This window comes from Mastigoproctus giganteus, chromosome 8 (genome assembly GCF_048544385.1).
Source record: "Mastigoproctus giganteus isolate SK-2022 chromosome 8, ASM4854438v1, whole genome shotgun sequence".
NCBI classification, from domain to species: domain Eukaryota; kingdom Metazoa; phylum Arthropoda; class Arachnida; order Uropygi; family Thelyphonidae; genus Mastigoproctus; species Mastigoproctus giganteus.
This window is the reverse complement of record NC_143582.1, coordinates 67,105,583-68,259,015: the sequence shown is the minus strand read 5'-3', so window position 1 is coordinate 68,259,015 and position 1,153,433 is coordinate 67,105,583. Positions and strand designations below refer to the sequence as shown.

The window sequence follows — 1,153,433 nt, the reverse complement described above, 5'->3', positions numbered from 1 at the left end:
ACACTTCTGCAAAATAGGCTGCTAATGAGAGTGTATAGCCTTCCAATGCTGTATTTATAGAAAAAAGCTGATGCAATACCTTGCATTTACTGTCTGATGCAACAGAAGCATTATCAATGCAATACCTTTGCTTTGCGACAAACAAAATGACTGTAATTAAACAATATCTTATGTTGCACTACAAATGTTACTTTTTTTTTTAAGCTGATTCAGTTTTTTTGTCTGCCACTGTATTACTCCATCCACTATATTCACTAAACTTAGCTCCATGTGATTATCACTGTTTTTGGCCACAAAAATATGCATTAGCATTAGTTGAAGCATATGATGCAAGAAATCAAGCTTATACAGCATCAGCCAAAAAAAAAAAAAAAACCTTCCCATTTCACTTATCCAATCACTCTAAATGTTTGTCTAGTTCAGCCTTCAATTTATTTCAGCTATTTATTTCAACTTCCATAATAGATGGAATTCTGTTTGAGCAATCAACTACCTGCTGGCTAAAGGCAAACTTCTGCATATCAGTTTTACAACTGTCTTTCCTCAATTTGAATCCACTATATTCACCAAACTTAGCTCCATGTGATTATCATTGTTTTTGGCCACAAAAATATGCATTAGCATTATGATGCAAGAAAGCAAGCTTATACAGCATCTGCCAAAAAAAAATTTGAAAAATCTACTCTGAACAAGCAGAAGAATCCCATCAACATTGAGCCTGCTCAATCCATTCAAGTCCTTATACACCTGGCTAAAATTTAAGTGATTCTTGTGGTACTGTATAGTACTGATCTTGATCAATATTAATTCAAACATACTATGCGATTGAGATCAATGCAACAGGAGCATGTAATGTTAAATTATGCAATTAAATTTTGCTCTGGATCACTTAAATCACATTTATAAATAACAGAAAATTTTGTAATATTGTGAAGTATTACACTTCTCCACCCGGGCTGGCAAAAGTTTCTGGGGAGAACACTATATATATTACCTGATTTAAGCAGATTACCTGAAAACAAATAATAAAATTAAGATTAACATAAAAATAACTGAAAATAATACTTAATGCCGTAGTTCCTAAGATTTTAACTACATCTTCGAGGGGCCGGTAGCCAAAACTGACAGCAATAAGCAAGGTCTCTGTTTCAGTTATGATGTATATGTACACATCATAACTGACCCGAAAGTGACCAAAAAAGGAAGGAATAACAAGAATATACAGCAGACTCTCGATTTACCGGGACAGTTCAAGAATCCAAATTAAAAAAAAAAAGAAAGAAAGAAAAATGTGTAGTTTGTTTTAGTGCGTCGCGTCGATTCTTGTGTTCCTTTAGAAATTGCGAAAATGATGGGTAAACACAAGAGTTACGCTTTCAGTTAAACAAAAACTTGAAATTATTCAAAAGTCTGAAAACGGTGTATTCATTAAATCTCTAAAGAACCATTATAATGCTGATGACCAAACCATACGCGAAATTGTAAAAAATAAAGGGAAGTTATTAGATTTAAAATGGACATCGTAAAAAATAAAGGAAAGCTATTAGATTTTAAATGGACATCGTAAAAAATAAAGGAAGCATCGTATTGGACACGTGAGTAGTGGATGGTAAAATATTTTATTTATCACTATACTTTTTACGTAGGTTGCTGAACATGTTTCGATCAGTAAGTCCCTGACTTACACAACTTCGGACCTAGTAAATTTTTTTCCACCTTTTTTTTTTTTTACGATTGTAAAATTTAAAACAAACAAAAAAATAATAAGCAATCAATAACGACGATCACGGCACGCACAAATTGTACAAGTGTGATATGGAGTAACAAGCAAAAAATAGGAAAGAAGAGAAGATTCTTAATTTATTTATGCTTTTTTTTTATATAAATGAAGATTTCAATGAAGGGGACACACATTTCACCATAATAACATAAAAATCCACAGAATTCCAGCTATTGGTATTATTGCAACTGCAATAAGATCGAATTTGCTACCTGTTTATGAGGCGCCTCCATAGCCAGGTGGGCAGGAGCAGCAGTGCGTAGCACATGCTTCTTGATTAGACTTGGGTTCAAGCCCGCGAGCCACCAAATACGGAGGATGTGGAAAGGTCAGGGAATGACCACTGCATATCCCCGGAGCAATATGACCTTAGTTGCTAATGCTCCTAAAAACCAAATAACAACAACCCGTTTATGATTAATTAGATGCACTAACAGAAAAGCCCAATAAACGGAAAGTGCAAATTGTTTTTATGGTAATGACCTCCAGAAATGTGCTTAAGTAAAATATGAGCTCATGTGGGGTGATAAGTGAGACACAAATAGTGAGTTTTCACCTTAACCCTGGAAGTTCTTTACAGAAAATTTCATTTTGACCATTATCATGGTGCCGACTAAGAGAATAAGTGCCAGCGGTACAAGGAAAGCGATCGATTTGGATCAGAAAATTAAAATAAATAATGATGTATGAAAATGGTCAAACATTAACAAGTATCGTGCCGAATTCAGATATTGTCAATAATAATATAGTAGCAATATATTATTATTCATTCCAGAGTTATGTAAAAGTCTACTTACGTAAGAAGTCCTGGAACATATCTCTTATGTATGTCGGGGACTTCTGTATTTTTGGATTAACCGGGAAATCGATTATCCGAGATTTGTTTTTTACCATCTATCCCGGAAAATCGAGAGTCTACTGTAATTCAAAAACAAATAAATAAAAGTAAAATGCGCAATTATGTTAAAATAAAACCGATACATTATGTCAAAGAAAAAATGTGTGGAAGTGTGAAAGATGGCAAAATGCCCAGATTGAAATTTAAACAAAATAAACTTAAGATGAAAGAATAATGTCAGGTTTTGACATTATTTGACAACTTACTGTAGGATCAGACCTGAGTCCGTGAAATTAGCAGAGTGTAGGGCTGTATGGGAGACTAATGCATTATTCTTTCATCTTAAGTTTACTTTGTTTAAATTTCAATCTGGGCATTTTTGCCTTCTTTCAAACTTTCACTCATTTTTTTTTCTTTGACAGAATGTATCAGTTTTATTTTAGCCTAATTGTGCATTTTACTTTTATTTTTGAATTATATTCTTGTTATTCCTTCCTTTTTGGTCTCTGTTGGGTCAGTTATGATGTATACATTTTGTACGTGTGTCGTAACAGAAACAGAGACCTTGCTTATTGCTGTGGTGCCTTCAGTTTTGGCTGCTGCCCCTTAAAATCTTAGGACCTAGCATTAAGTATTATTTTATTACTTTCAGTTATTTTTATGTTAATCTTAATTTTTATTATTTATTTTCAGGTAATCTGCTTTTACTTTGCAGACGTTCTTAATTTATTCCATTGTAATTACTTGACAGGTCTGCAATAATACTAAATACATTTGTCCACATTTCATTATGGTTGCTGGGTATTTCTGCTATAACTAATAGTGTCCTGGATCCATAATCCAATTTAATAAATTAATAATTTTTTTGTTCTTTTTTAGACGTTCAGTTTTATCGCTACATCCTATTATTTTTATTTATATTATATACAGGGTGTTTCAAAAATGGTCAGTAATTTAAAGGTGAAAAGTACAAAGTAAAAGAAGCAAAAAAGTCCCAGTGAACATCAGGCCGTAATGAACCGTTTTCGAGATAATGCACATTTTCATTTTCTGTTAAGATCTGCCACTGACTATGGGTGCACTAGTTTAGCAAAAAGCTGTGAATCCTTTGATAAGGGTGGGTGGTTTTATTAAACATAACATAATACATTTTTAATTTTTGGTTTCAACACCACAGGATTTTACAGATGTTACACGTTACAGGATGTTCTTTCTAATGCCCTTTCCTCAACATCAGGTGTTATGCTTCTGGGCCTACCTGCTTGTACTCCATGTGCAAAGCACCCATGTTCTCTAAGGTATTGATGTACCTGATGAATGTGCGCCTGTTGGGCTGCCTTCAGCAGGGAAATGCTATTTGGTACAACGTGCAGCCTCGAGTGCACTGCTGTTGGCTTTACATGAAGTGCATATGTGCATACTCTTTGTTGCTGTAACCTCTTTCCATGTTGAGTATACTTTGACAAGTACTAGTATGCCTGCTACATATTAGAGCATTGAGAGAGGGGAAATGAAGAGAATGAGCATAACCTAACCTAAACAAACAAGTCAGTGGTGGATCCCAGCTCTGTACAGTTTGCCTTGTCATTGGTGGATCCCAACTAGAAATGTGCAATTATCTTGGAAAGTGATTCACTTAAGGATCCATGTTTACTAGGCTTTTTTTGCATATTATGGTCTGTACGGTTCATCTTTAAATTATTGATATATTTCATACTTTGGAACGGAACCTCTTTATTACTATGGGAGCCATAACTCAGTATTCGCGACATTTCTCAGGAACGTAATCCCTGCTATTCGCGGGGGTTTACTGTATATATATTGAACTTTTATACCTAGTAGTAGTAGTGGCACATGATGCAAGAAAGCAAGTGTAGGAGCTTATGCAGCATCAGCCAAAAAAAAAAAAAAAAAAAAAATCACACCATTCCCTCCAAATGCCTGTCCAGTTCCTCCTTAAATTTATTTAACCTATCAACTTCTACAACGACAGATGGAAGTTTGTTCCAGCAATTAACCACCCGCTGGCTAAAGGCAAATTTCCGCACATCTATTCTACATCTGTCCTTTCTTAATTTGAACTTATGTCCCTGTAGGTTGGTAATCTGAACAAGTGGAAGGATCCCATCAGAATTCAGCGTGCTCAACCCATTCAAGGCCTTATAGACCTCAATCAGATCACCGCGCAGGTGCCTAGTCTCCAGCCACTGCAATTTGCAGAACTTAAGCCTCTCTTGGTAAGAGAATCCCTTCATTCCCCTCACCAATCGTGTTGCTCTTCTCTGTACACGCTCAAGCAAATCTACATCCTTCCTAAAATGAGGCCTCCAGACCTGTACGCAGTACTCAAGGCGTGGCCTGACCATTGCCTTATACAGAGGGACAATCACCTCCTTTTCCCTGCTAGCAAAATTCCTATATATCATTGACAAAACCCCATGACCCGCCCTAGCAGCCTGTCTGCACTGCTCAGAAAACTTCATATCTGACTGCACAATTACTCCCAGGTCTTTTTCATTTTCTACCACCTTAAGTGTAGTACCACACAGTTGGTACGTTTCTCTGGGGTTATTTCTACCCATATGCAGTACTTTGCATTTGTCAAGGTTGAACTTCAGTTGCCACTTCTTAGCCCATCTGCCCAAATTATCTAGATCCTGTTGCAGTAGCACACTGCCATTACTGTCATTAACAACCCTGCCAACCTTTGTGTCATCTGCAAACTTCGACATTAAGCCTGATATACCTTCATCAATATCATTGATAAATACACAAAACAACAGTGGACCCAACACCGAACCCTGTGGGACTCCACTAATAACATTAGTCCACGAAGAGCAGCACCCATTGATTACCACCCTCTGTCTTCTCCCACTTAACCATCCTTTTATCCATTGTAGCAACTTACCCTTAATACCATTCTGCTCCAATTTGTACAGTAGTCTTCCATGCGCAACAGTGTCAAAAGCTTTCCTGAAATCCAAGTATATGATATCAAAATTATTTTTTGCATCCAGTTCCTTTGTGACCACATCATAATAACCAATCAAATTTGTCAGACAAGACTTTCCCTTAACAAACCCATGCTGTGTTTGAGTTATCGCTGCAGTCTTGTCTAGATGATCCTGCAATGCATCTTTAACCAGCGACTCCATTATTTTACCCGGAACAGAAGTTAAACTAACTGGTCTGTAATTACTCGTGTCACCCTTCGATCCACCTTTGTGAATTGGGGACACATTTGCACATCTCCAGTCCGTGGGAACCTCCCCTGAGTCCAAGGATGCTCTCATAATTATGGCTAAGGGTTTGCTTAGTTGCTTTGCCGCCTCCTTTAAAATAACTGGATAGATCCCATCCACCCCAGGTGCCTTTCTTATGTTTAACTTCAACAATTTCTCCTCCACTTTGCTCTCAGTTATTACAAAATCATTAAGCACACTGCTACAATTTGATAACCTTCTTCCATTTTCAAATTGTAATAATTCCTCACGTGTGAATGTAGATGCAAAATACTCATTCAGTTTGTTTGCTATCTGAGCAGGATCATCAACAGTCGAACCATCGATGTCAAGTGGTCCAATCATATTCATCCCCTTCCTTTTAGAGTTTATATAAGTAAAGAAATCCTTGCTGTTTTTCTTAGCATCTTTTGCCAAAGATTTCTCGTAATCCGCCTTCGCCTGCCGAACCTCCTTTGTGACCTGATTACAGACTAGCTTATATCTGCCACAGGCTTCTGCGTCACCTGATAATTTATATGCATCCCATGCATTTTTCTTCTCTGTCACGAGTCTCATTAGTTCATTTGATAACCATTTAGGCCTAAACCTTGAACGATATTTCTTAATCGGTATATAAAGTCTAGTAGCTTCCACGATTAATTCTTTGAATGCTTCCCACTTAGAATTTACTGTTTGTAACATCGTCAGTTGATCCCACTGTACAGAATTTAAAAACTGTCTGAGACCACTGTACTCCCCTTTACGGAAGCAAAAACCCTTTCCTTTACCCCTGACGGTAGTTACCTCTTTGAGTAAATCCCACTTCAGCACACTGTGATCACTGCCACCTAGTGGTTCCTTTATCTGCAAATTCTTAATACACGAATGATCACTGCTGATAACCAGATCAAGAGTGTTACTTTCTCTGGTTGCCTCTCGAACATGCTGCTGCAGAAAACAATCATCCAATAACTCCACAAAAGTCTGACTAGTGTGTGAGTGACCAACCCACAAGTTCCAGTCAATATCTGGGAAGTTAAAATCCCCCATTATAAGACATTCTGATTTACTGGCCCACTCTATTTCTCTGTACAATTGTTCATTGTACTCATTCAAGTCATTAGGCCTATAACACACTCCTACTCTTATTTTTCCTTTCGCAGTGCTTATCTCACACCAAACTGACTCAACAGAGCACTGTTCATCTATATTAACTGGGTGCACTTCCTTTGATTTTATGTTTTTCTTAATTAACAGCATAACACCCCCTCCCTTTCTGTCCTGTCTATCATTTCTGTACACATTGTACTCCCCAAATTCCAGTTCTGCATTCCTTATATCTTTGTGACACCACGTCTCTGCTATCCCAACAATATCCGCCTTTGATGTCTTGACCAACACTTCAAATTCATCAAATTTATTTACTATACTTCTAGCATTGGTATACATGCAAGCATACATGCTCCTATGCCTATTCCCTGTTACCCTAACACATCCCATATACCCAACTATTCCATGATGACTGCCATCCGTCCCTGAAACCCCCAACACCCCTTGCTCCAGGTCGCTTCTTATTCTAATAGAAGTTCCTTTAGAAAGATTTGTTGAGCCATCCCAAATTTCATTAAACTCAGACAAATAGAAATTCTTTTTTCCACAGAGTTTGTATGGGGGAGGGAAGCGTAAATTTAACATTGATTTTAATGGAGTTGTTTAGAATGCAGGCCCTTTAGACAGTCCCTGTATGCTTCACATCTATTTGTTAGATAAGGCTTATGAATGTGGTATCACTTGTGAAGATTAGGGCTTACAATACCGGGATCCCGGTAATTTTTTCCTGTATTGAAATACCGGTATTGATACAAAAGATACTGGTTTTTGGGCACTAATTTAAAAAAAAAAAAAAATGCTTATAATTTAATCATATAAAGGTTATAAAATCACCTTTTTGTGATTATGACGTCATTATCTCAACTAGCAAACGTTCGCTAAATCATCGATAGGACACCATGCAACATTGCGACCTGTCCACAATTCTTGGACAACTTCATGTCTGACCGTATCATTACTTCCGAGTTCCGCTCCTCCACTACTGACTTTAGTTCAACTTCACAAGTGTATAAGTTATTTTGGGTTTGCTGTTCCCCAGGTGTAAGACCTTGCATTTTGCTGAATTAAAGCATAGCTGCCACTTTTTTGACCATCCCGGAAGTCTATCTAGGTTACTCTGAAGAAGCTCTGCTTGGCGGTGATTATTAACTACTCTGCTGATCTTTATATCATCTGCAAGTTTAGACCTCATGCCCTCCATCCCTTCATATAATGTAATTTAAGATAATCAAAAACAACAGTGGTCCTGATCCTTGGGGAATCCCACTTCTTACATTAATCCAATCTGAGGAATAACCATTTACCACAACCCTCTGCTTGGTGCTCTCAAGCCATTGTGCTATCCATCTTAGGATTTTCCCTATGATTCCAGCCTGCTCAAACTTATATAAAGTAACCACCCATGTGGGACTGAGTCAAATGCTTTGCTGAAATCCAAATAAACAATGTCAAAATTATTCCCAAAGTCCAGCTCTTGAGTGATCCTGCCAAAATAGCTAACCAGATTAATTAAACATGATTTTCCCTTTACAAAACCATGCTTTGTATCCTACAGAATTCCATTTCCATCTAAATGATCCTGAATTCCACCCTTGATCATTATTGCCTCCATGATTTTCCCTACTACTGAAGTTAGACTGTCCTGTCAGTAATATTTCCCATCATACTCCTAGAACCGCCTTTATGTTCCAATTTACACCAATCCAAAGGAATCTCTCTTGAGTCCAGTGATGCTCTCTTATAACTAGCCTTAATGGTTCAATGCATGCACTTGCTGCCTCCTTTAAGATTATAGGGTATATGCCATCAACCACAAGAGCCTTACTCACCTGTAGGCATGAAAGTTCTCATTAAATAATCATTTGAAATTTGGTTCAATGCACTCACTTGCTGTCTCCTTTACGATTATAGGGTATATGACATCAACCACAGGAACCTTTCTTGCCTGTAGGCATGAAAGTTCTCATTAAATAATTATTTGAAATTTCAACATTAATTACATTTTTTCAACTTCACTTCCATAACCTCATTGACACAAAGGGTTTTTTATGTAAATATCGATGCAAAGTAACTTGAGTTCATCTGCAACTTCAGCTGTGGTATCTAATACTGTCCCACGTCCATTACATAAGGGTCCAAACTTTGTCCTTATATATGTGAAGAATTCCTTAACTGCACTCTTTGCTCTCTCCCAGACTCAGTAAAGATACTATAGTGAAAATTATACTTTGCTTAATAAAACATCTTTCTCCTTCAGAAAATGATGAACATAATTCAACCATGGAAGACCAACACGGAACAGAACATCAGTGTTCTACAAATTTTTTCCCAAATAAGAAATTGCCTGACTCCAATGAGATTTTAAAAGATGAACTAGAGTTGGAAATTAATAAAATACTTTTAACTATTTTTGGTAAAAAAGTTCAAAACCTAGAAAATACGGACTGAGATCGTCTGTGATTATCTCAGTACCAGAATGGAATCCGAAAGGGCATTTTCTGCCACTAATCAAATACTGTATGTACCAAAATTAGATCCATTTTAAACGATCATACTATTGATTGCTTATGTTTCTTAAAGAGCTCACTTTATTGGGACAGGTAGTGTGGATGCTTAACCATAACTAAACTTTGCAGTAACAATATGTATTTTTTGTTTTTAGAATAACTGTATTTTAATGATTTTTTTTCAGAATATTTATTATTGCAATAAGTTTATTTAAAACATAAATTGAAGTAATTGCAGTACTTGTTTTTTTTTCCTTACTTTATTGCACCTAATTGTCATCAAAATTTGAGAAAAATGTTTGTTTTTGGAATACCGGTATCCCGGTTTCATAAATTAAAAATACCGAAATGCCTGTATTAAGATTTTGACTGGTATTATAAGCCCTAGTGAAGATATACAGAACAGGAGAGACTTAAAAGTATATGGTAAAATTAAACTGAACTTATACAGTTGTAATTAAACTGAACATCAAATTAGGGTTTTTATTGTGTTCTGTAAAGTTAATATATCTTGTTAATTAATTGATAACAAGGTAACTATTTACTTTTTACTTCTATTAATCACAGAAAGAGCTTTAAAAAAAAAAAAAATTAAAGAAAATCTACCATGCCCGAAATGTAATACTGTGTACGTAAGATTTTTTTACCTAACGTTTGAGTTGCTCATTAGATAAATTATCATCGTTCTGTTCGTTAGCCCTCAACGTGGGCACCTGTACGTGGTGAGGGGACCTCCCAGTGATGCTGCTAGTTCTCCAAATTAGCATCAATGGAATCTAGTGTGTTTACCGTGCACTGTAGCCCGTGGAAATTCGGAAAGGGAGATCCTGGTGGTTGAGGGGCCCAGCTTCAATACACCACTTTGGCCCCTGCTTCAACAAGACAGGTGGTCCTGGAAGGCCTGGCTAGGATCAAATGGCTGGTAGGTTTGCCTGCAAGGGTCAACCGTGCTAATGCTATGCCCTCCCTACCTTCATGGTCCGAGGTACAGGATTCAGGCTGGCGGCAGTGCTGGTTGGTGTCTGGGTAGCCCTGGCATTCCACTCCCGAGCACATTTATTGCTTGCCGGGTAGTGGGCGTACCTTTGGGCTCCGTGCTGGGTGGGGAGCCTGGGTACTGAATAAATTAAACTCTGTGAATCCTGATAAACTAATTTCGTGTGGGGCCCCAAAGTCAGTCCCTAACTGAAACTTTGACCGCAGGCTAAGAGAATGTTACTTCTACAAAAGGACAGAAAAAGGAGGTTAGATTAGGCCCAACACCTTGGTTACAGATAATTCACTCAACTAGTGAGAAGCCTAGGAAAACTGTCGCCCCTTTTTATCCAGAAGGGTTGGCAGGCTCTACTAAGTCGGTCAAACAGCTTTGTTCGGGCGACATACTTGTAGAAACCAGAAGTGACATGCACTCAGAACAGCTCTTCCGTGCTACATCTGTCAGGGGAATTCCAATTTCCAGCTGCAAAACGAACCTGAATTAACTGCCAAGGATGCAGACTTTTTTAATATAACAGAATGAACATTGTTATATTAAAAAAGTCTTGCTACTTTTCCTCAGCCTCAGTAGCTTTTCTAATAGACTTTTCTGAGATTGTTGTCAGCTGTTCTGCTCTTGAGTAGGTTCCAGTCTACTCAAGAGCATGCCAGAGGTGGAAACAAGAAAAGGAAATTCAACAACTGAAGGCAAAGCTGCATATATCTTATAAGGAGGAAAGGAAAAAGGTGAAACCTGTAAATACAAAAAACCGACCTACGCTCAGAAGGCAGCAGAGAGATGTTTCACTGGAATTCAGACCGAAATGACCATACTACCAGGAGTCATTCACTCCCATTGCACATTACCTTCTAAGTTCAATAAAACCTGCACAAAAAGACCAATTAGTCCCACTCCTATATATGTGTACCTCCTAATGCTCCACCAGTAAGAAAACAAGTTGCTGGAGAAAAGAATAAGAAACCTGATGTACATCCTAGTTGAGAAAAAAAAAATGGATGTCAAGGTGAAGGAGGTACATGAAGAAAGTCTTGGAAATCTTTTCTGAGGAGGAAATAGACATGGGATAGCATCCATACTTCCCCAAAAAAGATAAATCAAAGACTGACAAAAGTAAGCCCTCAGCATCTCGGAATCCGCCTGATGGACCCACCAATCCAAAATAATGGCTAAATTCCTACAATGGAATTGTTGTGGATTCCGGCTAAATACTGGTGACATCAAGGCCCTGCTGCAACAGCACAAGCCTACAAGCTTTGCTTGCAGGAGACCCCCACCATGCATAACATCACAATTTTTCGTAAGGACAGAAAGAATTGCAGATGGTCCTGCTCATGGAGGAGTAGCTATCGTTGTGGGCAACCAGACCTCAGTTCAGCCTTTCCTATTTACAACCAGTGTGGAGGCTGTTACAATTTGCCTTACAGTGGATTTTTTGTTAACCATCTGTTGTATTTATTTTGCCACCTGGGACATATCTCCCAGAAAAGACCTTAATGATCTTGTAATGCAGTTGCCTCCCCCTTTCTTACTTGGGAATTTTAATGGGCATACTACCCTGTGGGGTAGTGCTAATATTAATGAAAGGGGATGAATCATAGAGCATATGGACAATGACCTTTCCCTTTTAAATGTGGGTACTAAACATCTTCCACATGCCTACCCGTACATTTTCTGCCATTATCTGCTCCCCTTCTGTACTCACTTGGGAAGTGGGAAACCATACAGAAATGATCACTTCCTTGTGGGAGACTATTTCTTCCTTATAAGTTACTGCAGTGGAAGGCTGATTGGAATGCCTTCCAACATCTGTCAGAGTTCTACATCACTATAATCAGTTGGGAGCCAATCAATGATGCAGTCACGTACATCACAGAAAATATTGTCCAAGCAGCTGTGAATGCTATTCCACAAACACCTACTGGTTCCCACCTTTTCCCAAACCATGGTGGAATTCGCAATGCACAGCATCAGAGAAGGCTCAAAACAAAGCCTGGGGCATATTCCGACGATATCCTACCACGGCCAACCTTATGGCCTTTAAATGCAAGAGCCAAAGCACTACATCAGCTGTCAGAGTCAAAAGGAATCCAGTTTACGTCATCACCAAGTTGGTCTAGGATAAAATCTGGACAATGAAGGGAAAATATACATCTCATGCTTCCTCAATCCCAGATTAGATTTTAATGGATGCACTATTGCAGACCCAACTGCAATAGCCACTTCTCTTGGGGTGACATCATTATATTCCCCAGAGTTCCCGGTCCTGAAACATAAAATCGAAAAACAAGCACTTAAGTTCACATCAAAAGGCATTTATCCCTACAATGGGCCACTCACTACACAGGAATTGAAAAGAGCTCTTATTCTTTCTAAGGCATGTGATGTTGGACCAGACATCCATTATGAAATGATTAAGCATCTTTCACCAAAATCTATAGGTAACCTGCTCCTATGTAACAGAATCTATATTTAAGAGCAGTTTCCAGATGCATGGCGCAAGGCAATTGTTTTTGCCTTTGTCAAGCCAGGAAAGGATCCTAAAATCCCTAATTATCATCCTGTTGCTCTGACAAGATGTTTGTGCAAAATCCTAGAGTGGTTAATTTTCGTTTAATATGGTATTTAGAATCAAATAACTTTCTCTCTAGCATCCGGTGCGGCTCTTCTAAAAGGGACTGGTCCATTCTGGACCATCTTAGACTGGAAACATCCATCCAGGATGCTTTCCTAAAATGTGAACAGCTTGTATCTGTGTTCTTTGATGTGGAAATGTATGACACAACTTGGAGATTTGGCATCTTAAAAGATTTGTATAACTTCAGTCTCACAGGGAATCTTCCTGTGTTTATTAAAAACTTTTTAGCCAATCAGTCTTTCCAAGTTAGTGTGATCCTCACTCTCTCGTTCTTATTGCCAAGAGGAGGAAGTACAGCAAGGATCAATATTAAGTGTCATGCTTTTCGGCATCAAAGCATCCGCTATCATAGAACAACTTCCTCCAACTGTAAACAACGCCCTATATGTTGATGACTAGCATATTCTCTCAGTCGTGTAACACGAGAGTTATTGAAAGACAACTGCAACAAGCCATTGATCACCTTAAATCCTGGGAAATTGCTAATGGATTGCCACAGAAGTTTGTGTACATTTTTGTCGTAAGCAGAATCTTCATCCTGAACCTGAATTGAAGCTCGGACAAAATGCTATTTCAGTAGTGCAAGACAAATTCTTGGGACTAGTATATGATAAAAAGTTGACCTTCCTGAAACACATTCGTCACCTCTGCACAAAGTGCACGAGATGCCTGAATATTCTCTTCTCTCTGTCCTCTACATCTTCGGGTGTTGACCGATGCACCCTATTATGTATATACCGTGCACTTGTACGATCCAAACTAGACTACAGGTTCCAAGCATATGTGTCAGCCAGAAGCGGTGTACTTCGATGGCTTGACCCTATTCATCACCAGGCTGTCTTGCTACTGGAGCACATCGAACATCTCCTTCCCAGAACATATACGTTGAAGCAGATGAACCACCATTATTGCTTCAACGTAAGCAGTTGTCTCTAAAGTATGCTTTAAAACTGAAATCCTGCCAGACCATCCTGCATTGCCATTAGTTTTTGAGCTATGATGGAAAAGTTTGTACAATGCCTGTAAAACTGCCAACCATGCTTTTGGTATTTGCCTCCAAGAGCTACTCGGAGAACTTAAAATCAAGGTAGACAAGGTTGCCCAAACACCAAAAGCACACTCCACCCTAGCATGCAACTTTTCCCCTAAAAACTGGGGAAAGTCAGATACTCCATCTGTCTACCTGCAGCTCTATTCAGCACACAGAGCCGAACGTTCTGATTTCGTGCCAGTCTACACAGACTGCTCGAATTTGGAATCATATGTGGGATTTGCTTCTGTCTTTCTGGACACCACTATATCAGAGCAGATTCTCTCTGAATGTAGCATATTTACTGCACAGCTGCATTCTATACAGTTAGTCTTGGATCACATTAGTATATGTCAAAACTAACAGTTTGTTTTATATTCTGATTCTATGAGTGCCTTACAGGCTTTAATGTCAGTGAGATAAAATCCCCACCCCATTCTGTCTGAAGTTCAGCAGAAGATCCATTCTCTTCATTAATGTGAATATGATATCTGCTTCTGTTTCAATTCCCAGCCACATTGGGATTAAGGGAAATGATTTGGTTGATACTGCAGCCAAATCAGCAATACCCAATAATAATTGTTGCCTGTCAGTCCTCTATACAGACTACAGGCAAATAATACACCAAAGGATTCGCTCCATTCATGGAATAGACTACAAATAAATTAATGATATAAAGCCTGTACTGTGGCAATCTAGTCTGCTTAGGAATCACTGAGAGCACGTTGTTCTTGTTCGAACTCGCATAGGACACAGTCATCTGACACATTCCTATTTGCTGAGGGCTGATGACCGTCCTATGTATGAGTCCTGTGATACAGTTTTATCACTGAACCATATTTTAATTGAGTGCCCAGATTTTATTGATATGCATTTTACTGCTTTTACCCATCTTGACTGAGCCATATACACTCAGTCAGATTTTATCAGACAATGATGAAATGTCAGCTGTTTATTTTTTTTACAAACTATTTAGTAATTTTTTACAAACTATTAGCATTTTAGGTATTTACCTTTCTTGACGTAACCTTTCTGGAAGGTTACAATATCTTTTATTCATTTGTATATTTTATGGCATGGTTGTTACAACAGTCTTAGTCGCTTTTATGCCAATAAAATCCAAACCAAACCATTCTGTTCTTTACAATTCTTCATTAGCATTTTGATGCAAGAAAGTAAACTTATATAGCATTAGCCAAAAAAAAAAAAAAAAAAACTCCCCATTTCACCCATCCCTTCACTCTGAATGTTTGTCTAGTTCTGCCTTGAACTTAAGTTGTTGATCTTCACTATAACAGATGGAAGTTTGTTCCAACTACAAATCACCAGCTGGCTAAAGGTAAATTTCCACACATCTGTTCTACAGTTGACTTTCCTCAATTTGAATTTATATCCCTTCAGATGAGTAATCTGAGCAAGAATCCCATCAGCATCAAGCTTAATCAAACCATACACCTCAATCAGAACACCCTACAGGTGCCTAGTCTCCTGACACTGCAATTTGCATAACTTAAGCCTTTCTTGATAACAGCAGCCCTTTGTTCCACTCGCCAATCTTGTTGCCCTTCCCTGTACTTATTCCAGCAACTCCACATCTTTCCTAAAATGAGACCTGTATGCAGTAGTACTCACGGTGTGGCCTTTGCTTATACAAGGAGACAATCACCTCCATATCCCTGCTAGCAAAATTCCTGTATATCATTGACAAGACACCAAGAGCTACTCTTGCAGCTTGTCTGCACTGCTCAGAAAACTTCATATCTGACTGCACAATTACTCCAGGTCCTTCTCGTTCTCACTACCTTGAGTATAGTACCACCACCCAGTTGGTATGTTACTCTGGGGTTACTGCTACCCATATGCAGTACTTCACATTTGACAATGTTAAACTTCAGATGCCACCTCTCAGCCCAATCTGCTCAACTTTTCCAGATCCTGTTGCAGTAGTGTACTGTCATTATCAAACGTGCCAACCTACGTATTATCTGCAAACTTAGACATTAACTGTGATATACCTTCATCAATATCAGTGATAAATTCAGAAAACAACAATGGGCCCAACACCAAACCCTGGGGACTCCACTAATAACATTAGTCCACAGAGAGCAGTTTCCATTTATTACCACTCTCTGCCATCTCCCACTCAACCATCCCTTTATCCATCGTAGCAACTTGCCCTTAATGCCATACAGCTGCAATTTGTACAGCAGTCTTCCATGTGCAACAGTATTAAAAGCTTTCCTGAAATCCAAGTATATGATATAGAAAATTTTTGCATCCAGTTTCTTTGTGACCATATTGTAGTATCCAGTCAAATTGATCAGACAAGACCTCCCCTTAACAAATCCATGCTGTGTCTGAACTAATACTGCAGTATTGTCTAGATGATCCTGCATTGCTTCTTTAAACGGTGACTCCATTATTTTCCCTGGAATAAAAGTTAAACTAACAGGTCGGTAATTTCTCGTGTCACCCTTTCATCTCTTTGTGAATTGGGTGCACATCTCCAGTCCATGGGACCTCTCCTGAGTCCATTGAAGCTTTCATAATTATGGCTAAGGGTTTGCTTACTTCCTTTAATATAATTCGTGTCTTATGTTCATTTTCAACAATTTATCCTCCACTTTGCTCTCAGTTACAAAATCATTTAGCCCCCTGCCAGAGGAAATAACAATGGCCACATGGTGCAAGAAAGCCAATGGCTTATGCTGCACCAGGCAAGGAAAAAATAATAACTAAGAGAAAAGGAAATAGACAACCTATGCATTTAGGTAATACAGCTGTATTACCTGTAGTTAATACAGCTAACCTTTGAATTTTCCAAACTGTCAAGCCTCTACCAATAAATGGTAGAGGCTTGACAATCTACCAATAAGTGGTAATAAATGGTAACTTAATAATAAGTTACCATGTAGGTAACTTATTAATTTATAACTCACTGGCTAAAGGTTGATAAGCTTCCAGCCTCCACTCCCCTACAGACCTTCCTCACGTGTGAAGATAGATGCAAAATACTCATTCAGTTTGTCAGCTACCTCAGCAGGTTCATCAACGATTGATCTGTTGATGTCAAGTGGAGCAATCTGATTCATCCTCTTCCTTCCAAAACCCTACATAATTAAAGAAGTCTTTACTGCTCTTCTTTGCATCCTTTGCCAAAGATTTCTCGTAATCTGCCTGCCTTTGCTTGCTTAACATCCTTTGCAACTTGATTACAGACTATCTTCTATCTACCATAGGCATCTGTCTCCTGATAATTTATGTGTGTCCCATGCATTTTTCTCTCTGCAACAAGTCTCATTAGTTCATCTGACATCCAATTATGCCTAAACCTTGGACAGTATTCCTTAGTTGGTATGAAAAGCCTAGTAGATGCCAAGATTAATTCCTTGAATGCTTCTCATTTAGAATTTGTTGGAAACATCATCAGTTGGTCTCACAGTATAGAATTTAAAAAATCTCTGAGACCACTGTACTCACCTTTTAAGAAAGCAAAAACCCTTCCCTTTACCAATGATGGTAGTTACATATTTTAGTAAATCCCACATCGGTATACTGTGATCACTGCAATCTAATGGTTCCTTTATCTGCAGATTCTTAATACATGAAGAATCACTGCTCATAATCAGATCAAGAGTATTACTTCCTCTGGTTATCTCTCAAACATGCTGCTGTAGAAAACAATCCTCCAATAAATCCACAAAAGTCTTACTAGTCTGTGAGTGACCAACCCACAACTTCCAGTCTATATCTGCAAAGTTAAAATCCACCATTATAAGACGATCCAATTTGCTGGCCCACTATTTCTGTGTATAATTGTTCATTGTACTCATTAGGTCTATAATACACTCCTACTTTAAACTTGGTTTTCCCAGTGCATGCACCAAACTGACTCAACACTGCACTGTTCACCCATGTCAACTGGATGCACTTCCTTACACATTGCAGTGCCCAAATTCCAATTCTCCATTCCTTCTGTGTGACACCATGTGTCTGATATCCTAACAGCATTAGCCCTTTGATATCTTCACCAGCACCTCAAATTTATTTACTATACTTGTAGTAGTAATAATGGTGTAATGCAAGCATATGAGCTTATTTAGCATCAGCCAAAAAAAAAAAAAAAATATATTTCATGCATCCATTCCCTCTGAAAGTTTGTCCATTGGTGTACATGCATCTGTTCTTATTCTTAGTTACCCTAACACAACCCCTGTATTTACTTGTTCCATGATTTCCCCCAGCAGTCCTTGAAATTCCTAGTACCTTGCTTTCCAGGCCGCTGCCTCATTCTAATAGAAGCAGTGCAAGAATCACTTTCACCTCTGCCTACTGTTAATCTATTAGTTTGTGAATCCTCCCACACTACCAACCCAACCCAACCCACCTAAAACTGCCTCGATAGCATCAGCAAATATTCTTGCACTCTTTCTATTTCAGTGTATCCCAATCCTGTTGAAACAGTCTCTCTTGTTAACAAGCACAGACCACGATGAGGAAAAATTCTACCCCATGAGCCTTGCACAATCTCTTCAGGGCTGAATTGATTTACAAGGCTCTCATCATATGCTCCCTCCTATTGTGTCTGGGCATAATTGCAGACATTTTCAAATTTAACCCATACTTTTCAAGTAAGTCTGCAGCTCTCCTACTCTTAATGTCATTAGTGCCAACGTGCACAACAATATCACCCTTTGTGACCTTAAAAGATATCTGCTCTGTCATCAACTTATGCCCCTGATAGACTACCCTGGTCCTATTCCACCTATCCTTTTTTGCTGAATATATTTCCCATCTCCCTCATAGTCACCGACAATAACTAGCTCCTGTGGGACCATCACTGGGCAGAATGCACTGAATCTCATCCAGTGCATTCTGCCCTGAAGGTTGCTGCTGTGTTGCTTGATGCACAAGAGTGAGCCTGGCATTGAGTTGGGCAGCTGTGAGTTTGATGGGCCTCCCCATTTCAATTCCTTCGAGGGCATCTACCTACTCTTCAAACCATCATAGTCGCCCATTGGAATGCTGAGTTAGTGCCTAATTTTATTGACACCCAGTGTACCTAGCACACACAAAGACCTCCTTGGTTAGATCATGTCCTATTCTAGCAAGGTTTGCAAGCATCTCATAAGTTGTACATATTTTTTTTAGGCTGTGCATTGGAGAATCGCCCCCTTTGGTTCTCTCGTAAGCCACAGCACTCCCACTACTTTCTGTTTAAATACAGTGTTCCGTTTGTGTTTAAATACAATGTTATTAAACACAACGTTCAAACCACAGGGTTGACTGAAGTGTATTTCTAGGCCATTTGCATTGCTATATTTCTAAGACAGATGTTCAGGATAGTCTCTTAAGTAAAAATTAACAAGTGATTATTTACTTATTTTCATAGGAATTTCATTCAAATTTTGAATTTGGAACACTAGATTGAAACTCAAAATAAAAAATATTTCACCTCCTGTAATTAATACTTCAGTGCTACATTTCACTTTTATTACAATGTTGTATTTTGTTTTCAGGATCAACACCATATCCAGGTCTTGGAGCTGCTGACGTGATGCGAAGAGTCCGTGAAGGTTATCGCCTAGAAAAGCCTGAACACTGTAGGAGAGAAATGTACAATATTATGTTTTATTGTTGGAATAAGGATCCCCAAGAAAGACCATCTTTCAGTGAGTTGGTCAGTCTCTTAGATAAACTGCTGGTCAGTGAACATGAATATATAGAACTTGAAAGATTTCCTGACCATTCATATTATAACATTGTCAATCTATCTGGAGAAAAACTATGAAGTGATAATACCTGGCACAGCATTGATAATTGCGACCTAGGATTTTCATTATTTAAAAGCAAGAACTGTGATACATGAACAAAGATTTGAAAATGTGTATGTATATTGTTTAGTGGCATAAACAATGCTCAATCAGTTCCCAAATGACTGCCACCATGTTCAAAATGTGTAGTAAAAACTTGTACAGTGACACATTCTCAGTAGAGAATAATTCTCTTTCTTTGTCAAGATAGTGCAATGTAGGTGAAATGATACTTCCAGAAGTGGAAAAACATAAGTTGCAGGAACTTGTGGACTTGTACAGTAATGTAAAGATATAAGCAAATTTTAAATCTCCTTGACTACATTCTTCACGTGTACTTTTAAAATGGTAGTTCACAGCTTTCTAAATAAAGATGAGAATTACTTAAAATAACACAAGTATTATTTAAAAAAAAAACCCTATATTTAAGAGATAAGATACAAAAGTTAATGTTATCATTACTATTTTCTCTGCTGACATTCAAATTAGCATTTCTCAACATTGGCAACGTTTCCAAAGATATTTATAAAAAGTATTAGTGATTATGTAGCAGTTTTTCTGGAAACCTGATACTAGTTATGACATTGTCATTTGTGGAATTTTTTCCCCTCATCTAATTAATAATATATGCACTGCAAAACAAAATCATAATAGCAATACCAGTTTTTTTAAAGCTAAATAGTTGCATTCATTGATTTTTACATTTAGAATTTGTTATTGCATATTTCTCATTTTTTTCCCTTTTTCAAATACAAAACAAAGAAAGACATGTAATAGTGCCCTTTTCAAGAACTTTAAATAGAAATAAAAAACACCAATCAGAAAGTAGCATTATTTTTATAAGTCTAATTGCTGTGTAAGCAAAACTACCCCTGTATATCTTTATTGGTTGAGTTTAAGGTAAGTGTGGAGGCAACCAATCCATTAGGGATCAGCATATAGTGACTACGAATTGTGTGCAACCTAGATTTATTTCATATAACACGGGAGAAAAATCAACAGAAGGTTCAGGGAAGAAAATCCAGGTGCTGATGAGAGTTCCAAAGGTGAAGGATGACTAGAGAGAGATCCTGCCCTGTGGGACAGGGATTGTACTGCAAATTCCTACAAAGCTTTTTTCAGTATTATGCATACATTATAATGATAACCACTAACACAAGTGTAAAGTCACGACTCCATACAAAAGTCCCTATACAGCTATAATAAGATCAGAGAGCTCCAGGGGATGACCACAGAATGTTTCACAATCTAAACTCATTAGAATGGCACATTGATTCCATTGGCTAACATGATTTTTACCTCCACTAATATATCAACTCATTTCAGAAGTTCTTAAATTTCACATCACAACTGTTCAATATACAGGTTTTTGTACATTACCCAAATACATATCTCTTATTACAATTTAGGGAAGTAGATATGACACTGATTTGCTGTATCTGCATGTGCTCACAGATGGCAGTAATGTTGGGGAGGTGTTAACATGTTCAACCTCATCACTCCTACTTATATCTCTTTTAACAGAAAGACTGTTGTAGTTTATCTACATATCAATTGCATATTTTCATGTGTTGTACTTAAAATGTTAAAATTAGTAAAATAATAAGAGGAGTTTATCTCAAAATAGTGAGTAGAACACTTCCGTATGATACCCTCCCGAAATTTAAAACAGAAAAAACGAAAAAAATCGACAACTTACCGGTACATTAGAGTAAAATTTAAATAATCAATTTAACACAATTTAAAACAATTAAAAATCAAGTTAACGCAATTAAAAGAATCTAACGAAAATATTCAAAACGATTTTTGAATATTTTCAAAAATCATTTGGGTTTTTTTTTTTTTTTTTAAGGAGCATTAGCAACTAAGGCCATATTGCTCCTGGATATGCGGTGGTCATTCCCTGACCTTTCCGCTTCCTCCGTATTTGGGGGTGATGGGCTCGAACTCCGGTCTAATCAAGAAGCATGTGCTACGCGCTGCTGCTCCTTCCCACCTGGATACGAAGGCGCCTGAAACCATACTGATGATTGCCATTTCTGTACAGCAAAAATATCAGATATGCCAGAAAAAGCAAGCACAGTATCAAATATCCTAACATATCTATAATTAGGCCTGTTCCATATAATGAAGACCTACTGAGACCAGATCTCCTGAAATCATGTGACAAAAGAAGGCATGAGCAAATATGATAATCCTTACTGTATTAATCACTGCTTTTGTCTTGTGCTGCAGACTATGCTGGACTGTCCACTTTAATAGATTTGGACCACCCAGAAAATTATAATAGGCTGCATTCAATTAGGCAAGAAGAGATTTGTGATTTAAACTTATCTAAAGAGCAGGCAGAACTCTATGGTTCTGGGTTACATCAGTGGAAGTTACTAGCAGGAATTCCATATATGTGTCTAAGGGTATTAGTGGTTTTTTTTGGGCAAACTGAGCATTGAACACAATTCTAATACATAGTGTACATTTATTGATGCCTCAAAATGAAGTTTAAAAGCAGTTTTGCTGCACCTGATAAGTTTCTCTCCATGTTGTTGGCTTGAAAGAAACATGAAAATATGCCCAATAAATGAATGCAATAAAGTACCCTGACTTACTTGGAATGTCTGTTGTAATTTTAAGGTAACTGGATTACTCTCTGGTCTATAGAGGTTTTACAAAATAGTCTTCTATGTTTGTGGGACAGTCGTACAATAGAAAAACATTGTGCAGCAGTGGGAAAAAAGAGAGAGAGAGAGAGTAAATTTTACCAGTTAGAAGTACAGTAAACCCCCCGCTATTCGTGGTTGCTGATTTAATATAAAATGAAACCTAAAAAAATGAGAATTTTAAAGCGCCGTGAACATTTTCCACCATAAAAAAACATGGGCGTGGCTAAAATTCTTTCCCAGTCAAAATAGCGCTCAGTGGGTGTGGGGAGAGGGTTGACCAAAGCGCGAGCGTGGATGTTTCTCGCTAATCCTTGTTCAGTATGTGTTATATGCTTGTCATGGAAGGTTTCTTCATTTGCTTTTAATTTATATGCTTATAAATTGATATGCTTACAAAAGTGATAACCTACCGTTTTGCAGTGTAAAACAGACTTTTTCGAGTGTGTTAACGGAAGAAAGTGACTTAATTGTGGACAAGTTCTTTCTAACCTGTACAAAAATATGGCTACGAATAACAGGGAAATGTGAGAGGATCAAAGGAGGTGATGACATTAGCAAATAAAATTGACTTATTAGACAAAATTTCTAATGGTGAAAGTGTCTCCTCAGTGGCAAAACATTATAAAATCAACGAGTCAACCATACGATCAATCCAAAAATCGGAAGAAAAAATCCGCAGTAGTGTCCGTGAAAACGCGTTAATTGTTTCAAAAATTTGCTCTTTAACTCCTGATGTTAAATTAAAAAAATGGAAAAGGCTTTAAATCTGTGGATAGAAGGCCGAACTCAAAATAAAATTCCGTTAAGTTCACTCATCATTCGTAAAAAGGCAAAACTCCTTTATCAACACTTTAGCGAAACTAGTGATAGCACTGGCAGGATAAGTTTTTTTAGGTAGCAAAGACGCTGGTGTGAAAGATTTGTTTGAAATTTAATATTAAATTGTTTCTTATTTTCATTTTGATGCCATATGCTTGCATTTCACTATGTACATAGTCATATTATGAAGATACATATAATACATACATAGACAAAATTATATATTTCATACTTTGGAATGGAACCTCTTTATTACTATGGGAGCCATAACTCAGTATTCGCGGCATTTCTCAGGAACGTAACCCCTGCGAATAGCGGAGGTTTACTGTAATGTAAAATATGTTCCACTGGTTGGAACATATTTTACAGCAGAAAAAAGATTTTTGCATATAAGGCTAATCAAGGATTTTGGTAAGGCTGTGGATAAAGAAGAAAGCAGATTCTTACTACATAACAGAATGTATATTAGATAGTAAGAATACTGTTTCCCAAGCTCCAGGACACTGAATGGTGATCATTTAAAGCAGTTGTGCATGGATTTCTTGAAAGGAATGATAATAGTTAAGAATCTCTGATATCAACTTTACTGCAATGTTATGAAGATCTGAGCTACCAAATGTCCTTAAGAATTCATTTTCTGCACTCCCAACCCTTTTTTTTTTTTTCAAAATTTGGGAGAAGTAAGTAATGAGCAAGGGGAATGTGTTCACCAGGATATGTACATGGAAAATAGGAAAATACTGCTGGTTTTCTTAAAAGGAAAGCAAAATGGACTATAAGAAAAGCTCTCTGAATAGCCAACATTTCTAAGGAAATATGTATGTAGTACATTATAAGTTAAAAGTATTTTAAAATGAATAACCTAATTCCCAGAGATTTTCTATGGGCTTCATATCTGGCAAATTAGGCAGCCTAGGTAGCACCTGTTAAGTCACTTTTGCATTCAGAATACTATTCTTAAACAATACTAGAAAACATCTAAACCAAAACATTGCTATCTGCTGCCACTGGACCAGGACATCGAAGTGATTTCCTCTCTGCAGTTTGTTGCCATGTCATCTCCCTTTCACATGACAACAGGAATAGGTATAGTTGGTGATGGGTATTCATAAGCATGAGTACCTTGACATCTACTGTGGCAGCTTATACAAAGGAGGATTTGTTGGATTGTAGTCTTGGAAACAATGCTGGTAATCCCCTGGTTAAAGTCCACTATCAGCCCTTCCACTGTTTTTGTCTATGAGCTTGCACAAGGTGGGGCAGCCTCTATTCATTGTGACCACTGATGAGGCATGGTGGTACTGGACAGTAAAGTGATTCCTCTCTGCAGTTTGTCACCATATGCTCCATCTACGATCCACATGACATAACAGGAAATGTGATTTGGGCATTGTTGGTGATGGGTGGCCATAAGCACGAGCACCTTGACATCTACTATACAGCCCACAACAGAGAAGGGTTTGTTGGATTGTGGTCTTGGAAACTGCTGGTCATTCCCTGGTTAAAGTCAACCATCAGCCCTTCTATTGTTTTTGTCTATCAGCTTTCACAAGGTGGGACAGCTTACATTCATTGTGACCACTGATGAGGCACGGGAACCTGCCATTGGCTTGGTGACTGCTGCTCTGTCCAGCCTTGAAGCACCTTAACTACAGTGCTCAGTGAAACTGGTAATTTCTATAATGCTGCCACCCTTCAACTAATATCCAACGATCATCTCTTTTCTGAAGTCTGTCAGATCATGTTCCTTGCTCATGTCAATAAGTACTTGGTGTGGACCACATCCCATGAACCTGCAGTATCACATTTACCGGTTCTCACTGTGACACCAACATTTGTGCCATCAGCTGGGTAGGAATATGTGTAAGGCAGTGGTTCCCAAACTGTGCCCTGCAGCACTCCAGGGCATTGTGGGATATTTAAAATTTTCAAGGGAAATATAGCAATACTCTACATCTGTCAGACATGGAGCAAACTACTAGCTTGAGGTAGTTTACAGTTTTAACTTAAGTTGTTTGGACCTAACTACTTAATAAACGGAACTGTTAGGCATTTCTTGTGGCCTAGGGGTGCTGTGAAAAAATTACTGAGACACTAAGGGCACCGTGAACCATGAAAGTTTGGAATCTCTGGTGTAAGGATTATTCCATTGCTATCTAGGGAAATGGCGACCATTTTCTCCACACTTTCAGAAACATAGAACTTTTTGGGTGGGGTGGTGGTGATTTATGCTTCCACTGGCTATACTGATGCTGCTTGGTTTCAGGACTGAACAGGGGAATCTGTTTCACCCATCATTACAATCACTTACAATTACCATTCATTGAAGCATGTCAAATTAGCATTCTTTTGCACAACTTGATACAAATTTTTTTTTTTTTTTTTTTTTTTTTTTTTTTTGTTCCTGAGAAAGCTGACGTGGAACCTATCTGGCTGACACATTCATTCCAAGATCTTCATGAAGAATGGTATGCACAGAGTCAAACAAAATGCCTGTAGCTGTTGCAATTTCATTTACTGTTGATCTCTTGTTGCCGAAAACAATTTCCTCCACCCAGTGGATGCTGGTCTCAGGTGGTAGATGACTTTCATCAACCAGTGAAATACCACCACTTTGCTTATTGGAGGCTTGAAGTGGTGAAACCCTTGTTTAGTCTCTAGAGCAAAGTTTCCGGCACCCCCCCCCCCATACTTCTTCTTCAACCCATGCACAGTACTAAGTACTATAAGTTTTGATACCTTTTGTGTTTAGGGTTTTCATAAAAAAAAAAAAAAAAAACTGGTTAATGTCTTGGAAATTTTGCCCACAGCTATGCACATCTTTCATCCTGTTGAGACAAACTCCCAATATTTCTAAACAAATTTCAGCAGTGACAACCCTTTATTTGTAAGTTGCTCTATGAAGACTGCCATTATTAAAATATTCCAAACATACCAATCTATTTAAAGCACTGCAATTGGAGTTCTGTGTTGTCATGCTCCCACTTTATGACAACATTCTAAACTAATTTCCATTTTAAAGCAGTTGCTATTTTTAATAATATTCTTGTTTTTTTAAATTTGCATGGTACATTAAAGTTTTGAAATTTAACAATTTCAAAACTTTAATGTGCCTTGTAAATTTAATGACTCTGGTGGTAAATGAAGGTCATAAGGAGCAGGAGGGTCTTTTGGACAAAAATGTCTAAGAATTTCATATCCCACTGATAAAATTCTTGCCAGTGTTGTACGACTGAAGTGGGGTTGCCAGATCTTATTTTTTATTCTTTCTGGGATTGCTCACTGTTGAAATGTCCTTAAAAAAAAAAAAATATCACCTGCACTGCCACTTAATGCTTGGAATCTGAACTGATTTCAATCGACATGGCATTACTTTTGACTGATAAAACCCATCAACATACTGAAATTAAATAACTTAATAATGCATAAAATCCATTAACAAACTGCTGAGGTCTAATATGCAGTCAAACTCAATAATTGTACATTGATTGAAATACATTGACACTTTTATTTAAAATTGTGTAAATAAACCCCCTATTAACTAGAATTATTAACTGTATGGAGAAACTGGTTGGAACTTGCTGTACTACCTAGTACAGAGGTTAACAAACTAAGGCATTTTTTCTGGAAATATTTGTCCTATAATTGCCCATTTCAAAATTGACTGCTAAGAGCTCGTGTTAGCAAAAAAAAAAAAAACCCCTACAAAATCACTTTTTGTAGTGATTAAATATTTTAAAATTTAAATTCCACAATATTTAATCACTATGAATAGTGTATGTTATTACTGATGATGGTTTATCAGAAAAAGAAGAGCCACAGCTAGTTTTGGAATTAGAAGATAATGCTTACATAGTTAATTTTAGAAGTTCAATTAAAATTCCCTTTGAGTTATCTAAAACAATACTCAAGACAGGTTTACTGTCCAATGGAAGTATCAGAAACAAATTTACTTCACCTGAATAACTCGATTTTCTTAGAACTTAGAAAATGTTATTTAATTAAAAAAATAGCAATTAAATACAGCAACTTTATTGTGCCAACAATGCAAAATACCTTGCATGATAGGAAAAATTCAAAATTATTGGTAAGAGGTTTTTTTTTGCTACTACCACCAGATATCTAAAGTATATGTCAATCTGTAATAGTGCATGTGACTTCATTATAAAAATTTAATTATACAAGGTATCACTTCAAGATCTATTCCACTAGAGTTGGGTGTAGAATACTTGAATTGTTCAAGGAATATCATTTGTTATAATTGAGGTGGGGTTTAACTCTATAGGAAGCAGTCAACAGTATAAAACTTTGGTATAAATAACTATTACACCTTTCATAAATATATTGTAAGAGAAGTTAATATGTAATACCATAAAACTATATTTAAATTTAATCTTACAGAATTGAGCCACAGATAAGAATCTTAAATATTGTGGACGAAATTGAATAATCCCAAATATATTTCAATATGAGGATATCTTCTACAAATAGTTTCACAGATACAGTTGTTCCCTGCTATAGTGAGGTTCACGGGGCACTCTGTATTTTAGAATAGCACTAGTTACCCCAAATACTATGGGAGGGAGTTACCTATTAGGTGTTTTGGGTGCCTGAGAGGCTCTGGGGGGGGGGGATTCTTAGTTTTCCAATCAACTGCAATTCAGAGGCTTTGTCCTCAAAGGGGTGTTCTTTGATATTAATTGGCTTTTAACTGATACTGTAATTAATGAGAAGAGGACTGAACTGCCTTTGGAAATAATGCAAAGCATCTGATTTATGTATTAGCACTAAAGCATTAGTGCAAGGAAGCCACAGGCTTTTGCTGCACTGGGCATCGACATATCATGTTGCCCACATGATATGTGCTGCCCTCATCATGTGGGCAACTATCGAGTTGACATTTGAATTTCTTCAAACTGTCAGCCTCAACTACCTGTGAAGGCAGCTTTATCCAGCAATCAATAACTTGCTGGTTAAAAGCAAACTAATTATCATGCCTGGTGGCCTTACTGATAAAGAAATCCCAGTGCAGGAGTACTAATTAGCTGAAGTTTATTAAAGCATTGTTTCTCAACAGTGAGTTGCTTTTAGCTACACTCTGCTTTGTAGAACTTTCCAGCAGTACTGTTTTCAGTTTAGTTATGTTTGTGACTTTTGCATCTGAGTGATTGATTCTAGTTTACCGTGTAGTAGTTCCTTTTTTTTTTTTTTTTAAGTGGCTGAGACCAAATGAGTCAGTGTTAATGATGCAAAAAAAAGGTGAAAAGCTGTCAGGAAAAACTTTTTGTTAGTAACTAATTTGAACATTCTAAAAAAGACTGTATTTGGGCAAACGCTAGATTTACACATGGAGTGGTTTTGAGCAATTTGAAAATCAACAGTATTGTAAGCTGTTATTGTAAATAATGTACGTACAGTATACATCATCATCATCAGCCATTTTCAATCCACTGCAGGATGAAGGCCTCTCCAGCAACTTTCCAGTTCCTTCTGTTTTGAGCACTGGCCATCCATTTACTACTCAAAAACTCATGAATTTCATCTATCCATCTCCGCCTTTGTCTTCCAGGTTTTCTTCTAGCTCCTCTTGGGTACCATTCTGTTATTTTCTTAGTCCATCTGTCATCATGCCTTCGAGCTATGTGTCCTGCCCAAGACCATTTTAGTTCTTTAGTTTTGATAAGAATGTCCTTTACTTGAGTTTGCTGCCTAATCCATGTGTTTCTCTTCTTATCTAACAGTCTGATTCCCAATATAATTCGTTCCATTCTTCGCTGTGTAGTTCTTAGCTTCTCTTCCATTCTTTTGGTGAGTGCCCAAGTTTCACTTCCATAAGTCATGGTGGGGAGTATACATTGATTCATTATTTTACGTTTCAGACAAACTGGGATATTGCTCTTCAGTATGTGACTATATTTCCTGAATGCTATCCATCCAAAATTTATTCTTCTCTTGACTTCCAGCCATTTATCATTATTACAGCTAATAACTTGTCCCAGATAAGTATATGACTCCACCTTTTCAATTACTGCTCCTTCAATCATTATTTCCCTTTCCGTGGCATACTTGTTCATCATTACTTTTGTTTTAGCCATATTCATCTTTAGTCCAAAATCCTTACTAACTGTGCATAACTGATTAAGATTTTCCTCTAATTCTTTGGGATCGTGGCTTATGACCACAATGTCATCTGCAAATCGTAAATGGTTTAGGTACTCTCCGTTCACATTGACTCCTTTCTGCGACCAGTCTAATCTTCTGAAAGCTTCCTCAAGGGCAGCAGTAAACAGCTTCGGAGATATTGTGTCTCCTTGTCGAACTCCTTTCTCGGTTTTAAATTTGCTACTGTCTTTGTCTAGTCTAATAAAGGATGTAGCACTCTCATATATTTTCTTCAAAATCATAATATATGGAGTATCTATGCCTTGTCTTTCCAGTGCCCAAAACATTGCCTTATGCTGTATGGAGTCAAATGCCTTTTCATAATCCACAAATGCCAGGCATAATGGTGTTTTATATTCATTTGCTTTCTCCATTAGCTGTGATATTACGTGAAGGTGATCCATAGTTGAGAATCCTGTTCTAAAGCCAGCTTGCTCTTTCGGTTGATTCTCATCAAGTATTCTTTCTAATCTGTTAGTAATGACCCTTGTGAACAACTTGTAGATATGGGATAACAAGCTAATTGGTCTATAATTTCCAATTTCTGATTTATCTCCTTTCTTATGCAGCAAAACTATGATTGCATTATTCCACTGCTTAGGCATCACACCTTTTCTAATGCACTTTGTGAAGAGCCTTGCCAGTTTTTGTGTTATGTCTCTTCCTCCCAATTTTAACAACTCTACAGTAACTTCATCTTCCCCCGGGGCTTTCCGATTCTTCATTTTCTTCAATGCATGTTCTGCCTCATCAGGAAGAATATCGGGTATGTCGTATGTGTTGCTACTTTGCAATCCATCTTCCCCACTGCTGGTATCATTCCCTCGCTGCTTGTATAATTCCCTATAGTAGTAGTCTTCTGCTATTTGAATTATGCCTTCTCTGCTGTTTATAAGTACACCATCGCTATTCTTCAGTTTCAGTATCATTTGTCTTTCTGTATTACTGTTCATGGCTGCTGATTTAAATCCTTTGTTTTCCCTTAATGCTTGTTCTACTTTTCTTGTGTTAAATCTTCTTATGTCCTCTCTGAGTCTCTTTCTAATGGCTTTGCATAACTCAGTATACTCAATTTTCTCCCTGTCAGTGTTTTTCTTGCTCTTCATTTGTCGTCTTTGGTTCATCATGACAAGTGTTTCTTGACTAATTTTTTCTTCTTTGGATTTCTGTTTCCCTATAGGTTTCTTGGGCTTTATCACTTTCAGAAAGTTGTAATATTCCTCGTCGATATCTTGGTCCTGAGCAGTCTGCAGAAGCTCAAACTTGTTCTTAAGTTCCAGTACATACTGCTTTTTCTCCTCCTCCTGTTATTTCAAAGACCTTTGTATTATTTACTCGAGTCAGTTTTTTCCTTTCCTTTCCTTTCCTACATCTATATCAAGTGTACATCTTACCATTCTGTGATCACTTCCAACATTTACCTTATTCAGGACGGTAACATCATTCACAATATATCTTCTGTTAGTGAGGATGAAGTCGATTTCATTAGTTGTTAATCCATTTGGACTCTTCCATGTCCACTTTCTGTTCACCCTTTTCTTGAAAAAAGTGTTCATTACTGACATTCCTTGAGATTCTGCAAATTCCACAAGTCTTTCACCTCTTTTATTTCTTTCACCAATTCCAAAATTTCCTATAGTTCCTCTTTCTGCGCTGTTTTGCCTTTTTCCAACCTTAGCATTAAAGTCCCCCATAATAATAGTGTAGTGGGTTTTCTGCTCATCTAGAAGACTCTCAATTTCAGTGTACATTTCTTCAACCTCTTCATCATCATGGCTCGATGTTGGTGCATAAATCATTATAATCTTTAGCTTGTACCTCTTAGAAATCTTGAGTATTAGTCTTGACACCCTTGGTGATGTACTTTTGAATTCCAAAATGTTGTTTTTAAAATCTTTATGGACCAGAAACCCAACTCCACCTTCACTCCTTTCACTGTTTCCATTGGTGTACAGCAGATTTCCACTTGATAAACTTAAGTGATTCATTTCTTCTTCTTGTTTCAGCCAAACCGATGATATTCCAATTCACATTTTCTAATTCCTTTTCCAGCTCTAATATCCTGTCTTCACCGATGAGTGATCGTACGTTATAACAGGCCAAGTTCAATTTCCGTGCATGGCAGCCTGGTCGTACCCAGAGATTCTTAGCACCCTCTGCTTCCACACTGATCCTGAGCAGTATACATATTTATACACACTGAACATTTATTCCACACTGAACAGTATACATATTTATACAATATTTAATATTGTTGGATAGACAAATGATACCTAAAAATCAGCCACAAGCACTGGCATGCCCAAATAAAATTAAAATTATTTACATTATATTTCATGGATAAATCTCTCCCATTTAATGCAGATTTACTTTGTGCTCTGTTTTCATGATGCCAACTATGGGTGCTAAGCAGGGGACACCTGTATACAGCAATTGCCTACAGCTTTAAAATTGTAAAATACATAGGAAAAAAGTATACAAAATACTGCATACAATTTTACTGATTACTTTTATGTGCCATAAAAACTGTTACATCAGTGAAATAACTTCAAACAAGCAATGATGTTGCTTATGAGCACTGCCCAATGTGTATTAAAATGTGGCATGAACCAACACCTGAAGAAATTTAGTGTTACAGCTGCTGAGAATTTTTTTATTTTAATTGTTACACAATCAACACAAAAGAGTGCAAGAGCTCAGTTCTGAGAGATTTTCAATTAAAAAATAACAATTCAGCAAAACCCACTGTTATTTTAGTGTTCTTTTATTAGTGTTATTTCAGTGAATTTTAGTATTCTCAAGTTTGTCTCTGATCTATACAATAAATTTATTACAGGTGCAAAAAAAAAAAAAAAAAAAAAAAACCTAAGATTCCATGTTGGAATTTTCTGTATAGCTTGCAGTACCTTGAGCTTTCTTTCTCATTTTTTTTTTTTTTTTTTTTTTTTTGTTTTTAGATAACAATTTTTAATGTAATTGATACTCAGCTGTTTCTCCCAAAAAATAAAAAAAAGCCTAGTGAATTCTGTGCACCAAATACCTTGCAAAAAATTTGGGAAATTGTGGTCACACTGTTTCTGATGGAGAGAAGGAAAGAAGGAAAAAAAAAAAAAAACTTTTCAACAAAATGGATTTATGATCATAATTTTGCAGGAATTTGTCATGTTATCCATAACAAATTGCTGGAATTTACAGATTATTAGGTATTACAGCAGTATTGCCCATGTTCACAAGGTAGTACTTAGCAGCATTCCTACAATCAAAATCTCAGATTAGCCCTGTTCCCATGAGTTTGTATTCAATAGATTATAAATAGTGTGGAGTTAGTGAGGCTTGAAAAACATTACATTACCTTAGCCATGGATATTTTCTAATCTGAAGACCTGTGCAAGGACACTGATTTTTTAATACTGTATTGCTAATTACTTAATCATTCCTCATACTGTCACAGTATTTATAGCAAGATTAGGTAATTTCCAAGAATTTGTTTCAAGTACATTAATAACTCAAGCAGTACAAAAGTACACTCTTAAAATATCATCACTATGTATATATAAAACGTGTGTACATGAACTACTGTCTACAACCTATCATTATTTTTACATATCTATTCACTTATAATGTGCAAATAATACTTCGGAAGCAAGGATTTATTTTTTTATTAAAGAATATATAAAAAAATAACTAATTTTAGAAAAATATACCTCATTATTGCTGTATAAGATCAGAGAATAACTTCCATGGTAAGCAAAATATGGCAATTACTATTTAAAGTAGTAGTACTTCTCTTCCTCTTATGAAATCTAAACTTTTTGTTTAGCTTTCATCATGATCAACACATGTTTGCTTTCCTTTCTTTAATTAAAATTTCAATATTGCAGCAGCCACTTCTGTTAATTCCCTTTAAATTTTTAAATAAACTGGGACAAAATTATTCTTGAAAAGTGTTACAAGCAGATGTTTTTTTTTTTTTATAAAAACCCCAAACATGAGGTATTAGAACCTATAATACTTGGTACTGTGCATAGCTTGAGAAGACGAAAGAAGATATTTGTTGACATTAGACTTCAACTTTTGTAGACTAATTTTCAGGAAATACGTATGAAAAAAGGTTGTTCCAGAAAACAGCAGCTGAATGAATAAATGAGGAAAATGAAAAGTCGGTTCTGTGAGTTTGAAGTTGGACAGTAAATGGATGTTGGCTGGTGGTGGCACTTGTTCAGACTGTTTTGAAAGAGAGAGTGGGAATTATAGAAGCCAATTAGGAAGAACAGTGCCCATGGAAGTATCTGTAGAAAAGGCATGCAGCAGAAACTAAGTCTGTTACAGAGAGACTGTTACAGATGAGTCATTAATTAACCTAACTGCCCTCTTCTGAATGGAATCTAGAAGTCTCAGAGAGATGTGTGAACAATATTCCATGGCAGGGTCGTTAAGGACAATACTGATGCTATGCTGCTGCAACAGGATCTGGAAAGGTTGAACAGATGGGCTGAGAGGTGGCAAATGAGGTTTAACATCGACAAATGTAAAGTGCTGCATATGGGAAACAGTAACCCCAGAGCAACGTATCAACTCTGCGGTACTACACTGACAGTGGTGGAGAATGAAAAGGACCTGGGGGTAATTGTGCAGGCAGATATGAAGTTCTCTGAGCAGTGCAGACGAGCTGCAAGAGTAGCTCATGGTGTCTTGTCAATGATATACAGGAATTTTTCTAGCAGGGATAAGGAGGTGATTATTCCCTTGTATAAGGCAATGGTAAGGCCACATCTTGAGTACTGTATACAGGTCTGGAGGCCTCATTTCAAGAAGGATGTAGAGCTGCTGGAACGGGTACAGAGAAGGGCAACAAGATTAGTAAATGGAACAAAGGGTTGCTCTTACGAAGAAAGGCTTAAGTTTTGCAAATTACAGAGTTTGGAGACTAGGCACCGGCGAGGTGATCTGATAGAGGTGTATAAGGCTTTGAATGGTTTGAGCATGCTCAATGCCAATGGGATTCTTCATCTTTCTCAGAATAATCACCTCAGAGGGCATAAATTCAAATTGAGGAAGGACGGATGTCGGATAGATGTGCGGAAATTTGCCTTTGGCCAGCGGGTGGTTGGTTGGTGGAACCGACTTCCATCACTTGTTGTTGAAGTTGATAGCCTAAACAAATTTAAAGCTCAACTGGACAGGTATTTCGAACGAACGGAGGGGTGAAATGGGAATGGGTTTTTTTTTTTTTTTTTGGCTGATGCTGAATAAGCTTGCTTTCTTGCATCATATGCCTCTGCTAATGCTAATGCTAATGGTCGGGCGGATTTGCGATTTGTACAGTGTGAACAGCTGTTTGGAAGAAAAGTAACGCCGAGAGTGAAAGAGAAACAAGTTTTTTAGATGCAGAGGAAGCAATATTTGTAATGTGCTTGTGCCAAGAGAGATTAGAAGTCAGAGTAATCCACAAAAGAGATATCATCTTGCCTGTCTAGAAATTGAAGTGTCACCAAAGATAAGCACAGGAACAGAAGAATCCTTTTTGTGAGATACAAGACAGGATTGAGTTGTAGAAGGATTGAAATGAACTACGTTGTCTTTGCCCCACTGGAGAATTACCTGGAGATCAGCATTTAAGGAATTGGTAGTGGATATTCGAGAAGTTGAAACGGATTGAGCAAGGAAAGATTTCTCAAACTGGAATGCAATGTGCTATCATCAGCAAAACTATGGATAGGATTTACAGTCAAGGGAAGAAGTCATTAATATACGAGAAGAAAGGAGTGGGGGAAAGAACTGAACCTTGGGGTACACCAGCATTAGTGGAGAAGTTAGAAGACAGAGAGCCATCACCCTTAGTGAGTGGTCGGAGAGAAAACTGGATAACCAATTACAGTTGCAAACCATAAGATGGAAGCTTATTTAGAAGACCTTTATGCCAAACGCGATCAAAAGCTTTTGAGTTGTCAAGAGCAACTGCTTGTGTTTCACTGAACTTTATTTGAATTTGTCCATAAATGGATAACATAAGCTAGAACATCACAAGTGGATTGACACTGATGGAATCCATACTAGTGATTGTTGATCAGACAGGAAGGTTTCTAGATAGTTTAAGAGTTGGTGGTTAATTGATTTCTCCATTACTTTAGAAAGAGCAGAATTGCAATGGGATGATAATTGGATGGATTTTTCACCCTTTCTAGGAACTGGCTGGATATGAGCAAGTTTTCAAACAGAAGGAAAAACACCTTTGGAATAAGAAAGTGAAAAAGGAGTGAGAGCAGGTTCTGAGAACAAGTGGAGGAATACCACCAGGACCTGGAGCTTTCTTAGCATCAAGATTCGTCAAAATCCTTCTGACATTCTTTTGACAGAAGATCAGAGGCATTGAATGGGGCATGCTGGGAATGGTAGGAGATGTTTTACCAAGATCATTAATACGTGAGTTGGAGGAAAAATCTGATACTAGCAGGTCAGCTTTATCCTTGGCTGAAGTGACAATGGAACTATCTACCTTGGTTTGGCAGAGATGGCCAGTAGCTTTGGCAAGAGACCAGAATGCTTGGCTACCATTAGGACAAGAAGGAAGTCTGGAGTATTAAAAAAAAAAAGAAAAGAAATATTCAGCATCATTAATGAACCACAAAATTCAGTTTGGCAGAAGAAGAGTGCTGTTGCAATGGTGTATATTTTATTGCCTTGCAGCTGCAATATTTTTAAATAAACTTAATCATTCTGGCTGGCAGCTTAATCTAGATGGAGATTAATATGAATTGGGTAGACTATCCTAAAATGGTCTCAGTAACTATCAAAATACTTTTATAACCAATGTATAAGTACTTAAAAAAGCTTGCTTTAAAAATAATAATGTAATAGTGATCGTTAAGCAAATAAATCTGACATACACTGACGAGTAAAATTCTTGCAACACTATCAAATAATTACATTATCTTATTTCTCTAGCCTAAACTATGAGTTCAATCCCATATGAAACTGCCACTAAATAAGTTCACTTCTTGTGGTCTTAACATATTTTTTAACTGAAGTACAAATTTACTATTCACCTAATAGAAATAACATGGTAAAGGTGATAGATTGTTAATGATAGATTTCATGAGAGTTAGTTCCTGCAGTTGTGAATTTTCTGAATGCAGATAAGGAACAGGTAGCAGGTTTCAACAGTGATGGACCCTGCAGAGGAACGATTTGTGAAGGGGTAAAAAAAAAAACCCCGAACTAACAATATGTATGTAAAATGTTTCAAATATTAATGTGCTCTTTTTTGACTTTATTGCCCAACATTAGAGTGAAATTATTTGCAAAATTCATAGTAAAAAAAAAAAAGTGGCAAAAAATGAAGAAAAAATAAAAATCTTTTACATATTATGATTCAGTTTCATCAACTTATAGATCACAGTTCTAGAGAATGTATTTAATTTCCCTTTTGTATGGCTAAGTTGGACAACTACTGTCAGCTGGTGTTCATTCTTATCCCCATTTTCAAGAGCATTTTCTTACCACCATCTTCTACAAACTGCATGTACAATTACTGGAAAACAGAATATCATAACACCTATTTTAAGATGTACTTTCAAAAGGGTTAAGTTACAAAGGGGGGGGAGAATACTGCTTTATGTAAATTGACCATCATTAATCCAGCAGTGTTGGGACCTGTGGGGTGCCGGATTAATGGGAGAGGGTGCTGACTCTCTTTAAAAATTACAGCTGTGAGTTGCAGGCTCCGAAAAAACGATAAGTGTTTGCCTTTTTATTTACATAATTGCTATTTTATATTGTATTTAATACGTAGTCTTAGTTATAGTTACGCTGGTTATTTTTATTTTAATTTAGATAAGCAGTTTTTGTAGATATACGTAATACTTAATATACATAAAACCGTTATTTCGTTCAAATCTTGCAGTCATTGTTTTTGTATATAGTGGTAGGGAATTCAAATTTTTAATTGAGGTAGTTAAGTGGCTCTAACGTATAATTTATAGAGTAATACGCTTCACTGTTTCTATTAGATAGCATAGAATTGACATTTAATTAATTTAATTTATTAATTTAAAGTATCATGCAGCAAAGCAACGGGCACAAAGTGGCAGGAGTGCTGTGACTCGGGGGAGAACTGAGGTGGGCGATTCTCCAACGCATCAGAGCCTAAAACAATGTGCGACTTGTGAAATGATTGCCGAACTCTCTGGAACGGAACATGATATTGCCATGGGGGATGTCTTTGTGTGTGCGCGATGTAAAGAGTGTAAGGAAATCAGGCGACAACTCAGCGTTGTTATGGGCCTATATGAGAGTTTGAAGGACAGGGTGGATGCCCTTGAAAGATCTAAATTGAGGGGGCCCATCAAGCTCTCACTGCCCACATCAACGCCAGAGCTTGCACTTGGTCATCACGCAACACAGTGGCAACCCCCAAAGCAGAATGCGCTGGTCCCACAGGAACTAGTAGTTGTTGGTGACTCAGGGAAACGGGAAACATGCTTTGTAAAAAGGATAGGTGGAACAGGACCAGGGTATGTCTGCCAGGGGCAAAGGTTGATGACGTTGCAGAGCGGATATCATCTTTTAAGGGCACAAAAGGTGATATAGTTGTACACGTTGGCACTAATGATATTAGGAGTAGGAGACCGGCAGAATTACTTAACAAGTACAGGTCACTGTTGAACAAAAGCTGAGAATTAGGGTTGAATTTGAAAGTGTCTGCAATTCTGCCCAGATACGATAGAAGGGAGTATATGATGAGAGCCTTGTCGATCAATTCGGCCCTGGAAAGAATGTGCAAGGCTCAAGGGGTAGAATTTTTTTCAGCCTGGATTTTACATGTTAACAAGAGAGACTGCTTCTATAGGGATGGGATAAACTTAAATAGAAAGGGTGCAAGAATATTTGCTGATGCTATCGAGGCAGTGTTAGGCGGGTCGGAAAACTGATACCTTAACAGTAGCCGTAGGCAGAGGTGAAGGTGATTCTTGCACAACTTCTATTAGAATAAGTAGCGACCTGGAGCGTGGGGTGTTGGTGGTTTCAGGGATGGATGGCAGTCATCCTGAAACAGGTGGGTATATGGGATGTGTTAGGGTAACTAGGAATAGGAGTAGGGGCATGTATACCAATGCTAGAAGTATAGCAAATAAATTTGATGAATTTGAAGTGTTGGTCAAAACATCAAAGGCGGATATTGTTGGGATAGCAGAGACGTGGTGTCACACAGATATAAAGAATGCTGAACTGGAATTTGGGGAGTACAATGTGTACAGAAAGGATAGACAGGATAGAAAGTGTTATGCTGTTAATTAAGAAAAACATAAAATCAAAAGAAGTGCACCCAGTTGATATAGATGAACAGTGCACTGTTGAGTCAGTTTGGTGTGACATAAGCACTGTGAAAGCAAAAATAAGAGTAGGAGTGTGTTATAGGCCTAATGACTCGAATGAGTACAATGAACAATTGTAAAGAGAAATAGAGTGGGCTAGTAAATCGGAATGTCTTATAATGGGGGATTTTAACTTCCCAGATACTGATTGGAACTTGTCGGTTGGTCACTCACAAACTAGTCACACTTTTGTGGATTTATTGGATGACTGTTTTCTGCAGCAGCATGTTCGAGAGGCAACCAGAGAAAGTAATACTCTTGATCTGGTTATCAGCAGTGATCATTCGTGTATTAAGAATTTGCAGATAAAGGAACCACTAGGTGGCAGTGATCACAGTGTACTGATGTGGGATTTACTTAAAGATTTAATTACCATCAGGGGTAAAGGAAAGGGTTTTTGCTTCCGTAAAGGTGAGTACAGTGGTCTCCGACAGTTTTTAAATTCTGTACAGTGGGATCAACTGACGATGTTACCAACAGTAATTTCTAAGTGGGAAGCATTCAAGGAATTAATCGTGGATGCTACTAAAAGTTTCATACCTATTAAGAAATACTGTTCAAGGTTTAGGCCTAAATGGTTATCTAATGAACTAATGAGATTCGTAACAGAGAAGAAAAATGCATGGGATGCATATAAATTATAAAGCAACTCAGAAGCCTATGGCAGATATAAGCTAGTCTGTAATCAGGTCAAAAAGGGGGTTAGGCAGGTGAAGGCAGATTACAAGAAATCCTTGGCAAAAGATGCTAAGAAAAACAGCAAGGGTTTCTTTACTTACATAAACTCTAAAAGGAAGGGGATGAATCTGATTGGTCCACTTGACATCGATGGTTCGACTGTTGATGATTCTGCTCAGATAGCAAACAAACAAACTGAATGAATATTTTGCATCTACATTCACACATGAGGAATTATTAAGGTTTGAAAATGGCAGAAGGTTATTAAATTGTAGCAGGATACTTAATGATTTTGTAATAATTGAGAGCAAAGTGGAGGAGAAATTGGTGAAGTTAAACATAAGAAAAGCACCTGGGGTGGATGCGATCTATCCAGTTATATTAAAGGAGGCGGCAAAGCAACTAAGCAAACCCTTAGCCATAATTATGAGAGCATCCTTGGACTCAGGGTGGGTTCCCACAGACTTGAGATATGCAAATGTATCTCCAACTCACAAAGGAGGATCAAAGGGTGACACGAGTAATTACAGTCCAGTTAGTTTAACTTCTGCTCCGGGTAAAATAATGGAGTCACTGGTTAGAGAAGATGCATTGCAGGATCATCTAGACAAGACTGCAGCAATAATTCAGACACAGCACGGGTTTGTTAAGGGAAAGCCTTGTCTGACAAATTTGATAGGATATTATGATGTGGTTACAAAGGAAGTGGATGCAAAAAATAATTTTGATATCATATATTTGGATTTCAGGAAAGCTTTTGACACTGTTGCGCATGGAAGACTATTGTACAAATTGGAGCAGAATGGTATTAAGGGTAAGTTGCTACAATGGATAAAAGGATGGTTAAGTGGGAGAAGACAGAGGGTGGTAATCAATGGGTGCTGCTCATCGTGGACTAATGTTATTAGTGGAGTCCCACAGGGTTCGGTGTTAGGTCCACTGTTGTTTTGTATATTTATCAATGATATTGATGAAGGTATATCAGGCTTAATGTCGAAGTTTGCAGATGATACAAAGGTTGGTAGGGTTGTTAATGACAGTAATGGCAGTGTGCTACTGCAACAGGATCTAGATAATTTGGGCAGATGGGCTAAGAAGTGGCAACTGAAGTTTAACCTTGACAAATGCCAAGTACTGCATATGGCTAGAAGTAACCCCAAAGAAACGTACCAACTGTGTGGTACTACACTTAAGGTGGTAGAAAATGAAAAAGACCTGGGAGTAATTGTGCAGTCAGATATGAAGTTTTCTGAGCAATGCAGACAGGCTGTCAGGGCAGGTCATGGGGTTTTGTCAATGATATATAGGAATTTTGCTAGCAGGGAGAAGGAGGTGATTGTCCCTCTGTATAAGGCAGTGGTCAGGCCACGCCTTGAGTACTGCATACAGGTCTGGAGGCCTCATTTTAGGAAGGATGTAGATTTACTTGAGCTTGTACAGAGAAGGGCAACAAGATTGTTGAGGGGAATGAAGGGATCCTCTTACCAAGAGAGGCTTAAGTTCTGCAAATTGCAGTGGCTGGAGACTAGGCACCTGCGAGGCAATCTGATTGAGGTGTATAAGGCCTTGAATGGGTTGAGCACGCTGAATTCTGATGGGATCCTTCCACTTGTTCAGATTACAAACCTAAGGGGGCATAAATTCAAATTAAGAAAAAACAGATGTAGAATAGATGTGCAGAAATTTGCCTTTAGCCAGCAGATGGTTAATTGCTGGGACAAACTTCCATCTGTGGTTGTGGAAGTTGACAGGTTAAATAAATTTAAGGAGGAACTGGACAGGCATTTGGAGGGAATGGTGTGATTTTTTTTTCGGCTGATGCTGCATAAGCTCATACACTTGCTTTCTTGCATCACATGCCACTCCTACTACTACTACTATTACCGGTGGTTATTTTAGCATATACAGTTTACCCAACAGTGAACCACCTCATCCTACCTTTAACACGTTGACTGCCTAGCTAAAAAATTCCCCAGGGGCCAAAAAATATTTAGCAAATAATTTGATTAGTAATTCTAAAATAAATATTGTAATGTCAGCGTTGTTTTTTCGCTTAAAATATCAACAAAAAAAAAAAAAAAAAAAAAAAAAGTGTCTTTTTTTCTATGTTCCATATATGTGGCCGACATGGCCCAGTAGGTTACATTTCTTGAGAAGCCGTGTCGGCTACATACGTGTGACGCTATTACGGCATACATATGAAGGTAGTTTGTGATTAGTTTATTGCAAGCGCTGCAATAAAACTAATTGCGATAAAATAAACTCTCAAATGTTTGCGATAAAATAAACTCTCAAACTCTCATAAGTTTGTCAGTATTGTTAGAGATTTTGTGAAAACAAGTTTGTTAGCGCGCTGTATTATCCATCATATTGTGTTGTGTTTTTCCGCAAAACAAATGTGTTGTAAAAAAAAAATCTAAAAAGGAATGGCTAAAAGAAAATTACTAAAATATTTTTAGAAAATTACTAAATTAAAATAAGATGAACTGAGAGAAATTGCTAGAATTTACAATTATGCAGAGTTAAACTTCTCACAGACACACCGCTGTCAAGTTTTTTCAGAAGTTCGACTTTATCTGTTAAGGACAGTGTACGGTATTTTAAATCTAATGCAATTTAAACTAATTCCACAATAGTTTCAGATGTGCAGTATAACATCTTCAAAATACACTTTACACCACGAGAGGCACTTCCTTTATACATTGGAATCATGGCTGGGGCTAAATGTGAGCAGTTATAATAATAAATGCAGAAAAACAATTAAAATGGCTTGCCAGTGTTTACGAGTTTGTGCCAACAGCTGATGCTGCAACCAACGCCGCCAAAGCAGTAGCGGCAGGTCAGTGCGCCAACCTGGGAAATTTGAAATTACGTTCGCAGAAATTATGTCAGAATTAGCAGTGGAACCAGATTATTGGTGGCCGACCTGTACTTGAATGTTGTAATTATTCAACAAAAGTAGCCTATAAAAAAAGCAGATGAGATTTACACTTTACTCTAAAGTGAAAATGAGTACAGACACAAAGATTCATTCAAATTATAAAAGGTGTTAAACACAGTTTAGTAAAATGTAATTTTTTGATTAATAGCATTAAATGTTTGCTCATATTTGATACTGTGTGAGGATTATTGGGGTTTGGTGTTAATGAAAATATAAGAAGGATATGGATAAGACTGTGTGCACAATTAAAAGAAAAAAAATAGAAGAAGAAAAAACAACACTAACAATCAGAGTTTACATTTGGAATTTAGATAACACTTCACTGAAATTAAAATAATGTATTGAATTGCTGTGAATTTCTATAATTCTTAAATTTATTTAAACTACCCACTTTCACAACACCAGTTTGTTCCAACAATCAGTCACTCTCTGGTTGAAAGCAAATTTTCATACATCTATTTCGCATCCATCCTTTTCCAATTTAAGTTTTTCCCCTTTGTGTTAAAGAAAGGGTCAGGAAGCCATTAGCATAGCATATAGCATACTGTTCGGGTACTGAAAGAGGAGGGAAAAATCCAAATCCTTAAATTTTGAGTTTAAATAATAGGATTTTTTTTTTGAGCTAAAGCTGTATAAACCTTGTTTTCTTGCATAATTTGCCATTACTAATATTAATTCAGAAACCAGCATCTCAAATTTAATACTTTAGGCAAAATAACAGTATAAAGCGGCATGTAGCACTACCAAACTCAGTTCATTCAAAATAAGTTGTCTTTGAAATGCAATATATGACCCAGCCATTAAAATTATATAAATTTTTATATTTGAGCAACTGCAAAAATTAATGGACATGCAAGTTGCTCAAAGCTTACATACCTTTATTTTCTAAAATATATAATCAAGTTGAGTTGTCTTCAAAGGGATCTGATTATAAAATTGCCCTGTTCACAGTTTCAATCTAATATTTTCTCCAGACAACCACTGTTCCCCCACTTGTATATTTCCAACAGATTATTAATTCTAGCAGTTATAGTTTAAATTCTTTCTCCAACTGTTGGAGAAAATATTACCTGATCCATAACTATACATAAATTTTAAATTTCATAACAATTAAGCCATATCAGTTATTTCTGTCCAAATTATAACAAAAGGCCCATGGACTTTTTTTTGCCATTGCTTCAAGAATTATGGACAATTTGTTCAAAGACTAGTTTTGTATTTATTCTAATAAGCCATAATTAATGTAAGTTGTTTATTTGAATGTGATTTGTATGAATTTGATAATATGCAGATCCATTTTTTTTTTTGTAGCACCATGTCCTGCTTTTCCTACAAAAAAAACAGGGGGGGGGAGCGATTTGGAAGGGATTCAGAAACCAGTAAGAACGTTATCAGATGATAAAATTGGTAGGAAAAACTATACTGGCTTTTGGGCAAATACAGTTAGCAAAGATTTAAAAAAAAAAAACACCTTTAACATTTTCATTAATCAGTAACATTACAAGAAAAATGTACTGTTAAAAATAAATGAGCACCTGATGATTAACACTAACTGCAGAAATAAATTGCAGAGAAACTTATTTCTAACTATACTATTTATTACCAAATTTTAAAAAGCAAAATTTTTAACATTAATTTGAAAATAGAAGGGAAATTATATGTATACTATAGAAACCTAATGCTGATAATATTAAAAATTGTAAAGAGTTACAAAATGTAGCTACTATAGATCTATAAGCCAAGGTTTACTTAGAGTAATTCAGGAAGAAATACTATTTTTCTGTAAATAAAATCGGAAAATATTTAATTTAATCAAAATAGAAAAACCAAAAAGGTGCTCACTGCTCTAGATTAATATAAATAATCCCAAATCTACCATTATAAGTAATAATGAATAAATACATTTTGTACTACTATGTATAAGGTCACTATGACAGTAAAGGCCTAAGGTGTAACTCAGTTTTCATAAATTTTTTTTTTTTTTTTTTAAGTAAGCACCACAAATAGTGGCTGTAACTGCTCCAAAAATGCAAATTGAAAATTATTAACAGCTGCTAAACCTAAATCCAGTGTATTTTTTTTAAGGCTGTAGTAAGATTAAAGTTTTTAAAATGAGTTTAGAAATTCCTTCCAAACATTTTGAATTTTATGCAAAACAAAAAAAAGAGAAAGTCTTGCTACTAATTAGTGCAGTGAATGATTATCATACATGTATATATATATATATTCATGGATGGTATTCAATTCATGGATGGTATTTCTGATGAATATAATATGAAAAAAATAATAATAATAAAAATAAAAATAAATAATGGAATTTCCAGTAAACATTATTACAAAGATTTATGAATAAATAAATATGCTACTAAACATTCACTGTACATGAAAAAAACTATCCATTCTAGAAAAAGAAAAAAAAAAAGAGAAGATATTAGTTCCAAGGTTGAATTAAAAACAAAATGGATAAACACAAGGAATGTTTAGCAATTAATTGCCAGTCTCACAAGAGGCCAAGGGAAATTGTGTTTTTAACCAATCACTTATTCCATTAAAAAAAAAAGTTAACTAAAATGTACAGAAATGTGACTATATCACAAAGTACCACAAGAAATATATGCTTAAAACTTCATTAAGAACAAAAAGATGCAGCCACTTTAACATGTAAAGTTACACCTAAATGATTAATGATATATTTTAAACTTAAACTATATCTCAGACACAAAAAAAGGAGGTATTTCAATATATTCCTCTCCTAATACATTACATGAATTATATGTTATCACAATTATGTTAGTTGGATAACATTCCAGAATTTTCTAATGCAATTTAAACTAATTCCACAATAGTTTCAGATGTGCAGTATAACATTTTCAAAATACACTCTATAATAACATTTTTCATAAGTAGTAACAGAAATGCACAAACCAGATACACTAAATTCTTGTCGAAAGATTTCTGCAAAATAAATCTGAAGAAATGAATATTTTCCAATATATGAACTATCAATTGACAACTGTCCATACATCTAAATGCTTGAAACACATTTCAGTTGTAAACTGTTCTATAAAAATCGAAAAATATAAATTTCCTATTAACAAGTGATGTTTATAGAATTAACTTAAATAACCCACAACTATATTCTAACTACGGTTTAGAAAAGGAAAGAAAATTATTTTACAGATTCCATTTTTTTTTAAATTCATACTTTCTGTTTTAACTGTACCCAGAATGATATATATGTATATAAAATGTATGTATATATTATGTTGTTGTCCAAATCATTAAATTAATGAGTATTTTTCAAATCTTAGATTTATTAAATCATATTTTCAAATAACCTGCCATTTAAAAATATTTTAAGAGCTCTTATGCCAGTTTTTTTTTTATTTTTTTTTTATTTTGTCTGAAAACTATCAGCACCAAAATTTCTATATATAAATTGTCAATAACAAAAATCGAGTTCAGTCCTGTATTTATCTATGCTTCTTCCAAAATACAAAAAACTGGGCTCAGTGCATTACAATGTTGAACCATATGTACATTATTACCTCTTTTTACATATTAATTATCCTCTCTGGCTTTTATATAACTCATTTAAGTGATCACACGATGGCGTTCGAAAGTTTTTAGCTTTTACTTCTAAAGCCGTATCACGGAAACTTTTTGCCTTCCATATCATACTTTCTTCTGCAATACAAAAATTTGCAATTAAAATTTATACTTTTAGTTAGTTGTAATAATGCTTTAACTTTTTTTTTTTAAATAAATGATCTTCACATACACTGTCTGGCCATTTTAGTTGATCCATGAGTTAAAAGCATGCTGCAGAGTGGTTCGCATAAATCTGCTCCAATATGACTGCATAGAGTCAACAAAGGTATTGAAAAGTGACAAAGGAATGTTGGTTGACTTGTAAAAAAAAAAAACTGTTTGGAATTACTGGAGTAATGTAGGCAGAGGGTTGTGCCAATACACAACTTTCCAGTTCATTTCACAGATGATCGATGGAACTCAGATTTGTGAGCTGGACTGGCTCAGGCAGAGCTTGAAGTTCTTTCTCAAACCACTTTCACTCATTTGGTGTAGTGGATGGTGCAGTCATCTTGGAGGTCTTTAGGGGTAAATATACAACATTCCTGCACATATTTGATCTGCAATTATGTTCAGATATGCTCTGAGCTGTTGGTATACAATAGAATGGTTCCAGTACCTAATGTAGTTTCATCCACACAAGCACTTTTCCATTGCTGGTGTTCCCACATTAAATGCAGCACTTAACTGTTCTATCATTTGCAATGATTACACTTGATAATCTGCCACAGCTGTAAAGCATTGTGTTGCAGCTTCATCTGTTCACAGACAATCATACTTCTTTGGAAATCCATGAGATCCTGTCCATCATCATTGCTGGTGAACTGATTTAGGTACTACCTAGTCCACACAATGTTATAGGGCTTTTCTGCACAAGCCACATATTATGTAACCTCTGTGACTTAGTTTTGCATAGATTGTTACATATAGCCTAAACTCCCATGGTTCTAATAAAGTAGCCAGGTAGTAGTTTATCTATAAAATATATACATTACACACAGAGGTGCCAGTTCACCCCCCCCCCCCATTAACCAAGAGAGATAAAACTGCCTGAGATGAACTGCAGGCAATTCAGCAAGAGAACATGGCAGCAGTATGATAACGTAACTTTGATTGCATTACGATATTTGATGCCACATTCTGGTGAAAGTATCATGGACACTGCCATCTGACTAGAAGACACTATTTGCACAGTTTTTTCAAACCAACTAAGTGTTCCACAAAATATTCCACTAATAACACTGGTTTACAGTGTATCTGGGGTTTGAGTAAAAGTATGTGGCAGTTATTTATGCATGTTTACTGATTACTAAACCGAAGTCCATTTGTTTCTATCACGTAAAGATTTTTCACAATTCATTAACAAAATATTACCTAGGTATTATACACAAATGTGTACATAACTATAGTTTCTGCAATGGTTTACAAGTTTTATACCCCTTACTTACTTGCTCCAGGTACATCATTTTCCTGGTGCAGAAATCGTGAAAGGGAGTTTATACAGTATTTTTCACAAGAAGGTCCTCTCGTATATTTCAGTGATATTGCTGGTTTAATAAGTGCCTTAGGAGCTCCATCATATGTTCCTAGTGAATGGGGACTATTTATAGACTCTTCTAAGACTAGTTTAAACGGTGTTCTCTTGTATAATGGAGATAAGCACACATCTGTGCCAGTTGCTCATTCAGTCTACTTAAAAGAAACTTATGACAATCTAAAGCTGCTTCTGGAGAAAATTAAATATCAAGATCACGAATGGCAACTATGTGGAGACTTAAAAGTGTTATGTATGTTGTTGGAGCAACAGGGTGGGTACACTAAAATGCCATGCTTTATTTGTGAATGGGATAGCAGAGCTAAAGCGCTGCATTGGACAAAGAAGCAATGGCCTCGGAGGCACAATCTTACACCGGGGTCAAAAAATATTGTGCACGAAAGTTTGGTGAAGCCAGATAAAATACTTTTACCCCCACTGCATATCAAGTTAGGCATAATGAAGCAAATTGTTAAAGCACTGAATAAGGATGGCAACTGCTTTAAGTACCTTTGCAGTAAATTTCCCGGTTTATCTGACGCAAAACTTAAGAAGGGTATCTTCATTGGTCCCTAAATTATAAAATTGGTTTTAGACAGTCAGTTTGAAACTACTATGACTGACATTGAAAGGGAAGCCTGGATTGCTTTTAAAAGTGTAATGGAAAACTTTCTAGGAAATCATAAATCCCAGGATTATGAGAAAATTGTTCAAAATATGCTTGAAAAGCTTTGCAATTTAGGTTGCAATATCAGCATCAAAATTCACTTTTTGTATGCCCATCTTGATTTTTCCCCTGAAAATCTTGCACAGATGAGCGAAGAACAAGGGGAGAGAGAGAGAGAGATAGAGATTCCATCAGGACATAAAGGAAATGGAGCAGAGGTACCAGGGAAGGTGGAATACAAGCATGATGGCCGACTACTACTGGTGTTTAAAAAGAGAGAAACCTGGCACTGTACATAAAAGAAAAACGATTAAACGTTCTTTTCAAACAAAGAGACAAAGGTCTGATTAATACAAGTTTCAGAATTTTGATCAATACTTGTTAGTATTTACGTATTTTTTGATATATGAAAATGTAATCCTATCAATTTGTCATTACTAAATACAATAAAGTTATATACTTTCATAAAAAACAATACTTTTTTTATTTCTTAAATTGTGATGTATCTGGATGTGATAGAAAAAAATCTAAGTCATATTTGAAATCACAGCAACATATTTCGGCAGTAGGACCCATTGAAATTCAAACCCCAGTGAACAAACTTAAATTTGTAAACTAGGTAATCAGCCCTCATCTACATTTTGATATACTTTAAAATAAAAAGAAAATAAACTGAATATCTATACTAAATACAAATTCTCATGATGATTAAAGTTTATATATATTTAATTTTCTGTCACTAAAAAACAAACATACACAGTGTTCTGCCAATTTCTCTTATTTATTTCAAAAGTTCCATTACTCAAAAAAAAAAAAAAAAACACGTTTGAAAAATACTGGTCTAGAGAGCACTGAGAATGGCTTGCAACCAGAAAACATCCAGCCAACATAAGTTATGTGTCTGTATAGCTTATGGAAGAGAGGAGAAGTTGACAGAATAAGAAGATACAGAATTGTGCTGCCTAATAAAACAAGCCACAATCAATCAAATGACAATGTGATAAAACAAACAGTTGTGTGCAAAGGGACACGTCAGAATGTAAATTGTGTTGGACCCTGACTTGAATAGAGTACAGCAGCAGGTGAATATGTTTAATTGACAAAGTATCACCTCTCGTCAACTAAACATATTTGAGGAGTGGGGAAAACAAAAAAAAAAAAAAAGTTGCTTGGTCTGATGAATCACAGTCCTTGTTTTATGCCAATAGTGCGACATAGTGTAATGGTAGAAGCATGGATTAATGGGTCCATTGTGCCAACAAAGTAGGCTGGTCATGTGGGAAGTGTTTTTATGACATATATACCCTGATACCAGTGAATTACCATCTAAATGTTACAGCCTGCTTGAACATTGCAGCAGACCAAGTGCAGCTCTTCATGATCATTTGGTAAAGTTTCAGTTATTTCTAGGGGGAAAAATATGCTATCACAAGGTACTAATAATTTGGAATGGTTTAAAGAGTGTAAGAATGACTTTAACATATTTAGTGAATAACAAGTAAATGGCCATGGCAGGGATCCAGTGCTATTCAATCTGAGGCAAATGCGATTGAGTCTATATGGGCTAGTGACTCTGTGAAATGCTTTCTGTGCCAATGATTTGAGGCTGTCCGAGAAGGTACTACTAATTGATATTAGGTTGGTGTACCTAATAAAATGGCCACTCAGTATATATTCTTTATTGCCAAAATCCATCATTAAAACCTGCACATAGACATTACCACAGAAAACCAGTGAGAATTTATATAGTAAAGGAAGGCCTAGAATAACGTGAGTTCGATTAACGCGATTTTCAGTTAACGCTATTTGAAAAATCATACCACTTTTCACTTTACACGATGAAAATTTCCAGTTAACGCGATCTTTTTTTTTTTCTTTTATGCGATAGTTGAAAAAGATTTGAATTGCACGTTAAGCTTACTGCGAGTAGCTCGGCCAATAAACAAACGTTTGCCTGCTGCCCGCCTCAGAGTGTTCCATCGGAAGAAGACGTGTTACTTGTTTGTCTCCTGCTAATAAAGTCAATGCACACTTGCATAAAAATTCAAATTTTTAAATGAGCCAGACGAAAAGGTTATTGCAAAGGAGATAACGGTAAAAGAATTAGATGAAATCTTTTGTATTGCATAGAACCTCAAACAAAAGGTTTGAGGTTCTATGCGATACAAAATCTTGTAAGAGGTTTTCTGCGATATTTATTTCGTCAGGGTCCAGAGAAGATTGTTGTTGGCTATCGGAAATTGATTGATGAAAAGAGAAAGTCAACACTGTTCAAATATTTCCGCAACAGTCGTTTCTTCATCGTGTATTTTATGTCAGAGGTTCCCAAACTTTCTCGCTCTTAGTGTCTCAGTAATTTTTTCAAGGCGCACTCAGACCAAAAGAAATACCTAACAGTTCCGTTTAGTAGTTAGGTCCAAACAACTTAATAAGAAATGCTGAAACTGTGAATTACCTCGAGCTAGTAGTTCACGTGGTGTCCGACAGATGTCGAGTATCACCTTGTTTCCCCTTGAAAATTCAAAATATTCCACGGCACACAGTTTGGGAACCGCTATTTTATGCAATAAACATTTAATTCCATAATTATTTTCATTATCTTTTACATTGTATACAGTTAAAAAGTTATTTAAAAGGTATTTTTAAAATTCTTTATGGACATTCCAGAAGGTCAAGGACCAATTATAATTTTTCCTATTGGTTATTATATTCGATTAACGTGTTTCTGTTTTGCGCGATGCACTCGCGGGACGAATTAATCGCGTTAATCGAGGCCCTCCTGTATATACAAAATGTACTCAATTTAAAACTGAATAAAAATAAATAAAAGATTGCACCAAAATTCTGTAATGAGACACTCCAAATTTTAGAGTTTATTTTTTATCTTTGTTTGAGGGGAGAGTTAAGGCATGTCCGCTAATGCAAAAAGTCTATAAAACTTGAAATAAATTCACGTGGGCACAAAAACTGTTAGAATGTTGGAGAAAAGGGCTATACTATGAAATAAACATTTTAAAAAAAAAATATGATGCTATACTGTATCTTACCAGTTTATGGAGTTGTTGTTGTTATTTGGTTTTTTAGGAGCATTAGCAACTAAGGCCATATTGCTCCGGGGATATGCAGTGGTCATTCCCTGACCTTTCCGCATCCTCTGTATTTGGTGGCCATGGGCTCGAACCCTGGTCTAATCAAGAAGCGTGTGCTACGCACTGCCGCTCCTGCCCACCTGGCTATGGAGTACAAGAGATTGAATGTCATATAGTGGTAATTCTGACTAAAGTTCATTGAGTCTGAAGGGTTCTCAAGTACCTTCTGTGGAGGTTCAGATAACATGATACCTGATTAATTCCCAATATACTCAGCAGGCTGATGGAAGGTGATAGGAAAATTCTAGCTATCTGGCCCTCATTAAAGATGTTGTTGTTGTTGTTTGGTTTTTAGGAGCATTAGCAACTAAGGCCATATTGCTCCGGGATATGCGGTGGTCAGTCCCTGACCTTTCCACATCCTCCGTATTTGGTGGTGACGGGCTCGAACCCCGGTCTAATCAAGAAGCGTGTGCTACGCACTGCTGCTCCTTCCCACCTGGCTACGGAGGCGCCCATTAAAGATGTGAATTTTGTAAAAGGGCACAGGCTTGAAGATGGTATTCTTTTTTTTTTTTGTGTCTGAGTTCCTTTCTTCAAAGTACTAGTACTTTGAAGAAAGGACTATTACCAGTACTAGTAATAACACCTTGGATAACTTCTTCTTCAGTGAGAGTGTGGTATCCAGGTTCCCCTGCATCAGCTTTTAAACACTCAATGATACTGTCTTCAGTGGGACTACATTAACCAGCCTCTAATAAGTTCCGGTGTGGTCCTTGGCTTTGAAATCCTCAAAGTCAAAATCCACATCCCTGTCATAAAGGATTTTGTTTTATCCATTTTAAAGGGTACATGTCTTTATCTCCTTTGAAGAGGCAAACCAGGTGAATATGGAAAACTTTAGATTACAGCTGTGGATGCTATTAAGTTTTTTGCCCTCTGCTATCGTCCATTTTTTCCTGCTCATCCTCCAAATTAATTACTTTGTCAAAGAAGCTATTTGGGTACAACAATTTGCATGCATGGATGATACCATGATTTGATGACTGGATCAAAACAAGTGTGTCAAGTGGTAAGCCAATCATGTAATCTTCCCATCAGAGCTGCAGAGATTTTCTATCATAGGAGCATTTTCAATGATAGTGAAGAATTTTCAATTTTCAGTGAAGGAGCATTTTCAATGATAACAAAGCATTGACATCCATGAAGAGAATTTGGGGAACTTTTGGAAAACTGCTTCCAGGAAGGAGGGAGGATACACAGACTAACAGATTAAATATAGATGAGGGCAGAGGTGAAAGTGATTTGTGCACTGCTTCTACAGGAGTATACATCAGTGTGAGAAGAAAGATGTCAAGGATTGCAAGGCTTGCTGGAGGTCCCCATGCAACAAGCAAACAAATCAGCTGTGTTAGGAGGGTAACTAAGAGTAAAAAGATGCATGTATACTTGCATGTACACTAATGCTAGGAGCATAGTAAATAAATTTGACGAATTGGAAGTACTGGTTATGTCTTTGGATGTGGACATTGCAAGGATGGAAAAAATGTGACACACAGACAAAATGGACGAGAATTTCAGTATAGGGAATACGACATATACAGAAAGGACAAGTGTAAAGTGTGTTAGTTGTCTGACAGCACTGGGGGGTTTCCCCATCTCCGCGTTGTATTCTTTGTAAGTGATACAGAACTCTGTGGAGGCCAGAGATTTAAAAAGTGTGTAGGGAGTGGTTTGTTGTAGTGTTATGCTGTTGTTTCTCTGACCATTTAGCTGTTGGGCACCTATTGGGACGCACCATTACCCACACTTGCCACGAGAAGGAAGGTCAGGCACCCAGTAGATTATTTAAGTACTCCGGCAGGCCCCCGCCACATATTTTCAAAGTTTTTATATATATATATATAAAAAAAAAAAGGGCGGGGGTGAACACTAGAATTTGAAAAGGCCGAAAGAGGTTGAAATTTTAGATGTTGATTAGAATTTAGCGGCATTGTTAGGGGTGTACTCGGTCGGTTTAGTCAGAGTGGGGGAAGACTGGGGAGAAACAGGTAGAAGGATGGGGACGACAGAGTAGGCATCCCCAAAGAGGTCAGTGGAGACGAGCCCCACCAGGAAAAGTATGGGGGGAGGCGGGGGGGGGGGGAGGAGACAGAGATCCATCTCCTCCCTCCCCTGCCTGGGGATGGGGTTTTAAAAGGAACCCGGTTAGATTACCCAATTCAGCGGCAAATGGTGTGTTGGCAGCAAAGCTGCAGTATGTCTTCGTTGGTGATGGTTGTCAGGTCCATGTCTTGTTGAATCTGGTAGGAAGGTCAAACTGCCCATCTCACTCCGGGGGTGGGATATGTTAGCTGGCAGTGGGGAACCAACCAGGCGAGGGGGGGGGGGAGACACACACATTTACTTCATTCATAACCTGCATTCTAACTCACATTCTATTTTTATACTTTTTTCTTATAGTTTATAATAATTTTTTTTCCTGTTAGGTTTTATATATATATATAAAACCTATTACGAACTTCTATTTAACAAATTTCTCTATATTATGAATTTTTTTGCAAAACAATGCACCTTAAAATGAAATTACATGTAAAATTAACCCCATATAGCAAAGTGTTAGTCTCTCTATAACGAATTTTTAAAAAAATTAGTAAAAGCATTTTACGATTTTCAAGCATTTACTGCCCAAACCGCCGGTCAAATATACTGCCTCCTTCCTTCTGAAATTGTGCATTAGCATCTGGAATTAAATAATCATCCTTTAAGTGAACACTTGTAGCAATTGACGCCCGTAGGAGGGTCTTTATTTCATTTTTGTTACAGTTATTAAACAAAATGGGTTTTCTTAAAAGTGGTCGTAAACTTTACAATAAATAGGGAAGATTTGTAAATTGATGTTGGCTCAGAGGAAAACAAAATTCGCTGCAGTAAACTTCAGCATGCTGCGGCGGCAATACATAGAATGCTACCATAGTTGGTTTTTAGTAACGCCTACTGAGTGACATTCGCTTCTCACCTCAACTGTACCACGTGACCTTCCTGTCAATCATTATATGATATGTCTGTTCTCATCTAATTGGATTCCCAATAGATGGTTTTCATGAATTTTTTTTTTAATTTCGTTCGTCAATAATCACAGACTATATGCTCTTGTATTTTTTTTTCTGAAAAGTAACATACAGCATACATTAACCATAAATTTTCTTTCGTGTATATATGAATGAAAGCAGAATAAAAGAAATTCACAAAGTCGTATATTTCTTCAAAGTGATTGATAGAAAGGTCACGTGATACTGTTGACTCGGCAAGCGAACATCATTGAGTAGGCAATACTAACAATTCACTACGTGGCCAGCGCAGTGAAGTTTGTGGTGTATGTATCAGCAAGAGCTGCAGTTGTGTAATTTTTACAATTACTCAATGTCGAAAAGAAAGTGTTTAAGTATTAATGATAAAGCAAAGATTGTTATGATATTGATCAGGGTTTTAAGGAAAAAAATGTTGCGGAGAAATATGGCATACCTGCAAGCAGTTTATCTACGATTTTAAAAAATCGAGAATCAATTTTAAATGCAATTGAAGGAGGAGCAGACAAGAAACGAATTAAGTTGTATATATACGAAGCTGTTCTAAAATGGGTGCAAATGATATGTGGAAAGAATATCCCAATATCAGGCCTAATAATTAAGCAACAAGCTCTGAAATTTGCACAGTCCCTTGGAATTTCATTCCAAGGGACTGTGCAAATACAGAATTTAATGCGAGCACTGGGTGGCTAGATAAATTTAAGAAGCGCCACAGAATTGTGGAAAAGGTTATTTGTGGAGAAAGTGTTAATGTAAGTGAAGAAGATTGCAACAGTTGGAGGAACAATACCTTAAAGAAGATTTTGGAAGAATATGAACCTAAGGATGTTTTTAATGCTGACAAAATGGGTTTATTCTTTAAATGTTTACTGAATAGAACACTTGCTTTTAAGGATGATAAATGTTTTGGCAGAAAACAAAGCAAAGAAAGAATCATGTGCTAATTGGAGAAAATATGACAAGAAGTGAAAAATTAACACTTTTAGTCATCGGAATATCAAAAAACCCAAGATCTTTGGAAGTTGACTACACCTTTAATAAAAAAGCATGGATGACAAGTGATATTTTTGAAGAATGGATATTAAAACTAGACAAGCGTATTACAAAAAAATTAAAAAAGGAAAATGTGTTGGTAACTGACAACTGTCCAGCACATCCTGCCAATATTAAAAGTGCGAAGATGTTGTTTTTACCACCAAACATAACGTCAAAACTCTGCCAATGGACCAAAGCATTGTTAAAAATTTTAAATTTCATTATCGAAAGAGAATAATAATGAAGATTATCAATGCGTTATCAGAAAATAGAAACTTGGAGGTTACAATTAAACTTAGAGATTGCATTTCTGAACTGGCAAAAGTCTGGACAAATGATGTCACTGAATACACTATTCAAAATTGTTTTTCGAAAGCGGGATTTGCATTGAATACAGAAGTCAAACAACAACGACTGGACGAACAAGATGAACTGCCCGTTTCACAACTGAAAACTATTGGACATTATTAGAATCGTCCGGAAACATCAAAAATGAAATAACACTGGATAGTTATGTTTATGTAGATCACAGCAGAACATCCAAATGAACAAATGAAGATGAAATACTGCTGAACAGTGTTAGACACGACCATGATCACGAAGAAATTAACGATGATGCTGAAGACGCATCAGAACAACCCGTAGAAAAGCCATCTCGTGAAGAAATGATTAACGCTTTTAAAACAGTTCGTATGGGTCTACAGTTTTGTGAAAATGTTCCTGATAATGTTTTTAATGCTCTGAACAAATGAGGTTTTTTTGAGAATCAGACATTTTTTAATTGTACCGTGTAAACGAAGATTACAGATTTTTTTTTTAATTTGTGATACTTACCGGCGAAAATTGTGTAAACGTAATTTAAATAAGTGTTTTTGAAATAAAATACATTAGAAGTAAATGTAGATTCATTTTCATTTTCTAATTAAATAACAATTTCTAATAAAAAAGATATTCTCTGTATAACGAAATTTCTCTATAATGAATTTTTTCGCTGGATTTATCAAATTCGTTAGGGAAGTTCGACTGTATTTACGTAAAACTTTGCATAATTGGGGCAGCTGCTTAATCGGGCCAAAATATACTAGTCCCGGTGTGTCCCAAATAACCAGAATTGATTGTATTTGCAAAGCGATGCAAGCTCTCCTAATATATCATTGAGCACAACTAATGCCACATGATATTGTGAATTTGTCAAAATTTGTAAACAGTATTTACTAATTTACATTTGTTAACTCTTCATTGCAATATTCAATTAATATTTCATAATTTTTTACTAAAGCATCAACTGAAAAATGTCTGGATAACCATCTGACTTTTTAATTTTTTACTAAAGCATCAACCGAAAAATGTCTGGATAACCATCTGACTTCATTTAATAGTCTAAAAGATACAACATCGTGTTCTGTAATCTGGGCTAGTTTTTCTAATTTTCCTTTTTTTTATGCTAGACCTGCTAAACATTGTGCCTACAGTTCTAAGCAACGTCTCTGTATCTTGCATAACAGATACATTTTTCCATGCAACATCCAATCCTAAATCTTCTCGGTGTGCAACACAATGTTGTTCCATTCAATAAACTCACCTTAAAAACGTACAATATAAATTACAACCACTACAGTCCTTTATATATTCATAATGCAATAATTTTTTAATATAAATAAAAATCAACACATATAACTTTTCACTGTGCACTACATATTTGTAAATAAAAGATGTGGAAACATGTAATACAATAGCGAATCTTATGGCATGCACTATCCCCCTTCCTATATCTATTCTTCACTAATACTCCTGTTGCCATCTAGTATGTCGGCTGTGTGAGCGGAAAATAAAAGCACCTGTGCAACATCATAGAAATCAGTGTGCGGCTGCGCATGTGTGCAACTTAGAGGGAACCGTGCATACAACTCATAAAAACAGCATATATAATGATCATCAACCCGATACTTGACTATGCCTCACAGATCCGGAATCCTCACACCAAAATACTCATAAAACAACTGGAACATATTCAGAAACCCATAGTCAGATTTTCAGTGTAAAAGTCTAGGTTGGAAATGGACACAAAATCTTATTATGAATGGTGCACTCACTTTGGGATGATACCACTCTCCCAAAGAAGGGCTGTGGTAGACTGCAAATTCCTGATGCATCTTGTGGCTAGAAAGCTGGATGCTCCTGAGCTGCTCTACCTAATCAATTTTAACTGCCCTCCAAGAGCTTTGAGAAGACACAATCTGCTGGCATTCAGAACTGATAATCTAAAATTCAACTATTTCAACAGAACTGCAAGATTGCTAACTGAATCCAACATTGATATTCTAGCTGAAGATATCAATATCAAAAAAGAATTACAAAGGTTCTATAATCAAGCAACTAGAAAATGAGAATAATAAATGATTAAATAAATAAATAAAAAATATATATTAACTATAAATATTTCAATAAATAAATTAAAAAAAAAAAAAAAATATATATATATATATATATATATATATATATAATAAACTAGGAGGCTTTGCTCTCCCACTCCCCATTCAGCCTTTCCTACGTGAAATGTAGAGGCACACGGAGTAAGTCAAATCTTTTCTACGTAAAAGACACACCTATCAAAATACACTGGTCGATATCTAATCAGGAAATGACCTATGTAATTATTTACCTGTGCATTTGTAGTGTACGGAATTCTCAAGGTCGAATAAATATCAGGTAAAAATCCAGAACGATGTACACCCTACAACATGGCGGCAAGCAAAACAGTGAGAAAGCAGTGACTCCCATATTTTGACAAACGGACAGGAACAAAAAACGTTACAATGGAACATCAAATGTTAGACAGAGAATCACGTGCACGAGGTTGGTGAACATTATGGAGGCAGTTGTCAATAATTAATTGCATTTGTAGTGACGTAGTTGCCTCGCCCTCTTCTTCCATTAGCGCAAACAAATATCACTAGGAGGAAAACTTTTTTAATGTATAGATAGATAATACAATAAATTATCAAAAATAAATAAATAAATAATAATAATATAATGCTAATCACTCAAAGTAAACTGTAAATTATGATCAAACAAGAAAATATAATAACAAAGGTGTTGTTAGAAATACACAAATCTCTGTCATACAATGGAATATATGATATTCCATTGTATATGCTGTATTATATCCATTTATTTATTGACTGTAAATGGATCTGTATTATTATTGTTATATTTCTCCTCTGTAAGGATTAGGATGTTCTGGAGTAATAAAAAAAATATCCGTTTGTGTTCTTTTTCTCACCTATCAAAATAATAATTCATTCTTCTGGCTTTTCTTTCATTTATTCGATTCTTGCTTTCTGCACTGCACACTCTGGGTGCCTCTCAACTTACTGTTATTATTCAGTTGTGGTGCAGGCCAGGGCAGAATGCAGTGATAGTGTTTGTGTTGTTAGTAAATGTTTGTTAGTATATATAAAGTAGTGTAAGTTATTAACTTTGTATTCTTTCAGCCAATTACATTTGCTCTTCCACTCATTCCCATTCACCATAACACTCACTCACTCTCTTTCCCTCATGCTGGGTCACTCTTTCTTTCACTAAAACTGACATTTATTCCCTTTTACCATAATTCCTAATTCACTCAGTGACCAGCCTATTCATTCTGTCTTTCATTCTATATTGCATCCCCTTGCTACCAGCTTACTGATATTTTTCAGGTAATCTGCTTCCATGGCTGCCTATACATCTCCCTCCCCCACATGGTTACTTATTTGGTATGGGTAGGGTTGCCAGATGTCCTTTATTTTAGCCAAACCGTCCTTGTCTTTTACTTAAACCAGAAAGGACACAATTTGTCCTTTATTTTCATTTTTCAATGCTTGTGTCTCATAATGGCAGTTGCAAATTTCTGCACAGGCATACACATACTGGCATTTAATTTTGAAAAGTGTTGATGTGTTGATTTGAAGCTTTCAAATATTTTCAAGGTCATTTCGTATGTTTTTTCAGTGCCAGGGACTTTGATAAATTCAGAAAGAATTTTTAGTGTAATGAATTCGAAGTGGAGGGATGGGCGAAATAGATGTTCAGTTTCACTCATAAAAAGCGAACTAATGATCTACTTCAATTTTAAAGATAATTGTTTAGATTTTTCTGAGAAAAATTAAAAATGATGCAGAAGTCTTAAGGTTGCTCGAAGTAGTACAAAGTATGTTCAATGTGAATGATTTCTAGCTATTAAACCAGTAAGGTTTTTTTTTGTGCTTTTTTTCACCTACCTAAAATTATTTTGGCTTGATGTCAATTAATGCACTAAACTAGCATTAAAATATTTGGATCAATTCATGTTTTTTTATATCATCCATATCATTCTGTATCCTTATATAATAAAATAAAATTCGCAATTTAAAATATATAGTCAATATGAAAACTATAATTTTTAAACCAAAATCTAAAATATATAAATAAAATGTTTAATTATTAACTAAAAAAATCATTCTATTTTCTTTTTTTGGGGTGGGAGGGGGGTGGAGTGAGAGTTGGAGAGTGGTAGCATTAATTATTTTTGAGTGTCCTTTAATCCAGTCATAGAAATCTGACAACCCTCGGTGTGAAGCCCCGGGTTCCTACACATGGCAGGGTAGTCCTGGGGGTTACACAGGTCAATTTGGTTTTGTCATGTCAGGGTGAAGAATACTGCTGTCCCGACAGTTATTAGGTCATTGTTTAGACATGGTGGGAGACGTGGGCAATTTTAACTACTGATTATTGTTTAATTGCTGGGGTGGGTGGGCTGACTTGCCATTCTTTAGATAGTTCTGCGCATTTCGAATACTTTCTGTGTGAAGGTTGTAAAAGCTTTATAATTTTCCTCTTCTATAATGAATAGATGTTCTTCTCCCCTTGGAAGGGGGCCAATCTGTGCTATTAGCTGTGTTCTGGGGATGTCATAATTATACTCATTGTTCAACAGAAGGTGAAAAATGAGTTCATCTTCTGTTGGACAGAATTTATCATAGTCTTTATTTCGAGTACGAAATGTTGTCACTTTCACAGAATGATATAGAAGATTCCACTGTTGTAGCCACGAGGCCACTAAGCTCACTTTCTGTTATCTTATGCGGTTCAGAAGGATAAAGGTTTCGACAAAGTAGTGGATCCCTTGACATAAATGGCTGCTCTACTTCTTCATGTATATCAAGATGATGTTCATCTGTGTCTTCATCTTCATGAGCGTGTACAGAAAAACGGTCGGGTGGTTCAGGAATAGGTAGTACTTCACCGTGAGGCATGGAGCGAATTGCAGATGGTATATCTGGGTACTCACTGTCCACTTTTCTTCATTGTCCTTCCTTTTCTAATAGGAGGCACTATATAGAAGTAACAGCCTGCAACATGATTTGTTGGATCCTCTATATCATGGGTACTGTGAAAGGCGTAAAATGTCCCTATCGATTCACTCACACATTGAGTTTTGATGAACAGATAGAACAGCATATGTGTGGCCAGTTCTTGTCCTGGTTGCCTACTTTACACTCAAAGTACAAGAAGTAAGCCTTTTTTATAGCTCAAGTTAAGTGATGCTTTCTTGAAGCTAATGTCATTTCTCTACATATGTAACAGAAGTCATCCGGTCTATTCACATAATTACAGGGCATATTAATCTTACATGACACAAATACTGTGCAAAAAGTAGGAATCTCACAGAGAACCGTTAACTGAGAACAAATCACCCAGTATCTAGCAGTATTCGAGGATTACTGCAAAAGAGTTAAAGACGCATTTGAGGCAATAACAACTTATCACGTGATGCAGAATGAGGCGACAGTTGCCGATCACGTGATAAGAGTGTGGTGGAATTGAAACTGCATTGTTGCCATGTGTTTTGCCAAGAGCCACAGTTGATAATGTAGAGTAACTCACTAATATGAGACCCTAACTGTAATTCAAAAACAAGAGCCAATCAACGAATTTTAATGTGAATTTTGTGTTCGGCAGCATAAAATTAGTCAAGATTTGGTATTTTTGTTTTCATAATATTTTATGTTTTGACCAGTGCAATCAGATCAAGAGTATTACTCCCTCTGGATCTACATCCTATCAGTCTATATTACTCTCAAATAAGTGTCTCATTTAGTTCTGGTTCTTTTGCATGAAAGAAGATCACTGGTTACAGACGTGTGACATATGGCAGTTGCTATTACAGATGATATGTAGATTGGTTACACGGTGTTCCACAGTGTTATGAGCATGTGTGATACTCTTTTGAATCACTAAATTCAGGCAGTCTTCAGGAAGTGTATAAATTTGATGGTTCTGAAGTGTGGTCGGAGTTAGTATGTTGGCTGTTGTTGCTTTCAGGGTCAGGATCAGTATCAGAGATGCTATTAGTAGTATCATAAATGGTGTTAGCTTAAGTTAATATAAAGATGAAGAAAAGAACAGAATAAGGCCACTTATCTAATCCTCCATTTCTTTAAATATGCTAAAAAATTCAAGCCTTGAAATGACATTTGGCAGTATTTGTATGCAAATTATTCCTAAGTTTGCTCAAATAAAAATAAGGGAAGTTTCAGGAGCTCTGAAAGCTATGCTAATAATAAAACGTAGTATGAAAAAACAATGAATGCATGCTAAGCATAGGCTCCTGCACTGCAATACATTCACAGTTAAAAAAACTGTTTAAGAAAACTTGAATAAAGACTTATGGCAGTCTTTTTACTAACATTTGCAGGAAAGACTACATTCCTGTAATAATTTCCTTAGTAGAATAATATAAAAAATGGCAGGCTCTCTTAAAAGCTCAGTTCAAAGGTTTGAACTTTACTCAGATAATAGTGAATTTATTGCGAATCTTTCAAATTGTTTAACTGAAATAAATTAAATGGTCATGTAAATAAGAAACAATGATTAACAGTTATGGAATTAACAGTCTGATTGTTACAGACATTTGATTGGTTTCATATAGTGCTACAGACAACGAAATGGCCAGTAGACAACATCTGGATGACTTTACCTGGGGTCAAATAATTGGGAAACTCGAGGAAGGTCGAAGTGCGAGGAGTGCGGCTGCAGAGTTCAGTATCACCCATAGCATCGTCGCACGTCGTACAGTTGTTTGAAGGACCGGTGGTGGTCGTCCACGAAAAACAATGCCCAATGACGACCACTATATACTCCTACAAGCCAAGAGGGACCGATACCAGACAGCGGGATCCATTGCAATAAAACCAGCTGCACAGGATGCAGGATATTGCTGTTCACTGTGGTCAGGCGACTCCACAAAAGTGGACTGTTTGCACAATGACAGTACGCTGTGTCCCTTTAACACCTGCCTATTGGAGACACTGTTTACAGTGGTGCATTGAACACAAGGATTGGACAGCAGCGCAATGGGGTAAGGTACTCTTTACTGATGAGAGTAGATTCAGTCTCAGCAGCGATTCTGGACATCAGTTAATCTGGTGAGAGGTTGGCACACGGTATCACCCCGCAAACATCACTGAAAGAGATCGATATGGTGGTCAAGGTGTTCTCGTCTGGGGAGGCATTATCTTGGATGGACATACACAACTCCAGATACTGGAAGGCGGTATTGTAACCGGTGCATGCTCTGTACTGAGGTAATCCTTCCCTATGTGCATCTGTTCCAAGGTGCCACTGGCCCTGAGTACGCGTTTATGGATGATAATGCCACACTCCATCGCTGTTGATATGCTTTTGGAAAGTGAGGACATTGTATGGATTGACCTGCCCCTTCCCCCAATCTAAATTCCATCAAACACATATGGGATGCCCTGGGGAGGTGCCTAGTTGTACGTCCATGCCCACCAGAAAATGTTCACCAGCTGAAGATGGCGCTGACAGAGGAGTTATTTGGTTTTTAGGAGCATTAGCAACTAAGGCCATATTGCTCCGGGATATGCGGTGGTCATTCCCTGACCTTTCCACATCCTCCGTATTTGGTGGTGACGGGCTCGAACCCCGGTCTAATCAAGAAGCACTGCTGCTCCTTCCCACCTGGCTATGGAGGCACCTGCTGACAGAGGAATGGACAATGTTACTGCAAGAACTTATCAACAACACTGTTCTAAGTATGGACAGGCAGTGCAAAGCCTGCATCAACATTAGGGGTGGCCATATCTCCTACTGAGGACCACCTCTTCCCTTTGTTCCATCTTTGGCAGTGATGCTTCTGTATCATGGCAGCCAGTGCTATGTTGCCATTTTTGAATAAAGTCCCTCTGTACTGTTTTTTTCCATTGTTGTTTCCTTCATAGTTTCTGTACCTCACAAGGTTCCTTTGGTATGCTTTTCCCATATCCAGGCCACTCCTATGAGAAGCTACAGGTGAAGGCCTGACTGGTCCTTAAGTTTTGCAAACCAGTGTACAAGTTTTCCCAACCAAAAACAGATGTCCATGTTGGGTGGGTGGTCTGGCAGGGATTTCCATTTGAAATCATAATGCAACGACAACTATTTCCATTGAAGAGTGGAAGCAGTTGTTTTTACTATTTCCACCTTTACAAAGAGAGCAATGTAATTATTACTAATTATTTTTGTATCCATCATACACCAAGAGTATACTGAATATTGCAATTAGAGGTTCAATTTTGTTCAAGTATTTCACCACTCAAACTTTATAACAGTATTTATGGCAGTGCTATACATAAGATAATATTATAAATAAGAGTAAAAATTAAAATATAATTATATTGCACTTACTATAATTTCTTTCCCTAAAACATGATGTTCTTAAATTTGATATATGTTCCTCCTCAACTTGAGCTTCAATTCTTAAAAGACTCCCTTGATATTCATTTAAAAAGTTTTCTTTTACAAAATATGGTATTTCTAGATTTGTGGTTTTTCTTATATAGATATACTTCCTAAGGGAACAAAATAATAATAATAAAAAAAAATTTAAATACAAATAATGTAAAAAATTAAAAATATGGTAAAAAAAAATAGTAAAACCTCACTTTAATGGTATGAGGGTAAAGCCTGTCTGCTAAATCTAATTGTCAGTTAAACTTGAAAGAAATACACAAAGTTCACAAAGTCACTAGACTGTTATGAAAAAGTGCTGTATACTATGAGGTAGAGGATATTAAATGTCATAATATATTATTTTACTGCAATTGCCAGTTGTAGAATTGCCAGGAGTAGAAGAGCTTGAAATTTTGCTGTGTTGCATACTAATAACTCAACTCCAGCTAAAGCACATTCCAAGTTGGAAGAGTTCTCGAGTACCCCCCCCCCTATAGAAACAGATGACATTCTATTAATGTCTGACCAACTCAGGCTGATGGGAAGGAAATACTGGTTCTTTGTTAGGGAAAATATTTTAAATGATGGTAAATACCATCATTTAAAATATGATGAGGAAGTTATGTCACTAGGTCAGTAGTGGATGCTGTCTGTTCAAAGTCTGTTAAAGTGAGAATTTACTATATAACAAAAGTAAAACATAAAATTTCAACAAATAAGTTTTTAGTTTGTTGAAAATGAAGTTATAGAACATGAAATATTACACTTAAAGTAAAACTCCACCAAAAAATAAAATAAAATAACATTATTAAATTCTCATAACACACTAAAAAGTATTTGCACAAAATGATGTGTTTACCTTTTTCTAAGAATATATCACTACCTACTGTTATACAAGTGTGTCAGGAGTGGCATACAACAGCGAAACAACATGCCTGCACAAAACCTCAAGATGCAAAACTGATGGCAGATGAACAGAGAGAGAACTATTATAGCAGCTTGTGTGGACCAAGAGGATGGCTATAGTGGCAGAACTGATCACAGGATATAATGTGGCATAGACCAAAGTACTGTTCATCAGATGGGATATAAGAACAGATGGCTGACTCAACATCCACCCTCTTAACTGCACAACACTGCAGCTGGACAGATGATCACTGATAGGTGTGGTGGTTTGATGAATTTCCTTTTGTACTATGCAAATTTAAGTAAGTACATGGGTACAGGCAATGCAAATGGTTTGACACCTGTATCATGCATCAAGAGATTATGACCAAGCCTCCACATTCTGAATAACATGTCATCACTTCAATGTTCTGCCCTATACAATTAATCCCGGTCTTCAATCTATTCTGATTAGGCCTGATGACAGGATTCACAACAATTCACATGGTTTAATTGTTATTTATTTGTTTTTCACTAATTTTTTATGAACAACCTAGTAAGTTCTCTCAACACATCAGTATCATGTTTTCTTCTCTGGAGAAACTTTTTTTTTTTTTTTTTTTGGTATTGATTTTAGACTATCTAAAGGGGGAAAGTGAAGGAGTTTTGAAGGGGGGGGGGGTTCTGTTTCAATCACAGCAGAATCTAAAAACCTTTACTTTTCCTGTAGAAGGGACCTATCCACTTTGGCTGTTGTTGCAAATAACCCTTGCAGTTTACTGCACTCTCACTTCTCTTTATTCTTTTCAATGAAACATCACCAAAGCAATTTTGTAGGTATCTGCTTCAGTAACTTCATTGTCTCATTTCAAAATTTTGACTAATGGCTTAACTTAAGGGATAAATGCATAAACAAGAATAAAACTGCATGAGAATGGGCTGAAAAGTAATACCTCTTATTTCATTACTTTTAAAGGAACAGGGATAAACCAAAAAGAAAAAAAAAAAAACATACTTGTAGATTAAAAAAAAAAAAAAAAAGAAAAAGAAAAGTTGTATTTATTTTCTACATGCAACCCCCACCTAACTCTGTATGTTTCAGCACACAGATTTTCACATGCTCTCAGTTCAAATAAAATTCTTTTAGCTAAGAGGAAAACTAAAGCTGCATTTCTAGTCCCTTTTCCCAAAAATATGGGGTAGACAACACTAATAGAGTCCCCAAAAACTGTCAATACCACTTTGCAAGCTATCAGTTCAAAACAGTAAGGCTTTAATATATCTTATGGAACTTATTTTAGTAAAAACAAACTTGATATACAAGGTATGTACATATTGATATTGAAAATAACACAACAGATAATGCATTGTTTGATAAAAGAACTAATTAGGTAGTCTCACACACTGGGATTCCAACCTTTCCTCAGCCATACTAAAACGTTGCTATTTCACAAACGTTAAGCCTATCTAATGTTTTCATCAAGCAATCGCCATTAATTAGTAGCTCACACTTAATTTATATACTGACAGAGATTTCACACATATTGAAAAATGTGTTGTAACATATCAATACGAATGAATTAACTAAAAATGAATAACACTAATTAAATCACATGAATTTTTGTTATTAACTGTTTTGAATTTCATTGCATAAAAATATTACGTTAAGTATGTGAAACACCCACACAACAGAACTACTTAATAACTAATAATGTTTCTGGATTCCATACTGAATCCTGTCATCACTCCTAACAGGAAATTCTGGTGGATGTTCCTAAGGGCAAAAGACTCTTCTATCCTGAAAAACTAATAGATGTGTTTGCCAACTGCCATCAAAAATGGCTCCTTTCTTCCCTCAAATTTCCCCCGAAAATTTTGACTTCATATTATTCAAAAATACAAAATTTTACTTATCACCATTAACTTTTATTAGTGCATTTTTTATTACACAGGTTATTATAATTTTAATTCATAATTATCAATCATAGGTTAAATTGAGGGCACTGTAATTCAATAATAGTACAGGGTGTATTTAATCCTCCAACAGCCATGGAGGCACATGCAATGCAACCAAACTGACCGAAATTTAAAAATAAAATATTTATTAATGTGATATCAATGAGAATTTTAATTTTCTTCATTAATGGTTTGAATTTCAATCTACACTGGTGTTCAAAGAAAGTGCATCACCTAGGAATTTCACATTTCTAACCCTTTTTCACGACAGTATTTTACATTAATGACTAGCATCACAAATAGAAATTTAAACAAAAGATATTTATTAATAGTTAAGGCAAAGCTAAATAATATTTGACAGGTGCTCTCAAAATATTCCAAAATGAGCATTTGTAACCTTTATACAACAGTTTTGGTACACACGACAATTATGGCTGAAATATTATCAGGAGCCCTCAATTTGCTTCAGTTTATCACTTTAAATCGAAAACAAAATGAAAAGTTCACCAGGTGCAAACTAATATTTAGTTGAACTGCCTCTGGCCCTGATGACAGCAGCACACCATCGAGGCATTGACAAGATCGATTTCTGAAGAAAATCAACTGATAATTCGTGGTTCCAAACACGAATTATGGCTTCCTGAATTTCACGAAGGGTCTTTGGTTTCTCTCTGGCAACTGCAGATTCCACACGATGCCAATAGTTCTCTATAGGATACAGGTCTGGACTGTTTCCTGACCAGCTAAGAGTTGTAATGGACTGTTTTCAACCATTTTTTCACCTGTAACAAATGTAAACACATTACTGTCGAATCTCTAATGCAGAAATGAAGCTAAAGTAACTACAGAAGTGCCTACTTATACTTTTCACTCAATGACAAAGAGCAGAGTCGTCCTGAAAGATTTAGTTACTTGGTCTCTATTGGCATTTACAGAACCTTTTACACACTGCAGGTGACCTACTCCACGATACAAAATGCACCCCCATATCATTTGGCTGGTAGAGAATTTCACTATAGACACCATACAGTCTGGATGGTATTCTTCACCACATCTATGGCGAATTGTTTGTCTCCCACCAGAGCCATGCAGGTTAAATTTCTTCTCATCCGAGAAAATAACTGACTTCCATTGCTCGGGGATCCATTTGACATGCTCTTTAAATCAAATTAATTGAGCCTTTTTCATTTTTTGTGTGAGGAAAGGCTTCTTCTTAGTATGACGGGCTACAAGTCCATTTTTGAAGAGCTACCACTCCTGTATGTTCTTCACATTCTCTTTTCAGCTCAGATGAAGAAGCTTTACAGTTTTTAAGGCATAAGCGCGTCAAAATGCGGTCCTGTTTTGGTGTAGAGACCCATTTGCATCCGGTTCCTTTTTTCCCATCAGCAGAAACAGTATTCATGAGTTTGGAAAGAAATCTACTCGCTGTCAACTGATTACAAGACAATCTATAAGCAATATGATGGGAAGAACATCCTTCCTCACGTAAAGCAACAATAGCACTCTTTCTTTGTGGTGTCAACTGCACAAAACTCAGCATTCTGACACAAGCAAGGAATGACTGCAACTGTTGCAGAGCGTGCTTATATAGCTGAAAGTAATAGCTGGTGCAATATTACATCATCACCTACGCATGTCAATCTTATCTGATGCAATCTGTAAGAAACATTGCCATATACTTATGTTATTCGGACAATTACAATTTTAAGGGTGATGCGTGCTTATATAGCTGAAAGTAATAGCTGGTGCAATATTACATCATCACCTACGCCTGTCAATCTTATCTGATGCAATCTGTAAGAAATATTGCCATATACTTATGTTATTCGGACAATTACAATTTTAAGGGTGATGCGTGCTTATATAGCTGAAAGTAATAGCTGGTACAATATTACATCATCACCTACGCCTAAGATAATAGCAATCTTATCTGATGCAATCTGTAAGAAATATTGCCATATACTTATGTTATTCGGACAATTACAATTTTAAGGGTGATGCACTTTCTTTGAACACCAGTGTACATCATTAAATGTTTTTTACTGAAGTTGTTCTGCCATTAAAAAAAAAAAAAAAAAAAAAAAAAATGAAACACTTTCTTACATCTTTCAAATTAGCAAATTTATTGAAAAACAAGAATTTAAAATTAGTGGTATCTCTCAAATACTAGTATTGAAGTACAATGGATGCATATTTTATTGGCATATCTCTCAATAGTTTTTTGTGCTGGCTTCACATTTAATTGCGGTTTCTGGATGGCATGCAAACAAGCCTATGGGTTTTTTTTTTTTTTTTTATTCAGTTTACAATTCCAGCCACAGGCAATGCATTCACCACCACATAGTAACATTGAAGATAATAGCAAATACAGGTGGCGCTAAATAGCATGGACGGAGCACATACCAAAAAGCATCAGAGGAGGCTTCATTTTAAAAAATTAATTAAAAATGTTTTTAATATAAAAAAATTATTTTTCACAGTTGTGTTCATAATAAGCTGAAAATAAAGATGGCACCAAAAACTGAATAATTTTGAATAATTTCTTGCTAATTTTTAAGTTTATAAAATGGATTACCTTTTCTGAATCAGCAAGTGATCCTTCTATAATAAATAAATAAATAAATAAAATCACACCTGCTGGAGGGTTAAAAAGTCATCAAACCACACAAATGCATACTTCTCCGGTTATACTTGTAAGAACCATATACAATTTGGCTGCCACGTAGATCAGAAATGTAACAACAGATAGCAGTATATACCATGCACACATGAAGTCACTCATGCTATTGTCATTCACTTCTTGAATAAACCATTACATTAAGTCTACAACAGAGATGCATCATTGAAGAGCAATATTTCAAACTCAATTCCTTTGCAGAAGTTAGACAGGAACATAGACAATATTTCAAGATATATGAATTACCAAGTAAGTCGACCATATGGGAGCTGATCGAAATATTTAACAAGGCTGACTGTGTAACTGACAAACTGCATACCTGCAGTCCTAAAACGTTGGATGTCACAACTACAGACGTCCCAGAATGATTATGGTGGAGTCCAAACAAATTACTCAAAATATTATCAGGTGAAATGGGTATTTCCAACAGTTCTAGCCAAACAGCTGCTCAGGAGTTGAAGTTTCAGCCACGAGGAAAGAACCTGCCAAAAAATAAAAAAATAAAAAAATAAAATAAGAAAAAAAGTGCACTGTGTACTATAAGTGGTTCTGACAACAAAGAGCAACAGAAATCTTATAATATTGCACATTCTTCATAGACAAAACGTAGTTCCACCTAAGTAGATAAATCAACAGTCAAAACACAAGAATTTGGGCAAAAGGAAACTGACATGCAGCACAAACGCTGCCACCACCTTCTATGTGAGTTGATATATGTGCATTTCAGAGACTGCTGGATAAGTTGCCCCATTTTCTTTACAGAAACAGCTGACACAGGGATATTTGGAAATGTCAGAAAGGTTTACAGACCAACTGTACAAAACTGAATGTTGGGAAGGGCATTTCCAATAAGATGGCAATAATTCACACACATCTACAGTGGTAGATGTGCGTGTAGTTCTGCTGACGGTGAAATCTGTGTTTGAAGACTGCAGGATCTCTAAGGGGCTCTGGTGGCAAACACCTACATTCAACTGAAGAACTAAAGGATGCCTTGACTGAGTTAATTGCTGAAAATCTGAACATGATTCACTGCATCACAAAAAAAATATCAGATTAGCACAAAATGATGGGTACTTCCAAAAACTTGTATAACACATTGTAACCTTAAACATGAGGTCTACATGTCAACAAAATTATATGCTGTACCCAAATGTAACTGAAGGCGCCTAAAACTTCTCTACCATTTATATATGGACACCTCTGTGTTGATAGTTGGCAACATCCTGCGAGCACCATATGTCAGACGATCATAAATATGCTCATAGGCCTTTGAGGAGACAGTACTAAAGTGAATGTAAGATGTGGGAATTGATGGAGTTAACAGATTTCCAGCACAGAATGATAATAGAGTGCCACATAAGCAATCAGTCTGTACATGAAATTTGAAGAGCACTGAAGTTCACTGGTTTGTTCACTGGTGAAGTGATCTTCAAATGGAAGCAGATTGGTGCTGAAACCATTCACAAAACAATCAGGAAAACCTCTGAAGTTGAAGGAAAACGACAGGAGAACACTGCAAAGAACAGTCTAATTGGAATAATGGTCAATGTTATTGCAGTGTGCACAGGCCCTCGATGAGATGATTAGGGCACATCAGCAAGTGCTTGATGTTCGATATGGGTTACCACAGTCATGCACCCATCAACAAGCCACTAATCACCCTGACTAATGCCAAATGCCAGCTAGATAGGTGTAAAGTCTACCATTTTTGAACTGCAACCAATGAAAAGCTGTGCTTTGGAGTGTTAAGTCATGGTACAGGGTCTACCAAGTTGGTGGTTGTGCCTGGGTGTGGTGGGCGCCCAGAGAAAGCTACCCACCAGACTGTACTGTCCTGACAATGAAGTTTGGTGGAGGCAGCTTGATATTCCGGGGCTAATTTTCATGGTTTAGCTAGGACCATTGGAGTTCTGGACAAAGCCATGAATGGTGAGGTCTATCTAGACATCCCAAACAATAATGTGTTACCTATGTTGTGCCAGCACGTTGACACAGATATTGACACAGGCCCACACCCGTATCAGCAGGACAATGCTCCATGTCATATTGATTATGTTGTGAAGGACCGTTTGAGGACATAAACATTGAAAAGTTGAACTGGCTAGCCCAGAGCCCTGACCTCAATTCTATAGAGAACTTCTGGGATGAATTGCATTGTCAGGTGCACGTAAGGAGAAACTGCCCAAAAAACAGAGATGAACTGGTCGCCACTTTGAAGCCCGAATAGCAGAAAATATTGAAAGACATTTACTAAAAACTGGTGGAGAGTGTTCCACAGAGATTATAGGCTGTCATAAAGGCTAGTGGTTTCATTACACATCATTAGTTTTCCTGTAAATAAAGATTATCTGCAGATATGCAGGTGTCTGGATATTAATGGTAGGGCAGTGTATATGCAATTGGGTGGCTTCAATGGATTTGGAAAGTTTAAAAATTACTATATGTCAAAACCACACCTACCGTTTATATAATAAATTAAGTAATGTATTTTTTAGACTAGCAAAATTTTAGGGCTTTAGACTATATAAAATTCATACTATGACACTGTCAGTGCAATTGCATCATTACTACATAGTTAAAATTTAATAAAAACTAAAGTTTGTACATTAGGCATCATTATTATAACACATAATATTGCAAAATCCTTCACAACAAATTGCCTTCTTTATAATTTGAAAAAATAACACCTCTCCATTCCAGAAGAGAGATGTTACTTATTCTCATTTGAGCACCACCACCACCACCTAGATGACACCATTTCAAAGCTATTTGGTCTTTCATTCGTGAGGAGCTAGGTACTCAGCAGTACAAGAGCTGATGATCCAGTTATGACTTATTTAGACAATATGAGAGATACTATAAGGCATACTTCTTAGACTAATAAAATTTTAGGGCAGACACCTCAAAATATGTAAAATTCAAACTGACATTGTATAGTGCAATGTAATATATATATATATATATATATATATATATAAAATAGTATATATATTATATATCATATTATATAAATATTATAATATATATAAAAGTGTACTGCATAGTGCAAAAATTAATTTTAAGAGAAACTGAAGTCTGTAATTCTAATATGAGATGTTATAATAATGATGCCTAGTGCATAAACAATGTTACAGTAATGCATTTTGCATTTCTAATATCATTAAAATCTCTCTCTCATTTGAAATTTTACAGAATGCTCAAGATATTAACCTTTTATAGGAACCTTCCAAGAAAAACATCAAATAAAGTACGTATACTGATACAATTCATATCAGAGAAGGTGAGTTTACTGCTAAGATAATGCTACTTGTACATACGTAGCATATCAAATTATAAAATCTGTGTGTTCATTTAGGCATATAAAATATTTTTAAATTACAAGATTTAATTTAGAAATTTTTTCACACTAATAACAAAATATAATTATATATAGCAGGTTTATACAAGTTAATTCAATAGTAATTTCCAATATTAATTAGTTAACTGGATAGGCTTCAGTCTAACTAAAGTGCTAGGTTACAAATCTGATCACTGTTCAGAATTAGTATTGTTTATCAACATTAGAGGGGAACAGGTATTCTGTGTGTTATCAGACACTCAGACTAAAACACTGTTGGGTCCAATATCTTTCTATTACAGAAGATTTAGGAGAAGTCCAGTTGGCCTGCCTCCCTAAAATCCACTCGTGCACACCTCGATGGTAAGCCCTGTTATGTCACTTAGGTGGCAACGAACGTGTAGTGGTTCTCTTCAAGACATCTGGTCAGCGTGAAGAGGAAAAGAGCAAACCCTCCAGCACATGACGGCACAATGAAACAAAAGGCCCTCAGTCCCCAGCAGCTCTCACTCCCCCTCTTACGGCAGCGAGAGAATCGGAGTGGAAGCAGAGGGAGTTAAGAATCACTGAGTACAACCAGGCTGCCATGCACGGAAACTGAACTTGGCCAGTCACAACGTAAGATCGCTCATGGTGGTAGTAGTAGTGGCATGTGATGCAAGAAAGAATGTGTATGAGCTTATGCAGCATACGAGGCCTAATGATTGTGATGAGTGTAATGAATAACTACACAGACATACAGAGTGGACCAGTAAATCAGAATGTCTTACGTGGGACTTTAACTATCCACATACTGACTGGAGCCAGTGGGTTGGTCATTCACACAGCATATCAGAGAGGCAACAAGAGAAAGCAATACTCTTGGCCTGATTATCAGCAGTGACCCTTCACACACTAAGGTCTGGAGATAAAAGATCCATTAGATGGCATTGATCACAGTATAATGATACAGGATTTACTTAAAGATGTAACTAATTTCAAAGGCAAAGGGAGGGCTTTTGTTTTAAAGATTACTGCAAAGGTGTCAGAGAGTTTTTAATTTCTACATAGTGTGAAGAACTGCTGAAGTTACTAAGAGGAAATTAAAAATATGAAATAGCAAGTGCTTAAAAAACGGTACTCACCTTTGAATAAATCTGTAATAATTTTAGAAAGAATGGTAATTAAATCATTTAGGTGGGAAGGTAGAGTAAAGGAATTAAGGAGGGTATTAAGGGTGATTTAACGGAATTTTAAAATGGGCCCAAGGAAGTAGTGGTGCACATCTCCAATCCTAGGTTGTCATTAAAGAAGGAAGAAATCATTAAAAGTGAATTAAAATTTAAAAATGGATAATGTAGTATGACAGGGCCAATAGTCGTTACGAAGGACTTTCGTTGGTTATAACGTCTCCAGTTGGCAAATTTGGCGGGAAGTGAACACGTGCTGTATTTTAAAGGTTGTCTGTACTTCCCATGATGCTCTTTTGGACATGTGGGAACGTCAACTGCGAGAGGTTCTAAACCAGGGAAAGGTTGAAGGGGAGTTTCATGTTTATGATGTTGAGGTTAGAATGGTGCCGGAACCATTCGATAATAAGTGCTTCATAGTGAAGAATTGTGTGGCTGGATTTGAGTTTAATAATGGTGATAGCGTAATCGACTAGGAGGTGTGGTTGTGGGTATGAGCATGTATTGTAAGTTTTGTACTGGATTGGCCTATTCTAAAACTGTTTTGGTGGTAGTATGCGCGGGTGCTGGAGGTTTGAGTAGAACTGAATTTTGTGGTGGTGCTGCCAATGTAGCAGGCATCGTAGTTGGGCTGGCATTTAATAAGATATATAATATTAATATTAGGTTTATACCGAAATGTATAAACTGATGACACTTCTGGAAGAGAATAAAATTGCACAGAATGCATATAAATAAAGCACTTGCTATTTCATATTTTTAGTCTAAAACTTACGGTATTATAAGATTTCTATAATTTTTAGTAAGAGGAAATTATAAATGGGAAACATTTGGGGATGCAACTGAAGAAGGTATTAGTCTTTTTATACCAACACGGGATACTTTTCAAGGTTTATACTGAAATGTATAAACTGATAACACTTCTAGAAGAGAAGAAAATTGCTCAGAATGCATATAAATAAATTATCAGGTGAAACAGATGCCTACAGTAGACAAATTAGTCTGCAATCAAGTCACAAAGGGAGTTAAGCAAACTAAGGCAGATTAACGAAGCCTCTAGAAAAGAATGCAAAGAAAAGCAGCAAAAACTTCTTTACTTATGTAAACACTAGGCAGAAGGGGATGAATCACAATGGTTCCCTAGAATGAATGGTTTAAATGTTGATTATCCTGCTCAGGTTGTTGAAAAACTGAATAGGTATTTTGCATCTACATTCACACATGAGAAATATTTTAGGTATGGGGATGCAAAAAAAGATACCTGGGGTGGATGGGATCTATCAAATATATTAAAGGCAGCAAAAGTGGTAGGGACACTCCCACCTGGAATTCAAGAGAATGTATGCCCAAGTCACAAAATAGGATCAAAGTGTGACATAATTACTTATGTCACACTTTAATCCTCTAATAAGTCAGTCGTGAAAGTAGTAATGAAGAACCATCTAGAGAGGAATTCAGTTCTACTGCAGTCAAAACATGGATTTGTTAAGGGATGATCCTGTCTAACCAATCTGACTGGATGCCATGACACAGTAACAAAGGAACTGAATTCTAAGAATAATTTTGATATCACATACTTAGAAAAATTGATACTGTTGCACATAAAAGACTGCTATACAAATTGGAGCAGTGAGGCATTAAGGGTAAGTTACTCCTATGAATAAAGGGATGTATAACTAGTAGAACAGTGAGTAGTTACCAATGGATACTGCTCTTCTTGGACTAATGTTATTAGTGGTGTTCTATTCAGTGTTGGGCGCATCCATTATTTTCTATATTTATTTATATGATATTGATGAAGGTTACCAGGGCGGTTAATTACAGTAATTACACTATGCTATTGCAACAAGATCTAGAAAAATTAGCCAGATGGGCTGAGAAGTAGCAATTGAAGTTTAATATCGATAAATGCAAGGTTAATATTAAACTTCAACTGCATAAGAAGAGTGGTAATATCAGATTAATGTACCAACTGTGTGGTATCACAGTAGTGGAGAATGAAAAAGACCTTGGTGGTAATTGTTAATTTAGATATGAAGTTCTCTGAGCAGTGCAGACAGGCTTCCAGGACATCTCATGGGGATTTTGTCAATGATATAATGGGAATTTTGGAAGCAGGGATAAGAAAGTGAGTATCCCATTGTATAAGGCAATGATCAGGCCACATCTCAAGTAGTGCATACAGGTCTGGAAGCCTCATTTTAGGAAGAATGCGATTCTGTTAATATGGGTCCAGAGAAGACCAACAAGGTTAGTGAGAGGAATAAAATGCTGTTACCAGGAAAGGGTTCATTTCTGCAAACTGTAGTGCTTGGAGACTAGGCACTTGTGAGGAGACCTGACTGAGGTGTTTAAGACGTTGAATGACTTAATAGGCTCAATACTAATGGAATCCCTCCTTTTGCTAAGCCTACACGAGAAAAAAATTCAAACCGAGGAAGGATAGTTACAGGGTACATATTTGGAAATGTACCTTCAGCCAGCAGTTGGTTAATTGTTGGAACAAACTCTCATCTTGTGTTGTAAAGGTGAGTAATTTGAATAAATTCAAGGAAGAACTAGGCAAACTATTAGATGGGGGATGGATAGGTGATATAGGATGTTCTATTGTTTTTTTTTATGGCTGATGCTATATAAACTTGCTTTCTTGCACCATTTGCCACTATCAATTCTAATATTAAGTACAGGGAAAGATTGAGAAAAGGTCAACAGTTATGATTAAATTTGAAAGCATCTGAAATTCTGCCCAGATATGAAAAGAGGGAACATATGATAAAAGCCTTGTCAATCAATTCAGCCCTGGAGAGAATGTGCAAGGCTCATGGTGTAGAATTTTTCTTGGCATAGCCTGTGCTTGTTCACAGTAAACAGTTTTACAGGAATGGGTTACACTTAAACAGGAGTGCAAGAATATTTGCTGATACTATCAAAGTAGTGTTAAGTGGGATGGAAACCTGCTAGTTTGGAGAATAAAAACACAGACTAAAAGATTAACAGCAGCTGAAGGCAGAGGTAAAAGTGATTCTTGCATGCTTCAATAAGAACATGCAGCAGCCTGCAAAGTAAGGTGCTGGGAATTACAAGGCCTGCATGGTCTCCTTATGGGACAAGCAGTTGAGATTATTAAGAGTAAAAAACAAGTGCATGTATACTAATGCTAAGTAGAAACAAATTTGATGAATTTTGAGTACTACCGGTTAACCCATCAAACAAATATTTATAAGAGACATCAGAGGCATGGCACTCAGATATATGGGATGAAAATTTTTATTATGGTGAGTACACTGTGTAGCTAAATGAGACAGGATACAAAGTGTGGGGAAGGGAATTATGCTCTTGTTTAATAGGCACACAAAATCTAAGACACCACCCAGTCAATGTGGGTGGCAGTGCAATGTTAATCACTTTGGTGTGACATAAACATTGGAAAAACAAATATTAGAACAGGTTATGTTGTTATTTGGTTTTTAGGAGCATTAGCAACTAAGGCCATATTGCTCTGGGATATGCGGTGTATTTGGTGGTGACGGGCTGGAACCCCGGTCTAATCAAGAAGCCTGTGCTGCACACTGCTGTATTAGAACAGGAAGGTGTGCTATAAGCCAAATCACTGTGATGAGAATAACAAACAATTAGACAGACCAACAGAGGGCTTAGTAAATCAGGATCCCTGATTTACTTAGTAAACGATTAAGTAATAAACAATTACTTAATCGTTTATTACTTAATCGTAATAAATAAACGATTTTAAAGACAGCTCCTGAATGGAATTTGCAGTTTGTTTACTCACACAGTAACCAGAATTTTTTGGATTTACTGAATCACTCTTTTCTGCACCAGCATGTTAGAGAGAGAGAGAGAGAGAGAGAGAGAGAGAGAGAGAGAGAGAGAGAGAGAGAGAGAGAGAGAGAGCGAGCGAGAGAGAGAGAGAGAGCTTCTTGATTAGACCAGGGTTTGAGCCCGTCACCACTAAATACGGAGGATGCAGAAAGGTCAGGGAATGACCACCACATATCCTGGAGCAATATGGCCTTAGTTGCTAATGCTCCTAAAAACCAAATAACAGTAACAGGTATTTAAATATATAAGTACTGGCAAAGGGATTTTGGTTTTGTAAAGGTGACTTAAATGGTTTCAGACAGTTTATAATTCTATTCAATGGACCAACTGATAACATTACAAACTGCAGATTCTAAATGAGAAGAATTCAACAAAGTAACACTGTAGATACTATTAGGCTTTTTACAGCAACTAAGATATACTGTTCAAGGTTTAAAATGTATGTCGGGTGAACTAATGGGACTAATGCAGAAAAGAGAAATACTAGGGATGTTTATAAATTGATGATGAACCAGTTCAGTTTGCTGACAAACTGAATAGATATTTTGCATCTACATTCACATGTGAGAAATTATCAGGAGATATAGAAACCTAATAGGTATGAACTAGTGTGCAATCAAGTCCCAAAGGGATTGGCCAAGTTAAAGAACATTATGAAATATCCCTGGCAAAGAATGCTAGAAAAAAAAAAATATATATAGCAAAGGTTTCTTTGCTTAAGATAACACTAAAAGGAAAGAGACAAATCACACTGGTCCACCCGATGCAAATGGCATAACTGATGATGAACCAGTTCAGTTTGCTGACAGACTGAATAGATATTTTGCATCTACATTCACACGTGAGAAATTTTTTAGGGTAAGATACCAGAGGTATATCAAAAGTCTTTGTTTAAGCATGTAAAGAAAAGTATATACCAGAGGTATATACTTTTCTTTAAATGCCAGATATACCAAAGGGTTTATCAACAGGGTGTGTGTGCATGTGCATGCACACATATGCAGAGCCTTCCTAGTATGTCAGGCTATATTTGTGTAACATTACAAGGAATTTTGTGTTGATTGATTCCTGTGCTGAGTGTTGCCATAGACAATTTTCATGGACAGTTTTCTACCCTGCCACAACTCCATGCATTTGCTCAACTGATACATGTCCTTCAATGCAATTAAACTCCTTCACCCCCATTTTCATTTCATTTTTGGTAATTCTCTATCATTAAATTGATATTTGATTAATTATTACAACTCTGTTTTATTTATTTATTTATTTAATACCCCTCTTTTAAGTATGATCTGTTATTTCATTTGCATATTTGCATTCATTTCAGGTTGGTCCAAGTCAATTTACATTTTTTAATTGTATATTTTTTTTGTTTGTTTGTTAAATCTTGGTTTGTTTTTTCCATTTAATTTGGTCTTTCACTGGTCACACAGGCACAAAAGTCAATTCTTGGCCAGTTATCAGCAAATCATTATGAAAATACACTTTGGGACTTACAGCGGTGAATGCTCTTGAATGAAACTGTCCCTGTAGTCCTTTTCTTGTAAGAGATGATAGCATTTATTTGTAGGATGTGCTTGAACGGTCTTTGTACATTGTCCTAGGTTGCACTTGCACTGCATTAGTGGAATTCTGAATTTTGACTTAATTTAGTGATATGGGCAGTACATAGCACTGCACACATATCACTAAATGAATTCTGTATTGACTGCTTCCTGTGGTGAGTGCTAACCCTATGAATTTAAATTTAATTGGTATTTATCCTTCTTACTCACTTCTTCATAGTTAAGTGCTCAAAAATTTTCAGTTACACCTCAATACTTAATTTTCCAAATTTAAAATCATTCAGAAAAAAAAACTATATATATATATATATATATATATATATATATATTTTTTTTTTTTTTTTGTTTCTCAAAAACCACAGACTTAAATGTCTTTGTTTTATATGAAATTATTCAGACAATACTCACGTGGTCCTCACTAAACTATATGGCGGATCAGATACAAAGAAACTGCTCATTACAGAAAGGCCCACTAACATTAGAATTGGCATCATCTGCAAAATGGCACTATAGCTATTCTAAAAAGGGGAAATGATTGCAAAATATTAGTACAGAGATTTTCTGAAAATGAAGCTCTATGTTGGGGAGGGAAAGGAAACAGTTGTACAAATATAAAATCATTAATTTAGACTTATGAAAAAAGAAAACACTAAACCATGTTACAAAAAAACAGCAAATTGATGCCATCTTCTGAAAGTTGATTTGATAAGATGTGATTTTGCTCTTATGTACTAGGCCATGGATAGGCTGCATCTTGAGTATTGTATACTGGTCTGGAGGCCTCACTTTAAGAAGTGATGTTGATCTGCTGGAACAGTTGCAGAGAAGGGCAATCAGATTGGTGAAGGGAACAAAAGGGTGTTCTTACCTAGAAAAGCTTCAGCTCTGCAAACTGCAGCTTCTGGAACTAGGCACCTGTGGGGTGATCTGGTTGAGGTGTTTAAGGCCTTGAATGGATTTAGTAAGCTGAATGTGAATGTCATTTTTCCTCTTACTGAGGCTTCATTCATGGTGGTGGTGGGGGATAAATTTAAGTTGAAGGATAGATGTGCAGATGTTTGCTTTCAGTCGGCAGGTAGTTGATTGTTGGAACAGGCTTCCATTTGTTGTGGTAGAAGTGGATCACTTGAATAAATTCAAGGAGGAACTAGACAAATTCTTGGAGGATATGGATGGGAGAAGTGTGTAGTTTTTTTTTTTTTTTTGGCTGATGCTATATAAGCTTGCTTTTTTGCATCATTTGCCACCATCACTACTACTACTACTATTATGTGGCCCCTCACAAAAAACCAAAATATATCAGGTAAAATCAATCTCCTCCAGTTATTACCAGCATCTTGGAGAAGATGACTAGATGTATTATTAAATATAACTTTCAAGAAGGGCAGGATAGGGATTCCTAGGATGATATATTAATACTAAGAAATTATTGAAAATTTATGGAAACATAACAAGACACTATATTTACATTTTGTTAAACTTAAAAAACATACAATAAAGTAACTAGAGAGCTACTAGTGTAAATTTTAGAAAAATAAAATATGGCATAAAGAATGATATTTTAAGGTGAATAAAATATCATCCTTGACAATATCATAAAAATAGCCAATCTGCAGTGAGGTGCAAAGAAAGCATTCAAAATGGTTTGTAAGTAAAATGGAGTGTGGGAATAGGACCATTTAATAAAAGAATGCAAGCTAAAAATAAAGTTTCATGTGAGAGATCTAAAAATTGGATCATTTATTACTTGCCCTGGTTAGGACAACTAATCCTAGCATAATAGGACCAACAGAAATGTGTTGTCACCCAGAAATAGCGAATTATCAGTTTCACTATGGTATGTACAATGTATTTCTGAAAAATAGGGAAGGGAGAAGGAGGTGCTGGAGTCAGGCTTCTTATCAAAAAGCAGATTGAACATGAAAAGAGCTTTGGCAGAGTCAGAAGTTGTTTGCCAACATAAAATCTGTGTGGTGTGAGTTAGTTGCAAGCAAAGGTATAATGAGAGTAGGAGTAATCTACAGACTAGAAGATTGCAAAGAGTATGACAGAGTCTACATGAAGATGGAATGAGCAAGCAAGCCTGATTGTCTTATTATGGCAAAAAAAAATTTAAATAAACTGTATGATCATTATTTGTACCGGCATGTTAGAGAAAAGAATCAAGAGAGAAATCGCAGGGCTCATAATACAGGAACCATCTGAAAGAAGTGATCATGCAACAGTTACTTGGAAAATGAAGAAAGATGTTGCAGTAGTTAAAAGTAAAGGTACGGTTTTTAATTTCAGGAAAGGATACTAGTTACAAGATGCTATATGGCATCTGTCAACTGGTCAAATTACAGAGGGAGGATAAATACATTAGATTTATGGAATACCTTTAAAGCAAGTCATAGAAGACATGAATGCATTCAGAAATTATAGGCAGAAGGAGGATACCAAGACGGATGAATACAGAACTGGCTGGTCTAACATAGCAGAAAAAGATGGCATGGAAAAGTTACAGAGCAATGAAAAGTATTGAAACCTACAAAACCTATAAGCTGATCTGTAGCAGCACTAGAAAAGAAAAGTTCAGACTGAAGGACTGAGGTTGATGAAATTAATAGGTACTCTGAATAGATTTTTACTGATGAAAGACCTTTCATGGAGAAGAGAAGCTGTGTGAGCGAGGCTGAAATACACATAAATGTATCTCAGCCAATTTTAAAATTACCAATAACTGTTTATTAGAAAACTTTAAGCCTAAAGGCAAGTATGGCTCCTTAGAGTTGATGGCATGTACCCAGCAATTTTGAGGGAGGAGATCAGAAAGTACATTGAACGATTAAGGTTAATTATGAGGGCATAACTAAACTCAGGAGAGACTCCTTTGGACTGGAGAAGTGCCAATGTATTGCCAATACATAAATGCATTCTAAGAGCTGACTTTATGTATTGGCGATAGAGAATGGTATTCTGAAGGGTGCACAACATGGTTTTGTTAAGGTAAAATGATGTTGAACTAACCTAGAAACTAAAATTTTTCTCATGAGCTAGATGTAGGAAATAATTTTAACATAGTATTTCAATTTTAGCAAAAGCAATTGACATAGTAAGAGGTTACTTACATAGTGACCTCTTATCCCTCATAAGAGGTTACTATGTAAGATGGAACACATTGGGATTGCATACAAGATTCTAAGATGGATTACAGGGCAGCTGTAAGGCAGGAGGCTGAGGGTTGTGCTTAATGGATATTCGTCAGATTCATCAGAAGTGGGAACCCCAAGGATTAGTTCACTAATGACTGGACTGCCGATTTTTCTGCTTTTCATAAATGACATTGATGAGGGGATAGAGGGCATGATGTCAAAATTTACAGATGGTGTAAATATTGAGAGTGCAATTAATGATCAGTGCCTAGCAGCACTACTGGATGACTTGGAGGCTTCAAGGATGTTCAGAAAAGTGGCAGGTATGTTTTAATGCAGCAAAAGAAGATCTTATACATGGGGAATAGCAAACCCATAATATACACCTCGTAGAGTTGAAGTGAAAACAGTAGAGGCAGAAAGGTATCTGGGAATTATGGCAGATATGAGTTCTCTGACAAGTGTAGACAGGTATACAGGAAAGCTCATGGCGTCCTATTAATGATTTATGAGACAATAGCCTTTAGAGATGGGTAAGTCATAATCCTACCATATAAGGCAATTGCAAAACTGCATCCAAGTATGGAGACCACACCTAAAAAATGGCACTGATCTTCTTGAAGGGGTCCAAAGACAGGCAACCCACATGGTGAAATCTGTAAAAGGATGATGACTGTATGAGGAAAAACTTATTATGTGAGTTACAAAGCTTGGCAACTAAGCACCTAAGAGGAGACCTGATTGAGGTCATTAGACTCAGAGAGGGAACAATAAAATGAATGAAGGGCTCATAAATCCAAATTACAGGGGAAGAGGTTTACATGCTTGATAGCTAAACACTTTCTTTAACCATCAAGATTTTAATTACTGCAACAAGTTATCTCTGCGAGTAGGTGAGACTGGCAGAATTTGTGGAAATTCAAAGGTCAACTGGACATTTACCTACATAGAGGAGGGAAACAAATAATTAATCTATTTTTATATGTTTTTTATTCTTTTATTATTATTATTATTATTATTATTTATATTTAAATATTTTATTATTATTTTTTTTAATATTTTGGAGGTGTAGCAAAACTAATAACTTCCTTGTAATATATGACTAATACTGTGCTATTAAATAGCACTCTGCAAACTCTTTGGGAATCTAATCAAAAAATAGATAAGGTTCTAGGAAATTTGGCATGACAGTTAATTCTACAAAAACAGAAGTTATGAAAGTTAGAAGAGAAAAGTGATTCAGATTGTACACTACATAACTAAAAATTGGAATTAGTTAGCATTAGTAGAGGCATATGATGCAAGAAAGCAAGCTTATATAGCATCAGCCAAAAAAAAAAAAAAAAACCTTCCCATTTCACCCATCCAAAAAAAAAAAAAAAAAAAAAATTACTCACATGAGGGGGGTCATAAATTCAAATTGAGGAAAGGCAATTGTAGATGTGCAGAAATTTGCCTTTACCTGTTGGCTAAAGGCAAATTTCTGCACATCTATTCTGCAATTGCCTTTCCTCAATTTGAATTTATGACCCCCTCATGTGAGTAATTTTTTTTTTTTTTTTTATGTAAACCCCAAACACGAGAGGTATTAGAACCTATAGTACTTAGTACCGTGCTTGGGTTGGAGGTCGAGAAGACGAAAAAAGATATTTGTTGACATTGGACTTGAACTTCTGTAGACTGTAATTTTCAGGAAGGTTGTTCCAGAAAACGGCAGTTGAATGAATAAACGAGGAAGATGAAAAGTTGGTTCTGTGAGTTTGAAGTTGGACGGTAAATGGATGCTGGCGGCACGTGTTCGGATTGTTTTGAAAGAGAGAGCGAGAATTATAGAAGCCAATTCAGAAGAACAGTGCTCATGGAAGTATCTGTAGAAGATGCATGCAGCAGAAACAGTTCGTCTATGAGACAGCGAGTGGAGAGACTCTGTTAGAGATGAATCATTAATTAACCTAACTGCCCTCTTCTGAACGGAATCAAGAAGCCTGGGAGATGTTTTGGGGGCACCACCCCAATGTGGGAACAATATTCCATGGCAGGGCGGATTTGCGATTTATACAGAGTGAGCAGCTGTTTGGAAGAAAAGTAACGTCGAGAGCGAAAGAGAAAACCAAGTTTTTTAGATGCAGAGGAAGCAATATTTGTAATGTGCTTGTGCCAAGAGAGATTAGAAGTCAGGGTAATCCCCAAAAGAGATATATCATTTTGCCTAGAAATCGGAGCATCACTAAAGATAAGCGTAGGAGCAGAAGAATCCTTTTTGCTTTGAAAGGATGAGTTTTAGAAGGGTTGAAATGAATAAGTTGTCTTTGCCCCACTGGAGAATTACCTGGAGATCGTCATTTAAGGAACTGGTAGCAGATTTTCGAGAAATTGAAGCTGATTGAGCAGGACAAGGTTTCTCAAAATGGAAAGTGGAATGCAATGTGCTATCATCAGCAAAACTATGGATAGGATTTCCAGTCAACGGAAGAAGGTCATTAATAAACAAGAGGAAAAGAGTGGAGGAAAGTTTTTTAGATGCAGAGGAAGCAATATTTGTAATGTGCTTGTGCCAAGAGAGATTAGAAGTCAGGGTAATCCCCAAAAGAGATATATCATTTTGCCTAGAAATCGGAGTGTCACTAAAGATAAGCGTAGGAGCAGAAGAATCCTTTTTGCTTTGAAAGGATGAGTTTTAGAAGGGTTGAAATGAACTAAGTTGTCTTTGCCCCACTGGAGAATTACCTGAAGATCGTCATTTAAGGAACTGGTAGCAGATTTTCGAGAAATTGAAGCTGATTGAGCAGGACAAGGTTTCTCAAAATGAAAAGTGGAATGCAATGTGCTATCATCAGCAAAACTATGGATAGGATTTCCAGTCAATGGAAGAAGGTCATTAATAAACAAGAGGAAAAGAGTGGGGGAAAGAACTGAACCTCGGGGGACACCAGCATTAGTGGAGAAGTTAGAAGACAGAGAGCCATCTACCATCACCCTCAGTGAGTGATCAGGGAGAAAACTGGATAACCAATTACTAAAAACATTTGGCAAACCATAAGATGGAGGCTTGTTTAGAAGACCTTTATGCCAAACACGATCGAAAGCCTTTGAGATGTAAAGAGCAACTACTTGTGTTTTCCCGAACCTTTCCACCTGAATTATTCCATAAATGGGTGAATATCACCAGTGGATTGACATTGACGGAATCCATACTGGTGATCGTTGAACAGATGGAAGGTTTCTAGGTAGGTTAAGAGTTGGCAGCTAATTGATTTCTCCATTACTTTAGAAAGAGTAGGGGTAATTGCAATGAGACGATAATTGGATGGGAGGGATTTCTCACCATTTTTAGGAACTGGCTGGATATGAGCAAATTTCCAAGCAGAAGGAAAAACAGCTTTGGAATAAGAAAGTGAAAAAAGTCGGCAAAGAATAGGAGTAAGTTCAGGAGCACAGGTTTTGAAAACAAGTGGAGAAATATCAACGGGACCTGGAGCTTTCTTAGCATCAAGATTCGTCAAAATCTTTCTGACATCCTTTTGACGGAAGACCACAGGAGGCATTGAATGGAGCGTGTTGGGAATGGTGGAAGGTGTTTTGCCAAGATCATTGATAGATGAGTTGGAAGAAAAATGCGATGCTGCACCAAAGCTCGCAACAATTGTTGCGAGCTTTGGTGTAGGCAGAAAATGAAACTGGAGAATTAGAAACAAGCAAATTACAATATGCAACATTCTTCTCTTGAACAGCCTTAGCACATTTATTGGAAAACCAAGGTTTAGATAAAGGACGGATTTTAAAGTGGAGTGTGGAATAAAGGATTCCATTCCTGCAAGAATAATTTCACTGATACGATCTGAGCAAACATCGACATCAGAAGTTTTGAAACTGTAATCCGACCAAGGAAAAGAGATCTTGCAGGTCATCCCATTTTGCATTCTTGTAATGCCAAACAACACGAGGTTGAGAATAGCCATGAGATAAAGATTCCATTGGAGAAGAGACAATCACCAAGTTGTGATCTGAGGTGCCTAAAGACCACTCACTTCGACCATGTACTTAGAAGGGTTGTTTGTGAGAAAAAGATCAAGCGTGTATTGGCTGTATGGTTAGGATTGTCCGGTACCCTTGTAGGTTAATGAACAAGCTGTGCAAGAACATTGGTAATTGCAAAAGCCTCAGCATCTTGACTAGCCAGGTCGGTGTGACTAGAAAAGGGAAATCAGCTGGAGTTGTGAATATTAAAATCACCAAGGAAAATTACCTCACTGTTTTGGACTGGAGAAAGTCAAGTTGCAAAGAGAGGAAGTCAAAGAGCTCCAAGTGATTAGTGGAATTGGGAGAACGATAGAGACAACAGATGAATTTGATACAATGAGGTAGAGAGATTTTGAGCCAGAGAAGATCAAAGAAAGGACATTCCAAATTGCCAAGTCTCTGACAGGGAATATCAGAACGGACATATGCACAAGTACTACCTTTGAGGCGAAAGGAATCATACAGTGAATAATTTGGGCATCTGAGATGAGCAGTAGTTGAATCAACCGATAACTAAGATTCTGTCAGAAAAAGTACATGGGGTTTGGCAGACTGCAAGTGGAAATTGACATCATTGAGATTAGAATTGAGACCACGTATATTTATATTTGTGAAATGAATTAGGAAGTGTTTGGGAGGTTTAGATCTTTTCGCAGATAAGCTGGCTCTGTCAGTTTCACAATTCATGGTGTATTCAATAGTAAGAAAAAGTGGGTGGGACATGCTGTATGAAGTAATGAAATTTTTGGATATGGCGTGCATATGGTAAGAATATACCCAGATCCTTGACTGGGTATATTCTGAATCTGAGCAAGAGGAAGAATCCCATTAGCATTGAGCTTGCTCAATCCATTCAAGGCCTTATACACCTCAATTAGATCACCTCACAGGTGACTAGTTTCCAGAAGCTTTAATTTGCAGAACTTAAGCCTTCCTTAGTAACACCAACCCTTTGTTCCACTCACCAATCTCGTTGCCCTTCTCTGTACTTATTCCAGCAGCTCTACATTCTTTCTAAAATGTGGCCTCCAGACCTGTACACAGTACTCAAGGTGTGGCCTAACCATTGTCTTATACAAGGGGATAATCACCTCCTTATCCCTGCTAGCAAAATTCCTGTATATCATTGGCAAGACCCCCATGTCTGCATCACTCAGAAAACTTCACATCTGACTGCACAAGTTCCCCCAAGTCTCTTTCATTCTCCACTACCCTGAGTTTAGTACCACCCAGTTGGTATGTTACTCTGGGGTTACTGCTACCCATATGCAGTACTTCACATTTGTCAATGTTAAACTTCAGTTGCCACTTCTCAGCCCATATGCTCAACTTTTCCAGATATTGTTGCAGTAACATGTTATCATTACTGTCATTAATAACCCTGCCAACCTTCGTATCATCTGCAAATGTAGACATTAATCCTATTATACCTTCATCAATATCACTGATAAATAGTGAAAACAACAATGGCACCAAACCCTTGGGGACTCCACTAATAACATTAGTCCATGAAGAGCAGCATCAATTGATTACCACTCTCTGTCTTCTACCACTCAACCATCCTTTTATCCATTGTAGCCACTTGCCCTTAATGCCATACTGCTCCAATTTGTACAGTAGTCTTCCATGTGTGTGTACTGTATCAAATGCCTTCCTAAAATCCAAGTATATGATATCAAAATTATTCTTTGCATTCAGTTCCTTTGTGGTCACATCACAGCATCCAATCAAATTTGTCAGACAAGACTTTCCCTTATCAAACCCATGTTGTGTCTGAACTATAACTACAGTCTTGTCTAGATGATCCTGTATCACTTCCTTAATCGGTGACTCCATTATTTTCCCCTGGAACAGAAGTTAGACTAACAGGTCCGTAATTACCTGCATCACCCTTTGTGAAATGGGGACACATTTGCACATCTCCAGTCCATGGTGACCTCCCCCGAGTCCAAGAAAGCTTTCATAATTATAGTTAAGGGTTTGCTTACTTCCTTTGCTATCCCCCTTTAATATAACTGGATATATCCCATCCACCTCATGTGCCTTCCTTATGTTCAACTTCAATAATTTCTCCTCCACTTTGCTCTCAGTTATTACAAAATTGCTTAGCTCCTGTTAGAGTTTGATAAATGTCTAGCATTCCATTCCTTGAATAAGTTAATTTTGCATACCTAGGGGAGTCTCAATGAAGCACATTTTTATTATTATTATTATTTTTTTTTGGTAGTTGTTGGTGCATCGGTTTCTGTGGCCATAATGCACCTCCCAAGGTTTTTGCAGTACTTTGTGCCAAGCCCGAGGCGGGATTCGAACCCACAACCTTTGGGTTGCCAGGCAGGCACTTTACCCACCCGGCTAGCAATGAAGCACATAAACAATAAGTAGAGCAGAAAGTATAGGAATCCAGTTTTAAATTAAGTTGGAGATTAGGCAAATAACAAAATTATCTGTTTTTAAGTCTATTTTAATCCAGAGGCTTAGGTCTTAGAATTAGGAAAGAAAATTTTTGAAGAGCATTAATAGCACAAGTAGAAACACAAAATAACTCATATTTGTAGGCTCACCGTAATTCATATTTTGCATACATTGTTATGAGTTCTTTGTACATGAATTACAAGGAATTCTGATGTTCCATCTCCATACTAAACTTAATTCTAGGGCAAAAGTTAAGAACTTGAGAAAACCCTCGTGAGCCACAAATCCACAGAATATCATCCATATACCATTTACTAAGAATTCAGAATGAATTTAGACTTCTCAGGAATGATATTTCAAATGAGTGCATTAAAACCTCAATCAGCATGAAAGAAGGAGGGTTATGAAGACTGGAGCTCTGAATACAGAATAAATTCAGAAAAAATTTTGTACATAAATGCTTTTAACTGGGAAATGGGAAACATTCAAGAAAGTAATTTTGGAAGCTACTACGCTTTTTGTTCCAACTAAGAAATACTACTCTAGGTTCAGGCCCGAAAGGATGTCAGATGAACTAATGAGACTCGTGACAGAGAAGAAAAATGCATGGGGATGCACATAAATTGTCAGGCAATGCAGAAGCCTGTGGTAGATACAAGCTAGTCTGTAATCAAGTCACAAAGGAGGTTAGGCAAGTGAAGGCAGATTATGAAAAATCTTTGGCAGAGAAAAATAGCAAAGAATTTACTTATATAAACTCTAGATGACTATAGATGATCATTCTCAGATAGCTGCTGAACTAAATGAGTATTTTGCATTCACACATTCAGGAATTATTCAAGGAGGAGAGGGCCAGATGTTTATCAAACTCTAACAGGGATTTTGTAATAACTGAGAGCAAAGTGGAGGAGAAATTGCTGAAGTTAAACATAAGAAAGGTGTGGTGGATGGGATCTATCCAGTTATATTAAAGGAGGAAGCAAAGGAAGTAAGCAAACTATTAGCCATAAATATGAGAGCATCTTTGGACTTGGGGGGGGGAAGTCCCTAACAGACTGGAGATGTGCAAATGTATCTCCAATTCACGAAGGGGAATCAAAGGGTGACACAAGTAATTACAGACTTGTTAGTTTGGCTTCTGTTCCAGGGAAAATAACTGAGTCACTGGTTAAAGAAGCACTGCAGGATCATCTAGACAAGACTTCAGTTCTAGCTCGGACACAGCATGGGTTTGTCAAGGGGAAGTCTTGTCTGACCAATTCGATTGGATAATATGGTGTGGTCACAAAGGAAATGGATGCAAAAAATAATTTTGATATCATATACTTGGATTTCAGGAAAGCTTTTGATACTGTTGCACATGGAAGACTACTGTACAAATTGGAGCAGTATGGCATTAAGGGCAAGTTGCTATAATGGATAAAAGGATGGTTGAGTGGGAGAAGACAGTGTGGTGATCAATGGGTACTGCTCTACGTGAACTAATGTTACTAGTGGTGTCCCTTAGGGTTCGGTGTTGTACCCATTGTTGTTTTGTATATTTATTAATGATATTGATGAAGGTATATCAAGCTTAATGTCAAAGTTTGCAGATGATACAAAGATTGGCAGGGTTGTTAATAACAGTAATGATAGTATGCTGCTGCAACAGGATCTGGAAACGTCATGCAGATGAGCTGAGAAGTGACAACTGAAGTTTAACATTGACAAATGCAAAATACTGCATATGGGTAGCGTAACCCCAAAGAAATGTACCAACTATATGGTGTTACACTCAGGGTAGTGGAGAATGAAAGAGACCTTGGGGTAATTGTGCAGTCAGATATGAAGTTTTCTGGACAGTGCAGACAGAGAAGGTCATGAGGTATTGTCAATGATATACAGGAATTTTGTGAGCAGGGATAAGGAGGTGATTATGCGTACAGGTCTGGAAGCCTCATTTTAGGAAGGATGTAGAGTTGGTAGAACGAGAACGAAGGGTAACAAGACTGGTAAAAGGAACAAAGGAGTGCTATTATGAAGAAAGGCTTAATTTCTGAAAATTGCAGCTTCTGGAGACGAGGCACCTGTGAGGCGATCTGATTGAGGTGTATAAGGCCTTGAATGGATTGAGCAGGTTCAATGCGGATGGGATTCTTCCTCTTGCTCAGATTACAAACCTGAGGGTGCATAGATTAAAACTGAGGAAAGACAGTTGTAGAATAAATGTTGGAAGTTTGTCTTTAGCCAACGGGTAGTTGATTGCTGGAACAGACTTCTATTTGTTGTTGTGGAAGTTGATAGCTTAAATAAATTTAAGGCTGAACTAGAGAAACACTTGGAATGACCAGATGGTTGAAATGGGAAGGGTTTTTTTTTTTTGGCTGATACTGTATAAGCTTGCTTTCTTGCATCATACACCTCAACGAATGCTAATGCTACGAAAAACAGCAACGAGTTCTTTACCTATGTAAACTAGAAGGAAGGGGATGAATCAGATTAGACCATTTGATGATGATCCTGCTGAGGTCGCTAACAAACTAAATGAATATTTTGCATCTACATTCAAACATGAGGAGTTATTCGGGGAGAGGAACGCCAGAGGTGAATTAAACTTTGGCAGTGAGCTAGGTGATTTTGTAATAACTGAGAGCAAATTGGAGGAGAAATTGTTGAAGATAAACAAAAGAAAGGCACCTGGGATGGATGGGATCTATCCAGTTATATTAAAGGAGGCATCAAAGGAAGTAAGCGAGCCCCTATCCATAATTATGAGAGCTTCCTTGTACTCAGGGGAGGTACACATGGACTGGAGATGTGCAAATGTGACCCGAATTCACAAAGGAAAATCAAATGGCGACACAAGTAATTACAGACCTATGAGTTTAACTTGTGTTCCATGGAAATTAATGGAAGCACCATTAATTATAGAGAAGGGCAACAAGACTGGTGAAGGGAACAAAGGAGTGCTATTATGAAGAAAGGCTTAATTTCTGAAAATTGAAGCTTCTGAATGGGAATGTTTTTTTTTTTTTTTTTTTTGGCTGATGCTGTATAAGCTTGCTTTCTTGCATCATGTGCCTCTACTAATGCTAACTATTACGTGTATATGTGTCATCCAGCAGTGTTCACTGCTGGATGACACATATACATGTAAAGGGATTTTTAATTCAAATGGATGAAAATTCAGATTTTTATACAAGTGACCTTCACGACTGACTAATTCAGCCTCAGTGAGAAGAAAGCCCATAAATGTTTCTGCCCTAGATTGACTCAATCCTGCGATTTTTGAATTCAGTGTATTAAGTTCGGAAAGCCTGCAACAAACATGTCAATCTGTTCTTATTTTGAGTTGATTGCCCAATATCAGAGAGAAATTAATTCAAAATCAAATTAGAAGGGGAAGAAAAAGAAAAAAAAAGTAAAATATTCATAAAATACTCATTTTCATTTTGTTACTTGTTTGATATTATTTTCTAAGCCTATTCATATATTGATTCAATTAAAGCAACTTCTGGGTTTGAATTCCAGAGTATTTTGGCTTTTGCATACCAAAACCTTAATATATAAAATTTCAGCAGCTAAGTGCTGGTGAAATTTCCCAAGACACTATCCAATGATCTGTATCCCAGATTACTCCCACCATCCATTAATCTCTTTTACGATGGAAGTTATAAATATGTATACAGGCTGCTTTTCCTGGCATCCTGAACTGTTATGCTACAGAAAGGCTATACCAATCTGACCTACATAATATTATTAATTTCATTTCTATTACTTTCTCTTAATTATTAATTACTTGACAAATTGATTATTTGACAAATATATTAATATTTGTCAAATAATCAACATTTCTATTGACTAAAATTCTGTATTAAATTTGTGAATGAAGATTGAAAGAAATGAACTAATTAAATTTTATTTAGTTGTAAGGATGTAGGGCTTTGTTTCCTATAAATATAATATAACAGTAAAAAAATAATTTGACTACAGTCAGTCCTTGTATAACATGTGTTTACACTACACGAATTCGATCATACACGATTTATAAATAGGGGAACGACATCTTATATAACACGAACCGAATTCGCTTATACACGATTTGCCTTTGTGTTTACAAAAAATGGCAGTGGAACGAAGAATCACCCCAATCAAACGCAACATGATATGAATGAAGAGAAGATTCTGAAAATGTATTTATGTTTTTTATATCAGTGAAGGGTAAAATAGGGTTAGGTGCCAACCATAATAACATAAAAACCAGCACAATTCCAGCTATCAGTATAATCGCAAATGGGTAAAATAGGGTTAGGTGCCGACCACCCAAGATTGAACACACATTTGTAACCAAAACATTATCAAACACAATAAATAATCGTAATAAAATACTTATGTATTTTATTACGACTATTACGTAATAAAATATTGTTAATGCTTTTGTTTCTATCGTAAGCAAACTTGTTTTTTGTTTGATTTTCTATCCAAACAGATGACAGCCTTTCCATCTCTTCCAATTCTTTGTGTCTTAATCTAATGGATTTTAATTTGTACTTTGAGTTGTTCCTGCTATGAAAGTCGTTTTTATTTTCTCTGCATTCTTTGTAATTCTCGGCATTGTCTCGTTTAGGCCAGTAGCACATGCAATATCACATGGTCTTTCATTTCGCTCAAAGTGTTTCACAATTTCATATTTTTTTTCTCTATCGACAAAGGCCGACTGGCCATAAGCCTTATCGGGGAAACCCCGGTGAGCCGGAGGCCGGTGTGATTTTGGCCATAAGCCATAGTATGAGGCCACTATAAATTTTCCTGGGTAAAAATTTTTTATCCAGTCCGTCTCTGTTTATCGATATTGCTTTTCTTTTTCTCTCTGAATCTGCAGTGTCTTCACCAGGACGCTTCCTTTTCACACATTATGTATTTTACTCATTTTTAGGGAATAAAGCACAATTACAAAACGAGGAGGCACAGCTGACACACATAAACAAAGCTGCATGTGTGTAGCAACTGAATAAACAACACCGTAAAGGCAGAGATACACTATTAACACCTCACATTTTACTAAAGCACATTTCTAGGGGTTACTACCATAAAACAATAAAAACAATTTCCATTTGCATTTCTGCTAGTGGAATCTGTTATAAACTGGTAGTAAACTCGATCTAATTGCATTTGCGATTATATTGATAGCTGGAATTGTGCTGGTTTTTATGTTATTATGGTCGGCATCTAACCCTATTTTACCCATAGGGCCTGTTGTTTATATTGTACGATTTTGCACTGCATGAGGGTTTCTAGGAACAGAACTATCGTGCTATACGAGGATTGACTGTACTTTGGCTGTTTAGGTATCGTTATGTATACAAAATTTAAAATCCAAAACTGACTTAGATGTATATTAAAAAAGGAGCTTAGTAATACTGGATAAGGTAACCGAAATGTATAAGGGGTAATCATTTAATTCGCGGACTGGTGCAGGATTTTATGTTTACTGCATAAACTTTCCATAACTGCTGCTAGAAGCATCCTCCCTAATACTACTGAGCAGACTCCCTGTGTGTGCTGTTTGTTTGTTATTTGGTTTTAAGGAGCATTAACAACTAAGGCCATATTGCTCCGGGTATATGTGGTGGTCATTCCCCGACCTTTCTGCATCCGCCGTATTTTGTGGTCACAGGCACGAACCCCAGTCTAATCAAGAAGCATGTGCTACGCACTACTGCTCCTGCTCACCTGGCTACGGAGACACCCTCTGTGTGTCTCCGTAGTGCCATTACTTGTCGAACTAGTGTAACATGAAGAGTTTTTTAGCTGCATGCTCTGATGATTTTTTTGAAGCAAGTATCATGTCAGACATACAGATTGAACAGCGATATGTGATTCGTTATTGTGTTAGATGGCTTAAATGCATTGGAAACAGTTAAAGAGATGAATGAACCATATGGTAATGAGTGTCTTGGTAGGACGGCCATATTCTGGTGTGACCAAACTTTTTGGTGTGAAGTGGTTTCTCCATCAAGAAAATGCTAGGCCCCATACGGTTAATATTGTGTCCCATACTGCTGCAATACAGCTGCCACAGGTGGCTAGGTTCTGCCACATCCCCCTTAATCACCAGACTTAGCCCCGTGAGATCTCTTTCTGTTTCCATATGTGAAGAAAACTCTGAAAGGCAAGCGTTTCACATCCGACACAACAATGCTTGCAGAGCCACGATGGAAGCACTTCACAGTCTTTCAAAATATGGCTTGCAAGAAGCATTTAATGCATGGGTACGACGGTGGTGAAAGTGTGCAAAGTTCAAGGGAGATTATTTTGAGAACAAGAAATACACAGAAGAGTCAGACGATGACAATTAAGATAAGATCTTGCACCAGTCCACAAATTAAATGATCACCTCTCATATATGCATTAAATATTACTCATTCTAATTGAATATTAATTGATACAAAGCCCTCAAGAAGTTATGGAAGAATGTTTAGAATGAATAAAACTCTTAAATTTTGTTTGAGGCAACAAAAAAAAGTGTCTAATGTGGCTGCTGATCAATTATCATTATTGCACAAAAATAAATTGATAATTATCAAAATTTGACTAATAATGAAACAATATATGTATGTACTCCAGAAAGAGGTTAATGTTAATGAGCCTAGTGAATCCTAGAAATAAGTGCATATCAAACAGGCTGTGTTTGATACCTTCTGGTGGGATAATTGCATGCATAGAGTGTACTTCAAATAAAAGTAAATAACCAGAGGTTGAATGTTGACATCTTGGAAATTTTAAACAAGTTTTCTGTTCTTAACTGCAATAAATATTAGATGGCAAAATCTTAGATAGGGTTCATACAATTTATTTAGAAATTGTTTTGTTGTGTGGGATGGAATCTACCACTTATGATTGGCTTGGATGGGCATTCAGGCATAAAGTTCAACATTTGCAAAGATATTCTTAATTGGATCAAGGTATTGCATGTTAATTTTATAGGAACACAACTATCGTGCTATACGAGGACTGACTGTGCATCAGATCCAGAAACATAACTTATTTACTAAATGAGTGCAACAGGTAACTGGTACAAAACATGCCCAAATTATTGTAAAAACAAACCTTTTCTATTTCAAGTGTAAACAAAAAAACAAAAAACCTTCCTTAATTCAATATTTATTTAAAAAAAAAGAGCAACCCTTATAATACAGGGTGTCCACAATGTCATTGTGCACCTCTATAAATGATGACAATTTCATTAAAAATGCAATTAGATAGTATGAATCAGAGCTGTAATGCTCAATACATTCTTTGTTGATATAAATATTTGTATATAATAAGACGAGTTTACCTCAATATAGTACATAGAACACTTCCGTATAATACCCTCCAGAAATTAAAACGAAAAAAATCGAAAAACTTACATTAGAGTAACAAATAATTAAAAACCAATTTAACACAATTAAAAATCAATTTAATGCAATTAAAATCGTTTTGAAAATTTTCGTTAAATTCTTTTTAATATTTTTAATTGCATTAAATTGATTTTTAAATTGTGTTAAAGTGATTTTTAATTATTTGTTACTCTGGGTTTCTCTCTAAAATGAATTGTCTGAAAACTGACAAAATGGCAGACAAGTCCACTTCTGTATTGCAAGTTTTTCTAGTTTTTCATTTTAATTTCTGGAGGGCATTATACGGAAGTGTTCTACGTACTATAATGAGGTAAACTTCTCTTATTATTTACAAATTAAAAATGAAATATGAGAGAAAAAAAAAAGAAAGAAAAATTAGAAGTATTTACTGCAAATGTTGCCCATTTGCATGTAAACAAACACTCATGAACTTTTACAGGTGAAGATAGGAAGACAGGTCAAGTCTACCTCATTTACATTGATAATTATATTTGTAAAATAGGCTTCCTCCAAATCTTTTAGTTTGTGGGAGTTCTCTGTAGACAGTGGCTTTCAATGCTCTACAGTAGAAAAGAGTCTAGGGATGTAGGATCAAAGAAATGGGTGGCAGGTGGGGGGTTTCTCTCTAAAATGAATTGTCTGAAAACTGACAAAATGGCAGACAAGTCCACTTCTGTATTGCAATTAACAATGGGTCTATGGCTCACAGCAAACATGCCATTTATAGAGGTGCATAGTGACTTTATAGACAGTCTGCACAAATGCAACAAATGTCAAATGAAACATTAGTCATGTTCCTAATTTGCATTATACAGATCCAATGTCAGCATAATATGATGCTTACTTCTTGCCGAACCTCAGTAGGCTGCCTATAACGATGCCAGCTATTGCCTCTTCTCACATAAACATTTCCTGCATATATACATTACACTTGTTAATGTATAAGAAAATCATTAATAATTAACAAATTAGCATACACAAATAAAGTATAACAAATTAGCATACACAAATAAAGTATAACAAATTAGCATACACAAATAAAGTATAACAAATTAGCATACACAAATAAAGTATAACAAATTAGCATACACAAAAAAATTACAATAAACTACACATTTCTATTAAATGCACATTACTGTTCACAATCATCTTTAAATGTGTGGGAAAGGAAGATATTAAGGAAAATCTTTGGCCTCGTAAAAGTCAGGGAGGAGTGGAAAATAAGGACAAACCAAAGCTGTAGGAACTGCATGGAGAACCGAATATAGTAGGAATGATAAAGCGCTCAAGACTTAGATGGGCAGCCCACGTGATATGAATAGAGGAAAACAGATGGCCAAGAAAAGCAATGGAAGGGCAATTGGGATTAAGAAGATTGAGAGGAAGACCGAGAAGGAGGTGGATGGATGACATAGAGAACAACCTATGACAATTTAGGGTGAGACGAGGGAGAACAATGGTCGGGGAAAGAGACAGCTGGAGGAAAATCATTAAGGAGGTCGAGGTTTTACAAGGATCGTAGCACCTTGGAGTAAGTAGGTAAGTACTCGATGAGAGTATAAGGAATGTGGGGTCTCACATTTTCATGATGCAGCATCCACCTACTTGCATACAGTTATGGTTGTTTGTGACAAATGTGATCCTGCAAAGTGTGCAGTACCACGAGTACCGTGAGGCCAAGTTATGTCAAGGATCTGAGTATAATCTTACCATGTGTACACCATATCCATAAATTTCATTACTTCTGGAGCATGTCCCCCCCCCCACTTTTTCTTACTATTGAATACTAATTGCTTACTAACGCTGATGGAACTGATATTCGGGTGACACAAGTCAAGTGGAACCAATTATGGTGAAGTCCGGATGGTCTATGACACCCAAAATCCTCTGCTTGCACTTTCACAATGGTGGGACTGTTAGTAATCCTGGGTATAACCTCCATGTGCAAGCACACTGTGGGTGACCACCCAGGTGTGAACCAACGTAAGCAAAGGCCAAAGTGTGGTGCCAACACCACAAGGAGGAATGCCACGCCTCTGTGTTACCAGTCAATACTAGGTGGTTGATGACTCTCATCAACCAGTGCAATACCACCATTTTGCTTATTGGAGGCTAGAAGTGGTGGAACCCATGTTTGGTTTCCAGAGCTAAGTTCCGGTCAACCCTTCCCCTTCTCTTCCATCATGTAGTATGACTGATAACTTTTGAGGTTATGATGGACATCATGGCAAGATCCAATCTTCCTTACATTTCGAGGATACAGCTCTAAAACGGTGTTAGCAGGCCGGCCGCTGGTTAGTACACCGGACTGAACCTATTGCTAACTCTCTACAAGGCTTCCAGATCACCTGGTGTATAATCTTGCTACCTCTACTCTGCCAGATAGTGACTGGAGGGAGTCCGAGTAGTACGTATGCAGGGGGAGGCATAGTCGAGCCCACGTTATGTCAAGGATCTGAGTATATTCTTACCATGTGTACACCATATCCAAAAATTTCATTACTTCATGCAGCATGGCCCCCACCCACTTTTTCTTAAATCAGATGGGTTGAATACACCATGAATTGTCAAACTAATAGAGTAGGCTTAGCTGCGAAAAGATCTAAAGCTCTCAAGGACTTCCTAGTTCACTACACAGATACATGTGGTCTCAATTTATAACCTCAACAATGTCCATTTTCACTTGCAGTCTGCCAAACCCCATGCACTTTTTCTGACAGAATCTCAGTTATCGATTGATTCAACTACTGCTCATCTCAGTTGCCCAAATTATTCGCTGTTTGATTCCTTTTGCCTCAAAGGTGGTACTTGTGCATATGTCCATTCCGATATTCCCTGTCAGAAACTTGGTAATTTGGAATCTCCTCTTTTCGATCTACTCTGGCTTAAAATCTCTCTACCTCATTCTGTCAAATTCATCTGTTGTCTCTACTGTTCTCCCAACTCCACTAATTACTTGGACCTCTTTGACTTCCTTTCTTTGCAACTTTCCTAACAGTGAGGTAATTTTCCTTGGTGATTTTAATATTCACAACTCCAGCTGACTTCCATTTTCTAGTTACACCGACCCGGCTAGTCAAGATACTGAGGCTTTTGCAATTACTAATGTCCTTGCACAGATTGTTCATTTACCTACAAGGGTACCGGACAATCCTAACCATACAGCCAATACACGCTTGATCTTTTTCTCACAAACAACCCTTCTAAGTACATGGTAGAAGTGAGTGGTCCTTTAGGCACCTCAGATCACAACTTGGTAATTGTCTCTTCTCCAATGGAGCCACTATCTCATGGCTATTCCCAACCTCTTATTGTTTGGCATTACAAGAATGCAAAATGGGATGACCTGCGAGATTTATTTTCTTCTTTTCCTTGGCCGGATTACTGTTTCAAAACTTCTGATTAGCATTAGCATTAGCATTAGTAGAGGCATTTGATGCAAGAAAGCAAGCTTATGCAGCATCAGCTTGTTTGTTTGTTTGTTTGTTTGTTTCGGGATTTATTGGGCGCATCGGCAACTATGACCATAGTGCGCCATCAGCATCAGCCAAAAAAAAAAAAAAAAAAAAAAAAAAAGTAACATAAATAAATAAAAATAACCACTTCCACTTCACCCCTCTGTTCGTTCGAAATACCTGTCCAGCTGAGCCTTAAACTTATTTAGGCTATCAACTTCCACGACAAGGGATGGAAGTCTGTTCCACCCACCAACCACCCGCTGGCTAAAGGCAAATTTCCGCACATCTATCCTACATCTGTCTTTCCTCAATTTGAATTTATGCCCTCTCAGGTGATTTTTCTGAGCTAGAGGAAGAATCCCATCAGCATTGAGCATGCTCAAACCATTCAAGGCTTTGTACACCTCTATCAGATCACCCCGCTGGTGCCTAGTTTCCAGACACTGTAATTTGCAAAACTTAAGCCTTTCTTCGTAAGAGAACCCCTTTGTCCCATTCACCAATCTAGTTGCCCTTCTCTGTACTCGTTCCAGCAGCTCTACATCCTTCCTGAAATGAGGCCTCCAGGCCTGTATACAGTACTCTAGGTGTGGCCTGACCATTGCCTTATACAAGGGAATAATCACCTTCTTATCCCTGCTAGAAAAATTCCTATATATCATTGACAATACACCATGAGCTACTCTTGCAGCTCGTCTGCACTGCTCAGAGAACTTCATATCTGCCTGCACCACCACCCCCAGGTCCCTTTCATTCTCTACCACTGTCAGTGTAGTACCACAGAGTTGATACGTTGCTCTGGGGTTGCTGTTTCCCATATGTAGTACTTTACATTTGTCAATGTTAAACTTCATTTGCCACCTCGAAGCCCATCTGCTCAACCTTTCCAAATCCTGTTGCAGCAGCATAGTGTCAGTAGTGTCCTTGACAACCCTGCCAACCTTCGTATCGTCTGCAAACTTGGACATTAAGCCTGATATACCATCATCAATATCATTTATAAATACAGAAAACAATAAAGGCCCCAATACTGAACCCTGAGGGACTCCACTAATAACATTAGTCCACGATGAGCAGTGTCCATTGATTACCACTCTCTGTCTTCTCCCCCTCAACCATGATGTCAATGTTTGCTCAGATTGTGTCAATGAAATTATTCTTGCAGGAATGGAATCCTTTATTCCACATTCCACTTTAAAATCTCATGCTTTATCTAAACCTTGGTTTTCCAATAAATGTGCTAAGGCTGTTCAAGAGAAGAATGTTGCATATTGTAATTGGCTTGTTCTGTTCACACCAAAGCTCGCAACAATTGTAAAACAGTTATTAATCAGTCCAAACTAGATTTTGAACAGGCTAAGAATAGAAAAATTGCTTCTTGCCCTAATGGAAGCCTAACATTCTGGTCTCTTCCCAAAGCTATTGACCGCAACTTTTGCCCATCTCCACCCCCTCTGTCAAAACCAGATGGTTCTGTTGTCACTTCAGCCAAGGATAAAGCTGACCCGCTAGCATCCCATTTTTCTTCCAACTTACGTATTAATTATCTTGGCAAAACACATCTCACCATTCCCAACATGCTAAATTCAATGCCTCCTGTGGTCTTCCGTCAAAAGGATGTCAGAAGGATTTTGATGAATCTTGATGCTCAGAAAGCTCCAGGTCCTGATGGTATTTCTCCACTTGTTCTCAAAACCTGTGCTCCTGAACTTACTTGTGTTCTTTGCCGCCTTTTTTCACTTTCTTATTCTAAAGGTGTTTTTCCTTCTGCTTGGAAATTTGCTCATATCCAGCCAGTTCCTAAAAAAGGATGATAAATCCCTCTCATCCAATTATCGTCCCATTGCAATTAATTCTACTCTTTCTAAAGTAATGGAGAAATCAATTAACCGCCAGCTCTTAAGCTACCTAGAAACCTTCTGTCTAATCAACAATTGCCAGTATGGATTCTGTCAGTGTCGATCCACTGATGATATTCTGTCTTATTTAACCCATTTATGGACATATTCAATGGAAAAGTTTGGTTAAACACAAGCACTAAGGGCAAGCAGCTAAATGGCTGAAGGAACAACAAAACAAGTACTGTGACAGAGTACACTATGTGGAGTTGTGATGGATCCCCCTAGTACCACTTGATAAGAGACACTATACACTATGTGCAGAACTCACAACCTTCAGTAACCATCTGTTGCAGCTCCCAACAAACCTCCATACGAACTTTGCTGTTGCTCATTCAATTAGTCTTGACATCTCAAAGGCTTTCAATCATATTTGGCATAAAGGTCTTCTAAACAAGCTTCCAATCTGCTTTTTGTAATTGGTCATCCAGTTTTCTTTCTGATCGCTCACTGAGGGTGATGGTAGATGGCTCTCTCTCTTCTAACTTCTCCACTAATGCGGGTGTCCCTCAAGGTTCAGTTCTTTCCCCCACTCTTTTCCTCTTGTATATTAATGACCTTTTCATCTTCCTTGTTTATTCATTCAACTGCCATTTTCTAGAACAACCTTCCTTTATACGTATTTCCTGAAAATTACAGTCTACAGAAGTTTAAGTCTAATGTCAACAAAAATCTTCTTTCATCTTCTCAACCTGTAACCCAAGCAAGGTATTAAGTATTATAGATTCTAATTTTTTTTTTTTTTTTTTTTTTATTATTAGCTATATGGTGCAAGGAAGCCTGAGGCTTATGCTGCACCAGCCAAAAAAAAAATTCCGAAGTTACCCTAAGAGAGAGAGAGAGAGACAAGGGAATCACCAAGAAAGAGAAGAATGATGATATCTAGCTGAGGACCCTGGGTGTGCCAAGCCCATACTCACCAGATGTGAGCCCCTGGGCTCTCGTGTTTGGGGTTTTCATAAAAAAAAAAAAAAAAAAGTACAGTCATGTAGAGGTCCTGTAACAGTCATATGTGGCACAATATGCTGGTAAACTATTCCTTGGAATGATAAAAAAAGGAATTACCATAAACATTTCTGCAGAAGCTAAATCTTTTGATTTTTTTTTGGTGTTGGCAATGATGTTGACTTCCAAAGAGTTTTATTGGTTACTCTCTGATTTGAAATGATGAAGCCAAGTCTCATCCACTGTTATCAGCTTGTGCAGAATCTCATGTTATGACAGTCCTCCACCAACTGGACTGCAAGGTGAACGTCTCAGGACCCCCCCCACCTTGCCGATATAATGCTCCTTCTCTGAGGAATAGCGTAGGATTTGAAGACACCGACTTCAGCTAGCCTAGTGAGTGTGGGATTTAATACAGAATACTGTATGTCTACAGTGAGTTCTCCTCTCCCACATAGAGTACCCTGGTCCTATGACTTTACTTACCTTCATTACCTGTTTCCCTTCCCTTCCCTGTCTCCCGCCCAAACATTTCACCTGGTGGAATCCACCATCACTTCTTTCTCTGGTCTTAACAGTATTCCACTGTGGAGGAGGAGCTCTCACCACAGGGGTGCCACTCTGTCATGTTTTCTTCTATTTTCCATTTTCCAGGTGGAAGTCTTCCTACCATTCCCCTTTTTTATCTTCACCTTTTCTTCAACACTATCACCCCATGTTCCTTTCTAATAAAAACATCCAGGTTTTTTTTTTTTAAGGTCCTCCCTGGCAAGCTCAGGCAAAGTCCAGGGTTTGCCCCAGACTTATGTAAACCCTACCCCTGGAATACCTCCTCGAGGTGGTGGACAGGCAAATTGTGGGGGCATTAGTGGGAGTCCCACTAAGGGCCTGCAGCTAAATGGCTGAAGAAACAACAAAACAAGTACTGCGACACAGAGTACACTATGTGGAGTTGTGATGGACCCACCCCAGTGCCACTTGATAAGAGACACTATACACTATGTGCAGAACTCACCACCTTCAGTAACCATCTGTTGCAGCTCCCGACAAACCTCCATACGAACTTTTCTGTAGCTCATGTGCAAGTAGTCTTGGAACCCAGCGTGCACAAACATGTGTCATATGCAAATGGTCATAGAGAATACCATGAATGCTTCCTATTCATATTCTCAACATCTCCACCAGTTGCCTTACGATCTTCTCTTAAAATTATAGAAGCAGTGTTTATGGTTTCTGTGGTGACAGAAGTGGTTGAAGAGCTGTTCACAAACTGTGAATTTTTGTGATTGAACCAAGTCCATCTTCAGACATTCTGAACCACCTGCAAGCTGTGCTATACAGAAGCGTAGACTCACCATAACTCTCTTTTAATGTTTCATATGCTTCAGCTGATGCCTTCTTGAGACAGAAACTGAACTTGACAGCAGCATATTGTTCCTCGCGTGCCGTGCCATGCCCATTGTTACATAGGCTGTTTGTTTGTTTGTTATTTGGTTTTTAGGAGCATTAGCAACTAAGGCCATATTGCTCCGGGATATGCGGTGGTCATTCCCTGACCTTTCCGCATCCTCCGTATTTGGTGGTGACAGGCTCGAACCCCAGTCTAATCAAGAAGCGTGTGCTACGCACTGCTGCTCCTTCCCACCTGGCTACGGAGGCACCGTTACATAGGCGAAACCTATGTAACAAAGTCACACTGTGCATATGAGTCAACTGCACAGGTGTTATGTGATGCAGCTTGCTTTGGTTTTAAATTCTGCAGCTTAGCTAGAAATAGCAAGCAATACAGTTGTTTGTGAAAAATTATTATCTTCCTTATTGAAAAACTCTCATATCTTAAAACCTTTCATCTGATCAATAATTGTCAATATGGATTCCATCAGTGTTGGTCCACTGGTGATATACCAGCTTATTTTACCCATCTGTGGAAAAATTCCATGGAAAAGTTTGGTGAAACTCAAGGTGGATGCGCTTGACATTTCAAAAGCTTATGATTGTACAAGAACTCCCTGACTTACATAAGGGTTGCATTCTGTAGAATGCTATGTAAGTCAGAATTACCCCCATGCTTGTGCAGCACTCGCAACTGTGCTCGCTGAATTGATTGAATCAAAAAAGAAATGTTCAGTGAACATGTAAACAGAATTATTTATTGTATTTATTCAATTTTTTATCTCATGCGCAGGAAAAATTACAAAAGCATGCAATTTAAAAAATTTCAAAATTATAAAAAAAGAGGAGACAGGTAAAACATCAGTAAGTTTTACCTCTCGAGCATTGTTGCCAGAATTGGCATCTTCAGCTGATAAGTATGGCACTGCGGAGATTGAGGGCTGTGGAGATTTAGAAGGGGTCGGCTGCTAAACCTTATGAAAGAACATAATAATGGATAACTGGACGGTGGTTTTTTCTTTTCATCATAGATTTATTTGTAGCAAGCAATCATATAATTCACCCCTCTTTTAACTTTTAAGAATCGTTCGCTGTCTGGATCCATCTTCTGAAACTTCGCCATTGCCATCTCTCTGCCTACGATTTCACAAAATGTCATTGGCATCTCGCTGGTGATGAAGCATCTTGGCATTTTCTTCTTTCAATATTGCTGCCTGCAAGTCAATAGGTTCTTCATTAGATAATTCCTTCTCTTCTTCATCTATTAACTCCTCCACGTTTGTTTGTTTGTTTGTTATTTGGTTTTTAGGAGCATTAGCAACTAAGGCCATATTGCTCTGGGGATATGTGGTGGTCATTCCCTGACCTTTCCGCATCCTCCGTATTTGGTGGTGACAGGCTCGAACCCCGGTTTAATCAAGAAGCATGTGCTACGCACTGCTGCTCCTTCCCACCTTGCTATGGAGGCGCACTCCTCCACGTCTTTGGCATCAACCTCCAACTGAAGTAGCTCTGCAACCTGTTCATAAGATTCATCTTTTTCAAACCCTTTTACGTGCTGTAGCACATTTTCTTCCATGCGCCATTTAAACAACTTTTAGTAGTTTCCGCCCAGCATTATTAATGTTTAAGATGGCGTAGTAAATAATGTAAGATTTACAAAAGTCTCTTAATGTAAAATTTTTCTCACCGTCTACTGCAGACAATGCCTGAGCATTGTGTGTAAATAGTATGCTTTTAAATTTGAAATAACACCCTGATTCATAGGTGTGATGAGTGAGGTCATGTTTGGCGGTAGAAATATGACTCTCATGTTCAAATTGAAATCATCTAGGTGCATCATCTAACAGAAGCAAAATCTTGAAAGGAAAGTCATTGTCTTTACAATATTTTTCAACCTTGGGAATGAAGCAGCATTTAAACCAATCCTCAAAGAAAGATATTGTTATCCATGCTCTCTGGTTCGATCGGAAATGCATGTGTAGGGTGGCTTTATTGATGCCCTTAAATGCACAAGGATTTTCAGAATGGCACACAAGCAGTGGTTTTAATCTGTAATCTCCCACTGCATTAGCCCCAAGCAAGAGCGTGGTCCTATCTTTTCAACCCTTGAAACCTGGCATTGTCTTTTCCTCTTTGGCAATGTATGTTTGATCCAGCATTTTTTTCCAATACAGAGCAGTCTTGTCAATGTTAAAAATTTGCTGTGTTGAATAGCTGCCTTCATCAATAATTTTTTCCAACACAACACAAAATTTTTCTGCAGCTGCACTGGTGACTTCACCGCATACTTTAATGTTGTGGAAACCAGCACAATGCTTGAACCTATTAAACCACCAGTTGCTTGCCACGAACGTGGGTTGGGGTTCACCGTACTTATCCTTAATATCTTTATAAATACATGTTTCTTTTGATTCAATGGTCATTAGACTCAGGGGCACTCGCTTCTGAATCTGATTTTCCATCCATATTATTAACAGCTGTTCCATCTCTGATATAGCACCTGAACGCTGTTTTGTGATCACTGTTAACCTTAAATGCACTGATCCTTTAACATGTTCTTTTATATGCGCACTGTCCCTTAAACCAGAATTCAAATCTTTGAATATGTAATGTTACTAATATCAGCTGAAACAAAAAAGGGTTTATTTTGCAAACACCACACAATTCCAGTAGTTATATAAGATGTCATTTCATTCAAAAAAGCTACTTCTTTTGTCTTGCCAGAATTATACTCTTACACCTCCAAATCTGGAAATGTTTTTTTTTTTTTTTTTGAGTAAAGGATCATTGCTATGTTATCTATGGCTTTAGCATACTGTGCTAGTACAGTCTTAGATAATGTTAAATAAAAAATTAAGCAAAAGTCTATACTTTCATAACCTAAAAATCAACATTTAACAAAAGAACATTTTTTTTGTTGCCTTCTTCATACTTTCTTTATAATTTATTCCGCAGACTTCAAATAGATAGCTATATCACATTTTCCACAGTACACGACATTGATATTGTGCACAGCAGAAAACTAAAACACATCAAACTACAAAATGCAAACTTACTTTGTTCTTCTAGCTTTAAGATAAGGGGGAAGCATACAAATATATGCATCACAATGATGCTTCTTGATCTGGTCATCCATCATTTGTTGTCTCATAAGGAATAGGAGACTTCAAATGGAAAAAAAAAAAAAAAAAAAAAAAATAGGCTAAACACGTTCTCTGTACATACAGAGGAATAATCTGTTCACAGAACAGGAAAAATGCCAAATTTATGCCAAAACCAATGAGCACATATAATTCCTGATTTTAGGTACCCCCTCCACTCCAACCAGATATTTGTACATCTGTAAAGAAAGTTTTATTTGCATTTTTGTTGCTGTTAAAATTAGCAGTTATGGCATTTCAGTTTCCTTCAAAATTTTTCATCAGTGAAAAAGACATCAAGAAATGACAACAATGGGATGTTTTTGTTTTTTTCTTCTATGAACCTTGATATATTCAATCAGAAAGACTTTATCCTTACTGCTTTTACAATATACAAAGGTCTGTGGATTAAATTAATTTAATGTGAGTATTACCAAAAAGTATCTTGATAAGTATTCAAAACAAACAAAATTATTGTTAGATTTTTTTTTATTTTCTATAAAATTAAGATAAATATTTTACTTCAAAAAATAAAATATAAAGACAGAAATATGAAACAAAACTGCGCACCACCACTAGGGAAGCCACCTCCAAAGAACATGTTGAATAACTCTTCAGCAGAAACATCACCTGAAAATAAATATATCATACTGAATACTTAATATAAGTATTTTAGCCACTCAGGAAGTTCAATACATGAGATGTCCTACTATATATCAATTAATGAAAAACATACAAACACTAGACAAAAAATTAGTCACCTGTGAATTTTTTATTAATAATGTGTAACCCCTCCTTTAGCACAAATCACTTCATGAATTTTCATTGGCAGGGATTCAACTGAGCCACGTAAATAGTTTGTTTATATCAATATTAGATCTTTCTGAAAACATAATTCATATAATTTAGCCCATAATTCATTCACGTTTCCTGGATGCGATTTTGTATTTTCACCTCCCTTCAAGATAGTCTCATACATTCTCCACAGGATTTAAATCTGGAAACTTGGCTAACCAATTCAAGTGCCCTGCCATCCCATCGTGTTCCTTGTGCCAGTTTAAAACAGTACAGTCCTTATGAACCTGACAGCTGTTATCCTGGTATACAGGAGTATCAAAATCATGAGAGTCCATCAAGTGTTCAGTAAAAGGCACAACTTGATTATCCATAATATTTGTATAGGCAACCTGATTCATCCTGGTTGATATTTCAAGTAGGGGATCAACTTTGTGATAGTTAAAACACTCCCAGAGCATTCAGTGACCCATGACCAGCTTGTACCCTTGCATGCAGTCTGGATGTTTTACCTCATTGCTTCTCCTGTGAATTTGGTGTCCGGTGTCATTAAAATATAGGCAAAAATTTGGATTTGTCAGACCACATCACAGCTTTACAATCATCAACAGCTGGGCTTTTTTTATGCACAGCTGTTCATATTGATCTTTCTCGGGTCCTACTCCAGATATTCTTATTATGTAGTTCTCTTCGCAGGGTTCTTCATTTTTTATTTACTAGATGTGATATTCATTGTCAATCAACTTAGCACAGAAATCGGCACAATTCTGTTGCTGATTTCGGTTGATCGACTCATACCATTCCTTAAAACTCTTATTATTATTGTTCTTTATAAAATACCAGTAAATTCAGACCACTTTAACAGGATTCCTTTAGACCTTCCAAATACCACCACTCCTTTTTTACACTCACTAACATCTTTTTCGCACCTCATCTTTCATGGTGGAAACCTTTACTTCTTCAATCAGAGCTGGTATACCTGTAAATAGATAAAATTAATTAACCTTATACTCTAATTTCAGTGCTGTCAGCACAGAAGATACAAGTGTTCTATCTTTATGTGCCCTAAATACCACAAATGACTAATTTTTTTGTCCAGTGTCTGTCTCATCACAAAAACATTTTACACTTATTTTTAAACATAAGGAAAAAATTAAACTGCATATTAACCCATAAATAAATAAGGAGAAATATATCTCATACAGTCTTAGCAGCCAAGTGGTCAGGCACAGGAGTGCAATAGCACATGCTCTTTGAGTAGACTGGGGTTCAAGCCCAACTGCTAAATACAGTTGATCTGCCAACCCTCACCAGACCAGCATAGCAGATTGTGGTTCTTTCCCTCAACCTGACTTGTTGAGGAGGCCTCCATCCTGTAGTAGTGCATTGGCAATGGCTGCAAATTTATTTATTATATACCATAATAAAATCTAAATATATATATATATTGAAGTTTTATACTATGTTTGGAGTCCACTAAAAAAATATTTTCTAACTTTTTTGAGAGCTTGATACGTAACATAATTGGCCCTCCACGTTTTCATGTGACCAAAGTTCTGGGGAAACAACATGGCTACGTCACCCATCAAACCAAAGTTAAAACAACTAATGTTAATTAGGGTGAGGGACTGGAATAAAACAGCAATTATGCCTCATTGTGAGAGATGGCCAGTGACATGTTTACTGTGAAAGTAAATAAAGAAAATATAAAGGAGACATTAATTTCCCCAACTTTTATATATAAGATGAAACTTAATTCATAGAATTATTTTTGTGATAACAGTTTATAAGTTAATTCTTGAAATTCAAACGTTAAATTTTCTTTTTCCTTTTTTTTTTTTTTGCCAAACAAAAACTGGCTCTAAACAGTCCCTTTTATATTTTTCTGCATTTATTTTCATTGTAAGGTCGTCAGCTATCTGCTGCAATGTCAGAATTATCTTCTGCTTTTTCCATCACCATCCCATTACGATTCGAGTTATATGTCTAACTCAATAAGTTCAATATCTTCAGTCACATGGCTGCTTGGAGTGACATCACTTGTTAAATCTTTTATATCAGATTAAACTAATTCCACATTCATTCTACTGAGAATTTATTAATTCTTGAAAAATATACACATCAAACTTTGATTATTTTAATGTTGTAAAAGCCATATGGCCTTTTGAATAAATTAGTAAATTGGGGACCACCTTCTCCTATCTATTTTGTGGCCGTCATGTTTTCAACTGCCATGAGTAAATACTATGGTCATAATGCTCAAGACAAAACAAATGTCCTTAATCAAATTGCTTAGAAAGTCATTACTTTTAACCAAATAATACCAATTTAATAATTTATTACACAGATCATGAAACCAATTATTGGTTTTCTGGGGAAGAGGGATCACATTTTTTGCAAGAATCACTTTTTTAAATAAGTAATGGACAAACAACTTTTTTAAAAATTCTTTGCTTGTTGGCATCATTTAGTTATCACACAATACTTGGAGTGGCCATTTCAAACTCCCAACTCAATATGATAATTTATCCTTCCAACATCTCTCAGTATTGTTACCACACAAATGCAGTGTTTTTATGGCTGAACTTATCAGCCATAAAAATACTGCAGGCAAGCCATAATTATGTATGGATACTCTGAGTGCAGTGATGCTCCTGAAAAATATTTTCCAAACCACATCCACTGTTGTAACATTTCATATCATGAATACTTCAATTCAGTGAGAGTAAACAATCATATTTTTCTAGATTCTTGGGCATGTCAGAATACCAGGAAACGAGCATGAAGAGACAAGAGACCTTACTGATGTTCCATTCCATTTCCTTTCATGGATTTTAAACTACTCATACAATGACTATATAATAAACAATGAGCTCAAATGTGGCACACTCAAACATGTAACGAATTATTTTAAATAATAGAAGGACCACGATTATTACCAGCTTCTGACATAGCAGGCACAAATACTGGCAAGAACACAAAATGGTCAACTCGCTCCTTTACACTGTTTACATTTCTACTTCCCACTTAATGTAAAACATATCCTTCTGGAATGTGCACATTATCACAATGTCAGATTTACTTCCTTCAATCCCTTGCTAACTCAAAAGAACCTCTAAACCTAAGCCATTAGTTACTGGAGATCCTGCCAACTTAAATGAGCTGTTCACATATCTAAAAATAATAAATTCATATAATTACTTTTAAGTCTTTTTTTCCCCTTTTATCGTGCTGATTATCCCTCCAGAGATATGGTCACATGCAATTTGGTCATAGTAGATGGCAGACCTAGCACCATTAACCTGGAGCCAGGTGTGTGGGTCTTTGAGATCCTGCAAGATTTCATGTTTTTCTTCTACCTGGTCCTCACAGCTAAAATTCTCAATATTTCCCTACTGAAATTTCCAGAAATCTCTGTTAGTTATTGTGCAAACAGGAAAAATGCATGCAGAATAAAATTAAGCTTATCCTCATAAATTATATGTGTACATGCTGAAAAACATGAAATTAAAATTAGCAGCATTGCTCACATCCAATTATTGAGGTGTGTGTGTGTGTGGCCTTGCTCTCTACATTTTATGACATAGATCTAGCTGTTTCTCTCTCTCTCTCTCTCTCTCTCTCTCTCTCTCTCTCTCTCTCTCTCTCTGGCTTTGTGTCACAGAAGGGTTTGGTCATCATCCAATTGTTGAAGCATGTGGGTTTTTCAATTGACACACACTGTCAATCAAGGTAATAAGGGAGATAATATTCAAAACTCACAAATAAGAGAGGTGATGAAAAATGTAAAGCATAGCAGAGCATATTTTATTTTCAAAAAGTAATTAAAATATGTTTTTAATATAAAAAATGGATTTATCAGAGCTGTATTTATCAGAGACTGAAAATTAAGGTGGTATCAAAAAGTGAACAATTCTGAGTTATTTCTTGAAGATTTTTAAAGTTAAAATTTTTAAGGGGTAATGAGTTACCCCTTTTATCTAAGTGCACATGTGATGCTAAGAAAACACTGGCATGCCCAATTACAAGTTAAATCTCCATTTCAAAAACTTGTGGAAGTGTATTATCCTTCACAAAAAGAAAAACTGAGGACCAATTTCACCTAGAACAGCCTTATAGAAGACTTCAAGATTTCATCTCTATATAATGAAGCAGTCAAGGTTGCAACCTTAAAGACATGAACCAACATATGCTCAGTAATATTTTGGCTCTCTATAGGATTGGTAGGGGAACCTGTGGTTCCCCTACCAATCACAGGTTTCCTAACATGGAGTCCCTTTGTTTAAACCTATGAGACACTGAATGCCTTGGTATAGCAAGGTCATGAGAATTGCAATAAAAGTTAACACAAGAAAGCATTTTACCATTAAGACCAGATCAGTAGTATTTTGATGTTATCATGTGATGGTCATAACTTTTCTGCAGTTACATGTAGTAGTAGTAGCAGTGGCATGTGATGCAAGAAAGCAAGTGTATGAGCTTATGCAGCATCACATAAAAAAAATAAAAAAATCACACCATTCCCTCCAAATGCCTGTCCAGTTCCTCCTTAAATTTATTCAACCTATCAACTTCCACAACGACAGATGGAAGTTTGTTCCAGCAATTAACCACCCGCTGGCTAAAGGCAAATTTCCGCACATCTATTCTACATCTGTCTTTTCTTAATTTGAATTTATACCCCCTTAGGTTCGTAATCTGAACAAGTGGAAGGATCCCATCAGAATTCAGCGTGCTCAACCCATTCAAGGCCTTATATACCTCAATCAGATCACCGTGCAGGTGCCTAATCTCCAGCCACTGCAATTTGCAGAACTTAAGCCTCTCTTGGTAAGAGGATCCCTTCATTCCCCTCACCAATCTTGTTACCCTTCTCTGTACATGCTCAAGTAAATCTACATCCTTCCTAAAATGAGGCCTCCAGACCTGTACGCAGTACTCAAGGCGCGGCCTGACCATTGCCTTATACAGAGGGATAATCACCTCCTTTTCCCTGCTAGCAAAATTCCTATATATCATTGACAAAACCCCATGACCTGCCCTGGCAGCCTGTCTGCATTGCTCAGAAAACTTCATATCTGACTGCACAATTACTCCCAGGTCTTTTTCATTTTCTACCACCTTAAGTGTAGTACCACACAGTTGGTATGTTTCTCTGGGGTTACTTCTACCCATATGTAGTACTTTGCATTTGTCAAGGTTAAACTTCAGTTGCCACTTCTTAGCCCATCTGCCCAAATTATCTAGATCCTGTTGCAGTAGCAAACTGCCATTAACAACCCTGCCAACCTTTGTATCATCTGCTAACTTCGACATTAAGCCTGATATACCTTCATCATATCATTTACTGTGTTCTGGAATATCTCTGTCCTGGGAGAGATTTGTAACCCTTTTTAGGAACTGGTTGGATATGGGCAAATTTCCAAGCAGAAGAAAAAACACAAGTGGAAAATGGGAAAGCTCAGGAACACAGGTTTTGAAAACAAATGGAGAAATGCCATCAGGACTTGGAGCTTTCTTGGCATCAAGATTGTTCAAAATCTGATTTCCTTTTAAAGGAAGGCTACAAGAGGCACTCAGTAGCGTGTACTGGGAATGGCAGGATGTGGTTTACCAAGATTATCAATACACAAGTTGGAAGAAAAGTAGGATGCTAGCAGGTCAGCTTTATCTTTGGTTGAAGTGGCAATAGAACCATCTGGTTTTGACAGGTGGGAAAAGAGATGAGCAAAAGTTGCAGCCAACAGCTTTGGCAAGAGACTAGAATGCTTGACTACCATTTAGACAAGAAGCAATTTTTCTACTCTTAGCCTGTTGAAAAATGAATGCTGTATATATAGTGAAACTTCTCCTAACGGACACCTCTCATTAACGGACATCTCTCTACAACGGACATTTTCAAATTCCCCAACTCACCTCCATTGGTTTTAACGTGTTTGCAGCTTCTGTCTAGCGGACATTCTCTGTAACGGACGCGGACAGGCAATCTGCACTGTTTCGTTTAGATTAGCACTTAATTTGATCTCCCCATAATGGACAGCGGGCGAGCTCACGGCCCTTTTTCTAGGAACGTTTCTTCCACGTATTGCCTCAATCATGTGTTTATTTTCTATTTCCGATTCTCTGAATTTTATCAAGGTTTACGTCGCAGTTCTAAACCCTCTTTCAAGAATTTTAAGGCACGTGTAAAACTTCTGATGAATTCGGTGTGTGCAGGGGGGAGGAGAATATGGTCGGCCTTTTGTCTTTTCAGTTTCAGTTTTCAGTTTTGTTCAGTGTCGTGTGAAGTGCACAATGTCTTCTCGTAAACATTTAACTTTAAAAGATAAAATCGAACTCATTAATGCGTATGATGGACAAAAAAATAGTGTCAGGGCGGAAAAATTTCTAAGGAACGCCTGACTGTACTATTGTGTACAAATATGCTGGAAGACTTTGAACAACCTCTTGTTATAGGAAACCCACAAAATCCTCGTTGTTTCAAGGGCATAAAGTTGAATCTTTTGGATGTTGACTGGAAGTCTAATAAAAAAGCGTGGATGACACGAGATATCATGAGCGAATGGATAAGTCACTTTAACCAAAACATGATTCGTCAAAACAGAAAAATTATTCTTTTCATGGATAATGCTGCATCTCACTCGCACATTGAATTGTCCAACATTCAAATCGTTTTTCTGCCACCAAACACATCTGCAGAGTGTCAGCCCTTGGATCAAGGGATAATAAAAAATTTTAAACTTCACTACAGAAAACGTGTTTTAAGACATCTCATTGCAAACATGAACAATGTAACATGTGCGAGTGACCTTGCAAAGAAAATCAGCATCTTAGATGCGATTCAATGGATTTCTTCTTCAGTAAACGCAATTAGAAAACAAACTGTCGTGAACTGTTTTGTAAAGTCTGGCTTCTCAAACGCAAAAATTGAAGTTGTGAACAGCAATGTGGAGTACCAAGAAGAACAAGAACTTCACCATCTATTGATAATGTACGATACTTCCGCTGCAAATGACCTTGGCTACAAAGATATAGACTCAAACCTCACTACAGAAGATGGTGCTCTAGATATCAACGACATTATCATCGATATTTTTCAAGAAGTTCCTCATGAGGATGAAGAAATGGAAGGAGGTCATTCTGTCGAAGAACATATTAACGACGAACCACCGATGAAAATAGAAGAAGCGCTCGTACAGATCAATCGTTTAAAAATGTTTTTCGCCGGTGAAGAAGATACTGAAGGACTTTCAATGGTTTCTTTACTCCAAACAAATGTTGAAAACAAAATTATCAGCCGGAAGAAGGTGCAGAAGAAAATAAGTGATTACTGTATGTATTTTGTTTAAGATAAAGTCATAATATGCATAGCACAATTGTATGTATATTATTTACAAAAATATTGTGCAAAATCTGTATATAATTTAATTTAATTTTACATTAAACGTTTAACGATTTTTCTTTATCTCTTGTGTATGTAATTGTATATTATTTACAAAAATATTGTTCAAAATCTGTATATATTTTAATTTAATTTTACATTAAACATTTAACGATTTTTCTTTCTTTCTTTTTTTTTTTTCTCCCTCAGACTTCTTGTTAGCGGACACTTCTCTCTAACGGACACATTTTCGTTCCCCATGGCTGTCCGTTAAAGGGAAGTTTCACTGTACTCGTATCTGCTGTACATCCTACTACCATATTTCCAAGAGGGGAAATTAACTAAAAATTGGTTGCATAATAGCTTTGATATATTCAGGATTCAGTTGCAGAGACAGCTTTGGCAAGAAACTAGAATGCTTGACTACCATTTAGACAAGAAGCAATTTGTCTACTCTTAGCTTGTTGAAAAACGAATGCTGTATATACTCGTATCTGCTGTACATCCTACTACCATATTTCCAAGAGGGGAAATTAACTAAAAACTGGCTGCATAATAGCTCTGATATATTCAGGATTCAGTTGCAGAGTAATTTTGTAAACAACAGGACTCATCAAAGACTAATTACTGTAGACACCTGGTTTGTTCCCTAAGCTAGAGATTCAATAAAAGAGTATATCAGCGGAATGCTAATTACAAACAGCTACCAGTGGAGGTGAATACGGCTCCCATTCATCAAGAGTGTTACATTAGTTACAAAGTAAATCTTTGTAAACAACATTGCATGACATCCATTCTTCAAGCAGAAGTTGCACTTAGCATAGTAAAAACTGCTAAAGGCTAAATTAGAGAAAAATATACAAGAACTGACAAGCGATATGGAGAAATCATGTGACTTCAATTCAGCACTATGACAGGCCAGACAGTTGTTTTGATTTAATTTTCTCAAAACATGGTAAATTCTAGGGCAGCAAAAATAAATACACAGCAAAATTAGTAAATCAGTAGGACTGAAGTGGCAAAACAAAATGTAGTATATTTTGCAAGTATACGATTCCAGAAGGAACAATCCACAGTTGGATGAAAGAAAACAAAAAATTGCATTCATTCAGAGATTTCACAGAAGATGGAATCTATGAATGAATGAATGCTTCTATAGAACAAAAACTCTCTTTCATTACACTTCTGTAAAAAGAAAGCTAGATGTCTCCATGAAAATAGTGATATGGACCAATGCTTATACCAGTGGTTTCTACAAAAGCATAGTGAGGGAGTACCAATAAATAGTGTAATTTTGAAAATACAGACACTTAAATTTCATAAGGTACATGGTGGAGATTACACATTATAAGATTCTGAAGGGTGCTTTGACGATGGAAAGCTCATCATGGGATATCTCAGCTTAGTCTTGTAGGAGAATCTGCATTTGGTGAAATTACAACAGCAGAAGTGTTTCTTGAATTTCTGTGTAATGTGATTAAAGATGGGGAATTCAATAATGAACAGTTGTATAACTATAACGAAACAGCAATGTACTATAAACTTCGCCATGATAAGTCACTGGATATTAAAAATGCACCCAACAAAGTGGGCATGAAAACTAACAAAGAGAGAATTACTGTGCAAAAAAGACTGGATATCACAAGCCGAAGTGATTGTGCATCGGTTATAATAGAAGTTCCTGGTATTTTAAGCAAATCAAAATGAAATCTCTACCTGTGATTTATAAAAATAGCTCCAACACTTGAATGTCAAATGATATTTTTGCTTCATGATTCGAAAGTGAGTTCGTACCATTGGTGAGACACCACTTTCTTTCCAAAAAACTTGAAGAAAAGGCTCTGTTACTTTTGGATCACTGCCCAGCTCATCCTTCAGCTGATAGCTGAAATTGAAGAAATGGCAAGAGTCACGTTTCCAAGGAACAGAACTGCAGCCCATGGATCAGGGCATTATTCGAGCATTCAAAGCCTACAGCAAGTATACTACAAGCCAGTATACTTGCTAGAACTCCGCCATGGACGGTCCCAAGCCCGGCTGCGAAAGGAGGAGGGTGGTCATCCTGCTGAAATGACCAGAACCGGGAAACCGGGGAAACTAGGCAAGAAACCGCATGAAATTCGGAACAAGCTCTTACAACAATGTTACCGCATCCGGGGTAGCCGATGCGCCAGCACTGGGGACCCAGGGTACTGGTGTGAAGTGGACCACTGGCCACAGAACAAGCTCTTATAACAATGTTACCGCATCCGGGGTAGCCGATGCGCCAGCACTGGGAACCCAGGGTGCTGGTGTGAAGTGGATCACTGGCCACAGCAATAAGCTTACTACGCCGAAAAGGACAATTAACATTGGCGAATGGAATGTTCGAACGGGGCACCACGTTGGACAAAAGGAAATCATTGCCCAAGAACTACTTAGGTGCAAGATATCAATTGCAGCATTATCCGAATTAAGGCTCACCGGGTCTGGAACGATGATCATCCAACCACCAGCACCTAACGAAGCGGTTATGCTATTCTACTCTGGTGGTGAGAACGAGAAGTAGGAGTGGGCTTTATGGTCGATGCTCAGGCCACCAGTAGTGTGATCGCTTTCCAACCAATATCGGACCGCCTGGCAGTCCTTACTGTCAAGGGCACCATCAAGACCCATATTATCTCCGCCTATGCGCCAACTGAGACTAGCCTGGACCCGACCAAGAATGACTTCTACAACCAGCTCCAACATACGCTGGATTCAATTCATCAGACAGAAGTGATCATCCTCGCAGGGGACTTTAATGCCCACATTGGCGTGGACAGATCTGGTTGGGAAACAACAATGGGCAAGTTTGGCCATGGGAAGATCAACGACAACGGACTACATTTGTTGTCCTTTGCCACATCTAACAACCTGATCATTGGAAACAGCCATTTCCAGCACCCTCAAAAACATCAACTTACATGGCGAAATCCATCTGGCAAGGACTCAGCAATCCTGGACTACATTTTGATCAATGCCAAATTTCGCTCATCACTCATGGACATTCGTGCCATGAGGGGACCTGATTGCGGATCTGATCACTACCTCATCCGGGCTAAGGTGCAGCTCAAATTACGGCATGCAAAAAGATCATCTCGGTCAGCCAAGCTGGACTGGAGGCAGCTAATGAATGCTGCCAACAAACAGGCATATCAGATCGCCCTATCCAACCACTTCGAGATGCTGGCCGTGCCCGAGGATATAAATGAAGAAGAAAAGCAGATCTCTGATGCCATCCTGGAACGTGCCAAGCCCCTATGTCCACCTGCCCGACGTCGAACGCAACCATGGATATCAGACGAGTGCCTCGACCTCGTGGACAAACGGAAACAGGCAAAGTTGGTCGACTTTGAACGGTACCGGCAGCTAAACCGAGAAGTCCGACAAAGAATGACAGCAGAAAGAGAAGCATACTGGAACCAAGTGGCAGACGATCTTGAAGCGGCGGCATCCAAGAACGAGTACCGCACTCTCTACCGCACCCTCAGATGTCTGAGTAGAAAGACCAAATTGACTAGTGACAACATCAAGAATGCTGATGGGACCTTCGTGCGATCACCATCCGAACGCCTGCAATGGTGGAGTGAATTCTTCAAAGCTTTGTATAATCACGACCCACCTCAGGGACCGCCAGCAACAGCACTCTCGATCGACCCCCCCTTAGGGTCTCCATGGTCGATGTTGAGCCTACAGTAGAAGAAGTGAAAGCAGCCATACAATCCCTGAAGAATGGCAGGGCACCAGGAGTGGACCAAGTCACCACAGAAGCGATCAAAGCCGGGGGAGATGTACTGCTTTGCCGACTACACTCACTCCTCAAAACCATCTGGTGCACTGAACAAATTCCGCTAACATGGAGGAAAGCCATTATCGTACCGATCCACAAGAAAGGTGATAACCGGGACTGCAAGAACTACCGTGGCATCAGCCTCCTTTCCATCATCGGAAAGGTCTTTATGAAGATCATCCAGTCAAGACTGCAAAAACATCGTGAGCAAACCAATCGAGAAGAACAGGCAGAATTTAGACCCGGGCGAGGATGCTGTGATCAAATCTTTGCCATTCGTCAGCTGATGGAGGAGAGGATCCGGTGTGGACAGCGAACCGTCATTGTTTTCATTGACTTTAAGTCTGCTTTCGACTGTGTCCACCGGCCTGCCTTATGGAAACTACTAGAGGTTGAACATGTCCCTCGAAAAGTCATCACACTCCTCCAAACTGCATACAACGGTTTAACCAGCCAGGTGCGCATCCAGAACGATTTATCTGAGGAATTTACCATCTAAACTGGAGTCCGCCAAGGGGATGTAGCCTCCCCGTTGCTTTTCAACATCGTGGTCGATGCCATTATGAGGCAAGCATTCAGAAACAGACAGGGCATACAATATGACAAGGATCACTATGTGACTGACCTGATGTTTGCTGATGATAGTGCTATCCTTGCCGGTAACGACGCTGAAGCCACGGACATTCTCTATGACATTGCCCGCATTGCCCGGCCATACGGTTTGAAGATCAATGCTGGGAAGACAAAGGCCCTGACAACAGATGGGTCGCAAGCCACCATCTATCTCAAAGGCGTCCAGATCGAGCAAGTGCAGGACTTTAAATACCTTGGGTCGCTGGTCCAGGAGAAGAAAGTTGCATCCACCATGGAAATCCACAGCAGAATTGGACAGGCGGCCACTGCGTTCGCCTCGCTCAAATGGTGTCTGTGGAAGAGGACCAACATTTCCACAAAGACTAAAATCCGACTCTTCTGGACTTTGATCCTGCCCATTCTTCTTTACGGATCGGAAACATGGATTTGTCTCAAGTTAGATTTGAACAAACTTGAGGTATTCCAAATGCGATGCCTGCGGCAGATCTTGGGCACCTCTCTTCGCAACCGCATCACTAATGATACCATCCGCGCCAGATGCCAACAGCAACCAACCATTGCCGACCAAATCCAGAAGCGAAGGCTTAGATGGTTTGGCCACGTATGTAGAATGGGCACGAACAGAATACCATCCACACTCCTTTGGAGACAACGACCCACCCAATGGAGCATCCAACGGACCGCGCCTAGGAAAACGTGGGCCAAGCAAGTGGAAAATGACTTGAAGAACCGACGTCTCGACCTTAACCAGGCCAGGACTGACGCCATAGATCGTAAGGTATGGAAGAACATCACAGAGCAAGTCCGAAACCCTGCGGCACCTACAGCAGCATACTGGTTGCGTGGCCAACCGCCTCCCCCAGCTGCCAGCTAAGGACCAAAGAAGAAGTATACTTGCTGGTGTTGTGAACTCAGAAATTAAAGTTCTAGAATTTTTGAAAACATTAACATTGAAAGTTATTGTATTAGATTAGCATGGGAGAAAGTAAGCTTAACATCAATTGAAAACTGCTGGAAAATATATATTGGAAAAGATGAGATCACTAATAATCTTGAATTATCAGCATTTTCAGAACAAGTAAAGGCTGCTTGTAATGTAGTTCATCACAGTCTTGGACAAATGAGCTGGTTGCTTGGAATGAGGTGGATGTGGAAGCTCCACTTGCACATTACCTGAATGATGAAGAAATCACAGCCTCTGTGAATAGTAGGAAGACAATTGAAAAACATAAGGCCAGTGACATAGGGAGTGATTGAGAATATAATGAAGATAACCTGTGTAAGAAAAAGCACAGAAATTAACAAAATGCTTGAAAATATTAATGAGATGATGGTGTGATTAGAAAATCAGAATGATAATAAACATCTTAATTTATTACATCTGACCACTATTAAGAATTATGTACTGAAAAAAACAGTGTCATCAGTTCGACAAACTAAATTACATAACTAATTAAGAATAGATGCACATAATTTTTTTAAGGCCTTGCCACTGAAATCCTCAGAAAATATGTGGTGGGACCTGCCAGAGTACTTAAATAATCTACTGGATGCCTGACCTGCCTCCTCGTGGCAAAGTGTGGGCAACGGTGGGTCCCAATAGGGGCCCAATGACTAAAAGGTCAGAGAAACAATAACAACAACTACACAACAAACCATTCCCCACACACTTTTTAAATCTCTGGCCTCCACAGAGTTCTGTGTCACTTACAAAGAATACATGGAGATGGAGGAAACCCCCGTTTGGTTTGGTTTTTTTTTTTTTAGGAGCATTAGCAACTAAGGCCATATTGCTCCGGGAATATGCGGTGGTTATTCCCTGACCTTTCCGCATCCTTCGTATTTGGTGGTGACAGGCTCGAACCCCAGTCTAATCAAGAAGCGTGTGCTACGCACTGCTCTCCTTCCCACCTGGCTACGGAGGCGCCTGGAAACCCCCCGGTGCCGTCAGACAACTAACACACTTTACACTGTATTTTGTATCTACATCCATGCATGAAGAAATGTTTAGGGATGGGAAACTGGAAACCAAATTATTTTGTTATAGCAGAAGAAAGTGGAAAAGATATTGCTGAAGTTAAAAGTAAACAAGGTACCTTGGATTGAAATCAATCTAGTTATATTAAAAGAAACAGCAAAAGAGTTAAGTAAACATTTGGTCATAATTATGACAGCATTCGTGGAATCAAGAGAGGTTTAGAAGTGCGCAAATGTCATTTCTATTCACAGAGGAGAGATGAAAGGGTGACATAAGCAATTATAGACCTTTAAGCTGGACATATGTCAGGGGAAAATAATGGAGTCGGTGCTTAAAGAAGTATTGCAGGATAATCTTAATATGAATGGAATTATAAGAAAATCACAGCATGGGTTTGTTGGAGGGGAGATTTTGTCTGACCAATCTGATTAGCTACTATGATGTAGTAACAGAGGAACTGGATGCAAATAATAATTTTGACAACGTACATTTAGATTTCAGTAAAGCTTTTGGCAATGTTTCACACAAAACACAGGTATACAAAATAGAGCAATGTTTCATTGGGATAAAGGAATGGTTAAATGGCAGAAGAGGATGACAGTGACAGAGGGTAAGTGGGCAATGATCTTCTTGGACTAATGTTATTAGTGGAATCTCTCAGGGTAGAGTGCTGGGCTCCTTACTGTTTACAATATTTATTAATGATACTGATGAAGGCATATCAAACTTATTGTCTAAGTTTGCAGATAATACAAAGGTTGGCAAGGTGGTTAAAGACAAAAATCAAGACTACACTGAAGTAAGACCTAGAAAGAATTAGGTAGATGGGCTGAGACGTAGCAATTGATATTTCACATTGGTAACTGCAATGTAACTGAATACGGGCAGCAGTGATCGCAGGATAATATGACAACCAGATGCTCTAATTACTCCACACTCAAGGTGGTGGAGACTGAAATAGACCAGGGGACAATTGTACAGCTCAATATAAGTTCTCTCAGCAGTGCTAACAAGCCGCTAGACCAGCTCATGGGGTTCTGTAAATGATATACAGGAACTTTGTCAGCAGGGACAAGGGATGATTAAGTGGAAGAAGACAGAGAATAGTTATCAATGGGCACTGCTCTTCATGAACCAATGTTATTAGTGGAGTTCCCCAGGGTTCAGTGCTGGATCCATTGTTGTTTTCAATATTTATCAATGATATCGATGAAGGTATATCAGGCTTAATGTCTGGTATATCACCCTGATGACTGTTGTTAGCCACCATGATAGAGCTAACAACTGTCATCAGGGTGAACTATTGCAACAAGATCTAGGAAAACTGGGTTGATGGGCTGAGAAATGGCAGTCGAAGTTTGATAAATGCAAGGTACTACACATGATAGCAGTAACCACAGGGTAACTTATCAACTGTGTGGTACTACAGTCAGGGCAGTAGAGAATGAAAAAGATCTGGGCATAATTGTGTCAGAGCTGAAATTCTCTGACAGTGCAGACATGCTACCAGAACAGTTCATGGGGTTTTGTCAATGATATACAGAAACTTTGCTAGCAGGGATAAGGAGGTGATTATCCCTTTGTATAAGACCATGGTTAGGCCACACCTTGAATACTGTATACAGGTCGTGGAAGCCTCATTTTAAGAATGATATGGAGTTCTTGGAACGGGCACAGAGAAGAGCAAACAGATCAGTCAAGAACATAAAGGATACTTTCACCATAAAAGACTTCAGTTCTGCAACTTCACCATTTGGAAACTAGGTACTTACAAGGAGACCTGACTGAAGTATTTAAGACTTTAAATGAATCGAGTAAACTTAATTATGATGATATTCTTCCTCTTTCTTAGTCAGTATACACAAGGGGAAAGAAACTAAAAAGGGTGGCTGCAATATTGACATGTGCAAATTTGTTTTCAGCCAGAAAGTAACTGATTTTTGGAACAAAGTACCACTTGGTGTTATGGAAATGGGTAGTATGAATAAATTTAAGGAAGAATTAGACATGTTATTAGAAGGGATGGACACATGCGGTGGGTAGTGTTTTTTTTCTGGCTGATGATGGAGCTTTCTTTCTTGCATCATTTTCCACTAATAATAATAATAATAATAATAATAATAATAATTATTATTATTATTATTATTACCATGACATTTACTGTGCTGCTGTAGTAACCACCAGGATGAACAGAAGGGAAATCAGAGAACAACATAGCACAAAACACAAAGACAAGGAACCAACAGCCTGGGAAGCTACAGCAGAGGATAGAAGAGATAAGAGTGAAGATGGGCCAACTGACCCAGTACCAACAAGGTAACAGAAGTAGAAGCTGATCCGAAAAGTGAAGGCCATTCTCAAGAAAGATAAAATCCATAGCAAACACAAGATCTATAATCAGAGGATTGCAGAATGCTTGACACCCTCAAGCAGAAACTCCTGATGCTCAGCAAGAATGTCAGGAGCTTCTGAGCACTCTCCCATTACAGGGAGAGTGTTCAGAGGAAAACACAACAGGATATTTCATGAAAACCAGGGAGCCTTCTTCAGGAAAATCCAACAAGAGAAGAATGAAGACAATCGACCCTCCCATCCAGAAGGCACTCAAGTTCTGAGGTAACATGTGGAACAATGACATTAGCCAAAAGGCCATGCTACCTGGATAGATCTAGAAAGGAAGAAAACCAAGAATGCAAGAGATGACAGAATGGGAGATTCGGGAGGAAGAAGTACAACAGTCAATCAGGAAGTCCCACAACTGGCAAACCCCAGGAACAGATAACCTCCACAACTACCGGTACAAGAAGTTCAGTTGCACACACAGGTACATGGCAGAGGAGTTTATCCAGATAATAAGGCACCATGATATAATCACAAAGTACTCAAAGAACCACTTACCTGAAGGCTAAGGATAAAGACACCACAAACCTGGCAAAGTACAGACTAATTACCGGTCTCCCAACAATTTACACAATCCTGACTAGCTGCATAACTAAGAAAATATCAGACCACTTGGAGAGCCAAAACATCATGGCTGAGCAGCAAAAGAGATGTAAGCAGACGAGTAAAGGATACAAGGAGCAATTGACCATTGATGCTGCAATTATGGAGCAAGCCTAAAAGAAGAACTGTAACCTGTACAAGGCCTACATTAACTACTGCAAGGTCCTTCAACTTTTTGCGCGATAACTGGCTGACAGAGACACTGAAATACAGTAACCCAAAAATAACTCATACACTTGGTGGCATTGACCTAAAGTCAGTAGTGGAAGAAGGGGATTTGGGAGTTATAATAGGGTCAGACATGAAGTTCTCTAAGCAAAGAGCCTCCATAAGAACCTAGCAGCAATTGGCCTCCCAGAGAATACTTATATGGAACTCCAGAAAGCTGTGATCCTGAACACCTGTAGGACAGTAAGAGAATTTCTCAACCAACAGCAATAATAATAATAGTATCAGACACACAATAATAGTAATAATAACCAGACATAACAAATCACTCCATGCACTTAGAACCTGTACCCATCACAGGACAGAAAAAATCCTATAAAAGGGGAAAAAATTTATTATAATAAACCTGATTGACTACTTTACCTAGATGGATGAATTCTGCATGCACACTGATACTAGCTGTTGTTATTTGTTTAAGGGCTTTACGGTGCAAGGACAGCAAGGCCATAATGAACCTGACTGACACTAGCATTAAATAAACAAATCAATCTTTTCTTTCCTTATGATTTTGGTGTCTGTTTTCTGGAGTATCAGGATGCTGAAGTTTTCCACTGAATATTTTTCTGCTTTGCACTAAAACCATCATGTTTATCACCAGTTACTACTTTCTCAAAAATATAACTTTAGCTTCCCTTTAAAAATTAATCAATATGAAGTCTTCAACGTTTCTATTCATCTCAAAATGCATGGTACAATCTTCACAAAAAATTTCTTCGTGTTCAAGTTTACTTTCGAAATCATTCTGTTCCTCATCTAAATTTAACTCTTCAGCCATCACCCACATAATCAATTGTCTATCTGAATGAACAAAATCTCTAACCTTTTAAACATTTCCAGTGGTTGCATGAATAGACAAATGCTTTGTGCATTATTAGACATTCTCTCTTACCCACCTTAAACCTTTTTTTGTGCCAATTATTGTTATTATTATTTTTAAATTTGTGCACATAACATCACTTTATCTCAATAAGTTATTTTTTGAACATGTAGTGTTTCAACTTCCATATTGGTTTAACTTCGCGTAAAAGACTAATATCAATTATTCACTATTAATAATGGTCAGTCATTTATCTGCAGATATGAAACATTCTCTATTATACAGCATGACTGTTAGCATGGCCAAATGGCTCACTCTGAAACTGTTGCTGCAAGTGGAAACAAATACCAAATTGTTCTACTTCTGTTCTCATAAGCCACTAATTACTTTATAGCTGCACTTTGCACTGTTATGAGAAAGTGAGTGTGTATGTTCACAAATAAAACAACTTACCTTCAAATCCTCTACTGTAATCATAATAATTACCATCATGAAAATGAGCATGCCTTCTTTGGATATCTTCTGATCCATATGTGTCATACTGCTTCTTCTTTTCTGGATCGCTTAATACAGCAAAAGCATTACCAATGGCTATGGAGGGGGAGAGAATAATAAAAATATAAGAAATAAATATATATGTATTGAAATTAAATAGAGACATAGGCCAAAGATATGTATAGCACACAGAGAAGAGACAAAGGTCAGGATAAAGAAGTTAAACTAAATATAAAATGATCCATTAAATGAATTAAATAAATGAAAGAATGGCCAATCCTGCACACATAAAACTAGATTGTTTTGTAATATCTCAAAAACTGAAGTACTGTTAAAAGCCGTATGGCTTTTTAACGGCACAAGGGCCAAGATGTGCCTATCCAGAGATTGCCTACGAGGCAAGCTAGTTCATGAAGACATTATAATATAATGAATCATTATTTATAATATAACTGGATTTGTTTTAAACAGTTGAAAAGGTCAGTCAGATTTGCATCATTTCCTATAAAATGTTTTAACGTCATTGGCTTCGGTAAGTTCATTTGAGATTGCAGTTTTCTATGCAGGCAGCATAGTGGTAGTAACTGCAGTCAACAAGAATGTGTTTGAGGGCTTTTTAGAAGTTGGTATGAAAAGTCTAGTAGCTTCTATGATTACTTTCCAGAATGCTTCCCATTTACAATTTTCTTTGGTTGCATCATTATTTGGTTCCGTTGTATAGAATATAAAACCTGTCTGAGACCACAGTATTCACCTTTATGAAAGCAAAAATTCTTCCCTTTAACCTTGATCATAGTTATATCTAAGTAAATTCCAAATCAATACACTGTGATCACTGCCACCTAGTGATTCTTTTATCTGCAGATTCTTAATGCATGAATAATCACTGCTAATAACCAGATCAAGAGTATTACTCCCTCTTGTTGCCTCTAACATGCTACTGTAGAAAACAGTCATCTAATAAATCCACAAAGGTTTTGTTAGTCTGTGAGTGACCAACACACAAGTTCCAGTCAATATCTGGAAAGTTAAAATCCCCCATTACAAGACATTCCGATTTACTGACTCATTCTATTTCTCTGTACAGCTGTTTGTTGTACTCACAAGTCCATTAGGCCTACAACACACTTCTACTCTCATTTTAGCTTTCCCAGTGCTTAAAAAACCTCCTTCCCAGTGCTTATGTCAAACCAATGGACATGGAAGATCACTGGATGTACTGAATATGGGGAGTACAATGGACATTGTACTTCCCATATTCAAATTCTGAATCTGTTATATCTGAGTGCCACTATGTTGCTGATATCCACAATATCCCCACAATATGTTTTGATGATTTGATCAGCACTTCAAATTCAATTACAGTCAGTTCTACTATAATGCAGTACATGCGTTTCTAAATATATTTGCATTATGGTATTTTGCGCATTAAAAACAACAGGGCTTATGGGGAAAATAGGGATAGGGGCAGAGCACTCAAAAAAAAAAAATGTTCAGGCTGGTAAATAAAGCACTAAAAAAGTTAGAAACCCAATAAAATTGCTAACACAGGTTAAACATCTTAAATTTATAATAAATATTACATTTGTAAAATAATAAGAGGAGTTTACCTCAATATAGTACGTAGAACACTTCCGTATGATACTATCCAGAAATTAAAATGAAAAAAATCAAAAACTTACATTAGAGTAAAAAATAAATAATTAAAAACCAATTTAACACAATTAAAATCACTTTAACACAATTAAAAATCAATTTAACAAAATAAAATATTAAAAAGAATTAACAAAAATATTCAAAACGATTTTCCTTCCTGAAGCTGACAACGCTTTTCGACTGTATGTCGTGATCACAGAAATGAAAATTACCAAATAGGGTTGAACCTGAAACTTAAATAGTGATTATTTGTGTTCGAGCATGCACGTAAAGGTCCACGCATCGGAGATCAAATATGGCCGCCGAACATTAACAGAATTCTTGTGTTTTTATTGTTGTTATTTGGTTTTTAGGAGCATTAGCAACTAAGGCCATATTGCTCTGGGGATATGCGGTGGTCATTCCCTGACCTTTCCGCATCCTCCGTATTTGGTGGTCACAGGCTTGAACTCCGGTCTAATCAAGAAGCATGTGCTAGGTACTGCCGCTCCTGGCTACGGAGGCACCAATTCTCATGTAATTTAATTTCTACAGTTTCTGCAATTAATAGTCGTGTATAATTACATTGAACATTAAGTATTTTGGCCTCGTTAAATAAAAAAAAAGTGTTTTTTGTTAATGGCACGAAAGGCTAATTCTGACGCTGCTGAACGAGAAGCATGAACTGAGGCTTCATGTTGATTTACATGAATATTCAGAGAAAATCGCGTCAAACATTGGTAAGATGAGTCGCAATGACCGCAAGAAATGTTGTATACCAGATCATTAATTTGTGTTGCAAAGCGGAAAAAACTGAGCGATTGTTCAGCATAGTGTGTAATTTCTGTATTGGCTTGGCCACAATTTTAAATTCGGTATCTTTAAAGAATCTATTAAGCTGTTTGTACTACTGTTCAACATATGGGACAGAAATAAAGTATTTTTTGATATTACTATTGTTGGTTGGTGTACTATTTTGTATTCTATCCTTAGCCTGTACCCTAATTCAGTTTATTGTGGCAAGGGGATAACTCCCTGTTTAAAAACTTGCTAGTTAATACAGTCGAACTTCCCTATAACGAATTCGTTAAATCCAGCGAAAAAATTCGTTATAGAGAAATTTCGTTATACAGAGAATATCTTTTTTATTAGAAATTGTTATCTAATTAGAAATTGTTATCTAATTAGAAATTGAAAATGAATCTACATTTATTTTTAATGTATTTTATTTCAAAAACATACTTATTTAAATTACGTTTACACAATTTTCGCCGGTAAATATCACAAATTAAAAAAATCTGTAATTTTCGTTTGCACAGTACAATTAAAAAATTGTCTGATTCTCAAAGAAAACCTCACATTTGTTCACAGCATTAAAAACATTATCAGGAACATTTTTAACAAAACTGTAGACCCATACGAACCGTTTTAAAAACGTTAATCATTTCTTCGCGAGTTGGCTTTTCTACGGGTTGTTCTGATGCGTCTTCAGCGTCATCATTAATTTCTTCGTGATCATGGTCGCATCTAACACTGTTCAGCAGTATTTTATCTTCATTTGGATGTTCAGCTGTAATCTACATAAACGTAACTATCCAGTGTTATTTCATTTTCGATGTTTCCAGACGATTGTAGTAATGTCCAAAAGTTTTTCAGTTGTGAAAGGGGCAGTTCATCTTGTTCGTCCAGTCGTTGTTGTTTGACTTCTGTATTCAATGCAAATCCCGCTTTCGAAAAACAATTCTGAATAGTGTATTCAGTGACATCGTTTGTCCAAACTTTTGCCAGTTCAGAGATGCAATCTCTAAGGTTAATTGTAACCTCCAAGTTTCGATTTTCTGATAATGCATTGACAATCTTCCTTATTATTCTCTTTCGATAATGAAATTTAAAATTTTTAATAATGCCTTGGTCCATTGGCTGGAGTTTTGACGTTACGTTTGGTGGTAAAAACAACTTCGCACTTTTAAGTTTGGCAGAAATATTGGCTGGATGTGCTGGACAGTTGTCAGTTACCAACACGATTTTCCTTTTTTTCTTTTGTTATATGCTTGTCTAGTTTTAATATCCATTCTTCAAAAATATCACTTGTCATCCATGCTTTTTTATTAAAAGATGTGGTCAACTTCCAAATATTTTGTGCCTCTAAAACATCTTGGGTTTTTTGATATTCCGATGACTAAAAGTCTTAATTTTTCGCTTCCTGTCATATTTGCTCCAACTAGCACAGTGATTCTTTCTTATTTGCTTTGTTTTCCGCCAAAACATTTATCATCCTTAAAAGCAAGTGTTCTATTTGGTAAACATTTAAAGAATAAACCCATTTCGTCAGCATTAGAAACATCCTTACACTCATATTCTTCCAAAATCTTCTTTAAGGTATTGTTCCCCCAACTGTTGCAATCTTCTTCGCTTACATTAACACTTTCTCCATAAATAACCTTTTCCACAATTCTGTGGCGCTTCTTAAATTTATCTAGCCACCCAGTGCTCGAATTAAATTCTGTATGTCCAAGGGACTGTGCAAATTTCAGAGCTTGTTGCTTAATTATTAGGCCCGATATTGGGATATTCTTTTCACGTATCATTTGCACCCATTTTAGAACAGCTTTATCAACATCTTCGTATATACACAACTTAATTCGCTTCTTGTCTGCTCCTCCTTCAATTGCATTTAAAATTGATTCTCGATTTTTTTAAAATCATAGATAAACTGCTTGCAGATATGCCATATTTCTCTGCAATCTTTTTTCTTAAAACCCTGGTCAATATCATAACAATCTTTGCTTTATCATTAATACTTAAACACTTTCTCTTCGACATTGTATTCGCAACTGTAAAAATTACTGGACTGCAGCTCTTGTGGATACATACACTGCAAACTTCGCTGCGCTGGCCATATAGTAAATTGTTAGTACAGGTACCGCCTACTCAATGACGTTTGCTTGCCAATTCAACAGTATCACTCACTTTGAAGAAATATACGACTTTGTGAATTTCTTTTATTCTGCTTTCATTCATATATACACGAAAGAAAATTTATGATTAACGTACGTTGTATATTACTTTTCAGAAAAAAAACAAGAGCATATAGCCTATGTGATTGATGACGAACAAAAAAAAAAAAAAAAAATTCATGAAAACCATCTGCTTTGGGTCCAGTTAGACGAGAATGGACATATCATATAATGATTGACAGGAAGGTCATGTGGTACAGCTGAGGTGAGAAGCGAATGTCACTCAGTAGGCGTTACTAAAAACCGACTATGGTAGCATCTATGTATTGCCGTCGCAGCATGCTAAAGGTTTACCGCAGCGAATTTCGCTTTCCCCTTGGCCAACATCAATTTACAAATCTACCCTATTTATTGTAAAGTTTACGACCACTTTTAAGAAAACCCATTTGGTTTAATAACTGTAACAAAAATGAAACAAAGACCCTCCTACAGGCAAGCAGCCACAAGTTTTCACTAAAAGGATGATTATTTAATTCCAGATGCTAATGCGAAATTTCGGAGGGAAGGAGGCAGTATATTTGAGCGGCTCTTTAGCAGTAAATGCTTGAAAATCTTCAAAAATGCTTTTACTAATTTTTTAAAAAATTTGTTATAGAGAGACTAACACTTCGTTATATGGGGTTAATTTTACATGTAATTTCATTTCAAGGTGCAATGTTTTGCGAAAAAATTCGTAATATAGAGAAATTCGTTAAATAGAAGTTCGTAATAGAGAAGTTCCACTGTATTTGTATTTCTGAGCCCAAAGCAGATTCCGTTGTTGAATATTTATAGGCATTTAGAAATTGATTAAAGATAATCGATCTTTTGTAGGTTAACGGTGATAGCTATTATAATGTAGAAGCATACCGGTGTTTGTGGGTTTTCGATAGATGCTAAATTGGATTTTATTCGAGTCTCGAGTAAGCATGAAATTTAGAAATTTTAATGACTTTGTATCCGTATCCTCTGTTTTCAATGTAAATTTGAGTCTAGAATGAATATTATTAAATGAATGTAAAATGTCCTGGATAGTACTACTATCAGTAATAACTAGAACATCGTCTAAATACCTCCCATAGTATGTGATACGGAGTCGAAAATGTATGTGCTCAATCGTTGAGAGATAGATCTCTGACATTAAGCCGCTCAGGCTCAAACCCATTGGTAATCCAAAAATTTGTTTGTACACCTTGTCTCGAAAGGTGATATAGTTGGCCTCAACTAACAGTTTAATTAAGTGAAAAGTTTCTTTAATATGTAGCTTCGTATAATTAATCGGTATCGAGTTTTTATTTAACATATCCCAAACATCTAGTTTTTATTTAACATATCCGAGGTAACATCTAGTGAGAATAAATTGTCATTGTCGCCAAGTCTACAGTCTTTAAGATTATTAAATAATGTATCGTAGTTCTTAATCCCAAATTGTATTACCTGTCTAAAGGGTTTTATAATGCTATATACATGTCTGGCTAAGGATGAAAATGCCGAGTTCCTGTAGGAAAAAGTAGGTCGAATAGGAAATCCAGTCTTGTGTAATTTTACCTGACTGAAAAGTGCAGGAATATTGTATGTTCTGGCCTTCAATTCATTTAACTGGGCCATAGTAATTCCAGTATTGATTTTATTGTACTGATTGACCAAATTGGTAAACAGTGCCGGGTCTACTTCAAGATAAGTGGAGGTATCTGAAACAACTGAATCTAACTTATTAATATAATCAGGTTTATCTAGTATTACCACTGTATCTCCTCTGTATAATAATGTCCTTATTTCTCCGAAGTTCTCGTAAAGCTGAACTGTCATGTGTATTCAATTTAGGAAGTTGCGTTTCTTTTATGTTATTCACTACTTGATTAACTTGGTGAATAAATAAACCTTTTTGTGGAACATTACGAAGTCCAAATTTAATATCAATTATGCATTATTTTTTAGGTAGCTTTCGAGGTGGTAAATTATAATTTAGTCCTTTGGATAAAAGTGAAATCTGATCCTGTTATAGCACACACGAGGAAAGATTTGTAACCTGTTGATATGTCGGTTCATTCAATACTGGGTGAGAGGGTGTTCGTGACCTAGCTGACATATTCTGTGGTAGTACATTGTGTGTCTGTGGGGGGATTGTCACCCAACTCGTATGTCCTTGGTCGCAAGCCCACAACAATCGATAGGTTACACCTGTAATCTATCGATTTTTTTGAGTGGCTTGGTGCAAAATTAGTTTATTATTAAACATTCATTTAATAATATTCATTCTAGACTCAAATTTACATTGGAAAGGAGGATACGGATACAAAGTCATTAAACTTTCTAAATTTCACGCTACTCAGGACTAGAATAAAATCCAATTTAGCATCTATCGAAAACCTACAAACACCGGTATGCTTCTACATTATAATAGCTATCACCCGTTAACCTACAAAAGATCGATTATCTTTAATCAATTTCTAAATGCCTATAAATATTCTACGACGGAATCTGCTTTGGGCTCAGAAATACAAATATTAACTAGCGGGTTCTTAAACAGGGGTTATCCCCTTGCCACAATAAACCGAATTAGGGTACAGACTAAGGAGAGGAAACAAAATACTACACCAACCAACGATAGTAATATCAAAAAATACTTTATTTCTGTCCCATATGTTGAAAGTGGCACAAACAGCTTAGCAGATTCTTTAAAGATACCGAATTTAAATTTGTGGACAGGCCAATACAGAAATTACACACTATACTGAACATTCGCTTAGTTCTTTCCGCGTTTGCAACACAAATTAATGATCTGGTATACAACATTTCTTGCATTGATTGCGACTCATCTTACCAAGGTTCAACACGATTTTCTCTGAATATTCGTGTAAATCAACATGAAGCCTCAGTTCATGCTTCTCGTTCAGCAGCATCAGAATTAGCCTTTCATGCCATTAACGAAAAACACACTTTTTTATTTAACGGGGCCAAAATACTTAATGTTCAACGTAATTATATACGACTATTAATTGCAGAAACCGTAGAAATTAAATTACACGAGAATTGGCGCCTCCGTAGCCAGGAGCAGTAGTGTGTAGCACACGCTTCTTGATTAGACCGGGGTTCAGGCCCGTGACCACCAAATACGGAGGATGCGGAAAGGTCAGGGAATGACCACCGCATATCCCCGGAGCAATATGGCCTTAGTTGCTAATGCTCTTAAAAACCAAATAACAACACGAGAATTCTGTTAATGTTCAGCGGCCATATTTGGTCTCCGATGCATGGACCCTTATGTGCATGCGCGAAGGCAAATAATCACTATTTAAGTTTCAGGTTCAACCCTATTTGGTAATTTTCATTCCTGTGTTCATGACACATGGTCGAAAAGCATTGTCAGCTTCAGGAAGGAAAATCGTTTTGAATATTTTCGTTAGATTCTTTTTAATTTTTAATTGTGTTAAATTGGATTTTAATTATTTATTTTTTACTCTAATGCAAGTTTTTGATTTTTTCGTTTTAATTTCTGGAGAGTATCATACGGAAGTGTTCTACGTACTATATTGAGTATTACAGTAAACATAGCCCTGTAATATATACTTACTAACTGATATTTCTGTTCATTGAGATTTTTGTTTTTTTTTTATTATAAAATTAAAAGGAGCAAAAAAAAAGCAATCAATAACGATGAACACGGCACACAAAAATTACACAAGTGAGATATAGAGTGACAAGTTTACGAAGCTTATAAAACAGAAATGAAGAGAAGATTGTGAAAATTTATGTTTTTTATATGATTGAAGATTTCATGGAAGGGGGGAACACATTCCACCATAATAACGAAAAATCCCACAGAATTCCATCTATCAGTATTATTGTAAATGCAATAAGATTGAGTTTACTGCCCATTTATAATTAGATTGCACTAACAGAAAAGCCCAATAAACTGGGAACTGCAAATTGATTTTTTATTGTTTTATGGTAGTGACCTCCAGAAATGTGCTCCTCTGCTCACGTTATCCCGCCTCACGAAATTTCTTTTCTAACAGAAAAAGGTGAGCACCTTAAAACATGAGTCTGCCTACAATATCACCTGTTATCTTGTGAATATACAGTGTTTCTGACCAATACAACTACAGTAAATGGGAAATATAACTCTCACACATCTGACATTTTTTTAAGCTTAACTTGTATGTATTGCTGAACAGGTCACAAAGTTCAGCTTGGTGTCGGGTTTTGCATTCACCTGATGTTACTCACAGACGAAATCACGCATGAGTTAACGCGAAAATCGAGTTATACTCACATTGTTATGTAATATTTTATTGAGTCTTTTTACTTTTTACTTGTTTACTTTTTACTTTATTTTATTGAGTCAGTTAGGTGTGACATAAGCACTGGGAAAGCAAAAATGAGGGTAGGACTAATAACTCTGATGAGTACAATGAACAATTATACAGAGAAATAGAGTGGGCCAGTGAATCAGAGTGTCTTATAATTGGGGATTTTAACTTCCCAGATATAGACTGGAAATTGTGGGTTGGTCACTCGCTCACTGGCAAGGCTTTTGTGGATTTATTGGATGATTGTTTTCTACAGCAGCATGTTAGAGAGGCAACAAGACAGAGTAGCACTCTTGATCTGATTATCAGCAGTGATTATTCATGCATTAAGAATTTACAGATAAAGGAACCACTAGGTAGCAGTGATCACGGTGTACTGATGTGGGATTTACTTAAAGATGTAACTATCATCAGGGGTAAAGGGAAGCGTTTTTTGCTTTCGTAAAGGCGACTACAGTGGTCTCAGGGATCAACTGATGTTACCAACAGCAAATTCAAAATGGGAAGCATTCAAGGAAGTAATCTTGGAAGCTACTACGCTTCTTTACTTATATAAACTCTAAAAGGAAGGGGATTTTTTTTTTTTTTTTTTGTAAGTTGTTGGCGCATCGGCTTCTGTGGCCATAATGCACCTCCCAAGGATTTTGCAGTACTTTGATCCAAGCACGAGGATTTGAACCCACGACCTTTGTGTTGCCAGGCAGGCACTTTACCCACCCGGCTAGCCAGGTCGGAAAAAGGAAGGGTATGAATCAGATTGGTCCACCTGATACAAATGGTTTGACTAGATGATCATTCTCGGATAACTGCTGAACTAAATGAGCATTTTGAATCTACATTCATATATCACCAGTTATTCAAGGAGGAGAGGGCTAGATGTTTATCAGACTCTGATAGGGAGTTGAATGATTTTGAAATAACTGAGAGCAAAGTGGAGGAGAAATTGTTGAAGTTAGACATAAGAAAGGCACTTGGGGTGGATGGGATCTATTCAGTTATATTAAAGGAGGCAGCAAAGGAAGTAAGCAAATCCTTAGCCATAATTATGAGAGCATCCTTGGACTCAGGGGAAGTCCACACGGACTGGAGATGTGCAAGTGTATCTCCAATTCAAAAAGGGAGTCAAAGGTTGACACAAGTAATTACAGACCTGTTAGTTTTACTTCTGTTCCAGAGAAAATAATTGAATCACTGGTTAAAGAAGCACTGCAGGATCATTTAGACAAGACTGCAGCAATAATTCAGACACGGCATGGGTTTGTCAAGGGGAAGTCTTGTTTGACCAATTTGATTGGATATTATGATGTGGTCACAAAGGAACTGGGTGCAAAAAATAATTTTGATATCATATACTTGGATTTCAGGAAAGCTTTTGATACTGTTACACATGGAAGACTACTGTACAAATTGGTCAGTATGGCATTAAGGGCAAGTTGCTACAATGGATAAAAGGATGGTTGAGAAGGAGAAGACAGAGAGTGGTGGTCAATGGGTACTGCTCTACGTGGACTAATGTTATTAGTGGTGTCCCTCAGGGTTCGGTGTTTTGCCCATTGTTGTTTTGTATATTTATCAATGATATTGATGAAGGTATATCAAGTTTGATGTCCAAGTTTGCAGAAAAGGTTGGCAGGGTTGTTAATAACAGTAATGAAAGTATGCTGCTGCAACAGGATTTGGAAAATTTGGGTAGATGGGCTCAGAAGTGGCAACTGAAGTTTGCAAATGCAAAGTACTGCATATGGGTAGCAGTAACCCCAGAGAAATGTACCAACTATATGGTTTTACACTCAGGGTAGTGGAGAATGAAAGAGACCTTGGTGTAATTGTGCAGTCATATATGAAGTTTTCTGAGCAGTGACAGGCTGCCAGAGTAGGTCATGGGGTCTTGTCAATGATATACAGGAATTTTGCGAGCAGGGATAAGGAGGTAATTATCCCTCTTTTTAAGGCAATGGTTAGGCCACACCTTGAGTATAGGTCTGTAAGCCACATTTTAGGAAGGATGTAGAGTTGCTAGAACGAGTACAGAGAAGGGCAACAAGATTGGCGAGGGGAATGAAGGGATTCTCTTACCAAAAGAGGCTTAAATTCTGCAAATTGCAGCAGCTGGAGACTAGGCACCTGCGAGGTGATCTGATTGAGGTGTATAAGGCCTTGATGGATTGAGCAGGCTTAATGCTGATGGCATTCTTCCTCTTGCTCAGATTACAAACCTGAGGGGGCATAGATTCTAACTGAGGAAAGACAGTTGTAGAATAGATGTGTGAAAGTTTGGAAGTTTGTCTTTAGCCAGCAGGTAGTTGATTGCTGGAAGAAACTTCCATCTGTTGTGTGGAAGTTGATAGCTTAAATAAATTCAATGTAGAACTAGACAAACATTTGGAACGAATGGATCAGTGAAATGGGAAATGGTCTTTTTTTTTTTTTTTTTTGGCTGATGCTGTATTAGCTTGCTTTCTTGCATTGTGTGCCTCTACTAATGCTAATACTAATATATCAGTCGCGTTGGAGCAAACCCACATTGCAAAATTGCACATTATAGCAGAACTAACTGTACTATGATTCTAGGATTAGTTCAAGTACAAAGATACCTCTGATTGTTTTTACTCTTAGGCACTCTAACATGGCCCATTTATTTGCTTATTCCACAAGAACCCATGCAGGTTTTGAAATCCCTGACACCTTGCTTTCTAGGCTGCTGCAAGATCCAATAGAAGCAGTGCATCTATTGTAATCCTTTCACATCTGCCTAAGGCTGTATTTAATTTATTAATCTGGGTCCCCCATAATGATGTCTAATTCCAACTTAAATTATTCAAACTGCACACTTCCACAAAACTAGAATGACCGTTTGTTCCAACAATCAACTATACCCTCTGGCTGAAAGCAAATTCCACACATCTATCCTCAATTTAAATTTATGTCCCCTTTTATGTGTGTTTGTATTAGCATTATAACGGCTAAATGATGCAAGCAAGCAGGCTTTTATGCATCTGCCAAAAAAAAAATCTATTCATTCGTACCATCCTCATCACAAAAAATGTGTATGTCAATTCTGCTTCAAACTCTATCAAGCTTGACCACTTTTGTAAAGCCATTCCAGTGGTTTACAACATGCTGCCTGAAATTAAACTTCACAAGATTCAGCCAGCCTTGTTACTCTCCAAAATTTTGTATTTGTGCCTCTTGGTTGTTCTCTTTTGCCAGTGAAAATATATTTCCCTTGTTCATTTTACTTATTACTTTTAGGACCTTATATACCACTACAGGTATGGGATACACTTAAATAGAAAGGATGCAAGAATATTTGCTGATGCTATCGAGTCAGTGCTAGGTGGGCCAGAAAACTGCTAGCTTGGGGGGTTACACCAGCTAATAGATTAATAATAGCTGCAGGCAGAGGTGAAAGTGATTCTTGTACTGCTTCTGTTGGAATGAGCAGCAGCCTGGAAAGCAAGATGCTTTGGATTTCAAGAAATGCTGGGAGTCACCATGGAAGTCACCATTATCTTTGGTGTTTAAGGCTGTGCTGTAGCACAGCATTAAACACCAAAGATAATGGTGACTGTTTTCATGGCTTCTGCATTTTATAAGGCATAGAAATGTAATAAATGGTGCATTTTATTGCACACTTCTTAGAGAACCTAAGGATTACATTCTTACACACAGCTTCAAAAACTTATGGATTACCAGAAAATAGTCTGGGCTAATTAAACGTAGAGTATCATTGTTGCATGACTATTAATAATTTGAGGTGGAACCGTTTTGATTATCCTCCCTATAATTTGACCTTGCCTGTAGCCAGTGGCATATCCAGGTATCAATGTAAGGGGGCACAGCAATAGGGCATTGAGTTTTTTTTGTTAAAGAATGCCTCCTGCATTCTTTTTCTTTAATTTCAATTTTTTGGCTATGGGGGGCATATGCCCCTTCTGCCCACCCCTGAATATGCCCCTGCCTGCCGTCATGTTTATTTGTTTAATCAACTCAAACTACAACCTGGTGGCAATGTTTTACTAACAATGCTGAGGTTGAAAATAATGCACGTTATTCCTAATGACACTTGGTACTCATACATACAAGGTATGGCAATAAAGTTCATAGATGAGTTTGAAAATAAATGAAAATGGTATGTTGTAGTTCAAACTTCCTACAACAGATAGTGGTCTGACAGGTCACAAGTAAAAACCAGTTTTGTTAATAGTGTAATGTTTTGTGTAACAATTTTGCAATGGAGCGGTGAACGAACATCAAATTTTGCTTTAAACTGGGAAAATCTGAAGCAGAAAAGTATGAAATGTTAAAAACTGTTTGTCTGATGAAACGTACCAGTGTGTTTGAATGATATAAGCAGTTCACAGATAGACAGGAGAATGTTTGCGATCACCCAAGAAGTGGACATCTGTCAATCTCTCGAAATAAGGCAAAAGTTCAAGAAATGTAGGGAGATCATCATTTGATCTCTCCACATTTGAGAGTCACAAAGGAGGTTAAGCAAGCCAAGACAGATTACGAGGTCTCTGGCAAAGAACAAAATGAAAAGCAGCAAAAACTTCCTTACTTATATTAACAGTAGAAGGAAGGGGTTGAACCACATTGGTCCATTTGATGTTGATGGTTTAACTGTTGATGATGCTATTCAGGTTGCCAATAAACTGAATAGGTATTTTGTATCTAGATTCACACACGAATTCTCTAGGGAAGGGGATGACAGAAGTTTATCAAACTTAAAATTATTTAACTCTAACGGGAAGCTAAATGATTTTTTCATAACTGAGAGGAAAATGGAAGAGAAATTGTTGAAGCTAAACATTAAGAAGGCACCTGGGATAGGAGGGATCTATCCGGTTATACAGTATAGAGTTATCTTCATTTTGCGTACCTCTCATCAGGTTTCCTTACCTCTTTTGCTGCTTCATCAGGAGTTAGCAAAAGTGGTAAGTAAACCATTAACCAAAATTATAATATCAACCTTGGATTCAGATGAGATCCCCAAGGACTGGAGATATGCAAATGTATCCCCAATTCACAAATTCACATTCGATATTGTTGCGCATAAAACATTGCTGTATAAATTGGAGCAGTGTGGCATTAAGGGCAAATTACTGCTATGGATAAAAGGATGATTGAGTGGGAAAAAAACAGAAAGTGGTTATTAATTGGTACTGATCTTCGTGAAATAATGTTATTATTGGAGTCCACCAGGATTCGGTGCTGCGCCCATTGTTGGTTTCTATATTTATCAATGATATTAATGAAGGTATATCAGGGTGATTAATAATATTAATCAAGGTATGAAAAATTAGGCAGATGAAGTTTAACTATCTAACATTGAAAATGCAAGATAGTGCACATGGATAACAGTAATCCCAGATTAATGTACTAACTGTGTGATACTACACTTGGGTTAGAGGAAAGTGAAAAAGTCCTGGGGGTAATTGTGCAGTCAGGTATGAAATTCTTTGATAAATACAGACAGGTTGCCAGGACAGCACATGGGGTTTTGTTAATGATATACTGGAACTTTGCTAGCAGGGATAAAGAGGTTATTATCCCATTGTACAAAAGGGGCAAAAATTTAGACCACATCTTGAGTACTGCATACAGATCTGGAGGCCTCATTTTAGGAAGAATGTAGATCTAATAAAAAGGGTGTAGTGAAGAGCAATGAGATTGGTGACGGGAATGAGAGTGTAGTCTTAACATAGTTTCCAGTTCAGCAAATTTCAGCATCTGGAGTCTAGGCACCTGTGAAGTGATCTGATTGAGATGTTTAAGGCTTTGAATGGATTGGGCAAGCTCATTGCTGATGGAATACTTTCTCTTGCTTGGACTAGACACATGAGGAGGCATAAATTCAAATTGAAGAAGGAATGTTGATAGATGTGCAAAGGTTTGCCTCTGCTGCAGGTGGCTGATTGTTGGAACAAACTTTCTCAACTGTTGTGGAAGTGGGTAGTTTGCATAAATTCATGAAAGAACTAGAATAATTATTGGAGGAGATGGATAGTTGATGTGGTAAGTTTCTGTTTATCTCTCTCTCTCTTTCTTTTTTTCTGATTGTTTTATAAGCTTTGTTTCTTGCATTATTTGCCACTACTTACAGCTGGATTGTTCAAGCCAAGTTTTAAATATAAAATGACCTGTTTGGGAAATAAAAAGCTTTAATGCTTCTTTATGATACTACAAACCCAGTAACAGGAAGTTCATCCTTGTCCACCTTCAGATAATGTTCCATCTAATTATCATTTATTCTGATCTTGTCAGCATTTCCTGATTCAGGAGGTACTGGCAACCTACATGTGGTCAAAACTGAGAGAACTGTTTTTCTGTGTTAATTTTTTTTGAAAAGATATAACTCGGTGAATTTAGGAAATTATATTCTTGAGTGAGGTTATCATCAAGCCACTTTTTTTAATCAAAAGAAAAGTTAATAATTTTCTAGCCGATCTCTACTCCCCGAAAACAAAGAATAATAATATAATCACATAGCCTGACTTATTACCAATCAAAAATTTAGTTCTTTGACATAGGAATTCTTTATATTCATAAATATTTCAGTGACAAAATCCATTAACACAGAATGGTTTTAAGTCTCTTGCAATAATAAGTTCTAGACAAAACACAAAAGGGTATAAATTTAAAATTAAAAAGGATGGCTACAGAACAGACGTGCAAAAATTCACATTAAGTCAAAGATTGATAAATTGTTTGAATAAACTTCCGCTTTATGTTTTGCAAGTATAATAAATTTAACTAAGGTTTGGAAAATTATTGGAATGATTGGAAAAATTAAATGTTTTTAATTTCCCCATTCTTTTAAAATATACATATTTTTTAAGCGGGTACTGGATCAGCTTGGTTTTCATATATCATGTCACCAATACTAATACCAAATTTTATCTTTGTGAAAATATGCTAAACTACAAATTAATAAACATTTCAGACACCAAGTTACCAGCATTATCATAAAATTATAAATGTTACACTTCTAATTTTTTGCAATATGTCAATTAAAGCAATTACCTTTAAAAGCTTCAGCAGCCCCTGGTGCTTTATTCTTATCTGGATGGAATTGCAGTGCAAGTTTTCTATACTGTTTTTTTAATTCTGATTCTTCAAAATCTTTGCTAATTCCTAAAACTTCATAATAATCTTTACATTGTTTTATCCTAAAAAAAAACATATAAGAACTCCATTTAGTTAACTGCAAACAAGAAATCTTTTCATAAACTATAACTAAAAGTGCTTAATTGTAATTATATCCACCCTCCCCAGTTGTTTCTCACAGGTAGAAACAACAGTTGAGAATTGTAGCAAATATCATTTGAAAACAAAAATTTCACAGCTACACTATCATAAATTCTTCTCTTTCTTGGTGATTCCCTTTGATTTTTGTCTCTCTCTCAGGGTAACTAGGGAATTTTTTTTTTTTTTTTTTTGGCTAGTGCAGCATAAGCCTCAGGCTTCCTTGCACCATGTAGCTAATAATAATAATAATAATATGTCTCATTATGTGATTTTATAATCCAAGCCAGACCACTGCTGAGTAGAGGAATGCAAAGTTTCCATTTGACATCGTAAACATGTACTAAACTCTTGTACCCATCCACTGCAGAATTTCACTTTGAGGCTTCAGATATATGAACCTTTGTTGGGCCACCAAGGGAAATTTTATTGTGGCACTACAGGATGGTCTTGAAGAAAAGTGTCACTTTGATAGTCCAGGAAAAGGTTACAATGCATTTCCAAGAATGTGATTATAGAGAATATGAATAGTAATATTACATCAAGAAAAACTAACTGTAGCAATCTGCTAAATCTTATTTAAGCCACACTTTAAACAAAGCAGGTTTTAAACAAACCTTCACTACATGTATGCTATGCTATGCCACTGAAATATCTGTTATGCACATGGAAGTTGTTTTTATTTGCTTTTCAAGTTCTTGTAATTTGAGTGGTTTTGATGCAGTAATTTTTTACACCCAACAAATACGTATGCTTCATTTCGAAAATTGTAGATCTCTTAAAGTACCATTTATAACTGACACAATATAATAGCGTAGCTTAATTTAATTTATTATGATACTCACCTTTTTATAATTGTGAGTATCATAATAAATTGGTGTTAATGTTGGAATAAATTGGATGATAATTTTAAATTTAAGTTAGCATGAATAAGTTAGGATTTAAAAACAGAATTAAAATGTGCGCAACGAAGTAGAAGTGCACGTCTTCGTCCTTGGTTGTCAATGTTGAAATTTGAAACGATTTTAGTTATACGGTTGGAAACAGAAGGCTAATAGCCATAACAAGTGGCTTTCGTTTAACACGTATTCAGTTGGCAATGGTAGAATGATAGTAAATGCGTGTATTTAAGAAGACTAGGTTCCCGTGATGCTCCTGGATACATGGGGAATCTCAGGTGCATGAGATTCCAGACCGGTGCTATGTTATAGGGTAGTTTGGAATATAATACTTGAAGAGTGGAATGGCGGCAAAACCATTCTATAACTCGGGCTTCATATTGGAAAATTTTAAAACTGGATTTTAATTTGATAATAGGAATGGCTGAATCTACTAAGGGGGTGTGGTTGTGGGATTGAACATGTGTTGCTAATTCGGTATTGGACTGTCCCGTCCTAAAGCTATTGTAGTGGTAGTAAGCACGTGTGTTTGATGTTTTGGTAGAACTGTATTTTGTGGTGGTGCTACCAATGTAGCAAGTGTTACAGTTATCTTGACATTTAAAATTGTACAAAAAGAATTACAGAAGAGATACAATAAAAAATATAACCTACTATCTCAAATACATTGATTAAGATTCAGCCTAAAAAGAAATATGACACTGCAATCTTGGGTGGACCTTACAACATATAATGAAATACATATAGCAGCTGCCATTAATGACATTGAACTCAAACACAACAGAAAATGGGGGATCCTTACACAGAAACCTCACACCCCCACAAAATCTTCCACTATAAACATTTCTTTGTACCCTTTTTCTTCCATTGAACTCGCTAGCCTCGATTACGGTTTTAACTTTACTATTAAAGATAATAAATATCCCTACAAAGAATGTATAATAGAACTACAAACCAAATTAGAAAACCATCCAGATAAATGGCGAATTATACACCAAAGTAATTCAATTCTTAACTCCAGATTCAAACCCCAACCCAATATAAACAAACAACAGTTAATGGACTTACAAAAAATACGTAACAATCCAAATATTATCGTCCAGAAAGCTGACAAAAGTGATTCCATAGTAATAATAAACAAAAGCACATATATAGAAAAAATGGAATCTATACTCTCTGATTCAGATACATACAAACTGGATAACACATATACTATTTCCAAACATAAAAATAAGCTTGACATCATTTTAAGGAAATTAAGATTCAACAATGAAATTAATTTATGCACCCTTCAACAGATTGGTATCCGTAACAATATTCTACCGCATATGTTTGGTATTACCAAACTCCATAAACCCAATCATCCACTAAGACCCATAATATCCTTCAGCAAATCAGCTTTCACTAATTTATCTTCCTTCCTGGTCAAAATTATCTCTCCCCTCACCAGATTTTCAAAATTTAAAGTAAACAGTACCTCCAAAACCTTTGAAAAAATAAATTCTATCACAATAACCAATGATGACATCCTAGCATCTTTTGATGTAGTCTCATTGTACACTAATGTACATTTGCTGTCCACATTACAAAACTTACGTAATTTCTTAACAGACGACAAAACCTTATCGAATCGCACTTCCCTTTCAATTAATAGCATACTAGAGCTCATAACCTTTCTATTAGATGCTAAATACTTCCGATTTCTTAATCAGATTTACCAGCAAACCTACGGCCTACCTATGGGATTAGGAATCTCAGGTCACCATCTGAAATTTACCTAGCCTCCGTAGAAAATCATATATTACAACCATACCCCCCCCCCTTGATATTACATTATTTTTACGATACGCTGACGATATCCTCTTAATAGGGCACAAATACACAATAAATGATCTTTTCATTAAATTTAATTCCATGCATAATAGATTAAAATATACCCTGGAATTGGAAGAAAAGGGACAAATTAATTTCCTAAACCTCACTATATACAGAAGCGATACAAAACTAGGAACAAGAATTTTCAGAAAAAATACTCACACGGGCAAATACTTACACTTTGAATCGTATCATCCCCTCAACACAAAAAAAGCAGTCCTTTATAATCAAATTTATAATGCTATAAAATACAGTTCCACACATTATGACCTTAATAATGAACTACAATATCTTACAAGTAAACATATCTAGGAACTATCCTATTCAATTAATCAAACAAACTATTATCACAGTCCAAAATAATATCAACAAGCCACCCAAACGCATGTCCATTAATAATCCACGTATTATCCTCCCTTACCATAGTAATTTTGCCAACCAATTCCGCCGTTTATTCAAAAGTACTGATATCACCCTTACATTCTCATCTTACAATAAACTAGGTTCATTATTCAACTCATATAAAGATACACAAAATTACCACATTAGTGACATGAATAATATCATCTACTTAAATGTCAAGATAACTGTAACGCTTGCTACATTGGTAGCCCACCACAAAATACAGTTCTACCAAAACATCAAACACACGTGCTTACTACCACTACAATAGCTTTAGGACGGGACAGTCCAATATCGAATTAGCAGCATATGTTCAATCCCACAACCACACCCCCTTAGTAGATTCAGCCATTCCTATTATCAAATTAAAATCCAGTTTTAAAATTTTCCAATATGAAGACCTAGTTATAGAATGGTTTTGCCGCCATTCCACTCTTCAAGTATTAAATTCCAAACAACCCTATAACATAGCACCGGTCTGAAATCTCATGCACCTGAGATTCCGTGTATCCAGGAGCATCATGGGAACCTAGTCTTCTTAAATACACGCGTTTACTATCATTCTACCATTGCCAACTGAAGACGTGTAAAACAAAAGCCACTTGTTATGGCTATTGGCCTTCTGTTTCCAACCGCATAACTAAAATCGTTTCAAATCGTTTTGGATTATACATTGACAACCAAGGACGAAGATGTGCTCTTCTACTTCCTTGCACACATTTTAATTCTGTTTTTAATCCTAACTTAAATTTAAAATTATCATCCAATTTATTCCAACATCAATGCAGATAATAAAAAGGTGAGTATCATAATAAATTAAATTAAGCTAAGCTATTATATTGTGTATGCTTCATTTTTATTTTTGGTCAATTATACATTAAAGAAAAGGCTACAATGATTCACCACAAAACAATGTTAAAAGTAGCATTATTTTACTTTTACTTTTTTGTAAAAATGGCTGCAATGGAAGGTGGCTGTACATTATTTATTATTATTATTAGCTATATGGTGCAAGGAAGCCTGAGGCTTATGCTGCAGCAGCCAAAAAATAAAAAAAAATAAAAATTCCCGAGTTACCCTGAGAGAGAGAGAGGGAGAGAGGGAGAGAGAGAGAGAGAGAGAGAGAGAGAGAGAGGGAGAGAGAGGGAGAGAGAGAGAGTGGTAGAAAGGAATCACCAAGAAAGAGAAGAATGATGATATCCAGCTCAGGATCCTGGGTGTGCCAAGCCCATACTCACCAGATGTGAGCCCCCGGGGTTACTATGAGCTTAATTTGTGTATTAAAATGAAGCCTCAGCGTAAGAGAAATCACCAGTTGGAAATGCAATCAAGTGCAAATGCAAACATGGAACAGTCCATGTTTGCATTTGCACTTGATTGCATTATAGTTTCTCCATAAAAGCTAATTATAGTTTCATGGAGAAACTATAATTAGCTTTTATTCTCTTATGAAAAATATAATTTGACACGATATTCAAATCAAGTGCTAATAAAAATAGAACCATTCATTTTTGTACTGTATTGGAAGTATGAAACAACTTGGGGTGAAGGTAAAGAAAGACACTATAAAAAACTATGCGTAAACTACCAGAACCCTGTTAGCAAACTGTTTTCTGCTGATTGATCTGAATCATTAAGTCAATCACTTATTCATATGATGTTATAGTCTGTTTCAACCATGTGCCAATCAGTTTATCAATTGTTACTTGTATATGTCATTCAATCATTTGTTTGCATATTCTTATTCGTTATTGTGATATACAATGTTAATTTTATGCAGTCCATGTTTGTTTGTTTGTTATTTGGTTTTTAGGAGCATTAGCAACTAAGGCCATATTGCTCCGGGAATATGCGGTGGTCATTCCCTGACCTTTCCGCATCCTCCGTATTTGGTAGTGACGGGCATGCAGTCCATCTGTGAACCATGTATATTACCGAAACAAACTATGTTTGGTTTGTTTTTCAATTGAGTGTTTGAACATTGTTGTTGTTACTGGAGGTTTCACAGCACAATTGCAACTAAAGGCCAACTTATATGCCAAACAATGGTAGGATGTTCGAACATTCCTGCTCTGTAGTTAAGTTGCATCGGCTGCTGAACATTGTCAAATATATTATCCAAACAGCACAGAAGACACCTAGCTTTTAATTTTGTATTAAACAGATTTCAGATATCACAGAGTCGCTTGATATTATATTTGGTACTTATAATTAGTTATGCAAGTGAATCACAGTTCCTGACTTTTATACAAGCCAAAAAGGGAGAGAAACAGTACTCTCCCATTATCTCACTGTTAAAATGAAAATATATCTGTAACATGTACTAAATATATCAAATGAGGTCAAAAAAAAAAAAAAACTGGCATTCCCCAGATGCTGACTATGTTTTTTCTTTTCTTTCTATTCTTTTTTTTTTTTTTTTTTTTTTTTTCGATTGGAGCTGTTTCACGTGTGAAAGTAAAGTATGCTTTATTCTTACTATCAGAGCTGGATTTCCCTTTGATGGCCATGTTTCGTGGTAAATTTTTTCTGCCCACTGTGCTTGACGGTAATGGCAAACTGATACGTCAAATTTATATGAAGAGCATAAAAGTTAGGGTTCCTCTTAGAACGTGGTTTAAAAAAATTTGTCACGCTTAACCCTGAGACCATCCCACAGAGTCTATGAGACCAGCAACATTTCAGCAATTTGTGCTGTTCATCTACTCTGTTCACACAGCTAAAACTCCTAACAACTATTTTATAAAATGGTTTCTTTGATTTCTCCACTGAAAAATTCCAGAAATCTCTGTTAATTATTGCACAATTAGAAAAATTCTGGAATTAAGCTAAACTTAATTATATAAATGTGCTGAATGGCATCTATCATATAGAATCACTGAAAGCAAGTGGCTTCATTGATGCATGCTATCCTCCAATTGGTAGTGCTCTTTGGCTTCATGACATCGAAGCATCATCTGGAATAAAACTATTGATGTGTACATTTCAAGTTTCATGCAGCAGCACTCCTGTTATAGACAAGCCTGGCACCTAATCGCATGCATTTGTTTAAGTGCTCAGATTTTTTTTTTTTTTTTTTTGATTTATATTTAATTCATCAACAGGTCTAAAGGCAGTTTTAATTTCAAAGATTGATTAAAAATATATTTTTCATAAAAAAAAAATGGATTTCTTGCAGTTGTGCTCACAAAAGATTAAATACAGTATAAAGATAGCATCCAAAACTGAAAAATTCTGAATTATTTCTTGCTGATTTTTGAAATCGTACACATTTGGCATTCACTTAGATCTCAGTGCCTAAAAGAGTAAGAATTCTTTGCACTACCAGTAATGAGTTAAATGCAATCACTTTGTCACTGGAAAATATTTGGCACTTCAGTGTGTCATTATTGTTAAGTGCAGTGGGCTGCAAAAATTTACAGTGAAATACAGAACACGTGCAGTTGCACAACTCCAATAGTAAGAACAAAGCATGCCTGGCTTTCAAATGTAAAACAGAAAAAAAAAAAATCACATTGTTTAGAACATAGAAAAAAATCATATACTGTTTAGAAATTTTTGAACAACCTCGCATACAGAAGCAAATTTTTAACTTTGTCATTATAGATGTGGGCCATTCACAAGTTTATTAAGATGCAGTAGGGTAAATTTGAGTGGTCAGTTTTAGATTAATTCGGTATGAACCTGATGAAGTTATGTTGCTGAGCAAGCACCCATGTTCTTTGCTGCTGCTTGAATTTTGTTGTCACAGGTATCAGAACACTGCTGACTGAGTTTATAACAGGAAATCTTGTCAATAGATAAATGACCAATCACACATATTCTCTGTTTACTAAGTGCATAGTGGGAAGTTGCCAGTAGAGGGAAAGGAGTTTGCTGTGGCTGTCATAGTCTCACTCTTTCACTTCAACTTTGAATACATTGGTTAAAGGTGACAGCTATTTCTGATATTACAGTAATGAAAAAACAGCTGCTCACCATGATATGTTCAGACAGAGAACTTTTCTCCTAACTCCCAAATAACACCAAACATACTTTCTCAGACAAAAAATCAATTCAGAACTGAAAATATGAAGAATACACTCTCTTATTCCAAAAATTTGAAATGGTAGAAATTGTTGGGGAGCAACTAGGCTGGTAGAAGCTGTAAAAGACTTTATGGATTCCTCTCTGAAATAGATTTCACATTAATTGTTAGTTAATGAATAAAATATTTTAGTCATTAACCTTGACCAAACAATTAATGCACAATAAATATTAACTGTTGGTTCAAGCTTAATGGCTGAAACCTTCTGTACTTTTCTAAATATAGACAGTTTTACTTGAACAATTTTGAAAGATAACAGTTATGCTTCCTTGGAATTATATGTGGAATGCAGCAGTCAGATACTACTGCTGGTTTTTATGGTTTTATGAATTTCAAACATGAACTTGAAAATGAAAGTAACTGACAGTTTCCTGTTTATATATATATATATATATAATTATTGATAAAAAAGTAAAGAAAGTTAAAACGAAAGTAACTGTAACTAATATGTAAATAATATTTATGAGTCAATGCAGTTGCAAGCAATCATGCAATGCACCCATAATGTCTATAATATTACGGATAATATAAAGAAAATAAATCCAACAATAATACCATCAGGGACCTAAGACAACGCAAAAAAAAAAAAAAAAAAAAAAAATTATTATTGCTTTTTACCGACAATCTAGATGACATCAACTGGGGCCAACCACCCAGAATGAAGGCAAAAAACGACAAGGTTCTCTGTTTCTGTGATGATCAATATATGCTAAGTAATTTAAATCTAAACCAAATATAAACCGGTATAGGCCGAAAATAAATCGAATTTAAATAAATCGAAAGATGATAATAAAATTTAGAAATATTAGAATCAAAGGTAAGAAATATAAGTAAAATATAAATGTAAGCATATATTAATCATCGTTGACCCGACAGAGAACGTAATTTAATGATTAAAATAAGATTAAATATATAATACATACTACATATTGACCGTATCTAGGACATAATGTAATAGTCGTCAAAATAATATGTGGTGCCCCCTATGTGATGGATACGATAAAAATAAATAATTAAATTAAATTAACGCATAGAGAAACATGCAGATAGTAAGAAGAAAAACTAAAGGAGTAGGAATAATAGAACCTGAACTCCACAAAGGCGAAAAATAGTGGTATAGATAAGAAATAGTTTCTCCTACGTCCTCGGATTGCCCTAATAATTTCGGAGAAATAAAAATAAAGAGTGTAGGACAGTTTAAAGACATTACAAGATATAAGTTGTTGCTCGGGTATGCCCGGGATCGCAAACCCGGTTTGCGATCCCGGGCATACCCGAGCAACAACTTATATCTTGTAATGTCTTTAAACTGTCCTACACTCTTTATTTTTATTTCTCCGAAATTATTAGGGCAATCCGAGGACGTAGGAGAAACTATTTCTTATCTATACCACTATTTTTCGCCTTTGTGGAGTTCAGGTTCTATTATTCCTACTCCTTTAGTTTTTCTTCTTACTATCTGCATGTTTCTCTATGCGTTAATTTAATTTAATTATTTATTTTTATCGTATCCATCACATAGGGGGCACCACATATTATTTTGACGACTATTACATTATGTCCTAGATACGGTCAATATGTAGTATGTATTATATATTTAATCTTATTTTAATCATTAAATTACGTTCTCTGTCGGGTCAACGATGATTAATATATGCTTACATTTATATTTTACTTATATTTCTTACCTTTGATTCTAATATTTCTAAATTTTATTATCATCTTTCGATTTATTTAAATTCGATTTATTTTCGGCCTATACCGGTTTATATTTGGTTTAGATTTAAATTACTTAGCATATATTGATCATCACAGAAACAGAGAACCTTGTCGTTTTTTGCCTTCATTCTGGGTGGTTGGCCCCAGTTGATGTCATCTAGATTGTCGGTAAAAAGCAATAATAATTTTTTTTTTTTTTTTTTTTTTGCGTTGTCTTAGGTCCCTGATGGTATTATTGTTGGATTTATTTTCTTTATATTATCCGTAATATTATATATATATTTTTTTTTTTTTTTCAACAGAATTAAAAGTTTAGTTGTACTGAAAATAGCATGCTTTAAATACTGAAATCCATCAGTAAAAAAAAAGTGATATATTCCAAACAGAATTTAAAAAATAAAACTTTTTTCATAAATAAAAAAGTTGTAAAACTAGTTCATATGCATCCATTTTTGTTAAAATTGGAGACCAATTTTAACAAAATGACCACTATTAAGCTAGAATTACTCCAATTACAACCAGTAAAATATCAGTATTGTTAGTCTGAACAACATTGTTCCAATTCTAACCACTAAAACATCAGTATTGTTAATTTAAGCTTTGCAAAAATTGATTCACATTAATATCAGGACAAATATTCCTTGTTATGTATTCAGAGCATATAATTCATTGTGTAGTTCTGCTTTTATCAGCAACTATTAAGATGTTACTTGTGACAGTGCAGCCATTGGAGGCTTGAAGTGGTGAAACCCATGTTTAGTCTCTAGAGCAAAGTTTTCCGGCATCTCCCTCCCCCATACTTCTCCTTCAACCCATACACGGTACTAAGTACTATAGGTTTTGATACCTTTCGTGTTTGGGGTTTTCATAAAAAAAAAAAAAAAAAAAAAATGTTCATATATTATAAATCCTAATACTGACATTTGCTCAAGTATTAAGTACATTAAAGATACTGAACATATTAAGATCACCTAGAAAGGAACTTGAAGCATTACTCTTTAATGAAAGTAATAAAGTGAACAAGTGAGTCGCAAGTCCATAATGGAAATATAGTCTCATATTATGCACTGAATGAAATTACATAAATTCCCACCTAAAAGCACATTGAAGGAACAAAAAAAAGATGCCAATGACAGATATTATGAACCTCATTTCCCAGTAAAACAGGAAATGACACTCTCAATCTTTTAATCTTAATACAGCATTAAGAAAAATCAAGCTCATCTTGAAGAACTTAAAATTTAAAACATTGCAAAAAAAAACCTATAAGGACACTTCATCATTACAGATTTTCTGACTACTTCTCATAGGTACATAATTAGGGGACTGGATAAGATTTAAGAAATGAAAAGATTAAAGTGATAAAGACTGGCTACAAGGCCATCTCCAAGCAACATAATTTATGCTATTGATAAAGAACCATATAAGGAGGAAATATCAGAAGATTTATGTTATAAAAACTTAATAATTAAAGTTATGTCAAAATGGTTAAAAATTAGTGTAAGGCAACAAGTAAGGTTGACCTTTTACCTAAGACATGGAAAGCTAAGAATCTGATCTAGATAATGGAAATATCAGTAAGTGCTAAATCATGGTTAAAAGCCAAAGACTATTTAGATGGATAATTCTACAGATTAAGACTTTATACATCACTGTAATTCTGAGGTGTGCCAAATATTTGGAAAAGGATTGAAACTGAAAATAATTCTGCCATAACATGATAGGAATGAGTACATAATGAGAGCCTTGTCAATCAATTTGGTCACGGAGACTGCAAGGCTCATGGGGTAAAATTTTTCACAGCATGGTGTGGGTGCTTGTTAATAGGAAAGTGTTTTTACAGGAATGGGATATGCTTACAGGAGTGCAAGGATTACTGCTTATGCTTTTCATGGTAGTGTTAGGTAGGTTGGGGGGGGGGTAAACTCACCTAATAGATTAAGAGCAGCTGCAGGGAGAGGAAGCAAGTGATTCTTGCACTGTTTCTTTGCCTGAAAAGCAAAGTGCCGGAAATTTCAAGGCCTGCTCAGAGGTCCTCAAGAAACAAGTCAATACATGGGCTATGTTAGGGTTACTAAGAGTAAAAGGTGCATGTATACTTGGCATAACTTAATGCTAGGATCATAGTAAATAAATATGAAGTACTGGTGAAGTCATCAAAAGCAGACATTTTGGGGATATTGAAGACACAATTAGACATAAGGGATGCAGAATTTGAACATGTGGTGTACAATGTGTACAGAAAGGATATAGGATAAAGCATTACAGAATTTGTGATGCTCTGTGATGATCATCACAGAGTTTCCACCAACTCTGTGATAATCTTTTGTGATGCAATACACTCTGAAAGCCAGAAAAGTATAGATTATAGTGTGGTCTGAGTAATATAATGTTAGGATGTGTTGGTCGGTTGTTCATCTGGCCTCTCTGTCATTGGGCCCTTCGAATGCAGGCCCCACAGTCGCCCAACCTTCACTATGTGGTGGTCAGCTAGGCAGGAGAGTAGGGTAACCAGGTGTCCCCGTTTCCCCGAATTTGACCTGGATTTTACAGTTTTCTCCCAGTGTCCCGAATTTTTTTTTGTGATGCACTAATGTCCTGGTTTTTTTCTAGTATTAGGTGGTTTGTGCAATAGCTTTTTCCCTGTTGATACATAATTATTTTGGAAACCAAACTACTTAATTTACTTTTATTAAATAAAATGCTGTGTTAAGAAAAGAATGGCACATTAAGGCAATCGCCTCTCATGCTTACTGTCTGAACCTCATTAGTAATACTGAGAATTCATTACTAACATTCTTTCTAGTACACCATTCCACTATCCCTTCTAATTCTTTGAAATATTCAAGATATAATTTCCAACGATCTTCTTGAACTCTTGCTAAATTTAGTCAGTCACAACTCTGTAAACACATTGCACTCTGATAACTGGTGAAAGCAACATCGTGATCTCTTCTCTGTGATATTTCAAGAGGAAAAGAAAGAATAGCAAATATTCTTTTTGGCAGATAGTTGGAGTGGACATCCAAATCCAAACACATCTACAGAGATGTGGTGTGGATTTGGCAAAGTTTTTGAAGAACCCCTAAGCAGAAATGCCGAAGAGAAGATGTACCTTTAATGATGAGTATTCAAAATAGTGGAGTTTCATCAAGAGAGAACGAACTGATTAATGAAGTGGAATGTGAACTGTGCAAATGCTACATAAACATTGGTCATACAACATAGGGCAGCCAACCTGACATAACTGATCACGTTAATATATATATAAAAAAAAAAAAGCATCACATCAAATCAACTTTCCCTGGAAATGCTGGTTTTTTGGAAATTATACAGTATTTTTGAGTGAAAAATCCAGTTGAGGACTCTCAACTGGATTTTTTTGCAAATCCAGTTGTGGCCTATCGTATCGTTAAATACCACCATTCCTTCAGATCAGCTGACTGGACTGTAACAATGAACTATTTAAAGAAATATTTTGTGACTCAGAAATAGCTCATAAATATTCATGTGCACAAACTAAAACTGCAGCTCTTATTAAAAACATTATTGGGGTATTCTGTACACAAGATTTATTGGCAGATTTAAAAAAAGTCTCCTAAAAAACAATCAGTAATTGATGTTGAATTTTCTTTGCATCACACAACTAATGAAGACAATCATTCAACAGATTAATGAGAAAATAAATAAGAGAAATACTGTAGTCCTGATGATGTTATGGTTTCCACATAACACCATCAGGACTACAGTATATAAGTTGAAGAGTTCAAGATAACACCGAGAATTACACTCCTAAAGGAATTAAATGTTAAAGGAATTAAATGCCGGGACATAATATTCTCACCTTCTTTGACTAGATTAAATTACATAAAGAAGGTAAACCAATTAGGTTGATTGTTTCATGCAGGAACTTTGTCTTATCTTCCTTAATGCCTCATATATAATATATTATTGAACCCTGTCATTATATGGTTAGTTTTGCTATTTAAGATATGGAACATTTTTTTAATATTCTCAGAAACAGAAATACGTCTTCTAATGCAGGTAATAAATGAAAATAAATGGTCTAACACTAATCATGTTTTTCGTTAGCTGTTACCATACTATACACAAATGTTAAAGTACTGTACACTTTGGATATCTTATGGGCCTGTGCTTTCCAAATATTGAAACTCTTAAAGCGAAAACTAAATTCCCAAATGCAATAGTATTTGAATTAATAAAACGTTTGGTTGACCTTTGAAAATAAAATACACAGATAAATTTTTGGTCTTAGTTTAAGCAATCTCTTATCGGAATTATATTTACTGTATTTTTCAATTTATAAGACGCACTTTTTTTAAATACCTTATAAATACCTTAAAAAAAATCGCCTTGCATCTTAGAAGCCAAAAGTCGCAATACAGTACACGTGCAAAACCGAGAGTTAATGTATAGTAGTTAACTACTATAATTGGTACACTTTTCAGTAATTATCAGGCTGTTGTTGGAGTAACAAGGAAATTCCAGTTATACATTTAAGCCCTAATCAATGGCAAGTGCATCAAGAAAGCAAAATTATACTATTGGATTTAAGCTAAAAGTAGTACAATATGCCAAAGAACAAAGGAACAGAGCAGCAGAATGAAATTTCAGACACCACCTACTGAGAAGATGATTCGTCAATGGAGGAAGCAGGAAGTTTCATTACAAGAAGCTGATAAATCAAAGAAAAACCTTCGTAAAATTCCACCTAAATGGCCAAATGTGAAAGAAAGTTTAGGTAGTTGGATAATGGAACTTAGAAACGTGGGTATTGCAATGAGTACTAAAATGATAATAGTAGAAGCAAGGAAACAAGCAGCTAATATTGGGATACACGACTTTAAAGGAACTGAATCTTGGTTTTTTTCGCTTCATGAAAAGAAATAGGTTAAGTTTATGCACAAGAACTAGAATAACCCAGAGAATGCCTGCTGAGTACAAACAGAAAATATTAGATTTCCATAAATTTATCCTTAATGCTAGAAAACAAAGAAACTACAAACTTAGCCAAATTGGGAATATGGACGAAATTCCATTGACTTTTGATGTGCCATCCAATAAAACAGTAAATGTGAGAGCAAAAATTTATAACTATTAAAACCACTGGACATGAAAAGACACACTACATTGCAGTTTTAACTTGTTGTTGTGCTGATGGGACCAAACTTCCACCAATGTTAATTTTTAAAAGAAAACCTCTACTGAAAGGTAAACTGCCAAATGGAATTCACATACTTGTACAACCAAAGGGATAGATGAATGAAGAATGTATCAAGGACTGGTTTGTAAAACTTTGGTCCAAGTGTCCTGGTGGACTACTGCATAAAAATGCACCACTGATATGGGATCAGTTAAGAGTACATAGGACTGAAAACATCAAACAACTGGCCGAAATGATGAACACAGAATTGGCGGTAATTCCGAGTGGCTTAACTTCGCAGTTACAACCATTAGATCTCAGCATCAATAAGCCATTCAAGAATAACATGCAGGAGCAATGGAATAAATGGATGATAGAGGGAACCATGATATGATGCCTACGGAAAGTATGAAACGTCCATCAATAGCCCAAGTGTGTGAATGGGTGCTGAAGTCATGGCATGATGTTAAGACTGAAATTGTAGTCAATTCCTTTAAAAATGTGGTATAAGTAAAGCAATGGATGGCACTGAAGATCATTTATTGTATGAGAGTGACAGTGATACTAGTGAAGAGGAGGGTGATAATGATGATGAAGTCAGTAATGAATCTGAAGTTGAATAATACTAAAATAATAAGAGTAATAATCCTATACCTTTCTTTATTGGCTTTTGGGTTTTATTTTTATTGAATTTTAAATTTCCATTCTATTAACAATAAATTTTTTTCAAAAGTTTTTTTTTTTTTTCTTAAATTCAACTTTCCAAAATTAGGGTGTCTTCCACGCTGCAGTGTCTTATTAGCCAACAAATATGGCATTTAAAATTGAATAAATATGTTTGTAGCCTTTCATCTCACATATCATGTACTACCGTGAAGATGGGGGAAACCCCTGGTCAGACAACTAGCACACTTTACACATATAATTTTTTTTTTTTTTTTTTTAATTTAAACATGAACAGTAGATACATTTTTTCAACAAAAACTATTTACATTCTATGTACAAAAGCAAAAAAGTAAACAAACTTTTTAGAGAGAAATGTTTTTAGTAAACAAACGTTTCAACATTTCAATTTCACGGAATTAAGAACAGTTTCTTGGCATTGGTCTCGTATTTCGCACGTTGAAGGTGATGGACTCTTCAGTGATGGTGAAGAGGTGACCGCCACTGTTCCATTCGCTGTTAAGATGATCCACAGTTTCTGGTCTTTTGCAGTGAAATTCGAGAAGTCTGCTCTGCAACTTCCTTCGTAGACCCCACTTGAGATTTTGCACTGACATGTCAGACAGGAGGCACGTCGTCTCTGCTTCTTGTGTAGAAGTAGAAGTTGTAAATGACGGCCTTGGTGGCAATGAATAAGAAGTTGCAGGTGGTGTGCTGTCTGCTCAGAGTGGAGCAGGAATCAGTAGTCCTCTGGAGTGTGGGTGTGGTTGCAAGCAAGCTTTGCTGCATCCAGGACATATTTGATCAGTTCCCTGTTCACCACGCACGCCACGTATGTGTGTTCCAGGGTACCTGGAGTGGCGCAGAAGAGGCAGTAGTTTGAGGTGTGTAACCTGAAGATTTGTAGCTTGACCTGGGTGGGAAGGACGTTGTGCCACAGTCTCCACTGGATATCTGCATCCGATATGGAACATTTCGTCCTGTACGGAAGGTTCCACTGAAAGTTGGATGGTGGCTTGTGGTGAGTAGAGAGGGGTACAGGAACAGCCTGGCAGGTAGATGACGGGAAGATCGTGGCTATGTGGGGGGACATGATTAGTTGATAGACTTTTTTTGGAGGGTGCTGGGGACAGAGGTACAGTGTTTTCTGGTGTGATGATGAAGGTTGGTGCTGGTGAGGATCCAGCGATATCTCCAATCCCTTTAGCTGCAGTGATGTCTGGAAGAGCTTGTGCAATCGCTGATTTTAGACATCTGTGTTGCTGCTTTGCATTTATGGTTTTGATTGGCAGGTCTTCAGAATTTTTCCATTCTAGGTGGGGGGTCAGGAGGTCCGCTATGGTCCTAATTCCTACCCAGTTCCATGTAGGAAGAATGAAGTGGTCATCAGTTGTGGGGTCTGTTATTCGTTTATTGTAGAAGAGTGATTCTGAGAGTATTGCGGGAAATGATGTTCCCTCAAGTGTGGTGAAGGTTAAGCTTCTTCCAGAGGTGCAGTGCATCTTTGTAGAAGAAAGACAGTTTTAGGGATGTTAGCGCCACATCCATTCTTAAGATTGTTGACAGAGAGAGCCCTCTCGTGGCTGTTGCTAGTAGTTTAACGGTGGTGGCAGAATACGAGTTTTTCATTTGCAATGTCTTTAGAAGAAAGGTGATCCTGAAGGCTGTGATTTTGTCTTCAGGAGAGACCAGCCCCTGATCCCAGTGAGTGAGCAGCTGGCAGAGTTTAGAGAAGGACATCCAGTTGGTTTTGTTCCAAAGGAAGCTTCAGGTAGATGCTTGGATTTGGTGGAGGAAGTCACTAGGCGGAGTGAGAACTCTGAGGGTGTACCAGAGAACGCTTGCCACCAGCTGGTTGACAGCACTCTCCCTCTCAACGAAGATGTAGCGCACACTCTTTTCCATTTCCCAAGTACCCTGTTGAAACGGCTCAGCAATTCGGGCATTGCCAAGATTCACACCTAGATATTTCTGTCCCTTGCTAGACCATGTGCATTGGATGGGGGAGTCAGTTCTGCTTTTCTGTTGCTAGCCCAGAGACTGCTGGCCTTACAGTGGTTCAATTTGATTTTGATTTGATTTGATTTGATTTAGTTTTTAATGGCGCATTGGCAGCTAGGGTCATAATGCGCCAAGTCAAAGTTTAAAAGCTAGTAAACAATTTGTTAGCCTAGGCTACCACATCTAACAAATACTGTTATCTAACAAAGATAGAAATAAAAGTAAAAATATAAAACTTAGACCTTTGTATAAAAATTAATAGAGTGTAAAAAGTTAAAAACGTCAGACATGTTGTCTCTGTCACCTAAAATCTGACTGAGTGTAAATGGTTCAGTCAGATTATTAAAAGCGGTAAAACACAAGCGTCGGGCTTCTATAAAAACAGGACATTCTATGAAAAGGTGATGGACCGTTAAAATAATGTTACATATCTCGCACATAGGTGGGTCATCCGCCCTCAGTAAATAGGAATGTGTTAGATGACTATGACCTATGCAGAGCCGAGCAAGAACAACTTCCTCTCTTCGAACCCTGCGTAGACTGGACTGCCATTGCGAAATCACAGGCTTTATGTGATGTAGTTTATTTGTGACCTGTCCGTGCCAAGAATCTTGCCATTGGGAATACAATTTAGAGCGTATTATTTGCCTGTAGTCTGTATAGGGGACTGACAGGCAATGGTTATCCAGGGAAACGGCTGATTTTGCAGCGGTATCAGCTAATTCATTTCCCCGGATCCCAACGTGGCTTGGGATCCAGCAAAAGCGAATATCAAATTCTAATTCCACGAGAGGAAGAAGAATCTGCCGGATCCTGGACAGGATCGGATGAGGATTAAACCTCACCGACACTAGAGCCTGTAACACGCTCAAGGAATCACAATAAATCATATACCTTTGGTAGTCGCTATTTTTAATGTGATATAGGGCTGTTTCTATTCCATGCAACTCTGCAGTATAAATGCTAGTTTCTTGTGGGATCTTATTGGATAAAGTTTTGTTAGGGAACACGACAGCATATCCCACATAGCATTCTAACTTTGAGCCGTCTGTATAGACTGGCAGAAAGTCAGAATACTGCTGTCTATGTGATGCAAAGAGTTGCTGGTAGACAGATGTCGGTGTAGTAGCCTTCTTCCAGATCTTGAGGGAGAAGTCACAAGGTGGAAAATAAGCATGCCAGGGTGGAAAGAATTGCCTTGGTGATTGGGCAACATTGTCTACCGTCAAGTTCAGCTCATTCAGCAGCCCTTGAATGCGAATACCAAAAGGTTTGTTGGCAGTCCGACGGGAGTTGTAGAGGTTTTCCCAGCGCGGCTCAAAAACGGATGGCCACGTGGGATGATCGGGCAGGGATTTCAATTTGAAGGCGTACTGTAAGGACAACTGCTTACGTCGAAGAGACAGAGATGATTCATTTGCTTCAACGTAAAGGCTTTGGACAGGAGATGTGTGAAATGCTCCAGTGGCTGTCCGGATGGCTTGATGGTGGATTGGATCTAACCACCGAAGTGCACTATCTCTAGCAGAACCGTAAACCTGAGACCCATAGTCGAGTTTGGAACGGACAAGTGCCCGGTAGAGACGAAGAAGGGTAGTACGATCTGCGCCCCATGAGGTTGACGAAAGGGTTCAATTTGGCACCTGATGCTTGGGCATAGAGATCGTGAGCCTTTTGGATGTTTTCAAACTCATTATCATGGCGAATTACAATTGTGGCATCATCAGTGTATGCTGAGTAGGTTATTTTAAGGTGAGGCTCTGGTAGCAGTGTTTGTTGGGATTGTAGATTGGTGGCAATTTTATTGAGGAAAGGTTCAATGGCAGTTGTGTACAGTTGTCCAGAAAGTGGGCAGCCTTGTTTATTCCTCTGGAGTAAGAAAGATTGGAGGTAAGCTGGTTATTGATTTTCAAGCAGAATTTGGCATCCTTGTATAGCAGATGGATATTTTGGATGATGTAGGGTCCGTATCCAAATGCTTTCAGCGTTTCAAGCAGGTAGCACTGTTCAACTGTGTCGAATGCCTTTTTCTGGTCAAGGCTGATTAGTGCTAGAAATTCCTGTTGGCTGTTTGCAATGGAGAGGTGGTCACAGATCAGATGAAGATTGTTGTGTATCGGTCTTCCTGGTACTGAGTATGTCTGTTGGTGACCGATGATATCAGGAAGGGTGGATTTTAGTCTACTGGCGATGGCCTTTGAAAATATTTTGCAATCTGTGTTCATTAGAGATATTGGGCACCAGTTCTGGAGGTTTTTGCAATCTCCTTTCTTGGGTATCAGTCGTGCGACAGAAGTAGTGACTGAATCTGGTAGACCGTGGGATTGTGCTTCTTCAAGTATTTGTAAGAGAAGCGCTCCGAGTTGATTCCAGAAGAATTCTGAAGTTAGTCCATCCAGACCTGGAGATTTGTTTTTGGGAAGTGCTTTGCACACTTCTGTAAGTTCTTTTAGGGTGATTGGTTTCTCTATGCTGTGTTGGACTGTTGGGTGGATTTTTTTTGAGTTCTGAAAGGATTTCCTTGGTTGCCTTTGTAGAGGTTTCTTGGGAACTGTATATTTCTTGATAAAATCTGGTTACTTCAGAGATTTGCTCCGGGTTTTCAGTAATGTTTCTGTCTCGGAGCTGAATGGCAGTGATGGTGTTTGCTTTGTGTCGTCTTTGTTCTAATGAGAAGAAGTAATTGGTTTGAGCATCTGAAAGAGTTATATGGTCGTGTCTTGATCTCAGTAGGGCACCTTTGGCTGTGTGTTCCAAGTGAGTTTGAATGGCCTGTAGTGTTGACTGATGAACCAGACTATCAGGTGGTAATTGCTTCACTCTTTGCTCAAGTTGGTAGAGGTCAATACACTTTTGTTGGCTCTTCTGATGGCTGTAGATTTGTGAAAATTATCTCAGCTGACTTTTAAATCTAGGCCACCATGCGTTCATAGGTTCCAATCTGTCTTTGGATTGGACAAGGTTGGATATCAGGTCTTGTAGTTTAAAGATATATTCTCTGTCTTGAAGAAGGCTATTGTTTAATGTCCAATAAGCATCTCCACTTTTGAAGTAATTGGGTGAGAAGGAGAATTGCAGTTTGACAAAGGAACTTTTTTTTGTTAGTTGTTGGCACATTGGCTTCTGTGGCCATAATGCACCTCCCAAAGGTTTTTGCATTTACTCTGATCCAAGCCCGAGGCGGGATTCGAACCCGCGACCTTTGGGTTGCCAGGCAGGCACTTTACCTACCCGGCTAGCCCGACAAAGGAGTGATCTGAGATATAAGAAGATGGGATATGTGTGATGCTTCTGACCAGAGGGATGGTGTGTTTTGGGATGTAGTATCTGTCCAATTGGGCTTGGTGAGGGAGTCTTCCTGATGCTGTATTTGCTGATCTCCAGGTGTAGGACTTTTCTTCTGGGTGCTGGTGTCTAAATGCATCAACCAGTTCATTGTTGTTTACCAAGGCCTGCAGGTTGTTGATCAACGATGCACTGAGCATCGCGCTCTGTCCATTTCTGGGTCAAGAGTGCAGTTGAAATCGCCAGCAAGAATTGTGTTCCTGATCTATTGCAGAGATATGGCTGTGTGTGAAGTTGGTTATTTGAATAGCATATTGGTCCTGCTGTGGCATATGGATGTTACAAAGATATTCAGGGTTTCCTTTTGGGGTGAATCCAGGGTAGCATAAATTGCGTTGCTAGCGATCTCTGCTATCACATTGAGTTTACAGGCAGACTTACGATGAATGCCGATACTCACTCCTGCTCCATGATGTTGTTGGGTTGGAGAATGATGGAATACATATGGCCAGTCTGCCCATTTCAAAGATGGCCTTGTGTCTGCTTTAATATTTGTTTCTTGCAGGAGGAGTAGTTCGGCATGATGTCGTTCGACCTGGTCAAGAGCTAGTTTATTGCACAATGCAGAGGAGCATCCTCTTGCATTAAGTGACAATGTCCTCACTATCTACAGGAATAATGGTAAAGGTTTTGCAAATTTTGAGAGCGGTTAGCATCCTGATTGATGGTATTGTTGTTCCAGCCCGTTAATCAAGTAGTACAGATGCTTACATCTATTCACGTCTGCCCTGTCCTATTTTCCTTTTAGTTTAGAATGAAGATCTTTAAGTTGTGAGATGAGGTCTGGTATGTTAGTGGTGAACTTCAGAGCTGTCACCAGCTTCTGTGGAAAGCCGCGGACTTCCCTTAGAAAGGAGTGCAGTTTTTCCACAGTTAAAGGGCCTTTAGTGAAGGGAAAGTTGCTTTTCCCGTCCTCATCCTCTGAAGCATCTGAGTAATGGGAATCACGGTTTTTGTTCTCTTCTTCTTCTTCCTCCAGAAATTCAAGTTCTTCTTCATTTGAGTTGTAGGTGGTTTCTACCTGCTTATTTATTACCGTACTTGATGGCATGATGGACTTATTTGGGATGTGACCGTTTGACTTCTGTGGCGTTCTGTACTTCTTTTCATCGATCCTGTTGTTTTTGTTAGCAGTTGATTCTTTTCCAACCAACATGTGCGTTGTATATTGGTGTTTTGTTACTTTGGATATTGACTGCCTTGAGGTTGATTTTGAGAAAAACCCTCTTGTTAATGTTGGTAGGCCTTCTGAGGAGAATGCGTCCTGGTCTTCTGTGGTTGTTGAATTTTCTTTTTCTGACAAGTTTGGTGTGCGAAGAATCTCACACTGTTTGATAGTTTCTTCAGTATTCCCATTTTCTCCAACAGTCAGCTCGCTCTGTGCATCTGGCCTGGCCCTGGTTAGTGACACTTGAATTTTGTTATTACTTTCAGAAGGGCTGGAGATATGCGGGCAATTTTTCCTGATGTGGCCCTCTTCGTGGCAGAAGAAACATTATGAGGAAATTGAGGTATAAAATGTGTAAATGATTCTGTTTAAATTGCCGTTGATGAGTTTAGGGATGTTGTTTTCTGTGTTGTTGGTGAGATGCATAAGTGCCTGCCTTCGAAAGCTTTTTATATGCGAGAATTCCAGTTTTGTGGTTGCTGCCTGCAGATAGTGTGCATATTTTCCCGGTTACGGATCCATATTTGGATAAAATTCCTCTGCAGAATTGATGAGGAATTACAGGTGGGACGTTTGATATTGTAACTTTCGTTGGTGCTAAGGCAATTGGCGCCGCTTCCAGGTGATGAAGACCGATGTCTATTCCGTTTTGCAGGATAGTTTGCACCCATGAGGGGTGGCTGAAATATACCTGCACAGTTCCCACCACACTGCAGGCAGGAGTAATATTTTTCGGTGGTACTTTCTCAGCGATCGCTATTCCATTTTCCCAGGAAGTAATAGCGGTTGCTTCATTTGTAGGAGCGTTGTTCAACCACGTATGTACTATTGTTGGTCGCAAGAGAGGAGTTTTCGCTGGCGTCAAGCATAATCCATTAGATACGGCATTAGCATAAGTATTAACAGTTACTGACCTTTTGGACCTTGAGGTATTCACCTGTTGTCCCAGGGTGTGGCTTCCGGTGTCTTGGTCACTGCTGGCAATAGCTGTAGATTCCGTTGCTGTGGTTGTTTGACCTTCGCTAGCCATTGCTGGAGGCAATTGATGGGGTGGGTGGAAAAAGCCGTTACTGGAGTATCCAGTCTTCCATGGCTAAAGTTGAAAAATTAAAATCTAACCTAACTCAAACTCCACTAAATCTACACACACAAAATTATTACTACTGGAAAGCTCTTCCGAAGAGGAATTGAACAATATAAGCCTTGAATGGGGTTGTCACAGACAAACGTTGAAAAGGGGCAAAAAGGCAGGAGCTCAAAAGCACGTGTCCTATGTTGTTATTTGGTTTTTAGGAGCATTAGCAACTAAGGCCATATTGCTCTGGGGATATGCGGTGGTCATTCCCTGACTTTTCTGCATCCTCCATCTTTGGTGGTCACAGGCTCAACCCCGGTCTAATCAAGAAGTGTGTGCTACGCACTGCCACTCCTACCCACCTGGCTATGGAGGCGCCTCGTGTCCTATGCATATGACTTGGAAAGCCCTACACATATCATGTACTACAGTACATATCTCAATGAAACATTGTGTATAACCAAATCACAAACAGTCATGAATATTATGGAGGTACTCAATAATGTGCATTACTGGGAATTTCATCTTGGAAGAAGAATCTAATTCTGCTATTTTCTATCTTACACTAACAGTAAGCTTAGGACTAAGCAGTTTCATTTATCTGACTTGACTTTTGGGGGCTCATTTGAAACTGTTATACATTTCTGCATTCTCTTATGAATGGTGGATGGGTGCCCTATCCACTCCCATATTGGGGGTGGGTGTGGTTATAACTTATTTCATTGATGCTCAAATTAAGCAGTACCTTGAAAAAAATAAAGGTAAGGTGCCTACTTATATTCAAAATTCGTATATAAAAAATTCCCAAAATGGTCAGGTAGCACCCACACCCCAACTCCTTAAAAGTTAAAACTTAGTTGAAGTTTTACTGGGTTCTAAAAACCAGATTATTTACTAATAAATTTATCCTCAATTTACTGATAAATAATATATTGTTTATGTTAGCAAAGTAACATTTAATTCAAAAATGTGTGTATAAAAAAATTGTTATACACATTTTTAGATCACAAATACTAACTTAAGCAAAAAATCTCTATATAAATAAATTTTACTAAAATTTGCATACACCTTTGGACAGCCTCCAACTGTTCTTGAGTGTACTCTGGTACTTTATCAATTGTTTCATCTTTGTCTAAAGACAATTTTGATCTTCTTCGAGGGGCTTGGGGGCTGGAAGATTTTCCTTCTGAATTAGACATATCTGATCTTTCTTCATAACTAGCTGTACCATTCAATTTCTGCAGTAGTTTAATCAAACCTACAAAATATCATATATATATATATATATATATATAATCCAACTTGGGTATAATAATTTTTTTTGATATTTATTAGTATTATATTATAGTGGGACACCAATTATCAGAGCTGTTTGGGAACTGATCAGTTTAGATAACAATTTTTTTCTGAACGAAATTTTAAAATTTAGTCTGTTTAATGTATGAAACTGTTGATTTCCTTTATCTACAGTTGGCTGTAATCAGTTTTCTCTGCCAAGAATTCTTAAAAAGAAACTAGAACAGGACTGAAGTGGATTAGTGTGTTTCACTGTAAAAATGTACTCCTCAACACGGAATCCCTTGATGAGTAATTGCAGAGCAAAGGTTAAGAAACACTGATGTTGAGGACATTAAAAGAAATGTGACAAAGGAGTTGGTGGTGGTCAGCTGAAATGCATTTAAAAAATGTTCCTCTATACAACTGATCTCACGTGTAGCTGCTCAAAATTACTTTTAAAAATATTAAGGCCTTTTTCACTCTAAGATCTGGTTTTCTTTAAATTGAATCAGTCTTAGAACTTAATCATCAAGCCTTGTAAGTTTATAAAAAAATTCAGTCTATAGAGGCAATATGATAATTCTAATACAGTGGAACCTCTATATTCATCATTAATCTGTTCCTGAGGGATGGACGAATACTGAATCGGACAAATATAGAATCAATTTTTTCCATAGGAATTAACTAAAATTGGAGTAATCTGTTCCCAGCCTCGAATCTGATACATAAATAAATACAAATTTAACAAGAACTTTACCTTTACTGAAGAGAAATGATGGCAGAAGCTGAAGAGGAGGAAAGGAATTATGTATTATTTAGAAGGGGAGTCACCTTCCATTAAAACATCAGGTACTGTAACTCCAGTTCTGGTGATCGATGTCTTTTTTTTTTTTTTTTTTTTTGTCCCTTTCCCGGCGATTCACTAGCAGTCAATTTAGCAAAGAACTTGTCCAATGTTGTCTATTTTTTAAAATTTTCCTGTTCAGGTGCCACTTCTTGACCATACAGTTAAGATGCTTCCCTTACTTGACCTTTCCTCCTCTGATGAAATTTCCTCCACTGCTTCAGCTTCCTGTTCTTTATGAAGGTCCAAGAGTTCTTCTGTGGTGAGCTCCCTTCTATGGTCCTCCACCAATTCCTCTACATCCTCACTATCAACCTCCAATCCCATGGACCAGCCCAGAGACACAATTTCATAAACAGGCTCTGACCCAAAACTTTCAAAGTCTCTTTCTGACACACACTCTGGCCACAATTTCCTCCAGGCCGAGTTCATTGTCCTGGAAGACACTTCCTCCCATGTCTTATCAATTATTCTCAAACAATGGAGGATAATTGAGACATGGGAGGAAGTGATTTTTCCAAAACTCTCTCAGTGTAAGTTCTGTCTCCCACGTCACTTCAAAAAACCTTTGAAACAGGGCTTTTGTATAAAGCTTTTTAAAACAGGCAATGACCTGTTTATCCATGGGTTGGATTAGAGGAGTTGTGTTTGGTGGTAGATATTTAATGCGAATAAAGCTGTATTCCCCTGCCAAATCGTCTTCCGAGCCGGGGGGGGGGATGAGCAGGAGCATTGTCCAAAACCAAGAGGGCATTTTATAGGTAAATTATAACTTTCTAGATAAGCTTTCACACTTGGGGCAAACACTTTGTGAATCCACTCCAGGAAAAACTGTCTTGTTACCCAAGCCTTACTGTTAGCTCTCCACATCACATTCAGTTTACTTTTTATGACTGTTCTTAAAAATTTCTCAGATTTTGTGAACGTTAAACGAGCAATGGTTTAATTTTGCAGTCTCCACTAGCGTTACCACACAGCAAGAGCGTTAATCTGGCTTTCATTGGTTTGTATCCAGGCAATGCTTTTTCCTCTTGTGTGATGTAGGTTCTTCTAGGCATTTTTTTTCCAAAATAGACCAGTCTCATCACAATTAAAAACTTATTGAGGGATAAATCCCTCAGTGTCTACATAGTTTTTGAAATCTTCAAACTTTTTAGCATTTTCTGCATTCGAGCTTGAAGCCTCTCCATCCCTCACTCCACTATGAATGCCCGTTCGCCTTTTAAATTTTTCGAACCAGCCCCTACTTGCCATGAAATCACCACTGGTTCCTTTTGCTACAGTTCATCATATAACTGTCTTGCTTTTTCGCCGATGATAGATTCTGAAATACTATCACCAGCCATTTGCTTTTCAGTAATCTATATTCTAATAAAAGATTTTCCATGTCTTTATACGTTTGTGATCTTTTAGCAGCAAGAATTTTTACACCTTTTGCCACATCAGCCGCTTTAATTGCTTCTTTATTTTTAATTATGCTGCTTACCGTAGTTCTCGGCATGTTAAATTCTAACGCTAAGTTGGAAACACGTGTTGCCCTTTCAAATAGCAATGATTTCTTTTTTCAACTCAATTATGGTTCTCACAACTTTCTTTTTTGATTGTTTTTCTTCACTACACTTTTTTGGGGCCAAAAAAAATTTCAAAGAGAAAATAACAGGTGATGCGCACTGAACGATTGCACAAGGCAGACTGCTGGCTGCTATTGCATGGGGCTGGCTGACTCCGTGGGTGACTTTTTGTGACGAATATTGAATTTTTGGACGAATATCGGAAAATTTTTTTGCTGAAAAAAAATGTGACGAATATTGGATTTGATGAATATAGAGGTTCCACTATACTTGCATTGCAAAAAAACTATTATGATGCGATGTATGTGGCCACTACTTTATATCTGGTCAGTAAACAAGTGCCATTAATACTTATCTTTAATTTTTCAGTATTATTTGCCACTGATGGATATTTGCACTACACATTTTTGTTTTGTAGACAGTTAAAACAATACAACTATAAGCATGAAGAGCAAACAATACATATTCAGCTATAAACATGAAGAGCAAACCGGGAAAATCTGGCTTAACCAAGTCTCATTTAAGAAATATTTTTAAAAAATTTAGAAAGGACCAAATGGGAATAAACATAGCTATCCTTTTCTGTGATACTGAATACAACATAAATAGGTGGTATGCTTCTGACAGTTTCTTTACCAATACAGATGAACAATGTTGGAATAACTGGTGTCCCACTACAGTTTATATATAAATTTTATTCAACGGTAAGCTAAGTAAATCATGCATTTAAGTAAATAAATTAATGCAGACTTGACTTTCCCCATACTCCACCATAATAAAATTATTCATCTTAAGGAGCACAGTACTACACAATATATTAAAATTAAAATGTATAAATAATGCTGGTACACTTCTCTAAGAGTGATGCTACAAGCATCCAAAGCACTGTGCATAGCACATGTTCTGTATGAAAAACATTTTGTGAAATTAGAAAGGCACGTCAGAAACGTGACATATTAAACTACGTGGCATTTCTGTCAGTCTCAGAATGGATTTCATTCAGGCAGACTGTGTGTTAACATTTTGTATCGATTTTAAAAAAAAATCACAAAAGAGAAATTGTCATTGGAAGGTCCACCCAATACTTAGCAGCACTCTAAGTATTTTTGTTTCCCCTTTATAAATTTCAATGAACAAAAAGCATCATTTAAATTCATTATTTTGTTTTACTGCCTACTGTAAACAAAATTCCTTTTTGTTTATGACAGCAGAATTTAAACTGCCTAGTTAATACATCACTCAACAGCAGAAGAAACTTTGCCTTCACAACAATTTGCCTTGTTACTACACTAAAAATGTTTTTTTATTTACTGTCATTTATTTAAGAAACCACCTGCAGTCTAACAAGAGTTCAATAAAAGTCCTGAAAGAGGCAAGCAGTCAGTGTCCCACAGTCATCAATCATAGCAGTGTCCTTGTTTTAAAAAAATGGCAGATTAACCATTTGTGTTAAGTAGTGCAATATCAGGGCAATTTGTTGCATATTGCTTTGCAATATTTGTTGCATATTGCTTTGCAATATGCAACAAATTGCCCTGATATTGCACTACTTAACACAAATGGTTAATCTGCCAATGGTTTGGTTTTTTAGGAGCATCAGCAATTTAGACCATATTGTGCCATTGTGTACTATGTCATGTGGGATGAAAAACACGGACGGAACATGTTGTGGGGAAAAAACATACCCACTCTGGCTGAAATTGACCAACCACAAGCCTTCCTCCAGTATAAGATGCGATTCAAACCCAGAAGTCTAAACAAGTGGTTTTATATATTATCACTTACTGCAAGTTCCATGAATACATATATAAATATACACTCAGTGATCAATAAATTGTAACTACCCCATCTGTAATGGACTATGCTGCATAGCTTGCAACATAAAAAGCCAAATAGCTTCCTATGCTAGAGCAGTGGTAATTTGCATCTGGTCATGCAAGTCAAAATGATAAGGTAGCAGTTATGGGACATAGTAAAGATACCACAGAGTTTCAAAAAGGCACAATTGTTGGAGATCGTGTGTTGGGTGCTATCACATTGGAAATGGTATGTCTTGTCAGTTGCTCATGGCCTGCTGTGGTTAAGATGTACAAAGAATGGTAATGAACAGGTCAAATCACCTCCTGCCAACAGAATTCCACAGCAGCTCACCCAAGAGACACCATCCTCCACGCCGCTGATCATTGTCGATGGTGAATGCTGCAGTGTCAACAACACACTGGTTGGACAATGGAGATCTGGAAACGAGTGTGCTGGTCAAATGATTCCAGATACCTGGTGCAACATGCTGATGGACACCGTGTGTGACACAAACATGACTCCATGGATCCATTGTGCATGGTGTCAACTAGCCAGGCAGGTGACAGTGGTTGTTTAATATGGGGCATATTTTGCTGGAAAACCCCTGGTGCATACAAACCAACGTTTCACTGTCAAGCTCTTAGTAGACCATGTGTACCCTGCCACGTTACATTTTTTCCCCAGACAGAAACGGAATCTTCCAAGACGATAATGCACAGAGTTATCGGTTCCACATTGTGCATGAGTGGTTCGAGGAACACAGTGAAGATATCACCCACCTCAAGTGGCCTCCAAATTTGCTTGACCTCAATCCAACTGATCACCTGTTGGATGTTCTGGAATGGGAGGTGAGGCTTATGGACACAACTGCCATCTATTTGAACACTGTGGAAAGCCTTGCAGACAGCATGGCTACAGATCCCTACAAACTCTTCAGACATCTAGTGGAGTCAATGCCTAGTGAATAGAGACTTATTCAGGCAAACAGTGGCTAAACAGAGTATCAGGTTGGTGGTCATAATTCAGCGATCACTGAGTGTATATACTGCTTTGTGATCATTGTGAAGGGAAAGTTTGTTGGTTCTCAAGTGTTACGTATTTGAGGTGAGACTGGTTAAGATCACAAATTAGTCCTAAAAACAAATGCCCCATGGTTACCATTGTACTGGTATTAGATGAACAGTTTTAATTTGGGATCTGGCTACTGTGAGAGATAAAACATTGCATTAACTAAACAGTTCAAATACATGTACTTATGAATGCAAAAAAACACAGGAAAGGGCAGGGTAGTTCTCCTAAATTCACAATAATTTCAACAAGGCCAAATAGCATTAGTTTTTTTTATTATTTTGAAGCTCTAACTTTGTACAGTTCATTTAAAAAATAGTGACTCTATACTTTAAAAGTTTATTTATTTTTTTATTGCATAAGATAATATTTTGAAGAAACAGAAAAGCAAACGCATTTTGAATTTTTCAGTATCAAACGTTGTAACTAGTTGATACAGCAGCACTACTACTTAGTTGAGAAAGCATGTTGGCCACTTATCCAGTTTCAAAAATATATCAGCAAGGGCACTGATCAGACTATGAACATCAGCAGTGCCAGATTAAGGTACAGGTTAGCAAGGTCCTTGCCTGGGGCACCAAAAACAGAAGATCAATGAGGCAAAAAATATATATATCTTTAGTAAAGGGCACTAAAAATCTTTCTGCCTGGGGTGCAGAAATACCTTGGTCCGGCACTGGACATCAGTACAGTACACAAGGGGGAAATCCTCCTTTGCATAGAATGTTTTTTCCTCTATCTGTAACACAGAATGTATGAATTTTTTTCCTCTGTACTTGTAACTCGAAAATGAAGTGCAAGGAGTCAATAGATGCGCTTTGCTCAGATACAAGTCCTGAACCAGATGGAAAAGTGGTGTTTGCCCATTCATTCAAAGTAAATATACAGTACATTTACATTCAGTATGTAAATATGTTGCATGTTTACTTTACATATTTACCAAAGCTGGATAAATGTGCATATTTACTAAAACTGCATAAACATACAACAAATCCTTAGGAAACACAATCGTGCTTTCTATAGAGGCAAATGATTAAAAATATACATGAAAGATTCTCATGATATGCAGAACATAAAATTGGCTGACATAACCGAGTGGTCAGGAGTGTGAGTGCAGTAGCATGTGCTCTTTGAGTGGACCGGGGTTGGGGCCCACAACTGCTAAATACAATCAAATTTGTATTGATGATTTATTGTAAACTCCACTGACCTGGCGGTCATGCCAGAGTATAAACAACAACATTTTTCCTTTTATGTAAACCCCTGGCTTGCAGTCGTGAAGGGTGTTGTGTACAGCAATGTGCCTTCTGTATATAATAAGGAGTTTTTCTTCTTCTACTTTTCAGCAACATCAACATATGGAATATAGTCACCAAACAGTTTCTCTAACAATTACAGAAACCAAAGATCAGGAACTATTCTTGAAAAGTAATTGTTAACTGTCTGAGGTGTGCTGAGCATGTGTATTGGTTTCTTTAACGTGTTTTAAATTAATTTCAGAGTTATATAGAGCTGAATAGTTTTCTTTCTAGTGTTCCTGTGAGAAACACAGATATACACACATTATATAAACAGGCTATATTATGTTGGTTAAGGAGTATATTAATTCAGGTTCTTCAGAATATGAAAATGAAAACACCTTACTTTCTTTTTAAAAGAAAGGATTTATTGAAAAATTTTGACTAAACTTTGTAGATCTTCAAGTTTAAAGTATGGTTTGTGCTTAAGAGTTTAAAAGCTTAGAGTATTGCTTAAAAGTTTAAAGAACAAATTGTGACCATACATTAAACTTTAAATTAACAAATGCAAATGAAACTACAAAAATACTTGCAGATGTTACTAACATGCTACATGCAAATGATTAAGAACAGGCAAATGTCTTGCACTTAGAACAAAAGAATGATTATTTGATTTATCTCAGTTCAGGACAGTTGACTGTTCTCAAGGATTTGCAAATAGCATGCTTGTGAAAGTTAATTATTAATAACTACAGTTATTATATCAGATAATTACTTTTGTTATTGATAAGCATCATATTCTCAAACCTTGCTTGTTTCTCGATCACACATTATTAAGATATCACAGTCATGGGGAGAGACGTAACATCATGAGAGCAACTGATCAACTGATGGCTGAACTGCAGATAGGATAAACAAACATTCAATCTTGTCTTGCTTGGCCTAAAAGCTCAGCCATTATTTAGTCAGTCACTCCCTTACAACATCATCTTCCTACGCTTACAATATTTTGATATTAGCATTAGTGGAGGCATATGATGTAAAAAAAAAATAATAATAAGCTTATATAGCATCAACCAAAAAAAAAAAAAAAAAAAAAACCCCTTCCCATTTTACCCATCCATTCACTCCAAATGCTTGTCTCGTTCTGCCTTGAACTTATTTAAGTTTTCAATCTCCACTACGACAGATGAAAGTTTGTTCCATCTATAAATCACCCGATGGCTAAAGGCAAATTTACACACATCTATTCTACAACTGTCTTTCCTCAATTTGAATTTATGTCCCCTCAGGTGAGTAATCTGAGGAAGAGCAACCCTTTGTTCCACTCACCAATCTTGTTGCCCTTCTCTGTACTAGTTCTAGCAGTTCTACATCCTTCCTAAAATGAGGCTTCCAGACCTGTATGCAGTACTCAAGGTTCGGCCTTATACAAGGGGATTTGATTTGATTTCGGTTTTTATGGTACAAGGAGACATTGGATTTCTTAATCACTACGGTTAGTTGTATACGACCAAAAAACCTGCAGCACATGATACTGCTAAAAAATAATTATTGTGTTGGAATAAGTATATATATCAGTAGTCAGCCGTTAATGGAAATAACCCATAAAGTAAGCATTTTCATTTAAAGTCATGACTGGTATCCAAACTTATTTTAAAATATAATTTTCAGTTGAAACTATTAATGTGAAGTCTAAAGTATAATCACAGCTTTTGTTTTTAATTTGCATGATAATTTAAACTATATTTTAGTCATTATTTATCACCAAGGAAGGGGTAGTTTAAGAGAATCTATTTTTAAAATCTCCCGAGCATGAGAATTAATGTTGTTCAGCCAAGAATTTGAGGAACTCTTGGATTTGAGGTCCTTTCTAATGCTGGGCCTGGTTGTATTGCTCTACATTAAAGAACTGCCCTGAATATAGATTATAAAGAATTGCCTGGAATATAATGGACTGTTAAAGTAGCCTACTGCAAATAACCAGGTAAAAATGTAAACAGAAATCAAATGTCTGATCCGTATACACTTTGCATGTACTTTAAGTTTGTGAATTATCTCTTGCCTCTCAATTTGCCATTGTAAACATTTTCTGCCAATTCAAAATGGTCAGATCATGCATGCATTTTCTGCCAATTCACAGGTCATGATCACATATTTTTCATTACTGAACTGCTTCTATGAACTCCAAACTTGTAAAAAATCTGAACACCTTTTAATACAGCACAAAAATTTTCTCCATTTAGTAGAAAAAGTTCAAAATAAAAATTAAAATCATTGCAAACAAATTGCCAATGACACAACATTCACATCACGTCACTGGGACCATATTCAAATCTCACTGAGACAAGAGAATTTTTATGGGTTTTTTTTCACATTGCTGCTGAGTTGGGCAATTCTGGACAGAGTTACACAGTTTTTCCTACAGGCCATTTTGGGTTTTTATTCAACAGAACAGACAAATTGACTACTAGTACATACAATTTATAACCACATTATACTGATGCTTCACAGCATGTTAACTCAGTGAAAATTTTAAAAACAAATTGGACATCTTCCTGAGGTAACCTTGGTTTTTCGCTGTGCACACAATATCCAAATTCTTTATGAACACATGCTTATACAGACATAATATACAATAACAATAAAAAATGATTACACTAACTACAGAACAATATGGTGGCAAACTATAACCAAAGTAGTTGCAATTCCACCCTAAACTAACCAATCAAGCTTATATTTTAAATGGGTAGTATGATAGATTTAAGAAGCTATATCTATGCTGCTATTCAGTTATGCAAGTAACAAAAAATCATGACAACCCCCAAGAAGTTTTCCCTAATTTCCTCCAGGAATTTGACACAAAGATTAAAGTTTCTGATAGAACAATGTTGAACAATTTTGAACAATGTTGTGTTGATTTTTCCTTATTATAATTGTATCTTCAAGATGGACAGCCTGTTTCAGTTGGACATCATGTTTCTGAAAACAAAGCCCGAGAAAGTGCTGGTACTGACATATAAGCTACTTTAAACAGAATATGACAGAACTGAATTTTCTCCCAAGTACTGCACATAATATCATGGGCACAGCGAATTTCATAAAACATCTCTTTCGATTCACCCATGCGTTGAGTTTTGATGAATGGGTAATACACCATATGTGTGGAGCCCAGTTCTTGTCCTGGTCACGTACTTTACACCCAAAGTAAAAGAAGTAGGCCTTTTTTTATGGCTCGAGTTAAGGGGCGCTTTCTTTAACGTGATTTCTCCACACAGGTAACAGAAGTCATCTGGACTATTCACACCAGAGCATATTAATCTTACACGACACAAAAAGTAGGAATCTCACAAAGAACAACCGTTAACTGAGAACAAATCACCCAGTACCTAGCTGTATTCGAGGATTACTGCAACAGAGTTGAATATGCATTTGAGGTGACAACTTATCACGTGATAAGAGCGTTGTGGTACTGAAACTGCAGTGTTGCCATGCATTTTGCAAGAACCATAGTTAATAATGTAGAGTAACTCGCCAATATGAGACCCCAACTATAATTCAAAAACAAGAGCCAATTGACAAATTTTAATTTTTGCATTCAGCAGCATAAAATTAGTCAAGATTGGGTATTTTCATTTTTGTAACATTTTGTGTTGACTAGCATTATTAATACATGAAGAGTCACTGCTGATAATTAGATCAAGAATATTTCTTTCTCTTGTTGCCTCTCTTAACTCATGTTGCTGCAGAAGACAGTCATCCAATGCATCCAGAAAATTTCTGCTACTGTGTCCACTCAATATCAGGAAAGTTCAACTCCCCCACAAGAGGGGGGGAGTTGAACTTGTGGGGGGAAACAAAGTCCCCCACAAAAGAGGGGAATTTTGATGACATTATGAGAAGTTTGTCTTTGGCTATGAAAGAAAAGTGGCATGAAATTCTTTGTGTATGTTAACACAAGGGGAAAAAAAAAAAAAAGGAAGAATCACATTGTTACATTGTATATGAATGGCATAACTATTAATGATCTTGCATGTTTCTAATAATCTAAATAAATATTTTGCATCTGCATTTACACATAAAGAAGGTTTGATTTTAAAAATGGGATTAGAAGAAGTCTATCTAATACCAACTGGGAGTTAAATGATTTTATAATGATAAAAAATAAGATGGAAAATAAACAGCTGCAGCTAAGTGTATAAAGCACCAACACCTGACAGAAGCTAAACCTTTAATAATAATAATAATAATGATGAGAGCATCCTCAAATGCAGAGAATTATCTGAAGTCTGGAGATGTGCAAATGTATCTTCTATTCACAAGAGTGGTTTTCAAATGGAAGACTTGGTAACTAACTGGGCAAGCTTAACTTCAGTGCCAAGGGAAATAATGGAATATATAGTTAAGGAGTTAATAACTGTTGTATAAATTGGAGCAACAGGGCATTAAGGGTGAGTTACTACTCTTTGATAAAAGGATGGTTAAGTGGTAGCAGACAGCGATTATTTAAATAGCTGCTGCTGCTCTTTGTAGACTAATGGGGGTTCTACATCGTTTGGTGTTGGGCCTTTACTTTTTTTAATAATTATTATAATATTGATATAGATACTTCAAGTTTAATGTCAAAGGCTGGAAAATGGCAACTAAGTTTTAACAGTGATAAATGCAAGGTACTGCACTCAGGTAACAGTAATCTCAAAATAATATACCACATGGGTGGTACCAAACTCAAGATAGTGGAGTATGAAAACAGATCTAGTGATAATTGTATAGTCTGACAGGAAATTCTCTGAGCTGTTCAAAAAAGCTACTAGAGCAACTCAGGAAGTACAAGCTATGATATACAGAACTTTGCCAGCAGAGACAAACATGATCATACTGCTGCATAAGTCAACACCATGTGGTATTCCAGATGTAGCCTAACCACATCTGGAATACCACATACAGGTTTGGGAAACTGCATTTTAGGAAGGGCATAGATCTTTTGGAAAGGATGCAGAGAAGAGTAACAAGATTAGCTGGGAGTGCACAAGGATATTCTTACTAAGAAAAGACTGGTTTGTTATTTGGTTTTTAGGAGCATTAGCAACTAAGGCCATATTGCTCCGGGATATGCGGTGGTCATTCCCTGACCTTTCCGCATCCTCCGTATTTGGTGGTGACGGGCTCGAACCCCGGTCTAATCAAGAAGCGTGTTCTACGCACTGCCGCTCCTTCCCACCTGGCTACGGAGGCGCCGAAAAGACTGGTGGTCTATATATTAGTTGTCTGCAAACTAGGAATCTGTATGGTGAACTGAGAGCATATAAAATATTTAAAAGGATCAAATACCCTATACACTGGTGGCATTTTTACTCTTTTTTAAATGACACACCCAAGAGGAAAAAAATTTAAACTGGAATAGGATGGTTGTAAAATAGATGTGCAGAAGAAATTTGCATTCAAACAAAGAGTAATAAATTGCTGGAATAAACATCTGCTTAGTGTTGTGGAGGTGACTTAAATAAATTTAACCTCTGCTGCTGGTATAGTATCTGTAGTCACGGCACCCAAAATGTAGCAAAAATGGTGGTGGTGGTGGGTCACCTAAAACGTGCCAAACTTTCTCTAATTTTTTAAAAATATTTTGGATTTTCTGAATTGTTTAAACAGTGCCAAAAATTTTATCTTTTCTTAACAGATTACAGATCTACCAAAAAACAATAGTACAGAGCATAATGCTCTATGGGGTAGAAACGTGGACGGGGAATAAAAGACAACAGGAGAAATTGCTTGCAAGAGAAATGGACTACTGGAGAAGAGCAGCAAGAAAATAAAGACAGGAGAAAATAAGAAAGAAAACAGATTCAACGAATGATGGAAGTGAAAACTGATATAATCCAGGTAATTGAAACAAAAAAGCTGAGGTGGTATGGACATACCAGAAGAATGGAGAAGGCCAGACTTCCAAAAGTGATTATGAATTGGGTGACATCAGGAAGGACGACCAAGAGAGGTGTGGATGGATGGAGTCTGAAGAGGCACGGAAAGACGAGGGCTCAGAGAGGAAGGCACAGAAAACAGAGAACTGTGGCAATAAAAGACTAGAAGTTTGTTTTTTATTTTTTTTTTAGGTGATTGCATAATGGAAAATTCCTAATGATGATAATAGATTACAGTTTTTATTGTATGTACTTTTTAATTTTTAATAAAAAAATAAAACTTTTAAAATGCGCTACGTGTTTGACATTTTATTTTCAAAAAACAAAAACAAAAAAAAAAAATTCTGATAAAACTTGCAAAAAAATGTTTTAGATTCTATTATGCTCTTCCATTTTCCAGTTTAAAAGACCATTAAGTGGATGAAATTTCAACCATGCATATATATCTGCTTATAATATAGCGTGTCTCAAAAATACACGGCATAACTTCAGGAATGAGTTCCTCATATGTAGACAATAAAAATATTTTATATCAACATAGTTCTGGAAATGCTTGGTTCCCGAGTTATTAACCGGAATGTCTTATCTCCCGCAGGTGATTTCCTTCATCACAAGGTACTGACAGAATCTGGTGGTTTTCCATTCTGACCATGTACTCAAATCAGAAGCAAACAGATATGCACTTTGCGTACAGTTTGGCAGACAGCAATGCTCTGGAGGCTTGTCGTTTGTACCTAAAAAGGTTCCCAGAACGAAGATGTACAGACAGGAAAATGTTTGAAGGTATCCATCGCCGCCGCTGTGAACATGGGACCTTTACACCACATGCTGCCGACAGAGGACAACCAAGATCTACGACTCCTAAAGTAGAGGAGATTTTGGATATTGAGCATGCCACTCCTGGAATCAGCACACACATAATAGCAATGCAACTGGCTGTTCAACGTTTGACTATTCGGAGAGTGCTGCGAGAACAGCAACTGTATCCTTACCATCTGCAATGGATACAGGCCTTGTCACCAGCAGATTACCCTGCGCAAGTAATGTTCTGCCAGTGGTTCTTGCAGCAATGTGGTAAAACTCCTCACTTTCCTGCCTTAGTGACATTCACAGATGAAGCACAGTTCACACGAGACGGAATCCAAAACTTTCACAATCAGCATGTATGGGCTGAGGAAAACCCACATGCAATTCTTCCATTACATCGCCAACAGTGGTTTAGCCTCAACATCTGGGCGGGTGTTTTTGGTGATAAATTATTTGGGCCCCATGTACTTCCAAACAAACTCACAGGGCAGGCGTACAGAAACTTTATGGAAAACAACATGCCTGATTTCTTGCCACTGATCATTCATCAACAAGCACACTTCATGCATGATGGTGCTACCGCATATTTCAGCCACCTAGCCCGCAATTACCTGAATCGAAGGTTTCTTGGTTGGTGGATAGGTAGAGGTGGACCAACTGCCTGGCCTCCACGCTCACTGATTTAAACCCACTAGATTTCTTCTTGTGGGGCCACTTAAAGTCATTGGTGTATTCGACTCCGGTAGCTGATGTGGAAACTCTGCGCAATCGAATTGTGGCAGGTTGTGAGACAATACGAAACATGCCAGGAATTTGGCATCATCATCGCGAGTCCATGAGACGTTGATGTGAGGCCTGTATTCAGGCAGAAGGTGGACATTTTGAACAATTACTATAAGGTGATGTCAACAGTTAAGTGTCATAGACAGAACTTCAAAACTCGGAAACCAAGCATTTCCGGAACTATGTTGATATAAAATATTTTTACTGTCTACATATGAGGAACTCATTCCTGAAGTTATGCCGTGTATTTTTGAGACACCCTGTATAAATAAATATTATTAAAAAATTAAAACGATATTATATATATATTCAATAGTAGTAGTTACTTTTGCTTTTCAGGTTTTTTTCAAAATTTATTTCAAATTTGGCACATTTTATACTATATGAAATTCGAAACTACATATCTTGATTCCAGCAACATCATAGCCATGCATAGATAATATCGAGTTTCATATCATTATCTTTACTCTATGAAAACAGTAACCTTTCAAAAACAATTAGGCTAAGAATGTAGATGTTTATTGAACTAGTGGGAGAAGAAAACAAACAACCTGAAACTTAAACAACCACAGTGTTTCTGCTTGTCCAGTATCATACTACCCCCCCCCCCCCACTGATGCTGCACAAGCTTTACTTTCTTGCATTATTTCTTGCATTATTCCATCAACCAACCATTTCTTGAATGGTTGGTTGATGGAACAAACTTCCATCTGTCGTTGTGGAAGTTGATAGCTTAAATAAATTCAAGGAAGAACTAGAGAAACTTTTGGAGTAAATGGATAGGTGAAACAGTTTTTTTTTTTTTTTTTTCCCCCTGGCTGACGCTGTATAAACTTGCTTTCTTGCATCATATGCCACTACTAATGCTAACTTTGCCTACCTCATGGTACGTAAAGTTAGCATTAGTTGGCACAGTACCAACAAGCATGATACACAGATATATTTGGGCAATTTTAATAATAATAGTTGCCAAACTGGGAAAAATTAATAATAATAATTAAAAATGCTGTCTGTAGATGCCAAATGAAGGTCAATGGGTGTATAAAGTCTTGAATGGTTTGAGCATGCTCAATGCTGATGGGATTCTTCCTCTTGCTCAAAATAATCACCTGAGAGGGCATAAATTCAGATTGAGGAAAGACAGATGTAGGATAGATGTGCGAAAATTTGCCTTTAACCAGCAAGTAGTTGGTTGGTGAAACAGACTTCCATCCCTTGTTGTGGAAGTTGATAGCCTAAATAAATTTAAGGCTCAGCTGGACAGGTATTACGAACGAACGGAGGGGTGAAATGGAAGTTTTTTTTTTTTTTTTTGGCTGATGCTGCATAAGCTTGCTTTCTTACATCATACACCTCTACTAATGCTTATATCACTGGTCAACCAAAAAAAAAAAAAAAATTCATGCCTCCAGAATAAAAGTTGCAAAAAAGTATTAATCGGATCTCCATTTAAAGATATACTAAAATTTTAGTAACTTAATGAACAACCAATTTAAAATATCATAAAATATTACATATGCTATCTTAAAAATAAGTCATTCATTTTAAAATACTTCAATACTATATACATTTGATTTCTTCAGAAATGTTTGCACCCAGTTTTGCTTATAGGTCATTTTGATTTCCATCTTAAGAAACCAGCAGTAAATCTCCCATCTTGGCAGTATCCCAGCAACTTTGGTACTGCTTTTCCAGGATGAATATGTCCTGATGAAAGCATTTCCTTCACTCACCACTTATATCTTCCCAAATTTGAGGAGGGAATGAAGAGTATAAATTTTCAATGGCATAGAGAAGCCCATATTTTTATAAGATGGCACTAAATTTGACACTACAGATTCATAATTATCTTCTTTCCTTCTTTCAAGAAATCCATGCCAACTACTTTAAACAACTGCAACTCTGATAGTTCAGTATCCTATAGCTTTGTTTCAAATACATAATCTTTGAGGAGGTTCTATATTTGAAGCCCTGATAAAAATTCCGCCCTATTTTCATTGCTGTACAATATAATGTTTTTCGGTTGCACAACTGTCCCACAAACATCAAGCCAGACAATAATATTTTGTAAAACCTTCCTACAGACCAGTGAGTAATTTAAGTTTATTACAGATATTCCAAGCAAAGTCATGATAATTGAATGCACTCATTTATTAGACATATTTTTAGTTTATTTCAAGCCAGCGTGAAGTAGAGAAATTGATGGGAATGCATTTCCATTTTGCAACAAAACTGCTTTTAAATTTCATTTTGGGGCAGCAATAAATAAACACTATGAATTAGGATTGTGTTCAAAAGACACTGCTTCTTTAAAGAAATACATACAATCTTCCATAATGAAAAATTTTAAAAACACTTTGTGACAATTTTGATAAACTGCAATTTTAGTTTCCGCTTTAAGTAACTTCCACAGCTCTAACTTGAAGCTTTCTTAGCATCAAAATTGTTCAAAATCCTTCTGAGACATCCTATAGATGGAAGACTACAAGAGGCACTTAATGGAGTGTACTGGGAATGGTAGGATGTGGTTTACCAAGAACATCAATACACAAGTTGGAAGAAAAGAAGTAGGGTGCTAGCCAGTCAGCTTTATCTTTAGATGAAGTGGCAATAGAATCATTTGGTTTTGACAGAGGTGGGAAAAGAGATGTTGCAAAAGAATGCTCAACTACCATTTGGACAAGAAGCAAGTTTTCTACCCTTAGCCTGTTCAAAATCTAGTTTGGACTGATTAATAAATGCTTTACAATTATTGCAAGCTTTAGTGTAGGCAGAAAATGAACCTGGAGATTTTGATACAAGCCAATTGTGTTATACCAAATTCTTATCTTGACCAGCCTTAGTACATTTATTGGAAAACCAAGGTTTAGATAAAGGATGAGATTTTAAGGTGGAGTGAGAAACAAAGGATTTCATCCCTACAAAAATAATTTCACTGGCATGATCTGAGCAAATGTTGACATCAGAAAATTTGAAACAATAATCTGACCAGTGAAAAGAAATCACAGAGATCATCATATTTTGCATTCTCGAATGCCAAACAACATGAGGCTGAGAAAGAGAGAAAAAGCTCCTCCGGAAAAGAGACCATCACAAAGTTGTGATATGAGGTGCCAAGAAGACCACTCACCTCGACAGTGTACTTAGAAGGATTGTTTGTGAGAAAAAGATCAAGCTTGTTGTGCAAGGTCAATAGTAACTGCAAAAGCCTCAGCATCTCAACCAGCTGGGTAAGTGTGACAAGAAAAAATGGAAGCCAGCTGGAGTTGTGAACATTGAAATCAACAAGGAAAATTATCTCACTGTTAGGAAAGTTGGATCGGACAAAGTCAAGTTTCAAAGAGAGGAAGTCAAAGAGTTTATTTGTTATTTGGTTTTTAGAAGCATTAGCAACTAAGGCCATATTGCTCTGGGGATATGTGGTGGTCATTCCCTGACCTTTCCGCATCCTCCATATTTGGTGGTCACGGGCTCGAACCCCGATCTAATCAAGAAGCGTGTGCTACGCACTGCTGCTCCTGCCCACCTGGCTATGGAGGTGCCAAGTCAAAGAGTTCAAAATGATTAGTGGAGCTGGGAGAACAATAGAGGCAACAGATGAATTTGACCGAATGTGTAGAGAGATTTTAAGCCAGAGAAGATTGTAAAGAGGAGACTCCAAATTACTAGTTTGACAGGGAATATCAGAATGGACATATGCACATGTACCACCTTTAAAGTGAAAGGAATTGTACAGTGAATAATTTGGACAACAAGGATGTAGACCTGTTGGAACGGGTGCAGGGAAGGATAACCAGATTGGTAAAGAGAACAGAATGATGCTCTTACCTAGAAAGGCTTCGGTTCTGCAAATTGCAGCGTCTTGAGACCTGCAGGGAGATCTGATTGAAGTGTTTAAAGCCTTGAAGGGATTGAGTAAATTTAATATTAATGGTATTCTTCCACTTTTTAAAACTAGACACAAGAGAGCATAAATTCAAGTTGAGGAAGAATGGTTGCAGGAGAGTTGTGTGAAAATTTACCTTCAGCCAGCAGGTGGTTGATCGTTGGAACAGGCTTCCATCTGTTGTTAAAGTGGATGGGTTAAATAAATTCAAGGGAGAACTAGAGAAATTTTTGTGAATTGTTTTTCTTTCTTTCTTTTTTTTTTTGGACGATGCTATATACCAGGTGGTTATAAAATAAGTTTCCCTATTCAGGAAACCCTAGTGTCAAAACGGTTAGAGGTAGCGCTGTGAAAATCAGTGGGTATGTCATTTAGGGTACGGGGAAGCGATTTGTAGAAGAAAAAAAATTAGTTCAAATTTCTGCCACCATGGGAGAAACTGGCACTGTAAACATGAGATGGAATACTTAACTTAGAATTAGGTTTTAATATCAGAACTTAGAAAAATTTACAGATATTGTTCTAATGTGCTTTCTTCACTTGAGATAACATTCTGAAAACAGAGGACTGCATGCAACACAGTTTTGCATAGCATCTCACTGATGATGTTGGCTACATGCTGTTTAATGCTTGCTTTCAAATTGACAAGCATCTGTATGCCGCCATGGTAAACTCTGTCAGGCTAGCCAGAACTGCGGAAAGTCTCTAAAAATTATGCAATCATTTCTGAATGTTGAACGGAGCCAGTTCCTTCACTTGTCGACCAATGTGGGGAGGGACACCATCTTGCATGAACACTACGGTTTCCAAGCATTGCCTTTCTTGCAGAGCAGGAATAATGTGATCTCTTAGAAGAGTGTAGTACCGTACACCTTACAGGGCCATGAGGTGTAGACTCTTCAAAGAAAAATGGTCTGATTATAAACTCTGCTGTGAATCCCCACCATACTGTAACGTATGGACTTTGTAGTGGTCTTTCACGCACAGCAGATGGACAAGAATATTCGGCAGTTTTGTATGAAAGTGCCTCATCAAACTACAAGATCATTCAAGCCCATGTACGTGTCAAGCCCAAGTTCCATACAAGCCAGAAATCATAGATTAAAGTCTATTCATTGTTGATGATCACAAGACTTTAGTTCTTGCACTAGGTGAATCTTGTACGGGAACTGGTGTAAAATTATTCAAAGCACTTTATGTACAGTAGACCAAGGAGGGTTCAAGTCTCTTGAACCTTCTGGCACTACTGACTGGTAGTGTTTTGCATTCTGACCTAGAGGCCATTGCAATCGCTACTTCATTCACTACCTCAGTTCCGATACATGGTCATCCCATGCCTGGAATTACACCTAACTCCCCAGTCACTACACTCTTCTAAGAGAGCATTGTCGATCAATTCGGCCCTGGAAAGATTGTGCAAGGGTCAAGGGGTAGAATTTTTTTCAGCCTGGACTGTACTTGTTAACAGGAGAGATTGCTTCTACAGGGATGGGATACAACACTTAAATAGAAAGGGTGCAAGAATATTTGCTGATGCTATCGAGGCAGTGTTAGGTAGGTCGGACAACTGCTAGCTTGGGGGGGAGACAAAGACTAATAGATTAACAGTAGCCACTGGCAGAGGTGAAAGAGATTCTTGCACTGCTTCTATTGGAATGAGCAGAAGCCTGAAAAACAGGATGCAGGATATTTCAGAGACTGCTGGAAGTCACTGCAGTACAAGTAAACACATGGGTTGTGTTAGGGTAGCTAAGAATAGAAACAGGTGCATGTATACTTGCGTGTACACCAATGCTAGGAGTTTAGTAAATAAATTTGATGAATTTGAGGTATTGCTCAAAACATCAAAGGCAGATATTGTTGGGATATCAGAGACGTGGTGTCACACAGATAAAAGGAATGCAGAACTGAAATTTGGGGAGTACAACGTCTACAGAAAGGATAGACAGGATAGGAAGGGAGGAGGGGTTATGCTATTAGTTAAGAAACACATAAAATCCACGGAAGTGAAGCCAGTCGACATCGATGGACAGGGCAGTGTCGAGTCAGTTTGGTGTGACATAAGCATAGGTAAATCAAAATTGAGAGTAGGAGTGTGCTATAGGCCTAATGACTCTGATGAGTATAATAAGATACTGTACAGGGAAATAGAATGGGCCAGTAAATCAGAGAGTCTTATAATGGGGGATTTTAATTTCCCAGATATTTACTGGAATTTGTGGGTTGGTCACTCACACACTAGCAAGGCTTTTGTGAATTTATTGGATGATTTTTTCTACACCAGCATGTTCGAGAGGCAACTAGAGGGAGTAATACTCTTGATTTGATTATCAGTAGTGATTCTTCATGCATTAAGAATCTGCAGATAAAGGAACCACTAGGTGGCAGTGATCACAGTGTGCTGAAGTGGGATTTACTCAAAGGTAAAGGGAAGGGTTTTTGCTTTCGTAAAGGCGACTATGATGGTCTGAGACAGTATTTAAATTCTATACAGTGGGACCAACTGATGATGTTACCAACAGCAAATTCAAAATGGGAAGCATTCACGGAACTAATCTTGGAAGCTACCAGGCTTTACATACCAACCAAGAAATATTGTTCAAGGTTCAGGACTAAATGGTTGTCAGATGAACTAATGAGACATATGGCAGAGAAGAAAAATGCATGGGATACATACAAATTAATGGGTGACATGGAAGCCTATGATAGATATAAGTTGGTCTGTAACCAAGTCACAAAGGAGATTAGGCAGGCAAAGGCAGATTATGAGAAATCCTTGGCAAAGGATGCAAAGAAAAACAGAAAAGAGTTCTTTACCTATTTAAACTCAAGAAGGAAAGGGATGAATCAGATTGGTCCACTGGATGTTGATGATTCAACATTTGAGGATCCTGCTCAGGTGGCTAACAATCTAAACAAGTATTTTGCATCTACATTCACACATGAGGAGTTATTCAGGAAGGGGAATGTCGTAGGTGAAGTAAACATTGGCAGTGAGCTAGATGATTTTCTAATAACTGAGAGGAAAGTGGAGGAGATATTGTTGAGGATAAACATAAAAAAGGCACCCGGGGTGGATGGGATCTATCCAGTTATATTAAAGGAGGCAGCAAAGGAAGTAAGCAAACCCCTAGCCATAATTATGAGAGCTTCTTTGGACTCAGGGGAGGTACCCATAGACTGGAGATGTGCAAATGTAACCCCAATTCACAAAGGAGGATCAAAGGGAAGGGATCAGAGGTAAAGGGAAGGGTTTTTGCTTTCGTAAAGGCGACTATGCTGGTCTGAGACAGTATTTAAATTCTATACAGTGGGACCAACTGATGATGTTACCAACAGCAAATTCAAAATGGGAAGCATTCAAGGAACTAATCTTGGAAGCTACCAGGCTTTACATACCAACCAAGAAATATTGTTCAAGGTTCAGACCTAAATGGTTGTCAGATGAACTAATGAGACATATGGCAGAGAAGAAAAATGCATGGGATACATACAAATTAATGGGTGACGTGGAAGCCTATGATAGATATAAGTTGGTCTGTAACCAAGTCACAAAGGAGATTAGGCAGGCAAAGGCAGATTATGAGAAATCCTTGGCAAAGGATGCAAAGAAAAACAGAAAAGAGTTCTTTACCTATTTAAACTCAAGAAGGAAAGGGATGAATCAGATTGGTCCACTGGATGTTGATGGTTCAACAGTTGAGGATCCAGCTCAGGTGGCTAACAATCTAAACGAGTATTTTGCATCTACATTCACACATGAGGAGTTATTCAGGAAGGGGAATGTCGTAGGTGAAGTAAACATTGGCAGTGAGCTAGATGATTTTCTAATAACTGAGAGGAAAGTGGAGGAGAAATTGTTGAGGATAAACATAAAAAAGGCACCCGGGGTGGATGGGATCTATCCAGTTATATTAAAGGAGGCAGCAAAGGAAGTAAGCAAACCCCTAGCCATAATTATGAGAGCTTCTTTGGACTCAGGGGAGGTACCCATGGACTGGAGATGTGCAAATGTAACCCCAATCCACAAAGGAGGATCAAAGGCTGCCACAAGTAATTATAGACCTGTTAGTTTAACTTCGGTTCCAGGAAAATTAATGGAGGCACTGGTTAAAGAAGCACTGCAGGATCATCTGGACAAGAATTCAGTTATAGCTCAGACACAACATGGGTTTGTTAAGGGCAGGTCTTGTCTGAAAAATTTGATTGGATACTATGATGTAGTCACAAAAGAACTGGATGCAGGGAATAACTTTGATATTATATATTTGGATCTTAGAAAGGCTTTTGATACTGTTGCGCATGGAAGACTGCTGCACAAATTGGAGCAGTGTGGCATTCGAGGCAAATTGCTGCTATGGATAAAGGGATGGTTGAGTGGCAGAAGACAGAGAGTGGTAATCAATGGACACTGCTCAACGTGGACTAATGTTATTGGTGGAGTTCCTCAGGGTTCAGTGTTGGGTCCATTGTTGTTTTCTGTATTTATAAATGATATTGATGATGGTGTATCAGGCTTAATGTCCAAGTTTGCAGACGATACAAAGGTTGGCAGGGTTGTTAAGGACACTACTGATACTATGCTGCTGCAACAGGATCTGGAAAGGTTGAGCAGATGGGCTGAGAGGTGGCAAATGAAGTTTAACATTGACAAATGTAAAGTACTACATATGGGAAACAGTAACCCCAGATCAACGTATCAACTCTGTGGTACTACGCTGACAGTGGTAGAGAATGAAAAGGACCTGGGGGTAATTGTGCAGGCAGATATGAAGTTCTCTGAGCAGTGCAGACGAGCTGCAAGAGTAGCTCATGGTGTCTTGTCAATGATATACAGGAATTTTTCTAGCAGGGACAGGGATGTGATTATTCCCTTGTATAAGGCATTGGTCAGGCCACACCTTGAGTACTGTATACAGGTCTGGAGGCCTCATTTCAAGAAGGATGTAGAGCTGCTGGAACGAGTACAGAGAAGGGCAACAAGATTAGTGAATGGAACAAAGGATTGCTCTTACGAAGAAAGGCTTAAGTTTTGCAAATTACAGAGCCTGGAGACTAGGCATCGCCGAGGTGATCTGATAGAGGTGTACAAGGCTTTGAATGGCTTGAGCATGCTCAATGCCGATGGGATTCTTCCTCTTGCTCAGAATAAATCACCTGAGAGGGCATAAATTCAAATTGAGGAAGGACGGATGTCGGATAGATGTGCGGAAATTCGCCTTTAGCCAGCGGGCAGTTGGTTTGTGGAATAGACTTCCATCGCTTGTTGTTGAAGTTGATAGCCTAAACAAATTAACAAATTTAAGGCTCAGCTGGACAGGTATTTCGAACGAATTGAGGGGTGAAATGGGAGTAGTGGTTGTTTTTTTTTTTTTTTTTTTTTTTTTTGGCTGATGCTGAATAAGCTTGCTTTCTTGCATCATATGCCTCTACGAATGCTAATGTCACTTCAAATTTCTTTATTAGTTTTCAAAGCCCCACTGATGTCAAAGGTCATTTACATAAACCTTTAAGTTTACAATATTCATTTCGTTACAATTATTCTGGTAGAACAGTTTACTAAAAGAGCACGTTCCTTTTTTGTAAGAGCCATAATGGTTATTGATGGTGATGTTGGCCTTTCTGCTTTTATCTAACAGGATGTCATTTGTAAGCAGCGTATCTTGAAGTAAATGACAACTTTTACATATGTGCAGCGCTGTTTTTCCCCAGGTGTCTGAAATTTGAACTAATTTTTTTTTCTTGTACAAATTGCTTCCCCATACCCATGACATTCCCACCGATTTTCACAGCACTACCTCTAATCGTTTTGCACTAGGGTCTCCTGAATAGGGAAACTTATTTTATAACCACCAGGTATTTCTTGCATGATTTGTGGTTATTATTACTACTACTACAACTAGGATGAGCAGTGGTTGAATCAACCGATAAAATGGGATTCTGTCAGAAAAAGTATCTGGGATTTTGGCAGAACATGGGTTCTACCATGTTTAGGCTCAAGCCTCCAATAATCAAAGTGGTGGTATTGCACCAGTTGATGAGGGTCATCTACCACCTATTATTGACTGGTAACACAGAGGGGGTGGTGCTCCTCTGTATGGTGTGGACCCCTTCTTACATTGGTTCAGACTTGGGTATAGACATCTCCAGTATGCTAGGTTTATTTCAAAACTCATAACCCTGGGGTTATACCCAGGGTTACTAACAATCACACCATTGTGAAGATGCAAGCAGAGGATTTGGCTGTCATAGAGAAACAACTGTATTATGGGTAAATACAAAATCCTGTGATTGGATGCAAAATTTTTAATAATCATTTTTGAAATTTAAGCATAAAAATTTATTGCAAACAGCTGATGTATTAGTGGAGGTCTAAATCATGTTGGCCTGTGTAATTTATTGACAATTAAAGTACAATAAGCTAAATAAACTAATTTAAATTTAAAAAACAAGAAGCAATGCAGAGCTATGATTAAAATTGGGTAAGGCCACAATGATAAATTTAGAGATGGTTTTATGAGAAGGCAAAGCAGGTGACAAATTTCATATGAGATGTGTAGGTGGAAGTGGGGAGGTGAACAAGAGTATGAAGGAATGAGGTTTGGTTTGATTTTGATTTTTATGGCGCACGAGCAGCTAAGGCTATAATGGAAGAAGGAATAAGGAAAATAAAAATTACATAGGAGGGGGAAGTAAACATCAAGTGTCTTAGCTCTAATATTTATTAAATCTGATGTTGCTAATTCTCTAGATATATAAGAAATTGCAAAAAGATTTCCTGTTGTAAGAATTCTTTAAATACTGCTGCCTTTCTTTGTGCCAGTAAATCTTTTTCAGAGTTCCTACTTTGGAAAAGATTTTCCCAAGTTAGGTTTAGATTACATAATTAATCATTCATGTGATGAAAATGACTAATGATTTTCCTATGCTTTTATGTTTTAATTATAATCACATATTCTGAGAATGCTTCTTTTGCCTTTTTTTTTTATTACTATTCATTTTATTATTATTTCAAAGAATCATAAGTGTTTACACACTGGAGGTAAGGGTGAATCATATCATATGTGATAATTATTATATATGATATTTATCTAGCATGAAAATCTCCTCTCAAACAGACCATCAATAAATCCGAAGTTCCGTAATAAAAGTATTTAAAATATGGAAGCTCCTGCAGTTGCAGAGATGACTACACCTGCAGTTATAATTGCAATATTTAAAGTTTACAGTACATCGTTTACCACCATATTCGAGCTTCCCAAAATGTGGGGTGTACCCTGGGGACCCACTTGTTTATTTATGGGGCGCTTCCTGTTTTCAAGAAGCAATTTTTAGCAAAATATGGGCAAACCATCACACTAATACAGGAAAACACTTGGATTAAAACCTTTCTATTATACTTATTTTATTTCTCGGAGATTAAATGTATTGAAGTATATATTAGTTTATAAAAGTATGTATATTCATGTGTATGTCAAATCTGTAACTTGAGGCTTGTGATATTTATGAAAAATATTAAGAGGCTCTGCACTTTTCATCTCAGCAAGAACTGCCGTTGATTATATGTAATGTTCTGTCAAACGGAAGGATAAATGAGTAGTAATAACAAACAATAAATTCTGTACACTAAACACACAGTACTACATAAAGTTTAATATCATATTCTAAACTTACAATAAAAAACCCAAGTTCTTTATCCACAATTTTAATTAGTCAGTGATATCAAATTCAACTTAATTTACGAAAGTATCACGATAAAAAAAAAAAAAAAAAAAAAACAATATATATAAATCTAACAGTAAACTGTGTTGACTGCCCTTTTTACCTTTTGCACGTTCTGAAGGATAAAGCTTTTCTGCTTTCTGCAGATACTTAAAAGCAATTCCTCGCTGACCTTCGTCTATATATTTCTGTGCCAATTCTATACACCGCTCGCTCTCATCCCTATTTCCGTCCATCTTGCTAAACGCAGGAACATAGTCAGATGTTTAATAGGAATAACGCACGCACATCAAAAAACTTCAACTTAGTACATTAAAGAACTCATTACCACTAGAGGATCAAGCTTAATATGCTCTACAGAAAATTTGGCATTAGGTTAATTTTCTATAGAACCACCTCAACTATTAATTAAATATAATTATTTATTATTTCATCATATTTACAGCTAGCATATTTTACAAGTTCTCAGCTGAACGAAGTTTTCACGCATGCGCTCTGATCAGTTCTAGAGTATTTCATTTTTTGGTTGTGCCGTAATTTTATTCTCATATTAAAAATTAACTTAGTGGTGATAATTTCACCACAGCCACTGTCTAAAACTCTAAAGGGCTTTTTTGTTCTCTTATTTAACTTTAAATATGGAACGGTTACCATGCATGAATCTGAATCTCAAGAGCCATAAAATGGCGCAATCCATTCTTATTGAGTGTACTTCAAATACCTTTCTTCCAAATGGCATCATGCGGAGGTACGGCAGTGTTGCTGCCGGTTGAAAAACGACCATAGTTCACAACAGGGGAAGGGAATGGAAGTGTCAGGAAACCGACGGCTGAATTTGATATTATTGTTAAAAAGGTTTTTCCAATCCTTCGGTGTCTGGTTGTGTTCCCAAGCCCACTATAACCATTCCTTGTTTTTTGCTACCAGGAGTGGAACCACATTTAGTCATTGGTTGCAATAACCCCAGGGGCTCACGCTGGTGAGTATGGGCTTGGCACACCCAGGGTCCTGAGCTGGATATCATCATTCTACTCTTTCTTGGTGATTCCCTTCTACTTCTGACTCTCTCTCTCTCTCAGGGTAACTTGGAAAATTTTTTTTTTTTTTAGCTGGTGCAGCATAAGCCTCAGGCTTCCTTGCACTATATGGCTAGTAATAATAACAATAACAATAAGGTCACGTGTGGGCCGTTTGGCTAACTTGCAGTGGGATAGAATTTAAAGTTTAAACTCTGGCTAGCGTTCCGTGAGAGGAGTTGCAACCATCTTTCTCAGCTTGCAATGAAGTTTCTCCGCTACCACGGAGAAACTTCATTGCAAGCTGAGAAAGATGGTTACAGAGTACTGAATCAGGTCACAATGTAAAATTTTAAGGGTATCAACTATTTAGACCATATTGTGCCGCATACATTACGACTATAAATTGCATGTGTTCTGTTGTCCTGTTAGCTGGAAGAAAACCGCAATTTTCGGGAGAAAAAAATTTCAACCCTCGCTTGAGACCGACTAATTCAGTTATTGTGGGAAAACCCCTCGCGGTAGAACAAAGATTAGAAACGCTGTTCATACTACACCTGGTAGAAAAGATCTGAGTTCGAATCCTGTTAAAGAAACAGGACCTTTTATTTTCTTTCTTATTTATTTATTTTTTTTATTTTTTCACATCATGACTGAGATCGTGGGCGTAACAAGAGAATAGATTTTCATTATTTTTTTATTTTTTATGATCCCAGAAAAATCGAGATTTCACCCGATAAGCAACAAATGGACCAAAGATATATACTCGCAATTGACGAAGCGTATTGAGGTTCACAGTGCCGAATTAAGGCCAAGTGATACCTCCAGCACAGCCCAACAATGGTAACCCCTCGGAACTATCTTTTCTTTCTTTTTTTTAACTTTATTTATTATTATTTTTTATTCTTTGATCTTATTCAGTTTTCTTCCAGGCAAGACCACTCAACTACATCAAATAAAAACTTTTGGTTTTATAAATATTTTTATTTAACAAAAACATTAAATGGTCCCTTTGGTCCTTGAAGTTGTCAGAGACATTCTCTCAGATATGCCAGACAAGCTACCCGGGAACCTAAAACGCTGATGGAACTGACATTCGGGTGACATTCAAGTCAAGTGGACCCAATTTCGGCGAAATCGTTAACAAAGTCGTTAGGGTTGAATTTGAAAGTGTCTGCAATTCAGCCCACACACGATAGGAGGGAGTATATATAATGAGAGCCTTGTCGATCAATTCGTCCTGGAGAGATTGTACAAGGCTCAAGGGGTAGAATTTTCCTCAGCCTGGTCTGTGCTTGTTAACAGGAGAGACTGCTTCTACAGGGATGGGATACACTTAAATAGAAAGGGTGCAAGAATATTAGCTGATGCTATGGAGGCAGAGTTAGATGGTTCGGAAAACTGCTAGCTTGGGGGGGGGATACAAGGACTAATAGATTAACAGTAGCAGCTGGTAGAGGTAAAAGTGATTCTTGAACTACTTCTATTGAAATGCAATTGAGAAGCAGCTGGAAAGCAAGGCAATGGGAATTTCCAGGACTGCTGGCAGTCACAGTGGAACTAGTAAATACATGAGCTGTGTTAGGGTAACCAAGAGTAGAAACAGGTGCATGTATACTTACATGTACATCAATGCTAGGAGTATAGTTAATAAATTTGATGAGTTTGAAGTGCTAGTCCTTTGAAGTGCAATCGATCGGTTATGTATTTTAAAATTACTTAATTTTTGATTAATTACAATTGGACCTCTCTTTAACCAACTTCTTTACACTGAATTTTTAAAAATTCCCCTTGGAAATTACATTTAAAATGCAGCAATTTCCGTAGAACGAAAATAATTTCCATGCAACGAACAGGTTAGGAGAGACAACTTTGCATGCATCGTTCTCACTTCTGGCCTTTAGATAATTAGAAAGCGCGAATTAAGGGTGAAAGGGATTACCGTTCTACAACGTTAGTGGTGTCTGTAAAACTTAGGCAGCCACATTCCGAGAAGTCGCGCTAGTCAATTAGAGGATTAATCAGAGGATTAAGAAGATTCCCGACACCGATAATAGCCTCTGGTCAACCTGTGTTATGGTTTCCCCTTTACTCCAACAAACGGGCGTATGTTTTTCGGAGATGTGAGGTATCCATGCCTTCCAGTAAATTTCTCCTGTTTACATGGTCACAGTAGGTGAATATCTGAGTGATTCCGATATTTTTCACAGTATTCAAAGAACTAGTGACAGTAAGCAACGTACGGGGGGGGGGGGGGATTCAGGCAACTATCATATTATATAAACTTTAAGAAGATGAAATGTTGGCAGATTTTGAAACAGATTTTGATTCTCCAAAAAACTAGTGCGAATTAAGGATGATTGCTAATGAACTTGATGTGGAAACTACAAAGATCGCTCGTGTTTCCGGGCTGCGAAGAGCAGCTTGTAGCTTGGGAATGGTAATTGCGGGTTAAGGGAATTATCCTGCATTGAGCAAACATTTTGAATCAAAGGTTAAATATTCGGGATTGTTAAAGCGACTTTTAAATCTGCAATTTCTTAACCATTTAGCACTAATGATCGACATTCTGCAGGAGCTCTCTTACATTTCAGAAGCTTTACAGATTCACTATGGCAAAAGCAGATAAATTAATTATTCGAACTATCAATGCTATTGCTAATTTGAAAAATTCTGAAGAAAAATATGAAGCTAAAATTGAGAGCATGTTGAAGTGGAAAGAATTTGAAGGAATCAAAATCGAAAGAAAGAACAATAAAATTACCTAGTGACAAGTTATTAAATGCATTGTTTTATCCTTAAAGGATAAGTTATTAATGCAACAGAGTGAATTTAAATTAAATAAAGAAAATAATCATACCATTGAAAGAAATTTTACACTTTTTCTACCGGAAACGTGGAATTTAAAAGAACTTTAAAAGACGAAAGTTTTTTAAAGACTGAGAAAACCGAATAAGAAATTTGTTTTCTGATAAAATATGAAATAAAAATTAATGATTGTTGAGATTTTGTGGAACACAGTTTATCTTTAAAATCAAGTGAAATTCCCTTTACAATTAAGAAAGCCAGAAATATCTTTGAAACCATTCCGATTAACAGTGCTGAAACTGAGCGAGCTTTCAGAATAATGAATAATATCGTGTGAATGATGCTTAAAATTCAATAATTTGCAGATTATGATGACCATACATCTAAATGAAAAACCATTGCTTCAATTTGATCAGGATCCCTATGTCAAAATTAATAAAGAAGCAAATTTCATATGGCAATTTTTAGAAGAAAATTTTCTTGAATATTTGTGCGGTACAGTAGTAGTGTAGTATTGGCATGTGATGCAAGAAAGAATGTGTATGAGCTTATGCAGCATCAGCCAAAAAAAAAAAAAAAAAATCACACCATTCCCTCCAAATGCCTGTCCAGTTCCTCCTTAAATTTATTCAACCTATCAACTTCCACAACGGCAGATGGAAGTGTGTTCCAGCAATTAACCACCCGCTGGCTAAAGGCAAATTTCCGCACATCTATTCTACATCTGTCTTTTCTTAATTTGAATTTATGCCCCCTTAGGTTTGTAATCTGAACAAGTGAAAGGATCCCATCAGAATTCAGCGTGCTCAACCCATTCAAGACCTTATATACCTCAATCAGATCACCGCGCAGGTGCCTAGTCTCCAGCCACTGCAATTTGCAGAACTTAAGCCTTTCTTGGTAAGAGGATCTCTTCATTCCCCTCACCAATCTTGTTGCCCTTCTCTGTACATGCTTAAGCAAATCTACATCCTTCCTAAAATGAGGCCTCCACACCTGTACGCAGTACTCAACGCGTGACCTGACCATTGCCTCATACAGAGGGACAATCACCTCATTTTCACTGCTAGCAAAATTCCTATATATCATTGAAAAACCCCATGACCTGGCACCTACTTAGCCATGTGGGAAGGAGCAGTAGTGCGTAGCACACCTTTTTGATTAGACCGGGATTCGAGCCTGTCACCACCAAATGCGGAGGATGCAGAAAGGAAATGACCACCGCATATTCCCGGAGCAATATGGCCTTAGTTGCTAATGCTCATAAAAACCAAATAACAAACAAACAACCCCATGACCTTCCCTGGCAGCCTGTCTGCATTGTCAGAAAACTTCATATCTGACTGCACAATTACTCCCAGATATTTTTCATTTTCTGCCACCTTAAGTGTAGTACCCACACAGTTGGTACGTTTCTCTGGGGTTACTTCTACCCATATGCAGTACTTTGCTTTTGTCAAGGTTAAACTTCAGTTGCCACTTCTTAGTCCATCTGCCCAAATTATCAAGATCCTGTTGCAGTAGCACACTGCCATTACTGTCATTAACAACCCTGCCAACTTTGGATCATCTGAAAACTTGGGCATTAAGCTTGATATATACCTGTACGCAGTACTCAACATTGTACTAAAGACATTGTACTGGGGAGTACAATGTCTACAGAAAGGATAGACAGGATAGGAAGGGAGGAGGGGTTATGCTATTAGTTAAGAAATACATAAAATCCAAGGAAGTGAAGTCAGTCGACTTGCTAGCCAGTGCAGTGTCGAGTCAGTTTGGTGTGACATAAGCATTGGGAGATCAAAATTGAGAGTAGGGTGTGCTATAGACCTAAGGACTCTGATGAGTATAATAAGAAACTGTATGGGGAAATAGAGTGTGCCAGTAAATCAGAGAGTCTTATAATGGGGGATTTTAATTTCCCAGATATTGACTGGAATTTGGGGGCTGGTCACTCACAAACTAGCAAGGCTTTTGGGGAATTATTGGATGATTGTTTTCTACATCAGCATGTTCAGGAGGCAACTAGAGGGAGTAATACTCTCGATTTGATTATCAGTAGTGATTCTTCATGCATTAAGAATCTGTAGGTAAATGAACCACTAGGTGGCAGTGATCACAGTGTGCTGAAGTGGGATTTACTCAAAGAGGTAACTACCATTAGGGGAAAAGGGAAGGGTTATTGTTTTCGTAAAGGCAACTACGATGGAGACAGTATTTAAATTCTATACAGTGGGACCAACTGATGATGTTACCTACAGCAAATTCAAAATGGGAAGCATTCAGAAAACTTATCTTGGAAGCTACTAGGCTTTACATACCAACTAAGAAATATTGTTCAAGGTTCAGGCCTAAATGGTTGTCAGATGAACTAATGAGACATATGGCAGAGAAGAAAAATGCATGGGATACATACAAATTAACACGGGACACAGACGCCTATGATAGATACAAGTTGATCTGTAACCAAGTTACAAAGGAGGTTAGGCAGGCGAAGGCAGATCACGAGATATCTTTGGCAAGGGATGCAAAGAAAAACAGCAAAGAGTTCTTTACTTATGTAAACTCTAGAAGGAAAGGGATGAATCAGATTGGTCCACTGGATATCGATAGGTCAACTGTTGATGATCCTGCTCAGGTAGCTAACAAACTAAATGAATATTTTGCATAGACATTCACACATGAGGAGTTATTCAGCGAGGGGAATGCCAGAGGTGTATTCAACTCTGGCAGTAAGCTAGAGAATCTTGTAATAACCGAGAGTAAAGTGGAGGAGAAATTGTTGAAGATAAATACAAGAAAGGCACCTGGGGTGGATGGGATCTATCCAGTTATATTAAAGGAAGCAGCAAAGGAAGTAAGCAAACCCCTGATACACGTGAGGAAATTTACCTTTAGCCAGCGGGTGGTTGGTTGGTGGAATAGACTCCCTCCCTTGTCGTGGAAGTTGATAGCCTAAATAAGTTTAAGGCTCAGCTGGACAGATATTTCGAACGAACAGAGGGGTGAAGTGGAGGTGGTTATTTTTTATTTATTTTTTTATTTTTATTATTATTATTATTATTTTATTTTATTTTTTTTTTTGCTGATGCTGCATAAGCTTGCTTTCCTGCATCAAATGCCTCTACTAATGCTAATGTTCATGCTAATATACCTTCATCAATATCATTGATAAATAAGCAAAACAACAGTGGACCCAACACAGAACCCTGTGGGACTCCACTAATAACATTAGTCCACGAAGAGGAGCACCCATTGATTACCACCCTCTATGTTCTCCCACTTACCCATCCTTTTATCCATTGTAGCAACTTAACCTCAATAGCATTCTGCTCCAATTGTACAATAGTCTTCCCTGTGAAACAGTGTCAATATTTTTTTCAGGTAATCGATGATTTTTGTGTACCTTTTCTAGAACAGTTTGTTTTTTATGTAATATTTGGTTTTATATTCTAGAATGTTTTGTGATAATTCATTATTTATAATATGGGAAATATTTCTGTTATTTTTTTATTCGGAATATTAAAATTTTATCATGATAAACAAATGTTATATTTCCAAATCCATAATATACACCTAGTTGTAAAAAAAAGTATATACATATAAAAAATTCGTGCGTCTCCCGAGCACGCGCGCTAGATGGTTTTATGTGAAACATCCTTCGCGTCACTTTATGACGTTGAGACGTAATTTTCTTCAAAAATTCCAAAACCTTAAATCTCCAGATATCGTACTGGTCACGAAAAATGCGTCATGCGATCTAATCTAATCAACTAGCAGTGAGTATTCCACACAAACTAGTGGTCTGTTCGTGGGAAGCACCTCTGGCAGGCGCCGCGGATGACGTCACTACCGTGACCGACCAGATTTACTCGCTAGGTAAACCTCCCGCTAAAAGGATGTTTCAAATCAAAAAGTCGGCAAAAGTGCGAACCCATTGTTAAAATATTCACAGCTCACCACTGGATAAAGGGAAAGGTTTTTGCTTTCGTAAAGGTGATTACGGTGGTCTGAAACAGTATTTATATTCTAAACGGTGGAACCAACTGATGATGTTACCTACAGCAAATTCAAAATGGGAAGCATTCAAAGAATTAATCTTGGAAACTACAAGGCTTTTCACACCCATAAAGAAATATTGTTCAAGATTTAGGCCTAAATGGATCTCAGATGAACTAATTAGACATGTGACCGAGAAGAAAAATGCATGGGATACATATAAATTAACATGTGACACAGAAGCCTATGATAGATATAAGCTGGTCTGTAACCAAGTTACAAAGAAGGTTAGGCAGTCGAATGCAGATTACGAGAACTCTTTGGCAAAGGATGCAAAGCAAAACAGCAAAGAGTTCTTCACTTATGTAAACTCTAGAAAGAAGGGGATGAATCAGATTGGTCCACATGATATCGATGATTCAACTGTTGATGATCCTGCTCAGGTAGCTAACAAACTAAATGAATATTTTGCATCTACATTCACATATGAGGTGTTATTCAGGGAGGGCAATGCAAGAGTTGTATTCAAATCTGGCAGTAAGCTAGATAATCTTGTAATAAAGGAGAGTAAAGTGGAGGAGAAATTGTTGAAGATAAACACAAGAAAGGCACCTGTGGTGCATGGTATCTATCCAGTTATATTAAAGGAGGCGGCAAAGGAAGTAAGGAATCCCTTAGCCATAATTATCAGAGCTTCCCTGGCTCCAGGGCAGGTACCCATGAACTGGAGAAGTGGAAATGTGACCCCAATCCACAAAGGAGGATCAAAGGGAGATACAGGTAATTACATACCTGTTAGTTTAACTTATTTTCCAGGGAAATTAATGGAGGCATTGGTTAAAGAAGCATTGCCGGATCATCTAGACAAGACTTCAGTAATAGCTTGGACACAGCATGGGTTTGTTAAGGAGAAGGCATGTCTGACTAATTTAATTGGATACTATGATGTAGTCACAAAGGAGACGGATGCAAAGAATAATTTTGATATCATATATTTGGATCTTAGAAAAGCCTTTGATACTGTTGCACATGGAAGACTACTGCACAAATTGGAGCAGTGTGGAATTCGAGGCAAATTGCTGCTATGGATAAAGGGATGGTTGAGTGGGAGAAGACAGAGAGTGGTAATGAATGGACACTGCTCCTCGTGGGCTAATGTTATTACTGGAGTCTCTCAGGGTTCAGTGTTGGGTCCATTGTTGTTTTCTGTATTTATAAATGATATTGATGATAGTATATCACGCTTAATGTCCAAGTTTGCAGGCAATACGAATGTTGGCAGAGTTATTAATGACGCTAATGACAGTATATTGCTGCAAGAGGATCTTGAAAAGTTGAGTAGATGGGCCCAGAGGTGGCAAATGACGTTTAACATTGACAAATGTAAAGTACTACATATGAGAAGCAGTAATCCCAGAGTAACGTGTCAACTCTTTGGTACCACAACGAGTAGTGGTAGAGAATAAAATGGACCTGGGGTTAATTGTGAAGGCAGATATGAAGTTTTCTGAGCAGAGCAGACGTCCTGCAAGAGTAGGTCATGGTGTTTTGTCAATGATATTCAGCAATTTTTCTAGCAGGGATAAGGAGGTGATTATTCCCTTGTATAAGGCAATGGTCAGGCCCCACTTTGAGTACTGTTTATAAGTGTGGAAGCCTCATTTTAAGAAAGATGTAGAGCTGTTCAAACGAGTACAGAGAAAGAAGAGATTAGTGAACAAAACAAAGGGTTGCTCTTACGAAAAAAGGCTTACGTTTTGCAAATTAGTGTCTGGAGACTAGGCACATGCGTTGTGATCGGATTGAGGTGTATAAAGGCTTGAATGGTTTGAGCATGCTCAATGCGGATGGGATTCTTCCTCTTGCTCAGAATAATCGCTTGACTGGGCATATATTGAAATTGAATAAAGACGGTTGTAGGATAGATATGAGGAAGTGTGCGGCGGGTGGTTGATTTGTGAAACAAACTTCCATCTGTCTTTGTAAAAGTTGATAGCTTAAATAGATTGAAGGCAGAATTGACAAATATTTGAAGCGAGTGGATGGGTGAAATAAGGGTGTTTTTTTTTTTTTTTTTTTTGCTGATGCTATATAAACTTGCTTTCTTGCATCATGTGCCTCTGCTATTGCTAATGCTAAGTCCGTACGGTCTCTGACAGCCAAATCCTCTGCTTGCACATTCACGGAGGTGGGACTGATAGTAATCCTGGTTTATACCTCCTGGGTATAACCCAGATGTGATCAAACGTAAACAGGGATCAAGGTGTGGCGCCCGCATTACATGGAGAATTGCTGTCCCTCTGTGTTAGCAGGCAATACTATGCGGTAGATGACCCTCATCAACCGGTGTAATACCACCATTTTGCTTATTGGTGCTCTAAGTTGTTGAACCCATGGTTAGTCTCCAGAGCAAAGTTCGGGTGAATCCTTCCCCATCACTTTATTCATGCAGAATGACTGATGATTTTTGAGGTTATGATGAACATCATGGCGAGATCCAATCTTCTTTACGTTTCGAGGGAACAGCTCTAGAACGGTGTTCGCAGGGCGGCCGCTAGTTAGTACACCGGACCGAAACCATCGGTAACTCTCTAGGAGGCTTCTGGATCAGCTAGTATAATCTTGCTAACTCTACTCTGCCGTATAATGACTGGAGAGAGAGTCCGAGTAGTGTGTGTGCGGGGGGCATTGTCCAGGCCACGTTATGTCAAGGATCTGGGTATATCCAAAATTTCTTTAGTTCATACAGCATGTCGTCCCCCGCTTCTTCTTTCTATTGAATACATCATGAATTGTCAAACTAATAGAGTAAACGTATCTGCGAAAGATCTGAATCTCCTAAACAGTTCCTAGTTAATTTCACAAATATGCGTGGTCTCAATTCTGAACTCAACGATGTCCATTTCCACTTCCAGTCTGCCAAACTCAATGCATTCCTTCTGGTTGTGACTGTAGGGAGTCCGAGTAGTGTGTATGCGGGGAGCATTGTCAAGGCCACGTTATTTCAAGCATCTGGGTATATTCTCATCACGTGTACGCCATTTCCAAAAATTTCATGACTTCATACAGCATGTCCCACCCACTTTTTCTTACTATTGAATACACCTGGAATTGTCAAACTAATAGACCCAGCTTATCTGCGAAAAGGTCTAATCTTCCCAAGCACTTCCTAATTCATTTCACAAATATATGGGGTCTCAATTCTAATCTCAACGATGCCCATTTCCACTTGCAGTCTGCCAAACCCCATGTACTTTTTCTGACAGAATCACAGTTATCGGTTGATTCAACTACTGCTCATCTCAGATGCCCAAATTATTCGCTGAATGATTCCTTTCGCCTCAAAGGTGGTACTTGTGCATAAGTCCGTTCTGATATTCCCTGTCAGAGACTTGGCAATTTGGAATCTCCTCTCTTTAATCTTCTCTCGCTTAAAATCTCTCTACCTCATTGTGTCAAATTCATCTGTTGTGTCTACCGTTCTCCCAACTCCACTTATTACTTGGAGCTCATTGACTTCCTCTCTTTGCAACTTGACTTTCTCCAGTCCAACTTTCCTAACAGTGAGGTAATTTTCCTTGGTGATTTTAATGTTCACAACTCCCGGTGGCTTCCGTTTTCTAATCACACCGACCCATCAGGTCGAGATGCTGAGGCTTTTGCAATTACTAATGACCTAGCAGAGATTGTTCATTTACCTACAAGAATACCGGACAATCCTAATTATACAGCCAATACACTTGATCTTTTTCTCACAAACGACCGTTCTAAGTACACGGTCGAAGTGAGACGTCCTTTAGGCACTTCAGATCACAACTTGGTGATTGTCTCTTCTAGAATTGAACCTTTATCTCATGGCTTTCCCAACCTCGTGTTGTTTGGCATTACAAGAATGCAAAATGGGATGAGGTGCGAGATTTCTTTTCTTCTTTTCCTTGGTCGGATTACAGTTTCAAAACTTTTGATGTCAACGTTTGTTCAGATCGTATCAATGAGATTAATCTTGCAGGAACGGAATCCTTTATCCCACATTCTACTTTAAAATCTCGTGCTTTATCTAAACCTTAGGTTTCCAATAAATGTGATAAGGCTGTTCAAGAGAAGAATATCGTAATTGGCTTGTTTCTAATTCTTCAGTTTCATTTTCTGCCTACACCAAAGCTACAATCAGTCCTAACTAGATTTTGAACAGGCTAAGAGTAGAAAACTTGCTTCTTGCCCTAATGGTAGCCTAGCATTCTGGTCTTTTGCCAAAGCTATTGGTCGCAACTTTTGCCCATTTCTGCTCCCACCTCTGTTCAAATGAGATGGTTCTGTTGTCACTTCAGCCAAGGATAGAGCTGACCTGCTAGCATCCCATTTTTCTTCCAACTCATGTATTAATGATCTTGGTAAAACACCTCCCACCATTCCCAACACGCTCCGTTCTATGTCTGCTGTGGCATCAAAATCAGAAGGATTTTGATGAATGTTGATGCTAAGAAAGCTCCAGGTCCCGATGGTATTTCTCAACTTGTTCTCAAAACCTGTGCTCCTGAACTTACTCCTATTCTTTGTCGCCTTTTTTCACTTTCTTATTCCAAAGGTGTTTTTCCTTCTGCTTGGAAATTTGTTCATATCCAACCTGTTCCTAAAAAGGGTGACAAATCCTTCCCGTCCAATTATCGTCCCATTGCAATTACTTCTACTCTTTCTAAAGTAATGGAGAAATCAATTAACCGTCAATTCTTTAACCTCCTAGAAACCTTCCGTCTGATCAACGATCGCCAGTATGGATTCCGTGAGTGTCGATCCACTGGTGATATTTTGGCTTATGTTACCCATTTATGAACTAATTCAATGGAAAGGTTCGGTGAAACACAAGTAGTTGCTCTTGACATCTGAAAGGCTTTCGATCGTGTTTGGCATAAAGGTCTTCTAAGCAAGCTTCCATCTTATGATTTGCCAACTGTTTTTAGTAATTGGTTATCCAGTTTTCTTCCTGATCGCTCACTGAGGGTGATGGTAGATTGCTCTCTGTCTTCTAAATTCTCCACTAATGCCGGTGTCCCTCAAGGTTCATTTCTTTCCCCCATTCTTTTCCTCTTATATATTAATGACCTTCTTCCATTGACTGGAAATCCTATCCATAGTTTTGCCGATGATAGCACATTGCATTCCACTTTCCATTTTGAGAAACCTTGTCCTGCTCAATCAGCTTCAACTTCTCGAACATCTGCTACCAATTCCTTAAATGCCGATCTTCATGTAATTCTCCAGTGGGGCAAAGACAACTTAGTTCGTTTCAATCCTTCTAAAACACAGTCTTGTCTTATCTCGCACAAAAAGGATTCTTCTTCTCCTATGCTTATCTTTAGTGACACTGCGATTTCTAGGCAAAATGATATATCTCTTTTGGGGATTACCCTGACTTTTATTCTCTCTTCGCACAAGCACATTACAAATATTGCTTCCTCTGCATCTAAAAAACTTGGTTTGCTCTTTCGCTCTCGGCGTTACTTTTCTTCCAAACAGCTGCTCACTCTGTATAAATCGCAAAACCGCCCAGCCATGGAATATTGTTCCCCCATCTGGGGTGGTGCCCCCAAAACCTCTCTCAGGCTGCTTGATTCCATTCCGAAGAGGACAGTTAGGTGAATTAATGATTAATCTCTAACAGAATCTCTCCACTCGCTTTCTCATAGACGTACTGTTTCTGCTGCATGCCTCTGCTACAGATACTTCCATGGGCACTGTTCTTCTGAATTGGCTTCTATAATTCCTGCTCTCTCTTTCAAAACAGTCCGAACACGTGCCACCAGCCAACATCCATTTACTGTCCAACTTTAAACCCACAGAAGCAACTTTTCATCTTCCTCATTTGTTCATTCATCTACCGTTTTCTGGAAAAACCTTCCTTCATACGTATTTCCCGAGAATTACAATCTACAGAAATTCAAGTCCAATGTCAACAAATATCTTGCCTCGTCTTCTCAACCTCCAAGCACGGTTCTAAATACTGTAGGTTCTAATACCTCTCGTGTTTGGGGTTGACATAAAAAAAAAATAATAATAAATAAAACCCAGGTGCCTTTTTTATGTTTAACTTTCACAATTTCTCCTCTACTTTGCTCTCAGTTGTTACAAAATCATTTAGCTCCCTTTAATTTAACTCCAGGGGATCACATCTGATGCATATGGGCTTGGCACACCCAGGGTTCCTGGCTGGATATCATCATTGTTCTCTTTCTTGGTGATTCCCTTCTACTTTTGACTGTCTCTCCCTGTGTCTCAGGGTAACTTGGGAACTTTTTTTTTTCGTGGTGCAGCATAAGTCTCAGGCTTCCTTGCACTATAATGTTATTATTATTATTAGTATTAGTATTATTATTATTATTTAGTAAACTGAAACAGAACAAAGAAAACATGTTAATTCAAGAGCAAACAACTTACAGAACAGATGCAAATGTCTTTTCATATAAGATAATACAAATGATAAACAATTCGAGGTTTAATGAGGAGAGTAAAGTAAAGCACTCAGCTTGTAACATAAATTCTAGGAGTAGCAGGATTAAGCTTAAGAAACCTTGGATGACTAACGAAATAGAAGGGTTAATGGTAGAAATGGACAAATACTTCAGGCAGTATAGAAATTGTCCATTAAAGATAGAATATTATCACAATTATAAAACACTGAGAAATAAATTGACAGGTATAATAAGAAAACAAAAAAAAACTTATTACGATCAACTTTTTATGGATAAGCAGATAACTCAACAGGTTAAATGGAACATTATAAATAACCTGTTAAGTGCAAGGAAGAAAAAATCAAGGGGAAATAAAATTAAAACACTATTAGAGCAGCTCTCAGGTACAATCAAACAATATGAGGCTGCAAATAGGTTTGCTAAAGCCGTATTAGATCTGCACAGATATGATATACATATTGCCAACATCCCTTTACTCAACAAGATAGCGTTCCTCAGATAGTGAACTCTTGTGTAGTCTTAACTCCACAATACACCGAGATCCTTAAGATTATAGAACAGTTGATAAACAAGAAATCTCATGGACTGGACTGTATTACAGTAACCGAAGTAAAGAGAAGTAAAGAACAGTTCACTGTTCTCGTTCTCTTGGTGGAGCTAATAGCACGGATGTTTGAGTCGGGAAGCTATCCTACAAATTTACTTTCATTTAAGATAATGCCTATATATAAAAAGGGACCACCTGATGACTTTTACAATTATTGACCAATAACAATACAGTCAGTTGTAAATAAGATAATAGAAAATTATATATTTTCTCATATAAGCAAATATCTACATCAATATGGACTGTTAAATAACTCTCTAATCTCATATCCGAAGGGCAAGAGCACAAGACATTATTAGAGAATTTAGTACACTCTTTTATCTTACATTTAAACAACAATAACCTTATAATGATTTTATTTATAGATTTGTCCAAAGTATATGACTTAATTGATATCCCAATATTGAAAACAGAAATTACTGAAATATGGAATAATGGGAAGAATCGATCAACTCTTAGCATCTTATTTAACCAAAAGAAAAATAACAGTTGAAGTAGAAAATACAAAGGGAAAATCTTATAATGTAAAGAGGGGAGTACCTCAGGGTACACATGCAGGGTCAATCATGTTCAACATCGGTATAAATGATATATTCGAAGTAATAAAGAACTCCTTTTTAAAAATCTATGCAGATGATATAATCTTATATACGATTGGAAAGAACATGACAAAAATGGCAGTAGACTTACAGCAGGATATAATATATTTACAAAATTGGTTGCATGATAATAAATTAGCACTCAGCTTTGAAAAAACAAAATTCTTGGTAATTAGACCTCCTCATCAAACAGTGGACATACATCCATCTATTAAATTACATAAACATGAATGCCTACATGATCAGAATTTCCAGAATTGCAAATGTCTTACTGTGGAAGAAGTATCAAACCACTGTTACCTTGGGTTATGGATTGACTACAGTCTAAGTTGGGCAATGCATATAACAAATTTGTATAAGAAAATGAGATTTTATGTGTACCTTTTCTACTACATTAAGAATAAATCAAATCTAAGAACAAAAGTAACCTTATATTATGCATTAGTGAACTCACAACTCAATTATTTAGTAAATGTATGGGCAAGAGCAAATATAACGGAAATAACAGCAGTAAACTACTTAACAGGATATTGAAACTTTTAATGTGGACAAACTCTTGGAATAACCTGAATAAGAGAAGGCAATTCTTGTTGAAATATAAAATACTTTATCCAGTTTAAAAACTGAAGTTAAATCTATTCTTGAAAAATCTTAACACTATTTTTGAAGAATCGAATCTACAAAGGAATGTCTCACTTAATTTAAGGAACCCAAAAGCAATTGTTTTGCCACACCCTAGGGTACTAAATAGATTTGGAAATAGGCACACAATGAATATAATAAACAGCATGTTGGCTAGTGTTGATTTCAGGCTCAGGAGAAGTTATCCTATCTCAAAAATTAAAATTCCTAATAAGAAATTTTTTGATACACAATGACACAGTAGATTAGAATAGATACATTTATAAATTGTATTATTATTCCAGCCCCACTAACTGGAAGTGCTTCCTGTGCTAGTGACCACCCAGGTAGAAAGAAAATGCCAATGCATGAAGTGGAGCATCGAAATGAATACGTACATCATGCGGGCATGATGTACGTACATCATGCAGGCATACTACGAAATAACGAAGCTGGAGACCGATATGACAACTTGCATACCAAATGGCTGGAACGATTCCCGTATATTCAGGTCAGCGTATAGCGGACCAGAGAAGGACCGTCATCACGAAGAACCTGATAGCTCCTGCAATCTTGGAAAAAATCAAGTGCAAAGAATAGAGACCCAGAGGAGGAAGAACGTCCCACCGATCCAGAGTAGAAAGAGCAGGAAGAAATACAAACCACAGCAGCTGAAGTGGAAACAGACGAGATCAGGATGTCCAGAATAGAGGACGAGTTGACCCCACAACGACTCACGTGATACAGAAGCAGAGGCCGAATAGAATCTTGTGGAGAGCCACGGACCACCTGAACCGGCACATAATACGGCATTACCTCGACAGCAATGGTGCAACACTGGAGGCCATCCACTCAGCCGTGCATTGTGCTGCGGTAGCAGCCACGAGGATTAACGGAAAAGAAGTGAGAGACCAGTAGCAGAAGAACCGAAAACAGAAGGAACCACCAGCTTGGGAAAGAAGACTTTAACAGAAGATAGAAGAATTAAGATTCAAGATAGGCCAATTGACCCAATGGGGTAATAGAAGTAAGAAATTGATTGGAAAAGTGAAGAGCATCCTCAAGGGAGACAGCGTCCATTTAAAACATCAGAGAATAGGGGATTACTTGGACTCCTTGAAGCAGAACCTCCTTGCACTCAGCAAGAGACTACGCTGATAAAAAGAGAGCTCCCAGAGGAAAATAAACAACCGAATCTTCGATGAGGATCAAAGAGGCTTCTATAGAAATATCAGAGAAGACAGGAAAGAAGGGAAAGGATCACCCGAGAAGAAAACGATTGAGGAATTCTGGGGAAAAAATATGGAGCAGGGAAATAAGACATAACAGCCGAGCAACTTGGATAGAACTAGAACGCAAGAAAACCAAAGACGTACAATAAATGAGAGAGTGGGAGATTCAGGAAGCAAAAGCAAAACAGACGATCAAGAACTCTCACAACTGGCGAACACCAGGAATAGATAACGTCCAAAACTACTGGTACAAGAAGCTCACTTGCATACATAAGCACCTGGCAGAGCGGTTCACGCGAATGATAAGGCACCCAGAGACAGTTCCGAAGTTTCTCATTCAAGGAACCACATATCTGTAGCCTAAAGACTAAGATACAAGAAACTCTGCGAAATATAGGCCAATCATCTGCCTCCCTACAATGTACAAGATCCTGACCAGTTGCATAACAAGGTAGATATGAGACCACTTGGAGAGCCAGAACATTATGGCTGAACAGCAGAAAGGATGCAAGCGGCTGAGGAAAGGATGCAAGGAGCAATTAACCGCAGATGCCACGGTTATGGAGCAAGCCTATAAGAAACGCCGCAACATGTACGTAGCGTACATAGATTACCGCAAGGCCTTCGACTCCGTGCCTCATAGCTGGCTAATAGAGGCGCTGAACATCTACAAAGTCAATCCGATAGTGACAAACTTCCGAGGCGAAACGATGGCGAAATGGAGTACCACCATTAAGGTTGGAAACGTCACAATCAGGCCAATCCCCATCAGGAGAAGAATCTTTCAGGGAGATGCACTGAGCCCATTGTGGTTCTGTCTAGCAGTTAACTCGCTATCTACCATGCTCAACGCCAGCAAGTATGGATATAAACTCAAAGAAGGAAGGAAAAACCTGTACACCCTCACCCACCTGATGCACATGGATGACATCAAGCTCTACGCGGAAACTGAGAAACACCTTCAGCAACTACTCCAGATCACCGAAGAATTCAGGAATGATATTAGGATGGAATTTGGTCTAGACAAGTGCAAGACCTACGGATTGCATCAGGGAAAATTATTCAACCGAAACTACCAGCTGCAGAGTGGTAAAGAGATCGAAGCCATAGCAGAGGGAGAGGCCTACAAATACTTGGGGATGATGCAGGCTCAGCATTTACAGCAGAAGGAAATTAAGATCTGCCTGACCGAGAAATACCATTAGAGACTCAGAAGCCTGCTAAAAGCAAAGCAGAACAGAGGGAAAAACACAGTTAAAGCCATAAACACCTATGCAGTCCCAGTGCTAACATACTCCTTCGGGGTCGTAAATTGGACTAAAACCGAGCTGGAGGATACCATGAGAAAGACAAAGCGAATGATGATGACCAAGAGCCGCCAACACCACCCAAATCTGCTGTGGAGAGAGACGGAGAATTTCCCGGGAAGTCGGAGGAAGAGGCCTGATAGACCTGATATAGCAACAGAAAACAGCAATAGTTAACCTCAAGGATTACTTCCAGAAACACACAGCAGCACTCGACCAGGCCATAAGGAAGATAGACAAGAAGTATACTCCACTGAACCTAAGTGAGAATCCTACCCCAACCAGGAAGTACAAACGAAGATAGAAAGATGGGTAGAGATGACACTCCATGGCAGTTATTACAATGATCTTCATCAAGACCACATTGATAAAATTGCTTCCAATGCATGGCTGACGAGCGGGAAGCTCTTCCCCGAGACTGAAGTATTCATGCTCGCCATCCAAGACCAGGAAATCAACACCAGGAACTATAGAAAATACATCGCCAAGGAGCCTGGACTGTTCGATGACACATGTCGACGATGCCAACTGACATCCGAAACGATCCAACACATCATTGCGGGATGCAAGGTGAAAACCCAGACTGAATACACTCATAGACACAACCAGGTAGCCAGGATAATACATCAGAAGCTAGCAAGGAAATATCAGTTGGTCGAAGAAAGTGTACCGTACTACAAGTACGAACCCCAGTCAGTATTAGAGACCCCAACCCACAAGCTGTACTGGGACCGCGCCATAATAAAGGATAGAACAATCCCGCACAACAGACCGGACATAATCCTTGTGGGCAAGAAAGAAAAGGCTACCTATTTGATTGACATAGCTGTACCCAACATTGGCAACCTCGGAAAACCTATGCGGAAAAATTAGGAAGTAAGCGAACCTAAGCCAGCAGATCAGAGAGATGTGGCATATGTAAGAAGTAACGACCATACCGATCATCGTGTCAACTACACGTATTGTGCCAAAGACACTACATAACAGCCCAGCAGCAATAGATCTCCCAGCGAGCACCTACAAGGAACTCCAGAAAGTAGCAATCCTGAACACCTCTAGGGTACTCAGAGAGTTCCTCGACCAACAGTAACACCAGCCATAACAACAACCACCCTGTGTACTTGGTAGCAACACCCGTCACGAGGTTAAATCCCCAATCAGGGAGAAATAATATAAGAGAGCAACAATAGCAATAATAATAATAATAATCTTTTGCATTTGTAAATGTTAAATCACTTTAATATTTACAAATGCAAAGTACTGCATGTGGGTAGAAATAACTCGAGAGAAACATACCAACTGTGTGGTACTACACTTAGGGTGGTAGAAAATGAAAAAGATCTGGGAGTGATTGTACAGTCAGATATGAAATTTTCTGAGAAATGCATACAGGCTGCAGGAGCAGGTCATGGGGTGTTGTGATTGATATGTATAGGAATTTTGCTCGTACGGAAAAGGAGGTGATTATCCCTTTTTATAAGGCAATGGTCAGTCCACGTCTTGAGTACTGCGTACAGGTCTGGAGGTCTCATTTTAGGATGGAATGCGAGTTTCTTGAGCGTGTACAGTGAAGGGCAACAAGATTCATGAGGGGACCGAAGGGTTCCGCAAATTGCAGCGGCTGGAGACTAGGCACCTGGGAGGTGATCTGATTGAGGTGTATAAAGCCTTGAATGGGTTGAGCATGCTAAATTCTGATGGGATTCTTCCGCTTGCTCAAATTATGTACCTGAGGGAGATGTGCAGAAATTTGCCTTTAACCAGCGGATGGGTAATTGCTGGAGCAAACTTCAATCTGTCGTTGTGAAAGTTGATAGCTTAAATAAATTAAAGGAGGGACTGGACAAACTTTTAGAGGGGATGGGTGGATGAAATTTTTTTTTTTTTGGCTGATGGTGCCTAAGCTGATGCGCTTGCTTTCTCGCATTACATGCCTCTATTTCTATTACTAATATATTACTGTTGAATACGCCACAGAGTAGTAACATAATTTACTTCTCTGTGGCATACGCATTGTAGCATTAGCATTAGTAGAGGCATTTGATGCAAGAAAGCAAGCTTATGCAGCATCAGTCAAAAAAAAAAAACCCACTTCCACTTCACCCCTCTGTTCGTTCAAAATACCTGTCCAGCTGAGCCTTAAACTTATTTAGGCTATCACCCTCCACCACAAGGGATGGAAGTCTGTTCCACCAACCGACAACCCGCTGGCTAAAGGCAAATTTCCGCACGTCTATCCTACATCTGTCTTTCCTCAATTTGAATTTATGCCCTCTCAGGTGATTTTTCTGAGCTAGAGGAAGAATCCCATCAGCATTGAGCATGCTTAAACCATTCAAGGCTTTATACACCTCTATCAGATCACCTCGCTGGTGCCTAGTCTCCAGACACTGTAATTTGCAAAACTTAAGCCTTTCTTCGTAAGAGCACCCCTTTGTTCCATTCACTAATCTTGTTGCCCTTCTCTGTACTCGTTCCAGCAGCTCTACATCCTTCTTGAAATGAGGCCTCCAGACCTGTATCAGTACTCTAGGTGTGGCCTGACCATCGCCTTATACAATGGAATGATCACCTCCTTATCCCTGCTGGAAAAATTCCTGCATATCATTGACAATACTCCATGAGCTACTCTTGCAGCCCGTCTGCACTGCTCAGAGAACTTCATATCTGCCTGCACAACCACCCACAAGTCCCTTTCATTCTCTACCACTGTCAGTGTAGTACCACAGAGTTGATACGTTGCTCTGGGGTTGCTGTTTCCCATGTGTAGTACTTTACATTTGTCAATGTTAAACTTCATTTGCACCTCTCAGCCCATCTGCTCAACCTTTCCAGATCCTGTTGCAGCAGCATAGTGTCCGTAGTGTCCTTGACAACCCTGCCAACCTTTGTATCGTCTGCAAACTTGGACATTAAGCCCGATATACCATCATCAATATCATTTATAAATACAGAAAACAATAATGGACCCAACACTGAGCCCTGAGGGACTCCACTAATAACATCAGTCCACGATGAGCAGTGTCCATTGATTACCACTCTCTGTCTTCTCCCCCTCAACCACCCCTTTATCCATAGCAGCAATTTGCCTCCAATGTCACACTGCTCCAATTTGTGTAGCAGTCTTCCATGTGCAACAATATCAAAAGCCTTTCTAAGATCCAAGTATATAATATCAAAGTTATTCCCTGCATCCAGTTCTTTTGTGACTGCATCATAGTATCCAATCAAGTTGGTCAGGCAAGACTTCCCCTTAACAAAACCATGCTGTGTCTGAGCTATAACTGAAGTCTTGTCTAAATGATCCTGCAGTGCTTCTTTAACCAGTGCCTCCATAAACTTTCCTGGAACAGAAGTTAAGCTCACAGGTCTATAATTACTTGTGTCAGCCTTTGATCCTCCTTTGTGAATTGGGGTCACATTTTCACATTTCCAGTCTATGGGTACCTCCCCTGAGTCCAAGGAAGCTCTCATAATTATGGCTAAGGGTTTGCTTACTTCCTTTGCTGCCTCCTTTAATATAACTGGATAGATCCCATCCACCCCGGGTGCCTTTCTTGTGTTTATCTTCAACAGTTTCTCCTCCACTTTACTCCCAGTTATTTCAAGATTCTGTAGCTTACTGCTAGAGTTGAATACACCTCTGGCATTCCCCTCGCTGAATAACTCCTCTTGTGTGAATGTAGATGCAAAATATTCATTTAGTTTGTTGGCTACCTGAGCAGGATCATCAACACTTGACCCATCAATATCAAGTGGACCAATCTGATTCATCCCCTTCCTTCTAGAGTTTACATAAGTAAAGAACTCTTTGCTGTTTTTCTTTGCATCCCTTGCCAAGGATTTCTCGTAATCTGCCTTCGCCTGCCTAACCTCCTTTGTAACTTGGTTGCATATCAACTTGTATCTATCATAGGCTTCTGTGTCATGTGTTAATTTGTATGTATCCCATGCATTTTTCTTCTCTGCCATATGCCTCATTAGTTCATCTGACATCCATTTTGGCCTAAACCTTGAACAATATTTCTTAGTTGGTATGTAAAGCCTAGTAGCTTCCAAGATAAGTTCTTTGAATGCTTCCCGTTTTGAATTTGCTGTTGGTAACATCATCAGTTGGTCCCACTGTATGGAATTTAAATACTGTCTCAGTCCATCGTAGTCGCCTTTACGGAAGCAATAACCCTTCCCTTTACCCCTAATGGTAGTTACCTCTTTGAGTAAATCCCACTTCAGCACACTGTGATCACTGCCACCTAGTGGTTCATTTATCTGCAGATTCTTAATGCATGAAGAATCACTGCTGATAATCAAATCAAGAGTATTACTCCCTCTAGCTGCCTCGCGAACATGCTGATGTAGAAAACAATCATCCAATAAATCCACAAAAGCCCTGCTAGTGTGTGAGTATCCAGCCCCCAAATTCCAGTCAATATCTGGGAAATTAAAATCTCCCATTATAAGACACTCTGATTTACTGGCCCACTCTATTTCCCTGTACAGTTCCTTATTATACTCATCAGAGTCATTAGGCCTATAGCACACTCCTACTCTCAATTTTGATCTCCCAATGTTTATGTCACACCAAACTGACTCCACAGTGCACTGTCCAGCGATGTCGACTGGCTTCACTTCCTTGGTTTTTATGTGTTTCTTAACTAATAGCATAACACCTCCCCCCTTCCTATCCTGTCTATCCTTTCTGTAGACGTTGTACTCCCCAAATTGCAGTTCCGCATCCCTTATATCTGTGTGACACCACGTCTCTGATATCCCAACAATATCTGCCTTCGATGTTTTGAGCAATACCTCAAATTCATCATATTTATTTACTAAACTCCTAGCATTGGTGTACACGCAAGTATACATGCACCTGTTTCTATTCTTAGCTACCCTAACACAACCCATGTGTTTACTTGTACCGCAACGGCTCCCAGCAGTGTCTGAAATACCATGCATCTTGTTTTTCAGGCTTCTGCTCATTCTAATAGAAGCAGTGCAAGAATCTCTTTCACCTCTGCCAGTGGCTACTGTCAATCTATTGGTCTTTGTCTCCCCCCAAGCTAGCAGTTTTCCGACCCACCTAACACTGCCTCGATAGCATCAGCAAATATTCTTGCACCCTTTCTATTTATGTGTATCCCATCCCTGTAGAAGCAATCTCTCCTGTTAACAAGTACAGTCCAGGCTGAAAAAAATTCTACCCCTTGAGCCTTGCACAATCTTTCCAGGGCCGAAGTGATCGACAAGGCTCTCATCATATACTCCCTCCTATCGTGTCTGGGCAGAATTGCAGACACTTTCAAATTCAACCCTAATTCTCGGCTTTTGTTCAACAGTGACCTGTACTTGTTAAGTAATTCTGCCGGTCTCCTACTCTTAATATTATTAGTGCCAACGTGTACAACTATATCACCTTTTGTGCCCTTAAAAGATGATATTCGCTCTACAACGTCATCAACCTTTGCCCCTGGCAGACATACCCTGGTCCTGTTCCACCTATCTTTTTTACAAAGCATGTTCCCCGTTTCCCTGACAATAGAGTCACCAACAACTACTAGTTCCTTCGGGACCAGCGCATTCTGCCTTAGGGGTTGTCTCTGTGTCACGCGATGCCCAAGTGCAAGCTCTGGCGTTGATGTGGGCAGCTGAGAGCTTGATGGGCCCCTCAATTTAGTTTCTTCGAGGGCATCCACCCTGTCCTTCAAGCTCTCATATAGGCCCACAAGAACGCCGAGTTGTTGCCTGATATCGATACACTCCTTGCATCGCGCACACACAAAGACAACCCCCTTGGCAGTATCATGTCCCGTACCCGATTGTTCTGCAAACATCAAGCAAACAGTGCATTTTATAAGGCTGTGAGTCAGAGGACAACTGCCCCCCCCTCAGTCTGCTCTGAGCCACAGCACTTCCATTAGCTTGAGCCTTTTGCTTTGCTGCTCTGGTCTGAGTCATGATTCTATTAATTTATTAATTAATTATGTTATGTTATTAATTATATTACGTTTGTAATCTAAGTCGTTCTATGTATTTATTTAAACGTACAATTTAACTGCTAACGAAGTTCAACTAATGCTATCTAGTACGGTATATCTAGTACGGTATCACAATAGCGGGAAAGTTACTAACGGTAGCGGTAGTTACGAACGGTAGTTACGAACACGTGGAAACCCTTACCGATACTTTTACTAGGCCGAGTAAAGAACAAATACACCAAATCAATAAAAAAATCACAAAATAATGTTACACTACTAAATTTAAATCAAAAGTTTTAGAAAAACAATAATTTCAAATCAATAAATAAGAAAAACCACTTAGCGGCTTTGAACACGACCGTCACTAGTAGCCTCGTCAGCAGACTCCATCAATAGCATTGTACCACTACTAAATTCTGGGGAGACCTACTGTAACATCATACCCCCCTTTTTCTTCAAAAGTTGACTTTGCCATATCAGTAATAACAGCTTGTTAATGGAATGTTTTTTTTTTTTTTTATTATTATTATTATTTAAGTCATCCACCTACAATGGCAGCTTTTCTATTTTTTTCCAAAAGCTTGCTTTTACTATATAACTCACTTGTGTTGCACTTACTGTAATATGTGCATTGACTTTTATTTTATCGGCATTTTTCATGATGGTACTTGCACTCAATGGAGGCAATTCCATACTTCTACACACATTAGGATGTATCTGACCATATTAAATTACCTCCTTGTTTTTTCTTTCTTTGACATGATAGATCTAAGTGACTTAGTGCCATTCTTACATTCATTTGGCTTTACAGCACTCCTACTAGACATGGCTGCTCTTAAGTTAATTTAATCAATTTTTAATATAGTGGCCCAACAAGCAAACTGAATGTTCCCTCTTGTCTCTGGCCACCTCATCCTTGACTGGCTTAGATCAGGGGTCAGCAACCTTTTTTGAGTGAAGTGTCATTTTGATCTCTTTTTAAAAAAAGAGAATCCCTAGCTCAATTGGGGGAGAGGGAGATTTTTAAGGAATGGAATAGTGGAAAGGTTTTTTATTAAATATTAGTATATTTTGAAATTTACTAAACGAAAAACCTAACAAACATCCAGTTAGGTACAAATTAATGTGACTTTTGCTGCTGAACGTAGTAGTAGTAGTAGTAGTAGTGGCACATGATGCAAGAAAGCAAGTGTAGGAGCTTATGCAGCATCAGCCAAAAAAAAAAAAAAAAAAAAAAATCACACCATTCCCTCCAAATGCCTGTCCAGTTCCCCCTTAAATTTATTTAACCTATCAACTTACACAACGACAGATGGAAGTTTGTTCCAGCAATTAACCACCCGCTGGCTAAAGGCAAATTTCCGCACATCTATTCTACATCTGTCCTTTCTTAATTTGAACTTATGTCCCCGTAGGTTGGTAATCTGAACAAGTGGAAGGATCCCATCAGAATTCAGCGTGCTCAACCCATTCAAGGCCTTATAGACCTCAATCAGATCACCGCGCAGATGCTTAGTCTCCAGCCACTGCAATTTGCAGAACTTAAGCCTCTCTTGGTAAGAGAATCCCTTCATTCCCCTCACCAATCGTGTTGCTCATCTCTGTACACGCTCAAGCAAATCTACATCCTTCCTAAAATGAGGCCTGCAGACCTGTACGCAGTACTCAAGGCGTGGCCTGACCATTGCCTTATACAGAGGGACAATCACCTCCTTTTCCCTGCTAGCAAAATTCCTATATATCATTGACAAAACCCCATGACCCGCCCTAGCAGCCTGTCTGCACTGCTCAGAAAACTTCATATCTGACTGCACAATTACTCCCAGGTCTTTTTCATTTTCTACCACCTTAAGTGTAGTACCACACAGTTGGTACGTTTCTCTGGGGTTACTTCTACCCATATGCAGTACTTTGCATTTGTGGCAACTGAAGTTCAAGGTTGAACTTCAGTTGCCACTTCTTAGCCCATCTGCCCAAATTATCTAGATCCTGTTGCAGTAGCACACTGCCATTACTGTCATTAACAACCCTGCCAACCTTTGTGTCATCTGCAAACTTCGACATTAAGCCTGATATACCTTCATCAATATCATTGATAAATACACAAAACAACAGTGGACCCAACACCGAACCCTGTGGGACTCCACTAATAACATTAGTCCACGAAGAGCAGCACCCATTGATTACCACCCTCTGTCTTCTCCCACTTAACCATCCTTTTATCCATTGTAGCAACTTACCCTTAATACCATTCTGCTCCAATTTGTACAGTAGTCTTCCATGCGCAACAGTGTCAAAAGCTTTCCTGAAATCCAAGTATATGATATCAAAATTATTTTTTGCATCCAGTTCCTTTGTGACCACATCATAATAACCAATCAAATTTGTCAGACCAGACTTTCCCTTAACAAACCCATGCTGTGTTTGAATTATTGCTGCAGTCTTGTCTAGATGATCCTGCAATGCATCTTTAACCATCGACTCCATTATTTTACCCGGAACAGAAGTTAAACTAACTGGTCTGTAATTACTCGTGTCACCCTTCGATCCACCTTTGTGAATTGGAGACACATTTGCACATCTCCAGTCCGTGGGAACCTCCCCTGAGTCCAAGGATGCTCTCATAATTATGGCTAAGGGTTTGCTTAGTTGCTTTGCCGCCTCCTTTAAAATAACTGGATAGATCCCATCCACCCCAGGTGCTTTTCTTATGTTTAACTTCAACAATTTCTCCTCCACTTTGCTCTCAGTTATTACAAAATCATTAAGCACACTGCTACAATTTGATAACCTTCTTCCATTTTCAAATTGTAATAATTCCTCACGTGTGAATGTAGATGCAAAATACTCATTCAGTTTGTTTGCTATCTGAGCAGGATCATCAACAGTCGAACCATCGATGTCAAGTGGACCAATCATATTCATCCCCTTCCTTTTAGAGTTTATATAAGTAAAGAAATTCTTGCTGTTTTTCTTAGCATCTTTTGCCAAAGATTTCTCGTAATCCGCCTTCGCCTGCCGAACTTCCTTTGTGACCTGATTACAGACTAGTTTATATCTGCCATAGGCTTCTGCGTCACCTGATAATTTATATGCATCCCATGCATTTTTCTTCTCTGTCACGAGTCTCATTAGTTCATTTGATAACCATTTAGGCCTAAACCTTGACGATATTTCTTAATCGGTATATAAACATCAGTCAACATCAGGTGAGTATGCTGTAATTTTCATTGTTAAAGATGCTGAGAGATTTGCATTAAGATGTTTCTTGATTTATTTTTAATATAAACTGTAGTTAACGTTTGAAAACATTTGCCAACAGAAATATGTCGAACAAAAAACTGAAGTCCAAATGTAAATATTTTCAAATTTATATACTTGTCCAGTAAGCTACTCCACACATCGAACACAATTTGGCTTGCTTTTTCAACTCTACAATCACTGTCCATTTGTGTAGAACTGCAAGGTAAAAATCCATACCTAGAGTACTGTATACAGGTCTGGAGGCTTCATTTCAAGAAGGATGTAGAGCTGCTGGAACGAGTACAGAGAAGGGCAACAAGATTAGTGAATGGAACAAAGGGGTGCTCTTACGAAGGAAGGCTTAAGTTTTGCAAATTACAGTGTCTGGAGACTAGGCACCAGCGAGGTGATCTGATAGAGGTGTATAAATCCTTGAATGGTTTAAGCATGCTCAATGCTGATGGGATTCTTCCTCTAGCGCAGAAAAATCACCTGAGAGGGCATAAATTCAAATTGAGGAAAGACAGATGTAGAATAGACGTACGGAAATTTGCCTTTAGCCAGCGGGTGGTTGGTTGGTGGAACAGACTTCCATCCCTTGTGGTGGAGGTTGATAGCCTAAATAAGTTTAAGGCTCAGCTGGACAGGTATTTTGAACGAACAGAGGGGTGAAGTGGAAGTGGGTTTTTTTTTTTTTTGGCTGATGCTGCATAAGCTTGCTTTCTTGCATCAAATGCCTCTACTAATGCTAATGCTAATGCTAACTACAGGAACGTACGAGCCACAGAGCAAACCCTAATTGTTTCTTCTTCTCCTTCTCACATCTGGTGAATATGGGCTTGGCACACCCAGGGTCCTGAGGTGGATATCATCATTCTTCTTTCTTGGTGATTCCGTTCTACTTTTGACTCTCTCAGGGTTACTGGGGGATTCTTTTTTTTTTTTTTTTTCTCCTGGTGCAGCATAAGCCTCAGGCTTCTTTGCAACATATGGATATAATTAATAATAATAATAATAATAATAATAATAATAATAACTGTTGAAGGAGACAGCAGTCTCCGAAAGCTTCGGTATTTTAGTAAATTTTAACGATTTTAGCATTGTTTTTAATTGTTTTTATCGTAACTTATTTTATTGTAGTAGTTTAGTCTCCCGATATTTGTATCATAGTATTTTATTTTATAGTAAACTTTTTTTTTTATCTCTTGGCTGGTGTTTGAGTGTAATTATTGTAGTATGGAATATCCCAGCCCCATAGGCCTGTTTGAAGATAACCTGCTTGCGGATGGCGAAGATTGCACTTGAAAAGTTCGCATTATTGAGACCATAGCGTAGTACAGTACTACTCTGTGATTGAAACGAGAGGCAACCTAATTATTTCGCGCATACAAATATGTTAGGGCAGTACATACCCTATCATCCCCTTTCCTCTTGCATATATCCGCCCACAGTGTAATAAGTTATCTTACTACTCCGTGTATCCGCCTTTACACGGGGCATTACACTTGCTTGAAAGAAGGCGCACCGCCGAATCCCGCGCGTAAGATTGTCTGTGTAAAGGCCGTTATGTGCACTCTTCATTTGGTAGAGATTCAGAAACGGGTACCCCTTTCAAAATGGCGGCGAGGAGAGGGGGGGGAAAGCAGTGATTGACGGATTGTGACTCCGCCCACTCACTGCGTTCCCCCTCCTCTCCTCGCCCGATGGATTTCAACTGACACGCGGACGGCACTTGGTACAGCAACAAATATGGCGGCTGAAAACAAATGATAAATCCAAAAAATTTAAAAGTTCAAGTTACCAAAATGCACGTTTTTTCGCGATAATAAAATGTCACGTGATATTTAAATAAGTCGCATATAGCTGAAAAGGGGAGAAGGAAATTTAAAAGGAAATTTCGCGAAAGAAAAGGAACGGCAAATCAACAAAATTTAAAAATAAAACAAAAAGTTACGCGAAATGCAATCACTTGATTCTTCTCGCCCATACATAACTAGACTATTTCGCGAGCATTAACAACGAACTGAGACGAAGAAATACCACTTGAAAACTGAAAATCTATATTATATATCTATAAGTATATTATTTCATTTCCTACTTTTAGCGTTCGGAAAAAACTATTAATTCACTCGAAAACAGCAAAAATGTACGATCATAATATCAATTTAGGAATTATTACTTCGGTAAAACGGCGCTCGAAACTTTGAAGATGAAACGCGCTAGGGCATTAGTTCAAAATTAGCTCTCTGTAAAAAGAAATTCGCGCGCTCTACATCAAGAAACACCAATCTCATTTTCCTTTCACACCGAAAACATTTGTACTCACACGCAATCAAATTTATTTTGATTGCATGTGAGTACAAATGTTTTCGGTGTGAAAGGAAAATGAGAGGTTGAACGGAGAGAAACAAAGAAAAAAACCTGTGAAAAAGGAGATTACACAGCAACAAAACCTGTGAAAAAGGAGATTAATAGGACACCCGCACAACTGAAATACTGTCTAAAAATGACCGCCGGAGCCTGAAAATGGCGCAATAGTAATCAGCCAATCACATTGTGATTGGCTAATTACTATTACTAATATGGCTTCGAGCGCCGTTTTGCCGAACTAATAATTCCTAAATTGATATTATGATCGTACATTTTTGCTGTTTTCGAGTGAATTAATAGTTTTTGCTGAACGCTAAAAGTAGGAAATTAAATAATATACTTCTGTTTATGTATATTGAGAGTTTCAATTTTGTAAATTGAGTAGAAATTATTAGTTTCTCTCAGTGGGGGGGGGGGCAATTTTCAAGTGAGATTATTATTATTAGCTATATGGTGCAAGGAAGCCTGAGGCTTATGTTGCACCAGCCAAAAGAAAAAAAAAATTCCCCAGTTACCCTAAGAGAGAGAGAGGGAGAAAAGTAAAAGGGAATCACCAAGAAAGGGAAGAATGCCGATATCCAGCTCAGGACTCTGGGTTTGTTCTTTTGCTTACATAATCCTCCTACCCCAATGAGCAGGCTAGTCATCAGTGGTAGCAGCTGTTCTGTTAGCTAGCAGAACATGTATTCTAACTCTTCCCACAGTTTATAATGTAATGTATTCAAATCCATGTTTCCACAGGGCCAAAGTGAAGACTTGATAAACTCAGAAGCATTTACTTTGAACTATTGGTACAACATTATGCAAGGAAGATATGTCTTGATTAAGTGAAAATCCTCATTCTGCATTATGGAAGTTTACAAGGTGTTTAATACCACTAATATGTGTGCATTACCAGTATACATTATGAATTTAAAACCACTAATGTATGCATTAGTGGTATAAAGTACCCAAATTAGATTTTCCAACTCTCCTAACTGCCCCTTTTCATTAAAGGAAGATATGTCTTGATTAAGTGAAAATCCTCATTCTGCATTATGGAAGTTTACAAGGTGTTTAATACCACTAATATGCATACAGTGTATGCATACTGTGTGTGCATTACCAGTGTACATTATGAATTTAAAACCACTAATGTATGCATTAGTGGTATAAAGTACCCAAATTAGATTTTCCAACTCTCCTAACTGCCCCTTTTCATTAAAGACGGTTACCGTGTAATATGATCAAAATGCCTGAAATCAGTGTTTTCAGATCATTGTAACAAACCACTAACTGTATGAGATAGAAAATTGTAAAAGGATATATTACTAGACCTTCAAGTGCAAAGCAGCTGTTAATAGTATATAAATAACTAAATTAGTGAAAAGAAGATAGTGTGAAAAAAAGTATAATGTGTCTTCATATCAGTTACCAAGTGCAACTGAAATAAAATATTATAAATTAATAAAAGCAAACAGCATAAAGCAATACAAACATACAGTGTAAAAAGTAATATGAAACAGATCCACTATACTAGTATTAATGTGTAAAGATAAGGATGGAAAAAATCTTGTAGCAAGCAAATATCTGAGTCAAACTTGGGCAGGTCAAAAACATTAATACCAGTGTCTCAAAATAAGTTAAAATATATAATCTTTGCAGGAACTGCAGTTATGCTTTTCATTTGGAATATAGCATTTTAATGTTCAACAGATATTTTCAAATGTTTTGAAAGTAGTCACAATGTTATGAAATAAAAAAATAATAATAAACATTGGTTGTATATATAATGCCATGTTATAAAGTTGGAGAATAAAAAGGACAGCAGCAAAAAAGTAATGAAGCTGAATTTTAAAAAAATACCTAATGTGAGTACGTATTGCTCCAGAGAGGGTGCTGGAAAAGCACAGAAGTGTGACCTTGTCAATCCCACAATCCAGACCAGTTAGCCTTACATTGTTTTTTTGTATGAACGTCCTCTGTGCATTGTGTCTAACATCATCAGAAACCAAAGAATCAACATCAAGTTTTTTGTAAAGCTGGAGAAGAGTCCCACTGAAACACATGAAACATTACAAACAGCTTATGGTGATGAAGCTCTATCCTGAGAAAAAATCCCTAGAGTCCCAAATTGGTGGAATGTGTACAATTTATTAGCAAGTGACTGCTGAGTAACATTGAACAAGCAAGTAATGCTAACAAATGATTTAAACCACTGTAACAAATGTATTTAGTTCCCTGGGGAGGAAGATGAGTAAGAAAATATTTCCTTATTCAAATTTTGCATTATTTGAATTCAATCATTACTATTTTTGCCATACTGTGTATAACCATGAAATACTCAAGCACAAAAATTAAGATATGCAGTTTCCTGCATAAAAATAAATACTAACAAGATGAATTATTCAGGCAAGCTGTAAAAGTGTAAATGCCCAACTTCAATTTGTAAAGAAAAGAAAATTATTATAATTAATAAAGAAAATTGTGAAAAAGTGGTAAACAAGTACATGCAAAATGAGGTAAAAACATCTTCAGTATCCTTAGATAACTAATAATTTCAAAGTAAGAAGGTAAGAAAATTCAAAATAAAAATGTAAGAAACAGTATTGAAGGTTACTACATACAGGTTTGAAAACCTCATTTTAGGAAGGATGTAGATCCAGAAAGGGTGCAGAGAAGCACAACAAGGTTTGTTGTGCATGGAAACAAAAGAAAAGTAAAAAAGGTACACCTATCGAGAGAGACTGGGTTTCCTTAAATTGAAGTCTGAAAACTAGTCATCTGTGTGGTGACCTAGTTGAACACTAAGCAGTTAACTAAAATAAATGTTAACATCATCTTTTCACTTTCTCAGATGACACACAAAAGGGAACAAACATTTAAATTGGAAAAGGATGGTTGTAGATTACATATGCTGAAATTTGCATTCAGCTAAAGTGTAATCAATACTTAGAATAAACAACTGGAATTGGTTTGAGGGTAGGAACTGTGCAAAGTAAGGATTTTAAGCTCCTGGGAATGGATAAGTTTTTCTGGAAAATTTTATCATTTTTTTTTTTTTTTTTTTTTTGGACTTAAGTAACATATTAAATTGTTCAATAAATAGTTTAATAGTCTTACTCACATGTGTTAGCTTATTTTCAAATTTAGCTAGAAATTTTCAACTTAATCTATCGGTGATTTGGTGTGAATATTGTAGCACATAACTAATGTAGTGCATGGTAGTTAGATTATAGGGTTTTAATTTTGATAGATAAGTAACTAGAAGGTTCTAATCACATAGGTTGGCATATATTTTTTATTTTTAACTAAGAAATTTTACTTTTAGTAAGGCTATAACTAATTTAAAATGCTACAAATTTAGCAGTATAGCATAAGGTATAACATAAACTCAATCGCTTAATATTGCATTTAGGTATATATGATGAGGGATTATATGATGAGAGCCCTGTCGATCAACTCAGCCCTAGAAAGATGGTGCAAGGCTCAAGGGGTTCTGCCCCTTTCAGCCCGGTCTACACCTGTCAACAGAAGAGACCGCCCCCACAGGAACGGGACACACTTAAATAGAAAAGGTGCATTCCACCTAGCAGTGCATTGATAGCTGATGCTATCAATGCACTGCTAGGTGGGTCGGAAAACCTCTAGCTTGGGGGGACACAAGGACCAAAGTAAATGAAAAAAAAAAAATAATAAATAAATAGTAATAATCACAGAATAAATAAATAATTTTAATCCCACAGCGAAGAGGAAGATGTAAGTCGGGGTGCCAGCAGACAGAGAGTAAGAAAAAAAAAAAAATGGGAAAGTGGTTATCTATCCTGCACAGAGTGAGAAAGTAGAAAAGGTGAGCCAAGGCTGCTCCTAGTTCCAGGGCAGGATCCGGAAACAGTGCAAAACGCAGGTTAGAGAAAAAAAAAATATTAAGCTTAAGTAAATCGAAAAAAAAAAATAAATAATAAATAAAAATAATTAAAGAATAAATAAATAATTTTAATGCCCCACCCTGGCTACATTGAAGAGGAAGATGTAAGTCGGGTGCCAGCAGAGAGAGAATGAAAAAAAAAAAAAAAAATGGGAGAGTGGTTATCTATCTTGTACAGAGTGAGAAAGAAGAAAAGGGGAGCCAAGGCTGCTCCTAGTTCTACGGTAGGACCCGGAAACAGTGAAGAACGGAGGTTAGAAAAAAAAAAAAGAAAAAAGAACATCAGTAGAAGGAGTGACTTTCAGTTGGCAGTGGAATTGTTAATGATCGGCATTTCCACGTCCACTATGTTTTTAAAGATTAAAACGAAAGAAGAAACAAAATAAAATGAAAGTAAAGAATTAAGTAACTTAAAATTAAATTGTCAAGCATCGGACCGTTCAAAGTCGTTGAAATTTCACCCGACCGATGAGGTGAGTGGTTTTTCTTCGTCTCAGTTCGTTGTTAATGCTCGCGAAATAATGTTTTATTTTTAAATTTTGTTGATTTGCCGTTCCTTTTCTTTCGCGAAATTTCCTTTTAAATTACCTTCTCCCCTTTTCAGCTATATCCGACTTATTCAAATGTCACGTGACATTTTTGTAACTTGAACTTTTAAATTTATTGGGTTTACCTTAGCGTGCCTCGTATTTCCAGTGCCGTTAGGTACGTGGCACTGGGATGACACGGCTGGCACGCAATGCGTGCCACCCATACCGGCTGTTTCCGTGTGTTAAGGAGATCATGTGACAATGGGCGGAGTCAACACGCATCAATCACGGCCGTCTCGCCGCCATTTTGAAAGGGGTACCCGTTTCTGAATCTCTGCCCTTCATTTATACGCTTTCGATTGAATTCGGTCGAACTAAAATAACACACCATTAGATAGATTTGGTACCTTACTTTTTGCTTAAGCGCAGTTAGCAACAAAATACGTGGCAGGTGAGCGTGTGGTGGATTTTTGTCAATACTGTACTGTTGTAATATTTTCTGAAATTGTATTTTCTTTCTTGTATAATTCCTGCATGTTAAACTGTCATAATTAAATACTATTAGTTCCGTAAAATGTGTTGTAACTTTACTGTTTAGTTTTATTTAACCGTAATTATTACTTTTTGACTTAGTCTCGTTTTAGGTTTAACAAAAAAAAAAAAAAAAAAATCTGAAAAAAAAAAAAAAAAGAAAAACAACGAAGGGGTGATATGTAATAAAAGCTATAAAATCCATATCAAAATTAAAAAAAAAAAACAAAAAAACCCGAAATCTAAAAGCATATAATTTACGGCGGCCGATTCATAATAGTTCTGTGCAATAATTTCTTTCTGTTATTTAAAAACATTTACTATATAAACAAAAAGAAATGCGGCATTACTTGACATATTTTGCATGAATAATTATGGGTAATTGTGAGTTCAACTCTGTATTTAGTTTTTTGCAATCTTATCTGCGTTTTTTTCTCTAGCTAGAGAGCACCACATAAATTAGTTTAACATTGACAAATGCAAAGTACTGCATGTGGGTAGAAATAACTCCAGAGAAACATACCAACTGTGTGGTACTACACTTAGGATGGTAGAAAATGAAAAAGACCTGGGGGTAATTGTGCGGTCAAATATGAAGTTTTCTGAGCAGTGCAGACAGGCAACCAGAGCAGGTCATGGGGCATCGTAAATGATGGATAGGAATTTTGCTATTAGCATTACCATAGGTGGTAGATGACTTTCATTAACCGGTGAAATACCACCACTTTGCTTATTGGAGGCTTGAAGTGGTGAAATCCATGTTTAGTCTCTAGAGCAAAGTTTCCGGCATCCCCCCTCCCCCCATACTTCTCCTTCAACCCATGCATGGTACTAAGTACTATAGGTTTTGATACCTTTCGTGTTTGGGGTTTTCATAAAAAAAAAAAAAAAGCAGGGGCATATGATGCAAGAAAACAAGCTTATATAGTACCAGCCAAAAAAAAAAAAAAAAAAAGCCCCTTATTTCATCCATCCCCTTGCTCCAAATGTTTGTCAAGTTCTGCCTTGAATCTGTTTAAGTTATGAACTTTGACAATGACAGATGGCAGTTTGTTCCAGCAATCAACCACCTGCTGGCTAAAGTTAAACTTCCGCACATCTAGCCGACAACCGTCTTTACTCAATTTGAATTTATGCCCTTTCAGGTAATTATTCTGAGCAAGAGGAAGAATCCCATTGGCATTGAGCATGCTCAATCAGATCACCTCACAGGTGCCTAGTCTCCAGACAGTGTAATTTGCAAAACTTAAGCCTTTCTTCGTAAGAGCAACCCTTTGTTCTATTCACTAATTTTGTTGCCTTTCTCTGTATCTGAAGGATGTAGAACTCGTTCCAACAGTTCTACATCCTTCTTAAAATGAGACCTCCAGACCTGTATACAGTACTTAAGGTGTGGCCCGACCATTGTCTTATACAAGGGGATAATCACCTCCTTATCCCTGCTAGAAAAATTCCTGTATATCAGTGACAAGACACCATGAACTACTCTTGCAGACTGTCTGCACTGCTCAGAAAACTTCATATCTGCCTGCACAAGTACCCCCAGGTCCTTTTCATTCTCTACCACTGTCAGTGTGTACCACAGAGTTGATACGTTACTCTAGAATTACTGCTTCCCATATGTAGTACTTTACATTTGTCAATGTTAAACTTTATTTGCCACCTCTCAGCTCATCTGCTCAACTTTTCTTGATCCTGTTGCAGCAGTATGCTGTCATTAGTGTCATTAACAACCCTGCCAACCTTCGTTTCATCTGCAAACTTGAACATTAAGCCTGATATACCATCATCAATATCATTTATAAATACAGAAAACAACAATGGACCAACACTGAACCCTGAGGGACTCCACTAATAACATTAGTCCACGAAGAGCAGTGTCCATTGATTACCACTCTGTCTTCTCCCACTCAACCATCCCTTTATCCATAGCAGCAATTTGCCTCCATTTCCACACTGCTCCAATTTGTGCAGCAGTCTTCCATGTGCAACAGTATCAAAGGCCTTTCTAAGATCCAAATATATGATATCAAAGTTATTCTTTGCATCCAGTTCCTTTGTGACTACATCATAGTATCCAATCAGATTAGTCAGACAAGACTTCCCCTTAACAAACCCATGCTGTGTCTGAGCAATAACTGAAGTCTTGTCTAGATGAACCTGCAATGCTTCTTTAACCAGTGCCTCCATTAATTTCCCTGAATGAGTTAAACTAACAGGTCTGTAATTACCTGTCTCACTTTGATCCTTCTTTGTGGATTGGGGGTCACATTTGCACATCTCCAGTCCATGGGTACCTCCCCTGAGTCCAGGGAAGCTCTCATAATTATGGCCAAGGGTTTGCTTACTTCCTTTGCTGCCTCCTTTAATATAACTGGATAGATTCCATCCACCCCAGGTCTCTTCTTATGTTTATCTTCAACAATATCTCCTCCACTTTACTCTCAGTTATTACAAGATTATCTAGTTTACTGCCAGAGTTGAATACACCTCTGGCATTCCCCTGCCTGAATAACTCCTGATGTGTGAATGTAGATGCAAAATATTCATTGTTTGTTAGCTACCTGACAAGATCATCAACAGTTGAGCCATTGATATCAAGTGGACCAATCTGATTCATCCCCTTCCTTCTAGAGTAAAGAACTCTTTGCTGTTTTGCTTTGCATCCTTTCCCAAAGATTTCCCGTAATCTGCCTTCGCCTGCCTAACCTCCTTTGTAACTTGGTTACAGACCAGCTTATATCTATCATAGGCTTCTGTGTTACATGTTAATTTATATGTATCCCATGCATATTTCTTCTCTGTCACATGCCTAATTAGTTCATCTGACATCCATTTAGGCCTAAATCTTGAACAATAGTTCTTAGTTGGTATGAAAAGCCTAGTAGCTTCCAAGATTAATTCTTTGAATGCTTCCCATTTTGAATTTGCCTGTTGGTAACATCATCAGTTGATCCCACAGTATAGAATTTAAATACTGTCTCAGACCACCGTAGTCCCCTTTATGAAAGGAAAAACCCCTTTGCCCTTGATGGTAGTTACCTCTGAGTAAATCCCACTTCAGCACACTGTGATCACTACCACCTAGTGATTCCTTTATCTGCAGATTCTTGATGATGCAAAAGAATCACTACTGATAATTAGATCAAGAGTAATACTCCCTCTATTTGCCTCCTGAACATTCTGCTATAGAAAACAATCATCCAGTAAATCCACAATAGCCTTGCTAGTGTGTGAGTGACCAACCCAGTAGGGAAAAGGAGGTGATTTTCCCTTTGTATAAGGCAATGGTCAGGCCATGCCTTGAGTACTGCATACAGGTCTGGAGGCCTCATTTTAGGAAGGATGTAGAGTTGTTTGAGCGATTACAGAGAAGGTCAACAAATCGGTGAGGGGAACGAAGGGGTTCTCTTATCAAGAAAGGCTTAAGTTCTGCAAATTGCAGCAAGGTGATCTGATTGAGTTGTGTAAGGCCTTGAATGGGTTCAGCAAGCTCAATGCTGATGGGATCCTTCCTCTAGCTTGGAAGGCGCCTCCGTAGCCAGGTGTGAAGGAGCAGCAGTGCGTAACACACGCTTCTTGATAGACCGGGGTTCGAGCCCGTCACCATCAAATACGGAGGATGCGGAAAGGTCAGGAAATGACCACCGCATATCCAGGAGCAATATGGCTTTAGTTGCTGATGCTCCTAAAAAAAAAAAAAAAAAAAAAAAAAAAAACCAAAACTCTAGCTTGGATTACGAACCTGAGGGGTCATAAATTTAAATTGAGGAAAGGCAGTTGTAGAATATATGTATGGAAAGTTGTCTTTAGCCAGCAGGTAGGTGATTGCTGGAACAAACTTCCATCTGTTGTGGGAGTTGATAGCTTAAATAAATTCAAGGAGGAGCTGGACAAACTTTTAGAGGGAATTGATATGTGAAATGCTTTTTTTTTTTTGGCTTATGTTACATAAGCTTGCTTCCTTGCATCACATGCCCTTACTACTACTACTAGTTCCTAATTTATTTGTTGTTTCTTTAGGATTAGAATGTATTGCATATGACCATGAAAGGTTGGATATGCCTGTATGATTGCATTTTGAATCAGATCGGTGATGTGAAGAGTGATTTTTTTTTTTTTGGTGGACATCTTAAATGGAAAAAATAAAGTTGAAGAAAAAATAAACTTGAAATCAGAACCTTGGTTCTGATTTTGAGTTTTGCTTCAGCATTGTGTACACTTTTGTTACATTCTTGCTATCCACTCTGTGTTTTAGCAAATATAATTGCCTGCTTTGCTAGCCTTGGTTTTTGTGAACAAATTGTATAGTAACACATTGGCAGCTGTGATATCATATTTAAAATACATTTGATGATCATTTTAACAAATAATAAAGAAACTGTCTAAAAAGAAATTATCTTTGAAAGCATTATAGTTTGCGACAAACTAAACACCAATTAAAAAATTTGGAGATGATAATGACTTCATTACCAACAACAGGTTAATAAATCACTGCAATTTATCATTCTAAGTTATAGAATTGCTGTAAGATACTGTCCATAAACAGTTTAAAGCGGCATTTCCCAAACTCGGGTCCGTGGACACCAGGGGATTCGTAGACCAGTTCCAGGGGTACGCGATATGGACCCTCTGGAACTAGTGAGATTATTCGTTCTATCTATAGTTTGTTATTGTTATTTTGGTTTTGCAGGAGCATTAGCAACTAAGGCCATATTGCTCCAGGGATATGCGGTGGTCATTCCCTGACCTTTCCACATCCTCCGTATTTGGTGATCATGGGCTCGAACCCTGGTCTAATCAAGAAGCATTTGCTATGCACTGCTGCTCCTGCCCACCTGGTTATGGAGGCACCTTCTATGTATAGCAAATTTATGATAAATAAAGTTATTATATATTTATTTAGAATCAAGTTGAGTTGTTTTAAACACAAAACTTTGAATTTTATTTTCAGAAAACCCAGTGTTTATACATATACACACAGAGAAACATATATACATGTAGGGGTCTGCAAACTTTTTTTGATTTTTGAAGGTCTGTAAAGTTTTTTGATTTTTGAAGGTGGGGGTGATCCGTAAACTTTTTTTTTGATTTTTGAAGGGTCCATAGATAAATAATAAATAAATAAATAAATTTTCTGTTTTTACTCCGGGACAACCAAATGATCAGAGGAGTTCATAAGATAGACAGAATACAAGAAACAGCACCGTATTCAGTAGTCACGGGCTTGAACCCCTGTCACTCAAGGCATGTATACTTATGCACCCACGCGCCTGACCACTAGGCTACGAACCTGTTTTGGAACACTGGTTTAAAGGATTGTTTGGTAATTTTTCTGTGACTAATAGGGACTATTTTTGTAGGTGCGCAGGCATGTGCATGCATACATACACACACACGAATATATGTATGAAGTTAAAAGCAGTAATAAATGTATTTGTATGACTATATGTATGAAGTTAAAAGCAGTAATAAATGTATTTGTATGACTATATGTATCGTTATAATATGTGTAACTGTATGTATATCTATGTATACTATATATGCATATACACTGAGTGATCACTGAATTATGACAACCTACCTAATACCATGTTGGGCAACCATTAGCATAGATAACTGCCACTGTTTGTCTAGTATTGACTGTAGATATCAGAAGACTTGCACAGGAATCTGCAGTAATGGATTCATGTTGCTTGTGCCATACATGAAGGTATCTCTCTCTCTCTCTGTTGTACCAGGTATTTTGACTCATCAAACTAGCACACTCATTTCAAGTTCTACAATGTCCAATCAGTGTGTTGTTGACACCACAGCGTTCACTGTCAACGATGATTAGTGGTGAGGAGAGGGTGGCTTTTGTGTCATCTGCTGTTGAACCCCATACATCTGAGTTTGTGGTGCGTCATCATTTGGGATATTGTTCTTGCATTCTCCATATTGTATTGCTATGTCAGTTGCCACACAATGACCAGTCAATGAGCTCATACAGTATGCTACACCCTTTGCTCACCACAAACATCTGCCTTGCATAATTCTTTACAATTCTGTCAGTGGGAGGTGTTTTACCCGTACCGTTCTTTGTACATCTTAACCATAGTGGGCCATGAGCAACCGACAAGACATGCTGTTTCCAATATGGAAATGCCCAACAAACGATCTCCCAAAATCCTTTTGAAACTCTGTGATAGCTTTATTATGTACCCTAACTGCTGCTTTACCACTTTGACTTCCGCAATTAGATGCACTTTAACACTGCTGTAATGTATACAGCCGTTTGGCTTTTTATACTGTAAGCCATGCAGCCTAGTCCATTTTGGATGAGGTGGTTATAATTCAGTTATTTATATGATATATAAATTAAATTTTAATTGTAGACACTCCTGTTAACAAGATACTAAGTGTGTTTGTAAGTAGTTAAAGTTACACAGAATAGATAATTGTTTATCCTTTTCCATTTAATATTATTCCTTTTAAGGATGTGATGTAGGATTAGCTGGAGAGGAATAGAATTATAATGCACCATGATATTATTAAGAGAAAGCCATGTCGTTGTCATAAAAGAATTAGATGAAAATTGTAATTCTGACATTGTTTACTTAAACCTTTGAAATTGCTTTTAATGCAGTTTTGCATGAATGACTTTGATATAAAAATGGAGTAATGTGGCGTTAGCATCAAATTACTGCCATGGATAAAGGTTAAGTGGTAGCAGGCAGAGTTAATGGCTTATGCTCTTCATGGATCAGTGTTTGCAAATGGAGTCCCACAATGTTTTTTTGCTGAGTTTCTTACAATGTCTGATATTTATTAACCCATTAGCAGTTACATGATATCATGCACAGATTATTTTCAATTTTAATCTGTCCATTAGAGAGACTTCTTGAGTTTTCAATATAGAAACTGTAGCAAAAAATTGCCTCGGAAAGCACCCAGAGTTAATTCGTTGTTAGAATGTTTTCTAGGGAAAGAAGGGTCAAATATATATATAAAAAAAAGTGGGATCAAAATTAATTAATGATATTTATAAAGGTATTTCAAGTTAAATGCTTACGATTGTTGATAACTATAGGTAAGGTTGCCAGATTTTTATGACTGGATTAAAGGACACTCAAAAATAATTATTGCTACCACTCTCCAACTCTCACTCCATCCCCTCCCACCCTAAAAAAGGAAAATTGAATGATTTTTTTAGTTAATAATTAAACATTTTGTTTATATTTTTTAGAATTTGGTTTAAAAATTATAGTTTTTATATTGACTATAAATATTTATAAATTTTAGTTTAATTAGAATTTAAAATGTGCCATGGTAAATTTCCCAATAGAAAGGGAAGTATCCTTCCATATCCCTATATGGAAAGGGAAATATCCTTCCATATCCTTCCCTATAGAAAGCCATGGTTTTCTATAGGGAAGGATATGGATTGATATATAAGGATAATGAACAATATGGATAATATAAAAAGCATGAATTGATCTAAATATTTTAACACAAGTTTAGTGCATTAATGACATCAAGCTAAAGTAATTTTAGTTAGGTGAAAAAAAGCAAAAAAAAAAAACATACTGGTTTTATAGCTAGAAATCATTCACATTGAACATATTTTGTGCAGCCTTAATAACTTCGGCATCATATTTAATTTTCTCAGAAAAATCTAAACAATTATCTTTAAAATTGAAGTAGATCATTAGTTTGCTTTTTATGAGTGAAACTGAACATCTATTTCACCTATCCCTCCACTTAGGGTTCCTCACACTAAAGATCCTTTCTGAATTTGCCGAAGTCCCTGGCACTGGAAAAACATATGAAATAATCTTGAAAATATTTGAAAGCTTAATATCAACACTTTTAAAAATTAAATGCCCTGACTCGAAGTACCCGAACAAGTTCTAAATTTTTCAGAGGTTGACACAGTTTCATAATTTGTTTTCAAGACTGAAACCTCATCAAATAAATCCTTCATATCTAACTTTAGTTTTTCTATTAATTTAAAATATTCCGTTACTTCAACAAATGATCCTAAGCTTAATTTTAAAGCTTAATTTGCTGAGTTTCAAAAATGGGGTATTTTGATTAAAATTAAATTTCTTTCCTAAATATTTCAATGTAGTATTATAAAATGCATTGAAATAATTTATTACTATGCTTTTAACTACAAGGTCTAATTTCTGAAAATGTTGATGAACTTGACACTCAGAGCTGGAACTAGGCAATCCTACGCCTGGGGCAATAGTGTTATAAGTATGCCCCCATTATATGCAGTAGCGTAGCTAGGGTCATTGACACCTGGGGACAACATGTCTTCCTGGTGCCCCTGATTTTGATAGATAATTCCTTCATTTTGCGCCCCTAAAGCTCGGCACCAGGGGACCCCCTTTGCAACCCCTTTGCTATGCCTCTGTAATCTTTATGAATTTATAAAAATTACTATTTTAACGGTCTAAGATTTGCATATATTTATTAATAAAATAATTTAAATAATACAATGAATATAACAAAACAAAAATGTCAAAGAAAAAGACTTTTTTTTTAATATGTAAACCCCAAACACAAGAGGTATTAGAACCTATAGTACTTAGTACCAGGCTTGGGTTGGAGGTTGAGAAGACAAAAGACAATATTTGTTCACATTGGACTTGAACTTCTGTAGACTGTAATTTTCAGGAAATATGTATGAAGGAAGGTTGTTCCAGAAAACGGCAGTTGAATGAATAAACGAGGAAGATGAGAAGTTGGTCAGTAAATGGTTGTTGGCTGGTAGCGGCATGTGTTCGGACTGTTTTGAAAGAGAGAGCAGGAATTATAGAAGCCAATTCAGAAGAGCAGTGCCCATGGAAATATCTGTAGAAAAGGCTTACAGCAGAAACAGTACATCTATGAGACAGTGAGTGGAGAGACTCTGTTAGAGATGAATCATTAATTAACCTAACTGCCCTCTTCTGAACGGAATCAAGAAGCCTGAGAGAGGTTTTGGGGAGCACCACCCCAGATGTGGGAACAATATTCCATGGTAGGGCGGATTTGCGATTTGTACAGAGTGAACAGCTGTTTGGAAGAAAAGTAATGCTGAGAACGAAAGAGAAAACCAAGTTTTTTAGATGCAGAGGAAGAAATATTTGTAATGTGCTTGTGCCAAGAGAGATTAGAAGTTAGGGTAATCCCCAAAATATATATATAATTTTGCCTAGAAATTGGAATGTCACCAAAGATAAGCATAGGAGCAGAAGAATCCTTTTTGCGAGATATAAGACAAGACAGTTTTAAAAGGATTGAAATCAACTAAGTTGTCTTTGCCCCACTGGAGAATTATCTGGAGATTGGCATTTAAGGAATTGGTAGCAGATTTTCGAGAAGTTGAAGCTGATTGAGTATGGCAAGTTTTCTCAAAATGGAAAGTGGAACGCAATGTGCTATTATTGGCAAAACTATGGATAGGATTTCTAGTCAATGGAAGAAGGTCATTAATATACAAGAGGAAAAGAGTGGGGGAAAGAACTGAACCTTGGGGGACACCGGCATTAGTGGAGAAGTTAGAAGACAAGCCATCTACCATCACCCTCAGTGAGCGATCAGAGAGAAAACTGGATAACCAATTACAAAAAACAGTTGGCAAACCATAAGGTGGAAGCTTGTTTAGAAGAGCTTTATGCCCAACACGATCAAAAGCCTTTGAGATGTCAAGAGCAACTGCTTGTGTTTCACCGAACTTTTCCATTGAATTAGTCCATAAATGAGTAACATAAGCAAGAATATCACCAGTGGATTGACACTGATGGAATCCATACTGGCGATCGTTGATCAGACGGAAGGTTTCTAGGTAGTTTAAGAGTTGGCGGTTAATTGATTTCTCCATTACTTTAGAAAGTGTAGAAGTAATTGCAATGGGGCGATAGTGGAGAAGTTAGAAGACAAGCCATCTACCATCACCCTCAGTGAGCGATCAGAGAGAAAACTAGATAACCAATTACAAAAAACAGTTGGCAAACCATAAGGTGGAAGCTTGTTTAGAAGAGCTTTATGCCAAACACGATCGAAAGCCTTTCAGATGTCAAGAGCAACTGCTTGTGTTTCACCAAACTTTTCCATTGAATTAGTCCATAAATGAGTAACATAAGCAAGAATGTCACCAGTGGATTGACACTGACGGAATCCATACTGGCGATCGTTGATCAGACGGAAGGTTTCTAGGTAGTTTAAGAGTTGGCCGTTAATTGATTTCTCCATTACTTTAGAAAGTGTAGAAGTAATTGCAATGGGGCGATAATTGGATGGGAGGGATTTGTCACCCTTTTTAGGAACTGGCTGGATATTAGCAAATTTCCAAGCAGAAGGAAAAACATCTTTGGAATAAGAAAGTGAAAAAAGGCGGCAAAGAACAGGAGTAAGTTCAGGAGCACAGGTTTTTAGAACAAGAGGAGAAATACCATCGGGACCTGGAGCTTTATTAGCATCAGGATTCGTCAGAATCCTTCTGACATCATTTTGACGGAAGACCACAGGAGGCATTGAATGGAGTATGGTGGGAGGTGTTTTACCAAGATCATTAATACATGAGTTGGAAGAAAAATGGAATGCTAGCAGGTCAGCTTTATCCTTGGCTGAAGTGACAACAGAGCCATCTTGTTTGGACAGAGGTGGGAGCAGAGATGGGCAAAAGTTGTGGCCAGTAGCTTTGGCAAGAGACCAGAATGCTCGGCTACCATTAGGGCAAGAAGCAAGTTTTTTACTCTTAGCCTGTTCAAACTCTAGTTTGGACTGATTAATAACTGCTTTACAATTGTTGCGAGCTTTGGTGTAGGCAGAAAATGAAACTGAAGAATTAGAAACAAGCCAATTAAAATATGCAACATTCTTCTCTTGAACAGTCTTAGCACATCTATTGGAAAACCAAGGTTTAGATAAAGCACGAGATTTTAAAGTGGAGTGTGGGATAAAGCATTCCATTCCTGCAAGAATAATTTCACTGATACGATCTGGGCAAACGTTGACATCAGAAGTTTTGAAACAGTAATCTGACCAAGGGAAAGAAGAATAGAAATCTCGCAGGTCATCGCAATTTGCATTCTTGTAATGCCAAACAATACGAGGTTGGGAATAGCCATGAGATAAAGGCTCATTAGAGAAGAGACAATCACCAAGTTGTGATCTGAGGTGCCTAAAAGACCTCTTACTTCGATTGTGTACTTAGAAGGGTTGTTTGTGAGAAAAAGATGAAGTGTGTTAGCTGTGTGGTTAGGATTGTCCGGTATTCTTGTAGGTAAACGAACAATCTGTGCAAGGTCATTAATATTTGCAAAAGCCTCAGCACCTTGACCAGCTGGTTTGGTGTGACTAGAAAATGGAAGCCAGCTGGAGTTGTGAACATTAAAATCACCAAAGAAAATTACCTCATTGTTAGGAAAGTTGGACTGGAGAAAGTCAAGTTGCAAGGAGAGGAAGTCCAAGAACTCCAAGTGATTAGTGGAGTTGGGAGAACAGTATAGACAACAGATGAATTTGACACACTGATGTAGAGACATTTTAAGCCAGAGAAGATCGAAAAGAGGAGATTCCATACACAAGTACCACCTTTGAGGCAAAAGGAATCTTACAGCGAATAATTTGGGCAACTGAGATGAGCAGTAGTTGAATCAACCGATAACTGAAATTCTGTCAGGAAAAAGTACATGGGGTTTGGCAGACTGCAAATGGAAATGGACATCATTGAGATTAGAATTCAGACCATGTATATTTGTGAAGTGAATTAAGAAGTGTTTGGGGGGTATGTTGTATGAAGTAATGAAATTTTTGGATATGGCGTACACGTAAGAATATATCCAGATCCTTGACATAACGTGTCGTCGACAATGCCTCCCTGCATACACTACTCGGACTCCCTCCAGTCACTATCTGGCAGAGTAGAGGTAGCAAGATTATACAGTAGCTGATCTGGAAGCCGCCTAGAGAGTTACCAATATGTTCAGTCCAGTGTACTAACTAACGGCCGGCCTGCAAACACCGTTTTAGAGCTGTAAGGAATATTGGATCTCGCCACGATGTTCATCATAACCTCAAAAGTCATCAATCATTCTGCATGATGGAAGAGATGGATAAGGATTGACCGGAACTTTGCTCTGGTGACTAAACACATGTTGCACCACTTCAAGCCTGCAATAAGCAAAATGGTGGTATTGCACCGGTTGATGAAAGTCATCTACCACCTAGAATGTCAGGTGGTAGATGACACCTACTTACAAATATTCATTTATATCTACAGAGAATAATTCTATATAAACTGGAAAGTACATATAACTACAAAGAAATTAGAAAACCAGATAGTTTGTTTATATATCTAGTATAAAATCATAGAAACAAAATATAGTACTTTTTACATTAACATAAATTAAAAGTATGCAATGAAGGTGTATTATTTTAATTGAATTTTTCTCTCTTTGAAGGACCTTTCACAAGAAACTGCTACTGTTACAGGCAGGGTAAGAACAAATCATAGTGCTATTTCTACATTTGTATAAGATTCTATTAGACAATACTCATAAAGAATTGGAGAAGCTGTAAAGGGGCTGCACATTTTATATCTTGATTTTTCAAATATCTGATTATAAATCTGATATTTATAATCAGATTTTTATTCCGTAAGTGATTATAAATTCAGAATTTTTTTCTAATAATTTTGGATATAATTTTTTTTTCACTCTCACATCTCGCCAACAATTTAAATTTTTTCTCACTCTCACTGTCGCCAATAATTTTTTTTAATCTCAGAAAATCGCAAAAATTTCTGAAATCATAAGTAGCATGTACAAAGATAATGCAGTATTTCTTTTAATAAAATTTTTATTTTAAATAAAGAACACAAGTTGACCAGAAGCTATTATCCGTGTCGGGAATACGCCTTAATCTTTTGACTGGCTTTCGAAAGCAGTTGACCAGCATGACTTCTTGGTGTGTGTGGGATAGATGGCTGCATACATCTTATGTTCCACTTACGTTGTAGAACAGTAATCCCTTTAACCCTTATTTTGCACTTTCTAATTGCTAAAATTGCATAAAGGCCAGATACAAAGTATACAAAGTTAAGTCTCTCATAATCTGTCTGTTATATGGAAAATTTTCTTTATTCTACAGAATCTTTTTAAATGTAATTACCAAAAGGAATTCAAAAAATTCGCTATAAAGAAGTACTTTAAACACAGGTCCGACTAATGAAATCAAAAATGAAGCAATTTTAAAATATATAACTGGTCAGATGCACCCTTAAAATGCTGCACTGGGGCTGGTGCCTCACTCACCCCACATTAGTTCCAGCTCTGTTGATACCCAAAAAATTCTTGATCAAGACGATTCTTCAGTGAATTTTTTAGATAATTCATTATATGAAAAATATCCCTGGCACATGTTTCATTCTTTTTAAGCTCTTTTTTTTTTTTTTTCAAATTATTTTGATCGCATACATTGAAAAAAGAAAATATAATTCTATATTTATAGGGACCTCTGTTGAATTTTCATTAATTTGAAGGATTTTAAAAAGCTGTTTGGAACAGTCTTTTGGTTTGCTTACGAAATAAAGGCTCAAAGTTTTCCATGAAAGCAAAATTCGTTCTATACATGGTTGTAAAGAAAGTCATCTAGTTGGTATGTGCCTTAAAATTTCCTTAAACTTTGTATTGGCAAACTCATGAAATTCTTTAAGATTATCCCTTCTTTTAGCTGAAACAGAAAAATTACCATATATTTTCAAGATAGTATTTTCTATATCAATATCTAAATTACCGAAAGCATATTTAGCTAAATTATGAATAATGTGATCATGGCAGTTTGCTTTAATTACGTCTTCATTTAATTTCTTAATATTTTGGAATAAGGATTTATTACTCCCAAAATTACAGTTTGCATTGTCTGCACTGAAACTAGATACCCTTTGCCAATCCAATCCTAAATTACTCATTGAATTTTTTAGGCACTCAAACATTCTATCTGCACTTTCATCAGCATTTTAAAAAAAAATCAACTAAATAGTTTGTAGGACTGTATTCTTTGTTGAAGAACTGAATTGACAAAGGAAATATTGTCATATTCTTTCTATTAGAAGCATCAATCTGTAAACAAAAAAAATAATGGTGGATCATGATGTTTTAAATCATCCAAAACAATCTGCAATGCTTTTTTACCTAAAACATTACAAACAATGGCAGCAGATTTAGTTCTTCCACATGATATTTTTGGTGCAATTTTTGAATCATTGTAAAGCATGAAATTGTAAAGCATAATCTAATGGTTATAAGAATGGTGATGCTTAATTGAACGATAAATATGAATTATTTCAGCTGTACTAAATAAATCCTCTTCTTTCATATTCTTTTTCACAAGAAACCTATCAAGAAGATTTGAAGAATTTGCCAATTTATCAACTTGTCAGTCTTTATGCTGAGTAACTGCTAAGATGCCCATATAACTAACTTTAAATATAAATTAATATATCGCCTCATGAGGATCATTTGTATTCTTGCTCCCAATTCTCCTCTCTTCTTTTTTGGAGGAAATTCCATATCTGATGGAACCGTATAAATGAAATAGATGTTTCTTTGTAAAGTTATAGGGAAAAACAGTTTAAACAAAGCCATTGAACTCCATATTATAAAGTGATTTTTCCGATACGTATAATTATCTACCAGTTGCACAATTTTCGTAAAATTAGATCATGGCCACACAGGTGCAAGTTTTTATGCTTTGTCAAAAAATTATAATATCATCAAGAAGTATGAAGTTAAGCACACGGTTTGTGAAACTACATATATGAGCCGGAGAGGCTAGAATAGGTTAAGATTATCTCTTTACGATGCATTTCTCAGTGGCGGATTTTGCATTTGAGGTGGTTTTTAACAGCTTTGAAAAGAAATTGTAATTTTTTCTCGGTTTGGGGGCCCTGCACATGTGGGGTTCGAAGGTAGGAGGCATACGCCTCCTACCCTTGTGCAGAAATTCGCCACTGCCATTACGAGGCACAGGCATTGAAAAATGAAAATAAAGGACAAATTGCATCCTTTCTCGTTTCAATAAAGGATAAGGGCAATTTGGCTAAAACAAAGGATTGTCCTTTGAAATAACTTAGGAAATAACTAGTTTATTGATAAGTGTGAGAAGTATAAGACTATGCTACTCCAGCACAATCTGTATAATTATTTGGCTGGGCAGAACAATAATAAAGTGTGTGACATTGGTAGATGCAAAGTGTGGAATTTTGGAGCAGTTATCCTAGGATAATGTACACTTGGATAGCAACAAACACAAGTTAATTGATAATGAAAAGAGTAATTATACATTCTTGATTTAGTTCTCTGAACAATTCATTCCAATGATATTCACAAAATGCTTTATACAGTTCCATTGTATAAATCAGTGGAATCAGGGCCATATTGAGGTCGAAGCATGAAAGACCCATCCATTTAATCTGGATGTGGGGCCTTTCACCTCTTAGGGAAAGCACAATTAATATTTTCAGTGGAACCTTTGATTACAAAGGGTGGTAACAAAATGAATACAGTATTGCTGGAAATTTTTCCTATAGTGGGGAGGGAGGACATCATCTTGTTATTTCCCATCGTGGTTCTTAAAAGGCTATATAGTCCTGTATGGAATAGGAAGTTTTGAATATTCTTTACAAAATTCACACCTCACTTTAGGATACACAAGCATTCAAAATGTCACATGCTAATTGAGTATTAAAAATATCACTGCATTTGTTTCAGTGTGTGTGGTGGAATGCTGCCAGCGATGTACTAATATTTTTGAATTTAGTTGGGTGGTGAACACTGTTTTCCAGCTAAGTAGTATACTGTTCATGCTGATGTGTTGTTATTATTAGCTAGTTACAATGATTGACACTGAAAAATTTATTGGTGAAATTGAACAGTGGTCAGCATTGTGCAGCAACTTAATTTTGAGGTAGAATTATTTTGTGATTATTTAGCATTATTTCAATTTTCAAATAGCATTATGGCAAGTGGTTGTGTTGGCTATGTATGAAAACCATGATGATTAACCATGGGCAGGAAAAAAAAAATAAATAAAAACATCCTGGGAATTCAGCAGTGCCAGATTATCAGATGTTTATCAAAAAATACTATCAGTCTTTAAGTGTGTGTGTGCCTTACTGCACGCCATTTATTTTACATTTCATCTGTTTATTATTTTATTGAGTAAATTAAGAAAATACATGAAACTGTGATATATATAGAGTAACTTTATTTTTTTAACTATCTAGCTGGTGCATGGATAATGAAGCCTGTGTCAAAAGCTGAACCCCATACAAGCTACAGGCCGCACAAGCATTTGTGCAGCCTGTGTCTGCAAGATAACCCATTTACACATATATTACACATTTCCCATTTACACACATATCAGGACCATATCCAGAGCTTCATAAAGAAAAGATCCGGACTCATTTTTTGTTTAATGAATGTTCAGCTAGGTTTGAAAAGTCTTTCTCTAACCCGGCTGAACATTCTCTCACATCCAGCGTTCCTATGAGGAATTGTTAAAATGGCAAACATGACTTGGGATAATTTTTTATATTTGCAGCTTTCTTGTACTTGCCAGTTTCTTCTTTCATAATAGCATTTGATAGGTTCTCAGACTGAAACTGATGCCTTCTTATTACTTCATCTATTTCTTTATCTTTGATGAAACTGAAAAATACTGGACACTTGTCCACAAAAAATTTCAAATTTGAAAATGATATTTATAAGAATATAATTTTTCAATGGCCATGTGCATCCATAAAGTACTTTCTTGCTAAGCAGAAGAACTGAAGCTCATCCTCTTGTTTGAAACTCTCCATTACCTTGAAATGCCTAATACAGATTCAGAATCATGCCTAATACAGATTCAGAATCAGAATAAAGCAAGCTGCTTGTTTCTTTTAAATGTTATGTTGACATAACATTTAAAAGAAACAAGCAGCTTGCTTTATTCAAGTCACAAGGCAAGAAAAGCATAAATGGACTTTCTGCGTGAGTGATGATAATGTGTCTAGAATTATCAGCCTTGTAAATTTCTGATACGGTAGTGATGTAATGATTTTTCATTGGTCCAATATGTGAAAACTGTTACTGTATACCACTCTTTTTAACCCTCCATGACTTGTTCCCTAAATTGAACTGCTGATATGGTACCTATGAGAAACTTTTTTTATTTTTTGTTTTAATTATAAAAAATAATTTTCAGATTTTTTACTGGATTGAAAATGTTCTATTAATTATGATTTGCTAAAATCTTCAAAAATAAATGAAAGAAAACAATAATAATGTTTTTATTGTATTTCTTAGAATTTTAAAGGTCACTCATCCTCTGATTTGAAACACACATACTGATGTGATGTCTAGAAGCTGCTATGAGAGCACGGGCAATTTGATTATAAGGTGGGGTGCTATAGGACCTCTGGTTCCTACCTGGGACTGCCCTGCACATGAGCATCTTACATTTTTGTCAGCTATTTGCATTTAATTTCTGTGAAACTGGCCAATCCAAATCTCTATAGCAAGATTAGATAGCCCTCACTGGATTTTCACAGAAGCCAAGTGAGTATTGAGTCAAGTCCAAGAAACATAGATGCGGTCACTCACCAGAAAATTGTTTTCTCATAATTCATATATACCAAACAAAAATGGAAAGTACTGTATTTGGAGAATATTGTTGGGGAAATATAGAGGATTTTATTTTACTTTTAAAATTAAAAAAAAAAAATGCAGAAACGTTTTAAAAAGTGGCATCTGTCAGATACCATGTAAGTTGTGGAGTGTTAAATAGGCTGAAAGGTAAAAATTTAGGGATCACAGATGTTCATTTATGAACATGTGCTGCCTTAGAAAATGTTGTGCTGCTGCCTACATTGTAAAAAAAAAAAAAAGAAAAAGCAGTACCTCTAGTTCAGGGGTTCTTAACCTTCTTAGTTCCATGGACCCCTTTGCCAGTCAGGTGAATGCCATGGACCCCTTCTCAGAATAATATTTTTAAATGCATAAAATAAAATTACAAAAAAACCAGTTTAACGAAATAGTTACCAAAATTAAAAAAAAACATTATACAGTAATATATGTGTTTCTATCTTAACACATTGAATAATAATACAATACATTTAAAATATAGGAAAGTTAAATTTTAGTTAAATTTTATTTTTCAAGGACATAGCAGTGTGAAGACTGTTGTTGTTTATCTTGAATAAGAACATTAAACTGTGGTATGGTATTTGACAAGGCAACACGCATGTCATGTTGGTTATCTAATCGATTTTGATTTTTTGTTTTCATTGTTGTGCTGAAAATCCCGATTCGCACAGATATATTGTTGCAAATGGTATCAAACCTTCCATAACTCGCTTTACAAGACCAGGATAGGCTTCTCTCAGGGAACACCAGAATTCTCCAAGGCTTTTTGGGGTAAACTCCAATCGTAGTAAGTTTTTTGACCTAAGATCAATGAGTTCATCTTTGGTTAAGTCAACATCTTTGATACAGTTTATATCAAAAAGGAAAGGATTTCGGATCCATGGTTCAATTTTCATGCCTTCAAGATAGAAATAACTTTTAAAAGAGTTCTGTAATGTTTCCAAGTGTTCGCAGATATCTCTTTTCAAAAAAATTGAGAGAGAAGTTTGCATTTCAACTACATCTTGGTAAAGCACTTCCTGCAACAGTGGAAAGTTTGCAAGAATGTCGGTCTCTACTCTCTTCTTCCATATTGGTAACTTAGCCAAGAAAGCTTGTAATATTTAAGTTGCATCCATAGTGGTGACTTCATGACCTTGAATGGAAAGATTTATCTCATTCATATGGTGAAAAATATCTGCCAGGTAAGCCAACCCATGGATAAAATCCTTCCTTTCAAAATGTTCCAAGAGTGGGTTTTCTCTTTCTTCCAGAAAAAGTGAAACTTCTGCCCTTAGTTCGAACAAGCACTTCAAGACTTGTCCTCTGAAAGCCAGCGCACTTCTGTGTGGTAGAGAAGCACTTCATATTCTGCTCCCATTTCTTGACAAAATTTTTTAAACATACAATGATTCAGAGAACTTCTTTTGATAAAGTTGATAACTTTTATGGCTGTTGACAATACTTCTTTCAGGGTTGTTGGAAGAGTCTTTGTTGCCAGTGCATGTCTGTGTAAAAAGCAATGAGTGACGACGACTTGAGGAGCTTCTTTTTTCACTAAAGTAGCAAAACCAGATGTATTGCCAAGCATCACAGGAGCTCCATCAGTGCAAAGAGAATGAAGTTTTCCTTTCCATTCAAAGTTTCGTTTGTAAAAAAAACTTTTTACCATTTCGAAAACGTTGATGGCCTTTGTAGTTTCCGAAAGAGACTCACAAAATAAGAATTCTTGTTTGATGGCGTCAGCATGCACATAGCAAACAAAAACAAGGAGCTGGCTACATTGAGAAATGTCTGTAGTTTTATCTAATTGCATACTGAAGGAGAATGGTGAGGCTGCCATTTCCTCGATGACCTGCTTCAATATATTAAAAGACATATCAACTATTCTAGAATGTATTACATCATTTGACAAGAGAACAGCTTCCAGTTTTTTTCTCTGTTCCAGTCCACAGACCAGTTCGACCATTTCCAGTGCACATGGCTTTACTAAAGTCTCTCCAATAGTGTGGGGCTTCATTTGCTTGGCAATCGGGTAAGCAACTTTATAGGATGCTTCAAGAAAAGGTTTTCGTGAAATGGCAAACCCAAGTTTTGGAAGTGTCCCTGCTTTTTCGAATTGAGATTTTTTCGCACAAAAAAACCCAGCATCTTTAGATGCATTTTCAGCATGGACAGACTTGAGATGGTCTTTCAGTTTTGCTGGCTTCATACTTCCGTTCGCAAGAATTTTTCCTCACAAAAAACACTGCGGTATTTGAGTCCCATCACGTTCATTAATGCAAGTGAAACCAAATAATACATAGTTTTCATCATACTTCCTTTTCTTTGACATTTCAACTTTAAATTTGGTCTGTAACAAATGCTAAATAATTAATGTAAAAATAATTAATGCAATATTAGCAACTAAGAAAGACATGCAAAGACTGTATGCGTCGACAGACACACAGTGGGTGTGCATACACGCCTGTAGCACTGCAGGGGCCTCCACCGTTGGACCGGTATACACGCACATTGCAGCGAAAAGGTTAAATTACACACTTCAACTGTTATCTAAACTGTAGGATGTGTTTGAACATACCTGGTTTACACTCGTAGCTGGCACCTCCATAGCCAGGTGGGAAGGAGCAGCAGTGCGTAGCACACGCTTCTTGATTAGACCGGGGTTCGAACCCGTCACCACCAAATACGGAGGATGCAGAAAGGTCAGGGAATGACCACCACATATCCCGGAGCAATATGGCCTTAGTTGCTAATGCTCCTAAAAACAAATAACAAACAAACAAACACTCGTAGCCAGCGTGTCTATTCGTGTTAAAAGTGGCCTACTAGGCACTGATTTGCCGGATAGTTTGCCAACTGCGTCGCACGATAGTCTGTCCACAGCAGGACTGCAATCAAGTGTGATCTAGCAGCAGGTCTAATAACTGCCGTAATTTCAAAGTAACGATGAGCGTAAGCGATTTTTCGAGATATGCAATAACTATAATACGATATGAAAATATCTGTTATTTCTATTGGTGACTACAGATATAGCTAATACAATTGTAATTTATTACATACATTCATAAATGAAGGAAATTAATGAGTTGATTTTTTTCCCATCCAAGCTCACGGACCCCCTGAAATCCTTCCATGGACCCCTGGCTAAGAAACCCTGCTCTAGTTAGTTATTGAAAGCTAACATATAAATAACAACTGTTTATATGTTAGCTTTCAGTAATAAATTTTCCATATTAGTTGACAATGATAATTTACACAATTTGGGTTGCATGAATTTTGCATCATCCCACAGTATACTGTGATCAGCAAAACTCTGGATAGGATTTTCAGTCATTGGAGAAGGTCATTAATGTACAGGTTGAAAAAAAAAAAAAAGAATATCGGAGGTCGCTTCAAGCCTTCATTAAGCAAAGTGCTAGCATTTCACCTGGGGATCCAAAAAAGTGGCCCCTTGCATTTCGCCTTCCACATTTTGCCCCCAGCACATTTCTCCCCTGACACATTTCGCCTCCTGTAGATATTGAGTAGGCTACAGAAATGTAAATGATACACCTAATTTTTAATAATTCTAATTTATTTTGTTTTAATAGAATAAATGCACATTATTATTGTTTAAAACTCGAAGTTGTATGTAATGCCTCTAAGGTAATCAATCACATTATGAATTTGAAAATCTTGGCCTATTCTTTTGATTCTAGCAGAAATCGCAGCATACTTCTTGTTTCTTTGATTGCCTGAATTACCGGCAATTAGTTGTGTAATTTCGAAATTGTGTAGCCCTTGTTGTTTCTTTAAATAATCAATGAATCGGTAAATATTTGGGAATAAAGTAGCCAAGTTACCTGAAATCCCCTGTGCCACCCCTTCATGCCGTTGTTGGTACGTTGCTGATCATTCAGTGTTCGTGTGTAAACATTCCACAATTCGATGGCAAAAATGGGTAATTGCCGGCTTCTCCGCTGTCTTCTTCCAATATATGTATCTTCAAAGCAGTTTGCCATAGCTTCAAGGGGGAAGTCATCAGCTTCAACTAAATCTTCAAATGCTTGAATAATGTTAGCAGGAGGAATAAATACCAATGCCGGAATCATTCGGATCCAACGAGCAAATTCATGGTTTTGTTCGATCAAGCTTTTAAACCTTCATTCTATACCTTTCGCCAAATGCTTTGGGAAAGATGAAAAAAAACAACCGGTATTTACAATAACAGGAAATTCTTGTTGTAAGGCTTGCATGGCACTTTGTTCAAAATCTGTAATAAGTCGCTGGGGTTGGAGACCCGGGTGTAGATTTTTAACTTCTTGAAGCAACTTGACGTATGTGGCACGAGTTTTGTTTGGCAGAAGCACGTAGACCACTGGAATAACTGCATTGAACTGAACCACATGAATTGTATAAAGCTGCTGGAAATGCATGGGTTCTGTGCTAAAAGTTCCATCAGAAAACCACTCCTGGCTACGCGCCAATAACTGAAGATTGTTACTAGTGGAAAAAATAAGCATGCGACCCGGGAGCAGTTTGTCCTGAGAATCATACATCAAAAACTGTTGTACATTGCCATCAATGATAATTTCTTGATAATTTTGTGGAATTACTAGGTCCTGGAGATTTCTCGGTAAAGCAGGAGTACATTGTTGCATCGAACATGACGGATGGTTCGTTTAAGTGAATCCTTTTTAGGAAGTAATGCCGTGACATTGGCATGAGCCTCTGCAATTACTGATGCAACAGTTTTTGCAGGTGGAACGTTTTTCACAAACCCAGATTCCATGTTTTTCATCTAGAGTTCTCTTTGAAAACACGTAAATATAGTTGTCATCATCTACCAATTTTCTTTTGCCTCTTATTGATGAAACATTTTTTGCCATTGTACACACAGGATTAATTAATCAATCAAGATGCAAAAATAATATGCAGATATTGCACTGCCTGTGACGCTCAGCTTGTTCACGCGATGCACCACCGATAATGAGGCGGCGAAAACAGCAAACGTGTGCTGTCCACTGCGCCAGGAAATGTAAGGAGAGCCAGATGCAGGAACTTTTATTGTTTGAATTTAGACAAATCAGACCAAGATTCACTTGTTACTGAAAAGACTCCTATAAGATTAGTCACTGTTCCCTCCCCCATGTCCGTCACTAACCACGTGACTATTGTCCCGTGGTCGAGTATGTATTCTTTCCATTGTGAAAGGATTAACAGTTCCAGTTAATCCTTTCACAATGGAAAGAGAACCCTGAAGACATACAAAAGGGGAGAAATTAGTTTAAAGGCTACGTGACAATTTTTGTACATGAATGTAATTTTGAAAATTTGTTCAGAAAAGTTAGAGTTATCGGAAGTTCAGTTCGAGTAATCAAGAGAGTTTAACATTGAATCTCCACTAAAGGAACTGGGACTTCAATAAAAATTCGAGTTATCGAGAATTGACTGTATTTACATTTTGTAACCTACTCATTATCTACTGGGGGCGAAATGTTCCAGGGGCGAGATGCGAGGGGCTACTTTTCCGTAAAGCTTTCACCTGATGATGAGTCATTTATCACCTAGAACTGATGTATCCAAATATACTTTGTCCCAAAAGTATAAGGACTGATCTTATAAAAAAAAAAATCATGGAAACTAATGGTCACCTACAAACTAATGATCCTTTTTGTCTTCTAAGTATCATTCCTTTATATCAGTGTATTTCTTGCTGATGTTACTGTACGTTGTTGGAAGTCATTTTTGGGACTCATACTGTGTCATAGCTTCCTAAATATGCAGAATATCCTCATAGCAATGGCCTTTCATGACTTTTGGGCCATGGGAACTGACAGAAAGTTTAGGGGTGACAAATCTTAGTAGTAAATACGAACTCATATATTGATAAAAACTGTTAGCTAGAAAGTGCTGTGTGTATGGGGTACTCATTTTGGTGCTAGAAGAACTAATTTCTGGATGCCCTTATCTTAGGGTGTTGGTGACAAATAATTGTAAATTAGCACTAGAATACTTAAGTCTTGATTAACAGTTATAACTGCAGAAGCATACTTTATGCACAGTAAAAGGGATTGTTGCTAAAGGGGGACCTCATTTTTATCTTCTGAGCACATTTTTTTGAGGGAGGTGAGGTTTCTCCTCCATTATTGACTCTCTTTCTGCATTGATGGGTCCTATTGGAAGGACCATTTCCATCAACTTTTTTTCCCAGTTTTAAAACAGATTTATTGTTGATGCATTGCTTATCCAACATTGTGTTATACCAGAATAATACTGACCAAAACGAGTTGTTGCAAAGATGTCCACAGGACAGTGCACTGTGTGAAAACAATCAGTTCTGGAATTGTTTCTGACATACCTTATATTTATTATCTTTTCTTGGGAAAATTGTAATCCACATCTAGGTTTCAAGTGAAATTATAATTTCATTTATTAAATTACCTTAGTACAATTTTAAATAAAAAATTGTTATATTTAAAAATTTAGGATAAATTCACTATTTTGCCTACCCTAAAGAAATAACAAATAATCTAGAAAAAACAAACATAACTACTTCATTGTGGATTAGGTTTTTTTTTTTTTTTTTTTTTTTTAATAATACAGTATCTGTATTATAAATAATTAGAATAATGGATCTTACATATGTAATTTTTTTCCCTAGGTTTAAACTGTAAGTTGGTTGAAGTCATAAAAACTGCTGCCAGCTGTTGCTGTTTATTATGATTCGTTCCATGGACTGTGATCTAAAAAGCTGTAAAGGTAATCTTACACTTGCAACTAGAACTTTTGTCTAGAGGTGACACACAAGTGAAAACTCATACAGCATATGATGGGGGAATTTTGTCTGTATGCATTAGAGCTTTTTAGAAATTTTAATGCCAAAACTAAGGAAATTTTTTTCAAAGGTTGTCAGATGCAATGGCTCAGGATGTACAGAGTGGTTTGAATCCAAAGAACTAAAAAAATTGGGGATCAGAATGACCTTGATATGAGAGCTAACAGGTTAAATTTTAAAACTTTTGATACCCACGTAAAACTGAATCTTTATTTAGTGTTAGTGTCGGCAAATGATGCAATGATGCTTATATAGCATCAGCAAAAAAAAAAAAAAATTTGATTACAGTCAGTCCTCGTATAACACGTGTTTACACTACATGAATTCGATCATACACGATTTATAAATAGGGGAACGATATCTTATATAACACGAACCGAATTCGCTTATGCACGATTCGCCTTTGCATTTACAAGAAATGGCAGTCGAACGCAGAATTACCTCAACCGAACGCAACACGATAGGAATGAAGAGAAGATTCTGAAAATGTATTTATATTTTTTATATCAGTGAAGGGGAAACGCATTTCACCATAATAACGTAAAAACCAACACAATTCCAGCAATCGGTATAATCGCAAATGCAATTAGATCGAGTTTAATACCAGTTTATAACAGATTCCACTAGCAGAAACACAACTGGAAATTGTTTTATGGTAGTAACCCCCAGAAATGTGCTTTAGTAAAATGTGAGGTGTTAATAGTGTATTTCTGCCTTTACGGTTTTGTTTATTCAGTTGCTACACATGCCCAGCTTTGTTTATGTGTATCAAGCGTGCCTCCTCGTTTTGTAATTGTGCTTTATTCCCTAAAAATGAGTAAAATACTTAAAAGGTGCAAAAAGGAAGCGTCCTGGTGAAGACACTGCAGATTCAGGGAGAAAAAGAAAAGCAATATCAATAAACAGAGGCGAACTGGGTCAAAAATTCTTACCCGGGAAAATTTATAGTGGCCTCATACTATGGTTTATGGCCAAATTCACACCGGCCACAGGCCCACCAGGGTTTCCCCTGTAAGGCTTATGGCCAGTCTGCTTCTGTCGATAGAGAAAAAATATGAAATTGTGAAACGCTTTAAGTAAATGAAAGACCATGTGATATTATACTTGCTACAGGCCTAAATGAGGCAATGCCGAGAATTACAAAGAATGCAGAGAAAATAAAAACAACTGTCATAGCAGAACAACTCAAAGTGTAATTAAAATCCATTAAATTAAGACAAAGAATTGGAAGAGATGGAACGGCTGTCATCTGTTTGGATAGAAAATCAAACAGAAAAGTTTGCTTACGATAGAAGCAAAAGCATTAGCAATATTTTATTACGTAATAGTCGTAATAAAATACGTAAGTATTTTATTACGATTATTTATTGTGTTTGGTAATGTTTTGGTTACAAATGTGTGTTCAATCTTGGGTGGTCGGCACCTAACCCTATTTTTCCCATAGGGCCTGTTGTTTATATTGCACGATTTTGCATTGCACGAGGGTTTCTAGGAACACATCTAACGTGCTATACGAGGACTGATTGTACTTGAAGAAAGAAAACTCAATAATCAAAAATTTCATTAAAAAAGAAACATGAATAATAAACCAGACACAACATAAATCAGTGAAATAAATTTTTTTATTAAAATTTTTTTTTTATTATTTTATTTTTTTATTAGAGATGGTTGGCAAATTCACAAGAAATTTAATTCTTCAAAAAAACAGTGAATGAATCATACACGTGCTGTTGTCTTGAAAATTTTATCCTGTTAGTATATTTTGGATGAGCCTAGAAATCAAGACCTGCTAAATCAGGGACACTAGTTAACCAGATTATGAACTGCTGACATAATGTACAGAAACTAATTGCTATTCTTCATATGGCTGTTTTCAACCTTATTAGGTTCTTATCAATGAAGACATAGGTGAAACAGAAACAGGTCGTTTCTGTTTCACCTATGAACAGGTCATTTTCACCAAATGAATAGACATTTTTACACATCTTTATGAAAACTCTGGGCACAAACCATTTAATTTTCAGTAAACAGGAAGCATACTAACTCCGGTAAACATACTAGACTAAGTATAGAGAGTGGGAAAGGAGGAATAAAACATAAAATAACAAAAAAAAAAAAGAAATTTACATATCAAACAAAACAACAAGAAATTTGCATAGAAATTTGGTAGTTTGGTAATTTTTGGCTATAAGTATAGTCTAGTGGAAATTATATTTGTTCTGATTAATAAGTCAGCTTCCTCTCTTAGCACAGACTTCTGTACTTTTTTCACTGTGTACATGACCTTTTTATTTTCACTGCTGGCTGAGGTTGAGGATTGCCCCAGCCAGTGTGCAAGGAAAAAAGTGATTAAAAATTCCTCCTGTTTCAACAGAAGGAATTTTTAATCACTTTTTTTCCCTCATTATGGCCAGGTTAGCCTTTCTCGAAACCATGGAAAGGGTTCCATGGTTTTTTGATCCTGGATATATAAATGTTTTCTCACATCCATCTATCCATATAAACCATTCAGTGCATATCTAAATTATAACTTTATATTTTTAGAACTGTAAGAAGTGAAGTTGATGGTTGTCCCTCCTTTTCTACATAATCAATGCATTATTTTCCATGGACATTCAGTGTATTAAAGTTCCCTAATGAGACCTGCACAGATAGTGAGGGCTTACTATTAATATTTGGACACAACACAAAAATAATTTTTATTTACAGAAAAAAATTCAATGTGTGCTGAAACCATTAGCCTTTATGACAACCTCTAGCCTCTGGAATACTAGTTTTTTGTAATCCAGTTTTTTGTAAATGTCTGCTGATATTTTCTACCATTCAATCTTCAAAATGGCTATCAGTTCAGCTTGGTTTTTTGGGCACTTTTTCCTCACTCACACATAACCAAAGATCCAGCTCATCCCAGAGTTTCCCTATTGGATGAGGTCAGGACTCTGGGCTGGCCTGTCCAACTTTTCAATGATCATGTTCTCATACAAGTCCATCACAATGTGAGCAGTATGACATGCAGAATTGTCCTGTTGATACAGACACAGACCATCTCTGATGTGCGTCACAATGTAAGTAATGCATTACCGTCCAGGACATCTACATAGATCTCAGCATTTGTGGTTTTTTCCAAAACAACCAATGGTTCCAGGCTAAACCATGAAAAGCAATCCCAGACATTAGTGGAGGAGTGTGCATATATTAATGGTAGGGCAGTGTATGTCTTTTAATTCTGTATCAAACATAATCAAAAGATATACTGGAAAAAATGTAAAAAGATACTGGTCATAAAGATGTTTATCTCACATTATTATAATTTTTTCTATAATGAAAACAAATAGAGTTAGTGCATTATTAAAAACACGTGAAAACTTTAGTTAAAGTTAGAAACAAACAAGTTTACTATTCCATTTTGCATATCTCATAATTTCTACATAACTTACATACAGTGTAATTAACATAATTTTAATTTTAACACGATTAACCCATGGGAGCACATGTATTGGGTGAATTTTGAAAACAGTACAACTTAAATGTGTACTCAGCCTTCCTTACTCTTCATTACGTTTTAGGAACATATCCATCTGTAATATATGAGGAAGGTTTTCTTGGGTTGCCCTGAGAACTTGGATGTAAACATGTTTGTTTAGTGCTTGGGTAAAATTAACTACATTCTGTTGATTTTTTTGTAGAGAATCTATATCTGAGTTTGATTACTATAATTAATTTTATGATTTTTTATTTTATGAAAACTCCAAACATGAAAGGTATGAGAACCGATAGTACTTAGTGCCACGAATGGGGTGAAGGTTGAGAAGACTAAAGATACTCGTTGACGTTAGATAGTTTTTAGGAAATACATGTGGAGGACAGTTGTTCCAGCAAACAGAAGTTTAAGGGATAAAGGGATAAATGAGGAAGAAGAAAAGTTGTATCTGTGAGTTTGAAGGTGGACAGTAAATGGATGCTAACTGGTTGTGGCACATGTTCAGATTAGTTTGGAAGAGAGCAGGGGAATTAGAGATGCCAATTCAGAAGAACACGGCCATGAAACTATCCATTGAAAAGGTGTGCAGTAAAAGCAACATCTGTGAGACAGAGAATGGAGAAATAGGTCATTAATTAAGCTGATTGCCCTCTTTTGAATGGAGTCTAATAGCCTGCTTGTGTGTGTGTGTGTGAGAGAGAGGGGGGCAGGGGGGGAGGTTTTTTTGGGGGAAAATATCCCAAATGTGGGAAAAATATTCCATGATAGGGTGGATTTGAGCTTTGTACATAATGAGCAAATGATTAGAAGAAAACTAATGCTGAGAGTGAAAGAGAAAACCCAATTTTTTAGATATAGAGGAAGCAATATTTGTGATGTACTTATACCAAGAGAGAGAGATTAGAAGTCATGGTAATTCCTAATAGAGATATTTGATTTTGTCTAGAAATCTGAATGTTATTGAAGATAAGCATAGGAGCAGTGGATAAACTCTTTTTTGTGAGATATAAAATAGGACTGAGTTTTAGAAGGACTGAAATTAACTAAGTTATCTTTGCTTTGCTGGAGAATTACCAGAAGATCAGCATTAGAATTGGTTTATGGATATGAGAGAGGTTGAAGTGTTTTTACAGGGCAAGGTTTCTCAAATTGGAAGATTGCATGTAATGTGTTATCATCAGAAAAAAAACAATGGATAGGATTTCGAGTCAGTGGAAGGTCATTAATATACAAGAGGAAAATAGTGGAAGAAAGAACTGAACCTTGAGAACACCAGCATTAGTAGAAGTTAGTAATGCTAGTGGTAAATGATGCAAGAAGCAAGCTTATAAAGCATCAGCCAAAAAAAAAAAAAAAAAATTCCACATCACCTCTCTATTCCCTCCAGTAGTGTCTAGTTATTAAAATTGATTCAAAATTAAGAAAATTTAAGACTTCAAAAGGACTACTTCAATGATGCTGTTTGTCACTTACTTTGTTTAAGCTATATCTAGAAGTTGTTCTAAGACCATGGTCACAGAAGTGCAGTTCAATGGGTTTTCCCCTTGGTCAAAATAAGTACCTTTACAATCTACTGTTTGCAGAGGACCAAGTTTTTTTTTTTTTTTTTTTGGTAGTTCTTGGCGCATCGGCTTCTGTTGCCATAATGCACCTCCCAAGGTTTTTACAGTACTTTGATCCAAGCCTGAGATGGGATTCGAACCCATGACCTTTGGGTTGCCAGGCAGGCACTTTACCCACCTGGCTAGCCAGGTCGGCGAGGACCAAGTTGTGGTAGCACAGGATGATGAGGATGCAAATTACATGGGCAGAAATTTACTAGAGGAATATAAAACATAGGGACCAACAGTGAATTTTAATAAGAGAGAGTATGTGAATAGAAGTGAGTATGTTCTGGATTTAGATGGAATACAGGTGAAAACTGTACAGCAATTTAAATACTTGGGTGCAGTTATTCAGGCTGATGGATCATCTGCACAGGAAATTGAGAGAAGACTGGGCGAAGGTAGAAAGGTCATAGGAATGCTCAATTCTTTGTTATGGAATAAAAATATTATTAACAGAACTAAATATCAAATATATAATGCAATATTACAAAGTGTTTTATTATGTGGATGTGAGACTTGAACCTTAAATGAAAGACGAAAAAAAAGAAACTATTGGCTGTTGAGATGGATTTCTGGCAAAGATCGGCAAAAAAGTCTTGGATTGAAAAGGTTAGAAATGACATGATAAGGAATACAACGAACATCCAAAAAACTATCATTGATAAAATAGAGGAGAAAAGATTGGAGTGGTTTGGCCACATGAAGAGAATGGAGGAAGACAGATTGTCTAGAGGAGCCATGGAGAAGGAAAAAGAGAGGAAGGCCAAGAAGGATGTGGATAGAGGGTGCGACAGCAGCTATGAATAGAAGAGGACTGGTGGACGGAGATTGGGAAGATAGAAGAAAATGGAAAAAAAAGAATAAAGGAATGACTTTTCAATGTTAGGTTGAGAAGAACTGTTGTAATAACAGAATAAATCCTAAAAAGAAGGAATGTTAATTAGGGATTACTGCTCCCCATATGAAGTACTTTGCGTTTGTCGATATTGAACTTCAATTGCTATTTCTCAGCCCATCTGCCTAATCGAAGGTTTAGTTTCAAACAATGTTAACTACAAAATTGAATTTTTGTTTTGAGACAACTTTAGTTTTACTTTATACAAATAACAATATATATCATGTCATAGAACTGTTAGTACTTTACTCTAGTACTTTACAAGTTAATTTGGGCTGTAAGCACGTTTCTGCTAAACCAAGAAAATGTCAAATGACTTTTTCTTGGTTAATTACAAAAACTACTACAAAATGATTTTGTAGTTAATATTGTTTGACACTAAACCCTCGTAATATTTCTAGATCTTGATTACTGTCATTAACCAACTTCCAACTTTGTATCATCTGAAACTTAGACATTAAGCCTGATGCCTTCACCAATATCATTAATAAATATAGAAAAGAACAATGAGTCCAGCACTGAATGTGAATTCTGGGGGAATACGCTAACCACAGTCCATGAAGAGCAGTGTCCACTATCACCCTTTCTTCTTTCACTCAACCATCCCTTTATTCATGTCAGTAACTTGCCTTTAATGTCACACTGCTCCAGTTAGTATAGAAATCTTTTATGTGCAACAGTATTAAAAACTTTCCTGAAATCCAAGACCTGAGAGTCTTTTACCATCACCTGCAGAATGCAGTCAGGCAGAGAATGGGATACTCAATTACAAAAAACATTTTGCATTCCATAAGGTGGAATGCAGACTGTTTTTAGAATTCCTTTATGCCAAATATGATCAAAAGTCTTTGAAATGTCAAGAGCAACTGCTTGTGTTTCACCGAACTTTTCCATTGAATTTGTCTGTAGATGAGTAACATCATCTGCAGACATTTATGGAATCCATACTGTCGATCATTGATTAGATGGAAAGTTTTGAGATTGTTTAGATGCTTAGGGTTGATGTATTTATACATTACTTTGGAAATAGTAGAAGTGGGATTGATAATTGGATGGGAGGGATTTGTCACCCTTTGAGGAACTTGCTGGATATGAGCAAATTTCCAAGCAGATGGAAAAACACCAGTGGGATAGGAAAGTGTGAAAAGGTGACACAGAAGAGTAGCAAGCTCAGGTGCACAGGGCTTGAGCTTTAGAGATTTCTTGACATCAAGATTGTTCAAAATTCATCTGACATTCTGTTGACAGAGACCACTGGAGGCATTGAGTGGAATGTATTGGGAATGGTAGGAGGTGGTTTACCAAGATCATCAATACAAGAGTTTGAAGAAGAGTAAGATTCTAGTTAAGTCAGTTTTATCTTTAGCCAAGGAGACAGTAGAACCATCAGGTTTTAACAGAGCTGGGAGTATAGATGGGCAAAGGTTGCACCCAATAGCTTTGGAAAGAGACTAAGAATGCTTGACTACTGTTTGGACAAGAAGCAAGTTTTCTACTCTTAGTCTGTTCGAAATCTAGTTTGGACTGATTAATAACTGCTTTACTGCTGTTGTGATCTTTAATTTAGACAGAAAATGAAGATTTTCTGTCTACACTAGAGGTTGGAAATTTGGATTCAAGCCAGTTACAATATGCAAAATTCTTATCTTGAACAGCCTTAGCACACTTACTGGAAAATCAAGGTTTAGGTAAAGGATGAGATTTTAAGATGGATTGTGGAATAAATGATTTCATTCCTACAAGGATAATTTCATGATGATGAGCAAGCATTGATATCAGGAAATTTAAGACAGTGATCCAACCAAGGTAAAGAAGAACAGAAATCTTGCAGCTCATCCCATTTCACATTCTTGTAATCCCAGAAATGGATTACAAGAATATGAAACTGAGAATGGCCAGGAGAGAGAGGCTCCATTGGAGAAGGGACCATCTGCAAATTGTAGTCTGAGGTGCCTAGAGGACCACTCACTTTGACCATGCACTGTGAAGGGTTGTTTGTGAGAAAAAGATCAAGCATATAGAGTGTATGGTAAGGATTGTCTGGTATTATGGTAGATAAATGAACAATCTCTATTGGGTCATTAGTAATTGCAAAAGCCTGAGCATCTTGATCAGCTGGGTCTGTGTGACTAGCAAACTGAAACCAGTTAGAATTGTAAACATTAATCACCAAAAAAAATTACCTCACTGTTAGGCGAGTTGAACCGGAGAAAGTCAGATTTAAAAGAAAGGAAGTCAAAGAATTCCATATTATGATTAGTGAAATTTGGAAAATGATAGAGGCAGCGGATGAGTTTGACAGAATGGAGTAGAGAAGATCAAAAAGAGGAGATTCAAAATCAATTTGACAAGTAATATCAGAGGTAGGCATATGCATGAGTACCACCTTTGAAGCAAAAGGAATCAAAGAGCAGATAATTAGGACAACTGAGGTGAGCAATGGTTGACACAATCAATAATTGGAATTCTGTCAGAAAAAGGAAGTGGGGTTTGACAGATTGTAAGTGAAATAGACATCATTTAGACTGGAACTGAGACTACCTGTATTTGTGAAATAAATGAAGTTTTTAGGAGCTTTAGTTCTTTTCACAGATAACTTTGTTCTATTAGTTTGACTACTCATGATGCGTTCAGTAGATACCAAACCTTGACCCCCCCCCTGCTTATGTTTGTTCGCACATGATGGTTACCTCTAGTATACTAGGTGCAGTCTTTCAGAACTTAGGCACCTCTGTAGCCAGGTGGGAAGGAGCAGCAGCAGTGCGTAGCGCACACTTCTTGATTAGCCGGGGTTCGAGCCCGTCACCACCAAATACGGAGGATTCAGAAAGGTCAGGGAATGACCACCGCATATTCCCGGAGCAGTATGGCCTTAGTTGCTAATGCTCCTAAAAAACAAACAGTTTCAGAACTTGCATTTGCAGGTGTAGATGCAGGGTTACTTATAGTCCCACTATCATGAAGGTGCAAGCAGCAGATTTGGTTATTATTATTAGCTATATGGTGCAAGGAAGCCTGAGACTTATGCTGCACCAGCCAAAAAAAAATTCCTGAGTTACCCTGAGAGAGAGAGAGAGAGAGAGAGAGAGAGAGAGAGTGACAGACAGACAGACAGACAGACAGATAAGTAGAAAGGAATCACCAAGAAAGAGAAGAATGATGATATCCAGCTCAGGACCCTGCATGTGCCAAGCCCATATGCACCAGATGTGAGCCCCCTGGGGTGGATTGTTACAGTTTGACCAGACTGCACTGCACTGTAATGTAATGTAATGCTTGTTGTGTTTACTCGAGTTCGATCTTTATCTGAATTATTTTTAAAAAAGAGGCCTTCCTTATTATCTGTTGCTTATTTCTGCATGAATACGGGACCCTTCCTACTCGATACATACATTTTGTGATTCTAGCTTTCTAGCTTAATGGTGAATACATTTATGTGTTAGATAATTTTACCCCAAAATCTTAGGATTTAATTTATATGCTGGTGGGTTAATATACATATTACATAATTTTTATATTACTTTTGATATGCAAATACTATAATGAAATTTTGATTTTAGCTTGAAATGAATCTTTTTAGGCACTTTAGCATATATTGTAAAGCACCTGTTGTCTTCACCATGTTTGTCTGTGTAATAACTTGTCTCCTAATTGGATGGATTTTCATAAATTTTTATATTTGACTCTTTTGGAAATGTTTGTCGAGCCATCCAAAATTTCATTACGATCCGGCCAGCAGAAAGTTGGTAAATATTTTTTGTCTCTACAACTTCATATAATGAATCTACTTCAGAATTTGTCAAGCCATTCCAGATTTCATGAAATGCAGAGCAATAGAAAGCTGGCAATTATTATTTCTTTGTACATCTGTTTGCATGTAATGACTGTAATGATGGATTTTCACAAAATTTTATATTTGTCCCTTGTAGAATGATATATCCAAATGTCATCAAAATTGGACTGAGAAATTCCTCAATTGTTATTTATTATTTTTTTTTATATATATATATATATCACATAAGCTATCTGCATATTGTATATTGTAGTTGAATCACTGGATATTTTGTTTGTTGCTGAGCCACTGATTGTAGAAATGAATGGGCAATGTTAGCAGGTGCACAGAAATTAAGTGTTTTCTGTTTGTTTATAAAAATTGTTGCTTTTTTTTTTTTTTGCTATAAATCATGAATTATTACTATTTACTAATGCACTTGAAATGTAATGCACTAGGTACCTTATCTAACTTGTGTTTTTTTTAAAATAACCTTTAAGAAACTGAACTGAAAAAAAGCAGTAGTTTATATTTTGAAGGACATGATGCAGGACAGATACATTCATGCAAAAAAAAGACAAAAAACACTGTATTACAGTGTGGTTTTTATGTGGCCTTTTCTTATATGACCATTTATGCTTTTGTGATTTCTGCAGTTATGTATTCTTATAGAGTGTGTGTAAAATTGCATTTTGTTGCTAACCTCATATTTTATTAATATGTCAACACTTACCTGCAGGCTGTTTTGATTTCCATCTTTTCTTTTTGTGTTAAAGATGCAAGAAATCTCCATTGAATAGGGAGCAAAAATAGATAACCTTTATGTACATTGCTGTGAGTTGTAGTTGGTTGGGGAAATGTGATAGTCTCAGTTTTAAAAAGTGGTATCTGTCAGACACCACTTTTTAAAATTCTTCTGTTTGCTTCTGAAATAAAATCAAATCCTCTCTGTGTACTTTTCCCCACGGATGTTGTCTAACTCATTATACTGTATTTTCTCTTTTCATTTCAATATGTTATAAATTATGAGACGTTAAATTTTTGTTTGGTATTTAGCAGATGCCAAGTGAGTAAAAGTGTCTACCTTTCTTCTAGGCAATTCCTGTTTCCATATGGTGTCTGTGACAGGTGTCTAATCTTGCTGTAGTAGTAATGGTGGCAAATGATGCAAGAAATCAAGCTTATATAGCATCATCAAAGAAACAAAACAAAACACTTCACCCATCCATACCCACCAAAAATTTATCTAGTTTTTTTTAATTTATTCAAACCACTCACTTCAACAACAGATGGAAGCCTGTTCGAACAATCAACTACTTGCTGGTTGAAGGCAAACTTTTGCATATCTATCCTGCAACCATCCTTCCTCAACTTGAATTGATGCCCCCCCCCCCATGTGTAGTCTCGTTTGTTTGTTTGTTATTTGGTTTTTAGGAGCATTAGCAACTAAGGCCATATTGCTCCGGGATATGCGGTGGTCATTTCCTGGCCTTTCCGCATCCTCCATATTTGGTGGTGACGGGCTCGAACCCCGGTCTAATCAAGAAGCGTGTGCTACGCACTGCTGCTCCTTCCCACCTGGCTACGGAGGCGCTCATGTGTAGTCTCAGAAAAAGGAAGATTTCCATCACCATTCAGCTTATTCAATCCAAGCTGAATTTAAACACCTCAGTCAGATCTTCCCACAGGTGCCCAGTCTCCAGATGCTGCAATTTGTAAAACTGGAGCTATCCTTGGTAAGAGTACCCTTTCATTTTAGATAGTGCAGCCTAACCATGGTCTTGTACAAAGGGATAATTACCTCCTTATCCCTGATAGCAAAGTTTCTGTATATCATTGACAAAACCACATGAGCTGTCCTGGCAGCATGTCTGCACTGCTCAGAGAATTTCATGTCTGACTGGCACAGTGAACTCCCAGATTTTTTTCATTTTCGTTTTCTACTATCCTGGGTTTTAAGTGTGTAGGAATCCCAGAGTAACTTATCAACTGTGTAGTGCTAAGCACTACACAGTTGATAAGTTACTCTGGGATTCCTGCGATCCATATGTAGTACCTTGCATTTGTCAATGTTAAACTTCAACTGCCATTTCTCAGCTCATTGATCTAATTTTTCTATATCCACCCTGATTAATGCCATTAACCAGCCTGCCAACCTTTATATCATCTACAAATTCAGACATTAATTTTATATATCTTCATCAATATCATTAATATATATTGAAAAAAAAAAAAAAATGGGTCTAGCACTGATCCCTGTGTGACTCCACTAATTACATTAGTTCACGAAGAGCAGTGCCCATTGATAACCACTATCTGTCTTCTTCCACTCAGCCAACCCTTTATTCATAGCAGTAACTTGCCCTTAATGATTCATTGGCCCAGTTTATACAGTAGTTTTTTATGTGCAACAGTACCAAAAGCCTTCCTGAAATCCAAGTATATGATATCAAACTTATTTTTTGCATCCAGTTCCTGGTCACTGCATTATAGTAGCCTTATCAGATTGGTTAGACAAGACTGTCCCTTAACAAATCCATGCTGTGACTGCAGTTTAACTGCATTCCTGTCTAGATTTTCCTGCATTACTTTTTTAACCAGTGACTTCATTATTTTCCCTGGAACAGACATAGCTAACAGGTCTGTAATTATTCATGTCACCTTTTGATCCTCTTTTATGAATTGGGGATACATTCACACATCTCTAGTCCATAGGAACCTTCCCTGAATCCAAGGATGCTCTCCTATTAATGGCTAAAGGTTTGCTTACCTCCTTTGCTGTCTGCTTTAATATAGTTGGATAGATTTCATCCACCCCCAGGTGTCTTTTTATGTTTAGCTTCAACAATTTCTCTTCCATTTTCCTTTCAGTTATCATTTAGCTTCCTGTTAAGAGTTTGATAAATTTCTGGCATTCCTTCCACTAAAGAATTCCTCATGTGTGAATGCAGATGCAAAATACCTATTCAATTTGCTGTTGGTAATATCATCAGTTGGTCCACTTAGAATTTAAAAACTGCCTGAGACCATTGTAGTCACCCTTTATAGCCTTTCCCTTTGCGGTAGTTATGTCTTTAATTCCACATTAGTACACTGTGATCACTGCCATCTAGTGGATCCTTTACCTGCAGATTCTTAATGCATGAAGAATCATTGCTGATAACCAGACCAAGAGTATTGTTTCCTTTTGTTGCCTTAATAATGCTTTGATTTTGCTGGCTAAGCACATTCACATTGCATCTGCCCGATTTCATGCGAGTGTCTGGGTTTAAATTTGGGGTAAATTGACTTGGGAAATTCTAAAAAATGCAACAAAAACTTAATAATAATAATAATTACTATTATTATTATTATTACTATTAATTATTACATAATTAAAAAATATCATTCAATATTTTTTAATTATGTTTAGCAAATCATAATAGGCTACCATTTTCAATTCAGTAAAAAAAGTTAAAAATTGTTTTTTTATGATTAAAATAAGGGGAATTAAATTCAATGTGAGTGTCGTCGTTACAATTGAGGGTGCGAGTGAATGTGAGTGTCGTCGTTACAATTGAGGGTGCGAGTGAATGAAGGTTAAAATGTTTATGAAGTTGAATTTGCTGATTATTCTCTACATTTTAATTAATTTCCTTATTGATAATAGTATAATAATAAACTTGCTGACTGAAATTCCACAAATCTTTGTAAGTTATTGGATATGTAAATATATATGTAATGGATATTTACAATATATCTTCAGAATGCAACAACAGAGAAACACCTCAGGATGTGATGACTGTATTCTAATTCATGTTCACAGCACAGAAGAAAAAATTTGTAATTCTTCACAAAAAAAGCATGTAGGTAAAGCACTCTTTTTTCTCTTCAAAATTTTTTCTTAACTAATTTAATTTCTGGTATGTTGTTGAATAAATTAATAAATATCTCTAAAATGATTAGATTAGTGCATTTTAAAACATTTAGTACCTGTAAAATAGTAAAGATCAAGGTGCCTCCGTAGCCAGGTGGGAAGGAGCAGCAGTGCGTAGCACACGCTTCTTGATTAGACCGGGGTTCGAGCCCGTCACCACCAAATACGGAGAATGCGGAAAGGTCAGGGAATGACCACCGCATATCCCGGAGCAATATGGCCTTAGTTGCTAATGCTCCTAAAAACCAGATAACAAACAAACTAGTAAAGATCACAAATTGTTGAATTGGCAAAAATAAATACAGGGATCTGAACTGTCCCCACTTCTATTCGATATATATATATATATAAATCATATTAAAAGAGAATGGAGGAAAATCTCCAAGACAGGCATCAAAATTAGCCACAAAGCAAGAATGGACACACTGCTTTTTTGATGACAAGGTTCTAATAAAAGAAAATGAGAACTCATTGCAGAAAGCCATCTTCTCATTAAACAAAATAGCAAAATCATTTGATATGGAAATTTCAACTTCAAAGACGAAAGTGATAGCATTAAAAGGAAGAGATCCAATAAGAAGCAAGATCTGCATTGACAATAATGTTATTGAACAAGTTAATACTTTGAAATACCTAGGATACCACCTGTCCTATGAAAAAGAAAAAGATATGAAGCAAAAAATAAATAATTATATAGGAATAACTAAAACTATAAATCATATTTTCAAATCTAATCTGGTGTATAAGAAAACAAGGACACAAATACATAACACCAGCATCAGACCTATCCTAACCTATGGTGCTGAGGCATGGACAATGAGCAAAGGGGATAGGAGGGGATAGGTTTACTAGTGCAGAAATGCACTTGATGCACAGAATTGCAGGATATAAACCAGATATACATGAAAAGAAATCAAGACATCTTGGCAGAACTGGAGACAACTTCAGTACTGAATTTTATTGACTCATACAGGAACAGATGGATCCAGCCTGTAGAGAGAATAGAGGATGGATGCTATCCGAAAGAGATTCTAAACTACAAACCTTGGGGAAGAAGAGACAGAGGCATACCACTGCAAAGATGAAGAGAGACCATAATAGGCCACTAGGCCTAATACTGGACTGGAAGAAGAAGAAAATAGTAAGGATAAAAAATTTGGGCTTTCAGGAATGCTTAAAGGTACTGTATATTCTATCATATAAGTTGACCTCTGAAGTGATAAAACATCAGTATAATCCTAAACTTGAATTAAAGATACTTGCTTAAGAGTAGATGACACGAATTAATGCCAATATATTCATTGGTATTTTGATTGATATCAGATTTACTTATACGAGGGGTGATAATTTAATTTGCAGACTGGTGCAACAGTTTTTTTTTACCATGCAAACTTTCCATAACTGCCACTAGAGGGCTCTTCTTGATTGCTGCTGAGCAGACTCTGTATGTATGCTAGTACTTGTAGAGATAGTGTTGTGTGAAGAGTTTTTTTTAGCTGTGTCACTGACGATTGTTTTGAAGCAAGTATCATGTCAGACATATAGTTTGAACAGTGATATGTGATTCATTATTGTGTCAGATGGGGCTTAAATGCATCGGAAACAGTTAAAGAGATGAATGAAGCATATAGTATTGAGTGTCTTGGTAGGATGGCCATATTTAAATGACACAAGCTATTCAGTGAAGGCCATGAGTCTGTTGCAGATGACCCAAGACCTGTCATCCTTCCTCCTCAACGAGGTGTCTCCGTAGCCAGGTGGGCAGGAGCAGCAGTGCGTAGCATACGCTTCTTGATTAGACCAGGGTTCGAGCCCGTGCCCACCAAATACGGAGGATGCAGAAAGGTCAGGGAATGACCACCACATATCCCCAGAGGAACATGGCCTTAGTTGCTAATGCTCCTAAAAACCAAATAACAACAACTCATGAGAAAATCGCAAAAGCCCAGGAAATCCTGGATGAAGATAGGCGAATTACACTTTGTGAATTAGCTGTTAGAATGTCCATTTCATGTGGTAGTGCTCGCGATATTGTGAAAGATAACCTGAAATGTTGTGAATCTGTGCCTGCCAGATTTCACACAATTTGACTGCAGAACAAAAAACAGCAGAGAGAGACTTGTGCAAAGAAATGCTTGATCGTTTTGAAACACAGGGTCAGAACTTCTTAAATCGAATAGTGACTTTTGGTGAAACTTGTATTTTTCACTATGATCCAGAGACAAAACAACAATTAAGTGAGTGGAAGCATTTTGATTCACCAAGACCTAAGAAATTTCGAGCTTCTCACTTGGCTGACAAACAAATGGTTCTTGTGTTTTTCGGCATAAAAGGCATTCGTTATGCATTTTGTGCCTTGTGGAAGAACTATGAATAAGGAAGCATACTCTGAGGTTCTCAGAGTCAAACTTCGGCATGCCATTTGTGAGAAATGTCAAGAACTTTCTAGTGTTAAGTGGTTTCTCCATCAAAACAATGCCAGGCTCCATACAGCTAATATTGTGCAGTCAGTGATCATTGCCATAGATGTCGAGGTTCTGCCACATCCCCCTTATTCACCAGACTTAGCCCCTTGTGATTTCTTCCTGTTCCCATCTGAATAAAGTTGCTGAAAATGAAAGGCAAGCATTTCATTTCTGGCAACGATGCTTGCAGAGCCACAACAAAAGCACTTCACAGTCTTTTGAAAAATGGTTTGCAAGAAGCATTTGATGCGTGGGTGCAATGGTGGCGAAAGCGTGTAAAGTTCAAGGGAGAGTATTTCAAAGAGGAGAAATCCACAGAAGATTCATATGATGACAATTAAGATAAGATCTTGCAACAGTATGCAAATTAAATGACTACCCCTCATATATTTTTCACAAATATACATTATTGCTTGCCTTTTAAAAACAGAGGATTTGTTTATATTCTTCATCAGGCTAAAACAGTTTATGGAATTTATTGTTATGTTTTCAGGTTTACTTTGAATTCTCAAAAAGTAACTTTTGTGATTGTTAATTTTTAATAGCCAATTCCTTCCATATCAAGGCATTGTCTACAGAGAAATCAATTAGCAGTACAGTACCAAACAGGCAATGACTCAGTTATATAATCAAAACCTCTGATGTATGCACACTTCACTGAATGATGACACTTGTCACCTCTGCCTGTACGTTTGGTTTTGTGGCATACCACATAAGAGAGTTGTATACACATAAGTGTATTGTTTAAAATACTAAGAGACGAAAATCTCAATCTATCTCCTTTTTCCTGGAAATTGAAAAAAAGAAGATCTATTTGGATATTGAAGTAACTCTCATATTTATTATTATAAGTGTATTGTTTACACTTATTGCTTTCTGTACGGTTTACTGTGCAATGTTAAAAAACATTATAATGTAAACTTTTAAAAGAAAGAGGAGAAATAATTGAATTAAAAAATAGACAGTGACTGTTAATGTGTGGTTCTTTTGCATTGAAAGATGATTGTAAAGAAAGGGGATCAGCTTACATGGCATGATTAAGGACAAATTTTCAAGACAAAAACTAAGTGTTGACTTGTATACCTGAATATACGGTATTTTGTCCAAGTATAGGCATTGCCACGATGTTGAATTGTTGTGTGAATATGGACCACAAAATATTTTTGAGGAGGATGTGAAAGATGTTTTTCATGTTTCTTCCTGAAATTCTGACAGTGTAAATTTGAGTAAATTTTGGTGCAGTCTGAATCATGTGCTAAGTATGCATTGAGAAAAAAAGTTTGAACATGACTCTTAATTTTGAAGTTGCTGTTGATCTTGAGGGGTTTTCCTTTCATGTGGCCTGTAAACTTTAAGCATTCCTCTCTATAGAGCAGGGATTCTTAACCAGGGATGCTTGTTTTCATGGTAGAGGTGAGAGGGCTTCCCAAAAGACCACTGATTTTTTTTTTTTTTTTTTGTATATTCTGTTTTTTATTGCATTTTTGAATTTGCAATGGTGTCTTCATTTTCGATATTGTAATGACATAATGCATGGAATGTGGTTTTGAACAAGATCTTTTTAAAATTTAATTTTCTGAGTCCATATTTCATTTGCAATTTTTGGAACAGTAATAAGAGAAATGAAATGGAAGGAAAAATTGAAAGGAAGATGCTGAGGAGGAGGAAGGGAGGTGCTGCTGCAGTGGCAGTCTGAGAAAGAGAGAAACTAGCTTTTTATGGAAGCTGTTTGACTCTGAAAACAAGGCGTCACCAGGGCATTCCTGATAGAATCTCTCAAGAAGCTGGACACTTAAATTGAGTGAGTCTTATTCAGAGATTCATACATACACAGCTGTAGTATCTATATTGATTTCAAATGCTTAATAATTTTATTAGACAATGAAAGGAAGTTGGCAGTTGTAGACCTGTGCTTTAAGATAGTGCATTTTGAATTCATCTCTAGAAATAGGTGGTAGGAATAAATTAGCAATAGTATTTTCTCAAGAAGTTTAAGAAGAGTAGAAGTTTTGGAGATATGCCTGCAGTAGCTGATTACAGGCATACAGGAGATGGGTATCTGGAATATTTGAGACCCCCAAATGATTTCAGTGAATTTGTTCTCTTCATCTACTTGGTCCACACAGCTAAAACTCTCAATACCTCTCAACAAAAGTGTTTTCTTTGATTTCTCCATTGAAAATTCTGGAAATCTTTGTAAGTTATTGCACAACAGTAATAATTGATGACTAAATTAAGCATATTCTTGATAATTTTACAGTATTATTTGTTATGGTGTGATTGCATCCATTTTATAACCCAGGTATGAAAGAGAGAGTCTTTAAAAGGATTTGATCTCTCAAGTTGTTAGGTAAGTTGCCTAGTGTTGCAGTACTAATAAGCAACACTTCTCCAGTAGAGAAGTACAGTGTTACGTATTAGTATGTTATGCCACCTTCCAGATGGGTGTTTCAATGCTTGTTAGCATCTCATTGGTGGGAGGCTAGGCGCTTCAAGTGCAGCAATAGACAAGACAGTGATGGAATAAGCTTACAAGATGAAAAATTCCAAAATGCATCAATTAATACTACTTAAATAATATGACCACAAATGCTCTAGACCTGGCTGTAATTAATACAGTATTTGTGTTAATTTTAGCCAAGTATTTTCAATAATTATATGCACATGCTGAAAACATGAATTTAAAATTAGTAGCATCTCTTGCATCTAATTATTGCCATACAGGCGCCTCTGTAGCCAAGTGGGTAGCAGCAGTGCGTAGCACATGCTTCTTGATTAGACCAGGGTTCGAGCCCGTGACCACCAAATACGGAGGATGCGGAAAGGTTAGGGAATGACCACCGCATATCCCCGGAGCAATATGGCCTTAGTTGCTGATGCTCCTAAAAACCAAATAACAAACAAACAACTCTTAATGCTTTATGGCAGCACATCCAGGCACTCTCTGGCTTTGCATCAGGGAAGAGTCTGACTGGCATACAATTTTTTGAAGACTGCAGCTTTTTCAATTGATATTTTGCTTATTGTTGGTCAAGATAACAACAGCGATGGTATTCAAAACTTCAAGAAATAATTAAAAATATGTTTTTAAACCTGTGGTGGTGGTGGTTTTTAACCTTGCTCGTTATTTTCAACATGGCTCTCTAAGGGCCATGTTGAAAATATTAATTTCTGGTTGAAGATGAAATCTGTGATTTTCTGTACATTCTGAAATATAGACAGATTTTTTTACTTGGTATGGTTTTGAATTTTTTCTTTTTTTTTTCCCAGAGTCACATTGTGAGGGGTCTGAGCATGGGCAGTGCCACTATGTTTATTCTGCTTTTAACTTGTAGCATGGACCTGCTAGGTTGGGAACCTGACTCTACTAATACTAATGAAGCTTGGAATTGTGTCACAAGTTATTTATAGAACTATTTCATGTGATCAGTTGATCATGTGGGAGAGTTCAAAATAAGGTACTGTAAGGTCTGAAATGACGTACAGCCACTCCCTGACTTATGTAAGGGTTGCATTCCGAGGAACTCTGCGTAAGTCGGAATTCACCTAAATGCTTATGCAGCACTCGCAAATTTTATTGAAACAAATTTCATTGAATTTGATTGAAGCAAAAAAGAAATGTTCGACGAACATGTAAATAGAATTATTTATTCAAATTTTTTTATGTCATGTGCAGGAAAAATTACAAAAATTTCAAAATTATAAAATTACAAAAAGAGAGAGGAGACAGCCATAACGTCAGCAAGTTTTACCTTTCGAGCATCGTTGCCAGAATTAACTCTCCAGCTGATAAGCACGCCGCTGCGGAAGTTGAGGGCTGTGGAGATTTAGAAGGGGTTTTTTCCAACACATCACAAAATTTCTCTGTAGCTGCAGAATCGGCACTGGCGACTTCACCACATTAATGTTTTGGAAACCAGTGCGATGCTTGAACCTATTAAACCACCCGTTGCTTGCCATGAACTTGGTTTGGGGTTCGCTGTACTTATCCTTAATATCTTCATAAATAATTCTTGCTTTGGCTTGAATGGCCATTGGACTCAGGGGCACTTGCTTCTGAATCTAATTTTCCATCTATATTATTAATAGCTTTTCCATCTTCCATATAGCACCTGAATGCTGTTTTATGATCACTGTTGATCTTAAATGCATTGATCCTTTACATGTTATTTTATACTTGTACTGTCCCTTAAAATAGCATTCACTGTTGAAGCAGCGAGACCTAATTCCGTGCAATAGATGACAAACTTTGTCCTGCTTCGTCCTTTATAATTAATCATCTTCATTTCTAAATCAATTTTGTTTCGTTTCCTAGCACTGCCAGAACTTGCACTTTCTGTTGGTCCTTTTCCCTTCACTATTGTAATAAGTAAATAGGAATGAAGAGAAGAAAAATTTATTTATGTTTTTATATGATTGAAGATTTCAGTGAAGGGGAACTCATTTCACCATAATACCGTAACGTAAAAACCCACGGAATTCCAGTTATCGGTATTATCGCAAATGCAATAAGATTGAGTTTAGTAACCATTTATAATAGATTGCGATAACAGAAAAGCCCAATTAACTGAAAAGTGCAAATTGTTTTTATTGTTTTATGGTAGTGACCTCCAGAAATGTGTTTTAGAAAAATATCAACAAAGGCATTCAAAATTGATTCTTATAGCGGAACATGTGATAATGATGAAAGTGTAGTGCAATTTCCATTATAAAAATGCCCTTTTATAAATAAATAGAGAGATAAATAGCTTAGTTATATAGCGAAAATTTCAACTTCCGAGGTCTTGGAACGAAAAAAAAAAAAAAAAAAAAAAAAAAAATGTGTTATTGGGTTCACATTATGATATTTTCACGATACCTCCATTTATTCCTACGGGATGCAAAATCCCATAGGAATAAATGGAGGTATCGTGAAATCCTATGTGATTTGGCATAATCCCGCAAAAATGCACTGGCCGGCAAAAACTTACGTAAAGTTTAATTTTTCCGTAAGTCAAGTATTACCTAGGCGGGGAGTGGCTGTATTTTTGAAAATGTCATTTTTGAATAATAAGCATGAAAACATGGAAGGCAGTATTTACTCACGATAGGTATAGCAACATGTGCAGTATCCAAATTTCATGTGCTTCAATGGTGCACTAAATTTTATATATGTTTTGAAAAAATTTGAAAATGAAAATGAATAATAGTATCTAATATACATATATTTAAAAAATTTTTTTTGTCAAACTACTTAAAATAAGAGAAATATATGTACAGTTTAAACTTCCCATGTTCATTTAATGGTTTTTAAGCTGGAAAATGCTAATAGCTTTAGCTTTGTATTTTATGTATTTTTTTTTTTTTTTTTTTTAATTTTCAGCAGAATTAGCAATTTTTTTTTTTTTGTTTTTTGTTGAAAATAAAAAGTGTTAAAACACAGCATATATTTTTTTAAATATTTAATTTTTTATTAAAAACTAAAAAATTACATACAGTAAGTACAGTAAACTCTCACTAATCTGGAGTAGGCCTCCGTAGCCGAGTGGTCAGGAGCGGGAGTGCAGTAGCACACACTCTTTGAGTAGACCGGGATTCAAGCCCCTGACTGCTGAATACGGTCGATCTGCCAACCCGCACTGGACTAGCGTGGCAGATTATGGTCCATTTCCCTCAGCATGAATTGTTGAGGAGGCTTCCATCCTGCAGTGGGTTGATAATGGCTGCACTTTACCTTTTTATCTGGAGTAATTGGGGGAGAGGTCATCCGGATTACACGATAATCCAGATTAGTGAAGCAAAAGATAGCCCTAAAAGACAAAAAAACTTAGAAAACAAATAAATAAAAAATTAATAATATAGGTTAGTGCTGATGAAATTAATTTAAAAAATATTGCTGTAGAGCCTTTATTAAAAACTATAAAAAGACAATACATTTATCCATCTATAGATGGATAAATGTATTGTCTTTTTATACATTTATTAGGTGGTGCTGGCATTGCATGCCAATGCCACTTGATTGTTGCTGGGTATACACTTAAATACAGCTTCTTCCAGCAATTCCTTCTTTTGGCTTTTTTAATCTGTCTATTTGATACACTGATTTTATCACTCCCCACATTGAATTTTAAAGGAAATGTCTTTATAGATTCTTTTTGTTTTTAACATCTGATACAGCCTGTTGGCCAATACCAAATTCTTCAGCAATTTTTTTTTTCCAGGAACACCATTTTCAAGTGTTCTATCACTTTGAACTTGTTAATCATAGTTAAAATAAAGTGTTTTCTTTTTATTTCATAATTCTTTAGACCCTATAATTATATAAAATATGTTAACTTATGTACATATGTATATAGATATAAAGAAGTATGCAAATGAAGCGATATAAGCTATAACATCCGTCCGACTCAGAGTCAACAACGATACTGATACTCAACTCTGATACTCAGAGTCGAGAACAATATGATATGACAACAACATACATTACATGCAACATTGCATGTAACGTGTGTTCTGTCCTTCTGTGCAGTCAATTAGCAGGCAGTGAGAGTTACTCGTGTGTCTTTCAAAGTACTCAACTACGAACAGAATTTTTCATATTGTGATCCGGATTATCTGACACCCAGATTAACTGGATTAGTGAGGGTTTACTGTATTGAAATTGATTAAGAAAAGATGAAATATCAGAATATTTCAAATATTTCAAGAAGAATACAAAAAAAAAAAACCAACAATCTTTTTTCAGAAATTAAAAAGGAAGTTTGTCCCTGACATCCCTGTCAGGGACAAACTTCCTTTTGCACCATGCATGGGACAGCATGGGACAGCAGCACTGTGTTTGTAACAGTTGGGGACACCACCACTGCAGGATTAATATTAAAAAAAAATGGATTTTTCATAGTTGTGTTCATAATTAATTCAAAATAAAGATGGCATCAAAAAGTGAACATTTTTGAAATATATATTTTTTAATTTTTAAAGTTATAAATGGGTTAATTTTTTACTCCAATTAACTGAGTGTACAGGAAGAACAGAAAAACATTGGTGCAGCCAGTTATGGATTAAAGTTGGTCTATTGGACTTTGGAATCGATATGACTTATAGATATTCCATTTCTCATTAAGCATAGTATTAGAACTTGTCAGCAAGATATCAGAAATTTATAAACTCAAGCATTTTATTAGTATGAAGGTTCGCATGTTATCATTGCTGATTGTATTAGAAAGGGTAGTGGTTTTTTTTTTTTTTTTGCTATTTTAAAACTATTATTTGCAGATAGAGACCAAATCAAGGATATCCAGATAGTTGGAATTAATTGAAACTGGATACTTTTTGGCACATTAGAGAAGATTATTATGTGGTTAAGTTACTCTTCTGAGTTAATATTCAGAGGGAAGCTAGATTAAAAATTGCATATAAAAATTTCTTTATCTAACATGGGATTAGGGTTATACCGACTTCCTGAGCACTATTCAAGGCATTCACGAATGTTCTAGATGGCTTTTATCTAATATTTCAACATGTGTTATACAATTGATTGCTCCTTGACAAGTTCAGGACAGACATGTTTATGACTGGTTTCTGGACATTCAGGTGTATACATGCGTAAATATAAGATTAACTTTCTTATGGATTCCCACTTTTATCAACAATAAAAAACTTGTGTGTACTAATTTTTATATCCGATGTATTTTCCCAAAGTAAAACAAAACTATATAGGATTTCAGGAGGATGTTTCTGTGTAGCAGTTGAAATAATTTTACTGTACACTGAGTGGACAGAAATCGTGGGATACCTACCTAGTAATGGGTAGGCCCACTTTTGTCAAGATAAAGGCAGTCACACGGCAAGACATTGAGTCTACTAGTTCACTAGTAGACTCAATTAGGTATTTCCATTCATGCTTGCTGCATCGCTGTCCATAATTCTGCCACATTCCTGGGTGGAGGATCCAAAGCTCAAACAGACCTTTCCATAGCATCTCAAAGATGCTCCGCAGGGTTCATGTCTGATGAACAGGGAGGCCACTCTATGGTGGTAAAATCTGTGAAATGTTCTTCGAACCATGTTGTAGTCACCACAGCTCTGTGGGGAGGTGCATTGTCCTGCTAGAAGAGTCCATTTCCCTGTGGGTGCACAATGACCACAAAGGGATGCAGATGGTCTGTAAGGTGGACACATAACCTGGACTGCTCAGAGACACTGCTCTAGACGTAGCAGACGTCCCAATGTGTGCCAGTTGAACATACCACAGGCCATTACTGGCCTGTGGTATGTTCAACTGGCACCTGCCTGAACAGTTTTTTGACATGACGGATGTGTAGCTTCGTGTGGTTTCTACCAGATACACACCCTCCTGTCTGCTCAAAATAACTGGAAACAGGACTCATCGGACCAGGAAACCTGTCCACAATCATCCAAGGTCCAGTGCCGATGTTCTTTCGCCCAGTTGAGGCATAGAGTTTTGTGTCATGGTGTTAGCAATGGGACTCTGGTTGGTTGGTGGCTCCCATAACCTATTGTGGCTAATGATCACCCGATGGTCTTGGTGGAGATGTTTCTGGCACCTCCCTCGTTGAAGTTGGTGGTGATTTGTGCCGCTGTCATTCTCTGGTTGGCTGAAACAATGCAAGACAGACAGACGTCAACTGCCATGTTCATCCACTACCTTTCTCAGCCCACAGCGCTGTCCATGATGAGACGTTATTCTAGAAATGGCATATTCCTGATACACTCTTAATACTGTCGAATGGGGATAGTGCAATTTCTGTACCACCACTGCGATAGTGACCCATGCATTGGGTGCCCACTATCCATCCCTCTTTCAAAGTAGGTTAACTCACAATGTTTATCCATACTGACATTAAATTACCGTCTACGTGAATGCAGTGTACCTATATACCTGTGAAGCAGTGGTTTCATCCACTAGTGAGAGGAGTGACAGCGTCGCATTGCCCAGGAACCAGGTATCCCATGAATTCTGTCCTTTCAGTGTATTTAATTTTTGATCATGGCGCTATTCTGCTCTCATTGATGACTGAGGCCAAGTACTTGGCCCTAAGTGGGCAAATGCCCAACATAGAGATAAATACCATTATCTACAGTTCTGCTTAAGTTGTTTATTACCTCTTTAAGTTGTGTAGTGTCACATGAACAAGTGAATTCTCTATACATATAAAAATCTGAGATACTTTTAGGACAGCTGTTTTGAAGCTACTGGCTTTTTTTCTGTAATATACAGGTCACATCTATGAAACCTTTGGCCATTCTTTTCTTTTTATTAGTGAAGTAGCAACAGCAGTAGCAGCAGTTTACTGATGATGTGGTAGGAACATACCACAAAACATCTGATTTTCAAATGTTATGTAATTTCCACCTGGATATAAACATATTTAGATTTCACATAGGTTAAAAGTATATGAAATTTTGGCATTATACATAAATTTACACTTACAATTCTGCTTGGAATGCACCAGTTTATCTATAATACATTGGTTGAATTATGTAGGGATAAATTGGTAATTTATTCCTACGTAATTCGACCATATGTTTCATCAAGTAAACAAATATAATATGTAATAATTTCAGTAAATTTTTTAATATTCAGTGCCTTGGGAATTTGAGAGGTGCTGGATTTCATAATTTTCCAGACTTTGGAGCAGTGGCTACCTAGAGGTTGCGCAGCTTTAGAATATCGAGAACTAAGAGCTGAACTTATTTACATCTGTAAACATTTATAATAATTATCTTGCCCTTTCATTTGTTTTTCAGGCAGCAGGATTTAAACTGAGTGGATAATAAAATGATCTTAGTTCTTGATTCATCTTTCAAGGAGTACTGCACAGTAAATTGATAGACTCACCGTGTTGTATGTGGACAGTATGTTGAACTCAATAAAAGTATTGTTAACATGTTCACTGTATTGTGATGCAAATATGCAGCATCAGATTTTAAATTCACTTGGAGGGAAAATCACTTGCTTTTAGAACTTTTCTTCTGATTGGTAAAGGAGGATAAACTGGATATTTTTATCAAGCAACCTTTGCGAGAGGCTAATTTAGTCATAGTGAGAAGAAAGCCTCACTATGACTGCAGCTTTCTTCTAAAAATGTCTCTGCCCTCTCCAGTCCAGATTGACTCAATCCTGTAGCTTTCAAACCCAGGTCAAAAAGGTTGTCAGAAAAGCCAGCAGTGAAAGCGTTAGTCTAGTATATACTCAAAAAAATTAGGTTGAGTATGCAAATTTATAGCTTCCTTGAAATGAATTACCATTATAGATGTTAGTAAATTGCTTCTTACCTGTCGTTTATATAACTGTCATACTTTTATGTAACCAATTAATGATGGCTATTGTGAGCCCACTGTATTTTGTAATATGAGTGTGGTTCAGGGTTGATCTGGATTTTTTTTTTTTTTTAAACAGAAGATATGGTATATGCACGTAAGAATGATAAAACACTTTTCATGGAAGATTGTGGGAACACTGCTCTCAGTCTCTGATACATAATTGTATCCTCCTTGCACGTGCAGTAGAAGTACTACGAGGTAGTGCTAGACTGATCAAAAAGTGTAGGACAGTACTATATCATCAAATTTCTGTTAAAAAAAAAAAAGTGAAATTGAAAGTGAATTCTCCATGGTTAAGTGCATACTAAAAGGAAGAAAACCTGTCATGTGAAAATGTATATCATTTGTGCAGTAAGTTTTCTGAAGACCATGAAAAAGTTGCTAACTCACTGTCTGTTCATGTCCGACATACAGCTGTTACAGATGTGAGGATTTGTTGCATCAAGATGCTGATTTTAGAAAACAGCTGAGTTACGGCATGTTATACTGCATTGAAAGTATGCACAATTTTTGGAAGAGTAGAAGCAATTATTTGTGAACTTTTTGGAAGAGTAGAAGCAATTATTTTATTGTTCAAGAAAGTGTGCTCACAGTGGTTTCCAAAGATACTGATGTTCAACCAGAAGTGTAAGGAAACATATTTCTGTGGCATTTGATATGTGATGAGACATTGATACACTACTTTACTACAGAAATAAAGAGGTCCAGTATGAAATGATGCCAGAATGGGTTCTCACCAACAAAAAAATTCAAGCTTTCAGATGGAAAGATTATGGCAGTTGTTTTTTGGGATTTAGATGGGTTGATTTTTGTTGATTTTCTGCTACCTCATTAAAGAGTTAATACTTTGTACTATAACAGCTTACATCTCAGTGACGTGAATACAGCAGTTTGCAAAAAAAGGCATGGGAAAGTGTCAAAGGAAATCATTCTGCTGTGCAACATCACATCCACACATGGTGTATTTGACAATGATAACACTGATAACCTAGGGCTGAGAAATCATGAACCGCCTTACAGTGCAGAATTAGAAGCACCTGAAAGAGCAGAAATTAAAGGCAAGTGTCAAATTTAAATGTCATATTCTGAATTGGCTATGTAGTTAACTATTTATTTCTATGCTACTGACTTCACTGACTTGCCACAGTGATGGTAAAAATGTGTTAGTTTAGAGCAGTGGTGTCCAACCTATGAACCACAGGCCGGATATGGCCCATGAGTAATTTTATATGGCCCATGCGGAAAGTGAACTAAAGCAGCATTTTTGGGAGTCGTGTGACTGTGTGTATAGCATGCAAGCATTGAGCCTGGCTGTATCAAATGTGTACATGTAGTCCAGTGCAGTCATATATACGCATCAATCTTTTCATATTATGAAATTCTATTTTTGATATAACTTGTTCATTGTATTTAATTGTTACTAATTTGTATTGAATTAAAAAATCAACCTTAAAAATATTCTGAAAGAGGAAAGTCTTTGGAGTGTTGATAACACTCCAAAGATTATTGAAGCTAAAGATTACTGAAAATAGCCTTCATTACTGAAGGCTATTTTTTTTATTGAGTATGATGAAAGAGTAGTGTGTTTGGTGTGTAAGGAAACTGTATTAATTTTTAATTAAAATAATTTAAAACGACACTATGATTTCAAACATAAATCTTATATCAATATAAAGAAGTGTTGCGAAAATAAGTGTTCAAAGTTACAAAACGAATTAAGAAAACAAAATGTACTGAAAACGTATCAGTAAAGAAATTTATCTACTGTAAGTGCCAGTTATCAAGTTGCACATTTGATCACTTTTGAAAGTAAACCTAAAAAGTTGTGAAAGAAATTTGTCCAGAGAAGAAGGTGCACTATAGCCATAGCAGCTAATGCGCCAATAAACAACCACACACACACACACTTTGTCTCGACAAATAACCATGCAAAGAGTTGGTTTGAAAAACTTTTGGAAAACAAATAAATGAAATACAGTCGAACTTGGTTATAACGAGCACGGAAATAACAAGATCACGGCTGTAACGAGCAAAAGCCATATGCATAATTTTAATTTATTCATATTCCCGTACAATTGCTCACTGTTATAATGAGCTTACTACATGGATATACTGTACAAATTTTGCCAAGTATGCAAACATTCTTAATTGCTCGGGTAGTAGAAAAAAAAACCAATTCTTGGAATAGACGAAATAAAAAGGGCGACTTAGCTTCATGACCACCTGCATCGGATTAGTAGCTTGTTTATAACCTTGTCCTTCTGGGGAGGGGGGCTATACAATAGTTCATTGGCATTCTGCTTGTCACATTACCCTATTTACAGATTGTCTTGTATTCACTGAACCATAAATTTATTTAGGGACTTCTAAGAATTTTGTATGCATTTCGGGACTTCTAAGAAAGTTGTATTTTTCTTTTTCTTTTTTTTTTTTTATGAAACCACAAACATGAGGTGTATTAGAATGTATACTACTTAGTACTGTGCATGGGTTGGAGGTTGAGAAGATGAAAGAAGATATTTGTTGACATTAGATTTGAACTTCTGTAGACTGTAATTTTCAGGAAATAGGTATGAAGGAAGGTTGTTCCAGAAAATGGCAGTTGAATGAATAAACGAGGAAGATGAAAAGTTGGTTTTGTGAGTTTGAAGTTGGAAGAACAGTGCCCATAGAAGTATCTGTAGAAAAGACATGTAGTAGAAACAGAACGTCGATGACACACAGAGTGGAGAGACTGTTAGAGATGAGTCATTAATTAACTAATTGCCCTCTTCTGAATGGAATCTAGAAGCCTGAGAGAGGTTTTGGGGGCACTACCCCAGATTGTGGGAACAATATTCAATGGTAGGACGGATTTGTGATTTGTACAGAGTGAACAGCTGTTTGGAAGAAAAGTAATGCCTAGAGTGAAAGAGAAAACCAAGTTTTTTAGATGCCGAGGAAGCAATATTTGTAATGTGCTTGTGCCAAGAGAGATTAGAAGTCAGGGTAATCCCCAAAAGAGATATATCATTTTGCCGCCTAGAAATCGGAGTGTCACCAAAGATAAGCATAAGAGCAGAAGAATCCTTTTTGTGAGATATAAGACAGGACTGAGTTTTAGAAGGATTGAAGTCAGCTAAGATCACTTTATCATTTTAAAGTAAAATCAGTTAGAAACGAACCCTTCTGTCTGAAACGTCTACTAACCAAAAAAAATCTCAATTCGCAAAAAATTTGAAATTATTCGTGAGTTAGAAATGGTGCAAAAAATGTTGAAGTGTGTAAAAAGTTTTCTTTGTCCTCTTCAAGTGTATCGACATTGTGGAAGAATAAAGATGTTTACATATTGGCACTGGAAAAGAACACAAGCGAAAAAAAAAAAAAAATTTTTAGAAAGTGTGAGGATTTTCAATACACGGTCCAATCTTGAAGGCTCCAGCGGAAAAATTTGCTAAACGATTTGGACACAACATTTTGTGTGTAACAACAGTTGGCTTGGATTGATTTAAAAACCACCATAACATTGTTTAAGCAAAAATTAGTGGAGAATCTCAATCTATATATCCAATAATGGCAAATGAATGGATTGCCTGTGTTTCAGAAGAAATCAGGAAAGATTTCAATGACGAAGACAGTAATACAACAATAGTTGTATTACTGCAACAGGATATAGAAAATTTGGGCTGATGGGCCGAGAAGTGACAACTGAAGTTTAACATTGACAAATGCAAAATACTGCATATGGGTAGAAGTAACCCCAGAGGAACTTACCAACTGTGTGGTACTATGCTCAGGGTGGTAGAAAATGAAAAAAAAAAAGACCTAGGAGTGATTGTGCAGTCAGATATGAAGTTTTCTGTACAATGCAGACAGGCTGCCAGAACAGGTCATGGGGTATTGTCAATGATATACAGGAATTTTGCTATCAGGGAAAAGGTGGTGATTATCCCTTTGTACAAGGAGTGGTCAGGCCTCGAGTACAACGCACAGGTCTGGAAGGATGTAGAGTTGCTAGAATGGGTACAGAGAAGGGCAACAAGATTGATGAGGTGAATAAAGGGGTTCTCTTACCAAGAAAGGCTTAAGTTCCGCAAATTGCAGCAACTGCAGACTAGGCACCTGCAAGGTGATCTGCTCGAGGTGTATAAGGCCTTGAATGCGTTGAATACTGAATTCTGATGGGATTCTTCTGTTTGCTCAGATTACGAACCTGCATGGGCACAAATTCAAATTAAGGAAAGACAGTTGCAGAATAGATGTGTGGAAATTTGCCTTTAGCCAGCGGGTGGTTAATTGCTGGAACAAACTTCCATCTGTTGTTGTGGAAGTTAGCTTAAATAAATTCAAGGAGGAACTGGACAGGCATTTGGAGGGAATGGTGTGATTTTTTTTTTTTTTTGGCTGATGCTGCATAAGCTCATACACTTGCTTTCTTGCATCACATGCCACTGCTACTACTACTACTATCTACCACCTACAAGCATATTAATACAAATAATATGTAGGTATATATTGTATTACTTATATTATTTTTTTTTCTTTAATATTTTTGTTTTTTAATCTATCTTTTTCTCAAGTTATTGAGAATTCAAAAAAAAAGGAGGTAGATTTAATTCATCATTGATATAAAGTGTTCATTGTTTAATGGCCCCAGGGGTTTCCCCATCTCCACTATCACTGATATAGCAAGTAACGGTTATAATAAGGAAATTTTGTCGGTCTCTTGATGCTCGTTATAACCAAGTCCGATTTATTTTAGTGTGGTACCAGATGATAGTGCTGCTGTAAGTGACACAGTCCAACTCCTTATCTTCATACATGGAATTAATGATAATTTTGTACCAGTTGAAGATTTAGCTGATCTACAGAGTATTTACGGGGCAGCAGGTGAATCTTTTTGTTTTTTTTGGCTAATCTATTGAAAAGTTAGGATTAAATATTAAAAACCTGGTAGGAGCCAACACTGATGGTGCAAAAGAATATGATTGGTAAAAAATTGGGCTTATGGGTAAAATAACCAAGAAAATGATAGATATTGGATCTGAACCTTCAATTGGAATTCATTCCATTTTGCATCAAGAAGCTCTCTGCGGGGAAGTATTAGATCTCTGAAATGTTTTGAATATGGTTATTTCAACTGTAAATTTTATATGATCACTTGACCTTAATTGCCGTATGTTTCAACAGTTTCTTTCAGAAATTGAAGCTGAATATAAAGATGCAATTTTACATAGTGCAGTGAGATAGCTTAGTTGTGGCAAAGCATTATAGTTGTTTTTTTTGGCGCAAGGGCTGCTGTGGCCAAATTGCACCTGTTCCTGTGGAGAGAGACTATACAGATTAGTGAAAAGAGTTTATAAGAGCATATATATATATATTAATCTGTTTTAGATAGTGGAAAAATAATTCAGATAAATTGGAATTGTCTCCAATAATATGTCTTGGTTGAAGAGACTCATTCAAGTTACACAGAGATCAGAATGATGTGGATCTGGCAGACTGATAATGATTGCACTCTATAAAAATATGTTTCACAGTTAGTGGCGAATTACAGTGCAGCACAGTGCGTGATTATTACCTTGCAATAAATAGAGGTGCGTAATGTTCAATATGTGCTCTGGCAAGCACAACCTCTTCATGTCTGTTAGAGCAGAAACTAGATTTCCATAGCTGTGGATTCTGTTTTCTATTTCGTAACTTGTTATTTAACTGATTATGCCAAATTTCTCTCCATTTTTCATTGCATATTTGGCATTTGATTAGTTTATAGTCTGTGTAAAGAATCTTCATATTATCATTGTCAGTAGGATTTCTTGCTACTTTATCTGCATGCTTATTTCCTGGTATTCCAGTGTGCCCTAGGATCCAACAAAAAGTGGCACTCTGCCTATTGTTATGAAGATCCAATATTTGAGTTGTTATTTGATTTATCAATGGATGTAGAGAGCGAGAATTGCCATGGAGAGTTGTCACTGCAAAGAGTCTGTATAGATTATAGTCTTCGAAGTGGAGTTATTTGCAGTCAAGGTCAAACCCATCTTAATGGCATAGAGTTCTGCAGTGAAAACACTGTATTCCTTTGGTAATAAGACAGAGACTGTTGATGTTGGTAGAACCACAGAGCTCCCACAGCTGTGTCACTTTTGGAGCCATCAAAAGCTTTATAGTGTACATAGTGTTTGGGGTGAGGCTGCACGGTGGTTTCCTACAACTGTGCCTTTAGTACTCTTGTGAGGAAAACAGTACTCTGTAAATGCCAGAAGTATGTGTGGAGATGTGGTTTATGTAGATTTGTGTCGTGTTCTGTTGTTCTTCTGGCTTCTTGGTTGTGAGGCTCCTTGGTGGGACCCCACATTGCCCACCAGTCACTAGAGATTGCTCTGGCTGGTATCTGCCAGGGTCTCCTGAGTTCCTTGAACGAAGACAAAAAAAAAAAAAAAAATTGTAGGGTAGAGATATTAATAAAGATATTAATAGTGTGGAGATATTAATAAAGAGGGGAGGGGATAGCTAGAAGTATTGGGAATGTAGGAGAAGGCATCCCCAAAAAGAAAATGGAGAAAAACTCCATCATGCAAATAGTGGTATAGTGAAATGGGGATAAAAGTGCTATTTTGTTGGGATTAACGTATGTTTGAGAGCAAATTTTTAAATGCACAAAATCAAATAAATATTTAAAAGAAACAGAATAAGAGTTGAGCATCTTCATTCCGTATTGAGAATTGGCGTCACAAATTTTCAATCAAATTTTCAACAATTATCTAAAAATGTGCAGCGTCAGTCATCTCGTTAAATGTTAAGTTTTGTTCAGTAAATGTTATTTTGTATTGTACTTAATAAAATTTTTGAATAATTTCAATTTTAGGTGTATCATTATATTTATTTATTCACCTTAATATTTAAAAGCAGATATCCTTTTCAGGTTGTAAATTTTCTAAAGTGAGCATTTAAAAGCAAAAGTAAGGTATTTTTTAAAAAACAAAAGTAAGTCATGTTTTTATAATTTTAATAAAATCTAAAAAATTAAATCACTGACACAGATTTGTTACACATAAAAGTGTTGGGAATTTGCATTTTTTTATATATAGCCTGAAAAACGGTAACATGAAAATAGAAACTTCCTTTTACATGTAACAAGATATGGAAAATGTAACACACCAATTTTTCTCGAATCATTCAGTGTGGCCTGCAAGCAAATCTAACTTTGAATATGGCCTGTGTATGGGAAAAGGTTAGATGTCACTGGTTTAGAGAGACAGTATTGTGAAAAAGAGCACGTGTGATGGTTCTGGTATATATACGTTTTTTTGGAAAAAATTCAAGTTCAGATCAACCTTGAACCATTCTCCTGCTTAAGATTTTATATTATATTGAAGTTAGTTTCATTTATCTACTCACTTGAAAGCATATTATTATGAATTATAACCCCAACTTTCAAGGCTATTTTCAAACATTTACTAAATTACAGTCTTCTTCAATTATAGGGTGCCTCTTCAGCATGGAAGTGTGGTCTGCTAGCAGCAATCTTCTATGGATTATGTTCCTCTTCAATGGCATTTATTAATAAAATTATTGTATCATCTTATGGCTTTAATTATCCATTTTTTATTATGACTTGTCAGATGGTAACTGCCATATGTTTCCTTGAGCTGTTCCGCATTGTAAAGTTTATCAACATTCCATGTTATTCTTTTAATGAAGGTAAGATTTTAAAAATTTCACTCGTCTATTGTGTATCTTAAGATTGTACTTTTTTTTCTAGTTTGCACTACTTTTTTATAAAAACTTTTAACTTTCAGATAATTTGTAACAAATGTTCTAAAATAACTAATACTAATTTATAAGTTTATATCATTATATGATGGTATTGTATGTGAAAAATGGTTGAAAATAAATGTAAATTTTGTCAGAAATATTTTTTAGTTTTGTTAATGGAAACTAGTAAGCATGTTTGGTGGGGAACAGAGCACTTTATAACTATGGGTGGGGCTTCCGTGGGCAGGAGCAGCAGTGCGTAGCACATGCTTCTTGATTAGACCAGGGTTCGAGCCTGTGACCACCAAATACGGAGGATGAGGAAAGGTCAGAGAATGACCACTGCATATCCCCGGAGCAATATGGCCTTAGTTGCTAATGCTCCTAAAAACCAAATAACAACATAACTACGGGTAAGTGGGTCAATAAAAAAATGTGATCTGTAGTATAGTGTATGATATTTGAACTATATTGAAGGAATTTTTGAATACAAGATGTTGATTTTGCTAATAATTATTTGGAAAATTAAATGCACAGGGCATAATCCTTATGGGTTTTGATAATTAACTATATAGTATCGGTGTAAATACACCATAGTTAACCCATATATTTGAACTACGTATGTAGCGTAGAGGGCATAGTTTTAATTGTATCTCATCTCTCATAATGTGGATATAATTTCGCAACTGTGATGGCTTGTTGTATTACCTGGGTACCAGCCCACCCACTGATGATGAAGCCGCACAGCTTTGAAACAATTGTCTGGGTGGTGGTACCGCTGAAAATAAATAACAGTAGTCTTCTCTACTAGAGAAGCGTTATTTATTTGAAGTAATGCAATAGTAGCTATCTCGTTGTGAAGGCAACCACATTATGAGATACAATTAAAATGATGCCCTCTACGCTACATACGTAGTTCAAATATATGGGTTAACTATGGTGTATTTATACCGATACTATATAGCTAATAATTATGAAAGACCAAGATTAATACACTTAAAAATCTTTCATAGTAAAATTAACTTTTTAGTTCAAAGATTGATTGTATGTCTTTTACTACAAAGTTTTTGTTGATCAAATAAAAGTACTGAGGTTTTGCTGGGAAACAAAAACAAACTAGATCAGATATACACTTAAATTAGAAGAAAAGAGTGATTTAAATGCATTATTGAATGGAAAGTATATTATGAATGTTATGTAATGGAAAGTATATTATGAATATTATGGAAAGTATACTATGAATGTTATGTTATGTAATGAAAAAGAATGCATAATCAATCAGTTCTTGACACAAACTGAAATAAAGTTTAACTTTTAATTCTGTTTTTATTAACAAAGAAGCTCTTTTAAACAAAAAACTGTATATTGGAACAATTTCCAAAGCACACCTGTATGTCATTCTTTGACTGTAACTTTTTTTTTTTTTGTTCTAAATACAAAACAGTATATTTTTAAGTTTTGGTTTGGCTTATTACTTTAACTTAATGCTGATTAAGTTTTAAGTTAATTTGATATATACAGTTGTGCCCCCGTATCCGCTGATTCAGTTACCCCACGGTTAACCACGGGAAAAAAAATGAAAAAACTTAATACGTACTGCTCGCGTGTTAAAAAATAAAGGGAAGCACCCAATACGATGCTTCCCTTTATTTTTTACTATGTCGCATATGGTTTGATCACCAACATTATAATGGTTCTTTAGAGATTTAACAGATGCACCGTGTTCAAACTTTTGAATAATTTGAAAGCACAACTCTTGTTTGCCCATCATTTTTGCGATTTCTAAACAAAAAAAAAAAAAAAAAATTCAGACATCCCTAACATAAATAACGAAACAAAATTTGTCCTCTTGCGGTGCGATGGAACACAACAATTGATACAACAATTGTTGTGTCAGTTGTTGTGTTCTATTGCACAACAATTGACGCAACGCACTAAATCAAACTAAACAGTTTGATTTAGTGCGTTGACGTGCCCAGTTAATCCAATCCCAGCAAATAAATTGAGAGTCTGCTGTACTTTATTATTACTGTATTTAATATTGGTAATGTCTTACTGTGTGTTTAATTTATCGATTAAACTTTATTATATGTATGTATGTACAAGAAAATCATGTTATATATGGGGTCAGCAGGTGTTCACTTATATCCATGGTTTCAACCATCCACGGTAGGTCTTGGAATATATCCCCCGCAAATACAGGAGTCTTGAATACAAGACTCCTGTATTTGCAGGGGATACAAAGGGTACTAGGAAAGTTTTGCAATACAGCTTTGTTTATTTAATTTTTTCAAAGTAATTTCCTCTACATTCAATACACCTCTCCATCCTCCGAAACCAATCTTTAAACCAGTTCTGCCAAGTTTCACTAGGGAGTAAAGCACACTCGTTGTCCCAAGCCCCTAGAAGGTCCTCATCACTGGAAAACCGCTTCCCTTTTAGCTTCATTTTCACATGCGGGAACAGTGCAAAGTTGCAGGGAGCAAGGTCTGGACTGTAGGGAGGGTGCTCGAGAAGTTTCAGTCCTGTCTGGTCAAATATTCGGTGCAGGCTCTGGCGCGGTGAGCTGCAGCATTATCGTGATGGAGGTACCAGATGTCCATTCTTGACTTTGTCCGCAGGTTCTTCATAGATCCAATGACTTTAGGCAGGCATTGTTCAGTATACCACTTAGCTGTGACTGTCTTCTGCATGTCCAAAACGACACATTCCACAATTCCACTCGATTTTAAAAATACAGCTATCATTTTCTTCTTTACAGATCGGGATTTTCTGACAATTACGGGTGTGTCGTCATCATCAAAGACCCAAACTTTGTTTTGAGCCTTGGTCGGCAGATCGTAATAGTACAGCCAAGTCTCGTCACCTGTCACGATGTTGTTCACATACCGAGATTGTCCCTTATCAAACTTTTTTAACATCTCCCGGCACCAAATCACACGTCGTGTCATCTGCTCTTCAGTCAGTTGATGCGGCATCCAGAGAGAACAAAGTTTCTTCACGTGCAAATGATCTTGCAGAATCGAACGAATTGCTGGTGCATTTAGGCCCAAAGTATCCTCTATCTGTTGGTAGGTCACTCGCCTGTTTTCGTCAAGCATTTTCCTCACAGCAGTAACGTTTTCCTCCGTAACTGACGTTTGTGGCCTTCCCGGCCTCTCAGAATCCTCCAGAGTGAAATTTTCCCTTTGGAATTCTCTATACCACCTGAATATCGTTGTACGATGTGGACAATCATCATCTAGTGCAACAGTCATTTCTTCTAAGCACTGGTCTGTGGTTAAACCATGCATGAAATTATATCGCAAAACTGTCCTTATCTCATTTCGTGACCACGATGCCATCGCAAGCACTTTACACTCTCACTACTAATGAATAACTGAGCCCATCGACTTGGCGCGGCGGCTACTATGCATGTATGAACATGTCTCAACATGCAGCAACAAGCAGCTTCCTGTGATTCATTGTTGCGTCATATTGCAAAACTTTCCTAGTACCCTTTGTATATTCCTGAATTACTGTATTAAATCTTTATCAATATTAAGGTAACCTTAGATTTGAGAATTGATCTTAAGCCTTAGCTTATCTTTAAACCAAAAAAAAAAAAAAAAAGGCAATTTTCTTTTATTTTTGACTTACATAAGTCATTTATGTAATTTAGTAATAGTCATAAGTCATTTGTTACATAATTTGACTTACACAAGTGCATACATGAAACATTTCATCATTAAAAAAAAAAAACTTATTCTATTGATAAATTTTACATTGAGAATATGTATGATAGGAAACAATTATTGCAGTTTGCATTATGTATATATGGTATTAGTGCCAGTTGAAATGCACTAAATTTTTTTTTTCATTCTTTTATCAGTTATATTGTCATTTTTCAGCTTTTGAATTATTTTCATAACTCACCCTTGCACCCTAATACCCTTCAGCTTTCTCATTGACCAACCTATACTGTGTCATCTGTGAAGAGTGCAGGCAAATATCTGTGCTTCCCTCTGTTTAGGTCACAGGTCTAAGTAATATATCTTCTATAGCCTTTTTTTTTTTTTTTTTTTTTTTTTTTTTATCTGTGATACAGTTAAAAAAAAAAAAAGTAGAAGGTGAGCATAGCATTTAAGCTTCCAATGGTGCAGCAAAATTTCCATAATAATAGACATAAATTCTTTCTTTGCTGCAAATTAGGAAGAAGTCACTATTCGTATAAAAGCTGCACAACATGAAATTTATGTTCATGCAGTTCTATAAATAAAGTGGTACTGATACAGTATAACCTGCATTAGAAGTTTTCCCCCTATACTAGGTTTGGTTTCTTAATTCCCAATTTCTACTCTGTATACAGGCAGTTCTTGCTTTACGAGTTCCTGGGTTTACAAGTCCCCCCCCCCAAGTATCAACAAAATAAAAATATGAACATTAATTGCAAAAAATGAATGTTAAACATTCATAAACACTGCATTCCAAACCACGTGCGTAGCTATACAATACAGTGTACCCTGCTTTACAATATTAATCAGTTCCAGAGACACCATCATATTTAAAATATCTTAATGTGAATCCAATAACACATTGTTTTTTGGTAATTCGTTTCAAGATTTCTTTTCAAGATTCGTTTCAAGATTTCTCATTGAAATTTTTGCTGTATAACTAAGCTGTTTATCTCTCTAAATTGTCATTTTTAAGGTCATGAATGTGACCTTAAGGCCGTATAAAAGGTTGTGAGCATGATTTGTAAATTGTATTAGTTTCCAATTCAAATCATTAAAATGCACTACACTTCCATCGTTATCATATGTTCTGTTATACGAACCAATTTTGAACGCCTCTGTGACATTTTTCTAAAGCACATTTCTGTAGGTCATGACCATAAAACAATGAAAACAATTTTTGCACTTTCCTGTTTATTGGGCCTTTCTGTTACTGAAAGCAATTATAAATGGGTAGTAAACTCAATCTTCTTGCATTTGCAAAAATACCGATAGCTGGAATTGTGTGGTTTTTTTACGTTATTATGGTGTAATGTGTTTGCCCTTTGCTGAAATCTTCAATCGTATAAAAAACATAAATTTTCAGAATCTTCTCTTCTCTTCATTCATTTTTTTTTTTTTTTAAGCTTCGTAAACTTGTTATTCCACACGATCGTGTTAGTTGCAATTTGTGTGTGCCGTTAAAAAATGCTTATGCATGCAATCGTGAAATTTATAATTAAAAGAGAAGATTATCTTGGAAACAAACGCCTCTTGAAGCATTTCTGAAGAAGACGACTCCAACAAACCAACGAGTGCCAAGCCAATAATGAGTGATCAACGAGTGTGCATTTAGTCGATGATGATGAAGAATAAACGTTCTTTAACTTTTGTAAGTCATAAATAATTTCTCTATTATTATAATTCGCTTGATTTTACAGGCTACGTTTTAATTTCTTTGGATAAATTAATCATTGTTTAAACAAACTAATTAGCTAACTAATTTCATTGTTGGGAACATAACCCCTATTTTTAACCTTATGTTTATGGGAAATAAATTCCCGCTTTACGAGTGTGCGCTAGGAATGAATTAACTCGTAAAGTCAAGAACTACCTGTATTGTAATGCATTATTTTCCCACGTAAGAAATTTCTCAGTTAAAAGGTTTTCCCGCATAAAAAGTACGTGATAAAGAATACATGGTATATTATTAAAATGATGTTTTCCAACTTAATGTTTTTTAAATATAGAATTTATTTATTTTTGTAGTAAAAAATATAAAACAATATAAACATTTTGGTAATTGAACAAGTTAGTCCATTGCACCATTTTTGGACGTAGTAAACCACCAAAGTAGGTGAAATGGCATAATTTTTTACATCTCCTATTGTGAATACCTTCACAAGTTGCCCTGCTATTGCATTACCTCCAATAAGCAACACTTCTCCACTGGAGAAGACTAATGTTATTTATTCTTAGCGGATACCATCACCCCCTGCCATTGGACCTATGGATATATTGGATACGTCAACCACATTAAGAGTTAAGTTCTGATAGTTGTGAAAGTTCTGAATTACTTAGTGGATTGTTGCTGTGTCTTATTGTAATTGCGACCTTTTAAGGTATGTTGAAACTCCAAAGGAGCTCATTCTTCCACCTTGGTAATGAGTTTAATGAATAGAATGTTAAGCAATTAGGAATTCTCAGTTTAAAAATGTTTCCTATAGGCAGAGCAAAATATTTATAAATTCTGAAGTAGTACTTAAAAATGATCTTTAACTTATATATGTGTATCTTTTCATTTTTATTTGTGTAGTTAATATTTCATGCCCTTAAGGTAATTTTCCCTTCTAAGAAGTTTTCCCTCTTAAGAATTTCTAAACCTCCAGTCCCTTGGAAAACTTCTTATCAGGGTTCTACCATACTTAATCACCTTGTATTTGCTTATCACATTTGTTTTTCCTTTTTATGCTAAGATCATTTCTCTTGATAATTGGCTAAAAATTAATCTTTTGTTTAAGGCTTTCAGCTTCAGTGCGAAGTGATTGTATTTCAGTCAATCTGCACTTGGGATTTAAAAGCACAACCAAAATATTAAATTCATAGCATGTTCTTTCCATTTCACTTGAGTTGTGTTTATGTATATATTTTTTTATATGACAATGCTGTAACAGTTTATGAATATAATGGGATAAACTTCATGTAAACTGCTGTAAGCTCCCATTACTATTACAATATATGATGTTATGATATGATTGCTTGTTAATAGGAGAGACTGCTTCTACACTTAAATAGAAAGGGTGCAAGAATATTTGCTGATGCTATCAAGGCAGAGTTAGGTGGGTTGGAAAACTGCTAGCTTGGGGGGTGATACATGGACTAATAGATTAACAGTAGTTGCTGGCAGAGGTAAAAGTGATCCATGCACTACTTCTGTTGAAATGCAATTGAGCCTGGAAAGCCAGGCAATGGGAATTTCCACGACTGCTGGGAGTCATAGTGGAACAAGTAAATACATGGGCTGTGTTAGGGTAACTAAGAGTAGAAACAGGTGCATGTATACTTGCATGTACACCATGCTTGAAGTATAGTAAATAAATTTGATGAATTTGATGTGCTGGTCAAGACATCAAAAGCAGATATTGTTGGGATATCAGAGACATGGTATCACACAGACATAAGCAGTGCAGAACTGGAATTTGGGGAGTACAATGTGTACAGAAAGGATAGACAGGACAGGAAGGGAGGAGGGGTTATGCTGTTAGTTAAGAAACACATAAAATGTAAGGAAGTGCGTCTAATTGATGTGAGTGGACAATGCAATGTTGAGTCTGTTTAGTGTGACATAAGTACACCAAACAGACTCAACATTGAGTCTCATAAAAATGAGAGTAGGTGTGTGTTATAGGCCTAATGAATCTGATGAGTATAATGAGCAATTGTGCAGAGAAATAGAATGGGCCCGTAAATTAGTGTCTTATAATGGGGATTTTGGTCACTGGAATTTGTGGGTTGGTCACTCACACACTAGCAAGGCTTTTTTGGATTTATTGGATGATTGTTTTCTACAGCAGCATGTTCAGGAGGCAACTAGAGGGAGTAATACTCTTGATTTGATTATCAGTAGTGATTCTTCATGCATCTGCTGATAAAGGAACTACTAGGTGGTAGTGATCATAGTGTGCTGAAGTGGGATTTACCCAGAGGTAACTACCGTCAAGGGCAAAGGGGTTTTTGCTTTCATAAAGGCGACTACAGTGGTCTGAGACAGTATTTAAATTCTATACGGTGGGACCAACTGATGATGTTACCAACAGCAAATTCAAAATTGGAAGCATTCAAAGAATTAATCTTGGAAGCTACTAGGCTTTTCATACCAACTAAGAAATATTGTTCAAGATTTAGGCCTAAATGGATGTCAGATGAACTATTAGACATGTGACAGAGAAGAAAAATGCATGAGATACATATAAATTAACATGTGACACAGAAGCCTATGATAGATATAAGTTGGTCTGTAACCAAGTTACAAAGGAGGTTAGGCATTCAAACGCAGATTACGAGAACTCTCTTCGGCAAAGGATGCAAAGAAAAACATCAAAGCATTCTTTACTTATGTAAACTCTAGAAGGAAGGGGAGGAATCAGATTGGTCCACTTGATATTGATGGTTCAACTGTTGATGATCCTGCTCAGGTAGCTAACAAACTAAATGAATATTTTGCATCTACATTCACATATGAGGGGAATACCAGAGGTGTATTCAACTCTGGCAGTAAGCTAGATAATCTTGTAATAACTGAGAGTAAAGTGGAGGATAAATTGTTGAAGATAAACACAAGAAAGGCACCTGGGGTGGATAGAATCTATTCAGTTATATTAAAGGAGGCGGCAAAGGAAGTAAGCAAACTCTTAGCCATAATTATGAGAGCTTCCTGGACTCAGGGTTGGTACCCATGGACTGGAGATGTGCGAATGTGACCCCAATCCACAAAGGAGGATCAAAGGGAGACACAGGTAATTACAGACCTGTTAATTTAACTTCTTTTCCAGGGAAATTAATGGAGGCACTGGTTAAAGAAACATTGCTCATCTAGACATGACTTCAGTTATAGCTTGGACACAGCATGGGTTTGTTAAGGGGAAGTCTTGTCTGACTTTGCATCCAGTCACAAAGGAACTGGATGCAAAGAATAACTTTGATATCATATATTTGGGTCTTAGAAAAGCCTTTGATACTGTTACACATGGAAAATTGCTGCACAAATTGGAGCAGTGTGGCATTGGAGGCAAATTGCTGCTATGGATAAAGGGATGGTTGAGTGGAAGAAGACAGAGAGTGGTAATCAATGGACACTGCTCTTCGTGGACTAATGTTATTAGTGGAGTCCATCAGGATTCAGTGTTGGGTCCATTGTTGTTTTCTGTATTTATAAATGATATTGATGAAGGTATATCAGGCTTTATGTCCAAGTTTGCAGACAATACAAAGGTTGTTAGAGTTGTTAAGGACACTACTGATGCTATGCTTCTGCAACAGGATCTGGAAATGTTGAGCAGATGGGCTTGAGAGGTGGCAAATGAAGTTTAACATTGACAGATGTAAAGCGCTACATATGGGAAACAGCAACCCCAGAGCAACTCTTTGGTACTACACTGACAGTGGTAGAGAATGAAAAGGACATTGAGGGTAATTGTGTAGGCAGATATGAAGTTCTCTGAGCAGTGCAGACAGGCTGCAAGAGTAGCTCATGGTGCCTTGTCAATGATATACAGGAATTTTTCTAGCAGGGATAAAGAGGTGATTATCCCTTTGTATAAGGCAATGGTCAAGCCACACCTTGAGTGCTGTATATAGGTCTGGAGGCCTTATTTTAAGAAGGATGTAGAGCTGTTGGAACAGAGAAGGGCAACAAGATTAGTGAAATGGAACAAAGGGTTGCTCTTACGAAGAAAGGCTTAAGTTTTGCAAATTACAAAGTCTGGAAATTAGGCACCTGTGAGGTGATCTGATTGAGGTGTATAAAGCCTTGAATGGTTTGAGTGCTCAATGCTGATGGGATTCTTCCTCTTGCTCAGAATAATTGCCTGAGAGGGCATAAATTCAAATTGAGGAAAGACAGATGTAGGATAGATGTGCTGAAGTTTGCCTTTAGCCAGCAGGTGGTTGATTGCTGGAACAAACTTCCATCTTTCGTTGTAGAGTTGATAGTTTAAACAGATTCAAGGCAGAACTTGACAAACATTTGGAGCAAGTGGATGGTGAAATAAGGGTTTTTTTTTTTTGGCTGATGCTATATAAGCTTGCTTTCTTGAATCATGTGCCTATGCTAATGTTAAGTTCATAACTTTCTTTTTACCGGTCTGCTAAATGTCTAGCCATGACTGGCTATAGTCACTGGCTAACTGGAAATTTTCAAAATGGCAACTCTAAATTGATCCTATATTTATTTGTAAGGGAAGTTATTTTCTCTCTCTGGAATGATTAAATGTAATGTAGTACTGTAACATTGTTGTATTTGTTTAGTATATGATTGTGAAAAGGTATTGCCTGATTGCAGGTTTAAAAATGAATTAATGAAACACATCACAAATTTATCTGTTTTTAATTGTTGCAGTCAAATAATAACGTTTTAAAATAAGGGGATAAACATATATTAAAATTCTCTCTTTTTAGTGAAGGAAGTAGGTGGGTTTCTGAACTGTATATATATTATATAATTCGAATTAAATCCAAATGAATTGAATATTAGACAGTGAAAATAAATGCAAAATTAAATGAAAATAAAAAATAAGGATAGTAGAGCAGACATCAGTGGCAGCAAATATGCAAAAACCACATGTGTGTATTTAACCTTAATAAGATGGAAGCTAAAGATAAAATAAAATGTATGTCAGTGGTGTGGCAAGCCAGTAGAGTGAAGATGAATTTAGCATATAAAATGAAGAATACGGTACTGTTGGAGAAACATTCTTAAATAATTTAGAAAATCGAGTCCAGATTAAAAGCAACTTAATGGCGCCCCTCTGCTAAGCACCTGTTTCTGAATTACATGAAATATCACTATATGTAAATGTATTCTACCTACAGACAAATAAGTAAAAATAAAACTAAAATTAAAAATAGTAGACCATTAGCATTAGTAGAGGCATTTGATGCAAGAAAGCAAGCTTATGCAGCATCAGCCAAAAAAAAAAAAAACCCACTTCCGCTTCACCCCTCTGTTCGTTCAAAATACCTGTCCAGCTGAGCCTTAAACTTATTTAGGCTATCAACCTCCACTACAAGGGATGGAAGTCTGTTCCACCAACCAACCACCCGCTGGCTAAAGGCAAATTTCCGCACGTCTATCCTACATCTGTCTTTCCTCAATTTGAATTTATGCCCTCTCAGGTGATTATTCTGAGCTAGAGGAAGAATCCCATCAGCATTGAGCATGCTCAAACCATTCAAGGCTTTATACACCTCTATCAGATCACCTCGCTGGTGCCTAGTCTCCAGACACTGTAATTTGCAAAACTTAAGCCTTTCTTCGTAAGAGCACCCCTTTGTTCCATTCACTAATCTTGTTGCCCTTCTCTGTACTCGTTCCAGCAGCTCTACATCCTTCTTGAAATGAGGCCTCCAGACCTGTATACAGTACTCTAGGTGTGGCCTGACCATTGCCTTATAATACCATAATAAGGCATTGCCTGACCATACCATAATATCAAATTGAATAGAAAAGACTGACCATTATGCCCCATCTCGTCAGTGGACAATGGTTCCCTGACTCTTATGGCCTCGTGGTCATATGGGCTTTCTATGTATTGTTATTTTGAGGGCCCGATTTTCTATCTTATTAAGAAATTAAAGAATTAGCAGTCTTATTTGTTTCTGTTTCAAATGCAAACTTTTGTTATCCTGGCCATTAGGGTGTATGGAAATCTCTGAGGAAGTTTTCTCTATCTGCCTTATGAATATGTTGTTAGCACTCATATAGATTGGATTTTCATTGGAGTACTGATTGGTTTCTTGGTCCTTGGTTTCAGTTTCCAATGAACTTTCTGTTAACATGCAGGATTGAATATTCCTTGCACTGTTGCTTTTGTGCTGATTATGCTATTTAACAGTATGCAGTTGCTTTTATTTACTGTTTCTTACGCATATTTTGTGTGATGAACAGTACCATCAGTTTTCTCGTGTCAGTATTTTGGTGGCAGTCGAAGGTTTTAATGTTTTGCAACATTTATATGTAATGCATAAGTGTGCATACCAATACCATCTTTGTAGAAGAATAAGAGAAATTTACCTCAATGTGGTATGTAGAACACTTCCGTATGATACTCTCCAGAAATTAAAATGAATATAACATTAACACAAAATTACAGTAAAAAATAAATTGAAAACGATTAAAAAATCAATTGAACACAATTAAAAAAAGTTTAATGTAAATTTTGAAAAACAATTTTCCTTCCTTAAGCTGACAGCGCTTTTCGACTGTATGTCATGATCACTGGAATGAAAATTACGAAGCATGTGTGAGCATGAATATCCGTATCCATATTTTCCCTTTCCAGTGTAAAATTGTGTCTAGGATGAATATTATTAAACAAATGTAAAATTGTTATTACTGATAGTGCTACTATGAGTAATAACAAGAACATCATCACCTCCCATAGTATGTGATATGGGGTAGAAAAGGTGTCAAATGTATACACTCAATCGTTGAGAGATAGACCTTCGATATTAAGCCAACTTAGACTCAGTCCCATTGGTAAACCAAAAATTCTTTGTATACTTTGTCACGAAAGGTGATATAATTGGCTTCAACTAAGAGTTTAATTAAGTGAAAACTTTCTGTAATAGCTTCGTATAATTAATTGGTATAGAGTTATTACATAACATATCCCAAAGAATATCTAATGTGTATTCAATGTTTACATGTGTAAATAATGAAGTAAAATCCAGTGAGAATAAATTATCAATATTGCTGAGTCTGCAGTCCTTAGGGTTATTAAATAATGTATCATAGGTTTTTATCCCAACTTGTATCGCCTGTCTAAAGGGATTTTTATAATACTATATACATGTGTGGCTAAGGATGAAAATGCCAAGTTTCTGTAAGAAACAATGGGCTAAATAGGAAATCTAATCTTATGCAATTTTACCTGACCGAAAAGTGCAGGAATGTTGTATGTTCTGGCTTTCTATTCCTTTAACTGAGACATAGTAATGTAGTCATTTTTTTGATATGTGGTAAACATTTTATTGTACTGATTGACCAAATTGGTAAATAGTGCCAGGTCTATTTCAAGATAAGTGGAGGTATCCAATATAATTGAATCTAACTTATTTATACAGGGTGTCTCGAAAATGCATGGCATAACTTCAGGAATGAGTTCCTCATATGTAGACAATAAAAATATTTTATATCAACATTGTTCCGGAAATGTTTGGTTTCCGAGTTTTGAAGGTCTGTCTATGACACGTAACTGTTCACATCACCTTATAGTAATTGTTCAAAATATCCACCTTCTGCTTGAATACAGGCCTCACATCGACGTCTCATGGACTCCCGATGACGATGCCAAATTCCTGGCATGTTTCGTATTGTCTCACAACCTGCTACAATTCGATTGTGGAGAGTTTCCACATCAGCTACGGGAGTCGGATACACCAATGACTTTAAATGGCCCCACAAGAATAAATCTAGTGGGTTTAAATCAGGTTAGGCCAGGCAGTTGGTCCACCTCTGCCTATCTACTGACCAGGAAACCTTCGATTCAGGTAATTGCGGGCTAGGTGGCTGAAATGTGTGGGAGTGCCATTGTGCATGAAGTGTGCTTGTTGACGAATGATCAGTGGCGTGTCATCCAAGAAATCAGGCATGTTGTTTTCCAGAAAGTTTCTGTACGCCTGCCCTGTGAGTTTGTTTGGAAGTACATGGGGCCCAAATAATTTATCACCAAAAACACCTGCCCAGATGTTGAGGCTGAACTGCTGTTGGTGATGTGATGGAAGAATTGCATGTGGGTTTTCCTCCACCCATACATGCTGATTGTGAAAGTTTTGGATTCTGTCTCGTGTGAACTGTGCTTCATCTTTGAATATTACTAAAGCAGGAAAGTGAGGAGTTGTACCACACTGTTGCAAGAACCACTGGCAGAATATTATTCGCGCAGGGTAATCTGCTGGTGACAAGGCCTGTACCTGTTGCAGATGGTAAGGGTACAGTTGGTGTTCTCGCAACACTCTCCAAATAGTCAAACGTTGAACAGCCAGTTGCATTGCTATTCTGCATGTGCTGATTCCAGGAGTGGCATGTGCACAACATGCAAAATCTCCTCTACTTCAGGAGTCGTAGATCTTGGTCGTCCTCTGTCGGCAGCATGAAGTTTAAAGGTCTCATGTTCACAGAGGTGGCGATAGATACCTTCAAACGTTTTCCTCTCTGGACATCTTCGTTCTGGGAACCTTTTGTGGTACAAACGATGAGCCTCTAGAGCATTGCCGTCCGCAAAATCGTACATTAAGTGCATATCCGTTTGCTCGTGATTTGAGTACATGGTTAGAATGGAAAACCACCAGATTTTGTCAGTACCTTGTGATGAAGGAAATCACCTGCTGGAGATAAGACATTCTGGTTAATAACTTGGGAACCAAGCATTTCCGGAACTATGTTGATATAAAATATTTTTATTGTCTACATATGAGGAACTCATTCCTGAAGTTATGCCATGTAAAGACACGGCATAACTGCAGGTTTTTGAGACACCCTGTATAATCAGTTTTATCGAGTATTGTCACTGTATCTCCTTTATCTGCTCTCTTAATAATAATATCTTTATTTTCCAGAAGTTCACGTAAAGCTGAACTTTCATGTCTATTCAATTTAGGAAGTCTTGTTTCTTTTATGTTATTCACCACTTGGTTAACTTGTTGAATAAATAAATCCTTTTGTGGGACATTACAAAGTCCAACTTCAATATCTATTACGAACTGTTTTTTAGGTAGCTTGTGAGGTGGTAAATTATAATTTAATCCTTTGGATAAAAGTGAAATCTGGTCCTGTGATAGTGCATACGAGGAAAGATTTGTAACCTGTTGATATGTAGGTACGTTGGGTGAGGGGGTATTCGAGGATTAGCTGAATCATTCTGATTGTGCGTTAGCACATTGTATGCATGTGGGGAGCATCAATGGACTCGTATGCATTTGTCATATGCACTTGCAACAATGTGTTTGAACTCTTATGAACCTGTCGTGATACCATCAAGACAGGTTCTTACGAGTGCATGTAGGCGCCTCCGTAGCCAGGTGGGAAGGAGCAGCAGTGCATAGCACATGCTTCTTGATTAGACTGGGGTTCGAGCCCGTCACCACCGAATACGGAGGATGCGGAAAGGTCAGGGAAGGACCACCACATATCCCGGAGCAATATGGCCTTAGTTGCTAATGCTCCTAAAAAAAAAAAAAACCAAATAACAAATAAAATAAATAACGAGTGCATGTATCAATGGGGGGGGAGGATATCGATTCCTCTAGCTTTTGGACCTGCTCCTAGATGACCTATATGTTCACCATTATGGTTTGCTGCAGGAAAAGATTGGCCACCCATAATTTAAATTAATATATTTTGCTGGATTGAGAATAAATTCACTTGTTTTCATGAACCGCGACTTGAAAATTTTTACATATACCGTATTTCTTTGATTCTAAGATGCACCCCATTTTTAGAGACGTTTATAGGGGGGAAAAAAGTGTGTCTTAGAATCGAAGAAATACAGTAATTATATTTTATAATTTGGACTATCTAGTTTGAATAATTTAAAAAATTAATTTTTTTTAAATTTAAAAATTAGTTTGAATAATCTTAAATTTTAAAAAATTTAAATAATTTTAATTATGATATTAATGTAGCAGTGACTTACCATTGCAAATTTATGCTATTTCAGGATTTAAATTTTTAGCTCCAAGCATATTTTATGCTCTGAATTCTGTCACTGCTCTGAGTGCTCTTAAAGGCATGACAATTCCAATGTATGCAGCAATTAAAAGGTGTGCACCTCTTGTTACACTTCTTCTTTCTGTTATTGTGCTGCACAAGCCACTTCCTACTTTCCAGATATCCTTATCCATTTTGCTCATTACTGTTGGCTGCTTAATTGCAGGTAAGCTACACATTCCTACTCCTTATAATAAAACAACTAATATTTCATGGAATGATACTATTTATTTTAAAGTTCTTAGTTCATGCTTCAAAAACAGAGACAAAACTTCTTATTTTAAAATATTTTTTGCATAGTGGTTCAGAGTATAAACTCAGTTACTTTGGCCCAATCTTTTCCTTTGCATAGTGTTAATAATCAGTTATTTGAATCCAGTAGTTTATGAAATCCAGCAGTTATACGAATACAGTAGCTGTGAAATACTTTCCAGTAATCATTATAAAATACTTTGTTGTAATTGTTATAAAAATGTATTATAACTGCCAAAAAAAAAAAAAACTAATAGGTAAACTTATATATATCTGCTGGATTTATAAGAGACTCCATTTTTTTGATCCGCTTTTTCATTCAACATCTTAATACAGTTTTTATCCATTTTTTTTTTTTGCAAAAGACTATAAAACTAAGGCTATGGGATTTTCAAAAAATTCTGCAAATTTTTGCATAAAATTTCTTTGTTTAATTCTAGGTAATGAATTGCCATCAGGTGTGCTAAAATATGTGGAATGTGCAAAACAAAAAATTAGATATACTGTAATTGTTAAACTGTGTTTTCCTTGTCTGTGTGGTGTGAAGCTAAATTTAATTTAACAGTATTATTCAGTAAGATGTCAAAGATGTACAATGTAGTGTTTAAGAAGACATAATATACTCTTTTCCACGTGCTACAAAATCTGGAAAAGATAACATTTGCTTTATATACTGTATGTAAATGGATTTTTCAATTTCAATTGGTAGGAACTTCAATAGTTCGAGTGTTCTGCTCTACAATTAGATAGCAGTTATGATGTTGTTTACTGCAATTGTGTCATTACTACATAATTGAATTTTAAGACAAACAAAGGTTTGTATGTTAGGCATCATTATTAGAACATTTCGTATTGTGTAATCCTTCACAAGTTGCTTTCCCTTATACTTTGAAACACTTTCCCCATCAGAGAGGTCACCACCACCCAGGTGACCCTTTCAAAGACTATTTGGCCTCTCTCATTGGTGGGAAGATAGGTACCCAAAGGATATAAGAACCGATGACGATTAAATGTCAATTAAAGATAAGTGCCATTTAATAGGCCAGTTTATAATTTTTCTGAGTCTTTTTGTAGCAGGTATTCCCTTGTTTTTCTTGTTTACAGCCTTCCACACATCTTAATATCACTAGCAGATACTGATGTCATACATGCACTACTCTCATCAGTATCATTAATGAAAATTAGAATTTGCACAGAATCCTTAGGGGACCTACTCACAACTTTTGTATATTTATAACCACTCTGTCTTGTATATTAGCCATCTGCTCTATCAACCCCAATTCCACACTTCTTCAACCAATGCATAAGATTTTATCTGATAAAATTTTATCAGAGTTATTTATTCCTTGCATTCAGTTTCTTTGTTTAAGCCAGAGATACTTTCTAGAAAATTGTTGTGGGAATTGGTATATTTTGTAAAGTAACTCATATGATCAAACAGGTTATTGTCCCCTGAAGTAGGGCATAGCCATGAACAAAAACTACTTCACTTGCTACTTTAGTACATTGATCTTATATTGTGGAGAGGTATTTTGCCAAAAGTTGTCTTTGTAATGTACTACTCTAAATAAAAAGCCCTGCTCCAGTGGAGAACTATATTGCCATTTTAAAGTGTGTGCGCGACTACCCAGACCATGATTTTCATCCTGCTTGGGGTTTCATGAATGGGTGGGTAGGCAGGCACTATGAAGACCTGAGCTGGATTCATTTGTCAGAAAAACAGGAAATATGCCTTGTCAAATGGATAGGTAGAATAGGACCTGGGTATGTCTGCTTGGGCAAAAGTTGATGATGTTGTAGAGCAGTTATCAAGAAAGCAAGAAAGCAAGCTTATACAGCATCAACAAAAAAAAAAAAAAAAAAAAAATCCCATTTCACCCACTCTAAAAGTTTGTTTAGTTCTTCCTTGAATCTATTTCCAGCAATCAACTACCTGCTGGCTAAAGGCAAATTTCCACACATCTATTCTACAACTGTCTACCCTCAATTTGAATTTATGTCCCCTCAGGTTCATAATCTGAGCAAGAGGAAGAATTCCATCAGCATTGAGGCTGCCCAAAAAAAATGACAAAAAAAAAAAAAAAAAAAAAATCAAAGAATAAAAATTAGTTACTCATCTCTTAGAAACAGGACATCTCTTTTGGGGATTACTCTGACTTCTAATCTCTCTTGGCACAAGCACATTACAAATATTGCTTCCTCTGCATCTAAAAAACTTGGTTTCCTCTTTCGCTCTTGGCGTTACTTTTCTTCCAAACAGCTGCTCACTCTGTATAAATCGCAAATCTACCCTGCCATGGAATATTGTTCCCACATCTGGGGTGGTGCCCCCAAAACCTCTCTCAGGCTTCTTGATTCCATTCAGAAGAGGGCAGTTAGGTTAATTAATGATTCATCTCTAACAGAGTCTCTCCACTCGCTGTCTCAGATGTACTGTTTCTGCTGCATGCCTCTTCTACAGATACTTCCATGGGCACTGTTCTTCTGAATTGGCTTCTATAATTCCCGCTCTCTCTTTCAAAACAGTCCGAACACGTGCCGCCACCAGCCAACATCCATTTACTGTCCAACTTCAAACCCACAGAACCAACTTTTCATCTTCCTCATTTATTCATTCAACTGCCGTTTTCCGGAACAACCTTCCTTCATACTTATTTCCTGAAAATTACAGTCTACAGAAGTTCAAGTCCGATGGCAACAAATATCTTCTTTCGTCTTCTCAACCTTCAACCCAAGCATGGTACTAAGTACTATAGGTCCTAATACCTCTCGTGTTTGGGGTTTACATTAAAAAAAAAAAAAAAAAAATTTCCAGAATCCAGTCAAACAGCAATACACGATAAGCAACAAACTAAATTTGACGGAGTTGAAACAATGGCAGTTAGGTCAACAAAAAGGTTAATTACTATTATGGACCTGTAAGTCTGTCAGAATGGAGTTTACGGGGCATGTTCTGCAAATCTCTCACTCTGAACATAAGTTTGATATTCAGTATTTCTAGAAAAATTAATATATTAAATATTACCTACCACACCATATATCTCCTACCATACCGTACAAGATCTTTGAGAAAGTGTTCATAAATAGAATAAGGATATTCCAATAAAAAAAACTTATCATCTAATAAACAAAGTTTTAAGGCTGGATGTGGCACTGAGGATGCCTTATTCATAATTTAAAAGGAAAGTGGAGAATTCAAATGTAAAGTATGTAGTAGGCAACTTCATGGACTTTCAAGGGGTGTTTGACATAGTTTGGTGGGAGAGTATTCTGTTATGTCAGCAGGAGGCAGAGTGCTGTCAACAGATATTATAATGTCCTAAAATTTTATTTTGGTAACTTAATAGTAAAAATGTTCAATAGAATAAAGTTCATGAAATTACTAAAGTTTCTAAAGGATGTCCATTGGATCCTTTTTTATGTGGTATTTAATCAGTGGTTATAGAGAGAATATGAATATATTTATTTTTTCCATATGCTGATTATATTGTGGTAAAAGCAAATTATAGACACAATTCAGAGAAATGTGCAGATGCAGTTATCAGTAATTAATTGCTACAGTGGAATATCTTAAATAAGTTGATCATATCCAAAAATTAAGACCATATTACAGAGGGGATTCTATGTCAAAACAAGCATATCTTTGGACTTAGAACTTAGCCATAAGGTATGATACACCTCAGTCAGATCACCTCGCAGGTGCCTGCGAGGTGATCTGATTGAGGTGTATAAACCTTGAATGGTTTGAGCATGCTCAGTGCGGATGAGATTCTTCCTCTTGCTCAGAATAATCGCCTGAGAGGGCATAAATTCAAATTGAGGAAAGTCGGTTGTAGGATAGATGTGCGGAAGTTTGCCTTTAGCCAGCAGGTGGTTGATTGCTGGAACAAACTTCTATCTGTCATTGTAGAAGTTGATAGCTTAAATAGATTCAAGGCAGAACTTGACAAACATTTGGAGCGAGTGGATGGGTGAAATAAGGGGTTTTTTTTTTTTTTTGGCTGATGCTATATAAGCTTGCTTTCTTGCATCATGTGCCTTTGCTAATGCCAAGTAAGATATTACATATGTCCATGTCTAGTTCAGTTTCCTCGAAGTGGGCCTAATATGGCAGCAAGAACACTGGAGAATAGTGATTAGGATGTTTTTACCTAAAGTGAGTTTTATAGATAATAAAAATAGAATATATGGCTCATTCCAGACTGTCACTTTCTTCTGATGGGACATGGTTCTCTAAATAAAAAAAATTACATGACCTGTGCTTGGGTAGGTCTCCAGTGTGTATATACGAAGAGCTGTAAGATTGGGAACACGGTTTTTATAGATGTATTATGTACAATGACTTAGGAGAAAATATTCTTAAAGCTTATTTTATATAACTGTATAAAATAAACTTTAAGAGTATTTTCTTAAATATAAATTTGTATACAAAATTTCAGGTCAGGAATTATTATTTTTTAAAATAAAGGAATCATTCTGTGCATTTTCTTTTTATTCAAAGGCAGTATTTGAGAGAATAAGAGGACATTTAAGTGATGGATCAAGTAATAACTACTACTGTGGAGATGTATATATCAGAAATATTTATGTAAATAATTATATGAATACAACTATTTAAATTATAGATTATTTATAAATTTCTGTAAGCCTGAATGGAAATTATTGATGTGAAAACATCTTTGGTGGCACCTAATAAATTTCGGATTGGAGTAAAACCAATTTGTCACGAAAATGCGACACAGAAATAGCATAATTTCCATCTCACATCTTTGAAAATGCGAGATGGAAATGATGCAGGCCTTGTTGAAGTAGAATACCCTAGTTAGACATTAAATGATATGCCTACATCAATCTTGTTAATAAATATTGCCCTTCACCCACTTGCACCCTCGATTGTAATATGGATACTCACATGGTGCCTCTGTTGTGAAGGGTCTCCCAGTGATGTGCTGGGAGACACGAAAAAATAAATATTGGGCAACGTCCAGTGTCCCTACTTACCCAAAAATGGATAAAACCAAGTGTCAGAAAACAAAGCCCTCGGCTGTTTGGAAGTTCACAGTTGAATGCAGCAAACTTAAATAATGACTACATTTAAATTATTTTAATTTATTGGAATTGCTGTGGATGCTGTAGAAGTAGGCCGTCTTATGTAATCATAAGCAAACTTGTTTTTATTTACATAAAAAAGAGACATTTAAAGGCAAACAAGGGCCCCTTCCTTGTAATTGTTCAATTATCTGGAAGGACAGAATTGGGGATGGTCCTGCCTGTGGAGGAGTCACCATCCTTGTGGGTAACTGTACCCCCTACCTTTTTCAAGCTACTTCACTTACCACCAAGCATAGAGATGGTAGCAATTAGCTTTCCAGTAGAACAGAATCCATCTCGAAGAGCAGTTTCTGGACTCCTCCCATAAGGCAATTGTATTTGCTTCCCCTGACCTAAAATAACAAAAAATTACTCTCCCAGTTCTCTGACCAGCTGCTTGTGCAAGATTTGTGATATTTAGAAGCTAATGCCCTCCTTCCTAGGACACTGTTTCTGTAGGAACTGGTCACACTCGATCATTTAATTCAATTGGAAACTTTCATTTGTGAAGCTTTCCTGAAACGAAAGCACAAGGTGTCAGGTTTCTTGATATGGAAAAGCATATAACATGGTTAGGAGATTTAGAATTTTAAAAGACATTTCCAACTTTAGTCTTAGGGGACATGGTGCCATTTTGAAATTTCCTCTCAAAATGGTCATTCGCAGTTTATATAGGATCTCACTCTCTTTCTCGGCCATTTTGCCAAGAAAAGGGAATTCCTCAAGAATCAGTTCTAAGCATAACATTTTTCTATCGAAGTTAATTCTATTATTGGACAACTTCCAACCATAAACGGCACCTTATTTGTTGATGTAGTGGATCATTAATAACCACTGTCTCTTGTCATTCAGCCATTCCTTTGTCCCTGCACTGCTTAAATTTGTGAAATAGTTGCTGATGTAGAAGAGTATCAAAAGTTTTACTAAAATCTTATACAATCTTAAAATTATTTTTTGCAAACAGACCCTTTATGAACAACTTATAGTAGCTAATCAGATTGGTCAGACCAGATTTTGCCATAACGAATCCATGCTGTGATTGCTATGCAACTGCATTCCTATCAAGGAATGCAGTTACATGGCAATCCTTGCATTACTTTCAATTTTTATTTTTTCTGGCACAGAAGTAAAGCTTACAGATCTGTAATTACTCACTTTGACCTCTGATCCTCCTTTGCAAAGAGGAGAGCCATTTGCACACATGGTGAAGGGATATCCCTAAATCCAAGGATGCTCTCCTAATTATGGCTTAAGGTTTGCTTACCTCTTTTGCTGCTGCTTTTAATATAATTGGTTAGATAATATTAAAGGTGTCTTATTTAGTCTTAGGTGTCTTATTTATTTTTAGCTCCAGTAGTGTTTCTTCTAGCTTCCTTTATCATATTCAGCTATCAGCCGCTGTAGCCTAGTGGTCAGGCGCGCGGGAGCATAAGTACACCTGTCTTGAGTGACCGGGGTTCAAGCCTGTGACTGCTGAATACAATGCTGTTTCTTGTATTCTGTCTATCTTGTGAACTCCTCTGACCGTTTGGTCGTCCCGGAGTATAAACAGAAAATTTATTTAACTCCAAGTTAGAATTAGGTGTACTTCTGGTATCCCTACCCTAAAAATTTCTTTACAGGTGAAAGTACAGCAGGCCCTTGTTATAACGCAGTTTGTTTTTCACTGAGTCACTGTAATGTCGTTTTTATATTATAACCTATATCTCACTATAATGCTGTTTTACCAGCATATAGATTGAATTTTTGAATTGAATTCTTTTACAGATTGAATTTTTGGCATGTTTAATGAAAACGTTTCATCTGATGTAGTTGATAGCATGAGAATGAATAGTAAAACAGCATTAAAATGTTTCCCACGCTCAGTTAAATTCCCTCCCATGCTAATTTAATTGCAGTACATGACTTGTTTCGTAGTTCCGAGATCAACATTTTAAAAAATGATCAAGTTAAGGAATATGCAGCATTGCTTGTAATTTTTGTGCTATATCCATTTATCCGAAGTCTAGTTATCACTCAGTACAGTGTTAGACATTGCCCGTAATGGACAGTTTACTTGAACATAGTACAGGTGACCCCTGTTTAATGCTGATAATTCGTTCTGGAAAAACAGAGCGCTGAGTGAATCACAGCTAAGTGAGTGCCATATTCCCATAAGGTAACATATGTATTTGTGAGTTGTGGTCTGTGCCATAGGGTATTTCCTAATCAATAATAAATGGTAGTGAAAAGATGCACAAATGTCGGTCAGAATATTTAATATTTAAAAATTTGTACATATAAAATATTCTGCATTACATACATATATAATTATGTGGTAAGTAAGGTGCATTATGGCCTTGCTGCCCTTGCACTGTAAAGCCCATAAACAAACAAACAAACATGTGGTAAGTAACTACATTATGTATCAAAATTAAACTTAAAACGGCAATTAAAATCATGAATTTACTTATCCGATGGCCCTGGGCTGTTGAGTTTTCGTGTCTTTGGTCGATTTTGGGTTGTACTTCGGCTCTCTTCCTGGTAAACTAAAAGGGTTTTAATTTCAAATCCCCCACAGCATTACCACCCAATAAAGTCAACCAATCCTTTGTCTCTTTGAAGCTTGGCATGTTTTTTTTTCTTCTTTCGATATGAAACTTCTTTTAGGCATTCTTTTCAAAAAAAGTCCTGTTTCATCTGTGTTAAAAACTTGTTGAGAAGTATAACACCCTTTTTCGATAATTTTAACAAGTTCTTTTTTGAAAGTTTCAGCTCCTTGATCTGCACTCGATAAAGACGAGTTAGCTTCTCCTTGGATTTTAAATCTTTTGAACCAGCCCTTACTAGCTTTAAAAGGTTCCACGTGTTTTTTGGGGTGAGCTTTCTTCAGATCATCATATAGGCTAATCGCTTTTTCTTTAATAATAGTAGTAGTAGTAGTAGTGGCACTTGATGCAAGAAAGCAAGTGTAGGAGCTTATGCAGCATCAGCCAAAAAAAAAAAAAAAAAAAAAAATCACACCATACCCTCCAATTGCCTGTCCAGTTCCTCCTTAAATTTATTTAACCTATCAACTTCCACAACGACAGATGGAAGTTTGTTCCAGCAATTAACCACCCGCTGGCTAAAGGCAAATTTCCGCACATCTATTCTACATCTATCCTTTCTTAATTTGAACTTATGTCCCCGTAGGTTCGTATTCTGAACAAGTGGGAGGATCCCATCAGAATTCAGCGTGCTCAACCCATTCAAGGCCTTATAGACCTCAGTCAGATCACGCGCAGGTGCCTAGTCTCCAGCCACTGCAATTTGCAGAACTTAAGCCTCTCTTGGTAAGAGGATCCCTTCATTCCCCTCACCAATCGTGTTGCTCTTCTCTGTACACGCTCAAGCAAATCTACATCCTTCCTAAAATGAGGCCTCCAGACCTGTACGCAGTACTCAAGGCGTGGCCTGACCATTGCCTTATACAGAGGGACAATCACCTCCTTTTCCCTGCTAGCAAAATTCCTATATATCATTGACAAAACCCCATGACCTGCCCTAGCAGCCTGTCTACATTGCTCAGAAAACTTCATATCTGACTGCACAATTACTCCCAGGTCTTTTTCATTTTCTACCACCTTAAATGTAGTACCACACAGTTGGTACGTTTCTCTGGGGTTACTTCTACCCATATGCAGTACTTTGCATTTGTCAAGGTTAAACTTCAGTTGCCACTTCTTAGCCCATTTGCCCAAATTATCTAGATCCTGTTGCAGTAGCACACTGCCATTACTGTCATTAACAACCCTGCCAACCTTCGTGTCATCTGCAAACTTCGACATTAAGCCTGATATACCTTCATCAATATCATTGATAAATATACAAAACAACAGTGGACCCAACACCGAACCCTGTGGGACTCCACTAATAACATTAGTCCACGAAGAGCAGCACCCATTGATTACCACCCTCTGTCTTCTCCCACTTAACCATCCTTTTATCCATTGTAGCAACTTACCCTTAATACCATTCTGCTCCAATTTGTACAGTAGTCTTCCATGCGCAACAATGTCAAAAGCTTTCCTGAAATCCAAGTATATGATATCAAAATTATTTTTTGCATCCAGTTCCTTTGTGACCACATCATAATAACCAATCAAATTTGTCAGACAAGACTTTCCCTTAACAAACCCATGCTGTGTCTGAATTATTGCTGCAGTCTTGTCTAGATGATCCTGCAATGCATCTTTAACCAGTGACTCCATTATTTTACCCGGAACAGAAGTTAAACTAACTGGTCTGTAATTGTTCGTGTCACCCTTTGTACCTCCTTTGTGAATTGGGGATACATTTGCACATCTCCAGTCCGTGGGAACCTCCCCTGAATCCAAGGATGCTCTCATAATTATGGCTAAGGGTTTGCTTAGTTGCTTTGCCGCCTCCTTTAATATAACTGGATAGATCCCATCCGCCCCAGGTGCCTTTCTTATGTTTAACTTCAACAATTTCTCCTCCACTTTGCTCTCAGTTATTACAAAATCATTAAGCACACTGCTACAATTTGATGACCTTCTTCCATTTTCAAACTGTAATGATTCCTCACGTGTGAATGTAGATGCAAAATACTCATTCAGTTTGTTTGCTATCTGAGCAGGATCATCAACAGTCGAACCATCGATGTCAAGTGGACCAATCATATTCAGCCCCTTCCTTTTAGAGTTTATATAAGTAAAGAAATCCTTGCTGTTTTTCTTAGCATCTTTTGCCAAAGATTTCTCGTAATCCGCCTTTGCCTGCCGAACCTCCTTTGTGACCTGATTACAGACTAGCTTATATCTGCTACAGGCTTCTGCGTCGCCTGATAATTTATATGCATCCCATGCATTTTTCTTCTCTGTTACGAGTCTCATTAGTTCATTAGATAACCATTTAGGCCTAAACCTTGAACAATATTTCTTCATCGGTATGAAAAGTCTAGTAGCTTCCACGATTAATTCCTTGAATGCTTCCCACTTAGAATTTACTGTTTGTAACATCGTCAGTCGATCCCACTGTACAGAATTTAAAAACTGTCTGAGACCACTGTACTCCCCTTTACGGAAGCAAAAACCCTTTCCTTTACCCCTGACGGTAGTTACCTCTTTGAGTAAATCCCACTTCAGCACACTGTGATCACTGCCACCTAGTGGTTCCTTTATCTGCAAATTCTTAATACACGAATGATCACTGCTGATAACCAGATCAAGAGTATTACTTTCTCTGGTTGCCTCTCGAACATGCTGCTGCAGAAAACAATCATCCAATAAATCCACAAAAGTCTGACTAGTGTGTGAGTGACCAACCCACAAGTTCCAGTCAATATCTGGGAAGTTAAAATCCCCCATTATAAGACATTCTGATTTACTGGCCCACTCTATTTCTCTGTACAATTGTTCATTGTACTCATTCGAGTCATTAGGCCTATAACACACTCCTACTCTTATTTTTGCTTTTGCAGTGCTTATGTCACACCAAGCTGACTCAACAGTGCACTGTCCATCTATATCAACTGGATGCACTTCTTTTGATTTTATGTTTTTCTTAATTAACAGCATAACACCTCCTCCCTTTCTGTCCTGTCTATCCTTTCTGTACACATTGTACTCCCCAAATTCCAGTTCTGCATTCCTTATATCTTTGTGACACCACGTCTCTGCTATCCCAACAATATCCGCCTTTGATGTCTTGACCAACACTTCAAATTCATCAAATTTATTTACTATACTTCTAGCATTGGTATACATGCAAACATACATGCTCCTATGCCTATTCCTTGTTACCCTAACACATCCCATATACCCAACTATTCCAGGATGACTGCCATCCGTCCCTGAAACCCCCAACACCCCTCGCTCCAGGTCGCTTCTTATTCTAATAGAAGTTGTGCAAGAATCACCTTCACCTCTGCCTGCAGTTACTGTTAAACTATTAGTCTTTGTATCCCCCCAAGCTAGCAGTTTTCCGACCCACCTAACACTGCCTCGATGGCATCAGCAAATATTCTTGCACCCTTTCTATTTAAGTGTATCCCATCCCTGTAGAAGCAATCTCTCCTGTTAACAAGTACAGTCCAGGCTGAAAAAAATTCTACCCCTTGAGCCTTGCACAATCTTTCCAGGGCCGAGCGCCTCTGTAGCCAGGTGGGAAGGAGCAGCAGTGCGTAGCACACGCTTCTTGATTAGACCGGGGTTCGAGCCCGTCACCACCAAATACGGAGGATGCGGAAAGGTTAAGGAATGACCACCGCATATCCTGGAGCAATATGGCCTTAGTTGCTAATGCTCCTAAAAACCAAAACAACATCCAGGGCCGAATTGATCGACAAGGCTCTCATCATATACTCCCTCCTATCGTGTCTGGGCAGAATTGCAGACACTTTCAAATTCAACCCTAATTCTCGGCTTTTTTTCAACAGTGACCTGTACTTGTTGAGAAATTCTGCCGGTCTCCTACTCTTAATATCATTAGTGCCAACGTGTACAACTATATCACCTTTTGTGCCCTTGAAAGATGATATCCGCTCTACAACGTCATCAACCTTTGCCCCTGGCAGACATACCCTGGTCCTGTTCCACCTATCCTTTTTACATAGCATGTTCCCCGTTTCCCTGATAATAGAGTCACCAACAACTAATAGTTCCTGTGGGACCAGCGCATTCTGCCTTGGGGGTTGCCGCTGTGTTGCGTGATGACCAAGTGCAAGCTCTGGCGTTGATGTGGGCAGCTGAGAGCTTGATGGGCCCCTCAATTTATTTCCTTCAAGGGCATCCACCCTGTCCTTCAAACTCTCATATAGGCCCATAACAACGCTGAGTTGTCGCCTGATTTCCTTACACTCCTTACATCGCGCACACACAAAGACATCTCCCATGGCAATATCATGTTCCGTTCCAGAGAGTTCGGCAAACATTTCACAAGTTGCACATTTTTTTAGGCTGTGACGCGTTGGAGAATCGCCCCCCTCAGTTCTCCCCCGAGTCACAACACTCCTGCCACTTTGTGCCCGTTGCTTTGCTGCTCTAGTTCGGGGCATGGTAGTTTAAATTAATAAAATCAATAAATTAAATGTCAGTAGTATTTGAATAGAAACTATGAAATAGAAACAGTGAAGCGTATTACTATATAATTATGCGTTAGAGCTACCTCAATTAAAAAATTTGAATTCCCTACAAAAACTTTGAATTCCCTATATACAAAAACAATGGCTACAAAAATCGAACAAAAATAACGGTTTTACCTATCGTAAGTAAAATCCACAAAAACTCTTTATCTAAATTAAAATAAAAAATAACCAGCGTAACTATAACTATATGACTACGTATTAAGTACAATATAAAACAACAATCATGTAAATAAAAGGCAAACACTTATCGTTTTTGCGGAGCCTGTAACTGTCAGCTGTAACTTTTAAATAGTCAGCGCCCTCTCAATTTAATATTTAACTTAACGGAATTCTGCATTGGATATTATCTTCAATAAAATTATTTAGAAGTCTCTCCATTTCAATCTTAATTCCCGGCCTAACCCTAGCCAGTTTAGTTGCTAGCAGTGGAACAGCTGTCTTTCCCACTGATAAAATTAATTCTTTATTTTTTATAATTATTCTTACAGTTAAACCTGCCAGTTCTAAATTATTACACACATCCACTTGTTGTTGACCAGAATCTATTCACTTCAAAACGTCTAATTTAAGTCGTTATCTTAATGTTTTTAGTCTTCGTACAGCATCCAGACGTTGCTTTTTCATTCTTATCCGCCATTATTAACTCTTCGAAAATGTAACTGCGTTGCATTAATTATGATACAATGTTCAAGTAAACTATGCATTATGGACGATGTCTAACACTGCACTGAATAATGACTAGACTTCGGATAAACGCATATAATGCAAATATTACAAGCAATATACTTGATAATTTTTTAAAATGTAGATCTCGGAACTACGTAACAAGTGGCTACTGCAATTAAATTAGCATGGGAGAAAATTTCACTGAACATGGGAAACATTTTAATGCTTGTTTTGCTAATCATTATCAAGCAATTGACTACATCAGGTGAAATGTTTTCATTAAATATGCCAAAAATTCAATCTGTACGCTGGTAAAAGAGTGTTATAGTGAGATACAGTGATTTGTGACAGTGTTATAGTGAGATACAGGTTATAATATAAGAACAGCATTATAACAAATCGGTGTAAAGCAAGGAGTGTTATAATGAGGGCCTGCTGTATCATAATTAATGCACCGCAGTTACATTTTCGAAGAATTAATAATGGCGGATGAGAATGAAAAAACGTCTGGACATGGTTTGAAGACTACAATGGTAAGAAAAAGACTTAAGTTTGAAGTTAGTCTTTTTCATTTTGAAGCGAATTTATTCCGGTCAATGACAAGTAGATGTGTGCACAATAATTTGGGACTCGCAGGTTCAACTTTAAAAACAACTATAAAAAATAAAGAATTAAATTTAGCAGCGGGAAAGACAGCTCTTCCCTTATTCATAGGAAATATCCAGTGGTATAGACTGTAACTCACAAATACATATGTTTACCGTGCTCACTTAGCTCTGATTCACTTAGCGCTTTGTTTTTCCAGAACAAATTATCAGCATTAAGCGTGGGTCACCTGTAGATGCAATTAATATAATGGTAATGCCTTCAGGATCATTAATAAAATCACATGTTTTAACTTAGTTTTTCACATTGATTAAATAGTGCAACCCCTTTTAGATTCTATGAAATATCTGTTCATTTAATTAATTAATTTATTTCTTTGAGTGTTGCTATCAGTGGATATTTTATTCATTCACCCAGGTGATCAAGTACTTCCCTGGGTTGGATGCAGAGTTGTATCTGGCATATGTCTGTTAATAGCAGCAGTGCTCCTTCAGCTGAATAATTCCTTACATAGAGTGCCTTCTTACTTCCAGCTTGTCATGTTTTGATCTGTGCGATGTCTTTTTATTCTTATGTCTTATTTAACTCTTGTTGGTTTGTCTAAAATTAATAACTGTATTTAAAGATCTTTTATACAAGAGATAGAGAATTACATTAAAAGTAATTTTTTTTTATTTACAGGTTTTGGTGATTTATCTTTTGATTTTTATGCGTACTTCTATGGATTAACAAGTGTAATTGCCCAAGGACTATATTTAATTTTAGTCCAGAAGAAAGCAGAAAGCAATCTGTGTGCTTTACATATTTTCCAACTTAACTGCTTTAATACTTTACCACTATTTTTGGCAGTTTGTGTGCTGTCAGGTGAAATTAAAAAAGTATTTTCTACTATTATTTTTCAAAGTATGTATAGCTTTTTCTATATTTTCATGTTATTTTAAGTGAAAACAATTGATTCCTTTAAAAAAATGCCGAGTTTTTGATATCTTGTAGATATGAGGATTTTAATATTTTGAAACTGTTAAAATACACTGTTAAAATACATTAGAGATTGAAAGCCCTAATTTTTTAAGTTTTAGCTTCGTACTCCCCCCCCACCAGAAAGTGATTAATGTGAACTGTTACTGCAAGCAAATTTGACATGGCTTATGCTTAATCCTGTAAAATATAAGGTTTTTAAATTTGGAGAAAAGAAATCAGGGGATGAATTACAAACTAAGCAACATAGAATGAGAAAGACGTAGAGGTAACAGCAGTCATGACGTTTTCCTCATTGCAAGCAGACAGCCAGGAAGGCCTTTGGTATACTATCTACAAGCCTATAGGACCTTTGCTAGCATAGAGAAGAATGTTATTATTCCTCTTTATAAAACAGCGGTAAGATCACATTTGGAATATTGCATTCGGGTCTGGCACAGTCTCACCTAAAAAAAGGTGAGACTGCAAGCAACTATATTGATTAGGAATGCTAAAGGTCACACTTAATATCTTCCTCAAAGGATTGTTCCCATGAGGAATTCTAAGAAGATGTGAACTGCAGGCTAGACACCTGGGGGCAGGCAGAAAGAAATAAGCAGAATGAAGGAGGGTGATATATTCACACTGGCAGGCGAAACTGGAACAAGGGAGTACAAATACAGACGAGGAATATAACGAACTGGTGGAAATATTTTCACATAAGGAAGACAAACGTAACGTCAATGAGGTTATGGGGAGTTAATGATGAATTAATCCATCATTCCAATCTATCTTACCAATGATGAATTAAAGGAGTTAAATCTTAATGTTACTTTTGAGAAAGTACAAGAGCACACTTCCATGTGAGTTAAAGTCATTGCAGAGTCATTTTCATTGCACAAGCAGTACATGTTTTTGTTGGAGATGCATTACGATGACCTTTCATAAGCAAGTGCTGTGAAGCAAGGTTGTAATCATTTGAGTATTATAAACAAATTTAATTATATAATATCGGTGTACATACACTTGATCTACGTATGTAATGTAAAAGGCATCGTTTTAATAGTATCTCATATTGTGGGTACCTTCACAATGAGATGGCTGGTTTGCACTGCTTCAAATAAATAATGCTTCTCTAGTAGATGAGACTATTGTTATTTATTTTCAGTGGATACCACCACCCAAAGCTTTTGGCTTCATCATCAGTGAGTGGGCAGGTACCCTGGTAATGCAACATGCCATCACAGTTGTGAAGTTATTTCCACAATATGAGAGATGCCAAATGGTGTATAAATAATAATGTATTAGAAGATGAAATGCACAAGGCATAATTTCTTATGGGTTTAGGTAATTAACTATATAATATTGGTGTAGATACACCATTTATACACCATTTGGCATCTCTCATATTGTGGAAATAACTTCACAACTGTGATGGCACATTGCTTTACCAGGGTTTGTTGTGTTTTTGTTATTTGGTTTTTAGGAGCATTAGCAACTAAGGCCATATTGCTCCGGGGGATATGCGGTGGTCATTCCCTGACCTTTCCGCATCCTCCATATTTGGTGGCCACGGGCTCGAACCCTGGTCTAATCAAGAAGCGTGTGCTACGCACTGCTGCTCCTGCCCACCTGGCTACCGAGGCGCCACTACCAGGGTACCTTCCCACTCACTGATGATGAATCCAAAAAGCTTTGAAATGATCGTCTGGGTGGTGGTATCCACTGAAAATAAATAACAGTAATCTTCTCTACTAGAGAAGCATTGTTTATTTGAAGTAGTGCAATACCAGCTATCTCGTTGTGAAGGCACCCACAATATGAGATACTATTAAAACAATGCCTTTTACACTACATATGTAGATCAAATTTATGGGTAAACTATGGTGTATCTACACTGATATTATATAGTTAATTACCTAAACCCATAAAAAATTATACCTTGTGCATTTCATCTTCTAAAACAAATTTAGTGTAAGAAGCAGGGGGGAATAAATAGCCAAATGGTCTACCTTACATTCATTTTTTTTTTTTAATATATGGAGTTTCATGGCTTTGAAGTGTTAGATATTTTTAAGATACAGGCAGTTCTCGCATTACGAGTTTTCCCTTTACGAGTTCTTGGCTTTACTAGTTTTTTTCCCCAAGTATTAAGTATGAACTTGGGGAAAAAAACGTTTAACATTCGTTAAAAACGTATAAATGTTTAACATTCATTTGCTTAAATGAATGTTAAACATTTATAAATACTGCATTTCAAACCACGTGCTTAGGTATACAATACAGTGTACCCAGCTTTACGATATTAATCCGTTCTAGAGACACCATTGTATTGTTAAAATATCATAATGTAAACTCAATAACACATTGTTATTTGATAATTTGTTTCAAGACCTTGGAAGTTGAAATTTTCGCTATATAACTAAGCTATTTATCTCTCTACAATGTCATTTTTAATACATTGTAGAGAGATAAATAGCTTAGTTAAATTATAAACTAAACCAATGAGTGCTGAGCCAATAATGAGTGATCAACGAGTGTGCATTTAGTCGATGATGGTGATGAAGAATAAACATTCTTTAACATTTGTAAGTTGTAAATAATTTCTCTGTTATTATAATTTGCTTAAAGGCACGAATGTGACCTTAAGGCCATATAAAAGGTTGTGCGCATGGTTTGTAAATTGCATTAGTTACCAATTCAAATCATTAAAATGCACTACACTTTCATCGTTATCATATGTTCTGTTATAAGAATCAGTTTCAAACGCCTTTGTGATATTTTTCTAAAGCACATTTCTGAAGGTCATGACCATAAAACAAAAACAATTTTCACTTTCCGGTTTATTGAGTTTTTCTGTTACTGCAAGTAATTATAAACAGGTAGTAAACTCGATCTTCTTGCAAACAATTCCAGATATTGGTATTTTCACAAATGCGAAAATACCTATATCTGGAATTGTGTGGTTTTTTACGTTATTATGGTGAAATGTGTTTGCCCTTTACCGAAATCTTCAATCGTATAAAAAACATAAATAAATTTTCAGAATCTTCTCTTCATTCCTTTTTTTTTTTTTTTTTAAGCTTCGTAAACTTGTTACTCCACGCAAATCGTGTTAGTTGCAATTTGTGTGTGCCGTTAAAAAATGCTTATACATGCAATCGTGAAATTTATAATTAAAAGAGATTATCTTGGAAAAAAATGACTCTTGAAACATTTCTGAAGAAGACTACTTGCGCAATAAACCAATGAGTGCTGAACCAATGAGTGATCAACGAGTGTGCATTTAGTCGATGATGATGATGAAGAATAAACATTCTTTAACATTTGTTAAGTTGTAAATAATTTCGCTGTTGTTATAATTTGCTTGATTTTACAGGCTACATTTTCATTTCTTTGGATAAATCAATCATTATTTAAACAAACTAATTAGCTAACTAATTTCATTGTTGAGAACATAACCCCTATTTTTAACCTTCATGTCTATGTGAAATAAATACCTGCTTTACGAGCGCACGCTAGGAACAAATTAACTTGTTAAGTCGAGAACTACCCGTATATCCTACTTTAACAAATGTATATATATATTTTGCTGTATTTTTGTTTCTTTAATACTAAATAAAAATAAAATATGATGGTAATATAGTTTTAATAAAGTATTAATATACTTTAAATTTTATATATATGGCATTTTGGGGTTTAAAAAAAAAAAAGGTATTCTCTCTCTCTCTCTCTCTCTCTCTCTCTCTCTCTCTCTCTCTCTCTCTCAGCAAACAAAGAGTTGCCAGGATCCACCCATATTTAGGGAAGGAAAGTTGCCTGTATTTATTTTGTTTAGTCATTTTATTTATATTCCAGTTTTTTTTTATGTGCTTCAACTTTTTATGTTTTGTCTGATGATCCCTACGCGACTTGCACAAATTTTTAGATGTCTTATTTTTTCTCTTTCTCACATGCTACATTAAACTCAGCAAAAATACAATGCAAGTTACTAAAAAGAAGCTTAGCTAAAAATCTTCAAGCATATCTGCAAAAATTTGTAACTGGAAGCTCTCCTGCAATTCTAGTAACTTGCTTAGTTAAAAATTTTGTTATAATAATATAATACACTTTCATTATAAAATAAATGACTAAGCACAGTAAATAAATGAAATATCCAGTTTAATACATATGTAACTGTAAAACATAAGATATAAAAATAAGTATATTAATATAAGAGTAGCTTTTTAGATACATTTGTACATATGGTTCTTTGTCAATTGCTTTTACTTAGCTTCAATTATGGGGAATGCCTTGTTGTCCAGTATTCAGAAATAGACTCATTAATTAGTCAGGTTTATTAAGGGATGAATATTTTTACCAGAATATGGGGAAATTACCATAGCTGCAGTCAGCGGGAAATGGGCAGTGAGAAGCCAGAAAATTGAAACAAAAGATTCCTTATGAAAAATCACACTTGTTATACAGTGCTGAACAAGAGGATTACACAAGTCTGGGTAAGCACACAAAAGATAACAGAAAGAGCAAAAAAAATAGTTAGAATGCCTTCCTTTCCTTCACATAAACTAACAGCTTGAACAGCAAAAATAATGGAATAAGAAAGCTAAATGTGAAGAAGTAGAAAAAATGAAAGTTTATTCCCTTAAGCATTTCAGAATTGTATTTTCATCTTGATTTCTACTAACAACAGCCCAAAGTACTGAATGTAATTTTAATACTGTGGGATATACAATGTTGTATTTGTAAATGAAAATCTAAGTATAGAATAAAAATAATTATTACTGATAATGATTGATTATAAAATTACTTAAGTAGCATTAATATTAACCAAAGCCAAATCAAATTAATCCAACCACTAATCAAAACAGCACAGTTGTGCTGTCTTGGTAAGCTTCATATGATTTTAAGCATGGCAAATGTCTCACAGATCTGCTAATATTCACAAAAGCAAGTATTAATTAGCCAGGTTATTAAATGACAAATATTTTTTTTTTTTTTTTTTTTTTTATGAGAACCCCAAACACGAGAGGTATTATAACCTATAGTACTTAGTACCGTGCTTGGGTTGGAGGTTGAGAAGACGAAAGAAGATATTTGTTGATATTGGACTTGAACTTCTGTAGATTGTAATTTTCAGGAAATACGTATGAAGGAAGGTTGTTCCAGAAAACGGCAGTTGAATGAATAAATGAGGAAGATGAAAAGTTGGTTCTGTGGGTTTGAAGTTGGACAGTAAATGGATGTTGGCCGGTGGCGGCACGTGTTCGGACTGTTTTGAAAGAGAGAGCGGGAATTATAGAAGCCAATTCAGAAGAACAGTGCCCATGGAAGTATCTGTAGAAGAGGCATGCAGCAGAAACAGTGCGTCTATAAGAAAGCGAGTGGAGAGACTCTGTTAGAGATGAATCATTAATTAACCTAACTGCCCTCTTCTGAATGGAATCAAGAAGCCTGAGAGAGGTTTTGGGGGCACCACCCCAGATGTGGGAACAATATTCCATGGCAGGGCGGATTTGCGATTTATACAGAGTGAGCAGCTGTTTGGGAGAAAAGTAACACCGAGAGCGAAAGAGAAAACCAAGTTTTTTAGATGCAGAGGAAGCAATATTTGTAATGTGCTTGTGCCAAGAGAGATTAGAAGTCAGGGTAATCCCCAAAAGAGAAATATCATTTTGCCTAGAAATCGGAGTGTCACTAAAGATAAGCATAGGAGCAGAAGAATCCTTTTTGCGAGATATAAGACAAGATTGAGTTTTAGAAGGGTTGAAATCAATTAAGTTGTCTTTGCCCCACTGGAGAATTACCTGAAGATCGGCATTTAAGGAATTGGCAGCAGATTTTCGAGAACTTGAAGCTGATTGAGCTGGACAAGGTTTCTCAAAATGGAAAGTTGAATGCAATGTGCTATCATCGGCAAAACTATGGATAGGATTTCCAGTTAATGGAAGAAGGTCATTGATATACAAGAAGAAAAGAGTGGGGGAAAGAACTGAACCTTGGGGGACACCGGCATTAGTGGAGAAGTTAGAAGACAGAGAGCCATCTACCATCACCCTCAGTGAGCGATCAGAGAGAAAACTGGATAACCAATTACTAAAAACAGTTGGCAAACCATAAGATGGAAGCTTGTTTAGAAGACCTTTATGCCAAACACGATCAAAAGCCTTTGAGATGTCAAGAGCAACTACTTATGTTTCACCGAACCTTTCCATTGAATTAGTCCATAAATGGGTAACATAAGCCAGAATATCACCAGTGGATCGACACTGACGGAATCCATACTGGCGATCGTTGATCAGACGGAAGGTTTCTAGGTAGTTTAAGAGTTGGCGGTTAATTGATTTCTCCATTACTTTAGAAAGAGTAGAAGTAATTGCAATGGGACGATAATTGGATGGGAGGGATTTGTCACCCTTTTTAGGAACTGGCTGGATATGAGCAAATTTCCAAGCAGAAGGAAAAACACCTTTGGAATAAGAAAGTGAAAAAAGGCGGCAAAGAATAGGAGTAAGTTCAGGAGCACAGGTTTTGAGAACAAGTGGAGAAATACCATCAGGACCTGGAGCTTTTTTAGCATCAAGATTCATCAAAATCCTTCTGATATCCTTTTGACGGAAGACCACAGGAGGCATTGAATGGAATGTGTTAGGAATGGTGGGAGGTGTTTTACCAAGATCATTAATACATGAGCTCGAAGAAAAATGGGATGCTAGCAGGTCAGCTTTATCCTTGGCTGAAGTGACAACAGAACCATCTGGTTTGGACAGAGGTGGGAGCAGAGATGGGCAAAAGTTCCGGCCAATAGCTTTGGCAAGAGACCAGAATGCTCAGCTACCATTAGGGCAAGAAGCAAGTTTTCTACTCTTAGCTTGTTCAAACTCTAGTTTGGACTGATTAATAACTGCTTTACAATTGTTGCGAGCTTTGGTGTAGGCAGAAAATGAAACTGAAGAATTAGAAACAAGCCAATTACGATATGCAACGTTCTTCTCTTGGACAGCCTTAGCACATTTATTGGAAAACCAAGGTTTAGATAAAGGATGAGATTTTAAAGTGGAGTGTGGGATAAAGGATTCCATTCCTGCAAAAATAATTTCACTGACACGATCTGAGCAAACATTGACATCAGAAGTTTTGAAACAGTAATCAGACCAAGGAAAAGAAGAAAAGAAGTCTCGCAGGTCATCCCATTTTGCATTCTTGTAATGCCAAACAATACGAGGTTGGGAATAGCCATGAGATAAAGGTTCCATTGGAGAAGAGACAATCACCAAGTTGTGATCTGAAGTACCTAAAGGACCTCTCACTTCAACCTTGTACTTAGAAGGGTTGTTTGTGAGAAAAAGATCAAGCGTATTGGCTGTATGATTCGGATTGTCCGGTATTCTTGTAGGTAAATGAACAATCTGTGCTAGGTCATTAGTAATTGCAAAAGCCTCAGCATCTCGACCTGCTGGGTCGGTGTGACTAGAAAACGGAAGCCAGCTGGAGTTGTGAACGTTAAAATCACCAAGGAAAATTACCTCATTGTTAGGAAAGTTGGACTGGAGAAAGTCAAGTTGCAAAGAGAGGAAGTCAAAGAGCTCCAAGTGATTAGTGGAGTTGGGAGAACGGTAGAGACAACAGATGAATTTTACACAATGAGGTAGAGAGATTTTAAGCCAGAGAAGATCAAAGAGAGGAGATTCCAAATTGCCAAGTCTCTGACAGGGAATATCAGAACGGACATATGCACAAGTACCACCTTTGAGGTGAAAGGAATCATACAGCAAATAATTTGGACATCTGAGATGAGCAGTAGTTGAATCAACTGATAACTGAGATTCAGTCAGAAAAAGTACATGGGGTTTGGAAGACTGCAAGTGGAAATGGACATCATTGAGATTAGAATTGAGACCACGTATATTTGTGAAATGAATTAGGAAGTCCTTGGGAGGTTTAGATCTTTTCGCAGATAAGCTTGCTCTATTATTTTGACAATTCATGGTGTATTCAATAGTAAGAAAAAGTGGGTGGGACATGCTGTATGAAGTAATGAAATTTTTGGATATGGCGCATGTGGTAAGGATATACCCAGATCCTTGACATAACGTGGCCTCGACAATGCTCCCCGCATACACACTACTCGGACTCCCTCCAGTCACTATCTGGCAGAGTAGAGGTAGCAAGATTATACACTAGCTGATCTGGAAGCTTCCTAGAGAGTTACCAATAGGTTCAGTCCGGTGTACTAACTAGCGGCCGGCCTGCGAACACCGTTTTAGAGCTGTACCCTCGAAATGTAAGGAATATTGGATCTCGCCACGACATTCATCATAACCTCAAAAATCATCAATCATACTGCATGATGGAAGAGATAGGGAAGGGTTGGCCGGAACTTAGCTCTAGAGACTAAACATGGGTTCCACCACTTCAAGCCTCCAATAAGCAAAGTGGTGGTATTTCACCGGTTGATGAGAGTCATCTACCACCTAGTACTGCCTGGTAACATAGAGGGGCGGCGTTCCTCCATGTGGTGTGGGCGCCACACCTCGACCCTTGCTTACGTTGGTTCACACCTGGGTGGTCACCCACCATGTACTTGTGCATGAAAGTTATACCCAGGATTACTAACAGCCCCACCATCGTGAAGGTGCAAGCAGAGGATTTGGCTGTCATAGACCGTCTGGACTTCACCAAAATTGGGTCCACTTTGACTTGAGTGTCACCCGAATATCAGTTCATATTTACTAGAATATGAGAATTTCTGACACTGGGAAGTAAAGTTTGAGATAACTAAACAATGTCTTTTTTAATTAGTGCGTTGGTTTACTTAATGAACATAGTCTTATTAGGCTGCAACCATAAAACATAACTATAGAATTGAGGTTCTACTAGTTTATAAGACCACTTTTTTTTTAATGCAGATAAACAATTTTTGAAAAATACCATATGAATCCAGCTTGAATGGTAAATTACCATTCACATGAAAATCTCCTACATTATTGTGTAAAACTTCAGCGATCTTAAAGCTATACAGGGCTCCTAAATGGCCTGTCTTTATTTTTCTTATGGGTTCTTTTTTGTCTTTATTTTAAAGTACTTACAAGTTCTTTTTGAAGTTAATGGGGAGACAAAGAAACAAATTTTAAAAAATTTTACCATCAGTGATGGTAAAAGTGTAAAATTATTACCAAATTAAAAATGATAAAATTGAGTAAAAGTGTACTTTATTAATTGTAGCTAAAGTTACTAGTTTGTTTTTATATTAAGTAAAGGCAAATTTCCACACATTTGTCCTGTAACCATCCTTCCTCGGTTTGAATTTATGCCCTCTCCTGTGTGTAGTCTTAGCAAGAGGAAGTTGAAAAAGAAAAGTTTTTTTTTTTTTTTTTTTGGGCTGATGCTATATAAGCTTGCTTTCTTGCATCATTTGCTAATCCCTTCAGCACTGAGTTGCCCAATCCATTAAAAGCCTTAAACACCTCAATCAGATCAACTTGTAGGTGTCTAGTTTCCACATATTGAAATTTACAGAACTAAAGCCTTTCCCGGAAGCAAACTCTTTTGTTCTACTCACCAATCTCATTGCCTTTCTCTGCACTGTTCCAGCAGATCTACATCCTTTCTAAAATGAGGCCTCCAGATCTGCATACAATACTCAAGATGCAGCTTAACCATTGCCTTATACAATGGGATAATCACCATCTTATCCCTGTTGACAAAGTTTCTTTATATCATTGACAAAACCACATGAGCTGTCCTGGCAGCCTGTTTGTGATGCTTCTCCGAGAGCTTAATATCTGACTGCACAATTACCCACAGGTCTTTATCATTTTCCACTATCTTGAGCGTACCAACACACACAGTTGGTATGTTAATGTGGGATTTCTGCTACCAGTATGCAGTATATTGCATTTGTTAATGTTAAACTTCAAATGCCATTTCTCAAATCATCTGCCTAATTTTTCTAGATCTTGATCCCGTAGCTTACCTTCATTACTGTCATTAAACATCCTGCCAACCTTTGTATTGCCTGCACACTTAGCCTGCAAACTTAGCCCTTCATCAATAATATTAATAAGTATAGACAACAATGAGCCCAGCACAGAACCTTGGGGAATCCACTAATGACAATAGCCCACAAAGAGCAGTGTCTGTTGATAACCACTCTCTGTCTTCTCTCACTCAACCATTCTTTTATCTATAGCAGTAATGTGCACTGCTTGAATTTTTACAGCAGTCTTTTATGTGCAACAGTATCAAAAGCTTTCCTGATATGAAAATTATTTTTTGCATCTAGTTCCTTTGTTACTGCATCATAGTATCCAATCAAATTGGTAAGGCAAGGTCTTACATTAACAAACCTATGCTGTGACTGCAGTATAATTGCATTTTTGCATTACTTCTTTAACCAGTGACTCCATTATTTTCCCTGGAATAGCAGTTAAGCTAATAGATCTTCATGTCACCTTTTGATCCACCTTTCTGAATTGGGAATAAATTTGCCCATCTCGTCCTTAGGGATCTCTCCTGAATCCAAAGATGCTCTCCTAAGTATGGCTAAGGGTTTGCTTACCTTCTTTGCTGCATCCCTTAATATAATTAAATATATACCATCCACATCAAATGCCTTTTTTTTATGTTTATTTCTTTTCCTCTTTCCTCGTGGTTATCATGAGATCATTTAGCTCCCCGTTATATACTTCTGGCATCCCCTTCCTTAAAGAATGTAGATGCAAAATACCTATTCAGTTTGTCAGCAACCTGACCCAGATCATAAAACAGTTAAACCAGCAATATCAATGTAAGTAAAAGTCTATGCTGCTTCTCTCTGCATTCTTTGACGGAGACGTCTCGTAATCTGCCTTAGCTTGCCTAACTGTCTTTTTGACTTGTTTAGAGACTAGATGCATATAAATTATCACCTGATAATTTATATACATCTCATGCATTTTTCATCTCTGCCATGTGTCTCATTAATTCATATGACATCCATATAGGCCTAAGCCTTGAACGTATTTCTTAGTTGGTATGAAAATCCTAGTTGCTTCTGCAATGTCTGCATTTGATAACTGTACTTCAAATCATCAAAATTTATTTAATATGCACCTAACATTAGTTACATTAACACTGCCCATGTATTTACTGGTGACTCACAGCAGCACTTGAAATCCCTGGCACTTTACTTTCCATTCTGTTACATGTTCCAAAAGAAGTGTAAGAATCACTTTGACCTCTGCCTGTGGTCAAAGAGCTTATAAGTGTAAGCTCTGGGTTTGTGCTGGGTAGCTGAGACCTTGATAGGGGACCCTCCCATTTTTAATTTTGAGAGTATTCACCTTATTCTTCAAGCTCTCATAAATGCCCATCAGAATGCATAATTCATGCATAATTTCCTTATACTTTTTGCAATGAGTGCACACAAGATATTTCTCTTGGCTGTATCATAGCTCATTTCAGATAGGTATGCATGTTGTTTGTTTGTTATTTGGTTTTTAGGAGCATTAGCAACTAAGGCCATATTGCTCTGGAATGTGGTCATTCCCTGACCTTTCCGCATCCTCCGTATTTGATGGTGATGGGCTCGAAATTCTGCCTCCGTAGCCAGGTGGGAAGGAGCAGCAGTGCGTAGCACACGCTTCTTGATTAGACCGGGGTTCGAGCCCGTCACCACCAAATACGGAAGATGCGGAAAGGTCAGGGAATGACCGCATATCCCGGAGCAATATGGCCTTAGTTGCTAATGCTCCTAAAAACCAAACAACAATAACAACAATGGGCTCGAACTCCGGTCTAATCAAGAAGCATGTGCTACGCACTGCTGCTCCTTCCCACCTAGATATCGAGGTGCCCCGAGATAGGTATGCAAACATCGCACAAGAAATACATTTTTAAGGCTGTGATTCATAGGAGAACTTTCCCCTTTGGTTCATCTCTGAACCTCAGCTACTTGGAGCCTATTGCTTTGCTTTTCCAGTCTGAGGCATGATTTCCATTTAGATTGAATTTAATTTGTTGAATATTCTGTAATAAATTAATAGATACCTAAATGCAATAATACATATTACATTGTCAAGTTTTCTCTACATACATTATGCTATATTGTTATATTCATAGTTTTAAATTAGTTATAGCTTTAATAGAAATAAAATTTGTTAGTCCAAAAGGGAAAAAAATGCACAATTAGAACCTTTGCACAACTAAAATTACAATTCCACTATCATGTACTATACTACTAGTTACATAATATGATATTTGGTCCAAATCGCCAGTACAAAAGCTCTATGAATATTAAGTCATAAGTTACAAAATCTATAGCTAAATTTAAAAATAAGGTAATGAACATGACCAGGAGTATTAAAATATTTATTGAACACAATTTAGTTTGCTGTGTATGGAAAAATATTGGTAAAATTTGCCTTGTATGGCAAAATTTACCAATAAAGTTATCCATTTCCAAGAGCTAAAAATTCTTTGACTTAACGGTTTACAGCCTCAAACCCAACAATTCATTTAAACTTATTGTTTATCTCATTTTATACTCTTCCCTAAACTAACCATTTCTCTGCATCTTTATCCTCAATACCCTTTATTGTTTTAAGTTTGTTTTTGGGTGTGATAATCCTGGGATTTGGTTTTTCATTAGCTGGATGCTGGACAGACCATTCAGTAGTCCTGAAGTTGTTTTAGGGTTTTTAATGATTTTTTTATACTTAGTAGATAATCTGAATCTTAAATTTTGGTCAAAATAATATAACATTTCAGGATTCAACAAGATTTAAAATTGGTTTTGCAGGCCTGTATATAATGACTGTTAAGTCTCCTTTCAGGATTTATATTCAATATAGGAATTTTGAAAACAAGTTTGAGCTTCTGCAGACTGCTCAGGACCAAGATATCGACGAGGAATACTACAACTTTCTGAAAGTGATAAAGCCCAAGAAACCTATAGGAAAAAGAAATCCAAAGAAGAAAAAATTAGTCGAGAAACACTTGTCATGATGAACCGAAGACGACAAATGAAGAGTAAGAAAAACACTGACAGGGAGAAAAATGAGTATACTGAGTTATGCAAAGCCATTAGAAAGAGACTCAGAGAGGACATAAGAAGATTTAACACAAGAAAAGTAGAACAAACATTAAGAGAAAACAAAGGATTTAAATCAGCAGCCATGAGCAGTAATATAGAAAGACAAATGATACTGAAACTGAAGAATAGCGATGGTGTACTTATAAACAGCAGAGAAGGCATAATTCAAATAGCAGAAGACTACTATAGAGAATTATACAAAGAGCGAGGGAATGATGCCAGCAGTGGGGAAGATGGATTGCAAAGTAGCAACACATACGACATACCCGATATTCTTCCTGATGAGATAGAACATGCATTGAAGAAATTGAAGAATCATAAAGCCCCAGGGGAAAATGAAGTTACTGTACAGTTGTTAAAATTGGGAGGAAGAGACATAACACAAAAACTGGCAAGGCTCTTCACAAAGTGCATTAGAAAAGGTGTGACACCTAAGCAGTGGAATAATGCAATCATAGTTTTGCTGCATAAGAAAGGAGATAAATCAGAAATTGGAAATTATAGACCAATTAACTTGTTATCCCACATCTACAAGTTGTTCACAAGGGTCATTACTAACAGATTAGAAAGAATACTTGATGAGAATCAACTGAAAGAGCAAGCTGGCTTTAGGACAGGATTCTCAACTATGGATCGCCTTCACGTAATATCACAGCTAATGGAGAAAACAAATGAATATAAAACACCATTATGCCTGGCATTTGTGGATTATGAAAAGGCATTTGACTCCATACAGCATAAGGCAATGTTTCGGGCATTGGAAAGACAAGGCATAGATACCCCATATATTATGATTTTGAAGAAAATATATGAGAGTGCTACCCCCTTTATTAGACTAGACAAAGACAGTAGGAAATTTAAAATCGAGAAAGGAGTTCGACAAGGAGACACAATATCTCCGAAGCTGTTTACTGCTGCCCTTGAGGAAGCTTTCAGAAGATTAGACTGGTCGCAGAAAGGAGTCAATGTGAACGGAGAGTACCTAAACCATTTACGATTTGCAGATGACATTGTGGTCATAAGCCACGATCCCAAAGAATTAGAGGAAAATCTTAATCAGTTATGCACAGTTAGTAAGGATTTTGGACTAAAGATGAATATGGCTAAAACAAAAGTAATGATGAACAAGTATGCCACAGAAAGAGAAATAATGATTGAAGGAACAGTAATTGAAAAGGTGTAGTCATATACTTATCTGGGACAAGTTATTAGCTGTAATAATGATAAATGGCTGGAAGTCAAGAGAAGAATAAATTTTGGATGGATAGCATTCAGGAAATATAGTCACATACTGAAGAGCAATATCCCAGTTTGTCTGAAACGTAAAATAATGAACCAATGTATACTCCCCGCCATGACTTATGGAAGTGAAACTTGGGCACTCACCAAAAGAATGGAAGAGAAGCTAAGAACTACACAGCGAAGAATGGAACGAATTATATTGGGAATCAGACTGTTAGATAAGAAGAGAGACACATGGATTAGGCAGCAAACTCAAGTAAAGGACATTCTTATCAAAACTAAAGAACTAAAATGGTCTTGGGCAGGACACATAGCTCGAAGACATGATGACAGATGGACTAAGAAAATAACAGAATGGTACCCAAGAGGAGCTAGAAGAAAACCTGGAAGACAAAGGCGGAGATGGATAGATGAAATTCATGAGTTTTTGGGTAGTAAATGGATGGCCAGTGCTCAAAACAGAAGGAACTGGAAAGTTGCTGGAGAAGTCTTCATCCTGCAGTGGATTGAAAATGGCTGATGACGATGATGATAGGAATTTTTGGATTTACCGAATTTTCATTATGTAATTTTAGAACAGGGCTTTGTGGGCAAAGTAAGGGACAGTGAATTGTTTTTTTTTTTGTTTGCTTAAAACCTGTTAATATTAAAAAAGGATTTGTGTGATAAGGTGGAGCATTTTTTTTTTTTTTAAGATCAAGTTAGGTGACTTTCAGCTTTGTTTGACTAGTGCAAAACATTTTGGATACTGAGGGCTGTTTAATAAAGAATGGTCAGTTATTTTTCACTAACAACCGTAATGCTTGCTATTTATGCTTAGCTGCAGAATTTAAGACCAAACCAAGCTGCATCACATAGCAACTGTACAGTTGACTCACGCTCACGGTGTAACCTTGGCAATAAATCAAGTTTATGCCTGTTCAGTTTTGCCTAGTGTAATAATGGACGTGATATGCTGTGGGAGGTTTTTTTTTAATTATTTTTATTTCCCCTGTACCTTAGTGTTGCCATCAGTGGCAGTTGTTATTATTTTAGTACAACAGCTTCCCTCAAGCACTAAGATCCACAAGCTACCTGACTGCATTAAAATATCAGAATTTCCAGGAGCTGAGGGAATATTATATATATCCCATATTTTATATATATATATTTTAGTGTTCTCACCAGAAAATCTTGCCAGTCGGGTGACATTATGAAGTAGCTGGGTGGGGGAAGTGTAATACTTTGCATTATATTATAACATTTTTTGTTACGTATTTATAAATGTGACTTAAGCAATCCAGAGCAAAAATCTCCCCCCCCCCACATGCTGCTAAAACAGTCTCTGTAGTGCATGGAGGGACTCTTCCAGAACCGGACCCTGAACTGAACCCAGAACTACAACAGCAACCACAATGCCTGTTTTGGTGTGAAAACCTTATTTATTCTCTTATCTCTGCAGATCTAATTTAAACTTGACCCAATCATGGTGTTATTCTTTAAACTCACTCTTTCCATATGCCAGTAACTCACATTGTTAGTATTAGTTGAGGCATATGATGCAAGAAAAGAAGCTTATAGAGCATCAGCCAAAAAAAAAAAAAAAAAAATTTCCCATTTCACCCATCTGGTCACTCCAAATATTTGTCTAGTTCAGCCTTAAATTTATTTAAGCTATCAACTTCCACAACAACAGATGGAAGTCTGTTCCAACAATCAACTACCTGCTGGCTAAAGGCAAACTTCCACAGATCTTTTCTACAATCTATGCCCCTTCAAGTTCTTAATCTGAGCAAGCGAAAGTATCCTATCACCATTGAGCCTGTTCAAACCATTCAAGGCCTTGTACACCTCAATCAGATCACTTTGCAGGTGGCTAGTCTTCAGATGCTGCAACTTACAGAATTTAAGCCTCTCTTGGTAGAATTTAATCTCACTTTTAAAAATTTTATCTCAGAATTTAAGCCTCTTGTTTTCCCCACACAGTGGAACTTTTTCATCTTTTAGCTCTAGATTGCCTGCTGATCATACCTTTGAAGTTGCTGCATATTGATGCTCTTCCCCAAAATAACTTGTGTTGCCTCCTGAAGTAGTGGTGAAATATATAGATTAAACTGTTGTGCTGACTACTTCCCTGACCTTTTAAATTTATCCATTCTTTGCACAACCCTCTACTTTCCCTATTTAAATACCCAAAAGCCTCCACTAATTTGTTTATTGTTCTGAAGCTTGTTTACTATATTCCAGTACCCTGCCACCAGGCCTACACCCACTAATGGAAATATTTTTTTAATGATGTTTTCTTTATTGCTTAAAGTGCTTTACTTCCATACTCTATTTTTACTAAGAGAAATATATTGGTAACACTTTATTTTCTTGCAATGTGAGGAACAGTATGCTGCTCTCAAATTTTGTTTCCATCCCAAGAAACATCAGCTAAAGCATATGAAATGTTAAAAGAGGCTTATGGTGAATCTACTTCCATATAGCACAGCTGCAGGTGGTTTGGAATGCTTAAATCTGATTTAATCAAAAAAAAATCAGTGGTCCTGAAACTCCAACCACTGCTGTCACCACAGAAACTGTAAACTGCTTCTGTAAATGTGAGGGAAGATCTTCGTATTAGAGTAAAGCAACTGGCAGAGACGTTGGAATATCAGTAGGAAGTACACACAGTATTCTCCATGACCATTTGCATATGATGTGTTTGTGCATGCTGGGTTTCAAGACTACTCTCACCTGAGCAAAAGCAAGTTTGCATGGAGGTTTGCTAGGAGCTGCAATGGATGATTACTGAAGATGATAATGGTGGATGAGACATGGCTTCATCATTTCAACCCAGAGATTAAACAAAAAAGCAAAGCTCTGTTTGGAACAAGTAGAGAGAACGGCAATAAGATTGGTGAGCAGAACAAAGCAGTGCTCTTACTAAGAAAGGCTACAGTTCGGCAAATTGCAGTGTGGAGACTAGGCACCTGTGAGGTGATCTGATTGAGGTGTTTAAGGCTTTAGATGGATTGAGAAAGTTCAATGCTGGTGGGATTCTTTCTCTTCCTCATACCACACACTTGAGAGGGCACAAATTCAAATTGAGTAAGGACAGTTGCAGAATAGATGTACGGAAGTTTGCCTTTAGCCAGCAGGTGGTTGATTGCTGGAAAAACTTTCATCTGTTGTTATGGAAGTTGGTAGCTTAAATTCAGAGAACTAGAAAAACTATTGAAGGGAATGAATAGGTGAAATGGGAGGTGTAATTTTTTCTTTCTTTCTTTTTTTTTTTTTTTGCTGATGCTGTATAAGCTTGTTTTCTTGCATCATTTGCCACTGCTAATGCTAAGACTTTTTATAATCTGCCATAGTCTACCTAACCTTTTCTGTGAAGTGACTGCCGACCATCTGTACTTAACTTAGTTTAACATTTTGTGTCCCCTGATAATTTGTAATCATCCCATGCATTCTTCTCTGTTGTTTTTCTGTGATCAATTTAGATTTAAATGTTGAACATTATTTCTTAGGTGGTATGAAATGCTCAATAGCTTCTACAGTTACTTTCCTGAATGCTTTCCACTTAGACTTTGCAGTTGGTAACATTATCAATTGATATTCTGACTCCTTTCTATTCAAACCTCTATTGTCTCTGTTTCTCAGACAATAAAGTTACTAACACTCTGTGGACCTTTAGCTTATGGTGATCCCACCATGGTGCCAGATGCACGAGGGTAGGTGCTACTGTTGAGTTATGCAGTAGTATACTTGATGTGGATGTGTTCTTCAATTAAATTTATTGGAGGGAGGGCAGTGATTCTTTTCTTCAAAAATTTCTGCTTAATTTTCTCTGCACCTGTAACATAAAGGAATTCCTTGTGGCATTATGTCTAGCTAGTTAGACCACTTACACACTGCAAAAAGTAAAGCCTTGTTTCATATTAGGCAGTTCATAATCTATTGATTATGATTAATTCTGGAAGCAATTGTTTATTTGACTGATTATTTTTTTAGAGAGTACAGTAGACTCTCAATTTTCCGGGATAGATGTAAAAAACAAATCCCGGATAATCGATTTCCCAGTTAATCCAAAAATACAGAAGTTCCCGACATACATAAGAGATACGTTCCAGGACCTCTTACTTCATCGAGTTTTACGTAACTTGGGAATGACTAGTAACATATTGCTACTATATTATTATTATTATTATTATTGACAAATTTGAATTTCGTGCGATACTTGTTAATGTTTAACCATTTTCATATTCTTAATAGTTTAATTTTCTGATCCAAATCGATCGCTTTCGTTTTGGTAGATTTACTAGTAGCGCTGTCACCCACGAGAGCTCACATTTTGCTAAAGCACATTTCTGGAGGTCACTACCATAAAACAATGAAAACAATTTGCACTTTCTGTGTTATTGGACTTTTCTGTTCGTGCAGCTAATTATAAATGGGTAGTAAACTCGATCTTATTGTATTTGCGATGATACCGATAGCTGGAATTCTGTGTGTTTTTACGTTATTATGTTGAAATGTGTTGCCCCTTCACTGAAATCTTCAGTCATATAAAAAAAAACTCCATAAATAAATTGTAAGAATCTTCTCTTCTTTCCTATTTTTTTGCTTGTTATTCCGTTTCTCACTTGTGCAATTTGTGTGTGTGCAGTGATCGTCGTTATTGATTGCTTATTTTATTTATTTATTTATTTTTTTGTTTTAAATTTTACAATCCTAAAAAAAAAAAAAAATTTGAGTGAAAAAAAATTTACGTAAATCCTTAGTTGCGTAAGTCGGGGACTTACTGTATTGAGAAATGTTCAGCAACCTATGTAAAAAAAATATGGCAGTAGATAAAAAAACCTTACCATGCACTACTCGCATGTCCAATATGATGCTTCTCTTTATTTTTTGCGATGTCGATTTTAAGTCTATAGCTTTCCTATATTTTTTGCGATGTCGATTTTAAGTCTATAGCTTTCCTATATTTTTTACGATGTTGTGTATAGTTTGGTCACCAACATTATAATGGTTCATTAGAGATTTAATGGATGCACTATTTTCAAACTTTTGAATAATTTCAAATTTTTGTTTAACTGAGAGCGCAACTCTTTTGCGTTTACTCATTTTCGCGATTTCTAAACAAAAAAAAATTTCGACATCCCCGACAAAATGTTTTTTTTTTGTGGTGCAATGGAACACGACAATCGATGCAGTGCAACTAAAACAAACTAAACATTTGTTCTCCTTTTTTTTTTTTTTTTTGAGTGACAGGTGTGAAGACAGCGGGGTTGCAAGATAATAGGTACACTTATATCCCAATAACGACTTATAATGCTGCTTGTCGCTTATTTACGACTTGCAAAACATCTGTTTATACCTATTCTATTTATTACTTGAATTTTATGATTTCTGGTTTTTTTTTGTTTTTTTTAATTTGGAATCTTGAAGTGTCCTGGTTAATCCAGAGTCTGCTGTACTTGAAAAAGCAAACAATCTGATTGGGGAGGCAGATAAAAAAAAAAGAAAAAAAAAAAAGACAGTTGTTGGGCGAACAGTCAGTGAAATTAAAATATGTAATTATTTATTTTTTTTATTTGGTGATACAATAATAACTGACTTCTTATTCTTTTTGTTTCAGGCCAGGGATTCTTCATATGGTTTATAGCCCAACTATGCATAGGATCACTTTTGAATTATTCTTTATTTCTTTGCACTGCAATGACTTCTGCTCTCACAACAAGTCTTGTTGGAGTAATGAAGAGTATTTTTCAGACAGTTATAGGCTTCTTTACCTTTGGTGGTGTAAAATTTCATCCAATGAATATAGCTGGTCTTGTACTTAATACATATGGTGGATTATTATATATTTATAGCAAATATGAGGAAACACAAAAATGGGAAAAACATAAAAATGTAATTAGTAATGCCAGTGGAAAGAAAGATTTACTCACCAAGTTAAAGCCATTTGAAAACTGTTCTGGAAGTTGATGAGAATACTTTTGCTTTCTGAAATTTTTTTTATTAAACAGTAGTCTGTTAATTGCATAAATGGGATTGGAGAGTGTTGGATATATCGAATATTGGTAAAAATTAATATATAAAGCAAAGCTGTAGATTACATACACATATTGTTCATTACATATGCAAGCCTATTAGAAACACAGTATATTGTAATCAGACTAATTAGACTTGTTTTTTTATTGGACCAATTACACGTCCTGCATTTTCATTGTTGATAGCTTTGGATCAATGGAGTACACAATCTATTCTTTATTTATTTTTTTTTAGTTGAAATGCATGTATATATATAAAATTATACATATATTTGAATAATGTTTGAAATAGTTGAAAACTGAATCATTCATAATAAAAAGGTAAAGCAAACATTAGAGGCAGCAAAAAGCATATTCCTCTACATGATGCTTGAAATATAAAAATAAATTAGAATGAGGATTAAAAAATAAAAATAATGCCAGCAGCATGGCAAGACAGAAGAGCGAAAATGGTCATAATTAAACATAACGATCAAACCAACAGGGAGGGAAGAGAAGAGTAACAAGAGTAAAAATATTGCAGCAGAAACTCTCCAAGATAATTTAGAAAATCTAAATGCAAAGATAATAAAATAATAATCAATTAAATTTCGAATGCCAATTAAATAGAAATTTAACAGCGCCCCCTCTGACGGGCACCAAGTCCAAATTTATGTGAAATATCACCAACAGAGATGTAAACCAATTACAATAAAATAAAACAAAGATAAACCAAAAACAGACTGACCATTAATCCTCATTCTAATTTATTTTTATATATATATATATATATATATATAAATAATTACTATAGTAAGAGTATAATTGGTACTATATAGATACTCAAAGTGTATCAAAACAGGCATAAAAGTACTCTGTGGGCCTTAAGGCCAAAAGAACCTATAAAGACTAAGTTAGCCTGTGCTGGTCTACATTGCTATAACCTAGAAATAAACATAATTAGCAATATTATATAAAATAGAATAAAATAAAATAATGATTATGTAGCTAATTATTGATATTCGGAAAACAATTAATGGAACTTTTTCAAGGGCTAACCCCATTAAATATATCAAGGCTATCTGTTTCTGATTGTTATCTGCCTGTTTAACTATGTCCAAATAATAAACTTAAAGGCATTTTATGCTAAACTTTAAATTTAACAGCAAACAGGCAAGATAACAGCTAGCTCGACAGATAGCTTTGAAACGAATATACAGAATATAATGCAGAAAAAAAGGGTGCCAACCATAATTTTCATTTCAGTTGTGGTGATTTTTTTATTTATTTTGTACATGTGCAAAAAAAGTTTATGCCGACATAAGGAGAAAGGAGGTAAGAATAAGTTTTACCTCCACTGTTACCTCTCATGTTTAAGAATATATATACAGTAGACTCGATTTTCCAGGATAGATGGTAAAATAAAAATCTTGGATAATCGATTTCCCAGTTAATCCAAAAATACAGTAAGTCCTCTACATATGTTCCAGGAAGTCGAGTTTTACATAACTCGGGAATGACTAATAAAACATTGCTCCTATATCCATGATATGCCAAAATTACAAAAACCACATAATATCCTCAGAAGATGAAGAAAAATAATTATATATATTTTAATTAGTTCACATAAAAACTTTATCTGGGGACAGCGGTGAAGTTGCTGGAGTGGTACATAAGAAAAGAAAACAAGGAAGAAACTGTACAGTAAAAAATGATATGTATTTCATAGCCTTGGTTATCATAGTTGACTTCATTGGTGCTGATCGCTTCACTGCTTCTCGTATTCTGTCTTTCTCCTTTATTATTGCATTCACTGTTAACACTGACAAATCTAAATTCCAAGTGATACTTGTTCATGTTTGACCATTTTCAAACATCCTTATTTTAATTTTCTGATCCGAATCAATTGCTTTTCTTTTTTTTTTTTGGTAGATTTACTAGTATTGCTGTCATGTATTCTCTTAGTCGGCACCATAATAACAGTCAAAATGAAATTTTCTGTAAATAACTTCACAGGGTTAAGGTGAAAACTCACTATTATCACCCCAATCAAGCTCACATTTTACTAAAGCACATTTCTGGAGTTCACTACCATAAAACAATTTGCGCTTTCCGGTTTATTGGGCTTTTCTGTTAGTGCATCTAATTATAAATGGGTAGTAAACTCGATCGTATTGCATTTGTGATAATACCAATACAAGTGACCTCCACTTAACGCTCATAATTCGTTCCCGAAAAACGGAGCGCTAAGTGAATCAGCACTAAGTGAGCGCCGTATTCCCATAATGCAACATATGTATTTGTGATCTATGCCATAGGATATTTCCTAATCAATAATAAATGGTAGCGAAAAGATGCACAAATATCGGTCAAAATATTTAATATTAAAAATTTATACATATAAAATATTCTCCATTATATATAATTATGTGGTAACTATCTACGTTATGTATCAAAATTAAACTTAAAATCATGAATTTATTAATCCGATTGATGGCCCTGGGCTGTCGAGTTTTCGTAACTTTGGTTGATTTTGGGTTGTACTTTGGCTGTCTTCCTAGTAAACTAAAAGGGGTTTTACTTTAAAATCTCCGCAGTCATCATCATCAGCCATTTTCAATCCACTGCAGGATGAAGGCCTCTCCAGCAACTTTCCAGTTCCTTCTGTTTTGAGCACTGGCCATCCATTTACTACCCAAAAACTCATGAATTTCATCTATCCATCTCCGCCTTTGTCTTCCAGGTTTTCTTCTAGCTCCTCTTGGGTACCATTCTGTTATTTTCTTAGTCCATCTGTCATCATGTCTTCGAGCTATGTATCCTGCCCAAGACCATTTTAGTTCTTTAGTTTTGATAAGAATGTCCTTTACCATCCCACCGGCATGCTTTCAACACCTTGTTGGGCCTGACGTAGCCCAGTGGTCAGGAGCGAGAGTGCATAGCACGCGTTCCTTGAGTGGACCGGGGTTCAAGCCCGTGACTACTAAATACGATAAATATTTGTATTGACGATTTATTGCAAACTCTACTGACTTGGTTGTCGTGCCGGAGTATAAACAGAAAATTTATTTATTTTATTTACTTGAGTTTGCTGCCTAATCCATGTGTTTCTCTACTTATCTAACAGTCTGATTCCCAATATAATTCGTTCCATTCTTCGCTGTGTAGTTCTCAGCTTCTCTTCCATTCTTTTGGTGAGTGCCCAAGTTTCACTTCCATAAGTCATGGTGGGGAGTATACATTGGTTCATTATTTTACGTTTCAGACAAACTGGGATATTGCTCTTCAGTATGTGACTATATTTCCTGAATGCTATCCATCCAAAATTTATTCTTCTCTTGACTTCCAGCCATTTATCATTATTACAGCTAATAACTTGTCCCAGATAAGTATATGACTCCGCCTTTTCAATTACTGCTCCTTCAATCATTATTTCCCTTTCCGTGGCATACTTGTTCATCATTACTTTTGTTTTAGCCATATTCATCTTTAGTCCAAAATCCTTACTAACTGTGCATAACTGATTAAAATTTTCCTCTAATTCTTTGGGATCGTGGCTTATGACCACAATGTCATCTGCAAATCATAAATGGTTTAGGTACTCTCCGTTCACATTGACTCCTTTCTGCGACCAGTCTAATCTTCTGAAAGCTTCCTCAAGGGCAGCAGTAAACAGCTTCGGAGATATTGTGGCTCCTTGTCGAACTCCTTTCTCGATTTTAAATTTGCTACTGTCTTTGTCTAGTCTAATAAAGGAGGTAGCACTCTCATATATTTTCTTCAAAATCATAATATATGTGGTATCTAGGCCTTGTCTTTCCAGTGCCCGAAACATTGCCTTATGCTGTATGGAGTAAAATGCCTTTTCATAATCCACAAATGCCAGGCATAATGGTGTTTTATATTCATTTGCTTTCTCCATTAGCTGTGATATTACGTGAAGGTGATCCATAGTTGAGAATCCTGTCCTAAAGCCAGCTTGCTCTTTTGGTTGATTCACATCAAGTATTCTTTCTAATCTGTTAGTAATGACCCTTGTGAACAACTTGTAGATGTGGGATAACAAGTTAATTGGTCTATAATTTCCAATTTCTGATTTATCTCCTTTCTTATGCAGCAAAACTATGATTGCATTATTCCACTGCTTAGGCATCACACCTTTTCTAATGCACTTTGTGAAGAGCCTTGCCAGTTTTTGTGTTATGTCTCTTCCTCCCAATTTTAACAACTGTACAGTAACTTCATCTTCCCCCGGGGCTTTCCGATTCTTCATTTTCTTCAATGCATGTTCTACCTCATCGGTTATGTCGTATGTGTTGCTACTTTGCAATCCATCTTCCCCACTGCTGGTATCATTCCCTCGCTCCTTGTATAATTCTCTATAGTAGTCTTCTGCTATTTGAATTATGCCTTCTCTGCTGTTTATAAGTACACCATCGCTATTCTTCAGTTTCAGTATCATTTGTCTTTCTGTATTACTGCTCATGGCTGCTGATTTAAATCCTTTGTTTTCCCTTAATGCTTGTTCTACTTTTCTTGTGTTAAATCTACTTATGTCCTCTCTGAGTCTCTTTCTAATGGCTTTGCATAACTCAATATACTCAATTTTCTCCCTGTCAGTGTTTTTCTTGCTCTTCATTTGTCGTCTTCGGTTCATCATGACAAGTGTTTCTTGACTAATTTTTTCTTCTTTGGATTTCTTTTTCCCTATAGGTTTCTTGGGCTTTATCACTTTCAGAAAGTTGTAATATTCCTCGTCGATATCTTGGTCCTGAGCAGTCTGCAGAAGCTCAAACTTGTTCTTAAGTTCCAGTACATACTGCTTTTTCTCCTCCTCTGTTATCTCAAAGACCTTTGTATTATTTACTCAAGTCAGTTTTTTCCTTTCCTTTCCTACATCTATATCAAGTGTACATCTTACCATTCTGTGATCACTTCCAACATTTACCTTATTCAGGACGGTAACATCATTCACAATATATCTTCTGTTAGTGAGAATGAAGTCGATTTCATTAGTTGTTAATCCATTTGGACTCTTCCATGTCCACTTTCTGTTCACCCTTTTCTTGAAAAAAGTGTTCATTACTGACAGTCCTTGAGATTCTGCAAATTCCACAAGTCTTTCACCTCTTTTATTTCTTTCACCAATTCCAAAATTTCCTATAGTTCCTCTTTCTGCACTGTTTTGCCTTTTTCCAACCTTAGCATTGAAGTTCCCCATAATAATAGTGTAGTGGGTTTTCTGCTCATCTAGAAGACTTTCAATTTCGGTGTACATTTCTTGTTGTTGTTGTTGTCTCGATGTTGGTGCATAAATCATTATAATCTTTAGCTTGTACCTCTTAGAAATCTTGAGTATTAGTCTTGACACCCTTGGTGATGTACTTTTGAATTCCAAAATGTTGTTTTTAAAATCTTTATGGACCAGAAACCCAACTTCACCTTCACTCCTTTCACTGTTTCCATTGGTGTACAGCAGATTTCCACTTGATAAACTTATAAGTGATTCATTTCTTCTTTTTGTTTCAGCCAAACCGATGATATTCCAATTCACATTTTCTAATTCCTTTTCCAGCTCTAATATCCTGTCTTCACTGATGAGTGATCGTACGTTATAACAGGCCAAGTTCAGTATCCGTGCATGGCAGCCTGGTCGTACCCAGAGATTCTTAGCACCCTCTGCTTCCACTCTGATCCTCTCGCTGCCGTAAGAGGGAGAGTGAAAGCTGCTGGGGACTGAGGGCCATTTGTATTGTTGTGCTCTCATAGGCTGGAGGGTTTGGTCTTTTCCTCTTCACGCTGACCAGGCATCTTGAAGAGAACCACTCTACACATGCGTTGCCACCTAAGTGACATAACAGGGCTTACCATCGAGGTGTGCATGAGTGGATTTTAGGTAGGCAGGCCAACTGGACTTCTCCTAAATCTTCTGTAATAGTGAGATATTGGATCCATCAGTGTTTTAGGCTGAGTGTCTGATAACACACAGGATACCTGTTCCCCTCTAAGCCCCCCCCCCCCCCCCCCGCAGTATTACCACCCAACAATAAAGTCAACCAATCCTTCACCGCTTTGAAGCCTGACATGTTTTTTTTTTCTTCTTTCGATATAAAACTTCTTTTAGGCATTCGTTTCCAAAAAAGTCCCGTTTCACGTATGTTAAAAACTTGTTGAGAAGTTTACCACCACTCTTCAATAATTTTTAGAAGTTCTTTTTTGAAAGTTTCGACTTCTTGATCTGCACTTGCGGCTTCCCCCTGGATTTAAATCTATCTTACTAGCTTTAAATGATTCTACATTTTATTTATTTATTTTTTTAAGGTGAGCTTTCTTCAGATCATCATATAGGCTAATCAATTTTTCTTTAATAATATTTAACTTAATGGAATTGTGCGTTGGATATTACCTTCAATAAAATTATTTAGAAGTCTCTCCATTTCAATTGTAATAGCTGGCCTAGTTGCTTGCAGTGGGACAGCTGTCTTTCTGGCTACTAAAATTAATTCTTTATAATTGTCCTTACAGTGGAATCTGCCAGTCCTAAATTATTGCACACATCCACTTGTCGTTGAACGGAATCGATTCGCTTCAAAACGTATAATTTAATTTATTTTAAAATTCATTATTTTTCTTACCTTAGTAGGCTTTGTACTGCGTCCAGACGTTCCTTTTTAATTCTTATCCGCCATTATTAATCTTCGAAAATGTAAGAGCGTTGCATTAATTATGATACAATGTTCAAGTAAACTAACGATGTCTAACACTGTACCGAGTGACTTTGTATAAATGCATATAACGCAATATTACAAGCAATATACTTGATCATTTTTTTAAATGTTGATCTCGGAACTACGTAACAAGTCACCATACTGCAATTAAATTAGTGTGAGAGCAAATTTCACTGAGCGTGGGAAAATTTTGCAAGTCAGTGTGGGAAACTTTGCTATTCATTTTCAAGCTGTCGACTACATCAGATGAAACGTTTTTGTTAAACATGTCAAAAATTCAATCTGTATGCTGGTAAAAGAGCGTTACAGTGAGTTGTGATAGCGTTAGATATAGGTTATAATATAAAAACAGCATTATAGCAAATCAGCGTAGAGTGAACTGTGTTACGAGGGCCTCCTGTAGCTGGAATTCTGTGGGATTTTATGTTATTATGGTGAAATGTGTGTCCCCTTCACTGAAATCTTCAGTCATATGAAAAAAAAACCTTTAAGAATTTTCTCTTCTTTCCTATTTTTAAGCTTGTTACTCCATATCCTACTTGTCGAATTTGTGCATGCCATGATCGTCATTATTGATTGCTTATCATTATTATTCTGTTTTAAATTTTACAATCCTGAAAAAAGAAAAAAAAAAAAAATTTTGATGAAAAAAAATTAATGGAAGTTTGAAGTTACATAATTCAGGAACTTACTACAGTATATCCAAAAACGTTCAGCAACCTACGTAAAAAATATGGCGATGGATAAAAAACTTTGCTCGCACTACTCGCGTGCCCAATACGATACTTCCCTTTATTTTTTATGATGTTGCGTATGGTTTGGTCACCAACATTATAATGGTTCATTAGATTTAACTGATGCACCGTTTTCAAACTTTTGAATAATTTCAAGTTTTTGTTTAATTGAAAGCGCAACTCATTTGCGCTTGCCCATCATTTTCATGATTTCTAAACAAAAAAAAAATTTTTCGTATTCCCTGACATAAATAATGAAACAATTTTGCTCTTTGCGGTGCGACGAAACATAACAATCAAAGCGACGCAATAAAACAAACAACATTTGTTCTCTTTTTTTAGGTGTGAAGACAGTGGTGGTTGCAAGATAATAATCTCCCAATGACGACTTTATAATGCCCTGCTTGTCGCTTATTTGTGACTTGCAAAACATCTGTTTATACCTATTCTAGTTATTACTTGAATTTTATGATTTCTGGTTAATTTTTTTTATTTTTTTATTTGGAGTCTTGAAGTGTCCCGGTTAAACCGATCCCGGTAAATCAAGAGTCTGCTGTGTATATATGGCATAAAAGTTCATATACCATAATCAATAGATTGCATTAAAATTGGATTTTATTGAAATGCATAGAAATCAAAATAAGTAGTGTCATATTTGAAAAAGTGATGTACACACTGAGAGTTGGGGATCAGGTCTGTACTAATAATAATGTTAATAGAATATCTGTTAAGCAAAGATTAGTTAATTGATGCCCTGCAGTATTTTGTTCATAATGCATACATTTATGTGCATAATTTAATAGACATAGTAGAGAGCTTTTTTTAGTGAAGGAGAACATTAATTTATATCTCACGGATATTAAATGTTTTCCAGACTATTGTTGTGTATTTTTAGAATATAAAATGAGTAGAGAGAGAGAGAGAGATCTGTTAAGTTGTTATTCCACCAAATAACCTATTCACATTACTAACTGCATTATTGAAGAGTTGCATGCTTATATTATCTCATGTTATTGTTTTTTAAAGTGGTGCACCATATCTGATGAACTGAAAACAGCAAAATTATGTAATAATCCAAAAATATTCCACTGTGCATAATTAATTTCCATAATTAATATACTAATTAACATCCTGTTCAGGTAGAAAAATATCCATTTTATCTTACTAAAATTGTATGAAAGTTCATATTTGCATTTATTCGCTGGATGCAAAGTTTCATAAGCCATAATCAACTGATTGCATAAATATGGAAATAATTACTCATAAGTAGCAATCTTAAATTTCTTTATAAACTTATTTTGAAATACACTGCTTTGAATTAGAAAATACATACTGCTGTCTAAAATTTAAGATAAACCATAAAATCAGAATGCCTTATAATTGGGAGATTTTAACTTTAAAGATATTGAATGAAACTTTTGGGTAGGTGCTCACGTAGTAGTGGAACTTTTCTGGATGTATTGGATGAGTGCTTTCAACAATCAGCACATTAGAGAGACAACAAGAGGGAGCAATACACTTTACCTGATTGTCATGCAGTAACCTTTAATGCGTTAAGAATCTCAAATAAAGGAGCTACCAGGTCACAGTGATTATAATATACTGATGCTGAATTTACTTTAAGATCACTTATGTCAAGGGTAAAGGGAAGGGATTTTGTTTTTGTAAAGGTGAATACGGTGGTCTCTAGCAGTTCTTAAATTATTTCTTTTTCTGTGGAACCAACTGGTGGAATTACCAATGGGAAATTCTACATGAGAAGCATTCAGAAAAGTTAATCACAGATGCTGCTAGGCTTTATATACTAACTGGTGGCAGAGAATAAAAATGCACGTGATGATTATAAATTGTAGGTTATAACTGCAGGCTAAGTGATTTTGTGAAAACTGAAAACAAAGTGGAAGAAAAACTGTTAAAGCTAAAAGTAAATAAACTACCTTTAATATAACTGGAAAGTATCAAGTTATATTAAAAGAAGCAGCAAGAGATGTTAGCAAACTTTAGCCATAATTATGAGAGCAACCTTGGATTCAAAGGAGGTCCTTGTAGATTGGAGACATGTAAATGTTCCTTCTATTCACAAAGTTGGGATCAAATGGCAAAGTGATTAATTATAGACATCTAAGCTTGACCTTGGTACTAAAGGAAATAATGGACTCAGTACATAAAGAAGTATTGCAAGATCATCTTGACAAGAATGTGATTATATAGAAATCAGAGCATGGGTTTGTTAAGAGGAGATCCTATCTGGCCAATTGGATTAACTACTATGATGCAGTAGCAAAGGAACTGGATGCAAAATATAATTTTGACATTGTGTAATTAGGCTTCAGTACAGCTTTTGAAACTCTTCCTCATGAAAGACTGCTGTACAGATTAGAGCAGTGTGACACTGTGGGGGGGGGAGGACAAGATATTGTTATTATATAGGGATGGTTGAGTGGCAGAAAACAGTGATTATAAATGGGTGCTGCTCTTATTGGACTATTGTTATTAGTGGAGTCTCAGCTCTGGGTCCCTTACTGTTTTCAGTATGCATTAGCAATATTGATGAAGATGATACTTAGACAATAGCCTAATTTTGCTGATGATACAAAGAAAGGTTGGTAGGAATAAAGGTATATAGTACTGACCAAGATCTAGAAAAATTAAGATATGCTGAGAAGTGGTAGTTAAGGTTTACAATTGATAAATGCAAGACTGCATAGCAGCGGTAATCCCAAATAACATAATGCCACCACCTAATGCCAATTAGGTGGTACCACATGAAGGTGGTGGAGAATGAAAGAGACCTAGACATAATTGTACCATCTGACATGAAGTTCTCTGAGCAGTGCAAATAGGCAGCTAGGACAACTCATGTCAATGATATACAGGAATTTTGCTGGCAGGGACAAGGTGATTATCCCATTGTGACAACTGTTAGGCCACATCTTAGTTTGTGAATATAGGCCTGGAAGATGTGGATCTGTTGGAATGGGTGCAGAGAAGAGCAACAAGATTAGTCAAAAACACAAATTTATGGCAGTATAAATCAGTGCTTGATAAGAGATATAGAGATAAAATTATTGTGTGCAAGGCTTTAAATGGATTGAGTAGACTGAATGCTGTCTTGATAGAATTTTATCATATCTTTTATGTAAAAATGTTTTTACAAGACTTATATTGAGTTCAGGATTGCCACTAGTGTTTCAAGCACCTGAGGCAAAAGGTGCCACAAAAGTGATATGAATTAGGTGCCATTACAAGGGAAAATCTTGTAATGGTGCCTTGCCATAGGTGCTATTATATGCACAGTAGTGCATATAGCAGCATCTATGGCAAGTGAGGCACTTGCCATAGATGCTGCTATATGCCAGCTAAATTAAAGAAATATATATGATCCCATTTTTATGAATTATAATCATGGGATGGTGACTGTCCAAACCTGGGAAACCAGTGCTACATACTTTAGACATTTCACAGAAAGAATGATCATCCTAGATCCAAATACCTCTCATGCCATGAGAGGTATTTACAAGGAGTGAGATTTATTACTTTGTAATAATCTGACTCCTTAAATTATATCAGAGCACCAAATTTCACATAAGTTATTCACTTATATTTAAAAATTAAAAACACGGTTCTAACTTAACTTTTAGCTACCAGTGTAATTTGTTGTGATGTATCAAGTTTCTGAAACACACTTTTATTATATCCGTTTGTAAAGGATGGTGAATGCTGTAACTGGTTTTTTTTTTTTTTTTTTGATATTAACTTCTAGTCATGGTGATGGAGGAGAAAAATGGTATTTGTATACCTTTATAAAATAAAATATTTTCCATTCAAGTATGGTGTCTAGTTAAAAAGTAAAGTAATGTAAATGCTGATACATAAAATCAATTATATACAGGGTGTTTCAGTTAAACGTTTCAGAACTTCTAAGAGGGGTAGGGTACATCCTGACAACTCGAAATCATATAGCAATGTGGGGTCGGAAATGCTTTCCTGAAGCGGTGTTGTACACAGAAGCACCATAAAAAGAAAAGAGACCGTAAGTGAGAAATCGTTTTAATAATACATGAAAAGAAGCAAAAGGTACATGGATTAAAGTAAGTGTTCGAAGTTTCTTCAACCTCGTATTGCTTTCGCACAGTGTGGTACCTTGGAAAATGTGCTACAAATCCTCTTTTTCCTGCTGAAGTGTTGTTTTCCGATGAGGCATCCTTCACAAGGGAAGGAATTTTCAACACGCATAACGACCATATCTGGGCGGTCGAGAACCCGCATGCAATACGACGTCGTGCAGCACAGATTCGATTTTCGGTCAATGTATGGGCCGGTATTATGGGAGATAACCTCATCGGACCTTACCTGTTACCGTGTCGTCTAACCGGACCTATCTACTTGATCTTTCTGCAGCAAGTATTGCCACAACTTTTGAGAGATGAACAGATTTCTGCATCGACGCAACAGACAATGTGGTTCCAACACGATGGAGCCCCTGCCCATTATAGCGGAGATGTTCGTAACTACCTGGATGTCACATTTGGTCAACAGTGGATCGGATGTGGTGGTCCCGTGCGTTGGCCTGCTCGGTCACCCGACCTATCATGTCTTGATTTTTATTTCTAGGGTCATATGAAATCGCTAGTTTATGACACCCCTGTTGACAATGCTGAGGAGCTGGTTGCAAGAATCGCAGTAGCTGCCGAAGAAATTCGAAATTCGCCTGGAGTATTCCAGAATGTTCGGATGTCCATGCGTCGGAGATGTGAGGCGTGCATTGTAGCCCGTGGAAGAAACTTCGAACACTTACTTTAATCCATGTACCTTTTGCTTCTTTTCATGTATTATTAAAACGATTTCTCACTTACGGTCTCTTTTCTTTTTATGGTGCTTCTGTGTACAACACCGCTTCAGGAAAGCATTTCCGACCCCACATTGCTATATGATTTCGAGTTGTCAGGATGTACCCTACCCCTCTTAGAAGTTCTGAAACGTTTAACTGAAACACCCTGTATACATATTTTTATATTTAGCTAAGCATTTAAAAAGTTGCACTGTAATATTCAGAGAGAAGCCTTTATTACCAATAATTTCGATGAGAAATACACAAGTCAAGTAAGAATTCTTTTTGAATGTTACTTAATATACTAAACAGTATAATTAACACATGTACATATAGTAAACTCTTTAAAATCCAGCATCTTTGGGTATTGAGGGGTGTTGGATTTCAAAATTTTAGAGAGGTATATACCTAGTGGTTGAGCAGTTTTGGAAAAGCACATTTCAGTAATTATCATGCACTTATACCTATAATTATTTACATCTGTAAACATTTATGTTGACTAAAAGATAATACTAGTGGTGAAATTGCACATAGCAGTTCAATTATTTAAATGCAAAGAACTCATAATAAACAGTCATAGCAAATGTCAGAATATCAGTGGATGTGCTTCAGAGAAAAATCTTTTGCAATGGAGAATAAGAAAAAAATTAACTATTCTTATTGATGAATAATTATTATAAGGAGGTTTAACATTTCATTTAATATTCATATCATTTTACATGAAATTCTGCTTGTAATGATGTACTATGGAGAAATTCAATCAACAAGCTTGTAAGTTTCAATTTTTATGCCATTATAATGGTAGCAGAGTTGTAAACAGGCAGTCAAGGTCACTCATTAGGCTTTCTCCATAAGGAGTTGGAATCATAGCAACCTTGAGCTGCCAATAATTTTTCTCCATGCTTTAGTCATGCACTGATGAACTGTATGACTAGTTTTAATGTGGGGGAAGTGAACCCTTGGTTGTACAGAGTAAAATCTATTGTTGGCCTGTGTTAGTAAGTCACTGTTTATGGAAGAGATCAACTATAGATTTAATGGTGCATGTTTGATCTATACATACACAGTGGGCATTTTCAATCTCTCTTAGCTTTCATGCAAATGCTGTACAACCAGCTATAGTTGTAATCTGCAGGAGCATGCCAAGTTACCAAGTTTTGAATAAGAGATAGCACTAAAAAGTGAGAAATTCAAAGTTTTAATATAACTGAAGCTAATATGGCCTCAGAGAAAATGATGTTTGCCGGACTAACTTTTCCTTTCATCTGCTTTTGCAGTCAGTAAGATTTAAGCTGTATTGATAATGCAATGATCTTAATTCACACTGCAGAATAAACTTGCCTTTGTAACAAGTTGCCCTGGTATTGCACTAGTTGCAAAAAATGATGTTCTTGCCAAAAGTTTGACTGTTTGTTAAAAAGATGAAGCTGGCTGCTGTAACAGTGTGTTTAAGGACTAACTTGTCCCTCATCAGAGAACAGTTGGCCTGTAATGATACCCAGACGAAACAGCTTTATCTATATTACAACTTTCAAAACTGATTTTGTATACTGTATGGCAGCTCACGTTAACAACTTTTTTACAACTGTTTTGTGCAGTACAGACTACACTATTTGATAATGGACCATTTGGTCTTGGCACAGGTGCTGTCACATCCATCTCATCTTTTATACAAATAGCCAATCAACCTTTTGTTGAGGCCTTCTATTTGAAAGTAGGCAAATATCATGGCAACTCACTGCAAACTAGTTTGTTTTAGTGTAAATAGTAAGACCACTCGCATTACTAGTGCACACCCCCAGAATAAAAAATTAAACATAAGTATTAATATATTTTTTTATTTATAAATCATTTACATGGATGGCATTATATCTAAAATTACATTTATAAAATCATTTGTTTGCTTGATCTACATTTGTTCAGTAAGTTAAACAAGGATGGAAGATATATTCCATGGCTGCTTCGTTTCGGATATGGGCAAAACCAACAGCATGATCAAATAAAGCTGCACGTTCAAACAAAGCTACATACTGAAGTATTAAAAAAACATTTGTTTATAATTTTTATTTTCAATTATGTTTTGAAAAACTAGTTTTCATAATTAGTAAATACTGATTTATTGTGGATCATCTTGTGTGCACCCTACTTTGGAGACCACTGGTTTATGCAGTTTAAACTGTTTTAAGGATAAAACAATACTGCAAGCATTGTATAAAGAGAATTGCCACTCTTTCTTGCATGGATTCTTAAAGACAAATGCAATTGTCTATACAAGGGCTAGATTGCTTTTAATATTTTCAAATTGTAAAGTGTTTGATTTTACAGGTTCACTGTATAAGGTAATTTAGTCAGTGCCCTTCTGAATTTATAGTTAGGTATTTTGTAATTTTAAATTTTATTTAACATAGGTTATGAATACACCCAGAAAAGTTAGTCTTAACTTGGCAAACGTTGTGGCTGATGGCAAAATTACAGCAGTGGTTCTCTATATGCTCTAGTGTTACAAATATGCTTCGGGAATATTCCATGGATTATCCTTAAAGCCATAAACATTTGTACCATTAGTCAAATTCTATAAACTTAAGATGCCAAAAGTGGATAATAGGTGATGTTGAGTTAAATGAGCAAAGAAACAAGGAGGGACAATTTGTATGAATACTATAAGAGAATATCTAACACCATTGTTAACAGAGTAAAACAGGTGATGGCTGTTTACAAGAAGGCACCAGCAAAGTGTACTGTAAGTTACAGCCTTTCTGCTTGCACTGACTGTTTTATGTATGCCAAGTTTTGTGCTGGAATTTGGGAGTGTGAACTGAATTCAAACTTGGCATACTGTTAGGCACAATTGTCTGAGGAAGCTGGTTGAGCAATATCACTCAAATAAAAATTACAATAAAAAATTATTCCCTATTCATTGGAAAAGGCATTATTTTTATTTGAACTTTGAATAAATTATTGAATATAATTCCTTATAACTTACTCCTCTAACACCATGTAGTACATGGTTAAACTGAAGTCTTCTGTTAGTTATTTATTTTTGTATTACAGAGAATGTGGAATATCACTTTCTTTCTTCATTTACTATGTTGTTTATATTTCATTATAATGAAAGTCAGGAATTAGTTAACCTTGAAAAATATCCAGAATTAAAAATGTTTTTGTTAAGTACAATACACCATTGCCATCTTTTGCTGTTATTCATGACGAAAGCCCTTTTTCTTCTACCATAAACAATCTGCCTACAACACAAACTTACTGAAGACAAATTTACAGGTGGGCTAGATGAAGCAACTTACTCACTTTATTTATGTACTGAAAAATGGGATTAGTATCAGTCAAGTCAGGGTTGTCAAAAGCTGCAAATGAATGGCTGGAGCGCATATATATATATAAAGCATTTCCTCTAATTGTGATTGGCAAATGTTTCTCCCTTTAAATTTGCAATTGTCACACCCAGTAAACAATTATTTTGAAAAATGCCACAAATAAAACTTTATTCATGAATTATGAATAAAAAGGTTATTCATAACTTGCAAATAATAAATTTATTTCAATAACAAAAAGTGAATAATTTATTATTCTTAATAGAATGTTTCATTGTGAACAAAATAATTTTTATTTGTGAATAAAATAAGCACTTTTTATTCCTTTTCTTTACTTTGAATAAATTTTGCACAACACTGGTTGATGCCCTGGAGCAAATTCAGTGTAGGGGCCTGTCAAACACAAGTCTCTGATGCTATATTGGGTGGCATAATTCTAAACTGGTCCCAGAAAAGGTTCAACTGGTACAAAATGCTTTAGTTTTGCAGGAGGTAATCTTAACTGGGGACTCAACTGATAGGGAACTTATTCTGTAGGGAAAAACCAACTATGTAATATCAGCTCATAATAGTATGGAGATGGAGAACATATTCTGTAAGGAAAACCAATGATGTAATATCAGCTCATAATATTAGTAGTAGTAGTAATATTATTAGTAGTGATATATATTAGTAGTTGCATCTTAATGCATGTGGGGAATAATGCTTTAAAGTTCGAACAAACTGATGAATTGGTTATGAAATATAAGGTCATTTTGAAAAATTGTGGTGATAGGACATGAAATATTTCATGATTAAATGCCTTGGATAAGTTCCAGGCTTGAGGGATTCTGTCAGGAGTTATGGAAGGGAAATTTTTCCCAGCATAGCCTACCTTAGTTCATAAACAGAATTTATGTACATCTCTGAGACTGCTTCTGTGCAACCATTAATTATCCTAAACACTGAAAGGGGAACTATATTAGAAGCAAAATTCCACCAGCATAAGACCACATGATACAAATACTTTTAAGGGGTGTATCAGGGTTGTTAAAATCAATAGAGTATAACACTCAATTTCTCTCTACAGTAATTTCAGGAGTAGTGTAAACAAATTTGGGCTTTTGGTCAAGTTAACTAATGCTCATGTAGTTTGGCACTTATTAAGATGGGTACCACTCAGAAATATGAGACATAATTTCATCTTGGTGATTGGGTTTTTGTTAGAGATATGGGGGGTATACTCCTGATTAAAAAAAAAAAAAAAAAAAAGCCTGAAGGTGGCAAGAATATTTCCCAAGTCAGATCAAGGTAATGCAAATGTTGAGTTGGTGTAGAATGAAATAATTTTGCAAAGATGATAGTGGAGGTATGTTACAGGCCAAATAACTCAGAGGAGTGGAAAAAAATTATGCAGATTGAATGAGTAGTAGGTATTAGAAATCTGTTAAATTAGTATAGTATTATCAATTAATCAGTAACATTTATTAATCGTAATTGATAATGCAATGATCTTAATTCACGCTGCAGAATAAACTTGCCTTATTATCAATTAATCAGTAACATTTATTAATCTTATTAAATTTCATTCTTAATTAAATTGTTTAATGGAATCACGACCAGGACTAGAACAGCAAAGCAACGGGCACAAAGTAACAGGAGTGCTGTGGCTCGGGGGAGAACTGAAGGGGGGGCGATTCTCCAATGCATCACAGTCTAAAATAATGTGTGAAATCGTTGCAGACCTTTCTAGAACAGGATATGATCTAGCCAAAGAGGATGTCTTTGTGTGTGCTAGGTGCAGAGACTGCAAAGAAATTAGGCACCAACTCAGCGTTCTAATGGGCATCTATGAGAGTTTGAGGTATAGGGTAGATGCCCTCGAAGAAATTAATGAGGGCCCATCAAGCTCTCAGCTACCCAACTCAATGCCAGAGCTCACTCCTGTGCATCAGGCAACACAATGGCAATCTCCAAGGCAGAATGTGCTGGTCCCACAGGAACTAGTTAGTGTTAGTGACTATTGTCAGGGAGATGGGGAATATATTATGCAAAAAGGAAAGTGGAACAGGACCAGGGTATGTCTCCCAGGGACAAAAGTTGATAATATTGTGGAGCAGATATCATCTTTTAAGGGCACAAAAGGTGATACTGTTGTACATGTTGGCACTAATGACCTTAAGAGTAAGAGTTGCAGATTTACTTGACAAATACAGGTCAATGCTGAAAAAAAAGTTGTGGGTTAGGATTAAGTTTCCAAGTGTCTGAAATTTTGCCCAGATACGATAGGAGGGTGTATATGATGAGGGTGTCGTCAATCAATTCAGCCCTAGAGAGTTGTTGAGGCTCACAGAGGTAGAATTTTTTTCAGCGTGGTCTGTGCTTGCTAACAGGAGACACTGCTTCTACAGAGATGGAATACACTTAAACAGAAATGGGTGCAAGAATATTTGCTGATGCTATCGAGGCAGCGTTAGGTGGGTTAGAAAACTGCTAGCTTGGGGTGGAGATTCACAGACTAAAAGATTAACAGCCGCAGGCAGAGGCAAAAGTGATTCTTGCTCTGCTTCTGTTGTAATGAGCAGCAGCCAAGAGAGCAAATTGCTGCGGATTTCAAGAGCTGCTGGGAGTCATCACGGAACAAGTAAATATATGGGCTGTGTTAGGGTAACTAAGAGTAAGAACAGGTGCATGTATACTTGCATGTAAACCAATTCTAGAAGTATAGTAAATAAATTTGATGAATTTGAAGTGGTGATCAAGACATCAAAGGAAGATACTTTGATGGTGATCAAGACATCAAAGGAAGATACTATTGGGATGTCAGAGACATGGTGTCACAGATATAAGCAGTGCAGAATTGAAATTTGGGGAGTACGATGTGTACAGAAAGGATAGGAAGGGAGAGGGAGTTGTGCTGTTAGTTAAGAAACAAAATCCAAAGAAGTGCATACAGTTGATCGGGGTGGACAGTGCAATGTCAAGTCTGTTTGGCGTGACATAAACACTGGGAAAGGGAAAACGAGAGTAGGAGTGTGTTATAGGCCTAATGATTCTGATGAGTACAACGAACAGTTGTGCAAAAAAAGAAGTGGGCCAGTAAATCAGAATGTTTTGTAATGGGAGATTTTAATTTTCCTGATATTGACTGGAACTTGTGGGTTGGTCACTCACATGCTAGCAAGACTTTTGTGGATTTATTGGAGGATTGTTTTCTACAGTAACTTGTTTGAGAGGCAACCAACCAGGGAGAAATACTCTTGATCTGATTATCAGCAGTGATTACAATGTATTATGTGATTTACTTAAAGATGTAACTACTATCAAGGGTAAAGGGAGGGTTTTTGTTTTCTATAAAGGTGACTACAGTGGTCACAGACAGTTTTTAAATTCTATACACTGGGATCAACTGAGGATGTTACCAACAGTGAATTCTAAATGGAAAACCTTCAGGGACTTAATCTTGGACGCTACTAGGCTTTTCATACCAAGAAATACTGTTCAAAGTTCAGGCCTAAATGGATGTTAGATGAATCAATGAGGCTCGTGGCTGGGATGCATATAAATTACCAGGTGACACAGAAACCTACAGCAGATATAAGTTAGTCTGTAATCAAGTCACAAATGAGGTTAGGCAGGCGAAGGCAGATTACGAGAAATCTTTGGCAAAGGATGCAAAGAAAACAGCAAACAGTTCTTTACTTATGTAAACTATAGAAGGAAGGGGATGAATCAGTTTGGTCCACTTAACACAGATGGTTCGAATATTGATCCTGCTCAAGTAGCTAATAAACTGAATGAGTTTTTTGCATCTACATTCACACATGAGGAGTTCAAACTTTAACAGGGAGCTAAGTGATTTTCTAATAACAGAGCAAAGTGGAAGAGAAATTGTTGAAGTTAAACAAGGCACCTGGAGTGGATGGAATCTATCCAGTTATATTGAAGGAGGCAGCAAGGGAAGTAAGTAAACCCTCAGCCATTATTATGAGAGCATCCTTAGAGTCAGGGGAGGTGCCCATGTACTGGAGACGTGCAAATTTATCCCCAATTCATAAAGGGGGGTGCAAAGGGTGACAAATAATTATAGACCTGCTAGTTTAACTTCTGTTTTGGAGAAAATAATGGAGTCACTGGTTAAAGAGGAGATACAGAATCACCTAGACAAGACTGCAGTAATAATCCAGACACAGCATGGGTTTGTTAAGGGGAAGTCTTGTCTGACCAATTTGATTGGATACTAAGATGTGGTTACAAAGGAACTGGAATGAAAAAATACTTATAATATACTTGGATTTCAGGAAAGCTTTTGATACTGTTGCACATGGAAGACTGCTGTACAAATTGGAGCGGTATGGCATTAAGGGCAAGTTGCTGCAATGGATAAAGGGATGGTTGAGTGGGAGACAGCAGAAAGTGGTAATAAATGGACACAGCTCTACGGGAACTAATGTTATTAGTGGAATCCCCGAGGGTTTGGTGCTCGGCCCATTGTTGTTTTGTGTATTTATCAATGATATCGATGAAGGTATATCAGGCTTAATGTCCAAGTTTCAGATGATATTAAGGTTGGCAGGTTTGTTAATGACAGTATGCTACGGCAACAGGATGTAGAAAAGTTAGAAGATGGGCTGAGAAGTGGCAACGGAAGTTTAACATTAACAAATGCAAAGTACTGCATATGGATAGCAGTAATCCAAGAGAAACATACCGTGTCGTACTACACTCAGGGAGGTGGAATATGAAAAAGACCTGGGGGTAATTGTGCAGTCAGATTTCAAGTTCTCTGAACAGTGCAGATGGGTTGCCAGAGAAGGTCATGGAGCTTTGCCAATGACATAGGAATTTTGCTAGTAGAGACAAGATGTTTATCTCTTTGTATAAGGCAATGGTCAGGCCACACCTTGAGTACTGTGTACAGGTCTGAAGCCTCATTTTAGGAAGGATGTAGAATTTCTAGAACAAGTACAGAGAAAGGCAACAAGATTGGTGAGAGGAACAAAGGGGGTGTGCTTACAAAGAAAAACTTAAGTTCTGCAATTTTCAGCATCTGGAGACTAGGCACCTGGGAGGTGAACTGATTGAGGTGTATAATGCCTTGAATGGTTTGAGCAGGCGCAATGCTGATGAGATACTTCTGCTTGCTCAGATTAAGAACCTGAGGGGTCACAGATTCAAATCGAGGAGACAGTTGTAGAATAGACATGTGGATATTTGCCTTTAGCCAGCGGGTAGTTGATTGCCGGAACAGACTTCCATCTGTTGTGGAAGTTGATAGCTTATATAAATTTAAGGCTGAACTAGACAAACATTTGGAGTAACCGGACGGGTGAAGTGGGAAGGCTTTTTTTTGGCTGATGCCGTGTAACTTGCTTTCTTGCATCATATGCCTCAAGTAATGCTAATGGTACAAATATTTTATGAAACCAATCATGAAATATATCTTGGCTCATCCATGTGTTGTTTTGTGAAAAATATTTAACTGGCAAAGTGTTTAAATTAATATTTTTAAGTGATCTAGGCTTTTTTGATTGTCCTAAACAACCAAAGGCAATTTATGACTACTGGTGGCATTAGCACATACCATTATTGTAATGCGATCCATCTTTTTACATCTTATATCCTGGTGCCATATGTGTCATTGAGGCCAGTGTCTTTTGAGGTAGTGCCTTCTAATTAAGGCATCTCATTGCAGTTGTATATTTGGTCTTTAACCAAATTTCAATCAGCTATTTCCTTCTGTAGTTTTTCACAATAAACAGAAATTGTTGTGCTGTCTGCACTTAGCTTCTCACCCTGGATCGACCATGGTGAAACTTTTCCAACCATCTGATGCCAGCTTTGAATGGAAGGATCTCTGCCTAGTTTTTTTTATTGATTTCAATGGCTTTTTCAATTATTATAGGTCCCAACAATGGAATTCCTTGGCTACATTTTTGAACAAACCATTGAAACATTGCAGTATCCAACTGTTCATTTTTAGCAAGCTTCATTGTTTTATGACTTTCAATGTTACCATTAGTGGTTTCCATTTTTGACACGTTTTTAATTTTGTCTGCATCATGCTTTATATCTTTTACTGTTGCTCTTCCTATTCCATAAACCAATTCTATACTTATAGCACTTTCACCTTTTCTTAGACGATTAATTATTTCAATTTTTTGTGATAATCCTAACATTACTCTTCTTACATTTCAATGGGTGTACTAAATAAAAGTTTTAAAATATGAAACGATGTTAAAGTACAACCATATACAGTGAAGTGTAAACAAAGACTGAGTGACATGATGCCAATATCACAATGCATTACAGCATAGTGGTGGTTAACAGAGACTGACTATAAATAGGGTGATGGACAATTGAAGTTCTACTGTACTAAGGAGTTGGGTAACTATAGACCAGTGAGTTTGACTTTTGTGGTAGGGAATATCATGGTCTATTTAAGGATGCAATTTAGGGCCTTCTAAACAGGAAGTCATGCTTGACCAATCTGATTAATTACCATGATGTCATTAAATAAGTAACAATTTTGATATTTGATATTATATCTAGACATAGTAGTCTCCCAAGAGGGACAGCAGCAAAAGTTTTTGGTGGAATCTCTCAAGGTCACAATGTTGGTTCCCCTCCTACTTTTGTAATTTCTAATTTTCTAATTAGAAATTTTGTTAATTCTAATTTTCATAAATTATATCTAGGGGAAGCTATTAAAGTTTGCTGATTGAAGGTGGGGCAATAACAATTCAAACCAGGCTATGCTGCTTCAAAATTCAAGACTTGGAACAGTTGCATATGTGGTCTGAAAAATGACAACTAAAATTTAATGCTTCTAAATGTAAGGTTATGCATTTGAGGAATGGAAATTCTTGAGTTACATAAAAGCCAAGGAGAGAGGAGCTAAAAGTGGTCCAAGATGAAAAAGATTTGTGTTACAATCCAGTCTGACATGGAATATTCCATGCATTAAAAATTACTGTACTGTATGGAAAATAGCCAGATGGCTAGGAAAGCACTTAGTAAAGCATTATAAGAGGTCCAGTCAATGGTTTATAGCAGTGCTACTCAAAGTGTGGTCTGCAGACCGGTGCCAATCCGCAAACTGTTTCATTACCAGTCAGCAAATTGGAAATTGGTTGGGGACATTATCTTTCCCTGACGATTCGTCCGTTACCTGTCTTCGAGATTTATATTGTACAAAAGTACTGGTTTGCAATGGATTGAAAATAAAAGAAACTGGTCCTTCACCACAGATAGTTTCAGAAGCACTGGTTTATAGAACCTTTTCTAGGCAAAGGTAACAGTGTAACAGGTCACTACCAAGAAGCAAAACTGCATTCAGAACAACAATTCAGATTTAAACAAGACAAACTAAAGATGCAATGCACTACGTTGTCTCTGTAGCAGGCTCAACTCAGGATAAGGATATGCTGGCCACCTGTGTGGACTTTTAACACTTTATGGTTACTAAACATCCTGAGGAGGCTTTGCCGCATAAACATACCATTCAATCTGCTTTAAGAACTATCTTGCAGATAGTAGGGTCACTGTGCACACCAGGTTTCAAAAAATCAAGCACACTGACAAAAGGCTATCCCCAAGCATAAGTGCTGGGTCCATACTTGTGGCCACTGTAACGGATGAATTTCTCAATCAGGATCTCGTTCAGATTGATAAAGCTGTCTTTGCAGATGACCTTGTCCTTCTGGTTAATGGCAACACCAGAGTGGTACTGGAAGAACAAGCCAACCTTACCCTAAGAGAATTACAACAGTGGGCACAACTTCATAAAACACCCACCTCAGCACAAAAAATAACGTCATCCTTACAAAGGGCACTCCAAGGTCTCCAGTCATCAGAGTTAACACATCTATAAAAATAGTAAAGGAATTAAAGTACCTGGGAGTTGTGTTTGACAAATCTTCCCACATCTGAACTATCTACTCTAAAAAGTCAGAAATTACACAGGCTGATTGCCTGTGTAGAACTGATTAGGTCTAAACAGGCAAACATTAACACTAATTCATAAAGCTATCTTCTTGCCAGCAATCACCTATGGAGCTGGATTCTGGTTCACTAGAACAAGCATAGGGAGAAATAAGAAGAAAATAGAATCTATACAAAGGATAATTCTGCTGACCACCACACAATTAGCACACCTGCCATGCAGGTTTTGGCTGAAGATTGTACTACTGCATAAAGAGGGGGTATCCCCCACTAACTTCATGGAATAGTCCTCAAACTAGACAAACTAATCAATCAAGAAAGGAGACATATTGCCACTGCTGACCCAGCAATGGCAAACCACTAAAGGAGGGGGGGGGGTAATCAGGAAACTCCTGCCCCAAGTATCACTAGTCTGTTCCAAGCCCCCACTATGGTTTGCCCTTGAACTGTATATCACTTTTATTCTGATAGGGCATAGTATTTTAAAGGTAAGATCCTATGCCCAGGCCAAGCTTCACAGCCTTGGCCCACATGCTATATAACTGTCCACAATATGACAAAGAAGCACCCTGATCAGTAAAATAAGCCTTCTCCTAAGAGAGAACATAAGACAGGCCCTCGAAAATATTATCCTGCAGGCACACTAAAATAACAATGCTACTTTGACATTCCCTCCCTGTTTATTGGCAGATAAAAACATATGACCGTAAAATTACCTATAAAATGAACATACAGACAAACTCGAACCTGATCATACTGGATGTGACTGCACACATTAGCATTAGCATTTTTTTTTAGCATTAGTAGAGGCATTTGATGCAAGAAAGCAAGTTTATGCAGCATCAGCCAAAAAAAAAAAAAAAAAACCACTTCCACTTCACCCCTCTGTTCGTTCAAAATACCTGTCCAGCTGAGCCTTAAACTTATTTAGGCTATCAACCTCCACCACAAGGGATGGAAGTCTGTTCCACCAACCAACCACCCGCTGGCTAAAGACAAATTTCCGCACGTCTATCCTACATCTGTCTTTCCTCAATTTGAATTTATGCCCTCTCAGGTGATTATTCTGAGCTAGAGGAAGAATCCCATCAGCATTGAGCATGCTTAAACCATTCAAGGCTTTATACACCTCTATCAGATCACCTCGCTGGTGCCTAGTCTCCAGACACTGTAATTTGCAAAACGTAAGCCTTTCTTCGTAAGAGCACCCCTTTGTTCCATTCACTAATCTTGTTGCCCTTCTCTGTACTCGTTCCAGCAGCTCTACATCCTTCTTGAAATGAGGTCTCCAGACCTGTATACAGTACTCTAGGTGTGGCCTGACCATCGCCTTATACAATGGAATAATCACCTCCTTATCCCTGCTGGAAAAATTCCTGTATATCATTGACAATACTCCATGAGCTACTCTTGCAGCCCGTCTGCACTGCTCAGAGAACTTCATATCTGCCTGCACAACCACCCCCAAGTCCCTTTCATTCTCTACCACTGTCAGTGTTGTACCACAGAGTTGATACGTTGCTCTGGGGTTGCTGTTTCCCATGTGTAGTACTTTACATTTGTCAATGTTAAACTTCATTTCCCACCTCTCAGCCCATCTGCTCAACCTTTCCAGATCCTGTTGCAGCAGCATAGTGTCAGTAGTGTCCTTGACAACCATGCCAACCTTTGTATCGTCTGCAAACTTGGACATTAATCCCGATATACCATCATCAATATCATTTATAAATACAGAAAACAATAATGGACCCAACACTGAGCCCTGAGGGACTCCACTAATAACATCAGTCCACGATGAGCAGTGTCCATTGATTACCACTCTCTGTCTTCTCCCCCTCAACCACCCCTTTATCCATAGCAGCAATTTGCCTCCAATGTCACACTGCTCCAATTTGTGTAGCAGTCTTCCATGTGCAACAGTATCAAAAGCCTTTCTAAGATCCAAGTATATAATATCAAAGTTATTCCCTGCATCCAGTTCTTTTGTGACTGCATCATAGTATCCAATCAAGTTGGTCAGGCAAGACTTCCCCTTAACAAAACCATGCTGTGTCTGAGCTATAACTGAAGTCTTGTCTAAATGATCCTGCAGTGCGTCTTTAACCAGTGCCTCCATTAATTTTCCTGGAACAGAAGTTAAGTTCACAGGTCTATAATTACTTGTGTCAGCCTTTGATCCTCCTTTGTGAATTGGGGTCACATTTGCACATTTCCAGTCTATGGGTACCTCCCCTGAGTCCAAGGAAGCTCTCATAATTATGGCTAAGGGTTTGCTTACTTCCTTTGCTGCCTCCTTTAATATAACTGGATAGATCCCATCCACCCCGGGTGCCTTTCTTGTGTTTATCTTCAACAGTTTCTCCTCCACTTTACTCCCAGTTATTTCAAGATTCTGTAACTTACTGCTAGAGTTGAATACACCTCTGGCATTCCCCTCGCTGAATAACTCCTCATGTGTGAATGTCGATGCAAAATATTCATTTAGTTTGTTAGCCACCTGAGCAGGATCATCAACACTTGACCCATCAATATCAAGTGGACCAATCTGATTCATCCCTTTCCTTCTAGAGTTTACATAAGTAAAGAACTCTTTGCTGTTTTTCTTTGCATCCCTTGCCAAGGATTTCTCGTAATCTGCCTTGGCCTGCCTAACCTCCTTTGTAACTTGGTTGCATATCAACTTGTATCTATCATAGGCTTCTGTGTCATGTGTTAATTTGTAAGTATCCCATGCATTTTTCTTCTCTGCCATATGCCTCATTAGTTCATCTGACATCCATTTTGGCCTAAACCTTGAACAATATTTCTTAGTTGGTATGTAAAGCCTAGTAGCTTCCAAGATAAGTTCTTTGAATGCTTCCCATTTTGAATTTGCTGTTGGTAACATCATCAGTTGGTCCCACTGTATAGAATTTAAATACTGTCTCAGTCCATCGTAGTCGCCTTTACGGAAGCAATAACCCTTCCCTTTACCCCTAATGGTAGTTACCTCTTTGAGTAAATACCACTTCAGCACACTGTGATCACTGCCACCTAGTGGTTCATTTATCTGCAGATTCTTAATGCATGAAGAATCACTGCTGATAATCAAATCAAGAGTATTACTCCCTCTAGTTGCCTCCCGAACATGCTGATGTAGAAAACAATCATCCAATAAATCCACAAAAGCCCTGCTAGTGTGTGAGTATCCAACCCCCAAATTCCAGTCAATATCTGGGAAATTAAAATCTCCCATTATAAGACACTCTGATTTACTGGCCCACTCTATTTCCCTGTACAGTTCCTTATTATACTCATCAGAGTCATTAGGCCTATAGCACACTCCTACTCTCAATTTTGATCTCCCAATGTTTATGTCACACCAAACTGACTCCACACTGCACTGTCCAGCGATGTCGACTGGCTTCACTTCCTTGGTTTTTATGTGTTTCTTAACTAATAGCATAACCCTTCCTCCCTTCCTATCCTGTCTATCCTTTCTGTAGACGTTGTACTCCCCAAATTCCAGTTCTGCATTCCTTATATCTGTGTGACACGACGTCTCTCAAATCCGAACAATATCTGCCTTTGATGATGTTTTGGGCAATACCTCAAATTCATCAAATTTATTTACTAAACTCCTAGCATTGGTGTACACGCAAGTATACCTGCACCTGTTTCTATTCTTAGCTACCATAACACAACCCATGTGTTTACTTGTACCACAATGGCTCCCAGCAGTCTCTGAAATACCATGCATCTTGTTTTTCAGGCTTCTGCTCATTCTAATAGAAACAGTGCAAGAATCTCTTTCACCTCTGCCAGTGGCTACTGTCAATCTATTGGTCTTTGTCTCCCCCCAAGCTAGCAGTTTTCCGACCCACCTAACACTGCCTCGATAGCATCAGCAAATATTCTTGCACCCTTTCTATTTAAGTGTATCCCATCCCTGTAGAAGCAATCTCTCCTGTTAACAAGTACAGTCCAGGCTGAAAAAAATTCTACCCCTTGAGCCTTGCACAATCTTTCCAGGGCCGAATTGATCGACAAGGCTCTCATCATATACTCCCTCCTATCGTGTCTGGGCAGAATTGCAGACACTTTCAAATTCAACCCTAATTCTCGGCTTTTGTTCAACAGTGACCTGTACTTGTTAAGTAATTCTGCCGGTCTCCTACTCTTAATATTATTAGTGCCAACGTGTACAACTATATCACCTTTTGTGCCCTTAAAAGATGATAATCGCTCTACAACGTCATCAACCTTTGCCCCTGGCAGACATACCCTGGTCCTGTTCCACCTATCTTTTTTACAAACCATGTTCCCCGTTTCCCTGACAATAGAATCACCAACAACTACTAGTTCCTTCTGGACTAGCGCATTCTGCCTTGGGGGTTGTCTCTGTGTCACGCGAGGCCCAAGTGCAAGCTCTGGCGTTGATGTGGGCAGCTGAGAGCTTGATGGGCCCCTCAATTTAGTTTCTTCGAGGGCATCCACATGAGTGAGAACTGAATGGAATAGGCTACATACATATAAATGTGGAAGCTAGGTGGTTAGGATGAGACCACTAACCATGAATGGGATCTGATACTGCTTCAGTTCTGGTCTCTTAATTGAAATGTTTGAATCATTTGGATTTCCTGATAGGGACCATGTTAGGATCCCAGAAGAAACATTTTCATCATCAGGATTCATACTGGATTTTTTATACTTCGGTGTGGATTACCCATCCATCATATCAGCACCTCAACTAGCTGAATCCTATCTCTCAGACCACGAGAGTAGGAGATGCCATGTGTTATGGGCATTTAATGGCACATAAGCTACACTGGCTATAGTGCGCCTGTCCATAGAGTTGAGTTAGGAAATATTCAGAATTGAAGGCATTTCAATTTCATTTTATAAAAACTATTCAGAATCAATGGTGTATTCCAATTTTTTTCAGAAAACAGAAAAGTTCCTTAATATTTGTCTGATCACTAATAATATGCTCTAGTGATAGTGGTTCTTGCAGCTTAGAGAAAGCAGGACTGATGTTCTGTCCCGGTGATTCAGGAGTCAATAAGAATATGCTTGACTATTAGATGTACTGAGCAGTGTGGACACTGAGGAGGATTATCACCTGTGAGTAGATGGAGGTGGGTCTGAAGAGCATGTCCTATTCTTGTATATGCAAGTACCACTTTTTCCCTTCTACTTTTTCGGATGCTTAAAGGCCAAAATTTGGGTTCCTGTTTCAACTGAAAAAGTTTGTTATTAGTCTGGGTGTGCCATAGCTCTTTCCACTGTGATGATGATATCATGGTCAGAGGCTCGAATATGGACAGAGGTCAAATCTAATGTGGAGGAATTTTTTGCTGATATATCTGCCAGTTCATTCCCCTTTATCCCTGAATGTGCCGGAATCCAACAAAAGTTCACTAATTAAATAAATAAATTTTCTGTTTATACTCCGGGACGACCAAATGGTCAGAGGAGTTCGCATGATAAATTGAATACAAGAAACAGCACCGTATTCAGTAGTCACGAGCTTGAACCCCGGTCACTCAAGGCACGTGTACGTAGGCACCCACACACCTGACCACTAGGCTACGGCGGCCTTTGTTGACAGTGTTCAATTTTCAAGAGCAAGTTCCTGATTTTGTTTAAAATAGGGTGATTCGTATAGGAGGGATTTTGCATTGCTCTAATTGAACTGAGAGTCTGTGTAAATTAAATATTTTGAAGATTAAATATTTTGTAAATTAAATATTTTGGATAAAGATTCAAATTTTCTAGAGCTAATTTTATTCCATGTAGTTCTGCAGAAAAGTTGCTATGCTCAGAAGGGAAGCTGAAATAATAGCAGAGGGGAAACACTGATTCTGCTCCAATGTCTGATTGAGATTTGGAACCATCGGTATATATTGGCAGGAAATCAACATAGCTCTGAATATGACTTGCATGGAGTTGTTTCAGGTTGAGAGTCGGTAGAAGATTCTTACCCCATTGAAGAAAAGTATCACAGTTCAGTTGAGGAGTCCAAGGTGGATGAAAGTAATTCATTACCTTTCGAATGTTGGAAGTGGAACTTTCCAACTCTGTGATATTTCAAAAAGCCATAGGCCTGCTGGCCTTATTTTATTAGGTTTATTTCTGTATAGATTAGGCAGTTGAGGATTGAAGAGGTATGGGTGAATAGAATGCAAACAGCAACTTTTTATTTTGGCCGAATACTTCAGTAGTAACATTTTTCTGCGGAGGTGCAAAGGGGGTTTGTGAGCTTCAATATATAGACTGAGGTGGAGATGTTCTGAAGGCTTCAAGTTCAATCTGTAATGCACTGTGTTCTATAGGATCCAGCCAGCGTAGTACACTCTTTCGGGCAGAATCGTAGACTGGAACACCATAATCCAAACAGGATCTAATCAATCTTCTATATAGTCGAAGCAATGAGGTATCTGCTCCCCAAGACAGGGCGGATAAAGCTCTTAGTATGTTGAGCTTTTTGAGACAAGTTTTTTTTTTTTTTTTTTGATTTGGTAGTTATTGGCGCATCGGCTTCTGTGGCCATATTGCACCTCCCAAGGTTTTTGCAGTACTTTGATCCAAGCCCGAGGCGGGAATCGAACCCGCGACCTGTGGGTTGCCGGGCAGGTACTTTACCCACTCGGCTAGCCCGGTCGGCTTTGAGACAAGTATTATGTACAAATTTAATATGTTCAAGGAAGTTTAACTTCTTGTCAAGGGTTAATCCCAAGAATCTGATGTTGTTGGCAATCAGAACGGTAAAGTCTGACATGTGAAGTTCGGGATCTGTATGTAATTTGCGTTGATTACAAAAGCGTATAGTGACAGTTTTCTGTTGTGAAAGACGATAGCCATTGAGCACTGCCCACTTTTGTATTTTATTTAGTGATATCTGCAATTGACGTTCAATAGATCTCATGTTCTGAGAATGGCAAGAAAGAGAGAGATTGTCAGCATGAAGGTAAGCCTCAACAGTATTTGGAAATTCTTTTGTAATGAAGTCAATTCTAAGGGCAAAAAGTGTTGTACTCAGTACAGACCCCTGCAGAACTCCTTCCTGCAAGAATGTCTTAGAAAGGGAGTTAAAATATCGTACTTGATAAGAACGACTCCATAAAAAGTTCTTAATGAATATAGGCAGGTTGCCTTGTAGACCAAGGGTATGCGGGTCTCAAAGAATGTGGTGATGGAAGCCAGGTAGTATCAAATGCCTTCTCTATGTCTATGGAGACCATAAGAAGGTGTTCATTTCTCACAAAGGCATTGCGAACTGCAGACTCGGCCTTGATCATCAGATCTAAGGCAGACCTGTTTGGCGAAAGCCATGTTGACTATTACTCATTAGATTTTGGTCTTCAGTTATCCAAATGAGTCATCTGTGGATCATTTTCTCAAGGCAACTGGAAAGGGAAATTGGCTGTAACTAAGAGCACTGGAGGGATCTTTACCGGGTTTCAAAAAGGTTAAAACTGTGGCATGATGCCAAGACATAGGATAGATGTTTTCCAGAAATATTCAATTATAAAATAACAGCAGTAGCTGCAAATGTTTGTCATCAAGGTGCTGTAACATGATGTAATATATTCCATCGGGCCCTGTTACACTGTTGCGTGTTTTTCTAATGGCTTGTAGAAGTTTCAAATACTGAAGAGGTGGGTTATATGGTAAGATTAGGGAGGTGCGAAAGTTGATGGGTCGCGATTCAGTGATGTTCTTAATTTTCTGGAATTCTGGCGAATAGCTTGATGCCGATGAAACTTGGGCAAAGGTTTTTCCCAAGGCATTTGCTACATCTAGAGGAACAGAGAGTTCTTGTCCATTCCACAAAAGAATTGTGGTAGGGATGGTTGGAAGAAAGCTGCCTAATTTTCTTCCATATTAATCTGGGATCAGTGTTTGTTTACAGTGGATGCAAACCGAGTCCAGGAACGTTTCTTGGCTTGTTTTTGTATGAAACGAGCTTTTGCCCTTCGTTTCTTATAGTTGATGAGATTAGCTGTGGTTGGGCATTGTCTAAATAAATTCCACGCTTTATTTTTTCCCCTTTGTTTTCGTGCACTCATCATTCCACCAGTAGTTAAAATGCCACCGGGCCAGGGATTCGTCAATGGAATTGAGTTTTTAGCAGCTATAGCAATTGGGATGTGATATATTCTGTCACTTCATCTATGGGTTGTAATTGTATAATTTCCTCATTCAGTGTAATTGCTGACTGAAATTTTACCCAGTTGGCTAGAGAGAATTTCCATTTCCCGTAAGGTTTTGGTAAAGGTGGTTGTGTAGTGAGCAGATTACATATAATCGGAAAATGGTCACTGCCCATCCATAACAGACCATTCCATGACTGGAAACAGTATCGGGGACAAATTGAGAGATCAAATGCAGAAGTTTGTCCAGTTGGCAATTTTATGTAAGTAGGTCCACCAGTATTAAGGATGGTAAGGTTTTGCTTATCCAGAAGGGGTGGTGGCTATTGAAATCTCCCAATAGACAGACAGGGGGAGGTAATTGCATTAGATCTTTGTAAGAGGAGGCATGATTTGGTGGAAGATAGATTGAAACAAGTGTTATTGCAATCTGTGTAATGAAACGTACAGCAACAGCTTCAATTTCTGTTTGAAGAACAATTTGTTTGGTTGGGATCTGTGAATTGATCAAGATGGCTACACCACCACAGGCAGTATTCGATGTAATGCTATCTTTTCGATATATAAAGTAGTTCTTTATGGAGGTGGAAATTTGAGAATTTAAATAGGTTTCCTGTAAGCAGAAACCAACTGGAGAGTAGTGATGAATAAGGTTGTTGTTATTTGGTTTTTAGGAGCATTAGCAACTAAGACCATATTGCTCCAGGATATGCGGTGGTCATTCCCTGACCTTTCCGCATCTTCCGTATTTGGTGGTGACGGGCTCGAACCCCGGTCTAATCAAGAAGCGTGTACTACGCACTGCTGCTCCTTCTCACCTGGCTACGGAGGCGCCAATGAATAAGGTAATGAATATCGGCGATATTGCTATGAAGTCCTCTGCAGTTCCATTGTAAAATGTAAGGCATTACTTGAGATGATTACAAGCTGTATCTGAGTGCTTTTTCAGTATGGCAGTTTTATGGCGGTTGGTCTTCTGTTTGTCTTTTTTTGGAAATGCAGGCTGACCAATTTCCATATCTTCTTCAACATGTATTTCTAGAATTGGATTGTCCTGGTTGTAAGAATAATCAGCATCCATTGATGATTCTTGGATATTCTTTCTTGAATTTGTTGTCTGAGAGTGACCATACTTTTGGCACTTGTAGCATCTCAAGGGATTGGGAATATACAGGCGAACACGGCAAAGTAGATAGCCAGCTTTTACTGTTGATGGTAGGTTTGGGGAATTAAATGTAAGAATAATATTCCTGGTAGGCTTAAGGTTATTGTATTGTCTTTTTTAATCACGATTCTTTTTGATGCAACAACATTTTGATCTTGAAGTTCTTGAGTTATTTCATCCTCTGTCACGTCCAACAGATTCCAGCTAGAAATCACACCTTTGGATGTATTTAAGGTAGCATGGGGAGATACTTTAATTGGTATCCCAGCAAAATTTGAAATTAGTAAGTTTCTCTGAATGTCTACTCCTTGTTGTTTCTAAAAGTGGGCCTCCAGATTGCAGCCTCTTCACAGCCTTCGGAGATCCCGCAATACTCTTTCTGGATGAGGAAAGGAGATAATTTGCTGAGTGGTTGTTCTAAAAGTGAATGTAGTATTAGAAAGGAAGGAAACTTTTTTTTGTTGAATTTGTTTTCAACCTCTTGGGTTGTGAACTGTCATAATCAGTTTGAGTCTGTGGCTGAGAGCTTGTTGGCTCTAAAGGTGGATAAACATTTTGCTCCATCTTTGGCCCTTGGCAGATGAGTTTTTCTCCCAAGGTTTCCAGCCCCGCCACGGGGAGGCAGGAGCAGTGCCTGGTGTGACCAAGCGAAAAGTAGTAGGGGGTTAGTAATAAAACTATGAGAAAAAAAGAAAGGTGGCTTTCCTTTCTTGCTCTGTACAAGTACTTTTGTACCAAGAGCGGTTATAAAATAAATAATTGCTTAACGAGAGGAACGTAAAAGAACTATATATCGCTTTTTGGAAATTGCACTGAAAGGTACAGAGAAATCGCTCAGTCACAAACACTTGGCACCTGGCCCAGGGGCATGGCATTGACCCTTGCAGGCAAACCCACTAGCCAATTGAGTCTGGGTGAGCCATACCAGGACTGTGAACCAGGGCTCAAAGTTGTGTTAAAGATGCACCTCCTCAACCACCAGGTCTCACTATTTAAAGGTGCCCACATTGAGGGTCCTGAAATATGTGTTGCATTCCATATGCTGTTAATTGTAAAGTATTATAAAAGATGGAGTGAATACTGCATTGGAGGTATGTGCAATGAAGTAAAAACAATTACTTTTATATACAAAGGGTACTAAGAAAGTTTTGCAATACAGCTTTGTTTATTTAATTTTTTCAAAGTAATTTCCTCTACATTCAATACACCTCTCCATCCTCCGAAACCAATCTTTAAACCAGTTCTGCCAAGTTTCACTAGGAAGTAAAGCACACTCGTTGTCCCAAGCCCGTAGAAGGTCCTCATCACTGGAAAACCGCCTCCCTTTTAGCTTCATTTTCACATGCGGGAACAGTGCAAAGTCGCAGGGAGCAAGGTCTGGACTGTAGGGAGGGTGCTCGAGAAGTTTCAGTCCTGTCGTGGTCAAATATTCGGTGCAGGCTTTGGCGCAGTGAGCTAGAGCATTTTCGTGATGGAGGTACCAGGTGTCCATTCTTGACTTTGGCCGCAGGTTCTTCATAGATCCAATGACTTTAGGCAGGCATTCTTCAGTATACCACTTAGCTGTGACTGTCTTCTGCGTGTCCAAAACGACACGTTCCACAATTCCACTCGATTTGAAAAATACAGCTATCATTTTCTTCTTTACAGATCGGGATTTTCTGACAATTACGAGCGTGTCGTCATCATCAAAGACCCAAACTTTGTTTTGAGCCTTGGTCGGCAGATCGTAATAGTACAGCCAAGTCTCGTCACCTGTCACGATGTTGTTCACATACCGAGATTGTCCCTTATCAAACTTTTTTAACATCTCCCGGCACCAAGTCACACGTCGTGTCATCTGCTCTTCAGTCAGTTGATGCGGCACCCAGAGAGAACAAAGTTTCTTCACGTGCAAATGATCTTGCAGAATCGAACGAATTGCTGGTGCATTTAGGCCCAAAGTATCCTCTATCTGTTGGTAGGTCACTCGCCTGTTTTCGTCAAGCATTTTCCTCACAGCAGTAATGTTTTCCTCCGTAACTGACGTTCGTGGCCTTCCCGGCCTCTCAGAATCCTCCAGAGTGAAATTTCCCCTTTGGAATTCTCTATACCACCTGAATATCGTTGTATACGATGTGGACAATCATCATCTAGTGCAAGAGTCATTTCTTCTAAGCACTGGTCTATGGTTAAACCACGCACGAAATTATACCGCAAAACTGTCCTTATCTCATTTCGTGACCACGATGTCATCGCAAGCACTTTACACTCTCACTACTAATGAATAACTGAGCCCATTGACTTGGCGCGGCGGCTACTATGCACGTCTCAACATGTAGCAACAAGCAGCTTCCTGTGATTCATTGTTGCGTCATATTGCAAAACTTTCCTAGTACTCTTTGTATTACACTAGTCAACAAAATGAAACTTTTTTTTTTTTTTTCCATTAAAGATTTAGACATCCTTTCTAAACCAGTTGTGCACTGATTTCAAATATGTTTTCATTAAATTCTTTATAGCGCATGCAGTTTTTGTAATATGACTGCTGATAGTATTAGCATTAGCAGGGGCATATGATACAAGAAAGCAAGCTTATACATCAAGAGCAAAAAAAAAAAAACCCTTCCCATTTCACCCATCCATTCGTTCCAAATGTTTGTCTAGTTCTGCCTTAAATTTATTTAAGCTATCAACTTCCATAATGACAGATGGAAGTTTGTTCCAGCTATCTATCCACCTGGCTATAGGAAAAATTTCTGCACATCTATTCGGCAAGTTTATAACCCCTCAGGTATGTAATCTGAGCAAGAAGAATCCCATCAGCATTGAGCCTGCTCAATCCTTTCAAGGCCTTATACACCTCAGTCAGATTGCCTAGTATCCAGATGCTGCAATTTACAGAAATTAAGCCTTTCTTTGTAAGAGCACTGCTTTGTTCCCCTTACTAGTCTTGTTGCCATTCTCGTTCTAGCAATTCTACATCCTTCCTAAAATGAGGTTTCCAGACCTGTACGCAGTACTCAAGGTGTAGTCTGACCGCTGCTTTATACAAGGGAATAATCACCTCATTTCCTGCTCACAAAATTCCTATATATTTTGAGCAACCCTGGCAGCCTGTCTGCACTGCTCAGAAAATGTCATCTAACTGCACAATTACCCCCAGGTCTCTTTCATTCTCCACTACCCTGAGTGTAACACCACCCAGTTGATACATTTCTCTGGGGTTACTGCTACCCATATGCAGTACTTTGCATTTCTCAATGTTAAACTTCAGTTTCCCCTATAAGCCCATCTGCCCTTTGTGAACTGAAGATACATTTGCACATCTCCAGTCTGTGGGGACTTCCCCTGAGTCCAAGGATGCTCTCATAGTTATGGCTAAGTTTGCTTACTTCCTTTGCCACCTTTAATATAACTGGATGGATCCCATCCACCCCAGGTGCCTTTCTTATGTTTAACTTCAACAATTTCTCCTCTTCTTTGCTCTCAGTTATTACAAAATCATTTAACTCCCTTTTAGAGATTGATAAATATCTGGCCCTCTCCTTGAATAATTCCTTGCATGAATGTAGATGCAAAATACTCATTTAGTTTGGCAGCTATCTGAGATGATATCTATCTCAAGTGGCCAATCTGATTCATCACCTTCCTTTTAGATGTATGTATGCGGTATGGTTGTTTATTGGCACATTAGCTGCTATAGCGATAGTGCGCCTTCTTCCTTTTAGAGTTTATATAAGTAAAGAAGTCTTTGCTGATTTTCTTTGCATCCATTGCCAAAGATTTCTCATAATCTGCCTTTTCTTGCCTAACCTCCTTTGTGACTTGATTAAAGACTAGCTTATATATACCATAGGCTTCTGTGTTGCCTGATAATTTATATGCATCCTACGCATTTTTCTTCTCTGCCACGTCTCATTAGTTCATCTGACATCCACTTGGGCTTAAACCTTAAACAGTATTTCTTAGTTGAAACAAAAAGCCTAGTAGCTTCCAAGATTACTTCCTTGAATGCTTCCTATTTAGAATTTGCTGTTGGCAACATCATCAGTTTGTCCCACTGTAGTCACCTTTATGAAAGAAAAACCTCCCTTTACCACTGATGGTGGTTACATTCTTTAAGTAAATCCCACATCAGTACACTGTGATTGCTGCCCTCCAGTACAGGTTAATTAAGATGATTTCATTACAAAACGCATGAGACTGGTTTCAATTAAATTTTTGCCATTTTTACAGTTCAAATCCAATACACAAGGTGATTCAAGTCTCCATTCAGGAAAAATGGTCATTTTTTAACAACCTGTCACTTTATTCACAAAACATGCTCTACATGGTTGCCATTCCTTTGAAAACACATACTGATGCGTCTCTTGCACTCATGACTGGTGTTACACACCTAATTGTAATTTGATCGAATTTCTTTAAGTGATTTTTGTTTCATATCTTTTCCTGGTACATCATGGCCTTCAAGTGACCCCACAAGTAAAAATCAAGTGGGCTGAGGTCTAGGAACCTGAGAGATCACTCCACGAAACCACGGTGACCAATCCAGGAAACTGCTGATCCAACCATCTCCACATGTATGGAGACTTTTAAATCACCCTGTACTTTATACACGGTTAAAATAATACAGTACTATTGTAAAGAAAATATACATATGATTTAAAAATATTTTATTTGAAATGAAGTTTTCTGGGCAGTGAAGAGAGGTTGTCAGAGCAGCTCACGGGGTCTTGTCAATGATACATACAGGAATTTTGCTAGCAGGGATAAGGAGGTCATTATTTCTTTGTATGCGGCAGTGGCACGCACTTATTTTGCTCGCGACCCCCTTTATTGAATAAAAAACTGACGCAACCCCTCAATGTAAAACCGAAGGTAAGATGACCAGATTTTTAGTGAAGGAAAAATAGCATTTTATAAATTATGTAGTAGAAAGTTTTATTCGACTACCGAGAGAGGATAAAAAAAATTGTTGCCATTTTCATTTCTCTCTATACATTAAAAAAGTTTTCCTCCTAGTGATATTTATTTGAGCCAATGGAAGAGAGCGAGGCAATTATGTCACTACAAATGCAATTAATTATTGACAACTGCCTCCATAATGTTCACCAACCTCATACACGTGCTTCGCTGTCTAACATTTGATGTTCCATTGTAACATTTTTTGTATATTAATGAATATTGCACATTTGTAAATATTTTAAATATTTGTATAGTTTGTAAATACTTTATAAATATTTTAGACTTGCTCTTTTGGCTGCAACAATATTCCTCATGCATTGTGGGAACCCGAAGCAAAAGGCCTTTTCTTAACTGAGCTATGTGAATGCAGGTAAATAATTACATAGGTCATTTCCTGTTTAGATATCAATCACAGTGACATGTTTTTTTGTCTGGAGTCTCCTCGAACTCCACGGTGTGTGTTTTGTGAAGTATTAGTGTGGGTTAGTTGTGTTGTTCCTCTGGTCACTTAGCCTGGGGGGCTGTGGAGAGCCACCAACAACTCCAGTTTCCATTACCACCACGGGGAGGCAGGTCAGCAGACATTAGGAAAGCAGAAAGCTCTGGCGGGGGTGAACTATGGGGTAGTCTAGGCATTCAAAAAGAGCCAAAAATTTTTTTTTTTTATTGGAAAGGAGATAATGGGGACATAGGATGGGATAAAAGGGGTAGAGAACAGAGGGGGGGAGTGTTGAAGCACTCACCTGATTTAAAGGGGGGGGACTGTAAAGGAACCCCTGGTACAGGATGCTCATCCTGGTCCAGAGGGTGAAAGTTGAAATTGGGTGGTGGGGTGAGCCACCAGGCAAAAGGGGGCAGGGGCAACACAGCATGGGGAAGCGGTTTGGGGGAAGGAGACTCAACCACCCCAGGTGGCAGGAATAAAAGAACATAGGGAAAGAGATTCCTATGGCGGAGGCTGCTTTTTGCAGCTGTCCTACACTCGCCCGGGGGTTACTCTAATGGCCAGTCCAGTGTAAGCATCCCACACCATGCCAGCTAGGAAAAGCTACAGCATGGTGTCAGCTTGGATAACCATGAGGCCCCCTGAGGGCCTGCAAAGCCAACAGTCTGTCTAGTGAAGAGGCTAAGGCAGAACATGCAATTAATAACTTCATTCACTCAACATTCAAACAATTTTACTTTTTATAGTTTTTCTTATACTTTCTATTTTCTTTTATATATCAGATTAGGTATCGATAAGTGCGTTTCAACAGGCATGTCTTTTATGTAGAAAAGCGTGTACAGGGGTTGGCGAGCAGAGTCCCCCATTACACATTAAAATAATTGTTTAATATTCTAATTGAATACAGCAAAAACAACAAATTAAATTCTTATTCTTCAATTAAGATTACAAAACAATAAAAAAATGAATGAATGATTACAAAACAAAATAAAACAATTAATGAGAAGGATGAGCTTGGATAACCAATATTTCAAAAGCCAAAATTTTTCACAAATTTTTCCAAGTTGTAAAAGGTTAGTCTTGAAATGAGCACATAATGCTTCGTCAGCGACAAGCCGATGAGATCTTCCTTTTGTTGAATTTCAAAAGCAAAGGGATCACGAATCCAATACTTTTTTTTTTTTTTCTGGAGATACATTAAATTGTTTGGAATAATTCTTAATTAGCATTGTTAGATAGGTGGCAATGATATCCTTAAATTGTAAAATCTTAATATTATTAACCAAATCAGAAAAACATGGGAACATTTCAACATTTATTACGCTCAAATTCAGTTTTCCAAAGATTAAGCTTCTTTCTGAAGGCTTCTATTTTATCACTGAGTATTAATATACAGTTTATTCCGGTTATTTGGGATACATCGGGACTAGTGCATTTTGGCCCAATTAAGCGGCTGCCCCAATTATCCGAAGTTTCATGTAAATAGTTAAAAATACAATGGACCCCCCCCCCCTTTACAATTGGTTCACTGTACAATCAAATCACGTTACAATGGACTCACCATAGTAAAGTACCGTTCACTATACGATGTCTAGTAAGCGCTGGTCTTTGTGATCATGTTTGTGAATTGAATTTTAATTCTATTAAACAGCGATTCTAATTAGCGAAAATAGGAGGATTATTCACAGGCTATAAAAGTAAAGATATACTGTATTAAGTACAAATTTACACTTTATTACCTTACCAATTAAAAAATTAAACGATACATGAAAATCGGAAGAATATACATGATAATCGGAATGTTGTTGTTTTTGGTTTTTAGGAGCATTAGCAACTAAGGCCATATTGCCCTGGGGATATGCGGTGCTCATTCCCTGACCTTTCCACATCCTCCATAATTGGTGGCCCATGGGCTCTAACCCTGGTCTAATCAAGAAACGTGTGCTACGCACTGCTGCTCCTGCCCACCGAGGCACCGATAGATATCGGAATAATTAATACATACTGTAATATGTACATACTAACTAGTTGACATTTTTGTTCACTGACCTTTGTGGGTGAGGGTTAAAATTTAAAACAGTAAAAAGATAAGCAATAATAACAAAGAACGTGGCACACAAATTGCAAGTAACACGATACGCATAAGTGAGAATGGAATAACAAGCTTTAAAAATAGGAATGAAGAGAAGATTCTGGAAATTAAATTTTTTATATGATTGAAGATTTCATGGAAGTGTAAACACATTTTGCCATAAAAACCCACAGAATTCCAGCTGTTAGTATTATCGCAAATTCCGAGGCGCTGATAGATATCGGAATAATTAATACATACTGTAATATGTACATACTAACTAGTTGACATTTCTGTTCACTGACATTTGTGGGTGAGGGTTAAAATTTAAAACAGTAAAAAGATAAGCAATCAATAACAAAGAACGTGGCACACAAATTGCAAGTAACACGATACGCACAAGTGAGAATGGAATAACAAGCTTTAAAAATAGGAATGAAGAGAAGATTCTGAAAATTAAATTTTTTATATGATTGAAGATTTCATGGAAGTGTAAACACATTTTGACATAAAAACCCACAGAATTCCAGCTGTTAGTATTATCGCAAATTCAATAAGATCGAGTTTACTATCCGTTTATGATAGATTGCACTAACAGAAAAGGCTAATAAACAGGTGACTACTAATTGTTTGTTTTATGGTTGTGACCTCCAGAAATCCAACCGAACCACATGGTATGGCCGGAGACAATCATAGGGTAATCTTCAGTGATGTGGTCTCCTGCCCTGTTGTAAACAGCATGTTGTCCCAATTAAGCAAAGTAAATCCTGGCTATTTTCTCGATTTGGTTCTGTTTTTTAAGATTTGCTCCAAATAAACAGCTGCCCCAAATAACTGGAATCCACTGTATTTATTCCCGTCCTTGAAGACTTAAATTTAAATCAAGTTTTCCAAATATATCATCAACAGGGCACAAAGTTTTCCAAGCCATTTTTGATTTATAAACAATTGAGCAAGTTTCTGATTGCCATCTGATAAAAACAATAAAACTTCATGTTTGAGGTCAAAAATATGTCGCAACACTTGACCACTGGACAACCACCTTTTGTACATAAAAGAAGCATTTCATAAGCAGATCCTTTCATTGCTAAGTATAGTGAAAAGCCTGCTATTTAAGCTTCTATTTTTAATAAAGCTGATCACACTTACTGCATCTTTAAAACCTTCGTAAGGAGAACAGATTCAGCAATAGTATGTGATTACAAATTTTTTCCTATTAAATATGAAACTTCCAACGATGCTCTTAAAGCTTTACAAGGAACTGCTGTATGTTTCTTCTTGAGAGATTTCAGACCTTGTATGGCATCTACGCATCTGTGCTTTTGAAAAGGATTCAGTTTTTTCCTTTAGCTCTGGATGTTTCATATGTGTCTTTAGGGTTTAATAGGTTTCATGCTTTCGTTATCCACTTTTTTTTTAACATATTTATGCACATGTTGTTCATCAACAACACTAAGTAAAGCCATACTTCATAAATTCCTCTTCATATTTTCTATTCTTTTTCATTCCTTTTGATTTGGAATATGACAGTTCTCTGCCAGAAATTGGTGAAATACTGTTAATGTCCAAATTTTCACGATATATTTCTTACCTTATTAGCTTCTGATGTACCTCTAGGAACATTATTGCCATCACTCCTCGGCCATTTTGTGTTCTAATCCAAATGTCCATGGAAAAAAAAAATTTCTTCTTAAAAACAATAACAATGAAACGTGCAATATAAAAAGTAGCAGAAAGAAAAACACATCCAAGCTGACACAAAAGCACCGAATTACGAAGCATAATAAAGCGTGCATACAGCAGATTTGCTATATAAAATATTTACTGCTATCGCATATTCGCACCTGTAGCCTTTAGGCAATTTGAGAATTTGTGCTGTAGGAAACAAGAATTAAGATCTAAAGGGATTACCGTTTGGTAAGTATACTGAGAAGTCGCACTAGACAGCTGCTTTCTGTGTGTGTCCATAGCCAGAGAGTAAATTAAGACATATTCACAAAGCAGACAATAAAAAAAGAACATCACCCTAACAAAATCAAGAGTGGCAGTAGGGTTCATTCGTATCTCAGACTTCGAGTAGTAAGGTTTCTACATCTACAGTAATGAAAAAAGTAATTTCAACAACAAAAAATAATTTTATTTAAAAATTGCCACAACACCTTTAATTTATCCTGTGACCCCCTCTGGGGGTCCTGCCCCACACCTTCAGTAGCATACAGCTCTAGAGGCCTCATTTTAGGAAGGATGTAGAGCTGCCAGAACAAGTACAGAGATTGGTGAGAGGAATAAAGGTTGCTCTTACCAAGAATGGTTTAAGTTCTGCAAACTGCAGCGTCTGGAGACTAGGCATCAGTGAGGTGATCTGACTGAGGTGTATAGAGAGTTGAAACGGTTCAAGCAAGCTCAATGCTGATGGGATTCTTCCTCTTGCTCAGATTAAGCACTTGAGGGAGTATAAATTCAAATTGTGGAAAATCAGTTGTAGAATAGATGTGGGGAAATTTGCTTTTAGTCAGTGGGTGGTTGATTGCTAGAACAAACTTCCATCTGTCATTGTGCAAATTGATAGCTTAAATAAATTCAAGGAAAAATTGGACAAATTTTTGGAGTGAATGGAAAGGTTTTTTTTTTTGGCTGATGCTGTATAAGCTTACTTTCTTGCACCTATATATGCCTCTAATAATGCTAATTTTCTTTGGTTCACTTTGTCCAGAATGTCGAATATGAGTGCAGTGGTCCGCCGGCATATACATTCATTCCAGAAACCATGGTAGCAATTTTCCGCTGGTTTAATGTCTTGATGGAATCATTCCCCTTGCTCGTCACCCACCACACCAAAGTTTTTGGAAAAGAAGTCTAAAGATGGATGCAAGAAATGAAGTTTAAGTGACAAGCATCATCCCATTTCTTCATATGCTGAAAAGTTACCCAAAACGTTTTCACAGAACCAGTTGAAAAGACTGCCACACCTTTAGTTCTAACACACTTGGACATTTTTCAAAGCTTTCATACTGCAGAAGCTGTATGAATTGTGGCCCTACAAATGAAATCCTCTCAAATTTCCCATAATTTTCTTAAAATTATTCAATAGGCCAAGTTTAATGTGGAGGAAAATCTTTATTGGATCTACTAATGTGCATTACTCATTCCTGGCTCATATGTGCTTCTTTGAAGTCAGTTACACTTTAATGTAATGGTCTGTAGTACAATGGCTACTGCATAGGCAATGTGTGCCTCATGTAATGAGTGCAGTATTTCCTGTTTGAGACCTGCTATCTATATAAAATAGAACAACATGATCTTCATTAAATTATTTGAATTATAGACTCAAAAAGGAAGAATTTTGCTTGATGTTACATCAGGTTTGCTGAATTTACAAGAATGTCCATTACTATTTCTTAAGATGTAATGTGTATTTGTGACAAGTTGATACGATTGGCAGTAACAGTCCAGAACTTTTAATGTAAAGAATGTTGCCAAAAATTGGTTTCTTTTTCAATAGTGGGAAATTCCTTTATCTCTGGAGTGGGCTAGTTCCCTAATGAGATCAATGCATCATGAGTAATTAGCTCTAGCTGACGTTCTCAGTTGGCAGAGACCTGCCAACTGCACCTTCATTGCATTCCATTACATCTAAAGAATCTAGTCCATGCTGTGGAGATACTGGAATCGGCATACAGTCATCATGAGGGAGTAGCCTCATCACTGAATCCATGTTTGGATAAGCAACCTTTTGTTTATTCTTTGATGAGAACACATTTAAATTCACATTACAAAAGTAACAATCGCTATTGTAGTCTTTTGTCTCCCTCCATTATTGTTATGGCAACCAGGATACTTTTGTTCATCCATAAAAGCAGCACAAATAACATGTGGTGTCCACACCTTATTCTAGTCACTAGAGGACAGTCAAAGTATAACTGCTAAATTTTTCTAATATCCACCATGATTGTATGGCATTGTGACTTAGGAAGGAGCTGTATTCACAGCAGAATTTGCTAGGGTGATTTTTACATGTGTTTCAGAAATTCACCAGATGTTTATTAGAACAATTGAATATGAATTTATAAATAATATATTCATGTGGATTGGCTGAATAGGTAGGTGGCATAATCAGTATTGTCATGTTCATGTAACTGATCTCATCACAAAAACTAGACAGACATGCTACTGGAAAACAAACTGAAAACAGATTTGGTGTAAGCATCCAGAGTTCTATTCCAGTCCACATATTTTTTCTTTTCAATGAAAAATATTTATTGAGTTATGTTATTAGTTAATCAATTAGTAAATAATTGTTAACATGATAATTAGCTTTTTTTGTTTCTATTAATCACAGAAAAAAAGAACAATTTATTTAAGAAATGAAAATCTAACATGGCTGAAATGTAATGCACTTTGTACATTAACTAAATTGCTTGCTTTTGTGAGATATGCGGACAGGAAAAGAATGAAATGTACTTGGTAAATGAAATGAATGACTGAATCACCAAAGCTTTTACTTTTCTTACTGCAGACAGTGTAGCACAATATTGAGCAACTAAAGAATGGACATACAAAGCTGCAAAGGTGTTCATACTGGACTGCAGCATCCATAAAATGATTTAATTTTGTTGTGCACCACATTTTCGTTCATTGATATACTTTATTGTGTTCAACATATAAAGTCAAGGCAACACTTCTTAAACATGCTCTATGTAAAGATATGCAAACAGTTGAAGAATGTAAAGTTGCAGGAAGGAACCAGAGTGATTTAGAATATTTGAAAAAAAAAAAATAAATAATAAAATAAAATAAAAAATAAATAAAATAATAATAATAAATAAATAAATAAAATAATAATAATAAAATAAAATAAAGGAATTTATCAAAAATACATCTGTGGTGATGCCTATCATTACTTTTTATTATTTGGTGTCACAGGGGGCAAGCCTTCAATCAGAACTATACTTTTAGCAGTAGTTGTTTGTTTGTTATTTGGTTTTTAGGAGCATTAGCAACACTAAGGCCATATTGCTCCGGGATATGCGGTGGTAATTCCCTGACCTTTTCGCAACTGGACATGGATTGGCATTGAGACTCTTTCAGCTTGGACTTAAAGAAAATGGGTTATGTAAATGTGGAGAGCTTGAGACATCTGAGCATGTTATGCTTGACTGCAATTATTATGTTGACTTCAGAACGGAATTGGAACTATCAATTGGCTATCTGGAGAAGGAGAGACTCCATGTCATGTTCACTGATAAAAGACTATTTACTTATTTTAATAAGTATGTTTCGGAAGTATTTAAAAGGAGATTTAGATTGCTGGGTAGTAGAGGCACGCCTCCAAGTGGCAGGGATGTCAACTCATCCAATTAGGATCAATGATAGAAAATCAAAGTTGATTCTCCTTGCATGAGGCTAAGTGGCCAGATAGGAATTATTTGTTTGGTTATTATTATTTATTTATTTATACTAACAAAATTGAATTCTAAAAGTTAGGAAAAATCCCATTCTCTGATTTTACCGCGGATAGGCCACGGCCTAGGGAGCGGATTTGGCGAATGGAGGTTAAAATGGTATGACCTTTCCGCATCCTCCGTATTTGGTGGTGACGGGCTCGAACCCCAGTCTAATCAAGAAGCATGTGCTATGCACTGCTGCTCCTTCCCACCTGGCTACGGAGGCGCCCTTTTAGCAGTAGTAATTACATTCAAAATTTGACAGCAGAAATCAATGATACTCTATACGTTTGCAAGTTGTATTTATCAAGGAATTTATTAAATGTATTAACCTATACATCTTTAGTGTTGTGGGTTAGACTAGACTGTCTAGTATATATATAAAAAAATTGTAGCTTATTTCATTTTGTAAACATTAGTTGCAAATTTAAAATTACTTGTAATTTTGCCACTATCCAGCAAAGATTTTAATGGTTGACCTTTTTTTTTTTTTTATGTTTCATAGCAAAATTTACATTGTAAACACTGCAATATAGTATAGTTCTTTCATTCTTTGAAGTTAATTTACAGAAATTTCTTTACCACTCCTAACATTTTGTTTCCACATTTGTGCTATAAACATTTCTAGTGTTGAAACATACTTTCAACTCTAAAAACAATTTATGATTAAGTTTTGGTATATTCTCCTTTAGTTTTGTTTTTGTAAAAGTTGTTTAACTGCTAAACTATTTTCTTAATATCTGGAATGACAGATATGTAAAAAATCATGCAGATTTAACTTATGTCATTTTATACATGCAGCTTCTTCATTTGTTTATTACTGCTTCTGATGTACAATTCCCATTTTATATTATAGCTAAATTAAAAAGTTCATCAACCCACTTGCAATCTGTTTTTTTCCTTTCCAAAATGTGATATATTTATATAAAAAAGTTACATATATAAATATCAAGAGACTATTAAATCTGCACATTGAAAGAATGTATGTAGGAGAATTTTTAGATAGAAATATAAATAACAGAAACAGCTTAAGACCTGTGATGTGATGACTAAAAAAAAAAAAAAAAAAAAAAAAAAAAAAAAAACAACCCCCTTACATACTTGGACTGTATCTCAGGGTTTTCTGTAAACAGGCAAATAAAAAAAGACTAAGGAACTGAATATTTAATACCGCTGAAAGGAGCACCATATAAAAATGACTGACTACTAGCTTTGATTTTACCATCTCATACAAATTCATCATATAATACTAGACTGTCAAAATATGATGCCACAAATTCGATCATTAATCATCTCATAAAACCTTACAGTATATACATGTTCCACTTATGTAAATTAAGACTACATTAAATTGAATTATAACAGTATGAAATTTAGTGTAATTCCATTTTTTTTTGATCCATGGAAAAAAAAAATATATATACATATTTAAATTTATTATTAACAGAAAATTTAAATAACTCCTCCAAGTTATAACATTTTTAATTTTATCGACACATGAATTGCTTTTTAATACTTTTTTAGATTCATTAACTGAAGAAATGTGTTTTAAAAGCAGTTGCTATTAAGTTTTGCAAATCTTGATCTCTTATCTGCATTCAGTATCTAGTCTGCATACTGGTCTTGGTGAACATGAAGATAAGTCATGCAAATATCACTGTTCTTAGGAATGTACTCATAACCACAGTGGAAAGTTCAATAATATATTGTTTTAAAAGAAACTATATTACAAATGCATGTCATATTTATAACGAGAGTGTCCTATGAGTAGCTGTGCTCCTGCAGAAGTCCAAAGAAATTACAAGTTAATCTGCATTCAGCTTTCTAGATCATTCAGAGGTTCCTGTTTCATTCTCTTAGATTCACTGTCATCATCTTTCCTTCCAGTGGAAATTAATGAATCTCGTTTACCGCTAGTAGTTAGAGAGTCTAAACTCTTTAAAGAGGAAGAGGAACGAGATTTATTTTTTAATGCACTGTCAACTGATGAAACTACTGTTTGTAAATGGTCACGAGATGACATTAACACCCTAAAGTATCTGTCTGCTTGAGCCTGAATTTTCTTTAGTTCATCTTCTATAGACCGAGTCTTTTTCCTTTGTTCTTCTAATTCATCATTTATTCGATCTGCATTCCTCTCACTAACTGCTGCGGCCTCATGAACTTCCTCTGTTGAAAGAACCAAACAAAATAAGAAAATAAGCCATACTTTTTTGATCTTATATATTGATACTAAAAGGTAAAAAGTTTTATGTAGACTGTTTAGTAGTTTTATTATACGAGAAAAAGAAACTAGTTGCAATTTTAAGTGCAACTTGCTACATACTGATCTTCATAATAATAATGGGAGTTTTTAAATAAAAATCCAGCTAAAATGAATTGCACCAGTTTTCCCTTTAACTGAAAAGGGACACTTTTCTTTTTATTTCAAATAACAAGTTTTTACTTTATTCATACCCTTCACACAAAAGGATTACACAAAATGAAGACAGTTTTAAGCACTGGTTTACTTTAACAATTCCAATATTCATTGTAGCATAACTACAATGAATATTGGAATTGTATACAGCTGATCATGGCAAAACAAATGATAGGAATATTAGACTACGCTAACATCTGGGATTTTATTGGAATCAGAGTTCTACCAACCCATCAGCATATTGTTCTGCAGGACAAGGATACACCTATAAATAGTGTACAAAAAAGGCAGATGCACCGAAGCGCATAAACCGCTGGAGAAAGAAGTCACCATCTGCACACCCAGCGGTGGATAAGATCTGCCCTGATCATGGTAGGGTGGTAGATATCCTTCGAAGGACTGACTACTGTGATTAGGGGCCGCAGGGTTGTGCGAATGACTTTCGGTATTTTAAGGAATGATCAGATTATGATGCCCTCATCCAGCAGTGGCCGTGGAGTTTGTTGGGTCGGTGGGTTGCAGCTTGTGTGTTTAATGTCAAGAGTGTTGTGATAAAACCATAAGGTTAAAGTTACTTTTAGAAAGTAAATATTAGTCACTTATGTTTTATTATTTTACTGACGGGTTGTCAGTTGTTTTGCTATATGGGCAACCCACCTCTTTGTGGTGGGGGTGGTAACTCGTGGCAGGGTGGGGGAGCTGTCCTCACCTCGAGGCCTAAGTTTTTTGTCAAAGCTGACAGATTGTTGTGAAAATTGATCATCTAAATGTTAAGAGAGAGAGACAAGTTTTAGTGGCATATGGACAGAAGTCTGGGAGGCCATTGTTCTGAGTATTAGCATTAGCATTAGTAGAGGCATTTGATGCAAGAAAGCAAGCTTCTGCAGCATCAGCCAAAAAAAAAACCCACTTCCACTTCACCCCTCTGTTCGTTCAAAATACCTGTCCAGCTGAGCCTTAAACTTATTTAGGCTATCAACCTCCACCACAAGGGATGGAAGTCTGTTCCACCAACCAACCACCTGCTGGCTAAAGGCAAATTTCCGCACGTCTATCCTACATCTGTCTTTCCTCAATTTGAATTTGTGCCCTCTCAGGTGATTTTTCTGAGCTAGAGGAAGAATCCCATCAGCATTGAGCATGCTTAAACCATTCAAGGCTTTATACACCTCTATCAGATCACCTCGCTGGTGCCTAGTCTCCAGACACTGTAATTTGCAAAACTTAAGCCTTTCTTCGTAAGAGCACCCCTTTGTTCCATTCACTAATCTTGTTGCCCTTCTCTGTACTCGTTCCAGGCCTGTACTGTATACAGGTATGAGGCCTCCAGACCTGTATACAGTACTCTAGGTGTGGCCTGACCATTGCCTTATACAATGGAATAATCACCTCCTTATCCCTGCTGGAAAAATTCCTGTATATCATTGACAATACTCCATGAGCTACTCTTGCAGCCAGTCTGCACTGCTCAGAGAACTTCATATCTGCCTGCTCAACCACCCCCAAGTCCCTTTCATTCTCTACCACTGTCAGTGTAATACCAGAGTATGACAAACAACAAAATGCCCATCTCTGGAACTCACCTAAGTTCAAATTAGAAAAAAATCTGATTACCACTCAAACACTATGAATTACGGCTAAGAAATACCCTTGTTCTCAATGTAGCTAATAACTAAAAAAGCAAAGAATACAGACAGATTTATTTAAGAAAAAAAATGTAAATTCTGCTTTTGTGAACTTAATACTTAATCATTTACAACTTTAAGATTTGTTAGCTTTCCTGATATGCAAAAGTCTTATTGGTCTATTTTGGGATCTCCTGGTTGATCTTACATAATCAGCTTGGGATTATTAGAAGGTTATTATTAAAATGAAAAAATGGGTCAGGACACAAATTCACAAAAAAAAAAAAAAAAAAAAATTGTGTCCTGACCTATTTTTTCAGTTTATGCATTTAACACATTAATCACACTTCACTTTACTGTCTGAGCAGCTTAATGTGAAATGAATCAAATCTTGCAGACCCAAATATGATGTTGATTCAAGGTTTTTTTTTGGTAGGTCATGGTATGTTTTATATTTAAAAAAGAAAGAAAAAAAAAAAAACCCTGAAGGTCCCTAGACATCTATTTTTTTAAATTAATATTATGGCAGTTAACATGTTAAATAAACTACTAAATATTTTATTGTCAGAAATACAAATACAGTATATGGAATAGCTATGATACGTGGATCCTTCTGAAATAACATAATATTCTGTGATAATAGAAAAGGAAATATTACTTATCGTAATCAGTAAAACACATTTTGAGGTCAAGTTCTGGTAAACATGTGCGCTGCACATTCATAAACAGCATCCGTTCTATATTTAGTAAAGGAGGGAAATGCTGAATCTATGAGTTAAAATAAATTTTAGTTTATTGTTTGATACAGAGAACATTTCAAGCATGAAACTATTTTAAAATTAGCTATTGGATTTTTAGGACTTATTTTTGCAAAATTTATCTTCAGACCAAAAATAGAAATATAAATCAGCTGCATAGTTCCTATTTTATCATTATCATTTTTGGGCATGCTAGTATACAGGGTGATTCACTACCAGTGCGACAAACTTGCAGGAGGTGTAGGGGGCACAAAGACGAATCGGAATCACATAGCATTGCAGGGTCTGAAATGCTTTTGTCATGCAGTAGAGGACGTTGAACGGGAGGTTGCGTGAACAGTGATCCCGCTGGAAGTTAGCATTTGCGAACCATTTCTGTTGAAGAAACCAAGTAGCAAAAGTCCTCCGGAGTTGATAATCCACAGGCTCCAATGATTGGACGCGTTGCAGATGGTATGAACTCATTTGGTTTGTTGACAGTATCCTCCATACAGTGGATTGGGAAATGCCCAATCGTTGGCCTATCGCTCGAGTACTCGTACTCGGATTGCCTTCTGCAAGACGTAGGATATTCTCCTCATTGTCTGGCGTCCTCGTCATTCGCTCTCGATCATGGTACCTCTCATGAAACAACCAGTCTCACGTAACATTCTGTGCACACGTGCGAAAATCATATGATGATTTCCCACACGGGAGCATGCCTGAGCATGCCAGTCACTCCAAAGAATGAAGTTTGTTAAATTTATGGTTTTGAGGTTCATTTATCATTTTCATAACAACATTCTACCACTGTCTATTGCTTTGTTTCTATACAGCCAATGACTTTGTCATTGGCCATGAATAATTACTTATAATGCTTTTATATGTATCTGTTGTTTTTGTTTGTGGTGGAAAAATTTGTTGCAAAGTTACTTGAAGGAGTAACTTGGGAAACAAGAGTAGGAAACAAAACAAAAAAATTCAGCCAATCGCAGAGATTTTCATTTGCTTTACTGGCAGAGAAGGAAAGTTCTGCAGCTGTTACCAAGCATCATGTACTATTCTGTGATTCTATATTTTCAAGTTTCTCAGAGAACGAAAAAAAATTACCCATTGCCACCATTCTTTTCTAATTTGTGATAGAAAGGCTGAAGTAAAGTTACTATTCCAGTTTTCATTAGTTTACATCATGGACCATTCACAAAAATATGAATGAGTCATGACGTCAGCGATCATCTAATGTCCAGTTTTGATACTAATATATATGCTGTAGATTTATTTATTTATTATTATTTTTTACTGTTCTTTGCATTTTGTTACAATTTGTAATTTTATTACTCTAGTGTCAGTAAATTTTTTTTTTATTGAAAATTTGTTGAAGGATCATTTACAGATCAGAGAAAGATATTTTCAAAAAGTTATTTTTCTTGTCCGCATCTTTTCTTTTTTTCCTTTTGTGCTCAGTGAATAATGAATAGGCACCTATGAATAGAGAAGTATGCATTAATTTGCTTTATGTGGACAATTATAGAATCACAACTTTGTAGTGATTCTGTAATAAGCAATTTGATTATTCCATGCAATTATTATTTAAGTTTTCAAAAGTTTACATGATGGACCATTCACAAATTATGAATGGTCCATGATGTCGGCAATTGTCAAACATTGTATAGTTTGTGATACTAATATATGTTACTCATTGCTGTAGATTAATTTAATTTTATTACCATTATTTGCATTTCATTACAATTTGACAGAATGATTTGTAATTTTATTACTCTGATGTCATTAATTTTTTTATCTTCTTTTTTTTTTATTATTGAAAATTTGATGCTGAATCATTTACAGATCACAGAAAGATATTATTATATGAATTATATAGTGATTTAAGCGATTAGCTTAAAAAACTATATTATTAATTTCATTTTGTATGAGTGGTATTAATTATAGTAATAATTTTAATGAAAAACAACCACATAATGTCTTTCCCTAATTATTTAGTTTTAGGAATTAGTTTTTCATATTTTTAAACAAAATTTCAAAATGGAATATTGAGAAAAGGCACCAACTTGATAAGCTTTCTCATCCATTCAAGTAGATTCTATTAAATTTGTAAAAAAGTATTAACCTTAAAATATAAAAATATTTATAAATTTTTAATAGATGTTTTTAATATTATTGATTGTTTCCTTTTCTATCGATTTTTGTTTTTTCATGATTATTTTGATTTAATTTTTAGTTCATTTAAAAATTAATGCTATTAAAAAAATATTATTTGATGTGAATTGAACCTGCCCTGCAAAAAGTGAGTATTATCATTGATTTTATTTTTTTCTAGTGTTGATTAATTATTCAAAAAATTGGTAATTAATATCAAAGTTTTTTTAAAAAATCAAGTGATGGCAAATGCGAGCTGTCAACAAATCAAGCAGAAATTCAACTATGATGTTCCAGTTTCTAAAGTTAATGAGCATTATAAAGATTCTGTAGAAACTGTAAATCTAGAAAGTGAGAAAACAAATTAAAGTAGTGAGAGTTACCAAATAAGTCCAAGTTAAAATACTGAAAGTGCAGATAAATTTGAACAAACTTCTATTCGGCAAGCTTCAAATGATTATGAAAATGTTGGAAAATGGCCGAAAAAAAAACAAAAAAAAAAAAAAACAAAAACCGTAAGAGATTATAGTTTTCCTATAAACGTAAAAAATTACAGAAACAGAAAATTCAATCCAACTTATTACTATTGGATGCTGCCCAATGGCAAAAAATATCATAATAAATGGTTGCTATAATCCAAATCTAAGGATGCAGTTTATTGCTTTTGCTGCAAATTGTTTTCTGAAATAAACATTGCACTAGGGCTGAGCAACTGGAAAAGTATAAATTATAGGTTAAATGCACATGAAACTAATAATTAGTTAAGAAAAGGAGTACTTACCTCTATGATGTCCTGAAGAACATTTCTGTGCTGATACTCTCTGTTGTGGAGTTATTTGCATAGTTAATTCAACAATGGAGAGTATCAGCAATCAACGTATGGAGCCTTTTCATAATCCACAAATTCCAGGCATAATGGTGTTTTTTATTCATTTGCTCTCTCCATTAGCTGTAATATTACAGGAAGGTGATCCGTAGTTGAGAATCCTGTCCTAAAGCCAGCTTGCTCTTTCATTTGATTCTCATCAAGTATTCTTTCTAAGCTTTTAGTGACGACCATTATGAATAACTTGTAGATGTGGGACCACAAGTTAATTGGTCCATAAGTTCTAATTTCTGATTTGTCTCCTTTCTCATGCAGCAAAATTATGATTGTATTATTCCACTCCTTGGAGGTCATGCCTTTCCTAATGTATTTTGTGAAGGGTCTTGCCAGTTCCCGTGTCATGTATCTTTCTCCCAATTTTAACTCTACAGTATACCTTCATTGATAAATACAAAAAACAACAACGGCTCAGCACCGAACCCCGGGGAACTCCACTAATAATATTAGTCCACGTAGAATAGTGTTCATTTATTGCCACTCTCTGCTGTCTCCCACTCAACCATCCCTTTATCAATTGCAGAACCTTGCCTTTAATGCCACACCGCTCAAATTTGTACAACAGTATCAAAAGCTTTCCTGAAATCCAAGTATATGATATCAAAATTAATTTATACATCCAGTTCCTTTGTGATCACATCATAGTATCCAATCAAACTGGTCAGACAAGACTTCCCCTTAACAAACCCATGCTGTGTCTGAAATATTACTGCAGACTTGTCTAGGTGATACTGTATCACCTCTTTAACCAGTGTCTCCATTATTTTCCCCGGAATAGAAGTTAAACTAACAGGTCTATAATTATTTGTGTCATCCTTTGAACCCCCTTTGAGAATTGGGGATACATTTGCACATCTCCAGTCCATGGGGACCTCCACTGAATGCAAGAATGCTCTCATAATTATGGCTAAGGGTTTGCTAATTTCCCTTGCTGCCTCCTTCAATATAACTGGATTGATTCCATCCACTCCAGGTGCCTTTTTTTAATGTTTAACTTCAACAATTTCTCCACCACTTTGTTCACAGTTATTACGAAATCATTTAACTCCTTGTTAGAGTTTGATAAACTTCTGGCATTCCCCTCCTTGAATAACTCCTTATGTGTGAATGTAGATGCAAAATACTCATTCAGTTTATCAGCTACTTGAACAAATAACAACACCTGCTCAAGTAGTTTATCAGCTACTTGAGCAGATGTTGTTATTTGTTGTTATTTGGCTTTTAGGAGTATTAGCAACTAAGGCCATATTGCTCCGAGGATATGCGGTGGTCATTCCGACCTTTCCGCATCCTCCGTATTTGACGGTTACAGGCTCGAACCCCGGTCTAATCAAGAAGCGTGTGCTATGCACTGCAGCTCCTGCCCCTGGCTATGGAGGTGCCACTTGAGCAGGATCATTAATAGTTGAACCATCTATGTTATGTTAAGTGGACCAATCTGATTTATCCCATTCCTTCTAGATTTACACAAGTAAAGAATCTTCACTTTTTTCTTTGCATCCTTTTCCAAAGATTTCTCGTAACCTGCTTTTACCTGCCTAACCTCTTTTGTGACTTGATTACAGACTAGCTTATATCTGCCAAAGGCATCTGTGTCGCCTGATAATTTATATGCATCCCATACATTTTTCTTCTCTACCAAGAGCCTCATTAATTCATCTGACATCCATTTAGGCCTGAACCTTGAACAGTATTTCTTAGGTGGTATGAAATGACTAGTACCCTCCAAGATGAAGTAGTCCCTGAAGGCTTCCCATTTAAAATTCACTCTTGGTAACATCATCAGTTGATCCCACTGTATAGAATTCAAAAACTGCCTGAGGCCACTGTAGTCACCTTTACAAAAGCAAAAACCCTTTCCTTTACCCTTGATGGTAGTTACATCTTTAAGTAAATCCCACATCAGTACACTGTGAGCACTGTAACCTGCAAATTCTTGATACATGAATAATCAGTGCTGATAATCAGATCAAGGGTATTACTCCTTCTGGGTGCCCCTTGAACAATCCACAAAATCTTTCTAGTGTGCGAGTGACCAACTAACAAGTTCCACTCAATATCTGGAAAGTTAAATCCCCAATTACAACACATTCTGATTTACTGGCCCACTCTATTTCTCTGCGCAAATGTTCGCTTTACTTATCAGAGTCATTAGGCCTATAACAAACTCCTACTCTCGTTTTTCCTTTCCCAGTGTTTATGTCACACCAAACAGACTCAACTTTGCATTGTTTACCCATGTCAACTGGATGCACTTCCTTTGATTTTATGTGTTTCTTAACTAACAGCATAACTCCTTCTCCCTTCCTACCCTGTCTATCCTTTCTGTACACATTGTACTCCCGAAATTCCAATTCTGCATTCCTTATATCTGTGTGACACCACGTCTCTGATATCTAAGGTGATCATATGTCCTTTATTATAAAGGACAGCTGTTTATTTCAGGAAGCTGTCCTTTACATTTGTTTATTTCAAATCATTATGAAGATGATTATTTCAAATTGTTTATTTCAAATGATTATAAAGTTTTTGTGAAAGATGTTCGCAAAAACTTTTTTAATGATATGTTAACTGAATCATGTTATTTTTCATTCACAGCCAAGCTTCAACTTTTTATAAACATATTCTTAAAATTGAAATTAAAGTTGAGTGAATGAAAACATCAATAATTTTTACCAATGAATATCAAGAAATAATTTCAGAATTAGAAGCAAAACAAGACAATGTTGATGTAAAATACATTGAATCTGTTCTTACTCTTAGTTACCCTACCACAGCCCATGTATTTACTTGTTCCATGATGACTCCCAGCAGCTCTTGAAATCCCCAACAATTTGCTCTCTAGGCTGCTCCTCTTTACAATAGAAGCAATGAAAGAATTGCTTTCGCCTCTGCCTGTGGCTACCGTTAATCAATTAGTCTGTGAATTACCCCAATCTAGCAGTTTTCCAACTCACCTAACACTGCCTTGATAGCATCAGCAAATATTCTTGCACTCTTTCTATTTAAATATATCCCATCCCTGTAGAAGCAGTCTCTCCTCTTAGCAAGCACAGACCATGCTGAAAAAAATTCTACCCCGTGTTTGTTGTTTGTTTATTTGGTGTTTAGGAGCATTAGCAACTAAGGCCACATTGCTCTGGGGATATGCGGTGGTCATTCCCTGACCTTTCCGCATCCTCCGTATTTGGTGGTCACGGGCTCGAACCCCGGTCTAATCGAGAAGTGTGTGCTATGCACTGCTGCTCCTGCCCACCTGGCTACGGAGGCACCTCTACCCCGTGAGCCTTGCACAATCACTCCAGGGTCGAATTGATTGACAAGGCTCTCATCATATACTCCCTCCTATCATGTCTCGGCAGAATTGCAGACACTTTCAAATTTAATCCCAACTTGCAACTTTTTCTAGCATTGATCTGTACTTGTTAAGTAAATCTGCAGATCTCTTACTCTTAAGGTCATTAGTGCCAACGTGTTCAACAATATCATCTTTTATGTCCTTAAAAGATGATATCTGCCCTACAACGTCATCAACTTTTGCCCCTGGTAGAAATACTCAGGTTCTGTTCCACCTATACTTTTTTGCATAATATATTCCCTATCTCCCTGACAATAGAATCGCCAACAATAACTAGTTCCTGTGGGACCAGTGCATTCTGCCTTGGAGATTGCCACCTGTGTTGCCTGATGCACAGGAGTGAGCTCTGGCATCGAGTTGGGCAGCTTAGAGCTTGATGAGCCCCTCCATATTAATTTCTTCGAGGGCATATATCCTACACCTCACACTCTCATAGACGCCCATCAGAATGCTGAGTTGGTGCCTAATTTCCACCACTGGTCAAATAAAAAAAAAATAAAAAAATAAAGAAAAAACTTCTTATATTACTTGTCCATCTTCTTTAACAGTTTGTCTGGTTCTTACTTGAATTTATTCAAATTAACTACCACTACAACATCACATGGAAGATTGTTCCAACAATCTTCCATATAATGTTGTAGTGGTAGTTCCAGAAATTGATCCTGCAACTGCTCTTTTCAGTTTGAATTTATGTCATCTTGTGTGTGTGTAGCCAGAGCAAGAAGAAGGATTCCATCAGCATTGAGTTTAATCAACCCTTTCAAAGCCTTAAACACTCCAATCATATCTCCTCACAAGTATCTAGTCCTCTCCAGACCCTGCAATTTGCAAAACTTATGACTTTTACGATAAGCACACACTCAAGATATGGCCTAACCATTATCTTATACAAAGAGATAATAACCTACTTATCCGTGTTGGATAATTGATTTCCCATTTAATTCAAAAATATTGAAAAATGTTCAGCAATGTTCCTAAAAAATATGGCAATATACAAAAAATGAGAAAACTTATCACGCACTACCATGTGTCCAATATGATGCTTGCATAGGTATAAAAATATACAACATCACATGGAAGATTGTTCCAACAATCTTCCATATAATTTTGTAGTGGTAGTTCCTGAAATTGATCCTGCAATTGCTCTTTTCAGTTTGAATTTATGTCATCTTGTGTGTGTGTAGCCAGAGCAAGAAGAAGGATCCCATCAGCATTGAGTTTAATCAACCCTTTCAAAGCCTTAAACACTCCAATCATATCTCCTCACAAGTATCTAGTCCTCTCCAGACCCTGCAATTTGCAAAACTTATGACTTTTACGATAAGCACACACTCAAGATATGGCCTAACCATTATCTTATACAAAGAGATAATAACCTACTTATCCGTGTTGGATAATTGATTTCCCATTTAATTCAAAAATATTGAAAAATGTTCAGCAATGTACCTAAAAAATATGGCAATATACAAAAAATGAGAAAACTTATCACGCACTACCATGTGTCCAATATGATGCTTGCATAGGTATAAAAATATACCTACAGGTAATGATGTATGCGTGAGTCAGCTGCCAAAGGCTGCCGATGGGGGTGCACAATAATTTTCACAATACTGTATTTTTTTACAAGTTTTGTTTTAACTTAAAAAGTGTACTGATATCTTTAAAAAATGTTTTGCTTATAGCATAATATTTTATATTTTAATTTTATGAAAAATAGGAGAGATAAGCAAAAATCAATTCACTTAGAAAAATATAAAAGTATTTAAGATTGTTTTTCCTTTTGTAACTTTTTTATGAATGGTGCTTTGAATATTTCTTCAAACCATTTTTTCTGACAGAACACTATTGTCTTTCTACTCCAGATAGTCAAGAAGTGCTTCTGAATGATTTTAAGCAACACTGGATATAGTGTAGAAGTCATTATATGATGTAGAATTTTTTCATCATTTTGTACTTCATGGCCAGAATTATGTCAATCATGAACTGATTGCTTATTGACATTCCCACACCCCCAATTAGTTGCAAATTTCGTAACATATCTGGTACCAGAATCGCAGTTTTCTTCAAATCCTAGGAATCCTTTGTCTTTTCCCACTAAAATTTTACACCAAGATCTCTTTAAAGTTATGCTTTTTATTGATTTCCATGCTGTCAAAACTTTGTAAATCATTTCCAATACAGTCAGGTTTTTCCAAAATGTCAATAAATCACAATGATTTTCTTCCGCTAACTTGAGAGATAAAAAGACAACAAATGAAACCAATTTGTCACTCCTGTGATAAATTGGTTTCATTTGTTGGATGACACCTTGATCCATAGGTTGTATTAAAGCTGTCGATGACACCTTGATCCATAGGTTGTATTAAAGCATTGGGGGTTAAAATTTTAGACGAAAACATTTTCATCGTCTGATTTTAGAATTTCGTCATTAAGATAAATTGGTGCATTGTCTAATAGCAGGACAGCTTTCTGTGCCAAGCCCAGTGATCCCAGATGTTGGTGCACCGAAGGTACAAATTTAGTTCTTAACCAGCTGGAAAATATCTCCATCTATCCAGGCTATTTTCCAATGATGCCCTGCAAGTGATTACAGGAAAGCAGGAAAGAAGCCAATAGATTTGTTGGTGTTAAAAAGAACAATGGAATATATAATTAAAAATAATAAGAGGATAGAAATATTAGGAATAAGATCGTGTAGAGAAGACAAGAAAGCTTATGGAAGGTAGGATTTGAAAATTGAGAGAAAGAGGTTACAAGAAGATATTGATTGTCTATGAACCGTTCCATCTATGGCAGGAAAGATGGAACAGTTCTGTAATGGAGATGTCATGTATGCCTTTTGTCCTGGGGTGAAGATCATGAGAGAGAACAAATCTTGGCCAGGTCTGGGAATGTTCCCAACAATGTTAATAAGGGCCATGGTATGAAGAAAAGATTCGTGGAGTTGGGAGAAGAAAATAATCCAATGTGTTCCTGTGGGTTGGTAGAGGATACTGAACATGCAAAGAAGAAGCATATAAGATATGCTGATTAAAGAAATAACTTTAGTAGAAAACTGGCTCTGACTTGCACACTTGGAGTGAATTGTTTAAGTCAGGGAGTGGCATAATGCTTTTAGGGAATTCATGAATGAGGTGTATAGAATTAGAAGATTATAGATAGAATTGGTAGATGAGGTACACTGAGTGGACAGAAATCATGGGACACCTACCTAGTAATGGATAGGCCCACCTTTTGCCCGGATAAGGGCAGTCACACACAGTGAGGCATTGAATCCACTAGATCACGAAAGCGTTCCACAGGTATTTCCATCCATGCTTGCCACACCGCTGTCCATAATTCTGTCACATTCTTGGGTTATCCAAAGCTCGAACGGACTTTTCCACAGCATCCCAAAGACGTTCCACAGGGTTCATATCCAGTGAACAGGAGGCCATTCCATTGTGATAAAATTTGCGGAATGCTCTTTGAACCATGTTTTAGTCACCACAGCTCTGTGGGGAGGCGCACTGTCCTGCTGGAAGAGTCCATTGCCCTGTGGGTGCACAATGACGATGAAGGGATGCAGATGGTCTGCAATGATGGACACGTAACACGGACTGTTCAGAGATGCGAACAGATGTATCAGAGGTCCCAGCGCGTGCTAATTGAACATGCCACAGACCACTATCGACTATCCACCGCTTGAACAGTTCCTTATTGACAAGACGGGTGCATAGCTTCGTGTGGCTTCCACCAGATACACACCCTCCTGTCCGCTCGAAATAACGGAAAATGGGACTTATCGTACCAGGAGACCTGTCTCCAATCATCTAAAGTCCAGTGCCGATGTTCTTTTGCCCAACTGAGGCACAGATTCCTGTGTCGTGGTGTTAGCAATGGGACTGTGGTGGGTCAGCGGCTCCCATAACCTATTGCGGCTAATGATTGCCTGATGGTCTTGGTGGAAACGTTTCTGGCATCTCCCTCATTGAAATTGGTGGTGATTTGTGCCACTGTTGCTCCTGGTTGGCTGAAACAATGTGAGACAGATGTCGACGGCCACATTCATTCACCAACTTTCTCCGCCCACAGCACTGTCCACAATGAGATGTTATTCCGGAAATGGCATATTCCCGATATACTCTTGATACTGTCGAAAAGGGATAGTGCAACTTCTGTACTACCTCCACAATAGTGATTCATGCGCCGGGCACCTGTTATCACCCCTCTTTCAAATTCGGTTAACTCACAAAATTTATCCATACTGACATCGAATTACCGTCCACTTGAATGCAGTGAACCTATATACCTGCCAATTGGTAGGTTCGTTCACTAGTGAGAGGGGTGACAGCATTGCCAAGGTATCCCATGAATTCTGTCCTTTCAGTATATATGTGTATATATAAATGTAAATGTGTTTTAGAGTTTAAATGCCATTTGCACTTGGAGTTGTAGGATTTATAGATTTATGTTGATTTTTTGAAAGGACAAAAAAAAAAGTTTTATTGTTGTGTTGCTCTAACAAGAATCACAATTAATAACAGTTAAATGCTTTAGAATTTGAAAATTTGAAAAGTTAAAGTTATAGATAATAGAGATCTGCCGGGCAGGGGCAGTATCGTTTCCCCGATGCTTGATTTATCCAGCGAGGGATATGGCTAAGGATCATAAGATTAAAATTGATAGGATAGAGAAATAAAGCACAGATGACCTGAGGCTCAAGAAGCGCATGTGCTAGGGAGTAGAATTAGTGATGATGTCTATCCAGACTGACTTATTATTGTAGTAATCAACAGGTAAATTTGATATTGAAATACTCAAGAAAGGCCGTTCCGATTATACAGAGTTTCAAAAAAATGAGAAAGAAATTTGGCCCAGCAAAGAACTGCCAATCTTTGCTTTTGCATTTTATATCCTGGAGCTTTTACCTCAGTTTTGTAACCGAAAGTTTTGAAGGAAGCCATTTCCAGTACAATCCTGTTTCATCAGCATTGTAAATTTGCTCTGGGCACAAATTCATTGGTTTCAACATTGGTTTAAAACTCATTGATGAATTCTTGGGTGGCCAGTGCATCACTACTTAGTTTTTCATCTTGAACGGCAATCTGACAAATGCTGTGCCTCTGTTTAAACTGTGTTAACCACCCAGTTATGTGTACTTCTAGTACACATAACTTATGTATTTAACAAATCAGTCATGATGTCTGGTCTGACAGACCCGATTTTCTTTTTTATTTCTGAAAATTTACTTCTGTTTGGGTTATACTAATACATGATTTTTATTAATGAACTTCAATACTTATCAAATGCAATTTTAATTTTTTTAATGAATAATTAAAAAATGTAAAATGTTTTTTAATTATTTATTAAGCTTGTTTTTTAAATGAAACAAGACATTAATTCTGCTGAGGGGGAAAAAATAATATAAATATGAATATTTTAGTCTCTCTTCCATTTTTATTCATAAATCTATTAAGTGCACAATAATTTAGAATTAGTCATATGTTTTTGCTTTCGAACTATATATACATAAAAAATATATTTCGTAGGTGGTAAGTTAAAGGTATGTTTACATACAGTACTGACAGCAGCAGCAGCATGCACAAAGCAGCAATGTCAGAGTACAGTAGCGTACAGTCAAACTCAGTTAAAGCAAACTAAGAAATAACAACTCGGTTAAAACATCATGAGTGAGTTGCTTAAGAAAATCTTCACATAAATTGTGCCGGTTTAGCTCAGTTACAATATCTTTCAAAATTGCATACCTTGGCTATTAGTCAAACTTTATACTGTCTATTTTTAATTTAATTATTTTTAGCTCTTTCTTTAAAAAGTTTATATTGTGACATTTCATTACATTGTATAATAAGCATATACAACTCCTTATGTACAATGTCACGAAACCAAAGCCTATAGGCACAGATGATGATGTGACATTGCACTCTTATTCATGTTATACATACTCAGTGATGGGTTGGTCACAATTCAGTGATCACTCAATTGTGACCAACCCATCCATAATGGACTATGCTGCATAGCTCACACTATAAAAAACTGAACGGCTTTGTACACTTAGCAGTGGCAATTTGCGTCTGGTTGTGCAAGTCAAAGAGATAAAGTAGCAGTCATGGGACATAGTAAAGATATAACAGAGTTTCAAATGGGGCATGATTGTGGGTGCCCATGTGCTGAATGCTCCCACGTTGGAAAGTGGTACATTTTGTCAGTTGCTCAAGGCCCACTGTGGTTAAGAATGGATAAAACCTCCTCCTGTTGACAGAACTGTAAAGGAATATGAAAGGTGGATGTTCATGGTGGGTGAAGATGCAGCATATCGCACAGGCTAAATGGCAAGTTACTGTGTGATAGCTGACATTGCAATAGGGGAATGCAAGAAGAATACCCCAATGATGATGTGCCGCACACTTAGACATATGGGTTCCACAGCAGATGACCAAAAAAAGACGCCCTCTCCTCACTGTTGATCATAGTGAAGTGAATGCTGTGGTGTCAACAACAAGGTGGTTGGACACTGGAGGACTGGAAATGAGTGTGCTGGTTGGATGAGTCCAAATACTGATGCAACATGCTGACGGACACCATGTGAGCCACAAGCAACACAAATTCGTGGATCCATCATGCACGATGCCAACTTCCAGGTAGGTGGCAGTGGTTGTTTAATATGGGGCATGTCTTGCTGGGCAAGAACTTGAACCCCTTGTGCGCATGGGCCAACATTTTACTGGTGAAGTCTAGTGGCAGCTCTTAAGAAACCATGGGCACCCTGCCATGATGCATTTTTTCCCTGGAAGAAATGGGAGTTTGCAGGATGATAATGCACCATGTCATTGGGCCCACACTATGCACAAGTGGTTCGAGGAATACAGTGAAGATACAAAGGACGTTCAATAAATTATCTACCTACCTATGAAGCAAATGAGACAGGCAAAAATCCGTTTTTATTTTTCAATGTAACTTCCCTGAACTTCAATACACTTGTTCCATTTTGTTGGCAATGAGGAAATACCAGACAAATAAAATTCTTTGTCCTGTCCAGCAAAGAACACACAAACAGCAGACTTCAGTTCATTATCATCAGCAAAGCAATGTCTATGAACATTTTTCTTCAGGCGTTGAAACGGGAATTAGTCACTGGGAGCCAGATCCAGCCTGTAAGGTGGATGAGTAAGTTCTGTAAAGTCACAGTTTCTCAAAGCAGCAGCAACAGCATGTGACCTGTGCACTGGTACAAAGTTGTGAAGCAGTAGCACACCTCTGGAAAGTTTTCCATGGCATTTTTCCTTTATACATCCTTAGGTTGTACAGTAGGGATGCATATGACTCCTCAGTGACTGTCTACTTGTGTTCCAAGTAGTGAATGTACAGAATTCCCTCAGCATCCCAAAAAATGGTGGTCATAATCTCGCCAGCTGAAGGTTGTGTCTGAAATTTTTTGGGTGGAGAACCCTTGTGCTTCCATCGCATTGATTCTTGCTTGGTCTCAGGATCCCAGTGATGAACCCATATTTGTAATGATTCTGGAGATGAAAGTTTCAGGATCCCTTCCATAAAGATCTAAATTCTCCTCACAACACTGTACTCTGAATTGGTTCTACACAGGAGTCAGAAAATTTGGGGATCCACCTTGCACTGACCTCAGTCATCACCAAATGTTCATGGAGGATGGTTATACCTGTTCCCTCAGATATTTCACATTTCCTAGAGATTTGGGACACCTTTAAATGTTGGTCATTGAGCACAAGGGTTTCCACAGCATGGCACATTTCTGGAGGGATCGCTGTCACAGGCCTTCCTGGACGCAGATCATCTTTGATGGACTCTCTATCTCACTTGAATTGTTTTGACCAGAATTTCACCTGGTACTGTGAAGGTGCACTTTTGCCATACACAGCCAACATTCTTTCATGAATGGCCTTTGGCCCATTTCCTTCTTTGGTGAGAAACTTGATGACTGAATTTCAGCAATTTCAGCAAATTTCAGCAATTTCCAATTTCAGCAAATCCATAATTTGATTCAAGTGCTTTCCTTCTTTCTGTTACAGAAGCACAAACTAAAAGCATAGTGGGATCAAAATTTTAATATGATTCAAGTTGAGATGTGTAGGAACATGATAAATCATGAATCATTGAAATATAACTGTGGGAAGTACCTTGGGTAGATAATTTATTGAACACCCCTCGCATAACCCATCTCGATTGGCCTCAAAATTCACCTGACCTCAAACATGAGGTATATGGATACACAACTGTCATCTATTCCAACACTGTGGAAAGCCTTGTAGGAGCATGGCTACAGATCCCTATGAATGTCTTCAGACATCTCATGGAATTAATGCCTAGGCAAATAGCAGCTGTTATCTGTGCAAATGGTGGTCCAAACACAGTATTAGGTTTGCTGTCAATAATTCAGTGATCACTAAGTGTGTGTGTGTACCACAGAAGCTTTGATTATTTAACTAAGCCAGTCCTTGTTATATGTTTAGCACTATATTTGCAAACTTTTTCTTTCTAGACGGTGCCTCATTACAGATAATCTCAAATCTTAAGAGAAACTTTTCAAGAAGTTGAACAATTATTATCAAGCAAACATGGTAGTACCTTCTTCTCAGGAACATTGTTTTATTTTGAATTTTGGTCAGTTTGCATCATTCTATTAACAAGGTTTTTACATCATACAGTACAACACTTTCACAATGGATGGCACATGAAAAGTGTTGATAAAATGAAAGTTTTTAGAGAGAAATAGGAAACAGGCAGAAGAAATGTGTTACTCATGAATTTAATTTATGGAATTTAACAGCACACACAATTTGCAATTCAAAATAAACAATAAACAGTCATGTGAAAACAACCGTAGCAAAATGAAATGCATATGCTATATTGTAATGAACCTGAACATTGTAATGTTGGCTAGGCTAGGGCTCTTTTAAAGTATTTTAAACAACAAAGGAATCAGAATATCATAGTAAGTTGCCCATCAATCTGAGCTGCTTAATTTTGATCATGATGAATTATGAAGACATTACTGAAAAATTCTACTTATTTTGGTTCAAAAGAATATGCAGTGCACAAAATACAAAATATGTTTTTTTTTTTTTTTTTTTTTGATTTGGTAGTTGTTGGCGCATCGGCTTCTGTGGCCATATTGCACCTCCCAAGGTTTTTGCAGTACTTTGATCCAAGCCCGAGGCGGGAATCGAACCCGTGACCTTTGGGTTGCCGGGCAGGTACTTTACCCACTCGGCTAGCCCTGTCGGCTACAAAATATGTATTTTATACGGTGTGTAATACAGGTTGACTGTCACTAATCCGGCAGTGTTGGGACCTGTGGGGTGCCGGATTAGTGAGTTTAAGGGATCACCGGTGACTATTTTAGCACATACAGATTATCCAACAGCTAACCACCCCATCCTACCTTTACATTGATGCCAAGCTAGTTTAATGGTCTTGGCGCATTATAGCCTTAGTAGCTAATGCGCCAATAAAACCAAAACAAAAAAAAAAAAAAAAAAAAAAACCAAGCTAGTTTAAGAAAAAAATTCCCCAGGGACCAAAAAATATTTAGCAAATAATTTTATTAGTAATTCTAAAATAAATATTGTAATATCAGTGTTGTCGTTTTTTTGCTTAAAATATCAAGTGTCTTTTTTTATGTTGCATATGTGGCCGACATGGCCCAGTAGGTTACTTTATTTCTTGAGAAGCCGTGTCGGCCACATATGTGTGACGCTATTACGGCATACACATGAAGGTCGTTTGTGATTAGTTTATTGCATGTGCGGCGAGCAGTGCAATAAGACTAATTGCGATAAAATAAACCTTCAAACATCGCAATAAGTTTATCAGTATTGTTAGAGATTTTTTGAAAACAAGTTTGGTAGCGCGCTGTATCATCCATCATATTGTGTTGTGTTTTTCCGCAAGTTTGTACAAGTGTGTTGTAAAAAAAAAAATAAATAAATAAAAAAAAAAATCTAAAATGGAATGGCTAAATGAAAATTACTAAAATAAGAGGAACTGAGAGAAATTGCTGGAATTTACAATTAAGCAGAGTTAAACTTCTCACAGACACACCGCTGTTGAGTTTTTCAGAAGTTCAACTTTATTTGTTATGGACAATGCAGTGTTTGCACTTTACACCACGAGAAGCACTTCCTTTATGCATTTGAACCATGGCTGGGGCTAAATGTGAACAGGTTATAATAATAAATGCAGAAAAACAAGTGGGAATGGCTTTTCAGTATTTACGAGTTCGTGCCAACAGCTGATGCTGCAACCAACGCCACGACAACAGTAGCAGCAGGTTGGTGCGCTGACCCGGGAAATTTGAAATTATGTTCACGGAAATTATGTCTGAATTAGCGGAGGGAACCAGATTACCGGTGGCCAGATTAATGATGGTCGACCTGTACCTATGAAAGTGAAATAATATTTAGTGTAAATGGAGCCATGACTGTGTGTATGTATGCATTTTATATCTTCTAATTAAATTTCTATTAAATTGAACACAATTAAAAAAAAATATATCAATCTCAGGTATAACATCACTTGATTATAATGTCAAGAATATTGCAGTCTGCTCAATGGTGCTATAGCAGAGTTTCACTGTTTATGGTATTCCAGTGAGGGCTAGTTAATGTTGAAGTTGTTTAATAATTACTAAGTTCTGGTCAGAATAGTTAAAGTAATTAAATGAAACAAATAATTTATAAAATAAAATAAAGTCAAGAAAAATATAAATTAATAAAGTTAAAAAAAAAAACCAGCAAAATAAATGTATCACAAGCCTGAAATGAAAGCATAATGACAGATAAAATAAATTAATATCAAAGGTGCCAACAATGGACAGGACAAATAAGTTTTCACTTCTCATATTTTCAGGGGATACATGTGATAACTAATTTAGAGACAAAGCATTTCTGTAATTAAGATCTTTAGTGTTGAGAGCCAAAGAGAATGGTATAGTAATATGAAGACTACCAGCATTTCGCTGTCTCACCAGCGAAGGTGCAGCCAGTACCTTTGCTGGTGGTAGTGGTGGTGTTCAAATTTAGATAACTATATTAGAATTATAGCAAGTTAGCTAATATTTAAAGAATTTAATTTTATAGTACGTCATTCATAAAAAAAAAATATTCTTATAGTATCAATAATTTACCAAGTTCATCTTCCAGCTCTCTGACCATCCGCTCAGCATCAGCACGGGCCTTCTCACTGCGCTCGAGCTGCTGTAAAAGTTTCCCAACGTCAACTATAGCACCCTGATACCTGATGAGAGGTAGTTTATAAATATTGCCATCTTTAGCCTCTTGCTGACCATTTTCTAAAGCAGCATTTTGTTTGTTTCCATTTGGCTTAATTTCCGGATGACGTTGTGATACAGACTTGAAAGCTGGCAAGTACCGGCGATTTCCTTAATAATAATAAAAAATGTACAGTAAATATTTATGCAATTCATAAAAAAAAAAAAAAAAAAAAATCAAACATGTTGGAAGGATGACAGATTATTCTGTCAATCTATCCTAGCTCAAGTCTTTTTGCAGTTGTTTTATGCTTGTTTTATAATCACCAAGCACACACACATAAAGGGTGATTCAGGAGAAATAGTAAATATTTTGGGAGGTTATAGTATTGATTATTCTAATAAAAAAGTTCATATAAACATGTGTCCAATTCTCAATGGATACGGAGATACAGCTGTTTAAAAGTGGAGTGCACAAAGCCATTATGAGAGGTATTAAAGAACGATAAATGACTTATTGTTTGTATTTATTTATTTATTTTTTGAATAATACAAAACACAAATAATTCACAAATTTTTTACAGTTCACAATAAATGTATGAAAATCCCACCACCAATCTCAATGCACCTTGAACTCTTGTTGTAATATGACGTGTTGTTCTTCTGAGGTTGCCTGGCATTCCTTTATGAGGGCAGCAGTATTCCAAATGTGAGCGAGCAATTTGTCTCTTGTATTCACCTTTTCTTTGTGTACTATGCTTTTCATCCATCCTCACAAACAAAAATCTAACGGAGTGAAGTCTGGAGACTTTGGTGGCCAATGAATGGGACGACCACTGTGGCCGATCCACTGTTCAGGGAAAGTTTGATTTAGATATTTTATCACCAGACGGGTATAATGTGCAGAAGCTCCATCATGCTGAAAGTATATACCAATCTTTATAGCTAAAGGAACATCCTCCAATAGTAGTGGAAGTTTGTTTTGCAGAAATTCTAGGTAAATGGGCTCTGTAAGACAATTTTGTGACACATTTACAGAGAAGCGATGTTGAAAATTTGTTTCTACAGTGACATGTGGATTTTTGTCTGACCATCTATGAGAGATACGGTGTTGTTGATACTGTCATGGGTGAGATTAGCTCATTGCTGAACAGCATTAATGGAATTAATTGGTGATTATCATGGGTGAGATTAGCTCATTGCTGAACAGCATTAATGGAATTAATCGGTGATTACTATTTACCCAACAACAAAATTCCAACTGTTTGGCATCATCTCCTGGTTGAAGGTGTTGCACCCGCTGTATGTGAAATGGATACAAGGTGTGCTCATGTAATGTTCGCCATACTGTTGTCTGTGGAACACCATTATGTGTAGAAATTCTTCGTGTGCTAGCAGTAGGACTACGTTTTACTAACTGAAGAATGTGTTCTATTTCATCCACATTTTGTTCATTTGCATGTTCAGAAGAAATATGAGCTGGGAATTGTACCAGTTTCATGCAGTTTGGTGTAAGCACACTTGAATCCGGTATCCTGTGATTGGTAAACCGTCGATGGTATTTTCTACAAGCAGCAGTAGCACTTCCACCACAAAAACCAGACACAAAACATCATATCAGCATATTCAGCATGTGTGAAGATGTGTGGCATTCTTAACACTTCTAACACCAAACTGCATCAGGTTATAACTGCTTCTTGGTCACATCTGATTCAGGGAACTGTGTGTGTGTGCCAGTTTCAAACAGCTGTATCTCCATATCCATTGAGAATTGGACACATATACCAATGAATTACATGGACTTTTTACTCAGAATAACCAATACTATAAGCCTCCTACAATATTTACTCTTCTCCTCCTGAATTACCCTATATATACACACACATATATAATCTTATAGAAAAATAGAATGTAGAATGAAGAAGCTGTTGGTATATGCATGGGGGGGGGAAGAAATTAAGATTTAGATATGATTAGATAAGCAGTATTACGATAACATGAAATATGGATCAGGGTCACTGCTAACGCAAAGATACCCTACAACCATAATGTATATATAAAGAATTATTATTATTAGTATAAAATATAGTAAGTAGATATTTAGACTAATGAAAATACGGTGTACCCTGGGAGCGATATACGTGTTGACCGAAAGGGGGGGGAAAGATAGGAATCGTAATTAAAAAATAATAAATATAACAATGGAAAAAATAAACCAAATGGAATTTTGATGAGACGACCAAGGTGGAAATAGCATTGTGGCATCATTCATAATTTTAGTGTCTTCTACAGAAGTCATCCACCAAAATAATGAAAAAGACAGCAATACTCTTACTTCTGTTTCCGACATGCTCTGTATGTCAAGGTACACGTGCGAAAAACCACGTAGTAAATCTAATATAAATTTTGAATATAATTTAGAATAAAGTTAGCCAAAACAAAAATGTGTTGATAAAGTAATACATACAGATCATGGATGACCTTACAGAAGTAAGTAGAACGCTATGAAGGTGGAAATACCAAAGACAAAGGTAAGGAAAATTCGAATGACGGGAACTTACCGCTACTGGTCAAACTGACAGAAAAGACTGTTGTCAGAGGATTACCAGTGTATTTATGCTTGGGCACATTAGCAGCGCCTAGCGTTAGACCAAATTTCGGTGTATGTTTGAGATGAAATGAAATGAAATTACGTGGGCAGTGAAAACTATGCTAGGATTAAGTACATGATGCTCCAACTGCCCAGGATAGTAAGAAATATAATAGCTGACAAAGTAGCAATAGAAGGCAGCTAAACTTTGTTAAGGCGAAAAATAGCTTGGGTAAAGTTAGAAAAATAGAGCCTTGGTGTTGCAGTCGATAAACTAATGGCACACAGGGCATAAAATGTAGAGGTTAGCAAAGTAAAAAGATGATTATAGTAGAAATATGTAGTTTGGCTAGGGTGGTTCGGGGGTTGCAAACCCGTTCCTATAGTTAGGACCCTGAACGAATGTCTGAGAGTTAGTGCATCATGTATTTAAGTCAGTTGTGTTAAAAGTGGTATAATTGAATACAATTAAGCTATAATATTCACATATAAATAAAGTTATTTATATGTATTGTGTATTGTATTTACACTATATATACACTTGATATGTATGGGCATAATTATATGTCAATAATGCTGTTTATATTAATCTCCTTAAGGTTCTTGTGCCTTAGTATGTTAAGGGCTTTTATGATATGATGGCGCAGATATGCTATAGGAAAAAGATTGTTTATCAGTTTCCTGTATAATATTCTGATGTTATCAATGGCTGTTTCATTATCGCTGCATATGGTTGCTATTCTGGTGCATTGTGCCAGAATAACATTGGCATGTACCTGTTTGGAAATATTTGAATTCCATTGTGTGAGGTTTACTATGCTAAAGTTGAATGCTTCACGTTTGTTGTATAAATTGATGGAGGCTATGTCATTCTTTAACTTAATGTCTAGATCCAAGAAATGGGCTGCTGTATCAAAGTTGTTTGTTTCTTCCAGTATGAGTTCGTTTGGGTATAAATGTCCATAATCCTTGATGAAATTCGGGCTGTTGATCACTATGAAGTCATCTATATACCTATATAGGATAAGGTCCTGTGGAAATGATGTTTCTGACCAATATAGATATAGGTTAGCAATTATGCACAAGGCTGGGCTGCCCATAGGTGTTCCATTGGTTTGTTGATACACTGTATCAACAAACCAATGGCACACCGTCACATATAAAATTATTGGAGATACATTGGTTCAGTATGTTGATCCAGTAATATGTGTCTTGCAGGATATATAATTCTTATATTTAGCATAGATTTCTTTGAGTACAGATTTTAGATTGGTTTGATTGATACTTGTAAATAGGCTGTGGAAATCAAATGTTTGAATATTGTTGACTTTATTATTCTGCAGAAATTTTAATACCGGTAGGTTGTTGCCTATGATTCTGCTGTTTTGTATGTTATGCAGCAGTGGTTGCAATAGTTGTTCTAGTGTTTTTCCAGGTTTGTGCACAAGTATTTTTGCAGGAGGTTATGAACCTGAAACCTATGGGTTTTTTATGAAATTTTGGAATGAAGTATATATAAGGCAAGTTGTAATTGTTCAGGTTCAGCTTTAGTTTTTTATTGAAGGCTATTAGTTTTTTTGTAATGCTATTGCAGGTACTGGATATAGGTTTGTAAGTATTGCTGGAGTTAAGTTCATTTGTCAAAGTTTGTGCATAAAAAGATTTGCAAATGAATGCAAAGTTGTTTGCAGCTTTATCTACAGGTGTGATTATGAAGTCTTTGTGTATTTCTAGTAGTTTTTGCTTTAATTTAGCTAAGTTGTAGTATTTATGCTGGTTATATATATTTGAATTGGGTAAAGCATATTTTTGCTAGAATAGAGTGAATGTATGGCTAATCCACATATGGTATGCTTCTGTAGGTGTGTTGTTTTTGTAAGCTAGTTGGAAGCAGTAGTTTACCAGATCTTGATATATCTGTTTATTGAAGGTGGTTATATTTAATTTGGTACATGGTCTGAATTTAAATCCTTGTGATAGTACATATCTGAGAATTGGGTCTGTAATTATGTTTAGATTACCAGTGATGATGTGTCCATAGTCTGGATCAATATATTGTTGCATGTTACTATGTTTGCATATGCAGTTGCTGGTGTCTGCAATATGGGATATTAAATTGGTAGCTATGGATTTGTAGTTACAGGCTAATAATCCAAAGGGTTTTTTGTATTTATAACTTACTTTTATATAACTTCGGCTGCCATTAGGAAGTAGATGATTATGCTGATTTATAAGTTTATTGATATTTACATTGTCCATGATCTGGCTATTGAAGTTCAAGATTATGATTGATTCATTATCACTTGTTGTAGTGCATTTGTTTTTTAGGTTGAATTTACAAATATTGTTTAGTATGAAAGAGATGTTTGGACTCAAAGTTGAAAGTGTGTATGAACTTGTGCAGTGCTCTCAGTATATTGTGTTTAGTACTGAAAAGTAAATTATGTATATAATGTACATCTATAATGTTTTTATCCCATTCTATAAGGGTGGTATAAAAATCGCCTAAAATAGGCTTGTGTTTAATGCTGGTACTTTTAGATTTTTTAGTACGTTTGTGTGGTTTATTGTGGAATTTAATTATATTGAATTTGTCATATATACAGCAGTCTGTTAATTTGTTGGTAATAATTTTATAGTTGAATTTATTATTTAGACCATATGGGTATAAGGTTTTTAGTTTTAACATAAATATTTCTTCTTGATTAGTTCTAATGTTAGTGTTACTGATCTGTGCTAGTATGGATATGTATATACTTTGTATAGCTGAAGATGTGAGCTTGAAAATGCAGAAATTCTATTTCTTGTTCTATATTGTTACTATTTCTAATTAGGTAGTTATTGATGTCTGATCTGTGTTGATTAATTCTCAGGTGTAATTTATTGCTAGTTTGTCCAACGTATTTTATGTTACAGGCTGGGTTATGAGGTATATAACATTACTAGTTTTACAAAATGTAGGTTTTGATGCATCATTTGTTATATGTTGTGGGTGCATGCAAGGACAGGTTAAACATAGTTTATTTTTGCAGGTGTTGAATTTAAGGTTATGGATCCCATATTTATCTAAGTTAGAAGCATTAAATGCTGTTGTCCTCTGTATTGTGTGTGTTGAATGTGCATGTATCGAGTTATAATTGTGTTGCGGAATACAGTACAGAGCATGTGTACCAGGGGTCAAATTTATTCTACTCTGCCCATGTAGTATGTTATCATAGTTATCTGGCTCCATACATAAACAGGTTAAACATAGTTATTCTGGCATAATGCACCAGAATAGCAACCATATGCAGCGATAATGAAACAGCCATTGATAACATCAGGATATTATACAGGAAACTGATAAACAATCTTTTTCCTATAGCATATCTGCGCCATCATATCATAAAAGCCCTTAACATACTAAGGCACAAGAACCTTAAGGAGATTAATATAAACAGCATTATTGACATATAATTATTCCCATACATATCAAGTATGTATATAGTGTAAATACAATACACTAGGCCTCTGTGGTGTCTTATAGCCTGGAAAACTCGTACCCACCAATTGGCCTAACACAGTGTATTTATCCTGTAATTACTTTCAAGCCTAACTTTATTTATATGCGAATATTATAGCTTAATTGTATTCAATTATACCACTTTTAACACAACTGACTTAAATACATGATGCACTAACTCTCAGACGTTCAGGGTTCTAACTATAGGAATGGGTTAGCAACCCCCGAACCACCCTAGCCAAACTACATATTTCTACTATAATCATCTTTTTACTTTGTTAACCTCTACATTTTATGCCTGTGCACCATTAGTTTATCGACCGCAACACCAGGGCTCTATTTTTCTAACTTTACCCAAGCTATTTTTCGCCTTAACAAAGTTTAGCTGCCTTCTATTGCTACTTTGTCAGCTATTATATTTCTTACTATCCTGGGCAGTTGGAGCATCATGTACTTAATCCTAGCGTAGTTTTCACCGCCTACGTAATTTCATTTCATTTCATCTCAAATATATACCGAAATTTGGTCTAACGCTAGACGCCGCTAATGTGCCCAAGCATAAATACACTGGTAATCCTCTGACATAGTCTTTTCTGTCAGTTCGACCAGTAGCGGTAAGTTCCCGTCATTCGAATTTTCCTTACCTTTGTCTTTGGTATTTCCACCTTCATAGCGTTCTACTTACTTCTGTAAGGTCATCCATGATCTGTATGTATTACTTTATCAACACATTTTTGTTTTGGCTAACTTTATTCTAAATTATATTCAAAATTTATATTAGATTTACCACGTGGTTTTTTGCACATGTACCTTGACATACAGAGCATGTCGGAAACAGAAGTAAGAGTATTGCTGTCTTTTTAATTATTTTGGTGGATGACCTCTGTAGAAGACACTAAAATTACGAATGACGCCACAATGCTATTTCCACCTTGGTCGTCTCATCAAAATTCCATTTGGTTTATTTTTTCCATTGTTATATTTATTATTTTTTAATTACGATTCCTATCTTTCCCCCCCCCCCTTTCAGTCAACACGTATATCGCTCCCAGGGTACATCGTATTTTCATTAGTCTAAATATCTACTTACTATATTTTATACTAATAATAATAATTCTTTATATATATATATATATATATACAGGGTGATTCACTACCCTTGCGACAAATTTGCAGGAGGTGTAGGGGGCACAAAGACGAATCGGAATCACATAGCATTGCAGGGTCCGAAATGCCTTCGTCATGCGGGAGATCGCGTGAACAAAGAAGCAAAGAAAAAGAACAGAAACAGCAACTCGTTATTGTAACAGAAATCATTTTAATGACAAGTTTTACATTGGCAAAAAGCCATGCTACAGAGGTGTTCGAAAGTTCGACCAGAAGCAGTCACACAGGCTTCACAGCGCCGCTGCATGGAATCCCTAACGTTCTGGAAGATTCCTGGCGTGTCTCGAATCTCCCTGGCAGCTACTGAGATGCGAGCGAGGAGGTCTTCAACCGAATTAACGGGGGATCTCGCACACCAATGTCTTCGTTTGACCCCAGCAGAAGAAGTCCAGGCATGATAGGTCCGGCGATCTAGCAGGCCAAAAAACCGGACCACCATGACCTATCCAATGCTGTCCAAATGTAACGTTTAGGTGTTGGCGGACGTCATTGGTGTAATGTGGGGGAGCCCCATCATGCTGGAACCACATTGAGCGGCACAACGACTGAGGAACATGTGCTTCTTCAATAAGTTCGGGCAGGACTTGCTGTAGAAAGATCAAGTATGCCCTACCGTCCAGACGAGGTGGTCTGGATGGTAAGGCATACTTGATCCAATGAGGTGGTCTCCAACAATGCCGGCCCAAAAATTGACAGAGAAACGGCGTTGAGTTGCACGTGTTCGCGTACCATGGGGGTTCTCCAAAGCCCACAAATGGGCATTATGTTGATTGAAGGTTCCCTCTCTTGTGAAACTTGCCTCATCCGTGAATAATACGGACGCAGCAAATGCGCTGTCTGCCGCACTCTGTTGAAGAAACCAAGTAGCAAAAGTCCTCCGGAGTGAATAATTAGAAGGGTCCAACGATTGGACTCGTTGCAGATGGTATGAACTCATTTGGTTTGTTGACAGTATCTTCCATACAGTGAATTGGGAAATACCCAATCGTTGGCCTATCGCTCAAGTACTCATACTCGGATTGCCTTCTGCAAGACGTAGGACATTCTCCTCATTGTCTGGCGTCCTCGTCATTTGCTCTCGATTCATGGTACCTCTCGTGAAACAACCAGTCTCACGTAACCTTCTGTGCACACGTGCGAAAATCGTATGATGAGGAGCACGCCTGTGCTGCGGGAAATGTTCCTGGTACAAGCGCAGAGTGGTGCGCCCATTACAGTCCGCAGCTCCATACGCGAGGTGCATGTCGGCCAGTTCAACGTTTGAATACTCGTCCATTCTACTGCCTCGGGAACCGTTTCACAAATGCTGACCTCCAGAGGGATCGCTGTTCACGTGACCTCCCGTTCAATGTCCTCTACCGCATGACAAAGGCATTTCGGACCCTGCAATGCTATGCGATTTGTCTTTGTGCGCCCTACACCTCCTGCAAGTTTGTCGCACCAGTAGTGAATCACCCTGTATATATGAGTTGGAGCAAAAAGTTTCCTGCCTGGTGTTGTTGTGGTCATGTCTGATTAATTTGTAAATAAATGGAAGTGTTATGTCACAGTTCAAACTTCCACCAACTGATGGTGGTGCAAAGATTGTCCACACTGAAAGGCTGCATGTAACAACCAGTTCTGTTAGCAGCTTTAACATTCCATGTCGTGACTTTGCAATGGAGCAAACAATCAACTTTGCTTTAAATTGGGAAAATCTGCAAGAAAAATGAATGAAATATTAAAAACTAGTTATGGTGATGAAATGTTAAGTTGTACCAGTGTGTTTGAATGATATAAGCAGTTCAGAGACAACTGTTACATTTATGATCTAAGAAGTGGACATCTGTCAACATCTTGAAATGAATAGAGTCGCAAAAGTTCGTTAAGTTGTGGCAAGAGACTGTCGCTTGACCTTCGGAATGATGGCTGATGAGTTGGATATGAATAAAGATAAAATTTGCGAAATTTTGGATGAAGATTTAGGGAAAAGAAAGGTCTGTGCAAAATTTGTGTTGCACAGCCTCATGGATAAATGAAAAGATTATTAAACGAAGACTTCACTCAGACTTGTCAAAACAATCCTAATTTCCTCAAATGTATTGTAAACGGAGATGTTTGTTTAGTGCTTCAGTACAACCCAGAGACAAAGTGTCAGAGCATGGACTTCAAAATCGTCAACAAGGTTCAAAAAATTTTGTTTAAGGACATCCAGGATAAAGATGATGATGATGATCATGTTTGTTTGACAAAACAGGGTGTGATTCACAAATTGTACCTGACAGGAAGAGAGTGAATGCTGAATTCTATGTACAGCTGCTTCGAAGGCTACAAAAGTGCACTTCCCGGGTGAAGCCACAAGAGAAATACAGCTGGTTCTTCTTGGATGACACTAATCCTGCCCATTCTGCACTTTTTGTGAAGACATTTCTTATGAAACATGGCACGGTACTGATTAACCATCCACCCTACTCTCCCAATCTAGCATCACTGGACTCCTTCCTTTTTCCTAAGGTAAAAACTGCTCTCAAAGGAAAGAGATTTCAAGATGTTGACGACATAATCATTTCCTTTACAGGAGTGAGAGAGATGTCAAAATGTGCTGGTTGAAAGGAAAACTGATAATAAGTGCAAAGTTGAGGCAACAATTATTCAGTAAACTAAGCTGAAAAAACAGAATATTATCTAATAAGAATGTTTTCCACAGTTAGAAAGTTAAAAAGTTTCAATAGTTGTATTTAAAAATAAATGGGAAAAGAATTTTTAAATGAGTTCTAATGGTTAATGTCATTGGAGTAAATGTTTAAAGTTCTAAAATAGTACTTGAAAATTTTAATTAAGTTTACTTGGTGTCCACCATCATTCCATGTCTATAGCTATATATAATTTAAAAAATATATAGGATTTTATATGATGATTGAATATCTTGACATGCATAAATTAATATTAGCATAATGAGGCAAGGAAGCAAATTTACATAGCATCAGGCAAAAAAAAATAAAATAAATAACAATACAATTATCTCCTCTCAATATAAATTTATGTTCCTTTGTAATGAATTAGACAATACTTTGTAATGAATTAGACCATCATAATGAATATTAGAAACAGTAATGGGCCAAGAACCAAACTCTGTGGGACCCCAATCATAATATGAGTCTATGAAAAGGAGTGGCTATTTATAACTACCCTGTCTCCTAGTAGTTTAATAACTACTAGGAGACAGGGTAGTAACTCGCTCATTATACTATATTCTTCTAATGTATAGCAATTGTTCATGCAGAACTATCAAAAGCTTTACTGAAACCTAAGTAAATGATAAGTTATTACATTTTTCATTTTGTTATTGGCAACCCCATAGTAGCCAATTAGTTCAGTCAAATGAGATTTGCTCTTAACAAAGCTATGCTGCAATTCCCTTTTAATTCCTTACCTGTCCAGATGATCTTGTATTTCATCATTAACCAAGGACTCCATAATTATCTCTGGCATAGAGGTCAAACTGACAGGTGCATAGATGCCATTTTACCATTTGAGCGACTTTTACAGGGATGGGATATACTTAAATAGGAGTGTAAAAATATTTGCTGATTCTATTGAGGCAGTGTTAGGTAGGATGGAAAACTGCTACCTTGGGTGAGGATACACAGACTAATAATTTAAAAGCAGCGACAGACAGAGGTGGTGCTTCTAACAGAACATGCATCAACCTGGAAAGCAAGGTGTCAAAGATTTTAAGACCTCCCGAAGGGTTCCTCACTGAACAAGCAAAAACATGAGCTGTGTTAGAATCATTGAGAATAAAAACAGTTGCATGCATACTTGCATATACACTAATGCCAGGAACATAGTAAATTAATGTGATGAATGTGAAGTCTTGGCTAAGTCAACAAATGTGGACATGGTATCACATAAGGGATAAGAGAGTAGAATTTGAATATTGGGAGAACAACATGTAGAGAAAAGACAAGCAGGGCAGGAAGTGGGGTTATGCTCTTAGTAAACAAACACATAAAATCTAAGGCAGTGCATCCTGCTGACATGGGTATCCAGTGCACTTTGGTGTGACATAAACAGTAGGAAAACAAATATGAGGGTATTAGTGTGTTATAAGCTAAACGAACGTAACGGGTATAATGAACAACTGCACAAACGTAGAGTGGACCAGTAAATCAAAGTGGGGAGATTTTAACTTTCGAAATATTGAGCAAAACTTGAAGAAGTTGGACAGTCATGCAGTAAGAAGGCTTTTGTGGATTTATTGGTTGACTGTTTTCTACACTGGCATGTTAAAGAGTCAAGGAGAGAATCCAATACTCTGGATTTCATTATCACAAGCAACTTTTTTTGCATTAAGAATAAGCAGATAAAAAAACATAATGGTGGCAGTTATTACATTGGACTGATGTGAGATTTACATAAGGTTGTAACTATTGTCAAGGGAAAAAGTAAGCGAAGGGCTTTGGCTTTTGCAAAGGTGATTACAGAGGTCTAAGAAAGCTTTGAAATTCTATGCAGCATGAATAATTGATGTGTTACTAACAGCAAATTCTAAGTGGGGAAGCATTCAGGTATGTAACTGTTGAAGCTACTAGGCTTTTACTACCATCTGAGAGAGACTGTTCAAGTTTTAGAACTAAATCGATTCAGGTGAACTGATGAGACTAGTGACACAGAAGAAAAATGCATGAGATGCATATAAATTATAAGGCAAAACAGAAGCCTACATCATCAGATATTAACCAGTCTACAATCAAGTCAAAGAAGGTTATATAAGCTAAGGCAGATTACAAGCAGTCTCTGGCAAAGAATGCAAAGAAAAACAAAGGCTTTGTTACTGATGTAACCACGAAGGAAAGGAATTAATCACTTTGTCCACTAGATATGAATGGTTTAACTATTGATGATCTTGCTAAGGTCGATACAAACTGAATAGGTATTTTGTATCTACAGTAACCCCAGGGGCTCACATCTGGTGAGTATGGGCTTGGCACACCCAGGGTCCTGAGCTGGATATTATCATTCTTCTTTTTCTTGGTGATTCCCTTTTACTTCTCTCTCGGGGTAATTCAAAAAAATTGGCTGGTGCAGCATAAGCCCCAGGCTGTCTTGCATCATATGGCTAATAATAATAATAAAAAACAACAACTAATAACATTAGTCCACGAAGAGTTGTGTCCACTGATTATCATTCCCTGTGTTCTCCCAATTAATCATTGCTTTATCCATTGTAGCAACTTGCCCTTAATGTCACACTACTTCAATTTGTAAAGTAGTCTTTCATGTGCAACAGTATCAAAAGTATATGACATCAAAATTATTTTTTGTATCTAGTTCCTTTGCAATAGGGCTTACAATACTGACATTCCGAGTTCCTGAATACCGGTCATTTTTTTTTTTCAGGATTTTAAATACAGTAAACCCTCGATTTAACGGACTAATAGGGGAGAAGGGGGTGTCCGTTAATGTTGAAAGCCTGTTAAATCAAATGCAACCTGGGAGGGGGGGGGCATTTTTTATTGTTCTTAATGTAAAAAAAAAAAAAAGCTTAATACAATATACAGTACTGTACAATATAAAATTATGTTGCAATTTGGCTTTTGATTTACTGATATCAGATCCGGGGATATGCGGTGGTCATTTCCTGACCTTTCCGCATCCTTCGTATTTGGTGGTCACGGGCTCGAACCCCGGTCTAATCAAGAAGCGTGTGCTATGCACTGCTCCTGCCCACCTGGCTATGGAGGCACCTCGGTAGACCTGCATTTTAGTGTCCCGAGTCATATTCAGCTTGCAAGTCACCACCTGCTCTTATCTGTTATCTGGGAAAACAGCTATTTGAACATGTTTTCAGAAAGAATAAAAAACAATTTCCTGAATTTGATTATAAAAATAAAAGTCAAGATTAATTTGTATATTACTGTATTATTATTTGTCTGGTGCATTAAATCCAAAATCCGTTATATCGGGGTCCGTTAAATCGAGAGTTTACTGTACCGGTATTGATACAAAAATAACAGTTTTTTGGTACTAATTTAAAAAATAATTGTTTATGATTTATGCACATAAAGGTTACAAAATCGACAACAATAAATCATTAATATCAGAGAATGTGTAACAGAGGGATTGTTATACACAATACAAATGCAACGGTAACCTGAAAATGTCATGAAACTAAGACATAAAATCTTAAAAATATATTTCTCTTAGTATTTACTGCGTGGAAGTAGGCCTGGTAGGGCAATTAAGGAATATGGTGAACAATGGTATGGCAAGTGAGGAAGGGTTAAAATTAAAAGCTTCTGAACAATAGTTTATTCCCTCTATTACACTACTACTTGAGGATGCAACACTTACTGCATTTTGGGAAAGGGCGTTGGTATGGGGCAGTTCAAATGTATTATCAGCAGGTGATCTAGAGGTAAAAGATGAAAGAGTTTTGTTGTGTGGAAAAAACAGAATGTTTTTCCCACCACACATAAATGAAAAGGAAATATATAAGGTTATCGCGCCAAAAGAGTGGGTTGTGGTTGTTCAGAGGTGTTGCAGACTTGCAGGACTTAGCATTAGCAAAGGCACATGATGCAAGAAAGCAAGCTTATATAGCATCAGCCAAAAAAAAAAAAAAAAACCCTTATTTCACCCATCCACTCGCTCCAACTTAACTCGCTTGACTTGCAGTGGTAGTTCTGAATTCAGTTCGAGTCCAGTACTGGGAGTATCCAGCTATATAGTGAAGAGGTCCGCTGGGCATGTTCCTGTGCTAGAAGTTAATCCGGAAGCTGAGTAACAAGCCGGTCAGATAGTGCCCTGGCTTCTTCTACTACTGCTATGGTAATTTCCTTCAGTAATAACAGAGAACTGTTCCTGAAATAAGACAGTACTGGAAGAGCTATACGGCAGAATTCAACTAAGAATAAAGACTTCACTGCACTCCGTGGAAGGAATCCCACCATGAAAGAGAAGGAAGGCTTTCCCACTCAGGTTACCGGCCCAGCCACGGGGAGGCAGGAGTAATGGCACGAGTGGCCAAGCGGTTGTTAGGTTAGTTGGGTTAGTAACTCTAATAAAATTAAAAGGAAAGTTGTCTTTTCTTTCCTGACTTAACTTACAACTTGTAAGATGATGTCTACAGTGCTTTTTTTAAGAACTTAAGAGAAACTAACGGGGAACTTAAAAGAAGAGTGATTCCTTTAAAGGAGAACGCTTTGAATTGCTTTATAGAGCTCAGAAAATCGCCTGGCCACAGAAAACGCATGGCATCCGGGGCCTGATAGAGGCGGACTGGCCATAAGCCTTACCGGAGAAACCCCAGTGGGCCATAGGTCAGTGTGATTTTGGCCATAAACCATAGTATGAGGCCACTATAAATTTTCCCGGGTAAGAATTTTTGACCCAGTCCGCCTCTGTTTATCGATATTGCTTTTCTTTTTCTCTCTGAATCTGTAGTGTCTTCACCAGGACGCTTCCTTTTCACACCTTTTAAGTATTTTCCTCATTTTTAGGGAATAAGGCACAATTACAAAATGAGGAGGCATGTTTGATACACATAAACAAAGCTGCGCGCATGTGTAGCAAATGAATAAACAACACCATAAAGGCAGAGATTAACACCTCACATTTTACTAAAGCACATTTCTAGGGGTTACTACCATAAAACAATAAAAACAATTTCCAGTTGCGCTTCTGCTAGTGGAATCTGTTATAAACTGGTAGTAAACTCGATCTAACTGCATTTGCAATTATACCGATAGCTGGAATTGTGTGGGTTTTTACGTTATTATGGTGAAATGTGTTTCCCCTTCACTGATATAAAAAACATAAATACATTTTCAGACTCTTCTCTTCATTTCCATCGTGATGCGTTCGGTTGGGGTTAATTCTGGGTTCGACTGCCATTTCTTGTAAACACAAAGGCGAATCGTGCATAAGCGAATTCGGTTCGTGTTATATAAGATATCGTTCCCCTATTTATAAATCGTGTATGATCGAATTCGTGTAGTGTGAACATGTGTTATACGAGGACTGACTGTACTGGTATTAAGATTTTGACCAGTGTTGTGAGCCCTACTTTGCAACCACATCATACACTGGTGTTCAAAATTTAAGGACCAGTCATAGGAGTGGCCTGGATATGGGGGAAGCATACCAAAGAAACCTTGTGAAGTACACAGAAACGATGAAGGAAACAACACCGACACAACAACGGTAACAAAATGGTACAGAGAGACTATTTAAAAATGGCAACACAGTACTGGCAGCCATGATACAGATGCATCACTGCTAAAGATAGAACAAAGGGAAGAGGTGGTCCTCAGTAGGAGATATGGCCACGCCTAATATCGATGCAGGCTTTGCACCCTCCCTGTCCATACTTAGAACAATGTTGTTGATAAGTTCTTGCGGTAGCATTGTGCATTCCCCTGTCAGTGCCATCTTCAGCTGGTGAACTTTCTGGTGGGTGTAGATGTGCAGCTAGGCGTCTTCCCAGAGCGTCCCATATGTGTTCAATGGGATTTAGATCAGTGGAATGGACAGGCCAATCCATATGAACAATGTCCTCACTTTCTAAAAGCATATCAACAGCTGCAGTGTGATGGGGTGTGGCGTTGTTCTTGTTGTTATTTGGTTTTTAGGAGCATTAGCAACTAAGGCCATATTGCTCCGGGGATATGCGGTGGTCATTCCCTGACCTTTCCGCACCCTCCGTATTTGGTAGCTCACGGGCTCGAACCCCGATCTAATCAAGAAGCATGTGCTACGCACTGCTGCTCCTGCCCGCCTGGCTACGGAGGCGCCTCACAAGGGGGGTGTGGCGTTATCATCCATAAACACAAACTCAGGGCCAATGGCACCTCGGGACAGATGCACGTGGGGAAGGATTACCTCAGTACAGTAGCCTGCACCAGTTAAAGTGCTGCCTTCCAGTATCTCGAGTTGTGTACGTCCATCCAAGATAACGCCACCCCAGACGAGAACACCTCGACTGCAATATCGATCCCTTTCCGTGATGTTTGCAGGGATGATATTGTGTGCCAACCTCTTGCCAGATTAGCTATGTCCACAATCGATGCTGAGACTGAATCTACTCTCATCAGTAAGGAGTACCTTAAGTAAAGATTTTGTGGTTGTATCCTTTAGAAATAGTGTTGGTCCTTAAGTTTTGCACATCAGTGTAGTATCCTGTCAAATTGGTCAGACAAGACTTCCTTTTAACAAACCCATGCTGTCAGCTTTACTGCAGTCTTGTCTAGATGATCCTGCAATACTTCTTTAACCAGCGGCTCCATTATTTTCCCCGGAAGAGAAATTAAAGTAAGAGATCTGTAATTACTTGTGTCACCCTTTGATCCCCCTTTGTGAATTGTGGATACACTTGCTCCAGTCCATGGGAACCTCCCCCAAACCCAAGGATACTCTCACAATTATGGCTAAGGGTCTGCTTACTTCCTTTGCTGCTTCTTTTAATATAAGTGGATAGATCCAATCTACCCCAGGTGCCTTTCTTATGTTTAACTTCAAAAATTTCTTTTCCACTTTGTCTCAGTTATTACGAAATCATTTAGCTTCCTGTTCGACTTTCATAAACTTCTAGCCTCCACTACTACGGAATTACTCATGTGTGAATGTAGTGGCAAAATACTCATTCAGGTTGTCAGCTATATGACAATGATCATCAATAGTCGAACCATCAACACGAAGGGGACAAATCTGATTCATCACCTACCCTGTAGAGTTTATATAAATAAAGAAGCCTTTGCTGTGTTTTTTTTGCATCCTTTGCCAAAGATTTCTCGTAATCTGCCTAACCACTTTTGTGACTTGATTACAGACTAGCTTATATCTACCATAGGCTTCTGTGTTGCCTGATAATTTATATGCATCCAAGCATTTTTATTCTCTGAATCTCATTAGTTTATCTGACCTCCATTTAGGCCTAAACCTTGAAGAGTATTTGGTATCAAAAGCCTAGTAGCTTCAATGATTAATTCCTTAAATGCTTAACATTTAGAATTTGTGTTGGTCCAAATGTATAGGATTTAAAAACTGTTGACACCTTTACGATAGCAAAAACCCTTCCTTTTACCCCTCACGGTAGTTACATCTTTAAGTAAGTCCCACCTCAATATACTTCTACTCAGTGGTTCCTTTATCTGCAGATTCTTAATGCCTGAATAATCACTGCTGATAATCAGATCACTCCCTCTGATTTACCTATTGATCATGCTGCTGTAGAAAACAGCCATCCAATAAATCCACAAACATCTAGTTAGTGTGGGGGCGACTGACCCACAAGTTCTAGTCAATATCTGAAAAGTTAAAATCTTACATTATAAGACATTCTGATTTACTGATCTCCTCCATTTCTTGTACAGTTGTTCATCAGGCCTAAAAAAAACACTTCTACTCTCATTTCTGCTTTCCCAGTGCTTACGCATCACCAAATTAGCTCAATATTGTACTCACCACTCGTGTCAACTGGATGCAATGCCTTAGATTTTGTGTTTCTTAACTAACAATGTAGCCCCCCCGCCTCCTCCGTTCCTATCTTGTTTTTGCTTTCCGTACAGTCTGCTAGATGGCTTCGAGGTGACTGGTGTGTGGGGCCAAGCTGCATTTGATGTATATGGTGGAATAACTCTACTAGGGGAGAAGAAAGAAAATTTCACCATATACAGCAGAAGATGACGATTGCAGTGAGTATTAGTGTTCAAGCATTTTGGATGGATTTTCACCAACCAAAGGTAAAGTATACATGAAGAAAGTTGAAGGCTTTCAAGTGAGTGTAATCTTTTTGCTTCACTAATTCTGGGAATGTTTTGACTCAGAAAGTAGACACACTCAATGAAATAATAGGAGTGGGAAAAAAAATATCAGATTCGCTCAACAATAAGGCAGAGTCCATCGATTCTTTACCTACTGCGGTGGTATCGAAGAATACATTTGAAATCTTAGATATAGATGAAAGTCCAAAGAAACCAGGTTATGCCTGCAAAAAGGACATTTGTAGTTCGGGCAATTCCCCTAATTCAGGACATCACCAAAATTAAGTTAAAACTAAAGACAATGATATTTGGGCAATATTAAGTAATGAAACAGAGCCTGAACAATCTGCACCCATCCCCAGAAACAACAGGCAAAGAGGTATCCCCTTTTGACTCTGTGACTGAATAATATGTCAATTAGAGGAACACAGGTAGCCCTCGATTTATGTCGGGGTTAGGTGTCTTGAGGGACAGGCGCAAAGGGAACCCTTTATATAATGGAGTCAATCAGAAATCACAGGGTTAGGTTCTGGTCACCAAAAATTTTACCTACCACTTTGCATTGATTTTTTTATTTTATTAGCATTCTTCATAGTTGTAGTAATAGTCGATGAGGGCATATTCATAGGCCTACACATATTAGGGCAGCTTTCATCAGATTCTATCCTCCGAATATTGCACTAGGATTCCATGAACTACTTTTACCGGACATGGCATATCTTTATTCTATTAAATTAAAAACTTTATAACATGACTGGAAAAAACTGCACACGGCTATCACTATTATTATTATTTAATTTATTAATAGCACAATTAATAAAAAAAAAATGTTGGCATAATAAATTTCAACACGTGTAAATAGCGTATGAAAATCTTAAAACCAAAGTTGGAAAACATAAAAATCAAAAGTTTCCGAAAGATCCACGACAGGGGTATAATCCTGGAAGTAGCCTCCAAATCAGATCTGAAGCAATTACAAACATGTGGAAAAGCTGAGAAATTGAAAAGCTCACCTTTGAAACCCCGAAACTTAGAGGGCTGAGCATTATCATCTTTGATGTTGACGTCTCACTCCAGAAGGAAGAGCTCTTGGAAGAGATTTTCAAGAAATCTATTTGGATACATAGACAGGGAGGAGGCAGCCAATGAAATGAAGATTCGGTTCTCAACGACTATCAGGCCACGGGACAAGCTCAACCGGATTTTCCAGGTATCTCCCAGGATTAGAAAATTTCTGCATAATCAAGAAAGGATCTTCTTGGATTAGTCACATCATTTCCGGGACTTTGTACCTGTTATGAAATGTTACAATTGCCTAGGATGCGGCCAAACCTCCAAGAAGTGTCTCAAAAAGCAGCCAATCTGCAGGCATTGTGCAGAGGCAGGACACTTTTACAAGAACTGTCCAAATAAATCCTTCCCACCAACCTGTACCAACTGCAAGGCTATTAATAAACCCGGCAATCACTCCGTTCGGGATGGAGTATGCCTTGCATATAAAAGAGCAGCTGAGATAATTCGTAACAATACAAATTATGGATAACAGGCCATCTAACCCGACAAGATCCAGACCTCGCGTCGCCCAAATAAATGGACAAAAATCAATCTCTTTGGCTTCTCAGCTCCATCCCATCATAGAAGAACTTGACCTCGGCCTTCTCATTCTCCAGGAACCATACTGCGTTTGCGGTAGTCTCTGGATATCCACATACATAGCGGACAGTACAGACTACAAACCAGCTATGCCTTGCAGCCATCATAATCTGCAACCCGGACCTAGTTGTGACCAGACTTGATTCCTTATGCACCTCCCACCCGGCTGCTGCCACTGTGGAAGGCTGCTTTGGCCACATCTCAGTCCTTACATCCTACTTTCAGTTCGGCACTGACATCCACCTGCATATTGCCACCCTGGAATGGGCTATTGACCTGCTTGAAGATTATTATGTTATCATCACAGCTGACACCAATGCATACTCTAATAGTTGGTACGATGCCACCACTGATGCTAGAGGTGATTTACTTGATGAATTTATTGCTGCCCACAGACTGAAGATCGCTAATCTACAGGGTCAACTTACCACCTACTCCTCAGGAACCGGAGAATGTTACCTGATGTTACCCCTATAATGTTTTTTCCTGGATGTTACTCTTATAATGCTTTTCCCTTGGCAATTGTCTCCAACAATGGCATGTGCACGAATATGTGACCACCAGTGATCACCGCTTTATCGCATACTGTATTACTGATCAAGTTACCCCCTCACCAAATCTACATGCATGATACTTTCAGGTTTTCTATAAGATCGGCTAAATGGGACATTTTTGACGAGATCATCTGGGAAGCCACCTGCAGCCTCTCTGCCCTCAATAGGTACTACTCCATGAATAGTACCCAGAAAACAGATTTTGTTCAATCATTGCTCCTGAAAGCCTCACAAGCATTGATGAAGAAATGTTCTAAAAGTCCAAGGTCCATTCCGTGGTGGTCGCAGGATCTTACTAACCTAGGGAATGATCTCAAGCATGCATGTAGAGCATACCATCATAAACGCAGAACTGAGCCTCTCCACATTGCTGATCAGTACAAAGAAAGATTCAGAGCCTTTCGCAGAGAATATTGCAATAGGATTTACCATGCCAAACAAAACTCATGGCGCACACTGGTAGAGACAGAAGGGAAGAGGAACCCTTGAGGCCTGGTGCATAAACTTATCAGGAACAAAATCAGGTCTACAGATATCATCATTTCCACATGCAATAATGGCTCTCCTGAGACAACAAATTGGCTGGACAAAATGACCAAAATTCTGGATGATTTGATTTATCAAGATGATGCTGCCCTAAACACAGACTTCCATAATCAAGACATTATCGACAACCAAAAACTTCCAACCTAATGCTATTGAAGATCCTTTCACTGAAGAGGAAGTGGCCATGGCCATCAACAAGATCAAGAATGGCAAGGCTCCTGGTCTGGACCTAATCGAGGAGGATAGCAGGACTGTCACTCCTGCTATCCTCATTCAGTCTTCAACATCTGCCTGAAAGATGGCATATTTCCATCACACTGGAAGCCTGCAAACCTGAGACTTCATCCAAAGGATCACATCACTTTATCATCCTATAGCACTTTTACCAATACTGGGTAAAGAGTTTGAGAGACTCCTGCTATTTTGCCTCCAGCCTGCATACGAAGCTAAAGGTCTTGCAGCTCCCCTTCAGTTTGGGTTCAGGCCGAGCTGTTCCACAATTGATGCTCTGACCACGATTCTGAAACTTGCAAAAGATTCTGAGGCCACCTATGTCTTTGCAATTTTTATAGATTTTAAGGACGCCTTTGACACCGTTTGATGGCCGGCCATCCTACAGAGGGTCAGGGCCACTGATTGTTTTTAGAATCTGTTCAACTGCCTCAAGAGCTACTTCTCTAACCGACATCTCACCATCAAAACACAGTTCCATTCCATCACCCGGCAACTTACCAGAGGCTGTCCCCAAGGCTCCATCCTTGGTCCAGCAGTGTGGAATATGATATTGGATGACTGGCTTCTGAGGATATATCCCAACGTCACACAAACTTCTTATGCCAACGACCTTGTCATCATCGTTGAAGGACCTACGAGAGCTATAATAGAAACTAGGGCCAGTGCAGTACTGTCTGCTCTTTCCGAGTGGGCTGAGAACAACAAACTTTCAGTCTCTACTGAAAAGAGCAAAACCCTTCTACTGAAAGGAAAGTTGGATGTGAGGAGGCCTCCAACCATCCATTATAAAGGGCAATCACTCAAAAACCAACGCACTGTCAAATATCTGGGTATTACACTGGATGACCGAGGAACTTTCATTCCCCAACTATGTTCCATCAAAGAGAAAATTAAAGCTTATATTACCATGTTGGCATGCTTCACCAGCAAAGAATGGGGGCCTCAAAGGCCAGGTTTTAACATCTTCTTTACACAGCTGTATTCATTCCCATTGTCACATATGGTGCCGCAGTGTGGTATAACAGGATGACGATAGTAAGAATGCAACGTCTGATCCTTCAGGTCTAGCGGCTTATGTGCTGCAAATGACTCGTGCATGTCAGACCACGTCAACCGCTGCACTACAAGTTCTTACTGGATGCCTATCCCTAGATCTCCGTGTCATATACTTCGGCCTCTCTCATGTCATCAAGAAGAATAAAGAGCTTGAAATACTCAACATTAAAACGCGTACAGACACTAACATCAAACATGAGATGACCCATGTGTGGACTGAATTGGTTTCCCTATGGCAGACACGATGGAATAACTCATCAACAGGTGAAACTACTAAACTCTTTATTCTGGATGTCACCTTCCTCAACAAATGACGTTGCAACTGGTTCTATCCTAACATCTACACATCCTTTCTTTTGACTGGCCATGGATCATTTAAAAGGCTTCTTCTCGACTTTGGTTTGGCTGACGATGCTTTTTGCATCTGTGCAGAGTCAGAGGTCACTGTCCGATCTATCTTGACCACCACAACCAGCTTCTTCTGGCCCTCAATGCACCGACAATCCATCAAGAGGCTAGGGTATTGGAATCGGAAGAAGCCTACAAAGCACTCTTGACCTATGCCACTGCAGTCTTCAACAGATGCCGCTAACACTCACAACCACCAACTGGCACACCTATCACTACTGCAGCTAATTCTGTCAACTAGCTTCCCCACTGCCATTCACACCAGAAATTAAATAATTTGTCAGCCATAATGATATACCAAACCCAGTAATGATTCTCAACTTCACAGGATGCACCATTGCAATCACGTCACCAAGTCTCTATTATGTGGCCACTCGAGAGCTGCCTCTAATTTTTTTCCCTGTCCATCCACAGTAACTTCATCTTCTCCTGCAATGCTCCAACATGTTCTCTGCTGCTGATAGAAGACTTCACCGGGCGATTCTCAACTTCTCTTGACAAAGCTTCCACCAGAAATTCTTGTCGACGGCAACACTTCTCTCTGCAGGGGATAAACCAATAGGATTCCTGCCTTCACCTCCTTGAAGCTCCTTTGCTGACGCCGCCTCTCCATCGGCCTGGGATTAGATGCTTTCGGGCTCTTTTGCGAGGGTGGTTAAAATCCCGTCTGGGACACTCCCCAGGCGGGATTTTAACCACCCTCGATGAATTCTCATCGAGGGTGGTTAGAAATCGAGGTTCTGCTGATGCTGGTAAACTGACAGGTGTGGGATCATCTGGCCATTTGGCTCTCTGCTGGGGATAGCCTTCTGTTCTGCCTACCCTTGCTTCCTTTCTTACCTTTCCTATCCAACTCGCTCTGTTCCTCTAACTTGGCCTCTCCTCACTTGCTTTGCAAGTGAGGAGAGAGAGAGAGCCTGTCAGGCATTCCTTCTACTTTCCTGGCCCAGCTCTTTGTGCCAGTGGATGGATGCTGAAAAGCTCCTTCCATGGTGATCAAGCCTCCCAGTAACTAAGAGGTCAGTCAAACAACACATTATTCACACATAACCCACACTGACTGGCCTTGCAATGTTGTGCATACATCACAGAGTACTCAACGCAGATTTGTGGGGAACCACAGAACCGCTTGACAAAAACACTATGTCCACTAACTAATCAGGCTACAGATTGCAGACTGTTATGGACCTACATATAAAGAATAAAATTTTACAAACTAAATTGTATTGTAAAGACAAAAGAGAAGACAAACAATGAAATGTCGAAGCAACCTTGCTCTCACTCAGAGGCAATAAGGGTAACTACCTGTAAGGCCCAGGCTAAACCAACAAAAGGACCCAAAGTGCCCCTAAAGAAGGCACCTAACTTATTCTTACTTAGACTAAGTTGGGTGCCTTCTTGGGTGTCTTACTTAGACCTATGGATGAAGGCATCCATTTCTCTAGTGAGTAAATCAAGCATGTAGCAATCCACAACCTAAAGAATGATACAAAAACACTAATGTACAAGACTTGAAAGACTATTGTATTCTATGTGCAATAGAATAGAATATAATACTATAGTCTTTCAAGTCTTGAAACACGACACATAGCACACTGTGGATAATCACCCAGGTGCGAACTAATGTAAGCACGGGGTTGAGGTGTGGTGTCTACACCACACGGAGGAATGTCGTCCCTCTATGTTAACAGGCAATACTAAGTAGTAGATGACTCTCATCAACCTGTTCAATACCACCACTTTGCTTATTGGAGACGACGTTTGATTATTGGAGATGATGTAGCTGGTGTAACCCATGTTTAGTTTCAAGAGCAAAGCTCCAGCAACCCCCCCAACTCTTCCATCAAGCAGAATTAATGTTTTTTGGGGTTATGATGGACATCGTGGTGAGATCCAATCTTCCTTACATTTTGAGGGGACAGCTCTAAAATGGTGTTCCCAGGCTAGCCACTAGTTACTACACCAGACCAAACCTATCGGTAACTTTCTAGGAGGCTTCCAGATCAGCTAGTGTATAATCTCGTTGCCTCTACTCTGCTAGATAGTGACTGCTCGAATGACCCCCCCCTCCGCATACACACTGCTCGTACTCCCATGTTATGTCAAGGAGTTGGGTATATTCTTACCACGTGAATGCCACATCCAAAATTTTCATTACTTTTCTTACTACTGAATACACCACAAATTGTCAAATTAATAGAGCAAACATATCTGTGAAAATATTTAAACCTCTCAAAAACTTCCTTGTTCATTTCACAAATATACATGATTTCAGTTCTAATCTCAATGATGTCCATTTCCATTTACACTCTCCTCTATCGTTCTCCAAACTCCACTAATCACTTTGAACTCTTCGACTTCTTCTCTTTGAAACTTGACTTTCTGCAGTCCAACCTTTCCAAACAGTGAGGTAATTTTCCTTGGTAATTGTAATGATCACAACTCCAGCTGGTGTCCGTTTTCAAGCCACATGGATCCAGCCGGTTGAGATGCTGAGGATTTTGCAATGACTAATGACCTCGCACAGATTGTCCATTTACCTACAAGAATACCAGACATTCTAACCCCACAGCCAAACATCTTGATTTTTTTCTCACAATCAACCCTTCTAAGTACACGGTTGAGGCAAGTGGTCCTGTAGACACCTTGGATCACAAATTTGTGATGGTCTTTTCTCCAATGGAGCCATTCTCTCATTGCTATTCCCAACCTCATGTTGTTTGGCATTAGAAGAATGCAAAATGGGATGATCTGCAAGATTTCTTTTCTTCTTTTCCTTAGTCAGATTTCTGTTTCAAAACTTCTGATCAAAGCTTGCTCAGATAGTGTCAGTGAAATTATTCTTGTAGGGATGGATCCTTTATTCCACACTCCACCATAAAATCTCATCCTTTATCTAAACCTTGGTTTTCAAATAAATGTACTAAGGCTGTTCAAAGCAAAGAATGTTACATATCGTAATTGGCTTGTTTCCAAATTTTCAGTCGCATCTTCTGTAGCTTGCAACAATTTTAAAGCAATTATTAATCAGTCCAAACTAAATTTCAAACACGCTAAGATTAGAAAATTTGTTGCTTGTCATCAACCTTTGGCAGGGGCAAAGGTTGATGACGTTGTAGAGCGGATATCATCTTTTAAGGGCACAAAAGGTGATATAGTTGTACACGTTGGCACTAATGATATTAAGAGTAGGAGACCGGCGGTATTACTTAACAAGTACAGGTCACTGTTGAAAAAAAGCCGTGAATTAGGGTTGAATTTGAAAGTGTCTGCAATTCTGCCCAGACACGATAGGAGGGAGTATATGATGAGAGCCCTGTCGATCAATTCGGCCCTGGAAAGACTGTGCAAGGCTCAAGGGGTAGAATTTTTTTCAGTCTGGTCTGTACTTGTTAACAGGAGAGACTGCTTCTACAGGGATGGGATACACTTAAATAGAAAGGGTGCAAGAATGTTTGCTGATGCTATCGAGGCAATGTTAGGTGGGTCGGAAAACTGCTAGATTGGGGGGATACAAGGACTAATAGATTAACAGTAGCCACTGGCAGAGGTGAAAGTGATTCTTGCACTTCTTCTATTGGAATGAGCAGCAGCCTGGAAAATAAGATGAAGTATATTTCAGAGACTGCTGGGAATCATTGGGGTACAAGTAAACACATGGGTTGTGTTAGGGTAGCTAAGAATAGAAATAGGTGCATGTATACTTGCGTGTACACCAATGCTAGGAGTTTAGTAAATAAATTTGATGAATTTGAGGTATTGCCCAAAACATCATCAAAGGCAGATATTGTTCGGATTTGAGAGACGTCGTGTCACACAGATATAAGGAATGCAGAACTGGAATTTGGGAGTACAATGTCTACAGAAAGGATAGACGGGATGGGAAGGGAGGAGGGGTTATGCTATTAGTTAAGAAATACATAAAATCCAAGGAAGTGAAGCCAGTCGACATCGCTGGACAGTGCAGTGTCGAGTCAGTTTGGTGTGACGTAAGCATTGGGAGATCAAAATTGAGAGTAGGAGTGTGCTATAGGCCTAATGACTCTGATGAGTATAATAAGAAACTGTACAGGGAAATAGAGTGGGCCAGTAAATCAGAGAGTCTTATAATGGGGGATTTTAATTTCCCAGATATTGACTGGAATTTGGGGGCTGGTCACTCACACACTAGCAAGGCTTTTGTGGATTTATTGGATGATTGTTTTCTACATCAGCACGTTCGGGAGGCAACTAGAGGGAGTAATACTCTTGATTTGATTATCAGTAGTGATTCTTCATGCATTAAGAATCTGCAGATAAATGAACCACTAGGTGGCAGTGATCACAGTGTGCTGAAGTGGGATTTACTCAAAGAGGTAACTACCATTAGGGGGTAAAGGGAAGGGTTATTGCTTTCGTAAAGGCGACTACGATGGACTGAGACAGTATTTAAATTCTATACAGTGGGACCAACTGATGATGTTACCAACAGCAAATTCAAAATAGAAAGCATTCAAAGAACCTATCTTGGAAGCTACTAGGCTTTACATACCAACTAAGAAATATTGTTCAAGGTTTAGGCCTAAATGGATGTCAGATGAACTAATGAGACATATGGGAGAGAAGAAAAATGCATGGGATGCATACAAATTAACACGTGACACAGAAGCCTATGATAGATACAAGTTGATCTGTAACCAAGTTACAAAGGAGGTTAGGCAGGCGAAGGCAGATTGCGAGATATCTTTGGCAAGGGATGCAAAGAAAAACAGCAAAGAATTCTTTATTTATGTAAACTCTAGAAGGAAGGGGATGAATCAGATTGGTCCACTTGATATCGATGGGTCAACTGTTGATGATCCTGCTCAGGTAGCTAACAAACTAAATGAATATTTTGCATCGACATTCACACATGAGGAGTTATTCAGCGAGGAGAATGCCAGAGGTGTATTCAACTCTGGCAGTAAGCTAGAGAATCTTGTAATCTCTGAGAGTAAAGTGGAGGAGAAATTGTTGAAGATAAACACAAGAAAGGCACCTGGGGTGGATGGGATCTATCCAGTTATATTAAAGGAGGCAGCAAAGGAAGTAAGCAAACCCTTAGCCATAATTATCAGAGCTTCCTTGGACTCAGGGGAGGCACCCATGGACTGGAGATGTGCAAATGTGACCCCAATTCACAAAGGAGGATCAAAGGCTGACACAAGTAATTATAGACCTGTGAGTTTAACTTCTGTTCCCAGAAAATTAATGGAGGCACTGGTTAAAGGAGGACTGCAGGATCATCTAGACAAGACTTCAGTTATAGCTCGGACACAGCATGGTTTTGTTAAGGGGAAGTCTTGCCTGACGAATTTGATTGGATACTATGATGCAGTCACAAAAGAACTGGATGCAGGGAATAACTTTGATATTATATACTTGGATCTTAGAAAGGCTTTTGATACTGTTGCACATGGAAGACTGCTGCACAAATTGGAGCAGTGTGGCATTGGAGGCAAATTGCTGCTATGGATAAAGGGGTGGTTGAGGGGGAAGAAGAAAGAATGGTAATCAATGGACACTGCTCATCGTGGACTAATGTTATTAGTGGAGTCTCTCAGGGTTCAGTATTGGGTCCATTATTGTTTTCTGTATTTATAAATGATATTGATGATGGTATATCAAGCTTAATGTCCAAGTTTGCAGACGATACGATGGTTGGCAGGGTTGTCAAGGACACTACTGACACTATGCTGCTGCAACAGGATCTGGAAAGGTTGAGCAGATGGGCTGAGAGGTGGCAAATGAAGTTTAACATTGACAAATGTAAAGTACTATACATGGGAAACAGCAACCCCAGAGCAACGTATCAACTCTGTGGTACTACACTGACAGTGGTAGAGAATGAAAAGGACCTGAGGGTGGTTGTGCAGGCAGATATGAAGTTCTCTGAGCAGTGAAGATGGGCGCAAGAGTAGCTCATGGTGTATTGTCAATGATATATAGGAATTTTTCTAGCAGGGATAAGGAGGTGATTATTCCCTTGTATAAGGCAATGGTCAGACCACACCTAGAGTACTGTGTACAGGTCTGGAGGCCTCATTTCAAGAAGGATGTAGAGCTGCTGGAACGAGCACAGAGAAGGGCAACAAGAGTAGTGAATGGAACAAAGGGGGTCTCTTAGGAAGAAAGGCTTAAGTTTTGCAAATTACAGTGTCTGGAGACTAGGCACCAGCGAGGTGATCTGATAGAGGTGTATAAAGCCTTGAATGGTTTGAGCATGCTCAATGCTGATGGGATTCTCCCTCTTGCTCAGAATAATCACCTGAGAGGGCATAAATTCAAATTGAGGAAAGACAGATGTAGGTTAGACAGACGTGCGGAAATTTGCCTTTAGCCAGCGGGTGGTTGATTGGTGGAACAGACTTCCATCCCTTGTCGTGGAAGTTGATAGCCTAAATAAGTTTAAGGCTCAGCTGGACAGGTATTTCGAACAAACAGAGGGATGAAGTGGAAGTAGTTATTTTTTTTTAATTAATTTATTTTATTCTTTTTTTTTTGGCTGATGCTGCATAAGCTTGCTTTCTTGCATCAAATGCCATAGATTAGCATTAGCATTAGTGCTAATCTATGGATAAATTCAATGGAAAAGTTTGGTGAAACACAAGCAGTTTTTCAAAGGCATTTCATTGTGTTTTTTCCCCGGGGATCTGTGTTCAGGCCAATGTCCTGTACTAGATGAGCTCCTGAATACCACCATAGAGTACGCAAGCCTTCTAGCCTTCGCAGACGTGCTCAGCTTGAGTAAAGGACAAATGCTATCCCAAAAGCTATCCTAAAATAGTTAGAAATCCCTCCCATCCAGTTACCATCCCAATGCACTTACTTCTACTCTTTCTAAATTAATGGAGAAATCTATTAACTGTCAACTCCTAAACCATCTAGAAACCTTCCATCTGATCAATGATCACCAGTATGGATTCCATCTGTCACTGGGATATACTTACTGGCTTACGCTACCCACCTAGGGACAAATTTAAAGTTCTGTTCTGTGCCAATCCATAAAAGTCATGTTATCATCACTTTTAAGGATTGGCATGTAGCAGCTTTCATTTGTCAATGTTAATTTTTCTCAGTTCATCTGCCTAATTTTTCTAGATCTTCTGGCAGTATCATACCCTCATTACTGCCGTTAATCAGTTTGTCAAGCTTCATATCATTTGCAAACTCAAATATTAAGCCTCATATGCTGTCATTAACATAATTAATAAACAGAGAAAACAACAATTTGCTCAGCACTGAACTTTGGAGAATTCCACTAATAACAGTAGTCTAAGATGAGTAGTGGACATTTATAACAACTATCTTCTCTCATTCAACCATCCCTTTATCCACAGCAGTAACTTGCCCTTAATGCCACACTGCTCCAATTTCTACATCATCATCAGCCATTTTCAATCCACTGTAGGATGCAGGCCTCTCCATCAATTTTCCAGTCTCTTCTGTTTTGTGCAATGGCCATCCATTTACTACCCACAAATTCATGAATTTCATCTGTCCACCTCCGATGCTATCCTCCAGGTTTTCTTTTAGCTCCTCTTGGTTACCATTCTGTTATTTTTTTTTAGTCTACCTGTCATCATGTCTTCGAGCTATATGTCCTGCCCAAGTCCATTTAAGTTCTTTAGTTTTGATAAGAATGTCCTGTATTTGTATTTGCTGCCTAATCCATGTGTTTCTCTTCTTATTTAACAGTCTGATTTCTAATATAATTCGTTCTATTCTTTTGGTGAGTGCCCAAGTTTCACTTCCATAAGTCTTGGTGGGGAGTATACATTGGTTCATTATTTTACATTTCAGACAGACTGGGATATTGTTCCTCAGTATGTGACTATATTTCCTGAATGCTATCCTTCGAAATTTATTCTTCTCTTGATTTCAGCCATTTATCATTATTACAGCTAATAACTTGTCCCAGATAAGTATATGACTCCACCTTTTCAATTCAATGATTATATCCCTTTCTGTGGCATAGTTGTTCATCATTACTTTTGTTTTAGCCATATTCATCTTTAGTCCAAAACCCTCACTAATTCTGCATAACTAATTAAGATTTTCATCTAATTCTTTGGGATCATGGCTTATGATCACAATGTCATCTGCAAATCGTAAATGGTTTAGATACTCTCCATTCACATTGACTCCTTTCTGTTACCAGTCTAATCTGAAATCTTCCTCAAGGGCAGCAGTAAACAGCTTCGGAGATATTGTGTCTCCTTGTCGAACTCCTTTCTCGATTTTAAATTTGCTACTGTCTTTGTCTAATCTAATAAAGGAGGTAGCACTCTCATATATTTTCTTCAAAATCATAATATATGGGGTATCTATGCCTTGTCTTTCCAGTGCCCGAAACATTGCCTTATGCTGTATGGAGTCAAATGCCTTTTCATAATCCACAAATGCTAGGCATAATGTTGTTTTATATTCATTTGCTTTCTCCATTAGCTGCGATATTACATGAAGGTGATCCATACTTGAGAATCCTGTCCTAAAGCCAGCCTGTTCTTTTGGATGATTCTCATCAAGTATTCTATCTAATTTGTCAGTAATGACCCTTGTGAACAACTTGTAGATGTGGGACAACAAGCTACTTGGTCTATAATTTACAATTTCTGATTTATCTGCTTTCTTATGCAGCAAAACTATGATTGCATTAATGCACTCCTTAAGCCTTTCCTAATGTATTTTGTGAAGAGTCTTGCCAGTTTCTGTATCATGTCTCTTCCTCTCAATTTTAACAAATTTACAATAACTTCATCTTCACCCGGGGCGTTCTGATTCTTTATTTTCTTCAATGCATGTTCTATCTCATCAGGAAGTATATCAGATAGGTAATATGTGTTGCAAATTTGTGATCCATTCCCCACTGCTGGCATCATTCTCTTATTCCTTATATAATTCTTTATAGTCGTGACTTCTTCTAATTATGTCTTTTCTGCTATTGATAAGTACACCATTGCTATTTTTCAGTTTCAGTATCATTTGTCTTTCTGTATTACTGCTCATGGCTGCTGATTTAAGTCCTTTGTTTGTCCTTAATGCTTGTTCTACTTTTCTTGTGTTAAATCTTCTCATGTCTTCTCTGAGTCTCTTTCTAAAGGCTTTGCATAACACGGTATACTCAATTTTCTCCTTGTCAGTGTTTATCTTGTTTTTCATTTGTTGCCTTCGGTTCATCACAGCAAGTATTTCTTGACAAATTTTTTATTCTTTGGATTTCTTTTTACCTATAGGTTCTCGGGCTTTATCACTTTCAGAAAGTTGTTGCATTCCTTGTCGACATCTTGGTCCTGAAAGGTATGTAGAAGCTGAAACTTGTTCTTAAGTTCCAGTACATGCTGCTTTTTCTCCTCTTCTGTTATCTCAAAGACCTTTTTATTATTTATTCGAGTCAGTTTTTTTCTTTCTTTTCTTACATATATATCAAGTGTGCATTTTACCATTCAGTGATCAATTCCAACATTTACCTAGTTCAGGATGGTAAAGTCATTCACAATATATCCTCTGTTAGTTATGATAAAGTTAATTGTTAATCTGTTTTGGGCTTCATTAATTGTTAATCTATTTTGGCTTTTCCGTGTCCACTTTCTGTTCCCCCCTTTCTTGAAAAAAGCGTTCATTACTGACATTCCTTGAGATTCTGCAAGTTCCACAAGACTTTCACCTCTTTCACCAATTCCAAAATTTACTAGTTTTCCTTTCTGTGCTGTTTTGTCTCTTTCCAATCTTAGCATTGAAATCCCCCATAATGATGGTGTAGTGAGTTTTCTGTTCATCTAGAAGACTCCCAATTTCAGTGTATATTACTTCAATCCCGTCATCATCATCATGGCCCGACGTTCTTGCATATAATATCATTATAACCATTAGTTTGCCCCTCATAGGAATCCTGAGAAGCAGTCTTGACACCCTTAGTGAAGTACTTTTGAATTCCAAAATGTTGTTTTTAAAATCTTTATGGACCAGAAACCCAACTCCACCTTCACTCCTTTCACTGCTTCCATTGGTGTACAGCAGATTTCCACTTGATGAACTTATAAGTGATTCATTTCTTCTTGTTTCAGCCAAACCGATGATATTCCAATTCTCATTTTCTAATTCCTCTTCCAGTTGTAATATCCTATCTTCACTGATGAGCGATCTTACATTACAATAGGCCAAGTTCAGTTTCCGTGCATGGCAGCCTGGTCGTACCCAGAGATTTTTAGCACCCTCTGCTTTCACTCTGATCTTCTCACTACCACAAGAGGGGGAATGAAAGCTGCTGGGGACTGAGGGCAATTTGTTTTGAAGATGTGCTGGAGGGTTTGGTGTTTTCCTCTTCAAGCTGACTAGGCATCTTGAAGAGAACCACTCTACACGTTTGTTGCCACCAAAGTGATGTAACAGAGCTTACCATCGAGGTGTGCACGAGTGGATTTTAGGGAGGCAGGCCAACGGGACTTCTCCTATATCTTCTAAAATAGGAAGATATTGGATACATCAGTGTTTTAATTTGATTACACACAGAATGCCTGTTCCCCTCTAAGCCCCAATTTGTACAGCAGTTTTTTAATGAGCTATAATATTAAAGGCTTTCCTGAAATCTAAGTATATACTGTCAAAATTATTTTATGCATCCAGTTCATTTGTGACTTCATCATAGTATCCAATCAAGTTGGTCAGACAAGATTTCCCCTTCACAAATCCATGCTGTTACTGCAGTATAACTTTATTGCTGTCTAGATGGTCCTGCATTATTTCTTTAACCAGTGTCTCCATTATTTTCCCTGAACAAAAGGTAAGCCAACAGGTCTGAAATTACTTATATCATCCTTTTATCTATTTTTGTGAATTGAAATACGTCTGTGCATCTGCAGTTCATAGGGACCTTCCCAGGTGACTCTTTTTACCTGTAGCTTCAACAATTCCTCTTCCACTTTCCTCTCAGTTATCACAAAATCATTCAATTATCTGTTAGAATTTGATAGACTTCTGGAATCCCACATTTCTAAAAAGTTTTTCTTGTGTGAATGTAGATACAAAATACCTATTCAGTTTGTTAGCCAGCTGAACAGAATCATCAATAGCTAAGCCATTCATGTGATTGGATCAGTGATTCATCCCATTCCTTCTTTAGTTTACATAAATAAATCAATATGCTGTTTTTCTTTTCATTTTTTGACAGTGATTTCTTGTAATCTGCCTGTGCTTGTGTAACCTCCTTTGACTTGATTGCAGACTCTTGTATATCTGATGTACATTTCTGTTTTGCCCGATAATGCATACCATGCATTTTTCTTCTCTGCCACTCATCTCGTCAAGTCACCTGACATCAATTTACTTCTAAACCTTGAGTGTCTCTCATTTGGTATAAAAAGCCTAGAAGCATCTACAATTACATCACTGAATGCTTCCCATTTAGAATTTTCTGTTGGTGACTTCATCAGTTGATCCCATTACACAGAATTTAAGTTTTCTTAGATTACTGTTGTCACAGTTTCGAAAGAAAAAGCCCTTGCCTCCCTCTGCTCTGAACAGTAGTCACTTCAAGTAAATCCCAATCAATACACTGTGATCACTGCCACCAGTAGGTTCCTTGCAAATTCTCTCAGTTAAGTACATAAAATCTAAGGATCTAAGGAAGTGCATCCAATTGTCATGGGTGGCCAGTTAAATCTTGAGTCAGTATGTTATGACATAAGCACTGGGAAAACAAAAAAGAAAGAAGGAGTGTGTTACAGACCCATGACTGTGATGAATATAACAAACAGCTGTACAAACAGAGTGGTTTTTAAATGAGATTGTCTAATGATGACGGATTTTCACTTTCCAGATAATGCCTAGAACTTCTGGTTCTTCACTCACACAATAATAAGACTTCTGTGGATTAATTGGATGAGTATTTTTCACCCATATATTAGAGGGGCAACAAGAAACTGCAAGTAAAAGAATTACTACGTAGTGTGATCACAGTGTATTCAAGTGGGATTTTCTTAAAGATGACTACTGTGGTCTCAAACAGTTTTTAAATTCTATTCAGTGAGACCACTTGATGATGTTACCAAAAATGAATTCTAAATGGGAAACATTCTCGATAGTAATCATAGAAGTTACCAGGTTTTTATACCAAATAAGAGATACTGTTCAAAGCTTAGAACCTAAATGGATGTCAGATGAATGGATGAGAATCGTGGCAGAGGAGAAAAATACACAGGTTGCATATAAATTATCAGGTAGTACAGAACCCTACCCTAGAGTAGATATAAATTAGTCTGCATTTAGGTAACAAAAGGAGGTTAGGCAAGCTAAGGCAGATTATGAGAAGTCTCTGACAAAGAAAAGCAGCAAAGACTTCTTTACTTTTTTTAACACTTCACTGAAGGGGTTAAATCACATTGGTTCACCAGGTCAGAACGGTTTCACTGTTAACGATACTGCTCAGTTTGCTGACAAACTTATAGACACTCTGCATCTATATTCACACCTGAGGGTTTTTTTAAGAATGGGGATAGCAGAAGTGTATCAAATTCTAACAAAAGAGTTAAATGGTTTTGTAAAAACCAGGAGGAAAGTAGAAGAAAAATTACTGAACCTAAATGTAAATATAAATGTTGTAGTAGTAGTAGTAGCATGTGATGCAAGAAAGCAAGTGTATGAGCTTATGCAGCAGAAGCCAAAAAAAAAAAAAATCACACCATTCCCTCCAAATGCCTGTCCAGTTCCTCCTTAAATTTATTTAACCTATTAATTTCCACAATGACAGATGGAAGTTTGTTCCAGCAATTAACCACCCGCTGCCTAAAGGCAAATTTCCGCACATCTATTCTACATCTGTCTTTCTTAATTTGAATTTATGCCCCCTTAGGTTCGTTGTTGTTTGTTATTTGGTTTTTAGGAGCATTAGCAACTAAGGCCATATTGCTACGGGAATATGCGGTGGTCATTCCCTGACCTTTCCGCATCTCCCGTATTTGGTGGTCATGGGCTCGAACCCCGGCCTAATCAAGAAACGTGTGCTATGCACTGCTGCTTCTGCCTACCTGGTTACGGAGGCACTTTAGGATCATAATCTGAACAAGTGGAAGGATCCCATCAGAATTCAGCGTGCTCAACCCATTCAAGGCCTTATACACCTCAATCAGATCACCGCGCAGGTGCCTAGTCTCCAGCCACTACAATTTGCAGAACTTAAGCCTCTCTTGGTAAGAGGATCCCTTCACGCTCAAGCAAATTTACATCCTTCCTAAAATGAGGCCTCCAGACCTGTATGCAGTATTCAAGGCGTGGCCTGATCATTGCCTTATACAGAGGGACAATCACCTCCTTTTCCCTGCTAGCAAAATTCCTATATATCATTGACAAAACCCCATGACCTGCCCTGGTAGCCTGTCTGCATTGCTCAGAAAACTTTATATCTGACTGCACAATTACTCCCAGGTCTTTTTCATTTTCTACCACCTTAAGTGTAATATCACACAGTTGGTACATTTCTCTGAGGTTACTTCTATCCATATGCAGTACTTTGCATTTGTCAAGGTTAAACTTCAGTTGCCACTTCTTAGCCCATTTGCCCAAATTTTTTAGATCCTGTTGCAGTAGCACACTGCCATTACTGTCATTAACAACCCTGCCAACCTTTGAAAATGAAAAAGACCTGGGAGTAATTGTGCAGTCAGATATAAAGTTTTCTGAGCAATGCAGACAGGCTACCAGGGCAGGTCATGGGGTTTTGTCAATGATATATAGGAACTTTGTATCATCTGCAAACTTTGACACTAAACCTGATATACCTTCATCAATATTATTGATAAATATACAAAACAACAGTGGACCCAACACCGAACTCTGTGGGACTCCACTAATAACATTAAGAGCAGCACCCATTGATTACCACCCTCTGTCTTCTCCCACTGAACTTTATGTAATAAAGTTCAGCAGATGAGCCGAGAAGTGGCATCCGAAGTTTAACACTTACAAATGGAAAGTACTGCGTATGGGTAGCAACAACTCCAGAGTAATGTACCAACTGTGTGGAACTACACTTAGAGTGGTAGAAAATGAAAAAGCCCTGGGGGTAATTGTGCAGTCACATATGAAGTTTTCTGAGCAGTTTTCCTACTTTTCCCTGCTAGCAAAATTCCTATATATCATTGACAAAACCCCATGACCTGCCCTGGTAGCCTGTCTGCATAGTACATGAAGAGCAGGTCATGGGGGGGGGGGTCTTGTCAATGATATACAAGAATTTTTCTAGTAGGGATGAGGTGATTATCCCCTTGTAATATAAGGCAATGGTCAAGCCACACCTTGAATACTGCATACGAGTCTGGAGGCCCCATTTTAGGAAGGATGTAGAGCTGCTGGAAAGAGTAAAGAGAAGGGCGACAAGATTGGTGAATGGAACAAAGGGGGTTCTCTTACCAAGAAAGGCTTAAGTCCTGCAAATTGCAGCATCTGGAGACAAGGCACCTACAAGGTGATCTGATTGAAGTGTATAAGGCCTTGAATGGTTGAGCAAGCTCAATGTTGATGGCATTCTTCCTCCCGCTCAGATTATGCACCTGAGGGGGCCCAGATTCAAATTGAGTAAAGACAGTTGTATAGATGTGTGGAAATTTGCCTTTAGCCAATGGGAGGTTGATTGCTGGAACAAACTTCCATCTGTCATTGTGGAAGTTGACATATTAAATAAAGTCAAGGAGAACTAGACAAACTTTTGGAGTGAATGGCTGGGTGAAATGGGAGAGTTTTTTTGGCTGATGCTGTTATAAAGCTTGCTTTCTTGCATCATATGCCTCTCTAATGCTAATGCTGAGTTACTGAAGGGAATGGGATTTATCCAAACATACTGAGAGAGGAACTAAAGAGGTAAGCAGATCTTTAGCCATAATTATGAGAGTAGCCTTGGAGTCAGGGGAGGGCAGATGTTTATGGATTGGAGATGTGTAAATGTATCTCCAATTCACAAAGTGTGATCAAAGGGTAATTACCATGCACTATGGCTGGGATTTTCCTGTATGTCAATCACACAGTCTAGAGAGCATCATAAAAGCTGTATACTTGGTCCAGTTTCTCACATGTTCTTTGCTTATGTTGAAATTTGAAAATACTACTAAAGAACCCTAACAAACCTGTAAACCAGGCATCATCATATCGTTCTATCGTGCTTTCCTGTTATTGGGAAAGTGTTGGAAAAACTTATTGTTGCACGGTTTCTAAATTATTACAATAGTAAGAATTTACATGTACCCAATCAATTTGGTTTCACTAAAAGAAAATCTACAGCAGATGCAATAAAGCAAACTATGGATAAAGCAAAAATTTGGTCTAAAGAAAGCAAACTTTGGTCTCTACTGCAAATACTAAATATTTCCTCAGCCTCTTCGTGGCTTTAAAGGGGCCTCTGACACCTATAGTGGCAAAGTGTCCTAGCAAGGTTCCAGGAGGCTGGGGTCTCTCTCCCCATTTACAGAATTATTACTGATTACTTTCAGGACAGATGCCTAGTTGTCTCGTCTGGACATTGCTGTGTATCAATATAATCGAGGCCGGTTACTCACAGCTGCCCTCAGAGAACCGTTCTCGGCTCTGTTTGCTGGAACGTTGTCCTTGATGGGTGGCTGGTTAAAAAACATGAGCGTATTTCTAAAGTTGCATATGCAGACAACCTTGTTGTACTCATATATGGTAATTCTAGGCTTGAATTAGAAGAATGTGAAAATGTGTTGCTTGACTTGAATACCTGGTGTGTAACTCACAAATTTGAGATTTCTGTAATATAAAAAAAAAAAAAAAAAAAAGCTCTTTAAAGGTAACCTTAATTTACAGAGACCACCAAACATAAGACTAAACAACCAACCTATTAAAATTATCATCCATACGTCTAAATAGCTTGGTATAATGGTCGACGATTGGTTTCAGTTTGTGGCCCATGCAAAATATATTCTCAAGAAAATAAAAACCCTTACTGGAAAATTGATTAGAATTACCAGATGTGCCTAGGGCATTAAACTTTCTGCATTTAAAATGTATTATAGAAGCATATTTTTACCTATAGTATGCTATGCAGCAGGTGCATGGTGCACTAGTATTGGGTAATACTTTGTAAAAAAGTATTTTGTGCAAGCTCAATGGTTCTTTTTATTAGCGAAATCAAGGGCATGTCATACAATTTCAACATTGGCTCTCCAGGCACTAACAGTTAAACTGCCCATTCAGTTTGAAATAATATTTAATTGCTTACAGTATTATAGGCGGAAGGGTCTACCTGTTGTTATTGACCACTATACACTTAATATACAGTAGAGCTACCAGTTAAGGAAGATGTGCAGAAAATTCAGAATCAATTCCTTGTAGATTGGCTGGGGTGATAGAATTAAGCAAATCAAATATGCCTTGGTTTAATCCGGGCTTAAATTTAACTTGCTTAACAAATCTAACTTGGAACATGGCCCATGTACGGGAAAAGGTTGGACACTATTGTCCTAGATGGAATGACAGGTTTGGAAGGTGATTTTGCCTTGCAGATTCATAATGCTGAAATTTCAGACTGGTTGTAATATTTTGGGTATAGTCTATTATCTGACTTACTGTACTCTTGTTGTGAGAAGAGGATTTCTGACTTGCTAAATTAAAATATGAAATTTTGTTAGATTTAAATCAAATAAATAAAATATAAAATCACTATGAAATTTTGTTAGATTTAGATATTGAGCTGTTGGTTGACAAATTTGTATCTTAGGTTGAGATCAGATTTCAACAGAGTTGACCTGTAGTGAAGCGGATAAACAGGTTATCCAATTATCACAAGACAGTGATTATTGGTTTAATGTAGTTGTTGCTGGGTGTGGCATAATAATTGGATGTTTTGAATTATGTAAATTGCTTTCCTACTGGCTGTGAAAATCTTCATTAGCTGGTATTTTAACTTTGTCTTTTCTTCACTGCATGGTGTTGTGTTAATATTAAGACTGGGGTGTCTTCTGGTTTTAATCAAGTCAAACGAAAATCATGTCTTGGTATCTGATCGTCACAGTTGTGACATGTTAATTTTCGTAGTACTGCTGCCAGGTAGGCAGTTATTGTTCTAAAACTGAGATTAATTATCTTATTTTAATAACTGATTATCTTTTCCACTAGAACCTTTTCTCTTTTCTACCTACTTTACTTCTTTTCTGGGGATGCCTTTTTCTCTCATCCCCTTGCTTTCTGTCCACTTTCCTTCACCTCCATTTCCCATTTTCTTTCTTTGAACACCCTGGGGCTCCAAGGCTTGCCTGATAGCCCCAGAAAGAGTCTCAGTTAAAATGTATTTCCTGGAGTTTGTTGTTTGTTTGTTGTTTTGGTTTTTAGGAGCATTATCAACTAAGGCCATATTGCTCTGGGATATGTGGTGGTCATTCCCTGACCTCTCCGCATCCTCCGTATTTGGTGGTGATGGGCTTGAACTCCGGTCTAATCAAGAAGCGTGTGCTACGCACTACTGCTCCTTCCCACCTGGCTACGGAGGGGCCATTTCCTGGAGTGCCTCCTTGTCACTAAGGTCAGCAACTTTACAGCCCTGGCTGTGAAGTTGCTAGGTGCCGGTACTCAATATAAGAACACACATACTTACATACATTTGCTGGCCTTATGACTTTTCAGATGCTACAGTGGCATATAGGGGAAACCCTGGAGATTGCAATTAAAACAAACACACCTTCACCTTGATATCAAAATAGAATTCTACTGAAGTGATGCAGATTCTGAATCTGTTGCAAATGCATCTGTTGATGAGCAGCTTCACCATTGTGGGTGATCTTGTCATATTTTCATCTCTGAATAGTAAAAGAAGAGAACTAAATCTCTTCTTTTATTATTCAAAGATGAAGTTCTTCAAAATCTTCAGGCTTGGGTTGAAAACTTAATTTGTGAATGTGGACACATTAATATGTTTGAAATATCTGCTTGTTTTAAGTCTTATGGTCTCTTGCTATGAGAGAAATTATGCTCTGTGTCAATAACCATTGACATGGAACAGATTGGATCCTTTTAGTTCTCCTTCAACCATCTATATTTTTAGCCTTGCCACCATGACCAAGTAGATGGTGATTAGTGTACTAGTGTTTAGTCTTGGTAAAGAACACAAAAATTAACACAAGGTGGCTTTCATTCTAGGCCTTTGGTTATTTTTTCCTTTAAATTTCTCAATAGAATGATATAACACTGTTCTTTATGATCTCACTGTAAATTATACTGAAAACCACTTGGTCACTAGAAAATGTTTGGTAGCTGCTGCTGCTGCTCACAAATCAGACTTTTCAGCAGGGAACAGAAAAACAAGGTGAAACCTTACCTTTTTATTCAAGGACAATTGTATAGAAGAAATGAATACAATCTCTGTGAAAGGTGTAAGTTTTGGATAAGGACTATTTTTTAAAGACAATGAGCATAACTGGCCCTCCCACGAAAGTAAAAATAAGGTCTGTTCTCTAGTATCATAAACAACATTTGGTACAATGTAACTAAACCTAACAAAACATTTTTATTAATGCCAAACTGTCTTTCATGTATATTTCATTTCAAAAATTTCCTATATAAAAGTGTGCAGGAAATTTTTTTTTAAACCACAGGTATGCTTATAAACACAGTGTTTAATGCCAGATGAAATTAATGGAATGTATCGCAAGGGAAAGTTATCAAGAATTACAGCAATGTATATTTTAATTTTAAATTATATTACTGTGTTGCAATATTCTACCTGCTGCCAAGTCCTCCAAGAATGTTTTATTCTTTTCAATCTCTCCCAATTTTCCAGTTTTGTTTCCATCAGCACCTTCTGCATGTGGTTTGTCAGTCAGTTTTCGATAGTGAAGAGTTTCTTTTTTCACTACCTTTTGAACTAGTTTACGTACCTGCAAAATGTCAATTTATTTAGTTAGGCTGTTATGGTAGCAGATTAAAAAAGGACATTAAATCTTTGATTTAAATGCACAAGCCAAGTTTAGTAAAAGGTATATGGATAATTCAGACTTGGAATGACAAGGTTAGAACTTGTGGAATCTCCAAGCAAATCCAGATACATATAAATATTTATATATGTATCTGGATTAATATAACCATTTATATATGTATCTGGAGATAATATAACCAGAAGACAGATGTTATAAATGGATAAATTTTATTAATTTTTCAAGATCCAATAAAATAACTTGAATTTTTTAAAGCTAGAAATTTACAAATTAATTCAGTTTTGAAGTTCTATAGATATAATTATAGCCATAATATATAAACTGTAAATGATTATATGCATTTAAAAAGAACTCTGTAATACAAAAAAAAAAATAAATAAATAAAATAAAAAAATAAAATAAAATGAAAAATTCACTTATACTACGTAAAGTCACACAAATTTAGTTAATATTTGTTAAAGTGGATTGTCATTGGATCCTGAAGTGATCAGACGTGCTATGATCACCTTCATAAGAAAGGCAGCCACAACTACCTTTGGCATTACTCTTGATACCAACAGAGGTATCAAACAAGAAAGAAAGCGTATTATGGAGGAACTGCACAGAATATGGCAGGTACGCGAAAGAGAGTACCAGAGGTAAAAATGGCTAGCCCAAAGGCTCCACCATGGTTTTCCCCAGGCATTCTTCCTTATGGACATTCCTTATGTGACATTCGTCCTTATGGGGCATAGATTCCTCAAGGATAAACAGACCTCACTGAAAATTACTGATGATCATATCTGTAATTGTGGCAAAAGTGAATGGGAGCATGCTATGTATTACTGCCCAGACTATAAGGATCACAGTTGTCATCTAATTTCTAAAATTCAGGACCTACCAAATGGTCAAGAACATCTCTTTGTTACATCGAAGTATTACTAAAAAGCGCTGACTGTGTATGTGAATGCAGTGTTCACGACTTACAGACTGAATGTAAACGGGATCCAAAGAGTCTGAGACCCTGTTGGGGGCCCTAACTTAAGTGCTCCTATCTAAACATACAGATTTTATCATCAGATCTGACACTACTTGATTTGACTGCAAACACCTAATGGTGTAGGATGCTGATGCTGCTACAACATGGGATGATCCTAAAGTAGATCTCCTGGATGATGCCTCAGTGCACCAACAATGCTGACACCCATGTGGTGTGGGATGAATTCAGTGCAACTCAGCTTCCCGAGCAACACTGACTAAACAAAGAACTTCACAACTCTAATGGTGTGAATTGCTGACACCGTTAGGTGTGGGATGCTGATGCTGATGCTGTCACTGAGTGGAATAAGTGCCTGGATTCTCAGGCAGCTATTCCACTGAAACTGACTGCTGTCGGCTCAGTGGCATGGAACTACAGCGGAAGTCAGATCTAGAGGAGCCCTATATAAATAAAGGACTAATCAAAGACATGAATTTCAGTCACTGTGCCCACTTCCCACCTAACTGGTTCGAATGGGAAGTACCACTGATTATCTGGGGGGGGGATAATGGAGATCAGCTGCTTGCATCAGCCTGGGGTGAATCTCATAGTAGCCACCAGGGCTATGCAGGCAAACCCCCCCCCCATTCTCGTGTATTAATCTATGATGATAGAGGTCCAGCAGTACATTCTGCAACCCATGACCCTGTTAGCCATGCATCTCCATGACCAGGATGTTAGTTTTCCCTGTATCTGGAATGCTGCAGACATCTTCCATTTTGGCATGGGATCTCGTCGTCCATTAGCATTAGTATTAGCATTAGAAAAAAACCCACTTCCTATTTCATCCATCCATTCACTCCAAATGTTTGTCTAGTTCTGGCTTGAACTTAATTAAGTTGTTGACCGCCGCTACAACAGATGGAAGTTTGTTCCAACTACCAACCACCCGCTGGCTATAGGCAAATTTCTGAAAATTTGTTATCTGGTGTGCGAAAATTTGCCTTTAGTCTGAAGTTTTATATCTGAAATTTGTTATTTAATTTAATCCTCTCACTAGAAATACAGAATGGTATACAGTATCTTTATTTTCAAATTCCACATGTTGAAATAAATTTCATCCCCAGGTTTAAATGGAAAAACATGGTAAACTCTGATCTATTCATACCATTTATAGATAGCTTATTTTGAGACCTTTAACAATGCTTGATCACATGCTGCACTGGTATTTCTCAACCTTTAAGGGGCCATGAGCCCCCCCAAAGGAACTATTTCTTGTCGATACCAGTCCCTTCTTTATAATTTTGCTTCTTTAGATTCCAAACCATTTTCATCATCAGTGTTCTGCCAAGAGTAGGTCCATGCATGCACACACAACTATTACTCCCAATCCTCAGCACTTCTCCATAATCTCCTTACCCTCAGCGCTCCTCTTCACCTCCCAATACGCCTTTTCAATTCATCTACACATAATGGATTTCCTCAATCTCCCTCAAACCAGAAGTTGAGGGCTTTTCCCTCCATCACATCCTTCATCAGTAATTCACCTCGCAACATGTGCCCAATCTAATTTATCTTTCACCCTCTGATTATTTCAAACAAACATCTCCTCTCACTCACCCTTCTCCTTTATTAGACCACATATATAATATCGGTGCAGATACACCACAGCCAACCCACAAAACCAAACCACGTATGCAGTGCAAAGGCACTGCCCCAAATACATCTCATACCAAGGCTACACACACAAAGAGAAAGCAGGCATTGCACCACTTCGAACAAGCAAAGCCTCTCCACTAGAGAAGTCCATGAGGCAACCTCATGGTTTTAACCCTTGATCTTTACTCCCCTTCCCTGGGGGAGAGATGACCTTCCCTAGTACACCCCCTCCTCACTCTACCCCCATTTCTCTCTGGGTGGATGTTTCTGCCTGCATTCATCTCCTATTAGTCCAAGAAAATAGGCCTATGTTCCCAGGATTCATATTTAATTTAGACAATGTAGTGTCACTGGGAAGAAACGGATTAAATAAAACAGGTTGAAGTTAAAACTCTTAACTGTTCAATAAACTGAAACAGTTAAAATAGGAACAATATAAAAGTAATAAACACAATAGCTTTTGGACGGGAGATGTCCTTCTTCAGTTGTGATAATTATTGCAAAAGTACAGATTGTCATGTGCTTGCTGTGGTGGTCATGTGAGGTGAAAACCGCGTGCTACAGGTGCAGGCAACAATTAGCTGTTGGAAGTGGAGGCTTGTGATTGCAGCTGCAATGCTTGGGTATGCTGTGAGCGCCAACATTTGTCAGCTAGGAGGATGGTTGCCTCAGTGACGGGATCGATGCAACCTCCTCTGTTCCGGTTAAAAGAATCGCTACAACATGAGATGTAGAGTGATTCCAACCAGACGTGGCGACTGTAATGGCAGGATTGGTCAATAATCTCAACATTGTGCTGCGGATCGGATCGATGTCATGCTAGGTAGACCAGAAGTGCTCAGCAAACACCGAGTGCTCCATATCTGCTGAACGGATAGCTTTCTCGTGCTCAGAGACCTGATTGAGTTTTCTACCAGTTTCCCCAACATAGCAGCCAGTGCAGTCACCGCAGGAAATACGGTACACTAAGCCACTTTGCGGGGGGGACTGGAATCAGGGGAATCAAAGGTCCACAAGGAAGGTGTACTCTTACGACCTATCGTCTCCTGTTGTGGTTCCCTGAAGTACGAGTTATTCAAGTTCGTTTCTGGTCTGCTCTCGCCCCTGGTAGCATTAGTAGAGGCATATGATGCAAGAAAGCAAGCTTACGCAGCATCAGCCAAAAAAAAAAAAAAAAAACCCCTTCCACTTCACCCCTCCGTTCGTTCGAAATACCTGTCCAGCTGAGCCTTAAATTTATTTAAGTCTGTGTATTAGTCTGTGTATCACCCAAGCTAACAGTTTTCCGACCGAGCTAACACTGTCTCAACAGCAACAGCAAATATTTTTGCACCCTTTCTATTTAAGCATATTATCCCATTCCTGTAGAAGCAGTCTTTCCTCTTGACAAGCACAGACCATAGTGAGAAAAATTCTCCCGCACGAGCATTGCAAAATCTCTCCCTGGCTGACTTGATTGACAGGGCTTTCATCATATACTCCCTCCTATCATGTCTAGGCAGAATTGTAGACACTTTTAAATTTAATCCTAACTCGTGACTTGTTTTCAACGACCTGTACTTGTTAAGTAAGTCTGCATATCTCCTACTCTTAATGTCATTAGTGCAAACATGATATCTGCTCTACAATGTCATCAGCTTTTGCTCCTGGCAGACATATTCTGATCCTATTCCACCTATCCTTTTTGCAATATACAGTAGACTCTTGATTTTCTGGGATAGATGGGAAAAAAAAAAAAAAAAAAAAAAATCCTGGATAATCGATTTCCCAGTTAATACAAAAATGCAGTAAGTCCCGGTCATATGTTTCAGGACTTCTTCTGTAAGTTGAGTTTTACGTAAATCGGGAATGACTAATAAAATATTGCTACTACATCTGTGAAATGCCAAAATGACAAAAACCACATATCCTCAGAAGAATGAAGAAAAATAGTTATATATTTTTCAATTAATTAGTTATATATTTTTTATATATTAGCTCTGTATATAGAAAAAAGTTATATATTTTTAATTAGTTCAATTAAAAACTTTATCTAGGAACAGCAGTGTTCGTAGCCGGAGTGGCACATAAGAAAAGAAAACATAAAAGGAAGAAAAAACACACATGTTATTGCTGTAAGAACTTATATGTATTTTGTAGCCTTGGTTATCATAATTGACTTCATTGGTGCTGATCCCTTCACTGCTTCTCTTATTGTGTTCACTGTTGACACTGACAAATCTGAATTCCGCACGATAATTGTTAATATTTGATTTTCAAACATCCTTATTTTCATTTTCTGATCCGAATCGATCGCTTTCCTTTTTTTGATAGACTTACTAGTACCACTGTCACTTATTCTCTTAGTCAGCACCATGATAACTGTCAAAATGAAATCTGTAAAGAACTTCACAGGGTTAAGGCGGAAAACACACTATTATCACCCCATGCGAGCTCACATTTTACTAAAGCACATTTCTGGAGTTCACTACCATAAAACAATAAAAACAATTTGCACTTTCTGAGTTATTGGGCTTTCTGTTAGTGCAATTCATTATAAACGGGTAGTAAACTCTATTGTATTGCATTTGCGATAATACTGATAGCTGGAATTCTGTGGGATTTTATGTTATTATGATGAAATGTGTTGCCTTCACTGAAATCTTAAGTCATAAAAAAAAAAAAAATCTAAATAAATTTTAAGAATCTTCTCTCCATTCCCATTTTTAAACTTGTCTCCATATCTTGCTTGTGCAATTTGTGCGCGCTGTGATCGTCATTATTGATTGTTTATTATTATTATTATTTTACTGTTTTAAATTTTACAATTCTAAAAAAAGAAAAATTATGTACCAGGTACATAATGAGTTGCTGCTACTCTACTCTGAGACTGATAGTGTCACAGTGGCAGTTGTTAAAAACATCTTTACTGCAGGAACTCATGAAACTGGTACAGTAAAATAAATAAAAAAAGTATTGCTGCATTATTTTTATTGAAAAAATAATTTCAGTACAATGAAAAACAATGAATGGAATTTTTCATTGTACTAGTGTATAATGAAATACTTCATATAAAATATATTATGTAACACTAAATTTATTGGTCTATGGTAACTGAAATAAGACAATTTTGACACCCAAACGATTTTAATTCCCGAGTAAACACTCCATCGATTGTCGTTCCATTACGTGTAGTATTTACTAAAGTATTTGACTTAATATCTAAACTGAAGACATCTTTCATAAATTTACAAAACTTCTTTCCAGCCTCAGAATTTATTTCTAGACTGAAATCACCAGCGAGAACTCTAGGTATATGATCCAGTGGCTCTTCCAATGATTTTGCCCCTTCAACGGAATACGGCATCAAATTCTTGTTTATGAATTTTTGAATTATATCTAACGACATCACTGCAGTGATGTATATGGCAACAATGAAAATAGATTCACTATTGAATTTGCACAAAGATCCACAAAGGTCTCCAATTTCATCTAATATCATTGTCACATTGCTGCTATTATGTTGTGCAAAGATATGTGGTGTACTGATGATAGTTGAACCTTCACGTTAATATATCTCATCGCAACACCACCTTTTAAATCGAGTCACATATTGGAATGGTTTAAGTAATATATGTTCATCATTATCCATACACGATTCACTTAATATCAATATTTTGGATTGCTGTAAGATTGTGTCTGTTTCGATATCTTGAACACGAGCCATAAACTTTGTATGATCATTGACGATATAGATATACCACTTTGTATGAAATCTTGCAGTTCATCCTGTAGAGATGGCAGCTTATTATTTTTCAAGCGATCTAGTTCAGCACAAAGTTCTATATTACTAGTAACTTTGCCATGGTGAAATGTGAAATCATCGTGGGGAGATGTAATATACAAACCTTGCAACGAGGTTACTTGAGATAATTCCACGTATACAAGTTGTGCTGATGATCTTTCTCATAATTATTAGCATAGGCATATGATGCAAGAAAGTAAGCTTATGCAGCATCAACCAAAAAAAAAAAAAAAAAGAACCCTCAAATTTCACCCCTCCATTCGTTCCAAATGCCTGTCCAGCTCATCCTAAAATTTATTTAGGCTATTAGCATCCACAACAAAAGATGGAAGCCTGTTCCATCAATCAACAACACCGCTGGCTAAAGTCAAATTTCAACACATCTATTCTACAACTATCTTTCCTCAATTTAAAACTGTGCCCCCTCAGATTCTTAGTCTGAGAAAGAGGAAGAATCCCCATCAGCTTGCTCAACCCATTCAAGGACTTTACATCTCAATCAGATCACCTTGCAGGTGCCTACTTTCCAGGCACTGCAATTTGCAGAACTTAAGCCTTTCTTGGTAAGAGCACCCCTTTGTTCCCCTCACCAATCTTGTTGCCTTTCTTTGTACTCGTTCTAGCAACTCTACATCCTTCCTAAAATGAAGCTTCCAGACCTGTACACAGTACTCTAGGTGTGGCCTCACCATTGCCTTGTATAACAGGATAATCACCTCCCTGTCCTGCCCTGGCAGCCCATCTGTACTGCTCAGTGAACTTCATATTAGACTGCACAATTACCCCCATGTCCTTTTCACTTCCCACCTCCCTGAGTGTAGTACCACACAGTTGGTACGTTTCTCTTCGGTTATTGCTACCCATATGCAGCACTTTGCACTTATCAATGCCAAACTTCAGCCGCCACCCATCAGCCCATTCTCCCAACTTATCCAGACCCAGTGAGAGCAGCACACCGCCACTATTCTCACCAACAACCCTGCCAACCCCTGCATCATCCACAAACCCTGACATTAAACCTGATACACCTTCACCGACATGTATATACAAAGCAACAACCGGCCCAACACGGAACCCCTGGGAACTCTAATAATAAAACCTGTCCAAGAAGAGCAGCGTTCACCGATCACCACTCTCTGTCGTCTCCCACTCAACCATTTCCTTTATCCATTGTAGCAACTTATCCTTAATGCCACACCTCTCCAATTTGTACAGCAGTCTTCCATGTGCAACAGTATCAAAATCTTTCCTGAAATTCAAGTACATGATATCAAAATTATTTTTGGCATTCAGTTCCTTTGTGACCACATAATAGCATTCAATCAAATTGGTCAGACAAGCCCTCCCTTTAACAAACCCATGCTGTGCCTTAACTACTACTGCAGTCTTGTCTAGATGATCCTGCAATGCTTCTTTAACCAGTGATTCCATTATTTTCCCCTGAACACAAGTAAAACTCAAAATATATAGTTCCTATATTTACCTGTATCACTTTAGAACCCCCTTTGTGAATTGGAGATATATTTGCAGATCTCCAGTCCATAGGGACCTCCCCTGATTCCAAGGAAGCACTCATAATTATGGCTAAAGGTTTGCTTACTTCCTTTGCTGCCTCCTTTAATATAACTGGATAGTTCCCATCCACCCCAGGTTCCTTTTTGATGTTTAAATTCAACAATATATCCTCCACTTTGCTCCAAAGCTATTACAAAATCACTTAGCTCCTGTTAGAGTTTGATAAACATTCCCTTCATAGAATAACTCCTAATGTGTGAATGTGGATGCAAAATAATCATTCAGTTTATCAGCTACTTGAGCAGGATCATCAATAGTCGAACCATCTATGTTAAGTGGACAAATCTGATTTATTCCCATCCTTCTAGTGTACATAAGTAAAGAACTCTTTGCTGTTTTTCTTTGCATCCTTTGCCAAAGATTTCTCATAATCTGCCTTCGCCTGCCTAACCATCAGGGGTAAAGGAAAGGGTTTTTGCTTTCGTAAAGGCGAGTACAGTGGTCTCCAACAGTTTTTAAATTCTGTACAGTGGGATCAACTGACGATGTTACCAACAGTAAATTCTAAGTGGGAAGCTACTAAAAGTTTCATACTTATTAAGAAATACTGTTCAAGGTTTAGGCCTAAATGGTTGTCAAATGAGCTAATGAGACTCGTAACACAGAAGAAAAATGCATGGGATGCATATAAATTATCAAGCGACTCAGAAGTCTATGGCAGATATAAGTTAATCTGTAATCAGGTGACAAAGGAGGTTCGGCAGGTGAAGGCAGATTACGAGAAATCCTTGGCAAAAGATGCTAAGAAAAACAGCAAGGATTTCTTTACTTATATAAACTCTAAAAGAAAGGGGATGAATCTGATTGGTCCACTTGACATCGATGGTTCAACTGTTGATGATCCCGCTCAGATAGCAAACAAACTGAATGAGTATTTTGCATCTACATTCACACATGAGGAATTATTAAGGTTTGAAAATGGCAGAAGGTTATCAAATTGTAGCAAGATACTTAATGATTTTGTAATAACTGAGAGCAAAGTGGAAGAGAAATTGTTGAAGTTAAACGTAAGAAAAGCACCTGGGGTGGATGGGATCTATCCAGTTATATTAAAGGAGGCGGCAAAGCAACTAAGCAAACCCTTAGCCATAATTATAAGAGCATACTTGGACTCAGGGGAGGTTCCCACAGACTGGAGATGTGCAAATGTATCCCCAATTCACAAAGGGGGATCGAAGGTTGACACGAGTAATTACAGACCAGTTAATTTAACTTCTGTTCCGGGTAAAATAATGGAGTCGCTGGTTAAAGATGCATTGCAGGATCATCTAGACAAGACTGCAGCAATAATTCACACACAGCATGGGTTTGTTAAGGGAAAGTCTTGTCTGACAAATTTGATAGGATATTATGATGTGGTTACAAAGTAACTGGATGCAAAAAATAATTTTGATATCATATATTTGGATTTCAGGAAAGCTTTTGACACTGTTGCGCATGAAAGACTATTGTACAAATTGGAGCAGAATGGTGTTAAGAGTAAGTTGCTACAATGGATAAAAGGATGGTTAAGTGGGAGAAGACAGAGGATGGTAATCAATGGGTGCTGCTCTTCTTGGACTAATGTTATTAGTGGTGTCCCACAGAGTTCGGTGTTAGGTCCACTGTTGTTTTGTATATTTATCAATGATATTGATGAAGGTATATCAGGCTTAGTGTCGAAGTTTGCAGATGATACAAAGGTTGGCTGGGTTGTTAATGACAGTAATGGCAGTGTGCTACTGCAACAGGATCTAGGTAATTTGGGCAGATGGGCTAAGAAGTGGCAACTGAAGTTTAACCTTGACAAATGCAAAGTACTGCATACGGGTAGAAGTAACCCCAGAGAAACGTACCAACTGTGTGGTACTACACTTAAGGTGATATGAAGGCAGATATGAAGTTTTCTGAGCAATGCAGACAGGCTGCCAGGGCAGGTCATGGGGTTTTGTCAATGATATATAGGAATTTTGCTAGCAGGGAAAAGGAGGTGATTATCCCTCTGTATAAGGGAATGGTCAGGCCGCGCCTTGAGTACTGCGTACAGGTCTGGAGGCCTCATTTTAGGAAGGATGTAGATTTACTTAAGCGTGTACAGAGAAGGGCAACAAGATTGGTGAGGGGAATGAAGGGATCCTCTTACCAAGAGAGGCTTAAGTTCTGCAAATTGCAGTGGCTGGAGACTAGGCACCTGCGCGGTGATCTGATTGAGGTATATAAGGCCTTGAATGGGTTGAGCACGCTGAATTCTGATGGGATCCTTCTACTTGTTCAGATTACGAACCTAAGGGGGCATAAATTCAAATTAAGAAAGACAGATGTAGAATAGATGTGCGGAAATTTGCCTTTAGCCAGCGGGTGGTTAATTGCTGGAACAAACTTCCATCTGTCGTTGTGGAAGTTGATAGGTTGAATAAATTTAAGGAGGAACTGGACAGGCATTTGGAGAGAATGGTGTGATTTTTTTTTTTTTTTTTTTTTTTTGTTGGCTGATGCTGCATAAGCTCATACATTTGCTTTCTTGCATCACATGCCACTACTACTACTACTAACCACCTTTGTGACTTGATTACAGACTAGCTTATATCTGCCATAGGCTTCTGTGTCACCTGATACTTTATATGTATCCCATACATTTTTCTTCTCTGCCATGAGCCTCATTAATTCATCTGACATCCATTTAGGCCTAAACCTTGAACAGTATTTCTTAGGCGGAATGAAAAGCCTAGTAGACTCCAAAATGAAGTCCCTGAAGGCTTCCCATTTAGAATTCAAAGTTGGCAACATCATCAATTGATCCCACTGCACAGAATTTAAAAACTGTCTTAGACCCCTGTAGTCACTTTTAAAAAGCAAAAGTCCCCGCCCCTTTATCCTTGATGGTAGTTACATATTTAAGTAATTCCCACATCAGTAAATTTTGATCACTGTCATCCAGTGGTTCCTCTATCTGTAAATTCTTAATGCATGAATAATCACTGCTGATAATCAGATCATGCATATTACTCCCTCTGGTTGCCTCTTGAACATGTTGCTGTAGAAAACAGTTATCCGATAAATCCACAAAAGTCTTGCTACTATGAAAGTGACCAACCCACAAGTTCCAGTCAATATCTGGAAAGTTAAAATCCCCCATCACAAGACATTCTGATTTACTGGCCCACTATTTCTCTGCACAACTGCTCATTATACTCATCAGATTCATTACACACACCTATTCTCATTTTTCCTTTTCCAGTGCTTATGTCACACCAAACAGACTCAACATTGCATTGTCCACCAACATCAATTGGATGCACTTCCTTAGATTTTGTGTTTCTTAACTAACAGCAATATAAAACAATTTACAAATGTTTATCTTGCATTCTTTGTAAAATGACTACACTCTGTCTCATTCTTTAAAAAAAGTTAATAAATGGCAAAAGTGGTGAAACTAACTTATAGATAAATAACTTTTTACAAATAGAAATGATAAAAGTACCTGGGCACGGGAAAGTTGGAGCCCAACAGTAAACAGAATTTCCTCTATATCTTTATCCAACAGGTAACCACAATGAGTTTGGTCAAAATATACAAACGATAAGAGCAAATGTGGATCAACAGTATGCATCTGAATTTTTCGTTTCTTTTTCTTTCTTTTGTCTGCAATAAATGATGACAAATAAATTGTATTCATATTATATGATAACAAGAACTGTTAGGGGAAAAAGATTAAGCTATATTTGTATAATGTTTGAATGGCATTTTGCGCAGGTTATTTTGAAACGAAAGCATTTCATCTGTGTAAAGTTTAGAATCTATTTATTACTAATAGAGTCTAACAATCATATATAATCTATTTATTACTAATTTATTATTAAGTAATAGTCTAAACAACTACACATTACATTTTTATTTCTCCTCTGCTTCTTCAGTGACTGAAAAATTAAAAATAAGATGACTTACCTATTAATTAACTATTATATTTTGATTTAAATCATTAATTTTATTCTTTAACTGAGTCAAAGCAAAGTTGTCAAAAATTTATTTGACAACTTTGGAAATTTGACAAAATTTAACAAAATTAATACTAAAGCACTTGTAATTTTACTGTCATACCATTACAAAAACACAAAGGCCTAAACCAACGATGACTTCCTTCCTTTTGTCTTTGCTTCGTTCTAGCCAATTTAAAGATCTAGATTTTGACACTCTAGATCTTTAAATTGACACTCTACTTTGACAATCTACTTCTAAAACTAAAACATTTTAAAGATTTTTAGAATTATTTATTTAGTCTTTTCTAAAATTATAATATTAGAATAATTATAATAATTATTCCTATTATATTTTGGATATGTGTCACATAGTTAGCACAACTGAACTCAGCTATGGTGATTCATCTTTAATGTATATTATCATTGACATTGAATATTGCTACTTCAAATAGTTGAAATAATTGTCAATTTGGTCTTTTGATGTTTATATAAAAGTAAGATTAAATTTAAAATTAAATTAATAATTTAAGTCAAAATATAATAAAAATAATGAAATGGGTAAACCATCTTACTTTTAATTTTGCAGTCACCAAAGAAGTGGAGTAGAAAACACATCTACAAAATGTACAATTATTACCTTTACACAGGTGGAGTACATTCATTTCGAGTATTTTGATTAGGCTATATTTTCTTGAATAAATTGGATCACAGCTGAACTTTTTTTTTTTTTTTTTTTAAACTGACAAAGAAGACAAAAGGTTTTGCCTATCAATAAAAAAAGTACATGTACAACTGTTAAATCTATGTAGTTGCTTTGCTAACTTAAATTGCTTGTTAGTTAACAAGCAATTATTTGTCCATACTAACAAGTTGAATTATTTATACTACTGCAAGAGGGAAATAGAGCCATGCTGTGCCACAAGTATTACCTGTAAACTCTGTGTTCTACAAGTTGATTTATGTATTATGGGAAGTTAAAGAGCTGGAGGAAAATTTGTGTTATCCCAAGTCTAATATGAAATGAAAATTCTTGAAAGATATTTGTTTCACTAATCATAAATTATTTCCCCCCTCCCCTACTGACCATAAAACTTCTTGCTTGGCAAGAATGAGTCATTGTGAACTAACCATGCTGCCTGACCTTATATCCAATGCATTAAAACAAATCCCTAGAAAAAAGTGTGTTAAGCCATCATGTTTTTTTTTTTTTTTATGAAAACCCCAAACACGAAAGGTATCAAAACCTATAGTACGTAGTACCGTGCATGGGTTGAAGGAGAAGTATGGGGGGAGGGGGATGCTGGAAACTTTGCTCTAGAGACTAAGCACGGGTTTCACCACTTCAAGCCTCCAATAAGCAAAGTGGTGGTATTTCACCGGTTGATGAAGGTCATCTACCACCTGAAAATAACAGGAAGAAAAGTATGATAAGATAAGTCAGCACCATACTAAGTCAATTAACACATGATCATGATTTTGAGATACAAACAATATTTGATTTATGACTGCATTAAAGAGGCCTGTATCTTTGTTTCATCTCAGCCAATTTAATGGCTCTAAACTTTGGCACTAGCTTCTAAAACTAAAGCATTTTAAAGATTTTTAGAATAATCAATTTTTTTTTATAATCGCGATAGCTATTAAACAGAAAGGACAGAATTCTGGGGATATCTGGATCCTAGGCAACACGATGCTATCACCCATCTTGGTAGTGGACGAATATAGGCAGGTATATAGGTACACTGCATTCATGTAGACAGTAATTCGATGTCAGTATGGATAAACATTGTGAGTTAACCAACTTTGAATGAGGGATGATAGTAGGTGGCTGACTCAAGGGTCACTCTATCGCGGGGGGATGGTACAGAAATTAACTATCCCCATTCGACAGTATCAAGAGCATATAGGAAATACACCATTTCCGCAATAACATCTCATCATGGACAATGCTTTGGGTGGAGAAAGGTGGTAGATGAACGTGGCCGTTGACATCTCTCTCGCATTGTTTCAACCAACTAGAGATTATTGTCTTTGGTGGCCCCTAGACATTTGTCCAAATCCACCTAATATCTCTGAATTTTATTATCCTTATACAGGATATCCAGCCACCAGAGAGCAGTCATCACCTAGAATAACCTACCTGATGCTCGTCCTTATGAACGTGGAGCTGGGCCTAAGCCTACTGTACTGTCTGTGGTGACTGCACAAAATTCCCGCACCCTCTTGTAGAAGTGCCAGACTAGAGGGCGCCAGCAATCCCACCCCCAAGCCGCCCAAAGCCTGGGAGCCAGAAAAAAAAAAAAAAAAATACTAATAAAAAATAGCATTAACAAAATATATATATTTATATATTAATAAAATAAACTAATAAATCTCCCCTCCCCGCACAGGTATTCAGGAATCAAAGCTTCCTATTCCTATGGGCAGAGAGAAAAAAATAAAAATAAAAAATAATAAATAAATAAATAAAAATAAAAAATAATAAATAAATAAATAAAAATAAAAACACCTTCCTGGTCCACAATCCTGCACTCAGTTACTTACATAGTACCAGAAAACAACAACAAAAAAAAAATAATAAATAAATAAATAAAATATTAATAAATAAATACAAAAAAAAAAAAAAAAGACCAGGGTGGTAGGGGGGGAAAAAAAAACCCTCTACTTCCCCACCCAAATCTCACCCCAGCAATTTATCCCACACTGTGTTAATTTCCACAGTGACAGCAAAAAAAAAAAAAAAAAAACAGGATAAGAATAGGATGGGGTGGGGGGGGGGAGAAAAAAAATCTATACAGTAAACAGTTATTAGTTTACAAATATTCAGGCTGATAACTGTCTTCTTTTTAGAAATACAGAAATAGCAAACCTTTGAAAAGCAACAAACTTATTATAATCTGATGAGTAATTTTTATTTCCATATCTCAAATCACTAATTACATTCTTTAATTGAGCTTTGTGATTCTCATACAACAAACAATCATACAATACATGGCACTAAGTTTTTTCAACACCACATACACAGTAAGGGTTTGATTTTAATACAAAATAATATAATTTACTATTCAAAGAACCATGCCCTGTTAACAAAAAAGAAGTCTCCATACTAGGAAAAACCACTTGTTCAGTTTAAAACATGAAAAAGAAACATTTGGAATAAAATGTCTGATGACCGCACCAGTAATACTGTCCATAACCAACTGGAGTGGCGCCTCCGTAGCCAGGTGGGAAGGAGCAGCAGTGCATAGCACATGCTTCTTGATTAGACCAGGGTTCGAGCCCGTCACCACCAAATACGGAGGATGCGGAAAGGTCAGGGAATGACCACCGCATATTCCCAGAGCAATATGGCCTTAGTTGCTAATGCTCCTAAAAACCAAATAACAAATAAACTATCCATAACCAACTGGAGAGCAACAATTGCACATAATATCACCGCCTTCAATGAGGGAGCTGCCAGAAACGTCTCAACGAAGAAGACCATCTGGCAATCATTAGCCGCAATAGGTTATGGGAGCCACCGATCCACCAGAGTACCATTGCTAACACCACGACACAGGACGCTATGCGTCAACTGGGCCAAAGAACATTGGCACTGGATCTTGGATGATTGGACACGGATCTCCTGGTCTGATTAGTTGCATTTACAATTATTTCGAGAAGACAAGTGGGTGCATATCTGGTAGAAACCGCACAAAGCTATGCATCCATCATGTCAACAAGGAACTGATCAGGCAGGTGGACGGTCGGTATTGGTCTGGGGTGTGTTCAACTGGCACCAAGTTGGGACGTCTGGTGTGTCTAGATGCATCTCTGAACGGTCCCAGTTATGTGTCCAACCTTGCAGACCATCTGCATCCCTTCATGGTCATCGTGCATCCATAGGGAAATGGACTCTTCCAGCAGGAAAATGTGCCTCCCCACAGTCCTGATGACAAGAATATGGTTCGAAGTGCATTCCGCAGATTTTACCACCACGTAATGGCCTCCCTGTTCACTGGAGATGAACTCTGTGGAGCATCTTTGGAATTCTATGGAAAGGTCTGATCAAACTTTAGCTCCTCCACCCAGAAATGTGATGGAATTATGAACAGCAGTGCCACAAGCATGGATGGAAATATCTGTAGAAAGGCTACCTGCTTTCGTGAACTAGTGGACTCAATACCTTGCTGTGTGACTACCCTTATCTGGCCAAAAGGTGGGCCTACCTGTTACTAGGTAGTTATCTCATGATTTCTGTCCACTCAGTGTAAACAGTTACACTTTTTATGGCAGAAGGTTATCAAATTGTAGCAGGGTACTTAATGATTTTGTAATAACTGAAAGTAAAGTGGAGGAGAAATTGTTGAAGTTAAACATAAGAAAAGCACCTGGGGTGGATGGGATCTATCTAGTTATATTAAAGGAGGGGGCAAAGCAACTTAGCAAACCCTTAGCCATAATTATAGTTAGATCTTTAAGTAATTCCCACATCAGTACATTGTGATCACTATCACCCACTGGTTCCTTTATCTTCAAATTCAAAAAGCTAGAAGTCTTTTTCAAGACATTAAAATGGGCATTGGAGAAGCGGCAGATAATTCTGCTCAATTTTAACTACTGCTGGATGGTTTGCTAGATTCAAGAAAAGGATAAATATAACAACCTTAGCAAGTTGTCAAGTGCCACTCATGATGAAGTCCTGCAACATTATCAAAAAATTATTGAAGAGGAAGGCAAATGTTCTCATCAAATTTTCAATGTTGTTGAGCCTGGCCTTTTCTGATTGCAAATGAGACAGACGATCCAGGATTCAAAATTTCAAAGGACTGTCTACTCTGCAACTTGGTGGGAATGCTTTGGGAGAATTTAAACTAAAGCCACACGTAGTTTAGCACTATGAAAACCTGAGTGGCTTTCAGGGGTGTTGACAAGGAGACATTGCCATTTATTTGGAGTTCTAATGAAAAAAGCATGGGTAATATCTGCATTATTCTATGAGTGGTTTGTAAATCACTTTATTCCAGCTACTGAAAAATAATGCAGGGAGAATGATTTGACATTTAAAATTTTATTACTCCTTGATAATGGGGCGGGTCACTCTGAAACATTAACTAACTAATCCAAATGTAAAAGTGGTATTCTTGCCTCCCAATTTCACCAGATTACTGAAATATATGGACCAAATGGTAATTACAACTATTATTATTATTATTATTATTATTTTTTTTTTTTGCTGGTGCATCATAAGCCTTAGGCTTATGATTTAATAATGTCACCAGTGACATTATTAAAAATTACTGAAGAGGAAGGCTAATGTTCTTGTCAAATTTTCAATATTGATTAGACTGGTCATTTCTGGAAAAAGATGCTGTCACGGACTTTTATTGCAAACGAGGACACAAAAATTACAGGATTCAAAATTTCAAAGGATTGTCTACTCCCGCTACTTGGTGGGTATGCTTTGGGAGACTAAACTAAAGCCACGTGTAGCTTACAACTCTGAAAACCCGACTGGCTTTCAGGAGTGCTGACAAGGTGACACTGGTTATCTGCAGTTCTAATAAAAAAGAATGGGTTATATCTGCAGTTCCATGAGTAGTTTGTAAATCACTTTGTTCCAGCTACCAAAAAATAATGCAGGGAGAATGAGTTGGCATTTAAAGTTTTATTGCTCCTTGATAATGTGTCAGGTCATCTTATAACATTAACTGACTAATCCAAATTAAAAGTGGTATTCTTGCCTCCCAATACCACCAGCTTAGTGCAATCTATGGACTAGGGCTTACAATACTGGTCAAAATCTTAATACTGGTATTTCAAAAACAAATGTTTTTCTCAATACATTTTGATGACAATTAGGTGCAATAAAGTAAGGAAAAAAACAAGTACTATAATTGCTTGAATTCATGTTTTAAATAAACTTTTATTGCAATAATAAATATTCTGAAAAAAAATCATTAAAATACAAAAAAATACATATTGTTACTGCAAAGTTTAGTTATGTTTAAGCATCCACATTACCTGTCCGAATAAAGTGAGCTTTTAAGAAACATAAGCAATCAATAGTATGATTGTTTAAAATGGATCTAATTTTGGTGCATATTTGATTAGTGGCAGGAAAACGCCCTTTCGAATTTTATTCTGGCACTATTGTACTGTGATAATCATAGACGATCTCAGATCATATTTTCTAGGCTTTGAACTTTTTTAGCAAGAATAGTTAAAAGTATTTCATTAATTTCCGACTCAAGTTCATCTTTTAAAATCTCATTGGAGTCAGGCAATTTCTTATTTTGGAAAGAATTTGCAGCACACTGATGTTCTGTTCCATGTTGGTCTTCCGTGGTTGAATTATGTTCATCATTTTCTGAAGGAGAAAGACTTTTTATTAAGCGAAGTATAATTTTCACTATAGTATCTTTACTGAGTATGGGAGAGAGCAAAGAGTGGGGATCAGGAATAAAGAGAGCAAAGAGTGCAGTTAAGGAATTCTTCATATATATAAATGCAAAGAACAGAAGGACAAATCAGATTGGATCCTTATGTAATGGACGTGGGATAGTATTAGATAATATAGCTGAAGTTGCAGATGAATTCAACAGTTACTTTGCATCGATATTTACATAAAAAAACCTCTTTGTGTCAATGAGATATTATGGAAGTGAAGTTGAAAAAAATGTAATTAATGATGTTGAAATTTCAAATGTTTATTTAATGAGAACTTATTATTATTATTTCGCACCTACAGGCGAGTAAGGGTCCTGTGGTTGGTGGCATATACCCTATAATCTTAAAGGAGGTGGCAAGTGAGTGCATTGAACCATTAAGGCTAGTTATGAGAGCATCAATGGACAGGAGAGATTCCATTGGATTGGTGTAAATTGGAACATAAAGGCAATTCTAGGAGTGTTTACCGACCGGCCAGTCTAACTTTAGTAGTAGGGAAAATCACGGAAGCAATGATCAAGGGTGGAATTCAGGATCATTTAGATGGAAATGGAATTCTGTTTAACAAATCTGGTTAGCCATTTTGACAAGTCACTCGTGAGCTGGATTTAGGGAATAATTTCGACATGGTTTATTTGGATTTCAGCAAAGCATTTGACTCAGTCCCACATGAGTGGTTATTTTATAAGTTGGAGTAGGCTGGAATCATATGGAAAATTCTTAGATAGATAGCACGATGGCTTGAGGGCACCAGGCAGAGGGTTGTGATAAATGGTTATTCCTCAGATTGGGTTAATGTAAGAAGTGGGGTTCCCCAAGGATCAGTACTGGGACCACTGTTGTTTTTGATTATCTTATATGACATCTATGAAGGGATGGAGGGCATGAGGTCTAAACTTGCAGATGATGTAAAGATCATTGGAGTAGTTAATAATCGCCGCCAAGCAGAGCTTCTTCAGAGTGACCTAGACAGACTTCCTGGATGGTCAGAAAAGTGGCAGCTATGCTTTAATTCAGCAAAATGCAAGGTTTTACACCTGGGGAACAGCAACCCCAAAATAACTTATACACTTGGTGGAGCTGAAATAAAGTCAGTAGTGGAGGAACAGGACTTAGGAGTTATGATACAGTCAGGCATGAAATTGTCCGAGAATTGTGGACAGGTTGCAATGTTGCATGGTGTCCTATCGATGATTTATCGAACATTTGATAGTAGAGATAATGACTTCATAATCACATAAAGGTGATTTTATAACCTTTATGTGATTAAATTATAAACAATTATTTTTTTTTAAAATTAGTACTGGAAAACCATTATTTTTTGTATCAATACTGGCATTTCAATGGACAGAAAAAAAATGACAAAATTCCAGAAAAAAATTACTAGGATCTCGGTATTGTAAGCCCTATGGAGCAAACGGCAACTGCAACCTTCAAATGCTTCTATTTACGTTGCACAATTAGCCAAACTGTAGCAGCTACCAGTACAGATGAAATTGTAACCCTGAAAAATGTTTGGAAAGGATACAATATATTAGAAGCAAAAATATTGACAATGGCTGGAAAGAAATGAACCAACAATAATGAACTGCTGTTGGAGAAAACTGTGCCCACAGTTTGTATTTGGTTGACAGAATTCTGAAGAAACTGAAGAGCAAATCATTTGGGAAGCTACAAAAATGGGTTTGAGTTTGGACTTGGAAATGAATGCTTCAGATGTAGAAGAATTAAGTATCATTCAGTTGAACTGACAAATGTTGAGCTAATAGAAATGTATAAGAAACTCGGAGAAGAGGCAGATGAAGACAATGAACATAGTATGAACCCCCCCCCCACAAAGCCTTTTATAGTCAAATTTCTTGCAGATTCTTTAAATCAAATCAAGGGTGGCTTTAAAGGCACTAGAGAATAATGACTGAAATGCTAAATGAAGTTCTACAGTCTGCAAAAGTATTAATAGAGAGCTAACCTGCCTCAAACAAGTGTACAAAGAAATTAAAAAAAAAAAAAAAAAAGTTGTGCAACTTTAACTTCAGACTTTCTTCAAGAAAGTAGAGACGAACCTGGATTTGATAATCTTAGGACCAGTTCTGCACAGTAGTACCTAATGTATATATGTATTAAAAACTAAAAAAAAAATACTCTTTAAAGAATAAATTTACTTATTTTCAAATTATGTATTTTTACAATAAACTTTTTAGGGCTTTTGCATTGGAGAATAAGGACCACATCAGGTTTTTCGGAATCCAAAATGCAAACATTATATCAGTTCCCCCCACACAGAAGTCACAGAACTGAGCATGTTGCTGAAACTTTTGGTCATCACCAATTTGGTTCTGGTTGCAGGGCCTACACAAGTACAACTGTTTGACCCTCGTGGGCAAACAGTTGTAGCTGCCTGTATAAAACTTTATGGACAGCTCTGCACAATAGTCACAATTATCTAGATGCCCTCTTGATTGACTGAGACTATATAGAATAGAAATGTTTCACTCTTACACAAGCACTAACAGTGAAACAAAGATTACATTATTTCATTGCATTATTTCTATCATTGTATTAGTACTTGATTTACCCCATTGTAACTAATGTCTGGATCACCAGAACCATTCCTGTGTTGAACACTTCTGGCTATGGATGTAATGCTGTTCTTGGATGGAATACCCTCCTGCAGTGCATGACAAAATTTCTTTGGGTTTAAGTAACCAGTTTTATTTCAATATACTATTTGACACATTCCATTTTAGCCTGCAACGTTGCCATTTTCACTTTACACTACTGTGTTGCCTGGATTGAAAATGAAAAATAAATTCAAGCTGCTAGAAAACTTTTGAGGTTGCTACATCCTACTAAATTATACTAATTTCTTTCTGTCATATGACATAAAGAATTGACTGAAAATCCTTCCAATCTTTTATGAACATCCTATATATCACTTTTTTCCCAATTTAGATTTTAAGTTTAAATTAGAGAACATAAGTGTAAAATAAATATACCTTTTTCTTTTTTGTCATCATCTTCATCGTCATCATCTGATTCATCATCATCCTTATCACTTTCATCCTCATCTCTCTTGCGGTGTTCCTCACGTTCTTCCTATATTAAATTTTAATTTTCATAAAGTTGGACAACAGAAGGACTGAAATAAAAATGTGATATCTATTCATACCTATCAACTCTTAAGAATAACAGAAAATCAGAACCTTTTTGATTTTTCTATCTAGCCACCAGAGAAAATTTATGCTTTTGAAGTATACAAGGGGAAGTTTAAAAAAAAAAAAAATCTATATTCACCCAGAACTAGTTGTGATGGAAGGTTGAAACGAATACCATGTATTACACTTTTTCAACATAGTCACTAGAGAAAATGACACATTTTTATCACCTCTCAATACACTTCTGCAGGCCATTTTTGTAGGCTGACTGTTCTTCAAACCATGACTCAGCAGCAGAAATCACCTCATCATCAGCAGCAAAGTGTTTTGCGTGACAAAAGGACTTCGGGACAGAAAAGAGGAAGGACTCCAAGGGTACAAGATTGTGGGAATAATGTGGCAGTATTTCCAATCCACATTGATGGGCACACTTCACTACATGTCCTATCATCCAATGGGACATGTGAGGAATTCAGAGGAGCATTATCGTGGAGCAGGAGCACACCTTTTGACAGCTTTCCCCATCTTTTTTCTTTTATAGTAGCACACAGCTTTATGAGAAGTTTGGGATAATACTTTGCCATCGCAGGACAGCATTTTTGAAAGGTTAGTATTACACTATGCTGATCCAAAAAAAAAAAAAAAAAAAAAGACGACAACATTACCTTTGCTACACTTGGTTACACTTTTGCCCTTTTTTTTTTATTATTTATTTTTTTAGAGGGGGGGGGAATTCTACATGCTTCCATTGTTTTGACATGTCTTTAGTTTTGGTATCATAGTGATGGATCCAAGTTTCATCCATGGTGACCAGCAGAGAAAAACAACATTTCCTGTGCACACTGTGCCCATTCCTTCTGGTAATGGGTCAGAAGTCTTGGAACCCATCTAGCAATACTTTACTCATATGCAATCATTGATGGATGACATTCTCCACAAACCCTAAACATATTTGGAGCTCTGTGGCTAGTTCTTTGATGGTAATACAGCGACCTTCCAGGATTAATGCCTCAATTTTTGCAACACTCTCTTCTATTACAGCAGTCGCTGGGCATCCCGAGATTTCTTCATCATGCACTGAGGTTCTTCCACATTTGAAATGTTTATAACAATGTGCAAATAACATTGTTATAATGCATTGTCGGCTCAGATATCCATGGTATAAATCTTCTGGTTTGTCTGTACAGCATCAGCAGCAGTGCATTAGAGGCCAGAATAGGTCATGGATTGCAACTTGCTAACTTTCACTGTGGGATGGTAGTTGGTGACCCTTATGTAACCTCTAGGTGTGCACAACTGTGACTTATCTGAAACAGACCAAATCCAATGGTAGATGTTATTTAAATAGGGAAGACTATAGATGATTCTTAAACAAAAGGTCTGGATGACCTAACCTCAAACTTATGTTCAATGAACCCTAGAAGGTAGCTGGTGCTTCATGCATTATCATCTACAGAAATCAGAGCAAGTCCAAGAGGCCACAAGAATATGTCATATGTCAACTACCTCTAGAGAACTGCAGATAAGCCCAGTGTCATGGATAGCTATGCAAAATGGAATTTGGAGTGATTGGTGTTCTTGATATTCACGAAATTTAGAACAGTGGCAAAAGGTGCTAGTGGAGTAATAAATCTCATTATATGTTTCTTTCTGATAGACATGATTGGGGATGGAGATTTCCTGCAGATCGCTTCAATGTATTATCTTGACCACAAAATTTGGTACAGGCAGTCTGATGGTATGGGCTGTTTGTCAGGCATCTAAACTTGGGCTGTTCGTGGTAGTGACTTAAACCATGAATTGCATGACCTATTTGGATCTTTAGAGAATTATGCACTAACTCCAGTGTTGCAGTACTCTAGAAGGCCTCTGTCAGTATGATCATGACAGTTGATAGGAAGTATCACATAGGATCGATCTGTGGACACTGACAAAGAAAAGGTGGACTGGCTAGCTTAGAGCCCTGACCTCAACCCTAATGATGACCTGTGGGACAATTCTGTGCATTGCATTATACTATGGATAACATATAGTGTAATCCAATATGCTTTAGCAGCTTTGGGTGGAATGGAGGTGAATTCCAGCCAACAGCTAACAGATGTTGGTAGAAAGTATGCCTAGGAAGATTGGAGATGCCATAAAGGCCACAGATGGCCATAATGTGCCTTGGGTTTTTGATTTTCATGCTTGTGCATGTGTGTGTACACATCTGGTTATAGAGCAATAGTAATCATTGCTATAACTCTGATAATTTAATATGATTAAAGATCATAATAATAAACAGCAATACATATAATGTATATTTCATATTGTCAAAGCTATCATTAATTTTGGCATTTATTGTATTAACTAATACAGGCAACCCTCCTACAATGCGGTGCTTCTAACACTCTAACACGATTGATAAATTGCAGGAATCCTCGCACAAGACGGTACTTTATTTTTGAGCTTTTGTGTGGAGAAAACCCTCCTATAATGTTGGATGTAATTTTTCAACATTTCCATTATTTTTTGTGAATCTCTGCTGTTGACTTGCTAGTCGCTATGGAGAAAAAAAAAAAAAAAAAAAAGGATTGGGAAATCCTTGCATTAGTTTCTGTGCTATTGAACTTGTGCTTGTTTGAGACCATAAAAAATCTTCAGTTCGAAGCATGTAATGCGTGAAGGTTTTGTAAGGTTATTTTGGTTTTTATTTGATCGTTTACAAACTTTCTGGGTATATATTACTAAACTTTGTTCTTAAGAATCGTACTGGAATAATTTCTTTGTTGTGAATTAAATTCCGGCCCTAAATTATGCCTAAGGAACTTAGGCATAATTTGGCTAACTGTGGATATATTTGAAGAATGGTTTCTAAATTTTTTTTGTGCCAGTGGAAAACTATTTAAAGCAGAAAAATCTAGATTTTTAAGTTTTATTACTATTAGATAACACGCCAGGCCATCCAAAAAATTTAAATCATCCAAAATGTTGAAGTAATGTTCCTGCCACCTAATACAACTTTAATTCAGCCATTAGATCAAGACATTATATCTACCTTTAAAACTCATTACATCAGAAAATCGTTACAATGGATTTTGGAAAAATTTAATTCCAAATCTATTGAAGTGATAGAGGTATGTAAAAATTTTTCAAATGTGGACTGTAATAGAATCATAGCTTTATCGCTTAAAGAAGTAAAACCATCAACATGTGCATGTTATAAAAATTTATGGCAGTGTCAGTTCATTCAGGAAATATGGTCGAACCGGCAGAAAACAGAATCAGTGTGATAATAGAACTTACTAAGTCGGAAGGAGGGGAAGGTTTTGATGATATGACTACTGAACATCTTCAAGAATTACTGATAGCAAAAGAAGTTGGCAAAGCGAATTTAGTGGAAATGGCATTGGAGGTAAACCAAATCAATTCAGAGAATGATAGCACAGATGAAAATTCTGAAGTTCCAAATTTTACACTAAAATGCATACGGGAACACTTAGCCAAGCAATTAGAATCTTATTTTTTGAATGCAGATCCTTCAACCGAAAGGAACACAAAGTTCAAAAGGGAGCTTCAAAAATGCTTAGCTCCATACCATGCAAGTTACAAAGACTTATCAAGCAAAAGATCCCAGAATACTGATTTTTTAAAGAGAGCAGAAGAAAGTTCAGAAGGTGAAGATATTCTGCAACAAAGAAAACATTCTCATTTGATCGTGCTTTGCAGCAATGAAGAGGAAGAAAATTAAAATAAACAACATTATCTGATATATATATATATATATATCACAATTTGTAAGACATTTGTTCAGTTATTACTATGTTTAATATAAATTAAGTTTCCGATAGTTATAAAAATTGATGCACTTTTGTTAGCTTTTGGAATGTGATCTCATTTTTGTACTGGTTTGTACTCCCGTATAACATGGTTTCGCACTACATGAGATTTTTTAGGAACCTAACTATATTGTTATACAAGGGTTACCTGTACTTCATTAAATGCACCCCTATTATTAGTTTGTTCTATTATGTGGAAAATCTGGAATATTTCAAATGAATATGTAATTACCAGAAGTCACTGAACAAATATTTAATGATACAGCCTGGAATTGACTGAAAAGGCTAATACTATAACCTTCTTCCTATCATGCTGGGGCAAAATTCCAGACACTTTCACAGTGTTCTAACTCACGGCCTCTCAAATGACTTCATAACTATGAAGGAACTGCATGCAATCTATGGTTAATCTGCTTGTTTTGCTGGATAAAAAAAACATAAGTTTTGGGAGGGGATTGCAATCATCCTCAGTATGTTGAATGCGGCCATGGTGTGGGGGAAAAAAAAAAAAAAAAAAAAAAAAAAATCATTAAAATTCCAGCTGTTTCCAAATTCAGGTCTTTTCCAATACTGAAACAACAAATTATTTATGACTGTGCTTTTATCTGTGAGGCTCCAGACTGCCACGTTTAATTTCATAAACACCTGCACATAACCTTTTGTGCCCTTAAATTTTCCCTTGACAGATATATCCTGGTCCTATTCTACCCATCCTTTATTACACAATATATTCCTTCCTCATTTCTATAATAATTAAATCCTTCAGATCATAATTTCCTGTGGGAATAGAACTTTCTACCCTAGGTGATTCCTCCCTACAGCATGGGCATAGGCTCCATCATTCAGGAGAATGATGGAGCCCATGCCCCCTCCCCTAAGAAGCTGATGAGTTACTTGATTTAATTCCTTCCAGAGTATGAATTCATATTTTGAAACATGCTTTTTATGCTCAATTTTCTTACTCTTCGTGCATCACATGTACACAAAATAATCACCTACAGTTCTATTTGTATCACAATTAAAATTTGTTTGCCAAATTCAACAATTTGCAACTACCAAATAAGTGTCCTCATTTTGTTCTGAATGGTGTGATAATATATTCAATGGGCTACTTTTAAAAGCACTGTGATTTACAACTTTTGAGACATTCACTTAGCAATACCATTAAAAGACATCCTAAACTGTGAATCTGATGCTACCTGTAGAATGATGTTTATTTATTTATCAAATGTAGGTGTGATACTAATTTGCAGTATGTAAAATGCAACATCCAAAGCCCTCTGAAATGTATGGTCAGTTAAATATATTGTTAAAGTATAAACTAGTTTAAATTATGACAAAAAATATAGTATAGTGCATTTATTTATCGAATTGTTTATCCTTGCATTCCCCTTTCTGTCCTTCACCTTAAAAATTAAGATACATGAACAAATTTTCTTTGCAGCAAAGAGCAGAATTTTCATTTATTTAAACTTGCTGTTTCCTATATGATGGTTTACCAGCAATTTTCCTGCTGCTGGAACCTGGCCTGCAGCTACTGTCTATCCCTGCATTCTCATATTTGTTGTTCTTCACCTCATAAAAATTTGTAGAGTTGGACTCTGATGTAATTTATTCATATTTGGAATCTGGTATACATTTTGACATATTTAACACAGATGAAGGTTTCTAAGTGAAATATTAAGCATAATTCCAGCAATATATCAGATGCCATTACTTTCATCACATCAGATTTAGGCGCCTCCGTGGCCAGGTGGGAAGGATTGTTTGTTTGTTTGTGTTTTATTGGCGCATCAGCAGCTGAGGCTATTGGTGGGAAGGAGCAGCAGTGCATAGCACACGCTTCTTGATTAGACCGGGGTTCGAGCCCATCACCACCAAATATGGAGGATGTGGAAAGGTCAGGGAATGACCACCGCATATCCCGGAGCAATATGGCCTTAGTTGCTAATGCTCCTAAAAAACAAAATAACAAATAACAGAGATCATATTTCTTTGCCACTTCCAAATTCGGTAGCATTTTCTTAAACAAGGGTCTAGCATAACTGTTACACCTACAGGAAGAATGTATTTTACCAAAAATTATGGGAAAAGACAGTCATTGTTATAGTATCCTATTTGGTGTTTTGACTTTTCATTAAAAAAAAAACTGTATTTTTTTGTTGTTGTCTTTGCACTTTATGCTGAAAACGTATTTCAACTTTAAACGGATAGCAACATTATGTTTTCCAACAGGTGCAATGTTAATTTGCCCAATATCAATCTTGTTTAGGTACTGCAAGGCCACGCAGAAAAGACAAGGACAGAACTGTAAATGCGGATAGCTACTAAACTCTTGCCTAGCATCCCAAGAAAAGAAGATACTGGTAAAGATGTCACCACCCACAATGATTGTACCCTTACGGCTAACACAATTAGTCTGCACACTGACATGGTAGAATGCTTCTTAGCCCTACTATTTCACAGTCTCATTCCATCTCATCAATTCACCAACTTTTAGATTCCAGTTTGATCACAATCCCATCTGCTGTGTGTTGGACAGCACATCAGGATGATGTATCAATTAATGAATTGACAGAAGAGAAAAGAAAAATAGCACACAAGGAAGTAGTATTAAACCTCATCAAACTCTCAAAGACAATCCAAAAACAAATGTTTCAGAAAAGTACAAATCAAGTGGGCTAAATCAATCTTTCATTAACCCCTGTACAGCAACAATGAACATATCAGAACGTAGGCAGTCCAAATTTTCCAATTTATAAAACATTACCATAATAAGGGAAAATTTTACTGGTGTGATAAATGACCCCCCCCCCCTCCCCCAGAAAGCAGTGGTTGGCTCCAATGGCCATCCCCTGTTCATTCTCAAAATTTACAGCACCTATATTGTTAACTTTCTGCTTCACATCTACAACCAAATCCTTGTCAAAGAAAAGCTACCATCCATCCAACAGCAGCACATGCTATGTTAAGATGATATAAAAATGTAGCAGCATGGATAGCCACTAAATGCTTCGACTTTTGACTTGGTCACAGAGACTGCCATCAGCTGGTCTCTTACTTGAAGCTTTAAAGAAATCACAATCTATCACTGCAGGGCACTGTTTTTCACACAGATCTCCCTACTTGCACACAGTAATTAAGAGCAGGTCCATTAATACCAACTTGATGGATGTACTATTTTGTATCCAGCAAGCACGGAAAGATAGGGAACAATCAGATGTCATATTCTTTGATATTACAGCTGCATACGATAGAGCAGAGATCCCAGCACTAATCCAAATATTAAAATACCATTTTAATATTACTGACTACTCACACTAGCAAGGCTTTTGTGGATTTATTGGTAAATATTCTTACCATAATTATACAGATTTTGGAGCAAAGATATCTAATCATGCACTTAAATAGAAAGGGTGCAAGAATATTTGCTGATGCTATTGAGGCAGTGTAAGGTGGGTCAGAAAACTGCTAGCTTGGGGGGATACAAGGACTAATAGATTAACAGTAGCCACTGGAAGAGGTGAAAGTGATTCTTACACTGCTTCTATTGGAATGAGCAGCAGCCTGGAAAACAAGATGCAGGGTATTTCAGAGACTGCTGGGAGTCACCATGGAACAAGTAAATAAATGGACTGTGTTAGAGTAACTAAGGATAAGAACAAATGCAGGTATACTTGCATGTACACCAAGGCTAGGAGTATGGTAAATAAATTTGATGAATTTGAGGTATTGCTCAGAACATCAAAGGAAGATACTGTTGGGATATCAGAGATGTGGTGTCACACAGATATAAGGAATGCAGAACTGGAATTTGGGGAGTACAATGTGTTCAGGAAGATTATACAGGATAGGAAGGGAGGAGGGAGTTATGCTATTAGTTAAGAAACACATAAAATCCAAGGAAGTGAAGCCAGTCGACATCGCTGGACAGTGCAGTGTCGAGTCAGTTTGGTGTGACATGAGCATTGGAAGATAAAAATTGAGAGTAGGAGTGTGTTACAGGCCGATTGACTCTGATGAGTATAATAAGAAACTGTACAGGGAAATAGAGTGGGCCAGTAAGTCAGAGAGTCAATATAATGGGGATTTTAATTTCCCAGATATTGACTGAAATTTGTGGGTTGGTCACTCACACACTAGCAAGGCTTTTGTTGATTTATTGAATGACTGTTTTCTACATCAGCATGTCCGAGAGGCAACTAGAGGGAGTAATACTCTTGATCTGATTATCAGTAGTGATTCTTCATGCATTAAGAATCTGCAAATAAAGGAACCACTAGGTGGCAGTGATCACAGTGTGCTGAAGTGGGATTTACTCAAAGAGGTAACTACCATCAGGGGTAAAGGGAAGGTTTTTGCTTTTGTAAAGGCGACTATGGTGGTCTGAGACAGTATTTAAATTCTATACAGTGGGACCAACTGATGATGTTACCAATAGTAAATTCAAAATGGGAAGCATTCAAAGAATTTATCTTGGAAGCTACTAGGCTTTACATACCAACTAAGAAATATTGTTCAAGGTTTAGGCCTAAATGGATGTCAGATGAGCTAATGAGACATATGGCAGAGAAGAAAAATGCATGAGATACATATAAATTAATGGGTGACATGGATAGATATGATAGATATAAGCTGGTCTGTAACCAAGTCACAAAGGAGATTAAGCAGATTATGAGAAATCCGTGGCAAAGGATGCAAAGAAAAACAGCAAAGAATTCTTTACATATGTAAACTCTAGAAGGAAAGGGATGAATCAGATTGGTTGATGGAAGAGTTGACTGGAACTTAGTTCTGGAGACTAAACATGGGTTCCACCACTTCAAGCCTCCAATAAGCAAAGTGGTGGTATTGCACCGGTTGATGAGTCATCTACCCCCTAGTACTGCCTGGTAACACAGAGGGGGCGGCATTCCTCCATGTGGTGTGGGTGCCACATGTTGACTCCTGCTTACGTTGGTTCACACCTTGGTGGTCACCCACCGTGTGCTTGTGCATGGAGGTTATACCCAGGATTACTAACAGTCCCACCACCATGAAGGTACATGCAGAGGATTTGGCTGTCACAGACCATCCGGACTTTGCCGAAATTGGGTCCACTTGACTTGAGTGTCACCCAAATATCAGTTCCATCAGCGTTTTAGACTCCCGTGTAGCAAGTACAGCCTGTCCGGCATATCTAAGAGAACATCTGTGACAACCTCAAGGACTCAAGGTGAAGTTTTCTGAGCAATGCAGTCAGGCTGCCAGAGCAGGTTATGGGGTATTGTCAATGATATACTGGAATTTTGCTAGTAGGGAAAATGAGGTGATTATCCCTTTGTATAAGGCAATGGTCAGGCCAGGCCTTAAGTACAGGTCCTGAGGCCTCTTAGGAAGGATGTAGAATTGATAGAACAAGTACAGAGAAGGGCAAGAAGATTGGTGAGAGGAACAAAGGGGTTGCACTTATGAAGAAAGTCTTAAGTTCTGCAAGTTGCAGCATTTGGAGACTAGGCACACACAAGGTGATCTGATTGAGGTGTATAAGGTCTTGAATGGGTTGAGCACTCTGAATTCTGATGGGATTCTTCCGCTTGCTCAGATTATGAACCTGAGGAGGGATAAATTCAAATTGAGGAAAGACAGTTGTAAAAGAGATGTGCAGAAATTTGCCTTTAGCCAGCGGGTGGTTAATTGCCAGAACACGCTTTCATCTGTCATTGTGGAAGTTGATAGCTTATATAAATTCAAAGAGGAACTTGACAAACTTTTAGAGGGAATGGATATGTGAATTGTTTTTTTTTGGCTGATGCTACATACGCTTGGTTTCTTTCATCGCATGCCTCCATTACTATTGCTATTACTATAATAAACTTCCATCTGTCGCGAAAGTTGATCACTTAAATAAATTCAAAGGAGAACTGGACAAACGTTTGATGCAAATGAAAAGGTGTTTTATTTTGGCTGATGCTGCATAAGCTTGCACATCTTTTTCAAGTTGGATTTTGTGGCCTCATGCAAGAACCCGTGTGTGTGTGTGTGTGTGTGTGTGTGTGTGTGTGTGTGTGTGTGTGTGTGTGTGTGTGTGTGTGTGTGTGTGTGTGTGTGTGTGTGTGTGCAGCGCAAGCATCTATATTACCTTTGCCTCCCAACTGGCAGTTTCCTTGTATCTTCAAGACTCCTGAATGACAGATACACAAGATTCCTGCCCACCTTCATCCAAAGTATTCCATCTGTACAAAACACATTTTGCTAACACATAATTCCTCAAAATGCCTTACAGAATCCCTCAAATCTTGAGTTAATCCACAAGGTTTTCAGCATACAGTCCACCCTATCTTGTTTGGATAATAGAGAAAACAAGGGGTTGAATTTAACCAACAATACAACAGACAAAAATACATTGTGACCTAACACAATATTTTATCAACGTGTCTCCTGTATTCTCCTGAAAACCTATTGGCAACCTCATCAACGTTAGCTCCTGGCATACACCACCATTGTTCTAGTCCACTTATTATTATTTAGAAAAAACATCATCCATTTCCTGCATAACAATCTCCCAATAAAACTGAATTCTTTTTATCCACAGTGGTATGCACTTGACCATTCTGTTCTGAGGCCTGAATCAGGGACATATCATCTGACAATTCACTAGAAGCTCAAGTTTTCTGATGAATCACCAATTTTATTTGTGTCTGGGGTATCTAATCATTTCTTCAGTGATTGTTTTATGCAACAATGTACAAAGTACCAATTTAAGATAATTACACTCCCTACTTGGGGTACAATGAAAAGAATGACCTCTCCCTTTGTCACATATTTGTCAGATATTGACTCAAGATATCATAACCTGTGAATATCACGATATCCAGTGATGGAACATTTGAAGTGGTTCGTGCCATAGCCATTATTATCCATCTAAAAGGTATGATTAGAAAAAAAAAAAGTGGGCACATGCCATATTTTATTCACTAAGTATTTTTTTTGGGGGGGAGAGGAGAAAGGGGCAAGGGAAAGCAAGAAATAGCTTAACAGTAAAGTTTATAATTTTATTCTTGATTTTGGCTACATAATAATAATAATAAAAAAAATAATTTTCTAAGTGGGTCATGAATTCTTAGAGCAGATATGTAGATGACATAATTGCAATTTGGAGCTACATATCTGAAGAGCTGCAAAAATTTTATGATGTGCCCAACAACTACCACGAGAAGATAAGGTTTAAAATTGAGTTAGAAGACAATGGAGCCTACCTTTCCTAGATATAATCCCAAGAAAACCCACAAAGTTACAAATGGAAGTTTACAAGAAACCAAAGATACCGCAATCATACTGAATCATAAATTTTGCCACCCTCACTCAACTAAATTTGGAGTATTTAAATTTTTCGTCTTCGGAGCTTACTGGAGCTGCAACCATTCTCTTTGGTGAAATCTCTGAATCCCTATTCCACTACCTTGAAGAATGAAAATAACTGCTTAATCCTATGAGTTCTTGAAATGTCCTAATGGTCGGCAACAGACTTACTTGCAACTTCCATGACAGATTAGATCTATTTGGGAGGTGCAATATGGCCTAAATTGCTCTTGCACCAGAAAACACCACCACAACAACAACAACAACAGATTAGACCTAAATACAGCACACAAGATTTTGAAAAGTGAAGGGTCTGTGTTAGTTTACTGTCTCTAATTTTGATTGAAAAAGCTCCCACAATTCTGCTTTTTCACCAGTGTTTCCTGAAGCTCCATCTGTGACAAATGAACTAGCAAATTTGAATATGTGGTTAGTAGTATCTTTACTGTATAGTTGCAACAAACTTCTATAGCAAGATGCTCCTTAGCTCCATGACAGGTTGGCCCACTTGCTCCGAGAACATATTCTTCAGTTATGCCAGATTTGCTTACAACTTTAAACCTATAGATAAATTTCATCATGGAAAGATATAGATAAATAATTACAAGTTAGCGATTTTTTTTTTTTTTTTTTTTTTTTTTATGTGAACCCCAAACACGAGAGGTATTAGAACCTATAGTACTTAGTACTGTGCTTGGGTTGGAGGTTGAGAAGACGAAAGAAGATATTTGTTGACATTGGACTTGAACTTCTGTAGATTGTAATTTTCAGAAAATACGTATGAAGGAAGGTTGTTCCAGAAAACGGCAGTTGAATGAATAAATGAGGAAGATGAAAAGTTGGTTCTGTGGGTTTGAAGTTGGACAGTAAATGGATGTTGGCTGGTGGCGGCACGTGTTCGGACTGTTTTGAAAGAGAGAGCGGGAATTATAGAAGCCAATTCAGAAGAACAGTGCCCATGGAAGTATCTGTAAAAGAGGCATGCAGCAGAAACAGTGCGTCTACGAGAAAGCGAGTGGAGAGACTCTGTTAGAGATGAGTCATTAATTAACCTAACTGCCCTCTTCTGAATGGAATCAAGAAGCCTGAGAGAGGTTTTGGGGGCACCACCCCAAATGTGGGAACAATATTCCATGGCAGGGCGGATTTGCGATTTATACAGAGTGAGCAGCTGTTTGGAAGAAAAGTAACACCGAGAGCGAAAGAGAAAACCAAGTTTTTTAGATGCAGAGGAAGCAATATTTGTAATGTGCTTGTGCCAAGAGAGAGAGATTAGAAGTCAGGGTAATCCCCAAAAGAGATATATCCTTTTGCCTAGAAATTGGAGTGTCACTAAAGATAAGCATAGGAGCAGAAGAATCCTTTTTGCGAGATATAAGACAAGACTGAGTTTTAGAAGGGTTGAAATCAACTAAGTTGTTTTTGCCCCACTGGAGAATTACCTGAAGATCGGCATTTAAGGAATTGGTAGCAGATTTTCGAGAAATTGAAGCTGATTGAGCAGGACAAGATTTCTCAAAACGGAAAGTTGAATGCAATGTGCTATCATCGGCAAAACTATGGATGGGATTTCCAGTCAATGGAAGAAGGTCATTGATATACAAGAGGAAAAGAGTGGGGGAAAGAACTGAACCTTGGGGGACACTGGCATTAGTGGAGAAGTTAGAAGACAGAGAGCCATCTACCATCACCCTCAGTGAGCGATCAGAGAGAAAACTGGATAACCAATTACTAAAAACAGTTGGCAAACCATAAGATGGAAGCATGTTTAGAAGACCTTTATGCCAAACACGATCAAAAGCCTTTGAGATGTCAAGAGTAACTACTTGTGTTTCACCGAACATTTCCATTGAAGTAGTCCATAAATGGGTAACATAAGCCAGGATATCACCAGTGGATCGACATTGACGGAATCCATACTGGTGATCGTTGATCAGACGGAAGGTTTCTAGGTAGTTTAAGAGTTGGCGGTTAATTGATTTCTCCATTACTTTAGAAAGAGTAGAAGTAATTGCAATGGGATGATAATTGGATGGGAGGGATTTGTCAAACTTTTTAGGAACTGGCTGGATATGAGCAAATTTCCAAGCAGAAGGAAAAACACCTTTTGAATAAGAAAGTGAAAAAAGGCGGCAAAGAATAGGAGTAAGTTCAGGAGCACAGATTTTGAAAACAATTGGAGAAATACCATCAGGACCTGGAGCTTTCTTAGCATCAAGATTCATCAAAATCCTTCTGATATCCTTTTGACGGAAGACCACAGGAGGCATTGAATGGACCGTGTTGGGAATGGTGGGAGGTGTTTTACCAAGTTCATTAATACATGAGCTGGAAGAAAAATGGGATGCTAGCAGGTCAGCTTTATCCTTGGCTGAAGTGACAACAGAACCATCTGGTTTGGACAGAGGTGGAAGCAGAGATGGGCAAAAGTTGCGGCCAATAGCTTTGGCAAGAGACCAGAATGCTCGGCTACCATTAGGGCAAGAAGCAAGTTTTCTACTCTTAGCCTGTTCAAACTCTAGTTTGGACTGATTAATAACTGCTTTACAATTGTTGCGAGCTTTGGTGTAGGCAGAAAATGAAACTGAAGAATTAGAAACAAGCCAATTACGATATGCAACATTCTTCTCTTGAACAGCCTTAGCACATTTATTGGAAAACCAAGGTTTAGATAAAGGACGAGATTTTAAAGTGGAGTGTGGGATAAAGGATTCCATTCCTGCAAGAATAATTTCACTGACACGATCTGAGCAAACGTTGACATCAGGAGTTTTGAAACAGTAATCCGACCAAGGAAAAGAAGAAAAGAAGTCTCGCAGGTCATCCCATTTTGCATTCTTGTAATGCCAAACAACACGAGGTTGGGAATAGCCATGAGATAAAGGTTCCATTGGAGAAGAGACAATCACCAAGTTGTGATCTGAAGTGCCTAAAGGACCTCTCACTTCGACCGTGCACTTAGAAGGGTTGTTTGTGAGAAAAAGATCAAGCGTATTGGCTGTATGATTCGGATTGTCCGGTATTCTTGTAGGTAAATGAACAATCTGTGCTAGGTCATTAGTAATTGCAAAAGCCTCAGCATCTCGACATGCTGGGTCGGTGTGACTAGAAAACGGAAGCCAGCTGGAGTTGTGAACATTAAAATCGCCAAGGAAAATTACCTCACTGTTAGGAAAGTTGGACTGAAGAAAGTCAAGTTGCAACGAGAGGAAGTCAAAGAGCTCCAAGTGATTAGTGGAGTTGGGAGAACGGTAGAGACAACAGATGAATTTGACACAATGAGGTAGAGAGATTTTAAGCCAGAGAAGATCAAAGAGAGGAGATTCCAAACTGCCAAGTCTCTGACAGGGAATATCAGAACAGACATATGCACAAGTACCATCTTTGAGGCGAAAGGAATCATACAGCGAATAATTTGGGCATCTGAGATGAGCAGTAGTTGAATCAACTGATAACTGAGATTCTGTCAGAAAAAGTACATGTGGTTTGGCAGACTGCAAGTGGAAATGGACATCGTTGAGATTAGAATTGAGACCACGTATATTTGTGAAATGAATTAGGAAGTCCTTGGGAGGTTTAGATATTTTCGCAGATAAGCTTGTTCTATTAGTTTGACAATTCATGGTCTATTCAATAGTAAGAAAAAGTGGGCGGGACATGCTGTATGAAGTAATGAAATTTTTGGATATGGCGTACATGTGGTAAGAATATACCCAGATCCTTGCATAACGTGGCCTTGACAATGCTCCCCGCATACACACTACTCGGACTCCCCCCAGTCACTATCTGGCAGAGTAGAGGTAGCAAGATTATACACTAGCTGATCCGGAAGCCTCCTAGAGAGTTACCAATAGGTTCGGTCCGGTGTACTAACCAGCGGCCGGCCTGCGAAAACCATTTTAGAGCTGTACCCTCGAAATGTAAGGAATATTGGATCTCGCCACGACGTTCATCATAACCTCAAAAGTCATCAATCATACTGCATGATGGAAGAGATAGGGAAGGGTTGACCGGAACTTAGCTCTAGAGACTAAACATGGGTTCCACCACTTCAAGCCTCCAATAAGCAAAGTGGTGATATTTCACCGGCTGATGAGAGTCATCTACCACCTAGTACTGCCTGGTAACATAGAGGGGCGGCATTCCTCCATGTGGTGTGGGTGCCACACCTCGACCCCTGCTTACGTTGGTTCACACCTGGGTGGTCACCCACCATGTGCTTGTGCATGGAGGTTATACCCAGGATTACTAGCGATTTGCAAATATAGTTCTGTTGCTATTTACTATGTCACTGTAGAAATTCCTTATGAGCTTGTAGAGTCAAATACTGGAAGTTCATATAGTCACTGCATCACTGGTGTCATTGAAAGAAAATTTTTGTGCAGCTTTTGCTACAACCCGAGCAGGAAATGAAAAAGCACTAAGTGTTAACTTTTTTGACACCTCCATAGGTATGCAAGAGCATACTTCCAATACTATTTCCCAAGTTTTAATTTATCTTTGATAATATTTTCCCCACACCTGAATGTTGGCAGAAGTTGAAAGTTTGTCTGGGACAAAATTATTTTCATTGTCAGTATGAACGTTTTTGTAACAAGTAAATAATGTGTCAGTTGGGTCGCCTTCATAGCCAGGTGGGCAGGAGCAGTAGTGTGTAGCATACACGTCTTGATTAGACTGGGGTTCGAGCCCGTGACCACCAAATACGGAGGATGTGGAAGGTCAGGGAATGACCACCGCCTATCCCCAGCCTGGATAAAGTGTGAGGGTTGGCGTCAGAAAGGGCATTCGGCCAAAAAAATTGCATGCCAAAACAATAAAAATGCTGACTCCATATATAATGGGAAAAAGCAAGGACAAAAAAATAATAATAATAAAAAAATAATGTGTCAGTTGGCAAGAATATTTATCTTGATTAGCATTAAATGATCCTGCCAATGTAGTTAAACATTTTCCTAATGGATTTGACACAGCTACTTTTCGTTTCCTCTTTTAAAATATTGCTGGACATTTACTCAGGACTGGGGTTTTTAATATAATCTAATATAAGCAATACTGCAAAATAAATCTTTTACCAATAAAAAGTTACATTTACCTTCAAATCAGCCAAAGAAGTATCAAAAGCAATATAAACAAAACCACACAAATATGAAACGGTAAGCTCTATGTTCGTTTCCAGTCGTTCTTACATAAATTCACTAATTACTTTATGCTAAACGACTAAATCACAATTGTTATATATATCCCTCAAAATGCTGTCATTTCTCATTTGTACGTGCAACAATTCTGATTCATGTCAAAACCTATATTCCCGGAGCACAGTAGTGCACATATTCTTAACAGAGGGCTTCAAGTTATAACATACTTTGCAGTCTGACTTGAAAGTCTGACTGGGGATATGCTAAACGACTAAATCACAATTGTTATATATATCCCTCAAAATGCTGTCATTTCTCATTTGTACGTGCAACAATTCTGATTCATGTCAAAACCTATATTCCCGGAGCACAGTAGTGCACATATTCTTAACAGAGGGCTTCAAGTTACAACATACTTTGCAGTCTGACTTGAAATTTTGGAAACTTGTGTATGGGAACAAAATGTTTTGAATAAATGCTGGGCAATACTATTTGGTTTACAACATTAACATATCTTATTTATAACTGTAAAAACTATGTTCCATTTTCTTTTGATTTGATGACAGTTTTTAGAAGTGTTTATAACATGATCCCCAAACACATTTTTTCCTTTAAAATTTGCTAGTACATAATGTATTAAGTAACAATACAGTTTTCAAACAAACAAAAAAAAAAAAAAAAACGCACTTTTGTCTCTTTTGTGTGCAATGTAAAATGAATGTGCAGTTTTCTATTCCAAGCCAGTTTGTCTTTCTATTAGGAAAAACATTTTCTTGTCTTTTTCTTGAAATGTAAATTTTCTGTTTGAGATCAGTTTTTCAGTGTATAAAGCAAATAATAAGAAATAATTTTAATTGAAATTATTTTACTACATTAAGCATATACTGAAGATAGAGGTACTAATAAGTTTTTCTAAACACTAGCATTAGCAGAGGCATATGATGCAAGAAAGCAAGCTTATACAGCATCAGTCAGTCCCCCCATTTCACCCATCCATTCGCTCTAGATGTTTGTCTAGTTCTGCCTTGAATTTATTTAAGCTGTCAACTTCAACAACAGATGGAAGTTTGTTCCAGCAGTCAACCACTCACTGGCCAAAGGCAAATTTCCACACATCTATTCTGCAAATGTCTTTCTTCAATTTGAATTAATTGAACTTGCCCAGATTTTCTTCCACTTGCCAGTGCTCAACCCATTCAACCTATACACTTCAATCAGATCAGATCACCTCACAGATGCCTGGTCTCCAGACAATGTAATTTGCAAAACTCAAGCCTTTCTTCGTAAGAGCAACCCTTTGTTCCATTCACTAATCTTGTTGCCGTTGCTCTTCTCTGTACTCATTCCAGCAGCTTTACATCCTACCTAAGGTGTGCCCTCCAGACTGTATACAGTACTCAAGGTGTGGCCAGACCATTGCCTAATACAAGGGGATAATCACATCCTTTTCCCTGCTAGAAAAATTCTGTATATCACTGAAAAGACACCATGAGCTGCTCTTACAGACCGTCTGCACTGCTCAAAAAACTTCATATTTGACTGTACAATTACCCCCAAATCCTTTTCACTTTCTACCACCTTAACGTAGTATCACCCGGTTGATATATTACTCTGGGGTTACTGCTACTGTTAATGTTAAACTTCCGTTGCCACTTCTCAGCCCAGTTGCTCAACTTTTCTAGATCCTGTTACAGTAGCGTAATGTCATTAACAACCCTGCAACCTTCATGTCGTCTGCAAACTTAGACATGAAGCCTGATATTCCATCATCAATATCATTAATAAATATAGAAAACACAACAATGGACCCAACACTGAACAATGGGGGATTCCACTAATAACATTAGTCCATGATGAGCAGTGACCATCAAATACCACTTTCTGCCTTCTCCCACTCCAATGCCACACTGCTCCAATTTGTGCAGCAGTCTTCCATGTGCAACAGAATCAAATGCCTTCCTAAGATCCAAGTATATCATATCAAAATTATGCTTTGCATTCAGTTCCTTAGTGACCACATCATAGTATCCAATCAAATTGGTCAGACAAGACTTCCCCTTAACAAAACCATGCTGTGTCTGAGCTATAACTGAAGTCTTGTCTAGATGATCCTGCAGTGCTTCTTTAACCAGTGCCTCCATTAATTTTCCAGGAACAGAAGTTAAACTAACAGGTCTATAATTACTTATGTCGCCCTTTGATCCTCCTTTGTGAATTGGGGTCACATCTGCACATCTCCAGTCCATGGGTACTTCCCCTGAGTCCAAGGAAGCTCCCATAATTATGACTAAGTGTTTGCGTACTTCCTTTGCCACCTCCTTTAATATAACTGGACAGATCTCATCCACCTCAGGTGCCTTTCTTATGTTTATCGTCCACAATTTCACCTCCACTTTGCTCTGAATTATTACAAAATCATTTAGCTCACCGCCAGAGTTTAATTCACCTCTGGCACCCCCCCCCCCAAATACCTCATGTGTAAACGTAGATGCAAAGTACTCATTCAGTTTGTTAGCTACCTGAGCAGGATCATCAATCAACGTTGATGATCCTGCTCAGTTGAAACAATGATATCAAGTGGGCCAATCCGATTCATCCCTTTCCCTCTAGAGTTTACATATGTAATACAAAGATTTCTTGTAATATGCCTTTCCTGCCTAACCTCCTTTCTGACTTGATTACAGACCAGCTTATATCTACCATAGGCTGCTTTGTCACCTGTTTATTTATCCCATGCATTTTTCTTCTCTGCCACATGTCTAATTAGTTCATCTGACACTCATTCAGGCCTAAACCTTGAACAATATTTCTTAGTTGTTATGAAAGCCTAGTAGCTTCCAAGATTAATTCTTTGAATGCTTCCCATTTAGAATTTGCTGTTTGCAAAATCGTCGGTTGGTCTGACTGTATAGAATTTAAAAACTGTCTTAGACACCTTTACGAAAGCAAAAAACCTTCCTTTACCCCGGATGGTAATTACCTCTTTGAGTAAATCCCACACCAGCACACTATAATTAATACCACTTTGTGGTTCTTTTATCTACAGATTATCAATACACGAAGAATCACTACTGATAACCAGATCAAGAGTGTTACTCCCGAACATGTTGTTGCTGTAGAAAACAATCATCCAAGAAATTCATTTTTGCAACTCATAACACATTTGGTTATGAGTTGCACATGTTTTTTTTTTAGCTTTTTTTTTTTGCATACAATGTATGGAACAGTTCTGTTATGTACCGTGATTTTGTGAGTCTATAACAGCTGCTAATATATAATTTTTTTTTTAACTTTTGTTCAAAACTTCAAAGGAAATTATATATTAAAACAAAAAAGAAAACAAAAGTAGTCTGAAAATTTCTTAAATTTTTATAAATTTATAACTTCAATATGGCACTAATAAGTTTTTAAATGCAGCTGTCCAAAAGATAATTTTCTTTGAAATTTTGTTATTATGTAATCTGTATTGATAAGCATCTTTCTACACATCATAGAAAGATGCTTATCAATACAGATTTCAAAAAAATAATCTGTTCAGCAGTATACACATTTTTACTTTTACATAAAGCATAGGAAAGAAACAAGACTTTGTTTCATATGATTTTTATCACATTCAGATAAGCAGAGACACAACTAGAGTATGGCTCCAGTAACAAGTGCCAATTCATTATTGGCATTGAATGCAGTTTATATTGCTGCTGCCAAAGGATAATTTTATAAACTATAAAAGAGACATAAGTAAATTTCTATAATTATATCCCTTGAAAAAAAAAGCACATTATGAGTACCGTACACTGTTTTTTTGCACAAATTGCAGGTTTTTCTACTTGACATCATTTAATGATGATTTATGCCAGGAATGCCAGCAAATAATATCATTTATGCCAGGAATGCCAGCAAATAATTTCCTCAAAGTAGTGGTTTTTAGTTTTATTTTGCATAAAAAGTAAGATGGACAGAGAGTTTTACCTTTTGTTTCTATGTCAACTGAAATGATAAAGTACTTCATAAAATTCACATTATATCTCTTTCAGATAAGCAGAGACACAACTAGAGTATGGCAGGTGTGTGTGCTCTAGTCACAGATGCCACTTCATTATCTGCACTGAATGTAGTTAAAGCCTTAGAACAACAAATTTATAATTTATTTAAAAAGTATGACAACTGTTATTACCTAAATCAATTATTATAAAAGAGTCCCTTTTTTATATAAAAGTATGATTTCCGGGATAATAATTTGATAATTATGTTTATAATTAGTATTATCAGGTAATTATAATTTAATTATTTTTATGAAAACAAAGGTGCATTTCAGATATTTGTCCATAGTGTCAAAATTCCTGGCTATGCTTTCTGCAAAAAAAAAAAAAAAAAAAAAAAGTCACTTCTAGAGTATAAGGTAAATCAACTTTATATACTACTAAAAATAAACTGCCCACGGCAAAAACGAAATACATGACATATCAAAAGAGCAATGAATTAGCTCTTTTGATATGTCGTATCAAAATTAGCTGTATCTGAAAACCATGGGGACTGCTCACATTGTGAAGAAATTTAAATAAATTTCTCCTTAATTAAAAAAATAAGAAGTGAAAAATTCAAAAGGCTAGCAAGCTGAGAGGTCTCCTTTGCTGTAATAAAGTCAACACAACTGAGATATGTAAATTTTGATAACTATACTAATATCGGTGTAGATACACCATAGTTTACCATAAATATGAACTACGTATGCAGTGTAAAGGCATCGTTTTAATTATTGTGGGTGCATATTGTGGGTGCCTTAACGAAATAGCTAGTATTGCACTACTTCAAATAAATAATGCTTCTCTAGTAGAGAAGACTACTGTTATTTATTTTCAATGGATACCACCACCCAAAGATGATCGTTTCGAAGCTTCATCATCAGTGGGTGGGCAGGTACCCTGGTAATGCAACATGCCATCACAGTTACGAAGTTATTTCCACAATATGAGATACAATTTGAACTACGTATGTAGTGTAAAGGTAATAATACCTTTACACTACATACGTAGTTCATATTTAAGGGTAAACTATAGTGTATCTATGCCGATATTATATAGTTAATTATATTAATATCATTAATTATATTATATTAATAGTTAATTATTATATAGTTCACATAAACTCATAAGAAATTATGCCTTGTGCATTTCATTTTCTAATACATTATTATTACCTACACCAGGAGTGGCCAACTCAATTTGTGATGCGATCTAAATTTTTTCTTCAAAATGTGCCGCGATCTACTATCTGAAGAATTTCATTGCACATAGTTAAAAAAGTTAAACACATATGGAAAAATGTTGTTTATAAATTTTAAAATTTAATACAATTCAGAATTCTTATTTTAAATTAATACGTATTTAAATTTTTAATTTATGTGAAGTTTGTGTGTTATGTCATCTGCCAAGCTTTCAAAATCGGGTATATATTGTGATAAGGCCAATCGTAAAGAGTCTTCTGTATGCGAGTCTGTAAGAGTAGAGCGATTCTTTGTCCTTGTTTGTTTCAAATTCGAAAAGGCCGATTCACTGCATTTAAAAGTTCACTGCATTTTTTTTCATATATGGGTACTTTTCTTGGCAAACGTATTTCCAAAAGTCTTTTCTGATGAGCTGGATTTTAGGAAGATATCGTTTAGCAATGTAATAATTTCATTTTACAAGTAATATTTTCTCCGTGTGAAAAATCTCAGCGATTTTTTTCTGCAATTTGTTTCGATGTCTTCAATTGTTTTAAAATCACCGAATTTGGTTTTAAAATCATCCACAGCTTTCTCAATTTCAGAAACATATTTCTCACTATTATATTCAAAAACAGGATATTTTCGCAAATGATCTTGCATATTTGCAAAATGATTGAATTCTTTTTCTTTGAGATCCTTAGCCACTGCCAAAAATTGATATTTACATGTATAAATACTACTAATCATGTCACCCAAAATAAAAAAAAAAAAAGCCAGTTACACAACCACTCCCTATCTTGCAGCTGCTGATAATCATCTCCTCTTTGTTAAACAAATTTTTTAATTTCATTCAGCAAATTTCGAAATCTCTGTAGAAACTTACTCTGACTCAGCCACCTCACATCTGGTTCATTTTCACTGAGTTGCATTTTGAAAAGTCTCCTTTGAAGAGATTGTCCTCCAATGGAATTCGTGATTTTAAAAGCCATGTCCATAATACTTTTAGTATTTAATTTTTTGTTGGCTAACACTTTTTGGTGGATGATACAGTGGTAACTCAAAATATCTGTCAATTCATCATCCTTTTCGAACAATGCGATGAATCCGTTAAGATGCTCCGTCATTGTTTTAGGTCCATCTGCTGTTATTGATACAAGCTTAAATAGCGGTAATTTAATTTTTTTTCAAAAAATTTTTTGAATGCATTAAATATAAAGTTCTTTCTTTTAGTTCTTTTAGTTCTTTCTTTTAACGAAATCCATACAAATAAATTCGAGCTATTCAGCTGTATCACTGACGTTTGTAGATTCATCCAGTTGTAAAGAAAAGGACACACCATTAGCAATAAGAGCATGCAATTGTTCACTCACATTTTTACTCATTTTTTCAATGAGTCACGTCACAGTATTTCAAGATAATTGCAGATCTTGAAGAGGACTTTTAATTTCATTTTTGTTCTTAATTTTCAAAAAGAGAATCTGTTATTTCCAAAAATGCGTCTTTGATGAATTGACCATCAGAAAATGGTCTGTATTTTTTGAAAGATGACTCACTTTAAATGATGCTACAGTTACTTCTTTAGATTGTAAACTAGGTGTCACGAAGAAATTTTGTTGTGCGAATAATCTGGATTTAAGTTCTTTTAATTTATTTTTTCTAAGGTCACTATTAGGCAGAAACTCCGATTGGTATTTACCATGGAATGCACTGAAGTACCTTTCTAAATTTTCCTTTTTTGGGTATAGTTAAGGAAGCTTTGCAAATCAAACATTTTTCTTTTATCATTACAAAAAAGTATTCTAGTTCCCACTCTTGATGAAAATGATACGTTTTACTCTTTTTTGTAGTATTCATTTTAAATCAAATCAAATTAATGTACAAATACTGTTCAGTTATTAATATTAAGTAAGCTAAATAAGAGTTCCACAACGAACTGCATGAATATTGCAGAGCAGAGTTCCACAACGAACTGCATGAATATTGCACTGCATGGCGACAAGAGTAGTCACGTAGTTCAATACATTGGTGACAATCGTATGCAGTGGGGCCCTTAATAATAATAAAACATTTAGATTTTGACTAATCTATTTATTATTATTATTATCCATATGGTGCAAGGAAGCCTGAGGCTTCTGCTGCACCAGGCAAAAAAGAAAAAAACTTTCTGAATTACCCCGAGAGAGAAAACAAGAGTCAGAAGTAGAAGGGAATCACCAAGAAAGAAAGAAAAGAATGATGATATCCAGCTCAAAATTTGGGTGTGCCAAGCCCATACAAGATGTGCCCCTGGGGATCTTTTTTTTATATATATTTAAAAATCGTCGTGATCGACTGAAATTAAAGCTGCGATCGACTTGTTGGCCACCCCTGACCTACACCATTTGGCATCTCTCATATTGTGGAAATAACTACGCAACTGTGATGGCAGGTTGCATTACCAGGGTACCTGCCCACCCACTGATGATGAAGCCCACTAGCTTTGAAATGATCATCTGGGTGGTGGTATTCACTGAACATAAATAACAGTAGTCTTCTCTACTAGAGAAGCATTATTTATTTGAAGTAGTGAATATCAGCTATCTCGTTGTGAAGGCACCCACAATATGAGATACAATTAAAACGACGCCTTTACACTATATACGTAGTTCAAATTTATGGGTAAACTATGGTGGATTTACACTGATATTATATAGTTAATTACCTAAACCCATAAGAAATTATGCCTTGTGCATTTCATTTTCTAGTAAATTTTGATAGAGAAAAGATTAACTCAAGAGAAAGGTCCTTTAGAAGTGATAAAATCAGAAATATGATAAAAAATAATAATGTAGTTATAATAATAATGAAGTTAAATTTACAAATTACTTTTTTAAATGCAAGAGGAAGTGTTTCCAACAACAGGGCAAAGAAAAACTCCAGAATGGGAAGGGGGAAAAATAATAATGAATGCAACCTATATAAATAACTGGAAGGAAAAATAATAAGAAGAAAATCAGAATAAGCTATAAGAACCCACCGTGAGGCCAGAAATATAAGACCTGTAATATTGTAGTGGTCAGTGACCAAAAAGAGTAGTGTTGAGGTGGGGGGGGGGGAGAATATGAAGAATTTTTTTAATGAACTTTAAGGAGATAAAATCGATTCTTGTATAAAGTGAATGAAGTGGTTGGATAATTTATTTAGGATCAATTTGTCTGAAAGAAGACTTAGCATCTCAGTGACAATTTACAGTTATCCTTCTTTCTTCAATCACTTCATTCGATTTATGCAATGAACGTCATTAATCTCCTTCATATTTCATTAAAATTTTTCAGATTTCCATCCCCCTCAGAACTATTTTTGGTCACATATCACTATAATACTATATAAACTGATTGTAAATTTTGATCTAAATGTGCGGCAGTATTCTAAATCATAATGAAATTTGAGAAAGTGAATTTATTAGCTGTAAAAGTTAATAATTAAACAACAACACGAATAGCAAGATCCTAGCATATAGGTTAAAAACAAAGAATCTGAATTAGGCTTAACAGCTCTGCCTCTCAAATGGCAGTAATTTTTCTATAATGGTTATCTTAAATATTAAACACAACTTTTCTATATATTTATTTATTATAAAAAATCTGTTAAAGCTTAAAAAATAACCTTTCTGTCCTTCTTTTCTTCTTTCTTTTCTGATTTTTTTTTATCCTGAAGAAATATTAAAATAGTCATATTTGAGCATAAAAGCTAACAAAAGATATATACAGAAAAAAAACGATGTCTTAAACTAAAGAGAATTAAATAACCTATTTCAAAAATAAATATTTCTCGTATTTGAAGATACAATTTCAGACATAAAATTCATCAAAATAAAATATCTTTTGACACAATAGAAATATTGAAATATACTGCTCTTGACATAGATGATGAATCCCACTACAGTAAATCCTTGCTTTAACAACTTAATTTTAGATTTTAGACAGAATCCATTGAAGGGTTTTACAGGCATTATGGGACCCACTAACATAATCATCTCAGTCTAACAGTTTTTACCATTAGGTAAAATACTTTCACAATAAAGCAGAGTGCCAAGAAGTCAGGATTTTTTACACTATCACCTTCCACGAGCTGGCCAAATAAGTCAGATATCAGTAAAGAGTTACTTGAACTTCCAACGAGGGTCTTGAGAGCTCCATGGAACTATGCTTTTTTGAAAATACTGCATAAAACACAGCATTAAAACATTTAATACTTTTTATTTCATAGTATTCAGCACTTTTTTCATAATGTTCTGACAATTTTTATGACTACCGGCAGTTCTTGCTTTACGAGTTCCCGGGTTTACAAGTTTTTTTTTTTTTTTTTCAAACTATCAAGTATCAACAAAATCGAAAATATGAACATTATTGCAAAAAAATGAATGTCAAACATTCATAAATACCACATTTCAAACCATGCACGTAACTATACAATAAAGTGTACACAGCTTTACGATATTAATCCGTTCCAGAGACACAATCATATCATGAAAATATCGTAATGTGAACCCAATAACACATCGTTTTTTGGTAATTCATTCCACGACCCCAGAACTTGAAATTTTCGCTATGTAACTCTCTAAAAGGTCGGTTTTTTTGTGCAGATTGTATTAGTTACCAATTCAAATCACTAAAATGCACTACACTTTCATCGTTATCATATGTTCTGTTATAAGAACCAATTTTGAACACCTTTATGGGTAGTAGTAAACGCAATGTTATTGCATTAGCGAAAATACCGATAGCTGGAACTGTGTGGTTTTTTGCGTTATTATGGTGAAATGTGTTTCCCCTTTACTGAAATCTTCAATCGTATAAAAAACATAAATAAATTTTTAGAATCTTCTCTTCATTCCTTTTTTTTAAAGCTTCGTAAACTTGTTAACCTGCGCAAATCATGTTAGTTGCAATTTGTGCGTTCCGTTAAAAAAATGATTATGCATCTATTGAAATTTATAAAGAAAATAGAAGGTTATCTTGGAAACAAACACCTCTTGAAGCATTTCTGAAGAAGGCGACTCCTTGTGCAACAAACCAATGAGTACCGAGCCAATAATAAGTGATCATCAAGTGTGCATTTAGTCGGTGATGAAGAATAAACATTCTTTAAAATTTGTAAGTCATAAATAATTTCTTTATTATTATAATTTGATTGATTTTACAGGCTATGTTTTAATTTCTTTGGATAAATCAATCATTGTTTAAACAAACTAATTAGCTAACTAATTTCATTGTTGAGAACGTAACCCTATTTTTAACATTATGTCTATGGTATTTAATTCCCGATTTACGAGTTTTCGCTTTAGTGCATGCTAGGAACGAATTAAATTGTAAAATCGAGAACCACCTGTGTATGTATCTCTTGATTTAATCGACAAATGGAATTAGCACATTGGACTTATCACCATACAGTCTGCTAAAGAGGTTTTACTTTATGATTTTGAAAAAAAACTGCAATATAATTCTAATGCAGAGTGTTTAACATGCTGAATATCTTCCTTCCCCATTAGGCCTTCATTTCTTAGGTTTAGGACAGATTATCTTTCCATTTTATTGATCTTCGTCTACTTCCTCTACTAACAAATAAATACATGGGCTATGTTATGGCAGCAGTTTCCAACCTTTTTTCATGTAAACCCCTTTCAACATAACATATTTATCGTGAACCACTAAAGCCTATATTCTCTGAAATCTTATAATAGTTCTGAATTTTTATTATAAAATATTTCCTGTACTACGTTTTCATAAGCAATATTGCATAATAATATCACTAGTACTAAGTACCTATACATAGCACAATGGTCTTTGAGAATGAAAAAAAAAAAAAAAAAAAAAAAAAATTTTTTTTTTTTTTTTTTGAAAAAATTTATTTAACACAATATACTGTAGATAGTAAACAAATAAGGCATTGTGGGAGATGTGATTTCTTTCGTTGGCAATTCTTTACTTATTTAATTTTATTTTACTTAATTCTCTCTGTTTATTATCAGTTAAATTTTTTTATAAACCTTATACCACAGCCGAAACATGTGGTACATATTGGCACGTACGCACCCAATCAAGCCTTCACTAACATCCTGTCGCACATGCTCGCTATGAAAGAGTGCATGACCGAAACTACAACTAAATATAAATTTTGAACCAAACTGTATAAATTAATTTTAAACTATTTTGTAGTTTACAAAAATATACATATGTAAATCTAAACAGACACCTTTACAGAATTTTTAGTGTGAATGCCCAGAACACTTTCACAAACCCCTGGGAGTTCGCTAACCACTAGTTGGGAACTGCTGTGTTATGGTAACTAAGAGTAGAACAGGTGCATGTACACCATGCTGGGAGCATAGTAAATAAATTTGATGAATATGAAGTGCTGATCAAGACATCAAATGCAGACATTCTTGGGATATCAGAGATGTGGTGCACTCCAATATAAGGGAATCAGAATTTGAATATGGGGAGTATAATGTGTACAGAAAGAACATTACCATTAGTAGAGGCGTACGAAGCAGTCTTATACAGCATCAGTCAAAAAAAACAAAAAAAAAAAAAAACAAAACACATTCCCATTTCATCTATTCAATCATGCCAGAATTTTGTCCAGTCCACCTTTGAATATATTTAAGCTACTAACTTCCACAACAACAGATGGAGGGTTGTTCCAGCAATCAACCACCTGCTGGATAAAAGGAAATTACTGCAGATCTGCTCCTCTACAACCGCTTTTTCTCAATTTGAATTTATGCACCCCCCCCCCAAGGTTTGCAATCTGAGCAGGAGAAAGAATCCCATCAGCACCGAGTCTTTATACATCTCAATCACATCACCTCGCAGGCGCCTAGTTTCGAGACACTACAATTTGCAGAACTTAAGACTTTCTTGGTAAAAGCACCTCTTTATCCCACTCAGTTATCATCTTGCCCTTCTCTGTACTTGTTCTAGAAACTCTACATCATTCCTAAAATGAGGAGTGCACTCCTGTATGCAGTAATCAAGGTGTAGCCTGACCACTGCCTTATACAAAAATATAATCTTTTTTTTTTCTTTTTTTTTTTTTTATGTGAACCCCAAACACGAGAGGTATTAGAACCTATAGTACTTAGTACCGTGCTTGGGTTTGAGGTTAAGAAGACGAAAGAAGACATTTGTTGACACTGGACTTGAACTTCTGTAGATTGTAATTTTCAGGAAATATGTATGAAGGAAGGTTGTTCCAGAAAACGGCAGTTGAATGAATAAATGAGGAAGATGAAAAGTTGGTTCTGTGGGTTTGAAGTTGCACAGTAAATGGATGTTGGCTAGTGGCAGCACGTGTTCGGACTGTTTTGAAAGAGAGAGCGGGAATTATAGAAGCCAATTCAGAAGAACAGTGCCCATGGAAGTATCTGTAGAAGAGGCATGCAGCAGAAACAGTACATCTATGAGACAGCGAGTGGAGAGACTCTGTTAGAGATGAATCATTAATTAACCTAACTGCCCTCTTCTGAATGGAATCAAGAAACCTGAGAGAGGTTTTGGGGGCACCACCCCAGATGTGGGAACAATATTCCATGGCAGGGCGGATTTGCAATTTATACAGAGTGAGCAGCTGTTTGGAAGAAAAGTAACGCCAAGAGCGAAAGAGGAAACCAAGTTTTTTAGATGCAGAGGAAGCAATATTTGTAATGTGCTTGTGCCAAGAGAGATTAGAAGTCAGGGTAAATCGAAGAGATATATCATTTTGCCCAGAAATCGGAGTGTCACTAAAGATAAGCATAGGAGCAGAAGAATCCTTTTTGCGAGATATAAGACAAGACTGAGTTTTAGAAGGGTTGAAATCAACTAAGTTGTCTTTGCCCCACTGGAGAATTACCTGAAGATCGGCATTTAAGGAATTGGTAGCAGATTTTCGAGAAGTTGAAGCTGATTGAGCAGGACAAGGTTTCTCAAAATGGAAAGCTGAATGCAACGTGCTATCATCGGCAAAACTATGAATAGGATTTCCAGTCAATGGAAGAAGGTCATTGATATACAAGAGGAAAAGAGTGGGGGAAAGAACTGAACCTTGGGGAAAAACCAGCATTAGTGGAGAAGTTAGAAGACAGAGAGCCATCAGAGAGAAAACTGGATAACCAATTACTAAAAACAGTTGGTAAACCATAAGATGGAAGCTTGTTTAGAAGACCTTTATGCCAAACACGATCAAAAGCCTTTGAGATGTCAAGTAAAACTACTTGTGTTTCACCGAACCTTTCCATTGAATTAGTCCATAAATGGGTAACATAAGCCAGAATATCTCCAGTGGATCGACACAGACGGAATCCATACTGGTGATCGTTGATCAGACGGAAGGTTTCTAGGTAGTTTAAGAGTTGGCGGTTAATTGATTTCTCCATTACTTTAGAAAGAGTAGAAGTAATTGCAATGAGACGATAATTGGATGGGAGGGATTTGTAACCCTTTTTAGGAACTGGCTGGATATGAGCAAATTTCCAAGCAGAAGGAAAATACACCTTTGGAATAAGAAAGTGAAAAAAGGCGGCAAAGAATAGGAGTAAGTTCAGGAGCACAGGTTTTGAGAACAAGTGGAGAAATACCATCAGGACCTGGAGCTATCTTAGCATCAAGATTCATCAAAATCCTTCTGATATCCTTTCGACGGAAGACCGCAGGAGGCATTGAATGCAGCATGTTGGGAATAGTGGGAGGTGTTTTACCAAGATCATTAATACATGAGCTGGAAGAAAAATGGGATGCCAGCAGGTCAGCTTTATCCTTGGCTGAAGTGGCAACAGAACCATCTGGTTTGGACAGAGGTGGGAGCAAAGATGGGCAAAAGCTGCGGCCAATAGTTTTGGCAAGACACCAGAATGCTCGGCTACCATTAGGGCAAGAAGCAAGTTTTCTACTCTTAGCTTGTTCAAATTCTAGTAGGCAGAAAATGAAAGTGAAGAATTAGAAACAAGCCAATTACGATATGCAACATTCTTCTCTTGGACAGCTTTAGCACATTTATTGGAAAACCAAGGTTTAGATAAAGGACGAGATTTTAAAGTGGAGTGTGGGATAAGGGATTCCATTCCTGCAAGAATAATTTCACTGACACGATTTGAGCAAATGTTGACATCAGAAGTTTTGAAACAGTAATCCAACCAAGGAAAAGAAGAAAAGAAGTCTCGCAGGTCATCCCATTTTGCATTCTTGTAATGCCAAACAACACCTGGTTGGGAATAGCCCGGATATAAAGGTTCCATTGGAGAAGAGACAATCACCAAGTTGTGATCTGAAGTGCCTAAAGGACCTGTCACTTCGACCGTGTACTTAGAAGGGTTGTTTGGAAGAAAAAGATCAAGCGTATTGGCTGTATGATTAGGATTGTCCAGTATTCTTGTAGGTAAATGAACAATCTGTGCTAGGTCATTAGTAATTGCAAAAGCCTCAGGATCTCGACCTGCTGGGTCGGTGTGACTAGAAAACGGAAGCCAGCTGGAGTTGTGAACATTAAAATCACCAAGGAAAATTACTTCACTGTTAGGAAAGTTGGACTGGAGAAAGTCAAGTTGCAAAGAGAGGAAGTCCAAGAGCTCCAAGTGATTAGTGGAGTTGGGAGAACGGTAAAGACAACAGATGAATTTGACACAATGAGGTAGAGAGATTTTAAGCCAGAAAAGACCAAAGAGAGGAGATTCCAAATTGCCAAGTCTCTGACAGGGAATATCAGAATGGACATATGCACAAGTACCACCTTTGAGGCGAAAGGAATCATACAGCGAATAATTTGGGCATCTGAGATGAGCAGTAGATGAATCAACCGATAACTGAGATTCTGTCAGAAAAAGTACATGGGGTTTGGCAGACTGCAAGTGGAAATGGACATCGTTGAGATTAGAATTGAGACCACGTATATTTGTGAAATGAATTAGGAAGTCCTTGGGAGGTTTAGATCTTTTCGCAGATAAGCTTGCTCTATTAGTTTGACAATTCATGGTGTATTCAATAGTAAGAAAAAGTAGGTGGGGCATGCTGTATGAAGTAATGAAATTTTTGGATATGGCGCATGTGGTAAGGATATACCCAGATCCTTGACATAACGTGGCCTCGACAATGCTCCCTGCATACACACTACGCGGACTCCCTCCAGTCACTATCTGGCAGAGTAGAGGTAGCAAGATTATACACTAGCTGAACCGGAAGCTTCCTAGAGAGTTACCAATAGATTCAGTCCGGTGTACTAACTAGCAGCCGGCCTGCGAACACCATTTTAGAGCTGTATCCTCGAAATGTAAGGAATATTGGATCTCTCCACAACGCTCACCATAACCTCAAAAGTCATCAATCATACTGCATGATGGAAGAGATAGGGAAGGGTTGACCGGAACTTAGCTCTAGAGACTAAACATGGGTTCCACCACTTCAAGACTCCAATAAGCAAAGTGGTGGTATTTCACCGGTTGATGAGAGTCATCTACCACCTAGTACTGCCTGGTAACATAGAGGGGCGGCGTTCCTCCATGTGGTGTGGGCGCCACACCTCGACCCCTGCTTACGTTGGTTCACACCTGGGTGGTCACCCACCATGTGCTTGTGCATGGAGGTTATACCCAGGTTTACTAACAGTCCCAACATCGTGAAGGTGCAAGCAGAGGATTTGGCTGTCACAGACCGTCCGGACTTCGCCGAAATTGGGTCCACTTGACTTGAGTGTCACCCGAATATCAGTTCCATCAGCGTTTTAGACTCCCAGGTAGCAAGTACAGCTTGACTGGCATATCTGAGAGAATGTCTGTGACAACCTCAAGGTCCATAGCAAAATTCCTGTATATCAATGACAAGACCCCATGACCTTCTATGGCAGCCTGTCTGCACTGCTCAGAGAACTTCATATCTGCCTGCACAATTACCCTCAATGTCCTTTTCATTCTCTACCAATGTCAGTGTAGTACCAAAGAGTTGATAGGTTGCTCTGGGGTTGCTGTTTCCCATATGTAGCACTTTACATCTGTCAATGTTAAACTTCATTTGCCACCTCTCAAGCCCATCTCCTCAACATTTCCAGATCCTGTTGCAGCAGCAGCATAGCATTATGCTGCTGCTGCAGTATAATGCTATGTAGTGTCCTTAACAACTCTAACAACCTTTGTATCGTCTGCAAACTTGGACATTACGCTTGACATACCATCATCAATATCATTTATAAATACAGAAAACAATAATGGACCCAACACTGAATCCTGAGGGATTCTACTAATAACATTAGTCCACGATGAGCAGTGTCCATTTATTACCACTCTCAGTCTTCACCCCCTCAACCATCCCTTTATCCATAGCAGCAATTTGCCTCCAATGCCACACTGCTCCAATTTGTGCAGCAGTCTTCCATGTGCAACAGTATCAAAAGCCTTTCTAAGATTCAAGTATATAATATCAAAGTTATTTCTTGCATCCAGTTATTTTGTGACTGCATCATAGTATCCAATCAAATTGGTCAGGCAAAACTTTCCCTTAACAAAACCATGCTGTGTCTGAGCTATAACTGAAGTCTTGTCTAGATGAGCCTACAGTGCTTCTTTAACCAGTGCCTCCATTAATTTTCCTGGAACAGAAGTTAAACTCACAGGTCTATAATTGCTTGTGTCAGCCTTGATCCTTCTCCTTTGTGAATTGGGGTCACATTTGCACATTTCCAGTCTATAGATACCTCCCATGAGTAATAAAGAAGCTCTCATAATTACGGCTAAGGGTTTGCTTACTTCCTTTGATGCCTCTTTAATATAACTGTATAAATCCTGTCCACCTCGGGTGTCTTTTTATGTTTATCCTCAACAATTTCTCCTCCACTTTCCTCTCAGTTATTACAAAATCATCTAGTTCACTGCCAAAGTTTACTTCACCTCTGGCATTCCCCTTCCTGAATAACTCCTCATGTGTGATTGTAGATGCAAAATACTCATTTAATTTGTTAGCCATCTGAGCAGGATCCTCAACTGTTGAACCATCAATATCCAGTGGACCAAATTGATTCATCCCTTTCCTTCTAGAGTATGCATAGGTAAAGAACTCTTTTCTGTTTTTCTTTGCATCCTTTGCCAAGGATTTCTCATAATCTACCTTTGGCTGCCTAATCTACTTTGTGCTTGGTTATAGACCAGCTTATATCTATCATAGACTTCCATGTCACCCATTAATTTATATGTATCCCATGCATTTTTCTTCTCTGCCATATGTCTCATTAGTTCATCTGACATCCATTTAGGCCTAAAACGTGAACAATATTTCTTAGTTGGTATATAAAGCCAAGGAGCTTCCAAGATTATTTCTTTGAATGCTTCTCATTTTGAATTTCCTGTTGGTAACATCATCAGTTGTTCCCACTGTATAGAATTTAAATACTGTCTCAGACCATCATAGTCACCTTTACCAAAGCAAAAACCCTTCCCTTTACCCCTGACGGTAGTTACTTCTTTGAGTAAATCCCACTTCAGCACATTGTGATCACGCCACCTATTGGTTCCTTTATCTGCAGATTCTTAATGTATGAAGAATCACTACTGATAATCATATCAAGAGTATTACTCCCTCTAGATGCCTCCCTCAAGAGTATTACTCCCTCTAGAAAACAATCATCCAATAAATTCACAAAAGCCTTGCTAGTGTGTGAGTGACCAACCCACAAATTCCAGTCAATATCTGGAAAATTAAAATCCCCATTTTAAGACTTTCTGATTTACTGGCCCACTCTACTTCCCTGTACAGTTTTTTATTATACTCATCAGAGTCATTAGGCCTATAGCACACTCCTACTCTCAATTTTCATCTCCCAATGCTAATGTCACACCAAACTGACTCGACACTGCACTGTTCAGCGATGTCGACCGGCTTCACTTCCTTGGATTTTATGTGTTTCTTAACTAATAGCATAACCCCTCCTCCCTTTCTATCCTGTCTATCCTTTCTGTAGACGTTGTACTCCCCAAATTCCAGTCCTGCATTACTTATATCTGTGTGACACCACATCTCTGATATCCCAACAATATCCGCCTTTGATGCTTTGAGCAATATCTCAAATTCATCAAATTTATTTCCCAAACTCCTAGCATTGGTGTATACGCAAGTATACATGCCCCTGTTCTTTTTCTTAGCTACCCTAACACAACCCATGTGTTTAATTGTACCCCAAATAACACCCAGCAGTCTCTGAAATATCCTGCATCATATTTTCCAAGCTGCTGCTCATTCCAATTGAAGCAGTGCAAGAATTACTTTCACCTCTGCCAGTGGCTACTGTTAATCTATTAGTCCTTGTATACCATCAATCTAGCAGTTTTCCGACCCACCTAACACTGACTCGATAGCATCAGCAAACATTCTTGCACCCTTTCTATTTAAGTGTATCCCATCCCTGTTGAAGCAGTCTCTCCTGTTAACAAGTACAGTCCAGGCTGAAAAAAAGTCTACCCCTTGAGCCTTGCACAATCTTTCCAGGGCCAAATTGATCGACAGGACTCTCATCATATACTCCCTCCTATCGTGTCTGGGCAGAATTGCAGACACTTTCAAATTCAACCCTAATTCACGGCTTTTTTTCAACAGTGACCTGTACTTGTTAAGTAATTCCGTCGGTTTCCTACTCTTAATATCATTAGTGCCAACGTGTACAACTATATCACCTTTTGTGCACTTAAAAGATGATATCCGCTCCACAACGTCATCAACCTTTGCCCCTGGCAGACATACCCTGATCCCGTTCCACCTATCCTTTTTACAAAGCATGTTTCCTGTTTCCCTGACAATAGAGTCACCAACAACTACTAGTTCCTTTGGGACCAGCGCATTCTGTCTTGGGGGTTGCCGCTGTGTCGCATGATGCCCAAGTGCAAGCTCTGGCGTTGATGTGGGCAGCTGAGAGCTTGATGGGTCCCTCAATTTAGATCCTTCGAGGGCATCCACCCTGTCCTTCAAGCTCTCATATAGGTCCATAATAACGCTGAGTTGTCGCCTGATTTAATTACACTCCTTACATCGCGCACACACAAAGACATCCCCCATGGCAATATCATGTCCCGTACCCGTTTTCTCGAGAAACGTCATGCAAGCAGTGCATTTTAAAAAGTTGTGATTCAGAGGTCAACTGCCCCCTCAGTTCTCCCTTAAGCCACAGCACTCCCATTAGCTTGAGCCTTTTGCTTTGCTGCTCTGGTCTGAGTCATGATTTCGATTTAATTTCTATAAAATTTCAATTTCAGTACAAAATTAAAACCCTAAACTTGTATCCCAACACAGTTATAACGCTATATTTATGTTTCAGTATCGAGTGTTATCTACGAAATCCCTTTATATAATTTCCCTATCAAGTTAAGTATTAATTATTTATTTTTGCTAAGTATTTAAGTTACGTAATCTCAGTCGTTATATGTATAGTTAAAAGTACAATTTAATTGACAATGAAGTTCAACAAGATTAATAGATTTACTGATTAATTGACAATATTATATTATGTACTATACTATGCTAAGTTTATGCTATCTAGTTCGAGATATTTTGTAGCACGTAACCAATGGCAGCAATTTACGAACGGTACATCTACGGACACTTAAGTAGCGATTAACTTCCAAATCTTGCTGTTTCAATTCAGAATAAACTAAGGATCCTAACTAGCTACTTAAAGAAAATAATTTGATATAACAATTGGTAAATAAATCGGCTAAATATGGTTAAAAAAAAAAAAACCTCTCGTTCAACGGAGCTGCAACTTGTAACACGTGGATTTGATACCCTTACCGATACTAAGTAATACCTACAAAATCTCTATCTAAGTTAAACTTTAAACTAAGTATCATAACTAGGAATATAAAGCTACTGTAGAAAATAAGTTAATATGCCAATTTAAGCTAATATAACAGAAAATAAATCAGAAAAAACTTCTCTGTTCCAGGAGCGGAAATAAGCTACGTCCGCTATACATGCAAGTATACATGCACCTGTTCCAATTCTTAGCTACCCTAACACAACCCATGTTTTTACTTTTACCGCAATGACTCCCAGCAGTCTCTGAAATATCCTGCATCATGTTTTCCAGGCTGCTGCTCATTCCAATAGAAGCAGTGCAAGAATCACTTTCACATCTGCCAGTGGCTACTGTTAATCTATTAGTCGTTGTATCCCCCCCTCCAAGCTAGCAGTTTTCCGACCCACCTAACACTGCCTCGATAACATCAGCAAATATTCTTGCAGCCTTTCTATTTAAGTGTATCCCATTCCTGTAGAAGCAGTCTCTCCTGTTAACAAGTACAGACCAGGCTGAAAAAAATTCTACCCCTTGAGCCTTGCACAGTATTTCCAGGGCCGAATTGATCGACAAGGCTCTCATCATATACTCCCTCCTTTTGTGTCTGGGCAGAATTGCAGACACTTTCAAATTCAACCCTAATTCACGGCTTTTTTCCAACAGTGACCTGTACTTGTTAAGTAATTCTGCCGGTCTTCTAATCTTAATACCATTAGTGCCAACATGTACAACTATATCACTTTCGTGCCCTTAAAAGATGATATCCGCTCTACCACATTAGCATTAGCATTAGTAGAGGCATATGATGCAAGAAAGCAAGCTTATGCGGCATCAGCCAAAAAAAAAAAAAAAAAAACCCACTTCACCTCTCCGTTCGTTCAAAACACCTGTCCAGCTGAGCCTTAAATTTATTTACGCTATCAACTTCAAAGACAACGGAAGGAAGTCAGTTCCACGAACCAACTACCTGCTGGCTAAAGGCAAATTTCCGCACATCTATCCTACTTGTGTAAGGAAATCAGGCAACAACTCAACGTTGGTATGGGCCTATATGAGAGTTTGAAGGACAGGGTGGATGCCCTCGAAAGATCTAAATTGAGGGGCCCATCAGGCTCTCAGCTGACCACATCAACGCCAGAGCGTGCACTTGGTCATCACGCAACACAGCGGCAACCCTCAAGGCAGAATGCGCTGGTCCCTCAGGAACTAGTAGTTGTTGGAGACTCTGTTGTCAGGGAAACGGGAAACATGCTTTGTAAAAAGGATAGGTGTAACAGGACCAGGGTATGTCTGCCAATGGCAAAGGTTGATGATGTTGTAGAACGGATATCATCTTTTAAGGGCACAAAAGGTGATATAGCTGTACACGTTGGCACTAATGATATTAGGAGTACGAGACCGGCAGAATTACTTAACAAGTACAGATCACTGTTGAACAAAAGCCGAGAATTAGGGTTGAATTTGAAAGTGTCTGCAATTCTGCCCAGACACGATAGAAGGGAGTATATGATGAGAGCGTTGTCGATCAATTCGGCCCTGGAAACAATGTGCAAGGCTGAAGGGGTAGAATTTTTTTCAGCTTGGACTGTACTTGTTTACAGGAGAGACTGCTTCTATAGGGATGGGATACACTTAAATAGAAAGGGCGCAAAAATATTTGCTGATGCTATCGAGGCAGTGTTAGGTGGGTCGGAAAACTGATAGCTTGGGGGGAATACAAGGACTATTAGTTTAACAGTAGCCGTAGGCAGAGGTGAAGGTGATTCTTGCACAACTTCTATCAGAATAAGTAGCGACCTGGAGCATGGGGTGTTGGGGGTTTCAGGGACCGATGGTAGTCATCCTGAAATAGGTGGGTATATGGGATGTGTTAGGGTAACTAGGAATAGGAGTATGTATGCTTGCATGTATACCAATGCTAGAAGTATAGTAAATAAATTTGATGAATTTGAACTGTTGGTCAAGACATCAAAGGCGGATATTGTTGGGATAGCAGAGACATGGTGTCACACAGATATAAGGAATGCAGAACTGGAATTTGGGGAGTACAATGTGTACAGAAAGGAGAGACAGGATAGAAAGGGAGGAGGTGTTATGCTGTTAATTAAGAAAAACATAAAATCAAAAGAAGTGCATCCAGTTGATATAGATGAACAGTGCACTGTTGAGTCAGTTTCGTGTGACATAAGCACTGCGAAAGCAAAAATAAGAGTAGGAGTGTGTTATAGGCCTAATGACTCGAATGAGAAATCCTTGGCAAAAGATGCTAAGAAAAACAGCAAGGATTTCTTTACTTATATAAACTCTAAAAGGAAGGGGATGAATCTGATCGGTCCACTTTACATCGATGGTTCGACTGTTGATAATCCTGCTCAGACAGCAAACAAACTGAATGAGTATTTTGCATCTACATTCACACGTGAGGAATTAATAAGGTTTGAAAATGGCAGAAGGTTATCAAATTGTAGCAAGATACTTAATGATTTTGTAATAACCGAGAGCAAAGTGGAAGAGAAATTGTTGAAGTTAAACGTAAGAAAAGCACCTGGGGTGGATGGGATCTATCCAGTTATATTAAAGGAGATGGCAAAGGAACTAAGCAAACCCTTAGCCATAATTATGAGAGCATCCTTGGACTCAGGGGAGGTTCCCACGGACTGGAGATGTGCAAATGTATCCCCAATTCACAAAGGGGGTTCGAAGGGTGACACGAGTAATTACAGACCAGTTAGTTTAACTTCTGTTCCGGGTAAAATAATGGAGTCGCTGGTTAAGGATGCATTGCAGGATCATCTAGACAAGACTGCAGCAATAATTCAGACACAGCATGGGTTTGTTAAGGAAAAGTCTTGTCCGACAAATTTGATAGGATATTATGATGTGGTTACAAAGGAACTGGATGCAAAAAATAATTTTGATATCATATATTTGGATTTCAGGAAAGCTTTTGACACTGTTGTGCATGGAAGACTATTGTACAAATTGGAGCAGAATGGTATTAAGGGTAAGTTGCTACAATGGATAAAAGGATGGTTAAGTGCTAGAAGACAGAGGGTGGTAATCAATGGGTGCTGCTCTTCTTGGACTAATGTTATTAGTGGAGTCCCACAGGGTTTGGTGTTAGGTCCACTGTTGTTTTGTATATTTATCAATAATATTGATGAAGGTATATCAGGCTTAATGTCGAAGTTTGCAGATGATACAAAGGTTGGCAGGGTTGTTAATGACAGTAATGGCAGTGTGCTACTGCAACAGGATCTAGATAATTTGGGCAGATGGGCTAAGAAGTGGCAACTGAAGTTTAACCTTGACAAATGCAAAGTACTGCATATGGATAGAAGTAACCGCAGAGAAACGTACCAACTGTGTGGTACTACACTTAAGGTGGTAGAAAATTAAAAAGACCTGGGAGTAATTCTGCAGTCAGATATGAAGTTCTCTGAGCAATGTAGACAGGCTGCCAGGGCAGGTCATGGGGTTTTGTCAATGATATATAGGAATTTTGCTAGCAGGGAAAAGGAGGTGATTATCCCTCTGTATAAGGCAATGGTCAGGCCACGCCTTGAGTACTGTGTACAGGTCTGGAGGCCTCATTTTAGGAAGGATGTAGATTTACTTGCGCGTGTACAGAGAAGGGCAACAAGATTGGTGAGTGGAATGAAGGGATCCTCTTACCAAGAGAGGCTTAAATTCTGCAAATTGCAGGGGCTGGAGACTAGGCACCTGTGCGGTGATCTGATTGAGGTATATAAGGCCTTGAATGGGTTGAGCACGCTGAATTCTGATGGCATCCTTGGACTCCATTGGCAAACTTGTTCAGATTATGAACCTAAGGGGGCATAAATTCAAATTAAGAAAAGACAGATGTAGAATAGATGTGCGGAAATTTGCCTTTAGCCAGCGGGTGGTTAATTGCTGGAACAAACTTCCATCTGTCGTTGTGAAAGTTGATAGGTTGAATAAATTTAAGGAGGAATTGGACAGGCATTTGGAAGGTTTTTTTGGCTGATGCTGCATAAGCTCATACACTTGCTTTCTTGCATCACATGCCACTACTACTACTTCTGACTTTCCTCAATTTGAATTTTTGCTCTCTCAGGTGATTTTTTCTGAAAAATACCATCAGCATTGAGCATGCTCAAACCATTCAAAGCTTTATACAATTTTCAGGCGCCTCCATAGCCAGGTGGGAAGGAGCAGCAGTACATAGCACAGGCTTCTTGATTATACCGGGATTCGAGCCCGTCACCACCAAATACGGAGGATGTGGAAAGGTCAGGGAATGACCACCGCATATCCTGGAGCAATATGGCCTTAGTTGCTAATGCTCCTAAAAAAACCAAATAACTAACTAACTATACAATTTGCCAAACTTAAGCCTGTCTTCGTAAGAGTACCCCTTTGTTCTATTCACTAATCATGTTGCCCTTCTCTGTACTCTTTCCATCAGCTCTACATCCTTCTTGAAATGAGGCCTCCAGCCTGTATACAGTACTCAAGTTGTGGCCTGACCATTGCCTTATACAAGGGAATAATCACCTCCTTATCCCTGCTAGAAAGATTCCTATATACCATTGACAAGACACCATGAGCTACTCTTGCAACCCGTCTACACTGTTCAGAGAACTTTATATCTACCTGCACAATTACCCCCAGGTCCTTTTCATTCTCTAGCACCGTCAGTGTAGTACCACAGAGTTGATACGTTGCTCTGGGGTTGCTGTTTCCCGTATGTTGTTGGGAAACAGCATATTCGTTGTTAATTGTTGCAGCAGCATAGTGTCAGTAGTGCCCTTGACAACCCTGCCAACCTTTGTATCATCTGCAAACTTGGACATTAAGCTTGATATGCCATCATCAATATCATTTATAAATACAGAAAACAATAATGGACCCAACACTGAACCCTGAGGGACTCCACTAATAACATTAGTCCACGATGAGCAGTGTCCATTGATTACCGCTCTCTGTCTTCTCCCTCTCAACCACCCCTTTATCCATAGCAGTAATTTTCCTCTAATGGCACACTGTTCCAATTTGTGCAGCAGTCTTCCATGTGCAACAGTAACAAAAGCCTTTCTAAGATCCAAATATATGATATCAAAGTTATTCCCTGCATCCAGTTCTTTTGTTACTGGCATCATAGTATCTAATCAAATTGATCAGGCAAGACTTCCTATTAACAAAACCATGCTGTGTCTGAGCTTTAAATGAAGTCTTGTCTAGATAATCCTGCAGTGCTTCTTTAACCAGTGCCTCCACTAATTTTCCTGGAACAGAAGTTAAACTTACAGGTCTATAATTACTTGTGTCAGCCTTTGATCCTCCTTTGTGAATTGGGGTCACATTTGCACATCTCCAGTCTGTGGGTACCTCCCCTGAGTCCAAGGAAGCTCTCATAATTATGGCTAAGGGTTTGTTTGCTTCCTTTGCTGCCTCCTTTAATATAATTGGATAGATCCTGTCCACTCTGGGTGCCTTTTTTATGTTTATCTTCAACATTTTCTCCTCCACTTTCCTCTCAGTTATTACAAAATCATCCAGCTCACTGCCACAGTTTAACTCACCTCTGGCATTCCCCTCCCTGAATAACTCCTCATGGGTGAATGTAGATGCAAAATACTCATTTAGTTTGTTAGCTACCTGAGCAGGATCATTAAAAGTTGACCCATCGATATCAAGTGGAGCAATCTGATTCATCCCCTTCCTTCTAGAGTATACATAAGTAAAGAACTCTTTGCTGTTTTTCTTTGCATCCACTGCCCAGATTTCTCGTAATCTGCCTTTGCCTGCCTAACCTCCTCTGTAACTTGGTTACAGATCAACTTGTATCTATCATAGACTTCTGTGTCATGTGTTAATTTATATGTACCCCATGCATTTTTCTTCTCTGTCATATGTCCCATTAGTTCATCTGACATCCATTTAGGCCTAAACCTTTGACAATATTTCTTAGTTGGTATGCAAAGCCTTGTTGCTTCTAAGATAAGTTCTTTGAATGCTTCCCATTTTGAATTTGCTGTTGGTAACATCTTCAGTTGGTCCCACTGTATAGAATTTAAATACTGTCTCAGACCATCGTAGTCACCTTTACAAAAGCAATAACCCTTCCCTTTACCCCTGATGGTAGTTACCTCTGAGTAAATCCCACTTCAGCACACTGTGATCACTGCCACCTAGTGGTTCCTTTATCTGCAGATTCTTAATGCATGAAGAATCACCACTGATAATCAAATCAAGAGTATTACTCCCTGTAGTTGCCTCCCGAACATGCTGATGTAGAAACAATCATCCAATAAACCCACAAAAGCCTTGCTAGTGTGTTAGTGACCAGCCCACAAATTCCAGTCAATATATGGGAAATTAAAATCCCCCATTATAAGACTCTCTGATGTATTGGCCCACTCTATTGCCCTGTACAGTTTCTTATTATACTAATCAGAGTCATTAGGCCTATAGCACACTCCTACTCTCAATGCTTACGTCATACCAAACTGACTCGACACTGCACTGTGCAGCGATGTCGACTGGCTTCACTTCCTTGGATTTTATGTGTTTCTTAACTAATAGCATAACCTCTCCTCCCATCCTATCCTTTCTGTAGACGTTGTACTCCCCAAATTCCAGTTCTGCATTCCTTATATCTGTGTGACACCACGTCTCTGATATCCCAACAATATCCGCCTTTGATGCTTTGATCAATACCAAATTCATCAAATTTATTTACCAAACTCCTATTGGTGTTCATGCAAGTATACATGCACCTGTTTCTATTCTTAGTTACCCTAACACAACCCATGTGTTTACTTGTACCGCAATGACCCTCAACCGTCTCTGAAATAGCCTGCATCTTGTTTTTTTTTTTTAGGCTTCTGCTCATTCCAATAGAAGCAGTGCAAGAATCACTTTCACCTGTTCCAGTGGCAACTGTTAATCTATTAGTCTTTGTGTCCCCCCAAGCTAGCAGTTTTCCGACCCACCTAACACTGCCTCGATAGCATCAGCAAATATTCTTGCACCCTTTCTATTTAAGTGTATCCCATCCTTGTAGAAGCAGTCTCTCTCTCTCTCCTGTTAATCAACCTTTGCAGACATACCCTGGTCCTGTTCCACCTATCCTTTTTACAAAGAATGTTTCCCATTTCCCTGACAATAGAGTCACCAACGACTACTAGTTCCTGTGGGACAAGCGCATTCTGCCTTGCTGCTGTGTTGTATGATGACCAAGTGCAAGCTCTTGCGGTGATGTGGGCAGCTGAGAGCTTGATGGGTCCCTCAATTTAGATCCTTCGAGGGCATCCACCCTGTCCTTCAAGCTCTCATATAGGTCCATAATAACGCTGAGTTGTCGCCTGATTTAATTACACTCCTTACATCGCGCACACACAAAGACATCCCCCATAGCAATATCATGTCCCGTACCCGTTTTCTCGAGAAACGTCATGCAAGCAGTGCATTTTAAAAAGTTGTGATTCAGAGGGCAACTGCCCCCTCAGTTCTCCCTTAAGCCACAGCATTCCCATTAGCTTGAGCCTTTTGCTTTTCGGCTCTGGTCTGAGTCATGATTTCGATTTAATTTCAATAAAATTTCAATTTCAGTACAAAATTAAAACCCTAAACTTGTATCCCAACACAGTTATAACACTATATATATTTTTCAGTATCGAGTATAATCTACGAGTTCCGTTAATATAACTTCCGTATCAAGTTATGTATTAATTAATTATGTTACATTTGTAATCTAAGTCATTATATGTATTTAGTTAAAAAGTACAATTTAATTGACAACGAAGCTTACGCTGTCTAGTTCGGGATATAATGTTGTATCATATAACAAAGGCGACAAATTACGAACGGTAAATCTACGGACACTTAAGTATTAATTAACTTCCAAATCATCATCATCATCATCATCAGCCATTTTCAATCCACTGCAGGATGAAGGCCTCTCCAGCAACTTTCCAGTTCCTTCTGTTTTGAGCACCGGCCATCCATTTACTACCCAACAACTCATGAATTTCATCTATCCATCTCCGCCTTTGTCTTCCAGGTTTTCTTCTAGCTCCTCTTGGGTACCATTCTGTTATTTTCTTAGTCTATCTATCATCATGTCTTCGAGCTATGTGTCCTGCCCAAGACCATTTTCGTTCTTTAGTTTTGATAAGAATGTCCTTTACTTGAGTTTGCTGCCTAATCCATGTGTTTCTCTTCTTATCTAACAGTCTGATTCCCAATATAATTCGTTCCATTCTTCGCTGTGTAGTTCTCAGCTTCTCTTCCATTCTTTTGATGAGTGCCCAAGTTTCACTTCCATAAGTCATGGTGGGGAGTATACAGTGATTCATTATTTTACGTTTCAGACAAACTGGGATATTGCTCTTCAGTATGTGACTATATTTCCTGAATGCTATCCATCTAAAATTTATTCTTCTTTTGACTTCCAGCCATTTATCATTATTACAGCTAATAACTTGTCCCAGATAAGTATATGACTCCACCTTTTCAATTACTGCTCCTTCAATCATTATTTCCCTTTCCGTGGCATACTTGTTCATCATTACTTTTGTTTTAGCCATATTCATCTTTAGTCCAAAATCCTTACTAACTGTGCATAACTGAATTAGAGGAAAACTGTGGAAAGAATTAGAGGAAAATTCTTTTCCTCTAATTCTTTGGAATCGTGGCTTATGACCACAATGTCATCTGCAAATCGTAAATGGTTTAGGTACTCTCCGTTCACATTGACTCCTTTCTACGACCAGTCTAATCTTCTGAAAGCTTCCTCAAGGGCAGCAGTAAACTGCTTCGGAGATATTGTGTCTCCTTGTCGAACTCCTTTCTCGATTTTAAATTTGCTACTGTCTTTGTCTAGTCTAATGAAGGAGGTAGCACTCTCATATATTTTTTATTCAAAATCATAACATATGGGATATCTATGCCTTGTATGTCCAGTGCCCGAAACATTGCCTTATGCTGTATGGAGTCAAAATGCCTTTTCATAATCCACAAATGCCAGGCATAATGGTGTTTTATATTCATTTGCTTTCTGCATTAGCTGTGATATTACGTGAAAGTGATCCATAGTTGAGAATCCTGTCCTAAAGCCAGCTTGCTCATTCAGTTGATTCTCATCAAGTATTCTTTCTAATTTGTTAGTAATGACCCTTGTGAACAACTTGTAGATGCGGGATAACAAGCTAATTGGTCTATAATTTCCAATTTCTGATTTATCTCCTTTCTTATGCAGCAAAACTATGATTGCATTATTCCACTGCTTAGGCGTCACACCTTTTCTAATGCACTTTGTGAAGAGCCTTGCCAGTTTTTGTGTTATGTCTCTTCTTCCCAATTTCGACAACTCTACAATAACTTCATCTTCCCACGGGTCTTTCCGATTCTTCAGTTTCTTCAATGCATGCTCTACTTCATCAGGAAGAATATCAGGTATGTCGCATGTGTTGCTACTTTGCAATCCATCTTCCCCACTGCTGGCATCATTTCCTCGCTCCTTGTATAATTCTCTATAGTAGTCTTCTGCTATTTGAATTATGCCTTCTCTGCTGTTTATAAGTACACCATCGCTATTCTTCAGTTTCAGTATCATTTGTCTTTCTGTATTACTGCTCATGGCTGCTGATTTAAATCCTTTGTTTTCCCTTAATGCTTGTTCTACTTTTCTTGTGTTAAATCTTCTTATGTCCTCTCTGAGTCTCTTTCTAATGGCTTTGCATAACTCAGTATACTCAATTTTCTTCCTATCAGTGTTTTTCTTGCTCTTCATTTGTCGTCTTCGGTTCATCATGACAAGTGTTTCTTGACTAATTTTTTCTTCTTTGGATTTCTTTTTCCATATAGGTTTCTTGGGCTTTATCACTTTCAGAAAGTTGTAATATCCTCGTCGATACCTTGGTGCTGAGCAGTCTGCTGAAGCTCAAACTTGTTCTTAAGTTCCAGTACATACTGCTTTTTCTCCTCCTCTGTTATCTCAAAAACCGTTGTATTATTTACTCGAGTCAGTTTTTTCCTTTCCTTTCCTACATTTTTATCAAGTGTACATCTTACCATTCTGTGATCACTTCCAACATTTACCTTATTCAGGACGGTAACATCATTCACAATATATCTTCTGTTAGTGAGGATGAAGTCGATTTCATTAGTTGTTAATCCATTTGGACTCTTCCATGTCCACTTTCTGTTCACCCTTTTCTTGAAAAACGTGTTCATTACTGACAGTCCTTGAGATTCTGCAAATTCCACACGTCTTTCACCTCTTTTATTTCTTTCACAAATTTCCCATAGTTCCTCTTTCTGCGCTGTTTTGCCTTTTTCCAACCTTAGCATTGATGTCCCCCATAATAATAGTGTAGTGGGTTTTCTGCTCATCTAGAAGACTCTCAATTTCGGTGTACATTTCTTCAACCTCTTCATCATCATCATGGCTCGATGTTGGTGCATAAATCATTATAATCTTTAGCTTGTACCTCTTAGAAATCTTGAGTATTAGTCTTGACACCCTTGGTGATATACTTTTGAATTCCAAAATGTTGTTTTTAAAATCTTTATGGACCAGAAAGTCAACTCCACCTTCTCTCCTTTCACTGTTTCCACTGGTGTACAGCAGATCAGATTTCCACTTGATAAACTTATATGTGATTCATTTCTTCTTCTTGTTTCAGCCAAACCGATGATATTCCAATTCACATTTTCTAATTCCTTTTCCAGCTCTAATATCCTGTCTTCACCGATGAGTGATCTTACGTTATAACAGGCCAAGTTCAGTTTCCGTGCACTTCCAAATCCCGCTGTCTCAATTCAGAATAAACTAAGGATCCTGACTAGGTCTATAAGCTACTTATAGAAAATAATTTGATATAACAATTGGTCAATAAAGTGGCTAAATATGTCTAAAAAACTTCTCGTTCAGCGGAGCTGCAACTTGTAACATGTGGATTTGATAGCTTTACCAATACTAAGTAATACCTACAAAATCTCTATCTAAATTAAAATTTAAACTAAGTATCGTAACTAGGAATATAAAGCTACTCTAGAAAATAAGTTAATATGCCAATTTAAGCTAATAAAACAGAAAACACCTCTCTATTCCAGGAGCAGAAAAAAACTGCCTACACAAGGCTAATCTCATTCTCAGGCATTAACAGGCATCTCTGGAATTTTCTGTGGAAAATTCAAAGAAAATTTTCAACAACAGCTATAATAAGTTTCAGCTGTGTGGACACAGTAGATGAAGCAAATTGCTGAAATATTGCTGGAACAAACTGCCCCTTCCAAAACCCCCATAACCTGCCCTGGCAGCCTGTCTGCATTGCTCAGAAAACTTCATATCTGACTGCACCATTACTCCCAGGTCTTTTTCATTTTCTACTACCTTAAGTGTAGTACCACACAGTTGGTATGTTTCTCTGGGGTTACTTCTACCCATATGCAGTACTTTGCATTTGTCAAGGTTAAACTTCAGTTGCCACTTCTTAGCCCATCTGCTCAAATTATCTAGATCCTGTTGCAGTAGCACACTGCCATTACTGTCATTAACAACCCTGCCAACCTTTGTATCATCTGCAAACTTCGACATTAAGCCTGATATACCTTCATCAATATCATTGATAAATATACAAAACAATGGTGGACCCAACACCGAACCCTGTGGGACTCCACTAATAACATTAGTCCATGAAGAGCAGCACCCATTGATTACCACCCTCTGTCTTCTCCCACTTAACCATCCTTTTATCAAGGATGGTTAAGTTACTAGGTCAATTAGTTTCCAATATGATTTCACAGTAAGTCTAGCCTATACAGTTTCAATAGAAATCATCCAATTACAATTGCTTGGCAGTTGAGCCTTGTCAAATCCTGTGGTCCACTTCGATAGCTGAAAGTGTGAGACTTGAGAGGTTGGGAAACACTGACTTACATCATGTAATACCATTGTGTATTATGTCTGTATAAGTCTTCACAGGTTGATGTGCATATTATGCAGGGTGAAAAAACCCAGATTAACTCATGGGAAAACCCTACTCCCTCTGCCTGCGATTGGCTAACTACAGTCCCAATTCAAGAAGTCTTTAGAAATTCCTCCATTTATGACAGGATCTCTCAACTCTCTTCTAGCGACAATTGGTGAAACAAATATACTCTCATAGAGGTCTTTTGTGGCCATAACCTTATCAAATGATTTACCAAAACAAGTACCATGTTTACATCAGAATTAGTCATCATTGCTGACTCGTGATAGAAAGTTTCCAGATCTGTAGACAGAGTTCATGTTTTCGACATCACCAAAAATTTAAAGCCACATCACTTATTTATTGTTCTGTGTGTGAATATTTCTGCTCTTAAAATAAACAGTATTTTATCACTAAATGACATAAAATGATAATGAGCAAAAAAAAAAAAAAAAAGTGCCCAGAGATGGGGGGGGGATTATTATTAACACCTGACATTTCAGTAGATGCTTTGCGCCCTTCGTCTGACACTAGAGAAGTCTAAGGGAACACCTACACCATAACCATGAGTAACTATTGAAGAGGAATGCACCTGAGCAGAAGTCAATAAAATAAAAAAGAAGGTTGCATAGATTCTATTCAGTTTTCCATTTTGTTTTATACTTAATGAAATATACTATGTACTTTTTTCCCATTATTATACCATGTCCTATAGGAATGAAGAAAAATTTTTGGATCTATGTGCTCACAAATTTATCCTTTCTTGTTAGGTGAAAAATGGAGCATACCTCACTGACAGTTGACATCACTATTTATGAGATTAAATGTTAAGTTTCGTTTCAGTTTTGATTAGTTCAAAAGCTTAATTATATAAGGAACAGTAACAGTCAGTCATCTCATATATCTCATTCAGACCTCCAAGTTAGCAGCTTATTTACTCACTCTTTTAGTTCAATGTTACAAATATATACTTCTAATCACACTATATTCTGAATACTTTGCTTGACTGACCATGCAAATTCACAAATAATGTTTTTTTTATTTTTTCCCCCCTTGTAAATAAATATTGGCAAAACAAAAAATAATTATGAAGAGCCATGCAACAACCTTCTAAGTAGTACATTCTTTACTTACTTTGTCATCATCTTTTAATTCGGGTGCTTCAAATAATGTTCTATAGATTCGAAATCCAAAATCTCTCATTAGCATTTCATTAAATAATTCTGCAAAGAGTGACACCTATAGAGCCAGAGATAATAAATAATCATTTAACATTCCAATAATGTAAAAGAGAAATTTTGTTAAATTATAATTAATAATTTGTTAAATTATTATCTGCTCCCAAACAGGGTAAATATGCACAATATTTATATGGTGTTCCTAAAAAATATTAATGTCCATTCTTTCATTTTTAAAATATAGTAAAAACTGAATTCAGACCTTTCAAACCAGAATATTTAAAAACCAATTCATACTTGCAGGTTTATTTTGTTACATTAATGATTGCTGGTTACTCAAGTATTCAATAGGCCCTAACAACAATAATATAGATAACTTCAGTGTGATGACAATCTGGTATTTGGACTTTTATAAAACAACCTGTACAAATAACTGAGGTGTAAAAGCATATAATGCACAAAAGATGTGAATAATATTCCCGCAATTTTCTGTGCACTAAAAAGCCACAGAAATAAAAGCTCTGTATAGTCGAACAGGTTAAAGAAAAATTCAAATTTTTGTATTTTTATTATATACCCAAATACAAAAGGTTACTGGAACCTGTAATATTCCAACAACGTGAATGGATTGAGAAAACAGAAGATAACTATTGAGATGGTACTAAGTTTTTGCAGATTTTAATTTTCAGAAGAGGAGACACAACCTCAGTACAGTTGAGATTTGCTTAAATAACAGGTGTGTGTGTGCGTTCAATAGTTATCACAAACAAGAAAGTATTGAAACTTAATTTGGTACAAATTGGTTGAAGGCTGCAAAGGCAAACACTTACTGACAATTTACTTAGGAAGCAAGGTAGAATTTCAATGCATCTAATGCTATTCTGAGTTATATTTTTCTTTGCGGTGGATTTGAGATTTATAGAGACTTAGCTGTTCAGAAGAAAAAAGGACAATGCTTATCCTTGATTTGACCTAAATTACTGATATCATTTAAATTGAATAACATCACCAAGAAGGTGAATCCAATATTCAATCTTTTCTTTATTAAAAAATAATATAAACTTTATTTCAATTAGTGGATAACCACAGTGGCTTCCAAAGTTTTAAGGAAGTTAATTACACTGAAGGGACACACAGCTGCAGAGAGTAAAAGCACATAACACAGAATACTGATACAAATTCACTGGGAAAGGAAAAATGAGAGTAGGTGTGTTTTATATGCTTAATGAATCTGATAAGTATAATGTGCAATTGTGCAGAGAAATAGATGGGGCCAGTAAATTAGAGTGTCTTATAATGGGGGGATTTTAATTTCCCAGATATTGACTGGAATTTGTGGATTGGTCACTCACACACTAGCAAGGCTTTTGTGGATTTATTGGATGATTGTTTTCTACAGCAGCATGTTCGGGAGGCAATGAGAAGGAGTAACACTCTTGATCTGATTATCAACTGTTGAGTCAGTTTGGTGTGACATAAGCACTGCGAAAGCAAAAATAAGAGTAGGAGTGTGTTATAGGCCTAATGACTCGAATGAGTACAATGAACAATTGTACAGAGAAATGGAGTGGGCTAGTAAATCGGAATGTCTTATAATGGGGGATTTTAGCTTCACAGATATTGACTGGAACTTGTGGGTTGGGCACTCACACACTAGTCAGACTTTTGTGGATTTATTGGATGATTGTTTTCTGCAGCAGCATGTTCGAGAGGCAACCAGAGAAAGTAATACTCTTGATCTGGTTATCAGCAGTGATCATTCATGTATTAGGAATTTGCAGATAAAAGAACCACTAGGTGGCAGTGATCACAGTGTACTGACGTGGGATTTACTTAAAGATTTAACTACTATCAGGGGTAAAGGAAAGGGTGTTTGCTTCCGTAAAAGCGAGTACAGTGGTCTCCGACAGTTTTTAAATTCTGTACAGTGGGATCAACTGACGATGTTACCAACAGTAAATTCTAAGTGGGAAGCATTCAAGGAATTAATCGTGGAAGCTACTAAAAGGTTCATACCTATTAAGAAATATTGTTCAAGGTTTAGGCCTAAATGGTTGTCAAATGAACTAATGAGACTCGTAACAGAGAAGAAAAATGCATGGGATGCATATAAATTATCAAGCGACTCAGAAGCATATGGCAGATATAAGTTAATCTGTAATCAGGTCACAAAGGAGGTTCGGCAGGTGAAGGCAGATTACGAGAAATCCTTGGCAAAAGATGCTAAGAAAAACAGCAAGGATTTCTTTACTTATATAAACTCTAAAAGGAAGGGGATGAATCTGATCGGTCCACTTGACATCGATGGTTCGACTGTTGATGATCCTGCTCAGATAGCAAACAAACTGAATGAGTATTTTGCATCTACATTCACACGAGGAATTATTAAGGTTTGAAAATGGCAGAAGGTTATCAAATTGTAGCAAGATACTTAATGATTTTGTAATAACCGAGAGCAAAGTGGAAGAGAAATTGTTGAAGTTAAACGTAAGAAAAGCACCTCGGGTGGATGGGATCTATCCAGTTATATTAAAGGAGATGGCAAAGCAACTAAGCAAACCCTTAGCCATAATTATGAGAGCATTCCTTGGACTCAGGGGAGGTTCCCACGGACTGGAGATGTGCAAATGTATCCCCAATTCACAAAGGGGGATCGAAGGATGACACGAGTAATTACAGACCAGTTAATTTAACTTCTGTTCCGGGTAAAATAATGGAGTCGCTGGTTAAGGATGCATTGCAGGATCATCTAGACAAGACTGCAGCAATAATTCAGACACAGCATGGGTTTGTTAAGGGAAAGTCTTGTCTGACAAATTTGATAGGATATTATGATGTGGTTACAAAGGAACTGGATGCGAAAAATAATTTTGATATCATATATTTGGATTTCAGGAAAGCTTTTGACACTGTTGCGCATGGAAGACTATTGTACAAATTGGAGCAGAATGGTATTAAGGGTAAGTTGCTACAATGGATAAAAGGATGGTTAAGTGCTAGAAGACAGAGGGTGGTAATCAATGGGTGCTGCTCTTCTTGGACTACTGTTATTAGTGGAGTCCCACAGGGTTCGGTGTTAGGTCCACTGTTGTTTTGTATATTTATCAATGATATTGATGAAGGTATGTCAGGCTTAATGTCGAAGTTTGCAGATGATACAAAGGTTGGCAGGGTTGTTAATGACAGTAATGGCAGTGTGCTACTGCAACAGGATCCAGATAATTTAGGCAGATGGGCTAAGAAGTGGCAACTGAAGTTTAACCTTGACAAATGCAAAGTACTACATATGGATAGAAGTAACCCCAGAGAAACGTACCAACTGTGTGGTACTACACTTAAGGTGGTAGAAAATGAAAAAGACCTGGGAGTAATTGTGCAGGCAGATATGAAGTTTTCTGAGCAATGCAGACAGGCTGCCAGGGCAGGTCATGGGGTTTTGTCAATGATATATAGGAATTTTGCTAGCAGGGAAAAGGAGGTGATTATCCCTCTGTATAAGGCAATGGTCAGGCCACGGCTTGAGTACTGCGTACAGGTCTGGAGGCCTCATTTTAGGAAGGATGTAGATTTACTTGAGTGTGTACAGAGAATGGCAACAAGATTGGTGAGGGGAATGAAGGGTTCCTCTTACCAAGAGAGGCTTAAGTTCTGCAAATTGCAGTGGCTGGAGACTAGGCACCTGCCCGGTGATCTGATTGAGGTATATAAGGCCTTGAATGGGTTGGGCACGCTGAATTCTGATGGGATCCTTCCACTTGTTCAGATTACGAATCTAAGTGGGCATAAATTCAAATTAAGAAAAGACAGATGTAGAATAGATGTGCAGAAATTTTCCTTTAGCCAGCGGGTGGTTAATTGCTGGAACAAACTTCCATCTGTCATTGTGGAAGTTGATAGGTTGAATAAATTTAAGGAGGAACTGGACAGGCATTTGGAGGGAATGGTGTGATTTTTTTTTTTTTTTGGCTGATGCTGCATAAGCTCATACATTTGCTTTCTTGCATCACATGCCACTACTACTACTACTACTACTAATAGTGATTCTTCATGCATTAAGAATCTGCAGACAAAGGAAATAAATCCCACTTCAGCACACTGTGATCACTGCCACTAGGTGGCAGTGATCACAGTGTGTTGAAGTAGAATTTACTCAAAGAGGTAACTACCATCAGGGGTAAAGGGAAGGGTTTTTGTTTTTGTAAAGGTGACTACAGTGGTTTGAAACAGTATTTAAATTCTATACGGTGGGACCAACTGATGATGTTACCAAAGGCAAATTCAAAATGGGAAGCATTCAAAGAATTAATCTTGGAAGTTACTAGGCTTTTCATACCCACTAAGAAATATTGTTGAAGCTTTAGGCCTAAAATGGATGTCAGATGAGCTAATTAGATAAGTGGCAGAGAAGAAAAATGAATGGGATACATATAAATTAACAGGTGACACAGAAGCTTATGATAGATATAAACTTGTCTGTAACCAAGTCACAAAGGAGGTTAGGCAGGCAAAGGCAGATTACGAGAAATCTTTGGCAAAGGATGCAAAGAAAAACAGCAAAGAGTTCTTTACTTATGTAAACTCTAGAAGGAAGGAGATGGAATCAGATTGGTCCACTTGATATCGATGGTTCCTGCTCAGGTAGCTAACAAACTGAATAATTTGAATCTAGATTGACACATGAGGGAGGGGGAAGGCCAGAGGTATATTAAACTCGGGAAGTAAGCTAGATAATCTTGTAATAACTGAGAGTAAAGTGAAGTTGTTGAAGATAAACATAAGAAAGGCACCTGGGGTGGATGGAATCTATCCACTTATATTAAAAGACAAGAAGGAAGTAAGCAAACCCTTAGCCATAATTATGAGAGCTTCCTTGGATTCAGAGGAGGTACCCATGGACTGGAGATGCGCAAATGTGACCCCAATCCACAAAGGAGGATCAAAATCAGACACGGGTAATTACAGACCTGTTAGTTTAACTTCTTTTCCAGGGAAATTAATGGAGGCACTGGTTAAAGAAGCATTGCAGGATCATCTAGACAAGACTTCACTTATAGATCGGTCACCGCATGGGTTTTTTAAGGGGAACTCTTGCCTGACCAATTTGAGTGGATGTAGTCACAAAGGAACTGGATGCAAAGAATAACTTTGATATCATATATTTGGATCTTAGAAAGGCTTTTGATACTGTTGCACATGGAAGACTGCTGCACAAATTGGAGCAGTGTGGCAATGGAGGCAAATTGCTGCTATGGATAAAGGGATGGTTGAGTGGCAGAAGACCGAGAGTGGTAATCAATGGACACTGCTCATCGTGGACTAATATTTTTAGTGGAGTCCCCCAGGGTTTAGTGTTGGGTCCATTGTTGTTTTCTGTATTCATCAATGATATGATGATGGTATATCAGGCTTAATGTCCAAGTTTGCAGAAGATATGGAGGTCAGCAGAGTTCTGAATGACACTAATGACAGTATGCTGCTGCAAAAGGATCTAGAAAAGTTGAGAAGATGGGCTGAGAGGTGGCAACTGAAGTTTAACATTGACAAGTGTAATGTACTGCATATGGGAAGCAGTAACCCCAGAGTAACGTATCAACTGTGTGGCACTACACTGACAGTGGTAGAGAGTGAAAAGGACCAGGGGGTAATTGTGCAGGCAGATATGAAGTTTTCCGAGCAGTGCAGACGGTCTGCAAGAGTAGCTCATGGTGTCTTGTTAATGATATACAGGAATTTTTCTAGCAGGAATAAGGCCGTGATTAGCCCCTTGTATAAGGCAATGGTCAGGCCCCAACTTAAGTACTCTATACAGGTCTGGAGGCTTCATTTTAAGAAAGATGTAGAGCTGTTGGAACGAGTACAGAGAAGGGCAACAAGATTAGTGAATGGAACAAAGGGTTACTCTTATGAAGAAAGGCTTAAGTTTTGCAAATTACAGTGTCTGGAGACTAGGCACCTGCGAGGTGGTCTGATTGAAGTGTATAAAGCCTTGAAGCCTTTGTGCATGCTTAATGCTGACGGGATTCTTTCTCTTCCTCAGAATAATCGCCTGAGAGGGCATAAATTCAAATCTAGGAAAGACGGTTGTTGGATAGATGTGCGGAAGTTTGCCTTTAGACAGCAGGTGGTTGATTGCTGGAACAAACTTCCATCTATCGTTGTAGAAGTTGATAGCTTAAACAGATTCAAGGCAGAACTAAACAAGTTCACTTGTCATTTCTTTTTTTTTTTTTTTTTGGGTGGTGCTATATAAGCTTGCTTTCTTGCATCATGTGCCCTTGCTAACGCTAATTTTGGACTATGACATGAATTGTGCAATTTTATCAATACATGCAATTGCACAATTCATGTCACACAATATTGTTATTTTATATAAATACTTGTTGACATTAGACATAAAGAATAGAAAGCTTGTGAGTTTGAAGTGAAACTGAGAATGGGTACTCACTGGCTGCTGCACTGCAAATGTTGACGCTAATTCAGATAAGAATACTCATGGAAATAACTGCATAAAAAACATACAGAAGGAATCATTACATAACCTAACTGCACACTTTTAGATAAAGTGTAAGAGATATTCTGAGATAGCATGGCAGATTCTGATTTGTATGAACTTAGCGGCTATTAGGAAAAGTAATGCCAAGAGTAAAAGACAGAGACCCATTTTTCTAGATGCTGAGGAAGCAACACTTCTTTCCCAGAAATAATACTCCTGAGCAACACAAAAAAAAAAAAAAAAAAACAGGGGGGGGGACGTTACTTTTAGAAATGACAAGTGATCTTGTTTAGAAATCTGAATTTACTAGATTTCTAATTCTCTCTGTTCAAATCTTAAATGTGAACTACATGGCATTCTTTAGAGCAGTGGTGGGCAACCTTTTTTGGCATGAGGGCCGATTCAGGGGGGAAAATGTTTGTGGACTGCATTATAAATGGTACAGGCAAACTTCTACTTACGAACTTTCAAGAAATGAACAATTCGTATTTATGAACATTGCACAGACTAATAAATTGAGATTCCCAATTCATTTATAACACAGAACCCAGTCCTTATAGCATTTTATGAAGCGAAATTCACTGATATTTTCCGATGTACGATGGAAAATGTTTAGCCCAGTAATTCTATGTTCTGTGTCATACTGAATGGTGTTATGTACACTTCTTTTAATTCTGTAATTTCTCTTTATATGCTATATCGAATGTTCATCAGTTGCTGAACATATTCCACATGTTAATGTGGTGCACATTTACATATACAGGCAGTTCTCGCTTTACGAGTTTTTTCCCCTAAGTATCAAGTATCAACAAAATCGAAAATATGAACATTAATTGAAAAAATGATTGTTAAACATTCATAAATAGTGGATTCCAAACCATGCACATAGCTATACAATACAGTGCACCCCATTTTACGATATTAATCCGTTACCATCGTATCGCAAAAATATCATAACGTGAACCCAATAACACATTGTTTTTTGAGAATTCATTCCACGACCTCAGAAGTTCAAATTTTCGCAATATAATTCCCTAAAAGGTCATTTTTATAGTGTAAATTGTTTTAGTTACCAAGTCAAAACATTAAACACACTTACACTTTCATCATTATCACATGCTCTGATATAAGAACCAATTTTGAATGCCTTTGTGATATTTTTCTAAAGCACATTTCTGGAGGTCATGACCATAAAACAATAAAAAATGCACTTTCCAGTTTATTGGGCTTTTCTGTTACTGGAAGCATTATAAACGGGTAGTAAACTCGATCTTCTTGCATTTGCAAAAATACCGATAGCTAGAATTGTGTGGTTTCTTACGTTATTATGGTGAAATGTGTTTCCTGAAATCTTCAATCGTATAAAAAAGTAAATTTTCAAATCGTCTCTTCATTCCTTTTATTTTAAGCTTCGTAAACTTGTTACTCCACGCAAATCGTGTTAGTTGCAATTTGTGTGTGCCGTTAAAAAATGCTTATGCATGCAATCATGAAATTTATAATTAAAAGAGAAGATTATCTTGGAAACAAACGCCTCTTGAAGCATTTCTGAAGAAGAAGATGACTCCTTGAGGAACAACCAAGGTGTGCCCAGCCAATAATGAGTGATCAACGAGCGTGCATTTAGTCAATGATGATGAAGAAGAAGAAGAAGAAGAAGAATAAACATTCTTTAAAATTTGTAAGTCATAAATAATTTCTCTATTATTATAATAATTTGCCTGATTTTGCAGGCTACGTTTTCATTTCTTTGGATAAATCAATCATTGTTTAAACATAAACTAATTAGCTAACTTATTCCACCTAAAATGGATCACACAATCTGGATGACTTGTGTGAGAAAAAAGGAACAGAAATTAACAAAGTGCTTCAAAAACATTAATGAGGTGATCGTGTGGTTTTTTAGGTGTGGAGATCAACACCAAAAAAAAGACATCATGTTCTTGAAAGGATCTAAAGATGGGTAACATGCCCGGTGAGAATGGCAAAAGGGCATCCATAAGAGGAAACTGCATATGTGGATTGCACAGCTTGGAAACCAGGCACTTTAGAAACTTGATTGAGGTGTTTAAGGCTCTGAGCGACAAAAGTAAAATGAATAAGGATGAAATTTTTACGGTTATAAATGATTCTAGAACTACCAGTCATAAATTCAAATTAAGGGGGGGGAGAAGTTTAGACTGAATTCAAAGGAAGGATCTCATAAGCTACTTGGAGATGATGACACATTTAAAGGGTGGTTTTGGAGATGGAAGGCTTGTCATGGGATATCTCAGGTTAGTCTTGTAGGCAAATCTGCATTTGGTGATATAACAGCAGCAGAAGTGTTACCTGAATTATTTCTGCATAATGTGATTCAAGATGGTATAAATTCACACATGAACAGTTGTAGAACTGTGAAAAAACAGCACTGAACTATAAACCTCTCACCAATAAATCACTGGATATTAAAAAAGCACCTAACAAAGTGGGCATGAAAACTAACAGAGAGAGAGAGAGAGAGAGATACTGGAAATCACGAGCCATTGTGCACTGGTAAAAGTTGAAGTCCCTGGTGTTTTAAGCACTTCAACAAAATCTTTACCCGTAATTTATAATAACTCCAATGCTAGGATCACAAGTGATATTTTTGCTTCATGGTTTGATAGTGAGTTTGTACCATTGATGAGATGCTACATACTTTCCAAAAAAAAAAAAAAAAAAAAAAAAGAAGAAGAAAAGGCTCTTATTGTTGGATCACTGTGCAGCTCATCCTTCGGGCTGATGTCCTGAAATTGAAAGATGGCAAGATCAGAATTGCATTTCTGCCAAGGAACAGAACTGCAGCCCAGGGATCAGGGCATTATTTGAGCCTTCCAAAACTATTACCATGATGAGCTACTTGCTGGTGTCGTGAACTCAGAAATCCAAGTTCTAGAATTTATGAAAACACAACACAGAAAGATTTTGCATACGATATTGGATTAGTAATTAGCATGGAAGAAAGTAATTGCAACAGAAGCAATTGAAAACTGCTGGAAAAAATGTATCGGAAAAGATGAGATCACTAATAATAGCCTTTAATTAGCAGCATTTTCAGAACAAGAAGGAAAGGATGCTTGTAGTATACTGGTGGTAGTTTTGGAGCAAATGGCCTGGTTGCTTGGGTTGAGGTGGATGCAGAAGCTCCAGTTGTGCATTACCTGAGCGAGGAAGAAATCGCAACCTCTGTGAGTAGTGGGAAGACAACTGACAAAGAGAAGGCCAGTGACACAGGAAGTTTTATTTTTTTATTTTTTTTTTGGTAGTTGTTGGCGCATCGACTTCTGTGGCCATAATGCACCTCCCAAGGTTTTTGCAGTACTTTGATCCAAGTCCAAGGCGGGATTCGAACCCGCAACCTTTGGGTTGCCAGGCAGGCACTTTATCCACCAGGCTAGCCCAGGACACAGGAAGTGACTCAGAAGACAATCTGGATGACTTGTGTGAGAAAAAATCAGAAGAAATTAACAAAGTGCTTTGAAAACATTAATGAGGTAATCACGTGGTTAGAATTTCAGAGTAATAGTGAACATCTTCATTTACTGCAGCTGACCCACATTAAGAATGATGTACTGAAAAAATGCTGTCATCAGTTCTGGCAAACAAAATTAGGACTATTTCAAAATGTATGCATAAAATGTAAGTGCATAATAACATTGTGTATTAGAAGAATGTAAAGGGAATGACATAGCCTTTAAGGTTTGTCTTTTAGTCTGTATACTTATTAAACAAATACTTTACTAATATTTTATAAGTAAAGTCTATTTCTGTTAAAAAAAACCTGAGAAAAAAAATTTTTATAAGTTTTTTTTGTATAACATGCTTTGCTTATAATGTGGGTATTAAAGTTGTTGCCTGAAACTGCATTATAATGAGGTTGCACTGTATATGTTACTTTGGAATTACTGCTACCCAAATGCAGTATTCTGCATTTATCAATGTTAAATTTCAATTGGCATCTTTCAGCAGATCAGCTTAATTTATTTGGCTCATCTTCCATTAGTATACCATCATCAGTGCCATTCACCAAACAGCCCAACTTTTGTTCATCAGCAAATGTTGACATTAAACTTTATGTACATACATCTATACTGTTAATGGATATTAAAAACAGCAAAAATGTCAAAATTATTTTTTGTATCCAGTTCCTTTTTGATTAACTTGCAGTATTTAATCAAATTGGTCAGACATGATCTCCCCTAAATAAATATGTTGTGACTGCTGTATATCTGTGATCCTATCAGTATGTTTTTCTGTTATTACTCACTTCGTTCTTTTTTCTCTCGACCTCAACACACATCTCCAGTCAGTACAGCCATCCTCTGAAACCAAGAATGCTCTCATATTTATGACTAAAGGTATATATACATCTTTTGCTGCTTCTTTTAAAAGAAATATATACACTCAAACTTCCCTATAATGAATTCAATAAATTCAGATAGAAAATTCATTACAGAGAAATTTCGTTATACAGAGAATATCTTTTTTATGGAAATTGTTATCTAATTAGAAAATGAACCTACATTTATTTTTAATGTATTTTATTTCAAAAACATACTTATTTAAATTACATGTTTGCACAATTTATGTGGGTAAGTACAGTCAGTCCTCGTATAACACGTGTTTACACTACATGAATTCGATCACACACGATTTATAAATAGGGGAACGATGTCGCATATAACACGAACGTAATTCGCTTATAGTAGTAGTAGTGGCATGTGATGCAAGAAAGCAAGTGTATAAGCTTATGTGGCATCAGCCAAAAAAAAAAAAAAAAACACACCATTCCCTCCAAATGCCTGTCCAGTTCCTCCTTAAATTTATTCAACCTATCAACTTCCACAACAGATGGAAATTTGTTCCAGCAATTAACCACCCGCTGGCTAAAGGCAAATTTCTGCACATCTATTCTACAACTGTCTTTTCTTAATTTGAATTTATGCCCCCTTAGGTTTGTAATCTGAACAAGTGGAAGGATCCAATCAGAATTCAGCGTGCTCAACCCATTCAAGGCCTTATACACCTCAATCAGATCACCGCACAGGTGCCTAGTCTCCAGCCACAGCAATTTGCAGAACTTAAGCCTCTCTTAGTAAGAGGATCCCTTCATTCCCCTCACCAATCTTCTTACCCTTCTCTCTCTACACGCTCAAGTAAATCTACATCCTTCCTAAAACGAGGCCCCCAGACTTGTACGCAGTACTCAAGGTGTGACCTGACCATTGCCTTATACACACCTCCTCCCTGCTAGCAAAATTCCTATATATCATTGACAAAACCTCATGACCTGCCTTGGCAGCCTGTCTGCATTGCTCAGAAAACTTCATATCTGACTGCACAATTACTCCCAGGTCTTTTTCATTTTCTACCACCTTAAGTGTAGTACCACACAGTTGGTACGTTTTTCTGCGGTTACTTCTACCCATATGCAGTACTTTGCATTTGTCAAGGTTAAACTTCAGTTGCCACTTCTTAGCCCATCTGCCTAAATTATCTAGATCCTGTTGCAGTAGCACACTGCCATTACTGTCATTAACAACCCTGACAACCTTTGCATCATCTGCAAACTTCGACATTAAGCCTGACATACCTTCATCAATATCATTGATAAATATACAAAACAACAGTGGACCTAACACCGAACCCTGTGGGACTCCACTAATAACATTAGTCCATGAAGAGCAGCACCCATTGATTACTACCCTCTGTCTTCTCCCACTTAACCATCCTTTTATCCATTGTAGCAACTTACCCTTAATACCATTCTGCTCCAATTTGTACAATAGTCTTCCATGCACAACAGTGTCAAAAGCTTTCCTGAAATCCAAATATATGATATCAAAATTATTTTTTGCATCCAGTTCCTTTGTAACCACATCATAATATCCTATCAAATTTGTCAGACAAGACTTTCCCTTAACAAACCCATGCTGTGTCTGAATTATTGCTGCAGTCTTGTCTAGATGATCCTGCAATGCATCTTTAACCAGTGACTCCATTATTTTACCCGGAACAGAAGTTAAACTAACTGGTCTGTAATTACTCGTGTCACCCTTCGATCCCCCTTTGTGAATTGGGGATACATTTGCATATCTCCAGTCCGTGGGAACCTCCCCTGAGTCCAAGGATGCTCTCATAATTATGGCTAAGGGTTTGCTTAGTTGCTTTGCCGCCTCCTTTAATATAACTGGATAGATCCCATCCACCCCAAGGTGCTTTTCTTATGTTTAACTTCAACAATTTCTCCTCCACTTTGCTTTCAGTTATTACAAAATCATTCAGTATCCTGCCACAATTTGATAACCTTCTGCCATTTTCAAACCTTAATAATTCCTCGTGTGAATGTAGATGCAAAATACTCATTCAGTTTGTTTGCTATCTGAGCAGGATCATCAACAGTCAAACCATCGATGTCAAGTGGACCAATCAGATTCATCCTCTTCCTTTTAGAGTTTATATAAGTAAAGAAATCCTTGCTGTTTTTCTTAGCATCTTTTGCCAGGGATTTCTCGTAATCTGCCTTCGCCTGCCTAACCTCCTTTGTGACCTGTTTACAGACTAACTTATATCTGCCATAGGCTTCTGAGTCACTTGATAAATTATATGCATCCCATGCATTTTTCTTCTCTGTTACGAGTCTCATTAGATAACCATTTAGGCCTAAACCTTGAACAATATTCCTTAATAGGTATGAATGATTTTATGCAAGATTTGCCTTTGTGTTTGCAGGAAACAGTAGTAGAACGCGGTGGAATCACCCCAACTGAACACAACACAGTAGGAATGAAGAGAAGATTCTGAAATTTTATTTGTTTTTATGATTTCGTAGAAGGGAAACACATTTCACATAATAACGTAAAAACCCACAGAATTCCACCAATCAGTATTATCGCAAATGTACAGTAATTAGATCGACTTTTACTACCCATTTATAACAGACTCCACTAGAAGGAACCCCCAACAAACAGGAAACTGCAAATTGTTTTTATTTTATGGTAGTGACCTACAGAAATGTGCTAAGCATGTAATATGTGAGAATAGTGTTTCCACCTTTACTGCATTGTTTATTCAGTTGCTACTTGTTCGCTTGTGTGTGTGTGTTTATGTATCTCAAGCTTGCCTCCTCATTTTTGTTCTTTTTATACTTGTGCTCTATTCAAAAATATGAGTAAAATACTTGAAAAAAAGTGAAAATGAAGCGATCTGGTGAAAATACTTCAGAGAGAAAAAGAAAAGCAATATCGATAGAAGAAAAATATGAAATTGTGAAGCGCTTTGAGCGGAATGAAAGAACATGCGATATTGTACTGCTACAGGCTTAAATGAGGGAATGCTGAGAACAATTAGAAAGAATGCATAAAAAATAAAAGCAACTTTCATAGCAGGAACAACACGATGTATAACAAAATCAATTAGATCAAGACACAAAGAATTGGCAGAGATGGAACGTCTTTTATCTGTTTGGATAGATCAAACGAAGAAGAGATCAGGAACAACTTTGCTTATAATAAAAGCAAAGGCATTGGTAATATTTGAAGACCTCAGAAATAAAGCTGAAAACCCTCAAGAAGGCCTCCCTTTACCGCCAGTAGTGGCTGGTTCAATAATTTCAGGAAACGTCACGCTTTCCATAATGTGAAATCATCAGGTGAAGCTGCTAGTGCAGATGAAGCAGTAGCAAAGGCATTTCTGCCAATACTGAAAAAAACTAATTGAGGAAGAGGGCTATACACTGGACCAAATTTTAAACTTTAATCAAACTGGACTGTATTGGAAAAAAATGCCATAATGAACATATATCTCAAGAGAGGAAGCACAAGCTCCAGGCTTCAAGGCTGCTAAGGATAGACTGACCATTATGTTAGGAGCAAATGCAAGTGGCGACTTGAAACTGAAGCCTGTTGTTGTTTATCATGCAGCCAATCCACGAGCATTAAAAAGGATCATAAGGACTACCCTGGGTGTTTACTTTAGGAACAGCAGAAGAGGGTGGATGACAGGGCAGATCTTCACTGACCTTCTACTAGAAGTGTTTGAGGATGTGTTTTGAAGCTACTGCAAAAAGAAAAATTTGAATTTTAAGATTTTAATTATTTTGGGACAATGCAACAAGTCACCCTCCAACCCTTGCTGAACTGTCACCAAACATTTTCCATTTTTTACCACCTAACACAACATTTCTTATCCAGCCACTTGACCAGGGAGTAATTTCTGCTTTTAAGCACTATTACACAAGACGCACATTTAAGATGCTGATATCAGAAGGCAAAAATGCACCAACAGTTAAAGACTCCTGGAAGCAATTCAACATAAAGAATGCAATTTACATAATTGTGGAGGCTTGGAACAAAGTGACAAAAGAATGCTTACATGGTGTTTGGCTGCCTCTCTTACCAGATTTTATTAATGATTTTAAAGGCCTTGATCCTGTGAATGAGCTTCCTAAATTAAAAGCACATTGTGTTTCCCTTGCAAAGCAGGTTGGCTTTGAGGAATTGGAGGAAGAAGATTTAGAAGAGTTGCTTCAGTCTCATGAAGAAGAACTTTCAACTGAAGAACTGCTACACTTGGTGCTGGAGGGTAGGTGGAAGATGAGGAAGACACGAAGTTGAATGCCTGAATGCTACCATAAAACAGCTTTCTACTTCAGTTTTAAATTCGTTTGAGAAAAGTATGCAATGGCTAGAAGATAACGATTATGATGCAGAAAGAAACAGAAGAGCACTTCATACTATTCGATCTGCTTTGGAGCCATATAAGCAGCTGCTTTGTGAAAGAAGGAAGATTGCCAAACAAGAGAAACTAGATGTCTTATTTTATGAAAACACCCAAGAAAGAGACAGAAAATGAGCCACAGCCCTGTAGTTCTGGCGTGACCACATTTCGTCCAAAGTCCTCATTGGCATCTCCTCCACCTCCCAGTTCCGATAATGATGACAACCTGCCACCACTTTCCTCATAATTCCGCTGCTTCAACCCTTTCTCAAGTCCTTTCCTTCAAGCTGTTTTCATTTATTTTTAAGGTAAGAATCTAAATTTAAATGATTAAACTATTAATTTTACATTTTTCAACTGTGTTTTTAAGTGTTTTATTATGATTATTTATTGTGTTTGGTAATGTTTTGGTTACAAATGTGTGTCCAATCTTGGGTGGTCGGCACCTAACCCTATTTTTCCCATAGGGCCTGTTGTTTATATTGCATGATTTTGCATTGCACGAGGGTTTCTAGGAACACAACTATCGTGTTATACGAGGACTGACTGTACTATAAATTTAAAAAAAAAATTGGTAATTTTTGTTTACACAGTACAATTAAAAAATGTCTGATTCTCAAAGAAAATTTCACACTTATTCAGAGCATTAAAAACATTATCTGGAACATTTTTATAAAACTGGAGACCCAGATGAACCATTTTAAATGGCTTGAATAATTTCTTTGTGAGTTGCCTTTTCTATGGGTTGGGTTGTTCTGATGTGCCTTCCAATCATTGTTAATTTCTTCGTGATCATGTTCGCATCTAACACTGTTCAGCAGTAGTTCATCTTTACTTCAATGTTCTGTTGTAGCCATATCTTGATCTACATTAACATAATCATCCAGTGTTACATAATTTTCTATGTTTCAAGATTATTCTAATAATTCCCAAAAGCTTTTTAACTGTGAAAGCAGCAGTTCATCTTGTTCATCCGGTTGTCATTCGACTTCTGTATTCAATGCAAATCTCGCTTTCGACAAACAATATTGAATTGAACAAACAAAATAATACTGACAACATTTGTCCAAACTTTTATCCATTCAGAGATGCAATCTCTAATATTTATATTTTAACTTCCAAGATTCTGTTTTCTTACAATGAATTGATAATCTTCATTAATATTCTCTTTTGATGATGAAATTTAAAATTTTTAATTATAACTTGGTCCATTGGCTGGAGTTTGGTGGTAAAAGCAACAACACCTTCACACTTTTAAGTTTGGTAGAAATACTGGCAGGATGTGCAGGACAGTTGTTAGTAATCAATATGATTTTTCTTTTTTCTTTTGTTTTATGCCTGTCTAGTTTTAATATCCATTCTTTGAAAATATCACATCATCCATGCTTTTTTTTTTTTTTTTTTTTTTTATTAAAGGTGTAGTCAACTTTCAATGATTTTGTGCCTCTAAAACATCTTGGGTTTTTTGATTTTCCGATGACTAAAAGTCTTAATTTTTCACTTCCAGTCATATTGGCTCCAACTAGCACAGTGATTCTTTCTTTCTTTGTTTTCCACCAAAACATATATCATTCTTAAAAACAAGAGTGTTCTATTAGGAACACATTTTGTTTTCCTAATAGAACAAAAGAATAAGCCCATTTTGTCAGCATTAAAAATGTCTTTAGGTTCGTATTCTTCTAAAATCTTCTTTAAGGTGTTGTTCCTCCAATTATTGCAATCTTCTTCATTTACATCAACACTTTCTCCACAAATAACCTTTTCCATAATTCTGTGGCACTTCTTAAATTTATCTAACCATCCAGTGCTCATATTAAATTCTGTATGTCCAAGCGACTGTGCAAATTTCAGACCTTGTTGCTTAATTATTGGACCTGATATTGGTATATTCTTTTCATGTATCATTTGCACCCATTTTAGGACAGTTTTATCAACAACTTCGTATACACACAACTTAATTTGCTTCTTGTCTACTCCTCCTTCAATTGCATTTAAAATTGATTCTTGATTTTTTAAACTTGTAGAAACACTGCTTGCAGGTATGTTTTATTTCTCCCAATATCTTTTTTCCTAAAACCCTGATTAATATCATGAAGAATCTTGGCTTTATCAGTAATACTTAAACACCTTTCTTCGACATTGTTTCTGCAACGGTAAAAATTATTTGACTGTGACGGGCTGTAGCACACTGCCGATACATACACCGTGTAGCCACCGCAAACTTTGCTGCGCTGGCCATAGAGTAAATTGTTAGTACTGCCTACTCAGTGACTTTCACTTGTCAATTTAACAGCAACACACAACCTTTCTATCAATCACTTTGAAGAAATATGCAATTTTGTGAGTTCCTTTTATTTTGCTTTCATTCATATATACATGAAAGAAAATTTATTGTTAATGTATGCTGTATGTTACTTTCCAGAAAAAAAAACACACACACACACACACACACAAGAACATACAGCCTAAGCGATTGATGAAAAATCATTCTAAAAGAATGAAATTTAAAATATTCCATGAAAACTATCATATGTATAATGATTGACAGGGAATTCACATGGTATGGTTGAGGTGAGAAGCGCATGTTACTAAAAACCGACTACCGAAGCATTCTACATATTGCCACTGGCATGGTTTCCCAGCAGAGAATTTTGTTTTCCCCTTAGCCAACATCAATTTACAAATCTACCCTACTTCTTGCAAAGTTTATGAAAACTTTTAAGAAAACCCATTTGGTTTTATTCCTGTAACAAAAATGAAACAAAGACCCTTCCTGAGGGCATCAAGGCCACAAGTGTTCACTAACAGGATGGTTAATTTCAGATGTTAATGACTAATTTCGAAGGGAAGGAGGCCGTATTATATTTGAGTGGCTGTTTAGCAGTAAATGTTCCAAAATCTTTAAAAATGCTTTTGCTAATTTTTTTAAAAAATTCGTTATAGACTAACACTTCGCTATAGGGGTTAATTTTACATGTAATTTTCTTTAAAGGTGTAATGTTTTGCGAAAAAATTCGTAAATGGAGAAATTTGTTAAACAGAAGTTCATAATAGAGAAATTCCACTATATATACATGAAAAGAAAAAAAAGGATAGATTCCATGAGCCCCAAGTTTTATTTCCTTTTAGCCTCAATAATTTCTTTTTCAGCTTCCTTTCATCATAAAATCAATTCACTCTCAGTCAGAATTAGGTATACTTCTGTTAATCCTCATTCCTATAAACTTTGTCATACATGAACGTAGATGCAAAATATTTATTATTTGTCAGCAACCTGTATAGGATCATTACTAGTTATAACATATATGCCAATATGGTTCATCACTTTCTTTCTAGTATAAACAAAAGCAAAGAATTCTAAGTTATTTTTCTTTGCTCTTTTAGCCAATTTCTCATAACCTGCCTTAACATGCTTAACCCCTCCCCCTCCCCCCATAGTAACTTGATTACACACTAATTTATATTACCTGTAGGTTTCTGTGTCTACCAATGACAAATTATAATCATCCCACACACTTTTCTTAATCACTAAACGAAATGCAATTATATTTCAGTAGGAGAAATAACTATTGTTACCTTAGCATATTCCACATGAACAGTTGGACTCCCTGGCCCTGAGCAGGACACTCAGTCACCACACAGCATCTGTTACCTTTGAAATCAATAAAAAAAAAAATGACCAAAAGTATTGGGCTGAATATTCAGCTGGCTCTTGGTAGGAGCATCAGTGGTGTAATGACCAGACTTAAAACCAAATTTGATTATGGAAAATAATCATTTAGCACCACACATAAGCTGTGACCTGGAATGGAGGAGTCTTTCAAACACCTTGCCCAATATATAGGCAGCAGGAAATCGGATGGTAGGCTTTGAAAACATTGTCCATCCGGATGGGTCCTTGAAAATAAACTCAAGATTTATATGTTTCCACCTAGATGGACAAAGGCTTTCTTGCAGGCAGGTGTTGAATAGGTGGATTAAATCACCCCCCCCCCTTTGATCAAATCCAGGCAGTGCTTCATTGCACCTGGTTTTGTGTATCACCACATCTGCTTCCTCCCTAGAAAATCAAGTTCCAAAGATATAAAATAGCGCATTTCACTGTCAGCAATTACTACATGCTGAACATCTGTGTTATTCACTAGATCATTGAAGTTCACAATGTGGCACACTGGAAGACACTAATGGGTTCACTGATATTTCTGAAATAAATCTCATTAACTAAATCTTCCTCGGTGAGTGAATCCTCAACATCTAACATGATCAGGTTGTGGGCCCCTCACCCTCAGAGTCTGCAGCCATAGCCCTGTGTCTTCCATACCTTCATAGCATTTGATTTCGTTGAGATCTTCTTTCATATCTGCCTGAACAATAACAGTGGCTGATCTTTCTGAGGCTTTTAACCTTTATGCAGTCAAGCTTTGCCTTTTAAGTACTTTACTAATATCATCATTAGTTGTAAACATGCGATTCCATTCACTTTAATGATAACCTTACTGTTTTCAGGCTCATTAGCTGGAATTTTAGGCATCTTTACCCCTGCAGTATATGATAAAGTAGGCATTGGAGTTGCCAGCTGCACATCAGATTTTGAAGCTGATTCAGCATTATCCATATTTAGCTGTTCATTCTCAATCAGTAACTGAAGATTTGATATTTATGCTTTTTAGAGCAGGAATACCATGTGCCTATGATGCACCTTTGTGTAAAGTCTTAATTCCCCTCCCCCTCAAAATAATAAATAATTATAGATGGTATTAATATATTTTAAAATGATCAATGAAAATATCCTTTCATTGATCGTTTCAAAATACAGCGGATTCCGGTTATTTGGGCTGCCGGTTAATCAGAAGCAGCCATTTATTTGGGACAAATCTTAAAAAACAGAACCCAATCGAGAAAATAGCCAGGGTTTACTTCGCTTAATTGGGACAAAATGCCGTTTAATCGGGGCAGGAGACCGCAGCACTGGAGATTACCCTACGATTGTCTCCGACTGTACCACGTAGTTCAGCCGGATTTCTGGCGGTCACAACCATAAAACAATTAGCAGTCACCTGTTTATTGGGCTTTTCTGTTAGTGCAATCTATCATAAATGGATAGTAAACTCGATCTTATTGAATTTGCGATAATACTAACATTCTGTGGGTTATAATGGTAAAATCTGTTTACACTTCCATGGAATCTTCAATCATATAAAAAAAATAATTTTCAGAATCTTCTCTTCATTCTTATTTTTAAAGCTTTGTAATTCGTTACTCCGTTCTCACTTGCACGTATTGTGTTACTTGCAATTTGTGTGTGCCGTGTTTTTTGTTATTGATTGCTTATCTTTTTACTGTTTTAAATCTTAACCCCCACCACAAATATCAGTGAACAGAAATGTCAACTAGTTTAGTTAGCATGTACATATTACAGTACGTATTAATTATTCCAATTATCACATATATAATCTTCCGAATTTCACGTATCATTTAATTTTTTAATTGGTAAGGTAATAAAGGGTAAATTTGTGCTTAACATATCTTTGCTTTTATAGCCTGTGGATAATATTCCTCCTATTTTTGCTAATTAGAATCGCTGTTTAATAGAATTAAAATTCAATTCACAAATGTGATCATAATGACAGGCGCTTACTACACATCGTATAGTGAATGGTACTTTACTATGGTGAGTTTGTCGTAACATGATTTGATTGTAGAGTGAACTAATTGTAAAGGTGGGGGTACATTGTATTTTTAACTATTTACGTGAAACTTTGGATAATTGGGGCAGCCGCTTAATCGGGCCAAAATGCACTAGTCCCGATGTGTCCCAAATAACTGGAATCGACTGTACATTCATTTTATTTAATAACAAAATACATTTTGGAATTAAAAAAACTACAATTCTCAAACTTTATAACAACAACAAAACGAAAAAAAGGCTTTTATCAGAATGTTTATCATTCTATTTCTTATAATTCATGGTTGAAAACAAATTTTAGACGATAATGTAATGAGCTGGTAACTTTTTAGTAATGTTTATAGTAAAGTACAAATAAAAATAATCATTCTGGTAATTAATTTTTATTTATTTTAATTTCTGTATCCCCCCACCCAATTAAGTGCCTTTCTGCAATGCAAAACCTGCACACCCACACAATGGCTTTGCTAACAAGCCCTATCATCTCATGATACTCAAGGGAGGGCCTGGAGCATATGATAACGTAGGAATTGGAGTTGCCAGCTGCACATGAGACTTTCAAGCAGATTCAGCATTAGCAGCCTTTAGCTGTTCATTCTCTATCAGTAACTGTAGGAAGATCTTCTCTAACAAGCCATGGCACCTCATGATCTTCAGGGAGGATGCCTGCAACTATGCTCATTTTGCAAGCAGCACTCAACACGTGCCCAGGATATGAACTTGGTCCAGCTAAATGGGGAAAATTTTTTTATTTTGATGACAGGACTTCCTCCATCTTATCCTTGTATTCTACCCACTCTGAAGGGATTTTTGCCATATACATGCCATGACTGTATTGCATGCTATATCACTGATGCTAAAGCTATTCAATTAAGAAGATTGATTGAAAGATTAATGTAAGTCTATTGGAAGAGTTGACATTGCACAATTATTTTAATGGGACCAACGAGGTGCATAGACATTACATTTTGAACCTTTGCATTGACTGAGGTCAGTAGTAGCATCCAACCCCGCCCCCACCTCTTCTATACCGAAGAATTAACACCAAATTTGGTGATAGGGAAGGGAATTTGTATTTCCTCCCTGATGTCCTGCTAATCACCTCCATGTGGGAACACCTCTCAAAGTAACTTTTCTTTCCCCTCCCTTTCAATTGTTTTTTCACTTAGTTCTGGTGTATGTTTCATAAAATTAATATCCTGCAATCCTCTGCCTTATGTGTATTTTAAACCCATGCTTCATGTCAGCTTTTAGCTGACAAAACATATGCCATCAAAAGATTTTTTGTTTTTCATTCCATACGTGTTTTAACTCATAGTATACTTTTATTGTTCTTATTACTTCTAGCTCAAGAATATTTTTTCACTTTTACTAATTATAGTTTTATTGCAATAAACCTATCATTTTTAATTGTTGGGCAGTGCCCAAAAAAACTTCATGCATACCAAAAAGATCTGATCGATGGCTATGTTAACTTGAAATGAAACAGCTCTTAAGGAAATGATTCAAATTTTGTAAATACCTCAAAAGAATGTTCCTTATTGTCTTCTTGCCTGTAGTCAAGCAAAAGGGAAAGCGACATTATTGTACAATCAAATTTCCCTCCCTTGGCTATGCGAGATGGGTGAACTACAATTGCAGGAAATTCAGGCAGCTGATGCCGTTTTTCTTGTGCAGCTCTTTCTTTCTCTTCTTTTTGCTTCTTTTCTTCCTCCTGTAATAATTATTAAGATAGAGCTTTCACATTCAAAGTAAAGAACCTGTGAGAACAAATTAATTACCTGAATTATCTTAAAATTAAGTCTTCTTACATACAGAGTAATTATAAACTTACTGGGCAATTTCAATAATTCACTGATATGGTTTTATTAAGGGCAGAATGTGAAATTTGAACTTAAATTATGAAGTACATCCTCAAAGTTACAACTGCTCTAAGGCACCTCCGTAGCCAGGTGGGCAGGAGCAGCAGTGCGTAGCACACGCTTCTTGATTAGACTGGGGTTCGAGCCCGTGACCACCAAATACGGAGTATGCGGAAAGGTCAGGGAATGACCACCGCATATCCCCGGAGCAATATGACCTTAGTTGCTAATGCTCCTAAAAAACTAAAAAACAAACTACTGCTCTATGAGTGCTAGTGTTCCTTTAACAAATGCAAATGTTTCAGCAATAGCTAAGTAATAATAGCTCTTGCCCACTTGCTACACAGCTCATGTAATTTGAAATTTCAGCTCTTCAATGATGTTTGGCTTAGCAGACACCCAGAGGCGCCTCCGTAGCCAGGTGGGAAGGAGCAGCAGTGCATAGCACACGCTTCTTGATTAGACCGGGGTTCGAGCCCGTCACCACCAAATACGGAGGATGCGGAAAGGTCAGGGAATGACCACCGCATATTCCGGAGCAATATGGCCTTAGTTGCTAATGCTCCTAAAAATCAAATAACCAACCAACCAACCAACCAACCAGACACCCAGATAACATCCTTCAAAAAAAAAAAAAAAAAAAAAAAAATCCCATAGTACAAGTGAAAGGTGCCGACCGGGCTAGTCTGTTGGGTAAAGTGCTTGCCTGGCAACCCAAAGGTCGCGGGTTCGAATCCTGCCTCGGGCTTGGATCAGAGCTTGGTCCTTGAGATTGTCACAGACATTCTCTCAGATATGTCAGACAAGTTGTACTTGCTACCTGGGAGTCTAAAACGCTGATGGAACTGATATTCGGGTGACACTCAAGTCAAGTGGACCCAATTTCGGCGAAGTCCGGACAGTCTGTGACAGCCAAATCTGCTTGCACCCTCACGATGGTGGGATTGCTAGTAATCCTGGTTATAACCTCCATGCACAAGTACATGGTGGGTGACCACCCAGGTGTGAACCAACGTAAGGAGGGGTCGAGGTGTGGTGCCCACACTACATGGAGGAACGCCGCCCCTCTATGTTACCAAGCAGTACTAGGTGGTAGATGACTCTCATCAACCGGTGAAATACCACCACTTTGCTTATTGGAGGCTTGAAGTGGTGGAACCCATGTTTAGTCTCTAGAGCTAAGTTCCGGTCAACCCTTCCCTATCTCTTCCATCATGCAGTATGATTGATGACTTTTGAGGTTATAACTTGGTTCGTATAAAATTGTCCATGTCGGGTGGTCAGGTATTAATTTTATTTTTGCAGTGTAGAATAACAGCAAGTTTTGTCTCCGGAGTTGTAGTGGTGGTTCATAACCCTCTGCATATAGGCTCTGGACCGGTGATGTGCAATATGCTCCTAATACTGTATGTAAAGCACTGTGATGCACTGATCCAGCCATCTCAGGGCACTCGGTTTAGCATGAGTTGTACATGGGGGCTCCATAGTCTAATTGAAATCTTATGAGGGCTCTGTATAATTGCAATAATGTATCTCTATCTGTACCTCAGGCTGTTGCCAATAAGACTCTCAAAATATTTAGTTTCTTGAGGCAGTTTGTTCATAGTTATTTATATGTTCTAAAAAAGTTAATTTTTTTTTTATCAAGAATAAGTCCAAGAAATTTTATAGTTGGCTTGATTGGGATTAACTGTTATTAAGTTTTAATTCCAGATCTAAATGAAAATTTCTTTTCCTACAGAAGTGCACACCTATTGTTTTTTGTGTGGAGATCATGAAACCGTTTTCATGATCCCAACTGATGACCTTGTCTATTGAACCTTGTAACTGGCATTTTATTCTTCTCATGTTTCGGGATTGGAAAGGGATACTAAAATCATCAATATAAAGAGCTGAGTTTATGGTGGATGGTATCTGTTGGGTTATTGAGTTTATTTTTATTGCAAACAGGGTGGCACAGAGGATTAATCCCTGTGTGTGGTACTCCTTGTTGTAGGAAAACTTTTGAGAGTGTAGTTTGTATTCGTACTTGGAAGGTTTCGTGCTGTAAAAAACTCTGGATGAAAATAGCGAGCTGTCCTCTTAGCTTTAAGTTATACATGTCCTGGAGAATGCCATAATACCAGGCTGTGTATGCTTTTTCAATATCAAAGCATATCATGACTAAATGTTCTTTTTCTAATGAAAGTATTTCATATGTTGCTTTATTTTAATTAGGAGGTCTAAGGTTGATCGATGTTTCCTGAAACCACACTGTAATGGGCACAAAAGGTTATGGTTTTCTAGGTACCACATGAGTCTTGCATTTATAATCTTTTCCAAAATTTTTCCTAGGCAGCTGGTGAATGTTACTGGATGGTAATTGTTCAGATTAGTAGGATCAAGTTAGTTTGCCAAGTTTTGGGAAAGCGAGGACAATCGCATGATGCCACATGTCAGGAAACTCGTGCTCCATATAAATTCTGCTGTATAAAAGAAGTAGAGATTGTAATGATTCTTCACTGAGTTTCTTTATCATTATATTATCAATGCCATCTGGACCTTCAGAACTTTGTTTTGTTTGTGACAGTGCCTTATGGAGTTCCATTATGGTTACTGGATGGTTATATTGTTCTATATATTTTGTGGAGAATTTTAAATTGTATTTTTCTTGATGATTTTTATATTTCTAGAATTCCAGTGGACAGGATGTAGTAGCAGATATTTGGCAAAAGTTTCACCTAAAGCATTTGCTATTTATTTTGGATCAGCGATATCCTGCCTTTGAAAATTGATAATTGGATGCACTAACTTTTTCTATCTATTGCTTATTTTTCATATTTTATCCCAAACTGTTTTAGTATTTATAGTCTATTTATGGTTGAGTCTAAACATAACCAGGAGGCTTTCTGCATGCCCGTCTGACACATCTTACTCTTGCTCTCATTTTTTTTAAATGTATTAGATTGTCTGTGGTAGGATTTTTGAGAAAAATATTCCATGCTTTGTTTCTGTCTTGTTTCACTTAAGTACATTCCTCATTCCAACAAGGCTTTGGGGATAGAAGTCTGTTGGATGTTTTTGGTATTGACTGTTCTGCTGCTTGGGTAATTTGGTCAGTTACATATTGTACTGCTTGGTCAATGGTTAGTTGCCGGACTTTCCATTGTTCAATTACTTTTAGATTTTTGAAATTTTCCCAGTCTGCTTTTTGAAGCTTCTATTTGGGTTTTCATCTGGATTGACATGGGGTGTCTTTTGTTAACATGACAATATGGGGTAGTGGTTGCTGTGTAATGGATCTTCATGAACTGTCCATTCTAAAGCAGAATATGATGCCGGGGAGCATAAAGTAAGATCAATTGCCGTGCTAGTTCCTGTTGGAAGATGGAATATGGATGTTTTCTTGCTATTCAGGAGGGTTAGATTTTTGGCACCTGTTACATTTTCTATTTGATGTCCACTTAGATCCACCATTATACTGTAAGGAGGAGGTAGTTGATCTACAGTTCTTCTAAATCTTCATAACTTATTTCTTGGTTCAGGGTAAATATATTGATACTATTGTTATTAAATTACTTCCTGCTATATGTACTGCTACTGCTACAAGAGTTTGTAAGTGGACTGTTTGGACTGGTATATGAGAATTGACAAGGATTGCTACTCCTCCGTGGGCTATAGAATTATTTATTCGATCTCGCTTATGTATAGTGTAATTCCTGATTACGATAGTATAATCGGGTTTTAGATGTGTTTCTTGTCAGAAGAAACATATCAGATGATGCTGATAAATTAAATCTCGGACGTCATCAATATTGTTACAGAAATCAAAACAATTTGCAATGAATAAAAGTACCTATTGTTTTGTTTTCGATGAGTTCTCTGGTTGATTTCTGATTACCGTTTTACATTTTTCTGTCCATGATTTGTCTTTTTTGGGGAAATATGGCTTTCCAGTGTCCATATCTTCCTCGGCAAATATTTCTGTAAACGGAACTTCTTTTTGTTGTATATTTCCTGCTGTATCCATTTTTCTGCAAAATGGTGTACTATTATACAGGGGTCTTCTTTGGTTTTTCCCTGTAGCGATAAAATTACCATTGGTGGACATGGATAGGGTTTGTTGTTTTCCGCCTGGTCTTGTTTCTTCTGTTTTGGGGAGATGAGCCATTTGACAGCCCGATTCATTTGGTGCAATTGTAACTTCAGTTTGTGAGCCCATTGCTTGTTGTTTTTGGGTTATTTGTACTCTTATGTTATTTGTGCATAAGTAGGTTTCCTTATGTTGTATTTTTCCTGCTGTATCAATTTGTTCTGCAGCATGGTGTACTAACTGTAACGTCTTTGTGGCTTCCCGGTATGTAACTTTATGTTCTGCTTTGTATTTTTGGATTTTCCTTTTCTGTTTCCATCTTTTGCATTCCCGAGAGTAGGCAGTGTGGTTCCCACTACAGGTTGAGCAGTTAGGGTTTTTTTTTTTTTTTTTTGGTAGTTGTTGGCGCATAAGCTTCTGTGGCCATAATGCACCTCCCAAGGTTTTTGCAGTACTTTGATCCAAGGTTGAGGCAGGAATCGAACCCATGACCTTTGGGTTGCCAGGCAGGCACTTTACTCACCCGGCTAGCATTTAGGGTGTTCTCAACACATTTGGCACATCTCAACACATATTGCTATTCCTCTGTATGTTGTTTGTGAATGTCCATGTTTTTGAAATTTAAAACATTGGATAGGATTTGGTATACAGAGTCGAATTTGACAAAGCAAGTATCCTGCTTTCACTTGCTGTGGTGGACTTGGAGCATTGAAAGTTAAAATGATATATCTGGTCTGGGTGATTATTCCCTCTTTTTTTTGACAGTTATTCTTTTAACATGAATGACTCCTTAGTTTTTCATTTCTTATAGTATTTCTTCTTCTTCTGTTATATTGAGGAGATCCCAATCAAAGATTATTCCTTTCAAGGTATTTAAGCTATTATGGGGTGTAACTTTTACTGAGATCCCACCAAAAGTGGACGTTTTCATTAGTTGTTCTGACTGTAGTATACTGGCTGTTTCAATTAGTAAGTCGCCTGATTTTAACCTTTTTACTGCTTTTGGAATTCCAGCTATATTCTCTAGAGATTTTTGTATCAGGAAAGGGGTTAATTTTCCTGTGGACTGATCATCTGTAGAATGTATGTGAAATACTTTGGTGTAGATATTTCATATATATTGTTTTTTGTCTTTTTGCCATGTTTGTATTAATTTCTTTATGTTCTTGAGCCAATTGGGTAATGTTAGAAGATTTTGTGACTGTTGTCAAAATCCATGGTGTTTGCTCCTTTGTGCACTGGGAGTGAGAGCTTTTCCACCCAAAGTCCAGCCCCGCTATATGGAGGCAGGAACGGTAGCACCTAGTTTGGTTTGGTTTGGATTTTATTGGCGCATTAGCAACTAAGGCTAGCTATAATGCGCCAAGACCAGGTAATATATAAAAATTTAACCTCTCAGTGACCTAATTAGTTAGGCCACCATGTCCAGATATATAATAACAAATATATATATATAAAAAAAAATAAATCAATAAGGAAATAACAATAACATATAAATTTTAAATACAAGTAAAAACCTTTGCTGATTTAAAAAAAGCTAAAAACAGCAGACGCATTGGCATTGTCGGATAAAATCTGACTGAGTGTATACGGCTCAGTCAGATGATTAAAAGCGGTAAAACGGATATTGCTAAAATTGTGCCACAGGACTCACACATAGGAGGGTCATCAGCCCTCAGCAAAAACGAATGAGTCAAATGACTATGTCCTATGCGGGTCCGGAGAAGAACAACTTCCTCCTTACGATTCCTGCACAGACTAGACTGCCACGGTTCAATTACAGGCTTCATATGATATAATTTATTTGTAGTCTGTCTATTCCATGAATCCTGCCATTGGCAGTGTATCTTCTGGTGTATTATTTGCCTGTAGTCTGTATAGGAGACTGACAGGCAGCGATTATCATTGGGAATTGCTGATTTGGCTGCGGTGTCAGCCAAATCATTTCCCATAATCCCAATGTGGCTGGGAATCCAGCAGGAGCAGATATCATATTCACGTTCATGGAGAAAGTGAATCTTCTGCTGAATAAAAGACAGAACTGGATGAGGATTACATCTCACAGATATTAAAGCCTGTAACACACTGAGAGAGTCAGAATATAAAATGAACTGTTGGTATTGGCATTTACTAATGTGATCCAAGGCTAACTCTATAGCATGCAGCTCTGCAGTAAATATGCTGCATTCAGAGGGAATCTGCTCCGATGTAGTGGTGTCTGTAAAGACAGCAGAAGATCCCACATATGATTCCCACTTCGAACCGTCTGTGTAAACTGGCGCGAAGTCAGAATGTTCAGCTCGGTGTGCTGCAGGTAGACAGATAATGGAGTGTCCGACTTTCCCCAATTTCTAAGGGACAAGTCACATGCCAGGACATGAGCATGCCAGGGTGGAAAGGGTTACTTTGGTGTTTGGGCAACCTTGTCTACCTTGATATTAAGTTCTTTGAGTAGCTCTTGGAGACGAATGCCGAAAGGACGATTGGCAGTCTTACGGGTGTTGTAAAAATTTTCCCATCGTGGCTCAAAAACGAATGGCCACATAGGATGGTCTGGTAGGGATTTCAGTTTTAAAGCGTACTTTAGAGACAACTGCTTATGTCGAAGTGATAACAGTGGTTCATTTGCTTCGACGTATAAGCTCTGGACAGGAGATGTTCGAAATGCTCCAGTAGCGATACGGAGAGCCTGATGATGGACAGGATCCAGCCATCGAAGTACACTGTCTCTGGCCGAATTGTATACCAGGGACCTGTAATCTAGTCTGGATTGTACAAGTGCACAGTAGATGCGTAGTAGGGTGCATCAATCCGCACCCCAAGAGGAAAGAAAGTGCGGAATATTCAAGCCTCTTGCGCACTTTGTGCAGAGTTGACGGATGTGATCCAGAAAGGTCAGCTTTTTATCAAATACGAGTCCCAAGAATTTTGTGTCCGCCGCTACTGGAATAGCAATTTATTTGAGCCTTAATTCAGGTTCAGGATGAAGATTACGCTTATGACTAAAGTGTACGCAAACGGTCTTCTCCGGCAAGAACCTGAAGTCATTAGCAAGTGCCCAGGAATTAAGGCGATCGATGGCTTTTTGCAGTTGTCTTTCAATAACCCTCATGTTGCATGACTGACAAAATATGCTAAAGCCATCAACATAGAGGGCACTGTTTACAGTTCAAGGAAGTTGTTCTGTGGCGGAATTAACTTTGATGGTGAAAAGCTTGACACTCAATACTGATCGTTGTGGTACTCCCTCCTCTTGGCTGAAGGAACGAGAGAGTGAGGATCCCACACGAACTTGGGAAGATCGATTGGCTAAAAAGTTTTTAATAAAAATGGGGAGATGCCCTCTAAGACCAAGGGTATGCAAATCTTTTAAGATGCCAAATCTCCAAGTTGTGTCATACGCTTTCTCCATGTCAAAGAATACAGACACCAAATGTTCATGTTTTAGGAAAGCATCCCTGGATGGGTGTTTCCAGTCTAATAAGACTGAAAACATCCAGACTATTGCAGTTGGAGCTGCAATAGCCATCCATTATAATCTAGGATTGAAGAAGGGTGGGATGTATATTTTCCCTTCATTTTCCGGATTTTATCCCAGACTACCTTAGAGTTGGTAGACTGGTTAATAGATGATGTGAAACGGATCCACAATTCCTTTTAACTCTGACAGCGGATATATCGTGCTTTGGCTCGTGCACGTTTAAAGGCTATAAGGTTGTTCGTGGTAGGATATCGGCGAAATATCCCCCACGCTTTGTTTTGAGCCTTTTTTGCTGTTGTGCATTGTGAATTCCACCAAGGTTTGGGAAATGGTGGAAACCGGGCAGATGTTTTTGGGACAGCATTCGCAGCTGCTTGGACGATGATTTCTGTGATGTACTTTACTGCGTCGTTGATAAGCTCCCGACTGACTGTACTGAGGTCAAAATTTGCCTGATGTTGGAAGGCATTCCAGTCACCCTGATCAAACTTCCACCGTGGTAACCTAAAAGGAAGACATGGTCTCCCACTGTGTAACAAGGTTATCACAGGGAAGTGATCACTTCCGTATGGATTCTCCTCCACTTCCCAAGTGAGTGAAGGGAGTAGAGAAGGGGAGCAGATAGAGAGATCAATGGCAGAAAAAGTACGGGTAGGCATGTGGAAGAAGGTGTTTGTTCCAGTATTTAGAAGGGAAAGGTCATTGTCATTGAGCATACGCTCTATGACTCGTCCCCTTCCGTTGATGTTAGCACTACCCCACAGGGTGTTATGTCCATTAAAATCCCCGAGAAGTAAGAAAGGGGGAGGCAACTGCATTAGAAGATCATCAAGGTCTCCCTGGGAGATGTCAGTCCCAGGTGGCAAATAAAGAGAGCAGACTGTTAATAAAAATCCCACCGTAAGGCGAATTGCAACAGCTTCTATGCTAGTTGTAATTAGCAAGGGCTGCACTGGGGTCTGGTTACCCACGAGGATAGCCACTCCCCCATGAGCAGAGCCATCAGCAATTCTATCCTTTCGAAAAATTGTGATGTTGTGCATGGTGGGATCATCATTTGCCTTTAGATATGTCTCCTGCAAGCAAAAGCAAACTGGCTCGTGCTTTTGCAGGAGAGCCTTGATGTCATCAATATTTCGCCGGAATTCACGACAATTCCATTGTAGGAATTTAGCCATTATTTTGGCTTGGTGGATCCATCAGGCGGCTTCTGAGTTGCTGAGGGCTTACTTTTATCAGTCTTGGGTTTATCTTTTTTGGGGAAGAATGGACGCTGTCCCATGTCCATTTCTTCCTCTGCAAAGAGTTCCAAGACTGAATCTTCGGGTACCTCCTTCTGCTCGACATCCATCTTTTCTTGGGTACTAGGGGGGACTTCCCCTTTTTTATTCTTTTCTTTCACAGTTACCTTTGTTACTTGTGGAGCAGTAGGAGGTACCGATATAGGAGTGGCAGCTGATTGGTCCTTTTGTGCAGGTTTTTGAGAACTTAAGAGATGACGCGCGATGGGAGTGAAAGACTCCTTTGGAGGAATGGTCATGTCCATCTGAGTTCCGACGGAACATCTCCCTGCTACCTTCTGGGCGTAGGTAGGTTTGTTGACTGAGTTTTAGAAGGATTGAAATTTAAGAATTGGTGGCAGATATTCGAGAAGTTGAACCTGATTGAGCAGGGCAAGGCTTTTCAAAATGGAAAGTGGAATGCAATGTGCTATCATCAGCAAAACTATGGATAGGATTTCCAGTCAATGGAAGAAAGTCATTAATATACATGAAGATAAGGGTGGGGGAAAGAGCTGAATCTTGAGGGACACTAGCATTAGTGGAGAAGTTAGAAGACAGAGAGCCATCTACCATCACCCTCAGTGAGCGATCAGAGAGAAAACTGGATAACCAATTACAAAAAACAGTTCACAAACACTAAGATAGAAGCTTGTTTGGAAGACCTTTATGCCAAACACTATCGAAAGCCTTTGAGATGTCGAGAGCAACTGTTTGTGTTTCTTCAAACTTTTCCATTGAATTTGTCCATAAATGGGTAACATAAGTCAGAATATCACCAGTGGATCGACCTTGACAGAATCCATACTGGCGATCGTTAATCAGACGGAAGGTTTCTAGGTAGTTTAAGAGTTGGCGGTTAATTGATTTCTCCATTACTTTAGAAAGAGTAGAAGTAATTGCAATGAGACGATAATTGGATGAGAGGGACTTGTCACCCTTTTTTTAGGAACTAGCTAGATATCAGCAGATTTCCAAGCAGAAGGAAAAACACCTTTGGAATAAGAAAGTGAAAAAAGGAGGCAAACAACAGGAGTCAGTTCAGGAGCATAGGTTTTGAGAACAAGTGGAAAAATACCATCAGAACCTCGAGCTTTCTTAGCATCGAGATTTGACAAAATCCTTCTGACATAAGACCACAGGAGGCATTGAATGGAGCATGTTGGGAATGGTGGGAGGTGTTTTACCAAGATCATTAATACACGAGTTGGAAGAAAATGAGATGCTAGCAGGTCAGCTTTATCCTTGGCTAAAGTGACAATAGAACCAGCTGGTTTTGACAGAGGTGGGAGCAGAGATGGGCAAAAGTTGCGGCCAATTGCTTTGGCAAGAGACAAGAAGGCTCGGCTACCATTATTAGGCAAAGAATCAAGTTTTCTACTCTTAGCCTGTTCAAAATCGAGTTTGGACTGATTAATAACTGCTTTACAATTGTTAGGAGCTTCGGTGTAGGCAGAAAATGAAACTGAAGAATTAGAAACAAGCCAATTACGATATGCAACATTCTTCTCTTGAACAGCCTTAGCGCATTTAGGTTACATAAAGGTTTGGATAAAGCATGAGATTTTAAAGTGGAGTGTGGGATAAAGGATTCCATTCCTACAAGAATAATTTCACTGACAAGATCTAAGCAAAAGTTGGCATCAGAAGTTCTGAAACAATAGTCCGACCAAGGAAAAGAAGAAAAGAAATCTCGCAGGTCGTCCCATTTTGCATTCTTGTAATGCCAAACAATACGAGGTTGGGAATAATCATGAGATAAAGGCTCCATTGCAGAAGAGACAATCACCAAGTTGTGATCTGAGGTGCCTAAAGGACCACTCACAATGACAATGTACTTAGAACGGTTGTTTGTGAGAAAAAGATCAAGCGTGATGGCTGTATGGTTAGGATTGTCCGGTATTCTTGTAGGTAAATGAACATTCTGTGCAAGGTCATTAGAAATTGCAAAAGCCTCGACATATCGAACAGCTGGTTGGTGTGACTAGAAAACGGAAGCCAGCTGGAGTTGTGATCATTAAATCACCAAGGAAAATTATCTCACTGTTAGGAAAGTTGGACTGGAGTAAGTCAAGTTGCAAAGAGAGGGAGTCAAAGAGCCCCAAGTGATTAGTTGAGTTGGGAGAATGGTAGAGACAGCAGATGAATTTGACAATGAGATAGAGAGATTTTAAGCAAGAGAAGATCGAAGAGTGGAGATTCCAAATTACCAATTCTCTGACAGGGAATATCGGAACGGACATATGCACAAGTACCACCTTTGTGGCGAAAGGAATCATACAGCGAATAATTTGGGCAACTGAGATAAGCAGTATTTGAATCAACCGATAACTGAGATTCTGTCAGAAAAAGTACGTGGTTTGGCAGACTGCAAGTGGAAATGGACATCGTTGAGATTAGAATTGAGGCCACGTTATATTTGTAAATTGAACTAGTTAGTGTTTGGGAGGTTTAGATCTCTTTGCAGATAAGCTTACTCTATTAGTTTGACAATTCATGGTGTATTCAATAGTAAGTAAAAGTGGTGGAGACATGCTGTATGAAATAATGAAATTTTTGGATATGGCATACACATGGTAAGAATATACCCAGACCCTTAACATAATGTGGCCTCGACAATGCCCTCTGCATACACACTACTCGGACTCCCTCCAATAACTATCTGGCAGAGTGGAGGTAGCAAGATTATACACTAGCTGATCCGGAAGCCTCCTAAAGAGTTACCAATAGGTTCGGTCCGGTGTACTAACTAGCAACTGGCCTGCGAACACCGTTTTAGAGCTGTACCCTCGAAATGTAAGGAAGTCTGGATCTCGCCATGATGTTTATCATAACTTGAAAAGTCATCATACTGCATGATGGAAGAGTTGACCGGAACTTAGCTCTGGAGACTAAACACGGGTTCCACCACTTCAAGCCTCCAATAAGCAAAGAGGTGGTATTGCACCGGTTGATGAGAGTCATCTACCACCTAGTATTGCCTGGTAACTCAGAGGGGTGGCATTCCTCCATGTGGTGTGGGCGCCACACCTCGACCCCTGCCTACAATACTGGGTGGTCACCCACAGTGTGCCTGTGCATGGAGGATTACTCACAGTCCCAAGATAACCTAACAATTTTCTGAAAACAATTGAGAAATTCTTTAATGTTCACACTGTTTTAATCTGTTTAATTAAAAAAAAAGTCATCCAGCTTATAATCATATATGCTTGACACTTTACTGCCATGTTTTATTTATGTATATATATGTAACAACACTAATTACATGAATTACCATTGTATTTGTCCGTAAATCATATGTATTCTATGATTAGTTTTGCTGGATGAAAAATCTGAATTGCCAGGGATTTTGAGTTTATTAGTAATTGCAAAAGCCTCAGCATATCGAGCTGCTAGGTCTATGTGTCTGTTGTTTGGTTTTTAGGACCATTAGCAACTAAGGTCATATTGCTCCGGGGATATGCGGTGGTCATTCCCTGACCTTTCCACATCCACCGTATTGGTGGTCATGTGCTCGAACCCTGGTCTAATCAAGAATCGTGTGCTACCATAACCAGGTGGACAGGAGCAGCAGTGCGTAGCACTGCTGCTCCTGTCCACCTGGATTTTTGTTTACGAAGCTTCAAAAATAGGAATGAAGGCCACATTTTGAAAATTTATTTATGTTTTTTACATGGTTGAAGATTTCATTGAAGCAGCAATACATTTCACCATAATAATGTAAAATCCTACAGAATTACAGCTGTGTGGTATTATTGCAAGTGCAATAAGATCGAGTTTACTACCCATTTATAATTAGATTGCACTAACAGAAAAGCCCAATAAACCAAAAAGTGCAAACTCCAGAAATGTGCTTTAGAAAAATATCACAAAAGCATTCAAAAACTGACTTTTATAACCAAATATAGCAATAAATGGTGGTGTGTTTGTCCAGTTATTTCTTGAAACCACTTCTTCATTAGCAGAGGCATATGATGCAAGAAAGCAAGCTTATGCAGCATCAGCCAAAAAAAAAAAAAAAAAAAAACCACACGTCGCTCCATTCGTTTGAAATACCTGTCTAGCTGAGACTTAAATTTATTTAGGCTATCAACTTCCACAACAAGGGATGGAAGTCTGTTCCACCAACCAACTACCCGCTGGCTAAAGGCAAATTTCTGCACATTTATCCTACATCTGTCTTTCCTCAATCTGAATTTATGCCCTCTCAGGTGATTATTTTGAGCAAGAGGAAGAATCCCATCAGCATGGAGCATGATCAAACCATTCAAGGCTTTTTCACCTCTATCAGATCACCTCGCCGGTGCCTTGTCTCCAGACACTGTAATTTGCAAAACTTAAGCCTTTCTTCGTAAGAGCAACCCTTTGTTCCATTCACTAATCTTGTTGCCCTTCTCCGTACTTGTTCCAGCAGCTCTACATCCTTCTTGAAATGAGGCCTCCAGACCTGTATACAGTACTCAAGGTGTGGCCTGACCATTGCCTTATACAAGGGAATAATCACCTCCTTATCCCTGCTAGAAAAATTCCTGTATATCATTGACAAGACGCCACGAGCTACTCTTGCAGCCCGTCTGCACTGCTCAGAGAACTTCATATCTGCCTTCACAATTACCCCCAGGTCCTTTTCATTCTCTACCACTATCAGTGTAGTACCACAGAGTTGATACGTTGCTGTGGGGTTGCTGTTTCCCATATGTAGTACTTTACATTTGTCAATGTTCATTTGGGAATCCCCTTCATCAGTTATGCTATGTTAGCTGTTCAGACAGAAACTTTTCTGGTTTGCGCAATAAAGTGTTTTATCAGTAAGCATTGCTTTTGATGATTTCATATTTCTTCTCTATATAAAGTGTGTGTTTAATTAGTGTCTAAATGAAGAAAGCTACAACAAAAAAAATTTTAAATTAGAGGAAAAATTAAAAATCATTAAGGAGTTGGAAAATGACAAAAAAAAGGTTGTGACATTGGCCAAGAAAAACAACATAAATTAATTTAGAATTTGACGAATTAGGGAAAAGGCTGAGAAAACTAAAAGTTCAGTTATCTATTCCACATCATTGGCTGCAAAAAGCTGTACAAAAGCAAGAAATCTATTAACAGGGAAAACTGAAAAATTACTGTCCTTCTGGACAGAAAATCTTAATCAAAAGAGAATGCCTCTTAGTTCGGATATTACTTGCGGCAAAGCTCTGAAAATTTTTAATTGTTTACATGAAGAAGAAGTCGGTTCATGCAATGCAACCGTCGTTCACGGCAGTAAGGGTTGGTTTGAAAATTTTAAAAAACATCAAAGTCTTCACAATCTAAAATTAACGGGTGAAGCAGTCAGTGCAGATACGGAAGCTGCTTCTTTGTATCCAAAAACTTTCAAGGATGTTATTGCAACTGAGGGCTATCTAGCAAGTTAAGTGTTTAATGCTGATGAGACTGGCTTATTTTGTAAGTGTATGCCAAGGTGAAAATTCATTTCAAAAGACGAGAAAACCACTCCAGGGTTTCAAAGCTGCAAAAGATAGGTTAATACTTTTGTTATGTGGCAATGCAGAGGGTGACTTTAAGTGTAAGCCATTTCTAACTGATACGTCAGAAAATCCTCACGCTTTTAAAGGAATATCAATAAGCTCCTTACCAATTCATTGAAAATCAAGCAAAAAAGCCTGAATGACAGCTAAAATCTTTGAGGATTGGTTTTTAGATTGCTTTTGCTTCGAAAGAAAAAGATATTGACCGAAGAACATAGTATTCAAAATCTTGCTCATTCTTAACCATGTGCCCAGTCATCCTGCACATATCTCATATGTACCCAAATGTGAAAGTCAACTTTTTTCCAGTGAATACAAGTTTGTTAATTCAGCCGATGGACCAAGATGTTATAGCTTCCTTTAAACTTTATTACCTAAGAAGATTTTTTTACAATTGGTAGAAGCTACTGATGGAATAAGCAGTCTTTTAATTCGAGATTATTGGCAGAATTATAACATTCTTGATGCTGTATAAAATACTGAATTCGCATGAGGCAAAGTTAAGAACTCAACAATGAATGCAGTGTGGAAAAAGCTGTGGCCACAAAGTTGCACTAAAGAAGCCATGGTTGAAATTCCGGAGGTAGTTGAGATTGTGAGAATTGGCAAAATGATTAGGGGAGAGACATTTGAATAACTGGAACTAGCAGATATCACAGAAGTCCTTGAATCTCATAGAGAACAATTATCAGTGGATGATATTTTTTCGCAATGTGAAGAAGATGATAAGAAAAAAGATAAAAACGAAGAAGATGCACACACAAATTTGACTGCGAAGAGACTATCTGAGTTTTTAAGACTTGCAAATCAGCTTAACTAAGAAGCTCTGGATATGGATCCTAATTTGGAAAGGAGTTTTGCAGAACTTTATTATTAGCTTTAGTTCCTTATGAATCTCATAGTAGAGAAATTTGTAGAGAAAAACAGCGTGCTTCCAAGCAAACAATTTTAACTAATTTTTTTCAAAACGTGCCAGATTCTGTTGCAAGTTTATCACAGGAAAACAGTGATGAAGATGCAATGAATTTAGATTATAAATCTAGAATTAAGTATTAGCAAGATTAATTTTATGAACATGTTTCTAATTTTTTTCTTTTTTTCTTACGGAGTGAAGACAATTTTTTTTTCAATTTAATTTTTTTTGCACATTTTTTGTGTGTACAGGTATGGAACACTCATTATGTCATATAAACTATGTTTCACGTTGTGTGGATTTGGACTATGTGGTGTTTTCCCAGAACATAACCCCCACGCAAATCGGGGAATGACTATACAGGAATTCAATGAAAAGAATTTAATGACAATGTTAAATACTCATTAAATTTCTTGCAGACCAGTCTATCAGCATGGAAACGTGCAATAAATAGTTATTTAAGATTATGTAAAAAGCAGCAGCTATAATCAAAATTAGCACAATTTATATAAAATATAAACACACCTCTTTTTTCTTTTTGTCCTCTTCAATTTCATCTGAATCCTGTTTATCCCTATCATCTTGTTCATCACGGTCTAATGATTGTTCATTTTGTTCTTCCTTTTCAGACTCTGCTTTAAGGGCTTTAGTTAAACGGGCAATTAACTGAGACTTCAGTCCTTTGATGCTTAGGTTCCGTGCTTCTAATTCTCTTCTCAGGTCAGCTACCTAAAAATTGTTGTAAAATCTATTTATTTCTGGCTTAATTTCTCTGAGCATATATTTTCTCCACTGTACAGAAATATAAAAGCAGCAGCAGCAGCAGCACAGTGATCACATTTTTGATAGAATGACAAACTCTAGTGCCAATTTTGTGGGCACTAGAGTTTATGTCAAACCCAAGTAACCCAGTGCCTTTCACTAACTATCACTTGCAATGAAGAACTGTTTGATTTACAAGGGGCATTTGAAAAATTTGTGGCTTGAGTACAAAGGGTTTATTTGAGGAGTCTGATAACACATTAGTTTTCAACATTGTCCTTTTTAAAATCAATACATTTTTGCTGTCAATGCTGCAATGCATTGATCCAGGTGTAAAGAAAGTTTTCTGTTGGGCTTTCAGGAATGAATCTATTGCAGCAATGGCATTACTGTTGGTGGGAAAATGGATTAATCTTTTTGTCTCTAGCTGAGAGTGATGGACCCACATCTGATCCATGGTCACAAACCTTGTAAGAAAATTTGCTGGATCTGGTAGAAAACGACTGAAGTGTTTATTGACAACTCTTGTGTTTTTTATCTGCTGTCAACAACTTTGAGATACATCATGCTGACACCTTTTCATAGTGAGAGCCTATAATTAGTATGTGATACACAAATTCAGATGAGCTGCCCAAGACAATGGCAATTCACCAAACTGTCACTCATCAGCAGATCATGCACATTCTCAACAAATTCTGGCATGATGAACACTGCAGGTCTTCCAGGGCATGTCTCATCTCCAAGGCTCTCTCCCTCCCTCACTTAAATTCTGCTACCCACTATTTAAACATGGAATGTGAAGGAGCATCCTCTCCAAATGTTGTAACCAGATTTTCATGCTGAATGCATAGAAATCATCACACCACCTATTTAACTGGTTTATCTGCACTTAGATAGGCCTCAATGTCTGACTGCACAGTAACAAGAAATACTCCATTATGGAGATACTCTGTGCCTTATAAGGTATGTTATAAAAATTAGATAGCACTCATATTTTGGATTAATACAATAACAGAATTTTGTATCTCTTATTTTATTTTGGCATCTAAATTTAACACTAACCTTGGATTTATCATACTGGGACATAGCACTAGTGGTTCAACACTCAAAACTTATAAGCTTCTACTCCAATCAAAAATGAAGTTTATTTAAATAGCAACGTAAAATTATTAAAAGAGATAAATAAAATTTAACCCAGCAGAGGTGGCACCCAATAGGTAGCAAACATGGTGGTGGATCATCTGAATTTTTTTTTTTTTTTGAATTCTGCCTAAACAGTACCAATATGTCATCTTTTCTTAATGGATTGCAGTACTTTTTTTTTGCATTTTTAATAAAAAAATTAAAACTTATAAAACAATGCTATGTGTTTTAAACCTTTTATTTTCAAAAAATAAAGTAAAATAAACCAATTCTGCTCAAAATTGCAAAAAAGCCCCACCCATTTTCGACAAAATCAAAATATCAATCTTTTATTCTCTTCCGTATTCCAGTAAAAAAGACTTAAGTGCATGAAATTTCAAACATGTACATAACATATATTTCTTATTATCATTTCCAGAAATATTATTAAAAAAAATTATATTCAATACTATTCCTTTCATTTTCATGTTTATTTTAAAATTTTATTCATATTTTTCACACTGTTAAGTGCACAAAATTCAAACTGTATTTTGCTTACTGCAGTAAGCAAAATACATAAATTCATTTTTCTATCCTCTGTGAAAACAATAATAAATCCGTCAAAAATAACTAAGGAAAGACTATAAATGGTTAATTGACTAATGGGAGAAGTAAAACAAGTAACCTGAAATCTAGAAGCCGGTGGCGGCAGTGTCATGCTTTGGGCGATGTTCTGCTGGGATACCCTGAGTCCAGTCATCCATGTGCTGGGCACTCTGACATCTACCACTTACCTAAACATCATTGCTGACCAGGTACACCCTTTTATGGCAACGGTCTTCCCCTCTAGCGGTGCCATCTTTCAGCAGGATAATGTGCCATGCCACACTGCCCGGATTGTTCAAGACTGGTTCATGGAACATGAGGAAGACTTCCAGGTATTGCCCTGGCCTCGAAATTCCCCAGACATCAATCCCATCGAGCATTTGTGGTTTATGTTGGAACAGCAACTTCGATCTACAGAGTCTCAATCACAAACCTTACAGGAGTTAAAGGAGTTGCTAGTTACGTGTTGGTACCGGAAACTACAGGACACATTAAGAAATCTTGTAGTGTCCATGCCATGCTGAGTACGAGCTGTTTTGGCTGCACATGGAGGACTAACATCATATTAGGTAGGTGGTCATAATGTTTAGTCTCATCAGTATATGACCTAACAAGCTCTTTCTTTGTGATGAAAAGTCTGTTTGGTATTTTCTTCCAAAAACAGCTCCATTTCATATTGACATTGAAGACCTGTTGAGGACCATATCCAAGTGACTCAATAATTTGTGCAAACTCACTGACAATTTTCTGCTGAATTAGTGAACACAAATAAATAAAAAAAAAGCTTTATTTATTAAAATTAAATTATTCTTTAAATTTAAAATTAAAATTTTTTAAAAATTAAACTCATGTCTGCAGATATAAAAACAATGTATTATCCAATAAGATTATGATAAATTTAAAAAAAATAACAAAACATTACAATTATTTATTGTACTAACAACAAATGAAATCACAATAAGTCCAGAAAAGTAGATTATAATTTATGACTGGAGGGGCTCACATCTGGTGAGTATGGGCTTGGCAGACCCAGGGTCCTGAGTTGGATATTACCATTCTTCTCTTTCTTGGTGATTCCCTTCTATTTTTGACTCTCTCTCTCTCTCTCTCTCTCTCTCTCTCTCTCTCTCTCTCTCTCTCTCTCTCTCTCTCTCTCTCAGGATAACTCAAAACTTTTATCATGGCTGGTGCAGCATAAGCCTCAGGCTTCCTTGCACCATATGGCTAATAATAATAATAAACATCTGAAGTTATTTCCTCAATCATTTCTTTTAGAACAATGCAGTTGATAATTTCCAAAAATTCATACGTGTAATTTTTGCTTCACCAACTATCAGGAATTTTCATATATTTTGCCATATGTTCATTAATATATTGAACTGAGAGCAAAGAGTTATTATTGATAACTCTCAATAAGCACTTTAATCTCCTCTGGGTCTGAACAGTTTTGTTCTCATTCATCTGAACTTTCACACATCGTATGCAGCAGCCCCGTAGCCGGTAGTGAGGGATTTTGTTGTCTGAGATTTTGAACATTATTGACTTGTGACTTGCTTGCAAAATGATGCTTTAAAAAAGTCAAGTTTCCAAATGTCATCCCACCTCTTTCCACTAGCAGATTCTCCTGGAACATCAGCATCACAATACAAATATATAATACCACTGTTTAAATCAAATATAAATATTTCTTGCAATCAAACATATATCAAATTATAACTGTTAGGAGTAACAGTTTGCACTATTTTGTCAAACCATTCAATTTTAAATGAACGTGAAGTTCTTTTGAACGTAATTCCCTATCCTTCTTTTAACAAAGTGAATCCACATTTTCCCTTTTTTTTTTTTTAAAAGTATACTTTTAGGTAACAAAAATTTGAAAACACTTAGTCTATGTTTCTATGATATCAATGCTCAATGATGTTCACTGTGTAAAGTGCAAAAGGAAAAGACTTTTTTCTTTTTTTTTTATGTTGTTGTTATTTGGTTTTTAGGAGCATTAGCAACTAAGGCCATATTGCTCCGGGGGATATGCGGTGGTCATTCCTGACCTTTCCGTATCCTCCGTATTTGGTAGTCACGGGCTCGAACCCCGGTCTAATCAAGAAGTGTGTGCTATGCACTGCTGCTGCTGCTCCTGCCCACCTGCCTACGGAGGCGGCTTTTTTTTATGAAAATCCCAAACACGAGAAGAAATAGAACCTATAGAATTTAGCATCATGCTTGGGTTGGAGGTTGAGAAGAAGAAGATATTTGTTGACATTAGACTTCTGTAGATTGTAATTTTCAGAAAAGACATATGAAGGAAGGTTGTTCCAGAAAACGGCAGTTGAATGAATAAAAGAGGAATATGAAAAGTTGGTTCTGTGAGTTAGAAGTTGGATAGTAATTAGATGTTGGCTGGTGGCGGGAATTATAGAAGCCAATTCAGAAGAACAGTGCCCATGGAAGTTTTTTTTTTTTTTTTTGTTAGTTGTTTGTGCATCAGCTTCTGTGGCCATATTGCACCTCACAAGGTTTTTTGCATTTTCTGCTCTGATCCAAGTACAAGGCGACATTCGAACCCATGACCATTGGGTTACCAGGCAGGCACTTTACTCACCCAGCTAGCCTGGTCGGCGCCCATGAAAGCATCTGTAGAAAAGGCATGCAGCAGAAACAGTACGTCTATGAGACAGAGAGTGGACAGACTCTGTTAGAGATGACCTAATTAACCTAACTGCCCTCTTCTGAATGGAATCTAGAAGCCTGAGAGAGAGAGGTTTTGGGGGCACTGCCCAGATGTGGGAACAAAATTCCATGGTAGGACCAATTTGCGATTTGTACAGAGTGAACAGTTGTTTGGAAGAAAAGTAACACCAAGAGCGAAAGAGAAAATCAAGTTTTCTAGATGCAGAGGGAGCAATATTTGTAATGTGCATGTGCCAAGAAAGATTAGAAGTCAGGGTAATCCCCAAAAGAGATAAATCAACTTGCCTAAAAATCGGAGCGTCACCAAAGATAAGCATAAGAGCAGAAGAATCCCTTTTGTTCGATATAAAACAAGAGTGAGTTTTAGAAGGATTGAAATCAACTATGTTGTCTTTGCCCCAATGGAGAATTACCTGGAGATCGGCATTTAAGGAATTAGTGGCGGATATTCGAGAAGTTGAAGCTGATTGAGCAGGGCAGGGTTTCTCATAATGGAAAGTGGAATGCAATGTGCTATCATCAGCAAAACTATGGATAGGATTTACAGTCAATGGAAGAAGTTCATTAATATACAAGAGGAAAATAGTGGGGGGGAAAGAACTGAACCTTGGAGGATACCAGCATTAGTGGAGAAGTTAGAAGACAGAGAGCCATCTACTATCAGACTCAGTGAGCGATCAGATAGAAAAACTAGATAACCAATTACAAAAAAACAATTGGCAAACCATAAGATGGAAGCTTGTGTTTTACTAAACTTTTCCACTGGATTTGTCCATAAATGGGTAACATCAGCCAGAATATTGCCAGTGGATTGACACTAACGGAATTCATACTGGCGTTCGTTGATCAGACGGAAGAGTTGGCGGTGAATTCATTTCTCCATTACTTTAGAAAGAGTAGAAGTAATTGAAATGGGACGATAATTGGATGGGAGGGATTTGTCACTCTTTTTAGGAACTGGCTGGATATGAGCAAATTTACAAGCAGGAAGGAAAAACACCTCTGGAATAAGAAAGTGAAAAAAGGCGGCAAAGAATAGGAGTAAGTTCAAGAACACAGGTTTTGAGAACAAGTTGAGAAATACCATCGGGACCTGGAGCTTTCTTAGCATCAACATTCATCAAAATCCTTCTGATATCCTTTTGACAGAAGACCACAGGAGACATTGAATGGAGCCTGTTGGGAATGGTGGAAGGTGTTTTACCAAGATCATTAATACATGAGTTGGAAGAAAATTGGGATGCTAGCAGGTCAGCTTTATCCTTGGCTGAAGTGACAACAGAACCATCTGGTTTGGACAGAGGCGGGAGCAGAGATGGGCAAGAGTTGTGACCAATAGCTTTGGCAAGGGACCAGAATGCTCGGCTACCATTAGGGCAAGAAGCAAGTTTTCTACTCTTAGCCTGTTAAAACTCTAATTGGGACTGATTAATAACTGCTTTACAATTGTTAGGAGCTTCGATGTAGGCAGAAAATGAAACTGAAGAATTAGAAACAAGCCAATTACGATATGCAACATCCTTCTCTTGAACAGCCTTAGCACATTTATTGGAAAACCAAGGTTTGGATAAAGCATGAGATTTTAAAGTGGAGTGTGGGATAAAGGATTCCATTCCTACAAGAATAATTTCACTGACAAGATCTAAGCAAAAGTTGGCATCAGAAGTTCTGAAACAATAGTCCGACCAAGGAAAAGAAGAAAAGTAATCTCGCAGGTCATCCCATTTTGCATTCTTGTATTGCCAAACAACAAGAGGTTGGGAATAGCCATGAGATAATGGCTCCACTGGAGAAAAAACAATCACCAAGTTGTGATCTGAGGTGCCTAAAGGACCACTCACTTCGACTGTGTACTTACAAGGGTTTTTTGTGAGAAAAAAGATCAAGCATGTTGGCTGTATGATTAGGATTGTCCAGTATTCTTGTAGGTAAATGAACAATCTGTGCAAGGTCATTAGTAATTGGAAAAGCCTCAGCATCTTGGCCAGCTGGGTCAGTTTCACTAGAAAACGGAAGCCAGCTGGAGTTGTGAACATTAAAATCACCAAGGAAAATTACCTCACTGTTAGGAAAGTTGGACAGGAGAAAGTCAAGTTGCAAAGAGAGGAGGTCTAAGAGCTCCAAGTGATTAGTTGAGTTGGGAGAACGGAAAGACAACAGATGAATTTGACACAATGATGTAGAGAGATTTCAAGACAGAGAAGATCGAAAAGAGGAGATTCCAAATTACCAAGTCTCTGACAGAGAATATAGGAATGGATATATGCACCAGTACCACCCTTGAGGCAAAAGGAATCATACAGCAAATAATTTGGGCAACTGGGATGAGCAATAGTTGAATCAACTGTAACTGCGATTCTGCCAGGAAAAAGTACGTGCGGTTTGGCAGACTGCAAGTGGAAATGGACATTGCTGAGATTAGAATTGAGACCATGTATATTTGTGAAATGAACTAGGAAGTGTTTGCGAGGTTTAGATTTTTTTCCGATAAGCTTACTCTATTTATTTGACAATTCATGGTGTATTCAATAGTAAGTAAAAGTGGTGGAGACATGCTGTATGAAATAATGAAATTTTTGGATATGGCATACACATGGTAAGAATATACCCAGGTCCTTGACATAATGTGGCCTCGACAATGCCCCCACATACACACTACTCGGACTCCCTCCAGTCACTATCTGGCAGGTAGCAAGAGGTAGCAAGATTATACACTAGCTGATCCAGAAGCTTCCTAAAGAGTTATCAATAGGTTCAGTCCGATGTACTAACTAGTGGCCGGCCTGCAAATACTGTTTTAGATCTGTACCTTCGAAATGTAAGGAAGATTGGATCTCGCCACGATGTCCATCATAACTTATAAATCGTCAGTCATACAGCATGATGGAAGAGACAGGGAAAGGTTGACCGAAACTTAGCTCTGGAGACTACACATGGGTTCCACCACTTCAAGCCTCCAATAAGCAAAGTGGTGGTATTGCGCCAGTTGATGAGGGTCGTCTACCACCTAGTATTGCCTGGTAACACAGAGGGGCAGCATTCCTTCCTGTGGTGTGGGCAGCACACACCACACTACACGGAGGAATGGTGTGTGGGCACCACACCTCGATCCCTGCTTACATTGGTTCACACCTGGGTAGTCACCCACAGTGTGCTTGTGCATGGGGGTTCTACCCAGGATTACTAACAGTTCCACCTTTGTGAAGGTGCAAGCAGAGGATTTGGCTGTCACAGAACATCCGGACTTCGCCGAAATTGGGTACACTTGACTTGATTGTCACCCAAATATCAGTTCCATCAGCGTTTTAGACTTCCAGGTAGCAAGTACAGCTTGTCTGGCATATCTGAGACAACCTCAAGGACCAAGGATTTTGTTGTGAAGCATTGATAGTGTTGCCGACAGACATTACTCATCTCCAAATAGTGTGTTAAAAGTCTTGGGCAGCAATAATAATGCCCACAGGCAAGATGAGCCTCCCATAGCCAGTCTCATGTTGTCAATTTTGCATTTTTCAATGGATGATCGTGTTTCTACTATTACAGTGGATTCTGGTTATTTGGACCACCGGTTAATCGGGGCAGCCTTTTATTTGGGACAAATCTTAAAAAACAGAACCCAATCGAGAAAATAGCCAGGGTTTTCTTCACTTAATTGGGACAGCATGCCGGTTAATCGGGGCAGGAGACCGCAGCATTGGAGATTACCCTACGATTGTCTCCAACAGTATGTGGTTCGGTCGAAATTCTGGAGGTCACAACCACAAAACAATAAAAACAATTAGAAGTCACCTGTTTATTGGGCTTTTCTGTCAGTAAAATCTATCATAAATGGACAGTAAACTCGATCTTACTGAATTTGCGATAATACCGACAGATGGAATTCTGTGGGTTATTATGGTGAAATGTGTTTACACTTCCATGAAATCTTCAATATAAAAAAATTAATTTTCAGATCTTCTCTTCATTCCTATTTTTAAAGCTTTGTAACTCGTTACTCCGTTCTCACTTGCACATATCGTGTTACTTGCAATTTGTGTGTGTGTGCTGTGTTTTGTTTTGATTGCTTACCTTTTTACTGTTTTAAATTTTAACCTCCACCCACAAATGTCAGTGAACAGAAATGTCAACTAGTAAGTATATCCATATTATAGTATGTATTAATTATTCCAATTATCACTTATATTCTGCCAATTTTCACATATCATTTAATTTTTTTAATTGGTAAGGTAATAAAGGGTAAATTTGTGCTTAACATATCTTTACTTTTATAGCCTGTGGATAATATTCCTCCTATTTTCTCTAATTAGAATCGCTGCTTAATAGAATGAAAATTCAATTTACAAACGTGATCACAATGACTGGCGCTTACTACACATCGTATAGTGAATGGTACTTTACTATGGTGAGTCCATTGTAACGTGATTTGATTGTACAGTGAACCAATTGTAAAGAGGGGGTCCATTGTATTTTTAACTATTTACGTGAAACTTTAGCTAATTGGGACAGCCGCTTAATCGGGCCAAAATGCACTAGTCCCAATGTGTCCCAAATGGACTGTATTATCATATTTTTTTGGAATTTAATTTTTTGTGTGCAGTTCAATTTCTTGTGTGCTGTGGCTACATAACCATAGTAACCCATATCGTAGAGCGTCCTGCACACTGTACTTGTGCTGATGTGTGTCTCTATCTCACTGCATTCTCTGCTGTCAACCTGCCACCCAAGAGGATGACTCTTTGCAGGCTCTTCTGAAATGTCTCTCAACTTCGTAGGTTTACTGGATCATTTTTGTAGCAGTTTCAGCACCAGTTTACTTCCATTTTCTAATCCTCCTCAGGGAATTATACACCCTAATCTCTACCCTCCAAAAAAGATGTCTAGTTGCTAAATTCTGCAGACCAAATCTTCTAAACTGTTTAGCACTCTTAACCAATCTAGACATCCTTTTTTAGACATGGATACAATATTCCAAGTTTGGTCTTACCTTGCAAAGAGGGATAATGACATCTCTCCCTTCCACCACACACTAATCCAGTGATGGATTATCCTTAAGTGCTTTAATTTATACAATAGCTGCTCATGAAGAACTGTTCCAAAAGACTTACTAAAATCCAAATATATAATGATAAACTTATTTTGCGCTTTTTGCATCAAACTACTTTATAACTTTGTCAGAGTAATTTACCTGATTTGTTTGGCAAGATCTTCCTTCATGAAACCATTGTTGCCAAGATGGTCCTGTATTGCATCTTTATTCCATAATCTTGACAACCACACACACAACTCAAATTCAGTGGCCTATAATATCCCAATGCATCTTGCATTGGGATATTATAGGATATTATAGTATAGTATTGGTATCTAGCCCAAAGAATAACCCTTGAAGCAGATGATAATTTCATTAACATTACTAGTGGTTGGATTCATAAACCCCAGGGGCTCACATCTGGTGAGTATGGGCTTTGGCACACCCAGGGTCCTGAGCTAGATATCATCATTCTTCTCTTTCTTGGTGATTCCCTTCTACTTCTCTCTCTCTTTCAACACAGGGTAACTCGGAATTTTTTTTTTTTTGGCTGGTGCAGCCTAAGCCTCAGGCTTCCTTGCACCATATAGCTAATAATAATAATACACTTTCCATCTTTTTTTTGGGTGGTATGAAAAGAATTTTCATGATGCTGGTTCACGATAAAGTTATACCAGGGGGCAGTCAGCATAACTGGATGTATATCACCTGTCTCTAGAGGTTTACACTCTCTCTCTCAGTCACAGCTGCTTCTCCAATATCATATCTTCTCTGATATTATTTCATAATGGCTAAACTTTGCTTTGCTATTCCACTATTTTTTATTACACTATTTTTGCTATTACACTGACACTAATGTAGTTTCAATAGTAAAGGCAGTAAAATGGCATGAAAATGCCATTTTATTGCCTTTACTAGTGAAAAACTTTACTACTGAATTTATTCTTTTTTTTTTGCATGAATGGAGTTCTTTTTTCCTGTTTCAGCTCTCTTCAGCAGAAATTTTTGATACTCAGCTTTTTCAAACTTATCCTGTCAGTGGTTTTATTACATACTTGCTTGTAGTTATTGTATGCAGTGTTCACAAGATAGTATAGTATTAGCAATGGCCACATGGTGCAAGGAAGCCTATGGCTTATGCTGCACACCCAAAAAATAAACACATAAATAAATTAAAATAAAAAAATAATAATAAAAATAAAATAAGTAATTAATAAGAGAAAAGGAAACAGACAGCCTATGTGATCCCCTCCTCCCGTAGGTAATTATCCAGCTGACACTTGAATTTCCCCAAACTGTCAGCCTCTACCACCCATGTAGGTAACTTATTCCAGTAATTTGTAACTCGCTGGCTAAAATAAAACTTGCTGCAATTCAGTCTAAATGTCTCCCTCCATAACTTGAAATTATGGCCCCTAGTTAATCAAACAGAATTTTTTTCTCCATAATATTAATATATTCAATAAGAGCAACAGGTGCATATTAGTCAATAAATTATAACTTTTTATTTTGAATTTATAAAAATTCCAAGCAAATGCATTCCAAGCATCATACTTCAAGATTTGTAAAAATATTAAGCTAACCTTAATACAGCTAACACTTCATACACTACAAATCTCACTTCTAATTCTATTTTGTTTGATATAAGAACATAAAGAATTAAAAACTAAAAACCTACTAACTCCCATACAGGTTTCTGGTTCTTAGTTTAATTCTTCATGTTCTTGTTTTAAAGTATATGAATCTTCTTAAACTAACTAAAATTATGTCATTACTTTCATTGATTTAGGATCCAGTTCTGAATGATGAGTTGGTTCTTTCTTCCATTGATCTTCTTGGCTACCATCCTCTTCATCCTATTATTGAAGAAAATCTGGTGTAAGTAATATTCTTAAAAATCGCTGCAAAATAAAAATTGCTTATATTTGATATTTACAGTGTATGTGAGTTATAGATTATGAATTAGAGTAGATATTATATAAGAAAAATTTGATGAAAATGAGGTAAATCTAGAAGTCACAAATGAAAATTAGCTGTTAAAACAATTAATATACATGAATTGTTTAATTAAATTCCAGATTTCCTCGGAAGCTGCAAGAAGAAATCGCTCCAGTAGATGATCATCACGATGGAAAGTCGTAATGGTGGTTTAGGATACCTAAAGAGTGATATAACTAATTTCTACTCATGCAGGTGCCTATATATATATATATACACACACACACACACACACACACACACATATATATCTCTTCTTTCCTGTGCTCTTCTTCTGAACCTTTTGGAGACTCAAAAAAAATATTTATGTTAAAAAATGGGGACTAGCCACGATCAACAAGCAGCAGGGGACTTTTTATTGAAGAAAAGAAAAAAAAAAAAAGATTATGGATTTGGACTATAAAATTAATCAAACATATTCAGTAACTGCTGTTTTATCATTTTACATGATAGAAAAGCAGTAACTGATTTACCTACATTACTTAAAAAAAAAAAAAAAAGAAAAAAAAAAAAAAAGAAAGAAAAAAAAAAAAAGAAGCTAAGTCAACAATTTACTGAATCAAAAATACCTTTTTAAAAGATTTCTAGCAGTACACAAAATTACTTATTTTAAACATATTGCTTATGATGTGACCAAAAAATTGGATGGGTATCTTTCTAGTAGTAAAAAAACTGCCCTTTGTAACAGACTGAAAAACTCTACAAGATAATTTTATGAAAAAATTAAGTGTTATAGAACAATTTTGCTATTCATCATATATACAAAAAAACTATACATGCTAATCATGCATATACACAAACATAGTAGAAACTCTTAACCCTTCCACGAGTGAGTTTCCTGAATGTTTTTTCTTCTTTGTGAAGAAATGCTTCCTGAATATTTCTTCATGAAATTTCAAAGTTTTGTAGAAATGGAAACTTTAATGTACATAAATGCTTTTAAATATTAATTCTTCTTATACTGAGTTCACTGCCCAGAATTAGAACAATTATTGTCAGAAATCTAACCAGAATATTAAAAAAAAAATCATAAAATATGGATTAAAAGAAATAACTTAAACAAAGTAACTCACTGTTACTTCTTTTTTGAAGCAATTAATACCATCTAAATCTATTTATATATCACTTAATTTGATTTTGTCAAATTGTGAATCTGAATTCCAGAGAATTTGTTCAATTTTATCTTTTGTAAACCAAAATTGAACTACCAATGGCTGACAGTGCAATGTCCTGTTTTTACTATTGGTTGGAAACACAGATAAAGAAAGAGGTGGCAGCATATACTCAAATTTCAAGACAATTCATTAATGAAAGGACACATTATTTTAAATGTACTTGAAATAACCTTGAAAAATCTAGATCTAGATTACATATCCTGGGAAGCTTACACATGAAAAATATTGGTCTACATATGTACTCAACAAAAGGACAAAAGTAATAAATAAAATATGGATAAAGATTAGAGGAACCACATTCCTCATCTTCCATTATTTATAAACATTATGTTTAGAGGCACCATCTATAATAACACTATATTTCAAAATGAATGGGAAATTAAGCAATTGGACTGTCATAAATTTTTTATAAATGAAAACTTTCTATACACCTGATGCTGGTCTGAGTAGCACCTTGTAGTTAATTTTATATCATTCTTTCTTAAAAAAAACTATTGAAATTAGATCAGCCTAATTAACATGACCGAAGAGTAATAATTTGGGTCAGTAGTAACAACTGGCACAAGAGAGCAACGAAATATTACTTACGCTGATGAGCCAAAACATTATGACCACCTACCTAATATGATGTTGGTCCTCCACGTGCAGCCAAAACAGCTCGTACCCAGTGAGACATCGATACTACAAGATTTCTAAATGTGTCTTGTGGTATCTGGTACCAACACGTAACCAGCAGACCCTTTAACTCCTGTAAGGTCTGTGGTTGAGATGCTGCAGATCGGAGTTGCTGTTCCAACACAAACCACAGATGCTCGATGGGATTGACGTCTGGGGAATTTCGAAGCCAGGGCAACGCCTGGAAGTCTTTCTCATGTTCTGCGAACCAGTCTCGAACAATCAGGGCACTGTAGCATGGCACATTATCCTGCTGAAAGACGGCACCACCAGAGGGGAAGACCGTTGCCACGAAAGGGTGTACCTGGTCAGCAATGACGTTTATGTAGGTGGTAGATGTCAGAGTGCCCGGCACATGGATGACAGAACCCAGGGTATCCCAGCAGAACATCGCTGACACTGGCTTGTTTTCATCCCATGGTGCATCCAGGCGCCATCACTTTCCCAGGTAAATGCCACACGCGTACCTGGCTGTCAAACTGGTGCAACATCTCGCCAGCGGTTCGTGGGTTTTCCCTTCACAGACCACTTTCAATAGGTACTAACCAAGGCTGACTGTGAGCATCCAACCAGCTGTGCCATTTCAGATATGCTCTGACCCAGTCGTCTGGCCTTTGTCAAACTCGCTTAAGTCTGCTGCCTTTCCCATCTGAAGAACAAGAGTAACACTGATTAGCGGAGCTCAGTATCAGGTGTTTTTTATACTGTGTCCCGACCCGCGCATGCGAGTAGTTCATCTGCAATTGCTTCCATTTGCATAATGATTCTCTGGTCATAATGTTTTGGCTCATCGGTGTATGTTGATATGCTAAATATTAGCTTATTGGTAATCATATTCCATTTTTCAATGTAAGTGGTCATTGGGGGAGGGGAGATGACTGATAATCCCTATCCCTTATATTATATGCATATTAAATACTGGCATTTTTAATTTTTGTCTTTTTTTTTTTTACATGGCTGATACTGTATAAGCTTGCTTCTTTGACTCATTTTGACAAATGCTAATACCAGCAATAAAGTTACAGCAATCATTTAAATATTTAAGAATTTTATTTAAGATGGTCACTGTGCTGCAATGATTGCAGGGTACAATGTGGGGTAGTCTGGAACACCTAGCAGCAGAACTACAGGCATACCTCGGTTAACGTTACCTCTGATAACGAAGCTTCGATATAACGAAGTCCGCAATTTCAAGACCCATTTAACATAAAAAAAAATATTCCAGTTTAATCACCTGAAATCTAAACAAACTGAAGAAATTACGGAAACCTTTGGGGCTTCTCGTGGTTGGTTCGAGAAATTTAAAAAACGGGCCAGGATTCATAGTGTAAAATTAACAGGAGAAACTGCAAATAAGTTTCCAGAAAAACTAAAGGAAATAACTGAACGTGAAAATTTTCCACCAAATTCGGTGTTCAGTGTTGACGAAAACGGTTTGTTCTGGAAATGGCTACCAACAAAAAGCTTTATTTCTATTGAAGAAAAATCAGCTGCTTTGTTCAAAGCAGCCAAAGACCGTTTAACGTTACTCTTTGGATCAAATGCCTCTGGCGATTATAAATTAAAATTGTTATTAGTTTACCATTCAGAAAATCCGAGGGCGTTAAAAGGTAACATAAAAATGAATTTACCTGTAATATGGAAAGCAAATAGAAAAGCTTGGGTTACCAAGAGTTATTTACTGATTGGTTTGTTAACCACTTTTGTCCTGAAGTAAAACGGTATTGTCGAAAAAACAACTTTGAAGAAAAAGCTCTTTTGTTGTTAGACAATGCTCCGGGACATCCTACTGATTTTAACACGTTGGACACGTGCATTCCTGTCAAAGTTGTGTTTCTTCCAGCAAACACAACTTCCCTGATTCAGCCATTGGATCAGGGAGTAATAGCATCATTTAAAGCTTATTATCTGCGTCGAACATTATGCAATTTAACTGAACTAGAGGATAAAGAGGAAATGACAGTTAAAACTTTTTTGGAAAAACTACACCATTAAAAACGCAATTGAAAACATTGATAGTTATTGGAAAGAAGTCACTAAGAAATGCTTAAATGGAGTTTAGCGCAAAATATGTCCAGAAGTTGTACTAGAAGAAGAAAATAACATCCAAGAAATTAGAAATGAAGTTATCCAGATGGCTCAATCAATAGGTTTCGAAAATGTCGATGAAGAGGATGTTAGAAATTTATTGAATGCAGAAGATGATGGTTTTTCAGTGGAAGATTTAGAAAATCTTGTTAGCAACGAAGACAAAGATAATGAAGACGAAGTTAAAGAAGTTCCTGCCGAAAAAGTGTTAACAACCAAAGATTTAAAAAGGTGCTTAAATGACATTGAAAACGTTTTAAATTTTTTTAGTGAAAATGATCCTGATTTAGGAAGAAGTTTTATTGTTAAGCGATCAGTGTTAAATGCAATAACTCCGTATAGGCAATTGTTAAATGAAAAAAAAAAAAAAAAAAGCATAAGCAATCAACTTTAGACTCATATTTTAAAATGAGATTTCACTTTGTATGTAAGTTGACTGTTTATTTAATAAAACTTTTCTTTGTTCGAAAAAAAAGCTTTTCATTTTCTTTAAGTGGGAACGTATCCCTATTCTGGCCATAGTATTTTTACCTCTGAAAACGAAGTTTCGCTTAACGAAGTAATTTCGTGGAACGCATCCTATTTGTTATTCGAGGTATGCCTGTATTTGACATAATCCCCATCAGATGAAGTATTGCAGCAGACAGCTAACTTGGCATCTCCTTGCAAATGGAGATGTCTGTGACTGCCCATCACGTATATGTCTCACCTGGTTGCATGAACAATGAACACCACAGTTGGACAGCAAATGACTGCAAGAAAGTGTAGTGGTTGGTGACAAGAAGCAAATATATCCCTCCCCTGACATGCATGGTGTGGACAGTGGAGTGTAGCAGAAATATTCTTGGATATGTTTAACCTAGCTCCATTGATGCTTGTAGCAAGTTTCATCAGGAATATTTGATGTAACCTACCACACCATCATTGCCAATGACATAAACACAACAATAATCATGTTATTTCCTTATAGTAATGGCATTTTCCAACAGGATAATAACCATGCCACTGATTAGACGTGATTTAGACGAACCATTTCTGATTTAGAAATGGTTCGCTGAACACCCTGAAGACTTTGCCCTCCTCTTCCAGCACTACTCCCACAAATTCTCCTGATATTTTATTTTTAATATGGATATAATTAAATAAAGCTGTTTATCCAATGCAAAGTGTTATGGCACACAGATCAGCTTTATTATCTGTAGTAGTTTTTTTATTTTACACTTCAAGAATATTTATTTCAAGGTGCATTTTGCAGTGTAAATGAACACATGATATAAATATTTTGCTTAAATTTAATGATCATGGCATGGCTGCTAATGAATATCTCTCTTTCATCCCTAAACATCTGGCAGTAGTTCCATATAAGCAGTCTATAAATAACAGATCATATTCAGAATGATAACAACCAAAAAAAAAAATTTCTTAATCTAAGGGGCTGATATTTTTCTCTTCAATATTTAGAAGCAAATAATGCAGCCAACAAAACTTTAACCTAGATTTTTATTATAATTTTTTTTCTGATCAATAATACCAAATACAGTAGAGATCAGTTATCCGGAATAATTATTGTCAGACCTCTTCTGGATAACAAAATTTTCTGGATAATCGAATGTAAGGTAAAATTAAATAAATTCTGTTATAATCTATTAAGGTAAAAGAAAAAAAGACTTTAAATAGTGTGAAAAAAATGAATTTATTTAATTTAAAAAAATAATAAGTTATACATAAAAATTTGCATATTTACAATTGTATGTATGTATATTCAGATAGGTATTTTACTGCAAATTTTATGTGGAAAAATTTAAAGTAATTTTTTTTTATAATAATGTTCGATTTTTGTTTGTTGTGACCTATTTTTTTGCTGATAAATCTCTCAATTTCCTTGATAATAGCAATTTGATTATATCGCATTCTTCCTGGTTTTCAGCCCATTTCAGTGCTGTTTCTTTTTGTTGACATTTTACTGTAAAAAAATTGAGAACAATAATAAATTGCACAGTTTCGGGCCAATATTATTCTTACCGACTCTTTAGCTAAACTAAACAAAATATGGAATGAAGTGCAAAATATGTCATGGAAACTTGGGTTCACAGCAGCAAATGACTAAACTTATCACTCATAGTTTCCGAGAAAACGTATCAATTATAATCCAACATTTCACCAAATATATGGCGTAAAAAAACAGACAGAAATACTCCCGTAGCATAATAAACATTTGTCTCAAATACTACCATTATTGAAAAAAAAAAGAAGAAAAATCGGCCTTTCAAATTATTCCAAATAACTGACTTCTGGATAACCGACGTTCTACTGTACTGCAAAAATAAAATATAATATTAATAATACAGTAATTATTTAAAAAATAAGCATTAATACACATTTTTTTTCAAAAGTGTTATCGAATGTAACTAAGAAAAGCAAAGTTCGCCGTAAAATATATAAATATGCAGTATATTAATATTAAAGCTCTTATAAGCTCAAACCTTGTTGGTTCTAATTTACATAAATTAAAAACATGCTTAACTTTCATACTAGAATCTGTTCAAAATGAAGTGCAAACCCCAACAGCTGATACCGTTTACAGGTGCATATGAATTTTTCTCTCATACTGGTACCTTCACCCCCCCCCCTTTCTGGTCAATAATGTTTAGTGTAAACACTAAAAATAAAATGCATTCGCAAATTTAAGGTTTCTGTTAAACTGTCACTGTTGAACCTGATAAGACCAGTTGATAAGACTGACCAGTAGTTACTTTATTCCTCTCTTACATTTTACATGTATACTGCTTCCTCATCCCTCATATTACTGTCTTATCTGACTGTATAGCACCTCTTAATTTTTTTTTCTTCTTTTTTTTTTTCACTACAATAATATTTAATCCATACATTTCATTATATGAAATATAATTTTATACTTAATCAAACTGCTTAATTATTGTGTTTCACGCCCCCCCCTCCTCTAGTTGATTCCTCTCACTACACCACATATACAATTTAACTACCTTTCTTCCTTACTTACATACTCCTGTTCCAATGCCAGTGCTATGCATTGGAGGATGGGCTTTTCAATCTGAGCATGCCCAAGTTTGCAACTTTCAGAAGTATACTATCTATCTGTCTATCTTTGGATGCAGCAATGCTTGCCTGCAACCATGCCCACACTCTGGAGGACTACTGGTACCTGCTTCACTCTGAGCACAGTACACACTACTTTCAACTTCTTATTCATTGCTGCTAGGGCCACCATTTACAACTTCTACTTGAAGTACACAAGAAGCAGTGACGACGTGCCTCCTGTCGACACAACATCTCAAGTGGGGCCTGCGGAGGAAGTTGCAGAGCAGACTATTGCTCAAATTCCACTGCCAAAAACGCAGCAAACAACATCCCTAAACTCCTCAACGGCGATTTAAACGGAATCATTTACACGTTTTATATCTCCATTTCCTCACAATGTTTAGGGCCACATCAGGAAAAATTGCCTGCATATCTCCAGCCCACTGCATCTGTGTGAAAGTCATACAGAAATTCAGGTGTCACTAACCAGTGCCAGGCCAGATGCACAAAGAAAGCTTACTGTTGAAGAAACTGGGGATACTGAAGAAACTAGCAAACAGTGTGAGATGATTCGCACACCAAACCGATCAGAAAAAGAAAATTCAACAATCACAGAAGACCAGGACGCATTCTCTTCAGAAGGCTCACCAACCGAAACAAGGTTTTTTCAGAATCAACCCCCAAGGCAGTCCATATCCAAAGTAACAAAACACAAGAAGAAAATGCACACGTTGGTAGCAAAAGAGCCAACCACTAACAAAAACAACAGGATCAGCGAAAAGAAGTACAGAATACCACAGAAGTCAAACGGTCAGATCCCAAATAAGCCCATCGTGCCATCAAATGGAAATAAATAAGCAGGTAGAAACTACCCACAACTCAAATGAAGAAGAACTTGAATTTTTGGAGGCAGAAGAAGAGAACAACCACGATTCCCATTATTCAGATGCTTCAGAGGATGAGGACGGGGAAAGCAACTTTCCCTTCAACTGTGGAAAAACTATATTCCTTTCTAAGGGAAGTCTGCGGCTCTCCACAGAGGTTGGTGACAGCTCTGAAGTTCAGCACTAACATACCAGAGCTCATCTCACAACTTAAAGATCTGCATTCTAAACTAAAAGGAAAAAAGGACAGGGCAGATGTGAATAGATCCAAGCACCTGTACTACTTGATTAATGGGTTGGAACAACAATACCATCAATCAGGATGCTGACCACTCTCAAAATTTGCAAAACCTTTACTATTATCCTGTAGATAATGAGGACATTTAGCATGTTGTCACAACGCAAGAGGATGCTCCTCTGCATTGCGCAATAAACTGGACCTTGACCGGATCGAACGACATCATACTGACCTACTCCTCCTCTTTTTTCTTTTATGAAAACCCCAAACACGAAAGGTATCAAAACCTATAGTACTTAGTACCGTGCATAGGCTGAAGGAGAAGTATGGGGGGGGGAAAGCTGGAAGAAACAAATATTAAAGCAGACACAAGGCCATCTTTGAAATGGGCAGACTGGCCATATGTATTCCATCATCCTCCAACCCAACAACATCATGGAGCAGGAGTGACTATCGGCCTTCATTGTAAGTGTGCCTGTAAACGCAATGTGATAGCAGAGATTGCTGGCAACGTAATTTACGCCACCCTGGATACACCCTAAAAGGAAACCCTGCATATCTTTAACATCTATATGCCACAGCAGGACTAACTTGCTATTCAAATAACCAACTTTATACAGAGCCATCTCTCTGCAATAGATCAGGAACACATAATTCTTGCTGGCGATTTCAACTGCACTCTTGACAAAGAAATGGACAGAGCGCGATGCACTGAGCATCGCACAATGTTTATCAACAACCTCTGCAGGCCTTGGTAAACAACAATGAACTGGTCAACGCATTTAGACACCAGCACCCAGAAGAAAAGTCCTACACTTGGAGATCAGCAAATACAGCATCAGGAAGACTCCCTTAACAAGCCCAATTGGACAGATACTACATCCCAAAACACACCACCCCCCCTGGTCAGAAGCATCACACATATCCCATCTTATATCTCAGATCACTCCTCTGAAGTAACCAGATTTTATCAAGAAATATACAGTTCCCAAGAAACCTCTACAAAGGCAACCAAGGAAATCCTTTCAGGACTCAAAGAAACCAATCACCCTAAAAGAACTTACAGCAGCGTGCAAAGCACTTCCCAAAAACAAATCTCCAGGTCTGGAAGGACTAACTTCAGCATTCTTCTGAAATCAACTCGGAGTGCTTCTCTTACAAATGCTTGAAGAAGCACAATCCCACGGTCTACCAGATTCAGTCACTACTTCTGTCGCATGACTGATACCCAAGAAAGGAGATCGCACAAACCTCCAAAACTGGCGCCCAATATCTTTAATGAACACAGATTACAAAAATTTTTCCAAGGCCATCACCAATAGACTAAAATCCACTCTTCCTGATATCATCAGTCACCAACAGACATACTCAGTACCAGGAAGATCGATACACAATCTTCATCTGATCCATTACCTTCACTCCATTGTAAACAGCCAATAGGAATTTCTAGCACTAATTAGCCTTGACCAGGAAAAGACGTTCGACAGAGTTGAACATTGCTCGAAACGCTGAACTATCCATCTGCTATAGAAGGATGCCAAATTCTGCTTGAAAGTCAATAACCAGCTTATCCACAACCTTCCTTACTCCAGAGGGATAAAACAAGGCTGTCCACTTTCTGGGCAACTGTACACAATTGCCATTGAACCTTTCCTCAAGAAATTTGCCACCAGTCTACAATCCCGACGAACACTGCTACCAGAGCCTCACCTTAAAATAACCTACTCAGCATACACTGATGATGTCACAACTGTAATTCGTCACGATAGTGAGTTTGAAAACATCCGAAAGACAATCTCTATGCCCAAGCATCGGGTGCCAAATTTAACCACTGTAAGACCAGCAGTCTCTGGGCTGGCAACTGGAAAACCAGAACTGATTCCCCCATCCAATGCACATGGTCTAGCAAGGTGACAGAAATATCTAGGTGTGAATGTAGGCAGTACCCTGCTTTTTTCCCAGAAGAACTGGCCCATTTTAACAGGGTACTCGGGAAATAGAGAAGTGTGTGTGTGCGCTACATCTTCGTTGAGAGGGAGAGTGCTTGTGGTCAACCAGCAGGTGGCAAGCGTTCTCTGGCATACCCTCAAAGTTCTCACTCCGCCTGGTGACTTTCTCCACCAAATCCAAGCATCTATCTGAAGCTTCTTTTGGAACAAAACCAACTGGATGTCCTTCTCTAAACTCTGCCAGCCGCTCACTCACGGGGGTCAGGAGCTGGTCTCTCTCTTGAAGACAAAATCACAGCCTTCAGGATCACCTTTCTTCTAAAGATATTGCAAATGAAAAACTCATATTCTGCCACCACTGTTAAATTACTAGCTACAGCCACAAGAGGACTCTCTCTGTCAACAATCTTAAGATGGCGCCAGCACCCCTAAAACTATCTTTCTTTTACAAAGATGCACTGCATCGCTGTAAGAAGCTTAACCTTCACCACACTCTTAAGGGAACATCACTTCCCACAATACTCTTAGAACAACTCTTCTACAATAAAAGAATAACAGACCCCACAAGTGATGACCACCTCGTTCTTCCTACGTGGAACTTGGCAGGAATTAGGACCATAGCCGACTTCCTGACCCCCCCCACCTAGAATGGAAAAGTTCCAAAGACCTGCCAATTAAAACCATAAATGCAAAGCAGCAACACAGATATCTAAAATCAGCGATCGCACAAGCTCTCCCAGACATCACTACAGCTAAAGGGATTGGAGATGTCGCTGGATCCTCACCAGCACCAACCTTCGTCAACAACACCAGAAAACACTGTACCTCTGTCTCCTCCAAAAAAGTCTATCAACTAATCATGTCTCACCATACATGGTGAGACATGATTAGGTGATAGACTAATACAGCCACGATTTTCCATATATTTTCCACGATAGACCATACAGCCACGATTTTCCTGTCATCCACCTGCCAACTTTTCCCTGTACCCCTCTCCACTCACCACAAGCCACCATCTAACTTTCAGTGGGACCTTCTGTACAGGACGAAATATTCCAAATCGGATGCAGACATCCAGTGGAGACCGTGGCACAACATCCTTCCTAACCCAGTCAAGCTAAAAATCTTCGGGTTACGCACCTAAAACTGTCAATAAGTCGAACTACTGCCTCTTCTGCGCCACTCCAGGTATCCTAGAACACATGCCTGGCATGCCCTGTGAACAAGGAACTGGTCAAATACGCTCTGAATGCAGCAAAGCTTTCCTGTAACCACGCCCACACTCAAAAAAGTCTCTTTATTTTTTTTAGTTTCTTTATTTTTCCTTTTTTTGCTTTTGTACATAGAATGTAAATAATTGTTGCTGAAAATGTATTTACTGTTCATGTTTAAATAAAAAAAATATATATCTATCTATCATATTTAGTATAATTACCTTTTTATTATTTGCCTTCTTTGCCATTAACTGGTGGACACTTTTTTTTCTTCTTCCCCATACATTACACACATAGTGGTCCACACACTACTGTCTTATTTGATCGGATATCGAATATATACATCTTAATTATTTTTTTTTTTGGCCATATACTTTGTTTCAAATTTAATTCATAATTAGTAATCAAGTTTGCATCATACATTTTAAAATTATATCTATTAATATATTAACATGTAGTCCATAGCATCAGGACTACCATTTTAGCCAATGCATATTCTAGATTCTCATGTACTTTGTACTCTGACTTTTATATTTTTATCTGCTTGCACTGAAAAAGATGTACAAAATGTTATAGCTCCAATGGATGTAGCATCGTGCTTGTGGTCCCCAGATGAAGTTAAAGTTTCCAATAATCAACATAGTGCTGCATTACTGTTACCATTATTCTGACAGAACAGTTTTACTAAGAGAGCACGTTCCTTTTTTGTGAGAGCCATAATGGTTATTGATGGTTGCGTTGACATTTCTGCTTTTTACTAACAGGATATCATCCTGTTAGGCTGTCTTGAAGTAAATAACTTTTAAATATGTGCAGTGCTGTTTTTCCCCTGGAGGCAGAAATCTGAACAATTTTTTTTCTTCTTCTACAAATCGCTTCCCCATATCATAAATGACATACCCAGTAGTTGTTGGTGACTCTGTATTGTCAGGGAAACGGAGAACATGTTTTGTAAAAAGGATAGGTGGAACAGGACCAAGATATGTCTGCCAGGGGCAAGGGTTGATGACGTAGAGTGGATGGATATCTTTTATGGGCACAAAAGGTGATATAGTTGTACACGTTGGCAATAATGATATTAAGAGTAGGATACAGGCAGAATTACTTAACAAGTACAGGTCACCGTTGAAAAAAAGCCGTGAATTAGGGTTGAATTTGAAAGTGTCTGCAATTCTGCCCAGACACGAAGGAGGGAGTATATGACCAGAACCTTGTCGATCAATTCGGCCCTGGAAAGATTGTGCAAGGCTCAAGGGGTAGAATTTTTTTCAGCCTGGTCTGTACTTGTTAACAGGAGAGACTGCTTCTACAGGGATGGGATACACTAAAATATAAAGGGTGCAAGAATATTTGCTGATGCTATCAAGGCAATGTTAGGAGGGTCAGAAAACTGCTAGCATGGGGGGGGGAATACAAGGATTAATAGATTAACAGTAGCCACTGGCAGATGTGAAAGTGATTCTTGCACTGTTCTATTGGAATGAGCAGCAGCTTGGAAAACAAGATGCAGGATATATTAGAGACTGCTGGGAGTAATTGCGGTACAAGTAAACATATGGGTTGTGTTAGGGTAGCTAAGAATAGGAACAGTTGCATGTATACTTGCGTGTACACCAATGCTAGGAGTTTGATAAATAAATTTGATGAATTTGAGGTATTGCTCAAAACATCAAAGGCAGATATTGTTGGGATATCAGAGACGTGGTGTCACACAGATATAAGGAATGCAGAACTGGAATTTGGGGAGTACAATGTGTACAGAAATGATAGACAGGATAGGAAGGGAGAAGGGGTTATGCTATCAGTTAAGAAACACATAAAATCCAAGGAAGTGAAGCCAGTCTACATCGTTGGACAGTGCCAGGTCAGTTTGGTGTGACATAAGCATTGGGAGATCAAAATTGAGAGTAGGAGTGTGCTATAGGCCCAATGACTCTGATGAGTATAATAAGAAACTGTACAGGGAAATAGAGTGAGCCAGTAAATCAGAGAGTCTTATAATGGGGGATTTTAATTTCCCAGATACTGACTGGAATTTGTGGGTTGGTCACTCACACACTAGCAAGGCTTTTGTGAATTTATTGGATGATTGTTTTCTACATCAGCATGTTCTGGAGGCAACTACAGGGAGTAATACTCTTGATATGATTATCAGTAGTGATTCTTCATGCATTAAGAATCTGCAGATAAAGGAACCACTAGGTGGCAGTGATCACAGCGTGCTGAAGTGGGATTTACTCAAAGAGGTTTACTCAAAGATTTACTGAAGGGAAGGGTTTTTGCTTTCGTAAAGGCGACTACGATGGACTGAGACAGTATTAAAATTCTATACAGTGGGACCAACCGATGATGTTACCAACAGGAAATTCAAAATGGGAAGCATTCAAAGAACTTATCTTGGAAGCTACTAGGCTTTACATACCAACTAAGAAATATTGTTCAAGGTTTAGGCCTAAATGGATGTCAGATGAACTAATGAGACATATGGCAGAGAAGAAAAATGCATGGGATACATATAAATTAATGGGTGACATGGAAGCCTATGATAGATATAAGCTGGTCTGTAACCAAGTCACAAAGTAGATTAGGCAGGCAAAGGTAGATTATGAGAAATCCTTGGAAAAGGATGCAAAGAAAAACAGCAAAGAGTTCTTTACCTATGTAAACTCTAGAAGGAAAGGGATGAATCAGAGTGGTCCACTGGATATTGATGGTTCAACAGTTGAGGATCCTGCTCAGGTGGCTAACAAACTAAACGAGTATTAGGAGTTATTCAGGAAGGGAAATGTCAGAGGTGAAGTAAACTCTGGCAGTGAGCTAGATGATTTTGTAATAACTGAGAGAAAAGTGAAGGAGAAATTGTTGAGGATAAACATAAAAAAGGCATCCAGGGGGAACGAGAGCTATCCAGTTATATTAAAGGAAGCAGCAAAGGAAGTAAGCAAACCCCTAGCCATAATTATGACAGTTTCTTTGGACTCAGGGGAGGTACCCATAGATTGGAAATGTGCAAATGTGACCCCAATTCATAAAGGAGGATCAAAGGTTGACACAAGTAATTATAGACCTGTGAGTTTAACCTGTTCCAGGAAAATTAATGGAGGCACTGGTTAAAGAAGCACTGCAGGATCATCTAGAGAAGACTTCAGCTATAGCTCGGACACAGCATGGTTTTGTTAAGGGAAAGTCTTGCCTAACCAATTTGATTGCATACTATGATGCAGTCACAAAAGAATTGGATGCAGGGAATAACTTTGATATCATATACTTGGATCTTAGAAAGGCTTTTGATAATTTTGCACATGGAAGACTGCTGCACAAATTGGAGCAGTGTGGCTTTGGAGGCAAATTGCTGCTATGGATAAAGGGATGGTTGAGGGGGACAAGACAGAGAGTGGTAATCAATGGACACTGCTCATCGTGGACTAATGTTATTAGTGGAGTCCCTCAGGGTTCAGTGTTGGGTCTAATATTGTTTTCTGTATTTATAAATGATATTGATGATGGTATATCAAGCTTAATGTCCAAGTTTGCAGACGATACAAAGGTTGGCAGGGTTGTTAAGGACACTACTGATGCTATGCTGCTGCAACAGGATCTGGAAAGGTTGAACAGATATGCTGATAGGTGGCAAATGAAGTTTAACATTGACAAATGTAAAGTACTACATATGGGAAATAGTAACCCCAGAGCAACGTATCAACTCTGTAGTACTGCACTGACAGTGGTAGAGAATGAAAATAACCTGGGGGTAATTGTGCGGGAAGACATGAAGTTCTCTGAGGAGTGGAGACGAGCTGCAAGAGTAGCTCATGGTGTCTTGTCATTGATACACAGGAATTTTTCTAGCAGGGATAAGGAGGTGATTATTCCCTTGTATAAGTCATTGGTCAGGCCACACCTTGAGTACTGTATACAGATCTGGAGGCCTCATTTCAAGAAGGATGTAGAGCTACTGGAACGAGTACAGAGAAGGGCAGCAAGATTAGTGAATGGAACAGAGTTGCTCTTACGAAGAAAGGCTTAAGTTTCGCAAATTACAGTGTCTGGAGACTAGGCACCAGCGAGGTGATCTGATAGAGGTGTATAAAGTCTCGAATGGTTTGAGCATGCTCAATGCCGATGGGATTCTTCCTCTTGCTCAGAATAATCACCTGAGAGGGCATAAATTCAAATTGAGGAAAGACAGATTTAGGATAGATGTGCGGAAATTTGCCCATAGTCAGCAGGTAGTTGGTTGGTGGAACAGACTTCCATCCCTTGTTGTGGAAGTTGATAGCATAAATAAATTTTAGGCTCAGCTGGACAGGTATTTCGAAAGAATGGAGGGGTGAAATGGGAGTGGTTTTTTTTTTGGCTGATGTTGCATAAGCTTGCTTTCTTGCATCATATGCCTCTACTAATGGTAACTGTTTTGACACTAGGGGCTCCTGAATATTGAAACTTATTTTATATCCTCCCAGTATATGTAAAATCATTAGCATTTTTTATATTCTTTCATCTTTTATTATCTTCCTTTTCCTTTTCCATCATTTAGGTTAGCATCCTGCACTATTAACATTTCAGCTAATTATTTTGGCAATACAATTTCTTTTATATTATTATAATTAATACTCTTCTTTAGCAGCTTAACACTTGAAGGTACTGATCCATATCCTACATCCGATTAATATATTTCTCCCATACAGTTGCAATTATCATTAGCTATTTCCAGTGATCTCTTACACAACTCATGAGTGCGAGCACGCATGTGCACTTCTTAACTGCTTCTTATGTTACTTTCCATTGTATATAATCAGTCAGAGAAGAAATAATATTCATAATTTGATTTTTCTAAGTACAGTAAACCCTCGATTTAACGGACCCCGATATAACAGATTTCAGATTTGACATCTGAAATCTGTTATAAATTACTGTAAATAATACTGTAATTTACATATTAATCTCGACCATATTATTTTTTTTTTTAGGTTATACAAAACTTCAGTGTTATTATTAATTAAAAATTAATAACAATTACCTATTTCCATTATTGTTTTGATAATTACCTAGTTTTATTTTTATAATCAAATTCAGGAAATTGTTTTTTATTCATTCTGAAAATGTATTCAAATAGCTGTTTTCCTCAGATTACAGATAAGAGCAGGCGGTGACTTGCGAGCTGAACGTGACTCGGGACACTAAACTGCAGGTCTACCATATCGCTTTGTTTCGGTCTCAGTCTGCCTCAACTGCCTCATTCTTCTCTTATCTGCTGTCTGGTTGTACACAGTGTTTCTGGGATTTCTGAATTGTGACTTTATTTATTAAATAATTTTGCAATCCTTACAATTTAAAATGGCATCAAGTGATAGAGGAGTTAAAAGAAAGCATGTGAACTTAAATGTGGCATAGAAATTAGAGCTAATTGAGAAATTAGAACAAGGTGTCTCAGTAGCATGTACTTGTGAAATTTACGGCATAAAAAAACAAGCTGTTTCTGATATCCGTAAATCAAAGGCCAAATTGCAACATAATTTTATATTGTACAGTACTGCATATTGTATTAAAGCTTTTTTTTTACAATTAAGAACAATAAAAAATGCCCCCCCCCGGATTACATTCGATTTAACAGACCTTTGGCATTAACAGACACCCTCCCTCCCCTATTAGTCCGTTAGCAACCGTTTCTGAGATGTATGTGTGCCCTAGAATTTCTTCCACACATGCATCTCAGAAACGATGGTTACTGTTTGCAACAGTAACCAATAATATGCCTATTTATATTCAGTAGACCATGTATGCGAACAGGAGAAACACTTACTCATCTCCATATAAACAAATGTTTTCCTCAATTCACAACAATGGTTCAAAGCGAGTGAGTAATTACAACCCTGTAATTGTGACTTCTGTACCAGGGAAAATTGAGTAAATAGTTAAACAATAATGCAAGATCATATGGATAGGAATTGAGCTATAAGGGAGTCACAGCTCTGGCTTGTTAAGAGGAGACCAAACTAGAGAATGCAAAGAATAAGTTTGATTTCATTTACTTAGTTTTGGTAAAACTTTTGTTAAACTTCAATATGAATGATCCTTTTATATATTAGAGAAATGTGGCATCAGGTGCAAGTTACTATTACAGACAGAGAGACAGTCAACTGCCACCTGAGGGCACAAAGGTAGTTATAAATGGTCACTGCAAAATGCAGAGAAAAGAATAGTAAAATTGGTTGAGATACAAAAGGGTATTCTCAAAGATGCAAATTCTGTAAATTGCAGAATCTGAAACTATACATGTGTGGAGATCTAATTGAAGTGTTTTCAGATTTTGAAGGGTTGAATAAACTAAATGCTGATTGCATCTTTACATATATACAAAGAAACATAAATTTAAATAGAAAAGTGGGGGGGGGTTGGAGAAAAGTTGTGTGGAAATTTGCTTTCAGTCGGTGAGTAATTGATTGTTGAAACAAGATACCATCTAGTGTTATGGAGGTTGGTTTACTCTATATAAGTTTGTTTCCCAGCATTGTTTTGCCAACACTTTCCACTAACTTTAAAAATTTTGCATTCCCCTCACCAGAATAATCTTACCTCAAAACCTTATTTATGGAAAAAGAACTTCTCAGATATTACAAAATAAAAAAAAGAGAGACCAAGAAAAGTGGAAATTAAAGAACATGATAAATTCCTATCCAAACACACATGGAAATCAGGGATATGGTGTATGAAGTCAATTCAATCTATATAGGCCAGAAATTACAAAAATTAAAAATAATTAATCAAAGGAAGAACATAAAAAGCATATCCAAAAGGCTGAATAGAAATCAGTAATATAAAATCAGTAATTTACATGCTTTTGATTGCACAGCTGAGAAACATTCATTCAACCAAGCTTCCCACCATACAAGTAAGAGCCTGTGGAGGAGCCCAAGCTTGTAGTTTTTGACACAGATCCTGTGACCAAAGAACATTTTCTTGAAGAATTGTGGCAGAGAAACTTGGTGGATAGTGGAATCTAGAGTACTCTCTGAGATAACAGTTCTGATCAAGAATAAGGCCAGAAGCTCTTTGGGTCTGAATTACGTTTCGGAGGTATCTGGAGTATGAGAAGATTTCTTGTGAATCGTTCTCAAGTTTATGTTAACTGGAGCTTACACCGAGTTTGTAACCTGCTGTTTGTTTGTTTGTTTGTTTGTTTTGGTTTTATTGGCGCATTAGCTACTAAGGCTATAATGCGCCAAGACCATTTCATTAATAAAAAATTTAAACTTTCAGTGACCTAACTAGTTAGGTCACCATGTCAAAATAAATAATAACAAAAGTATAAAAGATAAATCAATAGAAAAGAACAATAAAATGTAAATTTTATATAGCAGTAAAAATGTTTATTGATTTTAAAAAGCTAAAAACAGCAGACACATGGTCATTGTCAGATAAAATCCGACTGGGTGTATAAGGCTCAGCCAGATGACTAAAAACGGTAAAGTATAAATCACGTTCGTGTCTAAAACGTGGACATACGGTTAAAATGTGATGAATAGATAAAATGGTGTCACATTGCTCGCACATAGGACAGTCATCTGCCCTCAGCAGAAGTGACCTGCTGTCTCCAACTCAATGTTATAAGAGTATGACATATAGCCATGTGATCTGATATTGTGAAGCACATGAATTCTGCAGGCAATATGCTGGGTGAGGCCATACGTTTAAGAACTGCACAAAATGCATTAAACATTGAAGTGTGTAAATTGCTGGCAAAGGAAGTCCCTTTCTGCCCACACAGCAGTTGAAAAGATCTGCCCTGATTATATCCGAGCATTGGATATTCTTAAAAGGAGGACTGATTTTGGATTTTAGTCTAGGGCTGCTGTGTTGGGCTGGGGAGGACTAGTTTGTTCTGAAGGTAGGCCTTGTCCACTGATGCCTGCAGTGCTGCTAAGCTTGATTTGATTTGATTTGATTTAAGAGTTCTTGGCGCAAGAGCTACTGTGGCTAAAATGCGCCTGTAAGATTTAATTTATCGGTTTTGTTCTAATTGGTATATTGCTGCTAATAATTTCCAAGAGTAATAGATAATACTTAGTTTTATATTTGATTATAGTAATTTATTTTCTTGAGGAACTGAAAAACATCTGCTATATTTTTTCTATCTTCCAGTATGGTTTTGAGAGTGAGAGGGTGATGTTTGTTTAGCTCTTTGAAGGAGTTTCGGCGATCATCTGCAAAAGCTGGACAAGTAATCAGTACGTGTTCTACTGTTTGTTGTGTGTGACAGATAGGGCATAGGGGGGGATCTTCTCCTCGCAAAAGATAAAGAGTGACTGAAATACGTGTGTCCTATCCTTAACCTAGCAAGTATCACTTCATCGCGCCTATTTTTCTGAATGCTGGATTTCCATGGCTGGAGTAATATTTTAATCTGATGCAATTTGTTAGTGGTAAGTACTTGCCATTGCTGCTGCCAGTGATGTTTCCCACTGCGATCAATAACGTGTTTGTAGTCAGAGAAAGAGATATATTCTGATGCAGAAATATTGTTCTTGGTTTCTTTAGCAGCTCTGTCTGCTTGTTCGTTACCATGTATTCCGACATGGCTTGGGATCCAGCAAAATCTAATGTTACGATGTTGTTCAAGGAGTTTTGATATTTTGTATTGAATCTGCTGTTGTAGTGGATGTTTGTTAGAACTGATATTTTGTATTGCCATCATGGAACTACGGGAGTCAGTAAAAATTATGCTGTTTTGAAAACTTGAATGGTCGATTTCGTTTAATGCTAGCATAATGGCTTGCAGTTCTGCAGTATAAATGCTACAGTCTTTTGGGAGTTTTTGAGCCAATGCGATGTCAGAAAAGTAAACTGCCCCTCCCAAATGAGAATCAGTTTTGGATCCATCTGTATATAGAAAGCAATGATCTGAAAATTGTGCCTTATAAGCAGCTTGCAGCTGTTAATGGTTTATATGAGAAAGGGTTTGTTTTCCCCAAATGTTGAAGGAAAAGTCGCATAAAGGTTTTCGGATTATCCATGGTGGGGTAGACTGCTTCGTCAGTGGAATTATGTTATCCAGGTTAAGCTCTCTACTGAGAAGAAGGTTTTTTAATCTCACATTTGCAGGTTTATTGATTCTTTGTTGTTGCTGATAATGTTGTTCCCATTCAGAAGTAAAAAAAGTTTTCTGTAGAGGGTGGTCTGGTAAGGATTTTATTTTAGCTGCGTAAGAGAGTAATTGATTTTGTCTTCTGATTTGCAGAGGAGGTTCTTGAGCTTCAGCGTACAGGCTCTGCACGGGTGAGGTGCGGAAAGCTCCAAGGGCTAAACGGAGTGCGCAGTGATGTACCGGGTCGAGCCATCTCAGGGCACTAGGTCTTGCCGAGTCATAGACTGGGGCACCATAGTCTAGCTTAGACCGAATGAGAAGGCGATATAAATGTAGTAGGATTGTCCTGTCTGCTCCCCAGGATAAAGCGGACAGGACCATCAAGATGTTCATTTTCTTCAAACAGTGGACTCTTATGTGACTGATATGCTCTAGGAAAGTCAGTTTTTTGTCAAAAACTAATCCTAAGAAACGGACACTATTTTTAACTGGGATGATCTGTTCTTTCAGCCTGAGTTCTGGGTCAGGATGGAGATTCCTTTTTCTGCAGAAATGTATACATGCAGTCTTTTGTACCGATATTCTATATCCATTTCTTTCTGTCCATTTTATGACTCTGTTAATGGCTACTTGCAATTGCCGTTCTATTGTCCTCATATGATGCGCTTGATAAGAAATGCTGAAATCATCAGCATAAACAGTTGTAAAAATATTGTTTGGGATTTGTTCTATTATTGTGCTGAAGTGGATTGCAAAAAGTGTGGCACTAAGTACAGATCCTTGAGGGACCCCTTCTTCTTGATAATATATATTAGAAAGTGTATTGTTCATTCGAACTTGGAAGGTCCGATTCTTAAGGAAGTTATGTATGTAGAGGGGTAGATGTTCTCTAAGGCCAAGTTGATGTAACCTTTTAAGTATACCATATCGCCACGTGGTATCATATGCCTTTTGGATATCAAAATTAACCATGACTTGGTGTTGTTTCCTGAGAAAAGCATTTCTTACTTGATTTTCCAGTTGTATAAGTACATCCAAGGTACAGCGATTTTTTCTAAAGCCAAATTGTTCTGAGTTGAGAAGACCATTATTTTCTAGATACCATGTTAGTCTATTGTTGACCATTTTCTCTAAGATCTTGCCTAAGCAGCTAGTCAAAGCTATGGGACGATAGTTCTGTGGGTCTGATAGATCTTTTCCCTGTTTTGGGAGAGCTAGTATTATTGCGTGGTGTCATTTGTTTGGGAAAGAATTTTCAAGGTATATTTTGTTGTATAGGTCTAACAGGGCTAATTGGGACTGTTCATCTAATTGTTGTATCATTGCATAGTGGATTTCGTCAGGACCGACGGCACTGTGTTTCACCTGTAACAAAGTTTGTTTTAGTTCTGCTACAGTGAGCGGCAAGTTGTATTGTTCACACTGATTGCTAGAAAAGTTTAGTTTTATTTTTTCGGCCTCTTTCTTGTACGTTTTGAAAGCTGTGGGGTATGCACAATTAGCAGATGTATTCGAAAAATTTTCACCAAGCACATTGACTATATCTAAGGTATTTGTAACCAACTGTCCCTTCCAACTTAGCAATGGTGAGGGGTTTAATTGAGAACTGTTTGACATCCTTCTGATCTTTTTCCAGATAAGTGTAGCTGGTGTGGAAATAGTTATAGTGGATGCAAATTTCATCCAAGCAGCTTTTTTGCTTATTTTTTGCACTTTCCTGACCTTGGCTCTGGTTCTCTTGAATTGTATCAGATTGTCTGTTGTTGGATTTCTGCGAAAGAGGTTCCAGGCTCTATTTCTCTCTTTTTTAGCTTCCCAGCACTCTTTGTTCCACCATGGTTTTGGATATATTCTAATGTTAGAAGATGTTTTAGGTATTGTCTTTTCCGCAGCTTGAAGCATACTATCAGTAACATAGGCTACTGATGTTTGTACTGATTCTCGTTTAATAATGTTGCAGTCTAACTTGGCTAGTAACCTGAATGTTTCCCAATCTGCATCATATATTTTCCATCTGGGGTGCCTACTGGCTTGACATGGCGTTTTCTTCATGATTTTCAAAATAATGGGGTAGTGGTCACTGCTCAATGGAGTCTCGTGCACGCTCCATTTAGTCATAGGGAACAGTGTTGGAGAACAGATTGATAAGTCTATTGCAGAACTGCTTTTTGATGGAAGGTGGAAATATGTGTGTGTGTGCCATCATTTAAAATCATTAGGTTGTTATCGACAACTAATTTTTCTATTTGCTTACCCTTTTGATCTATTTTGGGATCGCCCCATAGTGGGTGATGTCCATTTAGGTCACCTAAGATACAGAATGGAGATGGTAGTTGAGTGATCAGCTCTTCGAAATCCTTAAATTGGAATTCTTGATTAGGGGGTAGGTATATTGAGGCTATGGTAATGTTGAAGCCTATTGCTAGACGGACTGCAACTGCTTCTAATGGTGTGTTCAATGGTATTGTTTGGGAAGGTACATGTCTGTTAACTAATATTGCAACTCCTCCTCTCGTTGTTCCATTCGTTATGCGATCCTTTCTATATATGATATAATTTTTGATTATACTATTGTCCTGTGGTTTTAAATAGGTTTCTTGTAGGCAGATACTTAGTGGGTGGTACTGGGTGATGAGGTCTATAACATCATTAGTGTTTGAGCGAAAACCTCGACAGTTCCATTGGATAATTGTACCTGTCATTTGAGGTTAGATGTTCCCTCGGATTGCTTCCTTTGGGCTGATTTAACTTTGTCTACCTTGGTTTTGTCTTTCTTTGAAAAATATGGTCTACCCGTATCCATTTCTTCTTCAGTGAAGATTTCGAGAATTGGTTCCTCTCCTTGGTTTCTTGCATCTGTATCCATTTGTTCTGCAATCTTTTTTCCTGTATTACCTATCTTTTCTTTGTTTCCTTTTCGCCTTACATTTTCTGAATTATCTGGTGGGAAAGATAACGGAGTATTGATAATCTTTTCTTGTTTTTGTGATGGAGATGGTTTGTAAAACTCACGAACCCATTCTGAGATGGATTCTCCTGGGGGGATTGTGACATCCGTTTGTGTGCCACAACATTTTGAAATGGGTAATTTAATTTCCGGAGCTTTTTGGTTGTGGTAATCTGCGCATAAGAAGGTTTGTTTGCTATATTTATTGTAATCGCCTTTTTAGCTTCCTGATATGAAACTCCATTTTCTGCTTTGTATTTTTGTATCATTTTTTCCTTCTTCCAAATTTCACACTCCCTTGAATATGCAGTATGTTCCCCTTTACAATTTACACATTTATGGTTTCCAGCTGTGCAAGTAGAAGTGGCATGTTCTTGCGAACCACAGTTTGCACATGTTAATTTTCCTCTACATACTGTCTGCGAGTGACCAAACTTCTGACAGTTGAAACAACGGAGAGGGTTCGGGATGTACGGTCTTATATTGCAGTGTAGATATCCAGCTTTTACTGATCTGGGTGCTTTAGGCGTGTTGAAAGTGAGTATCAGATTCCTGGTGGGGGTGATTATCCCTTCTTTTTTAATTGTAATTCTTTTAACACTAATGACGCCTTGTTCCTGAAGCTCGATTTGAATTTCCTCTTCGGGCACATTTAGTAGGTCCCATTCCGTAATGACACCTTTTGAGGTATTTAATGTATTGTGTGGGGATACCATTACTGGTATTCCTGCAAAGGTTGTCATTTGTAATAATTTTTCGGAGTGTTTAGCATTGGCTGTTTCTACCAATATGTCGCCTGATTTTAGTCTTTTAACTTGTTTTGGTGGGCCAACATAACTCTCAAGAGTCTTTTGTATGAGAAAGGGTGACAATTGCCCTACCGCTTTCTCAGTATTTGAATGTATAATAATGTATGTTGGGGAAATTAAAACTTTAACGTCTGTTTTTAATCTCTTTGTGGAGACAGAGTCATTTGTATCGCCTTTTCTGATTGCCTTAAAGGTGTCTCCGAAAGAACTAGATTTCTCATATCTTGGGTCAGTTCTATTCGGGTCTGTTGACCCAGTGGATTCCTGGGTATTGGAGTCAGTTCGCTCCATTTCGCCCTGGAAGGGAGAGCTTTTCCCTTCCAGGTTACCGGCCCCGCCACGTGGAGGCAGGAGCAGTGCCACCCTGTGACCAAGCACTAGGAGGTTAGTGATTAATATATAACAAAAATAAAAGGGAGAGAGAAGGTTGCTTTCCTTCCTAATCTAGTAAAGTTGCTTTCTTTACTATGGATTATTTAATTGTGTGTTAATAAATGCTTTAAATAAGGAAACGATTTCTACTTCAAGAAAGAGCGCTAATTCAGAGCAAAGTCACTTGATCACAGAATCGCTTGGCACTTGGGGCCGTGCTGCTAAGCCTGATGAGTTGGAGCAGTGGTGATCTCACCACGTGCGGGCTGTCTTATGTTCTTAATTGATGTTAAGAAATGATGTATAGTTTGACGAGAATGTTGCAGATTGCAGCATTCTTAGTTTGTAAAGGAACTGGTTTCTCCTACAGGATATGTGGGATGTAGCTGAGAAAGTTGCTATTATGATTTAGTCACTGAACCTGTTTTATTATAATTTTGCCTGGCAGATTGTCAGGCGATGGCTTCCTGGATGGGCGACCTACCTCCTCATGGTGGGGCAGAAATAGTCCCCAATGCAAAGCTAAAAGTCATTCTGTTCTTGTTTTTTGTTATTAGTCAAAGAATGACTAATGACATTGTTGCTGTTGACAACTAACAACCTCAGGGTTCTGAGGCAATCCAGCGTAGTAACAAATAGCATATAGGGGGGGGAGCCCAGGTGGCTATTAAGCAAAGGGTCTGACAAATGACATACAAGTAAGAGCTGCCTGCCTGGCAACCCAAAGGTCGCAGGTTCGATTTCCGCCTCGGGCTTGGATCACAGTAAAATGTAAAAACTTTGGGAGGTGCAATATGGCCATAGAAGCTGATGTGCCAACAACTAACAAAAAAAAAAAAAAAAAAAAACAAGTAAGAGCAGCATAGCAAGAGGGAATTCCTAGAAGCCAAGCTAAAAGAACTACATTTCATTCATCATATATGGGGGGGGGGAAGTGTGGTTCTTTCTCTTCATTAGATGGGATGGGCAGATGAGGTGATATTTTTTTTTTGTTCTTTTTGCTAATGCTGTACAGACTTGCTTCCCTGCATCAGTTTCCAGTACTAATAACAATAATATTCAAGCCCTACCTTGAACAATCCATGTGAAACAATGCCAGCTTTCACTGGCATTGTTTCATATGAGGTCCTGTCTCAGGGCACAAACCAACAAACAGTGAGTGAAATGTTTTGTTTGGTATACTTTCAATTATAAATACAAATCAAAAAAGTATCATAAGTAAACAAAGGTTTTATACTGTTATTGTTATTGTTACGTTTTATACTGTTATTGTTACCACTCTGACAGTGGTAACACCATTATTTTTTAAAAATCTTCCAATGCAAATGTTTATATGAATACAACCATAATTGGAGTATTTATAATGAAGTATAAATTTACAAAGTTTTTCTTTGCCAATTTGAAATATTTTATTTGCATTACTGCACTTCAAAACTGTTGTTCTTCCTCTATAATATAACAAAGTTAACATAAAAAAGAAGTATTCAGTAGCTTAATTATCTATTAGATAGTTTCAAGTAAATGCAGAGCAAAATCATATTAAGGTTACCCAGCCTTTCGTACACAATGAACAGTGACAAACATTTGCCTACTCACTGAGCTGAAATGACAAGCAGAACTCAATGGCCAGCCACATTGATACAGAAGGCCGAGAGGCTTGGGTAAAGAAAGCCTGCACGAGAACGATATACTGATTGACAGGTAGGTGTGGCAAACAATGAAATGATTTATTAATAAACAATTTATGTGCTAGTCCACTCATGATTCTAAAGAAAAAAGGTTAGGTTACCCCCTCCATTTCGGGAGAGGTTCAAGCTCCCATGGGATTCAAGTGGAGGTAACCTGACCTATTTTCACCATTAGGGCATATTATTGAACAAGAAAATAAAAATACGGTCATAAAAAAATTTATTTTTTTATGAATGTATTTCTAAATATGACTGATTCTAAAGAAAAAAGGTTAGGTTACCCCCCCCACTTCGGGAGGGGTTCAAGCTCCCATGGGATTCAAGTCGAGGTAACCTGATCTTTTTTCACTGTTACAGTAAATGTTAGGGCATGTACGATTAGGACAAGTTACCATTAGTGCTGCTACAGTGATACTAAACCGATGTTATCGTGTGTTGTGTTCGCGCACCAATCAGCACGTCGTTTGCCACGTCTACCTGTCAATCAGTATATCGTTCTCGACTTTGCTCCAGACCGTTAACACCTACCGTCTGTTTACCGAGTGAGCAGCGCTAGAGTGCCGTATCGGCAAACTAATTTTCCGCGTAAGTTATCCGACGTTTCTCGTCGTTCTCGTGCAGGCTTTCTTTACCTTCGCCGGCCGAGACATTACTGTCATGTCTCAATGTGGTTAATGTGTTAAGTTCTTTTCACTTATGAAACACCTGATGAAAATGACATTTTTAATCACATTCTTTTGAAAATATTACTTCCAAAAGTAATATTTGAAAATATTACTTTTGGAAGTAATAAAGAACTCTTTGTGCATGCATGTGAATGTAGATGCAAAATACCTATTCAGTTTGTTAGCAACGTCAGCAGGATCACCAACAGTTAAACAATTGGCATCAAGTGAACCAATGTGATTCAACCCCTTCCATCTACTGCTAATGTAAGTAAAGAAGTCTTTGCTGCTTTTCTTGGCATTTTTTGACAGAGACTTCTCGTAATCTGCCTTAGCTTGCCTAACCTCCTTTGTGACTTGATTACAGACTACTTTGTATTACCAATGCATCACTTGATAATTGATATGTATCCCATGGATTTTTCTGTTCTGCCACAAGTCTCATAAGTTCATCTGGCATCCATTTAGGAGACAAGCTGAGAACAGCATTTCTCAGTGGGTGTGAGAAGTCTAGTAGCTTCTACAATTACTTCACTGAATGCTTCCCATTTAGAATTTTCTGTTGTAACATTATCAGATGGTGATGATGTTCATCATTCCACTGTATAGAATTTAAAAATTGTCTGAGACCACTGAAGTCACCCTTACGAAAGCAAAAGCTTTCCCTTTACCGTTTATAGTAGTTATGTTTTTAAGTAAATTCCTCACCAGCACACATGATCACTACTACTACCCAGATAGTGCTTTACCTGCAAGTAGAATCGTTGCTGATAATCAGATCAAGAATATCACTTCCTCTTGTTACTTTTCTAACATGGTGCGGTAGAAAACAGTCATCCAATAAATCCACAAAAGTCTTGCTAGCGTGTGAGGGACCAACCCACTATTGCAGTCAATATCTGGAAAGTTAAAATCTCCCATTATAAAACATTCTGATTTGCTACCTTATTTTATTTCTCTGTATAGTTGTTTGCTCTGCTCATCACAGTTACTAGGCATATAGCACTACTACCCTCATTTTTGCTTTCTCTGCTCATGTCACACCAAACTGAATCGGCATTTAACTGGCTATCCACGTCAACTGGATGCACTGCCTTATATTTAATATGCTTCTTAACGAAGAGCATAATCCCCCATCCTGTACATGCACTCTCCATATTCAAATTCTGCATCTCTTATGTCTGAGTGATACTACGTCTCTGAACCCCCACAATGTCTGCATTTGATGACTTAATCAGTACATCAAATTTATTTACTATGCTCCCAGCATTAGTGTATATGCAAGTATACATGCACCTGTTCTTACTCTTAGTTATCCTATCATATCCCATGTATTTACTTGTCTCATGATGACCCACAGCAGGGCTTGAAATCCCTGACACCTTGTTTTCCAGGCTGCTACAAGTTGCAACAGAAGCAATACAAGAATCACTTTCAACTCTGCTTGCAGCTCATCACATGGTAGTTTCTTCTATTTAAGTGTATTCCATCTCTGTGAAGTCAGTCTATCCTATCGTTCTGCAGACAAAGTGTCATCTGTGCTTGGTGAGAGAAAAGGTGTCCAAGCTTCTGGAGCTTCCCAGAAGAAGAGTGAGCTCAGAGCAGTACGCTAACACCTTAGTGAAAAAGAAACATACCAAATGTTCATCTCCTAAATGAAAACAGAAGAGCTGCATCTTTTTCTTGGCAATAAATTACCTGAAACCAGCAGATGGAATACAACAGCAGCCAAGAAACAGACCATTCTTGTATCTTGTTTATGGTACAGATTAGCATTAGCATTAGCATTAGTAGAGGCATTTGATTCAAGAAAGCAAGCTTATGCAGCATCAGCCAAAAAAAAAAAAAAAAACCCCACTTCCACTTCACCCCTCTGTTCGTTCAAAATACCTGTCCAGCTGAGCCTTAAACTTATTTAGGCTGTCAACCTCCACCACAAGGGATGGCAGTCTGTTCCACCAACCAACCACCCGCTGGCTAAAGGCAAATTTCCGCACGTCTATCCTACATCTGTCTTTCCTCAATTTGAATTTATGCCCTCTCAGGTGATTTTTCTGAGCTAGAGGAAGAATCCCATCAGCATTGAGCATGCTTAAACCATTCAAGGCTTTATACACCTCTATCAGATCACCTCGCTGGTGCCTAGTCTCCAGACACTGTAATTTGCAAAACTTAAGCCTTTCCTCGTAAGAGCACCCCTTTGTTCCATTCACTAATCTTGTTGCCCTTCTCTGTACTCGTTCCAGCAGCTCTACATCCTTCTTGAAATGAGGCCTCCAGACCTGTATACAGTACTCTAGGTGTGGCCTGACCATTGCCTTATACAATGGAATAATCACCTCCTTATCCCTGCTGGAAAAATTCCTGTATATCATTGACAATACTCCATGAGCTACTCTTGCAGCCCGTCTGCACTGCTCAGAGAACTTCATATCTGCCTGCACAATCACCCCCAAGTCCCTTTCATTCTCTACCACTGTCAGTGTAGTACCACAGAGTTGATACGTTGCCCTGGGGTTGCTGTTTCCCATGTGTAGTACTTTACATTTGTCAATGTTAAACTTCATTTGCCACCTCTCAGCCCATCTGCTCAACCTTTCCAGATCCTGTTGCAGCAGTGTAGTGTCAGTAGTGTCCTTGACAACCCTGCCAACCTTTGTATCATCTGCAAACTTGGACATTAAGCTTGATATACCATCATCAATATCATTTATAAATACAGAAAACAATAATGGACCCAACACTGAGCCCTGAGGGACTCCACTAATAACATTAGTCCACGATGAGCAGTGTCCATTGATTACCACTCTCTGTCTTCTCCCACTCAACCACCCCTTTATCCATAGCAGCAATTTGCCTCCAATGTCACACTGCTCCAATTTGTGTAGCAGTCTTCCATGTGCAACAGTATCAAAAGCCTTTCTAAGATCCAAGTATATAATATCAAAGTTATTCCCTGCATCCAGTTCTTTTGTGACTGCATCATAGTATCCAATCAAGTTGGTCAGGCAAGACTTCCCCTTAACAAAACCATGCTGTGTCTGAGCTATAACTGAAGTCTTGTCTAAATGATCCTGCAGTGCTTCTTTAACCAGTGCCTCCATTAATTTTTCTGGAACAGAAGTTAAGCTCACAGGTCTATAGTTACTTGTGTCAGCCTTTGATCCTCCTTTGTGAATTGGGGTCACATTTGCACATTTCCAGTCTATGGGTACCTCCCCTGAGTCCAAGGAAGCTCTCATAATTATGGCTAAGGGTTTGCTTACTTCCTTTGCTGCCTCCTTTAATATAACTGGATAGATCCCATCCACCCCGGGTGCCTTTCTTGTGTTTATCATGCACCATAAGCAGGTCAGGAGAAAACTGACAGAAAGAATGGCAGGAAAGCTTTTTTTCTTTTGGACACCATCTTGAGGATGGCAATGATATGGGAAGGAACAGTGTCATGTTTTCCATGTACAGTAAACCCCCGCTATTTGCGGTATCTGTATTCGCGGTTGCTGATTTAATATAAAATGAAACCTAAAAAAATGTGAATTTTAAAGCGCCGTGAACATTTTCCGCCATAAAAAAACATGGGCATGGCTAAAATTATCTTTCCCGGTCAAAACAGCGCTCAGTGGGTGGGAGGAGAGGGTTGACAAAATTCCGGCATGGATGTTTCTCGCTATTCCTTGTTCAGTATGTGCTATGCGCTTGTCATGGAAGGTTTCGTCGTTTGCTTTTAATTTATATGCTAAATTTATAAATTGATATGCTTACAAAAGTGATAAATCTACCGTTTTGCAGTGTAAAACAGACTTTTTCGAGTGTGTTAACGGAAGAAAGTGACTTTATTGTGGACAAGTTCTTTCTAACCTGTACAAAAATATGGCTACGAATAACAAGGGAAATGTGAAAAGATGAAAGAAGATGATGACATTAGCAAATAAAATTGAGTTATTAGACAAAATTTCTAATGGTGAAAGTGTCTACTCAGTGGCAAAACATTATAAAATCAATGAGTCAACGGTATGATCAATCTAGAAATCGGAAGAAAAAAATCCAACGTAGTGTCCGTGAAAACACACTAATTGCTTCAAAAATTTGCTCTGTAACTCGTGATGTTAAATTAGAAAAAACGGAAAAGGTTTTAAATCTGTAGATAGAAGACCGAACTCAAAATGAAATTCCGTAAAGTTCACTCATCATTCGTGAAAAGGCAAAACTCCTTTATCAACACTTTAGCGAAACTGGTGATAGCACTGGCGGGATAAGTTTTTTTAGCTAGCAAAGGCGTTGGTTTGAAAGATTTGTTTGAAATTTCTAATAAATATTACATTTAATATCAAATTGTTTCTTATTTTCATTTCGATGCCACATGCTTGCATTTCACTACGTACTGTCTGTGTACATAGTCATATTATGAAGGTACATATAATACATACATAGACAAAATTTTAGACTAGTTTTTCTTATATATTTCATACTTTGGAACGGAACCCCTTTATTACTATGGGAGCCATAACTCAGTATTCGCTGCATTTCTCAGGAACGTAACCCCCGCGAATAGCAGGGGTTTACTGTACTTAAGCTTATGATAATAATCAAAATTCCAGAAATATTTCATTACAAATATTAGTATCAGTTAAGAACTTGCTAACATTGATTTTATTTTGCTCCATTCACTTTTAATAAATATTGTTTCCATATATATATTTTTTTTTATTTTTTTTTTTTTCGGCAATACAAAACATTTATTTTATTTTTATTTTTTGGAAAAATAAAATTCCTTCTATCAGGATCTCAAAAATATTAAATAGTCCCTGCACATCAAAAATGTTCTACTTATAAACTTAGCCAACTTATTTAATCTTTGATTTTGTTCGAAGTTCTAATGGAGAGAAAGAAATGAAAACTGCAAACCCATTACAGCCTTTATTTTTAGCTTTCTGATTTCCAGTTATGGAAATTAGAAATCTTAAAAAAAAAAAAAAAAAGGAATGTGCTCCTTTATACAATAGAATACACAGAATATCACTTTATATCAAGATTCTGCTTGTCTTGATAACAAATGCCATAGATATCGACAGGAACTACTAATGTACATTACTTAACTCTAATATTTTCATGCAGCATAGCTAAAGATATACACCGATGAGGCAAAACATTATGACCAGCGAATCGTTATGCAAATTACTGCAGGTGAACTATGGCGCGGGTCGGGACACAGTATAAAAAAAAAAAAAAAAAAAAACCTGATACTAAGCTCTGTGCATCAGTATTACTCTTGTTCTTCAGATGGGAAAGCTAGTGGACTCAAGCGAGTTAGACAAAAGCCAAACTGTAATGGCCAGACAACTGGGTCAGAGCATATCCAAAATGGCACAGCTGGTGGGGTGCTCACGGTGAACCATGGTTAGTACCTATTGAAAGTGGTCTGAGGAGGGAAAACCCATGAACGGCCAGCGAGGTGTTGGATGACCATGGCTCTCCCAGATGGTACATAGCAATTGAAGGGCGACTGTGGTGAAACTCGCTGGTAATTGGAATGCTGGTGACGGGACTAATGTGTCACAACACACAGTACATCGAATCCTGCTGAAAATGGGGCTGCGTAGCCGCAGGCTGCTCTGAGTGCCCATGCTAACCACGATGCACTGGTGACAGTGCCTACCTACCTACAACGGGGCACACAAGCATCAAAACTGGACCCTGAGTGATTGGAAGAAGGTTGTCTGGTCTGATGAATCACGTTTCCTGTTGCACCATGTGGACAACCGGGTAGGTGTGCATCATTTACCTGGAGAAGTGATGGCACCTGGATACACCGTGGGATGAAAACAAGCCAGTGGTGGTGGTGTCATGCTTTGGGCAATGTTCTGCTGGGATACCCTGGATCCAGTCATCCACGTGCCAGGCACTCTGACGTCTACCACCTAACTAAACGTCATTGCTGACCAGGTACACCCTTTCGTGGCAACCGTCTTCTACTCTGGCAGTGTCGTCTTTCAGCAAGTTAATGTGCCATGCCACACAGTTCAGATTGTTCGAGACTGGTTTGCGGAACATGAGGAAGACTTCTAGCTTGGCCTCAAAATTCCCCCCGACATCAATCCCATCAAGCATCTGTGGTTTATGTTGGAACAGCAACTCCAATCTGCAGTCTCAATCACGGACCTTACAGGAGTTAAAGGATCTGCTGGTTACGTGTTGGTACCAGATACCACAAGACACATTTAGAAATCTTGTAGTGTCTATGCCTTGCCGAGTACGAGCTGTTTTGGCTGCACGGTGTAGATAGCACTTCAAATTTAGCTTTATACAGTAAAGGTTTTTAACCGATACAATATTTAATGAAATTAATTCTTGACTAAGTTGAAATGCTGTCAATTAAGAAAATATAGCTAAAGAAACTTACCTCGATGGTCAGCACATTATTCTAAGAGAAAATATCACTGGCTGCAATATTACAACTGCAGGTTTCTCTAGTGTAGGATTAGGAACACAAATATAAAATTTACTGACAAGAGTATTAGAACTATCCAAATGATGCAGGGAAGCAAACTTATGTATCACTGGCCAAAAAAAAAAAAAAAATAAATAAATAAAATAATAATAAAAATAAATAAATATAACCCACATCGTCTTAACTCACCACTTTTACCTATTTTTTTAAAAAAAATTGTGCAATAATATTACCACCTCCACAAGATGAGGTGCAAGTTCATTCCAACAGCTAATTACTCTTCAGCCTATATTGTAATTATACTTTTGTTACAGCTGAAATAATGAGCAACATACCCCTCTATAGAAAGATGGTTTACATATAAAGGTCAATTCTGCCATGTCTAAACCAAAAAGAATAGCATGGAAAAATTTTAACTGGTTATTAAGTACTTCAGAGATTTCAGTAGGGCCAAAAAAAGATTAATGAAATTCTGTAGCAAGTACAAAAACTTTTCATATAAACTTAAACATACATACATACATACCCCTATTGAAATACAACATTCATGAACTCAAAATAAATAAATAAAAACCTCAAGTCCAGAGCAACATACAAAGATGCTTAAACTAAGAAATCTATCGTTATTTCTAGGATGAAGCCTCTAATGAAGTTACTTTTAAACCACATCAGACAGACATCTTAGACCATGAAAATGCTGGTGGAGTTCATATCAACCCAGCTTTTTTATTAATATAATATGTATTTCTTGTTACACTTGAAGACCACTTGATTCATCCAGTGATAGCTTACAATAGCATTCAAGAAAGCTTCTTTCCCCATTTTTTCTAATTAAAAATTCATTGAATAAATTTAAAACAAGGAAAAAGACAGCACTGTGAATTAGTACAGATGTTTAAGTCCCACATTCTGCAGTTACAACTCGTGACACTATTTAAGTAGAAATAAAAATTCCATCAATTACATTAAACAGTGCAGCGAGATCAAAAACTGTTCCATTAAAAAGTATAAAAATAATTAACAAACACAATTGTTAAGTACTGTGAATTTCATATGGGTAATATCCTGAAATTTTCCTTATTAGTATCTGCATAACTGTTTTGGATATGTCTGTTTGCTGTGCAACAACTTGTGCCATTGGTTTTTTCTGGGAGAGGATGGGATGAGGGATTACATCAACTCCTCTAATTACACCTTGCCAGTTTCTATGGTTATGCTATTTGATATAGTCTTATTTTTTTATTGTATATTATGTCTATGCAAATGTGTGTTTATAATCCAATTTGCATGTTTTATGAGCTGAAGAATACTCGATTCCCAGGAAAAAACCTACCACACCACCTGCACATGTAATGAGTTAAGTAAAACTCAGCCTTTAAGCGTTCCAAAAGCATTTGATAGGATATCAGCTCAGATCTTTCCAATCATGTGGTAGACCCATTGTACTGTAATAGTAAGATTATTACTAAGCAAAAGCAAGTGTTAAACTCATTATGCTTGTGCTTTGATGCTGCCAAGTGCATTATCCACAACTATGATGTTTTAACAATTTCTTCAATAAAAGCTTCAGCAACCGTCTTTCAGTCACAGCCCATTACAACAGAAGAGAACAAAGTTAAGTGTTGCACTTTAGTTGCTGAAAGTTTTTGACACTAAGGTACTGCATATCCACGTGCATAGCAGCAATTTTAGAATATCTGTGGAATGTTTAGCACACTTTATAAAATTGATTGTAACAAGTGGGAAATTCTCAAGATATATTTTAACAACTGCACATGACAATCTTGTCTAAATAATTGCTATTATTGCTTGCTTAATATTAACCCAGCAGCAATGGCACTACTGATCGTAGCAAACATGGTCAAACAGCACCTGATAGGTGCTCAAATTTGTGTTTTATTTCTGTAAAACAATTTATCTAGAAAAGGGTTGGTTTTTTTTTTTGAATTCTGTTTGAAATCAACAATGCTTGATCTTTTATTACTGGATTTCAATACTTATTAAATGTGATTTTTTAAATGAAAAATTTGAAAATACTAAATTTTTTATGTATTATTTTTAATTAAATAAAACTTTTATATTAATTCTGCTGAAAATGGTATAAAAAGTTCCAATGGTAAAATATAAGCATAAAACTTTCAGTCACTTCCATTTTCCAGTTCAGAAAAATATTAAGCAAACATTTCTCTGAACAAAGCTAATGAACATTCAAATTTATGCATGTGTGTGTGTATTAATATTTCATCAAATAAATAAAGGAATAAACAGATAAAATATTAATAATAATGGCAAAAACATTAACAACATTTTGTAAAACAATTACATAAAACAGATTACATCATGATGAAACTAGAATAATGAAGTGGAAGAAAAAGTAATTACACAGTCGTGCTGGACCTAACTGGTGCTTTATGTGCATAATTCCAATTAAACAATAATTGTTCACTTCCAAAACTGATCGAATAAAATTTTGCCTATATTTAGGAAGGTAATTAATGGTTCCTACAAAGCAGATAACTCTACTAATCACAGACAAAATTAATAATTTATAAGCTGTAGATACAGGAATGCATTTTAAGACTGACAACTTTAAACAGTTTGGCATTCCTAAGAGCACACTGTCCATCATTCAGAAATATCTAAAAAAAAGGCTGAAAGCTTAGAGAAATCTGCTGCAATGGGTAGAATCAGCAAAGAAAATGCAAAAGGATTTGGATCTCACAAAGATACTCCTGGAAGGGCTAATCTGATGTGCACAAAATACATCCCTGTAGACAGAAATATTTTAAAAACTAAAGCTTCATGTGAGCATTAGATGAATACTGAAGATTCCATATATTCTGATAGAGGGTTTTAGAAATTTAAGACTTGTCATGGGCTATCAACACTGAATCTATTGAAGGAATGAAAGAGAATCATTGACATATGACCAGAACTACAATTAAATGCTGACAAAATTGGAATTCTTTAGGCATGTTTGCACATATACCAGTGGTTATAAAATAAGTTTCTTTATTTACTTGCACATATGTGCATGTTTGCACATATATGGGTGGTTATAAAATAAATTTCCCTATTCAAGGAGACCCTAGTGTCAAAACAATTAGAGATAGCGGTGTGAAAATCGGTGGGTATGTCATTTATGGCATGGGAAAGTGATTTTTAGAAGAAAAAAAATTAGTTCAAATCTCTGCCGCCAGGGGAGAAATTGCCATTGTGAACATGAGAGGGAATACTTAACTTAGGATTAGATTTTAATATCAGAACATAGAAATCTACAGATATTGTTCTATGTACTTTCCTTCACTTGAGATGATATTGTAAAAATGGAGGACTGCATGCGACACAGTTTCGTGTAGTATCTAATTGGGGACTTTGACATGCTGTTTAATGCTTGCTTTCAAATCAACAAATGTCTGTAAGGCGCCATGGTAAACTCTGTCTTTCAGGTATCCCCATAGTCAGAAATCACAGAGATTGAGATCTGCTGATCGGGCTGGCAAAGTCTCTAGAAATGATTTCCGAATGTCGACGGAGCAGTTCCTTCACTTGTCAACCAACATAAGGAGGGTCATCATCTTGCATGAACACTACTGTCTCTAAGCACTGCCTTTCTTGCAGAATGGGGAATAATAATGTGATCTCTTAGAAGAGCGCAGTGCCATGCACTATTTATCATACACCTTACGGGGCCACGAGGTGTAGACTCTTCAAAGAAAAATGGTCTGATTATAAACTCTGCTATGAATACACACCATTCTGTAACATATGGACTTTGTAGTGGTGCACAGCAGATAGATGAGATTTCAGATTTCATGCACAGCAGATAGATGAGAAGTTCCCCATATTCGGCAGTTTTGTGCATTTACAGCCCCATAAAGAGTGAAATGTGCCTCATCAGACCACAAGATCATTGGAGCCAACATATCATCAAGTTCCATACAAGCCAGAAATCGCAGAGCAAAGTCTATTCGTTGTTGCTGATCACAAGATTTTAGTTCTTGCACTACGCGAATCTTGTATGGGAACCAGCGTAAAATTATTCAAAGCACTTTACATACAGTAGACCAAGGAAGGTTCAAGACTCTTGAAACACCTTTGGCACTACTGACTAGTAGTGTTTTGCATTCTGACCTGGAGGCCATTGCAACCGCCACTTCATCCACTACTTCCGTTCCAATACGTGATCGTCCCTGGCTGGAATTACACCTAACTCTCCAGTTGCTTCAAATTTCTTTATTAGTTTTTGGAGACCCACTGACGTCAAAGGTCCTTTACACAAAACCTTTTAAAGTTTCCGATATTCATGCAGTGCTGCATTAGCATTACTATTATTCTGGTAGAACAGTTTTACTAACACAGTACGTTCCTTTTTTGTAAGAGCCATGATGGTTATTTCAGGTGGCACTGGCCTTTTTGCTTTTTTCTAACAGAATGTCATTTACGTAAGCAGCGTGTCTTGAAGCAAATGACAACTTTTACACATATGCAGTGCTGTTTTCCCCTGGTGGCAGAAATTTGAACTAATTTTTTTATTCTACAAATCACTTCCCCATACCCTAAATGACACACCCACCAATTTTTACAGCGCTAACTCTAACCTTTTTTTTACATTTCATTATAAAATGTTTCCTGAATAGGAAACATTTTATAACGACCCTGTATATATGCATATGTGCGTATTGTCTTCACCATTGTCTGTCCATCCATCTATATACATGTACTTAACAGAGGATGGATTTTCATGATGAACGTTTATATTTTGGCTTTTAAAATTATTTGAGAGAGAGAATCAGAAGTGGAAGGGAATCACCAAAAGGAGAAGACTGATGATAGCCAGCTCAGAACACTGGGTGTGTCAAGCCCATACTCACCAGATGTGAACCCCTGGAGATATTCTTACTTAGCTTCAACATGACATGATTGAAATGAAATGACTGTTCACAACCCTATTAGGACTATTATAAATTCATAAAATTTAAAACAAAATCCAATTCTAATTAAGTTTTATTATTTTTATGTGAAAATAAAAAGAGAAAAACAGTTTTTATAAGAAAAGGGAGGAAACACTTTGTCAAGTATATTACAATAGTGAGATGGACAAGAGATAAATAAATTGAGTAAAAAAGATGGATTATGTTGTAAAATCAGAGAGTAGAGAGCTGTTCATATACAGGGTGAGCATAAAGTCTTTCCCTGATTAAGAAAAATTATAACTTAAAAGCTATGCTAGATAGAAACTTGCACCTTGTGTCATAACAAAGGCCAATGCTTAGAGTTTTTGCACTGTACAGTTACACAATCTGTGGACGATATAGGTAGCGCTGCAATTACTACAATGGATACATCGCTGCAATTACTACAATGGATACATCGCTGCAATCACTAGTATCAAAGAAAGCTATCAGAGAAAGCTCAGTGTGTTTTGTGGTTTCATGACACAAAATCGGCAGTTACAGTTCAGCAAAACTTTGTTAATATTATTATTATTAGATTTATGGTGCAAGGAAGCCTGTGTGGCTTATGCTGCACCAGACAAAAAAAAAAAAAAAAAAAGTTTCGGAGTGCAGCCTGAGAGAGCGAGAGCGAGAGAGAGATAAATAGAAGGAAATCACCAAGAAAGAGAAGAATGATGATATCCAGCTTAGGACCCTGGGTGTGCCAAGCCAGATGTGAGCACTTTAGAAGAGAGTATGGGTAAGATCTGCCAGATGATAAAAACATCAGAGGTTGGTATCCAAAGTTTAAAGGGACTGGCAGTGTTGGGGACCTTAAAAGAACTGGTAGGCCTAGTGTGAGTAAAGAGAATGTTGATGCTGTGCATGATGCTTTTGAACGCAGTCCTCAGAAGTTAACTCGCCGTACATCAAGGGCACTTGGCATACCTTAGAGACCAGTGGTTAAAATTTTGCACAAATAGCTTTGTTTGTATGCATATAAAGTGCAAATTGTTCAAGCCTTGGAGCAAGATGATCATCCCCAAAGTGCTGCTTTTGTTACAGAAATTCTGCAGTGAGTTAATGAAAACAATGATTACCTTAAGCGTGTTTTGTTTTCCTGATGAGGCTACCTTCCACACCTCGGGAAAAGTAAATCGACACAATGTCCATATCTGGGAGTCAGAGAACCCGTGTGTTGTTTTTAAGAAAGAGAGGGACAGCCCTAAAGTGAACATTTGGTGTGACCTAATGCACAACAAAATTATTGGACCTTCTTTTTTTTTTTTTGCTGAGCCCATCATTTCAGCGAATGTTTACTTGGACATCTTTAACTGGAAATAATTCCCAATGTGCACTTAAGGGTAGTTCAAATTCTGCTTATCATAGATCTATCAAGATGAAATCGTGCTTCGTCCAACCACAGGATGCTATATAACCATTCTGGGTCATGTACAGTTTTGCCACTGAGCAAAATCATAATAATGTTGATAGCCTTGCAGTTCCAACAATGCAGATATTTGATTTTATAAAAGAAACAGGTGGAGAGCTACCTTTACAGCTTTATGGATTATGGTCAAGATTACTAATGCTCACCATACATCTCACGTGATTGGTTTTCTCAAGAGAAAACCAGTCATGTGAGATGTATGGTGAGCAAGCCTGATGCTCCTCATCAATTCTTTGAATCACTTCTTGTGATACTGATGGATGACCACTTCTAGGTTTAGAAGTCAAGTAGCCTTCTTTGAAATGCCTTACAATATTTAATATGGTTCTTCTTGAATAAGGAGGCCTTCAGACATTTTTGTCTTCAATGCATTCTAAGGGAAGCAATAACTCTTCCTCTTGTAATAAAGATTAATTAAGTGATTAATATTCTAACCACATGTACGCCATATCCAAAAATTCCATTACTTCATACAGCATGTCCCACCCACTTTTTCTTACTATTGAATACACCATGAATTGTCAAAATAATAGAGCAAGCTTATCTGCGAAAAGATCTAAACCTCCCAAGGACTTCCTAATTCATTTCACAAATATACGTGGTCTCAATTCCAATCTCAACGATGTCCATTTTCACTTGCAGTCTTCCAAACCCCATGTACTTTTTCTGACTGAATCTCAGTTATCAGTTGATTCAACTACTGCTCATCTCAGATGTCCAAATTATTTGCTGTATGATTCCTTTCGCCTCAAAGGTGGTACTTTTGCATATGTCCGTTCTGATATTCCCTGTCAGAGACTTGGCAATTTGGAATCTCCTCTCTTTGATCTTCTCTGGCTTAAAATCTCTCTACCTCATTGTGTCAAATTCATCTGTTGTCTCTACCGTTCTCCCAACTCCACTAATCACTTGGAGCTCTTTGACTTCCTCTCTTTGCAACTTGACTTTCTCCAGTCTAACTTTCCTAACAGTGAGGTAATTTTCCTTGGTGATTTTAACGTTCACAACTCCAGCTGGCTTCCGTTTTCTAGTTACACCGACCCAGCAGGTCGAGATGCTGAGGCTTTTGCAATTACTAACGACCTAGCACAGATTGTTCATTTACCTACAAGAATACCGGACAATCCTAATCATACAGCCAATACGCTTGATCTTTTTCTCACAAACAACCCCTTTTAAGTATAAGGTCGAAGTGAGAGGTCCTTTAGGCACTTCAGATCACAACTCGATGATTGTCTCTTCTCCAATGGAACCTTTATCTCATGGCTATTCCCAACCTTGTATTGTTTGGCATTACAAGAATGCAAAATGGGATGACCTGCGAGACTTCTTTTCTTCTTTTCCTTGGTCTGATTACTGTTTCAAAAGTTCTGATGTCAACGTTTGCTCAGATCGTGTCAGTGAAATTATTCTTGCAGGAATGGAATCCTTTATCAAACACTCCACTTTAAAATCTCGTCCTTTATCTAAACCTTGGTTCTCCAATAAATGTGCTAAGGCTGTCCAAGAGAAGAACGTTGCCTATCGTAATTGGCTTGTTTCTAATTCTTCAGTTTCATTTTCTGCCTACACCAAAGCTCGCAACAATTGTAAAGCAGTTATTAATCAGTCCAAACTAGAGTTTGAACAGGCTAAGAGTAGAAAACTTGCTTCTTGCCCTAATGGTAGCCGAGCATTCTGGTCTCTTGCCAAAGCTATTGGCCGCAACTTTTGTCCATCTCTGCTCCCACCTCTGTCCAAACCAGATGGTTCTGTTGTCACTTCAGCCAAGGATAAAGCTGACCTGCTAGCATCCCATTTTTCTTCCAGCTCATGTATTAATGATCTTGGTAAAACACCTCCCACCATTCCTAACACGCTCCATTCAATGCCTTCTGTGGTCTTCCGTCAAAAGGATATCAGAAGGATTTTGATGAATCTTGATGCTAAGAAAGCTCCAGGTCCTGATGGTATTTCTCCACTTGTTCTCAAAACCTGTGCTCCTGAACGTACTCCTATTCTTTGCCGCCTTTTTTCACTTTCTTATTCCAAAGGTGTTTTTCCTTCTGCTTGGAAATTTGCTCATATCCAGCCAGTTCCTAAAAAGGGTGACAAATCCCTCCCATCCAATTATCGTCCCATTGCAATTACTTCTACTCTTTCTAAAGTAATGGAGAAATCAATTAACCGGCAACTCTTAAACTACCTAGAAACCTTCCGTCTGATCAACGATCACCAGTATGGATTCCGTCAGTGTCGATCCACTGGTGATATTCTGGCTTATGTTACCCATTTATGGACTAATTCAATGGAAAGGTTCGGTGAAACACAAGTAGTTGCTCTTGACATCTCAAAGGCTTTTGATCGTGTTTGGCATAAAGGTCTTCTAAACAAGCTTCCATCTTATAGTTTGCCAACTGTTTTTAGTATTTGGTTATCCAGTTTTCTCTCTGATCGCTCACTGAGGGTGATGGTAGATGGCTCTCTGTCTTCTAACTTCTCCACTAATGCCGGTGTCCCCCAAGGTTCAGTTCTTTCCCCCACTCTTTTCCTCTTGTATATCAATGACCTTCTTCCATTGACTGGAAATCCTATCCATAGTTTTGCCGATGATAGCACATTGCATTCAACTTTCCATTTTGAGAAACCTTGTCCTGCTCAATCAGCTTCAAGTTTTCGAAAATCTGCTGCCAATTCCTTAAATGCCGATCTTCAGGTAATTCTCCAGTGGGGCAAAGACAACTTAGTTGATTTCAACCCTTCTAAAACTCAGTCTTGTCTTATATCTCGCAAAAAGGATTCTTCTGCTCCTATGCTTATCTTTAGTGACACTCCGATTGCTAGGCAAAATGATATATCTCTTTTGGGGATTACCTTGACTTCTAATCTCTCTTGGCACAAGCACATTACAAATATTGCTTCCTCTGCATCTAAAAAACTTGGTTTTCTCTTTCGCTCTCGGCGTTACTTTTCTTCCAAACAGCTGCTCACTCTGTATAAATCGCAAATCCGCCCTACCATGGAATATTGTTCCCACATCTGGGGTGGTGCCCCCAAAACCTCTCTCAGGCTTCTTGATTCCATTCAGAAGAGGGCAGTTAGGTTAATTAATGATTCATCTCTAACAGAGTCTCTCCACTCGCTTTCTCATAGACGTACTGTTTCTGCTGCATGCCTCTTCTACAGATACTTCCATGGGCACTGTTCTTCTGAATTGGCTTCTATAATTCCCGCTCTCTCTTTCAAAACAGTCTGAACACGTGCCGCCACCACCAGTCAACATCCATTTACTGTCCAGCTTCAAACCCACAGAACCAACTTTTCATCTTCCTTATTTATTCATTCAACTGCCGTTTTCTGGAACAACCTTCCTTCATACGTATTTCCTGAAAATTACAATCTACAGAAGCTCAAGTCCAATGTCAACAAATATCTTCTTTCGTCTTCTCAACCTCCAACCCAAGCACGGTACTAAGTACTATAGGTTCTAATACCTCTCGTGTTTGGGGTTCTCATAAAAAAAAAAAAAAAGTGCCCTATCCTTTGGCAACACTTTAAAGCTTGAATGGAGTTGGTTACCTAAGTTATTTGGCACAATATAGCCAGTGTATCTTATGCGCCATTAAACACCCACATAACACACACACACACACACACACACACACCTAAGTTATAGCTATATCTTCAAGCTTTTTATCTTGAAGAAAGAGAATAATGCCATTCTCCAATACCAGATTCATTCTTTTTTTATAACAAATGCAAAATTTTATAACTGACCACTAGGAGCCTGCTTGGCCCCTTGTGGCCAGATATTGAATTAAATTTTTATTGTTTAAAAAATACTACATATACCGATTACAATTCAAAAAACATTTTTTGATATTGAGAATGAATTATTAATTTTTAAAAGGGAAAAAGGGCTTTATAACCACCCTATACTTATGGTAAGCTCAAAACATGTGTTGGGAGTGAAATACACTTTTTTTTTTTTTAAACTGAATTTTTAATTTTTCATAGGGTAACAAAAGTTTACCCCATACATCAAAATGAAAACTAAGGCCTATAGAACTAAATAATTCTCTACATTTGCATGCTAGTGCAGAGAATTTTCTAGCAACTAAAAAAAGATAGAGGTGATAGGTAGTACTGGTGAAGAAAATATATCTCTTATTAATTCCTCTTAAAGAATTCTTAGAGTTCTCTGCATGATAATATTTTATGACATTATTACAAAATCAATATCAAGAATAAATTATGCAAGAGTAAGAATCAAGTAAAGGAATAATTCACATATAGAGATGAAGCAGTAATAGAAATAAAGAAATTTTGAATATACAGGGTGCAGTATGAAAGTAATTCCTCCTGTTTTTTTTCCTCATAAAATTTAATTCCTACAGTTATGCCTTTGGCATCAATTAATCCTCAATAATTAATAAACACTTATTTTTCCACAAAGTCATCACTTTCTATGCACCTATACCATCTCTGAATCAGATACTGTATTCCAATCCTGTAAAGTCCTTACTCTCGCTCCGGAGGGTTTCGCGAACACTGTGATTGAGCTGATTGTTGCCATAAAATGGGTCCCAAGGAGTGCGCCCTTCAGTGGGCTGAAGAGGTGATAGTCAGAAGGTGCAAGATCTGGGCAATAAGAGGTGCAAGGAAGAACAGTGAACCTCAGTTTTGCAATGACCTCCATTGTGTGCAAGACTGGTGTGGAGTCATGCATTGTCATGAAGCAGAACCACGTTAAAGTTTTTGTCTGGTCAAACTCTACAGATAAAGTTTTTGTCTGGTCAAACTCTACAGATGTGGGCTTTCAACTTTTTCAACATTTCACATATCGATCTAAGTTAACTGCGGTGCCATGTTCCAAGAAGTCCACAAGCAAGATCCCATCTTTGTCCCAAATCACTGTTGCCATGACTTTATCATCTTTTGAACTTCTTCTAATTTGCGCACTGAATTTTGATTGTCTCTTTGTTTTAGGGATATAATGGTGCACCCAGGTTTCATCACCTGTGACTGTGTGTGTGTGTGAAATAAAAAGCTCTCCTTCTCCAGAGCACCGGTGAAGTTCCATACGACTTTCTGGGCTTCTTTGTGCTCATGTGTCAGCATTTTCAGGATCCACCAGGTGCATCATCCTTTATGATGGTTATCACAGCAGGTTTCCAGATACCTATTGCATTGCACAATCAGTGTGTCAATCTGGCTCTTCTTGTCTGTTGCCACTGGCCGGCCGCTTCGGTGCTTGTCAACAATGTCACTTTCCCCACTCTTAAAGTGTCTTACCCAACATCTAACTGTACTAGCATCTACAGTATTGTCACCATAAACATTTTTGAGATGGGATTTCGATAAGCATCGCTTCCTTGGTAAGGAATTCAATCGGTGTTGTGATTGTAGCATATAGATAGTTCAAAATAATGAATGATACAGATATATGTATCAAGCAAAACACCGATCACAACCCATTCAGTATGTTGAAACTAAAGATCTCTAGTGACCATGCAGTGACACGTGAAATGATCTATGGCACCACATTTGAAAGCAAAAATTAGGAGGCATTAGTTTCATACCAGTCCTCATACAAAACTAAAGATCAATATAAAGTTACATATCAAGTGCAACTGCAATAAAGCATCATTCCTGTTTAAAGGTTGAAATATAGCATTTCATAGTTGAGCAGTAAAAAGGAAGTTTCTGTGGAACAAATTACATTATTATTATTTTTTTTTTTTATGGTGACCCCAAACAGTATAGGTTTATAGAATCTGTGGCACTCAAATAACATGAATAGGTGTAGAGCTAAGAAGCCACAAAAAACTTGCTGCTGTGGGACTTCTGTAGAGTTGTAATCTTTGTGAAATGTATAAGGAAGAAGTCCATTACTGAGAATAAAACCGGAGAAGATTTATAGGAATCTCTAGTTTGGTGAGTTTGCAGCTAAACTGTAAACAGATATAAGCTAGATTAGTGTTTCTCAACCTTTTTTAAATTATTATTGCCACCCCAAAGGGCTTTTTTAGGGATTTTTCCCTAATCGCTCCCCCATGAAATTTTAAACAAGGAAATACTTTATACTTACTCTCTTTATTCAATGGGATCCCTGAGCGTGATGCTTTTTAGCTAAAAGTTCAATGTTTGGTATGATGTTAGTAAGTTTAATTCTAATGGCTCCTCTTGTACAGATATCAATTCTGTTTCTTTCCTTTGTTAATATTTTATTTATTGAACTAAAACCACTTTCAGCTATATAAGACTTTGGAAAACAAGAGTATTTTGGCCATTTCAGAACACATTGTTGGATAAAGAAGTTTAGTTGTTTTTGATCACAACTCAGCCATTCCACCCTTTTTGAATTTATATTTGCATTCTTCATTACATTTTAATTCTATGAGTTCTTGAATTTCTTCACCAGCAAACCCTGTTGTCCGTGGCTTCATTTCAAAAGAAAATAAATCAGAAAATCTACTTTTTATTTCACCTTCTAAAGAACACAAATAATCTGAATAATTCTTAAGATCAATAATTCTTAAGAATCGGTGAGAGATTCATTTATTTCAGCTAATGCTTGCATACCATGAAATTGTTTTCTCATTAAATTGCTTTCAAATATTTCCAGTTTTTCAGTGAAGGCTTTTAATATGCATTTGCAGTCTATCACCGTAATTAATTTCCCTTGAAGTTGAAGTGGTACTTCATTAAGTTTTCGAAAAATCAAAGCCATATAGTAGCATTTCCCAAACTATTTTAGTCAGGGAACACTTTTCATACCACAATATATTTGCGAAACACATATATTTACAGAAACAAGTTTAGTGGAAGCCAAACAACTGTTTACTAATATTTTATTACATACAACGCACTGCAAATCATGAACATCTTTATTTCCAAAACATGTAAAGCTGAAATTCAAATAACTGTCATCATACTTGCATTTTGGTCTTTTAGTTGGTTCCTGTTTTTTCACTTCAGATTTTTGGGGAACAAAAGGCTGCAATTGTTCCTTCTCACTTTGAAGTGTGACAACATTGTGTTCGTTTTCATCGACCACAGTTGCAATACTAGAAGTACTTGCTTCTCATTTTAAAGTTCCTTTTTTCAATCACAAATCCATGGTCATTTATTTTAATAATAAAATTTCGAAATACTGATAATTATCAAAAAAAAAATTATACAAGGAAGTGAGTTTTCTTATACTGGTTTGCTTCCGCTCTCCTTCAACCCGTGTACTCCAGGCTAAATTGCATATGAATGGTATACTAGATCACTACATTGCTACTCTTTAACAGATGTCGTTACCTTGATGCATACTTCTCTATGCAAAAGCTCTCCAAAATAAAGTGAGATTCATTTATTTCAGCTAACACTTGCATACCATGAAATTGTTTTCTCATTAAATTGCTTTCAAATATTTCCAGTTTTTCAGTGAAGACTTTTAATATGCGTTTGCAGTCTATCACCGTAATTCCTCTCTGATCTGCAGTCTATTTGATTATTAGTCTATGCCAGTATATTAATAACAAAAAAAAAAAAAAAAATTTTAAATTATAATGGTACAAAAGTGATGTACGCTACAAATATTCAAAATTTATTTATTTTATTTTTTTAATTTTTTCACAGAACACATCACGGAATACAGTTTGGGTTATTTGTTATTTGGTTTTTATGAGCATTAGCAACTAAGGCCATATTGCTCCGGGAATATGCGATGATCATTCCCTGATCTTTCCGCATCCCCGTATTTGGTGGTGACGGGATCGAACCCCGGTCTAATCAAGAAGCGTGCGTTATGCACTGCTGCTTCTTCCCACCTGGCTACGGAGGCGCCGAATACAGTTTGGGAAATGCTGCCATATAGTATATGTTGTTTTTGTGTTTTCCGATCTCCGTTGCTAAATCTGTGTCTCCTTCGCTTCTAAAACACTAATTATCGTATCAAAACGGTTTACAAATCTTTTTAGACAGTTTCCTTTAGAAAGCCATCTGACTTCTGTATGTAAAAGAAGCCTAACATACTTCTTCATTATCAACATAAAATTTTCTGTAAAGGCGATCGTATTTGCAACGTGACTATTTTATTGATGATTTTAATAAGAGAGTGATAAAGAACTGGACTAATATTTTGTTCAACCTGATGCCAGTACACAATGCAATGTATTGCAAGAAGTTCGGTACATACTTCCTTTAGGTGGGCTATAAAACCTTTATGTCTTCCAACCATGGAGGTAGCACCATCAGTGGCACAGGATACCGAATTTTCCAATGGTATTTGTTTTTCATCAAACCATGTCTTTACAGCAGCAAAAATGGATGCTCCAGTACAGTCAGTTTCTAAAGATTTTACAAACATTTCTTGCAATTTACAATCATCAAAATAAAAACTATGCCATTAGAAGGGCCTTATTGTCAATAACTATGGATTTATCAATCTGAATAAAAAATTTTCTTGCTTTTAGTTTGTCAATTAGCTGAACTTCAATGTTAACTAACATTTCATCGATTTGTCTTCGAAATGAATCGTTGCTCAATGGTAGTGATTTTAAAATCCTTTTCCAAAGAATGCTAAGAAAAACAGAAAGGACTTTGATGCATCACTGTTGAAATTACAGTCTCTAATGCGGGTTGTATAAGAGTGTCAGCAACTGTATGAGCACTACCAGTTTTTGCAATGATTTCTGCAGTTTTATAAGATGCAATCATTTCATCCCATTTTATCAGGATGTTTCCTTTTTAAGTAATCTAAAAGTCTTGATTGTTTCATAGCCTCATTTGAAAAAGAACTATTACACATAAGACACATAGTCTGTCTTGAATCGAATGGGCTTGCAATAAAACCGCTAGATATTCATTCTTTTTCGATACTTTTTCTTTTCAGACATGATTGATGATGGGTTGAATAACTACAAAGAATTAAATAATAAAATATTAACTATTTTTATTTAACTCTCATAGTCCAGGTCAACCCAAAAGCACTGTGGATCAAAAATCAAAAAAATTTCTCAATCGCTCACTCCTAATATAATATACTATACCTGTATGTTAAAAATCAGTTGTCTCAGTGGAAAAGAAAACCCAATGAGAGATATTAAATATTAAGTAATAAGATGTCACTGGATAGGAATGAACTTTGGAGGGGCAACAAACCATTGTAATGATTTTTGCACCCCCCCCCATTTTTGTTCCCATTGAAAATCCCTGAGCTAGATAATGCACATGATGGGGTAGAATTAAAGAAGCCAGTTCAGAAGACAGTAAATATCTAGGGAAGAGCCATGAAGTAGAAAGTGAACTAATATACAAAAGGGAATACAGTGATTTTGTCAGAGAGGGATCATTAAATTTAATGTGATTGCTTTATTTTGGATAGAGTTGAGGAATTTTGGAGAAATTTTTGGTAGACCTAATAGACAGTGATATGATTGTCAAAATAACTGATGAGCTTAGTGACAAAGAAGAAAGATACATAATAGGTTTATAAATTATCAGTGGACCCTGGTTCATGTAGTAAATATAAATTAGTTTCTATTAAAGTTACTCAAAATATTAGGCATGTTGGGGCACATTATGAGAACTCATTAGCTAAGGATTGTAAAAAACAAATTATTTGCTTATGTAACAATATTAGTAATCCTGAACTTGTTACTAATAAGCTAAATAAATATTTTGCATCCACATTCCAACGTCAGTAAGTTTTTAAAGTTGAGGATATCCATGTGCTAGTAGCCAAGCTAAATTGGGAGATGAATGATTTTATGATAACTGAAAATGGACTAGTAGGAGAGCTGCTATTTTTTTTTTTTTTTTTAGGAGCATTAGCAACTAAGGCCATATTGCTCCGGGATATGCGGTGGTCATTCCCTGACCTTTCCGCATCTTCCGTATTTGGTGGTGACGGGCTCGGACCCCGGTCTAATCAAGAAGCGTGTGCTACGCACTGCTGCTCCTTCCCACCTGGCTACGGAGGCGCCCAGCTGCTATATTTGAAAATGAACAAGGACAAGGACAAGAGCGAAATCTATCCAATAATATTGACAAAAGGAGAAGAGTGCTGAGAAAGCTTTAGATTTAGAAGAAGAGAATACAGCAGAGCCAGTGGAAGCAGTAACTAAAATAAATTTAATAAGTTTTAATACGGCAAGTAACTCTGAGGGGCTCACATCTGGTGAGTATGGGCTTGGCACACCCAAGGTCCTGAGCCAGATATCATCATTCTTCTCTTTCTTGGTGATTCCTTTCTACCTCTCTCTCTCTCTCTCTCTCTCTCTCTCTCAGAGTAACTCGGGGAATTTTTTTTTTTTTTTTTTGGCTAGTGCAGCATAAGCCTCAGGCTTCCTTGCACCATATAGCTAATAATAATAATAATAATAATAATAGTAGCTTTTAGGGTGACAAATCCCTTCCTCAGCAAGAAGGTACATACATACAGAAATGTAAAATAACATAAAACATTAGGAATAGAATAAATTATACTAAATGGGCTATGCGTGATCCTCTTTCAAAGCTTTAGGTTGTTATATATGGAGCATCCTTGGATTCACATGAATTCCTTATTACAGTCTAGAGATGTGTGAACATCTTTCTCTCATCTATTCAGAAAAATGGATCAAAGGATGAATTTAATAGCTACAGAACTTTAAGCCTGATTTATATTCTACGAAAGATTATGAACCCCTTAATTAATGATGTAACACAGAATCAGATGCACAGAAATTTAATTATATATAGGAATCACAGTATGGTTTTGTTAGAAGAGATCATGTGACTAAACTAATTAGCTGTAATAAGGCTGTCACTAAAGAATTGGATTCAAAGAATAATTTTAGCATTTCTTAGATTTCAGTAAATGCTTTTATACAACCCACATGAATTGATTATTATAAAAACTGGAATAGTGTTTCATAAGAGACAAGTTAATATTATATATAAAGAATGGTTAAATGGTAGGAGACAGGCATTTTTATTATGAATGGCCACTTCTCTTTATGGAATAATATTATAAGTAGCATCCTACAAGATTCAGTGTTGGGCTTGCTCCCCTACTCTTTCTAATATTCATTAATGATATTGGTGTAGGTATTTCATTAGTTTGCTGATAATAAAGGTGGGCAGTGTAGTTAATAACAAATCACGTTTTGCTATTTCTGCAAATATAGATAAATTACACTGGTCAACAAAGTTTTGCTAACATGAATTAGGCAAAAGAAGGCAGATTATGATAAATCTTTGGAAAAGGATGCTAAGAAAAACAGCAAAGGACTTCTTTATTCATATAAACTCCAAAAGATAGTGGATGAATCAGATTGGTCCACTTGATATCAATGTTGATGATCCTGCTCAGATAGCTGACAAACTGAATGAGTATTTTGCATCTACATTCACACATGAGGAATTTTGCAAGGAATTGGAGGACAGAAGCTTATTAAACTCTAATGTGGATATTAATGATTTTGTAATAACTGAGAGCAAAGTGGAGGAGAAATTGTTGAAGTTAAACATAAGGCACCTGGGGTGAAAGAGATCTATTCAGTTACATTAAAGGAGGTGGCAAAGGAATTAAGCAAACCCTTAGCCATAAAAATGAGAGCATCCTTGGACTCAGGGGAAGTCCCCACAGATTGGAGCTGTGCAAATGTATCCCCAATTCACAAAGGGCAATCAAAGGGAGTGGCATGTTATACCTTCATGGGTCCCAAGGCAAAATGGAATTTGGCGGCCCCCATCTAAAGAAAAAAACTAATAAAGAACATTTTCACTTTCATTTTATTGTGATAACAAAACAAACAAACAAATCATATGACATAAGAACTAAATATAAAATTTCATCCAAATCAGTAAACCAGTTTTGAAAAAAATGTAATTTTCAAATTAATCATCTAGTAAAGTTCACTGACCTTGGCAGGTAGAAAGTTCAGTTTCCGATAAAAAAAAAATCACTTAAAAATATTAGTAAAAAACAGCAATGAGTTTTTGAAACAGTGATTTCAAGGGCCCTGCTGATCAGGCACACAGACATGTTTTTTTTGCCTATAGGATAACGCACCACTGTCAAAGGGTGACACAAGTATCAATAGACCTGTGAGTTTAACTTCTCTTCTGGGGAAAATAATGGAGTCACTGGTTAAAGAAACATTGCAGGATCATCTAGACAAGAATGTAGTAATAACTGAGACACAGCATGAGTTTGTAAAGGGAAAGTCTTGTCTGAAAAATTTGAGTGGATACTATGATGTGGTTACAAACAAACTGGATGCAAAATATAATTTTGATGTCATATACTTGGATTTCAGGATAGCTTTTGATAATGATGCGCATGGAAGACTACTATACAACTTGGAGCAGTATGGTATTAAGGGCAAGTCGCTACAATGGATAAAAGGGTGGGAGCATAAAAGTCATGAACTCATGATTGTGATAAAAGTTCTGACAAAGCTTAGCAATGGTCTCTGATTGCAACTTGATGAATGCAACACAGTTCACAGATACAAAAGAATTCCATAAAACTTGTCATAACTGAAATTCAGCCAAGCTGTTGAACCAGCACAGGCATGGGATCCTGCCAAGTTTCAACAAGCACATCATGAACTCCAAGCTGTAGGGCAAACTGACTGAATCCCTATTGGGGCTGCAAAATTCCCAGTCTCTCACTTGAGTGACATCTTGAACATAACTCACCTCAGAAGTACCAGGTGGTTATAAAATAAGTTTCCCTATTCAGGAGACCCTAGTGTTAAAATGGTTACAGTTAGTGCTGTGAAAATCAGTGGGTATGTCATTTAGGGTATGGGGAAGCGATTTGTAGAAGGAAAAAAAAAAAAGTTCAAATTTCCGCCACCAGGGGGAAAATGGCACCGCACATACGTAAAAGTTGTTTACTTCAAGACACACTGCTTAAGCAAATGAAATCCTGTTAGATATAAGCAGAAAGGCCAACGCCACTGTCAAAAACCATTATGGCTCTTACAAAAAAGAAGTGCTCTTTTAGTAAAACCAGAATAATAGTAATGCTAATGCACTACTACACGAATATAGGAAACTTAAAGGTTTGTGTAAAGGACCTTTGATGTCAGTAGGGCTTCGAAAACTAATAAAGAAATTTGAAGCAATCGGGAGTTAGGTGTAATTCCAGGCAGGGGACGATCACATATCGGAAGAGAGGTAGTGGATGAAGTGGCAGTTGCAATGGCCTCCAGGTCAGAATGCGAAACACTACCAGTCAGTAGTACCAGAGGTGTGTCACGAGACTTGAACCTTCCTTGGTCTACTGTACGTAAAGTGCTTCGAATAATTTTACCCTAATTACTGTACAAGATTCACGTAGTGCAAGAACTAAAGTCTCGTGATCAGTAAACAACGAAGAGACTTTACTCTATGATTTCTGGCTCATATGGAACATGATGATACATGGACTCGAATGATCTTTTGGTCTGATGAGGCACATTTCACTCTTCATGGGGCTGTAAATACACAAAACTGCCAAATGTCGGGGAACTTCTCGACCATCTGCTGTGCATGAAAGACCATTACAAAGTCCATACGTTACAGTATGGTGTGGATTCGCAGCAGTGTTTATAATCGGACCATTTTCTTTGAAGAGTCTACACCTCATGGCCCATAAGGTGTACGATAACTAGTGCACAGTACTGCGCTCTTCTAAAAGATCACATTATTCCCTGTTCTGCAAGAAAGGCAATGCTTGGAGACCGTAATCTTTAAGCATTGCCTAGAGACTACGATGATGCCCCTCCTTACATTGGTCAACAAGTGAAGGAACTGCTCCGTTCGATATTCGGAAATCATTTCTAGAGACTTTCCGCATTCTGGCCAGCCCGATCGCAGATCTCAATCCCTGTGATTTCTGGCTATGGGGAAACTTGAAAGACAGAGTTTACTGTGGTAGCATACAGACGATTATCGATTTGAAAGCAAGCATCAAACAGCATGTAGCAAACATCCCCAATGAGATGCTATGCGAAACTGTGTGGTACGCTGTCCTCCATTTTCAGAATGTCATCTCAAGTGAAGGAAAGAATATAGAACAATATCTATAGATTTCTATGTTCTGATATTAAAATCTAATCCTAAGTTAAGTATTCCATCTCATGTTTACAGTGCCAATTTCTCCCCTGGTGGCAGAAATTGACTATTTTTTTTTTTCCTTCTACAAATTGCTTCCCCATACCCTAAAATAACATATCCGATTTTTACAGCGCTATCTCTAACTGTTTTGACACCAGGGTCTCCTGAATAGGGGAAACTTATTTTATAACCACCATAAAGCCATAAAGACCATATAATACAAGCAAGCACTACTGAAGGCCACAAACATAATGAGAGAAATATTTCATTATAACTAGTTTTGGCAGAAATGAGTATTAAATACAATTTAAAAAACTAGATGGCATGTAATAATGAATTTCTGTAATGTTCATAATACTCATTAAAGGACAATTTAGAGTAAAAAAACAATTCCAAAAAAATTTCAAGAATTCAACAGGAAATACCAGTGTCTCATTAATTAAGATAGCAAAAACAAGGGATCTCTGCCTATGGAAAATCTTTACACACTTGGTTTTTGAAGAGCTAATGGGCATACCAAAGTGCTGAATATACTGCAGAAAATCAGAAAGAACCTAATTATGCATCATTGAAGATAGCATACTTAGCACAATCATTCTAGAAAAAAAAAAAAAAAACATCTATTAAAAGAAAAGACATTCCTGAAAATAACATAACCTTAGGATAATGGGGCAATCGATAACTTTTTATCCTCAACTAATTAAGGATTTGTAACTTGGCTGGCAATTTCATCCTTCTCTATGTAGCTACCTTCTAGAGCTACACATTTTTCCTAGCTGTGGATAAGCTGTTTCAGGCCCCTTGCATAGAACTCCTCACTTTGAGCAGAAAACTAGGCTTCCAGTGGTGTATCTGTGCTCCCATTGTTACCCTTTCTTTTTGCTGATGCAGCAAAAGCCTCTGCATCAGCAAAAAAAAAAAAAAAAAAAAAGGTGTTTATGTGTGTATATATTTAATAAAATAACTATATATATGAACAAAATAATACAATGAACTATGTGTTTCCCCCTCTTAAAATAGGTACCTATATTCTACTGACTTCTGAATTCCCCTGTGCTTTCAGGCTCAAACTCTGAAAGAAACTTATTCCAATAATTAACAACTCACTGGCTAAAAGAAAACTTCCTACAATCCATTCTAAACCTAACCCCCTTAATTTAAATTTATGGCCTTCAGTTTTTAAATCAATCATAAAAGTGAAAATTTTGCTTTTATTCATTTTACTGCCCCCCCCCCCCCAGAAACTTGCAGTCCTCACTTAGTGCCCTCTAGAATGCATAGTTATTAAGCCCTGTGGCTACAAGTAGGATATCCATTTTAGGCTTGCAAGAAGCTGATATGACTACACCGTGAGCTTCTTGCAAGGGATTATGTATCCGGACAGTACTCTATGTGGAGCTGTTGTTGTTGTTATTTGGTTTTTAGGAGCATTAGCAACTAAGGCCATATTGCTCCGGGAATATGTGGTGGTCATTCCCTGACCTTTCCGCATCCTCCATATTTGGTGGTCATGGGCTCAAACCCCGGTCTAATCAAGAAGCACGTGCTACGCACTGCTGCTCCTACCCACCTGGCTACAGAGGCACCCCTATGTGGAGTCTAACTATAATTATACACCATGGGCCTCCTTGCTTCCCATGTGCACTTACCATAATCTCCAAGCCTCTTTCTTTTTCTACTGTTGTTAATTAAACCTCATCAAGCATTCACCAAGTGTAAGGAAATTGCATTCTGCTACATTAAAACATAGCTGCCACTTTTCTGACCATCCTTGAGGCCTCCAAGTCTTCTTGAATGAGTGATGCTTGGAATGGGTACAGAGAAGAACAAGATTAGTCAGGGGTACAAAAGGATACTCTTACTAAGAAAGTCTTTAGTTTGTAAATTGCAACATCTGTACAGAGACTTGATTGAAGTGTTTAAATCTTTAAATGGGTTGAGTAAACTAAATGCTGATGGCACTGTTACTCTTTCTTGAAAGACATACACAATTGGACATAAATTTAAACTGAAAAAGTGATTACAGTAAGGCTGTATTAAGTAAGTGATTACAGTAAGGCTGTATGAAAATATGCTTGCAAATTTAAAGAATGAGTACTGTGTATGTGATGTTTTTCTGATGCTGTGTAAGCTTGCTTCCTTACATCATTTTGGAATAGACAAATGGTGGCTTCTAATATCTCCATCGGTTCTAGAATTAATTCCTATCTTGTATTACCTTTATACATTCTCTTATTCTGAATAGTGTTTTCTTTTGCATCAATATTTGCTCATATCCAACCAGTTCCTAGTATGGGTTAAAAATCTTTCCTCCCAATTACTGGCTAATTGTTCTGACTTTGGCCCTTTCTAAGGTAAATGGCCAATGGCCTTGGCGAGACCCTAAAGCTCAACTACCAATTGAACAAGTGGAAAATTGCTTAAGCTTAGACACTAGGGTATAAATATTTGACTGCTTGCATTTGTTGTACAGCATAGGGATAACAGACAAGCAAAGTGCTAAAATCATTAAACTACACAAAGCAGTACAAAATATTCTAATTTTAAAGGGATTATTCAAGGCTACTAGTGACTATTAATCAAGTTACACAGAATATAAAAAGTAAGATATAGAAAAAGGAACCACTACAGCTGCCGGACTAAAACCAAAAGCTACCAGAAACTTTAGGTTTTAGTCCACCTTGGCTGACGAGTCTCAACAATATGGAATGTGTAACTTGCTATCCTGAAGACGTTACCCCTATAGATTCTAACATGTTCAGGAAAAAGAGTTCACAGATCCTTAAAGATGTATTCACTTTGCACAGTCTAAATAAAACTCAACATCCAGTGGCTAACACTATCCTATGGACAGGCAAGGTTCGCTTCCAGTTTACTTGTGGCATCAACATACACTGTCATTACAAAGTTTATCTGTGAAAGGATGGAGAAAAACTTTGTTATGATGGCAAGATGGAAAAATAGTCAAACAACAAAGTCAAAAAGACAGTCTTTTTTAGTTATTTTTACCACTTTTCTCGGTCAAAAGTCCAAACTCGTCAGTCATTTCTGGAGGGGGTGGCAATGGCTGGTATCCGGGCAGATTACAGTAAGTAAAATGTGATTATTATTTTTTTAAACCTTGACATCCCCCCCCCCATGCAAAACATATCGGAATCTATAGCACTCTAGTGCCATTTGTGAGTTGAGAAGACAGATTACATCTGTATGTGTTGGACATGAATTTTTCTGGATTGCAATTTTGTATCATTCTTAAGGGTTTTTAATTTAAAGTTTATTTCTTTGAAGAGAGAGAGAGAATGTTTGAAGGGCGGGAGAGCTAAACTGTGAAGGGAAGGAAGGGGGGGAGAGAGAGGGGGGGTGCTTGCCACAATTTTTATGTAAGCTATACTACAGCACATTGCAAAGGAGAAGGCCATTATGGGAGGGAATTTATTGAACAGTCATTTCCAAATTTTTCCTAAAAAAATCATTCAGTGACTGTTTCCCAATTTCAGCAGATAACTGGTTTTGGGACTACTTAAAAACTCACGTATACCAAGGATACAATTCCAGAGTTCAAAAGTGCTATTGTCAGAGACATTAAAAACAAACCACATGAACTCTTCCATTGTGGAGTCCATAACCACTGAATGCAATGGATCATTTACTGTTGATGTCCCCCCACCCAGGCTGTAGCAAACAGTTAAGTGTAATGACAAAGGGTGGCAAAATATGAAACACTTATATTCCTTAGCTCATGGTTCCACTGGTGATTGCATGAAATTTCAGAAAAATACAACCAGCCATTTTTAAGATATACAATCCTGAACTGGCCTTCATAATTATCCTACATGTATTTATAAACTGCAATTTCACTGTGAAGAGTGAAACTGCTAATTGCTTTTTTAATCTATTTTGTGATACTCTCTTTTGGAATTTAAATATAAACACTCAACAGGATACATATATCCTTCTCTCTCTCTCTCTCTCTCTCTCTCTCTCTCTCGTGTGATATGCCTTAGATTTAAAAGATCTAATGATCTGTCAGAGGTAATGCATGTTTTTCTTAATTAAATAAGCATATCTTGAACCACTGCTTTTGCTATAATACTATGAATAAAAAAAAAGAAAAAGAAAAAGAAATGAAATCAATTGTATATAAAGATTTTTCACACACAATAAAAACTCAAAAAAAAAAAAAAAAAAAAAAAAAGTTAAAAATGTGGCACTTAGAAATTTAAATAAATCCAAAAACATATCATTTTTAACTATGGGTACTGCATGCACACTTTTAAAAAGATTAAATATGGTAGTAATATTGTAAATATGGTAGTCAGGGATAATAAAATATAACAACATTTCTAAAATAGATTGCTTGAAGATCGTGGCTAGTCACATGAAGGCAGCCGGACAGTGAGGCGAGCTCTGCCATCACGGTCCCTAAGAGACAGGAAAAGAAACAACATATATATAAAATATGGTAGAGCAGAACCAGAGTAGTGAATGAAGAGAGCATCAGTGCCTGGGTCTCATTTGGTTCCTCGATGTCCTCCTGAAGTTTCCTCTGAAGTTGTGATTTGTAGCCAACGGCTAGGCCGTCCCATTCCAGTCGAGTGGGGAGGCAGCTCCAAACGTCTGGCAAGAAAAGGACCACAGTTTCAACACGCGAGGCGCGTCCTTTGTGAGATGATTCTCCTCTCCGGTAGAAGACCTCCGCAAAACGATACCTGTGAGGAGGTCAAAGACAGAGAAAGAGAGCAACAGCTATGTATGCATGAGAAAAGAGAAAAGGAGTGGAGGAAAGGTTTAAATCTGAAAATCCTCACCTCGAACCCTCCTCCACTCCTCTTCAAGATCGCACAAGATTGAGTAAAACTATAAAATGAAAAAGAGCAAACTCTTTCTAAGTTGAAAGGTAATATTGATCAAATGTTCAAAATGCAGAAATTTTTAAGATTTTTAATTATGTATGCACTAATTTCAGTCTTCCACTTTTTAACAGAGTGGGGTGTGTGCATGTTGATAACGTTTTATATTTTTAGATAATAAGCCAACTCAGAAAGAATTTTCTATATTTATTTCCAGATTTCCCCATTCCAACTAGGTGAAAGCTTATCCACTGTTGATGTAAATATGAAGATAATACAATATGGCATATTACTGGTTACACCCAAATTTCAGGCCACTGGACTTTGATTAGCAAGCAATTTCTGAAATCTTATGAAATCTGACATCTAATAACCTTTATCTCCTGACAAATCTTAACTACTGCATTAAAGAATACTGCAATTTCCCAATGGTATAATGAAAGAATAAAGCCTTTAGTCAAGAATCCAACAATGAGCAAACATGAAACAACAATATATATGGTTTTCGTTTATAAAAAAGGACCCCCCCACTCACACATGAAAAAGTTCCATCACATTAACAGTTAAATCTGAATTTTATATATCTCCAAATTTTGCAAACTCAAATATAAAATCACAAGCTTTACAAAAAAAAAAAAAAAAAAAGAAAACACTTTTTTTAATGTAACGCCCATCAACTTTGATCTATCTCTTTATTTATTTTTCAAGCTTTATACAATGTCTATGAAATAAAAGTTTAAATTTTATTTCAACCAGTCAACTGCACTTTTATATTCTTTTTGACAGCTCTATCACAAATAAATCATCTCCATCAAGACTGAATTTTAAACCTTAAAACAGATAACAGTCAATAAATGTATAACGGATGGATGGCTAAGAAATACACAACCATCAATGGATTAATGGCAGCAAATGGTTTCGCAATGCAAGTGGGAAGCAGAATTCAGTTTTACACCAAACCTAAACATTTAATAGTGTGATCATTAATATTCCTTCTAATTTACTATTTTTTGCAGTTAAAAATGAGAACTCTACAAACAAAATATAATCCTATTCATAACAGCAATAATTAGATTTAAAAAAAAAAATACTTTTATAATCAAATTGGTCTTGCTGGTTGATTTTAACATAACTTAAGAGAATTTATCCCAGTAAAATCCCTTAAATTTATAAAACTTCAAGAAACTAACTTCAAAACTTCATAGGGTTGTATTTATAACTTCACTCATCCTGAGGTGAGAAGTTATATATAATCTAAAGGGACTTTAAATTATGCTGGTTTATAGCACCTAAAAAAGTAATATAAGTTTTATTATAAAAATAAAACTTAATGTTTATAAAACATTTCATAAACATCTTTAAGTCTAACTTTAACAAGGAGTATAAATTGTTCTAAGGTATATTAGTGAAAATTATTTTTTAATATATAGAGTAATTTTTGCTATATTCTATTTAAACATTGACTTTAAAACTGACAATAAATAGTTAAAATTACAAATTATATAGTATAAGAATAAAAATAAGTGTTTCAGAAAACATTTTACTTACAATAAATACTATAAAATTCTGATAAACTACACAACTTACTGGTCATTTTTGTTTTTAATGTTAACTTTTTTTGCACATTAATACGAAAATTCAGTTTTATGGAACGTATATACCCATTTTAGAGTACTAGTCCCGGTGTTTCAAAAGGAATAAAATTTGTACCGATTTCATACTATAACAATTAATTAGAATTGTATAGAAGATGGTAATTATACTTTTGTGGCAGCTGAATTTATAAAATTATTAGATCTACAATATTAAATGCAGTTTTTGCAATGAATAATTTAACCAGAAGGAAAGTAAACCTAAACAATGAATTTTACTACCTACTCTATTTCACAAGATGGTTCCCTTTGCTCATTCAGTGGCTACTAGTCAGTTGGCTAAGTATCTTAATCTCATAGTGAGTGTTGTGAATAATTTAAAGGAACCCTAAATTATCATTGTTAATTGTTAATAACACCTAAAAAAAAAAAAGTAGAGGTTTGATACTGATTTAGAGAAAAAAAAATTTTATTAGAAAAATACGACAATATTTGTTGAATTAAACAGTCTAATACTCATGGGTTGGTCTGATAGTAACAGTAAAGCAACTGTTAAACAGAATAATATTACTGTGATGCATTTATGGCCTTTTTTTTTAGGCTTTGGTGGAAATTTATTAATATGTATCAGGCAGGGCTCAAAGGCATCATTTTAATACAGTAAACTCATAAAGAAAGCAAAATTCTAGGCTATCTATTCCTAATCACAGTGCTTATCCACTCATTGGGGAGAGAACCAAAATTCACAAAACAGCATTATCTGGGTGGTACAAATAGTAATAACAGTCTTCTCTCTCTATTAGGGAAGTGTTACTTATTCAAAAGTGCAAGGCTCCTTCAAATAAGTTAGATGTGCAAAGTTTGTTTGTTTTCTTCATGAGTTTACTGTGTATTATAATCTTACTACTTATCAAGAGCACTTGTAACTCTGACTGTCCTTGAGATATGCTAGGGATTACCAAATTAAATTAACCTTTTTTTTTACCAGAGAAATTTTCTAAATGCAACAGGTTATATGCACCTGACTGGGATGATCAATTTGTCAATTTGCAATAAATTTGTTGCAAGACAAAGTTCTGTAGTTTTCAGTATCAATAAATAAAGTTGGAAGATTTCTTTTTCAATTTCAAAATCAGATATCTCATTACAAAATGACTACATTATAATGAACCATCTCAATTTGGGTTACAGAAAATCTGGTCACTTTAGTGCAGCTGAAAATGTGTGGGTTCAGAATGCACTAAATTGAATTACAATACAAGTTCTCTTAACCAAACTGCATACCTGACATTGTTCCTTTTTTAAAGCATGCTGTCTGATGCATGACAATGGCATACTTGCACAATAGACCAATATGCTTAGAGCTAGTAGGCTGCTATGATAAACATTGCCCATCTGTTGAATTATACACTTTCTAAGATGTCAGTTTTTTTTTTTTTTTTCGTTACAAACTATGTTTGTAATATAGAAATTATATATTGTAATTACAGCAGCAGTAGTAGTAATAATCGTGGCATGTGATGCAAGAAAGCAAGCGTACGAGCTTATGTAGAATCAGCCAAAAAAAAAAAATTCACATAACCATTCACTCTAAATGTTTGTCCAGTTCCTCCTTAAATTTATTTAACCTATCAACTTCCAGAACGACAGATGGAAGTTTGTTCCAGCAATTAACCACTCGCTGGCTAAAGGCAAATTTCCGCACATCTAATCTATAGCTGTCTTTCCTCAATTCGAATTTATGACCCCTTAGGTTCGTAATCTGAACAAGTGGAAGAATCCCATCAAAATCCAGTCTGCTCAACCCATTCAAGGCCTTATACACCTCAGTCAAATCACCTCGCAGGTGCCTAGTCTCCAGCTACTGCAATTTGCAGAACTTAAGCCTCTCTCTTGGTAAGAGGATCCCTTCATTCCCCTCACCAATCCCTGTTGCCCTTCTCTGTACACACTCGAGTAAATCTACATCCTTCCTAAATTGAGGCCTCCAGACCTATATATTTACAATAACAAACAATTTAATTGAATATTACATAATTTAATGAAATACAAATGACAAAAGTTGTAGTCTCTGTGAAAACTAAGTTGTATAGTCTGAAAAGATTCAATAAACACAAGTTTTAAAAAAATGCTGTTAAATTAGTTGCCAGCAAGACAACCCAAAAACTTAAAGGAAATTTAACAACATTTATCAACAGAGGAAAACATTACAGTATGGACGAAACAGGTCTATTAGCATTAGTAGAGGCATACGATGCAAGAAAGCAAGCTTATGCAGCGTCAATAAAAAAAAAAAAAACCCTCCCATTTCACCCCTCCATTCATTCCAAATACCTGTTCAGCTCACCCTAAAATTTATTTAGGCTATTAGCATCCACAACAAAAGATGGAAGCCTGTTCCACCAATCAACAACACTGCTGGCTTAATTCAAATTTCAACATATCTATTCTACAACTATCTTTACTCAATTTAAAACTGTGTCCCCTCAGGTTCTTAGTCTGAGAAAGAGGAAGAATCCCCATCAGCTTGCTCAACCCATTCAACGACTTTACACCTCAATCTCAATCAGATCACCTTGAAGTTGCCTACTTTCCAGGCACTGCAATTTGCAGAACTTAAGCCTTTCTTGGTAAGAGCACCCCTTTGTTCCCTTCACCAATCTTGTTGCCCTTCTTTGTACTCGTTCTAGCAACTCTATATCCTTCCTAAAATGAAGCCTCCAGACCTGTACACAGTACTCTAGGTGTGGCCTCACCATTGCCTTGTATAACAGGATAATCACCTCCCTGTCCTGCCCTGACAGCCCATCTGTACTGCTCAGTGAACTTCATATTAGACTGCACAATTACCCCCAGGTACTTTTCACTTCCCACTTCCCTGAGTGTAGTACCACACAGTTGGTACGTTTCTCTTCGGTTATTGCTACCCATACGCAGTACTTTGCATTTGTCAATGTTAAACTTCAGTTGCCACTTATCAGCCCATTCTCCCAACTTATCTAGATCCAGTGGGAGTAGCATACTGTCATTAACAACCCTGCCAACCTTTGTATCATCTGCAAACTTAGACATTAAACTTGATATACCTTCATCAACATCATTGATATGTATACACAAAACAACAATCGGCCCAACACAGAACCCCGAGGAACTCCAATAATAAAATTTGTCCAAGAAGGGAACCCTGAGGAACTCCAATAATAAAATTTGTCCAAGAAGAGCAGTGTCCATTGATTACCACTCTCTGTCGATCCACTCAACCATTCCCTTTATCCATTGTAGCAACTTATCCTTAATGCCACACCTCTCCAATTTGTACAGCAGTCTTCCATGAGCAACAGTATCAAAATCTTTCCTGAAATCCAAGTACATGATATCAAAATTATTTTTGGCATTCAGTTCCTTTGTGACCACATCATAGTATCCAATCAAATTGGTCAGACAAGACCACCCTTTAACAAACCCAATCCATGTCTTAACTATTACTGCTCTCTTCTCTAGATGATCCTGCAATGCTTCTTTAACCAGTGATTCCATTATTTTCCCCGGAACACAAGTATTCGCATTAGCATTAGTAGAGGATTTTTTGATGCAAGAAAGCAAGCTTATGCAGCATCAGCCAAAAAAATAAAGAAATAAATAAAATAAATGAAATAAATAAATAAATAAAAATAAATAAATAAAAAATAACCACTTCCACTTCACACCTCTGTTCATTCGAAATACCTGATCAGCTGAGCCTTAAACTTATTTAGGCTATCAACTTCCACGACAAGGGATGGAAGTTTATTCCACCAACCAACCACCCGCTGGCTAAAGGCAAATTTCCTCACATCTATCCTACATCTGTCTTTCCTCAATTTGAATTTATGCCCTCTCAGGTGATTATTCTGAGCAAGAGGAAGAATCCCATCAGCATTGCGCATGATCAAACCATTCAAGGCTTTATACACCTCTATCAGATCACCTCACCGGTGCCTAGTCTCCAGACACTGTAATTTGCAAAACTTAAGCCTTTCTTCGTAAGACCACCCCTTTGTTCCATTCACTAACCTTGTTGCCCTTCTCTGTACTCGTTCCAGCATCTCTACATCCTTCTTGAAATGAGGCCTCCAGACCTGTATACAGTACTTGTTTGTTATTTGGTTTTCAGGAGCATTAGCAACTAAGGCCATATTGCTCGGGGAATATGCGGTGGTCATTCCCTGACCTTTCCGCATCCTCCGTATTTGGTGGTGACGGGCTCGAACCCCGGTCTAATCAAGAAGCGTGTGCTACGCACTGCTGCTCCTTCCCACCTGGCTACGGAGGCGCCTGTATACAGTACTCTAGTGTGGTCTGACCATTGCCTTATACAAGGGAATAATCACCTCCTTATCCCTGCTAGAAAAATTCCTATATATCATCGACAATACACCATGAGCTACTCCTACAGCCCGTCTGCACTGCTCAGAAAACTTCATATCTGCCTGCACAACCACCCCAGGTCCCTTTCATTCTCTACCACTGTCAGTGTAGTACCAGAGAGTTGATACGTTGCTCTGGGGTTGCTGTTTCCCATATGTAGTATTTTACATTTGTCAATGTTAAACTTCATTTGCCACCTCGAAGCCCATCTGTTCAATCTTTCCAGATCCTGTTGCAGTAGCATAGTGTCAGTAGTGTCCTTGACAACCCTGCCAACCTTCGTATCGTCGACAAACTTGGACATTAAGCTTGATATACCATCAATATCATTTATAAATACAGAAAACAATAATGGACCCAATACTGAATTTGCAATTTGCCTCCAATGCTACACTGCTCCAATTTGTGCAGCAGTCTTCCATGTGCAACAGTATCAAAAGCCTTTCTAAGATCCAAGTATATAATATCAAAGTTATTCCTTGCATCCATTTCCTTTGTGATGGCATCATAGTATCCAATCAAATTGGTCAGGCAAGACTTCCCATTAACAAAACCATGCTGTGTCTGAGCTATAACTGAAATCTTGTCTAGATGATCCTGCAGTGCTTCTTTAACCGGTGCCTTCATTAATTTTCCGGGAACAGAAGTTAAACTCACAGGTCTATAATTACTTGTGTCAGCCTTTGATCCTCCTTTGTGAATTGGGATCACATTTGCACATCTCCAATCCATAGGTACTTCCCCTGAGTCCAAAGAAGCTCTCATAATTATGGCTAAGGGTTTGCTTGCTTCCTTTGCTGCTTCCTTTAATATAACTGGATAGATCTCATCCACCCCAGGTGCCTTTCTTGTATTTATCTTTAACAATTTCTCCTCCACTTTACTCTCAGTTATTACAAGATTCTCTAGCTTACTGCCAGAGTTGAATACACCTCTGGCATTCCCCTCGCTGAATAACTCCTCATGTGTGAATGCCGATGCATAATATTCATTTAGTTTGTTAGCTACCTGAGCAGGACCATCAACAGTTGATCCATCGATATCAAGTGGACCAATCTGATTCATCCTCTTCCTTCTGGAGTTTACATAAGTAAAGAAATCTTTGCTGTTTTTCTTTGCATCCCTTGCCTAAGATTTCTCGTAATCTGCCTTCGCCTACCTAACCTCCTTTGTAACTTGGTTACAGATCAACTTGTATCTATCATAGGCTTCTGTGTCACATGTTAATTTCTATGTATCCCATGCATTTTTCTTCTCTGCCATATGTCTCATTAGTTCATCTGACATCCACTTAGGCCTAAACCTTGAACAATATTTCTTAGTTGGTATGGAAAGCCTAGTAGCCTCCAAGATAAGTTCTTTGAATGCTTCCCATTTTGAATTTGCTGTTGGTAATATCATCAGTTGGTCCCACTGTATAGAATTTAAATACTGTCTCAGTCCATCGTAGTCGCCTTTATGAAAGCAATAACTCTTCCCTTTACCCCTAATGGTAGTTACCTCTTTGAGTAAATCCCACTTCAGCACACTGTGATCACTGCCACCTAGTGGTTCATTTACCTGCAGATTCTTAATGCATGAAGAATCACTACTGATAATCAAATCAAGAGTAATACTCCCTCTAGTTGTCTCCCGAACATGCTAATGTAGAAAACAATCATCCAATAAATCCACAAAAACTTTGCTAGTGTGTGAGTGACCAGCCCCCAAATTCCGGTCAATATCTGGGAAATTAAAATCCCCCATTATAAGACTCTCTGATTTACTGGCCCATTCTATTTCCCTGTACAGTTTCCTATTATACTCATCAGAGTCATTAGGCCTATAGCACACTCCTACTCTCAATTTTCATCTCCCAATGCTAATGTCACACCAAACTGACTACACACTGCACTGTCCAGCAATGTCGACTGGCTTCACTTCCTTGGATTTTATGTATTTCTTAACTAATAGCATAACCCCTCCTCCCTTCCTACCCTGTCTATCCTTTCTGTAGACATTGTACTCCCCAAATTCCAGTTCTGCATTCCTTATATCTGTGTGACACCACATCTCTGAAATCCCCACAATATCTGCCTTTGATGTTTTGAGTAACTAACTCAAACGCAAGTAACTACAAGTTAAACTACTTGTAATTACTTGCGTCACCTTTTGAACCCCTTTGTCAATTGGTGATATATTTGCACACCTCCAGTCCATGGGACCTCTACTGAGTCCATGTAAGCTCTCATAATCATGGCTAAGGGTTTGCTTACTTCCTTTGCTGCCTCTTTAATATAGCTGGATAGATCCCGTCCACCGCAGGTGCCTTCCTTATGTTTAATTTCAACCATTTCTCCTCTACTTTGTTCTCAGTTATTACAAAATCACTTAGCTCCCTGTTAGCATTTGATAAACTTCTGGCAGTCCCCTCATTGAATAACCTCTCGTGTGTAAATGTAGATGCAAAATACTCATTCAGTTTATCAGTTACCCAAGCATGATCATCAATATTCAACCCATTTATGTAAAGTGGTCCAATCTGATTCATCCCTTTCCTTCCTTCTAGAGTTTACATAAGTAAAGAACTTTTTGCTGTTTTTCTTTGCATCCTTTGCCAAAGATTTCTCGTAACCAGCCTTCGCCTGCTTAACCTCTTTTGTGACAATTACAGACAAGCTTACAACTGCCAAGCTTATATAGGCTTCTGTGTCACCTGATAATTTATATGCATCCCATACATTCTTCTCTGCAACAAGCCTCATTAATTCATCTGACATCCATTTAGGACTAAACCTTGAACAGTAGCCTCCAAAATTAAGTTCCTGAAGGCTTCCCATTTAGAATTCAATTGGTAACATCATCAGTCAATCACACTGTACAAAATTTAAAAACTGTCTGAAACGTCTGTAGTCATCTTTACGAAAGCAAAAGCCTTCCCTTTAGCTTTGATGGTAGTTATACCTTTAAGTAATTCCCACATCAGTACGTTGTAATCACTGTCACCTAGTGGTTCCTTTATTTGCAAATTCTTGATGCATGAATAATCACTGCTGATAATCAGATCAAGAGTATTACTTACTCTGGTTGCATCTCCAACATGTTGCTGTAGAAAACAGTCATCCAATAAATCCACAAAAGTCTTGTTAGTGTGCGAGTGACCAACTCAAAAGTTCCAGTCAATATCTGGAAATTAAAAATTCACCATTATAAGACATTCTGATTTCCTGGCCCACTCTATTTCTCTGCACAATTTCTCGTTATACTCATCAGATTCATTAAGCTATAACACACAGCTACTCTCATTTTTTCCCCTTTCCCTGTGCTTATTTCACACCAAACAGACTCAACACTGCATTGTTCACCAACATCAATTAGATGCACTTCCTTAGATTTTGTGTGGTTTCTTAACTTATAAGATGTTACCTAGAAAAAAATGGCAAAGAAGCACAGCCTGTAGTATCAGGATACAAAAAATTCGAAGTCAGAATCAGGATAGATGCCTGCAGTGACATAAATGGAACTCACAAATTTTCACTCCTTATTATTGATAAATGAACTAATCCTGGGGATTTTTTTAAAATTATTATTATTATTATTAATATTAATAATTTTAGTAGTAGTAATGGCATATGATGAAAGAAAGCAAGCTTATGAAGCATCAGCCAAAAAAAAAAAAAAAAAAAAAAAAACAACCCACATCAATGGGAGAAGACAGAGAGTGGTAATCAATGGACGCTGCTCTTCATGTATTAATGTTATTAGTGGAGTACCCCAAGGTTCAGTGTTGGGTGCACTGTTGTTTTGTATATTTATCAATGATATTCATGAAGGTATATCATGCTTAACATCCAAGTTTGCAGATGATACTAAGGTTGGCAGGGTTGTTAGTGGCAGCAATGGCAGTGTTCTACTGCAACAGAATCTAGAAAAAATTGAGCAGATTGGGCTGAGAAGTGGCAACTGAAGTTTAACATTGAGAAATTCAAAGTACTGCATATGGGTGGAAGGATTCCCAGAGAAATATACCAACTGGTATGTTTCTCTGGGAATCCCTCAACCGGTGAAATACCACCACTTTGCTTATTGGAGGCTTGAAGTGGTGGAACCTATGTTTAGTCTCTAGAGCAAAGTTCCGGTCAACCCTTCCCTATTTCTTCCATCATGCAGTATGAATGATGACTTTTGAGGTTATGATGAACATCGCGGCAAGATCCAATATTCCTTACATTTCGAGTGTACAGCTCTAAAACGGTGTTCGCCGGCCAGCCGCTAGTTAGTACACCGGACCGAACCTATTGGTAACTCTCTAGAAGGCTTCCAGATCAGCTAGTGTATAATCTTGCTACCTCTACTCTGCCAGACAGTTACTGGAGGTAGTCCGAGTAGTGTGTATACGGGGAGCATTGTCGAGGTATATTCTTACCATGTGTATGCCATACCCAAAAATTTCACTACTTCATACAGCATGTCATCCCCACTTTTTCTTACTATTGAATACACCATGAATTGTCGAACTAATAGAGCAAGCTTATCGGCGAAAAGATCTAAACCTCCCAAGCACTTCCTAATTCATTTCACAAATATACGTGGTCTCGATTCGAATCTTAACGATGTCCATTTCCACTTGCAGTCTGCCAAACCCCATGTACTTTTTCTGACAGAATCTCAGTTATCGGTTGATTCAACTACTGCTCATCACAGATGCCAAATTATTCGCTGTATGATTCCTTTGGCCTCATAGGTGGCACTTGTGCATATGTCCGTTCTGATATTCCCTGTCAGAGACTTATCAATTTGGAATCTCCTCTCTTTGATCTTTTCTAGCTTAAAATCTCTCTACCTCACTGTGTAAAATTCATCTGTTGTCTCTACGGTTCTCCCAACTCCACTAATCACTTGGAGCTCTTTGACTTCCTCTCTTTGCAACTTGACTTTCTCCAGTCCAACTTTCCTAACAGTGAGGTAATTTTCCTTGGTGATTTTAATGTTCACAACTCCAGCTGGCTTCCGTTTTCTAGCCACACCGACCCAGCTGGTCGAGATGCTGAGGCTTTTGCAATTACTAATGACCTTGCACAGATTGTTCAATTACCTACAAAAATACCAGACAATCTTAACCATAAAGCCAACATGCTTGATTTTTTTCTCACAAACAACCCTTCTAAGTACACAGTCGAAGTGAGAGGTCCTTTAGCCACTTAAGATCACAACTTGATGATTGTCTCTTCTGCAATGGAGCCTTACTGTTTCAAAACTTCTGATGTCAACGTTTGCCCAGATCGCGTCAGTGAAATTATTCTTACAGGAATGGAATCCTTTATCCCACGCTCCTCTTTAAAATCTTGTCCTTTATCTAAACCTTGGTTTTCCAATAAATGTGCTAAGGCTGTTCAAGAGAAGAATGTTGCATATCGTAATTGGCTTGTTTCTAATTCTTCAGTTTCATTTTCTGCCTACACCAAAGCTCGTAACAATTGTAAAGCAGTTATGAATCAGTCCAAACTAGAGTTTGAACAGGCTAAAAGTAGAAAACTTGCTTCTTGCCCTAATGGTAGCCGAGCATTCTGGTCCCTTGCCAAAGCTATTGGCCACAACTTTTGCCCATCTCTGCTCCCACCTCTGTCCACACCAGATGGTTCTGTTGTCACTTCAGCCAAGGATAAAGTTGACCTGCTAGCATCCCATTTTTGTTCAAACTCATGTATTAATGATCTTGGTAAAACACCTCCCAACATTCCCAACATACTCCATTCAATGCCTCCGGTGATCTTCCATCAAAAAGGAATTCAGAATGATTTTGATGAATCTTGATGCTCAGAAAGTTTCAGGTCCTGATGGTATTTCTCCACTTGTTCTCAAAATCTGTGTTTCTTTGCTGTCTTTTTTCACTTTCTTATTCCAAAGGTGTTTTTCCTTCTGCTTGGAAATTTCCTCATATCCAGCCAGTTCCTAAAAAGGGTGACAAATCCCTCCCATCCAGTTATAATCCCATTGTAATTACTTCTACTCTTTTTGAAGTAATGGAGAAATAAATTAACCGGTAACTCTTAAACTACCTAAAAACCTGCCATCTGATCAACAATCGCCAGCATGGATCCGGTCAGTGTCGATCCACTAGTGATATTCTAGCTTATGTTACCCATATATGGATAAATTCAATGGAAAAGTTTAGTGAAACACAAGCAGTTGCTCTTGACATCTCAAAGGCTTTCGATCGTGTTTGGCATAAAGGTCTTCTAAACAAGCTTCCATCCATATGGTTTGCCAACTGGTTTTTTTGTAATTGATTATCCAGTTTTTTCTCTGATCGCTCACTGAGTCTGATGGTAGATGACTTTCTGTCTTCTAACTTCTCCACTAACACTGGTATCCCACAAGGTTCAGTTCTTTCCCCCACTCTTTTCCTCTTGTATATCAATGACCTTCTTCCATTGACTGGAAATCCTATCCATAGTTTTGCTGATGATAGCACATTGCATTCCACTTTCCATTTTGAGAAACCTTGGAATACCTGCTACCCATTCCTTAAATGCCAATCTCCAGTGAGGCAAAGACAACTTATTGATTTCCATCATTCTAAAACTCGGTCTTGTCTTATATCTCGCAAAAAGGATTCTTGTGCTCCAATGCTTATTTATGGCGACACTCCGATTTCTACGCAAGGTGATATCTCTCTTTTTGGGATTACCCTGACTTCTAATTGATGAAGGTATATCAGGCTTAATGTCGAAGTGTGCAGATGGTCAGGCCACACCTTGAGTACTGCGTACAAGTCTGGAGGCCTCATTTTAGGAAGGATGCAGATTTACTTCAGCGTGTACAGAGAAGGGCAACAAGATTGGTGAGGGGAATGAAGGGATCCTCTTACCAAGAGAGGCTTACGTTCTGCAAATTGCAGTGGCTGGAGACTAGGCACCTGCGTGGTGATCTGATTGAGGCGTATAAGGCCTCGAATGGGTTGAGCATGCTGAATTCTGATGGGATCCTTCCACTTGTTCAGATTACGAACATAAGGGGGCATAAATTCAAATTAAAAAAGACAGATGTAGAATAGATGTGTGGAAATTTTCCTTTAGCCAGGGGGTGGTTAATTGATGGTTCAAACTTCCATCTGTCATTGTGGAAGTTGATAGGTTGAATAAATTTAAGGAGGAACTGGACAGGCATCTAGAGGGAATGGCGTGATTTTTTTTTTTTTTTTTGGCCGATGCTGCATAAGCTCATACACATGCTTTCTTGCATGCACCACTAATACTACTACTAATCTGTTTTGGCACAAGCACATTACAAATATTTCTTTCTCTGCATCTAAAAAACTTGGTTTTCTCTTTTGCTCTCGGTGTTACTTTACTTCCAAACAGCTATTCACTCTGTACAAATCGCAAATTCGCCCTACCATGGAATAATGTTCCCACATCTGGGGCAGTGCCCCCAAAACCTCTCCCAGGCTTCTGGATTCCATTCAAAAGAGGGCAGTTAGATTAATTAATGACTCATTTCTAACAGAGTCTCTTCACTTGCTGTCTCATAGACGTACTGTTTCTGCTGCATGACTTTTCTACAGATACTTCCATGAGCACTGTTCTTCTGAATTAGCTTCTATAATTCGTGCTCTCTCTCTTTCGAAACAGTCCGAACACACGTCGCCACCAGCCAACATCCATTTACTGTCCATCTTCAAACTCACAGCACCAACCTTTCTTCTTCCTTGTTTATTCATTCAACTGCCGTTTTCTGGAACAACCTTTCTTCATATGTATTTCCTGAAAATTACAGTCTATAGAAGTTCAAGTCTAATGTCAACAAATATCTTCTTTCGTCTTCTCGACCTCCAACCCAAGCACAGTACTAAGTACTATAGGTTCTAATACCTCTGGTGTTTGGGATTTCATAAAAAAAAAAGTGATTCTGAATTCCACCTTTGATCACAGTCTCCATGATTTTCCCTACTACTGAAGTTAGACTAACCGGCCGGTAATATCTCACTTCACTCTTAAAACTGACCTTATGTATTGGAGATGCATCGGCACTTTTCCCATCCAAAGGAATCACTCCAGAGTCCAGCGATGTTCTCATAATTAGCCTCAATGGTTCAATGCACTCACTTGCACCTCCCTTAAAGATTACAGGGTACATACCATCAACCCCAGGAGCCTTACTCACCTATAGGCTCGAAAGTTTTTCATTAAATAAACATGTGAAATTTCAACATCATTAATTACATTTTTTTCAACTTCAATCCCATAATTTCTCATTGACATAAAGGGTTTTCTTCTGTAAATATCGATGCAAAGTAACTGTTGGGTCCACTGCAACTTCAGCTGGAGTATCTAATACTATCCCACGTCTATTACATAAGGGTCCGATCTGGTTTGTCCTCTCGTTTCACGTGTTTAAATAAGAATTCATTACCCCCCCCCCACACACACACACATACACCTTTGCTCTCTTTGCCAGTGATTTCTCATAACCTTTTCTGTGGCACTATTACAGTTCAATTTGTAGCTGTTATAGGCTTCAGTACTTTTTATTGCTCTGCAATTTTTCCATGCCATCTTTTTCTGCTCAAATAATCTGGCATCTTCATTATTCATCCAACTTTGAATCATCCTCATGGAATATTTTTTAATGGTATATAGGCATTCAAGGCTTCTGTGATTAATGTTTTAAAGGTATACCATAATTCAATTGTATTCACTTGGTCTATGTCAGGAATTTCTGATCTTGAGGGCTCTAAAGATGGATAGTTACTTATATATGCATGTTGGCTCCTTTTGGCCCTGGGGGGTTTGTCCCAGGTTACTGGCACTGCCACGGGGAGGCAGGAGCAGTGCCACGAGGTAAGCAAGTGGCTGTTAGTTGTATTAGTAATAAAGAAAAACGAAACAGAAAGGTTTCTTTCCTTTCTGGGCCTTTTCCTACTTCTTGTAGAACGAAAGAGCTACTGAAATATAAAATGAGGAAAACAATATTTAGAAATAAACAGAATATATAATGACAAAAGCTCTTTAGATAGCTCGCTTTGAAAAACGCACTGAGATTGCTTGGCCACGGAACCCTTGGCACCCCAGGGCCAAAAGTGAAGACTATTCTCAAGAAAGACAACGTACACAGCAAACATGAGACCTACAAACACTGGTCAACATGTAAAATTCTACGATAATGAAAATATGCCATTTTGACTAATTTTATGCTGCTGAACACCAAAAACCACATTAAAATTTGTCAATTGGCTCTTGTTTTCGAATTACAGTTGGGGTATCATATTGACGAACTCTATATTATCAACTAGGGCAACACCGCAGTTTCAATACGACCACACTCATCAGATGATCGGCAATGTCACCGTGCTCTGCATCAGGTAATAAGTTGTTGTCACCTCAAATGTGTCTTCAACTCTGTTGCACTAATCCTTGAATATGGCTAGGTACAGGTGATTTGTTCTCAGTTAAAGGTTGTTCTCTGTAAGATTAATATGCCCTGTAATTGTGTTAATAGTCCAGATGACTTAGTAGTAGTAGTAGTAGTAGTAGTGGCACTTGATGCAAGAAAGCAAGTGTAGGAGCTTATGCAGCACCAGCAAAAAAAAAAAAAAAAAAAAAAATCACACCATACCCTCCAATTGCCTGTCCAGTTCCTCCTTAAATTTATTTAACCTATCAACTTCCACAACGACAGATGGAAGTTTGTTCCAGCAATTAACCACCCGCTGGCTAAAGGCAAATTTCCGCACATCTATTCTACATCTATCCTTTCTTAATTTGAACTTATGTCCCCGTAGGTTCGTATTCTGAACAAGTGGGAGGATCCCATCAGAATTCAGCGTGCTCAATCCATTCAAGGCCTTATAGACCTCAATCAGATCACCGCGCAGGTGCCTAGTCTCCAGCCACTGCAATTTGCAGAACTTAAGCCTCTCTTGGTAAGAGGATCCCTTCATTCCCCTCACCAATCGTGTTGCTCTTCTCTGTACACGCTCAAGCAAATCTACGTCCTTCCTAAAATGAGGCCTCCAGACCTGTACGCAGTACTCAAGGCGTGGCCTGACCATTGCCTTATACAGAGGGACAATCACCTCCTTTTCCCTGCTAGCAAAATTCCTATATATCATTGACAAAACACCATGACCTGCCCTAGCAGCCTGTCTACATTGCTCAGAAAACTTCATATCTGACTGCACAATTACTCCCAGGTCTTTTTCATTTTCTACCACCTTAAGTGTAGTACCACACAGTTGGTACGTTTCTCTGGGGTTACTTCTACCCATATGCAGTACTTTGCATTTGTCAAGGTTAAACTTCAGTTGCCACTTCTTAGCCCATCTGCCCAAATTATCTAGATCCTGTTGCAGTAGCACACTGCCATTACTGTCATTAACAACCCTGCCAACCTTCGTGTCATCTGCAAACTTCGACATTAAGCCTGATATACCTTCATCAATATCATTGATAAATATACAAAACAACAGTGGACCCAACACCGAACCCTGTGGGACTCCACTAATAACATTAGTCCACGAAGAGCAGCACCCATTGATTACCACCCTCTGTCTTCTCCCACTTAACCATCCTTTTATCCATTGTAGCAACTTACCCTTAATACCATTCTGCTCCAATTTGTACAGTAGTCTTCCATGCGCAACAGTGTCAAAAGCTTTCCTGAAATCCAAGTATATGATATCAAAATTATTTTTTGCATCCAGTTCCTTTGTGACCACATCATAATAACCAATCAAATTTGTCAGACAAGACTTTCCCTTAACAAACCCATGCTGTGTCTGAATTATTGCTGCAGTCTTGTCTAGATGATCCTGCAATGCATCTTTAACCAGTGACTCCATTATTTTACCCGGAACAGAAGTTAAACTAACTGGTCTGTAATTATTCGTGTCACCCTTCGAACCTCCTTTGTGAATTGGGGATACATTTGCACATCTCCAGTCCGTGGGAACCTCCCCTGAATCCAAGAATGCTCTCATAATTATGGCTAAGGGTTTGCTTAGTTGCTTTGCCGCCTCCTTTAATATAACTGGATAGATTCCATCCGCCCCAGGTGCCTTTCTTATGTTTAACTTCAACAATTTCTCCTCCACTTTGCTCTCAGTTATTACAAAATCATTAAGCACACTGCTACAATTTGATAACCTTCTTCCATTTTCAAACTGTAATGATTCCTCACGTGTGAATGTAGATGCAAAATACTCATTCAAACTTCTGTTACATATGTAGAGAAGTCACTTTAGCTTCAAGAAAGCATCCCTTAACTCAAGCCATAAAAAAGGCCCACTTCTTGTACTTTGGGTGTAAAGTAGGCAACCAGGACAAGAACTGGGCTCCACACATATGCTGCACTACTTGTTCATCAAAACTCAACGTTCTTTGTTGAATCGAAAAGGACGTTTTATGCCTTTAGCAGTGCCCATGATATGGAGGGAGCCAACAAATCATGTCATAGACTGTTACTTCTGTATGGTGCCTCCTGTTAGAAAAGGGATGGTTTTTTTTTTTTAAGGAGCATTAGCAACTAAAGCCATATTGCTCCGGGATATGCGGTGGTCATTCCCTGACCATTCCACATCCTCCATATTTAGTGGTGACGGCTCGAACCCTGGTCTAATCAAGAAGTGTGTGCTATGCACTGCTGTGCTATGCATTGTCATCCCAGAAAAGGGATGACAATGAAGAAAAAGTGGACAGTGACGTACCCAAATATACCATCTGCAATTCGTCCCATGCCTCACAGTGAAGTATTACCTATTCCTGAACCACCCAACCATTTTTCCATATATTCTGATGAAGGTGAAGACACTGATGAAAGTCAACTTGATATACACAAAGAAGTACAGCAGCCATCTACGTCAAGGGACCCGCCATTTTGTTGTTGTTGTTATTTGGTTTTTAGGAGCATTAGCAACTAAGGCCATATTGCTCCGGGATATGCGGTGGTCATTCCCTGACCTTTCCGCATCCTCCGTATTTGGTGGTGACGGGCTTGAACCCCGATCTAATCAAGAAGCGTGTGCTACGCACTGCTGCTCTTTCCCACCTGGCTACGGAGGCGCCAGCCGCCATTTTGTGAAAACTTTATCCTTTTGAACCACATAAGATCACAGAAAGTGAGCTTAATAACAGCTTTGCATATGCAAACACAGAGAACATCCTCTTAGGTAACTATCAGAAGTATGAGTGGTAGATATGTGGTGATTTAAAGGTAATCACCATTTTATTAGAACTGCAAAAGGGTTACACTAAGCATTGTTGCTTTCTCTGTGAGTGAGATAGTGCCAAGGATATGTACTGCAAGAAGAGGAGTTAGCCTCAACAAAAATCATTAACACCTGGAATGAAGAATGTAGCATTTAAACCACTGATAGATCGAAATAAAGTTTTACTTCCACCATTATACATCAAACCAAATAAAGTGGTTGGTTGGTGGAACAGACTCCCATCCCTTGTGGTGGAGGTTGATAGCCTAAATAAGTTTAAGGCTCAGCTGGACAGGTATTTTGAACGAACAGAGGGGTGAAGTGGAAGTGGGTTTTTTTTTTTTTTTTTGGCTGATGCTGCATAAGCTTGCTTTCTTGCATCAAATGCCTCTACTAATGCTAATGCTAAAGTTTTACTTCCACCATTCCAAACCCTTCATGAAAAATTCCATGAAGGCATTGGAAGTGAACAGTCCTGCATTCACATACCTGCAAGAAAAATTCCCAAGACTCCTACAGAGAAGATTAAGGAAGGTGTTTTCATTGGTCCCCAACTAATGCAACTTTTCAAAGATTAACAGTTCGAAGGTACCCTTAGCGATAGCAAGAAATCAGCGTGGAAAGCCTTTAAAAATATTTTGACTGTTTTTCTAGGAAAAGTTAAAGCAGGCAACTACAGGCAGCTTGTGGAATATCTCATTACTTCTTACAAAAAACTGGGGTGCAACATGCCACTGAAAATGCATTCCTTGCACTCACATCTGGATTTCTTCCTGCCAAACTGTGGTGCCATCAGCAATGAACATGATGAGCATTTCCTGCAAGACATCACAGTGATGGAACAAAGATACAAAAGCAAATTGAGTGTCACCATGTTAGCTGATTATTGCTGGATGGTGAAAAGGTCCTTTTTATGATACACGTATGTTTGTAGCTATATCTTATTGCCATATAAATAAAAAATACCTTGTATAAATATAAAAAAAATACTTTTTTTTCGAAAACAAGAGCCAACTGCCATTTCAAGCACTATTTCCATGTTTAGCACCCCAAAATCTATAAAGTATACTTACTTTCATACCAGTAACAAGATATGACCTAAAATTTGTTATTCAGTCTTCTCTTAATGACCGAATTTCTTGAGACAAAGCTTTTTATTTATATAAATGAGCTTAATTGTAATAAGGGCTAAATATAAATATAGTAAAAGACAATTATTATAAATCCTGCTCACAATGAGAAGTCCAGATTAACAAGCATTATTTAATACTACTAATGTTTGTTAAATTATTTAATGCACCCTTTGTTTAAATGTAAAGATAAACAAGTGACAGGAAATAAAGATTTACGTGAATCTTTTCATCACACATTGCTATACTTACTACTGATATATTGCTGTGGCTGTTTGTTTTTCTATATTTCAATGAAAGATATTGTTCAATTTTGTACACCTTGTAGCCATGTCTTCAACTGATGTCTCCATCATCACATTATAAAACTTGTTAATTACATCAAAGCTTGCATTAATCTTGAATAAGGTGGAATGGTAATTACCTCCTCTACCTCTTTTTCAACAGAAGTGACTTGCTTGTTCTATATACTTCCTATAATTCAATAATTATAGGAACTGACTATAATTCAATCACATCTCTGAGTTGAACCAACAACAATTAATCAGCGGTGATGAAATTATCCTTTGTGTAACATTCACATGTAAGAGACCACATCATACGCCGTTAATACAGATAGGTAATAGATGGATATATAGATCAGAAGTGAATACACAACAGATTTTTTTTTATTTTTTTTATTTCTTGAAATTTATTATTCAGCATTTAACTTCTTTAACCAATAGTTTGGCTATAATAAAAATTCTGTGCGATCGGTATTTATTTAGAGTTTGTCAAACTGTCATATTCTACAGCACACTTTTACTCTATGTAAAAACACACATATTATTTCCATCCATTTTGCTATTTAAAGAAACCAAGATTATGACAGGAAAGGGCACGTGACTTTTACTGGTTCCTTCCCAATAATTTCAGTCAGTATTCTCTCAAACTGTAGTACTCATTGCACATACCACCGAGTTAAGAAATATTACTGCTATTAATTTGCAATAGGCACAACGGCACCACTTTGAAAGCTGTTTTAATAGTTTTATCATTCCTTCTAAGGTGGCTAGGGTGTCAGTGTGGCACTTGAGAGCCATAGTGGTTTAAGTTGTAAGATGCCAACTGATACAACTATCAATTTTTAGTAAAAGAGCATCATTCCTAAACAACAATTCAACCACTACAACTGAAAGAGCATGACTTACATCTGTTTGCTAAAGAAAATATAAACAAACAAAAATCTATGTTAAGAGAATGTGTAAATTTTCTTTACAGGTCTCTTAAATTGAGAGCATTGCTAAAAGTTGGATTAATGTTACAGAACAGATAACAAAATCCACCTGTTGTTGTTTTCCAGTAGAAACAGCTGTCACAGCATGGCACTTGTATTACAAATAAAGAATACCTACTGTATACAAAGGGGGCTTCCAAGCCTTTGTTACTAAATATAAACTACAATGGTAGGATAATGCTATAATTTTTCATATAGTTTCTAATACCAGCTAAATGAATATGTTGTGGATTGTAAATCTAAAGCATTCACATAGTATACTTTTTTTTCAGCATTGCTCAACAACACTATTACTTTAAAATCTGAAAGTTTGCAGTAAAAAAACTACTAAGTTCAGGAATTGTTAATAATGACTGTAAAATGGAAAGACAATCTTTAAAACACTACAGTGCATTAAGAATGTTTTTTGTAACAAAAACTATTCTTAAGGCAATACAAAAAACATATATGCAGAGGAAGCTATTACATATTTTTGCATGTTTATGGAAAGGATGATTCTGTATGCCACTAAATTAGAAATATTTGAAGAAATTTTATTTATTTATTTATTATTATTATTTATTTTTTTTTTTCCAATTTGTGACAGTTCTTTTTTAAGCAGCTCTAATACATAGATAAATAAGCATATCTGAATTTAATTCCAATGGGCAAATACAAAATTAAAATGCTGTTAAAACCATTCCTTTAGACAAGCAAGAATTAATTTAAATCACCATTAGAAGTCCAAAAGAAATAGTGATGATTTAAATTAATTCATATGTCTAAAGAAATGGTTTTAGAATGGTATCAGAAAAGGCCAAAAGGAGAGAAGGAGATTTTTTTTTTTTTTTTTAATTCAAATTTTAGAGTTGAATTAAATTTGCTAACAACATGCACATTTTATATTAAGATATAGCTATAGGTAGGACTGTTTACAGTAAAATATGCTTCCAAACATTAGAATCTTTGGATTTATGTCTTGGAGGCACTACTACCAAATGATTATAAGTGCTTCAATTTGCACACTTTCTCCCCCCCCCCCACCCACATCAGAAATGTTGAGTCAAAGTTTTGTTTATAACAATGGCCCAATGTTCAGACTTGGTCAGTTGGGCCATTGTTATAAGCAAAATTTTTACTGAATATTTCTGAAGAGGGGAATGTCAAGACCATTTCCAAAGTTACATAAAAATATCTGAACTAAGTTTTGTTTTTTTTTAGCCTAACTGGATATCTTATCACACTTAACACTGCTATTAAAAATTGCTAAAAATCCAAGTATGAGTTGAAGTAATTTATTATGTTTTAAGTTTCCTTCTGCACTTGTCAGTTTCGAGGAATGGACTACTGTACATCACTTATAACATGCACATTATTTATTTATTTCTACTTTCATAATAAACAGAACTGATGCTGAAAAATATTTACAGCTTTATATATTTCATTATCTACAATGTTACCCAGAGGTACTAGAAACATATCAATAAAAAATCTCAACTCTGAAGATGATGCTCTGCAAATTGATGAAATATGTGCTACTGCACATTCATGTGAACATTATTTTTCAGTGAGAATTTCTGCATAGTGTAGTGTCATGCAGCTATAAAATACTTCCCCACTGAATTAAAGATTGTTTTAGGCTGTATGCAACTTTGCAGCAGAATTGTTTACGAAGAAGTCATAATCACCCTCCTGATTTAGTCTGCTTTGGTAATAAACTTATAAAATTGGTCCTGATTTAGTCTGCTCTGGTAATAAACTTATAAAATTGGAGTGGAAGATTTGTAATTTTGTTTGATCAAATACTGATCAAACAAAATTACACATCCTATTCTTCAATATATCAGTGAGCAATGACCTCAGAAAATCTGTCAGGTAGGTTTGACTGAAGAGGTATGTTCAGATTTTCGAATGTTGGCATAACACAAATATGAAAAGAGTGTCCGAATATGTGAGGATAATTCCTAGAGTTATCAGTTTGCTTGGAACATTCTGGATTGCTTTCACAATGGATTACTACTTGCAGATATCCTCCAAAACTTTGTGGAGTCTGTGCTGTGATTTATACAGGCCAATGTGTATACCAAAGGTGGCACAACCAGGTATAGGTTGTGCCACCTTTGGCATACACATTGTTCTAATTAAGTTGCACCCCCCCCACCAAAAAAACTTCTTTTGGATCAGGAAATGCATCTGGACGGAATCAATTACCCAACACCTTACCAGAGACTCGTTTCAGTTCATTTCCAAAGTTGAATTCATGCATTCATTTATAGTGAAAATCTATCTTGGCTGGCACAGCACCTTTTTGATAAAATAGTACTCTGTGTCAGAGTTCTTTAACAGTGTTTGAATGGTTCTAAGAGCATTCTAGAGAGGTCTTCCATATTGTTATTGTTATTTTTGGTTTTTAGGAGCATTAGCAACTAAGGCCATATTGCTCCGGGATATGCGGTGGTCATTCCCTGACCTTTCCGCATCCTCCGTATTTGGTGGTAACGGGCTCGAACCTCAGTCTAATCAAGAAGCATGTGCTACGCCCTGCTGCTCCTTCCCACCTGGCTATGGAAGAGCCAGTCTTCCATAGATGCCAAACTTGCCTGATCTGAACACGGGATCTAGAGAAATTGTGGAACAGTCCATTTGCCACCTAGATCAGAACCATGAAACATCCAGCAACTGTGGGATACAGCACGGTTTACAATACCTGTGGACACCTTTCAGCACCTTGTGGAGTTATGACGCAAATTCAACCAGGCCATCATACATAATAATATTTTGGCACAAGGGCCTCTTGGGCCATATTGTGCCTGTTCTTGATTTAGTTATTACTAATTTCACATTACTATGATTAGATATAATAATACAAATGTATGCGTTTGCGTTTTAAATAATGAAACAGTTTCTCCATATCTGCTTTATTATCGAGAATATGTGATAATGTTAAAGGTTCCTGTAAGTTGGATAGGGAGCTAAAGCTGGATTTTTGAACAGTTGAAAATTCAGAACATTCAATGAGTATATGTTTTATTGTTAGGTGCGACTGACAAAAGAAACACTGAGGAGGGTTCTCTCCCATAACAGGTGAGCTGGATGCGAATGACCGATGCAGAGCCTTAACAGAATCACTTCTTGTCGTCTGCTTCTCCTGAAACTAGATGACAACCGTTGTGGTTCGTTTTTAATCTGCAACAGTTTATTACTGATTTGAGCTTGCCAGAGTTGAGAACATTGTTTTCTACATGTTTTTTTTTATAATGGATTTGTAGTCAGTGTAGAGCACTTTCAGTTGAGTGGAAAATCCAGAGTCGGGATGTTTAGCAGCGGAATCTGCTTGTTCGTTACGTGGGATGCCGACATGGCCAGGGATCCAGCAGAAGGTAACTTTCTGGTTGTCTGTTTGATAATAAGATAATTTAGACCTGATGTCTTTAAGAATGGAGTGATAGGGAGAAAGATTAGATTGGATGCAGTTATTGCACTTAAGGAGTTTGTATATATAAGAGATTGCTCAATATGGAAGTTGATTATGTTGTCTAGAGCCAGTTTTATTGCAAATAATTCTGTGGTAAAGATACTGCATTCAGTAGGAAGAGATAGAGCTACTGAGAAGGTGGAAGAAATGGCTGCAGCACCTACGGATGCATCTGTTTTGGATCCATCAGTATAAATTTGTACTTTCTCTGAGTTGGCCAAGGAATGCGATTTGTGTAGCTGTTGAAAGGTGATATTTGCCAGGGAGGATTTTCCCCATCTCAAAATGAAATTGTTACAGAGAGATAAGAAATCAGTCCAGGGCGGGGTTCTGGAGTAGCAAGATCCTTGAATATGTTCTGAAAGTTAATATCCCAATTGAGTAAGAGTTTTTGCAATCAAAACCTTGTGGGGCAGTTTTTGTTGGGTTTATTGTGATATAGCATGGTGAACTGAGGGTCAGACAAGTACTGCCACCTGGGGTGGGATGGATTACATTTAATCTTTGCTGCATAGTTACACAGCAAAGTTTTTCTTCTGAGATGAAGAGGGGGGTTCATTTGCCTCAATATACAGGCTGTGAACTGAGGATGTTCTGAAGGCCCCCACAGCTATCTTAAGGGCACTATGCTGGATGGTGTCCAGACATAGTAGGGAACTTTTCCTTCAGGAGTCATAGACCGGTGACCCATAATCCAAGTGTGATCTTATTAAAGCTCTATAGAGATGTAGGAGAGAGCTTCTATCAGCACCCCAGGACATAGCAGAGACTGCTCTTAGGATGTTCAGTTTTTTTAAGACAAAGTGTCTGCAGATAAGCTATATGAGAAGCAAAATTAAGTTTACTGTCAAAGTATAACCTCAATAGACGGAACTTGTTGGTAACAATTTTTTAAATATATTTCTGGGTCCAGATGTAGTTTGCATTTTTTAAAAAAATGAATTGCAGTGGATTTCTTTTCTGCTAGAAAGAAACCATTCCGTAATACCCATGATTCTATTTTAGCTATAGAAATTTGAAGTTGCCTTTCAATGGTATTCATAGTTTGGGATTTACAAGAGATAATGAAATCATCGGCAAACATGTATGTTTCTACTGTATTTGGTACTTCCCGTGTCATGTTTGTAATTCTTATTGAAAACAATGTTGCACTGAGAATGGATCCCTGTGGTACACCTTCCTCTTGTCCAAATGATTTGGATAAATTGTTCGTGCATCTAACTTGAAACCTTCTGTGGCATAGGAAGTTTTGAATAAATTGGGATAACTGCCCTCTCAAGCCGAAAGAATGAAGATCTTGAAGTACACCATATCACCAGGTGGTATCAAACGCCTTCTCAATATTGAGTTTAATCGTAACTAGATGTTCTCTCCTTATGAAGGCATTACGGATATTTGCTTCTGCTTTTATCATCACATTTAGCGTGGAACGTTTCTTCTGAAATCCATACTGGTTATTGTTTGGCAAGTTGTTTGTTTCCAGGAACCACGTTAGCCACCTGTGCACCATTTTTTCCAGGACTTCGCCTAAACAACTAGTCAAGGAAATCAGATGGTAGTTATGTGGAAAGGAGCAATCCTTTCCTGGCTTCGGGAAGGCTAGAACAATTGAGTGATGCCAGGAGATTGGGTAAGTATTTTCTAACAGTGTTCTTTTGGCTCTGTTGTCAAGCTGTTTTAACATTATGTAGCAGATCCCATCAGGACCAGCAGCACTACTGGATGTTTTATTGAGTGCCCCTAAAAGTTCTGTTAATGTAAATGGCTGATTGTATGGATGTGAAACTATTGTAGAAAAATTGCATCTTTTGCTGTTCTGCAAATTCTTTAATTCATTGAAAGGTTGGGTTGTAAGTGGATATTGCTGATGTACTGGCAAATGATTCTGCTAAGGCATTTGCTATTTCTCCCGGTGATGACAACTCCTTCCCTTCCCAATTTAATATTGTAGCTGGGGACTGAACATATTTGCCATTAAGTGTTTGTATTTTCCTCCAGATGATTCTGATATCCGTGTCCTTATTTATACTTGAGGAAAAGCTAATCCGGGTATACTTGATTTTTTTTTTTTTTTTTTTTTTTTGCTTTTCGTCTTATTTGGCGGAATTTTGCTTTCATTCTTTTAAAGATGATTAAGTTAATATTAGTTGTGGGGAATTTGCGAAACAAGTTCCAAGCTTTGTTTTTTTCCTGTTTAGCGTGTGTACAATCCTGATTCCACCAGGAATTACTGTTTACACTTCCCCTGTAAAGATTTTGGTATTGCAGAATTGGCAGCTTACAATATTTGGTTAGTTATCCTGTTCTGTAACGTTATTTATGGACTGGGAATGGACTATTTCATCATTAAATTGAATATGTGAGGCATATTCGTTTCAATGTGCCCTACAAAATTCCCAAGTGGAGCGACGCAGTGAAGGGGGGTTTGCAGCTTGCAGAGGATCAGTAGATGATCACTACTCATTGGATTTTCAAACAAACCACTCCATATTGGTAATATAGAAGAAGAACAGATTGATAGATCTATTGCACTCATGGATCCTGTAGAAAAATGAATATAGGTAGGCTCGCCAGTGTTCAAAAGAGTAAGTTGACAAATATCAAGAAGTGATTCTATTAATTTACCTCTCCTGTCTATTTTTGGAGAACCCCACAGAGAATGATGTGCACTGAAATCTCCAAGCAAGCAGAACAGATGTGGTAGTTGGTCTATTATATTTTCTAGGTCATCTGAAGAGAATGAGAAATTAGGGATATATATATATATATAGATGCTATTGTAAGAGTGGTCCAAATTACAGCACCTGCCACTACTTCAAAAGGAGTTTAAAGAACAAGGTCTTTCGATGGAATGTTGTTTCTAATAAGAACTGCCACCCCTCCACGAGCTGGCGAGTCACTCCTGTCTCGTCTGAAAATAGTGTAATTTTTTTATGGTAGGACACACTTGTGAATTTAAATAGATTTCCTGAAGGGATATGCCTGCTGGTTCATAGCGTTCGATGAGATCGTATAAATCATCTTTTGTGTTGCGAAAGCCTCTACAATTCCACTGAAGTATTCTTTCCATTAAGTAGTTTTGTTGGTTGTTTTAGTTTCTGACTGCTTTTTAGTTGTAGCTTGTTTGTGTCTATCTATTTTTGCTTTTTCTTTCTTAAGAAAACAAGGACGTGTCGCGTCCATTTCATCGGTTGCATGAAGTTCCAAAATTCCATCATCGGCTTCATTCTGTTGATCAATATCCATACCGTTTGAAATCAGAGATTGTGGTTTTGTGGTTTCTGTCACTTTCGATTTTGCTGTTGGAGGAACATCAGCTGGAATAGTAATTGGGGTATTATTGGCTTGTTCGGTTGTCTGCTGCAGAGCACACTGTTTGGAAGGAGAGAGTATGGAATATGCCCAAACAGATATTTCAGTTCCTCCAAATGGACATATTTGGAGGAACTCAAATATCTGTTTGAATAGCTACAGACTGAAATTGTTGAGAAGCTGTGGCATATATATGCTTTGGCTCTGTTTTCATTATTTGTCTTCTCGCCTCTCAATATGTAACTTTGTTCTCCACTTTATATTTTTGGATATTTTTTCCTTGCTTCCATAGATCACATATTTTGGAGAAAGCCGGGCAATTACCCTTACAGTTTGGGCAATGAGAAGTGGTAGCAGTGCATTCGAATTGATTGTGTTCCTCTGATCCACAATTAAGACATACTGCCTCACCTCGACATGCAGTTTGGGAGTGTCCGTATTTTTGGCACATAGCACCTGATGGGATATGGGATATAAGGATGGATACGGCAATGGAGATATCCTGCTTTGACAGATGTTGGTAGGATGGGTGAGCCAAATGTGAGGATTATGCTCCTAGTTGGAACTAGAATACCATCTTACCGAGTCACGATCCTCCTTGCTTGGATTACTCTTTGTTCACCTAGCTCTACCACGATTTCCTCCTCTGATATTGTTAATAAATCCCATTCGGAAATTACTCCCTTTGAGGAGCTTAGGGTGGCATGAGGAGTAACTTTTATTGGTTGTCTGCCAAAAGTGGTCAGCTTTAAAAACTTTGCAGAATGCTGGGATCTCATGGTCTCTACTAGAAGAGCCCCAGGTTGGAGCCACCTTACTGCTTTTGGTGAACCTGCAGCAGACTCAATGCATTTCTGCACAAGAAATGGGGATAGCTGACTCAGAGGCTTGTCTGAGAGAGAGAGAGAGAGAGAGAGAGAGAGAGAGAGAGAGAGAAGTATGAGGAATGTTGGTATCTCCTCTTGAGGGTTTGTTTTCAACCTCTTGGGTTGAGAGAAGTCATTTTCGACTACCTAACAAATGTCTTTGTTAGGTAGTCTTGAGCTCGATGGCTCTAAAGGTGGAAATGTACTGTTTTCCATCTTCGCTACTTTCAGCCCCGGGAGAGTGGATTTCTTCTCCCAGGTTACTGGCCCCGTCACGGAGAGGCAGGAGCAGTGCCGCTAGAGTGACCAAGCGGTATGAAAGTTAGTAAGTTAGTTTAAAGGAAAAAAAAGAAAGGTTGTTTTCCCTTTCTGAAACTTACAATTCGTAAGACTAAGTTTACTATTACTTAATGATAACGTAAAAAAACTTGAACAAATGAACAAAACTGTAGCCTTGAGAAAACGCTCAGGGAATCGCTGGATCACTCTAACGCTTGGCACTCAGGGCCAATTTGTCTTGAACTATGCCTGAACAATTAAAAAACTGAACAAATATCTATATATATATATATATACACTTCATTTTATTTACTTCCATTTTCAGGCTTATTTCAAAATTTATTTTAAATGTGCCCCCCTTCACAGCACATGAAATTCGAAATTATGTATGTTGCTGCCTACAAAGTACTGAATTTTGTTATCATCTTCATTAATATGAAAACAATACCTTTTTTTCAAAAAAAAAAAAAAAAAAAAAACTAGGGTAAGAGAATAGATGTTTATTGAACTAGTAGTAGTGGAGAAACAAGTAAGCTCAAATTTAAACAAAGTTTTGGCACTTGTCTGATATTATGCTTCTTTTCAAGCAAAAACCAAATAGTTGCAAACACAGTCAGGGGACACCTAATAGCTTCTCGTGTGAAATTTCTGCAGGAAAACAGCAAAAAACTCACTTTAGAATTTTAACTACCAATTAACATGGGGATGTTATTTTTGGAGGGCACCTGCCAAATGTCCCATCACCAAGTTAAAGATCAAAATTAATAATGAAATAAACTCCCTTATACCACATGATTATATATTAATTTTGGTGAGAGAACCTCACTGCAATACATACTCTTAAAAGTTTTAAGACAACACCAGGTCTCATCATCAGACCTCACAAATGTGGAACACATAATTATTGGTGTTCAGCTGTTTACTTCCAGTCAATTCAGTCAATAGCTGATCTCCAACAACTATAAGCATTCCATATTCATGACTCCTGATGAGGAGCCAGTCTTGAAACAAAGGCCTTTAAATTATTAAGAGTATGTATTTCAGGTATTCTCAATAAATTTTTTTATATAATCACAATAAAGGAGTTCATATTTCATAATCAATTTTAATTTTTAAATCTTTTCCGACAACAGTATTTTAAAAAATTATTTTTATTTATTCTAATCAAATGATATATTGATATACTAAGTTAATTTTTTATTATAATAAAATAATTTTCTGCATCCCTTTATATAAACTATAGGAAAACCTCGTTAATTTTAAATTCAAGGGAAAAAAAATAATAATTAAAAAAAAAAAAAAAAAAATATATATATATATATATGAATTATGCACACCCTCTTAATTCAAAATTCATGTTATCACAAATTTTCTGCATTACTTAAATTTGAAAAAATACCAAAGCAAAATATACCCAAACAGGTTTAAAAATAATCTAAAAATTAAAAATACTAATAAAAAAATTCGAAATTGATTTTGAAAAAATCGTAGTAAGAGACCTCTCATATAAAAAAAAAAATACATAAGTAAAATGAAAATTTAAAAGTGCACACACCTTAAATTTTTACACAAAGAATTAATTCTGGACAGATTCATTCACAGATTACGGATGATAATCACTATATTAATTCAGTTGCAAAAAAAAAGCTCTATGACTAATCAGTTTTGAACACATTAGCAGTAGCTAAAAGATTGCAAGAAGAGGTTAAAGCCACATCTTTGAGAAAGCACATGCCAAGTTTTAACTTGTTGTTATGCACTAGTATAGCAGAAAGAATTGAACATTATTTTTTTTAATGAAAACCAAAAACACAAAAGGTATTAGAACATATAGTACTTAGTACAGAGCATAGGTTGAAGGTTGAGAAGACTGAAGATACTTGTTGACATTAGACTTCAATTTCTGTGAGACTGTTTTCAGAAACACATGTGAAGGAAGGCTGTTTGAGAAAACAGAAGTTGAAGGGATAAATGAGGAAGAAGAAAAGTTGGTTCTCTGAGTTCGATGATGGACAGTAAATGGATGCTGACTGGTTGAAGCACATGTCAGACTGGTTTGAAACAGAGGGGGATAATTAGAGATGCCAATTTAGAAGAGCAGTGCAATGGAACTATCTACAGAAATGGCACTAGCAGAAATAAAACATCTATGAGACAGAGAGTGGAGAGACTTTGAAAGAGACAGGTCATTAATTAACCAGACTGTCCTCCTTTTGAATGGAGTCTAAAAGCCTGAGAAGGTTTTAGGTCACTGCCTCAGATAGAGGAACACCATCCCATGGTAGAGCAGATCAGATTTGTATAGAATGAATAACTGTTTAGAAGAAAAATAATGCTAAGAGCAAAAACAAAAACTCAGATTTTCACATGCAGAGGATGCAGTATTTTTGATGTGCTTATGCCAACAGAGATTAGAAGTCGGGTTAATCCCTAATAGAGATATGCAATCTTGTGTAGAAATCTGAGTGTTATCGAAGATAAGCACAGGAGCAGCAGACATTTTTGTCAAATATAAGACTCAATTGAGCTTTAGAATTAAAAGGAGGATCGGTATTTAAGGAATTGGTCAATATTTAAGAAATTGCACAAGCCTAAATTTTAGAATTTTACCTGGCATGGCCTAAAGAGAGTTCTGCTCAATTCTCACCAAAACCCAATAGGTACTGATGCTACTGGATATATACCCTGCCCACGGAGCCTGTCCAGACCTCTTAACTTGGTTATCAAATGGTGCACCTTTCCACAAAAACCTCCAATCTCATTAGGATTTTTTTCTACATCAGAGCTGTATCATGTGATTAATCAAGTTATTTATAACTCATAACTCTTTCTGATGTTTATTCTAAGAAGTCATAATAATTCCTACTCACGCTTTTCTTTTTTTTTTTTTTGCATGCTTTAAGGGCCTAATGTATAAATGAAATGAATACTGACTCATTCCACTTTTGTGCTAAAGGCTTAGCAGACACTAACTGTACAGAAGCACTGTCTTACATCATGACTAGTATTTCCAGTTCTGTACTACTCGGTCTCACCCAAGCTCAATACTGGTTTGTGCTACTAAGCTTGAACCTGAATGAAAGGCCAAGTCTGGGAAAGTGCAGACTTCATATTTGTGCAGGCCAAGGCTTCCTCAAACCTGAAGAAATGCAAAGAAATGAGAAATGAAATGTGGAATGCAATGTGCTCTCATCATCAAAGCAATGAATAGGATTTCCAGTCACTGAAAGAAGATCATTAATATGCAAGAGGAAAAGAGTGGAAGAAAGAACTGAACCTTGAGGAAGAGCATTAGCAGAGAAATTAGAAAACAGGGAGCTATCTACCATCACTTGAAGAGTATGGTCAAAGAGAAAACTAGACACTCAATTGCAAATAGTCAGCAGTAAATTAAGTTGGTAGCTTGTTTAGAGCAACTGCTTGAGATTCAAACTTTTTCACTGAATTTGTCCCTAGACGTTAATATAAGCCAATATATCACCAGTGGATTGACACTGACAGAATTCATATTGGCAATCACTGATCAGATGGAAGGTTTCAAGACAGTTGAGGGGTAGGTGGTCATGGATTTGTCCGTTATTTTGGAAACAGATGATAGATACTTGGATGGGAGGGATTTGTCACCCTTTTTAGGGACTTCTTCGATATGAACATATTTCCAAGCAGAGGGGAAGGAAAAACACCAGTGGAATAAGGAAGTATAAAAAAGTGACAGGACAGGAGCAAAAGTGGAGAAAAGCCATCAGGATCTAGAGTTTTCTTGGCTTCGAGATTATTTAAAATTGATCTGACAACCCACTGACAGAGGACCACAGGAGGCACTAAGTGGAGTATACTGGGAATGAGGAGGGATTGGGTTTACCAAGATTGTCAATATAAGTTAGAAGAAAAGCAGGATGCTAGTCAGTCAGCTTTACCTCTAGTTGAAGAAGCAACAAAACTATAAGGTTTTAAGAGAGGTGGGAGTAAAAAAAAAAAAAGGGGTAAACTGCAGCCATTATCAATCCACTACAGGATGGAAGCCATCCTCAATGATTCATGAGAAAGATGGACCATAATCTGCCACACTGGTCCAGTGTGGGTTGGCAGATTGACCGTATTTAGCAGTCAAGGACTCAAACCCTAGTCTACTCAAAGAGCATGTGCTACTGCACTCCGCTCCTGACATGGGAGTATAGATGGATAAAAGTTGTGGCAAACAGCGTTAGCAAGAAACTTGAATTCTTAACTACCATTTGGACAAAGAAGGAAGTTTTCTAGTCTTAGCGTAGATTGATTCTAGTTTGGATTCATTAATAACTGCTTTACAATTGTTGTGAGCTTTACTGTAGGCAGAAAATGAACCTGGAGATTTTGATGCAAGCCAGTTGCAATATGCAACATTCTTATCTTAAACAGTCAGCATATTTATTGAAATATTTATTTATCTGCTAAAGGACAAGATTTTAAGATGGACTGTAAAATACATAATTTCATTTCTACAAGAATAAATTTGCCAACATAATATGAACAAGCACGGACATCAAAAGATTTAAAAGAGTAATCTAACCAAGGAAAAGAAGGGTAGAAACCTTCCAGATCACCCAATTTTGCATTCTTGTAATGCCAAAAATGTGGGACTGAGAATAGCCACAAGAGAAAGATTCCACGGAAGAAGAGACCACCACCAAGTTGTGATCTGAGATGTGCCTAGAGGACCACTCACCTCAATCATGTACCTTGAGGGTTTGTTTGTGATAAAAAGTGTGTGGGTGGGGGGGTATGGTTTTCTGGTATTCCGTTAAGTAAATGAACAATCTGTGTGAGATCATTAGTAATTGCAAAAGCTCATCATCTCAACCGAGTCTGTGTGACTAGAAAACCGATGCAAGTTGGAGTTTTGAGCATAAAACCTCCCTCAAGAAAAATTATCTCACTGTTAGATAAATTAGCAGAAATAAAATTATGATCACTATTTTTAGGGTTTAATAGTGATTAGAAATGATTTCTCAAGCCTAAATTCAAGATAATGTAACCTTCACATGAAAGCCTACGCATTGGCAATTATTGAGTTTCAATTTTCTCATACATCACTTAGTTTTATTCAATAATGATAGCCTATATTGCTATGACAAATTCACACCAAGAAACTGAATTCTTCTTATGCTAATCTAGCACTGGTTCTGGTATAACTGCGCAAATGTTCATTTCAGAGATTTGTGGTTTAATTTATGCAATGTTCAATTCATTTCTTTTTAAGGAAGTCTTTTTTATTATTAATATTTATGGTTTTCTTTCTTTAAGAAATCAAGTTCACTGTTTGGTTATTGTTTTGTTTTATATGTAATTTTCTTTGGGTTTTTGGTTATTTTGTGTTTGAGTGGTCTTTTTGCTCTCTATAATTATTCTAGTATGCAGTTTCTGTTACCCAGAGTTGAAAAGGTTTGCACCCAAATATTCATAAAGACATGAAAGAATATCTGTTCATTTGACTTTTCTGTTTTGCCTATTTATTTATTTATTTATGAAGACCTAATAAAGTTTAATGGCCATTGGTTTCTGTTTTAGTTCAACAGTGTCAGGAAACTGGTTACAGTTCCAAATTTATTAGGTCTTGATCTCTAGGCTTGTCAAGACTATATTTAGTTGGATAAGTTTTGAAGACAGCATTTCTTGTGCATTTCTTATTCACTGAATTTTGAAAAATTCAACTCCTTGGTATGAATTAATGTAACAACTTCTCTTTTATATAACTTCAATACAAATGTTCATTTCATGGATTTGTGGTTTATTATGTAATGGGTTCATTATTTGTTTCTTTTTTAATAAAGTTTTTTTTTTTTTTTTTTTTGTTTATGGTTTTTTCTTTCTAAGAAATCATGGTAGCTGTTTGATTATTGCACCCTTTGATATGATTTTTTTTTTTAATTTATTTTTTTTTTTTAGGTGTTTTAGTTATTTTGTGTTTGATTCATCTTCTCCCCCATTACCTATTCTGGTATTTATATGAAGCTAATTTTGAATTTGTGCCCAGAGTATTCACAAAGAAGTACAAGAATGTCTGTTCATTTGTGATTTTATTTCACCTATCTTTCCATCGATGAGGACTTAATAAGGTTCGAAAAACTGTAGGAAGAGTGGCAATTGGTTTCCACATTTTAGGTCAGGTCTCTAGGCCTGTGCAAAGTATATTTAGTTGAAAAAAGTTTTCAAGACAACAGCATGTTGTGCATTTTTCATTTATGAGCATCAACTTTTTATGATTCCTTTGAGAAAGATACTGCTGCAGACTGCACCATTTCAGAAATGCTGAATCAAGTTTTGTTTATAACATAGCATGTCTTGACTTGGCTATCAAGAGTATTTCCAAAACATTACTATTAAAATCACCAAATTGCCAAGGATGACTTGGAGTAATCCATTATATTTTGTGCTGCCTTCTACACTTGTCGCTTTCCCAGCCAAGGACAAGTGTACATCAATTCTTTCTTCTTCCATAATAGAGTTTTTGATAAGTTCACACACTGAAACTGATATAAGTGCTGCTGCAAAACATCAATTGTGTCATTTATTTTTTTATTGTAAACAACACCAAGTATTGGAAACTTGTCCATAAAAAACTACAGATTTGAAATGATGGGCTTCCAATTGACAAAATTTGTATTACCTCAGTGTGAATCTTCTCCTCTTGTTTTAAACTCTCCACACTCTTAGCAATGCCATTGACTAAGTCAGAACCATTATTCCAGTTTAGTGTGCTATGGTAATCAATTTCCAAAATGGAAGTGGATGGTTTGGAAATTCTTGTTAAAATAAATTTGTACATAACATTCTTCAACATATCAATAAGTTAATGATCTCAGTACACGGATGTGAGGCATGTGGAACTAAAGAGCTTATTCAGATTTTCAAACTTTGGCATAACATTTAAAAGAAACAAGCAAATTGCTGTATTCAAGCCAGAAGAGGAAAATGAATGCACATCTGTACAAAGTGAGATACAGCATAGCTTGAATTATTAGTTTGAGCGGTGTGTTTAGTAGTCCTTTCACCCAAAGTTTGCAATTCAGAAGTTATTTTTCTTGGGGAGTCATTAATTTGCCTTCTTTTAGTTCAGTCAGTGACACTGACTAACCGTCACTCACTGCCCTTTTAAATTTAGTAGTTACTCAGAAAATTTCCCATAAAATGTTGGTGCTCTAGTTCAACATTTAACAAAAGACTGTAAATGTGCACACAGACTTTTTATTTTTAACTTCAGTGGCATAAATCAGTTGAAATTGCTTAAATTAATCTGTACTTTTAGCTCTTCTGTGTAGACAGTAGTAAATGTCCACCAAATATTCATCCAATTTCAGCATACAAATTATTAAGGAGAGCTTATTACCAGCAAGTGTTCAATCATCCTCGCTACTCCATATTTTAGGCTTACCATAACAAGCAATTTAGTATTAGTATTGGCAAATGATTCAAGGAAGACACAAGAGCAAGCTTATACAGCATGAGAGAGAGAGAGAGAGAGAGAGAGAGAGAGAGAGAGAGAGAGAGAGAGAGCTTCCCACATTACCTGTCCTTCCTTAAATCTGTTCAAACCATCCCTACATAGAAGGTGGTACAAACAGACAACTACTCGCTGGCAGAAAGCAAATTTACACACATGAACCATCCTTCCTCAACTTCAATTTTTGCAGTCCTTTATATGCATAGTCTGATGAAGAGTAAGGATAAAATCAACATATAGCTTACTCAATCCATTCAACGTCTTAATCAGATCTCTTTACAGGAGCCTAGTTTCCATAAGCTGCAATTTTCAGAACTGAAGCCTTTCTTGATAAGAGTACCCGTTAGTTTCCCCTCACTTATCTCTCTTTTCTCTATTCCAACAGATCCACATTCTACCAAAAATTAGGCTTCCAGATGCTGGAAATTCCTACATATCATTGGCAAATAATCTGTAGGAATAGAGAGAAAGATCTGAGATTTCCTATTCTTAATATAATTAGTACCAAGGTGTACAATAATATTACCTTTTCTGCCCTCAAAACATGATAACTTCTTTACAGCATCATCTATTTTTAACAACACACACACACACACACACTGGTCCTATTCCACCTCTCCTTTTGCAAAAATATAATTCCATTTTCCTGACAATAGTCACCAATAATAGCAACTTTCTGTGGGACCTGTACTCCCTGCTGCAGAGGATTCTGTTGTATCATGTATTGCACAAGTATACTCTCCAGCATTGTGCTAGGTGGCTGAATCCTTCTTTTTTCCCTCTTTTTAATTTCTTTCAGGACATCAATCCTGTTTCTCATATAAACCCATCAGAATATGGGCTTACTGAATAGTAGTAGTAGTAGTGGCATGTGATGCAAGAAAGCAAGTGTATGAGCTTATGCAGCATCAGCCAAAAAAAAAAAAAATCACACCATTCCCTCCAAATGCCTGTCCAGTTCCTCCTTAAATTTATTCAACCTATCAACTTCCACAACGACAGATGAAAGTTTGTTCCAGCAATTAACCACCCGCTAGCTAAAGGCAAATTTCCGCACATCTATTCTACATCTGACTTTTCTTCATTTGAATTTATGCCCCCTTAGGTTCGTAATCCGAACAAGTGGAAGGAGCCCATCAGAATTCGGCATGCTCAACCCATTCAAGACCTTATATACCTCAATCAGATCACCGCGCAGGTGCCTAGTCTCCAGCCACTGCAATTTGCAGAACTTAAGCCTCTCTTGGTAAGAGGATCCCTTCATTCCCCTCACCAATCTTGTTGCCCTTCTCTGTACACGCTCAAGTAAATCTACATCCTTCCAAAAATGAGGCCTCCCGACCTGTACGCAGTACTCAAGTCGTGGCCTGACCATTGCCTTATACAGAGGGACAATCACCTCCTTCTCCCTGCTAGCAAAATTCCTATATATCATTGACAAAACCCCAATGACTTGCCCTGGCAGCCTGTCTGCATTGCTCAGAAAACTTCATATCTGACTGCACAATTTCCCAGGTCTTTTTCATTTTCTATCACCTTAAGTGTAGTACCACACAGTTGGTACGTTTCTCTGGGGTTACTTCTACCCATATGCAGTACTTTGCATTTGTCAAGGTTAAACTTCAGTTGCCACTTCTTAGCCCATCTGCCCAAATTATCTAGATTCTGTTGCAGTAGCACACTGCCATTACTGTCATTAACAACCCTGCGAACCTTTGTATCATCTGCAAACTTCGACACTAAGCCTGATATACCTTCATCAATATCATTGATAAATATACAAAACAACAGTGGACCTAACACCGAACCCTGTGGGACACCACTAATAACATTAGTCCACGAAGAGCAGCACCCATTGATTACCACCCTCTGTCTTCTCCCACTTAACCATCCTTTTATTCATTGTAGCAACTTACCCTTAATACCATTCTGCTCCAATTTGTACAATAGTCTTTCATGCGCAACAGTATCAAAAGCTTTCCTGAAATCCAGATATATGATATCAAAATTATTTTTTGCATCCAGTTCCTTTGTAACCACATCATAATATCCTATCAAATTTGTCAGACAAGACTTTCCCTTAACAAACCCATGCTGTGTCTAAATTATTGCTGCAGTCTTGTCTAGATGATCCTGCAATGCATCTTTAACCAGTGACTCCATTATTTTACCCGGAACAGAAGTTAAACTAACTAGTCTGTAATTACTCATGCCACCCTTCGATCCCCCTTTGTGAATTGGGGATACATTTGCACATCTCCAGTCCGTGTGAACCTCCCCTGAGTCCAAGAATGCTCTCATAATTATGGCTAAGGGTTTGCTTAGTTGCTTTTCAGCCTCCTTTAATATAACTGAATAGATCCCATCCACCCCAGGTGCTTTTCTTATGTTTAACTTCAACAATTTCTCCTCCACTTTGCTCTCAGTTATTACAAAATCATTAAGTATCCTGCTACAATTTGATAACCTTCTGCCATTTTCAAACCTTAATAATTCCTCATGTGTGAATGTTGATGCAAAATACTCATTCAGTTTGTTTGCTATCTGAGCAGGATCATCAACACTCGAACCATTGATGTCAAGTGGACCAATCAGATTCATTCCCCTCCTTTTAGAGTTTATATAAGTAAAGAAATCCTTGCTGTTTTTCTTAGCATCTTTTGCCAGGGATTTCTTGTAATCTGCCTTCGCCTGCCTAACCTCCTTTGTGACCTGTTACAGACTAGCTTATATCTGCCATAGGCTTCTGAGTCGCTTGATAATTTATATGCATCCCATGCATTTTTCTTCTCTGTTACGAGTCTCATTAGTTCATTAGATAACCATTTAGTCCTAAACCTTGAATAATATTTCTTAATAGGTATGAAAATATACTGAATTAGCACTTAATTTCCTCGCACTCTCTACAGTGAAAGCACCAAAGACATTCTCTTTGACCACATCATAACCCACCTAGAAAACATTCCACAAAAAGACAAAAATCAGTACATTAAACGAAGTAGTGTAAGAGCTACCAACAATGGCTCTCACCCAAGAAAAAGGATACCCACTACTTAGAGCTTTAGTGCTCTTGTTTGAGGCAGAGGATTAGTTAGTCAGAATGTGTTTTCTGACTACAAAACAAGGTCTATGCAAGACAATTCAGCCATTAAAATGAATTTATGTAGAATAATGGAAATCCTTCATTTTTACTATCCTAAGCCTCTTGGGGGAGAAGGGAGCCATCCAGTATCAGTGTTGACTCTTTCACAAACATAGAACAGTAAAAAAGAAATGGAACAGTTCCACCATTCTATACAAATTCATATCCTTACTTTATATGTTCAAAAACTTTATATGTTGAAGCATAAGATGGCATGTCTCATTAAGTTATCTCTTTAATAATCTTTTGTCATGTTGGATAGACATGACAGACTGATAAAAGACAGACTTTAACAGCTGACAGAGTGGTGATATGCTTCTATCTACAGAATCTTCAACTCCACTTTCAAGGAGTGCTATTCATATGAAAATAGACCAATATATGGCTTTCCCAGATAATTGGCAGTTGGTTAATTAAGAAAAAACTAGAACAATGTAAAAGATGGTTTGTTTTTCTCACAGGTTTAGAATAATAAAAATGAATGAAATATTTCAATTTCTGCATAATATTTGTATCTTCATATGAATTTTAAGTCTTCATACCTATTTGTAGCTCACTACTATATATTTTCATAATTATAATCTTTATCTGCATTTCAGCAATTTCAATTCTGTTTTTAATATCAGCAAATATTTTATATTAACTTCAAATCAGAAATCTAACAATTCACATAATCTGCTAATGTGTAAATTCCAATAAATTTAAATTGAATTTAAAAAGATCATAAGAGATTTTATATCCTGCTTATTTAATAAGAAATGAATCAAATAATATAATGCATTAAGTCCACTACAATTTAAACAATGCAAAGAGGTTGAAGAAAATTAGCCCAAATATTCTACGGAATGAACAGTCAGGTGTCAAGTTTGTACATAAACATTTACAAAATACAAAAAATTATTCTGGGTGTTCAAAACAAAATATCACAGCAATATTTTCAATAATATACTTTTCAGGACCTTCCTTTGCATTCAGCACAGTTCATCTGAAAGAAAACTAATACAATAAGCAAAATTTACATATATTTAAAACTAAAAAGAAAATCACAAGGTACTTTGTTGTTAACAGAGAATTTACAGGAACAAAAGAAAATTACTACACAATAACTATGATTACAGGAACTGTAATCATAGTTATTGTATGATAGTATTTATGATTAAAGGATCATAGTATTTATGATTAAAGGATCATAGTATTTATGATTACAGGAACTATTATTGTGATTAGCATAATCACAATTCTGATTAAATGAATATAAGATGATTAATTAATAATATTCCAACTGTGTTCAAGTTAATTTTATGTTTTAACATAAGTCATGTTTGAGCATTAACTTTTATTTAAAATTTAAGAGATCTGCTCACCACTGACTACATCGGCTTAAATCTATTCCTGTAAGGGCTTTACAAGTTCTAATGGCAGTCCGGATTAGAACTTGTGGATCTTTCTCTGGATCTGATCCATCTAATGATGGAGACCATGGACCTCCAATAGCTACTGTTTCATTCTTCCCTTTCAAGCCCACTAAAAAACTGATAAGACGAGTTGGATGGACAAAGTTGTCACGGACATCATCTGGATCTTCTGCTAAAGCACAAGACTTGTGAAAAATTTCTTTCAATGGAGGTGTGGATATGAGCATTACCTATACCACACCCAAAGTGTGTATAAAAAAAAAAAAAAAAAAACCCATGAAATTATACATAAAAGAAAAATAAAAATTTATCATCAAATTTTCACTTATAAAACTCCTTAATCATCAAAACGAGCACTAATGAAATTCTACAAGCAACACGATTTGTAAAAATTCATCATCTAAATCATAATGTGTAAGCAAAATATAATAACAGATTAAAGTAATTATATTTATTGTCCATCTGCAAATTTCAAACAATTATAAAGCCTAATTGCATATCAAAAGTCTTATTAAATTTTGAATAAATATAGGAAATTACAACCAGCTAATGAATGAAAGTACTAGTCAGTCACAGTTGCTGAGTACATGAAAGTGCAAATGAATGCATGTCATAATAAAAACCTATGCAAGCAGCTGACATATGATTTTTATTCCTGTTTAAACTTTGGGATACAATAGAGTGGAAAATCCACAAATCAGAGTATAAATGATACACAACGAAACTTGGTGAGGGCAGCATTTTGTGGAGAAACAAAAATTTTTCTGAATTAGATGGGTTTTACACATTAAAAAGACTTGAGATAATTTCTTGGGAGAAAGACATACATGAGAATTGACTAATTCTAAGGCAATATTTTGAGCTAAAGCATCATGTTTGTACATAGTGAAGTAGATAAATTGGCATTGTTTTAATTATATCTCATAATGTGAAAACCTTCACAATGAGTTGCCATCGTATTGCGCTACCTCGAATAAGTAACGCTTCACCAATGGAGAAGACTAATGTTACTTATTCTCAGCGGATACCACCACTCAGGTGGCACTATTTCAAGACTCATTCGCTTCTTTGGTGGGTGGGTAGGTAATCTGGTGTTGCAATAGTCACTACACAGTTATGAAGCCTATATGATGATACTTGATGGTGTGCAATAGTATAGACCAGGGTTTCTTAACCTTTTGCTTTAAGCGAGCAAGTTTTGCAGCTTACAATATGTGTGAGCACCATATATTAAAATATATATTTATCAGACAGTTTTTAAATTCTGTACAGTGGGACCAACTGATGATGTCACCAACAGCAAATACTAGGTGGGAAGCATTCTCAATTAACTAATTAATTAAGAAATATTGTTCAAGTTTTAGGCCTAAATAGATGTCAGATGAACTAATGAAACTCTTGGTAGAGAAGAAAAATGCAAGGGATGCATATAAATTCAGGTGACACAGCAGCCTACGGCAGATATAAGCTAGTCTGTAATCAAGTCACAAAGGAGATCAGACAAGCAAAAGCAGATTACAAGAAATCTTTGGCAAAGGATGGTAAGAAAATCAGCAAGGACTCCTTTAGTTCTATAAACTCTAGAAGGAAGGGAATGAATCAGATTGGTTCACTTGATATCGTTGGTTAGACTGTTGATGATCCTTCTCAGATAGTTGATAATCTCAACGAGTACTTTGCATCTAGTTTCACACAAGGAGTTATTAAGGGAGGAAAATGCTGGAAATTGATCAAACTGTAACAGGGTACATAATGATTTTGTAATAACTGAGAGCAAGCAAAGTGGAGGAGAAATTGTTGAGTTAAACATAAGAAAGGCACCTGGGATGGATAGGATCTATCCAGTTATATTAAAGGAGGTGGAAAAGGTAGTAAGCAAACCCTTAGACATAATTATGAGAGCATCGTTGGCCTCAGGGGAAAGTCCCAATGGACTGGAGATATGCAAATGTATCCAAAATTCACAAAGGGGGAACTAAGCGTGATATGAGTAATTACAGACCAATTAGTTTAACTTCTGTTCCGAGGAAAATAATGGAGCCACTGGTTAAAGATGCACTGCATGATCATCTAGACAAGACTGCAGTAATAATTCAGACACAGCATGGGTTTGTAAGGGAAAGCCTTGTCTGACAAATATGATTGTATACTATGATGTGGCTACAAAGGAACTCTATGCAAAAAATAAATTTTGATAACTTATACCTGGATTTCAGGAAGGTTTTTGAGACTGTTGGGCATGGAAGACTACTGTACAAACTGGAGCAGTATGGTACTACGGGTAAATTGCTACGATGCATAAAAAGGTGGTTGAGTGAGAGAATATAGAGAGTGGTAATCAATGGACGCTGCTCTTCGTGGACTAATGTTATTAGTGGAGTCCCCCAGGTTTTGGTGTTGGGCCCACTGGTGTTTTGTATATTTATCAATGATACTGATGAAGGTATATCAGGCTTAATATTGAAATTTGCAGATGTTGGCAGGGTTGGAAATGATAGTAATGGCAGTGTGCTACTGCAACAGGATCTAGAAAATATGGACAGATTAGCTGAGATGTGGCAACTGAATTTTACCACTGAGAAAATGCAAAGTAAAGCATATGGGTAGAAGTAACCCCAGAGAAATCTACAAACTGTGTGGTACTATACTACGGTGGAAGAAAATGAAAAAGGTCTGGGAGTAATTGTGCAGTCATATTAGTAGTAGTAGTGGCATGTGAATGAGCTTATGCACCATCAGCCAAAAAAAAAAAAAAAAATCACACCATTCCCTCCAAATACCTGTCCAGTTCCTCCTTAAATTTATTCAACCTATCACAACTTCCACAACGACAGATGGAAGTTTGTTCCAGCAATTAACCACCCGCTGGCTAAAGGCAAATTTCCGCACATTTATTCTACATCTGTCTTTTCTTAATTTGAATTTATGCCCCTTTAGGTTCATAATCTGAACAAGTGGAAGGATCCCATCAGAATTCAGTGTGCTTAACCCATTCAAGGCCTTATACGCCTCAATCAGATCACTGCGCAGGTGCCTAGTCTCCAGCCACTGCAATTTGCAGAACTTAAGCCTCTCTTGGTAAGAGGATCTCTTCATTCCCCTCACCAATCTTGTTGCCCTTCTCTGTACATGCTCAAGTAAATCTACATCCTTCCTAAAATGAGGCCTACAGACCTGTAACGCAGTACTCAAGGCGTGGCCTGACCATTGCCTTATACAGAGGGATAATCACCTCCTTTTTCTTGCTAGCAAAATTCCTATATATCATTGACAAAACCCCATGACCTGCCCTGGCAGCCTGTCTGCATTGCTCAGAAAACTTCATATCTGCCTGCACAATTACTCCCAGGTCTTTTTCATTTTCTACCACCTGAAGTGTAGTACCACACAGTTGGTACGTTTCTCTGGGGTTACTTCTACCAATATGCAGTACTTTGCATTTGTCAAGGTTAAACTTCAGTTGCCACTTCTTAGCCCATCTGCCTAAATTATCTAGATCCTGTTGCAGTAGCAAACTGCCATCCATTACTTTCATTAACAACCCTGCGAACCTTTGTATCATCTGCAAACTTTGACATCAAGCCTGATATACCTTCATCAATATCATTGATAAATATACAAAACAACAGTGGACCCAACACCGAACCCTGTGGGACTCCACTAATAACATTAGTCCACGAAGAGCAGCACCCATTGATTACCATCCTCTGTCTTCTCCCACTTAACCATCCTTTTTATCCATTGTAGCAACTTACCCTTAATACCATTCTGCTCCAATTTGTACAATAGTCTTTCATGTGCAACAGTGTCAAAAGCTTTCCTGAAATCCAAATATATGATATCAAAATTATTTTTTGCATCCAGTTCCTTTGTAACCACATCATAATATCCTATCAAATTTGTCAGACAAGACTTTCCCTTCACATATGAAGTTTTCTGAGCAATGCAGACAGGCTGCCAGAGCAGGTCATGGGGTATTGTCAATGATATACAGGAATTTTGCTAGTAGGGAAAAGGAGGTGATTATCCTTTTTTTATAAGGCGATGACAAGCCTTCAGTACTGCATACAGATCTGGAGGCCTCATTATAGGAAGGATGTAGAATTGCTTGAGCGAGTACAGAGAAGGGCAACAAGATTGGTGAGGGGAAGGAAATGGTGGTCTTATCAAGAAAGGCTTAAATTCTGAAAATTGGTGTCTGGAGACTAGGCACGTGAGGTGATATAACGAGTTGCATAAGGCCTTGAATGGGTTGAGCAGGCTCAATTCTGATGGAATTTTTCCTCTTGCTCAGATTACAAACCTGAGGTGGCATAAATTCAAATTGAGGAAAGACAGTTGTAGAATAGATATGCTTAAATTTGCCTTTAACTAGTAGGTGATTAATTGCTAGAACAAACTTCCATCTGTCTGTCATTGTGGAAGTTTATAACTTAAATAAATTCAAGTAAATAAATTCTGTCTGTCATTGTGGAAGTTTATAACTTAAATAAATTCAAGGAGGAATTGGAGAAACATTTAGAGAGAATGGATGTGTGAAATTGTTTTAAATTAATTTTTTAGCTGTATTAGGCATACAAGAATTATATTTCTCAATTAATAATTTTTGGGGGCTAATATTTATTACCTGATCAGTGTGAACTTGAAGAGATGATGTCAAACCTTTCTCCATTATGAAGAGATAATCGCAATTCCAAATGTGATGTCAGCCAGTGTGTCCTTTTTTTTTGTTTTGTTTTTGATATCGTTCATTAATGAAAAAGTACTTTTACATGTGTATGTTGCTTCAAACAGAGAAAGTATTTTGAACGTTTTTACCTTTTTGTAATAAACGAAATTTTTTGCATTCAGAAGAACCCCAGAATTTTAAAATAGTGTTCTGTTGGAAAAGACATTTCTGAGCTAACGACGACTGCATATCAGCAAGTTCTAGCTCAGCAGCTACTACTTCATTCTGATTGAAAATTTATTCCAAGTTACTGATTTCAAAATTTCTGTAATTTAACATTAATTCAAATTTTGGGAGGTGCTCTTTCAAGTATTCAAGTCTTTCTTGGAATTGGTCACTAAGGTTTTTGATTACATTCACTACAAACTATGGGCACTCCCCAGCAGTTTTCTCCACACATTTTTGAAGAGTAGGAAAATTAAGCAAATTTCCTTTTAAAACTTGCCATGAATGAAAGTGTAATCTTGAAATCTTCAGTAAAAATTTCACTAATAAGGGTTCTCTTTATTTCTTTCTATTAGAAAAGCTTTTACTTCTTCAAACACTTCCACAATTCTAGAGAGTACCTTTTCACAGCTGAGCCAATGAAACTCTATATGGGTAATAAGATCAGAATGCAGTGCTTGAAGATCTTCCAAAATTATTTTTAGACGTCTCTTATTTAGGGATTTAGCAATAAAATGGTTGATGACTTTAACAATGACTTCAAGACATCCTATAATTTCTTTTTGATCTTTCATTCGTAAACTGGGATTTATCAAACGGAACACCTACAAGATCAAAAACTACAGATACACTGTCATCCTTTGTAAAACTATAGTTCTTCCAATCCTTGAATTCAGCTCACCCATCTGGAATCCTCACACAAGACTTTAATTAGCAAAACTGAAGCAGTCCAAAAAAATTTTGTCTGTTACCTTACGTTCCGTAATCTTCTATTTTATCACACAGTCTGGGATTACTGCTTTCCACTTAGATTACCTTTCATTTGCCAATGTTAAACTTCAAGTGCCAATTCTTAGCCACATTTGCTTAATTTTTCTAGATCTTGTTGCAGTAGCATACTTTTATTATTATCATATATATGTACCTTTTACATACATTTATTATTGTCATTACCTACCATACTAACCTTTATATTATCTGCAAATTTAGACACTCAGCCTGATATGCCTTCATCAATAAATACTGAAAAAGACAATGAATGAGTCCAGCACTAAACCATGCAGGAGTCTACTAATAACATTAATTCAAGATTAGTACCCCTTGACAACCATTCTTTGTCTTCTCGCAATTGATATCCATTTATCCTCAGCAATGACTTGTCCTCATTGCCAAACTGCTCCAATTTTTATATCACTCTTCAAAGCTTTTCTGAAATCTAAGTACATGATAACAAAATTATTTATTAAAAAACATTCTTAATATCTAAGCACTTAGAAAAACATTAGATAAGACTATAATATATTTTTAAAAATACATCCTCATTTTGTTCTATTTTAATTAATTACTCTCACCTTGGCACTATATGCATGATCAGAATCAGAGGGTTCCAGAATTGCATCATTTTCCAAGATTGGGTCTACTTCTTTGTGCATTATATGAAATGAACATGGATGATCCATTGTAAATGGATAATGAGGGGGAAATGCTTCTTGCCAGAGAAAATTTGCACAACAGAAGTCTGATGGAATGTATAAGTTTGAATATCGTTTCCGTAATTCCATTACATTTCCTTCATGTCTGAAAAAAAAATAAATATAAATAAAACATATATCTCGTTTATTTTTAATAATTTTAATATGAATTTAATCAATTTATGGTAGAAAATAAAATTCACATCTCAATAAACATGTGGGGAAGGGATGGAGTTCACATATACAAGGGGATGTGATGAGGATGTACCGTGAAGAAATGAACTGGATTGGATTTTTCTGGTGCATTAGCAGCAGTAGCTATAATGTGCCAAGACAAAGGTAAAAATAGATTCTGGTAACTTTGAAAGAGGTTACCTGGTCAAAAGATTAATGAAGAAATGAAAAAATGAACACAACCTTTTATATGAACTAAAATAAACAAAAAAAAAAAAAAAAACGTTTTACTATCTAGTAGTATCAAACCTTAGTCAACCACTATTAAAAAGAAAAATGTATGGTGAAATACTAGTCATCTAAAATGGATTCTAAAATGGAGATTAAGCAAAACAAACTGCACTATTTAAGGCAAAAAGCTTGAGGTGTTACTGTTGCAGTTACTTTGTATGGCAAGGAGTATGAATTAACAAACATTTTTTACTAATTACTTCTTAAGGAAGTTTAGGGAAGATTAGATCATCTGTTAGTCCATTTGTAATCTAAAATTTTAAAGCTAAGATTCTCTTCATGCCTGATGAACTGCTGCAGCCCAAACTGCATAGCAGATAACTAACAGCAAGAAATGGATATATTTCATATGGCTATCTTATTATTAATCCTGAATAGAACAATTCTGAAAACTCAGAAGGCTTTAATTAATTTTACATAGAGTTGCTGTGTTCATTGAAATCAAGGTGGCATCAACAATAACTCCTAAGAACTTGAACGACTCTAATAGACTGATAGAAGACTTGTGGAGATAGTGAGTGGCATCTCAAAAACATGAAAATTATGTACTTATGGTCTTTGGCAAATTCAAATTCAACAAGTTTGCTTAATGAAAGAAATTCAGAACTTAACACCCTTCAGCATTCTCTTTGATAAATTTATTTACTGGAGATGTAAAAGCTCAAAAAATCTATCATCCACTTAAGAGCTGGAAGTATTATATGAAAAGAGAAAAGGTGTGAAACCACAAGAATCATGCAGTACAAAGCACTACCTCAACTAACATTTTGAGATCTGATGATACTAAATTTCTGATCCTCAGTGTAGTGCACTCTTCTATGACCTTATCATGAGTTTCCAAATGTGTGTAGGCCCCTGGAGTGAGTTTTTGATATTGCTGTGCTCTGTGCAGTGTATTTTTTTGTGAAATTTTCAAGTTTTGTAAAAATTAAATTGATATAAAAAATATAAATTTCTTCTTATTTTGATTTCATTACCCATTAGCAGAGTATTATGAAAAATAATTGTAAAAAAAACTTAAAAAACATTGTTATTCTTACTTTAGGCCTGACGTTATTTGTTGTTGTTTGGTTTTTAGGAGCATTAGCAACTAAGGCCATATTGCTCCTAATGCCATATTTCTCAAATGCTTTCCATTTAGAATTTGCTGTTAATTTGTTTGTTATTAGGAGCATTAGAAACTAAGGCCATATTGCTCCAGGATATGCGGCGGTCATTCCCTGACCTTTCCGCATCCTCCATATTTGGTGGTCACGGACTTGAACCTCGGTCTAATCAAAAAGCGTGTGCTATGCACTGCCCACCTGGCTACGGAAGCGCCTGCTGTTAGTAACGCCATCAGTTGTTCTCCCTGTATAAAGTTTAAAAACTGTTTGAGACCTCTGTAGTTACCTTTACGAAAGCAAAAACCCTTCCCTTTATCCCTGATGGTAGTTATACCTTTAAGTAAATCCTACATGAGTACAGTGTGATCATGGCCACCTAGTGGTTCCTTTATCTGCAAATTCTTAATGCATGAATAACCACTGCTGATAATCAGAAAAAGAATATTAATATTACACTCTCTGGTTATCTCTTGAACATGCTGCTATAGAAAATCTCCAGCTGGTGGGGACTAAAAAACTGTCTGAGACCACTCTAGTCACCTTTACAAAAGCAAAAACTCTTCCCTTTATCACTGATGGTAGTGACATCTTTAAGTAAATCCCAAATCAGTATGTTGTGATCACTGCCACCAAGTGGTTTCTTTATCTGAAGGTTCTTAATCCATGAATAATCACTGCTGATAATCAGATCAAGATTATTACTCCTTCTGCTCTATAACATGCTGCTGTAGAAAACAGTCATCCAATAAATCCACAAGTCTAGCTAGAGTGTGTGTGTGTGTGTGTGTGTGTGTGTGTGTGTGTGTGTGTGTGTGTGTGTGTGTGTGTGTGTGTGTGTGTGTGTGTGTGTGTGTGACCAATCCAAAAGTTCCAGTCAATATCTGGGAAGTTAAAATCCCCCATTAGATAGTCTGATTTACTGGCCCACTCTTTCTCTGTACAGTTATTCGTTGTACTCATCAGAGTCATTAGGTCTATAACACACTCCTACTCTCATTATCTCATATCTGAGGTGGAACCCTCATACCATTTATATATTTGAGGCAGAGAGCACAGGCCAAAAAAAATTGAAACTACACATTTAACTATATTAATAGCTATACAATGATATGTAATCATGCTTAACACATGTTAGTACATTATTGGCAAACTTTTATTCCCCATCAGTATGAACGGGATTGTTGCCTACTGAAAAAAAAAAAAAAAAAAGCTCTATTTTATTGTGAAGTCCCACTTTCACCTATTAAGCATCACATAATTTGATTTCATCAACTCCTGGATTTGAATTCCAGAGAATTTCAGCATTTTTAAACCAAAATCAGAGAAAAATGGCCAATAGGTACAAAGCCCTCATCCAATTTTAAAGCTATTTTCATGCTGCCAACTATTAAAACTATGTCTACTATTAGAAACACAAACAGCAGCAGTGCAAGCTTGAAAAATTTCAAAACTATACATAAATGGACACATTTTAAATGTACTTAAAATGATCTTCAAAAGCATAGATTTATAAATGCATAGATTCAAAAGCATACATACATACACAGATGTACTGCTCAGATGTATTTAAGTATTAAATTTAGGGAATACCGAAATCCTGAAGTAGTCCCTGAAAAGCATAAGGAATACCACCTAAACTGAGTCAAAAGTAACATTCGGGTAAAAATAAATGAATGTGCATTGGCAAATTAGAAGCTGGAAAAATTTTCAATAGAAATGATTGAAGGCACATTACTGTGGAACAAGTTGGCAATGCATACTGGATGCCTTTTGTACAATGACAAAAGAATTGAGAGGAAAGTTTGCAATTTCTAGAAACATTTTAAAAGTAGAGAAGAGATTGATATACGAGGTGTGACAATAAAGTTTCAAGAACTTTTCAAGAAGTTAAAAACTCTTTCATTTAAAATTATTTTGAAAATTATACAGATGTGAGGCCATCGCCTTCAAAGTAGTCCCCTTCAGACTGTACACACGCATTCCAGCATAGGAATCCAGTAGACAGGGCTAGCTGGGTGGGTAAAGTGCCTGCCTGGCAACCTAAAGGTCGCAGGTTCGAATCCCGCCTCGGGCTTGGATCAAAGTACTGCAAAAACCTTGGGAGGTGCATTATGGCCACAGAGGCTGATGCGCCAACAACTACAAAAAGAAAAAAAAAAAAAAAATACGAATCCATTGATCATAACAATTCTGGTACTCACTTTCTGGTATCTGTTTTAATACTCGCATTACATTACTCTGAATTTCAGAAACTGACTGAAAATGCATTCCTTTCATGACTCCTTTTAGTTGAGGAAATAAAAAGAAATTGCAAGGAGACAAATCAGGCGAATACGCAGGGTGCTGCAATGTTGTAATCGATTTTGAAGTTAAAAACTCTTTCACTCAATGGCAGAATGTGTGAGAGCATTGTCATGATGCAAAATCCACAACGAATAAATTTCGGGTTGAACCCAGTTGACTCAGTTGCGAAGCCTTTCCAAAGCTTGAAGGTAAAATTGTCAACTGATTTCATTAGGTGGAATAAACTCTTTGTAGATGATTCTTTTTTTATCAAAAAAGCAAATTAACATTTTTTCACACCTATTGCTTTGAACAAGATCACGCACACAAACAATGTTTTCGTCATGAAGGATGCCCCAAATGCTCAACATCTTCGACGGATTCACGTCCTTCTTGAAACCGTTTTTCCCAATTGAAAATGCGTGGTTTCAACGTGGTATCATTTCCATTAACTCTGGTCAACTTTTCATAAATATCAATTGACAATTCCCCAGTTTTCACAAAATTTTTTTTATCACAACTCTGCTCTAAATTGCATTCCATTTTTCACATAACATGGAACTGAAACACGTCTTTACATGAACCAACTTGTACAATGACTGAAATGACTGATGACGTTTACCCTTTACATGCAGGTAGAAAGGGGGGGGGGGGGTTCGGGCTATACAGCAGGAGGATGTAACGGTTTACAGTGTGGCCACTTTGACGGAAACAAAATTATTCTCGAAACTGTATTGTCGAGGCCACGTTATGTTAAGGATCTGGGTATATTATTACCATGTGTATGCCATATCCAAAAATTTCATTATTTCATACAGCATGTCTCAACCACTTTTACTTATTATTGAATACACCATGAATTGTCAAACTAATAGAGTAAGCTTATCTGCAAAAAGATCTATACCTCCCAAACACTTCCTAGTTCATTTTACAAATATAACATGGTCTCAATTCTAATCTCAATGATGTCCATTTCCACTTGCAGTCTGCCAAACCCCATGTACTTTTTCTGACAGAATCTCAGTTATCGGTTGATTCAACTACTGCTCATCTCAGTTGCCCAAATTATTCGCTGTATGATTCCTTTCGCCTCAAAGGTGGTATTTGTGCATATGTCCATTCCGATATTCCATCAGAGACTTGTAATTTGGAATCTTCTCTTTTCAATCTTCTTTGGCTTAAAATCTCTCTACCTCATTGTGTCAAATTCATTAGTTGTCTCTACTATTCTCCGAACTCCACTAATCACTTCAAGCTCTTTGACTTCCTCTCTTTGCAACTTGACTTTCTCCAGTTCAACTTTCCTAACGGTGAGATAATTTTCCTTGGTGATTTTAATGTTCACAACTCCAGCAGCTTCCGTTTTTCTAGTCATACCGACCTGGCTGGTTCACAGGTTGTTCATTTACCTACAACAATACCGGACAATCCTAACCATACAGCCAACATGCTTGATCTTTTTCTCACAAACAACCCTTCTACTACACGTTCGAAGTGAGAGGTCTTTTAGGCATCTCAGATCACAACTTGGTGATTGTCTCTTCTCTAATGGAGACTTTATCTCATGGCTATTCCGAACCTCATATTGTTGGCATTACAAGAATGCAAAATGGGATGACTTGCGAGATTTCTTTCTTCTTTTCCTTGGTCAGATTACTGTTTCTAAACTTCTGATGTCAACTTTTGATCAGAGTGTGTTGGTGAAATTATTCTTGTAGGAATGGAATCCTTTATTCCACCACCACTTTAAAATCTCATCCTTTAACTAAACCTTGGTTTTCCAATAAATGGGCTAAGGCTGTTTGTTCACAAGAAGAATGCTGCATATCGTAATTGGCTTGTTTCCAATTCTTTAGTTTCATTTTCTGCCTGCAAAGTTCACAACAATTGTAAAGCAGTCATTAATCAGTCCAAACTAGATTTTGAACAGGCTAAGAGTAGAAAACTTGCTTCTTGCCCTATTAGTAGCCGAGCATTCTGGTCTCTTTCCACAGCTATTGGTTGCAACTTTTGTCCATCTCTGCTCTCACCTCTGTCAGAACCACATGATTCTGTTGTCACTTCAACCAAGGATAAAGCTGACCTGCTTGCATCCCATTATTTTTTATAACTCATGTGTTAATGACTTTGGTAAAACATCTCCCACCGTTCCCAACACGCTCCATTCAATGCCTCCTGTGATCTTCCGTCAGAAGGATTTTGACGAGTCTTGATGCTAAGAAAGCTCCAGGTCCTAATATTTCTTCGCTTGTTCTCAAAACCTGTGTTCCTGAACTTACTCCTGTTCTTTGCTGCCTTTTTTCACTTTCTTATTCCAAAGGTATTTTTCCTTCTGCTTGGAAATTTGTTCATATCCAGCCAGTTCCTAAAAAGGGTGGCAAATTCCTCCCATCCAATTATCGTCCCATTGCAGTTACTTCTACTCTTTCTAAAGTAATGGAGAAATCAATTAACCGCCAACTCTTAAACTACCTAGAAACCTTCCGTCTGATCAACGATCACCAGTATGGATTCCGTCAGTGTCGATCCACTGGAGATATTCTGGCGTATGTTACCCATTTATGGACAAATTCAATGGAAAAGTTTGGTGAAACAAAAGCAGCTGCTCTTGACATCTCAAAGGCTTTGGATCATGTTTGGTGTAAAGGTCTTCTAAACAAGCTTCCGTCTTATGGTTTGCCAATTGTTTTTTTGTAATTGGTTATCAGGTTTTCTCTCTGATCACTCAATGAGTCTGATGGTAGATAGTTCTCTATCTTCTAACTTCTCCACTAATGCTGTTGACCCCAAAGGTTCAGGCCTTTCCCCAACTCTTTTCCTCTTGTATATTAATGAGCTTCTTCTATTGACTGGAAATCCTATCCATAGTTTTGCCGATGATAGCACATTGCATTCCACTTTCCATTTTGAGAAACTTGCCCTGCTCAATCAACTTCAACTTCTCAGATATCTGCTACCAATTCCTTAAATGCCGATCTCTAGTGGGGCAAAGACAACTTAGATGATTTCAATCCTTCTAAAAGTCAGTCTTATCTTATATCTCGCAAAAAAGGATTCTTCTGCTCCTATGCTTATCTTTGGTGACACTCCGATTTCTAGGCAAAATGATATACCTCTTTTGGAGATTACCCTGACTTCTAATCTCTCTTGACACAAGCACATTACAAATATTGCTTCCTCTGCATATAAAAAACGTGGTTTTTCTCTTTCGCTCTCGGTGTTACCTTTCTTCCAAACAGCTGTTCACTCTGTACAAAACGCAAATCCACCCTACCATGGAATATTGTTCTCACACCTGGGGTGGTGCCCCCAAAACCTCTCTCAGGCTTCTAGGTTATATTCAGAAGAGGGCAGTTAGGTTAATTAATGACTCCTCTTTAACAGTCTCCACTCTCTGTCAAATAGACGTACTGTTTCTGCTGCATGCCTCTTCTATAGATATTTCCATGGGCACTGTTCTTCTGAATTGGCTTCTATAATTCCCACTCTCTCTTTCAAAACAGTCCAAACACATGCTGCCACCAACCAACATCCATTTACTGTCCAACTTCAAACTCACAAAATCAACTTTTCTTCTTCCTCGTTTATTCATTCAACTGCCATTATCTGGAACAGCCTTCCTTCATACGTATTTCCTGAAAATTACAGTCTACAGAAGTTCAAGTCTAATGTCAACAAATATCTTCTTTCGTCTTCGCAACCTCCAACCCATGCACAGTACTAAAGGTTCTAATACCTTGTGTGTTTGGGGTTTTCATAAAAAAAAAAAAAAAAGGACTGGATTATAGGAAGCTTTCTTTTAGCTAGTGAGTTGTAAATTGCATGAGTAAGTTAATTGAGACTGTCAGCTTGGATAGCTGAATAGCAAATCATGTGAGAAAGGAAACACAATAGGATGTTTACTTTCTTTTAATTTTTTATTATTAGTGTTTAGACATATATAAGTTAGTGCAAATGCATAATGTCTATACACAGTAAATTAACCAAAGTTATTATAGTTGCATCATTTCATTACATTTCATATCATGAATGCATTCACAATAAGTTGCCTATTCGGTTATACGTAGAATAAGTAATGCTTCCCAATAGAGAATACTCTAGAAAATGTACAGACATATAATAACTTTGATTAATTTACTGCATATAAACACTATGCATCCGCACTGAATTTTTATTAAATAAACAATAGTGTAAAGCACTATTAGTTTATTTATGTAATTTTTCGGCTAGTGCAGCAAAAGTTTGTGGTTTCTTAGTACTATATGGCTAATACATTTTCTAAAATAAGATTAATACAATTAAATATATACTAAAATAAGATTAGTGTATACTAATATTTAATCTATATATTGGTGTGCAAACACCATAGATCACTCTTAAAGGCGAAAAAACGTTTGTAGTGTGAAAGGGCATCATTTTGTCTATATCTCATATTGTGCTCCTCCTTCACAACAAGTTGCCATGTATTGCACTACTTCGAATAAGTAACGGTTCACTAAAACAGAAGACTATTGTTACTTATTCTCAGTGGGCACCAGCACCCAGACGGCACCGTTTCAAGGCTTGCTGGCCTTTTACTGGTGGGTGGGCAGGTAAGGGTATTGCAGACATGACATATAGTCTCCTCTACGGTTTTTGGTTTTTTTTTAAGGAGCATTAGCAACTAAGGCCATATTGCTCCGGGAATATGCGGTGGTCATTCCCTGACCTTTCTGCATTCTCCGTATTTGGTGGTGACGGGCTCGAACTCCGGTCTAATCAAGAAGCGTGTGCTACATACTGCTGCTCCTTCCCACCTGGCTACGGAGGCGCCTTTCTCTACAGAGAAGGCTATATGTCATGTCTCTTCACTAAAAGAGAATAGTCTCTTTTAGTGAAGCGTTACTTATTCGAGGTAGTGGAATACATGGCAACTCATTGTGTAGGAGGAGGAGCACAATATGAGATACAGATAAAATGATGCCCTTTAACACTAAAAACGTAGTTTTTTTGCCTTTAAGAGTGATCTAGGTGTATGCACACCAATATTATATAGATTATTTATATTCTTAAACCTATGATGCCTTGTTGCATTGAGTTTGACTTATACTAATATTTAAGTAACAATGAGGTTTTTTTTCCATTTTTCTATTTTTAATTTTTTAAGGAATTTTTTTTTAAAATTCTGATTTGATTTTTCACCATGTCACTCTAATTTTGGATAGTCATGTTATATTAATTAAATTAAATTAATGGACAAATGAATAATTAAAAGCCTTTAAGTAACAGAGCATTCATTTTTAGAAACTTCAAAATTTTACAACAAAGAAACACTCCAAAGAACCCGCCACAATCAGAAACTCACTAACTGCAGGCACACATGCATTCAGAAAACTCAGTCCTGCAATTCCACATGTTCCAATAAGTCATGTGCGAAGGGATTAATGGATTAATACATTATTAATAACATTATATTGTGTCTCTGATAAAATATAAAGCTATTTTGATATAAAAATTACCTAATACACCGAACACTTATTGATGACTTATTTAGCAAAGAAATGATAGTTCTATTATGTCATATTTTGTTCCTGAGCTTGAGAAGATAGGTGACAAGAAGCTTTCCTGTTACAATAAATTCTCTTATTACTTCATCTGTTCTTCATTCCGACCAATGCAACATACCTGCCCACTCTTGAAAATCAACAGCAGAATTGATAGGCACCGTTGTGTCTGAAAATATTCTCTTTCCATTCCTGGTTTGATATGCAAAGCATTTATCAATTTCTCCCTATTTGGCAACTTGAAAGGAAGGTTCTGCTACTTTCATTACATATGGCAAAGATATGAAATTGGAATTTCTTGCAGTTTGTGTTATGTACTATTTGTCTCTCTTTATGATCATTATTTAACTTTATGTAAAAATACAGTGACAGATGATCTGATACAGGGTCTACTTTTTCTTGGATAGTAATCGAGATTTGTTGGAATGTGCCAAAAACTCTTTGAATATAGTTCAGCATCATTAGCAGAGGAAAGAATGGTTACCTGCTGAATGTTGAGCACTTTAATTTCTTTAAAGCTTTTTGCTTGGAAATTTTTAATTGATGGCACTGTAGGCCCGAAACCCTTGAGTACATAACTCTTGATAAACTCCACGGTCCCTGCACTTTAGCAAGCTGTAAACAAAATTTAACTATATAATATCGGTGTTTAGAATCACCATAGATAACTCTTAATAAACTACAAAGTAGTTGTTGTAGGCATCGTTTGCTCTTTCTCATATTGTGCTCTGCCTTCACGACGAGTTGCCATGATATTGCACTACTTCGAATAAGTAACTCTTCACTAAAAGAAAGAGCAAACGATGCCTACAACAACTACTTTGTAGTTTATTAAGAGTTATCTATGGTGATTCTAAACACCGATATTATATAGATACCAAACTCTTAAAGTATTATGCCTTGTGCATTTATTTATTTTAAATATTGACATCTACACCTCTTGGCATCTCTCATATTGTGTGATTAACTTCACAACTGGGTCGTCATGTCTGCAATACCAGGGTACCTGCCCACCCACTGATGATCGGCCAATAGCCGTGAAACAGTGCTGTCTGGGTGGTGGTACTCAACTGAGAATAAGTAACAATAGTCTTCTCTTTTAGTGAAGAGTTACTTATTCGAAGTAGTGCAATATCATGGCAACTCGTCGTGAAGGCAGAGCACAATATGAGAAAGAGCAAACGATGCCTACAACAACTACTTTGTAGTTTATTAAGAGTTATCTATGGTGATTCTAAACACCGATATTATATAGATACCAAACTCTTAAAGTATTATGCCTTGTGCATTTATTTATTTTAAACAAAATTTAACATAAATGCTAACATGCTCATATCTTCTTCGAGCCAAGTTTCAACTACAATTATGAAACTGCAGTGGGTTTGGAAAGAACATTTGTTAAATCTGCAAACATGTTTTTGTGACTCTATATTCTAAAGCAAGAGAATTAAGTTAAATAACCCTCACAAAGGAAGACAATGAGATCTTTTGCTTTCTTGCTCATTTGGCAATTCACCATTAGGGAAATTCAAGTTAAGAGTCATGGCAGGGAACACACTCATTCACTATGAATTTTTAATAAACATTCTAAAGGCAAAGACAGCTTATCATCAGATTTAGATTCTTTCTGACCAGCACTTCTCTCTCTCTCTCTCTCTCTCTCTCTCAAAAACTGTTCTGTGTCATACTTATATTATGATGGCTACAATAGCAATGGTGGCTATTAATGGGAACTGTTAACAGTCAAGGGCAAGAACTTATCTATACTGTAAAGCAGCAGTTATTTCCAATATTCTTGATGTCTATGCAAATCTCATATCTAGGTTATGTTTAATTATCTATTATATAATCAGCAAGCAAAAAATTAATATGAATTTACTAGAGGCAAAAGCACTCAGAAGCTATCAATTTTAATGCCTCTCACTATCACAGATTCCTCAATGTTTCTTCCAGAAAACTAATTATATGGGTGATACAGTTAATTAACTTGCAAGATGCGGAAAGCAAATCTTATAGAGCTTACCTTCTACTAATGATATTAAGAGTAGGAGACCGGCAGAATAACTTAACAAGTACAGGTCACTGTTGAAAAAAAGCCGTAAATTAGGATTGAATTTGAAAGTGTCTGCAATTCTGCCCAGACACGATAAGAGGGAGTATATTATGAGAGCCTTGTCGATCAATTCGGCCCTGAAAAGATTGTGCAATGCTCAAGGGGTAGAATTTTTTTAAGCCTGGTCTGTACTTGTTAACAGGACAGACTGCTTCTACAGTGATGGGATACACTTAAATAGGAAGGGTGCAAGAATATTTGCTGATGTTATTGAGGCAGTGTTAGGTGGGTCGGAAAACTGCTAGCTTGGGGGTTTTTTTTTTTTGATTTGGTAGTTGTTGGCGCATCGGCTTCTGTGGCCATATTGCACCTCCCAAGGTTTTTTGCAGTACATTGATCCAAGCCCGAGGCGGGAATCGAACCCGCAACCTTTGGGTTGCAGGGCAGGTACTTTACCCACTCGGCTAGCCCGGTCGGCCCTAGCTTGGGGGGGGGATACAATGACTAATAGATTAACAGTAGCCACTGGCAGATGTGAAAGTGATTCTTCCACCGCTTGTATTGGAATGAGCAGCAGCCTGGAAAACAAGATGCAGGGTATTTCAGAGACTGCTGGGAGTCACTGTGGTACAAGTAAACACATGGGTTGTGATAGGGTAGCTAAGAATAGGAACAGGTGCATATATACTTGCATGTACACCAATGCTAGGAGTTTGGTAAATAAATTTGATGAATTTGGGGTATTGCTCAGAACATCAAAGGCAGATATTGTTGGGATATCAGAGATGTGGTGTCACACAAATATAAGGAATGCAGAACTGGAATTTGGGGAGTACAATGTGCAGAGGAAGGATAGACAAAATACGAAGGGAGGAGGGATTATACTATTAGTTAAGAAACGCATAAAATCCAAGGACGTGAAGCCAGCCTGCATTGCTGAACAGTGCAGTGTCGAGTCAGCTTAATGTGACATAAACAGTGGGAGATCAAAATTGAGAGGAGGAGGAGGAGGAGTGTGTTATAGGCCTTATAATTCTGATGAGAATAATAAGGAACTGTACAGGGAAATAGAGTGGGCCAGTAAATCAGAGAGTCATTAGTATTAGCATTAGTAGAGGCATTTGATTCAAGAAAGCAAGCTTATGCAGCATCAGCCAAAAAAAAAAAAAAAAACCACTTCCACTTCACCCCTCTGTTCGTTCAAAATACCTCCAGCTGAGCCTTAAACTTATTTAGGCTATGAACTTCCACGACAAGGGATGGACGTCTGTTCCACCAACCAATTACCGGCTGGCTAAAGGCAAATTTCCGCACGTCTATCCTACATCTGTCTTTCCTCAATTTGAATTTATGCCCTCTCAGGTGATTATTCTGAGCAAGAGGAAGAATCCCATCAGCATTGAGCATGCTCAAACCATTCAAGGCCTTATACACCTCTATCAGATCACCTCGCTGGTGCCTAGTCTCCAGACACTGTAATTTGCAAAACTTAAGCTTTTCTTCGTAAGAGCACCCCTTAGTTACATTCACTAATCTTGTTGCCCTTCTCTGTACTCGTTCCAGCAGCTCTACATCCTTCTTGAAATGAGGCCTCCAGAGCTGTATACAGTACTCTAGGTGCGGTCTGACCATTGTCTTATACAAGGGAATAATCACTTCCTTATCCCTGCTAGAAAAATTCCTATATATCATTGACAATACACCATGAGCTACTCTTGCAGCCCGTCTGCACTGCTCAGAGAACTTCATATCTGCCTGCACAACCACCTCCGCGTCCGCGTCGCTTTCATTCTCTACCACTGTCAGTGCAGTACCACAGAGTTGATACGTTGCTATGGGGTTGCTGTTTCCCATGTGTAATACTTTACATTTGTCAATGGTAAACTTCATTTGCCACATCTCAGCCCATCTGCTCATCCTTTCCAGATCCTGTTGCAGCAGCATAGTGTCAGTAGTGTCCTTGACAACCCTGCCTACCTTTGTATCGTCTGCAAACTTCGACATTAAGCTTGATATACCCTCATCAATATCATTTATGAATACAGAAAACAATAATGGACCCAACACTGAGCCCTCAGGGACTCCACTAATAACATTAGTCCACGACGAGCAGTGTCCATTGATTACCACTCTCTGTCTTCTCCCCCCTCAGCCACCCCTTTATCCACAGCAGCAATTTGCCTCCAATGCCACACTGCTCCAATTTGTGCAGCAGTCTTCCATGTGCAACAGTATCAAAAGCCTTTCTAAGATCCAAGTATATAATATCAAAGTTATTCCTTGCATCCATTTCATTTGTGACTGCATCATAGTATCCAATTAAATTGGTCAAGCATGACTTCCCCTTAACAAAACCATGCTGTGTCCGAGCTATAGCTGAAGTCTTGTCTAAATGATCCTGCAGTGCTTCTTTAACTAGTGCCTCCATTAATTTTCCTGGAACAAAAGTTAAACTCACAGGTCTATAATTACTTGTGTCAGCCTTTGATCCTCCTTTGTGAATTGGGGTGACATTTGCACATCTCCAGTCTGTGGGGACCTCACCTGAGTCCAAGGAAGCTCTCATAATTATGGCTAAGGGTTTGCTTACTTCCTTTGCTGCCTCCTTTAATATAACTGGATAGATCCCATCCACCCCAGGTGCCTTTCTTGTGTTTATCTTTAACAATTTCTCCTCCACTTTACTCTCAGTTATTACAAGATTCTCTAGCTTACTGCTAGAGTTGAATACACCTCTGGCTTTCCCCTCGCGAAATAACTCCTCATGTGTGAATGTCGATGCAAAATATTCATTTAGTTTGTTAGCTACCTGAGCAGGATCATCAACAGTTGACCCATCGATATCAAGTGGACCAATCTGATTCATCCCCTTCCTTCTCGAGTTTACATAAGTAAAGAACTCTTTGCTGTTTTTCTTTGCATCCCTTGCCAAAGATTTCTCATAATCTGCCTTCGCCTGCCTAACCTCCTTTGTAACTTGGTTACAGATCAACTTGTATCTACCATAGGCGTCTGTGTCATGTGTTAATTTGTATGTATCCCATGCATGTTTCTTTTCTGCCATATGCCTCATCAGTTCATCTGACATCCATTTAGGCCTAAACCTTGAACAATATTTCTTAGTTGGTATGTAAAGCCTAGTAGCTTCCAAGATAAGTTCTTTGAATGCTTCCCATTTTGCATTTGCTGTTGGTAACATCATCAGTTGGTCCCACTGTATAGAATTTAAATACTGTCTTAGTACATCATAGTCGCCTTTACGAAAGCAATACCCCTTCCCTTTACCCCTAATGGTAGTTACCTCTTTGAGTAAATCCCACTTCAGTACACTGTGATCACTGCCACCTCGTGGTTCATTTATCTGCAGATTCTTAATGCATGAAGAATCACTGCTGATAATCAAATCAAGAGTATTACTCCCTCTACTTGCCTCCCGAACATGCTGATGTAGAAAACAATCATCCAATAAATCTACAAAAGCCTTGCTAGTGTGTGAGTGACCAGCCCCAAATTCCAGTCAATATCTGGGAAATTAAAATCTCCCATTATAAGACTCTCTGATTTACTGGCCCACTCTATTTCCCTGTACAGTTTCTTATTATACTCATCAGAGTCATTAGGCCTATAGCACACTCCTACTCTCAATTTTGATCTCCCAATGCTTATGTCACACCAAACTGACTCGACACTGCACTGTCCAGCGATGTCCACTGGCTTCGCTTCCTTGGATTTTATGTATTTCTTAACTAATAGCATAACCCCTCCTCCCTTCCTATCCAGTCTAACCTTTCTGTAGACATTGTACTCCCCAAATTCCAGTTCTGCATTCCTTATATCTGTGTGATACCACGTCTCTGATATTCCAACAATATCTGCCTTTGATGTTTTGAGCAATACCTCAAATTCATCAAATTTATTTACTAAACTCCTAGCATTGGTGTACACGCAAGTATACATGCACCTATTTCTATTCTTAGCTACCCTAACACAACCCATGTGTTTACTTGTACCGGCAATGACTTCCGGCAGTCTCTGAAATATCCTGCATCTTGTTTTTCAGGATTCTGCTCATTCCAATAGAAGCAGTGCAAGAATCTCTTTCACCTCTGCCAGTGGCTACTGTTAATCTATTCGTCTTTGTCTCCCCCAAAGCTAGCAGTTTTCCGACACACCTAACACTGCCTCGATAGCATCAGAGTCTTATAATGGGGGATTTTAATTTCCCAGATATTGACTGGAATTTGTGGGTTGGTCACTCACACACTAGCAGGGCTTTTGTGGATTTATTGGATGATTGTTTTCTACATCACATATTCGGGAGGCACCTAGAGAGAGTAATACTCTTGATCTGATTATCAGTAGTGATTCTTCATGCATTAAGAATCTGCAGATAAAGGAACTACTACGTGGCAGAGATCACTGTGTGCTGAAGTGAGGTTTACTCAAAGAGGTAACTACCATCAGGGGTAAAGGGAAGGGTTTTTGCTTTCGTAAAGGTGACTATGGTGGCCTGAGATAGTATTTAAATTCTATACAGTGGGACCCAACTGATGATGTTTCCAACAGCAAATTCAAAATGGGAAGCATTCAAAGAAATTGTCTTGGAAGCTACTAGGCTTTACATAACAACTAAGAAATATTGTTCAGGTTTAAGCCTAAATAGATGTCAGATGAACTAATGAGACATGTGGCATAGAAGAAAAATGCATGGGATACATATAAATTAATGGGTGACATGGAAGCCTATGATAGATATAAGCTGGTCTGTAACCAAGTCACAAAGGAGATTAGGCAGGCAAAGGCAGATTATGAGAAATCCTTGGCAAAGGATTCAAAGAAAAACAGAAAAGAGTTCTTTACCTATGTAAACTCTAGAAGGAAAGGGATGAATAAGATTAGGCAACTGGATATTAGTGGTTCAACTGTTGATGATCCTGCTCAGTTGGCTAACAAACTAAATGAGTATTTTGCATCTACATTCACCCATGAGGAGTTATTCAGGGAGGGTAATGCCAGAGGTGTATTCAACTCTAGCAGTAAGCTAGAGAATCTTGTTATAACTGAAAGTAAAGTGGAGGAGAAATTGTTGAAGATAAATACAAGAAAGGCACCTGGGGTGGATGGGATCTATCCAGTTATATTAAAGGAGGCAGCAAAGGAAGTAAGCAAACCCTTAGTCATAATTATGAGAGCTTCCTTGGACTCAGGGGAGGTCCCCATGGACTGGAGATGTGCAAATGGGACCCCAATTCACAAAGGAGGATCAAAAGGCAACAAGTAATTATAGACCTGTTAGTTTCACTTCTGTTCCTGGAAAATTAATGGAGGCACTGGTTAAAGAAGCACTGCAGGATCATCTAGACAAGACTTCAGTTATAGCTCAGACACAGCATGGTTTTGTTAAGGGGAAGTCTTGCCTGACCAATTTGATTGCATACTATGATGCAGTCACAAAAGAACTGGATGCAGGGAATAACTTTGATATTATATATTTGGATCTTAGAAAGGCTTTTGATACTGTTGCACAAATTGGAGCAGTGTGGCATTGGAGGCAAATTGCTGCTATGGATAAAGGGGTGGTTGAGGGGGAGAAGACAGAGAGTGGTAATCAATGGACACTGCTCATTGTGGACTAATGTTATTAGTGGAGTCCCTCAGGGTTCAGTATTGGGTCCATTATTGTTTTCTGTATTTATAAATGATATTAATGATGGTATATCCAGGTTAATGTCCAAGTTTGCAGACGATACGAAGGTTGGCAGGGTTGTCAAGGACACTACTGACACTATGCTACTGCAACAGGATCTGGAAAGGTTGAGCAGATGGGCTGAGAAGTGAAAAATGAAGTTTAACATTGACAAATGTAAAGTATTACATATGGGAAGCAGCAACCCCAGAGTGACGTATCAACTCTGTGGTACTACACTAACAGTGGCAGAGAACAAAAAGGACCTGGTGGTAATTGTGCAGGCAGATATGAAGTTTTCTGAGCAATGCAGACGGTCTGCACGAGTAGCTCATAGTGTCTTGTCAATGATATACAGGAATTTTTCTAGCATGGAAAAGGAGGCGATTATCCCCTTATATAAGGCAGTGGTCAGGTCACACCTTGAGTACTGTATACAGGTCTGGAGGCCTCATTTTAAGAAGGATGTAGAGCTGTTGGAACGAGTACAGAGAAGGGCAACAAGATTAATGAATGGAACAAAGGGTGGTTGGTTGGTGGAACAGACTTCCATCCTTTGTTGTGAAAGCTGATAGCGTAAATAAATTTAAGGCTGAGCTGGATAGGTACTTGGAACGAACGGAGGGGTGAAATGGGAGCATCTGTTGTTTTTTTTTTTTTTTTTTTTTCCTCTTGGCTGATGCCGCATGAGCTTGCTTTCTTGCATCATCTTGCTCTTATGAAGAAAGGCTTAAATTTTGCAAATTACGGTGTCCGGAGACTAGCCACCTGCGAGGTGATCTGATTGAGGTGTATAAAGCCTTGAATGGTTTGAGCATGCTCAATGCTGATGGAATTCTTCCTGTTGCTCAGAATAATCATTTGAGAGGGCATAAATTCAAATTGAGGAAAGACAGATGTAGGATAGATGTGTGGAAGTTTGCCTTTAGCCAGCGGGTGGTTGGTTGGTGGAATACACTTCCATCCGTTGTTGTGAAAGTTGATAGCCTAAATAAATTTAAGGCTGAGCTGGACAGGTACTTGGAAAGAACGGAGGGGTGAAGTGGAAGTGGTTTTTTTTTTTTTTTGGCTGATGCTGCATAAGCTTGCTTTCTTGCATCATATACCTCTACTAATGCTTCTTCAAAGATGGCTCTTCCTTCAAAATATCCCTTTGATATTAAAATTAGGATAAATACCTGATTGTTTTATATTGTTAATATTGTTATTATTGTGTTAAAATTAATCTTATTATAAATTGCATATTTTAATAATTTAATATTTCTCTTGCATGCCAATATCTAAAAGCTACTCAATTTCTGTATAATTGTCAAATTCTGTTGCTCACTATTTCTTTATTTCATTTATATTCAGAACACTGTCATAAGCACATTACATTTATCAATGTGATTTAACTGTTTAATTGCCCTGTTTCTTACTTTAGACCATAGAAAATTCTGAATATATAAATTTATAAATACACTGGTATTCAAAGAAAGTGCATCGCTTAGGAATTTCACATTTCTAACCCTTTTTCGCAATGGTATGATACATTAATGACTAGCATCACAAATAGAAATATAAACAAAAGAAATTTATTAATAGTTAAGGCAAAGCTAAGTAATATTTGAGAGGTGCTCTCTCAAAATATTCCAAAATGAGCATTTGCAACCTTTATACATTTTGGTAAATATGACAATTATGGCAGAAATATTATCAGAAGTCCTCAATTTGCTTCAGTTTATCATTTTAAATGGAAAACAAAATTTAGTTAATGGGTGACATGGAAGCCTATGATAGATATAAGCTGGTCTGTAACCAAGTCACAAAGTAGATTAGGCAGGCAAAGGCAGATTATGAGAAATCCTTGGAAAAGGATGCAAAGAAAAACAGCAAAGAGTTCTTTACTTATGTAAACTCTAGAAGGAAGGGGATGAATCAGATTGGTCCACTTGATATCGATGGGTCAACTGTTGATGATCCTGCTCAGGTAGCTAACAAACTGAATGAATATTTTGCATCGACATTCACACATGAGGAGTTTTCAGCAAGGGGAATGCCAGAGGTGTATTCAACTCTAGCAGTAAGCTAGAGAATCTTGTTATAACTGAAAGTAAAGTGGAGGAGAAATTGTTGAAGATAAATACAAGAAAGGCACCTGGGGTGGATGGGATCTATCCAGTTATATTAAAGGAGGCAGCAAAGGAAGTAAGCAAACCCTTAGTCATAATTATGAGAGCTTCCTTGGACTCAGGGGAGGTCCCCATGGACTGGAGATGTGCAAATGGGACCCCAATTCACAAAGGAGGATCAAAAGGCAACAAGTAATTATAGACCTGTTAGTTTCACTTCTGTTCCTGGAAAATTAATGGAGGCACTGGTTAAAGAAGCACTGCAGGATCATCTAGACAAGACTTCAGTTATAGCTCAGACACAGCATGGTTTTGTTAAGGGGAAGTCTTGCCTGACCAATTTGATTGCATACTATGATGCAGTCACAAAAGAACTGGATGCAGGGAATAACTTTGATATTATATATTTGGATCTTAGAAAGGCTTTTGATACTGTTGCACAAATTGGAGCAGTGTGGCATTGGAGGCAAATTGCTGCTATGGATAAAGGGGTGGTTGAGGGGGAGAAGACAGAGAGTGGTAATCAATGGACACTGCTCATTGTGGACTAATGTTATTAGTGGAGTCCCTCAGGGTTCAGTATTGGGTCCATTATTGTTTTCTGTATTTATAAATGATATTAATGATGGTATATCCAGGTTAATGTCCAAGTTTGCAGACGATACGAAGGTTGGCAGGGTTGTCAAGGACACTACTGACACTATGCTACTGCAACAGGATCTGGAAAGGTTGAGCAGATGGGCTGAGAGGTGGCAAATGAAGTTTAACATTGACAAATGTAAAGTACTACATATGGGAAACAGCAACCCCAGAGCAACGTATCAACTCTGTGGTACTACACTGGCAGTGGCAGAGAATGAAAGGGACCTGGGGGTGGTTGTGCAGGCAGATATGAAGTTTTCTGAGCAGTGTAGACAGACTGCAAGAGTAGCTCATGGTGTATTGTCGATGATATATAGGAATTTTTCTAGCAGGGATAAGGAGGTGATTATTCCCTTGTATAAGCAATGGTCAGACCGCACCTTGAGTACTGTATACAAGTCTGGAGGCCTCATTTCAAGAAGGATTAGAGATGCTGGAACGAGTACAGAGACGGGCAACAAGATTAGTGAATGGAACAAAGGGGTGCTCTTACGAAGAAAGGCTTACGTTTTGCAAATTACAGTGTCTGGAGACTAGGCACCAGCGAGGTGATCTGATAGAGGTGTATAAAGCCTTGAATGGTTTGAGCATGCTCAATGCTGATGGGAGTCTTCCACTTGCTCAAAATAATCACCTGAGAGGGCATAAATTCAAATTGAGAAAAGACAGAGGTAGAATAGACATGAAGAAATTTGCCTTTAGCCAGCGGGTGGTTGGTTGGTGGAATAGACTTCCATCCCTTGTCGTAGAAGTTGATAGCCTAAATAAGTTTAAGGCTCAGCTGGACAGGTATTTTGAACGAACAGAGGGGTGAAGTGGAATTGGTTATTTTTTATTTATTTATTTATTATTATTAATATTTATTTATTTTTTTTTTTTTGGCTGATGCTGCATAAGCTTGCTTTCTTGCATCAAATGCCTCTAATAATACTAATGCTAATTTGGTTTTAAAAAAATTGTTTGAAAAAATTGTTTGAAATTACAATGACCAACACGATTTTTATCTCAACTAACATATCAATTGTTCACACTTTTGATTTTTCTGCATAGTTTTGAAAATAATTGAAAATTTCACGTCACTTTCTACAATTCAGGGAAGCAGATATGACACTGATCTGTTGTATTACATGCTAGTATGAATCAGAGCTGTAATACTCAATATGTTCTACGTTGATAATAATATTAGTAAATTAATAAGAGGAAATTACCTCAATATAGTACGTGGAACACTTCCGTATGATACCCTCCAGAAATTAAAACGGAAAAAACGAAAAAATCGACAACTTACCGGTACATTAAAGTAAAATATAAATAATTAAATAAATAAAGTAAAATATAAATAATTAAATAATCAATTTAACACAATTCAAAATCAATTCAAAACAATTAAAATTCAAATTAACGCAATTAAAAGTATTACATGCATATAATAATGTTTACATGCGCTTATAGATAGCAGTAATGTTGGGGAAGGTTATCATGTTCACTTGTTTGTCTGCTCCCACCTCTCAGTAACAAAATGAAGTTGTGGTGCAAGTATGAATACAGTTCATCTGCATATCTATTGCATATTGTTTGTTTCTTTTGTGTTTTGCACTAACACCAGCATGGAATGAAATTCTAAGTTCAATATTTATTAAATCTTGGAGAAAAGCATGGCCCAAATTAACAATACTAACAAAAGTCATAAAACTAGAAAAAAAAACTGATTTTGGGCAAAATGGTGGTTCCAAAGATATTTACAGAAAGAATACATACAGCAATGGATCCAACAAGGTTTTCCAACAAATTAGTAACAATCTATTGAAAAACAAAATTATGGATGATTCAGAAACCACAAACACATAATGGAAACAGATGGATCAACCTGAACAACAAGAGACTGCATCAAATCCGGAGCCAAAAATTTCATATGCAATCACCAAAGCACCCTAGATACAATGTTACATTATACAACAAAATTACTGAACAACAGCCTATTTCACACACCTGAGGGGGCATAAATTCATACTGAAGAAAGACAGTTGCAGATAAATGTGTGGAAATTTGCCTTTAGCCAGCGGGTGGTTGATTGCTGGAACAAACTTCCATCTGTCGTTGTGGAAGTTGATAACCTGAATAAATTCAATGAAGAATTTGACAAACTTTTGGAGGGAATGAATTGGTGAATGGAAGAGCTTTTTTTTTTTTTTTTGTTGGTGCTGTATAAGCTTGCTTTCTTGCATCATCTGTCTCTACTAATGCTAATGCTAAGTACATTTTAATTAAATGCATATTGTTTATTGTTTCAAAAACAGCAACACTTGTGCTCCATAACAAAGAAATGTAGGCTACTGCAAAGTTGATGACTGCCTGCATCATTATTTGCCATTAAAGGTTTGCTTGGGGAATACCCCTTGGTCCACTGGTCATAATTTGGAAGCTCTGAGAATCAATGCTACCCTTCCTTGAATTAGATGTATTGTAAATTTAATAGACAGAAATCTAATCTAAATAAGAAATTAAAAAATAATATTGACTAAATAAGAAATAAAAAAATAATATTGACTAAATAAGAAATAAAAAAATAATATTAACTTAACAATGAGCAGATGGGCAAGACCTGTACAAATGCAGGACATGTATTGCACATCTATTCATGGTGAACAATGTAATTTTTTATAATAATAAAAAAAAAAAAAAAGTAGAGGACTATGCTGCAAAATGTCACATTTCATCATTTAAACAGATGAAAATTAATGGTTTCATGTAAATGAATGTACATAGTTAAAAATAAAATTATTCAGGTACAGAAGATATTTTTTATGATTCACCATTTTAATTAATTTTTTTTTGATTAACTGATTGGTCACGATCATGTTGGATATGAGAGCCTCTACTATACTTCTTTTATAGAGAAGGTGTAAAACTATTCTGAGAAAAGAATAGTTCAGAGGAAAATTTCAGAATTTTATCATTAAATATTTGTTCAGGAAAAATCTAATAACCCATCTGATGAACTGATTCAGTACTTCACATTCATCTTTACAATCGAAAGCCCCTTTATGATGAGTACTGGTATACCTTAGAAATATGAAATTAGCAATACAGGAATAGTTATTAAGAGAATAGTTACTCTGTATACACATTCCTCTGTGCTTTGTTGAGATAAGTGTTTCACTGAATGAATGCATCAAAACCATCAATGAATTGCATAGTACTCCAGGAAATCTGTGGAATGCAAGAAAATTGGTGACTATTCCATTATACCAGGTGTTCTGCATAGTACAGGGTGATTCAAAATTTGTGTAACCTAAACTGTAAATGTTAACTTATCAGTGGCCAGCATGACAGAATTTGATTCTGACTACTATAGTAGCAGCACTGGTCATCCCCAGATGTCCAACATTTGCTGCTCATATGTTAGCTTTCAATTACTAAGCAGAAGTGTTTTGTTTACAAGAAAAGTAGCAGCAAATCAATTTCTCGGATACATAAAAAGCACATCTTCATAACAAAACATCCATGATCCTCATATTTGTATCTTTTGAACTACTTAAAAGAAGTGGTATACACTTAACAACCTTCATATACTGGAAGAATTAAAAGCCAATATTAAATGAGGAATTTAATGATAACAGTTCAAACACTATGTCAAGTCTCGTCAAAGAAAAGAGTGGCAAGAATGAGACAATGGTGAAAAGAGTTTCTCCTTACATGTGGGAAATGGACACTTTCAATGTTTATTGCAATCTCTATTATAATTATATTTATAATAATAATTTATAATTAAACTCATTATAACTGCTGTTCAAATTATAACAATTTAAATAAAATTGAAAATATATTATGGGTTGTGCATCTTTTAAATCACTATGTATAATGGTGGATCAAAAGATAAGCAATTAAGGATGACTTAGCACAAAATGACAACCAAATGTTAAAATTTATTCCAAAAAATCATTTAATATTTAAAATCATTCAACAACTGAGGTTCATAAAGTTTATATAAAAGTGTAATTATTTTTGATTGATTGAAAAACAAATTTTTTCACATGGCAGGATTAGCTTATATTAGCAATATTAACAGTTTAAAAATTAATAAAGAGCAAAAAATAAAAACTTATGCATTTATTTCATTATATAAAAAGAAGTTAAAAGAATTGAAGCTGTCTGTGAACATCACCAAGATTGCATTTTAAAAACTTTCTGAAAAATGGATAGCCAAGTTCTGCACAAATGATCCTTTGACTGTAGAATTAAAACTGGACAATCCAATTGTTAAAACCTATTATATTTCTGATGTTTTAGGAACATTACACTCAATTAATTAAATATTTTAATTAAATAATTAAAAACTCTTAAGTAAATACTTTTACTTACAAATCAAGGGAAATCTTTGGTATCTGCACAGTATATCTTGGAACTATTCTAGCTCTCCGTCTTGGTGGACTTCGGCTATTACGACGTGGTGACCTAGATCGTTTCCTAACAGGTGGTGGTGGAGAATAACGTTCTCTTTCATACTCTCTTTCTCTGTATCGTTCTCTTCGTTCTTCTCTTCGTGCTTCCCTTTCTCTTTCTCGATCTCTGCGAACTGGTGGTGGTGGGGGAGGAGGGGGAGGAGGGGGTGAATGGCGCCTTGAAGAGATGTTGCCCCCTATCCTTGAAGCTGAATAAACAGAGAAGCACATTAAAAGTTAATATATATTCGGTAACTTCATAATGACAAGCAAGTCAAAAGGAAAAATATATTATAATAAAAATAACATATTACTTCAAGTAGTACAGCAGAGTCATTAGCAGTTTCCACAAAAATTCCTATTTACACAAAAAATAAATCCTACACAAGATTTTAGAGAGACTGAAACATAAATTCATTATAATTCAAACTTTATATTAAGTAATTTAAGAGATATCAGAATTTTTCAAATGCCAGCTTGTTTTTTTTTAACCAGTATTTCTGAATAAATGCAGAAAAACTTATTATGCGAATCTTGTTTAGTAACTCAAATATTTCTGAAATCACTGCAATTAACATCATAACCAAAATGATTTAAAAATGTAAGAATTAATTAAGAGCTAATAAAAGTGCACCTCTACCTTTGGAGTAGTACAATTTGCCTTAGAATGTGAAATAATAAATCAATACAAGTTGGATGTGTCCATTAGGAGCATTGTTTAGATGTAGTGAAATATAATTTTCTGCTGATATCCTTTGGAATTCCATTTATAATGTTGAACAGTAAAATCAGTTGCATGAAACAGAACATTATATTTATTAATGAAATATCCTTTATAACTTAAAATTAAAGCAGCTTTCAACTTGGCATTAATGATAGTTTGCTTTATTTTGTGCTTTTTTTTCTACAGTAGACTGTCGAAATAACGGCACCCCAAATAACGGAACATTTGAGCTAATGGCACATTGAGATTGAATGTTTACATACAGAGATATGTTGCAGTGCCTAACAAAGAAAATGGCAAGTTACGTGATTACTGTATTTATTTACATTCACCATTTTCAAAGTGAATGCTATACTGATATCACTGATTATACCACTGTTTTACGTTTATTTTAAGTTAAAACCTCCTCACTATTGCTACTAAAGTTAATAAACTTCATATGGAGAAGAAAAGAACAGTTTAGAGATATACTTGATATAATAAAGAATAATGAATAGTAGGAGTATATTAATGGCAGAATATAACATTGGATCGTCAACGTGTTTATGTTTTTTATGTGTAGTTAACAAAATTGCATTCTTAATTGCTCTTTTTTTTTTTTTTTTTTTCAGCCTCATTATTTCTGCATCGAATATATTAAAAATAAAACTTTCTAGATAACGAAAAAATTTAAATAACAGCACCTTGAAGGTGCCATTATTCTGAAAGTCTACTGTATTGTAAATATTTCACATTCATAATGTAAAATATAAGGCTGAATGTGAAATGTATTCAGCCTTGAAAAAGAGGAACAAATTTATTAGAAACATTTGGAGCCACATACAATTGTTGTTTTCTTTCTAGTATATTTATTGAATATGAGTACAAATTTGTGATGCAAATGAGGTGCTTTTGCCTCAAGGACTGCAATGAAATGTATTTCAACTTTGAGATAATTAATTAATCAGTTATGCACAAAAGTAAGAATTATTTAAAATATCCTTTATTTTATTATTTGTACATCCTTTTCAAATATTTTTTTTAACTGTGATCTCAGAATCTGTTACTAAAGAATAATGATTAAATGTGAAGCAACTTATATACATGCAAAAGAGGAAAATTAATCCAGCTTTTGAGATTGCAAATTTTTTTTTTTTTAGGAGCATTAGCAACTAAGGCCATATTGCTCCAGGGATATGTGGTGGTCATTCCCTGACTTTTCTGCATCCTCCGTATTTGGTGGTCACGGGCTTCAGATTGCATATAAAGGAGGAAATAGAAGAGGAATTATTCCATAAAGTGGTTGGAGGGATGCACTTTATCCAAGGTAATTAACATATTGCAAAGAAGATTATAAGGACAATCGTAAATAGGCCCCAGTATTTGTCAGAGAAAGAAATGGAAAAAAGTGAAAGAGCAAGAGCAGGAGTTTCTATTGCTGTTAAAAAGAAATTGAGACACAACATCAAAAACTGGCAATTTATTAATGAAAGAATGACCTCATTGGAACTGAAAATATACGGGAGAGAAATATGTATTTTGGGAATACATATATGCCCCGACTAATGACACCGCCGATACCTTGAAGGATGAATTTTGGGAGGACCTGAGAGAACTAACAGAAAAAATTCCTAAGAACAAAGAGATATTTCTAATGGGAGATTTCAATGCAAGAATAGGAACTGAACAAAATAGCAAAGTTATTGGAAGATTCGGAGAGAAAAAGAGGAATGACAACGGAGATAGACTATGCAATCTTTGTGAACAGTTCGACTTGAGAATAAACAACACATTTTTCCAACACAAGGATATCCATAAATATACTTGGTCACAGGAGACAAGACAAATTAGATCAGTTATAGATTACATTATTTCAAAACATTCAGGGACATATGTATTGAAAGGTGTCAGAGTTTATAGAGGAGCTGAATGTGGATCTGACCATTTTCTTGTTAAAACAACACTGAGTTGGAACTGGATTAAGAAAATATGTGTGGACAACCAACAATACAGGGAAGGAGAAATGCTACAAGTGGATCAATTTAACATTGACCTACTCCAGGACGACAGCATTAGAAACAACTTCACCCAAAGACTGGATACTGCAATTAACATAGAGATAAAAGGTAATACTGAAGAAATCTACAAATATTTAAAAAATACTGTTAAAAAAAATAGCTCATGAAATCCTAGGCAAAAAGAAGAGCCAAGGACCAAAAAAGACCTGGATTACAGAGAAAGTAAGAGTTGCTGTAGAGGAAAAGAAACTTGCATATCAGAAATGGCTGGGTGATAGGAATGATGCATATAGGAACATTTATGTTGAAAAAAAAGAAAATAGCCAATCGGTTGGTAGTAGAAGCGAAAAATGAAGAATGGGAAAGGAAATGCGCAACTATTAATAGCAAATTGGGCTTCAAGCAATCAACGGAATTGTGGAAGGTCCTTAAAGACTTGAGAAAACAGAATAAACACAATGCTGGTTTGCAATTAATACCTTTGAAAGACTGGACAGAGTACTATGAAGGACTTTTAAAAGAAGACCGGGAAGAGTTCAAGACAATGGAGGATTTTGGTGTAGAAGACTCGGGCTTAAAAGTTTCTGTTAGGGAAATGGAACTCCTGCTAAAGGAAGGAAAGAATGGCAAATCACCTGGACCTGGAGGAGTTTACATGGAACTTCTGAAATATGGAGGAAGAGGAGTGGCTGTTCTGATACAAAAAATGTTAAATAGTATACTGAGAGGAGAAGAAATACCGAAAGAAATGATAACAGTATATATTACATCAATTTATAAGAAGGGCAATCGGAAAAACTGTTCAAATTACAGAGGAATATGCGTCCTGAACTCGCTGTTAAAGATTCTTGGAAAATGGATCAGGAACCATTTAGAAGCCCGAATCGAAGTATCAGAAGAATAAAGTGGTTTTTCAGCTGGGAGGTCATATATAGATCATATCTCAACAGTACGACAGAGCCTTGAAAAATGCCAATCAAAAGGGAAAAAAATCTTGATGATTTTCATTGACCTTGAAAAGGCATATGACAGTGTTCCAAGAAAACCCTTATGGGAAGCACTGAAAGAGGCAAATATTGATGGACAACTGATTAACATTATTAAGGCGGGATCAGCTTTATCACCTGAATTCCACACTTCAAAAGGCTTATTACAAGGTTGTTGCATGTCACCAACACTTTTCAAAATTTATATCGACATCTGCCTAAGATCCTGGTCAAAAAAATGTAATAAAATGGGATTGTCGATTAATAAGAACACCTATATTCACAATTTACTTTTTGCAGATGATCAGGTGGAGATAGCACAAGACTTGGAAGATGCAAAGTATGCATGTTGTCAATTGTTTGAGGAATATAAACAATGGGGTCTAAAAATCAATTTTAGCAAGACTGAAATGTTGTCTTCAGGATCAGGACACGTTCTAAATATTGCTGGTTTTAAAATCAAACAAGTCGATAAATTCAAATATTTGGGATCAATCTTACAAAATGATGGATCATCCCAAGCAGAGATCAATAAGAGAATTACAGACGGCAGAAAGGCTATCGGCATGTTAAACTCTGTTCTGTGGAGCAAAAATATCCTAAATAAAACAAAGAAACTTATATTTCAAACGATTGTACAAAGTCTTCTATTGATATGGAGCAGAAACCTGGACATTGAACAGCTGAGCGGAAAACAAATTGCTCTCCACAGAAATGGATTTTTGGAGATGCTCAGCAGGAACTTCTAGAAGAGACAGAAAATGGAATGAAGACATAAGGGAAAAAATGGAAGTGAAAAAGACTATTATTCACACCATCAAAGAAAAGCGTCTAACATGGTATGGACATGTAAAACAGATGCAAGAAAACAGATATCCAAAGGCTATCCTGGAATGGATACCTCCTGGAAGAAGGAGAAGAGGAAGACCTAGGAGGACATGGATGGATTACGGGAGTGCATGACAGCCCGAGGCTTAACCGACCAAGACACCTTGAACGGCACTTTATGGCGGGAAAAAATTCCTAACAAGAAATAACTTGTAGGCTGAGGAAACCCACTGTAAATGGAAACACCCCTCTTGAAGAAGAAAGAAATGGAAAAAATAATGGTGAATCACAGAAGAAAATACATAAAAATCAAAGTAAAAATAAGCATATTTTATATAAATTATAACAGTAAATAAATTTTAAAACTAAAATTTATTTACTGTTATAATAAACAAATCAGTGCAGGTTTTGTAATTTTACACAGAAAAATAACATCCACAAGTCATAACTCATCATGAAACTGCATGTTATACATTATTAAATTCTCATCCTTAATATTCATTTACGTTTGTTCTTTCACTGTGATCGGTGCTAGTGCAAGGTAGCAAACAAGCAACAAAGGTTTAAGAAAAATTTATAGAATAACAAAAATTAAAATTGAGAAAATTCTATCCAATAACATTATTATATTTCAGTGGCCAAACATCTCAGTCCAGCTAGAGAAATATTGCATTGTTTAGGAACATAGTTTGAAGTCTACTATACTAGAGTAAATCTAAGGAAGTGAATCCAGTTGACATGGGTGGACAGTGCAATGCTGAGTCAGTTTGGTGTGACATAAGCACTGTGAAAGCAAAATTAAGAGTAGGAGTGTGCTATTTTTTTTTTTTTATAACTCTCAAGACTCTGATAAGTACAACGAACAACTGTACAGAGAAATAGAGGGACGAGTAAATCAGTGTCTTATAATGGGGGATTTTAACTTCCCAGATACTGACTGGAACTTGAAGGGTTGGTTACTTGCTACTAGCAAGACTTTGGTGGATTTATTGGATGATTGTTTTCTACAGCAGTATGTTTGAGAAGCAACCAGAGAGAGTAATACTCTTGATGTGATTATCAGCAGTGAATATTCATGCATTAAAAATCTGCAGATAAAGGAACAACTAGGTGGCAGTGATCCCAGTATACAGATTACTCAAAGATGTCACTACCATCGAGGATAGAGGGGAGGGTTTTTGTTTTCACGAAATTGACTACAGTGGTCTCAGACAGTTTTTAAATTCTATACAGTGGGACCAATTGATGATGTTATCAACAGCAAATTCTAAATGAGAAGCATTCAAGGAATTAATCTTGAAAGCTACTAAGCTTTTCATAACTAAAAAATACCGTTCAAGATTTAGGCGTAAATGGATGTCAGATGAACTAATGAGACTTGTGGCAGAGAAGAAAAATGAATGGAATACATATACAGCAGGCCCTCGTTATAACGCAGTTTGCTTTACGCTGATTCGCTATAATGCTGTTTTTGTATTATAACCCGTATCTGACTATAACACTGTCACAAATCACTATAACTCTCTTTTACAGATTGCATTTTTGGCATATTTAACGAAATCGTTTCATTTATAGGAGAGAAGAAATAGCAGAACAAGAGTAGCCTTGTGCAGGCGAGGTTTTTACTGCTCCTGGAATAGAGAAGTTTTTTCTGTTTTATTAGCTTAAATTGGCATATTAACTTATTTTCTAGAGTAGCTTTATATTCCTAGTTACGATACTTAGTTTAAATTTTAATTTAGATAGAGATTTTGTAGGTATTACTTAGTATTGGTAAAGCTATCAAATCCACATGTTACAAGTTGCAGCTCCGCTGAACGAGAAGTTTTTTAGACATATTTAGCCACTTTATTGACCAATTGTTATATTAAATTATTTTCTATAAGTAGCTTATAGACCTAGTCAGGATCCTTAGTTTATTCTGAATTGAGACAGTGAGATTTGGAAGTTAATTAATACTTAAGTGTCCATAGATTTACCGTTCGTAACTTGCCGCCATTGTCATACGATACAACATTATATCACGAACTAGATAGTGTAAGCTTGGTATAGTATAGTATATAATATAATATTGTCAATTAATCAGTAAACTCTATTAATCTTGTTAAACTTCATTGTCAATTAAATTGTACTTTTTAACTAAATAAATATAACGACTTAGATTACAAACGTAACATAATTAATTATAACATAACTTGATATAGAAGTTATATAAACGGAACTCGTAGATAATAATCGATACTGAAAAATATATATAGCGTTATAACTGTGTTGGGATACAAGTTTAGGGTTACAATTTTGTACTGAAATTGAAATTTTATTGAAAGTAAATCGAAATCATGACTTGACCAGAGCAGCAAAGCAAAAGGCTCAAGCTAATGGGAGTGCTGTGACTCAGGGGAGAACTGAGGGGGACAGTTGCCCTCTGAATCACAGCCTTTTAAAATGCACTGCTTGCTTGATGTTTGTGGAGAAATCGGGTACGGACGTGATTTTGCCATGGGGAATGTCTTTCTGTGTGTGCGATGTAAGGAGTGTAAGGAAATCAGGCGACAACCCAGCGTTGTTATGGGCCTATATGAGTGCTTGAAGGACAGGGTGGATGCCCTCAAAGGATCTAAATTGAGGGGCCCATCAAACTCTCAGCTGCCCACATCAACACCAGAGCTTGCACTTGGTCATCACGTAACACAATGGCAACCCCCAAGGCAGAATGCGCTGGTCCCACAGGAACTAGTAGTTGTTGGTGATTCTATTGTCAGGGAAACGGGAACATGCTTTGTAAAAAGGATAGGTGGAACAGGACCAGGAGCAAAGGTTGATGACGTTGTAGAGCAGATATCATCTTTTAAGGGCAGAAAAGGTGATATAGATGTACACGTTGGCACTAATGATATTAAGAGTAGCAGACTGGCAGAATTACTTAACAAGTACAGGTCACTGTTGAAAAAAAGCCATGAATTAGGGTTGAATTTGAAAGTGTCTGCAATTCTGCCCAGACACAACAGGAGGGAGTATATGATGAGAGCCTTGTCGATCAATTCGGCCCTGGAAATACTGTGCAAGGCTCAAGGGGTAGAATTTTTTTCAGCCTGGTCTGTACTTGTTAACAGGAGAGACTGCTTCTACAAGGATTGGATACACTTATATAGAAAGGGTGCAAGAATATTTGCTGAAGCTATTGAGGCAGTGTTAGGTGGTCGGAAAACTGCTAGCCTTGGGGGGGGGGGGAGATACAACGACTAATAGATTAACAGTAGCCACTGGCAGAGATTAATGTGAGTCTTGCACTGGTTCTATTGGAATGAGCAGCAGCCTGGAAAACAAGATGCAGGATATTTCAGAGACTGCTGGGAGTCATTGTGGTACAAGTAAACTCATGGGTTGTGTTAGCGTAGCTAAGAATAGGAACAGGTGCATGTATATTTGCATGTACACCAATACTAGGAGTTTGATAAATAAATCTGATGAATTTGAGGTATTGCTCAAAACATCAAAGGCATCAAATAAGATATTGTTGGTATTTCAGAGACATGGTGTCACACAGATATAAGGAATGCAGAACTGGAATTTGGGGAGTACAATGTGTACAGAAAGGATAGACAGGATAGGAAGGGAGGGGTTATACTATCAGTTAAGAAACTCATAAAATCCAAGGAAGTGAAGCCAGTAAACATCGCTGGACAGTGGAGTGTCGAGTCAGTTTGGCGTGCCATAAGCATAGGGAGATCAAAATTGAGAGTTGGAGTGTGTTATAGGCCTAATGACTCTGATGAGTATAAGAAGGAATTGTACAGGGAAATAGAGTGGGCCAGTAAATCAGAGAGTCTTATAATGTTGGATTTTAATTTCCCAGATACTGACAGGAATTTGTAGGTTGGTCACACACACAAGCAATGCTTTTGTGGATTTATTGGATGATTGTTTTCTACATCAACATGTTCAGGAGGCAACTAGAGGGAGTAATACTGTTTGTTTTTTTTTTTTTTAGGAGCATTAGCAACTAAGGCCATATTGCTATGGAATATGCAATGCTCATTCCCTGACCTTTCCACATCCTCCATATTTGGTGGAGACGGGCTCGAACCCCGGACTAATCAAGAAGCGTGTGCTATGCACTGCTCCTTCCCACCTGGCTACGGAGTCGCCAGGGAGTAATACTCTTGATCTGATTATCAGAAGTGATTTTTCATGCATTAAGAATCTGCAGATAAAGGAACCACTAGGTAGCAGTGACCACAGTGTGCTGAAGTAGGATTTACTCAAAGAGGTAACAACCATCAGGGGTAAAAGGAAGGGTTTTTGCTTTCATAAAGGTGACTACGGTGGTCTGAGACCACCGTAGTCACCTTTAGGCAGGCAAAGGCAGATTATGAGAAATCCTTGGCAAAGGATTCAAAGAAAAACAGAAAAGAGTTCCTTTACATATGTAAACTCTAGAAGGAAAGAGATGAATCAGATTGGTGCACTGGATATTGATGGTTCAACAGTTGAGGATCCTGCTCAGGTGGCTAATAAACTAAACGAGTATTTTGCATCTACATTCACACATGAATAGTTATTCAGGAAGGGAAATGCCGGAGGTGAAGTAAATTCTGGCAGTGAGCTAGATGATTTTGTAATAACTAAGAGGAAAGTGGAGGAGAAATTGTTGAGGATAAACATAAAAAAGGCACCCGGGTGGATGGGATCTATCCAGTTATATTAAAGGAAGCAACAAAGAAAGTAAGCAAACCCTTAGCCATAATTATGAGAGTTTCTTTGGATTCAGGGCAGGTACCCATAGACTGGAGATGTGAAAATGTGACCCCAATTCACAAAAGAGGGTCAAAGGCTGACACAAGTAATTATAGACCTGTGAGTTTAACTTCTGTTCCAGGAAAATTAATGGAGGCACTAGTTAAAGAAGCACTGAAGGTTCATCTAGACAAGACTTCAGTTATAGCTCAGACACAGCATGGTTTTGTTAAGGGAAAGTCTTGCCTGACCAATTTGATTGGATACTATGATGCAGTCACAAAAGAACTGGATGCAGGGAATAACTTTGTTATTATATATTTGGATCTTAGAAAGGCTTTTGATACTGCTGCACATGGAAGACTGCTGCACAAATTGGAGCAGTGTGGCATTGTAGGCAAATTGCTGCTATGGATAAAGAGATGGTTGAGTGGGAGAAGACAGAGAGTGGTAATCAATGGACACTGCTCATCATGGACTAATGTTATTAGTGGAGTCCCTCAGGGTTCGGTGTTGGGTCCATTATTGTTTTCTGTAGTTATAAATGATATTGATGATGGTATATCAAGCTTAATGTCCAAGTTTTCAGACAATACAAAGGTTGGCAGAGTTGTTAAGGACACTACTGATGCTATGCTGCTGCAACAGGATCTGGAAAGGTTGGGCAGATGGGCTGGAGGTGGCAAATGAAGTTTAACATTGACAAATGTAAAGTACTACATATGGGAAACAGTAACCACACAGCAATGTATTAACTGTGGTACTACACTGACAGTGATACAGAATGAAAAGAACCTGGGGGTAACTGTGCAGGCAGATATGAAGTTCTCTGAGCAGTGCAGACGGGCTGTAAGAGTAGCTCATGGTGTCTTCTCAATGATATACAGGAATTTTTCTAGCAGGGATAAGGAGGTGTATAAGGCAATGGTCAGGTTTGGTTTTTTTTTTTTTTTTTTTTTTTAGGAGCATTAACAACTAAAGCCATATTGTTCTGGGGATATGCGGTGGTCCTTCTCTGACCTTTCCGCGTTCTCCGTATTTGGTGATCACGGGCTCGAACGGCGGTCTAATCAAGAAGTGTGTGTTACGCACTGCTGCGCCTACCCACCTGGCTACGGAGGCACAGGCAATGGTCAGGCCACACCTTGAGTACTGTATACAGGTCCGGAGGCCTCATTTTAAGAAGGATGTAGAGCTGCTGGAATGAGTACACAGAAGGGCAACAAGATTAGTGAATGGAACAAAGTTTGCTCTTATGAAGAAAGGCTTAAGTTTTGCAAATTACAGTGTCTGGGGACTAGGCACCAGCGAGGTGATCTGATAGAGGTGTATAAAGCCTTGAATGGTTTGAGCATGCTCTATGACGATGGGATTCTTTCTCTTGCCAAGAATAATCACCTGAGAGAGCATAAATTCAAATTGAGGAAAGACAGATGTAGGATAGATGTGTGGAAATTTGCCTTTAGCCAGCGGGCAGTTTGTTGGTGGAACAGACTTCCATCCCTTGTTGTGGAAGTTGATAGCCTAAATAAATTTAAGGCTCAACTGGACAGGTATTTCGAACGAACGGAGGGGTGAAATGTGAATGGTTTTTTTTTGGCTGATGCTGCATAAGCTTGCTTTCTTGCATCATATGCCTCTACTAATGCTAATGCTAATTTGATGGAATCGATAGCTTGAAAATGAATAGCAAAACAGGATTAAAATGTTTCCCACGCTCAGTGAAATATTCTCGCACACTAATTTAATTGCAGTATAGTGAATTGTTACGTAGTTCTGAGATCAACGTTTTAAAAAATGATCAAGTATATGGCTTGTAATATTTACATTATATGCATTTATCCGAAGTCAAGTCATCATTCAGTACAGTATTAGTACATCATTCAGTACAGTATCATGCATAATGGACAGTTTACTCAAACATTGTATTATAATTAATGCAACCAACACAGTTACATTTTCAAAGAGTTAATAATGGCGGATAAGAATGAAAAAGAAACGTCTGAATGGTTTATGAAGACTACAAATGTAAGAAAAAGACTGAATTTGAATATTAAATTAGAAGTTTTGAAGCGAATCGATTCCAGTCAACGACAAGCAGATGTGTGCCCTAATTTAGGATTGGCGGTTTAACTCTAAGTACAATTATAAAAAATAAAGAATTAATTTTAGCAGCAGGAAAGACAGCTGTTCCACTGCAAGCAACTAGGGCTAGGCCGGCTATTAGGATTGAAATGGAGAGATTAACTAATTTTATTGAAGATAATATCCAATGCAGAATTCAGTTAAGTTAAATATTATATATAAAAAAAAAAAATCAGAGAGAGAGAGATTTGCCTATATGATGATCTGAAGAAAACTCACCTAAAAAAAAAAAAAAAAGAAATGTGGAACGATTTAAAACCAGTAAGGGCTGGTTGAATATATTTAAAATCCAGGGAGAAGCCGCAAGTGCAGATCAAGGAGCTGAAACTTTCAAAAAAGAACTTGTTAAAATTATTGAAGAGGGGTATTATGTGCTATACTTCTCAACAAGTTAACATAAATGAAGCAGGACCTTTTTGGAAATGAATGCCTAAAAGAAGTTTCATACTGAAAGAAGAAAAAAACATGCCAGGTATCAAAGCGTGCATTATAGCCTAAGTTGCTGATGCACCAACAAATTTAACAACAACAGGTATCAAAGCGGCGAAGCATCGGTTGACTTTATTGTGCGGTGGTAACGCTGTGCGGGATTTAAAATTAAAATCCCTTTTAGTTTAGCAGGAAGAGGGCTAAAGTACAACCCAAAATCGACACATTTTAAAATCCCTTTTAGTTTAGCAGGAAGAGGGCTAAAGTACAACCCAAAATCGACACATTTTTCATGATTAAATTCATCAATTAAATTCATGATTTTAATTGGAATTTTAAGTTTAATTTTGATAATTTTGATACGTAAGTACTTACCACATAATTATATACGTATGTAATGTAGAATATTTTATATGTACAAAGATTTGAATATTAAATATTTTTACCGACATTTGTGCATCTTTTCACTACCGTTTATTATTGATTGGTAAATATCCTATGGCACCAACCACAGCTCAGAAATATATAGGTTACCTTATGGGAATTCGGCACTCACTTAGCATGGATTCACTTAGCACTCTGTTTTTCTGGAACAAATTATCAGCGTTAAGCGGGGGTCACTTGTAAATTATTAGGTGGTACAAAATACTATGGTAGATATATTAGTCTGTAATCAAGTCACAAAGAATGTTAGGCAAGCGAGGGCAGATTACAAGAAATCTTTGGCAAAACGATGCAAAGAAAAGCATCAGATTTCATTACTTATGTGAACTCTAGAAGGAAAGAGATGAATCAGATTGGTCCACTTGATATCAATCATTCTACTATTGATGATCCTGCTCAGGTAGCTGACAAACAATGAGTATTTGGCATCTACATTCACCCGAGGAATTCTGTAGGGAAGTGGAGGGCAGAATCTTATCAAACTCTAACAGGAACTAAATGATTTTGTAATAACTGAGAGCAAAGTGGAGGAGAAATTGTTGTTTAAGTTAAATAAATAAGAAAGGCACCTGGGGTGGATGGGATCTATCCAGTTATATTAAAGAAGGCAGCAAAGGAAGTAAGTAAAACCTTAGCCATTATTATGAGACCTTTCTTAAACTCAGGGGACGTCCCAATGGACTGGAGATGTCCAAATGTATCCCCAATTCACAAAGTAGGATCAAAGGTTGACATGTAATTACAGACTTGTCAGTTTAACTTTGTTCTAGGGAAATTGTTTGAGTCATTGGTTAAAGAGGCATTGCAGGTTCATCTAGACAAGATTGCAGTTATAATTCAGACACAGCAAGGGTTCTGTTAGGGAGAAGTCTTGTCTGACCAACTTGATTGGATCCTATGATGTGGTCACAAAGGAACTGGATCCAAAAAATAATTTTGATATCATATACCTGGATTTCAGGAAAACGTTTAATACTGTTGCACATTGAAGACTACTGTACAAATTGGAGCAGTATGACACTGAGGACAAGTTGCTGCTATGGATAAAGGGATGGTTGAGTGAGATAAGACAGAGAATAGTAATCAATGGATGCAGCTCTTCATGGACTGATGTTATTAGTGGAGTCCCCCAGGGTTCAGTGTTGGGTTCATTTTTGTTTTCTATATTTATCAGTGATAGTGATGAAGGTATATTAGGCTTAATGCCCAAGTGTGCAGATGATACAAAGGTTGGCAGATTTATTAATGTAGTAATGACAGGATCTAGAAAAGTTTGGAGTTGGGCTGAGAAGTGGCAACTGAAGTTTAACATTGTCAAATGCAAAGCACTGTATATGGGTAGCAGTAATCCCAGAGCAACGTACCAACTGTACAGTACTACACTCAAGGTAGTGGAGAATGAAAAAGACCTGGCAGTAAGATGTGAACTTTTCTGAGCAGTGCATACAGGCTGTCAAAGCTCAAGGGGTATTGTCAATGATCAAGCCTTGAGTACTGCATACAGGTCTGGAGGCCTCATTTTAGGAAGGATGTATTGCTGCTAAACAAGAGTACAGAGAAGGCAACAAGATTGGTAAGTGGAACAAAGGGTTGCTCTTAACCAAGGAAGGCTTAAGTCCTGCAAATTGCAGCATCTGGAGTCTAAGCACCTGATTGAGGCGATCTGATTGAGGTGTATAAGGCACTGAATGTTTTGAGTAAGCTAAATACTAATATGATTTTTTCTCTTGCTCAGATTACACACCTGAGGGGGCATAAATTCATATTGAAGAAGGACAGTTGCAGATAAATGTGCAGAAATCTGCCTTTAGCCAGTGGATGGTTGATTGCTGGAACAAACTTCCAATTATTAACCTAAATAAATTCAATGAAGAATTGGACAAACTTTTGGAGGGAATGGATTGATGAATGGAAGGGTTTTTTTTTTTTTTTTTGTTGATGCTGTATAAACCTGCTTTCTTGCATCATTTGCCTCTACTAATGCTAAGTATGTTTTAATTAAATGGATATCAAAAATAGCAATACTTGTGCTCCACAACAAAGAAATGCAGCTACTGCAAAGTTGATGATTGTCTGTATCATTATTTGCCATTAAAAGTTTCCTTGGGGATTACCCCTTGGTCCACTGGTCATAATTTTAAAGCTCTAAGAATTAATGCTACCCTTCCTTGAGTTAGATGTAGCATAAATTTAATAGACAGTAATCTAATCTAAATAAGATATACATGAAATAAAAAAAATAATATTAACTTAATAAAAAAAAAAATAATAATATTAACTAAATAATGAGCAGATGTGCAAGACCTGTACAAATGCAGGACATGTATTGTACATCTACTCATTTACTTGCAGACTGAGCCCTACGTATGACAAAAGTAACTAACATTAATTAGCATATATTTCACAATCCATGCAGCTGGCTACCAAAGGAGCTGGTTGCCAACCCATTCTATGTAGTCGCCAATGCACACTTGCAACTGATAAATAGTCCATTTTCCTTGTTTTTGTCCTTGAAGAAGTTTTTAATCAAAGGACTTGAGTAATTTCAGCAGAAAATCTTCAAGGATTTCACAAGAATGTGAAAACAAATTCAAACTGTTTTAAAGTTTAACAATAATTAAAAATGAATTAAATTTAATAAAAAATAATAAAAATAAGAAAATCATGGAAATATTAAAAATATTTCCAGCTTTCTAAGTTATCAGAAACCTGGAAAATATGAATTAAATCATGAAAATAAGTGGAAATCACAGCCAATACATTTGCAGCCCTAATTATAAACAAGTTAATGTACATAATGCATTAGCAAATAGTAATAATTCATGATTTATAACAAAAAAAAAAAACCATAAAACAATGCCTTTAGTTAACTGAAAGAATTTTTGTCTGTGCAGCCACCATATGGTGCATTTATTACACCAATAAGCCGACAGAAACAAACGTAATATCCAGTGTTTCAGCTACAATAATATGTATGAAAAAAATTTTTTTTAAAAATAATAATCCAGTTTTTAATTGGTCTAATTTTAACGAAATTTTGGAGGGATTAATAAATCATTCTAAAAGCAAACAAAATTTCACGAAAATTGAAGCACTGTGAGTAGTTATACTACTCACATAAATTCAAATTTATGTAGTAGTTATACTACTACATAAATTGAAAGAAATAATAATGAGTTATATTGGTCCAAATCTAATGAAATTTGAGATGAATTGAAAAACTTTTCTAAAAGAGCCATATATAAAATTCTATGAAAATCTATCCAATAGGAGTCAAGTTAATACATGCAGACAGATGAACAGCTGTGATGAAAACAATAAGTGGTTTATGCACATCTGTTCAACACACCTAATAAAAAATAATCTCATGTATTACAGCTTATTGCATTAGTGGATTCCAATAATTCTATTTGGGTATAACCATTAGGAATGTAGTTTAAAGAAAAAGAGAAAAAAAGTCAGTTAAAGTGGGGAATCATAAAAAAAGTAAACATACAAAGGGTACTAGAAAAGTTTTGCAATATGACGCAACAATGAATCACAGGAAGCTGCTTGTTGCTGCATGTTGAGACATGTTCATACATGCATAGTAGCCGCCGCGCCAAGTCAATGGGCTCAGTTATTCATTAGTAGTGAGAGTGTAAAATGCTTGCGATGGCATCGTGGTCACGAAATGAGATAAGGACAGTTTTGCGGTATAATTTCGTGCGTGGTTTAATCATAGACCAGTGCTTAGAAGAAATGACTCTTGCACTAGATGATGATTGTCCACATCGTACAACGATATTCAGCCGACCGGGCTAGCCAGGTGGGTAAAGCACTTGCCTGGCAACCCAAAGGTCGCGGGTTCGATTCCCGCCTCGGGCTTGGATTAAAGTACTGCAAAAACCTTGGGAGGTGCAATATGGCCACAGAAGCCGATGCGCCAACAACTACCAAATCTTCATTCACAACGATATTCAGGTGGTATAGAGAATTCCAAAGGGGAAATTTCACTCTGGAGGATTCTGAGAGGCCGGGATGGCCACGAACGTCAGTTACGGAGGAAAACGTTACTGCTGTGAAGAAAATGCTTGACGAAAACAGGCGAGTGACCTACCAACAGATAAAGGATACTTTGGGCCTAAATGCACCAGCAATTCGTTCGATTCTGCAAGATCATTTGCACGTGAAGAAACTTTGTTCTCTCTGGGTGCTGCATCAACTGACTGAAGAGCAGATGACACGACGTGTGACTTTGTCCCGTAGATGTTAAAAAAGTTTGATAAGGGACAATCTCGGTATGTGAACAACATCGTGACAGGTGACGAGACTTGGCTGTACTATTACGATCTGCCGACCAAGGCTCAAAACAAAGTTTGGGTCTTTGATGATGACGACACACCCGTAATTGTTAGAAAATCCCAATCTGTAAAGAAGAAAATGATAGCTGTATTTTTCAAATCGAGTGGAATTGTGGAACGTGTCGTTTTGGACACGCAGAAGACAGTCACAACTAAGTGGTATACTGAACAATGCCTGCCTAAAGTCATTGGATCTATGAAGAACCTGCGGCCAAAGTCAAGAATGGACACCTGGTACCACCATCACAATAATGCTCCAGCTCACCGTGCCAAAGCCTGCACCGAATATTTGACCACGACAGGACTGAAACTTCTCGAGCACCCTCCCTACAGTCCAGACCTTGCTCCCTGTGACTTTGCACTGTTCCCGCATGTGAAAATGAAGCTAAAAGGGAGGCAGTTTTCCAGAGATGAGGACCTTCTACGGGCTTGGGACAACGAGTGTCTTTACTCCCTAGTGAAACTTGGCAGAACTGGTTTAAAGATTGGTTTCGGAGGATGGAGAGGTGTATTGAATGTAGAGGAAATTACTTTGAAAAAAATTAAATAAACAAAGCTGTATTGCAAAACTTTCCTAGTACCCTTTGTATGTACTATAAGAATTTTATTTTTACTCCAAACATATACATGTACATTCATTTCTAAATTTTCTGTAATTTTCATTTGTTCAGATGATGAAATGTGATGTTTTGCAGCATAGTCCCTCCACTTTTTTTTTAATAAATATCACATCGTTGACTTCACATCAGGCTGCTGTTCAATATAATTCTGCATCTAGGGTGTTTTTAAGTAGCTGCATAAGAAAAATTTGGCCCTTCATTTGATTCAATCTCTTCTTTGTATTTAGATTCAAATGAATCTATTGTGTCTTCTCACTGTACATCTTTCAATTGTACAAACCTTTAATTTGCCTGAAATTAATTAATAAATTATGTTCTTCATTATCAGAATAGAATATTCATACTATTCCCATTCCCATAAGGTAATCATCTAATTTTGCTTTAAGCTTAGTCAGATTCACTACCTCCACCATAGTAGGAGGCAACTTATTCCAATGTTCAACAACCAGCTCCCCATAGGTGATCTTCATGAGATTCCAATCCTCTGTTGTTCCCTGAAAGTTTTTGTGTGTCCCCTGGTTCACATCTTGCCCATGACAGAACACATCTTCCTCGTTAATTTTACTCAATCCTAAAGACTGGCTACTTCTACTGCATCCTACCTTTTATACAGCCTGCAATCCAGCATAGGGTCTTACCAATAACTCTTAACTACTTCCACCAGTCTTCCATGAGGTACTGTATCAAAAGCTTTACTAAAGTCTAGAGATATATATATAATATTCAAAACTGCTACATCATCCAACTGCTTAATGACTACATCGTAGTAATTCACTAGATTGATGTTATGTTATTTGGTTTTTAGGAGCATTAGCAACTAAGGCCATATTGCTCCGGGATATGCGGTGGTCATTCCCTGAATGACCTTTCCGCATCCTCCGTATTTGGTGGTGACGGGCTCGAACCCCGGTCTAATCAAGAAGCGTGTGCTACGCACTGCTGCTCCTTCCCACCTGGCTACGGAGGCGCCCTCACTAGACTGATCATGCATTACCTCTCCTTACACCCATAAGATATATTCAGATTCCATTCTTGTCAAGATGGTCCTGAATTGTATCCTGAAAATACAGACTCCACAATCTTCCCTACCACAGAAGTCACACTTACTGGTGCACAGTTACTCACCTCCTCTTTGGCACCACCTTCGTGAATTGGGGAGACATTAGCACTTCTCCAGCCCAAGCAAATCTTCCCAGAGTCTGATAATGCTCTCATTAATGTTCCCAATAATTTTATACACTCATATGAAGCGTTTTTAATCTTTGTCGTCCTTTAATCTTAGTGGCTTTTTTAGGAAATGATTGTCTGAGATCATTACATTTGTATATCACAATTTTACAGCATTCTAATACTTTAACATTCCCCAGAGTTTCAAGTTTGCTATCGACTGTGAATATCAATGAGAAGTATCTGTTCAACCCATCTGCCATTTCAGCTGGGATTTCTATGGACTTTCCACTGAAAACAATTAAGGGAACTATTGGATTTACTTTCTTTCTCATGTTTACATAAGCAAACCCTTATCTTCACTATTAACTGTCTTTGCTAGTCCTTTCTGATAATCGGCTTTCACACATTTTAATGATTATAATGATTATACAAATTGTGATCCATGCTTGCTTCTTTTGCTCAATCAAACTCTTTATCTCACCTGTCATCCATTTTGGCTTCTTGTGTTTGATGTAATTTGACCACTGGTATTAATGTGCTTTGGTTATAAATCCCGTGAACACTCCCCACAGCATATTTGTATCTGACACCATACAGTAGTCACTCCAGTTAATCAAATCTCCAAGAAATATCTCATTCCAATATAGTCCTCCTCTTTCTCTTGAAACTGAATCTCTTGGCATTACCATTGACTACACGGGTTTCTTTAGACATAATCCATTTTATGGCATAGTGGTCACTGTCTACTACTGGTTCCTCCACTGCAAAGTTTTTTAATACATTTAGGCTTTTTAGTGAGAACTAGATCAAGGATATTACACTTGTACTATCTCAGACATGCTAAGATAAGTAGCAATCAACCAGTTTGTTCAAAAACCTGTTACCATATAGTGTATTACCATCTCACATATTCCAGTCTATTAGTGGTTGGTTGGTTTCATTTTTAATGGTGAATTGGCAGCTTAGGCCATAATGCACCAAGACTCTATTAGAAGCAGGTTGAAGTTGTCCATAATGAGATAGTTGTACTGGCTAGCCCATTCAAATTGCCTCAAGTGATTTTTGTCATACTCCTCAAAATCACTTGGCCTATAACATCCCCCAATATAATCCTCCCTTTACTGCAAGTCATTTCACATCACACTGCCTGAACTTCTCTCTCTCTCTCTCTCTCTCTCTCTCTCTCTCTCTCTCTCTCTCTCTCTCTCTCTCTCTCTCTCTCTCTCTCAGGGGGTAACTTGGGATTTTTTTTTTTTTTTTGGCTGGTGCAGCATAAGCCTTAGGCTTCCTTGTACCATATGGTCAATAATAATAATAATAATAACATTTATATTATGTTAACCTGACTGAGGGAGGATTCTTGTTGCCTTCTGGCAGTTTTTGATTAGAAATATCACTCCCCACTATTTCATCCTTCCCTATCTCCTTAACACACAGTATTAACCAAAATGAAATTCTTCATCTTATATCTCTGAGTGGTACCATGTCTCAGCAACCCCAATCAGCATTACTTGACCTGATCAATATCTCAAATTCATATAATTTGTTCACAATACTCCTGGCATTATTCACATACAAATTAAGTTTACTTTATTGCTTTTGACAACCACCAAGCATCCAAGAGTTACTTAAAAGAGTTTTTCCTTGACTGCTGATGGATTTTGCCTCTATTACACTTTCACTTTCAGGTTTTTAAGGTTATTAATGGTTGGTCACAGATGCTCTCAGAGGGTGCAAATGTAATTTTTTCCCATGCCATTGACTCGAGTCGATCTTGTGGCAGCCTTTGCACCTCCTCTATTTAAGTGAATACCATCTTTGAAAAAATAAATTTGATCTAACAACTAAGGGTAGCCATGCTAAGAAAAATCCTCCCCTTCCATAAGCCTTGCGAGCCCTCAAGCCCCTCCTGTCATGTCTGGGCAGAATTACAGACACAAGAACATTTTGTCCTATCCACATTTTTCAACATGATCTCATACACTGAGTGATCACTGAATTGTGACACCTAACTCGTACTGTGTGGATGGATAACAGCTGCTAGGTGCCTAGGCACTGACTCCACTAGATGTGTGAAAATGCCCATACGATCTTCAGCCATACTGCCTGCAAGGTTTCCAAGTATTGGAATAGATGACAGCTGCATGATATATACCTCACTTCCCATTCCAAAACATCCCACAGGCATTCAACTGGACCAAGGTCAGGTGAGGTCACTGTGTTCCTCGAACCACTCATTCATAGTGTGGGTCAATGATACAGTGCATTACTGTCTTGGAAAATCCTATTTCTGTCCAGAAAAAATGCATTATGGCAGAGTTCACATGGTCTCCTAAAGACTACCAGTAAACTTCAGCAGTAAAACGTTGGTCCATAAGCACCAGGAGTCCTAGTTCTTGCCTGCCAAACATGTTCCATATTAAGCAATGGATGCCTCTGTGCATGGTGCCCACCTGCCTGGATAGTTAGCACCATGCACAAAGGTGTCCACTGGTATGTTACACCAGGTATTTGGACTCATCTGACCACCACACTCATTTCCGATTCTCCGTTGACCAACCAGTGTATTGTTGACAGTACAGATTCACCATCAACGATGATCAGTGGTGAGGAGAGGGTGTTTCTTGGGTCATCTTCTGTGGAACCACATGTTTAAATGTCTGACCGGGTGAAATTCACCTGTTGCTTCTAACATCTTCCATCTGCTGTTGTGGAAGTTGATAGCTTAAATAAATTCAAGGAGGAACTGGACAAACTCTTAGAGGGAATGAATGTGTGAAATTGTTTTTTTTTTTTTTTTTTGGCTGATGCAACATAAGCTTGCTTTCTTGCATCACATGCCTCTACTACTACTACTACATTCTCACAAATCTACTAATCACTTGGAATGTTTTTACTCTTTTTTCTTTGAAACTCCACTCCGTACAGTCTAACTTTCCTTGGTAATTTTAATGTTTCCAAATTCGACTTCAGCTGGAGTTGCAAACATTGAAATGGACCCAGCTGATCAAGATGCTGAGCCTTCTTCAACTACTAATGATCACATATAGCTTGTTCACTTACTACTAGGATGGATTTCACAATATCAGATGTTATACAATTATGCAACTTCAGTTAGTTCAACTATGTATAGATATGATTCTAATGCACTCATATGTCAGGTGAATTTTTCCTCAGTCTGAGGCCAAACTTCTTATGCTGCATTGTAATCCATACAACTGGAGCTGGTGTGAGTGTGCAATCCATCAAGAATGTTCCAGTACATCCTGAAGTGCCTTACACTAGTACCACTTAAACTTCTAAAACTTGGTTCACTGCTTCAGCCTCAAACCTAAACAGATACTTCAGATTAGAATATTAAATACTAAGATGGATGAACAACCGTTTTACTATTTCCAGGATACCAGAAAATCCTAATCACACACCCAACACCCTTGAACATTTTCTTACGAACAACATGTCCAAGTACAATGTCAATATTAGTGATCCTCTAGGCATCCTCAGATAACTTGGACATGTTCCCTTTTCAAAATATCTCTCTCTCTCTCTCTCTCTCTTCCCCCCCCCCCTCTGAGCCATGTCCTTTGGCTCAGAGTGGGGGGGGAAGACTTTAAAACAGATAATCAGCATGATTTCTATTCCCCTTTTTCCTAGGTTAGTTAGTTTACTGGTTGTTTAAGTCTTCTGATACCAATGTCTGTCCATATAATAGGGATGACATCCTTTATTCACATTCCACCCTAAAATCTCATCCTTTATCTAAACCTTGATTTTCCAAATGTGCTAAGGCTGTTTGAGATAAAAATTTAGCATATTATACTGGCTTGTATCCAAATCTCCAGCTTCTTTTCTGTCTAAACCAGGGGTCTGAGGGGCAGAACTGGCCCACAAAATAGATAATTTTGTCAGGTCTGCAGATATTTCAATTAGATCATAAAAATTAATGTTTATTAGATCACAATAAAATTAATGAAAAAACACATTTTACAGATTATTTGAACATTTGTCGGTTGATTAATAGTGTTGATGCCTGCGTCATCGGCTTAGTCTTGTTAGATATTAATTCTGCTATTTCCACTCAAAGTTATTCTTTGAAACATTGTTAAAATAATCCGTTAATCTTGACCCTGTCATTAAATAGCAATAGTCATTAGAGACAGCAATTATGGATTTTCTAATCTCTTATCTTGGCTTGGGTGATGCTTGCATTCCACTCCACAGAGACCTACCCCTTTAGTAGTGGGGTTATATTCTGCCCATCATATTGTAAATATTTTTCTTTAGCAGTTCACTTGTTAAGTTAAACATTTGTTAGTGGCTTATATATATGTTAATAAAGTGTTAAGAGAAAATACAGAAGTGTTGTATTGATCGAACACTTTGCGAGTGCAACTAACTTCAGTAGCCTCAACAAATAGTTTTATAAAAAAAGTTAGTGTCAGTTAAGTAGGTACTGTTTTTATCTGATGTTACATTTTGGTAGTAATTAAAATCGCATTTCCTATCATATGAAAAGCCATGGAAGTGATTTGCTAAAAATCAACTGTTTAAATTTTTTTGTAATAAACCTTAAAATTTATTTTATGTTAAAATATTTCATAAAATTTTAAGACATGTCAGTGCTTGCTTACTTCAATATTTATGAGTATTTTTTTTTTATTATTATTCCAGTGACCCCATAAAAATCATGTCAGAGTTGATGTCGGAAAAAAAAAATATATATATAGTTGATGCTGAGTGTCACGTTTTTAATGAGCAGTGGCCAATTAATTACTTTTTGCACATTAATGATACTTGCACTTGTCTTATTTGCAATGAAGCCTTGTTGGTGTTCAAGGAATATAATGTGAAACATCACAACACCACAAAACATGCCTCTAATTATGCTAAATTTCAAGGAGCTTTGTGGCAGAGAAAACTCCAAGAACTAACCCAAAATTTTCAAAGTCAACAACAGAAGATTAGAACTTTTGTTCATCAAAATTTATCTGTAGTTAGAGTAATTGAGCCATACAGCTCAATTACTAATTTATATCTGTGGTGTAAATCTAAGTTTTGAAGTAACTGAAGAGCTAGATGCATTAAAAAGATTGAAAGATACAACAGGTGAAAATATATTTTTGAGTATGTTGGAAGCAATTGACAGCCTCAAATTGAATTGGGATTTGCTATCAGCAGTTATGATCGATGGGGCTAAAAATGTGGTTGGTACTAAAATTGGGTTCATGGGTCAGCTTCATAAATATCTTGAGGGTAAAAATATTAAAAAGCCAATGCAAGTTCATTGTATAATTCACCAGCAGTCTTTGTGCAAAAAAATTTTTGGGTGTAAATTCAGTCATGTCAACTGTAATATCAACAGTAAATTTTATTCACAAGACTGATCTGAATCATCAGCAATTCAAAAATTTTCTTGAAACAATTGAGGCTGAATATGGTGATCTGTTGTAACACACTGAAGTATGATAGTTGAGTCAAGGTAACATGTTGAAGTGATTTTTTGAACTTAGGATTGCAGCAGATCTATTTATGAACAAAAAATTGAAACCTGTTCCAGAACTGTCAGATCTCAAATGGTTGTAGAACCTTGCCTTTTTAACAGATATATGCGAACACCTGAATTTTCTTAATATGAAACTACAAAGACGAGACAAACTTGTCAGTGGATTGTATTATAATATCAAAGCATTTGAAACAAAACTGGAGTTATTTAAGAGTTACTTCCGAATAATTATTCATGTTTTCCATATAGCGATAATTTATCTAAAAATATGACTCACTGTAATTTTTCTACTGCAAATTTTGTTCAAAACAGTTTGTTGCAGGAAAATTTTACAGATAGATTTTCTGATTTCAAAAATAATTCAAAGGTGTTTGAACTTTTTCAAAATCTCTTTGACATACCTGTCAACGATGTTGATGAGAATTTGCAATTATAGTTGGTATATCTGCAATCTAATGATGCACTGAAGACAATATTTCAAAATGAAAATCTAATTCAATTTTATTCAACATTATCTGATTCAGATTACATAAAAATTAAAAAATTTGCTAGAAAGGTTGCATCAATTTTCGGAAGTATATATATATGTGAGTAGACCTTTTCAAAAATGAAATATGCATAATCAAAAATTCAATCATGTCTAATTGACCCACATATGCACGACTTTTTAAGAATTGTAACTAGTACTTCACAACCCGATATTACGAAACTCAATCGCACTCTACAACCACATTCATTGCATTTTGTTGTATTACTAACTGTATTTTTGTGATTATTAAATAAATAAGTAATAATTAAAATTTGATATAAACAAACTGGTATATTTTATATTACATATCCACCAAGTTATTTTTGAATCTGTAGATATAGGTAGGTATAAAATTTGTTTCTCTGCATAAATATGATTGAATATAATTTTCAATAATTAAGCATTTTCTCTGGCCCGCCAAATATTCCAAAAATTCATATGTGGCCCACTTCTCTAAAAGTTTGGGGACCCCTGGCCTAAACAAAAACCAAGAACAATTGTAAAACAATTATTTATCAATTCAAACTTAATTCTGAAAAGACTAAGAGCAAAAAACTTACTTCTTATTCAAATGGTAGTCAAGCATTCTGGTCTCTTATCAGAGCTTTTGGCAGTAAATTCTGTCCATCTATACTGTTTGTTTGTTATCTGGTTTTTAGGAGCATTAGCAACTAAGGCCATATTGCTCCGGGATATGCGGTGGTCATTCCCTGACCTTTCCGCATCCTCCGTATTTGGTGGTGATGGGTTCGAACCCTGGTCTAATCAAGGAGCGTGCGTTATGCACTGTTGCTCCTTCCCACCTGACTACAGAGTTGCCCCATCTATACTGCCAACACTATTACAATATAATGGTTTTATTGGATCCTCAGCTAAAGATAAAGCTAATTCAGATAAAGATAAGTTAGAAGAAAAGTATCCTACTTTTCTTCTAACTCTTGTATAGACACTTCCTACCACTCCTATACACTGAATGCCACTCTGTGACCTTTGGACAGAAGGATGTTACAAGAATTCTAAATAATCTTGATGTAAAGAATGCACTGAATCTTGATAGCATTTCTTTTCATTGATGTTTTTCCTTCTGCTTGGAAATTTGCTCACATCAGCCAGTATCTGTAGTAACTGTATACTTCAGTTACTAGTAACTGTAGTATTATTCTCGAAACTTAACTTACTCGGGATTTCAATTCCGGACCATTCTGGAGCTAATCTCAAACAGCTATCAAGATCCTCCAGAATTTCTATGTTAACTAATGATTCTATCTTAATCAACTGCCCTCTTGGCATTGCTAACCTTTTTTGCTACCCATTTCTCAAAACTTTGTTCTCCCGAACAGCAATGTTCTATTCCCTGTTATCTATTTGAATATAATACTGACTCCTTTGATAGATTTTCTCACTACTGATGATGTCCAGTGAGGCATTTCTCGGCTTAAAGATTTCCATGTTCCATGTCCTGATACCCTCCTTGCTCTTTTCTTGAAGAAAAGTAGCTCGTCTCTAGCTCCAACTCTTACAAATCTCTTCAATTACTGTCTTCTTCATGGTTGTTACCTTTAGCATTCAAAGAGGCCTATATCATTTTGATATATAAAAAACAGGGTGAGAAAGCTACTCCTAATGACTAATTGACCTATTAGTCACCCTTTTATCAATATTCATCAATATACTTTTCTTCACAGAAAATCAACTATTTCAACTCTGGCCTTGTTCTCTCATTTCCTACAAACTAAGTTGGAAGGAAATCAAACTGATTCACTTTATCCTGATATTTCACATGCATCTGCCCCTGTCTGCATAGATCTTCTGCTCTTCAAACTTTTGTATTATGGTCTAGGATCCCCTTTACTGGATTTACTTGATTCACTGCTTAGAAATCGTAAACTATCTGTAATAATTGATGATACTTCATCAACTCTGTTTACTGTTTCCCGAAATGTTCCCCAAGGCTCATCCTTGGTCCATTCTTTTTTTTACTGTTGACATTAATAATCTCTCAACCTTATTTAAGTTTAATGTTGAGTGGTAACTCCATGCAGATGATATTAAACTTTACAAAGTTATTTATTCTTCCGCATACATTAACAAACAACAGTTCTGTCATAGAGTGCAGTTTTTGACAAGCATGAACTAATATTTGAAGGTCCTCTCTCTACCAATGACTCTCTAAGCCATGAGTTAAGGTAAGTCATCATATTGACAAACATTATTTAACAATAAACTTTATACAATGTTGTTGTTGTTTGGTTTTTAGGAGCATTAGCAACTAAGTCCATATTGCTCCGGGGATATGCGGTGGTCATTCTCTGACCTTTCCGCATCCTCCGTATTTGGTAGTCACGGGCTCGAATCTCTCTCTAATCAAGAAGTGTGTGCTATGCACTGCCGCTCCTGCCCACCTGGCTATGGAGGCGCCCTTTATACAATGTATAATTTATTTGACTTATGATACTCATCTTTGGATAAACTTGATGCAAAAATTTCGTGAAACTCAAGCAGTTGCCCTTGGCATTTCTAAGGTATTTTATCATGTTTGGCATAAATATCTTCTAAACAAGCTCCCATCTTATGGACAGCTAATGTTTTTTTTTTTTTTTTTTTTGCAATTGAATATTCCACTTTTCTTCCTGGTCAGTCACTGTGGGTGAGGGTAAAAGGCTCCATCTTCTAACCTTTCCACCAATGCTGCCTATTTCCCAAGGTTCAATTCCCTCTCTCTCTGTCTCTTTTTCCGCTCTTGTATATTAATGACCTGCTTTCACCAAAACCGGAATTCCTATTCATAATTTTCTGATGGCAGTAAACTGCATTCCACATTCCAGTTTGAGATAATTTTCTCCTAAACAAACAGCCTCAAATATTACCACTAATTCTTTAAATGCTATTCTCCAGTGGGGATGAAGAAAATTTAGTTAACTTTAATCCTTTTAAAACTTAATCTTATCTTATCTCTCGCAAAAAAGTCTACTGCTCCTATGCTTATCTTTGATGCTGCTCCGATTTCTAATTTGAATCACATATACCTACCGGGTATCATAAGTGACTTCTAATCTCCTTTGGCATAAGTAGATCACAAATATTGCTTCCTCTGCATTCAAAAAAATGAATTTTCTTTTGTGTTCTCAGGCAACCAGAGAGGTTAATACTCTTGATATCGTTATCAGCAGTGATCATTCGTGTATTAAGAATTTGCAGATAAAGGAACCACTAGGTGGCAGTGATCACAGTGTACTGATGTGGGATTTACTTAAAGATATAATTACCATCAGGAGTAAAGGAAAGGGTTTTTGCTTCCATAAAGGTGAGTACAGTGGTCTCAGACAGTTTTTAAATTCTGTTCAGTGGGATTGCTGACGATGTTATCAACAGTAAATTCAAGTGGGAAGCATTCAAGGAATTAATCATGGAAGCTACTAAAGGTTTCATACCTATTAAGAGATATTGTTCAAGGTTTAGGCCTAAATGGTTATCAAATGAACTAATGATACTCGTGACAGAGGACAAAATGCATGGGATGCATATAAATTATCAAGCGACTCAGAAGCCTATGGCAGATATAAGCTAGTCTGAGATGACAAAGGAGGTTAGGCAGGTGAAGGCAGATTACAAGAAATCTTAGGCAAAGGATGCTAAGAAAAACAGCAAGGATTTCTTTACTTATATAAACTCTAAAAGGAAGGGAATGAATCTGATTGGTCCATTTGATATCGATGGTTTGACTGTTGATGATCCTGCTCAGATAGCAAACAAACTGAATGAGTATTTTTGCATCTACATTCACACATGAGGAGTTATTAAGGTTTGAAAATGAAGCAGAAGGTTATCAAATTGTAGCAGGGTGCTTAATGATTTTGTAATAACTGAGAGCAAAGTGGAGGAGAAATTGTTGAAGTTAAACATAAGAAAGGCACCTGGGGTGGATGGGATATATCCAGTTATATTAAAGGAGGCGGCAAAGCAACTAAGCAAACCCTTAGCCATAATTATGAGAGCATCCATGGACTCGGGGGAGGTCCCCACGAACTGGAGATATGCATGTATCCCCAATTCACAAAGGGGGATTGAAGGGTGACACGAGTAATTACAGACCAGTTAGTTTAACTTCTGTTCCAGGTAAAATAATGGAGTCACTGGTTAAAGATGCATTGCAGGATCATCTAGACAAAACTGCAGCAATAATTTAGATACAGCATGGGTTTGTTAAGGGAAAGTCTTGTCTGACAAATTTGATAGGATATTATGTTGTGGTTACAAAGGAACTGGATGCAAAAAATAATTTTGATATCGTATATTTGGATTTCAGGAAAGCTTTTGACACTGTTGCGCATGGAAGACTATTGTACAAATTGGAGCAAAATGGTATTAAGGGTAAGTTGCTACAATGGATAAAAGGATGGTTGAGTGGGAGAAGACAGAGGGTTGTAATCAATGGGTGCTGCTCTTCATGGACTAATGTTATTAGTGGAGTCCCACAGGGTTCGGTGTTGAGTCCACTGTTGTTTTGTATATTTATCAATGCTATTGATGAAAGTATATATCAAGGCTTAGTGTCGAAATTTGCAGATGATACAAAGGTTGGCAGGGTTGTTAATGACAGTAATGGCAGTGTGCTACTGCAACAGGATCTAGAAAATTTGGGCAGATGGGCTGAGAAGTGGCAACTTAAGTTTAACCTTGACAAATGCAAAGTACTACATATGGGTAGAAGTAACCCCAGAGAAACATACCAACTGTGTGGTACTACACTTAAGGTGGTAGAAAATGAAAAAGACCTGGGAGTAATTGTACAGTCAGATATGAAGTTTTCTGAGCAATGCAGACAGGCTGCCAGGGCAGGTCATGGGGTTTTGTCAATGATATATAGGAATTTTGCTAGCAGGGAAAAGGAGGTGATTGTCTCTCTGTATAAGGCAATGGTCAGGCCACGCCTTGAGTACAGGTCTGGAGGCCTCATTTTAGGAAGGATGTAGATTTTCTTGAGCATGTACAGAGAAGGGCAACAAGATTGGTGAGGGGAATGAAGAGATCCTCTTACCAAGAGAGGCTTAAGTTCTGCAAATTGCAGTGGATGGAGACTAGGCACCTGCGCGGTGATCTGATTGAGGTGTATAAGGCCTTGAATGGGTTGAGCTCGCTGAATTCTGATGGGATCCTTCCACTTGTTCAGATTACGATCCTAAGGGGGCATAAATTCAAATTAAGAAAGGACAGATGTAGAATAGATGTGCGGAAATTTGCCTTTAGCGAGCAGGTGGTTAATTGCTGGAACAAACTTCCATCTGTCGTTGTGGAAGTTAATAGGTTAAATAAATTTAATGAGGAACTGGACAGTCATTTGGAGGGAATGGTGTGTTTTTTTTTTTTTTTTTTTTGGCTGATGCTGCATAAGCTCATACACTTGCTTTCTTGGATCCCGTGCTACTACTACTAATTACTTTTCAGCTAAACATCTACTACTCACTTTGTACAAATCTAAAATCCACTCTACATGGAATATTGTTCCCACATTTGGCACAGTGCTGCCAAAACTTCTCTTAAGCTTGTAGATTCCATTCAAAAGAGGGCAGTTACGTTAATTAATGACTGTCTCTTACAAAGCCTCTCCACTCTGTCTCACAGATGTTAAGCACAGTAGACTTTCGATTTTCCGACTTAGATGGTTAAAAAAAAAAAAAAATCACCGATAATTGATTTCCCGATTAATCCAAAAATACAGCAAGTTCCCGACATACATAACATATATTCCAGAACTTCTTACGTAAGTCGAGTTTTAAGTAACTCAGGAATGACTAATAAAATATGCTACTATATCAAAATATAGAAGATTGAAGTAAAATAGTTATATATTAGTTATATATATAGAAATATAGTTATATATTTTTAATTAGTTCAATTAAAAGCTATATGGGGACAGCGGTGAAATAGCCGGTTTGGCACATAAGAAAAAAAAACATAAAAGGAAGGGAAAAAAGGATGTTTTGTACTGTAAAAACTGATATGTATTTCGTAGCCTTGGTTTTTATAGTTGACTTCATTAGTGCTGATCCATTCTCGTACTTCGTCTTTGTCTTTTATTATTGGGTTCACTGTCGACACTGACAAATATAAATTCCACACGGTACTTGTTAACGTGTGACCATTTTCATACATCCTTATTATTTTAATTTTCTGATCCAAATCGATCACTTTCCTTTTCTTAGTAGATTTACTAGTCCTGCTGTCACTTATTCTCTTAGTCAGCACCATGATAGTGGTCAAAATTAAATTTTCTGTAAAGAACTTCACAGGGTTAAGGTAAAAACTCACTATTATCTCCCCATGCCAGCTCTGATTTTACTAAAGCACACTTCTGGAGGTCACTACTATAACACAATAAAAACAATTTTCACTTTCTAGTTTATTGGGCTTTTCTGTTAGTGAAATTCATCATAAATGAGTAGTAAACTCGATCTTTTGTGCATTTGTGACAATACTTTTGTGCATTTGTGACAATCTTCAGTCGTATAAAAAAAAAAAAAAAAAAACATAAATAAATTTTCAGGACCTTCTTCATTCCTATATTTTAAGCTTGTTACTCCATATCTCTTGTGCAATTTGTGCATGCTGTCAATAGTCATTATCGATTGCTTATTTTATTTTATTAATTTTTTTACTGTTTTAAATTTTACAATCCTAAAAAAAAAAAAAAAAAAATTGAGTGAAAAAAATTTACGTAAGCCTGAAGTTATGTAAGTTGGGGATTTATTGTATCGAAAAATGTTCAGCAACCTAAGTAAAAAATATGACAATAGATAAAAATTAAAAAAACTTACCGTGCACTACTCGTGTGTCCAATGTGGTGCTTCCCTTTATTTTTTATGATGTCGCATATCGTTTGGTCACCAATATTATAATGGTTCCTTAAAGATTTAACGGATGCACCATTTTAAAACTTTCGAATAATTTCAAGTTTTTGTTTAATTGAAAGCCCAACTCATTTGCATTTGCCCATCATTTTCATGATTGCCAAACAAAAAAAAAAAAAAAAAATAAATAAATATATATATATATATATATATATATATATATATCCTGTAAAAAAAATTGACATCCTTGACATAAATAACAAAACAAAATTTGTCTTTTTGCAGTGCAATGGAACATAACAATCGACGCAATGCACTAAAACAAACTAAACATCGTTTCTCTTTTCTTTTTTTTTTTTTTGAGCAGCAGGTGTGAATAGAGCATTGAGCAGCAGGTGCGAAGACACCAAGGGTTGCAAGATAATAGGTACATTAATCTCCCAATGACGAGTTATAACACTGCTTCTTGTCACTTATTTAAGACTTGCAAAACATCTGTTTATACCTATTCTGATTATTACTTGGATTTTATGATTTCTGGTTGATTTTTTTTTTTTTTTTTATTTGGAGTCTTGAAGTGTCCCGGTTAATCTGCTTTCCGGTAAATCAAGAGTACTCCTGTATCTGCTGGATGCCTTTTCTACTGATAATTCAATGAGTACTGTTCTTTTGAACTGACATACATAATTCTCCCTCTCTCTTCCAAACTTGTCTAAACATGTGTCCCAACTGTGACCTTCCATCTACTAACTGTCCAAATCCAATCTCACAGAACCAACTTATCCTCTTCCTCATTTATCACTTCTACTTCTATTTTCTGGAACAACTTTTCTTCAAAAATTATATTTCTCAAAAATTACAATCTAAAGAAACTCTTGTCTGATGTGAACAAGTATCTTCTGTCTTTTCAGCTTTCAACCAATGCACAGCACTACAGGTTCATTTACCTTTTTTGTTTGGGTGTTTCATAACAAAATAAAATAAATAAATAATAATAATAATAAAATAAAGTTGATTTCTTTCAGATTGTCTCTCTATACTCAAACTGCACACACACACATACATCTTAAAATTATTCATTATCCTATACTGTAGATTGCATTTCCATCTTAGTATTCCAATTGCATCTGCAACAACCCTGGCAATGAAATCTGTATATTAATTATTATACAATTTATACTAATTTCTTATTCATATAACATATTCATGTAATTATACATATTAACAGAAACAGTTGACGATACTAGAAAACTTACCTATTGCATCAAGTGTAGCAATATCTTGGCTTACTGGCCACCGTCCAGGGGGTGGTACTCCAGCATACTGAGCAGGCACTGATCCAGGAAGAGAAACCATGTTAGCAGTGATAGAAGGGCTAACAGTAAGTCCAACTGATGCAGCTGATACCACTACTGCTGCAGAAGGAACTGCTGATCCTAAACTCACAGTTGCACCACTTAAAGCTGCACGACTGTTGTTTGTAGGCTGTACATTTAACTATATAAATAAAAAAAATATATGCACAAAAATTTATAGTAAAAACACATTGTAAACATGCTGAAGACTGCTAATTATTCCCATGTCTTTCCTGGTTTCCTAGCAAGTTTCGTTTTTCTTTTGGATTTTAGTAATTTTTTTTATTATTTAATTAATCGGTTATAATTTATTATTTATTAATTTTTTTCTTAAATGTATATATTATTTTTTATTTATTGATTAAGGCTTCAAAAATCGATAATGGTGGGTCTGCTCATGTTCAGCATAGATTATATTTATCATGCCCTAGGAATATGTTTTCAATTTCTCTTTTTTGATAGTAGCACGTTCAAGAGGTTGTGTATAATTTGTTCACTTTTCAATAGTTAATTCTATTTGCATTTATAAATGTTTTTGCAAACTTACTTGCAGCTTGCCTCATGACTGGTTTGTGTTCCATAGAAGGGCTAAGGGATATTTTCTCCAAATAAAATATATTTATTGTCAAACACCACTATGGTAGATGGGAGAATTCATTTCCTTTTATAGGTAGAGAAAGTGTTATTTATTTATTTTATTTATTTATTATTATTATTATTATTATTATTATTATTATTTATTTATTTTTTATTTTTTTTTTTTCAAAATATTTCTCTCAACTTATTGTCCCACAATGTATTCACTAAATTACACGTTATAAATGGCAATTTGTTTTAGGTTCTTGTAAGCAATTACAATAATGATATTTAATAGCAGCTGATAAATACACAAACTGTTAAAATGACATATCATAAATGTTGGAGCTGAAGGATATTGTACATTTAATTGTGTGCTCATAATTTAAAATAATTTAATATATATTTAACAGGTACATTAAAATAAACATGTTTCAATGGACTGTGCCACCTTCCATGATTTAAAAAAAAAAAAAAAACATTAACAATATAAAGTGGCATACAGCCATTACATTTCCATCCTAGAAAACAAGAATAATGCTAATTAAAAACTGTAAAAAGTATAATTATAGTGATCCTCATAACAGAAATGATAGATTTACAAACATTAGAAAAACATTAAAACTGAATAATCTGACACTGAAGATTTATATTTATTACTCAAATGATTATATAGCTAAGTTGACTGATGCAAAACCCTACATGTTACAACACTAGTTCTTGGCAGAGAGCAGAACTCCAGCCCACAATTTCATCCAGGGGCATCATGTTCTGCCTGTAGTCATCATACTTCCTCAAATTCAGACTGACTAATAGCTTCCTGAAGATCCTAATTATTGAATTTAGAAAGAATCTCTAGAAATTTTACCCAATGGAGATTAGAGAAGTGTAAATGTTTTCAAGTTTCCAATTCTAGTTCCATATGTGATGGGTGTGCAATTAAGGTTGCTGCACAGTTAGACCTTGAGATGGTTTATCTATTAGCCCATTTCAGAACACAGTATTTGATACTCTGAATTTTCTTGAAGGAGGGCATAGGAGCCACATTCCAAACCACAGAGGCACAGCAGAGACTAAATCTTGAATAGAACAAAATAGGTCTTCTTATCAGCAAACATTCGTTTTTAGGTTCCAAAATGCTCTGAGTGCTTTTTGAGTGGAGATGGGAAATACAGTTAAAAAAGCTTAGCTTCAAGTCAAGAATAACACCTAGAAACAAGACAGAAGGTGAAGGGTTGAGTTGGTGGCCATCAATAATGGGAAAAAGAGCAGAAGCTTTCTGACTTAGAAAGATAATATATTTTTGCTCCTTGAGATTCATGGCATGACTGAAGAATTGCATTACAATAAGAAGTTTTCTAGCTGCTGATTAAGTTTAAAAGTATTCAGTGAGGCCGAGGATACCACACTGTGGATATGGAACCCTGGAAACAAGGGATTCCAGGGCTCCATACCCACAGCGTGGTATCCTGGAATGGAGAATTGTTCCAGAATTGTTCATTTAGAACAAAAGTTCTATTGCTGTAAATAAACAGCTGGCCATTGGTCTTTGGGGCAGAGAGACAATGGGAGACTACTTTGATGCCCTGTTGGATGTGTGATTAATGACCTTTCCTTGAGTATCCGTGCTGGTGATGGATATGGGGCTAGGTGGTATATGAAATCTCTTTTCATCTGGTCAAGAACCCCAGGTTCCCCGATGTCAAACCCATGGTTCTTTGGGTTCGAGTTGTACAGTCATTTTGCTGCAACACTAACTAACCCCATTCAGTGTGATCAACACTGGGTGGGGTTAGTGTTCAAACCCCTTTTGTAGTTTACAAAATATGGCCTACTGAGTACTTACTGCAATCACAGCTAAGAAATAAAGTCATCTCTAAATTTCATCTCTCATCTCTTGTGTAAGATGGGGGGGGGGAGGAGTTTGGAAAATCAGAGTTGTTTCAGATTTTTTGTACAAAATGAACATTACTGTTGTGCCACTTAGCTGTCACGTTAGTAGTATTATCAATACCCAGGTGGTGGAATGAACTGCAGCAGATCTGGAGGAAACATAAATTAGTACATGACAGATACAGTAGAACCCGGATAAAAAATTCCCACAAAAAATTTTCCCCTGTACTAGGTTTCGTTTCTTAAGTCCCAATTTAAACTATATATATTGTAATATATTATTTTCCTGCGTAAGAAGTTTCCTGTGTAAAAAGTTTGTGATAAAGAATACTAAGTGTATTATTATAATGACGTTTTCACACTTAATGTTTTTTAAATATGCAAATTCTTTATTTTTAATATTAAAAAATATTGAACAATATCAACATTTTGACAATTGAACAAGTTATTGCATAGCATCATTTTAGTTTGTAGTAAATCACCGAAGTAGGTGAAATGGCATCATTTTTGATATACAGTACATGTACCTCATATTGTGAATGCCTTCGCAATGAGTTGCCTTGATATTCCACTACCTCCAATAAGCAACGCTTCATAATGGAGAAGACTGATGTTACTTATCCTTGGTGGATACCACCACCTAGGGCTTACAATAACGGTCAAAATCTTAATACTAGTATTTCGGTATTTTTAATTAATGAAACCGGGATACAAGTATTCCAAAAACAAACGTTTTATTCAATAAATTTTGATGACGATTAGGCGCAATAAAGTAAGGAAAAAAACAAGTACTGTAATTACTTCAATTATTCATGTTTCAAATAAACTTTTATTGCAATAATAAATATTCTGAAAAAAATCATTAAAATAAAGTTATTCTAAAAACAAAAAAAATACATATTGTTACTGAAATGTTTAGTTATGTTTAAGCATCCACACTACCCTGTTCGAATAAAGTGAGCTCTTAAGAAACATAAGCAATCAATAGTATGATTGTTTAAAATTAAGAAACATAAGCAATCAATAGTGTGATTGTTGAACTAATGTTGGTACATACAGTATTTGATTAGCGGCAGAAAACGCTCTTTCGGATTCTATTCTGGTACTACTGTACTGAGATAATCGTAGATGATCTCAGTCCATATTTTCTAGGCTTCGAACTTATTTAGCAAAAATAGTTAAAAGTATTTCATTAATTTCCAACTCAAGTTCATCTTTTAAAATCTCTTATTTTGGAAAGAATTTGCAGAACACTGATGTTCTATTCCATGTTGGTCTTCCATGGTTGAATTATAAATAAATAAATAAATAAATAAATCTTTATTGTGAAGTAGATTTACAGCACAATTTCCCATCACGGCGACGAGCGCCAGGGGTTCACAATTATGTTCATCATTCGTTTTCTGAAGGAGAAAGACGTTTTATTAAGCGAAGTATAATTTTCACTATATATAGCATGCTGTTGTTGTTTGGTTTTTAAGAGCATTAGCAACTAAGGCCATATTGCTACGGGCATATGCGGTGTTCATTCACTGACCTTTCCGCATCCTCCGTATTTGGTGGCTCACGAGCTCGAACCCCGATCTAATCAAGAAGAATGTGCTACGGACTGCTGCTCCTGCTCACCTGGCTACGGAGGCGCCCTATATATAGTATCTTTACTGAGTCGGGGAGAGAGCAAAGAGTGGGAATAGGGAATAAAGATGAGAGCAAAGAGTGGTTGTTGTTATTATTTGGTTTTTAGGAGCATTAGCAACTAAGGCCATATTGCTCCGGGAATATGCGGTGGTCATTCCCTTGACCTTTCCGCATCCTCCGTATTTGGTGGTGACGAGCTCGAACCCCGGTCTAATCAAGAAGCGTGTACTACGCACTGCTGCTCCTTCCCACCTGGCTACGGAGGCGCCCGCAAAGAGTGGGGATAAGGAATAAAGATGAGAGCAAAGAGTGCAGTTAAGGAATTCTTCACATATATAAATGCAAAGAACAGAAGGACAAATCAAATTGGACCCTTATGTAATGGATGTGGGATAGTAGTAGATAACATAGCTGAAGTTGCAGATGAACTCAACAGTTAGTTTGCATCGATATTTACATAAAAAACCCCTTTGTGTCAATGAGATATTATGGAAGCAAAGTTGAAAAAACATGTAATTAATGATGTTGAAATTTCAAAGGATTATTTAATGAGAACTTTAGCGCCTACAGCGAGTAAGGCTCCTGTGGTTGATGGCATATACCCTACAATCTTAAAGGAGGTGGCAAGTGAGTGCATTGAACAATTAAGGCTAGTTATGAGAGCATCACTGGACTCAGGAGAGATTCTGTTGGATTGGCATAAATTGGAACATAAAGGCGGTTCTAGGAGTGTAACGGGAAATTACTGACCAGCCAGTCTAACTTCAGTAGTAGGGAAAATCATGGAGGCAATGATCAAGGGTGGAATTCAGGATCATTTAGATGGAAATGGAATTCTGTAGGATACACAGCATGGTTTTGTAAAGGGAAAATCATGTTTAACAAATCTGATTAACCATTTTGACAGGTCACTCGTGAGCTGGATTTAGGGAATAATATCGACATTGTTTATTTGGATTTCAGCAAAGCATTTGACTCAGTCCCACACGAGTGGTTACTTTATAAGTTGGAGCAGGCTGGAATCATAGGGATAATCCTTAGATGGATAGCACGATGGCTTGAGTGCACCAGGCAGAGGGTTGCTGTAAATGGTTATTCCTCAGATTGGGTTAATATAAGTAGTGGGGTTCCCCAAGGATCAGTATTGGGACCACTGTTGTTTTTGATTATCTTAAATGACATCTATGAAGGGATGGAGGGCGTGAAGTCTAAACTTGCAGATGAAATAAAGATCAGTAGAGTAATTAATGATCGCCGCCAAACAGAGTTTCTTCAGAGTGACCTAGATAGACTTCCGAGATGGTCAGAAAAGTGGCAGCTAGTCTTTAATTCAAGGTCTTTTGGGGAGCAGCAACCCCAAAATAACTTATCCACTTGGTGGAGCTGAACTAAAATCAGCAGTGGAGGAACAGACTTGGGAGTTACGATACGGTCAGACATCAAGTTGTCCGAGAATTGTGGACAGGTTGCAATGTTGCCTTTCTCTGCATTTGTTCTAGCAACTCTACACCCTTCCTAAAATGACGCATCCAGAGCTGTATACAGTACTCAAGGTGTGGCCTGACCATTTCCTTATACAAGGGGATAATCACCTTATCACTGGTCGCAAAATTCCTGTATATCATTGACAAGACCCCATGACCTACTCTGGCAGCCTGTCTGCACTGCTCAGAAAACTTCATATCTGACTGCACAATTACTCCAGGTCTCTTTCATTCTTCACTTCCCTGAGTATAACAACACACATTTGGTTCATTTCTCTAGAGTTACTGCTACCCATATGCAGTACTTTGCATTTGTCGACGTTAAACTTCAGTTGCCACTTCTCAGCTCATATGCCCAACTTTTCTAGATCCTGTTGCAGTAGCATACTATCATTACTGTCATTAACAACCCTGCCAACCTTTGACATGTGTCTAGATGTAAAATATCTGTTCAGTTTTTCAGTAAACTTTGCAGAAGAATCAAAATTTCTACCATTCATATCTAATGCACCTATGTGATTCACTCATATCCATCTAGTTTAACAATTGTCTGAGATCACTGCAGTCACCATTATGAAAGCAAAATTCCTATCATTTACAGTAGTTATATTTTTAAGTGTATCCCACATCAATACTACAGACAGTTCTTTATCTGGAGAGTCCAATTATACAATGTGCCACTGCTAATCTGTTGTTGCCTCTCTAACTTACTGGTGTAGAAATCAGTCATCCAATAAATCCTGAAAATGTCTAGATTTATTGGATCTTCATTAAAATGCTCTTCTAAATCAAAGAGAATCTCAAAATTTGCTGGCGTCTGATCAGCATTATCAACTTATGATAGAAGGTATGAATGCTGCTACAAGGAAGAGATCACATATCTCTGAAAACGGAGTGCATTCTTTCATACACATTCAGAAATCACACATCCAATCTGTTGCTTCTCAGTGACACAGTCATAAATCTTTTTTCCAATCTTTGGATATTTTTATTCCTACCCCTGAAAAGACCCAAAACTACTACTATTTTATAGTAGCAGTTTTGGTTCTTTGCATCAGCTCCTTCTTTTTCCTCCAATCTCATATGTGACGATCACTGACATTTTATTTTCTTCACACTGCATGGTTTCTCAGTTCTTTAATTCTTTGATTATTTTAAGTTTTTCACTAACTGTGAAGAAACAACAGTGCAAACCATTTATACTGATTACACTGAACAAATTTTGGGTCATATCTTGTTACTAGCATGAAAGTAAGTTTACTTTATAGATTTTGGGGTTATAAACACAGAAATAGTGCTTAAAATGGCAGATTGGCTGTTGTTTTTAAGAAAAGTATTTTTTTTATATTTATGTAAGGTATTTTTTATTTATATGGCAATAAGATGTAGCTACGAATTTACCTGTATCATACATAGGACCGTTTTTAGGCCTTTCGCTTGTATTCAGCTTTGGGGGAATCCCTTTTCACCATCCAACAATAATCAGCTAACGTGGCAGCACTCCATTTGCTTTTGTATCTTTGTTCTATTGCTGCGATGTCTTGATAGAAACACTCACCATGTTCGTTGCTAACAGTACCACAGTTTGGCAGGAAGAAATCCAGATGTAAGTGCAAGAAATGCATCTTCAGTGACAGGTTGCACCCCAGTTTTTCATAAGAAGTAACAACACCTTCCACAACTGCCTGTAGTTGCCTGCTTTAACATTTCCTAGAAAAACATTCAAAACATTTTGAAAGGCTATCACTAAGGATACATTCAACCTGTTTGTCTTTGAAAAGTTGCCTTTGTGTGGAACCAATGAAAACACCTACCTTAATCTTCTCTGTTGAAGTATTGGGTTGTTGTTGTTGTTTGGTTTATAGGAGCAACTAAGGCCATATTGCTCCGGGATACGCAGTAGTCATTCCCTGACCTTTCTGCATCCTCCATATTTGGTGGTGACGGGCTCGAACCCCGGTCTAATCAAGAAGCGTGTGCTACGCACTACTGCTCCTTCCCACCTGGCTCCGGAGGTGCCTGAAGTCTTGGGAATGTCTCTTGTGAGTATGTGAATGCAGGACCGTTCACTTCCAAAGCCTTCATGAAATTTTTCATGAGCCTCTGTTTGACATAGATTGGTGGAAGTAAAACTTTATTTGGATCTATCAGTGGTTCATATGCTACATTCTTCATTCCAGGTGTTAATGAATTTTGTTGAGGCCAACTCCTCTTCTCGTAGTGCATATCCTTGGTACGACTATCTCACTCACAGAGAAAGCAACAATACTTAGTGTAACCCTTTTGTAGTCCTAATAAATTAGCAATTACCTTTAAATCACCACATATCTGCTGCTCATACTTTTGATAGTGTACATCTAAGAGGATGTTCTGTGTGTTTGCATATCTTTCTTTTAGACTATAAAGTATTAAAGGCAAAGGCCTCATGCTACGAGGTAGAATGACTAATATGTAGGTTGGTGCAAATGCATCATAGCTATCTACCAAAGTAGTTAAATTAATTAATTAATTAAATTGGCATCGTTTTGGTTATATCTCATATTGTGACTGCCTTCACAACGAGTTGCCATGGTATTGTACTACCTCGAATAAATAACACCACCAGTGGAGAAGACTATTGTTATTTATTCTCAGTGGATACCACCACCCAGATGGCACCGTTTCAAAGCTTGTTGGCTTCTCTTCGGTGGGTGGGTGGGCAGGTACCCTGGTGTTATAACTATAGTTATACTTCTATAGTTATAGTTATAACTATAGTTATCTTCATAACTATAATTATACTTCATAACTGGGTTGTCACTATTGCAACACCAGGGTACCTGCCCGCCCGGTAAAGAGAAGCCAACAAGCTTTTTGTTGAAATGGTGCCATCTCGGTGGTGGCATCCGCTGAGAATAAATAACAATAGTCTTCTCCACTGGTGAAGTGCTATTTATCCGAGGTAGTACAATACCATGGCAACTCGCGTTGTGAAGGCAGTCACAATATGAGATATAACCAAAACGATGCATTTGCACTAACCTACATATATGTTTCTTTTTTGTGGAAGGCATACTCACAACAGATATTGAAGGCACTATATTTCCATTGTGTAAGCACACAGCCTTAAGGCTAACCTTAGAAGTGTCTATAAATAATAGCCATTTAGACCATTAACATCCTTACAAACAGTGAGTTCACCTTCTGTTTGTTAGAATTTATCATTGTCTTTATTTCGAGTACGAAATGTCACTTTCATAGAATGATCTAGAAGATTCCACTATTGAAGCCTTGAGGCCAAAAGCAGTCTTATTCTTTGGCAGTTTGAGATCCCTAATGAGGTTATTAAACTCTCACTTTCTATAATCTTATGTGGTTCAGAAGGACAGATGTTTGAACAAAATGGTGGATCACTAGATGTAGACGGCTGCTGTACTTCTTCATGTGTATCAAGTTGATATTCATCAGCACTGTAGCTGATAATGTAGAGTAACTCGCTAATATGAGACTCCCAACTGTAATTTGAAAACAAGATCAAATCACCAAAGTTTTATGTGATTTTCATGTTAAGTGGCATGAAATTAGACAAGGTTGGATATTTTTATTTCATAACATTTTACATGTTGACCAGTGTTATCAGAGAAACACATTCACAATACTGCATAGGTGCCAACTTTTGACTTTCAAAGGCTGGAGGCCGGTCAAGCGGAAGGAGGAAAATAGGAGATATTTGGACCAAAACAGGCAAAAAAAACAGAACTCTCAAAAAGCACACTGCACTAGAGATTAAAATTGACTAACAAAATACACATTTATATTAAAATGTTTCTGTGCACGTAACTATGCTGCTATTTATTGACCAATTTTTTGACCAATTGTAACATCATATTATTTTCTATAAATAGCTTATAGACCTAGTCAGGATCATTAGTTTATTCTAAACTGAGACAGCGAGATTTGGAAGTTAATTAATACTTAAGTGTCCATAGATTTAGCGTTCGTAACTTGCCACCATTGTTATACGATACAACGTTATATCCCGAACTAGATAGCGTTAGTATAGTATAGTATAGTATATAATATAATATTGTCAATTAATCAGTAAAATCTATTAATTTTGTTAAACTTCGTTGTCAGTTAAATTGTACTTTTAACCAAATACATATACCAACTTAGATTACAAACATAACGTAATTAATTAATACATAACTTGATATAGAAGTTATATAAACGGAACTCGTAGATAATACTTGATACTGAAAAATATATATAGCGTTATAACTGTGTTGGGATACAAGTTTAGGGTTATAATTTTGTACTGAATTTGAAATTTTATTGAAATTAAATCGAAATCATGACTCAGACCAGAGCAGCAAAGCAAAAGGCTCAAGCTAATGGGAGTGCTGTCGCTCAGAGGAGAACTGAGGAGGGCAGCTGTCCTCTGAATCACAGCCTTTTAAAATGCACTGCTTGCACATGATGTTTGTGGAGCAATCTGGTACGGGACATGATATTGCCATGGAGGATGTCTTTGTGTGTGCGCAATGCAAGGAGTGTAACGAAACTGGGCGATAACTCGCGTTGTTATTGGCCTATATGAGAGCTTGAAGGATCTAAATTGAGGGGCCCATCAAGCTCTCAGCTGCCCACATCAACGCCAGAGCTTGCACCTGGTCATCACGCAACACAGCTGCAACCCCCAAGGCAGAATGCACTGGTCCCACAGGAACTAGTAGTTGTTGGTGACTCTAGCGTCAGGGAAACGGGGAACATGCTTTGTAAAAAGGATAGGTGGAACAGGACCAGGGTATGTCTGCCAGGGACAAAGGTTGATGACATTGTAGAGCAGACATCATCTTTTAAGGGCACAAAAGGTGATATAGTTGTACATGTTGGCACTAATGATATTAAGAGTAGGAGACTGGAAGAATTACTTAACAAGTACAGGTCACTGTTGAAAAAAAGCCGTGAATTAGGGTTGAATTTGAAAGTGTCTGAAATTCTGCCCAGACACAACAGGAGGGAGTATATGATGAGAGCCATATCAATCAATTCGGCCCTGGAAAGATTGTGCAAGGCTCAAGGGGTAGAATTTTTTTCAGCCTGGTCTGTACTTGTTAACAGGAGAGACTGCTTCTACAGGGATGGGACACACTTAAATAGAAAGGGTGCAAGAATATTTGCTGATGCGAGGCAGTGTTAGGTGGGTCAGAAAACTGCTAGCTTGGGGGGGGGGATACAAGGACTAATAGATTAACAGTAGCCACTGGCAGAGGTGAAAGTGATTCTTGCACTACTTCTATTGGAATGAGCAGAAGCCTGGAAAACAAGATGCAGGATATTTCAGAGACTGCTGGGAGTCATTGCGGTACAAGAAACACATGGGTTGTGTTAGGGTAGCTAAGAATAGGAACAGGTGCATGTATACTTGCGTGTACACCAATGCTAGGAGTTTGGTAAATAAATTTGATGAATTTGAGGTATTGCTCAAAGAATCAAAGGCAGATATTGTTGGGATATCAAAGACGTGCTGTCACACAGATATAAGGAATGCAGTACTGGAATTGGAGGAGTACAATGTCTACAGAAAGGATAGACAGGATAGGAAGGGAGGAAGGGTTATGCTATTAGTTAAGAAATACATAAAATCCAAGGAAGTGAAGCCAGTGGACATCGCTACAGTGCAGTGTAGAGTCAGTTTGGTGTGACATAAGCATTGGGACATAAGCATACATTAAAAAAGATGTTAATTAATATATGCAGTGCATTACATTTCAGGCATGTTCAATTTTTTTCCTTAAATTAAAATTTTTTTAAAAATTTTGTAATTAATAGAAGTGAAAAATAAATACAGCAATCTCCTTATCAATTATTTACTAAGATTATAACTTAATAAAACTGTATAATTGTACATTCTTTACACTGAGCTGTTCAGTTTAATTATAACTGTACATTTATTACTCTGTTCTCGTATACTTTTTAAGTCTCTTTTTTCTCGATATACATGTAAATGTCTCTCTAAGTGTATACACGATACAATACATGTATATATATCGTTCACAAGATATGCCAAGTTTATAAGCCTTACATCACAAATATACACAATGTATGCACACTGTCTAAATCTAAGAATTATGCATTAATAAATTATGGATTATGCATTAAAACTACATTTAACACTTTGTTATCTGATGTTGCACCCAGTGTGCCTGGCATTTCTGATTACAGAATTTGTTTTACCACTGTGCTGCCATTTATTTACATTTCATATCAACAGCATTGCATCGTATGCCTCTTCTTCTCACATGACATAGAGTAAAAAAAATATGTGGAGGTCCTAAAGTCTTGAAACTTTATTAGACAGTTGGATAGACAACTTGATCGAGACCCGCTTATTGGTGGGTCTCGACTACTCAGGTTGTCTGTCCAAATGCCTCTTCTTCTTCTGCATTATAACCCAGGGTGGTCTTGGCCTTCTCAATGATGTTCTACCAATAAGCCCTCACAGAAGTCAAACTTCTCCAATTTCTTATTCTCATAGTCTTCTACATTAACCATCCATCTTTTCAGCTATCTTTCTCTCGCCTTCTTCCTGTAGGTTTCCATTTCATTATACTCTCAGTTGTTCAGCTGTCATCCATTCTCATATTTCCCAACCAGGCAAGCACTCAGAATAAGATGGTCAAGTTGATGGTTCATTCGGATCCTCCAGGATCCATCATGTTGTACGAGCCCAAAAACTTTTCATAAAATTCTTTAAAAACGATCTCCAATGACTGCGCATCTTTACTCATTAATGTCCAAGCTTCACAACCATATGTCACAAGTGGTCTAATGAGACTTCTGTATATTCTTAATTTTAAATGTCTATTCAATTCTCTGGACTTCATTCGTTTTTCATGTGCATAGAAGCATCTGTTTCCACTCAGGACTTAATTTCATTAGTAATAGAATTGGACTGATTTATCTGCAAACCTAGGTAGGTAAAATTCTCAACATGCTTGAATGAGAAGCCACTGGTACTTAAATTTTCCACGTTATCTGCTATTCTCTGGACTTCCATATATTTTCTCTTCACTTCATTTATCCCAAGTCCTCTTCTTTAAATGTTGCTAGATTCGTGGGAAATCAAGGGAGATTGAGCAGAGTTGTTGTTGTTGTTATTTGGTTTTTAGGAGCATTAGCAACTAAGGCCATATTGCTCCGGGGATATGCGGTGATCATTCCCTGACCTTTCCGCATCCTCCGTATTTGGTGGTCATGGGCTTGAACCCCGGTCTAATCAAGAAGCGTGTGCTACGCACTGCTGCTCCTGCCCACCTGGCTACAGAGGCGCCATTGAGCAAAGTAATCATGCAGCTAAGGATACAACTTTTTCAACCTTCAGAGTTTCATACAGCAATGTGCTTCATTATCCAGCCTGGCCACTGTTTCCTCCAGTGCTCTTTTAGTCCTACTGATAAAGCGACTTCATCAGCATATGCACAGGCACCTCCGTAGCCAGGTGGGCAGGAGCAGCAGTGCGTTGCACACGCTTCTTGATTAGACCGGGGTTCGAGCCCGTGACCACCAAATACGGAGGATGTGGAAAGGTCAGGAAATGACCACCGTATATCCCCGGAGCAATATGGCCTTAGTTGCTAATGCTCCTAAAAACCAAATAATAACAACAACATATGCACAGACCTGCACCATCTTTATGCTTATGTGTCCAGTCGCTTCTAATTTTCTCACAGCCACCTCCAAAACCAAATTAAATAACACAGTGGAGAGTGCATCACCTTGTCTAACACTAATGTTAATGTCAAAGGGAGTCGTCAACTCGTCAATTCTCATCACTGCTTTAGAGTCAGCCAGGGTTGCTTTTATGAGCCTAACAATCTTTGCATGTATGCCCAAGAGAAGGAGATCATTATCATTTCCTCTCTGTTGAGGCAGTCAAAAGCTAGTTTGAAATCTACATATAGGTTAAATAAGTGTATATTGTACTCAAACAGTCTAAAAAGAAAAATCAATGTCCACTGATGTTTATATTCAATTCTTAATAACAGGTTGTGGCATTCGTTTTTAGTCCTCTTTCAGTTGAATGTCGTGGTCCTGAAAATGTCAAAGTTTCTAATTATGAAATTTGTTTTCCTGTTGTACTGGCTCAGTTAGTGTGCTACCATCGATTTATACCTCATATAAACAATCCGAAAAACTAAATCTATGTTCATATTCAATTTATGATTATATATTAAGAGCAAGTTTTTTTCTTTCTTTCTTTTTCAAGTCTGATGTTTCAATTGACATAACCACTGATATTTCTGATTAAAATTTGTTGTCCTAGTATGCTGACTCAGTTACTGTAATGCCATCCATTTATACTTCATATAAACAATCTGAAAAACTAAATCAATATTTCTATTTAATTGTTAACAGCTTCTTTTTTTTTTTTTTTTTTTTGTCTCCTGAAGTGCAATGTGGAAACAGGCACAACTGTCAGCATTTCAAATTATAAAATGTGTTTTCTCGTTGGACTGCATCCATTTAAACTTCACATAAACAATCTGAAAAACTAAGTAGACACCACAGAGTAACTCATACTTTATGTCAGAGTGAAATATTTAGTCATGCTGTCATCTCATACAGAGACTTACAAATGGGGAAAATGAAAAATTGTTAAGCTCTTTCTGCAGAAATTGTGGGAGAAAAAAAGGAAACTCACAAATAAAATAGTTTCAACTGTTCCATATGATATAGTAGTAGTAGTAGTAGTGGCATGATGCAAGAAAGCATGTGTATGAGCTTATGCAGCATCAGCCAAAAAAAAAAAAAAAAATCACACCATTTGCTCCAAATGCCTTTCCAGTTCCTCCTTAAATTTATTCAAACTATCAACTTCCACAACGACAGATGGAAGTTTGTTCCAGCAATTAACCACCCACTGGTTAAAGGCAAATTTCTGCACATCTATTCTACATCTGTCCTTTCTTAATTTGAATTTATGCTCCACATCAAGTGGAAGAATCCCATCAGAATTCAGCGTGCTCAATCCATTCCAGGCCTTATACACCTCAATCAGATCACCACGCAGGTACCTAGTCTCCAGCCACTGCAATTTGCAGAACTTAAGCCTCTCTTGGTAAGAGGATCCCTTCATTCCCCTCACCAATCTTGTTGCCCTTCTCTGTACATGCTCAAGAAAATCTACATCCTTCCTAAAATGAGGCCTCCAGACCTGTAAGCAGTACTCAAGGCGTGGCCTGACCATTGCCTTATACAGAGGGATAATCACCTCCTTTTCCCTGCTAGCAAAATTCCTATATATCATTGACCTGCTCTGGCAGCCTGTCTGCATTGCTCAGAAAACTTCATATCTGCCTGCACAATTATTCCCAGATCTTTTTCATTTTCTATCACCTTAAGTGTAGTACCACACGGTACATTTCTCTGGGGTTACTTCTACCCATATGCAGTACTTTGCATTTGTCAAGGTTAAACTTCAGTTGCCACTTCTTAGCCCATCTGCCCAAATTATCTAGATCCTGTTGCAGTAGCACACTGCCATTACTGTCATTAACAACCCTGGCAACCTTTGTATTATCTGCAAACTTCGACATTAAGCCTGATATACCTTCATCAATATCATTGATAAATATACAAAACAACAGTGGACTCAACACCGAACCCTGTGGGACTCCACTAATAACATTAGTCCTCGAAGAGCAGCACCCATTGATTACCACCCTCTGTCTTCTCCCACTCAACCATCCTTTTATCCATTGTAGCAACTTACCCTTAATACCATTCTGCTCCAATTTGTACAATAGTCTTTCATGCGCAACAGTGTCAAAAGCATTCCTGAAATCCAAATATATGATATCAAAATTATTTTTTGCATCCAGTACCTTTGTAACCACATCATAATATCCTATCAAATTTTTTATGCTCCACATCAAATTTGTCAGACAAGACTTTCCCTTAACAAACCCATGCTGTGTCTGAATTATTGCTGCAGCCTTGTCTAGATGATCCTGCAATGCATCTTTAACCAGTGACTCCATTATTTTACCCTGAACAGAAGTTAAACTAACTGGTCTGTAATTACTAGTGTCACCCTTCGATCCCCCTTTGTGAATTGGGGATACATTTGCACATCTCCAGTCCGTGGGAACCTCCCCTGAGTTCAAGGATGCTCTCATAATTATGGCTAAGGGTTTGCTTAGTTGCTTTGCCGCCTCCTTTAATATAACTGGATAGATCCCACCCAAGGTGCTTTTCTTATGTTTAACTTCAACAATTTCTCCTCCACTTTGCTCTTAGTTATTACAAAATCATTAAGTATCCTGCTACAATTTGATAACCTTCTGCCATTTTCAAACCTTAATTAATAATTCCTATCCGAAACCTATATGACTAGGTTTCGGTTTCACTAAATGAACTATAGGAGTTTTCTGGTGTCATTATCAATGTGGGACTAAATGAAAAAATTGTTATATAGAAAAATTGGTCTGAAAATTGAACAGACAAAATTCAATTTTTCAACAATGTATTTAGCAGGAAGAAATTTGTGCAGATATTTTGGATGTCACATTTCTGCCCACCCACAAAAGGACAAACAAAAGGAATTCAAAGTAGGTGCTCTAAAATTAAAAATATTTTTGATTATCTGAATAGAAAGTATTGTGAATATTTTTTTCCAGGAAAAAATAATATTGCATTAGTGTTTCTAAACTGTTTTGTCATGATACTTTACATCAGCGTTTCCCAAACTTTCTAAGCCCACGCCTCCCTTGAAGTAAAACATCCATAATTATGCAATTTCTAGATCTTCGGCAAAACTAGAGTTTCTCGTATTATGTGTGTTTTTTTTCATTTCGCGAATCTGTAAGAAACGTGGTACGATGCTAGCAATGCATTTTATGGAACAGGAACTATTTTTTTGAAGGTTTGGTTTTGTTTATTAAACTCGGGTATATATATTTTTTATTTATATTTGTTATGTTATGAATATTACATTTCTGTTAAACTTTTCGCACCTCCTTTTGCATTAGTTCGCGCCTCCCCAGGGAGATGCACCTCCCAGTTTGGAAATCGCTGCTTTACGTATTAGTTCATGTAAACCAAAAAATAAATAATTTTTTGACATCACATTTCAACTAGTCATTTTTTTTATCGTTAGAGCTGAGCTACAATGAGGAAGACAGTAAAGTAATGCTGGACTGCAAAGGGTTAATTTATGTTCCCCCACCACACAAATTGTATTGAAAAAAGAAATAATAATTGCTACTGCTGGATTTCTACTTTTCTGATTTTAATGAAATAAGGCCCAAATATACAATTTCATGAAAGTACGTACACTGGAAGTCAAGTTATTACATGCAGATGGAAAGAGATGGTGAAGACAATAAGGGCATATGTAAGTATAAACAGGGTATCCCAAAAAGGTGTAACCAATTTTAAATGTTTGTAACAAATGTAGTTTTAATGATAGAAACACAAAACCTGCACTAAATGTAAAAAAAACAGTTGAAGTTTTTACTGACATTCAACATGTGTACCACTTGTCGCACGAACAAAAAGGTGTAACCAATTTTTAATGAGCAATACAAACATGTTGGAGAAAATGGAACAAGATAAACATGTAATGACACGGATTTGTTTCACGGACAAGTGCACATTTCGTGTTTTGGGAAAGGTGAATAAGCAAAATGTCAGAATTTGGTGGACTGAAAACCCACACTGGGCGCAGGAGTATCAGTGAGATAGCCCAAAAGTGAATGTGTGGTGGGGCATCATGGTTGATCGTATTATTGGAGCCTTTTTCTTTCAAGAAGCGACTGTGAGAGCGGATAATTACCAGAACATGGTTAAGCTTTATGTGTATCCTCAATTGGATGAACTGCCAAATAGGGTTATTTTCCAATAGGATGGAGCGCCGCCACATTGGGCTTTGAGTGTGAGGAGGTCTCTTGATGACAAGTTTCCTGGCCGTTGGATTGGGCGTGATGGTCCCATTGCGTGGCCACCACATTCACCAGATTTATCCCTTTGCGATTTCTTCTTATGGGGATTCATCAAAGACAGTCTACAAGACCCCTGTTGCAGACATCGCAGGATTACAAATGCAATTACCATGATCAAGCGTGACATCCTTGAAAAAACATGGGATGAACTTTATTACCGATTAGATATTGTTCGTGTGATAAGTGGTGCACATGTTGAATGTCAGTAAAAAGTTCAACTGTTTTTTTCACATTTAGTGCAGGTTTTTTGTTTCTATCATTAAAATTACATTTGTTAACAAACATTTAAAATTGGTTACACCTTTTTGGGACACCCTGTATATCCGCGAATGTACTTTAAAAATGCTTAAAAGCTGATTTTCAGGATGTTAGAACTATTGGATTTGAACTTCGAGAGATGTGATAAATTTTTAGTAAAATCTGAATACGTGACGCCACTAAACACTACAGCAAGTTCAAGTGACACTAAGCATCCATAGAACCACATGCCTTTCATTGTTATTCTCACCTGTTAATTTTGCTGCTTGGAGTTTTGTCTCCCAGTTCCCAACATTCAAACAGCAAAGAAAGTTTAATTTTCAAGGAATTTACAAAGATGAGCAATTTCCAACCAAAGAAAAAATAAAAAAATATATTGTATTAGTAATGGCAAATGATGCAAAAAAGCAAGCTTATAGGATATCAGCAAAAAAAAAAAAAAAAATAGTACCAACTTCACCTGTCCCTTCCCTCCAAGAATTTTGTCCAGCTCTTACTTGAATTTATTGAACCTACCCACTTCCACAACAACAGATGGAAATGTGTTCCGGCAATCAACTACCTGTTGGCTGAAGACAAATTTAGACATATCTATCCTGTAACCATCCTTCCACAATTTAAATTTATTCCCCCTCATGCGTGTAGTCAAAATACTCAAGATGTGGCCTAACCATGACCTGGTACACAGGGAAAATCACATCCTTATTACTGCTAACAAATTTCTCGTATATTATAAAGAAAACCCCACAGCTGTCATGGCAACCGGTGTGCACTGCTCAGAGAACTTCATAAATGACTGCACAATTACCCCTAGGTATTTTTCATATTCCACTATGCTGAGTGTAGTACCACACAATTGGTATGTTAATCTTGGAATTACTGCAATCCATATACAGTACCTTGCATTTAGCATTAGCATATAACGAAAGGAAGCTAGTTTATACAGCATCAGCCAAGAAAAAGGGAGGGGGAGGATTTCCATTTCACCCACCCATTCACTCTTTAGAATATCCAGTTCTTTCTTGAATTTATTTAAGCTATAAACTTCCACAACGACAGATGGAAGTTTGTTCCAGCAATCAATTATCCACTGACTAAAGGCAAATTTCCACACATCTATTCTACAACTGTCTTTCCCAAATTTGAATTTATGCCCCATCAGTTTTGTAATCTGAGCAAGAGGAAGAATCTCAACAGTACTGAGCCTGTTCAAACCATTCAAGGCCTTATAGATGTCTATCAGATCACCTCACAGGTGCCTAATCTCCAGACGCTGCAATTTTCAGAACTTAAGCCTTTCTTGGTAAGAGGACCCCTTCATTCCCCTCACTAATCTTGTTGTTCTTTTCTGTACTTGTTCTAGCAACACTACATCCTGCTAAAATGAGAACTCCAGACCTGTACACAGTACTCAAGGCATGTCCTGACCATTGCCTTATACCAAGAGATGTAGGCCTCATCCTTTTTATCGTTCCTATATATCATTTGACAAGACCCCATAACCTGCTCTGACAGCCTGTCTGCACTATTCACATAACTTCATATTTAACTGCACAATTACCTACAGGTCTTTTTCATTCTCTACCACCCTGAGTGTAGTACCGCACAGTTGGTACGTTTCTCTGGATTTACTGCTACCTATATGCAGTACATTGCATTTGTCTACGTTAAACTTTAGTTGCCATTTCGCTAATCTGTCCAACTTCTCTAGATGCTGGTGCAGTAGCATACTGTCATTAACAACCCTGCCAACCTTTGCATCACTGCAAACTTTGACATTCAGTACGATATACCTTCATTAATGTCACTGATACAAAACAACAATGGGCCCAACACCGAACTCTGGGTGACTCCACTAATAGCATTAGTCCAAGAAGAGCAGTGTCCATTGATTACCACTCTTTCTTCTGACACTTAACCATTCTTTTATCCATTGTAGCAACTTGCCCTTAAAACTGCACTGCTTCAATTTGTACAGTAGTATTCCACATACAACAGTATCAAAAGCTTATATGATATCAAAATTATTCTTTGCTTCCAGTTCCTTTGTGACCACATCATAGTATCCAATCAAATTGGTCAGACAAAACTTCTCCTTAACAAACACATGCTGTGAACTGAATTATAACCAAAGTCTTCTCTAGATGATCCTGCAGTGCTTCTTTAACCAATGACCTCCATTATTTTCCCAGGAAGAGAAGTTAAACCGACAGGTCTGTAATCACTTGTGGCACCTTTTGATCCCCCCCCTTTGTGAATTAGGGACACATTTGCACATCTTCAGTCCATGGGGACCTCTCCTGAGTGCAAGGATGCTCTCATAATTATGGCTAAGGGTGTGTTACTTCCTTTGCCGCTGCTTTTGTGACTTGATTACAGAGTCACTTATATCTACCATATGCTTCTGCATCACTTGATAATTTATATGCATCCCATGCATTTTTCTTCTCTTCCTCGATTCTCATTAGTTCATCTGACATCCATTTAGGCCTAAACCCTGAACAGTATTTCTTATATTAATTTCTTACTATTTCTATTAATCTATATTAATCTAAGTATTTCTTAGATTAACTCCTTGAATTAATTCCATTTAGAATTTGCTGTTGGTAACATCATCAGTTGGTCCCACTGTATAGAAATTATGAACTGTTTGTTTTTATTTGGTTTTTATGAGCATTAGCAACTAAGGACATATTGCTCCGGGGATATGCGATGGTCATTCGCTGACCTTTCCGCATCCTTCGTATTTGGTGGTCATGGGCTCAAACCCCGGTCTAATCAATAAGCACGTGCTACACACTGCTGCTCCTGCACACCTGGCTACGGAGGTGCCCAGAAATTAAAAACTGTATGATATCACTATAGTCACCTTTATGAAAGCAAAACCTTTCCCTTCACCCATGATGGTAGTGACAGCTTTAAGTAAATCCCACATCAGTAAACTGTGATCACTGGCACCTCGTGGTTCCTTTATCTGCAAATTCTTTATGCAAGAATAACCACTGCTGATAATCAGATCAAGAGTAGTTCTCTGTGGTTGGCTTTTGAACGTGCTCCTGTAGAATACAATCATCAAATAAATCCACAAAAGTCGGGCTAGTGTACGAGTGACCAAGCCACAAGTTCCAGCCAATGTCTGGGCAGTTAAAATTCCCCATTATAAGACATTCTGATTTACTGACACACTATTTCTCTGAACAGCTGTTCGATGTACTCATCAGTCATTACCCTATAATACACTCCTACTCTCATTTTTGCTTTTACAGTGTTTATGTTTGTTTATGTTTCCAAAATTGGAGCAGTATGGCATTAAGGGCAATTTGCTACAATAGATAAAAGGATGGTTGAGGGGGAGAAGACAAAGCGTGGCAAACAATGAATACTGGTCTACGTGTACTAATGTTATTAGGGGTGTCCCCCAGGGTTCGGTGTTTTTGGTCCATTGTTGTTTTGCATATTGATCAATGATACTGATGAAGGTATATCAAGCTATGTCAAAGTATGCAGATGATACAATGGTTGTAAGGATTGTTAATAACAGTAATGACAGTATGCTGCTGAAATAGGATCTGGAAACGTCATGCAGATGAGCTGAGAAGTGACAACTGAAGTTTAACATTGACAAATGCAAAATACTGCATATGGGTAGCAGTAACCACAGAGAAATGTACCAACTGGGTGGTGTTACACTCAGGGTAGTGGAGAATGAAAGAGACCTCGGGGTAATTGTGCAGTCAGATATGAAGTTTTCTGAGCGGTGCAGACAGGCTGCCAGAGTAGGTCATGGGGTCTTGTCAATGATATACAGGAATTTTGCGACCAGTGATAAGGTCATTATCCCCTTGTATAAGAAAATGGTCAGGCCACACCTTGAGTACTGTGTACAGGTCTGGAAGCCTCATTTTAGGAAGGATGTAGAGTTGCTAGAATGAGTACAGAGAAGGGCAACTAGACTCGTGAGGGGAACAAAGTGGTGCTCTTACATAGAAAGGCTTAAGTTCTGCAAATTGCAGCATCTGGAAACTAGGCACCTGCGAAGTGATCTGATTGAGGTGTATAAGGCCTTGAATGGATTGAGCAGGCTCAATGTTGATGGGATTATTATTATTGCTCTTATATTATTTCTCCCTGATTGGAGGTTCCACCTTGTGACTGTTACTGTTGGTCGAGGAACTCTGACTATCCTACAGGTGTTCACGATTGTGACTTTCTGGAGTTTCTTGTAGGTGTTTGCTGGGAGACCTATTGCTGCTAGACTGTTATGTAGCTGTTATGTCAACCACAGGTATGATGCCACATCTTTGGCATCACACCTGTGGTTGACACGATGATCAGAATGGTCGTTACTTGTTGCATATGCCACATCTCTTTGATCTCCTGTCTTAGGTTCATGTACTTCCTGATCTTTTCCCCATGGGTTTTCTGCAGGTTGCCAGTGTTGGGTACCGCTATGTCAATCAGATAGGTAGCCTTTTCCTTCTTGTCCATAAGGGTTATGTCAGGTCTGTTGTGCGGGATTGTCCTATCCGTTATTATGGCATGGGCCCAGTACAGCTTGTGGGTTGGGGGTCTCTAGTACTGCCTGGGGTTCGTACTTGTAGTACAGTACACTTTCTTCGATGAACTGGTATTTCCTTGCTAGCTCCTGATGTATTATCCTGGCTACCTGGTCATGTTCATGAGTGTACTCAGTCTGGGTACAGGATGTGTAGGATCATTTCTAAGGCCATCGGGCACTCCGGGCTCCATGGTGATGTATTTTCTGGTGTTGATTAACTGGTCTTGGATGGCGAGCGCAAATCCTTCAGTCTCGGGGAAGAGCGTCCCGCTTATGAGTCATGCATTCGAAGCAATTTTATCTATGTGATCTTTATGGAGATCATTGTAGTGTCTTCTCTGCCCATCTTTCTAGCTTCGTTTGTACCTCCTGGTTGGGGGGCTCCTCGCTTAGGTTGAGTGGGGTATACCGCTTGTCTATCTTCCTTATGGCCTGGTGGAGCGCTGCTGTGTTTCTGGAAGTAATTCTTCAGGTTAACTATTGCTGTCTTCTGTTGCACAATTATTATTATTATTATTATTATTAGCCACATGGTGCAAGGAAGCTTGAAGCTTATGCTGCACCAGAAATCTTCTCTTATTCAGATTACAAACCTGAGGAGACAAACTGAAATTGAGGAAAGACAGTTGTCAAATAAATGTGCAGAAATTTTCCTTTAGCCAGCAGGTAGTTGATTGCTGGAACAAACTTCCATCCGTAGTTGTGGAAGTTGATAGCTTAAAAAAATTGAACGCAGAACTAGACAAACATTTGGAACAAATGGATAGGTGAAATGGGAAGTTTTTTTTTTTTTTTTTGGCTGATGTTGTATGAGCTTGCTTTCTTGTATCATATGTCTCTACTAATGCTACACCAAACTGACACAACGTTGCACTGTCCATCTATGGAAACTGGATGCATTTCCTTAGATTTTATGTTTCTTAACTAACAGCATAACCCCTTCTCCCTCCCTACCCTGTCTATCTTTTCTGTACACATTGTACTCCCCAAATTCTAATTCTTCACTGCTTATATCTGTGTGACACCACATCTCTGATATCCCAACAATATATGCCCTTGATGTCTTGACCAGCACTTCAAATTCATCAACTTTATTTACTATACTCCTAGCATGTACATAGTGTAGATGCAAGTATACATGCACCTGTTCTTTCTTTTAATTACCCTAACACAGCCCATGTATTTACTTGTTCAATGATGACTCCCCCAGTTCTTGCAACCTCAGTACCTTTCTTTCCAGGCTGCTGCTCATTCTAATAGAAACAGTGCAAGAATTTTTCAATGTTAAACTTCAACTGCTATTTCTCAGCCCATCAGATTGATTTTTCTATATCTTGTTGCAGTAGCTTACCTTGATTACTGTCATTAACCACCCTGCCAACCTTTGTATAATCTGCAGATGTAGACATTAAGCCTGAAATACCTTCATCAATATCATTCATAAATGCTGAAAACAACAATAGGTCCAGCACTGAACCCTTGAGACTCCACTAATAACTGTAGTACATGAAGAGTAGTGCCCATTGATAACCACCTCTGCCTGTTCCCACTCAACTAGCCCTTTATCCTTAGCAGTGATTTTTTGATTTGGTAGTTGTTGGCGCATCGGCTTCTGTGGCCATATTGCACCTCCCAAGGTTTTTGCAGTACTTTGATCCAAGCCCGAGGCGGGAATCAAACCCGCGACCTTTGGGTTGCCGGGCAGGTACTTTACCCACTCGGCTAGCCCGGTCGGCTATCCTTAGCAGTGACATGCCTGATGTTGTTGAGCAGGGTGGATAGTGGGCTGTGTGCTAAACAGAACCAGAGTGGGTTCGGGGTATTTTCCTGAAAGATTTCTCTCCTGATGGGGATAGGTCTGGTTGTCATGTTCTCGACCTTGATAGTAGTACTCCATTTCGCCATGTTTGCTTTAGGAAGTTTGTTGCTGTCGGATTGACTTTGTATATCTTCAGCGTCTCTATTAGCCAGCTATGAGCCACAAAGTCGAAGGCTTGTGGTAATCGATGTAGGCAGTGTACAGGTTGCATCACTTCTTTAGGATTGTTTTATAACTGTGGCATCAATGGTTAATTGCTCCTTGCATTCTTTGCTCATCCGCTTGCTTCCTTTCTGCTGTTCGGTGATGATGTTCTGGCTCTCCAAGTAGTCTGATATTTTTTGGTTATGAAGCTAGTCAGGACCTTGTACATCCTTGGGAGACAGGTGATTAGCCTGTATTTCACCAGGTTTCTTGTATCTTGGTCTTTAGTCTTCAGATATGTGATTCTTTGAGTAAGAAACTCTGGTATTGTCTCTAGATGACTTACTCATTCAGGTGAACTTCTCTGCTAGGCTTGTGTGTGCAAGGGAGTTTCTTGTATCAGTAGTTGTGGATGTTATCCATTCTTGGGGTTTGATAGTTTTGAAACCTACTGTTGTACTTCTTCCTCCCGTGTCTCCCATTCTCTTGTACACCCTTGGTTTTCTCCCATTCTAATTCTATCCTGGGGGCTCAGCTGTTATATCTTGCTTCACTGCTCCATGTTGCCAAACACCTCTTTGATTGTCTTCTGCTCGAGTGGTTTATTTCCATCTTTCCTGCCTTGTCTGATACTCCTATAGAAGGCTCTTTGTATCAGAATAGTCTCTTGCTGAGTGCAAGGAGGTTCTGCTTCAGTGTGTCCAAGTATTTTTCTATTGTCTGATTTTTATTTTCGTGTTTGCTGTGGACAATGTCTCTCATCTTCATGAGAGACATTTCACTTTTCACTTTTCTGTTCACTTTTCCTATCAATTTCTTACTCCTATTACCTTGAAGGTACCTGGTAAATTGGCCTATCTTGACTCTTAATTCTTTACCAAGCTGACAGTTCCTTATTTTTTTTTAATTCTTCTGCTGCTGGTCTTTCATTTTACTTCCATTAATCCCAGTGGCTGCTATGGCAGTACCGTACATAGCAGTGTGGATGGCCTCCAGTGTTGCACCATTGTTGTCAAGGTATTATTTGCCAATTGAGGTAGTCTGTGACTCTCCACAGGATTCTGGGTCTCTGCTTTGGTATCACATGGGTCTTTGTGGGGTCCATTCCCTCAAATTCTGTTAGGGCCTTCTTCCACTCATCTTCTATTCTGGAAGTCATGACCTCATCCCTTTCCAATTCAGATGTTCTGGGTTGTATTTCTTCTTGCCTTTCCTCCTCTGGTTCCATGTTGTCCATACTCGTTCTTCTTTAGAGTTGGTCGCTCATGTCCTGCTTGATTTTTTCCAAGATCGTAGGAGTTATCAGGTTCTTCATGACGATGATCCTTCTCTGGTCTAATATTCTCTGTTTGGTGGCCTGAATATCCAGAAATCCTTTCAACCATTTGATATGTGGTCTCTGCATGCACATTGTCATATTGGTCTGTAGCTTGGTTATTTCATACTATGTTTGCATGATTAACATATTCATTTCGATGCACCACTTCATGCGTTGGTGTTTTCTTCCTTCCTGGGTGGTGACTAGTGCAGCTGTGCAAGAAGCACCTACAACTGGTTGGGCTGGATGGTCTTGCCCTTCCCTTGTGGTAGCCATACAGGAGACAGCACCACTTGCTCCACTGTCTTGCTGCCTTCCAGGAGGGTGTGCAATTTGCAGATTGAGGTACAAGGTACCATATGTATAATGAATTACAAGTAGAGTACATGCAAGGCTCAACCCAGGATATTTACACATAATTTTAGTTATACGAGGGGGGTATCAAAAAGTTTGTACAAGAAATAATAGCCCTAAAAAGGTGAAACTTCACAGGAACTTTAATCCTTTTCTATGTACTCTCCATGTATAGTAACACATTTCTCCATCTATGGATCAGTTGTTTAATGCCTTGATAATAGAAGTCCACACTTTTTGCTTTAAACCATGATTCCGCTTCAATGATGACTTCCTGAGACGAATCAAAGTAGTGTCCTCCAAAATTCTCGAAATAAGAAGTCTGATGGTGCTAGGTCAGAAGAATAGGATGGCTGCTGCAGTAGTTCGAAGCCACACTGGGCAGCAAAGTTGGTGGCAGAACAGCTACTGCAAAGGCATCAGCAATCTTGGAACCCATCGTGCGGAGACCTTAGACATGTGCAGATGGTAATGTAAAATGCTGTCAGCAGACCCATAACTAATTCCCACTGAATTTGCAATGAAATGAATTGTCACACCTCTGTCACTCAGCACCAGCTGCTCAACCTTTGCAACCATCTCACTGTCTGTGAGACAGTTGCAAAGGTGTATGTTGATGGCCTTCCTTCTCTTTGCTTGTCAAATGCACTTGTATGACCATGCTGTAACTCCCATTTCTACTTTTTTACAGTGTCAGAGGATGGCCAATTCTGCCTATACACAGCTTTCATTTCTTTGTCAATTTCCTGAGCTTTCTTGTCCTGCAAATGCAGGAACTTGATCACTGTTCAATACTCCACTTTGTCAACCATAGCGTTCTTCCTCAGGTTCCACCTCTCGTGTACGATCACCTATGGGAGTAAAATTTCGTGTTAGTTATTGAATACAGCCAAGCCACACATAATGCGAGTTCCATTAATGCGATTTTCAGTTACCACTATTTGAAAAAATTATATCACTTTTCACTTTACACGATGCAAATTTCAGTTAATGCGATAGTTTTTTTATGTGATAGTTGAAAAATATTAGAACTATGTGCTAAGCTTACTGCATGTTGGACGAGCAATAACCAAGCATTTGTCTGCAGCCCGCCTCAACGGGTTCCATCGACCATCGGAAGGAGATGTGTTAGTTGTTTGCCTCCAGCTAAATAAAGCCACGTGCAAACTTGCATTTGAAAATTCTAATTTTTAAATGCAAGTCTGACTTTATTAATGAATTTATTAAAAATTCAAATTTTTAAATGCAAAAAAAAAAAAATAAATAAATAAATAAAAAAAATAAATAAATAAAAAAATTTTTAAATGAGTCATTTGAAAATGTTACCGCAAAGGAGATAATGGTAAAAGAACTAGATGAAATTTTTTGTATCGCAGAAAACCTCAAACAATAGATTTCAGGTTCACTTTGATATTTTCTCTGAGATATTTATTTCGCCAAGGCCTAGAGAAGATTGTTGTCAGTTATAGGAAATTGACTGATGAAAAAAACAGAAAGCTAACGCCGTTCAAATTACTTGTTATTGTTATTTGGTTTTTTTCAGGAGCATTAGCAACTAAGGCCATATTGCTCTGGTGATATGCGGTGGTCATTCCCTGACCTTTCCGTATCCTCCGTATTTGGTGGTCACGGGCTCAAACCCCGGTCTAATCAAGAAGCGTGTGCTACGCACTGCTTCTTCTGCCCACCTGGCTACGGAGGCACCTTCAAACTACTCTGTTCAAATATTTCCGTAACAAATAGTTTCTTAATTGTGTATTTTATGCAATAAGCATTTAATTCTATAATTATTTTCATAATCTCTTACATGGCATACAGTTAAAAAGCTATTTAAAAGGTACAGTATTTTTAAAATTCTTTATGGACATTCCTGAAGGTCACAGATCAATTATAATTTTTCCTACTGATTATTATAGTAGTAGTAGTAGTGGCATGTGATGCAAGAAAGCAAGTGTATGAACTTATGCAGCATCAGCCAAAAAAAAAAAAAAAAAAAAAACACACCATTCCCTCCAAATGACTGTCCAGTTCCTCCTTAAATTTATTCAATCTAACAACTTCCACAACGACAGATGGAAGTTTGTTCCAGAAATTAACCACCCGCTGGCTAAAGGCAAATTTCTGCACATCTATTCTACATCTGTCTTTTCTTAATTTGAATTTGTGCTCCCTTAGGTTCGTAATTTGAACAAGTGGAAGGATCCCATCAGAATTCAGCGTGCTCAACCCATTCCAGGCCTTATACACCTCAATCAGATTATCGCGCAGGTGCCTAGACTCCAGCCACTGCAATTTGCAGAACATAAGCCTCTCTTGGTAAGAGGATCCCTTCATTCCACTCACCAATCTTGTTGCCCTTCTCTGTACACGCTCAAGTAAATCTACATCCTTCCTAAAATGAGGCCTCCTGACCTGTACACAGTACTCAAGTCGTGGCCTGCCCATTGCCTTATACAGAGGGACAATCACCTCCTTCTCCCTGCTAGCAAAATTCCTATATATCATTGACAAAACCCCATGTTTTTGTGTTGTTTGTTATTTGGTTTTTAGGAGCATTAGCAACTAAGGCCATATTGCTCCGGGATATGGGGTGGTCATTCTCTGACCTTTCCGCATTTGGTGCTGATGGGCTCGAACCCCGGTCTAATCAAGAAGCGTGTGCTACGCACTGCTGCTCCTTCCCACCTGGCTACGGAGGCGCCTGACAAAACCCCATTACCTGCCCTGGCAGCCTGTCTGCATTGCTCAGAAAACTTCATATCTGACTGCACAATTACTCCCAGGTCTTTTTCATTTTCTACCACCTTAAGTGTAGTACCACACAGTTGGTACGTTTCTCTGGGGTTTCTTCTACCCATATGCAGCACTTTGCATTTGTCAAGGTTAAACTTCAGTTGCCACTTCTTAGCCCATCTGCCCAAATTATCTAGATCCTGTTGCAGTAGCACACTGCCATTACTGTCATTAACAACCCTGCCAACCTTTGTATCATCTGCAAACTTCGACATTAAGCCTGATATACCTTCATCAATATCAATTATATTCAATTAACACGTTTCCATTTTGCACAATGTGCTTGCAGGACGAATTAATCACATTAATCGAGACCAGCCTGTATGTAGACAACTTATTTTAAAAAAGACATCTTCCTACTGATGTTTTATCTAGGTCAGGGTATATACTTTTTGATACTCCCTCCTATATAAAAGGTTGAAATAATACATACAAATTCGAAAATTATACATACAGCCTGAAGTTAAACAAAATTATTTGTAGAGGAACAAAGGCTAAAAGCTAAGTGGTTTCCTCTTATATCACAGAGAAGAATTTAAAACTATTAATTGCAATCGTTTTGACATTGCCAATAAGTGCAGTTGGCTGCAAAAAGCACATTTCCATGAAATGTGCTTTTTGGGCACATTTCATGCCCACAAACCTTGTGGGCACATTTCCATGAAATGTGCCCACAAGGTTTGAAGCATATCCACCTTTCTCATGTAAAACAGCTCTGACAGAAAATAAAACGTCACTTTGAAATATTTAACAACAGACCATGAAAATGCCCCAAAAAAGAGGAGCAACAGTTAAAAGCCAGGTATCCTCTTATGCTATTGGTTAAAATTTGACACGCCAGTTTGCTGTTACTGCACACTGGTTACTGACAAGTGCGGGGGACTGCATAAAATATAATGTTAACACATGCAAGGAAATGTCACCTCCAACAGCAACAAATTTTGTTATTTGACTTTTGCATGTAAAAAACAACTATGATCAAAAATAGAGTTAAGTGCTGCTTTAAAATTTTTTAACTGACTCTGCATAGAGAAACAAGAGATAAAAAGTAGGAATCGACTTATGCTCTTGGTAAAAATTTGATACATGACTTTGCCATTGTGAGGTGGGCTGCAAAATAATGGTATTAAACAGGACTATAACATGTGTCAAAGAAGAAGAACAAGCTCTGATGGTAGGAGTTTGTGCATTAAACCCCAGAAGTATACTACTAGAATCAATGAGGGAAACACAGCTGTAGCAGCTGATAAAAATTCAGTTACATTTGGTAATTTACACTGTTTATTGAATGTAGTCTTCAATAAATAAAAAGAAAAATCAGTTATCAAATAAGCATACCAACTCATAAAATTACATTAAAAAATAAACTTTCATTATAAGCTCTATTCAATTTCCTTATAACAATATTTGCCTGTTCTCGTTCCAGCAGTCTTTTCAAATTAGATAAGGTATTCACAAGTCACCAAGACCGAATTCAGACTTCAAATTTCACTGTGGACATTTCAAATAATCCATACTAAAATGTATATATAAAATCCTATATATACACTGGTGTTCAAAGAAAGTGCATCACCTAGGAATTTCACATTTCTAACTCTTTTTCGCGATGATTAGCATTAATTACATTAATGACTGCCATCACAAACAGAAATATAAACAAAATATATTTATTAATAGTTAAGGCAAAGCTAAGTAATATTTGACAGGTGCTCTCAAAATATTCCAAAATGAGCATTTGCAACCTTTATACATTTTGGTAAATATGACAATTATGGCAGAAATGTTATCAGAAGCCCTCAATTTGCTTCAGTTTATCATTTTAAATGGAAAACAAAATGAAAAGTTCACCAGGTGTAAACTAATATTTAGTTGAACTGCCTCTGGCCCTGATGACAGCAGCACACTGTCGAGGCATTGACAAGATCAATTACTGAAGATAATCAACAACTAGCTTGTGGCTCCAAACACGAATTATGGCTTCCTGAAGTTCACAAAGGGTCTTTGGTTTCTTTCTGGCAAGCGCAGATTCCATACGATGCCAACAGTTCTCAATAGAATTCGTGTCCAGGCTGTTTCCTGGCCAGCTAAGAGTTGTAATGGATCGTTCTTCCAACTATTTTTCCACCTCTAACAAATGTAAACACATTACTGTCGAAACTCTAAGGCAGAAATGAAGCTAAAGTAACTACAGAAGTGCCTACTTACACTTTTCACCCAATGACAAGGCGCAGTGTCGTCCTGAAAGATGCAGTTACTTGACAGGTTGAAATGGTCTCTAAGAGTTGGCAGCAATTTGCCTTCCAATATAGCCAGGTATCCATTGGCATTTATGGAACCTTTTATAAACTGCAGGTGACCTACTCCGCGATACGAAATGCATCCCCATATCATTTGGCTGGTAGAGAATTTCACTGTATATACCATACAGTCTAGATGGTATTCTTTACCATGTCTACGGCAAATTGTTTGTCTCCCATCAGAGCCATGCAAGTTGAATTTCTTCTCATCCGAGAAAATAACTGACTTCCACTGCTCGAGGGTCCATTTGACATACTCCTTACATCAAATTAATCAAGCCTTTTTCATTTTTTGCGTGAGGAGGGGCTTCTTCTTAGGACGACCTGACCATTTTTGAAGAGGCTTCTTCTGACTGTTACTGCACTTGCTACCACTCCTGTATGTTCTTCCCATTCTCTTTTCTTCCCAGTCTGAGCAAAGAACCATAAAGCTTCTTTGCTCAGACAAAGAAGCTTTACGGTTTTTAGGCATAAGTGCTTCAAAATGCAGTCCTGTTTGGTATAGAGACTCGTTTCTGGTTCCTTTTTTCCTATCAGCAGAACCAGTATTCATGAGTTTGGAAAGAAATCTATTCACTGTCAACTTATTACATGGCACTCTATAAGCAATATGACAGGAAGAACATCCTTCGTCATGTAAAGCAACAATAGCACTCTTTCTTTGTGGCGTCAACTGCACGTAACTCACCATCCTGACACAAGCAAGGAATGATTACAACTCTTGCACAGCGTGCTCATATAGCTGAAAGTAACAGTTGATGCAATATATTACGTCATCACCTACGCATGTCAATCTTATCTGATGCAATCTGTAAGAAATATTGCCATATACTTACGTTATTCGGACAACAATTACAATTTTAAGGGGTAATGCACTTTCTTTGAACATCAGTGTGTGTGTGTGTGTGTGTGTGTGTGTGTGTGTGTGTGTGTGTGTGTGTGTGTGTGTGTGTGTGTGTCATTAGTTGGGAAACAATAAAGTCTTCAAAATACATCACATTTCGAATAATCCAAAATCGAATTAACAAGGATGTACTGTATGTTGCTGAAATCTGAAATGACTTACTTGGTTTGGGAGAAGTTGAATTCTAGTAGCATTCCACTTGAAAGGCATGTTGGCATTGTATGAAGCTTCAACCAAAACTCGCTCCCCAATTTTTGGCATACTGCCCTTCACAGCACTATTGATAGGGGGAAAAAAAAAAGAAGAAGCAGCAAATTCTGCATTGCTAAAAATACCAAAAAAAAAAAAAAAATCTTGCAACAATAAATGATTCTGTTTATGCTACGAAATAACATTTATTTAAATAAGTATTAGTGCAATAGAAACTATTTAAAAAAAATATAGTAACAATTCAGCTGATTATTTGGGGGTAAGGATTGTCTGCTAACCCCAAATGTCCATTAATGTTGAAAGAAATATCATAGTATCAGAAGTTGACAAATCACACGTTATACTTCGAAATAAGAAAAACTGTTATACTTTGTTGTAAGTTAAGTGGTAAGTCAATAATTTATTATGAAATTATTTTAATTGATTAATCACTCAATTTGATGGTAAACAAAATCATATTGAGGTGTATGGTCTTAATAATTTTTTATGAAAATATTTTAATCGATTAATCACTCAATGTGATGGTAAACAAAATCATATTGAGGTGTATGGGACCAGGTGATGTAAACGGGATCCGGAAAAGTTGCCCCCGCATTTCGCCCCCAGTAGATAATGATAGGCTACAGAAATGTAAATAATACACGTAATTTTTTTATTAATTCTAATTTATTTTGTTTTAATAGAATGAATCAATCAAAGGTAAAGGTAATCAAATTAAAGGTAATCAATCATAGAATAAATGCACATTATTATTGTTTAAAACTCGAAGTTGTATGCAATGCCTCTAAGGTAATCAATCACATTACAATTTTGAAAATCTTGGACTATTCTTTTGATTCTAGCAGAAATTGCAGCATACTTCTTGTTTCTTTGATTGCCTGAATCACCGGCAATTAGTTGTGTAATTTCGAAATTGTGCAGCCCTTGTTGTTTCTTTAAAGAATCAATGAATCGGTAAATATTTGGGAATAAAGTAGCACAAGTTTCCTGAAATAACCCCGTGCCACCCCTCCACGCCACTGTTGGTACGTTGCTGATCATTTAGTGTTCGTGTGTAAACATTCCATAATTCGATGGCAAAAATGGGTAACTGCCAGCCTCTCCTTTGTCTTCTTCCAATATATGTATCTTCAAAGTACTTTGCAATCACCATAGCTTCAATGGGGAAGTCATCAGCCTCAACTAAATCTTCAAATGCTTGAATAATGTTAGCAGGAGGAATAAATACCAATGCCGGAATCATTCGGATCCAACGAGCAAATTCATGGTCTTGTTCGTATCAAGCTTTTAAACCTTCATTCTATACCTTTCGCCAAACGCTTTAGGAAAGATGAAAAAAAAAACAACAGGTATTTACAATACCAGGAAATTCTTGTTGTAAGGCTTGCACAGCACTTTGTTCAAAATCTGTAATAAGTCGCTGGGGTTGGAGACTGGGGTGTAGTTTAACTTCTTGAAGCAACTTGACGTATGTGGCACGAGTTTTGTTTGGAAGAAGCGCATAGACCACTGGAATAACTGCATTGAATTGAACTACATGAATTGTATAAAGCTGCTGGAAATGCGTGGGTACTGTGTTAAAAGTTCCATCAGAAAACCACTCCTGGCTACATGCCAATAACTGAAGATTCTTACTAGTGGAAAAAATAAGCATGCGACCCAGGAGCAGTTTGTCCTGAGAATCATACATTAAAAACTGTTGTACATTGCCATCGATAATAATTTCTTGATAATTTTGGGGAATTACTAGGTCCCGGAGATTGCTCGGTTAAGTTATGTTATTTTGGTTTTTAGGAGCATTAGCAACTAAGGCCATATTGCTCCGGGATATGCGGTGGTCATTCCCTGATCTTTCCGCATCCTCCGTATTTGGTGGTGAAGGGCTCAAACCCCGGTCTAATCAAGAAGCGTGTGCTACACACTGCTGCTCCTTCCCACCTGGCTACGGAGGCGCCAAGAGATTGCTCGGTAAAGCAGGAGTACCATTGTTGCATCAAACATGACGAATGGTTTTTAAGTGAATCCTTTTTAGGAAGTAATGCCGTGACATTGGCATGAGCCTCTATCATGAGGCTTTTGCGATTACTAATGACCTTGCACAGATTGTAGTAATAGTAGTAGTAGTGGTGGTGGTGGCATGTGATGCAAGAAAGCAAGTGTATGAGCTTATGCAGCATCAGCCAAAAAAAAAAAAAAATCACACCATTCCCTCATTAAATTTATTCAACCTATCAACTTCCACAACAACAGATGGAAGTTTGTTCCAGCAATTAACCACCCGCTGGCTAAAGGCAAATTTCTGCACATCTATTCTACATCTGTCTTTTCTTAATTTGAATTTATGCTCCCTATGGTTCGTAATCTGAACAAGTGGAAGGATCCCATCAGAATTCAACCCATTCCAGGCCTTATACACCTCAATCAGATCACCGTGCAGGTGCCTAGTCTCCAGCCACTGCAATTTGCAGAACTTAAGCCTCTCTTGGTAAGAGAATCCCTTCATTCCCCTCACCAATCTTGTTGCCCTTCTCTGTATATGCTCAAGAAAATCTAGATCCTTTCTAAAATGAGGCCTCCAGACCTGTACGCAGTACTCAAGGCGTGGCCTGACCATTCCCTTATACAGAGGGATAATCACTTCCTTTTCCCTGTTAGCAAAAGTCCTATATATCATTGACAAAACCCCATGACCTGCCCTGGCAGATTGTCTGCATTGCTCAGAAAACTTCATATCTGCCTGCACAATTATTCCCAGGTCTTTTTCATTTTCTATCACCTTAAGTGTAGTACCACACGGTACATTTCTCTGGGGTTACTTCTACCCGTATGCAGTACTTTGCATTTGTCAAGGTTAAACTTCAGTTGCCACTTCTTAGCCCATCTGCCCAAATTATCTAGATCCTGTTGCAGTAGCACATTGCCATTGCTGTCATTGACAACCCTGCCAACCTTTGTATCATCTGCAAACTTCGACATTAAGCCTGATATACCTTCATCATTGATAAATATACAAAACAACAGTGAACCCAACACCGAACCTTGTGGGACTCCACTAATAACATTAGTCCACAAAGAGCAGCACCTATTGATTACCACCCTCTGTCTTCTCACACTTAACCATCCTTTTATCCATTGTAGCAACTTACCCTTAATACCATTCTGCTCCAATTTGTACAATAGTCTTTCATGCGCAACAGTGTCAAAAGCTTTCCTGAAATCCAAATACAGTCAGTCCTCCTATAACACGTGTTTGCACTACACGAATTTGATCGTACACGATTTATAAATAGGGGAACGATATCTTATATAACACGAACCGAATTCGCTTATGCACGATTCGCCTTTGTGTTTACAACAAATGGCAGTCGAACAATTTTTACAAGAAATGGCCGAATCACCCCAACCGAACGCAACACAATAAGAATGAAGAGAAGACTCTGAAAATGTATTTATGTTTTTTATATCAGTGAAGGGGGAAATACATTTCACCATAATAACGTAAAACCCAACACAATTCCAGCTATCGGTATAATCGCAAATGCAATTAGATTGAGTTTACTACCAGTTTATAACAGATTCCACTAGCAGAAACGCAACTGGAAATTGTTTTTATTGTTTTATGGTAGTAACCCCCAGAAATGTGCTTTAGTAAAATGTGAGGTGTTAATAGTGTATCTCTGCCTTTACGGTGTTGTTTATTCAGTTGCTACACCCGCGCAGCTTTGTTTATGTGTATCAAGCGTGCCTCCTCGTTTTGTAATTGTGCTTTATTCCCTAAAAATGAGTAAAATACATAAAAGGTGTGAAAAGGAAGCGTCCAAGTGAAGACACTGCAGATTCAGAGAGAAAAAGAAAAGCAATATGGATAAAGAGAGGCGAACTGGGTCAAAAACTATTAACTATGGTTTATGGCCAAAATTACTCCGGCCCACTGGGGTTTCCCCGGCAAGGCTTATGGCCAGTCCGCCTCTGTTGATAGAGAAAAAATATGAAATTGTGAAACGCTTTGAGCGAAATGAAAGACCATGTGATATTGCACGTGCTACAGACCTAAATGAGGCAACGCCGAGAATTAGAAAGAATGCAGAGAAAATAAAAACAACTTTCATAGCAGGAACAACTCAAAGTGTAATAAAAATCCATTAGATTTAGACACAAAGAATTGGAAGAGATGGAAAGGTTGTCATCTGATTGGATAGAAAATCAAACAAAGAACAAGTTTGCTTACGATAGAGGCAAAAGCATTAGCAATATTTTAGTACGTAATAAATCTGCTACCAATTCCTTAAATGCCGATCTTCAGGTAATTCTCCAGTGGGACAAAGACAACTTAGTTGATTTCAACCCTTCTAAAACTCAGTCTTGTCTTATATCTTGCAAAAAGGATTCTTCTGCTCCTATGCTTATCTTTAGTGACACTCCGATTTCTAGGCCAAAGGATATATCTCTTTTGGGGATTACCCTGACTTCTAATCTCTCTTGGCACAAGCACATTACAAATATTGCTTCCTCTGCATCTAAAAAACTTGGTTTTCTCTTTCGCTCTCGGCGTTACTTTTCTTCCAAACAGCTGCTCACTGTGTATAAATCGCAAATCCGCCCTGCCATGGAATATTGTTCCCACATCTGGGGTGGTGCCCCCAAAACCTCTCTCAGGCTTCTTGATTCCATTCAGAAGAGGGCAGTTAGGTTAATTAATGATTCATCTCTAACAGTCTCTCCACTCGGTGTCTCATAGACGCACTGTTTCTGCTGCATGCCTCTTCTACAGATACTTCCATGGGCACTGTTCTTCTGAATTGGCTTCTATAATTCCCGCTCTCTCTTTCAAAACAGTCCGAACACATGCCACGACCAGCAAACATCCATTTACTGTCCAACTTCAAACCCACAGAACCAACTTTTCATCTTCCTCGTTTATTCATTCAACTGCCGTTTCGTGGAACAACCTTCCTCCATACGTATTTCCTGAAAAGTACAGTCTACAGACGTTCAAGTTCAATGTCAACAAATATCTTCTTTTGTCTTCTCAACCTCGAACCCAAGGACGGTACTAAGTACTATTGGTTCTAATACCTGTCGTGTTTGGGGTTTACAGAAAAAAAAAAAAAAACGATTATTATGCAATTTTTTATTTGGCTCTTTTGGAATGACTGGTTCAGCCATTCAAATTTTCTTAAAACTTGAACAAACAGAAATGAAATTAATTTCCATACAAAAGTAAAATTATCTATACTATACATGTGCAAGGCAGGATCAACCACTTCTAGGAATTGTAGAAGTGTTTTAATTTTTAAAACACATCTACAATTTTTATTTAACAGAATAAATGGGGGTTATTCCAAAAAGAATGATCATAATTTTTCCTGAACAACTGTACTATTTTCTTTTTCTAGCTGAGCTGCGGAATTTAAGACCAAACCAAGCTGCATCATATAGCAACTACACAGTTGACTTATGCACACAGTGTGACCTTGGGGGTTGGCCAAGTTTATGCCTGTTCATTTTCTCCTAGGTAACAATGGATGTGACACAAGGAATAGTATACTGCTCCAAATTTTGTTTCCTTCTCAAGAGAACATCGGCTGAAGCATATATGTTAACAGAGGCTTGTTGTGAATCTACGCTTCAATATAGCACAGCTCGCAGGTGGTTTAGAATGTTTAAAGATGGATGTTATTCAATAACAAAAGTTCTTGGTCCTGGAGCTCCAACCACTGCTGTGAAGCTTGTATAACAGTTAGGTAACTGGCAGAGATGTTGAGAATATCAGAAGGAAGCATGCATGGTATTCTCCATGACCATTTGCATATGACATATGTTCGTGCATGTGATGGGTTCGAAGACTACTCACACTTCAGCAACAGCAAGTTTGCATAGACGTTTGTCAGGAGCTGCAAAGGATGGTTACTGATAATGGTGAGGTTCTGCTAAAGGTGATAAAGGCAGATGAGACACAGCTTCATCATTTTGACCCAGAGAGTGGGCAACATAGCTCTGTTTGGAAGTCTATGTCATCGCCAGCACCGAAAAAAGCAAATGTGGCAGCTTCTGCAGGAAAGGTTATGGTCAACTTTTTTCTGACATTCAAGGAATGGTTTACTAGCATGTTGTGCCACATCACATGAATGTTACAGGGATCTTACTACAGACCTGTATGAACACTTTGAAGAATCATATTTGTTGCAATCAACCACAACTACATGCAGGTGGGTGGATACTGTCATTGAGTACTTAGCCAGTATTAATATCAAATATATTCCTCATCTGCCCTGTAGTCCTTAGCTTGCACCCTATGATTATATTTTTATTTCCAAAGTTAAAGGAGCTGTGATGAAAACATTTCCAGTTGTCAGAAGCTGTAAAGACATTGGAGGCGATTCTCAAACGCATGTCAAAAAAATAGCTTCCACCATGTTTTTGATGATGGGAGAAACATTGGAGTAAATGAATTTCATAAGATGGGGACTACTTTGAAAAGGACCATCAAAATATGAATGATTAATAAAGGTATGCTGTGAAAAAAAAAATATGATCATTCTTTATTAAACAGCCCTCATAATAATCAGAAAAAATTACACCTTCAATTTTTCAAAATAATGATTTTAAGTATTTACACTTTTTTTGTTGTTATATAATTGCAAAAAAACTTCTCTGAAGTCCTTTTTTAAAAAAAAAAATTACTTGATGGAATCTGTCATAGCTACCATAAATTCTGCTTCATCAGAAAATGTTTGTTGCCAAAATCACATTGTAAAAGATCATGCGAATTAGGAAGACGTTGTAAGACCATTATAGTGTTTGGAAAGGTATCTGGAAATCATCACATATCCTGTGGATTTTCTATGTTAAAAATCTTGAGTAATGGACAAGAGAGAATCTAGATGCACAGCTTCATTTTGGCTATCCAGTGCCAATTTGGCAAAATCATAGACAATCCGGAAAGAACTGCAGATGACCTGAACATGTATTTTGCATCGCTTTACAATTGAAAATACACTAGAAGCAAGTTGTTATTTTTTGGTGCAAGAGCTACTATGGCAAAATTGTGCCACTGGAAGCAAGTAAAAACAGAAAGAGCCAAAGGGAGAACTGGGCTGCATTCTGAGGCTGAAAGAGAACAACAACAACAATGCTCCTGGTGTAGATGGGGTTCCATTCAGTTATATTAAAGAATGCAGCAAGGAGTTCATCATACCATTACGACTGCTACAAAATTCATCACCAGACTCCATGTTGAATTGTTTGAACTGGAAAAATGCAATTCCTCACCCATTCATAAGGGAAAGGTAAGTTAGAACTAATCACGTAAGAATTTCATTCTGATCTAAGTGTTTAGGGCATTTCAATATTGTATACTTAGATTTTAGATTCTATATCTAGATTTTTGGCAATGCTCCTAATTTGGTTCTCCGCTATCATACATTTTGGAGAGTGCTGGGATTACCGGGAAGATCCTCAATTGGATTAGGGCAGGTATTCTCAATGGGGGAGTGAAAAATAATGGAATTACAATGGTTTCTGGCCCTCCAAAGTTCAACCCTACTCGACAACATCTTATTCCTTAATATTGAATTTCTCTCATTGGGTTTTCTTTCCCCTGAGACAACTGATTTTTAACATATAGGTCTATTATTTTAGGAGCGAGTGAGAAATTTTGATAAAAGGAAGATAATGGCTTGATTTAATTCACACCTTTGCTTTTCATAGGCATTAAATGCCTAAGTAATGTCGCCACAATCCTTGTCGTTTGCACCTTTCTGACAGCTGCAACCTTGGCAGCGGCGTGGTGAGCGTGGTTTATTTATTTATTTATTCTTTTGTTTCATTGGTCAATATGAGGCATGGATGGGATGAGGAAATGTTTCAGTCTATTGTTTCTACTTCCTAAGCAACAATTAGTATTGATTTATTGTTTCCTTGTGGAAGTTGTTTATTTTTGATCCACAGTGCTTTTGTGAGTGACATGGGCTATGAGAGTTAAATAAAAATAGTTTATATTTTATTATTTAATTCTTTGTAGTTATTCATCCCATCATCAATCATGTCAAGTGCTGAAAAGAAAGTGTCGACAGTATCTGGATGAATATCTAGCTCAGTGGTTTTCAACCGGGGTGCCGCAACAACATTCCAGGGGTGTCACGTAATTTGGGTTAAATTACTTAAACTTATTATTTTTTAATTTATATGTTTATTTCATTATAAAAAGGTGTACAGTATCTTTTTAATTTTGTGATCTATAATTGATCTTTACTTAGTACCTCTATATAAAGAATAAAATTAAATACTGTATATATATAATTTGTATCATGAAATGTAATTTTTATAATTATATTATTGTAATAAATATCATATAACATATATATTTTTTAATATTATATATATATGTGTGTGTGTGTGTGTGTGTGTGTGTGTGTGTGTGTGTGTGTGTGTGTGTGTGTGTGTGTGTTATACACAGAGAGAGAATCAGATCTAACAGGCAGAAAATTGAGTAGGGGTGCTGCAAAATAAAATATATTACTTAGGGGTGCCGTTATTAAAAAAAAGGTTGAAAACCACTGATCTAGCTTATGGTTTTATCAAAAGCCCATTCGAATCAAGACAGCCTATTTGTCTTATGTGTAAAGTTCTTTTTCAAATGAGGCTATGAAACCATCAAAACTTTTAGATCACTTAAAAAGGAAACATCCTGATAAAGTTGGTAAACATATTGAATATTTAAAAAATTTAAACCAGAATTTTGCACAATGTAACATTGTTACTTCCTAATTTAAGAAGTACACACAAACAAATGACGATGGAATGACTGAGTCTTATAAAATTGTAAAAATCATTGCAAAAACTGGCAGTGCTCATACAGTTGCTGAGACTTATACAACACGCATTAGAGACTGATTTCAACCGTGATGCATGAAAACCCTTCCAGCATTTTAAAAGCATTGCCATTGAGCAACAATACAATTCGAAGCCAAATCGATGAGATGTCAGCAAACATTGAAGAGCAGCTAACTGACAAACTAAAAATGAGAAAATTTTCTATTCAGATTGATCAATATAAACAATTTTTTTTTTTTTTTAAATGTGAACCCCAAACACGAGAGGTATTACAACCTATAATACTTAGTACCGTGCTTGGGTTGGAGGTTGAGAAGACGAAAGAAGATATTTGTTGACATTGGACTTGAACTTCTGTAGATTGTAATTTTCAGGAAATACGTATGAAGGAAGGTTGTTCCAGAAAACGGCAGTTGAATGAATAAACGAGGAAGATGAAAAGTTGGTTCTGTGGGTTTGAAGTTGGACAGTAAATGGATGTTGGCTGGTGGTGGCACGTGTTCGGACTGTTTTGAAAGAGAGAGCGGGAATTATAGAAGCCAATTCAGAAGAACAGTGCCCATGGAAGTATCTGTAGAAGAGGCATGCAGCAGAAACAGTGCGTCTATGAGACACTGAGTGGAGAGACTCTGTTAGAGATGAATCATTAATTAACCTAACTGTCCTCTTCTGAATGGAATCAAGAAGCCTGAGAGAGGTTTTGGGGGCACCGCCCCAGATGTGGGAACAATATTCCATGGCAGGGCGGATTTGCGATTTATACACAGTGAGCAGCTGTTTAGAAGAAAAGTAACGCCGAGAGCGAAAGAGAAAACCAAGTTTTTTAGATGCAGAGGAAGCAATATTTGTAATGTGCTTGTGCCAAGAGAGATTAGAAGTCAGGGTAATCCCCAAAAGAGATATATCCTTTTGCCTAGAAATCGGAGTGTCACTAAAGATAAGCATAGGAGCAGAAGAATCCTTTTTTCGAGATATAAGACAAGACTGAGTTTTAGAAGGGTTGAAATCAACTAAGTTGTCTTTGCCCCACTGGAGAATTACCTGAAGATCGGCATTTAAGGAATTGGTAGCAGATTTTCGAGAAGTTGAAGCTGATTGAGCAGGACAAGGTTTCTCAAAATGGAAAGTTGAATGCAATGTGCTATCATCGGCAAAACTATGGATAGGATTTCCAGTCAATGGAAGAAGGTCATTGATATACAAAAGGAAAAGAGTGGGGGAAAGAACTGAACCTTGGGGGACACCGGCATTAGTGGAGAAGTTAGAAGACAGAGAGCCATCTACCATCACCCTCGGTGAGCGATCAGAGAGAAAACTGGATAACCAATTACTAAAAACAGTTCGCAAACCATAAGATGGAAGCTTGTTTAGAAGACCTTTATGCCAAACACAATCAAAAGCCTTTGAGATGTCAAGAACAACTACTTGTGTTTCACCGAACCTTTCCATTGAATTAGTCCATAAATGGGTAACATAAGCCAGAATATCACCAGTGGATCAACACTGACGGAATCCATACTGGTGATCGTTGATCAGACGGAGGGTTTCTAGGTAATTTAAGAGTTGGCGGTTAATTGATTTCTCCATTACTTTAGAAAGAGTAGAAGTAATTGCAATGGGACGATAATTGGATGGGAGGGATTTGTCACCCTTTTTAGGAACTGGCTGGATATGAACAAGTTTCCAAGCAGAAGGAAAAACACCTTTGGAATAAGAAAGTGAAAAAAGTCGGCAAAGAATAGGAGTAAGTTCAGGAGCACAGGTTTTGAGAACAAGTGGAGAAATACCATCATGACCTGGAGCTTTCTTAGCATCAAGATTCATCAAATTCCTTCTGATATGCTTTTGACGGAAGAATACAGGAGGCATTGAATGGAGCGTGTTGGGAATGGTGGGAGGTGTTTTACCAAGATCATTAATACATGAGCTGGAAGAAAATGGGATGCTAGGAGGTCAGCTTTATCCTTGGCTGAAGTGACAACAGAACCATCTGGTTTGGACAGAGGTGGGAGCAGAGATGGGCAAAAGTTGCGGCCAATAGCTTTGGGAAGAGACCAGAATGCTTTGAGAAGAGACCAGAATAGCTTTGGGAAGAGACCAGACCAACTCCACTAATCACTTGGAGCTCTGTCAAAGAGCTCCAAGTGATTAGTGGAGTTGGGAGAACGGTAGAGACAACATATGAATTTGACACAATGAGGTAGAGAGATTTTAAGCCAGAGAAGATCAAAGAGAGGAGATTCCAAATTGCCAAGTCTCTGACAGGGAATATCAGAACAGACATATGCACAAGTACCACCTCTGAGGCGAAAGGAATCATACAGCGAATAATTTGGGTATCTGAGATGAGCAGTAGTTGAATCAACCGATAACTGAGATTCTGTCAAAAAAAGTACATGGGGTTTGGCAGACTGCAAGTGGAAATGGACATCGTTGAGATTAGAATTGAGACCACGTATATTTGTGAAATGAATTAGGAAGTCCTTGGGAGGTTTAGATCTTTTCGCAGATAAGCTTGCTCTATTAGTTTGACAATTCATGGTGTATTCAATAGTAAGAAAAAGTGGGTGGAACATGCTGTATGAAGTAATGAAATTTTTGGATATGGCGTACATGTGGTAAGAATATACCCAGATCCTTGACATAACGTGGGCTCGACAATGCTCCCCGCATACACACTACTCGGACTCCCTCCAGTCACTATCTGGCAGAGTAGAGGTAGCAAGATTATACACTAGCTGATCCGGAAGCCTCCTAGAGAGTTACCAATAGGTTCGGTCCGGTGTACTAACTAGCGGCCGGCCTGCAAACACCGTTTTAGAGCTGTACCCTCGAAATGTAAGGAATATTGGATCTCGGCACGACATTCATCATAACCTCAAAAGTCATCAATCATACTGTATGATGGAAGAGAATTACTAACAATAAGGTCTTTCTAATGGCATACGTTCATTTTTTTGATGATAATTGTAAATTGCAAGAAGAGATATTGATTGTAAAATCTATAGAAACTAATTGTACTGGAGCATCCATTTTTGCTGCTGTAAAGACATGATTTGATGAAAAACAAGTATCATTGGAAAATTTGGTATCCTATGCCACTGATGCTGTTACCTCCATGGTTGTAAAACATAAAAGCTTTATAGCCTACATAAAGGAACTATGCCTCAAAGTTAGCATTAGTAGAGGCATATGATGCAAGAAAGCAAGTATAGAATCAGCCAAAAAAAAAACACCTTCCCATTTCACCCATCCATTCATTCCAAATGCTTGTCTAGTTCTGCCTTGAACTTATTTAAGGTTGGAACAAACTTCCATCTGTCGTAGTGGAGGTTGTAAACCTCCACTACGTTCACATGAGGCGACATCTATTCTAAAATTGTCTTTCCTCAATTTGAATTTATGTTCCCTCATGTGAGTAATCTGAGCAAGAGGAAGCATCTCATCAGCACTGAGCTTGCTCAAACCATTCAAGGCCTTATACACCTCAATTAGATCAACCTTGCAGGTGCCTGGTCTCCAGATGCTGCAATTTGCAGGAACTTAAATCTTTCTTGGTAACAGCAACCCTTTGTTCCACTCACCAATCTCATTGCCCTTCTCTGTACTTGTTCCAGCTGCTCTACATCCTTCCTAAAATGTGGCTTCCAGACCTGTATGCAGTACTCAAGGTATAGCCTGACCACTGCCTTATACAAGGGGACAATCACCTCCTCATCTCTGTTAGCAAAATTTTTGTATATTATTGACAAGACACCATGAACTACTCTTGCAGCCTGTCTGCACTGATAAAAAAAATTTCATATCCAACTGCACAATTATCCCCAGGTCCTTTTCATTCTCTACTACCCTGAGCATAGTACCACACACTTGGTACATTACTCTGGGGTTACTGATACCCACATGCAGTACTTTACATTTGTCAATGTTAAACTTCAGTTGACACCTCAGCCCATCTGCTCAACTTTTCTAGATCCTGTTGCAGTAGTATACTATCATTATTGTCATTAACAACTCTGCCAACCTTAGTGTCGTCTCGAAACTTAGACATTAACCCTGATATACCTTCATCAATATCATTGATAAATACAGAACACAACACTGGGCCCAATGCCGAACCCTGGGGGACTCCACTAATAACATTAGTCCATTGATTACCACTCTGTCTTCTCTCACTCAACCATCCTTTTATCCATTGTAGCAACTTGCCTTTAATGCCATACTGCTCCAATCTGTACAGTAGTCTTCCATGTGCAACAGTTCTTATAATATATTGCATTGTGCACCAACATCATCTGGTTGCAAAAAATATTAGTCCAGTTCTTTACCCATCATTCAGTATAGTCATTAAAACCTTCAATAAAATAAAGTCACACAGCAAATATCATCGCCTTTTCATAAAATTTTGTGTTAATAATGAAGAAGAGTATGTGAGGCTTCTTTTACATACAGAAGTCAGATGGCTTGCTAAAGAAAACTGTCTAACAAGATTTGTAAACCTTTTTGATACGATAAAAAGGAGACATAGATTTGGCCAAGGAGATCAGCAAGCACAAAAACAACAAACTATAAGCCTTTGATTTTTCAAAAACTTAATAAGTATCACTTCAAGTTCAAGGGAAATTATTACAATGATAGACTGCAAACATGTGTTAAAAGCCTTCACTGAAAAACTGGAAATATTTGAAATCAATTAAATGAGAAAACAATTTCATGGTATGCAAGAGTTAGCTGAAATCAATGAATCTCCCACTGAGAATGATCTTAAAAATTATTCAGATCATTCGTGTTCTTTAAAAGGTGAAATGAAAGGTAGATTTTCAGATTTATTTTCTTTTGAAATGAAGCCTTGGATGTTCGATCCAATTGGATGCGATGTGGGTCAGCTGATGAAGAAATTCAAGAACTTGTTGAATTAAAATGTAAAGAAGAATGCAAATATAAATTTCGAAAAGGTGAAATGGCTGAGTTGTGGGGATCAAAAAGAACTAAACTTCTTTATCCAACAATGTGGTCTAGAATGGCCAAAGTACTTCTTTGTTTTCCGATGTCTTGTATTGTTGAAAGTGGTTTTAGTTCAGTAAATATAATATTAACAAAGGAAAGAAACAGAATTGATGTATGTTCAAAATTAGAATTAAATTAGCATTAGTAGAGGCATTTGATGCAAGAAAGCAAGCTTACGCAGCATCAGCCAAAAAAAAAAAAAAAAAACCCACTTCCACTTCACCCCTCTGTTCGTTCGAAATACCTGTCCAGCTGAACCTTAAACTTATTTAGGCTATCAACCTCCACTACAAGGGATGGAAGTCTGTTCCACCAACCAACCACCCGCTGGCTAAAGGCAAATTTCCGCACGTCTATCCTACATCTGTCTTTCCTCAATTTGAATTTATGCCCTCTCAGGTGATTTTTCTGAGCAAGAGGAAGAATCCCATCAGCATTGAGCATGCTCAAACCATTCAAGGCTTTATACACCTCTATCAGATCACCTCGCTGGTGCCTAGTCTCCAGACACTGTAATTTGCAAAACTTAAGCCTTTCTTCGTAAGAGCACCCCTTTGTTCCATTCACTAATCTTTTGCCCTTCTCTGTACTCGTTCCAGCAGCTCTACATCCTTCTTGAAATGAGGCCTCCAGACCTGTATATAGTACTCTAGGTGTGGCCTGACCATTGCCTTATACAAGGGAATAATCACTTCCTTATCCCTGCTGGAAAAATTCCTGTATATCATTGACAATACTCCATGAGCTACTCTTGCAGCCCGTCAGCACTGCTCAGAGAACTTCATATCTGCCTGCACAACCACCCCCAAGTCCCTTTCATTCTCTACCACTGTCAGTGTAGTACCACAGAGTTGATACGTTGCTCTGGGATTGCTGTTTCCCATGTGTAGTACTTTACATTTGTCAATGTTAAATTTCATTTGCCACCTCTCAGCCCATCTGCTCAACCTTTCCAGATCCTGTTGCAGTAGCATAGTGTCAGTAGTGTCCTTGACAACCCTGCCAACCTTTGTATCGTCTGCAAACTTGGACATTATGCTTGATATACCATCATCAATATCATTTATAAATACAGAAAACAATAATGGACCCAACACTGAGCCCTGAGGGACTCCACTAATAACATTAGTCCACGATGAGCAGTGTCCATTGATTACCACTCTCTGTCTTCTCCCCCTCAACCACCCCTTTATCCATAGCAGCAATTTGCCTCCAATGTAACACTGCTCCAATTTGTGTAGCAGTCTTCCATGTGCAACAGTATCAAAAGCCTTTCTAAGATCCAAGTATATAATATCAAAGCTATTCCCTGCATCCAGTTCTTTTGTGACTGCATCATAGTATCCAATCAAATTGGTCAGGCAAGACTTTCCCTTAACAAAACCATGCTGTGTCCGAGCTATAACTGAAGTCTTGTCTAAATGATCCTGCAGTGCTTCTTTAACCAGTGCCTCCATTAATTTTCCTGGAACAGAAGTTAAGCTCACAGGTCTATAATTACTTGTGTCAGCCTTTGATCCTCCTTTGTGAATTGGGGTCACATTTGCACATTTCCAGTCTATGGGTACCTCCCCCCAGTCCAAGGAAGCTCTCATAATTATGGCTAAGGGTTTGCTTACTTCCTTTGCTGCCTCCTTTAATATAACTGGATAGATCCCATCCACCCCGGGTGCCTTTCTTGTGTTTATCTTCAACAGTTTCTCCTCCACTTTACTCCCAGTTATTTCAAGATTCTGTAGCTTACTGCTAGAGTTGAATACACCTCTGGCATTCCCCTCGCTGAATAACTCCTCATGTGTGAATGTCGATGCAAAATATTCATTTAGTTTGTTAGCTACCTGAGCAGGATCATCAACAGTTGACCCATCAATATCAAGTGGACCAATCTGATTCATCCCCTTCCTTCTAGAGTTTACATAAGTAAAGAACTCTTTGCTGTTTTTCTTTGCATCCCTTGCCAAGGATTTCTCGTAATCTGCCTTCGCCTGCCTAACCTCCTTTGTAACTTGGTTGCATATCAACTTGTATCTATCATAGGCTTCTGTGTCATGTGTTAATTTGTAAGTATCCCATGCATTTTTCTTCTCTGCCATATGCCTCATTAGTTCATCTGACATCCATTTTGGCCTAAACCTTGAACAATATTTCTTAGTTGGTATGTAAAGCCTAGTAGCTTCCAAGATAAGTTCTTTGAATGCTTCCCATTTTGAATTTGCTGTTGGTAACATCATCAGTTGGTCCCACCGTATAGAATTTAAATACTGTCTCAGTCCATTGTAGTCGCCTTTACGGAAGCAATAACCCTTCCCTTTACCCCTAATGGTAGTTACCTCTTTGAGTAAATCCCACTTCAGCACACTGTGATCACTGCCACCTAGTGTTTCATTTATCTGCAGATTCTTAATGCATGAAGAATCACTGCTGATAATCAAATCAAGAGTATTACTCCCGCTAGTTGCCTCCCGAACATGAAATTTACTAACATCATACCGAACATTGACCTTTTAGCTAAGAAGCATCAGGTTCAGGGATCCCATTGAATAAAAAGAGTAAGTATAAAGTATTTTCTTGTTTAAAATTTCATGGTGGCGATTAGGAAAAAAATTGTCTAAAAAAGCTCTTTAGGAGGCGATAATTAAAAAAGGTTGAGAAACACTGGATTGGGGGCTAGCCAAGAGAAAGGACACAAGCCTCGTAATTAATGACCATTCTTCAGAGTGGACTGATATAGCAATCAGGATCCTCAGGGGTTTCTTCCCTTGTTCCTCTCGTTTCTGAGTTTTCTCAATGATAGTGATAGGACTATACAGGAAAAGCTGTATAATCCTATCACTATCTAGCTGGCAAATTATTTAAAGGTAGGCATGATCAGGTCCTGTCTTTTTTTTTTTTTTTAATGAAAACCCCAAACACGAAAGGTATCAAAAACCTATAGTACTTAGTACCGTGCATGGGTTGAAGGAGAAGTATGGCGGGAGGGGGATGCCGGAAACTTTGCTCTAGAGACTAAACATGGGTTTCTACCTTTAAATAGCCTGGTAGCATAGCCTGGTCCTAATAAATAATCAGAATAGCATGGTCCTGATAATGATAATCAGCCAGGCTATGCTGTGTCAGAATGTCATAGATCAGTTACATATACAGTCTGAAAGAATGCAACTGAAGTTCAATTATTAAATGTAAGGTTTTGCATTTGCAAGAAAAAAAAAACAAACTGGGAGTGAATATAGATGTGAGGACATGGAACTAAATGTGGTTCGGCGTGAGAAATATTTAAGGTTATGATACCAGCAGATAGAAAGTTTTCCTTGCAGTGTAAACGTGCAGCCAGAAAGGTTCAGATTATACTATCACTGATCAAGAGGAATTTTTCTGGCAGGGAGAAGAATATTATTATTCATCTTTATAAAACAATGGTGAGATCTCATTTGAAATAATGTACTGAAGCATAGCAGACTCACCTAAAAAAGGACACTGAATTTGTGGAGAGGGTCCAAAGAAGGGCAACTATATTGGATGGGCATACTAAAGGCTGTCATTATGAAGAATATCTTAGCAGATATGGAATGCAGAGTCTGGAAATTAAACATCTCAGGGGTGGCCTGGCATATATGTTTAGGGAACTTAAATGAGGGAAGTACAGGGTAGGTGATCCATTTGAAACAACATAAAAGTAAAAAAAAATTAAAACAAAAACTACTTCATGTATTTTATTCAAATTTTGAATGAAGATAACTGAAACTCCCAAGTTTTCACTGGATCGCAACATGACCTCCTTGGTTTATACAGCATATGCAATATTGGGCAACCAGAGTTTACCAAGTGTTATCCATCATTTGTAGTGTGATTGATTCGAACGCAACAGTGATCCTCCTTTTCAGGTCATTAATACCCTCTCAAACATTTATTTGGAATATACAAGGTTCTTAATGCAATCCCACACAAAAATGTCAGCCGGGGTAAGGTCAGGTGAATTTGATGGCCAAGCAATGGGTCCTCCACAGCACACCAGTTTTCACTAGATGTTTGATTAAGGAAGTTTTGCACTTCCACAGCCCAGTGTGGAGGTGCACTGTCCTGCTGTGCTGGAAAATGATACTGTTCAAGCAAGGGGGCCCAGCAAATTGTCAGCTCAGCAAGAAGAAAGGCTTAAACACTTTATTACGTGTAACCGAGTACCACTATCCTTGGACCAAATAACTGCATTATGCATTGATCTTTCCAGACACGTGAAAGGTGGCCTCATCACTAAACACTCATCTGTCACTAACTTTTCACACACAAACGTTGGGAAGGTTAAATGGGATACATGATATCACTGTTGTAGAGCCTGCACACACTGCATGATACATTTTCAGATAACATCACACTATGTGTCAGCAGGTGGCATAAGGCACACCTGTTTCTCTTGACAAACACCTTAAAAGACTTGCTGGATTTTTCACAATAACTTGTTGTACATGGGCTTCATCACACTTCCACCATAGCATAGTCTTACAAGTGCCAGTATCCTCAAATTTTTGACACCACCTCTTGATGTTTCGATGTGAAGGAGCTTTGCAAACACCATACACTCATCTGTATTCAATGTTGTATACATGTAACATTTTGAAACTGTGCATACTATTAAACACACTTTGCTTGCTGTTTGGTTGTTGGTGTGCCGTTTTGAAATGTCTGTTACAGCAGTGCCTCTATTGGTCGTATTTAATAGTGACATAGTAACAGTAAACTCCCAGTGTTCCTGTTCATATAAATAACAAAACAAATAATAAAAATGAGCAGCATAGTGATATAACAATGTTATATGTTTATGATGTTTCAAATGGATCACCTTGTATATTTGTAGTGGGCAGGCAACAAGAGGCCACAGATATAAAATTATGGGAAGCACTAGAAGATTAGATCTCATGAAGTTCATCTTCTGTCGGTGTTACTGATCACTGGAATCAGCTGCATACAGATAGCTGGAGTAGAGAATCTGACAAGAGTTAAAATATGAGGCAGTCACTTGGGGGTCTGAGACTCAACAGTTTTTTTGCATGCAGAAAAAAAAAATTATTAAAAGGAATATTCAAAACAGGCAAAATTCATTTATGTTACCTAATTGAACCATTCCTTTTGTTTGTTCCTTCTAACAACTGGCCCACTCCTTCTTTACACCTTTGTTAGTCTGCATCAGTTGATTAAAAAATTTAGCACAACTGCTTACTTAGTTGTAAATTCACAAGAAAGAATAGCTGCCAACTTTAGACTTTAAAAAAAATTGTAGATCAAACATTTGTAAGCAGGATGAAAATGGGAAGTTTTTTGCCCAAAAAACAGGTGAAAAGCTGAAGGTTTTTCACATTGTTTTGGGAAACGGATAGAAATGATGATGAAAAACATCTATTGTTTCATCATTTCTTTATGACAAGCAGTATACTGGAAACTTGTCCACAAAAAATTTCAAATCTGAAAATGATGCACTGCCAAATGATGAAATTTGTGCTACCTCTTCGGCATTTATAAGAACATTTTTTAATGGAAACTTGCGCACCATGTTAATTACATGCCATAGAGTAATTCCTCAGTGAGAAAATGAACAGAATCTTGTTTTAGACTCATTACAACCTTGACAGTCAAACTTCCTATGACTAAGTCAGATTCATCCTTCTGGTTTAGTTTTCTATGGTAATCAATATCCAAAATGAAAATGGAAGATCTGAAAACTGTTGGTAAACAGATTTGCACATAATATTCTTCAACATATCTAGGAGTAACAACTTCATTACATGTATGTGAGGTATGTTTGGATTTAAAACAAACAAGGAAATTCATTTATTCGATTTTCTTGTTTCCATCCTAGAATCATCAGCTTCCTCAGCCTGTTTACAGTCTTTTCACCAGAAGTTTGCGATTCGGAAGCTAAGTTCATCAGTTTGTCTTCTTACAAAACTTTTGGATCATGAAGTGAATCTGAACATGAGTCAGTGTGACTCACTAGTGATCACATACTTTTTATAGTACTTTTCAATTTGGGGTATGAAAAGTTCTCTTAATGCTTTTCTAGCCACTTCTAACCACTTCTTTAAACAGACTTGTAAAAGGTAGTCACGGTTCTACCAATCAAGTTACACATTTAACCAGTGACAGCCAAGAGGTATACACATGCTTCAAAATCTTTTTTAACTTCAATGGCATACATCAGTTGAAAGTGCTTAAATCTTTCCTTTTAGCTCTTCTTTCTGACAGTAGTCAATTTTTTAAAAGTATTCATCCACTTACACAGGAAGGCATGCAGCTCTCTTTTCAGCACAAAAATTAATAAGGTGATAAGGTGACAAGGACAGCCTATTAACACCAAGTGTTCAATTTCCTCTTTTAATACCCTTGGTAGTCCAGTTTTTAGGCTTATCATAACAGTTGCATTATCAACACTAAGTGCCAGGCAGTTTTCTGAAGGAATCCCAGAGGTTTTCAGGTAAAGGACGGATATCCAATGTTGTACTCATCTGAGTGAGGTTCCAGCACTGGTTCTGAGAGCAAGCTGCTTTTGGGTTGCTTTTTTATTATTATTAAAAAAAGTAACCTCAATGGGTTACAGCTTGAAATCGCTTCAATTTTTGCCTTCTGTAGTGACAGAAAATGGCCCATTTTTTTTGCACCATCATTACATCTTTCCTTATCCATGCAATTTCACTAACAACGACTGGTATTCTTCCATAACTGGTTTTTTTTTTTTTTTTTTTTTTTTTTTGCCATTTCACTATCGGCAAATGTATTTCTTCTGAACAGCGTGCGTGCGTGCGTGCATGCATGCATGCATGTGTGTGTGTGGGCGCGCGCGTGCATGCAGAATCAACACACCCCAGGGAAATCACGTTCTATCACAAAAAATACAAATGAAAAATCATCACCACAAAATGTAACATCTGTTTTTGTATTTCTTTATAGGTACTGCATGTTCTCATTACCCTTATTTGTTTGCAAAAATTCTCACTATATAACATTTTCTGCTGCTTGAAACTGAAAAATTACATCTACATATGGTACACAAGACAAACATTTTATTCTTTTTAGATTTTACGATGCAAGGGAAATCTTTCGTATCTTCTGAAATTTTATTGTATTTCTTCTTACTGAAAAACATTGTTAATTTGCTATCAGATTATTGTCCATAATAGAGAACAATGTTATTAATGAGCATTTCTATTTTGCAATGTAGTCTACCACAGCACACCTCACAGCCAATTCTTTAACAAAAATAAGCAGAGACCTGCAGAATTAAATAATTTACTAATATAGTTTTATTTTTAAAGCATTTTAGGGCTAAAGCCTCAGGTTGTGTAGAAGTTAATTGACATACAAGTTAGTGCAAATGCATCATTTTATATGCAGTGAACTACTAAAGTAGCTAAGAATTGGTATCATTTAAGTATATCTCATATTGTGAATACCTTCACGTGTTGCCATAATACTGCACTACCTCAAAAAAGTAACACTTCACCAACAGAGAAGACTATTGCATAATGTAAAATGATATAATTAAAAGCTTAAAATGCTTTTAAGTTTAATCTAGTTGCACACCATCAGGCTTCTTTCATATTGTGAAGTTATACTCCATAACTGGATTGTCATCATTGCAACACCAAGGTACCTGCCCACCCACCAATGAGAAGCCAATAAGCTTCTCACTGGTGGGTGGGTGGGCAGGGAAACAGTGCCAACCGAGAATAAGTGACAATAGTCTTCTCCATTGGTGAAGCATTACTTATTCGAAGAAGTGCAATATCGTGGAAACTCGTTGTGAAGGTATTCACAATATGAGATATACAGGGTGGCCATAATTAAAGTATCCCTATTCAGAGCTCTCTGTATCTCTAAGTAATAAGCAGAATGCCACCAAAATTAGTAAGTAAACTATTCAAGGCAAGGGAAGAAGGATCCTGTGGAAAAAAAAAAAAGTTCCAAAATCTGCTGATGGGGATAATATGACGCTGTACAAGAGGAAAGACATGACAAAGTACCAACATATAAATAACTAAGACAAACCTTAATGTAATTACAAATTTTATTTGTGCTCTTTGCAAAAAAACAGAAAGAAACTGAATTGCATTAAAGTTTTAAATCCAAACTAAAAAATAAGACAACTAAGAGATCAGAAATTTGCATAAATCTGAGTTAATTTAATTTTCCCAGCAGCAGAAAGCTATAAAGGCACAATGCGAACATCGCAAGCATATTCTGCAAGTTTACTGTTAACTATGCATCTCACTCTGCCTGATCGCGCTTTAAGTGTGAAGTTCTTCTACGGTAATGGATGCGATGCAGCAGCCGCTCTGCGTGAATTTAAACACTGTAAGAACTTCTGTCAAGGTCCTTTATCAGCTGCTGCAGTTAGAAGGATGATTAACTAATTTGAGAAAACTGGGTCCTTTGTTGTTAAGCCTGGAAGAGGAAGGAAGCCTGTTTCACCTCAGGTAGCATAAGAAGTTACAATGGCAATCGTTGAACGATCCATGAATACAGTTGCTGGAATTAGTAGCAGTGCATGGGGAGTAGCGAGGCAATCAGATGCCCCATATCCCACTGTGTGGAGAATTCTTCGGAAACTAATCCACTATTATTCATACAAGATCAGTTGCCAGCAGCAGCTACAAAGAGTCGATCCTGAAAAACGAATGCATTTGCTCTAATGTTTTTGGCCAGAATGGAAGTGGACGATGCATGGCCATGGAACATTCTTTGGGGGGGATGAGGCCCATTTTTATCTCAACTGGGACTATCAACACTCAAAACTGCCGAATATGGGTTTCAGAAGCACCACATGTATTCAGCAAATCCCATTGCACTTGCCGAAAATCACCGTCTGGTGTGGTGTGACTTCAAATTTCATCCTAGGGCCATACTTTACGAGGAATTGCACTCAGCAGGAGCAGCCAGCTGTTCCGTTACAGCACAAATATATCATCACATGCTGAGCAGTTTCATTATTCCTCAACTGCAGCAAAGACGATGCCTGGATGAGACAATTTTTATGCCAGATTGGGCTCCTCCTCATATTGCACGACCAGTACAATAACTTCGCCAGCATCACTTTACTGCAGAAAGAGTCATTTGTTTCCCAGTGAATGGCCATCATGTTTGCCTGACCTTACACTGTGTGATTTTTGCTGTGTGGGGGTCACCTCAAGGCCAATGTCTATCAAGGATGTGTCTCTAACCTGGCTGTCTTAAAGGACAATGTAATGCAGCATGTGAGGAACATTACTCCAGAGATACTGCATTCTGCAGTCAAGCACACTGTGCACAGAATGCAATTTCTGGTCCAGAACAATGGTAATCACATTGAAAATCAACTCCACGATCAGTGACATCATTGACCATCAGGAGAAAACTGGGAGTGAGTTTGGAGCTGTGAAATCATTTCCTCTGGCAGTTTAGTTCAGTTTCTTTCTGGTTTTTTTTTGCAAAGAGCACAAATAAAAATTTGTAATTACATTAAGGTTTGTCTTAGTTATTTATACGTTGGTACTTTGTCATGTCTTTCCTCTTGTACAGCATCATATTATCCCCATCAGCAGATTTTGGAACTTTTTTTTTTTTTTTTTTTTTTTTTTCACAGGATTCTTCTTCCCTTGACTTACTAATTTTGGTGGCATTCCCTTATTACTTAGAGCTACAGAGAGCTCTGAATAGGGATACTTTAATTATGGCCATCCTGTACTTAAATGATGCCACTTATTAGCTACTTTAGTAGTTCACTGCATACTAAAATGATGCATTTGCACTAACTTGTACATCGGTTTTATTTTATTACTTTTTTTTTGTAAAAAGAAACAAACTTTTTCACCAACTATATTACAACAGTGGGATGGAAAAGGATCAAATCGAGTACAAAAAATCAATGGATCCTCCATCCCAGAACCAGAGAGCTGGCAGTTATGAAAAAACTATCACTCCTTGGTTTTGACTTCCCCCCACCTTTTAAGAAGCCTTATCATGGTATCTTGTTTCAGATTTCACACAAGCTGAGGATCCACTAGCACAGCATGCGTTTTTTGCAACTGCCTCTATCAAGGCAGTGGAATTCTATTTTTAAGGAAAATATCTATGCAAAGCAAAATAATGAAATGTATATCTTAAAATTGAAGAATCAGATTAAGAGATCAAACATCAGCAAGGGCCCACTGAATGGATTTCTACTTACTCTGCTTCACAGAGATATCCTATACAAAGACATTTTATTTACATATACTAAAATAAGTTCAAATGGCAAGACAGTTTCTCACCTAATCTGAAAGAAAACATCTTCGTCAACAAATCCAAAGTTATCATGTAACTTAGTCACTGTACCAGTGAAGACTCTCTGCTTTGGTTGCTGTTGGGGTGGTTGCTGTTGTGGCTGTGGTTGGGGTTGTGCTACAGCTGCATGAGCTTGTGGAGCTTGAAACTGTGCAGTCTGACCCAGAAGACGAGGTGCAGGATAACTAACTGTACCCACTTGGGTAGTTGCTAAAGTTGTGGGAAGAGCTAATCCTGGTTGAGGCAAGCGAGCTAATTCTACAACCATTCCAGCCTGTAAAGTAGAAAATATAAAACAATATTATATACTACAGTACACTGTTTTGAAACTTTTAAATAATTCTGGTTTGGAGGGGTTTGTCCCCATTCATTAAAATTATATTCAAATTTAATTTAGATATAAAAATTATATGACATTTTACTCCATATTATCCAACGGGTTTGATCATAATCAAGTGGTTAGTATGGAAGAACACAGTCTCATACCCAATGTTCAAATCCACAAAATACGGTAATATTCTTGTACCCTTTCTTGTGTACCGCATGATCCTATGCAACCATCCCATAATACAGGGTGAAACAATGGAATGCACATCTTAAACATTGAGGGTAACTGAAGATTCACTTAAGAAATCACAAGCAAGGACCCTTGAATGGGTTTCTATTGAACCTGCCTAATACCCATGTTCTTTATTCTGTGCACTCAAAATAGTCATTTGATGCTCAACATAATTTTTATAGGCAACTTCAACTTAAACCATTAAAATCTGCAATGTAGAAGCACGAAAAAATGTTCACAGAGACTGGGAATGCAAATGTTATGAGTCGTATTCACATGTCAACTGAGGAATATTTAGCAAAGGTTAGGGAGAGCCATGGTCCACATAATTCACTATGACAGCTTACACAACAAAAGAATGTCATACAGCAATTGTGAAGTGGTGAGGAAATTAAAGCTATTTCCACACAAAATGCTGAGGCCTGGTTTCATGTAACTGGGTATGCAAACCCTCAGAATACTCCAACCATGGGTGTAGGGTGAAATTCCCCTACATCCGTGAAGACTGGTAAGTTGTGTGCTTGATTTTTGATTTGGTAGTTGTTGGCGCATCGGCTTCTGTGGCCATATTGCACCTCCCAAGGTTTTTGCAGTACTTTGATCCAAGCCTGAGGCGGGAATCGAACCCGCGACCTTTGGGTTGCCGGGTAGGTACTTTACCCACTCGGCTAGCCCGGTCGGCACGTAAGTTAGTTGTGTGCAATGGCTTGTTGGACCATCTAGTTTTTGAGGAAACAACTTCTTAGGGATACATTAAGCTTGTGTTGTTTTATTAATAGTTACAAGACAAATTGTTTAAACAAAACATTTACCACAAGCAAAACAAAGAGTCATTAAAAATATTAGGACAATTTTTTTCTATGTTGCAACCCCTTTGTACTTTATAATAAAGAAAAGGAATTTGTATCATAAAATCTGTCCCATTTTTGTAAATGCCTGGTTTTGCCTTTTTCTAAACAGAGGTCAAGGCACCTAAGTTACCCTTTTATAAGTTACCTTTCCATTGATTTTATTAAACCCAATAAAAACACAGTTCTTTATAAAATATATAATATAGCAACCATGTCTAAAAACGTGAAATTATAAACAACATACATTAGGGTCAACAATAATCAATATACATTATATTAAAATTAATATTTTTTAAATTTGAGATGTAATATTTAATACATATTTATCTATTAAAATTTTTAACATCTAGGCATCTAAATTAATTAATTCTTAATTCACCCTTAGGTGAGTGATACTGCATACTGATTATTACAGAAACTGGCCCACAAGTTATTGTTCTTCCTTTCAATCTTGGTGGATGACCTTGAAAAAGTTCTTGAATTGTAGGTATACAACATTACGTTTTTTTTTTTTTTTTTTTGTACATAGTTTTAATGTTTTTAGATTTTATACAATGCTATATATTTTATAACTATGTGTACCCCATAGTTTTGCTTAAGTATTTCTAAATGCTTATTTCTTTCAGAGACTCCCTATCTTTTACTAATTCTCATACATATATTATTTCAGATATTTCCTATTATCATATAAATTTTCCAACATATTTCTGTTGATATGGGGCATAATGGTCAGTCTATTTTTGTTATTTTGGTCTTATTTTATTTTATTGTAGTTAGTTTAGTCTCTATTTGTGATATTTCATGTAATTCGGAACTGGCATCTTACGGGGGGGGGGGGGTTCCGCTAAATTCTTATGTAATTGGCTCTAAATTTTAAAATTGATTTATTATTTTGAATTGGATTTTCTAAATTTATTTGGAGATTTTCAGCTACAATTTATAGTCTTACCTTTTCATCTCCCTCCCTGTTGATTAATTATTATGTTTAATTTATTATTTTTCACTCAACAGTTTTGCTATGCTACTGGCATTAATTTTGATTTATATTTAATATCAGTTATATATAATAAATATAATATATGATACCAATGAATTAAAACTTTAAAAATAGTGGGAAGATAAAATAAACCGGATATGTCAACAAAGCATGCAAAGCAGCAGCAAAGGATGGAAATGTATATATATATATATTTCTATATTGTTATAAATATGAGTTACACGACAGCCAAAAGCCAAAAGCAAAGATAGCTGAAATATGAATAAAAGAAATAATTAAAAAATAATTAAAAAATGGTGACCTGTAAAATAAAATAGATTATGTGAAAATAAACATAATGGTAGCTGGTATGAGATAAAGGTGGGCAAATCTGGATATGGTTCAAAAAGGAGAAATAAAGCAAACATGCAATTAAATCTGATGTCAGCAAAGGTAAAAGTTGATACATGATCAGGTATTTCATCAGGGGACTACACCTGTATCAAAAGACTGTGTTTCTATACTTGCCCAAAACTGAGTAAGAGAAGAAAACAAAGCACATAAGATCAAAAAGCAATATATCTCTTACAAAGTATGGACAAGGTAGTCCCTACACAGTATTTATAAAGAAAGTTACGATAAAATTAACTGGATAAAAAATTATTTTAAGTACAATAAGAATAGAAGAAAATGATAAAAGGCTAACATAATGAAAATTAAAAAAGGAGATCTAAAATCAAAAATTAAAATTAAAAGCATTAAAAATTTGAAAGTCCATACCTGAGATACAGAGAAGAAAGGGTTGGAAATGACAGTATAAAAACACTATGTCATTATGATAGCTACAACCACAGCAGTAACTAACAGGGACAATCCTATGCATTAATAATTTATAGTAATCAAACTAATGTGAGAGAGAGGTAAAAGTTGATATACATGATCAGGTATTTCATCAGGAGACTACACTTGACCACGTAGTCCCCTGATGAAATACTTGATCATGTATCAACTTTTACCTTTGCTGACATCAGATTTAACTGCAGTTTTGCTTTATTTCCCCCTTTTGAACCAAATCCAAATTTGGCCACCGTTATCTAATACCAGCTACCATTCCCTTTATTTTCATATAATCTATTTTATTTTACAGGTCACCATTTTTAATTATTTCTTTTATTTATATTTCAGCTATCTTTGCTTTTGGCTGTCGTGTAACTTATATGTATATATATATATATATATATATATATATATATACACACATCTTACTTGAATAAATATATATATTTATTTATTTATCTGAATAAGATGTGTGGCATATAGCTAAACACTCAGTCTGAAATAGTTTGGCAAAAAATGAAGTGAGGAAGGAAGGAAGGTTAGGCGAATCCTGCAATGAGCTAATAGGAGAAACCCACACATATATGAATATGAGTGAGAAGTTGGGGGGGGGGGATACTGGGTGGAATGTACAAATAGAAATAAAGTCTGTTAGACCAATGTGCAGTGTGGCTGACACAAATCTGGCTTTAAGTCAGCCAGTCCAGCAACAGATGACAGAACAGGCATTCTTATTCAGACGTCAATTTTTCAGCTTTCCCAGCTAAATGTAAAATAAACAAATTCGAGAAAGCTGATAAAATTATGGTAATTTCAGGTTCCTCTAAACATAGGCTCATTCTGAGCTGTTTATTCTAATTCATCCTCATCCAATTTCTTCTGGATTAAAAAGGTAAGCAGCAGCCATTATCAATTCACTGCCAGATGGAAGCCTCCTCAACAATTCATTTTAAGAGAACATAACTACAAACTGATGCTTGTGCCGTGCATATACAGTGCAGTCTTCTTTCTGTCACAGCAAGTACTGCACACACTGCTATGGGTCAAGTGTATCAACAGTTAGTAAGCTTTACATAGTTAGTGTGTTTTGTTATTTATTGTGTACCCATATTAAAAATGCCAACATAATCTGCACCGCACTCACACCCATGAGAAAAAGAATACCCTTAACACATTCTCTATTGCGTAGGTGCATATCAATGTATTAAATAGAGTAAAAGGTGGCTTATCAAACACAATGTAACCAAAAAATAAACTGAGCCTGTTTTTCAAATATATTTAGATATTTTTTTTTTATAATTATGCTATATATACACTCAGTGATCACTGAATTATGACTACCCCATCCATAATCGACTATGCTGGATAGCTTGTAGTATAAAAAGAAGGACAGCTTCCTACACTTGGGCAGTGGTAATCTGCATCGGGTCATGAAAGTCAAAATGATAAAGTAGCAGTTATGGGAAGTAGTAAAGATATCACCGAGTTCCAAAAGGGTGTGATTGTGGAAGCTCATGCATTGGGTGCTTCCATATTGGAAAGGCCCACTGTGGTTAAGGTACACAAAGTAGAGGATTATGCAAGGTGGATGTGAGTGGTAAGCAATGGGTGCAGCACATTGTGTGGGCTCAATGGCAAATCACTATGCGACAGTTAACATCGCAATACAATTTAGGGAATGCAAAAACAATATCTCTAATGATGATGTGCCACACACATTCAGATATGGGATTCCAGAGCAGATGACTTAAGAGACACCTGTCTCCTCACCAGTGATCATCAATAACAGCAAATGCTGTGGAGTTGTTGTTCGATACAGTTCATGTTTTGGGAGTGGCATGAGATAGTAAGGTCGTGTTTTGACAACAGCAAGGAATGTCTTGTCACTTGGTTTATTCTGATAGCTGAAAGTGTAGCACTGAAACAGAGCCTGTGAGACTCCTTGGTTGAAAGATTGTGAGAGGGAATTTTGCAAATGAACTTGAAAGGTGCGCATTTCTAAGTACAAAGCTGTTGCTATGTTTGGTTATAAGAATCAATTTTGAACACTTTCGTGATTTGGAGGGCACTCTGGTCACGGAAGAGAACAGTCAGTGGATTCTTGGATGCTATAAAGGGATAAGTATTTTTAATTTTTACCGCATTCTTTGTTAATTAACATACTACATTGTGTTTTACAGAGATATTAAATAGGTTTAGTAGCATTCATTAGCTTCTTATTTTGAATTTAACTAGACATTTTTGGAAGTTACGACTCCTGGTGTTGGTGCCAATATTGTTGAACTAGCCTCCATATTGTAGTCAATAAGAAATAGCATAATGAATATATATATATATATATATATATATATATATCTCTAACTGATAGTGTAAGGTATAATGTAAAATGAAACTGTATTAGGAATCTATTAGCTCATTAGAGTATTATCAATTAATCAAAAATATTATTAATCTTATTAAATTTTACTGATAATTAAATTGTATTTAAATGGAAATCATGACCCAGACTAGAGCTGCGAAGCAAAGATCACAGACTAGCGAGAGTACTGTGACTCGGGGGAGAAACGAAGGGTGCGATTCTCCAAAGCATCACAGTCTCAAAAATGTGCGAAATGTGAAATGTTTGCGAACTTTCTAAAACAGTTTAAGTGATCTAGCCAAGGAGGATGCCTTTGTGTGAGCTAGGTGTCTAGAGTGCCAACTCAGCATTCTGATGGGTGTCTATGAGAGCTTGAGATGTAGGGAAAATGCCTTCGAAGAAATTAATGACAGGTCCATCAAGCTCTCAGCTGGCCAGCTCAATGGCAAAGCTCTCCTGTACATCAGGCAACACAGAGGCAATCTCCAAGGCAGAATGTGCTAGTCCCAAAGAAATTAGTTATTGTTGGTGACTCTATTGTCAGGGAGATGTGGAATATACTGTGCAAGGATAGGTGGAACAGGACCAGTGTATGTCTGTCAGGAATCAAAGCAGATATCTTTTAAGGGCACAAAAGGTGATATTGTTGTACACGTTGGAACTAATGACATTAAGAGTAAGAGATCTGCAGAGTACAGGTCAATGTTGAAAAAAAGTCGCAAGTTAGGGTTGAATGTGAAAGTGTCTGCAGTTCTGCCCAGACACAATGGGAGAGAGTATATGATGAGCCTTGTCAATCAATTCAGCCCTGGAAAGAATGGAAAGGCTCAAGGGGTAGAATTTTTTTCAGCTTGATCTGTGCTTGTTGACAGGAGAGACTGCTTCTACAGTAGATAGGGTACACTTAAATAGAAAGGGTGCAAGAATATTTGCTGATGCTATCGAGGCAGTGTCAGGTGGGTCAAAAAACTACTAGCTTGCGGGAAGATACACAGACTAAAAGGTCAACAATGGCCGCAGGCAGAGGAAAAAGTGAATCTTGCACTGCTTCTATAAAATGAGCAGCAACCTGGAAAGCAAGGCAATGGAGATTTCCAGGACTGCTGGGAGTAATAGTGGAACAAGTAAATACATGGGCTGTGTTAGGGTGACTAAGAGTAGAAACAGGTGCATGTATACTTGCATGTACACCTATGCTAGGAGTACAGTCAATGAATTTAATTCAGTTTGAAGTGCTAGTCAAGACATCTTTTTTTTTTTTTTTTTTTTTGATTTGGTAGTTGTTGGCGCATCGGCTTCTGTGGCCATATTGCACCTCCCAAGGTTTTTGCAGTACTTTGATCCAAGCCCGAGGCGGGAATCGAACCCGCGACCTTTGGGTTGCCGGGCAGGTACTTTACCCACTCGGCCAGCCCGGTCAGCGTCAAGACATCAAAGGCAGATAATGTTGGGATATCGGAGACGTGGTGTCACACAGACATAAGCAGTGCAGAATTGGAATTTGAGGAGTACAATTTGTACAGAAAAGATAGACAGGACAGGAAGGGAGGAGGGGTTACGCTGTTAGTTGAGAAACACATGAAACCTAACGAAGTGCATCCAACTGATGTTGGTGGACAATGCCATGTTGAGTCTGTTTGGTGTGACATAAGCACTGGGAAAGGAAAAATGAGAGTAGGTGTGTGTTTTAGGCCTAATGAATCTGATAAGTATAAAGAACAATTGTGCAGAGAAATAGAGTGGGCCAGTAAATTAGAATATCTTCTAATGGGGAATTTTAACTTTCCAGATACTGACTGGAACTTGCACACTAGCAGGACTTTTGTGGATTTATTGGATGACTGTTTTCTACAGCAACATGTTCAAGAGGCAACCAGAGGGAGTAATACTCCTGATCTGATTATCAGCAGTGATTATTCATGCATTAATAATTTGCAAATAAAGAAACCACTGGGTAACAGTGATCACAATGTACTGATTTGGGAATTACTTAAAGATGTAACTACCATTAAGGCTAAAGGGAGGGGCTTTTGCTGTCGTAAAGGTGAATACAGAGGTCTCAGACAGTTTTTAAATTCTGTACAGTGGAATCAACTGATTCAATGTTACCAACATTGAATTCTAGATGGGAAGCCTTCAGGGACTTAATTTTGAAGGCAACTAGGCTTTTCATTCCAACTAAGAAATACTGTTCAAGGTTTAGGCCTAAATCAATGTCAGATGAATTAATGAAGCGGCTCGTGGCAGAGAACAAAAATGTATGGGATGCATATAAAGTATCAGGTGACACAGAAGCCTATGGCAGATATAAACTAGTCTGTAATCAAGTCACAAAGGAAGTTAGGCAGGGGAAGGCAGATTACAAGAAAATATTTGGCAAAGGATGCAAAGAAAAACAGCAAAGAGTTTTTTACTTATTTAAACTCTAGAAGGAAAGGGATGAATCAGATTGGACCACTTAACATAGATGGGTTGACTATTGATGATCATGCTCAGGTAGCTGATAAACTGAATGAGTATTTTGCATATACATTCACACATGAGGAATTATTCAATGAGTGGAGTGCCAGAAGTTTATCTTACTCTAACAGGGAGCTAAGTGATTTTGTAATAAATGAGAGCAAAGTGGAGGAGAAACTGTTGAAGTTAAACATAAAAAGGCACCTGGAGTGGACGCAATCTATCCTGTAATATTAAAGAAGGCAGCAAAGGAAGTAAGCAAACCCTTACCCATAATTATGAGAGCTGCCTTAGACTCAGGGGAGGTCCCCATGGACTGGGGATGTGCAAATGTATCAACAATTCACAAAGGATGTTCAAAAGGTAGTTCACAAGTAACTATAGACCTGTTAGTTTAACTTGTGTTCCGGGGAAAAAAATGGAATCACTGGTTAAAGAAGCATTGCAGGATCATCTAGACAAGACTGCAGTAATAGTTAAGACAGCACGGGTTTGTTAAAGAGAGGTCTTGTCTGACCAATTTGATTGGATACTATGATGTGGTCACAAAGAAACTATTTTTGGACCACAAAATTATTTGTGCTCCAAAAATAATTTTGATATCATATACTTGGATTTCAGGAAAGCTTTTGATACTGTTGCACATGGAAGACTGCAGTAAAAATTGGAAAGGTATGGCATTAAGGGTAAGTTGCTACAATGGATAAAGGGATGGTTGAGTGGGGATGACAGAGAGTGGTAATCAATGGACACTGCTCTTCGTGGTCAAATATTATTAGTGGAGTTCCCCACAGTTCAGTATTGGGTCCATTGTTGTTTTGTATAATTATCAATGATATTTATCAAGGTATATCAAGTTTAATGTCCAAGTCTGCAGATGATACAAAGGTTGGCAGAGTTGTTAACGACAGTAAAGACTATATGCTACTCCAAATGGATCTAGATAAGTTGGGCAAATGGACTGAGAAGTGGCAACTGAAGTTTAACATTGACAAATGCAAAGTACTGCATATGGGTAGCAATAACCCAAGAAAAACATACCAACTGTGTGGCACTACACTCAGGGAAGTGGAAAGTGAAAAATACTTAAGGTGATTGTGCAATCAAATATTAAGTTTGCTGACAGTGCAGACAGGCTGCCAGGGCAGGTCATGGAATCTTGTCCATGATATATAGGAATTTTGCTGGCAGGTTCAGGGAAGTGATTACCCTGTTATATAAGACATTGGTCAGGCCACACCTATAGTATTGTGCAGAGGTATGGAGGCCTCATTTTAGGAAGGATGTAGAGTTACTAGAACGAGTATAAAGAAGGGCAACAAGATTGGTGAGAGGAACAAAGGATGCTCTTACCAAGAAAGGCTAAGTTCTGCAAATTGCAGCATATGGAGAGTAGACACCTGCAAGGTGATCTGACTGAGGTGTATAAGGCCTTGAATGGGATGAGGAAGCTGAATGCTGATGGGATTCTTCCTCTTGCTCAGATTAAGAACGTGAGGGGGCACAGATTCAAATTGAGGAAATATATTTGTAGAATCATCTATTCTAATGTGCAAAAATTTGCCTTTAGCCAGCAGGTAGTTGATTAGTGGAACAGACTATCTTTAGGCTATCTTAAGTTGACAGCCTAAATAAATTTAAGGCTGAGCTGGACAGGCATTTGAAATGAATGGAGGGTGAAATATGAGGGGTTTTTTTTTTTTTTGTTTTTTTTTTTTGGCTGATGCTGCCATAAAACAATAAAAACAATTAGTAGTTTCCGGTTTATTGGGCTTTTCTGTTAGTGCAATGTAATTATAAACAGAGAGTAAACTCTCGATCTTATTGCATTTGCGATGATACTGATAGCTGGAATTCTGTGGAATTTTATGGTATTATGGTGAAATGTGCTTCCCCTTCACTGAAATCTTCAATCATATAAAAACCATAAATAAATTTTCAGAATCTTTTCTTCATTCCTATTTTTTTGAGCTTTGTAAAATTGTTAATCTGTGTCTGACTTGCATGTATCATGTTAGTTGCAATTTGTGTGTTCTTTGTTATTTATTGCTTATTTTCTTACTATTTTAAGGTGGTAGATGACTTTCATCAACCGATGAAATACCACCACTTTGCTTATTGGAGGCTTGAAGTGGTGAACCCATGTTTAGTTCTCCTTCAGCCCGTGCACGGTACTAAGTACTATAGGTTTTGATACCTTTCGTGTTTGGGGTTTTCATATAAAAAAAAAAAAAATTTTTTTAATTTTACAATGAAAAAATAAAATAAAATAAATAAATAAATAAATGTTAGTGAACAGAAATATCAATTAGCTACACTATTAATTAAGTTATGTACGTAAGTGTAAATTTATTCTTATTTTGCTAACCTGTAGGAAATATTCTTCTGATTTTCACGCATCATTTAATTTTGCTAATTGGAAAAAGTAAATTGTAAATTTCTGCTCTATATCTTTACTTTTATAGCCTGTGGATAATATTTCTTCTATTTTTGCTTATTAGAATAGTCTTTTAATACAATTAAAATTCAGTTCACAAACGCAATCACATTCACCGGCACTTATTACAAATCGTATAGTGAAGGGTATTTTATTTTGGAGAGTCCATCATAAAGTCAATCGTAGATTAAATTAAATTATGTATCGTATTTAGATTAAATTAGTTTTGAATAAATACTTACTCTACATTATTATTCATTGTATGTTTTTTCAGCCTCATTTAACTCGATTACAAATCGTAAAATGCTATACATGATGAAGTTTGTTGGGGTTATAATCTCAGTGCATTGTAGTGCGTACAAAACGGACTTACATACATGAAAAAAAAACCCGATTAAGTACGTAAGTCGAGGAGTGCCTGTAGATCTATATTAAAAGTGGCAAATGTCCTCATAGGACAAGTGTGTGTAAATCTTGAAGAATATCAAAATGCCAAGTGGTGTCAAATGCCTTTTGGATATTCAAACATACCATTACCAATTGTTAATTTTTAATGAAGGCATCAGGATGTTTTCTGCAACTTTAATCATAGCATCCAGGGAGTACACAGTTTTCTAAAAGCTAGTGGTTTTCACTCATCAGTGCCTGTGATTCCAGATACCATTTAAGTCAGTTATGGATCATTTCTTCCAATGTCTTTCCAAGACAGCTAGTTAGAGAAATCGATCAGTAATTCTGTGGACGCGTTTGGTCTTTTCCAGGTTTGGGTAAAGCCAAAACAATGGAGTGGTGCCAAGCACTCGGACAGTAATTTTCAGAGAGAATTGGACTGAAGAAAAACAACATGGAATGAAGGGTATTTTGTTTAACTTCTGTAGCATGAGATAATATATAACCACCAGGACCAGGAGCGTTGTTAACTGTGCTATTTAAGGAATTTTTTTAACTCTGACACAGTGAATGGTTGATTATATGGTAGTGAATGATTTGTACTAAAGTTTATTTTGTATTTCTCAGCTACTGTTTTGGCACTTTGAAAGGCTTTATCATATGCACACACTGCAGATACTTGGGAGAACGTTTCTGCAAAGACATGCAATTTCTTTGGGAGATGATATGTCCTATCCATTCCAAGTGATGATGGGAAGAGGAACTGATGACAATTTACAGTTGAGTATTTTATTTATTTTCTAGATTAGTAAGTAGTGTGTTGGTATCTGTGGTGTTAGGAGATGCAAACTTAATCCAAGAATTTCTTGCTTGTCTTCTTATGTGACCATACTTTTGTCCTAAGTCTCTTGTAGTTGATGAGGTTATTAATTGTTAAATATTTGCGAAATAAATTCCATGCTGTTTTTTTTTCCCCTTTTTTGCACTGGTGCACTCTGTATTCCATCAAGTGATTAGTACGTTTTTGTTTTCCTATGCAGGATAGTGGTATTGCTAATTTGGCTGCAGCTAGTATTTATTGTGTTATATGTTTTACTGCATCATCATCATCATCATGAGATCCCATGACCTTAGTATCAAATACATTGTGAGTGGCATATTTATTCCAGTTTGCTCTGGAAAATTTCCATTTCGTTCGACTTTCAGTTTCTGAAGTGGTTGTTGAATTCTACAGGCTATTGGGAGTGGTCACTGCTGTAGAGGTTATCAATCACTCACCAATCAATGGTTGGAAATATACCAACAAACAGATGTAAAGAGCCACAGCAGAGGCCGATCCTTTAGGAAAGCAGACATGCATATGGAAACCAGTCTTAAGAACAGTAAGGTTGTACTTATCAATTATTTCTTCAAGTAATTTCCCTTGTTGGTCCATCTGATGTGACCCACTACACAGTCCACTACGATTCCAATGTAGAATGATCTCCATTATTCAGCTTTGGAGGTGAAAGATGGATCAGCTTGCTTTTTGTTGGCTTTGCTTATATCGATCATTTTTGCATCTATATTTTTTAGAAAAGAAGGGATATCTATCCATGTCATCTTCAGCATATATTTCTAGCAATTCTTCTTCTCCATTGGCTGCATTATCATGATCCATCATCTGTGTTGGAGAAGAGTTTTTACTTTAACAGAATTCACTTCTTTCTGTTTTTCTGTATTTTGAGTAACTCGAAAAGTAGAAGTGGTTGGGACTGGATTGTATTAATACATCGGGCTATTAATACAAAGTATTAATAGCCCGATCTATTAACTGTGCTATTTAACTGTGCTACTAACTGTGCTATTTAACTGTGCCATCCTCTTTTGAAAAGATGCTGACAATCTGCCAATAGATTTTTTGCCCATTCAACAAGTGATGTATTTGGAGGAATAGTTATCTCTGTCTATGTTGCTATTGTTTCATATTTTTGGGTAACTGCTACAAAGTTACATTTTAGATTGTCAAGAACAACTTGTTTTTTTGCTTCGTGGTACCTAATTTCCATATCTCACAGGCTTTGGAGCATGCTGGATGAGAGCCATTGCAGTTTACACAGCAAAGCATATTTATTTCAGGGTAATTGAAGACAATTCTGCATTACAGTCCTCCTGTGTTGGACCATAGTCGCAGCAAATTGTGTTTATCCAGCATGTTAGCATTAGTAGAGGCATATGATGCAAGAAAGCAAACTTACACAGCAACAGCCAAAAAAAAAAAACACTTCCTATTTCATTGATCCAGTCATTCCAAATGTTTGTCTAGTTCTGCATTGAATTTATTTAAACTATCAACTTCCACAACAGATGGAAGTTTGTTCCAGCAATCCATTACCCGCTGGCTAAAGGAAAATTTCCGCACATCTATTCTGCAACTGTCTTTCCTCAGTTTGAATTATGTCCCTCAGGTTTGCAATCTGAGAAAGAGGAAGAATCCCATCAGCATTGAGCCTGCTCAATCCATCCAAGGCATTATACACCTCAATCAGATCGCCTCACAGGTGCCTAGTCTCCAGATGCTGCAATTTGGAGAATTTAAGCCTCTCTTGGTAAGAGGACTCCTTTGTTCCCACTCACCAATCTTGTTGTCCTCCTCTGTACTCGTTCTAGCAACCCTACATCCTCACTAAAATGAGGCCTCCAGACCTGTATCCATACCAAAGGTGTGGCTTTACCACTGCTTTATACAAAGAGATAACTCCTTATCCCTGTTCGTAAAATTCCAGTATATTAGCATTAGTAGAGGCCCATGATGCAAGAAAGCAAACTTATTCAGCATCAGCCAAAAAAAAAAAAAAAAAACACACCACTCCCATTTCACCCCTCCGTTCGTTCGAAATACCTGTCCAGTTGAGCCTTAAATTTGTTTAGGCTATCAACTTCAACAACAAGTGATGGAAGTCGGTTCCACCAACCAACCACCCGCTGGCCAAAGGCAAATTTCCGCACATCTATCCGACATCCGTCCTTCCTCAATTTGAATTTATGCCCTCTGAGGTGATTATTCTGAGCAAGAGGAAGAATCCCATTGGCATTGAGCATGCTCAAACCATTCAAAGCCTTATACACCTCTATCAGATCACCTCGCCGGTGCCTAGTCTCCACACTGTAATTTGCAAAGCTTTAGCCTTTCTTCGTAAGAGCACCCCTTTGTTACATTCACTAATCTTGTTGCTCTTCTCTGTACCCGTTCCAGCAGCTCTACATCCTTCTTGAAATGAGGCCTCCAGACCTGTATACAGAACTCAAGATGTGGCCTAATCATTGCCTTATACAAGGGAATAATCACCTTATCCCTGCTAGAAAAATTCCTGTATATCATTGACAAGACACCATGAGCTATTCTTGCAGCTCGTCTGCACTGCTCAGAGAACTTCATATCTGCCTGCACAATTACCCCCAGGTCCTTTTCATTCTCTACCACTGTCAGTGTAGTACCGCAGAGTTGATACGTTGCTCTGGGGTTACTGTTTCCCATATGTAGTACTTTACATTTGTCAATGTTAAACTTCATTTGCCACCTCTCAGCCCATCTGTTCAACCTTTCCAGATCCTGTTGCAGTAGCATAGCGTCAGTAGTGTCCTTAACAACCCTGCCAACCTTTGTATCATCTGCAAACTTGGACATTAAACTTGATATACCATCATCAATATCATTCATAAACACCGAAAACAACAACGGACCCAACACTGAACGCTGAGGAATTCCACTAATAACATTAGTCCACGTTGAGCAGTGTCCATTGATTACCACTCTCTGTCTTCTGCCACTCAACCATCCCTTATCCATAGCAGCAATTTGCCTCCAATGCCACACTGCTCCAATTTGTGCAGCAGTCTTCCATGTGCAACAGTATCAAAAGCCTTTCTAAGATCCAAATATATAATAAAGTTATTCCCTGCATCCAGTTCTTTTGTGACTACATCATAGTATCCAATCAAATTGGTCAGGCAAGACCTGCCCCTTAACAAAACCATGCTGCATCTGAGCTATAACTGAATTCTTGTCTAGATGATCCTGCAGTGCTTCTTTAACCAGTGCCTCCATTAATTTTCCTGGAACAGAAGTTAAACTAACAGGTCTATAATTACTTGTGTTAGCCTTTGATCCTCCTTTGTGAATTGGGGTTACATTTGCACATCTCCAGTCTATGGGTACCTCCCCTGAGTCCAACGAAGCTCTCATAATTATGGCTAGGGGTTTGCTTACTTCCTTTGCTGCCTCCTTTAATATAACTGGATAGATCCCATCCACCCCAGGTGCCTTTTTTATGTTTATCCTCAACAATCTCTCCTCCACTTTCCTCTCAGTTATTACAAAATCATCCAGCTCACTGCCAATGTTTACTTTACCTACGTCATTCTCCTTCCTGAATAACTCCTCATGCGTGAATGTAGATGCAAAATGCTCGTTTAGATTGTTAGCCACCTGAGCAGGATCCTCAACTGTTGAACCATCAATATCCAGTGGACCAATCTGATTCATCCCTTTCCTTCTTGAGTTTAAATAGGTAAAGAACTCTTTTCTGTTTTTCTTTGCATCCTTTGCCAAAGATTTTTCGTAGTCTGCCTTTGCCTGCCTAATCTCCTTTGTGACTTGGTTACAGACCAACTTATATCTATCATAGGCTTCCATGTCGCCCATTAATTTGTATGTATCCCATGCATTTTTCTTCTCTGCCACATGTCTCATTAGTTCATCTGACAACCATTTAGGCCTAAACCTTGAACAATATTTCTTATTTGGTATGTAAAGCCTGGTAGCTTCCAAGATTAGTTCCTTGAATGCTTCTCATTTTGAGTTTGCTGTTGGTAACATCATCAGTTGGTCCCACTGTATAGAATTTAAATACTGTCTCAGACCATCATAGTCACCTTTACGAAAACAAAAACCCTTCCCTTTACCTCTGATGGTAGTTACCTCCTTGAGTAAATCCCACTTCAACACACTGTGATCACTGCCACCTAGTGGTTCATTTATCTGCAGATTCTTAATGCATGAAGAATCACTACTGATAATCAGATCAAGAGTATTGCTCCCTCTTGTTGCCTCACGAACATGCTGATGTAGAAAACAATCATCCAATAAATCCACAAAAGCCTGGCTAGTGTGTGAGTGACCAACCCACAAATTCCAGTCAATATCTGGGAAATTAAAATCCCCCATTATAAGACTCTCTGATTTACTGGCCCACTCCATTTCCCTGTACAATATCTTATTATACTCATTAGAGTCATTAGGCCTATAGCACACTCCTACTCTCAATTTTGATTTCCCTATGCTTATGTCACCCCAAACTGACTCGACACTGCCCTGTCCATCGATGTCGACTGGCTTCACTTCCTTGGATTTTATGTGTTTCTTAACTAATAGCATAACCCCTCCTCCCCTCCTGTCCCGTCTATCCTTTCTATACACATTGTATTCCCCAAATTCCAGTTCCGCATTCCTTATATCTGTGTGACACCACGTCTCTGATATCCCAACAATATCTGCCTTTGATGTTTTGAGCAATACCTCAAATTCATCAAATTTATTTACCAAACTCCTAGCATTGGTGTACACGCAAGTATGCATGCACCTGTTTCTATTCTTAGCTACCCTAACACAACCCATGTGTTTACTTGTACCGCAATGACTCCCAGCAGTCTCTGAAATATCCTGCATCTTGTTTTTCAGGCTTCTGCTTGTTTCAATAGAAGCAGTGCAAGAATCACTTCCACTTCTGCCAGTGGCTACTGTTAATCTATTAGTCCTTGTATCCCCCCCACTAGCAGTTTTCCGACCCACCTAACACTGCCTCGACAGCATCAGCAAAAATTCTTGCACCCTTTCTATTTAAGTGTATCCCATCCCTGTAGAAGCAGTCTCTCCTTTTAACAAGTACAGACCAGGCTGAAAAAAATTCTACCCCTTGAGCCTTGCACAATCCCTCCAGGGCCGAATTGATCGACAAGGCTCTCATCATATACTCCCTCCTATCTTGTCTGGGCAGAATTGCAGACACTTTCAAATTCAACCCTAATTCATGGCTTTTTTTCAACAGTGACCTGTACTTGCTAAGTAATTCATTGTATATCAGTATATCATTGACAAGACCCCATGACAGCCTGTCTGAACTGCTCAGGAAACTTCATATCTGACTGCACACAATTACCCCCAGATCTCTTTCATTCTCCGCTACCCTGAGTGTAACACAACCCAGTTGGTACATTTCTCTCGGGTTACTGTTAAACTATATGCAGTACCTTGCATTTGTCAATGTTAAAAAATGTTCAGTTGCCACTTCTCAGCCAATATGCCCAACCTTTCCAGATCCTGTTGCAGCAGTGTACTGTCATCACTGTTATTAACAACTCTCCCAACCTTTTGCAAACTTTGACACTAAGCACAATATAACTTCATTAATATCATTGATCAATATACAAAACAACAATGGTCCCAACACCGAGCCCTGACTGACACCACTAATAACATTAGTCTAAGAAGAGCAGTATCCATTGATTACCACTCTCTATCTTTTCCCACTCAACCATCCTTTTATAAATTGTAGCAACTTGCCCTTAATGTCATACTGGTCCAATCTCTACAGTAGTCTTCCATTTGCAACAGTATTAAAAGTTTTCCTGAAATCCAATTAAATGATATCAAAATTATTTTTTGCATCCAGTTCCTTTGCGACCACATTGTAATATCCAATCAAATTGGTCAGACAAGACTTCCAATTAACAAACCCATGCTGTGTCTGAATTATTACTGTTGTCTTGTCTAGATGATCCTGCAATGCTTCTTTAACCAGGGACTCCATTATTTTCCCTGAAACAAAAGTCAAACTAACAGGTCAGTAATTACTCATGTCACCCTTTGATCCCCCTTTGTGAATTGGACATACATTTGTACATCTCCAGTCAGTGGGGACTGCCCCTGAGTCCAAGGATGCCCTCATAATTATGGCTAAGGGTTTGCTTACTTCCTTTGCCACCTCCTTTAATATAACTGGATAGATCCCATCGACTCCAGGTGCATTTCCTATGTTTAACTTCAACAATTTCTCCTCCACTTTGCTCTCAGTTATTACAAAATCATTTAACTCCTGTTGAGAGTTTGATAAACATTTGGCCCTCTTCTCCTTGAATAACTCCTCATGTGTGAATGTAGATGCAAAATAGTCATTTAGTTTGGCAGCTATCTGAGAATGATCATCTACAGTCAAACCATTCATATCAAATGGACCAATCTGATTCATCCCCTTCCTTTTAGAGCTTACATAAGTAAAAGAGTCTTTTGCTGTTTTTCTTTGCATCCTTTGCCAGAGATTTCTCATAATCTGCCTTCGCTTGCCTAACCTCCTTTGCGACTTGATTACAAATCAGCTTGTATCTGCCATAGGCTTGTGTCGCCCAACAATTTATGTGCATCCCATGCATTTTTCTTCTCTGCCACAAGTTTCATTAGTTCATCTGACATCCATTTGGGCCTAAACCTAATACAGTATTTCTTAGTTGGAACAAAACGACTAGTAGCTTCCAAAATTACTTCCTTGAATGCTTTCCATTTAGAATTTGCTATTGGTAACATCATCAGTTAGTCTAACTGTATGTTGTTTGTTTGTTTGTTGTTTGGTTTTTAGGAGCATTAGCAACTAAGGACATATTGCTCCGGGATATGCGGTGGTCATTCCCTGACCTTTCCACATCCTCCATATTTGGTGGTGACGGGCTCGAACCCCGGTCTAATCAAGAAGCGTGTGCTATGCACTGCTGCTCCTTCCCACCTGGCTATGGAGGCGCCATCTAACTGTATAGAATTTAAAAACTGTCTGAGACCACTGTAGTCACCTTTACAAAAACCATTCCCTTTACCGCTGATGGTAGTTACATCTTTAAGTAAATCTCACAACAATACACTGTGATCACTGCCATCTAGTGGTTCCGTTATGTGTAAATTCTTAATGCATGAATAATCACTTCTGATAGTCAGATCTAGAGTGTTACTCCCTCTAGTTATATAACATGCTGCTGTAGAAAACAATCATCCAATAAATGCACAAATTCCTTACTGGTGTGCAAGTGACCAACCCAAAAGTTCCAGACTATATCTGGGAAATTAAAATCCCCCATTATAAGACACTCTGATTTACTAGCCTGCTCTATTTCTCTGTATAGTTGTTTATTGTACACATCAGAGTCATTAGGCCTAAAACAAACTCCTACCCTCATTTTTCCTTTCTCAGTGCTTATGTCACACCAAACAGACTCAACATAGCACAGTCCATCTATGTCAGCTGGATGCACTTCCTTATATTTTATGTGTTTCTTAACTAACAGCATAACCGCTCCTCCCTTCCTATCCTTTCTATACACATTGTACCCCACAAATTCCAATTCTGCATTCCTTATATCTGTGTGACACCACATCTTTGATATCCCAACAATATCTGCTTTGGATGTCCTAATCAGCACTTCAAATTCATCAAATTTATTTACTATACTCCTAGCATTAGTGTACATGCAAGTATACATGCACCTCTTCTTACTCTCAGTTACTCTAACACAGCCCATGTATTTACTTGTTTCATGACTCCCAGAAGTTCCTGAAATACCCAGCAACTTGCTTTCCGGGCTGCTACTCATTCCAATTCTCAAATTCAAAAGGACGAAGCTCTTTGACGCTCTTGGAACAGAGAAGTTTTTCCTGATTTATTTTCTGATTTATTAGCTTAAATTGGCATACTAACTTATTTTCTAGAGTAGCTTTATATTCCTAGTTACGATACTTAGTTTAAAGTTTAACTTAGACAGAGATTTTGTAAGTATTACATAGTATCGGTAACGGTATCAAATCCACGTGTTAAATTACAGCCCCGTTGAACGAGAGGTTTTTTTTCTTTTTTTAACCAAATTTAGTCGATTTATTAACCAATTGTTATATCAAATTATCTTCTATAAGTAGATTATAGACCTTAGTTTATTCTAAATTGAGATAGCGAGATTTGGAAGCAAATCAATACTTACAAGTCCGTAGAAGTACCGTTCGTGAATTCCCGCCATTTTTACACGATAGCATAAGTTTAGTGTAGTATAGTGCATAATATAATATTGTCAATTAATCAGTAAATCTATTAATCTTGATAAACTTTATTGTCAATTAAATTTTACTTTTAACTCATATATATATATATATATATATAAACGACTTAACCGTAACAAAAATTAATACATAACTGTAGTGGTACACGTGATACGGAAGTTGTATAAAGGGAACTCGTAGAAAACACTCGATACCGAAAAAATAAATATAGCGTTATAACTGTTTGGGATATAACTTAAGGATTTAATTTTGTTCTGAAATTGAAATTTTATTGAATTAAATCGGAATCATGACTCAGACCAGAGCAGCAAAGCAAAGGGGGGCAGTTAAGGGGGGCAGTTGCCCTCTGAATCACAGTCTTTTAAAATGCACTGTTTGCTTGATGTTCGCGGAGCAGTCGGGTACGGGACATGATACGGCCAAGGGTGTCTTTGTGTGTGCACGATGTAAGAAGTGCAAGGAAATCAGGCGACAACTCAGCGTTGTTATGGGCCTTTATGAGAGCTTGAAGAACATGAGAGCTTGAAGAAGAAGAAGAAGAAGGGTGGATGCCCTCGAAGGAAATAAATTGAGGGGCCCATCAAGCTCTCAGCTGCCCACAACGCCAGAGCTTGCACTTGGTCATCATGCAACACAGAGGCAGCCCCCTAGGCAGAATGCGCTGGTCCCACAGGAACTAGTAGTTGTTGGTGCCTCTATTGTCAGGGAAACGGGGAACATGCTTTGTAAAAAGGTAGGTGGAATAGGACCAGGGTATGTCTGCCAGGGGCAAAGGTTGATGACGTTGTAGAGCGTATATCATCTTTTAAGGGCACAAAAGGTGATATAGTTGTACACGTTGGCACTAATGATATTAAGAGTAGGAGACCGGCAGAATTACTTAGCAAGTACAGGTCACTGTTGAAAAAAAGCCGTGAATTAGGGTTGAATTTGAAAGTGTCTGCAATTCTGCCCAGACACGATAGGAGGGAGTATATGATGAGAGCCTCGTCGATCAATTCGGCCCTGGAGGGATTGTGCAAGGCTCAAGGGGTAGAATTTTTTTCAGCCTGGTCTGTACTTGTTAACAGGAGAGACTGCTTCTACAGGGATGTGATACACTTAAATAGAAAGGGTGCAAGAATTTTTGCTGATGCTGTCGAGGCAGTGTTAGGTGGGTCAGAAAACTGCTAGTTGATACAGTAGCCACTGATACAGTAGCCACTGGCAGAGGTGGAAGTGATTCTTGCACTGCTCCTATTGAAATGAGCAGAAGCCTGAAAAACAAGATGCAGGATATTTCAGAGACTGCTGGGAGTCATTGCGGTACAAGTAAACACATGGGTTGTGTTAGGGTAGCTAAGAATAGAAACAGGTGCATGCATACTTGCGTGTACACCAATGCTAGGAGTTTGGTAAATAAATTTGATGAATTTGAGGTATTGCTCAAAACATCAAAGGCAGATATTGTTGGGATATCAGAGACGTGGTGTCACACAGATATAAGGAATGCGGAACTGGAATTTGGGGAATACAATGTGTATAGAAAGGATATACGGGACAGGAGGGGAGGAGGGTTTTTGCTATTAGTTAAGAAACACATAAAATCCAAGGAAGTGAAGCCAGTCGACATCGATGGACAGGGCAGTGTCGAGTCAGTTTGGGGTGACATAAGCATAGGGAAATCAAAATTGAGAGTAGGAGTGTGCTATAGGCCTAATGACTCTAATGAGTATAATAAGATATTGTACAGGGAAATGGAGTGGGCCAGTAAATCAGAGAGTCTTATAATGGGGGATTTTAATTTCCCAGATACTGACTGGAATTTGTGGGTTGGTCACTCACACACTAGCCAGGCTTTTGTGGATTTATTGGATGATTGTTTTCTACATCAGCATGTTCGTGAGGCAACAAGAGGGAGCAATACTCTTGATCTGATTATCAGTAGTGATTCTTCATGCATTAAGAATCTGCAGATAAATGAACCACTAGGTGGCAGTGATCACAGTGTGTTGAAGTGGGATTTACTCAAGGAGGTAACTACCATCAGAGGTAAAGGGAAGGGTTTTTGTTTTCGTAAAGGCGACTATGATGGTCTGAGACAGTACTTAAATTCTATACAGTGGGACCAACTGATGATGTTACCAACAGCAAACTCAAAATGGGAGGCATTCAAGGAACTAATCTTGGAAGCTACCAGGCTTTACATACCAACTAAGAAATATTGTTCAAGGTTTAGCCCTAAATGGTTGTCAGATAAACTAATGAGACATGTGGCAGAGAAGAAAAATGCATGGGATACATACAAATTAATGGGCGACATGGAAGCCTATGATAGATATAAGTTGGTCTGTAACCAAGTCACAAAGGAGATTAGGCAGGCAAAGGCAGACTACGAAAAATCTTTGGCAAAGGATGCAAAGAAAAACAGAAAAGAGTTCTTTTTCCTATTTAAACTCAAAAAAGAAAGGGATGAATCAGATTGGTCCACTGGATATTGATGGTTCAACAGTTGAGGATCCTGCTCAGGTGGCTAACAATCTAAACGAGTATTTTGCATCTACATTCACGCATGAGGAGTTATTCAGGAAGGAGAATGACGTAGGTAAAGTAAACATTTGCAGTGAGCTAGATGATTTTGTAATAACTGAGAGGAAAGTGGAGGAGAGATTGTTGAGGATAAACATAAAAAAGGCACCTGGGGTGGATGGGATCTATCCAGTTATATTAAAGGAGGCAGCAAAGGAAGTAAGCAAACCCCTAGCCATAATTAAGAGAGCTTCGTTGGACTCAGGGGAGGTACCCATAGACTGGAGATGTGCAAATGTAACCCCAATTCAGAAAGGAGGATCAAAGGCTGACACAAGTAATTATAGACCTGTTAGTTTGACTTCTGTTCCAGGAAAATTAATGGAGACACTGGTTAAAGAAGCACTGCAGGATCATCTAGACAAGAATTCAGTTATAGCTCAGACGCAGCATGGTTTTGTTAAGGGCAGGTCTTGCCTGACCAATTTCATTGGATACTATGATGTAGTCACAAAAGAACTGGATGCAGGGAATAACTTTGATATTATATATTTGGATCTTAGAAAGGTTTTTGATACTGTTGCACATTGGAAGACTGCTGCACAAATTGGAGCAGTGTGGCATTGGAGGCAAATTGCTGCTATGGATAAGGGAATGGTTGAGTGGCAGAAGACAGAGAGTGGTAATCAATGGACCCTGGTCATCGTGGACTAATGTTTTTAGTGGAGTCCCTCAGGGTTCAGTATTGGGTCCATTATTGTTTTCTGTATTTATAAATGATATTGATGATGGTATATCAAGCTTAATGTCCAAGTCTGCAGGCAATACAAAGGTTGGCAGGGTTGTCAAGGACACTACTGACACTATGCTACTGCAACAGGATCTGGAAAGGTTGAGCAGATGGGCTGAGAGGCGGCAAATGAAGTTTAACATTGACAAATGTAAAGTACTACATATGGGAAACAGCAACCCCAGAGCAACGTATCAACTCTGTGGTACTACACTGGTAGTGGCAGAGAATGAAAGGGACCTGGGGGTGGTTGTGCAGGCAGATATGAAGTTTTCTGAGCAGTGCAGACAGACTGCAAGAGTAGCTCATGGTGTATTGTCGATGATATATAGGAATTTTTCTAGCAGGGATAAGGAGGTGATTATTCCCTTGTATAAGCAATGGTCAGACCGCACCTTGAGTACTGTATACAGGTCTGGAGGCCTCATTTCAAGAAGGATGTAGAGATGCTGGAACGAGTACAGAGAAGGGCAACAAGATTAGTGAATGGAACAAAGGGGGTGCTCTTACGAAGAAAGGCTTACGTTTTGCAAATTACAGTGTCTGGAGACTAGGCACCAGCGAGGTGATCTGATAGAGGTGTATAAAGCCTTGAATGGTTTGAGCATGCTCAATGCTGATGGGATTCTTCCTCTTGCTCAGAATAATCACCTGAGAGGGCATAAATTCAAATTGAGAAAAGACAGATGTAGGATAGACGTGCGGAAGTTTTCCTTTAGCCAGCGGGTGGTTGATAGGTGGAACAGACTTCCATCCCTTGTCGTGGAAGTTGATAGCCTAAATAAGTTTAAGGCTCAGCTGGACAGGTATTTCGAACGAACAGAGGGGTGAAGTGGAAGTGGTTATTTTTTATTTATTTATTTATTTGTTTTTGTTTTTGGCTGATGCTGCATAAGCTTGCTTTCTTGCATCAAATGCCTCTACTAATGCTAATGCTAAAGTAAGGAGATATGAATGTGCAACTCAGTTCAAGAAATATTTTATTTATTTATTCATTTTTTTTCCTCAACTTACAGTTACTGTTCCAATTGGAGTTGTAGAAGCCAAAGAAGCCGGAAGGGCAATTCCAGCCTAAAAATAAAAGTAACAAGAAAAATCACTGGCATGTTTAAAATTTTCAACATTAAAATTTAACAAGAAATCTCACCAACATGTATTTCTGTTTTTTTTTTAAAGATATTTTTAACATTTCTGAAGTTTTAATAATTTATTTATATAAAGCAGTTCGTTACATTACATTCAATATCCCCAAAATAGTGATGTTTAAGAAACCAATAGCTGTCTTCCATCAACTTAAAATTCAATTTTACGTAAGTTTTTGCCAGCCGGTGCAAACTTAAAAAAAAATCATGGAAACGTATTTTGCATCCCGTAGGAATAAAAGGAGGTATCATGAAAATATCGTAATGTGAACCCAATAACACATTGTAATTCATTCCAAGACCTCGGAAGTTGAAATTTTCGCTATATAATTAAACTATTTAACTCTCTATAAGGTCATTTTTATAATGGAAATCGCACGAAACTTTCACTGTTATCATATGTTCCGTTATAAGAATCAATTTTGAATGCCTTTGTGATATTTTTTTAAAACACATATCTGGAGGTCACTACCATAAAACAATAAAAACAATTGGCACTTTCCAGTTTATTGGGCTTTTCTGTTAGTGCAATCTAACAGAAATCTATTACAAACGGGTAGTTTTTTTTTTTTTTGTTTTTTTTTTTTAAGGAGAATTAGCAACTAAGGCCATATTGCTCCGGGTTATGCTGTGGTCGTTCCCTGACCTTTCCACATCCTCCGTATTTGGTGGTGATGGGCTCGAACCCTGGTTTAATCAAGAAGCATATGCTACGCACGCTGCTCCTTCCCACCTGGCTACGGAGGCGCCTTATAAACAGGTAGTAAACTCGATCTTATTGCATTTGTGAGAATACCGATAACTGGTATCGTGTGGGTTTTTACGTTACAGTATTATGGTGAAATGAGTTCCCCTTCACTGAAATCTTCAATCACATAAAAAACATAAGTAAATTTTCAGAATCTTCTCTTTATTCCTATTTACTTATTACAATGGTGAAGGGAAAGGGACCAATGGAAAGTGCAAGTGCTGGCAGTGCTAGGAAACAAAACAAAATTGACTTAGAAGTGAAGATGATTAATTAAGAAACATGAAGCAGGACAAAGTTTGTCATCTTAAATGGAATTAGGTCTCGCTGCTTCAACAGTGAATACTATTTTAAGGGACAGTGCACGTATAAAAGAACATGTTAAAGGATCAACATATTTAAGATCAACAGTGATCACAAAACCTTCAGGTGCTATATTGAAGATGGAAAAGCTTCTGATGATATGGATGGAAAATTGGATTCAGATGCAAGTGCACCTGAGTCCAATAGCAAGAAGTATTTATGAAGATATTAAGAATAAGTACAGCGAACCCTGAGCCAATTTCATGGCAAGCAACGGGTAGTTTAATAGGTTCAAGCAACGTGCTGGTTTCCAAAACACTAACGTATGTGGTGAAGTTGCCAGTGCCGATTCTGCAGCTGCAGAGAATTTTGCGATGTGTTGGAAAAAAAACCCTTCTAAACTACTACAGCCATGTGCTTATCAGCTGGAGAGTTAATTTTGGCAACGATGCTCAAAAGGTAAAACTTGCTGACACTATGCCTGCCCCCCCCCCTTTTTGTAATTTTATAATTTTGAAATTTTTGTAATTTTTCCTGCACATGAGATAAAAAAAAAAAATCAAACAAATAATTCTATTTACATGTTCATTGAACATTTCTTTTTTGCTTCAATCAAATTCAGTGCGCATAGTTGCAAGTGCTGCATAAGCATTTAGGGAAATTCAGACTTACGTAAAATTCGACTTACGTAGGGTTCCACAGAAAGCAACCCTTACGTAAGTCAGGAAGTGGATGTATAATTTTGCTAAAAATTAAAATCTTTACAAGTCATGTACACAAATGAATGACAAAATTTTCCTGCTAAATAAACTAAGGAAGACATCTTAAAATATCTACCTATTTCTGATATTGGTCTGTAAGAAATACCGACCAATATCAATTACCATACTTTGAAATTACACCCAGTATAATCAAGGGCACAAAATAAACCATTCCAACAATAAAAAAACACAAAAATCAATAAAATTAGCACATGATCCTTTTTTAATATAACTGACAACAACTACTTATGTTTCTTTTAAATTTGAATAACTTTAAATACAAGAGCAAAAAGCTAATTTAGCCATAATTATGAGAGCTCTCTCTTGAACTCAGGGGAGGTACCCATGGAATGGAGTTGTGCAAATGTGACCCTAATCCACAAATGAGGATCAAAGGGTGACACAAAGAAAAGGCAGATGTAGAATAGATGTGCGGAAATTTGCCTTTAGCCAGCGGGTGGTTAATTGCTGGAACAAACTTCCATCTGTCGTTGTGGAAGTTGATAGGTTGAATAAATTTAAGGAGGAACTGGACAGGCATTTGGAGGGAATGGTGTGATTTTTTTTTTTTTTTTTTGGCTGATGCTGCATAAGCTTATACATTTGCTTTCTTGTATCACATGCCACTACTACTACTACTACTACACAAGTGATTATAGACCTATTAGTTTAACTTCTGTTCCAGGGAAATTAATGGAGGCACTGGTTAAAGAAGCACTGCGGGATCATCTAGACAAGATGTCAGTTATAGCTCGGACACAGCATGGTTTTGTTAAGGGGAAGTCTTGTCTGACCAATTTGATTGGATACTATGATGTGGTCACAAAGGAACTGGATGCAGGGAATAACTTTGATATCATATATTTGGGTCTTAGAAAGGCTTTTGATATTGTTGCACATGGAAGACTGCTGCAAAAATTGGAGCAGTGCGGCATTGGAGGCAAATTGCTGCTATGGATAAAGGGATGGTTGAGTGGAAGAAGACAGATAATGGTAATCAACGGACACTGCTCTTCATGGACTAATGTTATTAATGGAGTCCCTCAGGGTTCAGTGTTAGGTCCTTTGTTGTTTTTTGTATTTATAAATGATATTGATGATATATCAGGCTTAATGTCCAAGTTTGCAGATGATACGAAGGTTGGCAGAGTTGTTAAGGACACTAATCACAGTATGCTGCTGCTGCAATAGGATCTAGAAAAGTTGAGTAGATGGGCTGAGAGGTGGCAAATGAAGTTTAACATTGACAAATGTAAAGTACTACATATGGGAAGCAGTAACCCCAGAGTAACGTATCAACTCTGTGGTACTACACTGGCATTAGCATTAGTAGAGGCATTTGATGCAAGAAAGCAAGCTTATGCAGCATCAGCCAAAAAAATAAATAAATAAATAAAATAAAAGAAAAATAAATAAATAAAAAATAACCATTTCCACTTCACCCCTCTGTTCGTTCGAAATACCTGTCCAGCTGAGCCTTAAACATATTTAGGCTATCAACTTCCACGGCAAGGGATGGAAGTCTGTTCCACCAACCAACCACCCGCTGGCTAAAGGCAAATTTCCTCACGTCTATCCTACATCTGTCTTTTCTCAATTTGAATTTAGCCCTCTCAGGTGATTTTCCTGAGCAAGAGGAAGAATCCCATCAGCATTGAGCATGCTCAAACCATTCAAGGCTTTATACACCTCTATCAGATCACCTCGCTGGTGCCTAGTCTCCAGACTCTGTAATTTGCAAAACGTAAGCCTTTCTTCGTAAGAGCACCCCCTTTGTTCCATTCACTAATCTTGTTGCCCTTCTCTGTACTCGTTCCAGCATCTCTACATCCTTCTTGAAATGAGGCCTCCAGACCTGTATACAGTACTCAAGGTGTGGCCTGACCATTGCTTATACAAGGGAATAATCACCTCCTTATCCCTGCTAGAAAAATTCCTATATATCATCCACAATACACCATGAGCTACTCTTGCAGCCCGTCTGCACTGCTCAGAAAACTTCATATCTGCCTGCACAACCACCCCCAGGTCCCTTTCATTCTCTACCACTGTCAGTGTAGTACCACAGACTTGATACATTGCTCTGGGGTTGCTGTTTCCCATATGTAGTACTTTACATTTGGCAATGTTAAACTTCATTTGCCACCTCTCAGCCCATCTGCTTAACCTTTCCAGATCCTGTTGCAGTAGCATAGTGTCAGTAGTGTCCTTGACAACCCTGCCAACCTTCGTACAATACAAGACGTCAGTTATAGCTCGGACACAGCATGGTTAAGGGGAAGTCGTGTCTGACCAATTTGATTGGATACTATGATGTGGTCACAAAGGAACTGGATGCAGGGAATAACTTTGATATCATATATTGACATCATCACTGTCCTAACACCTACTTGTACCTGCGCTTCCTGAGCAATAAGGTCATTCACACTTTATTCCTCTATCCTATCAATTTTAATCTTTTGATCCTTAATCATATCCTCCGTATGATAAATCAAACATTGAGGATATGTTACCGCCCCTGCCCTAAAGAGGCAGATATCCACTATCTAGAGCTCAATTAAGCTTTAAACTTCAAAGGCAAACTTCTATAAATTGTGATTCTTGTTCCAGCCAAATTAAAACTCAATATATTTTTGTATTTTATACTTTTTACATTTTCTTTTATACACCTATAAACTCTAAAATCAATATAAAACTCTAAACAATAGAATTCATCAATATATTTTTGTATTTTATATTTTATACTTGTTTTTTGAACATTTCCTTTTAATAAAACTATAAACTATAAGATCAATAAATTTCAATTCTAACTAAATCTCAACTCCATAAAAACACTATTTACATATATACAAATTTTTACAATTGTCTAATCCTGCTTACTTCTCTAGCGAACTGAGCAATAGTTTCATTCCATTCTCTATTCTTAAACAAGTCACTCCAGGTGTATGAGTCGGAGCCAATCTGCCTAATTAACATATTCCTCGGTATATCATATCTTACACACTGCCGTAAAATATGCTCTGTATCCTCTACCACCCCACAAATACACATAGGATTTTCTTCTACCCCAAGCTCTACCAGTCTTTTCTTTAACCCATGTCTAGTTATTAACATTGTTTGGAACATTCCTAGACCAGACCAAGATGAAATCTCTTTCATAGTTTTCACCCTAGGCAGAAAGGCAAAGGTAATACGTCCCTTATCAGAACTGTTCCATTTTTCCTGCCATATACAATCTGTATCTTGCTGCAACCTTTTCTTTTCTACTTTCAAATCGTATCTATCATACTCTCTTCCCTCTCCTCTACAAGATTTTATTCCATTGTCCTTTTAAATAATAATCAGATCCACTGGTTCCTTTCCTGCAATAACTTGCAGAGCATCATTTGGAATGGGTCTGCAGGACGGCGTCACTGTCGGTAGGGCAAATTTCTGTGCTGAAATGACTTCTTTTAACATGGCTATTAGTCACTCTATGACCCCCAACCCCCACATGCATATGTCACAATCGGTAGAAATATACATTTATAGAGGAGGTACCTCTATAATTACAGTGTAGTACCTCTATACATTTATAGAAGTACTACACTGACAGTGGTAGAGAATGAAAAGGACCTGGGGGGTAATTGTGAAGATATGAAGGCAGATATGAAGTTTTCTGAGCAGTGCAGACGGTCTGCAAGAGTAGCTCATGGTGTCTTGTCAATGATATACAGGAATTTTTCTAGAAGGGATAAGGAGGTGATTATCCCCTTGTATAAGGCAATGGTCAGGCTACACCTTGAGTACTGTACACAGGTCTGGAGGCCTCATTTTAAGAAGAATGTAGAGCTGTTGGAACGAGTACAGAGAAGGGCAACAAGATTAGTGAATGGAACAAAGGGTTGCTCTTACGAAGAAAGGCTTAAGTTTTGCAAATTACAGTGTCTGGAGACTAGGCACCTGCGAGGTGACCTGATTGAGGTGTGTAAAGCCTTGAATGGTTTGAGCATGCTCAATGCTGATGGGATTCTTCCTCTTGCTCAGAATAATCACCTGAGAGGGCATAAATTCAAACTGAGGAAAGACAGATGTAGGATAAATGTGCAGAAGTTTGCCTTTAGCCACCAGGTAGTTGATTGGTGAAACAGACTTCCATCTTTTGTTGTGGAAGTTGATAGCCTAAATAAATTTAAAGCTGAGCTGGACAGGTATTTGGAACAAACAGAGGGGTGAAATGGGAGCAGGTGGTTTTTTTTTTTTGGCTGATGCAACATAAGCTTGCTTTCTTGCATCGTATACCTCTACTAATGCTAACTGCAATTTTTTTTTGTTGTATATAATACCATAAATAATACTGAACAAATTCAGATTTTTGCTTTCAGATAAACACTGTTAAGGTTTAAAACTCCTTTGGAACTGGAAAAATTTGAGAGTCTGCTGACGAGGCTACTAGTGACGGTCGTGTTCCAAGCCGCTAAGTGGATTTTTCTTATTTATTGATTTGAAATTATTGTTTTTCTAAAACTTTTGATTTAAATTTAGTAGTATAACATTATTTTGTGATTTTTTGATTAATTTGGTGTATTTATTCTTTACTCGGCCTTGTAAAAGTATCGGTAAGGGTTTCCACGTGTTCGTAACTACCGCTACCGTTATTAACTTTCCCGCCATTGTGATACCGTACTAGATATACCGTAGGTTATATACCGTACTAGATAGCGTTAGTTGAACTTCGTTAGCAGTTAAATTGTACGTTTAAATAAATACATATAACGACTTAAATTACAAACGTAATATAATTAATAACATAACATAATTAATTAATAGAATCATGACTCAGACCAGAGCAGCAAAGCAAAAGGCTCAAGCTAATGGAAGTGCTGTGGCTCAGAGCAGAACTGAGGGGGGCAGTTGTCCTCTGACTCACAGCCTTATAAAATGCACTGTTTGCTTGATGTTTGCAGAGCAATCGGGTACGGGACTTGATACTGCCAAGGGGGATGTCTTTGTGTGTGCGCGATGCAAGGAGTGTAACGATATCAGGCAACAACTCGGCGTTCTTTTGGGCCTATATGAGAGCTTGAAGGACAGGGTGGATGCCCTCGAAGAAACTAAATTGAGGGGCCCATCAAGCTCTCAGCTGCCCACATCAACGCCAGAGCTTGCACTTGGGCATCGCTTGACACAGAGACAACCCCCAAGGCAGAATGCGCTGGTCCCGAAGGAACTAGTAGTTGTTGGTGACTCTATTGTCAGGGAAACGGGGAACATGCTTTGTAAAAAAGATAGGTGGAACAGGACCAGGGTATGTCTGCCAGGGGCAAAGGTTGATGACGTTGTAGAGCGAATATCATCTTTTAAGGGCACAAAAGGTGATATAGTTGTACACGTTGGCACTAATAATATTAAGAGTAGGAGACCGGCAGAATTACTTAACAAGTACAGGTCACTGTTGAACAAAAGCCGAGAATTAGGGTTGAATTTGAAAGTGTCTGCAATTCTGCCCAGACACGATAGGAGGGAGTATATGATGAGAGCCTTGTCGATCAATTCGGCCCTGGAAAGATTGTGCAAGGCTCAAGGGGTAGAATTTTTTTCAGCCTGGACTGTACTTGTTAACAGAAGAGATTGCTTCTACAGGGATGGGATACACTTAAATAGAAAGGGTGCAAGAATATTTGCTGATGCTATCGAGGTAGTGTTAGGTGGGTCGGAAAACTGCTAGCTTGGGGGGAGACAAAGACCAATAGATTGACAGTAGCCACTGGCAGAGGTGAAAGAGATTCTTGCACTGCTTCTATTAGAATGAGCAGAAGCCTGAAAAACAAGATGCATGGTATTTCAGAGACTGCTGGGAGCCATTGTGGTACAAGTAAACACATGGGTTGTGTTAGGGTAGCTAAGAATAGAAACAGGTGCAGGTATACTTGCGTGTACACCAATGCTAGGAGTTTAGTAAATAAATTTGATGAATTTGAGGTATTGCTCAAAACATCGAAGGCAGATATTGTTGGGATATCAGAGACGTGGTGTCACACAGATATAAGGGATGCGGAACTGCAATTTGGGGAGTACAACGTCTACAGAAAGGATAGACAGGATAGGAAGGGGGGAGGTGTTATGCTATTAGTTAAGAAACACATAAAAACCAAGGAAGTGAAGCCAGTCGACATCGCTGGACAGTGCAGTGTGGAGTCAGTTTGGTGTGACATAAGCATTGGGAGATCAAAATTGAGAGTAGGAGTGTGCTATAGGCCTAATGACTCTGATGAGTATAATAAGGAACTGTACAGGGAAATAGAGTGGGCCAGTAAATCAGAGTGTCTTATAATGGGAGATTTTAATTTCCCAGATATTGACTGGAATTTGGGGGCTGGATACTCACACACTAGCAGGGCTTTTGTGGATTTATTGGATGATTGTTTTCTACATCAGCATGTTCGGGAGGCAACTAGAGGGAGTAATACTCTTGATTTGATTATCAGCAGTGATTCTTCATGCATTAAGAATCTGCAGATAAACGAACCACTAGGTGGCAGTGATCACAGTGTGCTGAAGTGGGATTTACTCAAAGAGGTAACTACCATTAGGGGTAAAGGGTAGGGTTATTGCTTCCGTAAAGGCGACTACGATGGACTGAGACAGTATTTAAATTCTATACAGTGGGACCAACTGATGATGTTACCAACAGCAAATTCAAAATGGGAAGCATTCAAAGAACTTATCTTGGAAGCTACTAGGCTTTACATACCAACTAAGAAATATTGTTCAAGGTTTAGGCCAAAATGGATGTCAGATGAACTAATGAGGCATATGGCAGAGAAGAAAAATGCATGGGATACATACAAATTAACACGTGACACGGACGCCTATGATAGATACAAGTTGATCTGTAACCAAGTTACAAAGGAGGTTAGGCAGGCGAAGGCAGATTACGAGAGATCCTTGGCAAGGGATGCGAAGAAAAACAGCAAAGAGTTCTTTACTTATGTAAACTCTAGAAGGAAGGGGATGAATCAGATTGGTCCACTTGAGATCGATGGGTCAAGTGTTGATGATCCTGCTCAGGTGGCTAACAAACTAAATGAATATTTTGCATCGACATTCACACATGAGGAGTTATTCAGCAAGGGGAATGCCAGAGGTGTATTCAACTCTAGCAGTAAGTTACAGAATCTTGAAATAACTGGGAGTAAAGTGGAGGAGAAACTGTTGAAGATAAACACAAGAAAGGCACCCGGGGTGGATGGGATCTATCCAGTTATATTAAAGGAGGCAGCAAAGGAAGTAAGCAAACCCTTAGCCATAATTATGAGAGCTTCCTTGGACTCAGGGGAGGTACCCATAGACTGGAAATGTGCAAATGTGACCCCAATTCACAAAGGAGGATCAAAGGCTGACACAAGTAATTATAGACCTGTGAGCTTGACTTCTGTTCCAGGAAAATTAATGGAGGCACTGGTTAAAGACGCACTGCAGGATCATTTAGACAAGACTTCAGTTATAGCTCAGACACAGCATGGTTTTGTTAAGGGGAAGTCTTGCCTGACCAACTTGATTGGATACTATGATGCAGTCACAAAAGAACTGGATGCAGGGAATAACTTTGATATTATATACTTGGATCTTAGCAAGGCTTTTGATACTGTTGCACATGGAAGACTGCTACACAAATTGGAGCAGTGTGACATTGGAGGCAAATTGCTGCTATGGATAAAGGGGTGGTTGAGGGGGAGAAGACAGAGAGTGGTAATCAATGGACACTGCTCATCGTGGACTGATGTTATTAGTGGAGTCCCTCAGGGCTCAGTGTTGGGTCCATTATTGTTTTCTGTATTTATAAATGATATTGATGATGGTATATCGGGATTAATGTCCACGTTTGCAGACGATACAAAGGTTGGCAGGGTTGTCAAGGACACTACTGACACTATGCTTCTGCAACAGGATCTGGAAAGGTTGAGCAGATGGGCTGAGAGGTGGCAAATGAAGTTTAACATTGACAAATGTAAAGTACTACACATGGGAAACAGCAACCCCAGAGCAACGTATCAACTCTATGGTACAACACTGACAGTGGTAGAGAATGAAAGGGACTTGGGGGTGGTTATGCAGGCAGATATGAAGTTCTCTGAGCAGTGCAGACGGGCTGCAAGAGTAGCTCATGGAGTATTGTCAATGATATACAGGAATTTTTCCAGCAGGGATAAGGAGGTGATTATTCCATTGTATAAGGCGATGGTCAGGCCACACCTAGAGTACTGTATACAGGTCTGGAGGCCTCATTTCAAGAAGGATGTAGAGCTGCTGGAACGAGTACAGAGAAGGGCAACAAGATTAGTGAATGGAACAAAGGGGTGCTCTTACGAAGAAAGGCTTAAGTTTTGCAAATTACAGTGTCTGGAGACTAGGCACCAGCGAGGTGATCTGATAGAGGTGTATAAAGCCTTGAATGGTTTAAGCATGCTCAATGCTGATGGGATTCTTCCTCTAGCTCAGAATAATCACCCGAGAGGGCATAAATTCAAATTGAGGAAAGACAGATGTAGGATAGACGTGCGGAAATTTGCCTTTAGCCAGCGGGTGGTTGGTTGGTGGAACAGACTTCCATCCCTTGTGGTGGAGGTTGATAGCCTAAATAAGTTTAAGGCTCAGCTGGACAGGTATTTTGAACGAACAGAGGGGTGAAGTGGAAGTGGTTTTTTTTTTTTTTTTTTGGCTGATGCTGCATAAGCTTGCTTTCTTGCATCAAATGCCTCTACTAATGCTAATGCTAAATGCAATCCAATGTTCATACTGATAAGCATTCCTATTTAACTCGGATATTATTTATATAGTCAGTGCTTTCCTAGAAACATTCCTCTACCATTAGGCTTGGGAAAATGATGGACAAAAATTTGTAATTCCATTCCATTTATGAAAGCTATGCTGCTAATCTCTCCAAACATCCAATAATATAGGTACAGAGTTTCATATTCAGAAGTGTGATTTTCTTGCAGAAGCCTTCCGGAGAAATGCAACAGGAACACAGGCAGAGTCACCTTCCTCCAACAGGCCTAACAGCCTTTACAAGTCAGAGACTACAAAGAAACAAGCTCCCACCCCACAACTACCTCACGGATTCATCAAGGAATAGCAGCTCAGCCCTACCTGTCCATTCCAAGGAAGTGAAACATAATCCCCCCCCCTATTCCCACACACACACACATATCGATCCTTCAGATAGACCAAACCAGTAATTACCCTCCTTAGTCAACACTGAACCCAGACAATCAGAGCTCTCTTGACTTCTCTGGCTTTGTTCAGCTAGAACCAAGTTACCAGGCCATTTTGGTTTCATCTACCTCCCAGCAAAATTTTTGGCTTTGTTCACCATTTCACTTACAACATTATAATTTTAATTTAAAATTATATAAATAGCAATATTAATTTAATTTAACCCTTAATGGAGTGCATAACTCCGGGGGCTCACATCGGGTGAGTATAGGCTTGGCACACCTAACATCGTGAGCTGGATATCATCATTCTTCTCTTTCTTGGTGATTCCCTTCTACTTCTCTCTCTCTCTCTCTCTCTCTCTCTCTCTCAGGGTAACTCGGGAATTTTTTTTTTTTTTTGGCTAGTGCAGCATAAGCCTCAGGCTTCCTTGCACTATATAGCTAATAATAATATAATTTAAATTTTTCATGTATGGGCTCCGGAAAGTGTATATGTACACTTAAATTTACAACATTTTTCATATAAAGGGTTCTAAGGAGTGCATATCTGGGTACGACGTTACTACCGCGTTGGCCAAGATTTTTGCAGCTCCGGCGAACGCTAAGTTTTTATATATATTTAGTCATTTTATTGACTTAATGTTATACTAAATTATTTTCCATAAGTAGTTTTATAGTCCTAGTCAATTTCCTTGCTTTACTTGAATTTAGATAGCAATTTTGAAAGTTAATACTTAGAGTACTTAGATCTTACCATTCGCAACTTGCCGGCATTGTTATACGATACAGAATAGCATTAGCATTAGCATTAGTAGAGGCATTTGATGCAAGAAAGCAAGCTTATGCAGCATCAGCCAAAAAAAAAAAAAAAAAAAAAAAAGTAACATAAATAAATAAAAATAACCACTTCCACTTCACCCCTCTGTTCGTTCGAAATACCTGTCCAGCTGAGCCTTAAACTTATTTAGGCTATCAACTTCCACGACAAGGGATGGAAGTCTGTTCCACCCACCAACCACCCGCTGGCTAAAGGCAAATTTCCGCACATCTATCCTACATCTGTCTTTCCTCAATTTGAATTTATGCCCTCTCAGGTGATTTTTCTGAGCTAGAGGAAGAATCCCATCAGCATTGAGCATGCTCAAACCATTCAAGGCTTTGTACACCTCTATCAGATCACCCCGCTGGTGCCTAGTTTCCAGACACTGTAATTTGCAAAACTTAAGCCTTTCTTCGTAAGAGAACCCCTTTGTCCCATTCACCAATCTAGTTGCCCTTCTCTGTACTCGTTCCAGCAGCTCTACATCCTTCCTGAAATGAGGCCTCCAGGCCTGTATACAGTACTCTAGGTGTGGCCTGACCATTGCCTTATACAAGGGAATAATCACCTCCTTATCCCTGCTAGAAAAATTCCTATATATCATTGACAATACACCATGAGCTACTCTTGCAGCTCGTCTGCACTGCTCAGAGAACTTCATATCTGCCTGCACCACCACCCCCAGGTCCCTTTCATTCTCTACCACTGTCAGTGTAGTACCACAGAGTTGATACGTTGCTCTGGGGTTGCGGTTTCCCATATGTAGTACTTTACATTTGTCAATGTTAAACTTCATTTGCCACCTCGAAGCCCATCTGCTCAACCTTTCCAAATCCTGTTGCAGCAGCATAGTGTCAGTAGTGTCCTTGACAACCCTGCCAACCTTCGTATCGTCTGCAAACTTGGACATTAAGCCTGATATACCATCATCAATATCATTTATAAATACAGAAAACAATAAAGGCCCCAATACTGAACCCTGAGGGACTCCACTAATAACATTAGTCCACGATGAGCAGTGTCCATTGATTACCACTCTCTGTCTTCTCCCCCTCAACCACCCCTTTATCCATAGCAGCAACTTGCCTCCAATGCCACACTGCTCCAATTTGTGCAGCAGTCTTCCATGTGCAACAGTATCAAAAGCCTTTCTAAGATCCAAGTATATAATATCAAAGTTATTCCCTGCATCCAGTTCTTTTGTGACTGCATCATAGTATCCAATCAAATTGGTCAGGCAAGACTTCCCCTTAACAAAACCATGCTGTGTCCTAGCTATAACTGAAGTCTTGTCTAGATGATCCTGCAGTGCTTCTTTCACCAGTGCCTCCATTAATTTTCCGGGAACAGAAGTTAAACTCACAGGTCTATAATTACTTGTGTCAGCCTTTGATCCCCCTTTGTGAATTGGGGTCACATTTGCACATCTCCAGTCAATGGGTACCTCCCCTGAGTCCAAGGAAGCTCTCATAATTATGGCTAAGGGTTTGCTTACCTCCTTTGCTGCCTTCTTTAATATAACTGGATAGATCCCATCCACCCCAGGTGCCTTTCTTGTGTTTATCTTCAACAATTTCTCCTCCACTTTGCTCTCAGTTATTACAAGATTCTCTAGCTTACTGCTAGAGTTGAATACACCTCTGGCATTCCCCTCGCTGAATAACTCCTCATGTGTGAATGTCGATGCAAAATATTCATTTAGTTTGTTAGCTACCCGAGCAGGGTCATCAACAGTTGACCCATCGATCTCAAGTGGACCAATCTGATTCATCCCCTTCCTTCTAGAGTTTACATAAGTAAAGAACTCTTTGCTGTTTTTCTTCGCATCCCTTGCCAAGGATCTCTCGTAATCTGCCTTTGCCTGCCTAACCTCCTTTGTAACTTGGTTACAGATCAACTTGTATCTATCATAGGCGTCCGTGTCACGTGTTAATTTGTATGTATCCCATTCATTTTTCTTCTCTGCCATATGCCTCATTAGTTCATCTGACAACCATTTAGGCCTAAACCTTGAACAATATTTCTTAGTTGGTATGTAAAGCCTAGTAGCTTCCACGATAAGTTCTTTGAATGCTTCCCATTTTGAATTTGAAGTTGGCAATATCATCAGTTGATCCCACTGCATAGAATTTAAATACTGTCTCAGTCCATTGTAGTCGCCTTTACGAAAGCAATACCCCTTCCCTTTACCCATAATGGTAGTTACCTCTTTGAGTAACTCCCACTTCAGCACACTGTGATCACTGCCACCAAGTGGTTCATTTATCTGCAGATTCTTAATGCATGAAGAATCACTACTGATAATCAAATCAAGAGTATTACTCCCTCTAGTTGCCTCCCGAACATGCTGATGTAGAAAACAATCATCCAATAAATCCACAAAAGCCTTGCTACTGTGTGAGTGACCAGCCCCCAATTTCCAGTCAATATCTGGGAAATTAAAATCCCCCATTATAAGACTCTCTGATTTACTGGCCCACTCTATTTCTCCGAACAGTTTCTTATTATACTCATCAGAGTCATTAGGCCTATAGCACACTCCTACTCTCAATTTTGATCTCCCAATGCTTATGTCACACCAAACTGACTCGACACTGCACTGTCCAGCGATGTCGATTGGCTTCACTTCCTTGGATTTTATGTGTTTTTTAACTAATAGCATAACCCCTCCTCCCTTCCTATCCTGTCTATCCTTTCTGTAGACATTGTACTCCCCAAATTCCAGTTCTGCATTTCTTATATCTGTGTGACACCACGTCTCTGAAATCCCCACAATATCTGCCTTTGATGTTTTGAGCAATACCTCAAATTCATCAAATTTATTTACTAAACTCCTAGCATTGGTGTACACACAAGTATACATGCACCTGTTCTTTTTCTTAGCTACCCTAACACAACCCATGTGTTTACTTGTACCCCAATGATTCCCAGCAATCTCTGAAATATCCTGCATCTTATTTTCCAGGCTGCGGCTCATTCCAATAGAAGCAGTGCAAGAATCACTTTCACCTCTGCCAGTGGCTACTGTTAATCTATTAGTCCTTGTATCCCCCCAATCTAGCAGTTTTCCGACCCACCTAACATTGCCTCGATAGCATCAGCAAACATTCTTGCACCCTTTCTATTTAAGTGTATCCCATCCCTGTAGAAGCAGTCTCTCCTGTTAACAAGTACAGACCAGGCTGAAAAAAATTCTACCCCTTGAGCCCTGCACAATCTTTCCAGGGCCGAATTGATTGACAGGGCTCTCATCATATACTCCCTCCTATCGTGTCTGGGCAGAATTGCAGACACTTTCAATTTCAACCCTAATTCACGGCTTTTTTTCATCAGTGACCTGTACTTGTCAAGTAATTCCGCCGGTCTCCTACTCTTAATGTCATTAGTGCCAAATAGCGTAACATAAATCCCGAACTTCATTATCGTAAGGTTTAACGTAAAACTAAATAGCGAAATACGTAGCACTGTATTAGAAATCTGTTACATTACTATAGTATTATAAATTAATCAGTAAAATGTATTAATCTGATTATATTTCATTGTTAATTAAATTATACTTAAATGGAATCACAACCCAGAATAGAGCAGCAAAGCAGCGAGCACAAAATAGCGGTAGTACTGTGGCTTGTAGGAGAACCGAAGGTGGCGATTCTCCAATGCATCAGAGCCTAAAAAAATGTGCGATACGTGAAATGTTTGCAGATCTATCTAGAACAGGCCATGAGCTAGCCAAGGAGGATGTCTTTGTGTGTGCTTGGTGCCTAATTTCTTCACAGTCCCTGCTGTGAAGCAGCAGAGACTGTGAAGAAATTAGGCACCAAGTCAGTGTTGTGATGGGCATCTATAAGAGTTTGAGATGTGGGGCAGATTTCCTCGAAGAAATTAATATGAGGGGGGCCATCAAGCTCTCAGCTACCCAACTCAATGGCAGAGCTCACTCCTGTGCATCAGGCAACACAGTAAGAATCTCCAAAGAAGAATATGCACTGGTCCCACAGGAAGTATTTATTGTTGGTAACTCTATTGCCAGGGGAATATATTATGCAAAAAGGATAGGGTGGAACTGGGGCAGGTATGTCTGCCAGGGGCAAAAGTTGATGACATTGTAGAGGACATCTGACGTATCATCTTTTAAGGGCACAAAAAGTGATATTGTTGTACACGTTGGCACTAATGACCTTAAGAAGTAAGAGATGTGCAGATTTACTTAACAAGTACAGGTCAATGGTGAAAAAAAGTTGCAAGTTAGGGTTAAATCTGAAAGTGTCTGCAATTCTGCCCAGACATGATAGGAATGATTGTATGATGAGAGCCTTGTAAATGAATTCTGCCCTGGAGAGATTGTGCAATGCTTATGGAGTAGAATTTTTTTCAGCATGGTCTGTGCTTGCTAACAGGAGAAACTGCTTCTACAGGGATGGGATACACTTAAATAGAAAGGGTGCAAGAATATTGCTGATGCTATCAAGTTAGTGTTAGGTGGGTCAGAAAACTGCTAGCTTTGGGGAATTCACAGAATAAAAGATTAACAGCAGCTGCAGGCAGAGGCAAAAGTAATTCTTGCACTGCTTCTATTGTAATGAACAGCAAACTAGAGAGAAAGTTGCTGTTTATTACAAGAGCTGCTGGGAGTCATCATGGAACAAGTAAATAAATAGTCTGTGTTAGGGTAACTAAGAGTAAGAACAGGTGCATGTACACCAAGGCTAGAAGTATAGTAAATAAATTCGATGAATTTGAAGTGCTGATCAAGGCATCAAAGGCAGATATTGTTGGGATATCAGAGACATGGTGTCACACAGATATAAGCAGTCCAGAATTGGAATTTAGGAAGTACAATGTGTACAGAAAGGATAGGAAGGGAGGAGGGATTATGCTGTTCATTATGAGAAACAAAATCTAAAGAAGTGCATCCAAGTTGACATGGGTAGACAGCGCAATGTTGAGTCTGTTTGGTGTGAAATAAACACTGGGAAAGCGAAAATGAGAGTAGAAGTGTTTTATAGGCTTAATGACTCTGGTGAGTACAACAAACATTTGTGCAGAGAAATAAGAGTGGGCCAGTAAATCACAATGTCTTGTAATAGGGGATTTCAACTTTCCAGATATTGACTGGAACTTGTGGTTGACCACTCGCACACTAGCAAAACTTTTATAGATTTATTGGAGGATTGTTTTCAACAGCAACAGGTTCAGGGACAACCAGAGGGAGTACTACTCTTGATCTGATTATCAGCAGTGATTATTCATGCATTAAGAATTTGCAGATAAAGAAACCACTAGGTGACAGTGATCACAGTATGCTGATGTGGGATATACTTAAAGATGTATCTACAGGGATGGGATACACTTAAATAGAAAGGGTGCAAGAATGTTTGCTGATGCTATCGAGGCAATGTTAGGTGGGTCGGAAAACTGCTAGATTGGGGGATACAAGGACTAATAGATTAACAGTAGCCACTGGCAGAGGTGAAAGTGATTCTTGCACTGCTTCTATTGGAATGAGCCGCAGCCTGGAAAATAAGATGCAGGATATTTCAGAGACTGCTGGGAATCATTGGGGTACAAGTAAACACATGGGTTGTGTTAGGGTAGCTAAGAAAAAGAACAGGTGCATGTATACTTGTGTGTACACCAATGCTAGGAGTTTAGTAAATAAATTTGATGAATTTGAGGTATTGCTCAAAACATCAAAGGCAGATATTGTGGGGATTTCAGAGACGTGGTGTCACACAGATATAAGAAATGCAGAACTGGAATTTGGGGAGTACAATGTCTACAGAAAGGATAGACAGGATAGGAAGGGAGGAGGGGTTATGCTATTAGTTAAAAAACACATAAAATCCAAGGAAGTGAAGCCAATCGACATCGCTGGACAGTGCAGTGTCGAGTCAGTTTGGTGTGACATAAGCATTGGGAGATCAAAATTGAGAGTAGGAGTGTGCTATAGGCCTAATGACTCTGATGAGTATAATAAGAAACTGTTCGGAGAAATAGAGTGGGCCAGTAAATCAGAGAGTCTTATAATGGGGGATTTTAATTTCCCAGATATTGACTGGAATTTGGGGGCTGGTCACTCACACAGTAGCAAGGCTTTTGTGGATTTATTGGATGATTGTTTTCTACATCAGCATGTTCGGGAGGCAACTAGAGGGAGTAATACTCTTGATTTGATTATCAGTAGTGATTCTTCATGCATTAAGAATCTGCAGATAAATGAACCACTTGGTGGCAGTGATCACAGTGTGCTGAAGTGGGAGTTACTCAAAGAGGTAACTACCATTAGGGGTAAAGGGAAGGGGTATTGCTTTCGTAAAGGCGACTACAATGGACTGAGACAGTATTTAAATTCTATACAGTGGGATCAACTGATGATATTGCCAACAGCAAATTCAAAATGGGAAGCATTCAAAGAACTTATCGTGGAAGCTACTAGGCTTTACATACCAACTAAGAAATATTGTTCAAGGTTTAGGCCTAAATGGTTGTCAGATGAACTAATGAGGCATATGGCAGAGAAGAAAAATGCATGGGATACATACAAATTAACACGTGACACGGACGCCTATGATAGATACAAGTTGATCTGTAACCAAGTTACAAAGGAGGTTAGGCAGGCGAAGGCAGATTACGAGAGATCCTTGGCAAGGGATGCGAAGAAAAACAGCAAAGAGTTCTTTACTTATGTAAACTCTAGAAGGAAGGGGATGAATCAGATTGGTCCACTTGAGATCGATGGGTCAACTGTTGATGACCCTGCTCGGGTAGCTAACAAACTAAATGAATATTTTGCATCGACATTCACACATGAGGAGTTATTCAGCGAGGGGAATGCCAGAGGTGTATTCAACTCTAGCAGTAAGCTAGAGAATCTTGTAATAACTGAGAGCAAAGTGGAGGAGAAATTGTTGAAGATAAACACAAGAAAGGCACCTGGGGTGGATGGGATCTATCCATTTATATTAAAGGAGGCAGCAAAGGAGGTAAGCAAACCCTTAGCCATAATTATGAGAGCTTCCTTGGACTCAGGGGAGCTACCCATTGACTGGAGATGTGCAAATGTGACCCCAATTCACAAAGGGGGATCAAAGGCTGACACAAGTAATTATAGACCTGTGAGTTTAACTTCTGTTCCCGGAAAATTAATGGAGGCACTGGTGAAAGAAGCACTGCAGGATCATCTAGACAAGACTTCAGTTATAGCTAGGACACAGCATGGTTTTGTTAAGGGGAAGTCTTGCCTGACCAATTTGATTGGATACTATGATGCAGTCACAAAAGAACTGGATGCAGGGAATAACTTTGATATTATATACTTGGATCTTAGAAAGGCTTTTGATACTGTTGCACATGGAAGACTGCTGCACAAATTGGAGCAGTGTGGCATTGGAGGCAAGTTGCTGCTATGGATAAAGGGGTGGTTGAGGGGGAGAAGACAGAGAGTGGTAATCAATGGACACTGCTCATCGTGGACTAATGTTATTAGTGGAGTCCCTCAGGGTTCAGTATTGGGGCCTTTATTGTTTTCTGTATTTATAAATGATATTGATGATGGTATATCAGGCTTAATGTCCAAGTTTGCAGACGATACGAAGGTTGGCAGGGTTGTCAAGGACACTACTGACACTATGCTGCTGCAACAGGATTTGGAAAGGTTGAGCAGATGGGCTTCGAAGTGGCAAATGAAGTTTAACATTGACAAATGTAAAGTACTACATATGGGAAACAGCAACCCCAGAGCAACGTATCAACTCTGTGGTACTACACTGACAGTGGTAGAGAATGAAAGGGACCTGGGGGTGGTGGTGCAGGCAGATATGAAGTTCTCTGAGCAGTGCAGACGAGCTGCAAGAGTAGCTCATGGTGTATTGTCAATGATATATAGGAATTTTTCTAGCAGGGATAAGGAGGTGATTATTCCCTTGTATAAGGCAATGGTCAGGCCACACCTAGAGTACTGTATACAGGCCTGGAGGCCTCATTTCAGGAAGGATGTAGAGCTGCTGGAACGAGTACAGAGAAGGGCAACTAGATTGGTGAATGGGACAAAGGGGTTCTCTTACGAAGAAAGGCTTAAGTTTTGCAAATTACAGTGTCTGGAAACTAGGCACCAGCGGGGTGATCTGATAGAGGTGTACAAAGCCTTGAATGGTTTGAGCATGCTCAATGCTGATGGGATTCTTCCTCTAGCTCAGAAAAATCACCTGAGAGGGCATAAATTCAAATTGAGGAAAGACAGATGTAGGATAGATGTGCGGAAATTTGCCTTTAGCCAGCGGGTGGTTGGTGGGTGGAACAGACTTCCATCCCTTGTGGTGGAGGTTGATAGCCTAAATAAGTTTAAGGCTCAGCTGGACAGGTATTTCGAACGAACAGAGGGGTGAAGTGGAAGTGGTTATTTTTATTTATTTATGTTACTTTTTTTTTTTTTTTTTTTTTTGGCTGATGCTGCATAAGCTTGCTTTCTTGCATCAAATGCCTCTACTAATGCTAATGCTAATGTAACTACCATCAAGGGTAGTAGTAGTAGTGGCATGTGATGCAAGAAACTGTATGAGCTTATGCAGCATCAGCCAAAAAAAAAAAAATCACACCATTCCCTCCAAATGCCTGTCCAGTTCCTCCTTAAATTTATTTAACCTATCAACTTCCACAATGACAAATGGAAGTTTGTCAGCAATTAACCACCCACTGGATAAAAACAAACTTCCGCACATCTATTCTACATCTGTCTTTTCTTAATTTGAATTTATGGCCCCTTAGGTTCATAATCTGAACAAGTGGAAGGATCCCATCAAAATTCAGCCTGCTCAACCCATTCAAGGCCTTATACACCTCAATCAGATCACCAGGCAGGTACCTAGTCTCCAGCCACTGCAATTTGCAGAACTTAAGCCTCTCTTGGTAAGAGGATCCCTTCATTCCCCTCACCAATCTTGTTGCCCTTCTCTGTACATGCTCAAGAAAATCTACATCCTTCCTAAAATGAGGCCCCCAGACCTGTACGCAGTACTCAAGGCACAGCCTGACCATTGCTTTATACAGAGGGACAATCACCTCCTTCTCCCTGCTAGCAAAATTCCTATATATCACTGACAAAACTCCATGACCTGCGCTGGCAGCCAAACTTCATATCTTACTGCACAATTATTCCCAGGTCTTTTTCGTTTTCTACCACCTTAAGTGTAATACCACACAGTTGGTACTTTACTCTGGGGTTACTTCTACCCATATGCAGTACTTTGCATTTGTCAAGGTTAAACTTCAGTTGCCACTTCTTAGCCCATCTGCCCAAATTATCTAGATCCTGTTGCAGTAGCACACTGCCATTACTGTCATTAACAACCTTGTCAACCTTTGTATCATCTGCAAACTTCAACACTAAGGCTGATATGCCTTCATCAATATCATTGATAAATATACAAAACAACAGAGTACCAAACACCAAACCCTGTGGGACTCCACTAATAACATTAGTCCACAAAGAGCAGCACCCATTAGTTACCACCCTCTGTCTTCTCCCACTCAATCATCCTTTTATCCATTGTAGCAACTTACCCTTAATACCATTCTGCTCCAATTTGTACAATAGTCTTCCATGCACAACAGTGTCAAAAGCGTTCCTGAAATCCAAATATATGATATCAAAATTATTTTTTGCATCCAGTTCCTTTGTAACCACATCAGGCACCTGGGGCAGATGGAATCTAATCAGTTATATTGAAGGAGGCAACAAGGGAAGTAAGCAAACCCTTACCCATAATTCTGGGAGCATCCTTAGAGTCAGGGAAGGTCCCCCATGGACTGGAGATGTGCAAATGTATCCCCGATTCACAAAGGGGGGTGCAAAGGGTGACACAAATAATTATTGACCTGTTAGTTTAACTATTCTGGGGAAAAAAAATAATGGAGTCACTAGCTAAAGAGGTCATATAGGATCACCTAGACATGATAGTTCAAAAACAACACGGGTTTGTTAAGGGGAAGTCTTGTCTGAACAATTTGAATGGATACTACAATGTGGTCACAAAGGAATTGGATGCAAAAAATAATTTTGATATCATATACTTGGATTTCAGGAAAGCTCTTGATACTGTTGCACATAGAAGACTGCCGTTCAAATTGGAGTGGAAACATTAAGATATGGCATTAAGGGAAAGTTGCTGCAATGGATAAGGAGATGGTTGAGTGATGGCAGCAGAGAGTGGTAACAAACCCCGGGTTGGTACTGAGGCCACTGTTGTTTCGTGTATTTATCAATGATATCGATGAAGGTATATCAGGCTTAGTGTCCAAGTTTGCAGATGATACAAAGGTTGGCAGGGTTGCTAATGACAGTTAAGACAGTATGCTACTGCAACGGGATCTAGAAAAGTTGAGCAGACTGGCTAAGAGGTGGCAACTGAAGTTTAACATTGACAAATGCAAAGTTCTGCATATGGGTAGCAGTAACCCAAGAGAAACATGCCAACTATGTGGTACTAAGCTAAAGGAGATGGAGAATGAAAAAGACATGGGGTTAAATGTGCAAGCAGATATGAAGTTCTCTGAGCAGTGCAGATGGGCTGCCAGAGCACGTCATGGAGTTTTGCTAGATATATAGTAATTTTGCTAGCAGAGACAAGGAGGTGATTATCCACATGTATATGGCAATGGTCAGACCACACCTTGAATACTGCGTACAGGTCTAGAGGCCTCATTTTAGCTAAAACAAGTAGAGAGAAGGGCAACAAAAGTGGTGAGAGGAACAAAGGGGTGCTCTTATGAAGAAAGAGCTTAAGTTGTGCAAGTTGCAGCATCTGAGACTAGGCACCAGTGAGGTGATCTGATTGAGGTGTATAAGGTCTTGCATGGTTTGAGCAAGCTCAATGCTGACAGGATACTTCCGCTTACTCTGATTAAGAACCTGAGAGGGCATAGATTCAAATTGAAGAAAGACAATTGTAGAATAGATGTGCAGAAATTTGCCTTTAGCCAGTGGGTAGTTGATTGCTGGAAGAGACTCCCATCTGTTGTTGTGGAAGTTGGTAGCTTAAATAAATTTAAGGCTGAATTAGATAAACATTTGAAGTGACCAGATGGGTGAAACAGGAAGTTTTTTTTTTTAAGCTTGCTTTTTTGCATTGCATGACTCAACTAATGCTAATGTATATATATATGTTTCCCAAGATTATTTCATGATTCAAATAATCCATCCATTAACATATAAACTGTCTTGAAATCTTCCAGTACATGCTGTAATCTCTTATTTGTTTCTGCTAAAGTAGACAATTTTAATGATGAAAGCAATTAAAAGCTCTGAAAATCAACGAAGATGCACGTGCTGGCCAAATGAAGTCCAATTTAATCCTAGGGGCACACAACTGATGAATATGGGCTTGGCACACCCCAGGGTCCTGAGCTGAATATCATCGTTTTGTTTCTTAGTGATTCCCTTCTACTTCTGGCTCTCTCTCTCTCTCTCTCTCTCTCTCTCTCTCTCTCTCTCTCTCTCGGGGTAACTCAGAAATTTTTTTTTTAGCTGGTGCAGCATAAGCCTCAGGCTTACTTCCACTATATGGCTAGGAATAATAATAACAATAATAATAAATAATAATTTGGGTTTAAGAAAACATCATGACCATAACTATAATCTGAGGAAGAAAGTCTCAAATACATGGAACAACTGGTTCAAGAAGCATACACTGTTTTTCTTTATGACTATTATAAAAATTTAAATCAGAATCAAAGATGTATAAAGATAAAAATCTTATTCTGTAAATTGTATTTGGAATATTATTATTTTTTAAATTAAATTTAATTTATTATTTCATGATTTTGGGCTTGTAATTACAGAGGAATTGGGGTTAGCAATTAGAAGAAGTTTCCTTACGGCATTCTCTTGGTATTGGTGTTTAATCCTTAATTGGAAGCCAAACATTTCTAATAAACTGAGGTGGCCAGTAAAGGTTAAAGAAGTGAATTACTTCTAATAATATTACTTCCTGAAAATAATCTTTGCTTTGTCTTAGATCCTGGGTATAACGTTAAGCAGGAGAGAGCATGATATAAGATTAAGCAGGGTAATCTCACACCAGATGACCACTAGGTTTTTCTCACTTTTACTAAATTCAGTTTTCTCTAATGGTGAGTAGAAGACAACAATAAGAAACAATAAGCATACACGATCTTCTCCAATGGATCATTTATCTCATGGCTATTTCGAAACTCGAGTTGTTTGGCATTATAAGAAAGTAAAATGTGATGGCTTGTGAGATTTCTTTTCTTTGGTCAGATTACTGTTTCAAAACTTCTGATGTCGACATTTGCTCAGATCATGTCAGTGAAATTATTCTTGTAGAAATGGTATCCTTTATTCCACACTCCACTTTAAAATCTGGTCCTTGGTTTTCCAATAAATGTGCTAAGGCTGTTCAAGAGAAGAATGTTGCATAGCATAATTGGCTTGTTTCCATTCTTCAGTTTCATTTTCTGCCTACACCAAAGCTTGCAACAATTGTAAAGCAGTTATTAATCAGTCCAAACTAGATTTTGAACAGGCTAAGAGTAGAAAACTTGTTTCTTGCCTTAATGGTAGCCAAGCATTCTGGTCTCTTCCCAAAGCTAATGGCCACAACTTTTACCTATCTCTGCTCCCGCCTATGTTAAAACCAAATAGTTCTGTTGTCACTTCAGCCAAGGATAAAGCTGATCTGCTAGCATCCCATTTTTCTTCCAACTCATGTATTAATGATCTTGGTAAAACACGTCCCACCTTTCCCAACATGCTCCATTCAATGCCTCCTGTGGTCTTCCATCAAAAGGATGTCAGAAGGATTTTGACGAATCTTGATGCTAAGAAAGCTCCAGGTCCTGACGGTATTTCTCCACTTGTTCTCAAAACCTGTGATCCTGAACTTACTCCTGTTCTTTGTCCCCCTTTTTTTCACTTTCTTATTCAAAAGTGTTTTTCCTTCTGCTTGGAAATTTGCTCATATCCAGCAAGTTACTAAAAAGGGTGATAAATCCCTTCCATCCAGTGGTGGGATTCAAATAATTTAACAACTGGTTCACTGCCCTAATGACTGTTCTAAGTATAAAAAAACTATATACCGAAAGGTAGTTTATTATTTCATGCAGTTAATACTTAAATAAAAACAATAAAAAAAAGGTCCACAAAACTAGATTTATGTTATAAGAAAGAGTTTTAAAATATTAATGAAAAAATATTAAATAATACCTGAAAAAAAAAAACAATAAAACTGTTATTTAAGATATTTCCATATCGCTTCTTGCAATTTTCTTCGCTTTTATCCGAGCATCATCGGCTGAGTGATTTATCCTTAATCATCTTTTCACTATAGGAGTAGGATCCCATTCCTTTAGAGGTAGGCCGATTAGACTAATAGTCATTGTGTTTGATATATAAGAAACAGTTAGGCGACTTCTCTTCTCTGAACATATTATGTTCGTCTTTGAAAAACCCCTTTCCGCTTCTGCTGAACTTACAGCAATTGTTCTGACAATATTTTTAGGTCTTTGAGCACTTTCAGGAATTACATAATTCTGGGAATTTTTTAAAACGTTTTCCACAAAATCTCGATAATCATTAATATCAATTTGGTAATTAAAAATGTCATTAAATACGAGCAATTGTTCTTCAGCTGCTTTCCCTGGAACTAGTACTTCAATATTCCAGTAATCTGGCTCCAAAAAATTGAGAAATTGTAATTTATTCCTATCTTAAAATTGGCTACAACTTGCTTTTAAATGTTCACAATCCATTAGTCTTGTTTTCAAATTCGTTACGATGTTTTCTAAGTCTTTCCCGAGGAAGCCCGACAAATCGATAATTTTCTACAAATTTTATATTTTTGAAAGTTTCTGAAGTAATTAATTCATCAACTTTTTTTTCGTATGGACCCTTTTCCTCTCCAAGAATTTGTAACGCTTTAATAGATCTTATCACGAGTTTTTCAGCCTTTATTATGTCTATATTTCTTGCTTGCAGTGCATTTGAAAGAAGAGAAATTTCGTTTAAAATATCAATCATCAATGCCAAATCAGTTATAAAATATATATTTTCAAGACGGGCAGCCATACCTAAGTACTTTTTATTTGAATAAAAATAGTGATGTAGTGCTGGATAAGTGCGCCACACAGCTAGGGTTGACCTTAAACTACAGGCAGCCCATCTTGGTCCCAAAACTCTACCAATCTTTATAATTTCAATTCCAAGTTGTTCGGATATTTTGGAAAGTTCAATTTGGTTCTTATTGGATCGATGAAATAATAGTATATATCTTATCAATAAATATTTTAAAATGATTTACTCGCTTTATTTCCTTTATCGAATCATCTAAAACAAGATGGAGGCGATGATTTAAACAGTGCCATATTATTATGTTTGGAAACTCTTTTGCAATCCTAGTGCTCACTCCAGATTTTCTCCCAAGCATAATGCCAGCACCATCGAAGCAAAATCCTATTAAATTTTTTTCTAGGTAATTCTTAGTAAGCCCAACATTATTTAAACTTTCCATAACTGAAGAACATATTGTCTCTGCATCTTGTTTTTCCAATTCAACTAGTTCAACGAAAATTGTTGGTGATGTAACTGAATCCTCAACTTTTAAGAAAAATATAATAACTGGTTTGCAGGATATCGTTGAAGCTTCGTCAATAATCAAACATATTTTCAATAATTTTATTAAATATTTCTTTTTTAATTTCCTTTGCAATGAAATCAACTACTTTCACAGCAGTTTTACGAGAAAGTAATCCTATTCCCATATCTAATCCATTTTTAATTTGCACTTCTATCTCATCTTTATGTTGTAATTGAATCCTGCTCACATTGTTTTAAGTTCTCTTTACAAATGTTATGAGCTTTTGTTGAAAACTGTTCTTTCATTTTTTTCCTTAGAGAAGCTTGTTGTACCTCTTTATTTTTCCCCGATGCCTCAATCTGAAAACATTTCCATTCTTTTGACACTTGAACACTTTTCTCTTTTATAAAGTCATATTTTGAACAATCATCACAACTTAACTTTTTGTTAAAAATTACCAGTCCGTCATATTTTTCTTTAAAATTGTTATATTGTTGCACTGTCCAGCAGCATTCAGGAAGATTATTTTCAATTTTTGAGTTGTTATCGTTTTTTATTTCAATAATTGACGTGCTGCTTTCTTCAAGTTGGAGTGGTTGTGCTTGTGTATGTTTTGTACCATCCAAGGCCAATTCTGATACAACAAATTCTGATTTTGGTTTCTTATTGAAAAAATCTGTCAAACTCTGTTGCCTTTTCATTCTTTTAAGGGCTACTGCAAAAAATTTTAAAAATGTTTTATTTTAATATATTATAGAGCAGGAGCGGATATGTGCCTATATAGTTGAATATTTTTACAGGTTCTGTCCACATGTGGTCATATCATAAACTTTTATAAACAAACCACTGTGCTTATACCATTGATAAACATCAGTCAGAACATACATTTTCTTCATTTTATCGATACTGAACGAAAATTTCTTGCTGAATTAATGAATGGGATAGGCTATACAGATTAAATATGATAGAATAATGTGTACGACAAACCTGTTAGTCACGGGAAAGTTGTGATAAAAACGTCTTAATTACCAAGTGCACACTGGCATAAGGATTCCAACGTGGAAGAACATTCTTCCATGTTGGAATCCGAAATGGGCGATAAGATAACCCTTGAAATCTATATTTCTATTGGATCGTTGTATCCTAGCTTCCTATTATTTTTATCAATCGGGGAACACCAACGCACTCATAATATCTCGTGTGAATTTAGGGTGTAACACAAAGCTGAAACAAATGACAGTTTGTCACCCCCTGGTTGTTTGGCACTTTTTCTTTTTACGTTATATGTTTGTTTACTTAAGTAACAAACGCGAGGGAATAAAAATGTAGTATTTTATCAAATGTATAATGAGTTTTATGAAATGAATAAATAAATATAACAAGCATAGTTCCGTCTAATTTTTTTCACCTATGGATGGAATGAACATTACTACGGGCACTTGGAATATGCTGTTGCGTAGATGAACGTTAAAAAAGAGTAAGGAATGTATTTTGTGATTTCCACATTGGGTGCCTGCCCAGGCGCCCACCTTAGAGAGAACCCTCATCACAAGTGCCATTTTAACAACCGGTTCGCCGAACTCAACAATAAATTAGGTATCAGTTCTGCTGAACCGGTGCGAACCAGCTGAATCCCACCACTGCTTCCATCCAATTATCATCCCATTGTAATTACTTCTACTCTTTCTAAAATAATGGAGAAATCAATTAACCGCCAACTCTTAAACTACCTAGAAACCTTCCGTGTGATCAACGATCGCCAGTATGGATTCCATCAGTGTCGATCCACTGGTGATATTCTGGCTTACGTTACCCACTTATGGACAAATTCAATGGAAAAATTCAGTGAAACATAAGCTGTTCCTTGACATCTCAAAGATTTCGATCGTGTTTGGCTTAAGGGTCTTCTAAACAAGCCTCCATCTTATGGTTTGCCAACTGTTTTTTGTAATTGGTTATCCAGTTTTCTCTCTGATCGCTCACTGAAGGTGATGGTAGATGGCTCTCTGTCTTCTAACTTCTCCACTAATGCTGGTGTCAACCAAGGTTCAGGTCTTTCCCCCACTCTTTTAATCTTGTATATTAATAACCTTCTTCCATTGACCGGAAATCCTTTCCATAGTTTTGCCGATGATAGCACATTGCATTACACTTTCAGTTTGAGAAACCTTGCCCTGCTCAATCAGCTTCAACTTCTCGAATATCTGCTACCAATTCCTTAAATGCCGATCTCCAGGCAATTCTCCAGTGGGACAAAGACAACTTAGTTGATTTCAATGCTTCTAAAACTCAGTCTTGTCTTATATCTTGCAAAAAGGATTCTTCTGCTCCTATGCTTATCTTTGGTGACACACTGATTTCTAGGCAAGATGATATATCTCTTTTGGGGATTACCTTGACTTCTTCTCTTGGGACAATCACATACATTACAAATATTGCTTCCTCTGCATTTAAAATACTTGGTTTTCTCTTTCGCTCTCAGCATTACTTGTCTTTCAAACAGCTATTCACTCTGTACAAATAGCAAATCTGCCATACCATGGAATATTGTTCCCACATTGGGGGGGGGACCTCGAAAAACCTCTCTCCGACTTCTAGATTCCATTCAGAAGAGGGCAGTTAGGTTAATTAATCACTCATTAGCATTAGCATTAGTAGAGGCATTTGATGCAAGAAAGCAAGCTTATGCAGCATCAGCCAAAAAAAAAAAATAATAAAGTAAAATAAATAAATAAAAAATAACCACTTCCACTTCACCCCTCTGTTCGTTCGAAATACCTGTCCAGCTGAGCCTTAAACTTATTTAGGCTATCAACTTCCACGACAAGGGATGGAAGTCTGTTCCACCTATCAACCACCCGCTGGCTAAAGGCAAATTTCCGCACATCTATCCTACATCTGTCTTTCCTCAATTTGAATTTATGCCCTCTCAGGTGATTATTCTGAGCAAGAGGAAGAATCCCATCAGCATTGAGCATGCTCAAACCATTCAAGGCTTTGTACACCTCTATCAGATCACCTCGCTGGTGCCTAGTCTCCAGACACTGTAATTTGCAAAACTTAAGCCTTTCTTCGTAAGAACACCCCTTTGTTCCATTCACTAACCTTGTTGCCCTTCTCTGTACTCGTTCCAGCAGCTCTACATCCTTCTTGAAATGAGGCCTCCAGGCCTGGATACAGTACTCTAGGTGTGGGCTGACCATTGCCTTATACAAGGGAATAATCACCTCCTTATCCCTGCTAGAAAAATTCCTATATATCATTCACAATACACCATGAGCTACTCTTGCAGCCTGTCTGCACTGCTCAGAGAACTTCATATCTGCTTGCACAACCACCCCCAGGTCCCTTTCATTCTCTACCACTGTCAGAGTCACTCTCATCCCTAACAGAGTCTCTCCACTCGCTGTCTCATAGACGTAATGTTCCTGCTGTATTAATTTTCTACAGATACTTCCATGGGCACTGTTCTTCTGAACGGCTTCTATAATTCCCACTCTCTCTTTCACAACAGTCCGAACATGTGCCACCACCAGCCAACATCCATTTACTGTCCAACTTCAAACTCACAGAACCAACTTTTCATCTTCCTCGTTTATTCATTCAACTACCATTTTCTGGAACAACCTTCCTTCATACGTAATTTCATGAAAATTACAGTCTACAGAAGTTCAAGTCTAATGTCAACAAATATCTTCTTTCATCTTCTCAACCTCCAATCCTAGCAAGGTACTAAGTACTATAGGTTCTAATACCTCTCGTGTTTGGGGTTTTTGTAAAAAAAAAAAAAAAAAATTGACCATTTGTTAGACAAATACAGAACCATGCTGAAGAAATGTCACGAGTTAGGTCACAATGTCTGTATCTGCAAATCTGCCCAGGCACGATAGGAGGGATTATATGCTGAAAGCCTTGTGGATTAACTCAAGACTTGAAGGACTCTGCAAGGCTTTCAGGGGAAAATTTCTATCAGCTAGGCCAGCACTTGTAGGTAGAAGGAATCTGTTTTGCAGAGACGGAATACATTTAAACAAAGGTGGTGCAAGAGTTTTTACCAGTATTATTGAGGATACCTTAAAGGTTCAGGGAAACTGCTAGTTTGGAGGGGACAAGGGTAATATAGATATGCGTTTATCTGATAATATTGGTCAAATTAACGCTCGCACATACCACAAGAGTATTTGTTTGTTACAGCAACAGAACACAGTAACAAGATGTTCTGAGGGTAGAAATATTTCAAATGAGCAGGTAGCAAATGCCAGGGAAGCGAGATTAAATGACTTTAAGGGGTGTGTCAGGGTAATTAACTATACAAGAACACTAAGTCTTAATTGTTTATACAGTAATGTCAGAAGTGTCATCAATAAAATGAATGATTTCGAACTGCTGGTTAAGACGAGTAATGCTGACATAATAGGGCTTACAGAAACGTGGTGCCATTCGGAGATAGGGGATGATGAGTTTCAGAATGGTATGTATAATGTATTTAGGAAGGATAGGGAAGGCAGAAGGGGTGATGAGGTCATGTTCCTTATCAAAAGCAGCCTGAGCACGACGAAAGCTTTCCCAGATTCAGCCGTTTCGCATGCTAGTATTGAATCTGTATTGTTGTGAGATGGTTGGAAGCAAAAGTATAATGAGAGTGGGAGTAATCTACAGGCCAGGTGATTGTGAAGATTATGATGAGAGCCTCTACATGCAAATGGAATGAGCAAGTAATCGTGAATATCTTATTATGATTGATTCCAATTTGCCTCTAATTGAATGGAGCAAATGGGAAGAAAACTCCAAATGGGGGACTAAATTTTTAAATCAACTAGATGATTGCTATTTGTATCAACATGTCAGGGAATGTACTAGGGAAAAGAATGCTCTAGACCTCATCATCACCCATGAACCAAATGACATAATAGGGCTGACAATACAGAAACCAGTAGCAGGAATTGATCACGGAGTACTACGTTGGACGATGAAGAGAGAGGCAGCAGTAGTTAAAGGCAAAGGAATGGGTTATAATTTCAGGGAACATGGCCTCTATTAACTGGGTAGATATCTCACAGAGAGCGAATACAATTGAATGATGGTATACCTTTAAAACATTAATCACAGAACCTTGAATGCATATACCATTAAAAAAATACTCCACAAGGATTCCAAGTTGGATGAATAATGAAGTAGCCAGATTACTTGAGCAGAAAAAGACAGCATAGAAAACTTATAGAGCAATAAAAAGTACTGAAGCCTATAACAGCTACAAAGTGATCTATAATAGTGCCACTGAAAATGTTAGGCTGGAAAAGGCAGATTATGAGAAATTGCTGGCAAAAGAGGGGGGGGGGGGAGGATAAGGAATTCTTCACATATAAATGCAAAGAAGAGAAGAACAAACCAGATCGGACCCTTATCTAATGGATGTGGGATAGTGTTAAATACCAAAGCAGAAGTTGCAGATGAACTCAACAGTTACTTTGCATCGATATTTACAAAAGAAAAACCCTTTACGTCAATGAGAAATTATGGGAGTGAAGTTGAAAAAATTTAATTAATCATGTTGAAATTTCACATTTATGAAAAAACTCTCAAGCCTACAGGCCAGTAAAGCTCCTGGGGTTGATGGCATGTACTCTATAATATTAAGGGAGGTGGCAAGTGAGTGCATTGAACCATTGATGCTAATTATGAGAGCATCACTGGACTCGGGAGTGATTCCGTTGGATTGAAAAAGTGCCAATGTATCTCCAATACATAAGGGCGATTCTAAGAGTAAAGTGGGAAATTACCAGCCGGTTAGTCTAACTTCAGTAGTAGGGAAAATCATGGAGACAATGATCAAGGGTGGAATTCAAGATCATTTAGATAGAAATGAAATGCTAAAGGATACTCAGCATGGTTTTGTAAAGGAAAAATCATGTTTAACTAATCTGGTTAGCTATTTTGACAGGGTCACTCAAGAGCTGGACATAGGGAATGATTTCGACATTGTTTATTTGGATAATGTCAAATCATTCAACTCAGTCCCACATGAGTGGTTACTTTATAAGCTGGAACAGGTTGGAATCACAGGAAAAATCCTTAGATGGATAGCTGGATGACTTAAAGGCAAGAGGCAGAGGGCTGTGATAAATGGTTATTCCTCAGATTGGATTGATGTAAGAAGTGAGGGTCCCCACTTCAGTATTAGGACCACTGTTGTTTTTGATTTTCATAAATGACATCGATGAAGGGATAGAGGGCATGAAGTCTAAATTTGCAGATGATGTAAAGATTGGTATAGTTAATGATTGCCGCCAAGCAGAGCTTCTTCAGGATGACCTAGATAGCCTTTAGGGATGGTCAGAAAAATGGCAACTATGCTTTAATCCAGCAAAGTGTAAGGTATTGCACCTGGGGAACAGTAACCCCAAAATAACTTATACACTTGGCGGATTTGAACTAAAGCCGGTAGTGGAGGAAAGGGACTTGGGTATTTTGATACGGTTAGATATGAATTTCTCCGAGCATTGTAGATTGGTTGCAAGGTGGGCCCATAGTGTCCTAATGAGATTTATCAAACAATCACTAGTAGAGATAAGGATGTCATAATCCCATTATATAAGGCTATTCTAATACCACACTTGAAATACTGTGTTCAAGCATGGAGACTGCACCTAAAGAAAGACATTTTATTCTTGAAATAGTCCAAAGATGGGTAACTCGCCTGGTGAGATCAGCAAAAGGGCGTCCATATGAGGAAAGACTTCGAATAGGTGGGTTGCAGAGTTTGGGGACTAGGGCACCTTAGAGGAGACTTGATTCAAGTGTTTAAGGCTCTGAGAGGCATAAGCAAAATGAATAAGGATGAAACGTTCACAGTTATAAATGAACGAGGGGCCATAATTTCAAGTTACAGTGGGGAGTTGTTTAGACTGGATTGCAGGAAGTTTTATTTTAGCCAACGAGTTATAAATTACTAGAATGAGTTACCTAAATGGGTGGCAGAGGCTGACAGTTTGGGGAAATTCAAAGGTCAGCTGGATAATTACCTAAGGGAGGAGCGAAATGCACAGGTTGTCCATTTCCTTTTCTTTTATTATTATTTTTTTAATTTTCTTCTTTTTAATTTGTTTTTATTCTTAATATTTTATTTTATTTATTTTTTGTTATTTTATTTTATTATTTATTTATTTTTTTTTTTTGGCTGGTGCAGAATAAGCCACAAGCTTATTATTAGTATTATTAATGGCCATGTGGCCATTAATAATACTAATAATCTTTTCTGGTTTGAGATTTTTATAAATATTAAAAAAATCAAAATAATAATAAATTAATAAAATTAAATTAAATAAAAATAATTAAATTTTTATAATAAGTATAAATATTATACTTATTATAAAGTATAATAAGAATATCAGTGATATATCACCATATTTTTCCATAAATAGTAAAAAACTACTGAAGTAGTGACCACTCCGATAATAAATAACAATACTCTTCTCCACTGGTGAAGCGTTACTTATTCGAGGTAGTGCAATACAAGATAGCTTGTTGTGAAGGTAGACACAATAGAGATACAATTAAATCGATACCATTTACACTACTTCTGCAGTTTTTTACTACTGCAGAAAAATATGGTGATATATCACTGATACCCTTATAGTGAATTACCAATCCGTAGCCTTTTACGCCTTGTGAGTTTATTCTTTTTAATAAGTAAGAAGGAAAGGTAGAGGTGGTTCATTGTTGGGGAAAGGCATTTTTTAGAACATTTTCTTAGATTTTTTTAATTCATCTAAAACTATTCTTTGTTAGCATTTAGGGTCATTCATGGCTTTTGTTTTTTATAATCCTTTTTTTTTTTTTTTAGTTTAGTTATATTTTGACCTGCTGAAGGAATCACAAACTACAAGACCTTAGAATATATAAATATTTTTTGCGTATTTTGATCATTTTGTTCACAATAAAAAATAAACAAATAAGATGTTTCTTTTATTTAATTTTGAAGTAGTGAATCTATTTATGCTTATTCTTTAACCAATTTGCTCATGGTTCTTTTTATCAAAAGCACTTTTTTTTTTTTTTCCAAAATTCAGTTTTTCCTTGCCAGAATGAAATATGCCATGGTCTGAAGAATTTTATAATTCTGCACATTTATTAAATTCTTCAGATCACTACTACAATAAGCATGATTTTTCCAAAATTCAATATATGTTGCTTACTATTCCATTATATGAATGGCATATATTCGGATTCATTAAGATGAGATTTGAAGGCAATGCATCTACTATCCAATTTATCAGATGAAATACTGATTTGATAAAAAAAAACATTGATTTGATAAATATGAGGGCTATTCAATTAAGAATGATCACAATTTTTTTTTACAATGTAACTTTATTAATCATCAATATTTTGACGGTCCTTTTCAAAATAGTCCCCATTTGATGAAATGCACTTACTCCAACGTTTCTGCCATTCTTCTAAAACATTGTAGAAGCCACTTGTTGACAAGCATTTGAAAATCACTCACTATGTTTTTACAGCTTCTTCTGACGACTGGAAATGTTTTCCTCACAAATCCTATTTTCTATTTGATTGGTTTGCCGCTGTGTTGTGTAATGACCAAGTGCAAGCTCTGGCATTGATGTGGGCAGATGAGAGCTTGATTGGCCCCTCAATTCAGCTCTGAGGGCATCCACCCTGTCCTTCAAGCTCTCATATAGGCCCATAACAACGCTGAGTTGTCGCCTGATTTCCTTACACTCCTTACATCGCGCATACACACAAAGACATCCCCCATGGCAATATCATGTCCCGTACCTGATTGCTCCACAAACATCATGCAAGCAGTGCATTTTAGAAGGCTGTGATTCAGAGGGCAACTGGCCCCCCTCAATTCTCCCCTGAGCCACAGCACTCCCATTACCTTGAGCCTTTTGCTTTGCTGCTCTGGTCTGAGTCATGATTTCGATTTAATTTCAATAAAATTTCAATTTCAGTACAAAATTAAACCCTAAACTTGTATCCCAACACAGTTATAGCACTATATATATTTTTCAGTATCGAGTATTATCTACGAGTTCCGTTTATATAACTTCCGTATCAAGTTATGCATTATTAAATTATGTTACGTTTGTAATCTAATTCGTTATATGTATTTAGTTAAAAGTACAATTTAATTGACAATGAAGTTTAACAATATTAATAGATTTTACTGATTAACTGATAATATATTATATACTATACTATACTAAGCGTACACTATCTAGTTCGGGATATAACGTTGTGTCGTATAACAATGGCGGCAAGTTACGAACGGTAAATCTATGGACACTTAAGTGAATCTATGGACACGGTAAATCTATGGACACTAAAGTAGTATAATGCTATACTACTAAATTTAAATCAAAAGTTTTAGAAAAACAATAATTTCAAATCATAAATAAGAAAATCCACTTAGCGGCTTTGAACACTTCTGACTCCCACTAGCCTCGTCAGCAGACCAACTAAAGCCATAATGTGCCAAGTCAAGCAAAGGAAAAGAGGAATAGAAATTGAGATCATCCAATTTGCATTCTTGTAATGCTAAATGGCATGAGGATGAGAATGGCCTTGAGAAAAATGCTCCATTTGTGAAGTGACCATCACTAAGTGAGACATGTCTAGAGGACCACTAATACCGACAGTGTACTTTAAAAGGTTGTTGGTGAGGGAAAGATCAAGCATGTTGACTGATTAAGATTATTGGTGTCCTGGAGTGTAAATGAATAAGTTGTGTTAAGGTCATTAGTAATCACAAAATCCACAGCATATCAACCAGTTGGTCTGTATAAATAAAAAATGAAGTCGTCTAGAGTTGTGAACATTAAAATTACCAAGGAAATTTAACTCATTGTTAGGAAAGTTAAGGCTGGAGAATTTTAGTTTCAAGGAAAGGAAGTCAAAGAGGTCCAAGTTATTAGAAGAGTTTGGAGAATTAGAGACAACAGTTAAAATCCTTTAAGGTTCAGCTTTGCAATCATACTTCCCCCAGAATCCAAAACTTTGGTTTTCTGGAAGATGCTGCCAAGTCAGTTGAGGAACTCAGGTGGATTGCTGGTTGGCATCCTTCATGATTAGAACTAGAGCAGTATCTGATTGCCTTCAAACCTGCAACTTTCATTCTCAATTAATGAAAACATTCTTGGCAAATGCTTTTGCAGTAGTTTGTCTTGTGACGGTCCAAGAATTTCACCTCTAGCATCACGATACAAATGCCCCACCTGTCCCTCTTACCTAATGTTCCAAAAACCAACAAAATTGAACTGAGGTCCTATTCCATGCACCATTATTCTGGTGTTATGCTTGCTTTGAGCACTCTTAAATTTTTCAAAGTAAATGTGCTAGTCACCCAAGATGCTCAGTGAAGAGAATCAAGGAAAACTGGTGAGGCTGTTCAGGCCAGGCAGTAGTCACTGGGTGGTGGACCATCCATCTGGAACTGAGATCCAACTACAAGTTTTTTTAACTGCAAAAACTTTAATATAAGGCATTGGAGCTGAAATTACCACGGCTTATATCCTGCCTTTGTGTTGCCACAACATAGTTACTACAAATGCAACAAAATATATTCGAATTGTTCACAATCACAAATTGCCAATGTCAAAGACACAGAATACAAAATTTACAGCAGATACTGATACTAGTTGGCATGCCCATACCAGAAAACAACTGAATATGGAAGAAACAATTCACAGGTTTATATAGCTACCTGACTTGTAGGTCTTGACATTTTAGTTCCCTATAATTTTTTATTCAGTGCACAGAAAGAATATCACTTTGCACACTTACCTTACACTTATGCTAAGCCAGCTGCCATACAAAAGCAATTAATGATTATAATCATCATAATAATTAATTATTATTATGTGATTTTCACATGTGAACTGGAAAATAAAATTAGATTTACAAATATAAAGTTCACTTTATAAAAACCATTCTTAGTAGTTTTAACAATTATATAAACTATATACAGGGTGTTTCAGTTAAACGTTTCAGAACTTCTAAGAGGGGTAGGGTACATCCTGACGACTCGAAATCATATAGCAATGTGGGGTCAGAAATGCTTTCCTGAAGCGGTGTTTTACACAGAAGCACCATAAAGAAAAGAGACCGTAAGTGAGAAATCGTTTTAATAATACATGAAAAGAAGCAAAAGGTACATGGATTAAAGTAAGTGTTCGAAATTTCTTCCACGGGCTACAATGCACGCCTCACATCTCCGACGCATGGACATCCAAACATTCTGGAATACTCCAGGCGAATTTCGAATTTCTTCGGCAGCTACTGCGATTCTTGCAACCAGCTCCTCAGCATTGTCAACAGGGGTGTCATAAACTAGCGATTTCATATGACCCCAGAAATAAAAATCAAGACATGATAGGTCGGGTGACCGAGCAGGCCAACGCACGGGACCACCACGTCCGATTCACTGTTGACCAAATGTGACATCCAGGTAGTTACGAACATCTCCGCTATAATGGGCAGGGGCTCCATCGTGTTGGAACCACATTGTCTGTTGCGTCGATGCAGAAATCTGTTCATCTCTCAAAAGTTGTGGCAATACTTGCTGCAGAAAGATCAAGTAGATAGGTCCGGTTAGACGACGCGGTAACAGGTAAGGTCCGATGAGGTGATCTCCCATAATACCGGCCCATACATTGACCGAAAATCGAATCTGTGCTGCTCGACGAATTCTGTGTACAATACCGCTTCAGGAAAGCATTTCTGACCCCACATTGCTATATGATTTCGAGTTGTCAGGATGTACCCTACCCCTCTTAGAAGTTCTGAAACGTTTAACTGAAACACCCTGTATAATTTACAGGGTCAGAGCTCTCCATACAGCGTTATCGAGAAGACAAAGGGGGGGGACTGTTTGTTGCCATAAGAAACAACAAAAGAATCTGCAACATTTGTTTTTGAAAAAGAAAAAAAGGCCGTATTACTTTCTTCGATGTTATTGTATCTACTAACACAAAATCAAGGAAATTCATTGTTGGAAATCACACTGGAAACAGAAAAAACTAAATTCACAGATAAAAAATAAAAAGTTTGCTTTATTGGAATGGTTTTTAGGGAACTACACCAGAACAGCAGTTTCCTGGATGTATATTTGATCTTCTAACGAAATTCAAGAAAATATTTCTATTGATATCTGCATTACAAACTTCGAAAATTTGTGTGCAAAAGGAGAAAGAAAACAAAAAAAAATCATCCGTTATGAATAATGGATTGTTTCTTGAAATTATGTATTCTTCACAAAACTGCAATATTTTCGAACAATATAAAGCTAATTACGGCTAACACAGCTAACAGATGTGTTAGCCGTAATTTCTAACAATACTTTTTGTATTTCTAACAAAACAAAAAGTATTGTTAGAAAATATTTCAATATTTCTTTGTTATGCTTTGATGTTATCACAAAGGGAGAAATTCTTTTTTAGTACACAAGCAGAGTAAATTCACCAGACTTTATTCGGCATTCTAGGATGAAGTTGACATATTACAACTTCAGCATCTGTGATGAAACTTCCTGCACACCGATATTGTTGGCTACAGAAATTACGTAAATCATCGAAGCAAAACATTGTAACAGAGCTATAATGCAAAATATTGTTAGAACGTAAAAAATGCAAAATTTAGTCCCCTAAAACAATTACAGTAAAGAAAAGTGTTTTTTTTTGTTTTTTTTTACCAAATGGGCATTGTGTTATCAGTTTTACGTCAATTTTTTTTTTTTTTTTTTCTGTTTCCACTATGGCTTCCAATAGATGAATTTTCTTGATTTTTTGTTAGTAGATACAATACATATTGAAGAAAGGAAATACGATATTTTTGTTTTTCAAAAATCGTTGCAATCCTTTCCGTTACTTTCTTTTGCCAAGAAACAGTGTACATTTTTTTCTTCCCCTCCCTGTTGGCTAAGTCAGTCATCTTGGTAACAGTGATGTTGAATTACGTCAGACACCTTGGTAACTGTGACAGACTTAGCTACTTAGCTTCAAAGTCAAATTATGGCTCCGTGTCAGTTGATTCATTCTAGCCAGTGGCACCGCAATCACGCAGGAAATTCAAACGCATGGAGTGAGGCATTATATAATCAAAGGGATCAGCCACTTGTTTTTTGAGGGCATAATTACAAAAATGCATATATGATCGTACATTTTTGCTGTTTTCCAGTTAATAGTTTTTGCTGAACTTTATAGGTAGGAAATCAAAGAAAAAAAATTCTGTTCATGTATATTGAGAGTTTCAATTTTGTAGATTGAGTAGAAATTTTAGAAATAATTAGTTTCTATCACAAGGGCAATTTTCAAATTAGGCTTAAAAAGAGTTAACAACAATAAGACAGTGCAATCTCTTATTGGTGGCGGTTAGGTACATTTTCCTAGAAAAATAATTTCTTTGAATTGTTTGTGCTGTGGTTCTTTCAAGTTTTCCAGCACTTATGATTCCTAACAGATATGAAGCATAATTTGTATTCCAATAATAGAAATATGAACTTGGTGCTTTTTTTTTTCCCCCCCTTTTTGTTAGTTGTTGGTGCATCGGCTTCTGTGACCATAATGATGCACCTTCCAAAGTTTTTGCATTTACTCTGATTCAAGCCCAAGGCGGGATTCAAACTCGCGACCTATGGTTTGCCAAGCAGGCACTTTACCCACCCAGCTAGCCCGGTCAGCTTCATGGGTGCACCATGACAAGATGAGCCAGGTGCAGCTATGTTCAGCTGCATTCCAGAATGTAGAAATTCCATGCTGAAATAATTTAGTGCACAGCACATCCAAAACCACTGAATGGCTGTGCAGCCATGCAGTGGTTTTGGAAGTGCTTAGAGAGAACCCTGCTTGGTGTATCTAAACAAGTCTGGGCATGTCTATATTTGTCCATCACAACGGAAATAGTATGCACATTGCATATACATGGAATGCATGCCTAAGAAAATAATTCTTCCTGTTTGTAATAAAAGCTGTGTGTGATTAAAATGGCTTGGAATTTTAGAAGTGGCACTAAACCCAGGTTCATTATAAAAATTGAGTAATTATACACTGGTCTCCACAGATTTTAGTTACAAAATCAATGGAGACCAGTGTAATAATGCAATTATTATCCAAAAATCTGTACATGTTATATGAAAGCTTCAGATTTTTGGATAATAATTTTATTAATTTTTTAATAAAATATATAAAAGCCATAGAATTTCATAATAATAGATTTTTATAGTAAAAATCATAATCGTATTTTTAAATAAATCAAATTAAGTTATCCTTATTCTTTTCTTTAACTCCATTTGGTGCCTATGACAGTGACCACATTTGTTATGCCTATTTACACTACAGACATTCACAATGGTGAGTATGGGCTTGGCACACCCAGGGTCCTCAGCTGGATATTATCATTCCTCTCTTTCTCGTTGATTCCCTTCTACTTTTGATGCTCTCTCTCTCTCTCTCTCTCTCTCTCTGGGTAACTCGGGATTTTTTTTTTTTTTTTTTGGCTGGTTCAGCATAAGCCTCAGGCTTCCTTGCACCATATAACTAATAATTATAATAGTAATAATAGTAATAATTAATGTCACCATAGTATATGATGATCAGATCTTCTGGTGACCAAGGTGGGACAGCTAGTTATGATGTGGCCATGTTATAACAAGGTGTCCTGCATTTATAACTATAAAATTAGGATGCCTGTTAAAAAAAAAAAAAAGAAAAGAAAAGAAAGTGGAAAGTTACAGCTTTTAGCTATTTCTACTTTAACTGCGTTGTTTCCTTAGTCCACTTTTTATTCATCTCAGAAAAAAAATGAGTTCAACAGTAGCATTGGTTCCGTAAGCATAATAATACGTACTTCACTATCAGTTTTAAATTTTGACAAGTCATTTCATTTTTTGAAAATTGAGAAAATATGTACCCATCTCACATCTGTCAACGTGATTTTTTTTTTGTTTCATCTCTAATCCACAATATTTAAATACAGTTTAACCAAATAATAAACAACAGTGCTAAAAGACAATGATATAAACTTCATAAAGGGCAAATTAGTTTTACTGTCATACCTTCATAATAGGTGACTGGATTCCGGTAGCCATGTTAGCAAGAGCGCAAGGCTGTACTAATTGGAGTGTGCGGGTTTCGAGACCAGCTGTTGGCAGTCGTGGATTTCCTCCTCGGTATCTTGAGTTAGTCAGTCTCAAGGTCAGGTGCTATTAGCAAGTCAAATTCAAGAATCCTGACTAGAAATGCATTCAAAATAAATAAATATGCGACTAACTGTTAGCAAATTATAAAAAGGAGGACTTTTGCAACTTTGAAGTAGGCAGGGTGGGAAGAACAGTCAAGAAGTAAGGCAGTCCTTCCAAAATCAGGATAAATAGTCACTGAATCATAGTGATGAGAATGAGTCGCCACTGACCGACTTGAGTGTGAGAGAGATTACCTGGAAAATGAATAATCTCGTGTATGTAATGATTTGCAGTTGTTGTGAATCATATTTCCAAGTACCCATTCAAAAATGAGGGATATTCAGGGAACTTCTGTGCAAGCAGTTAATTCTGAGACCATCTAGTAACCCTAATTTAAACTCTGGTGGTATAGTGACCATTTATCCAAAAACTGAGAGAGAGAGAGAGAGAGAGAGAGATTGGGATGGGGCGTACAGAATATTAACCTGGAAAAAGAGTAATCCCAAGTACATGATGATTTGCAATTCTTGTGAGTTCAAGGACCAATTCTAAAACTAGGAGACAGTCTGAGAATAAATAACTTCTGATAACAGGTAGTCAATTCCAGGAACATTCTGGTAACCCTTACATAAACTACTCAGTTAATTCAACAGTCTTGCTCAGAGCAGAATAAACTCCACTTCCATAACAATGAGTTGCCCCAATACTGAACTAGTTTGAAAACAGTGCAATTGGAAGATTTACCATTTGGAAATGTAATTAAACCAGCAGAAGTTTAATTAAACAAATGACACTGCCAAAAATTTAACTGCTAATGTTGTTTTAACTTTAAACAAGGCAAGTCAATACCTAGTTACAAAGTTGACCATGTTGATCAATACATAGTTGACCATGTTGGCCAACCAAGGGATAAAGAAATAAACCAATTATTAGAAGGAATAAACAAAAAGAATGGTTCTTTACAGTAAAATAAATTTTACTCACTGTTTTGAACATTCCTCCTAATTATTTTTTACCCTTCAAAAATACCAATGGAGTCTCTTAGACCCAGCAAAAATTGCTTAATTAAAAACCACTGGAGTCTCTTAGACTCAGTAAAAAATTTGTTTTTTCATCTGAAACCAATACAATACTCAGATAACTTGTGAAAGCAAACTTGATTCTGCTCCAAGCAGTAACACCATTGCATTAATTAAGTAATTTAAATTAGGGTTGCCAGGCATCTTTAAAATTCAATACCTGTCCCTTAAAGTAACTTCTGGAGACAGGTAGTAATTCCGGGGATGGTTAAATATGGATTACAAATACTCATAAATGTAGAGAGATTAATTAGATCACATTCCGTATGTATGCACACAGAATTGAAATAATGACAATTTATTTTATTTTTAATTCTATCTTTTCCATTTGACCCTCTAGGTGACATCTACTTCACCTATATGGGCGTCTCCGTAACCAGGTGGGAAGGAGCAGTAGTGCGTAGCACACGCTTCTTGATTAGACCGGGGTTAGAGCCCATCACCACCAAATACGGAGGATGCGGAAAGGTCAGGGAATGACCACCGCATATTCCCGGAGCAATATGGCCTTAGTTGCTAATGCTCCTAAAAACCAAATAACAACAACAACACCTATATGGATGCCTTTTTGAACTTGACATTATAGGCAATCAACCTTGGTTGCCCATATGGATGAATGCCTCTGGTGCTATTGCTGCATCCAATTAAATAAGCCAAATTAAACAAAATAAAACTACAAAATGAAAATGCAATTCATTTCAAATAAAACTATTTAGTTCCAGGTTAAAATGGAAAATTTCATGAAATGAGATGAATTAAATAAAATAATACCTTAATAAAAAAAAATATTAATAAAGGATCTTATTTTAATAATCAAATATTTTATGAGGTATGATTAAAAAGTTCAGGGACTGATTCTGAATTTTGGATTGCAGCACTGTACTGAGTTGGAACTTGTTGCAATATGTTCAGTGACTCATTTAGACAGGGCAGGAATCACCCATTTATCTGTAGTCATTCGGAAACAGCACAAGTTGAATGGAAGGTGTTTGTGTGCTCCACTGTATTTTAAAATGAGTGATTTCACTGAATGGCAAAATTTGAATCAAATTTCATTTAATATAAAGGAAAAGTGCAACAGTATTGCACATTTGAAACAACGTGGTATTTTTGAGAAAATGCCATGTCAGTCAAAGACGTTTAGGTTGTTTTTCAAGTTTAAAAAGGGCTGCTTTATTTAAGGCGATACTTGCAGCCACCCAACTCCAAAAACCAATGATCCAATCGTTCATGTTTGTGATATGATCAGAAGACTGAAGTTTAACTATCCATAAAGTTTCTAGTGAAATTGATTTTAACACAAGATTTGGGAATGTGATGCATTTCAGCCAAGTTTTTGCTTCATATCCTCACTGATACAGCCTCCATAGCTGAGTGGTCAGGAGCGGGAGTGCAATAGCACATGCTCTTTGAGTAGACTGGGATTAAAGCTTCATTCTTGCTGAGGCGGCTTCCATCCTGCAATGATTGCATTGTGACACTGCCCCTGCACACTCAGCACTGCTGAGTGTGTAGGGCCATTCAACAATCTCTTGCAAAGCACTCCATCACATATTTAGCTTCCAGTGATTTTTTTTTAGTTTCCCAAGCTTAACTGATGATGGTATATCAAGCTTAATGTCCAAGTTTGCAGACGATACAAATGTTGGCAGGGTTGTTAAGGACACTACTGACGCTATGCTGCTGCAACAGGATCTGGAAAGGTTGAGCAGATGGGCTGAGAGGTTGCAAATGAAGTTTAACATTGACAAATGTAAAGTACTACATATGGGAAACAGCAACCCCAGAGCAACATATCAACTCTGTTGTACTACACTGACAGTGGTAGAGAATGAAAAGGATCTGGGGGTAATTTGGCAGGCAGATATGAAGTTCTCTGAGCAGTGCAGACGGGCTTGCAAGAGTAGCTCATGGTGTCTTGTCAATGATATACAGAAATTTTTCTAGCAGGGATAAGGAGGTGATTGTTCCCTTGTATAAGGCAATGGTCAGGCCACACTTTGAGTACTGTATACAGGTCTGGAGACCTCATTTCAAGAAGGATGTAGAGCGGCTGGAACGAGTACAGAGAAGGGCAACAAGTTAGTGAATGAAACAAAGGGTTGCTCTTACAAAGAAAGGCTTAAGTTTTGCAAATTACAGTGACTGGAGACTAGGCACCGGTGAGATGATCTGATAGAGGTGTATAAAGCCTTGAGTGGTTTGAGCATGCTCAATGCTGATGGGATTCTTCCGCTTGCTCAGAATAATCACCTGAGAGGGCATAAATTCAAATTGAGAAAAGACAGATGTAGGACAGACGTGCGGAAGTTTTCCTTTAGCCAGCGGGTGGTTGGTTGGTGGAACAGACTTCCATCCCTTGTTGTGGAAGTTGATAGCCTAAATAAATTTACGGCTCAGCTGGACAGGTATTTCGAATGAACGGAGGGGTGAAATGGAAGTGTTTTTGTGTTTTTTTTTTGGCTGATGTTGCATAAGCTTGCTTTCTTGCATCATATGCCTCTACTAATGCTAATGCTAACCTTGTATAAAAATTAAAAAATGTGAATAAAGCACCACAATAGGCTCCTGTTGTTGTGTTCCCCATGTAACTCTACAGAGTCAATTTTCCGGATTGACAAATATTACATTTGGGAATCCCCACTGAATCAGACAATTCTGACTCAGATTTTCTCTGTAAGTTCACTGTAATATCATGTAGATTAAAAACAAATACCTTGGTTAACTGCAACTTTTCTAATAAATTCTCAGTGGCTCTCTGTACATAAATTCTGAAGTAAGGTCTAATGCATTTAAGCTAACAGTTTTAAAACAACAAAATATCTAATTCTGAAAATTAATTTAAGAATATTTTAAACTCAACAAACCGTGTGTGTGATTTTTAAAATTACATACCTGTGGTAATACGGCTGCAGGCTGCAATGCACTCTACAACAGCAACAAAAAAAAAAAAAAAAACTCATTTAACATCTGAATTTAAAAATGCTGCTGCTAAACATAATAATACAGCAATTTAATTTTCCAAATATTGAATAGCAGAGAGATCACAAAAAAAGACACTACTGCCTAAAAAAAATAAACAAAGTAAAATAAAAAAATTCTTACACCACACAAACAGACACCATAATGGTATACACCAATCTACCAAAATACAATTCAGACAAGTGTTCCAGTTTGTGCTGGTTCCTCCTACATGTTTCCAGTGGTCCTTCCATCCATGATGCAAATAAAATCAGATTTTGCCGAACCAGATAATACCTTTTGCTAGCAATATCTACTGCCATTTATTATTAGCATTAGAATTAGTAGAGGCATATGAGCCAAGAAAGCAAGCTTACGCAGCATCGGCAAAAAAAAAAATAAATAAAAATAAATAAATAACTTCCCATTTCACCCTTAAATTTTTAGGCTATCAACTTCCACAACAAAAGATGGAAGTCTGTTCCACCAATCAACTACTCGCTGGCTAAATGCAAATTTCTGCACATCTATTCTACAACTGTCTTTCCTCGATTTGAATCCATGCCCCGTCAGGTTCTTAATCTGAGCAAGAAGAAGAATCCAATCAGCATTCAGCTTGCTCAACCCATTCAAGGTCTTATACATCTCAATCAGATCACCTCGCAGGTGCCTACACTCCAGGTTCTGCAATTTGCAAAACTTAAGCCTTTCTTGGTAAGAGCATCCCTTTGTTCCCCTCACCAATCTTTTTTCCCTTCTTTGTACTCGTTCTAGCAATTCTACATCCTTCATAAAATGGGACCTCCAAACCAGTACACAGTACTTTAAGTGTGGCCTGACCATTGCCTTCTACAACAGGATAATTACGTCCCTGTCCCTGCTAGCAAAATTCATAAATATCATTGACAAGACTCCATGATCTGCACTGCTCAGCAAACTTCATATTTGACTGCACAATTACCCCAATCTTTTTCACTTTCCACTTCCTTGTGTGTAGTACCACACAGTTGGTACTGTTTCTCTTGGGTTATTGCTACCCATATGCAGTACTTTGCATTTGTCAATGTTAAACTGCAGTTGCCACTTCTCGGCTAATTTGCACACCTTATCTAGATCCGGTTGGAGTAGCATATTGTCGTTACTGTCGCTACCAATCCTGCCAACCTTTGTATCATCTGCAAACTTGGACATTAATCCTAATATCGCTTCATCAACATCATTGATGAATACACAAAACAACAATGGGCACAGCACCGGACCCTGGGGAACTCCACCATTTGTCCACGAAGAGCAGTATCCATCGATTACAACTCTCTGTCGTCTCCCTCTAAACCTTCCCTTTATCCATTGTAGCAACTTACCCTTAATGCCATATCTCTCCAATTTGTACAGCAACCTTCCATGTGCAAAGTATCAAAAGCTTTCCTGAAATCCAAGTAAACAATATCAAAATAATTTTTGACATTCAGTTTCTTTGTGACCACATCATAGTATCCAATCAAATTGGTCAGACAAGACCTTCCTTTAACAAACCCATGCTGTGTCTTAACTATTACTGCAGTCTTGTCTAGATGATCTTGCAATGCTTCTTTAACCAGTGACTCTATTATTTTCCCCAAAACAACAAGTTAAACTAACAGGTTTATAATTACTCGTGTCACCTTTTGAATACCCTTTTGTCAATTGGTGATACATTTGCACACCATCAGTCCATGGGGACCTCCCCTGAATCCAAGGAAGCTCTTATAATTATGGCTAGGGGTTTGCTTACTTCATTTGCTGCCTTCTTTAATATAACTGTCAATGATATACAGGAATTTTGCTAGCAGGGAAAAGGAGGTGATTGTCCCTCTGTATAAGGCAATGGTCAGGCCACGCCTGGAGTACTGCATGCAGGTCTGGAGGCTTCATTTTAGGAAGGATGTAGATTTGCTTGAGCGTGTACAGAGAAGGGCAACAAGACTGGTGAGAGGAATGAAGGAATCCTCTTACCAGGAGAGACTTAAGTTCTGCAAATTGCAGAACCCAAGCTAGTCTGTAATAAAGTCACAAAGGGGGTTAGGCAGGCGAAGGCAGATTATGAGAAAACTTTGGCAAAAGATGCTAAGAAAAACAGCAAGGATTTCTTTACTGATATAAACTCTAAAAGGAAAGGGATGAATCTGATTGGTCCACTTGATATAGATGGTTCACTGTTGATGATCCTGCTTAGATAGCAAACGAACTGAATGAGTATTTTGCATCTGCATTCACACATGAAGATTTATTAAGGTTTGAAAATGCCACAAGGTTATCAAATTGTAACAGGGTGCTTAATGATTTTGTAATAAATGAGAACAAAGTGGAGGAGAAATTGTTGAAGTTAAATATAAGAAAGGCATGGGTGGATGGGATCTATCCAGTTATATTAAAGGAGGCGGCAAAGAAAGTAAGCAAACCCTTAGCCATAATTATGAGAGCATCCTTGGACTCAGGGGGAGGTCCCCACAGACTGGAGATGTGCAAATGTGTCCCCAATTCACAAAGGGGGATCGAAGAGTGACACGAGTAATTACAGACCAGTTAGTTTAACTTCTGTTACGGGTAAAATAATGGAGTCACTGGTTAAAGATACATTGCAGGATCATCTAGACAAGACTGAAGCAATAATTCAGACGCAGCATGGGTTTGTTAAGGGAAAGTCTTGTCTGACAAATTTGATTGATTATTTATGATGTGATTACAAAGGAACTGGATGCAGAAAATAATTTTGATATCATATACTTGGATTTCAGGAAAGCTTTTGACACTGTTGCACATGGAAGACTAAAGTACAAATTGGAGCAAAATGATATTAAGGGTAAGTTGCTACAATGGATTGGTTTGGTTTTTTTTTTTTTTAGGAGCATTAGCAACTAAGGCCATATTGCTCCGGGATATGCGGTGGTCAGTCCCTGACCTTTCCGCATCCTCCGTATTTGGTGGTGACGGGCTCGAACCCCGGTCTAATCAAGAAGCGTGTGCTGCACACTGCTGCTCCTTCCCACCTGGCTACGGAGGCGCCTGCTACAATGGATAAAAGGATGGTTGAGTGGGAGAAGACAGAGGGTTGTAATCAATGGGTGCTGCCCTTCGTGGACTAATGTTATTAGTGGAGTCCCACAGGGTTCGGTGTTGGGTCCACTGTTGTTTTGTATATTTATCAATGATATCGATGAAGGTATATCAGGCTTAGTATCGAAGTTTGCAGATGATACAAAGGTTGGCAGGATTGTTAATGACAGTAATGGCAGTGTGTTACTGCAACAGGATCTAGAAAATTTGGGCAGATGGGCTGAGAAGTGGCAACTGAAGTTTAACTTTTGTATTATTGAAAAATGCAAAGTACGGCATATGGGTAGAAGTAACCCCAGAGAAATGTGCCAACTGTTTGGTACTACACTTAAGGTAGTAGAAAATGAAAAAGACTTGGGAGTAATTGTGCAGTCAGATATGAAGTTTTCTGAGCAATGCAGACAGGCTGCCAGGGCAGGTCATGGGGTGTTGTCAATGATATACAGGAATTTTGCTAGCAGGGAAAAGGAAGTAATTGTCCCTCTGTATAAGGCAATGGTCAGGTCATGCCTTGAGCACTGGGTGCAGGTCTGGAGGGCTCATTTTAGGAAGGATGTAGATTTGCTTGAGCATGTACAGAGAAGGGCAACAAGATTGGTGAGGGGAATAAAGGGATACTCTTATAAGGAGAGGCTTAAGTTCTGCAAATTGCAGCAGCTGGAGACTGGGCACCTGCAAGGTGATCTGATTGAGGTGTATAAGGCCTTGAATGGGTTGAGCACGCTGAATTCTGATGAGATTCTTCCACTTGTTCAAATTACGAACCTAAGGGGGCATAAATTGAAATTGAGGAAGGACAGATGTGCGGAAATTTGCGTTTAGCCAGCAGGTGGTTAATTGCTGGAACAAACTTCCATATGTCGTTGTGGAAGTTGACAGGTTAAATAAATTTAAGGAGAAACTTGACAAACATTTAGAGGGGATTGTTTTGTAATTTTTTTTTTTTTTTTTGGCTGATGCTGCATAAGCTCGTACACTTGCTTTCATGCATCACATGCCACTACTACTACTAACTGGATAGATCCGTCCAGTCCAGGTGCCTTCCTTATGTTCAACTTCAACAATTTCTCCTCCACTTTGCTCTCAGTTATTACAAAATCACTTAGCTTCCTGTTAGAGTTTGATAATCTTCTGGCATTCCCCTCATTAAATAACTCCTCATGTGTGAATGTAGAGGCAAAATACTAATTCAGTTTATCAACTACCAGAGCATGATCATCAATAGTCAACCCATCTATGTTAAGTGGTCTAATCTGATTCATTCCTTTCCTTCTAGAGTTTACATAAGTAAAGAACTCTTTGCTGTTTTTATTTGCATCCTTTGCCAAAGATTTCCCGTAATCTGCCTTTGCCTGGCTAACCACCATTGTGACTTGATTACAGACAAGCTTATATCTGCCATAGGCTTCTGTGTCACCTGATAATTTATATGCATCCCATACATTTTTCTTCTCTGCGACGAGCCTCATTAATTCATCTGACATCCATTTAGGCCTGAACCTTGAACAGTATTTTTTAGTTGTAATGAAAAGCCTAGTAGCCTCCAAGATTATTAAGGGAATGAAGTTGAAAAAAATGTAATTAATGATGTGGAAATTTCATGTTTATTTAATCAAAAAACTTCCAGTGAGGCTGCTGGGGTTGGTGGTATATTCCCTATAATCTTAAGTAAGGCGGCAAGTGAGTGCATTGAACAATTGAGGCTAATTATGAGAGTATCACTGGATTCGGAAGTGATTCCATTGGATTGTAAAAGTGCCAATGTATCTCCAATACATAAGGGTGGTTCTAAAAGTGAAGTGGAAAATTACTGTCTGGTTAATCTAGCGTCAGTAGCAGGAAAAATTGTGGAGACAATGATCAAGGGTGGAATTCAGGATTATTTAGATAAAAATGGAATTCTGATGGATACTCAGCATGGTTTTGTAAAGGGAAAATCATGTTAACTAATCTTGTTAGCTATTTTGACAGGGTCACTGAAAAGCTGGGTTTAGTGAATAATTTCGACATTGTTTATTTGGATTTCAGTAAAGCATTTAACTCAGTCCCACATGATTGGTTACATTATAAGCTGGAACAAATTGGAATCACAGGGAAAATCCTTAGGTGGATAGCTGGATGACTTCAGGGTAGGAGGCAGAGGGTTGTGATAAATGGTTATTCCTCAGATTGGGTTGATGTAAGAAGTGGGGTTCCCCAATGATCAGTATTAGTTAGGACTACCGTTGTTTTTGATTTTCATAAATGACATTGAAGAAGGGATAGAGGGCATGATGTCTAAATTTGTAGATGATGTAAAGATTGAGATACAGCAGACTCTCGATTAACCGGGACACTTCAAGATTCCAAATTAAAAAGAATCAACCAGAAATCAAAAAATTCAAGTAATAACTAGAATAGGTATAAACAGATATTTTGCAAGTCGTAAATAAGCGACAAGCGGTATTATAAGTTGTCATTGGGAGATTAGTACCTATTATCTTGCAGTCCCTGCTGTCTTCACACCCGCCATTCAAAAAAATGAAAAAAAAAAAAAAAAAGAAGAGAGACCAAATGTTTAGTTTGTTTTAGTGAGTTGCGTCGATTTTGTTGTGTTCCGTTGCAGTGCAAAAGGAAATTTTGTTTCATTATTTATGTCAGGGATGTCAGAATTTTTTTTTTTGTTTAGAAATCGCGAAAATGATGGGTAAATGCAAAAGAGTTGCATTTTCAGTTAAACAAAAACTTGAAATTATTCAAAAGTTTGAAAATGGTGCATCTTAAATCTCTAAGGCACCATTATAATGTTGGTGACCAAACCACACGCAACATCGTAAAAAATAAGCTATTAGATTTAAAATCGACATCGTAAAAAAAATATAGAAAAGCTATTAGTCTTAAAATCGAGGGAAGCATCGTATTGGACACGCGAGTAGTGCGTGGTAAGTTTTTTCGTTTTTTATCTATTGCCATATTTTTTACGTAGGCTGCTGAACATTTTTCAATACAGTAAGTCCCCAACTTACGCAACTACAGATTTACGTAATTTTTTTTTCACTAAATTTTTTTTTTTTTTTATTAGGATTGTAAAATTTAAAACAAACAAAAATAATAAATAAATAAAATAAACAATCAATAATGACGATCACGGCACGCACAAATTGCACAAGTGAGATACAGAGTAACAAGCAAAAAAATAGGAAAGAAGAGAAGATTCTTATATTTTTATATATATTTTTTTTATATGACTGAAGATTTCAGTGAAGGGGAACACATTTCACCATAATAACGTAAAAACCCACACAAATCCAGCTATTGGTATTATTGCAAATGCAATAAGATCAAGTTTACCACCCGTTTATAATTAGATGCACGAACAGAAAAGCCCAGTAACCCAGAAGATGTAAATTGTTTAACTCTTTGAAGTTCTTTTCAGAAAATTTTATCACGGTGCCGACTAAGAGAATAAGTGACAGCGGTACTAGTAAATCTAACAACAAAAGGAAAGCCATCGATTTGGATCAGAAAATTAAACTAAAAAGGATGTATGAAAATGGGCCAAACATTAACAAGTATTGCGCAGAATTCAGATTTGTCAATAATAATAATATAGTAGCAATATATTATTAGTCATTCCCGAGTTACGTAAAACTCGACGAAGTAAGAAGGCCTCTTATGTATGTCGGGGACTTTTGTATTTTTGGATTAACCGGGAAATCAATTATCCAGGATTTGTTTTTTACCAACTACCCCGGAAAATCGAGAGTCTACTGTAGTTAATGATCACTGCCAAGCAGAGCTTCTTCAGAGTGACCTTGACGGACTTCAGGGATGGTCAGAAAAATGGCAGCTATGCTTTAATCCAGCAAAGTGTAAGGTATTACACCTGGGGAACAGCAATCGCAAAATAACTTATATACTTGGTGGAGTTGAACTAAAGCCAGTAGTGGAGGAAAGTGACTTGGGTGTTCTCCGAGCATTGTAGACAGGTTGCAAGGAAGGCCCATGGTGTCCTATTGGTGATTTATCAAACAATTGCTAGTAGAGATAAGGATGTCCTTATCCATTATTCAAGTTATACCACACTTGGAATAGTGTGTTCAAGTATGGAGACTGCACCTAAAGAAAGAAAGACATTGTTCTTCTTGAAAGGTTCAAAAGACAGATAACTTGCCTGGTGAGATTGGCAAAAGGGCATACATCATGAAGAAAGACTTCAAATATGTGGGTTGCAGAGCTTGAATACTAGGGCACCTTAGAGGAGACTTGATTCAGGTGTTTAAGGCTTTGAGAGGTATAAGTAAAATGAATGATGACAAAAATTTCACAGTTATAAATGATTCTAGAATTAAGGGCCATAATTTCAAGTTACAGGGGGAAAGATATTTAGACTGAATTGCAGTAAGTTTTATTTTAGCCAGTGAGTTAAATTACTGGAATAAGTTACCTATGTGGGTTGTAGAAGCTGACAGTTCGTGGAAATTCAAAGGTTGGATGGATAATTACCTACGGGAGGAAGGAATTTATCTATTTCCTTTTCTCTTATTAATTATATATATTTTTTTAATTTTCTTCTTATTTTATTTTATTATTTTTTTTTTGTTGGTGCAGCATAAGCCATAGGTTTCCTTGCATCATGTGGCCATTGCTAATACTAATACACCTAGCAACAAACTTGACACTGGATTACAGCAATACATTTAATTTGATTTCATAACTGTGTCATTAAAAAAGACACATGAAAATACTGTATTTTTTTAAATCAGTGATGTCACTAAAAGTAAAAATTGTTATCTTATTTCACTATAAAGAGTCTACATCGGTATAAAAAAATTTGTCATTTTGTGATTTTTTTTTATATTAAACAATGAAACTGTAAAAAAATAAAATTAACATTTTGGACTGACAAAGAAATTATATAATTCATAACTGAAAGCTTTTAATATTGTTCCACATAATAAACTGCTGCAGAAATTGGAGCAGTGTGACATTAAGGGCAAGTTACTGATGCGGACAAAGGGTTGAGTGAGTGGTCAAAGATATAATTGTTATTAACGGACACTATTCATTGTTGACTAATGTTATCAGTGAAGTCCCCCAGGGTTTGGTGCTGGGCTGATTGTTGTTTTTTGTATTTATTAATGATATTGATGAAGGTATATCAGGCTTAATGTCTAAGTTTGCAGATGATATGCAGGTTGGCAGGGTGGTTAATGACAGTAATGATGGTATGCTACTGCAACAAGATCTAGAAAAATCTTGGGCTGAGAAATGGCAACTGTAGTTTAACATTGACAAAAGCAAAGTACTGCATATAGGTAGCAATAATCCCAGCCTAGCATACCGATTTTGTGGAACTACACTGAAAGTAGTGAAAAATGAAAAAGACCTGTAATTGTGCAGTCAGATATGAAGTTCTCTGAGCAGTGCAGACAAGCTGAGAGGAAAGCACATGGAGTTTTGTCTATGATAAACAAGAATTTTGCCAGCAGGCATAAGGAAGTGATTATTCCACTATATAAGGCAATTGTTAGGCCACATTTTGAGTACCGCATACAGGTTTGGAGCAGACCTGTATGCAATACTCAAGGATTTTAGGAAGGATGTAGAACTGCTGGAGCAGGTACAGAGAAGAGCAATGAGGTTTGTGAGGGGAACAAATGGGTGTTCTTAATAAGAAAGGTTTCAATTCTGCAACTGCAGTGTCTTGAGACTAGACACATGCAAGGTGATCTGATTGAAATGTTTAGGGCTTTGAATGGATTTGAGCAAGCTCAAATCCATTCAAAGCCCTAAACAGCTTCGGAGATATTGTGTCTCCTTGTCGAACTCCTTTCTCGATTTTAAATTTGCTACTGTCTTTGTCTAGTCTAATAAAGGAGGTAGCGTTCTCATATATTTTCTTGAAAATCATAATATATGGGGTATCTATGCCTTGTCTTTCCAGTGCCCAAAACATTGCCTTATGCTGTATGGAGTCAAATGCCTTTTCATAATCCACAAATGCCAAGAATAATGGTGTTTTATATTCATTTGCTTTCTCCACCAGCTGTGATATTACATGAAGGTGATCCATAGTTGAGAATCCTGTCCTAAAGCCAGCTTGCTCTTCCGGTTGATTCTCATCAAGTATTCTTTCTAATCTGTTAGTAATGACCCTTGTGAACAACTGGTAGATATGATTTCTATCTACCAGTTGTTCTATAATTTCCAATTTATCTTCTTTCTTATGCAGCAAAACTATGATTGCATTATTCCACTGCTTAGGCGTCACACCTTTTCTAATGTACTTTGTGAAGAACCTTGACAGTTTTTGTGTTATGTCTCTTCCTCCCAGTTTTAACAACTCTGCAGTAACTTCATCTTCCCCTGGGGCTTTCTGATTCTTCGTTTTCTTCAATGCATGTTCTACCTCACCAGGAAGAATATCGGGCACGTTGCATGTGTTGCTAATTTGCGATCCATCTTCCTCACTGCTGGCATCATTCCCTCGCTCCTTGTATAATCCTCTAAAGTAGTCTTCTGCTATTTGAATTATGCCTTCTCTGCTATTTATAAGTACACCATCGCTATTCTTCAGTTTCAGTATCATTTGTCTTTCTGTATTACTGCTCATGGCTGCTGATTCAAGTCCTTTGTTTTCCCTTAATGCTTGTTCTGTATTTATTCTTTAAATTTGATGTTCTGCAGATTAAGCCTCCTAAAGCATTCAAGCTACCAATGAAAGGTTTGCATTGGAAGTTACAAGATTTCTTCCATATTTCTTAGTGATTAAGCCTTCTCTTCTATAAAGAGAAAGGCAATGTAATGACTTCATTAAAGGAGAGGATATAGTCTGCTAATTTTGATGTTCAATAAAAATTTCGAGTCTTATTTCTAAGTCTTCTATAAACTGGGGTCAAAACATTACCCTTACAGTTGTGGTACAGATGTGATACTCTTAGAACTTTGCTCAAATTTGTCGGCAATATGTGCCTTTTTAATGATAGTTTTGCTTAAGCCTAAAGTAGATAAGTCCAAAACCTTCTGTAAATGGTTATACTTTTTTAATATTATAAAATGTTACATGCACTTTCAAAGATTATCATAGAAATACTAAGCTTTTTATACAAATTAAGAGATACTGTTCAAGGCTTAGACCTAAAGAGATGCAAGGTTAACTGATAATATTTGTGGCAGGGAAAAAATTCATGGGGCGCCAATAAAGTATTAAGTGATAGAGAGGCATAGAATAGACAACTAGTCTACTACAATGAAGTCATAAAGTAGGCTAGGCAAGCTAAGGCAGAATACAAGAAGCATCTGACAAAAAATTAAAATACAGTAATACCCCGACTTACGCTACCCCGACTTACGCGAACTCGGAGTTACGCGGTTCTTGATTTTTTTCGTTTGGCCGTAACGCTGCCGCCCACTATCTTCAAGGTCGTTTTTCATATGTTATCGATATACGGTGCGACGGCGGAGAATGAGAGCGAAAGATGAACAAAATTCAACTTTCTTGCTTTTATGTTTTTTATATCAGTGAAGGGGAAACACATTTCACCATAATAACGTAAAAACCAACACAATTCCAGCTATCGGTATAATCGCAAATGCAATTAGATCGAGTTTACTACCAGTTTATAACAGATTTCACTAGCAGAAACGCAACTGGATTTTTATTGTTTTATGGTAGTAACCCCTAGAAATGTGAGGTGTTAATAGTGTATCTCTGCCTTTATGGTGTTGTTTATTCAGTTGCTACATGCGCGCAGCTTTGTTTATGCGTATCAAGCGTGCCTCCTCGTTTTGTAATTGTGCTTTATTCCCTAAAAATGAGTAAAATACTTAATTAAAAGGTGTGAAAAGGAAGCGTCCTGGTGAAGACACTGCAGATTCAGAGAGAAAAAGAAAAGCAATTATCGATAAACAGAGGCGGACTGGGTCAAAAATTCTTACCCGGGAAAATTTATAGTGGTTTATGGCACTATAAATATACCATAAACATACTATGGTTTATGGCCAAAATCACACTGGCCCACTGGGGTTTCCCCGGTAAGGCTTATGGCCAGTCCACCTCTGTCGATAGAGAAAAAATATGAAATTGTGAAACGCTTTGAGCGAAATGAAAGACCATGTGATATTGCACGTGCTACAGGCCTAAATGAAGCAACGGCGAAAAGCACATGACAATTGCAAACTTGACAGGTTGAAAATTGAAAAGGGCTCAATTGTAAAGGGCTTAAAAATTTTAGAAAACATAGACTCCAACGAAGAACGCGTTATAGCTACAAAGCAAGGAATAAAAAAAATTATTAGCTTGCTACGAAGAAATTCTGCGTGAAAAAAAGAACGCGCTGTGTCGTCAGACGAATTTGTTAGATTTTATGAAGCCATCGACATTGAAATAACTTTTTTACGTAAGTCATTTGTTTTTTTTAATACATATTTTGTATTAATATGTATAAAGAACTGCAATTTTATTAATATTTTTCTTCTAAACTAGTGTTTTTGTTAGTCCTTGGTCCCAATTAAGCAAAATTTATATGTATTTATATGCAAAGTTGTACCCCGACTTACGCGAATTCGACTTACGCGATTTTCGTCGGACCCACCTATTGCGTAACTTCGGGGTATTACTGTAACATTGGTAAAGAAATTTTTACTTCGGTAAACAACAGAAGGAAAGGGGCACCTCCATAGCCAGGTGGGCAGGAGCAGCAGTGCAAAGCACACGCTTCTTGATTAGACCGGGATTCGAGCCCGTGACCACCAAATACGGAGGATGCGGAAAGGTCAAAGAATGACCACCGCATATCCCCGGAGCAATATGGCCTTAGTTGCTAATGCTCCTAAAAACCAAATAACAAACAAACAACAACAGAAGGAAAGAGTTAAATCATATTGGTCCACCATATATGAATGGTTTAACTGTTGATGAACCTGCCTAAGGTTGCTGACAAACAGAATAGGAATTTTGTATCTACATGTGAATGTAGATACAGAATAGGAATTTTGTATCTACATTCACATGTGAAGAATTCTTTTGGAAAGAAAACTTCATAGATATTTCAAATGATTGTACATTTTAAACTTTTGTCATGACTAAGTGTATAATGAACTTCTGGTTTGAGTTTGAAGCAAACTCAAACCAGACTTGGCAGAAGTTTATCAAACTCTAACAGGAGCTAAATGATTTTGTGATAACTAAGAAGTAAGTGGATGATAAACTGAAGCAAAACATAACAGAAGCAGCTGAGGTGGATGGGATCTATCAAATTATATTAAACAAGGGGGGGAAAAAAAGAGTTTAACAAATCTTTAGCAATAATTATAAGAGCTTCCTTGGATTCAGGAGTGGTCCCTATGAACTAGAGATGAAAATGTATCTTCAATTCAAAAAGGGGAATCAAAGTGTAAGGTGAGTTATTACAGACCTGTTAGCTTGACTTCTGTTCCAGGGAAAATTATGGAGTCACTGGTTACAGAAATAATGCAGGATCATCTAGACAGAATGCAGTCATACTGTAGTCATGGCATGGATTTGTTAAGGGACAATCTTGTCTGAACAATCTGATTGAATACTATGATGCAGTAACAATACTAAAAATAATTTGGACATTATATACTTAGATTTCAAAAAAGCTTTTGACACTGTTCCACATAAAAGACTGCTGTACAAATTGGAGCATTGTGGCAGTAGGGGGAAAGTTACTGCTACTGATAAAGGGATGGTTGAGTGGGAAATGATAAAGAATGGTTATCAATGGTCCCTGCTCTTCTTGGTCTTCTCTCATGATAAAGGAATATTAGGCTTAATGTCAGTCTGCAAATGATATGAAGGTTGGCATTGGTTAATGACATTAATCAGTGTGCAACTCAACAGGATCTGAAAAAAATTAGGTAGATCAGCCGAGAAGTGGCAGATGAAGTTTAACATTGACAAATGTTAGGTACTGAACATGAGTAACAGCAATCCCAGAATAATATATCAATCATGTGGTACTACACTTAGGTTAGTGAAGAATGAAAAAGAGCTGGGGTTAATCAGTCAGTCAGACACCAAGTTCCCTGAACACAATGCAGATGGGCTGCTAAGACAGCTCATAGAATTTTGTCAATGATATGCAAGAATTTTTGGCAGCAGTCATAAGGAGGTGGATATCCCATTGCATAAGTCAAAGGTTAAGCCATACCTTCAGTATGAATGTCCGGTGGCCTCATTTTAGGAACGACACGGATCTTTTGGAACATGTGCAGAGAAGAGAAAGAGAATTAGTCAGGGTAATAAAAGGGAGCTCTTACCAGGAAATGTTTCCAATCTGCAAACTGCAGTGTCTGGAGACTTGGCATCTGCAAGGAGATCTGACTGAAGTGTTTAATGCTTTGAATGAATTGAGTAAGTTCAATGATGATGACATCCTGCTTATTGTGCTTACTACATCCTGCTTACTACACCACAGGAGCATAAGTTCAAATTGAGGAAGGATGGTTGCAGGAGAGATGTGTGGAAATTTGACTTCAACTAGCAGGTGGTTGAGTTGATTGCTGGAACAAACTTTCATCTGATGTTGTGAAAGTGGATAGTCTGAATAAATTCAAGAAATAACTAGACAAACTATTAGAGGGGACAGACGGGTGATAAGGGAAGTGTTGGAGTTTTTTTTTTGGTTTATGCTGTATAAGCTTACTTTCTTTCATCATTTGTCACTATTAATAATAATAATAACATTAATATTTTTAGCATTACCAAACTTATCACTGCTAGAATGTTCATAATTCAAATGATATAGCAGATACAAATTTAGAACAGATCACAAAAACTCACAGCAACACAAAAGTCACAGCATATACACAGCACAAAAGTCACAGCATATACACAGCACCAAAGTCACAGCATATACATCTAATATTGAGAAACACCACTGACTGACACAATTCATTAAGAGCAGACTGTTTTGGTTCAACAGGAAGTAGTTTTATTAGGGAACTCAACTGCAGGGGAATCCAGAAATAGTTCATAAAAAGAATGTGAATCATACTTGGGTATAAATAGAGTTCATATTACACATGAACAGAAGGGTTAAGAATGACTGGGAAAGATCATAAAAACTAATAATCTGATGTCATTAGTGTATGAGGTATATGTGTATGAGATATATGAAACCAGTCATCATAATATAATGTGGTTGACACCATAATAGGATGGTTGTAGGTCCCCTTATTGCAATTCATAATGGGAGACCTGCAGTAAAAACACGAAGCGCTTCTAGACATGAGCATCAGCAATAGTCATGCAAGCAGACAGTAACTTGAATGTCACAAGAAATATCAAGGTTGTGATGCTCACTTCAGTAGTATTCGGCAATGGCAGAGAAATCAAAATTAGCAGTGCAGAGAGCATCTCCCCCCCATACTCTGAAACACATTCCTCCAACCTCCTGGCAATTACATAAGTTTTAATTTCAAAAACAGTTGACTAAGGAACTTTTTAAAGTTAATCAAATTGGGATGAATTTTGAAAGAGGGAAAATCATCATCTCATCATTAGCATCTATGGACCATGAAAATATTTTAGTGACTTTATAATACTCCACTCCTCTTTGTCTTCTGCTGTCTGTCTTCAGTTTACAATTCAAGCCTTTCTATCATTCCTCAGTCTTCTCATCTCTACTTGAACCTCCCCCAAGTCTTCAATCATATGAGGAAAAATACAAGTGAAATAGGAGTATACTTTCAAAACAATCAACATCCAAAACTGTCGGTACTCTGAACATCCTTCCATTGATAACTGGACATGTCCTACTCAAGCACAACATGTCAGACAACTATAAATATCCTTGTATGCCTTTGAGGAGACAGTATGTATTATTATGAATGGAAGATGCCAAGATCAGTGAAGTTAACAAACTTCCAGTACAAAATAACATCAAGGTGCCACATAAGCAATTAATCTGTACTCACATTTCCATGGCACTAAAGATCCCTAAATCAATGATTGGTATGTGATCTGCAAATAGAAGCAGACTGGTACAGAAAAAAATCACAAAATGACTCAAAAAACCTCCAAAGCTGACAAACATAACAGAAAGAGTCCTGCAAAAAGTTGTCCACTCAGAACGCAAGTCAACACTGTCAAAGCACATAATGGCCCTCAGTGAGATGATTAAATTATGTCAGCACAATACTGTGCACCAGATGCAGTATGATAAAGGTTACTACAGTTGTGCAGCTGTCCACATATGTCCACAGTTGTGCAGCTGTCCACAGCTGTCCACTGATCACCCTGACTGATGCTAGACTCCATTTAGCTTGATGTAAGGTCCACCATTCTTGCACCATAAGCCAATGTAAAGTTGTGCTTTGAAGTGACGTCATGGTTTATGATCTGACAGTCATGCTTGAGTGATGGACTATACCATCCTGACAATGAAGTTTGGTGGTTGTTTTTCATGGCTTGGCACAAGATCATTAGTTGTTTTGGACAAAGCTATGGATGCTGAGGTCTATCCAGACATCCTGCACAATAATGTGCTCCATTGTGGCAGCACATTGGGAGAGGCCCATACCTGTAGTACCAGCAGGACAATGCTCTATGTCATACTGCTCACTTGTGACAGACTGGTTTGAGGATGAGTGTTGAAAATTGAGCTGTCAGCACAGAGCCCTGAATTCAATCTTGCAGAGAATTTCTGGGATGAACTGAGGTTGTTGTTGTTGTTTGGTTTTTAGGAGTTTAGGCAACTAAGGCCATATTGCTCCAGGGATATGCGGTGGTCATTCCCTGACCTTTCCGCATCCTCCGTATTTGGTGGTCACAGGCTCGAACCCCAGTCTAATCAAGAAGAATGTGCTACGCACTGCTGCTCCTGCCCACCTGGCTATGGAGGCACCAATCATTAAGTGTGTGAAAGGAGAGGCCACCTGAAAAACAGCTAATGTCACCATTTTGAAGGCGGAATGGCTGAAAATATCAGAGCCATTTACAAAAAAAAAACTGGTGGAGGGTAATCTGCAGAGATTAAAGGCTTTCATAAATGCTAAAGGTTTCAGCACACGTTATTAGTAGGGCAGTGTATAAGATATGGGCAACTATGGATAATAAGGGATTTAGCAAGCTTGAGAGACAGATGTTAAAAAAAAAAAAAAAAGCAGCACAGAATAATTAGAGGAAACTCAGACTTGCATAAAAATTAAAGCTAACAAGTAACGAGACAACAGAGGAATTTCTATATTCAGCAGGATTTCGGAGATATTCAGATTCAGCCTGAATATACATTAATCCTTAGCCATGAGAGCTAAGAATGGAAACAAGTAGTTTTATTCACATGTAAATATAAAAAGGGAAAGAGCAAACCAGATAAGACATTTGCTCAATAATTAAAATGGGACAAGCACAGATCATCCAGCAGGTGTCACCGAAACTAAATAGATATTTTGTATCAAACTTCAGAGTATTATGTCTCTTCCAGGAAATATGATACTGTGATAATATTCCTGAGAACTGTAGAATATGTAATATTGATATTACAAAGGTAAATCTTACAGAATACCACTGTACTTGAAAGTAGGTACAGCCCCAAGTACCGATGGTTTTAACAGACATCTGAATGAGACATTAATCATGAGTCATAATCGGACTCAGTGGTAATCCCCCTCGCATTTGAGAAGTGCTAACATCTCACCAAAATACGGGGGGGGGGATATGGATGGCTACAGACTAGTCAGTATAACCTCAGTAGTAGAAAAGGTTGTAAAAGCCAAGAAGAAAGGTATTTTACAAGATTGTCTTGCAAGATATATCTTACTAAATTCAACACATGACTGTAAAGGGGAATCATGTTTCACCAACCTGATAAATTACTATGATTTGGCAGAACAGGATTTAGATCACAAAACAATTTCAATATTATATACTTAGACTTTTGGCAAAGTATAAGGCACAGTCACCTAGGAGGCTGCCATATGAGTTGCAGTGTATTAGGATTACAGGCAAAATCCTGTGGTGAATTGAGAGAAGGCTGAAAGACAATAGGAAAAGGGTGCTTGTTTGTTTGTTTGTTTGTTTTAGAGTTTTATGGTGCATTAGCATCTAAGGGAAAAGGGTGCTATAAATGGTCATGCTTTAAGAATGACCAGGGTTGGCAATAGCATTTTTATTAGTAGAGGCAAAAGTTGTAAGTAAACTAAGCTTCTGCTCCATCAACAACAACAACAAAAAAAAAAAAAAAAAAGTCTATATAACCTTCATCCCTCACACAATACTCTTCTCCGAACAGAAGGGGCCAGTCTAACTGCCCCTTATTTTTCACTAGTCTGTTAACCTCAACCACCCAGGAAATCAGTTTATTCCAGAAGTCAACAATACAGTGAATATATGTAAACTTCCTTAAGCCCAGTCTGTTACTTTTCTCCCTTAGTTTATATTATGTTGCCTGGCACTTATGGACTATTTCGCTGTGAAAACTCCACTCGCTCAATTTGTGCCCCCAGCCCTTGCTTACTACTTTATAACAGCTGAATTAGACTACAACCCCATCCACCCCAAGATGCCTAGTTTCCAAATTCTGTAATCCACAAGTTCCTAGTTTCCCTCATACAGATGTCCCTTTGCTATTTGCACCAGATGAGCTGCTCATCTTTGGACCCACTTATGAAGCTCAACATCTTTATTTAGATGCAACCTCCAGACCTGAACACAATATGCCAAATGCAACCTTACCACTGACTTTTATAATGGAACTTTACAGGCAACCCCCGTATAACACATTACTTCTACAACATAGTTTCACTCTAACACAACTGATAAATTGTGGAAATCCTCACCCAACACGGTACTTATATAACATGGTTTCGCTATAACGGTTAGAGAATTGCAGCAAACCTCGCATAACACAGTATTTTTGAGCTTTTGTGTGGGGGAACCCTGTATGATGTAATTTTTCAACATGTCCATTCATTTTTGTGAATCCCTGCTGTTGACTCGCTAGGTTTATGCAAAAAAAATTACTGGGAAATCCCCTTATTTTATTTTGTTGGGAAATCCCCGTGTTAGGTTCTGTGCTATTGAACTTGTGCTTGTTTGAGAGCATAAAAAATTGTGACTTCGAAGCATGCAGTTCGTCACATTTAAGGTTTTTGTAAGGTTATAATGGTTTTTATTTGATCGTTAATAAATTTTTCTGGATATGTATTACTAAACTTTGCTCTTAAGAACCATATTGGAATAATTTCTTTGTTGTGAATTAAATTCCAGCCCTAAATTATGCCTAAGTTCCTTAGGCATGATTTGGGTAACTGCTGAGATATTTAGAGAATGGTGTCTAAATTGTTTTGGGCCAGCTGTGGAGAACTATTTAAAGCAGAAAAATCTAGATTTCAAAGTTTTATTACTATTGGATAATGTGGCCCATCCAAAAGATTTAAGTCATCCAAAATGTTGAAGTAATGTTCCTATCACCTAATACAACTTTTTTAATTCAGCCACAGTGTTTTCCCCAGAAAATTTTTCCAGCCGGGTGGCATTATAAAGTAGTCGGGTGGGGAAGTGTAATACTTTGCAATATTATAATATTTTCTGTTATTTATAAATGTGACTTAAGTGACCAAAAGCAAAAATTAATTGCATAATTTAACATTATATGCTCCTGCCACATTGCTCTCAATCACATAGTATGCTCGAATTAATATTGATCGAGAGCAGTACTATATGGTACTGTGAGAACTGCTTAAATTTTAGCCGGGCGATGCGCCCATTAAATGGGTTTTGGGGAGAATACTGAGCCATTATATCTACCTTTAAAACTCATTACATCAGAAAATCATTACAATAGATTTTGGAAAAAATTGATTCTGAATCTACTGAAGTGATGAAGGCATGGAAACTTTTCTCAATTGTGGACTGTATCAGAATCATAGCTTTATCGCTCAAAAGAATTAAAAACGTTAACATTAAATGCGTGCTGGAAAAATGTATGGCCAGAGTCGGTTCATTCAGGAAATATGGTCGAAACGGCAGAAAACGGAATTGGTGCAATAGTAGAACTTGCTAAGTCGGTAGGAAGGGAAGGTCTTGATGATATAACTACTCAAGACGTTCAAGTATTACTGGTAGAAAAAGAGGCTGATGAAGCGGATTTGGTGGAAATGGCATCAGAGTAAAACAAATCAATTCAGAGGATGATAACGCAGTTGAAAATTCTGAAGTTCCAAATTTTACACTAAAAAGCATAAGGGAAGGCATTAGCTGTGCAATTAGAATCTTATTTTTTGAATGCAGATCCTTCAACTGAAAGGAGCACCAAGTTCAAAAGGGATCTTCAAAAATGTTTAACTCCATACCAAGAAATTTACAAAGATCTATCAAGCAAAAGCAAACAAACCCAGATTACTGATTTTTTAAAGAGAGCAGAAGGTACTCAAAATGTAGATGCTGCAGAAGAAAGTTCAGCAGGTAAAGATATTCTACAACAGAGAAAGCGTTATCATTTGACTGTGCTTAGCAGTGATGAAGAGGAAGAAAATTAAATGAACATACATTATCTGACATATAAGTATCACAGTTTGTAAGATGTTTGTTCAGTTATTACTATTTTTAATAAAATTTAAGTTTTTGATAGTTATAAAACAACTGTGTATTTTTGTTAGCTTTTGGAACATAACACCCCCTTTTCTACTGGTTCTTAGTCCCATATAACACGGTTTCTCACTATACGAGATTTTATAGGACCCTAACTACTGTGTTATACGAGGGTTACCTGTACTCTGCTTTTTCCTAGATGCAAAGTACAGTAAGTCAGTGATAGAAGAATGTGTACCTTCTTCCACCTGCTTACACTGTAGGCTAATCTTTATGTCTATCTGCACCATTACAGACAACTCTCTTTTCTCATTAATATTCTTCAGCTCTATAGAAATGGAATGTAAATGAGGTTCTACTTATGTAAATATATCTCTACTTACTGCTTAATATATAATTCATTCTTGGGTGATTATTTACAAATGTAGAACCTTACATTTGGCAGCATTAAAGAATACCAATTCTCCGTTCATCTATGAACCTGGTCCAAACCATTCTGAAGAAACTCGGCCTGAACTGCAGTTGTTAGCTGTGCAATCATCCTTTATATCAATTGCAATTTCATCATTCTACCATTTGTTCCTTCATGAATATCATTCAAGAAGATCAGAAAGAATGGCCCTAGAATCAAATCTTGAGGAATCCTGATTATAACACCTGATTATAAAAAGAATGAATGTACCTACTTCCACAACAATCCTCTGCCTCCTGTCTTTCAGCCATTTCTCAATCCACTTCAGGACCTTGCCTGTAATCCCAATACACTACAATTTTTTTTTTTTTTTTTTTACATTTTTATTAACAAGCAGCCCCTAGCCAGAAACTGACAAATTCACTACACATATTACATACAGATTCATAGGCTATATACAGATTAGATTCAAGGGCAAATCATAAATTACAAGCTCATAAAGCAAGCCAGGAGAATTCAATTAATCAGTCTCAATCAACGTAATACATGTCCAGACAATAAATCACATGACATATTAGAGTTAAAGTCAGAAATACAGGGTATTTCAAAAACAACTTTACAACTTCTTTTTTCATGGAGACCACCATTACCGCTATCATGTACTTAATATGCTCCAACAGTTCCTCAATCCACAAATTGACAAAGATGACCAAGAAGGACACATTCACTTCTAGCAAGATGATGCACCCCCCCTCATTATCTTGGAGAAGTGTGCGAGCACCTCAACACCCGTTTCCCAGGTCAGTGGATTGGTCAAGGGGCACCAATAGCATGGCCATTTCGTTCCTTGGATCTTACACCTATGGATTTTTTCTTATGGGGATTTGTTAAAGATCTAGTGTACATACCACCCTTACCTGCAAATGTTGTTGAGCTCTGAACTTGAATTACAGCCACAGTTGCAGAAGTTTGTTGTTTGGTTTTAAGGAGCATTAGCAACTAAGGCCATATTGCTCCGTGAATATGCGGTGGTCATTCCCTGACCTTTCCGCATCCTCCGTATTTGGTGGTGATGGGCTCGAACCCCGGTCTGATCAAGAAGCGTGTGCTACGCACTGCTGCTCCTTCCCACCTGGCTACAGAGGCGGCAGTTGCAGAAGTGATGTCAGAGATGCTAAGCTGCGTGTGGCAAGAAATTAACTACAGGTGGGATGTCTGCCGCATTACAAATGGAAGTCACATTGAACCATAACTATCCAAGATAAAACTTGAAGTGTTTTGCTACATTCTGACATTTCAAAATATTGTGTATATCATCTAAATAAATTTATATAAATTTATCCTCTAAATAAATTTATATACACTTTCAAAGTTGTAAACCTGTTTTTTTTTTTTTTTTTTTATGAGAACCCCAAACACGAGAGGTATTAAACCTATAGTACTTAGTACCGTGCTTGGGTTGGAGGTTGAGAAGACGAAAGAAGATATTTGTTGATATTGGACTTGAACTTCTGTAGATTGTAATTTTCAGGAAATACGTATGAAGGAAGGTTGTTCCAGAAAACGGCAGTTGAATGAATAAATGAGGAAGATGAAAAGTTGGTTCTGTGGGTTTGAAGTTGGACAGTAAATGGATGTTGGCTGGTGGCGGCACGTGTTCGGACTGTTTTGAAAGAGAGAGCGGGAATTATAGAAGCCAATTCAGAAGAACAGTGCCCATGGAAGTATCTGTAGAAGAGGCATGCAGCAGAAACAGTGCGTCTATGAGACAGCGAGTGGAGAGACTCTGTTAGAGATGAATCATTAATTAACCGAACTGCCCTCTTCTGAATGGAATCAAGAAGCCTGAGAGAGGTTTTGGGGGCACCACCCCAGATGTGGGAACAATATTCCATGGCAGGGCGGATTTGCGATTTATACAGAGTGAGCAGCTGTTTGGGAGAAAAGTAACGCCGAGAGCGAAAGAGAAAACCAAGTTTTTTAGATGAAGAGGAAGCAATATTTGTAATGTGCTTGTGCCAAGAGAGATTAGAAGTCAGGGTAATCCCCAAAAGAGATATATCATTTTGCCTAGAAATCGGAGTGTCACTAAAGATAAGCATAGGAGCAGAAGAATCCTTTTTGCGAGATATAAGACAAGATTGAGTTTTAGAAGGGTTGAAATCAACTAAGTTGTCTTTGCCCCACTGGAGAATTACCTGAAGATCGGCATTTAAGGAATTGGCAGCAGATTTTCGAGAACTTAAAGCTGATTGAGCTGGACAAGGTTTCTCAAAATGGAAAGTTGAATGCAATGTGCTATCATCGGCAAAACTATGGATAGGATTTCCAGTCAATGGAAGAAGGTCATTGATATACAAGAGGAAAAGAGTGGGGGAAAGAACTGAACCTTGGGGGACACCGGCATTAGTGGAGAAGTTAGAAGACAGAGAGCCATCTACCATCACCCTCAGTGAGTGATCAGAGAGAAAACTGGATAACCAATTACTAAAAACAGTTGGCAAACCATAAGATGGAAGCTTGTTTAGAAGACCTTTATGCCAAACACGATCAAAAGCCTTTGAGATGTCAAGAGCAACTACTTGTGTTTCACCGAACCTTTCCATTGAATTAGTCCATAAATGGGTAACATAAGCCAGAATATCACCAGTGGATCGACACTGATGGAATCCATACTGGCGATCGTTGATCAGACGGAAAGTTTCTAGGTAGTTTAAGAGTTGGCGGTTAATTGATTTCTCCATTACTTTAGAAAGAGTAGAAGTAATTGCAATGGGACGATAATTGGATGGGAGGGATTTGTCACCCTTTTTAGGAACTGGCTGGATATGAGCAAATTTCCAAGCAGAAGGAAAAACACCTTTGGAATAAGAAAGTGAAAAAAGGCGGCAAAGAATAGGAGTAAGTTCAGGAGCACAGGTTTTGAGAACAAGTGGAGAAATACCATCAGGACCTGGAGCTTTCTTAGCATCAAGATTCATCAAAATCCTTCTGATATCCTTTTGACGGAAGACCACAGGAGGCATTGAATGGAGCGTGTTAGGAATGGTGGGAGGTGTTTTACCAAGATCATTAATACATGAGCTCAAAGAAAAATGGGATGCTAGCAGGTCAGCTTTATCCTTGGCTGAAGTGACAACAGAACCATCTGGTTTGGACAGAGGTGGGAGCAGAGATGGGCAAAAGTTGCGGCCAATAGCTTTGGCAAGAGACCAGAATGCTCGGCTACCGTTAGGGCAAGAAGCAAGTTTTCTACTCTTAGCCTGTTCAAACTCTAGTTTGGACTGATTAATAACTGCTTTACAATTGTTGCGAGCTTTGATGTAGGCAGAAAATGAAACTGAAGAATTAGAAACAAGCCAATTACGATATGCAACGTTCTTCTCTTGGACAGCCTTAGCACATTTATTGGAAAACCAAGGTTTAGATAAAGGACGAGATTTTAAAGTGGAGTGTGGGATAAAGGATTCCATTCCTGCAAGAATAATTTCACTGACACGATCTGAGCAAACGTTGACATCAGAAGTTTGGAAACAGTAATCAGACCAAGGAAAAGAAGAAAAGAAGTCTCGCAGGTCATCCCATTTTGCATTCTTGTAATGCCAAACAATACGAGGTTGGGAATAGCCATGAGATAAAGGTTCCATTGGAGAAGAGGCAATCACCAAGTTGTGATCTGAAGTGCCTAAAGGACCTCTCACTTCAACCTTGTACTTAGAAGGGTTGTTTGTGAGAAAAAGATCAAGCGTATTGGCTGTATGATTAGGATTGTCCGGTATTCTTGTAGGTAAATGAACAATCTGTGCTAGGTCATTAGTAATTGCAAAAGCCTCAGCATCCCGACCTGCTGGGTCGGTGTGACTAGAAAACGGAAGCCAGCTGGAGTTGTGAACGTTAAAATCACCAAGGAAAATTACCTCACTGTTAGGAAAGTTGGACTGGAGAAAGTCAAGTTGCAAAGAGAGGAAGTCAAAGAGCTCCAAGTGATTAGTGGAGTTGGGAGAACGGTAGAGACAACAGATGAATTTTACACAATGAGGTAGAGAGATTTTAAGCCAGAGAAGATCAAAGAGAGGAGATTCCAAATTGCCAAGTCTCTGACAGGGAATATCAGAACGGACATATGCACAAGTACCACCTTTGAGGCGAAAGGAATCATACAGCAAATAATTTGGACATCTGAGATGAGCAGTAGTTGAATCAACTGATAACTGAGATTCAGTCAGAAAAAGTACATGGGGTTTGGAAGACTGCAAGTGGAAATGGAAAATTGTGGCACAAGGAACCTCAAGACAAAGCACATGGCACAATGAGCCATATGACACGAATGAGACCAAACGTGACACAAGCAGCCACTGATCTTACAAAGTCAACATGAGATGAAGACAAATAACAGTATGGTTACAAGTAACTACATAATAAATTGTCCAATAAGGTTATCCTGTCTACAAAGAAACACAGTGATCATTAACTTTTTTTTTTTTTTTGGCTGGTGCAGCATAAGCCATAGGCTTTCTTGCATCATGCGGCCGTTACTAATACTAATACTAACTACACGGTCAATTACACAGTTTATTTCAGCATCTTAAACTGTTACACAGAATTCATGCCAATAGTCTATAAGCCTTCTACAATGGACCCTCGCTTTATGATGTTAATTTGTTCCGGAGACACCATCGTATCGTGAAAATATCGTAATGTGAACCCAACAACACACTGTTTTTTGGTAATTTGTTCCAAGTCCTCAGAAGTTGAAATTTTCGCTATATGACTAAGCTATTTATCTCTCTAAAAGGTAATTTTTATAATGGAAATTATATTAGTTCTATAAAGAATACTGAATACCGTATTTTAGTGTATACTATGCACCTTTTATCTAAAAAAAAAGTTGCCCTAAAATTGTGGTGCATCTTATACGCCGGAATAAATATCAGAACATGATGAAATTTTAAAAAAAAGAAAAAAGATTAAAAAATGCTGATGGTGCCACATTTTTACTTATTCCCCGTCCCCCAAAATGTTGTTTAAAATGATAATTGATAATTATAAACATTAAAAAAACAAGACCAAAATGTTGTTTAAAATGATAATTGATAATTATAAACATTAAAAAAACAAGAATAGTAATTTTCATTTAACTTACACTGGAAAAGCTGTTTCAATGGTAGTGTGGTGATTGAGTTGGAAGAGAATCTTTTCCCATCAAGATATCAGGGAAAATCTTCAGGATCTGGTGTTCTTTCCAATCACCGACCCTTGCTACTTATGGTATAAAAACTGTACAAAGTGGTTTGTTTTTGGCACTTTCTCTGAAGGTTCTTGAAATAACTTAACACCTGATCTTCAAATTTGCAGGTCATTAATTCAGTGGTTTCCATATCTGGGTTTTTTCTTACTGTCCTCTTCACAATGTCCCAAGCAGCAAACATGTTCTTAATTTCTTGAGTTGTTGCTACACATGAGGTGGTCATCCTCCTCATGTTCCTCATCTCCACTGTCATGCTCCCCCATTGGCTCTAATTCCTGGAGCTCCTCTGTTGTCAACTCCCTTCCATGGTCCTCAATTAACTTCGCCACATCCTCCTCCGCATCAATCTCAAGACCCGAGGACTCACCAAGAGTGATAATTTCCTGCTCTAAAACACCTTCAGCTTCAAATCATTCAACATCATGGATGACTGAAGGCCAAAATACTGCTAAACAAAACACACCTCCAGAAAGAAACATACCCCAAAGAAAGATGCAGCATCTGCCCTGGCCAGATTCCTGTACTTTGAATTCCACTGGGATTCAAAGTGAAAAGCACACTTGTTGGCACAATCCTCTGCTCACATGATCACTTCAAGAATTGAAAGCAGTTTTGTTGCACAAATGGTCCAATATTCCTAGCACCAATTTTCAACACCTTATTCACTCCATGCTACATTGTGTCAGAGCAGTCATTCAGCTCAATGATGGTCCAAGAGAGTTTTAGCTTATAATCCTAATATAATGGCCAGATATACAAAATAAACAGACTAAATGTTTTTTTTTTTTTCTTATAAAGAAAAAGCCCAGACACACTTCTGTTGGTAACTGTCAGGTCTTGCCCAAGAATCACATGTCAGACACAACTATAATGTTGTAGGCCTTCATGAAGACGGTAGTATGATTATGAATTCCAGATGCCACAATCATTGTAGTTAACACACTTCCTGTACAGAATGATAATAGGAGCAACGTAATCAATGTCTGCATGCAACATTTCAATGGCACTGAAAATCCCTTAAATCAATAATTGGTGATGTCATTTGAAACAGAAACAGACTGGTGCTGAAACTATGACAAAACAAGCTGCAAAACCTCTGAAGCATACAGAACATGACAGGAGAGTCCTGAAAAGAATTGTTCACTTGCAATGCAAGTTGATGTCACAGTACACACAAGCCCTCAGTGAGACAAATGGGACATGTTAGCACCAGAACAGTACACAGGATGCTGCATGATATGGGTTAGCACAGCTGTGCAGCTATCCACAAGCCACTAATCACCTCAACTAATAGCAGATGACATCCAACTTGGTGCAAAGACTGCCACTCTTGGAATGCAGACCAATGGAAAGCTGTGTATTGATGGTCTGGGACTGTTTTTCATGGTTTGGCCTGAGACCATTGGTTGTTTTGGACAAAAACATGAATGCTAAGGTCTATTTAGATGTCTTGGGCAGTAATGCATTAACTATGTTGTAGCAGCACATCAGGAGAAGGCCCATCATAGCTGTATCATCAGAACAATGCTCTATGTCATACTAATTTTAAGAACATGAACGTCAAGAAGTTGAAATTACTAGCCAGGAACCTTACATCAATCTTATAGAGACCATCTAGGAAGAAAAGAATTATTAGGTGTGTATGTGAGAAGAGACTGCCCAAAAATATAGAGCTGAACTAGTTGCCACTTTGAAAGCTGAATGGCAGAAATTATAGGTGGACATTTAAAACTGGTGAAGAGCATTCCACAGAGACTAGAGGCTGTCATAAAAGCTAAAGGTTTCAGTACAGGTTATTAATTTTCCTGCAAATAAAAGTTATTTGTAGATATACAAGTGTCAGGATATTAACATTTGGCAATGTGTGTGTGTATATTATATATAAATATATAAACCAATCTAATCCAAATCCTTCCTTCTTGTTAAGATCTGAATCCTGGTTGCAAAGAGACTAGTCAAATAACATAACAGCATAAACTACAGTAATGCAGTAAAATAGTGGAGATGAACTTGTGTTCAGGAATCGCCCGATATTAAGGACATACAATTACTAATAATAGTAATAGATATACAGTGCAAGAAAGCCAGAGGCGTTTGCTGCACTGGCTGAAAAAAAAAAAAAAAAACACGCGTAATAGTAATAGCATTTTGTATAGTGCAAGGACGCCACAGGCTTTTGCTGCACTGGCAAAAAAAAAAAAAAAAAAATCAAGTACATAAGAAAACACAAATTACAGTAAGGCCTCAACTTACGATGACATTTGCAGGTACCAATGTCTTTCCGATTAGCTGGAACGATACATGAATGGAAATTTTCAGATGCATGGCAATGTGTATATATTATACATCATTTGTACGATTGTTCTCAACCAATTAGCGTCTTTTTTATTGTTAAACGCATGGCACATGGAACATCACTCATATGACTGTTTCAGATCTATGACAATCTGAAACTTAAAGCTCCATCAACTAGTGGCAGTACTGTGTGCTTTGCAGACTTTAAAGCCAGCAGAGGCTGGTTTGAGTGCTTCAAAAAAGGGCGAATATCAAGTGTTGAAAGGCATGAGGAGGCATCCAGTGCTGATAAAAAAGCAGCTGAGATCTTTAAAAATGAATTCCAAGAGTTTGTTGCTCAAGAGGATTATCTTCCAAGGCAGGTTTTTAACATAAAGGAAACCGGCCTCTTCTGGAAGCAAATGCCCAGAAGAATGTACATCACTAAGGATGAGGCTAGTTTAAGCTTATCCTATGAGGATAGGATAAGCCTATGAAAGATATGCTCACTCTCCTGTTGGGTGCCAATGCCTCTTGAGATTTTAAGCTGAAGCCTTTGCTTGAACCCCCAGACTATTTAAACAACAAAAGGTCGACAAAGGCATGCTGAGAGTGTTTTGGCACAGTAACAAGAAGGCTTGGGTTACAGGATATGTCTTCAATGAATGGGAGTTTGAAGCTTTCTGTCCTTCAGTGAAGGGTTATCTTGAGAAAAATAAGTTTCCTGTGAAGGCACTGCTCCTGCTGGATAATGCACCAGGCCATGATCCCAATCTTGTTCAATCTCTTGAGGCACAATCTGCCTTTGTTCAAGTCAAATTTTTGCCATCCAACACCACTCGTCTTCTTCAATCAATGAACCAGCAAGTGATTGCAAACTTCAAGAAAATCTACACCACGAAAATGTTCACAAGTTGCTTTGCAGCGACCTCTGGTGAAAATGCTGTCGCCCTCAAAGATTTTTGGAGGTCAAAGTTCAACATGCTGGATTGCATGAGGCTGATTGTAAGTTCTTTGAATGATGTTTCCACCAGGTGCTTAAATTCAGCCTTGAAAAACATCTGTCCTTTAATTATCCATAACATTGATTTGAAGATGGTGCTTTGACAAATGATATGGTCACGCTTGGTAAATCAATGGGTCTGGAGGTTAGCGAAGAGGATGTGGAAGACCTTATTGACGCTCATGGGTGTGAGCTAACAACGGAGGAGCTACAACAGTTGGAGAAAATTACAGAGAGTGACACTGGAGAGGAAGAGGAAGAAAAAGATACCCAAAAAGTGTCAGCTGAAGAATTGAAGATTGTTGTTTCTTGTTGGGAGTGTTTAAGAGAAGTGGTAAAAAAAACACTCAGACATTGAAAACACTGAACTCATGATGTGCACAATGGAAGACAAGGCCATTTCTTACTTCAGGAAGCTACAAAAAAAGTCATAAAAAACAGTCCACTTTGGACAGGTTCTTTGCCAGTAGCAACAAAAGACTGAAAAGACACCTGACGCTTGATATAGTCCCACCACCACTACGCCACCACTGATTTCATCAGCTCTGCACTTCAAGTCTAAAGTAAATACTAATTTATTGTTTGTTTTTTATTTTACGATGTTTTATTGCTATTTATTGAAATCGTTATAAAACACTAATTTTTAATGTAAAAATGAAGTATAACATGTAAGAAATACCTATTTCATGTGTTGTTGGGGAACAAATTACAGGAAATCCACGTATTATTGGTTTCGACTTACAATATTTTCAACATACAATGGGTTTTGTGGAACAAATTACCAAATGGATGTTGGGGCACCACTGTAATTTTTCCCTCCTCACACGTGTAAGCATCCAGTTGAACTTTGAATTTATTCAAACTGTCAGCCTCAACTACCTGTGAGGGCAACTTGTTCCAGCTATCAACGATTCACTGCTAAAAGAAAATTTCCTACATTAAATAAGAAAATACAAATTATTTGCTTCCCTCCTCACAGAGGCAACTATCCAGTTGATCTTTGAATTTATTCACTGTCAGCCTCAACTACCCATGAAGGCAACCTATTCCAGCAATCAATGACTCACTGGCTAACAAAACTTTCTACAATATAGTCTAAACTGCTTCCCATATAATTCGAATTTATGCCCACGAGTTCTGGAATTCTCTGCAACAGTGAAAATTCTATCTTTGTTCATTTTACTAACCCCTCTCAGAGCCTTAAAAAAGTAAAGTGCAGCCATTATCAACCCAATGCAGGGTGGAAGCCTCCTCGACAATTCATGCTGAGGGAAATGGACCATAATCTGCCACGCTGGTCCAGTGCGGGTTGGCAGATCGGCCGTATTCAGCAGTCAGGGGCTTGAACCCCAGTCTACTCAAAGAGCGTGTGCTACTGCACTCCCGCTCCTGCCCACTCGGCTACGGAGGCCAATTATAAACCACAAACAGGTCACCTCTGAGGTGCGTGGTTGCCAAGCTCTTTAGCCCCACATATTTGGAGTCTTTCCTCATATGGGTTACCGTTTGCCGATCTCACCATGCAAGTTGCCCATCTTGGTACCATTTCAAGAAGCTCAATGTCTTTTTTCAGATGAGATCTATATACTTGAACATTACATGAGGGAGCCATATATCACTTACAGATTTGCATAAACTCAGAAATGTGTTATGAGTTTAGTATCCAACCATGAATTTCTGGGTGTGCTATAAACCAATTTACCCTCACCCCATTCTTTGAAATAATACTAATTCAGATTGTTTATACTTAGGAACATTCATTTTATAAAAAACAATATTTTCTTCTTTCTAAAATGGGACAACTTATGTTAATTGCTTCCCTTATAATCAACCATGTAATATGTTTTCTAAGATTAAGATATTTTAAAATTTAATTACCCCCATTTTTTCAATTTAACTGACAAGAAAATGGCTAGAAATAATAATAAACAACGATAAATAACAACAGATATAACAAGTTTTCTAATTATAGCTATGATTGAAAAATAAATTTTACAATCATCACTATAACTGGAAAATTTATTTTTATTATAAATATTTTTTTTTGGAATCAGCAGAATACAGTTTTGTAAAGCAAACCTAATACATTTTTCATCATATTCAAAAGATTCTGATAACTTAATTTGAAATTCAAATCTTACAAACAGCTTACTGTTGTTTCACATATTTAAAACATAAACAGATAAATAAACATAAAGATCAACCCACACACCATGTATGCAAGGGGGAATTGAAGCTCTGAAACATCCGGACCTCCACAAGAAGTGGCCCATTAAACGGAGAAGCGATTGGGGATATTGCTGTTGATAACAGATTCAGCTTCTGCAGATATACTATTGTACTATAAAATTTATGCTAATAGCCAATAATTTTGCTCAGTACAACCTAGAGTACTTTTTCAAACTTCTCAAAGAACGTTAGATGCCAAATTTATATTTCCATCCATAACAAAGTCCCATGATTTAAGAACTCCTGAAAGTCAGAGTATTTAACACATTTGCTGCCTTTACAAATATAAGTGTAAAATGGCATTAGGAGTGATGTGCAACAATGCATATTTGAGTTCAAAATGCACTCAAATGCTGTGCCACAATGCATATGAGAGGTCATTCTTAACCAGTCAACCAACAAGTATCATAAACATAAAGGCACATGAAATTAATAACTGCTTGGTATTAGCACACTGACTGAACGCCTTGCAGTAATGATAGGCTTTCGTTTATACACTTGACACAGTTTTATTTGATGAATAAACTTTTATAAAATTTTAAGATTTCTTCTGATTTACAGCTCAGCACAAAAGTAAGTGTCTGCTTTTAGCAATGAATTCCAAAGTTTTAATTTTCAACCGTTGTGCACGAATTTTCAAAACTCTGTGGATGTTGGAAATGTTCTGAAAATTACAGCAGATCGAAAGGGTTCTCTCACATTTAGGTGGCAACAAATGTGTTAAGGCTCAAGCTATTAAAAATTTCCAACAAATGTATCGGTGAGTGGTTTGCATCACATAGTAAAGTACACAATGACATTTCAGCTATGCACTTACTAGTATAACAGTTTGAACTCAAAAAAGATGTACTGCAATTGGCAAAAGAGCAACTACTCCAAAACTCTATTACTAGAATGACAGTGAAGACTGCACTTTATCTCATGTGTTAAAATTTTAATATGGTTTCGGTAGCTGACAAAAATCAAGTATAAATATCACATGCATCCCAAGAATGTAACAGTTTCAGAACACAGGTTTTTGACTCCCACACAAATAAGTGCAGGAACTATGAGGACAATAGACTATAAGACCAGAAGTATTATAGTCTATTGTTCTCATAGTTTTGGAAGATCTTTTTTACTTCATCCACAGATATTCAATAGGATTGAGGTGCAGATCCAGAGCTCACCAGTCCAACTTTCACTTTATCAATATCAGCCATATAGTGCAAGAAAACCTGGAGCTACTAACATAGATACCAATACAGCTGGCCTTTCAATTTCAGCAAGGTGAAAGCCACTAATGTTCCGCAGAGGTAACTTATTCTAGTAATTAATAACTTGCTGGCTAAAATAAAACTTACAATCCATCCTGAGCTTCTTTCCCTGTAATTTTAATTTATGGCTAGTAGTTCTAGAATCATTTATAACCTTAAAAATTTCACTTTCAATCACTTTACTAATCCCTTTCAGAATCATATAGATGGACCTTGATCAGGCACCTTAGAGGGGAGCCTGATCAAACTCTGTAGACCAGATATTCAAAGTCTTTCCTTGAATGAACACCCTTGTGCAGATCACCCAAGGTGGGCTTGCCTATTTTTACATTCTTTCAAGAAGCTCAATGTCATTTTTTAAGTGGCCTCCACACTTAAAAAAGTAAACTGCAGCCATTATCAACTCGCCGCAGGATGGAAGCCTCCTCAATGATTCGTGTTGAAGGAAAATGGACCATAACCTGCCACACTGTTCCAGTGATGGTTCGCAGATCAACCGTATTTAGCAGTCAGGGGCTTGAACCCCGGTCTACTCAAAGAGCGTGTGCTACAGCACTCCTGCTCATGACCACTCAGCTATGGAGGCTTCTGGCCTCCATACTTACTTTTTCTCGATTAATAAATCATAATTTCCCAAGTTTAAAATATATCTGCAGCAAAGGATCACCACCCAAAAAATATGGGTGCTGAAATCTTCTCCCCCACTTCCCTTCCCCATGGTTTCATCTAAAATTATACAGAATAACAAATTTCAACTTCCTGGCTTTCCTGGAAAAGAGAATATGCACACCTGCCAGATATAAATGCAATATTTCTCCATGACAGAGGCATAGATGTCTTATTTGAAATAAGCATAGTTCATTTTTACAAAAGACATGAAAAGAAAATTTCACTAAAAAGACGGATAAAAATTCAAAATTTGGTGTCAGTGTAATCAAATGCATTAAACGGAATGATAGTCAAATATCCAATAAAGTTACATTAAAATTCTTACTATATTTATTGATACTAAGTTGAAATATACTAATAATTTAATTAAATGTTAAAAAAAAAAAAATATATATATATATATATATACAAAAAATTAATATGAAAAGCATATATATGCTAAATCAGAAAATAAGGAAACCTCACCTGAGTCAAGCCTATTGCTGCTAAACTTGTTCCATAAGCAGCACTTGTGGGAGGTGCTGGCTGGGCAGCTTGCTGGGTTTGAGCAGCTGCAACTACAGCAGCCGCAGCAGCTAGGCCAGGTGCAGTAGGTACTCCAGCAGCTAGAGTGGGTGTAGCAGTTGGTACAGGATGTGGAGAAGCCTGAGCACCCAATACTGATGTACCCAATGTCGGTGCAGCTGGAGCAGCAGTCTGAGCCAAGCTAGCTCCTGCTGTAACTAAGATTTGTAAATAGGTTATAGATCATTTTACTGAAAATTAGAATAACATGTGAAAGAACTTTCTTAACAGTTAAAACAGGAAAATAACTATTACTAATAAATTAGATACCACAACTATGATTTTCAGACTTTATAATTTTCATAATTCCAACAAAGATAAGAGTTCTTCAAAATAACTCTGGTGTTTGGATGGATAAGACAACAAATAAAATTTGTATGCTTTACTGCATTTGATTTTCAATTGTAGGGAACATTCTACACCACTGAGGAACAAAGCCAAGTATTCAATAAATTAATGGCAGTGTGCTACTGCAACAGGATCTAGAAAAGTTGGGCAGATGGGCTGAGAAGTGGCAACTGAAGTTTAACATTGACAAATGTAAAGTACTGCATATGGGTAGAAGTAACCCCAGAGAAACGTACCAACTGTGCGGTTCTCCACTTAGGGTGGTAGAAAGTAATTGTGTAGTCAGATATGAAGATTTCTGAGCAATGCAGACAGGTGTCAGAACAGGTCATGGGGTGTTGTCAATGATATATAGGAATTTTGCTAGTAGGGAAAAGGAGGTGATTATCACTTTGTACAATGCAATGGTCAGGCCATGCCTTGAGTATTGTGTACAGGTCTGGACACCTCATTTTAGGAAGGATGTTGCTTGACTGAAAACAAAGAAGGACTACAAGATTGAAGTGTATAAGGCCTTGAATGGATTAAGCAGACTCAATTCTGATGGGATTCTTCCTCTTGCTCAGATTACCTGAGGGGGCATAAATTCAAACTGAGGAAAGACAGTTGTAGAATAGATGTGTGGAAACTTACCTTTAGGCAGCAGGTAGTTGATTGCTGGAACAAACTTCCATCTGTCATGGAAGTTGATATAATGTTGTTTCTTTATTAATATTACTGCAGGCCAACACATTCTCTATTATGCTCAATGCATTTTGGGCATCTTTTTTAGGTGGCTGTGTGTGTGTGTGTGTGTGCTTCTTCACTTTTGCTGTTGCTGGTAACAAAAACCTTTAGGCAGCAGGTAGCACGTTTTGCTTGGTGTTTAGCAACTCTTCTGTTTTTGGCATTGCTGTGGTAGCAACTTAATCATCCACCTTCAAAACCTCTTCAAATTTGCCAACAAAATTCATATGCTCCTTCAAATTCACCCATTTTCAATATTGCTATCACATTCATCTGCTGGACAAATGTGATATTCTCTCCAAAGCCACTCTTTCTGAAGCAGTTGATTACTGCACTTGATGCAATACTGTCCCGAGCAATAACAAAATTACGGATAGCGTCAAAGACATTCCAATTTGGCTGCAAATTGTTCCATGCTTGTATGTTGCTGGTCAAGTACCTTATCAGGCGGGCTCTGTAAGCTCTCTCGAGGTTATAAATGATGCCTTGATCCAGTGGCTGCATAAATCTGGTGGTATGGGGAGGTAAAAACAACAGCCACATATTTGTCAACTTAAATGTCTCAGCAAAATGTGCTGTACAGAGATCTAGAATCATCAAAATTTTCTTTTTTTTTTTTTTGAAGTCATTCTTCTGTTCACTTTTGATAACCAAGACTATAAAATTTTGACCGTATGCCAAGCACTTCTATTGGCCTTATAATCACAGGGAAGTTGGTTAACTTCTTTAAAACATCTTGGCTTGGAAAACTTACCAATTACAAGTGGGTGTAGTTTTGTACTGCCATCTGAATTACAGAACAGTGAGTCTGTGTACTTAATTTTCCACTATGACAAGACTCTCCTCGACCAGCAAATGCTTTGTTTGGAAGCAAATTATAAAATAAACCTGTTTCGTCAAGATTAAAAATATCCTCATATTTTTCAAGAATGGACTGTAACAGAACACAACCAGTCTGTAGCCTTTTCTTTTTCGACTAATCCAGACTCATGGCAAACATTTCGCAAAACCAAGTTATTCCAGTTTTTAAATCTTTGGAGCCAGCCACTGCTGCATTTGAAGTCACTAATTCCATGTTGCTGAACTAGATAATTTGCCTTTCCTTGCAAAATTTGGACCGATATTGGCAAATTAGATGCACGATTTGTTGATACTACTCAAAAAGTTTTATTTCAAGCTCCTCACATTTTACACCATGAATTCGTTACCTGATTTTTATCGCTGTTCCGGTGTCAATATTTTAGTATCACACTAAAAAGAACCTAACAGAGAAATTAAATTGAAAATTATACAAGAAGCTGATAGGATGGATTGAAATAAAAGATATTGTAAAGTAATGTTGTATTCCTTTGCAGTGTCTTTTACTTCGATCCATCCTATCAGCCTCTTGTATAATTTTCAGTTTAATTTCCAGGCCTAATTCTGTCCATTTACATTTTTTCGCCATAATACTGCTAGATAAGATTTAATATGAACAAACTTTAAATTAATTTAAAGACAGTTACAAAAAAGAAAAAAAAAAAAAAAAAAAAGACATTAGCTCAGATAAAATGGCACTAAAAATAGATTATACTGTACTGTAGCAAAAGACTCTTTGAACTGGTATAATGTGACAATTGTAACTGACCTTGATCCCATGGAGAGCAAAAGAGGGTATTTAAACAACTTATAAAAACTTTTTTTATTATTTTCTTAATTTAAGCTCATTCTTCACAATGACATTTTTCAGAGTGCATTTAAGTTGTAGTTACCATAAACTGGTTTTGTTTACACAAAAGGAAATTCTAACAAGTCAGTGCCACCCTTCAGGAAGCAGGGAACGTCGTGGCCAGAGGCAATAATTGGACAGCTGTGCCAAGATTTGTATTAAACATACAAAATAACAATATTTATTTCTGACTAGGTGAAAATGAACTTTGTAATATACAGGGTGTCTCAAAAATACACGGCATAACTTCAGGAATGAGTTCCTTATACGTAGACAATAAAAATATTTTATATCAACATAGTTCCGGAAATGCTTGGTTCCAGAGTTATTAACCGGAATGTCTTATCTCCCACAGGCGATTTCCTTCATCACAAGGTACTGACAGAATCTGGTGGTTTTCCATTCCGACCATGTACTGAAATCAGGAACAAGCGGATATGCACTTTATGTACAGTTTGACGGAAGGCAATGCTCTGGAGGCTCGTCGTTTGTACCACGAAAGGTTCCCAGAAGGTGCCAGCCAGGAAAACGTTTGAAGGTATACATCGCCGCCTTTGTGAACATGGGACCTTTACACCTCGTGCTGCTGACAGAGGACGACCAAGATCTACAACTCCTGAAGTAGAGAAGGAGGAGATTTTGGATGTTGTGCATGCCACTCCTGGAATCAGCACAAGCAGAATAGCAATGCAACTGGCTGTTCAACATTCGACTATCTGGAGAGTGTTGCAAGAACACCAACTGTATCCTTACCATCTGCAATAAATACGGGCCTTGTTGGTTGGTTCTTGGGTTTATTAGCGCATTAGCAACTAAGGCTATAATGTGCCAAAACCAGGTGACTACATACAGGCCTTGTCAGTGGTTCTTGCAACAGTGTGGTACAACTTCTCACTTTCCTGCCTTAGTGATATTCACAGATGAAGCACAGTTCACATGAGACAGAATCCAAAACTTTCACAATCAGCATGTATGGGCTGAGGAAAACCCACATGCAATTCTTCCATCACATCACCAACAGCGGTTCAGCCACAACATCTGGGCAGGTGTTTTTGGTGATAAGTTATTTGGGTCCCATGTACTTCCAAACAAACTCACAGGGCAGGCGTACAGAAACTTTCTGGAAAACAACATACCCGATTTCTTGGACGACACGCCACTGATCATTCGTCAACAATCACACATCATGCACGATGGCGCTCCTGCACATTTAAGCCATCTAAGCCCACAATTACCTGAATCAAAGGTTTCCTGGTCGGTGGATAGGTAGAGGTGGACCAACTACCTGGCCTCCACGCTCATCTGATTTAAACCCACCAGATTTCTTCTTGTGGGGCCATTGGTGTATTCGACTCTGGTAGCTGATGTGGAAACTCTCTGCAATCGAATTGTGGCAGGTTGTGAGACAATACAAAACATGCCAGGAATTTGGCATCGTCTTCGCGAGTCCATGAGATATCAATGTGAGGCCTGTATTCAGGCAGAAGGTGGACATTTTGAGCAATTACTATAAGGTGATGTGAACAGTTAAGTGTCATAGACAGACCTTCAAAACTCAGAAACCAAGCATTTCCGGAACTATGTTGATATAAAATATTTTTATTGTCCACATATGAGGAACTCATTCCTGAAGTTATGCCGCATATTTTTGAGACACCCTGTATATTCACCGAATTTTGTAATAAACGAATATATTTATATAAAAAACTATCCTTTCACAGAAACTATCCTTTCATAGAAAAAACTATCCTTTCACAGGGGAATGGAATGTGCTTCATATAAACAAGTACTTTGTATAAACCGAGTTTGTATTAACAAGATTTTACAGTATCTTTTTAAATTGTGTAGCATCATCTGAATATGTTAAAACACTTTAATTTAAAAACCTGAAAGGCCGCCACCAAAGTTACTAGCTTCTCATCAACCAGTGCATCTATTGGTAAACACATTGCAAACTGTGCATAATATATTTTGTCGAAGTGAACAGAAAAGCAGTAGATGAAATGAACTTCCATTTAAACACATAACAACAATTATATTTGCCTTTAACTCCTAGAATTGGGATGCAGTCTTACAGTATTGTATGCAGTACAACAATACTATGGCAGGGTGGTAAACATATAGTGTACTTTCACTAATACTTTTAAAATTTTTTTTTAAAATACTTTTAAAGCCAATAGCTTTAAAACAGTTCTCCTGAAGTGTCTCAGATTTTTAAATGAGAGAGGAGTGTGTTAGCGTTCGCATTAGTTGAAGCATACGATGCAAAAATGCAAGCTTATGCAGCATCAGCCAAAAAAAAATTTTCCCATTTCACCCATCCATCCATTCACTCCAAATGCCTGTCTAGCTCAGCCTTAAATTTCTTCAAGTTATCAACTTCCACAATGAGAGATGGAAGTCTGTTCCAGCAATCAACTATCCACTGGCAAAAGGCAAATTTCTGCACATCTATTCTACAACTGTCTTTCCTAAATTTGAATCTATACCCCCTCAGGTTAGTGATCTGAGAGAGGAAGAACCTCATCAGCACTGAGCTTGCTCAACCCGTTAAAGGCCTTATACACCTCAATCAGATCACCTCGCGGGTACCTAGTCTCCAGGTGCTGCAATTTGCAGAACTTAAGTCTTTCTTGGTAAGAGCACCCATTGTTCTCCTCACCAATTTTGTTGCCCTTCTTTGTACTCGTTCTAGCAACTGTACATACTTCCTAAAATGAGGCCTCCAGACCTGTACACTGTACTCAAAGTGTGGCCTGACCATTGCCTTGTACGATGGGATAATCACCTCATTGTTCGTGCTAGCAAAATTGCTATATATCATTGACAAGACTCCATGACTTGCCATCTGCACTGCTCAGCAAACTTCATATCTGACTGCACAATTACCCCCAGGTCTTTTTCATTCTCCACTTCCCTGAGTGAAATACCATACAGTTGGTACGTTTCTCTTGGGTTACTGCTACCCATATGCAGTAATTTGAATTTGTCAATGTTAAACTTTAGTTACCACTTCACAGCCCATTTTTCCAACTTATCTACATCCTGTTGCAATAGCATACCATCTTTACTGTCATTAACAACACTGCCAACCTTTGTATAATCTGAAAATTTGGACATTAAGCTAATATATTTTCATTAATATCATTGATGAATACACAAAACAACAATGGGCCCAGCACCGAACCCTGGGGAACTCCACTAATAATATTAGTCCACGAAGAGCGGTGTCCATTGATTACCACTCTACCATCCCTTTATCCATTGAAGAAACTTGCCCTTAATGCCATACCACTCCAATTTGAACAGCAGTCTCCCATGTGCAAAAGTATCAAAAGCTTTCCTGAAATCCAAGTACAGCAATACCCCGCATTGCACTGATAATTGGTACCAAAACTGTTCCATGTTATGTGCAACCGTGCTGATTGAGGTATAATTATAATGGGTTTTAATTGAATGCATACCAGAGAAACAGTCTATAAACAAATTATAATAAATTTATAAACAATTTGCACTTGATAGCCAATTAAAAGGATTTGAAATAAAAAATATTGCAAAAATTTATTAATGAAATGGTAACATCGTGAAAGATGAGAAAAAAGCTTTATTGTTTATTTTGGTGTTTCAATAATGAAGTCATCTTTTCTTTTTCCCATGTACAAGTCTTTGTAGCATCAAATCCCATCTTGTAAAATTTGCCTTATCTTGATGCTACATTCAACATTTGGATCTCCATTCATAATTGCTCGCAGGCCATGTCTACCCCACCCCCTCAAAAACTTTCTCCAATTCTTCTGTTGAAAATTCTTTTGGTGCCACCTCAGTGTTATCTACTTCACAACTGTTTTCCTCTTCTTCATATGCAGTTTGCTCGTCAATTTCGAGGAGAGTTGCATCATCTAAGTCATTTCCATGTGATTCAGTGCAGTCACATACATTGGCAGTGTCCAAAGTTTCGAATCCCAAGTCTTTTCCGATCTTCACAATGTCTTCAAGATTTGCCTGAATTTGCGATTTAAAACCAGTGAAATCATTTGCCAAATGGGGTGAAACATGCTGCCAAACAGAACGCATATTGTTGGCAATGATTTCTAGGCAAGATGTAGATATATTTTTGATCGTATTTAAAGGGATAAAAAATAAATTGTGAAATGAAAAGTTTGAAAAGCTATCACGGCAGGATGGAATTAAGAATACTGAACACTGTTGCATGTTGCTAATGACTGCCAGGGAGCTTTTAGCACATGTGCATGTGAGACAATAGAGGTAGCACCACAGCATATATGTAAATAGGCTATGACAATGCAGCATATATGTAGAGTATGTGTCTAGGCTATTGAATGAGTTTTAATATGTACAGTAAATTTTCGACTTAAACTTAATTGAAAACCTTGTTATAGTGAAACCCATGCTATTTGAAGCCGTGCTAAGCAATGTATTAGCAATGCTGTATATGATATCAAAATTATTTTTTGCATCCATTTACTTTGTGACCATATCATAGTATTCAATAAAATTGATCAGACTTAAGAACTCCCTTTAACAAACCCACGCTGTGTCTTAACAATTACTGCAGTCTTGTCTAGATGATCCTCCATTGCTTCTTTAACCAGTGACTCCATTATAGGTGACCCCCGCTTAACGCTGATAATTGGTTCCGTAAAAACAGAGCGCTAAGTGAATCCGCGCTAAGCGAGCTACGCATTCCATTAAGGTAACATATGTATTTGTGAGTTGCGGTCGGTGCCATAGGATATTTCCTAATCAATAATAAACGGTAGTGAAAAGATGCACAAATGTAGGTCAAAATATTTAATATTCAAATATTTGTACATATAAAATATCCTGCATTACATAGGTATATAATTATGTGGTAACTACTTACGTATCAAAATTAAACTTAAAATTCCAATTAAAATCATGAATTTAATTGATTTAATTTAATTGATGAATTTAATGAAGAAAAATGTGTCGATTTTGGGTTGAACTTTGGCCCTCTTCCAAATAAACTAAAAAGGGTATTAATTTTAAATCCCCCGCAGCTTTACCACCCAAAAATAAAGTCAACCGATCCTTCGCCGCTTTGAAACCTGGCATGTTTTTTCTTCTTTACCTGGCATGTTTTTTTTTTTTTTTTTCCTTTCAATATGAAACTTCTTTTAGGCATTTGTTTCCACAAAAGTCCTGCTTCATCTATGTTAAAAACTTGTTGAGAAGTATAACACACAATACTCCTATTCAATAATTTTAACAAGTTCTTTTTTGAAAGTTTCGGCTCCTTAATCTGCATTTGCGGCTTCTCCCTGGATTTTAAATCTATTCAACCAGCCCTTACTAGTTTTAAATGGTTCCACATTTTTTTTTTTTTTAGGTGAGTTTTCTTCAGATCATTATATTGGCTAATCTCTCTCTCTCTCTCTCTCTCTCTCTTTTAATAATATTAACCGAATTCTGCATTGGATATTATCTTCAATAAAATTAGTTAGTCTTTCCATTTCAATCCTAATAGCCGGCCTAGCCCTAGTTGCTTGCAGTGGAACAGCTATCTTTCCTGCTGCTAAAATTAATGCTTTATTTTTTTTTTATAATTGTTCTTACAGTTAAACTTGCAAGTCCTAAATTATGGCACACATTCGCTTGTCTTTGACCCGAATCGATTCGCTTCAAAACGTCTAATTTAATTTTCAAATTCAGTCTTTCTTACATTTATAGTTTTCGTACTGCGCTCAGACGTTGTTGCTTTTTCATTCTTATCGGCCATTATTAACTCTTCAAAAATGTAACTGCGTTGGTTGCATCAATTATGATTCAATGTTCAAGAAAACTGTCCGTTTCGCACGATGTCTAATACGGTACTGGGTGATGAGTAGACTTCGGATAAATGCATATAACGCAAATATTACAAGCAATATACTTGATCATTTTTTAAAATGTTGATCTCGGAACTATGTAACAAGTCACTGTACTGCAATTAAATTAGCGTGCGAGAAAATTTCTCAAGTCGGCGTGGGAAACGTTTTAATGCTGTTTTGCTATTCATTTTCAAGCTATCGACTCCAACAAATGAAACGATTTCGTTTAAATACAGTATGCCAAAAATTCAATCTGTAAAAGAGCGTTATAGTGATCTGTGACAGCGTTATAGTCAGATACGGGTTATAATATAAGAACAGCGTTATAGCGAATCAGCGTAAAGCGAACCGCGTTATAACGGGGGCTTACTGTATTTTCCCCGGAACACAAATTAAATTAACAGGTCTATTGATACTCATGTCACCTTTGTGTTATAGGCCTAATGACTCTGATGAGTACAATAAACAACTACACAGAGAAATAGAGTGGGCCAGTAAATCAGAATGTCTTATAATGGGGATTTTAACTTCCAAGATATATTGACTGGAACTTGTGGATTGATCACTTGCAAAATAGCAAGACTTTTGTGGATTGATCGGATGACTGTTTTCTACAGCAGCATTCTGTAAGAAACAATGTAGTGCTGTAGTGTAACTACCATCGGGGCTAAAGGGAAGGGTTTTTGCATTCAAAACTGAGGCCACTGTAATCATAAAGATGACTACAGTGGCCTCAGTTTTTTTAAATTCTATACAGTTTTTAAATTCTATACAGTGGGACCATCTGATGATGTTTTACCAATAGCAAATTCTAAATGGGAAGCATTCAAGGAATTAATCTTGGAAACTACTAGGCTTTTCATACAAACTAATAAATACCATTCAAGGTTTAGGCCTAAATGTATGTCAGAAGAACTAATGAGACTCGTAGCAGAGAAGAAAAATGCATGGGGATGAATATAAATTATCAGGCAACACAGAAGCCTATGGTAGGTATAAGCTAGTCCGTAATCAAGTCACAAAGGAAGTTACGCAAGTGAATGCATATAAATTATTAGGTGACAGAAGCCTATGGTAAATAAACTAGTCTGTAAATGATTCACAAAAGTTAGGCAAGTAAAGGCAGATATTGGGAAATCTTTGGCAAAGGAGGCAAAGACTTCTTTACTTATATAAACTCTAGAAGGAAGGGAATGAATCAAGTTGGTCCACTTGATATCGACTGTTTGACTGTTGACGATCCTGCTCAGATAGTTGACAAACTGAATGAGTATTTTGCATCTACATTCACACATGAGAAATTCTGTAGGGAAATGGAGGACAGAAGCTTATTAAACTCTAACAGAGAACTAAATGATTATTTATTAATAATTGAGAGCAAAATGGAGGAGAAATTGTTGAAGTAAAGACAAGAAAGGCAACTAGGGTGGATGTGATCTATTCAATTATATTAAAGGAGGCAGCAAAGAAAGTAAGCAAACTCTTAGCCATACTTATGAGAGCATCCTTGGACTCGGGGAGGTCCCCACTGATTGGATATGCGCAAATGTATCCCCAATTCACAAATGGTGACATGAGTAATTACAGACCTGTTAGTTTAACTTCTGTTCCGGGGAAAAAATGGAGTCACTGGTTAAAGAAGCATTACACGATCATCTAGACAAGACTATAGTTACAGAGTTCAGACACAGCATGAGTTTGTTAAAGGGACGTCTTGTCTGACCAATTTAATTGGATATTATGATGTGGTAAAATGGAGCTGGATGCAAAAAATTATTTGATAGTGTTGCACCTGAAAGACTACTATACAAATTGGAGAAGTATGGTATTAATGGCAAATTATCATTATTAATTACTCATATTATTTCTCCCAGATTGGGGGTTCCACCTCGTGACGGGTATTGCTACAGGGTGGTTGTTATGTCTGGTGTTACTGCTGGTCGAGGAACTCTCTGATTATCCTACAGGTGTTCAGGATTGCAACTTTCTGGAGTTCCTTGTAGGTGTTCACTGGAAGACCTATTGTTGCTAGGCTGTTATGTAGGGTCTTTGGCACCATACCTGTGGCTGACACGATGATCGGGATGGTTACTTGTTGCATATGCCACATCTTTTTGACCTCCTATCTTTGATTCGTGTAGTTCCTGATTTTTTTTTTCCCCATGGGTGTTCTGCAGGTTGCCAGTGTTGGGTACTGCTATATCAATCAGATAGGTAGCCTTTTCCTTCTTGTCCACAAGGGTTATGTCCGGTCTGTTGTGAGGGGTTGTCCTATCTGTTATTATGGCACGGTACCAGTACAGCTTATGGGTTGGGTTCTCTAGTACTGCCTGGGGTTTGTACTTGTAGTACAGTACACTTTCTTTGATCAACTGGTATTTCCTTTCTAGCTTCTGATGTACTATCCTGGCTACCTGGTCGTGTTATTATTATTATTATTATTAGCCATATAGTGCAAGGAAGCCTGAGGCTTATGCTGCACCACCGCCTAAAAAAAAAAAAAAAAATTCCTTTGTTTTCCTGAGAGAGAGAGAATCAGAAGTAGAAGGGAATCATCAAGAAGAGAAGAATGATGATATCCAGCTCAGGACCCTGGGTTTGCCAAGCCCATACTCACCAGATGTTAGCCCCGGGGATAAGTTGCTATAGTGCATAAAACGATGATTCAGTGGGAGAAGACAGAATGGTAATCAATGAACACTGCTCTTCACAGACTAATGTTATTATTGGAGGCCCCCAGAGTTCGGAGCTGGGCCCATTGTTGTTTTCTATATTTATCAGAGATATTGATGAAGGTATATCGGGCTTAATGTAGAAGTTTGCAGATAATACAAAGGTTGGCAGGGTTGTTAATGACAGTATGCTACTGCAACAGGATCTAGAAAAGTTAGATAGATGGACTGAGAAGTGCCAAATGAAGTTTAACGTTGACAAATGCAAAGTGCTGCATATAGGTAGCAGTAACCCGCGAGAAATGTACCAACTGGGTGGTGTTACACTCAGGATTGTGGAGCATGAAAGAGACTTGGGGGTAATTGTGCAGTCAGATATGAAGTTTTCTGGACAGTGCAGACAGGCTGCTAGAGCAGGTCACAGGATATTCTCAATGATATTCAGGAATTTTGCTAGCAGGGATAAGGAGGTGATTATCCCCTTGTATAAGGCAATTTGATGGAGTACTTATGCCACACCTTGAGTACTACATACAGGTCTTGAAGCCTCATTTTAGGAAGGATGTAGAACTGCTAGTACGAGTACAGAGAAGGGCAACAAGATTGGTGAGGCAAACAAAGGGGTGTTCTTACCAAGAAAGGTTTAAGTTCTGCAAATTGCAGCATTTGGAGACTAGGCACCTCCAAGGTGATCTGATTGAGGGCTATAAGTCCTTGAATGGTTTGAGCGGGCTCAATGTCGATCGGATTCTTCCTCTTGCTCAGATTATGATCTTGAGGGGGCATAAACTCAAATTGAGGAAAGACAGTTGTAGAATAGATGTGGAGAAATTTGCCTTTAGCCAGCAGGTAGTTGATTGCTGGAAGAAACTTCTATCTGTCATTGTGGAAGTTGATAGCTTAAATAAATTCAAGGAAGAACTGGACAAACTTTTGGAGAAAATGGATGGGTAAAATGGGAAGTGTTAGTTTTTTTTTGCTGATGCTGTTGTTCAGATGTTACATAATTTAAAAATATATATGCAACATAGACATAACTGTGGATAATGTTATTTATCTCTCTCTAAGATGAACATAAGTGCAAGCTTTAGTGCTGAGCACTTAGCCCACAGCCTTCAAAAAACTTAAGATTTAATTTTGTAAGCTGTTAATAATAGAGCATAATCATTTTATTTCATTTTATTCTTTAATATTTTAAAATATGCATTGTGGATAAAATGCAACTTGTCTATTAGTAAATGTATGCCAAATTGAGAATAATTATATTTTCACTAAATAATAATATATTATTAATAAGAAAGACTTTTTACAGGGATGGAATAGATTTAAAAGGAGTGCAAGAATATTTGCTGATGATCAGAATCAGTTTTAGGTGGGTTGGAAAACTGCAAGATTAGGTGAGAGATACTGATAGATTAACAGTAGTGCAAGAATCACTTTCGCCTACTGTTAATTCTTGCACTGCTGTTAATCCGTACTTTTTTATAAATTATAAGATGATAAGATGCCCACAATAGATATAAGCTAGTCTGCAACCTCCTTTGTGACTTGATTGCAGACTAGCTTGATTGCAGATATAAGCTAGTCTGCAATCAAGTCACAAAGGAGGTTAAGGCAAGCTAAGGCTTATTAGTTAGCAACTTATTAGTTGGAGGTTGATAGCCTAAATAAGTTTAAGGCTCAGCTGGACAGGTATTTTGAACGAACAGAGGGGTGTTTTTTTTTTGGCTGATGCTGCATAAGCTTGCTTTCTTGCATCAAATGCCTCTGCTAATGCTAATGCATCAGTAGTGATAAATGGTGCAAGAAAGCAAGCTTATAGAGCATCAGCTAAAAAAAAAAAAACTTCCCACAACTGACTATCATCTCCAATAACAGTGATCAACAAGGTTTTGCTAACATGGGTGAAAGTAAGCATTTTTTTGTTAATTTGTATGTGCAGATTATGAATATGGCAGTAAAAAGTTCCTATCACATCACTTTTTTTTTATAAAAATGCAAAAAACAATCATAAAAAATGTAAAATAGCTTTAAATCGATAAAATCGTCCAATATCACACCCTGTACCTTTCGCGGTCAAATTTATTGTAGCAAAAGAGACGTATCTGTGTTGTTTAATGGTATCCTAATACCTCTTTTTAGTTTTATGGCCCTGAGGAGTGGCCACTCTGAGTTATATTGCTATAATCATTATTATGCAGTAGCATGTTTGGACCATACTATATTTCTAGACACAAGGCGCCTCTGTGAAAAACAACTTGTTTACAAGTTGTCTTTAGCCCTTAATTGTGGTTAGTTTGGATTTGTAAGATCTAGTGGTAGGCTGTGGTGTTTTAAAGTTCTGTTTTGGAATTGTGAAATGGAGCAAAAACACAGTGTGTGTGTTAATTTGTCAAACAGTTTTTGCTGCTTGTGACAATTTACAGTAAAGTCACAGCGTCGATCGATCACAGACAAGGTGAAACAAGCTTAATATTTTTATTTTGGTTGTCATGTGGGTGATCAGAATAAACTGCGAGCACCACGTGTGTGCTATTTCACATGCTATATAAATCTGACTGAATGGGTGAAGGTGAACAATTCTAAAATGCCTTTTGCTGGCATAAGGTCATCTCACGGGTGATAGTCTCTGGATGATGCAATTTGCCAAACTGAATGCTTGCCCCAGGTGCCTCTTTTATATCCATCCTCAACAATTTCTCCTCCACTTTCCTTTCAATTATCACAAAGTCATTTAACTCCTCATTAGAGTTTGATAAACTTCTGGCATCCCTTTCCCTAAAGATTTCCTTATGAGTGAATGTACCATGCAAAATATTCAATTTGTCTGCAACCTGAGCAGGGTCATCAACAGTTAACCCATAGACATCAAGTGGCCTAATGTGATTCAACTGTTAATATAAGTGTTAATGTGTCCTTCTACTGTTAAATATAAGCATAGTAATTTGCATTTTCATTACATGCACTTGAATAATGTACTCTATTTAGCTATATGTACAGTAAATGTTAAATACAGCACATAAAAGCTAGAAATATTTCATTCTTACCAATTTTACTTTTAAAAGATGAAATCTTATAACTTGTAAAAGCTTCATAAGATCGATATGAATGTAAATTGAATGTGTAGTGTTAGAAAACTTTTTCATAACATCAAAAGTTCATTTTATACACTCACCCTCTTATTAAATCAGTTAATATATGTGGGCTTTCTTCAGCCACACAAAACAACTATTGATATTAACAGTATCAACTTAATATAATTGGCTTTTATAACTGTATTTAACATTCACTGTACATATAGCTAAATAGAGTACATTATTCAAGTGCATGTAATGAAAATGCAAATTACTATGCTTATATGTAGTCTGACAAAATGCAATGCTTTATTGGATCATAAAATGCAATCCAGCTAATATTGTTCATATTCAAGTTGGGCAACCGTGAGGACAAAATTCACATGGTCTTATGAGTTGGAGGGCAGCAACTCTTGAACTGTTTCAAACTTATAAGGATTCAATTTCAGAATCATTGTTTTAAATAGGGAGGTCTTGGGATATCTAGAGAGCAAATGGCCAACTCCATTGCACTTCATTCTCCTAAGCGCAAAGATAAAGACAAATAATCTGTTTATACTTTGACTAAACTTGGCAATGGTTTCTACCTGTTCTAACATATCCAGTCTATTCAGATTTTAATACCAATGCCTTAAAGGATTGAACTGAGAAAGGACCTTTACTTTTCTTCATACTTTGTTCTCTTTTATAGACTTTGAGGACAGCCATAACATTATCATCATTCTTATAATAAAAGGTAAAGTGCAGCCATTATCAACCCACTGCAGGATGGAAGCCTCCTCAACAATTCATGCTGAGGGAAATGGACCATAATCTGCCACGCTGGTCCAGTGCGGATTGGCAGATCGACTGTATTCAGCAGTCAGGGGATTGAACCCCGGTCTACTCAAAGAGCGTGTGCTACTGCACTCCTGCTCCTGACCACTCGGCTATGTGGACAACAAAAATGTATTATTTCGAAGAAAGCTCCTTTCCCCGCTGTTCCTTATGTGCAAATCGTCAGCATCAGGGCTGTTCCAACGTGATGGTGTGGTGTGCACTGCACCATGGTGGAAAAATCTAAAAGGTGGTGTGGCGATTATTATTTTTATATATAAATATTTATTACATTTTATATTTACTAATACATAAATAGTATATTTTAATTTATGGTTCAGTTTATTTTCAACAAATTTACAAATGCATACAATGTAAATAGTGGCAGCAGCATTTCCCAACCAAATTGTGCCCACTGAATATCCCTCCCTTCTTCAACTAGTGCACAATGTTTGGACAATTCATGCAAATGCCTACATGCATTTGGTTTGAGTGCCCCAACCCAATTGGCGTTGGCAACCTAGTACCTGCTAATAGCATGAATTTAGAAGAAACTATACAAATAAGTGAGTCAAATTTGGGTGAAATAAGTGCTAGTGCTAATATTATGCAAGATGAATCAAATCAAGAATTTGAACCTGAAGAAGAAGAAATTATATATGATAATATGCAAGATGAATCAAATCAAGAATTTGAACCTGAAGAAGAAGAAATTATATATGATAATATGCAAGACGAATCAATTTCTACTAGTGATTCTGGCAAATGGCCAGAAAAATTAAGTGACAAAATTAAAATTACACTCACTCAAAATAAACCAGAACAAGTAAAGAATACTGCTTTTCCAAAGGATGATCATGCATATTTTTTTACAAGATTATTATGAAAGAAATTTACCAAATGTAGAATTAACCTCCCAAAATTGGTTACTTCATTTAATATCACAAAATTTCAGTATTCTGTTGTAACTGGAAACTGTTTTCTTCTAACAATAATATTCCAATCATAAAAGGTGGATTCCAAGATAGCAACATTTGTCCAGACATCTCATTATTCACAAAAAAAGTCTGGCCTGTGTTGAGTGCAGTAAATAATTAATTTATTTGAACACAAATTTAGAGTTGAGAAATACGATAGATGACAATCATGAGAGTCTAGTGCAGCAAGAAAAACTATGATGGCAAGCAGATGGTATTAAAAAAACACACACACACACAGTGTGTGTGCGCAATATTTAGCAAAACAAAATTTGGCTTTCTGAAGCATGAATTCAAAATTACTTAATAACAATGGAAACTTTTTATAGTTAACCCAAATGACTATTAAATTTGATTCCACAATGGCAGATCCACAATGCTAGAATAAATAACAATAGTCTTCTCTATAAGGAAAGCATTACTTATTAGAAATATAACCGAATGGGCAACTCGTTGTGAGAGAATTCACAATATGAGATGTAATGAAACAATGCCACTATAGTAACTTCAGTAAATTTACAGCATACAGACATGATGCATTGGCACTAACTTATGTCTTAAAATAAAGTAATATATATTCTAAAATATCTATTTGTTTTATTTTTATTTTTGCAGATTTTATTTTTGTTTTCTTTGCATTAATAAAATATCAAACATTATTCAAAGAGTATATTTTAGTATCCATAATGGTTGATCCAAAACATTTTTATGAGTCACAGTTAAAACATAAAACAAACTCAAATGTTATCCACATAAATGCTAATTCTAAATGAAATTAAGTTTAAAAAATTAGAAAACTTTTCTTTTTATTAAAAAAGGGTGCCAAAAAAAATTTGCACCTTGGCGGCAATAGACCCTAGAACAGTGCCGATCAGCATGTTCCATTTTTCTTTTTATCCCTGCAATAAAACTTGTTTATTATGTTCTCTTATATGCAAATTAAAAAGTTTATGCCATAACATTTACATATTTTGACTTGACCACCCTGTATATTAGGGAACTGTCTGATAATAAAACAAAACGAAAGCAACAAAGTAATTGTGTGCTCTGCAATAAAGATGAACAGGCCCACGTATTTGAGGAGCCTACTGAATTTAGCAGGTACATATTTTAAAACTACAGTAAGCAGAAGCACTTGAAAAACACATATTAGACACTTATCTGAATCTGAAAGGAATGTAAACTTTCCATAAAATCTAAAGGAGGAGATTCAGATAAGCCAGAGTGTAATTACCATATTTTTCTTCCAATATTTATTCCAAAGTGAATTTTTGGAAAAATTCATTTTGGAATAAATATCTGAACATAAATATTCACAAGTACTTAATTAACAAAATTATAAGTGTGTAACAAATTTACTTGCACTAAAATTGCAAAATATTATTACTGTCATTCTCATTATTAGTTCATCTTCATTGCATAAAGAGTAATGCTGATTCAGATTTATTGATCCTTTTTCTTCTAAAGAGTTCCAGTGAGACGTGTAAGCTCTCACTTGGATAAGCTGGGCAGCAACATACAGTCTGATCTTAATAGGAGAGAGGGTGTGTGTATGTGTGTGTGTGTGCGCGTGCACACATGAGTAAAAATATCACTGCACGTCCCTCAGAATCATAAAATGTATTATGGAAAGAATTCCAGGAAAAAGAGTGCATTCTAGAACATCTGGAAAATGCTGTAGAGTACTAAACAAATTATTCTTACCTCTAGCCCACGGTGGATTTTTTCCTGTTGTAGCAAACTGTGCCATCATTTACTTCAATGGTAACATTTGTGTCACTAATGTCCTAAATATGCATGCATAAATAGATACAATTAGGACTAACATGATTCCTAAATTAAATAGCATAGGCAAGTATTAGTAGCAAAGAATGCTATGTAAAAAAAGAATATTAATTAACATTCCAAAATGATTACAAATTTTTCTCCAAAGTTCTTACGGTTCTTTTATTTTCTTTTATTTTTTATGAAACCTCCAAACACGAGAGGTATTAGAACCTATAGTACTTAGTACAGTGCATGCGTTGGAGGTTGAGAAGATGAAAGAAGATATTTTTTAATATTAGACTTTAACTTCTGTAGATTGTAATTTTTAGGAAATACGTATGAAGGAAGATTGTTCCAGAAAACGGCAGTTTTCTCCAAAACTGCCGTTTTCTGGAACAACAATATGATGAATAAACGATGAAGATGAAAAGTTGGTTCTGTGAGTTTGAAGTTGGACAATAAATGGATGTTGGCTGGTGGCAGCATGTGTTCAGATTGTTTTGAAAGAGGGAGAGAGGGGAAATATAGAAGCCAATTCAGAAGAACAGTGCCCATGGAAGTATCTGTAGAAAAGGCATGCAGCAGAAACAGAACATCAATAAGATAAAGAGTGAAGAGACTCTATTAGGGATGATAAGTCATTAATTAAACTAGAAGCCTGAGAGAGGTTTTCGGGATATCACCCAAGATGTGGGAACAATATTCCATGGTAGGGTGAATTTGCGATTTGTACAAAGTGAACAGCTGTTTGGAAGAAAAGTAACGTCGAGAGTGAAAGAGAAAACCATGTTTTTTTAGATGCAGAGGAAGCATATTTGAAATGTGCTTGTGCCAAGAGAGATTACAGGTCAGGGTAATCCCTAAAAGAGACGTATCATCTTGCACAGAAATCTGAGTGTCACCAAAGATAAGCATAGGAAGCAGAAGACTCCTTTTTGCTAGATATAAGACAGATCTGAGTGTTAGAAGGATTGAAATCAATTAAACATTGCCCCACTGGAGAATTACCTGGAGATCGGTATTTAAGGAATTGGCAGCAGATATTAGAGATGTTGAAGCTGATTGAGCAGGGTGAGGTTTCTCAAACTGGAAAGTGGAATGCAATGTGCTATCATCAGCAAAACTATGGACAGGACTGCCAGTCAATGGAAGAAGATCATTAATATACAAGAGGAAAGAGTGGGGGAAAGAACTGAACCTTGGGGGACACCAGCATTAGTGGAGAAGTTAGATGATGGAGAGCCATCTATCACCATCCTCAAGTGAATGGTCAGAGAGAAAACTGGATAACCAATTACAAAAAACAGTTGGCAAACCATAAGATGGAAGCTTGTTTAGAAGTCCTTTATGCCAAAAACAATCAAAAGCCTTTGAGATGTCAAGAGAAACTGCTTGTGTTTCACTGAACTTTTCCACTGAATTTGTCCTTAGATGGGTAACATAAGCCAGAATATCACCTATGGATCGACACTGACAGAATCCATACTAGTGATCATTAATCAGACAGAAGGTTTCTAGATAGTTTAAGAGTTGGCGGTTAATTGATTTCTCCATTACTTTAGAAAGAGTCGAAGTAATTGCAATGGGATGATAATCGGATGGCAGGGATTTGTCATCCTTTTTAGGAACTGGCTAGATATGAGCAAATTTCCAAGCAGAAGGAAAAACACCTTTGGAATAGGAAAATTAAAAAAGGCAGAAAAGAATAGGAGTAAGTTCAAGAGCACACATTTTGAGAACAAGTGGAGAAATACCATCGGAACCTGAGGCTTTCTTAGCATAAAAAACGTCAAAATACTTCTGACATCCTTTTGACGGTATTGAATGGAGCGTGTTAGGAATGGTAGGAGGTGTTTTCCAAGATCATTAACACATGAGTAGGAAGAAAAATGTGATGCTAGCGGGTCAGCTTTATCTTTGGCTGAAGTGGCAACAGAATCATATCATTATGACAGGTGTGCAGTGGCAAATTCAGAGTAGGGGCACCAGGGCATGTGCCCCCTGTCGTTTTTTGGAAAAAATACATCAATCATTTAAATTACATTTAGCTTCAAAAAAAGTTTTTTTTTTTATTGTTAACATAGGATTTTATCTATTTTTGCATTGTGGCTCAACTTTTTTCAACTGACTACAGTTGGCATGATACTGAGGTGATTGCCATTCTAGTGCACAAAATGGTGTCCCTCCTGTCATTTTGTTCAGGATCCGCCACGAGATCCGGCAAGAGACCAGATCAGGATCCGGCAAGAGACCAGTATGCTCAGCTACCATTAGGGCAAAAAAGCAAGTTTTCTACTCTTAGCCTGTTCAAAATCTAGTTTGGACTGATTAATAAGAAGGTGATTATCCCCTTGTATAAGGCAATGGTCAGGCCGCACCTTGAGTACTGTATAGAGGTCTGGAGGCCTCATTTTAAGAAGGATATGGAGCTGTTGGAACGAGTACAGAGAAGGGCAGCAAGTTTAGTGAATGGAACAAAGAATTGCTCTTACGAAGAAAGGCTTAAATTTTGCAAATTAGTGACTGGAGACTATGCACCTGCAAGGTGATCTGACTGAGGTGTATAAAGCCTTGAATGGTTTGAGCATGCTCAATGCTGATGGGATTCTTCCTCTTGCTCAGAATAATCGCCTTAGAGGGCATAAATTCAAATTGAGGAAGGACAGTTGTAAGATGGATGTGCGGAAGTTTACCTTTAGCCAGCGGGTGGTTGATTGCTGGAACAAACATCCATCTATCATTGTAGAAGTTGATAGCTTAAATAGATGCAAGGCAGAACTAGACAAACATTTAGAGTGAGTATAGGGATGAAATGAGTAGGGTTTTTTTTTTTTTTTTTTTTTGGTTGATGCTATATAAACTTGCTTTCTTGCATCATATGCCTTTGCTAATGCTAATAACTGCTTTACAATTGTTGTGACCTCTGGTGTCGGTAGAAAATGAAACTGAATTCGAAACAAGACAATTACGATATACAACATTCTGCTCTTGAACAGCCTTAGCACATTTATTGGAAAAGCAAGGTTTAGATAAAGCACAAGATTTTAAAGTGGTGTGTGGAATAAAGGATTCCATTCCTGCAAGAATAATTTCACTGACACAATCTGAGCAAACATTGACATCAGAAGTTTTGAAACAGTAATCCGACCAAGGAAAAGAAGAAAATAAATCTCGCAGGTCATCCCATTTTGCATTCTTGTAATGCCAAACAATAAGAGGTCGGGAATAGACATGAGATAAAGGTTCCATTGGAGAAGAGACAATCACCAAGTTATGATCTGAGGTGCCTATAGGACCATTCACTTCAACCGTGTACTTAGAAGGGTTGTTTGTGAGAAAAAGATCAAGTGTGTTGGCTGTATGGTTAGGACTGTCCAGTATTCTGGCAGGTAAAAGAAATCTGTGCAAAGTCATTAGTAATTGCAAAAGTCTCAGCATCTCGACTAGGTAGGCCTGTGTGACTAGAAAACGGAAGCCAGCTAGAGTTGTGAACATTAAAATCACCGAGGAAAATTGGACTGGAAAAAAAGTCAAGTTGCAAAGGGAGGAAGTCATAGTTCCTAGTGATTAGTGGAGTTGGGAGAACAGTAGAGACAACTGATGAATTTTACAGAATGAGGTAGAGAGATTTTAAGCCAGAGAAGACTGAAAAGAGGAGATTCCAAATTACCAAGTATTTGACAGGGAATATTGGAACCGGCATATGCAGAAGTACCACCTTTGAGGCGAAAGGAATCAGCGAATAATTTGGGCAACTGAGATGAACAGTGATTGAATCATCCAATAACTGAGCTTCTGTCAGAAAAAGTACATGGGGTTTGGCAGACTCTAAGTGTAAATTGACATCACTGAGACCACGTATATTTGTGAAATAAACTAGGAAGTGTTTGGGAGATTTAGATCTTTTCACAGATAAGTTTGCTCTACTAGCATTAGCATTAGTACAGGCATTTGATGCAAGAAAGCAAGCTTATGCAGCATCAGCCAAAAAAAAAAAAAACCACTTCCACTTCACCCCTCTGTTCGTTCAAAATACCTGTCCAGCTGAGCCTTAAACTTATTTAGGCTATCAACTTCCACAACAAGGGATGGAAGTCTGTTCCACCAACCAACCACTCGCTGGCTAAAGGCAAATTTCCGCACGTCTGTCCTACATCTGTCTTTCCTCAATTTGAATTTATGCCCTCTCAGGTGATTATTCTGAGTGAGAGGAAGAATCCCATCAGCACTGAGCAGATTTGAGCAGCATATTAGTTTGACAGTTCATGGTGTATTCAATAGTAAAAAAAAGAAGGGGGGGATACATGCTGTATGAAGTAATGAAAATTTTGGATATCGTGTACACATGATAAGAACATACCCAGATTCTTGACATAACGTGGCCTTGACAATGCTCCCGTATGCACACTACTCAGTCCCCTCCAGTCACTATCTGGCAGAGTAGAGGCAGCAAGATTATATACTAGCTGATTCGAAAGGCTCCTAGAGAGTTACCAACAGGTTGGTTCCGGTGTACTAACTAGCAGCTGGCCTGTGAACAATGTTTTAGAGCTGTACCCTCAAAATGTAAGGAAGTTTGGATCTCGCCATAACTTCAAAAGACATCAATCACAGTGCATGATGGAAGAGATGGGGAAGGGCTGACTGGTACTTAGCTCTGGAGACTACACATGGGTTCCACCAATTTAAGCCTCCAATAAGTAAAGTGGTGGTATTGCACCAGTTGATGAGTCATTAACCACCTAGTATTGCCTGGTAACACAGAGGGGGAGCATTACTCGGTGTGGTGTGGGTGCCACGCCTCGACCCCTGCTTACGTTGGTTCACACCTGGGTGGCCACTCACAGCATGCTTGCACATGGGGTTTATACCGAGGATTACTAACAGTCCCACCATCGTGAAGGTGCAAGCAGAGGATTTGGCTATCGCAGACCGTCCGGACTTTGCCAAAATTAGGTCCACTTGACTTGAGTGTCACCCAAATATCAGTTCCATCAGCGTTTTAGACTCCCAGGTAGCAAGCACAACTTGTCTGGCATATCAGAGAGAATGTCTGCAACAGCTTCGAGGACCAAATGTTTATACTCCGGCATGACCACCAGGTCAGAGGAGTTTACAATAAATCAACAATACAAACATTAACCGTATTTAGCAGTCACGGGCTTAACCTCAGTTCGCTCAAAGAGCACATGCTACTGCACTCTCGCTCCTGACCATGCAGCTACCAAAGTTCAAGTGGCAGGGATGCAGGAAATTGTTTTGGACAGTTAAACATACTGTGTTAATATTTAACATACTGTTAACCAAGCAGCAATCATCCCTCACTTTAAAGAGATTCAGTGACTAGCAGAAGTCCTAATTACACTCTAACTACTCCTTTTGCACAAAAACAAATACACCATTATTTCTCATGTACAATACATTCAGAGCAGCAGAATTAGAGGATATCACCAGCTCATAAAGAATTCATATTTTCTCCACTTCATTAAATAAATAACAGGCAGAATAATCTTAGATTTCTCCAACAAACACTACCAAAAAACACCTCGAACCTGAACACTACACTCTGTTCACTCTTTAATTCTGACAAACAAACAAACAAGCATCACTAAATCAAGCTCTCATTGGTCAGCTGCAAAAAAAATATAGGATACTTTAGCAGCTAACCAATGAGAGCTTTGTTCAATGATATATATTTAAATGGGAATTAAAGTAAAAGCGAATAGAGTGTAGATGTTTCTTCATACATTGGCAAACTATTCTGTCCATGGCCATCACTACAAAGAAACTCAGACTGTCTGAGATCTCTGCAGTTACTGCAGTTGCACTTTTAGCAATTTTTCCCAACCTCTGTTCCCAAAGTTTGTTGATCATTCCAATTAACACTGCATTCTTAGCTCCCACAATAAAAATTTCCAGCAGCTGTAGCACTGAACCTTGAATGATCATGTGATGTGATGTGATGTGTTAGTCCATTTCTAGTTACAAAACTGTGTAACCTCAGTAAATGTTTCTGTGAACTATACCCAGATACAACAAATACATGGGCATAGTTCACCAACATCATTCATCAACAAGTGTTGTGGAAGTGAAACAGAATTTGTACAGATGATTTTTTTTTTTTTTTTTACTGATGCAGTACATGCTTGATTCCTTGATGCAGTACATGCTTGATTGTTTACTAATATTAACTAATACTAACATTTGTTACTAGCAGCACAATGCAGGTAAAGCAAAAATTATGATCAACAGAACCTGACAGTTTCATAAGCACACAGTCTTCTTTTAACTGCAAATTAGAAATACAAAACTAACCAGATGTAACATTTTCATTAAGAAAATTTATGGTAAAGAAAGTATAAAACAAAAGAAATGCATCAACAAAATCTGTTATAGCAGTATGCAAAACATGTTGGGACCAAGTAATTTGGGATTCACACCCCTTACTTTGATATAGAGTTGTTTTTCTGTTATTTTCTGTTTAATGTTAAAGTGTACATTTTAGTTAAGAGTTTCAAAAATGTTCTAAAACCTATTCAGTGAACTCCCCATCCCCGTACAATTCAGAGCAACAGTTTAATTCTCACAAAGTGTGCTACATTCCCTTTGATTTATAAATGTCAATTCAATGAACTTTTTTACCCTACAATTCTCAACAAAAGTATTGACTTCGTATTAGCTAAAACAGCAGATGGCTAGCTGTCAATCATGATCATAAAAAACAATCAACTAACATCAGCTATGTTGCACAAACAATCATGTTGGATTACAATTAGGCTTTTCAAAGCAGCACACTCTTGCCACAAGTACACCCAGCTGTCAGTCACAATCAGTGAAAGCAATGAAGGCTAATATTAGCTGTGTTAGACAACTGATCTTGGAAAAATCTATGGCAAAGTTTCAGATGGTAAAAGATCTACATAAAAAATTTTTAGTGACAAAAGGTTAGCTTTGACACTACTTGCACTCTTAACATTAACCTAACATATCAAAATATATCCACTTAGGTCAGAAAAATGAGAATAAGTTAATGAAATTTTTATTTCTAATTTGCATGTAAATGAAAACTACACACACATGAAACTATCAAGTGCCACCAATTGCAGTTCGCAATGCCTGCATCTCACTATTGATGGAGCTTACTGCAAGGAAATATTGGCACAAGTTCCATATGTCATTTGAGTACAGTCCTCACAAACACCTCCCTGCATAACGACATCATAAATAGTTTTATTATAAAATATACACCACTATCAATGTAATATTAAAATGCTGTTCTTTGTGATTAATGCACCATATACAAAAACACCATTAAACAGTTTTAAAATCAGAAAAGAAAAGGGGAAAAAAAATTACAATTTATTCTAAAGAAGTTTTGAATAAAGTTTTTAATTACAAAAAATAATTTTTTGCTTCTTTACTGAAATTGAAAATGGTGTTCTATTAATTATGATTTGCTAAACTCAATTACAAAATATTGAACAAAAGTAAACAAGAGAAACCAATAAACTCCCAGGGGCTCACATCTGGTGAATATGGGCTTGGCACACCCAGGGTCCTGAGCTGGATATCATCATTCTTCTCTTTCTTGGTGATTCCCTTCTACCTCTCTCTCTCTCAGGGGTAACTCAGAAATTTTTTTTTTTTTTTGGCTGGTGCAGCAAAAGCTTCAGGCTTCCTTCCACCATATGGCTAAACATTAATAATAATAATAACTAGGGAGCTGTGCTCGCTTCTTTTGATAAAGTAAAATAAAATACAGATGCTTTCGACAGACACTGTATGTCTCTTCCTCTGCTACAAATACATAAATATGTTACATATGTAAATCAAGCATGGTACTGCGCAGTCATGTTAAATAAACATAGCACGTGACCAAGCTTAAACAAGTACATTTACCACAGGAAAACAAGCTTCTGTTACATATTACCACATAACCCGCATCTCTCTTCTCCCACTGGCTGAATAAATATCACTAGGAGGAAAATTATATACAGGGGGTTCCCAGTATCAAAGTATTCATTATCCAAGTCCCCGCAGTTACGAGGATTTGAAAATTAAAGAATTAAAGGATGCTTGAGAAAACTGAGCACTTGAATATTTTTGTGAGAATGACCCTCTTCATAACCTAAAGCAAGGGTTAAGTGCAAAGTTAAAGACATAACTAAATACTACAACACAATTTTATCTAAAAAAAATGGGGAAAAAAATAACACACCTCTGGTTTCATTCTTTATTTGTAAAACTAAAAAACAGTGTAACTTCAATGAACTTTACTTAACCTTACATTGTTCAACATACAATAAAAAATGTTGAATAAAATAACTGTCTCATTTTTCAGTTCCTTCAATCCATTTTTTACATTACAAGTACATAATACACATTAGGAAAATTTGGTCTCATTTTAAGTGGAATTTTCTGGAACCAATTATCCTCGGATAACGAGGACCTCCTGTAATAATAAAAATGTTTTTATCATATTTCTTAAAATTTTCAAGATCACTCATCCCCCCCCAAATCTAAACACACAGACTTTCTCTTGGCATCTGGTAGACATCACATGAACAGTTGTGACTTTGTCAGCTGTTTGCATTTAGCCAGCAAAACAAAAGATCCTTGACAAGATTAGTCAGCTCTCATTGGCATCTCGCATATGCCCTATGATAATGGGAGTTGAATACAAGAATGATGTTTTTGCTCACCTGGCATCTATTTAATGCCAAACAAAAAATTGATTTCTCATAATTCGTAATATATCAAAATGAAAAAAATTAAAACAGAAAATATTGTATACTCATTTAGAGAATATCTCGTTAATATCATTAGTACTAATGATATTAATGAGAAGTGAATTGAGAATTTACTTTGTGGACAGAAGACAACGTTGAGAAAAAGTCAGAAGAGAACTCTGAAGAGAAGTCTGAAAGTGTCTGGAATTTTCTCAGAGATAGGGATCACATGATAAGAGCCATGTCAATCAATTTGGCTCTTGACAGGCTGTGCAAGTCACATAGGGTAGAATTTTTTTTCAGTGTGGTCTGTACTTGTTAACAGGAAGGACAGGGATGGGATGCCCTTAAATAGAATGGGTGCAATGGTCGAAATGGTAATTGAGCATTCTTGTCTCCTGCCAAAGCTATTGGCCACAACTTTTGCCCATCTCTCCTTCACCTGTTTAAACACGATGGTTCGCCATCTCAGCTAAAGATAAAACCAACCTGTTAGCATCCTACTTTTCTTCTAATCCACATACTGATGATCTCAGTAAACCACCTTCTACCATCCCCAGTACACTCCATTCAATGCCTCCTGTGGTCTTCCATCAAAAGGATATCAGAAGAATTTTGAAAATTCTTGATATTTTTCCACTTGTTCTTAAAACTTGCACTCGTGAGTTTACTCCTGTTCTATGTTGTCTTTTTACACTTTCTTATTCCACTGGTGTTTTTCCTTCTGCTTGGAAATTTGCTCATCCCTCCCATCCAACTATTGTTCCATTGCACTTACTTCTACTCTTTCTAAAGTGATAGAGAACTCCATTAACTATCTAGGAGCCTTCCAGCTGATCAATGATCACCAGTATGGATTCTGCCAGTGTCGATCCACTGGTGATACACTAAATAAGCTAAATATAAACTAATGTTAATACTAAATGAGCTAATGCTAAATAAGTTTATGATTAGTAAGAGGAAAGTGGAAGAAAATTGTTGAAATTCTAAAATTAATTAGGCACCTGAGACTGGTGGGATCTATCCAATTATATTAAAAGCAGCAGCAAAAGAGATAAGCAAATGTTGAGCCATAATTATGAGGGCATCAGAGGAGGTACCTTAGAGATTGGAAATGTACAAATGTTTCTGTTATTCATCATGGGGGTTGGGGGTGGGTGGGGGAACAAAGGCCAAAGTTAGTAATTACAGACTTGTAACTTGACTTGTGCATCAGAAGTCAAGCTTTCAGGTTGATATTTGTGGTTAGAGAAGTAATGCAGGACCATCTTGACAGGAAAGTAGTTTATGAAAACCATTGGATTTGTTAAGGGGGAGATCTCTTATCTAACCAATCTGATTAGCCATTATGATGTAGTAACAAAGGAACTTTATGCAAAAATAATATTCCACTTAAAAGTCTGTTCCACATGAAAGATTGCTATACAAATTGGAGCAGTGCGGCATTAGAGAAAAGTTACTGGTATGGATAAATGAACAGTTGAGTGGCAGGATATATATATTGGTTAATAACATATTCGCTGCATCTGACATACATCAAACAGTACCAAGTGATATGCCACTTGGTACTGATTGATATATGGTACCAAGTGATGTCATTAAGCACAAAAGCATTTGAAAAGTGCCCAAGTACTGTGCCATAAAACACATAGGCAGTCATTCAATATATAAGTGATGTAAAAATAAAGGCATAAAAATAACTGCTCAATGCTGTCAGCACGTTCAATAAACTCTGAGTCATTAACAGCAATGCTTCACTTTTGTTTATAGCCCGAGGCAGTTTATATACATGGATTAAACTTTTGATAACATTTTGCTTTGTTCTAATCTACAGCTCAACTTTTTCTTTTAGCTATAAATTCCAGATTCTTACTTTTCAACTATTATTTATGAATTTTCAGAATGCTGACGATTTCAAAATTTTATTTCTCAATCTTCCAAAAATTATGGCATATTGAATGCACTCTCTCAAATATTGGTGGAAGTGAAAGTGTTAATGGCCACTACTATACATAGACTAAAAGCAATGGGGTCCCCTCATGGTTCAGTGCTGGGTCACTTACTATTTTCAATATTTATTAACAATATTAATGAAAGTATATCAAGTTTAATGTCCACATGATGCAAAGGTAGGCACAGGGTGGTTAATGAGAGGAATCGGTATGCTACTCCGCAACCTGGATAGGTCTTGGAGTAGCGTACCCTAATTAGAAAAGGAAGATGGGCATACCCTGATTAAGTTTAGGAAGGTGGGTTGAAAAGTGGCAATTGAGGTTTAACAAGGTACTGCATTTTGGTAACAGTAATCACACAATAATACCAACTGGGTAGTGATCACACATTAATACCAACTGGGTGGTACCACACTCAGGGTAGTGGAGATTGGAATAGGACTAGAAGTAACTGTACAGTTCAACATGAAGTTCTCTGAGCAATGCAGATAGGTGGCTAGGGCAGATCATAGGGATCTATGAGTAATAACATAGCAATTTTGCCAGCAGAAACAAGGAGACAATTAACTCACTGTGTAGGGCAACTATTAGGCTGCATCTTGAGTTATGCATAAAGGTCTAGAAATTTCATTTTAAGATTATGGAATGAGTGCAAATAACAGCAGCAAGATTAGTCAGGAGCACAAAGTGGTACTCTTACCAAGAAAGACTAGTTTTGTAAACTGCAGCATCTGGAAACTAAGCATTTATGAAGAGACTTGATTGAGCTGTTTTTACAGTTTAAAGGAATTGAATAAAACTAAAATGCTAATGGCATTCCTAGTCTTTCTCAGACAATGAAAACAAGGGGACAAATTTAAATTGGAAAAATATGGTCCCAGAATTTGCTTTCATCCAGAGAGTAACTGAATGTAGGAACAAATGTCCATCTGGTGTTGTGCAAGTAGGTAGTATGAGTAAATTTAAGGACAGATGTAAAAAATTATTGGAGGGAATGAACAAAGATATGGGTAATAATTTTGCTTCTGGCTTGCTTCTCTACATTATTTGTCACAAATAATACTAAAATTTACACATTCTACACATGCACACAGTAAACTTTAAAATTCAGCAACCTCTGGGATTGAGAGGTGCCAGATTTTAAAATATTCTAGATTTTTGTGAGATATACTTGGTAGTTGAGCAGTTTAGAGGAGCACATTTCAATAAATATTAAGCACAGGGATTACAACTTTAAGTATTTATAGGATTAAATCTTTTAAACATTTATAATGACTATCTTGTACTTTCATCTGTTTTTGAGGGCAGCAGTATGTAAATTCCATGGAATGTTGAGAAAAAGTCATGAGTTAGGATTAAATTTGAGGGTGTCTGCAATTCTGCCCAAACAACACAGGAGGAAGCAAATGATAAGACCTTTGTCAAGCAATTCTGCTCTCAACAGACTATGCAAGGCACATTGGATAGAATTTTTTCAGTGTGGTCTATACTTGTTAACAGAAGAGACTGTTTTCACAGGTATGACTTAAACAGAAGGGATGCAAGGATATTTGAAGATGTTATCAGGGCACTGTTAGGTGGGTTGAAAATCTGCTAGTCTGAGGAAGATACACAGGCACAGAGGTGAAAGTGGTTCTTGTACCACTTCTGATGGGACAGAGCACCTTCAGAAGCAAGGTATCTCAGAATATGAGGCATGCTAGGATCACCAAATACATAGGACGTGTTAGGGTTACTAAAAGCAGGTGCATTATACTTACACGTACATTAATGCTAGGCAAACATATTTGACAAGTTTACAGTACTGGTTAAGTCATCAAGCTATGGACACTGCACAGATATTGGAGACACTCAAACATAAGGGATGGTGTCACCCAAACTTAACAGATGTAGAATTTGAATATGAGAAGTAAAATGTGCAGAGAAGAGACAGGGAGGGAAAGTAGTTAAACTCCTTGTTAACCCGCCAGCATGCACAAAAAGGATTGTTCTTCCTCTAATTGCATGGAGTCATTAAATCCCATTTGCCTATATATGAAAGCTTTGGAAAAAATAATTCAAAATTGTTCATTTTTTTTGATGCTGCCTTTATTTTCAATCTTCCATTTCAAAATATAACTGTTTGTAATGTTTACCTTTAAACTTCATAACTGGACCATGTTTGTCCTGTGCAGTACATAATTTTATCATGGATAATGGTAATTTTCTCTAAGTTAGTTTAGAAATGGAGGAATTACCTCTATGATGGCTTGTAGAACACTTCAGTGATACTCTCCGTTGTTGAATAACTATACAAATAGATTACATGTATTCCACACCCTCATAGACAATATCAATGATCCAATGCACCACAGAATTGGAGACCTGCAGACCCCAAACCCAACCCCAAAATACATTGAATCACCAACCCTAATCTTTGAGCGAGAGAATACAATACATCCATATTTTAAAAACAATTTAAATGCTATGATAAATAATGAATCCCTACTTTTAATACTTTAAAAACTAATATTAAAACAAAAAAAAATTAAGACTCTTCGAAACATTAAGAAACTAAAGAATTTTCTCTAAGTTGAACCCAATAAGACTAAGTCTTCGCACCCAGTACTCTGTGCTCAATCTTCAGTGAGGGCAGAAAGTGTCTCCATGACTGATTAAATACAAGTAAAGCATACAAATTTTAATTTGTTTTCAACTACTTGCATTAGAATATTCCAGCAACCATACAATATTTTGTAAATGTGGCCCAATTCTAGGGGTTAAAGATAAAATTAACTGTTATGTTTTGAAGACGAAATCTGATTTTCATACATGCGTGGTTGGTCATTTAGCCAAAATGAATTATTCAGTTTTGATGATGTTCACTAGTAGTGACCATCCACCAACTCATAAGAAACACGTAAGCTCAGACATAGCTAGCTATCTTAGCAGTTACTAATTTTTCAATGTATAGTATTAATAGTAGTAGTGTTAGCTGCATGGTGCAAGCCCTTGGCTTTTGCTGCACCAGCTAAAAATTAAATAATTAATTAATTAAAAATAGATAATTAATAAAATAAACTACCTATTACACCCCCCTCCTGATTGTATACATCTATCCAGCTGAGTTTTCAATTTCAACTGAATAAACATGTGTCAGGCGGAACCTTGAAATTTCCCCAAGCTATTAGCCTCAATTATCCAAGGAGGTAACTTATTCCAGTAATTAATAATTTTCTGGCTAAAAGAAAACTTCCTGCAATCTAGTCTAAAATCCCTTTCCGTAATCTGAATTCATGCCGAAAGTTCTGGAACAATTTAAAACACTGAAAATTACACCCTCATTCAATTTTACTTTCACCTCTCAGAACCTTATACACCTCAATCAAGTCCCATCTAAAGGCATCTGGTTTCTAAGCTCTGTAGTTCACACATTCAAAGTTTTTCTGCATTAACAACCTTTTGCCAATCTCATCACACAAGTTTACCTGTCTACATCTGCTTGTAGAATTTCATATCTAACCATATTGTAACTTCCAAATCCCTTTTTTCCTCTACTGTCTTCGATTCAAACCCAAGAAGTAGATAAGTTATTTCAGGATTGCTATTCCCCAAGTGCCAGACCATTGCATTTTGCTATATTAAAAGATAACTGCCACTTTTCTGACTATCCCTTGAGGTAAGTTATCCTGAAGAAGCACTGCTTGTTGCTTCTTCAGGATGACTTACATAGAGTTCAGGAATGGTCAGAAAAGCTCTCTTGACATACAAATTTTGACATCACACCCACCTTATGTCGACGTCATTAAGAAAAATCAAAAATGGTGGCCCCAGTAGCAATCCTTGGGAACTTGACTTCTTACATTAGCCCAATCTGAAAAATAATTATTAATCACAACCCTCTGCACCCTACCCTGCAATCCATCTATGGATTTTTCCTGCGATTCCAACGTATTCCAGCATGTACAGTAACCACTCATAGATTGATTCAAATGCTTTGTTGAAATCCAAGTAAACATTGTCGAAATTATTTACTGCACCCGGCTCATGAGTGACTGTCAAAATAGCTAACCAAGTTAGTTAAACATTTGGTGTTGCTATTCCCATAGAGCAACCCCACATATTTATTATTATAACCCCAAAATAACTTATACACTTGGGTTGAACTACAAACAATAGATGAAAAAAAAAAAAGATTTGGAAGTTACAGTATGGTTAGACACTAAGTTCTCCAACAGGCAGCAAGGAGAGCCCATGGTGTCCCATTTTCCCTTTACAAAACCATACTGTTTCATTCAAAATTCTACTTTTATCTAAACAATCCTGTTGATCACTGTCTCCATGATTTGCCATACAACTAAAGTCAGACTGACTGTTTAGTAGTTACTTGCATCACTGTTAGAACTGGTTTTATGTATTGGCAACACGTTTTCACTTCTTCAACCCAAGGGGATCTCTCCAGAGTTCAGTAATGTCCTCATAATTAACCTTAATGGTTCAATGCATTCTCTCACCACCTCCCTCAAAATTACTAGGTATGTGCCATCAATCACAGGAGCCTTACTTACCTTGTAGGCATGAAAATTTTTCTAATAAATAATATTCTAAAATTTCAATATCACTAATTTCATTTCATGCTTTCAAACTTCACTTGCAGTTTTTGCTCACGATGAAGGATCTTTCTTCTGTAAATCAATGAAAAGTACCCGTTCAATTCATCTACAATATCAGCTGAGAGACTGTTGCGGAACTATCAACGGAGGGTATCCAGATATTAATGGTAAGGCAGTTATTCAAGGCTTCTCTGAGTATAGCTTTAAAAGTACACCATAATTCATAAAGAGCTCGTAATAGCACCTTAAGCTGTTATGAGCTCTTTTATTGAAATTAAAACCCATTACTTTGCCTTTAACAACTGCTACTGCTTCCCTCTCATCATATAACTTAGAACTCAAGGATCATGACTCACTAATAGTTTCTGTATCAACAGCCCTGTGATATTATGTGATGCATAGTGGATTCATCTTTCAGATAATGATATACAATTTAAAAAGGTATTGTCAACTTAAGCAGAATTGTGGAAACAATATTTGTGTCTAAGTTGAATATAACTGGCAGCATTGTGCATGGTAGTGGAATTGTAGCGTTTTCATTGTGGTATATAAGTGACTTGAAGGTTCAAATCATGTAAGCTGTCAATTTTTTTTTTTTCCCCTAAGAAATTTTACTGTCTAGTAAGACTAATTTATAACATTACAAACATAACTGTATGACATAATATAAAGCCTAAAATATAGGCCCAATCATTAGCACTGCTATTTGGTTTTCAGCGAGGGCAGAGTCTCACCATGATCAAAATAGAATAAAGGTAAAGCACACAAATTTTGATCTAACTTCCACTACAGTGTTGAAATACCTCTTCAATCCTATAGTAAATTAACAAGGAATTCTTTGCTTATGTTAACACTAGAATGAAAGAGCTCAACCAGATTGGTCAAGTTGATATGAAAGGCTTAAATACTCATGATCCTGTACAAGTTGCTAACACACTGAATAAATGTTTTGCTTCTACATTCTCATAAAAAGATGTTAGAGATGGAGTGAGAAAAACTAAATCTCACACTGATTGGAGTTAAATGGTTTTTTTCGTAAGTGAAAGTAACCTGGAAAAGAAACTGAAGTTAAAAGTAAACAAAGGTTGTGTTTGAAGCTATAAACTGTGTAGTCGAAGCTCTTGGAAACAAGTTTTTAATGAATTCTGCCATTTTTTACTTAACATATTAAATTGTGTTCAATAAATAGTTTTAATAATCCTACTCATATTCATTAGTTTTAAATTTATCTAATGATTCTGTAAGTTGTGACTTAATATTCATAGAGCCTTTGTATTGGTAATTTGTGGTGAATATCATATCATATAACTGGCAGCATAGTGGTAGTGAAAACCATGGTAGTAGAACTGTAGTGTTTTAAATGTGGTACATAAGTGCTCAAAGATTCTAACCACAGAGGCTGTCTTTTTTTTTTTCCCAAAGAAATCTTACTATCTAGTAGGACTATATGCTCTCATAATTATGAGAGCATTCTTAGATTTAGGGGAGGTCCCTATGGACTGGAAATGTGTAAATGTATCACCAATTCATAAAGGGGGATCAAAAGGCCATGTCGGTAATTAGACCCATTAGCTTAACATCTGTTAGAGGGAAAATAATGAAATTACTGGTTAAAGAAGTAAAGCAGGTCCATCTGGACAGGCATGCAATTACAGCATGGGTTTGTTAAGTGGCAGTCTTGACTAACCAATCTGATTGGTTACTATGATGCAGTGACCAAGGAACTGGATGCAAAAAATAATGACATACTATACCTATATTTCAGGAATGTTTTTGATACTGTTACATATAAGACAGCTGTACAAACTGGAGCAATGTGGCATAAAGGACAAGTTACTGCTATGGATAAAAGGATGGTTAAGTGGAAGAAGGTCAGGGGGTGTTCGGTTGTTGGAAAAGGCTTCCATCTGTTGCTGTTGAAGTGGATGGGTTGAATAAATTCAAAGAAGAACTAGACAAATTCTTAGAGGGTATGGATAGGTGAACTGTGTAGGTTTTTTTTTCTTGGCTATCAATGGGCACTGCTCTTCATGGACTAATGTTATTAGTGGAGTTTCCAGGGTTCAGTGCTGGGTGATCAGTCATCAGGGTGAGCTTCTGCAACAAGGCCTAGGAAAATTGGGTCGATAGACTGAGAAATGGCAGTTGAAGTTTAACATTGACAAATGCAAGGTACCATATATGGGTAACAGTAACCCCAGAGTAATTTATCAATTATGTTATACTACACTCAGGGTAGTGGAGAATGAAAAAGATCTTGGGGGTATTTGTGCAGTCAGACATGAAATTCTCTGATCAGTGCAAACATGCAGCCATGCCAGCTCACGGAGTATGTCATTGATATACAAAAACTTTGCTAGGAGGTATAAGGAGATGATTATACCTTTGTATAAGGCCATGGTTAGGCCACATCTTGAGTAATGAATAGAGGTCTGGAGGGCTCACTTTAGGAAGGATGTAGGTCTGCTGGAACAGGTGCAAAGAAGGGGAACAAAAGGATGCTCTTACCTAAAAAGGCTTCAGTCCTACAAATTGTAACATCTTGACACTGGGCACCTGCAGGCAGATCTGATTGAGGTGTTTAAAGTCTTGAATGGATTGAATAAGCTGAAGGTTAATGGCATTCTTCCACTTACTGAAACTAAACACGAGAGAGCATAAATTCAAGTTGAGGAAGGATGGTTGGAGGACAGATGTGCAGAAGTTTACCTTCAGTCAGGGGGTGTTCGGCTGTTGGAAAAGGCTTCCATCTGTTGCTGTTGAAGTGGATGGGTTGAATAAATTCAAAGAAGAACTAGACAAATTCTTAGAGGGTATGGATAGGTGAACTGTGTAGGTTTTTTTTTCTTGGCTATCAATGGGCACTGCTCTTCATGGACTAATGTTATTAGTGGAGTTTCCAGGGTTCAGTGCTGGGTGATCAGTCATCAGGGTGAGCTTCTGCAACAAGGCCTAGGAAAATTGGGTCGATAGACTGAGAAATGGCAGTTGAAGTTTAACATTGACAAATGCAAGGTACCATATATGGGTAACAGTAACCCCAGAGTAATTTATCAATTATGTTATACTACACTCAGGGTAGTGGAGAATGAAAAAGATCTTGGGGGTATTTGTGCAGTCAGACATGAAATTCTCTGATCAGTGCAAACATGCAGCCATGCCAGCTCACGGAGTATGTCATTGATATACAAAAACTTTGCTAGGAGGTATAAGGAGATGATTATACCTTTGTATAAGGCCATGGTTAGGCCACATCTTGAGTAATGAATAGAGGTCTGGAGGGCTCACTTTAGGAAGGATGTAGGTCTGCTGGAACAGGTGCAAAGAAGGGGAACAAAAGGATGCTCTTACCTAAAAAGGCTTCAGTCCTACAAATTGTAACATCTTGACACTGGGCACCTGCAGGCAGATCTGATTGAGGTGTTTAAAGTCTTGAATGGATTGAATAAGCTGAAGGTTAATGGCATTCTTCCACTTACTGAAACTAAACACGAGAGAGCATAAATTCAAGTTGAGGAAGGATGGTTGGAGGACAGATGTGCAGAAGTTTACCTTCAGTCAGGGGGTGTTCGGCTGTTGGAAAAGGCTTCCATCTGTTGCTGTTGAAGTGGATGGGTTGAATAAATTCAAAGAAGAACTAGACAAATTCTTAGAGGGTATGGATAGGTGAACTGTGTAGGTTTTTTTTTCTTGGCTATCAATGGGCACTGCTCTTCATGGACTAATGTTATTAGTGGAGTTTCCAGGGTTCAGTGCTGGGTGATCAGTCATCAGGGTGAGCTTCTGCAACAAGGCCTAGGAAAATTGGGTCGATAGACTGAGAAATGGCAGTTGAAGTTTAACATTGACAAATGCAAGGTACCATATATGGGTAACAGTAACCCCAGAGTAATTTATCAATTATGTTATACTACACTCAGGGTAGTGGAGAATGAAAAAGATCTTGGGGGTATTTGTGCAGTCAGACATGAAATTCTCTGATCAGTGCAAACATGCAGCCATGCCAGCTCACGGAGTATGTCATTGATATACAAAAACTTTGCTAGGAGGTATAAGGAGATGATTATACCTTTGTATAAGGCCATGGTTAGGCCACATCTTGAGTAATGAATAGAGGTCTGGAGGGCTCACTTTAGGAAGGATGTAGGTCTGCTGGAACAGGTGCAAAGAAGGGGAACAAAAGGATGCTCTTACCTAAAAAGGCTTCAGTCCTACAAATTGTAACATCTTGACACTGGGCACCTGCAGGCAGATCTGATTGAGGTGTTTAAAGTCTTGAATGGATTGAATAAGCTGAAGGTTAATGGCATTCTTCCACTTACTGAAACTAAACACGAGAGAGCATAAATTCAAGTTGAGGAAGGATGGTTGGAGGACAGATGTGCAGAAGTTTACCTTCAGTCAGGGGGTGTTCGGCTGTTGGAAAAGGCTTCCATCTGTTGCTGTTGAAGTGGATGGGTTGAATAAATTCAAAGAAGAACTAGACAAATTCTTAGAGGGTATGGATAGGTGAACTGTGTAGGTTTTTTTTTCTTGGCTGATGCTATATAAGCTTGCTTTCTTGCATCATTTGCTATTATTGCTGCTACTGGGCTGCTAGAACAGCTCATGAGATTCTGTCAATGATAAACAGGAAATGTGCCAGGATGGACAGTGAGGCGATTATACCATTTATAAAATATCAGTTAGGCCACAAACTGAATACTCTATACAGCTTTAGAAACCTCATTTTAGAAAGGACATAGATCTGTTGGAAGGGGACAGAGAAGTGCAACAAGATTAGTTAGGATATTCTTACTAAGACTAGTTTCTGTAAATTGCAGCATCTGTACACTAAGTATCTGCATGGTGATCTAATTGTATCGTATAAGGCTGAAAAAGGACTAAATATACTAAATGCTGAAGACACCTTTATTCTTTTTCAGATAACAAACACACACAAGAAGAACAATTTAAAGGATGGCTACAAAACAAATGTGAAACTCAGATTTTAGCCAGAGTTAATTGTTTGAATAATCTTCAACTCAGTGTTGCAGAGGTGGATAGTTTGAATAAATTTAAAGATCTGCACAAATTTTTAAAAGGAATAGGTAAATGGAGTGGGTAAAAAAGTTTTGCTTTATTGGCTGATGCTGTTTAAGTTTTGCTTCCTTGCATCATTTTATCAATACTAATACTAAAAACACCTTTGTTTCTTTGGCAACTCAATTATAACATTAACTCCTCACCCCCATTATAAATGTCAAATAGAAAAAACTGCGACCACTTTATGAGGAATAAAAAATGTGCTATTCATAACAAAATAAAATGTTTTTAAAAATACACTGCCACAGATCTGGTAACAAAATGTTAACCCATCAGCAGTCACGAAAAGGCCTGTTCTGCCACCAAGCACATGGAGTCATTGTAACCCCATGCACATCTGAAAAATGAACAAAAAACTTCCAAAACAGTTCACTTTTTTGATGCCTTCTTTATTTTCAATCTTTTCTGAACACAACTATGAACAATCCATTTTTTTATATTAAAAATATATATTTTTTAAATTAATTTTTGAAATTAAAACTGCCTTTAGGTCTGCCAGTGAGAAAAATGCAAATTGAAAAACTCGTACTTCAAGAAACACACGAATTATTTTTTTTTATTTTTATTTTTTTGTTAGTTGTTGGCACATCGGCTTCTGTGGCCATAATGCACCTCCCAAAGTTTTTGCATTTTACTCTGATATAAGCCCGAGGCGGGATTCAAACCCATGACCCTTGGGTTGCCAGGCAGGCACTTTACCCACCTGGCTAGCCCGGTCGGCAGAAACACACACAATTGGACACCAGCCTGTCAACAACAATAGCACCACTTCACCAAACGTGAAACACATGCATCAACATTTTGACTCCAAATGATGAGTCAATGTCACAAAGCCAGAGTGTTAATTGGAGGAAAGCACACATCACCAACTCAGAATCATAATTATACATAACAAATGTCACTCAATATATGCATATAGTTAGGTTTAACTTAATTCTGAATTTTTCGAAATTATGCATTAACAGAAAGTTAACAACAGGGTACTGCATATGAGTAGCAGTGAACCCCAGAGTAACATGCCAACTGTGCAGTACTACGCTCAGGGTAGTGGAGAATGAAAAAGATGTGGGGTAATTATGCAGTCGGATATGAAGTTTTCTGAGCAGTGCAGACCGGCAGCCAGAGCAGCTCATGGGATTTTGTCAATGATATACAGGGATTTTGCTAGCATGGACAAGAAAGTGAGTTAGTTATTTGGTTTTTAGGAGCATTAGCAACTAAGGCCATATTGCTCCGGGATATGCGGTGGGCATTCCCTGACCTTTCCACATCCTCTGTATTTGGTGGTGATGGGCTCGAACCCCGGTCTAATCAAGAAGCATGTGCTATGCACTGCTGCTCCTTCCCACCTGGCTACGGAGGCGCCGACAAGGAAGTGATTATTCCCTTGTATAAGGCAATGTAATGCAGTTCTCAGGCCACACCTTGAGTACTGCATACAGGTCTGGAGGCCTCATTTTAGGAAGGATGTAGAGCTGCTGGAACGAGTACAGAGATGGGCAACGAGATTGGTCAGGGGAACAAAGGGATGCTCTTGCCAAGAAAGGCTTAAGTTCTTCAAATTGCATCTGGAGACTAGGCACCTGCAAGGTGATCTGATTGAGGTGTTTTACAGTTTTGAATGGTTTGAGCAAGCTCAATGCTGATGGGACTCTTCCTCAGATTATGCACTTGAGGGGGCATAAATTCAAAATGAGGAAAAACAGTTGCAGAATTAGATGTGTGGAAATTTGCCTTGAGCCAAAAAGTTATTGATTGCTGGAACAAACTTCCATCTGTCTGGAAGCTGATAGCTTAAATAAATTCAAGGAAGAACTGGACAAACTTTTGGAAGGAATGGATAGGTGAATGGGAAGTGGTTTTTTTTTTTTTTTTGGCTGATGCTGTATAAGCTTGCTTTCTTGCATCATCATCAGCCATTTTCAATCCACTGCAGGATGAAGGCCTCTCCAGCAACTTTCCAGTTCCTTCTGTTTTGTGCAATGGCATTTACTACCCACAAATTTGTGAATTTCATTTATTCATCTCCGCCATTATCTTCCAGGTTTTCTTCTAGCTCCTCTTGGGTACCTTTCTGTTATTTTTTTAGTCCATCTGTCATCATGTCTTCGAGCTACGTGTCCTGCTCAAGACTATTTTAGTTCTTTAGTTTTGATAAGAATGTCCTTTACTTGAGTTTGCTGCCTAATCCACGTGTTTCTCTTCTTATCTAACAGTCTGATTCCCAATATAATTTGTTCCATTCTTCGCTGTGTAGTTCTCAGCTTCTCTTCAATTCTTTTGGTGAGTGCCCAAGTTTCACTTCCATAAGTCATGGTGGAGAGTATACATTGGTTCACTATTTTACGTTTCAGACAAACTGGGATATTGCTCCTCAGTATGTGACTATATTTCCTGAATGCTATCCATTCCAAATTTATTCTTCTCTTGACTTCCAGCCAGTTATTATTACAGCTAATAACTTGTCCCAGATAAGTATATGACACCACCTTTTCAATTATTGCTACTTCAATCATTATGTCCCTTTCTATGGCATGCTTGTTCATCATTACTTTTGTTTTAGCCATATTCATCTTTAGTCAAAAATCCTTACTAACTGTGCATAACTGATTAAGATTTTCCTCTAATTCTTTTGAATAGTGGCTTATGACCACAATGTCATCTGCAAATGGTAAATGGTTTAGATACTTTCCATTCACACTGACTCCTTTCTGCGACCAGTCTAATCTTCTGAAGGCTTACTCAAGGGCAGCAGTAAACAACTTCCGAGATATGTCTCCTTGTCGAACTTCTTTCTCAATTTTAAATTTGCTATTCTCTGTCTAGTCTAATAAAGGAGGTAGCATTCTCATATATTTTCTTCAAAATCATAATATATGGGGTACTATGTCTTGTCTTTCCAGTGCCAAAAACATTGCCTTATGCTGTACGGAGTCAAATTCCTTTTCATAATCCACGAATGCCAGGCATAATGGTGTTTTATATTCATTTGCTTTCTCCATTAGCTGTGATATTATGTGAAGGTGATCCATAGTTGAGAATCCTGTCCTAAAGCCAGCTTGCTCTTTCGGTTGATTCTCATCAAGTATTCTTCCTAATCTGTTAGTATCATATTAATTTTTTAATCTGTTAGTTTATTTGTTTGGTTTTTTTTTTTTTAGGAGCATTAGCAACTAAAGCCATATTGCTCCTTGGATATGCGGTGGTCATTCCCTGACCTTTCCGCATCCTCCGTATTTGGTGGTCACAGGCTTGAACCCCGGTCTAATCAAGAAGCGTGTGCTACGCACTGCTGCTCCTGCCCACTAATCTGTTAGTATCTTTCTTTCTAAACTGTTAGTATCTTGCATCATATGCAACTACTAATGCTAATGTTTTTATATTCTTCATGAGTGCCTTGAACTGGCAAACAGCCTTTTCTGCAAAAGTCTTGATTATTTTTCTCTTCACAAGTTCCTAATGGGCTAATAAATCCACGCATAAATGCAGTGAGCTGGAGAATAATTGGTGTGGTATCAAGGTGGTGAAAAGACTAAGAAAATTAGACTCCAGAGGACAGTGCTTAATCATATTTTTTGCTGCTGGTTGCAAAATTTTGAAACTTTACTAACATTTCCTTTTTTTATTAATCAATACTAACCTGTACCAACAAGTTGGGAACCAACAATAGGGTCTTCTCCAATATCTGATAAAGTAACCAAGAGCCTGTGATTATGACTGTCACAACAGCAATAACTGATAATGGGTATATAATTATGATTTTCCTGAGACTAATAATTTTCAAATTTCCTGAGTTTTATGGATGAGTGGGGACCCTTGGGAGTGATGTATCACAGAATTTTTTGGCCACACAGTTCACTTTCTTTTGAGTTTTTCCTCACAATTTTTATTTTTCCTTTTCTGAAATAATGCATTGCAGCACTCCACCAGACTTCAGCATTCCTGCAAAACAAGACCGATTTTACACAGTATTCCTGTGCACAGATTACTATTCCGATTTTGCACAGATTAGTCTTGCAAAACAAGACTAATCTTCAATACATGGAGTGAAAAAAATGGACCAACAGAATGATCTGCAAATTGCTTGATTGCCCCCAGAGGCAGTGCCAGGATTTTCTAAACGGGAACACTAAAGCAGTGTTCTGGGGAATCATTAAGCTTTAACCATCATGCAGCAGTAAAAAAATTCACATTATTTTGATCATGGGAAGGTACTACAGCCCACCTGAAACTGCCCATGTAACAACACTGGATGTTTTCTTTTACAGCTTGGCCAAGAAATGTTGATGAACAGGAGAAAATTTTAAAGGCAATTATAATTTCTTTTAAAAAGTTGATTCAAATGCAACCTTGTTTTAAATAATCCAGTTAAGTGTAATTCACTTCAAATACAAAATCTAAAAAACAAAGAAAGAATTTAACTAAAACTGTATAGAATAAATTAGCCACCTAGCTCATGCAGACATACATTCACTCATATGTTCATCAACAGTGAGAATGCAGTTCTCAATGTTTTGCATCAGTTCATCCAGATTATGTGAGATGTTCACACAAGCTGTACAGATAAATGTTCCAAAACATACACATTCTACAAAAACTCATGTTATTACTTTATTTCCATCATGAAACTGCCTTCTGACACCTACATAAAATATCTCAATCCATAACCAATGTTATCATGTGCTTTGTTGCAATCATTATCTCAGTACACACTGTTGATCAGTGTGTTGTACAAGAAATGGATGACCATGTAATGTACTTTATTTTTTCTTTATAAAAAAATCAACTTTTTTAACCAACAATTTAAGATTAACAATGACAGAAAGGGCTGCAAATAAGCATTTAAGACTAACCTGCTGACAGAAGCTTAAAAACTCATATATGAACAGGAGTTATTGTGACTCATTATGGAGAGTTCTTGTATTTTCAATAGAGAAACCATGTAAAAATCTTTTCTCAAAAAATGAGTTACATATGGTTAATATGGAAATAGTGATCCCCTACACAGGTGTCATTCAATTCAGTTTATCAAAGACAGCTGGTATAAATATCAACAATGCAAGAAAGTTGATGAGGCTGGTAATGTAACTACTATCTCCCTGCTATTAACACAAACCTAACCAACATTGACATGCAATTAATATGAATAGCTGCGCACCATTTCTGGGAACCATCTAATTGCGGAATACCATCACTATAGTAATAAAGCAGTACATACTTCAAACTGATAAGCTGGTTGTTCAATTGGTACAAAGGCACTCTGGCTGTGTTCTATATTCACATGGCCTAAAGATCAGTTTGCCTGTGCTTCACTGATAAATCTTAAGTTCTTGGTAGAAACTCCACTACTACTGCCAAAAACTAATTAACTCAATACTATATTTAGCATCTTGGGGGGGGGGCCCTCCAATCAAGCCCCAGACCACTCCATTTAACAGTACTAATCATTACTGTCAAAAAGCATCTCAGTTTATACAGTCTTTGTACATTCACGTTTCAAAATCACCTCAATGACCAATTCCACCAATAATGAAATCAATTACCATTCAACAATTCCACGGTCTCTTTTGTGACCTTACAAAAGAGGTTGGGGAGGGAAATTAAGGGATAATATTGTGAAAATTGTGAGAAAATTTTATTTCATCTGATCAAATCTCAATCTGTGTCAGGGTTAAGTAAGGGTTAATGGTATAAACACCAACCCAAAACGAATATGAAAATTTCCACTTCATTTATAATTCAATTAAAACTGCAAGGGTCGATTTGGCATTTAAGCGTTCGCTGCCCATAAAATGCTAAGTTAACTAAAAAAAAAAAGTTGTGCTTAATATTTCACACACATTATTGACATAACGTGTGTGCTAAAAAGAAAAACTGTGCAAGAAATGCTTTCCCTGAAGCACTACATAAAATATCAATGGCCAGGTTTTTTTATTAAAAGAAAATAAATATAAAAGTAAAAAATTATCACATTAAAATAACATTCCCACGACACACAATAAAGGCTACACCAATGTGCAAAGATTTTTATCATGAACATCAACGTTTCCTCATCAATGTTTATTACTGACAACGTAACCGTTTCCTGTCTTTTAGTATTATTTTAAAACTCAGAGAATACACTTACATTTTATAATCATAATTAGTTACAGCTCCATGTATACCGGTATGTTATTAGTCTATGGAAAAATAGGCTCATCTCTCCTAACACTGATTTAAAAAAATCATCTGCAACAGCTGTACAACATGTCAATTACATAAATTCGGGAAAAAAATTAAAAGAAACATTAACAAAGGAAAAATAAGAATATTCCCCAATGCCCGTCATTTTCTCATCACCCCATCCGGAAACACCCGAACCTTGCCGAAGGAATACTATCGAGATTAATGTAAATAACTCCCTCAAAGAACGGGAAGTACAGTATACAACTAGATATACTATTGGGTATGTAGCCCAACCCAAGGCCATTGAAACATTTCTAGGTTTGGAGAATCGGAAAGCTCAAGAAAACATTAAACACCTAGAAAAAATTCTTCCTTGTTAAATTTCTCTTGCTTGGATGAACGTAGAGTTGGATGATGGAAGGGGGGGGGGGGATTTCAAGTAATTTCATTAAGTCCTTATATAAATAATATAATCAACATTTGCAATTTTTGAAATTCCACTTCCCAGAATTGAAAAATAAGTGTTATCGGGAAGGCCATTAATTTATTCTAGTGGCTTTTTGCAAAAACCCCAGTTCCTCATTTCATTCAGGAAAAATGAGCAGAGGTTCAAAAGAATTATACACGGGTCACACCAGTTAGAAGAGAACAGCCCATGCACACAATGTGTGTCAATAGGATGATATAAACAGGAGACTCAAGAGATGCTCGCCTGGAAGCAGATGACTCGGATGTTCTGGGAACAGATATTGTAAATGATATCCGGAATTCAGGCCTCGTGCGTAGCACCATCTAACCCCACGCCAGTTGGAAAAGACCTGAGATCAAATCCCGTTATGGTCTTTTTTTTTACAACGTAGTTGCCTTACACGGTCTAGGAGTAAACGTAAGAGTAGAAGATCTGAGTGCATACTTAACAATTACAGGTCAATGTCGAAATAAAATCGCAAGTTAGGTTTAAATTTTAACGTGTCCGCAATTCTGCCCAGACATGATAGGAGGGATAGGATGACAACCTTGTCAATCAGTTTGGCTCTGGAAAGACAAGGCTCATAGAGTAGAATTTTTCTCAGAATGGCCTGTGCTTGTTAACAGGAGAGTGCTTCTACATGGATGAGACACACTTAAGTTGGAAGGGTGTAAGAATATTTGCTGATGCTAAAGAGATAGTGTTAGCTGGCTGGGAAAACCGCTAACTAGAGGGGATTCAAAGAAATATAGATTTACTGTAGCCAGCAGGCTGACAGTAAATTGATTCTTGCACTTCTGTTATTGGAATGAGCAGTAGCCTGGAAAGAAAGGTGCTGGGGATTTACAGGACTGATGAGAAGCATCATAGAACAAGTAAATACATTACCAGTGTTAGGATAATTAAGATTAAAGAACAGCTGCATATATAATTGCATGTACGCCAATGCTAAGAGTTTAATAAATAAATTTGATGAATTTTAAGTGCTGGTCAAGATATCAAGGGCTGTTGGGAGATCAGAGACATGGCATCACATAGATACAAAGAATGGAGAATTAGAATTTGTGGTGTACAATGTGTACAAAGAGGATCAACAGGACAGAAAGTGAGAAGGGGTTATGCTGTTAGTTAAGAAATACATAAAATCTAAGGAAGTGCATCCAATTGACATGGGTGGACAGTGCAATATTAAGTCAGTTTGGTGTGACATAAGCACTGGGAAAGCAAATTTGAGAGTTTCACTGTATTGTAGGCCTAATGACTCTGGTGAGTACAATGAACAACTGTGCAGAGAAATAGAGGGGACCAGTAAATCAGATTGTCTTATAATGGGGAATTTTAACTTCCCCATAAAAAAAATAATAAATTTATTTTTTTATTTAAAAAATTATTTAAAAATAAATGAAAAGATAAATAAATTTAAAAAAAATATATGTGTATATTTTTTCTAGGGAGGTTGTAAAATTCTCGCCCCTCCCCAAATGTCGCGCATTGGAATACTAAGGATCTGGTCACTTTACTTTAGTCGCTTTTGCTTCATCATTGTAATAAGTAAATAGGAATGAAGAGAAGATTCTGAAAATTTAATTATGTTTTTTATATGATAGAAGATTTCAATGAAGGGGAAAAGTAAATAAAAAAGGTAAAGGGGAAACGTATTGCACCATAATACTATAACGTGCCTTTAGCCAGCGGGTGGTTAATTGCTGGAACAAACTTCCATCTGTCGTTGTGGAAGTTGATAGGTTGAATAAATTTAAGGAGGAACTGGACAGGCATTTGGAGGGAATGGTGTTATTTATTTTTTTTTTTTTTTTGGCTGATGCTGCATAAGCTCATACATTTGCTTTCTTGCATCACATGCCACTACTACTACTACTAGGTAAAAATCCACATAACTCCAGTTATCGGTATTGTCGGAAATGCAATAAGAACAGTTTACTACCCGTTTATAATAGATTGCGCTAACAGAAAACCCCAATAAACCCGAAAGTGGAAATTGTTTTTATTGTTTTATGCTATTGACCTCGAGAAATGTGCTTTAGAAAAATATAACAAAGGCATTCAAAATTGATTCTTATAATCGAACACATGATAATCATGAAAGTGTGGTGCATTTTAATTATTGGAATAGGTTTTTTTGAAATTTTATTCTATAACTTAATCGGCGCCTACTTATTTTACGTTACGATGGTCTTAGATTTGTCCCGATCGGGCTACGTAGCCCTTCCTCTCAACCAACAGCAGCGTTTGTAAACGTGTCAGCAGCATGTTTTGTTTTTGCATGCTTTAGTTAAAAGTGATTTTTGTGTTGTGCTCATTTGACATAAATTTATATAAAACTAATACAATTTCAATTATAAAAATGACCTTTTAGAGAGATAAATGGCTTAGTTTTATAGAGAAAATTTCAACTTCTGAGGTATTGGAATGAATTACCAAAAAAAAAAAAAAAAAAATTGTTATTGGTTTCACATTACCTCTCCCAAAGGAGGGTAGGAGATTCATAATTTTCGCTCAATGTGTTATGTTTATATAGAGATATTTCCGTATCCCACCAGTGCGGTTTTTATTTATATAAACTAAGGCGAAGTCACTAAGTTCGAGGTGCCAAAAATGGAAAAGCGATTTAATGATACTGCTGTTTGTTTCAGTTATATCCAAATCCAGTTATATCTTAAAGTATCTAAAGGTTGCAGTTTCCTTTGTACTTTACTTACCTCCAATCGTCTCATAAATGACTCTTAACGTTATAACTCACGTGGTAGAGCGCATCCACTTTTAAAACAGTAACAGATCAGCGTTAGTGCTGGTAAAGTGTTTTGGTAAAGGTAACGTTATTGAGATTTGGAGTGATGTATTCTGCTAGGTAACGGGTGACAACATAACCGCAGTTAGCCGTGCTGAAAGTCTATAAGTGTCATTTTAGATTTGTGCTAATATTCAGTGTTATTTTGTTTTTCGTTAGTATTTTGTTATTTAGTTCAGTATAACAATTTTATAATTATTTTTCGAATTAACCATGGAGAAAAAGCATAAAAGCAGTGCTTTAAAACGCAAAATAAAACGTGCTGTTGACGAAGTTCTAAAAAAAGAAGTTAAAAAATCCCAAAATTTACTTCGTATTTCGCTCATTCAGAAACAGAATTCACAACAACGACAAGTCAATCTACAACTTTTTTTGTTTTTTTTTTTTCTTGTTACACCGACGAAATGGGAAAAGAGCCATCGTTAAGCAAGAGAATGACATTCAAGAAACAATTGAAGAAGAAGATTCCTCAAGTAGACCATCTCCTTACGCAGAAGAAAGTGAAGTTTTTTCAACGTTGAAAGAAATTGAAAATCTCAATATCGAAAATCTTAAAATAGAGAATTACCCCACTGACATTGCAAACTATCCAGAGAATTTAACAGCAGATATGAAGTAATTTATTATAAAATACGGTGCTTGCAAGCCAAAAGGACCATTTCCGAAAAATAACAAAAATAGATCATTTTCTGTAAAATATTATCAACCACCAGTAAATCTGGATTAAAAATGAACAGGCAGTGGTTGTGCTAGTCCAAAAAACTGGACTCCGTATATTGCGAGCCATGCCATATGTTGTCTGGAACTAGATGTAACTGGATGAAAGGCATCAATGATTGGAAAAATTTGTCTACTAAAATTAAGGACCATGAAAACAGCTGTAAGCACATAGAAGCATACATGACGAAAGAAACATGGAAAAGCAATACAACATTTGATGGAATTAAGGAAGAAAATTTGCATGAACAATGCAATTTTTGGAGAAAAGTATTAGAACGGGTGATTAAAATAATCCTTAAATTGTTAAGAAATTCATTAGCTTTAAGGGGTAATCAAGAAAATTTAAGTGCTACCTACGTTGGAAATTTTTTGTCGGATGTAAAGTGGTATACCCCACAGCAGAATATGACCCAATTATGAAACAGGTTGTAGATGTACCGACCGGAAGACTTACTTATTTAAGTCCCAAGATTCAGAAAGAATTTCTTGAATGCTTGGGCCAACATTTAAGAAAACAACTAAGGAAATTAAAGAAGCCCCATATTTTTTCCATCATTGCTGATAGAACGTAAGATATCTCAAAAGTGGATCAACTAAGCTTGGTGTACCGTTATGTCCATATTGTAAAAGATCCGTATGACCACACACCTACACGTTTTCTCGCAGTTATTGAGGGGTAGGAGGCTGAATAACGTCAGTTATTTGCGACTCCATAAATTCAAATGAACTGGATCTTTCAAAATGTCGTGGGCAAGGGGATGATGGAGCAAACACAATGAGCGGTGCATATTCAGGAGTACATTCCCCCTAAAAGAATTACAACCGAATGCATTGTGCTGCGCATAATATCAATCTAATTATTAATGATTGAGTACCGGAAGCATCCAACTATTTCGGCATTGTTCAAAATATATGTGTTTTTTGGCTACAGTATTATTATTATTATTATTATTGTTCTTGATCTTATATTATTTCTTCCTAATTGGGGGATTCCACTCCGTCACGGGTACTGCTACCAAGTACACAGGGTGGTTGTAATGTCTGATGTTGCCGGTCGAGGAACTCTCTGACTATCCTACAGGTGTTCAGGATTGCGACTTTCCGGAGTTCCTTGTAGATGTTCTCTGAGAAACTTATTGCTGCTAGGCTGCTATGTAGAGCACCATACCGTTGGTTCATACGATGATCGGGATGGTAGTTACTTCTTGCATATGCCACAACTCCTTGCCCTCATGTCTCAGGTTCGTATACTTACTAATTTTTTCCTCATGGGTTTCTGGACATTGCTAGTGTTGGGCACCGCTGTGTCGATCAGGTAGGCAGCCTTTTCCTTCTTGTCCATAAGGGTTATATCCAGTCTGTTGTGCGGGATGGTCATATCGGTTATTATGGCGCGGTCCCAGTACAGCTTATGAGTTGCAGTCTCTAGTACTGCTGGGGTTCGTAATTGTATTACGGTACACTTTCTTTGGTCAACTGATATTTCCTCGCTAGCTTCTGATATATTATCCTTGCTACCTGGTCATGTCTATGAGTGTACTCAGTCTGGGTGAATCATCTTGCACCCCACGGTGATGTGATGAATTGTTTCTGAGGTCAGGTGGCATTGTCGACATGTGTCATTTGACATTCCGGGTTCCTTTGCAATGCATTTTCTATAGTTCCTGGCGTTAGTTACCTGGTCGTGGCTGGGCAGCCTGAATCCTTCAGTATCGGAGACGAGCGTCCCGCTTGTGAGCCATGCATTGGAAGCAATGTTATCGATGTGATCTTGATGGAACTGATTGTAGTGTCTGCCATGGAGTGACTTCTTTGTCCATCTTTCTATCTTCGTTTCTTGTACCGTTTGGGCTGGAGGGGCTTCTCGTTTATTATTATTATTATTTTAGGGTTTCCCGTAATTAAATACATTAACCCGTATTTGTGTCTGTAAATTGCGTATGTTCTATGGTCGATTTGCCTGTTTTGCTGGACGAAAAAACCCCAGTTACTGGGGAGAAAAACCTTGCTATATACGCCTGAGACCGACTAACTCAGCCACGGAGTGAAAAAAGCCCATTAAAGTTCCTCGCGTCATCGCCGGTATTCGAACCCGGGCCTTTTCCACCCGGTGTGGGGAGGACGGTGACGATACCACTGTGCTACACGCGCAGACGGCTTCCTCGTTTAGGTTGAGTGGGGTATACCACTTATCTATCTTCCTTATTGCCTGGTGCTGTGTTGTTCTCGAAGTAACCGTTCAGGTTAACTATCGCTGTTTTTATGTTGTTATGTCTGTTCTATCAGGCCCCTTCCTCCCTCTTTCCGAGGTATTGTTATTCTCTCCACTGCTGACTTCGGGTGGTGTTGGCGACTCTTGGTCATCATAAGAAAGAGAAGAATGATAATATCCAGCTTGGGACCTTGGGTGTGCCAAGCTCATACTCACCAGATTTCAACCTTTGGGAATTGTTATCTCAAATTACAAGTGAATCCGATATTGTATTAAGGAAATTAAATTCAACTCGTTGGTCTAGTTGGCTTGAGTCTATAATTGTTAAAATGGATATTTCACGATTTTCTAATGGCATTAAATAAAATTATCATACAATCGACAAAAGGTAGGAAGCCGTCCGGATTAAAAATAATATTGAAAATTTTGATTTTATGTTAGGCACCGTAGTGATAGAAAAAATTTTATCGAGTATTAATTCAACATCAACGATTTTGCAAAGAACGAATATGGATATCGAACAAGCTGCATTGGGCATAGAAACATCGTATAATCAAGTGAAAATATTAAGAAAGCGATTTGAAATTATCGTCAAGGAGGCATCATCTATTGAGCAGAAATGGAGTATACCTTGTCAATTTGCAAACAAACGGAGGCGATTTGTTAAGAAACATTTTGATGAATTAGCAGAGGACTATCGATTTGAAGTTCCTCCGTAGCCGAGTGGTCAGTAGCGGAAGTGCAGTAGCTCCCGCTCTTTGAGTAGACCGGGGTTCAAGCCCCTGACTTCTGAATACGGTCGATCTGCCAACCCGCACTGGACCAGCGTGGCCGGTTAATGGTCCACTTCCCTCAGCATGAATTGTTGGGGAAGCTTCCATCCTGCAGTGGGTTGTAATGGCTGCACTTTACTTTACTTTACTTTTATCGATTTGAAAATGCAGAACTGTTCTCTAAAGTTAACATTTTTTTATCGTGTAATAGTGACAACGGCACTGCACATAAGGTGCAATTCCGTTGTCATTAAGTCTAAACACATTTTCTGATTTCTTTCCATTTCTTAATCCAACTCAATTAATCCAAATGGATGACAGTTCCATTACAAAAAACTCAGAGAAGGTGCAAAAGAAATTTCAAGTGACTTACTTTTCAGAATCATTTGCAATGCAATTAATTACTACTTTGCGTAAAGTCAATAAAAAGTATTATTGCAAAAATTATAACTACTGTATTCGTGAATTTGCAGAACTAGTCATAGTAAAATATTACGATAAAAGCGCAAGTTTTTCGGAAGTGTTCTCCTTAGTGATGTTATTTTTGACAATTCCGATTACTGTATCAACCGCGGAACGCTCTTTCTTGGAATTATTTGAGAAACGCCTATCTTCACTAGGGCTGCTTAGAATAGAAGCGCAAGAAGCTGAAAGTGGACGTTTCTAACATAATTAGCATTAATATAAGTAGAGGCATACGATGCAAAAAAGCAGGCTTCTGCAGCATAACCCAAGAAAAAAAAAAAAAAATCCCTCCCATTTCACATCTCCATTCGTTCCAAATGCCTGTCCAGCTGAACCTTAAATTAATTTAGGATATCTACTTCCACAACAAAAGATCCAATTCTGTTCCAAGAAATAAAAACCCGTTCGCAAAAGGCCAATTTCTGCACATCTGTCTTCCCTCAATTTGAATCTATGTCCCCTCAGGTATAAATCGGAGCAAGAGGAAGAATCCCATCAGCATTCAGCTTGCTCAACCCATTCAAGGCCTTATACACATCAATCAGACCACCTCGCAGGTGCCTACTCTCCAGGAGCTACAATGTGCAGAACTTAAGCCTTTCTTGGTAAGATGGGCTTTTAGTAAAGGTCAGGGTGCTCTTACCTTCCTTGGAAAGAGCAACCCCTTTGTTCCCCTTGCCAATCTTGTTCCCTTCTTTGTACTCGTTCTAGGAACTCTACATCCTTCCAAAAATGAGCCCTCCAGACCTGTACACAGTCTAGGTGTGGCCTGATCATTGCCTTGTACAACGGGATAATCACCGCCCTGTCCCTATTAGCAAAATTTCTATATATCATTGACAAGATTGCATCACCCGCCCTAGCAGCCCATCTGCAGTACTCACCGGACTTAATATTTGACTACACATTTATCCCTCAGGTACCTTTTTCACTTTCCACTTCTCTGAGTGCAGTAACACACAGCTGGCACGTTTCTCTTCGGTTATTGCTACCAATAGGCAATGCTTTGCATTTGTCAAGGTTAAACTTCAGTTGCCACTTCTCAGCCCATTTGCCCAACTTATCTAGATCCAGTTGAAGTAGCATACTGTCTTTACTGTCGTTAAAAACCCTGCCAACCTTTGCATCATCTGCAAACTTAGACATTAAACCTGATATACCTTCATCAATATCATTGATAAATATACAACTCCACTAATAACATTTGTACACGTAGAGAAGTGTCCTCGTTTACCACTCTCTGTTGTCTCTCACCCAACCATCCATTTGTAGCAGCTTACCCTTGATGCCATACCTCTCCAATTTGTACAGCAGTCTTCCACGTGCAACAGTATCAAAAGCTTTCCTGAAATCCAAGTATATGATATCAAAATTATTTTTGGCATTCACTTCCTTTGTGACCACATCATAGTAAGCAATCAAATTGGTCAGAAAAGACCTCCCTTTAACAGACCCACGCTGTGTCTTTACTATTACTGCAGTCTTATCTAGATGATCCCGCAATACTTCCTTAACCAGTGACTCCATTATTTTCCACGGAACACAAGTTAAATTCACAGGTCTATAGTTACGTTTGTCAAATTTTTAAACCCCTATGTGAATTGGTGATACATTTGCACACCTCCAGTCCATGGGGATCTCCCCTGAGTCCAAGGAAGCGCTCATAATTATGGCTAAGGGTTTCTTACTTCCTTTGTTGTCGCCTTTATTATAACTGGATAGATCCCGTCCATTCCCCATGGTGCCTTCCTTATGTTTAACTTCAGAAATTTCTCCTCCACTTTGCTCTCAGTTATTACTAAATTATTTAGCTCCCTCTTAGACTTTGATGAACTTTCGGCATTACCCTCATTGAATAACTCCTCATGTGTGAATGCAAAATACTCATTCAGTTTACCAGCTACCTGATCATGATCATCAATAGTCAACCCATCTATGCTAAGTGGTCCAATCTGATCCATCCCTTCCTTCTAGAGTTTACATAAGTAAAGAAATCTTTGCTGTTTTGCTTTGCATCCTTTGCAAATGATTTCTAGTAGTCTGTTTTCGCCTGCCTAACCTCCTTTGTGACTTGATTACAGACTAGCTTATATCTGCCATAGGCTTCTGTGTCCCCTGATAATTTCTATGCATCCTATACATTTTTCTTCTCTGCCACGAGCCTCATTAATTCATCTGAAATCCATTTAAGCCTGAACCTTGAACAGTATTTCTTAGTTGGAATGAAAAGCCTAGTTGCCTCCAGAATTTAGTCCCTGAAGGCTTCCATTTAAAATTCAACGTGGTAACATCATCAGTTTATACCACTGTACAGAATTTAAAAACTGTCTGAGACCGCCGTATTCACCTTTACCACAGCAAAAGCCCTTCCCTTTAGCTTTGATGGTAGTTACATCTTTAAATAATTCCCTCATCAGTACATTGTAATCACTGTCATCCAGTGGTTCCTTTATCTGCAAATTCTTAATGCATGAATAATCACTGCTGATAATCAAATCAAGAGTATTACTCCCTCTGGTTGCCTCTCGAACATGTTGCTGCAGAACACAACCATTCAATGAATCCACATGTCTTGCTAGTGTGCGACTGACCAACCCACAAGTTCCAGTCAATATCGGGAAGGTCAAAATTCCCCATTATCAGACGTTCAGCTTTACTGGCCCATTCTATTTCTCTGCACAATTGCTCATTATACTCATCAGATTCATTACGTGTGACATTTTTTGTGTGACAATACATAGAATGCACATACAATACACATGCTATGTGTGACAATCCCTCTAAATCTTGCTAATGTGCGAGTGACCAAGCCACAAGTTTCAGTCAATATCTGGAAAGTTAAAATCCCCATTATAAGACATTCTGATTTACTGGCCCATTCTATTTCTCTGCCCAATTGCTCATTATACTCGTCAGATTCATTAGACTTACAAACCTACTCTCATTATTCCTTTCCCACTTATGTCACACCAAACAGACTCAACATTGTATGGTCCACCAACGTCAATTGGATGCACTTCCTTAGATTTTATGTGTTACTTAACTAACAGCATAATCCATTATCCCTTCCTGTCCTGTCTTTCCTCTCTGTACATATTGTACTACCCAAATTCCAATTTTGCACTGCTTAAATCTGGGTGACACCACGTCTCTGATATCCCAACAATATCTGCCTTTGATGTCTTTACTAGCACTTCAAGCTCATCAAATTTATTAACTATACTCCTAGCATTGGTGTAGATGCAAGTATACATGCAGCTGTTTCTACTCTTAGGTACCGTAACACAACCCATGTATTTATTTGTTCCAATATGACTCCCAACAATCCTGTAAATCACCATTGCCTTGCTTTCCTTTCTGCTGCTCATTCTCATAGAAGCAGTGAAAAATCACTTTTGCCTCTGCCTGCGGCCACTGTTAATCTTTTACTCTGTGTATTCCCCCAAGCTAGTAGTTTTCCGACCCACCTAACACTGCCTCGATAGCATCAGCAAATTTCTTCCACCCTTTCTATTTAAGTGTACCCCATCCCTGTAGAAACAGTCCCACCTGTCAACAAGCTCAGACGAGGCTGAAAAAAATCCTACCCCTTGAGCCTTGCACAATCTTTCCAGGGCCGAATTGATTGACAAAGCTCTCATCTTATACTCCCTCCTACCGTGTCTGTTCAGAATGGTCGACACGATACGAGGGAATAATTAATAACTTTACCAATGCGAAATCTAGACGAAAACCATTCTAAATCAGGTATATTAATATATTACTTCATTAAATATTGAGAACTTAATTTTCATATTTATATTTACAGAATTTAATATTATTTTTGTTTTTATATTGTCTTGATAAAGATTTTAAAATACACGTTTACCGTTGTATTGTTAAATTTTATTTTTATCAAAACTAAAGTGACCAGACTTCCCGGATTGCCCCGTTCTTTCGCCCAGCATTGCAAACTGTCCCGGAAAATGTTCCGGATTGCACATGTAGCCTCCTTCTTCCTTAATTGTAAACATAATGCATATCATTTTTATTATATTTGCAAATAACCGTTTGCCAGTAAACGATTATCAACGGAAAGAGTTTTTTCGGTAATTATTATTATTATTATTAGCCATATGGTGCAAGGAAGCCTGAGGCTTATGCTGCACAAGCCAAAAAAAAAAAAAAAAAAATTCTCAGGTTACCCTGAGAGAGAGAGAGAGAGAGAGAGAGAGAGAGAGAGAGAGAGAGAAGTAGAAAGGAATCACCAAGAAAGAGAAGAATGGTGATATCCAGCTCAGGACCCTGGGTGTGCCAAGCCCATACTCACCAGATGTGAGCCCCTGGGGGAGAATGAATTATTAAGAAAAATTATATTATTTAATTTCTAGTGTTCTTATTTTTAAAAGAAGTGTGTATTTTTATTATTATTATTCCAAAGAAATACTTATATAATATAGGTATTTCTATGAAATAAAACAAATATATGCGAAAAAAAAAATCAAATATAAGCTATATATATATATATATATATATATATATATGTACGGGCAATATGATAAATCGGAAAGTATACATAATTACCGGCTATTATGTATAATTCCCAATAATATTGGAGAATATGCTTAATTTATCAAACATACCGGATATTATGAATAATCTCCAATGCTTACCTGTAATATTGATTAATTGAAATTAGATGCCAACAGAATACAAAAAAAAAAAAATCAAAGTTTAATGTTATTTTTTATTATAAGATAAACTATGATGACATTTTGAATTGCACAGTTTGTTACTATTTCTACAACTACATTTATTACTGTTACATTTTCCTTTACAATTACATTTTTTGAAACCTTGACCACCAAATATGGAAAACTTGTTAACACACTCCCGCAAAGATAATTCTGAGTCTGGAACTTCCGCGACGCTTATAAATTTTTCATGGCATATAGAAAACTCATTTCTGGTATAAACGTTGGCCAATTTCCCTTTCTTTGTACCCAATTTATATAGTCCATTATCGCGAATATCCATAATAACTGCCAAGCAATTTCTTGGGTAGCTTCTGGCTCTGTAAACATCAGGAATTCTTATACGTACCGTATCACCTACTTTTTCAGTAGGAAACTTTTTGTTATACACGTTTATCATTTTTTTAGCTTGTATTTTAAGATTTTCTTTTACTATTTTACGTTTTCTATATATTTGTGCTTTCCTATTCGCAACAATATTATCCACGTCCTTGTTATTCTCTTTAATATTCTCCTTATTCTCCTCAAAGTTCTCCATATTCTCCTCAACGTTCTTCATATTCTCTTCAACGTTCTCCATATTCTCCTCAACGTTCTCCATATTCACTTCAACGTTCTCCATTATATTGTCATTTTCAATTTCAATACTCTTTATGCTAGTGTCTCCTGCAATCTCTCCAGAATCATAAACATTTGATTCATTCTCTATTATATGATCATTTTTAAATTGCTTCATTATGTTTTCTAGTTCTTCCTCTTCTTTTAAATTAACAACAACTTCTTTGGGAAGCCATGCCTCTACAGTTTCAACGGACAACTGGTTCCTTTCATCCAAAATGCGTTCATTAAAGAAAATACCCTCTCTAATGATGTATTTGTGCCCGTTATTCCTAACACAAAACTCACAATGTATATATTACGTTCCCAAATCTATTGTCTTCATTTTTCATTGTCTGAATTGTCGCAGTCCACCTGTCGCTAGTCGTCACACCACATTTCTTCCATTCCATTGATCAAGCTTAGATAGATTCACATATATATTCTTCACATGATTCACTTCATTAAATAGTTCGTGTTCATCTATTACTTTTAGTATGTTTGTGTCAATTTTGGATATATTTTGGACGCACTGTTGAACAACACACGAAGATGGAGGGATATTTAACAAAACGCGTTTAAAGTCACATAGCTGCACAAAAGGCTTGGCCCAATTTTCCACATATTATACGAAAGAATCATAGAAACTGGTGACAGTTTAGACAAATTCAACATCTCTGATGACACCATCTAGGATAGCAGATGCATAAAAAAGTTGCTCCTTTCTATTGAGCATTTGTTCTGTCAGGGCGATCAGTTCTTGTGCCACTTCACAGCCAAAAATGTCCACTCGTTTAATCTTTTTGATAGTGTTATTACACTTTTTAAGTTCGCTGTGAAAGAACCTGAACCAGAGAAGGGACTGTGTTTATTAAAAAAATCCGTCAAGAGTTTGTAGCTTTTATCTTGTGATAGAAAATATGACTTGAGACCATCAAACATTTCGATTATTCTTTCCACTGCAGGTAGCAAGGAAAGCCATCGCGTTTTCACACTTCCTACAAGTTGCTTGTATTCCACTTCAACAAAATTGCAGAAGTATTTCAGTGCCTCTACTCTAATAGTGGAAACATGAATATGTTCAAACACTTTGTTAATAATTGATTCCACATCAATTTGCAACATATCAGCACTTGTTTGCAAAGCGTTATGGACGTTATGTGCAGCACAGCCTATCCTCATGATGTTCATTTTCATGTTCTTGCTTAACTTACGAAAGACATTATTCTTGCCTTTTCTCGCAATGCCTCCGAAGTTGGTTTCCAGTTGTCACCACAAAATGCTGTTATCTTGTTGGTTAACTCATATTTCTCCAATATGGACAGAACGTGATGCATTAATATCTCAGACGTTTCTTCTCGATATTTTGGAATTCCGACAATTTCACTTGCGTTCCTTTCGTAGGTATAAAATACCTCACCAAAACTGCGACCAACTTCAGGCTTGTGTGATTTGATCAATCTACCATAACATATTTTGATACATATTTTGCCTCACGTGAATCACTCATCACTTCATGAAGTACAAGTGGAGCCAGTACATTCACAACTGTACTTTCACATTTTGTGATTGCACTTGTGAAACTTTTTGAGAATAAATTTCGTATGATGGTAGATGTGCAATCCACTGATCTTATCGAATGGTTATGTTTGATACAATTGAAAGCTAGCAATCATTGTGCGGCTAGAGGTTTCCGTTCACCCTTTACATCTTGTTGTTTTTTCATGAAAGAGGTCAGTTTACGGCTTGCCCTTTTTGCTGCAACTGTTTCTTTTTAGCAGTATGCTTTGTAATATCTGACGACCACCATGTTCAATAGAAAATTCAGCTGTACAAACATTATGACTTTCAGTTAGGAAAGGAAATCCTTGTTTCAACGTGTCCGTCAACAAACTCAATTTATAATTAATTACTAGATCCTTCATGTAATGATACTGAGTTTAAATCACCACCAAGATATCAATACTTTGAAAAAACACCAGAAAAAATACTGGAATTCATTCGCACGGCCATGCTACAAACAAAAGTCGCCTGCCGTATTAGTAGTAGTAGTGGCATGTGATGCAAGAAAGCAAGTGTATGAGCTTATGCAGCATCAGCAAAAAAAAAAAAAAAAAATAATAATAATAAAATAACACCATTCCCTGCAAATGCCTGCCTAGTTCCTCCTTAAATTTATTCAACCTATCAACTTCCACAACGACAGATGAAGGTTTGTTCCAGAAATTAACCACTCGCTGGCTAAAGGCAAATTTCCGCATGTCTATTCTACATCTGTCTTTACTTAATTTGAAATTTATGCCCCCCCCCTTAAGTTTCATAATCTGAAAAAGTGAAAGGATCCCATCATAATTCAGCGTGTTCAATTGAGGTGTATAAGGCCCATTCAAGGCCTTATACACCTCAATCAGATCACCTCGCTGGTGCCTAGTCTCCAGCTGCTGCAATTTGCAGAACTTGTAAGCGGATTTGCAATTTGTAAGCAGATCCCTTCATTCTCCTCACCAATCTTGTTGCCCTTCTCTGTACAAGCTCAAGAAAATCTACATCCTTCCTAAAATGAGGCCTCCAGACCTGTACGCAGTACTCAAGGCGTGGCCTGACCATTGCCTTATACATAGGGACAATCACCTCCTTTTCCCACCTAGAAAATTTTTTTTTTTTATCAACAAAACCCCATGACCTGCCCTGGCAGCCTGTCTGCATTGCTCAGAAAACTTCTCATCTGAGTACACAATTACTCCCAGGTCTTTTTCATTTTCTACTACCTTAAGTGTAGTACCACACAGTTGGTATTAGTATTAGTATTAGTATTAGTAACGGCCGTATGGTGCAAGAAAGCCTATGGCTTATGCTGCACCAGCCAAAAAAAAAAAAAAAAAAAAAAAAATCCGAACAAAACAATGATAAAAACAAAAATTAAATAAATAAATAAATAATAATAATTAATAAATAAATAAAAATAATAAAATGAAATAAAAAATAAATTAATCCTATCATCCTATGCGCTTCCCTTACCCAAAAGTACTATCCAGATGACCTTTGAATTTCCCCAAACTGTCGGCCTCCACAACCCATGAAGGCAACTTATTCCAGTAATTTATAACTCGCTGGCTAAAATAAAACTTCCTGCAGTCCAATCTAAACATTTCCCCGCGTAACTTGAATTTATGTCCCCTAGTTCTAGTATCATTTATAATCTTGAAAATTTTGTCCTCATTCATTTTACTGATGCCTCTCAGAGCCTTAAACACCTCAATCAAATCTCCTCTAAGGTGTCTAGTTTCCAAACTCTGCAACCCACATATTCGAAGTCTTTCTTCATAAGGACGCCCTTTTGCCGATCTCACCAAGCGAGTTACCCTTCTTTGCACCCTTTCAAGAAGCTCGATGTCTTTCTTTAGGTACGGTCTCCATACTTGAACACAGTATTCCAAGTGTGGTCTAACATAAGCATTATATAATGGGATTATCACGTCCCTATCTCTACTTGCAAAAGTTCGATAGATCATCGATAGGACACCATGGGCCTTTCTTGCAACCTGTTTACAATGCTCAGAGAATTTCATGTCTGACCGTATCGTAACACCCAAGTCCCTTTCCTCCAGTACTGGGTTTAGTTGAACCCCACCAAGTGAATAAGTTATTTTGGGATTACTGTTTCCCAGGTGTAATACCTTACACTTTGTTGGATTAAAGCACAGCTGCCAATTTTCTGACCATTCTTGAAGTCTATCTAGGTCTCTCTGAAGAAGCTCAGCTTGACAGTGATCATTAACTACTCTACCAATTTTAACATCATCTGCAAATTTAGACAAAACGCCCTCTATCCCTTCATCAATGTCGTTTATGAAAATTAAAAACAACAGTGGTCCTAATACTGATTCTTGGGGAACCCCACTTCTTACATCAACCCAATCTGAGGAATAGCCATTTATCAAAACCCTCTGCCTCCTGCCCTGAAGCCATCCTTCTATCCATCTAAGGATTTTCCCAGTGATTCCAACCTGTTCCAGCTTATAAAGCAACCGCTCATGTGGGACTGAGTCAAAAGCTTTGCTGAAATCTAAATAAACAATGTCGAAATTATTCCCTAAATCCAGCTCGTGAGTGACCCTTTCGAAATAGCGAACCAGATTTGTTAAACATGATTTTCCCTTTACAAAACCATGCTGAGTATCCTTGAGAATTTCAATTCGATCCAAATGATCCTGAATTCCACCCTTGATCATTGCCTCCATGATTTTCCCTACTACTGAAGTCAGACTGACAGGTCGATAATTTCCCACTTCACTTTTAGAGCCACCCTTATGTATGGGAGATACATTTGCACTTTTCCAATCCAAGGGAATCTCCCCAGAGTCTAGTGATGCTCGCATAATTAGCCTCAGTGGTTCAATGCACTCGCTTGCCGCCTCTCTTAAGATTATAGGGTATATTCCATCAACTCCAGGAGCCTTACTGGTCTGTAGGCTTGAAAGTTTTTTCATTAAATAATCTTGCGAAATTTCAATATCATTAATTACATATTTTTTAACTTCGCTCCCACAATTTCCCATTGCCACAAAAGGCTTTTCGTTTGTAAATATCGATGCAAAATAACTGTTGAGTTCATCTGCAACGGCAGCTGGTGTATTTATTACTATCCCCTTTCCCTTACGTAAAGGTCCGATCTGGTTTGTCCTGCTCTTCTTGGCATTTATATATGTGAAGAATTCTTTATCCCCCCTCTTTGCTCTGTTTGCTAGTGATTTCTCATAAACTGCCTTTGCCTGTCGAACCTTTTCTGTGGCTCTATTACACATCACCTTCTAGCTGTTATAGGCTTCAGTACTTTTTATTGCTCTGTAACTTTTCCATGCCACCTTTTTCTGCTCAAGTAATGTGGCAACTTCACTATTCATCCAACTTGGAACCCTTCTCGTGGAGTATTTTTTTAATGGTATATGCGCATTCAAGGCATCTGTGATTAATGTTTTAAAAGCGTACCACAGTTCAATTGTATTCATTCTCTGCGCGATATCTACCCAGTTAATAGAGGCCATGTAGTACCTTAAGGCATCGTAATTTCCTTTTCTGAAATTAAAACCCATTCCTTTGCCTTTTACTTCTGCTACCTCTCTCGTCATCATCCACCGTAGAACTCCATGATCACTTCCTGCTACTGGTTCCTCTACTGTCAGCGCTGTTATGTCATCTGATTCATGTGTGATGATGAGGTCTAGGATATTCTTTTCTCTAGTACTTTCCCTGACATGTTGATACAAATAACAGTCATCTAGTTGATTTAAAAATTTTGTTCCCCATGTCGAGTTTCCTTCCCATTTACTCCAATCAATTAGAGGCAAATTGAAATCACCCATAATAAGGCATTGACGCTTACTTGCCCATTCCATTTGCATGTAGAGGCTTTTGTCATAGTCTTCACAATCACCTGGTCTGTAGATTACTCCTACTCGCATTGTACCTTTGTTTCCAACTATCTCACACCATACAGACTCTATACTAGCATGTGAAATGTCTGAATCCGGGAAAGCTATCGTCGCACTCAGGCTGCTTCTGATAAGAAGCATTACCCCACCACCCCTTCTGTCTACTCTATCCTTCCTAAATACATTATACAAGCCGTACTGAAACTCATCATCCCCAATTTCCGGGTGGCACCACGTCTCTGTAAGCCCTATTATGTCCGCGTTACTTGTTTTAACCAGCAGTTCGAATTCGCTCATTTTATTGACGACACTTCTAACGTTACTGTATAAACAATTAAGATTTACTGTTCTTGTATATTTAACAACCCTAACACAACCCTTGAAGTTTTTCAGGCTCTCTTCCTTGATATTAGCTACCCGCTCACGTGAAACGTCTCTGGCCCCAGAACATCTAGATAATACGTCCAGTTGGGGTAACAGATAAGAACTCTTAAGGTATGTGCAAGAGTTACATTGACCAATATTATCAGATAAACGCGTGTTAGTATTACCCACATCCCCCCTAGCAGTTTCCCTGAGCCTTTAAGGTATCCTCAATAATACTGGCAAAAACGTTTGCACCACCTTTGTTTAAGTGTATCCCGTCTCTACAAAACAAATTCCTTCTACCTACAAGTGTGGGCCATGCTGATAGAAATTTACCCCCTAAAACCTTGCAGATTCCTTCAAGTCTTGAGTTAATCCACAAGGCTCTTAACATATAATCCCTCCTATCGTGTCTGGGCAGAATTGCAGACACATAGACATTATGGCCAAGCTCGCGACATTTCCTCAGCATGGTCCTGTATTTTTCCAACAAATCGTCAGATCGTGTACGTTTAATATAGTTTGTCCCCACATGAATAATAATATTTTCTTTACCCCCTTTAAAATCTGACAGTCTGTTGGTGACATCATCAATAGTTGCTCCCGGCAGACATACCCTGGTTCTGCTCCACCTATCTTTATTACAAAAAATATTCCCCGTTTCCCTGACAATGGAGTCTCCTAATAAAACAATGTCCTTTTTAACCAGGGTAGTTTGCACTTGGTTTTTCTGTTTTGAGGCTCGAATCGGGTGTGCATCACTTGGTAGATTGCTGGAGTTTTGAGTCCCTGACGAGCTCCCAGAAGCATTATTTTCGAGGGCAAGCACTCGTTTTTTCAGGGATTCAAATTGTTCCATCAGTGCACCAAATTGTAATTTAAGATCGGTGCACTCCTTACATCGATCACAAAGAAAAGAATCCCCAGGTGAGGTAGGATTAGTCACCAGGTCGACTTTGGAAAACATTCCACAGGTTCCACAACGGATTAAATCATGACTCACCCGTAAATCGCCATCTGCTATTTCCGTGTGAGTCACGATACCCTGTGATGTGTTTAAGGCAGATCTCGTAACTACCATTATAAAATTAAATAAATATCAATGAAAGTAACTTTAAAAAATTATATCTATAATATTATTAAAATCAAACAGTTACAGGAAAACCTATAACAAAATAATCCAACAATATCTAAATAAATCAAATATTTAAAAGCACTATCCAAAAGTAAACCACTTAACTGAGGAGCCCTAGTCTAAGTGCGTCCGCTCACCTCGAATGCCAACGTACAAATCTTGTTGCCCTTCTCTGTACACGCTCAAGAAAATCTACATCCTTCCTAAAATGGGGCCTCCAGACCTGTACGCAGTACTCAAGGCGTGGCCTGACCATTGCCTTATACATAGGGACAATCACCTCCTTTTCCCACCTAGAAAATTTTTTTTTTTTATTAACAAAACCCCATGACCTGCCCTGGCAGCCTGTCTGCATTGCTCAGAAAACTTCACATCTGAGGACACAATTACTCCCAGGTCTTTTTCATTTTCTACTACCTTAAGTGTAGTACCACACACAGTTGGTACTTTTCTCTAGGGTTTCTTTTACCCATATGCAGTACTTTGCATTTTTCAAGGTTAACGTTAGTTCAGTTGCCACTTCTTAGCCCATTTGCCCAAATTATCTAGATCGTGTTGCAGTAGCACACTACCATTACTGTCATTAACAACCCTGCCAACTTTTGTATCATCTGCAAACTTCAACATTAAGCCTGATATACCTTCATCAATAACATTGATAAATATACAAAAGAACAGAGGACCCAGCACCGAACCCTGTGGGACTCCACTAATAACATGAGTCCACGAAGAGCAGCACCCATTAATTACCACCCTCTGTCTTTTCCCACTCAACCATCCTTTTATCCATTGTAGCAATTTACCCTTAATACCATTCTGCTCCAATTTGTACTATAGTCTTCCTTGCGCAACAGTGTCAAAAGCTTTCCTGAAATCGAAATATATGATATCAAAATTATTTTTTGTATCCGGTTCCTTTGTAACCACATTCTCGACTGTTGTGTGCGTTTTGCACTGTGCTGCCACATTATTAGGTACATCTACCTTGTAGCGTGTTGAGCCTCCTTTATCCTTCAAAACAGCCTGAATTCATCTAGGCATGGATTGAACAAGATGCTGAAAACTTTGTGCAGGAATGGAGTACAATGAAAACATGAGTGTGTCTCGCAGTTCCTTGAGATTCGACGGAAGTGTAGGTCTGCAGCGAACAGCCCTTTACAGCTTCATAGGACTGAGATCCAAGGACTGAACGGGCCACTGCAGCAAAGGAAAGTCATTGTCATGTTTCTGGAACCATTCCATAGTGATTCGGGCTTTGTGCACGGGGGCATTATCCTGCTGGCACTAACCATCTGACTGAGGATAAACTGTCAACATGGACGGATGCACTTGGTCAGCAACGATGTTTAGGTAAGATGTGGCATTCAGACGTGAATCTATGGGGATCAATGGACGCAACATGTGCCAAGAAATCATTCCCCTCATCACAACACTGCTCCCACCACCTTGCACAGTAGTCCTCAGACATGACAGGTCCGTGGATTCATGTTGTTTTTGCCAAATTATGAGCCTTCCATCAATGAGGCACCAGAAACTCCGACTCGTCCGAGCAAGCAACTGTTTTCCAATACTGATGTTGCTGTGCACACAGGACACGTGTTCTCTTGTTCTTTATTGATAACAAAGATACGGGATGTGGCCGTCGGCTGTTGTAACCCATTCGCGACAAAGTGCGACTAGTGGTCCGTTCAGATATTTTGTTCTGCACATCAAAGTTGTATTCTGACGTGATGTTCGACATTGTGGCCCGTCTGTTGGCTTACACAATTCTAGCCATCTTCCTCTGACCTCTCTCTCTCTCATCAAGCGATTATTTTCCACAGGAGTGCCGTTGAGATGTTTTGCGTTCGTTGCAACATTCTCGATACACCCTTTAAACTGTGGTGCGTGAAAAGTTCAAGAACTGTCGTTTCAGAGATGCTTTGTCCAGCACGTCTTGCACCTACTATCATGCCATTTCGAATTCCGTTAAATCACTCCTTTTCCCCAATCTTGCTTCAGTTTGTACGCTTAACTGATACTAGAAAGGCTGTTCTGCTGCATTTATATCCACAACTGTGGTCATGTTACTTGTAATGTTGTGGGACAAACAATTTGGGTGCACAGCAGGGGGGGGTGTACCTAATAAAGTTGCAGCCCAGTGTAATGCCACCTGTGAAAACTATGTGAAAGCTATCTGGATCACAACATACCGGATTATAGTGCCATCTATTGGAAATAGGCAAGCCTCTTTACTAATTTGCAAAAAAATTTCATAGTTAGGTAAGAGTTTACGAAAATGAGGAAAATTAAGAGAAATAGGAAGCGTTGTTTAAAAATCGGGACATTTGGTGTCCCGTTTACATTTTCTCGGGACAATGGGATCAACGGCTGAAAAGAGGGACGATCCCGTTTAAAACGGGACGTCTGGTCACCTACCCTAAACTATACAACAACAATAACAGCGTTTATTTCCCTCCCTCTCAGATAGGATTACATTTCCTTTCGCTTGACTGCGCGTGTGGCACAGCAATATGGTCACTGTCCTCTCCACACCGGGTGGAAAAGGCTGGGTTCGAAATCCGTCGATGACACGAGGAACTTTAATGGGCTTTTTTCACTCCGTGGCTGAATTAGTCGATCTCAGGCGTACATAAATTTTTTTTTCTCCCAGAAACGGATTTTTCATCCAGAAAAAAAAAGGCAAATCGACCAGATTACACACGCAATTTACAGGCACAAATACGGGTTTATGTAGTCAATGACGGGAACCCCTAATATAATAATAATAATAATAATAATTGAATTCCCTTATATTTTCATTTCCCTTAACGATTTTAATGATTCCTCTGACACCCTTGCGCAGACGTTTTCAGTGGAGTAAATAGCAACAAATCTATAATCTGTCATGAGAATCAAAATTTCGGCTGTGTTACAAAAACGAGATACAGTGCTACAAATGTAGAAAAAAGTAACTATGGGAGAGTAAATTGCAAGCTTCTTAGAAAGAACGCCATAGGTTTTGTTGCTTTTGCGCACTCACCAATGCCTAAACTGTAATCTCTGTACTTAACTCTACTTGAAGATGAAAACGTTTTCGTTTGAGAATGCAGTCAAACATTAGAGCTCACTGGTTTCAGGATTCTTTTCGTACTATTGGCATACACGTGCGCATGTCTAAGGTTCTTTCCAAAATGGTTTTCTGTTAGTAAGTGTGAATATGTGGTGAAAATTTATATTTATTTGAAACTAGTAGAGTTGTTTTTGAGGAAGAAATGGATAGACAGAGCGGATATATAAATTTATATCCGTCAGTAGACCCAAACTTATTACCACGTGAGTATTAAATGAAATATATTTTGATGAAAATTTCTGTTTATTGACCTCCGATCAAGAAGAATATACACTTTCATTGTATTTAATAACGATGGGCTGTGCATTTTTAGTATTTAATATGGTTCGATTTCGCACTGTACGTGCTCACTGTGAACCGTGCTGATTTCGGGGAGAAAGCAGGGAAGAAATCGAATCACGGTCTGATGCTGGGAAGTATGATTAGCATTAGTAGTGACATGATGCAAGCAAGCTTATACAATATCAGCAAAAAAAAAAAAAAAAAACATTTCCCATTCATTTATCCATTTGCTAAGTGTGCGGGCAAGGTGTGCGAACAAAAAATCCCTTTTTTGATATTTTTCAGGCTGAACTATCCTATTTAATACCTTCCCAATGCTTTCTTAAAATATTTTGTCTGTCCAGTTTTTTTTTTTTTTTTTTTAATTAATAAACTATCGTTTTTCCGTTTTCACCACGAGTGCTTCCAATTTTTTCAGATAGCAGAAATGAAAAAAATCACAGTTCTTGACTTTTATACAAAAGACATGGGAAATATTGTTCCCTCCCCACATCTATCTATACAGGAATCGGAAGGGGTACGAAATGACAACTTGTATAAACTTAATTGAATCAGTTTTCGATTTTTAAACGGGCATGTAGGGGAATACCGCCCTTCATATCTCGCAATTAAAATATCCAGTTTAGTAGCGAGAAATGAAAATATGCGAAACCTGCCCCCCCCCCCCACACAAAATATTAATTCTTAACATGAATATGGGAAGCTAATATTTTATCACTATATGCCCTTGAATAAAAGTCAGCAACTATTATTCGATTACCTACATGAATCACAGTTTCTGACTTATGCAAGGGAAATATTTATTCATATCTCGCTATTAAAATGAAAAAAAAAAAAAAAAAATATGTATATATATATATACGTATATATAAATTATTTATAAAAATTTTACAAGGAATGTAACAGTGTACTCATTAATGGTTTATGGACCAGGGACACTGCCAAAATTAATCAAAGGAAACCCAACAACCAGAATGAATACATAAGTTTGTAGGTAGAGTGTGGAATAGGTAAAGGGCTAACAGAACTGAAATTGTAACTATGGAGAGCAAGGAAAGACAGAAGCTGATAAGAAGTAATTAGAAGTACTTTATGCTGCATATCCTATGATTCCAATGCCTTCTTCCTGCGCCAGCATAGGGTCAGCCATGAAATATACATATGCTTATAATTTAAATTTCTACCCTTATTTATTACACTGGCTTTTAAAATCTGCCACCCACTGCATATATTACATGTCAGGAACAGAGGCCTTCTTGCTGCTTTTTACTTTGATTCTGGCAGCTGGCCCTGGAAGAAGGCATTGAAATCATAGGATACGCAGCATTAAGTTTTTCTAATTACTTCTTATCAACTTCTGTCCTTCTCCATGTTAGCCTTTTACCTTTCCACACTCTGCCTACAAACTTTTATATGTACAGGCAGAGGATAATCTGTACCTATTAAAAAAAAAATTGCTTTAACTGTGTTAAATGAAAAAACAACAGGGTTTTTTTGTTTGTTTGTTTGTTTGTTTTATAGCTTATTCAATGGGATTTTAGTCACTTTTCATAGTTCCATACATGCTCTTGCATTTCATATATGCTCGTGCAGTTGCACAATTACTGTTTATGAATTTCTGAAACTTTCATAAGTTTTTTTTCTGTACTTTAAACTTGTGACCAAATGAATTACCAGTTATGTATATGTTTCTATTCATTGTACCATGGAGATAGGGTACAAGAAAATTGTGAAAAATAGGTAGGTGGAATAGGACCAGGGTATTTCTGCCAGGGGGAAAAAATTGATGACGTGTAGAGCAGATAACATCTTTTAAGGGGACAAATGGTGATATTGTTTTACATATTAACACTAATGACATTAGGAGTAGAATATCTACAAACTGCAAAGTATAGGGCAGTGTTGAAAAAGTTGAGTTAGGGTTAAATTTTAAAGTGTCTGCAGTTCTTCCCAGACACAATAGGAAGGAGTATATGATGAGAACCTTGTCAATAAATTCTGCTGTGGAGAGATTGTGCAATGCTTATGGGGGGGTAGAATTTTTCTCAGAATTGTTTGTGCTAACAGGGTAGACTGTTTCTACAAGGATGGGATACACTTAAATAGAAAGATTGCAAGAATATTTGCTGATGCTATCAAGGCAGTGTTAGGCGAGTCAGAAAACTGCTAACTTGGAGGGATATACAGACTAACACATTAACAATAGCAGCAGTCAGATGTGAAAGTGATTCTTGCATTGCTTCTCTTAGAACGAGCAGCAGCCTTGAAAACAAGGTGCTTGGGATTTCGTGGACTGCTAGGAATACATGGGCTGTGTTGGGGCTACTAAGAGCCAAAAAAGGTACATGTACACCAGTGCTAGGAATATAATAAATAAATTTGGTGAATTTGAAATGCTGGTCAAGACATCAAATACAGACATTTTTGGGATTTCAGAGATGGTGTCACTCAGATATAAAGGATGCAGAATTTGAATATGGAGAGTACAATACAGAAAGGACAGATGGAATAGGAGGGATTATGCTTTTAGTTAAAAATCATATATAAAATCTAATGTAGTGCATTCATTTGACATGGGTGGCCAGTGCAATGTTGATTCAGTTGTTGTGACATAAGCACTGGGAATGCAAAAATGGAAGGAGTGTATTATACACTCCTTCCATTTTTGGTCTAATGACTAATGAGTACAGTGACTCTAATGAGAGAGAAATAGACTGGGCCAGTCTATTTCTCTCATCCCAGCTGCATGGAGAAAAGATTGGGCCGGTAAATCAGAATGTCTTATAATGGGCGATTTTAACTTTCCATATAGACTGGAACTTGTGGAAGGTCAATCATAGACTATCTAGACTTTGGTGGATTTATTGGGTGAATGTTTTTTCACAGCAGCATGTTAGAGAGGCAATCAGGAGTAATGCTCTTGATCTGATTATCAGTAGTGTTTATTCATGCATTAAGAATTGGCTGATAAAAGAACCCACTAAGTGGCAGTGATCACAATGTATTGATTTGGGATTTACTTAAAGACGTAACTACTGTCGAGGGCAAAGGGAAGGGTTTTTGCTTTCATAGAGGTGACTACAGTGGTTTGGGACAGTTTTTTTTAAATTCTATACAGTGGGATCCAACTGATGATGTTACCAACAACAAATTCTAAATGGGAAGCATTCAAGGAATTAACTTTGGAAGCTACTAGACCTTTCATACCAACTAAGAAATACTGTTCAAGGTTTAGGCTTAAATGGATGTCAGATTTATTTATTTATTTCGTATAATGTGATCAATACACGAAGGAACCAGTTTTTTTCTTGCTTCCTTCATGTATCGTGGCCGGGATATCCAACCAACCGGTTGGCTCGGCACCATCGTGATATCCAACCCGAGGCGGGAATCGAACCCGCGACCTTTGGGTTGCCAGGCAGGCACTTTACCTACCCGGCTAGCCCGGTCAGGATGTCAGATGATCTAATGAGAATCTTGGTAGATAAAAAAAAAAAATGCATGGGATGCATATAAATTATTAGGCAACACAGAATCTTAAGTTAGTCTGCAATCAAGGCCCAAAGGACGTTAGGCAGCTAAGGCAGATTATGAGAAATCTTTGGCAAAGGATATGAAGAAAAATAGCAGACTTAACCACTAGAAGGAAGGGGATGAATCAGATTGCTCCACTTGATTGATATTGATGGTTCGACCGTTGATGATCCTGCTCAGGTTGCTGACAAACTTAGAATATTTTGCATCTACATTCAAAAATGAAGAATTCTTTAGGGAAGGGGATGCCAGAAGTTTATCAAACTCTAATAGGGAGTTAAATGATTTTGTAATAACTGAAAGGAAAGTGGAAGAGAAATTCTTGGAAGTTAAACATAAGAAAGGCACCCGAAGTGAATGGAATCTATTCAATTACATTAAAGTAGGCAGTGAAGGAAGTAAGCAAACCCTTAGCCGTAATTAAAAGAACATCCTTGGATTCATAGGAAGTCCCTGTGGACTGGAGATGTGTGAATGTAACCCCAATTCACAAAGGGGGTTCAAAAGGTGACACAAGTAATTACAGACCTGTTAGTTTAACTTGTGTTCCAGGGAATATAATTGAGTCACAGGTAAAAGAAGTAATAATTTTGTAGACAAGCAATTATACTTTAGACAGCATGAGTTTAAGGTGAAATCTTGTCTGACCATTTCGATTGTATATCACAATGCAGTCACAAAAGAACTGGATGCAAAAAATAATTTTGATATCATATACAGTTGGACCTCTGTATAATGAAATCAATCGTTCGCTTGAAAAAATTCTTTATACAGAAATTTTGTTATAAAGAAATATGACCTTTTCAACAATGAAAAATACTGTAATTCAACATTCAGAAATACAGTAAAATATGGGAAATAAAGCAGAAATAAGTGGGAATGAATACATTTTCTAACATTTAAAAACAATTAATTTAGACTAGGTATATATTAAGTGGTGCAATAGCATCATTAATCTAAATACAACTAATTTATTAATACGCACAATATATTAGTACACTTTTAAGAATTATTTTGTAAAATATTTGGTTATTTTTTGTTGTACACTGGATTTTATTATATATCGTTCATAAAAATGTTTGCATTAGTTTAAGCACTCAAATATATTTTCTGGCACATTTTCTTCACACTGAAGGCCTCGACGCAAAGTTTCAAATTCTGCCAACATTTCATGTTTGAAGGGTTTAATATTGCACTCATTTCCATTCAACTCATCATCAATATTGTCACTAGTTCTTTGAATATTCTCCTAAATGTTGGAGTCACTTTGATATTCAACTACTATGACATTATTATCACCTCCTAAAAATTGTTCAAGAACAATTTCTCCACTGCTCAAACCTCTCGCTTGGAGTTCTAACCAAGATTGCTCAATGTCTTGTAGTAGTTCATCCCTCTCAATGCTGTTAATTAGAATTTTATTTTATTTTTTATTTATTTACAAAAATACATAAGCAAACTCTTTACAATCATTTGAACCTGTAAGAAACTCCAGCAGAAAATGGAGCTTCTCTTACAAAATTGTAAAACGTAACAACTCTCAAAGGGACTCAAAAGTAAAAGAAATGCATGTATGCACAATCAGTGACATTTGTGTGTGTACTCCGATGAGCCAAAACATTATGACTAGCAAGTCATTATACAAATCGAAGCAACTGTAGGTGAACTACGGTGCAGGTCGTGACACAGCATAAAAAAACACCTGATACTGAGCTCCGTTAATCAGTGTTACTCTTGTTCTTCAGATGGCAAAGGCAGCCAAGTTTGACAAAGGCCAAATTGTAACAGCCAGACAACTGGGTCAGAGATGATGGGATGCTCACAGTCAGCCGTGGTTAGTACTTACCGAAAGTGGTCCGAGGAGGGGGAACCTACGAATCGCCAGTGAAGTGTTGGACGACCATGGTTCATTGATGCTCGAGGTGAGCAAAGGCTCTCCCGGATGGTATGTAGCAATAGAAGGGGGGGGAAAACTGTGGCAGAACTCGCCGGTAATTGGAATTCTGATGACGGGTGTAATGTGTCACAACACACAGCACGTCAAACCCTGCTGAAAATGGGGCCGCGAAGCCGCAGGCTGCTCCAAGTGCCCATGCTAACCACAGTTCACCAGTGACACAGCGCGCCTTCAGTGGGCATGCAAGCATCAAAACTGGACCTTGAGTGATTGGAAGAAGGTCATCTGGTCCAATGAATCATACTTCCTGTTGCACCATTTGGATGGCAGGGTATGTATGCGTTGTTTACCTGGGGATAGTGATGGCATCTGAATAACTGTGGGACGAAAACAAGCCGGTGGCGGCGGTGTCATGCTTTGGGCGATGTTCTGCTGGGATACCCTGGGTCCAGTCATCCATGTGCCGGACACTCTCGCGTCTACCACCTACCTAAACATCATTGCTGACCAGGTGCGTCCTTTCATGACAACGGTCTTCCCCTCTGGCAGTGCCATTTTCAGCAGGATAATGCGCAATGCCACACCACCCAGATTGTTCGAGACTGGCTCACGGAACATGAGGAAGACTTCTAGGTATTGCCCTGGCCTCAAAATTCCCCAGACATCAATCCCATCGAGCACCTGTGGTTTGTGTTGGAACAGCAACTCTGATCTGTGGTGTTCCTCAACCACACACCTTACAGGAGTTAAAGGATCTGCTGGTTATGTGTTGGTACCAGGTACCACAAGATACATTTAGAAATCTTGTAGTGTCCATGCCTCTCCGGGTACAAGCTGTTTTGGCTGCACACAGAGGACTAACATCATATTAGGTAGGTGGTCGTAATGTTTTGGCTAGTTATGTGTTGGTACCAGGTACCACAAGATACATTTAGAAATCTTGTAGTGTCCATGCCTCTCCGGGTACAAGCTGTTTTGGCTGCACGCAGAGGACTAACATCATATTAGGTAGGTGGTCGTAATGTTTTGGCTCATTGGTGTATGTGGCCTGTTTGTATTCCAGTACCTGGGTCCATCTCCACAAATACTCTCTTTCTTGACTACAGAATATGTGTAAACAGGGCCTGAAATGTGAGCAGTCAACACCTGAGCAACTGCTGCCTGATGCCTGTCCCGAGGCATGTGGAGCCGGGCATAATCTTCCATCTGTGCCTCAGTAGTGTGCTAAAATTCCACATCCACTGGAGGTTGTGCAATACCAGTGGATGCCAGCAATCCTGTACTCAGGATGCCCAGTCCTGAGTACCAGCAGAAAGGGAAAAAAAAAAAAAAAAATAAATAAATTAATTAATAATAAATAAAATAAATAACTTAATAATGAATAAATAAAATAATAATAATAAAAAAAACACACAAGTGGTTGACATTTCTGAACAACCTCAAAGATAAAAAGAATTCAAGTCCAGGATGACTGGTAGGTGACACAGGGAACAGCCCACAAGAGCTTGTTGAATTATCCAGTGTGATGATGAAATATCTGCATTCTTCTGCTGAGGACATCGTTGGTGAAGATTTGAAGGGCTTGAAAATTAGTCTCATTTTCAATTAAGGCTTTAAGATTGATTTCTGAACCTTATTTTTAAGAGTTGCCCATTGTTCTTTGTAGTTGGGGCAGGGAAATAGGATGTGGTTCCAGGATTCCTCTTCCCCACAGGAGCAATGAGGATTTGTCGCCAGTTCAAATTGGAACAGTTTCGCTTTAAGAGCACCATGTCCTGTTAGGATGTAGGACATACTCATGGCAAAGGTGACATCCGGGATAAAAAGTCTGGTGACCTGTTTAGTGGGACTTTCATCCCATCTAACCTGCCAAAGGGAGAGGAGTTTATTCCATAGGTTTATTTTTTCCTGTTTGATATTTTTAGCAGGATTGCGGTCTATTCCAAGGAGTGAGGTTGGTAGGCCTTTTATGTGCTTGTAGATGCAGCTTCTATTAGCTATATATAGGTCTAGGGGAAGGGCCCCTGATAGATTAGCAAAACAATTAATCGTTTTCCATCACATCTTGACTCCGCTTTTGCAAATTCTGTAAGCCCATCTGCAAATCTATAACAGAATCTATAGGTTGGTTGGTTTCTATTCTCAGTATAATATTTTTCACTATGCTCCTTTGGTGGTGCATTTTCAAATTCTTGATTATGCCTTGGTCCACTGGGTGCAGTTTAGACGAGGTATTTGGAGGGAAGAAAACAAGATTTCACACTTGTAAGTTTCAAGATTACCAAGTGAAGGTGGGCAGGGCAGTTGCCGACAATCAAAGTGATTTTTCTGTTTCTTTCGTCATCTTTCTATTGAAATTAAAATCCACTGTTCAAAAATATCACCTGTCATCCAAGCTTTTTTTTGTTGTCGTCCAACTCTAATGACTTTACTCCTTTGAAACATCGGGGTTGTTTACTTTTACAAAAAAGCTTCAATTTTTCATTACCAGCCATATTTTCACCAAACAAGACTGCATACTCTCCTTATTTACTGCTTACACATTTATCACCTTTAAAAGTCAGTGTCTTGTTCACCAAACATTTAAAAAATAAGACCTATTTCATCAACGTTGAATATGTCTTTGGGCTCGTAGTTCTCCATAATTGTTTTTCAAAACTGTTTCTTTCCAATGGGTACAGTCTTCTTCAATTGCAACCCCACTTTCACCAGAAATAACCTTTTTGAGTAAGCCATGGCACTTTTTAAATTTGTCCTGTCAACCAGACCTGGCTTGGAATGTTTTATGTTCCAGAAAATGTGTACTCCATTGCCTTTTTTTTTTATTAATTGCCCCGATATAGGCATGTTTTGGTCTTGAATAAACTTCACCCACTTAAAAACGGCTACATCTACATCCTCATACAGGCATAATTTTGCAATTTTCTGGAATTCAAAAAAGGAAAAAAAAAAAATAATAATAAATAAATAAATTAATTAATAATAAATAAAATAAATAACTTAATAATGAATAAATAAAATAATCACTGTTTGAGGAAACAGAACCCAGTTCCGTTTCCTCAAACAGTGATAATTGTAACATGGTTTTTCAGAATGGCTGACAGTCTGGCAGGGATACCAAATTTTAAAGTGATTTCTTTTTTTTTTTTTTTTTTTTAATGCCCCAATCTACACTATTAAGCACTTACACTTTTTTCACTACTCTCAAGGATTTCTTCTTAGACATTGTAAGGTTATTTGCACAGCAGCTAAAACAAAACTGATTTAGGGACCACTTGTATCTACCAGTTAGTTTAACTTCTGTTCCGGGTAAAATAATGGAGTCACTGGTTAAAGATACATTGCAGGATCATCTAGACAAGACTGCAGCAATAATTCAGACACAGCATGGGTTTGTTAAGGGAAAGTCTTGTCTGACAAATTTGATTGGTTATTATGATGTGGTCACAAAGGAACTGGATGCAAAAAATAATTTTGATATCATATACTTGGATTTCAGGAAAGCTTTTGACACTGTTGCGCATGGAAGACTACTGTACAAATTGGAGCAGAATGGTATTAAGGGTAAGTTGCTACAATGGATAAAAGGATGGTTAAGTGGGAGAAGACAGAGGGTGGTAATCAATGGGTGCTGCTCTTCGTGGACTAATGTTATTAGTGGAGTCCCACAGGGTTCGGTGTTGGGTCCACTGTTGTTTTGTATATATATCAATGATATTGATGAAGGTATATCAGGCTTAATGTCGAAGTTTGCAGATGACACGAAGGTTGGCAGGGTTGTTAATGACAGTAATGGCAGTGTGCTACTGCAACAGGATCTAGATAATTTGGGCAGATGGGCTAAGAAGTGGCAACTGAAGTTTAACCTTGACAAATGCAAAGTACTGCATATGGGTAGAAGTAACCCCAGAGAAACGTACCAACTGTATGGTACTACACTTAAGGCGGTAGAAAATGAAAAGACCTGGGAGTAATTGTGCAGTCAGATATGAAGTTTTCTGAGCAATGTAGACAGGCTGCTAGGGCAGGTCATGGGGTTTTGTCAATGATATATAGGAATTTTGCTAGCAGGGAAAAGGAGGTGATTGTCCCTCTGTATAAGGCAATGGTCAGGCCACGCCTTGAGTACTGCGTACAGGTCTGGAGGCCTCATTTTAGGAAGGATGTAGATTTGCTTGAGCGTGTACAGAGAAGAGCAACACGATTGGTGAGGGGAATGAAGGGATCCTCTTACCAAGAGAGGCTTAAGTTCTGCAAATTGCAGTGGCTGGAGACTAGGCACCTGCGCGGTGATCTGATTGAGGTCTATAAGGCCTTGAATGGGTTGAGCACGCTGAATTCTGATGGGATCCTCCCACTTGTTCAGAATACGAACCTATGGGGACATAAGTTCAAATTAAGAAAGGATAGATGTAGAATAGATGTGCGGAAATTTGCCTTTAGCCAGCGGGTGGTTAATTGCTGGAACAAACTTCCATCTGTCGTTTTGGAAGTTGATAGGTTAAATAAATTTAAGGAGGAACTGGACAGGCATTTGGAGGGTATGGTGTGATTTTTTTTTTTTTTGGCTGATGCTGCATAAGCTCCTACACTTGCTTTCTTGCATCAAGTGCCACTACTACTACTACTACTACTACTACCATACAGAGACAGGTAAAATTTAGTTAAAGTGTGGATGACTCATTTCTGCGAAAGAGCAGATGAATTTCTGGGATAAAGGAAAATCACACTATCCTAATTCTCTAATAGTGTGCTTACAATAGAAAACTGGTTGACCAGAGCTGTCCGTGTCTGGAATATGCCTTAATCTTTGCCAGTATACTGTGGACACATAGGTAGCAGTAAACCAGCTCCCCTTCTTGGTAGAGTAGAGGATTTATGGACACCATTAAATTGTGAAATGCTCTTAAGAATTAGACCCTTTAGCTATTAAAAGCTAAAGTGATTAATTCTTAATCCTTTTAGCTCTTAATTCTTGATTTCAAAAGTGTCAGCTCTATTGCTTAAAGGCCAGAGGTGCGAACAATGCGTACCCAAGTCTCTCGAAATCAGTTTGTTTTAAACCGTAAAGTTTGTTTAGGGTCTAATTCCCCCATCTTCGCATGGTATACATTTTCGTGTGTTACAGTATGCTATAAAGACCAGAGATTTAAAAGCGTATGGATATTGTTAAGTGTAGTGTCTTGTACCGTTGTTTATCTGGCTATTTAGCTGTTGACCCCTATTGGGGCCCACCATTGTCCACACTTGGCCCCGTGGAGGCAGACCAGGTACACCAGTATTTTAAATAAGTACTCTGGCAGGTCCTGTCACCTAATTTCCTGAGATTTCAGTGGCTAGGATCTATGTAAAAAAAAAAAAAAATTTTTTTGCAATTTTCAGGGGTAAAATGTTATAAGGTTAGGAGTCTTAAAGAGTGATGCACAGCTAAGCAGTTAAATTTTGAATTTAAATTTCGATTGTGTGGGGTTTAGGAGTGTGTGGGGGGGGGACTGAAAGCTGGGGAAAAAGAGAAATATGGGGTCAGTAGAGATGACCCCAAGTATGTCAGTGAGGCATGCCCATGCCTTACCAGAAGGAAAATAGGGGGCAGCGGGGAGGGAAGAAGATGGAGAGGCTGTGCCCTCCCCCCTGCCAGGATAGAGAAAGAAAGTCGGCCAGGCAGGGTGCCCAGTCCAGCCGGCTATGCAGCAGCATATCTGCAGTCATGATCAAAGAAATGTCCAATCCAGCCAGGTCACAGAGTGGCTTGTGGTTTTCTCTCAGTAGAGTAGTACCTGGTGGTCTTCACTCCTAAGGTGATTACAGTCATTTCAGTCCGGTGACTTTTTTCAGTTGAGCAGGGTCAGGTAGTTGTGGGCACAGTTCGAGCGACCCATTCCTGTTGGTTGTCAGCTTGTACTGGTGTCTCTATCTGATGAAGGCAACTCTTGGGGCGCTTCCGTAGGCAGGAGCAGCAGTGCGTAGCACACGCTTCTTGATTAGACCGGGGTTCGAGCCTGTGATACGGAGGATGCGGAAAGGTCAGGGAATGACCACCGCATATCCCGGAGCAATATGGCCTTAGTTGGCCATATTGCTCCGGCCATATAAAAATTTGCTACATAGAAAAATTCATTTTATGGAAGTTCGTTAAAGAGAGGTCCAACTGTACATGGGTTTCAGAAAAGCTTTTGATACTGTTGCTAATGCTCCTAAAAAAAACCAAATAAAATAATAAATAGCAACTCTTGGGTACAAGATCCATCCAAAGTGAAAGATTGGGTCTGTCATTTAGTCTGTGTCTCGTCAGGGTTTTAATCAAGCATGGGTTGTTGACCAGTCCAGGTAGGTAGTATGTGTCACGGTCAAAATCCTAGGTGTTGGCTCAGAAGGTTCTAGTGTTCCCTATGGATTGCGTTTAGGGTTCTGCATCTGGTGAACAGTTCTTGCACATATTTGGTCAGGGCCTTATTTTCTTCTGTGAGTCCAGTAGGTACATCTCTTGTTTGTTATATGGAAATTTTCTTTGTTATACAGAAACTATTTTCAATGTAATGACCAAGGGGAAATTAAAAAAATTCGCTACATAGAAAAATTCATTTTATGGAAGTTCGTTAAAGAGAGGTCCGACTGTACATTGGTTTCAGAAAAGCTTTTGATACTGTTGCACATAGAAGGCTGCTGTACAAATTGGAGCATTGTGGCATTAAGGGCAAGTTGCTGCTATGGATAAAGGGATGGCAAGTGGGAGAAGACAGAGTGGTAATCAATGGGCACTGTTCTTCATAGTCTGATGTTATTTGTGGTGTCACTGACGGTTCAGAGTTGGGCCCATTGTTGTTTTCTATGTTTAATAATGATATTGATATATGAGGCATAATGTCCAAATTTGCACATGATACAAAGGTTGGCAGGGTGGCTAATGACAGTAATGAAGGTATGCTATTTCAACTAGATCTAGAATAGTTAGGCAGATGGGTTGAGAAATGGCAACTGAAGGTTAATATTGACAAATGCAAAGTACTGCAAATGGATAGCAGTAACCCCAGAGTAATGTATGAACTGTGTGGTAATACAATCAGGGTAGTGGAAATGAAAAAGACCTAGGAGTAATTGTGGAGTCAGATATGAAGTTCTTTCAGCAATGCAGACAGGCTTCCAGTGCAGCTCATGGGGTTTTGTCAATGATATACAGATACAGTCAGACCTTTATATAATGCAGTATTTCCCAAACTTCTTTAGCCATGGAACATTTTTCATTTCACAACGTATTCACGGAACACTTACAAAACACAAGTCTAACAGGAGCCAAAGAACTGTTTGCTAATATTTTATTACATATGACGCACACTGTGCATCAGGAGCATCTTTATTTCCAACACATGTTAAAGCTGAAATTCAAATAACTGTCATTATACTTTCATTTTGGTCTTTTATTAGCTGGTTCGGACTTTTTTTTTTTCACTTAGGATGTTTGGGGAACAAAAGGCTGCAATTGTTCATTACTTTGAAGTTGACAATATTGTGTTCATTTTCATCGACCACAGTTGCACTACTGGAAGTACTTTGCTTCTTGTTTTAAATTTCCTTTTTTCAACTACAAATCCATGGTCAAATATTTTAATACAGTAGGTCCTTGATTTAATGGCCTAATTGGGGGAAGGGGCGTCCGCTGTTGCCGAAAGTCCGTTAAATCGAATGTATTTTAAAAACATTAATAAGAACTTGCAATGTACAGGATGTATTAAAATGCTATTATAATGTATAAGTATGAATAAATATAATGTATATTGAGTAATTTATACATGCCACTAAAACATCTGTTAAAAATATAAAAACAAATTTGCAACAGGAACCAAACTTTTAATTAAACACATCAGAAACTATACAATGTAATGGAGTGTTTCCACTACTTATTTTTTATTTATTTTTTCTTAAAGCTCACACAAAGTTGTTTTCGATGTGAACATTAGTTTTTTTCATTTAAATATCGATTTTAGAGGGAAAAAATACCTTAAAATTCTTAAACTCCATTAAAAAAAGATTCATAATATTCAATATTAATATTAACTTAATTGAAATAATCACAATTTTCAGAGTCAGAAACAACTGTCATATGGAGGAAAAAGTGTTAATTCCTTGCTGGAATTCCGTTCTGGTGAAACAGGTCGTTGATGAAGTGATCTTGAAGAAATCAGTTGCCTTACACCTTGGTGCTGCTTCCTTATTACTGTAGATCGAAATTCTCTAAAATGTTCATAACAAGGAGCACATCAGGGTCTGATGATAATTTAATATAATGTATGATGTCGTCCATATGTTGTCTTATAACAGACAATTTAGGATGAGGTGCAACTGATTCTTTGTCATCATCGTTCTCTTCTTCTCCATGAAGAACACTTCCACAATCTTTCCTTCAGAAAAAATTTGATAGCCCGGATCATCTTCATCATTTTTGAGCCACTGTTCCACATAATTCTCAGTTGCATTTTTGTTGTCGGCCCTCAGAAGAATGTCCCGAAAATTAGACGCCTCAACTCGCTCAAAGTCCATTTCAGGTTTGACGCTGTACAACTTCTTCCAAGCATTGCCCAAGGTAGTACTACTGGAAGTACTTTGCTTCTTGTTTTTAAGTTCCTTTTTTCAACTACAAATCCATGGTCAAATATTTTAATACAGTAGGTCCTTGATTAAACGGCCTAATTGGGGGAAGGGTTGATGTTGTGTGCATGTAAATTTTGCAGTGTCCTGTGCCCCTTGTATCTTCTTCTGTTTCTTCCAAAAACTACTTCTTATACAACCTCTTACATGCAACGATTACACCCTGATCCATCGGTTGTATTAGTGAAGTAGTGTTAGGAGACAGAAAAACACATTTAATTCTCCCATCCCTGCTAATTAATCTCTCAGCATTAGGGTGAGCAGGTGCGTGCATTATCTAGCAGTAAAACAGTATTTATTTCATGAGAAGGAATTTTCAGTACACCTGTCATAAAGAACTTTTTCAACTTTTCTGATTAAAAAATACTTTTAATGATGCTGATCAAAAGCAAATATTATGTTGGAGAAATCCTGAAATTCACACCGATGCAATTCTAATAGATATGTAAATACATGAATTTTACTGTATTTAGTGTATAGAATATGCCCAGCACTAGAGGAGTGTCGGTATATCTGCTGCACATGATGCATATTTTCAAATATATTCTGCAACGTTGATTGCCCTGGATGGAAACACTTTTGTGCAGAGTTTTTCATTTGAGTTTTAATTTGTCCTTTAGTTCAAGGTTGTATATCTTCCTCTTTCATTTCTCCACCAATATATTTCTTATTGTAAGCTTGGAAAGATTATGCAACTTTGTTTTTAATAGCAGTTAGATGGAAATTAGAGTTGAACTTTTAAAAAAAACAACTGTTGGACCCTAAACTTCATATTATCAATCTATTATTGCACCCTGACTTCATAATGTGAAACTATTTTAACTCTTTGTTTAATGGTATTCCTTTGGTCATGATGATTCAGTTCAGCCAGAAACAAAAGCAAAGAGTAGCCCATGGTGTTTAGGCCTCATTTTAAGAAGAATGTAGAGCTGTTGGATCAAGTACAGAGAAGGGCAACAAGATTAGTGAACGGAACAAAGGGTTGCTCTTATGAAGAAAGGCTTAAGTTTTGCAAATTACAGTGTCTGGAGACTAGGCACCTGCAAGATGATCTGATTGAGGTATATAAAGCCTTGAATGGTTTGACCATGTTCAATGCTGATGGGGTTCTTCCTCTTGCTCAGAATAGTCGCCTGAAAGGGCATAAATTCAAATTGAGAAAAATCAGTTGTAGGATGGATGTGCAGAAGTTTGCCTTTAGCAAGCGGGTGGTTGATTGCTGGAACAAACTTCCATCTGTCGTTGTAGAAGTTGATAGCTTAAACAGATTCAAGGCAGAACTAGAAAAACATTTGGAACAGATGGATGAGTGAAATGAGAGTTGGGGGGGGGGGGGAGGTGTTTTTTTTTTTGGCTGATGCTATATAAGCTTGCTTTCTTGCATCATGTGCCCTTGCTAATGCTAATTAACATTAAAATCCCATTGACTGTTAAAAAAAATGTAAAAATATGGTAACTTTTTGATAGGTATTTACTTATGGCCTATTATCCCTGTTAACCCCAGGATTTCATATCTGGTGAGTGTGGGCTTGGCACACTGTCCTGAGCTGGATATCATCATTCTTCTCTTTCTTGGTGATTCACTTCTACTTCTGACTCACTCTCACTCTCCCAGGGTAACTCGGAAATTTTTTTTTCAGCTGGTGGAGCATAAGCCTCAGGCTTCCTTGCACTATATGGCTAATAATAATACGAGGTACAATCAAAAAATTTCAGGCCTGAAGTTGTTAAGAATATCTGAACATCAATTAATAACTTTATTTTGTAACCTATAATTTATAGAATTTTTTACAGTAGCCAGTGTGCTCATTGGACATATGCAAAGATTTACCTGTTACAGAAGAATTTACACATAATTAATGAGAATGTCAATTTTTCGGACATAGATCTATGAACTTGTTTAAATATCAGCATCAGAGACTAGAAGTGATTGTTAAAGCACACAGTGAATAAACTTTAAGGGATGGATTATTTAAATGGTACAAGTACTTAAAAGATGAAATGCCATTGTTAGAGGATTCAAGTTATAGGAAACTTTATGTTGTCAGAGACTGCTTGTCCTTATGGGACAAGAGCAGAAACAGTGGGTACACATTTGCTTGTACACTAATGATAGGTGTATATTAAATGAATTTCATGATTTTGAAGTAATGGTTAATTCATCAAATGCATACATTAGAGATATCAGAAACATGGTGCCACATAGCTGTAGCACCATGTGGCACCATGTTTCTGATATGGTGCCACATAGCTGTAGGGGATGCAGAATTTGAATATGGTGAGTGCTGTGTGTACAGACAGGATGGGGAGCAGTCACACTCCTTAGCTAAGAAGTACATAGAATCTAAGGCAGCGCACTCATTTGATGTGAGTGGCTGTGTAATGTTGTATCAGTATGGTGTGACATTAGCTCTGGGAAAACAAAAATGAAAATAAGAGTATATTATAGGCCAAATGACTGTGGTGAGTATAATGAACAGCTAGACAGAGAAATAATGTCTTATATTGGGGGATTTTAACTGGAACTTGTGGGTTGGTCATTCAAACAGTTGCAAGACTTCTGAATTTATTGAATGACTGTTTTCTACAGTAGCATGTTAGAGAGGCAACAAGGGTACTCTTAATCTAATTATAAGCGGTGACTTTTCATACATTTACACAAAACTTCATGTTACTATCATGCAACTACAACTAGGCGGCAGTGGACAGGGCCTTGCAAATGGGGGGGTGCATTGGATGTGCTACACCAGGGTCCACCTGATGTAGGGGATCCCAATTGAGGGCCCCCTTAATCCCTTTGTATCTGGACTCCCAAGTACATTTGCATGGCCCTGGCAGTGAACATGGTGTATTGATGTTGGAGTTACATCAAGAGTAAAGTGAAGGAAATATGCTTTTGGAAAGGTGCCTGCAATATGGTTAATATTTAAATTTAAGCATTTAAAATTTGTCTTAGTATTTCATCATTTAAAGAAATAATAATAGAAGCTACTAGGCTTTCTATACCAACTAAGATGTAGTGTTCAAGGTTGAAACCTAAATGGATCAATCTCAGATGAACTGAGGAGACTAATAGTAGAGAAGTAAGATGCATAGTAAGATAATCATCATGTGCAGTTTCTTTCGGCAAATTATTAGTAGATGCAGAAATCCAAAAAATTATCTAGATTCAAGTCACTAAGGAGGTTAACAAGCTAAGCAGATTATGAGAAGTCTTTTGCTAAGAATGCAAAGAATTCTTTGCTTACATTAACACTAGAAGGGATGACCAATTGACCACTAGATACTAGTGGTATCATTATTGATAAATTTGTTCAGCTTACTGACAAATGGAATAAATTAATTTCTTCCATCATTTGACAATACTATTAACAACAGTGGTTATCAGTGGACACTGCTCTTCTTGGAATAATGTTATTAGTGGAGTCTCCCGTGTTTATTGCTGAATCTATTGTTGTTTTCTTAATGACATTGATAAACGATATTGATGAAGGTGTATCAGATTTAATGTCTAAGTTGGAGATAATACAAAGGTTGGCAGGGTGGTTAATTGCAGTAATCAAGATATGCTACTGCGCATTTGAAGTTTGACAAATTGGCTACTGCATATAAAGCCTGGCCCTGGCAGTGAACATGGTGAAAGCAACTCTACACCTTCATTTTAGGAAGGTGTAGAGTTGCTGGAACAAGTACAGAGAAGTGTAAAGTGTATTAGTTGTTTGACGGCACCAGGGGTTTCCCCCATCTCCGCATTGTATTCTTTGTGAGTGACACAAATCTCTGTGGAGGCCAGAGATTTAAAAAGTGTGGGGAGTGGTCTGTTGTTTCTCTGACCATTTAGCCATTGGGACCCACTGTTGCCCACACTTTGCCACAAGGGGACAGGTAAGGCACCCAGTAGATTATTTAAGTACCCTGGCAGGCTCCACCTAATTTCCAAGGATTTAAGTGGCAAGCCTTAAAAAAGGGGGAGAGGTTTACACTAGAGTTTGGCGAAAAGAGATTTACAAGAAAACAGTAGAATTTAGACATTGATAAGGGGTGTACTCGGTCGGTTTAGTGAGAAAAGGGGGAGAGACTGAAGACTGGGGGGAAACAGAAGAATAGGGACAATAGAATAGGCTACAGAGAAGGGCAATGAGATTGGTGAGGGGAACAAAGGGAAGTGATCTAATTGAGTTGTTTCAGGCTTTGATGGATTGAGAAAGCTCAATGCAGATGGCATTCTTCCTCTTGTTCAGATTACTCACATATGATGGGGACAAATTCAAATTGAGGAAGGATGGTTGCAGAATAGATGTGCAGAAGTTTGTCTTTAGCCAGTGAGTGGTTGATTGCTGGAACAGACTTCCATCTATTGTTATGGAAGTGGATAGCATAAACAAATTCAAGGAAGAAGTGGGCAAGCTATTGGAGGGAATGGATAGATGAATGGGAATTTTTTTTTTGGCTGATGTTGTATAAGCTTGCTTTATTATGTTACTACTAATACTAAATGCAAGGTACTGCAATATGGGTAGCAGTAATCCTAGATTAACATATCAGCTGTGTGGTACTACACTCAGATTAGTCAAAAATGAAGAAGACTTGGAGGTAATTGTGCAGTCAGATATGGATATGAAGTTCTCTGAGCAGTGCATACACACTACCAGGACAGTACGTGTGGCTTTTGTCTGCATTGCAGTTCTAGAGGCCTCATTTCAGAAAGGATGTAGATATGCTGCAATGGATGCAAAAGAAGGGCAACAAGATTGGCCTAAAGCCAAAAAAGGGCAGTCTTGCCAAGAAAAGTTCTGGAAACTAGGCAACTATGAGTAGTAGTAATGACAAGAATGCAAGCTTATATAGCATCAGCCAAAAAAAAAAAAAAAATACACAGTTCACACATCTATACCCTCCAAGGATTTGTATAGTTCTTCCATGAATTTATTCAACCCATCCACTTCCAGAAAAAAAAACACATGGAAGCCTGTTCGAACAATCAACCACTTGCTGGCTAAAGGCAAACTTCTGCACATATATCCTGCAACTATCCTCCCTCGGCTTGAATTTATGCCCCCTTGTTTGTGCCTCAGCAAGTGGAAGAATACCATTAACATTCAGCTTACTCAACCCATGCAGTGCTTTAAGCACCTTAATCAGATCTCTCCACAGGTGCCCAGTCTCGGGATGCTGCAATACTGCAGCACCTCTAGACCGACAGAACCAAAGAACTGAAGTCTTTCTAGGTAAGAGCACCCTTTTGTTCCCTTCACCAGTCTGGTTGCCCTTCTCTGCACCTGTTCCAGCAGATCTATATCCTTCCTAAAGTGAGGCCTCCAGACCTGCATATAGTACTCAAGATTTACTCATCTTTACTCATTTACACAACTTTGTTGACTTCAGGACCTATAATTTAAAAAAAAAAGTTATTGAAACTGCATAAAACTTGGCGGGTTACAATTTGAAGTGTTATAAATGAAGTATAGAAATTTTTAACACATACCCCTATCCTTTCATACTCAGGCCATAAACTTTTCAAATGTCCCTTGTTCATATTCAGGTCATCGAAAAAGGTGTCTGTGATTTCCTTTTAATTTTCTTCAGAAATATTTGATCGATTGCTGTGATCGTAGCAGCAAACAGTGCGGTAACTCACCAAGTTTTATTTGACGCCTCAACAATGACCTTGGCTGCCCCGTGAGTGTGCTAGAATGACTCCTACGCCCACTGCCTCAGTCAATGTCAATAAGATGGCAATTGCCAGTTTCCTTAAACTGATTAAACCAACTTATTACAGTCTTGTCTGTAAGTACGTCGGTATTGACGTTGCACTGTTATGACAGAATTAAATTCAGCGTACTGCAACACACACTGCACTTTCTGTTGTATAGTCACCATCTTATTGACACTGACTGAAGCAGTGTCAGTAACCCACCATTCATCTCCAGTGACAGTACAGTTGAGGAAATTAGGATTGTCTGGATGAAGTCTTCTCATGATGACACTGTTCATTGCTTCTGCCCATCTTTGAGACTGTGCGGCACAAATTTTCACATACCTTCCTTTTCCCTAAATTTCATGCAGAATTTGACAGATGATCTCCTTATTCATATCCAATTCGTCAGCCATCATTCAATGACATCTCTTGCCACAATTTCCTTAACTATTGCAACTCCATCCTCATTTTGAGAAGTTGACAAACATCCACTTCTTGGGTCATCACAAATGTCCTCATGTCAGTCTTTGTACTGCTTATATCATCCAAACATACTGGTACAACTTTAATGTTTCACCACAATCAGTTTCTAACATTTGATACTTTTGTGTTACAGATTTTCCCAGTTTAAAACAATTTGGTATTTATTTGTTTCCATTGTAAAATCACAACACTTGAACGTTAACTCTACTAATGAAACTGATTGTTACGTGCATCCTCTCAGCCTACTGGATAGTCTTTATTCCAGTATCTGTTGAAGTTTGAACTACAACATACCACTTTTTTAAAACTCATTAAACATAACTGCAACAGCACCTCTCCAAGAACTTTATTGCCACGCCTTGTATATATTGTTACCTATATTTTGTGTTGAACACCTTGCATTACTGCATGTACTTGATTATTTTTTTTTCTATTTTCCAATATGCACTGATACACTGTGATGTGATTGGAAATCAGTGTATCACTGGAATAATATGCTTTGTAAAATAAATATATAATAGACAAACTATTTTATATAGTAATTGAAACTTAAAACAAATGTTAAGTTTCCATAAAAAAAGTGTTGACTGTCAAACAAAAACAACAATAAGGTGCAATTTAATAAGAAAGGTGTTGTGTGTTGTCTGTCGAATCCATTTCACTATTTTACTGAGATTTCACAATTTTACTTAGGGGTCTGTCCAACCTTGTGCCACCACTGCAGGGTTAAATTTGAATATTTCAAATTAATGGTTTTTATGAATTATAAGAAAACAATTTTTGAAATCCTGCTTCCTCTGGCAGGTATCTTTTGGCAACCCCCCCCCCCCCCCCACCACAAATACTCTCCAAGGAACTAATGTCACTTAGTGTTTTATATATAATCGTGTAAATTTGATGCTATTCCTTATATATATTTTTTATAATTTTTTAGCAGTTGTTTAATTGTTTATTTATTTTATTTTTTTTTTAACTTAAAATAAAATATCTTTCCTTAGTTGGATCAGCTCCATCAAGTGGCATTCGAAGTATTTCACCTTACCTAAATGTTGATCCAGCATATATTACACAGGTAAATCGCATTGGGCACTTTGTCATCTCATTTACCTAGATAGATTTGTATATTTGAATTCATATACAGGTAACCCTTGTATAACACGGTAGTTTGGTTCCTACAAAATCTCTGTAATGCGAAACCGTGTTATACGAGACTAAGAACCAGTACAAAATGTGGGGTTACGTTCCAAAAGCTAACAAAAATACGCCATTTTTTTTATAACTATTGGAAACTTAATTTTTATTGTAGTAATAACTTAATATTATTAAATTTATTTTTATAATAGTAGTAACTTACAGTAATAACTGAACAAACATCTTACCTTACAAATTGTGATACATATATGTCGAATAATGTATGTTCATTTAATTTTTTTCCTCTTCATCGCTGCTAAGCACAATCTCTTCTGCAGCATCTAGATTTCTTCTGTTCTCTTTAAAAGTCACAAACTGCATGCTTCAAAGTTGCAATTTTTTATGGTCTCAAACAAGCACAAGTTCAATAGCACAGAATCTAACCCAGGGATCTCCCAACAGAATACAGTGGTCCCCCACTTTAAATGATACATGAAAATCGGAAGAGTATTTTCCAGTTAGCAAAATAAAAATAAATTTCCGCTTACATACATAGCTTAATTAATACATACTGTAATATGTACATATTAATTGATATTTCTGTTCACTGACTTTTTTTGTTTTAAAATTTAAAACAGTAAAAATGATAAGCAATTAATAACAAAGAACATGGCACACACAAGTTGCAACAAACACGATACGCACTAGTGAGATACGGAGTAAAGAGTTTCTGAAAATTTTTGTTTTTTATATGATTGAATATTTCATGGAAGGGGAAACAAATTTCACTATAATAACATGAATTTCAGCTATCGGTACTATAACAAATGCAAGAAGATAGTTTACTACCCGTTTATAATTGATTACACTAACAGAAAAGCTCAATAAACCAGAAACTGCAAATTGTTGTTATTGTTTTATGGTAGTGACCTCCAAAATGTGCTTTAGAAAAATGCCATGAAGGCGATAACGACTAGCAAGTCAACAGCAGGGATTCACAAAAAGGCATTTAAATGTTGAAAATTGCATCTAATGTAACAGCACAAAAGCTCAAAAATACCATGTTATGCGAGATCACCCGCAATTCTCAAACTGTGTTAGAGTGAAACCGTGTTTGGCGAGGATTGCCGCAATTTATCAATCATCTTAGAGTAAAACTGTGTTGTAGAAGTACCGTGTTATACGGGGGTTGCCTGTATTTATATAAGTATGTAGAATAGACTATGCTGTTATTTGCTTTATATCATGTTATATCCATCTTTTAGATTTATTATTTATCACAGTGTTAAATTGAATAATAACAATTGTTATATGTACATTTTTAAAGGAAGTTATTATTTTGTATTAATTATTCCTTCAGGTATTATACTGCAAAAGAGAAATATGAATTTTAAGCGTTTGTTTCCATCTTAAATAATGAGAGAATTTATTCATACTCATTCTGCAATTTATATTCTGGAAAAGATGTGTGTGACAGCCACCTTATTTACCATAAAGCAGTCTATAGTTTTTGTAAGCTTATGTGGTAGTGTTCCAGTCAAACACATGCAAAAAAGAGAACTCACTTATGATTAGGTTATTTTTGCTTAGGAACATGATATAGGCAATCATTTTTTTCAGCTTTATTAGAAAATCATATTGCCCACTGTTTTCTGAATAAAACATTGGAAATATGATTTTTATCACCATGTGGATGTGATTTTTCTCATAGTGAACAGTTCTAAATGGTGACCATTCAGTTGGAAGCAAAGTGCTCATCACTTTGCAGTGTTCCGAAGTTAATATTAGCATTAGTAGAGGCATATGATGCAAGAAAGCAAGCTTATATAGCATCAGCCAAAAAAAAAAAAAAAAAAATTCTCATTTCACCTATTCATTTGCTCTGAAAGTTTGTCCAGTTCTTCCTTGAATTTATTTAAGCTATCAACTTCCACAATGATAGATGGAAGTTTGTTCCATCATTCAACTACCTGCTGGCAAAAGGCAAATTCCCACACATCTATTCTACAACTGTCTTTCCTCAATTTCATTTTATGCCCCCTAAGGTTCGTAATCAGGGGGCATAAAATGAGAAAGAATCCCATCAGCATTGAGCCTCCTCAAACCATCCAAGGACATATACACATCAATCAGATCACCTCGCAGGTGCCCAGTCTCCAGACGCTGCAGTTTGGAGAACTTAAGCCTTTCTTGGTAAGAGGACCCCCTTTGTTCCCACTCACCAATCTTGTTGCCCTCTGTACTTGTTATAGCAACTCTATATCCTCCCTAAAATGAGGCCTCCAGATCTGTATGCAGTACCTAAGGTCAGACTTGACCATTGCCTTATACAAAGAGATAACCACCTTCTCCCTGCTAGCAAAATTCCTGTATATCATTGACAAGACCATGGGAGCTGCTCTGGCAGCCTGTCCACACCGCTCAGACAACTTCATATCTGACTGCACAATTACCCCCAGGTCTTTTTCATTTTCCAATACTCTGAGTGTAGTGCTGCAAGTTGGTACGTTACTCCGGGGTTACCGTTACCCTTATGCAGTACTTTGCATTTGTCAATGTTAAACTTCATTTGGTACCTCTTAGCCCATCTGCTCAACTTTTCTATATCCTGCTGCAGTAGCATACTGCTATTAACAACTCTGCCAACCTTAGTATCATCTGCAGTATGCTACTGCAACAGGATATAGAAAAGTTGAGCAGAAGTTAAGCCTGATACATACAGTTGTCAATGTCATTGATAAATATACAAAACAACAGTGGGCCCAACACCAAACCCTAGGGTATTCCACTAATAACATTAGTCTATGAAGAGCAGTGTCCATTGATTACCACTCTGTTTTCTCCCACTCAACCCCCTTTTTATCCATTGTAGCAACTTTCCCTTAATACCATACTGTTCCAGTTAACATAGTAGTCTTCCATGTGCAACAGTATTAAAAACTTTCCTGAAATCCAAGTACAGTGACTTCTTAATTTAATCGGGTTATGTTCCAGAACGTCTCACACAATTTAAATTCATGTGTAATGTAAGTAATCACCAAAAAAATGCAATAATAGGCCTATGAGAGTAATTGTCCCATCTAGCTAAGTTACCCCTACCGATACATACCATTTGTTTTCTTTGGTTAGAAGGCTGAGTGCTCTAAAGAAAATGATGAGCAACCAAAGACATTCATTCATCTTTATTGATTTACATTTTTATTTTATTTTATTATTTTTTTTATATACATTAAAAAAAAAAGTATGTTCACTATAACCAACTTATACAGTAAAACACAAACAACAGCTGAGAGGGAGATTGAAATGGAAGGGGGCCTAAAGCCACTTCCATCTCAATCTCTCTCTCAGATGAGAGGGATCATCATGGTCAGATTCAGTTCCCCTAAATTTAGACCAAATAGGTGGTGGTGGTGTTACGCTAACCTGGGAGGTGGAGGGTTCACCTGACTGCTCCCTTGATTGCTTGAAAAAGGAATCCAGCATTAGTTGCTTGGAAAGTTGCCTCCTCATGCAACAACTAATAGTAGCAACCAAGTTCTAGCACAACTGTACTTTGTACTTTAGAGCTTTGGTCAAGATTAGGGTCTTCATCAGCTAACAGATTTAGGCCTTCATCTATAAAATTTAATGCTTTTGATATTCCTTTCATTATCACGCTACGTTCTTCTTTAACCTCTGGGCTTTTGCTCACCGATGCCTCCTCTTGAATGCGATGCTACTCCAGTGCAAACATATCTTCATTTGACAATTCTTGATGACCAGAATCAATTATAAGTAGTTCCCGACTTTAAGAGTTAATTCATTCCTAGCGTGCGCTCGTAAAGCGGGAATTTATTTCCCATAGACATAATGTTAAAAATAGGGGTTACGTTATCGACAGTGAAATTAGTTAGCTAATTAGTTTATTTAAACAATGATTGATTTATCCAAAAAAATCAAAATGTAGCCAGTAAAATCAAGCAAATTATAATAATAGAGAAATTATTTATGACTTACGTTGGCTCAGCACTCGTTGGTTTGTTGTACAAGAAGTCGTCTTCTTCAGAAATGCTTCAAGAGGCTTTGGTTCCAAGATAATCTCTTTTAATTATAAATTTCACGATTGCATATGCATAAGCATTTTTTAACGTCACACATAAATTGCAACTAACACGATTCGCGTGGAGTAAGAAGTTTACGAAGCTTTGAAAAAAAAAAGGAATGAAGAGAAGATTCTGAAAATTTATTTGTATTTTATATGATTGAATATTTCAGAATGGGAAACATTTCACCATAATAACATAAAAACCCACAGTATTTCAGCTATCGGTATTAATGCAAATGCAATAAGATCGAGTTTACTACCCGTTTATTATTAGCTATATGGTGCAAGGAAGCCTGAGGCTTATGCTGCACCAGCCAAAAAAAAAAAAAAAAAAAAAAAAACCCCGAGTTACCCTGAGAGAGAGAGAGAGAGAGAGAGAGAGAGAGAGAGAGAGAGAGAGAGAGAGAGAGAGAGAGAGAGAGAGAGAGAGAGAAAGAAAGAAGTAGAAGGGAATCACCAAGAAAGAGGATGATGATGATATCCAGCTCAGGATCCTGGGTGTGCCAAGCCCAAACTCACCAGATGTGAGCCCCTGGGATAATTGCTTGTAGTAACAGAAAAGCCCAATAAACTGGAAAGTGCAAATTGTTTTTATTTTTTTATGGTCGTGACCTCCAGAAATGTGCTTTAGAAAAATATCACAAAGGCGTTTAAAATTGATTCTTATAATGGGAACATATGATAATGATGAAAGTGTACTGCATTTTAATGATTTGAATTGGTAACTAATACACTTTACAAACCACACTCACTACCTTTTATATGGCCTTAACGTAACGCTCGTGACCTTAAAACTTTTTCGAGAACTGAATAGCTTAGTTAAACAGCGGAAATTTCAACTTCTGAGATCTTGAAACGAATTACAAAAAAACAATGTGTTATTGGGTTCACATTACGATACGATGGTGTCACTGAAACTGATTAATATCGTAAAGCAGGGTACACTGTATTGTACAGCTATGCACGTGGTTTGGAATGCGGTATTTATGAATGTGTAACATTCATTTTTTGCAATTAATGTTTATATTTTCGATTTTGTTGATACTTGATATTTGGGGGGAAAAAACTCGTAAAGCGAGAACTTCCTGTAAATCATTGATATCAGTTACCTCCACTTCAGTGAACCTTATCATTTTAACAAGTTTCATACATGTCTTTAGTTTGTGCCCAATCTCCATTGATAGCAGGGCCTTTGAAGAAGTTGCTAAGATCTGGACATAACTTATGCCACAGACTTTGAATACAGTTATGTGGAACTTCACGCTATGCAACATCGACGAATTTTAAAGCATATTTTATATTGAATGCTTGCCAATATCGCTGCACACGCATCTGTTTGTGGTCAGTCTTGTCAATTAGATCAGCTAGATGCAGAATTTGAATATGATGATTATAATGTGTACAGAAAGCATTAGCATTAGTAGAGGCATATGATGCAAGAAAGAAAGCTTATGCAGCATCAGCCAGAAAAAAAAAAAAAAAAACTTCCATTTCACCCCTCCGTCTGTTCAAAATACCCGTCCAGTTGAGCCTTCAATTTATTTAGGCTATCAACTTTCCACAACAGCAGGTAGTTGGTTGGTTCCACCAACCAACTACCTGCTGGCTAAAGGCAAATTTCCGGACATCTATCCTACATCTGTCATTCCTCAATTTGAATTTATGCCCTCTCATGTGATTATTCTGAGCAAGAGGCAGAATCCCTTCAGCATTGAGCATGCTCAAACCATTCAAGGCTTTATCAGATCACCTCGCCGGGTGCCTAGTCTCCACACACTGTACTTTGCAAAACTTAAGCCTTTCTTCGTAAGAGCAACCTTTTGTTCCATTCACTAACCTTGTTGCCCTTCTCTGTACTCGTTCCAGCAGCTCTACATCCTTCTTGAAATGAGGCCTCCAGACCTCATTTCAAGAAGGATGTGATTATTCCTTTATACAAGGGAATAATCACATTCTTATCCCTGCTAGAAAAATTCCTATATATCATTAATAAGACACTGAGCTACTCTTGCAGCCTGGCTACACTGCTCAGAGAACTTCATATCTGCCTGCACAATTACCTCCAGGTCCTTTTCATTCTCTACCACTGTCAGTGTAGTACTACAGAGTTGATATGTTCCTCTGGGGTTGCTGTTTCCCATATGTAGTACTTTACATTTGTCAATGTTAAACTTCATTTGTCACCTCTCAGCCCATCTGCTCAACCTTTCCAGATCCTGTTGAGCAGCATAGTGTCAGTAGTGCCCTTAACAACCCTGCCAACTTTTGTGTCATCTGAAAACTTGGACATTAAGCTTAATATACCATCATCAATATTATTTATAAATACAGAAAACAATAATGGACCCAACACTGAGGGACTCCACTGATAACATTAGTTCACGATGAGCAGCGTCTATTGATTACCACTCTGTCTTCTCCCCCTCAACCACCCCTTTATCCATAGCAGCAATTTGCCTCCAATGCCACACTGTTCCAATTTGTGCAGCAGTCTTCCATGTGCAACAGTATCAAAAGCCTTTCTAAGATCCAAATATATAATATCAAATTTATTCCCTGCATCCAGTTCTTTTGTGACTGCATCATAGTATGCAATCAAATTGGTCAGGCAAGACTTCCCCTTAACAAAATCATGCTGCGTCCGAGCTATAACTGAAGTCTTGTCTAGATGATCCTGTTGTGCTTCTTTAACCAGTGCCTCCATTAATTTTTCTGAAACAGAAGGTAAACCCAAGGTCTATAATTACTTGTCAGCCTTTGATCCTCCTTTGTGAATTGGGGTCACATTTGCACATCTCCAGTCTATGGGTACCTCCCCTGAGTCCAAGGAAGCTCTCATAATTATGGCTAAGGGTTTGCTTACTTCCTTTGCTGCCTCCTTTAATATAACTGGATAGATCCCATCCACCCCAGGTGCCTTTCTTGTGTTCATCTTCAACAATTTCTCCTCCACTTTACCCTCAGTTATTACAAGATTATCTAGCTTACTCCCAGAGTTGAATACACCTCTGGCATTCCCCTCGCTGAATAACTCCTCATGTGAATGTCGATGCAAAATATTCATTTAGTTTGTTAGTTACCTGAGCAGGATCATCAACAGTTAAACCATCGATATCAAGTAGACCAATCTGATTCATCCCCTTCCTTCTAGAGTTTACATAAGTGAAGAACTCTTTGCTGTTTTTCTTTGCATCCCTTGCCAAAGATTTCTCATAATGGTCCTTGAGGTTGTCACAGACATTCTCTCAGATATGCCAGACAAGCTGTACTTGCTACCTGGGAGTCTAAAACGCTGATGGAACTGATATTCGGGTGACACTCAAGTCAAGTGGACCCAATTTCAGCGAAGTCCGGACGGTCTGTGACAGCCAAATCCTCTGCTTGCACCTTCACGATGGTGGGACTGTTAGTAATCCTGGGTATAACCTCCATGCACAAATACATGGTGGGTGACCACCCAGGTGTGAACCAACGTAAGCAGGGGTCGAGGTGTGGCGCCCACACCACATGGAGTAACGCCGCCCCTCTATGTTACCAGGCAGTACTAGGTGGTAGATGACTCTCATCAACCGGTTAAATAACACCACTTTGCTTATTGGAGGCTTGAAGTGGTGGGACCCATGTTTAGTCTCCAGAGCTAAGTTCCGGTCAACCTTTCCCTATCTCTTCCATCATGCAGTATGATTGATGACTTTTGATGTTATGATGAACGTCGTGGCGAGAACCAATATTCCTTACATTTCGAGGGTACAGCTCTAAAACGGTGTTCGCAGGCCGGCCGCTAGTTAGTACGCTGGACTGAACCTATTGGTAACTCTCTAGGAAGCTTCCAGATCAGCTAGTGTATAATCTTGCTACCTCTACTCTGCCAGATAGTGACTGGAGGGAGTCCGAGTAATGTGTATGCGGGGAGAATTGTCGAGGCCACGTTATATCAAGGATCTGGGTATATTCTTACCACATGTATGCCATATCCAGAAATTTCATTACTTCATACAGCATGTCCCACCCACTTTTTCTTACTATTGAATACACCATGAATTGTCAAACTAATAGAGCAAGCTTATCTGCGAAAAGATCTAAACCTTCCAAGGACTTCCTAATTCATTTCACAGATATACGTGGTCTCAATTCTAATCTCAACGATGTCCATTTCCACTTGCAGTCTGCCAAACCCCATGTACTTTTTCTGACAGAATCTCAGTTATCGGTTGATTCATCTACTGCTCATCTCAGATGCCCAAATTATTCGCTGTATGATTCCTTTCGCCTCAAAGGTGGTACTTATGCATATGTCCGTTCTGATATTCCCTGTGAGAGACTTGGCAATTTGGAATCTCCTCTCTTTGATCTTCTCTGGCTTAAAATCTCTACCTCATTGTGTCAAATTCATTTGTTGTCTCTACCGTTCTCCCAACTCCACTAATCACTTGGAGCTCTTTGACTTCCTCTCTTTGCAACTTGACTTTCTCCAGTCCAACTTTCCTAACAGTGAAGTAATTTTCCTTGGTGATTTTAATGTTCACAACTCCAGCTGGCTTCCGTTTTCTAGTCACACCGACCCAGCAGGTCGAGATGCTGAGGCTTTTGCAATTACTAATGACCTAGCACAGATTGTTCATTTACCTACAAGAATACTGGACAATCCTAATCATACAGGCAATATGCTTGATCTTTTTCTCACAAACAACCCTTCTAAGTACACGGTCGAAGTGAGAGGTCCTTTAGGCACTTCAGATCACGACTTGGTGATTGTCTCTTCTCCAATGGAACCTTTATCTCATGGCTATTCCCAACCACGTGTTGTTTGGCATTACAAGTATGCAAAATGGGATGACCTGCGAGACTTCTTTTCTTCTTTTCCTTGGTCGGGTTACTGTTTCAAAACTTCTGATGTCAATGTTTGCTCAGATCATGTCAGTGTAATTATTCTTGCAGGAATGGAATCCTTTATCCCAAACTCCACTTTAAAATCTCGTCCTTTATCTAAACCTTGGTTTTCCAATAAATGTGCTAAGCCTGTCCAAGAGAAGAATGTTGCATATCGTAATTGGCTTGTTTCTAATTCTTCAGTTTCATTTTCTGCCTACACCAAAGCTCGCAACAGTTGTAAAGCAGTTATTAATCAGTCCAAACTAGAGTTTGAACAGGCTAAGAGTAGAAAACTTGCTTCTTGCCCTAATGGTAGCCAAGCATTCTGGTCTCTTGCCAAAGCTATTGGCCGCAACTTTTGCCCATCTTTGCTCCCACCTCTGTCCAAACAAGATGGTTCTGTTGCCACTTCAGCTAAGGATAAAGCTGACCTGCTAGCATCCCATTTTCCTTCCAGCTCATATATTAATGATCTTGGTAAAACACCTCCCACCATTCCCAACACGCTCCATTCAATGCCTCCTGTGGTCTTCCGTCAAAAGGATATCAGAAGGATTTTGATGAATCTTGATGCTAAGAAAGCTCCAGGTCCTAATGGTATTTTTCCACTTGTTCTCAAAACCCGTGCTCCTGAACTTACTCCTATTCTTTGCCGCCTTTTTTCACTTTCTTATTCCAAAGGTGTTTTTCCTTCTGCTTGGAAATTTGCTCATATCCAGCCAGTTCGTAAAAAGAGTGACAAATCCCTCCCATCCAATTATCGTCCCATTGCAGTTACTTCTACTCTTTCTAAAGTAATGGAGAAATCAATTAACCGCCAACTCTTAAACTACCTAGAAACCTTCCGTCTGATCAACGATCACCAGTATGGATTCCGTCAGTGTCGATCCACTGGAGATATTCTGGCGTATGTTACCCATTTATGGACTAATTCAATGGAAAGGTTCGGTGAAACACAAGTAGTTGCTCTTGACATCTCAAAGGCTTTTGATTGTGTTTGGCATAAAGGTCTTCTAAACAAGCTTCCATCTTATGGTTTGCCAACTGCTTTTAGTAATTGGTTATCCAGTTTTCTCTCTGATTGCTCACTGAGGGTGATGGTAGATGGCTCTCTGTCTTGTAACTTCTCCACTAATGCCGGTGTCCCCCAAGGTTCAGTTCTTTCCCCCACTCTTTTCCTCTTGTATATCAATGACCTTCTTCCATTGACTGGAAATCCTATCCATAGTTTTGCTGATGATAGCACATTGCATTCAACTTTCCATTTTGAGAAACCTTGTCCTGCTCAATCAGCTTCAACTTCTCGAAAATCTGCTACCGGTTCCTTAAATGCCCATCTTCAGGTAATTCTCCAGTGGGGCAAAGACAACTTAGTTGACTTCAACCCTTCTAAAACTCAGTCTTGTCTTATATCTCGCAAAAAGGATTCTTCTGCTCCTATGCTTATCTTTAGTGACACTCCGATTTCTAGGCAAAATGATATATCTCTTTTGTGGATTACCCTGACTTCTAATCTCTCTTGGCAGAAGCACATTACAAATATTGCTTCCTCTGCATCTAAAAAACTTGGTTTTCTCTTTCGCTCTCGGCGTTACTTTTCTTACAAACAGCTGCTCACTGTGTATAAATCGCAAATCTGCCCTGCCATGGAATATTGTTCCCACAACTGGGGTGGTGCCCCCAAAATCTCGGGCTCCTTGATTCCATTCAGAAGAGGGCAGTTAGGTTAATTAATGATTCATCTCTAACAGAGTCTCTCCACTCGCTTTCTCATAGATGCACTGTTTCTGCTGCATGCCTCTTCTACAGATACTTCCATGGGCACTGTTCTTCTGAATTGGCTTCTATAATTCCCGCTCCCTCTCTCTTTCAAAACAGTCCGAAAACCTGCCGCCATTAGCCAACAGCCATTTACTGTCCAACTTCAAACGCACAGAACCAACTTTTCATCTTCCTCATTTATTCATTCAACTGCCGTTTTCTGGAACAACCTTCCTTCATACGTATTTCCTGAAAATTACAATCTACAGAAGTTCAAGTCCAATGTCAACAAATATCTTCTTTCGTCTTCTTAACCTCAAACCCAAGCACGGTACTAAGTACTATAGGTTCTAATACCTCTCGTGTCTGGGGTTCACATAAAAAAAAAAAAAAATCTGCCTTCGCCTGCCTAACCTCCTTTGTAACTTGGTTACAGATCAACTTATATCTATCATAGGCTTCTGTGTCACGTGTTAATTTATATGTATCATATGCATTTTTCTTCTGTGCCATATGTCTCATTAGTTCATCTGACATCCATTTAGGCCTAAACCTTGAACAATATTTCTTAGTTAGTATGTAAAGCCTAGTAGCTTCCAAGATAAGTTCTTTGAATGCTTCCCATTTTGAATTTGCTGTTGGTAACATCATCAGCTGGTCCCACTGTATAGAATTTAAATACTGTCTCAGACCATCGTAGTTGCCTTTACGAAAGCAATAACCCTTCCCTTTACCCCTAATGGTAGTTACCTCTTTGAGTAAATCCCACTTCAGCACACTGTGATCACTGCCACCTAGTGGTTCATTTATCTGCAGATTCTTAATGCATGAAGAATCATTACTGGTAATCAAATCAAGAGTATTACTCCCTCTAGTTGCCTCCCGAACATGCTGCTGTAGAAAACAGTCATCCAATAAATCCACAAAAGCCTTGCTAGTGTGTGAGTGACCAACCACAAATTCCAGTCAATATCTGTGAAATTAAAATCCCACATTATAAGGCTCTGATTTACTGGCCCACTTTATTTCCCTGTACAGTTTCTTATTATACTCATCAGAATCATTAGGCCCATAGCACACTCCTACTTTCAATTTTGATCTACCAGTGCTTATGTCACACCAAACTGACTCGACACTGCACTGTCCAGCAATGTCGACTGGCTTCACTTCCTTGTATTTTATGTATTTCTTAACTAATAGTATAACACCTCCTCCCTTCCTATCCTGTCTATCCTTTCTGTAGACGATGTACACCCCAAATTCCAGTTCTGCATTCCTTATACAGTCAGTCCTCGTATAACACGTGTTTACACTACACAAATTCGATCATACACAATTTATAAATAGGGGAACGATATCTTATATAACACGAACAGAATTCGCTTATGCACGATTCGCCTTTGTGTTTACAAGAAATGGCAGTCGAACGCAGAATCACCCCAACCGAACGCAACACGATAGGAATGAAGAGAAGATTCTGAAAATGTATTTGGTTTTTATATCACACATTTCACCATAATAACATAAAAACCAGCACAATTCCAGCTATCGGTATAATCACAAATGCAATTGGATCGCGTTTACTACCAGTTTATAACATATTTCACTAGCAGAAACGCAACTGGAAATTGTTTTTATTGTTTTATGGTAGTAACCGCTAGAAATGTGGTTTAGTAAAATGTGAGGTGTTAATAGTGTATCTCAGCTTTTACGGTGTTGTTTATTCAGTTGTTACACACGCGCAGCATTGTTTATGTGTATCAAGCGTGCCTCCTCGTTTTGTAATTGTGCTTTGTTCCCTAAAAATGAGTAAAATACTTAAAAGGTGTGAAAAGGAAGCGTCCTGGTGAAGATACTGCAGATGCAGAGAGAAAAAGAAAAGCAATATCGATAAACAGAGGTGGACTGGGTCAAAAATTTCTACCCGGGAAAATTTATAGTGGCCTCATACTAGCGTTTATGGCCAAAATCACACCGGCCTCCGGCCCATCGGGGTTTCCCCGGTAAGGTTTATGGCCAGTCCGCCTCTGTCGATAGAGAAAAAATATGAAATTGTGAAACGCTTTGAACGAAATGAAAGACCATGTGATATTGCACGTGCTACAGACCGAAATGGGGCAACGCCGAAAATTAGAAAGAATGCAGAGAAAATAAAAACAACTTTCATTGCAGGAACAACTCAAAGTGTAATTAAAATCCATTAGATTAAGACACAAAGAATTGGAAGAGATGGAATGCCTGTCATCTGTTTGGATAGAAAATCAAACAAAAAACAAGTTTGTTTACGATAGAAGCAAAAGCATTAGCAATATTTTATTACGTAATAGTTGTAATAAAATGCATAATTATTTTATTACGATTATTTATTGTGTTTGGTAATGTTTTGGTTACAAATGTATGTTCAATCTTGGGTGGTCGGCACATAACCCCATTTTTCCCATAGGGCCTGTTGTTTATATTGCACGATTTTTGCATTGCACAACGGTTTCTAGAAACGCAACTATCATGATATACGAGGACTGACTGTATCTGTGTGACACCACGTCTCTGATATCCCAACAATATCCGCCTTTGGTGTTTTGAGCAATACCTCAGAACAGACGAGACCGGACGGAGGGGTGAATCTTTTGGTTAAGAAGCATACAGACCCTAAAACAATACAGCCAGTAAACAGGTTGCCAGTAATATTGAATTAGCCTGGTGTGACCTAAACACTGGGAAATCAAAAATGAGAGTTGGATTCTGTTACAGGCCTAATGATTGTGATTAATCTAATGAACAATTATACAGACAAATAGTGGGCCAGCAAATCAGAATATCTTATCACAGGAGATTTCAACTTTCTAGATATTGAATGGACACAGCAAAAGAGAGAAAAAAAAGTTCCAACATCACCTGTCCATCTCCTGTAATATTTTGTCTAATTCTCCCTTAGATTTATTCAAACTATCCACTTCCACTAGATGGAAGTTTGTTCCACCAATTAACTGCTGGATAAAAGCAAATTTCCAGACATCCATCCTGCAACGATCCTTCCTCAGTTTAAATTTGTGCCCCTTTATGTGTGTCTGATCCCGAAAAAAGATGCTATCAACATTTTAGCTTATGCATTCAGAGCAACATTAGCAACATTCAGAGCCTGAAGAACTTCACTCAGATCTCCTTGCAGGTTCCTAGTTTCCACATGCTGAAATTTGCAGAAATGAAGTCTGTCGGTAAGACTGCTTTTATTTCCTTCACTAATCTTGCTCTTATTTGTACTCATTCTAACAGAGCCATATTCTTCCTAAAATGAAGCTTCCAAACCTCAAGATGTGGCAGCCTTACTATTGTCTTATACAGAGGAATAATTACCTCCTTATTCCTGCATACCATTGGCAAAACCCCGTGAGCTGTTGTAGCAGAGAAAGAGGCCTGGGGCAAAGTTCAGAGAACTTTGCCCCAGGCCTCTTTCATTCTGTACTGCCATGTGATACTACACAGTTAGTATATTAATCTGGGATTGTCCATATGCAATACCTAACATCTGTCAATGTTAAACTTAAATTGCTACTGCTCAGCTGATCATCTACCTAATTTTTCCAAATCTTGTTGCAGTAGCATACCCTGATTACTGTCATTAACTATCAGGTGCACACTTAGACATTATGCCGTCATCAGTATCCTTAAATACTGAAAACAGTATTGGATCTAGCACTGAATCCCGGAGACTCAACTAATGATGGTAGTGCAACAAGAGCAGTGCCCATTGATAACCATAACCACTCTGTCTTCTGCAGAACTATCCCTTTATTCATTGAAGTAGCTTGCCCTTAATGCCACCTCTCTAAATTGTACAGTAGTATTTCATGTGAAACAGTATCATAAGTTTTTTGTAAATCTAAGTATATCTTGTTAAAATTATTTGTTGCTTCCACTTCTTTTGTTACTGCCATAGTATCCAGTCAAATTTCCCAGACAAGGTTTCCCCCTTCACAAATCCATGCTGTGAGTGCAGTATAACTGCATTCCTGCCTAGTTGGTCCTGCATTACCTCTGCAACCAGCTACACCATTATTTTTCTTGAAACAGAAGTTAAGTTCACAGGTTTGTAATTATCCACTTCACCCTTTGATCTTCCTTTCTGAATTCAGGAGACATTTGCACATCTCAATCCATGGGGACCTGTCCCAAATTCAAGGATGCTCTGATGATTATGGATATGTTTACCTCTTTGCTGCCTCTCTTAATATAATTGGATAAATCCTATCAGCCACAGGTGGTGCTTTACTTTTAGCTTCAATAATTTCTATTCCACTTTCTTCTCAGTTACTACAAAATTATTTAGCTCCCAGTTATAACTTAGTGTACTCATTCTAACAGAGCCATATTCTTCCTAAAATAAGGCTTCCAGCTTAAGATGTGGCAGCCTTACTATTGCCTTATACAGATTCTGGTATTGCCATTCCTAAAAATGTGCAGGTGAATGTAGATAAAAAATATTTATTCAGTTGGTCACCAATCTGAACAGGATCATCAATAGTATGACGCATACACCGATGAGCCAAAACATTGACCAGTGAGTCGTTATGCAAATTTAAGCAACTGCACGTGAACTATGGTGCGGGTCGGGACACTGTATAAAAAGCACCTGATACTGAGCTCTGTTAATCAGTGTTACTCTTGTTCTTCAGATGGGAAAGGCAGCGGACTTAAGCGAGTTTGACAAAGGCCAAATTGTAATGGCCAGACAACTGGGTCAGAGCATATCCAAAACGGCACAGCTGGTGGGATGCTCAGTCAGCTGTGGTTAGTACCTACCGAAAGTGATCCGAAGAGGGGAAACTCATGAACCACTGGCGAGGTGTTGGACAACCATGGCTCCTCGATGCTCGAGGTGAGCGAAGGCTCTCCCGGATGGTACGTGACAACAGAAGAGCGACTGTGGCGCAACTCGCTGGTAATCGGAATGCCATTGATCGGAGTAATGTGTCACAACACACAGTACGTTGAACTCTGCTGAAAATGGGACTGCGTAGCTGCAGGCTGCTCAGAGTACCCATGCTAACCACGGTTCACTGGCGACAGCACCTATAATGGGCACGTGGGCATTGAAACTGGACCTTGAATGATTGGAAGAAGGTCGTATAGTCCGATGAATCATGTTTCCTGTTGCACAGTGTGGATGGCCAGATACGTATGTGTTGTTTACCTGGGGAAGTGATGGCACCTAGATGCACTGTGGAATGAAAACAAGCCAGTGGCGATGGTTTCATGCTTTGGGCGATGTTGTGCTGGAATACCCTGGATCCAGATATCTATGTGCTAGGCACTCTGACGTCTACCACCTACCTAAACGACTAGTCGCCTACAACCGCAAGCAGAACTTGAGGACATCCACATAGCTAAATAAATTTTCAAAATCTTCTCTTCATCCCTTTTTGTTTTTTAAGCTTCGAAAATTTGTTACTCCATGCGAATCATGTTAGTTGCAATTTGTGTGTGCCGTTAAACAATGCTTATGCATGCAATTGTGAGATTTATAATTAAGAGATTATCTCGGAAATAAATGCCTCTTGAAACATTTCTGAAGAAGATGACTCCTTGTGCAACAATCCAATGAGTGCTGAGCCAATAATGAGTGATCAACGAGTGTGCATTTAGTCTATGATGATGAAGAATTAACATTCTTTAACATTTGTAAGTTGTAAATAATTTCTCTATTATTATAATTTGTTTGATTTTACAGGCTACATTTGCCTTTCTTTCGATAAATCAATCGTTGTTTAAACATAAACCAATTACCTAACTAATTTCATTGTTGAGAACGTAACCCCTCTTTTTAACCTTATGTCTATGGGAAATAAATTCCTGCTTTACAAGCGCGCGCTAGGAATGAATTAACTCGTAAAGTTGAGAACTACTTGTATTTTAATTCTCGTTTGATTACTTTCTCTGTAATATTTAGCAAAAGAGCCAAAATAAGAATAAATTAATATTCAACAGCTTTTATGTACCAAATTTTCACACAAAATGGCTAAAGAGGTGACTATTTGTTTCATTTTTATTTTCATTTATTTTTTAACTTTCTTTTTACTAAATTTTTTTTGGATTTCAGATGCTACATAAGCTTTGCATTCTTAGGATGCTTACACTTAGAATGACCATTGTACATGTTGAGAACACTTCATAATCTGCTCACTTGCTGTGGACATAAAGAAAGCAGTTGACCAGCAGCTATTATAAGTTCTGGGAACTTGGATTACTTGAAGCCATCAAATGTGCTAGTTTGTATGTGTGTAATGATTGCCAGCTTTTAAAAAGGAAAATTTTGAAAAACTTAATTATATTTTAAAAAAGCAGGGAATAATACAGCAAAAACTACTGTAGAAGAGACTTAAGCAAATCAAGAACATTTTGTTTCTGCACATTCACCATATTGCCAGTTCATCACTGCAATAAGTGCACAGCAACAAAACAATACCCGCTGTTTCAGCTGTTGACAGCTGCAGACTTAAACTAAAATTCATTACCATATGTAGCTAGATTAATACAACCATCAGTGACTTGTCATGACACGCTGTTACTGTGTAAGCTCCAATTAACGTACATGAGTCATTTAAGTGGTTTGAAGGTGCTAGTTCCTGGAAAATGGACCACTGGTGTTCTTTATGTAAGCACCCTTACATTTTTCTGCCAATCTAGTACTAATAGATAGTATGGTGTGACATTGGTAGTACACTAAACCCTCGCTATTCGTGGTATCTGTTTTCGCTTATTCGCAGTCGCTGATTTAATATAAAATGAAACCTGAAAAAATGTGAATTTTAAAGTGCCGTGAACATTTTCCGCCATAAAAAAAACATGAGCGTGGCTAAAATTATCTTTCCCGGTCAAAACAGCGCTCAGTAAGTGGGGGGGGGTGACAAAATCACAAGCGTGGATGTTTCTCGCTAATCCTTGTTCAGTATGTGTTATGCACTTGTCATGGAAGGTTTCGTCGTTTGCTTTTAATTTATATGCTTATAAATTGAACAAATTTATAAATTGATATGCTTACAAAAGTGATAAATTTACCGTTTTGCAGTGTAAAACAGACTTTTGCGAGTGTGTTAACGGAAGAAAGTGACTTTATTGTGGACAAGTTCTTTCTAACCCGTACAAAAATATGGCTACGAATAACAAGGGAAGTGTGAAAAGATCAAAGAAGGTGATAACATTAGCGAATAAAATTGAGTTATTAGATAAAATTTCTAATGGTGAAAATGTCTCCTCAGTGGCAAAACATTATAAAATCAATGAGTCAACGGTACGATCAATCAAAAAATCGGAAGAAAAAATCCGCCGTAGTGTCCTTGAAAACACACTAATTACTTCAAAAATTGCTCTGTAACTAGTGAAGTTAAATTAGAAAAAATGGAAAAAGCTTTAAATCTGTGGATAGAAGACCGAACTCAAAATAAAATTCCGTTAAGTTCACTCATCATTCGTGAAAAGGCAAAACTCCTTTATCAACACTTTAACGAAACTGGTGATAGCACTGGCGGGATAAGTTTTTTTAGCTAGCAAAGGTGCTGGTTTGAAAGATTTGTTTGAAATTTCTAATAAATATTACATTTAATATTAAATTGTTTCTTATTTTCATTTCGATGCCACATGCTTGCATTTCATTATGTACTGTCTATGTACATAGTCATATTATGAAGGTACATATAATACATACATAGACAAAATTTTTGACTAGTTTTTCTTATATATTTCATACTTTGGAATGAACCCCTTTATTACTATGGGAGCCATAACTCAGTATTCGCGGCATTTCTCAGGAACGTAACCCCTGCGAATAGCGGGGGTTTACTGTATTTCCCTTCCCTCACCACTGCTTATAGCCTACTTTGATTCTTCCAGTCAGATCTATCAGAACAGAGAGAGCAAGATTATTCATCAATATGTAAACCTTCTAGTACAGTGTTTCTCAACTTGTCTGCAGACCACCAGTGGTCCGTGAGTTGGTTGTAGATGGTCTGTGGGAAGGTAAATTTTATTGTAAGTATAAAATATAATCACATTTAAAATTGGTAATCAACTGTTTACTTTGTTGCAAATCAAGATGTATTCCTTGATTTGCAACAAAAATTAATTATATTTAATTAATTAAACACTTATCAATGAAATTTAAAGAAGATTTGATCGATATTTATTCAGATGGAGCACTTAAGTTGAAATTTGCAAATGCACTCTTGGCAGACTTCTGGATTCAAAATTCAAAAGGAATATCCTGAATTATCAAGCATTGCATTAAAAGTGTTGATTTCATATTCATTTTCGTATTTGTGCTAAACCGGGTTTTCAGCTTTAGTAGCAATGAAAAATAAGCATAGGAATTGACTTGATATAACATCAGACATTCAATTGAAGCCAACAGAAATGTAGACCCAAATATAAATCAACTTTGTAAAAGAAACAGGCGCAACCACACATTAAAATTTTAAAGCCCCTTTTTACTTTTATTTTTCAATAAAAAATATGACAACATATATATCTTTCTTTCTTTTAAAATTTCCCTTACTATTCTTACGTTATTGCCACCGATTCATTACTTAGCAGAGCTGATAATAAAAGAAAAAAACTATAAATTTGCGAGGAAAATTCATAATGTAAAGAAACCCTACCCAGTGGTCTGCATTAGTAAAGAATGCTTGAAGTGGTATGTAAATAATAAAAGGTTGAGAAGCACTGTTCTTGTACATTACCATTAGCTCTAGTGCCTAGCATATACCAACCATTTCAATGCTGTGTCATTGATTTGTTTTATTATTATTAGCTATATGGTGCAAGGAAGCCTGAGGCTTATGCTGCACCAGTCAAAAAAAATTCCCGAGTTATCCTGAGAGAGAGAGAGAGAGAGAGAGAGAGAGAGAGAGAGAGAATCACCAAGGAAAAGAAGAATGATGATATCCAGCTCAGGACCCTGGGTGTGCCAAGCCCATACTCACCCCTGGGGTTATATAAATCTTCATTGCTGAACAGTTCACTGCACTGACCAGTAGGCAATCAATATAACTGTTTTGTCATAGCGTGATGCCTGTCTTAAAACAGAAAAAGACATGTATTGCATGATAGAATGAGAAGAGGATGGAACTGCTCTGGAGCGCAAAAATGGTTTTAGTCACTTAAATCTTCATTTAACAAACTGGTATGTCAGATATTGAGTCATCCAATGTCTCAGTTGTATAATGTCCTTCCCTTATTGTGTACTGCATTGCTGCCACACATCTCTTATTGATGGTAAACAGGAAATAAGTTAATTAATATATGCAGTGTTACGTTTCAGTTGCACTAACAAATAGTAATGATTCATGATTTATAACAAAATAAATCAACCCATTAACAAGAAAATTTGTTGCAAAGATTCTTAAGATAGGAAAAATATAGCAGCTGTTTTTCAGTTCCTCAAGAAAATAAATTACTATAATCAAATATGAAACCAAATATTATCCCTGAAGCAAGCTCTAGTCACTCTGTGACTCTTTTTTTATTTTTGTGTTTTTGTACGGGCGACTCCTAGAACAGAAGTTTATCTCCACCTCGTTGCTCTGTTCAGTTTTTACAGACTCTGTCAAGGTAAGGCCAGTGTGTGTCGTGTAAAAAAAAATAACAATAAATAAATAAATAATAAAAATAAAAAATTAAAATATCTTATTTTATTATTTTTTTTTTACCAACCCAAATCCACACAGAAATATCCTGGGTTGGATGAAGATAGATGAAAAGGAAGGCGAGAAAGAGAGAGGGGGAAAAAAAAGAAGAAAAGTTTTTCATCCTACACTGGAGAAAGTGATAGGAAAGAAAAACTGTTTGTGAGCTTATGTGTGTGTTCTGTAGCATGATGTTGTGTTTTGGCCTTTTGGCTACCTGGCAGCAGTGATCACTCTGTAACTCTTGGAAACTATTAGCAGCAAAATACAAATTAGATCAAAACAGTTGTATAAAATCTTACAGGCACATTTTAGCCATAGTAGCTCTTGCGCCAAGAATTCTTAAATCAATTAATCAAGCAAAGATTCTTCCTAAAGTATTCTAATAGTATAAATTAGAGCTATGATACTCAATACGTTCTATGTTGATTTCAATATTTGTAAAGAATAAGAGAAGTCTATTTCAATATGATACACAAAACACTTCTGTATGACACTCTCCAGAAATTAAAATGAATAAAACAATGCAAAATAATTGAAAACAATTAAAAAATCAATTGAACACTTTAAAATTAATTACAAAAAAGTTTAACGTAAAGTGAAAAGTGATTTTCCTTCCTAAAGCTGACAATGCTTTTCGAACATATGTCGTGATCACAATGAAAATTACCCCATATGTGTGAGCATGCATCTTAAATAGAGATTATTAGTCTTCACATATGTGCGTAAAAGACCACGAATTAAAGATTAGTTATGGCAGGCGAATGTTAATAGAATTCTCATGTAATTTAATTTCAAAGGTTTCTGAAATTAAGTTTTGTATAATTTTGTTGGACACAGTATTTTGGCCTTGTTGAATAAAAACTTATGTTTTTCATGAAAGGCTAATTCTTATGCTGCTGAAAGAGAAGCACAAACTGAGGACACGTGCTATTTAACACAGAAATTCAGAGGAAATCACGTGGACCTTAGTAAGATGAGTCACAATCACCATAAGAAATGTATACTGACTCGTCTTACCAAGGTTCCAAGCAGTTTCTTCTGAATTTTTGCATTAAACAGCACGCGTGCTCAGTTCGTGCTTCTCGTTCAGCAGCATCAGAATTAGCCTTTCATGTAATGTAAAACGTACATTTTTATTCGAGGCCAAAATACTTAGTGTCTCACAAAATTATACAAAACTATTGATTTCAGAAACCGTCGAAATTAAATTACATGAGAATTCTGTTAACGTTCGCCGGCCATATCTAATCTCTGATTCGTGGTCTTTTACGCGCATGTGCAAAGACTAATAATCTTTATTTAAGATGCGTGCTCACACGTATCAGTAATTTTCGTTCCTGTGATCACAACATACTGTCGAAAGGCATTGTCAACTTCAGGAAGGAAAATCGTTTTTCATATTTACGTTAAACTTCTTGTAATTAATTTTTAATCGTATTCAATTGATTTTTTTTTAAATTGTTTTCAATTTATTTTGGTTATTTTGCTTTAGTTCTGTTGTGTTAATGTTTTAATTTCTGAAGTGTCATACGGAAGTGTTCAATGTATCATATTGAGGTAAACTTCTTTTATTCTTTTACAAATCTAAAGTATTCTAAGTAAACAGTGAAATTTTGAAATGGATCAGAGCTCCTGTTACATATTTAAATAAATAATAAATATAATCTTTATTGTGTACAAAGGATGTATACAATTTACCCTTCACGGCAGGAATGCCAGGGGCCTCACATTGGCTGGTGTCCAAAGGCCTTGAGGACGGGGCCCACATCGAAGTTCGGGTTCATCCCCCAGGGCCAACAATATAATACGTTTCACTTAAATTATTCACAATATTCATAAAAATGTTATACAGTATTTTTGACATTATATACAATATTATACAGATATCCTATTTAAATTTATTATACTGCGACATTACTGTGCAGTTTGCCTGGTTGAGTGTAGGTCATCAAGAATCTCCCTCCGGTATTTGCGGACCTTGACAAATTTGTAGAGGTCGCCTTCAATTGCTTGGACTGTGATAAGCATCTGCTTGGGGAGAAAGCGGTCGCTAAGGGCTAGTCTGTTATGGTTGGCTATAAGTGTTGGAGCTGATCTCAGTCCGGGTTGAGGGATCCTCCAGCTGCACAGTTCCCATATGTTTGGCTCCGAGATTATTCCAGTAGTCATTTTGACAGTTAGGGTGAGGCGTCTTTCCATTATAAGATTTGGCAGTCGGGCAAAGTTCAGTGCAGTTGCCATTGCAGTTCTTTGCTGGGGTGGACGATGATGTTTATGTGTGACCCAACGAAGGAGCCAGTATTCGGAGGAGTACACACGCTTGATATTCGTGGGGGCTGCAGATGCCCATATTTCTGAGGTGTATAACACGACGGAGTATACAGAGGTGTATACTTACCGCTGAGTCACATCCAGATCCTTAACGTGAAGTAGTTGTTGTTTGGTAATCCACCGCATTTTGCAGAATTTTGTTATGAGCTTGTCAATGTGGGGCTTGAAGGTCAGTTTGCAATCGAAAACTACTCCCAAGTCTGTATGTGTATTTACCACTGGAAGGAGAATGCCATTTAGAGAAACTTTGACTTCAGGGGTTGGTGCTTCAACGAAAAGACAATTTGGGCTGATTTTGCAGGATTAATAAGTAGTCCAAATTGATGGAGATAGGATTCTAAGTCGTGTAGCTTTTGATTGATCTTTTGATTGATCTTTTCATTAATTTTTGAGATATGTTCCCCCAGGTTAATCTGGGTGTGTAACTTAATATCGTCAGCATAGCAGATTATGTCTTCTCTCTCTCTTGAACAAACGGAATAATGAGTGCAGTAAATAATGCTCCGGAGAGGACTCCGCCTTGGGGAACTCCTGCAGTGATTTTTCTTGAGATTATATCTTGATCCGCTGTAAGAACAATGATTCTGTCTGATAGCAGGGTTGTGAAAAACCACAACAAGTCACCTTTTATATGGAAGTAATTTTCTAGGAGGTGAACAAGTGAGGGAATGCTGATTGAGTCGAAGGCAGCTTCCAGGTCGACATATGTAACAGCAAGTTCTGCTTTGGTTTCGAGTGCACTGAGAATGGTGCTGGTTATGGAAGTTAAATTGGTGACGGTGGATCTTCCGGGAATGGCATAGTGAATTTGTGGGGTTTAGTAGTATTTATAGCCATGAAATCAGAACTGAATTTTGAACCATCCCAGGGGTCAACAGAATATATGTAAAATTTGGTAGCAGTCCACATTTTTCTTGTCAATTAATCAAAAACATACTTTCATTTATGCCAGTTTTTGTAGAGGAGGAAGAGCTGTAAAATTATAATTGGACCTGAAATTTTCCCAAGGACCAACAGAGAACAAAGGTTGAAAATTTGTGAATAGATTTCTGCAGTTGTGGAGAGGGGATGGGTAAGGGAGGTTTTGATTGATCTTAAAAGGTTTCCATGGACCAAAAAAATGCTGAAAATGTGATATCAGCTAACTTTTCTTAAGTAATGCCTAAACCTCTAATATCATACTTTCATTAGAAGTTAGATAATGTATGCAATGTGTTACATTTCAAGCACATTCTATTTTTTAATTAAAATTAATGGATTTTACTTTTCACCTCAGTTAATCAGAAAGATCCATTCATTAAAATTAATGAATCTTTCTAATTAACTGAGGTGAAAAGTAAATAGTTTTCTTATCAATTTAATTACTGAGATCATAACTTTATAGAATATTCTATTTTTAATTAAAATTAATTGATTTTTCACCCCCTTCTCTTTCTGATTAATTGAAGTGAAAAGTAAATAGTTATCATCTTATCAATTTAATTACTGAGATATATAACTTTATAGAACAATTAATAATAAAACTATAGTTTTACATTCTGGAAACTTGGCAAGTTTCTAGAAGCCAACAGTCTCTCCTTGACTTAACAACATATGCAACTTACAACAATCTGGACTTACAATGGTTGTTTCCAGAAAAAAAAATTTTAATATTTTATACAGTTGTAACACTGCCACATGTTTACCTCAGTTACCTAAATAGTGGTATTAAAGGAAGCATCCACACAGATGATCCATGAAATGGATCATCTGTGTGGATGATCCATTTCATCCCAAAATCATCAATTTCTAGTTAGATGCATTTTTTCTAACAGTTAAAACTCTATGTATCTGCATTCAAAAGCCTCATCTATCTATGTATGTAAATCGTGCCTACAGGGACAAAAAAATGGAGAAACATCCTTCTGCTTTGAAGCCTAGCAACAGAACTGAAACAAAATACAAATTACAATTGTATTAATTCTTATGAAGGAGAATCCTGGCAACTTAATGCATATAACATGAAATATATTATCATTATGATCAAATAATGACAACACTGACACTCCCAGACAATGTGCATTGGAAATTACATGCTGTAAAGAAATGGATTTTAGTGTTTTGTAAAAACTAAACTTATGAAATAATAAAACATAACTAAAATATTAATATAAAAAAATTGTTTAATTAATAAATAACAGTTAAATAAAAAAGAGATAATAAATGTGTACATAAAACAAAAAAAAAAAAAAAAAAGCTGCTTCTATCCGACTTATGTGGTCGTTGAAACAGAACTCCATCGTAAATCAAGGAGCAACAGTATTATACAGTTATAAATAAACATTCAGTTTAATTACACAGTTGTAATTGCAACTGTATAATTAAATTGAATTGCAACAGTCCTTGAGACTGTCACAGACATTCCCTTGGATATGGCACAGAAGCTGTGCTTACTACCTGGGAATCTAAAATGCTGATGGAACCGATATTCATGTGACATTCAAGACAAGTGGACCCAATTTTGGCGAAGTCCGGACAGTCTGTGACAGCCAAATCCTCTGCTTGCACCTTCAAGATGATGGGACTGTTAGTAATCCTGGGTATAACCTCCATGCACAAGCACACTGTGGGTGACAACCCAGGTGTGAACCAACATAAGCAGGGGTCGATGTGGTGTGGCACACACACCACATGGAGAAATGCCACCCCTCTGTATTGCTAGACAATACTAGGTGCCTAGTAATACAGAGGAACCAGTGCAATACCACCACTTTGCTTATTTTAAGCTTTTTTGCCTATTATCTAACCCACGTTTAGTCTCCAGAGCTAAGTTCCTGTCAACACCCCCCACCCCACCCTAATTTCTTCCATAATGCAGTATGATTGATGTCTTTTGAGGTTATGATGAACACCATGGCGAGATTCAAACTTCCTTACATTTCGAGGGTACAGCTCTAAAATGGCGTTTGCAGGCCGGCCACTAGTTAGTACACTAAACCAAACTATATAATATCGGTGTAAATACACCATAGTTAACCCATAGATTTGCTGACACAAATCTATGAGTTAACTATGGTGTATTTACACCGATATTATATAGTTAATTATCAAAACCCATAAGGATTATGCCTAGTGCATTTAATTTTCCAAATCCAACTAAACCAAACGTATTGCTAACTCTCTAGGAGGCTTCTGGATCAGCTAGTGTCTTGCTGACTCTACCAGATAGTGACTGGAGGGAAACTGAGCAGTGTGCATGCTAGGGGCATTGTCGAGGCCACGTTATGTCAAGGATCTGGGTATATCTTACCATGTTTACGGCATGTCCAAAAATTTCATTACTTTAGACCCAGTTGGTTGAGATGCTGAGGCTTTTGCAATTACTAATGACCTCGCACAGATTGTTCATTTATCTACCAGAATACCAGACCAAACAGCCAACACACTTGATCTTTTTCTCACAAACCCCTTCTAAGTACACAGTCGAAGTGAGTGGTCATATAGGCACCTCAGATCACAATTTGGTGATTCTCTTCTCCAATGGAACCTTTATCTCATGGCTATTCCCAACCTCGTATTATTTGGCATTACAAGAATGCAAAATGGGATGACCAGCGAGATTTCTTTTCCTTTAGCCAAGGGCTAAAAGGAGCAAAGATGGACCATACCAATACTGACTCTTGTGGGATCAACGCCCCATCACATTCTAGAAAGCAGGAAGATTACAACCCTTCCTATGCAAAGAGACAAAAGAGGGATTACTGTTTCAAAACGTCTGATGTCAACATTTGCTCAGATCGTGTCAGTGAAATTATTCTATGGTATTTATCCACATGGTCTCAAAATGTGTAGGCCCCGGGTGTCAAGCGAATGTGACTAAGCGATTTCTCTGTACTTCCAGTAAGCGATTTACAGTTCCTTTTTGTTCTTATCGTTAAAAAATCCATTCATTTTATAACAGCTGTCATAACAAAAGTCCCTGTACAGAGCAAAGGAAGGAAAGCAACCTTTCTTCTTTTTTCACAGTATATTACTAACCCCTACTAATCTTCGCTTGGTCACACCAGGCACTGCTCCTGCCTCCCCGTGCCGGGGCCGGAAATCTTGGCAGAAAAGTCTCTCTCTGCCAAGGGCTAAAAGGAGCAAAGATGGACCATACCAATACTGACTCTTGCGGGATCAACGCCCCATCACATTCTAGAGAGCAGGAAGATTACAACCCTTCCTATGCAAAAAGACAAAAGAAGGATACAGACCAGAATATCTGGCCTCATTTCCTCATAATACATTCTTTGACTGACCAGCCAGTCAGCAAGCTTTCTCCTTTTCTGATTCAGAAAAGTTTAGAGAACGTCGCTGGCTCACCAAAAATGGTTCGCAGACTAAAATCAGGTGACCTGCTTGTTGAAACAGCACAATCCAAGCATTCTGACAAGCTACTTAACTACACAAACACTTGGAGGAACTCCCATAGAAGTGTCACCTCATGCCACCTTAAACTACTCAAAAGGAGTTGTAACAGAATGGGATCTTCTACATGTATCCAAGGAAGAAATTAAACAAGAGCTTTCAGAACAAAATGTTATTCAGGTAAAAAGAATACTAATCAAAAAGGATGGTTCACTACTTCCAACCAGAAACATTATACTAACTTTCAACTTGCCAAATCCACCAACATCTGTAAAAGATGGTTCACTACTTCCAACCAGAAACATTATACTAACTTTCAACTTGCCAAATCCACCAACATCTGTAAAAGCCGGATACTTGAACTGTTGTGTCCGACCATATATACTGAACCCAATCAGATGTTATAAATGTCAAAAATTTGGGCATTCACAGACAGTATGTCGAGGGACTGCTGTATGTGCTTCATGTGGATCTAAAGACCATATCCATACTGAATGCTCTGCACAAACCTTACAGTGCCCAAACTGTAGAGGCAACCACTCCGCTTACTCCAAAGTCTGTGAAACATGGAAAAAAGAAAAAAAAAAATGATTCAGAAGTATAAAACCGAGCACAAAGTCTCCTACCCTGAGGCAAAGAAACAAATATCACCAATTACAATAACACGCTCATATGCAGCAACTGTCCAACAGCATAAACAGATAACTGCAGTTACCACCACTAACACTTCAGTTCAAACCAACGTTACAATTCCCCCAAACATCTCTATTTCTGATTGGGCTCGCTCAATCCTAGCTCCATCAGCAAAATCATCTTCAATCTCAACTTCTAATCAAGCCATAAATACACCTGTTACAATTCTGTCAACAATGCCTTCTATGTCACGGCCAACCATAAATACTAAAAACATAGATATAAATGACAAACTCCCTGCCCATGATCATATGGATACATGTGAAAAAGAAGTCCCAGAATAACCAATCTTAGAGATACATGCTGAGGAAGAGATGGAAGTTCGCCCAACCTTCCCCAGAAAAGAGAAAAAGACTGAGCGATCCAAGCAGACCCCTACTCGTAAAAAGTCAGAAACAAATACAACTACAAAGCCAATATAATGCGCACAATAATACAGTGGAATTGTCGAGGTTTCCGCAGTAACATTGATGACATTCGCAATCTAATCGATGAATATCACCCAGCAGGTATATGTCTTCAAGAAACCAACCTAACTCCACAAGTAAACACAGCAGTGAACCGTTACGGTACCTATAGACAAGACCGATGCCTTTCCGGTGGAGCTCATGGTGGAGTGGCAATTCTAATTGACTCCAAAATTCCATATAAACGCCTCCAACTACAAACACCTTTGGAAGCAGTTGCAGTACGAGTCTCAATCCAGTTTACTTTCTCACTGGTCTCACTCTACCTTCCCCCAAATCAAGAGTATGCATATTCAGACCTAGAAGCATTAGTAACCCAATTACCACCCCCAGTCTGTATCATGGGAGATTTAAATGGACACCATCCTATGTGGGGATCCCGTCACCAAGACAAACGTGGTAAACTGATTGAGAAATTATTGGAAGAGCAAAATCTCTCTCTCCTTAATACTGGAATTAAGACATACATCCATTTGCCCACCAGAACAGCCTCTGCAATTGACATTTCCATATGTTCACCTGTCCTATATCCACTGATTGAATGGACAATCTTGAAAAATCCTCTTAATAGCGACCATTTTCCAGTGGTCTGCAAAATATTAATAAATGATGTTACGCATCACGATGGTAAAAAAAGATGGAGGTTTCACAAAGCTGACTGGACAAAATATAAAACAATCGCAGCAATGGACGAACAATTAATCACCACTCAGCCCATAGACAATTCTACAGCTCATGTCACAAACCAAATTTTAATAGCAGCTGAAGCTACAGTTCCTCGGTCGTCTGGAAAATATCATAAACATGACACAGCGTGGTGGAATGAAGAATGCAGGATAGCCAAAAGAGAGAAGAATAAGGCTTGGAATCTTTTCCAAAAGTATCCATTTCCATCAACCTCATAAATTTTAAAAAAAAGTTCGAGCCAGAGCTAGATATACCCAGCGTAAAAGTAGAAGGATTCATGGATACGATTCGCCTCCACAATTAACAAAAATACAGATACTCATGTCATATAGAACAAAATCAGAAGACTTAATGGGAAGGAAATAACTAACTCCAAGGAAATCGCAAACTTACTTGCAACTACTTTTGCAAATATACCAGCAGTATCGGCATATACCCCATCCTTTCAGAAAACGAAAATTGTAGCTGAAAAATACAGACTAAACTTTAATACCAGTCAACAACTCCCATATAACCAACCTTTCAACATAGAAGAATTGCAAAATGCTCTGGCTAAGTCTATAAAGAGTGCAGCAGTACATGATGGAGTTCATTATGAAATGATCCAAAACTTAATCAAAAACTCTAAAGGCATTACTTATGCTATACAATAGAATTTATATGGAAAACTACTATCCAAATTCCTGGCTTCACTCCCTTGTAATTACCTTTCCTAAACCTGGCAAAGATCATACGATCCCCCACAAATTATCGTCCAATAGCCCTAACAAGTTGCCTTGGGAAAATCCTTGAGAAAATGGTGCACAGATTAACCTGGTTTTTAGAAACATATAATGTACTTAACATAAATCAATACGGCTTTTGTAAAAATAGATCATCTCTAGATTCCATGATAAAAGCAGAAGCAAATATCCAAAATGCTTTTCTAAGGAATGAGCATCTAATAATGATCAGGCTCGATATAGAAAAGGCCTTTGATACTACCTGGCGATATGGCATTCTTAAAGATCTCCACAGCATTGGTTTGCGAGGCAACTTACCACTCTTGGTAAAAAATTTCTTGAAAGTCAGAACCTTCCAAGTAAAATATCAAAACAATCTGTCACAAATATATACTCAGGAAAAAGGAGTTCCTTGAGGCTCAGTACTGAGCGCAACCTTGTTTTCAATCAAAATAAATTCCATTACAAAAGACCTGCCAAAAACAGTGGAAACATTCCTTTATGCAGATGATGTTACTATTTCGTGCCATTCACAAAACATGAACATGACTGAAAGGCAGTTACAAAGCGCAGTGAAAAAAATAGAATTGTGGACTAAAAACAATGGCTACAGAATATCACAACAAAAAACAATGGTCATACATTTCTGCAGAAAGCGAAAAATGCACTCAGATCCAGAAATAAGACTTGAAAACCAGCTTATACCTCTAGCAAATAGTATGTTTCCTTGGCCTGATTCTAGATAAAAAAACTTAACTTTTTGGACCACCTCAAATGCCTCCGAACAACCTGTCAAAAAAAACTAAATATTCTCAGAGTTCTTTCTGCAATGAAGTGGGGAGCTGATCGGTTCACACTACTTCACCTATACCATGCTATAATCAGATCAAAACTAGACTATGGGAGCCCCTGTGTACAGCTCGTGTAGACCAAGTGTCATCAAATGGCTTGATTCCATACATCATAGTGCCTTACGAATCTCCTTAGGGGCATACAGAACTTCACCTGTCCAAAGCTTATGCAGAGACCCATGAGCCCTCACTATATCTCTGGAGGCAAATGCTGCTATTAAACTGTGCAATTAAAATCCGAAGTCTTCCTCATCATCCTACTTGGCAGTATCTTTTTAACTCAGTGGGAAATTCTCTACAACAATAAACCTACAGTAAATAAACCAGCTGGAATACGACTAAAAGAAATAGTTTCAAAATGGGGCCTAAGCTTTGACAACATACATGAGGATAATAGCATAAGTATTCCACCATGGTATACTTTCATGCCTAACTGTGACACTTATTTTCAACAATGGGGAAAAAGCGCTCTGGCAAATGTCAACATAAAACAGATGCATGCAGCCCACTCATCACAGTTCTCTGAATACCTTCATATATATACAGACGGCTCTAAAACAGACACCAAAGTTGGTGCTGCGGTGGTCTTTCCACACACTGTTATCTCACAGCAATTCCCAAACCAATGCAGCAGCTATTCTGCCAAGCTATTCGCCCTACTAATGGCCTTAAAATACATAGCATCTTCCCCGCATCTGAAACATCTCATATGCACTGATTAATTGAGTGCAATACATGCTCTGCAACAAAGGCAGACTCCATTGCATCCAATTCTTTATCAGATACAAGCTCATCTTGTGAAACTCAAAAGTAAAATGAGGCAAATAAAATTCTGTTGGATCCCCGGACATACAGGCATTGAATATAATGAAAGAGCCGATAGAGCAGCAAAGAATCCTGCAAACACAAACCCAAGGCTTTACAAAGTTCCACACTTTGATTACAGGCCTTTTATAAAACAAATTCTCCATACTCAGTGGTCACAAATGTGGCAAAATGAATCAAACAATAAACTGTTTCAAATAAAACATGAACTTCAGCCATGGAAATCGAGTCTTCATAAAAATCAGCACGAAGAAGTCATTTTAACCAGACTGCCCATTGGACACACACATCTCACGCACTTTTACTTACTCACCAACGCAAACCCTCCAGAATGTTTTCACTGTTCTTGTCAACTCACTGTAAAACATTTCCTTATAGAATGTCCACAATACCACATGGCACGACAATCAGCCTTTTATCTCCCTATAAATTTCCAAGATTCTCTGACCTCATCACAAATCCTAGGCGATAACTCCAACATTAAAAATATATTCACTTATTTAAAATTAATAGGATATTTTGACCAGATATAAATCATATTTAAGAAATATAAACTTCCTTGTCACTAAACATTAATAGATAGGCACAATATGGCCAAAGTTGCTTTTGCGCCAAAAAAAAAAAACCCCAACAAAAACAACTCAAAACAAAATGTGTGCTCCTGAACTTCCTCCTGTTCTTTGCCACCTTTTTTTCACTTTCTTATTCCAAAGGAATAAGAAAGTGAAAAAAGGGTTGCCTCTGTGTTTCACTTGAACGTCACTCAACACAGAGGCAACCCCAAGGCAGAATGCGCTGGTCTCAAAAGAACTAGTTGTAGGTGACTCTATTGTCAGGGAAACGGGGAACATATTGTGCAAAAAGGATAGAATGAACAGGACCAGGGTATGTCTGCCAGGGGCAAAGGTTGATGATGTTGTAGGGCAGATATCAACCTTTAAGGGCACAAAGGGTGATACTGTTGTACACGTTGGCACTAATGATATCAAGAGTAGGAGACCGGCAGAATTACTTAACAAGTACAAGACAATGCTGAAAAAAAGCCATGAGTTAGGGTTGAATTTGAAAGTGTCTGCAATTCTGCCCAGACATGATAGGAGGGAGTATATGATGAGAGCCTTGTCAATCAATTCGGCCCTGAAGAGATTGTGCAAGGCTCAAGGGGAAGAATTTTTCTCAGGAAGGATGAGAATTGCTAGAACAAGTACAAAGAAGTACAAAGGGCAACAAGATTGGTGAGGGGAACAAAGGGGTGCTCTTACCAAGAAAGGCTTAAGTTCTGCAAATTGCAGCACCTGGAGAGTAGGCACCTGTAAGGTGATCTGATTGAGGTGTATAAGGCCTTGAATGGGTTGAGCAAGGTGAATTCTGGTGGGATTCTTCGTCTTGCTCAGACTAAGAACCTGAGGGGGCACAGTTTCATATTGAGGAAAGATAGTTGTAGAATAGATGTGCGGAAATTTGCCTTTAGCCAGCAGGTAGTTGATTGGTGGAATAGGCTTCCATCTTTTGTTGTGGAAGCTAATAGCCTAAATAAATTTAAGGCTGAGCGGGACAGGCATTTGGAACGAATGGAGGGATGAAATGGGAGGGGTTTTTTGTTTGATGCTGCATAAGCTTGATTTTTTGCATCGTATGCCTCTGCTAATGCTAAACAAGCTCCCATCTTATGGTTTGCCAACTGTTCTTTATAATTGGTTATCCAGTTTTCTCTCTCTGACTGCTCATTGAGGTGATGGTAAAAGGCTCTCTGTCTTCTAACTTCTCCACTAATGCTGGTGTCCCCCAAGGTTCAGTTCTTTCCCCCACTCTTCTTCTTGTATGTTAATGACCTTCTACCTTTGACTGGAAATCTTATCCATATTCTTGCTGATGATAGTACATTGCATTCCACTTTCCAGTTTGAGAAAACTTGCCCTGCTCAATCATCTTCAACTTCTGAAATATCTGCTACCATTTCCTTAAATGCCAATCTCCAGGTAATTCTCCAGTTGGGCAAAGACAAGTTAGTTGACTTAGTTGATTTCAGTCCTTCTAAAACTCAGTTCTGTCTTATATCTTGCAAAAAGTATTCTTGTGCTTATCTTTGGTGACAGATTTGTAGGCAAGATGATATATCTCTTTTTGGAATTACTTTGATCTCTAATCTCTCTTGGCACATTACAAATATTGCTGTTGGTGTTACTTTTCTTCCAAACAGCTGTTCACTCTGTACAAATCACAAATCTGCCTTACCATGGAATATTATTCCTACATCGGGGGAACAGTATTTTGGAGCTCCCCAAAACCTCTCTCAGGCTTCTAGATTCTGTTCAGAAGAGGGCAGTTAGGTTAATTAATGACTCATCTCTAATAGAGTATCCACTCTATGCAGCAGAAACATCTATAAGACGTACTGTTTCTGCTGCATGCATTTTCTATAGATACTTCCACGGGCACTGTTCTTCTGAATTGGCTTCTATAATTCCCGCTTTCTTTCAAAACAGTCTGAACACGTGCTGCCACCAGCCAACATTCATATTCAAACTCACAGAACCAACTTTTCATCTTCGTTGTTTATTTGTTCAACTGCTGTTTTCTGGGACAACTTTCCTTCACACGTATTTCCTGAAAATTACAGTCTACAAAAGTTCAAGTCTAATGTCAACAAATATCTTCTTTCATCTTCTCAACATCTAACCCATGCATGGTACTAAGTACTATAGGTTCTAATACTTCTTGTTTGGGGTTTTCATAAAAAAAAACAAAAAAAAACTTTTATAGACTTTTTGAAGACCTTTTATAGGAGGCGCCTCCGTAGCCAGGTGGGAAGGAGCAGCAGTGCGTAGCACACGCTTCTTGATTAGACCGGGGTTCAAGCCCGTCACCACCAAATACGGAGGATGAGGAAAGGTCAGGGACCACCGCATTTCCCGGAGCAATATGGCCTTAGTTGCTAATGTTCCCAAATAACAAACAAACCTTTTATAGGCTTTTTTCACTCTGTGGATCTCGGGGGTAGATAGCAAGGTTCCCCCCCAGAAACTGGGGTTTATCGTCCAGCAAAACAGGCAAATCGAGCTGAGAACACAGGTAATTTACAGGCACAAATACATGTGGGTATATAAATTAATATTCTAGATGACCCTAATGTAATAGTTTGGATTATATCGTTTGTCACTAAGCTTCAACATTTTTCTTTTCTCTGTATGAGATTTTTTAACTTTAGGAGCCATAGTGAGGGGTTTTAAATTTAAAATAAATGTAAAACAGTGGTATAATCTTTGATATCAGTTCACAATTCACTTTGAAAATGGTGAGCGTAAACAAATACAGTAACAATGTGACTTGCAGTTTTATGTATTTATTTATTATTATTATTTTTTTTTTTTTGGCACTGCAAACAGTGGCAAAAAAAATAAGTGCTGCTTTTATTTTTTGGCTGCCCAGGGCGGCACTTTTCACATGCGACACAATTTTATTTTTCAATGATTCTTTTATATATGTTAACTTAGTAATTTTTATTACCTAATTAACAGAAAAGCAAGAAAAATAACATTTTAGAATGTTGGAATTAAAATTTTACTTCAAAAATAGTGTTTTAATTTATTTCCCTTTACGCCATTTTTGACTTTTTGTAGTATTTTTGGTGTGTATTGAGAGGGGGGCGGCAAACTCAGTGACTGCCCTGTGTGGCAAAAGCTCTAGCTACAGTACAGACAACAAAACATCTGCTCTGTATGTGTGTATATATGCAATCTCAATGTGCCGTTATTTCGACAGTCTACTACTGTAAATGCAAATTACTGTGATTAAGTTTTTATCTGTTTATCTTTTACACTCTAGATCAGTGGTTCTCAAACTTTTTAATGTGAAGACACCTTAATTTCCATTATGAAAAATTCCTGACATCTGCAGCACCAGGTGCGTGGGCACTGGCAGAATATTTTGTAAGGTGGTGGGTGCATGTGGAAGGGCAATGAGGGAATGTTTTTTTTTTTTTGAAAATGAATGAAAAAACATTTGGCTTTTGGTACAGGATTTTTAAACAATTTTTTTATTTAAAGAAATTGGCCTCATACCACATTTTATGCACAATTTCTATATCTCTAAGAATTATAAATTGTATGAAAAAATCTAATTAAAAGAAATAATATTCGATTGTTTTTTTTCATACTTATTTTAATGTTTTTAGAACAATAAGTACATTTTCTAATTTATATCCAAAAACTAAAATAATTCAAAATTTAAAAAAAAAAAACCTACAAAATTATATTGAAATTTTATTAATTTTAGGCTAAAATCTGCTAAGCGAGTATGAACATTCACAGCGACGCTGTGCTGTTTCAAATACAGTGTATGTGATGGACAGCTCGGCTTGGCTGTTCTATATATGTAGGTGTACATAAACACTGATGTGGTCGGCAATTATTTCATGATGACTTCTAATTTTACACAGTTGCATGAAAATCAATGACCTTTTGTAGCGATGGCCACAGTGTAAGCCGATGCTAAATTTGCCATTGTGGCACCCCTATAAAGAGTAAGCAGCACCCACTTTGAGAACTGCTGCTCTAGATAGTATATTTAAAATGAATTATCCAAAAATATCAGTTATCTGAAATACTCCAGTCCCATTTTTTTAGGTAACTGGGATTCTATTATACTAGCAGCTCCTAATCTCACTTTTCCTCTTTTCAAATATATTGAAAATATGTGATTTACCAATTGTTTGAATCACCATGTCAACACTGCATGCTAGAGAATGTAGTACTTACTGTTTGATTGACAACAGCTAATGTCCATAATTAAACTAACCTGGTGCTAAGTATGTGCTGGTAAACATTCTTTTAAATAAAACTTTTGGTTCAGAAACAAAATTCTAAAGTAATAATCATTTTTAAAGTTTTGGACTTTTTATATTACTGTGTCAAAGTGAAGAAATAAGTTTAGCCGAACACTGAGTTCAATAGCTCACCAGTGGTAAAGAGTAAGTTTCTGAAATTAATATAAATGTTCTATGTATATTAGGAAAATAAACAGTGTGAATTAAATTTCCAATTTTTTAATATTCAATAATAAGCAGTTTTGCATCTTTAGGCTGTGTTTTTTACTATTTTGGAATTCTGTTATTTAGCTCATACAATTATGATTCAGTTGTTTGGAGCAGAATTATTTATTCATGCATGCAAGATGACTTTAACCTTTATTCTATTCTTTTATTGGTACATCTGAGTAGAAAAGAAATACAGAATGAGATATAAAAGTACTCAAATATTTTTATATACTAAGCAGATACACAAATATAACTTGTTTAAAATTTGGCTAACTAGGGAGGTCCAGAATGGATATTTCCTGAAGGAGCTTCAAGACAACGAGGGAGGTTTGAACTGGCATTTTCCCAAATTGGTGGAGCAGTTATGACAGGTATGTAATTCAGCATGCTTGGCTTTTTCATTGGCCCATCAAACTTCTTAGGGGTTTGTTTCACATGCCTTATTATCCAAATTGTTATCTGTATTGTTTGTAGGCATTGGTTTACTCTGTATGATTAAATGAAATATGTGATAAACACTTTGAAAAAAATTTAATAGCAATTCACAAAACTAGAGAAAGCATGAACTGGTTATTATAGGTTGCTTTTGTTATATTGAATTGCTGTATTAAGTTGGGCAGTCTAAATGATACGAAAGGATCTGTAACAGTATTAGTACAAAAACTTCTTGATAACAAAGCTCTTATGTCCTCTATTTATGAAAATATAAAACATCTTTTCTTGTTTTTCCTGGTTAAATTTTGGAAACTGTAGATTTGCAATCGTCCATAAAAAAAAAAAAATTAACTTATTGTAAACATTGGAAAAACTACAGGATAGCCAGGTGTTTTTAACATTATTAGCAATTAATTTATCAAATAGGGTCATACAGTTTGGAAACCCAATGTAACGTTCATTGCAATTTTTTTAAATTATGTTCATTACAATTTTACAAATACAAAAAACATCTTTTCTTGTTTTCCCCACTTAAATTTTGGAAACTGTAGATTTGCAATTTTCCTTAAAAAAATAAATAAAATAAAAAAAATAACTATTATAAACAGGAAAAACTACAAGATAGGCAGATGTTTTTAACATTATTAGCAGTTAATTTGCCAAACAGGGTCACACAGTTTGGCAATCCAATGTAAGTTCATTACAATTTTTACTATGTTAAATGCCTGTAGTAAATCATTTTCTCGTCTAAGACTCAATTCCTTGCCCCTCCCCCATTGTTCAAATATACAGTGGCGGACAAAAATCTGCATTACCTTAAAAAAAAGTAACATTTGTAGTGAAGCGTATAAGATATTGTTTGATTACAATCATTTTGTTTTTCACAAAGCAAAGGTATTGCATCAGCCGTTTCTATAAATACACCATTGGGAGGGTATCATCAGCCATTTTCAATCCACTGCAGGATGAAGGCCTCTCCAGCAACTTTCCAGCTCCTTCTGTTTTGAGCACTGGCCATCCATTTACTACCCAAAAACTCATGAATTTCATCTATCCATCTCGACCTTTGTCTTCCAGGTTTTCTTCTAGCTCCTCTTGGGTACCATTCTGTTATTTTCTCAGTCCATCTGTCATCATGTCTTTGAGCTATGTGTCCTGCTCAAGACCATTTTAGTTCTTTAGTTTTGATAAGAATGTCCTTTACTTGAGTTTGCTGCCTAATCCATGTGTTTCTCTTCTTATCGCGCATTATAGCCTTAGTAGCTAATGCGCCAATAAAACCAAACCATTCTCTTCTTATCTAACAGTCTGATTCCCAATATAATTTGTTCCATTCTTCGCTGTGTAGTTCTCAGCTTCTCTTCCATTCTTTTGGTGAGTGCCCAAGTTTCACTTCCATAAGTCATGGTGGGGAGTATACATTGATTCATTATTTTACGTTTCAGACAAACTGGGATATTGCTCTTAAGTATGTGACTATATTTCCTGAATGCTATCCATCCAAAATTTATTCTTCTCTTGACTTCCCGCCATTTATCATTATTACAGCTAATAACTTGTCCCAGATAAGTATATGACTCCACCTTTTCAATTACTGCTCCTTCAATCATTATTTCCCTTTCCGTGGCATACTGTTCATCATTACTTTTGTTTTATCCATATTCATCTTTAGTCCAAAGTTTTTACTAACTGTGCATAACTGATTAAGATTTTCCTCTAATTCTTTTGGATCGTGGCTTATGACCACAATGTCATCTGAAAATCGTAAATGGTTTAGGTACTCTCCGTTCACATTGAGTCCTTTCTGCGACCAGTCTAATCTTCTGAAAGCTTCCTCAAGGGCAGCAGTAAACAGCTTCGGAGATATTGTGTCTCCTTGTCGAACTCCTTTCTCGATTTTAAATTTGCTACTGTCTTTGTCTAGTCTAATAAAGGATGTAGCACTCATATTTTCTTCAAAATCATAATTTATGGAGTATCTATGCCTTGTCTTTCCAGTGCCCGAAACATTGCCTTATGCTGTATGGAGTCAAATGCCTTTTCATAATCCACAAATGCCAGGCATAATGGTGTTTTACATTCATTTGCTTTCTCCATTAGTTGTGATATTACGTGAAGGTGATCCATAGTTGAGAATCCTGTCCTAAAGCCAGCTTGCTCTTTCGGTTGATTCTCATCAAGTATTCTTTTTAATCTGTTAGTAATGACCCTTGTGAACAACTTGTAGATGTGGGATAACAAGCTAATTGGTCTATAATTTCCAATTTCTGATTTATCTCCTTTCTTATGCAGCAAAACTATGATTGCATTATTCCAATTCTTAGGCATCACACCTTTTCTAATGCACTTTGTGAAGAGCCTTGCCAGTTTTTGTGTTATGTTTCTTCCTCCCAATTTTAACAACTCTACAGTAACTTCATCTTCCCCCGGGGCTTTCCGATTCTTCAGTGCATGTTCTACCTCATCAGGAAGAATATCGGTTATGTCGTATGTGTTGCTACTTTGCAATCCATCTTCCCCACTTCTGGTATCATTCCCTCGCTCCTTGTATAATTCTCTATAGTAGTCTTCTGCTATTCTTCAATTTCAGTATCATTTGTCTTTCTGTATTACTGCTCTCATGGCTGCTGATTTAAATCCTTTGTTTTCCCTTAATGCTTGTTCTACTTTTCTTGTGTTAAATCTTCTTATGTCCTCTCTGAGTCTCTTTCTAATGGCTTTGCATAACTCAGTATAATCAGTTTTCTCCCTGTCAGTGTGTTTCTTGACTAATTTTTTCTTCTTTGGATATCTGTTTCCCTGTAGGTTTCTTGGGCTTTATCACTTTCAGAAAGTTGTAATATTCCTCGTCGATATCTTGGTCCTGAGCAGTCTGCAGAAGCTCAAACTTGTTAGTTCCAGTACATACTGCTTTTTCTCCTCTGTTATCTCAAAGACCTTTGTATTATTTACTCGAGTCAGTTTTTTCCTTTCCTACATTTATATCAAGTGTATATCTTACCATTCTGTGATCACTTCCAACATTTACCTTATTCAGGACGGTAACATCATTCACAATATATCTTCTGTTAGTGAGGATGAAGTAGATTTCATTAGTTGTTAATCCATTTGGACTCTTCCATGTCCACTTTCTGTTCACCCTTTGCTTGAAAAAAGTGTTCATTACTGACAGTCCTTGAGATTCTGCAAATTCCACAAGTCTTTCACCTCTTATTTCTTTCACCAATTCCAAAATTTCCTATAGTTCCTCTTTCTGTGCTGTTTTGCCTTTTTCCAACCTTAGCATTGAAGTCCCCCATAATAATAGTGTAGTGGGTTTTCTGCTCATCTAGAAGACTCAATTTCGGTGTACATTTCTTCAACCTCTTCATCATCATCATCATGGCTCGATGTTGGTGCATAAATCATTATAATCTTTAGCTTGTACCTCTTAGAAGTCTTGAGTATTAGTCTTGACACCCTTGGTGATGTACTTTTTGAATTCCAAAATGTTGTTTTTAAAATCTTTATGGACCAGAAACCCAACTCAACCTTCACTCCTTTCACTGTTTCCATTGGTGTACAGCAGATTTCCACTTGATAAACTTATAAATGATTCATTTCTTCTTCTTGTTTCAGCCAAACAGATGATATTCCAATTCACATTTTCTAATTCCTTTTCCAGCTCTAATATCCTGTCTTCACCGATGAGTGATCGTACGTTATAACAGGCCAAGTTCAGTTTCCATGCGTGGCAGCCTGGTCGTACCCAGAGTTTCTTAGCACCCTCTGCTTCCACTCTGATCCTCTCGCTGCCTTAAGAGGGAGAGTGAAAGCTGCTGGGGACTGAGGGCCATTTGTATTGTTGTGTTCTCTCATATGCTGGAGGGTTTGGTCTTTTCCTCTTCACGCTGACCAGGCGTCTTGAAGAGAACCACCTAAGTGTTCTTGAAGAGAACCTAAGTGACGTAACAGGGCTTACCATCGAGAAGGTGTGCATGAGTGGATTTTAGGGAGGCAGGCCATCCGGAGTTCTCCTAAATCTTCTGTAATAGAGAGATATTGGATCCATCAGTGTTTTAGGCTGAGTGTCTGATAACACACAGGATACTTGTTCCCCTCTAAGCCCCTTGGGAGGGTATACACGCTCATTAGTATCCTGTTTTGTGGAGGTTTAAGCGTGGCTCCATATGTTCAGTTGACACCAAGAAAAAATAGTGTAGCTGGTGCTCTGTCCCAGGAAGGGCTTTCTACGCGTGTTATTGCTGATAAAATAGGCTGCCCCCAGTCAACAGTATTCCGGGTGCTGAAATTAAAACGTGAAACCGGTGATGTGAAGAGAAGACCTGGATCAGGCCATACGAGAGTGACTACGGCTTCCCAAGATTGATATTTGAAATGGCTATGCCTTCATAATCGACATGCTAGTGCTCCTGATCTAAAACTGGACTTTGAGATGGCTTCTGGTGTTGAAACAAGTGCACAAACTATCCAAAGACTGCTTTCAATATTATTATTTTAATAATAAGAATGTGGTCTGCATGCCTATCGGCCCAAGAAGAAGCCTTTGTTGAACCAACAAATGAGGAAGAAGCGACTTGTTTGGGCTAAAACGCATGTTTCATGGACAAAAGAGCAATGGGACACCGTCATCTTTTCTGACGAATCGAAATTCAACCTGCATGGCTCGGATGGGAAGCGATATGTCAGAAGATGAAAATTGGAGACGTACCATCCTGACTGCATAACACCGACTGTAAAGTTCCCCACCGGTCAGATGGTCTGGGGGTGCATAACAAGCAAAGGGGTGGGGCGAATTAAGTTCATTAACGGAACGGTGAATGCAGAAACCTACACTGCTATTTTGGAGGAGTGCCCGAAACCCATTATTAGGGATCACCACACAAGACGTCAAAACCGCATTTTTCAACAGTACTCAGCACCTTGCCACACAGCAAAATTGGTAAGTTTTATGCTATTGTGTTTGTCTTGTCTTATAAGGCTTAAAACATAACTTACACCAATGTTTTCCCTTGTTTTTCTCTGTTAAGGTGACATTATACCTCAGAAAACAGTGCAGATTTGAACCCTATTGAAAATTGCTGATACATAATGTGATATAAAATTGTTCAGAAGAAGCCAAAAGTGAGATTCAGCTGCAGGAGAGCATTGTAAGGGTGTGGTACCACGAAATTCGGCATATATCCAGAAGTTGATTAACTCTATGCCAGATCATTGCAAGGCTATAATTGCAGCTCGAGGAGGAACAAAAAAATATTGAGGACTTATTTTGCTGATTAACAGTACATAATACTATTACGTTAACTTGTCATTTCAGTTTGTACACGTAAATGCAGTAAAGTGTGTTTGGTTGTCATGATTGCCATTTGCATGATTTCTCATACTTCCATTAATTACTCATTTTACCATTTGGGAAGATATTTATGGCAGTTAGGTATATCAGGTGGAGTCTTTTTTATTGGATTTCATTCACAGAGATATATATCCCATCTAATAAATGCATTGTCGACCAGACTAGCTGGCTAGGTAAAGTGTCTGCCTGGCAGCCCAAAGGTCGCAGGTTCGAATCCTGCCTTCTGGCTTGGATCAGAGTAAATGCAAAAACTTTGGGAAGTGCATTATGGCCACAGAAGCTGATGCGCCAACAACTAACCAAAAAAAAAAAAAAAAAGCAAGCATTTCGAACCTTTCTGCAACCCACGGTGCAGAAAGGTTCGCATATTTTCGGTGATTCTGACTGGCCAAATGTTCCTCACCTTTGTGTTAAATTTTAACTTTGGTTTTATTGTAGTTTTTTTATTGATTAACATATTTTTATTTATTTTTTTTTCACATACCTCAAATAGTTCCCAGGAGACCTCAGAGTTATGGAGAATTTAATTTTGATAAAAAATTTAAAAGAGTTAATAACAGTTTCCTAACGCTTGGTTGACATACACAATGCATTCTTGGGAAACTATATGTTAACTGAATGTATGCTAACTGAATGTTAAATTCTCTCATTTAACTTGATTTTTTTAAATGAAGTACAAATATATACAATTACTGATAAACTAGTCCTGTCTGGAAAATTCATCAAAGAAAACTAAGGAGTTGCATTCTTTTCATCATAAAGAACCTTATAGCAAACAGTGACATTATAAGGCCTCTGAAAACATTACTGCTTCTTTCAGTATTGGGAGACTCCCGTAACTTCTATCCTTCCTTGGTAGCACAGTTGGTAGAATCGCTGCTCTCCTCCACACTGGGTAAAAGACGAATTTGAATCTTGTCAATGACCTGAGGAATTTTTATGGGCCATTTTCATAGCTCGGCTGAGTTGGATGAGGGTAGCATGGTTTTCTCCTCCTGGAAATGCAGATTTTTCATCCATCTAACAGGTAAATTGACCACAAAACAAGCACAATTTACAGATAATATGGCTTAAGTTGCTAATGCACCTAAAATGCAACTCCTTTGGCATTATTCCTTTTAAATTTTTGAAGTTCAGGCTCTTTAAAGACATACTGGAGCCTTTATTGCTGTCACCACTTTCTTTAATTTGCATTTGTGCTTGCAACTCAATGAACTTGTTTGTTATGATGTCTTCTCTATAAGATTTCAGTAAATCATTTACATCTTAGGTATCCAATTCTGGGTTAAGACATTTCACTCTGTCTAAAATTTCCATTGACATTTTCTTGCATTTTTTGGAAATGTTCATAATCATGGACAATATACAGGCAAAGTTTTCATTAACAACTCTTCATAGGAAGCTATAACTTTCCAGCATGTAGTGATGTTTCTGACTGTCATAAGTGTATAACATTCTTCCAAAGCTATATAAAAGATTGTGCTTCCTTCCTGCCAATAGCAACAATAGTCTCAGCCATGGTTCTCAAATAACACTGCTTAAAAGTTGGCAGAGTGGTTAATGACAGTATGCTACTGCAACAGGATCTAGAAAAGTTAGGCAGGTGGGCTGAGAAATGGCAATTGAAGTTTAATGTTAATAATGTAAAGTACTGCATATGGGTAGCAGTAACCCTAGAATAATGTACCAACTGGGTGACACTCAGGCTAGTGGCAAATGAAAAATATTTGGAGATAATTGTGCAGTCATATATGAAGTTCTCTGAGCAGTGCAAACAGGACAACTCATGCAGGTTTTTTCAACAATATACAGGAATTTTTCTAGCAGGGATAAGGAGGGATTATCCCATTGTATAAAGCAATAGTTGACCACATCTTGAATACTGCATATAGGTTTGGAGGCCTCGTTTTAGAAAACATGTGGAGCTGCTGGAACAGGTACAGAGAAGGGCAATGAGATTGGTGAGTGGAACAAAAGGAGTGTCTTACCAAGAAAGGCTTCAGTTCCGCAAATTGTATCACATGGAGACTAGGCACCTGTGAGGTGTTTAAGGCTTTGAATGCATTTAGCAAGCTCAGTGTGATGATACGATTCTTCCTCTTGCTCAGACCACACATATGCGGGGGCACAAATTCAAATTGAGGAAGGATGGTTTCAGAATAGATGTTTGCCTTTAGCCTACAGGTGATTGATTGTTGGAACAAACTTCCATCTGTTGTTTTGGAAGTTGATAGTTTAAATAAATTCAAGGAAGAACTAGATAAACTATTGGATGAAATGGGAGGTTATTTAATTATTATTATTTTATTTTATTAATTTATTTTTTTTTTGTTGATGCTGTATAATATTGCTTTCTTGCATCATTTACCACTGCTAATGCTAACTATGGGCAGTTTTCATCAACTCATCACAGTTTAAATTGCTCTAACTTTCTACCTTGTAGAAATGTTTCTCACTCTTATAAGTCTTCTTCTAAAGCTGCATAAATGTTTTTGCTTCCTTCCTGTCAATAGCAACAATCTGAGCCATGGTTCTCAAATAAGATGGCTTAAAGGTAAAAATGATCCCTTGATCTACGGACTCCTCTCCCTCAGTTCCTGTGGCACTCCACTTTTTCTTTTTTCAGTCATTTGAACCACACAGTGAAAACCACTTCTAGTTATTGTTCCACTAAAACTATGAAAACTGAGAATGCATAACCAAAGTAGCAGTGTGTGCTTGGGACTGCTGAAATTATATCAGAAACAAAACTAAAACCTTTGTTTTAGTTTTGTTTTTGGTTTTGTAAGACAACATCATCTAATTTCATAAATAAATAATTTTCTTTTTCTGTTAATACTGTGGATGATCACAGGAATCAGGAGTGTACAATTACTGTAGTCATTTACTAGAATAACGTCATAGCGCATCAGAAATGGGAAACTTTATGTAAATATGGATATACAGGGTGTCTCAAAAATACACAGCATAACTTCAGGAATGAGTTCCTTATACGTAGACAATAAAAATATTTTATATCAACATAGTTCCGGAAATGCTTGGTTCCCGCGTTATTAACTGGAATGTATTATCTCCCGCAGGTGATTTCTTTCATCACAGGGTACTGACAGAATCTGGTGGTTTTCCATTCCGACCATGTACTCAAATCAGGAGCAAGTGGATATGCACTTTATGTACGGTTTGGCAGATGGCAATGCTCTGGAGGCTCGTCATTTGTACCATGAAAGGTTCCCAGAACAAAGGTGTCCAGACAGGAAAATGTTTGAAGGTATCCATCGCCGCCTTTGTGAACATGGGACCTTTACACCTTGTGCTGCCGACAGAGGACGACCAAGATCTGCGACTCCTGAAGTAGAGGAGGAGATTTTGGATCTGTATGCCACTCCTGGAATCAGCACACGCAGAATAGCAATGCAACTGGCTGTTTAACGTTCGACTGTTTGGAGAGTGTTGCGAGAACACCAACTGTATCCTTACCATCTGCAATGGATACAGGCCTTGTCACCAGTATATTACCCTGTGGGAGTAATGTTCTGCCAGTGGTTCTTGCAGCAGTGTGGTACAACTCACTTTCCTGTCTTAGTGATATTCACAGGTGAAGCACAGTTCACACGAGACGGAATCCAAAACTTTCACAATCAGCATGTATGGGCTGAGGAAAACCCGCATGCAATTCTTCCATCACATCACCAACAGCGGTTAAGACTCAACATCTGGGCGAGTGTTTTTGTTGATAAGTTATTTTCATGTATTTCAAAACAAACTCATATGGCAGGCGTACAGAAACTTTCTAGAAAACAACATGCCTGATTTCTTGGACGACACGCCACGCCACTGATCAGTCATCAATAAGCACACTTCATGCACGATGGTGCTCCCGCACATATCAGACACCTAGTCCGCAATTACCTGAATCGAAGGTTTCCTGGTCGGTGGATAGGTAGAGGTGGACCAACTGCCTGGCCTCCACAGCTCACTGATTTAAACCCACTAGATTTCTTCTTGTGGCACCATTTAAAGTCATTGGTGTATTAGACCGGTAGCTGATATGGAAACTCTCCGCAATCAAATTGTGGCAGGTTGTGAGACAATACAAAACATGCCAGGAATTGAACTGAGCTCTTGTAGGTGGAAGGTAGTGCAAGGGTCTTTGTTGATATCATTGAAAAGTTCCAGCAGAATGGCTAGTTGTGGGGGTGTAATATCAATGCACTTTTTTTTTTGTGATATTTGTCAAAATAACATTTGCACTGATATCAAGAGTTGTATGAAGCTACTTGTATTAATACTCTGGTGGACATGAAGGATTGCATTAAAAAGAAAATTATGTGCGCGTTCAGTTTATTGTTGAACAATCTGCTCATCACGCATTGAACAGCTTGACATGTGGGCTATACCATATTAAATAAATAAATTTGTTATATAGCACAGCTAGTTGCTAATTTTATATTGGTGCAAAATCACTTTTTGGAGATGTGGGGGGGGGGGGTTTCTGTGTAGTCATTTGGATAATATCTAGTTCAAATTAAAGCCGTGTGCAATTAATTATTTCACATCTGCAGTCGTCAGTTTAATAACTGCAGTTTAATTATAACCACTCTGTTAATAGAAGACACTCACTATATGGTTTAGAATTTTTAAGATGAAAATAAGACCACTAAATGTGGCGAGCCTCTAACTTTGAACCTTTCTAAAAGATCAAATAAGATAGATATGAATTGAAAATAAAATATTTAGTGCCTTTAGTTATTTTATTAACTAACAAAATGTGACTGTCTAAAAGGCCTAAGTTGGCTATTAACAGTCTTGTACCAGAGCAATTCTTTAACAGAAAAACAAAATGAATGCCAAATCTCTGGACATTGACCATAATACCTCCTGTTCTTTGATAAGGAATTACTTTGATAGAGGATGTTTATAGCTCATTTAGGCCTTTTAGACAGTAATAATTTCCTTCATTTTCAATGTCCCACCCACACCCTTATTGTTCTTAATATCTCTAGTTATTTTATTTTAAATTCACTCTGATTTTGCAAGACAAAATTAGATTTGATCTTTTGCAAATACTGTGTAGTAAAAACCCAGAAAGGTAGCCTTGTTTTTCTTAGCCACACAGTTATTTTATTATAGTTGTATTGCAGTCTAGTTGTCGTTACTCCCTGCTTATTTCTCCTACCACAATATATGGGCATTTCATAACATATGAACCATACATTCCCCCCCCTCCCATTTCTTCCACATGCTATATGATTGCTGTCTTTAGAGGTTTTGAAGACAGCATCACATCAATACAATATCCTGACCATTTTGAGGGTACAAAACATCAGTTGCTAGTAGTCCACTGGACCAAATATATTCATTATTCTCTAGACTGTACCCGGAGCAACTCATGTATAATCTTGCTGCCGCTACTCAACCAGATAGATTTGAGGGAATCTGAGTAGTGTGCATTCTTACCATATCCAAAAATTTTCTTGATTCCTGCCAATAAAACAAACTTATCTGCAAAAAGATCTAAACCTCCCAAAAATGTTGTCATCCATTTCACAAATATACATGGTCTCAGTTCCAATCTTGGCAATCTTCATTCCATTTATTATATGCCAAGCCCCACTTACTTTTTCTAACCAAATCCCAATTACTGGCTGTCTCGATCACCATTCATTTTAGTTATCCTAATTATTCATTCTGATTTTTTTTTTTTTTTTTCACTTCAAAGGTAGTATAGGCCCACTATGCATGCATAGGTTTACTTTGATTTTCCTTGTCAGAAACGTCCATATTTGGAATCTCCCCTTCCAGACCTTGTCTGGCATAAAACCATAATCCATTCTGTCAATTTTATCTGATGTCTATATTGTTCTTCCAACTCTATTCATCACTCAGAACTCTGACTTCTTTTCATTGAAACTCTACTTTCTCCAGTGTAGCTTTCCTAATAGTTACGTAATTTTCATTGTTAATTATTGAGGTAATTTTCCTTGGCGATTTTAATGTTCACAATTACAGCCCTATAAGTTTGCTAGTTAAATGGACCCAGCTTACAGAAATGTAGAGGGTTTTATTTAATATTCCTTCAAATGGCCCTTGAGGTTGTCACAGGCATTCTCTCAGATATGCCAGACAACCTGTACTTGCTACCTGGGAGTCTAAAACGCTGATGGAATTGATATTCAGATGACATTCAAGTCAAGTGGTCCAAATTTTGGCAAAATCCGGATGGTCTGTGACAGCCGAATCCTGTGCTTGCACCTTCACAATGGTGGTACTTCGTAATCCTGGGTACAACCTTCATGCACAAGCATACTGTGGATGACCACCTAGGTGCGAACTAACGTAAGCAGAGATCAAGGTGTGGCGCTCGCACCACATGGAGGAATGCCGCCCCTCTGTGTTCTAAGGCAATACTTGGTGGTAAATGACTCATCAACTGGTGCAATACCACCACTTTGCTTATTGGAGGCTTGAAGTGGTGGAACCCATGTTTAGTCTCCAGAGCTAAGTTCCGGTCAACCCTTCCCAATCTCTTCTATCATGCAGTATGGCTGATGACTTTTAATGTTTTGATGAACATCATGGTGAGATCCAGTCTTCCTTACATTACGAGGGTACAGCTCTAATACGGTGTTTGCAGGCCAGCCGCTAGTTAGTACACCGGACTGAACCTATTGGTAACTCTTTAGGAGGCTTCCTGATCACCTAGTATATAATCTTGCTACCTCTACTCTGCCAGATAGTGAATAGAGGAAATCCAAATAGTGTGTATGCGGGGGGCATTGTCTAGGCCATATTATGTTAAGGATCTGTGTATATTCTTACTATGTGTACGCCCTATCCAAAAATTTCATTACTTCTTACAGCATGTTCCCCCCCCCCCCCCCCAACTTGCTATTGAATACACCATGAATTGTCAAACTACTAGAGTAAGCTTATCTGCGAAAAGATCTAAACCTCCCAAACACTTTCTAGTTCATTTCCCAAATACACGTGGTCTCAGTTCTAATCTTAATGATATCAATTTCCACTTGCAGTCTATCAAACCCCATGTACTTTTTCTGACAGAATCTCAGTTATCGGTTGATTCAACTACTGCTCATCTCAGTTGCCCAAATTATTCGCTGTATGATTCCTTTCGCCTCAAAGGTGGTACTTGTGAATATGTTCGTTCCGATATTCCCTGCCAGAGACTTCATAATTTGGAATCTCCTCTTTTCAATCTTCTCTGGCTTAAAATCTCTCTACCTCATTGTGTCTAATTCATCTGTTGTCTCTACCGTTCTCCAACTCCACTAATCACTTGGAGCTCTTTGCAACTTTACTTTCTCCAGTCCAACTTTCCTAAGAGTGAGGTAATTTTCCTTGGTGATTTCAATGTTCACAACTCCAGCTGGCTTCCGTTTTCTAGTCACACCGACTCAGCTGGTCGAGATGCTGAGGTTTTTGCAATTACTAATGACCTTACACAGATTATTCATTTACATACAAGAATACCGGACAATCCTAACCATACAGCCAACAGGCTTGACCTTTTTCTCACTAACAACCCTTCTAAGTTTAGTCTCTAGAGCAAAGTTTCCGGCATCCCCCCCCCCCCCATACTTCTCTTTCAACCCATGCACGGTACTAAGTACTATAGGTTTTGATACCTTTCGTGTTTGTGGTTTTCATAAAAAAAAAAAAAAAGTACACGGTCGAAGTGAGTGGTCCTTTAGGCACCTCAGATCACAACTTAGTGATTGTCTCTTCTCCGATGGTTGGCGCCTCCGTAGCCAGGTGAGAAGGAGCAGCATTGCGTAGCACACGCTTCTTGATTAGACCGGGGTTCGAGCCCGTCACCACCAAATACGGAGGATACAGCAAGGTCCGGGAATGACCACCGCATATCCCGGAGCAATATGGCCTTAGTTGCTAATGCTCCTAAAAACCAAATAACAAACAAACAATAACAATCTTCTCCAGTGGAGTCTTTATAACCTGTTTGTCATTACAAGTAATGCCAAACAGGTTATAAATTATTGTAATGCCATCATAACTTTTTGGCATTACAAGAATACAAAATGGGATGACCTGCGAGATTTCTTTTCTTCTTTTTCTTGGTTGGACTACTGTTTCAAAACTTCTGATGTCAATGTTTTCTCATATCACGTCAGTGAAATCATTCTTGTATGAATGGAATCCTTTATTCCACACTACACTTTAAAATCTCGTCCTTTATCTAAACCTTGGTTTTCCAATAAATGTGCTAAAGCTGTTCAAGAAAAGAACATTGCATATCATATTTGGCTTGTTTCCAATTCTTCAGTTTCATTTTCTGCCTACACCAAAGCTTGCAACAATTGTAAAGCACTTATTAATCTGTCCAAACTAGATTTTGAACAGGCTAAGTGTAGAAAACTTGCTTCTTGCACTAATGGTAGCCAAGCATTATGGTCTCTTGCCAAAGCTATTGGGTGCAACTTTTGCCCATCTCTGCTCCCACCTCAAAACCAGATGGTTCTGTTGTCACTTCAGCCACGGATAAAGCTGACCTGCTAGCATCCCATTTTTCTTCCAACTCATGTATTAATGATCTTGGTAAAACACCTCCCATCATTTCCAACATGCTTGATTCAATGACTTCTGTGGTTTTCTGTCAAAAGGATGTCAGAAGGATTTTGACGAATCTCTCTCTCTCTCTCCACAAGCACATTCCAAATATTGTTTCCTCTGCATCTAAAATACTTGCTTTTATCTTTCCCTCTTGGCATTACTTTTCTTCCAAACAGCTGTTCACTCTGTACAAATTGCATATCCACCCTACAATGGAATATTGTTCCTACATGTGGTGAGGTGCCCCCAAAACCTCAGGCTTCTAGATTCCATTCAGAAGAGGGCAGTTAGGTTAATTAATGACTCCTCTCTAAGAGAGTCTCTCCATTCACTGACTCATAGATGTTCTGTTTCTACTGCATGCCTTTTCTACAGATACTTACAGCACTGTTCTTCTAAATTGGCTTCTATAATTCCCGCTCGCTCTCTCTCTTTCAAAACAGTCTGAACAAGTGCCGCCAACATCCGTTTAATGTCCAACTTCAAAATCACAGAACCAACTTTTAATCTTCATCGTTTATTCATTCAACTGCCATTTTTTTGTGGAACAACCTCCCTTCATACGTATTTTCTGAAAATTAGTCTACAGAAGTTCAAGTCTAATGTCAACAAATATCTTCTTTAGTCTTCTCAACCTCCAACCCAAAGCACAGCACTATGTACTATAGGTTCTAATACCTCTCGTGGTCGGGATTTTCATTAAAAAAAAAGAAAAAAAAAAAAGCAGTTTTAGTTGTTTAAGGCCCTATTCAATAATGATTTTCTTGTTTCTTTTGTATTTTCCACATTACAAAAAAAAAAAAAAAAAAAAGCTGCATTTAATAGTATTAGCATATGATGCAAGAAAGCAAGCTTATATAGTATCAACCAAAAAAATCCTTACCATTTCACCTATCCATTCACTCCAAATGCTTCTCTAGTTCTGTCTTGAACTTGTTTAAGTTGTTGACCCCCATGAAAACAGATGGAAGTTTGTTCCAACAATCAATCACCCTCTGGCTAAAGGCAAATTTCATGTCCAGACGCTGCAATTTGCAGAATGTAAGCCTTTCTTGGTAACAGCAACCCTTTGTTCCATTCACCAATCTCCTTTTGCCATTCTCAGTACTCATTCCATCAGCTCTACATCCTTCCTACAATGAGTCATCCAAACCTGTATGCAGTACTCAAGGTCTAGCCTGACCATTGTCTTATACAAGGGGATAATCATCTCCTTATCCCTGGTAGCAAAATTCCTATATATTATTGACAAGATGCAATGAGCTATGCTCAGAAAATTTCATATCTGACTACATAATGACCTCCAGGGCTTTTTCATTCTCCACTGCCCTGAGTGTAGTAGCACGCAGCTAGTACGTTATTCTGGGGTTACTACTACTACTACTACCCATATGCAGTACTTTATATTTGTCAATATTAAACTTCAGTTGCCACCCCTCAGCCCATCTACTGAAATTTTTTAGATCCTCCAGTAGTGTGTATTGTCATTAACAATCCTACCAACCATTGTGTTGTCTGCAAACTTAGACATCAACCCTGATATAACTTTGCGAATATCATTGATAAATACAGAAAACAGCAATGGGCCCAACACCGAACTGTGGGGGACTCCACTAATAATATTAGTCCACGAAGAGCAGTGTCCATTGATTACCACTCTGTCTTCTCCCACTCAACCATCCCTTTATCCAAAGCAGCATCTTGCCTTTAATACCATGCTGCTCCAATTTGAACAGTAGTCTTCCATGTGCAACAGTATCAAAAGCTTTCCTAAAATCCAAGTACAGTATATAATATTAAAATTATTTTTTGCATCCATTTCCTTTGTGACCACATCATAGTATCCAATCAAATTTGTCAGACAAGACTTCCACTTAACAAACCAATGCTGTGTCTGAACTATAACTGCGGTCATGTCTAGATGATCTTGCAGTGCTTCTTTAACCAGTGACTCCATTATTTTCCCAGGAACAGAAGTTAAAATAACAGGTCTGTTGTAATTACTCATGTCACCTTTTTATTATTATTATTATTATTAGCTTATGCTGCACTAGCCAAAAAAAAAAAAAAAAAAAAAAATTCTGAATTATCCTGAGATAGAGAGAGAGAGCAAGAATCAGAAGTAGAAGGGAATCATCAAGAAAGAAGAATGATGATATCCAGCTCAGGACCCTGGGTGTGCCAAGCCCATACTTACCAGATGTGATTCCCTTTGTGAATTGGGGAGACATTTGCACATCTCCAGTCTGTCGGGACCTCCCATGAGTCCAAGGAAGCTTTCATAATTATGGCTAAGGGTTTGCTTGCTTCCTTTAATATAAATGGATAGATCCCATCCACCCCAGGTGCCTTTTCCACATTCAACTTCAATTTCTCCCTCACTTTGCTCTCGTTATTATAAAATAATTTAGCTGCTTGCTAGAGTTTGATAAACTTCTGGCCTCCACTTCCCTACAGAATTCCTGGTGTGTGAATGTAGATGCAAAATGCTCATTCAGTTTGTCAGCTACCTGAGCTGGATCATCAACAATAGAACCATCAATATCAAGTGGACCAATCTGATTTATCCCCTTTTCCTTCTAGAGTTTCCATAAGTAAAGAAGTCTTTGCTGTTCCTCTTTGCCAAAGATTTCTCATAATCTGCCTTCGCTTTCCAACCTCCTTTGTAACTTCATTACAGACTAGCTTTTATCTACCATTGTCTTCTGTGTCAACTGATAATTTATATGTATTCCATGCATTTTTCTTCTCTAGCATGTCTTTATACTGTAGCACATCCACACAGGTATCAGAGGAATTACAACCAGTCATTTTTACATGTATATTATCATTAACCATATTTAGCCATGCACTCCCAACATTAACTGGCTACATCAGGCCCATGGCTATTTTAATGTTGAAATACCATATTTTTTATTAATTGAAAAAATGATGGCTGCTATCTGAAAACTTGCTTTTAGCCAGATAGTAATTGATTGTTGGAACAAACTTCCATCTAGTATTGCGGAAGAGGATAGTTGGAATAAATGAAGAATTTGGCAAATTAACTGAGGGGGGATGGAGAGATGTGGTGTATTTTTTTTTTTTTTTTTTTTTTTTTTGTGATGTTATATAACCAGTGCTCTCTTGCATTATTTTCCACCACTAATATGAAGCAATTAAGATATTGGTTCCTTGTTTATGCCCCACTAGTTAAAAAAAAAAAAAAAAAAAAAAAAAATTAATTTTCTGCCATCTTTTACAGGGGCTCTGATAGGAGGAATGCATGGTTTTTATAATGGATGGAAAGAAACTGAAATAGCTGGCCACAAAGGAAGCATTCGAAGAACACAGTAAGTTTTATACCCTAACTACTAGAATCATACTGTAATACAATATTTTGTGTTATACAAAGGGTACTAGGAAAGTTTTTCAATATGACGCAACAATGAATCACATGAAGCTGCTCGTTGCTGCATGTTGAGACATGTTCATACGTGCATAGTAGCCGCCGCGCCAAGTCGATGGGCTCAGTTATTCATTAGTAGTGAGAGTGTAAAGTGCTTGCGATGGCATGGTGGTCACGAAATGAGATAGGGACAGTTTTGCGGTATAATTTCGTGCGTGGTTTAACCATAGACCAGTGCTTAGAAGAAATGACTCTTACACTAGATGATGATTGTCCACATCGTACGATATTCAGGTGGTATAGAGAATTCTAAAGGGGAAATTTCACTCTGGAGGATTCTGAGAGGCCGGGAAGGCCACGAACGTCAGTTACGGAGGAAAACGTTACTGCTGTGAGGAAAATGCTTGACGAAAACAGGCAAGTGACCTACCAACAGATAGAGGATACTTTGGGCCTAAATGCACCAGCAATTCGTTCGATTCTGCAAGATCATTTGCACGTGAAGAAACTACTTTGTTCTCTCTGAGTGCCGCATCAACTGACTGAAGAGCAGATGACACGACGTGTGACTTGGTGCCGGGAGAGGTTAAAAAAGTTTGATAAGGGACAATCTCGGTATGTGAACAACATCGTGACAGGTGACGAGACTTGGCTGTACTATTACGATCTGCTGACCAAGGCTCAAAACAAAGTTTGGGTCCTTGATGATGACGACACACCCGTAATTGTCAGAAAATCCCGATCTGTAAAGAAGAAAATGATAGCTGTATTTTTCAAATCGAGTGGAATTGTGGAACGTGTCGTTTTGGACACGCAGAAGACAGTCACAGCTAAGTGGTATACTGAACAGTGCCTGCCTAAAGTCATTGGATCTATGAAGAACCTGCGGCCAAAATCAAGAATGGACACCTGGCACCTCCATGACGATAATGTTCCAGCTCACCGCGCCAAAGCCTGCACCGAATATTTGACCACGACAGGACTGAAACTTCTCGAGCACTCTCCCTACAGTCCAGACCTTGCTCTCTGCCACTTTGCACTGTTCCCGCATGTGAAAATGAAGCTAAAAGGGAGGCGGTTTTCCAGTGATGAGGACCTTCTACGGGCTTGGGACAACGAGTGTGCTTTACTCCCTAGTGAAACTTGGCAGAACTGGTTTAAAGATTGGTTTCGGAGGATGGAGAGGTGTATTGAATGTAGAGGAAATTACTTTGAAAAAATTAAATAAACAAAGCTGTATTGCAAAACTTTCCTAGTACCCTTTGTATGAGAATGTCAGGTAAGCTTCTGTTAATGTGTTATATTTTTTTATTGCTTACATTATACAGGGTGGAGTGCAGTGGACTGATGGTTTTTAATTCATAATGATTACTTTTGGGGCCAGTATATGGTGCTATAAGGAACATAAATGTGTTAAATAAATTTGAATTTCTTCAAAGGCATGCAATATTATTCAGTCTAGTGTAACGTTAAGTTGTGTTAACTTGGAGAAATGCAGTTTGAAACATGCGTTTATGGTTGAAAGCTCTATGAAATGGCAAGCTATGACTCATTTGGTGTAGTTTTCGCAATAAGTTTGGTGTGAATTGAGATGTTGCTCCTTCACAAAACACTATCATCGCTTGGCTAAAACAATAGTGGGAAACCAGTTCTGTTGTTCAAGTGAAACAGGCCCAACAAAGACAGTAAGAATGCCTAAAAATGTTGCAGTTGTGAGAGACATGTTTCAACAAAGGCCTCACTCGGTGTGGAGACATTGTCAATCATTAGGAATCTCCAGACGATCCCTCACCGAATTTTACGTCTGGACTTGCACTTTTGTCTGTGAAAGATACCACTCACACAGGAATTGAGTTAACACGATAAAGCAGCATGTCTTCAGCTTTTGCTGGGATTTTAAAAGATTGTTAACACAGAATCCAATTTTTTATTGAACAGAACTTTTAGTATTGGTTTGACTGATATCTACAACAAATCAATGAAAGACCACTGCAGAGTCCTAAGGTTGTGGTTTTGTGTCAGATTACATCATTTGCATTTGCAATTGCACTCCACATGTCCTTGATTTTTAAGTTGTCTAACTCCGTTTCAAATTGTCCTTCATGCGGGCTAAAAGTTAAAGCCTCAGTTACATGTTCAAAGAGCTGCAGGTTGCTGACTCTTGTTCTGTACGGGATGTCCATAAATTCCAGAAGAAATGTAAACTGATTTTATTGTAAAAGATTTTTTGAAATTTTGTTTTCTCTTTTGTTGCAGGTTTGTGCCCATACACAATAAACATGTTAAGCTTACAAGAGTACACAGCAATTATGCTGTAGTGTGGATGTGAAAGATGGACATAGAAAGAAATGGCTACAGATTTCAGCAATCATCTAAAAAATTTCAGTATCTGAATCTGAAATAGCAAAACTTGATAAAAAAATTTAAGGAAACAGTTTCATTTAATAAGTCCTCATTTTGATCATTCCGACATATCAGAAGCGTAGCTACCAACTCTTTAGTATTAACTATTTACAAATTCATCTTTCTTACTTGATTTTTCCGTTCTCTGTCTTGCCATTACAACATAGTTGGTGACAGAGTTTCTCTGTATTTTTGCAAAAACTCAGATCTTTCTTCTTTTACCATGAAAAAAGTAAAGCTACATTAAATTTGTAATTAAAAAAAAATGCAAGCAAATTTCTGCTTATTTTCATTAACAAATGGACTGTCAGATGCATTAGTATATATGGCAGAATCATTGTTCTCTATAATGTATACTATTTAATCATACTTCTTGGTGCAAAGCTGATTAACATTTTTCAGTAAGATGCCGAAGAAATAAAATGTAAAATTTCTTAAAACGTTTATGCAGATTTTTCCATGTATAAAATCTAAAAAGATGACATACTTGCATTATGTGCCATATGTAATGTGATACAATCAAACATAAGGACAACATAGAGAGAAATGCAAAAGTAGATGTAGCAGATTGATAGGTCAAGTTCAAAGCAGAATTGGACAGTTCCTTTTTTTGGCAATGAGGAAGATATGAATGATGCCAACCCCCTTGCAGATGCAGAAAAAAATCTGCTTCCTTGTATAATTTAGCCATTATAATACAATTACTAATGCTGAGGTAGCACAAATTTCATGAATTGGCAGTGCATCATTTTCGGATTTGAAATTTTTTAGGGTCAAGTGTCCACTAATTCTTGGCATTGTTATGATAAAGAAATAGATCTTTTGCGCCATCATTTCTGTTGATTTCACTGTGAGAACCTACCAGAGACAAAGAATTTTAATGTACATTGGCCCTTGGTCAGAGAACTGACAATTGCACAAGGAAGCATGGAATATAACAAATTATCCCAAACCATTATTGGCTTTTCATAGCATTGCTCAGTGTTAGAGAATATTTAACCACATGAAAAAAAAAAACAATCCAGACTTCTTTCTGATGATACTTCAGAAATTCTCTCCCCAGCCAAGGCTGAATGCCAGTGCCATTGTTATAAGTGAAACATTGACTTGATACTTCTGAAAAGTTGTAGTAAAGTCTGCATATCTTTCTCAATGTAATCATATTCAATTGGTGTCTAATAGACCAAACAGAATCCACAGACAGAAAAATCCTTGTTAAGGTAATGTTGGAAAGCATACTGTATTTTAATGTGTATTTTGTCAGTCAACTTGATTTCTAGTGCAAAATGACTCAAATGCCTCTTGCTTTTTCTGAAAAATCTCCTGCTTTGCTATTTTGTGGCAAAGTTTTTTTTTTTTTTTTGAAACTTACCTTGTTGTGGCCCAAAAATCTATTTTCCTACTGCTTACAATTGCTTAATCTCTAGCTTTTTGAAAGTCAAAAGTTGACAGCTATGCATAAGAAACTCGAAGTGAGCAGAGCAAAGGTTTGTGCAAGGCCTAGAAAATCAGTGTCACATATGGGCTGCTGAACTAGATATTCCGAAGAGTGCAGTTCATAAACTCTTTTCTGCACAGAAGTTTCACTCACAACTTGCAACTCCATCACCTATTAGAAGATGATCTGAAGTGCACATGTGGTTTAAAAAAAAATGGTGGTAATACTGATTTCCTGAAGGAAGTGCTGTTTTCTGACAGTGTGATCTTTTACATTAATGGAGAGGTGAAAAAAGACCCTCATTGTTCACAGGAAAGTCCTCAGTGGTGAACTTGGAGTAAGCAACATGGCTGCAGTGAAATCGATAGTTGGTGTATGGAATTTAAACACTGAATAATCTTTTTCTTTAAAAAAGAAATGTAATTAACTTACACTCAAACGGAACATGTTTGGGTATGAGGTAATGTCTCAACTTAATGGGCTGGGAGGCAAATGTAACTGGTTTATGCAAGATGGCACATGCCACCAAATTATACACTTAACATTTGATATTGATAGAATGGAAATTTTCCTCCTTGAAGTGATTGGCCAAAGAGGAGTATGGGAATGGACTCGTAGATCACCCCATCTTAATCCCATAGATTTTGCTGTATAGAATTATTTAAAGTTGAAAGTTTATTCTGCAAAAATTACAAAACCTGCTCTAACATTAGCAAAAATATTTTGAACTTCAGTTTAAAATGAAATATGTATACATTGATTGCAGACTTGATGGACAACCTATGCTGTATGCCAGAGCCAAACTAAGGCAAGACAAAACATGACCTTGCCCAGCTGTCCAATTCAAGGAGCACTAGAATTATAATTTGTTAAAAGAAAATATTTATTTATTATTTTGATGGGTCCTCACATCATCCTGTTGAAACCAGTTGTCATCCAAGTCAATGCCATAACCATACGAAAAAGGTACAAAGTTGTTCCTAATGACACTGTGGTAGACATCACATCACTTGTGATGTTTCCATTGAAAAAAGTGGTCCAATTTAGCATTTATGGGCCAGTGTTTGTTGATTTGAATCATGTTTTTTCTACAGAGTAAATGATATTTTTGATACAAAAAATTTGAAGTATGCATGCAAAACTGAAAGAAAAGAAATAGCATAATGCATAAAAATCACCCTGTACATGTAGTTTGTTACTTGTTTTTCTATTTTAAGTTATACTGAATTTATTCATGGGTATATTTATATTATTTGTCTTGGTCATGATAGTGTACTTAGTTATCTCTGGAAAGCCTCCTACTGAAGCATTTAATTCTGTCCATTCAACCAGTTTGGCTTAAGAACTTCATTACCTTCTCTAGGATGTGTTGTTAATATAATCTTGCCACCTTTTTAATAAAAATGCATTCTTATTGAATGCATTCTGTTGTCAGAGACTTTTGACTAAACACTGACAGCAGTGGAACAATCACTTTTTTGCTTTGTAAATGACCCAAGCAGCTTCTTGAGAGAAGCAAGCACAGTTTGATTTTTTAATGTTCTTCAACCTTCAGTAATGAAGGTTTTTCACAAAAAAAAAGAATAAAAATAAAGGAAAACACACACACACACACACACACACACACACACACACACACACACACACACACACACACACACACACACGATAATGATGTGGTTCATGCTTTCGGGATTAATTCAAGACCTGAAACAAAGTTTATCATGTAAATTTATACAATTCTGAGTGGTTACAGAGTTAATGGATATATGGAATTTTCAGTGGTAAAAAATAAATAAAAATAAGCAAACATGAATCTAGTATGATTAAATATTTTATTTGGTATGTCTGCTTATTCTTGTTATTTTATTAGTTTTATTATTTTTCTGATTTTTTACCATTGCAGACTCCATAGTCATTTTTTAAAATTCAGAAAACCATAGCTTCATAACTGTTCAGAATCATACTTGTGTATATATGAACTTTTTTCATTGTTTTCTGGTTCTAAATTGATCCTGAAAATTCACTTGCTATAGTCTAATATAGTAGAGACAGGTGTCAGAGAAGGTCCAGGGTGTCCTGTCATTATGATTTATGGAACAATTGCTTGTGGAGGAAAACTATAATTTTATTATCTAGGACAGTTATGAGACTGAACTGAGAATGCTGTATCCAGGTATGGAGGGGGGCCCCCCTGTGTAAAAAAAAAAAAAAAAGCAAACTCCCCCACATTATCTTCATGAAAGTGTATACTACAACAGCAAGCAGACATGGAGAAAAAGGTCCCTCATACCACATGAGATGCAAATATTTGCAAATAGATACCTTTGAAGGGAACTAGCTGAAGTTTGTAAGGCTCTGAATGAGGATGAAATTTTCTTGTATTAATGACAACTGAATAGGAGGCTGTGTGTTAAGTACCAAAACAACTAAGGCGTAGCATCAGTATGTTGTGTCTGTATATTCTTCAGTAGGTTTGCCGAATGAATAACCTGTATTTCCAGGAAGGAGTTAAAAAGAAACCTGAGACCTCAGAGGGTTCCCCCTTCTCTCTTTCTGTCATTTTGGGTAAAAAAAAAAAAAAAAAAACCTTGCATCACTGATGGATTTGAACTCAATTGACCACTGTGTTTCCCACTATGTCAGACCAGGGTATAAAATTCAAACTGTGGGGTATAGAATGGATATGAAGCTTTGCTTTTATCAGAAAGTTCTTAATAATTGAAATAAGATTCCTCCATAATTAGTTGAGGCTGATAACTTAGGTTAGATTCAAAAGCCAGCTTGGATCAGTACCTGTGGGAGAAGGGTAGTCATCAGGTCCTTTCTCAGTGAAACGATACTATCCCCCTCTCCCTTTTCTGTAGAAGCCTTCTACTCTATTCTGTTTCCTGCTTCCCCCTCCCCCCCACCTAATTTCAAATATTGCCCTATTCTTTCCATTTTCAAGATCTAGTATTCTGCAGTGCCAGGTACTGGAGGTGGCCCTGTAAGAGCTCCAGGTAGATGACCCACCTCCTTGTTTTTTTTTTTTTTTTTTTTTTTTTTTGGTAGTTGTTGGCGCATAGGCTTCTGTGGCCATAATGCACCTTCCAAGGTTTTTGCAGTACTTTGATCCAAGCCCGAAGCAGGAATCAAACCCGCGACCTGTGGATTGCTAGGCAGGCACTTTACCCACCTGGCTAGCCCAGTCTGCTCCACCTCCTTGTGGCATGGACCAGAACCAGCCAGCAGCCTCCTCAATGATTGCTACATCCGAGTTGCTAAAAGTCCAGTCAGAACACATTTCAAATACAAAGTGATACCAAACATAATCCCAACAATGCACACAACTGGCCATTATTTATTTCTTGTCTGAGGCAGCAAAAGCTTTTAATTAAATTAGTAATAAATTTATTAATTAAAACTTATAATCTTTTGTATAAGATGGAGATAAACAATCCCAAATATTAAATTATTATTTAACTAGAATAATATTCTGTGGCAAATATTTTGCCACAAAATATTTCAGAGGATTAAACTGTTTCAGAGAAGAAGTAAAGATTAATATCAAAGTAATTGCAAAAACCTTGGCTCCCCTCACTGCTGGCAAAGATGGTATAGTGTGTAGTGTTAATTGTAATGTGGCTCCAGGGGTTCACCAACTCCATCTAGCTATGTGATGATTACATACCCTGTAAAGGCCTTTACAAAGAATTCCATTAACAGTTACTGTCTATCACTCGTCCTGTCACTCCTGGTCAGGAATCTGTTTTCATTTCTTCTCTTACTTTTTTTCAGTCCTTTCAGAATTTCTCACTCTGTCTTTTTTTAAATATTACAGTTATTGTAATCCTATACTACACTTAAATTCATTCATAATTCCCAAATTCTTTCAGAACTTCACCAAGCTTCTCTCCCAAATTTGTTAATTTCTAGATTTTTAGGAATGTATTGAAACATTTTATTGTTGCTTTTAGCCTGGTAGCACAAATTGTATAAGCTGTAACATTCATCTCAACTGTTTGCTCCATTTTTTTAACTTGTTAAATTTAACATTTTGTAAATATGCTCACATTGTGTAAATAGTGATTAAGTTTACATTTAAAAAAAAAAAACTTGTTTCTTAGATTTTGTGGTAAAGTATGACAATAATATAATTTATGTCATTATCTTGAAAAATTTATTGTGTTGAACTGATTGGACATTAATCATTAGTCAGACAAGCCTTCTTTCCCTTAACAAACCCATGCTGTGTCTGAATTATTCTTGCAGTCTTGTCTAGATGATCCTGCAATGCATCTTTAACCAGTGACTCCATTATTTTTCCCCGGAATAGAAGTCAAACCAACTGGTCTGTAATTACTTTTATCACCGTTAGATTCGCCTTTGTGAATTGATGATACATTTGCACATCTCCAGTCTGTGGGGACTTCCCCCTGAGTCCAAGAATGCTCTCATAATTATGGCCAAGGGTTTGCTTACTACCTTGGCTGTCTTCTTTAATATAACTGGATAGATCCCATCCATCTTGGGTGCCTTATGTGCAACTTCAACAATTTTCCCTCTACTTTGCTCTCAGTTATTAGAATATCATTAAGCACCCTGTTACAGTTTGATAAACTTCTGGCATTCTCCTCCCTTAACTGTTCATGTGTGAATATAGATACAAAATACTGATTCACATTGTCAGCTATCTGAGCAGGATCGTCAACACTTGAACCATTGATATCAAGTTGAGCAATCTGATTCATCCCCTAGTTTTTGCTGTTTTTCTTAGCATCCTTTGCCAAAGATTTCTCATAATCTGCCTTCGCTTGTCTAACCTCCTTTGTGACTTGTTTACAGACTAGCTTATATCTACCATAGGCTTCTGTGTTGCTTAATAATTTATATGCATCCCATTATTTTTCTTCTGCCACGAGTCTCATTAATTCATCTGACATCCATTTAGGCCTAAACCCTGAACAGTATTTCTTAATCGGTTTGAAAAACCTAGTAGCTTCCACAATTATTTTCTTGAATGCTTCCCATTTAGAATTTGCTTTTGGTAACCTTATCAGTTGGTCCCACTGTACAGAATTTAAAAACTGTCTGAGACCACTGTAGTCACCTCTATGAAAGCAAAACCCTTCCCTTTACCCCTGATGGTAGTTACTTCTTTAAGTAAATCCCACATCAGTTTACTGTGATCACTACCACCTATTGGTTCCTTTATCTGCAAATTCTTAATGCATGAATAATCACTGCTGATAACCAGATCACGAGTATTACTCTCTCTGGTTGCCTCTCTAACATGTTGCTATAGAAAAGTCATCCAGTAAATTCACAAAATTCTTGCTGGTGTGCGAGTGACCAATGCACAAATTCCAGTCAATATCTGAGAAGTTAAAATCCCCCATTATTGGTTTTTAAGTATTAGCCAGAGTACTGCTATTTTCCATGTCATAGGAAATTTGCCTCCTATTAAAACAATGATTATACAGTTCTGTGAGCTTTTCTGGTGCTATTTCTACAAATTTTTTAATTTCTGCCTCTAAGTGGTCATGCCCAGGTCATTTATTATTCTTACTTTTTGAGTAGGGCAGTTCTTATGAATAATGGTTCAATGTTGGCATTTGCATATCCAGTATTTTCCTAGATTATTACACTCTGAGTAGGGGAATAATCCCCAGTCTCAGTCTGGATAATATTATCTAGTATATTGTTGACAGTTTGCGCAACGTGTAGTTGAGGTTCTGTCTGGTCTTAATGTGGTCTCAACTACATCTCCTCTTAGCAGCTTGTTGGTGACTATTATGTACATGACTCTCCATAGGTCGGTGTTTTCTGAAGTCTCCACCAAGTGCCGCCAGGATTCTTTCTTCTTCTTCTTCTGTCTTATGAGGGCAGTGTATTGTTATTATTATTATCTGTTTTCACAGAAGGAAACCACCCCGGGACAGCAAAGTGTCAGGAGAGTGCTAATTACATAGCAGAGTACAATATACTGTGAGCAATGGGTTACATATACTGAGCACGTAGTCTCATACTGAAATATTATATATGCATTTTATATTTAATATATATTTAAACATATAATTCTGCATATATGTTATGCAATTATACATTTACAAGTCAGTAATTCAATATAAATTATATACAGTATTTACACAATTTTTTTTTTTTTTTTATTGTAAATAAACAACATAATTTACTCAAGACATGATAAAGCCTACACCTGAAATTTTGCCATTAATTTGGATATAATTTTCTTCATCAAATTCTTCTGCACCAACTCCAGTTGCTAAAACATGAAGTTGAAGTGTCTTTGAAAAATCTAAATGAAGCTCTTATTGCAGTTCTGTCTCATCACTGTGTGCTTCTGAAATATTGGTTTTAAAAGATGTCCCACCTAGTTCTGTCATCTGAAGTTTCTTGTCATGAATAGCTCCCTGAATATTAAACTCTTCCACCTTCAGTCAGTTAAGATTATCTTTTAATCTAGCAGTCATATTTAATAGTAAACATTCTTCTTCTTTCAAATACTTTAGCTCCTTCAAACCACTCATTTTGCAACGAGTATGAGTTCCTGAGAGTCCTATAGGTATCTCTTAGGGTGTCAACCTCATTTTGGGGCACAGTTGTTCGGGCCCTTTAAAAATACCTCTTTTCTGGTGGACCCTTTTCCTGAGTGTAGTCAGTTCAGAGGACTAACTGCTTTCCCAGTTTTTTCTTTGGGACAGAAGGGTCAGTTAATTTTAGCCTGGAAGAAAATGCACTGGATATGACAAATCATATCCAGTGCATTTTCTTTTTTTTTTTTCCCTTGGCTGATGCTGTGTAAGCTTGCTTTCTTGTATTGTATGCATCTACTCATGGTAATGATATATATATATATATATATATATATATATATATATACACACGTTTACAATAGTTCGATTTTCTTAAATACTGGTGTTTTTTACATATAGGTATTGGCGTTAATACAATACTGGTCTTTAAGCTAGCCTTTATAGCCGAGAGGTTATCTTATATATATATAGCCTCTAGCCGAGAGGTTATCTTATATATATATATATATATATATATATACACACACATATAAAAATTAAATCAGCTATTCTTGCAGGTCAAGTAGTATTTGAGTGAATGTCACATGACCAAATGAATTGTGTGTAGGATTAAAAAAGAAATGTGGTGTCTTGTTAGTTGTTGTATTTAGGTAGCACATCTGCCCTGCTGTCTGTATGATGATGGAACTAAGATGATAAATGTGAATGTGTTGTTATTCACTCTGCCCCTAAATATGTATTATACAAAAAAAGTATGACATGTGTGCAATTGGGCTGAGTGCATGTAGAGTGTGTTGTTCTAACAGGCTCTACGAAATTAGATTGCAGTGGAGGCAGCCTACTAGGAACTCTCCCTCTCTGCCTTGCTGACATAATATCTGCTGTTCTGAGGCATGATGTGGGATTTGCTGACACGGGCTACAGCTGGCCGGTTTGGGATTGCTAACAGAGCAGCACTGCATATATATACAGTGTGATATTCCTCCCCTCACATAGGTCACCCTTGCCCTATGGTTTTAATCCCCTACAATCCTCATCTCACTTGCTCATCTTCCATTCCAAGCTTTTCACCTGATGTACTCTACCACCACTAATCTTTTCCTGCTCTTAGCTCCCATGGAGGATGGGCACCTTCCACAGGGGTGCCCCTCTTTCTCTTTAACTTCTTATTTCAAGGTGGAAAGTCTTACCATTTTTTTATCATCATCTGTTCCTCTCCTTGTCATCTGTCCCCCCCCCCCCACTTGCCTTTTTTAATTTCCAGAATTGTGTGAGGTTTTTTTTTTTTTTTTTTTTTGTTTTTTGTGTTTTGTTTTCCCGGTCTGCTTCTCTGGGGCAGTGGGGGGGGAGAGCCTGCAGCTAAATGGTTGGAGAAACAACAGACTAATATAACCCAACCCTACACTGCAGAGCAACACTAAAACTCACATTATCTCTGGCTTTTACAGAGCTTGTTCTGCAACACAGTGTAAAATATAAATGCAGAGTTGGGGGACCACAGTGCCTCTTGACAATCTACACTATGTCCTATGTATCCCATTTAAGTGTTTAAGTGTGATTAATCATCCACAGTAAAATTTTTCCCCTGGTAGTGATTTTTGTAACTAATTTTGTTTTTAATGTAATTCTTTTCCTCATCCTCTGAAAACATGCCTGCCAAATTTGCTCTTACTCTTCCTAATTGCAGCCACTCAGCATATACAATAATTAAGAATATGTGTATATAAGCAGATAAATTTAATTATTATTAAAATTTATGGTAGTGAAAATAATTTTATACAACACTTTTCATGGGTCTGAAAATTGTTACATGTTATAATGCTTGGAGCTTAGAAACATGATGGTAAAGTGAAAATGATATCTACTTCACTGTAAATAAAAAAAATTAAAAAAATTGTCACCAAGTTAATTATAACTAGTTTTATAGGATTCAAAAATAAACCAGGAATGTAGTGTAACTGCTGGGTATGATATCATGAATTAACCTTTGATAGAATTATTTTTATACTTCTATAAACTGGTGGGGAGGTGAAGGCAGTGATTTAATTCAGGGAAGCATGAAAAACTGATGTTTGTGAACTGCTCCTGTAAAATATATAAACCCAGTATTGAATCTGCACCACCCTTTTAAAAAAAAAATTGTATATCTCTGGGGAGAAAAATTGTTTCTTTTAAAATCTTGTTTCTTTTAATGTTTCTCAATGCATTGAGACTACATAAAATTCTGATTGTGGAGTAAATTTAAATACTAAATTTCTCTCTCTACTTTGAAATACAGGAAAACCTTGTTAATACAAACTTCAAGGGACCTAATTTCTCTCACTTTGTTATAATGAGCTTATTAATTGTAATAACAAAGTTCTCGAAGTGAACATGTCAAAATTAGCTTTCTAATTTTGTTTCATAGCTTACTCTGATTAAATTTTTGTTGTTTTACACACGATTTTATTTAAAATTAATGAGGAGCATTCGTTAAATTATCTACCTGTCTATGAAGGAAATGAGATAGAGGCAAAAATCTAGTTTTATTTTTCGATGTAACTCCCAATACACTTGTTCCATTTTGTTGAATGGAAATAGTCACTGGGGGCCAGATCCAGCTGTAAGGTGGATGGGTAAGTTCTTTAAGGTCAGTCTCTCAAAGCAGCAGCAGCAACAGTATATGACCTGTGCACTGGTATAGTCATGAAGAAGCAGCATACCTCTAGAAAGTTTTCCACATCATTTTTCCTTTATGTGGTGTCTCTTAGTTTGTACAGTGGTGATGCATATGACTCCCCAATGACTGCCTGCTTGTGTTCCAAGTAGTGAATGTACAAAACTCCCAAAAAAATGGTGTCTATAATCTTGCCAGATGAAGGTTGTATCTGAAATTTTTTGGGCGGTGAGAATTCTTGTGCTTCCATTGCATTGATTCTTGCTTGGTCTCAGGTTCCTAGCGATGAACCCATGTTTCATTGCCCATAACAATTCTGGAGGTTGGAGATGAAAGTTTCAGGTTCCCTTTTATGAAGCTCTAAATCCTGCTCACAACAGCATACTCTGAATTGCTTCTGCACAGGGATCAGAAATCTGGGGACCCACCTTGCACTGACCTTAGTCATCCTGAGGATGGTTATAACTTTCCCTCAAATATTTCACATTCCCTAGAGATTAGGGACACCTTTAAATGTCTGTCATTCAGCACCAAGGGTTTCCAAGGAAGTACTCTTATCAGAGGCCTTCCTTGACATGGATCATCTTCGATGGACTCTCTACTCCATTTGAATTGTTTTGACCAGAATTTCACCTATTCCTCTGAAGGTGCACTGTTGCCATACACTGCCACCATCCTTTTGTGAATGGCATTTCGCCCATTTCCTTCTTTGCTGCAAAACTTAATAACTAAAGATACTCCAATTTCAGCAAATCCATAATTTACAGCAGCACAACCTAAAAACAGTGGGATCAAAATTAGTATGATTCAAGTTGAGATATGTAGGAAAGTGATAAATCATGAATCGTTAAAATATAACTGTGGGAAGTACCTTAGATAGATAACTTACTGAATGCCCCCCATATATTCATAAAAATAAAAGAAAAACAACTTAATTCTGAAAGAATGAAAATCAGTGTACTTGACCAGAACTACATCAATAGAAATTTCAAATGTAATTGTTATAAAAAAAAGTTTGTTACAATAAGGATTAAGTGTCTTCTATTTTACTTAAAAATTTTAATACTGTCGATAACATTAATAGAAGAATCTTAAATTTCTTTGCAATTTGTTGTGCTCCACTTTAGTGATTTGGAGTTTTGTATACACGTTGAACATTGGTGTTAATTTCACTTTTGATACAAACAAATTGTTTGTTTCACTAAAACTAAAAGTGGTCAAAATTTAAAAATTTCACTTGCACAGAATAAGTTGATGTTTAAAAGTACATGCTGTTGAGTGACTGTCATTTGTGCATGTATGACTACAAAATAAATGCAGTGATGTTCTTGTATTCTCTATATTTTGTGGGAACTCATCTGGTCATCCTTAAGTATAAACAGAAAATTTATTTTATTACGCCCATAGCTGTGGCATGAATTATGCCACAATTGTGTTAGCTAACCTCATATTTTACATTAAACCGATAGATCTGACTACCCCTCTTCTGAAATGACAGTGACCTCAACATCGCATTTATATTGCAGTGTGATCAGCATACTTTGTACTGTCCATCCTGAAAAGTATGGTTGCACTATCCATTGCACAAACATTAACTGTATTTTGTATTAAACTAGTTTTTAACATGAGAATACTTGCTCCTTTTGAATGGGAATAAGATCTAAACCGACACTTTATTAATGAGGTTTTCCTGTATATATTTGCTGTGATCATACTCATTGACCTCATGAATGGTTACTTCAGATTATTTGGTTATCATCTCTTAAAATAAATTAATTTTACATAACTGACATTGGCTTATATATTTTCCCTTCAGGATGTTAAATTATATTACCAAAAGAAGTGCAGCAACAGCAAATACACTAGGTGTAATTGGTGAGTAATTTTTTCTTTGTATTGTATTTTTAAATCCATAGCTATATGCAGCCACATGGATTTTAGTATTCTTTCATCACTGTTTTGACTTTCAGTGCATCATTATTTGAATTAAACTTCAAAAACTATGGCAATTAAAAAATCACACGTAGCTACCAAATCCCCAGGTTAAAACACATTTGGTCCCTTTCCCCCATCTCACCTAGCCAAAAATAACGAACAGGCACAATTTGGCTCAGCCTATTAGTTGGATTTTCATAAAATTTTATATTTGATTATTTTTGTTGAGCATTTCCAAATTTCATAAAAATTGGACCAACAGAATTCTGGCAATTGCCATTTGCTGTATATTATAGCCAAAGCATGGGTATTGTAGCATTATATTTGCCATGCACTAATCGGAGGAACGAATGGCCAATATGATGGATGAACAGATACAAGATGTTCTCAGTTTGTGCATAAAAGTTGTTGCCCCCCCCCAACTGTGTTCTTTCCCATATTGAATTATTAGTATTTACTAACTTGCCCAAAATTTAACTCAATACATACATTAACCGAATTATTGCTTTAAATATCTGCTTAATTATATCTCCCTTCTCCCATCCTATGTTATATCTATACTACCTCAAGTTTGCTTTGCTTGCTTTTGACTGGATATAAGTACCCCAGAAACATTATTTTTTTCATTATCCTCATTTGGAATGTTGTTTTGCTATTTGCTTCTATCTATTAATTCCATTTATTTTACTTAAGACTAATCTCTGGAGATCTGATTTAGGATTTCCTTTATTTCCTATTCAGTTCTCAACTTCATAGGTTAAATAGGTGTAAAAAAAACGGATCTTCTCTTAGGATTTTTTCTGTTATCACAACTGTTCTCCTCAACCTAATATCGAAAAGTCATTCCTTTATTCTTTTTTTTCCCATTTTCTTCTATCTTCCCAATCTCCATTCACCAGTCCTCTTCTATTCATGGCTCCTCTGGCTGCTCTCACACCCTCTGTCCACGTCCTTGATCTTCCCTGCTTTTTCCTTCTCCAATGGCTCCTTTGGGCAATCTATCTTTCTCCATTCTCTTCATATGGCCAAACCACCCAAATCTTTCTTTCTCTGTTTTATCAATTATGGTTTTTTGGACATTCATTATATTCCTTATCATGTGATTTATAACTTTTTCAGTCCTAAACTTTCTTGCTGATCTTCAAAAAAATCCATCTCATTGGCCAGTAGTTTATTTATTTATTTATTATTATTTTTTTTTTTTTGTCTTTCAGTTAAGGTCCAAATCTCATATCCATATAATAAAACACTTTGTAATATTGCATTATATATTTGATGTTTAGTTTTGTTAATATTTTTATTCCATAGCACAGAACTGAGCATTCCTATGACCTTTCTACCTTCACCCAGTCTTCTCAATTTCCTGTGCAGATGATCCATCAGCTTGAATAATTGCACCCATGTATTTAAATTGCTGTACAGTTTTCACCTGTATTCCATCTAAATCCAGAACATCCTCACTTCAATTCATGTACTCTGTCTTATTAAAATTAACCGTCAGTCCCCGTGTTTTATATTCTTCTAGTAACTTTCTGCCCATGTAATTTACATCATCATCATATGCTACCACAACTTGGTCGTCTGCAAACGGTAGATTGTAAAGGTACTTATTTTGACCAAGGGGAACACCCATTGAACTGCACTTCTGTGATCATAATCTTAGAACAACTTCCAAGTACAGTTTAAACAAAGTAGGTGACAAACAGCATCCTTGAAGTAGTCGTTTGGAAGTCTTGATATTTTTGAACCAATTTTTATACAGCATGTATTCTTGTAGATTCTGCTAATTATTTCAATTAATGGCTGGCTTATTGACATTTTTTTACATAGCCTTTCACAGAAAATTTCTTAGCACATTATCATACACTTTCTCTAAGTCTATGAACAGCATATCTACATCTTGGTTTGTAGCCTGGCATTTTTCCAGAATTTGCTTGACAGTGAATAAATAGTCTATTCATGAGCATCCAATCAAAAAGCCACACTTCCTCAGAAATAACAATCTCTTGTTCCAGTTTTGATTTTATCACTTTTCCAAGTAGTTCAGCAATAAAGCTCATAACACAAATTCCTCTATAGTTGGAGCATTTTCTACTTCTGTCATCTTTCTTGAAAATTGATAATGTATCCAGGTTAATTCCACCTGGGCTTGGTGCTTTGCCATTTTTATTTCCAGTTCCACTTCCTTAATTTGGATGTTCAACCCATTTTCCATGACAACTGTCTCTGTTTCAGTTTCTCTAAATTCCTCTCTTCCTTCATTCAATAGCTGTTCATAATAATTGACCCATTCCTCCAGATCTTTCATTTCCAGTTTAGCATTTTGCTTATGAGGTTTCCTTAAACTCTTATTGCTCTCCACGCCTTTGCAGATCTTGTACATCCTAGTTTGCTGTTCACCTCGGCACATGCCATGCTCTATCCCAGGACGCTTTCTTTGCCTTGATGACTTCCACTTTCACTTCCTTAATTTTTTATTTATGTATTTTTCTATGAACTTCACTTTTTGAGCTTGACCATCTTTGGTATGTTTCCTTTTTCTCCTTTATTAGTTCCTTAATTTTCAAGTTCAGCCAATTATTTTGTTTCATCTTTTGAGATTTTCCTATTGCCTCTCCAGCAATTTTCTTCACTGTTTCCTTCAGATATTCATATATATATATATATATATATATATACCTTGCACTCTCCCCGTAGGTTTCATCTAATTCTTGGTCTTATCTTCTTTGATACAAGCCCCTAGTGCTCATCTTTTAATGAGCCCACATTGAATCTTTAGGTGTCAAGTTGTTTATTCCTCTCAAAGTCTTCCTTTTTTTGGCACATCCATGGGAACGACAACATAGCCTTCACCAAAAAGTGATGAGCCACAATTTGCTCCTCTCTGGGCCCTAACATCACAAATAAAAATTGTGCTTTGTTGTTTAGTGATCACATAATCAATTATTGATTTTAGTCCTTTTGTTTCTTGGGACCATATGAACTTATGAATGTCTCTATGTTGGAAGGTGTTACTAATCCTCAGCTTATATTGAGAGCAAAGTTCTATCAGTCTCTCTCCATTATCATTCTTTACATTTTCTCCATGTCTTCCCACCACTTCATTATCCTCAGTTTGCCACACTCTGGAGTTTAAATCCCCCATTATGACTGTCTCTCTGCAAAGTGGGATTGCTTCTGTTACTTCAAGTTTTCCCAGAAATCTGCTTTCATTATTAGGAGTGCATACCTCAATAATAGTAATTTCTCTTCCATATATTTTAATTTCAAGGGTCATGATTCATTCATCAAGCTCCATTTTTTTTTTTTTTTTTTTTTTTTTTCAATAAACTTTCTGAGATTCTTGTGAATAAGCACAGCCACTCCGTCTTAGCTCTGACATGTTGGTCGACGCCAGACCAAAGGAAAATATATTCTCCAGTCATTTCTTAACCTCTCCTTTTCTTCTTTGTTTCAGTTAAGACCACCACATCCAATTTATATTTTCCCAATTCCAATAAAATTTCATCTTGTTTTGTGCAAACTCCTTGTACATTCTAGCAGCCAAAATTCATAATCTTCTTTCATTTGCCAGTTTGATTCCTATATGTTTGATTCCTGTAGCAGTAAGCTACAGAATCTTGAAATAACTGGGAGTAAAGTGGAGGAGAAACTGTTGAAGATAAACACAAGAAAGGCACCCGGGGTGGATGGGATCTATCCAGTTATATTAAAGGAGGCAGCAAAGGAAGTAAGCAAACCCTTAGCCATAATTATGAGAGCTTCCTTGGACTCAGGGGAGGTACCCATAGACTGGAAATGTGCAAATGTGACCCCAATTCACAAAGGAGGATCAAAGGCTGACACAAGTAATTATAGACCTGTGAGCTTAACTTCTGTTCCAGGAAAATTAATGGAGGCACTGGTTAAAGAAGCACTGCAGGATCATTTAGACAAGACTTCAGTTATAGCTCAGACACAGCATGGATTTGTTAAGGGGAAGTCATGCCTGACCAACTTGATTGGATACTATGATGCAGTCACAAAAGAACTGGATGCAGGGAATAACTTTGATATTATATACTTGGATCTTAGAAAGGCTTTTGATACTGTTGCACATGGAAGACTGCTACACAAATTAGAGCAGTGTGACATTGGAGGCAAATTGCTGCTATGGATAAAGGGGTGGTTGAGGGGGAGAAGACAGAGAGTGGTAATCAATGGACACTGCTCATCGTGGACTAATGTTATTAGTGGAGTCCCTCAGGGCTCAGTGTTGGGTCCATTATTGTTTTCTGTATTTATAAATGATATTGATGATGGTATATCAAGCTTAATGTCCAAGTTTGCAGATGATACAAAGGTTGGCAGGGTTGTCAAGGACACTACTGACACTATGCTGCTGCAACAGGATCTGGAAAGGTTGAGCAGATGGGCTGAGAGATGGCAAATGAAGTTTAACATTGACAAATGTAAAGTACTACACATGGGAAAAAGCAACCCCAGAGCAACGTATCAACTCTGTGGTACTACACTGCCAGTGGTAGAGAATGAAAGGGACTTGGGGGTGATTGTGCAGGCAGATATGAAGTTCTCTGAGCAGTGCAGACGGGCTGCAAGAGTAGCTCATGGAGTATTGTCAATGATATACAGGAATTTTTCCAGCAGGGATAAGGAGGTGATTATTCCATTGTATAAGGCAATGGTCAGGCCACACCTAGAGTACTGTATACAGGTCTGGAGGCCTCACATCAAGAAGGATGTAGAGCTGCTGGAACGAGTACAGAGAAGGGCAACAAGATTAGTGAATGGAACAAAGGGGTGCTCTTACGAAGAAAGGCTTAAGTTTTGCAAATTACAGTGTCTGGAGACTAGGCACCAGCGAGGTGATCTGATAGAGGTGTATAAAGCCTTGAATGGTTTAAGCATGCTCAATGCTGATGGGATTCTTCCTCTAGCTCAGAAAAATCACCTGAGAGGGCATAAATTCAAATTGAGGAAAGACAGATGTAGGATAGACGTGCGGAAATTTGCCTTTAGCCAGCGGGTGGTTGGTTGGTGGAACAGACTGCCATCCCTTGTGGTGGAGGTTGATAGCCTAAATAAGTTTAAGGCTCAGCTGGACAGGTATTTTGAACGAACAGAGGGGTGAAGTGGAAGGGGTTTTTTTTTTTTTTTTTTTTTGGCTGATGCTGCATAAGCTTGCTTTCTTGCATCAAATGCCTCTACTAATGCTAAAATGCTAATGTTCGTCCGATTTTTTTTTTTTTTTTTTTTCTCTGTTAGGTCTTTTAGCACTGAAAGAATGCTTTATGATGAATGGGGAGCTGGCCCATTACATCAACCCCCAACCTGGAGGAACAGAGTATCTTTTTTTGTCTGGTCTATAGCTACAAACCTTTCTGGCTTTGGAGGCCTTACCAGTAGCATAGCTCTGTAGATCATTGAGACATGCAAGCCCCACCACCACGACAAAGTAAAGATACAATCGGTGGGGATGAAAACTGATAAATAGGTAATTTGTCTTTAGCTCATTATGTTCGTCTGATTTTTTTTTCTCTGTTAGGTCTTTTAGCATTGTCTAGTCTATAGCTACAAGCCTTTCTGGCTTTGGAGGCTGTGCCAGCAGCATAGCTCTGTAGATCACTGAGACATGCAAGCCCCACCACCACGACAAAGTAAAGATACAATCGGTGGGGTTGAAAACTGATAAATAGGTAATTTGTCTTTAGCTCATTTTGCTTTTGCACAAAATTAATTTGTGTAACTAGCATCCTGTACTTCCTGCTTTATTTATTCTGTTGTTTATTTCCATGTTAGTATTAGTAGTGGCCAAGTGGTACAAGAAGCTAGCTTATACAGCATCAGAAGAAGAGGGGGAAAAAATGCCACGCCAGCACTTCCCATATCACCTGTCCATCCCTTCTGACAGTTTGTCTAGTTCTTCCTTCAATTTATTCAAACTAGCCACCTCTAAAACGCCAGATCAGAATTTGTTCCACCATTTGACCACAATGTCAGAAGGCAGACTTCTGCATATCTACCCTGTAATCATCTTTCCTCAGTTTAATTTATGCCTCATGTGTAGTTGGAGCAAGAGAAAGGATTCTATCAGCATTGAGCTTACTCAGTCCAACCAAAACTGTAAACACCTCAGTCAGATCTCCTCGCAGGTTCCTAGTCCCTAGACATTGCAGCTAACAAAACTGAAGCCTTTCCTGGTACCCTTTTGTTCCTCTTTCTCTGTACCTGTTCCAGCAGATCCACATCCTTTCCGAAAACAAGTCCTCCAGATCTGTATGCAGTACTCAAGATGTAACCTGACTGTTGCTTTATCCCATGAGCTCTTCCGTTTGCACAGTTAACCCAATTAATGTTTATTCTTCATTAAAAATTAGGTATACAAAATTAATAACTTATTACAATTTTTGGTTATTAGTCTACAGTAAGTTTTCCTTGTCCCTTCTTACTTTCATAGCTTGTTTTTGTGTAACTAATTTTCATGCCAAATTATCTGCAATAATTATCAAATTTGTTTAGATTTTTATATTTGCAGCTAATATTTAACAGTATACTATAATTTCCCTGTGATAATGATACAATTTTTTTTTTATTCCAACTCGAACATTTGTCAGTAACTTGCATTTTTTAATTAATCTTTTCCAGCATATGTACTTATACACTGCCCTATGTTGACACCCCTCTCTTAATAGTTCACACCCTAGGTAGACAGTTTTGTGATGTAATCTGCAAATGGAAGCAGAGTGATGCTGAAACCATCACAAAAAGACCCAGAAAACATTAGAAAATAGGCCTTGCGTGTCAGGTTGCACATCATCCAAGTTTCTTGCGAAGACTGACTAACTGGTTAAAATAAATTTATTAAAATAAATAAATGATATATACATAAAATACTAAAACAGAGATACAATAAGATAAGTGTTAAAATATAATATAATAAAAGCGTTGAAATACATAGAAGGTTTCAAGACGAAGTGCCTCTTCATCAGCTAGTTGGTGAATGGTGTACTTCATTATATATTGATGGTTACAACAGCAAAAGTCAGCTGGGCATGATCATGTATCACGAGTCTGGTATCGGTAGAAAAGAATTAGGTACATGTGATGATCACCAGTGCCCTATTATAGAATGTACTGTATTGAAATGCAATAAGTGCTAGCGGTCATCACCTGTACGTAATTCTGTTCTATCGACACCAGACTCTTGATACATATCATGCCCAGCTGATTTTTGCTATTGTAACCATCAATATATACTGAAGTACACCATTCACCAACTTGCTGATGAAGAGGCACTTCATCCCGAAAGCTTCTATGTATTTTAACGCTTATTTTATCTCTGTTTTATCTTATCATTTATTTATTTATTTTAACCAGTTAGTCAGTCATCACAAACTTGGATGACCCAGAAAACCTCTGAAGCTTACAGAATTTGTCAGGAGAGCCATACAAAGAATCATTTGCTTAGAACACAGGCTCTCAGTGAGATGATAGATACATGTGTTGGCACCAGTACAGTGCTCAGGAAACTGCATGACGTGTGTTACTACAATTGTGCAGCTGACCACAAGCCAATAATCATTCCGACTAATGACAGATATTGTCTAGCTTTCCATTACTATATGATAATGGAAAGCTGTGCTTTAGAGTGACGAGTCATGGTACGTAGCCTACCAGTCTGTGACTGTCTTGCCTGGGTGTGATTATTTCCAGAGAAATACTTGACAGACTGTGTTGGCCCAACAGTCAAGTTTTGTGGAGGCAGCATGATAGTCCGGGGGATGTTTTTCGTGGTTTGGCCTGGGACCTTTGGTTGTCATGGACTACGAATGCTGAGGTCTATCTGGACATCCTGGACCATAATTCATCACCAAAATGTGCATGCCAGCACATTGGGATCAAACCAGTCCATCACATGTTGTTCCTGTATCAGCAGAACAACATGTGATGGACTGGTTTGAGACAAACGTAGAAAAGTTGTACTGGCTAGCCCAGAGCTCTAACCTTAATCATACAGAGAACCTCTAGGATGAACTTGATTGTTGAGTATGAGTGAGGAGAGATTGTCTGAAAAACAGAGCTAAGCTTGTCACTGCTTTAAGGGATGAATGGCAGGTAATATTGGAGGGCATTTACAAAAAAAACTAGCAGAAAGAGTTCCCCAGAGAATAGGAGCTGTCATAAAGGCTATAGGTTTCAGCCCGCTGTTTGTTTCCTTGTAAATGAAGATTATTTATAGATATGCAGGTATCTGGATATTAATAGTAGAGCAGTGTATATAATTTTTTAAATTTTTTTTTGTTTCAAGTGTGTTTCAAATTGCATATCCATTTATATATGATTTGTCTTGATCTGCTAGTAAATGTGCTACATCTCTCATTTGTGTTTCCAGTTGCAGAAAGGTTATCAATAGATATTATAAATTTATCTAGAATACACCCAACCATATTAGACTAGTTTTTTATGAAAAATGATTTCCAAGATATTGGTTTTCACCCGTATCACTGATTTCCCAAAATGCATTAATTGCATAACTGAAGATATATTTATTTGAACAAAACAAACTTTTTTCCTTCCTGTAATGGCATGGGAAAATGTACTTCTTTCTTTTCAAGTTAAAAATTTACGTTGCAATTGTTATATAAATTTTACACAGCTCTGTGTTCCCAAATTTTGAAAGGGATTTCAGAAGGCACCACTGTTCAACTTTGCTTATCATTAATATGTACCATATAAGTTTGTTGAAATAAGAGCTTGTAACATTACCTGTTTTAGTTATTTCTGAAATCATCTGCACTATTGAACGTTGATACATTTTAAGGCCGCTACACACATTCAGGTAAACCTGTCAGTTATGCCTGTGCAGGCACGCCCATAGTGCATCCACTCACTCTGGTAAACCTGACCTGGCAGGTTTACTTGAACGTGTGTAGTGGCCTTTATTCTAATTAAACTTTGTTACTCAGAGATGTTAAACGGAGATTGCTAAAGGAACTAAGCTTTGTGTTTGCTAAATTCACTGCAACATAAAGTTAGAATATCACCCTTCATAAAAGAGAGTAAAAGTGTATTGAATGTACTGTCAGGGGCGTTATGAGCCGGTACAGGCCTTGGGGAAAACAGTCTTGCTGTGCCAGTCTGCCTTGCCAGTAGGTGAGGTGGGGGGGGGGATCCAATTTTGGACTGGCTTCACAATTTTCAGACCAAGGAAGCTCCCTCTCCCCAGTGCTGCTTCTAGTTAATGCACTCCTTATTGAAATTCATGTAACTCAAAACTTGCAGAACCACAGTACCAGATATTGTAACATTATTTTAATTTATGTTACTTGCATACTTTTATTTGTGAAGTTCCAGTTATGTAGAATAGTTCCTATTTTCTAATTTATATGATATATTGTAAAGATCTCGCTCTTAAATGGAAGATTATTATAAGAAACTGACAATTTTAAAATTTTATTTAACCTGGCTGTAATGGCGGATAACACCTGGCAAAAAGTGTACTGTGTTTAGGGTCTAAAGCAGGGGCGGGCAATTTTTTCGTCAGCGGGCCGAATGAAAATTTCGTATCATGATGCGAGCCGAATGAAATTTTTCGCATCATGGTGCGGGCCGGAATAGATGGAACAATTTTATTAAAAAAATCAGAACCTAAAAAATGTTATATTACTTGAATTACCAAATTATTAATGTATTTTTTAAAAAAATATCTGAATGTCCAATTATCATTAAAAACGGCATTCGGCATGCATCAATTTTTCTTTTTTTTTTGATTGGCTCATTTTATGGGCTATAAATTACATTAAATTAAAAATTGTAATAATTAGAAAAGGCATAAAACAAAATATCTCGCACCAATATTTTTTTCAATAAGAAGTCAAACCCAAAGGAACTTCGTTCGATCGATGCTACAATAATAATTAGGAAATAACTCTTTGACGCTGCGTAGAATCACTTGGTTACTGTTGTACTGGCCGCGATTCCCGATTGAACCGAACGTTTACGGCAAGTGTAGTCGGGTATGGATTTTCTATATTTATGCATTTACCGAGGGGGCCGGATTCAACATCGTCGTGGGCCAGCTGTGGCCCACCCCTGGTCTAAAGGCACCAGGGGGTCCCCTCAGCTTCGCGTTGTATACATTGTTTGTGTTCACAGAACACTGTCAAGACCAGAGATTTGCGGCACCTCCGTAGCCAGGTGGGCAGGAGCGGCAGTGCATAGCACACGCTTCTTAATTAGACCAGGGTTTGAGCCCATGACCACCAAATACGGAGGATGTGGAAAGGTCAGGGAATGACCACCGCATATCCTCGGAGCAATATGGCCTTAGTTGCTAATGTTCCTAAAAACCAAATAACAACAACCGGAGATTGGTAAGCATAGTGTTGTGTACAGTTGTTCTTCTGACGAGACCCACCATTACCACACTTGGTCACGGAGAGGCAGGTATCTGTGGCCCTTTGGTGAGGTTCCTAAGCAGAGGCTGAAGTAGGTGGTTCCTCTCAGTTAGTAGTTGTGGCAAAGTTTTCAGGGGGTGCCACTCCAAGAGCAGCTTGCGGGAGTGTTCTTCTAGTGAAGAGATCCTGAGCAAAACGGGTGAGGGCAAAGTGTTTTTCTTGGCTATCCAAAAGGTGGAATTCCTGATCCTTTGGCAGGTAGGTGATGGTTAGAGATAAAGGTTCCGAGAAGGCCCTCATAAAGTGGACAATCATGGAAGAGGTGAGACCAGGTCTCCTGCTCCCTGCAGGCACACGGGGTCATCCACTATCCCCAAGGATGCACATTTGCTCTTCATTTCACCAGTTACCTTCTGGCTTGTCAGAAGGTAAGTGGTGAAAAGTCTAAGTGAGAACCATGGTCTGGATTTGTGGGTAATTTCCCCTTTAGTGGAGATAACCCCTGACAGGTGACTCTAAGAAATAACATTCCTGAATTAACCTTTAATCAGTGATTAAAAATCTGACATTTTTTCCCTCCTTCCTACATATAGCCAAACTTTTACTGCAGTAGTTCTGAAGTGATTTATTTTTTATGGTTTTCATACAAAAATTAACAAGAACCTGTCAAGTTACCTGCTTTTGCCCTTGTAACTGTTTGGAAACAATAAATCTTGCAAAAATAACCAGTAAACATCTACATTCTTATCCTGGTTGTTTTTGCAAGATTTATTGTTGTTTTCACAGAATAAAGATGATTAATACAGCAGGCCCCCGTTATAACGTGGTTCGCTTTACGCTGATTCGCTATAACGCTGTTCTTATATTATAATCCGTATCTGACTATAACGCTGTCACAGATCACTATAACGCTCTTTTACAGATTACATTTTTGACATATTTAACGAAATCGTTTCATTTGATGGAGTCGATAGCTTGAAAATGAATAGCAAAACGGCATTAAAACGTTTCCCACGCCGACTTGAGCAATTTTCCCACGCTCAGTGAAATTTTCTCTCACGCTAATTTAAGTACAGTCACTTGTTACGTAGTTCCGAGATCAACATTTTAAAAAATGATCAAATATATTGCTTGTAATATTTGCGTTATATGCATTTATCCGAAGTCTAGTTAGTCATCACTCAGTACAGTATTAGGCATCGTGCGTAACGGACAGTTTACTTGAACATTGTATCATAATTAATTCAACCAACGCAGTTATATTTTCGAAGAGCTAATAATGACCGACAGGAATGAAAATGCAACAACGTCTGGGCGCAGTACGAAGACTATAAATGTAAGAAAAAGACTGAATTTGAAAATTAAATTAGACGTTTTGAAGCGAATCGATTCCGGTCAACGACAAGCGGATGTGTGCCATAATTTAGGACTCGCAAATTTAACTGTAAGAACAATTATGAAAAAATAAAGAATTAATTTTAGCAGCGGGAAAGATAGCTGTTCCACTGCAAGCAACTAGGACTAGACCGGCTATTAGGATTGAAATGGAAAGACTAATTTTTTTGAAGATAATATTCCAATGCAGAATTCAGTTAAGTTAAATATTAAAAAAAGAGAGAGAGAGAGAAAGAGATTAGCCAATACGATGATCTGAAGAAAACTCGCCTAAAAAAAAAAAATGTGGAACCATTTAAAACTGGTAGAATAGATTTAAAATCCCGGGAGAAGCCGCTAGTGCAGATTAAGGAGCCGAAACTTTCAAAAAAGAACTTGTTAAAATTATTGAAGACGGGTATTATGTGTTATACTTCTCAACAAGTTTTTAACATAGATGAAGCAGGACTTTTGTGGAAACGAATGCCTAAAAGAAGTTTCATATTGAAAGAACAAAAAACATGCCAAGTTTCAAAGCGGCGAAGGATCGGTTGACTTTATTGTTGGGTGGTAACGCTGCGGGCCATTTAAAATTAATACCCCTTTTAGTTTATTTGGAAGAGGGCCAAAGTTCAACTCAAAATCCACATATTTTTCATGATTAAATTCATCCATTAAATTAAATCAATTAAATTCATTATTTTAATGAATTTAATTGATTTAATTTAATGGATGAATGAATTATTAGTCCACTTCATGGACTAATAATAACATTAGTCCATGAAGAGCAGTCTCTGTTGATTACTGCTCTCATCTCCCACTCAACCATCCTTATATCCATAGCAGAAACTTCCCTTAATGTCACGCTGCTCCAATTCATACAGCAGTCTTCTATGTGCAACAGTATCAAAAGCTTTCCTGAAATCCAGATATCCATCACCATATATCCATAGCAGAAACTTCCCTTAATGTCATGCTGCTCCAATTCATACAGCAGTCTTCTATGTGCAACAGTATCAAAAGCTTTCCTGAAATCCAGATATCCATCACCATATATCCATAGCAGAAACTTCCCTTAATGTCATGCTGCTCCAATTCATACAGCAGTCTTCTATGTGCAACAGTATCAAAAGCTTTCCTGAAATCCAGATATCCATCACCTGTCATTGTTCTGCTATTCCACGGGTTGACGTATGAAGCGTTGCCACCATGCCCTGTCCATGTACTTTTCTCCGTCATTGATTTCACTCCAGTTTCCTCCTCTCTTAATGACATCGGTGTTTATCATGTCTTGCATCTCATTCGTGGTCTCCCTTGGTCTTTTGTCCCTTAATTGTAAATCAAACATTCTTTTTGGCAAACGCCTCTTGTTCATTCTCTTGACATGTCCAAACCATTTCAACGGGACCTTTCAATCCTATTCTGGAGTTTTTCAACCTGAATTCTCTCCCTAATCACATCATTCCTGATTTTGTTGTCTTGTCTTTCCAGCTATGCTCCTCACAAATCTCATTTCTGCCTCCTGAATTCTGCTTTCACCCCTTTTCCAAATTTCAGTTGCATATGTCAGAATTGATACGTAACAGGCCTGATATATAGCCTTCTTACATTTCAGTGGTCTGTTCCAGATCAGATCTGTTGTCTGCCTATAGAAATTCCCACCCACTTGTATCCTTCTACTTGTTTCATCATCTATCATTCCAGTCATTGTAATGGTGCTTCCTAGATACTTGAAGTTGTTAACCATTTTTAGCTCTTTCCCTTCCATTGTAATGTGTCCGTCAAGCTTGCCACTCCTGTTTAGAACCATTACTTCGCTCTTCTCCTGACTGAAAACCAGTCCAAAATCATTGGCCATACCAGCCCATATATATCAACTTGCCGTTGCACTTGTTCCCTGCTCTCTCCCCATATGCAGTGGTCATCTGCAAAGAGCATTACTTTCATCTGGTCCTGTCCAGTTTTTCCACCACCACTACATTGCACATCATTCATGACAGCTATGAATAGTAGTGGTGACAGGACACCACCTTGCCTCAAACATGATGTTATTTCGAAGCTCTCCGTATACCCTATCACTGTTGTTACTTTGCTCACTGTAGTTGTGCACATATTCTCAATTCTCTCCACAAGATGTTCCTCTATCCCCAAGTTTCTCAAAACCTCCCACACTTTCTCTCTCTTTACGGCATCAAATGCTTTCTTTATATCCAAATCCATCCATAATTCTTTATTGTGTTCATAACACTTTTGCATCAGTTTCCTGATGCAGAAAATTGGATTCACCGTCGATCTGCCAAGCCTAAAGCCATAATGTTCCTCGGCCATCCTATTTTCAATTGTTCCTCTTATCTTCCGCTCTAACACTCTTTCATACAGCTTACTCACATGTGATGTCAGTGTGATGCCTCTATAATTGGAACTTTTTCCTGTTCCCCTTTTGAACAACAGGATGATCAGACCTTCTTTCCAGTTCTTCACTCATCCCAGATCTTACAGAACAGCCTGTATGTCCACGCTATCCCTGCCTTGCCTGTAGCCTTCAGCATCTCTCCCTTTATTTCATCCATACCAGCAGATATCCCAACTGTATCTTGATGTATTTCCATGCCTGCACTACATCATTCCACATCAAGTCTGTCTGCTCTCTCTCCATATCTTCTATGATCACCCTGCCTCTGTCCCTTTTGCTGGATGTCCTGCACGTTCAACAGATTTTCAAAATACTTTTTTCGTGTTTCTCTTATCTCTTCATCCTTGGTTATTAGATTCTCATCCATCAAGTATTTGCTGTTCATCTCTTTTTATATTCCTCACCATACAGCATCCTTTTATTACCGTTGATATCTTGTCAGAGTTTCACTCCATTCTTCTAACCACAGTCTTCTCTCCTTGTTAACTATCCTCTTAGCCGCTCTCTCTTAATGATTTCGTATCTCTCTTTATTCTCATCATTTCTGTTCTGAAAGTAGGTCCTGAATGCATTATTCTTGATTTTCACAGCCTCTCTCATCCTATCATTCCACCATGGGGTTTCTTTCCGTCTCCTTCTATTGCTTGTTCTTCCACAAACCTGCTCTGTCAGTCCTACTATATTCTTTGAATGCTTTCCATTCTGATTCCATGCTGTTCACCACTGTCTTAGGTACAACCTTCCTGAACTTTTCTCTGAACATCACCCCTTTTTCCTCTTATTTCAGCTTCCACAATCTTAGTTTTCTCTCTCTTATTGATTTGATCCTCTTCAATTTAGGGAATCTTAACTCCAACAAGTAACCTGTAATCACTACCCAAGGAGACACTAGGAATGACCTTTATGTCGACTAGTCTTCTGTGTTGCTCTTTATCCACGAGTATATAGAGTCAAGGAGGGATTCCTCGTCCCAGCTGTATCTTATCACTTTTTGACTCTTTCTCTTCTTGAACCAGGTGTTTCCTATGACCAACCTGTTCTGTAAACAGAAATCCCAACAGCCTATCACCATCATCATTCCTAGGTCCCCAACCGTGCAAGACCCATAACGTATTCTAGTCCTTGTCTCTCCATTCCGACTTTTGTATTCAGTTCACACATGATAACTATATCTCCACCTGTAATGTTCTCTTTGAGCTTGTCCTAAAACTCCAGCCCCTCCTTTTATTCGCAACCAGTTTGCAGTGCATAACATTGTACTATCTTCAATGTTTCACTGTCATCCATTTTCAGTTTAATTGACATGAGTATGTTGCTGATATTCACCTCCAGTAGCCTTTCCTTAATCCTGTGGTCTATAATGATGGCTATACTCTTCCTCGTAACTCATTACACCCATTTCCTTTCCATTTTGATTCACTCAAGCCAAGTATGCTTCTTTTTCTGTCCTTTAAAATGTCCACATATACTTCAATTTTTCCTGATAATGTCATAATATTGAGTGTGGCTAGTTTAATATATGTCATCAGCTGATCTTGTTGGTTGCATATACCACCATGTCCAGGCTAATTAGCTTTGAGGCTTCTTTTTCTATTGAACGCGATAAATTTAAGATGCCGGTCTGCCGAAATCCAAGTGGGAAAAAAAGGTAAAGTGCAGCCATTATCAACCCACTGCAGGATGGAAGTCTCCTCAACAATTCATGCTGAGGGAAATAGACCATAATCTGCCACGCTGGTCCAGTGTGGGTTGGCAGATCGACCGTATTCAGCAGCTTGAACCCCGGTCTACTCAAAGAGCACGTGCTACTGCACTTCCGCTCCTGACCACTCGGCTACAGGAAATCCAAGTATACAATATCAAAATTATTCTTTTCATCGAGTTCCTCTGTGACCACATCGTAGTATCAATCAAATTGGTCAAACAAATATTTCCCTTAACAAACTCATGCTGTGTCTGAAGTATAATTGTAACCTTGTCTACATGATCCTGCATTACTTCTTTTACCAGTGACGCAATTATTTTCCCCAGAACAGAAATTAAAGTAACAGGTCTGTAATTACTCGTGTCACCCTTAGTGAATTGTGGATACATTGTACATCTCCAGTCCAGGGGAACTTCCCCTGGATCCAAAGATGCTCTCATAATTATAGTAAAGGGTCTGCTTACTTCCTTTGCCATCTCTTTAATATAACTAGATAGATCCCATCCACACTTTTTTTATGTTAATCTTCAACAATTTCTCCTCTACTTTGCTCTCAGTTATTACAAAATCATTTAGCTCCCTATTAGAGTTTAAGCTTCTGTTCTCCACTTCCCTACAGAATTCCTCATGTGTGAACATAGATGCAAAATACTCATTCAGTTTGTCAGCTATCTGGGCAGGATCGTCAACAGTCAAATGATCGATATCAAGTGGACCAACTTGATTCATTCCCTTCCTTCTGGAGTTTATATAAGTAAAGAAGTCTTTGCTGTTTTTCTTTCCATTTTTTGCCAAAGATTTCCCGTTATCTGCCTTCACTTGCCTAATTTTTGTGAATCGATTACAGACTAGTTTATATTTACCATAGGCTTCTGTCACCTAATAATTTATATGCATCTCATAAATTTTTCTTCTCTGCCAGGAGTGTCATTAGTTCATCTGTTATTTATTTAGGCCTGAACAGTATTTCTTAGTTGATAAACCTTCTGCAAGCTTTCAGAATGTAAATTACAACTCATTAATACAATGATTTGTCACCTGTAATATGCAATAGAAATATGAAAATAAGTTTGCTCTCTCTCTCTCTCTTACATAACAGCAACAGGGCTTAAAACAATATTAAACAAGATTATACATAAAGTGTTTTAAGTATTTATTTATTATACAGTACCTTGCAGGTGTTATTTTCAAGGGCTGGCTGTTTTCCTGGGGAAATATACATGGATGTCAGATTGGGCCTGTACATTGCCATAAAAATGCACAGCCTATTGTTAACTGTTGGGTCAGTAAAGTGGCTAAAATAAAGCAGTTGTGATGAAGTTGGGAACTCCTCTGTCCCCATCCATAGTAGAGTATAAAAATAGATTTTTATGTAGTAATCACATCTACTAGCAATTGAATATGTAAAACCGTTCTACAAAAAAAAAGCTCCAGTCCTTTTACTTCCTCCAACTGTATACATCAAAAAGCATATTACATGATATGGGGGGGGAATTCCCTTTCTGTGTAATATTTTTTGAACAATGAAATATATCCACGCAAATACAGAATAAATGAATGGGGGTAGGGAATCCTCTGACTGGTATCAAGTAGCAGGCATGTAACACAAATGGTGACTATTTCTAAAGAACAGGCTTGGTTGACATGCTACTCATGTTAACCATTTAGAAATGCTGCTCATAAGATTTATTCACATGCATTCCTTTAATGTAAATAAGATGATGCTACGTTGAACTTCCACTGAAACTTATGGCATGTATTTTGATTAGCATGTACATCCAACAAACAAGAAAGTGGGGAAAATTTTGCTATAAACTCCCTAGATAGCTAGGGAGTTTATAGCAAAATCTTAGGACTCAAGTACTCTGATCATGTGAGCTGTTTTATTTAAAATTGACAATCTTAATAATAAAATTTTAATTCCTAAATTTTACTGTTTTTCATATACTGCAATATTTCCTCTTTTTTTTTATCTTTCCGTAGCTGTTATGTATAGTGGCTTTGGAGTATTGTTCTCATGGCTTCGAGGAATTGATGATGAGCTGAATACAGTTACTGCCGCAACAGCCACTGGACTTCTCTACAAGAGTTCTGGTATATGCTTGCATAATATATTTAAGTACAGAAAATAAATGTTCTCATTTATACTCTGGCTCAACCACCATGTCAGAGAAGTTTATGATAAATCGTGAATACAATTGTTAACCATATTTTGTAGTCACACAGACTTGAACCACAGTCCACTCAAAGATATAGTAAAAACCTTACAAATCCAAAAGAAATCATTTCAGGCAACCAATCCATTGTGCACATTTGTTTTCTTATTTACATTGGGACCTTAAGCATCACATTCAAGGCCTTGCTTAAGTTTCAGTAGATAGGGAGAGGTGAACTGCTCACATTTCAAGTTTAAGTTATGGACCATTTCAATAACAGAGTGGTATAGCAAAGTGCATCATTGTTCATAGTTCAAGAGATGACAACCCAGTTGTTGAGTTATTTGTACAATATGCCAGAAAGTGTATATTCAGACTAATAAAATTCTAGTGCTATTTTCCTCAAACTGAGAAAATTCAGACTATGCCATAACATAGTACATTTGCATCTTGTTCATTAGTTGAATTTTCAAAATAAATTAAATGTTTTTATATCAGTGCTGGTACTCAACTGAGAATAAGTAACAGCAGACTTCTCTATCAGAGAGGTGTTACTTATTCAAAATAAGGCAACTACATATAACTAGAGGTAGGAAACTATATCTCATATTCTGAAGGATTTCGCAATATGAGATGCAGTAAAATGATAGATGATATACAGCTTTTTAAAAATTCAGATATGAATATTGATGCAAATGCACTGTTATAGCATAGTCTGAATTTTCTCATAGTATATAGCCTTATAATTTCATTATTTTGAATAACAGTATTTAGTACAGTAGGCCCTCGATTTAACAGACTAATTGGGGGGAGAGGTGTCCGCTATAGCTGAAAGTTCGTTAAATCAAATGTATTTTAAAAACCTATATGAATAACAAACTTACAATGTACAGGATGTATTAAAATGTTATTATAATGTATAAGTATGAATAAAATATGATTATAATGTACATTGAGTAATTTATAATGCCACTAAAACATCTGTTAAAAATATAAAAAATAAATTTACGACAGGAACCAAACTGTTTTAATTAAACACGTCAAAAACTATACAGTGTAACTAATGGAGTGTTTCCACTATTTTTTTTTTTTTTTCTTCTTCTTAAAGCTCACACAGCTTTCAATGTGAACATTAGTTTTTTCATTTAAATCGATTTTAGAGGGGGAAAAAAATACCTTAAAATTCTTAAAATCCATTGAATAAAAAACACAAACGTTAAAAAAGACACACAATATTAATATTAACTTAATTGAAAGAATCACAATTTTCAGAGTCAGAAACAACTCTCATATGGAGGGAGAGGTGTTAATTCCTTGCTGGTAGAGGGTTCTGGTGAAACAGGTCCAGTTGATGAAGTGGTCTTGAAGAAATCAAGCTTATGTTTGCCTTACACCTTGGTGCTGCGTCCTTATTACTATAGATTAAAATTCTCTAAAATGTTCATAATAAGGAAGCACATCAGGGTCTGATGATGATTCAATATAATGTATGATGTCATCCATATGTTGTCTTATAACAGACAATTTAGGATGAAGACTAAGAATCATGCAACTGATTCTTAGTCTTTGCCATCATCATTGTCCTCTTTTTCTCCATGAAGAACATTTTCCACAATCTCTACCTCAGAAAAAATACTGATGCAAGCCATCAAGCATTTGCACAAAAAACTGGAATTTTTGCTCTTTATTTAGCTTACAATCCCTGGTCGTAAGCTAAATAAGGGGCAAATTTTGTGAATACCCAGGCTTAAATGCTTGTTTCATGCATGTAAGCCTGTGTATTTTCAGGAACAGCATGATAAAAAAAGCCCAGTCTCGTCAGCATTATAAAGCTGTGATAAAATGATGCCCCCATTTTTTATGAGGTCATTTCTGAAAGCCTCAACTTGTTCTTGATCTGCACCTAAAGATTCACCACAGGTTCTTTTATTAATAATGCCATGGTGCTTTTGAAAATGCCACAGCCATCCATCACTCCCCTAAAATTTTAGGCCCATATGCTTAGCAAGTCCTGACTTTAACTCAACACCTCTAACAACACCACTTAAGCCTTGCTGAACAAATCACTTGTGCACTGCTTACTCTAGGTTTTTATCTTTGGCCACTTTCATATGTTTTCTACTACCAACTGTAGAAGTAGTCTTGGAACAACCATCTACACCAGGGGTGGGCAACTTTTTTCGTCAGCGGGCCGAATGAAATTCTCGCATCATGATGCGGGCTGGAATAGATTGAACAATTTAATAAAAAAAATCAGAACCTAAAAAATGTTATATTACTTGAATTACAAATTATTAATGTATTTTTAAAAAAAATATCTGAATGTCCAATTATCATTGAAAATGCGGCATTCAGCATCAATTTTTCTTTTTTTTTAATTGGCTAATTTTATGGGCTATAAATTATATTAAATTAAAAATTGTAATAATTAGAAAAGGCATAAAACATAAAATATCTCGCACCAATATTATTTTTTTCAATAAGAAGTCAAACCCAAAGGAACTTCGTTCGATCGATGCTACAATAATAATTAGGAAATAACTCTTTGATGCTGCGTAGAATCACTTGGTTACTGTTGTACTGGCCACGATTCCCGATTGAACCGAACATTTACGGCGAGTGTAGTCAAGTATGGATTTTCTATATTTGTGCATTTACCGAGGGGGCCGGATTCAACATCGTCGCGGGCCGGATGTGGCCCACCACTGATCTCACTGTATTTTAATGCAAACTCCGTAAGTTTTTTTTTTATTTTGGTGAATGTTTGAAACTTTTCTTTTTGACTCTAAATCTCGCACACACGTGCAACGGTTACACAACCTTCAAGCTTCTCAATCAGTTCTAATTTTTGTGCAATATTTCAGTTAACAAGTTTACACTTTACTTCTTTATCCCATAAAGCCTTAATGATAGACAAATAAATCACAATTACGTAAAATGCAAAAACAATACTGGCAGTGCTGATGCACACTGCTAATCACTCTCTGTTTAACCCCCTCCTTCACCTAGATGACATAATACCCTGAGCCCAACATCAGATGCATGATAAGGTGATGCTGACTCATTAACCCAACCTTTTAGTGTGCTCTATTTGCGAATAAAAAAGTTCTAAATTTTTCCTTTAGGACAGAAATTTTTTTGTCCATTAAATCGAGGGCCAATATATTATGTAACTGCAAATAATGCAAGGAAACAACCTTATACAGCATCAAATAAAAAATTTAAAAAAAACTGCCCACAATTTCTCCATCTCTAATGATTTATCTAATCCTTAAATTTATTCAAACTACCCATTTTCACAACAATTAGAAGTTAGTTCTAACAATCAATTACTCTAGCTGAAGGCAAATATTTATCCATCTATCCTACAACTATCTTTTTCACTTAAAAAAATTCATGTTGCTTTTATGTGTTATCTGGAAAAAAGTAGTGATGCCATTAGCATTTAGTTTACTCAATCCATTCAAGTCCATAAACACCCCAGCCTCAATTCTTGCAGGTGCTCAGTTTTCCAGACAGCAATTTTCTCTGTAATCTTATTACTCTTCTTTGCACTCCTTTCAACAGATCCACATCCATCCTAAAACGAGGCTTCCCGACTTGTGTAGTACCCATGATGCAATCTAATTATTGCATATGTAATTTAATCATCTCCTTGTCTCTGCTGGCAAAATTCCTGTATATCACTGATCTGTCTGCACTGCTCAGAGAACTTTGTCAGACTGTATGATAACTATAGTTACTTTAAGTGTGGTACTGCCCAGTTGATGTGTTATTCTGGGATTAGTGCTATTCAAGTGTGCAGTACCTTGAATTTATCAATTTTACACCTCAGCTGACGCGCATTCCCTCTGCCTAATTTCTCTAGCCCTTGTTGCAGCACTTTTTCCTATCATTAACCACCATACCAGTCTTTGTATCATCAACAAGCTTAAAACTTGATATGCCTTTTGGTTAGTCGTGATTCTCCCCCCCACCCCAATGAAAAGCATAGCTGTGACACCAGAAAATACATTCATCAAAGCTTCCTGTGGCCATATACACTGATTTGGGTTCGCATTAGCAACACCGACTTTTGTAGGAATGGACTGAACTGTGATGCTGGGGAAAGCTTGAATTGTAATTACTGTTGTGGCACTCAGTTGGAACATTGTTCTACGGTAGTTGATGATTTTACTAACAACAGTTTCATATATTATTCAGTTCTGAACATTGACAAAAAGTCCTAATGTTTGGGGTTTCCTTCTTATCAAATTAAAATGATTGATAAAATTGTCTATTTTTGGCTTGGGGAAGAATTTTTTTCAGTAATCTCAAATTGGGATGCTCTTATGTGGATTGAACTACAGTGCCTCAGAAACAGTTAAGTAATCATAATACATTATGATCACTTAACTGTGTAAATCACTACTGGGAGGGAGTTGTAATGTGACAGTTATATTTAGGAAAGGTCTGTATGCCTCCCCCCCCCCCCAATTCAAAGTGCCTTGCTAGTATAGTGATCATCACAAGTTCAACATGAAATCTTACTAAAAATTAATTATTTTTAATAGTGCACCAAAAAGAGAGCATAATACATTGTATGCAGATTAGCTTGTTTATTAACCATTGCTTCATAAATACTGCAAAAAAAAAAAAGAAAAATTAGTGTTATCAAATTGAATTGTTCCAACTCAACACAGAAGTTTGACTTTGCGTTCACTACATAATATCAGTTGGGATAAGTCGAGGACTTTGTAACCACAAACATATGCAGGTGATGTACCCATCACATAGCAATTTTGAAGCTATAATCAAGAACAGCACTGCTCAGGAAATGGAATGCAATCCATATATAAGTCTATGCAGTAACGAAATGAACAGGGGATGTAACATCCGTTCATTAACTATTAAGGAATATATAGCTCAGCAGCAGACCAGTCTGAACCAACATCTTCAAGAAGGAAAGCAATGATTCAATATTCAACTGTTACCCTCACAGGCAGCAGGCTCACTGTGGTGATCTAATCCTCCACAAGAGCCCCCAGTTTCTCCGACATGAACCCAGCCACCCAGAGATGACAGGTCCGCTTCAAGGGTGATGGATCACAAATTCAAGCTCAAGGCTAGTCCAGTGTGCAAAAATGGGTGACTCATGCAAACCACCTGAAATTTTCAGATTTAGTTCTCAGATCAAGGTTTCATCTCAGAACTAGTTTTTACTGGTGCTAGATTAGACCACAAGTTATCTAATTGCTAACATTGGGCAACACTTTTGAGTTTCCCCACCCCCAAATATGGTATCGTCATGTCTTTTGATGAGCTGAATTCAAATATGAAGTCAGATGTTGCTTAATGCCAACAAATTTAGGGGAATGCTTGCAAACACTTACCAAAATTTTTAATAAAATTATAACAAGTAATGAAAAATATGCCATAATTCCCCCCCCCCCCCTTTTGTAATGATCGTGAGCCTCTTTGACATAGCCAAAATCATCTGCGAATAAAGGGAAGAGTATTTTTTAGAGACATTGCAACCAAGAAGCTTTTAATAAATTCTCAGTTGATATTCTATAATTAGTTGTATGCAGTGTTGTTACCATTCACAAACTTTCTTGAAAGATTTCCAAGTGTCTAATTCTCTTTACTCCACTTCTTCAGCAGTCCAACTAATATGAACAGATAGACCAAAATCTACATGTGGTAAAATTTCATTACAATGAATACCTATTTTACAAAAATTTCACTGCCAATTCCCCTATTAATAATACTTTTTAATTCTTGTTTGAGAAAAAATTGGTACAAACAAATTATCAACAGTCCTCATTTAAATGCAACTACAGGAGGTTTCTTTAGAAAAGACAAAATAGATGTTAAAAGATGCAATGAAAGAATTCAGTTTTGACCCCCCCCCCTCAAATTTTCCACCATTTGAATTATTATGCTCAAATTCAATTTGGTATGGAATACCCACTCCAAATGACAAATTTGCACATGTGCACACTTTTACTGTTTTACTTGTCCCCCCACCCCAAACAGATAAGGAAAAACTCTCAAATTGAAGAAAACAGTCCTTGTTTTCATCATAAAAAAGCCTTGTACTTAATAATCTAATTTAACTCAGTGCAATTCTCAACACCTTAAGCCACACATTTTCTACTGCCCTAGTCAAATCACAAAAGATGCAAAAATTGACACATTAAACTTTTATATATGATATGATACAGTATTTTGTATGTATACAATATGCTTTCAAGCTGATGATCTCTGAACAGCTATTTTTACTTTCTTTTAAAGTAAAGGAAAAATTGCTGCTTTTTTATTTGTAATGTGCAACAGAATTTATTGGAATAGATAGTGACTAAGTAATTTTCAGCGAAATGATTTATGCACTTCCCCCACCCCCAAAAAAAGTTCATTGTAACAGGAATATTAGAATGGGGTTCAAGCCCGTCACCACCAAATACGGAGGATGCGGAAAGGTCAGGGAATGACCACCACATATCATGGAGCAATATGGCCTTAGTTGCTAATGCTCCTGAAAACCAAATAACAACATCTTGTAACAGGAATTTACTGTGCATTGAAAATAAAATAACTTATGAACTGAGGCTACTAGGAAAAAATTGGCTTCGTATTCAAAATTAAGTGTTAAAAAAAAAATACACCGGTCCACCATATGTCCATTGAAAAATATTTTCATTGTTGTTCAGTGCAATAAGTGATGGATGATTCAGGTTCACGATTCCATAATGAAGCATTAGATTAAGTTGTTTACTGTTTGGTGAAATTTTAGATCATAGAAATTTACTGTTATTTTTAAACAACATGTAAACTTTTATCAATATGCATTTCAAAACAGATACACCGATCATTATTGATTGAAAAAAAGTTGTGTTGTCAAAAATGCTTGAAATGGACACGGTGAATCAGTTGTGTAAAACTTTGCTTTATTCCTTATGTAGAAGAAATTACTTTTACTGTACTTTTCCAAATACCATACAGTATAATGAAAATAAATGGATGTGATATAGAAATGCAATAGTTTTCGATTGCTGTGTACAACCAACAAAAAAATTCCAAATTCTAGAAAGAATTAAGTTCCGAGGTTAAGGGTTTCACCAGTAATCCATTTCTTGCATCCTTCTTCATTTTTGACTAAATTTTTATGGGGAAAATGGGTGTGTAATTAATAGGAAACAAAGTTTCTGATTAATTCACTATTACACACACTGGCCAGAAAAATACAAACATTTGTATCAAAACAGTTGCATACAGAAGCAATGTAAATAGATGGAAAGAAAACTGACTTGGGGTGATGACACAATGCCTTATTGAGTATAAAGACTGCATTAATCTGAAGCCAGAATGGGGAAAAGGCGTGATCTATCAGACTGAAAAGGTCTTATTGTTGGTATACATTTAGCAGAAGTCACGATTCAAGAAACAAAAGACATAACTGGTTTCTAAAAAGAATTGATCTCAAAGGTTTTTAATGACTGGAAAACAAGCATTTCTTCCACATCTCAAAGGCATAAATATAGCACACACAAAAAAAAAAAAAAAAAAAAAAAAAAAACCTAACTTCAAAAGCAAAACTGTCTTACCTCATGGAGGACAGTATAGAAAACAGAAAAATAGGATATCTGGTGTGCAGCAAATAACATCTGAATTCAACCAAGCCCCAAACTTCCCTGTTTCAACCCATACCACACGCAGAATTGAATAAATTGTGTATTGGTGGTTGCCTGCTTACAGCAGTGCCGAGAACATAGTGATCGGGCAGTGGAACAATGAAAGAAAGTCGTGGTCAGACGAATCAAGATGCACTTGGTTTTACACTGACAGTAAGCAGTGCAGCAGAACTGCACAAAGCGATGGACAATGCTTGCCTTGTCTGAATTTTGTATCATATCTACTGCACCCTGCAATGTTAACTTTTATCCAGGTGGTGATGGCCACTTTAGAGATGACAGTGCATTGTACAAAAATGGTTCAGAGAACACTACACAGATCTCTACAATCTTCCTTTGCTCCTACACTCACCCGACCTCAATCCTATTTGAGAATGTGTGGGATATGTTGGAGAAGGCTATTCAGCAACAAAGTCCTCTTCCTTCACAGCTGCACAAAGTTTTACTGGAAGAATGGCTACACTTAGACTAAAATGCACTAAAACACCTTATGGAATCCATGCTGTTCTACACACTTTCTATTATTAGAAACAGTAGAGGCCTGATTCGTTACTGAATAAATGTCTATATTTTTTGGCCAGTGTGTGTATTTTTGATATTTCTTATTTTTAATTCATACAAAGCACTTATCTTGTTTTATTTTATTGCAGTTGGAATTCGCAGGTGTGCAGTCGGTGGTATTCTAGGTTTTGGTCTTGCATCAGTATACTGTTTATGGAGCAGTAGGGATCGTTTAAAAGATATCTTTCAAACACAATCCATATAGACCACTGCAGAAGATACTTGAGTAATATGTAAATGCCATCATCTGAAACTGTGAAAAATAGCAGCTTCCAGTCTGCACTTCTTCACATGTGTTTTGGTTTCATCTACTGTTTCATATATAGACTACTAGATCTTGTAAAATACAAACATTTTCTTAGATATATATATATATTAGCCATTTAGAATTTGAAAATATTTGAGAGAGGTAGTGAATTTTTTTTTTTTTTTTTTTTAATGAGCCTGTTGAATGAAGTAAAGGACTAGATAGTGAAAACCTAAATAAACACTTAAATGCTTCACTAGCTTCCTGTAAATTTATAAATTCCCTTGTCATGTTGCGCTGGAACTGATAGTATTTTGAAATCAGCCTATAGCATAATTGTGTATAAAGCTGTTTTTTTGTTTTTTTTTTTTTAACCAGATTAAAAAAAAATAAATAAAGAATTAAAGCTTTCAACAGAGTTATTAATATACTGTTTTATTTATTGCTAATATTGGCAATAAATTGCTAACTCACTGACTGATGTAGATGTTGGTTTCCAATTGTCTTGCCCTCTTTTAAGAATAATTAGTATGAAATAGCTATCAATGATTGCCCTCTTAAACATATTTTTCTGCTAAAGGAACCTTTATGCACTTTTTTTCTGAATATAAAAATTATTTAAATATTCCTCTCATATCAGGCATTTGAAAAATTTCATTTTCTTGAAGACCAGCAAGCAACATGTGTTGGCCTTAAATCATTATTAATGATTATATGTAGCACTGATTACTCTGCAATGGGTTATATGTTCTTACTAGTTATGTTATAAATAAAGCCTGATTAAAATGCATATAAAAGATGTATTTTAGTAAGGATTATTCAGAATATGTCTACAATGAAAGTCATTCTGAATTTGAGTTCCCATAACTTGTGAAGAATTATCTAATTTGAAAAGACTCTGGAAACCAACTACAGGCAAACATCATTATACCAAAATATGGAGTTATAAAGGAAATTTGCTAGTGTGCTGTTTTTTTTTTTTTTTTTGTGTGTGGGTGTATATCATGGCACCTTAAAATTTTGTATTTTTGTTCATTTTCCAAAGATTTGCATACGGAATCTATATAACTAACTCACATTATGGGGTAGTGTACAGTGTATTTTGTTTCCACTACTTGTGGGGGTGGGGGGCAAGTGTGTTTGTATTTATTTTGTTATGTATTGTTTATTTCAGTATATAGTTGTGTGTAATATTTTCCTCACAGTAAACAGCCTCTGTGGTTAATCTTTTCCATAAAGAGAACTTATTTACAAGTGCACAAAGAAAACCTGTAATAAAACATATTTCATCTTGTACTCAGACACTGGGCATTTTCTGTCCACCATGCAGCTGTTCTAAAGTGACATTAGGCTGGCCAGCAGCTTATGTAGTGTCGTTACCAAGGGTAGTTAGTGCTAATGTGAAAAAGAGAGAAATAGCACTTATTTTGTCCTGAGACAAAGTGTCTCTCTCTCTCGCTCGCAGATACGTACAATTATACATAATAACCAACAAAGCCTATATTAATGTACAGCTTGTATACATTGAATTGTATGACTAGTAATGGTGAATGACTGAATGTGTTAACTCTATTCGTGAGTGTTCACCGCAGAAAAGCTAAAAAATACTAAATTTTAAATCAGAATTGCACAAATTCTGCACAGTATCTGACTAAATTTCTCTTCTCTAATTAATGCCAAAATATTATGAATTTGGATACTTCAAGCCTATTTAAATCAAAACATATTTTGGTCCCTTGAACATTGAATTAACCAGGTTTTCCCTAGTATCACTAGTCACTTATAAAGCATCAGCCAAAGCGAGTGGAAAAATCCCTTCCATCTCCATTAAACAATTTTTCTAGTTCCTTGAATTTATTCAAACTACCCACCTGTACAAACACCAGACAGGAGTTTTTTATACCGAATGATTGACCATCTGCTTGCTGAACACAAATTTCCCACACATCTACATTGCAGTCATCCTCCCTTAGTTTGAATTATCCCCCATGTGCAGTCCAAACAAGAGGATTTCATTAGCATTGAGCTTACTTAATCCATTCAAAGCCTTAAACACCTCAATCAGATCACCTCACAGGTGTCTAGTCTCCAGATGCTGTAATTTGCAGAACTGAAGCCTTTCTCCATAAGAGCATAGATCAACAGACCTTTATGCAGTACTCAAGATGTGACCTGACCCCTTGCCTTATACAATGTGATAATCACCTCCTTACCAGTGCTGGCAAAAATTCCTGTATAACAGTCACAAAATGTGATGAGCTATCCTGGCAGCCGGTCTGCACTCTCCAGAGAACTTCATATCTGTCTGCACAATTATACCCCAAGGTCCTTTTCATTCTCCATTAACCCCAAGTGTGATACCACACAATTGGTATGTTAATCTGGGATTACTGCTCTCCTTATGAAGTACCTCACATTTGATAAGATTAAACTGTAATTGCCACTTCTCATCCCATCTACCTAATTTGTCTGGATCTTGTGGTACTAGCATACTCTGACTACTGTCATTAACCAGCTTCCCACTTTTGTGTCATCTTTAAAGTTATACATTAGCCTTCATCAACATCACTTACGAATAACAAAAACAATTTTCCAAGCAATGAATCTTGGGGAACTCCACTAATAACATTAGTTACGAAGAGCAGTGCATATCGATAACCACTATCTTCTCAACTCAATCACCCCTTTATCCATTGCAGTAACTTGCCCTGAATTCAGCTTGTTAGAATTTCACACACTTCCAGCATCACCAGCCCTAAAATATACCTATTCAGTTTCTTAGTCACCTGAGCAGGATCATCAACAGTTAAGCCATTTGTATATAGTGGACCAATGTGATTCATCCCTTCCTTCTAGGGTTTACATAAGTAAAAAGTCTTTGCTGGTTTTTTTTTTTTTTTTGCCAGAGATTTCTCATCTAATAATAATCCTTATCCTAACTTGCTTTCTGACTTGATTGCCGACTAGTTTATATCTACTGGAGGCACCTGTATTATAAGATAATTTACATGCATCCCATGCATTTTTCTTTTCAACTACAAATCTGATTAGTATGTCCAACATCCATTTGTGTTTTTTTATGAAAACCCTAAACACGAGAGGTATTAGAACCTATAGTACTTAGTATCGTGCTTGGGTTGGAGATTCAGAAGATGAAAGAATATATTTGTTGTCATCAGACAAACTTCTGAGACTAATTTTCAGGAAATATGTATGAAGGAAGGTTGTTCCAGAAAACGACAGTTGAATGAATAAACGAGGAAGATGAAAAGTTGGTTCTGTGAGTTTGAAGTTGGACAGTAAATGGATGTTGGCTGGTGGCGGAATATGTTTGGACTGTTTTGAAAGAGAGAGCGGGAATTATAGAAGCCAATTCAGAGAAACAGCGACCATGGAAGTATCTAGAAAAGGCATGCAGCAGAAACAGTAAATCTATGAGACAGCGAGTGGAGAGTCTGTTAGAGAGGAGTCATTAATTAACTTGACTGCCCTCTTCTGAATGGAATCTAGAAGCCCGAGAGAGGTTTTGGGGACACCACCCCAGATGTGGGAACAATATTCCATGGTAGGGCAGATTTGCAATTTGTACAGAGTGAACGGCTGTTTGGAAGAAAAGTAACACCGAGAGTTGAAAAAGAAAACCAAGTTTTTTAGATGCAGAGGAAGCAATATTTGTAATGTGCTTGTGCCAAGAGAGATTAGAAGTCAGGGTAATCCCCAAAAGAGATATATCAACTTGCCTAGAAATTGGAGTGTCACCAAAGATAAGCATAGGAGCTGAAGAATCCTTTGTTGCAAGTGAGACAAGACTGAGTTTTAGAAGGATTGAAATCAACTAAGTTGTCTTTGCCTCACTGGAGATCACTATTTAAACAATTGGTAGCGGATATTCGAGAAGTTAGGCTGATTGAGCAGGCCAAGGTTTCTCAAAATGGAAAGTGGAATGCAATGTGCTATCATCAGCAAAACTATGAACAGGGTTTTCTGTCAATGGAAGAAGGTCATTAATATACAAGAGGAAAAGAGTGAGGGAAAGAACTGACCCTTGGGGGACACCAGCATTAGAGCAAAAGTTAGAAGACTGAGCCATCACCCTCAGTAAGTGATCAGAGAGAAAACTGGATAACCAATTACAAAAAACAGTTGGCAAACCATAAGATGGAAGCTTGTTTAGAAGACCTTTATGCCAAATACAATCAAAAGCCTTTGAGATGTCAAGAGCAACTGCTTATGTTTCACTGAACTTTTCCATTGAATTTGTCCATAAATGGGTAACATATGCCAGAATATCACCAGTGAATCGACACTGACTGAATCCATACTGGCGACCGGAAGGTTTCTAGGTTGTTTAAGAGTTGGCAGTTAATTGATTTCTCCATTACTTTAGAAAGAGTAGAAGTAATTCCAATGGGACAATAATTGGTTGGGAGGGATTTGTCATCCTTTTTAGGAACTGGCTGGATATGAACAAATTTCCAAGCAGAAGAAAAAAACACCTTTGGAATAAGAAAGTGAAAAAAGGTGGCAAAAAACAGGAGTGAGTTCAGGAGCACAGGTTTTGAGAACAAGTGGAGAAATTCCATCAGGACCTGGAGCTTTCTTAGCATCAAGATTTGTCAAAATCCTTCTGACATCCTTTTGATGGAAGACCACAGGAGGCATTGAATGGAGCGTGTGGGGAATGGTGGGAGGTGTTTTACCAAGATCATTAATACATGAGTTGGAAGAAAAATGGGATGCTAGCAGGTCAGCTCTATCCTTGGCCAAAGTGACAACAGAACCATCTGGTTTTGACAGGTGGGAGCAGCAATGAACAAAAGTTGCAGCCAATAGCTTTGGCAAGAGACCAGAATGCTCAGCTACCTCCTTTAATAACTGCTTTACAATTGTTGCAAGCTTTGGTGTAGGCAGAAAATGAACAAGCCAGTTACGATATGCAACATTCTCCTGAACAGCCTTAGCACATTTATTGGAAAACCAGGGTTTAGATAAAGGATGAGATTTTAAAGTGGATTGTGGAATAAAAGATTCCATTCCTACAAGAATAATTTCACTGACACAACAGATGGAAGCCTGTTCCAATGATCAACCACCTGCTTGCTGAAGGCAAGCTTCCACACATCTATCCTGCAACCATCCTTCCTCAATTTAAATTTAAGCACCTCATGTATACAGGGTGATTCACTACCAGTGCGACAAACTTGCAGGAAGTATAGGGGGCACAAAGACGAATCGGAATCACAGCATTGCAGGGTCTAAAATGCCTTCGTCATGCGGTAGAGGACGTTGAACAGGAGGTCGCGTGAACAGCGATCCTGCTGGAAGTCAGCATATGTGAACCGGTTCCCGAGGCAGTAGGATGGACGGGTATTCAAACGTTGAATTGGCCGACATGCACCTCGCGTATGGAACGGGCGCTGCTCTGCCCTTGTACCAGGAACGTTTCTCGCACAGGCGTGCTCATCCTACGATTTTCGCACTTGTGCACAGAAGGTTACGTGAGACTGGTTGTTTCACGAGGGGTACCATGCATCGAGAGCAAACGACGACGCCAGACAATGAGGAGAATGTCCTACGTCTTGCAGAAGGCTATCCGAGTAAGAGTACTCAAGCGATAGGCCAACGATTAGGTATTTCCCAATCCACTGTATGGAGGATACTGTCAACAAACCAAATGAGTTCATACCATCTGCAATGCGTCCAATCATTGGAGCCTGCGGATTGTCCACTCCGGCGGACTTTTGGTACTTGGTTTCTTCAACAGAAACTGTTCGCAAGTGCTGACTTCCAGCAGGATCGCTGTTCATGCGACCTCCCATTCCTCTACCGCATGAAGAAGGCATTTCAGACCCTGCAATGCTATGTGATTCCGATTTGTCTTTGTGCCCCCTACACCTGCAAGTTCATCGCACTGGTAGTGAATCACCCTGTATAGTCTCGGCAAGAGGAAGAATTCAGCTTACTCAATCCAAGCTTTAAACACCTCAATTAGATCTCCCTGCAGGTGCTGTCTCCAAAAGCTGTAATTTGCAGAACTGAAGCCTTTCTAGGTAAAGCACCATTTTGTTCCCTTCCCAATCTGATTGCCCTTCTCTGTACTTGTTCCAGCAGATCTACATCCCTCAAAGTGAATCCTCCAGACCTGTATACAATACTCAAGATGTAGCCTAACCCTGCCCTTGTACAAAGGGATAATCACCTTATCCCTGCCAGCAAAGTTTATGTATATCAAAAATCCCATGAGCTGTTCTGGCAGCATGTCTGCACTTCTTAGAGAATTTTATATCTGACTTCACAATTATCCCCAGGTATTTTTCACTAACCTTGAAGTGTACTACCACACAGTTCATAAGTTACTCTGGGATGACTGCTACGCATATGTAGTACCTTGCATTTCTCAATGTTAAACTTCAACTACCATTTCTCTAGATTGTGTAGCTCACCCTGATTAATGTCATTCACCACCCTGCCAACATTTGTATCATCTGCAAACTTTGACATTAAGTTTAATGTCGAAGAATGGGAACCTTCCTGAATCCAATAATGCTCTCATAATTATGGCTGTTTTGTTTACTTCCTGCTGTCTCTAAATATGATTGGATAGATCCCATCCACCTCAGATGCGTTTATATTCAGCTTCAACAATTCCTCCTCCACTTTCTGTTGTTGAAAAGGGGGTTGCATGCCTTCCTGTGAAAATAGATGAATATTTGGTGGAAATTTATTGCTATCTAGAATAGATAGTGCTAAAAGGAAAGATAGATTTAAACTATTTCAACTGATGATGCATGCATGTAAAGTAAAGTAGATGCATACATGCTAGTTGTCTTTGGTTAAATGTGTAACTAGACTGATAGAACAATGACAACCTCTGACGATTCTATTTAAATAAGAATTTAGAAGTGAGAAAAGCCATATGAGCACTTTTTAGAGTTACAAACTTGAAAAATTCAACAAGCAATTACTGGTGAGTGACATTTACTTATCCAAATCCAATTCACGATCCAAAAGTTTTGAGAGACAAATTGATGAGTTCAAGAAAAAAAAAAAAAAACTTTGGAATCACAAACTTGTGATGAAAGCGATAGGCATGTTATCCTCATACAGAAAGTTGGTTTCTCTCGAAAAAAAAAAAAAAAAATAGTAGTTTGCTTGTTTATTTTAAACATGCAACATTTGAAAATCTGATCATGGCTCTTCAATCCAACACATTCCATATTCATGCATTGAAGTCATTCCTAGATAAGTGGAATGTTATTTGTAAATTTAAATCTTCCACATCCATTTTGAAAGTTGATTCCTCACATGAGGAATACTTTATAGATGAGGATGCCAGAAGTTTATCAAACTAACGAAGAATTAAATGGAAGGAAAGTAAAGGAGAAATTGTTGAGGATGGATATAAAGTCACCTGCAGCAGATGGAATCTATCCAATTATACAGGGTGTCCATAAATGTTTCCAATTTTGATTTTTTTTTTATTCAGAATTACTTCAAGCTACACTCATAAAACACATACCAGCTGAAGATCAGTTCAATAAGCTTTACATAAAAAGTTATTGGTAAAGTTCAATGGAGGCACCATGAGTAACTCGAGATATTCAATCTCCTGGCACACTGCTTCATTTCGCGATCAACAGGCCGATGATCCGTGTCAGTAGCGGAGGGATGTGCATATTGTCCTTCGAATGGCGCCAGTGGATTTTTTGGAGGCCATTCCATAAAAAGCAATAAAAGAGCAAAGGAATGAAAAGCTTAGCAGTATGAGTATATAACAGTTATATGATAATCTTGACAAGTGGAGTTGTCACTCATTTGGAGAAGCTTGTCACTGAGAATATGCAAGAAATAACTTGGATATTATTTATTTGGACTTCAAAGCGTTTGTCTTGGTTCCGCATGAGAGATATCTATAAGTTTTAACATATTGGGATCTCCAATTAGATCCATAGATGGATTGATGCATGACAGGAGGCAAATATTTGTAATTAATGGTCACTCTTCAGAATGGATTAGAATTATAAATGGGGTCCTCAGATCGATGTTAACCTAAAATTACTTATACATTTGAATTAAATATGGCAGAAGACACGATTGGGAGATTACGATTCAAACAGACCAGTTCAGTAAGAAGTGCACCTGTAAGGTGTTGTGTTAACAGTCATTTTGATGATTCATTCAACAATAAGGAAGTTATAATTCCACTATATTGTGGCAAACCGTGAATGCATTGAGAACACTACATCCGCCACACGTAAAAAAAAAACAGACTGCTTCGTGAAATGGTCAAAAGACAGCTAAGCCTTTTCTGATGAGACTAGTTTAAAGGCGCCATAGCAGGTGTATCATATCGTGACAGCATCCCATAGAAAAGCATAGGGAGCAACGTTTTGTTCAATACACCTCCGTTGATTTCGGTTATTTCTTTACAAAAACTGGTCAGATTACATGAACTAACAAGGCCGCCGTGGCCTAGTGGTCAGGCGCGCAGGTGCATAAGTACACGTGCCTTGAGTGACCGGGGTTCAAGCCCGTGACTACTGAATACAGTGCTGTTTCTTGTAATCTGTCTATCTTGTGAACTCCTCTGACCGTTTGGTCGTCCCGGAGTATAAACAGAAAATTTATTTATTTTATTTATACTAGAAAACATTTAATTTTTATCAAAATCCTTAAAGTTCGAATTTGTGAGCTACGGAATTTGGTAACTGAATATCTTAGAGATAATTGGACTCAAGCTTGTGAGGCTCAGAATGAAATTTTTAATGAAGCTTGAATTAGGAGTCATTAACTCAAAGGGTATACAGTGGACTGTATGAAGTTTTGCTTTAGCCACCGAGTTATTAAATCATCGGAATAAGTTGTCTCCATAAAGTTCAGGCCAACTGCTTGCCTCTGAGAAACTCAAGAGGCAAGCTGAGATCAGTACCTATAGAAGTGGGGAACATGATCGATTGATATCTATACTCTTACACACGATAAAATCATTTCATTATTCATCAATACGTTACAGCACTTTTAAAAAGAAACCTGAAAGTTAATTCAACTCCACCATGGTAACAGTGAAGACAACTCCATAAAAGTTTAGTTACTGTGTGTCGTCAAAATTTTAAAAAAATAACCAAAGTGTAGGCTTCATGTCTGTAATTATGTGCATCCTATGGTCAGTTTGGTTTGGGAAATAAAATCATAAAATGTGCTCGAAACGTAATTCTGAAATAGTGCTAAAAAATGGCCATAAAAATTCCTTCCGTTTCGACATAATACCTAGTTCTGTCATACCCGTACCCATTATGGCAGAAAGGGGGTTGTACCCCATATGCAACACAGAGTTTTAGACGTGATGTCTGAACTGAATAGATGTTGCTCAATCACTTATCTCATATTGTGAATACCTTCACAGCGAGTTGCCATGGTATTGCACTACCTCGAATAAGTAACGCTTCACCTATGGAGAAGACTATTATTACTTATTCTCGGCTGATACCACCACCCATTTGGGTGGTAGTATCAGCCGAGAATAAGTAACAATAGTCTGAATAAGTAATAATTTTCAAAAGGCCTTTTCGCCCCTCTTTGGTGGGTGGGAAGATACCCGGTTGCTGCAATAGTGACATACCAATCATGAAGCATAACTCCAACAATATGACAGATGATGTGCGTGGTTTAATCTTAAAGATATTTCTTGGCTAAATGCCCAAGAGTATGAAGGAATTTACTTATGAACTGACTGCTGCCTTTTCTTATAAACAGAAGTGCCTTCGTTTAAAACAAAAAATTTCCAATGATCATAACTGTTATGTCTATGCGCCCAGAGACTTTCGTCACACTTTCAAAAAGAAATATATATCAATTTTAAGTTCAGACTTTTTTTTTATGGATTTCTTCTTTCGCGTCAGTAACTCCCTTCCACCCTTGATCTCCATGATGGTAAGTAGATGTCATGACACTTCTCTGTCAGTGATATTGTTTCTCCCACAAATTCAAATTTTTTTTTTTTTTTTTTATGGTAATCTTATATACAGGCTGTCTCAAAAATATTGGTACAAACGTTTAGGGGAGGTAGGTAACATCAAAAGGAATGTGAATCGCATAGGAACCCATAACCGGACACGTCACCGTAAGTCGGTACACGGCGCTGTTCATCAGTTCGCGAGAGGGAAAATTTCTGGTTTACTCATTCAAGCAGTAGTCGCCGCACGAAGAGCATGCATCGATATACGAACTGTGAGCTGGCAGACATGCACCTAGTGTATGGATTAGCAGAGGGCCCACACGGTGTGCACCCCCATGCGCCACAACATCGCTTCGCAATAAATGTGTGGGCAGGTATGGTCGGTGACTACTTAGTCGGCCCATACCTGTTACCATCCCGCATGAACTCCGCTAAATATCGATTCTTTCTTGAACAAGTTCTACCAGGGTTACTTGAGGATGTTCCAGCAAATGTGAGACGCAACATTTGGTTTCAACATGACGGGGCGCCTGCCCATTATGGAATGTGTGTTCGTGACCATTTGAACAGGCGTTTTGGGCGTCGATGGATTGGCCGTGGTGGACCCGTTGCCTGGCCCCCACGCTCACTTGATTTATCGAGCCTTGATTTCTTTCTGTGGGGTTCCTCAAATCTATCGTGTATGAATCGCCTGTAGAGACGGAAGTGGATCTCGTGGCGAGACTCGTCTGCGCTGCTGCTACTGTCAAAGAAACGCCAGGTGTGTTCAACAGTGTCTGCCAATCCATGCTGCGTCGGTGTCACGCATGCATCGCGTCTCATGGTGGAACCTTCGAGCATCTGTTGTAACATCATGAAATGCATCCATCTCGTACTCCATTGTTAATATTATGTAAAATAAATGTTTGCCACTAATTACTCTCTGTCATTTCTGCTTCTTGTGCCTCTGCTACTACTTTCCCGTGACGTTTCCGGTTATGGGTTCCTATGCGATTCAAAGTCCTTAATAACTTTCGGCTTGGTAATAAATAAATAAATTTTGCATTTATACGACGGATGATCAACATGGTAAGAGGAGGTAATAAGCTAGGGTAAATACAAGGACAGCACCGTATTTAGTGTTCACGCGAGCTTGAAACACGGTCCCTCAAAATTCACATACTTCTGTATCGCGCTTGACCATGCGGCTACGTCCGGTCCTGATATCAAACTTCGGTAAAAAATGGCATTTTTCTTGCTGTCTATTAGATGTTTGACTGAAATATGGCCGGTCGGACATAAATGACAGGCGCCTCCGTAGCCAGGTGGGAAGGAACAGCAGTGCGTAGCACACGCTTCTTGATTAGACCAGGGTTCGAGCCCGTCACCAAATACGGAAAGGTCAGGGAATGACCACTGCATATCCTGGAGCAATATGGCCTTAGTTGCTAATGCTCCTAAAAACCAAACAAACATAAATGACAAGAGTTTGAGAGAGTAAGTTGTCACGGCTCAAATATTTCGTAATTTTCTGGTAAGAAATAAACTTATTTTATTTATTTATATAAATAAAATTAATGGGTTCTTATCTAATCGAAAATTTTGGTCAGTACAACTGAATTTGATGTTTTTGTGCTTGTTCCTTAGTTTTTGAGCACTACTGTACATTATCCTGTTTTTTTTTTTTTTTTTTGGATCAGTGATTTTAAACCTCGCAACCTGTGTACATGCAAAGGAGATACGGGGTGTGATACTGTGCATCACAACCTGGTAGTTGCTCGGCTCCTTCTATCATTATATCTGTGGCAAAATAGCGACTTCGAAATCACATTTAATACAAAGTATCTGATCTCTATCTGTCGATTAAAAGTCTTTCCTTTTCTGTTCAGTTGTCTCTCATAATCAAACTGTTGATTAATGGTTCCACACACTAATATGAAACTCGTATCTGGTGGGTATGAGCTTGGCACATTCAGGGTCCTGAGATTCTTCTCTTTCTTGGGGATTCCCTTTTACTTCTCTCTCTCTCGGGGTAATTCAGAAATTTTTTTTGGCTGGTGCAGCAGTATAAGCCTCGAGCTTCCTTGCGCCATATGGCTAATAATAATACATGCAGTCATCCATCAAACAGACCGTATCCTGTTGGAAAGGTAGCGTCTTCTCTATATATATTTTTAGTTACAGGTTTAGTTTCGTAAAATAGAATGCGTTATTGAAATATCTGATTGTTTTAGATTCGTGGCATTAAAGAAACAGAACATAAAATATCTGAAGAACAAACTATTGTTTAGAAACAGAAATTAACACATTATTATTATTATTAGCCATATGGACAAGGAAGCCTGAGGCTTATGCTGCAGCAGCCAAAAAGAAATTTTTTTTTTTAATTACCCTGACAGAGAGAGAAAGAGAGAAAACAAGAGTCAGAAGTAGAAGGGAATCACTAAGAAAGAGAAGAATGATGGTATCCAGCTCACTTGAACTATATTTAGCAGTGCTGGGAAATTCATGCCACATATTCAATGTGTCCTTCACGTTTATCTATTATGTGTCATAGTTGGAGTGTGCAGTTGCGAAGAACATGCTTCAACGTTTCCTCCGACACAGAAAAACACAGATTTCATCTTCAATCGCTTTCTTCAGCGTAGCAATGGTTTGTGGATTCTTCTGAAACTCTCTGAGATAACCCCAGTCCCCAGAGATAAAATTCACATGGGTTTAAATCAGATGACACTGGAGGCCATGCCTCGAATGTCCTTTTCCAAAAATGTGGCGGTTAGAAACCACCCGTCATCAAAAATTTAATCCACAAACTCCAGGAAAACTGCAGTATTCAGTGTTACCAACCAAACTCCAAACCTTTCTCTAAAGAGTAATAATGATTTTGTTGGTACGAAAAATTCGAAGCTTGCGAAACTACAAAGTAAAGAAATAGTACGATGAATAAAAAAAACATGCTGTATTTTAATAATGATAACACAATGCTATCTTAGTCAACGTTTTTCTAACGGTATATGTGTGAGTAAAGACACCAATATTATACATCTGGATACAGATAATGTGAGAACCACCTGGTGCAGTTAAGAATCTCCCTCAGATAGGGCAATGATATCTCAACATTCTAAGAAGTCGTTTTACTGGACTAATTTTTAGTTCTGCTTTTCACAGCACCCGGGGGTAGCAATTTATTTAAAGAGCATTTCACAATGATTGGCAAAACGTTGATTGTCATTATGGGTAAGTTTAAACAGTACCTGTTTCATAAATTTTTCGTTATCAGCTCTGATTAAGACTGTTTTATTTTTGAACGCATCATACAGTGCAATTCACGAAATTACCAAAACCAATGAAGGTTTCTATAAGAGACAGATTTTCATTCATAATTAGCGTGAATTTTAGAAATTATTTTACTAAGATTTCATTAACAGAAAAATGGATTCCAAACAAACGTGTTAAATCCCATCTTGAATGTAAATATTTGTTAAAATATACATTGTTCATCAATGTAAGACCTAATTATGAAAATTAAATGTACGTTATCGGGAGTCGATGTGCTTTTGCACTATTAGAGCAAAAAAGCTGTGTAGTGCACGTGAATGAACACGCTGGCTCTTTGCTAGACCATCTGACATTCTGGTTTATTTAAACTAAACTTCTTTCCCTTTTCTTCCCCCCCCCCCCATAATAAGCATCTTTCCTAAACTTTCAATCGCCATAATTGTCAGCCAACTGTTGTGAACTTGGATTCCACTGCCATATGGCTTTTAAGAGACCACCTAATGCAAGTACAGATTCTGATTGGAAATAGAAGCTTTTCTACTTCCAATTTCCCTGGACATTATTTCTTACTGTTTTCTTTGACAATATAAACGCCGTTAATAAATTGGAAATTACACAATGGTAGAAGGTATTGTACGAGGTGGGATCTTAATTAAAGTGCACACTAGGAACTGGTAGATCGCATTAAAATTTGGAATTTACAGAGTGACAGAGCTACACAAATAACCACTTGGAAATTCCCAGATAAAGCATTTTTGTTGTTATTTGGTTTTTAGGAGCATTAGCAACTAAGGCCATATTGCTCCGGGATATGCGGTGGTCATTCCCTGACCTTTCCGCATCCTCCGTATTTGGTGGTGAGGGGCTCGAACCCCGGTCTAATCAAGAAGCGTGTGCTACGCACTGCTGCTCCTTCCCACCTGGCTATGGAGGCGCCTGATAAAGCATTAAGCAACTACATGGAATATGTTTGGATTACAAAAAATCTGACCTATGAAGAGCAAGGGAAGAACGATCCGAGGCCAGTTATACTCCCACGTGGTCTAGTGGTTAGGATACCTGACAATACCGTGATGGGTATTGGTACCAATACCCATCACGGAGTGGAAACCCCATCAGGGAGAAAAAAAAAAAAAAAAAACAATATTATATTAATAATATTAAAGAAATATTATTATTATCTGTTTATTTAAAAATTAAAAAAAAAAAAAAAAAAAAAGACTTATCCCCTATATAGCCGGAAGACAAGGTCTCTGATTGGCCAATCAGGGATCAATCGCTCTTATGAGTGCGATTGATCCCTGATTAACGTCGTCCTCCCTTTTCTTAAATTTCCCGGACATCATAATTACTCAAGTGGAGCGGTATATGTGACCAAGGAAGAGATTCAGAAATCTGACACTATTAAAAAATGTAATAATCGCGGTGTAATAGTATATTAATTTCTAGTTATCGCATTTAAGTTTCTCTACTTTTAATTTTTTAGAACTGGGAATGAAGATCTCGAGATTGAAGAATATTTTACAGGCTTTTCCAGTTCAGCTTCTTCGGATGCCGAGGTCAATGATTCAATGGTGAGGCAACAATGGCAGGAATCTCTTTTTTGAGGGGCGGGGTTCAAACTCAATTTTCCGTTAACATTATTGCAATCGGGATGAACTGACCATCCAGATGGCAGTACGTTCCTCTCTTCAATTAGAGCTTTGTTTTGTAGACTGATTCCCTAATATAAGTTTAGCACTCCAAAGTATAATACAGTAATTATAAATCTTTCTACTTACAACAACACGTCGAATATAACGAAATTAATTACGGATCTATCCGGAACTCTGCAAAAAGACACATTGCTCAAAAAATTGAACAGGAAGGGCATTAGAACAAGGTAAATTCTATCTCCAATTTTTTTTTTTTTTTTAATCACAAGGTGGACTCTTTATCATCAGCCTTAAGAATCAGTGAAAACCACAGTTCCCTTGAAATTCAGAAAAAAATTCTTAAGCAGAATAAAACTGACCGAGAGACAAAAACCCATGGATTTTTGGTTTATATAAACTCTTTCAATTTGTTTTCATATGATCTTTCAATGATATTTAGAGACTGAAATTGTAAATACTTCTCTGCAGGAGAAAAATTATCATATCAGTGAGCATATTGTGAAAATTGGTTTTCTAATAGAATTACTGAAAAGTTTTCGTGAAAGAATTAGACATATGGTTACAAAACACTGAACTTCAGTTACAAAAAAAACTGAAGCCCTTGGTCTCAATGAGCTGGAGCTGCCGCATCAAAGAATGGTTCCTCAAAAATCTGAAAATAATGAATCTCAATTTGAAACTGAAATGCTACTATCAAAAAAATATATTTTGAACTAACAGATACAACTGTTTCATATAAAGATGCAAAAATTAAATCTTCAACTTCCTAAACAAAATGGAAAATTTAATCTTCGACATTGCAGGTCGCACAGGAATCTGTGCGACCTGTAATGTCTATAAATTTAGATGAGAAAAGGTTGAGGTTGCACAGTTATGCTACTGGATTTTTCAAAAACCAAAAATTACGGTCCATAATTTCGACGATCTGGCAAATTAAATGAGAACTGAGAAACATTTCTGAAATGTTGACCAAAACGGCACTACTTACCATACTTAACGGTACTGATAATACTGAATAACAAAATTTGGATCATATCTTGTTATGGGCACGAAAGTAAGTTTACTTTCTACATTTTGAGGTGCTAGTCACGGAAATAGTGCTTAAAATGACAGATAGGCTCTTGTTTTCGAAAAAAAGTAGTTTTTTATATTTATATGGCAGTAAGATGTAGTTACGAACATACCTGTATCGAACACTGGACCTTTTCGCCTTTCGCTTGTATTCGGGACCATCCCTTTTCACCATCCAACAAAAATCTGGTAACATGGCAGCACTCCATTTGCTTTTGTATCTTTGTATCATCGCTGCGATGTCTTGATGGAAGCATTCACCACGTTCGTTGCTGATGGCACTACAGTTTGGTGGGAAGAAATTCAAGTGTGAATGCAAGACGTGCATCTTCAATGACATGTTGCATCCCAGTTCTTCGTAAGAAGTAAAGTGTATTGATGTTTAGCGGCACCAGGGGTTCCCCCCCCCATCTCCGAGTTGCTTTCACTGTGGGTGTACCAGTTCACTGAGAAGGCCAGAGATTTAAAAGTGTATGGACATTGTCTACGTGTAATGTTATGTACCGTTATTCTTCTGGCCATTTAGCCGCTGGACCCCTGCTGAGGCCCAGCGTTACCCCACTTTCGTCCCGTGGAGACAGACCACCAGGAACCCAGTAGTTTTAGATTTACTCTGGCAGGTCCTGCCACCTAATTTCCTGAGATTTCAGTGGCTAGGACCTGGAAAAAAAAAAAAACGCGCGGGTATATCCATCATCGTCAGTTTTGATGATCATTATGCGATCGGGATCCCACTTGCATAATGATGGCTGAAAATATGGGCAAACGGTAATTTGGACATAATTAAGTTTTTGTGTGTGGGGCATTCGCTGGCGTAAAGATAGAGTGGAAGGAGACTAAAGGCTGGGGGAGTTAAGGTAGAAATATGGGGATGATAGTGCAGGCAACCCCAGACGTCAATGAAGTAGGCACATGCTTCACCAAGCAAAAGTAGGAGGAGCCGGAGGAGAGACCATCCTCCCACCGGCGCGGGGGGAAAGAGGTGGAAACGCACCGGGCAAGGGAGCCCGGTTCGATCACCAACAGGCGTCTGCAGGAAAACTATACATAGATCCTGCTGGTGGTGTCCAATCTGGTGTCATGTCCGAGTTGTCATCCGTGGGACTGGGTCCCGTCCGTGTTAATCCTTTACCTTAGTGGGGTTTATTTCCTAAGTCTTTCAGTTCTCAATAGTGAGTCTTGTTAACATACGTAGACCTTCTTTGTGGGTATCTTTTCTGGTGGTCATGTCCATATTTTCGTCTGTGGGACCGGGGTCCCGTCCATGCTAGTTCTTTGCCTTGATGTGGTTTATTTCCTAAGTCTTCCAGTTCTCAGGAATTGTGTCTTGTTCACATAGACTCATGTGGTGGGGTGGCCGAATTTGGTAGTCATCTCCATGTCGTTCATGGGGCCGGGGTCCTGTCCCATATACTTTAGTATGGTTTGTTTCCTGAGTGTTCTAATTCTTGGGGGTGGGTCATTTCTGGTGTCCCAGTCCAAGCGAGCTGAAGAACAAGTGTTCTCTGGTTATAGTGGTAGTGGATTGCGGCGATTTGGTTTCTCCTCCTCGCGAACAGTGCCTGCGCGTAATCCGAGAAGGCTTGGTATTCCTCCTTCGTGTCTAGGAGGTGATGTTCTTCTCCTTGTGGTAAGTAGTGGATCCTGGTGATTAAAACACCACGTAGGTCTTCGTAGAGCCGGCAGTCATACATGCGGTACTGCCAGCTCTCCAGCCCCCCGCAAGTATAAGTTGGATCGTCCTGGATCCCAAGCAGAGATAGTTTGGCATTAATCGCTACGTGTCCAATTAAGAGGTAAGTTACCTGTAGACCTGGGAAGAACCAGTTTGATGAGGTTGGGTAGTTTCGTTCAGTATTGGGTAGGAACTTCTATGTGATGTCTCCCTTTTGAGAGGTGCTCCACTTTTCTTGCCATGTCTGTTGCAGGTGAGTTTGTATCCTCTTCTTTTCCACATTTCTATTGCTGGTTAGGTCAATAGCGAATCCCAGAAAAGTCTGGAGGACTACCTTCGTCTATGTAGTACATTTATTTATTATTTATTATATTAGGGTTACCCGTAATTCAATACATTAACCCGTATTTCTGTCTGTAAATTTCCTATTTTGCTGGACAAAAAAAATCCCAGTTTCTGGGGGGGGGGGGGGGGAACCTTACTATCTACGCCTGAGATCGACTAATTCAGCCACGGAGTGAAAAAAGCCCATTAAAGTTCCTCGGGTCATCGAAGGGATTCGAACCCGGGCCTTTATCACCCAGTGTGGGGAGGACGGTGACGATACCGCTGTGCTACCGCGCAGACCATATATCTAGGTAGTACAGAAGGCCGCGACGTACGATTTCTAAGTCCAGCGGGAAAGTGCCAGCGAGTACCTGCAGAGCATGGGCGCTCACCATGTGGCAGGTGCGGGAAATGGTTAGGAGGATGGATTTATGAATTTAGTCTGTGATACGTCTGTTTACTGATGCTGTGGTTTTTTGAAACCACGTGCTGGATGCGTAGGTGACGATTGGAGTGAAGATAGTTTTGTAGAACAGTTGGAGGACTCGCTTTTTCAAGCCCATTCTTTACGTGTGACCCTGACGACGATGGCTGCGTAACGTCTTATTTTTTCACGGAGATATTTCAGATGGTCCTGAAATGACAGGTTTTGACCAATATCACGCCTAGGTATTTCAGTTGGTTAGAGAATTTGATTGTTTCCTGCTCAATTTTTATTTGCGGAGGCCGCCTAAGATCAATCAAGTCCCTTTAGTAGAATGGAGTTTGTTTTTCTGGGGATATTTTGAGTTGGTTTCGGTTTGACCCCCATTCTTAGAGAGTGGTCAGGGCCCGATTTGCGAGGACCTCCAATGCGGCTCTTGGAGTTTGCCTGTATAATCAGAATGAGATCGTCCGCGAATGCCTGAGATTATACTTCATCGAGATTGATTAATATTAATAAATTATATGAACCTTGAGGGCAGCCCCGATGGACCCGCCTGAAGAGTGTGCCGAGGGGGCGGTGACTTTGATTGTTCTGTTGGTTAATGGTGTTAGAGAGGTTTTCCAGCATGCTGGTTTCGCGCAGCCTTGCCAGGACGCTTGGCCACCAAAGTGAGTCGAACGCCCCAGCGAAGTCCACGGCTATCACTAGGCAGTACTTTTTATTTCATCTGTCGATCTTGGTCGGGAGGTGAGTTAGGGCGTCCACAGCGGAGGTGTCCCGCCTGAAGCCGAACTGGTTTTCTGAGGCCAGGCCAGCCTCATCGCAGCAATGTTGGATCCGTGTCTAATCGTTCATATAGGTTACTGATGACTGTTAAAAGTGCAATGGCCCGGTAGGAGTATGAAACGTGATCTTCCACAAGCTGCCTGTAGTTGCCGGCTTTAACATTTTCTAGAAAATCAGTCGAAACATTTCGAAAGGTTTTCCACGCTGATTCCTTGCTATCACTAAGGGCACATTCTAACTGTTCATGTTTAAAAGTTGACTTATTTGTGTACCAATGAAAACGCCTGCCTTAAACTTCTCTGTCCTAAGTCTTGGGAATTTCTCTTGCAAGTATGTGAATCCAGGACCGTTTACTTCCAAAGCCTTCACGAACTTTTTCATGAGTCCCAGTTTGATGTGGTGTGGTGGAAGCAAAACTTTATATTGATATACCAGAGGTTCAAATGTTACGTTCTTTATTCCAGGCGTTAATGATTTTCGTTGGAGCCAACTTCTTTTCTCGTAGTGCATATCCTTGTCACGACTATCCCACTCGCAGAGAAACCAATAATACTTAGTGTAACTCTTTTCTAGTCCAAATAAAATGGCCATTACCTTTAACTCACCACAAATCTGCCACTCATACTTCTGACAGTGTACACCTAAGAGGAAGTTCTCCATGTTTGTGTATTTTTTTTTTTTTTATTTTTTAACGGCACACGCAAGAGGTATTGAAGGCAGCATATTTCCATTGTGTAATAACATAGCTTTAAGGCTAAGTTTAAAAGCGTCCATAAATAGTCACCATTCTTCGGACTGTGCCTCATGTTCATTGCTGCTATTAGACCATCAACATCCTTACAAACAGCGAGTTCATCTTCTGTTTGAGAGAATTTATCATAGTCTTTATTTCGAATACGAAATGTTGCCACTTTCACAGAATGATCTAGAAGATTCCACTGTTGTAGCCTCGAGGCCAAAAGCTCTGCCTTATTCTTCGGCAGTTCGAGATCCCTGATGAAGTCATTAAACTCACTTTCTGTGACCTTATTGATTCAAAAGGATAAAGGTTTGTACAAAATGGTGAATCCCTTGACGTAAACGGCTGACGTACACTTGATATACACGAAGTATATCAAGTGTACGTCAACCAGTCTCACGTAACCTTCTGTGCACACGTGCGAAAATCGTATGATGAGGAGCACGCCTGTGCGGGAAACGTTCCTGGTACAAGCCCAGAGCGGCGCGCCCGTTACAGTCCTCAGCTCCATACGCGTGGTGCATGTCGGCCAGTTCAACGTTTGAATACTCGTCCATCCTACTGCCTCGGGAACCGGTTCGCAAATGCTGACTTCCAGCGGGATCGCTGTTCACGCGACCTCCCGTTCAACGTCCTCTACCGCATGACGAAGGCATTTCGGACCCTGCAATGCGATGCGATTCCGATTTGTCTTTGTGCCCCCTACACCTCCTGCAAGTTTGTCGCACTGGTAGTGAATCACCCTGTATGTAGCTGTGCGGTGAATCACAAAACTACTACATTCTCCGAATTGTAAACAATCGTGACTCCTCCTATACACTAATTCGTACGGTGCTTACACGATGGAATTCATGTTTCAGAATGCGCTGCAGGGTCACCGAAATATACGAGGAATACAGTACGGGCTTGTTAAAGGTAAATCACGTCTAAATAATCTGATGAGCTATTATGAGGTTTCCATAAAAGAAGGGGAAATTTTTGACATTGTATAGATTTCAATGAGATTCTTGATGCTGTCTAACTGATACACCCTTTGTATAAATTACAATAATATAGTTGAAAAAATGGTCGGTTGCACAATAAGTGAAAAAGGGTTGTCTTTGAGTGGACAGTGGTTCAAGCCAGCGTGACTGCTAAATACGATTAATGATTGTATTCATAATTTATTGTAAACTCCTCTGACTTGGTAGTCATTCTGGAGTATAAACAGGAACATAAATGGCCATCGTTCTGATTGGAGTTCCACAGGATGCAGTACTGGGTTCGTTATTCCCGATATTTGTTAATCACATTGCTTAAGGCGTAAGGGACTTGATGCCAACTTTTGATTATGACAAACAAGGATGGGAAGGTGGTAACCGATAATAATCAAGGTATATATATTTTAGTTATGTATATTTTATACAACTTAATGTATATTTATGCTGCTTCAACAAGACCCAGATAAATTATTTAGATGGTTAGAAAAATGTCAGCTAAATGGTATACTTAAAATGTATAAAGTTTTATATCTGGGTAATAGTATCTACACTTGGATAGTGAGCTCTTTGAGCTCTACCTATGCAACTTTATTAATCAACAACTTACTTTAGATAAATACCCTGCGTATGCTATTTACATGTATTTGTTGCAACAACTATTACTTAACAAGCCTCCCAACACTCAATAAATGGCAATGGTCACGGAGGAATATACGAGGGATTTCTGAAAAGTAAAGGTAACACATTTTTTTTTTCTTAGTAATGATGAAAGGGAATGAGATGAAACGTGGTGGACAGATAGACCCGTTAACAACGTTCAAAAAGACCTCCAGTGCAGTGTTGTGATACTGTCGCCTCAAAGCAGATTCCAGTTGCAAAATGGGGACTACCCTGCGAGTGTGGTCCAAAACAGGTGTTCGTGAAGTTGTTCGCTTTTTGCCAGCAAAAGGGTCTTCACCAAGTGACATTCACCGCGAACTGGTTGCTGTGTATGATGAAAAGTTCATGACAAAGAAGCAGGTGTGGTTTTGGTGCAATGAATTTAAAGCGGGCCGTGTTGACAATGAAGATCGACATCGGGCGGGCAGTCATGGCCACATTGTTCTAGGATTACCAAGGCATTCTGTTGATGGATTTCTTGCCGAAGGGAGGAACAATCGATGCACAGCTTTACTGTGCAACGTTGGAAAAACTGAAAGCCAACATTCGACGCAAACGACCAAGACTCCTGACAAGTGGAGTGATTTTGCTGAACGACAACGCAACTCCACACACTGCCGACACCACTCGTGGGTGGTTGCGCCGTAATCGTTGGGAAACTCTGTCATATCCCATCCGCTACAGTCCAGACTTAGCGCCTTCAGACTTCCGTTTGTTCGGCCCTCTGAAAAAACACCTTTCAGGAAAGCATTTCACCACGGATGAGGAAGTTCATCAGGCGGTGTGACGTTGGTTACTGCGTGTGGGCACGGACTTCTTCAGTACTGGTATTGATAAACTGATCCATTGTTGGGACAAGTGCATCAATAAAACTGGAGACTTTGTGGAGAAGTAGTGCATGTTCACTTATTCTTGGTGTGTAATTTCAACTTCGTAATATTAAACATCATCGAGAGAAAAAATGTGTTACCTTACTTTTCGGAAACCCCTTGTAATAGATATAAAATTTTAATATACATGAGTTGATAAAAAAAAAACAAAAAAAATCATTTCTGTACAAAATGCATACCAAGTTTCACGGCCACAAAAGAGTGAAGTTTCTTTCTGACAACTCTTGTAGTGCTCACTACAAGAGTTGTCATAAATTTCATTCTTTTATGGTAGTGAAACTTGGTGTGCTCTTTGTACACAAATATTTGATACAAATGCTAAGGCTAATATTAACTTAAAACTTTAACGTCACATGATAATTTTGCTTTCAAGTGTTCATCATGCCTGTCAATCGCTAATTCAGACACTGTCTTCAATCACTGCTATGTAGCTATATTTTTTTCCCATCATTTCAATATTTAGATGCAAACTAAAATAACTTATTTCCTCTCCTTTATTTCAGTCCTATTCACGTGTGTGGAGTATTTATCAGGAGAGGAGGATAAGGAGCTAGAAAGACTGAAAAACTATTACCATGTTAGAGAGACTGCTACAAATGAGCTTGAGAACACCAACAGCACCAAAAAGACTGTCTGTTATGATTTTATTGGATGTTTCTCCACTGGGGGAACCTTTCGTCATCTGAATGTACTGCCGGATTCTCCAGAGAACATAGGGACAGTATTTCTTTTGTATACGCGTCAAAATCAAAAAAATCCAGTGAATGTACACTATTCGGACGAAAATTCGATAAATACCTCACTACTAAATCCTAATGCACCCGTGAAGATAATTTGTCATGGCTTCATTCAAACTGAAAATGCAAACATGTTTCTCAAGATGAAAGACGCGATCCTCTCACAAGTATGTATGTCTGAACAAGATTTGTTTTTACTTTATTTTATTTGTCTTTCATACAGGATATTTCAAAATACAGCATTTTGTAATACACTTTTGCGTTTTTGTTATACACTATGTTATCAAAAGTATTGGGTCGCCAAGAGACATTCTAACACGAAACAAAAAAATTAATATAGTGTAGCCCCATCTTTGGCCTAGGATACAGCAATAGCCTCCGTGGGGAACTGTCGCCATTCCTCGCACAGGAATGGTGACAGTTTGTGAAGCCGCAGTTTGTGAAGTTGACCGCCACTGATTTCGTACACGCCTCTCAAATTCGTTCCACTGCCGCCGTTGAAATCGACAGCCAGGCCCGATTAGCCCAATGGTAGTACGTGCTCTCTTCAAATCAAGCCATCTGGCATTGGGCTTCAGAGCAGGAAACATTGTTCTGTTGAAATGTGAGTGGTCCTTCACCATTAAATTTTCTCAGTGCAGTAACCGAAATACTGTCTAGAATATCAATGTAAAACAATCCATTCATTGTAGTGTCAACAAAATTCTGCAGTCCAATGCCATATTATAAAAAGTAGTCCACACCAACACACTTCGAAAACTGTATTTCACAGCTTGGACGATGGTAGTCCTTACTGAAGGATTTTCCTGCCTGACGCCAGGCCCAAATTCTTTCACTAGTCTTAAAGAGCGTATAACGCCAGGAAGCATCGAGAGGAAGGGGTTCAGAAGGGTCAGTGTCCTCATGACCAGGGCTCATTCACAATGTTCGTTCCGGCACTGACCAGCCTGCCCGACTCCCAGGCGCCTCCGTAGCCAGGTGGGAAGGAGCAGCAGTGCATAGCACACGCTTCTTGATTAGACCGGGGTTCGAGCCCGTCACCACCAAATACGGACGATGCGGAAAGGTCATGAAATGACCGCCGCATATTCTCGGAGCAATATGGCCTTAGTTGCTAATGCTCCTAAAAACCAAATAACAACAATAACAGCCCGACTCCCTCGACGCTTCTGGTGCTAAAAACTGTTTTAAAAGTTTACGCGGTGTAAATCTGATGTAAAAACTTGATAAGTACGAACAGTTTCACTGGGACAGCCAGATGAGGCTGTCCCTATAAAAATTTAGTTCAATGGGAGAAAGGCTCGTGCCTTCCGAGCTCTGCATGTGACATTCTGCTCTGATCTCCTCTCCCTTCCTTAACTCCCAATATCTGCTATTCACCTGATTGCATCTCCTCTATTGAGTTGTGTGCTGCCAAGATCGTGATTATATTCAATTTAGTGATCATACATACTTGATGGACTGCTGATGACGGGTGAACTTAACTTTGTTTATCTGGACGTCTGCTAACAGTGTTTATAGTATGCCATGATGTACCTCATGTGGAGGGCACATGTTTGGTGAACCCATCACTTCTTTTGGACTTCACTGAATTAAGTCAACTAACGTGGATTCTTCTTTCTGGTGGCATCTTCGTTAAGTCTGAACTTCATTAATGTGCACTTGATGGAATTTTAGAGCTTCCTATCTAGTGAGTTTGTAGTTCCTGTGCGTCTTTGAAACTCATTCAAATATCATTGGCTACATTAACTACTGGACTGGCCTAAGTGTATATATGTACTAAATATATGGATTTATGTATTGTATAAGTAGATTCATGTATCTATATCTTTAAGTGCGGTATTGTATAATAATGGCCGGGATGCCAGTTTTTGGCAGGGAATGCCTAGTATAAAAAAAAAAAAAAAAACCTTTTGGGACAAGGAACAATGAAAACAAAATATACTGTATATATATATATATATATATATATGTACCCACACTAAAGGACAGAATTCATGGGATACCTGATTCCTGGGCAGCGCGACGCTGTCACCCCTCTCGTTATTGGACGAACCCACCGCTTGGCAGGTATATAGGTACACTGCATTCACGTAGACGGTAATTCGATGTCAGTATGGATAAACGTAGCGAGTTAACCGACTTTGAAAGAGGGATGATAGTTGGTGCCCGACGCATGGGTCGCTCTATCGCGGAGGTAGTACAGAAATTGCACTATCCCCGTTCGACAGTATGAAGAGTATATCGGGAACACGCCATTTACGGAATAACAACTCATCGTGGACAGCGCTGTGGGAGAAGAAAGGTGGTGGATGAACGTGGCCGTCAACGTCTGTCTCGCATTGTTTCCGCAAACCGGAAAACGACAGTGGCACAAATCATCGCCGACAAATCAGAGTCCCATTGCTAACAACACGACACAGGACTCTACGCCTCAACTCAACTGGGCCTAAGAACATCGGCACTGGACCTTGGATGATTCTAGACGGGTCTCCTAGTCCGATGAGTCCCGTTTCCAGTTATTTCGAGAGGACGGGCGGATGCGTATCGGACAGAAACCGCACGAAGCTATGCACATGTCATGTCAACAAGCAACTGTTCAGGCAGATGACGGTCGGTAATGGTCTGTAGCGAGTTCAACTGGCACACGTTGGAGAACTTCTAGTACGTCTAGACGCATCTCTGAATGGTACAGGTCCAGATGCATCTCTGCACCCATTCCAGTAGATCTGCATGCAGTACTCATGATGCGATTTAACCATTGCCTTGTACAATGGGGTAATCACCACCGTATCCCTGCTAGCAAAGTTCGGGTATATCACTGTCAAAACCCAATGAGCTGTACAGACAGACTGTCGCACTGCTCAGAGAACTTCATACTGGACAATTCGTAGGTGGTAGATTACTCTCATCAACCGGCGCAATACCACCACTTTGCTTATTGGAAGCTTGAAGTGGTGGAACCCATGTTTAGTCTCCAGAGCTAAGTTCCGGTCAACCCTTCCCCATCTCTTCCATCATGCAGAATGACTGATGACTTTTGAGGTTATGATGAACATCATGGTGAGATCCAATCTTCCTTACATTTCGAGGGTACAGCTCTAAGACGGTGTTTGCAGGCCGGCCGCTAGTTAGTACACCGGAACGGACCTATTGGTAACTCTTTAGGAGGCTTCCGCATCAGCTAGTGTATAATCTTGCTACCTCTACTCTGCCAGATAGTGACTGGAGGGAGTCCAAGTAGTGTGTATGAGGGGGGCATTGCCGAGGCCACGTTATGTCAAGGATCTGAGTATATTCTTACCATGTGTACGCCTATACCCAAAAATTTCATTACTTCATACATCATGTACCCCCCCCTCCCCCACTTTTTCTTACTATTGAATACACCATGAATTGTCAAACTAATAGAGCAAGCTTATCTGCGAAAAGATCTAAACCTCCCAAGCACTTCCTAGTTCATTTCACAAATATCATCATCATCATCAGCCATTTTCAATCCACTGCAGGATGAAGGCCTCTCCAGCAACTTTCCAGTTCCTTCTGTTTTGAGCACTGGCCATCCATTTACTACTCAAAAACTCATGAATTTCATCTATCCATCTCCGCCTTTGTCTTCCAGGTTTTCTTCTAGCTCCTCTTGGGTACCATTCTGTTATTTTCTCAGTCCATCTGTCATCATGTCTTTGAGCTATGTGTCCTGCTCAAGACCATTTTAGTTCTTTAGTTTTGATAAGAATGTCCTTTACTTGAGTTTGCTGCCTAATCCATGTGTTTCTCTTCTTATCGCGCATTATAGCCTTAGTAGCTAATGCGCCAATAAAACCAAACCATTCTCTTCTTATCTAACAGTCTGATTCCCAATATAATTCGTTCCATTCTTCGCTGTGTAGTTCTTAGCTTCTCTTCCATTCTTTTGGTGAGTGCCCAAGTTTCACTTCCATAAGTCATGGTGGGGAGTATACATTGATTCATTATTTTACGTTTCAGACAAAATGGGATATTGCTCTTCAGCATGTGACTATATTTCCTGAATGCTATCCATCCAAAATTTATTCTTCTCTTCACTTCCAGCCATTTATCATTATTACAGCTAATAACTTGTCCCAGATAAGTATATGACTCCACCTTTTCAATTACTGCTCCTTCAATCATTATTTTCCTTTCCGTGGCATACTTGTTCATCATTACTTTTGTTTTAGCCATATTCATCTTTAGTCCAAAATCCTTACTAACTGTGCATAACTGATTAAGATTTTCCTCTAATTCTTTGGGATCATGGCTTATGACCACAATGTAATCTGCAAATCGTAAATGGTTTAGGTACTCTCCGTTCACATTGACTTCTTTCTGCGACCAGTCTAATCTTCTGAAAGCTTCCTCAAGGTCAGCAGTAAACAGCTTCGGAGATATTGTGTCTCCTTGTCGAACTCCTTTCTCGATTTTAAATTTGCTACTGTCTTTGTCTAGTGAATAAAGGATGTAGCACTTTCATATATTTTCTTCAAAATCATAAAATATGGGGTATCAATGCCTTGTCTTTCCAGTGCCCGAAACATTGCCTTATGCTGTATGGAGTCAAATGCCTTTTCATAATCCACAAATGCCAGGCATAATGGTGTTTTATATTCATTTGCTTTCTCCACAAATATACGTGGTCTCAATTCTAATCTCAATGATGTCAATTTCCACTTGCAGTCTATCAAACCCCATCTACTTTTTCTGACAGAATCTCAGTTATCGGTTGATTCAACTACTGCTCATCTCAGTTGCCCAAATTATTCGCTGTATGATTCCTTTCGCCTCAAAGGTGGTACTTGTGCATATGTCCGTTCCGATATTCCCTGCGAGAGAATTGGTAATTTGAAATCTCCTCTCTTCGACCTTCTCTGGCTTAAAATCTCTCTACCTCATTGTGTCAAATTCATCTGTTGCCTTTACCGTTCACCCAACTCCACTAATCACTTGGAGCTCTTTGACTTCCTCTCTTTGCAACTTGACTTTCTCCAGTCCAACTTTCCTAACAGTGAGGTAATTTTCCTTGGTGATTTTAATGTCCACAACTCCAGCTGGCTTCCGTTTTCTAGTCGCACCGACCCAGCTGGTCGAAATGGCTAGGCTTTTGCAATTTCTAATGACCTTGCACAGATTGTTCATTTACCTACAAGAACACCGGAAAATCCTAACCATACAGCCAACACGCTTTATCTTTTTCTCATAAACAACCCTTCTAAGTACACGGTCGAAGTGAGTAGTCCTTTAGGTACTTCAGATCACAACTTGGTGATTGTCTCTTCTCCAATCGAGCATTTATCTCATGGCTATTCCGAACCTCGTATTGTTGGCATTACAAGAATGCAAAATGGGATGACTTGCGAGATTTCTTTCTTCTTTTCCTTGGTCAGATTACTGTTTCAAAACTTCTGATGTCAACGTTTGCCAGATCGTGTCAGTGAAATTATTGTTGTAGGCATGGAATCCTTTATTCCACAATCCACTTTAAAATCTCGTCCTTTTTCTAAACCTTGGTTTTCCAATAAATGTGCTAAGGCTGTTCAAGAGAAGAATGTTGCATATCGTAATTGGCTTGTTTCCAATTCTTCAGTTTCATTTTCTGCCTACACCAAAGCTCGCAACAATTGTAAAGCAGTTATTAAACAGTCCAAACTAGATTTCGAACAGACGAAGAGAGTAGAAAACTTGCTTCTTGCCTAATGGTAGCCGAGCATTCTGGTCTCTTGCCAAAGCTACTGGCTGCAACTTTTGCCCATCTCTGCTCCCACCTCTGTCAAAAACCAGATGGTTCTGTTGTCACTTCGCCAAGGATAGAGCTGACCTGCTAGCATCCCACGTTTCTTCCAAATCATGTATTAATGATATTGGTAAAACACCTCCCACCATTCCCAACACGCTCCATTGAATACTTCCTGTAGTCTTTCGTCACAAGAATGTCAGAAGGATTTTGACGAATGTCGATGCTAAGAAAGCTCCAGGTTCTGATGGTATTTCTGCACTTGTTCTCAAAACCTGTGCTCCTGAACTTACTCCTGTTTTTTGCCGCCTTTTTTCACTTTCTTATCCCAAAGGTGTTTTTCCTTCTGCTTGGAAATTTGCTCATATCCAGCCATTTCCTAAAAAGGGTGACAAATCCCTCCCATCCATTTATGGACAAATTCAATGGAAAAGTTCGGTGAAACACAAGCAGTTGCTCTTGACATCTCAAAGGCTTTCGATCGTGTTTGGCATAAAGGTCTTCTAAACAAGTTTCCATCTTATGATCTGCCAACTGTTGTTTGTAATTGGTTATCCAGTTTTCTCTCTAAGGGTGTTGGTAGATGGCTTTCTGTCTTCTACCTTCTCCACTAATGCTGGGTCCCCCAAGGTTCAGTTCTTTCCCCCACTCTTTTCCTCTTGTATATTGATGACTTTCTTCCATTGACTGGAAATCCTATCCATAGTTCTGCCGATGATAGCACATTGCATTCCACTTTCCATTTTAAAAAACCTTGCCCTACTCAATCAGCTTAAACTTCTTCAATATCCGCTACCAATTCCTTAAATGCCGATCTTCAGGTACTTCTCCAGTGGGGCAAAGACAACTTAGTTGATTTCAATCCTTCCACAACTCAGTCTTGTCTTATATCTCGCAAAAAGGATTCTTCTGCTCCAATGCTTATCTTTGGTGACACTACGATTTCTAGGCAAAATGATATATCTCTTTTGGGTATTACCCTGACTTCTAATCTCTCTTGGCACAAGCACATTACAAATATTGCTTCCTCTGCATCTAAAAAACTTGGTCTTCTCTTTCGCTGTCGGCGTTACTTTTCTTCCAAACAGCTGTTCACTCTGTACAAATTGCAAATCCGCCCTACCATGGAATATTGTTCCCACATCTGGGGTGGTGCCCCCAAATCTCTCTCTCAGGCTTCTTGATTCCGTTGAGAAGAGGGCAGTTAGGGGTTAATTAATGATTCATCTCTAACAGAGTCTCTCCACTCGCTGTCTCATAGACGTACTGTTTCTGCTGCATGCCTCTTCTACAAATATTTCCATGGATACTGTTCTTCTGATTTGGCTTCTATAATTCACGCTCTCTCTTTCAAAACAGTCCGAACACGTGCCGCCACCACCCAAAATCCATTTACTGTCCAACTCCATACCTTCCTCATTTATTCATTCAACTGCCGTTTTCTGGCACAACCTTTCTTCATACGTATTTCCTGAAAATTAAAGTCTACAGAAGTTCAAGTCTACTGTGAACAAATATTTTCTTTCGTTTTCTCAACCTCCAACACAAACACGGTACTATAGGTTCTAATACCTCTTGTGTTTGCGGTTTTCATAAAAAAAAAAAAAATTACCCAAAGGTCATATACATTTTCCACAGTTTGTATGTTAATATGTGATTATTGCCATTCATATGCAGTACTTTGCATTTGTCAATGTTACACTTCAACTGCCATTTCTCAGTCGATCGGCGTAATTTTTAGATTTTGCTGCAGTAGCTTCTCCTGATTACTGTCATTAACTGCCCTGCCAACCTGTGTATCATCTACAAACTTAGACGTTAAGCCTGACATACCGTCATCAATATCATTAATAAATGTAGAAAATAACAACGGGCTGTCTTTAAGTTATCAAGTCGATGGTTTGGTTTGGTTTTGTTTAGTATGCAAGGTTCTTTGGTATTTTATTTATTTCGTATTTTATTCGTCTCCCCCCCCACCATAAAAAATTCTAGTATACAGTTTACTCGGAGTTGAAATGGTTTGCGCCTGTTTCGCCTATGTCTTCAGTGATGAGAACCTAATAAGGTTCTCAACAGTGAAGGTTTAATGCTAATATCGCAAATTGAGAAAAGGATGTCGTGGACCCAATATATGAGACGATGCTGAGACCGCATCAGAATACGTACTGTGTTCAGGTCTGGAGCTACACTGAAAAAAAAAAAAAAAAAAAAAAAAAAAAAGATCGAGAGCTTCTAGAAAGAGTTCAAAGAAGCGCAACGAGACTGGTGAGAGGAAGTGCTAATCGATATCTATACGGAAAAACAGCTCCGAAAGAGTGCATTGCACGCCCTTAACACAATAGATATCTTTGAGTGGAGGGAAACCTGACTGGGGTTGGGGTATAAGGCGCTGAAGGGAGATCAGTTCGCAATTCATATCTGGTAAGCTACTTTGTATCTTAATTTTATATCTGGTAATATATATATATTTTATATTAGACATAATGATGCTGTAAATTAAGCAATCTCTGTTTCCCCTCTGTTCCCCCTTTAATTAAGAAATTGTCTTGTTTGGGCAAGTTGGGGTACCCTAAAGCGCACACACAAGTTGAGGAACCGTGGTATCCTTTGAAAAGACATATGAAGTGTTCTTTGTTGACTCTCGGTGATTTTTTGAAAACAAATTGATATATTCTCTCTACAAAATATATACAGAGAGAAACATCAGAGTGCTACCTTCCAAGTTAATATCTAAACATTTAATTTATTATGACTACATTTTGGTGGCATCTGCTAACCTAATTGTTATAGCAGTTAAACTAAGTTCTTTAGAACTAAACTCTACACTGTTCAAAGATAGAAGTTAATACGTATTAACAATTTTCGATGTTTTATTATTTTTTAATGTTCTCTTTATAGCCAATTCTTTTACTTAAAAACGTTTTTTCTTAATACGCCGATCTGATTAAAGAAAAACTTTCTTTTACCTGTGATTCTTTATAATGACATTGGTAACATATACACCGGTGAGCCAAAACATTATGACCACCTACTTAATATGATGTTGGTCCTCTACGTGCAGCCAAAACAGCTCATACCCGGCGAGGCATGGACACTACAAGATTTCTAAATGTGTCTAGTGGTATCTAGTACCAACACGTAACCATCAGATCCTTTAACTCCTGTAAGGTCCGTGGTTGAGACGCCGCAGATCGGAGTTGCTGTTCCAATACAAACTGGTTGCTCGATGGGATTGATGTCTGGGAATTTGGAGACCAGGGCAATACCTGGAAGCCTTCCTCATGTTCCGCGACCCAATCTCAAACAATTCGGGCGGTGTGGCATGGTGCATTATCCTGCTGAAAGACGGTACCACCAGAGGGGAAGACTGTTGCCATGAAAGGGTGTACCTGATCAGCAATTATGTTTGGTTACCAGGTGGTAGATGACTTTCATCAACCGGTGAAATACCACCACTTTGCTTATTGGAGGCTTGAAGTGGTGAAACCCATGTTTAGTCTCTAGAGCAAAGTTTCCGGCATCCCCCTCCCCCCATACTTCTCCTTCAACCCATGCACGGTACTAAGTACTATAGGTTTTGATACCTTTCGTGTTTGGGATTTTCATAAAAAAAAAAAAAAAAAAAAAGGTAAGTGGTAGCGGAGATGGGGGAAACCCCTGGTGCCATTTGACACTAAACACACTCTACACTCTTAAAAAAAAAAAAAAAAAATGCTAAACGTCAGAGTTCCCGACATGTGAATGACTGGACCCAGGGTATCCCAAAAGAACATCGCCCAAAGCATGAAACCACCGCCGTCACTGGTTTTTTTTTCGTTCCATGGTGCGTCCAGGAGGCATCACTTCCCCAGGTAAACGACGCACACGTATCCGGCGGTCCACATGGTGCAACAGGAAACGTGATTCATCGGACCGGACCGGACGACTTTCGGCTACGTAGCCCCATTTTCAGCAGGGTTCGATGTACTGTGTGTTGTGACACATTACTCCTGTCACTAGCATTCCAATTACCGGCGAGTTGCGCCACAGTCGCCCTTTTGTTGCCACGTACCATCCGGGAGAGCCTTCGGCCACCTCGAGAATCGATGAGCCGTGGTCGTTCAACACCTCGCCGGTGGTTCGTGGGTTCCCCCTCCTCGGACCACTTTCGGTAGGTATTAACCACTGCTGACAGTGAGCATCCCAACCGCCGTGCCGTCTCGGATATGCTCCTACCCAGTCGTCTGGCCATAACAATTTGGCCTTTGTCAAACTCGTTTAAGTTCGCTACGTTTCCCATCTGAAGAACAAGAGTAACACTGATTATCGGAACTCAGTATCCGGTATTTTTTTACACCGTGTCCCGACCCGCGCACACGCCGTAGTTCACCTTCAGTTGCTTTGATCTGCATAACGAGTCGCTGGTCATAATGTTTTGCCTCATTGGCGTATACTACTTGAGAGAAGATTCGCTAAATAAACAATTTACTTATTTAACTTAGCTTTTATGAGAATGAATTGCAGTAAATCTAGAATAGCTTTATCTTTTATACTCTTAACTGATATGGAATAACTATCATACAATTAATACATCTCTTTCCCGTTTTAAACTTTTTCTGATACCAATTTAAATGAATTTTATAAAGATAATATTAGCTAAATGTGCAAAACATGTAATCACACGCACTCTCATGTGTAATAAAATTGTGTAAAAAATTATCTCATGTGTAAAGTAAAATTAAAAAGGAACGTCTCAGTTACTTACGTGTTCTATGATTAAGAGTACATTTTATTTTATTATTCCTAATTGATGATCTTTGCAGGAGGATGCCAACGTTATAATAACAGGATGGGCAAATGGGGCCTTTACAATAAATTATATGCAAGCAGCTGTAAATACAGAAGTTGTTGGAAGGCAGATGGCGGAACTAATTAAATTACTGAATGAGAAACGAGGTGTAAATACAAGTCTTGTTCACATCATTGGATTTAGTCTTGGAGCCCACATAGCAGGATTTGCAGGAAAGAGACTAAGGGATTCGTATGCATTAAAATTAGGACGCATTAGTGGTAAGTGTGTGTGTGTGCATATATAGTACACAAAAACACATACAAAATGAACAAACAGCTGTTCAACATCTGATAAATATAAATGACATCCAAACACGGAAAAAAATACAAGAAACCAGAAGAATGACAGATTACCGTTTCACCCAATTTACAGGTGACTCTGCATTTTACAAAAAATTCTCTCATGTTTTACTGCTGATAAGAAGTCTGAACTACATTTTAATGAAAATTTCGAAAATGACTTTAAATTTGCTCTATCACGTCAGAATTTTTTACAAACAAAAAAAAAAAAAAATTAAATACTGCTAAAGGTGCTTCTGTTTTATTTTGTATTTTTACAAATAGATTACGTTTATATAACAATACCGATAAAATACATAAAAACAGAAATATCAGAGGCTACGCCTCCTCCTATCAAGAGCAGATGGCCGCAATCTGGATTTATTATACACTAGACTAGGTTAAACTCGCGCCTTTTGACTTTCTCAGTTAGATAGCTTCGTTGCCGTTCGTTTTAGAATCCAGCAGTAGTCGTCCATCATATTTATATTTCACCCGCCTTGGTACTTTTTTTTTCCCATTTATTTTATATCCTGATGGAATATTTCCCCCTGCTCTTCACTTTTCACTATATAAATTTTCTGGGAAAGAGTGAAGACGAGAGTGAAAGTGTACTTGTACTGCAGCCTAGTTTTCTGAATTTGTCCAGCACGTCAATCATGATCGTGTCATAATCTGGGCATTTATTGTTTCCCAAAAAATTGCGTACTACATTTTTAGTACGCAAATAGATTACGTTTACATATTCTATTTGCGTACTACATTTTTAGTAAATAGAATATGTAAGCGATGGTAATCGCTTACATATTCTATGGTTCATAGATTTTTCAAATACAGAATTTAGCAGAAGCTTGCGGATTTGAGGTCCAACAAAAATTCTTGCTTTAATTTTATCATATGTAAGCGATGAGAACTTAGTGAAAACATACTCGAAACAATTTCCTTCTTTATTTAGGGTTTGGACGAATTGTTTCATTAAACCTTACTTATATGCAGAGGAGATAACATTTGTTTCGATCTACTAATGGCTCGTCTTTGGATGTTCTTTGAAATTGGTGCCTTTGGTCGCCACACTCCTTTCTCCATGCTCACTTATTGTTCGATTGTATCACTCGCTCGACAATCCCAGAAATCAAAACATTTTTGTGTAACCAAGTCGCTGGTCGAGTAACAGACCAATAACTTAAAATTCCCATACAGTAGCCAACGATGATCCTTGTATTGAATTTTTTTCAAAAAGAAGTTCAACATTTTCGTAGTTTTCTTTTAAGTGTACTGAATGGGCTACAGGAATGGATGCATACTTGTTTCCATTATGAAGGAGAACATTCTGAGACTTTGCTTCGATGAGTCAATAAATAGCCTAACTCTGTTGGTTTATAGAAAATGTATCAGTGAACATTATTCAGAAAAATGGCGAACCAATTCCTTTTCGCGATATATATATCATGAACAGACTATTCCTAGATCCAGCAGATTCGTGGATTTCAGTCTAAGCCCTAAAAGCTCTGCAGATCCTTTGGGTAGTGGCTTTTTTTTGGCTGGTGCAGCCTAAGGCTTATGCTGCACCAGCCAAAAAAAAGCAAAATAATAATAATAAAATAAAAGGAAATAAGCAACCTATGCATTTCCTTCTTCCCATAGGTAACTATCCAGCTGACCTCTGAATTTCCCCAAACTGTCAACCTCAACCACACATGTAGGTAACTTATTCCAGTAATTTATAACTCTCTGGTTAAAATAAAACTTCCTGCAATCCAGTCTAAACATCTCTCCCCCGTAACTTAAATTTATGGCCCCTATTTGAAGTAATGTTGTTGGGATACACAATGCCCTGCTTGTTCTTCGTGTTTTAACCTACAATTACGGAACAAAGGTAGCAGTCATTAATATGATCCAGAGATTCCTTTAACACTTACAGGAATGGCAAATTCATGTGTTGTGTAACGACTGACGTAGTGTAACAAATTACACTACGTCAGTCGTTACACAATACAATGATCAGTCGTTACAAATTAAAAAAACGATCCTACAGTCCTTAAATGCAATAAATTTAATTATCACTAATGGTTTCGGAAACAGATAACCTGAGAGGATATAGGTTCAAATTGAGGAAAGACAATTGTAGAATAGATGTGCGGAAGTTTGCCTTTAGCCAGCGGGTAGTTTATTGCTGGAACAGACTTCCATCTGTTCCAGCAATGTTGTGGAAGGTGATAGCTTAAATAAATTTAAGGCTGAACTAGACAAACATTTGGAGTGACCGGATGGGTGAAATGGGAAGTTTTTGTTTGTTTTTTTTTTTTAAATGGCAAATCGTATTTGAAATATGCTTTGAAATTTTAAATGGCAAAGCGTATTTGAATTTGTAATTATAATTACCAGCGAATACGCGAAAACTTTGCTATTAGATATTTATCATTAGATGTTACCCTCGCTAATGACATTCATTAGATATGAGTGAGGAAACAGTACAAGTTAGATTCCCCTTGCCAAACAAAGCTGAAAGGATATTTCCGGTCTGACCAGGAGGAACATTTATGGGCTCTCAAATGGGGAGAGAGGGCTGCCTGCTTTTTTTTTTTTTTTTTTCTTTTTCCCTGGAAATTCGTGGTTTTATCTGACACTCAGGAGAGAAAAAAATGTGTGCAGTTTCAGGAGATTCCTGCAATCCCACTTCCACAATACCAGATGGAATTTCGTTCAAATAACCAAGTACCCTCTGTCCGAAGGCAATTTTCTGCACAATCTATCCTGAAATCGTCATTCTCAATTTAAATTCATTTCCACCTATTTGTGTTTCCGAAAAAGAGTGAAGATGACATCAGTATTTAGGTTGCTCAATCTATTTGAAGTCCTTAACGCTTCTTGGTAAGAAAGACTTCATTATTTTGTGCTACCCATATGAAATACCTCCCATTTTTCAATGTTAAACTTCAGTTGCCAATTCTCAAGTCCACCTGCCTCAATTTCTCATATATCAATAGCATACTGACAATAATCACCCTGCCAACCTTCGCATCATGCAAACTTAGACATTAAGCCTTATATGCCAAAAAATATATTTTGAACTGTATTACTGTAACTTTCATTCTGTGATGAAAAACCCAGTAAGTGAACTTACTCGTAAAAAGGAACATAATTTTCCTTTTTCATTTAAGTAGCAAAGGATTTTAAAAGCTACAATTTTTAACCTACTTGCAGAACCCGCAATGTCCTCTGAATGATTCTTTTATATTCTTTACAGCCCTTGACCCCGCTGCACTGTTTTTTGAGAATAGAGGTGAGGAAGTTCACCTTACCTCCAAAGACGCAGATTTCGTGGATGTCATGCATACTAGTGGGGGAAGCAGCGTATTGTTTGGAGACCTTGGAATGAAGGAAGCATTAGGTCATGTTGATTTTTATCCTAATGGTGGAATTTCTCAGCCGGGCTGCAGTAAGTAACTTTTTGACTAATTAAAAAACCAAAATTTTTGTTTATTATTGTGTAAAATTTTCTTCTCCCATATGAGGTTTAGTAAAATATTTCCATGTATAACACTATGCACATATCTTAAAAATAGCATTCACGTATGAGAACCTCTCACTTGAAAACACATGCAATAATTCTTATTTCTTAATCAATTTTTACTGCTAAAGTTGTTATAGAATTAACTTTCAGTATAAAGACTGGGTTTTACTTCTTTTTTTTTTTTTTTCGAAAAATAATGTAAGTAGGTGGGAGTTTGAACCCTGGCATTTTCTTACACCGCACAGAAGAAAATCGATTACAACCACTGTGTAAGACGCGAAGGCATGCAGAAGAGAACTTGCAAGTTGTTTTTCCACAGTTCATTAAAAAAGAAAGCGCTAACGGAAAGCAGCCTTATTAAATGCATTTAAAACTGGCTTTATTAGTCATATCGGTGCAAGACAGATCGGGCTTTTGAGCATCAACAAAAAATAAATAAATAAATAAAAAAATAGCAACGAAATAAAATATATTAAATTAACTACATATGTGACTCCTTCACATAGGTGAAGGAGGATTCGCTGATTTCCCCAAACTGTCAATCTGAACCATGTCAACCATGGAGGCAACGCACAGTCGATGATCACTGGATTTTGACCAGCACATCCGTAAAGGACTATGCCGCATAGCTCTCAGTATAAAAAGCCGAACAGCTTACTACGCTAAACCAGTGATAATTTGCATCTGGTCGTGCAAGTAAAATGATGAACAGTTATGGGACATAATAAAGACATCAGGAGTTTCAAAAGGACATGATCGTGGGAGCTCGTGCATCGCGCTTTCAAATCGGAAATAGCATGTTTTTTGAATTGCTCACGGCCCACTGTGGTTAAGGTGTACAAAAATGGTGTCGAACGGGTGAAACCACCTCCCGTCGACAGAACTCTAAAGGATTATGCAAGATAGATGTTTGTGGTAAGAGAAGAGTGCGGCGCGTTGTATTGGCTCAACGGCAGATAGCTGTGAGACAGTTCACATCGTACAATATCGGGAATGCAAGAACACTATCGCAAATGACGATGCGCCGTACACTCAGACGTATGCGGTTCCACAGCGTCATCTGTTATGGAACTCCATACGTCTGAGTGTGCAGTGTGAGCGATCATCGTCGACGGCGAATGCTGTTGTCAACAACACTCTGACTGAACATTGGAGGACTGGAAACAAGAGTGCTGGTCGGATGAGTCCAAATACCTGGTGCAACACACCGACAGATGCCTTCGTGCGTGGCGCAAGCAACACTAGAGTCTATGGACCCATCGTGCATGATGCCCACTGGTGTCCAGGCAGGTGGCGGTGGTTGCTTAATATGGGACACGTTTTGCTCGCAAGAACTAGGATCCCTGGTGGGTAAGGACCAATGTTTCACTCGTGAAGTCTAACGGCAGATGTTAGGAGAGCATGTGCACCCTGCCATGTTCCACTTTTTTCCCGGACAGAAACGGGATCTTCCTAGACGATAATGCGCCGTGTCATCGGGCCCACACTGGGCACGAGTAGTTCAAGGAACACAGTGAAGATATCACCTATCTTGATTGGCCTCCAAATTCGCCTGACCTTAATCCAATTTAACACCTGTAAGATGTTTTGGAAAAGGAAGTGAGGCGTCACGCAACCGTCAGCTATTCCAACGCTGTGGAAAACCTTGCAGGCAGCATCGCTGCAGGTCTCTATGAACGCTTTCAAACATCTAGTGGAGTCAATGTCTAGGTGAATAGTGGCTCAACATGGTATTTGGTAGGTGGTCATAATGCAGTGATCATTCAGTGTATTCTAGTAATGAACAAATCGCCTAGCTATATTGGCTTTTGTTACCCCTCTTTGGACGAATTCGATGAAATATTTAATGAACTCAAGAAGTTCCTCTTGAAATTTCTAAAGCTTTTGATCGTGTTTGGCATAAAAGTCTTCTAAAGAAGCTTCTATCTTATGGCCTGTGACCGTTTTTAACGCACTTCCTTCTTCAATTCTGGAGGTAGTTTCGCTAATAATCATATGATATGAATTACTTTCAGCTGTAATTAAAACTGACTTCTTTATATATTCAACATTATGTTCTGGTTTAATTTTTTAAACGCTATAATTTTATACACAGGTTTTGTGACGTGCAAACATATGCGAGCTCCATATTACTACACAGAAACTATTGAAAACAAGTGTGAATTCCGAGCTTACAGTTGCCCCAATGGTTTCGATGATTTTCATAAAGGCTTATGCAACTGCGACAATCAATGTGGAAGGATGGGCTATTACAGCGACCGTGCAAAGGGTAGAGGGAAACTGTATTTAGTTACTCGGAGTGAGGTTCCTTATTGTGGTAAGTACACAATTCTTCATTTCTAAAGAAAGCGCAAGAAAAAAAAAAAGATTTTTTTTTGTTTTTTCACTTAAAACCTAGAACTGCTTTACTTTTTATCAGTATTTGAGGAAATAACATTAAAACATATAGAGATCTAATTAACTTTATCTATCTAGTCTGACAGCAGTGACTATGCAGTAAATCCGAAAATTGTGTATGTACATACGATGATAGACAAACTACGCTCGATGATTTTTCTGATGATGTTAACACATCATGAAATTATCGGAACAAAGTGACTAAATATTGCCAAGTAAATCAGAAAACCATACGGACCTTTCACAAATTACGCAACTTGATTTTTTTAACCTTTTCAATTCTCTCTTATCAATTTAAGCAATATTATTTATTAATTTTTATTAAAAATAATTGTTGCATAATAAAATGTATACGATTATTCCGACCGATAATGCAATATAACATTTTATCTGCCTTCTTTTGCATTATGAAATTTGTGAACGGTCCATTTAGAGATCAATTTTATTACTGAACAATACAGCAAAACGCTGAAATATCAGTAATAAAAACAATAGCATTCAAGGTAAATCAGATTAAATTAACATAAAGCAGTCATAAATAACTGATAAGTTAGCCAGTTTACACGCATAAAAATGGGATTTCAATGTCTGATTTCAAGTTTTGATTTAAATTCAAACTTTCTGCTGCCTCCTCCCTATGGCGGATTTAGGCTAGGGGTACCGGGGAACGTTCCCCTCCTGTTGTTTCTCGGAGAGTTTTTTTTTTTTTTTTTTCATGAAAACCCCAAAAACGAGAAGTACTAGAATCTATAGTATAGTGCTTGGGTTGAAGGTTGAGAAGACGAGGGAGATATTTGTTGACATTAGACTTGAACTTCTGTAGACTGTAATTTTCAGGAAATACGTATGAAGGAAGGTTGTTCCAGAAAACGGCAGTTGAATGAATAAACGAGGAAGATGAAAAGTTGGTTCTGTGAGTTCGAATTTGGTCAGTAAATGGATGTTGGCTGGTAGCGGCACATGTTCGGACTGTTTTGAAAGAGAGAGCAGGAATTATAGAAGCCAATTCAGAAGAGCAGTGCCCACGGAAATATCTGTAGAAAAGGAATGCAGCAGAAACAGTACGTCTATGAGACAGCGAGTGGAGAGACTCTGTTAGAGATGAGTCATTAATTAACCTAACTGCTCTCTTCTGAATGGAATCTAAAAGCCTGAGAGAGGTTTTGGAGACACCGCCCCAGATGTGAGAACAATATTCCATGGTAGGGCGGATTTGCGATTTGTACAGAGTGAACAGCTGTTTGGAAGAAAAGTAACGCCGAGAGCGAAAGAGAAAACCAAGTTTTTTATATGCAGAGGAAGCAACATTTGTAATGTGCTTGTGCCAAGAGAATAGTCAGGGTAATCCCCAAAAGAGATATATCAACTTGCATAGAAATCATAGCATCACCAAAGATAAGCATAGGAGCTGAAGAATCCTTTTTTTTTTTTTTTTTTTGCGAGATATAAGACAAGACTGAGTTTTAGAAGGATTGAAATCCACTAAGTTGTCTTTGCCCCACTGGGGAATTACCTGGAGAAAGGTATTTAAGGAATTGGTAACAGATATTCGAGAAGTTGAAGCTGATTGAGCAGGGCAAGATTTCTCAAAATGGAAATTGGAATGCAGTGTGCTATCATCGGCAAAACTATGGATAGGATTTCCAGTCAATGGAAGAAGGTCATTAATATACAAGAAGAAAAGAGTGAGGGAAAGAACTGAAACTTGGAGGAAAACCAGCATTAGTGGAGTAGTTACAAGACAGAAAGCCACCTACCATTAGGTGGCTAATGGTAGGTGGCCGTAGGTGGCTAATGGTTAAGGCCGCCGTAGCCTAGTGGTCAGGGGCGCGGGTGCATAAGTACACGTGCCTTGAGTGACCGGGGTTCAAGCCCCTGACTGCTGAATACGGTGCTGTTTCTTGTATTCTGTCTATCTTGTGAACTCCTCTGACCGTTTGGTCGTCCCGGAGTATAAACAGAAAATTTATTTATTTTATTACCCTCAGTGAGCGATCAAAGAGAAAACTGGATAACCAATTACAAAAAACAGTTGGCAAACCATAAGATGGAAGCTTGTTTAGAAGACCTTTATGCCAAACACGATCGAAAGCCTTTGAGATGTCAAGAGAAACTGCTTGTATTTCACCGAACTTTTCCAATTCACCGAACTTGTGTACAGTATTTAATTTTTGTATAGTTGTTAAGATACTTTTTTTTTAACAATTTTTGAACAGAGTCTTTGGCTCCAACTTTGTTTGGTTCTTAGCGTCCCTCTCTTCTGCTGCTGTTGCTGGCTGGTAGCCCCTGGTCTACCTTCCCGTGGTGGTGGTGGCGCGTTTCCGACCTGCTGATTCCGGGTAGCCAAACAGACAGTTCATTTCTGGCCATTTCTATAGGGTCCTGAAACTTAAAAGTGAAACGAGACGGAGATGAACTAACGTTCCAGGTGCCGCCCTACACACATACATAAACTTCACTGCTGACCAGATACACCCTTTCATGGCAACGGTCTTTTTCCCCTGTGGCGGTGCCGTCTTTCAGCAAGATAATGCGCCATGCCACACTGCCCGGATTGTTCGAGACTGGTTCGCGGAACATGAGGAAGACTTCGAGGTAATGCCCTGGCCTCCAAATTCCCCAGGCATCAATCCGAATCCCATCGAGCATCTGTGGTTTGTGTTGGAACAGCAACTCCGATCTACGGTGGCTCAACCACGGACCTTACAAGAGTTAAAGGATCTGCTGGTTACGTGTTGTACCAGATACCACAAGACGCATTTAGAAATCTTGTAGTGTCCATGCCTCGCCGGGTAGGAGCTGTTTTGGCTGCACGTGGAGGATCAACATCATATTAGGTAGGTGGTCATAATTTTTTGACTCATCGGTGTATATGGCAACAATAACGTTCCGAAGGGAAGTGAATTATTAGCTATCGTAGTGGCCAGGTAGAATATACAGGGATTTCTCCGACCACATAATTTTATTCTAGCCATCTGTCACGGATTCATGCTTCTGATGGCCCCATAAGCACTTGTTTTCCAATTTGAAACCGAAATTCGACAAACGGTGGGGGTTATATGTAGAATAATGGAAACCAAACTTTGAATCTCAACGTTCTGCGATCATTTTATTCCACACCCTCATCAGTCCTAAACATGCCTGGGATGGAGATGACTAGACTGTTGACAAAGGGATTTGGTGTGAAACGATGAGGGCTGCTTCACGAGATATCATTCTGACAACATAATTAGGTCTTGTACGGTCTTATGATGGGTTTAGGAATGAATACCTAGTGCATGAGTGGCCAAGCTTAGTAACCTTGAGAATCGCACAAGACAGTTTAATAAGTGCAGCATGTGTCTTTTATTAAATAAAATCCATGTGCACGATAAAAACTTACTTTTTAGATTGAGCCATTTCAAAATCATGATTAATATCTTTGTTTTAACTACATTTAACATGATCGTTAATGAATAAAGTAGCATATTAAGAAAATACTATCGTATAACCCATCGTAAAACGACGGAAAAATACTGTTAAATAATAATAATAAAAATAAACAAGTCGCAGGCGGAAGTAGAACGTTGGGGTAATGCGTCACGTAGTGTCATCTTGGCACTATGGAAGCAGTTTCAGGAGCCAGGAACCATTACAACGAAGACTAGTCAAGGTCACCTGTGGGCTACGTTAATCACAACAGACCGCTTTCTGGCTCTAATAGCAAGACAGAACCCTTCGATGTCCTGTCATCAACTGTCTCTCAGGTTTCTGCGTCCACAATTGAAAACATTTCCAACCGGACTGTGTTGAGAAGGCTCATTTGAAGTGGATTTCTACGCAGGGAAGCTAATGGAAGGTTTGTATCCCATTAACCCCAAACCACTGCAGAGCCCTTGAAACTGGTACCATGAACTATAGCCCTGACAAAAGGGGTACAGTTCTGTTCTCTGATGAGTCAGTTTTAGCCTAAAAACAGATTCTATAAGTTATTTCATCTGGAGACAACGAGGAATGAGCTACCATCCCTACAAGATCAGGGAAAGGGACACTTATGGTAGAGACTGTGTTCTCGCATGGGGCGAAATAATGATCAACGGCTGCACTTCCCCTCCATGTTTTCGATAGGGTTACCGTAACTGCGCAGAGGTACCGAAAACAGATCCTCGAATCATATGTGACTTTTTAAGGATACGGTTGACTCAGAGTTTCGCTTCATGCACGACAATGCTCAAAAGCGAGAGCTCAAGTGGTGGAGGAATATCTTGAAACTGAAGATATCAAACGACTGCCGTGGCCAGCACGATCACAGTTAATCAGATCGAACATGTATGTGACGCCCTTGTGCGTCGCACTGCGCGCTGACAGTCGATACTTAGTCACTTGGTGAACTAAGTTCTGTGCTGGTGGAAGAATGGGATTTCTTGCCATGATCTTATAGACATACTTATATCGAGCATGGTCCATCGCTGTCAGACCTGTTTAGCCGTTATAGGGGATTATGCCGTATTATTGATGTCCTGTGACCATATTTTGAAGCAACTTGTATATATTGCCTTCAGTAATGTGACATTTTTGGTAATTCTATACAACCCCTATGGCGCCTCCGTAGCCAGGTGGGCAGGAGCAGCAGTGCGTAGCACACGCTTCTTGATTAGACCGGGGTTCGAGCCCGTGACCACCAAATACGGAGGATGCGGAAAGATCAGGGAATGACCACCGCATATCCCCGGAGCAATATGGCCTTAGTTGCTAATGCTCCTAAAAACCAAATAACTAACAAACAAACAACCCCTATAAATGTCCCTTATATCTGCTCGAAGTTTCTCGCTGTCTTCTTATTTCATCGTTATTCTTTGGTACACCACCACACCAAATTTTGTCCAGCTTCATCACAAGCTGCACGAGTTACATCACGCTTTCTACGTGTTTTGTTAATTTTGTCGACCAGTGTATATTACCGGTATATCTTTAAAACACAGATGGTCTTGCAAGCATCAGAGGCCATATGGTTATACGACTGCCACCTTATCCCTGTGAACTAAACCCGGTAGAAATGATTTGGGTACAAAAAGAGGAAATTAGAACAAGGAGCGCTGCATATAAATCAAAGGATGTAAAAGAACCGATAAGAAAACCCACAGAAAATATAAACCCTGAACAAGAAAAAGGTGTATTGATTATGTGATAAAATCAGGATATCGAGAAAAAGACCTTGTAGCTGAAAACCGAATCGAACCTTTTGTGATCTGGCAAAAAGTGAAAGAATGATTTTGATGATATCAAAACAATCCGAAAAACTGAATCACAGCGTTAACGAAGCAAAGGTTTACATTTTTTTATTTAATTTTTATTTATGATAACGTTATTTATTGTTTCTGTGGCACCTAAACTTTTTTGATGTAACAATTTATCAGATTGATTCATTTGGGTAGTATAGTGGGTTGTCGCAGAAACTGCTTGCATGTGTAAAGATAATCACAAATAAGTCTTCTCACTAAATTAAAATACATGGCAAGCAACAAAAACAATTAAGAAAATAATTTTAATTACTTATTTCAGTATAGTAATATACGTGGGCATAAACAAGTTATAATGCGTCGTGTCATCGCGCCCGCATTGGGTAGGAGTGGTTCGATGAATACAGTGTAGATATCATCCATATAAGGATGATTTAATTAAAATTTAAAGATGAATTAATTATATAAGATTATCCTCGATTTACAGTTACAACTTAACCCACTGGAAAGTAGATAAATCTGTCATGATTAAACAGATCGATCAGTATGACGGCAGTTACAGGCCACGTGCATTTCACCATTTGTCAAATGTACCAAAGTACTATAATACCCATTATTTACATATGAAGTAGTTCACGTCAACAGATATTTTCTTTAAATTGAGAACACGTTTTCTTTGTGCAATCTTACTTATGTACATGTGTTTTTGTTATTAGTACAGCAGTGTACTATAAATTTTATTCGTCCTTTATTTGAAAAAGGTATCTCGAACAAATACAGTATATCAAGTATGGATTTACTTTTATAATTATAACAAAAACGCAAAGGACTGTCTTTTCCAAGGGATCGATAAAATTAAATGAATTGCAATATCATTTAAATACTTAGCGCAATAAATTTAAGAAGTGATGTACTTTATTTTCCCTTTGGTGTAACATGAAAACAGCTTTCATTTGTCATCATAATTTTCAAAAAGTTTTTCCAGTCATTTCATTCCCATTTCCCAGGGTTCGAAATGACTTTGGTCACGAAGCCTTATTGAATTTTCGAAATTGTCAAAATGGGTAGCATTCTGAAAAAGACTGGAGACCACCTGCACTAGGCGTTTCTTATTTCCCCGATCCAGGAGATTCATGTTTTTTAAAATATAAGGATATGTGAAAAAATACCTCTTTGTCAGTCTACCGTTTCGAGTGCACCCTTGCAAGTCTGTTACGGGGCAAGTTCTCCACATCATTTAGATAATAAGGAAACCCAGAGCGATGAGATTGCGAGTATTCCTAGGATGTCCACCAACAAGCGCAATACCATTTTCTGGATCAATTCCAACAAACATCAAGTTAGCGAACAGCCAAATTGTCAAATTCCAGCAGAGAAGCACAGAATTACACTTGCTGTTCAATCATAATGTAGTTCTTCGTTAACACTATCACGACCATGGCAAAGGGCATTCGAACGACAATTCCAGTAATTCGGCAAACGCATATTCAAGTAGACCACTCCACTTACCCTATGACTTCCTTGATCGACCTCGACTTATTTTACTATCGTTACTCACACTATGTAAATATCCTGTTAATCTCTGTGCGAAAGCTACTATCACTTACTAAACGAAAGCACTGAATCCGCTATATCTGGCTATTAAAATAACTTCCTTGCACAATACTAATGCTGATACTAAATACATGCACGAGCTCAAGATTTTAAGTTTCCCTTTCAGTGTACGCGAAACTACTTTTACTTGTGCATTAATATACTAAAAACAGTAAGTGACTGCGGTGGGGCGGGCCCCTCTTCTGTAACAAAACAATGTGTTGCTTTTTTCGAAAACAAAATTTAATTCACATACCTCATTATTTAATGGAGGGCACGATCGTAACGAAAGTGCATTTCCTACTTTACCGACTTCTTTATTTATTATTATTTTTTAAAGTTTTTCTTTTTATATACTTCTCCCTAACAAAAGTCATTAAACAAGATTCAAACAATAAGAATGAAGATTCTGTATAAAACAATGTATTTTTCATGAAAAAGATGGAGAGTAGTGAAAAGAGCACATTCCTTTCTTTTAATGTTTGTGCGTTTCTGCTCTAGAAAGTTTTTTTTTAATATTTTAATCTCATTTTTTTATATATTTCTTTTCTGTTTCAAAACTTGTAATGACCTTCAACGTTTTGTTAATGGGATTAATGGAATTCTAATTATGCAATTAATTGAGTCTGTTAATGGTACTTGTATAAAAAGGCTGAAGACTAATAAGCTATCAATAAGCTTACTTTCCCCCTAATTTTAGTTAGGGGAAAGTAAGCTAGTACTCGTACAGGACTGAATCCATGCCTAACACGTGCGGACATTGCTCCTTAAAGCTCTTCAAACAGAGAAGTTTTTCCTGATTTATTTTCTGCTTTATTAGTTTAAATTGTCATATTAACTTATTTTCTAGAGTAGCTTTATATTCCTAGTTACGATACTTAGTTTAAAGTTTAACTTAGACAGAGATTTTGTAGATATTACTTAGTATCGGTAACGGTATCAAATCCACGTGTCACAAACCAATTTTTTTTTAACCAAATTTAGTCGATTTATTAACCAACTGTTATATCAAATTATCTTCTATAAGTAGATTATAGACCTAGTCAGGATCCTTAGTTTATTCTAAATTGAGATAGCGAGATTTGGAAGCTAATCAATACTTACGAGTCCGTAGAAATACCGTTCGTGAATTCCCGCCATTTTTACACGATAGCATAAGCTTAGTGTCGTATAGTGCATAATATAATATTGTCAATTAATCAGTAAATCTATTAATCTTGATAAACTTTATTGTCAATTAAATTGTACTTTTAACTATATATATATATATATATATATATATATATAACGACTTAATCGTAACAAATAATTAATACATAACTATAGTGGTACACGTGATACGGAAGTTGTATAAAGGGAACTCGTAGAAAACACTAGATACCGAAAAAAATATATATATAACATAACTGTTTTGGGATATAACTTAAGGATTTAATTTTTGTTTTGAATTTTATTGAATTAAATCGGAATCATGACTCTGACCAGAGCAGCAAAGCAAAAGGCTCAAGCTAATGGGAGTGCTGTGGTTCAGGGGAGAACTGAGGGGGGCAGTTGCCCTCTGAATCACAGTCTATTAAAATGCACTGTTTGCTTGATGTTTGCGGAGCAGTCGGGTACGGGACATGATATTGCCAAGGGGGATGTCTTTGTGTGTGCACGATGTAAGGAGTGCAAGGAAATCAGGCGACAACTCAGCGTTGTTATGGGCCTTTATGAGAGCTTGAAGGACAGGGTGGATGCCCTCGAAGGAAATAAATTGAGGGGCCCATCAAGCTCTCAGCTGCCCACATCAACGCCAGAGCTTGCACTTGGTCATCAGGCAACACAGAAGCAGCCCCCTAGGCAGAATGCGCTGGTCCCACAGTAACTAGTAGTTGTTGGTGACTCTATTGTCAGGGAAACGGGGAACATACTTTGTAAAAAGGATAGGTGGAATAGGACCAGGGTATGTCTGCCAGGGGCAAAGGTTGATGACGTTGTAGAGCGGATATCATCTTTTAAGGGCACAAAAGGTGATATAGTTGTACACGTTGGCACTAATGATATTAAGAGTAGGAGACCGGCGGAATTACTTAGCAAGTACAGGTCACTGTTGAAAAAAAGCCGTGAATTAGGGTTGAACTTGAAAGTGTCTGCAATTCTGCCCAGACACGATAGGAGGGAGTATATGATGAGAGCCTTGTCGATCAATTCGGCCCTGGAGGGATTGTGCAAGGCTCAAGGGGCAGAATTTTTTTCAGCCTGGACTGTACTTGTTAACAGGAGAGATTGCTTCTACAGGGATGGGATACACTTAAATAGAAAGGGTGCAAGAATTTTTGCTGATGCTGTCGAGGCAGTGTTAGGTGGGTCGGAAAACTGCTAGTTGGGGGGATACAAGGACTAATAGATTAACAGTAGCCACTGGCAGAGGTGGAAGTGATTCTTGCACTGCTTCTATTGAAATGAGCAGAAGTCTGAAAAACAAGATGCAGGATATTTCAGAGACTGCTGGTAGTCATTGCGGTACAAGTAAACACATGGGTTGTGTTAGGGTAGCTAAGAATAGAAACAGGTGCATGTATACCTGCGTGTACACCAATGCTAGGAGTTTGGTAAATAAATTTGATGAATTTGAGGTATTGCTCAAAACATCAAAGGCAGATATTGTTGGGATATCAGAGACGTGGTGTCACACAGATATAAGTAATGCGGAACTGGAATTTGGGAAATACAATGTGTATAGAAAGGATAGACAGGACAGGAGGGGTTATGCTATTAATTAAGAAACACATAAAGTCCAAGGAAGTGAAGCCAGTCGACATCGATGGACAGGGCAGTGTCGAGTCAGTTTGGTGTGACATAAGCATAGGGAAATCAAAATTGAGAGTAGGAATGTGCTATAGGCCTAATGACTCTGATGAGTATAATAAGATATTGTACAGGGAAATAGAGTGGGCCAGTAAATCAGAGAGTCTTATAATGGGGGACTTTAATTTCCCAGATATTGACTGGAATTTGTGGGTTGGTCACTCGCACACTAGCAAGGCTTTTGTGGATTTATTGGATGATTGTTTTCTACATCAGCATGTTCGTGAGGCAACAAGAGGGAGCAATACTCTTGATCTGATTATCAGTAGTGATTCTTCTTGCATTAAGAACCTGCAGATAAATGAACCATTAGGTGGCAGTGATCACAGTGTGTTGAAGTGGGATTTACTCAAGGAGGTAACTACCATCAGAGGTAAAGGGAAGGGTTTTTGTTTTCGTAAAGGCGACTATGATGGTCTGAGACAGTATTTAAATTCTATACAGTGGGACCAACTGATGATGTTACCAACAGCAAACTCAAAATGGGAAGCATTCAAGGAACTAATCTTGGAGGCTACCAGGCTTTACATACCAACTAAGAAATATTGTTCAAGGTTTAGGCCTAAATGGTTGTCAGATGAACTAATGAGACATGTGGCAGAGAAGAAAAATGCATGGGATACATACAAATTAATGGGTGATATGGAAGCCTATGATAGATATAAGTTGGTCTGTAACCAAGTCACAAAGGAGATTAGGCAGGCAAAGGCAGACTATGAAAAATCCTTGGCAAAGGATGCAAAGAAAAACAGAAAAGAGTTCTTTACATACTTGAACTCGAAAAGGAAAGGGATGAATCAGATTGGTCCACTGTATTGATGGTTCAACAGTTGAGGATCCTGCTCAGGTGGCTAACAATCTAAACGAGTATTTTGCATCTACATTCACGCATGAGGAGTTATTCAGGAAGGAGAATGATGTAGGTAAAGTAAACATTGGCAGTGAGCTGGATGATTTTGTAATAACTGAGAGGAAAGTGGAGGAGAGATTGTTGAGGATAAACATAAAAAAGGCACCTGGGGTGGATGGGATCTATCCAGTTATATTAAAGGAGGCAGCAAAGGAAGTATGCAAACCCCTAGCCATAATTATGAGAGCTTCTTTGGACTCAGGGGAGGTACCCATAGACTGGAGATGTGCAAATGTAACCCCAATTCACAAAGGAGGATCAAAGGCTGACACAAGTAATTATAGACCTGTTAGTTTAACTTCTGTTCCAGGTAAATTAATGGAGGCACTGGTTAAAGAAGCACTGCAGGATCATCTAGACAAGAATTCAGTTATAGCTCAGACGCAGCATGGTTTTGTTAAGGGCAGGTCTTGCCTGACCAATTTGATTGGATACTATGATGTAGTCACAAAAGAACTGGATGCAGGGAATAACTTTGATATTATATATTTGGATCTTAGAAAGGCTTTTGATACTGTTGCACATGGAAGACTGCTGCACAAATTGGAGCAGTGTGGCATTGGAGGCAAATTGCTGCTATGGATAAGGGGATGGTTGAGTGGCAGAAGACAGAGTGGTAATCAATGGACACTGCTCAACGTGGACTAATGTTATTAGTGGAGTTCCTGAAGGTTCAGTGTTGGGTCCGTTGTTGTTTTCGGTGTTTATGAATGATATTGATGATGGGATATCAAGTTTAATGTCCAAGTTTGCAGATGATACAAAGGTTGGCAGGGTCGTTAAGGACAATACTGACGCTATGCTGCTGCAACAGGATCTGGAAAGGTTGAACAGATGGGCTGAGAGGTGGCAAATGAGGTTTAACATCGACAAATGTAAAGTGCTGCATATGGGAAACAGTAACCCCAGAGCAACGTATCAACTCTGCGGTACTACACTGACAGTGGTGGAGAATGAAAAGGACCTGGGGGTAATTGTGCAGGCAGATATGAAGTTCTCTGAGCAGTGCAGACGAGCTGCAAGAGTAGCTCATGGTGTCTTGTCAATGATATACAGGAATTTTTCTAGCAGGGATAAGGAGGTGATTATTCCCTTGTATAAGGCAATGGTAAGGCCACATCTTGAGTACTGTATACAGGTCTGGAGGCCTCATTTCAAGAAGGATGTAGAGCTGCTGGAACGGGTACAGAGAAGGGCAACAAGATTAGTAAATGGAACAAAGGGTTGCTCTTACGAAGAAAGGCTTAAGTTTTGCAAATTACAGAGTTATAGCATTAGCATTAGCAATAGCATTAGCATAGGCACATGATGCAAGAAAGCAAGCTTATATAGCATCAGCCAAAAAAAAAAAAAAATAAATAAAACCCTTCTCATTTCACCCATCCACTCACTCCAAATGTTTCTCCCTTGAATCTATTTAAGCTATCAAGTTCTACAAGAACAGATGGAAGTTTGTTCCAGAAATCAACCACCTGTTGGCTAAAAGCAAATTCCGCACATCTACCCTACAACTGTCTATCCTCAAATTGAATTTATGCTGTCTCAGGTGATTATTCTGAGCAAGAGGAAGAATTCCATCAGCACTGAGCATGCTAAAACAATTCAAGGCTTTATATACACCTCAATCAGATCACCTCACAGGTGCCTAGTCTCCAGACACTGTAATTTGCAAAATTTAAGCCTTTCTTCGTAAGAGCAACCCTTTGTTCCATTCACTAATCTTGTTGCCCTTCTTTGTACTCGTTCCAGCAGCTTTACATCCTTCTTAAAATGAGGCCTCAAGACCTGTATACAGTAACCAAGGTGTGGTGGCCTGACCATTACCTTATACAAGGGGATAATCACCTCCTTATTCCTGCTAGAAAAATTCCTGTATATCAGGAGTGGCCAACTTAATTTGTGATGCGATCTACTTTTTTCCTTCAAAATGTCCTGTGATCTACCATCTCAAAAATTTCATTGCACAAGGTGCACAAATCAAGGGATGACTGTATATTTAAAATTTGCCGTGATCAACCGAAATTAAATCTGCGATCTACGTAGACCGTGATTGACTCATTGGCCAAGCCTGCTGTATATCATTGACAAGACACCATGAGCTACTCTTGCAGACCGTTTGCACTGCTCAGAAAACTTTATATCTGCCTGCACAATTACCCCCCCCCAGGTTCTTTTCATTCTTTATCACTGTCAGTGTAGTACCACACAGTATCACCTGCTTCCCATATGTAGTACTTTACATTTGTCAATGTTAAACTTCAACTGCCACCTCTCAGCCCATCTGCTCAACTTTTCTAGATGCTGTTGGAGCAGTGTACTGTCATTAGTGTCATTAACAACCCTGCCGACCTTCGTTTTGTCCACAAACTTGGACATTAAGCTTGATATACCATTATTAATATCATTAATAAATACAGAAAACTACAATGGGTCCAACACTGAACCCTGGGGATTTCCACTAATAACATTAGTCCACAAAGAGCAGTATCCATTGATTACCACTCTCTGTCTTCTCCTACTCAACCATCCCTTTTCCATAGCAGCAATTTGCCTCCAATGCCACACTGCTCCAATTTGTGTTCACTGCTCAAAGTTGTCTTTAATGGAAACTCAATGTTCGGAGGTGGCTGTTTCAACAAGGTGGTTTCTAGAATGAAGTCTCTTCACCATTTTTGGTGATCCTGCAATTGATTCCAAGTATTTTTGGATCATAAATGGTGACATTGTAAATGAAAATAGCTTTAATTATTTTTCACAGAGAATGAGAGTTCTAACTTCCAGCATCTATGATAGCTATTTCTCAATATTTTTGTTTTAAGCACAAGCCAAATAACAATAAAAAATTATCTTATTTGAGAAAATATTAGTTATTTATTACTGATATCACCTTCTCTCTTATCTGGAACAGACCTGGCCAATATGGCATTCTTTCATGCTTTGTCTGGAAAAGCATAAAAAAATTACCTGAGGAAGCCCATAAAAGTATTACCATGATACTGCCCCAGCTATTATTTTACAGTGAGCACAATTAAGAATGTTTTTGTGCTCAGTAAATCTCTAAACAGAATCCCTGATTACACACATAAGATACCAGTAAAATAATTTAATTTCATTACATTACATTACTTAATCTTGTTATTTAATATTTTACTATATAACTGGAAAAAAAAAAAAAAAAAGTATTTGAATGTAGATTTGAAGCTAACTAATAATCATAAAGGGTTCCCCCCCTCACATTTGTATTTTATTTACCAATTAAGAGTGAACCAATAGGATTCCAAGACTGAGTATTGGGATCAAAGACATGGCATCGAGTAATACCTCTCTGACCATTCCAGCCACCAACAACGTAGATCTTTCCTTCCAGAGAACAGACTCCTAAATAACAGTTTGGAGACTAGGCACCGGCGAGGTGATCTGATAGAGGTGTATAAGGCTTTGAATGGTTTGAGCATGCTCAATGCCAATGGGATTCTTCATCTTTCTCAGAATAATCACCTCAGAGGGCATAAATTCAAATTGAGGAAGGACGGATGTCGGATAGATGTGCGGAAATTTGTCTTTGGCCAGCGGGTGGTTGGTTGGTGGAACCGACTTCCATCACTTGTTGAAGTCGATAGCCTAAACAAATTTAAAGCTCAACTGGACAGGTATTTCGAACGAACGGAGGGGTGAAATGGGAGTGGTTTTTTTTTTTTTTTTTGGCTGATGCTGAATAAGCTTGCTTTCTTGCATCATATGCCTCTGCTAATGCTAAACTAGGAGAGTATCGATATAATAATTCAAATGCTGTTAATTGTTCAAACAGGGTGTTTCACTTAATCTGATTCGATGTCTTCAAGAGGCGATAAGTATTCTTATTTTATTCTTATATATAAGAATATATTTTATTTTTTTATATTCTTATATTTTATTATAAGAATATAACAAAATAAGAATAAGAACTTAATTACAAAATTATTTATTAATATGTAGGAAAGACAGCTACCATTCAGATAAGAAGTTCTATGAATCAAACGAAAACTTATGGAAGAATTTATATTAATATCGTTGGAAGCAGTAACCAAACTGAACACCTGCCACTGATTCAGTAAGTATATCCTTCTTCATAAAGTTAATAAAATAAATAAATTTTCGTTTATACTGTGGATGGTCCAGGCCAGAAGGGTTTAAAACTTCATTGAAACTTCATTGTAGCCGGTTCACTAGCACAACAGCTAACATTCGGCGTGCACTTTTTGTGAACTGAGTATGCTTCGGAATGCGAGAATTTGCGACTGCATGTTACCACAGCCAACCCTTCCCACCCCAATAGTGGGGTTTTGTAGAAGTAATGGAAATATAGGAGTGGCGGAGTTGGAAAAGAAGACTACGTCGGAAAATTTCACTGATGAGCCACTCTTTCCGAATATAAAATTACATATAACTCTGGGCCCATTTCGCCACTAATGCTACTCTAATGTTATGTCACTGAATACAGAGCCTGTTTACTAGAAAAATTGACCACCAAGTTATGCCTGGCGACACAGATTCCAAAGTCTCATGGACTAGACAAATGTTTATAATCTTTGGAGGAAACGCTACGAGGGGTAGAGGTTTATCCAATCTTCGTAATCGTGATGGAAAGCGAAATGTTATGTCGGGCTCCAAAATTCACAATTTGAGTAGCCATACCCATTATTTACATATGAAGTAGTTCACGTCAACAGATATTTTATTTAAATTGAGACAACCTTGCAAAAACATTTGCATGTACAGAAATCAGGGGCTTTCTGATAATTTAATTAAGCTTATTCCAATCAGGTTAGTAAAATTGGATTTTACAATCTTTTGAGCTGAATTTCAAGTTTGTAAAATACTTCGAAATGAACAAACTACAAAAAGGGGCATTATCTGCCTTTTTTGTAGTTTGTTGTAGTAGCATTAAAAAAAACATTTAAATGTGCGCAAACATTTAAACTAATTCTGCTTTCGTTATATACACTTATGATGCTACCTCTTATAAAAGGCAAGGAAATAAAACCACCAAAATAAAAGAACTCCAGAAATATTAGACTGTATCAGGCTAAAAGAACTCCAGAAATACTAGACTGTATCAGGCTAGTAGACTTAAATGAAAACAAGACTGCAAAAATGACCTTCACAAATAAAATAAATCCCAATAAAATATCAATATACGTGGACGACATCCTAGTCGAAAAGGTTCAGTCACATGTTAATCTTGGACTCAAGTGGGACGAAGGGATGAACTTATTTCCGCACTTTGCTTACATCTGTACGAACACATGCGGCGCTCTGGACAACCAGGCAAGAGCCAAGCTCACCAGTATTTGAAAGTTTAATGAAGCAGCATAACAATAATAGATGTGTTATGCCTATTCCCTTATATGCGTCACAAATCTGGTCTTCAGCTCCTGAAAGCAGTATCACGGCTTTCCTTGGGCTTGAATACTGGCTCTTGAGATGGCTATACAGAATTTCAGCTAAGCCTTTTACCATCTCAAGAGCTATATTATACTTCAATCTAGACGTCATCCCCTGGAGGAAAATGACCACCACAAGGAATATAATGATATTTGTTCAGATCTTAACGGGAAGGCTGGATTCACCGAAAGCCAGAGTCTGGATAAATACATACCCGGAGAAAAACAAAGACGTGTTGCAGATAAGGAAACGCAACTCACGGCCACATTTTCACGGTTGGATAGCCTTGCAAGATTCTTTCCAGCAAACACAATAAAGCTATTTAATAACCTAAATATAAAACCTGAAAAGCTTTGCACAAGCAAATCATATAGAAAAGAAGTGCTCGAAAACTTCTACCTACAGACACAGGTGTACATATTAAGCACAATGGGCTTCCAGACAGGAACTGGAGGGCACGAAGCCCGATCTTATTAAGAAATATTATACTTCAAGATACGTCTGACCCTACCCACTCTACTCCTAAGAAGAAACCGACTGCTGAAAACAGTAAAATGAACTTTTAAGTTTATATCCTGTATTATATTGTGTTATATTGTATTTTTTTTGTACCTGAAGTTACGTCGCTTACTTCCCACATGCTGTTCTGCCGTGAATATCTGTGCGAATGTAAATATGATGAATCTCCCATTACTTTGTGTCAAATCAGTTGTTATGCTTAAAATGCAGAAGTATTAAGTACTCGTTTATATTTATTAATTACAGTAAATCTGAAGCAAATTACAAGTTATTACATGTATCGTATAATTCTGATAAGAAATAAAGATAATAATATTGAATATAAATAAATAAACTTTTGATGTAAATTTATTCTAGTTCACAGTTAATCATATTTGTTTTCAAAGTACTTTGCAATAACTATTAATAATAAAAATGCTTTATTTAATTTAGGGGCCATTTCACATTTAACTTTAACCCGTGCGAGTTTAAGTTCCTCACCCCCTCAGAGCACATCGCAACAAGAGCTATGACTTCTCCCATTATTATGTAAATTTTTCGTACAAGTCCCCCCCCCCACCTGCTCCCAAACTGTAACGCATTTTAAGAATTTATCTACCCTCCTCTTCCTTATTCTACTCTCCTGATCAACAATATCAAAAAAAAAAAAGTTTTTAGTTTAGGGCCATTCACATATTACTTAATGGATTTTTTATTTTTCTCCTGCTTTATACAAAGTACAATTCTTAATAGCATCGACCCAAACTTTCCTAGTATTATAATGTAACGAAATAGTCCACTTCAAATTATATTATTTTTATTAAGTAAGATTCGTAAGCATAATACACTTTATACGACTACAACTCCCCACACCTACCTTATAAGGATTACAGAAGTTAGCGACAATTCAATCATGCCCCAGAAGGCACCGTTATTAATTCTCTACAGTTCAATCTAAAAGCGTGCAGTAATCACTAGGCCTAAACAGCATCCTGAAATTTTATCAAAATAGTTTAGAGAAATAATGCATAGCACTTACCTGTAATTTCATGTGGTGAAAATAAGATAAAACACTATATTAAAGAAGAAATGTTTTTAAGATTAAATATTTTTTATTCTATGGATTAAACAAATTAGCACCACCTCATTCGAGAAATATCAACACACTAATTGAAGCATTATTTAACTTCGATTAACTATAGCGCCCTCTTACATCCTGTAATATTTTTTAATAATTATTTTAGCGTGACCATATTTCGCTTTTATACAAACAAAAGGTAAACACGATTCTTTTAAGTGCTGTTAAAAATTTAGATTGTTAATAACTCATAATTAAAATAGCCATCTGGATTTTAATCAACCATTGTTAGATGATAAGGGCAAAAGATATGAAAAATATGGTACCTTGTTTCTGATCTCAGGAAAATGCTAATAGATAATATGAAATTTTTAATGAGTAATGAATAATTACACTAGTCCATCAAGTACAAAGCAAAGCAGTGGATGATAGTCAAACAACTGCAAAACGTTAAAAAAAAGGGGTGGGGATACTATTTCTCATTGGTGGTACGAGTGAAATTATTGTTTCTACATCTACTTAAGTCAATGCAATAATTTTAGGAGTGACGATTTTTTGTTTCCACGTAACATTGTAATCTAGGCGTATCCTAGCGGTTTAGCAGCTTGTTGTAATAGGCTTTTAGGAGCATCAGCGACTAAGGTCATATTGCTCCGTGTATACTGTCTGCAAATTACGTGTGTTCTGTGGTCGATTTTCTGTTTGCTGGACGAAAAACCCAAGTTTCCGGGAGAAAAACCAAGCTGCCCTCGCCTGATACCGACTGGCTCAGCCCCGTTGTGAAAAAGACCCATAAAAATTCCTCTCGTCTTCGATGGGACTCGAACTTGGGTCTTTTTTCACCCGGTGTGAGGAGGACGGCGATTTTAGCAACTGTTCTACGCACGAGGACTGTTGACGCTGAGCGACAGTACTAAGTGGCTGGAGGACTGTCATTGAATGTCAGTTTTCCAGCCGTGGAGAACTTTCATTCAATGTCAGATTTCCATCCGTGGAGGACTGACACCGTGTCTTCGGCGTCGTCAACGCTCCCGATTCCATTGTACTAAAAAAATTACCAACTGGGCCCTCGACCAACTGCATATGTCTTCAACGAAAATTGTTAATGGTGATTTCAATATCACTCCTCGACTAGCTTGCATTGAATACGATCTCACCTCAGGATTTGTAGCTGTCATTCATTAATATTACTCCTACTAAAGGAATACATAGATAAGATTTCTTGTTTCCCTCTGGCAGTACTAAGTCCACAGCGAAAAACCTGTTATGTGTCCGATCATGAACCAATTTTTGCAACTGTTTGCCCTTCAGATAATTCAAAGAACTGACCTCGATTCTTTAAAGTGGTTCAGGTGTAATTGGTTCAACTATACCTGATTCCCGATTAGCTGATCAATTTATTTCATGCTCGTATGATTATCATATTTTATATAAACTTTAGTGGTGTGAACTGCTAATTGATTTTGTTTTAGAATTTTTTATAATTCTTTTATAACTCTTTTTAGAATTCTTTTATAACTCTTTCTAGAATTTGGTAAGGTGTCATGAACTCTATGAATATTGTTTATTAGAGCGTTATGAATACCGTAAACCATTGAGCTGAATGAGAATGAACTATAAATCTGTATTAATCTGATTGTTTTAGGATCCTTGAGTTATTTTCTTTTGTATAACAATGTGCAAATTATCTGTATATATCCTTGCATACATTCAATGAAAATGAATGCATAATTTGAAATCTGCACGTTGTGCAAAATTATAATACATTTTGCTGTAATATGCATTCTAATTTAAATCTTGTCCTCCTATCTTGTGTGTGTGTGGTATGGTTGTTTATTGGAGCATTAGCTGCTATGGCTATAGTGCGCCTCCCGTCTTTTATCCCGAAATTACTAATTCGTTTAGTGTATATGAATGTGTGGTTCTCGTGGTCATTATGAACGTGCCATAATGACCACAAGCTGTACTATAGTATAAAAATATACAGTACTATACAATAATGATTATTTTCTTAATGCCTCTCTGTCACTATACTGCCGGGATAGGATCGTAATATTTCTTAATCTGTTACCCTCTGGGCCAAGAAATATTGAAATGCTCAAATCAAGTTTCGAATTAAGAATTTTGGTACTCTCCGCATCAGAAAGATGGTATAAAGTTCGACACTATATACGAAACGATTCATCTGCTCTCTAAGAAATTTACCTCTTTTGTCGCCCTTTTCTCTTCTCTTCTACAGAAAAATGAACAGATCGAGAATTCCAAGACCTAATAATTACAAACCTTTTATAATTAATGCAGAGCTATCAATTAAGAATAGCAACATTTACTGTATATAATGGTGTGGTGATTTCTTTCTTTTCGCTGGATGATTTTCTACATTGATTAAGAAAGTAATCATGTAAATTAGAAGACTGGGAGTAGTTTTTCTTCTTGTTTGATGTTATATAATGTTTTGCTGTTTTTGTGCAATGTGATTTTTATGTAGTGGAATGAAAAGAGAAATTACGTAGGTCCGCTACATAAGAATAACATTACATAAAAACAGCAGTGTTTTTTTGTAATGTTAGTTCTTTTATTAAATTGTATAAAAATTTTGGTAGATCTCTCATTAGAGATAATTAACTATTTTATTTTAACTGAACAAATTATTATTTTTTTTTATTCCTCTCAGCTCCTCATATCAGGAAGTGATTCCGGGACAACTGCTTTCTGATCGGATTATCGTAAAACCAGACGTATTTAATGTTATAGAGGTCCGCGTGTTATATGTCAAGTATAACGGATGGTTCACAACTGGGGAAGATTCATGGAAATTCGATTCTGTTGTGTTTGCCGATGAAGAGACTAGAGCTGTAAGGTTAGTTGTCCTTTTAATTTTTTCTCTTTTCATATTTCGATTACGAAGTAATCTACAAGTAAATCGACTTAAATATTTTCTTAATATTGTCTTTGTTTATTTTATTGTGATGAATATTAGAAATGAAGGACACACTATCCACTCAAAAATTTTATTGGTTCAAATAGTTTGTATAATAACGAGTATTCTTCTTTCCACAAGGAGGAAATCAAATAGATATTGATAGTTGAAGGAAGGAACAATAGCATTATTCCAAATTAACAAACTAAAGATCTAGAGTAGGGCAGACGCTTTCCAAACTCTTTTAACACTGAAACATTATGTACGTGCCAAAAATAATTCGACAACCCACGTTTTTCTGGGTAGCATAATTGGTATAAACCGTACTTCCCCATCCTAACCTGGGTGGAAGAGACCTGAGTTCGAATCCCGTCAATGACGCAAGGAATTTTTATGGATCTTTTGCAAAACGTGGCTGAGTTATTCTGTCTCAGGCGAGGGTAGCATAATTTTTCTCCCGGAAACTCGTGTTCTTCGTCCAACAAACAACAAATCGACCACAGAATATATGCAATTTTCAGATATATCATACGAAATACGGCGTAATATGGACTAAGTTGCTAATACGCCTAAAACCCTATAACGACCAATCGACAGCCCACGCTTGCTTGCTCCTTGTCTTTAAATTCAGTAGTATAGATTTCTTTTGGGCCAAAACATATAGACAAGAGTAAAAGGATGTGCAGTATTAAGCAAAAGCTAAACCAAGGTCATCTGAAATCGATTACTTCAGTTATTACCTTTCAAAGAGAACGGATCCAGAGCTTACGGACATCCGAATAAGAAGCACATGAAGAAATAAATGTTGTAAACTTTTAACGTATTACTCAATAATTTTATTTTAATCAATCGATTAGAATATTTCCATCAAACCAGGTTTGGGCCTCATTGTCATCCTCGAATCAGTTACCTGTCAGATGCTTTTTCAAAAGTCAGAACAGACGAGAGTCAGAAGGGAAAAAAGTGAGAACAGCCAGGTAGATGTTCAAGCACCTCCCATCCTTAACGCTGTAAACACTGCTGTGTGTAAACATTAATGTGGAATATGGTTTATTCTTCGTTCAACTTATCGTACCAAGCAACGAATATGTTTCTTGGATATGACTGTCGGACCACCCACACACAGCTCGCAGTCGCTGATCATTTTCTGCAGATTTGTTTGGCGTGCAGAAATCAGATAATTGCTCTCATTTCTTCATTTGTCCACGCTTTGAGTAGGACAGTTATTTTGATTTTACTATCTATTGTCGACAAAGGATTCTTTTCTTCTTGTTACAGCATCCTGTAGCAAGAAAAAAAGAATCCTTACATATAGATTTTATTCAATATGTTGCGATTAACTATTGAGAAAGACGCGGTTTCTTTCTTGAATCATCTGTACTCTGTTTCTTTTCAAACGGGCCATGCATTTGTTATTTAATATAGCTTTAAATTTGGATCCATAATACTGCAATTTTACTTAATATTCTTGTGTGTTCTTTTACATATGTTGTTTTATTTAAAACGTTATTGGCTTATTGTGTGATCCTATCATGACCTCTCTTTCTTTCAAACTCAGTATGTATATGTAAACATCAAGTTAAACGAGAGAGAGAGATACTTTTCTTTAGAAAATGCATGCCATATTGCCAATTTCAATATGGGTTCACCGCAATTATACAGTCTTAATTCGTTCAATCCTTTTGAAGGTCCAAGTATTATAAATGTATTGATATATTATTCTACATAAATACTGAAATTTCACTTTGAAATTATGGAAATTATTTTACATTACTGATATTTGAATTTTGACTACAACAATTAATTATTTAAATATGTATCTAAATAACTAAAGTAACAAATTATTATTTTTTTAATTATTACATGAATGACATAAAAGTTCATAGAATTTTTTTTATTTTACAGATATCACTACAATGGGCCAGAAATTGTGTTACAGTCTGGTGTCGAAAAAGTCATCTTTTCTTAGAATTACCTATATTTTACCACATAATATACAACCATTGTGATCCTGTTTCCTAATAAAACAAAGCTAATCAAAAAAAATATAGATTTGCACCTTTAGAAGTAAAGTTTGTTTCATACATCTAGAATAAATGGTTAATAACCCCCTCACCCAGACTCCTCCTGATATTTAATAAAAATATGAGAAAACACATCGAAGTCAGTTGACCTGACGTAGCCCAGTGGTCAGGAGCGCGAGTGCATAACACGCGCTCCTTGAGTGGACCACGGGGTTCAAACCCGTGACTATTAAATACGATAAATATGTGTATTGACAATTTATTGTAAACTCTACTGACTTGGTTGTTGTGCCGGAGTATAAACAGAAAATTTTTTTTTTGTAGAGACCTTTCTTGCTTGTACTACATTTTTAATTTTAATCAACACACCCCATTGAGTAGGAGAGAGAGAGAGAGAGGTGAATGTACAACAGAACAGTTACTCTGGATATTTATGTAAATAACAAAAATGGCGATGCAATTAAAGGATAATCAAATGGAAGATGTGTGCAGCTTCTTATCATCAGCATAAGTAGAGGCATCCGATGCAAGAAAGCAAGCTTATACAGCATCAGCCAAAAAAAAAAAAAAAACAACTCCCATTTCACCCCTCCATTCGTTCCAAATGCCTGTCCAGCTCAGCCTTAAATTTATTTAGGCTATCAACTTCCACAACAAAAGATGGAAGTATGTTCCACAGTACTCCATGTGGCCTGACCATTGCCTTGTACAACAGGATAATCACCTCCCTCTCCCTGCTAGTAAAATTCCTATATATCATTGGCAAGACTCCATGACCTGCCCTGGCAGCCCGTCTGTACTGCTCAGCGAACTTCATATCTGATTGTACAATTACCCCAGGTCTTTTTCACTTTCCACTTTCCTGAGTGTAGTACCACACAGTTGGTACGTTTCTCTTGTGTTATTGTTACCCATATGCAATACTTTACACTTGTCAATTTTAAACTTCAGTTGTCACCTCTCAGTACATCTCCTCAACTTATCTAGATCCAGTTGGAGTAGCATACTGTCTTTACTGTCGTTAACAACCTTTGTATCATCTGCAAACTTGAACATTAAGCCTGATATACCTTCATCAATATCATTGATGAATACACAAAACAACAATGGGCCCAACACCGAACCCTGGGAAACTTCACTAATAACATTCGTCCACGAAGAGCAGTGTCCATTGATTACCACTCTTTGTCGTCTCCCACTCAACCATTCCCCCATCCATTGCAGCAACCTACCCCCAATGCCACACCGCTCTAATCCGCACAGCAGTCCTCCATGTGCAACAGTATCAAAAGCTTTCCTTAAATCCAAGTATATGATATCAAAATTATTTTCTGCATCCAGTTCCCCCGTGACCACATCATAGCATCCAATCAAACCGGTCAGACAAGACCTCCCCCCAACAAACCCATGCTGTGTCCTAACTACCACTGCAGTCCTGTCCAGATGATCCCGCAATGCCTCCCCAACAAGTGACTCCATTACTTTATCCGGAACACAAGTTAAACCAACAGGTCTATAGCCACCTGCGTCACCCCCGAACCCCCAATGAATTGGTGATATACCCGCACACCTCCAGTCCATGTAGAATCCCCGTAAGTCCAAGGAAGCTCCCACAATTATGGCAAAGGGCCTCTCCACTTCCTTTGCTGCCCCCTTTAATGCAACTGGATAGATCCCGTCCACCCCTGGTGCCTTCCCTATGTTCAACCCCAACAATTTCTCCTCCACCTCGCTCTCAGCCATTACACAATCACCCAGTTCCCTGTCAGAGTTTGATAAACATATGGCACTCCCCTTCTTCCTGAATAACTCCTCATGTGTGAATGTTGATGCAAAACACTCATTCAGTTTATCAGCTACCTGAGCATAATGATCAATAGTCAACCCATCCATGTTAAGTGGCCCAATCTGATTCATCCCCTTCCCTCTAGCGTTCACATAAGTAAAGAACTCGTTGTTGTTGTTTTTTTTTTTTTTTTTGCATCTTCCGCCAAAGATCCCTCGTAATCTGCCCAACCTCCCCCTGTGACCCGATTACAGACCGTTCCATAAGTGCCATAGGCCTCTGTGTCGCCTGATAATCCACATGCATCCCATACACCATTCCCCTCTGCAACGAGCCTCACCAATTCATCTGACAACCATTTAGACCCAAACCCCGAAAAGTATTTCCTAGTTTCAATGAAAAGCTCAGCAGCCTCTAAGATTAAGTCCCTGAGGGCGTTGGCAACATCATCAGCAGATCCCACTGTACAGAATTTAAAAACTGTCTGAGACCCCTATAGTCACCCCTACGAAAGCAAAAGCCCCTCTCCCCCCTGATGGCAGCCACATCTCTAAGTAAATCCCACTTGAGCACATCGTGATCACCGTCACCCAGTGACGGTGATCACGTCAAATTCTGCAAATTCTTAATGTATGAATAATCACCGCTGACCATCAGATAAAGAGCATTTTCCCCCTGGCCGCCTCTCGAACATGCTACTATAGGAAACAGCAGCTTCTTGTCTAAACTCTTTCCCCATTTATCATACCCCATACTGTTGTCGAATAGCGTCATAAATTGAATTCTATGAACAACGGACAAATGCTTCCACCACAGTTTTCATCACTGACCATTGGTCTACTACTTTTTTTACGTCACTAAAAAATATCCAGTAGCAAAACGGATTTTGTGTAACTCAAGCACATAATACATGCTGGGATGAATAATATCATAATGTGTTCTAATTTATGTCGTGTATTTCTCAACTAATCCTCTATTTTATAAATAGGTTATCCTACCAAATGTATTTGGACACTGTCACATTTTGAAAAAAAAAGCTGTTAATTCAAATTAATACGGTGTAGGCTCACATTTGGCAGCTCTAATGACATCTATCAGCCGTGGAGTACTTTCGACCAGATGACGAGTGTATTGGCCGCTCCATAATCCAGCATTTAAATTCATCTCAAAGATATTCAGGACTCGCCTGAGTTGGCTAGGAAATTGCTGGATTTTGTTCTCCTCAAACCAAGTTTTTACATTGCTTGTTGCATGGGATGGAGTGTTATTGTGCTGCAACATGCAAGGTCTCATTTCCATAAAACTGCCAATGTGTTACCACCACTAAATTGTCCAATATGTCACTATACGACTCAGCCTTTTGACGGGTTTTGGCACTTCACCAAACGGAGCAGATCCAAATCTCAATAAGCAGCCCCAACCATGATCCCACCTCTTTCACATACACATATCACTGTAGACACAATATATTGCGGTTGCGACGATCCCGAGGCAGTTTCCATAGCCACACTCAACTGTCTAACCTAAAGACTAATGCAAAAAAAAAAAAAAAAAACCCCTATTATTTTTAGGGCACCCGAATAATGAAATTCATATGCGTGCTGTGTCTGATGTTTGTTAATTGCGTGTGTTCTTTGGTCGATTTGCCTATTTTTCTGGACAAAAAAAAAAAAAAAAAAATCCCAGTTTCTGGGGGGAAAAACCTTATTATCTACACCTAAGACCGACTAACTCAGCCACGGCGTGAAAAAAGCCCATTAAAGTTCCTCGCATCATCGACGGGATTGGAACCCGAGCCTTTTCCACCCAGGGTGGAAGGACGGTGACGATACCACTGTGTACCCGCGCAGACAAAGACTAATGCAATTCATCGATCCAGAGAACCTGTTTTCATTTTTCTACAATCTCAGATCAATGGTCTGGGTACCACTACAAACAACATCTGGTAGTCGCCGATGTGATTTTGGACTACAAAAGACATTTGGCGTTCGTCGATATAATTTAGAGCTTCAAGCAGCAGTTCTTCTACGAGAATCCATTCCCTGCAGCTCCCTTCCGATCGTGAACTTCTTTACCGACGCACTCATGAATATTTAGCGCTCCATGAACACCATCGCTGGTTTCGCTTTAACCACTTCTACATATATGATCTTTAGGCTTTACACACATCTACATGTTGTTGTTAGTTTAGGGATTTATTAGGCGCATCGGTAACTATGGCCATAGTGCGCCAACACACATCTACGTCACCATCGTTTTTATTTCATATTTTAACTACATTGGTTACTGTTAACTTGTGAGGTTTAAACATATGGCTCGTACACAATGAAAAATTAATATGGTATACGATGCCTCTTTGAAACGCAGTAAAGCCCCTGTTCTGCTTGTTCATGACATCCGTATTATCCTCGCAGAGTGCACAGTGGTCATAAACACCACCTTCCAATCCTCTGTGATAAAGGCCTGGGTTAAAATCCCATCAATGGCGCAAAGTAATTTTTTACACAATGGCTGAGTTAGTCAGTCTCGAGCGCTATCAAGTTTTTTTTTATTTTTTTTTTTTTCTTGCGGAAATTCGCCTTTTTCGTCCAACAAAACAGACACACCAACCGGAGAAAACACGCAGTTTACCGAGAAAGAACACACACTTGGGTATTTTTAATGGCATAATATTTTAAAACCTGTTTCTGTTTTACATACATCTAACTCGCACCCTTTACTGCAATAGGAGGGGAGTCCAAATTAAGTTAAATCATAAAATCTGAATATTAAGAATAATATATACTTGTTGGAATTAAACCTTTGTGGAAGAGTATTATTATAAGGGTCAATTATACGATCTTTTCCAAAAGAAAAACATGCCTGTATAATGAGTCATAATCATATCATAATCATGATGACTGCCTAAAATTAGTTACAGTCATGGATAACCCAGGGTTTAATAGAGAAAATGGTCACACTGACAGCAAAACAATTCTCACGACAAGTTTTCATGATTTTTACATTTATCTATAATGATGAAAGGTTTAGGATAAGAAAAAAATCAGATTTTTATTATTTTAAATGGTATCGGAGCTATTCGCTCATATTCAAGTGTTACGTGAATACACACTTTTGCAAGTGTGTTCACGGGCAGATTGGCATATAGTGCGGGTTGAAAGACCCTGGGGATTTCAGCCCACACACACATGCCAATAGGGAATTCGTCCCAATTTATCACCATTCAAGATTAGAGATATTGACTTCAAAGATGTGGCGATCGTGCGGACATTCATGCCTTCCTAGACCAACGCCACTTAAGTTATCCCCTTCTACGATATTCGGTAACTGAAAAGTTCCAAGTTTCTTCCAAATAAAAACATGTCTTTCTCATCTGGTGAGACGTTTCAAGACCGGCTCTCAACTCATCTATGGCGCCTCCGTAGCCAGGTAGGCAGGAGCGGCGGTGCGTAGCACACGCTTCTTGATTAGACCGGGGTTACAGCCCGTGACCACCAAATACGGAGGATGCGGAAAGGTCAGGGAATGACCACTGCATATCCCCGGAGCAATTTGGCCTTAGTTGCTAATTCTCCTAAAAACCAAATAACAACTCAACTCATCTGTAAAGAGAACACTTGCCCTTTAGCCTTGGCTCCAGAGACTCTTTTCTGCACCAAGTCAAACATTTTCTCTTATTGGTAAGAGCGAAGTGAACACAAATCAGTTGCCGTTTCGCATAAATTGCTTTCTTTGATAAGCCTTCTATAAATAATGTACGGCCAGAACGTTTCAGGAATGACTTTATAAGAAAGTTAAAATTGATCTTACCTTCTTTCTCCGCTTCAGAGTAGTTCCCTCTGGCAGCTTTACATGAAACCCTTCTCTTCTGCTATTATGAGAAGCATTTCTTTAGCTGGATTGCTGATATCGATGTCAGCGCACTCAACTATTTGACTTTTTCCAAACACCGAAATCGTGTCCATTTCCTGAAATGGACACGATTTCCTGAAATGGACACTTGAGAAAAGAAAGATGTCAGAGATGGAGTCATCGCTGAAAGTCCTCCCTACATTTGTGTGTGTAGGGAGGACGTTCAGCTAAAATATTCGTTTTTTCCGTAAATTTCCTCACGCCAATAACATGCCAGCTCACATGAGGCAATTCTAAAGGAAAAACCGATCCTTCAGGGAACATCCTGCTCCCCATCCTAGTTGAATTTGACTCATCATAGTACTTCATTAATAGGATGCTCCCTGTGGGTCAACGGAAATAAAACTGGAAAACTATTTTTTATTGCATTGTTTTGCATTGCAAATAAATAGCAATATGCAACATATCTAGAAAGAGAAATACTGTACTCTTTGCGGTGTGACAGCAAGCAAGTTGTACGACAGGAAACTTGAGAGCTTGGTCAGAACTTTGTCTTTCCAAACACAAATTCTTATTTGTGTTTGGAAGGACATCAAAAGTATGTTCTATATTCTATATAAAATGGGTTAAGCCGGAAATTACTGTGAATGCGAAAGAGCTTGCAGTTTTCTGAAATATCTGAATTTATAAATGAAAATATTAGTCTTCACTACTCTTGTTTATACCAGGCTCTTCTATTCGGCTGCATAAAATATTAAAATAGATAAACTTAATGAAACACAAAACTTAATAACTGACACTGAACTCAGAATTTTAGAAATATTTTATTATAGAAAGTTTTTTCAAACAGTCAGCCGACGTGCAAATAACTGGAATTTTCAATTTCACATTAAAATGTTTATCAACAACAAACATAAGCTTCATGCGTGCTACTCAAGACCTACCAGTAAAGGATGTCATCACATCACTTTTTCCTCAGCTATGGGGTATCGCATTTCCATATCACTAAATAAATATCAGTCAGTAGGTCGAAAATAGCAGGGGATGAAGAATTTTCTGTGGAGAAGCTTGCATCTCACGAGAACATAGTTAGTTGAAATATTCAAAATATTCTGATGCACGTGGGATAAAGTTTGGTCTTTGCACACGGATCCAACAATAATGTCCTTTATTCAAAACAGATTTACCGAATGCACGGAAACAAGCAACATGGTGATGATGTTACGGACTGAAAAATATTCCGTTAATGTGCACGCACAGCAGATAATATTTTACAATATCACGTGTCCGACGTCAGTATGACGTACAGCAGCCATAAAACAACTGCTTAAAATAGTCCACGGTAACAAGGCATAGTTTTTCTGTGCATATAGATTCCCGAACTTGGAAAAATGGGATAAACATGAGGCACTGTAGCAACTTTGACCCCCAGAGGTGCTCAGCAGAAATCATTCGTCATCTTTAACATCTGCATCTGCCATTTTCATATTTAGCCGGAAATTCTCTGGGCGGTTACATATCACTGACTCCAACCTTTCTCACGTAGGTCAGGAGGTATCAAAAAGCACATCAAGAAGGAACAGTGATTTCGATGTTTAGCGATAGGCCTACAGGCCTTTTTAAGTACTGGTATTTGTTTAGCTCGCAATCGAAGCACTCCAAAATTGGTAAAAGAAGCTTGGAGATCAGGTTCTCAATGAACTTTGACTGAGTTTATGTAAATATCATTGTACTATACTTATATAATCATATTTAAACTAGAATTTCTTCGTAATTACTTTTGTGAGATAAATCTATTAGCTTTTATTTACAGAACAAGGTACGAGTACACAAGCGTAGCAACTGTAACATTTTGGGAGATAAAAATAAATTATATTCTTAGAAACAGTTTTGCCAACTTGTGCAATTTCGGCGTTCATATGTTTCTGAAAGTCGTTTGATATATCTACATTTTTTTGTTCAAAGAAAGGAGTATTTTAATCTTTTAAATTCAATATGAGTGCCTTTTTGCACAAAAGCAGAAATATAATTGGCATGTTTGGAGAAAGGAAAGTACTAACTCGTAATTACGTGATGTGTCCTCTGAAGAGCAAATTTGTTAATATTTAGCTCATACAATAAATTGAGATGCGCATGGATTAATGAAATCGTCACTAAGATTACATTTACAGGAAAATCCTGTTTAAACCCAGTCAGAAATAAGGAATCTCGAATGTAAAGAGAATATATATACATCAAGAAAAATAATACTGAAAGATTAGTATTTCATATTGAAATTAGGATTTGTTTATGAAAAATTTCAGTTTCCAGCTGTTTTTCAATAATGAAATCTATGTAAAAACATCAAAAATATTTGTAATTATGGTACATTAGATTAGCAATGTACGGTCCGTATGTCCATGATCTGAACGAACATAATAAAAGAATTTAAAAATTTTTGCCAAAAAATTTCTAACAATTATAAGTCGATTTGTTAGAAGGTTTGATATATTTCATCAATATCTTTCGGGAAATTATAACTTATATATCCTTTACAGTCTAGGCAGTAACCTGTCGGATGTTGTTAAATAGAGCACCTAGCAACTCGATTTCCTACCCAACTTTTTTAATTCTAAGAATATACTCGGAGTTCGAATAATGTACTGAGATCAACTGGAGCAAATCATTTGATAAATGGAGTGAGCCCTGTAGCCAACAAGAATTCTACAACTTAGATTCGCCATCAACGCAGTAGGGATAGGGGAGGTCATTAGCGCTAGTATGATTATATAACAGCTATAACACATAGTACTAAAGATTAAAAGCCTGGTCAGAGCAGCTTGTAACCATGAAATGATTTTCTTTAGATTTAACAAGGCGAGCTAATCTGTCATGTAGTACAATATATTTTTTAAACCTATACCTTCATAATATTTTGTAGTACAATATATTTTTTAAACCTATACCTTCATAATATTTTGTAGTACAATATATTTTTTAAACCTATACCTTCATAATATTTTTAAGACATTTTGAAATAAACACGATCATTTTAATTTTCCAATATAACTTCCTAGTTTTTTGGGTTCACCTGAGCAATGCTGAGGTTTTATTATACAGGGTGATTCACTACCAGTGCGACAAACTTGCAGGAGATGTAGGGGGCCCAATGACGAATCGGAATCACATAGCATTGCAGGGTCCGAAATGCTTTCGTCATGCGGTAGAGGACGTTGAACGGGAGGTCGCGTGAACAGCGATCCCGCTGGAAGTCAGCATTTGCGAACCGGTTCCCGAGGCAGTAAGATGGACGAGTATTCAAACGTTGAACTGGCCGACATGCACCTCGCATATGGAGCTGCGGACTGTAACAGGCGCGCCGCTCTGGGCTTGTACCAGGAACGTTCCCGCACAGGCGTGCTTCTCATCATACGATTTTCGCACGTGTGCACAGAAGGTTACGTAAGACTGGTTGTTTCACGAGAGGTACCATGAATCGAGAGCGAACGACGAGGACGCCAGACAATGAGGAGAATGTCCTATGTCTTGCAGAAGGCAATCCGAGTACGAGTACTCGAGCGATAGACCAACGATTGGGTATTTCCCAATCCACTGTATGGAGGATACTGTCAACAAACCAAATGAGTTCATACCATCTGCAACGCGTCCAATCATTGGAGCCTGCAGATTATCCACTCCGGAGGACTTTTGCTACTTGGTTTCTTCAACGGAAACTGTTCGCAAATGCTGACTTCCAGCGGGATCGCTGTTCACGCGCCCTCCCGTTCAACGTCCTCTACCGCATGACGAAGGCATTTCGGATCCTGCAATGCTTTGTGATTCCGATTCGTCTTAGTGCCCCCTACACCTCCTGCAAGTTTGTCGCACTGGTAGTGAATCATCCTGTATATATTCTGGCGTATGTGCTGCATCACGCTATGCAGATCAGATCTGAGTATTGGCTATGACAGCTTACAATCCTCTGTAAATTACAATAGGAGACAAAAATATATTGAAAACGGAAATTAATGGGAATGACAGCCCTTGAGAAAGACTTAGAAATATTGTTTTATTTTTAGACAAAGATAAAATTATCTCCTTCACATTTAAATGTGCCAAAAGAATAAAGGACTGGCCATATAAAGCAGTAAAGAGCAAGTATCGAGTTTAGCACGGCGCAGGTTCGAGCTCGTTCAACGTTGCAGTATGTAAGTCCACTCTTTCAGCTAGTGGACATATGATAAACGTCGATAATCACGTCTACCACACGAACTACCTTATTAAGTTACAAAGAGTAGCCTGTTTGATAAGCTGTGTATAGTACAAGCCACTTTTCTTCTGTCAGTAGTTTCAAATGCAAAATGAAGGATGCTTATGGCAATGGTTAGGCTGTGTCTAAAATACTGCATACAGGCATGGAAACCTTTTTATAAAGTCCATAAATCTGTTGGAAAGGAAGCAGAGAAGAAAACAAGATTAGTTGGGGACACAAAAAGATATTCTTCCCTACTTCTCTGATCTTATATATCGTCTTTGAAATATAAACAGAAAATGTAAGTTTTTAAGTTTAAGAAAGACTAGGGTTCTGTAAATTGCAGTCTCTGGAAACTAGGCATTTGTGTGGTTACCTAATTGAAGTGCATGGATCCTACAGGCTTTAAAAGGGTTAAGTAACCTATTAAGTTTGGCGAAATCTAAAGCTTCAGGATACATCGATTAGTCGTTCAATCCTGAGGCCACGAGGTCAGTACATTGTCTATAATTGCACGTATTCTTCAGTACATTGTCTATAATTGCACGTATTCTTCAGTCGGTTTGCTTGTTCACCGGACCAAAAAACCGGAGCTCACAGAAGATAAACAATGCAACCACGCTTAAAACCGGCCACTTCAACCAGTGTAAAAAAAAAAAAAAAAAAAAAACTCCCGACGATATTCGAAATCAAGTCTTATTCAAAATTTGAAAGAACGGCAGTAATCACTACCGTGATAGGCGCGAAGGATGGAGTTTAACGGAATTAAGAAAATAAAATTAAAATAATGAATTTGTAAAAAGAGTAGTTTATAACAAGTCTTAAGTCTAGTTTGCATGTGATCAAACGCTGATAATAAAATAAATGAATGCATAAATTAAATAAAAATTTTAAATTGAACCACAACTTCAGTAATCATTTAGTACACGTAAGTCTCTCATTCTTATTAACTATGTGTCTTCTCATCACATCGAAGCGGATTCGTCAAGAGATGAGCGCTGAAAATTAAGCGGTGCTACTTTAATATACTTAGTCATTATAATACAGCACATAAGGAGTCCTTAAACTTACAGTTAATGAATGCATAAATTAAATGCACTAATGGTATAATATTGTTTGTAAGTTTAATTTCTAAAAGAATTTATAATTTGGAAAGATATTTTTAGACTCATAAAACGAAAAGGTGATTCAAGGTCGATAGCAACTTAAAATAATTTTAAGAATATCCGCTGCTGCCGTTTTAATACTTCGATGAGGTGAGCTTCGAAACGTCCAATTTCACAGTGAAGTCTTCCAATTCCCTTATTCATGGCGATTTCGTATGTTTAACTATTTCTCTGCAAAAGTTTCAGACATTTTATGAGAAATAATTTTTTTTTTTTGCAAAAAATTACCTAAAGCTGTTCGAAACTATCAACCGAAATCGATTTAACAACAGAACACTGTGCATCACTGGATACACAATGTATCAAATACCAATCTGATGCCTATCAGTAGTGTTTCACAACGGCGCTGGACCCCAAAATGTTTATTGCCATATGCCCTACCTACAGCCCTGTCTAAGTTTTAAGCACGGCTTCGGTTTTTACAATGCAATATCATAGATCACTGAAAAGCGCGAAAAAAAAAAAAAAAAAAAAATCCCACTCATCTACATGTCGTAAAAAACGTGGTTAAATATCAAGGCAAACTTTGGTGACACCAGTTTTGGTATACTTGAATTAAAAAATGAGATCTGCGGTGAAAGTTAACTTTAAGGCAAATGGTTAATTTGATCCTGTTTACAGTTGTGAAACATATTTATTCAAGGGGAAGGAGAGAGATTCAATGGGGCCAATTATCTAGCTATCTGCTTATCCCTTCCTCCTACTAAGTTATAATTAATTTTTATTGTGAAAGGTAGGAGGCAAAAATGAGGAATTTCAGATTTTTTTTTTCATATTCATATGCAAGGGCTAAAAATATTCTCTTCAGGAACTACAGGTTGTGTTTTACTAATTTAGGAGACAATTTTATTTTACTTAAGTAAAATCGAACTATAATGCTTTAAATAGCCTTAAAATCATTTCACCTCACGTCATCTGTATGTAATGATAGCAAAAAAGAGTGAATAGTATTGATTTTTAAAGAATGTCATTTAAAAATGAAAAGTTGGTTGTGAGAGTTATTTACATAAATTCAGATTAAAGTTCATTGGATATATAAAACATTTAATTTTTAACAAGTGCAAATCTGAGCATATTGCATCCACTCCGTTGGAGTACAGGTGAGTAATGTACTGTTTCAAGAGTTCGAGCTGTTTGATCACTGTGATAATCTTTTGAGTGGTTTCCTTCGAATTTTTTCCAGCAACTAGAGAACTCAACAGAAAAATAAGAAACCCTAATTCAAAGGGATTCAAAACGTAGGCCATCATTTAAACACACATTGCATCAACGAGTTGCTTAATTACAAAGCTTGGCAAGTTTTTTACAACTAGAATTTTACAATATGCTATTTCGGAATCTCATTCAAAGATCACAAAAAATGAAGTTTTCATCAGTCTAATAGTAATGATAGGAAATAAGATGAAATATAACTGTGCTCTGTTATTAATCACTATCACATATACATACTGATTGTTTAGCCCTTTTTTTTATCTTAATAATTTGACTTTTAAGGCCTTGACAGAAAAAAGCTCAGCAAGTAATTCCGAAACTCTTTTAAACTGCAATTTTATAAACGAGAATCTGTAAAGAAATGCAACAATGGATCCCAGGAGCACACTAAACATTTATACATTTTTGTATCTTCTTCTTTACTGGTTGATGTCTTATCTTTTTCCACATTATTTTTAGTTATTAAAATATTGACACAACTGTACAGATATGTTTTTAAGCAATATTTGCAAAATCCAGCACATAAACATTCACAGGGCCTGCTCGGTTGAAGTATTTCTCATGGAAGCTGAGTTAGATTTAAGAGCACAAAATGCATTCATTGATTAGATACGTTTCTCCCTCTCTTTTTAACTCCAGTATGCGATCAATAAACTTTTAACTTGGTGCTCCCGATAAGAATTCACGGTTCCTGCTAATGTGATGGCGAATAACTGTTGACAATGTACAAATCCTGGCCAGTTGTTTAAGCAGCTCGTTGTAACGTTAGAATTACCTGCCTGAAAGCCGAAACCTGATACTCAGAGGTTTCAGGTTCGAAATTCACTTCTGTGATACATCTAATCTGAAGCCTTGAGACTTGCATTGATTGATACTGTAGATATCCAGCAGCGATCACAGTACTCCGTTGTCCTTGCTTTTTCGTAGGTGTCTCATTGTAGGCCACACCGAACAACAGAAAAAACGCCATAAATTATTTAACGAAGTTCTTTGCTGAGAATCTTCTGATGTAATCACCAAACTGAGGGAATAAGTTCATAGCAATGTTGTGTTGCTGAGGTTTAAAATTTATATTAGAAGTAAAAAATGTAATACAATGATATAAATAATTAATAATGTGTCAGCAAGGCTACAATTAAATGTAGACATCAAAATTCCTTAAATATATACAAAAATGTTTCACATGCGGATTGTATTGATTCACCTCGTATCGATTCTTCGCGTTCACTTCATGGCTCCCATTAAATACGCTTAAGCTCACTCAAACAGACGTTGCTAACCACGCAGTGGTTGAAAGCTTAATTACGATTTGAAATTAATGGCAAAATTCTCCAGGCAAGTATTGCTAATCCCTAAGCAGTTAGCAAAGCCACACTGTTAATTATGCCTACTTAAATTTATCTTATAAGAAAGCTATAAATGTCATCAAGTTAGAAAATACGTCATTTGAACTGCTTTTACACATTTTTGAAAAAAGTTATAACACATACAACGAAAAATGATTGGAAAGATATTTCAACGAAATTGTAATGAAATATTACTCGTGTCTTATATTAAAATATTAATGGTCACACTGTGTAATTTTTAAGACCGAACGCACACCGGTTAATGATTTACAAACTTAAACCAAACCAATTATACCATGATTAAACCCAATTATACCACGTTAAAGAAATTAATGCAAACTGCAACAAGAACTTGTTTTATCTTGACTAAATTCACCGGTTTAACAGGTGCATTTAGTCAAGATAATGACAGGGAAGTTTATTGTCCTAAAGTGCAACTCATCGGTGTGCGTTTCGCCGTGCTGTCTAAAGCTCCAATTGTCTTCAATAATGATAATGCGTTTAGAAATTTCGCCTCCACAGTTCATTTGAACTATATTTAAACATTGTACATTATTTTCAATTCTGACTAATAACTGGTTTCTATTTCATTTAATTTTCAGTACTATACACAAAAGGACTTGAAAAGACAAATCTAAGTAGAGCATAATGGTGAAATGTAGTAATAATGAAATTAATAGTTAATGGTTTTATTACAAAAATACTCATATTTACTAAAATTTATTGTACTCGTAAAAGCATAAGTTGGTGTTTCCAAGGGTGCGGCAACTCACATCAGCTTGGAAAAGAAAAAAAAAACTAAATTTCATGAAGAAAAGCGTTTTACTCAAGGTACTGAAAAACAAATGGTGTGTAGTTTGAACTTGGACAAAGTTCTCCTTTCAAAAATTTGGTCGTCTACAAATGAAAACGATAACAGAATTACTTCTAAGACTTGCCTACACTGACATTGTTACCGATTTGGAAAACATCTTTTGTTGTTTCAGTTATTAATTGAAGATTTCCTGGTTTTCTTATCCATATGCTGATTAATCTTGCAGTTAACATAGAGCAGCGCTCTATAAGTCGCTTATTTAATCGATTACCCATTTATCACATAACCCGTTGGTTGGCTGTGTGTACCGAGGTGACTATGGCACCAGAGCACGTTGTCGCTGGATATGAGGCGCCTCCGTAGCCAGGTGGGAAGGAGCAGCAATACGCAGCACACGCTTCTTGATTAGACCGGGGTTCGAGCCCGTCACCACCAAATACGGAGGATGCGGAAAGGTCAAGGAATGACCACCGCATATCCCGGAGCAATATGGCCTTAGTTGCAAATGCTCCTAAAAACCAACCAAAGCTTAAAGCTGGATATGGAGTGAGTCATTTTTAGATAACTGGTAGTTTACTGTGAGGATTACATAATTTTAAACGCAGTATAGTATTTATTAATGCGGTGAGTAATGTGGGGTTTTACTCCAAAGAACACCTGCTTATGTCGGAACGTTACCACGCAACCAAATAATTTTGCCAATGCCAGGATAGAAATACGATGTTCTTGCTTTTTCTCTACCTTGTGAACTCCTCTGACCGCGCGGGCGTTCCGAAGTAATATAAACAAAATTTATTTTTTGTTTTATTCAGTAATAAATATCCAATTATAGTTCACAAAACTAGGACTGAAACAAAAGACTGAGAACTGCATTCGCACTATTGGTGAACATACCTTCGTATGGTTACACGAGGCACACAGAAAAGAGTGGAGTCATGTCTACACGAGTAAGGAGGACACTTTACAGAACATTTTCAACAGTTTTTAATAAAAGTTTGTTGTACTGCAAGCTTTTATAAAATTTTGGTTGCATTTTAATTGGACAAACTTGTATTATTTTAACATACGTTGAAATTGCAATTTGAACTAATTATTGAAATGTCTCGGGACCAAGTTAAACTGAACTAGAAGAGTGAATGACTCCGACTATTTATGATTGCAAACAGTTTGTTAGCTGTCCTGTTGCCTTAAAATATAGGACAAAAGGAAACAAATTCAGACTTATAGTATAGACGAGACAAGGATTACTCGTATATTCTTGCTTACCTAATAAAGAATAGTATCCATTTTTTTTTTTTTTTTTTTTCAAACTGGAATTCCGTTGACGAATGGATAACGTTTTTCCGTTTCGGGAGAATGATAAACTAGCCTTGGAACAGACACTCTACAGACATTTAAAACAAATGATGTTTATAGACATAATCAACAAGACGCATCACAGATTGAAAAGTTTTTACACAAGCTAGCCAAACCAATGTAGGACATCTAAGAAGTGGAATGTAGATGTTACGTAGTACTGCTTTTCTTTCGTTGCTCTTCGTTACATTTATCTTCAGACACAAATCCCATCGACCTTCGAATCAGATTCATTGAATTATGCTTAAGTTACTTAAATAACGGTGTGCATTATTTTCGCTGTAACAAATGTCTGACTTCACAGGAACAGACTAATAATTCCTAATAGCTTAGGCAGTTAATCAACAGGGAACGCTATATAAAAGCTAAGAACTTTAAAATATGTTTGCTAATAATAATAGAAAAGGAACGTGGGACGAGGAAAACAAAACTTAATACAGGGAAAATCAGTTCAATTATTTTAATTTAGTGATACTGTATAGAGAACTTCTACGCTTATTTCGAGTATTTGGAATTTGGTGGGTCGACCGAGACAACAATGGCGAGATCAAGACCATCTTTAAGAGCTACAACGAACAGGTCTTAAAAGCCAGATCAAGTTCATGGTGATGATTATGATGTATAGAGAATTGGTATTTAAATATAATCTCAAAGTTATCAGATTAGCTCAATTACTAAAATATTGATTGGCTAAGTTTTTTAGAATCCCGTCATCATTTAGATTTCGAATCTAGTCGTTAGGCTAAAAAAGGGGCTAAAAGAAACGAGAACTTCTTAGCTCCTTTGTTTGGGTTTGAGCACAGGATTCCAAAGAAGAATTCAGAATCGAATCGTAAACAATCTATATTTAATTACTGCCATAAGATTCCGCACAATGGCTTCTCTGATTACTGAAACGTCTGGAATCGGAAATATAGGAGTTAAAGTATGTCATGACGGTCGATTCCTAAACTAGTTACAAAATTCATAAAAAGTCATCCGCATTATTCAATTCAATTATTCAAAAAGTCACTGCATTATTCAATCTGCACATCTCATTCCCACTCTACGGACGTTGGCAATTCTTGGAATGGTGAAAATCC

General features: G+C 37.4%; 7 protein-coding genes across 12 annotated transcripts in view; 4 read left to right on the top strand and 3 right to left on the bottom strand.

Moving 5' to 3' along the window:
• The window catches only part of LOC150081598 (tyrosine kinase receptor Cad96Ca-like), a 222,436-nt gene extending 202,176 nt beyond the window's left edge, over nucleotides 1-20,260 (top strand). For all 3 annotated transcript variants that reach the window (XM_090379461.1, XM_090379460.1, XM_090379462.1), the window contains one exon: nucleotides 19,641-20,260. In XM_090379461.1, the coding sequence (XP_090235587.1) occupies nucleotides 19,641-19,912 (272 nt within the window). In that variant the 3' untranslated portion in view covers nucleotides 19,913-20,260. The remainder of the gene's footprint in view (nucleotides 1-19,640) is intronic.
• A 25,776-nt stretch (nucleotides 20,261-46,036) lies between these two features.
• On the bottom strand, nucleotides 46,037-192,592 carry LOC150081597 (dnaJ homolog subfamily B member 14-like). Its single transcript, XM_090379459.1, has 9 exons — nucleotides 192,266-192,592; nucleotides 166,313-166,502; nucleotides 142,625-142,770; nucleotides 126,610-126,747; nucleotides 108,120-108,179; nucleotides 97,558-97,625; nucleotides 80,171-80,280; nucleotides 64,283-64,446; nucleotides 46,037-46,255 (listed from the first exon to the last, which is right to left on the bottom strand). Exons 1-9 carry the CDS (start codon nucleotides 192,396-192,398, stop codon nucleotides 46,134-46,136), a joined length of 1,131 nt encoding a protein of 376 aa, XP_090235585.1. The 5' UTR covers nucleotides 192,399-192,592; the 3' UTR covers nucleotides 46,037-46,133.
• A 34,596-nt stretch (nucleotides 192,593-227,188) lies between these two features.
• On the top strand, nucleotides 227,189-336,467 carry LOC150081595 (uncharacterized). The gene is made up of 8 exons (XM_090380254.1): nucleotides 227,189-227,294; nucleotides 239,815-239,850; nucleotides 251,666-251,763; nucleotides 265,340-265,439; nucleotides 285,768-285,984; nucleotides 301,448-301,663; nucleotides 315,923-316,144; nucleotides 336,118-336,467. The coding sequence occupies exons 4-8, from the start codon at nucleotides 265,341-265,343 to the stop codon at nucleotides 336,465-336,467; spliced, it is 1,104 nt and encodes a 367-aa protein (XP_090236380.1). The 5' UTR covers nucleotides 227,189-227,294; nucleotides 239,815-239,850; nucleotides 251,666-251,763; nucleotide 265,340.
• Nucleotides 245,679-247,231, bottom strand: LOC150081596 (protein ZBED8-like). Its single transcript, XM_090380255.1, has 2 exons — nucleotides 246,442-247,231; nucleotides 245,679-245,938 (listed from the first exon to the last, which is right to left on the bottom strand). The coding sequence occupies exons 1-2, from the start codon at nucleotides 247,229-247,231 to the stop codon at nucleotides 245,679-245,681; spliced, it is 1,050 nt and encodes a 349-aa protein (XP_090236381.1).
• Nucleotides 336,468-383,823: 47,356 nt separating the features above from the next.
• Nucleotides 383,824-934,162, bottom strand: LOC150081594 (cell division cycle and apoptosis regulator protein 1-like). 4 transcript variants are annotated; one of them, XM_090380560.1, is made up of 22 exons: nucleotides 933,956-934,162; nucleotides 907,408-907,490; nucleotides 889,432-889,688; nucleotides 856,177-856,209; nucleotides 810,456-810,512; nucleotides 786,132-786,418; nucleotides 761,968-762,082; nucleotides 729,684-729,924; nucleotides 697,045-697,333; nucleotides 672,674-672,899; nucleotides 666,377-666,657; nucleotides 625,512-625,746; nucleotides 567,070-567,150; nucleotides 555,616-555,819; nucleotides 539,480-539,671; nucleotides 516,996-517,100; nucleotides 492,757-492,801; nucleotides 467,450-467,549; nucleotides 457,529-457,689; nucleotides 445,882-446,035; nucleotides 404,601-404,855; nucleotides 383,824-384,429 (listed from the first exon to the last, which is right to left on the bottom strand). In XM_090380560.1, the coding sequence occupies exons 2-22, from the start codon at nucleotides 907,454-907,456 to the stop codon at nucleotides 384,077-384,079; spliced, it is 3,720 nt and encodes a 1,239-aa protein (XP_090236686.1). In that variant the 5' UTR covers nucleotides 907,457-907,490; nucleotides 933,956-934,162; the 3' UTR covers nucleotides 383,824-384,076. The 4 variants fall into 4 exon arrangements, with proteins under 4 accessions (XP_090236686.1, XP_090236687.1, XP_090236688.1 ...); XM_090380561.1 differs by having other exon boundaries at nucleotides 625,542-625,746; XM_090380562.1 differs by lacking the exon at nucleotides 856,177-856,209.
• Nucleotides 934,163-956,835: 22,673 nt separating this feature from the next.
• On the top strand, nucleotides 956,836-1,074,280 carry Tim23 (translocase of inner mitochondrial membrane 23). Its single transcript, XM_090379456.1, has 7 exons — nucleotides 956,836-957,019; nucleotides 978,352-978,425; nucleotides 1,015,159-1,015,252; nucleotides 1,032,503-1,032,590; nucleotides 1,047,496-1,047,554; nucleotides 1,065,487-1,065,597; nucleotides 1,073,983-1,074,280. Exons 1-7 carry the CDS (start codon nucleotides 956,959-956,961, stop codon nucleotides 1,074,096-1,074,098), a joined length of 603 nt encoding a protein of 200 aa, XP_090235582.1. The 5' UTR covers nucleotides 956,836-956,958; the 3' UTR covers nucleotides 1,074,099-1,074,280.
• Nucleotides 1,074,281-1,094,875: 20,595 nt separating this feature from the next.
• LOC150081592 (inactive pancreatic lipase-related protein 1-like) lies at nucleotides 1,094,876-1,136,533 on the top strand. The gene is made up of 8 exons (XM_090380253.1): nucleotides 1,094,876-1,094,948; nucleotides 1,097,067-1,097,467; nucleotides 1,107,855-1,108,101; nucleotides 1,111,409-1,111,600; nucleotides 1,113,771-1,113,992; nucleotides 1,128,620-1,128,734; nucleotides 1,134,319-1,134,504; nucleotides 1,136,470-1,136,533. The coding sequence occupies exons 1-8, from the start codon at nucleotides 1,094,876-1,094,878 to the stop codon at nucleotides 1,136,531-1,136,533; spliced, it is 1,500 nt and encodes a 499-aa protein (XP_090236379.1).
• The last annotated feature ends 16,900 nt before the right edge of the window (nucleotides 1,136,534-1,153,433 follow it).

Bases quoted from the DNA above. Each gene is read 5' to 3' on its own strand.
- LOC150081597 (XM_090379459.1), bottom strand. From the start codon at position 192,398: ATGGACGGAAATAGGGATGAGAGCGAGCGGTGTATAGAATTGGCACAG. The intron at 80,281-97,557 runs GTAAGCATCATA...TCCCCTTTTTAG, and splicing joins CTACTGAGGTTCGGCAAGAA to AATAGCTATAGTGCCATTTT. The intron at 64,447-80,170 runs GTGAGTATTGTC...TTGTTCCCTTAG, and splicing joins TATAGTTTAGTGAGGACCAC to GAAGTATATCTATATAAGAA.
- LOC150081596 (XM_090380255.1), bottom strand. From the start codon at position 247,231: ATGAAGCCAGCAAAACTGAAAGACCATCTCAAGTCTGTCCATGCTGAA. The intron at 245,939-246,441 runs GTTCTCTGAATC...TCTATCTTGAAG, and splicing joins TATCAACTTTATCAAAAGAA to GCATGAAAATTGAACCATGG.
- LOC150081595 (XM_090380254.1), top strand. From the start codon at position 265,341: ATGCAACAACAGAGAAACACCTCAGGATGTGATGACTGTATTCTAATT. The intron at 265,440-285,767 runs GTAGGTAAAGCA...CTTCAATTATAG, and splicing joins ATTCTTCACAAAAAAAGCAT to GGTGCCTCTTCAGCATGGAA. The intron at 285,985-301,447 runs GTAAGATTTTAA...ATGCTATTTCAG, and splicing joins ATGTTATTCTTTTAATGAAG to GATTTAAATTTTTAGCTCCA.
- LOC150081594 (XM_090380560.1), bottom strand. From the start codon at position 907,456: ATGATGGCACAGTTTGCTACAACAGGAAAAAATCCACCGTGGGCTAGA. The intron at 856,210-889,431 runs GTGAGGTTTCCT...TTGCTGTTGTAG, and splicing joins CAGCAATAGGCTTGACTCAG to AGTGCATTGCAGCCTGCAGC. The intron at 810,513-856,176 runs GTATGTAATTTT...TTTTATTTTTAG, and splicing joins CTGCAGCCGTATTACCACAG to GCTGGAATTGCCCTTCCGGC.
- Tim23 (XM_090379456.1), top strand. From the start codon at position 956,959: ATGGATAGACAGAGCGGATATATAAATTTATATCCGTCAGTAGACCCA. The intron at 957,020-978,351 runs GTGAGTATTAAA...ATCTTTCCTTAG, and splicing joins AGACCCAAACTTATTACCAC to TTGGATCAGCTCCATCAAGT. The intron at 1,015,253-1,032,502 runs GTATGTAATTCA...CATCTTTTACAG, and splicing joins TGGTGGAGCAGTTATGACAG to GGGCTCTGATAGGAGGAATG.
- LOC150081592 (XM_090380253.1), top strand. From the start codon at position 1,094,876: ATGGAATTCATGTTTCAGAATGCGCTGCAGGGTCACCGAAATATACGA. The intron at 1,108,102-1,111,408 runs GTAAGTGTGTGT...TATTCTTTACAG, and splicing joins AAAATTAGGACGCATTAGTG to CCCTTGACCCCGCTGCACTG. The intron at 1,111,601-1,113,770 runs GTAAGTAACTTT...TTTTATACACAG, and splicing joins AATTTCTCAGCCGGGCTGCA to GTTTTGTGACGTGCAAACAT.